General features: G+C 41.3%; 7 protein-coding genes across 26 annotated transcripts in view; 2 read left to right on the forward strand and 5 right to left on the reverse strand.

The window, feature by feature from the left end:
• The first annotated feature begins 30972 nt into the window (after window positions 1-30972).
• LOC125454845 (NADPH oxidase 3-like) lies at window positions 30973-99538 on the forward strand. Its single transcript, XM_059648849.1, has 14 exons — window positions 30973-31002; window positions 36577-36672; window positions 36775-36885; window positions 42152-42236; window positions 44809-44954; window positions 46595-46776; window positions 48832-48961; window positions 53111-53203; window positions 53896-54103; window positions 56148-56190; window positions 57734-57896; window positions 74806-74952; window positions 83346-83470; window positions 99412-99538. The coding sequence occupies exons 1-14, from the start codon at window positions 30973-30975 to the stop codon at window positions 99536-99538; spliced, it is 1686 nt and encodes a 561-aa protein (XP_059504832.1).
• Window positions 99539-133798: 34260 nt separating this feature from the next.
• On the forward strand, window positions 133799-195090 carry tfb1m (transcription factor B1, mitochondrial). Its single transcript, XM_048535832.1, has 8 exons — window positions 133799-133924; window positions 147821-147973; window positions 152118-152269; window positions 152878-152989; window positions 165582-165733; window positions 173840-173959; window positions 188974-189101; window positions 194715-195090. Exons 2-8 carry the CDS (start codon window positions 147841-147843, stop codon window positions 194920-194922), a joined length of 1005 nt encoding a protein of 334 aa, XP_048391789.1. The 5' UTR covers window positions 133799-133924; window positions 147821-147840; the 3' UTR covers window positions 194923-195090.
• On the reverse strand, window positions 178521-185817 carry LOC125454725 (claudin-20). 2 transcript variants are annotated; one of them, XM_048535833.1, is made up of 3 exons: window positions 185457-185817; window positions 179972-180060; window positions 178521-179833 (listed from the first exon to the last, which is right to left on the reverse strand). In XM_048535833.1, the coding sequence occupies exons 1-3, from the start codon at window positions 185511-185513 to the stop codon at window positions 179131-179133; spliced, it is 849 nt and encodes a 282-aa protein (XP_048391790.1). In that variant the 5' UTR covers window positions 185514-185817; the 3' UTR covers window positions 178521-179130. The 2 variants fall into 2 exon arrangements, with proteins under 2 accessions (XP_048391790.1, XP_048391791.1); XM_048535834.1 differs by lacking the exon at window positions 185457-185817 and adding an exon at window positions 185439-185454.
• A 2516-nt stretch (window positions 195091-197606) lies between the features above and the next one.
• On the reverse strand, window positions 197607-547930 carry tiam2a (TIAM Rac1 associated GEF 2a). 11 transcript variants are annotated; one of them, XM_059648488.1, is made up of 29 exons: window positions 547838-547930; window positions 506910-506966; window positions 482972-483027; window positions 445601-445702; window positions 402169-403380; window positions 387553-387988; window positions 386121-386293; window positions 380627-380851; window positions 365955-366140; window positions 361532-361678; window positions 344243-344410; window positions 333809-333913; window positions 333538-333612; window positions 324266-324344; window positions 316998-317090; window positions 315205-315450; window positions 298337-298437; window positions 260237-260416; window positions 244181-244249; window positions 232811-232936; window positions 222459-222567; window positions 210615-210794; window positions 208497-208615; window positions 207039-207147; window positions 204217-204275; window positions 203976-204081; window positions 201263-201350; window positions 199704-199861; window positions 197607-199205 (listed from the first exon to the last, which is right to left on the reverse strand). In XM_059648488.1, exons 3-29 carry the CDS (start codon window positions 482975-482977, stop codon window positions 198574-198576), a joined length of 5289 nt encoding a protein of 1762 aa, XP_059504471.1. In that variant the 5' UTR covers window positions 482978-483027; window positions 506910-506966; window positions 547838-547930; the 3' UTR covers window positions 197607-198573. The 11 variants fall into 11 exon arrangements, with proteins under 11 accessions (XP_059504471.1, XP_048392105.1, XP_048392115.1 ...); XM_048536148.1 differs by lacking the exon at window positions 333538-333612 and having other exon boundaries at window positions 197608-199205; XM_048536158.2 differs by lacking the exons at window positions 315205-315450; window positions 316998-317090; window positions 324266-324344; ... (11 more) ...; window positions 506910-506966; window positions 547838-547930 and adding an exon at window positions 298616-298996 and having other exon boundaries at window positions 197651-199205.
• Window positions 547931-557042: 9112 nt separating this feature from the next.
• Window positions 557043-787122, reverse strand: scaf8 (SR-related CTD-associated factor 8). 4 transcript variants are annotated; one of them, XR_007248087.2, is made up of 21 exons: window positions 786859-787122; window positions 756608-756691; window positions 735727-735771; window positions 711103-711264; window positions 703016-703175; window positions 689639-689775; window positions 687874-688047; window positions 682790-682869; window positions 675824-675941; window positions 673534-673662; window positions 672307-672425; window positions 671982-672175; window positions 669024-669124; window positions 667363-667476; window positions 663904-664060; window positions 661536-661660; window positions 660539-660689; window positions 658043-658114; window positions 656294-656539; window positions 652767-654009; window positions 557043-558002 (listed from the first exon to the last, which is right to left on the reverse strand). XR_007248087.2 is itself a non-coding variant. In XM_048535919.2 (20 exons), the coding sequence occupies exons 1-20, from the start codon at window positions 786886-786888 to the stop codon at window positions 652955-652957; spliced, it is 3453 nt and encodes a 1150-aa protein (XP_048391876.1). In that variant the 5' UTR covers window positions 786889-787122; the 3' UTR covers window positions 652243-652954. The 4 variants fall into 4 exon arrangements, 2 of the variants coding, with proteins under 2 accessions (XP_048391876.1, XP_048391877.1); XR_007248088.2 differs by lacking the exon at window positions 557043-558002 and adding an exon at window positions 623824-624034; XM_048535919.2 differs by lacking the exon at window positions 557043-558002 and having other exon boundaries at window positions 652243-654009.
• A 12739-nt stretch (window positions 787123-799861) lies between these two features.
• ipcef1 (interaction protein for cytohesin exchange factors 1) lies at window positions 799862-968894 on the reverse strand. 2 transcript variants are annotated; one of them, XM_048535947.1, is made up of 11 exons: window positions 968601-968894; window positions 879492-879539; window positions 879175-879208; window positions 878771-878940; window positions 871175-871248; window positions 864344-864415; window positions 856618-856685; window positions 856424-856512; window positions 853112-853466; window positions 804638-804822; window positions 799862-800693 (listed from the first exon to the last, which is right to left on the reverse strand). In XM_048535947.1, the coding sequence occupies exons 1-11, from the start codon at window positions 968628-968630 to the stop codon at window positions 800493-800495; spliced, it is 1326 nt and encodes a 441-aa protein (XP_048391904.1). In that variant the 5' UTR covers window positions 968631-968894; the 3' UTR covers window positions 799862-800492. The 2 variants fall into 2 exon arrangements, with proteins under 2 accessions (XP_048391904.1, XP_048391903.1); XM_048535946.2 differs by lacking the exon at window positions 968601-968894 and adding an exon at window positions 911404-911483.
• A 40839-nt stretch (window positions 968895-1009733) lies between these two features.
• Window positions 1009734-1153433, reverse strand: part of cnksr3 (cnksr family member 3) — a 201592-nt gene continuing 57892 nt past the window's right edge. The window contains exons 2-14 of one of the 5 annotated variants that reach the window (XM_048535942.2): window positions 1115800-1115963; window positions 1076841-1077040; window positions 1073500-1073587; window positions 1060677-1060718; window positions 1058602-1058721; window positions 1050882-1050941; window positions 1035622-1035690; window positions 1030224-1030370; window positions 1028791-1028915; window positions 1024799-1025004; window positions 1020265-1020354; window positions 1012549-1012781; window positions 1009734-1010907 (exon numbers count right to left, since the gene is read on the reverse strand). In XM_048535942.2, the coding sequence (XP_048391899.1) occupies window positions 1010905-1010907; window positions 1012549-1012781; window positions 1020265-1020354; window positions 1024799-1025004; window positions 1028791-1028915; window positions 1030224-1030370; window positions 1035622-1035690; window positions 1050882-1050941; window positions 1058602-1058721; window positions 1060677-1060718; window positions 1073500-1073587; window positions 1076841-1077040; window positions 1115800-1115963 (1547 nt within the window). In that variant the 3' untranslated portion in view covers window positions 1009734-1010904. Of the gene's footprint in view, window positions 1012782-1020264; window positions 1020355-1024798; window positions 1025005-1028790; window positions 1028916-1030223; window positions 1030371-1035621; window positions 1035691-1050881; window positions 1050942-1058601; window positions 1058722-1060676; window positions 1060719-1073499; window positions 1073588-1076840; window positions 1077041-1093701; window positions 1093797-1115799; window positions 1115964-1153433 lie in introns of those variants that run through there. The other 4 variants (XM_048535945.2, XM_048535943.2, XM_048535941.2 and 1 more) reach the window with 4 other exon arrangements.

A 1153433-nucleotide genomic window follows, 5' to 3' on the forward strand; every position in this document is an offset into this window, starting at 1 on the left:
CTTTGCCTCTTGTTGGCCTTTCTACATACTGTGTCAGGAAACCCTCCTGCACACAGTGGACAAAAACTGACCCATCTAAAGTACTCGAACTATCGCGATTCCAGTCAATATTTGGAAAGTTAAAGTCCCCCATAACAACTACCCTGCTACTTGCGCTCCGATCCAGAATCATCTTTGCAATCCTTTCCTCTACATCTCTGGAACTTTTCAGAGGCCTATAGAAAACTCCCAACAGGATGACTTCTACTTTTCTGTTTTTACCCTCAGCCCATAACACCTGAGTAGACGAGTCCTCATCAAATGTCCTTTCTGCCACCGTAATGCTGTCCTCTTTTACCACCTTCCCTTATCTTACTGAAACATCTAAACCCCGGAACCTGCAACAACCGTTCCTGTCCCTGCTCTATCCATGTCTCTAAAATGGCCACAACATCGAAGTCTCAGGTACCAACCCATGCTGCAAGTCACCCACCTTATTCCAGATGCTCCTGGCATTGAAGTAAACACACTTTAAACCACCTTCCTACCTGCCAGTACACTCCTGTGACCTTGAAGCCTTATTCACGACCTCACTACTCTCAACCTCCGACACTGGAGCTACAAGTCAGGTTCCCATCCCACTGCTGAATTAGTTTAAACCCTCCCAAAGAGCATTAGCAAATGCCGGCCCCCTCCCACCACCACCACCACCGCCCCCCCCACCCCCCCGAGGATATTGGTACTCCTCTGGTTCAGGTGTAGACCATCCCGTTTGTAGAGGACCCACCTACCCCAGAATGAGCCTCAATTATCCATATATCTGAATCCCTCCCTCCTGCTCCATCCCTGTAGCCACAGGCTCAACTGCGCTCTCTCCCTATTCCTCACCTCGCTAGCACAAACCAGAGATAACAACTCTGTTTGTTCTGCCTCTAAGCTTCCACCCTAGCTCTTTGAATTTCTGCCTTACATCCCCATCCTTTTTCCTACCAATGTCGTTGGTGCCTGTGCGGACCACAACTTGGGGCTGCTCCCCCTCCCCCTTAAGGATCCCAAAAACACTTTCTCTAAGGAATAATGAGAGATGATCTCATTGAAAGTTACAAAATACTTCAAGGGATGTGCAGGGTAAATGCAGATAAGATGTTTCCCCTCTGGGGAAACTGGGGAGCCTAGAACCATAAGGGGGAATGCCACTTAAGTTCAAGATGAGGAGAATTTGAGGACCTTTTTTTTACTCAGAGGATTGTAGACCTTTGGAATTCCTGACCACAAAAGGGCCATGGAATTTTAGTCTTTGAGTATGTTTAAGGTAGGGATTGATAAGCTTTCTGATTATTAGTGGCATACAGAGGTTTGGGAATGGGATTGGTAAAAGGTGCTGAAATGTTTCAGAAACTGAGCAGATCTGGCAGCATCTGTGAGAAGAAAGCAGAGTTAATGTTTCAGTTGCAATAACAGTTCTTCAGAACAGTTCTATAATCACACAGATCCCAGGCTCCGGTAGGACCAAGCATCTGACTGACTGTGAACAAATCCCTGGAATGGAATCAATCAAACCCCTTGACTAAGAGTGACAGTAACCGCTAACTGACCATATTCTCCTGATGCCCTTTGACTTTCAGTCAACATCTACCCCACATAAACTTCTGGCACATGTTGCAGGTCCAACATGGATGTAGCCTGGTGCCACACTTACTTGATAGAGGCGTACAAAATGATCAGACGTATAGGTAGAGTAGACAATCAGAGACTTTTTCATAGGGTGGGGGTAGCTGTTACGAGGGGGCATAGTTTTAGAGTGAGTGGAGATAGATATAGGAGAGATGTCAGAGATAGGTTCTTTACTCAGAGTGGTCGAGGCGCGGAATGCATTGCTGGAGAGGGTAGTGGAGTCGGCCTCATTAGGGGCATTTAAGCGGCAATTGGATAGGCATATGGATGATAGTATAAGGTAGGGGTGGAAATTAGATAGACCTTAGGATTAGGGTAAAAGTTTGGCACAACATCGTGGGCCAAGGTGCCTGTACTATGCTGTACTGTTCTATGTTCTATAACATATTCACCCCTTGACTATTCAGTGTTCCTTATTGGATAAGTCATCTGTTTTCCCTCTGTACGAAAAATTAATGCAAACCATAGAAGCTCGCAACCTGTAACTGACCACTAGCAATAAAAAGCAATGCCAGCCAGATGCTGGCAACCTCTAAATGGGCACTAAAAATCCGGTGCGGTAAAAATCATTGCAAAACACGGAGGTTGGCAGTTTCCAAGTACACGCAAATTCAGTGTGCACTAAGAAAGCAAGCTAAGAGCCCTAGTATGCATACTGTATGCCTCGTACGCAGAAGCATGAGATGCAAGTGTGACACTGGGCACAAAACTAACTGGCAGAAGTGTGGGCGACACAGTGGTTCAGTGGTTAACACTGTTGCCTCACAGTGCCAGGGGACCTGGGTTTGATTCCAGCCTCAGACAACTGTCTGTGTGGAGTTTGCACATTCTCCTAGTGTCTGTGTGGGTTTCCTCCAGTTTCCTCCCACCATCCAAAGATGGGCAGCGTAGGTGGATTGGCCATGTTAAATTGCCCGTAGTGTTCAGGGATGCCTATGTTAAGGTGAGTTAGACGTGGGAAATTAGAGGAATGGGTCTGGGTGGAATGCTGTTCAGAGGGGTAGCGTGGACTTGTTGGGCCTAATGGCCTGTTTCCACACTGTAGGGATTCTATGATCTATGAGAGGGAATGAAGTCGTAGGTAACCCTGAACTGCAAAGTCAAGTATTGAAAGACTTTAGTAGTGTGAGAGTTGGTCCAAAAGCAGCCATGATGATCAGGTTTTTTGATGGTTTGCCAATGCCAACTCAAGTAAATGAAGAATCAAAGAGGATAGGGACAATGGAGCCACAGGGGTGTTGTTCTGCATAACTGCTTTGTTGATGGCCAGGCCAAACAAATGGTGATATGCAGCTGCTCAGTACCCACTCTAACTTCATCTCGGAGTCTTGGGCCATCTATTTTCTCAGGAAAGGAGAGGAGAATTGGAGTTGGCATGGAGATAATGTAATCGCTGCTCAGCAGCAAGATTCTGGTCACTGTTTAAAGCTTAAGGAGAAAATCACGCCGTCAACCTTGATTTCTAACTTTCCTCGTCATACTTTTCACAACTTCCTTGCTAATGCCCGCGTCACATCAGAGGCAAAACTTCCACCAAATATATTTTAGAATTGACAAGGGTACCAAATTGACTGACAAGTAATATATAATGATCATTTTGTGAATAGTGATCATATTGATCCAGTGTACATGAGGTTTGAGAGGGAGAAGGATAAGTTATAAACCAGAGTTATAAATTTAATTACAGAAAACTTTGAAGAGTTGAGAATTTGTTGCAAACTTGTCTGAGCAATTAATGGATAAAACTAGGCAAAATGTAGGAAGGATTCAAAGTATTCTCCATAACTCAAAAACAGGAGGTACCTCTAAAAGTTTGAAAGGCCCAATGTCTAGCAACTATGATCAGCAAATTTAATAAGTTCCAACCAAATTATTAAATAAAATGTGAGGCAAATGCAGTTGCATTTGTCATTAATGTCTAAAGCTCTCTATGTTTGGGGATTTTCTACAAAGATGAAAATATGTAAATATCACCGCATCATTTGAGGAGGGTTAGAAAGAAAATTCAGGTATCTGTGGAATTCCCAACATAAAATAGAATGAGCCTGAAAGTGATTTCCTAGAAAATGAAGAAGTTGAGCATTAGGATAGAATGAGGCAGAAAGTGGAATAAAACAAAGATTGAGGCTGAGGTGGAGAAAACCACTCGAAAAAGGTGAGAAGGAGAACAAAGTGAAGAAATAGAAAAGAGTGAGGCAAAGTGTGGAGCTGAAATAAATGGAAGATGAGCAGGGTAAAGGACTCTGAGATACATAGTCAGCATCACCGAGTTGAACAGGTGTGGCGAGGAGCCCGTGACAGTCAACATCACTTAGAGGAACGGGGAAGGTGAGCATACCACTGCAAGGTAGACAGAGAGAGGTTTGGAGCCTTAAAACCACCATGCTGGAGTATTAGCGATCAGTGACATTCAGGCTATATAACCAGAGTGAGAAAAGACCCCGCCTCCCTGACCTGTCCATCTTTTCTCCCACCTATCCATCCCTCCCACTTCAACACCCACCCCCATCTCCTACCCAATAGGCTCATTTCCACCTCCTTGACTTGTCCATCTTCCCTCGACTGATGAACCACCATCCTAACTCCCCACCTACACTCATCTTTACTGGCTCCATCCCCACCTCCCTGACCTGTCTTTCTTTTCTCTGACCTATCCGTTCCTCCCACTTCAGCCCCCATCCCCACCCCTACCAACCAGCCTCACCCCCGTCTCCATGACCTGTCCGTCTTCCCTTGACTGACCAACCCCCATCCTAACTCCCCAGCTACACTCACCTTTATGGGCTCCATTGCCGCCTCCTTGATCTGTCCATCTCCTCGCCATCTATCTGTTTCTTTATCCATCTTCCATCTGCCTCCCCATCTCTATCTATTTATTTTAGAATCCCCTTCCCCTCTCCCGTTTCTGAAGAAGGGTCCAGGCTTGAAACATCAGCTTTCCTGTTTCTCTGATGCTGCTTGGCCTGCTGTGTTCATCCAGCTCTACTTCTTGTTATCTCACTATTTTGGAGGGGTTTGGGGCCATAAAATCAGTGAGAGTAGGAGCAAGAAATAAAGCCAGTTGAAGCAATACCTAACATCGGCAAGAACCCTGCCAGTAATTGATAAGGCTGGTCAAAGAGGCATCAGTGCAAAGCAGAATGCTTACTGGTGGCAGTCAGTAGGTTGTTTTTTGCTATTTTAAATCTGATTTAAGAAAAGCTAAGAATCTCAATTTCTTTTTCTTAAACAACAAAAAAGCTTAAATAATTTTCTAGGGATGATGGGACCTGCAGGTGCTGGAGAATCCGAGATAACAAAGTGTGGAATTGGATGAACACAGCAGGCCAAGCAGCATCTTAGGAGCACAATTTTTAAGATAAGTGTATTTTAACTAAAGATATGGCAGTGGAATTCAGATCTATATCTTGCATGGCCTGCAGTACGTAGGCCCCGTTGTAGTCTGGATGATCACATCTGCAGGAAGTGTCTTTGGTTTCACCAACTTGTGCATCAGATTTCAGAGCTTGAAAGTCAGCTAGAAGCACAGCATTGCAGCTGTAAGGCTGAGAGCTACATGGGTAATAAGTGTTTAGAAGTAGTCATTCCACAGCTTAAGGAAGTGCAGTCGGAGAAGGAATGGGTGACCACCAGACAGAAGAAGAAAAGGCGGGCAGATAGTCAAGAAATCTCTAGAGTGTACCTCACTCAAGAAAAGATTTTTTTTGTGTTGGAAAATGGTTCCTCTGAAGAATGTGAGCCAGGCTTCAGCTGTAAAAAGGGTGAGGAGAAAGAAAAGAACAATAGTGGAACCAACTCAATAGTGAGTGTACAGACGTGTATTTCTGTGGGCTCTGATGCAACTCCAGGATGGATATTGCCTCCTTGGGACCAGGGTCAAAGCTGTCACTAAATGGTAGCAGGACTTTCTGAAAGGTCATAGATCATGGTTCACATAGGAACTAACGATATCGGTAGAAAAACAGATGAAGTCCTACAACAGGAATGTAGGAACCAAGGTAGCAGGTTGAAAAGAAGGTTGTAATCTCTTGATAACTCCAAGTTCCATTTACTATTGAATATAAGGATATGTGCGTAAAGCAGGTGAATGTGAAGAATTGGTGCTGGAGAAAGGGCTTTAGATTCCCAGATCACTAGGTCAATCTCCAGGGAAGTTGCACCTGAACTGGGACTCGACCAATATCCTTGTGGGGGAAGTAGAGTTTGCTCAGACTGTTGATGGGGTTTAAACTATTTGGCTGGGGAATGAGATATGGAGTAGAAGTACAATAGAAGGTATAGAGAGAAAAAAACAAGTCTGTCTGGAAGGCAGGCCATATATCGTCAAGTTTAGGCACAATGGAGCACTGCAAGGCTAGATGGCATTCATTTGAAAAAAGAAAGGCTCGCAAGTAAAGCAGATGAATGAGAGTGTGGATTTATACATGGGAATATGATATCACTGTTATCATGGACATACGGTTGAAGGATACACAGGACTGGCAGCTCAATATTTTGGGAAACAGAATCTTCATACAAGATAGTCAAAAGGGTCATATAAAAGAGGAAGTGATGTCATACTATTGATCAAAGAGTTAATTATTGTGATAAGAAGGGCTTATATCTTAGTAGATTCCTCAAATGAGGGCATATGAATGAAACTTAAAAGAAAAAAGGAGCGACAAACACATTCCTAATAGTGTATTGTAGACTCTCAAAACAAGGAGAGATTAAAGGACACATATGTAGGTAAGTCTCAGAAACGTAATGGCATAATAAGGGAGTTCAACTTCACCGCTCAGAAGAGGTAGAATTCTTAAAATGTATCCAGGAGAGCTTTTAAAGCCAGCATGTCAAATGTCCAACAAGGCAAGGGGCACTGCTAAACTGAATTTTAGGGAATGAGGTTGAGCAAATGGGAGAAGTGTAGGTGGGGGAACAGTTCAGTGACAGTAACCATAACTCAGCATGATTTAAGGTAATCTCATAAAGGACAGAGATGAACTAAAACTAATGAATTAGAGGAAGGCCAATCTGAATATGAGAAGACAGGATTTGGCCAAAGTGGAGTGGAAGCAACTACTTGTAGGAAAATTCAACTTCAGAGGAGTGGGAGTCATTCAAAAAGGAAGAAGTGTGAATGCAACGCCAATATGTTCCCATTAAAGTGAACAGTGGAAGAAACATGGCCAAAGAACTGGAGAACGAGGTGAACATGGTGGCTTAGTGCTGTCTCACAGCACCAGGGATCCAGGTTCAATTTCACCCTTGGGTAACTGGCTGGGTGGAGTTTGTATATCCTTCTCATGTTTGTGTGGATTTCCTGCAGGTGCTCTGATTTTCTCCCACAGTCCAAAAATATGTCTGTGCAGATTAGGTGGATCAACCATAGGATATAGAACATAGAACATAGAACAGTACAGCACAGAACAGGCCCTTCAGCCCACAATGTTGTGCCGACCATTGATCCTCATGTATGCACCCTCAAATTTCTGTGACCATATACATGTCCAGCAGTCTCTTAAATGGCCCCAATGACCTTGCTTCCACAACTGCTGCTGGCAACGCATTCCATGCTCTCACAACTCTCTGCGTAAAGAACCTGCCTCTGACATCCCCTCTATACTTTCCACCAACCAGCTTAAAACTATGACCCCTCGTGCTAGCCATTTCTGCCCTGGGATATGCAGGGTACAAGGATAGGGGAAGTGGGTGGAATGCCCTTTGGAGGGTCAATTAGCCTGCTTCTATACTGTTGGGATTCCATGAACTCTGTGTATCAAAGGATGTACAGATTTGGATAAAGAAGAAAGGGAAGCTTACAGTTGATACTGAGACCTCACAACAATAAAAGGCCTAGACAGTATATAATGTGCAGGGGGTAGCTTTCAAAAAAAGGAGAGTGATCACAAATAAAAACTGGTGTGTAAAATTAAAAGAAAATCCAAAAGTGTGTTGTGAGTACGTTAGAGGCAGGAAAATAATGAAGGAAAGAGTTGGGTCCATCAGGGACTAAAATGGCATGTATGTGCGCAGGTGGGAGACACCGATGAGGCTTTAAATAAGTACTTTGCATGAAATACAGGGACAACTGGCCATTTGGATACAAAATTGGCTTGAAGATAGCAGATAGAGGGTGGTGGTGAAGGTTTGCTTTCCAGATTGCAGGACTGTGACCAGTGCTGTGCCACAAGCTTCAATGCTGGATCCACTGCTTTTTGTTATTTACATAAATGATTTGAATGTGAATATAGGAAGTATGGTTAGTAAGTACTAGGGTGAGAAGTACTGGGGACACAATGAATGCTGGAGAAACTCAGCAGATCTGGCAAAATGAGGCTGGTATGACTCTTTTTCAGTATGGAATCATACCGCTTGAAGAAAGAGGCAAATTAGAGAAGGAAAGGCATTGCTTTGGTGATACAATGTTAGGTGGGAAGCTAACCTGTTGACATATCCAAAGGGGCTGGGAAAGGATATGGAGTGAGTGAATGAGTGAGAGAGAAAACAGTGAAAAGAATAAAATGTGCAGTATTGTGAAGTTATCCACTTAGGTCAGAATAACAGAAAAACAAATTACCTGAAGATTGATGAGAAACTAAAAAATGAGATATTTGGGTCAACTTATAAATAAATTACAAAAATTAATATGACGTTATAGTTAGCAGTTAGGAGAGAAAGGGATTGTGAAGTCTCACTGTAATTGGTTTTATGAGACCACATCTGCAGTTTTGATCTTAAAGAAAGGATATATTTGTCTTACAGGGTGTGCAATGCAGATTCAATTAGACTTGAAATAAGGAGACTTCTGTGGGAAAGATTGCGTGGATTAAGCCTATATCCTGTATAATATTGTAGAATAGGAAGTGATCCCATTGAAACACACAAAATAGTTCAGGGGCTTGACAGTTCAGTTAATGGGAGGCTTTCCTTGGAAGAACTTAAAACTAAAGGGCCCAGTCTCAAAATAAGGGTCAGCCATTTAGGACTGAGATGTAAAAAAATTCACTCAAAAGCTTCTAGGTGATCAGAATTCTTTATTTGAAAGAACAGGGAAGCACAATTGCAGATTATATTTGCGACAGAGACTGATAGATTTTTGAGTATAAAAAGAATCAAGAAAGCCTAACCCTACCTAATTAAGTGGCTTCACAGCTTGACCAAATAGCCTATTCCTGTTCCTTTTACTTTTGGTTCCATAATTTTCCACCTTAAAATCTGGAATCAATCACCAGAGATAAACTGATGGCGTACTTAAATACATGTAAGTTGATCAAAAAGAATCAGCATGCAATCAGTAATTGGTTATAGTACAGAATGAAGACATTGGACAATATACCTCTGCCTGGATGCGAGTTTGCTTGCTGAGCTGGAAGGTTAGTTTTCAGACGTTTCGTCACTATTCTAGGTAACATCATCAGTGAGCCTCCGGCGAAGTGCTGGTGTTATGTCCCACTTTCTATTTATATGTTTAGGTTTCCTTGGGTTGGTGATGTCATCACCCAATCATTCCCCAACCCAAGGAAACCTAAACATATAAACAGAAAGCGGGACATAACACCAGCGCTACGTCGGAGGCTCACTGATGATGTTACCTAGAATGGTGATGAAACGTCTGAAAACTAACCTTCCAGCTCAGCGAGCAAACTCACATCCAGAACCTCAACCTAAGCTACAAATCTTCTCAAAACTCGCTAATACCTCTGCCTGTTCATTGGAACAACAACCTTATTAATTCCACTTCCCTGCCTTTTCTTCCCATGTTCTGTAAATATTTTATCTTCAATTAATCATCAAACTCCCTATGATTGAATCTGCTTTCACAAGACTCTCAAGGCAGTGCATTCCAACTTCTAACCACTGACTGTGTTGAGAAGATTTTCATTTTTTTTTGTTATTCATTTTAATCCCTTGGCATTTAATCTTCCATTATTGGAAAAGTTTGTAAAATCTACTTGTCCAGTCAGCTCATAAACTTTATCTTATCAAACAACAGTCAACACTATATATATATATCTTCCAGGAGTACCTCTTTGCACCTGCACTCTCTGCGGAGTTGTATCTTATTTTATGATGTTTCTGAACAAAATTTATCACTGCATCTCAGCAGTATATTTCTTCTGCCACATGACCACTCATTCCACCAGGCTGATTACATTCCTTTGAAGCCAACTAAAATCTTTCTTACGGCCAACAATCCTTCCAATTTTAATGTAATTTGTAAATTTTGAAATTGAGCCCTGCAAAATCTGTATCATTGATATTTTGAAAAGTGGTGGTCTTAATATCAACCTTGTGGTAACCTCAATATTTGCCATCCTCCGGTCCAAGAAACAACGGTTTACCACTACTTTGTTTCTTGTCATTTAAACAAATTTGTATCCATGCTGCTGCTGCTCCTCTTCTATGCGCTGCAATTTTACTGACAAGGCTGCTTAGTGTCACATAATCAAATGCCTTTGTAACTTGTATCAACCATTGGTTGGTTTCATAGGTCAGTGCAACATTGAGGTCCAAGGGGCCTGTGCTGCGCTGTAATGTTCTATGTTCTATTTTCTATGTTCATATTATCTTCATTAACCCAGTGTCAAGATATCAAAACCTCAATGTCTTTAACAAAACACATAGCAAGGAAAGAGGTATACAGAAAACTTTGCAAAGAACTTTGCAAAGTTCCAGGACAAAGCAACCTACTTGATTGGCACTACATCCACAGGCATCCACTCCCTCCACGACCAAAGCTCAGTAACAGCAGTGTGTACTATCTACAAGTTGCACTGTTGAAATTCATCAAAGATCCTCAGGTAGCACCTTCCAAACTCACGACCACTTCCATCTAGAAGGACAAGGGCATCATACATATGGGAACACCACCACCTCCAAGTTCCCCTCCAAGTCACTCATCATCCTGACTTGGAAATATATCGCCGTTCCTCCACTGTCACTGGGTCAAAATCCTGGGATTCCTTCCCGAAAAGCATTGTGGATCAACCCACAGCAGGAGGACTGCAGCAGTTCAAGAAGGCAGCTCACCACCATCTTCTCAAAGGCAACTAGGGATGGGCACGAAATGCTGGCCAGCCAGCGATGCTCACATCCCACAAATGAATAGAAAAAAAAATCACAGCACTAGCCATTGTGCAGCAACCTCTAGAAGATATGTCTGAAAAACTGTTGATGGTTCCACCAGAGACAGAACCTGGTCCGTGCAACTTCTAAGCAGCCAATGTCATGTGATTGCATTATTGTTCAGTACATAGTTTAATAAAGGTGCAGCACACTAACCCAAATAGTATCCATTTTATTGTGAGTTATTGATATCCAGGCTAGATATATACCTAAAAATAGTTTATTAGGTCTACTTTGCCCTGGTTCCAACTTAATTCTCAACCCAGTGTGCGATACACAGACTTGTTTTTCTGTTTCATCTTACTATCTATCCCTTTCATCATCTATGAAGCCCAGGCTTTGTTTCTCCTTCTCTACTGTTTCATCGGAATGTATTTCAACCATTGCCAAACTATGTCCTTCTTAAAGGCAGTCCATTCAATTATAGGTTTATTTTGCTGTCAGTTTTAGATTACAATTTATCAAGGATGGATCCAATCTCATTTCATTGCAAGTTATGCTTCTTTAATCATTTTTTAAAATTTGGCATTAGACCTTGCTCTTTTCTGTAGTTAACCTAAACTTTATGTTCACTGACTTATGAATGTTGTCCTGCTAACTGTCGATTCATTTGTTCTTCCTCATTCTGCCAAACCAGATCCAGTAATGCCTTCTTCCTTATTAGACTGGAAATATATTGATGTATAAAACTCTTCTGAACAAAGATTTATTAACTATTCCTTCTCTGTCCTTAAATTATCAATGTTCCATTAAATTCTACATTAGGATATGATATTCTCATATAATAACTACCCCATGATCTTTGTATCTTTCTGTAATTTCCTTGAAAATGTGTTTTCTTTCCAACAAATTGGCTGCCTGTAGAATATTCCCAATAGCATAATTATATCCCTAATGTGTCATCGCTCAATTTATTCTAACCTCCACTGCTTAAAGAAATTCTCTTCTGCAACAATATATTATGTTAAATCAAAATTATCTATTGTTCTTCTGTCATTTCTTCTCTCTTCCCTGAACATCTTATCTCTCATCTTAGGAACCAGTCTTAGCCAGGAGCCAAGTTTCTGTTATTGCCAAACATTATCTTCTGAAATGGTTATTTATGCCCAGATTTCACCAATGTTTTTTAAGCTTTGTGTATTTACATACATGCATTGGAATATCAATTGAGAACTAACTGAATTTCATCTTACTCTGAACTCACCTAATACTTTACAAATTCTTACTTTAGGGCTATCTCTCTCCTGTTCTGTGGAAACATTATTTTTCCTTTATGTTACCTCCTTGTTCAATCCTCTTGTTAAGATAGTTTAAATCTTTGCTAGCAATATCAGTAAATCACTTCATCCCACATCTCTCAAAAGGATATTGGTCCCAGCTCTAATCAAGTCCTGCCTGTGCAGGTCCCATCACCCCAAGAATTGTCCAAATAACCCAAAAATCTAAAGTCCTCCTGAGGTCTCTTATGGCACACTGGTAGTATCCCTACCTTTGAAACAGTATGCCTGGAAATAAGTCCCACTCACTTCAGACTGTGTAATCCATGAACAAGTTGATTAGAAAATATGTCTTAAACCCTCCCTCAACCACCATGAATGCAATCAAGTGTTCATCTACTTTATCTTTCAATTTCAATATTTAGTTTTGTGTGGCACAAGGAAGGAATCCAGAAATTACTAATTTTGAAGTCTTGCTTTGTTGAAGTGTAACTGCTGCCAATAGTGATCATAATTGCTAGTTGTTCACCCTCTCTCCCTAGTGATCTGCAATCACTTAGTAGCATCCTTCACTCAGTAAAGTAACATACCATACCAGATTCATGTCTTTTTCAAACTGTATTTATTCTTTCAAGGAACACACGCATCATAAACCACCATTAATAAACTAGTAATAAACTATTACTAAGGCATTAGTAGAAGGGCATTTAGAAAATCAAGCAAAGGGTAGGAAGTAAGGGTCGCCACTAGTGTCCCCACTGACTTCACCTGCAGGAAGTGCACCCAACTCAGCTCCTTGGAAATCGCGTTAGGGAACTGGAGCGGGAGCTGGATGTACTTTGGATCGTACAGAGGCTGAGGGGGCGATAGAGAGGAGTTATAAGGAGGTGGTCACACCCAAGGTACAGGAAAAAGGTAGCTGGGTGATTGTCAGGAAGGGGAAAGAGAATAGGCAGACAGTGCAGGGATCCCCTGTGGCCATTCCCCTTAACAACAAGTATACCATTTTGGATACTGTTGGGGGGTCGCATGGGGTACAGGTCTCTGCAATAGAGTCTGTCCCTGTTGTTCGGAAGGGAAGTGGGGAGAGGAGGAGAGCATTAGTCATTGGGGGCTCCATAGCTAGGGGGACAGATAGGAGATTCTGTGGGAACGAGACAGACTCGCAGTTGGTGTGTTGTCTCCCAGGTGCCAGGGTCAGTGATGTCTCAGATCATGTTTTCGGGATCCTTAAGGGGGAGGGGGAGCAGCCCCAAGTCGTGGTCCACATAGGCACCAACAACATTGGTAGGAAAAGGGCTGGGGATGTAAGGCAGAAATTCAAGGACCTAGGGTGGAAGCTTAGAGCTAGAACAAACAGAGTTGTTATCTCTGGTTTGTTGCCTGTGTCACGTGCTAGCGAGGCAAGGAATAGGGAGAGAGAGGAGTTGAACACATGGCTACAGGGATGGTGCAGGAGGGAGGGATTCAGATACCTGGATAATTGGGGCTCATTCTGGGGTAGGTGGGACCTCTACAAATGGGACGGTCTACGCCTGAAACAGAGGAATACCAATATCCTGGGGGCAGCGGAAATTTGCTAATGCTCTTCGGGAGGGTTTAAATTAATTCAACGGGGGGATGGGGACCTGAATTGTAGCTCCAGTGTGCAGGAGGTTGAGTAGTGAGGTCATGATGAAGTTTTCAAGATTGCAGGAGTGTACTAGCAGGCAGGAAGGTGGTTTAAGGTGTGTCTACTTCAACGCCAGGAGTATCCGGAATAAGGTGGGTGAACTTGCAGCATGGGTTGGTACCTGAGACTTCGATGTTGTGGCCATTTCAGAGACATGGACAGAGCAGGGACAGGAATGGTTGTTGCAGGTTCCGCGGTTTAGATGTTTCAGTAAGAGCAGGGAACGTGGTAAAAGAGGGGAGGTGTGGCATTGTTGTCAAGCACAGTATTACGGTGGCAGAAAGGACGTTTGATGAGGATTCGTCTACTCAGGTAGTATGGGCTGAGTTTAGAAACAGGAAAGGAGACGTCATTCTGTTGAGAGTTTTCTAATAGGCTTCTGAAAAGTTCCAGAGATGTAGAGGAAAGGATTGCAAAGATTATTCTGGATAGGAGCAAAAGTAACAGGGTAATTGTTATGGGGGACATTAACTTTCCAAATATTGACCGGAATCGCGATAGTTCGAGTACTTTAGATGGGTCAATTTTTGTCCACTGTGTGCAGGAGGGTTTCCTGAAACAGAATGTAGATAGGCCAACAAGAGGCAAGGCCACATTGGATTTGGTACTGGGTAATGAACCAGGTCAGCTGTTAGAATTGGAGGTAGGTGAGCACTTTGGTGATAGTGACCACAATACAGTTACGTTTGCATTAGTGATGGAAAGGGGTAGTTATATCCCACAGGTCAAGAGTTATAGCTGGGGGAAAGGCAATTACGAGGTGATTAGGCAAGATTTAGGATGCATAGGATGAGGAAGGAAACTGCAGGGGCTGGGCACAACTGAAATGTGGAGTTAGTTCAAGGAACGGATATTACGTGTCCTTGATAAGTATGTACCTGTCAGGCAGGGAGGAAGTGGTCAAGCAAGGGAACCATGGTTAACTAAAGAAGTTATATCTCTTGTTAAGAGGAAGAAGGAGGCTTATGTAAAGATGAGGCATGAGGGCTCAGTTAGGGTGCTTGAGAGTTACAAGTTAGCCAGGAAGGACTTAAAGAGAGAGTTAAGAAGAGCCAGGAGGGGACATGAGAAGTCTTTGGCAGGTAGGATCAAGGAAAACCCTAAAGCTTTCTATAGGTATGTCAGGAATAAAAGAATGACTAGAGTAACATTAGTGCCAGTCAAGGACAGTAGTGGGAAGTTGTGACTGGAGTCTGAAGAGATAGGAGAGGTGCTAAATTAATATTTGTCATCAGTATTCACACATGAAAAAGGCAATGTTGTCGAGCAGAATACTGAGATACAGGCTATTGGACTAGACGGAATTGAGGTTCATAAGGAGGAGGTGTCAGCAATTCTGGAAAGTGTGAAAATAGATAAGTCCCCTGGGCCGGATGGGATTTATCCTAGGATTCTCTGGGAGGCTAGGGAGGAGATTGCAGAGCCTTTGACTTTGATCTTTATGTCATCATTTTCTGCAGGAATAGTGCCAGAAGACTGGAGGATAGCAAATGTTATCTGCTTGTTCAAGACGGGGAACAGAGACAACCCTGGTAATTATAGATCAGTGAGCCTTACTTTGGTTATGGGTAAAGTGTTGGAGAGGATAATGAGAGATAGGATTTATAATAATCTATAAAGGAATAATTTGATTAGGGATAGTCATCACAGTTTTGTGAAGGGTAGGTTGTGCCTCACAAACCTTATTGAGTTCTTTCAGAAGGTGACCAAACAGGTGGATGAGGGTAAAATGGTTGATGTGGTGTATATGGATTTCAGTAAAGCGTTTGATAAGGTTCCCCATGGTAAGCTATTGCAGAAAATCCAGAGGCATGGGATTGAGGGTGATTTAGCGATTTGAATCAGAAATTGGCTAGCTGTAAGAAGACAGAGGGTGGTGATTGATGGGAAATGTCGTCCTGGAGTTCAGTTACTAGTGGTGTACCACAAGGATCTGTTTTAGAGCTACTGCTGTTTGTCATTTTATAAATGACCTGGTTGAAGGCATAGAATAATTTAGTAAATTTGCAGGTGACACTAAAGTCGGTGGAGTTGTGGATAGTGCGGAAGGATGTTGAGGTTACAGAGGGACATTGATAAGCTGCAGAGCTGGGCTGAGAGGTGGCAAATTGAGTTTAATGCAGAAAAGTGTGAGGCGATTCACTTTGGAAGGAGTAACAGAAAAACAGAGTACTGGGCTAGCGGTAAGATTCTTGGTTGTGTGGATGAGCAGAGAGGTCTCAGTGTCCATATGTATGGATCCCTGAAGGCTGCCACCCAGGTTGATAGGGTTGTTAAGAAGGCATATGGTGTGTTAGGTTATATTGGTAGAGGGATTGAATTTCAGAGCCATGAGGTCACGTTGCAACTGTACAAAACTCTGGCGCGACCGCACTTGGAGTATTGCATACAGTTCTAGTCGCCGCATTATAGGAAGGATGTGGAAGCACTGGAAAGCGTGCAGAAGAGATTTACCAGGATGTTGCCTGGTATGGAGGGAAGGTCTTACGAGGAAAGGCTGAGGGATTTGAGGCTGTTTTCATTAGAGATAAGAAGGTTAAGAGGTGACTTAATAGAGACATATAAGAAGATCCAGAGAATTAGATAGGGTGGACAGTGAGAGCCTTTTTCCTCGGATGGTGATGGCTAGCACGAGAAGATATAGCTTTAAATTGAGGGGTGATAGATATAGGACAGACGTCAGAGGTAGTTTCTTTACTTAGAGTACTAAGGGCATGGAATTCCCTGCCTGCAACAGTAGTAGACTTCCAACTTTAAAGGCATTTAAATGGTCATTGAATAGACATATGAATGATAATGGAATAGTGTAGGTTAGATGGGCTTCAGATTGGTTTCACAGCTCAGTGCAACATCGAGGGCGGAAGGGCCTGTATTGTGCTGTAATGTTCTATGTTCTATGTTCTTCGGATTCTTTGCAAAGAAATGGCAGATGAAGTACTATATAGGAAAATGTGAGATTGTCCACTTGACCAGGCTAAGTAGAAAAATGTAATATCATTTAATTTAACTGACTCTAGAATGGTGATTTTCTTATATCTGAATTACAAAAAGCAAACATGCAGGTACAGTCAATAACTTGGAAGGCAAATGGAACATCGGCTCTTATTCGAAGGAAGATGGAGCATAAAAGTTGGGAAATCTTGACGCAACTGTACAGAATTGTGGTAAAACTGCATCTCAAGCACTGTATACAATTTTGGTCTCCTTTCTGAAACAGAAATATAATTTTGTTGGAAGCACTTCAGAGAAGGTTCCCTTGGCTTATTCTCGGGCTGGAGAGACTGTGTTCTAAGGAAAGGTAGAGCAAGACTTTAATTGCAGTAAAAGAATTAGAGGTGATCTTCTTGAAACATATAGATTCTAAGGGACTTAAGAAGGATGTTTTCCCTTGTGGAGGAATATGGAACTATGGTTCAGAGTATCAAATGAAAAGGCTTCCCAGATTTGTGGTACCTCCTCCTCCAGTTAGCTGTTTGCTTGTGCAGCAGTATTCATGGCTGCATGTGACAGGACTACAGAGCTTGAATTTGATCTGTTGGTGTGGGGATCCTTATCTCTGTCCATTACATGCTGCTTTCACTGTCTAGCATCTTCAGGTTGACACCTCATTGTTAGATATTCCTGGTACTACTGTTGGCATGCCTCTTGCACTCTTCATTGAACCAGTGTTGATTTCCTAGCTTAGTGGTCATGGTACAGTGAGGGGCATACTGGGGTATGAGGTTACAGGTCATGGTTTATTTCTGCTATGGCTAGTGACATGGTGCCTGACAGATGCCCAGTTTTGAGTAGTTAGACTGTTCTAAATCTAACCCATTTAGATTTTCTGAAGAAGGGTCCTGACCCAAAACGTCAACTTTCCTGCTCCTCTGATGCTGCCTGGCCTGCTGTGTTTCCACACGGTGATATCTCTGACTCCAGCATCTGCAGTTCTTGTTATCTATGAAAGCATGAGATTCACCCTTTGTGGGTTTTAATTATTGTTCTCCTATTGCACCCAATTCTGGGTACCACACTTTAGAAAGCATGTCAAGCCATGATGGACTGAAGTCAAATAGAGAGACTAGAAATGTTGGAATTCTTCTCTTTAAAGCAGAGGAGATTATGGAAATATTTAATAAAAGTTTCAAGAATTGAGGGGATTACTCAGGGAGGAACTGTTTCTTCTGTAAGAGCAGAGATATAAAATAATTGGAAAAAGAACCAGACACAAATGAGGTAGTTTTGTACAAAGCAAGTCGCTATGATCTGGAGCGTATTGCATTAATGGATGATGGAAATGGATTTGATGGTACTAACAAAGAAAATACTTGAAAAATCAAAGATTATAGGGAAATGTTTGAAGGCCCATATGTTCCTTATCCTATCCCTTATGAAAGTACAGGGTGGTAGGACTAGTTGAAAGGTCTTCCAAAAGCCAGAACAGGCAAAATCATCTTCTTTGTAGATTTTGTAACTTAAATTGTGAACATCATTGACAAGTCTGACATTTATTCCTAGTTGCTCGTAACTGTTCAGAAACCTTCTTGAACCAGTACTGCCTATGTGAAGTTAGTCCCACAATGATTTCGGGCAAAAAGTTTATAGTGAGAATGAAGAAATCACTGTGAATGTTAATATGATCTGTTCAAGTATTACATACCCTGGTTTCTTGCATGTGGGATTTTTCTGTTGAAAACACTTTGATGGTATGCATATCGATTGCACACATTGCAGCCAAAGGTCCCATGGTGATGAAAGGAGTGAACATTTAAGATAGTCTATGGGTGTTAATTGAGTTTTTGAATCATCGCAGGTACACCAATATAGCCAAGTGGAGTGTTTCATCATATTTCTTGACATATTTTCTCTAAGGAACAGTTTTCAAACTTAGGAGAATAGTCACCAGTTAGTTATCATCGTGCCTTCTCCAGGTTCTCAAGATACACTATCTACATTATCTCAGTTGAAGAATATCAGGGAAATTACATTTAGGAATGGGCTGAGGATTCTTTCCTTCTTTCTTAAGAGAAGAACTGAACTGTCCCCATCCACCACCCCCTCTTCTGGCTAATTGATCCCATCTTCACTTTGAACAAATCCTGCTCTCAATTTCTTCAGATCAAAAATTTATCTATGTATACTGTCGTGGGCCACAGTCATACCTGTTTCCATTTGGGTTACATGGAAGATTCCTTTTTTATTGCTTTTGTCACTCGCCAAACCTCTCTCTCTCTGGTATATCAATGACATAATCAGTGGTTCTTCTCTCCCCGGTGCAGAATTGAAAAAAAAAATCAATGTTACTTCCAGTTTCCACCCTGCTGTCATGTTCACCTGGTCCATTTCTGACTTCTCTCTTCAAGTCCTTGACATCTCTGTTTCCATTTTCTGGGGATAGGTTGGCCTCCATTGTCCATTACAAGCCCATTCATTCCCAGTTGCCTTGACTGCACATCCCCACACCCTGCTTCCAGTAAGGACTCCATCCCACTGTCCCAGTTTCTCCTTCTCCATTGTATCTTTTCCGATGGCGCAACCTTTAGTAATGGGGACCTCAGAAATGTCCAACGTTTTTCCTCACCCCAGGATTCCCCACCACCGTGTTTGACAGAGGCCTCAGCCGTGTCCAACCCATTTCCTGTACTTCTGCCTTGACCACTTTTGTCCCCTTCTAGAACAATGGTACCCTCTCATTCTACCCTGAAAGACTGAGCCCTCGTTCTGGACTCCCAGTCATCAAGAACATCTTTCCTACGTATATCCCGTGGAGTCCTGTTTGCATTTTATAGGTTTGTTTGAAATTCCCACTTCATCCTTCTTAATTTCAGTGAATGCAGTCCCAACCTATTCAGTCTATCTTCATGCGTCAGTGCTCATGGCTCTTTTTCTTGTCCCTCTCTCTCCCATTACCCAGCTCTTTTGATTTGTAATAAAGGTTTACTGGACTCAAAACATTTAACTCTGCTTTTTGCCCCCTAGACTTGAAAAGTTTCTCCAGCACTTGCTGTTTATAGTTGACCATTTGAAATGTGTTATAAATGATTGTGCATTTAAGGAACCAGCTGTCAGAGGAAGCTGGTACAATTGCAACTTCTAAATGGCATCTGGATGAGTATATTAATAGGAAGTGTTTACAGGCAGACAGGCCAAATGCTGGCAAATGGAATTAGATATATTTAGGATATCTGGTCAGCACTGCCCAGTTGGACCGAAGGGTCTGTTTCCATGCTGCAAATATCTATGACTGTTGTACAGGTTTGGCTCACCAAGCTTTTAATTGTATTATCGTGGGTTTTAGGGGAGCATTGACACAACTACTGAAGTTTTCTGAGGTTGTGACAAATGGCAGAGAGGGATAATAAGTAATTGATGTAAATACACTGATGGATGAACGCAAGTTGCTACGGAGTGGTCCGCTATCTCGGTAAACAAGTGGAGATTAGTAAATTTGCAGGAAATGCCGATTCTGTTCAAGCATTCAAAAGGTAGCTGGAAGAATCTAGCTCAATCAGAAAGAATGGGGTGGCCGAATGTATGTGTTTTGTAGAACTTGTTTGGTCTCGTGTAAGGATTAAATAGAAATGTTCAGGTTTTTATTCGGGGCAGAAGTCCTTTTACTGTGAACAAGACATCTGACTTTATCCTGTCTCCCCCAGTCTTGGGATGGGTATTATATCAAACGTATAGCGCAAAATCAAGCCATTCGGCCAGCATTTCGAGGTGGCGTTCAAGTGAAACACGAATTTAAGCTGCTCAGTCAATTGATGGGACATACAGGAGTGAGCGTTTTTATAAGTTACATCATGGCAGAATAAGAAAAGGTCAACTTTCCGTCCTGTTCCACTTCGTAAAATTATAGCCCTTCCCGGTTGTTCACTCTCCACATTAGAACTCAACAGCCTTAATATGAGGATTGGAACTGGTCTTAAGGCTCTTACCTAAATGTACTGTAAGGGTGGATAGCAAATTCATCGGTTTGAACTGTTTTCATGTAATCTTCGTGCATTGCCGCCTTGCTACCTTGGAAGGCGGCAGATCCCGTGCGCAGCCCAGGACGGATATCTGGAATGGCCTGTCGAGCTTTCCCCAGGCTGCGTCCTTTCATGTTTTTATTTAACAGGTAAACCCTTGCTGCTGGCTCAACTTTATTTGTTTTATTAGCATTTTGCAAAATATCCTCCATCTCGACCAATGCAAAAAAGAGCAACTTTGCTGATGAACAACGCTATGTTAAATTCGTGGACTCTCCAGCCAGGAAGGAGGAAAAGATTCAAAATCGCACTTGACCCTCCCGAACTGGAATGTTAAGAGGAGCGTTTAGCACGTGCCTGCCAGTTACGCCAAGACTGACGTACAGTCGCTCCCTTCGATAACAACAACGGCTCCGATTCAAACAGCCGCAACCGTTGGTGATGTCACAGAAATTGACCTGATGACTGAAACCGTATTTTCATAGTAACCCACGCAGCCCTGCGACAACGTGTTTGTATATTGTACAGTAAAGGTCTGCCGTTCACAGGGGTCGAGTTAATGGGCACCTGGGCGCAGGACAAACATGAAGGGTCTAGGCCCGAAAAATCAGCTTTTGTGCTCCTGAGATGCTGCTTGGCATGCTGTGTTCATCCAGCTCCACACTTTGTTATCTTGGATTCTCCAGCATCTGCAGTTCCCATTATCACTGATAAAATGAGTCAACTGTCTGGTCTAACACGGTGTGAAGCTGGATAAAATACAGCAGGCCAAGTAGCATCAAAGGAGCAGGAATGTTTGACGTTTCTTGTGAAATGGGGGTGGAGAAAGAGATTGTGAAATAAATACGGAGACAAGGGGAGGCGGATAGAAGATGGATAAAGGAGAAGATAGGGTGAGAGGAGACAGACAGGTCAAAGAGGCGGGGTTAGAGCCAGTGAAGGTGAATGTAGGTGGGGAGTTAGGGAGGGGATAGGTCAGTCCAGGGAGGACGGACAGGTCAGGGGGGCGGGATGCGGTTAGTGGGTAGGGATTGGGGGTGGGGCTTGAGGTGGGAGGAATGGTTACGGAGGCAGGAACCAGCTGGGCTGGTTTTGGGATGTGGTTGGGGAAGGGGAGATTTTGAAGCTTGTGAAGTCCACATTGATACCCTTGGGCTGCAGGGTTCCCAAGCGAAATATGAGATGCTGTTCCTGCATCTTTCAGGTGGCGTCATTGTAGCAATGCAGGAGGCCCAGAATGGACATGTCGTCTGAGGAGTTGGGGGCGGAGGGGTGTTGAAATGGTTCGTGACTGGGAGGTGTAGTTGTTTGTTGCGAACTGAGTGTAGGTGTTCCGCAGAGCGGTCCCCAAGCCTCCATTTGGTTTCCCCGATGTAAAGGAAGGCACAATGGGAGCAGCGGATACAGTATATCACATGCCTCCTCCCCCATTTCTGAAGAAGGGTCCTGACCTGAAACATCAAACTTTCCTGCTCCTCTGATGCTGCTTGGCCTGCTCTGTTCATCCAGCTTCACACCGTGTTAACAAAGTGTGAAGCTGGATGAACACAGCAGGCCAAGCAGCATCTCAGGAGCACAAAAGCTGACGTTTCGGGCCTAGACCCCTCATCATCACACCGTGTTATCTCAGATTCTCCAGCATCGGCAGTTCCTACTACAACTGTCTGGTCTTTTGGTTTTTATTTTGTATGATCCAAACATTTGATTTGTACATACAGCTATATATAGAAGATAAAAGGGAATAAAACAATGTTTTACTATATATAAAACATCCCACTAGAATAATTGTTCAACATTTAGATAATTTGTTGCAGTTGTCTTATAAGGCTCTTCAACACCATGTAATATCCCAGTGCAAAAATGGCCACCATGTTGGTTTGTGCATGCCAAGTTGCTCATGCATGTGTGCATCCGCAAAGTGAATTGACAGGAGTTGGGGATACACAACTGTCAGACCCATCTCATTCATGTTCTCCCTCCTCAATCAAACTATATTATTCCTTATGTTAATTCACTTTAATGCTCAGATGTCTGCAGCAGAATTTGAAGGCTAAATGCTTAGCTCCTCGTAAACTTATGAGTGATCTGTGTCTCGTGTAATTGGTGAAAAAACTTTGCCTCACGTCCCACCCTAAATCGCAGGCAATTATTCTTCCTCAAAGATGTTTTTAAGTGATGATTTTAGAATTTGCCTTCCAACACATCTCAACCAAGAGTGGGAGATGCTGCCAGGTTAACATACACCTTACAAGTAGAATTATATGTTAATTGAATTGCTACTCATAGCTACTCATAGCTGCAATGCTCCATCTAGTAGTGGTATTGGCCATAATTAATATCCATGGACAAACAGTATGCAGCCTAGCAGTTTATAGTCTAGGTAATATAGTACATTGTCATGAATAACTTTCCTGTCTTAGGATTCTTTTAACATTCATTTAATTACTTTTTTTTTAAATTTTCTCAATATTTTCTTGTGACATTTTTCCAAACACCACAAAGAACAATCAAACCTAAAATGGACAAAGTGATGTTAATAATATTTTGTGAAGATATGTGAACTTGTGAGTTGGAAAGGCACAAATAGTGAGAAATTATCACTTTGTACTTGTTGGCTGGTATTTTTGTGGTTTCATCAGGTTGTTACAATGTACAGTAAATCCTCTGTATGCATGAAATCGTGAATTGCAAATTCGCTTACCCGCACCAAAAAAAGTAACTACAAGAATGTACATCCACTGGCAAAAATAACCTATCCATAATATTTATAATCATTTTAGCCTATTTTTAACAAGTTCTGCATTCACGAATTTCATCATTCAAGCGCATTCTTAGGAATTGATCCCTTGCATATACAAAGAAATGACTGGTGGAAAGTATGAAATTGTCCATTTTGGCAGAAGGGAATTAAAAAGGCAGATTAAAAATAGTTAGAGGTTACAGAGCTGTGAGATGTAAAGGGCTATGGATGCCCTAGTGCATGAAATGTAGAAGATTAATATGGAAGTACCATACAGCAAATAATCAGGAAAACTAATCCCCACCACTGCCTGCCTGCACTCACCTATCACCATCCCACTAACCTTCCCCAGCCCCTCCTCTCTATTTATTTCAGAGCTCCCTTCCCCCTCTCCCATTTCTGATGAAGGAAACAGCCCAAAACGTTAACTTTCCTGGTCCTCTGATGCTGCCTGGCCCACTATGCTCCTCTAGCTCCACACTGTGTTATCTCTGACTCCAGCATCAGCAGTTCTTATTATGTACAAAATAGTCCATTGTTATGTTTACTTGCAAGGGAAATTGAATGTAAAGGGAGGCAGGGTATGCTTCAGTTATCCAGGGCATTGGTGAGATTGCATGTGGAGTACTGTGCGCAGTACTGGTCACCATACTTAAGAATGTTAATGTGTTTGAAGCAGTTCAGAGAAGACTTGCTAGATATTTACCTCAAATGAACAAATTATTTTATGAGGAAAGGCTAGACAGGCTCAGCCACTACCCACTGTAGTTCAGAAGAATCTTGATGCTTTCACAAAATACTAAAAGAGAGTTTCTGACAAAGATATGGAGCACTGGTATGTCACAGCTTTGCCAAGATGGCAGGCACCTCAAATGAAATATGACTTGACCCATTAGCTTACATTTTCTATTGTCAATATCCAATGGGCAGGTGATTAGTGACCATAACTTGGCAGTGGTCCTGACATCTTCATTTTGTACCAGTACTCAATACTTCTTTGATTTAATCCAAAGCATGTGGTGTCAGAGGCTACTTTGACTATGTAGTTCATGACTCCAATCAGAAACTGGAGCACAGAACCAAAGGAATATTGAAATCAAAGCCATGTGCTGACCAGAGGCCTAAGCAATTGACCTTCTCAAATACAGGTTGCTCTGCCTTAAACTTCTGGGAAAAATTCCACACTAAAACTTGGATTATGTCTCCCTATTAATAGCTATTTGCTGTAATTTGTAGAATGTTATCCTCTAATGAGCCAAACTTTGGAACTACCAATAATAGAAGAACTTCAAAAATCTACAGATAAGAAAGTAGGTAATATTATAGAAGGAAGGAAAGAAAAGCTGACATCTATTTGGTAACTTCCTTGACCAAGAATATTCCAAAGCACATTACAGCTAATGAATTACTTTTCACATGTCTCTATTGCAACATAGGAGTATAGATAATGTTGAGGTGTGATTCCTATTACTGCCAGTATGAATGCAGAACAATCATGAAAGCACTCAAGCATTGTGGCAAATACAGCTTTAATATTTTGTAAACCAGGTTCCCCCACTGCCCACATTGTTTCCTTTTCCAAAGTAGCATTTGCCTTTTTTACAGTTCTCTGATACCTCCTACCCAATGATGCTGGAGAGTCCGAGATAACAAAGCGTGGAGCTGGATGAACACAGCAGGCCAAGTGCAGATGCTGCTTGGCTTGCTGTGTTCATCCAGCTCCACACTTTGTTTCCTCTAAATTCTCCCATACTTTCTTATGGATCCTTGGATACATCTTGTCATAAGGCTCATTTGCTTTAAGTTACATAGCTGTTCAGTGATTGTGTCAGTACTGATATGCAATGCAGCTCAACTTACCTTGAAGTACCCCTACACCACATTTTAACAGGCTGAACACTTCAAATATAATTAACTAGCTGTAAAGTCCTTTGGAATGGCTGATAGTTTTGAAATGTGATATATAAATATATAGAGGTAGTAAGAACTGCTGATGGTGAAGTCAGAGATAACCCAGTGTGGAGCTGGAGGAACACAGCAGGTCAGGCAGCATCAGAGGAGCAATAAAGCTGATGTTTCAGACCAGAAGGATCCCAACGGAAAACATCAGCTTTCCTGCTCCTCTGATGCTTTCTGGCCTGCTGAGTTCCTCCAGCCCTACACTGTGTTATACGTAAATATATATCTCTGTCTTCTTTTTTCCACAGAATCTTTCACATAACACATCAGTTATTGATCTCCTTTCTGACGAGGAATGCAGCAAAAATGTTTTTTAGTAGTTTTATACCTAAGACAGCATTACATGCAATTGTCCTCATTGTGTCCTGCTTTTGGTGACCTCACTCCACCCCAACACCTCATATTCTGCCTCAGGAGCCTACAGCCTGATGCCTAAAGTAGAATTCACCAGTTTCAAAATCTCCCCACCCCCGGCATCATCCCATGTCCAACCTCCCCTCTTATTCCCGTCTCCTTAACCTGACACTACCTGTCCATCTCCTTCCACACCTATCCGTCTTGCCCTTCCACTAACCAATCCACACTATCCCCACCTACATCCACCTTTCACCATCCCACCTACCTAACCCCAGTCCCACACCTTTTTCCTCTATTTATTTCCTAGCTTCCTTCCCTCTTCCTACTCCTGAAGAAAGATCTAGGCCCAAAATGTTGATTAATCAGGATCTTGCCTGGGCTGGAAAGGTTTAGTTATGAAGAGAGATTGGATAGAATGGGATTGTTTACCTTGAGGCAGAGCTGACTGAGGAATAGAGGTGATCAAGATGTAATAAATTATAAGGGGATAGATGGGATTTAGTGGAAGAAACCTTTCCCCATGGTGGAGGGATCAATGACCAAGGGGCAATGATTTTAACTAAGTGGGTTATAGGAGATTTCAGGAAAGGCTTTTTCACTTAGAGGGTTGTGGGTAACTGGAACTCACTGCCTGTATGGATAGGAGAGGCAGAAACTCTCAAAACATGTAAGAAGCATTTAGATGTGTATTTATGATACCAAGACATATAGGACATAGTACAAATGCTGAAAAATGGGGATAGAACACTTAGGTGGTTGCTTTTGATTGATGCAGATTCCATGGGCCAAAGGGCCTTATTCTGTGAAATACAGTTCTTGAGCAATCACCAATGGTAACTGGTAGTGAACATTGTGTAATCAGTAGCAAGCATCCCCATTCTGACCTTATAATGGAGAGAAATTCATTGATGAAGCAGTTGAAGATAGCTGGGTCTAGGACACTACCCTGAGGAGTACCTGCAGCGGTGTCCTGGAACTGGCATGACTGATCTTCAACAACAACAACTATCTTCCTTTGTGCTAGGTATGACTCCAAACAGCAGAGAGATTCCTCCTGATCCATGTTTGTCCACATTTGAACCAAGGCTGTAATGAGGTTTTGAGCTCAGTCGCTCTGGCAGAACACAAATTGAGCATAAATGAACATGTTGCTAAGCAAATACTGCTTCATTGCACTGTTGATAACACTTTCCATCACTTACTGATGATCAGCAGTAAACTGATGGATCAAGAATTGGCTGGGTTGGATTTGTCCTGCTCTATTGTCCAGGATATATCTAGGCAAATTTCCAATGTTGGTTTGCTGCCAGTGTTGAAGCTGCATTGGAACAGTTTGTCTTGGAGTGTGGCAAGCTCTGGAGCAAATTCCTTCAGTTCCATTGTCAGAATGGTGTTAGACCCCATAGACCTTGCAGTATCCAAGCATTTTTTGATATCTTGTTGAGTGGATCAAATTTCCTGTGATGTTAGAGACCTCTGGAGGAGGCCAAGATGGATCAATCATTGTGTACTTCTGGCCAATTAGTGCTGCAAATGCTTCAGCCTTACCTGTTGCACTCATTTTCTGTGCTTCCCTATCATTGAAGAAGAGGATGGTTGTAGAGGCTCCTCTTCCTGTGAGTTGGTTCATTGTCCAACATCATTCATGATTGGATGTGGCAGAGCTGCAGAGCCCATTGTTGTGGATTCACTTATCTCTGTCTATCACTTCATGCTTATGTTGTTTGGTACACAACTGGTCCTGTTTTGCGCTTCACCAGTTTGACCCTTACTTTTTGATATGTCTGGTTCTGCTCCTCGTATGCCATCCTGCATTTTTCATTGAACCAGGGTCGATCTCCTGTCTTGATGATAATGTTAGGATGGTAATAGATGAGAGCATGAGGTTGTAGATTGTGTTGGAATACATTTCTGCTGCTACTGCTGACCCACAGCCCCTCATGAATGCCTCATCTTGAGTTGCTAGACCTGATCAAAGTCTGATCGGTATGACAGGTCGGCACAACATCGAGGGCCAAAGCGCCTGTACTGTGCTGTAATGTTCTATGTTCTATTCCATTTAGCAGGATAATAGTGAAATGAAACTCAAGGTAAGGTAGTCTTGGCGTGAAGGTAGGACTTTGTCTCTACAAGGACTGTGTAGTGGTCCATAAGACGATAAGACCATAAGACATAGGAGTGGAAGTAAGGCCTTTTGGCCCATCAAGTCCATTTCACCATTTAATCATGGCTGATGGGCATTTCAACTCCACTTCCCTGCACTCTCCCCATAGCCCTTGATTCCTTGTGAGATCAAGAATTTATCGATCTCCACCTTGAAGACATTTAACGTCCCGGCCTCCACTGCGCTCCATTGCAATGAATTCCACAGGCCCACCACTCTCTGGCTGAAGAAATGTCTCCTCATTTCCATTTTAAATTTACCTCCTCTAATTCTAAGGCTGTGCCGACGGGTCCTAGTCTTCCTGCCTAACGGAAACAACTTCCCAGCGCCCACCCTTTCTAAGCCATGCATTATCATGTAAGTTTCTATCAGATCTCCCCTCAACCTTCTAAACTCTAATGAATACAATCCCAGGATCCTCAGCCGTTCACCCTATGTTAAACCTACCATTCCAGGGATCATCTGTGTGAATCTCCGCTGGACACGCTCCAACGCCCGTATGTCCTTCTAAATGGGGCCTAACTAGAGCTTTATAAAGTCTCAGAAGCATATTTATATTCCAACCCTCTTGAGATAAACAACAACATTACATTCGCTTTCTTAATCACGGACTCTACCTGCAAGTTAACCCTTAGAGAATCCTGGACCAACACTCCCAGATCTCTTTGTACTTCTGCTTTATGAATTTTCTCACCATTTAGAAAATAGTCCATGCCTGTATTCTTTTTTCCAAAGTGCAAAACCTCGCATTTCCTCATGTTGAATTTCATCAGCCATTTTCTGGACCACTCTCCTAAACTGTCTAAATCTTTCTGCAGCCTCTCCACCTCCTCAGTACTACTTACCTGTCCACCGATCTTCGTATCATCGGCAAACTTCGCCAGAATGCCCCCAGTCCCGTCATCCAGATCATTAACATATAAAGTGAACAGCTGTGGCTCCAACACTGAATGCTGCGGGACACCACTTGTCACCGCTTGCCATTCCATAAAACAGCCTTTTACCCCAACTCTCTGCCTTCAGTCAGACAGCCCAATCCTCAATCCAAGCCAGTAGCTCACCTCGAACACCATGGGCCCTCACCTTACTCAGCAGCCTCCCATGAGGCACCTTATCAAAGGCCTTTTGGAAGTCTAGACAGATAACATCCACTGGGTTTCCCTGGTCTAACCTACTTGTTACCTCTTCAAAGAATTCTAACAGGTTTGTCAGGCACAACCTCCCCTTACTAAATCCATGCTGACTTGTTCTTACCCGACCCTGCACTTCCAGGAATTTAGAAGTCCTTAACGATGGATTCTAGAGTTTTACCAACAACCGAGGTTAGGCTAATTGGCCTATAATTTTCCATCTTTTGTCTTGATCCTTTCTTAAACAAGGGGGTTACAACAGTGATTTTCCAATCATCTGGGACTTTCCCTGACTCCAGTGACTTTTGAAAGATCACAACCAAAGCCTCTACTATTTCCTCAGCCACCTCCCTCAGAACTCTAGGATGTAGCCCATCGGGGCCAGGAGATTTATCAATTTTTAGACCTTTTAGCTTTTCTAGCACTTTCTCTTTTGTAATGCCTACCATACTCAACTCTGCCCCCTGAATCTCCTTAATTGTTGGGATACTACTCATGTCTTCTACTGTGAAGACTGATGCAAAGTACTTATTAAGTTCTTCAGCTATTTCCTTCATTGCTCGGTCCTTTGAGTAAAAGAGTTGGGAAATCATGTTGAGATTGTAGCAGACATTGGTGAGGCCTTTTCTGGAATGCTGTGTCCAGTTCTAGTCACTCAGTTGTAGGAATGATATTATTAAGCTGGAGCAGGTTCAGATGAGATTTCCCAGGATGTTTCCAGGTATGGAAGATTTGAGTTGTAAAGAAAGGCTGGATAGACTGGAATTTTTTTCACCGGAGTGGAGGAGGGTGAGAGGCAACCTGGTAGAAGTTAATGAAATAATGAGCAGTATTGATAGAGTTAATGGTAATTGTCTTTTCCCTAGAATGGGGGATTTCAGGACAGGCAACACTTTTTTAAGGTGAGGAGATAAATTTAAGAAAGTCATGAATGGCAATTATTTTCTACACACCGGGTGGTTCACCTGTGGAATGAACTTCCTGAGGAAGTGGTGAATCTGGGTACAATTATAATGTTTAGAAAACATTGTAGGAAAATATTAATAGGAAAGGTTTGGAGGGATATGGGCCAGGAGTAGGCAGGTGGGACAAGCTTGTTTTGGGATAATGTTGAACATGGACTGATTGGACCAAAGAGTCTGTTTTCCAGGCTGTTTGACTCTATGAGTCTGTGATTCTATGACTGTCTTCACTGGCATATCATTGAAATGGATCCAAATAATTGCCACATGATACACACTCACTGTATCCTCCATTCTAACCGGTATTAACCCAATTTATTTTCTCAGCACACACCCCCGCCCAGCTACTCGATGCTATAATCCATTGTTTTCTCCATTAACTTGATTACAGTATCTTGTTGACAGGTTATCACAACTTTTTAATTAATTCTTTCATGGTATGAACTCATTATTGGCAAAACCAACATCTTTTGCTGATCTCTAATTGCCCTCATAAAGGTGATGGAACACTTCCATCTTGAATTGCTATACACACACAATGCTGCCAAGGAAGGGAGATCTGGATTTTTGACCTCGTTACTGTGAAGGAACGGCAAGAATTCCAAGTCAGATTGATTTAGACAAAAGCTTGAAGGAGCTAATGTTCCCTTGTGTCTGCTGACCTTGCAAGAATTCAGCAGCTGTGATCACTTCTGTAATTATTTGGAGTTTGCTCTCATATGTATACTGAACAGAACAAATCCTGGGTGTGACTGAAGGTACCATTGTTTTGCATTTATAGTATTGCTTTTGGTTCCATGCAACAATCCTGGATACTCTCCACTGTCTCTCTATCGTCAAACAGTGATTATTTCAAAATTTTTATCTCATAGTCTCTCTGCAAATTAGTCATCAGAGCCAGACATTTATACAGTTCAAAATTTAAAATGGCTGTTATCCAAAAAAACCTGTCAGATTAATATCCATATTAATCGTTGAGTTAGACTAGATCTTGGACATAGATCCAGCCATTGCCTTCCATCAAGGTAATTACTTTTAAACTGTCTGAGGTATTAACATGGATGGCTGTCATTCTCTGAAACTTTTGGTGAGATATGAAGAACTATTTTCATCTCCATTGAAATCATTGTCAGAAAGTATCTGTCTACCCTCAGAAATGTTTGTTGAATTTCAAACAATCAGTTGTGATTTCTAGAGATCTATATAATTGGTGCCAATACCATCTGAATCCACAAAGGAATTCATGTTAACTTTTGGGAGCTATTTTATAAGATTCCTTGTGTCCATTTTAGAGATAGATTGGTTTTCTCTACAATGTTAATACTATAATATTATAGTTTATTAAGTGATGTGAACTTAAGAGTTGGTGCAATTACATTTCTAGATAATTGTAATCCTCAAGATGTTGGTGTAGGGAACTCAGCAGCAGCCAACATCATCAAAGACCTCTCCCATCCCAGTTATTCTCTTCTAACCTCTTCCGTCAGGCAGAAGATACGAAAGCTTAAACAAAATATCCACAGGTTCAAGAACAGCTTCTTTCCCGCTGTTATTGGACTAATGAATGGATGTCTCAAGTATCAAATCTAATGTTGATTTTACTTTTTGTGCACCTTCTTTGCAGTTGTAACTTTGTATTCCTCGTTCTATTCAATCACCCTATGATCTATGATCTTCATGCAAAACAAAACGTTCCTCTTGTATTTAGGTACATGTGTCAATAATAAATCAAATCAAATCAAATCAAAGATTCATGACATAGAACAATAAGAGGAGTTAGTAGATTCTCTAATTTTGGCAATTCACATCACTAATCAGTCCAAGGTCTTGCGTGTATGTTGTCCTCCAACTGCTTAAGTAGTTGAGGAGCCATGAATGGTACTGAACAGTGCTACTACCATGGGTGAATATTGCCATATTTAACCATACGATGGAGGGAAGGTTAGAGCCTAAGAAATCAACCTGTGAAACTCTTGTAGAGATGTATTGTGGCTGAGATCTTTGGCCTCCAACAACTACAACAACCTTCCTTTGTGCTAGTACCATTGGAGCTCCCCCACCCCCTTAAATTTCAACCAACTTAAGACTTGCCAAGCATTACTAAATTCTGCATTGTGATCAAAAACATTCAATCTCACTTCGTCTTTTGAATTCTGCTCTTTTGTCCGTGTCTAAACTAAAGCTGTAATGAGGCCTGGAGTAGAATGCTCCAAACGAAACTGAGTACCGTCAGTGAGAGTATAACTGAGAAGTGTCACTTAATGACGCTGTCTGTGACATCTTCCATCACTGGTGATAATATAGTTTAGACAATGAGGCAGCAATTAGCCAAATTGGTTTTGTTTGCTGTAGTGGACAAATTCACTGGACAATTGATTACATTTTGTTGAGAAGATACGAGTGTTGTAGCTTAATGGAACAACTTTGCTGAAAGAGATTCGTTCTGGAGGGTTTCAGTTATACAATAGGCTGGATAGGCTGGGACTTCTCTCACTAGAGCATAGAAGTTCGCGGTATATAGGAGTTTGATCTTTATAGGAGTCCATAAAATCATGAGGGACACAGAAGAATCACAAGGGTCATTTCAGGGTGGGGGAGTGCAAAACTAGGGAGCATATTTTTAAGGTTAAAGGAGAAAATTTTTAAAAGGACACAATGGGTAATGTTTTTACATAGACAGGGATTCATGTGTGGAATGAACTGCCGGGGAGTGGTGGATTTAGGTACAGTTACAACATAAAAGACATTTGGATACATACATGAATAGGAAAGGTTTGTGAGAGATTTGGGCCAAACTCAGGCAAGTGGGTTTAGTTTAGTTTTCAAACATGATCTGCGTGACAAGTTGAACTGAAGGGTCTGTTTACATGCTGTATGGCTCTATTACTGTGAATCTATGGCACTGTTCTTAAGCACTACAGCTTGGATGTTATCCAGACCCATAGTCGTATTCGGTGTCTTAGGTTGTCCCCTGGTAATGCATTGAACAAATCAATGATGTGTGTGATGCTTACACTTTGAGCTGAAGAATGCTGCAAATGCTTCAACCTAGTCTTTTACGCTAACAAGCTGAAATCTCTTATCTTTGAGCATGGGAATGTTTTTGCAGTCTCCTTCTTCAGATAGTAGTCCACCACCATTCACAAGTGGATGTGGCAGCATTGCAGAGTTTTTACCTAATCTATTATTTGTCGTGGGGTTGATTAGTTCTGTGAATTAGATGCTGTTTTTGTCTCCTAGTATATACTTCGTCCTTAACTGTAATTTCTACGGGTCAACTTGCCATACTATCCTGTACCTCTCATTGAATGAAGGCTGATCCCCTAACTTGATGGTAGAGTGTGGGATATGCTAAGATTACAAATTATGGTTGATGGCAATTCTGCTGCTCCCATGTACGGAGACAGCTTTTTGTGTAAAATAATTCAGTAGTTAACTTACAGGTAATGCACAATCACTTTAATTAGTGCTGATGGATGAGTGAGAAGTATGGTATTCATACCAGTTAGTGTCAAATGGACATAAATGGTGATAATTGGCCTTATTAGCCCTCAATATTTCAGAAATCTGTCCTGAATATGTTTCAGAAGGCCATCATCCCAAGGAATTGAATCTCATGAGAACTTCATGATTGCCCTGTTCTGAGTTGCTGCTTCTGTTCAGATTCTATCCCATCAAGGAAGTTGGCTGTACTGTACAATATGATGCATGGCATACTTAGTGTGAAGATGGGGTTCTGGTTCAACAAGCACTATATGATAGTGACTTCTAATATTACTGTCAAGGACAGATGCATCTACAACAGGTCAATTAGAGATTGAGAAACAAAGTAAGTTATTCCCTCTTGTTGGTTTTCTCACCATTAGGCACAGGCCCTGTCGGGCAGAAAAGGTGGCAAGGTGGTTCAGTAGTTAGCACTGCTGCCCCACAATGCCTAGGACCCAGATTCAATTCCAACCTTGCTAGCTGTCTGTGTGCAGTTCACACATTCTCCACATGTTCTGCGTGGGTTTCCTCCAGGTGTTCCGCTTTCTACCCACAGTCCCAAAGATGTGCAGGTTAGATGGATTGGCTATGCTAAATTGCCCTGTCATGTCTATGGATGTGCAGATTAGGTAGGTTAGTTGTGGAAACATGTAGGGTTATGGGGATAAGGTGGGGTCTGGGTGGGAAGCTCTTTGAAAGGTTGGTGCAAACTCATTGGGCCAAGTGACTGTTATTAGACTTCTGAATGGATCTCCAAATTTTTAAATTTAATGTTGATCTTGCTCTCTGTGCACTTTCTCTGCAGCCATAACATTCTAATCTTCACTCTGTCCTGTTACCTGATACACTTTATATGGTAATGACCAGCCTGTACTGACACTAAGATTGGTGGAGTAGCAGATAGTGAAGGGGACTGTCAGAGATTAGAAGCAGAATATAGATAGACTGGAGAGTTGGGCAGATAAATGGCAGATAGAGTTCAATCTGGGCAAATGCGAGGTGATGCATTTTGGAAGATCTAATTCAAGGGCGAACTATAGAGTAAATGGAAAAATCCTAGGGAAAATTGATGAACAGAGAGATCTGGGTGTTCAGGTCCATTGTCCCCTGAAGGTGGCAACGCAGGTCAATAAGGTGGTCAAGAAGGCATATAGCATGCTTTCCTTCATCGGACGGGGTATTGAGTACAAGAGTTGGCAGGTCATGTTACAGTTGTATATGACTTTGGTTCGGCCACATTTAGAGTACTGCGTACAGTTCCGGTCACCACATTACCAAAAGGATGTGGACACTTCAGAGAGGGTGCAGAGGAGGTTCACCAGGATGTTGCCTGGTATGGAGGTGCTAGCTATGAAGAGAGGTTGAGTAGATTCGGATTATTTTCATTATAAAGACGGAGATTGAGGGGGGACCTGATTGAGGTCTACAAAATCATCAGGTGTATAAACAGGGTGGATAGCAAGAAGCTTTTTCCCAGCGTGGGGGACTCAATTACTAGGGGTCATGAGTTCAAAGTGAGAGGAGGAAAATTTAAGGGAGATATGCGTGGAAAGTTCTTTACACAGAGGGTGGTGGGTGCCTGGAACACGTTGCCAGGGGAGGTGGTAGACACAGACACATTAGCATCTTTTAAGATATATCTGGACAGGTACATGGATGGGCAGGGAGCAAATGGACACAGACCCTTAGAAAATAGATGACAGGTTAGACAGAGGAGCTCGATCGGCTCAGGCTTGGAGGGCCGAAGGGCCTGTTCTTGTGCTGTAATTTTCTTTGTTCTTTGTAACAGTTCTGAAGAAGGGTTATTGGACATATTAATTCTGTCATCTCTCCACAGATGATACCAGATCCCCCGAGTTTCTCCAGCAATTTCTATTTTTGTTTGTTATCAATCTAGCAAACATTCTGTGAACAATCTGCAATACATTTACATCCTTCCTTAAATAGGGAGACAACACCACACACATATTGGGAATATTGTCTCACCATTGCTGTGTATAACTGAAGCATTACATCCTTTCTTTAATATTCAAATCTTCTCATGAAATAGGGTTGCATTCTTCTAGCCTTCTTGAAAACTTATTGTATCTGCACACTTATTCCTGCCAAGCTCCTATAATGTATCATGGGATATTTTACATTAATGGTGCTATATTAATATAAATGGTTGTTGTGGGGCTCTAATCAACAAAGGTGAGAACATGCTCAGTGAGCAAATATAGCACAGTATTCACCAAAGTAATGTATTTACTGCAACTGTAGAAACACATCATACTGCAGAGAATATTTTTCCACTTCACAAGTGGAAAAATTCATTTCATTCATTTGAAATGACTGATCTGGCACTGTACCCAACAGAAATTCCATTGGGAATGAGTAACTTTTTCTCACCTCTGATGAGATTTTTTTTACAATTGACTTATTCACTGTGACCCAGTGCTTGAGTTTGTTTTCTTTTTAATAAATGTCTACAGTATGGGATGTTGGTATTTTTAATACTACAGCTTAAAAAATATTTGAATGTCAGACTGTCAAAGAGAACTGTGATTCTCAGAGCGCACCCTCAGTAATTCTACACCTCAACTACAGACGACAGTGGTGGGTAGGCAGAAAACAGAACACCAGTCGAAAAGGAGAGGAGAACGGATTAAACCCACAGCTCTGCATGGTCAATGGCAAACTGGTTTGTGAATGATGCTCCACAGCTTATCATATTAGTAAGTTTTATACTTAAATTGTTAATTCATCAATCTGCTTGCTATAGAGTTACATCAGTCTATATTTGAATTCATTTTTACAATTAATAATAAAACCAGCTTTAGCACTCAACTTTTAATTAGCTGCTTAAGTATGTTTTTGAAAGTTTACATAGAAACAGAACTAATCACATTTGTTGAGATATCTAGATTAATTATCGAAAATCAAAAGCTACAGGTTGCAAATCATGTTTTACATTATATTCACACCATAAGTTTTTAATTTGCATCTGTTTATTCAGTAAAATGTGAAACTAATTCCTAACTTGGGCACGTTTAATTTTTAAAAATAAAATTGATTTGAAATGTACTTTTAAACATTTGCTACCTCACAATAAAATATTTAAAATAAATTAGTTGAACTTGCAAAATGAAAAGCCAGTTCTAGTTTGTGAAAATGAAAGCTTCTTTTGTTACAGTTGTTGTGGTTGGGAGTCAACACTTTTCTCTTTGTCCACACTTTTTTCCTGTATGAACAAGAAGAAGCATATACTTATACCCGTGCAATGCTTGGAGTAAGTACTATGTTATTGTTATTTAACTATGTTTAATCCAGTTTAATCATTAATCTACCCTTAGTAGTGAGTGAGAGATATTTGTCTGATTTCTCCTTTCAGTCAGCATTGGCTTGGTCAAGAGCATCTGCGATGTGTCTCAACTTCAACTGTCTCCTGATTCTACTGCCGGTCAGTCGAAATCTGATTTCACTTTTGAGAGGATCGTGTGGTGTATGTATCATTTTATGAAAATACCCTAAGTTTATACCATTTCCCACAGTCAAGTATAATTTTACATAGGAAATGTCAAAAATTTATCTATAGTGATAAAAATGTTAAATCCTTACAGTATATCAGAGTGTAAGATGAAATTTGTAAGTTAAAACAAGCTGTTGAATTCTGATAAAAATAAAGAAGAAATAACTTGCCTGTATAAAAACCTTTCATTTTGTGAAACAATATAATTACTTTTAAAACTACAAAAGAAGTGGTGCAACATTTCATGTAGGTAAATGTAGCAAATATCATTCAATGTCCAAATTATCTCCATGTTCTTCAATTGATGGAAATTGCTGGCTAAGACTTCAGGAAAGCCCTGTTGCTTTTTAAAACAATGATTATTTACATCCAACGCACTCTATTCTTACCATCAGTAAAGTAATGGAAGGGGTCCAGTTCAGGCTTCAGCTAAACTTGAAGTGAATTTCATAGATTTGAAAGTAACTGCCTTTGACATTAGGCCGCAAGATGGTATTAAGTAGCCCCAAGCAGAACTGGGGGAGTTGGGGGGGTGCGGCGATGTCTCTCCATTGCTTGGAATCATACTAAACATAATAAAAGATAATTGAGACTGCTAAGAGGTCAATCTTCTCAGCCCGAGGACATTACTGCAGGATCGTAGGCCTAGCCATCTTGAGCTCCTTCATAAATGTGTGGGAATAACCAACAGAACCTGACTCTTGGCTCCTCGCTTGCAGGGAGTGAAGGGCCAGGTGCCCTTCAAGCTCAGAAGTTCCTGGTTGGGGTGGGAATTTTTTGCCTGTTGATCATATAAGATTGATCATTTTCCTCATGTCAATGTATATCACGTGCTGTCATACAGTTTTAGAGTCATGGAGAATGGGAGGATATTTAATTGGGGAAGAGGAAACTATGATGCGATTAGACATGAGTTAGGAAGCATGGACTGGGAGCAGTTGTTCCATGGTAAGGGAACTATAGACATGTGGAGACGGTTTAAGGAACAGTTGTTGGGAGTGATGAGTAAATATGTCCCTCTGAGACGGGCAAGAAGGGGTAAGATTAAGGAACCTTGGATGACGAGAGCGGTGGAGCTTCTAGTGAAAAGGAAGAAGGTAGCTTACATAAGGTGGAGGAAGCTAGGGACAAGTTCAGCTAGAGAGGATTACATGCAGGCAAGGAAGGAGCTCAAAAATGGTCTGAGGAGAGCCAGGAGGGGGCACGAGAAAGGCTTGGCAGAAGGAATCCGGGAAAACACAAAGGCATTTTACACTTACGTGAGGAATAAGAGAATGGTCAAAGAAAGAGTAGGGCCGATCAGGGAGAGCATAGGGAACTTGTGTGTGGAGCCTGAGGAGGTAGGGGAAGCCCTAAATGAGTTTTTTGCTTCTGTCTTTACGAAAGAAACCAACTTTGTAGTGAATGAAACCTTTGAAGAGCAGGTGTGCATGCTGGAATGGATAGAGATAGACGAAGCTGATGTGCTGAAAATTTTGTCAAACATTAAGATTGACAAGTCGCCAGGCCCGGATCAGATTTGTCCTCGGCTGCTTTGGGAAGCGAGAAATGCAATTGCTTCACCACTTGCGAAGATCTTTGCATCCTCGCTCTCCACTGGAGTCGTACCTGAGGACTGGAGAGAGGCAAATGTAATTCCTCTCTTCAAGAAAGGAAATAGGGAAATCCCCGGCAATTATAGACCGGTAAGTCTCACGTCTGTCGTCTGCAAGGTGTTAGAAAGGATTCTGAGGGATAAGATTTATGACCATCTGGAAGAGCATGGCTTGATCAAATACAGTCAACACGGCTTTGTGAGGGGTAGGTCATGCCTTACAAACCTTATCGAGTTTTTTGAGGATGTGACTAGAAAGGTTGATGAGGGTCGAGCTGTGGATGTGGTGTATATGGACTTCAGTAAGGCATTTGATAAGGTTCCCCATGGTAGGCTCATTCAGAAGGTCAGGGGGAATGGGATACAGGGGAACTTAGCTGCTTGGATACAAAATTGGCTGGCCAACAGAAGACAGCGAGTGGTAGTAGAAGGAAATTATTCTGCCTGGAAGTCAGTGGTGAGTGGAGTTCCACAGGGCTCTGTCCTTGGGCCTCTACTGTTTGTAATTTTTATTAATGACTTGGACGAGGGAATTGAAGGATGGGTCAGCAAGTTTGCAGACGACACAAAGGTCGGAGGTGTCGTTGACAGTGTAGAGGGCTGTTGTAGGCTGCAGCGGGACATTGACAGGATGCAGGGATGGGCTGAGAGGTGGCAGATGGAGTTCAACCTGGATAAATGCGAGGTGATGCATTTTGGAAGGTCGAATTTGAAAGCTGAGTACAGGATTAAGGATAGGATTCTTGGCAGCGTGGAGGAACAGAGGGATCTTGGTGTGCAGATACATAGATCCCTTAAAATGGCCACCCAAGTGGACAGGGTTGTTAAGAAAGCATATGGTGTTTTGGCTTTCATTAACAGGGGGATTGAGTTTAAGAGTCGTGAGATCTTGTTGCAGCTCTATAAAACTTTGGTTAGACCGCACTTGGAATACTGCGTCCAGTTCTGGGCGCCCTATTATAGGAAAGATGTGGATGCTTTGGAGAGGGTTCAGAGGAGGTTTACCAGGATGCTGCCTGGACTGGAGGGCTTATCTTATGAAGAGAGGTTGACTGAGCTCGGTCTCTTTTCATTGGAGAAAAGGAGGAGGAGAGGGGACCTAATTGAGGTATACAAGATAATGAGAGGCATAGATAGAGTTGATAGCCAGAGACTATTTCCCAAGGCAGAAATGGCTAGCACGAGGGGTCATAGTTTTAAGCTGGTTGGTGGAAAGTATAGAGGGGATGTCAGAGGCAGGTTCTTTACGCAGAGAGTTGTGAGAGCATGGAATGCGTTGCCAGCAGCAGTTGTGGAAGCAAGGTCATTGGGGTCATTTAAGAGACTGCTGGACATGTATATGGTCACAGAAATTTGAGGGTGCATACATGAGGATCAATGGTCGGCACAACATTGTGGGCTGAAGGGCCTGTTCTGTGCTGTACTGTTCTATGTTCTATGTTCTATGTTCTATGAGTTATACAGCATGCAAACAGGCCCTTCGATCCAACCAGCCATGCTGAACATAATCCAAAACTAAAGTAGTCCCACCTGCCTGCTCCTGGCCCATACGCCTCCAAACCTTTCCTATTGGCAAATGGAGTTTAATGCGGAAAAGTGTGAGGTGATTCACTTTGGAAGGAGTAACAGGAATACAGAGTACTGGGCTAATGGTAAGATTCTTGGTAGTGTGGATGAGCAGAGAGATCTCGATGTCCATGTGTGTAAATCCCTGAAAGTTGCCACCCAGGTTGATAGGGTTGTTAAGAAGGTGTATGGTGTTAGGTTAGATTTTATTGGTAGAGGGATTGAGTTTCTGAGCCATGAGATCATGTTGTAGCTGTAAAAACTCTGGTGCGGCTGCACTTAGAGAATTGCGTACAGTTCTGGTCACCGCATTATAGGAAGGTTGTGGAAGCATTGGAAAGGGTGCAGAGGAGATTTACCAGGATGTTGCCTGGTATGGAGGGAAGGTCTTACGAGGAAAGGCTGTGGGACCTGAGGCTATTTTCATTAGAGAGAAGAAGGTTAAGAGGTGACTTACTAAAGACATACAAGATGATCAGAGGATTAGATAGGGTGGACAGTGAGAGTCTTTTTCCTCAGATGGTGATGGCTAGCACGAGGGGACGTAGGTTTAAATTGAGTGGTGATAGAAATAAGGCAGATGTTAGAGGTAGGTTCTTTACTCAGAGAGTAGTAAGGGCGTGGAATGCCCTACCTGCAACAGTAGTAGACTTGCCAACTTCAAGGGTATATAAATGGTCATTGGATAAACATATGGATGATAATGGAATAGTGTAGGTTAGATAGGCTTCAGATTGTTGAGCCAACCTGTGAAACCACCGAGGGCCAAAAGGCCTGTACTGAACTATAATGTTCTATGTTCTATTAATGTACTCATCCAAATGTCTTTTAAATGTAGTAATTGTACCCACATCCACCATTTCTTCAGGAAGTTCATTCCATATGCGAACAAACGTCTGTGTAAATAATTTGCCCCTTTCGTCTTTCTTAAATCTCTCTCTTCTCACCTTACAAATGTGCCCTCTCCTCTTGAAATCCCCCATTCTAGGGAAAAGACAACTGCTATTAGCTCTAACTATACCTTCCATTATTTTATAAACTTCTATCAGGTCGCCTCTCAATCTCCTGCGCTCTAGTGAAAAAGTTCCACCTTATCCAGCCTTTCTTTATCACGCAGTCTTTCCATGCCTGGCAACACCCTGGGAAATCTCTTCTGAGGACTCTCCAGCTTAATAATATCCTTCCTATAACTGGGTAACCAGAATTCCAGAAAATGTCTCACCAATGTCCTGTACAACCTCAACATGACGTCCCAATTCCTATTCTCAAAGGACTGAGAAATGAAGGCAAGCGTGCCAAATGTCTTTTTAACCACCCTGTCTTTGTGTGACACTAATTTCAAAGAATTATGTACCTGCACCCCTAGGTCTGTTTGTTCTACAACACTACACAAGGCCCTACACGAATAGTATAAGCCCTATCAAATTGTTGTACGAAAATACAATACCTCATATTTATCCAAATTGAACTCCGTCTGCCATTTTTCAGCTCATTGACCTATTTGATCATGATCCCTTTGTAATCTTAGAAAACCTTCTTCACTGTCTACAATGCCACCAATTTTGGTGTCATCCACAAACTTAATAACCATGCCTTCTGTATTGTCATTTAAATCATTTATATAAATGACAAACAAAAGAGGACTCAGAACCAATCCCTGCAAAACACCGCTGGTGACAGGCCTCCAGTCCAAAAAGCAACCCTCCATCACCACTCTGTGCCACATGCCTATGTATCCAGTTGGCAAGCTCACCCTGAATCCCATATGTCCTGACTGTGTGAGAAAAGACAACACAAGCATAAGCGAAAATTAACTCCCACTTCCACAATCAACGCCAGATGTAAACTGCATATTGGATTATTCCATCCATTTTGTTGGGATTGTTGGAATTATATTATTAGGGAAATTTAACTTCAATAAAACCTTAAACTTCTTTCACTTGGTTAATGATTTCATTGCACCCATGACATGCCTGAAAACCATTTAGCTTTCTCCTTTGTTTAATTAATGTAGGACATATTTTTAACTAAATTTATGAGCAAATCTTTAAAGTGTACTAATATACTTCCTTAACATAGTGTTGTCGAAGCAATATCAGAAGACAGTTGGATAAAAACATCAGATTTCATCAGATTGTTGCATACATGATAATCTTGCATACAGGTGAGATATTTGTTGATTATTAGAATTATTCAGTGTTGTTATTTGCTTGTTTGCTGTTATTAAGATTTTACTGCATTGATTTCTTTGTTCTTTGAAACATTCTTCGACTCAGATTTGTCTCAATAACATGAGCTCCTTATCTATATTCATGTTTCCCATACTTTGACAATTTGCTTCTTCAAATCAAATTGCTCTAACTATTTACTTCTTAATGCACGAGTTACCATTTGTTTCTGAAAATCATAGAATTTTACAGTACAGAAGGCCATTTGAGCCATTGTGTCTATACTGGCTCCTGAAAGAGCTACCTAGCTAATCCCATTCTCCAGCCCTATTTCCGTAGCCTCTAAATTCACCGCTTTCAAACATATATCCAGCCTTCTTTTATACCCTCCTATGGAATCTGCCTTCGTCACTCTCCTAGACAATGCATTCCAGATCCTAACAATCCTAAAAAAGTTTCTCCTCATCTCACTCCTAGCTCTCTTGCTGACAGTCTTGAAATTGTGACCATTAGTTACTGACATGCCAACTAGTGGAAACAGAATTTCCTTCTTTACCCTGTCAAAATTGTTTATAATTTGTTCAACACTTTAGTAAGGTCAGCCATCTTCTGTGCTCCAGGGAGAATTAGACCAATTTCTCTAATCTTTCCTTGTAGCTAAAATCCCTCATTCCCGGTATAATTCAAGCAAATCTCATATGAACTCTGTCCAGGGCTTTAACATCCTTCCTCAAATAAGGTGTCAAGAATTAAATAAAACCAAACCAGGTAAAGAATGCAGTTTCCTTCACTCAAGGGCATTAGTGAATCAGATGGGTTTTGCCTGACAATTGATCCATGGTCATCATTAGACTGTTTTTAGTTGAATCCAAATTTTATCATCTACTATAGTGTGTTCCAAACCCACATTATTCTTAGGGTGTCTGGTGTAATAGCCGATTGTTGATACCACTCGGCCAATACCTCCCCACATTGCATTTCCATAGGGACAGCCAAAATGTCATGAAATTCAGGGTAGGACTTAATCTACCCAAATTCTTAGATAAGGTCACTCCAAAATCGATTTGCAAATGGTTATACCCCATATTTAGAAAGACATCAATAAAGTTTTGGAAAATCCAGACAACATGAAGTCCCAAACCAGGATATAATTCTGTTCACTTACCTTGAATGAAGAAGCTGTTTCTTGACATTATTGCTGTCCCAAACCTCAGCTTCTCCCATATTTTAACTATAATTATATATTTATTCATCATAAAAATATTTAGATACATTGGCATTAATTCAATTTCCCTCAACATGAAGTGAACAGGGAATAAGGTGAGGGGAGTAGGTGTAGCAGTCAAACAATAAGTAAATAAATAAATAACTTTAGGCATGATTTAAATTTCTGAACTGTGTTTTCTAGCTGAGGTGGAGGGCCCAGAGAAGTGTACACAAAATCTGTTAATGTCCCCATGATCAACTGACATCATCCTTCTATTCCCACGCTATACCTGGAACCTCAACATCTCTTCTATGCCTCATGTGTACAGGCTATACATATTTGTACATATACATTACTGGCCATTTGATGTGAATTCAAAAATCCAGTGTAATCAGCCCATCTGATGTCACTCACTCCCCGGTACCTCTCCAGAATCTCTGATGTATCTTTGGCCAGCCACCAAGTGTGTCTACAGAGCCTCAATATTACCAATCCACCAGCCAGCCATCAACTGCGTCTGAAGCTCCCAGTGTACCCAAACCTATGGTAAACACTCTTCTTTTCCTGACTCTCAGGCTGGGCTAGAAAGGCATTTATCTGTTGATTCCATTTGTTCTCGCCTCTCTTCAAATGCCATGTTTCATGAAGTCTGCAGTATAATTTGGCAATGCCACAAGTTCAGTTTGTTTATTTGCTTTCTCCAATTCCTACCCTGTTCTGTAAGTGTTGACTCTTGCGAAGGTTCTATATATTATGTACATAACTGATGCACAACCTAAGTGGCTGTTCTTTGACAAGGGCATTGGCAAAATTCTTTTCAGGGTATACAACACAGCCAAGTCATTGTTGGTATCATCTCATAGCTACACTACATTTTTCCTCTGCTGAGGCCACACAAACTTTGGAAAAAATGATGGTAATCATGAGGACAAGTAGCATCATTGCCATTGGTGCCAGGAGAGTCTTTATTGTCCAAAGATTGTCCAAAAAGAAAGGGTCCCGGGATCTGCCAGAAGGCCAATGTTATTTACCTCAAATTCTCCTAGTTGTTGAAGTGCCTCAACATTAATTCAAGTGTAGGTGCAAAAGGGCCTTATTTGCCCTCTAAATTGACTGAATTTGATTCTGGCTGTGTGAAACCCTGTAGCTCCCAGTGTTGGCAAGACAACATGGCAGTGGAAAGTTGACAGACACAGTATTCATCACTTTCTCATGCCATTTTACCAGCCCTCCCACTCCCAGCACAATCCCAACATGTTGGTAGAATCCAGCCCTCCATTTGCAAGCCACTGTAAATATTAATTTGATGAAATAAAGCTACCTAGATGTAGCAAATAAAATATTTGTTTCTTAATATTTAGTTATTCATGTAATTGCACATCTGTTCAATATTGAACGATACCACGCAAGTTATTCGCCTGTTGCCAAAGACTTGCTGATCAGGCTTTCCAGCATTGGGAAGAACTCCAGTGAAAGCTACCTCAACCCCATCAGAACGTATGATACGGTATGTTGGCTGTAAATCCAACCACAGTAGAAGAGGGAAATTACAAATTGCTGTGATTTTAAAGTAACTAAAGTTACGTACATATTAATTCATTTACTTTTATAGGTCTGAGCATTATGTACTGTTCACAAAACGCACTCTATCCAAGTGAAGATTTCAGTGCAATGCAATATTCACAATTGTTAAAATTACTCTTTCAAATGTTTTAAGTGATTAAGTAATGTTATGATTTCTATTTTGCATTATTAAGTTTAGCAGGTTGTACAAAGGCCTGGCTTTCTAAATAAACACTGGATTAGCGAGTTTTGAGAAGATTTGTAACTCAGGTTGAAGTTCTGGATGTAAGTTTGCTCACTGAGCTGGAAGGTTCTTTTCAGACATTTCGTCACCATTCTAGGTAACATCATCAGTGAGCCTCCAGTGAAGCGCTGGTGTTATGTCCCACTTACTATTTATATGTTTAGGTTTCCTTGGGTTGGTGATGTCATTTCCTGTGTTGGTGATGTCATTTCCTGTTCTTTTTCTCAGCGGGTGGTAGATGGGCTCCAAATCTATGTGTTTGTTGATGGAGTTCCAATTGGAATGCCATGCTTCTAGGAATTCTCGTGCATGTCTCTGTTTGGCTTGTACTAGGATGGATGTGTTGTCTCAATCAAAGTGGTGGCCTTACTCATCTGTTTGTAAGGATACTAGTGATAGTGGGTCATGTCTTTTGGTGGCTAGACATGACCCACTATCACTAGTATCCTTACAAACAGATGAGGAAGGCCACCACTTTGATTGGGACAACACATCCATCCTTGGACAAGCCAAACAGAGATGCACACGAGAATTCCTAGAAGCATGGCATTCGAACCGGAACTCCATCAACAACACATAGATTTGGAGCCCATCTGCCACCCTCTGAGAAAAAGAACAGGAAATAACATCACCAACCCTAGGAAACCTAAACATATAAATAGAAAGCGGGACATAACACCAGCGCTTCACTGGAGGCTCACTGATGATGTTACCCAGAATGGTGACGAAACGTCTGAAAACGAACCTTCCAGCTCAGTGAGCAAACTTACATTCAAACACTGGATTCATCATTGATTAAACTAGGAAATGAAGATAATGAGTTAATGAATAGAATTGTTATCTTTAGTCAGCAATATGTAAAGTCTTTTAAATTATTTAAATACTATGTTTGCAAATATCGGTTGCATAGTTTTAGCAAAATTAAACAAAAATACACTATAAAATTGAAGTTTTTAACAGCTGTTCACCTTTCTGAGTTTTACCATATTTCTTCCTTATGTCAAGAGTTTATGCAGAAACAAAGCTCCCACTTGTGTGAGTGGCAAGGACTCTTGGAATCATTTTCTTTGTGTGGAAATTGCATATGTTTAACCAAAGTTTAACATGTTCCATAATTGAAGTAGCATTAATGATGGAATGCGACCATTAATTAAAATATAGAGTAATACCTTAATTGCTTCTCATTTCTTTTTTGAGTTAAGTCGGAAGTAAAGTAAGGTTTAAAAGGTAGATCAATAGGAAGTTGATACATGAAATGTTCATCACAATTTAATTCCGAAATAGAAAAGAGGCTTGTTTATAACCTGTGATTATTTATGTGATACTACCCGTATTTCTAGAACCCAGTGAAAGAGCTATTAAGTAGTGCAGCTGGAGTGACTGGCATCATTATTACTGTGGCTTTCATTCTGATGGTGACTTCTTCCACGTGGGTTATTGTGAAGTCATTTTATGAGGTGTTTTGGTTCACTCATCATCTCTTCATTATATTCTTTATTGGTCTCATCATTCATGGGTTTGGGTAAGTGTATTTTTCATTTGTTATGATATTCATGCAGTATTGAAAATGACAAATGTAAGCATTTCTGGCAATGAAGTTTTACGTGGGCAACAGGTGGCATTAGCATTGTGAACATATGAGAAAAGTATGAGTCCATTTACATTCTAATTATACATTTTAGCAATTAAAATTAAGTGTTTATAGTTATAAAAGTTGCAAGGATATTTATTGTGTTCAGAATCACATTTTGATGAATGAATCTTTAACAACAAAATACATGCTGTAAATTTAAGCTCTAAATCCTTATTTATGATATATGAAGAACACGTAGGGAGAAATGAGATTACATGGTGAAAGCCTGATCACGGTTTATTTTAAATTATGAAGAAATTGATGCGGTGAAGAAAGTGTAAAATGTAAATGTTCTTTGCATGAATCAGAAGGGCTGAGTTAATTATCAACAAAATCTCATTCTGAATGTCAGTTTAGAATATGTAATCTGTTCCGCACCTATAGTAAATTCTAAGCACATTCCTTTATAAACCTAATTATAATTTCTTATTAATAGCACACATAGGTGAACGTCTCTTTTACAGTGGTTAATTTGGAGAAAGTTCATTATGAAATACTGTATTCCGTACCTGACAGTCAAACATTCCATAGACATTGGTATATAGATCAAACTTTAAAGCCTTAAAAATCCCTCCAAACTCAGAAATTGATTTACACTAAGAATTTCTCTGACCACCAATCAGTTATATGTTTTGTCTTTGCAGAGAGAAAAAGAACAAATTAGAATTTTGATATTTCTCACAGATAGGATCTGAAACGCACTTCCTCAGACAGTAGTGGAGATAGGTTGAATTGAGACAATTAAGAGGGACTTTGATAGCTGTCTGAAGAGGAGGAATATGCAAGGCCACAGTGAGAGAAGATAGGGGAGCAACACTAAGTGAAAAAATAATCAGGAGACAAATTTTTTTTTGTAACTATTTTGCGATCTGATCAAGTGTCTGTATTACTGAGATGAAGTATTCCTGCTTCTCATGGTTGATAAGCACAACAGTCCTCACTTCCTTTTAACTGGTGAACAACCTGGAATCCAGAAGACATAATCAGTTTATGTTAAACTGGAAAGACAAATAAAATCTGAGGCACACAGCCTCATTAAAATATTTAAATGAACAACCCACTTCCTGAAGGTGCTTGATGCCCATACTCCTTGTGCCACTAAATTCAACAGAGAAAGTTTAGGATCAGAGCAAAGGGGAAAGTAGAATTAATTATCTATTTGCAAGTGTTGACACAAGCAAAATGGGTCTTCTTTGTTTCTGTTGTAACCTATGAGAATGTTAAACAGACAGCACTTGAGCCTCTTGATGCATAAAAGCAGGCGAAGATTATAATATCATGAGTGACTTTTAATCAGATCAGTTGTTTTATTATTTGATAACATGTTGACTGAACAAATTCCAATTCATGTTTTATTTCCTAGAAAAACACTTTTGACATGCTTTGATTTGATAGATTTCCCATTCAATGTGATATTAAATTCTGGGACACCAAAGCAACGTTGTCCAGCTGTGATGTGTTCTGTGATTTAATATGAATGATTAAATCATAAACTAGTTGTTTTCAATAAGTTCACTTTTTTTTCTTTCAGGGAGTGGAGAGCAAAGTCAATATAATTGCATGTACTATGAACGTTTCTTTGGCTGCTCTATCATCAGCCAACAGAAATTTTAGTTCTGTATTATTTATGATATTAGGAACATTGTATTCAATGTGTTTTCCTGTAAACATTTTAACCCGATAAATAAATTATCTCAAATACCATTAAATTAATTTTCTACTTAATAAATTTGTAATCAAAATCAATAATGTCAGGTGTTTAGGATAAAGGTTATAAATTATATTCTGTGGTAGAAATACTATAACAGATTTATTTTACAAAACCAGTTTTGAAAATTATAAAATCAATGAGGACATTTAAAATACTGAATTTATTTTCTAATTTCTAAAATCCTCCATAAAATGTAAGCAGTAAGTAGTTGATTAAGTGATTCTGTGTTCTAGCCGTATTGTTCGAGGACAAACCAGTCAGAGTCTTCAGGAGCACAATGTTACTTACTGCAAAGATCATTACGATGAATGGGGAGACATCCCAGAATGCCCATTACCACAGTTTGCTGGAAATGAACCAGTAGTAAGTCAGAATCCTTAAGCTAAATGAATCACCTATATATTTTATGGTGCTATTTTATGGAGCTGTATGAGGGCTTGTTGGGTAATGGCACAACAAATTTGCATGACACAGATGAAGTAACATTATTAGCTGAAAAACGTAAGTTGCAGGACCATTTCAGAAGGCAGTAAAAATGAGCCACCTAGTATGAACTAGGGTTGAATATGACTGGTGTTCCCTTCCCTTGAAGGAAGCCAAAACTAAATTTTACAATAATTCAATAGATTCCATTATCATCTTTCCAGTGATTGACAGTAATTATAAGATGTGTTATTCAAATAATTTTAACAACATTTTTGTACTTGAACTCATAATTGTTTTTATACTTAATAGATTTTTCTGATCAGCCTATTCAGAAATGTTGCTACATACCTCTGCAGCCGCTGGGACTTGAACCAAAGTCTCTTGGTCCAGGTGTAGGGAAACTACCACTGCATTAAAGAGGGCCCATTAAGTTCATAATCATAGATTGCTGGTTCACCGTCAAAACAACTGCACGACCATAACTTACCTTAATGAGTCATGAAAATCAGGATGATTGCAATTTTAATCACTCCTTGTGCTAAGTTAGCTAACCTTGACCAAGTCAACAGTTGTGGCACAAAAAACAATGTCAGAATCTGGAAATCTCTTCTCTCAAAGGTCATGGGAATGTGAAGGGGCAAGGCACCAAGGTTTATCAATTCTGCTACAAGGTTTCTGGAATGAGAAGATCAGATTCAATTGTGATGTTTTCACAATTATGATTGCACAATGTTCAGAAAAATTAATAACTTCTCAGATGTTGAAGCAGTTTTTGTTAATATGTGGCAAGATCTGGACAATATTCATGCTTGGGCTAATACATAGCAAATAACATTCACACCAAGCAAGTACCTAACAATGATAATCTGAAAGAAGAGAGAATCTAAGCATCATCTGACATTCAATAGCATTACCATCATTGCATTCCCCATAATCAACATCCTGGGGGTTTCCATAAACAAGAAAATAAATTAGGCCAGCCAGAATAGTAGTATTAGACAAACCATTGGAGCTAAAGACAAATAATACCCCTGGTCCTGATCAATTACATTCCAGGATCCTAAAAGAGATTGCTACAGAGATAGTGGATGTATTGTTTATAATTTTCCAAAAATCCTTAGATTCTGGAGATGTACCAGAAGATATGAAAACTACCAATATGACACCCCTATTCAAAGAGGGAGGGAGGCAAAAACTGGGTATCTATAGGCCAACTAACCGAATATCTATTATTGATTTAATAAATGCTGCAACCAAAATAGGCTGAAAGATACAAGGTTGTATGCTGTCCTTAACCTTTAGAGTTACTCAAGCAGTTTAAGATAGTTTGGATGATGTGGTCTGTATGGACAGTTCATGATTCTATTGATGAAAATAAGCATGAAAGGGAAATATGAGTTTCTTTGAACGTTAACACTGCCAGATCACTACGAATTGCACTTGAGGTTAATGTAAGGTCAAGAAACATCAATAGATGAAGGGTTAACAATAGAACTACGAAGAATATAGTTAGACCTGCAAAAGACAAAGAACTATGAATGACTTTTTTTAAAAAAGATATCAAAGGGCATTTTCACAAGTCAAGATATATTGATTGTTGTGCAAAAAGGCTGGAAATTGTGAATGTTGGGGCATTCAATTTGAATGAACTTAATAAAACAAAATCAAAGTATCAACTAAACGTTAGTTAGGATTAAATAAATGGATGAAATCATTGCAGTGAAGAAGGGACTAGTAGGAATGTACACACAGCCCTGGAGACTTAGTGAAGAGAATAAGATGGAATAATTGGAGAGGAATGTAACTATTAATATACCTTTAGTGGAAAACCAGATATAGTAAATTTTTTTCCAGAAGCTTAAGCTAGTTCGTCATGCAGAGAGAGATAGCTTAGCAGCAACATTAGAATTATTTGTAGTAAAAACAGAAAGTGCTGGAGAATAATAATTGGGAACTTTAGCACAGCACACCTCCACACTATCCCTAGTCAAATAGAAGTGCTGAAGCAGCAGTAAAATAGTGGCAGCTTAAAGGATAATCAAAAAATTCAATCAGATCCAACACAACTGATTACAGGGCAAGCTTAGAGTAGAGAAATACATCATCTAAAGGCTTGGAAAATAGTCCAGTGTAGTGACAAAATGACATGACACATCCAGACTTCACTTCCAACACGAAGCAATTACTGAGACCAGAAATATTAACAAGAGTAAATGATAAAATCAAAGTGAAATGACAGGAAGCCAAACTTCATTTTGATAAGCAGCCAAATATTAAAATGGCATACCACTAGACACAGGCTTCCAGTCTGACAAGCATCCTTCCATTATTATTCAGCCTATGTAGCCAGTTTTCCAGCTCTCCCTGGATTCCACATGATCCAACCTTCCAGACAGCCTACCATGTGAAACCTTATCAAAGGCCTTACTGAAATCTGTGTCGACTGTATTTACTGCCCTCATCAACCTTCATGGTCACTTCATCCACAAACTCTAGCAAATTTGTGAGGCATATCTCTCACACACGAAGCCATGCTGACTACACCTAATCAGACCCTGTCTTTTTAAATGCATGTATATCTTATCCCTCAGAATCTTCTTGAGTAACTTATCTACCACAAATGTTAAGCTGATGGTCTGTACTTCCCAGGTTTTTCTTTGCAGCCCTTCTTGAATAAGGCACAACATTCACTACCCGCCAGTCTTCCAGAACCTCACCTTTGGTTAACAATTATGTAAATATATCACTCAGGGCCCCCACAGTTTCTTCTCTAGCCTCTTGCAGGGATTTTGGATATATCTGGCCAGGACCAGGACATTTATCCATTTTCATAAATTCTAACACACCTCCTCTACTGTGATATGTACTGTCCCAAAGATATTGCCACTAACTTCCCCAAGTATTCATGTCTTTCTCCATGGTAAACATAAAGGAAAAATATTCATTAAGGACTTCACCTACCTCCTGTGGTTTTGCACATGCATGTCCACTTTGGTCATAGAAGGGTCCTATTCTCCATCTAATTATTCTTTTCCTAAAGCTATCTGATGCCTCCTTTTTGCCCTCCTGATTTCCTTCTTCAGTAAACTCCTGCACCCCCTATATACCTCCAACAATTCTCTTGATCCCCAGCTGCCTGTACTCAAGGCATGCTTCCTTTTTTTCTGGTGTAAGTCTTAATATCACTTGTCATTCAGGGTTCCCTGCTCCTGCCAACCTTGTCGTTCACCCTCACAGGAACATGTAGACTCTAGCGATCACATTTTTAAAGGCTGGAGATCCCTTTACCTGTAAACAAACTACTCAAATCAACCGCTGCAAGCAAACTGCTCCAAACAACCATTGCAAGCTCCTGTCTAATTCCATCAAAATTCACCTTGCTCCGATGTTCATTAATGCATTGTGACTAATTGCTATGTCTAGTCAACAAACCCATGAATATTTTATTATATGACTACCAAGATGTTTGAAAATCTACTAAACTGATTGTAGTTTTTTTTTCTTCCAGCAATTCCTATATTTCTATGAAAACAGTGAAATCGCATATTCATTTAGTTTTTCACTATTCTTGACTATAATGAATGATACCATTGGTTATAACTTCATAGGTGGAGACTGTTTGTACATTTCACATACTTACACTTGTGTTCATTGAATAAATGCTCAAGAGCTGAAGCAAACATTTCCAAATACAAATTGCTCTCTTTTTCTGTTTGATGTTCAACTGTTTTCATTGTTTTCCTATTTGTCTTCTCTTTCTAACTTACTCATTCTATAATTCTCACTATATGTCTTTCTATTTCAAATTTGTATTCCGATTCTTTCCCATCACTCATTGAATTTCTTTCTCCATCCGTTTCAAATTCTCTCCCAAACTGCCTTTCCACCAATGTCTGGAGCAATATCTACATTTTGATTGTAAATTGTACAGCATGACTAATTTACTAATTCATTAAAATTACAGAAATTAATATAGCTCAGGCGTAACTTTAACGTATCAGCTAATAGTTAGGCAATCTCTCTAGTGCCAGGTAAAACACTTTGTATTAAGCTTCTTTGAACATTGGTTATACTCTTTCTTTTCAGACCTGGAAATGGGTTTTGGGTCCTGTTTTTCTTTACATTTGTGAAAGATTGATTCGGTATTGCAGATCTCTGCAAAAAGTTGTGATTACAAAGGTAAAAACTACTTTGACTGGATTATTTGTTTACATGCCTATATCTTATTTATTTTGTGCTCAGAAATTATTTCACCTAACAGATCAACATTTCCCCTCCTCAATGGTGGACAGCTACATGTATTCTTAACTTTTTCTGACCCAACAACCAGACAAGGAAGAGATAAACCTCATTGTAACTGAGCGCCAAGTAGGGCCATGAGTGATGTGTGGGGCCTGCTGGTTCTGAATTCTGCTGCCCAACCAAATGTCACAAAGATGTCATTGACATTGACACATTTAGTTAATTGGCTGTCCTTATACTCTGATGAATACACCAGAGCTGTATTATAGTCAGCACAATAAATATAAAAACAATAAACCAAATATTTGTACTTCAATATTACAAATGATAAGGGAGACTCCATCACATAGGTCACTGTCCTCACAAAACAGGAAAATTGAAGACGAAGTGAATCAGGAAATAGTGATAGCTATCTTAACCATGGGTTTTAAAGACTTTTTGAATTGCTTGACTTAATTTAAAAAGTGAGCATTTATCATCATACCTTTCCCAAGTTGAGATTCAGCAATATCTCCTGGGAATTGATGAAATTTTTGACTTTGCTCTAAATATAAGAACTATGTACAATATCTTACAAGATTATTCTTATTAAGAATATAACTCTTATTACCCATTCTTTTGATGGGCAGGTGATTGTACATCCCTCCAGAGTACTTGAACTTCAAATGAAAAAGCAAGGCTTTAAAATGAAACCCGGTCAATACATCTTCCTGCACTGTCCTTCAATATCTCGTTATGAATGGCATCCATTCACATTAACCTCTGCCTCTGAAGAAGACCACTTTAGCATTCATATGAGAGCCCTGGGAGACTGGACAAGTGCTCTGTTTGAGGCCTGTGGAGCTCACTTAAGAGGATTTCAGGAAGCATGGAAGATGCCAAGGTTTATACTTTGCATTAATGCTCATTATTTAATATAATGTAGGGACTTTTTGTTAATTTAACCCGTTATGGATAAATAGCAAGTTGAACGTTTAAATATGCAAATGGGTGATGTGCACCAAAAAAATCAGAAACTGACAGAACTGCTTGTTTCCCTTTCCTCTTTTAAAAATAATGCTAACAATTCTGTGGTGTCAGCTGCTTTTACATTTCATTCAATCGCCATGAAAAATCCTAAACTATAAATGCAACCAGACTTCTTAAACAATGGAAGCATCACCACTGCCCTTCATATAATGTAGCGACAAGTGTGTGTTCATGTGCAAATCAACAGTTGAGGATCAGCAGTGGAAATGATTTATCTCCTTCTTTATTCAGATATGCTGATCCAGTTGTAGCAGTAACTTCAATTGATTTTTCTCTCCATAGAGACAATATCAGTTCAGAGAGGATCAATCAAACCTCCATATATATGTGGTTTTATACCATTTTTCTATTATGTCATCAAAAAGGTTATTTTATATGAAATTGGAAAGTGGTATCAGGCAAAAACATTTTTGGTCTATCATGCATTACATAGGGATGAAGTTTGCATTGTTCCAGTTCCACACTGATCAAAAGTTTTTTTTTGCAATCTAAGTATCTGGAATTTTAAGTGCATTTTAAATTTTAGTACAACATTAGAAATCTGAGAGTAAGTTCAGAATAACCCAATGCAGCCCTTTTATGATACTAACATGGTAATTCAGCATAGCTGTTACAGGATAAGTATAAGTAAGATCAAAAGTGTATGTCAGAAGTGTATCATATGAGCAACATCTGCAAAATTTTAAGTCAGTTTATTCAACTAACCTTATTACCTTTGATTTGATATTTCAGAAAGACAGAAAATCTTAGCCCTAAGAAATTCAATTTAAGTGCAGTAGGAAGGGAAATTCCATTCTGATCATGAAATTTATCTGCTAGTACAGTTCTTCATAATATGACTTTGTGTATTCAATGCTCTATCTTCTGTTAGCCACATTTTCCTATACTGCTTGAAGTCACTATGACGACCTTGTCTTCTCTACCTCGTCCCTCATCTGAGGTGTGGTGACCTTCAGGATCAACTCCTAACTCTCTCTAATTGGAAAGAGCCTGTGGTCTTCTGGGACTATGGTGATTTTCACTTTCAGAGTTGTATCATGGGATACATTGCCAAAGCATGACATCTTTGGTTGTCTTTTTCTGAGGGAACATGGTGCAAAGAATTAAATGTGCATTTCTATTTGTTGTAGTTGCAAATTTCCAGTGGTTCACATTAATTTTAATCACTGCAAAGTTAGCCATCCCATAATTTAGGCGGCTTATCTTTGTGCCTAATGCTTCAATCCATGGGACAGTTGAGCAACAATTGATGGTATGTTAGAAAAAATACTGCAGTCCATTATTAAGGGAAAAATAGGCAAGACTTTAGAAATATTCAACATAATCACAAACAGAATCAACACAGCTTTATGAAAGAGAAAGTATACATTAAAAATTTACTAGAGATCTTTAAGGACATAAGCAGAGTTGATAAAGGAGAACTGGTAGATATTGTGTAATTGAATTTTGAGGAGGCATTCAATACGGTGCTACACAAAAGGATAGTTATGGGATTGGGGGTAATGTATTAGCCTAGATTGAAGACTACTTAATGCACAGAAGAAAGACAGTCAAGATTAGTAGGTATTTTTCAAACTGGAAAAATGTAACTAGTGCAGTGTCACAAGGTAAGTCGTCAGGCCTCAAATATGTATCACCTATTTTAATGACTTGAAGGCGGGTGCAGAGTGTAATATTTTCAAGTTACTGACAATACAAAAATGGGTGGGGGCTGTGCTTTTTATGATGAGGACATAAGAAATGATGGCTCAGTAGTTAGCACTGTTGCCTCACAGCGGCAGCAGCCTGGGCTCAGTTCCAGCCTCGGGTGACTGTGAGGAGTTTGCACATTCTCCCCGTGCCTGCCAGATAGGGGAAGAAAACACAGAAGATGCTAAAGAAACTCATCAGGTCAGGTACCTGTGTAGAAAGAGGAACAGAATTAACATTTTGAATCTGATATGACTTCTTCAGAACTGTTCTTTGATTCAGACGATTAAATCTTGTTTTTCTCTCTCGACAGTTGCCACCAGAATTGCTGAGTTTATTGAGTTTGTTTTAAATTTCCAGAGTCTGCAGTATTTTGCTTTTATTTAAGTGCAGCAGAAAGGGAGCTGGGTGTTCTTATGCATGAAATAGACAAACTTAGTATGCAGGTGCAACAATTAATTCAGGAGGCAAAAAGAATTTTGGCCTACATTGCTGGGCATTGAAGTTTAAAAGCAGAGAAATCCTGTTACAACCATATATGATGTTGTGGAGGCCACTCCTGGAATACTGTGTACACATTTGGTACCTCTATTTAAGGAAGTTTTTAAGGCATAAGGTTTTTAAGCAGATCAAATAAAGATTCACTAGGCTCATTCCCAGGATAAAGTGTTTCACTGATCTAAAGTAGCTAAACAGATTACACCTTTATTCTTTAGAGTTTCAAAAAATAAGAGGTGACCTTATTGAAACATAAACAATTCTGGGGGGTCAACAGAGTAGATGTTACAAAGATGCTTCAAAAGTGGGGGAATCTCAAATTAGGGGAAATAGTTACAGAATAAGAGGATACTCATTTAAAACTGAGATGCAAAGGCATTACTTCCCCGAAAATAGTGAATGCCTCGAATTTTTTACCCCAGAGAGTTTTGTCGGGTAACTCTCTGAAAGTATTTAAAGAGGAGGTGGATAGATTTTTGAACTATCAGAGAGGTGAGATTTATGAGGAACTGGTGCAAAACAGAAATTGAAGCCTGAGGCAATCACCAATGAACTTACTGATTAGCAGAGCAGGTTTGATGGCCAAATGGCCTCCTCCTATTTTTTGCGTTCATATTATACGATATGTGTTCCCTGTTTGTCCCGAAAAATAAACCAATAAAACACCAACGTGCAGACTCAGTGTTGCCTAGTGTAGAAATATGGCTTGTTATGAAGTCTCTGATTTAATTATAGATGCATGCTGAATTAGGTAATCATAGCTATGACAATATTTGGAGGTCTACAATTGATATCAGTTTTCCTGGAGCAGAACAAATTCCTCCAAATGATGATCTTTGATGTCCTGATGACCTTTGTTGGAAAATGTATGTGTCTTGATGTCAGGTATATAGATGTTTAGGTTGAACTGTGATGCTCTTCACGGAGAAATAGCTCACTAAGGCATCTGGAGTGAAGTTTTGAGCAAAGATAGAATCATGTCAAGGTGACCAGGAAGAAAGTCAAAATATGTCAAATGCTAAATGTCAAATTCCTTGTATTAAACATTATGACTAGGGGTACGTAATAATATTTCAAGATTGGTACGTATACTTCACGATATATCACATAATCTTAGACTAGCAAAGTAACTGAAAATTCCAAGTACTGTAACTGTGAAGTGACACTGTAACTAATAATGAATAATGGGTGCCTTATGTAGTTATGTATATGTTCACTTCAAGTCATAGCACATTTTCCTATGTGTTACAGAATTGCAGTTGATGGTCCTTTTGGAACTGCCTGTATAGATGTATTCTATTATGAAGTTAGTGTGTTGATTGCTACAGGAATTGGAGTGACCCCTTTTGTTTCTGTGTTGAAATCTATTTGGTATAAGTACAGCCAAACCGCAACAACAATGAAAGTAAAGCGGGTAAGTAAAATCAATGTATTGCTTTATTGTGAAAATGTACAAAGGATATTACACAAGTTCCCTTGATAAGATATTTAACAAGGGAGGCTTTGAGGAGCCAGGAGGTGAGTTAACATAAGAACATAGGAAATAGGAGCAGAAGTGGGTCATCTGGATCCTCAAGCCTGCTCCACCATTCAACAAGATCACGGCTAATCTTTTCGTGAACTCAGGTCCACTTACCCACTCACCATAACCCTTAATTCCTTCACTGTTCAAAAATCTATCTTTGCCTAAAAACATTCAACAAGGTGGCCTCAACTGCTTCACAAAGCAGGCAACTCCACAGATTCACAACTCTTTGGGAGAAAAATTTCATCCTCACTCAGTCCTAATTCTGCTCCCCATTATTTTGAAGCTACGTCCCCTTAGTTCGAGTTTCACCCGCATGTGGAAACAATCTCCCTGCCTCTATCTTATCTATTCCAGTCATAATTTTATATGTTTCTGTAAGATTCCACCACCCCCTTTCCTTCTTAATTCCAATCAGTATAGACCCAGTCTAGTCAGGCTCTCCTCATAAGCCAACCATCTCAACTCTAGCATCAACCTGGTGAACTTCCTCTACACACCCTCCAGTGCCAGTATATGTTTTCTCAAGTAAGGACACCAGAATTGCTGAAGGATTCCTAGCTTCTGACCTGCTCTTGTAGCCACTGTATTCATAAGCCAGTCCAATTCAATTTCTTGTCAATGGTAACCCTTAAGATATTGATAAGGTGTGCACCCGTATTCTGGCACCTCTCCTGTGAAGCCTCTTCAGCATCTTAATAAAAGCCAAAAGAACTGTGGACACTGTAAATTGGGAACATAAACAAAGTTGCTGGAAAAGCTCAGCAGGTCTGGCAGCATCTGTGAAGGAGAAAACAGAGTTAACGTTTCGGGTCTGGGGACCCTTCCCTTCATTTTATGTCCCTTCAGTTTATGTCCCTTCAGTATCTTGTAGATTTCAGAGAAGTCACCTTATATTCTTCAAAGCAATTTTATGTTTTGTAAAAGCTATTACAATCTGGATGTGAGTTTGCTTGCTGAGCTGGAAGATTAGTTTTCAGACGATTCGTCACTTTTTTTTATTTGAAAAAAATATACTTTATTCATAAGATGTACAAAAAATAAAACATATTTATACACCTACCCAGTCATGTAAGCCGCTCCAGGTTACCCAGGGGGTACGTACACCAACTAAAGGAAAAAACAAACAAAGAAGAAAAAAAAACAAAGCAAAGAAAATACCAATGGCAGTTATCACCCGGCACAGTCCCAGTTGGCCCCCTGATGAGTTGGGGAAGGCGCCAGCTGGGCCCAGTTACCAGATAGCGCCATTTATTTCTATTCTGGACGAGTGGTTTCATATGGTGGTCTTTCCCCACTGCGCCTTTGTGGCGGCTGCCCCAAGCTTTACCGCGTCCCTCAGCACATAGTCCTGGACCTTGGAGTGCGCCAGTCTGCAACACTCGGTCGGGATCAGTTCTTTCAGCTGGCAGACCAGCATGTTGCGGGCAGACCAAAGAGCGTCTTTCACTGCATTGATGGTCCTCCAGGTGCAGTTGATGTTGGTCGCAGTGTGCGTCCTGGGAAAAAGGCCGTAGAGCACGGAGTCCCGCGTCACGGAGCTGCTCGGGACGAACCTCGACAAATACCACTGCATCCCCCTCCAGACCTCCTGCGCATAGGCACACTCCAGAAGGAGGTGATCGACAGTGTCGTCCGCCCCGCAGCCACCTCGAGGGCAGCGTGCGGTGGCGCAGAGATTCCGGGCATGCATAAAGGATCTCACTGGCAGAGCCCCTCTCACCGCCAGCCAAGCAATGTCCTTGTGCTTGTTTGAAAGTTCTGGCGATGAGGCATTCTGGCAAACGACTTTGGCAGTCTGCGTGGGGAACCACACGACGGGATCCGCCCGCTCCTTTCCCCGAAGGGTCTCGAGGATACTACGTGCTGACCACTGCCTGACGGCCTTGTGGCCAAAGGTGTTTCCTTTCAAAAATTTCTCCACGAAGGACAGGTGGTACGGAACAGTCCAACTACTTGGAGCGTTCCGCGGCAACGAGGCCAGGCCCATCCTTTGCAACACCGGGGACAGGTAGAACCTCAGTAAGTAGTGACACTTGGTGTTTGCGTACTGAGGATCTACGCACAGCTTGATGCAGCCGCACACAAAAAGGTAGCCGTCAGGGCGAGGGTGGTTTTCGGTACGCCCTTTCCCCCATTTTCCAGGTCTTTGTACATGGTGTCCCTGCGGACCCGGTCCATCCTTGACCCCCAAATGAAGTGGAAGATGGTCCGGGTGACCGCAGCGGCACAGGTCCAGGGAATAGGCCAGGCCTGCGCCACATACAACAGTACTGAAAGCCCCTTGCACTTGACAACCAGGTTCTTACCTGCGATGGAGGGGGACTGGAGCGTCCACCTGCCCACCTTCTGCTTCAGTTTGGTGATATGCTCCTCCCAAGTCTTAGTGCACACACCAGCTCCACCGAACAAACGCCCAGCACCTTCAGGTAGTCTGTCCTGACAGTGAAGGGGATGAAGGAGCGGTCGTCCCAGTTCCCGAACATCATGACCTTGCTCTTACCCCTATTGACTTTGGCACCCGAGGCCAGTTCAAACTGGCCACAGATGTCCAACACCCTACTCACTGACCGACGATCGGTGCAGAAGACGGCGACATCGTCCATGTACAGGGAGGTCTTGAACTGAAGGCCTACGCTGCCTGGGATAGTCACGCCCTTCAGGCTCACGTCCTTCCTGATGGATGCGGCAAAGGGCTCCACACAGCACACAAACAAGGCAGGAGAGAGCAGGCAGCCCTGCCTGACTCCAGATCTGATGGGAAAACTGTCTGATTGCCACCAGTTGATTGAGACTGCGCTAACGATGTTGATGTAGAGCAGCCGGATCCAATTGCGGATGCCCTCCCCGAACCCCAATTTAGAGAGGACATCCTTCATGTAAGCATGAGAGACCCTGTTGAAGGCCTTCTCCTGGTCCAGGCTGGCGAGGCAGGTGTCCACCCACCTGTCCTGCACGTAGGTGATCGTATCCCTGGTGAGCGCAAGGCTCTCAGCGATCTTCCTGCCTGGCACAGCACAGGTTTGGTCAGGGTGAATCACCGACTCCAGGACTGACCTGATCTGGTTGGCTATGACCTTGGCCAGGATTTTGTAGTCCATGTTCAATAGTGAAATGGGACACCAATTCTTAATTTCTTCCCTCTCACCCTTCCTCTTGTAAATGAGGATGATGATGCCCTTCCTCATGGACTTGCACATTTTCCCTGCCCGAAGCGCACTATCGTACACCTCCAGCAGGTCCTGGCCAACCAGGTCCAACAGAGAGGAATACAGCTCGACCGGTAAGCCGTCGCTCCCACGAGTCTTATTCCTCTCCAAGGACTTGAGGGCTCTGGTCAGCTCGTCCAGGGATATCGGGCGGTCCAGCCACTCCCTTGTGCTGTCGTCTAAGACCTCCGTGATAGATGACAGGAACGACTCTGAGGCCATGCTGTCCATGCGCTTTGCGTTGTACAGTCCGGCATAGAAGGATCTGCTGATCCTCAAAATGTCGGGCCGAGACGACGTCACCTAGCCATCGTCCTCCTTCAGCCAGCTAAGCACAGAGCTCTCTTTGTGCACCTTCTGAAAGAAGAAACGCGAGCACGTCTTGTCCTGCTCTACGGAGCGGATCCTGGACCGAAAGATTATCCTGGAGGCTTCCGCGGCGAAGAGCGAGGCTTGCTGGCCCCTCACCTCGTGGAGGTTCTCCATGACATCGACCCCCATCAACTGCAGAAGGAGCAGGTTCTGCACCCTTTTCTGGAGTCGCAACAGCTTTCCCTGCCTCTCTCTCGCCTTCCGAACACCCTTGAGGACAAAGAACCTCTTGATGTTCTCCTTCACCGTCTCCCACCAGTCGCCCGGAGACTCAAAGAGGGGTTTCACGGTTCTCCAACCGGCGTACTCCCTATTAAGCTCCTCGACATTCTCTGGTGTCAACAGAGTCTTGTTGAGCGTCCACGTCCCCTTGACGGCCAGCTGGTCGTCCTGTAGGCGACAGTCGGCCAGCAGGAGGCAGTGGTCAGAGAGGAACACCAGCTCGATGCCCGTGGACCTGACCGAGAACGCCCGTCACACAAACAGGAAGTCTATCCTTGAGCAAATAGACCCGTCTGGTCGCGACCAGGTGTATCTCCGCTGCGCTCCATCTGCAGGGGTGCTGAAGACGTCGAGCAGCTTGGCGTCCTTCACGGTGCCCATCAGGAATCTGGACGTGACGTCCAGTTGACTCCCCCCACCCGCTGTCCCCACGCCGGATCTTCCATCTGCATCGATGATGCAGTTCAAATCTCCGCCTAGGATGACTGGCCTGGACGTAGCCAGCAGGGGTGGAAGCCGCTGCAGGACGGCCAACCGCTCACTCCGTACCGCTAGGGCGTACACATTGATCAGCCTCAGGGGAGCGTTCCTGTAGGTGACGTCACCCACTAGGAGGCGCCCCCCCCACCACCTCCTGAACTTGAGAGATGGTGAAGTTGCGCCACTGCAGCAGAATAGCCAGGCCCGAAGAACGACAGTCCTTACCGCCCGACCAGATTGAAGGCCCACAGGTCCAGGCGCTGAACCAACTCCCATACCTGCTGAGGTGCAGTATCCCGCACTCCTGCAGAAACAGGAGGTCCGCCTTGACGGTGGTCAGGTAGGCCAACGTGGACACACATCTTGCGGTGGACTTGACACTGCGCACATTAATGCTTGCAACTCGTACCCCCATTGTGGGCAGTGACCGCAGTACCCTCCCCACGTCAAAGGTCCAGCCCCTCCATCTGTCCCTTCATGCACATTGCCCGGGCTAACTGCTGGACGCTCTCCGGGCTCAGGAAACCGTACGTGCTGCCTTCCGGGTGGTATCCCCCCGTCGGGGTACAGAGGCAGGAGAGTCCGGCTCTGGGTCAGGCTGGGGACGCGCTGTTTCCTCCTTCCCGCCTGGATGTTCCAGGGCCCCAGCGGCGCGTGGCTGGGTGTTGGAGGGAGCCTCAGGACGCCTCCCGTCACCTGGAAGTGGGGTGCTGCTTTCCTTCTCCCTGGAGATCTTTAGCTTCTGCTTTGGGTGGGCCTCCTCCAAATCTCCCACAACACCCCCGTAGCTGCCTCTTCCCGCCTGATGGTTGCGGTGCCTGGGCCTGCCGGCGCGCCTTCCTCCTCGCTTTCCGGACCGTCGTCCACTCTCCTACGTCACCTGGCGCTGCCTCCATCGACCCCGGGTTGTCGGGGGGTGTGGGGGGGGGAGCGGAGCCTGGAGGGGCGTTTTGCTCACCTCGGGCCCATCCTGCGGGGCTGGGCCCTCCTGCACAACCTGTCACTCCTGCACATTTGTGGGGTCCTTGCAGGGCCCTGGTGCCTTTCTCTCCTCCGGGGTGGGGGGAAAGGCTGGCCCCGCATTGCCCCTGCCGGCAACCTGGGCGTAGGTGGTCCCCCGCCACGGGCATGCCCTATAGAGGTGGCCCGCTTCCCCGCAATGGTTGCAGCTTTTTTCTTGTGGGCAATCCTTTGCAAGGTGTCCCTCCTCCCTGCAGTTCTTGCAGATGGTGGCTTTGCAGTTGGCCGCCACGTGACCTGACCTACCACAGGCATGGCAGACTTTAGGTTTCCTCACGTAGGTCAGGTAGCCCTTCCTCCCGCCGATCGTGAAGCTGGACGGTGGGTGTACAACGTTCCCGTCGGCGCCCATCCTCAGCATCACCTTGACCTGCCTCTTTCCGGTCCAGATGCTAAAAGGGGTCCATGATGTCGGTTAGGTCCCCTTCCAAGCAAGGTCAGGTCATCAACTGCTGGCACATGCGGGGTTGTACATGTGTACAGTCACCATACAGCTCCTCTGCGCTGGCATCACGAACAGCGGGACAGCGGTCAATACAGAGAGGGGGCCCTCACCTCCTTTCTCCTTGAAAACCTCCAGGAAGCGCTCGCAAAGCTTGGCACTCCTGAAGGTTACATCGTAAAAACCTCCTCCGGGGAAATCCTGCAGGCAGTAAATGTCTGCAGCAGCAAACCCACAACAGTCCAACAGGACCCTCTTCACAAAGAAGGTGTGTTCCACAGGTGCACCTTCATCCACCTTCTTCACGGAAACACGGATGGTGTTCCGGACCCCCTGATCTGGGGCACGAGCACTTGCCGCAGCCATCGTTGCAGGTTGGCTGCTCCCCTGAACCAGCATTGGCCGAAGCCAGCATTAAGATCCACAGGTTGCAAGGGTGCACAGCCAACCCAATGTCTTCCTTCCACCTCCAACACAGTCATGGTCTCCTCCTCTCGGTCCTCAAAAGAGTGGGTCTTTATTTTGTTCCAGATGTAAGCTGGTTCACTGAGCTGGAAGGTTTGTTCCCAGACAATCAATCACCTTTCTTTTTTATTTGAAAAAATATACTTTATTCATAAGATGTACAAAAAATAAAACATTTATACACTTACCCAGTCATGCAAGCCGCTCCGGGTTACCCGGGGGTACATACACCAACTAAAGGAAAAAAAAGAAGAAAAAAAAACCAAAGAAAATACCCCAGCAGTCGTCACCCCGCAAAGTCGCCGTTGGCCCCCTGACCAGTTGGGGAAGGTGCCAGCTGGGCCCAGTTACCAGATAGGGCCCTTTTTTCTATTCTGGACGAGGGGTTTCATACCGTGGTCTTTCCCCACCACGCCTTGGCGGCAGCTGCACCAAGCTTTAGCGCGTCCCTCAGCACGTAGTCCTGGACCTTGGAGTGCGCCAGTCTGCAACACTCGGTCGGGGTCAGTTCTTTCAGCTGGCAGACCAGCAAGTTGCGGGCAGACCAAAGAGCGTCTTTCACCCCAGACAATCAATTTTTTTTTATTTGAAAAAATATACTTTATTCATAAGATGTACAAAAAAAAAACATATTTACACACCTACCCAGTCATGCAAGCCACTCCGGGTTACCCAGGGGTACATACACCAACTAAAAGAGGTAAAAAAAAAGCAAAGAAAACACCCCGGCAGTCGTCACCCCGCACAGTCCCCGTTGGCCCCCTGACCAGTTGGGGAAGGCGCCAGCTGGGCCCAGTTACCAGATAGGGTTCTTTTTTCTATTCTGGACGAGGAGTTTCATATGGTGGTCTTTCCCCACCGCGCCTTGGCGGCAGCTGCCCCAAGCTTTAGCACATCCCTCAGCACGTAGTCCTGGACCTTGGAGTGCACCAGTCTGCAACACTCGGTCGGGGTCAGTTCTTTCAGCTGGCAGACCAGCAAGTTGCAGGCAGACCAAAGAACATCTTTCACCCCCAGACAATCAATCATTTTTTTTTATTTGAAAAAAATATACTTTATTCATAGAATGTACAAAAAATAAAACATTTATACACCTACCCAGTCATGCAAGCCACTCCAGGTCACCCGGGGGTACGTACACCAACTAAAGGAAAAAAAACAAAACAGAGAAAAAAAAACAAAGCAAAGAAACCGCCCCGGCAGTCATCACCCCGCACAGTCCCAGTTGGCCCCCTGACCAGTTGGGGAAGGCGCCAGCTGGGCCCAGTTACCAGATAGGATTCTTTTCCCTTTTCTGGACAAGGGGGCTCATACGGTGGTCTTTCCCCACCGCGCCTTGGCAGCGGCTGCCCCGAGCTTTAGAGCGTCCCTCAGCACGTAGCCCTGGACCTTGGAGTGCGCCAGTCTGCAACACTCGGTCAGGGTCAGTTCTTTCAGCTGGCAGACCAGCAAGTTGCAGGCAGACCAAAGAACATCTTTCACCCCCAGACAATCAATCATCATTCTAGGTAACATCATCAGTGAGCCTCCGACAAAGCACTGGTCTTATGTGCCGCTTTCTATTTATCTGGTTAGGTTTCCTTGGGTTGGTGATGTCATTTCCTGCATTGGTGATGTCATTTCCTGTTCTTTTTCTGAGGGGATGGTAGATTGGCTCCAAATCAATGTGTTTGTTGATGGAATTCCGGTTGGAATGCCATGCTTCTAGGACTTTTCATGCGTGTCTCTGTTTGGCTTGTCCTCCATCAACTCCATCAACAAACACATTGATTTGGAGCCAATCTACCATCCCCTGAGAAAAAGAACAGGAAATGACATCACCAATGCAGGAAATGACATCACCAACCCAAGGAAACCTAATCAGATAAATAGAAAGCGGGACATAACGCCAGTGCTTTGTTGGAGGCTCACTGTTGATGTTGCCTATAATGGGACTGATTGTCTGGGAACAGACCTTCCAGCTCAGTGAACCAACTTACATCTGGAACAAAATAAAGACCCACTCTTTTGTAGACTGAGAGGAGGAGAGTGCTGTGTTGGAGGTGGAAGGAAGACGTCGGGTTGGATGTGCATCCTTGCAACCGGTGGATCTTAATGCTGGCTTTGGCCTAACGCTGGTTCAGGGGAGCAGCCAACATGCAACGATGGCTGTGGCAAGTGCTCGTGCCCCAGGTCAGGGGGTCCGGAACACCAGTCGTGTTACCGTGAAGAAGGTGGATGAAGGTGCACCTGTGGAACACACCTTCTTTGTGAAGAGGGTCCTGTTGCACTGTTGTGGGTTCGCTGCTGTGGACATTTACTGCCTGCAGGATTTCCCCGGAGGAGGTTTTTACGATGTAACCTTCAGGAGTGCCAAGCTTTGCGAGCGCTTCCTGGAGGTTTTCAAGGAGAAAGGAGGTGAGGGCCCCCTCTCTGTATTGACCGCTGTTCGTGATGCCAGCGCAGAGGAGCTGTATGGTGACTGTACACATGTACAACCCCGCATGTGCCAGCAGTTGATGTCCTGACCTTCCTTGGAAGGTACGTGAAGGTGGACGGGGACCTAACCGACATCAGGGACCCCTTTGGCATCTGGACCAGTAAGAGGCAGGTCAAGGTGACGCTGAGGATGGGCGCGGATGGGAATGATGTGCACCCACCATCCAGCTTCGCGATCGGCGGGAGCAAGGGCAACCTGACCTACACAGGGCAACCTAAAGTCTGCCACGCCTGTGGTAGGTCAGGTCACATGGCGGCCGACTGCAAAGCCACCATCTGCAGGGAGGAGGGACACCTTGCAAAGGATTGCCCAAAAGAGAAAAGCTGCAACCTTTGCGGGGAAGCGGGCCACCTTTATAGGGCATGCCCGTGGCGGGGGACCACCTACGCCCAGGTCACCGGCAGGGGCAATGTGGGGCCAGCACCCCCTCCTGGAGGAGAGAAAGGCACCAGGGCCCTGCAAGGATCCCACTAATGTGCAGGAGGGCCAGGTCGTGCAGAAGGGCCCAGCCCTGCAGGATGGGCCCGAGGCGAGCAAAGCGCCCCTCCAGGCTCCGCTCCGCCGCCGACAACCTGGAGTCGATGGAGGCAGCGACTGGCAACCCAGGGGAGTGAACGACGGTCTGGGAGGCGAGGAGGAAGGCGCGTCGGCGGGCCCAGGAACCGCAACCATCAGGCAGGAAGAGGCAGCTACAGGGGTGCTATAAGAGCTCCTCTGACGAAGGAGATTCGGAGCGGGCCCGCCCAAAGCAAAAGCTAAAGATCTCCGGGGAGAAGGAAAGCAGCACCCCGCTTCCAGGTGATGGGAGGCGTCGTGAGGCTTCTTCCGATACCCAGTCACGTGCCGCTGGGGCCCTAGAGGGCCCACCGGAACATCCAGGCGGGAAGGAGGAAACAGCGCGTCCCCAGCCTGACCCAGAGCCGGACTTTCCTGCCTCCATACCCCCGACGGGGGGATGCCACCCGGAAGGTAGCACGGATGGTTTCCTGAGCGTCCAGCAGTTAGCCTGGGCAATGGGCATGAAGGGACATAGGGAGGGGCTGGACCTTGGACTTGGGGTGGGTACTGCGGTCACTGCCCACAATGGGGGTACGAGTTGCGAGCATTAATGTGCGCAGTGTCAAGTCCACCGCAAGATGTGTGTCCACGTTGGCCTACCTGACCACTGACAAGGCAGACCTCCTGTTTCTGCAGGAGTGCGGGATACTGCACCTCGGCAGGTACGGGAAATGGTCCGGCGCCTGGGCCTGTGGGCCTTCAATCTGGTTAGGGGGTAACGACTGTCGTTCCTCGGGCCTGGCTATTCTGCTGCAGTGGCGCAACTTCACCATCTCTCAAGTTCAGGAGGTGGTGGGGGGGCGCCTCCTAGTAGCTGACGTCACCTACAGGAACGCTCCCCTGAGGCTGATCAATGTGTACGCCCCAGCGGTACGGAGTGAGCGGTTGGCCGTCCTGTATCGACTTCCCCCCTGCTTGCTACATCCAGGCCGGTCATCCTAGGTGGAGATTTGAACTGCATCATCGATGCAGATGGAAGATCCGGTGTGGGGACAGCGGGTGGGGGGAGTCAACTGGACTTCACGTCCAGATTCCTGATGGGCACAGTGAAGGACGCCAAGCTGCTCGACGTCTTCAGCACCCCTGCAGACGGAGCGCAGCGGAGGTACGCCTGGTCGCGGCCAGACGGGTCTATTCGCTCAAGGATAGACTTCCTGTTTGTGTGACCGGTGTTCTCGGTCAGGTCCACCGGCGTCGAGCTGGTGTTCTTCTCTGACCACTGCCTCCTGCTGGCCGACTGTCACTTAGAGGACGACCAGCCGTCCGGCAAGGGGACATGGACGCTCAACACGACTCTGTTGACCCCAGAGAACGTCGAGGAGCTTAAGAGGTAGTACGTCGGTTGGAGAACCGTGAAACCCCCTCTTTGAGTCTCCGGGCGACTGGTGGGAGACGGTGAAGGAGAACATCAAGAGGTTCTTTGTCCTCAAGGGTGTTCGGAAGGCGAGAGAGAGGCAGGGAAAGCTGTTTCGACTCCAGAAAAGGGTGCAGAACCTGCTACTTCTGCAGTTGATGGGGGTCGATGTCATGGAGGACCTCCCATGAGGTGAGGGCCCAGCAAGCCTCGCACTTCGCCGTGGAGGCCTCCAGGACAATCTTTCGGTCCAGGGTCTGCTCCATGGAGCAGGACGAGACCTGCTCGCGTTTCTTCTTTCAGAAGGTGCACCAAGAGAGCTCTGTGCTTAGCCGGCTGAAGGAGGATGACGGCTTGGTGACGTCGTCTCGGCCCGTCATTTTGATGATCAGCAGATCCTTCTATGCTGGACTGTACGACGCGAAGCCCACGGACAGCACGGCCTCAGTCGTTCCTGTCGTCTATCACAGAGGTCTTAGACGACGGCACGAGGGAGTGGCTGGACCGGCCGATATCCCTGGACGAGCTGACCAGAGCCCTCAAGTCCTTGGAGAGGAATAGGACTCGTGGGAGCGACGGCTTACCGGTCGAGCTGTATTCCGCTCTGTGGGACCTGGTCGGCCAGGACCTGCTGGAGGTGTACGATAGTGCGCTTCGGGCAGGGGAAATGTGCAACTCCATGAGGAAGGGCATCATCATCCTCATTTTACAAGAGGAAGGGTGAGAGGGAAGAAATTAAGAATTGGCGTCCCATTTCACTATTGAACGTGGACTACAAAATCCTGGCCAAGGTCATAGCCAACCGGGTCAGGTCTGTCCTGGAGTCGGTGATTCACCCTGACTAAACCTGTGCTGTGCCGGGCAGGAAGATCGCTGAGAGCCTCGCACTCATCAGAGATACGATTGCCTACGTGCAGGACAGGTGGGTGGACACCTGCCTCGTCAGCCTGGACCAGGAGAAGGCCTTCGACAGGGTCTCTCATGCTTACATGAGGGACATCCTCTCCAAATTGGGGTTCGGGGAGGGCATCCGCAATTGGATCCAGCTGCTCTACACCAACATCATTAGAGCAATCTCGATCAACAGGTGGGAATCGGACAGTTTTCCCATCAGATCTGGAGTCAGGCAGGGCTGCCCATTCTCTCCTGCCTTGTTTGTGTGCTGTGTGGAGCCCTTTGCCACATCCATCAGGAAGGACATGAGCCTGAAGGGCGTGGCTATCCCAGGCAGCGTAGGCCTTCAGGTCAAGACCTCCCTGTACATGGACGATGTCGCCATCTTCTGCACCGATCGTCGGTCGGTGAGTAGACTGTGTTGGACATCTGCGGCCAGTTTGAACTGGCCTCAGGTGCCAAAGTCAATAGGGGTAAGAGCGAGGTCATGTTCTTTGGGAACTGGGATGACCGCTCCTTCATCCCCTTCACTGTCAGGACAGACTACCTGAAGGTGCTGGGCATTTGGTTCGGTGGAGCTGGGGCATGCACTAAGACTTGGGAGGAGCGTATCACCAAATTGAAGCAGAAGCTCGGCAGGTGGACGCTCCGGTCCCCCTCCATCGCGGGTAAGAACGTGGTTGTCAGGTGTGAGGGGCTTTCGGTACTGTTGTATGTGGCGCAGGCCTGGCCTATTCCCTGGACTTGCGCCGCTGCGGTCACCCGGGCCATCTTCCACTTCATTTGGGGGTCAAGGATGGACCGGGTCCGCAGGGACACCATGTACAAAGACCTGGAAAATGGGGGAAAGGGCGTACCGAACGCCACCCTCGCCCTGATGGCTACCTTTGTGTGTGGCTGCATCAAGCTGTGCGTAGATCCTCAGTACGCAAACACCAAGTGTCACTACTTACTGAGGTTCTACCTGTCCCCGGTGTTGCGAAGGATGGGCCTGGCCTCGTTGCCGCGGAACGCTCCAAGTAGTTGGACCGTTCCGTACCACCTGTCCTTCATGGAGAAATTTTTGAAAGGAAACACCTTTGACCACAAGGCCGTCAGGCAGTGGTCAGCACGTAGTATCTTTGAGACCCTTCGTGAAAAGGAGAGGGTGGATCCTGTCGTGTGGTTCCCCACGCAGACTGCCAAAGTTGTTTGCCAGAATGCCTCATCGCCAGAACTTTCAAACAAGCACAAGGACATTGCTTGGCTGGCAGTGAGAGGGGCTCTGCCAGTGAGATCCTTTATGCATGCCCGGAATCTCTGCGCCACCGCATGCTGCCCTCGAGGTGGCTGCGGGGCGGACGAGACTGTCGATCACCTCCTTCTGGAGTGTGCCAATGCGCAGGAGGTCTGGAGGGGGATGAAGTGGTATTTGTCGAGGTTCGTCCCGAGCAGCTCCGTGACGCGGGACTCCGTGCTCTACGGGCTGTTTCCCGGGACGCACACCGAGACCAACATCAACTGCGCCTGGAGGACCATCAATGCGGTGAAAGACACTCTTTGGTCTGCCAGCTGAAAGAACTGACCCCGACCGAATGTTGCAGACTGGCGCACCCCAAGGTCCAGGACTACGTGCTGAGGGACACGGTAAAGCTTGGGGCAGCCGCCGCCAAGGCGCGGTGGGGAAAGACCACCGTATGAAACCCCTCATCCAGAATGGAAAAAAGGGCCCTATCTGGTAACTGGGCCCAGCTGGCACCTTCCCCAACTGGTCAGGGGGTCAAACGGGGACTGTGCGGGGTGACGCCTGCCGGGGTATTTTCTTTGCTTTGTTTTTTTTCTTCTTTTAGTTGGTGCACATACCCCCTGGGTAACCCAGAGCGGCAGGTGTATAAATATGTTTTATTTTTTGTACATCTTATGAATAAAGTACATTTTTTTCAAATAAAAAAAAGTGCTGAAACGTCTGAAAACTACCCTTCCAGCTCAGCGAGCAAACTTACATCCAGAACCTCAAACTGAGCTACAACTCTTCTCAAAACCCGCTAGCTATTAGAATCTATTCTATCTTCCTGGACTGATGCTGCTTGGCCTGCTGTGTTCATCCAGCCTCACATTTTATTATCTTGGAATCTCCAGCATCTGCAGTCCCCATTATCTCTCTCTTACTCTCATTCTATGTTCTTTTCATCAAACTTTTTGCAGTCCTTTGTTGATTTCTAAAATATTCTAAATTTTCAGGCTTACTACTATTTCTTGTAGCATTACTGTTCTTGAATACCTTGCTAAAGCAAGGATACATATTTTTTGCTGAGTTTTTTTTAATGGAGTGTACTTTTCTTTAACATTCTGATCTGTTATTTGAGTTTTTCATTGTTCATTTACAGCTATATTCTTTAGTCCATTTATTCAATCAACCTTAGCCTGAACCCGCACACCGTTTCCTCGCCCCCCCCCCCCCCCCCCACCCCGCCAAGCCTATTTAATTGGCTTTCAGTTTAAGAGTTTTGTTAGTGATTAGAGTTTGCCACTTTGAAAATTCATTTGGAATTGAACCCTATTAAGATGACTCTATCCCAGTGGTCCCATACTATGGGATTACTAATTAACCCTGCCTCATTGTTGAATACTGGCCCATATCTTTCAGTCTCTGGATCATCTGAACTCAGATATAAAATGGAAGATATTCCCACTCATCCACATACCCACTCGCCCAGCTACTACCTCACTCACCTACTCATTCAGTCAGTCATCCATTTAACCATCCACTTATCCATTCACTGAACCACACATATTTATGAAGAGACTGGACCTCTAAATTATCAGTTAGTGCCAAAAAAGAGAATGTCTCCTCTGCATGATCCTCTTTGCTGTTCTTCTCATAGAATCTGGTGCTGTTTAAATGTATCCAGGCAAGTGAACAGTTCTTTGTCCAGTTCGTGTTGACTCAGCAGGTCTGTCACTGTTTGGAAGTTTTGAGCCATTAAGTCTAAACTAGTTATATCCTAATGGCTGCAAAACATATTGCACCAACAGATGGTCACAAATGCATTCTACAAATTCATCTTCCAGATCAATTTTATCAATTTGATTAATCTGTAAGAAAATTAAAGGTCTCATCAATTTTTACATTGCTTTGTTTTTGTTACAAGCTCCTTTCAGTTAGTGTTTAAGGCTTTGTCTAATTGTTTAATTACTCTTGGGTCCTATAAACTATTGCCATCAATATTTCGTTTCCTTGCTATTCCTAGTCAGCACCCATAATAAACAATTCAGCAACCCTAGCTGAGCCACTTACTTGGCTTTTGTTTGTAAAATTGAAGGTATGTACTCTTTGTGGCCAATATTGGGTCATCCATTGTTTGGCAAAATGCAGCACACAGTTTCTATTACCAAGATATCTTAATTTTGTCGAATTTTTTTCTACAGTTTTAAAGTTAAGTCAAAGCCTGATAGTTCATTTGAATTACAGCTTGAGCAACGATTATCAGTGAGATGATTATTGCACCAAATTCTTGGCCCCTGAAGCAGTCTGCTTTCAGAATCACTCTATGTGGTAGAAAACTCTGTCTATTTTTAATCTGGTCCATTATTGTCCCATCAGTCCACTCTCAATGATCAATAAAGTGATGAAAGGTGTCACGAAGAATTTCTATCAAGTAGCACGCACTCATTATGCTTACTGACGATACACACTTTCGGTACTGCTCGGATCACTCAGCTCCACACCTCAATACCGACTTGGTCCAACCGTTGGTAAAATGTCAGAATTGTGACAGAGTGTGATGGTTTTTTTTACATCAAGGCTGTGTTTGACAGCATGGGGCAGTAAAGCTTCCTTGTCAATTTGAAATTAAATTAGAATCAGGAGGAAACGCTTTCTACATCTGCAATCATACTGAACATAAGAAATTTATCATGGTTGCTGAATGCTAATCATCTCAGCACCAGAACATTGCCTGCAGATGTTTTTCAAGATCGTGTGCTAGGCCCATGTATCTTGAGCTGCTTCATCAATGTCTTTCAATTATTATAATGTCAGATAGAAGGACATTTGAAGATAATTTTATGCTCAGTTCCACCTGCACCTCCTCGGTCATGAAATAGTTCATGCCTTCATGCACAATACCTTGGCAACAATCTGGCTCAGGCTGATGATAAGTAGCAGCCATACTATAGATATGCTGAGGATTGATCACGTAACTACCTGTGCTTGACATTCAGTGCAATTATCATCACTGACTCTTCTACCATCAATGTCCTAGTGGTCACTGTTGACAGAAAGTTAATTGTAAATAGTATGGTCAAAGGTTTGCAGCTAGTGACTCAGCTTATGACTCCCCTGAAGCTTTTCACTATTCACAAGGCATAAGCCAGGAATGTGATGGAATATCATCCACTTGCCTATTGAGTAAATCTCTACGATTGCTTGAATATCTCAACACCATTCTGGACAAAGTAGTTCAATTGTTTCACACCTAAACCACGACCTAAAACGTTCATGCCCTTCATCAGCAGTAAACCGTGACTATGGTATACATATATACACTATCTACATGTTGCACTACAAAAATTAATTTCTTCAAAAACAGCACCTCGATCATCAAGGACAAAGGGACAAGATGAACAGACATACAACCATCTCCAACATCTCCATGTTACACACCATTCTGATTTGGAGATATATCATTGTTTCTTTGTCATCACTGGGTCAAAATCTGAGAACTCTCTCATCAATAGCACTGTGAATGCACCCATACCGCACTGAGTGAAGAGGTTCCCTAATACTTTCTCACAGGCATTTAGGCATGGATAATAAATGTTGGCTTTCCCAGAGAGCTTATCCCATGATGAGATTCTAAAAGAAAATTAAGTTAATTAATTTCTTTAGAAACATAGTGCACAGAGAAATCTTGCAATATGTGTTTTTATGTGACCTTCACCAATTTTAAAATATGTTGCAGTGTTGGACCAGGTGCGGCTACATGAGGAACAAAATGGATAAGGTACATCAATCAATAGAGGAAAACTTACTGCATTCACACTAGCTTTAATTAGGAAGGTGTACATATTTTGGATGTGGACCTAGAGAAAATATAACAAAATATGGAAGACAAATTAAGTTTGAAAAGTCGCAATAGTAGTTTTTTTTCCTTGTGTGTATTAAAGAATTCCTGTTGGCTTATTGCTTTCCATTAATTGCTCAAAAAATGATGATGCCATTGCTTACTGCATTTTAGTTCCATTGCCATTTTAATTTCTTTTCATCTTGTACATTTTTTTGCATGTGATGAAATTTATGACATTTTTGTTTATATATAAAGGTTTACTTCTATTGGATATGCCGGGATACCCATTCTTTTGAATGGTTTGCTGATCTCTTGCAATCCCTGGAAGTACAGTTGATGGAGAAAGGAAGGAGTCATTTTTTGAGTTATCACATTTTCCTCACTGGCTGGGATGAATACCAGGTGAGTGAGAATTAATTGTTGTACACTGGGCATTCTTTCACTTGTGTTGCATGTTAAAGATTAAAACTTGCTTATGCGCTCTTAATGTATTCCTGAAAATGTCAAGCTAAACAAAAACACACTAAACAATAATCACTTCCACATGGAAAGCATGCAGCAAAATTATATCTATATTCTGGACCTGCAATTTATAAATGAAAAAATCATTTTTATAGATTTAATGTATTAATTAATCACACAAATAAGTAACAAAATGCGATGAAAATCTTTGTTTTGACATTTAAAGTGCTGTACACTTTATTGGAGATTGAAGATTTGTTGAGTGAGCTTATAGAAGATATCTGAATTGATCGCTGCGACAAGGACAGCTAATAAAGGGAGGGCTGGTGGAAGGACAGTTGATGGATGGAGGATGGTGGAGGGCAATTTGACAGACGGGGGGCTGATGGAGGGACAATTGATGGGAGGGAGGGCTGATGGAGAAACAGTTAATGGAAGGAGAGCTGATGGAGGGGGTCCTCATGAAGAGTCCTTGGTGCTTGAATTTGATGATTGACATTTCTTTAAAATGGGTCCATCCTAGATTGCTTGTAAAATTTCTGCCCTACCCTCTTGAGTACTCTGTAAATTTAAATGGATTTATCCACATCACGGTACACATTGGTACTGCAATTTACTGTGGGCTGGATATTACATGCCCCTCCAGGTATGTCATGTACAGCTGGGCATATGAAATAGGATGGGTTCCAAGCCTACTATTTTCTCACTTACTCCCAGGTTCATCCTACCATACAGATGATGGGTGTGTGTCAAAATCGCCACATCCACAGTGGCTTACAATATCCAGCCCTGCAGTTATTTTGCCCACCTACAGCACTTTATGGCTGTGGGGAAAGTTTGTTGTGTACTTGTTAGCTCTCTACTGACCTATTTTGGTGGCTGGGGGTTGGGGTGTCAGCCATCTGTCCCCCATACGCTTAAAGTAAAACAGGATAAGTAACCAAGCTCCTCAATAATATCCTTTAATAATACAGGATGTGCATCTACAGCTGTTGGATCAGCACTTGCTACCTCATTGCAAATGTCAGACTATGTAAATTTATCCTTATTTTGAAATACTCAAACCATCCTGAACTTGTCTGTGAAGATTCACCGAAAGCTATTCCACCCACTTGTAATTTCAATTCTCAGACAATTTCCTAGCTTCCTCCTGAATTATAGCTGTGCTATAATCACTTCTGGACAAAGTAGTAAAAGTTGCAACTTTGAATATCTTTAAAGCAGTAATTTCTTGTGGTTACAGCAGATATGAAAGTTTTTACTGATACTACACTGTGCATGTGGCCGGAATCACATTTTTCAAGCAATGTGCCTAAGCCAGGGAGTGTTCTGGTAGGTACAAGCACTGTGTATGTGTTAACAAGTATGCCAATACTATCCAAACTTAAGAGATAATGGGAACTGCAGATGCTGGATCCAACTTTATACAGCTTCACCCTGCCAAGAAAACATTCAACTGAAGATTGTGCAGAAGTAGACCAATACTAAATGCAGTGTAGACACTAATAGTTAGAATAATCATTGCCTAGAATATTGTGCATTACTAATTTTTGCTAGTTTAAAATTTAGCATTCATTGAAAAATGTGAGTTTAACTGCACTATGAAATACTTAAAGTGGCAGTGTTATTATAAAATTAATTCCAGTCATGTTTAAGTCATGCTCTACTTCAACTCTCCTGATTGCTCAGAGGAATAATATTGTGATGTTCTATACCAGCACTGCCAGAATAATGTAAATGTTGGTTTCTCCTAGAATTTCTTTGACATCTTGGGTGGGTTCTCCATTCCCAATCCTTCTTGCTGGTATTAATTGAAATATTGATACCATTTGGCATATGACTGATATCTGACTTGATTAAACAATGAAGATTGGACCTATTACTTAGTAACTAGATAAATTTATTTCCAAGATTTATGCTTGGCTCTTGTGAAATATCAGGCTCAACTTACACATTACTACTTTAGCTAAGGATAATCACAAAGGAACTCTCTGCAATTCTGCTGAAAATATCAAGAGCACATAGGACACACCTTTGCTCTCGTGGAGTACAGTTCCTTATATCCTGTTGAGTGAAGCTTGTCTTGTGATCTCGGTTAACCCTTTTGGGTATTAACTATTTTATAAAATATTCCCCCCAAAATGCACTCATCGAGCTTTTCTTCTGTTTATTAAAATTTTTATGTGATTATTTCAAATAGATAAAGTACTTTATTGGTAGCCCATCTCTTCCCCCAAGTCAATGACTGTAAAAATGGATGATGACATGGGGTTGAGTCGGAAGTCTGCTGTTTGAAGACACAATATTCAGCTAGCGTCCCTTGTTACACTGATACTTTGGCAGATGTTTGATTTCCTGATGCTCTTTGCTGGGACAAAATATGAAAGTACGTTTTGGTACCTGACTAGAACCTGAATGATCTTTGATTTCTCAATGGTGCTTTTTCTGAGGATGTTCTCTGGCATCGATGTCACTATTGAATGTTAGTCTTCCAAGCAAAGTCTTTAGTTTCTTCATATCATGTCAGAGAAGATAGCTGTGTTTCAAATTTAAATAATCTTCTCTTTTTGATGGTGTTATGAGATATGCTCACATGTGACCTTTCTATTGTTTCTTATAATTCTTTGGAATAATATTGTCACTTTATTAGATTCAATCGTAGACAGTAAAACTGCCTGTGCTATTTTGGTACTGTATCTTCTAAACAGTTGAACTGTCTGTATCAAGAGTCAATATCAACTCCTGGTGGTTGTGGAATCAAAAACATTCAATGGTTAAAATATGAAAATTAGTCTGTGGTTGATGGCTCCCGAGTATCCTCCAAATTGTGAAATAAGTAATATTCTCTGATCCCTCAGTCATGAAGAATCTTCAGGTACTAACGTAATTAATCATAAGTGGTGCATATTTTCTCTTTGGCTCAGTGAACATTGAAGACTAATCTTTACTTTATCTCAATCTATCCTATTCATATGCACAGCTGATTCAGACAAGCTCATGGAGGGATATGGACCAAGGCAAGCAGAAAGGATTAGTTTATTTTCGTGTCATGTTTGGCACAATATCGTGGGCTGAAGGGCCCATTCTTGTGCTTTGTTCTGTGTTCCATGTTCTAATTAGCAATATTAGAAACATGGTTATCTTGCACATGACATGTAAGCACATTAAGATTAACCTCTAAATAACTGGGCTTTGTTTTATGATAAAGTAAGTGTCTGAAAGGGTTAACTGATATCTGAAGATAAGTGCCACCCATCAAGAGATAAAGGGCTATTCATAGAAAGTGCAAAGAGTGTGTAGTAAAGTCTCCATGTGTTCCAGCAGAGAACTGAATGATCGTTCTTGGTGTTCACAGTATGTAGTGGTAGCACTGCATATTTATTCCTTGTTGGAGAGACAATCATGTATTTTAGATATACTGTATCTAGCTACAATATAATTTGTAATAAACCTTCACTGTTTAATCAAGTCAGAGCCAATTTATCTAAGGTGTTGTGTAGGAAATCCTTCTCCACATGGTATGAGAAGCTTTTTATTTAATTCATTCATGGGATGCAGGTGTTTCTGGCTAGGTCTGTATTTATGGCTCATTCCCTAGTTGCCCTTGATAAGGTGGTGGTGAGAGATACCTTCTTGAACTGCTGCAGTCCACCTGGTGTAGGTATTCCCACCATGCTGTTGGGAACAGAGTTCCAGGATTTTGACTCAGTGAAGTTTTAGGAATGGCAATATATTTCCGAGTCAAGATGGCGAGTGGCTTGGAGAATAACCTTAAAGGGGTAGTGGTGTTCCAATGTGCAAGTTGCCTTTGTCCTTTTAAATGGAAGTGGTTGTGTTTGGAAGTTGCTATCTAACAAGATTTGCTGAATTTCTTCAGTGAGTCTGTATAAAGTTTGGATTGTATTGGCACACTTGTTAGCTCATGCACAGTGCATGTACTTGCAAGAATGCTTCCTGGCATATGCATGTTGCTTGTAAATATGATCCCTGTGGTATGCGCAGTGAAGTGTCAATGCAAACTTTCACATCTGCTGTTACCACAAGATAGCAAAATAACCATTAGGCTATTCAGATGAGTTCCATACTTTTCAAATCAACATTAAAACATTGATTTAAAATGCTTTCAACAGATAATATCTCCAAGCCCAAATGAAAAATTGGCTTTAAATCCATGCAAATAAATTGCTGATCTTCTACAACTGGGGAGTTTAAATGCACTATAAAAGGTGTGTTCAGCACAGAGATTGTCTGTGAGCTCTCTGTCTCTGTGTGTTACTGAAGGGCCCCATACTTGTGTGGCCCACCTCTGAGATCCTTCCTCCTTCCATTTTGAGGGATGAACTAAAGAAAATCAGAACAAGTAGAGAAATGGTGCTGGGGAAATTAATGTGATTAAAGGCTGATACATCCTCAGAATCTGATAATCTGCATCCTAGAGTACTTACAAAGTGACTGTAGAAACAATGGGTGCATTGGCAGTCATTATTCAAGATGATATGGATTCTGAAACAGTTCCAATGGATTAGAGGTGGCTGATGTGACCCTCACTATTTAAAAAAAAGAGAGTGAGAAAACAGAGAATTATAGACCAGTTAGCTTGACATCAACAGTAGGGAAAATGCTAGAATCCACTATACAAGATGTAATAGCAGAGTACTTGAAAAATAATGGCAGTAATGGACAGAGTCAGCATGGATTACCAAAAGGAAATCATCTTGACAAATCTACTGGAATTTTTTGAGGATGTAACTAGTAGAGCTGATAAGAGGGAGCCAGTGGATATCCTTTATACCAGCAGTGCGGTAGACTTTCAATCAGGTTCCACATAAAATTAGCATGTAAAATTAAAGCGGTTAGCAGTGGGGCATGTGTACTGACATGGATAAAGAACTGGTTGGTAAACAGAAAGTCAGAATAAACAGGTATTTTATTCCAAGTGACAGCTGGTGACTAGTGGGATATCAAAGGGATCATTGCCTGGACCCTAACTATTCACAATATATATATTAATGATTTAGTTAAGGGAACTAGATGTAATATCTCCAGGTTTACAGACAACACAAAGCTGAGTTGGTGATTTGAATCAGTTGAATGAGTGGGCAAACACATAACAAATGAAGTATAATTTGGATAATTATGAGGTTATCCATTTAAGTAACAAAAACAGGAAGACTTATTTTTATCCGAGTGGCAATAGATTGGAAATGGGGAGAGGTGCAATGATATGTGTGTCCTCGTACATCAGTCACTGAAAGTAAGCATGCAAGTGCAGCAGATGGGAAAAAGGGCAAATTATATGTTGGCATTTATAGTGACAGGATTCAAGTACAGGATCAGGGATGTCTTGCTGCAGGCCTTGGTGAGACCAAGGAGTATTGTGTGCTGTTTTGCTCTCTTTATCTGAGGAAGGATGTTGTGGCCATAGAGGCAGGGTAACAAAGTTTTACCAAATGATTCCTGGATTGGCAGAACTGAAGCATGAAGCGAGATTAGATCAGTTAGGTCGATATCCGCTTGAGTTTAGAAGAATGAGGAGTTGGAAAGTCTAAGGACTGAGATCAAGAGAAATTTCTTCACCAAGACAGTGATGATTACATTCCCTACAGTGTGGAAACAGGCCCTTTGGCCCAACAAGTCCACACCGCCCCTTGAAGTATCCCACCCAGAACACCACCCCCCCGCCCCGAACACTACGGGCAATTTAGCATGGCTGATCCACCTAGCCTGCACATCTTTGGACTGCGGGAGGAAACCGGAGCACCTGGAGGAAACCCAAGCAGACATGGGGATAATGTACAACCTCCAAGGGTGGAACTGAACCCAGGTCCCTGACGCTGTAAGGCTGCAGTGCTAACCACTGAGCCACCGTGCTGCCCCAATGAGGATGAGGATTCTCTGTTGCAGGAAACAGTTGAAGCCAAAGCATGGAGAGAAAGTAAAAACTGCTGATGCTGGAGTCAGAGATAACATGGTGTGGAATTGGAAGAACACAGCAGGCCAGGCAACATCAGAGGAGGAAGAAAGTTGATGTTGCTGCTCGGGACCCTTCAGAAATTTCTGAAGAAGGTTCCCGACCCGAAACCTCAACTTACCTGCTCCTAAGAAGGGTCCCGACCTCAAATGTCAGCTTTCCTGCTCCTCTGATGCTGCTTGGCCTGCTGTGTACCTCCACCTCCACACTGTGTTATATCTAAGGCCAAAGCGTTGAATGTTTTCAAGTGGGTGTTAGGTATAGCCCTTAAGACTAAAGCATTCAAAGGCAATAGGGAGAAAGCAGGAATGGAGTACTGAGTTGGATGATCAACAATGATCATATCGAATGGTAGATCTAGCTCAAAGGGCTGAATGCCTCTTCCTGCTCTTATTTTCTATGAATTTCAATGCCAGTATCGGAAGGGACAGAAGTATTATGTAATGTTATGGGATAGACACTGATTAGATGGAGCTGTGTTTTTTTCATTCGAAGCCTAACTGTTAAGTAAATAAGAACAGAAATCGCTGGAAAAGCTCAGCAGGTTTGGCAGCATCTGTGGAGAGAAATCAGAGTTAATGTTTCGGTTTGAGTGACCCTTCCTCAGTGCTTTGAGACATTTAGAATTTTAATTATCTAGTTGAGATATTTTGTACATTGGAATATGCTTCCTGTTTTCTGACTTCATCTTAGAAGCACACTCCAATTAATATGGTTTTCTATCTTTGACAAAGATTCACGTGGTGCCGTACCATTTATCCAGTTGAACTTAATATAATTGTTACATAATGTTTTCACACCTCTTGAAGATATATTTCTCCATCCTATACGTGGTTTGCTGTCTATTTTGTTATATCACTAGTTTAGACTATCAATGGGTAAATTTTCCTCGTTGTCTGCCAATGTTTTGCACACATGGCTAATTCACAATGTTATAGAGTCAATTAAAATGAGCATGACAATTTTTCTCTCCACAAGAAGAATTATTTAGCTTTTGATGGAGCTTTCTCATGATAATGTTGCTGGGATTGGAAATTCAAAATTTACCAGGTTACCAGCCTGAATCTAAATTTGACAGTTCTGCGATTCTATAATTTTCTTTGCTGCCACTTCGCACCATAGTATGAGATGTCAGGAGAGCATGTCAGGCACATTTAAAAATGAGGTGGAACAGTAACACAGGACTTCATGTATATTAAACTGCAGAAATATGCAATAGATGGAACTAAGCAATCCCACAGTCAATGTATCAGATCAAAACTCTACAGTCCAAACAAATGCAATCATGGACTATCATAGAAGCTAACCAACTAATCCATGGAAGAGACTCCAACAATATCCCCATCTGCAATAATGATAGAATCCAGTGTATTAATGTGGAAATAGTTCCAGTTTTCAGAATGAGTGACTGGAATTCGTTGTGAGTTTCATTTATAATGTTGCCTTACTTAGAAATGGGATGATGGACACCTTAGGTGAATGCACGCGCGCTCGTGTGTGTGTGTGTACAGTTTTGCCCGATACAGTCCTTTGATTTTTTTCGATTGGCAGTTATAGGCTCAGCTTTGTATCAACTACTTGATTGATTACTAGGTAAATGGCTACAGCCCCGTGTGTGCAATAAAGGAGTGCCTTCTAGCCTACAAACAGAAAACACGTAAATCCCTCTTTCTCCCTCCTATGTGGAGAAATGAGAGAAAATTGCCAGTCCTCGTGAAGGGTCCAGGCTCGAAATGTCGATTCTCCAGCTATCTCTGACTCACTTACCATTTACCAAACAGCTACATTCTTTGCACATTCTCTTATTGAATGGAAAAGGGCAAAGAAAAATACCTTCAGTGAGACTGTAATAGTGAATTTTCAAGCAGAGAATAAAAGACTGACGATCAGCATACCCATTGCAGATTGTGCAAAAGCGAGTCGGTTCAGTATGGACGGATGGTGGTGGGGTCGAAGGCGAGTGTAGGTTCTCAGCAGCTTCTGCGTTGACGAGGCGGTCCTAGTGCCGACTCATGGCTCCTGCCATGTCATAATTAGAAATTCATGTTTCTTTCTGGCCATTGTTTAAAAATAGTTTGATTACAACAAATAGTTGTTTCAATGTTAATGAAAAATCTTGTGCGCATTTTTAAGCAGAATTGGGTAGTTCAATAAAGTTAGACAATTTTAAACAAAAGTTTAATCAGATGTTGACATATGTGACGACTCTGGGAATAATGGGGTTTGATTCCCAGCACAGTACCCCAACAGTTCATCATAACCACTTCTGAGGATAAGGGGTTAAGAAAAAGTTTTATATGCAATTTGTAATACTGAAGACTTGTAGCCAATTGATGACAGACTGACAGTTATTTTTCTGCAGGCTGCTCATATCGCCTTGCATTATGAAGAAAACAAAGATGTTATCACTGGGCTGAAACAAAAGACTTTTTACGGGAGGCCAAATTGGAACAACGAGTTCAAACGCATAGCTGATGATCACCCTGGGTAAGGCTTTTGATGCTTTAATGGTTGATTAATCAGCCATTAACTTATTTTTATAAAAGATTCAGACCACAATCCATAATCTACTTTACAATAAATAATGGGGCACCATAAAATTACTGTTATAAATTATAACTAGTTTGCATGGTCACCAAGAAAGCGACACTAAACATTTATCATTGTTAACTCTTTTCAGATACTAATCCTATTCAAACTATTTGAAGCAGTGGAGGCTGTATTTTCATAATGCAAAGGGTAAGGTAGTAGCGTACTGTATCTGAGCTACAATTTGTCACTTTGAAACCAAGACTGCAATTGATTTTTGAACGTGATCAGAGTAGACCATAAGAAATAGAAAAAATAGTAGACCCTGCTGCACCATTCAAAGAGATCATGACTGATCTAATAATCTTCAACCCTACTTTCCTGCCTTTTCCTCATAATCTGTGATTCCCTTACAGATTAAAAATCTTGGCCTTGAATATACTTAATGGCCCAACCTCAACAACCCTCTGTGGTAAAGAATTCTCCAGATTTACAACCCCTTGAGAGAAGGAATTCCTCCTCATTTCTGTCTTAAACGTGTGACCCCTTATTCTGAGATTATACCCTCTGGTCCTGGACCCTCCTACGAGAGGTGACTGCATCTACCTTGTAAAGTCCTCTAAAAATTTAGTCCAGTTCAATAAGGCCAGGTCCTGTTCTTCTATATTCCAATGAGTAAGGTCCAGTCTACTCAACCTTTCCTCATTAGATAGTCCCTTCATAATTGGTATCAGCCAAGTGAAACTTCTCCAGATTGCCTCAAACGCCAGTATAAATTTCCATAGCTGAGGACCCAAAAACTATTCACAGTATTCTAGCTATGATCTGACTAGTGCCTTGCATAGTTTAGCAAAACCTTCTTACTTATACACCCCATTTCCTTTGAAATTAAAAGCCACCTTTCCTATTATCTATTGAACTTGCCTGCTAGTTTTTTGTATTTCATAATTTGGGCCTCCTACATTCCACTGTTCGGTACCTTTCTACATGGTCTTCAACCATTTAAATAAAACCCACTTCCACTATTCTTCCTGCCAAAGTGCATCACCTCACATTTCCCCACCTTGTACTACATCTCTCAAGTTTTTGCCTATTCATTTAATCTGTCTATATCACTCTGCAGATTCTGGAGCTTAGATGATGCTTGCATTCCCACTTATAATTGTGTCAGCTGCAAACTTGGTTAAAGTACATTCAATTTTCTCATCCATTAATATATATTGTAAATGATTAGGACCTCAGCACTGATCCATGTAGCACGCCACTAGTTACAGGTTGCCATCTTGAATATGCCCTACTTATCCCAACTCTCTGTCTTCTATTAGTCAGCTAGTCCACCATCCATGCTAATATACTACCTCCAACGTCATGGGCTTCCATCTTATTAAGTAGTCTAACATGTGGCACTTGATCAAATGCCTTCTGAAAGTCCAAATATATTACATTCACTGCTTTCCCTTTACATATCTCACTTGTAAACTCCTCAAAGAATTCTAGGAAATTGTGAGGCATGATTTCGCCTTTACAATGCCATGCCGACTCTGTTTGACCATATTATGCATTCTAAATGATCTGTTATTATAGACTTTATAAGAGACTCCAACATTTTCCTGAAAACAGGTGATAAGCTAGCTGGCCCATAGTTACTTGAATTTTGTCTCCACCTCTTTTTAAGTAAAGGTCTTACATTGGCAATTTTCCAATCCTCTGGGACTTTACCAGCATCTCAGCATTCCTGGAAGGTTACTACCAATATATCCATATATTTCTGCAGCTACTTCCTTAATATTTATCAGACTTTAGTCCCTCGAGTTTTCCCAACATTTTCTCTAGTGGTAGTTATTGTAATTATTTCCTCTCCTTCTTTTCCCACTCGAATGTTTATTAATTTTGGAATGCTATTACTAGTGTCTTCTGCTGTGGAGACTGATTCAAAGTATTTATTCCATGCCTCTGCAATTTTCTGGTGTTCCCACTATAATTTCCCTAGCCTCATTCCTGAAGGGACCACTGTTCACTTTGGCTTCTTTCTTCATTTTTATGTGTATGAAGAAACTCTTGCATGTTTACCTACAAAGTTTATTTTCTCTCTCTTTACATACTTCACTTGAGCATAGTTTGATTTATTACAACAAAGCTAAAGAAGACAAAAATATAAAGCTAAAGGGACAAAATTTCCTGTATTTTGGAAAGTTTTGACTTAATACATTCCACAGTTTTGAGAATTTGCAGCCATGAAAATATTAAAAACCAATAATTGTCCTAATTTATTGCTGAATTTGAATATTTTGTATTCAAATATTGTTTACACATAATACTTAGAATTCACTGTGATATTACATTTATTACTGACATATAAGATTTTAAGGACAGAGTATGCAAGCAACAACTGATTTCTGAATTGCACAAAGTGCTCAGTTTAAAAAAGCCAGTGCACTGGGCTTGTTGTTGGGATGAAGGTCTTCAGGTCCTGAGAAATGTGCAGCACATTCTGAACACTGTTTCTGATGCTTGTATAATGCAAGACCACATCATATTTAGCAAGATTAACTCCATGAATTGACAAGTGACTTATGGTGTGCTTTTCTGAATTGTATGATTAAGATATGATATTGGGATTGATAGATGGACCTTTACCTGAGGCCTAAGCTGAATGACCATGGAGTAATACAAATGTCTTGTGCAAATTGTGACTAAGTAGGTTTATCCAAGCTGTGCATTGCTGGAAAAAATGTTCAAAGGTCCTGAAACCCAAATGTGTGTAACACATAGAATCAGACTCCTACAGCACTGAGACAGGCCCCTTCGACACAAACTGGTCCATGCCAACCAAAATGTCCATCCATGCTAACCCCATTTCCCTGCAATTGGTCCTTCTAGACCTTTCCTATCCATGTACTTGTTCAAATACCTTTTAAATGTTGTGAATGTACCCGCCTCAACCACTTCCACTGGCAGCTCATTCCATGTGCGTACTACCTCTGTGTAAAAAAAAAAGTTGCCCCTCGGGTTCCCATGTATTCTTTCCCCTGTTCCCTTAAACTGAGGCTGTCTGGTTCTCAATTCCCCAACCCTGGGAAAAAGACTGGGTGCATTCACCCTATCCATGTTGCTCAGATCTTATGCACTTCTATAATATCCCCCCTCAGCCTCCTGCACTCTTTAAAAAAACACACATAGCTTGAACACCTCCGCTCGGTTCGCAATAAACAACTGCACCTCCCAGTCGCGAACCATTTCAACTCCCCCTCCCATTCTTTAGATGAAATGTCCATCAGGGGCCTCCTGCAGTGCCACAATGATGCCACCCGAAGGTTGCAGGAACAGCAACTCATATTCCGCATGGGAACCCTGCAGCCCAATGGTATCAATGTGGACTTCACCAGCTTCAAAATCTCCCCTTTCCCCCACCGCATCCCAAAACCAGCCCAGTTTGTCTCCTCCCCCCACTGTGTCCCAAAACCAGCCCAGCCTGTCTCTGCCTCCCTAACCTGTTCTTCCTCTCACCCATCCCTTCCTCCCACCTCAAGCCGCACCTCTATTTCCTACCGACTAACCTCATCCCACCTCCTTGACCTGTCCGTCTTCCCTGGACTGACCTATCCCCTCCCTACCTCCCCACCTATACTCTCCTCTCCACCTATCTTCTTTTCTCTCCATCTTCAGTCCGCCTCCCCCTCTCTCCCTATTTATTCCAGAACCCTCGCCCCATCCCCCTCTCTGATGAAGGATCCAGGCCCGAAACGTCAGCTTTTGTGCTCCTGAGATGCTGCTTGGCCTGCTGTGTTCATCCAGCTTCACACTTTATTAGCTTGTTCAACCTCTCCCTTTAACTCTGTCCCTCAAGTCCTGGCAATGTTCTTTAAATCCTCTAAGTTCTTTTCCTAAATTTAATAACATCCTTCCTTCCGATAGCAAAGTGACCGAAACTGAACATAATGCTCCAAGTGTGGCCTCACCAATGGCCTGTACAATGGAACATAACTTCCCAACTTCTACACTCAATGCCCTGACCGATAAAGATCTGTGTGCCAAAAGCCGTCTTCAGTGCCCTATCTACCTGTGATTCCACTTTCAGAGAACCATGCACCTGAACTACAAGGTCCCTCTGCTCTACTACACTCCTTAAGTTCCTACCATTCACCATGAAACCCATTGATTTGACTTTTCAAAATACAACACCTCACACTTATTTATATTAAACTCTATTTGCCATTTCTCGGCCCACTTCCCCAACTGATCAAGACCCTGTTGTAATTACTGATAACCTGTCAATACCTCACACAAAAGGTATAACAATGTTGAAACATGTGTAGAGAAATTTCTGGAATGCAGTTCTGCATAAATGCCCTGGATTTTATGGTGCCAATTACGTTTTTCCTGTGCTTAAAAGTCAGAAGTAAGCTGTTTCTGCTGGAAATTCTAAGTCCATTTTAAGTCTGTTGGGCCATTAATTGACATAAGATGATTCTGAGGAAATTTTGTCTCTAAAATCTGATGACCAATTGAATATATATCCTTCTCTAGTCACAGCAGTGTCATTGAGCATGGTGGCCAGTGAAGGGACTGAGGACCTCTGGGGTCAGATTAGAGGATGAATGCAATAGGCTCTGACAAGTACGATGGAGAGCTGTAAATGTAGCATTTATTATTTAGCACTTTGTAATAAACAAGACTTTTGGGTTATTGTTAAACAATTATTTAAATATACTATACATGATTGTGAACCTACTGAGCTGTGTTGTATAGGAATGAATATCCTAGCAGAGAACTTACTCGCACAAGAGATTATAGCTAATCTCAGAGGCTCATCCACATATGTATTAAACCCTACCAACATAGACTTGATTTGGGAGGATGCGAGACCTATCAGGAAATAGGGGTACACTGAGTGGGTCTGGAATTAGCATATCATTTGCCAGAATTCAGCACATACTCTTTCCAGTCCTGATGAAATGTCTGGGCCAAAAGGTTGAATCTCCTGTGCCTCTGATGCTGCCTGATCTGCTGTGTTCATCCAGTGCCACATTGTATTGACCCTGACTCCAGCATTTGCAGTTCTTGCTATCTCCACCCACTGATGTTGTGCAAACAAATTGGCCAGTTAATTGGCTCAAGGGCAGGCAGGCCTCCCAGTTCTTCTGTCACCATGAGTGGAGGTGAATGAGTTACAGGCATGGCACCACTACCAGGGCATCCATTTGGTAATTGGATTGGGGGTGTTGGGGGATGGTCGAGAAGAGATCACAAAATGACACCCTCTCCTGGATATTCAGAGTCAAGGAGACTCTGTGCCCTATCCAAAATGTTACAGGGGAATCTGGATCAGGAAGACCTGCTTCTATTTCTGATAGATAATAAAATGTGAGGCTGGATGAACACAGCAGGCCCAGCAGCATCTCAGGAGCACGTAGATCCTATTTTCGCCTATAAGGGAGAGCGGTAAGATATGATTTGTGCAAATGGGAAAGTGCAGAGTTCAAACAGATCCAATTTTTGCAAGATGCTCTTCTTGCAGTGTGCGATTTAGGATTTTTAGGTAGAGATGTGAACATATGTAAAAGACGGATACTGCCAGTGGAACTGTCAAGTTATTTAATCCCCATGTTCTTTAAATTTCGGAAAGGTAAACCAGCCCGCATCACTCCTGCATTGAAAAACAATCTGGTGTGCCTGTAATTTTCAATAGTTGTTTGCTGACATAAAACTGAAGATACCATTAAAGTAGTAGTATTGTTTGACTGCTTTTATAATCCATAATTATCACAGTGGGGAGGTGGACTAGCAAGGACTATAATTTTACCATCAAGAGCTTATGAAAGGACTTTCTGTCTTTGATGTAGAGCTATAAACATGTTTTGTTTTACTTTTTAAAAAGGATTATGTATTTGAAGGAATTTGAATATATTGAATTGGTTTTTATCCATGAGGGTTTTCTATTTTATATATCTCGTGAAGTTTGATACTTTTATAACTTAATTTTAATTCATCACAGGAAGGTTCCAAAAGTCAGCCATTTTAAATACTGGGTGAATAGACATGGAGGATATAAAGGCCAATGGGATGATGGCTTGGCATAAGGTGTTATTAAGTTAACGTAAGGGCTATAAGAAACATTGGAGTTAGTAGCAGGGCTTAGCTTGCCATGAATGTACAAGGGGTCATGGTGGGGGTAGATAGAAGGGCACAGATTGAGATATGTGGGGCCATGGGAATAGGTAGGGACATAGGTTTGTATGGATAGGACATGGACAGTGTGTGAGGAATATGAGGACGTGTGACAGATGAGGGCTAAAGGGCCTGTCTGCTTTGGTTACAACTTAGATGGAGTCACAGAGCACTAAGGCAGACCTTTTAAACATGGTTTATCTGCAACCTAACTCAATATATCTATCTTGCCCCATATCTTTGGTTAAAGAAATGCTTTCAATATCAGTTTTAAAATTAACAATTGATCTAGATCAACTGCTTTTTGTTGAAGGTAATTCCAGACTTCATCCTTTACAACACACAAAGCTTTTCTACTTACCTTACTGAAAGATTTGGCTCTAATCTTTAGGGTCTGTCCCCTCATCCTCGCCTCCTGGTGAAAATACTTTATCCCGATGCACTTTATCTGTTCCTCCTAACATCTTGAAAATATGAGATCAAATAACCCTTCAACCTTTTGAATCATGATAGATATAACTCAACATTGTGCAATATTATTTTGAAATTTAAACCGTAAGGTCTGCAGATCATTCTGGTCAATCTACACTGAATTTCTTCCAATGCCAATACATTCTTCTTCAAGGTGTCCTGCCCGGAATTTCTCAGTTGTGGCATGAGTATGGTATTGCATAGCTAAAGAATGGCTTCTACCTCTTGGTATTCTAGTTCTCCAAATTAGGCTGACAGTCTATTAGCCTGTTGGATTACTTTCTCTACTGTGTTATTCTGGTTCTTATTTCTGTGGCACTCTTCTGTGTGTATTTTCTACTCCTTCCTATCACACATTAATTACCATTTGACTCCACATTTGCTCTGAATCTTCCACTAATTAGGTTAAAGCCATATCTATAAACGCCGTTCTATAATTCACAAGGAAGTTGGTTCCAGCATGAGTCAAACCAAGCCCAACCCAATGAAATGGTTCTCGTTCCCCATACTACTGTCAGTCCCATGAATCAGAACTCATTTCTTCCACACCAGTCTTTGAGCAATGCATTTACCAGACTGTTCTTATTTCCTGATGCCAATTTTCATGTGGCTCAGGTAGTAGTCTAGAGATTACAATGTTTGTGGTTCTGCTTTTTAATTTAGCCCTAAACTGCCCATAAACCTTCAGCAGAAACCCTTGCCTAGGCCCATCTTTGTTGGTATCCATGTGAGCCAAGACAACTGGATGCTTCCTCTCCCACTCCAAGTTCCTTTCCTGCCCAGGAGAAGTCCTGAAATTTGGCACCACGTAGGCACTACAATCTTTGGGATTCTCTGTTTTTGCTGCAGAGAACAGTATACATAGTTCTCCGAACTATGGTATTCCCTTACACAATTTCCCCCCCGAACTGCACTCTGGACCACGGTGCTATGGTCACTGTGTTCATCCGCTCTCTAATTTGTGTTCTTGTCCATACTAGGAACAGTTGGGTAACAGCAGTAGCTGAGGCTTCTCAAAAGCTAAATTCTGGATTTTATATACCTGCTTCAGTCATAGACACGTTTGTCCCTGACCACAGACCAAATTTGATATAATTACTCTAAGGAGTGTGACTGCATCCAGAAATGGTCAAGCAACTCTCCCTCACTTGCTGATGTGTTTCAGTGTTCATAACTCCGTTTCCAGGTAATTAGCTCTGTACCAAAGTTCAGGGAAGCAAACATTAGTGCCTGGAGACTAGGAAGCTCAGAAGAACAGATCCCTGAAGATAACAGGACAGGGTTTTAAGGATTGTTAAAAAGGCATATGGAATGCTTGCCTTTATCAATCAAGATGTAGATTTCAAGAGCAGGGAGGTTATGTTGGAGCTGAACAAAACTTTGGTTAGGGCCACATTTGGGGTTGCATGTGCAGTTCTGGGCACCGCACTATAGGAAAGATGTGATTGCACTGGAGGAGGTGCAGAGGAGATTCAACTGGACATTGCTTGAGCTGAAATGTTTTAGCTATGGAAGGAGACTGGGTGAGTTCAGGTTGTTTCCTTTGGAGCAGAGAAGATGAGGGGAGGACTTGATAGAGACCAAAAATCAAGGGAGCTATAGACAGGACAGATGCAAAGCAGCTGTTCCCCTTTGTTGAAGGGTCAAGAACAAGGGGACAGATTTTTCATGTGAGGGGCTCAGGTTTAGAAAGGATTTAAGGAAAGATTTTTTTCACCTAGAAGGTAGTGGTGGTCTGCAATACACTGCCTGGGAGGGTATTTGAGGCAGGTCACCTTGCAACCTTTAAAAAGTAATTGGATAATCACTTGAAGTTAATTACATTTAAGACCATGAGTTTAGTTTCTGTAATCTTGAGCTGTAATAAATCAAAACACAGGGAAGAACTATTCACCAATTCACCTGTTTTTCTGTGATGTGACACTTCAGCTCTTTCAAGTCAAACAAGTTGAAGGGACTCTCTGCTGTTAGTTTTTATCTCTCATGTTTGAGAAGCTGCTAACTCTGCTGTCTCACTTGCTTTTTACAGAGTTGTTGCCCTGGTCTCTCAAACTCTTTATGAAGTTGCTGTGCCTAATCTCTCACGCAGTTTCAGAAGCAAAGGCTCCATCATATCTCTTGCTCAGTCACAGCAATGCTCACTCACTGCATACTTCTCCCAATCCACTTTATATCGATGCTAACTACCTGCACACTCCTCAGTCTCATTCTACTAAGCCAATTTCCTAACCTGATCTATAATTTCCCTCCAGTTCCATTAATTTCAAATTCTAAGGGACTTACCAAATGGTTCTGGAAGTGTATGTCAAAAACATACATAGACATTGCTCGGAAGTAACACGGTGTAGAGCTGGATGAACACAGCAGGCCAAGCAGCATCAGAGGAGCAGGAAAGCTGACATTTTGGGGTTAAGACCCTTCTTCAGAAAAGTCAGCTTTCCTGCTCCTCCGATGCTGCTTGGTCTGCTGTGTTCATCCAGCTCTACACCATGTTATCTCAGATTCTCCAGCATTGGCAGTTCCTACTATCTTACAGATATTGCTCTGTTCAGTTTTTTATTTAGTTAGTGTATTGCAATGTATGTATCTGAATTTCAATTTCTTCACTATGCAATTCTTCCTGCAATTATCCACTTCTTTGGTCATCTCATTAGAAGTAATTATTTTGACTCGTTAGGCATGACCTACCCTTTGCAATTCCATGCTGACTAACTGATCAGCAGAAAATTTTCAAGATAGTCAGTACCATACTCTGAATTATTGATTCAAGATATTTCCTGACAAGGGTTTCCTCCGGGTGATCCAGTTTCCCCCCGTAATCTAAAGATGTGCAGGCTAGGTGGATTAGCCATGCTCAATTGCTTGTAGTATTCAGAGATGTATAGATTAGATGGGTTATAGGGGGTGGGTCTTGGTGGGATGCTTCAAGGGTCGGTGTGGTCTTGTTGGGCTGAAGGGCCTGTTTCCACACTGCAGGGACTCTATGATTCTGTGATGAGTGATCTTAGATAAACTTCTCTAATTCTATAGTTATGGGGTGGCGTGCATTATTTTGAAATCTAATGGAATGGTTCCTAAATCAAGTGACATTTCCAATATTATAGTTAAGGAATCTACAGTGCTTTAATTGCTTTGTTTTAAAGTCTGGAATTGAACCTATCTGGTTTGGGAATTTGCAACTCTTTAGTACCATTAACTTGTCCATAATATTAACTAGCTTATGCTTATTTTGTTGAAACCCTAATCTTGATTCAATAACGGCTTTCCTGGGATATCTGGAATGCTGACCTGTTCTCATCCTGTAAATACTGACACAATGTATAAAGAATAAAGAACAATATAGCACAAGAACAGACCCTTCAGCCCTCCAAGCCTGCACCGACACATTTTGCCCTTTCATTTACAAGATCCGTGTCCCTCTAATCCTTTCCCATTCATGTACTCATTCAGGTGTTCCTTGAATGCTGCTATTGTGTCTGCTTCCTTCACCTCCTCTGGCAGCATGTTCCAGGGACTCACCAGTCTTTGTTTGAAAAACTTGCCTCGCACATCTGTCTTAAACTACCACCATTCCTACTCGCAACCCCCGGACCTTAAACTTGTATCCCCTAGCAATTGCCTCCTTCAGTCTGGGAAAAGGCCTCATATTTTCCACTCTATTCATGCCATTCATAATCTTATAAACTTAAATCAGGTTGCCCTTCAACATCCTGCTTTCTAGTGAAAAGAAACTCATATTCCGCTTGGGAACCTTGCAGCCCAATGGTATCAATGTGGACTTCACCAGCTTCAAAATCTCCCCTTCCCCCACTGCATCCCAAAACCAGCCCAGTTCGTCCCCTACCCCCAATGCACCACACAACCAGCCCAGCTCTTCCCCTCCACCCAGTGTATCCCAAAACCAGTCCAACCTGTCTCTGCCTCCCTAACCTGTTCTTCCTCTCACCCATCCCTTCCTCCCACCCCAAGCCACACCTCCATCTCCTACCTACTAACCTCATCCCACCTCCTTGACCTGTCCGTCTTCCCTGGACTGACCTATCCCCTCCCTACCTCCCCACCTATACTCTCTCCACCTATCTTCTTTTCTCTCCCTCTTCGGTTCGCCTCCCCCTCTCTCCCTATTTATTCCAGAACCCTCACCCCATCCCCCTCTCTGATGAAGGGTCTAGGCCCGAAACGTCAGCTTTTGTGCTCCTGAGATGCTGCTGGGCCTGCTGTGTTCATCCAGCCTCACATTTTATTATCTTGGATTCTCCAGCATCTGCAGTTCCCATTATCACCAATCTATCTAACCTTTCTTCAAAAAAGGTTTTCTTCATAAAATCCACTATACCAAACAATATCCTGGTAAACCTTTTCTGTAGCCTCTCCAAAGCATCCATATTGTTCAGGTAGTGTGGTGACCAGAACTGTACACAATATTCCAAGTGTTGCATAACTAAAGTACTATAAAGCTGCAGCATAACTTGCCTATCCTTATAATCCATGTCCCTTCTAATGAACGCAAGCATGCCAAAACCTTTTTTCACTACCTTAGCTTCCTGTGTTGTGACCTGCTGTGATCTGTGGATCTGCATATTAATGCACGAAGGGTTCTACTGCTCACTGTATTATTTCCACCTGTACTTGAGGAAGCCTATGTTAGGTCTAGGAGGATGGGAACTGACAAAGCCCTTGAAGTAGGAAAGAACGTAAACATGGATTTACAGGGCTAAAAGGGGTCATTAAAAGTTATTAGCAAACAGGATTAAGGAGAATCCCAAGTCTTTTTATACATATATAAACAGCAAAGGGGGTAGCCAGGGACAGATTTGACCCACTCAAGGACAAAGGAGGGAATCTATGTGTGGAGCCTGAAGAGGTAAGTAATGTCCTAAATGAGTGCTTTGTGTCAGTATTCACGAAAGAGAAGGAATTGGTGGAGGATAAACTCAATGAAGGGAGTGTCAAATTTCTAAGCCAAGTTGCTACTAAAAAGGAAGAGGAGTTGTGCGTCTTAAAAAGTATTAAGGTAGATAAGTCCCCAGGTCCTGATGGAATCTATCCCAGAATATTGAGGGAGGAAAGACAATAAATTACTAGAGCATTGGCAAACATCTTTGTATCCTCCTTGGCAAAAGGTGAGGGCCCAGAGGACTGGAAAGTAGCCACTATTGTCCCATTGCTTAAGGGTAGCAGGGATAATCCAGGAAATTACATGTCTACAAGCCTCACATTAGTGGTAGGGAAATTATTGGAAAGATTCTAGATACAAGATCTATATGCATTTAGAAGCAAGTGGACTTATTAGTGACAGGCAGCATGGTTTTTGTGCAGGAGATGTCGTGCCTCATCAACTTGATCGAGTTTTTTGAGGTGGCGGTGAAGATGATGGAGGGAAAAGTGCTTGATGTTGTCCACATGGACTTCAGCAAAGTCTTTAACAAGGTCCCTCATGTAATTGTTCAGCATGCCTACTCATTCCTTATTCCCATTGACATTATCATTATCAATTTTCAAACAGCTTCTAATTGCCCTCTTCTTTTCCAAAATAATTTAAAATGTTCTTGTTGTTTTTGTTAAGTAGAAATCTTGTCTTTTATTGATATACTAGTTCTGAGTTGAATAGTTTATGTCTTTACTGCACACTGTCGAATTTGAAAATTCATAGAGGTACCACTTTGAGGTTACTATGAGGGAGCCCGAATAAAATTTAACCATAGTCTATGCAGCCTCACAGTGCCAGGGACCCGGGTTCGATTCCAGCCTCTGTCTGTGTGGAGTTTGCACATTCTTCCCATGTCTGCATGGGTTTCCTCCGGGTGCTCCGGTTTCCTCCCACAGTCCAAAGATGTGCAGGCTAGGTAGATCGGACATACTAAATTGCCCATAGTGTTCCGGGGTGTGTGGGTTATAGGGGGATGGGTCTGGGTGGGATGCTTCAAGGGGCGGTGTGGACTTGTTGGGCCGAAGGGCCTGTTTCCACACTGTAGGGAATCTAATCTAATTTAACCTTAAATTCTTTTCTATTTCTTTATTCTACCCATGAAGTTTTCACTATCTTTTTACCTCTCATTATGTCCTATCTTATCATTGAAGTGATTTTATTCTATCATTAAGCCAACTCCATCCCACCCCATCGCCCCCACCAACAATTTTCTCTGACCTTCCTGTGGAACCAACAAACCACACATTTGGTTTCCATCCCTGACTGTTTTGCAACCATATCCAAATAATGGCTATACTTCCAAACATCCAAAAATAGAAAACTGGAGCAACAGTAAACCATTTGGCCCTTTCAGCCTGCTTCACTGTTCAATATGTTTATGGCCCGTTGTTCCTGTTCTTGCTTTCTTCATATGATCCCTTTAGCCCAAAGGCTAAACTTATCTAATTCTTCTTGAAACCATTCAATGTGTTTTGCCTGAACTGCTTTTTATGGCAGAGAATTCCATAGACTTACCACTCTCTGAGTGAAGAAATTTCTTAACTCGGTACTAAGTGGCCTACCCGACATCCTTAAACTGTGACTCCTGGTTCTGGACTCCACAGTCTTCAGAATATACTTCCTTATATTTACTCTTTCAAGTCCTGTTCGAATTTTATATACTTCTATGAGATCTCTCCTCAGTCTTCTAAACTTCAATGAATGTTATTTTAAACAATCCAGTTTATATTCCTGCATCAGTCCTGCCACCCTAGGAACCAGTCTGGTAAATCTTCATTGGACTTTCTCTATAGCCAGAATATCCTTCCTCAGATATTTGAGGTACGGTCTCACCAAGGTCCTGTACATTTATAGCAAGATATTCCTGTTCCTGTACTTGAAATCTCTCACTATGAAGTCCAACATACTACTTGTCTCCTTCACCACTTGTTGTATGCAAGCTTACTCCCAGTGGCTTGTGTACAAGAACACCCAGGTCTTGTTGTACTCCCTTTCCCAATCTATTGCATTTCAGATTATAATCTCCCTTCCTGTTTTTGGTACCAAAGTGTACAACCTCACATTTATTCACATAATACCTCATCTGTCAACTCTACTAGTCATATCCTTGAAAGGTTCCAGTAGCTTTATCAAGCATTATCTCCCTTTGTAAATCCATGCTGACTGTATCTGACCCTGTCATTGTTTCCCCAAATGCACTGCTATTAAATCTTCGGTAATGGACTCCAGCATTCTCCCCCTTACTAATGTCAGGCTAGACTTGAATTTGATGTTGCAATTGAATTTGGAACAACAATTCGTTTAATTTGTCCCTTTTCCTTTGTGAATTTGTAGAAAAACTGACTGCTAGACCAAATATCTAACCTGTTACAGTATTTTACTGAACACTTACTATGTTTCTTTCTGATTTAACAGCTTTATGTCTTTCAGCTTTCCCTTTAAATGTAGTGAGCAAAACACGATCCCTGACTTCTACTCAATTCCCTTTCCTTTTGTTATTTTTCAAACTATCACCTATATTTCTTTTCTACCTGAGCACTGACACTTCTCACCATCTCCTATCCTCCCCGACATTTACTCATATCAGATAATTGTGACTGTCCAATTTTCTTTGGTCAGAGCTCAGTTGAGATAAGGCTTGTTTCTATGAAATGTTATTCCTGTTCCAGTGTCCCTGGACTTGAATTATACTCAGCCACATCACTCCTGAACAAATGCTCATGTCCCGTTTATCTCTATATAAATTTGTATAAGGCACAATTAATAACCCAGGGATGGTAATCCCTGACATCCTACTATTTTTAGCTCCTGCAGTTACCATATCATGTCTCCTCTTCCTCCTCCTTTTCCTCCTTTCTTTAGACTATCTCTCGCCATAATCTGCATTCAGTTGCCTTCTCACAGACTTTTTTCAAAGTACATGGTTAAGCTAGGATATGATCACGTTCCATGGTTTCTCATTCTCTACATTAATTAGGTGCACCTAATTATGCACTTTTATTTATGCCAACCTATTTGGAACCTGTTCCTCTCTATAAGATGTGACCAATACATGGAATAACCTGGCAGAGACTGATATCCTGTTAGAATTTGCTCCTTCATATGCCAATTTCTCCAACTCTCACATTACTCAATGATTCTGAATTGGCGAGTTAGGATATGGAGACTTCTAATGCAATTTTCATTGTCCACCAACTTCCATATTGTACTCCAAAACACAAACTGCGCTGCTGAATTATTTTATCTTTGCCTTAGGATAAATTAATACTGGAATTAATACTAGAATACTATAAATTAAAACAAGAAGTGATAAATATTAGACAATCACCAATAAATTCAATTTTCAGAAGAAACCTCATTACAAAGACAGGTGGTAAGAATAATGGATTCTGATGAATTGTCATTGCCCTGAAAGGTTAACTCTGTTTCTCTCCTTGTGGATGCTGCGTTTTGGGTATTTCTAGCATTTTCAGTGCTTGATTTAGATTTCTAGCATCTGCACTTTTTTGATTTATGCTACCACATGAAGGAGTTGAGGTGTGTTGATGTATTTAAGAGTTAGTACATGAGAGAGCAGGAAGCTACATTCCCTCTAATTTCTCTGTACTAGGGCCTCCGAGGTCCATGCATGGTAGTAGCTGCAGAAACTGGAAGTGAATGTGTGTCGCACCATAAACTCTCAGATTAGTATGCATAAATTCTGGGAATGGCCACACAGTTCAGAGGGAACATTGCTAAGGAATGCCCACAATGTTAGATTAAGGTTCATGTGGAACATAAACACCAGATTAGTTGGGTTAAGTGACCTATTTTCTCTGCTGTGCACTTGACAAAAAAAATGATTATTGCATCAAGCCATTCTTTTGCATAGAAAAAAAATCAACTTATTGCAAATTATACTTTTATACTTTTCCCCTTTTGGTTACCTTTGTTTGTGCTAAGATCATAAACTTTACTTGCAGTAAGTTACAACTGATATTTATCATAAGTGTTTACATAGGTCATCCAAAATACAAATTGAATGTTGGGCATTCAATCACATAGTTCATTCACATTATGTTTCCTGTTTAATGCAGAAAAGACCAGAAAATGTTCATTTTCGTAACCGTAGAAACATGATTGTGAATTAATTGATCCAACTTTGTATCAAACAAGTGACTGCATGCTGAATGCAGCTAGGTGCAGTTATATGCTTGACTGCTTTGTGCAATTTAATGCCAATCTGTCAATGTCTCACCGTCAATAGTATGAACATACAAATTACAATGCTAACAGTATGGAAAGCAGAAGAAGATGTCCTGACCCGAGTTGTCTCAAACTTTTTTTACAGGGCCAACATTGGCGTGTTCTTCTGTGGACCCAATGACCTCTCGCATGTTCTTCACACAATGTGCAATTTTTATTCATCTGCTAATCCCCAAGGTGTTCAGTTCCACTACAACAAAGAGGATCTCTAAGATCTATGCAACTTCCAGAAGTGATTATTTGCAAGGGGGTAAATTGTAATGCAAAGGGTTTATTCACTTTATTCCTGCAGTTATATTGTTTGGAACCACTAATAACAAAATTAACAATATGTAATAGTCAGGAATATATTATGCATGCTGCTTTACATTTATTTAAATCAGTTTATAAAAGACATTACAATGAATCAAGTATACTTGTGAGTGCACAATGATTAATTTCATATCCAAATACATTAATATTTTCTTTTACTGAAATTTAATGCTTTTTTCATTTAAAAAGAAACATTTTGATGAAGACAGAGATTTCTAAAGTTTATACTATCTTCTTATTCCAATAATGACAAAAGTCATTGTGTTCTGCCTCACCAAGGTAGTGGATTGAAACATGAGCCCCATTATTCCAGGAGTCATCACAAAAGTTAAAAATATTTTATAAAAGTGTGCAGAATCACCTGTCTTTTAGTTCCAGGTTAACAGAAAGTATGGTCCAACTTTCTGTCCTTAAAAAGAGTTGCTATTTATTACAAATAAGTGGATTCTAACTACAGATTAGCAACTTTGAACCATTCGATGTAACTTTAGTTAAAACTCTAACTCCCTTATAACTTTCCCCTATACAGATAGAAGATAACAAAACAATGTTATGGGGAGAGATAAAGGCAGTTCAACGATCCCTGTTCACAGAATTCCCTGAGATGATCCTTTCGGTTTGTCAGCACACTGCTCCTTGATTTTTCTTTACTAGGTACTTTCACTTGCTTACAGAGGCACAAGTCAGCTGGGTCACACTTATAAAGTCTTGATTCAATAGCTAAAATGCCACAACATACAACAACTGATGTGGGAAAAATAAATTGGTTTTCTTCAGGTCTGAGGGAATAGTTCCTTCCCTTTTGGAGATCTGATGGCTTTTTGCTAACATTCACACCCATAAAGAGCGTAATTCTATCTGGGAACCAATCATATAAATGTTGGCAGGCAGAGGTCCCATGTTATTGAGAACTAGTCACCATTTCACAGACCAATAAGCTACTCGTTGCTGGCCAAATCTCCATTTGTACACAGCCCCTTGCTGTAGCCAAGGGGAAATCATTAGCTAGTATGAGACACCTGGACAAATAAATGTGAGAATTCTAATTGTTTGATCTGTTTCCTGAAGTCCTCTGTGGTACTGTAAATTTCAAAAATTTAATAACTGTTCACAATTGAAAGAAACAGCAATTTTTCTGTCTGGAATAAATTGTTAAGGGACAAGGACAAGCTTTTGCAGGAACTGAGTCTGGGAAAAGGAGTCAAAGCTACATAAACAAATTATTCTAGTAACCCCCTGATAACTGGCTGCCTTATGCCACCAAGGACAAATGATTTCCCTACAGAATAACTTAAGGAGCTAGTGATAGTGTTAGGAGTTAGTGCTTTAAATAGACAGTTAATGCCAAATATTAACAAGGAGCAGGGAAGTTACTTCTGACAAGATGGCAAGTTGCAAACTTGCAATATTGTGGAAGAAAGAATCTAAAGGAACATCAATTTCACACCACAAGCTTGACAGAGAAAATTGTTGTAAGAATTCAACTCTGGAATCTTCAGCAACAAGCTTTCAAAGAACAACACTGCACAAGGATCGAACCCAGGATATCTAGACACAGACACAATTGTTTGGAATCATAGCCAAGTTCCACTATTAATTATTAATAGGCAATTTGTGTTGAGATTTAACTTGCTTACTTGAGGGTTTTTATTTGGTCATTACATGCAACAAAGTTTAAATAATTGTTTCAGTATTTTATTGTCTGTGAGATTACTTAGTAGGTAGTCAAACTAAAGGTATCTTGTGGTAATTTACCTGCAACAATTGGCATTCCTCCGTAGGCCTTTGACAGGAAGTGACTTTAATTGATCCAAAGTTGAATTTACCAGTCTTGTATTCTCAAAAATCCAAATTGACTCTTATATAAGAGTGCAGCTGCCTCACATGACAACCAGATTCAAGTGAGTGAATGAGGATGATGGCAATCAATCAACACCTTTTACAGATTTAATCGGAGCATTTAATTTTTTGAATTATTGAATTTAGCATTGAAACTTTGTTTTGAAGTCATGACAGACAATCAGTAAGAATGGGAGACCTTGGTTAAGGAATATTTTGAAGAAATTGAAGAAGTGTACACAGTATTGGGAAGCCTGTGATGTTATGAGTCAAGTCCTTGGGAAGGCGTGCACCCAAAGAGGATGTGCTGATGCAAATTTGTTGTCTTTTAGCAGAAACATGGTAAGCAAAGTGTGCATTAAAGCAGACCAATGCTGAGTTAAGTGAGCTGAAGTCAGCAAATACAGAACTGAATGGAAACTTGATGCCTAAAACGTTGCCAATCAGGGAACAGCAGTTTCCTAATTGGAAAACAGAATTAAAGGGAAAAATCAAATCTTGAGAGATGGGAAATCAGGAGAAGCCAGTTTACCTCTCTAATTATCAAACTCAATTTGAATCAGAGAACAGGAATGCCAAGAAGGTTTAGAGACAGGTTCAGGAGTCAGAAATTAATTTAGACATTTGCAAGTAAATGTAAAGATTCCCTGGGCAGCATTTAAAAAGAACTGCATCAAGCACAGCTTGACTAGCAAGTGCAGAATGCTGATCATTCCAGATGCCAACAAGAAATTGATAATAAAATGTGAGGCTGGATGAACACAGCAGGCCAAGCAGCATCTCAGGAGCACAAAAGCTGACGTTTCGGGCCTAGACCCTTCATCAGAGAGGGGGATGGGGAGAGGGAACTGGAATAAATAGGGAGAGAGGGGGAGGTGGACCGAAGATGGAGAGTAAAGAAGATAGGTGGAGAGAGTATAGGTGGGGAGGTAGGGAGGGGATAGGTCAGTCCAGGGAAGACGGACAGGTCAAGGAGGTGGGATGAGGTTAGTGGGTAGATGGGGGTGCGGCTTGGGGTGGGAGGAAGGGATGGGTGAGAGGAAGAACTGGTTAGGGAGGCAGAGACAGGTTGGACTGGTTTTGGAATGCAGTGGGTGGGGGGGAAGAGCTGGGCTGGTTGTGTGGTGCAGTGGGGGGAGGGGACGAACTGGGCTGGTTTAGGGATGCAGTTGGGGAAGGGGAGATTTTGAAACTGGTGAAGTCCACATTGATACCATTAGGCTGCAGGGTTCCCAGGCAGAATATGAGTTGCTGTTCCTGCAACCTTCGGGTGGCATCATTGTGGCACTGCAGGAGGCCCATGATGGACATGTCATCTAAAGAATGGGAGGGGGAGTGGAAATGGTTTGCGACTGGGAGGTGCAGTTGTTTGTTGCGAACTGAGCGGAGGTGTTCTGCAAAGCGGTCTCCAAGCCTCCACTTGGTTTCCCCAATGTAGAGGAAGCCACACCGGGTACAGTGGATGCAGTATACCACATTGGCAGATGTGCAGGTGAACCTCTGCTTAATGTGGAATGTCATCTTGGGGCCTGGGATAGGGGTGAGGGAGGAGGTGAGGGGGCAAGTGTAGCATTTCCTGCGGTTGCAGGGGAAGGTGCCGGGTGTGGTGGGGTTGGAGGGCAGTGTGGAGCGAACAAGGGAGTCACAGAGAGTGGTCTCTCCGGAAAGCAGACAGGGGTGGGGATGGAAAAATGTCTTGGGTGGTCTTGCCACCCGAAGGTTGCAGGAACAGCAACTCATATTCCACCTGGGAACCCTGCAGCCTAATGGTATCAATGTGGACTTCACCAGTTTCAAAATCTCCCCTTCCCCAACTGCATCCCTAAACCAGCCCAGTTCGTCCCCTCCCCCCACTGCACCACACAACCAGCCCAGCTCTTCCCCCCTACCCACTGCATCCCAAAACCAATCCAACCTGTCTCTGCCTCCCTAACCAGTTCTTCCTCTCACCCATCCCTTCCTCCCACCCCAAGCCGCACCCCCATCTACCTACTAACCTCATCCCACCTCCTTGACCTGTCCGTCTTCCCTGGACTGACCTATCTCCTCCCTACCTCCCCACCTATACTCTCTCCACCTATCTTCTTTACTCTCCATCTTCGGTCCACCTCCCCCTCTCTCCCTATTTATTCCAGTTCCCTCTCCCCATCCCCCTCTCTGATGAAGGGTCTAGGCCTGAAACGTCAGCTTTTGTGCTCCTGAGATGCTGCTTGGCCTGCTGTGTTCATCCAGCCTCACATTTTATTATCTTGGAATTCTCCAGCATCTGCAGTTCCCATTATCTCTGAAGAAATTGATACCTTGAAGTCACAGCTTTCCAGCCAGAAAAGGTTTCTTTGTGCTTTGGGATCTGTACAGAGATATGGGGACAAAAGACGAAATTCCAATTGGGAATTGGTTGAGAATAAATTCCAATGTTATTCAGTTCAGGGCAGGGAATATGATCATAATCCCTGACTTCAATGTTCTTCTGCTGTATCCATAGATGCCAGTCTTGTACATGCCCAAAGTAAACTAAGATTTAATGAAAATCCAGCAAAATAAATGAGGATAAAGGCAATCGACCAGTAATTGGGCCATAAACCAGGTAAACTGAAAAGTGTAACTTTAAAAATAAAGCAGAATTTGAAATTAAGTGAAGGATGTGGGTAAACGCTACAGTCAGCCATCAGAAGGGCTAAGACCTATTTCCCGGAGTGTCAGAGGGATGCAATGTGTTTTTCTGATATGTTTTACACTTAGAATGAAATGGAAATTTCAAAAGCTGGATCCTGAACCCTAAACCTAATCAATTCCAATAGGACTGTGATGAACCCTAGAGGAAGAGAATAAAGAGGAATTAGATTAGCTTAGATTCCCTGCAGTGTGGAAACAGGCCTTTTGGCCCAACAAGTCCACACTGCCCTTTGGAGCATACCACCCAAACCCATACATCCCTGAACACTACGGGCAATTTAGCATGGCCAATCCACCTAGCCTGCACATCTTTGGACTGTTGGAGGAAACCGGAGCACCCGGAGAAAACCCACACAGACACGGGGAGACTGTGCAAACTCCACACAGACAGTCGCCCGAGGTGGGAATTGAACCCGGGTCCTTGGCGCTGTGAGGCTGCAGTGCTAACCACTGAGCCACCGTGGCGCCCAATAATTGACCAGCAAGTTTATTTGAAATCACAAGCTTTCAAAGCGCTGCCCCATCGTCAGGTCATTATCATAACCTGTCTTAACCCATCACTGATTAGACATTTTGCATTTACCCTCAAATGCTCATGCACATAAAAGAACAATGGAACTGGTTAATATCAAGAAGTGAAAATCTGTGACTTTTCATATGACCGAGTCTTCTAGAGAAATGGTTACATCTTATTGGGAAAAAATAAAAGGGATTTTGGAAAGGCATAAAGGTTATACAGTAAGGTTCAGCACAATAGTCAGAGAATCAAGATGGATATTAAAAACCGTAAGGAATATACTTGGGTGGGATGACGCCAGGATTGGGGAAGCAAAATACACACAGCCGTGTGAGTTTGTGTCATATCATGTCTTGTTGTTATTGTTATTTTGTGCACTTGGACCTATTTTGTTTCTGTTACTAACATGTTTTGCTGTTCGCATCAGCAACAAAAGCAGCAGTTGAAAACTGAATCAGTTCTGTCAAGAAATGACAGTATTAAAACTACAGTGGGCACAGCATAGTGTTATTGACAACAATTGTTTATTGTCTTTTTTGGCATGCTTATTACTCTATTTTGTTTTGTGATTTACTTACTGATCATTATTCTGTAAATCACTAATTGATTATTGGTTTGCATATATCTGTACTGCGTAATGAAATGGTGCATTTTTGAATTGTCTGTGGTTTATCAACTCAACCTGGATATAAACCAGAGTAGTTAATTATACCAGTGTTTGTTCATCATATTAAAAATAATGAAAACAGGAAGGACTGTGATACTGTAAACCTCAGAACTTTAATAACTGTTCATGGATTTAAAGCAGCAATAAGTAGTCCTGATGAAAGGTTTCGTCCCAAAATGTTGACTTGCCTGGTCTTCCGATGTTGTCTGACCCATCATATTTTTCCAGCTTCACACCTATAGACTCTGGCTTCCAGCATCTACAGTCCTTATTATCTCCAAGCATAAATAATTATGTCTGGAATAAATTGTTAAGAGACAAGGACAAACTGATATATAGGAATGGAATGCATTTAGCCATGCCTCGGAAAAGAAGGAGTCGAAGCTACATAAACAAAACCGTTAAAACAACTCCTTGATAACTGGCTGCCTTATGTCACAAAAGCAAATGATTGGCCTGCAGAAAAATTTGAGGAGTTAATGACAGGACAAGCTGTGCTTTCAAACAGACCGTTAATGCCAAATCTAACCAGGAACAGAGAAGCTGCTTCTGATAAGGAGGTAAGCTGCAGACTTGCAATATTGTACGTGAAAGAATGAAAAGATAATCAATAACGTTACACCACAAACTTGAAAGACAGGAAATTATCGAAGAATCCAACTTCAGGAATCTTCAGAAGCAGGTCTGAAGAACAACACTGTACAAGGATTGAACCCTGGACATCCAGAGACAGTCACTGTTGTTTGGAATCATTACTAAATTCCACCTTCATCAGGTAATTGTCAAATTGGGTTAAGGCTTAACTTGCTTACTTGGTTGCTAGATGAAATAAAGTTTAAACATTTGTTTCAGTATTTGGTTGTCTGGGAGATTTATTAATAAGTAGCCAAATTAACGATAGCTTGTGGTAATTTACTACAACATCTGAATCAGATTAAGCATATTCTGTGATAACAATTGGCTCAAGATTAGAATTTCATCTTCTCAGAGAGATCTCACAGCTCAAACAGCTCACAACTCTCTCATTCTAGCAGTGCTACTAGAAATGGTGTCTATTAGGACTGCAACAGCACCCCCAATTGAAGGTACCCAGAAATAGCTCCCAGACTGTGGGGTGACCATGACTATGCTGGTAGATCCTTTGTGGGGAGGAAAGAATGACATTAGGGGATTTCAGTGGCTGACAGGTCAAAAGAGAGAAACATGTTAGGGAGTTTCTCCCAACAATGCTCAAAAAGGAAACACCTCCAACATCTTTTGTTGTTGTTTTCCTTTATACTGGAACAACTTGCCTAGGATGCAGCAGTTTCTGACTCATGTCTTCAGTAATATTGCCAGAATGTCATCAGAGTCCACAGAGTTTGCAGTGACCAGTATTTCCAGCTGTTTCTTGATATCGTGTGGAGTGTATCAAATTATCTGAAGAGCGACATTTGTGATGCAGGGGATGGGGGCCTCCAAGGAAGAGGTTGAGATGAATGGTACCCTGGGCACCTCTAGCTGAAAACTGGAACTCTGGTATGGGCTTCTCCAGCGGTAGCAGGAAGAGGCCCATAAGTAGTGATGGGCATGTTTCTGTTGGCATGGGACCAATTTCACAACCACCCACCTGTCATTCCACCTACAGACAAGTATAAGATTCTGGTTTCGATGTGTGTTGAAGACTCTGAATGTGAAATAGCACTAAACACAATGCACCAATGCCAATCAATCTTGTACTGTACTTGCAGTGGTGTGTTCTGTACTCTTCTGTACTGTGACCATCAGCTGGTAGCTGGCCAGATGATTCTGTTACATTTGCCAAATGTTTTGAAAACGAAGGAATTTCCTCAACTGCATTTTCTCTTTTGGCAAGGACATCAGATATAATTATCTGTGTCTATTTCCTCTGTATTTACAAGCAAGATGCAACAGTGAATAGTAGGCGTTGTTTCACAGTCAAGTAATTTACACTGTAATAGACTGAATCTGCCAGACTGAATCTTTGATGGCTTTCTTTTGTAGGACTAAAATGAATTGGTGATGACATTTGTGCAAGATTCAGCTATGATTCCAAATTCTCATATCTAATATTGGTGGCCTTTCCCTTATTTACATTCCAGTGGCTGATAAGAACAAATGAACATGAGTTGGCCATTTAGCCCCTCAACCTTGTTCCACTTTTCAATTAGATCAAGGCTGACCTAAATGTTAATGCCATTTATCCACATTGTAAAGACCAACTATTTTCACCTTTGTTACATTGTCCACATTCTACCCCACCATAGTTCTTCTGCAATTGAAACCTTCACCCATGCTGTCATGCAGAAGACTAGACAACATTCAGGCTTAGGTTGATAAGTGGCAAGTAACATTCATGCCCTACAAATGCCAGGTAATAAAAAATATCCAGCAAGAGAGCATCTAAACATCTCGTTTTGACATTCAAAAGTATTACCAGCTCCATGTTCCCCACCATCAATATTCTGGGCGAACCACTGACAAGAAACTTACACACAAGATCATGTAAAACGGGAAGAATTCAAAACTATCTAGCGACTCAATTCCAGGCATCCATGAGATGCTGTGAGCCTTCAGCAGCAGCAGAATTGTACTCAACTACAGTCTGAAACCTCATATCTTGGTATACCCCTACTCTAAAATAACCTGCAAGCCAGGGAACTATATCTGGTATGACCTAGAGAGGAGGAGGAGGCAGCAGCAATACCAGGCATATCCAAAAATAAAGTGTCAACCTGATGGAGCTACAACACTTGCAAAACAAACAGTGGAAGCAGCAGCAATAGACAGGGGTAAACAATCCCACAACCAAAGGATTAGTTTTAAACTCTGAAGTCCTGCCACATCCAATCTTGAAATGTTGTGTACATTTAAACAATTAACAGGTGGAGGAGGCTCCACAAATATCTCCATCTTCAGCAACTAGGGAGTCAAGCTATCAGTACATAAGACCAAACTGAAGCTTTGTTTTCATCTTGGGTAAGGTGTCAAATGTATGAGTCTTAGTCCAAAAATGGCAAAAGGACTAAATTCCAAAGAAGACGTGAGAGTAACTGACCTTGACTTCTAAGCAGTGTTTGACCCAATATGGCATCAAGGAGCCCCAGAAAAACTGGAGTCAATGGGATTCAGTGGGTAACATTATCACTGGTTGGAATTATACCAAGCACAAAGAAAGATGGTTGTGCTTCTAAGATAATAAAATGTGAGGCTGGATGAACACAGCAGGCCAAGCAGCATCTCAGGAGCACAAAAGCTGATGTTTCGGGCCTAGACCCTTCATCAGAGTAGGGGATGGGGAGAGGGAACTGGAATAAATAGGGAGAGAGGGGGAGGCGGACCGAAGATGGAGAGTAAAGAAGATAGGTGGAGAGAGTATAGGTGGGGAGGTAGGGAGGGGATAGGTCAGTCCAGGGAAGACAAGAGAGTTGCAATGGGAGAGATGCCCTGAGGCTAGTCCGGAGGGAGGAGGGTAACTTCTTCAGGTTAGGCATCCCTGGAAGAGGCTTCGCAGTGAGGTTAAAATAGTATCAGAGATAATGGGAACTGCAGATGCTGGAGAATTCCAAGATAATAAAATGTGAGGCTGGATGAACACAGCAGGCCAAGCAGCATCTCAGTTCCCATTATCTCTGATACTATTTTAACCTCACTGCGAAGCCTCTTCCAGGGATGCCTAACCTGAAGAAGTTACCCTCCTCCCTCCAGACCAACCTCAGGGCATCTCTCTCCCATTGCAACTCTCTTGTCTTCCCTGGACTGACCTATCCCCTCCCTACCTCCCCACCTATACTCTCTCCACCTATCTTCTTTACTCTCCATCTTCGGTCCGCCTCCCCCTCTCTCCCTATTTATTCCAGTTCCCTCTCCCCATCCCCTACTCTGATGAAGGGTCTAGGCCCGAAACATCAGCTTTTGTGCTCCTGAGATGCTGCTTGGCCTGCTGTGTTCATCCAGCCTCACATTTTATTATCTTGGGATTCTCCAGCATCTGCAGTTCCCATTATCTCTGATACTATTTTAACCTCACTGCGAAGCCTCTTCCAGGGATGCCTAACCTGAAGAAGTTACCCTCCTCCCTCCAGACCAACCTCAGGGCATCTCTCTCCCATTGCAACTCTCTTGTCTTCCCTGGACTGACCTATCCCCTCCCTACCTCCCCACCTATACTCTCTCCACCTATCTTCTTTACTCTCCATCTTCGGTCCGCCTCCCCCTCTCTCCCCATTTATTCCAGTTCCCTCTCCCCATCCTCCTCTCTGATGAAGGGTCTAGGCCCAAAACGTCAGCTTTTGTGCTCCTGAGATGCTGCTTGGCCTGCTGTGTTCATCCAGCCTCACATTTTATTATCTTGGAATTCTCCAGCATCTGCAGTTCCCATTATCTCTGATACTATTTTAACCTCACTGCGAAGCCTCTTCCAGGGATGCCTAACCTGAAGAAGTTACCCTCCTCCCTCCGGACCAACCTCAGGACATCTCTCTCCCATTGCAACTCTCTTGTCTTCCCTGGACTGACCTATCCCCTCCCTACCTCCCCACCTATACTCTCTCCACCTATCTTCTTTACTCTCCATCTTCGGTCTGCCTCCCCTCTCTCCCTATTTATTCCAGTTCCCTCTCACCATCCCCCTCTCTGATGAAGGGTCTAGGCCCAAAACGTCAGCTTTTGTGCTCCTGAGATGCTGCTTGGCCTGCTGTGTTCATCCAGCCTTACATTTTATTATCTTGGAATTCTCCAGCATCTGCAGTTCCCATTATCTCTGGTTGTGCTTGTAGGAGGTCAATCACGTCAGTCCCAAGGCATCTCTGCAGGAGCTCCTCCGGGTAGTGTCCTAGACCCGAACACTTTCTGCCCCTTTATCAATGACATTTCATCCATGATAAGGTCAAAAGTGGAGACATTCACGAATGACTGCATAATGTTCAGCACCTCAAATTCTAAAATGGCCCATGCCCACATGCATCAAAACCAGGACAACATTCAGTCTTAGATTGATAAGTGGAAATCATGCCACACAAGTGCCAGGTAATGACCATTTCCACAATAGCAAATTTAACCATCTCCCCCAATGTTCAATGCCACCATCACTATCAACCTTGTTACCATAGAATAGAAAGACAATTGGATTAGTAATATAAATACCATGGCAACTGGATTAGTAATAATAATACCATGGCAACAAAAGAAGGTCAGAAGTTAGGAATTCTATGGAGAGTAACAAGCCTCCTTTCTGTTCAAGTCTGTCCACCCTCTCACATGGCTTAACTGCAATGGAATACTCTGGAAGGTTGCAGCTCCAATAGCGCTCAAGAAACTTAACACCAGCCAAGACAATGCAGCTCATTTGATTGGAACTTCATCTACTACTTTCAGTTACTTTCTTCACCACTGACATGCAGTAGCAAGAGTGTGTAGCATTTCAAAGATGTACTACAGCAACTCACCAACTCCAACAGTACTTTCCAAATCCAAGACCGCCATCACGTGGAAGGACAAGGACAGCAGTGTTGGAGCACTAACTCCAATAAGTTCCCCTCCAAGCCACACACCTTCATACCTTGTAACTATAATTGAAGTTTGTATCTGCCATTGAGTGAAAATCCTGGAATTCCCTGTGTTATCAGCTCTGCGTGTACCTATTCATCATGGAATGCAATAGTTCCAGAAGGCAGCTCACCACCACCTTCACAAGAACAATTAGAGATGGACAATAATATTGGATTTGTTTGCAATGTCCCCATCCACAAATGAATTTTAAAACAAGGCTTCAGATAAATGCTGTGGGTGGAATCTTATGGAGATCTGAACAATGTGTGCTAGGGCGAGATTTGTGACAAATTCAGAGATGTCTGGCAAGGTCAGTCTTGAAATCTGGAGCATCTTGCACCAACTTTTATGCTTTTTGCAACTGGTTCTAGTGAGTTCTTGCTAGACAGCAATGATTTACCACTTAAGGGGGATTACTGCTTGCTGAACATCTTTTTGATGCCCAACTTGCCTCATGAACATTCAGCTTTCTATCTTTCTAAACTCGTTAAACAGGCTAGACATCAAAAATGCTTTCAATATGAAAATTAGGGTGGGTATCTGTTGGATTCAGCTCACCACTTTTGCCAAGTGACTGCTATATTGTATTTGATTAAAGTGCAGCTTAGGCACATACAATTTGTCCATGGGCATTGGCATCTAACATCTGCCAACCCACCATGACCATAATGCCACCTCTCTGATACACCTGCAGGCTACTTATGAAACACATTGCACTGCGGGGTGCACTGGCAACTCACATCGAGAGATTGCAGAAGGAACATTTTCCACGCATCAACTAGCATTCAGCTCAAGAATTGGACCTGGCTGTATCTCACTTGTTTTCTTAGTGCTTGCTCACTTAACATGTAACTGCATGCTAATTTTAACTTAACTCCAGTGATAACGTCCATGTCTTGCCTTGCTATGCTTTGCCTGTTATTCTATTGACAGAGCCAAACGCTAAAAGTACTCCCATAATAGCGAGTTTTGAGAAGATTTGTAGCTCAGGTTGAGGTTCTGGATGTGAGTTTGCTCGCTGAGCTGGAAGGTTAGTTTTCAGACGTTTCGTCACCATTCTAGGTAACATCATCAGTGAGCCTCCGACGAAGCGCTGGTGTTATGTCCCGCTTTCTATTTATCTGGTTAGGTTTCCTTGGGTTGGTGATGTCATTTCCTGTTCTTTTTCTCAGGGGATGGTAGATTGGCTCCAAGTCAATGTGTTTGTTGATGGAATTCCGGTTGGAATGCCATGCTTCTAGGAATTCTTGTGCATGTCTCTGCTTGGCTTGTCCTAGGATGGATGTGTTGTCCCAATCAAAGTGGTGTCCTTCCTTACCTGTATGTAAGGATACGAGTGATAGTGGGTCATGTTGTTTTGTGGCTAGTTGATGTTCATGTATCCTGGTGGCTAGCTTCCTGCCAGCTTGTCCAATGTAGTGTTTGTCACAGTTCTTGCAAGGTATTTTGTAGATGACGTTCGTTTTATTTGTTGTCTGTATAGGGTCTTTTAAGTTCATTAGCTGCTGTTTTAGTGTGTTGGTGGGTTTGTGGGCTACCCTGATGCCAAGGGGTCCGAGTAGTCTGGCAGTCATTTCCGAAATGTCTTTGATGTAGGGGAGCGTGGTTATGGTTTCTGAGCCCGTTTTGTCTGTTTGTTTGGGTTTGTTGCTGAGAAATCGGCGGACTGTGCTCATAGGGTACCCATTCTTTTTGAATACGCTGTATAGGTGATTTTCCTCTGCTCTGCGTAGTTCCTTTGTGCTGCAGTGTGTGGTGGCTCGTTGGAATAATGTTCTAATGCAGCTTCGTTTGTGGGTGTTGGGATGGTTGCTCCTGTAGTTCAGTATTTGGTCCGTATGTGTTGTTTTCCTGTAGACGCTGGTTTGAAGTTCCCCATTGGCTGTTTGCTCTATTGTGACATCTAGGAATGGCAGTTTGTTGTTGTTTTCCTCCTCTTTTGTGAATGTTATGCCAGTAAGGGTATTATTGATGGTCTTGAATGTTTCCTCTAATTTGTTTTGTTTAGTGATGACAAAGGTGTCATCCACATAGCGGACCCAAAGTTTGGGTTGGATGATTGGCAGAGCTGTTTGTTCGAGTCTTTGCATTCCTGCCTCTGCTAAGAACCCTGATATCGGAGATCCCATGGGTGTACCGTTGGTTTGTCTGTAGGTTTTGTATTTGAAAGTGAAGTGGGTGGTAAGGCATAGGTCCACTAGCTTGATGGTGTTGTCCTTGCTGATTTGGTTGGTGGTGTCTGGTGTATGTGTCTTCTGTTCTTCTAATAGTGTCTTCAGTGTTTCTTTGGCCAGGTTGATGTTGATGGATGTGAACAGGGCTGTTACGTCAAAGGAGACCATTATTTCATCCTCTTCTATCTTGGTATCTTTGATGGTGTTCAGGAATTCTTGGGTGGAGCAAATGGAGTGGTGGGAGTCTTCTACTAGGTGTTTTAGTCTTTGGTGTAGTTCCTTGGCTAATCTGTAGGTTGGTGTTCCAGGTAGCGACACTATGGGCCTGAGGGGGGTTTCTGGTTTGTGAATTTTTGGTAGTCCGTAGAAGCGTGGTGTGTTGGATCCATCTGGTTTCATTTTTTGGAAGTCTCTCTTGTTTAATTCTCCAGATTTTTGAAGTTTTTTGAGTAAGGCTGTGATTCGGTTCTCTAGTTGTGGGGTCGGGTCTATCGCCACCTGTTGGTAAGTGTTAGTATCTGCAAGCAGTGCGTTCGCTTTCTCAATGTAGTCTCAGAGATAATGGGAACTGCAGATGCTGGAGAATCCAAGACAACAAAATATGAGGCTGGATGAACACAGCAGGCCAAGCAGCATCTCAGGAGCACAAAAGCTGATGTTTCGGGCCTAGACCCTTCATCAGAGCTCTGATGAAGGGTCTAGGCCCGAAACGTCAGCTTTTGTGCTCCTGAGATGCTGCTTGGCCTGCTGTGTTCATCCAGCCTCACATTTTGTTGTCTCAATGTAGTCTGTTCGGTTTAAGATGACTGTCAAGCGTCCTTTGTCTGCAGGTCGGATAACGATGTTTTTATCTTTTTTTAGTCCTTTTAGGGCTTTCCTTTCTTGTGTATTGAGTGTGTTTTCTTCCTTTTTTCTGCTTAATGTTGGTGAGACTGTCTGTCTGATGGTTTGCTGGGTTTCTTCTGTGAGTTTGTTGTCTTTCAGTGTTGCTTCTAATGCTGCTAAGAAATCTTTCTTGTCCGCATCCTGGAAGTTGTAATTTAATCCTCTTACTAAGACGGTTTTTTCAGTGTCTGTTAATGGTCGGTCAGATAAGTTTTTCTATCCATGCTTCTGTGCTGTCTGTGTTGTTATTTTGTGTGAGTTTGTCTAGTTTTTTCTGCAGGTCTAGTTTTTTCGTTTTTTGTGTTTGCCCCTGCCTGATGTCTATGGCTCGTTGTACTGTGTCTGTCCATTCACGGTCTGTCGCGTTAGTGAGTAAAGTTTTTTGGCGCGAAATTTCCCGGTTGCATTTACGGAGTCTGTTGTGGGCGTCATTGATCATTTCTCTAAGCATTCTGCGGCCGTTTTGCTCAGCTATTCTTTTGGCTAGCGGGGTGTTAAGGGGAGGTTTGTATTTGAGACACTTAGGTAGTACTTGTTTCTTTAGGCATTCATGCAGGAAGTACAGTTGTTCGCGGGTGGCACTCTGTCGGATAGCATTGGTTTCCCATCTTCGGGCCAGTTTTAGCGTATTTTGCCCATAGGTGCTAGCGAGTTTTGAGAAGATTTGTAGCTCAGGTTGAGGTTCTGGATGTGAGTTTGCTCGCTGAGCTGGAAGGTTAGTTTTCATCTACAAAATACCTTGCAAGAACTGTGACAAACACTACATTGGACAAACTGGCAGGAAGCTAGCCACCAGGATACATGAACATCAACTAGCCACAAAACGACATGACCCACTATCACTCATATCCTTACATACAGATAAGGAAGGACACCACTTTGATTGGGACAACACATCCATCCTAGCACAAGCCAAGCAGAGACATGCACAAGAATTCCTAGAAGCATGGCATTCCAACCGGAATTCCATCAACAAACACATTGACTTGGAGCCAATCTACCATCCCCTGAGAAAAAGAACAGGAAATGACATTACCAACCCAAGGAAACCTAACCAGATAAATAGAAAGCGGGACATAACACCAGCGCTTCGTCGGAGGCTCACTGATGATGTTACCTAGAATGGTGACGAAACGTCTGAAAACTAACCTTCCAGCTCAGCGAGCAAACTCACATTCAGTACTCCCATAATGACGTGCTCTTTAGGACAAACACTCAGACATGGTGTTCGTCATTCTTGTCAGTAGGAATCCGTCTGTGGCACAGTGAAACATCTTGCCTCACGGCACACCAAGACATCAATCTAACACCTACAGGATGTGCCAGTTGCCCACACATCAAACACACTCCATGTACATTTAAATAAGTAGCCATTTTGGAAACTGGTCAGGGCGACTTCTCAGTCCAATCAAGGGGGTAGAATTTACTGTCATTCAAGGATCCGAGTACATTCAGTCACAGGCACAGTTTGCACACAGCCCTGGGCTTAACCACTCGGTCATGTGCTTGGCTGCTCACATTCAGGGAATCTGTTCCAGTGTAGTTCAAGGCATGTTCAGTGGTCAATCCTGTAGGGTCATCACAACAGTCAGGGGACATGTAAACCTAAAGTCGGGAGCTGTAAACACAGCAGTCAGAGGTCTGGTTATTCATGCCTGTAGGCTGCTCATCGAAGTCATTCAGAGGCCTAGGTGAATACATTTCTGGCTCTGTGCATCAGTTGTTCACGAAGATTCTATGGGGGCCTGTAGAAGAAGCAAAATTTTCACTAGCAGCACGGGTGGGGGTTACAATACTGACAGGGTGGAGGAGGTGGGGAAGCAGCTACTTACAGAGGAGGATGAGGACAGTAATTGGGAAATTCTTAGTGTATGTGGGATATGCAAATCAGCATTGGAGGACACAGCAGACTACAGGAGAGAGTGTTATTATCAGTGACTACTACCTCAGCCTCCACAGGCCGAGGATTCAAGATCAGAGTGAGCATCATAAGATGTAATTGTAAGGTTCAGGCGATAAGAATAGTCATAGGCCAAGTTCAAAGCGCTGTGTGTCCACATTGAAGAGGTTGGGTGAAAATGGGCTGTTGCAGCATGAGGTAAAAGATGACATGGGAAGCCTTACAGAGTGGATATCTGACAACCAGGTAGGGCCCTGTTGTGATGGTGTCCACCATGAGCAATATTCCCTGCCATCACTTTCTGCACTCTAGATGTGAAATTCTATGAGAAAATTGCAGGAGAAATGCCCAGAGTGGACGGAGCCAGTGTCCATTTGATGGACAAAAATGCAGGACCCACATTTGTTGGTTTCCGGGACATTGTAGCAACAAAAATATGAAGCAGACATTTGAAAACCCCTGCTATACTTCATTTGCAAATACCAATTGGCTATGCATGCAAAGTGAAGGTGCCTCAAGGTCAGATTGAGGTCAAAGACAATTTGCAACACTCATTTGGTGCTCGCAAATTGAACATGAGAGACATTACAAAAGGTCAATGTTGGCCGGAGGGTAAGTATTATTTATGTAACTTCCAAGGGTACTCTGAGAGCTAAACATCATCTCTTGATCATATGATATGTAAGTATGGCAGTGGCCTTAACTGAATGCAGTGTGGATCTAGGATAGGAAACGTTTGGACATGCTACAGGCACACTGTTCTCAATGACATGAGGCCACCAAGTCAATGCAGCACACACTGAAACTAAATGTGAGTAAACGATGGAGACCTGTCACTCATTTTCGTGAGAAAGTGTTCTCAACCTTCATCTGCAAGGTTTGTCACCAATGACTGTTCTGAGAACAAAGAACTTCTTTTGATCCTTCTGTTCCTATTTCTACTAGAGGTCTGGGACCTGCCACTGATGAATTGTTAGTCACTGTGGTACCTACTTAAGAAAGCGAAGGTGATACAGAAGCAGTAGAGCTAATGTCAAACCGAGGAACAATGAAGGGCACGGAGCACCCAGTTTAGAATAAGGTCATTATTGCAGGGTCAATCAGGATGCATGGGGTGCACAAGAAGCCCAGAGTTTTCTGACCCCAATTCCATTTAGTGCGGTTGAATGAGTACAATATTACAGAAATTTGTAAGGTGCTGGACCAGAGTCTGAGAGTTGCAGGAATGAAAGGCCGTCCTCTCCCAGCGGCTGTGTAAGTCATTGCTGTGCCGAACTTCTATGCAACTGGCTTCTTCCAGAGAGCAACAGATGACCGGTACGGGATCTCTCAACTGTGCAACCACAAATGCATCAGAGGAGTGGTTGATGCCATATGTGCAAAATCCCCCCAGACGTGGTTAGTGCTGCAGCCCGAGCAGTAGGATTTGGGAAGAGAACTAGATTCTTCCAGGTGCAGGATGCCATTGCCTGCATACACATGACACTGAGAGGGCTGTACCACAAAGCTGCAGAATTCATCAATGGCAAAGCGTTCCATTTAGTTAATGTTCGTGTCTGGATTTGTCTAATTGCTTGCTGGTATGTTACGTTCCTCCACCAGAAAATGACAAGCTGTGTGTCCATCGTGGGCATTGATGATAGGGTCCTGCTGGTGTAGAGTACTTAGATGAGCTGAGCAAGAGGCAGGTAAAGGATGTGGCATGGTGGTTAAGCTGCAACTTGGGTGACAGCATCGAGTTAAATCTGTAAGGCACTGTCTCACACTGGCTGTGTGTTATGGGTATCATGGCTTTGTAGATGGTGTGCTATGACATTGCCACAGAAGGTACTCTCACTGTGGACTGAGACTGACACCCCTTGACATCAAGGCTACATTTGACCAAGCGTAGCATCAAGGAACCCCAGCCAAATTGTCACCATTGGAAATCAGGGGGCAAACTCTTCACTGAAGTCATACCTAGCAGTCAGGAAGATGGTTGTGGATGCTGGAGGTCAGTCAGTTCAGCTCCAAAAGGTCTCTGCAGGGGTTGCCTGGAATAATGTCTTAAGACTGCCATCTTCAGCTCTTCATCAATGGCCTTCCCTCCATATTAAGGTTAGAAGTGGGGATGTTCGCCGATGATTGCAAAATATTCAACACCATTTGCAACTCCTCTAAAGCTGAAGCAGTCCTTGTCCAAATGCAACACAACCTGGATAATAGCCAGGCTTGGGCTGCAAAGTGGCAAGCAACATTCATCCCACATAAATGCCTGGCAATGATGATCTACAATAGCAGAATACCTAACGACCATCCTTAATATTCAAATAGCATTACCAACACTGAATTCCCCACTATCACCATCCTGGGGTTACCAATGACTGGAAATTTAACTCAACTGGACTCACCATATAAATGCTGTGGCCATAAGTGCAGATCGGAGGGTAGGAATACTTCTGCGAGCAGCTCATTTTCTAAGTCCCCAAAGCCTATCACCACCACCCCAAACTGCAGCCCCCACCCCACAATCTACAAAGCATAAAAGTCAGGAGGGTTACAGAATACGCCACACTTACTTGGATGAATGCAGCTCCAACAACTTTCAAGAAGCTTGAAACCATCCAGATCAAAGCAGCCCACTTGATTGGCACCACATCCAAAAGCATCCCCTCCCTACATCACCGACATTCAGCAGCAGCAATGTGCGCTGTGCACTGGGAAATTGGCCAAAGGTCCTTGGATAGTACTTTCTATACATGCTATCACTTCCATCTAGATGACAAGGGAAGAAGTTCATGGGAATACTATCACCTGCAAGCTATCCCTCTCACCATATTGACTTGAAATTGTATCATCATTCTTTCACCGTGATTGAATCAAATTCCTGCAATTCCCTCCTTAATAGTATTGTGGGTGTACCTATAGCACATGGTCTACTGTGATTCAAGGAGGCAGCTCACTACCACTTTCTCAAGGGCGACAAGGGGCAGACAGTAAAATACTGGCCAGCCAATGATGATCATGGCCCACGAGTAAATAAAAAAAAGGGCAACATCTGATTGCCACCACTTGTCTGGGTCCATTTGCAGCCTTTTCGAGGTAGCACATGCTCAAAGGGTGCCAGTTTTTCAGTGAATGTCCACTAAGTACGAGTTGTTCTGGAAATGGCATGTGATAAGGTGGAGCCAGAATCAGATGTAATGGACACCATGGGCACAGAGTGGATAGTTAATGACACATATTTGGTAGGAAATGCCGAGAAAACTCTAGGCCTCATGGCAGAAAGCACTCCAAAAAATTTGATGCACATGATTCAGCCACCATGGTAGGTCAATAGCTAGTCTGCAACGGGTAACTCACTTTCTGACTTCCCAACTTTGTCCAGCATCTGAAAGGCACAAGTCAGAAATGTGAAGAAATACTGTCCACATGGAGTGAAACTCAAACCAGATCTTCCTAAACTTTGTCTCATAGTGACCAGTTCAAATTTCAAAAATCTTACAACCCCTCTGTGAGCATGGCGGTGGGGTGAAGTGAGTACATTATCTGAGAGAGATGGAGCGACTGGAAATCTATTGCTGCATCCAAACTCATGACCCAACATAATCCTACTTGGAGTTCCAAACCTAACTTCAGGAATGCTAGAATTGGGCTTCAAATGCCGTCTTTAAAGAGCTTCGGTAGGCTAAGTTGGCAACAAATCTCATCCCAAATGTTTAAATCCCATTTGACCAAGATGTAAATCCAACACCCATGTGCTTTCAGTTATTAACATTTCAGTCATTAGCTTTTTCCTTCTTGGTACGTTTAGAACATAAGAAATTAGGGCGCAAGTAAGTAATTCAGTCTCTTTAGCCTGCTCTATGACTTGATAGGATCATAGCTGACCTCATCTCTGCCGCAATTCCACTTTCTTGTCTGCTCTCCCAAACCCTTTAACCCATTGTTAAATTTACTCAGTGTAGAGAATTGCACAGATTCAAAACCCTTTGAAGAGACATAATTTCTCCTCATCTGCTTCAAATTTGCGACCCTTTACCCTAAAACTATGACCTCTTGTTCTGGATTGCCTCATGGAGAAATATTCTGTGTGTTTGCTTTGTCAATCCCCTTTATCATCCTGTATACCTCAATTAGATTTCCTCTCATTCTTCTAAATTCCAGAGTACAGGCCTAAACTGACCAATCTCTCTTCATAAGACAAACCCCTCATCTCTGGAATCAATCCTCTCAACTGCCTCCAATGTAAATACATCACTCCTCAATTGTATCAAAATTGAACACAATACTCCAGGTGTGGTCTCACTAACGCCTTGTACAGTTGCAGCAACACTTCCTTACTTCTATGCTCTATTCCTTTGGCAATAAATGCCAAAATTCGATTAGCATTCCTTATTACTTGCTGTTTCTGCATGCTACTTTTCTGGACTTCATGCATGATGACATGGATCCCTCTACACATCAGCATTCTGAAATATTTTACATTTGGATAATAAATTGCTTTTCTATCCTTCAAGACATCTTCCAATCAAAATGAATTGCCTCACACTTGACCCCACTCAACTTCATCCGCCAAGTTTGGCTCATTCACCATATCTATTCATAACAATTTGTAAATTTCTTGGTACTTCATTGCAACTTACTTTCCCACCATTTAGTGTCATCTGTAAATTTGGCTATTATACCTTCTATCCCTGCATCCAAGTAATTAATATAGATTGTAAATAGTTGCTACCTCAGGATTGAACATTGTGGCATTAGTTATATCATACTAACCTGAAAAAGACCCATTTACTGCATTTTGTTGGTTACCTAATCCTCTATCAAAGCTAATAAACTATCCCTAACCCCATACGTATTAACTATTGTGCAGCATCTTACCAAATGCCTCCTGTAAGTCCAGATATGCTACATCTTCAGGGTCCTCAATATCCATTTTGCTTGTTGCATCTTCAAAGAACTCTGGTAAATTATTCGAATATGATATACTCTTCATGTAACCATGCTGATTCTGACATATTGGATTTTGCCTTTCCAAACATGTTTTTATTACTTTTTTAATAATGGGTTCAAGCAATGACAAGATGTTAAGCTAAATGGTCTATAGTTCTCTACTTCCCGAGACCCTCCCTTTAGCATTTACTATTAACATTTCAGTTTTATATTGTATTAGCAAATATTAACTTTTTATAATCTATTGGATAATTTCCAGCATCTAGGGGATTTGTAATATTATAACCAGCAGATCCACTATCTCTGCTGCCACTTCCTTTAAGATACTAAAATGTAGGCCAATGGGCCTTGTGGTCTTGTCTAGTTTTAATTTAGTATCTGATTCACTGAGTTTTTCCAGTTTTTTTCCACTGTTGCTAAATTATCAATTTCTGGTTGTATAGTATTCTCCAAATGCATGAAATCATCCTTGGTAAACCAATGTAAATCCACATTGCTTTAACCATTAAAAGCATCATTTTTCCCTTAATTCCCAAAGAGAAAAGGTGAAAATTCCCTGAATTTAATTAGTGTTCTTTCAGTCATGCCACATTTAAAAGGAGGCTTCCTTTTCGATTTGATCTCTATCACGACTGTCAATAATTCAAAGTATTCAAGGGACACACAATAAATTTTAAACATACCATTATCCTTTATGACAGAACATTACAGGGGCTTGATCCATGAATGGTTAATCAATTGGTAGGAGTAGTACCTTATGTCAGGATCGACAAGTCCAAATCCTAATCCTTGATTTGAGCAAGTTATCCAAGGTGGCAGTTCAATGCAGCACTGAAAAATGCTGTACTGATGGAACAATCTTTTGAATGACATACTGAACCACGTACCATTTTGCCTGTTCAGTTGAAAATAAAAGTCATGAGGAATTCTTTTCTCATAAAGTGTAGGGAGCCTTCCTTTTGTAATGGCCAACATTCAGCTCTCAGTCAATGCCATCAAAGCACATCAGCTAGTCGTCCGCCCATTGATGTTCACGGACATTGCTGTGCGCAGATCGGCATCTACAAATGAATGGTGACTAAATGTTTCACTTAATAAGTTGTTGTGAAGCATTTTGTGATACTCTGAAAATGTGAGATACATTTTAACAAATATTTATTAAAGTTTTGCAACTTTTGTCTGAATTTAACATTTTAGCACAAGTGTGGTCCAAACCCCAGATGCCAGAGCACTCAATGTAGTTGGATGCTATGGTGCACAATAATTGCACGTCATCAAACCCCAGTACTTGTACATATGGTCTTGATGTAAATACTTGAAGCTTTAAGAAAGTAACATCAAAGAAATGGACGTGGGACCTGGCTGCTCCTCTGCCCCTTAAAAAATAGGGCAGACTATGTATTGACATGGATGTCTTTTGTTCAAATGTGTGTTTTCTGGCCCATCATAGTTTAACTACTTCCTGCGTGGACACAATACTGTTAATTAGTAGATATCAATAGTTACTTTGCCCCCGGAGCCCACAGTTTGTTAAAAAGCGAGATATTGATTAGGTTATACCAATCTATTCCAGCCCATGTAAATGAAGCAGCAATTGCTAGATACTTGTCAACCTGTATTGCAACACAAGACAGCTGCTTAATTAATAAGAAAAATGGAGAAAATAATATGAGACAGCAGATTCACAGATGAAACCATCTTTATTCATTATTGAAAAATGGAAGACTACAAATAGCACTGAGCCTACCCAGTGAATAACTGAATCAAGGAGACCAACAAGGTCCTAAATTTATTACAGATTACACCCACAGTGCTGATAGGGATTTTGACTCTGCAAAAGTGAAGGAATGCTAAATTGTTCTAAGTCAGACTGATTCACTTGCAGTATTTCCATGCATCTGCTATCCTTTTCCTTCCAGCTGATAGATATCGTAGATTTGGAAGATGTTGTCAAAGGAGCCTGGAGAAGTTGTGCAGTGCACTTTGTAGATGGTACACACTGTCGCCACTGTGAAGGGAATGTGAAGTGTTTGATCTGGTTGATGGGTGCTGGCAGACTGCTTTGCCCTTGATGGCGTAAAGCTTTTTGAGTGTTGTTGGTGCAGTACTCATTCAGGCAAGTGCAGAACATTTTATCACACTTCTGACTTGTGACTTGTAGATAGTTTTGGAGTCAGGAGATGATTTTCTTACTGCAGGACTCTCTGACCTTTTCTTGCACTGAACTGTAATTATATGGCTGGTCCAGTTCAGTCTTTGCCTTCCTATCTCTGTTGCACACTCCAGGCCCACAGTCTCCCAAAAGCTTTCTACCTTCTTTTGTGAATTAGTTCCACTGAGAGATCCCAATTATCCCATTGGTTGCAGCCATTCCTTCAGTTTCCATCCGTAACTCACTGCAATTCTAGATTCCCATCTTCCTTTCCTCCTTTCATGTCTTTCTTTAACCTCACAACTTGACCAAGCTTTTGATCATCACATGCAATTTTTCTTTATGCTTTTATGAAATACCATGGGACATTTTTATATGATCCATTACTGTATGACTGCAACTTGCTATAGGAAGTACACAATCTGGCAAGTGCTTCTAGGTAATAATCTTTTATACAGAAGGAATATTTCCTGACATTAGTCAAACATTTTGATATTATGTACCCTTATCTCTGTGTTAATCTGAGATACTGCACAGGATTTTTTTCCAATTTACTTAATGAAGTAAAATAAAGTCACCATTGTCCCAGAGGACCATAAGAGTGCTCTCTCATTAGAAAAAGGTGACTGGTAGTTGTTTAACCTGATTGTCACCATGCCTCACATAAAAGATGGGATTTAGAAAGAGGGACCTTCATGATGACTTCAGCTGGTGTGGGAGTTGAACCCGCACTGTTTGTGCCACTCTGCATTGCGAACCAGCCAACTGAGCTAACTGACTCTACCTACTTTTAAAAGTACTATTTTTTCCTAAAATATATATTTGTCATAAAATTTGAAAAGAAAATTACAAAACATTTCAACTTGAATGTTACAGGATTTGCAACAGCGTTCAATTTTCCACATACAGCATGTTCCACTCAATGCACCTGTAATAATATTGTTTAAAGAAGGCCCATTTTGTCAAAGATTTTTATCTTCCTCTCATCAGGGTCATTCACAAGACTACCAATTCAAGGGGAAACCAACATTCATAACATGTAACAGAAGAATGCTGATTAGTTTTTCAAGTGGGATTTTCATTGATAGAGGTATCATCATGCAGAATGCATCAATTAATGATGACTGGAAGTTAATTGTCGGGCCTAGTGAACATTTTAAACCAGGCAAATTGACACTACTATTACTCTTAAAAATTAATCAGTGAATGACTATCACCTATTTTGTTAAACTGAAATAAGTGCAGTGTGGGCATATGCTATTCCTGTCTGGAAAAGACAGAATCCTGTGCTAATACATGTAACTTCCAATACGCACAGATGTACTATATTGTGAGCATGACTAACAATCTTAAACTGGTTATGTGCAATAATTATTTGCACACTCAGGATTATCCAGCAAATGTAATTCAATCATAAAATCAAATTTAACGTTGGGCACTGTGTCGCAAGTCTTGCAAGGCCAGATTAGTTGGGTTTAGTCAGTAACTTGCTTGTTGAGAGCAGCAAAAAGGGATATGCTATTAGAGAGGATCCAACAGTGTTTGGAATGCATAGTCTACACACCTGATGTCACACCAACTGAAATTCATATGCCTCAAGACTAATTGCGTGATAGGCAGAACATCTTTTTGGCTTGATGACAGCATTCTGTATTATGACTCCCTGAAACTATTTTAAGAAGGTAGCCTAGACCCTAAGTTTTTCTTATTTTAAAGGCAAATGTAAAGTGTCTACTCTCGATGCAACTTGGCTGACCAAACTACTCAACATTTAGCTAAACACAATTTATTTAAACATATAGTTAAAATACAACCAAGAAAGATGAATTTATAATAACTTAAATATTGAAAACCTAACAGAAAAACAGATACAGTAAGTATTACTAACAAACTGTTTCATCCCATAGCAACATCCCATAAACACACCCCTTGGAAAAAGGAAATATTAAGGCACGTTCTCAAATGAAGTTCCCCAATCATGGAGGAAAATACATCAAGAGAAAATTCTGAAATAGTAGCAGTCATAAGACATTCACAGAAGCTTCCAACTCTTGAAACCCCAATGGCTTTTACTTAAAGCTAACCTTAAAAACCATCAAGAAATAAACTTGAAAGCCTGGTCTGTGAGAAGTGGCCATACCCAGGTTGCCTCTGTTGTTCGAATTTAAAAAAATTTCAAGGACTCACAAGCGTGATATAGTGCTGCAGTGCAAATGACTCTGGCTTCCTTATGTGGTATATTGATGAATAGACTTACAGTGTCAAAAGAACACATGGATACTCAATCACAATTGAGAAATATGATCTGCATGATCTTTACAAATGTGGAGGAATCCTTCACAATTCAATGGAAAACCTGCTGAAAACTGATTTGTAACTCATTCAACACTTTGTCTAGTTCGCGCTGTGTGCAACTAATATTGATAAAGTGTAAGGGGACATTACTTTTGCATGTCATGGAAGCTAGTATAAATGCAGATGCAGTAAACCCTGAGGAGAAACCATTTGTTTACATATAATCACATATACCACCTGGCAGCTCATTACTCTTAAACAAATCTGAAACCACATTTTCAGCTAGTTTTTGAGAAGCTGCCTAGCTTTGTGTCTGCATGAACAGCAAGGCGACACAAAAGTAATGTGACAGTTTAAGTTCTGAATGGGGCAGAGCAGAGCATGAAGGCATGGCCCAAAAAATACAGCATTAAAGAAGATGCAAAGTGAAAGAGGCTAAGAGAGCAAACGCAAGCAAGTTCTCCAATCCATATCCCTATGCACAAAGTAGTCTGGTAGGTGCATTACAATGAAAGGTGCCAGTGCACTCCAAGCATCGAAATGAAGAACTGTTTTCCAAGAGAGTTGGAAATGAACCATGAAGATATGATGAGGCAGATTCATATCTGATGCCTTTCTGTAGGCATATCTGTAGATGGGCGAGTTCAGACAGTCATTGCCAACTGAGTATAAGTTTGAGGTGTTGGAGTCATCTCTCTAAGATAAAGGGCTGGAGGAGTATGCGGTGAGCGGTAGTTGCCTGGTACCTGCTCTACTTTCATGTTGGAATTGTTGTCATTTAATTTCCATCCTCGTGTCACAGAACAGAAATTGCATATCAATGAGGTGAATTTAGGTATTAGTGACATTTAAAGGGATGCAAGTTGACCTTCACCACTGACTGCCTCATCTCAATATTCAAACATTGCTTGCAGAACTGAAGCTTTTTCTCTTGATGTCAAGAATCTCAATTCCCCAATTGTGCCATATGTTCACAACGGCCTCACCATTGCCCACATCATTCGAAGGTTGGAAAAAGTCTGCCTTTTATCTGTTCCCTAAGAAAAGACACGGGGAAATGCAGCAGTGATGCACTTAGCCTCCTAACCATTGAGAATGCATCTGATAAAGATTTTATTCATAAAAACTACTTTAGGTAAAAAGAAAAAGTATGGTTGAATCATTTTTGCCCATAGGCTGTACACTTGACACAGAAAATATATTTTTCTGTAATAAGACTATTATCAGCAGACATTTGTTAGTGCAGAGCTTAAGACTTACTAAAAGAAATCACACTTTGTTGAAGCTTTTCATTTTGCACTTGACAGGAAAATTTGCATGCACAAGGAAAGAGTGCAGATTGATTGATAAGTGGACCCTGATTGGTGAAAGCATCTGATTTGTAGATGATTATATTAATAAAATGCATGTCATTCTTAACAGCAGGTCCCATTTTGCACTCAAATGTCCTGCCATTCAACATGCCTGGCAATTAAGAGCAACACTCGATCTGAGTCAGAAGGTAGTTTGGGGTTTTATATCAGTGGAAAATGGGCCACAGTCAGTCCAGCACAAGTAGACAAGGGATTCATGCAACAACAGTAAGTTGCACAGAGGATAGTCGAGAGCCCAGTCACTCTTCAGTCAGGGGAAGCTGTCCAATTTGTTTGGGGGGGGGCACCTAACGGTTTGCTCATTGAAAATCAAGGGAGTTGTCAAAGGCCACAGCTTTGGGATGAAAGTTGGGAAATCAATTTTGGGATTGAATGCAGCATGCTGAGATGCAATGGGAACAATAATAACGAATGAGAGCAACTCAACATAAAAGTATGTGTGACGTTAGTGCATTTGAAGTCATAGGTCATCACGGAGGAGAGGAGAGCAAGCCTGGCTTCGACAGGAGGACAACACACCATGATTGTTGGCAACGACTAAGCTATGGGGCTGCGGCTCAGGAGGTAAATATTGGGAGATGAAGACTTTAACAAAAGAGTTGGATGAGAACACGTCAAAGCTCAGTACTGAAGGGCTTGATAGGGAATACAAGGACACGGAGCTCCAGGGAGGGGTTGCTTACTCAGCCTGCGACATATTCTTCTGAGCGGGACCTGTGTTGCCTTCCATCCTCATCCAAATCATAAATACTCAAAAGAAATGGAAATGGTTGGGACCATACTAGAGGTTTGCAGAGTAAGTAGTTTTTCTATAGAGCACATAGGTGAATGATGTGACAATTACATTAATCAAGCACTTACATGGACCAGGTTAAAGAATTCTGCAATCATATTTCACTGCATTGAAATGCATGCTGTGCCTAACTATACAGGATGCAAATCTTGGTCACAAGCAATCGTTACCACAGCATTAGTCATTACAGATTAATTATAGATATCTCTAAAGCAGAAGTAATCTTAGGCAAAAGTGTCACTTGTCGTCTATAATATGCAAAGACAATCCAAGATCTTACAAGCTACACAATAGTACAGCTGATTTCCTCTCATCTTAAACTGTAAGTATTTGCCAACATGTTGTGAGAGAGATAATGGGAACTGCAGATGCTGGAGAATCTAAGCTAACAAAGTGTGAAGCTGGATGAACACAGCAGGCCAAGCAGCATCTCAGGAGCACAAAAGCTGACATTTCAGGCCTAGACCCTTCATCAGAGAGGGGGATGGGGAGAGGGTTCTGGAATAAATAGGGAGAGAGGGGGAGGCGGACCGAAGATGGAGAGAAAAGAAGATAGGTGGAGAGGAGAGTATAGGCGGGGAGGTAGGGAAGGGATAGGTCAGTCCAGGGAAGACGGACAGGTCAAGGAGGTGGGATGAGGTTAGTAGGTAGGAAATGGAGGTGAGGCTTGAGGTGGGAGGAAGGGATGGGTGAGAGGAAGAACAGGTTAGGGAGGCGGAGACAGGCTGGGCTGGTTTTGGGACACAGTGGGGGGAGGGGACGAGCTGGGCTGGTTTTGGGATGCGGTGGGGGAAGGGGAGATTTTGAAGCTTGTGAAGTCCACATTGATACCATTGGGCTGCAAGGTTCCCAAGCAGAATATGAGATGCTGTTCCTGCAACCTTCGGGTGGCATCATTGTGGCACTGCAGGAGGCCCCCGATGGACATGTCATCTAAAGAATGGGAGGGGGTGTTAAATTGGTTCATGACTGAGAGGTGCAGTTGTTTATTGCAAACCGAGCGGAGATGTTCTGCAAAGCGGCCCCCAAACCTCCGCTTGGTTTCCCCAATGTAGAAGACGCCACACCGGGTACAATGGATACAGTATACCACATTGGCAGATGTGCAGGTGAACATCTGCTTAATATGCAATGTCACCTTGGTGCCTGGGATGGGGGTGAGGGAGGTGGTGTGGGGGCAAGTGTAGCACTTCCTGCGGTTGCAGGAGAAGGTGCTGGGTGTGGTGGGGTTGGAAGGGAGTGTGGAGCGAACAAGGGAGTCACGGAGAGAGTGGTCTCTCTGGAAGGCAGACAAGGGTGGGAAGGAAAAATGTCTTGGGTGGTGGGGTCGGATTGGAGATGGCGGAAGTGTCGGAGGATGATGCGTTGTCTCCAGAGGTTGGTGGGGTGGTGTATGAGAACGAGGGGGATCCTCTTGGGCCGGGGGTGGGTTGTGAGGGATATGTTGCGGGAAATGCGGGAGACGCGGTCAAGGACGTTCTCAACCACTGCGGGGAGAAAGTTGCGGTCCTTGAAGAACTTGGACATCTGGGATGTGCGGGAGTGGAATGTCTCATCCTGGGAGCAGATGCGGCAGAGGCGGAGGAATTGGGAATAGGGGATAGAATTTTTGCAGGAGGGTGGGTGGGAGGAGGTGTATTCTAGGTAGCTGTGGGAGTCGGTGGGCTTGAAATGGACATCAGTAACTAGCTGGTTACCTGGGATGGAGACTGAGAGGTCCAGGAAGGTGAGGGATGTGTTGGAGATGGCCCAAGTGAACATGAGGCTGGGGTGGAAGGTGTTGGTGAAGTGGATGAACTGTTTGAACTCCTCTGGGGAGCAAGAGGCAGCGCCGATACAGTCATCAATGTAACGGAGGAAGAGGTGGGGTTTGGGGCCTGTGTTGGTGCGGAAGAGGGACTGTTCCACGTAAACTACAAAGAGGCAGGCATAGCTTGGGCCCATGCAGGTACCCATGGCCACCCCCTTAGTCTGTAGGAAGTGGGAGGAATCGAAAGAGAAGTTGCTGAGGGTGAGGACGAGTTCGGCTAGGCGGATGAGGCTGTCGGTGGAGGGGGGCTGGTCGGGCCTGCGGGACAGGAAGAAGATAGAAACAGGAAGGAGATAGAAATGGGCTGTGCGGGATTGGGGAACAATAAGGTTGGAGGCTGTAGGTGGGAGGTCCCGTGAGGTGATGAGGTCATGGATGGTATTGGAGATGATGGTTTGGTGTTCGGGGGTGGGGTCATGATCAAGGGGGTGGTAGGAGGTGGTGTCGGAGAGTCGGCGTCTGGCCTCGGCGATGTAGAGGTCAGTGCGCCATACTACCACTGCGCCTCCCTTGTCTGCGGGTTTGATGGTGAGGTTGGGGTTAGAGTGGAGGGCTGCCCATTCTGCGGGGGAGAGGTTGGAGGGGGTGAGAGGTTGAGGCGGTTAATGTCTCGATGGCAGTTGGAGATGAAGAGGTCGAGGGAGGGTAGGAGGCCTGGGGGTGGTGACCTGGAGGAGGACTTGTGTTGGGGGCGGCTGAAGGGGTCAGTGGACGGAGGGTTAGGCTCCCGGTTAAAGTAGTAAGTGTGGAGGCGAAGGCGGCGGAAAAACTGCTCGATGTCCAAACGTGACTGGTATTCGTTGATGTGTGGTTGTAGGGGGACAAAGGTGAGTCCCTTGCTTAGGATTGACCATTCGTCCTCAGTCAGTAGGAGGTCTGGGGGGGATGGTGAAGATTCGGCAGGGCTCAGTGTGGCTGTCTTCTCTGGGTTTGCTGGCTGTGGAGGTTGTGGGCGGACCGATGAGGTCGTTGGCTGTGGGCTGGGTTCCATCAGCGTCGGCGGTGGGCAGGGTTCTGTCGGCGTCGGCTGAACATGTTGTTATTTGCAATGTTACCTTACTTGGGTGCTATGGCTTGGGAGGGACAAGGTTTAAGCAATCCTATTGCATTCAAAATTTTCTACTATATTGATGCAACATGGTTTGTGCTGCAGACACGGGAATAAGGTTTCTTATGTCAATATCTATATGAAGGTTGCAGTACTCTGAAATGCAGAGAAGTGGAAGAGGAACAGATATGCCAACAAGCTCAAGTAACCACAAATGTTTGCCAAACAGATTCCATGTGAAAAGGTTGCAGTTGGATATCCTCCAAGGACTTTGAGGTAAGGAAGGCCCAGAGTCCATTGTCTTCAATGCCATTTCTTCCACATGAGCAAGGTGCCGCTGCAGGCCAAAGCTGTACCAGGACCCATCACCAAACTATGTCAATTGCTGGAGTGGGACCTGTGACCTGAAGAGGTTGGGTGGCTGTCTGATTCTGGTAACTTCCAAAGAAGTTCATGCTTTCCAATATTTGATGGTCCCCCATTGAACAATAAGATGATGACTAGGTCATTAGGGAAAAGAGTAGCACTTCATTAGGCAGAGATCTAATGGTGCTAACACTGAGAACACTGTATGGTGTGATTCTTTTACAGCGGAATTACAATGACAATCCATCAGGCACGTGTTAACACAAAACAGCAATACACTGGCCGTGAGCTCATGTTTGCAATGAACATCACATGGACGACCTACGTGTCCTCATAAGGTTGTGACCAGGGATAATGGGAACTGCAGATGCTGGAGAATGTGCTCCTAAGATGCTGCTTGGCCCACTGTGTTCATCCAGCTCCACACTTTGTCCTCATAAAGGTGTTTTCCACTTCTGTAACATACATTCTGAAGGGCAGCTCTGCACTAGTAGCACTTGAGCGGGTACACAGATCTTGCTTTAAGTGTGGAGCTAGAAATTCTATTATTGTGGAATACTTAACTTGTTGAAGAAGGTGAGTTTGCATTAAAGTAATACCATAGAGGTATGCTACATAAATAATGAGGCAAGCTGTGGGTAATTGCATGAGGCACTTCAAAGAGAAATCCTCCATTATACTCACCAAAATTGGCAACTGCCAATTAACTGACCAATACTTTGGCTTGTGTTTTATCAAAATTGGGTAAAGCCAAAGAATTGTTCATTCAATTGGCTAGACTCAGTTGGCGAAGGCAACCGTTACTAGACTTAAGTATTCACAGTGCATCCACTTCAACACCTTCCACCCCAACCTTAAGTTCACCTGGACCATCTCTGATACCTCTCTCTCCTTCCTGGACCTCTCTGTTTCCATCTCCGGCAACCACCTGGAAACTAATATCCATTTCAAGCCCACCAACTCCCATAGCTACCTAGAATACACCTCCTCCCACCCACCTACCTGCAAAAATGCCATCCCCTATTCTCAATTCACTCACCTCCGCCGCATCTGCTCCCAGGATGAGGCATTCCGCTCCTGTACATCTCAGATGTCCTCGTTTTTCAAAGGACCACAACATCCCCCCCCTCCTCAGTTGTTGAGAATGCCCTCGACTGTGTCTCCCGCATTTCCTGCAACTCATCCCTCACAACTCCTCCCCCCAATTACAACTAAAACAGAATACCCCTCGTCCTCATGTACCACCCCACCAACCTCCGGATCCAACGCATTATCCTCTGACATTTCTGCCATCTGACCCCAACAAAGACATTTTTCCCTCCCCACCCTTATCTGCTTTCCAGAGGGACCACTCTTTCCAGGACTCCCTTGTCCGCTCCACACTCCCCTCCAGCCCCAACACACCCAGCACTGTTCCCTGCAATCGCACGAAGTGCTACACCTGCCCCTAAACTTCCCCCATCACCCACATCCCAGGCTCCAAGAAGACTTTCCACATCAGCAGATGTTCACCTGCACAATGTGCTCTTCACCAGCTTCAAAATCTCCCCTCCCCCCCACTGCATCCCAAAACCAGCCCAGCTTGTCCCCGCCTCCCTAACATGTTCTTCCTCTCACCTATCCCCTCTCCCCACCTCAAGCCGCACCTCCCATTTCCTACCTACTAACCTCCTCCTGCCTCCTTGATCTGTCCGTCCTCCAGATAGGTGGACTGACCTATCCCCTCCCTACCTCCCCACCTACATTCTCCTCTCCACCTACCTTCTTTTCTCTCTATCTTTGGTCTGCCACCCCCTCCCAATTTATTTCAGAACCCTCTCCCATCCCCCTCTCTGATGAAGGGTCTAGGCCCGAAACGTCAGCTTTTTGTGCTCCTGAGATGCTGCTTGGCCTGCTGTGTTCATCCAGCTCCAAACTTTGTTATCATAGGTGGGTGGAGCGGATAGGTAGGAGGAAGGACAGGTTAGTGAGGCGGGGACAAGCTGGGCTGGTTTTGCGATGTGGGAGGTGGAGGGGAGATTTTGAAGCTTGTGAAGTCCACACTGATACCATTGGGCTGCACGGTTCCCAAGCGGAATATGAGTTGCTGTTCCTGCAACCTGCGGGTGGCATCTTTGTGGCACTGCAGGAGGCCCATGATGGACATGTCGTCTAAGGAATGGGAGGGGGAGTTAAAACGCTTCGCGACTGGTTGGTGCAGTTGTTTATTGCGAACCGAGTGGAGGTATTCTGCAAAGCAATCCCCAAGCCTTCGCTTGGTTTCCCCAATGTCGAGGGAGCCACACTGGGTACAGTGGATACAGTATACCACATTGGCAGATGTGCAGGTGAACATCTGCTTAATATGGAAAGTCACCTTGGGGCCTGGGATAGGGGTGAGGGAGGAGGTATGGGGGCAAGTGTAGGACTTTCTGCGGTTGCAGGGGAAGGTGCCGGGTGTGCCCACCTCAAGCCCCACCCCCACCTACTAACCTCATCCCGCCCCCTTGACCTGTCCGTCCTCCCTGAACTGACCCATCTCCTCCATAACTTCCCACAGACACTCACCTTTACTGGGTCCATCTCCGCCTCTTTGACTGGTCTGTATCTCTCCACCTATCTTCTACTCTATCCATCTTCTATCCGCCTCCCCCCACTCTATTTATTTCAGAACCCGCTTCCCTTGCCCCATTTTCGAAGAAGGGTCCAGACCCGAAACGTCAGCCTTCCTGCTCCTCTGAAGCTGCTGAGCCTGTTGCGTTCATCTAGTTCTACACCTTGTTACCTCAGGCCTACTACTATCTCTTGTTTTGTTCGATACCATCAACATTCCTAGGTATCTGCAAACCAGCGATAACAGCACGTCCACAGCCCTTCAGCAGGACCCACCCCTCATCGCTTGGGACTACACTGAATGGTTCGTTTCTGAATCATGACGTGATTGGCCTGGATCGGCGCAGCTCCTCAGTTCTGATTGGTATGCTCAGTTTCCCAGCTCTGACTGGTCTGCTCTGTGTCTCATTGATAATGGGAACTGCAGATGCTGGAGAATCCAGGATAATAAAATGTGAGGCTGGATGAACACAGCAGGCCCAGCAGCATCTCAGGAGCACAAAAGCTGACGTTTCGGGCCTAGACCCTTCATCACTTTGCTCAGTGTCTCAGTTCTGATTAGTCTCTTCTCCCAGTCGTGATTGGTCTGTTTTATCTTCCAGATACGATTGGTTTATTCTGGTGCCGCCTCAATTGATTGGTCTGCTTACATTCTCAGCTGTGATTGGTGGGGAGCTGTGTCAGTTAGTCAGTGGATCTGCGGCCATGTTGACGGTAAGATCGATACCGATCCTGGGACTAAATTGGGTGATTAATTGGGAAGCCGTTAACCCCAAGCTCATTTGACTTTGCAGAAGCAGCGTGGCCCTGTCGGTCAATTATTCACTGAGTTAAATTTGGAGCTGTTCGAGCTGCTTCTTGTGCCTGAGACAGTTGGTTACTGAATCTCTGGCCTGTCTCCGATCAGTCCACGAGATGCTGATCTCAGTGGGAGCCAAGCTCTAAAAGTTGGATGTAACCGTACTGTATTTAGCCAATGGGAACAGGTGATTAGACAGTCTACATTCGGGATTTCATTATTCTTAGCGTTACTCTTGAAGATGGACTGAACATTTAATACCCGGAGGTTTATTGTAATCAGTAATTTCATTATTGCCCGTTTCAGAACGTCGCAGGATCGCAGTTCAGCATGGTTCCCTGCTCGTAAAGTTGCTTCTTTCCTGTCCTCGCTCTGTTCATTTCAGAAATCTTTTCATTCTCCTCTTTACCCCCCCCCCACACACACACACACACACACACACACACACATTGCATTAACGTCTGAACGTACAACGTCAGGTTTCCCAGAGATATTTTTAATCGACGTCTTAGGACACACCTCCGGGGAAAGGGGTCTTGGACCTTCAAGCTCAGAGGTAAGAACACTACAACAAAAAAGAGAAATTGTTGGAAAAGCTTAGCAGGCCTGGCAGCATCTATGCAGAGAAATCAGAGCTAATGTTTCTGATCTGGTGACCAGAACTAGAGATAACAAAGTGTGGAGCTGGATGAACACAGCAGGCCGTGCAGCATCTTAGGAGCACAAAAGCTGATGTTTCAGGCCGGGACCAATGTTATCTCGGATTCTCCAGCATCTACAGTTCCCATTATCTCTGACCCCTTCCTCAGAATTGCCCTATTGTGCAATATGGATTTTTTAAAGATCTCAGGCAACACACCCTTCAGCTTTACCTCACCATTGCTTCACTTGGTCCATCTACTCCCTCTGTATGGTCAAGATTTTCTCATCTTATTTTTCAATCTTGAGAGCTGAAATTTCCAATAATTAAACATTGGGAATGTAATCTTCCTTGGCTCCACAGCTATTTTGCTTTCAATTTCCATCTTGCTGTCACCTTCATCTGGTCCACTTCTGCCTACTCACTTCCCTTCAATGATAGTGACAAGAAAGAACTGTAGGAAAAGAGAAAGCCAGCCATGGATGTCTAAGGATGTAAAGGAAAGTATCACATTTGGTTTAAAAAAAAATCTAAAAAAAGCAAAGAGTAGTGGGAAACTAGTAGACTGGGAAATCTTTAAAGGCCAACAGAAAGCCACAAAAGAGTTATAAAGAAAAGTAAGATAGATTATGATAGCAAACTAGCTCAGAATACAAAGAAACAGGGAGCAAAAGTTTCTATAAATATGTAAATTGTAAAAGAGTGGCAAAGGTAAACATTGGTCCTTTAGAGGATGAGAAGGCCAATTTAATAACTGGGAATGAGGAAATAGTTGAGACATTAAGCAGTTATTTTGTGTCTGCCTTCACAGTGGAAGACACAAATAACATGCCAAAAACTAATGGCAAGAAGATTATGGCAGGTGAGGACCTAGAAACTGTCATTATCACTAACAAGGCAGTGCTGGGCAAGCTAATAGGGCTAAAGGTAGACAAGTCTCCTGGCCCTGATGAAATGCATCCCAGGGTACTAAAAGAGGTGATAGGGGAAATATCAATTGCACTAATAATTATTTACCAAAATTAACTGGACACTGGGGTGGTTCCTGCAGTTTGGAAAACAGCCAATGTGACGCCACTGTTTAAAAAAGTAAATATTCAAAAAGCAGGCAACTATAGGCCAGTTGTTTGCTTAATTTTGGTAGTGGGGAAAATGCTTGAATTTATCATTAAGGAGGAAATAGCAAGACATCTGGATGTAAATTATCCCATTGGGAACACCCAGCATGGGTTCATGAAGGGTAGGTCATGTTTAACTAAGTTGGTGGAATTCTTTGAGGACATTACTTGCATGGTGAGCAATGGGGAACCTGTGGATGTGGTGTATCTGGATTTCCAGAAGGCATTTGACAAGCTGCTACACAAGATTAAGTTGCACGGGATTACAGGTAATGTATTGGCATGGATACAGGATTGGTTTATCAGTAGAATGCAAAGAGTAGGGGTAAACGGGTATTTTTCTGGTTGGCGGTCAGTGGCTAGTAGTGTGCCTCAGGGATCAGTGTTGGGACTGCAATTGTTTACAATTTACATAGATGATTTGGAGTTGGGGACTAAGTGTCGTGTGTTAAAGTTCACAGGTGACACTGAGGTTAGTGATAGTGCAAAGTGTGCAGAAGACACTGAAAGTCAGCAGAGGGATATACAGCCTAAGTGAGTGGACAAAGGTCTGGCAGAAGTACAATGTTGATAAGTGTGAGGTAATCCATTTTGGGAATAACAGCAAACTGGATTATGTTTTAAATAGTAAAAAATTGCAGCACGCTGCTGTGTAGAGGGACTTGGGTGTCCTTGTGCATGAATCTCGAAAAGTAGGATTGCAGGTGCAGCAGGTGATTAAAAAGGCAAATGGAATTTTGTCTGCCATTCCTTGAGGGATGGACTTAAAAGCAGGGAGGCTATGCTGCAGCTGTATAGGGTCCTGTTGAGGCCACACCTGGAGTACTGTGTGCAGTTTTGGCCTCCTTATTTGAGAAGAGAAAAACTAGCACTGGAGGGGGTGCAGAGGAGATTCACTGAGTTGATTCCAGAGTTGAGAGGGTTGGATTATGAGGACAGATTGAATAGACTGGGATTATACTCATTGGAATTCAGAAGAATGAGGGGAGATCTTATAGATATATAAGATTATGAAGGGAGTAGAGAAAGTGGAGGCAGGGAGGTTGTTTCCACTAGCAGGTGAAGCTAGGACTAGATGGCATTGCCTCAAAATAAAGGGAAGCAGATGTAAAACTGAGGTCAGGAGGAACTTCTTCACCCAAAGGGTTGTGAATCTGTGGAATTCCTGCCCAGTGAAGTGGTTGAAGCTACCTCACTGAATGTTTTGAAGGCAAGGCTAGATAAATTTTTGAACAGTAAAGGAATTAAGGGTTATGGTGAGTGGCGGGTAAGTGGAGCTGAGTCTGAAAAAGATCAGCCATGATCATATTAAATGGCAGGACAGGCTTGAGGGGCCAAATGGCCTACTCCTGCCCCTTGTTCTTGTGTTCTTATCTCCATTTCCAATTTCCCGGGCTATGCTTGTCACTGATATCTATTATAAACCCACCAACTTCCACAGTTACCTGGACTATAAATCCCAGTTTTTGAGTTCATTGCATCAGTTTTGATGATGCCACCATTGGTAGGGGTGGGGTGGCTTTAGAAATGTCCACCTTTCTTCCTGAATCAAGGATTTCCCGCCACTGTGGTTGGCAGGATCCTCAGATGTGCCTGACATAACTCCTGAACTTCTGCTCTCATCCCTTCCCTCCAATGATGATAGAGTCCCCTGGTCCTCACTTTCCACCCCACTAGAGATTGCATCCAAAGGATCATTTCCAACACCTCCAACAGGATGCTGCCACCAGATACATATTCTCGTTCCCTTGCTTGTCAGCATTGCACAGGAACTGTTCCCTCTGGAACACTTGGGGCCACTCCCTAACTTCCAACAACCCCATGGAATGTTCCCATGTATTTGCAGAAGGTGCAACACTTGTCTGTTTTTCTGCTGTGTCTGCACCTTCTGAGGCCCCTGATGCGTTTTCTAGGTGAAGCAGCAATTTATTTTCACTTCATTTAGTGTCATCTGCTGTATTCACTGCTCGCAGTGCAGTCTCCTTAACAATGGGAAGGTGGAATGCAGACTTGTAACCACTTTGTGGAATACCTATGCTGTGTCCATAAAAGTGACCCTGGGCTTCCAGTTGCCTGCCACTTCAGCACACCACTGTGTTCCTGTGCGACGTTTCTGTCCCGGGCCTGCTGTATTGATCCAGCAAACCTCAACACAGGCCGGAGGAACAACGCAGGTCGGAGGAACAACACCATCTTTTGTCCTGGTACTTCACAGTCTTCAGGAGTCAACATTTGAGTTTAACAATTTCAGAATGTGAACACTCTCCCTCCAACAACCTGCCCACTGATGTCAGGCTCACTGGTTTCAGTAGTGGACGCGTTGTTGGAGGGGACCCTAAGGGACAGGATTTATACTTATTTCGAAAAGCAAGGATTGATTGATTGAAAGTCTTGGCTTTGTGCGTGGGAGATCGTGTCTCACCAACTTGATTGAGTGTTACCTCTTTTTTGAAGATGTAACAAAGAGGATTGATGAAGGCGGAGAGGTGGATGTGATATATATGGACTTTGGTAAGGCTTCAGCAAGATTCTGCATGGTAGACTGGTTAGCAAGGTTAGATCACTTGGAACACAGGGACACCTAGCCATTTAGATACAGAACTGGCTTGAATGTAGGACTCAGAGGGTGATGGGTTCCTTTTCAGACTGGAAGCCTGTGACCAGCAGTGTGCCACGAATTGGTGCTGGCTCCACTGCTTTTCGTCATTTATTTAAATGATTTGGATGTGAACGTAGGAGATATAGTTATTAGGTTTGCAGATAGCCCCAAAATTGATGGCGCAGTGGATAGTGAAGAAGGTTACTTCCAAGTACAATGGGAGCTTGACAGATAGGCTAATGGGCCAAGGAGTGATAAATGGAGTTTAAGCAGATAAGTGTGAGGTGCTGCATTTTGGAAAGGTAAATCCAGACAGGATTTATACATTTAATGGTAAAGGCCTGGGGAGTTTTGCTAAACAAAGAGACCTTGGAGTGCATGTTCATAGTTCCCCGTAAGTAGAGTCGCAGGTGAATGGGATAGTGAGGAAAGCGTTTGGTACACCTGCCTTTATTGGTCAGTGCATTAAATGTAGAAGTTGGGAGGCCATGTTGCAGCTATACAAGACATTGGTTAGGCCACTTTTGGAATAATGCATTCAATTATGGTCCATCTGCTTTAGGGAGATGTTGTTAAACTTAGATAACAAAGTGTGGAGCTGGATGAACATAGCAGGCCAAGCAACATCTTAGGAGCACAAAAGCTGACGTTTCGGGCCTAGACCCTTCATCAGAGAGGGGGGTGGGGAGAGGGTTCTGAAATAAATAGGGAGGGAGGGGGAGGCAGACCGAAGATGGATAGAGGAGAAGAGAGGTGGGGAGGGGAGAGGTCGAGGTGGGATGAGGTCAGTCGGTGGGAAATGGAGGTGCGGCTTGAGGTGGGAGGAGGGGATAAGTGAGAGGAAGAACAGGTTAGGGAGGCAGGGATGAGTTGGACTGGTTTTAGGATGCAGTGGGGGGAGGGGAGATTTTTGAAACTTCTGAAGTCCACATTGGTACCATTGGGCTGCAGGGTTCCCAAGCGGAATATGAGTTGCTGTTCCTGCAACCTTCCGGTGACATCATTGTGGCACTGCAGGAGGCCCATGATGGACATGTAGTCTGAGGGATGGGGGGGGGGAGTTCAAATGGTTCGCGACTGGGAGGTGCAGTTGTTTATTGCAAAGCGGTCCCCAAACCTCCGCTTGGTTTCCCCAATGTAGAGGAAGCCACACCGGGTACAGTGGATGCAGTATACCACATTGGCAGATGTGAGGTGAACATCTGCTTGATCTGGAAAGTCATCTTGGGGCTTGGGATGGGGGTGAGGGAGGAGGTGTGGGGGCAAGTGTATCACTTCCTGCGGTTGCAGGGGAAGGTGCCGGGTGTGGTGGGGCTGGAGGGGAGTGTGGAGCAGATAAGGGAGTCCCGGAGAGAGTGGTGTCTCCGGAAGGCAGACAAGGGTGGGGACGGAAAACATGTCTTGTGTGGTGGGGTCGAATTGTAGATGGTGGAAGTGTCGGAGGATGATGCGTTGTATTTGGAGGTTGGTAGGGTTGAATGTGAGGATTCTCTTTGGGCGGTTATTGCGGGGGGGGCGGGGTGTGAGGGATGTGTTGCAGGAGTCTCGGTCGAGGGCGTTCTCGACCACTGTGGGGGGGGGTGTTGCAGTCCTTGAAGAACACGGACATCTGGGATGTGCGGGAGTGAAATGCCTCATCCTGGGAGCAGATGCGATGGGGGGGCGAAGGAATTGGGAATAGGGGATGGAATGTTTGCAGGAGGGTAGGTGGGAGGAGGTGTATTCTAGGCAGCTGTGGGAGTCGGTGGGCTTGAAATGGACATCAGTTTCTAGCTGGTTGCCTGAGAAGGAGACTGAGAGGTCCAGGAAGGTGACAGATGTGTTGGAGATGGCCCAAGTGAACTTGAGGTTGGGGTGGGAGGTGTTGATGAAGTTAATGAACTGTTCGAGTTCCTCTTGGGAGCAAGAGGCGGCGCCGATACAGGGTTCAGAAAAGATTTACGAAGATGTTTCTGGATGTGAGTTTGCTCGCTGAGCTGGAAGGTTAGACAATTTGTCACTTTTTCTTAATTTGAAAAAGTATACTTTATTCATAAGATGTACAAAAAATAAAACATATTTATACACCCACCCAGTCATGCAAGCCGCTCCGGGTTACCCAGGGGTACGTACACCAAGTAAACGAGAAAGAAACAAAGCAGAAAAAAATACAAAGCAAAGAGGCAGTTGTCTCCCCGCACAGTCCCCGTTGCCCCCCGACCAGTCGGGGAAGGCGCCAGCTGGGCCCAGTTACCAGATAGGGCCTTTTTTTCCATTCTGGAGGAGGGGTTTCATACGGTGGTCTTTCCCCACCACGTCTTGGCAGCAGCTGCCCCAACCTTTAGTGCCTCCCTCAGCACGTAGTCCTGGACCTTGGAGTGCGCCAGTCTGCAACACTCGGTCGGGGTCAGTTCTTTCAGCTGGCAGACCAGCAAGTTGCGGGCAGGCCAAAGAGCGTCCTTCACCGCATTGATGGTCCTCCAGGCACGGTTGATGTTGGTCTCGGTGTGCATCCCAGGAAACAGCCCGTAGAGCACGGAGTCCCGTGTCACGGAGCTGCTCGGGACGAACCTCGACAAATACTACTGCGTCCCCCTCCAGACCTCCTGCACATAGGCACACTCCAGAAGGAGGTGATCGACAGTCTCGTTTTCCACCCCCCGCAATCGCCTCGAGGGCAGCGTGCGGTGGCGCAGAGATTCTGGGCATGCATAAAGGATCTCACTGGCAGAGCCCCTCTCACCGCCAGCCAAGCAATGTCCTTGTGCTTGTTTGAACGTTCTGGCGATGAGGCATTCTGCCAAACGACTTTGGCAGTCTGCGTGGGGAACCACATGACGGGATCCACCCTCCCCTTTTCCCAGAGGGTCTCGAGGATACTATGTGCTGACCACTGCCTGACAGCCTTGTGGTCAAGGTGTTTCCCTTCAAAAATTTCTCCACGAAGGACAGGTGGTACGGGATGGTCCAACTACTCGGAGCGTTCTGCGGCAAGGAGGCCAGGCCCATTCTTCGCAACACCGGGGACAGGTAGAACCTCAGTAAGTAGTGACACTTGGTGTTTGCGTACTGAGGATCTACTCACAGCTTGATGCAGCCGCACACAAAGGTAGCCATCAGGGCGAGGGTGGCTATAGGTACACCCTTTCCCCCATTTTCCAGGTCTTTGTTCATGGTGTCCCTGCGGACCCGGTCCATCCTCGACCCCCAAATGAAGTGGAAGATGGCCCGGGTGACCACAGCGGCGCGGGCCCAGGGAATAGACCAGGCATGCGCCACATACAACAGTACTGAAAGCCCCTCGCACCTGACAACCAGGTTCTTACCTGCGATGAAGAGGGACCGGAGCGTCCACCTGCCGAGCTTCTGCTTCAATTTGGTGATACGCTCCTCCCAAGTCTAAGTGCACACCCCAGCTCTACCGAACCAAACACCCAGCACCTACGGGCAGTCTGTCCTGACGGTGAAGAGGATGAAGGAGCAGTCACCCCAGTTGCCAAAGAACATGGCTTCGCTCTTACCCCTATTGACTTTGGCATCCAAGGCCAGTTCAAACTGGCCGCAGATGTCCAACAGCCTACTCACTGACCGACGATCGGTGCAGAAGACGGCGACATCGTCCATGTACAGGGAGGTCTTGACCTGAAGGCCTACGCTGCCTGGGATAGTCACGCCCTTCAGGCTCACGTCCTTCCTGATGGATGCGGCGAAGGGCTCCCCACAGCACACTAACAAGACAGGAGAGAGTGGGCAGCCCTGCCTGACTCCAGATCTAACAGGAAAACTGTCCGATTCCCACCCATTGATCGAGACTGCGCTAACGATGTTGGTGTAGAGCAGCCGGATCCAATTGTGGATGCCCTCCCTGAACCCCAATTTGGAGAGGACGTCCCTCATGTAAGCATGAGAGACCCTGTTGAAGGCCTTCTCCTGGTCCAGGCTGACGAGGCAGGTGTCCACCCACCTGTCCTGCACGTAGGCGATTGTAACCCTGATGAGCGCGAGGCTCTCAGCGATCTTGCTGCATGGCACAGCAGAGGTTTGGTCGGGGTGCATCACCAACTCCAGGACAGAACTGACCCGGTTGGCTATGACCTTGGCCAGGATTTTGTAGTCCACGTTTAATAGTGAAATGGGACAACAATTCTTAATTTCTTTCCTCTTCCCCCTTCCTCTTGTAAATGAGGGTGATGATGCCCTTCATCGTGGACTTGCACATTTCCCCTGCCCAAAGCCCACTATCGTACACCTCCAGCAGATCCTGGCCGACCAGGTCCCACAGAGCAGAATACAGCTCGATCAGTCAGCCGTCACTCCCAGGAGTCTTATTCCTCTCCAAGGACTTGAGGGCTCTGGTCAGCTCGTCCAGGGATATCGGCCGGTCCAGCCACTCCCTCGTGTCGTCGTCCAAGACCTCCGTGATAGACGACAGGAACAACTCTGAGGCCGTGCTGTTCGTGCGCTTCGCGTCGTACAGTCCAGCATAGAAGGATCTGCTGATCCTCAAAATATCGGGCCGAGATGATGTCACCGATCCGTCGTCCTCCTTCAGCCATCTAAGCACAGAGCTCTCTATGTGCACCTTCTGAAAGAACAAACACGAGCACGTCTCGTCCTGCTCCACGGAGCAGACCCTGGACCGGAAGATTATCCTGGAGGCCTCCGCGGCGAAGAGCAAGGCTTGCTGGCCCCTCACCTCGTGGAGGTCCTCCGTGACATCGACCCCCCCCCCATCAACTGCAGAAGGAGCAGGTTCTGCACCCTTTTCTGGAGTCATGACAGCTTTCCCCGCCTCTCTCTCGCCTTCCGAACACCCTTGACGACAAAGAACCTCTTGATGTTCTCCTTCACCGTCTCCCACCAGTTGCCTGGAGACTCAAAGAGGGGTTTCACGGTTCTCCAACCAGCGTAATCCCTCTTAAGCTCCTCGATGTTGTCTGGAGTCAACAGAGTCATGTTGAGCTTCCACAACCCCTTGCCGGCCTGCTGGTTGTCCTGTAAGTGACAGTCGGCCAGCAGGAGGCAGTGGTCAGAGAAGAACACCGGCGGACCTGACCAAGAACGCCCGTGACACAAACAGGAAGTCTATCCTTGAGCAAATAGACCCGTCTGGCCGCGACCATATGTGTCTCCGCTGCGCTCAGTCTGCAGGGGTGCTGAAGACGTCGAGCAGCTTGGCGTCCTTCACCGTGCCCATCAGGAATCTGGACGTGACGTCCAGTTGACCCCCCCCCACGCCGGATCTTCCATCTGCATCGATGATGCAGTTGAAGTCTGCGCCTAGGATGACTGGCCTGCACGTAGCCAGCAGGGGTGGAAGCCACTGCAGGACAGCCAACCGCTCATTCCGTACCGCTTGGGCGTACACGTTGATCAGCCTCAGGGGAGCGTTCCTGTATATGACATCAGCCACTAGGAGGCGCCCCCCACCACCTCCTGAACTTGAGAGATGGTGAAGTTGCACCCCCCCGCAGTAGAATAGCCAGGCCCGAGGAGCGACAGTCGTTACCCCCCGACCAGATCGAATGCCCACAGGTCCAGGCGCCGGACCATTTCCCGTACCTGCTGAGGTGCAGTATCCTGAACTCCTGCTGAAACAGGAGGTCTGCCTTGACGGTGGTCAGGTCGGCCAACGTGGACACACATCTTGCGGTGGACTTGACGCTGCGCACATTAATGCTCGCAACTCATACCCCTATTGTGGGCAGTAACCACAGTACCCTCTCCAAGCCCAAGGTCCAGCCCCTCCATCAGTCCCTTCATGCCCGTTGCCCGGGCTAACTGCTGGACGCTCTCTGGGCTCAGGAAACCATCCGTGCTGCCTTCTGGGTGGCATCCCCCCCCCCCCCCCCCCCCCCGGCCGTCGGGGGTACGGAGGCAGGAGAGCCCAGCTCTGCGTCAGGCTGGGTACATGCTGTTTCCTCCTTCCCGCCTGGAAGTTCCGGGGGGCCCTCCAGGGCCCCAGCGGTGAGTGGCTGGGTGTCAGAGGGAGCCTTAGGACGCCTCCCGTCACCTGGAAGAAGAGTGCTGCTTTTCTTCTCCCTTGAGATCTTTAGCTTCTGCTTTGGGCGCGCCTCCTCCGAATCTCCCTCGTCAGAGGAGCTCTTTATAGCCCCCCTGTAGCTGCATCTTCCCGCCTGATGATGGTTGCGGTGCCTGGGCCAACTGGCGCGCCTTCCTCCTTGCTTTCCGGACCGTCGTCCACTCCCCTGGGTCACCCGTCGTCTCCTCTATCGACTCCGGTTTGTCGGGGTGGGAGCGGAGCCTGGAGGGGCGCTTTGCTGGCCTCGGGTCCGTCCTGCAGGACTGGGCCCTCCTGCACGACCTGGCCCTCCTGCACGTTAGCGGGGTCCTTGCAGGGCCCTGGTGCCTTCCTCTCCTCCGGGGGGGCTTGCCCCACATCGCCCCTGCTGGCGCCCTGGGCGTAGGTCGTCCCCCGCCGCAGGCATGCCCTATAGAGGTGGCCCGCTTCCCCGCAGATGTTGCAGCTTTTTTTCTTGTGGGCAATCCTTTGCAAGGTGTTCCTCCTCCTTGCTGATGTTGGGTTTGCAGTCGCCTGCCACGTGACCTGACCTACCACAGGCATGGCAGACTTTAGGTTGCCCTGCGTAGGTCAGGTAGCCCTTGCTCCCGCCGATCGCGAAGCTGGATGGTGGGTGTACGATGTTCCTGTCCGCGCCCATCCTCAGCATCACCTTGACCTGCCTCTTACTGGTCCAGATGCCAAAGGGGTCCATGATGTCAGTTAGGTCCCCTTCCACCTTCACGTACCTTCCGAGGAAGGGCAGGACATCAGCTGCTGGCACATGCGGGTTGTACATGTGTACAGTCACCATATGGCTCCTCTGCACCAGCATCACGAACAGCGGTCAATACAGAGAGGGGGCCCTCACCTCCTTTCTCCTTAAACCTCCAGGAAGTGCTCGCGAAGCTTGGCACTCCTGAAGGTTACATCGTAGAAACCTCCTCCGGAGAAATCCTGCAGGCAGTAAATGTTGGCAACAGTGAACCCACAACAGTCCAACAGGGCCCTCTTCACAAAGAAGCTGCAGTCCACAGGTGCACCTTCATCCACCTTCTTCACGGAAACGCGGATGGTGCACTCGCTGCAGACATTGTTGCAGGTTGGCTGCTCCCCTGACCCAGCATTCGGCCAAAGCCAGCATTAAGATCCACCGGTTGCAAGGGTGCATAGCCAATCCGACATCTTCCTTCCACGTCCAACACAGTCATGCTGTTTTCGGTCCACAAAAGAGTGGGTCTTTATTTTGTTCCGGATGTGAGCTGGAAGGTTCGTTCCCAGATAATCCGTCACCATTCTAGGTAACATCAACAGTGAGCCTCCGATGAAGCGCTGGTGTTATGTCCCGCTTTCTATTTATCTGTTTAGGTTTTCTTGGATTGGTGATGCCATTTCCTGTTCTTTTTCTCAGAGGATGGTAGATTGAGTTGGAGCCTATGTGTTTGTTGATGGAGTTCCGGTTGGAATGCCATTCTTTGAGGAATTCTTGTGCATGTCTCTGGCTTTTCCTAGGATGGATGTGTTGTCCCAATCAAAGTGGTGTCCTTCCTCATCTGTATGTAAGGATACTAGTGATAGTGGGTCATGTCATTTTGTGGCTAGTTGATGTTCATGTATCCTGGTGGCTAGCTTTCTGCCTGTTTGTCCAATGTAGTGTTTGTCACAGTTCTTGCAAGGTATTTTGTAAATGACGTTTGCTTTGCTTGTTGTCTGTATAGGGTCTTTTAAGTTCATTAGCTGCTGTTTTAGTGTGTTGGTGGGTTTGTTCTTGGCATCAGGATTGATTCCAGAGGTGTGGGGATTGTATTATCTAGAGAGATTGAGCACTTAAACTCCAGACAGTATAGGTCTTAAAAGAATCAGAGGAAATCTAATTGAAGTATGCTAAGGTGCCAAAGGAGATTGACAAAATTGATGTAGAAAGGATGGGGCAATCTAGACTAAGAGGCCATAATTTTAGGATTCGTATAGCAGATTTAAAACAGATGAGATGTTGCATTCTTCAAAGGGTCATGAATCTGTGGTATTCACAACCCCAGAGTGTGGTGGATGCTGGAACATTTAGTAAATATTTAATGGGTAGAAAGGTATTTTTTGATTAGTAACGGGTTGAAGAACTATGGCCAGGGGGCAAAAGTGGAATTGAGGGCGAGACAACATCAGCCATGATCATATCAAACAGCTGAATTGCCTACTCCCGCCTCTACTTCTTGTTTCTTCTCTGCCTATTCTCTGCAGACCTTTTTTGTCCATTTTAGAGTTCAGTGCATAGTGTTTGTAAGTAGTTTGCAACCTATTTTGTTCAATGTGTAATATGGTGATGCTACGTGAGAAGTGGAGAAAAGATACATTGTGTAATACAAAAAAAGCATCAATGAGCTGTTGCTGTATGCCCAACATTTTTCTTGTGCCTTATGATCACATTTTCTGCTGTCAGAATCTGTTAGGAAGTGTGAAACCTCTGCATGTCTATACGTGAAATGTACAGTAGCATTGACAAATTACGTTAATTTTTTAAGAAGGTAGATTTTTGTGCAAGTATCCTGTGGGATGACGTGCAGCTGCATTCTGCTCAGGATGAAATAGATCATCAATGCTACAATGTGAACAGTACCTAATAACTTGTTGGAAGACTTGTGGAATGACATAATTATATGTTACAGTTGTCCAAAGATTGGACTGTTTTCTCCCATCTGACATTGGTACACTGTGTAAAATTGATCTGAGGTGAGGTTGTTGACTTGCTCGCCGAGCTGGCTTGTTTTTGTTCAGACATGTCATCACTGTACTAGGTGACACATCAATGTTATTCTACTCTGCTTGGAATTTATACTGTCTGGTCCGTTATGGTGAGTCCTATCATTTCCAGTTCTGATCTGTATGGGATTATATTATAGGGTTCAATTCTACATGGAGAACCATGCCTCTGAAACAGACAATGAAGGCCATCAGTTTAACTGGGACAAATTAATCATTGTAGCCCAAGCCAAACGTAGACACACACAGGCATTTCTAGAGGCGTGGTTCTCCACTCATACTTCAATCAACAAACATATAGAATTGGACCCCATTTATAATCCCGTATAGATCAAAATCGGAAATGAAACGACTCGCCATAATGGACCATACAGTATAAATTCCAAGTTGAGTATAACATTGCTTCCTTGGAGGCTCCACTGATGATGTGACCTAGAATGGTGATGAAACATCTGAACAAAAGCAAGCCAGCTCGGCAAGTATGTCATTAATCTCAACCACAACCTGAGCTACAGATTTTTACCAATACTTTAAATTGATCTGAGGTGTCCAGCCCAGACTAACTAATACCAATAATCTCTGATCTCTCAATAGTTTTTAAACACTAATAGGCAAATGCCAGTGCAGTTCACAATTAACCTAAAAGACATTATTGATTTGAAAAGTATTTAGTAACTTATTATTCTATCGCTCCAGGAGTGTAAAGAGTTTGTACCATGGCAACAACAGGGAAAATGGTTTCTTCTCGACTGCCGCCTCTTCCCACCATTGGAGAAATTATCAAGTTATATAAGCTAAGAGCTAAAAAGCAGCTATCTCAGAACTTCTTGTTGGATTTAAGATTAACAGGTAATTGCAAATTTTAAATATCAGATTAAAGACTTTACTGTTTGCTTTTCCATTTGAGGCAGCAACATTTTAACAATCAATCTTCTTACTCTTACATGTCCAAGATGGGAATGTTGTTCAACTAAATTACCAAGTTCAAATCAATAAACTCAATTATTTAAACATGTTACTGCTGTAAAATGTGTGTACATCATTTAACTAGAAAAGTTAATGATAAATCTGTATTTTAACATTTCAAAATAAAATTGAGAAAACATCTCAGAATAAAATTCCAGTTTATATACAAGATTACATTTCATGTTAAATTTCAACGTAACCTTATCCTGAAAGAATTTCTCTGTGATCTACAGACAATGCTACTATATGAATGGAACAAAAATTGAAGTGCTACACTTGGTCTTGAGACAATGGTTTACTTATTGGGAAACGGTTCGCTTAAGATAAACGTATAGATGAAATTATAGCAGTTCTTGGCTATTGTCAGTTTACATTTAAAAATCAAAAATTCTATTTAAGTTAGTTCGTCATGATGTGGTCTCCAAGTTTACTTCCTGCTGTGTAATGTTATTTGAATTGAAGTTGGATTGTTGAAAACTATTAGGAACTACATTTATAAAATCATGTGCTCTTTCTTCATAGCTCTGCAATCTCTCCTTAACTTTGAAGTAGGTACTTGCTAAATATTTTATCAGATTGGATTTATATCTTGTGATAGAAACATGAATGTAGTCTATATTGACTCTTCTGATCCCACACTAATTTTGTGTGGCCTTTTTCTCGGTTGGGAAGGCCTTTGGTTGGGATTCCTCATACATCACTTCTGAGTTGGAATTGTCAGTGTGAGCTCATTAGGAACTTTCACCTCACTATTTTTGTGCTGTTCTGGTCTTTGGAAGCACAAAAAATTGCCTTAAGAATTTGGTGGAGAGCTGTTGAGAAGTTGGGAATGTTTCTGACAGGGAAGCATTAAATGTTTTGAGAACTTCAGGTGTCACTGTTAGATAATGTATTATAATGTAAATCTATTTTAAATGCACTGTTTCATCATTGTGCTCTGACCTCGACACTGATCAGCATTCTTTAAATGTTGTGATAATTGGAGTAAATTGCTCTTGTGCATTCAAAACCAAATAAAACAGTACTTGGGACATGTGATGTGATGTGATCTAAGTGCCCATAGCCCTTTAAATTGCTAAAATAAATCTTGAACACTAAAGTGCTAGCTGGTCGTGGACTGCTTTGATTGACGGGATATCTGATAGAAGTTAGAGAAGAAAGGGTCATATTTTATCAGTTTCAATATACTTCATTTGTTACTTCATTTATACTAGCACTGCTGCCTCACAATGTCTGAAACCTGGTTTTGATACCAGTCTAGGGTGACTGTCTGTGCGGAGTTTGCACATTTTCCCTGTGTCTGTGTGAGTTTCTGTGGTGCTCTGCTTTCCTTTCACAGTCCAAAGATGTCCAAATTAGGTGGATTTACCTTTCTAAATTGCCCTGTAGTGTCCAGGGATGTGGAGGCTAGAAGGCTTAGCCGTAGTAAATTTGCGTTTATGGGGATAGAGTGGGATGCTGTTCGGAGGGTCACTGCAGACTCAGTGGGACTAATAACCTCTTTCTACACTGTAGGGATTCTGTGATTCTAAGTAAACAAGCATTTGGTATTACAGATTGACTATGCAAGGGGATTTGAACCTTGTTTGAATTGTGGCATGTAGGGAAGCTTCCAGGGACAATTACTCCAAAGATGGGTTGATTAGCAAGAGTCAGCATGGATTTATAAATGGGAAATTGTGTTGTAACTAAATTGCTGGAGTCTTTTGAAGCAGTAACAGAAAGATTCGATGAGAGTAACACTGTTTTGGACATGGACGTTCAGAAGGCATTTGATTCAGTGCCACCCAAGAGACTTGTGAGGAAAGTTAGACGTTATGAAGAGGTAAAAAGGTCAGTAGCAACACGGAATGCAAAATTGAGTGATATGAAACAGAATAATGGTCAATGGATATTTTTCAGCCTGGATGGAAGTTTGTAGTGTTCCCCTGGAGTCTGTTTTGATACCGTTGCTTTTCTTGGTATGTATTAATAATCTAGATCTTGGTGTGCAGGAGACGGTTTCAAAGTTAGCAGATGACACAAAACTTGTAAGAATTGTAAACTATGGAGAGAACATTATAGAACTCGAAGGACGTGGACAAGTTGGTAGAGTGGGGGATAGATGGAGATTGTGTTGAATGCAGAGAAGAGTGAAGTCCTGTTTTGGTAGGACAAATATTGAAAGACAATACAAAATAGGGGGTACAGAATCGTGAGTGGACCTGGATTTATATGTGCACAGATCATTGAAAGTGGCAGGACTTGTGGCAAAAGCACTAAATGAAAAGCAGAGTCCTTGGCCAAATTAATAGAGGCATAGAGTACAAGATTGAGGAGGTGATATTGAACTTCTTTAAGGTTCTTCTTGTTAGACCTCAATTGGAGTATTAAGTACAGTTATGAGCATCACGTGGAGAGGGTACAAAAGCAATTTACAGGAATGGTCCTAGGGATGAAGAACATCAGTTATGAGGATATATTGAAGAAGTTGGGACTGTTCTCCTTTGAGAAAAGAAGGCATCTGATACAGATTTTCAAAATCATGAGCGCGCTGGATAGAACAGGCAGCGAGAAACTGTTTCCTTTTATGAGCAGAATAGGAACAATAGGTATATGTTTAAAGTGGTTTGCTAAAGAAGTAAGGGTGAAGTGTGAAAAAACTTTTCCATTTAACAAATATTTAGAGTATGGAATATGCTACCTGGAATTGTGGTGGAGGCAGGTTCAATCGAGGCATGCAAGAGGGGATTGAGTAATTATTTGGATTGAAATAACATGCAGAAATTATTGGGAAAAGACTAGAGGTTGTTATTAGGTAATGATTTAGGCACAGTGAGTTGAATGACCTCCTATGCTGTAATACCTCTGAATAGCTTTTAAAAATTAGTTCTTTTTCAATAGTGTGTTTGAATAACAGATGTATTAGGCTGTTCAACATTAATTTTTCATCTGTTATGTGTCTGCCTGTTTCATCAACCAATGTTATTATTTTCTGCACTGTTTACTGTGCGTCCAAGTTTTATGTCATTTGAAATCCTTGAAATTATGCACAATATACCAACAACCAAGTCTCTCAAAACAGTTGTCTAAAACCCTCTCGGAGAAAATATTTTTCTTTAACGTGCTGGTAATCCTGCTAACTTTTTGATCTTCAGCATGTTCCAATATTTCCTTTGTTACTCTGTTCCTCTTAGTATATTTATACAACATATTTGTCTTTTTTCCTTGTTTATTTTCCAGTACAATTTCATAACTTCTATGTACACTGATAATTTTCTTTTCAATTTCACCTCTGAATTCTCTACACTCATGTAGTATCCAGCTCTCTGTACCTGACTTAAGTTTCCCTTGTTTGCCTTATCTTACTATGTAATGCTCTTTGAGATCAAGGTGTGAGGACAGTCTAGATTTACAAGCACACCCCCACCCTCAACTTTTCTTCAAGGAAATATATTCCTCCTGAATTCTCTGTCTATTTCTGAGACTGAGAAACAGACTTCCTGTTGGTTTTGACACTAATTTTACCTTCAAGTAGCTATGTAGTTATTTTGCCAAAACATATTACTGCATCTTATTAATATTAACTTTCTCCAATTCAGACTTTTATTGTTGGTCCATATTTAATATTTTCCCACATTGTGTGAAATCTATCTGAATTATGGTCATTACCACCAGGAAGCACTGCCATTGATTTCTTCTTGTCTAGTTTCAAAACCCCTAAAATTCAGAATTGGCTATGCTCTTGTTGGATTTGCTTAACATCACCCGCAAAATGTTCTCCTTAAGCATTTTAAGAATTCTGTGCTCTCTCCTTTCACATTGATCTTATCTAAGCTAATACTAGGTTAGTTGAAGTGTGCTACTATTATTGCCCTCCTGTTTCTGACCTTTAACAATTTCTATATATATTTGACTCTGAGGTCTACACTGTGTTCTACTCCCAGGAGTCTGTTTGTCTCTGTTTTCCTGTTTGACCCATAAATTGTAATCTGATGATCCAATCTAGCAAGTAATTATCATTTCAACATTAAATCATCTATTTCAGACAAAATAGTTCGGCATGCTGGGAATCTGAACAACTCCCATGTTTGTGAAGTGGGCCCAGGCCCAGGTGGCATTACTCGATCAATTCTTAATGCTGGCATTGCAGAATTACTTGTGGTTGAAAAAGATACTAGATTTATTCCTGGTTTACAGGTAACGACTCTGCTTAGTAATCAAATAAACTAATGTAAATAAGCAGTATTGTAAGGTGGCTTGATTTAAACTTTGTAAGCTCAAAAGACAGCCAAAACAATATTTGTGATGTGAAAATGAGTAAAATTGTCAGTATAAATATGATAGTTCTTTTAATGTTCATTTAGATTTGACTTCAATTAGTTTACCTGATATTTACTCAGTTTTTATTGTTGCACAAAACGCAAGTTATTTGAACTATAGGAGCAGGTTTTTAAAGTAAACAGAAGTGTTTTTTCACTTAAATCTGTATTTGAAAATCATTATCTTAAGGCAAGTATTGAATCTCTTCACCAAAATAGACCTGCCATGTAAGATCTAAACACTATCAATGTTGTTCTGATACTCATGCAGAACCTTTCCATCTCCAGCTGCTATGCACTTTATTCTATTCAAATGTGGAATACTTTGAAGGAGAATTGCTTCCATCTCTACATTCCAGCTTAATCTTTTAGTGAATAAACTGTGAAGTCACTGTATTGCATTCTGTGTTAATCGCACTTTCACTTGGAAGGTTTAGATAAAAGACTGGAGTTTTGTAACGTAATAGTCATTTTGTATCTGTATAGTTGCTGGCTGAAGCAGCAGCCCCTAGGAAACTGCGCATCGTTCATGGAGATATTCTGACCTACAAACTGGGAAGGGCTTTTCCAAAGCAATTTCAAAATGAATGGGAAGGTGGTAAGTTTTGTTTGGTAAGAGATTTTGAAGATATTAGTTGATCTGAGAATTTTTCCTCCCTAGAATTTGTTTTGAATTCATTACATAATGAAAGAATGCTAAATATAAATTCTGGATTGTTAGTTGGTTCCACTTCATATAGCTACAATAAAGCATTATTTGTAAGTCATTGAATCAATTTTCAAAGTTTAGTCATTGACTTGATTATTTTAAATGTAGTATTCAGATCATATGAAGTTTGATTATATATGTATAATATTACTGTTAAAAAGAATTTATGATTCGGTCAATGAGTCTTAGAAAGCAAAAGGAAAAAGACGTCTTAAGGAATACATCAATACTTTTTCAACTATAATCTAAAGTGTGATCTGTCTATTGATATATATTAGGAGAACACTTGTGTACCAGGCATTACAGAAGTACTTTCAGTTTCCTAATGCTTCAAACCAGTGAATGATTTGCCTATAAAATGCGAAGTTTTTGACTAGGTCAGATTTTCTAACACGTAAAAGAACATGTTATACTGTTTGTAAACCTGAAGCTAACTTTAAACAGTTTATATAACTCACAACAGAATCAACAGATGGATAAAATGAATGAGCCACATTGCTTCTGAAACTGAAAGTATTGCAGAAGGAAAACACTTAACAAATACCCTGACTATTACGGAACCTGAGTCCCACTGACTTTGATCCTTCAAGTTCTCAAACTAAAGTCTGACTTCACTGTTAGGCTGCTTAATAGGGCACCTTCACATGAAGGAGACAGCAACAATTTACAGCTATTCACATTTATTTGTCAGCTCAGATTTTTTTGAAAGTAGGTGGGAGATAAATTATAAACATGTTCTTTGTGATTATATAGCAGGTTCATTATTAAGTTAATAACAGTGGTTTCTTGCGTGCAGTTAATTTTATAACTTTGTCTGTGGTAAGATCACTTTTGGTTAACATCTTGTCACATAATGTTGCTGTTGACATTGCCTTACTCATTCTTAGCATTTTTTTGTAATCTTACTGGACAATACAGTGCTCCTGAAGTGCAGTTTCTGTTATAAAATATGAAAAGAGCAGTGCTCCTGATACCAGTGCCTGGGGGACACCAATATTTACTTGCCTCCAGCCAGAGAAATTGTTGTCCACAACTGATCTCTATTTTGCAATCAGTTTAGTGTCACTGCTCTTTAATCCCATGGTCTTCAATTCACTACACCTTGATCTGCAGCACTTCAAATGACTTTTAAGAGTCCAGTATTTCAGATCTGGCAGCTGAGGGATAAATATTGTCCAAGGCATCAAGAAGACCTGTTCTTAAATTAATAATCTTTTGCTCACACCTGAAAGAGCTAATGGGACCTCTGCTTAGTATGTCATCCAATAGTCCAGCACAACTTCAGTAAAAGACTAAAATATCAACCCCAATTATGTACTCAGATCTGAGAAACTTGAACCCACCAACTTGTAATGCTGAGGTGAGAGTGGTACCACTGAGTGAAGACTGACACTGCAGTGTCTGGAGAGTGACCCAGTAGAGTTTACCCTCTTGCTTGACTATCCTCCTTTTAAAATTATTTGCTGTACACCAAATAACTTACTACCCCTGGATGAGGGGCTGGGATCAGTAATTCAGCTATGAATCCGTGTTTCCTTGAAATTTAATCCTATGATGGCAATTTGAGTATATGACAAGATTTATTACCATCTTGAATTTAAGGTGAGCGGTTGAGGCAACTTTGAAAATATGATGTCAGGCTGGTAAGACTATGAAAGGGGGTTTGTAGTAAGCTACCTAATGAAATATTGTTAAATTTTCTGAATTTATAGTAGTGCAGAAGAAAAGAGAGGTATAGATCTCTTGTATGAAAAGACAATGCCTTCGATTTTTTTGCATTTTACATGATACAATGTTGAAAACTAACAAAAACTAATAACTAAATTAAGTGAAAAAAACAACTTCTAAAAAGCAACTATTGGGGGGGGAAAAAAGACACAAATTTTGAAGGAAGCTCACTAAATTAAATCATAATTTGTTTTTGGGAGGATATGATACATACCAGACCCTATGGTGCCCAGAGGTTGCAAAGTGCAATATTTTACATTATATAACCTAATGATCATTGTGTTTCATAATTGTGGTTTGCTAATGTTTTATAATAAAAGAACTTTGCAGATATTTTTGTGCAGTAGAGAATATAGGGTATAAAAAATTAACGTATTACGTAAAAATCTTTCTACTAAATGGCTTCTGCAATTTTCTTAATTTCTAATTTAATCTATAACATAATATTGCCGCTTAGGAAATATTTGGGTGTTAAGATTGTCTGAGAATAAAATGAACATTATTTATGTCAAATTAAGCCAGTAGTGATGTACATGCATTTAGTAAATGAAATAACTCCACAAAGACTGGTATCCCATCACCAAGTCATCCTTTACTTACACATGGAGACTCCTTGACACTGATCCAGCTCCTTCTGAGCCAGCTCTGTGTCAGGATGTCTGATGCTCCTCTTTTTGTCTGTTAGTTAAGACTCCATAACGGGACCAGATTAACAGACCTAAGGAATGCACACTCTGAGGTCCACCTGGTTGACCTCAGTACAATCACTACATCTCTCTCTGTCTTTCTTTTTGTAGCCCCTCTTGGGGTGTTTTACCTTGGGATGAGGTTCCTCCAACTCAGCCTCTGATATGATTGGCATGTAATGCCCAGTAGCTTGCCTCTGGTGCGAAGAATTTCAGAAGAAATTCATTCTTTTCTTCAGGTATGGAGCTGTCCTTGTATTGTGGAATACCACATAGAAAATACTCAAATTCTCTGCTGGTAAACAATAGCCTGTTATCTGTGACCAACATTTCTGAGAGTCCGTATAATCCAAAACGTGCATGCAATTTTTCTATCATTGCCCCTGTGATTGACAAACGAACTGTGTGCACGTCCAGCCACTTTGATTGGGGATTCACAATGACGAAGAACACTGAGCCCATGAAAGGACCTGCATAGTTGATGTGCAACTAAGTCCACGGTCTACCTGGCCAGTTACACGACTGTGGGGGAGCTCCTGGCAGTAGTGGTTCTTGTTCACAACCTGGGCACTGCTCCACCAATGCAGCTATGTTTGTATCCAGCCCCGGCCACCAGACGTAAATTAAAGTCATAGAGTTGTACAGCACAGAAAGAGACACTTTGGCCCAACTCGTCCATGCTGACCAGGTATTCTAAATCAGTCTAATCCCATTTGCCGGAATTTGGCCCATATCCTCCTAAACCCTTCCTGTTCACGTATCCATCCAGATGCCATTTAAATGTTGTATTTGTACCAGCCTCTATCACTTCCTCTGGCAACTCATGCCTCACACACACCACCCTCTGACCCGAGGTCCCTTTTAAATCTTTCTCCTCTCACTTTAAACCTGTGCCATTTAGTTTTGGGGGAAAAAGACCTTGACTATTCAACCTGTCCGTTCCCCCTCACTATTTTATGAATTTCGACAAGGTTACCCCTCAGTCTCCGCTTCAGGGAAAACAGCACCAGCCCATTCAGCCTCTCCCTATAGTTCAAATGCTCCAAGCCTGGTAACATCCATATAAATTTTTTTTCTGAACCCTTTCAAGTTTAACAACATCTTTCCTATGGCAGGGAGACGAGAATTGAATGCAATATTCTAAAAGTGACCTAAACAATGACCCATACAGCCAAAACATGACATCTTATCGCCTATACTCAATGTCATGACCAATAAAGGCAAGCATACCAAATACCTCCTTCATTCCCTGTCTACCTGTGACTCTACTTTCAAGAAACTATGAACCTACGCTCCAAGGTCTCTTTGTTCGGCAACACGCCCCAGGACCCTATTATTAAGCATATAAGTTCTGCCCTGATTTGCCTTACCAAAATGCAGCACCTCACATTTACCTAAATTAATCTCTATCTTTCACGCCACCAACAATTTTGGTGGCATCTACAGATTTACTAACGATTCCTCCTATAAACACATCCAAATCATTTATATAAATGACAGAGTGCAATGGATCCGGCATTGATCCTTGTGGCATACCACTGGTCACAGGCCTCCAGTCAGAAAATTAACCCAGCACCACCAGCCTCTGTCTCCTATCTTCAAGCCAGTTTTGTATCCAGATGGCTAGCTCTCCCTGGGCTCCATGTGATCTAACCTTGCTAACCAGCATACCATGTGGAACCTTGTCTGCCTTTGTCAATCTTCGTCCTTTTTTCAAAAAACTCAATCAAGTTAATGGGATACGATTTCCCACACGCACAGCCATGTTGATTATCCCTAATCTGTCCTTGTCTTTCCACATATGAAAACCCTGTCCCTCAGAATCCCCTCCAACAACTTACTTGTCAGTCTGTTGTTCCCTGGCTTTTCATTACAGCCTTTCTGAAATAGTGGTACCACATTAACCACCCTCCAGACTTCAGGAACCTCACCCGTGGCTATCGATGATACAAGTATCTCACATGAGGCCTGGCAATCACTTCCCTGTCTTCCAACAAAGTTCTGAGATGCACCTGATCAGGTCCTGGGGATCTCTCCACCTTTATACATTTTAAGATGTCCAGCATCTCTTCCTGTGTAATATAGACACTTCCCAGGATCAGTACTTCTCCAAGTTTTCTAGACTCCATTATTCTCCTCCACAATTGATACAAAATACTAGTTTAGGATTGCAACCATCTCCTCTGGTTCCACGCATGGATTGCCTTTTGATCTTTAAAGGCCCTATTCTGTCCCTAGTTACTCTTCTGACCTTAAATGTATTTGTAGATCTCTTTGGATTCTCCTTAACCCTTTGTGCCAAAGCTGCCTCATGTCCCCTTTTAGCTGTCATGATTTCCCTCTTGAGAATACTCATACTGCTCCTATATTGCACTAAGGATTCACTTGCTTACAGCAGGGTCTATACCTGACATATGCCTCCTTTTTACTTGACCAGAGCCTCAATTTCTCTTGTTATCCAGCACTCCCTACAACCATGTCCTGCACACTAACAGAAACATACTGCCTCTGGACTGTTGTTACCTCGTTTTTGAAGACCTCCAACTTTCCAACCATCCCTTTACCTGCGAATAGCCTCTCCTAGTCAACCTTTGAAAGTTTTTACCTGATAGCATCAAAATCGGCCTTATTTCAAGTCAGAATTTTTAACATTTTGATGATGCCCATCCTTTATCGTAACTATTTTAAAACCAATAGAATTATGGTCACCAGCTCCAAAGTGCTCCCCCACTGACACCTAGTCACTTGCCCTGCCTTATCTCCCAAGAGAAAGTCTGGTTTTGCTCCAAAATCTTGCCAGCATCATCATTTTGGAAATCCCTAGGTGGCCCTGGTAGAATTCAGCCAGTATCTGGTGGCGACTTTTTGCTTGGGACAATCACTCTTGCTCCCCATGATAATATGTCATCTTCTACTGTGACCTGGCCTCTCTGGGTCCAAAAGTATTTCAGTTCTGGTTGTGACACCCTTTGGTTTCCCCCATCATGACCAGCTCTTTTCATTTAGCCAAGACTGGATCTTCCTGTGTCAAAGTCTGATATTGTTAGCTGTAACTGAAAGTGCATCTGGAAACTTTAAAAACGTTTTAACTCTTCCAGTGGCGGTACCACTTGTGGTATATCTGCCAGTGGAAGGCAGTTCAACACATCCGCATTTGCTACTTGGTCTTCTGAATGGTGTGCTTACTTGTAATTATACACACTTAGTATTAGCCCACCGTGTAAAGCAATGGGTGGCACTGCCTTGACCTCTTTAAGTACACCTAGCAGGGGTTTGTGGTCTGTTTATAATTACAAATTTACGTCTGTGAAGGTATTGGTGGAATTTCCTGTTTCCAAATATGACCACTAAACCTACCTTCTCTATCTGGGCATATTTACCAGAAGTTTTGGATGCATATGCTATTTGGCATTTGTCTCCATTGGGCCATCTGATCTAGATAAATGATGACCTGGGGTAGGCCTTTTTAAAATGTTCCCCATCTGCTGAAAAATTGCACAGGCTGGTGATACCCCAGTTAGCAGTCTCATATATTGGTACAGATTCTTTTGGGTATTAATTGTAGCATATTTCTGGGAATCCTCATCTAACAGCAATCACTAGTATGCATGCTCATGTCCACCTTTGTGAAGGACAGCCTTCCTGGCAGCTTTTGAATCAAAAACAAGAAGGCAGATTACTGCCTGAATTGGCTGTAAATTGGGAGAGGGAATTGTGCAGCGAGTTTTGGGTGTACTTGTGCACCAGTCGCTGAAGGTAAGCATGCAGGTGCAGCAGGCAGTAAAGAAGACAGCTGGCCTTTGTGAGAGGTTTTGAGTACAGGAGCAGGGATGTGTTGTTGCAGTTATGCGGGCCTTGGTGAGTACACACTTGGAATATTGTGTGCAGTTTTGGACTCCTGTTCTGAGAAAGGATGCTTTTGCTGTTGAGGGAGTGCAGTGGAGGTTTACCAGGCTGATTCCAGGGATGGTGGGACTGACGTATGAAGAGAAATTGACTAGGTTAAGATTGTTTTCACTGGGGTTCAGATTAGTGGGGGGGAATCTCATAGAAACTTACAAAATTCTAACAGGACTATACAGGGTAGATGCAGGGAGGATATTCCTGATGATGGGTCTGTCCAGAACGAGGCCTCACAGTTGAGGATTTGGGTTAGACCATTTACGGCCGAGATGAGGAGACATTTCTTCACCCAAAGAGTGGTGAGCCTGTGGAATTCATTACCATAGGAAGTAGTTGATGCCAAAACATTGAATTCAAGAAGTGGCTAGATATAGCACGTGGGGCGAATGGGATCAAAGGTTATGGGGAGAAAGCAGGTTTGGCCATTGAGTTGGACAATCATTCATGATCGTGATGAATGGGTGAGCGGGCTTGAAAGGCCAAATGGGTATTTATCTATCTGCAAAAAGTGGTTTACAATTTGTTCAAAATGCCCACAAAAGCAAACCGATTCATCGGGCTTCATAATGTGTATGACCCATGCTGCCCATTCCACAGACTGGACTGGTTTGATGATTCCTTTGACTTCCAGCATTCTGATTTTTGCCTTTAGCTTTACCTGTCAGGCAAATGGTACTGGGCGGTCCTTGCTGAATTGTGAATTGCTTCCTGGTCAACATGCAAGGTGACCTTGACTCTTTCGATAGTCCCTAGAACGTCCTGATAATCTGTCAGGTATTTAATTTGGACTTCATTCAGGCAGCCATTTTCTAATCAAAAACTGTTGAGACAATCTCTGTGAATCTTTTCAACCAATTTCGTCCCATTAGTCTTGGGCCTGAGCCTTTTACTGCAGTCACTGGTAACCGAGACTGGAACTGCAGTTTGTATACCCTTAATCTGTAAAGGTTCTGAGTCTATCTGAGGCCTTGAGGTCTTGTACAAACTTAAGGGTTGGAGTCCAGAGCAAATTTTGTTAAAGACTGGTTCTGCAATCACTGAAATGACTGCGCTGGTATTGACTTGCATTAGAAACGAGTAACCATTTAACATTTGGTTCTGATTTGGATGTTGCTAAGCAATTTAACTGTTACAGACGAGATGTAGGTGGACTTTCCAGGTTGTGCACCCTCCTGGATACCAGCCTATCAGTTCTCTTGCTCAATTCAGGTCTAGTGGGACATGTTGTTGTCTCGAGTTGGTGTACTGGCAGCAACTACAATGGCTTGCTGCCCTGATCCGAAAGCAAGTGTTAACAGTTTGACTGAGGCTTGGCTTTGTTTCAGTGTGCTCACCTAAAGTCCTTCTGTTTTATGTCCTGAGTAGGTTATGTAGTTGCTTTCACTCCAGTAGAGTTCCCCAAGCTCAATCTGACTGGCGAGAATGTCCACTTCCATAGGAACACCCTGCAATTCATGTTGCACTAGCTGCATTTTCTAATGGTAAAGCCAGTTGTAGTGCCTGATGGGAATCCAGTTGGGCTTCAGCTAGTGGATGCTTCTGCATTGTTACATCATTAATCCAACATACCAAATGGTCTCTCAGCATCTCTTTAAAGTCACACTCAGCCAATCATCTTAACCTAGTCAGAAATTCCAATTCCAATTCCCTTGGTTCTCTAATTGTGGAGTAAAACCACAAGCATCACAGAATTAGAGAAGGCTTGAGGTTGTAATATTCCTTAACTAAATCAGTTAACTCTTGAAAGGTTTTCGTATCTGGTGCCGCAGGGAAAATTAGGCGTCTAATAACCGAATAACCAGCTGCAGATCTACAAGCTGTCAGTAGAATTACTCCTTTTTACCTGCCCCAATGTCATTTGTCTGGAAAAAATAATGCATTCTTTCCACATTTTGGACCCTGTCTATTGCAGGTTTGAATGAGTCAAGCTTCCTAAATAGCAGCATGATGCCAGAAGTGCTTACCCCAACTCAAAGATGACTGTTGTGGCAAATTTCTTCAGGATTCTACTTTTCTGTCGTTGCTACTAAGTAACTCCAACAGAGGCTGGTGCCCCGTCTCCAAGTCATACTTTATTTACATGTAGAAAGACCTTGACACTGATCCATCTCCCTCACAGCCAGCTGTCAGAGTGAATAAATGTCTGACACTCCTGTTTTTATTTGTCAACTAGAGCTCCCTGATTAGACCAGATTACCAGCTCCAGTCAGGGAACTCATATTTTATGAAGTCCATCTGGCTGATTGGGTTCCGTCACCACAGAAAATGCATTTAGACCTGAGTGTTCCAACATTTGGTCACAAACAGTGCTTGAAGTACAAAAAAATAGAAGTGACAGATTCTGGAAGGGGGTGCTCCTTCAGTCACAGGCCAGTTCTAATTTTGCTGCTGATTAGCTTACTACTGAGCTTGGGAACTGCAGTATGGCAGAGAAATAGGCTGTGTTTAGAGGAGCAGTGAGCATTGTGAAGCTTCATTCAGCCTGAACCCTAAATGCTGGAGTGGTGACAGATGAATCTGAGAAAAGGAGAGAAGCTGAAGATGGAAGGGTCATTGGCAGTGTGTGCTGCCTGGAGGATAGTGTGGGATATGGAAGGCAGCGGCTTTCAACTGGAGAATGGGGCTGTGATGGAGAGGCTGCTGAGGGATTTATGGGGAAGAGGAGCTGCAAATGAGTGGCAGCCTGCATGGAGATAGGGAGGAAGACAAAGGCAGGGAGAGTACAGTAAACAAGATGTTGAGCCCTGGGCCCTTGCCTTAGGGATGCTTCGATGCATTTTGCAGCTTTTGCCTTGACTAGTAGTACCACCCAACAAGTGCTTGGGTTTGTGCTAATATTTGTTTACACAGTTAGGGTGAGTTCTTCATGTTGTCTGCTTAAGGGCACAAGCTCTCCCTCCCATGGAGGTGTGGCTTCCCTGATTCTTTCAGAGTCAGGTTGGCAGAACGTGTTAAGAAGGCCTGATCATGATTCCCAAACTACCTTAATCCAGGGTATGTAAGTGTAAGAAAGTAAAGGACAAATGTGGGATGATTGTTTTGGGCATATAGAGAACAAGGAAGGAGTCCTGGAAAATTAGGTAGTTGTGATCAATGCCTTCCTGTCTCTGACCAAGTAATTTTTGGGCAGAAAAGCCCGAGTCTTAATCCATCTCCACTTAAGACCCTTATGTCTTCAATTAATGACCATTACAGCACTATTCTCACTGAAGCTCCAATTATTTTAGCTCCAGGCTGTGGTAGCCTGAGAGTTGCTGAATGGGATACCTTTGATCTTGAGTAATCTGTGTATGACTGAAGGCATAGACATGGAACAGGATGATGGCAACTGACAGTTACCTCACTGCTGTTACTTGCAACCCCAACCATGTGAGACCACACTCTCACCGCAACACCTACCTCTGTCTATGGTGATTGCTACAGCCTGAGATACTGAAGACTGCTACAGCTTCCTCCATGGTACTATTGAGTGCTGGACCTGATCGCCTCAGGTTGGCTGTAGATCAGGAAGAATGCCTCTCTTTGTCCACTTAATTGCTTAATGGGCATAATATTTGATAGACATTCCTTCTAAGAGTCAGTATTGGTGTCTCTACACTATAGCAGAAAGTGCATGAAATGCTTGCCTTAGTACAAGGATTCTACCATATGAGTGTGAGAAAGCTGGGCACACACAGACTGTTTGTTCTTGTCCTCCTCCTATCTCCTCAAAAGCCTACCCATGTATTGTGTCAGGAGAGGTGGGAAACCTAGGTTGAAAGTCAGCTGCCTCTGACTGACCACACTTTCACGTGAATTCCACCAAGTTCATGCTGTGCCCCATCAGAGGTAAAGATACGGTTGGGGTTGGTTAACCCTAACTCGATCTCTTGGCCCAGTCCTTCCTCCAGTCAGGACTTGGAGCTGCTTGACACCTTTTTATAAAGGTCATTTTTGTGATTTACTCATTTTTTTTAAAAAAGATGATCAATTAGTTTTTCTTTGCTGTGCAGCTTCTTTGTTTTTATGAACCTCATTTTTTTTCTTATGACATTTATTTAATGCTGTACCAGACTAGAGCTCGGGCTGCTGGGAATCAAATACTCACAAGCAGTGAGTGCTTTATGGAAGACTAGCAGAAGGGATTATTTTCACTCCAGTAGAAATGGGAAGTGTTAGCTCAGCATGTCTGGCAGTATCTGTGCAGAGAGAAACAGAAGTCACCTGGTAAGAACTAGTGAAGATTGTAGACCTGAAGTGTTGACTCTCTTTGTCTCTCTGTAGATGCTATCTGGCCTACTGAATACTTCCAGCAGTTACAGTTCATACTTCCAATATCTAAGTACTTTTATATGTTCCAAATACACCTAAAATAGTCAACTTGCCTGGTTTGTTTTGAACCAAGTGTATAGCTCTATTGAATATATTTTGGCTCTTTTGACGATAATCTTCTCGTCAACCTCAACACTCACACTCTTATTATAATTCGGGAGAGAGGAGGATCGGGTTTGTATTGATGTTTTCTTTCAATTTACTTTCTAAGAAGTACATTTAAGCATATTGCAGAGAAATGCCTGTAGCGCTATTCTGATCAATTTTTCCTTACCTAGAGAACTCCCAGAGATCAGGAAATATACCTTATAGGAAAAGGATACTCTTTGGATTAGCTAGTGAATGTTCAAATATTTTGGTGAAATTACTAACATTTGAGTAGGTAACACAGCACATTTGTGGATATGTTCAGGGCAAGGGGATGTGCAGTCAACAGAGTTATGTAGTTTGCCTTGATTGAATAACATTTTCAGTTAATAGGTCGCTCACTAAATTCGTTTCTTTTGAGATATGACTGTCTTCAAGTTTAAGATCTATCATTGCAGCCACTGGATCTATAAACAAGTAACTCGCATTATGAAAGTGAGGGTTTTTTGTTTTATTTATTCACTCATGGAACTTGGGCGTCACTGGTTGGCCAGCATTTATTGCCATGCTTAGTTACCCTTGAGAAGGTGATGGTGAACTGCCTTCTTGAATCGCTTCAGTCCACATGCTGTAAGTTGACCCACAATACTCTTAGGAAGGGAATTCCAGGATTTTGACCAAGCAACAGTGAAGGAATGGTGTTATATTTTCAAGTCAGGATTGTTAGTGGCTTGGAGAGGAACTTGGAGGTGGTAGTGTTCTAATGTATCTGCTTCCCTTGTCCTTCTAAATGGAAGTGGTCATGGATTTGGAAGGCGTTGTCTAAGGATCTTTGGTGAATTTCTGCAGTGCATCTTGTAGACGTTACACTGCTGCATCTGAGGATCTGTGGTGGACGCTTGTGAAAGTGATTCCAGTCTACTGGGCTGCTTTGCCCTGAATGGTGTCAAACTTCTTGGAGTTGCACCTGTCCCAGCAATTGGGGAGTATTCCATCATACTCTTGACCTGTGCCTTGTAGATGGTGGGCAGTCTTAGGGGAATCAAGCTGAGTTACTTGCTGCAGTACTCCTAGCCTCTGACCTGCTGTTGTAGTCACAGTATTCAGTGGTGAGTTCATTTGAATTTTTGGTCAATGGAACCCTTGAGGATGTTGATAGTGGAAGATTGAGTGATGGTAACACCATTGAATATTAAGGAATGGTGGTTAGATCATATCTTGTTCACAATTGGATGTGGCAGGACTGCAGAACTTAGGCCTAATTTGTTGATTGTGGGATTGTTTAGTTTTGCCTGTCAGTTCATGCTTATACTGTTTGGCACTCGGGTAGTCCTGTTTGGTTAACACCTCATTTTCAGGTATGCCTGCTACTGCTCCTAGCTCACCCTCCTGCACTCTTCATTGAACCAGGGTTGGCCCCCTGGCTTGCTGATAATGGTTGAGTGACAGATACGTCAGGTTACGAAGTTGCAGATTGTGCTTTGGCTTAATTTGCTGCTAATGATGGCCGTTAGCACCTCTTGGATGCTCAGTCTGTTCAAAGTCTGTCCCATTCAGCACAGTGATAGTGCCACACAACACGATGGGAGGGGGTATTGTCAATGTGAAGGCAGAACTTCATCTACAAAAATATTGAATGGTGGTCACTATTACCAACACTGTAATGGACAATTGCATCTATAGCCAGCAAATTAGTAAGATTGAGGTCAAGTATTTTTTTTTCCTATTCGATCTACTTACTACATGTTTTTTAAATTTTTGAACAGACCCACCAAATGTGCACATCATTGGCAACCTTCCTTTCAGTGTTTCAACACCTCTCATTATCAAATGGTTGGAGAATGTTGCAAATCGCAATGGACCATTCGTCTTTGGGAGAACACAGATGACACTAACATTTCAAAAGGAGGTTGCAGAGGTAGGTTTTGGATTTATTTCTCTGTGTGGTTCTTGAAATGAGACAATTAGCTACTTGTAGATTGAGATATCAATCTGAGTATCTCAGATTCCTGAGACTCCTGATTATTTATGGAATGCTCTTCAACAACTCATTTGCTTTAACATTCCTCTTATTTACATGTACGTGGTAGTTTATTAGTTACAGTGATGTAGTGTAGAGTAGCTAAGGCTCTCTTTTCACATAATCATTCTAGACTGGTCTGTTACTGATGTTAGATTCATGTGATCAGTTAATCGTCAAGATTTTTTGTGCATCTCCTCACATCCGATCTACCCCCGAAGTTTTTGTCTACTTGGTCTACATTATTCTAGTGCTTTCCAATTGGTTAGTTGTGCAGTCTTTGTTATCATTAACGTCATCACCGCACCAAAGCTCAAATCTTAAATCGCGAGACAATCTGGAGCTCTGACTGGATGTCCCAGTCTGGTTGACTGGAATTGGGTGCTAGGATGATGGTATTGTCCTGTATCTGGAACAGTTGTAGCACACTATACATTGTCTAATATAGCTGTACCACATCCCATAGTCAACATGTTTGGTCTCATTTCTTGGCTGAATTAAGATCAGTGCCTTCCCATTCACCTGAATATGCCTTCGGGCATTCTCACAATGTAAGATCGCAGGTGGTCTGTTTCTCTAATGACTGTGGCTTCTGAATTTCTGTCCCTTACCCACACTCTCCACTCTGGCTTTAAGGTTGACAGAAATTTTGTCCTACGTCTAGAGTTGTATCATCTCTGCTGCTTTTGACTGTGGCTTTACTCTTCTAACTTCTTTTGGCCTCAAGAGGCTATGTCTGGTCTGAGATTGTGTTCTGCAACTGGTATATCTGTTTTTAGCCTCCTGTCCATTAACAATTATACTGGGTATGTTTTCCGTGGTGTTGTTCTGTAACGAAATAGAATTAATTCCCAGTCTGGAATCTTACATGGATTTTCATTAACTCAATGATCTTGACTGTACTTTCTGCTTTTCTGAGTAGGGATGAAGTGGAGAAATTGTCACCTGGTTGATGTCTACTTCTAACGTAAACAACCTGAAATCCTTTTTGTTGAATTGATGTCATTTTCCGATATTTATTTTTCTGGGAAACCATGTATTGCAGAGATCTTTTTCAGTGATCTAATCACTGCGTGCTGTGGCTGAATGAAGTTTTGTCACTTCAGTTCATCTTGAATAATGGCTGACTCAAATACATCTTTCCTTTAAAATTAAACAAATCCATTTCTAATCTGTACCAAGGTCTTTGTGGTTATCTTAATTAAATCATTTGGTTCTGTAGATACTTGGCTATCTATGGCACATTTGTCATGAGGCAGTGTAATCCTTTATGCCCAGCTGTCACACTGATTGTTGTGTTCTTGCTCTGCCTTCGTGATACCTAATTTCCAAAAGCAGGCCAGTAGGACTAGTTCGGTTTTGGAAACCTGTTTGCCATGGATGAGTTGGTCTGAAGGGCCTGTCTTTGTGCTGTATGACTTTCTAAATATCCCTCCTGGAGTTTCTATAGGATTTCTCTTCACACTGAACTTTGGTATTCAATGTTTGTACACCACTACATCTCCTGTAATTGTTAAATGTAATTTCTGTTTTTGGTGTCTTTTCTGCATTTGGTCTTCTGGACTATATTTCAACCACCCTGTAGACAGAGCTGTCTGACATTTGTGCACTTCTTGTCAAATTTTTGAGCTACATAATTTTGTCTGAGTTTTACTCAGGTGTTTGTTATTGCTGTAAATTCTTCTGCAAGAAAGCCTTCTTATTTTGCTCAATGCCTTTCTACTGTAGAGAGTGTACCTATATTTGTGCCTTACCGAGAACATAGACTAAACCATGTTTGTGCCTTCCCAGCCTAAACCCGAATCTTTGTTTGCATGGAGGAATTTATTTTTGAGACTTCTTTCAATCTCACTTGTATTACCAGTAGCCTGTGGTCTTTCTCAAGTTGAAAGATGAATGCCATAAGGTAGCCTATGAACCTGTCATACCACATGTACCTGCTAATGCTTCCTCTTCTGTCATTGCATAACTCTTCAGTCTCTAAAGTACCTTAGTACACTAAAGTACTTCAGTACTCTTCACTAAAGTACCCAAAAATATAGTGGGTTTCACATTCAGTCAGTATGCACTTGAATAAGGGCTGCTCCAACAACTGTGACTGTTGCGAACAAGCCTAGATTGTAATATGCTTAAACGTCGATAGAAAATAACTTCTGTCTGATTCTTTCAAAAGCTACGGTTGACTCCAGATTCCAGTAATACTTGGGCCAATTTTTCTTAATCAGCTTTCTTATGTGTTGAATGAGACTGGCTAAGTTGGATGAATTTTCCCACTTTTTCACCATGCCTAACAATGCTGTACATTATTTATACATTTTGCTGAAAAGTCACCCATCATGAGGCCTTGTTGAATAATGCACCCTAGAAATGTAATTGTCCTTCTCTAGAATTTGCATTTCCCATTCTGTGTTGCCTTTAACATGTCCCTGACCTGCTAGTTGTGTTCCCTTTTCACTCTAGTATGCACTAAGTTCTATATTGTAATGCTTCCCCCTTCAACTTCCAGAATTCTAGACACTGACCTTTGGAAAACCTCTGGTACAGAAGAGATCGTAAATGATAGTTGATTGAAGCAGTTCTCCTGAAAGTGTAAATAATGTGGTGATTTTGACTTCTGATCTCATGCTGTCTGCCAGAGCCCACTGTTGGCATCCTGTTGTGTGAAAACTTGCTTTTGTCATTTCTTTTAAACTGTCATCGACAGACGAAATATGTTGGATTTCTTTCTTAATTTTTGCTTAATTGAGTGAGATCCATACACAGTCTACCATTTGCCTTTGGAACACTTACCAGCTTTGAGTACCCATGTGCGTTTTTTGACACTGGAAATGTAAGCCTATTTTCAACTCTGCTGACTAACTGAGATTATACTCTTCCCATCAAAGAATTTAGAATTTTCCTGGGAGGATGTAGGCAGATGGACTTTGCATCATCTTGTATTGCAATGTAACAATCCTGTTTCTATTTACCACAGCCTTTAAATAGTTTTGGAATCCACCCTCGAAGAAATCTGGACAAGCCATGCATTTCTGCTCAACAGTGAGATATTCTGGTTCCTTAATATCTACTGTTTTACTGACATTTTAGCCTCTCTAAGTTTCATGGTGATTTAACCATACACCTGAAGATCTGTGTCTCTCGAACCTTGAGGTTAGCTGATCTCTCTCTCGCAGACATCAATCAAGGCTAACTGTCTGGCAATGTTGTAGCATCTACTCCTGGGTTGAGTTTCAATTTTGTTCCAAAGCTTATACCTTCAAGTGGATAACCAGCATCTGTTTTAGTTCTTTCACTTCATTCATGAAGGTTATTGTTTCATTCTATATCATGTTTCTTCATCAAAGTCATTATTAGTGATAGATGGGGTCCAAGAACGGATCCCTGCGTTACTGAGGAAGGGTCACTGGACCCTAAACGTTAACTTTTTTTTTCTCTCCTCCACAGATGCTGCCAGGCCTGCTGAGCTTTTCCAGCAACTTTGTTTTTGTCCCTGCATTAATTCTAGGGCCCTCCTAGTTTGGATCACTGTACTGTAGCTCCTTATGTACTTCAAAACAAAAATAAGACTTTCAGAACTATCAGCACTAAAGCACCATAAAACTTATTAAAATAATATAAAACAACATGAAGAGTAATAAAGTTCGTCAGCTGGTTGTTCTTGCTTTGTGTCTCTGTGGAATCGTGACTTCAGTACCAAGGCGCTGCCGTGGATGTTGCAGCCACGTGCTCCTCGACGCATGGCTCGCAACCATGCTCACTGCTTGCTCTTTTAATCATAGAAATGCCTGGCTCGCTGCTCGCTTTCTTTAAACAGTGAGGCTGATTTTCTAGTATCAGGCATAGAGCTTGAATTGGGTCAGGACTCTCTCAACGCCCATTTTTGGTTTTAATTATGTAAAAGATGTCATTTTAATAATTTCCAGTATCTCCATCTGCTGTGTTGACTCAAACTAGAAGGAAATGAAGCACATCTGTAGTGGATTTGTAAAAGAAAGCTTGGTCAGTGGTCTTCAGATTGACAGGGGGAAGACAAAATAAGTTTGTGCTACAGTTTAAAATTGCTGTCTGCTATGTTCCTCTTGATGGGATATAAATCACTACTAATCATGAAATGATTGATGACTGTGGTATCACTGATGTTGTTAATGGCATCGCTGATGATGTCAATGGCGTGCCCACAGCTAACAGAATGAGAATTGATAATTTGATTTCCTAAGCTCTGGCTGTTAGGAACTCAGGTCATGGCTTTTGCCCCTTTCTGGGAACTGGAAAATTCTGACTATCATTTAATGTTGCAATTGATTACTTGATAACTTACTTGAAAATCAAGGAGCTTTGAATCTCACTAGAGGACTGCTTATCGGGAGAGTGTTGTAGAAAGCTTTCGTTTTATGAGAGATTGGTATCAGTCCTAGAGAAGATTTGAACTATTTCACTGCCCTAAGCTCTGTTTGAACAGGAAGGAGTTTGTGTCATAAACACAAGGAGTTTATGAATCGACAAAATTGATGTACAGTGGAGCGAGAAGGCATTTAAACTTAGAAGCGGGGCTTGGGGAAAGGATGAGGAATGGAGGATGAAAGCAGTTAGAAAGTACAGAGTACAAAAAGATGAAGCAAAGATACAAATCATTAAAATGTGAAAAATATAACATGGAAGAAAGATTCCAAACCATAAGCCGACCAGACACTGTTGAGACAATGGTGGGCCTTCTCCTTGACTGAAGACCCTGGGGACAGATCTTGCTACCTGAGGGCTGCTGGCCAATCACAGACCACTGTTCTTATGCTGAACAGTACTACAGGTAAGATTGTGGCTGCTGCAGGAAAAACATCTACTAGGCAACATCTCCTCTTCAAACCGGGCAGTTTACAACCTTTAGGGCTCAATGTTGAGTTCAGCACCTTTAAATTATGAACCCATTCTTTCTTTCCTTTTTAGCTTTGCACGTTACATTATTTGTTACCCTCTCTTCCCTTCCCCCAGCCCAGTGGGACTGTCTGCTCTTTCCAGTCTGGTAGTTATGCACACCATTATTTCACCATTCTCACATTTCGATAATTTAATCTGAACTCTCAACATCCTTTCTTCCCCCAGCGTGCCAATCTTCCTCCCTCCCACTATTGCATAAATGGTGCCTCCTCCACATTTCATTTCAGCTCTGCTGAAGAGTCATCTTGGCTCAAAACATTAGCTTGCTTTCTCTCCATGGATGCTGCCTGACCCACTGTGACCTCCAGCATTTTATGTTTTCCCTTCAGATTCCACCATCTGCAGGAATTTGCTCCTCAGTCAGTAATGTAGATTGGGCTCAGCTCTCAGGGTCATTGGGAGAGGGATGGAGCTCAGCAAGTGCAGGGTTTGGCGTTCAGCAGGATCCTTCCTTTCCAATATCCATCTCCCCACTCATGCACTGAGTAACCCCTCCCCCTGCTCACACCCCCCCTCTGCCCACTTCCCTTCCACTGACTTAGCCTCTTGCCCTTTCCCTGCATCTTCCCTTCCCTTCCCTGTTCCCTTACCTCTTCCTCCTTACCTGTTCCCCTACCTCTCCCTTACCCTTCCACCCTCTCCCACCTCAGCCTTCCCCCTTTCCCCCAAGCCTCCTTCCCCAAAACCTTTGGCCATCCAGGGTAGAATGGAGCAGGGTGGAGGACTTATCAAAGGACCTCCTTTATGGGCCTGCCCCTGAGCCTGCTAAGGTGACCATTAACCTTGTTTCAGGCAGCACGCGATGGAGAGCGTCATTATACCTGATTGCCTTCCTTTCTTCCATTTATGTCCATGTGTTGGCCACTAGTATTTGAGGTTTTCCATGACAGATAGCTGCTGCAGGGCTTCATATTTAAATTTAGTTTTGTGAATTTCCTTTTGAAGATTCTGTTTTTGCTACAGGGCCCTTTTAAGTGGCTGTCAAGTATTTGCTTAATGGGGCTGTCAGATGTCAATTAGCCAATTTTTTGCTCAAAGATATTACTGCTGTCATGACAACTGGATGGTCTTCAAATCAAATTAATTTTACCTGATTTGTTTGGATCTAGTCAATACTTTGTTGTTGTAAGGCAGCACTATCAAAATGTGTTGGGAGACTACATTTCTCTCTTTTTGGGCCAATAAACTGAAGTGGACTGAAATACTAGGAGAGTTTTGCAATTTGAAAATAAAATGCTGCATATTTTTGCATTGTGCAGTGCGTTGTTGTTGCTCTTTTTAAGCCCTGAGGGGGAGAATTCTTTTCCAATATCCATCTACCCACCCATGCACTGGAGGTAAAGGTAAGTGTGCCTGATGACAGCCCTCTGGTTGGAATCCAGAATGTTAAAAAGCTGTTAGTGCCAGAGTAATATAGAGAAACTTCCTGCAAATTGGAATCAACCATACTTCTCCTCATTCCCATCTCTTGTCTCTCTCTGTCTCTGGTGACTGTCTGCCTGTCTCTCGCTCCCTCGCTTGAAAATCAAGCAATCTTAAAACAAGCATTCTAGTACAAGAAAAGATTTGGGTTGACCCAATCAGCTAACAAGACAAAGAATGTCCATCACGCTATGGACAACAGCGTGTCATCAGTGTTAAAAAATTAAAAGTACTGCGTGAGAAAACTTAACTAAGCCTTAATCTTGATTTGTGATCTTCAGAATTTTATTTACTGTGTTATTTTTCCACCCAATGTAACTGTGTCAAACTTATTTGTCTTTTTTTTTAATCGAGTGTGTGTATGTAGAAATTCTTTCTTTTCTCTGATGAAGGTTAAAGTTAAATGTTACAACAAATAGATATTTTCTGTTAATGATGAAAGTTAGTATGAATGGCTTCTGTCCTTACTGGCAACCGTCAGGTAAATCAGTTGTTCTGATGGCCTAACTGGGATTTTCTACATTTTGGAGTGCCTTACAGAGCAGTGTGGCATGATTATTCCTGCACTGTTTGCCAGCTCAGTCTGTTGTCAAAGTCAGCTCATCATTTTCTTTTCTATTATGCTAAACAGTTTAGCATCAAATGGTATCCCCTTACCTTAAAACTCTAATAGATTGGCTGGATTTTCACTGCTGATGGTCAGACACACTCAGTGACTGGCAAAAAAAAACTAAAGGCGAGGGAGTGCTGGAGACGAACAAAATGGCTGGAGAGATCCAAGGGACAGCGACGAATGGACTAAGGGCTGGCACGGTGGCTCAGCGGTTAGCACTGCAGCCTCACAGCACCAGGGACCCGGGTTCGATTCCAGCTTCAGGCGACTGTCTGTGTGGTGTTTGTACATTCCACATGTCTGCGTGGGTTTCCTCCGGGTGCTCCGGTTTCCTCCCACAGTCCAAAGATGTGCAGGCTAGGTGGATCGGCCATGCTAAATTGACCGTAGCGTTCAGGGGTCTGTGGGCTGTAGGTGCGATGGGTCTGGGTGGGATGCTTCAATGGGCGGTGTGGACTTGTTGGGCTGAAGGGCCTGTTTCCACACTGTAGGAAATCTAATCCAATCTAACTATGAGATTTCCAACACTGATTTGTAAGCAGCAATGTTGAAACTGTTGCTGTTTTCAATGATTGACTGTGAAGCTGGAACACATTATGCTGTTGTGCAGCTTTAGTGGAAGACTGCATCATCAGGATTTCTATGCAAATCTGTAAATATTGACATCCTGAGGTTGGAGTCACTTTCAGAGGGCAAATGCTGACAGAAGGACAGCAGCTACAAGCCACTTTGTAAAGTCTAACCCATTTGTTTTTGTGGTTGAAAATGAGGTATAAAAATTAAACATGTATCAAGGAACCGTACTATTTTCAGTCGGTGACTTGTTACTTATCTCTGAAAGGATGAAATAACTGCAGCCAGTGTCTGGTACTAATAAATTTAAAGGTGCCTTCACTTGTCGTGACTGAATACAATATAATTCAGTGACTGTTTTATTTGTTCTTGAGCTCACTTTATGCTCATGTAAGTAAACTGTACAACATTACTTTTTAAATGTATGCATTATAGATTTTGAAATTACATACTTTCTTTTCCAGCGTCTCACAGCAAGTACAGGCAGTAGGCAAAGAAGTAGACTGTCTATAATGGCTCAATACTTGTGTAATGTAAAGAGCTGTTTTACTATACCAGGCAGAGCCTTTGTTCCAAAACCTAAGGTAAGGTGCATCTAACTAATGTTTAAAGAGTCCATAATGTGAGTTTGATTTTGTTTTTGAATTGATTTGTTTTGATTTATTGTCATATGTACCAAGTACAGTGAAAAGTTTAGTTTTGCATGCAGTATAGGCAGATCATAACATACAAAAATGTGCAGATCATAACACAAAGTTGTACAGATCATAGGGTGATTGAACAGAGAGAGGCATACAAAGATGTGGATGCACAGAATGTGTACAAAAGTAAGATCAATATTAGAAATTTTAGAGGCCCGTTCATTATTCTAATAACAGCTGGTCAGAAACTGTTCTTGACCCCGTTGGTAATTGCATTTAAGCTTTTGTATCTTCTGTCTGTTGGAAGAGGTTATAACCAGGGTGGGAGTGGTCTTTGATAATATTGGCTGTCTTTTCATGGCAAAGAGAACTGTAGATGCAGTCAGTGGATGAGAGGTTGGCTTGTGTGATGGTCTGTGCTGTGTTCACAACTTTCTGTAGTTTCTTATGGTCTTGTGCAGAGCAGTTGCCATACTAAGCTGTGATGCATCCAGATCAAATTCTCTATATGATACATCTGTAAAAGTTGATGAGGGTCCTTATGAATATGTTGAATTTCCTTAGCTCCCTGAGGAAGAAGAGATGTTGTGTCGTCTTGACTGTTGCATCCATGTGGGTGGTCCAGGACAAATTATTGGTTTTCGTTACTCCTAGGGAACTTAATACTGTCAACCCTCTCCAACTCAAGTCCGTTGATATAGATAGGGGCATGTCCTCCTTGCTTCCTGAAATCGATGATCAGCTGTTTAGTTTTGCTGACATTGAGGGAGAGTTTGTTATCTTTGCACCACATCACCAACCATTCTGTCTCCTTCCTGTATTCTGTCCCGTCATTGTTTGATATCTGGCTTAAAAGTTTGCTGTCATCGGCGAAATTGTAAATAGTTTGAATGAAGTGTCAAGTATACACCCTTGCAGGGTGCCATTGTTGTTGAGGATTGTTATTGAGGAGATGCTGTTGTTATGGATCAGGAATTTGAGGATCCAGTTACAGAGGGCAGAGCAGAGACCTTGGTCTCTGAGTTTGGAGATTAGTTTGGTTGTGATTGTAGTGTTGAAGGCAGAACTGTAGTCGATAAGTAGAAGCCTGACATAGGTAACCTCATTATCCAGAAGTTCCAGGGAATGATTGTAGGGCTAGAGAAATGACGTCTGCCGTAGACCTGTTGTTCCAACAGGCAAATTGCAGAGGATCGCGGCAGGCTGGGAGGCTAGATTTGGTGTGAGCCATGACTAACCTATGGAAGCACTTCATAATTATGGAGGTCAGAGCCACTGGGTAGTAGTCATTGAGGCACATTGCATTGTATTTTCTTTGGTACCAGGATGGTGGTGGTCGTCTTGATTGTTGTAAGGAGAGGTTAAAGATGACAGTGAATTGTCCCGCCTACAGGTTCTGAGCGTACAGCTGTGGTTCCAGTCTGGGTCCATCACTTCCCTTGGGTTCACTCTCAAGAAGGCCGATCTGATGGCAGTAGCGGTGACTGATGGATCAGGTGTATCTGGGACTGTTGGTGCAGGTGACACAATTCCACTGGCATTTTCCCTGATCTGCGTGTAAAAAGCATTGAGTGCATCAGGGAGGGATGCGTCTTTTTCTGCTGTTCTGTTCTGCTTTATTTTCCATCCCATTATGTCGTGTAGGTCTCACCATAGGCAGCAGATGTCCATGTGGTTAGTTTGGGTTTCTAACTTAGTCTGGTACTTCCTCTTAGCATCTCAAATGGCCTTGTGGAGGTTGTTAGAAGTGCACTCCTTGATTTATATTTCAGGTTTATTCCATCTACTTGCTGCAGATCTTATGGTACCTTGCAGCGCAGAAAAGTGCCATTCATCCCTTCTTTGAAAAAGATGTCAGTTTATTCCCACGGCATTCCAGCTTTTTCTCGTTAACCCTACAAACTAGTGCTTTTCCAACCACATGTTCTATTGACTTTTCAGTGCTCAGTGGAACCTGGTTCTTCTACTCTTTCTATAATGCATTTTGGATCACAGAACACTGTGTAAAGTAATTTTTCTTTATTTATATGCTAAGTTCCTTTACAAATAATTTAAAATTTATTACCTCTGGATGCCAACTTACATGTGCATCAAAACGCCTGATAATTTTGAGTAATTATAGACAAATAAGGGAAGATCTAAATCTGTGGTCTTTAAGGAAAGCGACTATAATGCTAGCAATATCTCTGTACATACCAGAAGGCCATAATCCGTGTGAAGCTCCTCTGTACCCTCTCCTGAGCCTTGACATTATTTCTAAAGTAAGGTGCCAAGAATTGCACGTGATACTGTAAATGAGAACTAATCAGTGACTTGTAAAGGTTTAACATCACTTCCTTGTTTTTTCATTGTTTTGTACCCAAAGCCAAGTATCCCATATACTTAATTAACTTTCTTTGCCCCCTTTAAGTTGTATGGTTATGCAGTGATTCTCCTTTTAACTACATGTTGTCTCCTGTTTAGTTGAGGAACGTTTTGCTTGTCCGATATACTTGGCTGCTGCTGCGTGGGGTTTATGATGCTTAGTTGCAATGTTATTGTCTGAGCAATATTTGTTGAATCTCTTGATCTCAACTATTTTTATACATTCATATGTAAATTCTTGTTTCATAGAATCCCTACAGTGTGGAAACAAGCCCTTCGGCCCAACAAATCCACACCGACCTTCAGCATCCTACCCAGACCCATCCCCCTATAACCTAATCTACACATGCCTGAAAACTACAGGCAGTTTAGAATGGTCAATCCACCTAGCCTGCACATTTTTGGACTATGGGAGGAAACCGGAACACCTGGAGGAAACCCACACAGACACAGGGAGAATGTGCAATCTCCACACAGATATTGCCCGAGGTTGGAATCAAACCTGGGTCTCTGATGCTGTGAGGCAGCAGTCCCCACCACTGAACCACCATGCCGCCCCTGAAGTGATGAAAATATTTTAGCATTTTTAAGCATTTGGTAGATAGCTAATTTATTCTTCATTGCTTGAAAGCTCTTGCCCACAAAAGCTGGTGATTTTAAAGGAACATTTTTTTGGCAATTTGACTGAATGAAGCTCAGTTTAAACCAATTACATTGTTTACTGATACTCTAAGATGTGGTTTAAGTACATTCTCTGAAATGAATACTGAGCATGACATTTTTACTTGAAATTACTTTGTAGCATCCCAGCTGTGTAGAATGTAGCTAAAGTCTGTTTGAACCATATGAAATATAGTATGCCATAATTGTAAAAAAATTCTTAAGTAAAGCTAGTGCACAGATACAGTTTCTGTATGACTGGAGCTACAGATGGTGGTGGTTGATTTTATGTGGGGAATGGGAAAACGAACTGGAGTTCTTAAAGGTTATTCAGATACTGTTTTTCATAATTTTTCTTTGATGTTTGCACTCTGAAATGAGGCCACATGGTTTTGAATGAAAATTGCAGCTGCGTGCCATAAATGGTAACAGCAAGGCTGAAGGCAAATATATGAAAGCAAAGACAGATCCCGATACATTCTGTAACCATGGTTATGGTTACAGTGAAAAGCAGGGATTGAAAAGCAAGGACAGCTGGAGCTCACTTTTTAACTGAACAGTGAAGGTCTCAAGCAGAATATGTTCGCATTAGAGCGAATCCAGGCTGTGAAGATGAATTTGTGCTTAGTTCTTGTTCTGTTTGTTTTTCAACTCTTCTGTATCCATCTCCATATCACCTCTGGTTGTGTTTTGCTGAGAATTATGAAGTATTAAAATACTATTGTGCCAGTTAATCTTGAAAATGTTCCTGCCCATCGGTTGCCTGTCACCTAATTAGTAAAAGCATATAAGCCTTTTTTTTTCTCACTGTTAGCTTGAAGAGTTATTATATTAAAATGGCCTGCTGTAATTATTTAATCTGAACATTTAATTCTGAGGAAGGGTCACCAGACCTGAAATGTTAACTCTGATTTGTCTTCACAGATGCTGACAGACCTGCTGAGCTTTACAGCATCTGCAGTCCTTGTGGTTTTTACAAAAATAAACATCAGTGATTTTTTTTTAAAAGAGAGAAGCTTCCATGCTTACTAATATGTATTCCATTTTTACATAGCATTACACAAGGTTACACAGCATGGCATCAGGCCGTTTGGTCCAATCAATGCTTGACAGTGTATACTACATTTAAACCCCCTCCTGCCCATCCTCATCTAACTCATGTCAACATAATCTTTAATTCTCCTCTTTCTTACATGTTTTCCTAACTTCCCTTTAAATGTATCTATGTAGTTTGTCTCAGATAATTAATGTGCCAAACTGTTCTTACATTCTGAGTTACTTCCAGTTTCTCTATTTGATGTATTATTGACTCCTATCTTGATAGCCTTTAAACACAGTGTATACCCCATAAAAATTAAACATTTCAAAGACTTCTAATAGGTCACTTCTCAAACTACGAGAAGAGGGCTCAAAATAAACCTTATTTATTCTTGCTTAATTGCTATAACATCAACCTTTTAAATCCTTTTGTAACCTCCAGTATGTTGACAGTCTGCTTGACATCTTGCCAAAACTGTGCACAGCACTCCAAGTATAATCTTACCATCATTCAATGTAACGGGGCGACCAACTTTAGATTTACAGAGAAATATTGCATATGCTGTAATTTATTCTAGTGACAAGCATAAGATTTTGAATTCACTTGAACAAAATGAAATTGGTGTTGCAGTATTTTCTTTAATTACGCAGCATTATTTTTGTTTAATAATGGTTTTTATAAATCAGTACTTCACATTATTATTAGAGATAAATGTCATCTTATCTGTACTGATCCAAATGTAGCCTATAACCGACCAAACAAGTTTATTCAATGGCTGTATTTTGTTCCATTGCCTAAAATGATTTTGCTTACAAAATTAAAAAAAAACTGCCATTAGAAGTTGCACTCTCATGTTTGAAACCTACTGGAAAAGTTTTTTTTTAATTTAGACAATTGAACATTTTTTACAATAGTTGACAATAATCTTCAGTATCTGCACATTCTTGTTGTGAAGAATAAATTGAAACTAAGAATATTTTTGTCAGATTTCCAAGCAGCAGTCTTAATAACATGACACTGTAAGACATAGCTACAAGTGCATTGTAATTCTTTACACATCATGTCGAAGAGAGTAGTCTGTCTCATCTCCCAAAGATTGGTGTTTGGGGTAGTGCCTTCTGTTTGAGTATTCAACATTTTCTCTTTGTGGATTTCTGCACGATGTGCAGAAAATTGCACCTGCAATAAATAGGAACCCTGCAGAAATACATCCAGAGTATATTGCTCCTCCTATTTTATATCTGTTTTCTTCTGAGACAGATGGTTTGAAGAAGTGGCTTATGAGCTCAGCTGTGAACCAAGACACTGAAACTAAACACATTATACCTGCAGTAATGAAACAGACCCCTCCTGTTACAGCAGCACAACGTTTTGAGCCTTGATGTCTTCCGCATCTTATACACGTCATACCAGGCAGGGAAATCCCAATTCCCACCAATGATATAATACATGACAGAAGCATCAAAATCTGGCAGGCATGCATGTACACTGGCTGGTCTAAGATGGAGAAGTTAAACCTGCAGCTGAAGAGCCCTGTACTATACCATGTGCAGTCCATCCACAGACCTTGCATCTGTTTTGTTGTGGAGATTACATTTGATTTTTCAAAGGTATTAACCTTCCAGTTTGGAAGTGCTGTGGTTGCAACTGCTCCTAGGAAAGCAAATAAGGACAAAAAAAGTGCAAAAATCTGCAGTCTTGTGGAAGCCATTGTTATCTTCTGACACCTTGTGTTTGGAATCTCCAGTTCAGTCCTGTTTTATTGGAATAGAATTAATCAAGCTCTTTTCAGCTCTGCTTAAGGGTATAATACTTGTTGTAAAACATGGTTTAAAATTTCAATAAAATGAAAATGATAATCATGGTTAATGAAAATTTAAGAAAAAAATTACCTGTAGAAATTGTATCCAGAACTGCATGAATGATTGAGAGCTAAATTTAGTACTACTGCATTGATAAGGCTTGCTGTCAGCACAGCTACCTACAGAACAGAGAATTTACAAATTAGTGTGAATAGATCAAAGTGGCATTGGTTTGTCCTTAGCATCAGTGCTGCTTGCTTTCGAAAATAGAAATTTATGCAATACTGCGAATTGTTCAGTTAATAAACTGAATATTTTATTCAATACTGACATGCTGCCTTTGACTGACTGTTTGTAATATGATTTTCTGTATTGTTGATAAGAGCTATATTGCTTTAAACTTTTCTATGTTTTCTTTTATTAATGAAATATAAAAGTAGCCATAAGTTGTCTCTTCCCCTCAGTATCCACCTAACCCAGATACAAAGTAATGAACTGATTTCATGTCTCATCACTTATGTGCTGTTCGTAGAGGAGGTTGGTTAGCTGGTTTGTGATGCAGAGTATCACGAACAACATGTATTCAATTCCCACACTGCCTGAGGTTACCAAAAAGGTCCGCCTTCTCAACCTTGCCCCTTGCCTGAAGTGTGGTGATCCTCAGGTTAAACATCCTCGAGTTAAACTCGCCACCAGTTGTCTGCCACTGATGAGAGAGCTGTCCTCTGGAACTGTGGCAAGTTTACTGTTTGTAGCTGTGTGGTGGTGTCTGAGCTACTTTAATTATACCAACCCTGGCAACTTTGTAGGATCATAATTCATCTGTGGTTTGAATTATTGTTTCTAAACCTAGATATCACGTTTTAGGAAAGGGGTAAGATTTTCAAGCGGGTAAAGGTTCGATCTACTAGAATAATACCATTGTGGATAGCCTGGAGAAAATTAACTGTTTTCCTTAGTATGGTGAATGCAAAGTAGAGATTTGATAACAATTAAATAAATTGTTTCCAGTAACTTTAAGTTTGTTAACCAGAAGATTTGAGATGATCCATACAAGATCCATCAAGGTGACATGAAGAATAACTTGTTAGGATTTGAAATGCACTCTCTGCCTGATAGAGTGATGGAGAAAAGATTTATTTATAAATTTCAAAAGCAGAAGGGATAACTATTTGAAGTTCAAAATAAAATGGAGGGTTGTGGAGGAATTATTAAAAGAAAGAGGTTTGAGTCTAATTGGATTATTATTTGAAACAACTAGTGCAGATCAAGTGGACTGAATAGTGTTATGAACCTATAATTTTAATTTAATAGAACTTTTTTTTAAAATCCATTAATTTAGGATTTGTTTTTAATCAGTTATCCGGTGCATAAAAATTCCCATGTCACTTGGTATTTATATTTGAAATGTGTTTCTAAAATTTTAATTCAGTATTGGATTTGGAAATGATGTGAACATACTATCAGGTGCAATTTTTTTAAGAACTGATGAGAATGGAATATACTCTTGATTAATGAAATATGACATTCAAGTCCATTCAGCATGAAGACAGCAGCTTGTTTTTCAGTAAGAATGTGTAAATAAGGGAGAACAATATGGCCATATGGCTAAAAGGAGTTGAACTCGAAGATTCCTAGCCTGTGAATAAGGACATTAGTCTTCCTAAACTACTGAGTTTCTTAACAAGTGACTGAGAAAGTCTGCACTGGTTATTCCTGGTCTAAAATGTTAGCTGATATTGTTAACATCTCTTTTCAAACACTGCCCCTCCCTCCTCCAGATTGCCATGCACAGCTATCCCCTCAAAAAAAAATTATCCTCATAAACTGCCAACCTTCTTTTCCTCTCAAACACTTGAATATGTTGTTTCATCTAAAAATTTGTGTCCTTGAAGTTCCCACTCCTTCACAGGACTGCAACAGCTATGATATTAGACAAAACCACCAAAATATTACAGCCTAAACAGGGACCAGTAATATCTTTTAAAGTAGATAAAGTATAAGATCCCAAGGACAGACAACGAGAATAAAACCACTAAATTACACAATTTTGAGCAAGCAAACAAAAATACCTATAGGTATTTCTGCTATAACATGTGTTTAGTTAACATGAATTGGTTATAACACGATTTATAAAGAATGGATGATATTTGGATAACACGAAACTTCGTGCTCTATAGGTGTAGCAATTTTCTGTGGCAATTTCCCTGTAACACGATTTTCTATGGCTATTTTCTACAGTGCGAGGTCAAGAACGCAACTGTCGTGTTACAGGAAAAATACATCTATCAAAGTTAGAACAGTAAAACATTATCACCTCATTCCATCGCCATCTCAAGCTGAACTCTTCCAGGGACAACTTTACGAAACCTTCTTTGTTGACTTCAGCACATCTTGTGACTCCTTGCTTCCCTTTCTCCTTCCTAGCAAGCTGCACCCCTTATCTTGCCCCTCAACTCCTTTAACTATTGGCAGAATGCTATTACATACTTTCCAATGCATTCTCTCAGTGGCCTGCATCTTCATAGACTGCAGCAGTTCCCTTCAGGAGCTGCAAATCCTTTCCAGATTGTATCAGAGTTCTAAATGTTCATCAATCTGGCTTTTAATTCTGCATTCAACCAGTATTCTGATTCATCAACAGTTCCTTCCCATGCACGAGGCATTTTTCACATTGTTCCATAGGCATTTGCTAAAATACTGTACACGAGTCCAATGATGTTGGGGGTAGTATATTAACATGGATAGGAGATTCACAGACTAAGAACAAGAGTTGAGATAAGGGGATATTTTCAGGATGGCAGCCTGTAACTAGTGGAGTACAACAGATATCAGTGCTGGACCACAATTTGTATACAATATCTGTTAATATATACTGGATCACAGTAGTAAGTGTACTATGTCCAAGTTTGCAGCTGACACAAAAAATAAGTAGAAAGGCACTTTGTGAGAATGACACGTGGAGTTGTTGAGGGAATAAAGGCAGGTTAAATGAATTGGAAAAATAACTTTGCATTTGGAATATAAAATGGGAAATGAGGTTGTGCATTTTGGAAGGAAGAGTAAAAGAACTGAATATTATTTAAATGGGGACAGACCACTGAAAATTGCAACTCAAAGGGATTTGAGTGTGCTAGACCATGAATGGCAAAAAGCTAGCATCCAAGTTCAACAGGTAATGGGGAAGGCCAATGGAATATTGGCCTTTATTTTGAAAAATATGAAATATTTAAAAATTGGTAAGGGTTGTACCTAGAATGCTCTGAAAAGCTTCATTCCCTTTATCTCAGGAAAGACATACTGATGTTGCAAGCAGCCAAGAGAAGATTAACTAGTTCAATCCAATTATGGAGGGATTTTCCTATGAAGATCAAAGGCTATGGGGAGTTAGCAGGAATAGGGTACTGAGTTGAATGATCAGCCATGATCATATTGAATGGTGGAACAGACTTAAAGGGCTGAAAGGCCAATTCCAGCTCCTATTTTCTATGTTTCCAGAAATAACTGTAATGAGAATGAAGCAGGAAAGTGGAGTTAGGAATGGAAGATTAGCCATGATTTCATTGAACTGGGGAGTGGAATCAATGGGCCAAATAGCCTATTTCTGCCCCTCCATTTTATGTTCTCAACCCCCATTAAAGTTATCGTGCCCAGTGATTGATGCTCAACTGTTGTCACCAGTTCACTTGGTAGATTCATCATTGTTGTGGCGAAAAGACCACTGTCAAGTCTTTGGGATTCAAGTAAGCCAGAGTTTTTATTTCAAGCATTTAAATAAGGGACCACAAGTTCCGGTCTGAGACCATGCTCCATTTTACAAAGCTCTGCTACTTGTTCAGGCAGTCCTGTGCTCCACTACACCATTTTGCAATGTTAAAACTCATTTGTGTTCTGGCATCTTGTTTCTGGGACATTTTACTTTGCATTTTTCAAACACATCACAAGCAAATATTACCATAACATCTAATATTAACTTCCCTTGTTGTCTCCTTACAGTGACAGCTTTTCAATCTCTGTTCAGGCCAGTAATGACACAGGAACATTTCTCAAGAACTCCCACACCCTATTGCCTCTAGGATCTGACTGGATTTCAACTAACTTCAGCTCTCATATATTCTTGGTGTCACCAAAGTCCTGATGATGTGAGCTAAACTTGAAACTTTTCTCACTTAAATGATATCCCATCCTTACTTCCTTCCTTATGTGTTAACTGTGGAGGATTCTATAGTATATCCCTGTTTTCCATTATCACCATTTGTATACGTCATGAATATCATCAGCATTTGGTCAATGAGTGTTGTTTTCTGGTCCCACTGGTTAAACAGCATTCTTGCCACTTTGGCTTAATCGCTGTCATATTACTCTCATAATTTTGCAGCGCCTAAACAAGATCCACTCCGAGCCTTCACCTTGTGATTGTCTGATGGCTGTTCTGAATAGTTGTGTTATTCGTGACTGAAGTCTTTTCCATTACACCCGGACTACATTTCCAGGGTCTTGTTTGTGTTTAATGTGTCATTCCACCATGGGCTGATCACAACCGGTAAGAGCCCTGCCCATGAGGCAAAAGTCTCAATGTATACAGAAGGTGTGGTCATTGCCACATCCCAGTCTTTCATAGGTGCGTATCATCCTTTCGGGATGTGTAGATTAGCTGGGTTATTGGGGGATGGGTCTGGCTGGGATGTTCTGAGGGTCGGTGTGGACTTGTTGAGCCAAAGGGCCTGTTTTTCCATACTGTAGGGATTCTGTGATTCTATGACTTTTCAAGAGAACTGGCTGAGGCAGAATCACTACTGATGGGGTTTTAGAGTATTAGAGGAGCAAATGGTGTAGTGCTATGTTTTGGTACATATTTCTTCTGTGGCCATCTAGAGAGTGTATTTCAAACTTTAGGAGTGAATTGTAACACATCTCCCTAGGATCTTTCAACTGAACCACTGTCGGAGATTCAAACATTTACAACTTCCATTTTCATGTTCCCATTGCACAGCCATCAGGAACCTGCTCATGTTTGTCACGTTCATCATTCTGTCAAGCCATAGACTGTGTGACCACTAGTTCCTACCTCTCCTGAAGTTGATCAAGAAGATCTAATGATTGTACAGCTTGATGTTTTTGTCAAGATGCAGTTCCAAATCTTATCTCCAGTATATGGTTGAACATTATCTATTAAATTCTGAGCCACATTACTTGGACTGGGAGTCAGTGATTTTACCTAGGACAACAGGTTAAATCCTTTTTATACCTTCTCTTTGCACATATATGGTTGTAAGAGCATATTCTGCACCCTGGATTGTGAATCACAGTTCTTCTGTGCACCCTTGCTGTTACCCAATTCTAATTATCCCAACCTCAGCAGATGATACATTGGTGAGCACTTAATGGGTCTTTGCAGCAAGTTGGTAAATTTGCTACATCGTACAAATCACTACACCAAAGCTGATTAACACATGTTTTTTGCTGTTCACAATATTGTGTCTGTAATCATGGCTCCCAAAGAAGTGGGAGTGAATTAGTCCACCCCAAGATATCATTTAGGATACGAATTACTAACCGTTAAATGAGCCCCCACCTTCTCACAGCAAATCTTCTGTCTTCCCAGTGCTGCATTATTGCTGTGCGTTCTCATGACTGGCAAACATCTGAGAGTTTCCGTTGTGGTTTTCTTAGCTATGGATGGGGTTGTAGATGTGTGTTCCTTTTGATGTGGACTACTGGGGATTCCCAAACTGTGGCTGTCTGCTCTTGGATGGTAGTTAAAGTGGCAATCTTCCAGGCTGTCATCACCCTAGATCTGTCCGAAATAAAATCGTTAAGAGAATGACTCGTTTCTGCCTGGCTGACGGAGACAGTTTGAGAGTTATTAGGTTTTCTGTTTCGGTTGTCTGACATACCTAGACACATTCATCTGGTCTTCAGTCACCTCACATATTTTGCCATCAGGGCTCTTGTGGCACAGTTGTAGTGACCCTACCTCTGAGCTAGGAGGCCTGGGTTTAAGACCCACCTACACCAGAAATATGTAATAGCATCAGACCGAGCAGATTGATTAGAAAGTGTCATCCCACAGTGAGCCCAAGCCAGTCATGGGACTTCTTTACCATAAGCTATTCTCCTGACTTCAGTACATTCAGTGATTCCTTACTTCCCTTGCTCCTTTCTTGGTCCCGTATCTCTTGTTGGTCACTTATTTGAACCTCAGTGCGTTTAACTGTTAACACAGTGCTACTGCTTGCTTCTAACTCTCTCAGTGGTACTGCATCTTCATTATTTGCAGTTGTAACGATATGTGAAATATTAATTTATCCACTTGCGACGTACAGAATACATGTCCAGTAACATAGCATCCTCTGATGGTAGGACAGTTACAGTTGGGAAGAGAGCACAGGAGACTGCAATTTGCACAGCCCTTTCAGCCATTAGTTCAAATGGTGTTAGTTTGGAAGTGATAGGAATCCAGAATCCCAAGTGAAAACTCCAGGATCACTGGTTCAAATCCCACCATGATGCATGGTGAGATTTGAATCCAGTTTTAAAATAATTCTGCAATAGAGAGCCATCATTGTTGATTGTCATAAAAACCTATCTGGTTCACTAATGTCCTTCAGGGTGGAAATCTGCTGTGCTTACCTAGTCTGGCCTGTATTTGACTCCAGGTTGCCCATAGTGTTTCGGGATGTGCAGATTAGGTTGTTTACAGGGGTATGAGTCTGCGTGGTTGCTCTGACGGTCATTGTTGACTTGTTGGGCCAAAGGGCCTGTTTCCACGCTGTAGGGATTCTATAATTCTGTACTTTCCATGTCAAGAGAGTCCCTTGATCTGAGTATTCTTGGAGGAGCGTTCCCCCGTTTGGTATTACTTCTGTCAGGAATTTTGCTACGTTGAAGGCCGAGCAGTCCTGTGTTGGAATGCATCTGCCCTTCAAGTAAAGTGATCCATTATAACTGGGCAATATGTTTGTTCCTTGGCTGTTGGGTAGGGTACCCATAAAGTCTATGTGGAAGTTCTTCCACAGGCTGTTTGCTCTCTGCTGGTTAACTAATTTTGATTTTAATGGCCTTTCCTATTTTATAACTTTGCATTGATGGAGCACCTCTGACAATATTTGATCAAGTCCCTGCCAGCCTGCCAGGCTACTGCTAGTAGATCTCCAGAAATTTGACCATGACATTTCTTCCTTGGTGTACACTCATGTATTTTCAGCAAATTTGTCTGACACAGTGCATACTGCCACTCCATCCTCCTCTCACCAAATACCTCCCCTCGCCCCCGCTGCTTTTTACAGGCCCTTTCTCTTCCCACTCTTCCTGTTCTTCTTGAAGTGCACTTCTTAACATTGTTCTCCACTGGGCTAATAACAATTACAGCCCTGGATGGTGAAGTCAGGATCATAGTTTCTACCTACTGATGTTCCTGCTGAATTGAGTCATTGGTTTTTCAGTGGGCCTTAACTTCAGTAATTTTTCCTGGGAGGCTTGCAATCTGTAGCAGTGATAGAACAATCTGTTTGTGTTTGTGAAGTTATGTATTTCCTCCTTCCCATGCTGTTAAATAATCGTGCTATTCTGAAGGCATATTGACTAGCTATGTAAAATTAACCTACTTCCCATCACATCACTTTATTACTTTGGTGAGTACCACCAATTCAACTACCTGGCAAAAATATCCCCCATCTGTGTGTCTCTTTGTTTCGCTATTTCTCAATTTAATTTTACTACAGCCCAGCCAGTCTTTGGTTCCACATCTACATATCTTCTAGCTCCATCTATAAACAGTTCCTCTGGGATGTTCCTAACTCCGCTGCCATCCTCCTCTTTAACCAGTATTTCATAATGATGGGCTTCACCCTGTAGCAAAGTCATTTCTGTGGGAGTTGACCCAACACCTTGCAATATTTGCATGAACCCGTCTTTGGGAATCAAAACCATTTTCCATTTGATTCTTCTGCTGTTGTTACTAATCTTATTTTGCCTCTGTTTAACAGTTTCACCAAAGTATGACAGGTACGTAGGGTGACATCACTGGTTCACTGATCAAAAATGCCCAGGCAGAACAATCCAATGCTACTGTGACTGGGAGAGACCATAGTTACCGCAGACCTCTGGATGGTGTAGTAGACCACTTTATTCACTATACCACTGCTCAAGGACAGCATTGCAATAATTTCTGAATGGAATAGTCTGTCCAAATCCAGCACTCCTGACCAGTGGTTCCTTTATCTTTGTATACCTTTTCCTGATTCTCCGTGATTCTATCTGTTCTCAAGTGGCAAACCCTGTCTTTGCCAAATATTCTGTAGGCTGTACCAGTGATGTGAAATTGGGGTAAGATTCTGGTAATAATGAAAGAGTCTGAAAACATTTCTGATTTCCCTCACACTCATGAGTCAGGGCCTCCTGGCAGTCACAGCATGTTAGTCCTCTGATGTAGACCAAAGCATTGCCAACCAGTGTTCCTGCAGATGCTGGGCCACTAATTGTCCAGCCTGTTGTCTTGTAATTAACAGTGACTGTTACTTGCAGCACTAGCAAAAGATAAGCTAGTTATACATACTGCCCACCCTTGATCTTAGATGTTATCAGAAGATGCTGCAACAGAGTGCTTTCATTGAAGGACAGGTTCAGCATTGTCAGGACCCCATTCACTGCCTAGTGGAATATAGATTGATTGTTGTAGGACTCTGGGGATGTGGATCCATGTGTATTGCTTTTCTCCTGTGAAAATTTATTTATTTGTGATTCTGAGACAAAAGGAAAGGCCCAGAAACAATTAGGGATATCTACTGTTGTGAGTACCATATGATCTGGGCTTAGCCTGTTCAAGATCATTGCAGGGTTTCCATCATTGGCATATAAACAGCAGGGTTACTTTACTCGAACAATATGATCAGTTGTCAGTCTGAGTGATCAGCTACATGGTAAGGAGTTGAGGACATATTGACTAATATTGAGTCAGGTAGAAAGGTTGAACATGCCCAATGTTTGTTGCATCAAACCCATTTTACCATCCAATAGATACATTTTAAAACATGACATTTTAAATGTAGATTTTCTCGTGTACTTAATGTAATCTAATTTTTGATGTCTAGGTTGATGTAGGAGTTGTGCACTTTGTGCCTTTGGTGCAACCACAAATTAACCAACCCTTTAAACTGGTGGAAAAAGTGGTGAGACATATCTTCAGCTTTAAGAGAAAGTACTGCCGAAGAGGAGTTGAGTAAGTTTCAGTTTTGTATCTATCGATTGATCTATTTTTGCAATAACTAAAGTAAATTCATCACGGTGATAATATTATTGTATCAGTTGTAATACATTAAACCAATGTCTCATGAGGTAGTGGAATATGGAATTCAGAATTTTCTTCCTTTCTCTTCCTCTACCACCACTGTACCTAATCATTAAGGTATTGGGACTCTAAATGTGTTGTAGCTTGTTGGACAAATTGTTACTGTACTGAGAGATTGGGAGCATCTTATCGAAACTCATTGTCAGTGCTGCTGTGCTGAATATATTCCAAAGTCGTCTCTTCAACGTTTGTGGGAAATGAAATATTTGGCTGACCATATGTGGATTGATACGAATTTGGCAACATTCAAGGGAAGATTGTATTTTTTGTATGCAGTACTGAAGAGAGAGACGGTGGCTTACAAATATGGTGCAAAGTGCATTATGACATTGCAATCATCTGCAATCTGTGCATCATGTGGCAGGGTAGCTCAGTGGTTAGCACTGCTACCTCACAGCGCCAGGGGACCAGGGTTAGATTCTACCCTCGGGCAACTGTGTGTGTGGAGTTTGCACATTCTCCCCATGTCTGTGTGGGTTTGCTCTGGTTTCCTCCCACAGTCCAAAGATGTGCAGGCAGGTGACTGATGCTAAAGTGTTGCCGTCTAGACTATATTTAATTTTGGCACCATAGCCAATATCACTTTCAATGACTTGACAATCTACGTGTTGTCAACAAATTAATTACCATCCGTACCACATTCTCTTCTATATCATTTATATATGTCATGAATAATAAGGGACACTGCACTGATCCTTGTGGTATGCCAGTGGATACTGGGCTCCAGTCAATCAAACAGCCTTCTATCACCACCCTCTGTCTGCTACCACCAAGCCAATTTTGTTTTCCGCTTGCCAAATTACCCTGGATCCCATGTGCTTTTTCCAACCTTATCAGCCTGTCGTGGGATCTTTTTAAAGGCTTTGAACAAATGTTGTGTGATCCTCCCCCGTTGAAGTGGATTTGGATTTATCTGGCAGGAAGGAACATGACAGAAGCTCCAACGAAAGGTCTAAAGCCACAGTATATCTGGCAGGATCTCCCTGGCCACAGGAAATAGGCAATTCATGATCTTGCAGCAATGTACTTGATTTTCCTCCTAAATCCATAGGCACAGTGCATGGGGCCTTGATAGAAGTAAATATCTGTTAGCTTTGATGATCACAGATGGAATACTGTTGGTGCCCCAAGCATCTGATTGCTATTGCTACTCCTCTCTCAATGCTACAGATTCACAGATAACTGGTTAATTGTAATGGAAACAAAGAAGATAGGAGCAGGATTAGGCCATTGTGACTAGAAAAGTTGATGACGGTTGAGCTGTGGATGTGGTGTATATGGACTTCAGTAAGGCATTTGATAAGGTTCCCCATGGTAGGCTCATTCAGAAGGTCAGGAGGAATGGGATACAGGGGAACTTAGCTGCTTGGATACAGAATTGGCTGGCCAACAGAAGACAGCGAGTGGTAGTAGAAGGAAAATATTCTGCCTGGAAGTCAGTGGTGAGTGGGGTTCCACAGGGCTCTGTCCTTGGGCCTCTACTGTTTGTAATTTTTATTAATGACTTGGACGAGGGAATTGAAGGATGGGTCAGCAAGTTTGCGGACGACACAAAGGTCGGAGGTGTCGTTGACAGTGTAGAGGGTTGTTGTAGGCTGCAGCGGGACATTGACAGGATGCAGAGATGGGCTGAGAGGTGGCAGATGGAGTTCAACCTGGATAAATGCGAGGTGATGCATTTTGGAAGGTCGAATTTGAAAGCTGAGTACAGGATTAAGGATAGGATTCTTGGCAGTGTGGAGGAACAGAGGGATCTTGGTGTGCAGATACATAGATCCCTTAAAATGGCCACCCAAGTGGACAGGGTTGGTAAGAAAGCATATGGTGTTTTGGCTTTCATTAACAGGGGGATTGAGTTTAAGAGTCGTGAGATCTTGTTGCAGCTCTATAAAACTTTGGTTAGACCGCACTTGGAATACTGCGTCCAGTTCTGGGCGCCCTATTATAGGAAAGATGTGGATGCTTTGGAGAGGGTTCAGAGGAGGTTTACCAGGATGCTGCCTGGACTGGAGAGCTTATCTTATGAAGAGAGGTTGACTGATTTCGGTCTCTTTTCATTGGAGAAAAGGAGGAGGAGAGGGGACCTAATTGAGGTATACAAGATAATGAGAGGCATAGATAGAGTTGATAGCCAGAGACTATTTCCCAGGGCAGAAATGGCTAGCACGAGGGGTCATAGTTTTAAGCTGGTTGGTGGAAAGTATCGAGGGGATGTCAGAGGCAGGTTCTTTACGCAGAGAGTTGTGAGAGCATGGAATGCGTTGCCAGCAGCAGTTGTGGAAGCAAGGTCATTGGGGTCATTTAAGAGACTGCTGGACATGTATATGGTCACAGAAATTTGAGGGTGCATACATGAGGATCAGTGGTCGGCACAACATTGTGGGCTGAAGGGCCTGTTCTGTGCTGTACTGTTCTATGTTCTATGTATTTGTGTCACTTACAAATTTTGAGATCTTATGTTTAGCTTGGTCATCTAAATCGTTGACATTTTGTGAATAGTTGGAGTCACAGTACCCACTCCCTGCTTGTTTCCTGGCTGCTGACCAATTTTCTATCCATCACAATACACCAGTCCTAATCCCATGCACTTTCACTTTCACTTTACACATTAATCTCGTACACGGGACTTTGTCAGAAGCCTTCTGAAAGTCCAAGACTTTTTGGTCTGTAAACTCCTCTTTTCTCTCCACCTCCCTTTTCAACTGGAGGATAGCTACTTTTGGACCAGCTTATGGAGGAGTCCACTAAGGAACTGACAATTCTGGATTTAGTGATGTGCAATGAGGCAGTCTTGATAAGGGAGCTTAAAGTGAAGAAGCCCTTAGGAGGTAGTGACCGTGATATTATAGCATTTACTGTTGTGATTTCAGAGGGAGAAGCTGGAATCAGACGCAACAGTATTACAGTTGAATAAAGGCAACTACAGAGGCTTGAGAGAGGTGGTGACCAGAATTGACTGGGACAGCCTAGCAGGAAAGACAATGGAATAGCAATGGCAGGAGCTTCTGGGAGTAATGCAGGAGACACAAAAAAAAAATTCCAAAATTTGAAGACAGTCGGGAGGGGTTAGAGGGGGGAGGCAGAGATAAGTATTGGTGGCCATCACCAAGGAGAATGTGCTAGAAAAGCTGAAAGGTCGGAAGGTGGATAGATCACTTGGACCACCAGATAGACTACACCCCAGACTTTTGAAAGGTAGAGCTGAAGAGATAGTGGCGGTGTAGCAGTGACTAGTCAGGGAGGGGTCCTAGAGGACTGGAAAATCATTAATGTAACCTGTCTGTTTAAGACAGGAGTAAGGCAAAATATGGGAAATTGCAAGCCGATCAGTCTGACCTCAGTCATTTTGGAATCTATTTGTGAAGTGAGATTTCAGAATACTTGGAAGTGTTTGATAAAATAGGGCAAAGTCAGTATGGTTTTATCAAGGGGTGGTCATGCCTGACAAATGAATTCGTTTTGAGGAGGGGTAATGAATGGATTCAACAAAGGAGAGCCAATGGATGTTATCTACTTGGAATTCTAGAATGCCTTCAATAAGGTGCCGCATAGGAAGCTGCTGAGTAAGAAAAGAGCCCATGATGTTAGAGACAAGGTGCTAGCATGGATAGAAGATTGGTTGTCTGGCAGAAAGCAGTGAGTGGGGATAATAGGGATCCCTCTCAGGATTACAACTGATGACTGGTGTTCCGCAAGTGTCAGTGTTAGGACCACAGAGTTTCACTTTATATGTTAACAATTGAGATGAAGGAACTGAGGGCATTCAGGCTAAGTTTACGAATGATGCAAATATAGGTGGAGGGGCAGGTGGTATTGAGGTGCTGGGGAGGCTGGAGAAGGATTTAGACAGGTTAGGATAAAGGGCAAAAAAAGCAGCAGATTGAATACAATTCTGAAGCGCAAAGGGACTTGGGAGTCCTAGTCCAGGATTCTGTTAAGATTAACTTGCAGGTTGAGTTGGTAGTTAGGAAGGTAAATGGAGTGTTGGCGTTTATTTCATAATGACTAGAATATAAAAGTAGGGATGTACTTCTGAGGCTCTAAGGCTTTGTCAGACCACATTTAGAACATTTTGGGCCCCATACCTCAGGAATGATGTACTGGCCCTGGAGCGGTTCCCTAGAAGGCTCACAAGAATAACCCAGGAATGAAAGTCTTAACATGTAAGGAATGTTTGAGGACTCTGGGTCTATGCTCACTGCAGTTTAGAAGGAAGGGGGGAATCTAGTTGAAACTTACAGAAGACTGGATGGCCTGGACAGAGTTGGACGTTGGGAAGATGTTTCTATTAGCAGGAGAGACTAGGATCTGAGGGCACATTCCTAGAGTAAAGGGGATATCCTTTAGAACTGAAATGAGGAGAAATATCTTCAGCCAGAAACTTGTGAATCTATGCACATTATTGCCTCAGAAGGCTGAACAGGCCAGGTTGTTGAGTCTATTTAAGAGAGATGGCACTTGATTGTCAAGGGGATCAAAGATTACAGAGAGAAAGGAGAATGGGGTTGAGGAAATTAACAGCTGTGGTTGAATGGCAGAACAGACTTGATGGGCCAAATTTCTGTTCCTGTGTCTTGTGGTCTAATCAATAGGAACTGTTCCAGAGTCTAAAGTATTTTGAAAGATGATCATCAACACATCCACTACTTCTGGGGCTACTTCCTTAAGTAACTGAGATTTACAAGGTTTTGGGGATTTATCAGCCTTCAATCCCATCAATTTCTCTAACACAGATTTACTTCAGTTCCTTCCTCTGACTAAACTCTGTTTCCTCTCATTTTATGGTACATTATTCAAGTCCACCCTAGTGAAGTATGAATTTAGTTTGTCAACCATTTCTTCATTAATTCCCCCATTTTTGACTGTAAAGGACCGATTATTAGTTTTCCAATTTTTTTCTATCTACAAATTGAATATCATCATCTCTATAGGTATGTTCCTCACATACCTATTCTCTTTAATCAGACCCTTCACCCTCCTTTGCTGACTTTCTAGAACTATTCCCAACCCTCAGGCCTTTTTCTTTTTTTCACGAATGTGTATGCTGCTTTTTTAAAACATCTAATTATCTGTAACTTCCCTTGCAAGACATGGTTTGACCACTGTTATCTTTCCACTCTTGTGACCATTAGGAATTAACAATCTGTGTTTGCTGTTTTTGAAGGTTTGGCATTGCCTATCCATCATCATTCCTTTCAATAACATTTCCCAAGCCATCACAGCTATACCATCATAGCTTCCCTTATGAAGGTTCAGACCCTAGCCTCAGAATCAACTGCCTGACTCTCCATTTTGATGAAGAATTCTGTCATATTATGGTCACACGTCACTAAGGGGTCTCTCTCAATTACATTACCAAACATTCCCTTTTAATTTTTGCTTTGATGTAAAGAAATTAGGAACATAGTCCAGCATAGTTCTAAGAGATACATTTAATTTAAATGTAAGTTAAATTAATTACATTTAATTTTTTTTTGTTATTAGAATTTTATTTCCTGAAGCTCAGAGATTACAGCTAACAGAACAAATGCTTTGTCTCGCTGATGTCGACCCAACACTCCGACCAGGTGAACTTTCTATACCTCAGTTCAGGGCTCTTTGTGATGCATATTACCAACTGTGCAGTGAAAACCAAAATCTTTTCAATTACAACTTCAGAGAAGAATTACAACAGAAGAAGCTCTTCCATTAACGGAAATAATCACGAGGAGTGTGCTATAAGTGAAGGTTAAAACATCTAAAACCTGGATCTTTGTATTAGTTACTAAAACTACATCAAATTGACATTCAATAAAAATACCCTCAATCTGCTTTGACATATAATTATTACCATCTTTCAAATAAAATGCTTCCATTGGAACTGTTTATATCTTATTTGGGCTATGCACTTGTAATGGAAGGGACTGAAAGCTTATTTTTATGGTCTGCACAAATTGTTTGTTTTATCCAACGTATGGGTTTTCCAGCACAGTAGGCAAAAGAGTGAAAAAACTCTGGGACTGAATAACTGTCAGTGATTTCAAACTGTATTCACTTTGTACTGATGTTAATCCAATAATCAGTTTATAAATATGGGTTTATGGCCATAGCTTCCCAGACAGCTATCATTGCCTGAGAAGAAGCTGTTAAAATTTTTAGAGGTGAAAGTGTGGACCAGTGTCAGGAAATATTAGAACATAGAACAGTACAGCACAGAACAGGCCCTTCAGCCCACAATGTTGTGCCGACCATTGATCCTCATGTATATGGTCACAGAAATTTGAGGGTGCATACATGTCCAGCAGTCTCTTAAATGACCCCAATGACCTTGCTTCCACAACTGCTGCTGGCAACACATTCCATGCTCTCACAACTCTCTGCGTAAAGAACCTGCCTCTGACATCCCCTCGATACTTTCCACCAACCAGCTTAAAACTATGACCCCTCGTGCTAGCCATTTCTGCCCTGGGAAATAGTCTCTGGCTATCAACTCTATCTATGCCTCTCATTATCTTGTATACCTCAATTAGGTCCCCTCTCCTCCTCCTTTTCTCCAATGAAAAGAGACCGAGCTCAGTCAACCTCTCTTCATAAGATAAGCCCTCCAGTCCAGGCAGCATCCTGGTAAACCTCCTCTGAACCCTCTCCAAAGCATCCACATCTTTCCTATAATAGGGCGCCCAGAACTGGACGCAGTATTCCAAGTGCGGTCTAACCAAAGTTTTATAGAGCTGCAACAAGATCTCACGACTCTTAAACTCAATCCCCCTGTTAATGAAAGCCAAAACACCATATGCTTTCTTAACAACCCTGTCCACTTGGGTGGCCATTTTAAGGGATATTCAAGCTAACTGGTTGAGGTGAGCTGAGCCGAGTGGCAGATGACAAAGACACAATGGTATTCGATACGTTTCTATGCCATGATGATGTGTGCTTGGGTTGTGAGTTTACAACAGATTGTGCAGTAGTATTGTAGAGATTGATCTGTAATTATGCCCATGTGTACCAAATTACATTCATTTCTTTCCCTTCCTCCCCTGGATATTAATCTAACTTTGAAGATCTCCAACTACAATATGGTGACTTACCTTTAAGTACTTTTCCACGAGTTTGGATTAAACAGATAGTATGTTGATGCATCAATTGAACAACAATGCCTACACCAGTGTAAAAAGAGTATGTTTAATTTCAGCAGCTTATCTCACAAGCTGAATTCTGCAACTGATTGATTGCATCATAATGGCATTAACAGACAGCATAATTGATCTCTACAGGACCCTAAGTGATCATTCATAGACTTTTTTTTGCTAATGAAGCTGTTCAGAGGTGGTCTTACACCTCGGCCTCCTGGTCCAAAGGTAAGCACACTACTGCAGCATCACAAGTGCCTGTTATTCATTGAAAATTGCAAAAGATAAAAACTGCAAAATTTTTACCATGTAAATTATTCAGTTGTCTTATGTCTCTGAAAAGATTCATTGACTGGACCAATATGTATTTTCCAGAGGATAAGTGGTGTTTCCTTTTGATTGTTTAGTTGCTTGACATTCCAGTTTTGATGCAGTATATTTGAAAAATTGTTGACTATTCTGTATATGTATGTTTAGGAAGTTTATTAGAAATGCTAGAACAATGGTGAGGAGGTTTTGGGGTAAGTTGGTATGGTCAGTGGTGTTAAAGGCTAGATGTAGACAAATTGGAAATAATGAGAGGGGGTTATTTTACCTACGTCATCTTGGTTAACCAGATTGTTCACAGACTGTCAAATGTGGTTCCAAGATGAGCTTTCAACTGAATATCATCAAACCTGCCTATTTCCATTCTAAAACACCACCTCTGTCTTTTCTCCCATCTCAGCTCTGCTGCTAAGGAAATGATCAGCAAGGGCTTTACTTGTAGACCCAACCATTCCAATATACCACTGGCTGGTTTCCTACATTCATTTCTGTAAACTTAAACTCTGCTGCTCCTATCCTAAGTCATATGAAATACCTGTTTTTCCACAATTGCTGTTCTCATTAGTCTGCAACACCTATGGTCAATGCTTTAAGAACTCTGGCCTCTCATACATGTGCTCATAGTTCTAGAATCTCCTTACCTGTCTTTCCTTCAAAGAATAACCTAAAAGCTACTTTTTCTATCAATTGTTTTATCATTATCCTGATATCTGTAATGTGCCTCACTGTCAGGTTTTCTTTAACGCACATAACACACCCAAAGACACTATCAATGCAAGTTGCTGAATAGTGTAAGCCTAAGATGGATATTTTACATTATCTTGCAATTCTGCTAAATGGGGCAAGACAGCAACTGACTGTTATGGAATCCCACCAGTTTATCCAGGCAAAACTAGAAAGAGGACATGGGCAAACACAAACATATATTTTTCTATTTCAGGGGAACTATGTTAAAACTCTAAAATAATATAGAAGTTTGTAGTGTGAAGTAGGATTTGTTCCAAAAATACCCTTTTTCAGTAGCTAATCAAATTTACAAATGTTTATAAGAAATTTAATTGGACAAGGTACTTTGGCAACAATTTGACAATTTCTTCACTTTAAGATCATCACTAGCATAGCAGACATCTTGAGTAAAATGTGAATATTTATTTCACATCCAACACTTCTCAGCATGTGATATCAAGTAGTCATTCAAAAGGATATAACCAATTAAAACCAGCATTACAATGCAGACAGTTTTCATAAAATTACAATATACACAACCTCCAAAGTTTATGTACAAAGCAAAAAAAGACACCTTAAGAATGTGAGCACAATGAGGCACATATATACTGCTGCCTCTTAAAGCTGTAGTGCTGAAGAGAGTGTTAAATAAGTTGAGCTCTGTGTGTCAGGCCGCCAAAGGTTTACCATGGCAAACAGTGCCGTACTTTGCTTTCTAAAAACTTAAAACCAGACACAATGGAATAAATTCCATTATCTTGATGCTACAAATATAAACCAATATTTTCCATCTATAAATAAAATTAAGATTTACAGCTTATTAAAATAAGCAATTTAACTTCTCATTATTTTAGTTGTTCAATACCTGCCTCATTTGTAATTCCAATACAAAATTAGTGTATTGTAGAAACTAAACAATTATTTTATACAACTGACAAACTATTGGCTAATATGCTCATTGTTTTTGTTAACAAAAACAAGAATTAAAATCTATGTTTCTGAGGCTTTGATCTAAGTGTAGTCAGCAGTAAACATTGCTTTTCTTTATAAAGTTTGATCTTTACTTTCAAAGTCAAAAACTGACTAGAACAGTACAACATGAAGATTTAAAATAAAGACAACAAACTAACTTCAATACCTGATCATTATATAAACAGCAGCACTCAATTGAGATGCTGACTTTAGGGTTCACCATTACTTTCAATGTTTTCATAGAAGCAGTCTTCATTAACTACAGAAGTTAGGCTCTGGACACTAAACTCTCTCTCCAAAACAGAATTCAAGTCAATGTTTGGCCCATCAGATTGACTATCCAGAGATCGGTTGTGCTCATGCATGGCCAACAAATTACCTTTTTTCTTCTTCGTACTGGTATTTTTTCTTTTGATTGGACAGAAGTGGCCTCGCACAAGCCTGGGGTGACCATCTGTTTGTTCCAGCTCTTCTGTATCCAGGTGGTTATTATTTGATGCCTGCTCTACATCCACTTTATCAACATCAATTTGCATTTTCTCAAATTGTTCTTTGATTTCGTTTGTCAAATTGTCATCTTTTGATTTGCAGCAATCCTCTTCATCACTCAAAATGTCTGATTCTTTTACTTCATCTTCCTGTCGTTCTTCTATACCACTGTGATCTTGTTTTGGATATGGAAGGTTACTGTGCTCTAGTCCACTCTCTGAGGTATGGCAGCCACTGCTTTGTGTCCCACTGCTTAGGCTACATTCGTCAGAATCAATAGCATTACCTCTCCCAGAGTCCTGATTCCAATAAGATGGAGAATGTTTGAACAATTTTGATGCTCGTGTTGATGCTGAAGCAAAGAACAATCACAATATTGAACAGTTATAACTGTTAGAAAAAAATGGAAACCATATGTATGTTACAGACTAGATGGTGTCTAAATTTTGTTTTTGGTCTGCACATGACTTGGAGTTTATGTGAAATTCTTCCAGGATTTCAAGTGTAATCCTGTTTTACTAAACAGTATAAATTAGTAATGTGCAAACTACTTTGAAGGGAGTTGGCAAATCTGCAGGTACACCAATTTGACCTTGGTGCATTAAGAAGGATCAAGAAAAGCTGTAAAGGTGATCATTAACAAGCGTAACTTAAGTGAATGTATCATCCTTCAAACAGATATCATTCTCTCAGCACATATAAAGCTTTGGCAGTCTATTCAACAACATTTTTAATATTAATCCAAGAAAAATAATTAAATTAAGTTTGACAATATAAATGAGTTACTTAATTCCCAGAGAATTTAGTTTTAGCAATAGTGAAATCAAGACACTGCTGTATGTTATCTTACCAATTTTAGCAGAGGATGGCACTCTGTTTCTCAGAGGAATTATATGATCTTTATTCAGTTTCTCAAACAGTACTTCTGATTTGGACATATTGCGGCGAACATTCTCTCTCAGAATTGAACGTATCACTTTAATTATGTTTGTTTTACTCTCAGGATCACTGGAAATAAAATAATTTCTGTTGCATCAGTTCATCCATATCAGAATCATACAGCACATTGAAATGTACTGCTGAAAATACAGTACTGCCCACACTAGTCCCATTTATTTTGCAGTGCAGTCATAGCCTTGAATGTTACAATATTTCAAGTGCTCATCCAAGTACTTTTTAAAAGGTTGAGGTTTCCTGTCTCAATTATCCTCCCATGTGGTGCATTCCAGGGAGTCACCACACTGCATGAATACATTTTCTTTCCTAAATTTCCTGTAAACCGCTTGCTTTTCACTTGAAAATTATGTTCCCTTGTTACAGACCCTTTGACCAAGGGTAACAACTGCTTTCTCCCAACTTTTTCCAAGCTGTCCTTCTGTTTATAGACTTCTACCAGGTTCTGCGTCAAACCTGTTTGCTCCAAAGAAAACCAGGGTTTATTCAGCCTTTCTTTGTAGATGAAATGCTTGACCCCAGGCAACATCTTGGTGAATCTCCTTTGCATGCCTCCATTGCAATCACGTCCTTCCTATCATGTAATAACCAGACTGGCACACAATATTCTAGTTGTGGCCTAACCAAAATTCTGTACAGCTGCAACATGACCTCTCTACTCTTATAATTTATGCCATGACTGATCAAGGCAAGCATCCTTGTAAATATTTATTAGTAGTAATAGGATGCTACTTATTGGATAGGGTAAACTGCGGAGCCAGGGAAGTGTCTACAGCTCCAACATAAGGGGAAGGAGTTAGGGAGGGCAGAACCAGTAAGTGGGGAGCGTACAGGAGGAGAGGTTGAGTATGGACCAGTGGAATAAGAGCCATTTCCGGCCAAGGGAAAACAGAGTGTATTTCCAGAACCTGAGATAGCTGCACCTGGGTGGTTCAAATTACAGTCTAGGAAGTGTAGAGTTAGTTGAATAGTTACACAGAGTTAGACCATGGAATTAATGATCTAACTTTTCCTCAGTAATTATTTACTCAATTCCATCAGAACCTTCCAAATTCTGATTTAAACACAGACTTTGGGAGCTGCAGGCATAAAGGAATTGCCAAGTGTAATTTTCAATTTCCAGGGCAATTCTTTCAGAATCTGCTATAACGAGGATTCTTCAGGAACCCGTGCACGGTTCACATTACACTGGAATAACAACTGCCTGGCTATCGGAAAATCTGGACTAATACGTTTCCATAGAGTAGCAAATGATTAAGCCCCAAAATGTTTACGATGGACAAGTGGTGGCCAAGAGACATTGTAATAACTGACTCATACAACTCTTCGAAGATAAATAACTGTACTGAACAGTTAAAGCTAAGTAGAATGTAGTGAAACACAAAGCCATGTTTAAAACTCTTCTAGATGGTGATCTTGCACAATTAAAAATTCAAAAGGCATTATTTACGTTACCTGCTACACAACTGAAAAATTGTTTCAGGCCGTCCTTCTAACTCAGATTTAGTGTGGATTAATTCCCAGATGCAGTTGGTATCTGTGCCTGAACAAAAAGAAAAACAGGTATGGAAGGCAACTGCAGAAAGAAAAAGTCTCTTGGAATGTCTTTATGCTGCTTCCAAATTCTGAAGTTTCTGGAAGAAGAGCTATAAACAGTGACCCATAAAAAGCTGCAGGGGCCTCTAAGATAATCAGGTCTTACAGGAAAATCTAATCAGGTTCATTGAATGGTTCCTGAAGGGTACTGCTGGTAAAATCAATCTCTGTGCTGTTTTACAAAAAGAAAATAGTTACAGCTCTGTGCAGGACTTTTCAACAGAATAAAATGCTTGCTTGTATTATCATACATTTGGGTGCGAGAGAGTTTAAAAATGAACTTAAATACAATTTTACTTTCCATAATTATGTGGTGTACATTTTCAGTGTAGTTGCAAAACAGACTGTAAATTGTCAGAAAACAATCTTACATTGTGCCTTTCTATTGATTTATGCTAATTCTGAATACCAGTTACTCTGTCTTAATCCTCTCATTTATCATAGCTAGCACGTTAGTACCATTACCTTCATGTGAATGAAATTGACCATTATGCAGGCAAACAGTAAACAAAACCCAAACTGTACTATCTTCACATATACTCCATCACTCCCCTCCATGTTTGTTACTACCGATGACATTTCTTCTGTTCCACTATCACAGATATAATCAGAGGAACGAAACAGTCTTGGCACATAACCTAATCTCACTAGAAACTAACAAACCATTGTTAAAGGAAAAGGAAGAACCTTAGATCCTAAAAAAAAGTAAGTTATGTAAAAACAATCCAAATCTATGACGTGCTTCACAAAACCATATTGTTACAAATAGGGTGCTGGGATTATATTTTTTAAAAAAAACACAAGATATACAAGTAAACAGGTCATTTGGCCCAACTAGTTCATGCTGGTGTTGTACCTGAACCTGCTTCCATTTTTTTGTCCTCCTAAATCTAATACTAGAACCATATATTTCCTTCTCCCCAAAATATTTGTCCAGCTTCCCCTTAAAAGCATCTGTCATATTCGTTTTGAATGAGTTCCACATTTCACCTTTTTTTTGTAAAGAAGGTTCTTCTGAAATCTATTGGATTTTTTTAATATTGAAAGCCTGATGTTATGTGCTTTCATAAGAGGAAACATTCTTTCTGTATGTACTCTGTCAAGACTCTATCGTGGTTTTAAAGAACTCTTATTGGTACCCCACAGTCTCTTTATAAGTAGTAAACTGGCCTATCAAGTCGTTCCTGATGCATATACCCATAGTGCCCATACAGGTTTAGCATAACTCCCCATTTTTCCCCCATATAAAGGAAGTCTAGTGTTTATTCTGTCAGTTTACTATTATTGTCCTATCATTTGTTAAATTCTCTTTAGTGTTTACAACCTCCTTATTTAATGCTGTCAGAAAATTTTGAATTTGTTCTTTTAATCCCATAGTCCATTGTTAAATGTAAATTATAAACTGCTATTTTACATTAACATTTGACTTCACACATTGCGCCACTCTGAATCTTCTCTGCATTCTCTCCAGATTAATTATGTCCTTTGTGTAATGTGGTGACTATGGAGCGGCATGGTGGCTCAGTGCTTAGCACTGTAGCCTCACAGTGCCAGTGACCCAGGTTCGATTCCAACTTCGGGCTACTGTCTGTGTGGAGTTTGCACATTCTCCTTGTGTCTGCGTGGGTTTACTCCGGATGCTCCGGTTTCCTCCCACTGTCCAAAGATGTGCAGGCTAGGTGGATCGGCCATGCTAAATTGCCCGTAGTGTTCAGGGGTGTTTGGGTTATAGAGGGATGGGTCTGGGTGGGATGCTTCAAGGGGCGGTGTGGACCTGTTGGGCCGAAGGGCCTGTTTCCACACTGTAGGGAATCTAATGTAAAACTGCACATTGTACTCCAGTTGTGCCCTCATCGGTTTCATTTCTACAGTTTCATTTTCTGTCCCTACTTATGTATTCCAAACATCTGCCAATGAATAAGAGCATCACATATGCCTTCTTTAAAACCCTATCTACCTGTACTGCTATCTTTTGGGACCTGGGCACTTAGAATAGATCACAGAATCCCTACAGTGTGGAAACAGGCCCTTTGGCCCAACAAGTCCACAGCAACCCTTTGAGCATCCCACCTAGACCCATCCCCCTGTAACTCACCTAAGCTACATGTCCCTAAACACAATGGGCAATTTAGCATGGCCAATCCACCTGGCTTGCACATTTTTGGACTCTGGGAGGAGACTGGAGCACCCGGCAGAAACTCATGCAGACATGGGGAGAATGTGCAAACTCCACACAGACAGTCACCCGAGGGTGGAATCGAATCTAGGTCCCTGGCACTGTGAGGCAGCAGTGCTAACCACTGAGCCACCACGCTGTCCCATGATCTCTAACTTCATTTTCCCCTCTTTGTAAGTTCTACTTATGTATTTTAACTGTTTAATCCTAAACACTTTACCTCACACTGAAGAGTTGAGCTTCCTCTTCCCTTACTTTCATGTTCTGCCTTCTGTCTCAAAATCAGCCTTTTGACACTTGTCCCATCACTGCCCTTTCATTCATCTTGCTATTAGTCTTTTATGGAGCAATTTATTGAAGGTTTGCAATTTAACTTCAACCACTAAATTGAATTACCTGCAGCATTTCCCAATCTGACCTGAAGAGCTGACAGTGGAATCAACCATCTGAATTTAAACTGATCGATATCACCATGGATGTAGGCTGAACGTGGAATTGTTCCCTAGGAAAGAAGGTAAGTTATGCAAGTCAAAACTTCAAACTCAATTAGAGAATACTTTGACAGTCAAGGGCAAGGTCAGTTGCAAAAAAAGAGGTGCTGTGTATGCATCGATAATGAGTTAAATGTGTCACTTACAGTTTTCTTTTTAAATTTGTAGAGCTCCTTATAAACCAGTATGACAGCTCGCTTAAAAACTAGGGAATGAAAAAGGTACATTTGTTAATCTCAGCCTCCTGACTGCTGACTAAATAAAAGAAAGGTTAATAGGAGTTGAGGGGGAGTGACAACTCTACAATTAGGCTGAATGTCATTTTGCTACAAAAGACAGTGGAGAAAAAAATCTTGAAGTTAATTGTAAATACAGAATGAAGCCATGTTTCTCTCTACTGAAAAGGAAAACAAAAATAAAATTCTGAAAACTTTAAAGAGCAGATCTTTTTGAAGTGCTTCCATTGGGCATTTTTTTCCATGATGCTTTAGTAAAATGTAAATATACGATCTGCATTTCAAATAGGAAGATGATAGGAAAGATGGTCGTAAACTGTGTTAGCTTCTTGCTCAAACATGAAGTCCACAATTTAAAAACCAAGTACCACATAACAGCAATGTGGCTGATTCTTAAACGTCATCTGGGAAATTGGGGATGGGGAATAAATGCCCATGTCCCCTCAATGAACAATAAAAACAATTCTTAACTTGCTGCCTGCTAAATCAGTGGATAAATCTATTATGAAACTCAGGCATCCACATGAGGTCAATTTATAAGTCTGATCCCTGGTCTGGAGTAAATTTGGTGATCATAAGTGTAAAAGAAGTGATCAAGGTAAGATGCTGCTACAGTAGCCTGATTGTTCCAGGCAAAGGTGCAAAACTGACTTAAGTTTGTAGTTTATTCATTATCTAGTGATTCATTCTGGAAGTATGCATGTTTGTTGAGGACTTGATCAGGCTTGGCTGTGATCTGTTTCTGCAGCCAATTTGTAACCTGTCCAGATTTATACAAGGAAGATAGTTGCTTGTTGTGCCAAACAGTTGTTGATATATGAAATTTTTTTCTACTCCCTCACCTCTCATCCTAAAGTAATTAAGAAATTTTCTGTTGCATTGCACTGCCGATTTCCAAATAGAACAATAGAAATGATGCAGCACACTTTCAGTCCATGTTGACCATGCCAACTCAAAGACACCCAGATGACCTTTCTAAGCCCATCTTCCTGAATATGGTACAGAGGTCTGCAGTTCAGAGCACTTAAGGTGCAGATCCAGGTTTTTTTTAAAGAGTTTCTCTGTCTCCACCACCAACTCAGATAGCAACATCCAGACACTCACCACCCTTGGAGCAAAAGGGTTTTTCCTCATCCTAGATAACAAGGTGTAGGGCTGGATGAACACAGCAGGCCAAGCAGCATCTTAGTGGCAAGAAAGTTGACATTTTGGGCCTAAAGGGTCTAGGCCCAAAATGTCAGCTTTCCTGCTCTTAACATGCTGCTTGGCCTGCTGTGTTCATCCAGCTCTACACCTTGTTATCTCGGATTCTCCAGCATCTGCAGTTCCTATTATCTCTTTCCTCACATTCTGTTGACTCCTGCTTAGCTTGAATCTATAACCCTCAGTTCTGGAACTGTCTGCCAAGGGAATTAGGTCTCTCCTGTCTGCATCATCTCGATCCCCTCAGAATTTAGTATACCTCAATCATGTCACCCCTCAGCCGCCTTTGTGCTGAGGAAAACTATTCCAACCTATCAAATCTTGTGTCATAGCTACAATTCCCAAGCCATGGAAAATTATAGTAAATCTTCTGTGCACACACTATACTTTACGTCCTTCATGTAATGCAGTGACCAGAACTGCACACAATACTCCAGTTGTGGTCTCACCAGTGCCTCAGGCAGTTTCATTATTATATTCTTACTTTTATATTCTATACTTCTGCCAATGAATGAGAGCATCCCATATGCCTTCTTCACAATCTTATCTACCTTACTGCTCCCATATGGACCTGTGCACTTGCACGGCAAGATCTCTTACTTCATCTACCACACCCCCCCCCCCCCCCCCCCCCCACCCGATGTATTCCCATTTATGTATTTTCCTGTTTGATCTCCCTAAATGCATTACCTCACACTTTGAATCTAACTCTACCTGCCACTTTGCCGCCCACTCCATTAACCCATCTATCTCATTTCTCATTTTGGAGCATACAACTTACCTCTACACTATCCATTTCACGATCAACTTTTGTGTCGTTTGAAATTTCCCATTGTGCCTCCCAGGTCCAAGTTCAAATCGTTGAAATATTTAAAAACACAATCGTTGAAATATTTGAAAACACAGCAGGGGTCCCAGCACAGAGCCCTGCAGAACACTACTTCAAACAGCTTTCCATTCACAAGTGCAGCCAATTATTATTCTTTGCTTCCTGTTACTAAGCCAACTTTGAAATTGATTTGACAGATTACCCTGTAACCGAAGGGGTTTTTTTTGACCAGTCTGCCAAGTGAGGCCTTATCAAATGTCTTACTAAAATCCACAAAGACAACATTCACTGCACGACCCTCATTGATCCTCCTTGTCACTTCCTCAAAGAATTCAGTCAAATTTGTAAGGCATGACTTTCCCTTAACAAAGCCATGCTAACTATCCTGACTAGTCCATGCCTTTCTAAGTGACAACTATCCAATCTCAGGATTGATTCCAACAATTTGCCCATCACTAAAGACAGACTAACTGGCCTATAATTATTTAGAATTTCTTTTGTCTTTTTAAACAACAGAACGACATTTGCATCCTCAGGTCAGAGGACTGAGAAACATACACACAGACTTAGTCTTCTGCTACAATGTGAATTTGTATTTTTCTCAACCATAAATGAAAGTTTGGTTATATTACTCACTCAGTCTAGTAAAGCTTAATTAAATCAAGGAAAGCCTTCCATCACCCCCATATTCAGCACTTACCAAAGACGGTCAATTCAGGATCTTTTCTCAATCGACTCAGGGATGGAAATGGATTTAACCAAGTAACTGAAGAGTATAATAATAGCTCGCCCATTGAAAGTTCTGTGACCTAAAACAGCAAACATGATATTTAAGCTCCAGAACAAAAGCAAATCCCTCTGGAGGTAAGTAATAAAAGACTGCTAAAAGTAAGGGCGGCATAGTGGCTCAGTGGTTAGCACTGCTACCTCTCAAAATTAGAGACCCAAGTTCAATTCTATCCTTGGACAAATGTGTGGAGTTTGCACATACTCTCCATATCTGCATAGGTTTCCTCCAGGTGCTCTGTTGCCTCTCTCAGTCCAAAGATGTGAAGACTAGATGGATTAGCCATGGGAAATGCAGGGTTACAGGGATGGGATGGATCTGGGTGGGATGCTGTTTGGAGGGGCAGTGTGGACTTGATGAGCCAAATGGCCTGCTTCCACGCTGTAGGGTTTCTACAACTCTAAAATGCAAAAATTAGAACAGGATAAGATTAAATTTGCATGGATCTACTTTTTCTTAATATAATGGAGAGATGAAACAGAATACACCAGAGTGCATCTACATGGACATGGAACGGTTTTTGTTAAATTATTGATCATCTGCCTGTCCTTCCATACTCGATGTCAGTGCAGATAGAAATATAACCTAATTCAAGTTAACATGCTCTGCCCTGTAAGAATATGTAGCTGAATCTCTTGAGCTCTTGCTACTAAACAAATAAAAATCAAACTACATAAGTGGACCATCTTGAGTGATAAGTAATAAATATATTCCAATGAAATTGACACGATCAAAATTACAATATCAGCTGGTATTCATTTTCAATGAGTCGCTTGTGAAATTATTCTAGAATAGAACATACACACAGGATACAAGAACACTTCCAAAGCCCTGGCACTCTCAACTGAAGTTTGGATGCCTTAGACTCTAAAAATAATGATTTCTTTAACTACTTTAACTACTCTGGACAGACAATAGTAATGTCCAAGAATGTTAATGATGTAATTTCCAAACGCTCTGTTGCACATTACTGCCCAAAACAAGCCATCCAGGTTTGATTTTCAGAATACAAACAATCCAACCAGACCTGGAAGTCTGATGTCCATTTCATGTTGAAGATATTTGGTTCAGTTACACCTGAAATAGAGGTGTGCCAATTTGTTTCAGTTTCTTAGGGATAGGTTTAAAAAAAAAAACAAAATTCAGTTGAGATTCTCACTTCTGATTGCTAACTAACAACCCCAAATGGAATTGTATGATTGGGGTCCATACTGGATTTGACTGTGATGCCTTTACATTATGCAGAGGCTAACGGTCACAGTTTAGTTGCAAGGTGTGTCCATTATGCAGAGGCAGCAAAGGGTAGCCTGTCTTAAGCATAACGGCAGCAAGAAGAGGCAGAAATAAAATAGCCGATGCTAACAATATTACCTCTTTTTTAGTTCCAGGCTGTTCTGCAACTAACTGATCAAATACCATGCCATAGTCATCATAGATTTTTTGCATCTCGTTAATATGACTGGCCACCTTCTCCATTGCCTTTAGAGCTTCTAGGATAGAAAATAAAACATTCAGCAAAAAGTCACAATTGCTGGCTTTTATTCTTAAAACTTGCAACTAAAATAAACAATGTTTGGCAGCATAGTTTTTACAGATGGCTGCCTGATTTGGTGATTTAGCTTGGTTTTTACTGATCAAAGTGAAAGATGTTAAGTATCAGAAAAAAGGTATTTTGCTTCACTTCAGCCACCAGAAGTGAGCAACCACTGCTGGTTAGTACAACTTTCACTATCTGTGCTATCTTTAATATACTGTTATCGCCTCATTAAAAGACCTTCCAATGAACCAGGTGATATCTTCTACTGATACAGAAGATACTTTTTGTGTGAAACCAAAGATTAACAGTGAAAAGAATCTCACCTCATTCATTGCAGTCATCTGAGTTAAATCACTATGTATAGACACTTTACCAAATTGGAGGAAAGAAACTCCAAGGGAAAATCTTGCTAATCGATCTTGTAAATTTTTAATGATAAGGCATAAAGTCACTGGATTATGCTTTATGCTTTTCATTTCAAGCTGAAAATGGGCATCACAAAAAGAAATCTCAAAATATTTTTCAAACCACAGTAAGAATTCTTCATTATCTGGAGGTTGAGCTTCAGGTGTACATAGGATTGTTGTACTTCGTTACTTTTCACAGACTTCAGTTGTTATCTGTGGAATTCTTCACCACAAGACTCTGTTAAGGCTGGTTCATTAAAGTATTAGCTTTTTAATGAGCAAAGGAATCAAGGGTAATGGAACAAAGGAAAAAAAGTGCTGTTCAGGATTTTCAGATCAGCTATGATTGAATGGTGGAGCTCACTTGATCGGCCGAATGGCCTACTTCAGCCCCTCCATTTTATGGTCTTATCATGGTGTACTCCTTTCTCCCTCAACTCGCATTCTTCCTTAGATTCCAACTCCCAATTGCTCACAGCATTTATTAGAGTAAAACAGAAGAGTGACAGGTTAGGAGAGGTACTGGTGAAAACTCTCTGCTACTTGGCCAAAGCATGTTTGTGCAGCAATCCATAGTATTGCACTCCCTCATGGGAGCTAGTTGTGGAATGGCAGTGTCACTGAACTAGTAATCCAGAACTCCAGACTAATATCTTCGGGATATATGTTCAAATCCCACCATAGGCTGATGGTAACGTGAATTAAATAAAAAAGAACCTTATATAAAAAGCCTGTTCAAAGGTGACCACTTTTGATTGTTATAAGAAGCCATCTGATTCACATGCCCTTTCAGGACAGAACTCTGTCATCATTACTTCACCTGGTGCCTCTAGACCCAGAGAAGTGTGGTTCATTCCTCTGGTGTGTACATCCCATGAATGAGCAAACAACATAGAAAGATAAAAGATGATAGCATCTCAAAATCTTCACGAAATATCTATTCATGTATCAAAAATAACGTAGAATGTTGGTGAAAGTAATTCCATAAGGTAATGACTGAAAAACAGAGCAGCAGGGTGCATGTGCAGCCTTCCTTTGACAGAGATGGGGGTGTCGAACTGAGATGGGAGGATTTACATACAGCGAACTCAAACCAAGAGAAAATGTTCCTCTCTTGTGGAAATCATTCTTGGAATGACAGTAATGGATTTTGTTTTGCCAACCATTTTCAAAGGACATCTTAGGGATATGCGCCAAATGCAGGCGAATGGGAGTTGTTCACTTTGGGAAACATGGTTGTCATAGACAATTTGAACGAATGGTCTGTTTCCCCTGCTGTATGACTATGAATGTTTGTATGAAAGTTTCTAAATGTAAATCTGATCAAAGCTCTTCCTGTAAATTGTACAGAATAATTTTAGATTAAGCACTTTCCACTCCTTTTCAGTTCTTCTATTCATTAACCAAATGCAGGGACCACGTCGGCAAACCGAACACTCCTCACCCCCTCCCACATCTGGAAATAAGGCTTTTGGGTAAAATGAAATTCAATGGGATTATAATGCTAATCATGTCTTGATCTTTGGCTTGTCATTTAGCACTGACCTGTTAGATGATAATGCTCCTCACTCTCTGCATCGGTTAGAGACACTAGCTCTTTCAGTAGCAGTGGATATTTTAGAACACGTTGAACAGGCTTGATCAGATAAGACTCCAGGGTAAAAGAATGCTGTTTTGTTGGATTCCGGGCATCCAAGAATTCTTTGAAGGCTTTGTAAGTTTTAGCTGGAATTAAAAAGACTTAATCAGGCATAGGTTTAAGGTGAGAGGATAAAGATTTAAAAGGGAACTGAAGGGCAATCTTTTCTACACTGAGGGCAGTTTGTGAGTGGAATAAGCTACCAGAAAAAGCAGTAGATGCAGGCAGTTACATATTTAAAAGACATTTGGAGAGGTACACATATACAAAATGTTTAGAGAGATATAGGCCAAACACAGGCAAGTTTTAGTTGGGAAATTCGGTCATCACGGACAAGTTGGACCGAAGGGTCTATTTCTGTGCTGTATGACTCTATAATTCTAACATAAAATCCCTACAGTGTAGAGACAGGCCCCACACCGATCCACACAGCACCCACCCAAACCCATACCCTTTAACCTACAAATTCCTGAACACTACAGGCAACTTAGCCTGACCAATCCACCTAGCCCACACATCTTTGGACCAGGAGGAATCCCATGCAGATGCAGGGAGAACGTGCAAACTCCACACAGTCGCCTGAGGGTGGAAGCGAACCAGAGTCTCTGGTACTGTGAGGCAGCAGTGCTAACCACTGAGCCACCAGGCGGCACAGTGATTAGCACTGCTGCCTCACAGCGCCAGGGACCCACCATTGGGCAACCGTCTGTGTGGAGTTTACACATTCTCCCTATGTCTGTGTAGGTTTCCTCCGGGTGCTGTGGTTTCCTTCCACAGTCTAAAGCTGTGCAGGCTAGGTGGACTGGTCATGTTAAATTGTCTGCATTGTTCAGGCATGTGTATAGTAGGCGGGTTATAGGGGGATGGGTCTGGGTGGGATGCTCTGAGGGTCGGTGTGGACTTGTTGGGCGGAAGGGCCTGTTTCCACACTATAGGGATTCTATGATCTAGGATCATTAAACACACTAAAATGAGCCAGATTAAAAGGAAACACAGTCTTAAAAAAAATGATACACGGCTAAGTCTTTCAGGGGTATCTCTGCTGAAGCGATTTCAAGTACATGGACCGTAACTCTATGGAAAGGAACAGTGATTGTGTTGACTGTGTTTTTAAAGACACAACTTTGTTTTTAAGCACTTGCTGTATGAGTTACTGAAATTAGAAAGCTGTTTTCAAACACACTTCTTGTTAATTTTTATCTTTTTTCTGAACTGTGATTTTTTTATTGATATTTTCCATACTTGCTGGTGGGCCTCCTGTGTGTCAGTATGTAAGTTATTGCTTTTGAGAGTAAAAGTTTGAGTATTCAGTTATCAATGTAATGGCAGGGACTATAACAACAAAAACTGTTTATTCATAGGAGTACAAAAACAGAAATTACAGGAGAAACTCAGGAGGCTTGGCAGCATCTGCGGTGAGAAAGCAGAATTAATGTTTCTAGTCCAGTGACGCCTCTTCAGACTGATAGTAGCCTGGAGAAGGCTGTATTTACGCTGATGAGGTGTTGGGGGGGGTGTTGGGGGGTGCTGCTGGGGAAGAGGAGGAGTAGGTGGGTAGGTAGGGATGGAGCCCAAATTTAGATCTACATTTTTTTATATGTCACATGTACTTTGTATAGGAATACAAAAGTACAATGAAAAGTGCACAAAGTTGCCATTCGCTGGTACCCACTTGATTACAAAAACCAGAATTAAAAGATTTGACAAAGCCAAAACACTGCCCTGCTCTCACCGCTGCTATCGCTCCAACCCACGTTCAACCTGCTGTTGCTGCAGAACAAAGCCTGCGCGTTCAGCTTCTACTATGTGGCTGCCAGTCATGACCTGGCTGCTTAGGAGGTAGCTAAAAGGGATGGGGTGGGGGTTGGGTGGTGGGGGATCGAATTACTGTAGAGAGAGAAGAAAAAACAGAAAAAGGAACTGGTGAGCAGAACGGAGCTCTAAATGGAGCAACTTACCCTGCCACCATCTTGAAATCAGGCGAACAAACGGATGTGTGAAAGCAAGAGGAGAAGAAAAACTGATAACAGGGACCGTAAATAGGTGAAAATGGGGTTAACTGTGTTGACAGCAGTCCATGCCATGACAAGGCCTTGGGGTATAAGGGTGGATAAAGATCAGAGGTGGTCATGTCCAGTCTCTCAAATTGTTGAACTCAATATTGAGTGCTCAAAGTTTAGGGTCCAGAAGCACAAAATGAGATGCTGTTCATGCAGTTTGCATTGAATGTCACTAGAGCACCGAAGCAGGCCCAAGTCAGAAATGCTGGCCAGGGAACAAGTTGGTGTGTTAAAGTGGCAGGTGACTGGAAGCGTGATGTCATTCCTGCAAACAGAACACGTGAACTGCAAAGTGGTCACCCAGCCTGCATTTTGATATCCAATATATAGGAGACCACATGTGAGCAACAAATGTAGTAGACTAGATTGAATGAAGTGCTGGTAAATCAATGCTTCACCTGGAAGGTGTGTCTGGAGCCATGGGTAGTGCTGCACCTTCTGCTGTTGGTGCCATGGGGAGGTACTGCGAGTGGAGAAGGTGTGATCCAGAATAACCTGGAGAGACCCGTTCCCTGCAGAATGTTGACGAGAGGGGAGGGGAATACATGTCTGCTTGTACCATCCTGCTGGAAGTGGCAGAGGTAGTGGCTTATGATCCTGGTAGGGTGGGAAGTGAGGATCGGGGAACCCTATCCCTGTTGTGGGAGGGGAAAAGGGGTCAGGGCCAAACTGTGGGAAACTGATCAAATATGGCTGAGGGCCCTGTTAACTACAGTGGTGGAATCCTCAGTTGAGGAAAATGCTGGATATTTTTGTGGCCCTACCCTGTGGAAAGGGCTATCATCAGAACACATGCAACAGAGACTGAGAAACTGGCAGAATGGAATGGAGTCCTTATAGGAAGCGCAGTGAAAGGATATATAGACCAAGTAACTCGGAGTCGCTGTGCTCGTAGTGGATATTGGTGGTCAGCTTATCCCCAGAAATTGAAACAGAGATGTTGAAGAAGTGAAGAACTGGTAGACAAAGTGGTTAAGAAGCTGTTTGGCACACTTGCCTTCATTGCTCAGACCTTTGAATATAGGAATTGGGAGATTATGTTGGGGTTGTAGAGGATGTTAGTGAGGCCTCTTCTGGAGTACTGTGTGCAGTTCTGGTCATTCTAAAGGATATTACTAAATTGAGCGGAGCTCAGAAAAGGTTTAGCAGTATGTTGCCAGGAATGGAGGGGTTCAGTTATAAAAATAGGCCAGGATGCTTTTCACTGGAGTTTAGGAGGTTGAGGTTTGACCTTACAGAAGGTTTATTAAATCATGAGGGGCATAGAGAAGGTGAATCATGAGGGTTTTCCCTAGGGTGGAGAGAAATCAAAACTAGAGGGCATATTTTTGCGGTGAGAGGAGGAAAAAAGTTTTAAAAAGGACGAAAGAGAGAACTTTCTTTCAAAAAAGAAACAAAAGCGAGTAGTTCCTGTTTGGAATGAACTGCCAGAGGAAGTGGTGGATGCAGGTAGCTACAACATTTAAAATACATTTGGGTAAGTACATGAATAAGAAAGATTTGGAGGGATACGGGCCAAATATAGACAAGTGGGACCAGTTTAGTTTTGGAACATGTACCTGGACTAGCTGGACCAAAGGGTCTGTTTCTATGCTGTATGACTCTGTGAAGATGTCAGAGATGGACGGTGTGGAAACTGGAAGTGAATTTGATCAATTTTTCCAATTCCAGACGAGAGGGAAGTGCCACTGACGTATTGGAGATAAAGGGCTGTGGGGAGGAACCAGAGTAGGATTGGAACAAGGAACATTCCCACATACCCCACAAAGAGACAAGAGTAACTGGAGCCCCTGAGGGTACCCATGGCTACACTGTTGATCTGAAGAAAGAGTTAAAGGAGGAGTTGTTCAAAGGGAAGATAAGCTCAGCCTGGCAGAGGGGGTGAAGGTGAATGGGGACAGTTCAGGCCTTCCTGCCAGGAAAAAATGGATAGCCTTAAGACCATCCTGATGGTGAATGGTCATGTAGAAGGATTGCACCATGGTGATTCCATGGTGAAGAGGTGGTGGCTGGAGCCCGCAAACTGGAAGTTTTGAAGTTGACATAAAGCACCAGAAGAATTGTGGAAGTAGGTGGGAAGGGACTGGACAAGGGGAGAAAAGAAATTGAGTCAAGATAGGAAGAAATAAGTTCCATAGGCAGGAACAAAGGGTCTGCTTGGACAATGCTGTATGTGGATTTTGGGAAGAAGGTAGAATCGTGCTGTACAGCATTGTGGGATTATGAGCTTGGACACTGAGGGGGAGTAGGGGTGGTGGGGAGGAGATCCCCAGGTAAAATGAGATTAGTGACTGTTGTGGACACAACAGTTTATGTTTGATGATGGGGTCATGGTCCAGTGGGAAATAGCATGCCTTTAGTATAGTTAAAAGTTCCTAAAACCTTCATAGGAGAGTTGCGAATGATCAGGTTCAATCTCAGACTATGGCTAAGAAAGGATTAAGTTAGGGAATGGAGTTCATAGCGTGGACTGAAAAATAATAGGTTATGTTCTCTCAATATTTAATGGAGAGAAATTTCTGCTCATCTACTACAGGATATTGGAAAAGTAGTCCAAGGAAGGTAGAACTGTATTGTCAGTGCACATGGGAACTGACATGTCTTTCTGGATAATGTTACCGAGGGTTGCATGTAAATAAGAAATAGAAGGGGGCTAAAGATAGAAACTGGGAGATCAGCATCCTGGAGGTAATTGCAAAGAAGGAAGAATAAAAATATGGCAAGCAAAATCCAAATTTATTAGATACAATGGAGGAGGTTGCCATACAGCTGTACGGAAAATACATTGGAGGAGGAGGATGTAGTCAACCATAACAAAGACTGCAGATAGCTTGAGAACAATGAGGGAGGAAAGTTTATTTTTGGCAATCGCACAGATGCCATTTTTAACTTTGATACGAACCATTTTGATGAGCGGCAGAATGGAAACATGATGGAAGGGATTCAAACATGGATAGCCAGTAAATTGGCATGGGCACTAGAAGACAGGCAGTATGGGAGGACAAATGCTGCCATCTCTAGACAAATGAGGAACATTTAAGAGCAGTCATAATGGATCTGAAGATGAAGTCATAATGGAACTGCTGAAAAATCACAGCAAGAAATTATTTACAAAGAGGATTGATAACTTGGACACCCTATATTTAAGATTAAAATGTCATTGTCGTGGAATTTGAGGAAGGTCAGAAACAGATAAGGCAGTTGCAATAAATAATTAACCCATGCACACTGCTTCCATCACAGGCAGCATGCAAATTTTGTGCCAGTGTTTGAATGTACACTCGAATAGGGGTCACAAATATTTGAGAGGCTAAGACTATTTGAATCTAGTCTGAACAATTTAAAACTGGCATCCATGCCTTAATGAAGAGGTGCACTCAGTAGGTGCTACAAGAAATTGTGAAGAATGCCCAAGTGGGAAGAACTTTTAAGAATTACAAAACAGGGCTGACAGTGCTCCCCCGAGACAAGTAGTTTCAAGTCTTGCTGCATTAAGTGCATAAGGCAACAAATAGGTCCATTCACAGAGGACCAGGACGCTCAGCAGATAGATGCTTAAGAAATAAGAGACCACCATTGGCATCATTACAACTATGAAGCTCCATGGGCTGCAATAAGTAGTAAGTGACAATAAGCTTCTAAAATATCACTGGCTTCACGTATTACTCCATTCATCATTACCCCTTCATTATCCCCCAACAATCTTGATCAATCATGAATCATACCCAACATTAACCTTACACTTGTTTTTCTCAGCTTGGACATTCTGCCAATTATTCAACCATACTTTAGATCCACTAATGTGTCTCCTAGCATAAGGTGGGGCACATTGCAGGGAACAGAACCTTTTGCTAATGGAGGAAGTGGTGCTCAACCATCAATGGAACAACCATCACGACAGCCTCTCTGGCAGCGAGGCTGAAAGCATCAAAGATGACAGCATACTCATAACTTATCCTCCTCCTTGCATTCCACTGCCTTCTCATCCCCTGGCTTAGACAATGACACTTAGTGTAAGCATCTACCTCTTGCATTTCTTCATCACAATCGTAACCTGTACCTTTTCCCTCTCAGATACCAAAGGACTATATCCTGCCCAAATAATGGTGGAACAACAAGTGGAAAGGAAGAAGAGATTGAAGAAACACTGCCCCTCTCTGCTTAGATACTACCATAGTACAGTGTAGAGGTAGGTTTAGTAATGGGATCTGCATCAGGTGAGACAAAGGTACATTTAACCTGCAGCTAGGGCCAGAAAACAGGGTACTGCAGAAGTCAGCATCTTTAGAAAATGGATATAACAAATTGGTTCAGTTTGTCACCATGAACATTCATGTGTTGCTACCATATTAGTGTGCAAAGTAGCTTGCAGGGTTGCATGACACAGTAAAACAATCAGTGCTGCAGCACAGTAATGTGATTTTTGAGGGTCCTTCTCAGGGTGTAACATAGGACAAAAAGTTGGTGTCATTCTCAGGATGACAGCATTTAGTCTTCAAACCAGGAATGGTAAGATATGGCCTTCATGTCTGTCTGCATTTGATGTTTAATGAAGATTTAATGAGCAGATTCTCAAAACAGAATTTCATGCACTGAACCCTACATAGCATTTTCAGACCTATGATTACTGTAGGGTACATATGCATACTGATATACTGACAGATAGTTCCAACTGTGCAGCTGGGATTTGGCACAAGCCCCAATTTTGGCTGGAGGTGAACTTTCGTCTCATTGAGAATCAGATGTACCTATCTGGTACATTAAGTATCTTCCAACAAGTCGAGGGTAGCCTGTAGGTCATCACCTTTATGAACCAGGTATCACAGTCAGTTTCATGACAGTTTAATGCAGCCTCCAATATTAACACTTTCAGAATAACCTTACACAAAAAGCAGCTTTAAGAAGCAAACACAGACAGGTGAACTTGCAGAGAGGCCTCAGGTGTCATCTTTCCATAAACATGCTCATGTCGGTTCTCCTGTGGGCAGCCTTTGCAGGTCTGTGCTGAAATTTGACATACGGCAGTCTGTCAAGCAGTAATCAGTACCATACATCACTTGTGGTGTGGGCATCTCCTTGCTCTCGAGTGCAGGTGGTGATGTAATTTGTCAGTTGCCATCAGGAGTGGGTGTGCTTCCAGGTGGTCTTTAACCTGTCACGATGGCAGAACATGTTGCTGGTAATTAGAGTTCAAGCATCCTCTCCCCTCCTTGCCAAGTACAAATCACACGCAACTGTGGCACTGAATGCTTCAAGATGGGTTATCTTTTGGAACACCAGGTTGTGTAGTTCTATATTTGAATACTTCCTTGGTATTATCCTCAGAGTTTTGGGTGTAGAGTGATCAAAATAACTCAGTATCAGGCAAAATCTGAGGATCGTCAGTCCTTCAATTAGCCCCATTGCTTGTCCTGGCATCTAGTGGCAAAATCACTCCAAAAGGCAAAGGGGATACCATGAAGTTCATGCCTTACTGAAACAGAGTGATCATTATCACCCGCCTCCTAGTTCCCTTGCAATGGTGGTAAGTTTATCTGTGGGGGCAAAACACTTGGAATTTCCAGACTGTTACCTTGCTGTTGCGGATATGATTTCTGGGCCAGTGAACTCTAGATCTCCATCTGGAGACAGGTGTGCCTAGTAGTGTCACCCTGACAAGTAGGCTTGGGGAGAAGTTCTGAACCAAACATGATCCAGAAGAATTCAAAACCTCAGTGGCAGATCAGGTGGAAGGGAAATCCTTAATTCTCAATTGTTGTGATGATGGGTGCAGGCTACAACAGAAAGTCAACTCACCAGCCATCTCTATCTCCATCTCTAAGGCCATTGATTCAAATCACTCCCAGTCAAGGTCCCATTTGGTAGCTGCAGGAACAATAGTCTTCCCTTCATAAAGGCTGAGCCTGTTTCTTCTTTCTCCTTTATTTTAAGAGGTTTGGTAGCCAGAGTCAAAAAAGCATGGAAACAGGAACTTCGGCTCAACTCATCCATACCAACCAGTCCTCCAAAACCAAACTAGTCCCATTTGCCTGCGTTTGGCCCACATTCCCTTAAACCTTTCCTACAGTACCTGTCCCAATGTCTGCTAAATGTTGTAATTGTACCTGCGTCTACCACTTTCTCTGGCAGTTCATTCCACATGCACACCTCCTTCTGTGCGGGGGAAAGTGTTGCCTGTCACGTCCCTATTAAATCTTTCCCCTCTCACCTTAAACCTATGCCATCCAGTTTTAGATTTCTCTACCCTGGGGAAAAGACCTGGGATATTCACTTTATCTATACACCTCAATTTTATAAACCCCTTCAGCCTCCTACACTCCAGTGGGAGAAAAGTCCCAGCCTATCTTTACAAGTCAAACCTTGCAATCTCTGTCGAGGCAGTGATGGGGACAAAACTAGTGGATGTAGAAGTCCTTCACCTGAAATATGCTAACTGATGATTGCGAAGTGCCTAGTTAACACAAATTGCTTCTTAGCAGTGGATTCTCTGCCTGAGCAGGTTTCTTAGGATTTCGTCTGTTCACCCTCCATGGGAAAACACTTGTCAAGACAGCTTTATCCAGTTCTGACTGGACAAACATACCCAACAGGATCATACTTCTGTGGTCAAAAACATTAGCACATAAAAATCCAGAAAGCAAACTTTAACCTTTGTGAGCTGAAATGCATGCATTTTATAGATACTGATGACAATGTTCACCTGTTTATGTTATAATGAGGTTATAAATGCAGATGAAATAGTGAACAGTTATCGCAATACCAGTAAATTTGCTGCATGACATACCAAGTATGGTTACACATTTGCTGGACAGAGAGGGCGCTAAAACATTTGCAGATACCATACGTCTGAATTTACATACAACTGCAACAGAGCAAGCGTTCAGAGCGAGAGCGGCAGAGCGTGCGTGCAAGAGCAAGCACAAGACACAGCGTGAGCAGATGCTGCATCATATGGAAGGGTATAACCTTAATATAGTCTTCTATCTGGGCAAATCATGCACATTTTCCACCACCTTTTCTCAAAAAGTGAATGTGATGTATTGTCCTCTAAATCACTGAATGTGGTTGCCAACTTGGAAGCAGCCTTTGGCAAATCAATTTACATCCTGCTCTAGGACTCCAGTTCTTCCTGTAACAGGCTGCAGATTTCAGGAAGAACCTCCTTAATATACAAGCACAGATCCTTGCTGAAGTTGCAGTTGTAAAATTACTCCCTTAAATTTCGATAGATTTTGTTTACTGCTTAAGTTTTTTTCTGGTTCGTCTTCCTTTGACATCCAGTATTTCATCCTCCTCTGTCTTGTCTCTGCTTATTCTGTCATGTCTAAGGCAGAGAAACTGCAGTATCCATGACTTGGAGAAAGTCAGAAACTTGCAGTGTACTGCATCACTTCTTTCAGACTTCTTCAAATTTTAAGGACAAACCTTAAGTATCTAAGAGAACAACAGTCAATCAAAACCTAGAACCAAACCATCACTGATGGCACCAAATCTTTGGGCACTATCCAATCTAATTTGGTAACTAATGATTCTACCAATCTCAATTTGGCAACCAAATGCATTCATGAGAATGATCTACATAGTTCAGTTCTTTTGCAATTCCACACAGCTTTCTGCTAGGAAGTGCCTTGATACTGGCTCCAAAATACTAAACTGCTCCATAGGGACAGTAGAAGTATCAATATGTCATTCCCTGTAGTCATGCTTCGGGATTGTAATGAGGTTAGCCAGCTGGACCTCACAATGAGAGTTCCTTGACTGGGGCTATTAATCTGGTCCAATCAAGGAGCCCTGGCTGACATAACAAGTGGAGTGTCAGAGATGATTACACTCTGGTACCTGACTCTAAATGAGGCTGTACTAAAGTCAAGAATTGCTCATGTGTAAGTACAGGGTGATTTGGTGATAGAAACCAGCTTCTATGGAGTTCTTTTAATACAACACAGACTGGGATTTAAACGATGTTGTCGCAGGATTTTATGCGAGGTGGTGTGATGGTGGTTGAATTCATGGTACTTCAGCGCAATACATGTGACCACGGATAAAATAGGTTCTAGTGGCTAGTAAGTGTGTAGGATCTTCCAATGTAAATTTTGTCATGCCATCTCCTTTAAACACTTATAGGATGGCACAAAGTCATCCCAAATTCTCACATGTAGTTTCTAAAATAACAGTGAAACTATCAAAATAAATCTCAAGTCAGAAAGAGAAATGTCTCCATTTCAATTCACAAGATATTGGAACAACATACTAGTATAGGCAGATGGGGCTATAACCATAAATCTTCAAAATTTGAGGGAATTGAAAATTATACTCTGCATTTAATTCTAGAAAGATGTAAATCAGAAACAAACAGAAGCACTGTATCAATGAAAAAAAATAACGTGCCTTCTCCAGATAGGTGTTCAATGTCAGTAATTAACTGATAAATACACATTATGTGGCGCATAATTGGCAATTATTGATTAATAGAGTTACGGTTTTTCTCCTCAGTTTCTACATTTAATTTTCTCTGAGAAAAATGGAACAGCAAGTCAGTTTTCTGTGTATTCTTAAAGCAACAGTGAGTTTTCATTCAATAACTGAGGTAGAAACCCATTCTGAAGCTATACCTGTCAATTAGTACTTCTGACCAAAGTAGAGCACTTCAGAGATTCTGCACTGTTCACTTAATAGACCAGATTTTCCAATATGGGATGAGGCCTCTGATTCAATATCTGTAACTCTCCTGGACCGAGGGACTTCTGATGTAAACATATTAATGGCACTTACATGGGAAGTTTAAACTTCCAGTTGCTGGTTTCACCCTTCCGGATTGCCCTGCTCTTTTACATGGATTTACTTTGCTCTTTGTGGCTGCTCTAAAGCCTGTTGAGTAGTGTACCTCTTGGTAATTTGGCTGCAATATTAAAGCTGTAGTAACTGAAGCAACACTTAGCATCCACACAGCAAGTATTGAACAACCCCCACCCCATCCCCTCAATACTTTCATTACTTGCACCCTTCCTGAAACAAAGACAGTGCTGATATCCACCTGCACCCTACCCACCTACCAATCAAGTCACGAACAGTTCTCACTCACACCTCTCACATCCTCAAACCAAGACTGTTTTTGCACTCACCCGTTCTTCCACTCCTTGAACCACAGACGATACTGAAACCCTTTTCATATCCTCTTCAGTCCTAGACAATAATCAGGGCTCACTGTCCTGTGTCTGCCCTCCTGGTGCATGTTCTCAAATCCCTGACTTCTATCCAGAGCCAGACTCTGACTCAGAGCCAAATTTGTCAGGAGGTATGAGGGGAGATCACTGTCAGGGGACAAGGGGAAAGATTTGATCACAGACAGAGGAGAGCAAGGGATCCTAACCACTCAATGTGGCTGAGTGGGGCTAATCATTGTTGCGGTAATAAGAGAATGAATATCACCTTTGGGGTCACTATCGGGAAGTGAGGAGTGAGGTGATCATTGTCGGAAGGAGTGAGGAGAGATAAAAGATACATAGGAGCAGAGTAACCACTTTCAGGACAGCAATGAAGAAACGTTGAACTAGGTCCCAATGCAAAAAGGTGTGGAGTGGTATTCCAACAAGTGAGAGTATAACAACACTTGCTTGCCATGCCAAAGAAAAAACACAAATTCAATACTTAATCGAGATTTCATAATATTTATTCTTTATGTTAACTTACCTCTCTCTAAAACTTTCTGGGCCTTTCTGTGATTTGCACAAAAGCCACTGTAGAGTTTGAAGTGGTCAGCATAATAAAGGAATGAACCACCCAGGGAGAACAAGAGCTTCTGAAACAAACACATCAAATGATTGCAATGCTAAGTGAACACAGTCTTAATACTTGCTGAACTAAAATCCTGAAGCTACATGAATTGTGCAAATTCTGTTCAAAGCATCGCATACAAATATGTCAGAGGTTGAGGTGCAAAAGTTTAAATTGCAGTACTCCTAATGTGCGATGAAGAATAAGCAGCTCTGATTAATAGGCTGAACACCTATTTTCAGTGTATATTTAGTCAGCATCAGTTCAGACACAAATCCACCGTTCAAAAGAGCAATAAAACTGGAAGAGACAACAAGAATGGTTGGTGGGAAATGGAAATAACTGCATCATCAAGCTCTCCTGCAGGTGCTGGCTGTTGTGACATAAATCCATTAACCTCCTAGTTCTCTGGGACTTTGTTAACCAGGTCCAGTTTGATGTGCAACTGGACAGGAAACGTTGACAGATTGCTTTATGTGGACATCATTCCTGATTACTATCCAGTGACCCCCACTTTACACTGTACCTTCACTGAATATTCAGGGGAGATCAAGGAAAAAACTTCGTTATTACATTTGTGCATTGACAAATGCTTAGTGGCTTGATCATAATTCAAAAATCTTACATATATAGTAATTATCATGTTACAGAAATCAGAGAGACTGTGTTAACTTCACATCGCATTTAATTGCTACATAACTTTGGAAACCATTCATTTCCTGTGACTATACACTGATGAACCAATGGTCTATGGTAATGTGGCAAAGCAAAGTTTTTATCTTGATCTCATATGATATAAACTCAGTGGGAAGAACCTTTTAACAATGGCCACTGTATAAAAATCTGATGTGTAAATGCAGGGTGCTGCTGCTCTACATCTGTGATCAATTCTACACATTTCAGTCTGACTGCCCTGGAGCGGATTTTCATTTTCTAGTTGGCTACATAATTTTGTATTATTTTGTCCAACCTGAACCCAGTAAAAACAGTAAAATATCTAAAAAATTCCAACATGTCTTGTGGAAATGAAGCATACACCATGGGAAACATAAGGTATGATAACTATTATTCTGCTGGGGGTGGGGGCAAGCACATGTCAAATAAACAGCATTGCACACATTATGCATTTAATATCCAGCTTGTAAACTTCTCAAAGTATCAGTTCTTTTTAACAGACCAAGAAGGGAATTGATATTTCCACTAAATTAAATAGGGTTCTAGAGGTCGACAAAGTAGCCAGGAAGGAACTGAAGAAGGGGCTGAGGAGAGCTAGAAGGGAGTATGAAAAATCCTTGGTGCATAGGATCAAGGAAAACTCCAAGGCATTCTATACTTATGTGAGAAACGAGAGGATGGCCAGCGAGGGGGTAGGGCCAATCAGGGATAGAAGAGGGAACTTGTGCTCAGAGTCAGAGGAGGTCCTTAATGAATATTTTACTTCAGTATTCACCAGTGAGAGGTACCTTGATGTTTGTGAGGACAGCATGACACAGGCAGATATGTTTGCATAGGTTGATGTTAGGAAGGAGGATGTGCCAGAAATTTTGAAAAACATTACGATAGATAAGTCTCCTGGACCAGACAGGATGAGAACATAAGAACTCGGAGCAGGAGTAGGCAATCCAGCCCCTTGAGCTTGCCCTGCCATTTAATAAGAACATGGCTTATCTTTTTGAGACTCAGCTCCACTTACCTGCCTGCACACCATATCACTTAATTCCTTTACAGTTCAACAATTTATCTAGTCTTGCCTTAAAAACATTCAGCGAGGTAGCTTCAACTGCTTCACTGGGCAGGGAATTCCACAGATTCACAATGCTTTGGGTGAAGAAGTTCCTCCTGACCTCAGTCCTACATCTGCTTCCCTTTATTTTGAGGCTATGCCCTCTAGTCCTAGTTTCACCTGCTAGCCAAAACAACTTCCCTGTCTCCACCTTGTCTATTCCCTTCATAATCTTGTATGTTTTTACAAGATCTCCCCTCATTCTTAGTATAATCCCAGCCTACTCAGTCTCTCTGCATTATCCAACCCTCTCAACTCTGGAATCAACCGAGTGAATCTCCTCTGCATCTCCTCCAGTGCTAGGATATCCCTTCTCAAGTAAGGAGACCAACACTGTGCACAGCACTCTATGTGTGGCCTTGGCAGGACCCCATACAGCTGCAGCATAGCCTGTGTTTTTAAACTCCATCCCTCGAGCAATAGCAGACAAAATTCCATTTGCCTTTTTAATTACCTGCTGCACCTGCAATCCTACTTTTAGCAATTTATAGAACATAACAGCATAGTACAGGCTCTTCGGCCCTCGATGTTGTGCTGACCTGTCATACCGATCTCAAGCCCATCTAACCTACACTATTCCATGTACATCCATATGCTTTTCCAATGACGACTTAAAATGTACCTAAAGTTGGCGAATCTACTACCGTTCCAGGCACAAGGACACCCAAGTCCCTCTGCACAGCAGCATGCTGCAGTTTTTTTTAACCATTTAAAACATAGTCCATTTTGCTGTTATCTCTACCAAAATGGATGACCTCAAACATTGTACTCCATCTGCCAGACCTTTGCCCACTCACTTAGACTATCTACATCCCACTGCAGACTTTCAGTGTCTTCTGCAAACTTTGCTCTACCACTCATCTTAGTGACATCTGCAAATTTTGACACACCACGCTTAGTCCCCAACTCTAAATCATCGAGATAAATTATATACAATTGCAGTCCCAATACTGATCCCTAGCTACTGACCACCAACTAGAAAAACACCCATTTACCCCTACTCTTTGCCTTCTACTAGTCAACCAATCCTCTATCCATGCCAATATATTACCTGTAATACTGTGCAACATGCTCTTCTGTAGCAGCCTTTGGTGTGGCACCTTGTCAAATACACCACATCCACAGGTTCCCCATTGTCCACCATGCAAGTAATGTCCTCAAAGAACTACACCAAATTAGTTAAACATGACCTACCCTTCATGAACCCATGCTGGGTGTTCCCAGTTGGAGAATTTATATCCAGATGTCTTGCTATTTCTTCCTTAATGATAGATTCAAGCATTTTCTGCACTGCTGAAGTTGAGCTGACTGGCCTATAGTTACCTGCTTTTTAACTACTTCCTTTTTTAAACAGTGGCATCACACTGGCTGTTTTCCAATCTGTGGGAACCACCCCAATGTCCAGTGAATTTTGGTAAATAATTATTAGTGCATTTGCTATTTCCCCTATCGCCTCTTTTAGTATCCTGGGATGCATTTCATCAGGGTCAGGAGACTTGTCTACCTGTAGCACCATTAGCTTGCCCACCTTTAGCCCCATTAGCTTGCCCAGCACTGCCTCCTTCATGGTAATGATAGTTTCTACGTCCTCACCTGCTATAATCTTCTTGCCATCAGTTTCGGCGTGTTATTTGTGTCTTCCACTGTGAAGACCGACAAAATAATTGCTTAATGCCTCAGCTATTTCCTCATTCCCAGTTATTAAATTAGCCTTCTCATTCTCTAAAGGACCAATATTTACCTTCGCCACTCTTTTACAACTTACATATTTATAGAAACTTTTGCTGCCTGTTTTTATATTCTGAGCTAGTTTACTCTCAATCTATCTTATTTCTCTTTATAACTTTTTTTGTGGCTTTCTGTTGGCCTTTAAAGATTTCCCAGTCCACTAGTTTCCCACTAACCTTTGCTTTTTGAATGTGTTTTTTTTTTCCAAATCTGATACTTTCCTTTATTTCCTTAGACATCCATGGCTGGCTCTCTCTTTTCCTACAGTTCTTCCTTATCACTGGAATATACTTCTACTGAGCACTGTGGAAAAATTGTTTTGAAAGTCCTCCACTGTTCCTCAATTGACCCACCCCATAAAGTTTTTGCTCCCGTTCTACCTTAGCTAAATCCTCTCTCATTCCTTCATAGTCTCCTTTGTTTAAGCACAAAACATTGGTGTTGGATTTAACCTTCGCACGCTCCATCTGTATTTTAAATTCAACCATACTGTGATCGATCTTTCTGAGAGGAAAACTAACTGAGATCATTATTCATTCCTGGCTCATTATACAGGACTAGATCGCGGATAGCTTGCTCCCTCTAGGTTCCATTACATATTGTTCAAGGAAATTATCATGGATACATTCTATGAATCTCTACTCAAGACTGCCATGACCGACCTGGTTTGACCAATCGATATGTAAATTAAAATCCCTCACGATAATGGCTGTACCATTTTTGAATGCATTAGCTATTTCTACGTTTATCGCCTGCCCCACCACGATGTCTCTATTTGGTACCTTATAGACCACACTTATCAATGACGACTTCTCCCTGCTATTCCTAATCTCCACCCAAATGGATTCAACCTTTTGTTCAGTAGAACCTGTATCATCTCTCACTCCCACCCTGATATCATCCTTAAAAATCAGAGCGACACCACCTCCTTTACCTTCTTGTCCATCCTTCCAAACAGTTTGATACCCCTGGATATTTAACTCCCTGTCATGACTATCCTGCAACCATGTCTCTGCAATGGCTACTAAATCATACCTATTTGCCATGATTTGCACCGTCAACTCATCCATCTCATTTCGAACGCTCCGAGCATTCAGATAAAGTGCCCTTATGCAGTTTTTGCACCTTCTTTTCGGGTTCTGTCACCTCCATTACTAACAGCTTCAGTTCTCCTTCCCTTTAACATTTTTCCCCAATTTTCAATGGATTTGAAGCTTCACCATCACCTGCCAACCTGCTGCTTTGCCTTACATTAGTTGTTATACTCCTTGCACGCTCACTCCTCCCATTCCCCCCTACTTACTAGTTTAAAGTCCTATTAACCAGCCTATTTACCCTTTTCACCAGAACACTGGACCTGGCCCTGTTCAGATGGAGTCCATCTCAGCAATATAGATCCCTCCTGTCCCAGAACTGATGCCAATGCCCCATGAAAAGGAAATCTCTTTTCCACACCACTCTTTTAGCCACGTGTTTCTTCCATGATCCTTGCTTTCCCTATGCCAATCTGCACGTGGCTCGGGCAGCAATCCAGAGATTATGACTCTTGAAGACCTGTTTTTTTTAAAAGTTTTATTTTTTTAAAAATTCATTATCCCAAAACAGGTGTTTTTACCTAGTCCTGCCAATGTTGCTAGTGCCTAGATGGACCACAACAACTGGATCCTCCCCCACCCTCTCCAGTATCGTCTCAAGCTGGTCAGAGATGTTTTGCACCTCGAACACAGGCAACACACCATGCAGAATTCTCTATCCTGCTTGCAAAGGATACTGTCTACCCCCTTGATGATGGAATCCCCTACAATTACAATCTGTCTTTTAGCTCCCCCCCCCCACCTTGAATGGCCTCCTGGACCATGGTTCCATGGTCAGTTGACTCATCCTTCCTGCAGCCCTGTTCCTCATCCATGCAGGGAGCGAGTGCCTCATACCTGTGGGATAATGTCAAGGGCTGTGGCTCCTGTTATCCTGTCTGCAGGGTCTCTCTACCTGCCTCATTCACAGTCACACACTGCTGTCCGTGGCTACTGATCAAATTAACATTAGTTAATCTACTAGGTGTGACTGCCTCCTGGAACACAGTACCCACGTATCTCTTCCTCCCCCACTCCCGGATGTGCCGCACTGTTTGGAGTTCGGGTTCGAGCTCATCAATTTTGAGCCGAAGCTCCTCAAAAGCAGCCAACATTTGCTGCAGATGTGGTCACTGCTGTTCTCAATGGGATTAGGTAGCTCCCACATCATACAGCTACATCACCTGACTGCCATCTCTACTTAGTTAATTATTTAAAATTAATTTTTTTTAAAAAAAGTTTTGCAGTGTTTTCTCCACCAGTAAGTTTACTCCTTTTTATACTCAAACGATCTTCCCAAATTTATTGGAGAAAGATAACCGTTACCCAGCCGACCACTTGAACCAACTTTGGCACTCCTCTTTTGCAGAGCAACTGAAGGCCACAGCCACACGAGGTAAAACTTTTGTAACTAAAGCTTACCTTCCTTGGGATATACCCAAGGTTTCAATGGGAAGAGTGTGAAGAGATTGCTGCCCCTTTGGCGATGATCTTTGCAGCCTTACTGTCCATTCGAGTAGTACCAGATGATTGGAGAGTAGCAAATGTCATTTCCTTGTTCAAGAAAGGGAATAGGGATAATCCTGGGAGTTACAGACTGGTCAGTCTTACTTCTGTTGTGGGCAAAATACTGGAGAGGATTCTAAGTGATAGTATTTATGATTATTTGGAAAAGCAGTTTGATTAGAAATAGTCAGCATGGCTTTGAGAGGGGTAGGTCATGCCTCACAAGCCTTACTGAATTCTTTTGAGGATGTGACAAGACACATCGATGAAGGCAGAGCAGTGGGATGTGGTGTACATGGAGTTTAGCAAGTCATGTGAAAAGATTCCCCATAGTTTGCTCATTCAGAAAGTAAGAAGACATGGGATACAGGGAAATTCAGCAATCTGGATACAAAACTGTGTCCAATAGAAGGCAGAGCATGGTAGTAGATGGAAAGTATTCAGCCTGGAGCTCGGTGATCAGTGGTGTGCAGAGATCTGTTCTGGGATCTCTGCTGTTTGTGAACTTTATAAATGACTTGGATGAGGAAGCGGAAGGGTGGGTTAGTAAGTTTGCTGTTGACACGAAGTTTGGAGGAGTTATGGACAGCATGGAAATCTGTTGTAGGTTGCAACGGGACATATGACAGGATGCAGAGCCGGGCAAAGTGGCAGATGGAATTCAACCCAGCGAAGTGTGAAGTGATCCATTCTGGAGGATCAAATCTGAATAAGACCATAACACCATAAGACATAGGAGTGGAAGTAAGGCCATTCGGCCCATCAAGTCCACTCCACCATTTAACTCATGGCTGATGGGCATTTCAACTCCACTTCCCTCCACTCTCCCTGTAGCCCTTGATTTCTTCTGAGATCAAGAATTTGCTGAACTCTGCCTTGAAGGCATCTAATATCCCGGCCTCCAATGCACTCCATGGCAATGAATTCCACAAGCCCACCACTCTCTGGCTGAAGAAATGTCATCTCATTTCCGTTTTAAACTTACCCCCTCTAATTTTAAGGCTGTGCCCACGGGTCCTAGTCTCTCCGAATAACGGAAACAACTTCCCAGCATCCACCCCTTTTAAGCCATACATTATCTTGTAAGTTTCTATTAGATCTCCCCTCAACTTTCTAAACTCTTAATGAGTACAATCCCAGGATCCTTAGCCGTTCATCATACAAAAAAACCTACCATTCCAATGCAGAATACAGGATTAATGGCAGGATTCTTGATAGTGTGGAGGAACAGAGAGATCTTGGGGTCCATGTCCACAGATCGCTCATAGTTGCTACCCAAGTTGATAGGGTTGTAAAGGCGGCGTATGGTGTGTTGGCTTTCATTGGCCAGGGGAATTGAGTTTGAGTTCAAGAGCCATGAGGTTATGCTGCAGCTCTGTAAAACCCTGGTTGGTTCACACTTGGAATATTGTGTTCAGTTCTAGTCGCCTCATTATAGGAAGGATGTGGAAGCTTTACAGAGGGTGCAGATGAGATTTACAAGGATGCTGCCTGGACTGGAGGGCCAGACTTACGAGGAAAGGTTGAAGGAGCTAGGGTTTTGTTCATTAGAGTGAAGAAGGATGAGAGGTGACTTGATGGAGATGACAGGCATAGATAGAGTGGATAGCCAGAGACTTTTTCCCAGGGCAGAAATGACTATTACCAGGGGGCATAATTTTAAGGTGACTGGAGGAGGGTATAGAGGAGATATCAGAGGTAGGTTCTTTGCAGAGTGGTAAGCATGTGGAATGCGCTGCCGGCCGTGATAGTGGAATCAGATACTTTAAAAACTTTAAGTGACTCTTGGAAGGGTAAATGGATGAAAGTATAATGTAGGGTATGCAGGATAGTTTGATCTTAGTAGGATAATAGGTCAGCACAACATTGTAGGCTGAAGGGCCTGTACTGTGCTGTACTGTTCTATGTTCAATAGACTTATTTCCATAGTAAATGCAACTTGTCATTGTCATGCTGCACACAAACAGACCTTTCAGTCCAACCAGTCCATACCAAACATAATCCCCAACTAAACTAGTCCCACCTGTCTGCTCCTGAGCCATATCCCTCCAAACCTATCCAAATATCTTTTAAATGTTGTAATTCTACCCACATCCTCCACTTCCTCAGGGGAGTTCATTCCACACGCAAAGCACCCTCTGTGTAAAAAAAATTGCAGCTGATGTCTTTTTCAGATCTCTCTCCTCTCACCTTAAAAATGTAATCCCTAATTTTGAAATCCCCCATCCTAGAGAAAAGACAACTACCATTAACTCTATCTGTACCTCTCATTATTTTGTAAACCTCTATCAGGTCACCTCTCAATCTCCTACACTTCAGCGAAAAAGTCCCAGCCTATCCAGCCTTTCTTTATAACTCAAACCTTCCATTCCAGGCAACATCCTGGTAAATCCCTTCTGCACCGTCTCCAGCTTACTAAATTCCTTCCGATAACTGGGTGACCAGAACTGACCTCATCTATGTCCTGTAAGACTTAAGCATGACTTCCCAACTCCTACACTGACAGGAATAAGCAATGAAGGCAAGCTTGCCAAATGCCTTTTTAACCACCCGTTAAGTTTGTTGCAGTGCTGGGAACTCAGCAGTTCACAAGAGATAACTGATGACATGGAAGAATAAAGTGTATTGTGGCTTTTAAAAACAAATTTCTGGAAAAGCTCAGCTGGTTTGGCGGCATCTATAGAGAAATCAGGTTAATATTTTGTGTGGCCCTCAGAACTGTGGTTAAATTTGCAGATGACAAAAAATGGATGGAAAGGCAAGTTTTGAGGGGGATATAAACAGTTGTCTAAATGGTGTATAATGTGGGAAATCATGAAGTTGTTCAATTTGGAAGGGAGAACAAATGAACTGATTATTATTTCAATGGAAAATAACTACAGAAAGCTGCAACACAAAAGGGCTTGGGTCTAACTTGCACAAAATACAGAAAGCTAACACACAGATGCAGCTAGTAATCAGGAAGGCTAATGGAATGTTGGAGTACAAGAGTAGAGAAATCTTAATATAACTGTACAGGGTACTGGTGAGGCCACCTCTGGAGCATTGTGAGCAGTTTTGGTTCCTCCATTCAAGCAAAGCAACTATTTAATTGGAGGCAGGCAGCTCAGAGAAAGTTCACTAGAATTATTCCCCAGTGTGGAGCATTTGTCTTACCAGCAAAAGTTAAAAAGGCTGAGACTGGTCAATGGAGTTTAAAAGAATGGGAAGCAATTTCATGGAAACAAATGGGATTCTCAAGAGGCTTGACAGGGTAAATGCCTGCTCCTCTGATGTTGCTTGGCCTGCTGTGTTCATCTAGCTCTGCATCTTGTTATATTGCCCCTCATGGGTGTGTCTCAGAATAGAAGGCAAAGACTCAAATTGGAACTCATTACCGCAGAGAGCTGATAGGGCAGATTACTTGTGTATATTTAAGGCTGAGCTTGATAGATTCTTGAGCAATAGGGAAATCAAGCGATATGGGGGCAGGGCTGAAAAGTGAATGTGAGGGTTGTGGGATCAGCCATGATCTTATTGAAAGGCAGAGCAGGCTTGTGGTGCTGAATATGTATTTCTGCACTTGTATACGAATTCAAATTGTTCTATGGAATGACTGAGAAAGGTTCTGTTGCATTCTGATTTGACAGCTCCAATCAGATCCCCTAAACGAACAGACCTTTTCTAGATCTAACATTATACCTGGGACTGTGTAAAACCCTGAAATTAATTGCACTGAAATCTACCTTTTTATTTACTGAAGTATAATGACTCCCTTCGAGCCAGTTCATAGGTATAGATAATATGTGGCCAGTTGGAAAAGGTCTGGTCCTATGGTTGGCTGATTGGAACATTAGAGTACAACTGAATTATTTTAGACCAAACTTTGCACACAATTCATATCACAATTCATGCACGTTTGATGCCAATACTCCTGTAAACAGTGAAAGATCCTTGAAACAATTTCCACGCAGATCAGATATTTTAATTCCTATCAGATCAGATATTTTAGCTTTTAGACCTTAGGAATACCCCATATAAGATTTATTTAGATCCAATACAATATACACCAAACAATTATCCTAGTTTTGTAATGAATCTTATTGGGAGTCATTGTAATTCTATTACATTGTTATAGATGTATGTAGCAGCCCACTTACTGAATTATCCCCGATTCTGCACTCAAATTGCTCACTTACTTTAAATTGCGATGGAGTTTCCAGCTTGCTAAAATCAGGTGATAAAGCAATACCATCATCAAGTGTCTGCAGAAACATCTTCTGAAACTGGAGCATTTCTGGCAAACTTCCAAACAATGACTCCATCTGCAAAAGTGTGGAAACAGAGGATATCTGGTATTCTGAGATAGCAGGAACTGTAGATGCTGGAGAATCTGAGATAACAAGGTGGTGGGCAGGATGAACACAGAGACCCTTCTTCAGAAAAATGGGTTTGGGCCTGAAACATCAGCCTTCCTGCTTCTCTGATGTTGCTTGGCATGCGGGGTTCATCCAGCTCTACATCTTGTTATATCTGGTATTCTATTCAGTACAGAAATTCATTACAATCTGTCTACCTACCTTAGGTATAGGAAGCATAAATCCAACTACTGAATATATGAATGCTTCACCAATGGTTCACACAGGGCTTGAATTTAACTTCAAATCAGCAGAAGATACTTATGACTACAATAGCCTTCAGAAACCAATTCAAAAAAAACAATTGAAATGAAAAAAATTAAATATACAACAAAGCTAACGGACTGAACACAAAATGATGGGATTGAGAAACTGGACCATTCAAGTCCAGCGTACAATACAATTTAAACAGTACCATTAAAATTTTCACCAAATTCTAACCTAGACTTTTAATTAAAACAAAATTTTTAAAAACTGTGTTATTAGCACATAAAGAGGGTAAAAATAATAACATCACAGTTGTGCATTTGTTTAAAAACATAGTACAGTGTCAACGTGCAATACCTCACCCATATTTCACAGGTCAGGATAGTTTTTCCCCCACTTTAAACAAAACTGTTGAAATCCTCAGCTTTAGTTAGTCAAGTAGTTACAATATGTTGCTATTGCCAAATGTTTCGATGCAGGGATTTTACTTGCCCCTCATTAGTGGTAAGGCCCATGCTGTAAAGGGATACTTTTATGAAGTCATCCCACTTGTTGCGTCTAGCACTTGACCTCTTCCACATTGATGTTGATTATGGTCCAACTTGGAGTGCAGCAAGAGCTGGTGACATTAAATCAGTCTGATTTGCAATCAGAGTTTGTGTTTTAGTTATTAAAAAAAGAAAAATAGGAACTGAAATGAAGTAATTGTTTTGGAACCAGTATTTGAAAGGGTATAAGTTTTCAAAAGCAAGTAACCTTACACTCGTAGCTAGATTTATAAACAAATAATTGAACAGACAGTAAATGCAGTTTCAATTGTAGACAATTTGCAGTTACATGGTATACAAATGCAACTTTTACAGGTAACAAGTTGATGATCCATGGACAAGTGACCAGTTAAGAATGGTAACTTCTTTGGCGATCAACAACTGGAGATAGGTTCTCCGATAACTGAACAGTTTGGAGCTGAGAACAACTTAGACAGAGTATTTCCCAGTTCCAGAGCAGGCCATGTTTTCTGCTGTTAAAACTTGCGACAAACTTGAAAAAACTGTTATCTTTCCTGCAATTGTTGTTGTAAGCTATGACTTTCTTTTATAAAAATCACTAATTCGTTATTGAAGAGAACCAGTAACCTCTCACCAACCACTTGAAGCATCCAGCGAAAGACCACTGAAGCAATATAGTAACTGATAGAAAAAGTCATAAGGATCATATCAACAAAGATATCTCAGAACAAAGACTACTGAACCATCCTTCCCGTCTTTCCCCCTCTGTCCACAACCTATTTCTCCCTGTCTGCTTGTCTTGTGTATAGAAGGAGGACTTTATAAAGAGATTAGAGTATTAATTAATAGTATTATAAGCAAACAGTTTATAATGATTGACCTGGAACTAGAGTCTAATTACTTGCAAAAAATAGTGGTTCTTATTCAGTAAAGAAACCTGGTCCATGCTTTCTATCAACATGGGTCAGAAAGTAAGATAAATTTAGGAACTTTGTGTACTTTTAAAATCTTCAACTTTTGTGATGACTCCAGAATTTTGGGGTTTGATTTCAAGCACACTATCCCAGCAAGTTACATATTTAGTGTGCATAGCAATTGTAAAATATATTAATACAACTGCTAATGTGTTTAACTGAAGTGAATTTTCATTGAAGATTTTACTTAGCGTATCAAATTCATCCGATTGGCTAGCAATGCATTGTTCTGGCTATTTCCATTTTGCTATGGAATCAACTCTAATTATAAAATAGAAAGGCTTGAATGACATTTGCATTTATGTTTTACAGAAATGCCACTTTAGGCAAGGCTATATTTAGCTTGTATTGCTTTGGCTTCATGCTGTCCGCTTTATAACTGTAACCAGGTGTGAACTCAAACAAAACGATCTGAAGTGTTCCCAATAAAACTTTTCCTAAACTTTCTGAACATATTTAATTCTGAAGATTGGCTTCAGTAGTCTTTCGCTGGATGTTTCTAGTGGTTGGAGAGGGGGTACTGGCTCTCTTCAATAATGAGTTAGTGAATTTTTATAGAAGGAAGTCACATCTTACAACAATAATTGCAGGAAAGATTAACAGTTTTTTCAACCACATCTGTGGGGTTCCTGGGGTAGAGTCACAGCTGTCAGGTAGCAACACAAACTTAGCCAACAAGTTCTGTGCTGTTCTTTACAGGTACTCAAGTAATTTATATTAGAAATAAACATATTTATATTGCACTTTTAACATAATGTCTCTAAGGTGTTTCACAATCTATAAGTAGTAGCAGTAGGATATGGGGCACAAGATACACCAGACGATAGAACCAGTGTGTGAGAAAAGGAAGTTACAGTGATAAGTATGCAGGTTGACTGGGAAAAATCAGGTTGGGTAGTGGATTGCAAGAAAAGGAATTTGTGGAAAGTAGCGGCTTGTGGTGGAGTCCACTAGGGAACAGACAATTCTGGATTGAATGTGCAATGAGGCAGGCTTGATAAGAGAGCTTAAAGTGAAGGAACTCTTAAGGAGGCAGTGACCATAATATGATAGAATTTACTCTGTGATTTGAGAGGAAAAAGCTGGCATCAAATGCAACAGTATTACAGTTGAATAAAGGTAACTACAGGCGCATGAGTGAGGTGCTGACCAGAATTGACTGGGACAGGAACCTAGCAGGAAAGGCAGTGGAACAATAATGGCAGGAGTTCCTGGGAGTAACTTGGCAGACATAGCAAAAATTCATCCCTAGGAGAAAGAAACATAGTAAAGGGAGGATGAGGCAACCATAGCTGACAAGGGAAGTCAGGGATAGCAAAAGAGAAAGCATATAAAATGGAAATGTCAGTGGGAAGTCAGGGATAGCAAAAGAGAAAGCATATAAAATGGAAATGTCAGTGGGAAGCCAGGGGATTGGGTAGTCTACAAAGATCAAGAGAGGACAACTAAAAAAAGAAATAAGGAGGGAAAAAATTAAATACGAGGGTAAGCTAGCCAGTAATATAAAAGAAGATTGCAAAAAGCTTCTTTAGATATCTAAAGGGAAAAAGACAGGCAAAAGTGGACATTGCACCTCCATAAAACGACACTGGAGAAGTCATAATGGGGAACAAAAAAATGGCTAAGGAAACAACAAGTACTTTGCAGCAGTCTTCACGGTGGAAGACATGAGTGACATCCCAAAAATTCAACAGTCGGGGGCAGAGGTGAGTATCAGTGGCTGTCAATAAGGAGGAGGTGCTAGAAAAACAAAGGTCGGAAAGTGGATAAAACACCTGGATCAGATGGACTATACTTCAGACTTCTGAAGGAGATGGCTGAAGAGATAGTGGAGGCATTAGTGGTGATCATTTGGGGATGTCTGGAGTAAGGGAGGGTCCCAGAAGACTGGAAAATTGCTAATGTAACCCCTGTTTAAAAAGGGCAGAAGGTAAAAGACAGGAAAATACAAGTTGATTAGTCTGTTTGCAGTCATTGATAAGATTTGAGTCCATTGTGAAGGATGAGATTTCTGAATACTTGGAGGTGCATGATAAAACAGGGCAAAATCAGCATGGTTTCATCAAGGGGAGGTCATTCCTGACAAATTGGTTAGAATTCTTTGCAGAGGTAACAAGCAGGATAGACAAAGGAGAGCTAATAGATGTTATCTACTTAGACTTCTAGGAGGCCTCAACAGGGTGCCACACAAGAGGCTGCTTAGGGTGTTAGAGGCAAGGTACTAGCATGGATAGAAGATTGGCTTCCCTGGCAGAAAGAAGACAGTGGGGATAATAGGGTATTTCACAGGATGGCAGCCAGTGACTAGTGGAGTTCTGCAAGGGTCTGTGTAGGGACAACTTTTCACTTTATATGTTAAAAATCTAGATGAAGGAACTGAGGGATAAGTTTGTAGTTGATACAAAGATAGGTGGAGGGACAGGAGGTATTGAGGTGCTGGGAAGGCTGCAGAAGGATTTTAAAAGTTAGGACAGTGGGAAAAAATGTGGTAGATAAATACAATGTGAGAAAGTTTAAGGTTGTGCACGTTGGTAAAAAGAATGAAGGCATAAACTATTTTCTAAATGGGGAGACAATTCAGAAATGTGAAGTGCAAAGGGACTTGGGAGTCCTAGCCCAGGATTCTCTTGAGGCTAACTTGTAGGTTGAGTCGGTAGTTAAGAAGGCAAATGCAATGTTGAAATTCATTTCAAGAGGATTAGAATTTAAAAACAAGAATGTACTTCTGAAGCTCCAAGACTCTGTCAGATGACACTTAGAGGACTGGGAGCAATTTTGGGGCCCATGCCTCAGGATGGATGTACTGGACCTGGAACAGGTCCAGAGGAGGTTCACGAGAATGATCCCAGGAATGAAAGGTTTAACATGAGAAGAAAGTTTGAGGACCCTGGGTCTATAATTGATGGAGTTTAGAAGGATACTGGAGGTTGAACTGAAATTTACAGTCATTGAAAGGCCTGTATAGAGTGGATGCTGAGAAGATGTTTCCACTAGCAGGACAGACTAGGACCTGAGGGCATAGCCTTAGAGGAAAGGGAAGACCCTTCAGGGCAGAGATGAGGAGAAAATTCTTTAGCCAGGGAGTGGTGAATCTATGGAATTCACTGCCGCAGAAGGCTGTGCAGGCCAGGCCATTGAGTCTATTTAAGACAGAGATAGATGGGTTCTTGATTGGCAAGGGGATCAAAAGGTTATGGGGTGAAAGTGAGAAAACGTGGTTGAGAAACTTATCAACCACGATTGAATGGCGAAGCAGACTTGATGGGACGAATGGCTTAATTTCTGCTCCTAAGTCCAACAGTGTTACAGTCTTATAAAGTAAGAATTGAAAACAAATTACAGATGGCAATATTATGGCAAATGGCAAAGTTCAATGGTAAAGATTTCAAGGTGCATCTTAAAAGGAGAGGGAGGGTCGATTAGGGAAAGAATGCCAGAGCTTGGGGAATTTGACAGGACAACCAACAGTGCTGGAGTAATTAAAACCATAGATTTCTTAGAGGCTAGAATTTGACGAGTGTAGCTGTATATGGTCAGGAATGAGAGATCACGTCCGGAATAAGACTCAGTCCAATCTGTAAGTTCTTTTAAACAGGATAAATTGAAGCCCAGTATCAGAAGCCCAGCACAAGAGTGTGACATCATAGGAAAGCCTTAACTTAATCGATTGGTGCTAACTACTGACTTGACTATTACAGGTTACTCTCAGATTGAATGTAAATTGGAAAAATATTTACAGGTTACAAGCTAAAAGACCAGTAGGTAATTTTAAAAAGTCACTAAGTAATAAGACAGATACCAGGCCAGGTATTGCACTGTATTTGCATGCTATGGGAGATGCTGGACCCCATTGCAGTTCATAGTTACCACATCCACATCAAGTGTTGGTTGCTTTAGGAACTCTGGCACAGAGTTGATGAACTGAAGTCGAGCATCGAACACCACAACACATCAGGGAGGGGCCAAGTTACTTGGACACCACGTGTCAGGAGGCAGTCACATCTCTTAGACTATCTGCCTCAAGTTCGGTCAGTGGTCAGGGACAGGACAATGTGTGACTCTGAGTGTGGTAGATAGAAGGATCCAAAAAGTAGTGCTGAAGGAGCTTCAGCTTGAACAGGTTTGAGATTCTTGCTCCCTGTGTGGATGAGAGAGTGATGGACTCCAAGTAGGATGAACAAACTTATCATAGCACTGAGGTACAGGGAGCCATTCAAGACAGGAGAGAAAACAGAAAAGTAGCTGTCATCAGGGACAGTATAGAGACAGTAACAGACACTGGATCAAAGAGTCCTGAAGGCTATATTGCCTGACTGGTGCCCGGGTTCAGGATATCTCATCTGAGTTACAGAGGAATTGGAATGGGAGGGGAAATGATTCAATTGTCATGGTCACAAAAGTAGCAACACTAAAAGCAGAGAGAGGAAAGAAGCTCTGCTGAGAGAATATGAGCAGCTAAAGTCTTAAATGAAATACATACTAAAAAGGTAATAACCTCTGGATTACTACCCTAGCCACAAGGATACTGGCACAGGTCAACAAGACTAAAGAGGTAAATGCATGGCTCCAAGATTGAATAGGAGAAGTGGGTTTGAGCTCATGGACATTGACACCAGTAATGGGCAAGGAGGGAGCTGTTCCAATAGGACAGGCTCCATCTGAATCATGTTGGGACCAGAATCCTGGTTAATCACATATGACTGTAGTTAGGGGCTTAAACTAAATAATTGGGTAGGGCGGGGGTTCTGTTGCATGGAAAATTATGGAAAAAGCTAAGGCTGGTACTCAGCAGGGCTTATGAAAGTTTCCAGAACAAATAATAGGACTGTATGGAAAGGATCAGGAATCTAACTTAAGACACACCAGATGAAGGGCGGCAGTCAACAAAGAACTAAGTGCTATACATAAATATAGTCAGTATGCAAAACAAGGCCAGTTAGTCTGATCTTGGTCGTAGGTAAGATTCTCCATTATTAAGGATGAGATTGTGGAGTACTTTGAAATACACGGTAAAGTACGGCCGAGTCAGCACAGCTTTGTCAAAGGGAGGTCAAGCCTGACTAATCTGTTAGAACTCTGAGGTGGTAACAAACAAGTTAGATAAAAAACCACCAGTGGATACAATCTATTTGGATTTCCAGAAGATGCTGGATAATGTGCTACATAGGAGGATGCTAATAAGAGCCCATGGTGTAAGGGGCAAGGTACTAACATAGATACAGGATTGCTTGACTGGCAGAGAAAAGAGAATGGCGATAAAGGGATCTTCTTCAGGATGGCAGCCAGTTCCACAGGGTTAATGTCAGGACCACAACTGTTCGTATTATACATTAACAATCTGGATGAAGGAACAGAGGGCATTTTTGCTAAGTTTGTAGATGGCATGAAGATAGGTAGAGATGCAGGTAGTGTTGAGGAAACAGGGAGGTTGCAAAAGAATTTGGAAAGTGGGCAAACAAGTGGCAGGTGGAAAACAATGTGGGAAAGCAAGAGATTTCCACAGAAATAGAGGCAGACACTATTTTCTAAATGGGGAAGGGTTTCAGGAATCTGAAATGCAAAGGGACTTGGGAGTCTTTGTTCAGGATTCTTAAGTTTAACACACACATTTGGTTGGCAGTTAGGGAGGCAAATGCAATGTTAGCAGTCATTTCAAGAGGTCTCGAACACAGGAGAAGAGACTACTGCTTAGGCTATATAAAGCTCTACTCGGACTGCATTTGAAATATTTAAGTAGTTTTTGGTCCCACAGCCAAGGATGGGTGTGCTGGCATTGCAAGCAGTCCAGAAATGGTTTGCAAGAACGATCTCGGGGGTGAGGGGCTAGTCTTGAGGAGTGGTTGAGGACTCCGGGTTTGTACTTAGTGAAGTTGAGAAGGATAAGTGGGGATCTGTTCAAAACCTACAGAATACTGCATGGCCTAGAAGTGAAGGACCCAGGGGCACACCTCAGAGTGAAGTGACAATCCATTAGAACTGAAATGAGCAGGAATTTCTTTGGAGGGTGGCGAATCAGAGTCACACAGCATGGAAACAGACCATGCCAAACATAACCCCACACTAAACTAGTCCCACCTGCCTGTTCCTGGCTCATTTCCCTGTAAACCTTTCCTAGTCATGTATCAATCACAAATGTGTTTTTAAACATTGTAACTGCACCCACATCCACCACTTTCTCAGGAAGTTCATTCCACATGCAAACCTCTGTATTAAAAAAAAATCTACCTCATGTCTTTTCAAATTTCTCTCATCTGAAAACGTACTCCCTAGTATTGAAATCTCCCATTCTAAGGGGAAGACAACTACCAATCAACTCTATCCATGCCTCTCATTATTTTACAAACTTCTATCTCAACCTCCTATGCTCCAGTGAGGAAAGTGCCAGCCTATCCACCCATCCTTTATAATTCAAACCTTCCGTACCCGACAACATCCTGCTAAATCTCTTCTGAGCCCTCTCCAGCTTGATAAATCCTCCTGATAGCTGGGCAACCATAACTGGACAAAGTATTCCAGAACAGATCTCACCAAAGTCCTGTATAGCATCAACATGACTTCCCAACTCCTATGCTCAACAGATTGGGCAATGAAGACAAGTGTGCTAAACGCCTTTTTAACTGCCTTTTAACCACTATATGATGCAAACTTCAAAGAATTATGCACCCTTAGGTGCAACACTAGTCTACAACACTACCCAAGGCCCTGCCATTAATTGTATAAGCCCACGTTTGTTGATTGTACCAAATGCAAAACCTCACATTTATCCAGATTGATCTCCATCTGCTATTTTTCTGCCCATTGATCAAATGGGTCAATGTCCTCTTTTAACCTTAGTGGACAGTGAAGGTGGTTTACTATGACACTAATTTTGGTGTCGTCCACAAACTTATTAACCATGCCTTCTATATTCTCATCTAAATGATTTATATAAAATGACAAAAAGATGACCCAGAACCGATCTCTGTGGAACACTGCTGGTCACAGGCCTCCCACCTAAGAAGTGGCCATTCGCCATTACTCTGTATCCTGCTGTTAAGCCAGCTATGTATCCAACTGGCAAGCTCACTCCAAATCCCATGAGACCTAACTTTACTAATTAGTTCACCATGCAGAACCTTGCGAAAGGTTTTTCTAAAATCCAATTAAAATGTCTACTGCACTGCCATCAATCTTTTTGATAACTTCCTCAAAGAACTCAATCAAGTTTGACAGACACCATTTTCCTTGCACAATACCATGCTGAATATCCCTAAAGAATTCTTTCCTCTCTGTGTCCATAAATCTTTTATAATCACCTCCAACATCTTACCCACAACCAAAGTCAGACTCACAGGTCTACAGTTCCCAGGTTTCTTCTTGCAACCTTTCTTAAACAAAGGTACAACATTAGCCACCATCCAGTCATCAGGCACTTCACCCATAGTTATAGATGATGCAAATATTTTTGCAAGGAGTCTTGTAATTTCCTCCCTTACTTCCCACAACATTTTGGGATACATTAGCTCAGGTCCTAGAGATTTATATTCTCTAATATTCTTTATATTCTCTAAGACCTCCCGAACTTCCTCTTGTGTAATGTGAGCTGTTTTCAAAACACCAGCGTTTACTTCTCTGCATTCTTCATATTCTGTTTCTTTCTCTACAGTAAGAACTGACGTGAAATATTCATTTAGTGTCTCTTCCATCTCCTGGGGTTCAACACAAAGATGACCTCCTCGTTCTTTCAGGGGACCTACCCTCTCTCTAGTTACTCTCTTGTTCTTAAGCGTATTCGTAGTATCTCTTTGGATTATCCTTAACCTTATTAGCCAATGATATGCTGTATACCCTCTTTGCTTTCCTGATTGCTTTTCTTAAGAATGCCCCGACACACTTGATGTTAAGAGATGCAATTGAAACAAACTGTCTATATCTAAAATAAAATTTATTTATTCTTGACTAGAACCTAAATATCATTATTCACCCAATGTTGCTTAATCTTACCAGCCTTACCCTTCGCTCTAACAGGAACATAATGCCTCTGAACTCACATCACAATCCATGGAATTGATTGCCAGAGAAGGCTGTGGAGACCAAATCACTGACTGTATTCAAGACAGAGACAGATAGTTTCTTGATTGTTAAGGGGATCAAGGGTTACTGGAAAGCAGAAAAATGGGATTGAGAAATATATCAGCCATGATTGAATGGTGGACTATACTCAATGGGCCAAATGACCTATTTCTACTTTTGTATCTTATGGTTTTAGAGGGTTTCAGGGCTGGAGGAGAAGAGCTGGACAAGGGAAAGTTCATGGCAGGGCAGGGGGCCTTTAAAGTAAGGATCAAAAATGTTAAATTGAGGTGTTGCATGTGCAGGAACTTACGTAGATCAGTGAGCACAAGTGTAATGAATGCATAGGACATAGCGCAAGCAGAAATTTGGATGCCCCCAAGTTTGTACAGAGTAGATATAGATGCCATCCAGGTGTCCTGCGCAGTTGTGAAGTTCATAAAGGCATGGATGAGGTTTTCAGCAGCGGATAGTCTGAGGCAATGGTCAGGTTAGAAATTTGCAGTCTCAGCAACAGCATAGATGTGTGTTCACAAGCTCAATTCAGGGTCAACTGGCAGGGAGAGTTATGGAGTCCATAGATTGCTCCTTACAACTGATTTTGTTCGCAAAGACAATGGATTTGGAAACTCAAAGCTCAGCTTAGAAAATGAACTCTAGCCATCCAGTAATGGATGTCGGATTACCAGTTTGATCATTTTTTACAATGTTAAACCTTTTTTTACAAGGAAGGGCAGCATACAGATGAGAAATATGAGGTGAGCAAGAATGATCCTTGGGGAATACCTGAAATAACCACGTGTAGAGAGGAAGAAAAGTCATTGCAGGTGATTTCTAGCTACAATTAGTTGGTTCCGAAAGGAACCAGGTGAGTATATGCATACCAATTTTTATGACAATGAAAACATGACATAGGAAGATGTTATGATCATCTGCATCAAAGGTTGCAGGCAGATCAGGAAGGATGGGGAGGTATAATTCTAGATGGTTCTGACAAAGATGAATGTCTTTTGACAGTTTGATATGACTTATTTTGGTACTATTTAGAACCCAAATTTCAAAGATTCAAACATGCAGTACCAGAAAAGATGAGCATGGATTTGGAAGGCAGTGCGTTCTAGACTTGAAAGGAAATGGTGGTTGGAGATGGGACAGTGGGAAAGATGGAGTCAAAGGTTGGTTCTTTGAATGGTCCTTCACAGTCAGAAACAGGAATTTATAATGGGAAACAGAAGAAATGCCTGAACAGCTAAATATATACTTTGGTTCTTTGTAATAATGGCAGATATGAAACAGAATAATAGCACGTGGGGAGGGAGAAATATTCACACAAACTAACAATTGTAGTGAAATGATAGGCAAAGGCCTTAAACACAAGAGTCCTGAAAATAAACATTCAAGCATCATACCTCATCCTGTGTTAAGAAAGTTTCATTTTGTAGGGGATCCAGGTACACTTCAAACAGACAATTCAGATCCTACAAAGAGATACAACTTTAAATCATACAAAAATACTGAAAACTTCATTCATCTTAAAAAAAAGCAACTACTTTTGTATTACATTCAAGAATTCTACCATTATTGAGCACTTCACTTCATCAATCCTCTTAAACATCTGAACAATTTCATCCATCATTTGTTATTAAACATGAAAATTCACAGTTCCTTTCTAATACATCTGCAGTTGAGTATTTCCTCAAATGATCATTCTAGAAGATATAGAAATGGTTTAAGAGAATTCCATAAAACATACCCACGATAAGCAATTAATTGCAACTCAAAACACAATGTAAACTGGCATGTGCAATTTGGGCATTGAAACCTTAAAATTTTCAAAGGCACTATTATCTGAAATAAAATGTTTGACACTACCGAGAAGTGGTTTTGATTGAGACTTGAGTTCAGTACAGGGGACAAAAGTCCATGTCCTCTAAACGTGATGATCGTACTATCAGATGTGATTATACGGTATTAATCCTGTTAGTTCCTCCATGGGCATGGGTCTCCACACACAAGTATCCCTAATTGACGATCTTTCTCAAAGACAACATTGGATCATCAATGTAGGATATGGTACAAGGATGATATTGATAGAGCTGTGGCACTCATTTAAAGTCTGAAGCAAGGCATATTATGAGGATACGCTAGAGGAGGTTTTACTTTGCGTTTGCCTGTGCTAGCTACGGATGCCCTGAAATAGTTCCTTTCTTCAAAGCAGTCTTAACCAAGTTGAACACTAAAAAAAAGGAAAATAAGTGACTAAAGGAAATGACCAAAACAACCGCTCAAATTTCTTAAGCAAAATAAGAGTATGAGAGTAAGCTTGCAGGAAACAAAATCTGACAGTAGCAGTTCCTATATGAGATGAAAAATTAGTGAAGACAAATTATGGTCCTTCACAGTCAGAAACAGGGAATTTATAATGGGAAACAAAAGAAATGCCTGAACAGCTAAATATATACTTTGTTTGTTTGTTCACAAAGGGGGACTTAAATAACATAGCAGATGTTAAGAAACACAGTTTAGGGAGAAAAGAACTGAAGGAAATCAGTATCAGTAGGGACTTGTATCAGAGATAATGGGAACTGCAGATGCTGGAGATTCCAAGATAATAAAATGTGAGGCTGGATGAACACAGCAGGCCAAGCAGCATCTCAGGAGCACAAAAGCTGACGTTTCGGGCCTAGACCCTTCATCAGAGGCCCGAAACATCAGCTTTTGTGCTCCTGAGATGCTGCTTGGCCTGCTGTGTTCATCCAGCCTCACATTTTATTATCAGTAGGGACTTGTGTTGGGGGAAATTGATGGGATTGAAAGCAGATAAATCCCTGGGGCCTAATTATCTACATCTTAAGGTACTTAGGAAGTGGTCCTAGAAATAGTAAATGGCTATCTACCAAGATGCTTTAGAATCTGGAACAGTTCCTACAGATTGGAGGGTAGCTAATGAAACCTCTCTATTTAAAAAGAAAGGGAGAGAGAGAAAAAAAGGTAATTATAGACCACTTGGCCTGATATTGGCAGTGGGGAAGAATGCCAGAATCTGTCAGGAAAGATTTAATAGCTGTGCACTGGAAAACAGTAGAAGAGTCAGCATGGATTTACATAAGAGAAATTATGCTCAAGATATCTACTGGAATTCAAGAATGTAACTCGCAGTGTTGTTGAGGAACCAGTGAATGTGTTTTATTTGGATTTTCAGAAGGTTTTCAACAGTCTCATGCAAGAGATTAGCATGATAAATTAAAGCATGTGGGATTAGGGTAGTGCATTGAAATGGATAGAAAGCTAGTTCATAGTCAAGAAACAAAGAGTCAGAGTAAACGGATCATTTTCCACATAGCAGGCAGTGACTCATGGGGTACCACTGGGATCAATCCTAGGACCCCAGCTATTCTCAAAGCATATTGTCTCAGATGAGGGAACAAAATATAATATCTCCAAATTTGTAGATAATACAATGCAGAGGTGCGTCTATGTGAAAATGCATGGTAAATGCAGTATAATGTGAATACCTCACATTTTACACACTTTGGGAGCAAAAAAATAGGAAGATGGATTATCATTTCAATGGCTACAAATAGAAAGGTGGTGAATGTGCAGAGACCTGGGTGTCCTTGTACCACCAGTCACCGGAAGTAAGCAGGTGCAGCGGGCCATCAATGCAGCAAATAGTTCATTGGCCTTTATAGCGTGACTATTCAACTACAAGGGCAGACATGTTCTGCTGTAAAGATAAAGGGCCTTAGTGAGACCACACCTGGAATGCTGAGAGAAGTTTTGGTATCCTTAAAGAAGAATAGAAAGAGTAGATGCAGGACGGCTGTTCCGATAACTCCAAGATCAGGGGTCACAGCCTAAGAATATGGGGTAAACCATTTAAAACTGAGATGAGGAGAACTTTTTTTACCCAAAGGGTGGTGAGTCCATGGAACATACTATCACTGAAAGCAGTCAAGGCCAAAACACCGTATAATTTCAAGGAGGATTGGATACAGCACTTGAAGCTAAAGAATAAAAAGCTGGGAGGGAAAAACAAAGAAGCTGTGGAGTTGGATGATCAGCTGTGATCATAATGAATGACGGAGCAGGCTCAGAGGGTTAATGGCCTACTCCTGTTCCTATTTTCCATGTTTCTGGGTCAGCTAGAAAATTTAAACATGTCATTGTTAATTAGGAAATAAATTTTATTAAAATTCTTCAGCATCTAGAAATCTTGCAAACAGAAAGATATGACATCTCTTTGGGATTTTATATTTTTCGACTAACATCAAGATACTCTTGCGGATTTCTCTACAGAACTAAGGAAAATTATAAACTGGTATAGTAGGTTCAACCCAGCTCAGATTGCTGGGATAAAAGGCTCCTTTGACTGCTGACTGTCAGGGTCTTATATGGATTTAGCCACTAACTCAAAAGATGTTCTAGCTTGGCACTCTCTCGAGGCATAGTACACTCCCTTGGAAAATGCTGAAAATGCCACACTGATACAGCAATATTGTTCTTCTGAAGTTGGAACCGATTTTACTTTATTGAGCAGAGGAAGCTATACTCCACATCTGAGTGACTTACATAAATACAGCTTGATGTTAACACGTGATGCGTGAAGTTTTATTACAATTAACATGCAGCACTTTACGAGCACAATAAGTGACCATCTTTAAGAACAGTCACAATTGCAATTATTAAAATGTTCATTTGTTTTAAGCACTCCTGCACTAAATTATATCAAAAGAATGGCATGAGCTTTCTCTGTTACTACATTTACACTTTTTTAAAAAATTCATTGATGGGTTGAGGGTGTTACTGGCTAGGCAGCATATATTGTCCATCCCTATTTGCCCAGGCAGCATTTCAGAGTCAGCCACATTGGTGTGGGTCTGGGAGTCACATGTCGGCCATACCAGATAAGGATGGCAATTTCCTTCCCTAAAAGGAAATTTGTGAACCAGATGGGTTTTTCTGACAATCGACAATGGATCCATGGTCATCAGTAGATTCTTAATTACAGATATTTTGTTGAATTCAAATTCCACCATCTGCCATGGCTGGATTCAAACCTGGGTTCCCAGAATGTTATCTGGGTCTCTGGGTTTACAGTCCAGCAATAATACCACTAGGCCATTGACTCCCATTGTCCATTGGAACAATTAGAAACTTCCACATTCACTCAGCTGTGTGTCATAAATGGTCAGTTCCTTGCCGCAAACAAAAAACAGAAGTTGCCAGAAAAGCTCAGTGGGTCTGGCAGCATCTGTGAAGAGAAATCAGAGTTAACATTTCAGGTCTGGTGACTCTTCTTCATAGGAACTCCAGCAACTCCTGTTCTGGTTTCTGATTTACAGTATCTGCAGTTTTTTTGGTTTTTAATTTAGTTCCTAGCCATAGTCTGATAACTGAAGGAAGTGAATATTATACAGACGGAAACAATGAATATTTCAGGATGGAGTACACATTTCTAAAGCAGCTGGTATAGAGATAATCCTTGCACAAGGTGAAACAAAAAGGGTAGATCTACAGCATTTTTTTTGTTTGATGGATAAGAAGTTAGCAGAGCAATGAACGTGCGTAAGTTAAATACATTGGGCTCTTTTCCTTAGAGTCCTCGTTTAAAATCTCAGGCAATGATCTGAAGCTCAGAAACCTGGAGGGCAGAAGGTAGTCATGGTAATGAATCACAGGGGAAGGAAAATCTTGATGTGAAGGACTGAGTGAAAAAACAAATTAGGTACAGATTACTGAATTTTAAGAGAAATGAATATAGATGACTCTGTATATTGAAATATATGGAGTGAAAAATAAAGATTGCTAATTTAAGAATCAGACAGAAAACAAGCAAATGGTAAGAAAAACTGAAAGAATGCCCCAAAAAAATGCAACCAGAGGTGTTCAAAATATAAAACAAAGACGAAAAATATAAAGATTAAAATATTTAAAACAAAGAAAATTACAGTGGAACGAACCATAGAGTTGTAATACAGAGAAGACTATACAGCTGAGCACAGTAACAGAGAATAGCGGATAGCAATGCATTGTTACTAGTTGCAGATCTCATTGTGGGCTGTGGAACTCAAACCAAAAGAATAAACCCAAGCAATTTATAATTATTGTTTAAACTCTGCAATCAGAATTCAGCCTTCTAACTATACCCACATGTTTTGAACAATCCACTGTCTGAGGACTTATGGTATAAGCAGGAGAGATGATAGGCTGCCTGGTTAGTTGATGAGTGATGATTAACTAGTGGAATATAATCACAAGCTGATCAACAGGAAATAGATCTGAAAGCTCTATTCATGAACAAAAACGAAGAAGAATCAGCCTCTTTCATTAAGTTTCAAGTTGAAAGATCACTAACAGAAGAAACTGACAGTTTTCAGGAAAAGTTGATGGAAAAGACTGTCAAAACTTTTTCATGGATAATCTTCTTGTCTGGTTCTACAGAAACTGTCAGAGTTCAGTTTTTTTCAATCTTACTCTCCACGCTTTAGACATCATCAGTGGTAGTTACTCAAGAGAAATAAATTGGATCTTGGATTCTCCTTCTTCATTTCATTGGAGTTTCCACGAGTGATATCAAAACTATGCCATCTGGTTATGATTCAGACAAATGGACTTTTTAAGTGTGGCTGGAAGTTAACAAATGTGCTTTCTTTACTGACTGTCAAATTCCTTTCCAGATGAAAGGACAGATTCCCAGATTAACCCATGTTTGTGCTGTATTTTGGAGCATAGGCATTCAAACAGCAAAATTAGCTGTCCAGTCATATTAGTCATCATGACAACTTCACTGAATATACTTCACTTCTGTTCCGAGGCTTTGCAGTGATGTTTGATTGAGTGGCTGGAGAAGGCTTGTAGATCAGTGTAATTGAACTGAAGTGTGACTCAGTTGGTATGCTTAATTCCCACTCATGGTACTATGTTAAATGAATAGTGTTCTCCTTAAACATCATCTCATACATGATGCCCACAGATTTGACGTATAAAATCCTTCTCTTCTTTACTTTAAATCTCATATCATCCAATGTTGATATTTATAGAATTTAATCATTGGTTCAGGAGCTCAAAACAAGTATAGAAGACATGGATATCTATTTATTTCCAACTTTCATGTCACAGAAATTTTGTGTCATGTAAGCCAAACGATAGTGAATTTTATATCAGGCAGAGGTTCACAAGACTGACAAGTCTCTCTTGGGACTAGGTCATTATTATCCCAATTAATTGCATTATTTTCTCTGCCACTTGTTATTTGATGACCAGCAATTATTTTGTATTGCCTCCTCATGCAGCCTATTTGTGTACTTGTGTTCATTATGATTATCCCAACACCTTTAATGCTGTACTTACTTAAGTAAAATTATCCTGAGACCAGGAATGTGTTGATTGATCAAATATGCCGAATAATCAAGAGGTCCACATAATCAATGTAAAAAAATACACACTAGGTAATAGAAACATTATACACGGGCTACACACATCACTGTTACACTTTATTAAAAGCATTAATCACAAATAATAATGCAACTTTGCTTTAAATTAAACTTAGCAGCCCAGAGCCTTCTCACTTGCATCGCAAGCTGACTACTCAAATCATAGTGGATTGTGATTATTTGAGGAGAAATTGACTTGAAATTGAATCAACTGTTGTTATTTCATGTGGTCATCTGATTGAACAAGTATATTTACATTGAGGTAAATAGATTTTAAAAATATAATAATTGAACAGAATAATACAGTAAACTTCATGGTACTTGTGGTATATAATTTTTGCCAGTTTATGAAGAGTGATGGCTCATAAGATGCCAGTTGAAAGAGTTTGCTGTATTGTTTATGCCTAAAGTAAATGAACGCAGGAAAATCATTTTACAATACAGGTACAGTGTCTCAAATCTTGATATCTGAAAACTGGACTTTTGTCAAGCGGCCATGCAATGATTTTTAATTAATATTAAATGAGTAAAATACTTACTCACCTTTGACTAGGTGCTGCATTGGAGTGGTAGTGTACTGATAAATATTTAGTTTCCCATGTCTTTGTTTTCCTGTGATCCAAGCAACCCATGACGACACCCAACACAGTTCTGAAATCCAACATGGATGCAGCCTGATGGTGCTGGTTTTGAGACATTGTACCTGTACATTTTTTCCTGTATGCAACTGATAGATTCTATTTAAATGGGGGGGACAATCTAGTCGCACATTATGGGTTGAAAATATGAAGCTGGATTTTACAGTCTTCTGTGGGCAGTGGGATTGGCAAGCCTTGGGATGGGGTGGGGGTGTACAAGATTGGGCATGCCTACCTTTCCTGGTGCTGACTCACCTAAGACCATAAGACATAAGAGTGGAAGTAAGGCCATTCAGCCCATCGAGTCCACTCTGCCATTTAATCATGGCTGATGGGCATTTCAACTTCACTTACCCACACTCTCCCCAAAGCCCTTAATTCCTTGCATGATCAAGAATTTATCAATCTCTGCCTTGAAGACATTTAACGTCCCGGCCTCCACTGCTCTCCGTTGCAATGAATTCTACAGGCCCACCACTCTCTGGCTGAAGAAATGTCTCATTTCCATTCTAAATTGACCCCCTCTAATTCTAAGGCTGTGCCCATGGGTCCTAATCTTCCCACCTAACAAAAACAAATTCCCAGCGTCCATCCTTTCTAAGCCATGCATTATCATGTAAGTTTCTATTAGATCTCCCCTCAACCTTCTAAACTCTAATGAATACAATCCCAGGATCCTTAGCCATTCATCGTATGTTAGGCCTACCATTCCAGGGATCATCCGCGAGAATCTCCGCTGGACACACTCCAGTGCCACTATGTCCTTCCTGAGATGTGGGGCCCAAAATTGGACAGTGTTCTAAATGGGGCCTAACTAGAGCTTTATAAAGTCTCAGAAGCACATCACCGCTTTTATATTCCAACCCTCTTGAGATAAATGACAACATTACATTCACTTTCTTAATCACGGACTCAACCTGCGAGTTAACCTTCAGAGAATCCTGGACTAACACTCCCAGATCCCTTTGTACTTTGGCTTTATGAATCTTCTCAGTTTAGAAAATAGTCCATGCCTGTATTCTTTTTGCCAAAGTGCAAGACCTCACATTTGCTCACGTTGAATTTCATCAGCCATTTCCTGGACCACTCTCCTGAAATGTATAAATTTTTCTACAGCCTCCCCACCTCCTCAGTACTACCTGCCTGTCCACTTCGTATCATCGGCAAACTTCACCAGAATGCCCCCAGTTCCTTCATCCAGATCATTAATATATAAAGTGAACAGCTGTGGCCCCAGCACTGAACCCTGTGGTACAACACTTGTCACTGGTTGCTATTCCAAGAAACACCCTTTTGACCCAACTCTCTGCCTTCTGTCAGACAGCCAATCCTCAATCCAAGCCAGTAGATTTTATAGAACATTACAGCACAGTACAGGCCCTTCGGCCCTCGATGTTGTGCCGATCTGTCATACCGATCTCAAGCTCATCTAACCTTAACTATTCCATGTACGTCCATATGCTTATCCAATGACGACTTAAATGTACCTAAAGTTGGTGAATCTACTACCGTTGCAGGCAAAACGTTCCATTCCCTTACTACTCTCTGAATAAAGAAACTACCTCTGACATCTGTCCAATATCTTTCACCCCTCAATTTAAAGCTATGCCCCCTCGTGCTCGCCGTCACCATCCTAGGAAAAAGGCTCTCCCTATCCACCCTATCTAACCCTCTGATTATTTTATATATTTCAATTAAGTCACCTCTCAACCTTCTTCTCTCTAATGAAAACAGCCTCACGTCCCTCAGCCTTTCCTCGTAAGACCTTCCCTCCATACCAGGCAACATCATAGTAAATCTCCTCTGCACCCTTTCCAAAGCTTCCACATCCTTCTTATAATGCGGTGACCAGAACTGTACACAATACTCCAAGTGCGGCTGCACCAGAGTTTTGTACAGCTTCACCGTAACCTCTTGGTTCCGGAACTCGATCCCTCTATTAATAAAAGCTAAAACACTGTATGCTGCCTTAACAGCCCTGTCAACCTGGGTGGCAACTTTCAAGGATCTGTGTACATGGACACCGAGATCTCTCTGCTCATCTACACTGCTAAGAATCTTACCATTAGCCCTGTACTTTGCCTTCCAGTTACTCCTACCAAAGTGCATCACCTCACACTTGTCTGCATTAAACTCCATTTGCCACCTCTCAGCCCAGCTCTGCAGCTTATCTATGTCTCTCTGCAACCTACAGCATCCTTCGTCACTATCCACTACTCCACCAACCTTAGTGTCGTCTGCAAATTTACTAACCCATCCTTCTACGCCCTCATCCAGGTCATTTATAAAAATGACAAACAGCAGTGGACCCAACACCGACCCTTGCGGTACACCACTAGTAACTGGTCTCCAGGATGAACATTTCCCATCAACTACCACCCTCTGTCTTCTTTCAGCAAGCTAATTTCCGATCCAAACTGCTATATCTCCCACAATTCCATTCCTCCGCATTTTGTACAATAGCCTACTGTGGGGAACCTTATCGAACGCCTTGCTGAAATCCATATACACCACATCAACTGGTTTACTCTCATCTACCTGTTTGGTCACCTTCTCAAAGAACTCAATAAGGTTTGTGAGGCACGACCTTCCCTTCACAAAACCGTGCTGACTATCACCTTGAACACCATTGGCCCTCACCTTACTCAGCAGCCTTCCATGAGGCACCTCAAAGGCCTTTTGGAAGTCTAGATAGATAATATCCACTAGGTTTCCCATCACTAGCCTTCCAGCATCAATTTGGAACGGCCCAATGTCTACTTTTGCCTCTCATTTGTTTCTTATGTACTGGAAGAAACTTTTACTGTCATTTCTAAAATTACTGGCTAGCATGCCTTCATATTTGATCCTCTCCTTCCGTATTTCTCTCTCTCTTATCCTCTGTTTGTTTTTGTAGCCTTCCCAATCTTCTGATTTCCCAGTGCTCTTGGCCACTTTCTCGGCTGTCTCTTTTTCTTTGATACATTTCCTGACTTTCTTTGTCAGTCATGGGTGTCTAATCCCCCCCCCCACCGATAATCTCTCTCTTCTTTCGATGAACCTCTGTACTGTGTCCTCAATTACACCCAAAAACTTCTGCCATTGTTGCTCTACTGTCTTCTCTGCTAAGCTCTGCTTCCAGTTGATTTTTGTCAGTTCCTCTCTCATGTCTCTGTAATTACCTTTATTTAACTGTAACACCATTACATCCGATTTTGCCTTCTCTCTTTCAAACTGCAGACTGAACTCTACCATATTATGATCGCTGCCTCCTAAGTGTTCCCTTACTTTAAGATCTTTTATAAAGTCAGGCTCATTACATAGCACTAAGTCCAGAATAGCTTCTCCCTTGTGGGCTCCATCACAAGCTGTTCCAAAACATTCCATGAGTTCCCTTTCTTTGGATCCACCGGCAACATTTTTCACTCAGTCCACCTGCATATTGAAGTCCCCCATGATCACTGTGACCTTGCCTTTCTGACATGCCCTATTTCCCGGTGCATCTTGCGCCCCTGGTCCTGACCACTGTTAGGAGGTCTGTACATAACTCCCATTATGGTTTTTTGGCCTTTGTGGTTCCTCAACTGCCCCCACACAGACCCCACATCATCTGACCCTATGTCAGTCATTCAGTGCCATAGATTTAATTTAGTTCTTAACGAACAAGGCAACCCCGCCCCCTGTGCCCACCTCCCTGTCTCTTCGATAAGTTGTAAATCCTTGGATGTTTAGCTGCCAGTCCTGAAGCCCCCGCAACCATGTCTCTGTGATGCCTGCCACGTCATAATCATTCAAGATGATTTGTGCTGTTAATTCATCTATTTTATCACAAATACTATGAGCATTTAGGTAAAGTGCCTTAACGCTAACTTTCTTATCATTATTAGAGATATCGAAAATCATAAGATGTCCTAAGTTATCCTTCCTTTTTGCTGCATTCCTAGTCTGCCTCAAGCTTAAACCCACCTGCACACATGCTATCCTGCTGCTTATCTTTCCACTTAACTCCATACTCCCTGTCGCTTTTGCTTTCCCTTCCCCCCGACTCAGAAGTTTAAAGCCCTACTGACCACCCTATTTATCCTTTTCACTAGAACACTGGTTCCAGATCGATTCAGATGGAGACCATCCCAACAGTACAGATCCCCCACCCCGGTTCCAAAACTGATGCCAATGCCCCATGAAATGGAATCCCTCTTTCCCACACCAATCCCTTAGCCACGTGTTTATTTCCCTAACTTTCTTATCCCTTTGCTAATTGGCACATGGCTTGGGCAGTAATCTGGGAGATTATGACCCTTGAGGACCTGTACTTCAATTTCCTTCCTAGCGCTTGATATTCCCTGAACAGGCTCTCTACCCTAGTTTTGCCTATGTTGTCAGTTCCAACGTGGACCACAACGACCGGATCCTCCCCCTCCCGCTCCAATATCCTTTCATGCCGGTTGGAGATGTCCTGCACCCTGGCACCGGGCAGACAACACACTATGCGGACTCCCGAACCGGCTTGCACAGGATACTATCTGTCCCCCTAATTATAGAATCCCCTATAACAACTACTTGTCTTTTTGCTCCCTCCTCTTGAATGGCGTTCTGCACAGGGAGCAAGAATCTCATACCTGTTGGACAAGGTCAAGGCCTGATGTTCCTGCACTCCTGAACTCAATCTCCCTACCTGCCTCACTTACAGTCACACCCAGTTGTCCCTGAACACTTACTGAATTTGAATTACTTAATCTACCGGGTGTGTCTGCCTCCTGAAACAAAGTGTCCAGGTAATGCTCCCTTCTCTACATGTGAGGGAAAAAAGGCAAAAGAAGCTTCAAAGAAAGAATTTGAATAAAAGAAGAGACTTAGATCCACCCAATCAGCTATTAAAATGAAGAACCCTGGTTCTACAAACAACTGTGTCATCATTGCTCGAACAAAACAATTTAACCCACCTGAGAGATCAGGACTTTATCTTCAGAAATTTGTTTAATCCACCTATGAGTGTCAAAAAGGTTGTCGTCCTTGGCATGCATTTGGGATTTGAAAGGGGATAATTAAAGCTATAAAGATCGTGGATTAGTAATTCTTTTTTCAGACTGCCATTTTATAAATAATAAATGTGTTTACAGTAAAGAGATATATGACCAGGAGTAGTGTGCGCAGTTTTGATTGCTGTTCCTGAAAAAAGGATGTACCTGTCATTGGAGGAGTACGGTAAAAGTTCACTAGGCTCACACAAAGGATGCCAGGACTGTCCTGTGTGTAGAGATTAATTCAACTGGGCCTATATTCATGATTGTTTGGAAGGGTGAGAAAGGACCTGACTGAAATACAAAATTTAACAGGACCGAATGGGGAGATGCAGGGAGGATGTATTACCTGGTTGGGAAGTCTGGAACCAGAGCCACTGTTTCAAGATACAGAATTTCACAGGCTTGCTACTCTGTGACAGAAGGCTGTGTAAGCCAAGTTACTGGATATAGAGACAGATGAATTTCTAGATTTTAAAGGTATCAAAAGGTATGGAGAGGAAAGCAGGGTTTTGACATTAAGATTCACGATCGTACATGAACGTCTTGAATTGCAGAGCAGGCTCAAAGGGCTAAAAAGCCTATTCCTGTTCATAGTCTCTATGTTTCTGTCTACTGCTTCTGTCCTGAAATCAGTCAAACAGGCAGGTATTGAGGTATTTAAATGAAAATATAAACCAGCTCTTAAAATTATGGGAATAGAAATAGAATGTATTCCGTCTACAAAGGAAGATGCAGGGAATAGGCTGTAGCCCAGTAACAGAGCCTAAATGAAAATGTCTGAAGAGCTTTAGACATTGAACCTCATTATATAAAAAAAGGTGGTGTGGTATCAGAGTCTGCCATTGCAGAGTTGTCATAAAATCAGGCCACTCAGTCATAGAATCAGAGCACGAAAACTGACCCTTCAGTCCAACTGGTCTGTGCCGATCATGTTCCGCAACTAAACTAGCCTGCATTTAGCTCATATCCCTGCAAACATTTCTTTTTCATGAACTTATCCAAATGTCTTTTAAATATTGAACCTGTACCTGAACCCACCACTTCCTCTGACAGTTCATTCCACACAGGTTGCCTCATATCCTTTATAAATCTTGCTCCTCTCACCTTAAAAATATGACCCCTAATTTTGACTTACCCCACCCATAGGTAAAGCTCTTGTCATTCACCTTATCTAAGCTGCTCATGTTTTATAAACCACTAAGGTCACCGCCTCAATCTCCTTTGCTCCAAAGTAAAAAGTCCCAGCCAATGCATTCGGTTTTTATACTTCAAACTCTCTATTCCCAGAATCATCTTGGTAAATCTCTTCTGAACCCTTTCTAGTTTAATAATATCCTTTCTATAACAGGGCAACCAGAATTGTGCACAGTACTCCAGAAGAGACCTCACCAATGTCCTGTACAACCTCAACATGACATCCCAACTCCAATACTCAAAGATCTGAGCAATGAAGGCACCTTCTTAACCATTCTGTCCACATGTGACATAAACTTCAAATAATTATATACCTGAACCTCTAGGTCTCTATTCTACAACATTACCTAGGGCCCTACCATGAATTGTATAAGTCCTGCCCTTTGTTTGTATTACCTCATATATATCCAAATTAAACTTCGTCTGCTACTCCTCAGCCCATTGACCCAATTGTTGAAGATTTCTTAGTGGTCTTAGATAACCATCTTCACTGTCCACTATACCAATAATTCTGGTTACACCTGCAAACTTACTAACCATGCCTCCTTTATTTTCATCCAAACCATCAAAATAAATGACAAAAAGCAGTCAACCCAGTCCCCATTCTGACAGAATACTGCTCCATGGGCCTCCAGTCTGAAAAACAACCCTCCACCACCATCCTCTGTCTCCTACCATAAAGCCAATTTTGTATCCAATTGGCAATCTCACCCTGAAGCCCATGTGATCTAACTTTACTAAACTTTACACTTTGAGCATCATGGAGTTCCTCTAGTAATTGGGCACCCATGTTGATAAATTATGTCTGGCCAAACAATCAGGAAGTTAGAAGTGGGAGGTGGGGGCTCTTGGTGAATAGCAGAGAATGGCAGGATTGGTTGCTGAGGCTGGAAAGGGAAGCACAACGGGATAGGGTCAGCAAAAATCACAGACTGACAGTCAACACTGAGGAAAGAATGGGCAGTAACAATTGATCGCTTCGAGGGGTTGGTGAAAGCACTTTTTCTTTGCTCCTCCCACCACTTCCCCAAGTTGATGCTGCATACAGGAAAAATTAGTCCTGTGGCTTGCTTGTGACAAAGAATGAGCAAATTACCTGGAAATGGCACTGGGAGCAACAGAGCAAGAGAGGACTACAAGGTCAGAATCCCAGGCTAATGTTTAGGGGACATGGATTTGAATTTCTGCCATAGCAGATTGTGAAATTTGAACTAAATGCTAGTCTAATTGTGAACATGTAACCATTGATGATTGACATTAAAAACTCATCTGGAGCATTAACGTCCTTCGGGAAGATAAATCTGGCCTATATGCTATTCCACACCCATAGCAATGTGGATGACTCTTAACTGCCATCTGGTAAACTAAGGATGGGTGATAAATACTGTCCCAGCTGGCAATCCACACAACCCTGAACTAACATTTAAAAAAAGACACTGGCTGCCTCAATATAAACCTACCTGAAAAGGTCCATTTCCATTTGCAAATGGTCTGATGTCACCCAAGTGTGGATAAAGGACTCTTTTCCATCATGATAGTGGCAAGACCTAAAGAGGGCAGGGACTTTGGGTGGGACACAAAACATGGGGGCCTAGTCTCAAGTCTGCTGACTGGCCAGCAATCCTCCTCCTGCTCTTCCAACACAAAGGCAAAGTTCTACAGATTAATGCTCAATTTCTTTGGTTGTGTTGTAAATACACCTTCTCTGGCCATCAGATCTTTGAGTGGGACTTGATCCTAAGCTTTTGGCTCAGAGGCAGTAACACTTCCCACACTATCACCTCTAAATCTTTGTACATATAAAATATATACCTATTAAATTGTAATAAAGTTGGTACTCTGTGCAAAGAAATTGAAATTCCAGAACAAACAGAATTATCAAATTTATTCAAATTCAATAATTCAAAGTTATTTTAGAATGTGATCACGTGGCCTAGAAATCAGAGGACAACCAAGCCCACGATTTTCTCTCTCTAGCCCCTGATGGTTGTACTCCCGGATTGATGCATTTCTATGTTTCCCATTTTTCTAACTGGGAGTTCGTAGGCCAAATAGCTTGAATGAAACGTGCACGTTTGGCATGCTCAGTTGCCACAAAATGTACACCATGAAGTGTAATCTTTAAGACGTCTATGGATTACTATTCTGAGGGTGGTGTTTAGTGATGTTGTTGGCATAGGGAAAAATGAAGCTTCATTACAGGTTCAATTAAAATATACATAAACAGAAGAAAGTCTTGCTTCTGACACCAAGAGCCTGAAATATAAATGGCTCCACGTTCCCCAGCTCTAACAACTCACTTTGCTGAGTGCAAAACGCACAACTGAAAAAAGAAGCTGAGTGATCTTTGTCCAAGGCCTTGTTCAATCCTCAATTGTGCTTTTGGAATGATGTAGTAGACATCATGAGTTTAACAGGAAATCGGGCAATTAATCAGGTTCTCTGTGGTGCTCTAATACTTTCTGTCCATGTCATCTAAAACTGCAATTCATTTTGTAAATATTGACACACAAGGCACTGACTTTCAAGTCTCCTGAGCCATCAATCACATGCTATTAGATCATATCACCATTCCCCTTAAAATGCTGGGCGAAGCAGTAGAAGAAACAATTAATAGGATATTTTGTCTTTAACATCAGAGCTTTCAAAAGTCAGGTCATACAAAGAATACGTGTAATTAATGCTTAGAAAGTTACTTAAAAGCGATTACTTTAAATTCTGGCATCATAGAGCAGTGTTGCATTTGCTGTGACGCAAGTAACTTTTTTGTACTCGAGACTTCCTGATGCTTCAGTGACTAAGTAGCATAGACCAGAAGATTCGGGCATAGGTTTGTGCCTCCTCAGGGGGAGAATACAAGTGGCCTGAATTATTGTGTTGAAAGAACAGTCATGATTTCCATTCCTCGTTATTATTTAGGGACCCTACTACAAAATGCACACTAAAAGTTAGGTCATGGCAGAATCCAGTTCAATGGTTTACAGACAGAAAGTACAACAATTTGGGTAGAGAGATGTTGGATCTGTGGCTGTGGAATGATATCTGAGCTTCAGTCAATGGCATAAGGAAAAGGAGGGAGACATTTCAAGAAAGTCAAGAAGTCTATTTAATGACAAAAAGCACGGGCAATTCATTTTCAAAGCTTAATTTCATTTATAATACATCAATGCCATCAATTTAACCTTTACACGTACCTTCACGTAAGATTTCTCTGTGTCTATAAGTTCGTGGATAACTTTCCGAAGTCTCTCTGCATCAGAGAGATGCCGTGCTAATGGTCTTAGACTTTGATCAATGCTCTCCTTCTGCTCATCCATATTAGATGATTGCAGCTCGTGTAAACTTCGACAGAATGTTGAAACCAGCTCTGTACTCTGGAGAAGGGGAGAAAAAGGACAGTAATCAAAATGAATTAATAACTAAGTTATACCACTTCATATTCTAGTTTTACATTAGCTCATTTGAAAATGATATGGAATTGGATTACCAAAGATAAATTTACTATTTGATGACTAATGTAAAACACAAGTTTAAGGTATATAATTGTGGACTCAATGTAGGGGGAGATTGATGTCTGGGACTTGGCTAACTGGGATGATCCAGGTCAGTGTCAGTTCAAGAGAAAAGAGCCAACAGTACTTGTTCCTGAAACTGAAGGTGTGCAGACTGGATGGATGTCTCAGTCAACTATAATCCATTTTAGTTAATGCAAAAATAGTATATGCACATATATGGCAGTACAATCACCAAACAGTGAAATTGAGAACATGAAAGAGAAGAGAAAGGAAACAAAATTGTTCTTTGCTTTGGGTCAGCTCAGTTTAATTTCACTAAAAACTCACTGCTCAAGGAAAAGGTCTTCAGTGGAATAAAATTAACAGAATTAAACAAATAAGAAAAGCTATGACTGCAATTATTTTACAGTTTTAAAACAATAATATGCACAAAATATAAGGATAATCTTAAACAATCCTAGGTCAAAACTTAGGTGAGGTGCAGTCACTAGTCCCTGTTGTATTATGTTCTTTGATTCTTTTTAAAACAAAAGATAAAATTAATTTAATTTGCTTTAATACTTGAAATTCATTGATTTAACTGCACCAAAATTCAAATAAATACCTGAGTGAAAATTGGTCCCCAGCCTCTAAGTATCCACGTCAGTTTATCACTGTCCTGATCTCTACTTCATAGACAAAGAATAAAATGCACTAGGCTGTGTAGACAAAGTAACAGATGCACACCACACCCAAGTATACAGTACCCTTGGGATTCAAGCCTTCTGTGCATCACAAAGGTGTGTGTTCCACTGAATGTAATGTAACAAATGCAATTTGAAAAATTTGTGAATCAAAGCCAACTGAAGTAAATATTAGGAGTTGAGTTGTAAACAGGGGTTACAAGAAATACATTTTAACTTCAGTACAAGCACCTGATAGAAAAATTGCTACTCTATCCAGTAGTGGGTCTGTTTCACCCAAAAGAATACAGTGAGAACTGCCAGCTTTAATGCTGTAATGACACAATTAGATTTGTGACTTGAGTCCTTATATGGATTAGGGAAAGGACCAGGAACAAGCAACATTAAAGAGGTCTTTCAGTGTCGTTATAGTAATTAGGATCTAAAATTCACCCAATTTTCCCCAAATTTTATTGTTTAAAGGTACATAGTTACATTTCTAAATCTAGAACATGATTGCTCCATTTCAATAATTGTCACTTCTCTCGTGACATACACTGTACACTCTAATTTCTTCAGAATTTTAGTATTGCGTACTTCCATCACAAGTATTATGAAATCACAAGTTGGAGCTTATGCTTGCAGTCAGGCTACATGTCATCCATTTCTGGCTTTTCTTTGGATTGGATTACAAAATGCCTGCAGATTGATGCAAAGTCTTAACATGCACAGTTAATTAAATTTATTTTCTGCTAACTTGGAGTTTGGAATACACCAGTAGTTATGTATAAACTGCCATATCTATATACCATTTAATGTTCATAGTTCACAAGTCAATGTTACAGTTTTTGTCAGCTCTAGTTATTAAAATGTAAAGAACAGCAGAGATGGTGACGTAGTAGTATTATCACGTGATTTAGTGATTTAGAAGTGGAGGCGAGTTCTCTTGGGTCATGACAGCTGGTGGAATTTAAGTGCAAGTCATCAATCTGGAATTTAGAGACATTGAATTCTACAGAATGGAAAAAGGCCCTTTGGGCCATCAAGTCTATGCCTGTCAAAAAAAATCCCATTAGAATTCTGTTTTTCATCACTTTATCCATTGTTTCGAATGCCTTGGCATTCACAAGTATACAACTAAATACTTCTTGAATGTTCTGAGGTTGTGTCTCTACTACCCTTACAAGTAGTGAGTTCCAGACTCCACCGCACCCACATCCTCGAGTTGAAAAGAAATTCCTCACATCCCCTTTAAAATGGATGGGAAAACTGTGTAATCTCTCTCTAACGAGCAGAAAGACCTCACAAACAGTACGGAACACCAAGTGCCGAAATAGGACACAGTTACAGAAGTGTAGAAATGGAGCAGTGGAAGAGTTGAAGATGTTTACGTAATTCACCAATAACTTCACTTTTGGAGTCTGCATGCAAGGAACAATTTCAACTTCAGTAGAAAAGCAAATCCATTTCAGGAGGTAGTAACTCACCTCCTGAATACCCAAAGCATGCCCGTTAACTACAGGGTAAAATCAGGAATGTGACAGAATATGCTCAGTTGCCTTGATGAATGCAGCTCCAACAATTTAAGATTGCCATCTTCCAAAACAAAGCTGTCCATTTCACCATTAACCGCAACAACTCAGATATCCACGGCCTCTGGAACCTTCCTCTCGTCCCCTTCCCTGACCCCAATTCCTGTTAGGTATTCACCATCCCTTCTAACCTTCCACTCTGATGCTGAATGTTCTGTATTCAGCAAAGGCCTCAACTTTATTCTGCTACATTCCCACCTAAATGAGTTCCGGGCACAAACATGACGTTGAACTCTTCTTCTGCCGTCTTTGCCTCCATGCCCTTTTCTTTGGGCAGGGGTCCACTCCCTGTCCCACAGATCCCTTCACCCAGTTCCAACACTTTGCCTCCACCTGGAGCCCTCCCTTTTACCTGCAATTGATCTGTTCATTGAAAACTGTCGACATGATTTTGGTCATCTCAATTTCTCTGAACCCCTCACCAAATCCAAGGTATCTCCCTCCAAACTCACTGCACTCTGTGCACTTCGATCTAACCCTGACTTTGTTATTAAGCCTGTCAATAGGGGTGGTGCTGTTGTAGTCTGGCATACTGATCTCTACATTACAGAGGCTCAGTGGCAGCTCTCAGATATCTTTCCCTGGACCATGACTCCACCATAACACATCAGGCCATTGTATCAACTACATTAACAGATCTCATTTCATCTGGGGGCCTCCCCTCACCACCGCTGCTTCCAAGCTGATAGCATCCCCAGCCCCGCAGAGCTCGCTTCTATCGCCTTCCAAAATCCACAAACAGGACTGTCTGGACAAACCCATTGTTTCAACTGCTCCTGCCCCACAGAACTCTTCTCTTCCTACCTTGACTCAGTCTTCTCTCCCTTGGTCCAATCCCTGCCCACGTACATCTGTAATTCCTCTGACACTTTACGCCTGTTTCAAAACTTCCAGTTTGCAGGTTCGAACTGCCTCCTCTTACCATGGACATGCAATCTCTTTAGACAGCCATTCCCCACCAGAGGCTCTTAGGGATCTCTGCTTCTTCCTGTAGCAAAGGCCTGAACCATTCCCACCAACCACCATCCTCCTCTGCTTGACCAAGCTCGTCCTCACCCTCAACAATTTCGCTTTTAACTCCTCTCATTTTCTTAAGGTCAGAGGGGTGGCTATTGGTACCCAACATGGGCCCCAGTTATGCTTGTCTCTTCATAAGGTACGTGGACTATTCCTTGTTTCAGTCCTATTCCGGCCGCCACTCATACCTCTTTCTCCGATATATCAATGATGTCATTGGTGCTGCTTCCCTCGTCCAGAAGTGGAAAAGATCATCAATTTCGCTTCCAATTTCCACCCGGCCCTCACTTTCATCTGGTCTATCTGACTCCTCCCTTCCCTTCCTCAACAGCTCTGTTTCTATTTCTAGGGATAGATTGGCCATGAATATCCACTATAAACCCACTGACTCCCACAGCTACCTGGACTATGTATCCTCACAAACCGCGTCCTGTGAAGACTCCATCAAATTCTCTCAGTTCCTCTGCCTCTGTCATGTAGTTCAGATGAGGCCAACTCCAACAGGGAGCCTTTGAAATGTCCACCTTCTTCCTCAACAAAGGATTTCCCAGCACTGTGGTTGACAGGGCCCTCAAACGGGCCCAACCGATCTCCCATACTTCTGCCCTCACCCTCTCCGTTGCCGCCAAAACCACGATAGGTTTTCCCTTGTCCTTACCTACCATCCCACCAGGATACACATCCGGAAGATCATCAGTCACCATTTCTGCCACCTCCAATGAGATGCCATCAGACATACACTCCCCTCCACTCCCTGGTCTGCCATCCACAGGGACCGTTCCCTCCGGGACATCCTGGCCCACTTCTCCTTCACCCCCAACACCTCCGCAACAGCACCTTCCCCTGCAACTGACAACGGTGCAACACCTGCCCTTTTACCTCCTCCCTCCCTACTATCCAAGGGCCCAAATATACCTTCCAGGTAAAGTAATACTTCACCTGCATTTCTCAGAATCTAGTCTACTGCATTCGCTGCTCACGACATGGTCTCCTCTACATTGGGGTAACGAAGCGTAGACTGCGTGAATGTAGAACACCCACTTTCTGCTCACAAGAAAAGACCCTGAGCTTCCAGTTGCCTGCCACTTCAACACACCACCCTGTTCCCTGGCCAACATCTGTGTCTCTGGCTTGCTGCAGTGTTCAAGCGAAGCTCAATGCAAATTGAAAGAACAACATCTCATTTTCTGCTTGGGAATGCTGCAGCCCTCCAGACTCAATATCAAGTTGAATAATTTTAGGACCTAACTCTCCCATGTCCTAGCCTCCACCCCAACCCCCATGCTACACACCTGGCCTTGTTATCACATAGCTTGCCATTCCACGCTACCTATTGTTAGTCACCAACAATCCCCATTAACAACTATTCACTCTTCTAGCCATATCATCGTCAACCCCTTTGTCTATCCAACCGCTCTTCTCCGTCTTTGGGCTCTATCCTGCTGTTTACTCCTTACTCCAACCCCTCCCTATTTTCTGCATATAAACCAACGTTTTCCCAGTTACCATCAATTCTGAGGAAGGGTCACCAGACCAAAAATGTTAACTGATATTTTTCTTCACAGATGCTGCCAGATCTGCTGAGCTTTTCTAGTAACTTCTGTTTTTGTTCCTGATTTACAGCATCCACAGGTCTTTCAGTTTTTATTTTGTCCATTTAACCAACACCCCTATCCACCACCTTAAACATTCACTCTCCATGCAGTATAGAGAATCAGAAGTACATATCATCTAAAATATGCGCTACAACAACTTGCCAAATCACCTTCCAAATCTCAACCACCCAGAGGGACACTTGTATAGGAAACATCACATGCAAGTACACTTCCAAATCACCACCATTCTTAAGTGAAAATGTATCACTATTCCTTTACTGCCCCTAGTTCACAGCTCTGGATCTCTCTTCCAAAAGCACTGGGAACATATTGATATCACATGGACTACAGTAGATCAAGGCAGCAGCTCATCATTATTATGTAGGTAATGATTCAAAAAGGATTTCATTTCACATTGTCACCATCCTTTTATTTTCTATGTTCTTGTTCTGTAGATACTCTCGTGGTGTTAATCAGAACTAACAGCCCAAAACAATGTAAGGACAACAGAGGATTGGTGGCAGAAAATTCGTTCCAACAGTGCACTCCTAGTAAGATAAAGTTGACACTGTCTATTGAGAGATAGCTAATGGTGTATAAACTGAGGGTCACCACACCTCCAGCGAGCAGCAGGGTTCAGAAGGTTAGGCACTCATGGTGACCTCAGCCCGTACAGGAATTGAACTCGTGCTGTTGGTGTCACTCTGCTTTGCAAAGCAGCCATCCAGCCAAGTGAGTTAACCCACTCCTGTGCTAACAGGGGTAGCGAATACCAAGGTGTCAGGAGTGGTCGTCTGGTAAAGTACCTCATAGCTGCAGTGATATGGATCTGACACCCTCACATAAGGAGAAGAAATCCACAAGACCCAGAAGAAAATAAATTGCAAAAAAGTAAGTTCACCACTTTAAAGTGCATTACTCCTTCAAGATAGGTGAAACCTGATTATCCGAGATAGCAGTAATTGCAGAAAGCAACTTCAGCATTTTGAAGGTAAAACTTTGTTCAGATACTGATAAGTAGCACCAGAGTAGGGGTGTGGACTAGGGAAAGAGAAAACAGGAAATAGGCATTGCAAAGGAAATGAGGGAGCAACTGAATGCTCCAGGAGCTAAGGTTAGCCATTCCCAAGAGAAAAATAAATAACTACGAAAAAATAGCACAGAGAGCAGAAAGGAAAAACAAAGCTGTGTGAAAGTGAGTTCTCACCTCTCTCAATGAACTTTGGTGCCATAGACTTTAGGCATTCATGGGGTACAGCTGCAAGGAACAGTGAATAGATCAGAAAATAAAGTTAGGCTGGGGCTAGAACACCAGGAATACCTCAGAATTTATTTAGGCTGAATGTGAGAACAGTTATGGAAATCTTGTGAAATAGTCCAGAATTAGTGGCAGTTAGGGAATGTTAAATATTTTAAAGAATGAGGATTTCATAATTAAGCAATTACTTCGGCAGGAAGATCTATAACAATTGCAGCCAGAGAAATTAGTTTAAAATTACTGTGGGAGAAATTGATTGAGGTTTTCAATTGAGACAGATGGAAAAATGGCCATTTTACCCAGGGAGATGGAGCGAAACAACATCTGCATAAAGCAGGGATACCCAAGTGAGTAGCCATCATTTTGAGCAGTAAAATGGATGGGAAAACTGTGTAATCTCTCTCTAATGAGCAGAAAGACCTCACAAACAGTATGGAACACCAAGTGCTGAAATAGGACACAGTTACAGAACTGTAGAAATGGAGGAGTGGAAGAGTTGAAAATGTTTACGTAATTCACCAATAACAATCTTCACTTTTGAGTCTGCATGCAAGTAACAATTTCAACTTCAGTAGAAAAGCAAATCCATTTCAATTAACAGCTAGTCCAGAAACAAACTTTTGTTGATCAATTGGTTAAGAAAAAGACACAGAAAAAGATTTCACTAACTTCCTAGACTCATGGCAGAACCCCAAAAAGGAAGAATCTGTGGAGATTACCTATCATAACAGACACAAACTGCTGAGAAGAAAGTAGCGAAGACAAATCAACTAAATTTGACAAGTACAGGAATGGGTGACCAGTCAGCAGGAGGAAAGCAGGCAATTAGTCAGGAAAAGTCCTGACTGTATTTCACTCAAGAATATGTGAACATGTTGGAAAACAGTGAGAGCAACAGCTCCTCAAGTGCCAGACATCAGCAACTACAACAAGGGGATAGGAGAACAAAGGGTCAGCAATAATAGTAGGAGATGCAATAGTGAAGGGAACAGACAAGGTTTTCTGCTAATACAACTGTGAATCCAGGATGGTATATTGCATTACTGGGCCAGGGTCAAGGATGGCCCTGAATGGCTGCAGAGCATTCTGACGTGGGAGGGTAAACAGAGATAGTGATTCACATGGAACCAATGATATAGGCAGAAAGAGGAATGAGGTTCTACAAAAATTTTTGGAGCTAGGTGACAGATTGAAAAGCAGAACCTCAAAGGTCATAATCTTGGATTATTCCAAGACCTACATACCAGCGAGTACAGGAAAGGACGCAGATGAATATGCGAGTCTGAACAGTTGTTGCAGGAGGGAGGACTTTAGATATCTGGATCATTGGATCCATTTCTGAGGGAGGTGGGACCTGTCCAAGTCCGATAAAGGTGCGTGTGAAATGGAATGGTACCAGCATCCTCGTTTTAGGAGATGTGGGTGGTATTGGCAATGGGTAGGGATATGAAGTTGGGAAATACTTGGGAAGACGCACAGACAGGTCCAGAAGAAAGACTGTGTTCAGCAGGCAGAGTGTATATTGCCAAGAAAAGACATATAAAAGCAAGATATGGCTAGAATATCATTTATTTAAACACAAGGAGTTTTGCAAGTAAAGCAGATGAGTTAAGGGTGTTGACTAATAATGGAAACATGATATCACTGCCATCAAGACGACATGGATGAGGGAAGGGCAAGACCTTTCTAGGGTATAGAATCTTCAGGCCAGATGGGGAACTGGAGTGGTGGTTGTTAAGGTGGAAATGGTGTTGCAATATTGCTCAAGGAGTCAATTGCTACAGTAAGGAGCAATCAAATCTTAAAAAGTTCCTCAAAGGCAGCCATGTGGCTCAGTCTTAAAAACAAAGGAGCAATCATATTGTTCAGTGTACTATATATGCCTAGGCAGTCATGCAGAAACACAAATTATGTCAGCAAATCTCATAGAAGTGTAAAAATTATACAGTACAATTAGGGGATTTCAACTTTCCCATTATTAACTAGGATAGACACAGATAGGAGGGATGGAATTCCTAACGTGTGCTTCTGGATATACTTTAAGTTAGCATGTAGAAAATCCTAAAAGATAGGTGGTGGTGCTGGATCTAGTTTTAGGGAAAGAAACCAGGCAAGTGGTAGAATACTCAATGTGGGAGTATTTCTATAATAGTGATCATGGCTCATTATGATTTAAGGCAGTTATAGAAAAGGACATAGGGTGGGGGATGGAGAGGCTGATTTTAATAAGACAGGATTTGTCCAAAGTGGACTGGGAGCAGCTACTTGTAGTTGATACAGGAGTGAAAATCAAAGAGGGAACAGTGAGGGAGACAGGGCTAACATGGCCCTGTACCAATAAGTCCCAAGAACCCTGAACATCAAGAATTGGGTAAGGTGTAAAGAGAGAAGCTTATGGCAGATTGTGAGGGTTCAAATCAGCAGAGTATGGAAAAATGCAAGGATTCATTAAAAAAATTGAGAGCAGAAACAGACCATGAAGCAACACGGGCAGATAAAATAAAGAACAATCCAAAGATGTCTTATAAGTAAGGGGCAAGAGGATAACTGGGGACAGGGAAGGGCCAGTTTGGGATAAAAAGTGGCTGTGTGTTGGGAGGTACTAAAAGATTGGTCAAGATTTGAATAGGTACATTGCATCTGCATTCACAATAGGGGGAGAAGGTATTGCATTTTTAGCATGCTTAGAAAGTGGATAAATATCAAGGTCCAGATGAGATATTTCCCACAGCAATTCGGTATACAATTAAAGAAACAGGAGAAACTCTAACCTTCATTTTCATATTCTCTACGGCCACAGGATAGGCGCTAGGAGGACTGGAAGGCAGGAAGTCTGGTAGCATGGATCGTAAAGTGCGGTGTTATGGTGGAGTTAAAGGTAACATTTGTTGGGCCACTGCTGGAATTCTTTGTTAAGTTCTGGGTGTTGCTCTATAGAAGAGATATGATTGCAATGGAGGGTGCAGAGGAGATTCACCAGAACAGTGGCTGGGCTGGAACATTTCAGCTATCAAGGGAGACTAGATATGTTGGAGTTCTTTACTTTACAGCAGAAAATATGATAGGATTAGGGGCAACCTGATTGAATTATAGGGTCCTACAGCACAGAAACAGATCCTTCGGTCCAACTTGTCCATGACAACCAACTTTCCCAAATTAAAACACATCCCACTTAGCTGTGTTTGGCCCATATCCCTCCGAGCATTTTGTATGTACCTATCCATGTACAAAATGGTGATCAGCAATAATAGAGTAGATAACAAACTCTTCCCCTTAGTAGGGAGAGTGGTCAGTTACAAGTAACTATAGATTTAAGGTAAGGTGGCGGGGATTTGAGAGAAAGGTTTTTCACATAGCTGGTTTGGTCGGGGGAGGCGGGGGGGGGGGAGAGCGATGAGAAGAGGACATCTGGAATTCACTGCTTGTAAGGGTGGAGGAGATGGGACCCCTCAAGATTTTAGCAGTATTTAAACAACCACTTGAACTGACATCTCACGCAAGGTAACAGATCAAGTGCTAGAAAAGGAGATTAAAGATGATAGGTGCTTGATGACTGGTACAGACAAAGTAGGTCAAAGGACTGAGGTTTTTGCAAAGATTTCTACCTCAGGTTGTGAGATTGTTGACTTGCTCACCAAGCTGGCTTGTTTTCTTTCAGACTTTTTGTCACCATGCTCGATAACATCTGTGAGGTCTCTGATGAAGCGATGTTGTTCTACTCAGCTTGGAATTTATTCTGTATGGTCTGTTATGGTGAAGTGCGTTATTTCCAGTTTGTTCTTATGGGTTTGTATATGGGGTCCAATTCTGTGTGTTTGTTGGTTGTGGCAGTCGTTGCATGGTATTTTGTAAACTATGTTGATTCTGCATGTTCGAGGTATGGGGTCTTTGTGACACAGTCACGAGGATTAAAAACTCCATACTGATGACATGCAGAACCAACGCAGTTTACAAAATACCATGCAACGACTGCCACAAACATTACATTGCAATGAAGGAAGGAAACTAGCCATCAGAATTCATAAGCATCAGCTAGCAGCAAAATGACATGATATACTTTCCCAAATAATCAATACATTGTACAATGAAAGCCATCAGTTTAACTGGGACAACGTAACCATAGTAGCCCAAGCCAAACATAGACACGTATGGAAATTCCTAGAGGCAGGGATCTCAACCCGTATTGCAATCAACACAAAGAATTGGACCCCATACACAAACCCATAAAGAACAAAACCAGAAATGACACTACTCACCATAACAGATGTATAAATTCCATGCAGAGTAGAATGACATTGCTTCATCAGAGGTTTCACTGAAGATGTTATCTAGCATAGTGACAAAACATCTGAATGAAAATAAGCCAGCTCATCGCACAAGTCAACAACCTGGGTTGAAGGATCTCTATGACTGCCTCTTAGTAACACATAGTAATAGAAGGGACAAACACAAGAGACCAGGAGTGGTCATCTACAAAAGTTACACAACCACCACCTACTTGAGAAAATCTACAGGGAGGAGACAAATGTTGGCTTGTCAATGACACTCACGAATAAGCAAAGCAAAAAGCTCAAGCTGACTCTTTGAAAACTATCCAAGTAGTGCCAGTACTGTGCTCTTTCCCCATATTCCTACAAGCTTTCCAAGTGCATACCAAATGATTTTATTGAAAATTGCTACTGAATCTCCTTCCACCTTTCTTTCATACAATGCATGTTAGATCATAAAAAGATACTTTGTAAAATGATTTTACACATTTCCACTTTTCTGCGATAAATTATCAACCTCAATTTTTTGAAAAAAAATCTTAATCTGAACTGTGTACCAAAACTATTTCCATAAACCACAGATGCTATACGCATAGATAGGCTACATTATTCAGGAAAAACAATGCTCAGAAAATCAAATCTTTGGATGCTAAACAACAGAAATCAGGTCAAATTACACAGGTGTTGTTTTATACAGGAAGCTTGCTCTCCTGTAAATTGCTTGTTGCTATTGTAAAGCATTAAAAACTTGCAAGTACGTGATAGTGAAATGATAAATCGAATGGGGAAACTTTAATGTTCCAGGACAGATGGAGAGCAGCAGCGTTAAAGGCTTAAAATTGGGCAAATCAACCCGAATCCATTCTGAATGGGTCAACTTCCAGTTTAAATAGGAAAGGTTAGAAAGGCAATTGAGAAAACTCACTAAGAGACAGGTTAGTCAGTCATTTGGTGTCAGTAAGGCTACGTAACCCAGATTTTAGCAGCCTTTGAGTTTGGGAGCTGTGGACCAGATTTGCCAAGACTCTGAAAACCTGACAGTTAAAGCGAGGTGGGAACTGCACATTTCTGGTCACTGGGTGTCAATCCTGTTCATTCCCCATAAAATTCAGGGCCAATATATTTTAGAGCTGAATGTGATTTTAACACGATACATTCACTAACTGAAGAAAAATATATTCTGGCCGTGAATCCTAGCCCCTGACACCAGCAGTGACCCAGTCCTTAACCACACTCAAATGGAGAGCACCCTGCTTACTGGGGCCTGGTGTGTTGGCGTCCTCCTCCCTGCCCGAAAGGCAGCAGGGCAGATATGAGGCCAGAGATGGGTTGAGTATGAAAGCCTAAAGAGTTGCTGAACTAGACAAGTGAACATGTGTAGAAGTTACAGAGAGATTTAAATACAGAATATTTAAATTCAAGAGTCAACTGATCAAGATTCAAAATAAATCAGCAAACTGAAGTATGACGACTGTGCATGACTTGCTGTCATTTAAGGAAATTGGCAGCATTTCAGATGAGCTCATTTATGAATAATTGGAAGGTATTGAAATTGTTGAGATAGCTGATAACAAAAGACATAGATGGGAGCTTCATCAGCAGTTAAGGTGAGGTGGGATAGTGAAGGATTTTGGAATAAGCAGATTTTGTCAGAAGCAGGATATAGGTTGGAAGCTCATGTAAAGTTATCATATGATATTGAGGATGCAGTCTTATATAGCCAGAGACGGTGATTGAGGAATGAGATGGGATGAGTAGTGAGGGCATTGTGTTTCTGTTAAGGACCAAAAGGCAATTAGTTTAATCTTCCTGATGGTCCTCCACTTGTTCAGCGGCAGGAGTCGGGAGAGAGTGCGAGCGGACTGCTGGGAAGGTGAGCGTTTCATTTTAAAAGAGTTACCTCGTGGAATCAGCGCCTCTATTTTTGCAGCAGCAGCAGGAGCGGTGCCGGGAAGGTACGTTCTAAGTTTTGGCAGTGGAGCTGAGTGGGAGCGGTCGAATTGCGCTCTCGGAAAGTGAGTGAACTGATATATTTGGGCAGTGGCTAAACCTGAGACACTACAAATGGAGTGTCTCCCATCCACCCTCCTCCTCTGACCAAAAATGACTCTGGTCTGTGTTGATAAGACAAGGTATTTTTTTTAAAAAAAAAGATTGTGTGCTGGTAAATAGAATGATTGGCAAAAGTTTTTTCATTTCATTTATGTATTATTTGATATTATAGTAGGACGAAGTTAAGCTTGAGTAAAAATGGCAGGAGATCCCAGACCTGTGTTATGTTCCTCTTGCTCAAATGTGGCAGCTCGGGGACGTGGCTGATGTCCCTGACTCCGACACGTGCAAGAAGTATGTCCAGCTGCAGCTCTCATTAGACCACATGACAGCTCTGGAGCTGCAGATGGACTCACTTTGGAGCAGCTGCGATGCTAAGGAAGTCATTGGATAGCACGTTTAGCAAATTGGTCACACCGCAGATTACGATTGATTACGGAGAAAGGGAATGGGTGACCAAAAGGCAGAGAACAAGCAGGAACGCAGTGCAGGTGTTCCCTGTGGTCATCTCCCTCCAAAAACAGGGTTTTGGATACTGTTGGGGGAATTTGGCTCACCATGGGAAGGCAGTAGTAGCCAGGTTCGTGGCACGGTGCCTGGCTCTGCTGTATAGAAGGGCGGAAAAAAGAGTGGAAGGGCTATAGTCGTAGGTAATTGGATTGTAAGGGGAGTAGTTAGGCGGTACAATGGTCGAAAATGAGACTCCCGAATAGGATGTTGCCTCCCAGGTGCATGGGTCAGGATGTCTCAGATCAACTGCAGGACATTCTGAAGGGGGAGGGTGAACAGCCAGCTGTCATCGTCTATATAGGCACCAATGATACAGATAGAAAATGGGATGAGGTCCTACAAGCAGAATTTAGGGAGTTAGGCGCCAAGTTAAAAAGTAGGGCGTCGGAGGTCATAATCTCAGGATTACTACCTGCTCCACGTGCTAGTCAGAGTAGAAATGAAAGAATAGGAAGGACAAATGAGTGGCTTGATGGATGGTGCAGGAGGGAGGGGTTCAGATTTTTGAGACATTGGGACCAGTTCTGGCGGCGGTGGGACCAAATCAAATCAGATGGTCTACATATGGGCAGGACAGGAACCAATGTCCTCAGTGGTGCTTTTGCTAATGCTGTTGAGGAGGGTTTAAACTAATGTGGCAGGGGGATGGGAACCAAATGAGGATGATAGCGGACAGTAAGGAGGTAGTAACTAAAGCCTGTAGGGAGCTAGATGATGAAGTCAGTGTGACTAAAGGGAAGAGTAGGCAGACAGCAGATGATGAACGCAAAAGGAACAGGTAGTCTGAGACGCATTTGTTTCAATGCGAGAAGTGTAGTAGATAACACAGATGAACTTAGGGCTTGAATTGGTACCTGGGAGTATGATGTTATTGCTATTACTGAGACTTGGTGGAGGGAAGGGCAAGATTGGCAACTAAATATCCCAGTATACAGATGCTTCAGGCAGGATGGAGAGGGAGGTAAAAGGGTTGGAGGAGTTGCATTACTGGTCAAAGAGGATATCACAGCTGTGCTGAAGGAGGACATTGTGGAGGACTTGAGCAGTGAAGCAATATGGGCAGAGCACAGGAATAGGAGGGGTGCAGTAATAATGTTGGAGCTGTACTACAGGCCTCCTAACAGCGAGTGTGAGATAGTTGAACCTCTTTGTACACTATGATTGTTGACAGATTTAGGAGCAACAGGGTGGGGTGATGGGAGATTTTAGTATTCCCAACATTGACTGGGATTCACTGTGTGTTAGGGGTTTAGACGGAGCAGAATTTGTAAGGAGCATCCAGGAGGGTTTGATAGAGCAGTATGTAAATAGTCCAACTCAGGAAGGAGCCATACTGGACCTGGTGTTGGGGAATGAGCCCGGCCAGGTGGTTGAAGTTTCAGTAGGGAATTACTTTGGGAATAGTGATCACAATTCTGTAAGTATTACAATCCTCACGGACAAAGATGAGAGTGGTCCTAAAGGAAGAGTGCTAATTGGGGAAAGGCCAACTATAGCAAAATTCGGCAGGAGCTGGGTTATGTGGATTGGGAGCAGGTGTTTGAGGGTAAATCCACATTTGATATGTAGGAAGCTTTTAAAGAGAGGGTGACTACTGTGCAGGACAGGCACGTCCCTGTGAAAATGAGGGATAGGAAGAGCAAGATTAGGGAACCATGGAAGACAGGTGAAATTGAGAGACTTGCAAAGAGGAAAACAGGAAGCACACATAAGGTCTAGGCAACTGAAAACAGATGAAGCTTTGAAAGAATATCAGGAAAGTAGAATCAATCTGAAACAAGGAATTAAGAGGGCTAAAAGGGGTCATGAAATAGCTTTAGCAAACAGGGTGAAGGGAAAATCCCAAAGCCTTTTATTCGTAACATAAGGAGCAAGAGGACAACTAGAGAAAGGGTTGGCCCACTCAAGGACAAAGGAGGGAAGTTATGCGAGGATTCAGAAAAAAATGACTGAGATTCTTAATGAGTACTTTGCATCGGTATTCACTGAGGAGAGGGACATGTTGAGGTTAGGGATAGATATTTGATCACTCTAGGTCAAGTCAGCATTGTGGGGGGGGCGGGGGGAAAAAAGAGTGGGGAGTGTTGGGTATTCTGAAAGGCATTAGGCTGGACAAATACCAGGTCCGGATGGGATCTATCCCAGGTTACTGAGGGACGAGAGAGGGGAAATAGCTGGGGCCTTAACAGAACTTTGCGGCATCCTTGAGCACAGGTGATGTACTGGAGGACTGGGGAATTGCTAATGTTGTCCCCTTGTTTAAGGAGGGTAGCAAGGATAATCCAGGTAACTATAGACTGGTGAGCCTGACATCAGTAGTGGGGAAGCTGGAGAAGATACTGAGGGATAGGATCATTTGGAAGAAAGTGGGCTTATTAGTGATAGGCAGCATGGTTTTGTGCAGGGAAGGTCATGTCTTACTAACTTGATAGAATTCTCTAAGGAAGTGACAAAGTCGATAGATAAGGGAAGGGCTGTGGATGTCATATACATGGACTTCAATAAGGCGTTTGATAAGGTTCCCCATGGTAGGCTGTTGGAGAAAGTGAAGTCGCAAGGGGTCCAGGTTGTACTAGCGAGACGGATAGAGAACTGGCTGGGCAACAGGAGATAATGAGTCATAGTGGAAGAAAGTTTCTCAAAATGGAGACCAGTGGTATTCCACAGGAATCAGTGTTGGGACCGCTGTTGTTTGTGATATCCATAAAATGATCTGGAGGAAGGTATAAGATGGTCTAATTAGCAAGTTTGCAGATGCCACTAAGATTGGTGGAATAGCAGATAATGAAGGGGACTGTTGGAGAATGCAGCAGAATATAGACAGATTGGAGAGTTGGGTGGAGAAATGGCAGATGGAGCTGAATCAAGGCAAATGCGAGATGATGCATTTTGGAAGATCCAATTCAAGAGCAAACTATACCATAAATGGAAAAGCCCTGGGGAAAATTGATGCACAGAGAGATCTGGGTGTTCAGGTCCATTCTACCCTGAAGGTGGCAATGCAGGTCAATAGAGTGGTCGAAAAGGCATATGGCATACTTTCATTCATTGGACGGGGTATTGAGTACAAGTACTTGGCAGGTCATGTTACAGTTGTATAGGACTTTGGTTCGACCACATTTGGAATACTGCGTACAGTTCTGGTCACCACATTACCAATAAGATGTAGATGCTTTGGAGATGGTGCAGAGGAGGCTCTCCAGGATGTTGCCTGGTATGGGGGGTGCTATATAAAGACAGTTTGACTAGATTAGGTGGATGCCTGGAATATGCTGCCAACAGAGGTGGTAGAGGCGGGCACGGACATGTCATTTAAGATGTATCGAGACAGATACATGAATGGGCAGGAAGCAGAGGGTTACAGATCCTTGGAAAATAGGCGACAGTCTTAGATAGAGGATCTGGATCGGCACAGGCTTGGAGGGTTGAAGGGCCTGATCCTGTGCTGTAATTTTCTTTGTTCTTTGTCTAATTGGAGGAAATTACAATGCATCCAGTTCTTGAAATGTCCTGTCAGACGTGGCTAATGGCTCAAGATAGAGGTGGTAGATGTCAAACTGGGAGCAAATGCCTACGTGCAAAGTGAGTGCATTATGTTTGAGAGACAGGCAGGCAGCACGTAGATGGGAAATAGGAGCAGCAGGGCCACGGCAGAACTTTGGAGGACACAAGAGGCAAGATGGAAGAGTAGCAAGAGAAGCCATTGCAGATACTCTCACGCCTATGAGTCAACAGTTAAGAATGGCATCAGATCCACTCAGCGGGACACCAGAGTAGCAGTTTTAGAGAGGGGTGTAATCAAAAACATCACAGATTTCATACAAGTCAAAGGAGGAAGGAAGCACACCTTGATAGAGGGAGCCATTTGCAATATCAGCTAATGTCAGGGAAGAAAGTTGGGTACTTAACAACTTAGTGGGAATAGGTCCAGGATAGCATGAAAGTGTGGAAATGGGGAAAGTAGCATGGAATTGAAACAGCCCAAAGCTTGGTTAAAGTTTTGAATTAGAGACGCTGTGTAGGCAGTTCCAATATTTGTAGCTAATCTACAGTAACCTATTTTATATCAAAGCACATTACCAAAAATCAAAGAATGTCAAAATACCTACGACTTTAAAAAAAGGTGAGGGTGGTGCCCCCACTGATTCTGAAATGAGCATTGTCCATTTTAACACCTGTCTTTCCGTGAATGGCAAATAGGAAAGACTGACCTATAAAGGGACTCCATAACACCACATTAATCTCTACAGTACAATTGCTATCCATGCTGATTTTCAGAGAGAGAGAGGAGAAATTAACACATCGCTCCTTCCACTTTAATTTTAGGTTTCAGATAAACACACCGCAACTCATCTCATGTGAAAACAATAAGAATCAATGTCATCAGATCAGCAAACTTTATAAGCAATTGTAGTACAGTGTTAAAAAATAAAAATACACAATTGTTTTCTAATAAATCTTGAAGGCACAGATAGCAGAGCCATCAGCAAATAATGTGTCTGTTATTGACCATCTCAGTTTTCAGCCTTTAAACTGCAAGGAAGAATCAATGCAGCCCAGTCCCTTCTCACTTACATCTGATTCATGTTAGTTTCATAATTGATTTATGCCGGTTTCAGGATTTTCAGGTCACCAGCTCCACCTGACTCCTCTTTACCCTGAACGCACAATCTCTTTAAACATCCATGCCCCATCAGAATGGTCTCAGGGCTCTCCGCTTCTTCCTGGGAAATATTCCTGAACGGTCCTATTAAACACCATCCTACTCCACCTGACCAAGTTCGTCCTCACTTTGAGCAACTTCTCCTTTCACTCGACCCACTTTATTCAGGTCATAGGGACGGTCACAGGTACCCGCATGCACCCCAGTTATGCCCGTCTCTTTGCGGAAAATGACGGACATTCCCTTGTTCCAGTCCTACTGTGGCCCTCACCCACAACTTCCACTAGTACATCAATGACATCATCGGTGCTGTTTCCCTCATGTCCAGAACTGGAGAAGTTTATCAATGTCACTTCCAATTTCCACCTTGCTTCACCTGATCCATTTCCGATTCCTCCCTTTCCTTCCTCAACATTTCCAGGGATAGTTGGACATGAATATCCGTTACAAACCCATCGACTCGCACAGCTACTTCAACTATACATCCTCACACCACGCTTCCCTTTCTCCATCTTCATCGCATCTTTTCCAAGATGCCACCTTCTTTCTCAACAGGGGATTCCCCACAGAGGTTGACAGGGTCCTCATGTCTAACCCATTCTTGCGCTTTGGCTCTCAGCCCCCCTTCCCTCTCACATCATCGAAGGGGTTCCCCTCATCCTCACTTACCACCCCACCACCATCCACATCCAAAGAAGCATTAGCCACCATTGCTGCCACCTCCAGTAGGATGCCACCACCAAGAATATATTCCCCTCCACTCCCTCATTACCCTTCTGCAGGGACCATTCCCTCTAGGGCATCTCGGTCCACTCCTCCTCAATTCCCAACACCACCCCATGCCCCACAACACCTTTGCATGCAATTGTGCAACATGTAACACTTGGTTTACTTCCTTCTTCGTCACTATCCATGACCCCAGATACACCTTTGAGGCGAAGCAGCAATTTACTTGCACTTCACTCAATCTCGCTACTGTGTTTGCTACTTACAATGTGGTTGCTTTTACACGGAGAAGACAAAACGCAGACTTGGTGACCATTTTGTGGAACACTCAAGTTCTGTTTGTAAAAATGATGCCTAGCTTCCTGCTGTATGCCAGTTCAACATACCACTGTGCTCCCTGGTTTTATTGAAGCTTAAACTAGAATTAAGTAAAATCACTTATAAATTGTGCTTGGTGTGTGTGCATGTTGTGATCTAAAGATTTTAGAAATTCAGTTACACTTTTTGCCATGGCTTGCATTGCTCACTGCTTTTAGGAGGTGCTGGTATTTGCTAAGGGGCTGGTCAGAGGGAAGAATTCATCCAGTGAGTGAAGCGCGCCTAAATTGATAAACCTAGTGATGGGAAACTTGCTCAGTACTGATTTGCTGTCAGTCTCTAGAGGATTGCTGATCTAACATTCACATATTAGATCCATCTTCCAGCTCCACTCACTAGGAGCTTGTAATTTTCTTCTATATTCAGTACTAAACTCCAAATGGTTGACTGGTCACAGCTGCATAAGCTGGCAGAACCTACCTGAGCTATATGATTTTTGATGATTATGAGCCACCAATTCTCAAACACAAATAGGGGTTCAAAAGACATACCTGTGTAATCCCTTCCTAAATTTGCTTAGACAAGTGAGGAATGTTCCTACAAGAATGGCAAGTTTTGACTCATCAGCCAAGATGGAGTCTACTGATATAGATTTCTAATCTGAATCTGTGTAATTTATTCCTTCCTCCCATCAGACATGCAACTAATTGAAAAGCATTGTTGAGTTTAGCAGTCAGAACTAGTCCCCAAAAGGTTTAAATGCACGGCAGAAAATTGTCTGTATTTAAACACTCAATGACAGTATGACTAGAATTTAGTAATATAAACAAAGCTGAATACTGATAGTGTGTTACAGTGTATTCCCATAGTCATCTTTTTGATGTACCATTTAACTTATGATCTGAAGATATTTTTCATGAGATTTACAGAAAGGTTATTTACTTTCCTCCGCTTTTAATTAAATATTCATCACAGCATCCACTCCCACACATCTCTCCACTGTCTTGATAAAAGTTTTTTAAAAAATTTTGTGGGGAAACCAGCCTAGATAATAAATCAACCACACCAAATTTAAATTATTCTTTAAACTCATGGCTCATTTGAAAGGAAGTGAGCTGTATGCAACATCCTAGACCTTCCCTCGAAGATCAATTTACATTTCAACTAGAACAGTGGCCTGACAGCAAAGAAAATAATTTGTAATGGTGTACAATTGAAATCCTCTGTAGAGTGCACTCTTTGAAGACAAAGAATAATGAAGGCTTAAAATGAAACTAGTAATATAGTAAAGGATGGAATACCCGTATAAAATTAGCAACCTTTCAATCTACAGAGGAAGTTAAATACCTACTGCCAAGTCAACATAACCAATAAAGACTCAGTTGAAAATTAGATCAAGGTAATAACAAAACCGAAAATCAAAGCAATAGGGCCTGAACAGTGAATACCTATTCTAAAAGGAATGAAAAGACAGATGAAAGCTCATGTTGTACACAAATGCAAGAAGTTCCTTTTTAGTGATACTCTAACTTATTTTAAAACCTTCTGCTGGTAATATCAAATTACACAGACTCCTTCAACGTCAGAAAGTAGCCATGTACATTACTGAAAACTTTGCTGCGAGTACACTGTTCCTTTTACCACATCTGGAAAATTAAAAACATCAAAAGAATGAAGCACCTGATTCTAGCTAAACTATGGAGGCATGACAGCTTTCCTTACCAAGTTACACCACAGTTGAACAATCTCATTCTGCATCTCAGACAATAAATTTGTATGATTTACAAAGGTGATTTACATTCCTGAGTTGCTATACTTTCTTTTCATTATTATTGCCAGAATCTGCAGGTAAATGAAATGGAACACACAAATCTCTACAGCATTTAAGGTCAATACAGGTAGAAAAAAAGTCAAATTGCTTGTGATTTCTGGAGGACGAACTACAGTCAATACAGTTATAAGTATTCTCCCAGCACAAATGGTGAGGTCTAGAGAGCCGTAGATATTAGGGTTCAAACCTTACCAGATGATGCTTTGGTACTGGTGCTATGGCAATTCAGTGTTATTCATTTTGTGTCTTTCATAACTCAAAATATCCCAAAGCAGCTCATACATAAATAAGTACTTTCAAAATGAAACTGCTGCTGTAACTATAGGCAAACAGAGCAGTAAATTAGTGCACAGAATGCTCCCATGGGAAACAAGCAATTTACAAGAAATTTCTTCAACAAGTCTAATGGAAATTTTGCCTTCAAGATGGCAATCAAGATCTGAATTTCTACCATTTTAAAGAATCAGTTTAAAAGTTTAGCTGAGCAGCCATTGATAATACCCAGGCAGACTGCGATAAATATGATGAGGCAAGTTTGATTCTGTGAAGGACTTGGGGCTGAAACTTCTCAATGGCTAAGCCATTATTTTAGGGAGTTTCATAGAGGTTCTCTCTCCATGAGCCCTACAGACTTTTCTCATGCAATTTTACGCTGCTCACCTTATTGTGAGCAATTGGCCTCCAAGTGGAATGTTGCAATACCACTGACTGTTGCATGCAGCATCATTCCTCATTGGATCTCACCAACCTATTCCGCAAAACTACTAACACTTCTTATGTTTTGCTTCCTACTCACGCAGGGCACCCCATCACTATTCCCGAAGAAGGATAGATCCAGTCGCTGACTGACCATAATCCCGTTTGACCAAACTAAGTCATTGTCCCCTTAGTTTCAGGCACATGCAGCCTGTTTGCCACAGCAGTTAGCACATACTTTAGGTGTGACATTTATGTAGCATGGTACCCTATAGTAAAATGCCATCCCTGTAAGGAAGTATGACAAACTACCTCAACTTCTGTTTGTACTAAAAGACAAGACAAGGCAGAGATGCTGTGATCGTCCAAGTAAACACAAAGTGTGCTAAAAAAGCAAGCTAAAAGTCATAGATGCAGCTCGTCCTGATGCATGAGATAGGTGCCTGTTTGTGTGTGGCCTTCAGGAGCATTACAGTGGAAGGTATAAGTGAACTCCAAAATGGAGTACTGAACTGCTGAAATGTATTATAAGTGTGTCGGGATGTGCCACGATGTAGTAAGGCTGCTGCTTTTCCAACACTGATCTCCATTAAAAAGTACTGGTGGTCCTTGTCCACAAATTGTGCCCTGAGATGTTAATGAATGCTAGCCAAAATAGGTGCCCAGAAAAGATGCCACAAGCTGCACCTGTCAAGTTACTGCTCTGATTCTTGAGTTGGGAATTGATACCATCTAACTTTGCTCCTGTATCTGGGAAAACAGAAACTACAAACATGAGCTGAGACTAGCTAATGAGTGTTAATGTGTGCAAATAGGCCTGTTGCCTCTTACTAGAAAGATTTCAACCACTAGATGAGAATCTTAAGTGGAAAGCTTTACCGTTGATATCAAAAATTTCATTTCTTCAATCCTGCCATTTTTTCCAAACCATTGTCATTTCCCACATCTTTCAGAGAGTCTATAAAGTCAGTTCAGTTTTCCAGTTAGGACTATAAAACACTGATGAATAGTAAAAAAGAAAATTGATCAGCTTTGAATGATGCAAATGCTGACTATTCACATTACTTAGGACCTGTTTGTTTTTGATTATCCTCACGTGGGGTCACTGAAGTACTGACCAATGGAACCAGACAAAACAGGGTTTATTGTCATTGTGCCCGCTGAACAGTGAACATAAAGTGAAATTGGGGAGGAATAAATAAATGAGCATACCAACAGCCTACAGGAACCTCCAGCAAATGCCAATCAACCTCCACATGAAGATGTTGCAGAAGAAAAGTCCCCTAAGAACGTGGAGGTGATAGGAGAGGTTAAGAGTTTATCGTAGCTGATGCCTTCCACAGACTGAAGATGCCATATCCACTGGAGCAGGAATTTCAAATCAAGGGATAGATGGTCACGCCAATTAGAATTGAGGGGCAAAGAATTTTATTCTCCCAGAAGGCAGTGGATGTCTGGAGTTTTCAATCCCAGAGAATTGTGGAAACTAGTTGACTAGAAGAATTTAAAACAGGTGGATGATAGAATTTTGTAATATTGGGAATTGAGGACGATGATGAGTTGGCATGAAAGAGGAGTGAAGACCGCAGACAGATCGTGTTGAATTACACACTGGGTCTGAAATCTCTATTCTGTCTCCTATTTCTTACGTTTTAATCATGGTGGCCATCAAAATGACAGCTGTGTTAAATGTTTATGCAAAGGGGTGCCTTCAAATACCCACTGGGGACTTGTGTGGAATTTCTCAATCTTCAATAAGTCAAAAACTGTTAACAAAGCAATTTGTGCAAGATCACATTACTACAACTCATTCTTACCCTTTCAAGGTCAATGTTGCAGCACGGGCAGTAGGCTTTGTCAATATGCTGGTTTCTATCAGGTGCAGGGATCTATAGACTGTACATTTCAAAGACAACCCATTTCAAAAATAATTGACTTTATCAACAGAAAAGGGGTCTCAATATACAAGCCATCTACGATCACTGTTATTGCATCTTTCAAATCTGTGCCAGGTACCCTGAAAGTTCACATGATGCCCCAAATCTTTAATAATTCCAAAAGGTTCCTGGGCTGGGCATTTCACGGGCTGAGTACCTTTCAAGGCTGGAGATGAGGGCTACCCTCTGAAACAATGGCCAACAACTCTATTATTCCATTTCTGGTTGCAGCAGCAGCGCGAACGGGAGCTTGGAGCAGGAGCCTGTCGGGAAGCCGGTGAGTCACTGTTTTTGAATCTATAAAAAGCTTACCTCGTGAATAGGCGGAGGTCCGCTGAGCAGGAGCCGACACGGGACTGGTGAGTGAGGTAATATATTTGTGTGGTTGCGTTACCCGAAACGCTACCCGGGTAGTGTCTCTCACCCATCCTCCTCCTCTAACCAAAAAAAAAGTTCTGTGTGCCTGATTGGTAAGGTAACAAGTTTATTTTTTATTCATTATTATTTAAGTCTTGGGAATTTAGAATAACGGGAACGGAGGTCGGGGCAGTTGAATGTTCCTCCTGCAGAATGTGGGAGGTAAGGGTCACCTGCGGGAAGTGCACCCAACTCCAAGTCCTTGAAAACCACGTTAGGGAACTGGAGCTGGAGCTGGATGAACTTCGGATCATTCAGGAGGCAGAGGGGGTTATTGAGAGGAGTTACAGGTAGTCACTCAAGTACAGGAAAAAGGCAGATGGGTTACGGTCAGGGGACGGAAAGGGAACCGGCAGGCAGTGCATGGATCCCCTGTGGCCATTCCCCTCGACAATAAGTATACCGTTTTGGATACTGTTGGGGGGGGGGGGGAACTTACCAGGGGAAAGCAGTGAGGCACAGGTCTCTGGCACAGAGTCTGTCCCTGCTGTTCAGAAGGGAAGGGGAAAGAGGAGCACAGCATCAGTCGTCATTTGAGACTCCATAGTTAGGGAGACAGATTGGAGGTTCTGTGGGGACAAGAGAGACTCACGGTTGGTGTGTTGCCTCCCAGGTGCCAGGGTGCGTGATGTCTCTGATCGTGTTTTTGGGATCCTTAAGGGGGAGGGGGAGCAGCCCCAAGTCGTGGTCCACATTGGCACCAATGACATAGGTAGAAAGAGAGATGGGGGTTTAAGGCAGAAATTCAGGGAGCTAAGATGGAAGCTGAGAGCTAGGACGAACAGAGTTGTTGTCTCTGGTTTGTTGCCCGTGCCACGTGCTAGTGAGGGGAGGAATAGGGAGAGAGAGGAGTTGAACACGTGGCTACAGGGATGGTGCAGGAGGGAGGGTTTTGGATGCTTGGATAATTGGGGCTCTTTCTGGGGTAGGTGGGACCTCTACAAGCAAGATGGTTGTCACCTGAACCAGAGGGGTACCGATATCCTGGTGGGGAAATTTGCTAAGGCTATTCGGGTGGGTTTAAACTAATTCAGCAGGGGGCTGGGCACCAAAATTGTAGTTTGACGATAGAAAAGGTTGAGAGTAGGGTGGTCCGAAATAAAGTTTCAGGGAAGCAAGATGGCACCAGCAAGCAAGAAGTTGGCTTGAAGTGTGTCTACTTCAATGCCAGGAGTGTCCAGAATAAGGTGGGTGAACTTGCAGCATGGGTTAGTACCTGGGACTTCGATGTTGTGGCCATTTCGGAGACATGGATAGAGCAGGGACAGGAATGGTTGTTGCAGGTTCCGGGATTTAGATGTTTCAGTAAGAACAGAAAAGATGGTAAAAGGGGCGGAGGTGTGGCATTGTTGGTCAAGGACAGTATTACAGTTGCAGTAAGGATGTTTGGGGACTCGTCAACTGAGGTAGTATGGGCTGAGGATAGAAACAGGAAAGGAGAGGTCACCCTGTTGGGAGTTTTCTATAGGCCTCCGAATAGTCCCAGATATCTAGAGGAAAGGATAGCAAAGATGCTTCTCGGTAGGAGTGAGAGAGACAGGGTAGTTGTCATGGGAGACTTCAAGTTTCCAAATATTGACTGGAAACACTATAGTTCGAATACTATAGATGGGTCAGTTTTTGTCCAGTGTGTGCAGTCGGGCTTCCAGACACAGTATGTAGACAGGCCAACAAGGGGCGAAGCCACATTAGATTTGGTACTGGGTAATGAGCCTGGCCAGGTGTTAGATTTGGAAGTAGGTGAGCACTTTGGTGATAGTGACCACAATTCTGTTAAGTTTACTTTAGTGATGGAAAGGGATAGGTGTATACCACTGGGCAAGAGTTATAGCTGGGGGAAAGGCAATTACGATGAGATTAGGCAAGATTTAGGGAGCATAGGATGGGGAAGGAAACTGCAGGGGATGGGCACATTAGAAATGTGGAGCTTATTCAAGGAAAAGCTCCTGTGTGTCCTAGATAAGTATGTACTTGTCAGGCAGGGAGGATGCTGTAGAGTGCGGGAGCCGTGGTTTACGAAGGAGGTGGAATCTCTGGTCAAGAGGAAGGTGGCGGCTTATGTTAGGATGAGATGTGAAAGCTCAGTTAGGGCAGTTGAGGGCTATGAGGTAGCCAGGAAAGACCTAAAGAGAGAGCTCAGAAGAGCCAGGAAGAGACATGAGAAGTTGTTGGCGGATAGGATCAGGGTAAACCCTAAGACTTTATATAGGTATTTAAGGAATAAAAGAATGATGAAAGTAAGATTAGGGCCAATCAAGGATAGTAGTGGTAAGTTGTGTGTGGAATCAGATGAGATAGGGGAAGCGCTAAATGAATATTTTTCAACAGTATTCACTCTAGAAAATGACAATGTTGTTGAGGAGAATACTGAGATACAAGCTACTAGACTAGGTGGGATTGAGGTTCACAAGGAAGAGGTATTAGAAATCCTTCAGAGGGTGAAGATGGATAAGTCCCCTGGGCTGGACAGGATTTATCCTCGGATCCTCTGGGAAGCCAGGGAGGAGATTGCCGAGCCTTTGGCATTGATCTTTAACTCGTCTTTGTCTACAGGAATAGTGCCAGATGAGTGGAGGATAGCAAATGTGGTTCCCCTGTTCAAGAAGGGGAGTAGAGACAACCCTGGTAATTATAGACCAGTGAGCCTTACCTCAGTTGTTGGTAAAGTGTTGGGAAAGGTTATAAGGGATAGGGTTTATAATCATCTAGAAAAGAATAAATTGATTAGAGATAGTCAGCACGGTTTTGTGAAGGGAAGGTCGTGCCTCACAAACCTTATTGAGTTCTTTGAGAAGGTGACCAAACAGGTAGATGAGAGTAAAGCAGTTGATGTGGTGTATATGGATTTCAGCAAGGCGTTCGATAAGGTTCCCCACAGTAGGCTATTGTACAAAATGCGGAGGAATGGAATTGTGGGAGATATAGCAGTTTGGATCGGAAATTAGCTTGCTGAAAGAAGACAGAGGGTGGTAGTTGATGGGAAATGTTCATCCTGGAGACCAGTTACTAGTGGTGTACCGCAAGGGTCGGTGTTGGGTCCACTGCTGTTTGTCATTTTTACAAATGACCTGGATGAGGGCGTAGAAGGATGGGTTAGTAAATTTGCAGACGACACTAAGGTCAGTGGAGTTGTGGACAGTGACGAAGGATGCTGTAGGTTGCAGAGAGACATAGATAAGCTGCAGAGCTGGGCTGAGAGGTGGCAAATGGAATTTAATGCAGACAAGTGTGAGGTGATGCACTTTGGTAGGAGTAACTGGAAGGCAAAGTACAGGGCTAATGGTAAGATTCTTAGTCGTGTAGATAAGCAGAGAGATCTCGGTGTCCATGTACACAGATCCTTGAAAGTTGCCACCCAGGTTGACAGGGCTGTTAAGGCAGCATACAGTGTTTTAGCTTTTATTAATAGAGGGATTGAGTTCCGGAACCAAGAGGTTATGCTGCAGCTGTACAAAACTCTGGTGTGACCGCACTTGGAGTATTGCGTACAGTTCTGGTCACCGCATTATAAGAAGGATGTGGAAGCTTTGGAAAGGGTGCAGAGGAGATTTACTAGGATATTGCCTGGTATCGAGGGAAGGTCTTACGAGGAAAGGCTGAGGGACTTGAGACTGTTTTCATTAGAGAGAAGAAGGTTGAGAGGTGACTTAATTGAAACATATAAAATAATCAGAGGGTTAGATAGGGTGGATACGGAGAGCCTTTTTCCTAGAATGGTGACAGCGAACACGAGGGGGCATAGCTTTAAATTGAGGGGTGAAAGGTATAGGACAGATGTCAGAGGTAGTTTCTTTACTCAGAGTAGTAAGGGAATGGAACGCTTTGCCTGCAACGTTAGTAGATTCGCCAACTTTAAGTACATTTAAGCCATCATTGGACAAGCATATGGACGTACATGGAACAGTTAAGGTTAGATGGGCTTGAGATTGGTACGACAGGTTGGCACAACATCGAGGGCCGAAAGGCCTGTACTGTGCTGTAATGTTCTATGTTCTATGAAGTAACTCATCAGCTGAGGCTGAAAACAAATGCATTGCAACCCATTCTTTGACCAGGGCCATAGCTGAGCAGATAAGCCTCTTGAAGATGGGATTCAGTGGCCTAGATCAGACTGGGGGAGGGCTGTGGCTGGCAGTGCACTCCAGACAGACTGCATGGCATATTCCTTTCATTCTGTGCTCTGCACAACTGGAGCAGACAAGGAAGGGAACGTGATGGACTCCAAAGAGCTGGGAAAGCAGCAACCATCTTCTGGGAAGGAAGAATAGGACATTGAACAGGTGGTATCAGTTTCACCACAATAAATGCAGTGCAACAAGTCAGACAATTGACACTTGCAACCAATAGTTTGGAGTTACATGAAGTCACCATTCATTGACTGTAAAATGCTGTTGGTTGAAATGCAAGCAGCCCTTTAAAAACAATTGCAGCATTTTGTTCAGAGATAATGGGAACTGCATATGCTGGAGAATCCAAGATAACAAAATGTGTAGCTGGATGAACACAGCAGGCCAAGCAACATCTCAGGACCACAAAAGCTGACGTTTCAGGCCTAGACCCTTCATCAGAGAGGGGGATGGGGTGAGGGTTCTGAAATAAATAGTGAGAGAGGGTGAGGCGGACCGAAGATGGATAGAGGAGAAGATAGGTAGAGAGGAGAGTATAAGTGGGGAGGGGATAGGTCAGTCTGGGGAGGACGGACAGGTCAAGGAGGTGGGATGATTCCTTCGACGATGTGACCATTATGGGCCTCCTGCAGTGCCACAATGATGCCACCCAAAAGGTTGCAGGAACAGCAACTCATATTCCACTTGGGAACCCTGCAGCCCAATGGTATCAATGTGGACTTCACAAGCTTCTAAAATCTCCCCCTCCCCCCACTACATCACAAAACCAGCCCAGCTCATCCCCACCTCCCTAACCTGTTCTTCCTCTCACCCATCCCTTCCTCCCACCTCAAGCCGCACCTCCATTTCCCCACCTACCAACCTCATCCCGCCTCCTTGACTTGTCCGTCCTCCCCAGACTGACCTATCCCCTCCCCACCTCTACTCTCCTCTCCACCTATCTTCTCCTCTATCCATCTTCGGTCCGCCTCCCCCCTCTCCCTATTTATTTCAGAACCCTCTCCCCATCCCCCTCTCTGAAGAATGGTCTAGGCCCGAAACGTCAGCTTTTATGCTCCTGAGATGCTGCTTGGCCTGCTGTGTTCATCCAGCTACACACTTTGTTACGCATCATTTTGTTTGTGGTGTCCTCTCTTTTCTTACTGCTTAATTATAGTCAATGTTAACAACTATTTGAAAGCTTTTCAACATGCGATGCTCTCATATTCAACTGGAAAAGAATAGCAATCCTTCAGAAAGGATTCTAACATGGGAAACTGCCCATAAAACTACCAAAAATTAACACTTAGCTGATTGCTGGGAAACTTTAGATTAGATTAGATTCCCTACAGTGTGGAAACAGGCCCTTCAGCCCAACAAGTCCACACTGCCCCTTGAAACATCCCACCCAGACCCAGACGCATCCCCCTATAACTCACACACCCCTGAAAACTACGGGCAATTTAGCATGGCCAATCCACCTAGCCTGCACATCTTTGGACTGTGGGAGGAAACCGGCGTACCCGGAAGAAACCCACGCAGAGAGGGGAGAATGTGCAAACTCCACACAGATAGTTGCCCGAGGCTGGAATCGTACCTGGGTCCCTCGTGCTGTGAGGCTACAATGCTAACCACGGAGCCACCATGCCACCTTTAGCCATAGGTCTGAGTGAAATCATTCTTGTAACTCAGTACTACCCTTATCTTACTTGCCTAAATGTGAAGTCAGCCAAAGGTAATGGTACGAAAATGTAGATTGTGAAAAAATGTTTTCATTACAGGTAAAAATGCAACAAAATATTCAAACGAATATTTTAAATGGTCCCCATGAGCATCTAACATGCGAATGAGATTGAACATTATCTATTTTGATAGCTATACACATTACAAATTGAAATGCCTCCTCTTCATTTGTGACCTGCTTGAGGTTAGCCGATTTGAGATGGAGTACCACAACAGCTATTACAATTGGTCTGACTGAAAACAGGGAAAAAAATAGAGCTAGCATTCTCCTTCTCCAAACTAATTAATCCTACCTGAAAAAATGTGTTGAGTGTGGAACGTATTCATTTCTATGCTTGAAATATTTGTGTGCTGACAGCTCACTAACTGTGGGCATATCACAGCTGAGGACTTGTACATTTTTGATCAAGTTGATTTATTTATTTATTGAAATAAATACATCAATAAATAAAAACAATAAATCATCTTAACCAAAAATGGACAAGTCCTCAGCTGTGATGCGTCCACAATTAGCAAGCTGTAAACACAAATATTTCAAGCATAGAAATGAATAACACACAACAGAAGTAGCAGTATTCATGCAAATATAATTACAGCAGATCAATTCCTTTAGCTATTTAGCAGAATGTTAATAGTGAGAAGAAAAATTTCCACTGTAAATAAACTATCATTGAGATGTTTAACAGAAATAACCAAACTGTTCCAACCAAATTGCACTTTAAGTATCTATTAACCTTTAAATGACAACTAGTTTTCAACTCACCAAATTTAGCACATGAATTATATATGTGTACGACTCACAGGAGATATACAAACACCAACTCCATAACCAGTCAAAAGAGCTTGTTTTCTCTGACTGCTAAAAAAAATGAACATATAATTGACATGATTATCATGTTTTCCTTTTCTTGGAAGTTCCTCATTCTTTGAGGTTACTGCATTTGTTGTTCCTACAAATTATCTACCTCTTTGTTTATAAATATTCTGTAAAAGTTAAAACTGCTACAAGCTCTGTTGCGCAGTATCATACACGAAGGTATTTCAGAAGGCATGTGAAATAATCTAAGATAGGAGGCAACTGTGTATGCAGTAATAATTGTGTTAAAGTAATATACTTCAATTTGTACAAACGAGAGCTGGACATATTTGGAAGCTTATATGAAAACTGCACAGTTGCTAAGTTGTACATTTGTCATGGATGACGATTGGGTACTTCCAACATTATGGTATTTTTATTATTTAGAAGTAGTATTACATTTCGAGGCGTTTTAAGTATTTTTCTTCCATTTGATTACTATATTTCAGAACTTTACTTCAAACAGTGCTGTGACATAGTCTTACCTGTGCTGTTGTTCAAAGATCCACTTCTAGGGGGATTAAAAAAAATACCATCTAGCTGAATCCACAGAGTCATCTGACACCCACAGTGTTTTAAAACTTAAGAAATGGACAATTCAGAGGAAAAAAAGCAAAGCAAGTGTCACAAAATCAACTTTAAAAGAGCCATAAACAGAAATAGAGATGCTTCACAATACTTCCTCCTTGCACTCAATGCCTTCAAACATCATTGTCCACTAATAGGAAATGGTTTGATGACAGATAACATCAAATGTATAAAGTTCCCCTTTTTGTCACCATGCATAATGTTCACAAAAAGGTTCACACTACACAGTGCTGTTATAGATGCAACTGCAGTATGACACAAATATTATTTTTTATTTCAAAATTACTTATAGATTACTTATGTGGATGAAGCCTGTCTGTGGGTTCACTTAAGCTACTAGTAACAAGTAGCCTTTTTTGGAAAAGATCATTTGTCTTTTTTTTGCGCCAAAGTACAATTCTCCTGTCACATTGTAATTTTATTCACAGCTCAAAGACTACACCAGTGGAGCTGACAAAGCTTGAATGCAGCATTGACAGTAATGGGTGCTTTCACACGATAATGATACAAAAAATTACATAGCACACAGTGGTAACATGAATGCTGAGAAACTGGCACACAGCTGCAATTCATTAAGCCACATTTTGCTTAAGATCCCGAGGTTACAAATCAGCACTGAAAATGGATACTGTCCTCTAGCACCTTAACAATATCCGAAATTTCACTTATGAAGATGTGCTAAGATAATTTTATCTGAAATGAACTATGATCCTACTATATCTTCAATGACTAAGAATTATATACTTATGGAATATGGCCCACATCATTTTTTAAAAAAAACCTGTTCATGAAAACACAACACAATTTCTTACTCGACAACTGGTTATAGAGCTGCTTAAAGATTCTGCACCAGATAAGCAGCTTGCAGTTCTAATTTAAATGCTTGTCTTGACTTTTTTTTATTGCCATTTACTCCTGCATTTTGTTTTAGGATATGGACAGGCTGCTGAATGAAAATTTTACTGAGGTAGGGTTGTATCTCTTAAACAAGGAAGTCTGAAGATTATGTAGTGTCACAATTTGAGCTGAAGGGATACCATCCTGATCAACCTGTTGTGTTATGAGACCACTGGTGCAGGTGGTGCTTGAACCTGGGCCTCCTGCCTCAGAGGTAGACAGTAAACTACTGCCATGCCACAAGCACCCTAAGCTGAGGGAATGAAGGGAGAATACTTAAATAAGTTCTAAGCCATATTACTAGGGTGACACCAGCTGCAGTTCTTCACATTTGATACAGGATATTGAGTTCAGGTTGCACTGCCTCCTTGTTAAATCCAAATTACAGCAAGCAGGAAATGCAAATACTTTCACAGCCTTAGTACAAAGTTCAACCACAGATCATCATGAAATTCTGTTTATTAATTTGAAATGAAACTTGGAGTTTTGCTTATAATGCTCATTTAAAATTTCAGTTTCATTGTGACATTGTCTTAAATTCAAATTAAAGTTGAAGAAATGAGGAACTCTTACAAACATGACAATTTATTTTTAAGACAAATACAGGAGGATTGTTCAAATGAAAGTGATTACTTTATTGACATGCAGATTACAATTTATCATCAATTATCTGAGACATATTGTTCATACTTCATCCACCTATTGTGCAATGTATTGCATGCTGTCAGCTTGCCAAGATCTAGGCTTCCATGTTCATGGAATAGAAATGCTATTTCATCAAGGATGACCCCTTTTGGGTAATATGGTAAATTAAGATCCTATATCTGCCTATTCTAATAGTTCTTCTGCACGTGAAAGATTCCATGACACTATTTCAAAACCCAGGAGCCCTCTGTGTCAGTGAACATTATTCTATGACGCACACAATCAAAAAGAGTCACAAATCACTTATGGGCTATTTTACGGACTTTTGCTGTACCTAAAATGGGTGCAGTTTTATCCAAATAATTACATACAGCAATTCTCTTCATGCAGAATTCATCTGGATTTCTCTAGGGCTTTGACGTGATGCATACAATGCAGTTTCTTCATTTGGAGGCATAATGATTAACATTACAACATAGAACATAACAGCGCAGTACAGGCCCTTCAGCCCTCGATGGTTTCACAGGTCGGCACAACAATCTGAAGCCCATCTAACCTACACTGTTCCATTATCATCCATATGTTTATCCAACGACCATTTAAATGCCCTTAAAAAGTTGGCAAGTCTACCTGTTGCAGGCAGGGCATTCCACGCCCTTACTACACTGAGTAAAGAACCTACCTCTGACATCTGCCCTTTATCTATCACAGCTCAATTTAAAGCTATGTCCCCTCATGCTAGTCATCGCCATCTGAGGAACAAGGCTCTCACTGTCCGCCCTATGTAATCCTCTGATCATCTTGTATGTCTCTAAGTCACCTGTTAACCTTCTTCTAACAAAAACAGCCTCAAGTCCCTCAACCTTTCCTCATAAGACTTTCCTTCTATACCAGGCAACATCCTGGTAAATCTCCTCTGCACCCTCCAATGGTTCCACATCCTTCCTCTAATGCGGTGACCAGGACTGTACGCAATACTCCAAATGCAGTCGCATCAGAGTTTTGTACAGCTGCAACATGACCTCGTGGCTCCGAAACCTAGTCCCTCTACCAATAAAAACTAACACAGCATTCGCCTTCTTAACAACCCTGTCAACCTGGGTGGCAACTTTCAGGGATCCACGCACATGAACACAGAGATCTCTCTGCTCATCCACATTACCAGGAGTCTTACCATTAGCCCAGTACACTCTATTCCTGTTACTCCTTCCAAACTGAATCACCTCACACTTTTCCACATTAAGCTCTATTTGCCACCTTTCAGCCCAGCTCGGCAGCTTATCTATGTCCCTCTGTAACCTGCAACATCCTTCTGCACTATCCACAACTCCACCGACTTTAGTGTCATCTGAAAATTTACTAACCCATCCTTCTACACCCTCATCCAGGTCATTTATAAAAATGACAAACAGCAGTGGCCCCAAAACATATCCTTGCAGTACACCACTAGCAACTGAACTCCAGGATGAACTTTTCCCATCAACCACCACCCTCTGGCTAGCTGTAAGACAATTTCTGATCCAAACCGCTAAATCACCCTCAATCCCATGCCTCCATATTTTCTGCAATAGCCTACCATGGGGAAAGTTATCAAAAGCTTTACTCAAATCCATATACACATCAACCACTTTAACCTCATCTACCTATTTGGTCACCTTTTCAAAGAACTCAATAAGGTTTGAGAGGCACGACCTACTCTTCACAAAACCGTGTTGACTATCCCTAATCAAATTATTCCTTTCGAGATGATTATGAATCCCATCTCTTATAATTCTCTCCAACACTTTACCCATTACCAAACTAAGGCTTACTGGTCTATAATTACCAGGGTTGTCTCTACTCCCCTACTTGAACAAGGGGACAACATTTGCTATCCTCCAGTCTTCTGGCACTATTCCTGTAGACAATGACAATATAAAAGATAAAGCCAAAGGCTCTGCAATCTCCTCCCTAGCTTCCCAGGGAATCCTAGGATAAATCCCATCCAGCCCAGGGGACTTATCTATTTTCACACTTTCCAGAATTGTTAACACCTCCTCCTTATTAACTTCAATGCTGTCTAGGCTAATAGCCTGTATCTCCGTATTTGCCTCGACAACACTGTCTTTTGCCTGTGTGAATACTGATGAAAAATATTCATTTAGCACCTCTCCTATCTCTTCAGACTCCATTCAAAACTTCCCACTACTGTCCTTGAATGGATAATCTTACTGTAGTCATTCTTTTATCCCTGGCATACCTATTAGAAAGCTTTAGGGGTTTCCTTGATCCTACCTGCCAAAGACTTCTCATGTCCCCTCCTGGCTCTTCTTAGCTCTCTCTTTAGGTCCTTCCTGGCCAACTTGTAACTCTCAAACACCCTAACTGAGCCTTCACGCCTCATCTTTACTTCTTCCTCCTAACAAGAGATTCAACTTCTTCAGTAAACCACAGTTCCCTCGCTCGACCACTTCCTCCCTGCCTGACAGGTACATACTTATCAAGGACATGCAGTAGCTGTTCATTGAACAAGCTCCACATTTCAATTGTGCCCAGCTGCTGCAGTTTCCTTCCCCATCCTGTGCATCCTAAATCTTGCCTAATCACCTCATAATTGCCTTTCCCCCCAGCTATCGCTCTTGCCCTGTGGTATACACCTATCCCTTTCCATCACTAAAGTAAATGTAACTGAATTGTGGTCACTATCACCAAAAGTGCTCACCTACCTCCAAATCTAACACCTGGCCTGGTTCATTACCCAGTACCAAATCCAACGTGACCTCGCCTCTTGTTGGCCTATCTACAAACTATGTTAGGAAACCCTCCTGTGCACATTGGACAAAAACTGACCCATCTAAAGTACTCCAACTATAGAGTTTTCAGTCAATATTTGGAAAGTTAAAGCCCCCATAACAACTACTCTGTTACTTTCACTCCTATCCAGAATCATCTTTGCAATCCTTTCCTCTACATCTCTGGAACTTTTCGGAGGCCTATAGAAATCTCCCAACAGGGTGACCTCTCCTTTCCTATTTCTAACCTCAGCCCATACTACCTCAGTAGACCAGTCCTCATCAAGCGTCCTTTCTGCCACCGTAATACTGTCCTTGACCAATAGTGCCATACTTCCCCCCCTTTTACCACCTTCCCTGATCTTATTGAAACATCTAAACCCCGAAACCTGCAACAATCATTCCTGTCCCTGCTCTTAAAGATCATTTGAACAAATAGATCACTTCTCCAATGAAAAAATTATGGAACATATTTGTTAGCCCAACTCCATTCAGGAAGCCACCTCTCAATTACAAGAGCTTTGTGGTGGGCATCAGTTCTAGAATAAGAGTCTAATGAATTGGAAACTGCAGGGGCTGGGCACAATCGGTTTACAAGAGATGCGCAATGACTCACCCTTAGGTTCAATGTAGAAGTTTCAAATTGATCTGACAGCACTGTAACTGAATTTGCATCTCAGCTCACTGATTCTGAACGGTATTTAGTCAGCCAGTTTCAATCACAGACACCAGTAAATAAAAACAAACTTCTGGAAATACGCAGCAAGCATTTTGAATATTGAGAGAAGTGTGTGATTAATTTGGTGCATCACATGGTTACAGTACTTTAAACAAAGCTTTGACAGCCGAAAGGATAACAGCTGGATAGGGAAATCATAGGTTGAGTGACTTGCTGTGTACTTTCTGCAACAATTGAGTTTTTTTTTAAACCTTTAGCTATGTAATTTTATTGTGACAAGTTTGGTTTGCAAAACGCTTCTGCCCCTCCTGAACAGTTCACCTAATACGTAACAGGAGATTTTATTACATGAAATTTTTAATGAACAAGTCCTTTATTTCTGCATTTTGCCACACCTATTTCTGTAAATGTCAACAGAACTTTGAGTGAATGCATTTATTGACTGCATCAAGACACATCAGTGGGCCTTAGAGTATTAGTATAATGAACCTTGGGGGGGGGGGGGGTGGTTAAAAGAAGCAGAAAACACAGGCTAGTTCCCTTTCATATGGTTTCATCTTTTACAAAGACTCAGAAGATTAATTTCCAATTTTAGAAATGTGCATGTGGATTGCATTTTTTTAAATAACAATCGTCATAGATTTTGAAGGACTATCTTAAATATCTTTGAACAGTTTATTCTGCAGGCACGTTGAATTTCCAGTCCTAGTTTTGATTACCAATTGTTTAAAAAAAAAGAGTAAAACACACAACTTATTTCAATAAGGATTTAACAGCTTGATTTAAAAGAGATTGACACACTAAATTTCATGTTACTTAGCATGACATTCTGACCACAACAACTTAACCAATTTCACAAAATGTATATCAACACTGAGCCAAATAAGTACAATGCTTGTACAACTAAAAGTTAAATATGAACAATGCAAAAAATATTAACAATGGGTTACTTCCAAACAGATTGGGATGAAATGCTACTCAGACTGTACTTGCACAGCTAGTTCTAATCTACAATGGTCTGTTGAAAACAGTGTTCTTGGGGCTATAATCCAATTACATTCACCATGAATAAGGAGAAAGACACAGAGGGAATGTTATCAACTTTTACGTAACTCAGCCACTTGGACCACCTAGTTTCTGAAATATACCTAGTTAGCAAAGTGCAAGTCAGTCTAAACATTCTGTATCACTAGGTAGAGGAAACTAAACGGCCATGATCCCTGCTTGATTGTGAGTGAGCAAGGGCTCCTAAAACCAAGATTGGATGCAATACCCTTCCTGGTGGAACAGCCTAATACCTAATGTTTTAAATATTGGTCACTTGGCTGAGATGCTGAAGAGCATACAACAGCCTTCTAACTGTACTTCAATTAAGAATGAAAGACTTCTAATCAGGCAAAATCGAAAAGAGAAACGAGTCATTAAAAATACAACATACATCAAAAAAGATGAGAGCTGCTTGCATTTCAATCCTTTCAATGCAGAACTAAGAATGAGTACAATTTTTGAGAACAGGGAAGGAACAGCAAATCTAATCGTTTTGAAACATGTTTGCAAAAGCAAGACATTTAACATTAAGTTTTGAAAACCACTGTTCAGGCAAATGGAAACAGTAAAGATGGACAGGTATTAACAACTGAATTAAGTTATGTTGATTATTTTTAATGAATGTCAGCATGGAAATAAAACATCATGTTTTTCATTGTTGTTTTCTTGGAGCCTCATTAAAAACAACCTAAAATTTGCAACATCTACACCAATCTTGCTGTCTCAGTGTATACCATATATTCTGCCATTCTAATTATTTATTTCAGATCTGTACCAAAGCCTATCAAAGCAACATACCAATCTATGAAAAACTTAAAATGCTTATTCTACATAATGTAGCGCTTTGTTCAGCGATGTAGCTCACTCTATGGGCAACAAAGCACGAACAGAATGCTAGCACTTACCTTTAAGAATGCTTCGGTATTTTCATCCTGATGCAATGACGCTACAAAGTCTGTTGTGATACATCTTGTTAGAGCTGGTACATCTGGTACACTAGTGAAATCTGAAATTTACAGAAATTTAAACACTATATAAAATACTGTATAAAGAAAACAACTGCATGGGACAGAGCTTTTTTAAAATCAAAGCTTACAAGAAAATAAAAGGGCAAAGCACCATTCATTTACTCAGAAGCAAGGCAACAAACACCTCAACTGTTCAATAAATTGCCGTAAACCTACCTGGCTGTAAACGACACCAACAAGAATGTAGTGAAAATACTGAGTAATAACTAAATTCAGAAATATAGTAAACTACAGAAACCTGCAATCAGGGAAGAACCCAAACATATGAACTATCCCTTGGTTTCTTTTTCAAGGAGATTGCCAGAACCTGCTAATATTACCCTGCTTCAAGGGTGCTGGATCAATTTTCTTTTCATACAATGTGCTCAATAGCAGCCCATCATTCTGTAATACTTTCTTTTGTACCCAATTCAAAATTTATTTCTATGAAGCATTTGATACTTATTGATACCATAAAATACTTCTGATCTTCAACAACTAACTCCTAAATCTGACTGAAACTTCCTTGAGAGACATCTTACACTGCAAATGTCTCGCATCCAGTGCCAGCAGATGTCAGGGGCCTGTGTTGGTTAAACAGCAGGAACATTGGAGATGCGTCATGTAGGCTTCACTCCCATTTGTTGCAAATTAGATATTTTAATCCATTCTGCTATACAGTTACTCTAGTCAGAACTTTTAAAATACTCATGTTGCTGAAGGAAAACATCCTGTTACATTGATAAGCTATTAAAAAGAGAAGAATTTTCAGTAGTTATGTACATGATTTCTTTGAAAAACAGGACTTATTAATAGTATGGGAAACAGTACAACTAAAACTGCATTGCTGCTGCCGCCCAAGTCAGTTTGCTGTTTGCGATGATTCAGTTATTATATTGTATGAACAGTCACAGATAGTCCCCAAAATGAGTGACAAAATATAGAAAAGACTGTATTTTCACATTTCAACACCAATACTGTTTCCATACTGAGGTACACTGCCGCACATAAATATTATCCTGATCAGAAAATTAATTTTTAGACATAACATAATAAAACATTTCATTTTGATAAAAGCCCCTTTACTCCAGTACCAAAATAGAAAGGCTCCAGTCAACATTGGACATACACTTAATATCAATGTTGCACTGTCTTATTTGTTTACTGATGTGTAAATGCATTTGAGGGCAAATACTTTAAATGTAATGCAGTGCTTAATTCAGTTGTATAAAGGATAGTTAAGTCCCTAAAGAACTTGTAACAATTTGAGGCAAATTTAGATGGGTCGAAAGTTGGAATGTACATAAACATTATATGATTTAAAAAGTTGCAGTTGATTCAGTTTACCAGCAAAGTGCTATGTGTCATGCTCTGAATATATAAAAGGGCAAACCAAGTCTGAGGCTACACACTTGTAATGCTGTAGTGATTTTATCCAAAGCCTACTGGCAACAATTTCATATGAACTAATTTGCCTTTGGGCAAACTGCTACTTGGGTCAACAACAAAATACATTTTTTAACATAAAGCATCCTAAATGCTTCACAAAAACATTAAACAAAGAGACTGAGAACATGCAAGTAGATATTAGGATGGCTTGACAAGACCTTTGTTGAAGTTTTTTACAGCATCTTATAGTAACAAAACCACACCGAAAGCAAAAAGAAAACTCGCAAATTGACAAACATGAGAACAGCATGATAAAACTGGAGAACTGTACTGGTTAGATCACTCAGAAAAAGCTACAGGACAAATCAGTCTAATTTTGTTGCTGGCGGAATCTTTAAGCAAGGATGGACTGGAGTTTGCTGAGATACTTGGGATGCCAAAGTCTGAATCACAATAATCTGGGCCACTTCTATGTTCATGACAAAAAGTTGGTCACAATTCCCAGAGACTGCCAATTACAGATCCAATTAAATATGCCAAGTATACTAGGAAACCAACAGCCCAATGAATGAGCTCACAGCAATGTGCAACCAGCAGCACCATCAGAGGAGGTATCAATGTAGATAGAGGTACCCCCTGAAGACCTGCCACAGGATTGTTAAAACTATACGTGTGGCCCTCTGACACCCGTGGCTATGTGGGGTGGGGGCATATTAAAAGAGACAGCCTCTAGGGAATTACTGATTTCAGCCTTAGCAAGGGGAACTGTTTGCTGTCATGAAGGTTCTAACATCAACAGTTCTAACCCAAAGTTGGCACTTAATTAGGCCCAGTCAGTGAGCCACCTCTGCCGGTTAGACTCTGCCTCAGGAAAGAGCATTCAGAAGAGGGATTGCACTGGAGAGCTGCCCCAAAGTGAGATAATCTAATTTGCACCTGGTTCAAACTTCAAATTGTTTCACAGGCCTGAAAAAATTGAGCTCAATAATCAGAGCAAAATTCATACCTAGACCAAATTAAGGGTTTTGGAAGATAAACAAAACTGAAATAAAAAGGTTCACTGAGGCACAGTTGCATGATGGACATCACAGAGTGATTATTGTCGGACAAACTACAGTGCACGTAAGGATGCAACAAGAATGAGGGGAGATCTGACAAAAACATATAAGATGAAGGACACCACTTTGATTGGGACAACACATCCATCCTAGGACAAGCCAAACAGAGACACACACGAGAATTCCTAGAAGCATGGCATTCCAACCGGAACTCCATCAAACACACTAATTTGGAGCCCATCTACCACCCTCTGAGAATAAGAACGGGAAACGACATCACCAACCCAAGGAAACCTAAACACATAAATAGAAAGCGGGACATAACACCAGTGCTTCACTGGAGGCTCACTGATGATGTTACCTAGAATGGTGACAAAACATCTGGGAACAAACCTTCAAGCTCAGTGAACCAGCTTACATCTGGAACAAAATAAAGACCCACTCTCTCGTGGACCGAGAGGAGGAGAGTGCTGTCTTGGAGGTGAAAGGAGGACGTCGGATTGGCTGTGCACCCTTGCAACCAGTGGATCTTAATGCTGGCTTCGGCCTAACGCTGGTTCAGGGGAGCAGCCAACCTGCAACAATGGCTGCGGCAAGTGCCCGTGCTCCAGGTCAGGGGGTCCGGAACACCATCCGTGTTTCCGTAAAGAAGGTGGATGAAGGCGCACCTGTGGACCGCACCTTCTTCGTGAAGAGGGTCCTGTTGGACTGTTGTGGGTTCGCTGCTGCGGACATTTACTGCCTGCAGGATTTCCCTGGAGGAGGTTTTTACGATATAACCTTCAGGAGTGCCAAGCTTTGCGAGCGCATCCTGGAGGTTTTCAAGGAGAAAGGAGGTGAGGGCCCCCTCTCTGTATTGACCGCTGTCCCACTGTTTGTGATGCCAGCGCAGAGGAGCCGTATGGTGACTGTACACATGTACAGCCTGCACGTGCCAGCAGTTGATGTCCTGACCTTCCTTGGAAGGTACGTGAAGGTGGAAGGGGACCTAACTGACATCATGGACCCCTTTGGCATCTGGACCAGTAAGAGGCAGGTCAAGGTGACGCTGAGGATGGGCGCAGACGGGAATGTCGTACACCCACCGTCCAGCTTCGCAATCGGCGGGAGCGAGGGCTACCTGACCTATGCAGGGCAACCTAAAGTCTGCCATGCCTGTGGTAGGTCAGGTCACGTGGCGGCCGACTGCAAAGCCACCATCTGCAGGAACTGCAGGGAGGAGGGACACCTTGCAAAGGATTGCCCACAAGAGAAATGCTGCGACCTTTGCAGGGAAGCGGGCCACCTCTATAGGGCATGCCCGCAGTGGGGGACTACCTACGCCGAGGTCGTCGGCAGGGGCAATGCGGGGCCAGCCCCCCCAGAGGAGAGGAAGGCACCAGGGCCCAGCAAGGACCCCACTAATGTGCAGGAGGGCCAGGTCGTGCAGGAGGGCCCAGCCCTGCAGGATGGGCCCGAGCCAGCACAGCGCCCCTGCAGGCTCCACTCCCCCCCAACAACCCGGAGTCGATGGAGGCGGCGACAGGCGACCCAGGGGAGTGGACGACGGTCCGGAAAGCGAGGAGGAAGGGGCATCGACGGGCCCAGGAACCGCAACCATCAGGCGAGAAGAGGCAGCTACAGGGGGGCTATAAGAGCTCCTCTTAAGAGGGGGATTCGGAGAGGGCCCACCCGAAGCAGAAGTTAAAGATCTCGAGGGAAAAGGAAGGCAGCACCCAGCTTCCAGGTGACGGGAGGCGTCCTAAGGCTCCCTCCGACACCCAGTCATGTGCCACTGGGGCACTGGAGGGCCCCCCAGAACTTCCAGGCAGGAATGAGGAAACAGCGCGTCCCCAGCCTGATCCAGAGCCGGACCCTCCGGCCTCCGCACCCACGGGGGGGGGGGGGGGGGGGGGGTGCCACCCGGAAGGTTTCCTGAGCCCGGAGAGCGTCCAGCAGTTAGCCTGGGCAATGGGCATGAAGGGACAGATGGAGGGGCTGGACCTTGGACTTGGGGAGGGTACTGCGGTCACTGCCCACAATGGGGGTACGAGTTGCGAGCATTAATGTGCGCAGTGTCAAGTCCACCGCAAGATGTGTATCCATGTTGGCCTACCTGTCCACCATCAAGGCGGACCTCCTGTTTCTGCAGGAGTGCGGGATACTGCACCTCGGCAGGTACAGGAAATGGTCCGGCGCTTGGACCTGTGGGCCTTCGATCTGGTCGCGGGCTAACGACTGTCGCTCCTCGGGCCTGGCTATTCTGCTGCAGGGCGCGACTTCACTATCTCTCACGTTAAGGAGGTGGTGGTGGGGGGGGGGGGGGGGGGGGGGGGGGGGCGTGCCTCTTAGTGGCTGACATCACCTACAGGAACGCTCCCGAGGCTGATCAACGTGTACGCCCCAGCAGTACGGAATGAGCGGTTGGCCGTCCTGCAGCGGCTTCCACCCCTGCTGGCTACGTCCAGGCCGGTCATCCGAGGCGGAGACTTCAACTGCATCATTGATGCAGATGGAAGATCCGGCGTGGGGACAGTCAACTGGACGTCACGTCCAGATTCCTGATGGGCACGGTGAAGGACGCCAAGCTGCTCGAAGTCTTCAGCACCCCTGCAGACGGAGCGCAGCGGAGGTACACCTGGTCGCGGCCAGACGGGCCTATCTGCTCAAGGATAGACTTCCTGTTTGTGTCACTGGCATTCTTGGTCAGGTCCACCGGCGTCGAGCCGGTGTTCTTCTCTGACCACTGCCTCCTGCTGGCCAACTGTCACTTACAGGACGACCTGCCGGCCGGCAAGGGGACGTGGAAGCTCAACACAACTCTGTTGACCCCAGAGAAGGTCGAGGAGCTTAAGAGGGAGTACGTTGGTTGGAGAACGGTGAAACCCCTCTTTGAGTCTCTGGGCAACTGGTGGGAGACGGTGAAGGAGAACATCAAGAGGTTCTTTGTCCTCAAGGGTGTTCGGAAGGCGAGAGAGAGAGACGGGGAAAGGGTGCAAAACCTGCTCCTTCTGCAGTTGATGGGGGTCGATGTCGCGGAGGACCTCCGCGAGGTGAGGGGCCAGCAAGCCTCGCTCTTCGCCGTGTAGGCCTCCAGGATAATCTTCCGGTCCAGGGTCCGCTCCGTGGAGCAAGACGAGACGTGCTCGCGTTTCTTCTTTCAGAAGGTGCACAAAGAGAGCTCTGTGCTTAGCCGGCTGAAGGAGGACGACAGCTAGGTGACGTCGTCTCAGCCCGTCATTTTGAGGATCAGCAGATCCTTCTATGCCGGACTGTACGACGCGAAGCCCACGGACAGCACGGCCTCAGAGTCGTTCCTGTCGTCTATCACGGAGGTCTTAGACGACGGCACGAGGGAGTGGCTGGACCAGCCGATATCCCTGGACGAGCTGACCAGAGCCCTCAAGTCCTTGGAGAGGAATAGGACTCCAGGAAGCGACGGCTTACCGGTCGAGCTGTATTCCGCTCTGTGGGACCTGGTTGGCTAGGACCTGCTGGAGGTGTATGATAGTGCGCTTCGGGCAGGGGAAATGTGCAAGTCCATGAGGAACGGCATCATCACCCTCATTTACAAGAGGAAGGGGGAGAGGGAAGAAATTAAGAATTGGCATCCCATTTCACTATTGAACATGGACTACAAAATCCTGGCCAAGGTCATAGCCAACTGGGTCAGGTCTGTCCTGGAGTCGGTGATTCACCCTGACCAAACCTGTGCTGTGCCGGGCAGGAAGATCGCTGAGAGCCTCGCGCTCATCAGGGATACGATCGCTTACGTACAGGACAGGCGGGTGGACACCTGCCTCGTCAGCCTGGACCAGGAGAAGGCCTTCGACAGGATCTCTCATGCTTACATGAGGGACGTCCTCTCCAAATTGGGGTTCGGGGAGGGCATCCGCAATTGGATCCGGCTGCTCTCCGCCAACATCATTAGCGCAGTCTTGATCAACAGGTGGGAATCACAGTTTTCCTGTTAGATCTGGAGTCAGGCAGGGCTGCCCGCTCTCTACTGCCTTGTTCGTGTGCTGTTTGGAGCCCTTCGCCGCATCCATCAGGAAGGACGTGAGCCTGAAGGGCGTGACTATCCCAGGCAGCGGAGGCCTTCAGGTCAAGACCTCCCTGTACATGGACGACGTCACCATCTTCTGCACCGATCGTCGGTCGGTGAGTAGGCTGTTGGACATCTGCGGCCAGTTTCAAGTGGCCTCGGGTGCCAACGTCAATAGGGGTAAGAGCAAGGCCATGTTCTTCGGGAACTGGGACGACAGTTCCTTCATCCCCTTCACCATCAGGACAGACTACTTGAAGGTGCTGGGTGTTTGGTTCGGTGGAGCTGGGGCGTGCACTAAGACTTGGGAGGAGCGTATCACCAAACTGAAGCAGAAGCTGGGCAGGTGGATGCTCTGGTCCCTCCCAATCATGCGTAAGAACCTGGTTGTCAGGTGCGAGGAGCTTTTGGTACTGTTGTATGTGGCGCAGGCCTGGCCTATTCCCTGGACCTGCGCTGCTGCGGTCACCCGGGCCATCTTCCACTTCATTTGGGGGTCGAGGATGGACCGGGTCCGCAGGGACACCACATACAAAGACCTGGGAAATGGGGGAAAGGACGTACCGAACGCCACCCTCGCCCTGATGGCTACCTTTGTGTGTGGCTGCATCAAGCTGTGTGTAGATCCTCAGTACGCAAACACCAAGTGTCACTACTTACTGAGGTTCTACCTGTCCCCAGTGTTGTAAAGGAAGGGCCTGGCCTTGTTGCCGCGGAACGCTCCGAGTAGTTGGACCGTCCTGTACCACCTGTCCTTCGTGGAGAAATTTTTGGAAGGAAACACCTTTGACCACAAGGCTGTCAGGCAGTGGTCAGCACGTAGTATCCTCGAGACCCCTCGGGAAAAGGAGAGGGTGGATCCCATCGTGTGGTTACCCACGCAGACTGCCAAAGTCTTTTGGCAGAATCCCTCATCGCCAGAACTTTCAAACAAGCACAAGGACATTTCTTGGCTGGCGGTGAGAGGGGCTCTGCCAGTGAGATCCTTTATGCATGCCCAGGATCTCTGCACCACTGCACGCTGCCCTCGAGGCGGCTGCAGGGGCAGGGGGGGGGGACGAGACTGTCGATCACCTCCTTCGGCAGTGTGCCTATGCGCAGGAGGTCTGGTGGGGGATGCAGTGGTATTTGTTGAGGTTCGCCCGAGCAGCTCCGTGGCACGGGACTCTGTGCTCTATGGGCTGTTTCCCGGGACGCACACTGAGACCAACATCAACTGCGCCTGGAGGACCATCAGTGCGGTGAAAGACACTCTTTGGTCTGCCCACAACGTGCTGGTCTGCCAGCTGAAAGAACTGACTCCGACCGAGTGTTGCAGACTGGTGCACTCCAAGGTCCAGGACTACGTGCTGAGGGACGCGCTAAAGCTTGGGGCAGCTGCCGCCAAAGTGCGGTGGGGAAAGACCCCTTGTCCAGAGAATGGAAAAAAAGGCCCTATCTGGTAACTGGGCCCAGCTGGCGCCTTCCCCAACTGGTCAGGGGGCCAACGGGGACTGTGAGGGGAGACGACTGCCGGGGTATTTTCTTTGCTTTGTTTTTTTTTTCTTTTGTTTTGTTTTTGCCTTTAATTGGTATACGTACCCCGGGTAACCGGGAGCAGCTTGCATGACTGGGTGGGTGTGTACATGTTTTTTTTGTACATTCTATGAATAAAGTATATTTTTTCAAATAAAAATAAAAAAAGTGACAAAACATCTGAAAACGAACCTTCCAGCTCAGCGAGCAAACTTATGTCAAGAACCTCAACCTGAGCTACAAATCTTCTCAAAACTCACTGAAACTAATTGGAACTTGTTTAGTAAAGCAAGTGAGACGCTTTCTAATAGTGTGCATTTGTTTTACTGCTGTTTGGTCATTGTAAATTAGGCAAGTTGCCCCAAAAATGCTGCTTCCATTTTCATTTTAAAATGTAGAGACAGCCATTGCTTCATTCACTATTTCCTTCTCTCTTGTACTTCCCACCTTCTTTCCCCAACTTCCTTCCTCCTTATCGTTTGCTGCTTCTTTCATCTAAACCTCACTCCTTCCAGTTTGCCACCGCAGTGGCAAAAGGAAACAATGAAATGATTGGAAGTCGAGGAATGAATGAGAAGGGAGTGAGCAAAGTCTCCTCGTAGCCTTCTCCCCACTAAGAAAAATGACTTCACCATACCCTGCACCTTTTCAGGGATAAGACATCATTCTCAAACCTCTTCTGCACTCTCACCAATGTGTTCATATCCTATGTAAGGTGTGGCATCAGAACTATTCATGATACTCCAACTTGCACCTTACCATTACTAATATAATTTCTGCTCAACCTCCCTCCTTCTGTAATCTGTGCCTGTACCAGTTAAGCCTAGAATACTGTATGTTTCATTACAGCTCTCTCTGCCTGTCCTACCACATCTTCAGGATACAGATGAAGGCCTTTTGTTGTTCGTACGCAATCTACACACTTGATTTCAGGTATCTTTGGTGTCAATATTTTCTTGTTAAGCTTCAGGCTTTTCCTAGTATGCGCTGCCAAGCAGTTGCACTACATAGGTCATTAATTCATAGATCAGTAATTCATAGATCAGTATACCATCAATTTTGGGATTTGGATTTTTCACTGAAGACCAATGGATTTTGCTTAGTTCTCAAACAGGTAATTCTTCTGATCTAAGAAGGTCTGAAAGTAATGTGGAAGAGTGGCCCAAACATGTCATTTCTAAGAAAGCAGGTATCTTCAGTTAAGTGTGGGGCTGGATGAACACAGCAGGCCAAGTAACATCTTAGGAGCACAAAAGCTGACATTTTGGACCTAGGCCCTTCGTGAGAAAAGCTTTTCTGATGAAGGGTCTAGGCCCGAAACGTCAGCTTTTGTGCTCCTAAGATGTTACTTGGTCTGCTGTGTTCATCCAGCCCCGTACTTTGTTATCTTAGATTCTCCAACATCTGCAGTTCCCATTATCTCTAACTTCAATTAAAGTGCCTGGCTGAACACCTGTGGTATCAATGGTTGCAAGGTGCATGAAGTTGTGTTTGTGACAGGGAGAGAAACAGGTCAGCGCACAAGTATACTTTTGCCTTCAGAGCAGCAAATTTAAGGTTTGCGTTCAGGGAAACTGCATACCCTGGCAAAAATGGTTTTAGTTTGTGAAGTGACCAGGTTTTAAGTGTTTAGAGAAGTATTCAAGTTTTTAGGACTGAAAATGTTTAAGCCATCAGAATTGTGAAAGGTTCCCACTAAAGATGGTGTGGAATTGCTTTGTTCCGTCTATCACTTGCTACTTATGCTGTTTGGCATCAAAGTATTCCTTTGTGTAGCTTCAACGGGTTGACATTTCATTTACAGGTATGCCTGGTGCAGCTCTTTGCATGCCCTTCTGCACTCTTAATTGAATCAAAGTTGATCCCTGGCTTGTTGTTAATGAGAGAGATGGGGATATTCCAAACTGAAGTTGCAGATTATATTGGAGTATGATTCTGCTGTTGATGGTCCATAGCATTCTGTGGGTGCCTAGCCTTGAGCTGTTGGGCATGTTAGGGTTAATCTATCCCATTCAGCTTGAAAGCCACTTGACTATATGGTGGTCACCCATCGATAGTATCATGGGCAGACGCATCTGTGGCAGAAGCATTGATGAGGATGAGGTCAAGTACATTTTTCTCTGATTCCCACACCACGTGCTGAAGATCCAATCCAGCGCTTTGTTCTTTGAAACTGGACTAGCTTGCTGCTGCCAAGCCACTTGTATTGGTTGACATGCAAGTTCCCCACCCACAGTACATCCTGTGATTTTGCCTCTCCACACCCCGCCAATATTTCCTCCAAGCCTTGTTCAAAATGGAGGAGTTTTGGTTTAATGGCCTCTGGTATGTGGTATGTGGTAATCAGCAAGCATTGGGGAGGTAGTAGCATCGTGGTGTTATCACTGAACTAATATTCTAGAGATCCAGGAGAGGTTCTGAGCATCTGAGTTCAGGTCCCACCACAGCAGATGGTACTATTTGAATTCAACAAAGCATGATACCTGATGCCATGAGAATTTATGGTGTCCACAATCAATATTAAGGTTTCCCAGGGCAATTTCCTCCTGACTATACACCACTGTGCCACCAGTCTCACTGGGTCTGTCCTGCTGGTGGTACAGGATGCACCTAAAGATGATGGTGGTGGTGAATGGGACATTGTAAGATATGATTCTGAAAGTATGACAATGTCAGGGTGTTGTTCGACTAATCTAAAAGGGATTAGGGTGACAAGTTCCCAGGTCCAGGTGGGATCTATCCCAGGTTACTGAGGGAAGTGAGAGAGGAAATAGCGGGGCCTTAACAGATATCTTTGCAGCATCCTTGCGCACGGGTGAGATACCGGAGGACTGGAGAACTTCTAATGTTGTCCCCTTGTTTAAGGAGGGTAGCAAGGATAATCCAGACAATTATAGACCAGTGAGCCTGACGTCAGTGGTGGGAAAGCTGCTGGAGAGGACATGGAGGGATACGATCTATTCACATTTGGAAGAAAATAGGCTTATTAGTGATACGCAGAATGGTTTTGTGCAGGGAAGGCCACAGCTTACCAACTTGATAGAGTTCTTTGAGAAAATGACAAAGTTGATGGATGATATATATATGGAGAAAGAGAAGTCGCACGGGATCCAGGGTGTACTAGCGAGACGGATAAAGAACTGGCTGGGCAACAGGAGACAGAGTTGTAGTGGAACAGCGTTTCTCAAATGGAGAACTGTGACCGGTGGTGTTCCAGGGGGATCTGTGTTGGAACCACAGTTGTTTGTGACATACATAAATGATCTGGAGGAAGGTATAAGATGGTCTGATTAGCAAGTTTGCAGATGCCACTAAGATTGGTGGAATAGCAAATAGTGAAGGGGACTGTTGGAGAATGCAGCAGAATATAGATAGATTGGAGAGTTGGGCGGAGAAATGGCAGATGGAGTTAAATCCATCAAACGTGAGGTGATGCGTTTTGGAAGATCCAATTCAACAGCGAACTATAAGGTAAATGGAAAAGCCCTGGGGAAAATTGATAGAGAGATCTGGGTGTTCAGGTCCATTCTACCCTGAAAGTGGCAACGCGGGTCGATAGAGTGGCCAAGAAGGCATACGGCATGCTTTCATTCATCAGATGGGGTATTGAGTACAAGAGTTGGCAGGTCATGTTGCAGTCATATAGGACTTTGGCTCGACTGCATTTGGAATACTGCATACAGTTCTGGTCACCACATTACCAAAAGGATGTGTAGCTTTGGAGAGGGTTCAGGGGAGGTTCACCAGGAGGTTGCCTGGTATGGAGGGTGCTAGCTATGAAGAGAGGTTGAGTAGATTAGGATTATTTACATTAGAAAGACCGACGTTGAAGGGGGACCTGATTGATGTCTACAAAGTCATGACAGATATAGATAGGGCAGATAGCAAGAAGCTTTTTCACCCCCCAGAGTGGGGGACTGAATTAGTGGGGTCACAATTTCAAGTGAGGGGAAATGTTTAAGGGAGATACGTGTGGAAACTTCTTTACGCAGAGGGTCGGGGGATGCCTGGAACACGTTGCCAGTGGGGGTGGCAGATGCAGGCACGATAGTGTCATTTAAGATGTATCTAGACAGATGCACGAATGGGCAGGGAGCAGAGGGATATAGATCCTTGGAAAATAGGCGACAGGTTTGGATAGAGGATCTGGATCAGCGCAGGCTTCGAGGGCCAAAAGGCCTGTTCCTCTGCTGTAATTTTCTTTGCTCTGTTTCCAAATTTTGGCACTAGACCCAGGATGTCAATAAGGAATTCAAGTCCAAGGGAGTTCACCAGCGTTGTGTTTGTTATTGTCATTTAAGTGGCCCATTTGATTTCATTCTTTCATGTAGGCTTTCCAGTGATTATTACATCTAAGTGGCTTGCTAAGCCATTTTAGAGGTAGTTAAAGAATCAAAAACATTCCTGTATGTCTGAAATCACATGAAAGCCAAGTCAAGTAAGGATGGCAGTTTCCTTCCACAAAGGGCACTTATGAATTAGATGGTATGGTCTGACAAATGACACTTGTTTCATGATCAATAAAATTAATTCCATATTTTTATTGAATTCAAATTCCACCATCTGCTGTTGTGGGATTCAAACCCAGAACATTAGCCAGTGCTTTGGATTACTCTTCCAGCAGTAGTAATATGCCATCCCTTCCCCAAGATACCATCCCCTTCCCAATGCAAAGAAGAGAAAAAAAGAACAGGTTGTGCAATGCTTGGATCATTTCTACTACATGCTTAAAAATCTTTGAATCTGTATTAAAAGGAAATATAGAGAGTGTCACCATCATTGTGGAATTGCAAATATCTAAAACCAAGTTTGAGGGAGAGATTTTTCTGTTTGAATACTTTGATGATTAAAATGATTACAATTTCAACTCTATTGCTGAAAGTGTAGATAAGCTCTTCTTTAAAAATTATTATAATGCTTCCAACTTAGTTTCTTCCCAGCGCTATACCGTTCCTGATGACGTTTTGTTTATATAAGCTTCAAGAACTTAATTTTGCTTCTTTCTCACAGACCATATCTTCAACACTTTATTCTGGTTCTAATAATATCTCATTCTAATTTCATTACTTTAAATTTCTTTTCTTAGCAACATTGCTTAGCACTTATTGCTCTGTTGGAACACTTCTTAGCACTCTGGAACCTGATACATGCTTCTGCCTCCAACAACTTCTGAGCTGAGATTGAAACAACCTGGAAGCTCCTCTCCCCGAACCCTCCAGATAGTTTGTAAGGAAACCTGCTAATCTCCTTGACCACATGTCTGGAGCAGGAGAGTAGTGGGACCTGTGAGGCAGCAGCTCAGTTGAGTTTGAAACTAAGTGAGAAACACTCGGCAAAGGCCAATATCCTATCAGCATTTATTTATACATGCACAGCATATGACACTGACCCAGCTCCTACAGTGAGAACCCCTGACACTCCTGTTTATATCTTTCCGCCAGGACTCCCTGATTAGACCACGTTAACAGTGGCAATCAGGGAATTCATTCTACAAGGTCCACCTGGATGACCTCCTTCCAATCACAAGTGGCAGCATAGGAAAACTACAAGTTCACACAGATGAAATTGCTGTAAATTAGGGAAGCATATTTTTAAACAAGTATCTACACTTGTATTTAACTGAGAATGTTTGGGCTAAGATAATCACATAATAAAAGTAATCCAAGGAAAATAAAAAGTTAAATCCAAAGTAAGTCTCCAAAGATTTTAAGCAGGGATTTTGCATTTAGCAGGAGTACAATGTGCTAACATAAGCATATTACTCTACTGACAAATTTTTCAGCTTGATACCGGCCTCTCTCAAATGACTACATTCTCTCCCCAAGCCCTCTTGGCAATTCCAAAGAAACTATAGATAACTGTCTCACATTTAATTAAGGGTATTGTAGTTCTTCCCCAAAAAAATGTCAACTTCAAATACTGACAAACCCACACATTCAACCCAATAACTATTATTCTACCAAATAACACCACACACACACACACACACACACAAATCTCAGCCTTATCATAATATTACTTTTTAGTTTCACTGCATCACTGATAAACATTGAATCCAAATATATTCCACTGTAAATAACAGCCTGATTCGATCCCTGGTTAGTTTCTGTTGTTGATCTCATCCATGACTTTGTCAACTCTAGGCCTGATTCCTCTAATTATTTCTGACCACCTTCCCACCTTGTATCCTCCATAAACCTTATCTCATTTTGAACTTTGTAGTGGGTTTCTAAACTCTTCACCAATTCCCATTCACTTGTCAACCCTTGTGCTTGCTGTCCTACATTCACTGCCAACTTAATATTAACATTTTCATTCCTGTTACAAATTTCCCCACAGCTACATCCTTCCTCCTTCTTGGTAACTTCTCTACAATTTAAGCAATCTTTGTGCACTTCAGATTCAGACCTCTTGCTCATCACTAAACTAATAATACCATTTCAGCTCACTAAGCCTCAACATTCCCATTAACTTCCCTATTAAACATTCAGTGGGCAATAGGGAAAATAAGTGGAATGTTGACCTTTACTTCAGACAGAATGGAGTATAAAAACAGGAATGACTGATTAAAACAATACAAGTTACTAATCAGTCCAAAGCTGGAATACTGTCATAATCTTGGTCCCCTTATGTGAGGGGAAGCAAACTGGTACTAGAGCCAGTACTGAGATTCACTGGGTTGATTACAGATTTGGAGGCATTTTCTTGAGGGGAGGTTGTGTAGCTTAGGTTTGTACTCACTGGAGTTTAGAAAAATGAGAGGAGAACCTGTTGAAGCATATATAATTATCAGGAGGCTTGAGTGGGCAGACACGGAAAGATAGCTCCTCCTTTTGGGGAATCAAGGGCTGGAGGACATAATCTCAGAATAAAGGTGGCCAGTTTAAGACGGGGGTGATGAGGACATTATTTTTGCAGAAAGTAGTCAATTTGTGCATCTCTTTACAAAACAGGGCTGTTGAGGCTGAGTTGTTAAGTACATTAAATACAAAACAAACAGGATTTAAACATTAAGGGAATCAAGGGTAATGAGAATAAACTGGAGTTGAGGTTTATCAGATTAGCCATGATCTCATTGAATGGTACAGCAGAGTCACAGGCCTGAATAGCCTACTTCTGCTCCTACATCTTTATTGTTTATGCCTCCATCTTCTTCAAGTCACTGCATATCATATACATCCTTTGGCAAGCATTTGTCAAATGTGTTTTGGTATCAAATTTTGCTGATGATGCACCTGTGAAATGTTATAAATTGCATAAATATATTAAAAGGGTCTGTGTGATTTCTTTTTGATTATTCACAGGATGAGGCTGTCACTTAGTAGGCCAGCATTTATTGTCCAGGGGGTAGTTAAGAATCAACTACATTGCTGCAGGTCTGGAGTCACATGAAGATCTGATCTAAGAATGGCAGTTGTGCTTTGGAGAAGGAAACGAGTGAACAGGTCGGTTTTTCCAATAATCAACAATGGATTCATGGTTATCATTAGGTTCTTAATTCCAGATATTTTGATGAATTCAAATCTCACCATGATTCGAACCCAGGTCCTCAAAACATTACCTGGGTCTCTGGATTAACAGTACAATGATAGTATCCTCTGGTTCTGAGGAATTCTGCACTCATTTACACTTTTCAACACTGCTGTGTACAATTAATTAAAATACAGAATTTGATGAATCTTCTAAAAGTCCAAGGTCATAAGCTTTTTTTTAATAAAAGGAGCAAGCAATGTTAATGCAGAACTTTGTTAATGGTGATGGTGGAGGAAATTGGACGATCGCTTGAAGGGAAATAAAATTTTAGATCTACAATCAGGGAACAAAACTGACTAGATTGCCCTATGGGGAGCCACTATGAACTAAATGGGATGAATGGCATTCCCCTCCCCAAGACTGAAAATTAAGCTACATGCTCTACATGTCCTTCATATTAGAGTGCGTATATGCAAATCATTTCTATTTCCAATTTCTCACACAAAGTCTTCTTTCTTATCAGCGCAAAGAGACACCAAGTTGCATCAACCAATTGGTCACGTCAAAAGTGACAATGCATAAGGCAAAGTGAGTTGCATATTTGAGACAAAAGGAAAGAAACTATTTAACTCAAGTAGCAAATTGTGAAATAAACAAGCAACATTTTAATCCAACTGTATTGCTATGCAGTACTTGAAAATAAATATTTTCAATCATTTTGACAGTATTTATTTATGCACCTAGTCATTTGCAGCTAATGAAGTTTGTTCATTGCTCACTGATGCCACATTCCAAGATCCAAATTGCTTTGGGATGAAAAATGACCACAAGTTCCTGCACTACTCCAGAAAAGCACGTCAAAAATTTCTTCTACAAGTATCTCTTTGTAATAGAGACTCAGAGGAACAAGTGGCAGAAACAATTTAGCAAAGTGTTTTACAAACAACAATTAAGGTGACATATCAAATAAACAAAGGTTACAAAGCTGTTGTATAGAATTCAAGGTGAGCTCCAAATCTTCTGCTACTTTAAATAAGGCCTCAATTTTTTTTTAAAAAGAGGAGAAAATACACCACAGCAGCATCTTAGGAGCACAAAAAAAAGTATTTTCTTCTGAAGGGTCTAGGCCCGAAACGTCTGCTTTTGTGCTCCTAAGATGCTGCTTGGCCTGCTGTGTTCATCCAGCTCTACACTTTGTTATCTTGGATTCTCCAGCATCTGCAGTTCTCATTTTCTCTGAGAAAATACACCATTACTTCTTTAAAACATGGCACAGCTTTGTAATTACAAAGAAACCCAGAACTCACCAGAAGAGACAGGAAGGAGGTTGTCAATAAACTCATCCAGCAATTTTGATTGGTTGGGAGGAGTTGGGACCATCACATGGTTTGGTGAATTGCTGCAGTCTGTTGACATTCGGTTGCAGTCTAATGAGAACCTCCTGATAGTCAGTATTAAGTGGTTCTCTGCAAATAACGATTCAATGTGTGTATCGTGTAGATTAGCAACCATTTCACCATTTATTATCAGGATCTCATCTCCCACTCTTGCACCTAATGGAAAGAAAACAGGGACAGTAACAATATTAAAGGAAGTCTCCCAAGCCACAATTTACCCTCTACTTCTGGGTGTAAGGTAACCTACCATATTTTAGTTTTATTTCTGATTTCTCTCCTCAGTTTAAAAAGAACTTTAATATGGACGAATGAAATCATTAATATTACCAGGATTGTTATCCCATATCGATGTATCATAAATCATTTTATACTATATAGCTTGTTAAAATAGCAAGCATAAAAATTTTCCACATGCATGTGGAACCCCAATTTATTAAAAGGTGTTTTTCTTAATTTCTCTGTTTATGTTAAGTTTCCTAATGGTCCATTTAAATGCCACAGGAATGTCAGATGTCCAACACACCACTATACGGAACTAGGTACCTTCACAGGAGAAGCTGATTAACACTATTTATAAATAAAGTAGCTTGTTCAATCAACCCATTCAGAAAGACCAAGACATTTATGTCCAGAGGAGGTGGGACATGCACCCAGGCATTCTGTTAGAGGTAGGGATATTATCACTGCGTCCCAAGACCCTAGTAGTATTTTGCTGATTGTTTTATCATGTTTTCATTGAAGACACTAAGTACAACAGAAGCCATGTTTCATAAAAGCAAAGCAAGCTAGAAAGATGCAAAGTTGTAGAGAGAGTATTTCAGAGCTGGAAGCTAAGTCAGCTGAAGACATGGCTACCAATATTACAATAAAGACAAATGGAAATATCCAACAGGGTAGAATTGGAACAGCGCTGACTCTCGGTAGAATGTAGGGCTGGGAGAGATTACAAAGATAAAGAGGATTGAGACCATGTAGAAATTTGAAAATAATGGAGAATTTTAAAGTCAACACATTGGTTCTCAGTCAAGCAATGTAAATCAGTGAGCATGGAAGTGGTGCAAGTTAAACCAGGGGGCATAATTTTGACTTACCTTAGGTTTGTGGAGGACAAAATGTGGAGGCCAGGCAGATATAATTGAGTCTGGAAGTAGCAAAGGCATAAATAAGATTTTCAGCAGAAGGGATGCTGAGACAGGGGTGAAGTTGGGTGATGCTATAGAGGTGATGGTACCAAGGTTACAGACAGATTCGCTTAATCTCACACTATTATTAGGGACACGGAATGAAGCAGGAACATGGAGCAGGGAACAAAAACAGCGATTTCAGTTTTTCCAAAATATAATTCAAAGAAAATTTCTGCTAATTCAGAATTGTTGAATAAGCGGTGCAATAATTAGCAATGCATTCAAAAAAAATAACCCAAATAGTTTGGAGTATGCAGCATTTTGCGTACAGCTCTTTGACATTCAACCAATAAGCAATTTGTGTGTCAACCTAGACAATGGGTTTCGGCATACTACTCCAGTATGAGAAGATTACAGTCAAGGCCAATATTGTCCACACTCTGAAATCAAACTGTTATTTCTGGAAAGATTGCAAGATAACCATTAAAAATTCAGACACTGGATGGCAACTGGATTGTTCTGTTAATGCTAAAATCTACTACTTCAGGAAGCATAAAACCTTTTCAAATGTAATTGTACCTTCTCTATAGGCGAGCCCATCAGGAAGCACATCACTCACAAACAAAGAATTATTGTGCTGCTTTCCATCAACTTGTCCAGCAACTGCAAAACCTTTAAGAATGAAGCAAAGAAAATAAACTCTTTGCGCCAAGGAAACTTTAACTCAGTTGGTGCTTTAGTTCAACAAATGGTAAATATCTGGAGTTAAGTGCACAACCTCACTCAAAATAACCAAACTACAAAAGAAAATAGCAGTGAAGTACAAAAACTTATTCTGAATCACAGATATTTGTAAGCTGTTTCAACTCACTTACATTCAACACGAAAACAAAATGTTTTTTTAAAAAAAAGTGAAACATTATCATTAACATTCAGGATACAAGCCAGAAACTCCTTGCAAAAACAGCAGACAGAAGTTTTTTTATTCATTTACAGGATATGAGAGTCACTGGCTGTGCCAGCATTTATTCTCCATCCCTTGTTGCGCTGGTGGTGATGATGGTGATTTGCCTTCTTGAACTGCTGCACTCCATTTTGTACAGGTAGATCCTGAATGTCATTAGGGTGGGTGTTCCAGGGTTTTAGTGTTGTTTGTAGGAGAAGATAGTCCTCAGATTCAGTAATGTAGGACTTGGGGCTTGGTAGCAGCTCAGACCAATAGGTCGATGCAGGCACATTTCCAGCAGGCCTGAAGGGTCTAATCTTACAGTTTCCTGCCTAGCTGGCAGAGAAAGGGGGGCAGGGGTTGATGGTGAATTACAAAAGTGGGAATGAACTGCAAGATTGTGGCTCAAAGTTTGTGAGATGGAGTTTATTTAGAATATGTTATTCACAATAGGTTTTTACCCTGGAAGGGCATGACGCACCCTGAGTTAACTCCTGATAACAACTTGTTGAGGTATTCATCATTGCAGACTACGAATTACTGATAGCGTAGGTGATATGGGTCTTCTTTTTCCTCCCTCCACCACGTTGCCCACTCCCACCTCCAACCCCAGCTCAAGCATGCCTCCAGCAGCCAGGTACTTGACACTGAGTAGCAACTCTTACTTAGGAATTTCAGGATTTTTGACCTAGTGACAAGGGAGGAGGATAATGCATCGTGGTGTCAGTGGTGGGGGGGGGATTGCTGCTACAATACATATTCTGATAATGCGAATTGGCTATAATGTGACTGACAAATAGAGGAATGCTCTCTCTAAAACATGAGCTTCAATTGGCTAGAATGAGATTCCACTGGTGTGCAGAGGAGTATGCGTCGACATCACAATTATTTTGCGGGCTTTGTCCTGACCATGCGGTGAAAATGTCTCCGTGCTGGCATCATGTGATCATCACACAGTGGGGTACAGTACTTTTTTTTTGCAAATTCTGCTGCGTTACCCACAAAAATGTGAAGACAAAGTGACAAGAATGCGAGCAAGAAACATCCTGGTGATAAAATTGTGGGTGATCAACATAAAAGAAAGATTATAACACAAGAGAAGCTAGATATTATAAAACGTTTAGAGTGTAATGAGAGAACACGTGATATAGTTTAACAGGAATAGAAGAGTTTACCTTACTCGCCATTACAGACAATGCAAAAAAGATTAAAGCAATCTGTATTGTTGGAACAAGTCTGAGTAATAGAAAATTTGAGGTGCTTCGGACAAAGGGTCTTGAGGAAATGAACGGCTAAGTATATGGATAGAAGATCAAACGAAAAAGCGATCTGGGACCACCACTCTCACCATAAAAGAGAAAACCCTATCGGTTTATGAAGATTTAACTAAAATAAAACTGAAAATCCTGCAGATGCGCCTGCCTTTAGTGCTAGCAGTGGCTGGTTTGCTGGTTTCAAGAAATTGCTATGCTTTTCGTAACGTAAAATGACATGACAGATCTGCCAGTTCCGATAAGAAACATGCGATGGCACTACCTTCCAAAGTAAAAAAAATTAATTGACAAAGAAGGCTACAACTTAGATCAAATTTTCAATTTGCATGAGACAAGTTTATACTTGAAATGAATGCCATCAAGAAACTACTTTTGTAAGAATGAATTACACACTCCAGGCTCTAAGGTGGCAAAAGGATCGTATGACTGTGCTGCTGGGTGCCAATGCTAGTGGAGATTTAAAGCTCAAGCCTGTGGTGGTGTACTGCTCTGTCAGCCTGCAAGCCTTCAAAGGTTACCTTAAATCTACCGTAGGTGTATACTTTAGCACAAGCGAAGGAGGTTGGATAATGGGGCAATTTTTTTCTGACCTTATTGATGATATTTTGGAAGATGTTTTTAAGAGATCATCGCAGGGGGAAAATAAAGCTTGGATTTCAGGGTTCTTGTCATCCTGGATAATGCAACTAGCCATCCTCCCACCAGTACTGAGCTTTTTGAAAAGATCAAAGCACTATTTCTACTTCTAAACACAACCTCTCTCTTTCAACTCATGGACCAGGGTATAATTGCAGTTTTTTAAGCTTATTATTTAAAGTGCACATTTAACAGGTTGGTTGCAGCCACAGCGGGGGATAAGGATAGTGTTCTTTAATTTTAGAAGAGCTTTAACATCAGGAATGCAATTGAGATTATCGTGGAGGCCTAGGGTGATGTCAGTAAGGACTACTTGAATGCAGTTTGGCAGAAGCTACTCCCAGAATATTTCTCCCCCCAAGATTTTAAACCCTTTGATCAGAGGAGCTTCCAAGAATCAAAGAACATTGTGTTGATCTGGCAAAGCAAGCTGGAAATGAAGATGTGGTGAGTGTGGATATTGAAGAGCTGCTTTAGCTCCACTGTGAAGACCTGTCTACAGCTGATCTACAACAACTTGTCACTGAGGGAAAGTGGTGGCTGGAGATGTAGTAGTAGTAGTCAGGATGCAGCACCACAAGAGCTTTCCTCTTCCAGTTGTCTTCTATCCTGAGGGAAATTGAGAAGCAGTTGCTGCTGTTAGAGGACAATGATTACAACGCAGAATGCAGCTGGGTAGTAGTTTGTGGAGTAAGGTCTTATTTGACACCCTATGAACAGCTTCTTAATGAAGGAAGAAAGGGCAAAGCCGCAATAACTGGATGTCTTTAAGCAACTCCCCAAGAAACAGTCAGAAGACAATGAATCACGGCCATCCACTTCTGGATTAACCTCTAGCCCTAAAACCACAACTGCACTTGAAGGTGGTGACGACGACGACAACCATCAGCCTCAGCATTAACAACACAGTAACCTCAAACCTTCACCACTCCCCCATCAAGTCATCCTGACATTTCTTCCAAGATAAGGTGTTAAAAATTTACTTTTTTTCATTATTAGACATGAATTAAATATTTATTCAAATTGTGCCAAGCTGTGTGTTAGGCTGGAGTGATTTTTGAGTGATTTTGAGTGATATTTTTGATGGCCTTCCCCTAACCCTGCTTTTCACATAGACCCCATTATTTCTGGGTTGCGATTTTCAATAATGTGATGTTGCACAGGAACATAACCATTGCATTATAAGCAGAACTGACTACAGTTCCATGTCAGTATGATGTGTGGCTTGGAGGAGAATCTGTAGTTGTTGTTCACATATCTGCTCCCCTGGTCCTTCTAAGTGGCAGAGGTTGCAGGTTTTTGTTGGGAGTGGGGGAGGGGGGTGCTACCAAAAGGAACCTGGTGAGTTTGTTAATCTTATAGCTTTAGATTTAATTCCACTGCAGTATTTTTTTCACCCAAAATTGCTAAATTCACATTGCAACTTACATTCACTGCCGGTTTATAACCAAAGCCTCTACAGTAACAGAATTAAACACAGATTTATGATCCGTCATCAGAACTTGGAAAAATTAAAAGGTGATCAGAATTAAACAAGTGAAAATCACTTATAAACTTAAAAGGAGTAATAAGAAAGAAGAAGCGACTTGCAATTACTTTGTGTTTTTCTCAATTGCAAGATGCGTTGTGTTGTAATTCATGTTTATTAATAATTATTCATAACCGTATGTATCACTGTTCATGATTGTATGTAATACTCACTACAGTCTTTCTGTACTAGTCACCAAGTGCATTACCATATCAGAATACATTCCACTCAAAGGTCCATTCATACAATAACATGCTTTGTACACAGCTTCATTTAACGAGACCATATCATTTCACTTGAATGAAATATCAGAGGATAAAATACTTAACACATCTCATACCAAAAGCAGTGTTTTCCATATAAAAATTTAGCTTTAAGTAGGTGCAATCTCTAAACTCCTTTCCAGCCAGTGTGGCTCCAAGACTCAAAGATAACAATTGGATTTGCTCCTTTTTTTCAAAAAAACAAAATGCTGCTTTCTTTTTGCAGTCTTTCTTGCGTTGTGACTGCTATTAGATTAAACAAAGTATAATTTGTAGGTAATAAAATGTGAGGCTGGATGAACACAGCAGGCCAAGCAGCATCTCAGGAGCACAAAAGCTGACGTTTCGGGCCTAGACCCTTCATCAGAGGGTCTCTGATGAAGGGTCTAGGCCCGAAACGTCAGCTTTTGTGCTCCTGAGATGCTGCTTGGCCTGCTGTGTTCATCCAGCCTCACATTTTATTATCTTGGAATCTCCAGCATCTGCAGTTCCCATTATCTCTATAATTTGTAGGTGACTGGATTTATTTTACCTTGAGTTTTTATTCAATGTCATAAATGTATGCAAACTTTAACCTATTAAAACTAGCACCGCTATGATCAACTGCACAACTTTTAATGAATGAGCGATAATAAACAAACTTTTATTTAAAACACAGATAATCTTCCATTTAAAACTACACAGACTGACATTTTTACTAACATTTTAATTTTGGAGATATTAGGACTAACACCTTTTGAATTATGCAAGGCCAAACCAGACAGACACACTAATCTCATTAGAATAACTGTTAACATGGAGCGTTTAAACCATCTCAGATTTCCTGCAGGACAGAATTCTGTACAATTGTCACTACTTAGTATTCAAGTAGTACTCAAGTGTTAGTTTGTACATACATCAGTATTCTATGCTTTAGAAAAAAGGCTACTTTTGAGCTAGAATTTTGAGATTCTGTTTTCACTTTACATTGTGCTGCTGTGAATATACAATAAAGAGGCTTTTTTCGCCACCGACTGATATCGATAGTCTGTTTCTTCGAACACGATTTTACAATTGTCACAAACTATTTTGTTTGATCAAGTGGTTTGCTACGACAGACAATCTGCATACAGGCAACTCGTGAACATTATTAGAATGACCAGATAATATGGATATTTTTTTAAAGTGGTATTGATTAAGGGAGAGAGATATTAGGAACTGCAGATGCTGGAGAATCCGAGATGACAAGGTGTAGAGCTGGATGAACACAGCAGGCCAAGCAGCATCAGAAAAGGAGTCGCAGGGAGAAACTTTTCTGAAGGGTCTCAACATTCTGAATGTAGATATTGTCACGGTTGGGACCAAATTGGGAAGGCTTGAATGTAGGCTGTCGTCCATTGGGGATGATCTGGTTCTGTAGGCAGCTACTAAGAAAGGTGATGTGGCTGTAGTACCTGGTTTGCTTCAGAACATGACTGAGCAATTTCAAGGCCGAAGAGATCACGAGAGATTTGCAGTCGGAGATAGATCCCCTGAGGTATGTTCGGAGGGAGGATGGTAACTTCTTCAGGTTAGGCATCCTTACAAGAAGCTTCGCAGTGGGGTTAGATTGTATCAGAGATAGTAGGAACTGCAGATTCTGGAGAATCCAAGATAACAAGGTGTAGAGCTGGATGAACACAATAGGCCAAGCAGCATCTTAGGAGCAGGAAAGCTGACGTTTCAGGCCTAGACACTTCATCAAAAATTTTCCGATCAAGGGTCCAGGCCCGAAACGTCAGCTTTCCTGCTCCTAAGGTGCTGTTTGGTCTGCTGTGTTCATCCAGCTCTACACTTTGTTACCTTGATTGAGGGGTACCATTTGGGCTGGACACAGGAGATAACACCCTTATAAAGAGTTACATTTTGCACCAGAGGGCTGTTGTGCTCGTTAAGATAAGGCCTCCAAATTAGCTGGACCCAATATACCAACTACTAATAAACAAATCTGCAAGTGATGCCACCCAACACAGAAAACCAGGACACAAATAGCAAATGGGACTGAACACCGACACTTCACCAGAGGTGCACTGACGTTATCGAATATGATGATGCAACATCTGCAAACAAACTTTCCAGCTCAGCCAGCAAGTTAACAACCACGAGGCCTGGGGTGTGGGGTTAAAGTTTTAAGGCTTAAGCTCTCTTTATTGAGTCAAGGCAGCTGCAGGGTCCCCCAAGTGAAAAATGAGTTGCTGTTCTTCCAGCTTGCACTGAACTTTGCTGGAGCACCACAGCAAGCCTTAGAGGTGTCAGCCATGCTACAGCATGGTGTATTGAAGTGACAGGCATCTGGAGGCTCGATCTTTTTTTGCAGACAGAACATAGTCTACACCCAGCCTGTACTTCATTTCCCCAATATAGAGGAGTCCACTTTGTGAGCAGTGAATGCAGCAGACTAGATTATGTGAACAGCAACTTTAATCTGCATGAGATAAGTGCAACATGAACATTTCCCTTTTACTTAAGTTGTTAAAATACCACACAAACATTTCTTGCATGTGCTAAATTGTGTGAATGAATCTGTGCATGAAGTCCAATCTACTGCAGGAATTCACAAAGATTCCTTGTACAGTACCTTCCAAATCCACAACTATTACCATCTGGAAGGACAAGGGCAACAGATTCATGGGAACACCAATCCCGGCAACTTCCACTCTAAGACACTCACTGTTCTGACTTGGAAAGATGTCACAATTCCTTCACTGTTACTGGGTCAAAAGTCTGGAATTCCCTCCCTCAGGGCATTGTAAGTTTACCTAACCAAATGGACTGCAGGGAGTTCAAGAAAGCAGCTCACCATCACCTTCTGAAGGGCAACCAGGGATGGGCAATAAATGCTGGCCAACCACCGAAGCTCATGTCCCAATGAGTGAAATAGCATTTGTTGTTGAGTATCGTGTTTCTAAAAATGAACAAATCATTTTATAAATGAGACCTCAAAAATCTGTAGATTTCTTGACTATACACTTAGGGGGTTAAAACATAGACCATTCTTGTTATTTAATTCACTGGTCACAAACTTTGAAAATGGGACATAGCTTGCAGTTGTGATAGAATATTGAAGTAACATGAAACAAGTCCCAAATTCAAGACAACAGTACAAGAGAGCTGTTGAATGTTGCTTAAAATAAATTGTAAGAAAAGTTGACGAAGTACCAGTCATAATCTTAACCACTTACCATAGGCAGTTTCAGGTCCACTCCTCTCAAGGTGTAAGTGGTAAATATTCATCATGGTGATTTCTATTTCATCAAATAACTGCACCAAACAGACAGAGGATATCAATCATGAAATTTAGGCAATAGATTGATACAGGCTAAAATCTCTCGCAAGATGTTGGGGATGCTCAATCTACAAACACAGGGAGAATGATGGCCGAATGGTATTATTGCTGGATGGAACATTCTGGGAATCTGGATTCAAATGCATCATGGCAGATTGTGGAGCTTGAATATGATGAAAAACTAAAACAGTCTAAACTAAGAGTTTAATAATGACCACGAAACCACTAGCAATTGCCTGAAAAACCAACCTGGTAAATGTCCTTAAAAAGATAACTTTAATCCATGTTTTATTTTTAACCTGTTTTTTCATTTTGCATTTGCTTTAGGAGTGTTTTTCCTCCCCAGTAATGACAAATGCAAAGTGCACAGTTTCACCATCACCAAAATATCACAATTCTGCACATGTCTGTAGCACACTAACCTCATCTGTCACATCTGTGTTCTCTCATACATGTACTGCAAGCATAATTTAGGAGAACGTGCTGCCTTAGTTGCTGAACTAGTATCCAGAGAACTGGGTAACGCTCTAGTAACTGGGTTTAAAGCTCACCACAGCAGGCTGTGGGATTTGAAATTAATTTTCAAAATCTGGAATTAAAATTCTAATAATGATAAAATGACTATTAATTGTGTATTAAATCTCCTTTAGGGAAGGAAACTGTTGTCCATCAACCTAGGCTTGGGAAATTACAATGGCAAACATAGCCCCTATAACCCGACGAAGTTCCCCTTACTAACATCTGGGGAGCTACTGTGAAAATTTGAAGAGCTGTGTCTCAGATTAATCAAGCAAATGCCTGGCAAAGTCATACTCACTGAATCAAAACCTCACCGAGTCCCAGAAACCACCATCACCATCCTGTCCAACTGGCAAGACAAACTCAGCAGGGGCGGCAGCACAGTGGCAAACAGATAAGAGGAAGTTGCCCTGGGAGGTCCTTAGCATTCACTCCAGTTACCGTGAAATCTTATGTGAAAGAAAACCTCTTGTTGATTACAGTAGATTATCCTCCCTCAGCTGATAAATTAGCGCTGTTCCACGTTGAACAACAATTGGAGGAAGCACAGAGGGTAGCAAGGGCACAGAATGCACTGTGGGTAGGGACATCAATGTTCACCACCAAGTAAGAGCTCTACTCATCAAGACGGTCATGTGATAAAAGAGATAACAGCTGAGTTTTTAGTCTGTGCTAGATGGTAAGGAAACCAAGAGGGATCTCATCCTCACTAGGCTACAGACTGCAAAGGCAACTGTCCATGATCGTATCAGTAAGGCTGACCACTACAGGCCCCCTGTGGATAAGAGGTTCCATGTTCACACTGATGGGTGACGCTAGGAAGTTGTTTCCGTCAGGCAGGGAGACTAGGACCCATGGGCACAGCCTTAAAATTAGAGGGGGTAAATTTAAAACGGAAATGAGATGACATTTCTTCAGCCAAAGAGTGGTGGGCTTGTGGAATTCATTGCCGCAGAGTGCAGTGGAGGCTGGGACGTTGGATGCCTTCAAGGCAGAGATCGACAAGTTCTTGATCTCAGAAGGAATCAAGGGCTACGGGAGAGTGCAGGGAAGTGGCGTTGAAATGCCCGTCAGCCATGATTTAAATGGCAGAGTGGACTTGATGGGCTGAATGGCCTTACTTCCACTCCTGTCTTATGGTCTTATGATAATACATTAGACTATGTTGTGCGGCACTACCACTGTGCCAAATGGGACAGACTTCAAATAGATGCAGCAACTCAAGACTGGGCATCCATGGGGCACTGAGAGTCATCACCAGCAGCAGAATCACACTGCAGCATAACCTGCAAACCTTCTGGCCTGGAATATCTCCCATTCTACAATTACCACGAAGCCAGGGGATCAAACTCCTGAATAAAAACCAAAAGAACTGCAGATGCTGTAAATCAGGAACAAAAAAAAGTTAACAAAGTGTAGAGCTGGATGAACACAGCCAAGCAGCATCAGGGGAGCAGGGAGGCTGACGTTTTGGGTCTGGACCGTTCCTCAGAAATCTTTGAGGAAGGCTCCAGACCTGAAACGCCAGCCTTCTGCTCCTCTGATGCTGCTTGGCCTGTGCTCACCCAGCTCTACACCCTGTTACGTCAGATTCTCCATCATCAGCAGTTCCTACTAGCTCTAAAACAAAGTTGCTGGAAAAGCTCAGCAGATCTGCCAACATCTGTGAGGGAAAAAACTGAGTCAATGTCTCAGGTATGGTGACCTTTTCTCAGATCTGGATCACTGGACCCGAAACATTAACTGCTTTTTCCTTCACAGATGCTGCCAAACGTGATTGAATGATAAGTGCTGGAGGAAATGCCAAGAGCCACTCCAGACAATGCTAAAATAAAAGGTGCCAGCCTGGTGAAGAAAACAGGACTACTTGCCAACAGCATATGCAGCAACTGATAGACAACAAAACTAACTTACCAGATTTAAGCTCAGCAGCCCTGCTACATCCAGTCATGAATGGCGAATGATAACTGAACAACTTACGGGGGGAGGTGCTTCCACAAATATCCCTAGTGATGGGGGAGCCAACACAGCAATGCAAAAGATGAGGCTTTTGCATTTGCAAAAATCTTCACCCAGAAGCGCCAAGTGGATGATCCAACTTTTAATTTGCCAGAGGTCTCCACAGATGCCAGTCTTTGATTCACTCTACACGAAGGCTATGGACCTTGACAATATTCTTGTAATTTTACCTGGAGATGTCCTTCAAAATTTGCTGCACTTGTAACAAGTTGTTCCAGTACAGTTACAACACTGGCATGTACACTACCATTTGGAAAACGGCCTAGGTATATCTTGTACACAAATAGCAGAACAAATCCAACCTGGCCGATTACCACCTCAACAGTCTGCTCTCAATCAGTAAACTGATGGAAGGTTTCATCAACAGTGCTATCAAAGAGCACCTGCTCAGTGATGTCCAGTTTCATTCTGCCAGGGCCACTCAGCTTCTGACTTTATTATAGCCTTGGTTCAAACATCAACAAAAGAGCAAAAGTGAAGTGGTAATGACTGACCATGGCAACAAGACCCATACTTCAACTTGTGTGGCATCAAGGAGCTCGAGCAAAACTGGAGTCAATGGCCATGAGGGTAATATTCACTGATAGTTTGATAGGAAGACGTCTGTAGGTGTTGGGATGTCAGTCATCTCAGCTCCAGGACATCTCTCCAGGAGTTCTTCAGGGTAGTGCCCTAGGTTCAACCATTTTCAGCTAAAAACCGAAAGAACTGCACATGCTGTATATCAGAAACAAAAACAAATGTTGCTGGAAAAGTTCAGCAGGTCTGGCAGCATTTATGAAGAAAAAGAAATTAGAGTTAACATTTTGGGTCCAGTGACCCAGTTCCGAGGAAGGGTCACTTGACCCAAAATGTTAATTGATTTTTTTTCTTCACAGATGCTGCCAGAGAACATTTCCAGCAATTTCTGTTTTTGTACCAATTTTAAATACTTCATCAACGATCTTCCCTTCATCATGGGGTCAGGGTGAGATCTTTTTCCCAATGCTTGCACAATGTTCAGCATTATTCATGACTCCTTAGATACTGAAGCACCTCATGCCTAAACGCAACAAGACCTGGGCAATATCCACTATTGGCTGACAAATAGCAAGTAACAGTCACATCTCACAAATGCCAGGCAATGACCATCTTCAAGATGCAATCTAACCATTGCTACTTAGCATTCAATGTTGTTACTGTCACTGAATTCCCCCACTATCAGCAACTCAACTGGACTTGCCACATAAATACTTCAGTTACAAACAGCAGACCAGAGGCTAGGAATACTAGGAATACTGAAGTCATTCATTCATTGGTAGTCCGCCATAGATGAGGATGATTCTATTCCACTCTCAGGGCGAGTCCTGTATAAACTGATGTAGCTACCGCAGGCTCAATTACACTTGGGACAGAAAGGTGGTTGTGGTAAGGGGTCATTGGCTGTTGGTGTGGCTGCGTGCTCCTTTCACTGTCTTAGTCTACCTTCTGCTTCTGCCTGAAAGCAAGTCTCGAGGTGCTCAACACCTTCCCAGATGCTCCATCTCCACTTTGGATGGTCTTAGGCCAGTGATTCCCAGGTGTCTGTAGGAATGCTGCACATCACCAGTGAGGCCTCGAAGAACTCACTGAAACACTTCCTCTGTCCATCTAGGGCTCATCGGCTGTTTCAAAGCTGGGAGTAGAGTATCTGTTTGGGGATCTTGGATTGACAAGAGCCCTGGTTGAGGAGGTCTCTGAAGTGCTCCCCCCAGCATTGTTTGATGGCTTCTTAACCTTTGAAAAAAAAAGTCATTCCAGCCTTGCCTAGCAGTGGGTTGGGGCCTTGGGTGTTTGGTCTCTATGTGGTTTTGATGGTACAGAAGAAACCATGCATATTATGGTATTCCGCCATTCATTGGGCCTCCAGTGCTTTCTCCACCCACCACCTGTTCCTTACATCATGGGTTTGCAGCTGGACATTGGCCTTTAGTCACCTGCAGGCCTGCCTTTTCAATGAGTGCAGTTGTTGTTTTACACTCAAATGTCATGCACTTCTGCCTTACACAGTTCTTAGATTCCTTGATCATCAAACCAGTCTTAGCATTTCCAGGATGAGTGGCCAACCGAGTTTTTGCAGACATTGACAATGGCAGTCTTAAGGACACACCAGAAGCTGTTGGGATCCCGTGGCGTGGTGTCGCTGAGGGCCACCAGGTTTGTGGAGAGGAGTTGGTTGCATAAGGCTATTTTTACTGGGTCTTTAAGTGCTTCAGTGTTGAGCTTTTTGTGGCACAGCTTTGCTGTCTCTGCTGCGGCAGGGCTAAGTTTATATTGATTCTGGCTCGGATCAGGCAATGAATTGAGATAGGTGGCATGGTGGCTCAGTGGTTAGCACTGCTGCCTCAGCACCAGGGAACCTGGTTTGATTCAGACCTCAGGAGACTGTCTGCGTGGAGTTTGCATGTTCGCCGTGTGTCTGTGGGGTTTCCTCCAGGCACTCCAGTTTACTTACATGGTTCAAAGATGTGCAACTTAGGTGGATTGGCCCTACTGTCCAGGAACATGTAGGTCAGGTGGAGTGACCATGGGAAATGCAGGGTTATAGGGACAGGGTGGGTCTGGGTGGGATGGTCTTCAGTGGGTCAGCGTGGGCTCAGTGCGCTGAATGGCCTGCTTCCACATTGTAGGGCTTTTATGGTCTGCCCAGCAGATGTCAGCTCCTGCATGGGGTGACACAGCAGCTCAGAGGTGAGTACTACTGCCTCACAGTGCTAAGTACCTGGGTTCGACTCTATCCTCAGGCGACTGTCTGTTTGGAGCTTGCACATTATCCCTGTGTCTGCATGTTTTTCCTCCAGGTGCTCCGGTTCCCTCCCACAGTCCAAGGATGTGCAGGCTAGGTGGATTGGCCATGCTAAATTATCCGGCAGTGTTCAGGGATGTATAGATTAAGTGCGTTATAGGGAATGGGTCTGCGTGGGATGCTCAGCACGATATGGGCATGTTTCAAAGGGCCTGTTTCCACACTGTAGGGATTCTATGATCTATGATAGCATAGCACATGTGATTTCAATGCCTTTCTGATTCCTCACTCTGATGATGACATAGTCAAGGAGGTGCCAGTGTTTGGAGCTGTGAGGCTGTCACGTTGTCATGTTTTTTCCCTTTGGTAGAAGTGTGTCGGTGATGAGGTGGTTATGTTAAATGCATGCAACCTTCATTCCAACTGAAAGTACTGGAAGTGAGACAAGACAGCACTTACATAATTTATATTATATGCTTTATAAACTTTAAGGTAGAATATCACCCAAGATTTTGCAGAAATAATAGGAATGGATGTTAAGCCTGGAAAATTTTGTCAAGCGATGTGAAGGTCAAATTTCTGGATTTTTGTCATAGTTTTGTTGAGAAAGGGAGCTCAAAAAAAGGAAGGTCAAAATGTCAGAGGCTCTGACACAAAGAGAGAACTGAAGGGGAGTGGAAGGTTAACCAGAGAAAGAGGGCACATGGAACCACAGAAACTTGTAGATTCAATTTAGAAATGACCCATGAAACAATTTTGAATCAAACATCTTAAATTTGATGCCTTTAGCAAAGGCGAGCACATGGATGGGTGATAGGCATGCAAGATTATGACAGGTCATGATCTAGGCAGCAAACATTTGGATAATTTGGAAATTTATGGAGTGTTAAGGGAAAGATGTCAACAATGTTCAGATGTGCCGAAGGTAACTGTATGGATTTCGGTGACAATATGGTAAGACAAGAGTAGCGATAATAGGCCACAGGGCTTAAAGTTCAACACTTTAACAAATGTGCCAGAAATTACATACAATTTAGTATCCATGAACTGCATGGTGAGAGCTTTCAATGATCCTGTGACAATGGATGACGTCAAGGGGCAGTTTGTTGAAGAGCAGGAATTGAAGGATGGATCAATCCTTCTGGAAGGTAACCAGGCAAGAGGGGAACATGGGGCTGCTCCAGATACACTGGCTACGGTTGAACAGAAAAATAACTGACCTTTTAATGGAAACACTATAGTGGGGAAAGCAGGCAGCCTGGTTGCCTTGTAAGCGAGAGTCATGCATTGAAGTCAAGGAAATGAAGAGGCGTAACATATCACAATCATGCAGAATAGAATTGATGACATTATTATAGTTATTAAGGTTAATAATTGACAACTCCCTTAATAATCTAGTGAGCATAAATTATAATACTGTGTAGCATTAAACTACCTGGTGCATAAAGTTCTAGTTATGTTTAGCGTATCAAAAGTTAACAATTTGCTGATGAGCAATTCAAATGTTACTACTTTCCTCATCACATCTAAAAAAAATGGTTTCTTCTGGGCTTATTCAGAAGATTTTGGGTTCAAGCCATACCCCAGGATTTGGTCACATAATTTACATTTCAAGATAATATTGGTCATGACCTTTTAGGGTGACAACTTGCTCAAGAACATTGACTAATGCTGTTTACAACAGGTCAGCTAGTCATATTTCTTCAGACTATAGGGGCTTCTATTTGATTGGCATTTTTCTTCTTTCATAGGATGTGGATATCACCAGCAAGGCCAGTATTTGTTGCCTATCTCTAATTAAGTTTAAGGTTAAGGTTAAGAATCTAACACTGGGTTTGGAGGCAAGATCAGGTCAGAACAGCAAATTTTCTTCACTGAAAGGCATTAGTGAAACATGGATTTTCATGACAAACAGTAATAGTGTCATGATCACCGTTTTTGAGACTACTTTACAATTCCAGAAGTATCAATTGAACTTGATTGCTGCCATCATGAAATTTGAGCCACATCCCCAGAGTATTAATGGTCCTCAATTTCTAATCTAGTGAAATAACCACTATGTCATTGTCTCCTCTACCACATTAGCTCAAGTAAAAGATTAATTGGTTAGGAAATGCTTTGATAAATACCAATGTGGTAAGACATGCTAATACAGTTTTTTTTAAAACCTTTTTGAATTAAACCTCATGGATACTTCTGCAAAATGCTTGTCTATATGTATTGATTGATTCCGATTAAAATGACTATTAATTCCGCCTACAATAGTCTCCAAGTTTGAGGCTGATGTTTACGTATAGAGAGTTTTAAGGAATGCTGATAGGATGTTGTTGACTTGCTCGCCGAGCTGACTTGTTTTCGATCAGACATTTTGTCACCATACTAGCTAACATCAGTGAGGCCTCCAGTGAAACGACATTGTTCTACTCCACCTGGTACTGTCTGGTCCGTTACAGCAAAACCAGGTGGCATAAACACCACCAGCATACCACCTCCAGCACCCCCCACCCCCGGCTCCTATGCACTCCCTAAAGTATACAAATTAGACATCCTTTTGGACCCACCATCTCCCTACTGGGCATACCTTCACACAAACTGGCCAAGGACCTACAACAGCTAGGAAACACCTAGTCAACGGATCACCCCATTCCATCCCCTCAGCCAAAGAATTTCTCATTATCCTCAAGAATATAAAAATCAGTGATGATGAGATTGTGGTATCCTTTGGCGTCACCGCATTATTGATGTCAATTGACATCCCACTAGCCAAAGAAACACTGGCCACATTACTAGAGGAATGCAAACTGGCAGCTCCATCAGCAGTGACAACAGACTCAAAACTACTAAACTTGTGCCTCACCACAGTGTCTTTAATGGTCAAGTATATAAACAGGTCAATGGCACACCCATTGGGTCACCTATCTCAGGACTCATTGCAGAGGCAGTCATGCAAAGACGGCAACACACTACCCTCCCCCACATTCAACCTAAACTGTGGATCTGGTATGTGGACAAGACATTTGTCGTTATTAAATGCAGCAAATTAGAAGCGGTTCACCATCTTATCAATAATGTATTTGCCAGGATCAAATTCACGAGAAGAAGAAAACAGCCGTTCGCTTCCATTTCTCACTTCAAAGTTAAACATATGACCAATGGGGAGCTCCAAACCTCAGCATACAGGAAAGCACACTGACCAAATCCTCAACAATCGCTCCAACATCCACAAACAAAGCCATTTTAGGACACTCTAAATGGGCTACCACTCACTGCAACATGCCAGAACTATGCAGGAAAGAGGAACAACACCTGAACAAAATCTTTGTTACGAACAGATATCCCTGCAACTTCATCTGCAATTGCCTATTTAGTAGGCACCGAGAGAACACAGTGCACTCTAACACGCTGGCCACACTGTTTTACATCAAGAACATGCCAGAACTGACAATGAAACTCTTACGACTGCTAGGAATCATGATAGCCCACAAGCCCACAGCCACTCTATGACAAACACTCAAGGATTAAAGGCCCCATACCCACGACATGCAGAACCAAAGTAGTTTACAAAATACCATGCAACGACTGCCATAAACATTACATCGGACAGACAGAAAGGAAACTAGCCATCAGAATACACAAACATCAGCTAGCAGCAAAATGACACAACAAACTCTCCTTAATATTGGTAACTCCGGCAATGAAGGCCATCAGTTTAACTGGGCAACTTAACCATAGCAGCACAAGCCCAACATAGATACACATGAATTCCTCGAGGCATGTATTATGGGTGGAGAAACAAACAACAAATACGGAGAATTAGACGCCATATACAAACCCATACAGAACAAAATCATAATGACACTACTCACCATAACAGACCAGACAGTATAAGTTCCAAGCGGAGTAGAACAACACTGTTCCAGAGGCCCCACAGATGATGTTACCTAGCACGGTGATGAAATGTCTGAATGAAAACAAGCCAGCTCGGTGAGCAAGTCAACAAACTCACCTACAAGCTGAGCCACAAATCTTTCCAAAACCTTATTACTGATATCTATTAAACAATATTGGAGCATGAATAATCACTTCAAAATCAGGAAGACTACCTTCATTTATATAAAATATTGAGCCAAATGTTACCTGCTCCTGTATATAGTCCAAACTATTAGGAACATCATATTCCACATTACTGTCCCCCACTCTTCTAAGGCGAACACAGTGATGAACTGGATCCAGCTGTCTTATCTGCATTGAACAGAAATATTAGATAATTATTCCAAGTACCATAGATTTGTAATGTTGGCACTTAAAATGATCTGACAAAACTTTTCTTTCACCATATAATTCCACACTAATATGGCAGGAGATCAATTTGCACTTGCTGCTAGAATGAGCAAATCAGAATACTTTAGTATTATCTAACACTGGAAATCAATCAACCACCTTTAACACATCCCAGCACACCTGGTTATTATTGCATAATTGCTTTTGGGAGCTTCCTGTACATAAATTAACTGCCATGTTTTCTACATTACAAAGGCAACAACATTCCAAAGTAATATTTTCTTGGCTATCAAGCACTTTGGGGTGCTTAGGTCATGAAGATCACAACATAACTCCAAGCCTTTTTTTTAAAATCTCCAAAGGAGAAAGAGAATCTGTTCTTAGCAATTACCAATCATGAAGTTTTCCAACACAGTGGGAAGTGATAATGAATACAGTAATGCAGTCAAAACACTTTGGTATCCTTTCTAAAAAAAACGTACACAGTCATCGATATTTAAGAAGAATACAACAGTTGTGTGGTAGTACAGGATTCAAGTATTGTTGGTGAAAAGAAAGGGACATGCTGTTGAAGGATTTCATCTTGCACTCTTCAAGACAGATGCAAGAACACAGGACCAACAACTTACACCACAAGAGTAAAAAGGGGATGACAGATTGACAAGTTAACTCTTTCTGGTCAATGTGGTGCTATACCACGAAATGACTGCCCCCAGCTTTTGTCTTTATTTCAAAAAAAAGCACAATGTTTGGACAAGTTCCTTTTGTTTGTGGTAAACACATCTGTACACATGAATATATGTAACTTCTAGCAAGTATAAGTGAGTTACTTTGTAAACCTGATGGGATAACCTTAATTTGGTTGTTGCTGTAATTCTTTACATTCTAGGGATTGTTCAAGTATGTAAACTTTGCATCCAAACAATGGTAAATTGTACAGAACAGCATATCCTTTTGGCTGTTTGTAGTATGTACAGTATTAACTATCTTGAGCATGCTCTTAAAAACTCAAGATACATCATCTCATTTTGGATGTGATTCCATCATTGTTTAGCATGTGTGGCTATTCATCTTGCACTGATCAGAAAAGTTTCAACAGCATATCTTTTCTCCAGCAATATTCAGGATTACAATGGTAAGTTGACTACAAACTCATTTTTGTCAATGAAAGAACTCAAATTCCATTTATAACATCACTGTAATTTACCGCTAACAACCATGCACAATGAAAAGCAATTTAACTGGGTTCCCACTGCACCTTACGAAGGCAGAGCTGAAGAGACTGACCACCTGTTCCTGCTTGGCAACAGTGGCAAAGCAATTGAAGAAACAATTTTCTCCTTCCAAACTTAATGCAAATCATAACCATGGATGGGTAGAGAGATCACTGGTAGTGGAGATGATGTTTACTTTTATCTTTTTAAAATGAAGCAAACATTCATATTACAAATAATCAGCAATAAATTTAAAATTGATGCAATTTGATTTTTTTCTCAGCTAATTTGCTCAGTGAAAAAAAACTCAATTGTAACACTGACCATTTAACAAAAGGGAATTAACCCCGCATTCTCTTTTATGCGAACAGTAAAGTATTGGGATCTCACAAACACATTCACATTCTTCAAACACTTACCAGCAGAATTGAAATGAGAGAATGAAATAATCAACTCTGAAGTAGTAGACAGTGGAGATCACAGAAGAAAGGAATCATGAAGTACACGAAAGGATGAAAGAAAAGCAAGTCAACTAATACATGGCTGTAGAAATCTTGTATTTCCCTGGAAAGTACAATAGCAACATACTAGGCTGATTTCCATATGTTAAAACATGTGCATGCAAATTGTTATGGCATTTTTTGGGGGAATATGGATACTAATCATTTATAGAAGATTCATTCTTCAAAAGAAATGCATATTAGACAACTTGAAACTGGACAAAACACAAAATTACTGAGTAACATTCCTATTAGAGTCATTGTCATATGATAATAATTAAAGGTAGCCTTATGAGCTTGATTGGTAATTGATTAGGAAGTAACAGACAGAACAAAGTGATTAGCAGGTGTCCTTTACACAGGATAAACAGAATAAGACAAAGGGCCCTGTTAGAGAGCTGGTGACAAAAAGACAAGGAGGCAGCTTAGACTGCATAATCATTGAGAAATGGGAGACGTTGGATGGATAAGAACAATACTTGATGCATGTACCACAGGAGCTAAGTAAACAGATCACTAGATGTCTGTTGAACATGCAATTGGAAGTCAACAAGTTCTAAGTTGAGCAAGGGTATGTGTACATTACTTTAGCTGAAGGCTAGCTCTCCCTTGAATAATGATGGCAACCTGTACTTTAGTACACTGGTGATTTGTCAGCCAAGTTACACCACAATGACACTCGAATCAGTCATCAACAGGATCTTGTATCACGTCACCAAGACCAGCATGTTTTAAATATCTATCACCACACCAAACTAACGTTTTGAAATTAAAGGATCTAAAGGAGAAGTCAAGATATGATGTACTAAAGGAAGCCAAAGTCATGCAGTTAGGTTAGAGTCTTAGAAGTCATGAAGATTGCCAATCAGCCAAAGACCCACAGGTTAAGAAATTAAGACTACATAGGGAGGGCATGTGTCTGAAAGAAAGATCTAAAGATGTTTTCAGGAAAGGAGGAGACAATAGAGGGGGTTGTGAAACAAACAGAAAATACTGAAGAAACTCATAAGGTCTGGCAATATCTGTGAAGAGAGGAGCAAAGTTATTTGAGTTCAAACTTGATTTTTCTGTCGCCACAGATGCTGTCAGGCCTACTAGCTTTTGCCAACAATTACTGCGTTTGTTCCAGATTTCCAACATCTGCAATACTTTGCTTTTATAAAGGATGTTATGGACTCTGATTGAGGGCTACAGAATTCCATAATAAGGTTCATAGTGGAGCACCAGAAAAAGACCAAAACACAAAGACAAATGGAACCCAGAGGGGAAACACCCTGAGGAAAGCAAAAAAAGTGGCAGACAAGGCCAAAAGAAAGAGACTAGAAAAGGACAGTTATCATGAATCCTACGCATTTACAACTGTGCGTGTGAGCAAATGCCAAAATAAAACAGTCGAAAACAAAATGTTAGACATTGGTACCAGTGTGCCTTGCTACTGATGAGGAAATGGAAATTGGCAAAGCTCAGAAGAAATGGTGACCAAGTACAGGGAAGAATCAGACTGCATGAAAGCGTGGCCGTGAGAAGAAAAAGATTTACATAACTGTAACAATGAGGTAAGCAATGCCTAAAATTGAAAACAATGTCAAGGGGTGTATGATTGCAGATAGATTCAGATCAGCCAACACATTTTACAGGATGAATGATAAGGAAGTCTCAAAGTTACTAGGAATAAAACAAGTATCACATCCCCTTGCATTCAGAGCTCAGCCATGGCGCCCAATGAATTAGACATATGAGAGTATCTCTTGAATGGCATTAGCTGGCGTAATGAGAGTCAGCTAATCCATTGGTTAATATCCTAATGAGCCTCAAGGCAACAACCAGTAGCACAACCAAATTAACTCCATAAAGTTAATAGCAAGAAAGGTGAAGAGATTGCTAGAAGACATTGCGACTGTTGGTGAGGCAGTAAGACCTTCAAAAAAGTGTGTTTAACAGTTTATGAGAAAGCTATGCAAGCAGCTGCACAGATTGAAGGAAGAGGTTTGGAATCAGCAGATCATGTTTTACGTGGAAATACGGCAGGAACAGGATGAGTACCTGATATCGGAATAACGGTGATGGGCCACATTTGAAAAACCAGGTTTTTCTACCCAAAGGAGCAGTTTAACTTCAGAAGTGGGAAAGCTTTTAGAAATAATTGTTCAGGATACAATTAGTAGCTACATGGAAAAAAGGGGGTTGATAACAGAGTCAACATGGATTTCTAAACTAGAAATTCTAACTAACTTGGAGATTTTTTGAAGAGGTAATAGAGACTCAGAATGACAGTAAAGCTTTTGGATAGATATAGATTTCCAGAAGGCATTTAATACAATACCGCATAATAGACTTGTGAGGAATATTGTGTGTCTTGGTATAAAAGCGACCATAGCAACATGGATTCAAAATTGGCTGAGTGCTGGTAATAGAGTGCAATGGTGAATGGATTCTTTTCTCAGCTTGTAGAAAAGGTTTATAACAATCATCCCATGGGATAAATTCAGAACCCAGCAGAAGTGGATGAAAACGATAATGATGTCAGAGAAAATAAACTACAAGGGCAAACTGTTGTCAGTTTTAAAGTATATAAAAAGGGAGGGAGAGGTCAAATGAACATAGGCCACTTAGAAAATGAATTTTAGGAGACAGTTTTTGGGAAATGGCAGAGGAGTTAAACAGATTTTTGTATAAGTCTCTTTATGGAAGATACTTTGATCATTCCATTATTACTGAAGAATACAGGGGAGGGATCAAGTACCATCACCAAAGAAATCGTGTCGACGAAATAACAGGGCAAAACACAGGTATGTCCCTTGGCCCTGGTGGCATGTATCCGAGGAACATAAACGAGGTAGCTACAAAGATAGTGGATATTTTGTTTGCAACCGCCCAAAATCCTTGGATTCTGGAGAAGTATCAGAGGATTGCAAAGCTACCAATGTGACACCCCTATTCAAAAAAGAAGAGGGGCAAAAATTCAATTAGCCTAACATCTCTTGTTGGCAATTGATTAGTATCAATTACTGAAGTAACAGCAGAGTATTTGGAAAATCATATTCTATTCTAAGCAAGCAGAGTCAGCACGGCTTCATGGAAGGGCAGTTGTGTCTTGCTTAAATATTAGTGATTTTTGAGGAAGTCTCAACCAGATTGGATAGAGGGAAACCAATAGGTTTGTCATATTTGGACTTCCAACAGCATTCAACAAGATATTCCACAAAGGGTTAAGCCATAAGAGTCCACAGTGGTTGAGGTAATTTATTGGCAGGGAGAGAGAATTGGTTCATTGGCAAGAAACAGTGAGTGGGGATAAAGGGTTCTTCTGTAGGTTGGTGATCTGTGACCACTGGGTACCACAGGGATCAGTGTTGGGAAAACAACTGTTTACTGTATGTATTAATGACTTAGAGAAAGTAAGTGATTGTCCTGTAGCTAAATTTGCAGATGACTAAAATAGGCAGAAAAGCAGACAATGAGAGGGATACAAACAGGTTACAGAGATATTGATAGGTTCAGTGAGATGGCAAGAAGTTGGCAAATGAAGTATAATATGGGAAAATGCAAAGTCATTCATTTTGGAAAGTAAAACAAAAGGACAGAATATTATCTAAATGGAGAAACACCACAGAAAGCTGCAACAGAAGGACTTGAGGATACTTCTGCATGAAGCACAGAAGTTAGCACATAGTGCAAGAGGTAATTAGGAAGGCAATGGAATGTTTGCCTTATTTCAAGGGGACTGGTGTATAAACAGCATGGAATTCTTACTGCATTTGTTCAAGTTGCTGCTAAGACCACATCTGGAGTACTGTAAGCAGGTTATGCCCCCTTGTTTAAGGGGAAGTATCATTTCATTGGAGGCAGTTCAGAGAAGTTCACAAGGATGATCCCTGGTTTGGAGTCTTAAGAGCAAAAGCTTACGACATCAAGACTTTACTAAGTGGAGTTTAAAAGAATGAGAGATGATCTCATTGAAACACAGGATTTTTAAGGAGCTTTACAGGATAACTGCTGACAGGATGCTGCCCCTCATGTAGGGTCTAGGACCAGAAGACAGTCTCAAAATCAAGGGTAACCAATTTAAGATGAGATGGAGAGGAATTTCTTCCCTCAGAGTTGTGTGTCTTTGGAATCACAAAGCTATGGGACAGAGTAATTGCAAATATTTAAGGATGAAATAGATAGACTTTTGATCAGTTTAGGGGTGGAAGAGAGGGTTAAGGGGAAGAGCAGGAAAGTGAGCAAGAAGAATGTTGGATCAGTTATGATCCTATTAAATGGAAGAGCTGGCTCAAGTGGTCTATTGTTTCTGTTTATTCTGGTCTTACGGCATTTCTTGAGGTGGGGGGGGGGCAGGAGACAACAAAAATCAGTATTTGGGGATAATAAAATGTGAGGCTGGATGAACACAGCAGGCCAAGCAGCATCTCAGGAGCACAAGGGGGCATAACCTGCTTACAGTACTCCAGATGTGGTCTTAGCAGCAACTTGAACAAATGCAGTAAGAATTCCATGCTGTTTATACACCAGTCCCCTTGAAATAAGGTGCTCCTGAGATGCTGCTTGGCCTGCTGTGTTCATCCAGCCTCACATTTTATTATCTTGGAATCTCCAGCATCTGCAGTTCCCATTATCTCAGTATTTGGGGATCTTGCTTTTCCTGGTTTAATGATCCTGATCCTGGTGTAGATGGAACAATTTCAAATTGTGCAGATTATGCAAAGCTTACAAATTTAAATTGTGAGGAGAACAGTGTGGCACTCCAGAAGGACATTGAGATGGTGGCAAAATGGGCGGACATGTGACAGAGAAATAGGAAGTGATAGACTTTGATGGGAAGAACATTTAACTACAATATAAATTGAGAGTTTCAATTCTAAAAAGGGGTTCAAGAGCAGGGGCACCTGGGCGTATATATGCACAGATCACTGAAGGTGATAGGACAGATGGAGAGAGCAGTTAATAAAGCATACGGTATCATCAACTTCATTAATAGCTGCACGGAATACAAGAGTAAGAGATATGATGTTGAACTCATAAGAAACTTGCTAGGTCTCAGTTGGGATATAATGTTCAACTGTGGCTGCCACATGATAGGCAAGAAAAGATGGCATTGGATAGAGAGCAGAAGAGATTTACGAGAACAGCAGCAGAAAGGTTCAGTAGAGAGTATATTGAAGATGGTGCAATTGTTCTCCTTGGAGAGAGGAAGGATAACAGAAAATTTGACAGTGATTTTCAAAATCATGAGTGAGTTAGTTAGAATTGATTGAAGTTATTGCAGCTCATGATAGGAAGAATAAGAGGGCATAGATTGAAAGTGATGTGCATACAAAGCAAGTGTGATGCAAAAAATTGCCCTTTCAGACAGCGAGACACTGGGGGACACAGCCAAGAGTTCATATCAGCGCATCAATAATTATGCTGACGTCAAAACACAAATTATATCCAGTATAAACAGAAAATCACTGAAAAACAATGAGTTTAAAAAGAGAGTTTAAAGAAATTATTACAATTCAGTCAGGTTCCAAATTAACCACATGCTCCCACATCCTTGACAATAATCATAAATTGTGTTGCTTTGTAGACTTTGAGGTTTTCCCCAAAGTTAAGAGCCTTTATTTTCAATAAAAAAATCTTGAAAGGACACTAATAAAAAATATATTTGGAAGTCTGAGGGTCTTTTAGATTTGCCAGGAAACTAATTATGTACACCAATGTAAGAAACAGAGGTATATATTTCTAAAACTATATGGGAGCTGACTCAGACACATACAGCTCTGATATGCAATTTCTTTGCTCTTTGGGACATTGTGTAAATAGCTTCAACTTTGAGTTAGAGTTGGGAACTTTGAGCAGATCTGCACTACTTACCTTAATAGTTATCCAGGAAATAAGTAAACAGCATTTATTCCAATGCAAGAGGCCTGACGGGCAAGGGAGATGAACTCAGCGTATGGCTAGATACATGGGACGGAGGATAACATAGGTATTACAGATGTGGCTCCCCACAGGAATGGACAGGACTGGCAGCTATATGCTCCAGGGTATAGATGCCATAAGAATGGGATTCGGGGAAGAAGCATTTTTGATTAGGGATTACATCATGGTTACTTAAAAATAAGGGAGGATATTCCAGTGACCACATCCGGTGAAGTTATTTGGGTGGACCAGTGGGGAAAAAAAAAGGGGGATGATACTATAGATTCCCCAAAAGTCAGCAGGAAATTGAGGAGATCTTTGTTATCTGATTGAATAATAGGGTGGTAATGGTAATGGATTTTAACTTTCTTAATGTACACTGGGACTGCCATAGTGTTAAGGGATCAGATGGAAAGGAATCTGTTCAGTGTGTACCTGAAAATTTTCATATTCATTATGTGGACGTATCTACCAGAGAAGGAGCAAAACATGACTTTAGCTTGGGAAATGAGGCAGGGCATGTGACTGAAGTTTCAGTGGGGGAGCACTTTGGGGCTAGTGACTGTAATTCTGTTAGATTTAAAATAGCGATGAAAGAGGATAGACTGGATTTAAAAGTTAAAATTTAAATTGACAGTACTAGGCAAGAACTTTCAAAAGTTGATTGACAACAGATAGTCACATGTAAAAGGGACAGCTGGAAAGTGGGAAGCCTTCAAAATTGACATGAGTGTCCAGAAACAGTATTATCCTGTTAGGGTGAAGGGCAATGCTGGGAGGTGTAGGGAGCGCTGGGTGCCGAGAGAAAGAGGGGTCCTGGTCAAGAAAAAGAAGGAAGCACGTCAGGCATAGACAGCAGGGATCGGGTGAACCCCTTGAAGGGAATAAAGGGCAGGAAATCAGGAGGGCAAAAATAGAACATGAGATAGGGTTAAGAAAAACCCATAGGGTTTCTATAAATACGTTAAGGACAAAAGAGTAACCAGGGAGAGAATAGAGCCCCTTAAAATAAAATCAGCAAGCCCGCCTATGTGTGGAACTGCAGGAGATGGGTGACATACCAACAAATATTTTGCATCAGTACTTACTGTAGAGAAGGATATGGCAGCTAGACAACTTGGGGAAATAAACAGTGATACAATGAACAGTGTCCATATTACAGAGGAGGTAGTGTTAGACATCTTAAAACACATAGGCAGATAAATCCTTGGAACTGGATCATGTGAACCTTAGAACTTCGAAGGAACCTAGGGAAGTAACTGCTGGGCTCCTTGCTGAGATATTTGTATCAACGATAGCCATGGGTGACTGGAACACTAAAGGTTGGCTAACATAGTGCCATTATTTAAGAAGAGGTGTGAGCCTGACATCAGCAGTGGGCAAGATGTTGGAGATGATTCTGAAGGACAGGATTTACATGCATTTGGAAAGCAAAAGACTGATTAGGGATAATCAACATGGCTTTGTCACACTCAGCACAGGTGGTTACCTCAGAGGAGCCAATGGGCTGAGGAGTAGCAGATGGAGATTAATCTGGATAAACATGAGGTGGTACATTTTGGCAAGGAAAATCTGGACAGGACTTACAGGTAGTAAGCAGTGCAGATGCTGGAGAATCTGAGACAACAAGGTGTAGAGCTGAATGAACCCAGCAGGCCAAGCAGCATCAGAGGAGCAGGATAGCTGACGTTTCGGGTCTGGGCCCTTCCCGAAACAAGCTCTACACTTTGTTATCATAGGGCAGAACTTATGCCCTTAACAGTAGGGTCCTGAGGAGTGTTGCCAAACAAAGACCTTGGAGTGCAGAGCATAATTCCTTGAAAGTGGAGTCATAGGTAGACAGGGGAGTGAATGCAGCATTTGGTACACCTTCATTGGTCAATGCACTGAGTATAGGAGTTGGGAGGTCATGTTACATTGTACAAGACATTGGTTAGGCCACTTTTGGAATACTGCATTCAGTTCTGGTCTCCCTGCTACAGGAAAGCTGTTGTGAAACTTGAAAGGGTTCAGAAAAGATTCACAAAGATGGTACCAGGGTTGGAGAGTTTGAGCTATGGGGAATCTAAATAAGCTGGGGTATTTTCCCTGGAGCGTCAGATGCTGAGGGGTGACCTTACATTATAAAATCATGAGAGGCATGGATAGAGTGGATAATCAAGGACATTTTCCCCAGGGTAGGGGTCCCCAAAAGTAGCAGGCATAGGTTTAAGGTGAGCGGGAAAAGATTTGAAAAGAATGATATAAGTGGCAACATTTCCCCACCCGCCCTCCCCAAATAGAAGAAGGCGGTGTGTGAGTATGGAGCAAGCTGCCAGAGGAAATGGTGGAGGTTAGCACAATTACAACATTTAAAAGGCATCTGGATGAGCATTTGAAAGGAAGAATTTAGAGGAATACAGGCCAAACACTGACAAATGGTACTTGATTAATTGAGGATATCTAGTCGGCGTGGCCAAGTTGGGCCGAAACGTCTAATTCCACGCTGTACAGCTCTATGACTTTATAACTAACTAGGCACCAGTGATCCAACCAGACCTGACTACACTATCCCATCTCCACTTGACCTAGCATGATATACTTACCTATCCAGCCATGGTTTTAAAAACCAGATTTTATAATCCTAGCTTTTTCTTAAAATTATTTTTTCTCAATTTTATAAAAAATACCTTGCATGCCATGAGCAGTAGGTCTCCCACCGTATGGTCTGATTTAATAGCCATGCTCACTACTTGGTTGTCAGGGAAGCAGACACGAACACTAGACTCTGGACAGCTGTCCCAGATTCCACCCTCTGGTGCTGGAAAGTGGATGTTCAAAGATCCTTCTTGTTCATGCTGAAATAAAGTTCATATCGATTAACCAGAAATTCCATTTTCATCCAATTTTCAATAACTGACAACGCTATTACCTTCAGTCAAGATTCAGAAAAACATGCTGAACATTTAATATTGTTGAACTAAATTGAAAAATGTGATTTATTGCAAATTACTCATGTTGTGCAAATAAAGTGCTCAGATAAATGTACTTCACTTGCAAAATTACTGTAGCTACAATTTTTCAACTTATATAAGTGCAAACCAAGTTTAGAATGTCAGTGTAGACCATTGCACATTATCTCAGTGAATTACACTGGCATTGCCCCAATGAACTGTGTGGGGTGGGGGAAGGGAGGCGGTGGTGGTGGTGGGAGAGAAGAGAAGAGTTGTAACTTAAGCATAGCAACTTCCCTCGGGCAAAATATAGCCCTTAATAAAAATTCAAATTAAATTCTAGGTTAAAGCTGCAAAAATCGAGCACTGAAATGATTTACTCGCTCAAGCTTTTCATCTAACCCAGGATTTGAAATTTCATTTATAAAATGCTGATGGCTTATTCTCAAGTTAATAAAGACTTGATTACTGTCTTATGATCAGCTCCACATATCTATTACCATCCATAAATTATCCAAACCTTTCAAAATCTGTTGTGGTACTAACTGTACCATTACACAGGTCTTCAAGAATTAAATATTAAACATGTCATTTTTAAGTTTGCATTCAACTGTTTTCCCAGTTTCCCTAAGAAAAAGACAATTTGAATAATACCAAAAATAGAAAATTCTGATCATTTGATAGCTAAAGTGTTTGTGTTGAATTCTCACAATAGACACCTACCAGAAAAGGAGCAATTCTTGACTTTCTTTTGAGAAGTAAAACAGGGCAAGTAACTGAGGCATCAGCACTCTGGGACAAGTGATCATAATTCTATTAGTTTTAAAATAATCATGGAAAGGGACAGAACTGATCAAAAAGTTGGAGCTCTAAATTGAAGTAAGGCCAATTTTGACAGTATTAGACAGGAATTTTTGAAAGTCGGTTGGTAGAGGCTATTGTTTCAGTGATAATGGGGACTGCAGATGCTGGAGAATCCAAGATAATAAAACGTGAGGCTGGATGAACACAGCAGGCCAAGCAGCATCTCAGGAGCACAAAAGCTGACGTTTTGGGCCTAGACCCTTCATCAGAGAGGGGGATGGGGTGAGGGTTCTGGAATAAATAGGGAGAGGGGGAGGTGGACCGAAGATGGAGAGAAAAGAAGGTAGGTGGAGAGGAGAGTATAGGTGGGGAAGTAGGGAGGGGATAGGTCAGTCCAGGGAGGACAGACACACCTTAGGTTCTCCTAAGATGCTGCTTGGCCTGCTGTGTTCATCCAGCTCTACACCTTGTTGTCCTGGAATAACAACTATCTGGCCAGTGAAAAATCTGCTGCAATATTCATTTTAGAAGCTGCAGAAAAGACTCATTAATAGAATATCCATCTTCATTTAGAAAAAAACTAAGATGACGCATAGTACAACATCCAGCATAGATTCAACAACACACATGCAAATTAAAACAACAAGTCCGAAGTTTAGCTTTTGGCAAATCAGATTTTTTTTCTTAAAAAATATCAATTGGAATTTAGAGATAATGGGAACTGCAGATGCTGGAGATTCCAAGATAATAAAATGTGAGGCTGGATGAACACAGCAGGCCAAGCAGCATCTCAGGAGCACAAAATGCTGCTTGGCCTGCTGTGTTCATCCAGCCTCACATTTTATTATAATTGGAATTTACACATGGGAACCCCATGGAATCCTACTCGTAGCACACTCTGGAGAATTGTCTGGGAAATTTAATTTTCTACTGGGCAATTCCTGTATGCCTCAAAACTCTCTGAAAGTCTTTGTAAAAACTGGAGACTTCAGATGGTTCAGATAAAATTAAGTAAAATAGTTATTCAGAAATGTTAAACTACTAAGTACGTAGTCTAACTACTGAGTAACTATTAAGCAAACTCCCTTGTTGCCTCACTTACAATCCCAAGATGACGACACCACACCTCCAGGACACCTGCTACAAGATTTTTTAAAAATCGTATTTGTTATAATTAAAACATTTGTATGTACCTGTATACACTGAATTCATGAAAATACACTGAATACGAATGGAATTGGATATGTCCTATTATTCCTAACTCTATCAACACCTTACGTGCTGCTAAATTGCTCACTGACCTCGTAGTCAAACAACATTTTGAATTTAAATATCTCATCCTTGCCTTGTTTCCTTCAAAGACCTTGTTCCTCCCTCTTCTACAATCTCCTCCAATCGATGAATCCTCTGATACATGTGCACTCCCCTAATTATAGTCTTAGCACAGTGAGAGTTTAATCTCTCCACCATTAGTGGCCACACAGTCAGTTCCCTTAGATCCATCAGAGTTCCCTTCTTACACCTCTTCACCTCACTCTTTATGGAGCTCCTCAAAATTCACTACTTTGACCAGGTCATTGATCAATTGACCTTATTTCCTTATGTGGTTCAGTGTCAAATTGTTTTTGAATGCTATAGTGATATACTTTAGGGATGCCTATTATGTTGGAGGCCACAAAGATTATTGCTGTTACCTAGTAACTTTGAATAATATAGCATACACTAAATTCCTCCCAGGAGACCAAAGAAAATCATACTGCATGATTTTTATTTTATTAACAAAACTCAACTTCAGCCAAACAAAACATGAATGATCTGCTTTCACACTGTAGGGATTCTATGATTCTAACTTCTTTTGACAGATAAGAGAGCGAGGCGAGCCTGTCTGGGTGTTTTGGCTTTAGGTATAGGGGGTGCATTGATAAATTTTATAGAGATTTTAACTACCTAAAACCAGACTCAAAAACCATTTTTCTTGTTGCCAATTGAAAACCAGAAGCGTTACTGTTGTGGCTGCAGCAAGCTCCTACATTGGGATATGAAGGGGGAACACATGGAGCAAAGGTGTTTAAGAGGCTGAAAGGGTTATGATCTTACCACTCAAAGATTGATTTGAACATCATACAGAAACATTTCACTCCAAATTCGAAGGTTATGGTTAAGACATAGCATCTGCAATATCATTGGCCATCTGAAACTGGAATTTAACCTCTTAATCACTGGTGAATGCTTCAAAAGGAAACGTCTTTTGATTTTCATATAACAATAGCCATAACCTGAAAGACCTGATCAGTGAATTAGTCCTCTGATACACAAGATTCAAAATTTATATTGAATACTTCATACATTGTGTCAATTTTACATGATGTATTTATTACACTAGTGTGGAACTCTTGCAACTGGTTACAAACCACAGACGAACAGTAAGGCACCCAGGAAGTGTCTTAGTTCTGGTAGTCATATTTCACACGTGAATGGTTTCTCAGTGTCAGCTTTGGGAAACTCATTATCATGGAGATAGGTCTGCCACAACGTAAAACTACAAGCATTTGTTCAAGAACTGCTGATCAGTTGGAACAGTCTACTCAGTTTGCTAATGTCAAAGTGGAATATAACATGTCACTATTAAAAGGGTTTAAGTAATTTCATTTAAGTTTCTTCTTACTAAAGCCAACAATGAAACCCATGAAGGATGATTCTGAATAGAAGTTGTAATCCAGCTCACAAGATCATTAAGATTAATAAGGAGCAGGTATTAGATGTGTTGACAGCCATTAAATGTGCATAAAACTCCAAGGCCCGATGAGATGTATTCCAGGCTGCAACTGAAGGCACGCACCCTGGATATATTTACTACTTCACTGGCCACTGGTGAAGTGCCAGATTATTGCCAGATAGCCAATGCGGTTCCTTTGTTCAAGGAGGGCAGCAGGTATAAGGCAAGTAATTACAGACCAGTTCATCAGTGGTAGGGAAATTATTGGCAAAATCCTAAGGAGCAGGACTAATCAGGGATGGTCAGCACAGATTTGTTGGAGGAAGGTCCTTTCGGACTACTTAATCAAGTTTTTTGAAAGGGTGAGCATATATTTTGATGAGGGTGGAGCAGTTAATACTGATCTTCAGGAGTCTAATTTACAGCGTAAATAACGATGTTAATTTTGACAATAATGAACTTGACATTACCTACAAGCTTGTACTCCTCCTAGGTTCCAAGTTCGAATATTTAGGAAAAAAAAACACCATCTGTGTTAAATTTTGTAGAGTAATGCACTAACTGTGCACTGTGATTGGACTCAACTAGCATAAGAAATTTCAGTGAATAGACTCAAGTATAATAAATTAGCACAATATGTAACATACATAGTTGCCTAAATGCTGACAGTGTAAATGTGACATACATCGTTGTCTAAATGCTGACACAGTTTAAAAGTTGACACCAATGACTTTTGACTAAAAATTGACCATTTCAGTGATCAAGACGCATTGTGATTGGTAATTATTTAGTAATTACCACAGTACAGTAATTCAAAAATACAATAGAATCTTTAGATTTTCCCTGAATGAATTTTAGTGGTAATCTCTCAGGTAATGATCAAGGCTAAATGTGTATCAAATAATCAATTACATTGCCAAAAGTAACAATAACAAGTAGATAACCCAATTAAACTGAAGTAGTAACAGCAGTTGTTAACAATGAACAAAATGGTCATATTGTCACCTACAGAATCATCTAGCTTGGAGGGTGTGTTCCACCCTTTAACATGTACTGAACTTTCATAAAACATTTAAGCATCTTTCAAACTGTTCTAGCACTTCTCTCTGCTTTCTAAGGGAGTAGCATTCAGATTGGAAATTCAGTTGCATATATAAAGGGATGACAATCTCTCCTCTGCCTGTGAATAAGTCTCCCTGACTTTAAGCATCATAAACCATGGTCATGTGCCAAAACTCATCTTTCCCCCACCCCACATCACATTGAAAAACACCCCACTGGAAGTGGTTAGCAAAATCTGTTTGCTTGGATTTTGTCTTTTGATTAAGAACTTAATACATTGAGAAAGCATCAACAACTTTCAGCCAACTCACAAAAGCACGCATGGAACATCAAGGTAACTCATGTTCAAAATGTAGGTTTGAGGCCTGTGTTCTCAGCCTTTTTTTTTCGTGAAACGTGGCCAACTTTTTAAAAGAAGAAATGAAATCTATTAAGTTTCCTTTCTGTTCTTTAAAAGGTGACTTCTGGACACCTCACAAAGTCAAAAGCTACAAATGTCACAGCTCTCTCCAAGCTGGTCTGCAGGATGGAGGACTGTTTCTGTATGATACAGTATCCAGACCACAATAACCTACAAGATGCCCAGGTCTCCTCTTCAAGGCTGCCTGCATGTTACAAAAATCCCAAAACATAAATTTTCAAACCTATAAAAACAACTAGCTGACAGAGGAACGTGGTACCATTATATGTGGGCTCTTTTGCTGCAACATGATGAACTACTATGGCTAATAACTGCCCGGAAACAGACACAGGGTTTCCAATTCAACAATCCACAACAGCTGATAACCATTTCACATGCAGTACTTGTGACTGAATTCACTCATAGGTTTATCTTTTCAGACTGTAGCAAAAGTGCTCCATATAAAGCTAGCATATTCAGTGGATTTGCTTGGCTGCAGGTCCATCATCTTCCACAGATGCAAGGATGTTGATGATGAGGCAGATCTGGTATATGATAAAATACAGTACACACTTAGATTTTGGGACAAGGATCTAGTATTCCCCAATCTAAACAAATTCAGGGTCTTTACTGTAAAATTTACGCTTTTTGAAAAATTCTTCCGCAACAAATTTTCATTATTAATTCTGTTCTTCGTCTTCATTTTGTTGAAAACAGAACCAGTGTGCACAAGAAGAATTTCCTGTTGGTAACTTCATTGCTGTATTGGTTAGAAGTGAAATATCACTTCTTTGGAGGCATTTGAATAGATTATCAAGTTTGCATCATACAAAAATGACAGCTGGCGGAGTCTAAGCTCAGGAATTTCTCAATATACACTTCCTTCTGTTGTTAAATATCTCCATCAAATGCAGTTAGTTCTTCAGCCAAATTTTTCATCACCTGTCTTGAGGTTTCCTTCAATTAGATGTCAATTTCTGTCTGATTATGCTTTTCTAAAAGCATCTTGAGATGTTATACCATATTAAAGATTTACATAAATGCAGGTTGTTCTTGGCAGTAAGGGAGTAAAATCAAAAAAGTTTTAAACTTTCAATTTTAAAAAGGACCAAATGTTTCATGGTCCTTTTATTTCTACTTTGAGTATACAATCAACATATTCTGATGGTCATTGATGGGGAAGAAAAAAACACTAGCACTTAGATTGCATTAATAAACCTGTGTGAACTCACCTAAATTCCACGTGAACTGTGTTTCATTTGGCCCTATTTGACAGCCACGAAGAATAACCTGTATTGGCTGATTTTAACATTGTACATGGTTGCATATCTATCTGGACACAATGCCTGAATAGATAGCTTTCACTGGGGCACGATTGGATGAATTGGGACTGTTTACTCCATACTTATTACCACACATTGTCAATTAATTCTTGTAACAAGGTAACAGTTTCACTGAAAAAGAGTGTCTGTACTATACGTACATCCCTTAAGAGTCCTTCCTAAATGCGAAGTCATTATTGCCACCACCCTCTTATGCTCGACCTGCTCACATTTGTCATAAACCCATCATGTTTGGCCAAAGTATTTCAAAATTACCATTTAGTAAACGTTATAATCTGATAAGATATTTTGCAGCAAGATGGCAACAAAGTAAGATGCTCCTGCCAGCCCTCCTCTGCCTATCTTTTTTTTCTTTTTCCCCCTCCCCTTAGCCCTGGAGGTGAATCTTGGACAGTGAGTCCCAGAGCAACACATGGGGGAGTGAGCACCGTAGCAGTATGTGGGAAGACAGTCCTAGAACTTAGCTTGGAGCAGCTGACTGCTGTTGCAGTGGACTGGAGGCTTGGAGCAGAGCAGGGATAGCTGTTGGACTGGGGTCTGGAGCAGACGGTCAGACCATGTGCAGAATCCCTGCGCTGATGTAATGCTGAGCTGCTACAATGTAATGCTTATTAACAATGTCTAATTTCTAACTTATTTTTTCAGCTCTAAAGTAATGCAACTACTTTTTAATTCCTCTTTTGTACCCAAGATTTGTACCTAGGCAGTTATATCCAAGATGGGGCCCTAAGAAACAGACATTGTAAAAGCTTTTCACTGTACTTCAACAAAGTACACACGACAATAAAGGGATATTCTATTCTACATATTCTATATTTCACTTTCTGATTCAGCACTATTATTAATTTGAAAAGAAGTGATTCTGAATATCACTAAGGCCATATAAAAAGTGCCAGTCATGTTGGAAACTGTAAATTGAACACTGCTTTAAAACTTTCATCTTGTTTTTGAAAAACAAAATCACTATTTGATTATTTTAAAAATCACATTGGAACAAAAAAGGCCCAAATTTTCAAACTTATAATATTCAAAAATTCTGAAACGCAAAAACTAACTGAAAAATGCAAAAACAAAAATTGCTTCCACTTCATTTTAGACCCTTTTCAATATAATTACAGACAGAAGTCTGTAAGGGACAAATCACATAAGCAGTCTTTTATTTCTCCATGGTGTATTATGAAAATTTAAAATATACATAGTATTTATAGTTCAAGTTCCTTTAATACATTGAGTAAGGGGACAAGTGCGAATGTTACACATGCAGTTGCAAGGCCTGTGACATCATAGGATGCTTCCAACACCAAATTTTTTACAGATCAAACAGTACAAAGAGAACAACTCCAAATCACAACACCCTACTGCCCTGCTGGTCACCCCACACCTTATTCACTGCTGTACTCACCAAGCCTCTTGTCAACTTATATCATTGCAAGCTAACCCTCTCATCTACCAATTGCGACCACTCTCTCCATACTGCTCCTAGTCCCTCGCTGCTCTGTTCAACTCCCAATCATTACCTGACTCCTAACTCTGCATCTCCTTGTTTCTCACCCTGCCCCAAACTCTCTCTGCCTCACTGTCATTGTGCATTATCACGAGACAGGCAATGAGAGGAGTCAGAGCCAGGAACTGACTGGAAGGCAAGTAGGTTGGAAGTGGGACAGTAAGATGGTTGTGAGCAGAATGGCAAGTAGCTAGGAGGTCTGAAGTCAGGTGTAGACCTGTGAGCAGGACGCAGCAACGGGTGACAAGGCTTCAACGGACACCAGATACTAAAAAATGACATTAACTGTGGAAAGAACTGCATTATGTGGCAGTAGAGTACACTGCTGAGTTATCATCCGGTATCAGGAGTCAGTGTCTTATTAACACACAGTAAGGATTTAGTAAGGCTGCACTTCATAGAAAAATATTAAGATACATTTCTGGTTGAATAAGAATGACAATTACCGAAGGGTTGCCAAAGTTTTGTTTTAAATTTTTTCCGCAGGATATGGGCATCGCTGAGAAATGTGTTGTTCTATCCTAGTATCCTTCAAAAGCCTCCTTCTTGAACCACTGCAGTGTATACATTGGGGGTACAGCCACAATGCAGTTACAAAGGGGAGTACAGAATCTTGACTCTTTAACATTGAATAATCAGTGACATAGTTCCAAGTCATTCAGTTTGCAGATCTTGCAAGTGGTGACATTTTTCATTATTCAAGATGACAGAGATTACTAAAGGAGTTGAGTTAATGCAGTGCATCTTGTAGATGGTGGACACTGTTGGTGGTGGAGAATGAGCCAAATTTACATATGGAGAAATTGGTAGATTGACAGGGCAAAAATTTAGCAAACGGAGAATAATGTGGGGAAAATGTGACGCTGTTCATTTTGGAAAGGAGAGCAAAAGAACACAATATTATTTAACACAAATGGACGTGGAGGCATTTCACAGAATCCCTACAGTGTGGAAGCAAGTCATTCAGCCCATCGAGTCCACATCGACCATCCAAAGAGCATCCCACTCAGATCCACCCTAGACACAATAAACAATTTTGCATTGCCAATCCACCTAACCTGCATATCTCTGGACTATGAGAGGAAATTGGAGCACCCAAAGGAAATCCATGCAGACACAGTCTTCCAAGGCTGGAACCAAACATCCCTTGTGTTGTGAGGCTGCAGTGCTAACCACTGAGCCACTGTGCTGCTCATGTACTTGTACATGAAATACAAAGCTAGCACACTGGTGCAGCAGGTAATCAGGAATGCTGGCCCTTATTTCAAAGGGGTTCAAGGACAAAGAGTAGGCAAGTATAACTGTGACTCAGGGTGCTGCTGAGACCACATCCAGAAGTACTGTAAGCAGTTTTGGTCTTTTTTAAAAAGGAAAGCTATCATTTCATTGAATGAAGTTCAGAGATGGTTCATGAGGATGATTACTGGTATGGAGAGATTGTCTTTGAACAAAAGCTAATTAGGTTAGGACTCTACTCACTGAAGTGAAGAAGAATAAGAGGTGATCTCGTTTAAACATATTGGCTTCTGGAGGGGCTTAACAGGGTAAATGCTGAGAGGACGGTTTCCCCTCATGAGTGTGTCTAGGACCAGAGCGCCTAGTCTCAGAATTAAGCGGTGCCAATTCAAGATTGAGGATTTCATCTTTGATGGTTGAATGTTCTTGGAGCCCCGTGCCACAGAAAGCTATGGGGCAGTGTCCTCGTGCATACTCAAGGCTGAGATAGACTGATTCTCAATCAGTAGAAGAAATGAAGGATTATAGGGAAAACACAGGAAGTGGATGAGGAATGTGGGATCAGCCATGACCCTAACAAACGGCACTGCAGGTTTGAGGGGCTGGAACGCCTACTTCTGTTCCTATTTCTTGAGGTCTTAAGTTTTGCTCTAAAGTCATGCATAGCAACAGTTTCCAAGCAGTCACAAAATCTTACAGAATATTGTGCAATTATCAGTGGACATACTGGTGTCTGGCCTTATGATGGAGGCAAGGTCATCAACAAAGCAGCTAAAGGTGATTCGACCTAGGTCATTACCCTGAAGAAATTCTGCAATGTCTATGGACTGAGATGTCTGACCTCCAGTAACCACAACCATCTTTCTTTTTGCTTGGTATGACTCCAACTAGCCAACTTTCCCTGCATTCCCATTGACTTCAGTTTCTCCATGACATCTTTATCACAATCAGTCAAACGTGACCTGATGCTGAGGGCAATTACTTTCATCACATCAAGGATAATTCCTTTGTCCACAAAATTACACTGCTGTTAAAGTGCAGGAGACAGCATTTGGTCATTTGTGATGGAAGCAGCTGTTCAAATAAACATTTTACTTGTGCCATTCTTCTATTGTCTACCTGCAACTCTGTATGTTGATCCTTTTCAAATAACTTTCACATTCCCTACTGAATGTCTCCATTCAATCCACTTCCAGCAATATATTCCAGACTGAACTATACAATTCCACGACAAAAACTTATCCTCATAACAGCTTCTGCTTCTTTCCTTTATTAATTGACGTCTGTGCCTGCTCGATCCCAATCTTTTCATGAGTGCATGCATTTTCTTCCAGTCTACTCTGTTCCAAGCTCTACAAGCTTTGAATACTCCAATCAATTCTCCTCATAGCTTTCTTTCCTCCGAGAGAGAGAGAGAGAGAGAGAGAGAGAGAGAGAGAGAGAGAGAGAGAGAGAGAGAGAGAGAGAGCCTGGAGAAGTTGGAACTACCTTCATTACCGAAGTTTCTCAGTCCTGAACCAATTTTGTAAACCCCTTCCACACATTCTTCAATTCGATTCTCATTCTTCCCAAAGTGCCAAGAATTGGACTACATTCCAAGTGAGGCTGAACTGTTTATACAATTTCAACATATCCATACTCTTCAATTCTATGCTCCTGTTGTAAAAGTTTAGGATACTTACATTTGCCTGCTTTCTCAATCTGTCTTGCAACATTTAGTGCATATACATGCCCAAGGTCCCTCTGCTGCCGCACGCCCTTTGCAGTTGTGCATTTCATTAAATGTTCTTTTTATAGTCTTCCTTCCAAAATGTACACATTCCCACACTGAACTTCATCTGCCACCTGTCCACCAATTTGTCTACATCCATCCTTTTCACAGTTTAAAAATATTCCAAGTTCCAGATTATCTGCAAACTTTGAAACTGTGACCTGCACACAAATGCCTAGTCATTAATATCAGGAAAAGCAAGTGTCCCAAATACAGGCCTTGGGGAATTCTAGCCGAAACTTTCCCCAGTCTGATAAATATCTGTTAATAATTGCTGTCACTCAGACAATTTTGTTTCCACCATACCAACTGAATTGCCCAATGGATCCCCTTTGTAATCTCTTCAAAAAAGTGCTACCAGTTAAACCTTGTTTTCCTATTTAAAAAAAAAATGAATGCTGACTCTCCTTAATTAGCCTGTATTGGTCCACGTAATTGTTCATTTTGACCAAAATTGTTTCTAGCTGTTTCCCCAAAATTAAACGGGTATGTCAAGTCTTGTCTTATCCTTGTGCTTAGCTTTAAAGAATATTTGCAGTTCTCCAGTTTTATGGAACTTGTATCCAAGACTGAAAAATTAATCATTAGCACCTCAATTTCCACTTTCTCATCCCCAGCATCAGTGGATGAATCTCATGCAGTCTCCTGTCTACTTTAAAGCATAGGCAGCCTTATCCAATACCAATACCTGCTCAAATTCAAACCTATCTAGTGACATTTCCTCCTCTTTCAACATGACCATCTTCTTTGATCAATAATGGGTTCATTTCATACTTCAGCCACACCCAGTTTTAATTTTACTACTTATTAGACCTAAAGAAGAATTTGGCATTTTCTTATAAGTTAGCTGCCTGTCATTTGTCATACTTGCCACTGGTTTCCCTTATTTGCTTTTTCATCACCCCTTTGAACCTTCAATATTCAATCTGACTTATAGTTGTTTTTTTTTCTACTTGGCATCTGCTATAAGCATATCATTTCCTTCTCATCATAATTTCTACCACATTTAGACAAAGGCTGTAGTCAGGTCAGACGTTGAGTGGCCCTAACCAAGGTCAAGCCAAGCATCAATGAGCAAATTATTGCAAAGAAAATGTCACTTGCTACCACAGCTGACAATTCCTTCCATCACCTTGCTGACAACTGAGAGTAGGCTGATGGGGTGGTAACTGGGTTGGCTGAATTTGTCCAGCTTTTGTAGACTGGGCATAACTGGTACTTTTTTTTAAACCTTATTGGGTAGATGTTAATGTCATATTTTGGCTATAATTGTGGCTAATTCTGGAGCATAATCTTCAGCACTGCTGCCAGAATGTTGTTAAGGTCCACAGCCTTTGTAGTATCTAGTGCTTCTGACCATTTCTTAATATCGTGTGAATTAAATTGGCTGAAGATTGACAATTGTGATGTTGGATATTACAGGAGGGGGCAGAAATCTATTGTTTACTTGGGACTTATTAAATTTGGTTCCAAATAATTCAATATGACCTTATATACTGGGTTTCCCATCTCTTTTCCACAGCAGCAGCCTCTTTTATTCCACCAATCCTCCTGGTTTTTGCTGGATGAGTCAAAAGACTGATAGTGGCCCACCACTACAGACCTCTATATCACAGAAGCCAAATGTCAACTCTCCGACACCACATCCTACCTCCCCTTTGACCATGACCCCAGTATGACCCATCAGGCCACCATCTCCAACATTGTCGATGCCCACCACCTTCGGTGACTTGACCAGACAGCCGTAGATGGAGAATTTTCCCAGATCTGCTGCCATGCAGATGTAGAACTGGCAGTGTCTCCCAACTCAAACTCCAGAGACACTGCATCCCTGGCTAACAACACCCCAATGGGACACCTGAGCACAGCCAATTCTAATACTAATTGTAGAGACTGTTCTTGACTTGCTCTACTAGAACCTCTGGACTGACAATTGCAGGACGTGTGTGTGGGCTGTCTGCCCTCTGCCAGAATACACCCTGCCTCTCCTCTCTACTTCATCTCCCCCACTCCCATCCTCACTCCCACAACCACCAACCCCCAACCACACCGTGTCCAACCCTTGTCCATCATGTGCTACTGCCCTTCCCCCGGCCTTCAGTCTCCTCGAGATCCCGAAAACCCCACCCAGTAGACTTGCCTTACACTCAACATTCTCCCAACTTCAAACTCTGAGGCCAAATGGTCTGTCCTCTGTAAAGGGCTCGTGCTCATGCCCCTCCATCCCCATCTCAATAGGTTCTGCGCCTGGCAACAATGTAGAACTCTGCCACCTCGGCCTTCATGTTCTTCAATAAAGCCTCCCAACCACCTTCCAGAGACCCTGTTCCCCGCCTCCAATCTTCCTCCTCCTCTTGGACACCACGTGCTAGCCTCTTACCCACCCTGGACCTCTATTGTCACGTTGGCAGTTAGCAACCTCTCCCCCTCTGAACGTGCAGTGCTCCACTCTCTCCAGACCAATCACCGTTTCACTACCATACCTGCTGACAAAGGTGGAACGGAGGTAGTCTGGAGGACAGACCTCTATATCGCAGACGCTAAATGTCAACTCCGACACCACATCCTACCTCCCCTTTGACCACGACCCCACTATGGCCCATCAAGCCACGATCTCCAACACTGCCCGTGACCTCATTGCTTCTGGTGAGCTCCCCTCCAGCTTTATAGTCTCCCAGCCCCGCACTGCCCGGTTCTACCTGCTCCCCAAGATCCACAAACCCAACTACCCCGGACAACCCATCGTTTCCCCAAGTTCCTGCCCAATTGAACTCATCTCTTCCTATTTCAACTCCATTCTAGCCCCCCCACCTCCATCCAGGCACTCACCATCTAATCCAAGACACAAACCATACCCTCCACCTATTTGGTGACTTTGAATTCCCTGGCCTCCAGCGCTTAATCTTTATTACGGATGTTCAATTGCTGTACACGTCCATACTCAACAGGTCCTCAGTTTTTTCCTTTCTAACAGACTCATCCAGTCTCCCCTGACACTGGTGCCCTCCTCTGCCTTGCTGACCTACTCCTCACTGTCAATAACTTTTCTTTCAATTCTTCCCACTTGTCTAAATCCAGGGGTTTGCTACGGGCACTCACAAGGGCCCCAGCCATGCTTGACTGTTTGTCAGTTATGTCAGCAGTCCCTTAATATGTACACCAATATTATTCCTCAACTCTTCTGCCATTACATCAATGACTGCATGAGTGCTGCATCCTGCAGTCAGGCTAAACTGGAACAGTTTATCGATTCTGCTAACAACTTCTACCCCGCCCTCAAACTCACTTGGTCTATTTCAGACACCTCCCTCCCCTTTCTTGACCTCTCTGTTTCCATTTCTGGTGACAGCTTATGGACTAACATTACTATATATCCACAGGCTCCTATTACTACCCTAACTACACCTCTTCTCACACTGTATCCTACAACAATTTCATCCCATTTTCCCAATTCCTCAGTCTCCATTACATCTGCTCTGGTGAGATGATCCAGTCCCAGATGGCTGCCTTTATCAAACAATGCTCTTTCCCACCTGTCATTCAGGCAGCTCTCCACCATGCCTCCTCCACATCTCTTAACCATCAATCCCACCTCAAAACATAAGAAAGATTGGGTGCCTGTTGTTCTCACTTTCCACTCCACCAAATGTATCACCCTCAAGCACTTCTGCCATTCCAATTAGACACCACCACACCCCACTGCCTTCCACAAGGACCATTCCCTTCACTACTTCATAGTTCATGACACATTCCCCACCAACCACGCCAAGCCACCTGGTACCTCCGCTGCAAGTGTAAAAAGAAGCAACACTTGCTCATATGCCACCTCCTTCAGCTCCATTCCAGGCCCTAAACAGTCCTTCCAAGTGAGACCGAGCTTCACCTGCATCTCCTCCAACCTAGTCAATTGCACCCGCTACTCCCAATGTGGTCTTCTCTACGTTGGACAGACCAAACATAGACGAGGTGACCATTTTTCTGAGCATCTCTGCCTGGGCCTGTAATGGCCAAGCTAACCTCCTGATCACCACCCATTTTAACTCCCCACCCTACTCCCCCTCCAGTGTCGCAGTGACTCACAATGCAAAGAAGAACAATACCTTATCTTCTGTCTGGGCACCCTACTGTCCAGAGGGCTCAACATTGAGTTCTCCAATTTCAAATAACCTTCCCACCCATCCCCTGGCTCTCCTTCTAGCCCCACCCCGTCCCTTCCATTCCATCTTCCGACTCTCCCTTCCAGCCACCAAATGGAATCATCCCTCTCATCGACCAATCAGATTATACCTAGTACGAATGTTCACCTATCACCACCATTCCAGTGGTACAGTGGCTCAGTGGTTAGCAATGTTGCCTCACAGTGCCAGGGACACGGGTTCGATTCCAGCCTCAGGCAACTGTCTGTGTGGAATTTGCCCATTCTCTGTGTCTGTATGGGTTTCCTCCAACAATCCAAAGATGTGTAGGCTAGGTGGACTGGCCTTGCTAAAATTATCCATAGTGTTCAAGGATGTGAGAGTTATAGGGTCAGTGTGAGATGCTTTAAGACTCGGTGCAGACTTGTTGGGCTGAAGGGTCTGTTTCCACTCTGTAGGGATTCTATGAATTCCACCTCCAACCCTCTTCCCCGCATTCCCCCCAACCCCAACAGTTTATCTGCAGCCCCCCCGTACTCCCTGCATTCAGTCCTGAGGAAAGATAACACCTGAAATGTTGACTGCTCCTTTTCTCCAGACGCTGCCTGGCCGGCAGTGTTCTTTCAGCCTCCTGTTTGTCTACCTTGGATTCCACATTTGCAGTTTTTCTTGTCGCTAAACAAATTTAGAATGCCTTCACCGGACTTCTCATGTGATTCTCTCAGATTTGTCACCATAGCACATGTTGTTCAGACTATAAATATTCCACTTAAAGTATTGCTTGAAATTCAATACTCAGCCCGATAAATAAGTTGTAAAAATTACAGGTAAAAATAGTAAGAAAGCATCCAGATTTACTGGCTATCTACTAACTTCTGCAAGATTAATTTGAACCATAATATATTCCAGTAATTATAACACACATTTCAAACATTAATACCTCTGTCAGCAAATGATTCATGGCATTGGGGGAAATTCAATACACCTCAACTACATCAACAAGATAAATCTGCAGCCCTCTGGGCTCAATGCCGAGTTCAATAATTTTACGGCCTAAACTCTCCCACGTCCCAGCCCCCTACTCCACACACCAGGCTAACAAAGTTTGGAGCTGGATATCACACAGCAGGCCAAGCAGCATCTCAGGAGCACAAAAGCACGAGGCCCGAAACATCAGCTTTAGTGCTCCTGAGATGTTGCTTGACCTGCTGTGTGATATCCAGCTCCAAACTTTGTTATCTTGGATTCTCCAGCATTGGCAGTTCCCATTATCTCTCTCCACACACCAGGCATTGTTACCACAGTCTGCCATTACACACTAGTTGTTATTAATCACTAATAGTCCCCATTAGCAACTATTCACTGTCCTAGCCTGGATTGTTATTAACTCTTTGTTTGTCCAACTGCTCTTCTTTCTCTTTAGGCTCTATTCTGTTGTTTACTCCCTACCCCACCCGCCCCACTTTTTTTCTGCATATAAACTGAAGTTGTCCCAAACACCATCAGTTCTGAAGAAAGGTCACCAGACCTGAAAAGTTAACTTTTTTTTTTCCATCACAGATGCTGCCAGACCTACTGAGCTTTATCAGTAACTTTGTTTTTGTTCCTGATTTACAGCATCCACAGGTCTTTCGGTTTTTAAATTTGGTATTTTGTTCTTTTGGCATGAAAAGTACATCTATAGTTGTTGATCGGCAGTTTTGCCAATTACAAAATACAGGTTTCAATAAGCTCTTCAAATCAAACCTACATCACAAAGAGCCAAACTAACACACACAATCCTATTCCCACAAAAAATGTCAGTAGTAAATGATGAGTTGCATTATAGAAGTTCAGCTGCACCTAATCCATTTAAACAAATACTTTCCCTCACCTATATTAAATAATTCAATAGTATTTCTGTATTCTAAGGTGTCATCTTCCATATAGAGGATTGTTTTTCTTCACCATAAAAATATAAAGACATAATTCAGGTACGCTGAGGATGCTTGGTTAAGAAAATAAGCAAAATTTTTCAAATATTACTTTACAGGCTGAAAAATTAAAGACATGCCTGTATAATTGAGGGTCTCTTTTCTTTTCCTTTCCTTCCAAGATCGTCTAATCCCTTCAGTGAAGAGAACAAACTCTTTTTACTTCTTAACCGCTGAGACAGGGACAATGTTCTTTTTCGAAGTGTTGCTTCATCTCTGGAACAATTCTTCAAAAGAAAAATTAAATCATGTTAAGAGAATTCAGTCTTCTTCAGATTTTCAATGTTCATACTAATTTTAATGAATTCATTCATTAATGATTTGAGAATGCAAAATGATTAGGTGAAACTTGTTTTTAAAACAGTAATTTTTTTAAAATCAGGAATAAAGTGCAACTGGAATCGTATTCTAAAATAAATTCTCAATTTGCTTTGAGGAGACTTCATTTTCAAAACAGACAACAGGGAAGTCAAAAGAAAAGTGTTAAAATTCTGAATCCTAATCCCAATTTGGTCAGATAACAATTACTACAACCTTTCCCTAGCATTCATCAGCTAACAAGAAAGCAAGCCTATCAAACCAGGCTGACACTGATGGGGTAACAAGGTATAGAACTGGATGAACACAGCAGGCAAGCTGACGTTTCGGACTTAGAACCTTCTTCCGATTATGGGATTTTCAAAAATGCAACTGATGGTGATTTGAGAGAAGTAGAGAGTAAATCCAAAAGCACGATGAGCAGATATACTGTATCAGCTGGAATATACTCCATGGGACGTTCACATAAATATTGGTATACACACGTTAGATAAATTTATTTTTCAGTGTGCCAACTGGATTCAATTAAAGTTATTGGACTTCTCCCTACCATTTCCCAAGAATTTTTTTTTTTCAGAAAAAGCTACAACTATGAATTTTGTGCACACTACCCTAAAGTAGGGTTGAGTCTAAACTGAGGTTAAACTAATTTAGATTGAAACAGCAGTCTTACTGACCACTGACAGACGAATACAGGTAAATAAAATTGATTTAATGAATTGTTGGAGCACTTAACTTACTAACATGAACAAAAGGAATTTATGATATGGATTCAAATCATGGAACATTCCCCACTGCCACATTTTTCTCAATAAGTCACCTTTAAGAGTAACGTGTAAAACATTGCGATTGAAAATCCAGATAACTATACTATAAACAGATCAACAGTGTGGATATTTCACTTGCATTATTACTGTGCAGCATTATCTTTCTCATAAATGGGAACCTAATACATGGAGTGGAAAAAGTAAATGCTGCATTAACTAATTCATTTAAGATATGCACCCAACTGAAAAACTTGGAAGGGTATTAGGATGAAAAGAACTAAAAATACAATGATCATTCAACTGTTAAGACTATAAAGTTGTCATCTAACCATTCAACATCATAGAGCTGAAATGGTGGATAGATATTTTGGAATTGTCCTTTAAAGGAAATCTGCCATGCTTACAAATGATTCCAAACCCACAGCAGTACAGTCAACTCATTATTGCCTCTAGGTAATTAAGGACGGACAATAAATGATGCAATGTTCACACCCTATGAATGAATTTAAACATTTATGTACTTTGGTCAGCATTTATTTCATTTTCCAGTTGCTCTTGAGAAGGTGGTGACGAGCTGCCTTTTTGAACCACTGATGCCCAGGCACCTCCTTCAGGAAATTAAATACATTTCTAATGCATACAATGGTATGAAATGCCAATAGAATAATTAAGTTGGCTGATTTAATAATTCTTTTAATGAAGATTATCAACAAGAAGAAAATCACATTGTGTAATGTCCATATCAAAGTGTAAAGAGTACCCAAGCTACAGCCATTAGAACAACAATTCTTTATCCAGTGGTACACTGTTCTTACTAAAATGTAAATATTTTTAATAGTCTTCTTGAACTGTTTTCTCTGTCACAAAACAGTAATGTTTTCATATTTTCTACTGAAAGGCACAACAAATATTTCCATTAATCTAACATTAGTCGTCCATGGGCTGACCAGACAAGGGACGCAGTGGAAAAGTTTTTCATTTCATGACTCACTGTTAGACACTATGCAAACATTTTATTATCTTGGAATTCTCCAGCATCTGCAGTTCCCATTATCTCTGATACTATTTTAACCTCACTGCGAAGCCTCTTCCAGGGATGCCTAACCTGAAGAAGTTACCCTCCTCCCTCCGGACCAACCTCAGGGAATCTCTCTCCCATTGCAACTCTCTTCGGCCTTGAAACTGCTCGACCATGTCCTGAAGCAAACCAGGTACCACAGCCACATCACCTTCCTCAGCACCTGCCTACGGAACCAGATCATCCCCAAGGGACTACAGTCTACATTTCAGCCTTCCCAATTTGGCCCCAACCGTGACCACCTCTACACCCAGAACATTCAGGCCCTTCAGAAGCGTTTCTCCCTGCGAGTCCTGAAACAGACACTTACAGCCATGCGCCGGCACCTCCACACACTGCAATCCAGCCTGCCCCAGCTCAGAGCCTCCCTCTCCCAGACCTGCAAAGGACCCCTGCTGTTTTTGATCCTCCGCAGGATCCACAGACTGAACACCCAGTTCCACTCAGCTTTACTGGACACCAAAAATCGTAAGTACAACCAACTCACGGGCCCCTGCCACCCACAAGAGGATTCCTGCGCCTCCCAAATCCCGACTCTGTCCCTGCCCCTCCCCCACCATGCAGCCGCCGCCATTGACCATCAGGACACGGCCAGAGACCCCACCGATGACGTCACATCCGCCTCTGCCGGCCACAGAACTTCCGGAACCACTGCTGCAGTCACCACCTCCACGTCCAGGTACAACACCCCACACACCACCCTCACCGCAGCTGCTGCCGCCCACCCCGATCCTCCAACCGCCGACGGAACCCCGCCCACGGTCGACGCCGACGGAACCCCGCCCACGGCCGGCGGAACCCCGCCCACGGCCGACGCCGGCGGAACCCCGCCCACGGCCGACGCCCTAATCGCTCCGCCCACAACCTCCACAGCCAGCAACCCCAGAGGAGACAGCCACACCGAGCCCTGCCGCATCTTCACCATCCCCCCAGACCTCCCACTGACTGAGGACGAACGGTCAGTCCTTAGCAAGGGGCTCACCTTTGTCCCCCTACAACCACACATGAACGAATACCAGTCAGGGTTGGACATAGAGCAGTTTTTCTGCCGTCTTCGCCTGCATGCCTACTTCTTCAACCGGGAACCCAACCCTCCTTCCACTGACCCCTTCACCCGCTTCCAACACAAGTCCTCCTCCTGGACACCACCCCCAGGCCTCCTACCCTTCCTCGACCTCTTCATCTCCAACTGCCGTCGAGACATTAACCGCCTCAACCTCTCCACCCCTCTCACCCACTCCAACCTCTCCCCCGCAGAATGGGCAGCCCTCCGCTCCAACCCCAACCTCACCATCAAACCCGCAGACAAGGGTGGCGCAGTGGTAGTATGGCGCACTGACCTCTACATCGCCGAGGCCAGACGCCAACTCTCCGACACCACCTCCTACCGCCTCCTCGATCATGACCCCACACCCGAGCACCAAACTGCTCCCCATTTATTCCAGTTCCCTCTCCCCATCCCCCTCTCTGATGAGGGGTCTAGGCCCAAAACGTCAGCTTTTGTACTCCTGAGATGCTGCTTGGCCTGCTGTGTTCATCCAGCCTCACATTTTATTATCAATGAATAAATCCACTTTGTTTGCTCAAAGGAGAACATAAAACCTAAAAGGGCATGACATGACATCAGATTTTGTTTATTCTTTGGCATCTTTCACTCATTTCTGTGTAACTGGTTTCCCCCACATATTTAGTTCACATATAAGAAAATCAAAAGGTGTGTTAAGCATAGCTATTTACTTTTTGCAGCAAAGCTAAACCTTTATTGCACTTGATTAAAACCAGCAAACAATGAACTGATCTACAATTTAATAGGACTGTGCATTTTGATAACCCTACTGACAATATTAAAAACACTCAGTTTCAAGGTGTGATTTTACCAAATAAATAATTCAAATTTGGAACTTTTAGGAGCCGTGTTGCATTAGTTTCTCTTGAAGTGTGACAGGTAACCCTCATCTCTCCTATTATTTCTTCAAACAATAAATTAAGTTTAGTCAAACCTAACTGTTTGAAAAAAATCCATGCCTGCTCTCCTTTCATACGTTTTCTTCACATCTGGTCAAGAATTCTAATATCCTTCCTACCAATAGTGTTAAGCTAATTGGTCTAGAGTTTTCTGCATTTATTTTATTTCCATTTATTATCTTCCAATACTTCTGTAAAATGCATATTTACATTCAGTGTTATATGCCAAGTATATAACGTACAATATGTGCAATATATTACCGGTATTTACGTGTACACACAATGATTCAGTTTTGGGCTGAGTGTCAAAAGGGGTGCTTGTGGCTGAACAGAGAAAAAAATTAAATATCATTTAATTTCTTAATTCATCCTTACCAGGGCATGAAATGATGAGACAGAAAAGATCCCCAGTCTGCTAAGTGCCAATTTAGAGGGCCGACTGACAGCTGCAAGGAGACTCTTGGGATTAGGTAGCTCACTTCCCTGTAGGCTGGCCAGGTAACAACGCATTCGAAACAGGTCCACATTAAATTTCTCCAGATTATGCTCCCACTGCTGAATCTGGTAATGAAAGCATGAGTAGAGAATTATTTATCACAGTCCCCTCAAGCAGTTTTATTCATCTTAAATATTAGTTTCTATTCATTGCAAGTTCTTGATGGAAAATGGGCCCTTTAGACTTGTATTTTATGTCAAATTCAACTATTTTTGAAAATTCTCAGTATTTCCCAAGCACCATTCTTTTGCTTAAATGGTTGAATGACACACTCCATAATCAGAACATGTCACATATTGTCAGTAATAATTCAGCATTGCTTAGGCCTAAAAACCTTTGGATTAATGTCCCGTTTGTATGATGGTATTTCTGATATTGTAGTACACTTCGATACTGCACTAGCTGGTGCTGAAATTGTGTGCCTGAATTCAAACAAGGGCTTGACCCCCCACAAGTATGTATTTCAGAGGCTCCTGTGATACCAACTGAGGAAAGTTGACACAAGTCAAATTATAAAGGCAAAAAATATTGTACAGAAGAATACATGAATGAACGTAGAGTGCTCTCCAGGCTCTCTGGTGAACTCTATGGTGCCAGAATGGAATTTTTGCTCCTCAGTTGGCTATCTGGAATCAGAACCTGAATGACACTTGCCAATAACCCAAAAGGTCCCTCATGTCAACCTCAACCCAAGCCTCCATTTCGGCCCTTTGCAATCTTTAAGTCAACTTGTGCCAAGTCACACACCATTGTTTGTCATTGTACCTTCTAAACAAACTCATTGGGAAGATTAAGGGCCATGTTCAGGTGAACTAAAGTTCTAAATTTCAATTATAGCCCTTACCATTTCAGAAATATGCCCATTCAAGGCTTTTTTTAAAATCTCAAACTATGTAATCCTTTGCAAACAGACTTGCATTTATAATTACATATCAAAGCCAGTTAATCCTCTTATTACCTCCTGGCACTGTCAATCAAACTGAAAATTCAGGATCACCGACCGAGTTAACAATTGTGGAAAGCAACCATAGAACATAGAACATAGAACAGTACAGCACAGAACAGGCCCTTCAGCCCACAATGTTGTGCCGACCATTGATCCTCATGTATGCACCCTCAAATTTCTGTGACCATATACATGTCCAGCAGTCTCTTAAATGACCCCAATGACCTTGCTTCCACAACTGCTGCTGGCAACGCATTCCATGCTCTCACAACTCTCTGCGTAAAGAACCTGCCTCTGACATCCCCTCTATACTTTCCACCAACCAGCTTAAAACTATGACCCCTCGTGCTAGCCATTTCCGCCCTGGGAAATAGTCTCTGGCTATCAACTCTATCTATGCCTCTCATTATCTTGTATACCTCAATTAGGTCCCCTCTCCTCCTCCTTTTCTCCAATGAAAAGAGGCCGAGCTCAGTCAACCTCTCTTCATAAGATAAGCCCTCCAGTCCAGGCAGCATCCTGGTAAACCTCCTCTGAACCCTCTCCAAAGCATCCACATCTTTCCTATAACAGGGCGCCCAGAACTGGACGCAAGGATGAATAATTATGTAATGACAGCCTGGAGGTAATGTTAATACACAGCCATTGCAACTGCCTAACCAGATTTCATTTTACCTTTTATTGACACAGGGAAATCTTCTTGACTTGCTGAACAGCTCAGGGTTTAAAAATAAACTCACAACTCAAGTTTCTTATTAAATCTTGGCAAAAACAGATTTTTGTTGGTTTTTGAGGGGTTAATGATTTAATGATTTAATGATTTAAATAACTTAGAAGTTTATAGTTTTGCAGCCCTTGTCCACACTTCAAGACCAGTTACAACTACTCTGAACATTCTGAACATGCAGTTTAAGGCCGCTGATACAGTGAAAATGGGCTATTTTTGAGCTCAGCATCAAGTCCAAATGGCTCAGTTAAGTGACAGCCTTGGATACCTGGATCCAGGCTGTTACTTTGGAAGATGTGCAGAAACTGTACAACTCAAAAGAAAATCCAGAATAGAATGGAAGTTTGTTTTGAGATACGAATACTTCAAAAATACTTGAGAGTTCTATGCATAGCCAGTAAAATGCCAACTTCAAACAATAGCAGTTCATTATTAATCTGTTCTCCTTCAGTGTAGCAGAAAACATTCTTCCACTTTTCTTTGCAATCTCTTTGATGCGCTCATAAATCAGACATAACTGGCTGGTACAGGAACAATGGTCAACAGGCATACACTCAATTGTTACAAGGACAACCAAAAGGGAGGAAACATCTGAAGAAACACTTTCTCATGGTGATACTGGAACATTGTATGCCATACCGCAACAGATATTTTAAGCAAGAAATTCTGTAAAATAAAAGAAATGGATCCGAACAAAGAGCTTGATCAGATGCTGAACCAATGAACTACTGGCTTCCCTTCTGTAATTTTTTTATGGTAATGTTCCAGTTGGAATATTCTTGATCAAGTTATAAAGTTCCTGCAGTAAAAATGTAAACTTTAGTGCACGACTGATTTCAATTCATTGCTGAGGAGAGCTACTACTTTTCTTATTAATAGCCCATCTTTGGTGTACCATCAACCATTCTTCCAATTTCCTGGTGGCTTTGTTTTTAGAGAAATAGCCAACATTTTTCAACTTGTGAGTGATGATAACCATTCTCCATTCTCTACTTAAGTTTACTGGAAATGCAAGGAATCACGTGCACGTAGTGAGGATATCAATGTGCAGACACAAACTTTGCTCCACATATCATTTATGGGCTTTCTACAAACAAACTGACCTATAACCAATTCAAAATGAGATTGCTGTAATGCAAAACATTTTAGTTCAGAAATGGCAGCAGGCCAGTAAAATTTTAGATTTAAAAAGCTGTAATTGTGTCACATATTAAACAATAATTTGTATGATTGGAACATAATTATGCAATAGACAATGGTCTAGATCATTCTTAATTAATATATAAAATAATCAAATTACGACAGAAAACAAAAAGGTATTGTGTCTGATTCCAAGACATTTTTCAGAAGATACGTTAACAAAACATGGCTTGTGGAACAGGAAACTGTGGGCACTATTACTAAGTTTGCAGGTGACAAAGATAAGTGGAGTCACAGAGAGCTTTGAATAAAATAGGGAGGCTGCAGAAGAACTTTGACAGGCTAGGAGAGTGTATTCCACCTGCCACATCTTTTTCCTATGTGGGAAAGTATGAGATGATTCACTTTGGTAGGAAAAAGAAGTGGCATGCACTATTTTCTAAATGGGGAAAAGCTTCGGAAATTTGTAGCCCAAAAAGAACCTGGGAGTTCTAGTTCAGATTCTTCAGGTTAACATTAGATTCAGCTAGCTGTTAGGAAGGCAAATGCAAAGTTAACCTTCATTTCAGGAGGGCTGGAATACAAGAACAGAGATGTGCTGCTGAGGCTATAAAAGGCTCTGGTCATACTGCATTTGGAATATTAAGTGCAGTTTGGGCCCCATATCTAAGGGAGGATCTGCTGGTGTTGAAGGGGGTCCAGAGGAAATCTGCAAGAATGATCCAAGAGGTGAAAAGCTTGTCATGTGAGGAGCATATGAGGGCTCTGGGTCTGCACACGATGGTGTTTGGAAAGATGTGGGGTGATCTCATTGAAATACAGAATACTTAAATGCCTGGATACAGGGAGTGAGGAGATGATATATCCAATTGCAGGAGAGAATGGGACAGGAGTGCACAGCCTCAGAGAGACGGGACCCACCCTTAGAACAGAGATGAGGAAGAGTTTCTTCAGCCAGAGGGTGGTAAATATTTGGAATGCAAAGCCACAGAAGGCTGTGGACGTCAAGTCATTGAGTGTGTTTAAAACAGAGATAGATAGGTTTTAGAGAGAAGGCAGGAGAATATGGTTGAGAAACATAACGATCATGGTCGATGGCCTAATTCTGTTTCATCTTATGGAAAGTCTAATTTGATAAAGAATTGTATTAAATGATTGAAAGTAGCAAGTCATGGCAAGAATTATTTTTCCGATTGGAGGATGGTGGACAGTGATGTTCCCCAAGAGTCAGTGTGGGCACTTGTGCCTTTTTTGTCTTATGCAAATAATTTTGATCTTGGAACACAGGGTAAATATCAACAGCTGAAATGAGCAAAGTTGGAATGACAAATTTGGTAAGGATGATACAAACTGTCTGATGATACAAAAATGGCATTAATAGGGTAGCAGAACGAGCAGGCAATTGCCAGATGAAATTTAATGCAGAGACATGTGAGACAACACATTTCGCAGAAAACACAGGGACAGCCAACCACATGGTCCTAGTGAGTGTCTGCAGACATTTGAAGCCAAAGGTTCCTGTGCAATGATCTTTGCAGATTGCAGGAAATATTGAGAGTGGTTTAACAAAAAATAACGATCCTGAACTTCATAAACAGAGGTACCAAAATTCCCAACAAAAATGTCAGGTAAGTTACACAGAGCTTTCGTTAATCTCCAGTTAAGCCACAACTGAAAAGTTGCGTTAGATCTAGTCATCATGTTTTCAGAAGGACAGGAGGTTCCTTGCAAGGGTGAAGAGATTTATCAGAATGTTTCCAGGTAAGCGGAGTCACAGTTACAAGGTTAAGATGGAAATACTGAAGTTGTTCACCCTAGAACAAAGGAAGGTGGAAAGAGGACAGGAAAAAAGGGGAAATTTAAGAAAGTTGTATCAATTTTTTAAAAATTCATACAAGGGATATGGGCAGTGGGTGGTCAGCATTTATTGCCCACCCCTAGTTGCCCTTGAGAAGATGGTGGCCAGCTGCCTTCTTGAACCACTGCAGTTCATTTGGGTAGATCCTCCAGGTCCTGCGGGAGGGAGTTTCAGGATTTCAACTCATGGCAGTGAAGGAACAGTGACATATTTCCAATTTAAAGTGGTGAGTGGCTTGGAGAGGAACTGAAATGGTGGTGTCCCTTGTATCTGATGCCTTTGTCCTTCCAGATGGAAGGGGTTGAGGGTTTGGATGGTGTTGTTTGAGGGTGTCTGGTGAAGTTCTAGAGTGTATCTTGTAGATGGTAAACATTGCTGCGACATGTCAGTAGTGGAGAGAGTGGATGTTTGTGAATGTGGTGCCAATCAAATAAGCTGCTTTGTCCTGGATGGTGTCAAGCTTCTTGGGTGTTGGAGCTGCATTCATCCAAGCAAGTGGGAAGTATTCCATCACACTCCTGACTTTGTCTTGTAGATGGACATGATTTGGTGCATCAGGTGCTGCGTAACTCACTGCAGTATTCTTAGCCTCTCACCTGCTTTTGTATCCATTCTATTTATATGTTGAGCCCAGTAGAGTTTCTGGTCAATGGTAACCCCAGGGTGTTGACAGTGGAGAATCAATCATGGTATCACCGTTGAATTTCAGGAGGCAGTGGTCTTATTGGAGATGGTCACTGCCTGGCATTTGTGTGGTGCAAATGTTACTTACCATTTGTCATCCCAAGCCTGAATATTGTCCCAATCTTGTTGCATTTGGACATGGACTGTTTTAGCATCTGCAGGGTTGCAAATGCTGAACATTGCATAGTCATAAATGAACGTCCCCACTTCTGACTTTATGATATCAGGAAGGTCTGCCTAAGATGGACAACGTAAAACTGTTCCTATTAGCTGATGACATAGAACAGGGAAACTAAGATTTACGGCTTCTGGTAAGAGATAAAGGGAAATCAGAGAATGAACATTTTTCAAGCAGCAAGTGGTAATGACCTGGAATTTGATGCCATGAGGATGCTGGAATTAGGCATAAAATCAATTATTTCTAAAGGAAATTGGACAGACACTTGAAGGAAACGAACCTGCAAAGCTATGGGGATCAAGTGGGAGTGGGATCCCAGCTGATGAGATTGCTATCTATGGCTCATTGTGTTGGCAAGCTGCATTGTCTCCTCCGGTTTTGCAAATAACCCTAAGACCATGATCTTTTGTGAAAAGGCTGTACAAAAAACAATTTTCAGACAGTTCTTAAATTTAAAAGGCAATGTCAGAAATTTACAAATATACAATTGTTGTATACTTGAGAAGAATTAATTAGATATTGCACAATAAGTCTCATAGAAAAATTGGAACAAAATAACTACAGACCTCTTCATAGGAGTTAAGAAAAATTAGACAGACAATCTTCAGTGTAGGTAGTCCCTCTGTTCAAAATTGTTTCCAATGATTTTGGAATTATAAAAAGCCATATGTTTGTGTCAATTCCCAACTATCTGAAGTGAAAAATCCTGTAAAGTCAGAATCATACAGCAAAGAAACAATTGCTTTGGTCCAACTCATTCATGCTGACCAGGTTTCCTAAAGTGAACTAGTCCCACCTGCCTGCATTTGGCTCATATTCCTCCAAATCTTTCCTTTCCATGTACCTGGTCCAAATGTTTTAAATGCTCTCACTGTACCCAACTCTACCATTTCTTCTGGCAGCTCATTCCATTGAAAAGTTTTAATTTCTAGCACCCTCAAATGGCCATAGAACGCAGCATGGCATTTACATCTTTGTAACAAGTAGTACTATTTTGCATTACAATAGTTGAAGCCTTTACCTTTTATATAGAGACACAGTGGAAGGGTGAGTCACCCAGGAAAATCTCATCAATAATCTTCTTAAATCAGACCTTTAGATGGTGTTGTACTTACGTTATCTGAGCTTTCAATGTTCAAATCATTTCCCTCCGTGAGAGATTGAATCGATCTCAAACCGTACAAATTTCATTCTATCATCAAAGGCTCCCTATACAGTCAAAATAGTGCAGAAATTATTTAACAGATCATGCTCCCTTCTTAGGGGTTTGTTTCTGCAGTCCTGTCACATCTAGGTCATGAATAATGGTGGATAACTGTCAAACTCATTAGAGAAAACTGCTTCACAAATATCCCCAATGATAATGCAGGCCAGCACGGTGCAAGTAACAAGGCTGAAACATTCAACTTCAGGCTGAAGTCAGTTCCAAAAGCAGATGACCCATTTTAGCCCTCTTTAAAGGACCCCAGCATCACCAATGTCAGTCTTTAAGCAATTTAATTCACGTAATGTATTAAAAGCAACTGAATTCGCTGAATACTGCAAACACCATGGGTTCTCCAGTATTATTGCTAGAATGTTGTTGAAGACTTCTGAAGCTCCAGAACTTGCCATACTCCTAGACTAGTTTTGAGTAGTTATAACATTGGCCTCTAACCAACATGGAAAATTCCTGGGTATGACCCAACCAGCAAAAGCAGAAGTCCAACTGTCATCCAATCAGTCCACTCTGATTATCAGTGAAGGAAGAAAGATTGTTAACCATGCTATCAAGCAGCATTTGTTCAGAGGTAGCCTGTTCACTAAAATTCAGTTTACATCCTGTCAGGACTACAGTGTTTCTGGGCTCATTGCAGCCTTGATCTGAGCATCAATTTCACTGCAGGAGTTCCTCAGGGTAGCATCTTAGGCCCACCCATCTTCAGCTGCTTCATCAAAAACACTGTTTCACCTTAACATGTAAGTGGGATGTTCACTGACGATTACACAATGGTCACTCTTCTGCAGTTCTTTAGATACTAAAGCAGGCCATGTCCAAATACAGAAATAGCTGGACAATCAGATTTGGATGGCTAAGTGGTTAATAAGATTCTTGTGGCAATTACCTCCTCCAACAGGGCAGATTCCAACCATTTCCCCTTGACATTCAATGTGTTACTGGCACTGATTACTGAATTTACCCAGCATTACCATCACGAAGGCGACCATTGAGCAATAATTGAACTGGACCAGTCATATAAATATTATATCTGCCAGAGCAGGTTAATGGCTAGGTACTCCTCAGTGAGCAACTCAATAGGTTTCCCCAGAGCCTGCTCATCATCTGCAAAGCAGGAGTCAGGTGCTTTGACAGAATACTCTGTATTTGCCTGGATGTGTGCAGCTCCAACACCACACTATCCTGGATGGTGTCAAGTTTAAGCAGCACACCTGACTGGAACCCCATCCATCAAAAACTCTTCATTCCCAACACCAGTGGGAGCAGCGTCTATTATCTACAATATACATTGCAATAGCACATTGAACAGTAAGGTTCCAAATCTATGACCGAAGGCCAAGAGTAACGAATACATGTGAACACCACACTGTGACTTGCAATTTTCCCAAGACACACAATCTGACTGGGAACTGTATCTCATCTGTCACTGAACCAAATGCCTATAACTCCCTTCCCAATAACACTGAATGTACCTCAACCCTAGGCATCACAGCAGTTCAAGGCAGCAGCTCATCAATATCTTCTCCATGACAATTACAGGCATGCAGTAAGTGTCTAGCCAGTGACTTCCAAATTCCATGAACAAATTTAAAAGTAAAAAAAGTCAGCTATTCTGCCTCATATCTTCCATCTTGACATTTTAGAAATGATACAACAAAACTGGAGAGAGTGTACAAATAATTGTGCTATACTATCCCACAAACTATTGTAAATACTCAAGGTGATCAATTTGCAGAACTGACTCCAGACAAAGTAGGTAAAGAGAAAATGTTTTCTTATGTGGGGCATTCTAGAATGAGACATCATAATTTTAGAATAAGGAGTATCAGACTTAAAACATAAAGGAGAAATTATTTCTCTTAGTTATGAATCTATGGAATTCACTACCCCAAAGTGCAGTAGATGGAGTCATCGAGTAAATTTAAGGAGGAAACAGGCAGATTTTTAATTAGTACACGTTGAAGGGTTAGATGGAACAGCTGGAAATGGAGTTGAGGCCAAAATGAGATCAGCTATGATTGCTCTGAAGCAGGTTTGAGGGGGTGAGTTGCCTACACCTGCTCCCAGTTCTTATTCAGCACAAGAGTAGTTCGCACCAAGTTTTGTCATCCACAGGAAAATAATTCTGTTTATTGTAAATAGTTATTTTAACAAATGATAGAGGAAAAAAAGAATCACAAATTACCACTTCTCTTAAGTGCACATACATTCATTCACAAGCAAGATAGACAAAAAGCAAAATGATTTGATAAATATTATGGTTGGAAAACTGAAGCGGGGCAGATTATTTTTGATCAAATGTCCAGACCACAGGGTGAAGAAACAATGATCACTGCCCTTTGGTTTCAGTAATGATGGCGTGATGGTGTCTGCAGAGCTCATTTGAAAGCGGATCAGGTGGATCGGGGTCTTTGCTTGTAACAGAACGCTCTCAAGTGCCTGAGCGCTTGTGTCTTTCTAAGAGACAGCAAGTGAGAAAGAGAAATGTTTTTCGTTTCTTGGCTCTGCATGTATCTGATTGCACTGGTCTCAAGTCTGTAGCAATCTGTAACTGAAACAATCCAACAGCTGTCGTCAGGCAGATTTCTTTCACCCAAAACACCAGGTACTGCTGCCTCAATAACGTAACAACTTCACTGCTCCAAAAGCAACATTGTCTTGTACAGCTAAAAATATTCACCACAATCCCATTTTATTTCTCAAGGTGAAAAACTCTCCTTGTATTTCAGCTACACTGCAGTGTCCAATTTCAATTCCAGTTTGTTGTCCAATAAAGAAAACACATCATCCCTTACAGATTTAAAACATTTTCTCATTTCCTGAAATACCTTCATCTATCCAGATACTACAGTTAAACACAATTTCACAAAACGCTAAAGGAATAAATGCCATTGATGGGTTTTACCCCATTTCATGAATTTCATTTGTCAAAAGCCATTTCAAGAGTAGGCAAAATGAAGCAGTTCTAAATTTTAAGATAAAAACTTTACCTATTGTGGTTTAAACTTTATTCAAAGTTTTTTTTAATGTTAGCCTGTCCAATTTATACCACTTGTTTTAAAAACAAGATTTTGGAATTCTCCAAAAATTAATGCCCACCTGAAGTCCCTCTGTTATAGCTTGGCTGCTGCAAAAAAGAGTATTAAAATAACGTCAAGGGTTGAGTTTATACAGTGCCTACTAGAACATAGAACAATACAGCACAGTACTGGCCCTTCGGCCCACAAAGTAGAGTCGACTTATGTTCCTACACTCAGGTCAAACTACTCTGCATACCCTAAATTTTGCTATCATCTCTGTCCCTATGTATCTGACGCCACTACCACCGCTGTCAGCACATTCCACACACCCACCACTCTGTGTAAAGAATCTACCTCTGACATCTCCCTTACACCTTCCTCTAAACACCTTAAAATTATGCCCCCTTGTAATAGTCATTTCCACCCTGGCTAAAACAGTGAATAGCCAAAGACTATCTATGCCTATCATCTTGTACACCATTATCAAGTTACCTCTCATCCTTCTTCGCTCCAATGAAAAAATATAGCTCCATCAACCTTTCATCATAAGACCTGCACCAGCACCCCCACCCCCTGCCCCCAGTCCAGGCAGCATCCTGGTAAATCTCCTCTGCACCCGCTCTAAAGCTTCCACATCCTTCCTATGATCAGGCAACCAGAACTGAACACAATATTCTAAGTACCTAACTCTACAGTTTCTTCTAAATTAAAAAAAGTTTATGGGGATGAGACAGATTTCCAAATAAAATTACAGTCTTTGATAACATTTAGAGCCAGAAAGCCTCATTATTTTTACGTTACTAGTCAGATTTCAGGCTCCTATTTTAAACTAATTTGGACATCATGCAGAAATATACCAACAATTAATACTACAGTTCCATCCCCATTTCTTCCCCACCCCCCACAATTTTAATGTATCCTAAAATTGAAGAATTATTCACAGGAGAAGAAAAATCAGAAAATATTATTTGGGAGGGCTGTGAAATGCTGTTAAACCTGTAGGCTATCTGGTACCAATTTCAAGTGTTAAAATAGAACCAGCTGTTCTCAGGGGAGTTCCAGCCTACAGTCTCTATTAGCAAGTTTTGCTTCAATTTCCCAGTATTACACATTTATAATTAACGTGTAAAGGAGAACCTGGGATTTCCCCACCCCTGCCAGGAAACAAGAATGTCATCATGTTACACTATGTTCTAGCAGAACACAAAGACAGCATTCAGTGTAATGCAGGATATTATGTCTATATCCAAGGCAAACAAGCTATATGGAAAAAATGGCTATTCAATGGGTAGAAATAATGGACCACTCATTCCAATGTAAAAACAGTGATTTATTTTAACATATTTATTAATCAGTACCAGACATATTAAAGTGTCAAAAAGGTCTTTATAACTACTGGAAACATGCAAGCCGCAATCATTTTTCTTTTAATTAATGCAGATGCACCACATATTCTCTGCCAGTGTGGCAGAGTTGTATACTTACCAGTAAAACAACTGCAACCAAATCAGTGTCACTTCAGAATTTTGCAAGAATGCTACGAGAATAGTCTCGTAATGACTTAGTTTCATGCACATTGTGATAGGAACAGAAAAAGGTAGAGGAGTAGATATTCAATCCCTCAAACCTGCTCCACCATAGTTTATTTGTATCTTGACTATTTATCTGCCTTGGTTCCTGAGCAAATCAATTTAAAACCAAATATGAAATAATTAGGGTTATTCAACTTACTTAAGCATGTCACAACATCTCAAGATCTATTAGTTAAAACCACTCAGCCCTTTGAGCCTGCTCTGCCAATGCAATATGATCACAGCCCATCAGCCAACTCAGTGCCATGTTCCTGCTTTCCTCCATACCCTTTGATCCCTTTAACCCCAAGAGCTATTTCTTACTCTTTTGAAAACATTCAATGTATTGGCCTTAGCTGCATTCTGTAGCAGAGAATTCCACAAGTTCCTCAATCTCTGGGTAAAGAACTTTTTCCTCATCTCAGTCTTAAGTAACCTATGTTTTCTTAGACCATAACCCCTAGTTCCAGGATCCCCAGTCATGAGGATCATCATTCTTGTGATTATCCTATCTTATCCTTTTAGAATTTTATAGGTTTTTAGGAGATCCATTTCTGCACGCCCCCATCCCCCACTTTCTTCTAACTCCAGTGAATGTAGTCTTAACCAATCCAGCCTTTCTTCCTAGGTCAGTCCTGCTATCTGAGTCGTCAGACTGGTAAGCCTTTAATGTTATACATAACAGGACACTGGTGATACAGCATTATATTTGTGCAAAAAATACATGGTCTGCATTCCGCCACCCCCGCCCCCCCCCCCCCCCCCCACTCTGATTCAACTATTTTACAAATAGTTTGCACCGCACAGAAAAAGTCGTCACAAATATTTAGCGAACAAACATTAATGATTAAGTCATGGTTCTGGTTCTAACTATATTTAACTTGCCTAATACGCAGACTATGACAAGACAGAATCCAATTTTACAGCAAATAAATGTACTCAAAAAGGAACGGATGTGGATCTCCAATTCATTCCTCAAAAGTCTATGGTTACGGTCAGTGCTAAAAGGGTTCTATGTGAACGTTGCTCCACTATAAAGCATCAAATATTTGCAGTCTCAATTTATACACAACAATTCCAAATTTATACACAGCAAACAGTTGCAGAACTGGGTAAGTAATTGAATCCAAAGTTATTTGGTCAGCTTTCTATCATAACTTTTCTGATAAGAAGCTATAAAACTAGCTACAAGTTATATTAAAATATACACCCAATTGGCTCAAATTGAATAATTGATGTTAATGGGGAAATCCTTTAGATTGTGGTACTCAGATGGTATCGCCAAATCAATTTCTGTGGAAATTAATACCTTCAAGAAAAACAGGTTTACTTGGTAACCAATGGGGCTGTCAATCACCTACTCCAACATTTAAAAATTGAGCTTGAGAATTGTTTGAATGCAGAAGTACTAGGAAACAGCAATCTTCCCTGCTCACTTTAAGCTATCACATTGAACACATCATTCGGCTTGCTGCAGTGCAAGGTAACAGGGCAGTCATCAGGAACTAAGCATGCATTACTGAAGCTCAGACTGGAGGCCGAGGGGAAAGCTACTCATGGTTTTGCCTCCACAAACACACGTAGCATTCTACTTTTGATTTGTTCCTTTCCAAATACCCCTATGAATTATGAAATCAACTAAAGCAATATACTCCTCATAAAAGCAACAATAAATAGTTAAACATTGAAAGAATTTGCTTTGGAGCCAAATGCTTTTTCTCCTCATTCATTACCAAGTAACCTAGAGATGGGATCATGTGTGAACCAAGCTGTTTCTTAACATTATTTGGCTGGACCTATCTAATCTTTGTCCGCTGTAGAGAAGCACACAATAAAAGTCATACACAACTCGGATATATCAGATGCTAAGTTATAGAGGTCTTCTGGCGCCATAGTTAGCAACCCTATCTCTAAGAGAAACTCCAGTTTCAAGTCCTACTCCAGCACTTGATGGAGAAGGTTGAGTATCAATTTGCATTTCTCTCCAACAGATGCTAATGGCTGGCACTAAGAGCCAGAGAGATTCATGATCAGCCACATGATGAAAACAAAATAAAGTCTCTGACATCACACTTCACAACTTTTATTTATTCTTCATCCACGGGATGAGAGTGTCTTTGCTAGGCAGCATTTATTGCCCATCCAGAGGGCAATTCAGAGTCAACCACATTGCTGTGGGTCCAGAGTCACACATGGGTCAGACCAGGTAATGTCGGCAGATTCCTTCCCTAAAGGACATGAGTGAACCAGATTGGTTTTTCCAACAATCAACAATGGATTCACGGGCATCATTAGATTCTTAATTCTAGATATTTATTGGATTCAAATTCCACCATCTGCCATGGCAGGATTTGAATGTTATCTGGGCCTCTGGATTAATGGTCCAGTGATAATACCATTAGACCTTCACCTCCACTTTTATTACAATATGCACATAAAAGTGTACGTGATGCAGCAACTGATTCCTTGGGGATCCATTGGCTGGGAAACCAGTGTGGATCAGAAGAGTGCCAAAAGCATGGGATCAAACCCCATTCCAGCTATGGGCCTAATAAAAACTGCAAGAACTGTGGATGTTGTAAATCAGAAACAAACACAGAAATTGCTGGAAAAACTCAGGAGGTCTGGCAGATCTGTGGTGAGAAATCAAGAGTTAACATTTCAGGTCCTGTTCTGGGAAGGACACCAGACCCTTAACGTAAACTCCGATTTCTCATCATAAATGCTGCCAGGCCAGCTGAGCTTTTCCAGCAATGCGTGTTTCTGGCAATGGACCTGCCCGTAATAGAGGTTGTTACACCGTAGGTCAAACCTATCTTCAAACTCAAGAAGATGACACCAAGTTATTATAGTTAACTCTGCAACATTGGATTGTCAATAAATTGCCCAAAGATTATGCACCTGTGTGATAGATTAACATTAACAGAATTGGGTGCTGCACAAAATCTGAAACAAATATTCAGTTGAAGATTTCGAACATTAAACATCTTTGAAAGCTGCTCAGAGCATTTACTACAAACAAGTACACAAGCACACAATTACAACATTGATGCTGGTACACATCCATTAACTGTTGAAACAAAGAGTCAGGTGATTATAACAATTTGCATCTTATGCTCCTATGCCAGCATGCACTCCCCAAAATAAATAAATTAATATTCAATTTGAGGTCATTAAAGAACATGTCAACAATTCGATCTAAGAATACCTGATTTTCAATAGCTTTTCTGTTTTTGGGATCATTTACAATAGATAGCTGTAACTCTGCCATTTTCTTCATTTTTCCATCCATATCTATCTTCTGCATGAAGTTTTTGGTTTCATTTTTTAGTAGCTTGACTGTGTCTTCTTTCCCATGTTGCTTTGCAAACACTGACGCACAGGCAGAATGTATTGCTGTAACCCAGTTTTCGAGATCAGTCTGGCTTGTAGCCTAAAAATCATACAGAATAATTAAAATTTAATAAGTTAAACCTTCTTTAATACATTCACAGGATGAAGGCATCATTGGCTAGGCCGCTATTTATTACCCATCCCTAATTGCTCAGGGAACAATTAAGAGACCACCACATTGCTTTGGGTCTGGAATCACATGAAGGCCAGGCCAGTAAGGATAGCAGTTTCCTTCCCTAAATGGGCATTAGTGAGTCACATGGGTTTTACAACAAATCGGCATTGGACTGTTAATTCCAGGTTTTTATAGACAGCATGGTGGGATTCAAATCCGCATTTCAGAACATTACTTGTGTCTCTAGATTAACAGTCCTATGATAATACCAATAAGCCATTGCCTCTACTTGCAAAATTCCTGAAATATTCAAATTAATCTGAGCTAAAGACAAACATAACAAGCACAAAGAAACAATCACAATCACATTCTCAAAACAATTTCATAAGTTTTGGAGACTTTGACCAGGAGACCTTAGGAAGATATCCAAAAAAATTAGAATTTGCCATTTAAAATTAGAAATGGCAAGATTCCTTGCTGCCTCAGTTGATCAGGTGAAGAACAACCGTGCTACATTTTGGAACATCCAAAATGAGGTTTCTGGTCAACACAAAATTAACATGACTTGGACAAACCGGCAAGGAGGAATAAGAATTGTCCCAACTAATGAGGTAGTGGCTGTACTCTTTGTTGGAAATGGCTTTATGATTAGCATTTGTGGGGCATAAATATTACTTACCACTCAGCCCAAGTCCGAACTCTTGCATTGTCTGCTGTATGCAAGCATGAGCTGCTTCATTATTTGAAGAGTTACAAGTGGAAGAGAGCACTATGCAAGTTGAAACCGCACTTATTCAGGCAAGCAATTAACATTCCACTAATATAATAAAGTGTGAAGCTGGATGAACACAGCAGGCCAAGCAGCATCTCAGGAGCACAACAGCTGGCGTTTCGGGCCGAGACCCTTCATCGGAGAGGGGGATGGGGTGAGGGTTCTGGAATAAATAGGGAGAGGGGGGAGGCGGACCGAAGATGGAGAGAGAAGAAGATAGGTGGAGAGGAGAGTATAGGTGGGGAGGTAGGGAGGGAATAGGTCAGTCCAGGGAAGACGGACAGGTCAAGGAGGTGGGATGAGGTTAGTAGGTAGGAAATGGAGGTGCGGCTTGGGGTGGGAGGAAGGGATGGGTGAGAGGAAGAACAGGTTAGGGAGGCAGAGACAGGCTGGGCTGCTTTGGGATGCAGTGGGGGAAGGTGAGATTTTGAAGCTGGTGAAGTCCACATTGATGCCATTGGACTGCAGGGTTCCCAAGCGGAATATGAGTTGCTGTTCCTGCAACCTTCGGGTGGCATCATTGTGGCACTGCAGGAGGCCCATGATGGACATGTCATCTAAAGAATGGGAGGGGGAGTGGAAATGTTTCGCAACTGGGAGGTGCAGTTGTTTATTGCGAACCGAGCAGAGGTGTTCTGCAAAGCATTCCCCAAGCCTCCGCTTGGTTTCCCCAATGTAGAGGAAGCCACACCGGGTATAATGGATACAATATACCACATTGGCAGATGTGCAGGTGAACCTCTGCTTATTATGGAAAGTCACCTTGGGGCCTGGGATAGGGGTGAGGGAGGTGGTGTGGGGGCAAGTGTAGCACTTCCTGTGGTTGCAGGGGAAGGTGCCGGGTGTGGAGGGGTTGGAGGGCAGTGTGGAGCAAACAAGGGAGTCACGGAGAGAGTGGTCTCTCCGGAAAGCAGACAAGGGTGGGGATGGAAAAATGTCTAGGGTGGTGGGGTCGGATTGTAGATGGCAGAAGTGTCGGAGGATGATGCGTTACATCCAGAGGTTGGTGGGGTGGTGTGTGAGAACGAGGGGGATCCTCTTTGGGCCGTTGTGGCGGGGGTGGGGTTTGAGGGATGTGTTGCGGGAAATGTGGGAAGCACGGTCAAGGGCGTTCTCGACCACTGTGGGGGGGAAGTTGCGATCCTTGAAGAACTTGGACATCTGGGACATGCGGGAGTGGAATGCCTCGTCCTGGGAGCAGATGCGGCGGAGGCGGAGGAATTGGGAATAGGGGATAGAATTTTTGCAGGAGGGTGGGTGGGAGGAGGTGTATTCTGGGTAGCTGTGGGAGTCGGTGGGCTTGAAATGGATATCAGTTACAAGCTGGTTGCCTGAGATGGAGACTGAGGGGTCCAGGAAGGTGAGGGATGTGTTGGAGATGGCCCAGGTGAACTTGAGGTTGGGGTGGAAGGTGTTGGTGAAGTGGATGAACTGTTCGAGCTCCTCTGGGGAGCAAGAGGCGGCACCAATACAGTCATCAATGTAATGGAGGAAGAGGTGGGGTTTGGGGCCTGTGTTGGTGCGGAAGAGGGACTGTTCCACATGACCTACAAAGAGGCAGACATAGCTGGGGCCCATGGCCACCCCCTTTGTCTGTAGGAAGTGGGAGGAATCGAAAGAGAAGCTGTTGAGTGTGAGGATGAGTTCGGCTAGGCAGACGAGGGTGTCGGTGGAGGGGGACTGGTCGGGACTGCGGGACAGGAAGAAGCGGAGGGCCTTGAGGCTATCTGCATGCGGAATACAGGTGTATAGGGACTGGATGTCCTTGGTGAAAATGAGGTGTTGGGGGCCAGGAAATTGGAAGTTCTGGAGGAGGTGGAGGGCGTGGGTGGTGTCACGGACGTATTTCTTAGCCTTGCCTTATGGATAGTTTACAAACCCCTGGAGAGAGTCAGGTGAATTATTCACCAGCACATTCCTAGCATCAGTTCTGCTCTGCAGCCTCAAAGCAGTTTTTAAATCAAGGACAATTCCCAGGATGCTGATAAAAGGTGATTCACCAATTACAACACTACTGACTGTCAAGGGACACATTTGGTTTCTCTCTTGTTGGAGGTGGTCATTGCCTAGGTCTCGTGTGGCACAAATGTATCTTGCAACTTATCAGCACTACACTAAATGTTGTCTAGGTCTTGCTACATATGAACACAGGTAGCTTCAAAGCACAATTTTAAGCATGATTCAGACAGACAGTCAACAAACTGCTTCATTGCTGACTTATGAAGGGGGGAGGGGGGGGCGGGAAGGTCAGTGATGAAGCCATTGATGGTCCAGCCTATAAAACTCCCCATGGAACTCAGGCACTGATATCAAGATATTATTGACGTCCAACAATTGCAAGTATTGTCCTATCAGTAGGTACAACTCCAACTAGTGGAGAGTTTTCCTGAATTACAATTGACTCCAGTTATGCTAAGGTTTCTTTATACCATACTCTGTTAGATTCTGCCTTGATGTCAAGAGCAGTGAATTCCCACGCCCCCACCCCTCACTGAGTGCAGCTCTTTGCTCTGCATTTGGACCAAGGTTGCAACAAAGTCAGGAAGTGCATGGCTCTGATAGACATCAAACAGATAGTCAGCGAGCAGATCATTGCTGAGCAAGTGCTGCATGACAGTACTGTCAACATCTACCATTATGATGATTATCGAGAACTGTTGTAATTGGTCAAACTAAGGTTTTTGAGTAGATTTGTAACTTGGGTTGTGGATATTGTGGTTGTTTGGTTCGCCGAGCTGTTTTGTTTTTCAGCAGACATTTCATTACCCCGCTGGGTAAGCCCATCGGCTCAACCTCCGAGGAAGCGCTGCTGTGTTTCGCTACCTGGTATTTAAACTCTGGTGCCCGTTGAGTTGGATTACCTCCTATCCAGTTTTCCTTTGCAGTAGAGTATAGCTCATACAGCCATGCTCCACTGCAAAGGAAAACTGGAAATAAGGTAATCCAACTCAACGGGCACCAGAGTTTAAATACACGCTTCATCGGAGGCTTCACTGATGGTCTTACCCGAGCAGGGTAACAAATGGCCTGCAGAACAACGAAACAGCTCAGTGAGCCAAACAATCACAATAATTGGTCAACTTGTGACTATAAAGATTTAATTAAAGGATAAAAGCAAAAAGCCAAATAGATGGAAAAATAGAAATATGAACAAAACATAACCTTAAAAAATATTCAATCCCTGATATTTATGCTGGAGCTTACAGGAGGTGGTCCTCCATTTGAGTAGATGTCCCGCCACAGCAAGCTGGCAGCCAAATCACAAAGCCAGCAGTACTACGAGGATTGATGGCCATTGCTGGGACTGCAATAATTCCTAATGAGGGCTTCCAGCAAAAGACCCTAGTAAAAGCAATGTTCAAGGTTTCACCAGGTTCAGGCTGTCATGCTACCAAAAGGTTATTAGAATGGACAGGATTGAAGAGGAAGGGCACATGAAGGGTGGAGGTATATGGGAAGAGAAACAGCACACCTTGAAAGTGATGGGGAATGAGGGGAGAAGGGACCTATAAATGGACATGGAGGAAGTGATGCCCACCCACTAGTTCACTAGCTTTCACCTATCAGGCTAGACATTGTCATACTTGACTACTGTTGGTAAAAAATAACAGTGGTGGAAGAAGGATGCCCTCAAGTCGGCAATATATAACCATTTAAGTGCTTGAATTCATCCACAGGCCACTGCATTGGTATTGGGTTGGTGCCAGGGCACCATCGGTATAGCACCAAATTATACAGGCTCCATCTCCCCAATCTGGCATCCTTCTCCCAGTGGGCTGTAAAATTCTAGCTTATAATTTGATGTTCACTGGCATTTGATGTGGCACACTAAATACCAAATGAAGAAATATCTTAAGTTACAAGCTCCACAAGGAAACAAAATGACTTACAGCTATGAGTTTAAGAGCTGGAATTCATGAACATGTTCTCTTAAAATGTTTAAGTTTAAGGCCAACTTACTCTTTGATATGGTTTACAGATCAATATGCCTGCATCACCCTTTTATATTTTTAACTTTCATTACAAGCACAATTATGTCGTACTATTGCAAACACATTGTGTATTTTACAGTAGTCTCAATCTGCAACTGTACATGTCTAAATTCTGAAAACATATCACAATATTTGGAAGGATTAAGATACTATATCCAGAGAGAAGAGGGTTTAACATCCCTAAATTTTACTTGCTGATGCCCTAAATCATGTTATTAGATTCCTTAATTTCTTATTAATTAATCCATGAAGCCATTCATCCATGAAAGACATTATGATATATTTACATTAAAGATTTCACAAGTTGTTTTTACACATTTTTAAGCATTAATCTAATCCATAATTGTTAGCTCTAGTTCTTCTTCCCTTTCTAGGTACCCTTGTTGCATTTTGATTGAGCCACAATTAAATAATTAAATAACAGAAAAACCTGGAATAAGACAACATCGCCGAAAGCATTACTGAGACAGAACACATTTTCTTTCTTGGGATGCTCCGGTGCAGGTTGCACTATGCTATCTTCAGCAAATAAAGCATATCTGGGGACACTGTTCTGTTCCATGAGGTTTTTACCACTGGTTTCGTAAAACAGCAGGGTGCAACCTTTAAGAAAAGAACAGAAAAATTATTATTGTCTGTTTGGTGAAACACCATTTATACAAATCTGTTTCATGAACCAACAACAGAAAATTGCATCGAGGTAAATAAGCCTACTGTTAGTTCCTTGCCCTCACTCATAGGTGATAATGCAATACTTTTTAAAAAGCTCATGTTTCAATTAGTTCACTAACTCATTTTAGCTGTCTCCAAAATAAACAAATCGATGCTTGCATTTGAATACCCATTTCTTTAGTGTCATTACAAAACATTGAATGAAATGGAAAATAATTATTTAGGGTCAGCAAGTATATAATCTATTCCTTCACTTGGTGCAGTAGATATTTTATCGAGTAGAAATTCAATGTTGCATAATTAACTGGCAGGTTTATTGGGGAGCCAAAAACAGTTTCTTGAAATCTAGTCGATTGCTTTTCCAAGTCACAAAAACTTATGGATATTAGCCCATATAGGCTTCTAGAATACATTCAATAAAGCTTTCCCAATAAAGATTATCAGCAAAAAATGAGTAGACATCAAACAAATGCATTGCAACAGTAAAATGAGGCACCTCATCATCAACTTCTCAAGGGCATCTAGTTATTGGCAATAAATGCTGGTCTAGCAAGCAACATCCAGATTTCAATGAATATAAAAATCAAAAAACATATGGAAATAGAAATAGCATTGAGTTGGAAATTTGTTGGAAGATAGAAAATATAGTTTGTGAATAAGAGGTAGGTACTTTGATTGGCAAGATATAGCAAGTGACATTTCATAGTATCATTGAATGCCTACAGTGTGGAAACAAACCATTTGGCCCATCAAAACCACACTGACCCTCTGAAGAGCATGCCACTCAGACCCACTCCCCTACTTTATCTCTGTAATCCAGCAACTCCCATGGCTAATTCACCTAGCCTATGCATCCCTGGATATAAAGGTATGGGGGGAAAAAACTTAAAGCTTAATAAAATGTTAATCGCGCTATCTAGAGAGCCAATAAGCAAAAGGGACAGAAGTTATGCTACAGCTTGCAGCCATGGTTTCACTGCACTGGGATTACTGACAGTGGGTCTAAGTACTGCATCTTAGAAAGAAAACTGCTCTTGATGGGAGGGGAGTATAGATTTACCCAATGGCATGTGGATTCAAAATATATCCATCAGATGTTCATTCTATTAAGGCCAATTGTCAGGCTTAATCCAAAATTTTAGTCAGAAACAGTTACGAGCACTACATATCAATTCTTTTTTAGTAATTACCTTTAAGAGAAACCCAATATTGTTTCCACTTTCTGCAGGGTGCAAGGTCCAGTTTTCTCTCCTTCTGATGTGTAATAAGAGGTTTAAAAGACAACCAGCCAGCCTTTCGCACAAACCCCTGTTCTTTTTCATACAATAAATCCAGCTGTTCTAAGGAGCTGAAAGAATCACTGCTGGTTTCTTCACTTCCCATAGACTGGTCTGTATTTTCCAAAGACATATGGCCCATTTCCAACTCTCGCATGAAGTTCTCATAAATGCTCTGTCTCAAGACGTCATTACCAACTGCATTGGTAGAGTTACTTCTGGGTGGCAATGTATAGCTGAAGCCAGGTGACCACAGTAAACTTGATATTTGAGAAGGAGAGCTAGTATCCACAGTCACACCATCAATTCCACTATCACAATATTCATTTATATCCTTGGATTTAGAGTCCTGCAAAATTGACATGATTTTTAAATGATGGCAGAAACAGATTGAACAAAAAGTTTATGAATGCACCATTAACATGAGATATTGTCACATATCATCTAGCCAATGTCAACACAAATCTAATCAATGTAAAGATAATATTTCAAATGACAGCTATGCATCTGAGTATGTACAGTTTCTCTCTCTCTCTCATACCTGGAGAAAGCAAGGGAAAATAGAATACAAGAAAACTTAAGAAAAGTGAACTGAAACCACAACTGAGCAGGTTTTAAAAGTTAAAGTAAATGCAAATATACAAATAAGTGAGATATTTTCAATAATGAAATACTGCCATTGTTAACTTAGCAGGTTTGTCATCCACTTCAAAGCGATATACTCTTTGAATCAGAACACATACAAAAGTCATTCCAGTAAAAATTGCACTGCATCCTCTCCAAAGCCATAGCATCATTTAAATGAGGTCACCAGAATCAGATAGAATACTCCAATAGATTTTAGCGATTTTGGAGGGGTTTAGCACAGCTTCATTGCTTTTCCACTCCGGAGCTTCCGGAATAAAAATAACTCTCCCATATGCTTTAAAATTTTCCAGGTCCACATGGGGTTTTTAAGAAAGGTGGGTGGGCAACGTAATTGGCTAGAAGGCAAATTTATGCTTCCCAATTGGTGAGGGGTCAAACATGTGATTAAGTTCTCAAATGTTTCAGATGAGTTGAGTTTTCTGATATTCATGGTCGTGAATGTTTTGCATTCATTAGTGGGTCATGAATATTCAAAACACTCAAGCCCACCAAGGCTATGTTCATTAACATGGAAATGCTATCCAAAAACAATAAACACCTTCTCAGAATTCCAACTACATGCATAAAATATGTACCAGGCAGGGTACCATTTCTACCAATTCCAGTGAGCACAGATGTCATCTTGGCTACTTTAGAAACAAGGTACTGATTTGCACAGAGATAATGAGAACTGCAGATGCTGGAGAATCCAAGATAACAAAGTGTGAAGCTGGATGAACACAGCAGGCCACACAGCATCTCAGGAGCACAGAAGCTGATGTTTCGGGCCTAGACCCTTCATCCAGCTTCACACTGATTTGCACAAATGCTTTTACTGATAGGATTGAATGCTCTCTCTTGCCTCTCTTTCTGAGATCTCCAGGGGTGGGAGTGGGTGATGAGCAGAGGCTAAATGATGCATCTGTGTTGCAAAGAGAAGTGCTGTCTAGGTGCCTTTTAAACATACAACCTAGAGTTTGAAACCTTGAAGTTCTTGGATTTCTTGTCCACCATTAAAATTTGGATTTTTACCTATTTGAATACATAACAAGTAGAGAAAAATGTGAAACCTATGGGCAACTTTTCGGTCTAGGCCCGAAACGTCGGCTTTTGTGCTCCTGAGATGCTGCTTGGCCTGCTGTGTTCATCCAGCTCCACAATTTGTTATCTGTGTTTCACTTCCTCTTGCTTTTTCGTTGCTCTCCACACACAGCAGAAATAAAGATTCCAAATGTCAATTAACTTGTTTGACATATCTCATGCACTCTGCCCATCCCTCCTTCCCGCATTTTCCACGACACTAATCGCTGCATTCAAAGCATCATCCTCTGCCATTTCCTGTACCTCCAGCAGAATGACACCACTAACACAGATTCCTTTCCTCTCCTCTCAGCTTTCTACAGGGACCATTATCTCTGACACCCTGGTCCAAAGCTCCAACACTCCTCCATTACACCTCCCCATGCAATTGCAAAAGGTCCAAAAAATAAACTTAATCATTCACCACCTGTTTTCTCATTGCTCACGATCCCAACACTCCTTACAGGTGACGGGGCCTTTTACTCTAGTCTATTGTATTCACTGCATAGAATTGGTCTCCTTTCCATTGGTGAGATCAAACGCAGAATAAGTGATGGCCTTGCAGGATGCCTCTGCTCAGGTCTGTGGTAATGGCCCTGACTTCCCGGTTGCTTGTTATTTTAATAAACCATCTTGAAGGTTTGATATTTGTCCTCTCTCACATCAGCAAATCAAAAATTTTCAATTGAACATGCAGGCTAGCAACAACAGCCCAATATGACAGGCATACAGACCATCTCCCATTTGTTATCACTCATTTTGTGGCACAGCATATTGACAAGTTAATGGAATAACATTATTTGAATTATGTGCTGATGTTAGGAGCATTTATTTTAGCAAAAAATGAATTGTAAGTAACACTGTTATAACGACTCAAACGAAATTTTCTGTCCAGACTTAAAACAGACATAATTATCAGACATTTAGAATTGATCAACTTTGAATTTTTAAAACTCACAGGTGGGAAGTGGGTGTCGCTGACTGACCATTCCTAGTTATTGCCCATCCCTAGTTATTGTCCGTCCCTAGTTATCCTCGAGAAGGCGGTGGTGAGCTGCCTTTTTGAACCCACAATACCTCATGGCAGGGAATTCCAGGATCTTGAGCAGCAACAGCAAAGAAACAGTAATACATTTGCAAGTCGGGACAGCGAGTGTCTTGAAGAGAAACCTGCAGGTGGTGATGCTGCCATATATCTGCTATCCTTACCATTCTTGATGGAAGTGATTGTGGGATTGGAAGGTACTGTTTAAGGAGTAGTGGTGAATTTCTGCAGTGCATCTCGTAGATGTTGCTACTGAGCATCTTGGTGGAAGCAAAGGATGCTTTTGGATGCAGTGCCAATCAACCTGGCTGCCTTATCCTGGGTAGTGTCAACTGCACTGTTGTAAGCTGCACTCATCCAGGCATGTGGGCAGTATTCCATCATTCTCCTGGCTAGTGCCTTGTAGAAGTTGGAGGGGCTTTGGGGAGTGAGGGGTTGAGTTACTCACTGGAGTATTCTTAGCCTCAAGACCAGACTAGGAATCAAGATTATTTGGATCTCAACCATGTACCTAAAATAGTACAGAAGTAAAATAGTCTGGATTTAGAATAAAAAATAAAAAGCAGACTATGTCAAACATTATGCAGGTCAGCCAGTATCTGAAAAGGGAGTAATATTGTGGAGTTTTAGGCCAAGGAGGTTAGGTTACCTTCTGTTTTGTTGGAAATGCTGTGACAAAAGGTGGTTGGCATGTATCAGTCTAAACCCAAAAGCTAGCCAGATCCTACTGTCTGCAGATAGACTGCCCCCATTATCTGAAAATTTTTGTAGGGTACAGAACATTATGCAAAGAAAGTTCCCGATTCTAACTATGATCGAGGGAAAGTCACTGATGAAGCAGCTGATGATGGTTAAAGCATAACAGGTTGCCCACAATATTACCAGCAGTGATGCCTTGAGGCTGTCATGATGGCTGAAACCACTACCATCTTTTTCACTGTCCTGACCAGACTAATTAAAAAGGAGACTGACTAGAATTTTCCAGTCAGTCAGTCTCCAGGTTTCTTCAGGCAGCAGGGTCAGCTAGATGCCTGCAGGTGGCCTTCAAGTGGTAGGTGAAAGGTCCAGTGCTTCAAGAGACCATTCCAGTTTTTCCAGGTACAGTACTTTACAGAGGGTTTCCCCACCATCAGATACTTAAACTTGCCCTCATTTTAAAGCTAGAAAGCTTCAATTTCAAAATCTCATTTAACTATCCTTAACTAGATGTTAAGCTGCACTCTGATCATGGGTACTTTTGTGGAAATCAAGTAGTTTCTGACCATATTTCAGTCTGATGGCAAATTCAGAACTACTTTACCTATTTCTGTTAACATGTTATAAAAGGATGTGAATACATAACAAAACAAAGGAAATATTCTCCAGTGTTGCCTTTGTTTTGTTTATACTTTGTATTTACATTCTTAGTTTTGATATTCCCCACATTTCTGAACTTCACTGTAAAGCTGAAATGTGGGTCAGAAATGTGTACTGTGCAATATACATCACTAATTCAGACTTGAATAGAGAAGACTATGGTTTAAAAGTTTGAGGGGATACAAAATTGGTTATGGTTGAGAAGGATGAAAAGAACCAGAGGCAGGTACTAATTAGTTCATCCGATGCACAGAAGAGAGGCAAATTAAGTTCATTCCTCAGAAGTAAGATAAAAAAAAGATTAGTCACAGCAAGTGGAGCAAAACTGATAAATTAGAGGATCAGAGGAACATGAAGTCCACAGTTCCCTGACGGAGGTTCAGAGAGATAAAAAGGTGATTAAGATGATATATGATATACTTTCCTATATTCTCTGCCTCAGTTACGCTAATATTAGAGTTGGTAGGCTGTGCTGGAATTAAAGCCACAGCTGGAATACTGTGTGAAATTCTGATTGCCACGCAATTAGAAAGAAGCAACTGCATTAGAGAGGAGATAATGGGAACTGCAGATGCTGGAGAATGCGAGATAACAAAGTGTGAAGCTGAATGGACAGAGCAGGCCAAGCAGCATCACAGGAGCGGGAAAGCTGATGTTTCAGGCCTAGACCCTTCATCAAAAAAAGGGTCTAGGCCTGGAATGTCAGCTTTTGTGCTCCTAAAATGCTGCTTGGCCTGATGTGTTCATCCAGCTCCACAATTTGTTATCTCGCATTAAAGAAGAGTTCTTTGAGCATGCTGACTGAATTAATTGATTCATTTTATTATCACGTGTGCCGAAAGACAGGGAAAAGCTTTGTTCACGAGTGGTATAGGCAGGTCACTGCAAACAAAGGATGTACAGATCAAAAAAGGCACTTATAGGCATACAGATTACATTACAGGTTACATTATTTGAGGCTAGAGCCAAATCAACTGTCTGATAATAGTTGGAAAGCCCTGCTTGTGCATGTGTTCAGGCTTCTGTATCTGAACTGGAGGATTTTAGCTGCGAGGAAAGATTGTTTACAAGCAAACAACTTTCACTTATCCAAAAGAAAACAGGGAGACCTAACTGAAATTTTAAAAATTACAAGTGGCCCAAATAGAATAATGGGGAAGCATTACTCCACTTAGTTTAAGGATCTGTGACCAAGCAGCAAATACTTAAGGTCAGGGTGTTGAGCAATGAGGATTTGAAACTTGCTGAATGGGGCATTAGCGGCACTTTAAAAAGTTTTAAAAGGCATTTAAAAAGAAGTTGTGTGCGCATTTGAAGCGCTGTAACCTATAAGACTATGACATCTATTTTGGACCGAGAGCTGGAAAGTGGGATTAAGCTGGATGGTTCCTTGGCAGAATTGTCTCCTTACATACTGTTCATTGTTATTAGTAGCTTTTTTTTCAGAAATTATAATTAATCATTATACTATGTTTTGATTCTAACATTCAATAAACATCAAGCACATTTATTGACTATGGTTTTCACCAGAGGCAGGCCAATTTGGAATCCAAGGTAAAAATAATTAAAGGCCTTTTCCATGACTTGTGCATGAATTAGGGGAGGTAAATGCCAAATATTCTTAAAGTAAAAATGTCAGCAAAAGATAAAATTAGACTCATTAAAGAAGTACCCCCAACATTTTAACAGGTGACAGACTGTTCTAAGGTCAATCCTAAGATCAAGTCAATGGAAGAGTTTAATCAGCACTGATTACAATGCACATATTCAATAGCTCAATAATGCAGCTAACAGTCTTTCACGGATCTGTGAATTTATATCAGTCAGAAAATTGTTTTCTGCTTTCCCGTAATTCAGTTTGGCAAATGCCCAACCATACAGGCTTGATACGGTCATCCCCAGCTCAGCAAGCTCTATTATTATCCACTGAACAGGAGAGATCTGATCTTCCAATTGAAAGATATATCTGAAAACTAAATCAGTACACCCAAGCTAACAGAGGAATGTCAACTCCTTTCTTCCCTTGTTCACCTAAACGAGTGCAGTGAAATAACATGCCACAGCACTAGTATTTTCTGCAAGTTGGTTTCGGATAATTCAGATTCTGACTTCTGGAATTCCCAACCCCAGCCATACAAAGAAGCAGCACACAACCGGAAATTATTAACCAAGGTAATATCATATCCACATCGGGAAACACTCTTTCAGAAAGGCGAGCAATTAACCATTTCCCAGTTTAAAATTGGTTTTTGAAATTTGTTTCTTGATTTTGGTTAACATTTCTACTTAATATCCATCCATTTTTTGATCATTTCCCTTTTTGGGTAATCATTTACCATTTTCTGTTGTTCCTCGCAGACAGTTAATACTTTCCTATAGTTTACTCATTTTTGTAGCTTTTACCTTGTGATTTTCCTCAAATTTTGCTATTGGTTTTCCCTTTAAATGTAATCATTATTCAATTTATTGGACAAAGATGAATAAAAAGTAGGAAAAAATTGGCCATTTTTGTTTGGTTATTGTCCAAATATTGACAGAACTGCTAATCAGCCCCAGCAGGAAATTTCATATTAAAGTAAATCAAAATGAGTTAATTGTAAATTTAATTTTCATAAAAAATGCTCACGTCATAGAAGTATATTGAATTTTTATGGCACGAATCAGAAGCTTTGAATTAAGGAGAAAGGTTTAGGACCCTTGTCTTAGTGGACTTGATAGCATAATCACTTAACCAAATGATTCAGTACTTGCCTCATCGAGTGTGTAAGACAACAGCCAGCCAGGACAATAAAATTAAAATTCTGACCAAAGTCATTGACCTGAAATGTTGGATAACAAGGTGTAGAGCTGAATGAACACAGCAGGCCAAGCAGCATCAGAGGATCTTTTCTGAAGGGTCTAGGCCCGAAACATCAGCCTTCCTGCTCCTCTGATGCTGCTTGGCCTGCTGTGTTCATCCAGCTCTACACCCTGTTATCTCAGATTCTCCAGCATCTACAGTGCCTACTAGACCTGAAATGTTGACCGTTTCTCTCTCCTGGCTAGTAAGCCTGTTGAGCTTTTACTGCATTTTCTCTTCCTATTTCAAATTCCCAGCATCTGCAAAACTCTTGTGGAATAAATCAATACCCTCAATGAACAACAGCATGCAATTTGAATTGGAAAGCAGGGGCACCCAGAAGAAAGCCAAACAGTTTAGAGTACCAGTCAATAAAAGAAATCATGACAGGAATTGCTAAGGCGAGCTAATCATTAGATTGCCAAGTTTTAAAAGTTATATAAATTGACTGGAGCATTAACACAATTTAATTAGATATAAATTTCACAAACCAACACGCTCACTGTTAACAGTACTCAAGACAAAACTCCACTGATAGGACAGAACTGAGCAACTGGGCTGAATTGATCATTTTCTTTGTTAATAGATCTTTTGTCTTTTCAAATAGTTATAGTCATGCTGTATAGTTCAATATTTCTCCTTTCAGTTCACGTTTCCACCATGGACACATTCTTGATCCAGTTTACGTGATAAGGCTGATGATTAAACTCAAAAGCTGTTCCAACAGCAATCCTTCAATTCCGACGTACTTGGCTAAGTTTAAACAACCGATTTGCTATTTTAGCACTGCTGTCAAAAAAAAGTGATCAAGGCTTACCTTTCTAGGAGCTGCATGATTAGAAGTACATTAATTTATCTTAAAATAACAAAGTAATGAATTATAATACAGATTCCCAGAATGTTTAGTGCTGTAGATCAACTTCAACATTTCAGTTTAGTAGTCACCTACAGACAAAGGCCGAGATTACATGGGAGAATGCAGTGAAACATCACTAATCGGCACATCATGCCAAGCAGGTACAAGGACATTTATTTTAATAAAAGTACACTGCCAATCTTTAAGGGATGACAGGAACTGCAGATGCTGGAGAATCCGAGATAACAAAGTATAGAGCTGGATGAACACAGCAGGCCAAGCAGCATCTTACAAGCAGGAAGGCTGACGTTTTGGGCCTAGACCCTTCATCTGAAATCCTGATTCTGATAAAGGGTCTAGGCCCGAAACATCAGACTTCCTGCTCCTATGATGCTGCTTGGCCTGCTGTGTTCATCCAGCTCTACACCTTGCTAATCTTTAAGACTGCTACCATAGGTCACCTGACATTTGAAACAGCATGATGGTTCAATTTCGGGAAGCTTCTAAAAAGGACTTAATGGATAAGCCCAAAAACATCATTGTGGATTATCTCACCTTCCCATTGTCAGAGTTCATGAATTAGGAGGAGTAAACCATTCAGCCTTTCAAATCTGCTTCACTAAAAGATAATAAGATCTCAGATATTCTGTTACTTGGTAGTCCTGAAGAGAAAAAAGAACTAACAAAATTAATTGACACTTTCCTGTGCAAAAGGACATCTATTAGTCTCAACTGTATGTTGCTGAATTTCTACTATGGTAGGTAGGCTAAACTGTTTTGTTAACATGAATGGACTATCATTTGCTTTCCATTGTCCATTGACGGCCAGTTGCCACATGTCCAAAACACTGACAATTCGAAGTACTACATATCCTGTTAGTATTTTAAAATGTAATTTTACAAAAAAAAAGTTTAGGAGGAGAAACTCCTTTCTCATACAATATCTGTTTTGTATGTATGGTGTATGCTTTTGTAGTACAATAAACCTTCCCTGAAGACAGCAGGTTAGAATAAATAATGCTCCTGTTGAAGAAAGTCTACTGGAGACTTTTTAAAAGTCTGACTACAAACAAGCAGGGATTCAGGAACATATTTGCCTTGCCAAAATAAACAATCCTGACTATGGACAAAAAAGGACCAACTGAGGGTTTCAAGATAATAAAATGAGAGGCTGGATGAACACAGCAGGCCAAGCAGCATCTCAGGAGCACAAAAGCTGACGTTTCGGGTCTAGGCCCGAAACGTCAGCTTTTGTGCTCCCGAGATGCTGCTTGGCCTGCTGTGTTCATCCAGCCTCACATTTTATTATCTTGGATTCTCCAGCATCTGCAGTTCCCATTATCTCTCAACTGAGGGTTTCAGTCTGATCCCTCCACTGTCTGAGGCTGGCAGGCAAACGGAGAGGCAAACAGAATGTGAGGGAGCACTAGCCTACAGATGTTAAATAGAAATTGCAGCTTGGGTTTCAGGCTCTCTGCAGGACGGCAATTGAGTCTAACACAAACAGTTCATCAATTTGCCTTAGCAGATCCAACTAGTTCTGAATTGAAAATAAATTGACATGTTGACCAAAGGGCTCAGAGGGATGAAGGAACTGGGAGAGGGGAATGTAGCAAGGGCAAGCGTAGGCCAGTAGCAACCTATTAAAACAAAGTAGGACTCTACAGAAGTTTTACAGAAACACGCAAAAGAGTAGCCATTTCGTGTACCTGAGAAGGATCGCCACCACAACCTTCTCAGGAGCAACTAGGGATTGGCATTAAGACTGGCCTATCAATTACACTCACATCCCAAAAGGAAGCAAATTAAAAGTTAATTCTCCCATTTGATGACAATTGTGAGCTGAAACCTGGATGTTCACAAAGTTATAAACATCCATATCTGGCAGGTGGCCTGGATATTTAGAAGTCAACAGCCTCTAAATCATGGTGGAAGAAGAAATTACTCAAAATTTGTCAACCAAAAATAGGCATAAGGAATATCAATTCATCCCTCAGCATATCAAAAAGGTTAGAAAGAAAACAATTACAGCACAAGATCTTTCCACAATTCATATATTCCCATAAGAACTCTTTCAGGAACTGCTTATAATGCCATGCCATGGAACATTTATCTACCAATATACTCTTTGTGAAGTTTCTAATGTCAATATTTGAGCTGGAAGTTAAATCTGTTTTTACTGCTTCAGCTTGCTTAAAATTAAAATTCTTCAGATAAAAATCTCAAATATTTCAAGTCTAAAAATACAAGGAGGACATAAAAACACTACTTAGAATTTGTAGGTTTGACCACGAAACCAACTGTTACAGCAATGGTTTTTTTTTCAAAAACAAATTCTGGGCACAATCTTGGAACTTTTTTTTAAAAACAGGGGTAGGTATGATCTTGAGAAGCAAGGTTACAGGGAACCTGGGAATGTGAAGTAAATTGGATCAACTACGATCTCACTGAATAGCAGAGCAGACCCGAAGGCCTAGAAATGTATTTCTGCTCCTAATTTGTATGGTCAGATGCATCATCACAAGTGATTGGGATCAGTTTAAAAAATGAGCAGGAAAAACAGTTACAATTCCCAGGTGTATACAGTTCTGTTCCCCTACTGTTATTATGTTTTCACTACTGAGCTCTAAATGAACATATATAGTCTTAGCTTCTAAGCAATTTCATTTTTGGAGTATTGACTTTAGATTTATCTACAGGTGACTGCAGCAGCTGAACAAATATCAAAAATAGTTAAGAAAATTTAAAATTTTTGTTGAGAAGTTCTACAAGCTTCTGGAGTCCATTTTACTGCTGTACAGTGAGCTTACGTACTCAAAACACAAAGTATATCAGGGATTTTAAACCACTTTCAAAATGTTGAAGGGTGAAATTTAGCAATACATTTTAAAAACAACAATTTTGGATACAAACTCTATATCAATATAACCGATAATCAGAGAACGAAGGAGAAGAATACATTTTATAGTTTGTCGACTTCCTAAACTGCTGCATCGGGATAAAATCCATAATTAAAGCAGCTGATTTAGCTTAAGACAAAATCAAATAAATCAGGACTGGAATAAAATGTTATCAGATATACGATGTGCAAATGATACAGAGTTGGTACATTTGATAGTGTTTAGATCAGTATGTGTTTACCTATTTAACTTGCAAGGCTGGTGTAATGTTCAGTTAACATGTAAAGATGTTGATGACCCTAGGGATATATTTTTGACTCATCCCACCATTAATTCCCAAAAATAATTCCAGTTCGTACAAGAACAGTCATCAACTGCAACAAATATTCAACTATCCAAACCAATAAGTTTAATAATCAACTCAAAGATACCAAGAACTGCAGATGCTGGAGTCGGAGTCAACACGGTGTGAAATTGAACGGTCCCAACCCAAAACGTCAGTTTTCCTACTTAACTGATGCCGCCTGATTTGCTGTGTTCCTGCACTCCACACTGTGTTGACGTAATAATCAACTCAGTTAACATTTGAGATAATAAACCTGATCCTGATTGAACTTCACAAAAACAGTTATGTTTTGAAATAAACCTTCAACTCAAAGTAAACCAGAGAATCATAGATAAATGTTTTGGCTTGGAGAAATGTCCACAAGCTTCAGTCGTCACAGGAAGAGAGACTCAACAGAAGTCCATCGATGCTTTTTACCAGTAAATCAGTATTTCAGACGCAGACAATGGTGCTGCTGCTGTTGAGAAAAATGGAGTCAGGTGTTCTTGAGTAAATGGTTAAACAAGATGCTAGTGAGATTTTGGTTTCTGTTAAAAAGAAAGGGAATAGGAATTGAGAAACCCTCTGATGAAGGGTCTAGGCCCGAAACGTCAGCTTTTGTGCTCCTGAGATGCTGCTTGGCCTGCTGTGTTCATCCAGCCTCACATTTTACTATCTTGGAATAGGAATTGATGAGTCTTTTAAAGGTTTAAGTAATTGAAAGCCAGAGGTCAATTTTGCTCTTTGTAGGTGCATCCAGAAAACTCAGATGGAGTCGAACAACTGTTAAAAGGAACTGGAACAGAGAACATTACAGGCCCTTCGGCCCTCGATATTGTGCCGACCTGTCATACCGATCTCAAGCCCACCTGACCTACACTATTCCATGTACGTCCATATGCTTATCCAATGACGACTTAAATGTACCTAAAGGTGGCGAATCTACTACCGTTGCAGGCAAAGCGTTCCATTCCCTTACTACTTTCTGAGTAAAGAAACTACCTCCGACATCTGTCCTATATCTTTCACCCCTCAATTTAAAGCTATGCCCCCTCATGCTCTCCGTCACCATCCTAGGAAAAAGGCTCTCCCTATCCACCCTATCTAACCCTCTGATTATCTTATATGTTTCAATTAAGTCACCTCTCAACCTTCTTCTCTCTAATGAAAACAGCCTCAAGTCCCTCAGCCTTTCCTCGTAAGGCCTTCCCTCCATACCAGGCAACGTCCTAGTAAATCTCCTCTGCACCCTTTCCAAAGCTTCCACATCCTTCTTAAAATGCGGTGATCAGAACTGTACGCAATACTCCAAGTGCGGCCGCACAGGAGTTTTGTACAGCTGCAGCATAACCTCTTGGTTCCGGAACTCGATTCCTCTATTAATAAAAGCTAAAACACTGTCTGCTGCCTTAACAGCCCTGTCAACCTGGGTGGCAACTTTCAAGGATCTGTGTACATGGACACCGAGATCTCTCTGCTCATCTACACTGCTAAGAATCTTACCATTAGCCCTGTACTTTGCCTTCTGGTTACTCCTACCAAAGTGCATCACCTCACTCCTGTCTGCATTAAACTCCATTTGCCACCTCTCAGCCCAGCTCTGCAGCTTATCTATGTCTCTCTGCAACCCACAGCATCCTTCGTCACTATCCACAACTCCAACGACCTTAGTGTTGTCTGCAAATTTACTAACTCATCCTTCTACGCCCTCATCCGGGTAAAATGACAAACAGCAGTGGACCCAACACTGACCCTTGCGGTACACCACTAGTAACTGGTCTCCAGGATGAACATTTCCCATCAACTACCACCCTCTGTCTTCTTTCAGCAAGCCAATTTCCGATCCAAACTGCTATATCTCCCATAATTCCATTCCTCCGCATTTTGTACAATAGCCCACTGTGGGGAACCTTATCAAACGCTTTGCTGAAATCCATATACACCACATCAACTGCTTTACTCTCATCTACCTGTTTGGTCACCGCCTCAAAGAACTCAATAAGGTTTGTGAGGCACGACCTTCCCTTCACAAAACCGTGCTGACTATACCTAATCAATTTATTCTTTTGACATTTATTCTTTTGAGGAAGTTTTGACATTGAATGATGTGGAGAAGGGAATTTTGCTGGTGAGCCAGGAGTGTCTATGGAACTAGTCATTTAATATCATGAATCTGCCGGCAACACAGCAAAAGGTTTTCAGAAGGTACCTTCCAGTTATATTATAATGTATACACTGATATATCACTTAATGTATGACCCAAGTTAATTTTAGATCGTTTGTTACAGTAAATTCCTTAAAAATGAAATCATGTCCACTAGTTTATTTGCATTATTTGATTTGGTACTTTATCTTTTAAAATGTCTTTGACTCCCGGGGGGTTGGGGGGGTGGGGGGGGGGGGTTGCGATAACAAGTTGTTGTGTAGAATCTGCACTATTTTCCTGGAATAGATATTTTTACTTTAGTCAATTACAATTTTAACACAGAGGAATGGCGGCATCCAGGGAATACTTCTTCAGGGAGGGGAGACACACTCAGCAGCATCTTTCCTGCTTGACACAGAAAAATATCAAATAATGACCATGACAAGGTACAGAATATAGATCAATAGAAATAAAGGAGGTATAGCATACAAGAGCTGGGACATTAAGATGGAATCATACAGGACATTGATTAGGCAACAGCTGGTGAAGTGCTGTTCTGGTCACTAAACTATTGTAAGGATGCAAATCCACTGGAGAGGGTATACAGAAATTCATGAGGATGTTGCCCAAGCTGGAGCATTCAGTTCTAAAAAGAGACAGACTGGCGTTGTTTGCCTTGGGGCAGAGAAGGAAGGTGAGCACTTGAAATGCCATCGCATGAGGCTACGGGCCAAGTGCTGGACAATGGGTTTAGAGGAGTAGTCAGGTGTTGGATGACTAGCACAGACACAATCGGCTTCTTCCCATGATATAGTACTCTATTTTAGCTATGACATTTACTCAAAAGACTTCAGAGATAGTAAAAAGCATGATTGTTTCCCAGAAATTACGGGGACCACTAGGCAAACTGACTTGACATTTGAAACATCAAATTGTTTCGAATGATGTATTCAAGTACAATAGAGAATAAAATTTAAATTAAATTAAGATAAGGCATGGATCAGAAAGCAAATCAGAAAAAGTACTGAGGGAAAGCGATGAGGTGATCAGAATGCATAACGGTCTGTATTTTATTAAATTATGACAATAAAACCAACATTGATATTTGAATGGCATTGTTACTATGTAGCTGATTACAGCACTGCAGTATCGGAGCATAAAATCAGTATTCCAGCAAAGAATCTTTTCTAAAGGCTTATGCAATTCATGATTAATTTTAAAACTCACATTTAACAATCCACTAAAGGTTCTAACATTAGAGCATTCTTCTTCTGAGAGTATTTAATGTGTATGTTCTAATTTAAAATGGCAATGTCATAACTGTCAAACTCCACCAAACCAAAAAAGGTTCGTACCTGTAGTTTCCTCCTCTTTCTTGTGAGACTGCCAGTCCAAGCACTTAAACGCCGCATTCGACCTTTCAGGGCAACTTTTGAAGAGCCATCATCACAGAAGTGTTTGGGCTTTCGACATGGAAGTGTATAAGAGGTATATTGTGTGCTTCCTCTATCCTCTTCGTCAGATAGAGCACTCATGCAGTTAGAAAATTTTCTATCAAACAAGTTGTGAGGATTAAAAGCCATGTTTCTGCAGCTTACTGAAAATTCATTCCCTGAAGGTATGCAAAGTCCTACACTGGCATCATTGTATAGCATTTGCAGAGAAGAGAGAGATGATCTTTGGAAGAGATATTCATTATTTGGTAAAATGCTTTCAAGATTACTTGTCTCAGTAACTTTCTCAATTATGCGCATTTTATCAAAATCACTGATGTAAGCATGGTGTCCCCAGGGCAACTCCGGCCAGGAATATTCAGAGCTGATCGAGCTACCTTTGCTCGATTTTAATCGCTCCTCACCAAGCAGAGCACTCTGGTCCATTCGGTTTCCTTTACTACCATCAAATTGCACATCATTTCGTTTACTCAATTCCATTGCAGGAGAATATCTCAAAAGCTGAACTGGCCCTTGGGATTCATCACAGGGTGCTTTGCTACCACCATCACCACTGCTACTGTGAAACTCAACCCTTGCATCCCCATCAAATTTCCCCAAAGTTTTGATGAGAACCTTTGGACTGCTTTCTCCTTCTGATTTCTTGAATTGAGTTATATTTTCGGTTATCCTATGTCCTTTTAAAACATACTCATTGCACTCTGGAGCTTTAAAATGATTGTCTATTTTGTTAAGATGAAAGCAACGAAAACTGTTTGCAGATAAATTATCATTTGCGTGATCATATTTCCCCAGGTGACCTTGAAGGCATCTGACGTATGCTTTACTATTACTCATCGTAGGCTCACTGTGACGTACAGAACTATTGAAAGTGTATCGTTGGTTGCTTTTGTGCTGAAAAAGGCAGTTTTTGCCCAGAGATCTTGCTTTGTAACCTATGCTGCTGCCACTATATCCCCAGCCAAAAGAAGAGCGTGACTTTTCATCATTGGCATGAACATTTCGAATTTTGAGAGCACATGACTTCTGCCTGCCAATAGGCATCGACTTCCCCTCAATATTGCCTTTATTTCCTTGCAGATTGTACTGGCTGTCTGAGTTACCCATCTTGCACTGAGAAGAGAAAACAGGGAACAGTTACCACAAAAAAAACTTAATTGTTTTTATTACTTTGCAGAAATAGTAATAAAATGTATCCAGCTTTGAAGTCAATTCCAGCATGCATTTCTATGCAGAATTAAGAAAACAATTCTTCAATATCTTAGAATAAGCACCTAGCAAAGCAGTTTTCAAAGGGATTAGAGTCTTGGAAGTTCCATGTATACATGATGCTGCTTGGCCTGCTGTGCTCCTCCAGCTAAAATCTGAAAAGTTGTGACACAGCCACACCAGATTTGATTTAAGACAGTAAGCGATATTCTTTAAAAAAACTAACATTCCACAGTTCAAATATTTATAACAGTCAAGCCTTGTTTCTTCACATTCTAGACAATTACTCTACAAGATGTAATTTAAAGCTGGAACACCAGGGTGTTTATCATCCGTATATCTTAATTACAGTAAATAAGAAATACATCAATTAGGTATCTTGGGTCTGGAGAATTTTGCTACCATGCAATTGCCAATTGTTGTTATCTACACAGGGTGTGAATCAGTCCACAAATGCTTTGTACACAAGTCAGAATTCAATGCAGGACAAAAGATGCCATTTGTAAGTGGGGGAAATGTTTGTATATCAAATCGTTAAGGCTACACCCAAATTTGAAAATGAATTCATAAGTATGAATGCTTGTAAGTCAGATGCTTGTAAATTGGCGACCCCGCAGAAAAAGTTTCCATTGTAAATTATTACTTCTATAATGGAAGTGGATGTTGAAACCCTAATTTTTAAACATACAAAATACATAGTCAAACAAAACTAAGACTACATCTTTCGCAATTTAAAAAATTATACTTGCTGTCTTAACACCTTGACTAGAATCATGCAGCCATTGAATAATTTTAACACAAAGGCGCCAATCAGGCTACTGCCAATATGCCAGCTCTTTACAAAACCAAATCTGATAATCTTACACAGCTTCAAAAATTTGCATCTGTGGGGAATGGCTATCCATGTGGTAGCAAAACTATGAAAGCAGGAAATGGCTGTGAATTGAGAGAGGGAAGTGCTCAACAAGACTTGGGTGTTTTTCTGCACCAGTTGATTAAATAAAGTGTGCAAGTACAGTAGGCAATAAAGAAGGCAAACTTTACGTTGGCCTTTACAATGAGAAGATTAATGTACAAGTGTGAGGATGTCTTACTGCAATCATACAGGCCATTGGTGAGGCCATACTTGGAATACTGTGTGCAGTTTTTGTCTCTATCTGAAGGATCAGGTCCTTACTATTAAGGGAGTGCTCAGAATGTTTACTAAATTGATTCCTGGGATGGCAGGACAAACTCACCATTGACAACATCCTGGATTGAACATATCTGGTCCATTAGAATTTTAAGTTTCATTGAGATCCCACCACATTCTTTTATACTCCAGGGAGTATAATTCTAATGGACTTAAAATCTCCTCATGTCAGCTTTGCCATCCCAGGACGAAAATTCTTACTAACTTTGTCAATTCACATTTGTCCAAGCGACTGTTAATTTAGCCCTAGATTCTCATCATGCTTAAAAAGTTTTTTCACAATGGTTTAAACTGGTTAGTTTGTTTTGTGTTTTGGAAAAAAGGTGCAACATTTGTGATGCTCCAGTTCTCCAGCACCAGCCCAGTATCTGAATAGGATTGCAAAATCATTGCCTCCGCATTGGCAATTTTCTCTCTCCTTCCTTCAAATGCATCTCAGCTCGTCCTAGTAACTTAGGTACAAGCAAGCTTTATTTATCGTTAACCCATGTAGCATCTCAAGTACTCACTGTCAAAAGCATGAGGAAATAGTACCTTTGTTACAACCCCAAGTCACTACTGAACAAGTCATTGCCAGAATACATGTTTGCTTGTTTGTTTTGCCGGTTAGGTGACATGTTACTGACAATCACACAAGGCTGCAGGTTTTCTTTAACAGAGTAGGAGTTTATTACACAAAAAAAGTTTAAAACACAAACCTAGATGTCTAAATATTGAAGATGGTCAGAAAGATCTCAAAACAATTTCAACATGCTCCCTAATACAACTTCTTGTAGATGATCAAGTCCAGAGAAATTACACCTCTAACTCAATTCAAGTTTCTACTTCACTAAGTCCTTATTGCTTCTTTCCCATGGATTGTGGAGACAATTCAGTTTCTCCTTTCCATGTCTACCAAAGTGAACTTTACACCAATCTGAAAGCCCAAGTTGCCTCAGCTCTAATAACTTGCAGATTTCTAACTAAACCCTCCTAGCTTGGAAAACTAAAACTAAACCATTCTGTTGAATTAACAGGTTCCCTCAACTACTTTGAATTCCTTCTAGGAGAGGAACTAAACTTGTTTCTGAACTTAACACTGATGTTTTCTGACTTAAATTCTTTCAATCTTATGTTATTTTGTCTTGACAATGAAGTGGATTCAAAATATTTATCCGGCCCATTATAAAACCAGTATACAACTTAAAAAGAAACCTATAAATAGTACAATCCTTGTTCTCTCTAAATGTGTTCTTATCGACCCGATTCACTTGACTCAGCTCACTCCCTACAACCCAATCCAGCAATGTTATCTCTTTTGTTGGACCAGGAACATAACAAATCACAAATTTCTTGTGAGCTCATTTCAGAATCTATTATCCGTCATTTTCTTTCACATTATTAGTATCCTACCCTCCACGAATATAAAGTCCAAGATGACAAAAACATTGCAGTTTATGGACCTCTCTAATTTTCTCAGAAGCTAGTTTCTCTATTTCGTTCCCTGCATTTGGTGATCTTTTGAACATATGCAGATGTGCAGACATTGTTCCTCACCCCTAAGGAAATGGATTCTGAACTTTAATCACTCCAGAACACCCTCCTTCCAGTTCTACAATTAGCTTCTTAAACAACCCTTTTTTTCCAGAACACCTTTAATCTAGAAATAAACAGGGGTCCAGTCCTGAATGCTTTGAACCAGTTCTTCTTTAGCTCTGCAACATCATATTATGTGGTTATCCACACTGACAGCTCACCAAACTTACTTGCCAGACCATGCGTATACACACACACACACACACACACATTCTAATTTATACTTCATTGCATATCCTCACTCTTATTTAATATTTCACTATCTCTTATTCCAGTGCTATTTATATCTCTTTCAATCTTTTATGCCTTAATTCACTTTTATAATAACTACAACCTGATGTTCATCCTCCTGCCAAGTTGGACAAGGAGAAATTTCCTCATTTCACTTGAGCCTGTGGAATTTTCTGCCCCAGAAAGCAGCTAAGGCTAAAAGCACTGAATGCTGTCAATGAGGATTTCAATGTAGTTCTTAGAGGTAAAGAAACGGGAAGAAATTGGAAACAGAGTACTGAGTTGTATCATTAGCTATGATCATACTGAATAGCGCAGTGGGCTTGAAGGACTGAGCAGCCTCCTCCTGCACCTATATTTCCCTCAACTCCACAAGGAAATGTACCCACAAGGTCATAGTTCTGACAAGTGCAACCCACCAGGCCTGTACTGCTCCAGTCTCTCCCAGAACCAGTCCCAGGAATCTAATGCCATTCCTCCTCCACCATCTCTCCAGCCATGCACTCAGCTGCTCTAACCTCCTATTTTTATATTCATTCACAGTTGGCGCTGGAAGTAATGGGGAGAGGAACTAAAGGTCCTCCATTCCCATCTCCCTTATCTCTGCCTGCAGGGCTCGTTGTATTTATAATGTTGAGGGCCAATATGGATCATGATCTCTGGTCATGCAACCTCTTCCCTGGTCGAGAATGTATTATCTACATTATTCTTAGCTTCAAGGATGCACACAATGACTGCTGCTGCTCAAAAGCAAAACCATGAATTCCTCCAGCTGATAATTCCTGGACAAGTGGTTGATTCTTAATGCCTGTTTCTTTGATTATCTTAAATACACAGAAATTCTTTTGTAACATATTTAATCAAAATCATATTTATGATTATGTAATTTCCCTTTTCACTGTTAATTATTCATTTGAGAGAGATTTTCATTAATCAAGCTACATAACCACAATGAAGGAGTAGAAAAGAAGATTTAATTCAGATTATACAGCCAAAGAGGCATCTTGAGGTTCTCATATGGAGCAGATTTACCTTTGAGGGAACAATGGCGATCTGCCAGGCCTGTATTTATTAGATTGTTAACCAACTTAAAAGAATGACTCACCAATCAGCCCTTTATGCTGATTTGGAATTATACAGAATTTAAATTAAATGTTTCACTTAACTCCCGTTATCTGCACATTTCAGATTTCATTCTTGAATCAAAGATTAGGAACACTCGTGTTGAAGCTTCTATATTTATTTTAACCCTAGATCTGATTAAACTGTTCGTAGTTGTATTTTTTGTCGTCTGTCAATTTTATGCCAATGCTTGTAGTAATATATTATGATGTTTAGTGGTTTTTTAATGTACAGCATGGAAACAGACCCTTGGGTCCAAATCGTCCATGCTGACTAGATATCCTAAATCAATCTAATTGGCATGGGAAGGCATTATCCTAGCAGTATTATCGTTGGACTGTTAATCCAGGAGACCCAGAGAATGTTCTGGGGACTAAGGTTCAAATCCTGCCAGGAGAGATGGTGGAATTTGAATTCAATAAAATATCTGGAGTTAAGAATCGAATGATAAACATGAATTCATTGTCAAATGTCAGGAAAATCCATCTGGTTCACTAATGTCCTTTAGGGAAGGAAATTGCGATCTTTACCTCGTCTGGCCTACATGTGACTCCACACCCACAGCAGTGGGGTTAACTCTGAACTGCCCTCTGGGCAAAAATTGGGCAATAAATGCTACCTAGCTAGCATTGCTCCTGTCTTGTTAGTGAATTTAAAAAGTCACATTTGCCAGAATTTCACCCATATCCCTCAAAACCCTTCCTATTCATATACCCACCCAGATGCATTTTAAATGTTATAATTATACTAGCGTCCACCATTTCCTCTGGCAGCTCATTACATACATGTACCACCCTCTGCATGAAAAACTTGCCCCTTAGGTCCCTTTTAAATCTTTCCCCCCTCACCTTTAACAAATGCCTTCTAGTTCTGTTTCCCCCTACTCTGGGAAAGGCCCTGACTATTCAGCTTACCCATACCCCTTAAAATTCTATAAAGGTCACCTCTCAGCCTCCAGTGCTTGAGAGAAAAAGGCACCACCTTATTCAGCTTCACCTTATGGCTCAAACCCTCCAATTCCTGGAAATATCCTTGTACATCTTTTGAACCCTTTCAAGTTTCACACCATCTTTCCTACAAACAAGGATACCAGAATTGAAGGCAGTATTCCAAAAGCGTCCAACCAATGTCCTGTACGACTGCAACATGACATCCAAACTCCTATACTCAATGCACTGACTAATAAAGACTTTTAGGCCATGTTAAATTTATTGATGCCACTTAATTTTTCCTTGTAGTCCCACTCACGTATCTTATGCTGGAATGTAATCATGAAAGGTTTTTCCTCATGTACAGCTCCCAGACTGAGTCGACCCGATCTTTCATCACTGACCACCAGCTTGCAGCCTTGCTTTCCATACCTCCTCTTTCCCCCTCACCATTAACCAATGCGCATCACGTCATAGAATCAGGCTCCATCCTTTCCTTGAGCTAGTAAGAACTGCCAAAGTTGGAGTAAGAGATAACACAGTGTGGAACTGGAGGAACACAACAGGCCAGGTAGAATCAGAGGAGCAGGAAAACTGACGTTTCGGGTTGGGAAAGTTCCTAGCCTCTGAAGTCACAGACTGAATGAGTGTTATTCTCCTAGCTTTGCCATCTCTCCCTCTGGGCCATTCCATTCATGGCCTTGCCCTGTTACTGCTCACCCCCATTCATAACCTCACCCTCTCTCTGGTCTCACCACTTGAAGTCTCTTTCTTCTCCCCATGCAGCCTCAGATTTGATCCCTCCTGACCCTTTGAGGCAAGGAAAGAAAAGATGAATGAGAAAACGACAGGGGGAAAAATTAAACAAAGAAAAAAAGGGGAAGAACATGTGTGCATACTTGCATGCTGAACAATGAAAGACAGATGTAAAAGAAAGGCTGCCTTTACAGTCCAGAAAGACCATTATTAACAGACTATGGAAAACAGTAGAAGAGATTGCCATTATGTTACCATTCAATCATTTATAGGCATGACCTTCCAGTCAGCATTTTCCAATGTTAATATTCACAATGGAAACTGTCCATACAAAAACTTGTCACATTGCAAATTCACTGCTTTGTCCAGAGGATAATGCATCGCCAACAGAACAGACACAAAGGCAGTGACCACACGGCCAGTGATTCAAAACAGAGAAAGAAATCTACATGGCTGTCTGATCCAGCAGCAACCTGCACAGCTGCTGCTTCTGCTGTCTGGTTCCAAGTATCTCTGGACATTGGAGTTCATTCTAAGAAAAACGAAAACAGCCAAACTCACAGCTGACTTTGGAAAAACCTGTGTGAGGGAGCTGACAGCAGGTGAGCAGCTAAGCGGCTTTTTAAAAGATAACCTTACTGTTCTTCTTTTGGAATTCTACAATACGGAGTAGAGTGGGGCATTTTTCTGAACATATGTTGTCATTGAGATCTGCCTCTTGATTAAAATTTAAAAATATAAAAACATTATGCTCGCTTCAAGCACTAAGACAGCTATTTTCTGGACTTGTAAGATTGTCAAGATACAATGATGACCTTAAGTAGAGTGACGGATTCTTCCTGGGAGATCAGGGAGAGTTTCCATGTTGTTACTGATGATTGTGGAAGTGTTTGGTTGCAATCCAGTAAGATTCACATGGATCAGTTGGAACAGCAGTGAGAGACAATGAGTAATTTACAGGAGCTAGAGGGTAGGACGCTGAGCTGGAAGGTTCGTTTTCAGACGTTTCGTCACCATTTTCGGTAACATCAGTGAGCCTCCGGTGAAGCGCTGGTGTTATGTCCCGCTTTCTATTTATATGTTTAGGTTTCCTTGGGTTGGTGATGTTATTTCCTGTTCCCTTTCCTCAGGAGGATGATAGATCAATGTGTATGTTGATGGAGTTCCGGTTGGAATGCCATGCTTCTAGGAATTCTCGTGCGTGTCTCTGTTTGGCTTGTCCTAGGATGGATGTGTTGTCCCAATCAAAGTGGTGTCTTTCCTCATCTGTACGTAAGGATACTAGTGATAGTGGGTCATGTCTTTTTGTGGCTAGTTGATGTTCAGGTATCCTGGTGGCTAGCTTTCTGCCTGTTTGTCCAATGTAGTGTGTGTCACAGTTCTTGCAAGGTATTTTGTAAATGACGTTTTGCTTGTTGTCTGTATGGGGTCTTTTAAAGTTCATTAGCTGCTGTTTTAGTCTGTTGGTAGGTTTGTGGGCTACCCTGATGCCAAGAGGTCTGAGTAGTCTGGCAGTCATTTCTGAAATGTCTTTGATGGAGGGGAGAATGGTTATAGTTTCTGGGCATGTTTTGTCTGTTTGTTTGGGTTTGTTGCTGAGAAAATCAGCGGACTGTGTTCATTGGGTACCCGTTCTTTTTGAATACGCTGTATAGGTGATTTTCTTCTGCTCTTCATAGTTCTTCACAAATCTCGCTAGGTTTAAGGAGAATCCAAAAGGGATTCTACAAATACATTAAAAGAACAAATGAGTGACTAGAGAGAGCATACAGCCCCTTGAAAATCGGCAAGGCCACCCATGTATGGTACTGCAGGAGATGGGGGAGATACTAAATAAGAATTTTGAATGATTGTTTACTGTGTGGAAGGGTATGGAAGAGAGAGATTGTGGGGGAATAAATGGCGACCTCTTGAAAAATGTCCATATTGGATGAGGTGGTGCTGGGCATTTTAAAAATGCATAAAAGGTAGAGAAATCCCTGGGGACTGATCAGGTGTACCCTAGAACCCTATGGGAAGCGATTGCTGGGACACTTGCCGAGATATTTGTATCATCAATAGCCACAGGGGAGGTGCCAGAAGACCGGGAGGTTGGTTAACATGGTGCAACTATTTAAGAAAGGTAGTAAGGAAAAACCAGGGAACTATAGACTAGTGAGCCTGACATCAATGGTGGGCAAGTTGCTGGAGGGAATCCTGAGGGACAGGATTTACATGCATATAGAGAAAGGCAAGGACTGATTAGGGATAGTCAACATAGCTTTGTGCATGGGAAATAGTGTCGCATGAGCTTAGAATATTTTGGAAAAGGGCAGAGCTGTAGACATGATTTACACAGGCTTTAATAACGTGTTCCTCAAGTGTCTGCATGGTAGACTGGTTAGCAAGGTTAGATCATGTGGAATACAGGGAGAACTAGTCATTTGGATACAGAACTGGCTTAAAAGGTAGAAGATAAAGAATGGTGGTGGAGGCCTACTTTTTAGATTGGAGGCCTGAGACCAGCAGTGTACTACAAGGATCAGTGCTGGGTCCACTGCTTTTTGTCATTTATATAAATGATTTGGAAGTGAACACAGGAGGCATGGTGAGTAAGATAATAAAACGTGAGGCTGGATGAACACAGCAGGCCAAGCAGCATCTCAGGAGCACAAAAGCTGACGTTTCGGGCCTAGACCCTTCATCAGAGAGGGGGATGGGGAGAGGGTTCTGGAATAAATAGGGAGAGAGGGGGAGGCGGGCCAAAGATGGAGAGAAAAGAAGATAGGTGGAGAGAGTATAGGTGGGGAGGTAGGGAGGGGATAGGTCAGTCCAAGGAAGACGGACAGGTCAAGGAGGTGGGATGAGGTTAGTAGGTAGATGGGGGTGCGGCTTGGGGTGGGAGGAAGGGATGGGTGAGAGGAAGAACAGGTTAGGGAGGCAGAGACAGGTTGGACTGGTTTTGGGATGCAGTGGGTGGAGGGGAAGAGCTGGGCTGGTTGTGTGGTGCAGTGGGGGGAGGGGAGATTTTGAAACTGGTGAAATCCACATTGATACCATTAGGCTGCAGGGTTCCCAGGTGGAATATGAGTTGCTGTTCCTGCAACCTTCGGGTGGCATCATTGTGGCACTGCAGGAGGCCCATGATGGACATGTCATTTAAAGAATGGGAGGGGGAGTGGAAATGGTTTGCGACTGGGAGGTGCAGTTGTTTGTTGCAGACTGAGCGGAGGTGTTCTGCAAAGCGGTCCCCAAGCCTCCGCTTGGTTTCCCCAATGTAGAGGATTCCCCAATGTGTGTACCCAGTGTGGCTTCCTCTACATTGGGGAAACCAAGCGGAGGCTTGGGGACCGCTTTGCAGAACACCTCCGCTCAGTCCGCAACAAACAACTGCACCTCCCAGTCGCAAACCATTTCCACTCCCCCTCCCATTCTTTAGATGACATGTCCATCATGGGCCTCCTGCACTGCCACAATGATGCCACCCGAAGGTTGCAGGAACAGCAACTCATATTCCGCCTGGGAACCCTGCAGCCTAATGGTATCAACGTGGACTTCACCAGTTTCAAAATCTCCCCTTGCCCCACCGCATCCCTAAACCAGCCCAGTTCGTCCCCTCCCCCCACTGCACCACACAACCAACCCAGCTCTTCCCCTCCACCCACTGCATCCCAAAACCAGTCCAACCTGTCTCTGCCTCCCTAACCTGTTCTTCCTCTCACCCATCCCTTCCTCCCACCCCAAGCCACACCCCCATCTACTGACTAACCTCATCCCACCTCCTTGACCTGTCCGTCTTCCCTGGACTGACCTATCCCTTCCCTACCTCCCCACCTATACTCTCTCCACCCATCTTTTCTCTCCATCTTCGGTCCGCCTCCCCCTCTCTCCCTATTTATTCCAGAACCCTCACCCCATCCCCCTCTCTGAAGAAGGGTCTAGGCCCAAAACGTCAGCTTTTGTGCTCCTGAGATGCTGCTTGGCCTGCTGTGTTCATCCAGCCTCACATGTTATTATCTAGGCATGGTGAGTAAGTTTGAATGACACCAAAATTGGAGATGTACTGGACAGCGAAGAAGGATACCTTCAAATCCAACAGGGTCTTGATCAGATAGGCCAATGGGCCGAGGAATGGAAGGGAGTTTAATTTAGATAAGACGTGAGATGTTGCATTTTGGAAAGGCAAATCAGGGCAGGATCTATACACTTAAAAAGGTCAGGTCCTGGGAAGTGTTGCTTAGTGAAGAAACCTTGGAGTGTGGGTTCAGAGTTCTACCACAGGTAGACGGAGAATGAACATGGCATTTGGTATGCTTGCCTTTATTGAGTGTAAGAGTGGGAGGTCACGTTATGCCTGTACAGGACATTGATCAGGCCACTGTTGGAATAGTGTGCGCAATTCTGGTCTCCCTACAACAGGGAGGACGTTGTGAAAGTTGAAAGGGTTGAGGAAAGATTTACAAAGATGTTGCCAGGGTTGGAGGGTTTGAGCTATAGGGAGAGGCTGATTAGGCCGGGGCTACTTTCCCTAGTGCACAGAGGCCAAAAGATGATACTACAGAGGTTTACAAAATCATGACACGTATAGACAGAGTAAATAGCCAAAAAGTATTTGCCCCAGGGTGGGGGAAATCCAAAATTTTAGGGCATAGGTTTAAGGTGAGAGGGGAAGATTTAAAAGGGACCTAAGGGCAATGTTTTCACACAAAGTGGTGAATATATGGAATAAGCTGCAAGAGGAAGTGGAGGAAGCTGGTACAATTACAACATTTAAAAGGTACCTAGAATAGGAAGGGTTTAGAGGGATGTGTCAAATGCTGGCAATTGGGACTAGATTTGTTTAGGGTATATGGTTGGCCTGGACGAGTTGGACGAAAGGGTCCATTTCCATGCTGTACATCTGTATGACTAAGTATAGCTATAAGTATAAGTATAAGTATAGACAAAGTAGAATTACATTGGCTTTTCATGAAAATAAAAAAATACGGATTTTTGTTTTTTAAAAAAATCTGATTTCTGATGACAGGAGTTCCAGATTGGCAGGTAGTGCACTTCTAGGGACTAGAACATGCTTCCATGAATGCTGCAGAAGTGTGGCTCTTCTGAGTGCATACTAACAAGTATCATACTGAGATGCCAGCCTGATATACAAACTTGGCTCCCCATCTGTTAAGAAATAATACAGAAGGCTGCACAGTCTAGGAGCACATGGCTTCTTGTTTCTTGGCTTGGAGAAGGCATAAGAGATGGGGCAGTGCAGCATTGTGTGAATGGTGAACAATGTGTTGATAGGCAGATTGGGGCAAGATGGGGGCTAGGGAGGAAGGTGAGAGAATGGAATCCAGGTCAGCCAAGTATAATCTGGAAGATGGATAAAATTTGACATGCACAACGATATTAAAATATTTAATAGTGGCTATGGTTGGTCTCTCATTTGTTCTGTTAAAATTGGTTGCAGGCTAGTATGGTCTCACAAATTCTAAGAAATAGGAACGAGTAAGCCATTCAGCCATTTGAGCCTGCTCCACTATTTACTAAAGGACATGGCTGATCAGGCACTCCTCACATTCAATTTCTTGTGGGTTCCCCATAACCCTGGATTTCTCTACTGATCTATCTCAACCTTAAAATATACTCGAGCTCTGTCCCCACAGCTCTGTGTTAACAATTTCTAAAGAATCTCATCCCTCGGAAGAAATTTCTCCTTATCCTAGTCTTAAATGGATACCTGTTAATTCTCAAATTGTACCCTCTCATCCTAGACTCTATAAAGGGGAAATATACCCTCAACACAACCTATCAACCTCCTTAACAACACGATATGTTTCAATAAGATCACATTGCATTTTTCTGAGGTTGTGAGCAGCGTTCCAACCTGCTTAGGCTTTTCTCACAAGACAATCCCTCTATATTGGGGATCATCTGAGGGAACCTTGAGCCTTCTTGGAATATTAAGGTTCAACAAAACCCAAAGGCAGTAAAGGTGGGGGATATTTAAAATCGCCCTGCCTAAAATAAAACACAACGTAATTATTCCAAAACACTAAGATAAACATCACCACTTAAGATTAAAAATGTTGAAATTTCAAGCATAACCCTTCATCTGAATTAACTGACAAAAATACATCAGTGCTTAACTAACTCTTCCACACCACTAATTCTATTTCATACCTGAAGACTTCGTTGTCTTGGCATCGTTTGTTGACATTTTTATGTGGTGATTTTAAAAGTTCTGCCATATTATGGCACAAAATACCATTAAGGTCTGTATCCTTGATTCACAGTATTCCTGATCTTGGCTAAATTATTCTGGGGAGTCATCAAGTTTAGACTAAACCTCTACCCAAGGAAACAAAATAAAAACAAAGCAGGTTTCAATGTCACCAATTGGACAGGGAGATGGCAAAAACCTAGGTGGCTATTTGCCTACCCTCTTGGCAGGGGTACAGCGCTTGAGAAAGAAAAAACAAGATGACAAGGCTTTGCTTACTTAAATGTTACATGAAAATGTAATTAACAAATACAAGTTTAGGAATATTCAGACCTTGATCATCTTTTTCCTCCCATATTGGAATTTCACAGTCTTATCTATGCACTCTCAATAACACAAATTCCTACTTTGTTCCAAAATATACTGAAGCACTGTTCTGTGATAATGGGAACTGCAGATGCTAGAGAATCCAAGATAACAAAGTGTGGAGCTGATGAACACAGCAGGCCAAGCAGCATCTCAGGGGCACAAAAGCTGCCGTTTCGGGCCTAGACCCTTCATCAGAGGGGGGAATAGAGAGAGGGAACTGGAATAAATAGGGAGAGAGGGGGAGGTGGACCGAAGATGGAGACAAAACAAGATAGGTAGAGAGGAGAGTAGAGGTGGGGAGGTAGGGAGGGGACAGGCCACTCCAGTCCAGTCCAGTCCAGGGAAGACGGACAGGTCATGGAGGCAGGATGAGGTGGTAGGTAGGAAATGAGGTGTGGCTTGAGGTGGGAGGAAGGGATGGGTGAGAGGAAGAACAGGTTAGGGAAGCAGAGACAGGCTGGGCTGGTTTTGGGATGCAGTGGGGGAGGGGGGGGGGGAAGAGGAAGAACTGGGCTGGTTTAGGGATGCAGTAGGGGAAGGGGAGATTTTGAAGCTTGTGAAGTCCACATTGATACCATTGGGCTGCAGGGTTCCCAAGTGGAATATGAGTTGCTGTTCTTGCAACCTTCAGGTGGCATCATTGTGGCACTGCACGAGGCCCATGATGGACATGTTGTCTGAGGAATGGGAGGGGGAGTTGAAATGGTTCGCGACTGGGAGGTGCAGTTGTTTATTGCGAACCGAGCGGAGGTGTTCTGCAAAGCGGTCCCCAAGCCTCCACTTGGTTTCCCCAATGTAGAGGAAGCCACACCACGTACAATGGATACAATCATGACCCCACCCCCGAGCACATCATCTCCAATACCATCCATGACCTCATCACCTCAGGGGACCTCCCACCTACAGCCTCCAACCTCATTGTTCCCCAACCCCGCATGGCCCATTTCTATCTCCTTTTCAAAATCCACAAACGTGCCTGCCCTGGTCGACCCATTGTCTCAGTCTGTTCCTGCCCCACCGAACCTATCCCCACCTATCTGGACTCCATTTTCTCCCCGTTGGTCCAGGAACTCCCCAGTTACGCCCGTGACACCACCCACGCCCTCCACCTTCTCCAGGACTTCCAATTCCCTGGCCCCCAACACCTCATTTTCACCATGGATGTCCAGTCCCTATACACCTGTATTCCGCATGCAGATGGCCTCAAGGCCCTCCGCTTCTTCCTGTCCCGCAGGCCCAACCAGTCCCCCTCCACCCTCATCTGTCTAGCCGAACTCATCCTCAACAACTTCTCTTTCGATTCCTCCCACTTCCTACAGGCTAAGGGGGTGGCCATGGGCACCCGCATGGGCCCCAGCTATGCCTGCCTCGTTGTAGGTCATGTGGAACAGTCCCTCTTCCGCACCTACACTGGCCCTAAACCCCACCTCTTCCTCCGTTACATTGATGACTGTATCGGCGCCACCTCTTGCTCCCCAGAGGAGCTTGAACAGTTCATCCACTTCACCAACACCTTCCACCCCAACCTCAAGTTCACCTGGGCCATCTCCAACACATCCCTCACCTTCCTGGATCTCTCAGTCTCCATCTCAGGTGACCAGCTAGGAACTGGTGTCCATTTCAAGCCCAACAACTCCCACAGCTACCTAGAATACACCTCCTCCCACCCACCCTCCTGCAAAAATTCCATCCCCATTCCCAATTCCTCCGCCTCCGCCGCACCTGCTCCCAGGACGAGGCATTCCACTCCCGCACATCCCAGATGTCCAAGTTCTTCAAGGACCGCAACATTTCCCCCCCGCAGTGGTCGAGAACGCCCTTGACCACATTTCCCGCAACACATCCCTCACAACCCGCCCCTGCCACAACCGCCCCTAGAGGATCCCCCTCGTCCTCACATACCACCCCACCAACCTCCGGATACAACGTATCATCCTCCGACACTTCCGCCATCTACAATCCGACCCCACCACCCAAGCCATTTTTCCATCCCCACCCTTGTTTGCCTTCAGGAGAGACCACTCTCTCCGCGACTTGCTTTCCGGTCCACACTGCCCTCCAACCCCACCACGCCCGGCACCTTCCCCTGCAACCACAGCAAGTGCTACACTTGCCCCCACACCTCCTCTCCCTCACCCCCATCCCAGGCCCCAGGATGACCTTCCATATCAAACAGATGTTCATCTGCACATCTGCCAATGTGATATATTGTATCCATTGCACCTGGTGTGGCTTCCTCTACATTGGGGAAAACAAGCAGAGGCTTGGGAACCGTTTTGCAGAACACCTCCGCTCGGTTCGCAACAAACAACTGCGCCTTCCAGTCGCAAACCATTTCAACTCCCCCTCCCATTCCTCAGACGACATGTCCATCATGGGCCTCCTGCAGTGCTACAATGATGCCAACTGAAGGTTGCAAGAACAGCAACTCATATTCTGCTTGCGAACCCTGCAGCCCAATGGTATCAACGTGGACTTCACAAGCTTCAAAATCTCCCCTTCCCCTACTGCATCCCAAAACCAGCCCAGTTCGTCCCCTCCCCCCACTGCATCCCAAAACCAGCCCAGCCTGTCTCTGCTTCCCTAATCTGTTCTTCCTCTCACCCATCCCTTCCTCCCACCTCAAGCCACACCTTCATTTCCTAGTTACCACCTCATCCCGCCTCCTTGACCTGTCCGTCTTCCCTGGACTGGCCTGTCCCCTCCCTACCTCCCCACCTATACTCTCCTCTCTCCCTATCTTGTTTTCTCTCCATCTTCGGTCCACCTCCCCCTCTCTCCCTATTTATTCCAGTTCCCTCTCCCCATCCCCCTCTCTGAAGAAGGGTGTAGGCCCGAAACGTCAGCTTTTGTGCTCCTGAGATGCTGCTTGGCCTGCTGTGTTCATCCAGCTCCACACTTTGTTATCTTGAAGCACTGTTCTCCCTCTTTAGGCACTGCCACAGGTATTCTTCTCTTTGCAAGGAGAGGGTGCAAGGGTGTGTATTCTACACACCCATAATGCTCCTATTATCTGTCATCAGGGAATTTAGTACTGAGCAGATGAGGCAATCTTATTATTCTGCATTCATTCTCCAACAAAATTGATTGTTCATGACGTGACTCAAGTGATTTCATTTTCTTCACTTGAATCGAAATCTCCCTCTTTTCCCTGCCTGAGACTTTTATTGGACTACCGTTTCACAATGTTGTCAATAGATTTCCAATGTTATACAAGTGGTTTTTCTTTACGTACAACTGGATACCAAGGAATCAAAGTCAAGTCTGTTCTCAATGAGACTGGCACATAAAACTACCACCAGATGAAGTTAAGAATTGAAATATTGGTCAGCATTCTAATTCTGAAGGAAGATTTCAAGACCATTCAAAATTCTCTACCTGTCATCCCTCTTTCCAACTAAACACCATTAACTTGGCACAAACCAGAGTCTAAAATCTGCTCCCTTTCCAGTGCAGATGGGTTGGTGATAATAGACAAAATGCACTGACCCTGCTTTCAGAGGCATTTTATCAGTAATTCTTTTATTTTTTTCAGTATTCATGTAAGACCAATCCCACACAGAAAGATTACAGACAGGTTGGAAGAGATCCACTTGTATTTCTGCTTTAATGTAACTGCAATCTTGTCTTTGTTTTGCTGTATAATGGTGGAATTCACATTCTGGGGCATGGCTTGTTTACAGGTCAAATATCAACAGAATAGATGAACCAAGTCCTTAATAACACGATTGTTTAAAATTGCTTTTAATATTCAGCAATGAACTGCTACCCAGACATTCCATTTTTAAAATATCCTTACCAGTAAGGCAACTGTTGATCCTCTAGTAGTTACTTATCTCAAAACCGAACATGTCCTTGAATTTAAAAATCAAGAGCAGCTCAGTGGAACACCATTGAAGACATGTGGCAGCATTAGGACAGAGAAATACTCATGTGTGTCTAATTTTAATTTTGTTTGTAGGACCATACTGGAATACACAGCCAACTGTCTGCAGTAGATCACCATAATGTGAGATACATATGAATGATTGCCAGTGTTTACACAATTCTCTTTACAAAAGCATCCCAAGCATACGTCCAGTGTGACTAAGTGGAACATTACACCAAGTAAATGTTTTGCAATGTACATCATTTTTTGCCTGTTCGAATAAAGCTTTCCTGAGACAAACAAAAGAGGTTCTGAAAATTCTACAATTAATTCATAGCACTCCTTCAGGCCTCAGGGCTTAAGGTTCCAAATTTTACAACTGTCTCTGTCTCAAGCACTGTCTAACCTAACTTGCAGGCTTGACAAGCCCTTAACTCGAAACAAAAAAAGATTTGTTAACATTTTACCTTAAAAGGCCGTAGTGCTCTGGGCAGCTGGTAGATTTTAAAGATCAATGATGTCAGTAAAGTGAGACACACAGAATGTAAAAGCTGCATCACCTATGGGGAGTATACAATGTTTGATGCAGAATTAAATTTGAATTTCAACTTAATCTGATTGATGAAAATCTCTCACTCGTTAGTATAGGAGTAATGAGGACTGTATAAAATTATATAACCTTTGAACACAGAAATAAAATGGTGCTTTTATAAAATTACATGAGCCACAAGGTAGTTTATACAATAGATTTTTTTATGGTTTTGTTTAGTCTTGATTTAAAATTGTCCAATTACCCATGCATTGCACTCCATTTGATGTATTAAATGTGCTGTTAAAATGCATGCATACAAATCTGATAAGATTATAATACTTCCGGTGCCTGGCGTGGAGTGGGTGCCAGTAAGGTATGGGTTGGAAGACTGCTGTTCTGGACTTACCAGTTCTGCGATGCCTGACATTTTATTTCTCTATTTTCTGTAGCAGTTGTAACCCTGGTACCTTTTATCTAACATGGTGCTCTAAATGGCAAAGTATAAAATTTTACTGGGCTCATTTCAGTGTATGTGACAATAAAGCTAAAGTTAATTCTCATTCTAATTCAATAATCCCTAATTTGCTGAGGAAAAGATGTGCTTCAGAATTTGAACAGGAGAAAAAAGGGATTTATTTTCATACTTACTGTATCTAGCAGTAATTTGTCTTCAGTGCAAAAAATATCCCTATAGTACGGAAGGTGTATCACTTTAGGCATATACAGCATATGAATTAGGAACAGAGAAGGCCATTTGGTCTCCAGGCTGCTCTGGCGCTTAACAAGATCATTGCTGATCTAATTGTTTTCTCATCTCCACTTCCCTGCCTGTCCCCAGTAGATAGGTTAACAACATTTAATAGCATGCTACGAACGTTATAAATAAATTGCATTATACACTGCATAATCACATCATAAACAGGCATTTTCTACATTCTATGAACCAGTTGTCTCAATTCACTTTTGAGGCAGGTTCCTTAAATTTCGTAGATAGTTTGCTCCATCAAATTCCTGAATTAATGCCTATTTTATGGCTAGTATATTCTCAGGAAGATAATAATAATACAAGTAGGACTACTATTAACGTAGGAAAACAAGCACTTGACACCACTAGTTAACATGACATACTTTGGAAAGACATAATGTAGTCTAAGTTAGTGGCTGTCACTCCTTCATGAGGGAAGGTTGAGTTTTATTTTTCTTTCCCAAGTGGCAATGCAGTTTTCAGCTCGGTCTACATGATGCGACTTATTGCTATGATCAATCTTATCGGCTAGTTGCAGGTTGGAGGTTCTTGCCCTGCTGTGACCTTCTGGGGTCAAAAGTCTGAATATCATTCTTAAAAGGTCACCTGGACACTTCTCCTCTTACAAGGTTGACACATTATTGAGCTGACACTCTCAAAAAGGGGGCACCAGCACAGAAAGATTCATGTCAGTGGGTCCACTGTCCAGAGTTAACTCAGGGTCACAGTCTGGTGAGTACATCACTAATATCAGTTCACAATCAGAGGACTGCTGGAGACCAGACAGCTGGGAAGCTTCAAGCAGATTTTGGGCCTCTACTGAGCCATAAACAACATGCTACAGATGCAGAGACAGGCAAGAGAACATCAAGCAATTGGACGAGAGAAAAAGTTGGGACCATCCAATGTCTACTCACTGCCATGGATCCAGCATGCAATTACTTGCTGCTTCCTTGGAAAAAAATGGCAGCTTCAGTTAAGGCCCAACAGAACACACAATGGCTGCCAGTTATGCATCATGCCAGCTACAAGTGCTCAAATACAGAGAGAAGGGGATAAGGCACTTTGGCCTCCCTCCAGGTGTTTGTTCACAACAAAAACAGTTTGGGTGGTGTCAATGGGTTACCCAAACAGGAGGAAGAGTGCCAGCCAGCATGCCAGAGATTTCATTTCAGGACACTCAAGAAGTGCCCAGCCTCTCCATCTCCCCACTCCCAATCCCATCCGTTGGTCAAACCAGGGAGGGTGCAGGACACCAACTGCAAGCTGGAGCCCTCTGGAATGTGTAAATAAAATCTTCACTCGCCACATTTGCTGTCACATTATACCAATAGGTGCTGGCGTGGTTGGCTGAAATCTAAAGAAATAGAACACCCTCTCCCACCAGAATGTTATGCTGGTCTCCCATTATCACCTTTCATAAGTTCTAGAAAGATATCTAATACTAACTTGCAATTATATCACCTATCCTCCATTGTTTCTGGTCTCTGCGTAGCTAGCCAGCTCATAAGTGCACAACTCATAATAATAACTACTTGGGTATCAAACACAAAGCTGAAATAGTTGCCTGGTGCAGTCTTGTATTAGCTGCACATTAATGGAATGGAACTCATTGCTGTTAATATAGAGCTGGTAGTTGTCACAGTGATCCAATGATAGCATGGGTGCAATCTCTCTCACATGGCACCTCTGGGAAAGCCACTTCTGCAGCAAAGCCTGCTGTCCTGTCTGTTTGGCTCCCTGCATGCAAGGGGAACCTCACAAATTCCTGGGCTTTTTGGAAGGGAGCATTTTCACCTCCCAAAGACAGCCAAAAACTGTAAACCTCAACTCTGCCAACACAAAGAAAATTCACCCCACTTTAAATACAGTTACATAACAATTGTGCAATTCAGTTTCACTAAGAATGAACACATTTTTATGGTCAGTCAGACATCGGGTTCTCATCACTTTCACCCATGCTGTCATCATTCACGTCAGCACTATTACTCTTGAACGTACCCAGTTTGCACAGATCCCAACCATTTGTACATTGGGCTCAGTTAAATAGGGAAGTCTGTCTCTCTTCCTTCCCATTTAAGGTCACCTGCCACATTTTCCATGACTGTCCCACTAGTTTACAATCCTCATCTGTGATCTTCAACTCCCAGCCTACCTCATCCTACCCCCTACGATCATTTCAGGCACCATTTCCATTGCTGCACAATACCAAAGACCCAAAGGCATTAACTTACTACAGCACGACCACACCTTGAATATCTACCTCTCTGTGGTATGTCCTTCCAGTTATCCCCCAAATGAACTGAGGGCAGCATACAGTAGAATAGCCATACTCCCAGCCCCAGATGGACAGTATTTCACTCTCGTCCCACTGACCCTCTCCCCTTTGCCACTTTCACTCTACTTGGAGACCTGAGTACAATGCATTCTAACCTCCAAATCATAGCCATATCACTACAGAGAGTAGTAAAAATTCTCCAAATTCCTGGAAGTGACCTCACCAGATGCATGTATCTTACATGCAACATGGTACCTGAATGTATCAATTTGTTGATAAGCTAGGATGTAACTGGTACAGAGCATTTCATTCTTATGACTTGTGCTTTTATTGAGATGCAAATGCATTACATTAAAAGCCTCCCAACTTGCCATTGGGAAGATCAATCCACTTTAAGGTCAAAGTAATTATTACATTTTATCTTACTTTTGAGACACCTGATTTTGAACTCTCACCCGAATAAGATACTCAACCCATCATTCTTTGCAACTCCCGAGACTTCCCATTCCATTACGTGCATTTCCCCACCCCCTTCCCACAAGTGACAGGTAGCATAGATCATGTTTCCTCTTAGTATTTACCCTAGATTTAATGAACTATTGCTGTTTAGATTAGACATCACAATGCCATGTTTTAAGATTTTAGTCTTCCGAATCTCTAACTTAAATTGTACAATGTAAAGCATACGCTTAATATTCTGAAGCACAATCTCATTGCATCATGGCATTAAGCAAGGTGGTTAGTGATACACCATACCAAAGAATGATAACTGATACCACATATTGCTTGAGGAACAGTGGTTAATGACCACCAGGACAGGACTCCTAACAGTCTCATGAGTAGGCAGCCACTCTCATTATGAAACCCAAACCATGCCGTCTGACGTATGGATTAGAAAATATTAAAAAAGACTCAAATATATTCAAAAGAGATGGAGGTATAACACTAGCAAAAGTATATGCAAGTTCATCATCCAAATATGGACTTAAAGTCACTTTTTTATAATTATTCTGCAAATATTAATTGCTGGGTGCCATAAGTCTAGAAAGGGTCTAGTGCTTAATATTTGTAAAAATAAACAAGCTGAAATTTTTAAATACTTGTTTGAAGGCCCTTTCGGAAGCATCAGGCCAGAGTCATTTTTTAAAGACTTGATGAGAAAAAGAAACTTAATAGTTGTTTAGAGCTGAGGAAGGGCATTTGAACCATCTAACAAGAATGTCGAGTTCCTCTCAGTGGAATCTCCAACTGTATCTTATTGGCTCACAGATATTTCAATCCCATAACTTTGTCTCCGAGTCTACAAGATATTTATTATGGTCTCAAGACTTTCTAACAATCAGGACAAACCTTACCTTTTCCATCCCCACCCTGGTCTGCCCTCTGGAGAGACCACTCTCTCCGTGACTCCCTTGTCCGCTCCACACTCCCCTCCAACCCCACCACACCCGGCACCTTCCCCTGCAACCACAGCAAGTGCTACACTTGCCCCCACACCACCTCCCTCACCCCTATCCCAGGCCCCAAGATGACCTTCCATATCAAGCAGATGTTCACCTGCACATCTGCCAATGTGGTATGTTGTATCTATTGTACCCGGTGTGGCTTCCTCTACATTGGGGAAAACAAGCGCAGGCTTGGGGACCACTTGGCAGAACACCTCCGCTCGGTTCGCAACAAACAACTGCACCTCCCAGTCGCGAACCATTTCAACTCCCCCTCCCATTCCTCAGACGACATGTCCATCATGGGCCTCTGCAGTGCCACAATGATGCCACCTGAAGGTTGCAAGAACAGCAACTCATATTCCACTTGGGAACACTGCAGCCCAATGGTATCAACGTGGACTTCACAAGCTTCAAAATCTCCCCTCTCCCTACTGCATCACAAAACCAGCCCAGCTCATCCCCTCCCCCCACTGCATCCCAAAACCAGCCCAGCCTGTCTCTGCTTCCCTAACCTGTTCTTCCTCTCACCCATCCCTTCCTCCCACCTCAAGCCGTACCTCCATTTCCTACCTACCACCTCATCGCACCTCCTTGACCTGTCCATCTTCCCTGCACTGACCTATCCCCTCCTTACCTCCTCACCTATACTGTCTTCTCCACCTATCTTGTTTTCTCTCCATCTTGGGGGGGGATGTGTGGCATTGTTGGTCAAGGACAGTATTACAGTTGCAGAAAGGATGTTTGGGGACTCGTCAACTGAGGTAGTATGGGCTGAGGTTAGAAACAGGAAAGGAGAGGTCACCCTGTTGGGAGTTTTCTAAAGGCCTCCAAATAGTTCCAGAGATGTAGAGGAAAGGATAACAAAGATAATTCTCGATAGGAGAGAGAGAGAGACAGGGTAGTTGTCATGGGAGACTTCAACTTTCCAAATATTGACTGGGAACACTACAGTTCGACTACTATAGATGGGTCAGTTTTTGTCCAGTGTGTGCAGGAGGGCTTCCTGACAGTATGTAGATAGGCCAACAAGGGGCAAAGCCACATTAGATTTGGTACTGGGTAATGAGCCTGGACAGGTGTTAGATTTGGAAGTAGGTGAGTACTTTGGTGATAGCAATCACAATTCTGTTATGTTTACCTTAGTGATGGAACGGGATAGGTGTATACCACTGGACAAGAGTTATGGCTGGGGGAAATGGCAATTACAGTGAGATTAGGCAAGAATTAGGGAGCATAGGATAGGGAAGGAAACTGCAGGGGATGGGCACATTAGAAATGTGGAGCTTATTCAAGGAAAAGCTCCTGTGTGTCCTAGATAAGTACGTACCTGTCAGGCAGGGAGGAAGCTGTAGAGCATGGGAGCTGTGGTTTATGAAGGAGGTGGAATCTCTGGTCAAGAGGAAGAAGGCAGCTTGTGTTAGGATGAGATGTGAAGGCTCAGTTAGGACAAGGTAGCCAGGAAAGACCTAAGGAGAGAGCTCAGAAGAACCAGGAGGAGACATGAGAAGTTGTTGACGGATAGGATCAGGGTAAACCCTTAGGCTTTCTATAGGTATTTAAGGAATAAGAGAATGATGAAAGTAAGATTAGAGCCAATCAAGGATAGTAGTGGTAAGTTGTGTGTGGAGTCAGGAGGAGATAGGGGAAGTGTTAAATGATTATTTTTCAATAGTATTCACTCTATAAAACAATGTTGTCGAGGAGAATACTGAGATACAGGCTACTAGACTAGGTGGGATTGAGGTTCACAAGGAAGAGGTATTAGAAATCCTTCAGAGGGTGAAGATAGATAAGTCCCCTGGGCCAGATGGGATTTATCCTAGGATCCTCTGGAAAGCCAGGGAGGAGATTGCCGAGCCTTTGGCATTGATCTTTAACTCGTCATTGTCTACAGGAATAGTGCCAGAAGACTGGAGGATAGCAAATGTGATTCCCCTGTTCAAGAAGAGGAGTAGAGACAACCCTGGTAATTATAGACCAGTGAGCCTTACCTCAGTTGTTGGTAAAGTGTTGGAAAAGGTTATAAGGGATAGCATTTATAATCATCTAGAAAAGAATAAATTGATTAGGGATAGTCAGCATGGTTTTGTGAAGGGAAGGTCGTGCCTCACAAACCTTATTGAGTTCTTTGAGGCGGTGACCAAACAGGTAGATGAGAGTAAACCAGTTGATGTGGTGTATATGGATTTCAGCAAGGCGTTCGATAAGGTTCCCCACAGTAGGCTATTGTACAAAATGCGGAGGAATGGAATTGTGGGAGATATAACAGTTTAGATCAGAAATTGGCTTGCTGAAAGAAGACAGAGGGTGGTAGTTGATGGGAAATGTAAATATCAAAGGCAAAAAAAACTAAAGGAAACTAATGAGTCTAAAATGATAATAAATGCCCCTGATCCAACAGGTTGCATCTTAAAGATATTAAAGAAAGTAACGAGAGATTGTGAATGCACTGATTGTCATTTTCCAGGAATCCTACGGGTCTCAAGAAATCCCAAAGGATTGGAAAATTGCCAATGTAACACTCTTATTCAAAAAAATGGTAATAAAAAACCTACATAACCATAGACCAGCTAGCCTAACAACTATTATTAGAAAAATGTTAAGAGTAGGATATAGCAGCAGAGCATTTAGAAATACAGGATATAATCAAGCAGAGTAAGCACAACTTGAAGGTGGTGAAATTTTGCCTAAGAACTTGATTAGAATTATTTGAGGTAACAAGCAGGACAGATAAAAAAGGATAATTAGTAGATGTAATATATTTGGCTTTCCCAAAGGTATTCAGTAAAGTATCACATGCAAGGCTACTTTTTAGAAAAAAAGAACTGACAAATAGAAGATGGAGTTGCTATTGAGGAGTGGCGGTGGGGGGTGGCGGGGGTGTGTGTGTGTGTGTGTGTGTGTGTGTGTGTGTGTGTGTGTGTGTGTGTGTGTGTGTGTGTGTGTGTGTGTGTGTGTGTGTGTGTGTGTGTGTGTGTGGTGCATTTTCAGCATGACAGCCTGAAACTAATGTCACAGGATCAGTGGTCAGACCACAATCATTTATGATATAAATGACATGATGACATGAAGTAAGAGGGCGAATGTACAATTGTCAAGTTTGCAGATAACCCATAGGTGGGAATCCATTTGGTTAAGATGACAAAAACATTCCACAGAGAGGGAAACAGGCAGGCTAAGAAGAATGATTAAAACACACTAAATTCTTCAGTGTTCGAAGGGGTAGTTGCAAAGAAGTTGTTCCCTTATTGTGAGTGTGTTTAGGGCCAGAAGATTTAATGACAGAGTAAAAAGAGTCACCCATTTAAGGCAGATAAGGAGGAGTTTCTTTCAAGGGTAAAGAATCTGAATTTCTTTGCCAAAGGGAGATGTTAAGGTTGGTTTGTTGAATGCATTAAAGGCCCAAAAAAGACAATTTACTCAGTAAAGTGGAGTTGAGCATTGGTACACCAGACTCAATGGGCAGAATGGCCTACTTCTGCTCCTATGGTCTTACTCACCTAGAGTACAGCGTGTCTGGTATTTGCTGCCTAGTTTGGTGGTTGAAATGGAAATATTTTACTCATTTAAAAAAGGTACCCGGATCTGCACATGAAACGCTGTAGCTTCCAAGGTTACAAACTAGGTGCTTGAGAAGTGGAATTTAAATGGGTAGCTTGTTTTTTTTCACCTGGCACAGACTCAATGGGCTGAATGGCTTCTTTCTGTGCTGCAACTTTTCTACGAGTCTATGAAAACAGTTAATGGGTTCAGAACACAAACGAAACAAGTTTTCTTTTTAGAACTTACACTGTATTTAGAGTAATAAAAAGTAAAATATATTCTAAAATTAAGTGTATGTAAAATGGAACGTAATACTTTTAGGTCTCACACCCACCCTACTTTACAGGCTAGTTGGATTCCACACATTTAAACCAAAAGATGGCACATGCCTCTCAACAGACAGGAATATTTTGACTACCACTGAGTTAAAATGTTAACTATTAGCAGCGAAAACATCAAGTTAACTAGCAGTCAAACTCATGATAGAAATTACTGAAAACTACTGCAAAATAGCAGCTTAGTAATTCAACGTTAAATGAGGCAAATATTAGACTTTTGCTAAACTCAAAAGGCAGGCAATCCAAGTCTCCAGCATGGAAGAAAGGTTCAACACTTGCAATTCAAGCAACAAATTCTGAAATATATTCAAGTTAATAGGCAGTCAGCACAGTAGAATTTTTTCTCAAAGTCCTTTAAAATCAAAAAAGATTTTGACAACGACCTTAAAACACCTCCAAAACGGTTGTATCTCTTCAAGAAAAGGTATGAGATTGTGACACACGACGCACTGCTACCAAATTGCGTACAACAGAAGCTTTTGAAGGCAATGAGTATATGGGGTCATAAAAGCTCTGGAAAAAAAACAAATGGCACTCTCCCACATCACCAACGCAGAACTGTCACACTTCACATCCGACTCTTCACTTAGTCAAGCCATAGATATCGAAAAACAGAAAATGGATCTTTTCACTGTCAGTTTCTGAAAATCAATTTTTCTAATTTCATACTTAAAGCACATGATGACAGCATCTTTGTCCTGATTCATGTTACCTTCACACAAAAAAATTCTCCCACAGAATTCAAGTTCACAAGGTGCAATCATCATGAACATGCAAAAGTTTGGATCAATGAAGATTGGACCAAAGACTGGTTAGGTAGTATATGGTCCAAAAGTCACTCTCAGAAATGTCAGTCCTCAGGTTGTCAAAAATGTCACGCCTTTACGATAACTTAAATGATAATTACAGAGATATTGGCAATATTCAGCAGGCACAGACAAGTTATAAGAGATGGATTTAATTGCAACCATTTAAAATAGATGCAAACAAGCTTCAAAATCTCCTCACCTCCCCCCCCCGATCTCATCGCAAGACCCGCCCATCTACTTGACTTGTCTGCCTTTTCTCCCCCCATCCGTTCCTCCCGCCTCACTGACCAACCCCCCAACACCACTTCCTACCTACAAACCTCATCTCTGCCTCTTTGACCAGTCAGTCTTCCCTCAACTGTCCAACCCCTATCCCAACTCCCTACTTACACTCACCTTTACTGGCTCCATTCCCACCTCCTTGATCTGTTCATCTTCTCTCCACCTATCTGCTCCTTTATCCACCTTCCATCATCGTCTCCCCCCAACCTTCTCTGTTTATTTCAGAGTCACCTTCTCTGTTTATTTCAGAGTCACCTTCCCTTCCCCCATTTCTGCAGAAGGGTCCAGACCCAAAACATCAGCTTTCCTACTGCTTGGAGGCTGCCTGGCCTGTTGTGTTCATCCAGCTCTACACCTAGTTATCTCAGACTCCAGCATCAGCACTTCCTACTATCCCCATGAGCAGCTCTACCTGGGAGCATATATTTTCCCACTTTTGGGAAATTTAGGCAATTGATCCAATCCCAGTTTTGAGAAGTTGTTTTAAGCAGTGCTGCCTCTTAAACATCATAGAAGGTGGGAAAGTCAACAATGACTTGGCATGGCTACTCTGAAGTGGATAATAAAGATAAAAATGTCACCTGCAGTGCTGTCACTTACAGTGATAGAGAAAGTAGTTAAGGTGATGACAGGAACTTTGTTAGCTATCTGAAAACAACAGTTCAGGCACAGTATTTCAAGAATTCTATACTTAAATAAATGAAGAAATTCAAGACTTAGCAGCTGATTGAACATTTCTTTCAAAAAGAAAATTAAAATACTAAAACTACATAAAATAAGTTTCAATCTTCTATGTATACTAAATAGCCCGAGTTCCAATTAAACGTTTGGGGAGAAAATTGATTGTATATGGAAAACAGAACAAGATTTCAAACCACATTATACAAATGGTATACTGAGATGGGAACATTATTAATTTTAAACCCCACTTAAGTATATATAGGAATGGCGATCAAACTATCTCCCATCAAAACCTGAACCCAAATATTGTCATTTTTCAAATAATGGCAGACCAATTTAAATACTAGATGCTACTATTGACCCAGAACAGCAAGGCCATAGTTTTATCTGTTAAAATACAAGAGTGTCCAAAGTTTTTGTTTAAATATTTTAGCTAAAAAAATTTATCATATTTTATTTAAACAATGAGTAAAAGCTGTTTATTAACTAACCCTTTATCTTGTTTAAAATCATGATATTATGCCACTGATGTTTTTTAAATTGGAAAAAGCAGAAAGTAAAGGGAACAATATTCAAATATATACAAAATCTTACTTCAAAGGACCATAGAATATGCATAACACTGCATTGAGTATTTATTGCATTGCTGGGTCAATAGTTTGGAGCAATGAAAGCCAGTTGCAGAAGCGTGCAAGGAAATGCTATCCTCCAAGCCGTGCCATATCTTATGATTGGTGAAAACTTTGTGTATGTGGATTTGAGCAGATTTATAAAAATTGAGAGACTTAATACTGAATTCAAGAAACCACCAGTTATGTGAATGTATTTCTGAGGGAGTGAGTGATCAGGAATATAAATCATTTAGACTTATGGCTATTATTTAGACAGTAACTAACTAATAATCAGTTACTGGCAATTGTGTACTGCCTAAATAGCGAGTGATATTCAGACAACCTTGACTTTTCCTACATTAGGTACTGGTTTGAGATCACTGAATCACACAGTACAAAAGAAGCCTTTCAGCCCATCAAGTCTGCATAAGCAATAAAAATTACTCTAAATCTACACTAGTCCCATATTCCAATACTTGACCTGTAGCCTTGAATTTTATGGCTTTTCAAGTGCTTATTCAAGTAATATTAAAAAGGTGGTGAAGTTTCCTCTCTTGACTTCCTTCCCAGACAGTGCACTCCAGATTTCTACCATCCTCTAGGTGAAATACTTTGGTGTCTTTCGTCTTAAAGATATGCCCCTTTGTAATTGGTTCTTCAACTAAGGGGAACAACAGCTTTCTATCCACCCTATGCCCCTCATGATCTTCTGCACCTCTATTAAACCTCCGTTCAGCCTTCTCTGCTCTAAAGAAAACACCCATAGCCTATCCAGTGCTCTTCACAAATAAACTGCTCAGCAGTCTGGTGAATGTCCTCCACATCCCCTTCCTGTGCAAATCACATGCTTCCTATTGTGCAATGACCCAGAACAGCACACAACACCCTAGCTGTGGCCTATAGCTCAAAGATCATGAGGAGGGACGATACTATGTCAACTGCGAAAGGCAAGCAACTACGTGAATAACCAGTCTTGCCACCTTTAGAGGTCTGTGGACAAGCAGCCCCAGATCCCTCAGCTCCTTAGTTCCTGCAATTCACTGAGAACCTTGTCTTCTTCCTTCTTACAAAGTGCATCATCTCACAATTATCAGGGTTAAATTTTATCGACCATTGATCTGCCCATATCCACCTGTAACTGAAGGCCTTCTTTATCACCTATCCACTAGGCCAATTTTTGCATCATTCAAAACTTAATCATCCCCTTCCCCACCCCAGTGTTTTCTTGAAAAAAATCACTTACAGATATATCATGAACAATAAGGGACCCTGCACTAATTCTTGTGGTACACCATTGCACAAGGGCATCCAGTCACGCAAACAGCTTACCATCTCCTATGACTAAATCAATTTTGGATCCAACTTGTCAACTTATCTTTTATCTCATGTGCTTTTACTTCTTACTTACCCAACTCCCACTACTACAAGTTACCTGAGCATTGTAATCAATGGAAACAAACAAGCAAACAAACAACCTAGCACTTATCCAAAACATTCACCCTATCTACCAATGCTCACTGTACACTGCTGTTACCATCTGCAAGATGCACTGCAGAAATTCATTGAAGCTCCTTAAACAGCATTTTCCAAACTCAAAATCACTGCCACCTAAAAAAGACAAGGGCAGCAGATACATGGGAACATGTCCGCTCGCAAGTTCCTCTCCAAACCGCTCATTGTGACTTGGAAATAGCACTTTTTTCCATTCTCGCTGAGTCAACATTCTGTAACTCTACCTCAGGTCTGAGGAGTCATCTAGACTCGAGATGTTAGCTTGCTGTCTCTCCATGGACACTGCCTGACCCACTATGATCTCCAGCATTTGTCATTCTGTAACTTCCTCCTTAACAGCATTATTGGTGTACCTACACAAAATAGACTGTAGTGGTTTAAGAAGTCAGCTTGTCACCTACTTGAACAGCAACCAAGGATGGGCAAAAAAGTGCTTTTTACCGCCTAAATGTTGGAAATCACACAGAGAACCTATCCACAGGTAGCACTCAGTTTGCATTGTGCACCAACTCAGCAGTCTCCCCTTAAGCAGCTAACCAAAGGCTGAGGCTATATTACTTATAGTATAAGAAAGGCACAAAAGAACTTAAATACCATTTTACCTTCAGATCAGATATTTGATAGATAAACTTCTAAAATTTCAAATTACCCTGTTCTGAAACTTACATGAACAGAGCAAATAAATGCTTTTAATACTGTACACATTTGATAAAGTTTGGCATTGTTGTTCCACCACAAATAATAATTGTCTTTTTGAGCAATATTCAGACAAAGCCCTTTACCCACCTGTGAATCTGACTTTTGAAATGTTGGGATTAAACTTCCAAACTCTGACAAGTGATTTAAAAGTGTCTTGCTAGTGGATCTGTGTGAATAATACTGTACACAGTTCAACCGTTAAATGCTGGAAATGCTTTTTACACTGAGCATATTTTCATTAGTTACACCCAAACATCTTCAACTTTTCCACTGGTTGAAACAGCAGGGAACAAAATGCAAACCAAAGTGACTTTCCACCAACTGCTTCAAATGATTACTCCACACAGCCTGCCACAATGTTTCACAGTCCTAAGGGAATACACGTATGACTAGGCTGTTGTAAGACTCTGCATACCAGAATTACCACAAGTGCTCAATCAGGAAAGCTTTCAGAGCTCTGAACGAACAAAGATTCAGTGATTTTTGAGTAGTTCTATATTTTACGTTCAAAAGTAACTTGTATCTGAACAAGTTCAGCTCAACTCAAATTCACATTCGCAACTTTCAAATGAAGCTTTTAAAAACAGAAACAAAACTGCTGTCTCATTGTCACAAACTAGAGCAATTCTTGACAAATAAATAGCTTATTAAACTATATATAACAAACCGCAACCCCAATCATCTCAACAAATCATTTCTGCCTTTATGTTTGAAAGATTGTTTCAAACAGGGCCATTCAGATAAAGATATCACTTTTTTTTTAAAAAAAAGCTACTCAATTTTTAGAGATAATGGGAACTGCAGATGCTGGAGAATCCAAGATAACAAAGTGTGAAGCTGGATGAACACAGCAGGCCCAGCAGCATCTCAGGAGCACAAAAGCTGATGTTTTGGGCCTAGACCCTTCATCAGAGAGGGGGATGGGGAGAGGGTTCTGGAATAAATAGGGAGAGGGGGGGAAGGCGGACCGAAGATGAAGAGAAAATAAGATAGGTGGAGAGGAGCGTATTGGTAGGGAGGGGATAGGTCAGACCAGGGAAGATGGACAGGTCAAGGAGGTGGGATGAGGTTAGTAGGTAGGAAATGGAGGTGTGGCTTGAGGTGGGAGGAAGGGATGGGTGAGAGGAAGAACAGGTTAGGGAAGCAGAGACAGGTGGGGCTGGTTTTGGGATGCAGTGGGGGGAGGGGAGATTTTGAAGCTGGTGAAGTCCACATGATACCATTGGGCTGCAGGATTCACAAGCAGAATATGAGCTGCTGTTCCTGCAACCGTTGGGTGGCATCATTGTAGCACTGCAGGAGGCCCATGATGGACATGTCGTCTAAAGAATGGGAGGGGGAGTTAAAATGGTTCGCAACTGGGGAGGTGCAGTTGTTTATTGCAAACCGAGCAGAGGTGTTCTGCAAAGTGGTCCCTAAGCCTCCGCTTGGTTTCCCCAATGTAGAGGTAGCCACACCGGGTCCACCTATCTTCTTTTCTCTCCATCTTCGGTCCACCTCCCCCTCTCTCCCTATTTATTCCAGAACCCTCTCCGATGAAGGGTCTAGGCCCAAAACGTCAGCTTTTGTGCTCCTGAGAATTCTGCTTGGCCTGCTGTGTTCATCCAGCTTCACACTTTGTTGTTATCTTCTATATTCAATTTTTAGGCCAATTTTAAAATTAGACACATTCATTATACATCTCTACAACAAATGCTCCCCAAGTTCAGCCTCCAGTAATAAGTGTGCTCAGCCTAGAGCTTCAAAATCTACTCCCTGACCTTCCACATTTTGTGGATTCAAAGACTCTGTACTTTGTCTCACTACATTGAATCTTCCAATGCAGCAATGCATTCGGATCCAAGGTCTTAAGATACAAAAAGGCTCGGCCCTGCATTTACTGGTGAAACAAAGGCACTTGCTATTGGACTGAGATTTAGTTCAAAGCAATGATCTTTATGATAAAGAACCTCACCTAACTATAACTGATCACAGCATAATGGATATTTACAGCCTATTGTGATATCATCAGGCTCTCCAAACAGCCAATCACATTAAAGAGTTCTCAGTCCAACTTACACAGGAAACAAATAACTTTTCCAAACATGGACCAAATTGAAGACTGATAAATACGTATTAACAACTACAACATTCTGCAATTAGTTCTAGAAAAATAAACTTAGCTTAAAAATGACTAATCATTTAAGAATGGTCCATAATACATTACTCACAGCACAGCACCAGGGACCTGGGTTCGATTCCAGCCTCGGCTGACCGTCTGTGTGGAGTTGCACATTCTCCCCACGTTTGCGTGGGTTTCCTCTGGGTGCTCTGGTTTCCTTCCACAGTCCAAAGATATGCAGGCTAGATGGATTGGCCATGCTAAATTGCGTATCGTGTTCAGGGATGTGTTGATTAGGTGGGTTAATGGGGGGGATGGATCTTGGGGAGATACTTTCAGGGTTGGTGTGGACTTGTTGGGCCAAAGGGCCTGTTTCCACACTGTACAAATTCTATGATGAGTTCTGTTATACAAAATTCTATACATCACTTTTAGAACCTTGTTACACTGATAAAACCCCACAAAAGGCTGTTCAAACAATGGGAGAACAGGGAAGTTGCAATTCTCGTTGTTTTGAAAGACTGGCACAGGGCAGAGCGTTCATTTGTGTAGCAGCTCGCTAATGCAATCTGCAGCCGAGCCTGAGTGAAAAGTTGCAACTTCAGAATTTCTCCAGTTTTCGGTATAACATCCTGGGATTTGGATTGGCCTCTGCCTCCAAGGGCCAATAATGACAAAAACAGGCAGTTTAACATCAAACCATGTTCAATTGACACCTGTCCATTCCACAAAGTCGGGCTTGATTGTATTCAGATTCTCAACAACTTGACACAATGAACCACATGAAAACAACATGCGGTTCTGAAATCTGCATTACAGGAGGGATGTGATGACACTGGAGGGGGTTCACAGAAAATTTAACAGGTCGTTTAAAATTATGATGGACCTCGGCAAGGTAGAAAGGAAGAAACTTCTCCCATTCTCCAGTGACCAGGTGGCATAGATTTAAATTAAGAGGCAAAAAGATTAGAGATGCGAGAAAAACTCTCTTTTTTAAATCCACAGGGTAGTGGGAATTGAACTAACTCCACAGAGGCCAGTATCCGGTCATTAAGACATCCTTTATTTACACACGAAAAAGCCTTGAATTTAGTAATGAGACTCGAGTCCACTATCAGAGTGCTATAATCTCTGACACCTCTTTCTGTCAGAGCTCCCCAATTGGACCAGACTGACATCCCCAATCAGGGAACTCATTCTATAGCATCCAGCTGGCTGATCTCATTACAAAACTATACGAATCTTGAACTTGATGCTGCAAGGGTGGTAGAGGTATAAACCTTCATAACATTTAAGCAGCTTTAGATATGCACTTGTGATGCCATGGCAAACAAAGCAATGGGCCAAATCCTGCAAAAAAAAATTTACAAAAAAAAACATCGTTAGCTGGCTCTTTTTGACCCACATATTCGTAATGGGCCAAAGGGCCTTTTTATGTGCTATAAATTTGTCTGACTATGACGCTAAACATACCGGAGGCTTTTCCTTAAAGTGCAATACCACAGGTATGGTGCATCAATGAAGAAAGTAGAGGGATTTGATAACACAGAGGATTGGTTACAATGTTAATATAAAAGTGAATTTCCTACAGTTCGGCAGAGAGGATGCAGTATCAGGGTCCGCAGCACTTAGGGAAGAAGCAAGCAGAATCTAACTATGGTGCTAGATTTGAAACATTGCCAAAGTGAGACTGCTAGAGATGCAGCATGACTGGCAGGATCCAAATTCTGTATTATATTCCTAACTATTGCATAGTTTCTTTCAGTAATGTGCATACAATATTTAAATATGGCTTCTTACAACTATTGAAATCATATAAAGTAGTTTCAAGTAGGGAAGGTTTGTTGGTGTCTGCCTTAATGATGTAATTTTAAGAACAGATGAACACACCAGAGAGTTTGTTGTTATGGAACTTCAAATTAGTTATATAATCAATGATTCCAAGATAGCTGGGAAGCTTGGGGGAAGAAAAGTAAAAAAAAAGTTAGGTAGGTTGGGCTGGAATGGTAAGCTATAAAATATTGGAGGGGTAAAAGAGGAAATGAAGCACAAGGCTATGCAGAGAGTAAGAAGATTGATCTCAAATAGTAGTTCAATTTGACAGATAAAAGTAAGGAGTCGTGACCACAGAAGCCAACCATGAGTTGACAGGGTTTTGACAAATGAGAGTAAAATGAACATTTATCAAGTTCTCAGAGTCTTAATAAGTAACATTTCCTCCTCCAAATCTGTCTATTTACCCCCCACCCATCACCTCATCTATTCTGTAAAATTTCCGTCATATTTCACCGGAATCTGACTCCGTCTCCCATTTTCCAGTGTTTCAAATTTCTATTACTGCTACATTCCAGAAATCTAGTCATAGTTCCTCTGGACAATTTACTTATATGGTACATTCTAGAATCCTTCAAACTAGTGAAGCAGATAATCTTCACTATTTGCATCAATAATTGAGTTGTGCATATGTGCCTTGCTGAACATAGAACTGACAAAACAAATGCATTACAAAGTACACCCATTGTTTACACACATTCTAAATCAACGAATTTCTCCCAGAAAGATAGAAAATCAGCGATAATGGGAACTGCAGATGCTGGAGAATCCAAGATAATAAAATGTGAGGCTGGATGAACACAGCAGGCCAAGCAGCATCTCAGGAGCACAAAAGCTGACGTTTCGGGCCTAGACCCTTCATCAGAGTGGGGGATGGGTCGAGGGTTCTGGAATAAATAGGGAGAGAGGGGGAGGTGGACCGAAGATAGAGAGAAAAGAAGATAGGTGGAGAGGAGAGTATATGTGGGGAGGTAGGGAGGGGATAGGTCAGTCCAGGGAAGACAGACAGGTCAAGGAGGTGGAATGAGGTTAGTAGGTAGGAGATGGAGGTGCGGCTTGGGGTGGGAGGAAGGGATGGGTGAGAGGAAGAACAGGTTAGGGAGGCAGAGACAGGCTGGACTGGTTTTGGGATGCAGTGGGTGGAGGGGAAGAGCTGGGCTAGTTGTGTGGTGCAGTGGGGGGAGGGGACGAACTGGGCTGGTTTTGGGACGCGGTGGGGGAAGGCGAGATTTTGAAGCTGGTGAAGTCCACATTGATACCATTGGGCTGCAGAGTTGCCAAGCGGAATATGAGTTGCTATTCCTGCAAACTTCGGGTGGCATCATTGTGGCACTGCGGGGGGCCCATGATGGACATGTCATCTAAAGATCCGACCCCACCACCCAAGACATTTTTCCATCCCCACCCTTGTCTGCTTTCCGGAGAGACCACTCTCTCCGTGACTCCCTTGTTCGCTCCACACTGCCCTCCAACCCCACCACACCCGGCACCTTCCCCTGCAACCGCAGGAAATGCTACACTCGCCCCCACACCTCCTCCCTCACCCCTATCCCAGGCCCCAAGATGTCTTTCCATATTAAGCAGAGGTTCACCTGCACATCTGCCAATGTGGTATACCGTATCCATTGTACCCGGTGTGGCTTCCTCTACATTGGGGAAACCAAGCGGAGGCTTGGGGACCACTTTGCCGAACACCTCTGCTCGGTTTGCAATAAACAACTGTACCTCCCCAGTTGCGAACCATTTTAACTCCCCCTCCCATTCTTTAGACGACACGTCCATCATGGGCCTCCTGCAGTGCCACAATGATGCCACCCAACGGTTGCAGGAACAGCAACTCATATTCCGCTTGGGAACCCTGCAGCCCAAAGGTATCATGTGGACTTCACCAGCTTCAAAATCTCCCCTTCCCCCACCATATCCCAAAACCAGCCCAGTTTGTCCCCTCCCCCCACTGCACCACACAACCAGCCCAGCTCTTCCCCTCCACCCACTGCATCCCAAAACCAGTCCAGCCTTTCTCTGCCTCCCTAACCTGTTCTTCCTCTCACCTATCCCTTCTTCCCACCCCAATCTGCACCTCCATCGCCTACCTACTAACCTCATCCCACCTCCTTGACCTGTCAGTCTTCTCTGCACTGATCTATCCCCTCCCTACCTCCCCACCTATACTCTCCTCTCCACTCATCTTCTTTTCTCTCCATCTTCGGTCCGCCTCCCCCTCTCTCCCTATTTATTCCAGAACCCTCACCCCATCCCCCTCTCTGATGAAGGGTCTAGGCCCAAAACATCAGCTTTTGTGCTCCTGAGATGCTGCTGGGCCTGCTGTGTTCATCCAGCCTCACATTTTATTAAGATAGAAAGTCACCTTGGTGAGCACCTTTATTTTATGTTATGCAAGTTAAAAGATGCCCACTCCTAGAATGAATATTATGAAAATGTGGTAGGGTACGACAGTGGTCATTTGGAACTTAAGAGGAGAAGAAATTTCTTCACCCAGGAAGGGATAAACTTGTGGAATTATCTGCCATAGAAAGCAGTTGAGGCTAATGCAATGAATGCTTTCACGGAGTTACATATGGTTCTTAGAACTAAAGGGATTAAAGGATGTGAGAAGAAAGCAGGAACAAAAAGGTACTGTGTTGGATGGTGATCTAAAATCCTATTCTAAGGCAGAGCAGTTTGGAAGAGCCACATTGCTTCTTCCTGCTCCTATTTTCTATGGTTTTATGAATCTCACCAATTAGACTGAATATAAATGATCAATCATTCACATAACTAATTCTTTAAGTTGTATTTAAATCTTCGAATTAATTCAATCAAGTTTTTGTTTTTCAGGCTCAGGTGGTGATGAATAAAAACTTCTAGCTACATTAACTTCTACATAGTATCAGTACCAATTATTCCACATAATGATCAAAAGATTAGTTGTCAAATTCAGATTACCACTGGTCTGCTTTAGTAACATAGGCAACTCCCTCTTTCCTGTAATAACAAAGTGTAGAGCTGGATGAACACAGCAGGCCCAGGCAGAATCTTAGGAGCAGAGAAGCTGACGTTTCGGGCCTCGACCCTTCATCAGGGCCCAAATTTCTGATGAAGGGTCTAGGCCCGAAACGTCAGCTTTCCTGCTCCTCTGACGCTGCTCGGCCTGCTGTGTTCATCCAGCTCTACACCCTGTTACCTTGGATTGTCCAGCATCTGCAGTTCCTATTATCTCTCCCTCTTTCCTGTAGTTTATTTCTTCATTAGAACTTCTCAAAATCATAAAGCTATAAAGGGCAAGGAAGAGAGTCATGCCAGTGTGGCAGCAGGTGGCACACAACAGCAGCTACTCTCAGTCTATTTCCCTCCCTCATCTGAAGGCCTCACAGCACCTCCCTCCAATTGTACAGCTGAGACCCAGACCAAACCATTAATCCACGATCAGCTGACTCTTACCATAAATCATGATCAGACCCAAATTTGATAATTACTATTTACATTATTAACATTACCAATATAATCTTGTTATAAAATTAAGGCAGCTAATTCAAGTGCAACACCAATCAATAATTTAATTTGCTTTGTTGCTGCATCATTAAATTTGGGCCCAAAGAAAAAAGCTGGAAAGACAAATTCTTTCTTGTATCCAATCATCCCTCAGGAATCCATATAATGGCATATTAATAAGGACACAGGTGCCATCTTAACAGTGCACAGCAGGCAGCTTTTAACCACTCATTAATGGATTTAGTGGTCTACTTAAAATATTAAGTGTGGGAAAATGACATATGTACATAAATAAATTTAAGTAGATTCATGGAGTCAGTCTATCCCTGAAGTTGAAAATCTATTTTTCAATGAGGGAGTTATAAAAATCAATCTGCATGTGCACAAATAGCATCTACTAAATTATCCAAGATAACAAAGTGTGAAGCTGGATGAACACAGCAGGCCAAGCAGCATCTCATCTGATGTTTCAGGCCTAGACCCTTCATCAGAGAGGGGAATGGGGTGAGGGTCCTGGAATAAAAAAAAAGAGAAGGGGAGGCGGACCAAAGATGGAGAGAAAAGAAGATAGGTGGAGAGGAGGGGATAGGTGGGGAGTTAAGGAGGTGTAAGGAGGTGATAGGTCAGTCCAGGGAAGACAGACAGGTCAAGGAGGTGGGATGAGGTTAGTAGGTAGGAAATGGAGGTGCGGCTTGGGGTGGGAGGAAGGGATGGGTGAGAGGAAGAACAGGTTAGGGAGGCAGAGACAGGCTGGGCTGGTTTTGGGATGCAGTGGGGGGAGGGGACGAGCTGGGCTGGTTTTGGGATGCTTTGGGGGAAGGGGAGATTTTGAAGCTGGTGAAGTCCACATTGATACCATTGGGCTGCAGGGTTCTCAAGCGGAATATGAATTGCTGTTCCTGCAATCTTCAGGTGGCATCATTGTGGCACTGTAGGAGGCCCATGATGGGCATGTCATCTAAAGAATGGGAGGGAGAGTTGAAATGGTTCGCGACTGGGAGGTGCAGTTGTTTGCACCTCCGTTCGGTTTGCAATAAACAACTGCACCTCCCAGTCGCAAACCATTTCAACTCTCCCTCCCATTCTTTAGATGACATGTCCATCATGGGCCTCCTACAGTGCCACAATGATGCCAACCGAAGGTTGCAGGAACAGCAATTCATATTCCACTTGGGAACCCTGCAGCCCAATGGTATCAATGTGGACTTCACCAGCTTCAAAATCTCCCCTTCCCCCACCGCATCCCAAAACCAGCCCAGCTCGTCCCCTCCCCCCACTGCATCCCAAAACCAGCCCAGCCTGTCTCTGCCTCCCTAACCTGTTCTTCCTCTCACCCATCCCTTCCTCCCACCCCAGGCCACACCTCCATTTCCTACTAACCTCATCCCACCTCCTTGACCTGTCCATCTTCCTTGGACTGACCGATCCCCTCCCTACCTCCCCACCTATACTCTCCTCTCCACCTATCTTCTTTTCTCTCCGTCTTCGGTCTGCCTCCGCCCCCCCTCCCTATTTATTCAAGGATCCTCATCCCATCCCCCTCTCTGAAGAAGGGTCTAGGCCTGAAACGTCAGCTTTTGTGCTCCCGAGATGCTGCTTGGCCTGCTGTGTTCATCCAGCTTCACACTTTATTATCTTGGATCCTCCAGCATCTGCAGTTCCCATTATTACTAAATTATCCATATTTGTAAATACTTGCCAGATCTGTAAACAAAATAATGTTTTATTATTTGCAAAAAAGGACACTTATGGGTTGTTCAGAGGGGAAGCCCAATATAAAACAAAGAAACCAGTTTTGGAACTGGGAGCAAAGATCTTGAATGGGGTGGCGGTAGAAGGTAGAGAAAGCACTGCATTCCATACAACTCTATCTGCCTATACCATGTCACAAATGGTGATAAACATATGAACCATTCATTTTCAAATTCCATCTGATTTTAATACAGGGAGTTTCACACACTAAAATAGTTTTGAAAAGGGATAAAACATCAACTTAAAATGATCACACCAGACACCCAATCCCACAACTGACCAAGCTTCATGAAACCAACATGGAATAAAAGCAACTAAGTACAAACCGAAATTAACGTTATCATAAGATGCAGAAACTAGTCACTGCAGTCAGTTGTGAAAAGGCCTTTGTCTCCTATTCTACACATTTAGGAGAATTTTCATCTACTTGAAATAGAACCTCCTCTATGATTAGCAAACCTAAAAAAACCCTTTTGAGATAGAATGCACCAAACATGTTCATGTTTCAAGGAGCTGCTTTGAAAGAGGACAGATAGATTTTTGATTGCACATCTGGAACCTGCTAGGGACAGGGCTCTCTCTGCCTCTTAAGAGAAAAAGTGGCTCATGACAGTGTTGATTGGAACCATCAGGACACTGCATTTAAAAGAGTGATATCTGCAACATTTTTAAGCCGATGATTCAAGACACCATCCAAAGGACTACAGCTGAGATAAAACAGATACCTTAAGGCCTTTAATTTTGTTGTGCCTTCCTTCTGTACTGAAAAATCATTCCCTTTTAACTTTGTGACTGTGTTTGTGTATGCTTGATAAAGTTATCGTTTCTTTTCTTCAGGCTAGCAAATAATGAAATTGCACTGCATTTTCACAAGTAAAATTCTGGTTTTTATTGCATCAGTCAAGAACCAATTAGATAACTGTACTAATTAGACTGAAGTATAACTTCATGCCAAAAGAATATTAGAATGTTTATTTCAACCAGCCTGGGAGGTTGAAAACAGTGACACTGATTCATCCCTTCTCACCCTATTGTAATAATCATAACAAGGAATTAGAAACAAAAACATAAATTGCTGGAAAACCCCACCTTCTGAAGAAGGGTCACTGGTCCCAAAATGTCAACTGTTTTCTCTCCATAGATGCTGCAGACCTGTGGAGCTTTTCCAGCCATTTCTGTTTATGTTTCTGATTTGAACATCTGCAGTTCCTTCAGTATTTTTTGTTTAGTGCGAATAACCAAAAAAACCAAATAACCTATATGCAAACATCAGAAAACTACTTAGAATTATTCTCTTGAGTAAAAATGTACCAGCTTTCAGCTGACAAGATTTTCACCTCTGAAGTTACCTGGAGGAATTTAATATATTCTAATACCAAATTGTGAAATTATAATTTGTCAGCCTCAATACTCAGATTTGGAAAGCAAGGAAGGTTGGGGATGGGGCAGTCTTCTGATCATTTGAGAGAGATTCTCAGACTAACAAACGACATTTATTCCTGTCAGTTACATGTTGGCTCAATCGAAAACAAAAACAATTTTATCTCCAGCTGTTTTGAAGAGTGCAACTGCAAAAATTCAAATCAATTGAAAAACACTAACAAGAACAGTATATCTGGAGGAAATCATTTGAAAATCTACTGTTAACACAGTGGTAACCATTGCTAAAGCAAACTTCATTAATTTATATCCTCCACTGGGATATTACAAATTCAGTGCCAAACAAAAAACTGAATTTAGTTTCAGCTCAAGAATAGCTAATGATTCATTCGTAAGGGTCAATTCAGCTGATGGGCATCAGATACTAAGATAACCAGTTACTAACATCGAGGTGCTTATCTAAACACAGATTAGCATGCTGCTACCTGTCAAGACACTCATGTACCCAAAAATCAACACAGAAGTAGACAGACATCAGGGAACTAATAACTGTTCAAGGGTGGATCGCATCAACTGACACTGAAATTTACAGGACCTAAAAACAGCACATTTTCCTTCAGACTAAGCTCTTTATTCCAAATCATAATTCCCGGAAATTACGTATGTCCTTTCGGGTCAAAGGGTCATGAAAGATTATGTTGAGTAGGTCTTCATCCTTAAAGTCCTACATGCTCAGTGTTTGGGCTCTTTGGACAGCTATGGCTGGTAGAGCTCATTAGCCTTAAATGTGCAGCCTACAGACAAGAGATAGCACTGATTTCCAAAACCCACAACTATAAATTAACTAACAAGGTATAGATCAATTGACAGTGCAGAAGATCACAATTTAGGCTAGATAGTGTTATGAAAAGGAAGAGCTTGCTCTGCAGTTCACCTTGGGAGGAAAACTCCAAAATTAAACCTATGTCCTACCAGCTGCTCCACCTTTGGAGATATACCCCCTTACACTGTTGTAGCCTTAGACATGGGAGTGCTCCACAGTCTCTCAGCAGATCCCATCCCACATAAATATACACAACGTGCAGGTAACTTGTTGAACAACCTATCAGAACACAACATATCAAGCCCTATGGCAAGGAAGAATTAGCAACAGGGACCAGCAAAGGAAGCTACTGACAGGCTTCAGTCTCAAGCCTGCAGATACAAGATTTCAGCAACAACCATTTGCCAGGGATTGCTGCAGATGTGCAGTCTGTATCCTTCTGAGTCAACAAAGCAGGTCTGGTTCCAAAGTACAGCATTGCTGTCTCTAACCCAGGGTTGAGAAGCAAAAAGAACACAAACACATCCAGATCTCCTCACATCTGCCAGGCTACAGTTCATATATAAATAAATACAAAAATATAAAAATCAAAACCACTAGATATTGCTTGAGGCTCAGATCATGGAACGTCAAAACAATGCTGGACAACAATACAAGACCCGAGTGAATAGCCTTCAAAGCCAGGGTACTTGGCCAATAAATCAACATAACCAATCTGAGTGAAATGAAATGAAGTTTATGGAAGAGTCTCAGCTCTTCCATGAACAGTTAAGAGTCAACTGGATGGGCAGGTCTGGTGCAAAATAGGTGTGAAAAGTAGAAAATAGATTAGCTTCGCTCTCAGCAGACACATGATTAGGACATGATTCTGGGGTTGAGGGGGATGGGAAAGAGTTACTAATCAAGGTGGAAGGCACAGCACATACTCTGAAGTTGGTACACTCAACATTGAGTTCTGGAGACTATAAAACGTCTCTTTAGAAAATGTGGTGCTCTAGTTTACATTGAATTTTGTTGAAAGTATAATAGTCACCTTTTCACCTCCGTCTTCCTCACTGTCCAAGGCCTCAAATGCACCTCCCAGATGCAAACAGATAGAGATAGCAGGAAAAGTAAAACTCAGTTCTGACAGTATCTGCAGAGAGAAAACAGAAACATTTTAAGGTTCAGTGGCCCTTCTTCAGGACTGATGGCAGCCAGGACAAGAATGGTAATTAAGCAGAAGAAGGAGAAGAGTAAACAATACATGGAGTTTTAGCCCAAAAAGGGAAAACAATAGTTGTCACCCAATAGACTGGGCAAGGGTCAGCCTGGGAGAATGACCAGCTGCTAGTGAGAACTATTAATGGTTGGCAGTGGGTTGTGTGCAGTGGGAGGCCATACGATGACAAGGCCTGGTATGTGGTAGTTTGGGTAAAGACATGAGAGATGATGCTCAAGCTGCAAAAGTGTTGAATTCAATATTGAGTCCAGAAGGCTATAAGAGTTCCCAAGCAGGAAATGACTGGATCACAGACAGCAGCAGCAGCATCAGCAAAACTGAGCCCTGTAGGGAATGGCAGATGAAGATGGCAGTGCAGCCAAGTAGATGGTGGTGGAGAAGGCATCTGGCGGCAGCAGCAGCAGCAAGATCAAGGTGAATGTGGCTCCACCCGAGCCTAAGGACTCCCAGCAAGCAAGCAGGCTTAATCCCCTGGCCCAGACTTGTGTGCAGATCCAAGGTTCCAGGTCCACAGCTAGGTCTGAGTGCCAGATGGTGGGGCAGCAAAGGCGAGTCTGGTCCCAGTGCAGGACCCTGCAACACGATGCATGGGTGAGGTTGGCCCAGGGTGAACTCACGGCAGCAGTAAGATGGTACCAGAGAGATTGGTGACTTTCTGCCAGAGGTGGCAGAGTGAAGCGCGACTGCAGCAGTGTAGTCTGCAATCGTGCTTCACCACACTGCTGCTGGAAGGAAGTCACCAATCTCTGGCACCATCTCACCAAGAGTGCCGTGAGTTCACACTGGGCCAACCTTGATGAAGCAGAGCTAGAAGTGGGAGCTGTACCAAAGACCACCTAACTTTGAGGTAAAACTATAAAATGAAACTTTGTGGTGTTTTAAGTTGTCACCAGAGAGTGAATACTAAGCAACGCTTCTCACTGTATTGTCTTAAATAGTGACAATAAAATCAAAGTCAAAACAAGGTGTTATTCTTCCAGATAATTCAGAAAGGTGGTGATGGCCTAGTGGTTTTCTCACTGGACTGTTATTCAAGGGACCCAGGTTCGAATCCCACCATAGCAGATGGTGGAATTTGAATCAAATAAATTAGGAGTCTAATGACTGTGAATCCATTGTCAATAGTTGGAAAAGCCTATCACTAATATCCTTTAGGGAAGGAAGCTGCTATCCTTACTCTGTTTAACCAACAATGTGGTTGGCTCTCAACTGCCCTCTGGGCAATTACGGAAAAGCAATAAATGCCTACCCAGTCAGCGATGCATTCATCCCATGAGTGAGTTTTTAAAAACCTAAATCAACTGTATTTGCTGTGTGAAATGTAAAGACCACCACGGTGGTGAGAACAAACACAGACTGGTTGACATCAATGCAGAGCAATTCCACTGTCCATAACAACAGCCCTGATCTTCCAGTTGCTCACTACTTCAATAAACTATCTTTTCCTATGCTATTTTTCTGTCTTGGGCCTGCTGCATTGTTCCAACTTTTTCCATACTTAGCATTTTGATCTATTTTACATCTCAATCTCTTTGCCACCATTAACACTCCCTTTGTCTTTTGTTCTGAGCATCTTCGCCCATTCCAGTTTTGACAGAGGGGGAGCAGCAGCAAGATAAATATTTTCCACCTCCTTTCAGTTCTGACAAAGTTATATTAAACTTGAAACTTTATGAAGAGAGAAACAGAGCCAATGTCAGCAAACTTGTTGAGTTGGTCCAATGCTTGGGATAGTCATGGAATCTCTCATTTCTAGAGAGAAAAGTTTAATCTAATGCCTGCATGCAGCCTTTTAAAGAAGTAACATAACCTGAAACACTGGGAATAACAAGCTGTGGAGCTGGATGAACACAGCTGACCAGGCAGCATCAGGGGAGCAGGAAAGCTGACGTTTTGGGTCTGGACCCTTCTTCAGTAATCTCCACAGCTCCATATCTTGCTACCTCAGACTCCAGCATCAGCAGTTCCTGCTATCTCAGAGTTGAAACACGAGCTATTTTTGTTAGAATAGAGAAAAATATGGGGATTAGACAGAGGTCATGAAGTTAAGAATAGATGTAACAGAGTACTTAGAATGCTATTTAAGATTTGTAATGTCTAGAAAACAAAAACCCATCAATAAAAGATTAAACATGATATATTTATCAGATTGCATGAAAAGCACATGCATATGTGGAGATAATCAAGAACTGCAGATGCTGGGGTCAGAGATCTCATATTCCACCTTAGGAGCCTACAGCCCAATGGCCTAAACGTGGAATTCACCAGTTTTAAAATCTCCCCATCCCCAGCCTCATTGTTTGTCCAACCCTCCCTCTCATCTCCGCCTCTTGGACCTGACACAACCTGTCCTTCTCTCCCACCTATCCACCCCACCCATCCCACTGACCAATCCCCACCACTCCCTACCTGCACTCACCTATCACCATCCCACCTATGTTCCCCAGCCCCACCCCTCATCCATTTATTTTCCCAGCTCCTTTTCCCACCCCTCCCCATTTCTGAAGAAAGGTCCCAACCAGAAACATCAATATTGCTGGCTTCTCTGACTGCTCTGTTGTGTTCCTCCAGCTACACTGTATGGTGTCTGCATACATGGAGGGTTTGAGGCACCTTGTAGTGCAATAATAGCATTAGTGTTTGTAGAACAATGTCATAACCCCTACCTAAGGGAGGCTGGAGACGGGAGAAATGATAGCAATTTGTCTGTTTGGTTACAGCTTTTATCATAGTTGCTTAATAATTGCAAAATATTTTATTATTTAGAAAAAAAACCCTCTCCTATTGACTGGGTACAAACACTGAATTATGTGCCAATTTAGTTCTCACACCATGAGGAATGAGCCAATTTCAGCTGAAACAGTGAAGCAAGTAAAAGCAAAGTCACCACAGTCTTTACAGACCATAGGGCGGCTCTCTCATCAGACAGACACTCCTGGTGGTGGTTAACCAGAGGGTCACCGATCCTCAGGTGAGGTGTGAGTTTCAGGCGAGTTCTTCATGATGATCAGACTTTTTCATAAAAACCAAGGTGAAAAAAAACTATAGTAAGGCACTGCAAGACCTTTCCCTCTAGAAAAAGAAATCAAAACATTATACCCTGTATGTTGAAATGTTACTTTTTGTTTTGAAAGTTATTTATTTCAATTGCCAAAGTAAGAATGTAACACTCAAAACCATAATAAATACAGTAGCTTTCTACTGATTGATCGCTTCCAATTTTGTTCACCACACATCCCACTCCCAACACTTCTGGTCATTGCAGACCCTTTCCCTTGCTGACTGTCTAACTTGCAGCTTCTCCCATGCAGTAACCCACCTTCTTATTGTCACTCAACCATGGTGGCCTTTGCAGTTCTAACTCACCCACACACATTTCCTTTTCTGACCCTACATACATGTTCAAAGTCTCATCGGATCTACTGTCAAAGCTCTGAGGTCATGAATGTAAGAGTCTTGAACGTGCAGAGATGTGCGGCTAGGGCTGTTCTAATCAATATTTTGTTTAAATGTTCCTGCTCAACTTTCCTAAATCACCCTAAAACAAGCGTTCTAGAGAGGAGGCAGGAGAAGCAACTTGGACTCAAATCACTTTTATAAAAAAAACTGTGGCATATTTAAATTTTGAATATTGAAGAGGGAAGATGATTTGTATCGGATTAGCAGTTTAAGAAAATAAGTAGTTTCAGAGGTGTAAGGGCCCCGATGAAGGTGGAAAGATGCACACAGTCAGTAAAAGCAAAATCATTCCTGTTTCACATCCAGTGCAAGACCAATATAACAGATCGACATATTGATTTGATTTATTGTCACATGTACCTAGGTAGTGACAAGTTTTGTTTTGCATGTAGGACAAGCAAGTTCGTACCACACAAAGATCACATGCCTGAAATTTGAGGGGTCCATCCAGAAATCTAAGGCAGTGGAGAAGAAGCTGTTCTTGAAACTTCTGGTACTTATCTTTAAGCTTCTCTATGTTCTGCCTGATGGAAAAAGTTGGAAGAGATTATAACCAGGGTGAATGAGTCTTTGACGATGATGGCTGCCTTTCCAAGGCAGCGAGAACTGTTGGAGTCCACAGATAAAAGGTTAGCTTGCATGATGGACTGATTGTGTTCACAACTCTGTTTATGATCCTGGGCAGAGCAGTTGCCGTACCAAGCCATGATGCATCTAGATAAAATGCTTTCTATAGTGCATCTACAGAAGTTGGTAAGTCCTTACGGACATACCGAAATTCATAAGAACAGAAGAATTGGACCAGTAGGCCTGTCAATCCTGCTCCACCATTCAATAAGATCATGGCTGATCTTCTCATGGACTCCCGTCCACTTACCCGTCTGCTCACCATAACCCTTAATTCCCTTACAGTATAAAGATCTATTTTTGCCACAAAACAATGGAGATAGCCTCAACTACTTCACTGGGCAGAGAGCTCCACAGATTCACAATCCTTTTGAGTAAAGAAATTCTACCTCAACTGAGTCCTAAATCTGCTCCCCCTCATTTTCAGGCTATGGCCCCTAGTTCTAGTTCCACATGCCAGTCAAAATTTATTCCCTTCACAATTTTATATGTTGCTATAAAGATACCCCATCATTTTTCGAAGTTCCAACGAACATAGTCCTAGTCTACTCAAATCTCTCTTCATAAGGCACACACAAATCCAGAATCAACATAGTAAACTTGCTCCGGACCCCCTCCAGTGCCAGTACATCTTTTCTCAAGTCAGAAGACCAAACTGTACTCCAGGTGAAGCCTCACAGCCTAAACAGCTGCACCATAACCTCCCAGATTTTAAACTCAATCCTTCTACAAATGAAAAACAATATTTCATTTGCCTTAATTACCTGCTGCATCAGCAAACCAATTTTTTTAGAATTCATGCACAAGGACATGCAGGTCCCTCTGCACAGCAGCATGCTGCAATTTTCACCATTTAAATAATAGTCCATTTTGTGGTTATTCCTACCAAAATGGACGACCTAACCTTTACCCACATTGTCCTCCACCTGCAACACTTGCCCACTCACTTAACCTATCTATATCCCTCTGGAGGCTTTGTCTCCTCTGCACACTTGGCCCTACCACTCATTTTCGTGTCATCTGCAAACCATGACAACATTTGGTCCCCAACTCTAAATCATCTAAGTAGATTATAATCAATTGCAGTTGCAGCACTGATCCGTGAGTCATACCACCAGCCACTGATTGTTAGCCAGAAAAACACCCGTTTATCCCCAATACTTTACTTTGTTAGTTAACCGACCTTCTATCCATGCCAAAACATGACCCATAGTGCTGTGCAACTTTATCTTACGGAGCAACGTTTTCAAAGGCCTTCTGCAAATCCAGATGCATTACGTCCACCATGCTCATATGTCCTCAAAGAATTCCAGTAAATTAGTTAAACATGCCCTGCCTTTCCAGAACCCATGCTGCATCTGACTGATGGGACAATTTCTATCCCGATGTCTCACTATTTCTTCCTTGTTATAGAACAAAGAACAAAGAAAATTACAGCACAAGAACAGGCCCTTCGGCCCTCCAAGCCTGCGCCGATCGAGATCCTCTGTCAAAGCCTGCCATCTATTTTCTAGGGGTCTGTATCCCTTTGCTCCCTGTACATCCATGTACCTGTCCAGATATATTTTAAAAGACACTATTGTGTCTGTGTCCACCATCTCCACTGGCAACGCATTCCAGGCACCTACCACCCTCAGCGTAAAGAATTTACCATGCATATCTCCCATAAACTTGCCTCCTTTCACTTTGAAGTCATGACCCCTAGTAGTTAAGTCCCTCACTCTGGGGAAAAGCTTCTTGTAATCCACCTTATCTCTGACCCTCATGATTTTGTAGACCTCAATCAGGTCACCCCTCAATCTCCATCTTTATAATGAAAATAATCCTAATCTACTCAACCTCTCTTCATAGCTAGCACCCACCATACCAGGCAACATCTTGGTGAACCTCCTCTGCACCGTCTCCAAAGCATCCACATCTGTTTGGTAATGTGGCGACCAGAACTCTACGCAGTACTCTACATGTAGTCGAACCAAAGTCTTATACAACTGTAACACGACCTGCCAACTCTCAATACCGCATCTGATGAAGGAAAGCATGCCGCATGCCTTCTTGACCACTCTATTGACCCGCGTGGCCACCTTCAGGGAACAATGGACCTGAACACCCAGATCTCTCTGAACATCAATTTTCCTCACGGCTTTTCCGTCTACTGTATAGTTTGCTCTTGAATTGGATCTTCCAAAACGCATCACCTCACATTTGCCCAGATTGAACTCCAATTGCTATTTATCTGCCCAACTTTCCAATCTATCTGCTGTAATCTCTAACAGTCCCCTTTACTATCTGCTACCCCATCAATGTGCAAACGTCATCTGCAAATTTGCTAATCAGACCACCTACACCTTCCTCCAGGTCATTTACGTATACCACAAATAACAGTGGTCCCAGCACAGATCCCTGTGGAACACCACTGGTCACAGGTCTCCAATTTGAGAAACCCCCATCCACTACTACTGTCTCCTGTTGCCTAGCCAGTTTTTTTAATCCATCTAGCTAGCACACCCTGGATCCCATGCAACTTCATTTTCTCCATCAGCCTGCCATGGGGAACCTTATCAAATGCCTTACTGAAGTCCATGTATATGACATCCACAGCCTTTCCCTCAATCAACTTTGTCACTTCCTCAAAGAATTCTATCAAGTTGGTAAGACTTGACCTTCCCTGCACAAAACCATGTTGTCTATCACTGTTAAGCCCATTTTCTTTCAAATGTGAATAGATCATATCCCTCAGTATCTTCTCCAGCAGCTTTCCTACCACTGACGTCAAACTCACCAGTCGATAATTACCTGGATTATCCCTGCTACCCTTTTTAAACAAGGGGACAACATTAGCAATTCTCCAGTCCTCCGGGGCCTCACCCATGTTTAAGGATACTGCAAAGATATCTGTTAAGGCCCTGGCTATTTCCTTTCTTGCTTCCCTCAATAACCTGGGATAGATCCCATCCGGACCTGGGTACTTGTCCACCTTAATGCCTTTTAGAATACCCAACACTTCCTCCTTCCTTATGTCAACTTGACCTAGAGTAAGCAAACATCTATCCCTAACCTCAACATCCATCGTGTCCCTCTCCTTGGTGAATACCAATGCAAAGTGCTCGTTAAGAATATTACCCATTTTCGCTGACTCAACGCATAACTTTTCATAACTTTTCCTTCCAAGCCTTTCTCTAGTTACCCTCTTGCTCTTAATATATGAATAAGAAACTTTGGGATTTTCCTCAACCAATTTTGCTAAAGATATCTCATGTTCCCTCTTAATTCCTCATTTCAGATTTGCCCTGAATTCCCGATATTCTTCCAAAGCTTCATCTGTCTTCAGTCGCCTAGACCTTATGTATGCTTCCTTTTTCCTCTTGGCTAGTCTCTCAATTTCGTCTGTCATCCATGGTTCCCTAATCTTGCCAATCCTATCCCTTATTTCCATAGGAACATGTCTCCCCTGCACGCTAATCAACCTCTCTTTAAAAGCCTCCCACATATCAAATGTAGATTTACCTTCAAAACAGTTTCTCCCAATCTACATTCCCCAGATCCTGCCAAATTTTGGTACAGTTGGCCTTCCCCCAGATTAGAACGCTTCCTTTTGGACCAGTCATCTTTGTCCAGGAGTATTGTAAAACTTATGGAGTTGTAGTCACTATTTGCAAAGTAATCCCTACTAAAACTTCAACCACCTGGCCAGGCTCATTCCCCAACACCAGGTCCAGTCTGGCCCCTTCCCGAGTTGGACTACATACATACCGCTCTAGAAAAACCTCCTGGATGCTCCTTACAAATTCTGTTCCATCTTGACCCCTAACACTAAGCAAATCCCAGTCAATGTTGAGAAAATTTACACACCTCTAGACACATGTTCCCCTCCCCTCTCATGTTCGCCTTCCACAGGGACTGTTGCTTCAGGGACACCCCGGTCCACCCTTCCCTCACCTCTAACACCGCCTCCTCACAGTCCTATGGCACCTTGCCCTGCAAAGGTTCAGCATCTGCCCATTTACCTCCTACATCAAACGTACCTTTACGTGAAGCAACACTTCACCTGCACTTCCCAGAATCTGATACCTCTCTCTCCTTCCATCTCCAGCAACCACCTAGAAACCGATGTCCATTTCAAGCCCACCCACTCCCACAGCTACCTAGAATACACCTCCTCCCACCTACCTTCCTGCAAAAATGCTATCCCCTATTCCCAATTCCTTCGCCTCCGCTGCATCTGCTCCCAGGATGAGGCATTCCACTCCCATACATCTCAGATGTCCTTGTTTCTCAAGGACCGCAACATCTGCACCCCCCACCCACCCCCCCGAACCCCCTCCAGCCAAGTGGGGGAGAACACCCTCGACCATGTCTCCTGTGTTTCCTGCCACTCATCCCTCACACCCCCTCCCCGCAATAATAACCAAAGCAGAATCCCCCCCACCCCCGACATCAGGTACCACACCACCAAACTCCGGATCCAATGCATCATCCTCCGACACTTCTGCCATCTGCAATCCGACCCCACCAAAGACATTTTTCCCTCTCCACCCTTATCTGCTTTCCAGAGGGACCACTCTCTCTGGGATTCCCGTGTCCGCTCCACACTCCCCTCCTGCCCCACCACACCCGGCACTTTTCCCTGCAACCATAGGACGTGCAACACCTGCCTCTACACCTCCCTCCTCAACGCCAAGGACTTGCCACAAACAGATGTTCACCTGCACATCTGCTAATGTGATATACAGTATCCACTGCTCCCACTGTGGCCTCCTCTACATCAGGGAAGCCAAGTGGAGGCTTGGGGACCGCTTTGCAGAACACCTACACTCGGTTTGCACTAAACAGCTGCACCTCCCAATCGCGAACCATTTCTATTCCTCCTCCCATTCCTCAGACATTATGTCCATCCTAGGTGTCCTGCAGCGCTGCAACGATGCCACCTGAAGGTTGCAGGTGCAGCACCTCCTATTCTGCTTGGGAACCCTGCAGTCCAATGGTATCAATGTGGACTTGACAAGCTTCAAAAACCTACCCTCCCCCATCGCTTCCCAAAACCAGCCCAGCTTGTCCTTGATTTCCTAACCTGTCCTTCCTCCCACGTATCCCCTCCTCCCACCTCAAGCCCCACGCCCATCTCCTACCTACTAGCCTCATCCCACACCCCCCGGACCTGTCAATCCTCCCTGGACTGACTTATCCCCCTCTGTACCTCCCCACCAACACTCACCTTTACTGGTTCCACCCCCACCACTTTGGCCTGCCTGTCTCCTCTCCACCTATCTTATCCTTTATCAGTCTTTTATCTGCCTCCCCCTCACTCCCTATTTATTTCAGATACCCCTTCCCCTCCCCCATTTCTAAGGAAGGTCTAGGCCCGAAACATCAGCTTTTGTGCTCCTAAGATGCTGCTTGGCCTGCTGTGTTCATCCAGCTACACACTTTGTTATCACCGAGTTACCTGTTGCCTGCCACTTTAACACACCACGCTGTTCCCTGCCAACATGTGTCTCTGGCTTGCTGCAGTGTTCCAGCAAAGCTCAACGCAAGGTGGAAGAACAAACTTCATGTTGCACTTGAACCCTGCAGCCCTCCAGACTCAACATTGAGTTCAATAATTTTAGGACAAAGCCCTAACTTCTCTTGGTGTGTGGAGTAGAAGTCTAAGAGAAGTTAGGGCTTTGTCCTAAAATTATTGAACTCAATGTTGAGTCTGGAGGGCTGCAGGGTTCAAGTGCAACATGAAGTTTGTTCTTCCACCTTGCGTTGAGCTTTGCTGGAACACTGCAGCAAGCCAGAGACACATGTTGGCAGGGAACAGCGTGGTGTGTTAAAGTGGCAGGCAACAGGTAACTCGGTGATAACAAAGTGTGTAGCTGGATGAACACAGCAGGCCAAGCAGCATCTCAGGAGCACAAAAGCTGACGTTTTGGGCCTAGACCCTTCATCAGAGAGGGGGATGGGGAGAGGGTGCTGAAATAAATAGGGAGAGAGGGGGAGGCGGACTGAAGATGGATAGAGGAGAAGATAGGTGGGGAGGGAAAAGGTTGGTCCAGGGAGGACACAGGTCAAGGAGGCGAGATGAGGATAGTAGGGTGGGAAATGGAGGTGCGGCTTGAGGTGGGAAGAGGGGATAGGTGAGAAGAGAACAGGTTAGGGAGGTGGGGACGAGCTGGGCAGGTTTTGGGATGCAATGGGGGAAGGGGAGATTTTGAACCTTGTGAAGTCCACATTGATACCATTGGGCTGCAGGGTTCCCAAGCGGAATAGGAGTTGCTGTTCCTGCAACCTTCGGGTGGCATCATTGTGGCACTGCAGGAGGCCCAGGATGGACATGTCGTCTAAGAAATGGCGGGGGGGGAATGGTTCGCAACTGGGAGGTTTAGTTGTTTATTGCGAACCGAGTGGCAATATTCTGCAAAGTGGTCCTCAGACACCTCCTCCTACCGCCCCTTTGATCATGACCCCACACCCGAGCACCAAACCATCATCTCCAATACCATCCATGACCTCATCACCTCAGGTGGCCTCCCACCCACAGCCTCCAACCTTAGTGTTCCCCAACCCCGCACTGCCCGTTTCTATCTTCTTTCCAAAATCCACAAAACCCGCCTGCCCTGGCTGACCTATTGTCTCTGCCTGCTCCTGCCCACCGAACTCATCTCCACCTATCTGGACTCCACTTTTTCCCCCTTGGTCCAGGAACTCCACACCTACATTCGTGACACCACCCACGCCCTCCACCTCCTCCAGAACTTGCAATTCCCTGGTCCCCAACACCTCATTTTCACATGGACGTCCAGTCCCTACACACCTGCATTCCTCATGCAGATGGCCTCAAGGCCCTCTGGTTCGTCCTGTCCCGCAGGCCCGACCAATCCCCCTCCACCGACATCCTCATCCGCCTAGCCGAACTCGTCCTCACCCTCAACAACTTTTCTTTTGATTCCTCCCACTTGCTGCAGACAAAGGGGGTGGCCATGTGTACCCGCATGGGCCCAAACTATGCCTGCCTCTTTGTACGTTACGTGGAACAGCCCCTCTTCTGCACCTACACTGGCCCCAAACCCCACTTCTTCCTCCATTACATTGATGAAGATGACTGTATCGGCTTCGCATTTGCTCCCAAGAGCAGCTCGAACATCCACTTCACCAACACCTCCCACCCCAACCTAAAGTTCACCTGTGCCATCTCCAACACATCCCTCACCTTCCTGGACACCTCTGTCTTCATCTCAGGCAACTAGCTAGAAACTGATGTCCATTTCAAGCCCATCGACTCCCACAGCTACCTAGAATACACTTCCTCCCACCCACCCTCCAGCAAAAATTCCATCCCCTATTCCCAATTCCCAATTCCTTCACTTCTGCCGCATCTGTTCCCAGGATGAGGCATTCCACTCCCGCACATCCCAGATGTCCACGTTCTTCAATGACCGTAACATCCCCCCCACACTGGTCGAGAACGCCCTGGACCGCGTCTCCGCATTTTCCACAACACATCCCTCACACCCCGCCCCCACAATAATCGCCCTAAGAGAATCCCCCTCATCCTCACATACCACCCCAACAACCTCTGGATACAACGCATCAGCCTCCGACACTTCCGCCATCTACAATCCGACCCCACCACCCAAGACATTTTTCCATCCTCACCCTTGTCTGCCTTCCGGAGAGACCACTCTCTCCGTGACTCCCTTGTCCGCTCCACGATCCCCTCCAACCCCACCACACCCGGCACCTTCCCCTGCACCCCAGGCAGTGCTACACTTGCCCCCACACCACCTCTCTCACCCCCATCCCAGGCCCCAGGACGACTTTCCATATTAAGCAGATGTTCACCTGCATATCTGCCAGTGTGGTATACTGCATCCACTGTACCCCGTTGTGGCTTCCCCTACATTGGGGAAACCAAGCGGAGGCTTGGGGACCGCTTTGCAGAATGCCTACACTCAGTTTACAATAAACTGCACCTCCCAGTCACGAACCATTTCAACTCCCCCTCCCATTCCTTAGACGACATGTCCATCCTGGGCCCCCTGCAGTTGCACAATGATGCTACCCGAAGGTTGCAGGAACAGCAGCTCATAATTCGCTTGGGAACCGTACAACCCACTGGTATCATTATGGACTTCACAAGCTTCAAAATCTCCCCTCCCCACACTGCATCCCAAAACCAGCCCAGCTCGTCCCTGCCTCCCTAATCTGTTCTTCCTCTCACCTATCCCCTCCTCCCACCTCAAGCCGCATCTCCATTTCCCACCTACGAACCTCATCCCACCTCCTTGACCTGTCCGTCCTCACCTATCCTCTCCCCACCTATCTTCTCCTCTATCCATCTTCGGTCCGCCTCCCCCTCTCTCCCTATTTATTTCAGAACCCTCACCCCATCCCCCTCTCTGATGAAGGGTCTAGGCCCGAAACATCAGCTTTTGTGCTCCTGAGATTCTGCTTGGCCTGCTGTGCTCATCCAGCTTCAAACTTTGTTATCTTGGATTCTCCAGCATCTGCAGTTCCCATTATCTCTCTCACCCATTATCAACTCCTTTGTCTGTCCAACTCCTCTTCTCTTTCTTGGGCTCTATCTTTTATCCTATCGTTTAGTCCTTACTCCTTACCCCACCCCCTCCCTATTTTCTGCATATTAACCAATATTCTCCCAGCCAGAGATAGTAGGAACTGAAGATGCTGGAGAATCTGAGATAAGAAGGTGTCGTGCTGGATGAACACAGCAGGCCAAACAGCTTCAGAAGTAGAAGGGTCTAAACCCAAAATGTCAGCCTTCTTGCTCCTCTGATGCTGCTTGGCCTGCTGCGTTCATCCAGTGCTACACCTTGTTGTCTCATTTTCCCAGCCACCATCTGTTCTGAGGACATCTGGTCAGCGGGCCCAAAACGTTATCTTTGAGTTGTTCTTCAGTGGAGCTACCAGACCTGCTGTGCTTTTCAAGCAACTTCGTTTCTGTTCTCTTTTCACATGCTTCTTTGTTGTTTCCTGCAAACACCACCATCATGGTGTTATTTGGTGGCGTATGGGCTATGCCTATCAGTGACTTCTTCCACCACCAAGTTCTAATTTCCACCCACAATGGAGAAGAAGGATGAATCACAGAAGTTTCCTTATGTCCATAAGCCTCCTGAGGAAGAAAAGGCATTATAGTACCTTCTTGATCACCACATCAAAACTGGTGGTTCAGGACAGGTTGTTGGTGATAGTTACTCCTTAGAACTTGAAGCTCTCTACCATCTCCACCTTAGCTCCATTGACGTAGATCAGTGCATACCTTCCTCCTTACTTCCTGAATTTGATATCAGCAAAGCTAAAGAGCTGATCATCAAGGGAGAGATTGTTATCTTTACACCACACTATATTGCAATTCATTTATAGCACAGGGGTCTCATGACTCCCATAACAAAATCCCCAGCCAGGCAGGAAATGAGCACGTATTTCAGTCAAGGTGAAAATTATTCACAATTTTAATTTGGTCAGTGGGCTGAGAATACAGCAGCAACAGTTTTCAAAACTGAATACTGCATTTAGCATCATGTTTGCACTGTAATCCTTCCGGATGCAATTTTGACCAGGCTATTATAATTGTAATACTAGTAATGTTTCTTGTATAAATACTTTCTTTTAATTTAAAGCAGCAAGTATTGTGTTCTAAGTACGTATAGTGGGAACAATCAGCCCTTGTCATAAATGGATATTTAAATGGTTCTCCTGATCAACTGCCAAACAACTGACGGAAGATCTGCAAAACCTCAATGTTTTTGTTTGGGAAAAAAAATGGCATAAATTGTGTTACACAATTTCTGCAGTGCTTCCAGGAATCTTGTACTAGAGTAATGGCAGGCAATTGAGATGGTCTTATGCATCTTCACAAACTTTACATTGCCATACACAACGTATTAAGAGAAACAATTTTGAAATCATCCCATCAGCGCCTTACATTAGAGTTTATGTGCAAAGGAAATCAGTTCCCTTTATCCACCCTATTCACAGGTCCCAGAAGACACCAGCATGCAGGTCTGTTTTGAAACAGGATTGTAAGGTTCTTTTACTTGAAAATCCTCACTCCTGCTCTCAAAATACAGAATCTGCTCAAAGAAGGGGCTCAAGGAAATATATTTGACACTTCAATTGTTTTGCATTGACCTTAGCATCACGTGCATGGGGTACTGTAATAAACAAATAGAACCAAACCTTTGCTTCCCAAGGTGGTCAGCAAGTGATTTTAATCATCCAGCTATAATGGGTTCACGACACAACCTCTACAATGTATGGATTCCCAATGAATCACTATACGTTGTCAGAAAGCAGGAGACTTAGCAAGAATAAGGATCAAAGGAGTAAGTGAGGGAATAGAAGACGTTACCAATCGAAGTATCAAAAATAAGTGGGTTCATTAGATAGCAGGAGAGTCACAAGACAGAAAGACAGCATCAAGAGAGTGGTATAGGGAATGGTGAGGCCGGTGGTGTCGCAGTCCTACAACAGCCCAGTGGAAAACTATTTTCAACTCAATGTCAGAGCAAACTAACATTAAAATGTGATTATGTTACACTGAAGTCTTAAAAGTCAAACAATAACGTAATAGGAGAAAATAAATTGAAATGAACTACCAAGTAATATAAACACAGGTAAGATCTTCCTTAAATACGTGAAATGGAACAGAGACCAAAAGTGAACACCAATTCCTTAAACAGTGAGGCTAGTGTGTCAGTGCCGTGTTTTCAAGAGGTGGGTGTTCTGTGCTGCTTCTCTTACAAAGGAGGTAGCCACAGAGTTGTCCAAATGTCTCTTTCGGACAGGCAGTCCATAAATAGCACTTGCGCTCTCTGTCTGTGTTATCAAAAGGACAAAAGAATGAATGAGTGGGTGGAAATAAGGGGTCTCAAACCCAGGATTAAAAAAACACTTACTTTCAGCTACTGAAAGGTTTTCTGCTGGTTGCTGAAGCTAAAGCCACAAATTCTCTGCTGCCAGAGTCCTAGTCAGCAAGGCTCTCAAAAGTCAAAAGCAGTGGATGGTTTCTTCTGGACCTGAGAAAGACAGCATGTGAGAATCCTAACTGTTTTGCATTTTTGCTAAAGGATGCGCTTATGGGATGCTGCCTACATTTGAACAGTTGATGATTAATTGATAATGTGTTATCTTGTTAAGTCTTTCAACAGGGTTAAGGTCATGCCAATTTTTGTTTGTATTTTAACTGCTGTCAGAATAAGGTGCATATTGATTAAGTGGTGCACTAATTGAATCAAAACTGGATCACAGCACCTTACATTTGCCTTCAAATAAATAAAAATTTACGGTCTAGCCTATCTCCTTATAATACTGGGGGTGGGGTTCTGTCCCATAACACGAGCAAAACAACACCCGGAAATAAAATAAATGAGAGAGGATTACATTGCATTATTTGCTTCAGTCTCCACTGAAGCCAACTTTAATAGCATTCAAAAACATTACCCGATCAAGAGGAACAGGATATAAACAATAATTAATCACTAGAGAAAAAAATACTAGGGAAACTAATGGGGATAAAAGGTCAAGTTCTCTCTGTCCAAAGGGTTGCATCCTAAGACAGCAGAGGAATAGCCAGAGAGATAAGACAGAATCCTTAAATTCTGGAAAAGTCACAGAGGATTGGAAAACTGCCAATGTAAAAACTTTAATCAAAAAGGGAAGGAGATAAGGAAACAGGTACTAGTGGGCCAGTTAGTTTAACATCATTGGAAAATATTCAATTCCATTACAAAGGATGTAATTGTTGAGCATTTAAAAATACTAAACAATGTAACTGTCTACCGGTGAGAGGTGGATGCGGGGTTGTAGAGTCAGAGGTCAACAGTATACAAAAAGGACCCCAAGTCTATCAAGTCTGCACTAGTCAGGGATTCTTCCTATTGATATCCCTTATAATTTTATACATCTGAAATCACGCACCACCTCAGTTTCCTCTGCTCTAGGAAAACTCCTCCAGTCTTTCCAAACTATTCGTAACTAAAATTCTCCAGCCAGGAAACAACTTGGTAAATCTCCTCTGTACCTTCTCCAGTCCTGTCACACTCCTCTGGGAATGTGGATTCCAGAACTACACATTATTGTAGCTGCAGCCTAAGCAATGTCTTCTACAGTTCCAGCAAAACCTCCCTGCTCTCAAGCTCTATACCTCAATTAGTAAAGGCAAGTATCCCATATGCTTCTTACACAAAGGAATGGTTGACATGCACACCAATGTCCTTCTGATCATCAATTCTTCCTAGGGTCCTTCAGTCTTCATGTATTGCCCTGCCTTGCTTGTCTTGCCTAAGTGCATCACCCCACATTTATCTGTATTGAACGTCACTTATCGCCAACCGGCCTGTCCAAAGCCTCCTGCAACCTAAGGCTATCCTCCTCACTATTTGCCTAAATTTTGATATCATCTACAAACTTAATGATCAACACTCCTACATTCAAATCTAAAATTATTTATATATACCAGAAATAGCAAAGGCCTCAACAATGAGCCTTGCAAAATGCCAGTGTAATGCCAATTCTGGATCTAATTAGCCAAATTTCCTTAGATCTTATGTGATCTTAACTAGGATATCAGTCTCCCAAGTGGAACTTTAACAAAACCCTGCCTGAAGCCCAAATAAACTACATCACAAGCATTGCTCTCATCTACATATCCATGGTCACTTCTTCAAAAAAAAATTCATATCAAGTTGTCAGACATGACCTCCCCTGAACAAAACCATGTCAACTGTTCTTGATTCAACACTGCATCTCCAAATCCAGATTAATTCTGTCCCTCAGAATTGCTTCCAATAATTTCCCCAACATAGATTTGGCTGACTGGTCTCTAGTTTTCTGGTTTACCTCTTGTTCTCTTCTTTAATAAGAATACCACATTGGCTGTCCTGTAGGATCTACCACCTCCCCTGTGGAGGAAGGGGAACTGAAAATTATTGCTAACCTCCCATGTCTCACTCAACAGTCTGGGATACATTATCTGATTCTGTATATTTATCTACTTTCAAGGCTACCAGACCACTCAGAATCTCCTCCCTGTATGCGCCAATTTCTTTAATTATATCAGTCTGTCTCCCTGGTTTCTATTGCTGAGTTCTCTCTCCCCCTAGTGAGCACCAATAGAAATGTTCATTTAGAACTCTATCCACATCCTCCAACACCATAAACAAATTACCACTGTAGTTCTTAATGTAGCATACTCTTCCCCTAGTTATCCTTTTACATTCAGAATATCCAAGGCTGAAACAGACAGACTTCTAAAGTCAGTAAGGTAATCAATCATAGATTCCCTCCAGTGTGGAAGCAGGTCATTCAGCCCATTGAGTCTACACCATTGGACTCCAAATAGCATCCCACCCAGACCTAGTTCTCCTCCACCCTATTCCTGTAACTCTGCATTTCCCATGTCTAATTCATGTAGCCTGCACAACCCTGGACGCTGGGTAATTTAGTATAACCAATCCACCCAATTAGCACGTCTTTGGACAGCAGGAGGAAACTGGACAACTCTGAGGAAATCCACATAGACATGGTAAGTATGAGCATATTTCACACAGACAGTCACCCATGGGTGGAATCAAACCTTGGTCCCTGGCACACAATAACCACTGAGTCACCACGCCATACACTTATGAAGGGTAAAAAGAAATGGCAGGAAAGTGAAGTTGAGGAATATTAGATCGGTCATTGAATGGTGTAGTAGGGCCAAATGGCACACTTCTGCTCCCAGGTGTTAGGATCTATAAGACCATTTCTTATGTGTTCTACGAAATCTTGCAGTAATTAAATTTGAATAAATTGTGCAGTCACAGGCAAATTCGCAAGTCACATTTTCTACAATTTAACAACCATTACACTTCATAAATGGTTGTGAACAATTTTTAAACAGAGCTCACAGTTTTATTTTTATTATAATTGCAAATATCTGTAGCACTAGATAATGAGTGTGTGTAACCTGTTCCACAATCCTCTGCTTCACCTTTAAGGCTTACTACTTCTGCTGAAATTGACATCAAAATAGGGACGAGACCCCATGTTAAATTTAATCAGCTCTTCACATGGCTAAGCAAAATGGCAGTCAAGTAGGGCTCCTAAGCCAGAGCTCATCCATTCTGATAGAAAAGAAAAACTATCTTGTATTTTCCTTACTTACCTTGAGTTAAGGTGGCATTGGCAGCAGACCTCAAGCAACCCAGTGCAGGCCAAGTGAGGCCAGTACAGAGGACAGTAGGCCCAGCATGGACCTCAAGCCTTCATTAAACCGGAGCCATGGAGGCAGCGGCAGAATGACAGCAGTGCAAGCCCAGATGGTAACCAGCGGCAAGGAATAACAGTCAGCAGTGAGGGGGCAGTTGGGGCTGAAATCTTGCATGCGAGCAGTGGCAAAGCCTGGCAAGCCCAGGCAGGTCTTAGCCCAGGGAGGATGATAGCCCTGGGTGGGAGTGGGTTGCAATGAGCCCTCTTGTTCCAAGCTGAGCTTTCCCATCTGCAGGTCCATGGCTTAAGAAAGGATTATAATGTTTGACATTTTCACTTTATTTTTCTAATTTTATGCCAAGATGACAATAGTGCTGAACACTGACATTCCCTTATTTCTGTTGCCAGGATTTTGTACCTAGGTATTTTGTACACTTTTCATTGTACTCTTGTACCCTGTACATGAGTACATGACAATAAAGCCTAAATCTAAATACAGCACTAGAAGCACTTTGAGAACATCCTGGAATTTCTACAGAATGACGTTGAGATTGTGGGGACACCGGCCTTTTGACAATTTAAAGCTAGTGTTTCCTTTCATTGTCATAACTCTTAATTCAAAACTTGGTGCAAATCAGAATTTTTGGCAAAACTTTGAGTCAGACAGCAAAACCTGACTCAATAATTGTTCTGGCTGCCAAACATACTGGAAACACATTAACTGTCAAAAGAAAAAACATAACCCATTCAAACTAAAAGGAATGGCAGGACAACCACCACAACCAAAACATCAAACAACAGAATACAGGATGAAAGCACTAAATCATGGGAAGAGAAGTAACAATGTAAAACAGAACTGTGGGAAAATGCCTATTTTGCTTCAGTCACCAACCTACCTCAACTATGCATTCTGTATGCAGGACAATGACCAAATGAAACGTGACCCATTTCTGTCATTGTAGATTTCTTTGAGATATAATTACCATAATATAATACGACACTTTAATACAGTCACTAGCCAGATTTTTGAGGCACCTGGAGACTGCATTTGTTTTTCCTGCAAGTCACTCACCAACCCTCCATCCTGCTAACGTCCCAACCAAACATCTCACCAACCCCCAATGCTTCCTTTCTTGATCCTCCCATCCACTGCCCCCACAGAGTCAGAGTCATACAGCAAGGAAACTGGCCCCTTGGCCAAACTTGTTCATACTGACCAGGTTTCCTAAACTGACCTGGCCCCATATCCCTCTGAACCTTTCCTATCCATGTACTTCACTTCCAGATTTGCTTCCTGTCTCTCAGTCGCTCACTTTTTTGAGCAGAAAAGAATACTGGAAAGTAAGAGGAGAGGTGAACAAAAAGCGTTTGGGTGGGTTGGTGGGGGGGGGGGGGGGGGGGGGGGGGGGTGGAGGTGTTGTCAGTTATGTTTAAAGGCAGCCAAAAAGGCTTTTCCATGCAAAATGTGCAAGGCAGGAACAAAGCCCACCCTTAATATAGGTTTTCATATGGGGAAAATTAGTTTTGCTTTGTATGATTATTTAGAATACCACTTAAGAACATATCTTTAAAAGTAGAGAACTTATGCTTTATGAATCTCAAACCATGACTAGATTCTACTTGGTTTATTGTGTACATTACTATATTTTATCTTTTATACTAATTGCGTCTTACATTCCAAGAGATCTTCTTGAAGCAATAAATTAATTCAGACCAGGAATGCAGAAATTTCTTCGATAAAACAAAAGGCACATTTGTTTTAAAATCTACTGTATCTCTAGCTCACCAATCCTTCAAACATTCATCATTTATAAAAGCTGTAATTGACAGCAGCTTAAGCCAAGGGAGAAAAAAAAACTTAAAATGTCAGTAGTTAACTGCACAATCCCAGCTATTTCAAAAAAAAGTACTTCATTAGTTGACAGGTCCTTAATGGAGCAAAGTAGCAGCTCACAATGCATTTACTAAAGATGTGATTCAATATGAACCATGACAAATTAAATTTTGCTCCAACTCATTGCACAGAAAAACCCACATTCTGCCACATGGAAAACATCAGACAGTGCATCAATTTCAGTGTTCTAAAAGAATATTCATCACTGATGAACGTCAAATCCACAACAAACCTCCAAAGACAAGTCTTACGTCCTAATGGCAGTGCTCTACCTCTGAACCAGGAGGCCCAAGTTGAAGTTCCACCTGCTCCAGAGATATGTAATAACAAAGTGCAGGCGTTCCTAATCTACCGATTTAACAGAAGCTGTACATTTAGCACATAGCACACTGTGATAACAAGGTATGGAGCCGGATGAACACAGCAGGCCAGGTAGCATTAGAGGAGCAGAAAAGCTGAAGTTTCGGGTCTGGACCCTTCTTCAGAACTGTCAGCTTTCCTGCTCCTCTAATGCTGCCTGGCCTGCTGTGTTCATCCGGCTCTACACCTTGTTATCTCAGATTCTCCAGCATCGGCAGTTCCCACTATCCACACATAGCATACTGTGATTTCTCCTCAGACAATTCAAATCTTTCAACAAAATACAAAACAATCCTCTTGTCCCACGCTAAGTGCCTTGATACTATTGAACAAACAGCCTGAAGATGTCCATAGTAGATTGTGTATGAACAACCTATATGGTAGAAAATAACCAGCATATTTCATTATCCTAACAGATAAAGTTGTATTATTGGCTGTTAATCCTTCTAATTGCAGAATTGCTGATGTTAGGATAAATAAAAGTTCCACAAAAAAAGTGAGTTTATACCTCTGCTACCAACTAACATACAACCAAAAGAAAAAAGTTAATCTCAAATCTATTATAAAGCATGGGATAAGTGAACACCTGATTGCCTGATCAGATAGTTGTCATAGTCAGCCTGGATTTGACAGCAGAAAAATGTTTGAAAAACTTGTTGGTAGTGTTTTCCCCTTCAAGATGTTAACAACAAAATTGATAAAGAGCAGCCAATATGCATAGTTTACTTAGATTTTCAGAGATTTTTTGATAAAGTTCCCACTGGAGGTTAGATAGAAAAATTAAAGCACTTGGAATAGGTGGTAATGGACTGCCATGGATTAATAATGGACTAAACACAGTCAGGTCAAATGAGTCACTCTTGCACTTAAAAGCTGTGACTAGTCAGGTACTACAAGTATTAGTACTTGAGCCCCAGCTGTTCCCATTATATATCAATGATTTCAAGGTGAGGACCAAATGTAATATTTCCAAATTTATGAATGATCAAAAGCTAACTGGGAATATATTTTGAGAGGAAGATGTAAAGTACCTTCAGGAAATCTTAAACAGACTTGGTGAATGAGCACAAACATGGCAGATGGAATACAATGTTGAAAAATGTGAGCTATCCACTTTGGTAGGAGAAACAGATGCACAAAGTATTTCTTAAATGACAAGAGACTGGAAAATGTAAAGGACCTAGGTTGCCTTGTCAACAAGTCAATTAAGGCTAACATGCCAGTGCATCAATCTATACGGAGGTGATACTGGGGAAGCGATGGCCTAGTGGTATTATTGCTAGACTGTTAATGCAGAGACCCAGGTTCAAATTCTGCAATGGCAGATGGTGGAATTTGAATTCAATAAATATCTGGAATTAAGAATCTAACGATAATCATGAATCTGTTGTTGATTGATGGAAAACCCATCTGGTTCACTAACGTCCTTTAGGGAAGGAATCTGCCATCCTTACCTGGTCTGGCCCACATGTAACTCTGGACCCACAGCAATGTGGTTTACTCTTCCCTCTGGGCAATTAGGGATGGGCAATAAATGCTGTCTGGTCAGTGATGCCCTCATCCCATTCATGAATTTAAAAAATTGAATATTAGCCTTTATTGCAAAAGGACATGAATACAGGAGAAGTGCAGTCTTGTTTCAATTAAATAAGAACTTGGTTAGACTGCACTTGGAGTATTATGCACAATTTTGGTCTGCATAACTGAAGAAAGATACTATTGCCTTGGAGGGAGTGCAACAGAGGTTCCCCAAATTGGTGTTCAGGATGTTGGGACTCTCCTTGAAAGAAACATTGGCTAAATTGAACTTGCATTCTCTAGAGTTTTAAGTCATTGAAACTTATAAAGTACTAAAACAAGAAGCAGCAGACAGGGTAGATGCAGGCAACATGTTTAAAAATGTTTTCCCTGCTTTGGGAATCTTGAACCATGAAAGGGGGATAAAGACATCATCTTTTCTTAAAAAAAATAAAAGATTTGTGAACCTTTTGAATTTCCTTTCATAGATGGCTGTGCATTCTCAGCCTTTCCCTTTGGAGGTTGAACGTGATGAATTTGATTACCTGCAAGAGAACAGGGTTATGAAGATGAGGTAACTAAAACAAAGTGTAGTGTTCAATCAGCCTTCAGAAACTGAATGGCAGAGCAAGCTTGGCAGGTGAATGGCCTACTTGCATCTCTATGCTCCTGTCTGGAAAAAACTTTATCCAGTGCATCTTCAAAACATTGAGTGAATGAGCTGATCCTGATCACTAATGATTCCTCCTTTACCACCTACTTTAAAAATGCTTCAATTTCTTTTATTCATATGTGGTCTAACCCAAATGCACATCTTGGCACACAAAGGAATTACTACTTACTCCAAGAGTGCAAACAAGTGATAGGAAATGGAGCATGTACTTAATTTGCTGTTCCCAGTGGAAATGCCTTTCACGCCCCCACCCCCCACCTCCAGGAGTATCCAATAAAAAATTGGCCAAGTTTATTTAAATATAGAGTAAATACAGTTTGGAGCTGGAGGAACACAGCAGGTCAGGCAGCAGAGGAACAGGAAAGTCGACGTTTTGGGTTGACAAAGTCCTGATGAAGGGTCCCAACCTGGAACGTCGATTTTCCTGTTCCTCTGATGCTGCTTGGTCTGCAGTATTCCTCCAGCTGCACGCTGTATGGACAGACTTCTAGCATCTGTAGTTCACGCTAGCTCTTTAAATAGAGCTTGCCAGTCAAATCTAAAAATGCTGCAAGATCAAACAACACTAACGGAAATAAAAGGGGAGGTCAGGATTTCAAATGAAGTTGTTCCATTTCAGCTATGTGTGCTTTGTCAGATTAAGTTCATATGTCTGCCCTTCTGTACATACAGGCATTTAGTATTTTCTATTTTCATTGACTTTATATATAGAATTTGGAATTTAGTTTAGTACCAAATGATTATATCGAGTGCCTTCCAAATTTATGTTAAATTATGGGTAGTTTAGGTTGTGGCTTTGCAGACACCCTGATGAAATAATCCAAATTTATTTCTGTCAAAGCCAAGGCTTTCATTTTCCTCAATCTGGGCTACAATTGACCTCAACTCCCATAAAAAAGTTTTTTTTCTTTGCAATAGCTAAATCAGCTCAATATCATAACTTTACCAAAGGGCAAGTATTGGACAACCTTGTTTTTCCTTTCAAAAAAGCACCATTTATTCTGTACATTTGTTGGCAGTTAACTTTGATTTCGGAAATATCTGTACTATATGTTGCAATATAAACATAGGCATGTATCCGGTTTCTCCAACCCTTTTGCCATCTTACCCAAAATAAAATACAGAAAGCTGTCTGGCGCTCTAATAGAAAAGAAAAACAATGAAAATGCCAGAAATATCAAATAAAAACAGAAAATACTACAAATACTCAGCAGATCTTATAGGATCTGTTGAGTGATCAGAGTTAACATTTCAAGTTTTTAACATTGCTACTTTCCCAAAAATAGACCTCAAAGTCCTGCTCTTCTCTTAGACAAGATTCCTTTTTGCCATTTTTTTTTAAAAATCAAGTCATCCAGTTCTCAAGAATGGTCATTGATTGAGTCATGCAGTCAATCCATACATGGAAATAAACCCTTCAGATAGCCAAACTAAACTAGTCCTACTTGCCTGTATTTGGCCCATCCTCCAAACCTTTCCTATTCACGTACTTATCCAAATGCCTTTTAAATGTTGTTAACTGTACCTGCATCCACCACTTCCTCTGGTAGTTCATTTCACACATAAACCAATCTTATAAGAAAAAAGTTGCCTCCCTTTTTAAAACTTTCTCCTCTCACTAAAACTATCACCCCTTGTTTTGAATCCCCCTACACCAAGGAGAAGACCCTTGCTTTTCTGTGCCCTTATGATCTTTAAACCTCTATAAAAGGTCACTCCTCAACCTACTACACTGCAGTCAAAGAAGTCCCAGCTTATTTTTATAATTCAAACCATCCATTCCCAGAAACATACTAGTAAATCTTTTCTGAACCCTCTCCAAGTTAATAATATCCTTCTTAGAAGGAGGCCTGAATTGCACACAGTACTCCAGAAGAGGGATCAACATCCTGTATGACTTCAACACGGCATTCCCAACTCCTAAATGTGAACTTGGCCGATTGAGGCTTTCAAAATTATAAGGGGTATAGACAAGGTGGATAACAAGAAACTTTTCCCCCCCAGAGTGGGTGACTCAATTTCTAGGGGTCACGAGTTCAATGTGAGAGGAGGAAAGTTTATGGGAGATATGCATGGTAAGTTCTTTACGCAGAGGGTGGTGGGTGCCTGAAAAATCTTGCCAGCGGAGGTGGCAGACGCAGGCACAATAGCGTCTTTTAAGATATATCTGGACAGGTACATGGATGGGCAGGGAGCAAAGGGATACAGACCCTTAGAAAATAGATGGCAGGTTTAGATAGATGATCTCAATCGGTGCAGGCTTGGAAGGCCGAAGGGCTTGTTCCTGTGTTGTAAATTTCTTTGTTCTTTGTTACACATCTTCAGCTGCTTCAACAAATGACCTTCTCTCCATCACAAGGTCAGAAGGAGGGATATTCATTGTGCAATTAATGTTCAGCACCATTCCTCACAGACTGAAGCAGTCCACATTCAAATGTAGCAAAATCTGGAGAATATCCAGGCGCGGGCTGACAAGCAACATTTGCTGCACACAAATGCCAGGAAAAGACCATCTCCAGTGACAGATAGACACAGACAGACAATTGCAACTTGACATTCAAAAGGTTTTACCATCACTGAATCCCCGAAACTCAACTGGGCGCACCACAAAGAGAATTTCCAGTAGCTACAAGAGGAGAGGCGCTAGGAATACTTAAGTGAGTACTTCACCTCCTGATTGCCCAAAGCCCCTCTACCATCTGCAACACAGAAGTGAGGACTGTGATCGAATACTCACCATTTGCTTGGATAAGTGCAGTTCCAACAACACTCAAGACGCTTGACACCATCTAGAACAAAGCAGCCTGGTTGGTTGGCACCACATCCGAAACATCCACTCCCTCCATCACTGACACTTCATAGTACCAGCATGTAATACAGCAAACTTTTTTCTAACTGACACCAATCAGATTATGTGTGTGCCAGCTGATAAAACATCATCCTAAAATCGATGTAAGAACACAGTAAACAACAAATGTGTATACACACATTATATCACATTTTATTTACAGCATAAATCGGGAAACTGTCTGTGTGGAGTTTGCACATTCTCCCTGTGTCTGCGTGGGTTTCCTCCGGGTGCTCCGGTTTCCTCCCACAATCCAAAGATGTGCAGGCTAGATGGACTGGCCATGCTAAATTGCCCGTAGTGCTCAGGGGTGTGAGAGTTATAGGGGGATGGGTCTGGGTGGGATGCTTCAAGGGGCCGTGTGGACTTGTTGGGCCGAAGGGCCTGTTTCCACACTGTAGGGAATCTAATCTAATCTAATCTAATCAATACTCAAACTTCATGGTAGATCGCAATATTTAAAAAGGTATATAATTTTTACCAAGGTCCTTGGGTAATAAGGTTCCAATTAAAATAAAAATAAAAAGTTTGCTGCATCTACAAGACGCACTGCAGAAACTCAACCTTCAGATTCACCATCAAATCACTTTCATATGGAAGGACAAGTGCAGCAGATACAGAAGGGATACCAACACCTTCAGGTTTTCCTCTTAGCTACTCACCATCCTGACTTTCAATATTGCTGGGTGAAAGGGCTAGAATTCCTTCCTTAAGGGCATTGTGACTGTACCCACAGCAGACGGCTGCAGTGGTTCAGGGACACAGCTAACCATCGCCATCTTCTCGGAAGGCGGTTAGGGATGGGCGGTGGATGCTGGCCAGCCTGACACTGGATGGATGGACGGACGGACGGACGGACGGATGGATGGACGGACGGACGGACGAATGAAACAAATAAATAAATAAAACTGATTCCAGATTTCTATCATTGAATGTAACCTGATGAGAATAAAATTCAGTCATTCTAATTGAGTGAGACACCACCCCTACCCCACCCCAACTCCAAACTACTGGAGAGTCACTTCTGATATTTCACCCAGCCCAACTTGCCTTCTCTTCACTATCAGCTGCCCATAGAACTAAAACACTAAAGATATGGCAACAACTTTGGTCCCAATATCAAGCCAAAAGAAGTTTCTCACTTTCCTAAATAAAAAGGTACATTCTGCATTTCAATATTATACATAATGGCACAAAATTCTGCCTAGATTACTTTCAACAGATGGCAACAAAGACTTTAATGGGCTTAAATTCAAGATTGAAATTAGATGTCAATCAATAAATTTTGAAGTTGAGTATTTAAACATGCACTATCATTCATGACTGTGGCAATAAGAATCCAGGAAAATACTAACTTGCTCGAAACTAGATTGGGAAAGGAAGGGCTCAACTTTTAAAAAAAAATGAATTCAGAGAGGACATTAGCTAACAGTTACTATAAACAGGTGAGAAAAGCGGAAGAGTGTCCTTGCCCTCATTTTGGTTAATCACAACATTTTTTAAAAAGTCAATGTGTTAACTAACCTAATAAATGCTTTACTGCTGTGACCACAAAGATAACACAAACAGATTAGCTTGCAAGTTTTTTTTGAAATAGTGTTTGATGGTCTTGGTGATTTTCTGTACGTTAGCACATGCTACCAACATTAGGTTCTCATTGAGTTAGGCACCTGGAAGCACATTACCAACTATGTACACTAACATGACAACTCAGAACAACATACACAGTCTAAGTTTATAGAGTACTATTAAATTTTACCATATGGTTGACTGGATGACTAGTGACCAACTTGTAAGCTGACGACAAACTGGGATGTGGCAAGAAAGATGGGTTCCTTCTACACTACAGCATTACACATTATCTTATCAGGCTGTCTTCGTGGTATAGCCCTTTCTGAGATCTGTGCAATAATACAAGAATATTAATGATACTTAACACCTAATCTATATAAAAAACTTTGATGTGCGTTAAAGAAATTGTCTCTCTCTCACACATGTGTAAGATACAAAGGTAGGGAAGATTAAATTAAGGGCCCAAAAAATAAAGGAAAGTCAAATCACATATGGGACCATAGACTGGTGCACTGGCATCAATGGTCAGAATTTTCTTGTGAATCACAGAAAATAACATAAAAAAGCAAAGCAGAAACAACACATTGGTATTTCATTGCTGAAAAATGCAGACATCTATAATTAAGACTGTACTTGGGAATGTCGTAAATTTGAGCTGTGGATAATGAGCTAATAAAATGATTTAAATCTCAAATTGTGTCAACCATGAGTGACCAAAGAACAAAAACTATCTACAGCTTTTATCCATAAAGAGCTTTATTAACACTTTGTTGTAAAATCCCTTGTGTTTCCTGCTGAGGCAACTGGGTTCTTTGTTCTTCCATCTAGCCAGGAGACTGGGATAAAATCTTGAATGTAGATCTTTATACTTAAAATGTTGCATATTGACACCTGCTGTTTAAGAGTAGCAGATTGTTCGGGGGAGTAAAGTTTTTTTTCCCCCCATGCTGTTTTGTGTTCTCTTGAAAAACAGCGAGACAGTGACAGAATTTAATTATTTTCATTTACTTCCACATTCAAAACCAAGTATACTGAAAGTTAGAGGAAATGCAAATATATTCATTAAATTTGAATCAATTCAGGGATTAGATAGTTTTAGTCTCTATAAACATAGTTTGGAGAGAATTAGAAGCAAATCAATTGCTTATAGGCAAGGATAGTTGTAGAAGACTGAATGGCACTGAAATGACTCCTGTTTATCAAGTCACTTAATCCATACCTTTGATCATTAAATAAGCCTTGCAAAAATGTCTTTACAGAATTATCTATTACACTGTATTTTCTATCCATCACACCCACTACAGGCAACAGAATCAGACATCATATTCTAGAGTATCTTTTATTAGGTCATGGACATACAACACAAAATAGACCTTTCAATCCAACTCATCCATTCTGACCAGATATCCTAAATCGAACTAGTCCCATTTGCCAGCATTTGACCCAAGTCCCTCTAAGTCTTTCCTATTCATACACCCATCTAGATGCCTTTTGAAAGTTATAATTGTGCCAACCTCAATCACTTCCTCTGACAGCTCATTCCATACATGCACCACCCTCTGAATGAACAAGTTGCCACTTAGGTCCCTTTTATATCTTTCTCCTCTCACCTTAAACCTATGCCCTCTAGTTTTGGACTCCCCCACCCCAGGGAAAAGACCTTGTCTATTTATCCTATCTATGCCACTCATGATTAATGCTAACTTTTTAATTGCATCAATCACCTGAGGCTGCAGAACTGTCAACAACCTTTTGCTCCTACCCTTAAGTCCAGTAAAATTGGGAATTATATCCACACTTCTCCCCTCTTCTCCCCCCCCCACCCCCCCAAGATGGTGCTAGATTCAAAGTCACATCTGAGAAAGGTAAAAATCAGCAATGTAGAACATAGTAAACTTCTGTGGTGAGATTTACGTGACGTCAGCAGTGACCTACTTCTTCATGAATCACCTCAAAATCTGAACAATTTTAAAGCAACTGTGTGGATATTCTTGAATCTGTCATTTCAAAATCTATTCATAAAAGATAGTAGCCACTCTCACACCTGAAGGCATATCTACATATATGTATAATTCTACCAAGACTATTTTCCTACAATCCACAAAATCCTATAATGTGGAAGCAGGCTATTTGGCCCATCAAATTCACACCAATCCATGTGCCCTGACGAAGGGGTTTGGCCTGAAACATTGACTTTCTTGCTCCTCGGATACTGTCTGCCCTGCTGTGCTTTTCCAGCTCCACATTTATTGACTCCACCCCCTTCCTAGCCCTGCATTTCCCACCTTACACACTAAGGGAAATTTAACATAGCCAATCCACCTAGCCTGCACATCTTTAGACTGTGGCAGGAAACCAGAGCATCTGGAGGAAAGCATGCAGACACTAGGAGAACATGTAAACTCCATACATAGAGGTTGGAATCAAATCTGGGTCCCTGGTGCTGAGAGACAGGGGCGCTAGCCACTCAGCCATCATGCCACCCTCTCAAAGCGGTCCACGTCAATACCAACACACAGTCTGTACATCCATATTTGGGTCAGATACGTTTGTGTAGTTAAGTAGCTAGGTTTCACTTTAGTGATAATGGGAACTGCAGATGCTAGAGAATCCAAGATAACAAAGTGTGAAGCTGGATGAACACAGCAGGCCAAGCAGCATCTCAGGAGCACAAAAGCTGATGTTTCGGGCCTAGACCCTTCATCAGAGCCTAGGCCCGAAACGTCAGCTTTTGTGATCCTGAGATGTTGCTTGGCCTGCTGTGTTCATCCAGCTCCACACTGTTATCTAGGTTTCACTTTAATTGTGTAAAAAGTACTGCAAAATGTTGGAGATCTAAAATGTAGACAAAGTTTTGGAGAAACTCAGCAGGTTTCACAACATCTGTAGAGAGAAAAACAAAGCTACCATTTCAATATGACTCTTTGAAACTGAGTGAAGTTGGAAGTGCTATTACGCTATTGATAAATGGGAGGAGCAAGTGAATTAGATGGTGAGGGTGTCCACAGCAAAAACTAAAGGGTGTGATAACAGCAGCAGAGGAGAGATTAGAGGTGCAAAATAGGTGCTAATGCCAGATATAAATAATTAAAAATAGATTGGCTTTGCTCAAAGTAAACTCCTACAAATGAGACACTTCGAAGGTAATCAAAACAGAGGACAGGTATTCGTGTTATGTTGAACACAGGCACTTTATTGCATTCAGGACTCTGCACTAAGTGGAAAAGGAGGTGCTGTTCCTCCATCTTACCTTGATCTCTGATGGAGTACTGCAGCAGGCCTAGGGCATTTCTGCCAAGATAGCACATCAAAATGCCAAATAACTGAAAGGTCAGGATCATTCTTTCAGAATGACTAAGGTGATCTCCAAGCCAGTCATCCAGTCTGCACTTGTTCTAGTTTCAGTTACATGGTGGAAACCGCATTCTAGGTGGTGAACACAGCAAACTAGATTGAAAGAAGTACAGTAAAATGCTACTTTGAGATTGTATGGAGTTCTTGGACCATGAGAAGTGAGGAGTTAAAACAGCAAGTATTACACCCTCTCGTGGCATGGAAAGGTGCCATGAGGAGGGGGAAAAGTGTTAGGAGTGGATTAAGATATTGGAGAGAACAGTCCTTGCAAAATTGCTGATAATAGAGTGCTAGGGCAGATGTATTTGATGGTGGCATCCTGCTGGATATGGTAGATATGGCATCAAAATGATTGTGTAAAGGTTGATGGGACAGGCAGGGGGGACACAGGGAACTTTTGTCAGTCTGGGAAGGAAGAGGCACATGATTTAGGACAAACATCAGTCATGATCGAATGATGGAGCAGACTTGATGGGCAAAGTGGTCTAATTCTGCTCCTTTTTATAAAATGATCTTATGGACCTAGCTGAAGGCCCAATCACTGTGGTAAAGAATTATTGGATGAGGAGATAGAAGGGGCATCTATGTGGATGGTGGCATCATCAGATCAGATGCAACAAAAATGCAGAAACAGCATATTTAAAGCAAACTTCTAGTACAAACAAAATTAGCTTTTCTGAACTAGAATTTTTTTTGGCCTGTATGAGTATTTAAGATTACTGGAGGTAACAGGCAAAAATCGGCAGAATGTAAAAGCCACATTTTTTTTTTCCATGGATTGAGACAGGTAAGGGATTGTGGAAGGAATTGCTGCCCTTCAAAAGCAAGCTACTAGAACTTAAAAAGTGCTGTTTACATTGCTGTTTGTTCAACCACTACAGGAAATTTGGTTGCAGTACCCAGGCACGATCACGTGTACGAAGTACAATTTGGCCAGCAAGTAGCTCTTGGTCTGTGGAGCAATGGGCAGCTGTTGATCATCTTGCAGGATGTGGTGCCCTTTTCTCTGCAGTTTTTTTTAAAAAAAAGCTAAAGCCTGAAGAAAGCCAATTTATCCCCCTCACCAGTTACTATAAGCTGTGTCAGAAACTTTGTGTGAACTAGTCACTCTGCACCTCCTGCAAGCAACTGAAAGCATGCAGAGGACAGATCGAGGAGCAGCAGATCCAAGCCAGCCAAAGGTCCTTCTCAATGAACACTGTGGAAAAAAACCATTCAATTGTGTTCCCAGGTTTTTTCCATCCACCCAAATACCATTTTTTTTGCCTATCTGCATGTCCAAGAGGAATTTTATAAGGTGGTTAGAATTTTTACTAGTAGAGTTATATAGCAATAGTTCATAATGTTTACTTATAGCTAAAATCTATTTATTTGTAACATGTAGGGACAATTATTCAGTACAGAAACATGGCCCATGCTTGCTGCCAACTCTACAAATGTGTAAATTGGAAGAATTTTTCACAATTCTGTAACACCTTCAACTTTTGCGACAACCCTAAGAATAGCAGGGCTTCATTTCCAGCAGGTCACGCCTGTACAGTGACATGACAAGAAAAAAAGATGTTTTGAATTAATCACGCAGATCATGAGAGATATTACATTGTCTTGACAACGAAGCATGTACTCAATCAAACAAAACCCTTCAATGCAACAGTTTCTTCCCTCATGGCCTCTGTGGCGTTAAGCACATTCTGACAGCAACATGGAAACTCCCCATGTTGAAATGTCACTTCTAACACTAAGTCAGCACAATGATTATTCTTATTTTCTATGCTGGAGAGAAACTAGTTCTCTGGGCTACAATCTTTTAATTTTGATGTACTGCGGCATCAAATTCTTTTAGAATTTTAATTGCTCCTGACAGCTGATCATTGCTCAGATGATACAAATATTGGAACAAGATTTTTTCAAAAATCTTCAAGAGTGACTCTTTGTACATCACAACATTGCATTACGTTAATTTCATAATGTTAATCGATAACTCTGTACCCAAGGCACAAGCCTGGAATTATTTGTAATGGCAAGGTCTTGCCCCCAACTAATCGATAAAAGTAAGGAGAAAAATAAGTCAGAATAGCAGGCCACGCACTGGGTCAGCCACTGCTCACCTCTCATACAAAGTTACAGATCAGCATTGACAGGCCTAAGAACAAGCACCATTCTCATCTTGGTATTTGGGGGGTGAAGGCGGGAAAGAAAGAAAGCAAGAAGAAATTATTGCAGGTGACATACCAGTACTTTACTGTTCCTGTCAAATCAGAAATAATTCTTTCACCTGCAGTTAATTTCTATCTGTATCTTCAACGATTTATATGAAATGGCAAGAAAAATCCATCCTGGTTCTTTCTGATGTTGTCATAATCCTCTTGCACTGACATTATTAATCCACTTCAACAGCTTTCTTTTAATGTGGAGTGGTCTCTCTCCGCAACACTATCAACCATGTCAGTATTGATAGGATTTGCACTTAGTAAACTTGCATAAACCCCACCCATAGGCAATTCCTCCAGTGTGTGCTATGAAATCAAAATTTTGCTGGTCAATTCCTCTATACCCCAAAACACTGGAGATTTTGGAAGGTTCACCAAAATTAAGAGAACAGTTGTTCAGTCCAACTCCTAAGCAGCTATTTAACAGACACCATAACTTATCTCACCAACACTCTAACGCACCCCCACCAGCTCTCCATGAACCCATCACTCTATCCTGCTCTGCATCTGAGAACTTGATATCCTGCTGGAGCTAACACCACAAACCCCCCTGACAGACCTGATGACACCTTCTTCCCTGCCAAAGCCAAGCATACAGACTCCCAAACCAGAGCCAAACAACCAGGTCCTCCACTTCTGTTTTCAGACCAAAAAACGGCACCGCCTCACTGGCAGATCCTGGTCAACTCCCCGTTGGACTACACCAGATCTAACAGCAACTTATGCTGAACTCCAGACCCAGCAACTCTTCTCCCTTGCCCTCCCCTGCAGGACTTATCCTACCCGTGCACCCAACCCCTCTCACCAGACTCTAACCCCCAAACTCTATGGCATCCTACCCTCATAGCACCCTGCTCCTAATCATTGGCATAAAACACCTGACACCTTACCCTTCCCTAGCTGCCACCTTATTTACCTAGTACTCTACCAACCTGGTCAACAATCACCCCTACCCATCTAGCACCCTCCTCTCCCAGCAGCTGAACACCTTATGTACTAATGGTTGACAGCAGCAGTCGACCAGGTAGTCAGAACATTTACATTTCAAAATGTGACAGCTAACTGCTGTGAAAAAGGGCAACTTCTCCTCCTCTGACAATTCTATGCTATGAAAGTGTCAGAAATAAAGGGCTACGGCGAGAGTGCAGGGAAGTGGAGTTGAAATGCCCATCAGCCATGATTTAAATGGCAGAGTGGACTTGATGGGCCGAATGGCCTTACTTCCACTCCTATGTCTTATGGTCTAAATGGAAACAACTCCATCTTTCTGAATGAAATCTCCTACCAAGAACATAAGCTCCTTTATCCTAAAACTGAAAAAGGCTGGAGTTGCAGTCTGCATCAAATTGCATTGCTTCAGAAAATATGGCAACATTCCTCCATTTTAGCTACTTTTAGAAATTGCTGTAACGAGGCATGTGCATGTCAACTGTCTCACAACAATTGTTTGTGTTATATTTCAAAAAACTGTTCAAACATTATTAATTTTAACCACTTAGGTTTTAAATAGAGAACAAAATGACTTGGTAATATTAAAACAACTTCTTTGCAGATTTGTTTTTCAGGCTTGTGCCTTATCCAGCATCACATTACTCGATGAAGAGATGAAAGAATATAGCCCAAAAGGTGCTGACACTTCAGAATCTTGACATGGTGCAAGTTTCTTTATTGAGGTGGACGGCCTTCTCCAGGGAAGGCTCATTAGATCCAATGTAATCAGCAATTGGCGAGGTCATTGGCAAACCTTCACATGGAACTAAGGCTTCACGGGCAGGAGTCCGGGGAGAGCTGCTGGCCAATCAGAAGCCAGCAGCACCACAAGGGAGGCTGCAGCTATTACCAGAGCAATCAGGATCTTCGAAGGGTGGGCAGCCAAGAGGCTCTGGGGTTTGTGGTGGTGGTGGTGGTGTTGGTGAAGGGGGCTGGTTGAAGGACAGTTAGCTCTCAGCAGACAATCCATGTCTTCTGTCCACACCCTCAAACTGACAATTTCTTTTGATCAACAAAACCTCCCTCCTTGAGGGGGCAAACTGCCTACGCACTTTCACCTGTCAGGCACACCGAGTGGCAACAGGCCCACCTGCAGCTGAGTGTATCTAGTGGCACTGGATCAAGATCCTTACACAGCAACAGGGCAGGGGAAGTCTGTGAACTTTGGAATTTCTTGTCCCAAAAATCAATTTCAACAGAATTGAGAAAGCAGAGATAATGGGAACAGCAGATGCTGGAAAATCCAAGATAACAAAAAGTGTGAAGCTGGATGAACACAGCAGGCCAAGCAGCATCTCAGGAGCACAAAAGCTGATGTTTCGGGCCGAGAAATGAAGGGTCTAGGCCCAAAACGTCAGCTTTTGTGTTCCTGGAGATGCTGCTTGGCCTGCTGTGTTCATCCAGCTTCACAGAATTGAGAAAGCAATGGGGTTTGGGTAAGCCACCACCCCAACAAATTCAGTCCTTTCCCACCTCCAAACTGACCACTTGCAGAAGCAAAAAGGTTCCACCCACATGTTCTTTCTATAGATGTAGACTGATTTATATACTATGTGTAGCTTTTCTTGTGCTTCGTTAAATATTTAGATTCTTCTCTATATAAGGGGAACACACAAAAATTCAATGTACGATATGATATCAAATTAAAAATGCTTTCAAATGGCTTCAATTTGCTTCATAAAAAATAAGTTTCTTAAAAAGCAACAATTTACCTATTTCACACCTCAGCCAATTACAGTCCATTTGAGCTTCTAATCTGGTCTACTGTTCGATCAGGAAAATCACACAAAAATGTAAAGTGGATGAAGTGCAAATCTAATGCGCATTCTCAAATGTTTGGAGTTAAAGGAAGGGCAACAAATGCAGCCTTGCCAGCAACATTTATGAAAGAATTGAAGTTAACCAATGATATGAGCTGGATGTGGGCTTTCCTTCCAGCGTGCATGCATTTAGTTAAAGTAGTCAAGCACACATGACTAAGCAATAAAGGCAGGAAAAGGTGTATAAACAATATTTATTAGATTACATAGTTTGGATTTCATTTCTGATTTTGTAAGTATGCATACTACCCGGTCAAAACTCTCTCATGGTTTTTCCATAAGTGGTATTAACCCAAGTCAGCTCTCACATAGTTTTGTTTCTTGATTTGTTTCATTTCCCCACTGGAGGTGTTGATTCTCAGAGGTCTGGGGCAACAGTGCAGGCAATCCAGGATTTCACTCTAGGACTTTTAATATAGGACGATCTATATTAACATACTGATACACTGAACAGAATCTTTGTTCACTAGAATTATAACACATCTATGATCTATTAAAAGTCTTGTATCAATGTGTACAGCCTGTCAACCTCTTACATTATAAATTCCTATAACCATGTTTAAAGGGAGAAGGGGGAGGGTGAAGTTCGGCAGGCAGGGTGATAAGAAAAGCTGTGCTTGTTCTCTTTAGAAACAATTAAGGTAGATTTAATAGAGATGAAAAGTTTAAAAAAAACTGTGGTGAGGACTTGTAGCACATGCAGTAATTTTCTTTTTAAGATTTAAAGAAATTGGCAAAAGAATCCATGAACAACAGATTTGTAAACCAGCAAACAAAAACTTGATCTACAAGTCTGGTGGATGAGTGAAATATCTCAGAAAAAATACTATAATTAAAAGGAGCATCTCACTGATTAGTTGTCAATGCATTTCAAAAGTAAGAGATGTAAGTTAGCTTCTATTCCTGCCAGATATATACCTAACTTTTGGATGTTTACGAAGTAGGATGATGACTGTAACAGAAAATAAAGAGAGGGTGTGGATTTGGATTTTGGGTTTTTGGAGAATTTTAAAAAAAAGGAGTCTTCTTACAGATTTAGAATAAAGTGCTTGGCAGCACCTACAAGTTGTGATGTCTTTTGGTCTCTCTTTCTCACTTATTTTCCCCCCTTGTGGTTCTCAACACCGGATTGTAGATCACAGTAAAGCAGCACCTATGTTATCAAGCCAAAAACAAAAATATGTTGGACGCTGGCAGTCTGAAAAGGAAAATAAAAATCAAAAATGCTCGAAGGATTCACCAAGTCAGACATCACCTGTGAAGACAAAAACATGTGACATTGCACTTTGCTTTTGCAAAGAAGGTGACCAACTGCATCATTCACATTAAGCTGACAGAGAGTGAAAGAGAGGGTACATTTGGGTTCATTATTGAATGTATTACATTGCTAGTTGTGAAATAATGATCATAATCAAGTATATTTATTTGTAATAAAATCTTCATTATGATAGTTTAATCCTCAAGCGTATTTGACCACACCCCTACACAATTTCTAATGCCAGGCATGGTCATCAGGCTGAAAAAAACATACTTTCATTGCTTCCACAATTGACACCTAGCCCAGCACTGTAATATTTGGGGCAATCACCTAGATTGGAAAATACACATTTTACACAGACAGTGTGAACATCCAGCAAATCTTGTGAAGATATTATATTTACCTGCATGTGCGATTCTTCTATCCTAAATCAAGAATACATCCATGGACGCTGCCTATCTGAAAAATAAGCCACATATTAAAGCACCTGTCTGCATTAAGTTTATCCATCCACTCAAACAGAAGTGGGAGCCAACTTTTGTAAACAGTCGATGGCCTCCTTCTCAAAAAAGGTACAATGACCAATTTACACAAACTCAAGCTCAAATGCTGCTCTATTTGATACCATAGATAAACCGCAACCAAAACAAATAACATTTATACAAAGCTGATAGTAATAAATTAAGAGTTGCAAGAACTTGCACGTAATGTGCATGTTAACTAATACAAGCTTAACTGTTCTCTTGATCAATAAACTTGGAAGAATTAACAGTGTCATAAAACTCAGGGGAATCATGATACATGAAACATTCACATGCAAGGCAACACTGGGAACTAATTTAAAATATACATTGGCCACAGTCTTCACACAGAAGCACATCAGAAAATTACAAATCATATCATACACTTTTCTCAAAGTTAATGGATGGAAAAACCATAAAACAGCACACCAGCAATTCTTCACGACATACTGGCAATGGCAAAGAAACTGCTTCTCGTTTCAAGATGCAGACAACTGACAAGATCGAGCATCAATATAAAAGTTGTTTGTTATTTCTTTAGGAATGCGTGTGTGTCTCTCACACTTTATACAAAGTATGGCAGGCATGCAAAAGAGGTGATTCGATAAAACTACAATTGGAACAAATTCCAGGGGCATTTCAGACAACAATCCAATTTCATCGCAGGAATTGTTCTAAAAGCCAAGGAACATGAAATGGTGTGATGATCTTCACCATACTTATACAATTATCAAGTTGGATTACATATTGTAAATCAGTATATCATGAAATTTCTTTTGTGAACTGAACAATTGTAATAAATGCATTCTATTTTAATAATGTTACTGAACATTCTTAAACTATCACAAGCTGGAACAGTTCAATATTGAAACTAGGTTTTTAAGTTGGAAGGGCACGAGTCTACCAATGCCAAATTACCCATCTGTGTAGTATTTTAGTTACAAGCAAATTAAGCTTGTTCAGGATATGCAAACTGTAATAAATTTAAAACAGCAACAGCAAAATAGCATTGAAACATCTGTAAAGCAATTTAAACAGCATTCAAAAAGAACACCTACTTCTGTATCAAAAGTTGCTCACACTAACATCTCATCTCCCCTTGGTGTTTTAATGCATTCAGTGGTTAGACACTTCATAAAACAGTTCCAACTCCAGCCCTGCTGCCAAAAAGTAAAAGTGAAATGTGCTCCATTGTTCTCATTGTATTAATAAACTTCATTTAATTGACTTCCCTGGCCAAGTTCATTGTTCAAAGAAAACATTCTTGACATGTTAGGAATCTTTTAAACAGTACATGGGTCTGCCAACCTTATGGAAATCGTACAAAAATGCACACAACAAAAACTTTACAAAGCAACACAAACAAAATAAGGTAATTACCTGAAAAATCCAACATAGGCACCATAAAGCTAACAGTACAACTTTTAATTTGCTTTCAACAAGTTACTGCCAACACACTGGAAAAAAAGTAGGGTGGAACTCTGTCCTCCTCCCTAGAATGCTTGTGTGTTGCCAAATCCTTGTGTAGTCAATTGATAGGACGGACAGCCAGCCAGCTACACACTTGCTGCCAGTCAGGTGTCTGAACAGCACCACAGCACACTGACTAATAACTCATGCACTCCAGCGGTTGGTGGTTGGTGGGGGATGGGGAACTCTATCTAGACCAGCTCAAAACAGGAACAACGCTGGTGTATTTATTGTATGATTGAAAAGTATTGCAGCTATACACTTCCCACAAGCAATCCAACCAATGTCTGACCCACCTATTGATAAAGCAATGTACTCAAATATTCATAATCAGTGCACACAGCTGCTTGGCATTTGCCATAAAACAGCAGCATTCAGCAACTACTGTTAAGACAAGAGATGCAAATGCTCTGTAGTGGTGCAAATTACAAAAGCGGTCTTCACAAGAGAAGAAAAATTGAGAATTAAAATTAAAAATGGGGTTTTTTGTGGCTGCAGATTTCATGCATTTGCCTTGCACTTAAGTGAACAATTAGTCAATGGCTAATTAAAATGTCATTAGCAGAGACTAGCAGGTGTTTGCCAGTGAAATGAGTCAACAGCTTTGCCTTAATGAACAAAAATAGAAAAGACAAATTTCTGCTTGGCTTAAAGCAAACAAAAAAATGATATGCATTCACAAACTTTTGCGCTAATTTAAAACACCCTTCAGCGTATCAGTGGGGAATAAGTACCATACTACCCTAATCAGTTTAAAGCAAGGGAATCATTCATGTCATTTACACTCTGATGGGAATTTACATAAATTAAGGGCATTTTTCCAAAATGAAAATGAAGTACAATAAAGCAGAACACAAGCTATATAAAAGCTTTTAAAATTTGCTTAATGGCCAAAGATAACATATAACAAACTGGAATAAGCAAGTTTATATGTATATCCCAATCATATTACTACATCAGTGCATTTGGAATCAACCTAATTAAAGCCATCCTTTGTGTGTAGCATATGAATTGTGTTAGGTGCAAAGAGAGAAAGCCTTTTCAGTAAAAAAATGATTAGCAAATACACTCAGTGAGCCTTCAAGAACATACAAGTTAATCACTGATAAACAAAGGAACTACACAATAGGATGAAAACAATTTATTTCAGTGTTGACCTTGTATAATGTTTGTAGCTCATTGGAACCATAACTAGAACACAAGGCAGACTAAGGGTAAACTTAAATAAGGGATATTTTATCGTGCATCCTCAACTCCAGTCAGGTTTAAACTGCCTCCCCTAGCTCCAGCCTCCACCTCATCTGACCCACTCTCTTTAAAAAAAAGGGGTAGTACACACCCGACCACAGAGGACACATTGAATACACACAAACAAATAGAAACTAATTAATACGTATAATTCTGTATATTCTATGCACTGATTCCAGTACCCATCCACACGGAACTGAAATAGATGTTACCAAATTCCGAATCTGTATTTATCTAATTTAAAAAGCTCCACAATTAAAGTGCTCATTTTAATAGTCCAAATATCCATTGGAAAGAAGTACAACAATTGTTCTCAGTTATAGAGATAGTATGAACTGCTGATGCCGGAGAATCTGAGATCTGGTGCGGCTGCACTTGCAGTATTGCATACAGTTCTGGTCACCGCATTATAAAGAGGATGTGGAAGCTTTGGAAAGGGTGCAGAGGAGATTTACCAGGATGTTGCCTGGCATGGAGGGAAAGTCTTACGAGGAAAGGCTGAGGGACTTGAGGCTGTTTTCGTTAGAGAGAAGAAGGTTGACAGCTGACTTAATTGAGACATATAAGATAATCAGAGGGTTAGATAGGGTGGATAGGGAGAGCCTTTTTCCTAGGATGGTGATGGCGAGCATGAGGGGGCATAACTGTAAATTGAGGGGTGAAAGATATAGGACAGCTGTCAGAGGTAGTTTCTTTACTCAGAACAGTAAGGGTTTGGAATGCTTTGCCTGCAACGGTAGTAGATTTGCCAACTTTAAGTCGTCATTGGACGAACATATGGACATACATGGAATAGTGTAGGTTAATTGGGCTTCAGATTGGTATGGCAGGTCAGCACAACATCGAGGGCCGAAGGGCTTGTAGTGTGCTGTAATGTTCTATGTTCTATAACAAGGTGTAGAGCTGGATGAACACAGCAGGCCAAGCAGCAGAGGAGCAGGAAAGCTAACATTTCAGGCCTAGACCCTGTTCTCAGTAACTTTTTAAAATGGTGTCTGAAAAACTCATTTCTATTTTCTGCTCACATGAATGGTATATTAGTTTTTGAAAGGCGATCTGCATCTCCCACACCAGGCCCCTGAAGTCATTGCAAACTCTTCAACGGAAGGAAATTACCTCATGAAGGAATTCCAGGGCAAGTTTAAATGAATACATTTCCTGAAACAATTGCATTTGCCTGACCGTTATACAAAGAACAACTCAATTCAAATTTGAGGGCTAGTTGAAACCTGGGCAAGCAAAACAAAAAGTTCAAGGACGATTAAGATAATCATAAACGAACGTCTGAGTGTTGTCATCTTACGCCGCAAGTGAAGCTTGATACTGTAGTCTTAATCATTGTGCCCTGTAATATTCAATTGCTGTAACATCAAAAAGGTGACTTTAAAAATATTGAGACTTGGACATGACAAATGTTTTCCAGTGGTTTTGCCAGTTATCTGGAACTTATTGCTTTAATCCATTTGGTTAAAAGCCACCATCTGATATGGACAACATCTGACTCGTATTCTGCTAGAGGCCAGTTTGTAGTATGAATTCACACACATAACAAGGCACTAATCATACTCATGCCTGAGGGGGCGAGGGGGCAAGAAAGAAAATGAACTTGCATATTCCATACAGTAGCCTTTTATGTTTGGCGAGTATCCTTATTTTTGAAATGCTAGCTCTACTGCCCCACAACTTCTGCAACCCACAACCCTACTCATGCAGAATCTGAAACACGGGTTAGATAATATTTTCTCAGTCATCTTCCAGGCTTCAGATTTGAGTCCAGGACACAAATGCTTTTGCTGTAACTACAGATTCACAAGCAAGGTCATGTTCCATAAAATACTGAACTTTTCTTTCAATCAAGGTAAAAATTGGACAGTGGTCATTCAGCATTTCTCTGACTTTATCACCACTCAAGAACTTGGGCAGAAATTGTGATGAACAGCGAGTAGAAATAATGTGAACTGCAGATGCTGGAGAATCTGAGATAACAAAGTGTGGAGCTAGATGAACACAGCAGGCCAAGCAGGAGCTTTTCTGATGAAGGGTCTAGGTCCGAAACGTCAGCTTTTGTGCTCCCAAAATGCTGCTTGGCCTGCTGTGTTCATCCAGCTCCACACTTCATTATCATGAACACTGAGTAGTTTTTTTTGTCTTTATCTTAAATAGTTCCACCTACTTTCGTAATAAATGGCATGTTAACATAGAATTATTAGGTAGCTCTATCATCCACTGATTTCTTACACAAATAGATGATTTATTACTTTATAATTGTAGTTCTTCATTTCTTTATATCAAAAGCTATCACAATCCATTTAAAATGCATTGATTTACTCAAAAATGAGCCTACAACAATTCTGATGAACATGCGTGAAAGTTTTTCATGTTTTGATTCATTTTCCAATTTCAGCCATTGATTTTTGTTTTTTCTGTGTATGCAATGTTTCATTCGAGTTGAAATAGAATATGCGGCAGCAGTTGGACAGGGATGGGGGTAGAACAATGCCAAATAAGCATTTTCAACATTCTTAATACTTTAAACATTTAAAATTTTAAACATACTTTCAAACAGAAAAGCTCAATGGCCAGCCGAAAACACTGGTATTAACTTTCGAGGGCTGTCATGTGTGCACATGTGGATCCTTTTCATTCATTGCTTCCTAAAATGGCCTGTAGGTGTGAACTGCAGTGACTAAAATGAGTGCCTTATGCTCCCCACTCTGTGACAATTAAAATTTGGCCATTTGACCAATAGATTGGAACAGATGTCTGCCTGTTCACAAAATGACAACCTGGATAACCGTATTGTTTGAAAAACCTCACCTACAAAAGAAATCAGAGCAGGGAACAATTACAGACACTTGATTACTTGACAAGTAGAATTCAAATCCTAGAAGAAACTTATGTCCCTACTGTTTACCAACACTACCTGCCTCTCAATGAAAATCTTGTTCCAGCAAAGTCCAATTAACAGTCTTCCTCCCCATAAGTGCGTTCATCCCAGGTTTGGTTGTAAGAGGTCTAATTACTATGCATGTAGCTAATCTTAGCATATTTACCTAAACAAAGCAAAGCACTCTGATAGGGTAGGGGTGCCCAGGAATGGTGAGTTTCTGCATTCACTGGATGCTCACAAGAGGCTACAGAAAGCTGGCCAAGCTAAGGAGCCCAAGTTTGTTTTAATCTTCGTAGCCCAAAGCTTTTGAGGATAATTGTGTGGTTTTAACTGCTGCCTAGGCTGGGATTAGCTGAGCGAGTACAGACTGTAGATTGAAACCACAACTTTCAGTCTAAAATGATTCAGTCACGCAAGACCTTGGGGCTATCAAGAGAGTTTGAATGATTCAATGTGAATAAGTAGTGCACTCAAATATAGCGCAGAAGTTCCACATTCATACAGTACCTTGGCTCAGTAACATTTTGAAAAATGTTTAAAAGCAAATATTTTCATTTATGAAAGTTCAGTTACATAATTTCAGTCCCCTCAGATCAATTGTTAGTGCCTCTTCAATATTCTTTTCATTTACCTCAAACTTTTCCTCTCAAGTGCAAACACAAAGGGAACAGAATCTCTGCCGGAGTTTATTACAAGCAGATGCAGGAAGGTCACAGTGAATTGCTGATCCCTGTATTGCAACACGAGGCTAAATGTATAAATCTTAGAGAGAAAAATGCAATAATTCAATTGTTAAGCTATTTAGGATTAAGAAATTCCATATTACAGGAGTAATTTTTAAATTTAAAGCTTCAAAACTGCAAATGCTAAATTAAAATCAAAACTAGAGTCTTGCTAGACTATAACAGTGCTTAAGATCATTCATATATACAATTTTCCAGCTATAAATATTTTGCTGGATGTTCTGAATGCTCTGAGAACACACCAGTTTGGTAGTTTAAGATTGTCCTAGCATCATAACATTCAAGTAACACAGTTATTGGGAAGCACAGGGAACCACAGATAATATCTGACTTTCTCATCTACAAAGGACCTTGACTTTTTAAATGGAACATTTTCAACTATCTAAATTCACCTGTAGAAACAGAAAAAGAAAAGGAAAGGAAGGGGGAAAATGAAGGGTGCAAGGACCTCACATCCACCAGACAAAAAGAAAGTGTTTTACCCACAAATTATATTTCTTAAAATGCAGTCAATTGTTGTATTGGAGGAAACCAACTGGCAAGAAAAAGTTGCAATAATAACCAGATCATTTGATTGGTTGAAAAGGCAAATCAAGTTTGGCTGGGGGAACCCGGGATAACCATATGTCGAAACACACAGCCCCCACTTAAAGTGTCTTCTTACAGTGGGTTTTGTTTGAGCAGCTTTTAAATTAGGCAACTCACCTGAATGGTGCTTGCCAGCCATGACCCCATGATCTTCATTTTCATTTTAACACAATTTCTGCACATGCACCAAGGTGCCTGCCTTACTTGTACATGGTCAGTTTGCTTTTTAGAAAAAAAAACTTCCTATCTCTTCTCTGTCGAGCTCTCTCTTTCCTCCTTGATCTCTCCTGCTCACCACTCCCATCACCTGACACTGCTGTTCCCACTCGCTCATTAATTCCTCTCCCGATTTCCTAATTTCAGTTCCAAATGGATTACCCACAATCCTGATACTGTGACTCTTGGTTCTAGACATCCTGAACAGGAAATTAACATTGTCCCTGCATCTAGTCTTTCCAACCCTGTTTAAACGTTATACATTTCAATCAGACACCCTCTTATTCTTCTAAACTCTAGTTAATATAGGTCTGGTTGAATTGATTTCTTATCAAAGAGCAATTCTGTCATCCCTGATGTCAGCCTAGGTGAACCTTTGCTACACTGCCTCTATGGCTAGCATGTCCTCTGAAGCAGGGAGACCAAAACTGGAAAGAATATTCCAGCTGTGGTTTCACCAAGGCCCTGCATAACTGCAGTAAGACATCTTGACTTTCAAACTCCCATCCTCTTGCAATGAAGGTCAGTATACCATCTGCCTTCCTCATTGTTCATTGCATCTGACTGTCCATTTTCATTGTTAATGTATCCTTGCATACTGGCCGCACTTACATTTCCCAACACAGCAAATTTTGTTTTAACCAGCACTCTCAAACCAGCAAAAATTATATACCTCAAATATCAGAAGTTTACTGTATGATCATGATCTCTGCGATGCCCAAGCAGTCAGCTGAGGATGAGAAAGTAAGAAGGTTCTATGCTGGTAAGTTTTATTCAAGGCAAAGTTATGTCATTATTTAAGTGGCATATGCTGTAGAAAACATTTAACGGTGATATATATACTCCTGCATTATGTTTCTGTTACTTACTGTGTTTTTACATTTATTACGCACACCTTTGATCAACCAGAATATTTGTTGAACCGGCACACTCCGGGTCCCACGGGTGCCATAATAAAAATTTTGCTGTACATCACAATTAAATAATGCTGTTTTTCACCCAGCCAGCTTTGCGTCAACTCTCAATCCCACCCAGCTTTGCAACATCAGAAAACTTGGAAATGTTGCATTCCCTTATGCAGGTCATTTTTCTTATAAAATAATCTATAAACGTGGAAGCAGGCCATTTGGCCAAAGAGTCTAAATAGACTTTGCCCCCACCCCCACACCGAAGAGCATTCCATCCAGAGCCACCATATCCCTATAACCATGTATTTCCCATGGCCAATCCACCTAACCTGCACATCTTTGGAAACCTGAGCACCCAAAGAAAACCCGAACGCCCGAAGAAAACCCACGCAGACAGTCGCCCGAGGGTGGAATCAAACTTGAGGTCCTCGTGCTGTGAGGCAGCAGCGCTAACCACTGAGCTACTTTATACATACTGAGAATAGTTGGGGCCCAAGCACATATCCCTTATTGGAGGTGTATCATCAGAGTATTAATCTGGAGACCTAGATAATGTCTGGTAATATGGGTTGAAGTACTGCCAGGGCAGATAATGGAATTTGAATTTGATAAAAATCTGGACTTAAAAATCTAATGATGATCATGAAACCCTGTCTGGTTCACCAATGTCCTTTATGGAAGGAAATCACCATACTTACTTGGACTGCCTACACGTGACTCAACACCCATAGAAATGTGGTTGACTCATTACTGCCCTCTGGGCAATTAAGGCTGGGCAATGAATGATCAGCTAGCTAGTGATGCCCACCATCCTGTGATGGAGTTTAAAAAAACCCTGCAGTTGGAAAGAGATCCATTTGTTACCACCCTGTTTCCCATCTATCAACCATCACTCAATCCATGCTAACATACTACCCACATCCCATGTGCTCTAATTTGGCCCGCTAACCTCATTAAAGGCCTCCAGAGAAGCCAAATATATCGGATCCACTGGTTCTCCTTAATCTACTACTTAAATTGAATCGTAGAGTGATACAGCACAGAAACAGGCCCTTCAGTCCAACCAAACCATGCCGAACATAATTCCAAACTAAACTAGTCTCACCGGCCTGCACTTGGCCCATATCGCTCCAAACCATTCATGTACTTGCGTGATGTAACTGCGCCCACATCCACCCTTTCCTCAGGAAGTTCATTCCACGCACTAACCACCCTCAGTGTGTCAAACAAAAAAATTTGCCCCCACCATGTCTTGTTTAAAAGCTGTCTCCATTCATCTTAAAAATAAGCCCATGGTCTTAAAATTCCTCATCATAGGGACAAGACATCTACCATTAACATCATCTTTACCCCTCATGATTTTATAAATCCCATCAGGTCACCTCTCCTACACTCCAGTGAGAAAAGTCCCAGCCTATTCAGCCTCTTTATAAACCAAAACTTCCATAATCCATCCTCAAAGGTCTTTACTAAATTCATCATGTGTCTTTCATAAACCCATGCTTGTTTGGTCCAATCCGTTTAATGCTTTCCAAGTGTTCTGTTATCACATCTTTTATCAGAGATTTTAACATGTCCCCACTACCGATATTAAACTCACTGGTCTGTAATTCCATTTTTTTTCCACTCTTCCTTTATAAATATCGTAGAAATCATGGAATTCCTACAGTTGGAAACAGGAGCTTTGGCCTAACAAGTCCACACCAACCCTCACAGCATCCCACCCAGACCAATTTCCGATAACCCACCTAATCTACATATCCCTGGACACTACAGGCAATTTAGCATGGCCAATCCACCTAGCCTGCACATCTTTAGACCGTGGGAGGAAACCAGAGCACCCAGAGGAAACCCACGCAGACACAGGGAGAAAGTACAAACTCCCCATAGACAGTCACCCAACCACAGCATTGAACCCTGGTAACTGGTGCTATGAGGCAGCAGTGCTAACCACTGGGCCACCATGCCACCCTGGTTACTGCCACATGGTTACATATGTCAACCTCCACTCTGTAGGAACCGCTCTAGAGTCTATGGATTTTGAAGATGACCACCAATACATCCAATATTATCAGGTCAGTTTCCTTTGTTACTCTGGAATGTCGGTTATGAGACCCTGGCGATTTGTCAGCCTTTAATCCCATTATTTTGTCGAGCATTACTTTCCGACTAATACTGTTTAATACTTACTAATACATGTTATTCCTCATAATAATGTCACCAGCTCCTGCCAATGAGACATCGACATTTGTCTGTTTCAACCTTTTTCTTTGTGTATTTACAGAAGTTTTAATGTTCACTACAATTTTACTTGTACACTCTTTCCCCTCAATTCAACACTGTCTACTTTTTGTGGAATTTTAAAAATGCTACACATCTTCAGGCTTGCAAAATTTCCTTAGCAATTTTACACAAGTCTCTACTTTGGATCTATCACTAATCTATACGGTAAGCCATGGCTGAGCCACCTTTCCTCTTTCATTTTGTGCCAGAAAGTAATGAATAATTGCTCAAATTCATCCACACATTCTTTAAATAGTAACCATTGCCTATCCACCACCAAGCTATTTAGTAAGGTTTCCCAATCCATCCTTGCCAATTCGTGCCTTATAAGCTCAGTTCCCTTTATTTAGATTCAGGGCTTACAGTTTTTAGATTTGTATATATCACTTTGCATCAAAATGAAGAATTCTATCATATTATGACTGCTGCACCCCATGGCAGCCAACACAAGATTATTAATTAATCTTTTCTTGTAGCACAGTACCCATCTCAGTACCCACCTGGTCTCTGGTTGGTTCTGGTATTGATCTAAGAAACCAATATGTACGTACTCCATAAAATCCTCTTCCAATATATTAACGCCAGCTTGCTTAGTAATTTACATATAAATTGGGCAGTCACCCATTTACAATTATATCCTTACTGCATCTGTCTGATATCTTGTGTAATACCATCTCTTACATCTTCACTACAGTTTGGGAGGCTATAGCAACCCTCAAAGAACACCCAAGGGGCAGAAAACGTTATTTTTGTTTTTCCTTATTAATGGTTCCCCTTTCCCGAATCCATCATTCCTTACACCTGTCACTACCCTCTCCCAAACCCCTTGCTTGCTACATCCCTCATGTATGCAGTATGTTCAGATTTTCAGAAAGCATTAATAAGTACCTCAATTCTACCAATCTTAATGTGTAATGCTAAAACATGAATATTGGTTGGTTCACTTGACGAAAGAAACTCAAGAAATCACTGCTTTCAGAATACTATTTGAAAGATGTTACTTCTAGAGACAATCTTTCAGTTTATCCAGACAGAATTTGCTGCAACAGGACAGCAACAGAATGACCAATATTCATGTTTACCACTGAGCTTGGAATAGAATCAAATTCCCACATTCAGAAGTTAAATTCTTCCAATATAGAATTTTGTGTCAGCATCTCTTTAAAGATTTAGATGTTTTGGGTGCCACCTTTCTTTAGCACAGATAAAAAAGAACTGCAACATTTTGCAGCCATCCACAATGGTTAATACCATACATTCCAGCTCATCCAGCTTGCTGTTAAATTGCTCTTGTATGTGAGCATTCGGATTGACAGAATTGGTTGGTACCTTATGGAGGCTTTATGAAAATCCAAACATAGTTCATACACTGATATATACACATTTCCACCCGATTAAACCTCAAATAATGCCAACAAAATGATCAAACATGTTTCGTTTAGTAAATTTGTGTTGATTGCACTTAAAAATATTCTGATCCAAGTTTCTCACTATTCCATCCCTAACAGAGCTAGGGATTTCTATTGACAGCAAGTTTACTTGTTTGTAGTTTTTAAAATTCACTTTTTTTCTTAATTGCGATCTATGCAGAGAATGAGAGGCAGGTAACCTCATAACCTTTAAAGAGTCAGAAGTCAAATGACACCAGGTTATATCCAGCAAGTTTATTTGAAATCAGAAGCTTTCAGCGCACTGCTTCTACATCAGGTGATGTGCACTTTACTGAAAAAGGAGCAGCATTTCAAAAGCTTCTGATTTCAAACTAACCTGCTGGGCTATGACCTGGTGTCGTGTGACTTCTGACTTTGTCCACCCAGTCCAACACCAACACCTCCACATCAAAACCTTTAAAAAAGTACTTGAGTAAGCACTTGAAATGTCATAACATTCAAGTAATGGGCCTAGTTATGGAAAGTGAGATGAGCATTGATTCAGTATAGCAGTGCAGTACAGGCTTGATGAACTAAAAGGACTTCTACTGTACCTATATGATTCTACTTTCAATTCTACAGAATTCTTTTAAATCAAAAGAGATATCCACCATCTTTGCAGCTGTCTCTGTCTCTTTGAAAGAGCTAGAATATAGGCCACCAAGTCCAGGGAATTTGCCAAATTTAGCTCCATTACTTTCTCCACTTTTCTTTTTGAAAAACTAGATCAACAAAGTTTTTCCATGTTCCTTTACATCCTTGGTTTGCCATTAGTTCTTGAATCATTTTTAATGGCTTCTCCAATGAAATCAGATAAAGCATATTTAAACCACTTTTTAAATGTATCATCTTTAATTGCCCCAAAACCTTTCCCGATAGGATTTTTATTACAAGAAGAAAAGCTGTTGTGTGTTAACTATTTTATTTGCTTATCTCATATCTTTTAATCCAGATTCATAATCCACATAAACCAACTGCCCCCTGTAATTGCAGTTTGCGGCAATCAGCTTTAAGACCTTGGCAAAATTACTCTTAAACTCGAAGTAGTATTTTTCAGTCTTGCCCAAAAGGCTGCTTTACAACAAAGTTATGAATTTACCATATCTCATTGTGCAATGGTAAAACTAAAATAGACTGTTGACTTCTCAGCTTACTGATCTAGAAGACTACCTTGAATACCCTCCATAAATTCACACATTTAGTTTTCCCAGTGCGTTGGAAGATTAAAGTTCCCGCATGGCTGTATTGTCCTTAGTATATGCATCTTTAATTTCCTGATTTATGCTTTACCTGACAGGGTAACCGCTATTAGGGACCCTACAAACTAAGTTTAGAAGCATCTTTTCACATTACTTTGTCTTGGCTCCACCCAATCTACATCTTGGTTCTCCAAGTTAGCATCTTCTCTCCACTGTTTCTATCCAGTCCTTTATTATCAGAGCTAATCCTTTTGCTATCTTTTTCAATCCCTTCTAAAAGTCAATTTTCCAGGAATATTTTGCTCCCAGAATCAGTAACTCTGCAAAGACCTCTCTGGAATGGCTATTAAATTTCTAAATTGTGTTCCTAATCTGACTATTTCTTGGTAAAATGGTATGAATTTAAACCTTAATAGAGGAAGTAGTCCTACGAAAAAAGATGATTAGAAAGCAACTTCCCTATGTAAAGAAGACAATGTTAGGTCAGTTCTGTAACTATGACTTGTGATTCCTCATGAGCTTTCTCCATAAATCAGAATCTTGTATTCGATGGTTGACAATACTTGTAACATTCAGAAGCTAACATTTTCAAAATTAATTTTACCAAATCATAGAATTAAATCTGCAGCATCATTAACAAGTGGTCACGAGTTTCCCGTTTGATTAAGCTCAAAACTAGAGGGCATGATTTTAAGGTGAAGCACAAACATGCTAAAAACAGGGCAAGATTAATGCACTTCTGAACAAATCCTGTACTTGGTTACAGCTACTAAGCAATAAAGGTAATAGGTATACCACTTCAACTATGTTTATGATCAGTGCAATCTTCATTTTTCCCCCCTCAAAAAGCCCAACGTTGAAGCTTTTCAATTTAAAAGTTCCAGAAAAGTGCCTATGGTCACTAATTAGAATCTGAAGACTCAAAGCCTATGGTATCTACCATATTATTCTGATAATCTTGACTTTTGAGCAGTTACAACATAGCTACAAACTGGATGGCTCTTTAAAACCACTAAAGCAGTAATGCTGAGGCATCATACAATCCAGCAAATCAATGTAACCACAGGAGATTGTCAAAAGAACTTAGAAATATCTCTGGATAATAAAATGTGAGGCTGGATGAACACAGCAGGCCAAGCAGCATCTCAGGAGCACAAAAGCTGACGTTTCGGGCCTAGACCCTTCATCAGAGAGAAATATCTCTGACATTCTTTCTTTCAAAGGAATATTTTTCATCAATAACAAATATCACATGCTGGCTAAACAGTGTTTAATGGTGTAGTGTATTTATCAGATATTGTGTTTCTGATTTCAGGCAAAACACTTTGGAGAGTACCTAAGGGTAAGGTTGAGAGTAGCAAGCCAATGAGACTACAATTACATAGTGCGAGTTAGTAACTAGCTCCCATTTTCAAGGAAGGCAAGACACCCACTTGTGTGATATTGGAGAACTGGAAAATTATGTGTTATGGAGGAAAACAAAGTGCCAGCTGACTTCATATATACCAAGTGACATTCCAAATCTTGGAAATTATGAATTCAGAGAAACAGTGGTTCAGAGATTCATCGCATTGTAGAATTGCAGATGTTACTTTGCCAGATGATATAACTGAATTATTAGACTATAAATACAACTACAACAAGCCCATATATCCCTGAAGGTGTCAGCGCAAGTAGATAGGATGGTGAAGGCAGCATATGGAATGTTTGCCTTCATTAGCTAGAGCGTAGAATATAAAAGCAAGGGAGTCTTGCTACAACTTTATGAAATATAGATGAGGCCACAATGGAATACTGTGTGCAGTTCTGGTTATCACCCTATTGGAAGATCATGATTGCACTGCGGAGGAAATTCACTAGGACATCCTCTGGAATGAAAGGTCTCGGGTTATGAGGAGAGATTGGACAGGCTGGGTGTGTCTTCCTTGGAGTGGAGGCAGCTGAGGGGGAAATCTCATCGAGACAAAATTGAGAGGCATAGACATTAGATCGTGATAATCTATTCCCCATGGCAGACGTGTCCAAGACCAGACAAGCATAAGCTTAAAGGTGGGGAGCGATTGGTTTTGAGGAGATCAGAGGAAAAGAAAATTCACCCAAAAAGTGGTAGACAATGGAATGCACTGCCCACGGATGGAGGAGGCAGGTACTCTCACAACATTTTTGAATTATCTGGACATATACTAAAAACACTAGGCATAGTAGGCCATGGATTGAGTGCAGAGAAGTGTGATTAGTGTAGCTTAGCATTTGTCGATTGAGTCGCACCATGCACACAACACAAAAACAGACCCTTCGATCCAACCTCATTCACCAACATTTTGCAAACTACTCTAGTCCCATTTGCCTAAGTTTGGTCCATTTTCTTTTTAACTATTCCTATTTACATACCGGCCCAAAATCTTTTAAAATGCCATAACTGCACCTGCATCTACCACTTCTTCTGACAGTTTGTTCCATACAAACAAACCATTCTCCTGCTGTGTTCATCCAGCTCCACACTTTGTTATCTAACATTCTCCAAAAAAGTTGCCCCTCAGGTCACTTTAATCTCTCTCTTCTCACCTTAAAATCATGTCCTCTAGTTTTGAGCTTCCCTACTCCAGGGAAAGGGTATTTGCTATTCACTTTATCGATGCCTCTCATATTTTATAAGTCTCTACAAAGGTCACCACTCAATCTCCTATGCTCCAGAGGAAATAAATTCCCAGTCTATTTTTAGAACTCAAACCCTCTAGTTCCAGCAATATCCTTTTAAATCTTTTCTGCAACCTGTCCAATTTAATAATATCCATCCTAAAGCACGGCAACCAGAACTGCAAATAGTACTCAAAGTGACCAACCAACATCTTGTAGAACTGTAACATGGTCTACTACAAAGTCAGCTTGGAACTCATTCATCTGTCTTTCTTCAGAGTGAACGTATACTATTCAAGTTGGTGGGTGGTAGAATTGAGCCTAAACAGGTCTCCATCCAACTTAAATGGGCACCTTCAGTTTTCACAGCAGTTACAGAAGAGTGTTAGTAAATGCAGTTTGTACAGGCTTCTAGCTGGCAACACAGAAGAAAAAAGACTGTTAGTTAAAATTAAAAATCAAGGAATTAAAGGCATGTTACTATCCTGATGAGGAGATATTTAGGTGACAGCAGACAAAGCACAAGAAAATTGGGTACTCTGTTAGGAAGAGCCTATCGTTGCCACTACAAGGATTTGTGCCAGGGCTAGGCTATCTACAATATTTATTAAATGATTGAGATAACAAAATAAGGAGCTGCAGAAGTTAAACTGATGAGAAAAAAACAAACTGGACTCATTCTTTGGAGTATAAAGGATTAAGGGAATCCTTGATTAAACATTCCAAAAAACCTCAAAAAAAAATTGGAGGGACAGTTAATAACTTTTTATGTTAATAATAGCTTCCAGGGCAAAAGGTCATAAGACTTAAATCCAAAGTCACTTCATTCAAGAAAGAAGTTGTGAAACATGCCCTCATGACTGGATCAAACCACAAGGGAGAGTTCATTCAATGTACTAGAGATTGTTTCTTGGAGCAATGTGTTATGGAATCAATGAGCAAGGTTTTTCGAATTTGGAATTGTGTAATGAGATGGGATTAATTAATTACCTCATAATCAAAGGATCACCTAAGGAAGAATGATCAGGACATGTGAAAATTTCAAACTCAATTGGAGGGCAAGAAAATGGAGTCTCTCACTAATATTCTGAAGTTAAAAAAAGGTCATTACAAAGGCACGAGGACAGATTTGGCCCAAATGGACCAGGCAGGAAGACTACAAGTTAGTACAGTGGCAGATATTTAGGGATGTTAAATTGCTCCCAACTAAATATAGATCAAAGACAAAGACAAGAAAGATAGATTATAAGAGGAGGAAAAATGTAGACTTGGCTAACTAAGTTAAATATAACAAAAGCAAAAACTAGGGCATACCACATTTACAAAGGCCAGTGGCAGGCTGGAATATTAAAAAAAAACTTTTAAAGATCAACAAATGGCTACTAAAACAGTAATAAAAGAACACAAATTAGGTAAAGAAAACAAGTACAAAATATAAAAATAGATAGCACAAGTTTCTAGAAGTATATAAAAGGGAAGACAGTAGCTAAAGTGAATATTTGATGTAGAGTCTAGCAACTTAATCATGGGGAACACAAATGGCAGAGATACTAAATTAATATTTTCCCCTCAGTTTGCACAGTTGAGGACAACATTAGCATCTTCTTTATAGTAACTGGCAATGAAGAGGTTAGAAAAGGAACTTAGGACAATCACCAGAACAAGTGTATTAGAGCTGAGCTAACTATTGAGACTGAAGGTAGACAAGACCACAGGACCTGATGCCTACATCTTGAGGTCTTAAAGGAAGTGGCAGCGGAAATAATGGATCCACTAGTTATGATATTCCAAAATTCCTGGATGGTGGAAAGGTTCCAGTGGACTGGAAATATTCTAATACTCCAAAAGTGAGGGAGGGAAGGAGGCAGACTCTCAAACTATAGATGTTATTTTAACATCTGCCATTGGCAAATTGCTAGAATCTGTTATAAAGGAAGTATTAAACACGATATTTACAAAGAAAAAATGCAAACTATCACAATCAGCATGGGTTTAATGAAGGGTGAATCATGTTTGACTAATTTGGTGCAGCACTTTGATGTAACTAGTAAAATGGATGATGGAGATCCTGTAGATGTAGTGTTTCTGGACCTCAAGGCAGCATTTAAGAAAGAGTCACACAAAAGGTTAATACAAAAAATATGATCACATGGATGAAGCAGCTGTCCCAACTCCATGACCTTCCTTCCATCATAAACATCAGAAGTAGGGATGTTCACTGATGACAATATTCAGCACCATTTGTGGCTTCGGATACTGAAGCAGTCCATGTTCAAGTACAACAAGATCTAGACGATATCCAGGTTTGTGCTGATAATTGGAACTAACATTTGCACCATACAAATGCCAGGCAATGACAATCTAACCATCATCTTTTGACATTCAATGATGTCACAATAAAGACATTGTTTCACTCAGGCATTCAAACTGAGGTATACAAGATGCTAAAGGGAATTGACGAAGTAGACATGGAAGGGTGTTTCCTCATGTCAGGCAATCCAGAACATGAGGTTATAGTTTTAGGATAAAGGGTAGAAGATTTAAAACAGAAATGAAGTGGAATTACTTCGTTCAAAGAGTGGTGAATTTGTAGAATTTCAGAGTGCAGTGGATGCAAGGATTCTGAATAAGGTTAGGGAGGAGGTAGACAAATTCTTAATTAGTAAAGAGTTGAAGGGTTATGGAAAGTTGGCAGGAAAGTAGAGTGAGGCCAAAATGAGATCAGCTTTGATCAAATCGAATGACAGAGCAGTCTCTAGGATTTGAGCTGCCTACTCCTGCTTCTACTATTTATAAAGTGAGTGACATAAGTAGTAAGTGTGTGAATTTCTCTCCCATAGAAAGCATTTATGAAGCCACTTCCTTTTAAATTAGATTCATTTTTGCTAGCCTGTAGTATAACTGAAATTTGAGCCAAGGCAGATGGATAGAATTAGGTCATAGTTCAACCACGATTTCAGCCAATGGTGACATGAACAGCCACCTACTGTTCTTTTGTTTCTAATATTCGATAACTAACATTAACTCAACAGCTCCAACAAGTGTCCCTAATGAAATCAGTTACATCAAAAAGCTGGGGATTTTGCATCCCATGAAGGAGTAAAACAGTTGTTGCTACCCAGACCAGTATTTAATTCCAATTTCCCAGAAGCCAGTTAAGCATTGATCACGTTAGTGATTCTGGAGTAATACGTAACCCAGATATCAAGACTCCTTTCCATCAAAAAACGACATTAATAAACAAAATGGGATAACAAGGTGCAGAGCTGGAGGAATACAGCAGGCCAAGCAGCGTCAGAGGAGCAGGAAAGCTGTTGTTTCAAGTCGAGACCCTTCTTCAGAAGGTAAACCGGATGTTTTTGTTTAAGAAAGCTAACAAAATAAAAATGGATGTACAATCACCATTAGGCTAGCTTTTTAATTGTAGATATTTATAACCACAGTGAGATTTGAACCCTTATCCCCTCAGAACATTATCTTGGCATTCTCTATTACTCATCCAGTGATGTTGCCACGGCACTACTGCCTCTCGTTCTTACTGGTCTACATTGTCTTTACCAACAGAAATCTTCGGGGAGCTACAATACTCAATCTAGAATAATAGAAAGTTTATTGTCCAGAAGGATGATAGTAGTTAGCTTGCAAAGTACTTCAATTTTTAGTAAAATTAGCTCACTAGATAGCATTGTTTTTCCAGTTTGCCTCAGCAGGAAAGAAAGAAAAAGTGCCCCAGGCTAGTTTGCTAAAAGAAATTTTCCATGCTTTTAGCTGCATTTCCTTCAATAATACATATCCTCAAAATCATAAAATGATTATTCTACTATTGGTTTGACTGTTCTTAATTATAGAAGAGTTTAAATTGCACTCAAGAAATAAAAATGCAGTACAATTCCTGCTAGATTAATTTTTGAGGAAGATTATAGATTGTTTAATTAGTTCCCACCCACCCTTAATTCTCATTTGTTAGAAAGAACCACAAGAACAGATGGTGCATCATTTCCTCTCTCCACCACCAGCCCCCAACCCCATCCTGTTCTAGAGGCTTCCAAGTCATGCAACGAACACTGGGTTTCATCTTAGATTCTTTGATCTAAAACTAGGATGAAAAAATTTTAATAGCAACAGCCTATATGATGTCTTTAAAGTGATAAAGCAAAGCAAATTGCTTCACAGGAGCAATTCTGAAACCATACAAAACACTAAGCCACGTACGATGATATTAGTCACGAACTTGATCAAAAGTGAAAGGTTTTAAGGCATGTCTTAAAAGGAAGACAGTGAGGTAGTGAGGTTTAGAGGGGAAATTCCAGAGTTTACGGCAAAGCAACCGAGAGTTGGTAATCAGCCCTAATAAAACCCTTTGGTAATCAATGGTGTTGTGATTTAAATTCAAGTGCTCCCTGCTGGATGTTGTCAAAATTGTCAAAGATCATAGGACTGTAGAAATTGCTGTTGTCCTGTAGACCATGACATTAGCCTCAGGTTTGAGGTTTGGAGGAAATTACAGAAATAGGAAGACGCAAGGCCAGGAAAGGATTTGAAGATAAGGATGAAGATTTTCAAAAACAAGATGTTGCTTGACTGGGAACCAATGTAAATCAACAAGCACAGGGTAATGTTGACATATTGAGATACAAAGAACAAATGTAGGCCATTCAGCCCTTCTAGCCTGCTCCACCATTAAATGTGATCATGACTTAAATTATTTTAGCAACACCAAATCCTGCATGGCCTTCTTTAATTCATTGGTAATCCCTTAGACTATAGGAGGATATAAATGGGCTGGTTAGATCCTCTAATCAGCAACAAATGGAACTCAATCTGGACAAAATGTGAGGTAATGCACATGGACAAGATAAACGAGGAAACAGAATACATGAACAGCAGGATCCCAAAACGAACCAATGATTAGGAGGTCCTTGATGTGCATGTCTACAGGCCCCTTAAGATATCACAACGGGTGGATAAAATTTCTCAGTTCATCCATGGGATGTGGGCATCCCTGATTGGATCAGCATTTATTGCCCATCCCTAACTGCCTTAGGAGTCGACCATGTTGCTGTGTGGTCTGGAGCCACATGTAGGCCAGACCAGGTAAGGATGGTAGTTTCTTCTGTAAATGACATTTATAAAATAGGTGAGGTTTTCCTGATAACAGACAACGGTTTCATGGTCATATTAGACTTTTTTTCCAGATTATTATTGAATTCAAATTTTACCATCTGCTACAGCAGGATTTCAATCCAGGTCCGTGGAATATTATAGGGGAAGGGTCACTCAACATGAACCATTCACTGATTTCTCTCCACAAATGCTGGCAGACCCACTGAGCTTTTCCAACATCATCTTCCTTCCCACCCCCACCCCCCACAGAATATTACCTGGGTCATTGGATTCAATAATTTAGCGACAATATTACTAGGGCATTGCCTACTTTGATTTTTGACAAGACAGACAGTTAGCTGAGGCAAAGACTTTAAAGAGCAGGGAGGTTGTGCTAGAACTGTATAAAAACCATCACTTAGGCCACAGCTAGCGTGCAGTTCTGAAATCTTCATTACAAGAAAGATGTGATAGCACTGGAGAGGGTGCCTATCTTTGTATTATCAGCAAATTTGGCTCCCATATCTTCAATCCAAATCATCCATATAAATTACAAAGATTTGAGGTCCCAACTCTAACCCCATGACACACCACTTGTGACATCCAGGAAAAGCTCAACATGTCTGGCAGCATCTGGGGGCTGGGACATGGGAGAATTCAGGCCCTGAAGTTATTGAACCCAATAAAGAGAGTCCAGGGGGCCACAAGGTCCCAAGCAGAAAATGAGCCACGTCACATTCCTCAGTGGCTGCCTCTGGCTCAGACTCACCCTATACCGATTCCAACTCTAGTTTCACCCCCTGTGCTTTGACTCCACCCAAGATCACAGGTATCTCTATGTTCAACAGACAGCTGCTCTCACTGCATCCTGAGATCCACAGTCATTGCTATGCCTCATCATATGCGCACTCTCCATTCAGTCAGTCAATATGTAACCCCCATTCCATGTGTTTTTATTTTCTGTAATAAACTTGACAACATAATGATGCTAAAACAGCACCTAATGATGGTATATTAATACTATTAAAAAGTTAAAGACACAGGTAAAGGGCATTTATTCAAATACCTTGACGTATCAAGAGAGTTCAGAAACACTGAACAGCATAGTGGTTCAGTGGTTAGCACTGTTGCCTCACTGTTCCAGGGACCCGGGTTCGATTCCACCCTCAGGCAACTGTGTGGAGTTTGCACATTCTCCCCATGTCTGCACAGGCTTCCTCCCACAGACCAAAGATGTGCAGGCCAGGTGAATTGACCATGCTAAATTGTCCACAGTGCTCAGGTATGTGTAGCTGAGGGGGGTTACAGGGGAATGGATTTGAGTAGGATGCTTTAGTGGTCAGCGTGAATTTGTTGGGCTGAAGGGCCTGTTTCCATACTGTAGGGATTCTATGATTCACTGGGTGTTGGTAGGGTGGAAGCAGACATTCTGCAAAGAAATCTGGTATTAAATAAAAAGATGGCACCTGTTTTCCCACTTTAGCAAGGAGGTTCAGAATGAATTAACAAGCTAGTGAAAGAATGGGACTCTCTATGTTGTTAGGGCAAAACCAGACAAGTGCATTGGAATAGTCAAGACTGGAGATAATGAAGATTAATGAATATTTAAGTAGTGATGCGCTGAAGCGGAGGCAAATGTGGCAATATGCTGCCGGTGGACACAGACATTCTTCAGAATGACAAATATGAGGAGTTGGAGACGTATCTCCAGGTCAATGACACAAAGTTCATCCAGCCTGCTTTAGTCTCAAAGTTTCCAGGGACAGAGATCAGGTTTGGTCACTAAGTAAAGGCATTTTCAGCTAGGCAGTCATTCTGAAGTCCTGGCCAATACTTTGCCCTTAATGAGCAACTCAATAATCTGGTCAGTATCACATGGTTGTTTGTGGGATTGTGAATGCATATCACTTCCTACACCACCATAGTGACTCCAAAAAGTACTTAATCTATAAAGCACTTTGAGATACTCAGTGACTATGGAAAACACTACGTTAATGCAATTTTCATGTGACCTTTGCAATGAAGAATAATTACTTAAAGATCAAAATTCATTTCTGAAAACAAAAGTAAAACTACTCCTAAGCAAAACGCACATCTATCAAAGCCATGTTTGAATTTTGTCCAGGAGCAGTTTTTAAACATCTGCCAATAGTCCCTATTATGAATGAGCTGTCCAAATAGGTTAAAGTACTGTGAAAATTGTTAGTCTTTCTGGAGTACTCTACCCAACTGCTACTCTTTACATATGATACTTGTTAAGTACTTAGAAGCCAATAGCCATCAGAGCAGAATCTAATAGGATACTGGCCATAGATATGCTAGTGGTGCTGGTGGTGGTTGGTGAGGAGAATAGAGAAGTAAATAGTCTAAGAACAGTAAACCAGCTAATTTTCTCTTTTATCTCAATATTATAAGCCTGTTGATCACCTTCTGCCTATCCATCTTAGATCCATGATCAAATCTGGAACCTTTCCAAAAGGAACAACATATTAACCACTTAAACACTGCCCTGGTAGATATACCTGTTCAAATCACCACACCTTAATAATAAAAGGGAGAATTAATATCTATTTAAAGCAATAAGCTGCAGAAAATGATAGAAACCTTATTTAAAATGATGATATATTTTCACATTTTGAAGCCAACAAGAAAATTGACAATTGGATGTTGTGCCCAGAGACCGTATAATCTTTTTTAAAAATCAAGACAATTGTACTAACTTCATGTCATGTTGAAGGTTTGAGAATTTGGCCACACAACTTCCAGAATAACACTTTCCGAAAACAGCATTAGTTACACACACAGAAGCTGGGAGGGAGGAGAACAAATACTTAAATCATCAAGAAAACCAATTATACATACAGATAAACAGTTACAAATGATCAAGCTTACAAACTCTTATTTAAGCACTGGTATTGCATAACTCGCACAAAGACTGAGAACAATAAAACATTAGTCTTAGAGTCAAAGTTCTATAGCATATGTTAGTTGTCTTTAACTTAAACGTTCATTGTCTCAATGGCATAACACAAACATTCTATCAAAGAGTTTCTAAACAAAGAACATAAAGACAAGATTTTCTAGTATTGCTCATGAGATGATTACCTTAAATCGAAGTGGAGTCAGACGTTCTATTCACACCCACATGACTGACTGATAGCTCTAAAAAGGTAAACAGACAAATCAAATTCTCTCAAGTACTTCATTGTAACAGAAGTTAAAACAGTGACGCTCAGTAACTTTGCTAGCTCACTGCACAAATTCACCAAATGATGTAGTACCGTGCTACAAAATAAAGTACAGATCTGGATAAATCTTCATTTAGATCTGGAATGCTAGATCTCTTTACTTGAAGTTTCCCTCTGATTTTTACAAATATTATAGACTCCCAAGACAAGTATTTGTTGTACAAAAATTAGTTATACAATTAAACATCATTTTGAAAGAGGAGATTAAAGTAAAAGTTTTTTTAAATTCACAAAATGATACTGGTGCTTTGGTCTTAAAATCAACTGTCCCTTCAGAATCCACCAATTTTGTTTTACCAATAGGGAAAAACGATTGCAAACTCAAGCTCCTGGGTGAGCAGAAGCAATAGTTAAATTGTCCTTTGATGCCAAGCACTTGATGTTACCATTGAGTAGCAGACCCTGCTTAAACTCCCATCAGCCCTTTTCAGGAGGATCCATCTGGTCAATGTACACATGGGCTCATGAATCAGTATAGCTCTGCAGGAGATGCAGGTGACCAACTGTTTAAAACCACAGGGGTGATGTAAATCAGGCTGAAGACCAGCTCAAGCCGACAAAAATCAATAGGTTTTGAGAGGTGACAGTAAAATGAAGTGATGTATTATGCAAGAATGAAAAACAGCATGAGGTAGAACGGTCAGTCCCTAGTAAGGGGCTCACCTTTGTCCCCCTACAACCACACATCAACGAATACCAGTCACGGTTGGACATAGATGGCAGAAAAACTGCTCTTCGCCTCCGTGCCTACTTCTTCAACCGGGAACCTAACCCTCCTTCCACTGACCCCTTCACCCGCTTCCAACACAAGTCCTCCTCCTGGACACCACCCCCAGGCCTCCTACCCTCCCTCGACCTCTTCATCTCCAACTGCCGTCGAGACATTAACCGCCTCAACCTCTCCACCCCTCTCACCCACTCCAACCTCTCCCCCGCAGAACGGGCAGCCCTCCGCTCCAACCCCAACCTCACCAAACCCGCAGACAAGGGTGGCGCAGTGGTAGTATGGCGCACTGACCTCTACATCGCCGAGGCCAGATGCCAACCCTCCGACACCACCTCCTACCGCCCCCTCGATCATAACCCCACACCCGAGCACCAAACCATCATCTCCAACACCATTCACGACCTCATCACCTCAGGGGACCTCCCACCCACAGCCTCCAACCTCATTGTTCCCCAACCCCACACGGCCCGTTTCTATCTCCTTCCCAAAATCCACAAACCTGCCTACCCTGGTCGACACATCGTCTCAGCCTGCTCCTGCCCCACCGAACTCATCTCCACCTATCTGGACTCCATTTTCTCCCCTTTGGTCCAGGAACTCCCCACCTACGTCCGTGATGCCACCCACGCCCTCCACCTCCTCCAGGACTTCCAATTCCCTGGCCCCCAACACCTCATATTCACCATGGACGTCCAGTCCCTATACACCTGCATTCTGCATGCAGATGGCCTCAAGGTCCTCTGCTTCTTCCTGTCCCGCAGGCCCGACCAGTCCCCCTCCACCGACACTCTCATCCGCCTAGCTGAACTCGTCCTCACCCTCAACAACTTCTCTTTTGACTCCTCCCACTTCCTACAGACTAAGGGGGTGGCCATGGGCAACCCGCATGGGCCCCAGCTATGCCTGCCTCTTTGTAGGTTACGTGGAACAGTCCCTCTTCCGCACCTCAACAGGCCCCAAACCCCACCTCTTCCTCCAGTACATTGATGACTGTACTGGCGCCGCCTCTTGCTCCCCAGAGGAGCTCGAACAGTTCATCCACTTCACCAACGCCTTCCACCCCAACCTTCAGTTCACCTGGGCCACCTCCAGCACATCCCTCACCTTCCTGGACCTCTCAGTCTCCATCTCAGGCAACCAGCTTGTAACTGATGTCCATTTCAAGCCCACCGACTCCCACAGCTACCTAGAATACACCTCCTCCCACCCACCCTCCTGCAAAAATTCCATCCCCTATTCCCAATTCCTCCGCCTCCGCCGCATCTGCTCCCACGATAAGACATTCCACTCCCGCACATCCCAGATGTCCAAGTTCTTTACGGACCGCAACTTTACCCCCACAGTGATCGAGAACGCCCTTGACCGTGTCTTCCGTATTTCCCGCAACACATCCCTCACACCCCGCCCCCGCCACAACCGCCCTAAGAGGATCCCCCTCATTCTCACACACCACCCTACCAACCTCCGGATACAACGCATCATCCTCCGAGACTTCCGCCATTTACAATCTGACCCCACCACCCAAGACATTTTTCCATCCCCACCCCGTCTGCTTTCCAGAGAGACCACTCTCTCCGTGACTCCCTTGTTCGCTCCACACTGCCCTCCAACCCCACCACACCCAGCACCTTCCCCTGCAACCGCAGAAAATGCTACACTTGCCCCCACACCTCCTCCCTCACCCCTATCCCAGGCCCCAAGATGACATTCCACATTAAGCAGAGGTTCACCTGCACATCTGCCAATGTGGTATACTGCATCCACTGTACCCGGTGCGGCTTCCTCTACATTGGGGAAACCAAGCGGAGGCTTGGAGACCGCTTTGCAGAACACCTCCGCTCAGTTCGCAACAAACAACTGCACCTCCCAGTCGCAAACCATTTCCACTCCCCCTCCCATTCTCTAGATGACATGTCCATCATGGGCCTCCTGCACTGCCACAATGATGCCACCTGAAGGTTGCAGGAACAGCAACTCATATTCCGCCTGGGAACCCTGCAGCCTAATGGTATCAATGTGGACTTCACCAGTTTCAAAATCTCCCCTTCGCCAACTGCATCCCTAAACCAGCCCAGTTCGTTCCCTCCCCCCACCACACCACACAACCAGCCCAGCTCTTCCCCCCCACCCACTGCATCCCAAAACCAGTCCAACCTGTCTCTGCCTCCCTAACCTGTTCTTCCTCTCACCCATCCCTTCCTCCCACCCCAAGCCGCACCCCCATCTACCTACTAACCTCATCCCACCTCCTTGACCTGTCCGTCTTCCCTGGACTGACCTATCCCCTCCCTACCTATACTCTCTCTGCCTATCTTCTTTACTCTCCATCTTCGGTCCGCCTCCCCCGCTCTCCCTATTTATTCCAGTTCCCTCTCCCCATCCCCCTCTCTGATGAAGGGTCTAGGCCCGAAACGTCAGCTTTTGTGCTCCTGAGATGCTGCTTGGCCTGCTGTGTTCATCAAGCCTCACATTTTATTATCTTGAGGTAGAAAGTAATCATTTACTTCTAGCAAGTTGTGTTTAATACAGAACCAATTCCACAATGTTTAAATAAGTATGAAGTTTAATGTGATATTTAAAGGGGGACAGTGCTACACATAAAAATGCTGGCAGAAGAAAGATATTTCTGTCTGATGCTGATACAGTTAAGGCAGAAACAGAAGCCCCAGTGCTCAATATTTTGTTTTTTTCAACAGGTGATTGCAAACCTAGTTAAGATCCTCAGCTGGCTGCTGATTCAATTTTCTATTTTAACTAAAACTAATAACAAAATGAACTGGATAATACAATCAAGCCCTTACAAAATTGAAACAATTTGTTTCAAGTGATAATTTGGTATATTCCCAGGGATAATCATTCCAATATTAAAATGCTGCAATTTGAAGCACAACCTGCGATGACAATTCAACTTTGTCCATATCTGTATTGTTCCAAGCTGTCATGAGACACAATTATGGTCGTATAAAAGGTTTAGACAAAATTCTCACTTAAGGTTCGAAGCCTTACAACTTACCCTGATTTCTTAGTGTAACCATGCTAAAAACATTGCTACTGTTCTGCTTGTGACATGCAACTGCAATCAATTGATTCATTTCAGTCACATTGGGTAAAATTGTCGGCCCATGTCAGAAACACTGACTTTCAAAACAGTGCTCTCTTGTGCAGTAGATTGGCAGAATCTTACTCCAGACTTATCTTGCAACAACAGCATTTCTAGCAATTCTACATTGCTATAGTAGCAAAAAAAGGGCATTTATTCTGCAATGCTGAGAAATCCCACATGGAAATTCAGACGACTAAAGAAAGGTACTTGCATTCTATAACAGTCTGTCACCTTTGCCTAGAATTATATTCCAAAAAATAAGCCGTGCTTTCTACTGTACTTGGGATTGGATAAACATTTGATTCAGAAATTAACTCCAGCTTTAAATGTATTGTGCAAAAAATGACAACTATCTATAAAAGGTTAGCATCATCTTTTACTTCCATAAAACCCACCCAGGTGCAATGAAAAAGGGTTTAACTTTTTTATTGCAGGTGTGATATTTATTTTCCTTCAAAGAGGAATTTCCCACCACGACTAATTAATTCCATCCATTAGATGGCAGGTACAGTCATTACTACATACAATTCAAAAAGTTCCAGCAGAAGGAACTTTTGTTTAGGTAGCATTATAGTGTTAAAAATGATATTTTTTTTTACATGTAGTTCTGTCTCAATTGATTCATTTACATATTAGAACATTCATTTCATTCGTCTTCTCCTACTTGGATAGTTTGTAGCAAAACAGGCAGTCTCCCTAAAGTAGACTTGATGGTCGCAGGGTCTTTACAAGCATAGCAGTGTTCTGAAATAGAGGCTAAAGTATTCTTGCCGAAAGTGAACCTAAATTCCCAATTTGAAAATCCTAAACCTTGTTTCCAATCACTCCCATGCTTCCTCTATCCTGGTCTGTAATCTTCTCAAGCTCAATGCCAAGAACTTGCATTTGTGTAGCACTTCTAACCTATTAAAAGAAACCCAAGGCACTTCATAAGACAGTTATCTGCACTTTAATGACACCACTCCACGTAAGGCAGTATTAAGACTTGGAAGCAAAAACTTGGTCAAAAATAAAACAGCTTTTAAGGAAAATCTTAAGCAATATAGATCCACAGATAGATTTTCAGACAGAATTCCATGGTTAAAGCCTAGTTAACTAAAGGCATGGCCACCAATGATAGAAAATCAGCAGGAAGCCAAAAAAGTACTGATATCTTAGAGGAGTTTTCCAAAGCAGGAAGAACATATAGGACTTGGATATCATGAATGCAATTTTAAAAATTGAGACATGGTCAAACCAGAAAGCAATAGACATTGCAGAGTGCAGGAGTGACAGCCCAGTAGGATGTGTTGCGAGTTAGAATATGGGCAGCACAGTTTTTGGTGACACCAGGTAAAATAGGGTGGAAGATGGGAGGCCATCCCGAAAAGCACTGGAATAATGAAGGCTTGGATAGTGATTTCAACAGGGGTGGGCAAGGGAGATGACAAAATGTGAGGCTGGATGAACACAGCAGGCCAAGCAGCATCTCAGGAGCACAAAAGCCGACGTTTCGGGCCTAGACCCTTCATCAGCTCTCTGATGAAGGGTCTAGGCCCGAAACGTCGGCTTTTGTGCTCCTGAGATGCTGCTTGGCCTGCTGTGTTCATCCAGCCTCACATTTTGTCATCTTGGAGTCTCCAGCATCTGCAGTTCCCATTATCTCTGGGCAAGGGAGAGGTTGAATTAGGTTAACTGGCAACATTATAGAGCTTTCACATCTTTCTTTAAATAAGGGAGGAAGCTGATGTGCTGAAAATTTTGTCAAACATCAAGATTGACAAGTCGCCAGGCCCGGAACAGATTTGTCCTCGGCTGCTTTGGGAAGCGAGAAATGCAATTGCTTCGCCACTTGTGAAGATCTTTGCATCCTCGCTCTCCACTGGAGTCGTACCTGAGGACTGGAGAGAGGCAAATGTAATTCCTCTCTTCAAGAAAGGAAATAGGGAAATCCCCGGCAATTACAGACCAGTAAGTCTCACGTCTGTCGTCTGCAAGGTGTTAGAAAGGATTCTGAGGGATAGGATTTATGACCATCTGGAGGAGCATGGCTTGATCAAATACAGTCAACACGGCTTTGTGAGGGGTAGGTCATGCCTCACAAACCTTAGAGTTCTTTGAGGATGTGACTAGAAAAGTTGATGAGGGTCGAGCTGTGGATGTGGTGTATATGGACTTCAGTAAGGCATTTGATAAGGTTCCCCATGGTAGGCTCATTCAGAAGGTCAGGAGGAATGGGATACAGGGGAACTTAGCTGCTTGGATACAGAATTGGCTGGCCAACAGAAGACAGCGAGTGGTAGTAGAAGGAAAATATTCTGCCTGGAAGTCAGTGGTGAGTGGGGTTCCACAGGGCTCTGTCCTTGGGCCTCTACTGTTTGTAATTTTTATTAATGACTTGGATGAGGGGATTGAAGGATGGGGCAGCAAGTTTGCAGACGACACAAAGGTCGGAAGTGTCGTTGACAGTATAGAGGGCTGTTGTAGGCTGCAGCGGGACATTGACAGGATGCAGAGATGGGCTGAGAGGTGGCAGATGGAGTTCAACCTGGATAAATGCGAGGTGATGCATTTTGGAAGGTCGAATTTGAAAGCTGAGTACAGGATTAAGGATAGGATTCTTGGCAGTGTGGAGGAACAGAGGGACCTTGGTGTGCAGATACATAGATCCCTTAAAATGGCCACCCAAGTGGACAGGGTTGTTAAGAAAGCATATGGTGTTTTGGCTTTCATTAACAGGGAGATTGAGTTTAAGAGTCGTGAGATCTTGTTGCAGCTCTATAAAGTTTTGGTTAGACCGCACTTGGAATACTGCGTCCAGTTCTGGGCGCCCTATTATAGGAAAGATGTGGATGCTTTGGAGAGGGTTCAGAGGAGGTTTACCAGGATGCTGCCTGGACTGGAGGGCTTATCTTATGAAGAGAGGTTGACTGAGCTTGGTCTCTTTTCATTGGAGAAAAGGAGGAGGAGAGGGGACCTAATTGAGGTACACAAGATAATGAGAGGCATAGATAGAGTTGATAGCCAGAGACTATTTCCCAGGGCAGAAATGGCTAGCACGAGGGGTCATAGTTTTAAGCTGGTTGGTGGAAAGTATAGAGGGGATGTCAGAGGCAGGTTCTTTACGCAGAGAGTTGTGAGAGCATGGAATGCGTTGCCAGCAGCAGTTGTGGAAGCAAGGTCATTGGGGTCATTTAAGAGACTGCTGGACATGTATATGGTCACAGAAATTTGAGGGTGCATACATGAGGATCAATGGTCGGCACAACATTGTGGGCTGAAGGGCCTGTTCTGTGCTGTACTGTTCTATGTTCTATGTTCTATTACAGGCATGTGATCAGAAGTTCATCTTTGGGCTAAATATAACATTGCTTTCTTCAAAACTGTCACTTTGATGTTTCCACGAAGCAATTCTGGATATACACCATTGTGAAATGAACAGTACAGAGGTGCCCAGTTTACGCAGCGACTCTGTTCCTGAGAACATTCATAAGACTTGTACACAAACAAGCACAATGCTGTATAGTACAAAATATCTACTTGCAAGTTTGAGTGAACATTTGCATTCTTATCCTCAAAATTAAATATTAATATGGGATCTCGCTTGGAAGTGCAAGTGTTCACAAATTGGACATTGGTAAATTGCGGGCTTCTGCAATAATTCCAAAAATAGTGCAGGGCGAGAGCGCTCTTCAATTAATCTGACTCAAACTGGTCCGAGTTTGAAGCAGCTGCAATAGAACTATAGCTTTTAATTCCCAAAAACTTATTTAATGTTACAAAATTTGCAAGAAAACTCAATTTATTCCCATCCAGGATGTTCCACTAGGACTGCAATATTTTGAATATTTGCAAAAACATTCCTTGTCAAGTATACAGCTCAAGTGCAACACTAATTGGAAGTTACAGAAAGTGCAACAGATAAAAAATTTCCTTTGCGCATAGTGTTCAGTACATTTCAATACTCGTGATTTACAAATTTACCATGTGCCAGCCTGCAACATTCAGTCAAGGACAACTCCTTGCACTGGAAGACTAACAGGTTTTTTTGCAGACCAGAGAGCAGAGAGCACCTTTCACCAAATTGATCTTCCAGCTGCACAAGATCATTAGAAATAGGAAAAGGAGCATGCTGTTTGGTTCCTTGAGCCTGCTCTGCCATTCAACAGGATGTTGGCTGATCCGATATTACTCACGTACACTTTCCTGCGAATTTCCCCCATAGTCCTTAACTCCCCAACTGCCTTAAATATACCGAAAGACTGTGCGCCCCCACAGCTCTGTGGCAAGGTGTTGCAAAGACATTCAAAGCTCAGAAGAAATTCCTCATCAATTTAGCACCCATTTACTCTGTGACTATGTTTTCTGGTCCTAGATTCTCTCAGCATTTACCCCATCAAACCCCTTAAGAATCCTATGTGTTTCAACAAGATCACCTCTCATTCTTCAAAAAACAACTCTGGTGAAGAGTCCCAACTTGTGTAACCTTTGCTTGTGAGAGAATCCCTCCATACTAGGGATCTTCCTAGTCAAACTTGACTAAACTGCCTCCAATAAAATATCTTTCCATCAATAATGGGGACCAAAACTGCTCCAGATGCAGTCTCACCAGCATCTTGTAAGTTGCAGTTAAGACTTCCCAATTCTAGTACTCCAACTCCCTTGAACTAATGAACCAGCATCATATTAGTCTTCCACTGGTGTGCTAGCTGTCTGTATTGAAGCCTACTTTGCTGCACATACCTAGGAATCAGCCCATTAGAACAATCACTAGCATAAACTCAATGAGCTAACAGCATAAGCAACCTTGACTACACGGTCCTGTAAAACCAAGCATTTTAAAAGTAAGATACTTTATCACTTTCAGAACTAAATAATGCACAAGTTAGAAGCAGAACCTCTGATGGGAAATTAATTATTTTCTGTTGGCAAAGTTAAAATGGCAGAAGAAAAGAGGTTGCAATTTAAACTGCTTCACATAGTTTCACAATGATTAAGTATAGATATTAAAATAGAAAATAAAAGTTATTTACACTAAGATTCATGAACTGAACTGGGAGGCTCTTTCGCACTTTATAAAATGTTGATTTAAATGACTAGCCCAAATCAAAAAGCAAATAATTGCCAGTATCACTGTTTTCAACAACAGATTTTTTTATTTTATTCATTTGAGTTGTATGCATTGCCGGTTGATCAGCATTCACAGTGCATCTCTCATTGCCCTCGAACTGAATGGCTTACTGATATGACAACGTATAGTTCCTCAAAAGGAAGTCTGAACTTTAGTTCAAAAGTAATTAATTCTTCAAAGAAATCCTTATTTTATGTAGTTCAAATAATACATCAGTTGCACTGTCATACGAGCATACTCAAATGCCGTCTTCCACGTTGTCAAAATATAGTTTAAAAAAAAGAGATCATGCTGCCAAGAATACCCAAATCTGTTGCCATACTTAAATTAGCAAGAAATCCCAGCAATGTAAGATTGTGTCATGTAGAAGCTTAGACTTCCTCTCTTTGGAGTCTGATCTAGCCTGGACCCAAAACTACAATTTGGCATTAAACTGCTCTGCAACAGTGCTAAAAAGTGGCAGAACATGTATTTTATATTATATCCAAGAGTGGATGATAAGCAAAGTGTCATTGCCAAGTACATGCTGATTTTCCAAAGTATAAACTGAAATTAATGTTTAGTCATGTTGTAGAAAATAAATCCGACAAAGTGTACATATGCACATTTGAAATTAAGAGACATCAGAGTCTTCTTTGGAGTCTTCACATGCTGTGTTGTACAGTGGATTGCCATTTGAAATTAACTCAAGCAGGTGTCAGTTACTGCTTATATATGCCCTTTCTTGTCTGACTCAATTATATTTTAAACAAAGCCATCCATTAATAATCAGACTGTATGTAGATCAAATGAAGTTGCTTCTTTGTTGTGGCCACATTTCAATTATAGAAAGCATAATTACATTTTGCACCTTTTGTTTCCTACAATATTATACACAGCTGTGTTAAAAGGCATAGAATGCAACAGATATAGTCTGGATCACTTTGTTAAAGTTTAGCATTCAGCAAACGAAAATTTATATTGTGACTATAAGATTAGTGGCAAGGCTCCTGCAGAGAGATGTATAACCTAATTCTTCTTGGAGAGGCATCACTGCCAACAGCATACAGTTCGTGATAAAAGATAAGGGAGTGGCTGTCTGTCATGTTACAGGAACTGGGCTTATGAGTACGATAACCCAACAATTCTCAACTTACACTATGCATGATGGCACAAAAGCAAAATCTACTAGACAGGCAGTGTGTTCTAGTGGCATACAACACATGATTATAGAGTACTTTCTTTGGAAGGTCCCACTTGCCAAATCTGTCTCATTCCAAAAATGCATGGCTAAAATCAGTAAAGCTTGATGAAACTCAACTACTCAGAAATCATTAATAAACTTACTAGTTACTGGTGAAGCCTTCATTGTGAGATCAAAGATTCATTCCTTTAGAAATATAAATCAAAGTAGAGACTATATATGGGGCCATCTTCAATACTGAAGAAAATCTACGTCAACCAGTGATACAGGAAATGCATGACTTAACTATATAGTTCACAGAATCTCTGAATTGTTATAGAGTAAGGGATCATCAGTCAACTATGTCTGCAACAGCTTTATGAGCATTCTAACTTATTGCTATTATCTTGCCTTTTCCTCCATGAGCCTACTCATTGTTTAAATAGAAAATATTTTGTAGCCCTTTGAGTGCATCAATGGAAGCTGCTTGTACCCATTTCCAGGTAGAAACCACACACATTCAAAGCATCTTTGCTCACATTGCAGTTGCTTATTTTACGAATCACTAAATCTGTGTCTTGTCAATCGCAATCCTTCTATAAATGGGAGTAGTATCATCTGTACTTCATGATTTTGATCAATCTACCAATCTCTCCATGGAGAGCAGCCCTACTTCTCCAATCTGTCTTCATAGCTGAAGATGAAATTGTGCTGAGTTTGAAACACACAGAAACATAGTAGATAGGAGCAGGCCGCTGTCATTCAGCCCTTCAAGCCTGTTCCATCATTCATCACAATCATGGCTAATTGCCCAACTCAATAACCTCATCCTGCTTTCTCCCCATAACTTTTGATCCCATTCGCCCAAAGTGCTATATTTAGCGACCTCTTGAATACATTGAATGTTTTGGCATCAACTACATCCTGTGGTAAGGAATTCCACTGGCTCACCACTCTTTGGGTGAAGAAATGTCTCATCTCAGTCCTAAATAGTCTACCCCAAATCCTCAGACACAGTGACCTCTGGTTCTGGACACACCCACCATTGGGAACATCCTCCCTACATCTATCCTGTTTAGTCCTGTTAGAATTTTGTAAGTGTCTATGAGATTCTCCCCTCATTTGTCTGAACTCTAGTGAAAATAATCCCAACTTAGTCATATGTCTGACCCGCCATCCCCGGAATCAACCTAGTAAACCTTTGCCACACTCCGCAAAAGCAAGAGCATCCTTCTTCAGAAAAGGATACCAAAATTACATACAATATTCCAGGTGTGATCTTACCAAGGCCCTGTACAACTTCAACACCACATCCCTGCTCCTGTGCTCAAAACCTCTTGCAAAGGCCAACACACCACTTGCCTTTTTTACCACCTCCTACACCTGCATACTTATCTTCAGCAACTGGTCTACAAGGACACCCAGGTCCCAATGCACACTCCACTATCCCAATTTACAGCCATTCAGGTAATAATCTCCCTTCGTGTTTTTGCTTTTAACATTAATAACCTCATTTTTCTTAACTACACCACATCTGCCAATTCACCCAACCTGCCGAGATCATGCTGAAGGATCTCTCCATCCTCATCACAGTTCACCCTCCCATCCAACCTGGTATCATCTGCAAACATTAAATTTTAATACCTTGTCCAAATCAGTAATATATATTGTGAATGGCTGGGGTCCCAGCACTGATCCCTGTGGCACACCACTGGTTACTGCTGACCAGTTTGAAAAGGACCTACTAATTCCTACTATCTCCTCTCTGCCAACCATTTTCCTGTCCATCTCAATACATGTCCTCCAATCCCATGCACTTTAATCTTGCACATTAATCTCTTATGCAGGACTTTAAGTGTTTGTCAAAGTCCAAATATACTACATCGAGTGGCTCCCCCTTGTCAACTCTACTAGTTACATCTTCATAGAATTCCACCAGATTTGTCAAGCATGATTTCCCCTTCATAAATCTGTACCAACTCTTTCTGATTCTGCTACTGCTTTCTAAATGTTCTGCTATAAAATCCTTGACAATGGATTCAAGAATTATCCAGACTACCAATGTTAGGCTCACCGGTCTATAATTCCCTGTTTTCTCTCTACCTTCTTTTTTTGAGTATTATTTGTAAATTATTTGCAGTCAATTTTTGCCTAGTCCTGATTACTACACATTTGGCCAAGATTGACTACAAATAATTTAATGGTTTAACCTTTAAATTTCCTTATCACGTTTATGTGAATCTGGCATGAAAGACAGTGCAGAGGAAAATACCTAGGTCTTGCTTTGTGACAATTTGGCAAAATATTAACTTGTATCCAAACAAATCCTCTACCCTTGGCTCCACACCATGCCTAGCCAACATGATACTAGCAGTGGAGATAGTAGGAACTGTCGGTGCTGCAGTCTGAGATAACAAGGTGTGGAACTGGAGGAACACAGCAGGCCGGGCAGCATCAGAGGAGCAGGAAAGCTAACAATTCGGATTTGGATCCTTCTTCAGAATTGGGGGAGGGAAAGGGGCTCAAATAAAGAGAGAGACGGGCGGTAATAGAAAGTGGATAGTGAAGCAGCTAGGGTGGGAGGGAAAACGGACAGGTCAAGGAGGCGGGGATGAAGCTAGTAAATGTGAGTGTAGGTAGGAAGTGAGGGTAGGGATTGGTCAGTGAGGTGGGAGGAGCAGATAGGTGGGAGAGAAGATGGACAAGTCAAGGAGACAGGGATGAGCACGGTGGGGGGGAACGGTGCTGGTCTCGGCATGAGGAGATTTTGAAGCTTGTAAAGTCCACATTGAGACCATTGGGTAGTAAGGTTCTAAGGCAGAATATACGGTGCTGTTCCCCAGTTTCCAGGTGGCATTGTGACACTGGAGGTGGCCCAGGATGGACATGTCATCCAGGGCGTGTAAGCGGGAGGGGGAGTTGAAGTGGTTCGCGACTGCGAGGTGTTGACGTTTGTCGCGAACCAAGCGTAAGTGCTTCACAAAGTGGTCTCTAAGCCTACATTCCTACCTACACTCACCTTTTACCTGCCACATCCGCGCCTCCTTGATCTGTCCATCTTCTCTCCCACCTACCCGCCCCTCCCACCTCACTTCCTACCTACACTCTCAATTACTAGCTTCATCCCCACCTCCTTGACCTGTCCATTTTCCGTCCCACCTATCTGCTCCACTATCCACTTTCTATCACTGCCCTTCTCTCTCTTTATTTGAGCCCTTTCCCCTCCCCCATTTCAGAAGAAAGGCCCAGACCCGAAACATCAACTTTCCTGCTCCTCTGATGCTGCCGGGCCTGGGTTCCTCCAGCTGCACGCCTTATTATCTGACACTAGCAGTAGCTATTTATATTTAATATTATCCTGGGTTAGGTTCAAGACTCCCCAGAGGGGCTCATTACCTCTTATGACCATTGTTAAGTTTACTTTGTAGGATTCCTCTTTAACATAAAAGTCACAGGTATATGATGGTCTATTCCCAATGTTTTCTCCCGAGTAAAACACAAGTCAAAACATCCAGCAATTAACGTCCAACTGTGAGGCTGGAGATTTGACACTATCATAACTACAAAAAATATTCAAGTTCTTTTCACTGGATCAAAATCCTGAAACTCATCAGCACTTTGGAAGTACCATCATTCACCGCAAGGAGTGAAGCTGTTCAAGTAGGGTAGGTCGCCAAACTGCTGAGGTCAAAATATTTTGGCCTCTCCAGTGACCCCTCCATCCTGTGAATTTTTTTTAAAAAGAAGAAATAAATAAATTTTGGACCAAGGATACCTTAAGGAAGAAGAGTGATGTCACTGAATTTGACATCCATTTTCTATTCTATCATAGGAATATCTGCCCTAATCAATGCGCTGAATGCCAGCACTGCAAGATCCAGTACAGAGGACAAATCCATGTAGGGATTTTGCTTAAAAATAATTGAACCATATTAGCAAAAATTGTTTTCCTTTTCTTACATTACATCAAACATGTGCAAGGCTATATTTTCTGTGCAAGACCTGCAAAGTCTTATTGAATGACTTCACAAACGGGAGAATGACAGATTAATTTAGTGATAGAAAACGCTACCTATATTCCCTGCATCTGCTAAAATTCCTAATTGATCCAAAACCCCAGGACATCTTATTTCCCTAGCCACAGACTCGAGAATTGCATTTAGTTGCATTCGGAGTAAACTAATGTTTGACAGAAATTGAAAATTATCCATGTTTTACTGGTTTATGAAATAAATCCTCAATGTCTCAATATTGACTTTTGAGAATATCAATCATAAAATAGATGAGAACAATTGAGAAAGAAGTCGAAGATGGTTTTTGGACTTCAGGAAATTTAATTTTTAAGAATTATGCTTTCCAGCTGGATTTAATTTATGACTACAGTTGATTCTGCTATAATGCATGTTTCATCAATGCAAATTAGCTGTAACACGATTGACAAACAGGAAAACACTTTCTAAAATGTGAACTTGTGTTGGCTATAACATGATTCCATCAGTGTGCGGATCAGTACACAACATCAACATCACAATCATTTTGCGGACTGTGTCGTGAAGTGCTTTCTGAGAGAGGTACAGTACAACCTCCTCCCCCATTAAGTCACTGACATTTTTTCCCCATGGTAAGGTGTTTAAATTTACTTTTATTTCATTATTAAATCTGAATTTAACATATATTCAAAATGTTTCATCCTGTGTGTTAGGCTTTTGAATGATTTTTATAATGGTCTGCTCCATAGACCCCGTTACAGGAACACAACTATTGCGTTATAGCAGAAACCACTGTAAAAAGCAGCAGAGGTCTTAAAAAAGTAAAGTCTGAAGTGTTTACTTACAGCAAATCATTAACCCAGTACTTAATGATTTCAAGTTTCTTTAAATTCGTAAGACCCAAGAAATTATGAGACAAGTGCGTGGCAGAGGAGTTAAACAGATTTTGCACACATTTTTATGTTAGATGGCTTCGAACGTTGCATTAATACTAAGAATATGGGGGAGGAATTAAGACTACCATCACTAAAGTAATAGTATTAGACAAACTAATGGGGCAAAAAGGTAGATAGGCACGCCCAGACCTTATAGCTTGCATCCTAGGATCCTAAAAGTAGTAGCTACAGAGGCAGTGGATGCATCAAATTAGATTTAGAATTAGGTTTGTTGTCATGAGTACTGGAGTTACCAAAGACCAGGAATACAGTGAAAAATGTATAACACCACCAACACAGTGCTGTTTTAGATAAACAGTACCTGGTAAAATATTAAGTACAAAAATAGAGAAAATAAAAATTACACATCATCACAGAAGATCATAGTATATCTGGTAGTAATTTTTCATAAATCTTTGGATTCTGGAGAAGTATCAGACAATTGAAAAACTGCTAACGTAACAAATATAAAGCGAAAGAACCGTGGATGCTGTAAATCAGGAACAAAAATAGATGGGAAAGCGGATTCAGAGAGGCATACAAACAGTTTACAGAGAGGTATTCATAGGTTAAATGGGCAAAAAGTTGGCAAATGCATTTTCCCATATTATACTTTCAAGTTGTCAGAGATAATGGGAACTGCAGATGCTGGAGAATCCAAAATAACAAAATGTGAAGCTGGATGAACACAGCAGGCCAAGCAGCATCTCAGGAGCACAAAAGCTGACGTTTCGGACCTAGACCCTTCAGAGAGCTCTCTGATGAAGGGTCTAGGTCTGAAACATCAGCTTTTGTGCTCCTGAGATGCTGCTTGGCCTGCTGTGTTCATCCAGCTCCACACTTTGTTATCTTATACTCTCAAGTCATTCATTTTGGAAAGGAGAACAAAAGAACACAATATTATTTAAAATGGAGAAATACTGCAGAAAGTTGGAACATGTAAAAAGGACTTGGGGGTCCTTGTACATGAAACAAACAAAGCCATCACACAGCCAAAGCAGGTAACTCAGGAGGACTAAACGAATATGGGCCCTTATTTCAAGGGGATTGGAGTATAAGCGAGTATGAAGTCTTCCCCCAACTGTACAAGATACTGCAGAGTCCACATGTGAGAGTACTGTGAGCAAGTTTTGCTCTCCTTCAGATATCATGTCATTGGAGGCAGTTCAAAGAAGGTTCACCAGAGTGATTACCCAGTACGGAGGGATTCTCTCATGAGGAAAGGCTACATAGATTTAGACTCTGCTTACCAGAATTTAGTAGAATTAGAGGTGATCTCATTGAAACATAGGATTCTTAAGAGGCTTGACATGGTAAGTGCTGACAGTCTCGGATCACAGGGCATGGTCTCAGAACAAAAGGAGTGCCAATTTAAGACCAAGATGAAGAGGAATTTCTACTGAGGGGTGAGCTTCTTTGGAGCTCCTGGCCACAGAGAGCTGTGGGGGCAGAGACCTTGATTTTACTGAAGGCTTTATTTAACTTGAGGCGAAAATAGATAAATTCTTCGTCAAGAGGGGAACATCAAGGGTTACAGAGAAAGGGCAAGGAAGTGAATACAAGGAAGGCTGGATCAGCCACAATCCTACTGAATGGTGGAGCAGGCCTGAGGGTCAAGCAGCCTATTTCTGTTCCTAATTTTTTTTATGGTGTTATGACAGCAGTGATCCTTCACTCCTATAAGCTTTAGAAATTTGGAGGGCCTACAAGATGCACCTCAAAAGCATTTATGAAATAACAACAGAATTGCCTTTGCAAGATCCACCAAATTCTCAAAGTCTTCTCCCAAAAGGAACACAGCCATCAAGATGCTAGCCACAAAATCAGCTCCAATGAGCAGCATATGTCATTCACATGCCTGACAGGAGATCCCGGAAGCAACTGATCTACTCAGAACTCAGCTGTCATAAAGACTCCAAAGATGATGCCATAAACACTTTAATGTGGTCCTGGAGAGATCAAATGTACCTATTGACTCATGGGAGACCCTATCTTGTTACTGCCCAAAATGGAGAAGGGATTGTATGCAGATTTTACTGGGAATATGTAGATACAAATTGAGGCATTGGAGGGAGCACACAAACCTCCAAACAACGCATCTATCCATCAAAAAATCTGTACCCCACATAAGGCAGAGAATACAGATCACACACAGGACTTAACAGCCATTCCAGACCCCATTTAAATTGTTGTGGAAGTCATCCCGGATCCCCAGGAATTTCTTGCCTACCACTTTAGATTTTAAAACATACATTTCATTATGCTAAGTTCCTGGGCTTCCACGTAGTTTGGTTGTTCATGCAGAGACTGTACATCACACAAGCATAAAAATAACAACTGGATTCACTTTCTGCCAAAAAGAACATTGGTCAGCATCTTCCCAGCCTGAATATGGTGGCCCATATTTTTCAAGGCTGGAGGCCTGTAAAAGAGCATCATGATGTTGAAAGCAAAATGTCCATTTTCCAACCAGATGCTGATCAACAACAGATGAATCACACCAATGGACAGTGAGAAGCCTATTAGCATACATTATCATTTCATTATTTCTTAGTCTCACCACATTGATAAGCAGTTTCCCATCTGGCAGATTGAAACTAGAGACCAAAAATTCCTGTTATGAAAGTCAGAGCAGTTACTCAGTAACTTCATTAACTGTGATCTCCTCTGGACCTCCATCCTGGACACCTGGTATGAACATCACAGGGCACACTATGGGCAGCAATTATACTGACCCTACATACATTAGTATTCAACACATAGCAGGTCACCACACTCTCATGGCAAAAAAAAAGCGATCCACCTACAACAGAGTTCTGCTCTCCAATTCTGCTCTTAATATTTCCAGCATTTTCTGGACTTTCAAAAGAAAATTAAATCACCCTTATTTTTCTATTCTTAAAATACAAAGTCAATCTACTTGGCAAAATGGTTAGTTTGTTCTGTAAGTGGCTTAAAATGGTGTTGAAATCTAATAGCCGCAATTCTCCATGTATTCGCTAGAATGCTTCAGATTAAACTCCTAAACCAGCTATAGTAGCCAAAACATAGCAGGACAGCAAGTGAATGATATTCCACTGCTGCATTTTGACATAACTGTAATATGTACTGTAATTGACTAAACTGCCTTTGGGCTGCCCGATGTAAAGATGATTGCATCCAAACAACAAACTGCACTATCCTAAAAGCAAAATGCTACACATGCTGGAAATATTAAAGCAACACAAATTGTTAGAAACACTCTTTGCACATCTGACAGTTATCAGTGGAGATAATGTTTCAGATTGCAGTCTTCAATCAGAAGTAAACTGTTATCCATGGGTTTGGTGAGAAACCCTAGCTAATTTGTCAGGAAAATTCATTTTAGACTAGAATAGAATGTAAATAAGATACTGGTGAAGATCCTGAAGTAAAAACATTGGAGATGGTATAAAATTTTTTTAAAAAATCAGGAATTCCTCCCAATTTCTGATTTTAGCAAATTTACTCAAGACTATTCAATCCAGAATCATTTCTATGCATACATACCAGAAAAAAAGCGCTATATTTCAAGTCACCTCCGCTCCATATTATCAATTCATTCCCTCTGCATAGAATTTCTGTTCTATGTTTCCTTGTTCTTAAAATAATTCCCAAATACTCAATGTAGTTAACAAAATTACAGAGTAAAGATTTAGTTTACAAGTCTAAACAATGAATTCCTAACGTGTTTGAAAAATGAATGTTTGACAAATAACTTCATCTGAGTTTTTACTGGAAATCTCAATCACAGACATTCTGAAATAGAAATAATTCAGCTACTCTTGACTCTGTCCTCTGGAGAGATGTCAATAACGAACACGTTTAATAAATAGTTGGCCTATTAATCGTAAAATGATTAGACATTGAATGGAATAGAGAGAGAAGAAATTGAGTGGTGAAAGTTGTCAGTCAACTTGCAACTAAGCAACAGAAATGGTAGGGATCAATCAGATGATGTTCTAGATGTTAACTTGGGTTACTCATAATGGAAATTTGATTGTGAATGTGCTGTCAATTCAGAAAAAAAAAACCAACTCAAACAAAAATTAGAACATATCTTTCTGCAGAATTATATTCCTTAAAATGTCGTCACCTTTAAGGTTTTGAACAATACTAATAACCAATACCATTTACTGTAAGAAGGTAAACTTTCAAATTACACTCTAGATGCATGCTATTTTATAAATTCACCTCAGGATTAGGGAGAGTTTTTAAAGCATGTATTTCAACTTTTTCAATTACTACAAACTATGGATAGGAATAAATACAAGGGGCAAAGTGTTTTTGTGATATGTGCAACTTTGAAAGAAAGGATTTTTACAGAAGTACCGAATACAAATAAAGGAAGAGCAAGCCACATGGGCCTTTGAGCTTCCTCCACCATTCAATAAGATCACGGCTAATGTGATTGTGACATCAACTGTACATGCCTGCACATTCCCGACAATCTTTCATCCCCCTGGTAAATCAAGAATATACCAACACTGCCCTAAAAAAAGTTAAGATTCCACAGACACTGCCAAAAGACACAATCTTCAGAATATACACATCCTCACCTCAGTATTAAATGTGAGGCCCTTATTTTTAAACTACAGGGCACTACAATACAGAAGAATGAGGTGGCTTTGGAGAGTGCAGAAAAGGTTTACCAGGATGCTGCCTGGATTAGAAGGTAGGTGCCATGAGGAGAGGCTAGAAAAACTTAGGTTGTTTCCAATGTAGTAACATCCCTCTCAGGATGGCGACTGGTATTATACATAGTACTCCAGATGCAGTTTCACCAATGCCCTATGTAACCCAATGCATAACCTCCTGACTCATTTAATTCAGAGAAACAACAAAACACAACATTCTACCAGCTTTCGTGGTTAAAGGAATGGTACAAAGAGACTGCAAAACTACAAATGTTATACCATTAATCAAAAAGGAACAATGGATAAACCAAGCTATATAGTCCAGTTAGCCAATGTCATAGAATCATAGAATCCCTAGTATGGAAACAGAACAAAAATCAGCCCAACAAATCCATACTGCCCCTCCAAACAGCATCCCACCCAGGCCAACCTCCCTAGCCTTTCCCTGTAGCCCTGCATTTCCCATGGCTAATACACCTATTTTGCATATCCCTGGACAATACGGGCTATTTAGCATGGCCAATCCATCTAGCCTGCACATCTTTGGACTGTGGGAGAAAACTGGAGCATCTGGTGGAAACATACATGGGCACGGGAGAATGTGCAAACTCCACACAGGCAGTCACCCGAGGGTTGAATTGAGCCCAGATCCCTGGCATTGTGAGGCACCAGTGCTAACTTCTGAGCTACTGTGCTATCAATATTTTGGAGGTATTACTCAAAACAAAATTATTTGGAAAATTCTGGGTGAATGAATAAATAAAAAACATAAATAATCCATTAAATATGTACTGAATTACCAAATGATTGAACTCAAATGAACTAGTGGAAAGGATTAAGTTAATACACCTGATGTGTAAATTAATTTTCAGAGGGTGTTTAAATGAGTACTACATAATACATAATAATATTTGGAAGGAATCTTGTGTAACAGTGGCACTGTCCCTAACTCTGTGCCAGGAAGTCCAGGTTCAAGTCCTAACTGGAACCTTGGTTGGCATGGATGATTTGGACCTAAAGGTCTGTTTCCATGCGCTATGATTCTATAATAATAATTTCAAGGTATTTAAAGTGTATATTCTTTCAAAGTCATAACTACTTCTGATGGATGCAAAATATCAAGAGGAGAAGTGGTAGCATGGATTAAAAAAAATTGGCAAAGGACAGAATACTGAGAACATTGGCAGATAGAGTTTTCAAACTGGAGGGAAGTCAATAGGGCATCCATTATGGGTCAACCACAGCCAGTGAAAAATGGGCAGTAATAATTAATACTAAGTGATGCAATTTGAAACAATGAAATTAATGATACAACTTTAACGGGGGTGTAGCAGAAAGACCTAGTGGTTTATCTACACAAATCTTAGATTGAAGATGGCAGAACAAGTTGGAAAAAGTCTCTTCAGTTGCAAGTAAAAACATACGGAACCCCGACTCCTCACCCTCACCACCACCACCACCTCTATATAAACAAACATAAGATGCGTACGGCAGCTATGCTGAATGTTTATGAATTAATGTTGGAGGTTCTGATTGGAATATTTTATCCAGTTTTGGACTTCACACTTGGACAGAATACCAAGGCCTTAGACAGGCTACAGATGAAATTCACTTCAGTGTTAAGGGCTGTACAGCTTCAGTTCAGAAGAGTAGACAAGCTGGGATTGTTCATAACACTGGAGAAGGATAAAGGAGGGTTTAATAGAGGTGTTCAAAATCATGTAATAATCAAATCACAAAAAAAAAAGAGATGCTACTTTCAATAACAGGGTTAGTAACCAGCAGCTTCAGGCTTAAGCTAACTGGCAAAACAACTAGAGTGAAGCTTTAGAGATTTTTGTGTTGAGTCAAGTTATGGCCTGGAATACATTATCTGAAAAGGTGGTGGAAACCGATGCAACACTGACTTTTCAAAACGGACATGAATAAATCTTTGAAAGGAAAGGGGTAGGAGAATGCAGCTAATTGGAAGGTTATTCAAAAAATCATCACAGGCCAGATAAACCGAACGTCTCGAATGCTGGACCCACACAAGTAATGTCCTCCCAATCTGGTCCAGACATCTAACCATATAATTCTACTTTAGAATGCAAAACCTTTTACTGCATTCCAAGTGGTTGGTGGCATTTTCTAGAAAAGATTTTAGCTAATTTTTGTTTTTAGGAAAAAAGTTACGGTATTCTGTGATAACATGGTGTAGAGCTGGATGAATACAACAGGCCAAGCAGCATAAGAGCTGGAAAGCTGATGTTTCTGGTCAAGACCCTTCTTCAGAAAGGAGGGAGGGGAAGGGGATTCTGAAAGAAATAGGGAGAGAGAGGGGGAAGTGGATCGAAGATGGATAAAGGAGAAGATAGGTGGAGGAGAGACAGGCTGGTCAAAGAGGCGGGGTTGGAGCTAGTAAAGGTGAGTGTAGGTGGTGAGTTAGGAAGGGGACGGTCAGGTCAAGAAGGCGGGATGAGGTTAGTGGGTAGGAGATGGGGATGGGGCTTGAGGTGGGAGGAATGGTTAGGGAGGCAGGGACGAACTGGGCTGCTTTTCAGACGCAGTCAGGGGAGGGGAGATTTTGAAGCTTGTGAAGTCCACACTGATACCCTTGGGCTGCAGGATTCCCAAGCAAAATATGAGCTGTTCCTGCAGCTTTCGGGTGGCATCATTGTGGCCCCCTCCCAAGAAGTGGGAGGGGGGAGTTGAAATGGTTCGCGACTGGGAGGTGCAGTTGTTTGTTGTGAACTGAGCATAGGTGTTCCGCAAAGCGGTCCCCAAGCCTCCGCTTGGTTTCCCCAATGAGGAGGAGGCCACAACAGGAACAGTGGATACAGTATACCACATTAGATGTGCAGGCGAACATCTGTTTGATGTGGAAGGTCTTCTTAGGGCCTGGAATGGGGGTGAGGGGGAAGGTGTAGTGGCAGGTGTAGCACCTACACTGGTTGCAGAGGGAAGTGCCGGGGGTGATGGGGCTGGAGGGAGTGTGGAGCAGACAAGGGAGTCATGGAGTGAGTGGTCCCTCCAGAAAGCAGATAAGGGTGGAGACGGAAAAATGTCTTCGGTAGTGGGATCAGATTGCAGATGAGGGAAGTGTCGGAGGATGATGCGTTGGATCTGGGGGTTAGTGGCATGGTATGTGAGGATGAGGGAGATTGTGTTTTGGTTGTTATTGCAGGTAGGGTGTGAGGGAGGAGTTGCAGGAAATGCGAGAAACACGGTCGAGGGCATTTTGGCCCACTGAGGAGGAGATTTTATGGTCCTTGAAAAACGAGGACATCTGGGCATGTTCGGGAGTGGAATGCCTCATCTCGGGAGCAGCTGCAGCATAGGCGAAGGAATTGGAAATAGGGGATGGCCTTTTTGCAAGGTGGGTGGGAGGAGGTGTATTCTAGGTAGCTGTAGGAGTCAGTAAACCTGAAATGGATAATCGGTTTCCAGGTGGATGCCAAAGACTGAGATAGACAGGTTCAGGGAGGAGAGAAAGATATTGGATATTGTCCAGGTGAACTTAAAGTTGGGGTGGAAGGTGTTGGTGAAGTGGATAGGCTGTTTGAGGTCCTCGTGGGAGCATGAGGTGGCGCCAATACAGTCATCAATCTAACAGAGGAAGAGGTGGGGGATAGGGCCAGTGTAGCTTTGGAAAAGGGATTGTTCCATGTATCCTACAAAGAGGCAGGCATAGCTAGGGCCCACGGGTACCCATGCCACCCCCTTTGTCTGTAGGAAGTGGAAGGAATTGAAAGAGAAGTGGTTGAGAGTGAGGACAAGTTCTGCTAAGCGGATGAGGGTGTCAGTAGAGAGGGGACTGGTCGGGCCTGTGGGATGGGAAGAAGCGGAGGACCTTTAGGCCATCTGCATGGGGGATGCAGGTGTACAGGAACTGGATGTCCATGGTAAAAAATTAGGTGTTGGGGACCGGGGAATTAGAAGTTCTGGAGGAGGTGGACAGTGTGGGTGGTGTCACAGATGTGGTTAGGGATTTCCTGGCCCAAGGGGGAGAAAACAGAGTCGAGATAGGTGGAGAGAAGTTCAGTGGGGAGCAACAGGCAGAGACAATGGGTCAACCAGGGCAGTCAGGTTTATGGATTTTGGGAAGGAGATAGAAACGGCAGTTTCTACTATCTCTGTTACAGTATTCTGTTCTGGTTTAATATTTATTTCTTTGTAATACTGCCAAATAGCATTTGATTTTTCAATGAGATGAATCAAATTGGGTTAGAGACTGTAACCTAAGTTTTAGGTTACATGCGCTTTCTACCAAATTTTCACTGAAACACTAAGGGCTCTATGAAAATGTATAATATAAACCTGATGCTAAGTTCAAAACAGCAAATGTAATTTAAAAGGTGGCTTAGTTATTTGAAGCATTCCATCCAAAAGTCTACTATTCATAGCATTATTGACATTTATTAGGTAGTCTTTATTCCAAATGATTTATCAATATCCAAAATGAGAGTTGCTGTAGACTCCTTTTAAATCACTATCAAGTACTTCCTCCCCATTTTTCCCATTACTTTGCTCAATTTGTTGCACAGTACTGCACTGAAGTAGGTTTCTACAGGCACCTGTAATGTTCAGTCTTATTGAAGTAACACTCTACAGGCTGTTTGACTAAGATCTGTCATTAGTCATTGTAGTGGAGCCTAATTTTTGGTAGCTCAATAACAGCACATGAACATTTAGCAGAGTTAAATCAGATGTAGGGACCCTGATTTAATTTTTAATTCTACTCAACATAGATAGGCTGAATGCAAATATATGTTTAGAAAGCTGTTCACAGCGGTTTTTCCCCCTACACCCGGACTAAGACACTCAGGTACCAGTCCCACCTGCTCCAGAGTGTGTAATAACACCTCTGAACAGGTTGACAGATAAACAGGTCACAGAAAGCTTTTCATACCAAGAGTTTCAGGAATGGAAATTTCTCAGTTCTTATGACTCAGTACCACACACCTCAATGTGTAACATTAACTTCTCAGCCACTGCAGAAAGGTAACATATGTTAAGATTCTGAAATAATTCCAGAAATTCAGCTTGTCTACCAAATCACGTAGACATGCTTGGACCTACCACTTAAACCACGGCCTCATTAACAGGCTCAGTAACGTTTATTGAAAATACCCAACTTTAGTGAGGAATGTTTACTCAAAGTAGATAAGATCCAATTTTGGTCTCTAACCCCTCCCAAAAAGATGCTTTTGTGCTTGTGCACTGAGAAAAATTAAAAACAATATCCTAATGGATTTCAAACAAGAGTCATAAGGAGGAGATCCAAATAGCTGCCTTTTGTGCCTAATGTCTTCAACAAAATAAAGCAATAACCCATCTGACAGTGACATTCAAGGGCATTTCATCTTCCGGTTCATTATAGCTCCACCTTCAACACCACAATGCTCTCCAGACTGATCTCAAAACTCGAGACCTAGGTCTCGGATTCATCCTCTGCAACTGGATCCGCAGCTTCCTGACCCACAGATCGCAAAAAGATAGACAACTGCACATCTTTACGATAATCCTCAAAACTACCAAAGGATGAGTTCTCAGCCCACTACTGTACTCCCTGTACACCCACAACTGTGCAGCCAAATTCTGAAAGAACACCACCTACAAGTTTGCTGACAACATCACCGAGGTACAATGGATATGAAACAATGATCAGTCGGAACACAGGAAAGAACACCGGTGTCGTGGTGCAATGATAGCAGCCTCTCTCTCAATGTCAGCAAAACAAAAACAAAACGTTGATTGAATGTCGTCTTCATCCAACTCAGAACTTGACTAATACCCACCTCAAAGTCTTGCTTGTTACACTCAATACTGCATCACCATCAAGAAGTGAAAACGAAATTTCACCTACTTCACATCATCTTCCTCCTTTTAAGACTGCTGCTGGTCTCCCAGCACTTCAGTATCCAAAATATCCTATCTTGCCTGTTCCAGCTGTGCAGAGCACAGCATTCCAAGATTATGCAGCACGCTCTCTCTGGAGTGTACCGCAAGGCAAATTCGGATCACTAGCTGCTCAAGATGAGATTCCATCATCTGGTCCATGATACCCTGGTGGAAGAATGGGTTTCCCTGCATTTGCATCTGGCAGGTCCTATTTTAAAAAAAAGTCAACCATGGCGAGAAAGACTAGCCCTCAGCTCCCACAAGACATGACTACAGTCTTCTTGAAATGAGGCAGGAACTTGAGTGATCAAGGAAATAAGCATCATGGCAGCTTCAAGGATACTGGCATAGACTTCCAAGATGCAGTTGCTATGATTAGCACTTTCAGCCGAATGTCCGTTGCACACAACTGGCATGAAAACATGGATCACAGCAATGTCCTTTGGTTCCAGAAGTCATTGCTGTGTACAGATCTTGGATGCCCATGCAGAAACGTGACAAAAAAAAAGGGAACACTGGCTACGATAACAAAGGTTAGACAGTGACTGACAGTAAAGCATTCCACTTGATTAATCAATACATCCTTCAACACAACATTTGCATAGACTCTTGCACCCAGCACATCGAGGAAAAGCAGCAATGGTAACAAAGCCCACCACCCAGGTGGCAGTGTTGACTTTGTCAAGGGGAAGAGATGAAACAGTCTAATCTAGGAAAAATCATATCTGTAACATCCTTGAGGCATTTGTGGTCTGAGGACCAGTAGGTTCCACACAGATCCACAGTAGGTCCTTAGAACAAGCTAGTTTCACAAATATGACAACAATATTACCCATAACATCATGCATTCGGCATGCATGAACAGGCATGACTAGTGTTACAAACTAGCTATGACATGACAGGCTGTAGGAAGCCTGGAAGTGATGTCATTGCATTCCAACAAGGCATCAAGGGGTCAAGGCAAAGGATTAGTTCCAACCGTACTGGGACAGGCCAGGACTTGGGGGGAGGACGTTATACTTACAACGGGCATAAGGGTTGGGAGGCAAGGTCACCCGCTCCAGGTGCATATTGAGAAATGTGATTAGCAGACAGCTAGCCTCCTGTATCCTGGGAGAGATCAGGGAAGATGGAGAAATCCCAGAGGTATTGGGAGAAAGGAGGTGGCTTGTGGAGGAAAGTTAAATAAATTCATGTTATTCTGTTGTGCAAACTACCTCGTTTTACATTCAGACAATGACATCTCTGGACAGACAGCTGCTTCACTACATTTGAGAATGGCACCTATTTTCTTTCAGTCCTATGCTTCATCTAGAATCACGTTCATGGGAAACTGAGCCTTTTTAAAAAAAAACAACAATCCCTGCTGTTACCTTGAAGGCCACTGAGAAAGGATATCTACCCATTCCTTCCGAGTGCACGTCCTGTTCCAGTAGAGAATAATAGTGCTGTTACATTGAGCAGAGACATTGTTAGTCTATACCAACATTAAGTCAACTGAAAACATGTGAGCTTTTTCTGATGAAGGGTCTAGGCCCAAAATGTCAGTTTTTGTGCTCCTAAGATGCTGCTTGGCCTGCTGTGTTCATCCAGCTCCACACTTTGTTATCTCGGATTCTCCAGCATCTGCAGTTCCCATTATCTCCGAAAAAATGAGAGAAAGGACAGTAATTTCTAGCCCCCTTAACATTATCAACATTCTGATGACAGCTCATGCTGCAGCTTCTTCCTCTGGAGTCTGCTGTTTCACCTTGGCCTAATGATGCCATTCTACGTCCTGAATTCTTCTGCACTATGTATGACTGCAAACATGTCAATAGCTCCTATTTTTGCTAGAGCCATTGAGGATAGGTACAGAGGCCCTGTGTGGGAAATATCAAAATCAGAACAATTTCTGATCAACCACAATTAAACTTTATTATAGGCTGAATTACACATGAAGACCTCGCAGAAGCAAGACCATGTCATGCCTCATCATGGATTTCTGACTTTATGCAGATGTGTGAAAACAAGCCATATCACGCAAAAACATTTTGATGTTATATTGTAATCAGAGTACTCACTCTTGTCCCAAGAAAAGAAAATGATTAATACAGACCATTTCTCATACGCAGTACTTAGAGTTAACTGAGATCAGAACAGCTTTATGCAACTGGGAGATCTTTGGAATGGATATGAGAATTAGCAATCACAGGTGACGCTTAAGTTCACTTAATAATTAGTTCATGAAACTAAAAAATCTGTACCGATATGGAATCAAAATTGGCTGAGTGATAGGAAATAGAAAGTAGTGGTCAATGGATATTTTTCAGGCTGGAGGAAGATTTGTACTGAAGTTCCCCAGAGGTTTGTTGAAAGGATCCTCGCTTTCCCGGGTATATTTTAATGATCCAGATCTTGGTATGCAGGGGGCACTTGGACAATTGTAAACTGGAAGGAGGACAGTGCAGAACTCCAAAAAGGACATATCATACAAGTTATAATCCCCCTAAAGCTAAATTTTTCAAGCACTTATTGTGTAGCACGAGGTTTTATTTAAACTATCACGCAACTAACTAACTTTCCAAATTTCTAGCATATTAAAACAAAAGGGAAGAAACACAAGAATGATTACGGAAGTCATAATGCCTGCTGAACAATCGTTAAGGATTCACACGTTATGTATTTATTAAATAGGACAGCGTGTTGTATCTAAGCTGCTGCTTAGAAAATTTATTAAAAAACTTTTTTTGAAGATTGTTCCAATTGACCAATTGTAAGCAAAGTCTCCAAAATTAATTCCAGGCAAGTTGAAGTGGGTGGATAGGTGACAGATGGGTTTCAATACAGGCAAGTGTGAAGTGGTGCATTTTAGGAGGAAGACATTGAAAGAAAACAAAGTAGGGCCTCACTTCAAAAAGGGGTACAGGAGCAGTGGGACTTGGGGAGTATGTGTGTTCACACAGGTAGAGACAGCAGTTAATAAAGCTTATTAAAAACCATGGTTTTAATAATCGAGGTTTCATTACACTACCGTTTTGAGAAAGCGGTGTACACACAACTAGCATAATGGGAGAGTGTAAATACAGGGATGAAAATTCAGCAGTGATGAGTTCCTAAAAAGAAATAATGCGTTAAATAAAAAGAAGAAATCATAATTAAAAGAATTAAAATGCTGAAAACAAAGGATGGATTAACTATCCCATCCACCCAGTTTATTGTCTGGAAATGCTTGGATTTGTATTGGTAACCCGGGTGAAATATTAATCTCCCAGTTGCATTAAGCTGTTCTGATCTCAGTTAACTCTAAGTACTGCATATGAGAAATGGTCTGTATTAATCACATTTTTATTTCTTGGGACAAGAGTGAGTACTCTGATTACAATATAACATCAAAATGTTTTTGCGTGATATGGCTTGTTTTCACACATGTGCATAAAGTCAGAAATCCATGATGAGGCACGACATGGTCTTGCTTCTGGGCGGTCTTCATGTGTAATTCAGCCTACAATAAAGTTTAATTTTAGTTGATCAGAAATATTTATTGACTGAAGATAATGTCACTAATTTTAGAAGTGATCAAGGATGGTCATTATCCTTCATTATTAATGCAAACACTCTAGAATGTATCACAGTTAAAAAGGGAGTACATGTAGCCTCCATCTTCCGACAATATATAACAGACAGCTGATCAATTGAAGAGAATATTGACATTCTGCACTTTTTGCAACCCAAAAAGTGAACCAATTGACATTTCTGTGAATTGACTGTGTGCTGGTTAGCTACATCTTGCTGATCTCTTCACTCAATCTCCCCAAGCAGGATTACACAAACCCTCTGACAAGAATCAATTCTGAGCAATATTGGGATCTAAATTTTGCTCAAGACATCTAAAACTGGGAATCTGAATTTAAGAGAAATTAACAAAATACTATGTATTTTGCGCAACTCAAACTTTTAGAATTCTAAATAGTTCAAATCAATTTGAAAATTTATTTACAGGTGGAGCTTTTAATACTAAGGATGTACACTGCAACATTGCACGTTCACTCTCCTAGATCAAGGACAGAGCTTTGTATTTATCGTCCATGAGAATCTTTATAGGTTAGAGTCATAAAATTAAATTAGAATATACACAAAAATTGACAACATCTAATTATCATGATTCAGATCTGAATCATATTGTTGAAGACTGCAACTACCAGTAACACAGAATTTAAAATCCATACAGATTTAGTGTAGATTGATCTTTATTATACTGCCTTGCACAACAACATTAACTGAGGTTTTTTTGTTAAGCATGTCAGGGATCAATCAGGAATGTAATGATGTTTTAAAATTTCAATCAACAGCATTACTGCATGAAGCACTGCTGCTTTACTGCAAGGCCCAGGGTTAAGAGTCTTCAGGGACCATTGCAGGATGAGTACAATATTGCTCAGACTTAAAAAGGAAGAGTTTGCTTGCGCTGCTAGTTAAATTGTTAGTGGGATTACTACACAAATTCATTAGAATTAAAGTAGAACTTTGGTTTTTCTGGGGTTTTTTTTGAGAGTTTGTTCTCGTATTTCTTTTTAAAAAGTGATTCATTTCTTGTCCATCAGTTATCCACATTACATAGCCTTTCTGCCAACACATCTCACACTGAGTCAACATAAAATGCCATTTATCTTTGATTAAGCCACCTCTTCTCTTGTGGAGTGGATGAATTCCGAGATTTCCCACAGATTTTTCTAATTCCTCAGTGTGACCAGACTTAATGACGCTGAAATCTAATCAACGGAAACTAAGTGTTATACAGTGAAAACAATCCACTAGAGAAGTTACTTTCCAAAACTACCACATGTACAATTTGAAGAAGTGTAATCACTTTTTAAGCCCAAAATCACTCACCAGGCTGTTCCCATCTCCTGGACAGCTGTCTGGAATCTGAATTTGTTTCTGAAATATCAAGTGGCCTGTGCTGGAAAGTTTACTTAAATACCACGTATGGACCTGATCTAGCTCAGTTGTAATATTAAAGCATCTGTAAACACTTGGTCAAGATTCACATATCTAAAAAAAGGAGGCTTCACTATATTGCCAAGGGGCCATGGGGGCCTTGGCTTTGGAACCAAACCACACAACAGTTAGAACAGAGAACAGCAGAATACCATGCAAGGAAATGGCGTGTAAAAAAGATAGTTTGGTGATATGTGTTATTCAGTTAACTTGTACATTAGCAATCTATAACCATAGATGACAAAATGACTGTGGATTAAAATCATCCACTGTCTTCCTTTCCCAGTTACTGGAAAATACACTACTATAAATGATAATTGTTTTCCATATTCTCAATGGCACTGTAAAAATATTTCAGTTTAATATTTTTTTTTCTAAAGCATCACAGCTTCTTTCTGACACTGCAATATGCATCTCAACAGCTGAGGATGTTGCAATTCAAAAATGATCATAAATAATTTATAGCGTATTTAGTACTTGAGATAAATACATGGTATCTTGCCAGCAACTCAAGACAATTTGGCATATTTAACAAAAAGGACTGCATTTTGTGTTAAATCAGTACTACCATCACCTTTTAGGTCTGAATTCTATGAGAAATAATCAAACTTTTATTGAACCTATTTTTTTGAAGCTTTTATATATTTCCTCATTTGACTACCTAAGATATTCCATCTTCAAAGAAGAAATTTTAATAATAGTTAATGACATAAGCAAGGAATCAAGAAAGTAAATATCCTCCCAATACAAGGATCTGCCAACCAAGATAGTTGGTAAGTCATAGATGAAAGAAAAACATCAATAATTTGAAGAAGTGACGGGTTTCCTTTCCATGACTTGATGCTTATGTAAGAGAACAGCTATGCTTTTCCGTATGACTAGGAGCCACTTTTTGTTTTATTGTCATAGAATCACAGAATCCCTACAGTGTGGAAATAGGTAATTCAGCCCAACAAGTCCACACCGACCCTTGGAGCATCCCACCCAGACCCATCCCCTTATAACTTGCCTAAGCTACACATCCCTGAACACTGCCGGCAATTTAGCATGGACAATCTACCTAACCTGCACATCTTTGGACTGTGGGAGAAAACCCAGACAGACACTGGGAAAACATGCAAACTCCACAGACAGTTGCCCGAGGGTGGAATCAAACCGGGGTCCCCAGTGCTGAGAGGCAGCAGTGCTAACCACTGACCACCATGCCGTCTGATATCCATGGCAGTTTGTAAACTTACATAGTTGGAACCAATAAATAACTATTTTATTCAATTCTGTAGCACAAAAGGATGCCATCCTGCCCATTGTGACTATGCTAACTCTTTGAAAGAACTATTTAATCAGTCCTACTCCCTCCTCTGATTTCCCTTGGCTCTAAATTTCTCCCCTTAATATTTATCAAACTTCCCTTTGAACATTATAAACAACTCTCCTTCCAGCAGTCTTACACATAGTGCTAAAACTGAGGGCCATCAACTTGTTCTTTCCAATAATATCATTGATTGAAGCAAAACAAAAGGAAATGCTAGCAACAATGATATAAATCTCTGATTGAGATCTCTCACTTAAACACTTTAAAAGTATCCAATTATCAGGTGTAAATCTTCACTCAATGAAGAGATCGTTACTTCAGATTCACAACAGCATGGGGTCATGCCCACTCAAGATCTGATAAAAATCCAGCATAGTCTTGAAGCAATACCGAAAGCATGGACCAGAGCTTCAGCTGATGGGGAACTATGGTAGCAGAGAGAAAAGTGACAGCCCAGACAGAGATTAGTCCTTAAAGCGAAAATTGCCACAGTCGCAAAGACAGGGCTCATATTAGATGACTAATGGCAAAGTGAATCAGAGGGTCACTGCTCCTCAGGCGAGATGAGATATTGAGAGGGTGGGCGTTTCTGGTGACTTCAGCCAATATGAGAATTAAGCACACAATGGAGAAGTAGCAGTGACATAACTGACAATAAAAAAAGACAAATGTCATAAGTAAGTGACAAACAACTATTGTCCTTTTGCTTTCGGTTTGAATAATGGGATCAACCAAAATTTTACCCTGTGGTCTAATAAATTTATTTTGGCAGGTTTTAAAATTTAGTCAATTTTGAATCTGTTTTCGACTTAAGTCTTCAGTTTTATTTCAGATCTGTTAACATCGTAATCAAATAAAGCAAGAACTTGGCAGGCCACCCAGTCCCATCATTCACTCAATAGATACTCCAGAACATTTGTTTTGTACATGGTTATCCTGGAGAAGCAATGTCAGCTGAAGGAGTATAAAACTATTGGTTTGGTGCTTGACTGGCAGCTAGCATTACCGATGAATCCACAAGGCTGCAAACTATGTAGACAGCATATCTCAGGAGATAATCATCCTGCAGCTTAAAATTTTCTTGGCAGAATGGAAGATGACCATTTGACAGTCATTACATTCCAAAGTACTCTAAAGATTCCAGATTTACCCTGACAATGCCAGGAGGAGAGATCACTGGAGTCGACTTACTCCTTAGATTCTGAAGAATTCCCTTCATACCTCCTGAGAGAAGCATCTATCAACAATCACTCAATGTTAGAACTCAGTGAAATAGGAAGATGTGAAGCTTTAGGAGTGACTACAGTTGGTTTATTTAAATGACTGTAACAAGCTAGAAAATAACTAGATATTTTTTCTTTATTTTTCATGGAGGGTGAGCGTTGCTGACCAGGCCAGCATTTGTTGCCTAACCCCAGCTGTCCTTGAACTATAACCTGCTGTGAACACAGCGTCACACCTTAACTAGACAATGGAAGGACAACATATTGCCTTCTCTAAAACAGGGTTTTAGTAAACCACATGTTTGTTTTTAAAAACAAAAGAGTTCCCACAGCTATTATTGACTGAGACACTTTTATCGAAGATGTAGTAATATTACAGACTTCAAATTCCACCAGCCACCGTGAAATTTGAATGAAATGTTTCTGGAGCATTAGTTTGGACACCAGCGATATAACCTCTTGTGCTACCATTTCCATTTGATGAGCAGTTGCCTAAGTAATGTTCAATCTTTGTTGCTTTTTAAGTTTGTTGTGTAAACAAAATGAAATTTTGTCATTCAATTCCTTTAAGTTGGTTGTTAGACATTCAAATATCTTTTTGAACAATTCTCAGTCTCGACTCAGACAGACAGTATTACAGGAAAAAGTGATGAAGTCCTGGAGGCAGATTTTGGGTGCTACTTTTTAAATCCTTCCACAACCTACTAAAAAGAAAAGTAACCTCCAGATTGCTATGAACTAATAAGTACAGAAACAAGAATATTGAATTTGAATGCATGACTAAAACGAAAGACAGTGTAATAGAGGAATGGAGATTCCTGGGGCACTCAAAAGTAGCTCTTAGGGACGTGAAAATAAAAAAAATTGCTGGAGAAACTCTTTCTCTCTCCATAGATGCTGCCAGAGCTGCTGAGTTAAATATTTGAGTCCACAGACTCTTCTACAGAACGCCGTACTGGACCCGTAATGTTAACTTTGTTTCTCTCTCCACAGGTGGTGCCAAACCTGCCACATTCTCCAGCTGGCGCTTTGTTTTTGTTTTAGATTTTCATTTTTTATCCACTCGTGTGACGTGAGCATTGCGGGCTGGCCAGTATTTGTTGCGTATCCTGGGCACGCCCTTGAGAAGCTGGTGATTAGCTGCCTTCGTGAACCATTGAAGTCTATTTGCTGGAGACTGGCCCTCAATGTTGTTAGGGAGGAAATTCCAAGATTCTGACCAGTGGCAGTGAAGGAACGGCAATATATTTCCAAGTCAGGGTTGGGAGTAGTTTGAAGAACTTGTAGGTGGTGGGGTTTCCATGTATTTGCTGCCCTTACCCTTCTAGAAGGAACTAGTCTTGGGTTTGGATGATGCTGTCTGGGGGTCTTTGGTAAATTTTTGCAATGCCTCTTGTAGATGTTACACACCACTGCTACTGAATGGTGGTGGAGGCAGGAGAGGGTGTGTGGAGATTTGGTCACAAGAGAAAGTGAAAAAAAAAACCCTCAAGATCCCATGAAATATAAGGGACTTGAGTGGAAGTGGATTGGAGTGCATTCTGTTGAAATGTTCAGCTTTAATGTTCAAATGTTCAGATGTTTACTTGCTTTGTTTAAATACTTGTTCAGTGAAGGTTTTCATTTAAATGTCTAAAATTTCATTGTGTAATTATTTCAACTAATACTGGGGGTTTGGAATTTCTTCTTTAAATTACTGATGTTCACGATTTTAACACAACGAATGCAATAAATTTTTGAGGTGCTACATTTCGGAAGAAATACTAAACTGTGTCTACTTGCTCAGGTTACCGAGAAAGAGTTCATAGCATTATTTGGCAAATAGAGAAAGAGAAAGATCACCCTGCATGCTCAACATACATTTACCCAACAAATCAAGTTAACTGAATGCAGATACTTGGCCAGTTATATCTGTTGCTTGTGGGCCCTGTGTACCAACAGACTGTCACATTTCCTTAAAACAAAAATCACTCAATTGAACGTTTGGAAGTGCATCTTGGTACAAAGATCATTAAATGAATTATCTAAATGCAAGTTCTTACTTAGTGTGGCACATTAGTCGAACATTCCCCTTTCAAAATTGCACCAAGTCAGTCACATAATGCAAGAGTGAAGTCATAACAAGGGCAAACTGGGTAAGGATGACAGGGTCTCTTCCCTGAATTGTTCATCAGCTGGATTGTTATAATAATTGATGGTCTTTTCCCCCTCCCTGGTGCCCACACAAATTATTACATTCACTGTATTAATTTCTACAACTTGCCTGAACTCAATCTCTAAGACAGTAGCCAAGATCCAAAGCTATTTTACAATTATTCTGCCACTGGAAAAAGGAAGATGAACTATCTTGTCATAATGTTTGAAACAGTACAATGTGTGTCTATAAAGAGTTACATTCCATCAGTTCAACATTGTTGTATTTTGGATCATATTAGAGCAAGACAATAGGCCCAATTACAGGGAAGAAATCGCCATCCCAAAACTTTAAACACAGTCAAACTTAAAATTGATTTCAATTAAATGCTTTAACTCATTTAAATCAGTGGTTAAGACATATCAATGTGTGACCATTTTATCAATTTTCAATTGTCTCCATAGTTGTAGCAAACAGAAAACAATGAGCCCAATGCATAATCAATGACACTGAGCTTTCTCTACTGATACCCCACAAAAATCAATTCTTGTGGTTTGTGATTATACTTTGGGCTCTGAGTCTTTTTTTTAAAAAGAGAAAAGTGTTTTTCATCATGCATTTCCTAGTTGTGGAATAACCAATAATTATCTCCTGTTCAAAAACTGAATTTTGTTTTGCTATTTTACTGAAGCTAAAGACGTGTGTGTGTAGGACAGAGGAATTGTGGTTGCACATTCCTGCTCAACTGCTTTATGTCGACTTAATGTAGTACGAGCATGGGAGGAGAAACGAGCAAGAAGCTTTACATAAGCTATTGCCAGATTTTCCCTCAACAGCAAGTAGGTTAAATGTGCTTAATATTTAAGGGTGCAATCCACGAAGCACACACGATATTGCTTTTATCAGATAGCTGTTTTGGAAGGTCATCCAAAATCAGGAATATAAAAAAAGACAAAAAAATTCTGCTGATTCATTTCAGATTAATAATTATTTTAATTCTACGCAAATAGTCAGAACTATTGTAGCTTACATGGTTCCAATAGTAACCACTCCATTACCAAAGGATGTACATAAACAGTAATTGCATGATGGATACATTGCCATGTCCTTTGCATTGTTTAAAGTCACATTAGTGGACTTGAGGTCTAGCCAACGTCAACTTATTTACATAACTGTATGAGCCCAACAGCCAACTTGAAGGAGTTCAATGGAAGAAAAATACTTCCCCAGAGAGGAGTGTTGAAGGAGTAAAAAGTGAACTGGTAGTAATAAGTGAGATCTTCAATCCCATGAAATACAGGGAGAACTAGTCATTTGTATTAAAAATTAGCTAGAAGACAGGAGACTGAGGCTGGCGGTGGAGGTTTGCTTTTTGGACTGAAGGCCTATGACCAGCTGTGTGTAGCGAGGAATGGTGCTGGGTCCACAGATTTTAGTCATTTATGTAAGTGATCTGGATGTGAATACAGGTGGTGGTGTAGTGGACAGCAAAGAAGGCTACCTCAGTGTACAACAGGACCTTGGCCAGATGGGCCAATGAGCTGAGAAGTGGCATATGCAGTTTAATTTAGATAAATGCAAGGTGCTACATTTTGGTTGGGCAAATCATGGCAGGACCTATACACTGAATGGCAAGTTCCTGCGGAAAGTTGTTGAATAAACGAACCTTGGAAGTGGAGGTTCATAGTTCCTTGAAAGTGGAGTTGCAGGTGATCCGGGTAGTGAAGACACTACTTAGAATGCTTGCCTTTATTGAGTGTCGGAGTTGGAAGGTCATGTTGCAACTGTATAGGGCACTGGTTAGGCCATTTTTGGAATACTGCATGCAATTCTGGTCTCCCAGCTACAGGGTGTTGTTAAACTTGAAAGGATTCTGAAAAGATTTAAGGATGTTGCCAGGGTTGGAGTGTTTGAGCTATAGGGAGAGGCCAAATAGGTTGCAGCTATTTTCCCTGGACCAGGAGAGGCTGAGGGGTGAGCTTATAGAGATCATACGAAACATGGATAGGGAGAATAGTCAATGTCTTTTCTCATTCGGCAAGCAAGCCCAAAACTAGAGGTTATAGGTTTAAGGAGAGAGGCGAAAAGACTTATAAAGGGACCTAAGGGACAACTTCTTCATGCAGAGGGTGGTGCATATATGGAATGAGATGCCAGAGGAACTGGTAGAGGCTGGTACAATTACAACATTCAAAAAGCATCTGGATGGTTATACGAATAGGAAGGGTTTAGAGGGATATGGGCCAAATGCTGACAAATCGGACTTATTAATTTAGGATATCTGGTCGGCATGGACAAGCTGGTCCAAAGGGTCTGCTTCTGTGTTGTACATCTGTACAACTCACTCTGCAAAGGTGCTAGAACATGCATTCGCATTGAGATGTTTCTACGTGAGGTGGGACTGCTTGGAAATACAAGCAGCCAGATGTTTCTTGACTTGAAGGTAAAACAAAAAAGTGTGCACAGGCCAATCACCCAAGATAAATCTCGCATCTCCAATGAGACACTGAAGGAGTTGCAGATCGCCACCAGGTCTGCCTCTGCTGAGAGATGTGGACACACAGTAGCAAAGAACAGAAAGCAAGTAAACCTACTACAATCTTATTCAAAGTCCCTAACTGCTTTTCACAGAAAGGCAATAGCAATACTATACCTTGCACAAAGAATATGTAATTTCCCCTCTACCTAAATCAAGATCCAAATTAAATTAGATTAGATCAATCACAGTTTAAAATTCAGATCTCCTTACAATAAGTTACAAGACATTTCAAACAGAGGGCTTCGTGTGATTTTATGCATGCTAACCTTTTGTATTTCATGCAGGTGTAACAACTAATTAAGAAAGCAAGTGAAATTTTGGCCTTTCTTGCTAGGGGATTGGAGTTAAACTGTACAGGACATTGGCGAGGACACACCTTAAGTACTGTGTACAGAGTTTTGGTCCCCATACATAAGTACTGTCATTGGAAGCAGATCAAAAAATCCACTGGGTTAACTTTGGTATGAAGAGGATGACTTACCAAGAAAATGTTTAACCTTTATTTATTAGAGATCGGAAAAATGAGGAGTGACCTTAATGAAACATGCAAGATTCTGAGAGGCTTTGACAGATGTTGAGAAGATGTTTCCACAGTAGGATAACCTTAATCTCTAGCTATGTGCCTAGTCTCATCAAAAACTGAGCCATGAAGGGATTTCTTCCTCCAAAAAGTACAGAATGTCTGAAACAGAACATTTCGGACATCAGTGGAGGTTCTATTACAAAGTATTTTAAAAAAAGGTACACAGACTTTTGAAATGTCAGTGAGTTGAAGATTATGAATGACCTGGCATGAAACCAGAGTTGACAGCTGGGGCAGATCTGCCAAGATTCAATTACATGCAAGCCTGAGGAACCAAAATGTCCTGCTCCTATTTCTCAAATTCTTTTCTTCCTTCTTGAATCTCATGCAGGATAGAGCTCCACAGGAACTGACAAGCATCCAGCATCTTCAACTCAACAGTACTTTATGACAAAGATGAACAACCTTGGCCTTTAATAACAAAGTGTGGAGCTGGATGAACACAGCAGGCGAGCACTAAGATGCTGCTTTGCCTGCTGTGTTCATCCAGCTCCACACTTTGTATCTTGGATTCTCCAGCATCTGCAGTTCCCATTATCTCTGATCACAACCTTAACCTTAAATTCTGTTTTCCCACTAACACATATCTCGATCACCTTCCAGCAGGGCAATCATCTGTTGGCAACTGGAAATCCTTGCCAGGTCATCATTTTCACTAGGCTATTGTGTTCTGGTTAGAACATATGATGTACCACATATAACTCTGGGCATTACATCTCCAAAAGATTAGCCTTGAAAGGAATGCTGCAGAAATTCATTGCAATATTACTGCAGTACCAGATAATGAAAAGATTATTTTAAAGTGCTTTCCCAGGGTGTGGGTTTCACAGCTAGGCCAGTGCACATTCTAACTACCCTTGAATGGATGGCACATTGCCTTCTTGAACCACAGAAATAGGTACACCCATAGTGCTGTTAGGAGGGTAGCTCCAGGATTTTGATCCAGTGGCAGTGAAGGAGTGGAGTTACAGTTCAAAGTCAATGTTGTGTGGATTGGAGGAAGAGTTATATGTGGTGTTGTTCACATACATCTGCTGACCTCCTCCTTCAAATGGGTGGAGGACTTGGATTTAGGAGGTGCTGTCCAAGCTGCTTCAGTGAGTCACGCACTGCATCTTGTAGATGGCATACGCAGCTACCTCAAAAATGGAAGAGCTTTCTGTCTGCAACTTTCTACTGTGAACGATCAGTTAGCTAACTTAGGTTCTAGTTTTCCAAAACAAAGTCTTGTACCACTTGGATCACTGCCACAAAATTCGAAGAAAAAAAGTACTGAAATGGTTCATGTATTTGAACAGCTTTAAGTCCCGTTTTAACGTAAACACTTCGCAGACCGAAATTTCAGCAAAACAGTAATTATGTTGCGAATTGCTACAATCGGGAAGGATATATCTGAAAGAGAATGTTACTTGGCACATTTGCTTTATTTTAAACTAAAGATTTACTCGGGGAACATTTAAAATTCAGAATACCACTGAAAAAAGATACTCTAGCTGTTTACTGGTTAAATCTTTCCAACGCTATTCAATGCTACAATACAGAACTAATTGGAATAATGTGTGCTGCTATACTGCCACGTTATTCCCGGAGTCGGAACTTCCTCTGGGCACGTACCATGCAGTTAACTGCCTTTGCCTCCGGTTTGTCCAACTTTCTCCAGCCCAGCACCACCAAAAATATTCACAACAGATCCTTTTCAGGAAAGTTTCCTTTACGTATTCTTTTTCGATCCACATATTCACAATACGGACAGGAAAAGTGGTTTAGGAGTGGAGAAAGACAGCGTGACAGGTTGGCTATAAGAATAGGTTTGGTCATTCCAAACATCATAACAAAAGGTAGCATAAGTAATCTTACAAAAATAAGCTATTTTCCAATTGAAACAGATTTCCATCTCTGAAGCGCCCTCAATTAAGAATGATTTTTTTTAAAAAACAGGCATTTTTAGATCATCCTATCAATTTGCAAAGGCATAATCATAGATCTGAAAATTCTGAAGTTTGATGCCTCCCATCCCCCACAGTGTGACAAAGCCATCGTTCCGTCCCCAGGTGAGACCATAACTTTCCGCTACTTTCGCTTCTTAATATCCTCGCAGAAACTCCAGGAGTTGGTGCAGTTCTTGTTGTCATTAAACGCCATACTTGCTAATTGAGTGGTCGCCTCAACACTGCGGGGGATACACAGTGACTCACAACCACCTCAAGCTCTCCCCACATACAACACAAAGCGACTCCAGCTGGGGTTCAGGTCTATTCACGCCCTCTCCTAATTAGATTATCTCAACTGAAGCCAGTAATTCCCATACTGTCTGAAACACAATACATTCTCAAAAAAGTTTGAGAAAACGCACCCAAAGGAACAGGGAAATCGATATCAGACTGCACCGGCATCCCAGGGTAGCACAAAGGCAGCTTTTGATAGTCGAGCAAGTTCGGTGTCAAACTTACCACAATTGCTGAAAGAAACTTGCCACTGGCCGATTTTCCGGAATGAAAAACTCCAAAACCCGCCCTTCTTCTCCCAACCCCCTTCATACAATTATGAAGTGCATGCCTTGTCCAACAACAAGAACGAACGCCCCAAAGTAAAAGTCAGACAATCACAACACTGACTGCTCGCTCACCAAAACTACTCGACACAGAGAACTCTTCACGCGAGCGCACGCCTACACGTTCATTGGTGCGGACCCACTGTCAATCATTTTGATCCGCTGCTCCCATTCGTTTATGGTTCCCTACTCACGCCCTCTTTGCTGTGAACGTCACAGACTGGGAGCTGCTACAGAGTTCTCGCTGGAAGTCAGTTTTCCAAAATTGACCAACTTCATCGATACAAAGGTTCAGATTAATTGTCCTTCATCATATTTTGCGAAAACTGTCTGAATCAAACGAACTAGATGCTATTTCCCACCATTTTCTCACTTTTTTTTCCTGTATGCCTTTGTCTACTATGCCTTTATCCCAACTCTATTTGCACATGCTTTTGTCTTTTTTTTGTTTATGCATTGTTTCACTGATCGTTGATTATCTTGTTTTTATCAATTTGCAGGTCATTAAGTAAATGGACCTTTTCATTCTCTCCCACCGTCCTCCCCCGTTTCTTTTTTCCGGATTAAGTGCTTGAAGCGACTCCTTCACAGATTTCAACATTCATATTTACATTTACTCAAACATTTCAAATTTGGACTCCATATCCTCTTCCTCACAAAGTTCTGCCTTACTTTAACCATCATCACATCACCATGTCTGCTACAAAAAGTTTGAACCATAGCTGGTCATTTTCTGTCTTGGCTATCGCGGCGCTCTCCAAGACTACACTCTTATCACCCACTATAAAACTTAGCTCATGCAAACTCTCTCACAGATAGTCAGAACTGCCAATGGGGGAGTCACAGATAACACAGTGTGGAGCTGGAGGAGCACAGCAGACCAGGCAGCATCAGAGGAGCAGGGAACCTTCTCGAAAAGTCAGCTTCCCTGCTCCGCTGATGCTGCCTGGCCTGCTGTGTTCCACCAGCTCCACACTGTCTTATCTCGTGCAAACTCAGTCACCTGCATCAAGTCCTCGACTAAATTGCTCCTGGTCCCTTAACACTGCAAGTTTCAAATTCTTCAGTGTTGTTCTCTATAACTCCCACACTCCAAATTTTCCAGTCCTTCAACTGTAACCTCGTCCTGTTCACCAAATTATAAACTGTGTCTCCAGGTACTTGAATTTTGTGCTCTGGAATTCCTGCCTTCTTTCTCTGATATTTCAGATTTCTAGCATCGACAATTTTTTGCTTTTGTTTTATTTCTTTTCCCATTTCATTAAGAACCACTCCTTTGATTGTTGTCATGGTTGTTAATCTCAAGTATTAGGATGATTGTCATTGTGGATAGCTGAAAGGAAGTAAAATATCAAGTGGTCCCACCATTTGATGTGGTTTGGCTGGTAGATTAGGCACAGTAGGAACACAGGAACAGGAGTTGGCCATTCAGCCCATGAAGCCTGCTCACTGCTGAAAACACTGTAATATCTCTTACCCACATTATAAGCCTTTCTACCACTGGTATTTGGAAATCTATCCATCTCTAAACAAACCCAAAGACTGAACTTCCACAGCTTCCTAGGGTAAAGAACTCTAAAGGTTCATAGCCCTCTGAATACAAAAAAAACTTACATCTGTCCTAAATGGTATCAGTCTAGTTTTTACACTTTACTTCCTTGTTTTAGACTCATTGCACCTATTCTGTCTATCCTTTTTAGTATATTGTAGGTTTCAATGAGATCACCCTAGAAAACACAACCCTAATTTTCCAAATCTTTCTTCATAAGACAGTCCTGCCATTCCAGAACATGTCTGGTAAACTTTCGTTGCACCTCATTATGACAATAATATCCAAAAGAGTTACACACATTTCACAGCATGGAAAGAGGCCCTTCAGTCCATCATGACCAGGCCAATCATCAAACATCTATCTATTCTAATCCCATTTTCCAGCACATGCTGCATAGTCTTGTATGCTGTGGCATTTCAAGTGTTCATCTGAATAGTTCTTAAATGTCTTGGCAGTTCTCAAGTTTACCACGCTTTCAAGCAGTGAGTTCCAAATACTCACATTGCACTGGGTGAAAAAAATTTTCCCCAAACCCCCTCTAAACTTTCTGCTCCTTTCTTTTTAAAACTGTGGCCCAGATTATTGACTCTTCTATCAAGAGAAAAGCTTGTCCCTATCTACCCTGTTTATGACCTCTCAGAATCCTGTAGGTTTCAATCAGTTTAGCCCTCGTCCTTCTGAGCACCATGAAGAACAGATCCAGAGTCCTCAACAGCTCCTCGTATGACAATTCCTTCATTCCCAGGATCATTCCTTGTACACCTCCTGTGGGGCCCTCCAACAACTGCATATGGGCCCAAAACTGCTCACAATATTCCACATGCAGACTGACTAGAGTCTTATACAGCCTTAGCAATACATTTGTACTCTTGTATTCTAGCCATCTTGATTGATTGATTACTTGATTTTAATGTCATGTATACCAAAATCCAGTGAAAAGCTTTGTTTATAAATGGTGCAAGCTGATCATAACAAGCAAAGGGTGTACAAATCAAAAAACTTAAAGGCAAACAGGTCACATTGCATGTTACATTATTTGAGGCTATAGTCCATTCAACAGTCCAATAATGGCCGGAAAGACGTTGTTCCTTAATCTGCTTGTGCATGTGTTCAGGCATTTGCACTCCTAATCACCAACTGAACCTGCATGTTAACCTTAAGATTATCATGAACTAGGTCTTCTAAATCCCTTTGCATTTCAGATGTCTGAAATCTTTCCTCATTTAGAAAATAGTCGACACCCCTACTTGCCAAAATGTAATAGTTCACACTTTGCCATATTGTATTCCATCTTCCACTTCTTTGTCCACTCTCCTATTCAAGTCCTTCCACAGCCTACCTGCTTCCCCAATGCTACATATGTCTCCACCTATCTTTGTGTCATCTACAAACTTAGCAACAATGCTCTCAATCCCTTCATCCAGGTCATTAATATATAACATGAATAGTTGTGCACCCAACACTGATCCCTGTAGACGTCCACTAGCTACCAGCTGGATCCTGAAAAAAAAACTCTCTGCCGGTCAGCCAGTCCACTATCCATGCCAGTACCTTGCCTCTAACAGCATGGACTCTTATTTAGCAACCTCCTGTGTGCACCTTGTCAAAGGCTGCCTGGAAATCCAAACAAATCACATCTACTGGTTCTACATTGTCTAAATTGCTTATCACCGAGTACTTGGTAATCTCACCCACAATAATGGACTCAAAAATCTTACTAACGACTGAGGTCAGGCTAACTGGCCTGTAGTTTCCTGTCTTCTCCCTCTTTCCCTTCTTAAACAAGGGTGTTGCATTAGCCATTTTATGGTCCTGTAGGACCCTCTCTGACTCCAGTGATTCTTGAAACATCACCATTAATGCCTCTACATTCTCCTCAGCTATCTCCTTCAGAATTCTGGGTTGTAGTCTATCTTTCTGCTTATTTATTCATCTTCAGACTATCAACTTCCCCAGCACCTTCTGCTTAGTGACAGCTGCTTCAGTCACTTCTTTCACCTAGAACTATTGAAGGTTTGGTGTGTTGCTGCTCTCTTGCACTATGAAAATTGATGCGAAGTACTTATTCAATTCCTCCATCATTTCTTTATTCCCCATTACTACTTCTCCACCCTCATATTCCAGCAGTCCAATGTCTTCTCTTACTTCTCTCTTACCTTTTGAATATCTAAAAGAATTCCAGCCACTTGTTTGCTTTCATATTTCATCTTCTCGCCCCTTACTGCTTTTGTAGTTATCCTCTGCTTCCCAATCTTCTGGTTTCCCACTAATCTTCGTCACATTGTATGTCTTTTTTCTTTTGATTTTATACTGTCTCTGACTTCTCTTGGTTAGCCATGGTTACTCTATTCTCCCCTTAATTTGTTTCTTCTTCCTTGTGATGAATTTCTGCTGTGTCTTCCAAATTACACACAGAAATTCCAGTCAATTCCGCTCCCCCATTTCTCCGCTAGGCTTTTCTTCCAGACAACTCTGGCTAGCTCCTCCCTCACACCGTTATAGTTACCCTTCCTCAATTTTAATACCATTACATCTGATTCAAACTTCTCCCTCTCCCTCTCAAACTACAGAGTGAATTCTATCTTGTTATGGTCATAAACCCCTAGGGTTTCCTTCACCTTCCGCTCCCTAATCAAGTCTGCCTTATTACACATCACTAAATACAGAATTGCTTGTTTCCTAGAGGGCACTACCACAAGCTGTTCAAAAAATGTCCCTCATAGACATTCCACACATTCCTTCTCTCGAGTTCTGCTGCCAACCTGATTTTCCCAGTCCGTGTGCACATTGAAATCCCCCATGATTATTGTAGCAGTGCCTTTCTACCTCCTGATTTAATTTCCTGACTACTTTTAGGAGGACTACACACAACTCCCATTAGGGTCTTCTTTCTTTTGTGGTTTCCCAACTCTACCCACACAGATTCTATGCTTTCCGACTCTATATCACTTCTTGCTTTCAATTTAGTATCATTTCTTACTGACAAGGCAACCCTTGCACTCTGTCCATCAGCCTGTCCTTTCAAGAGGACGTGTATTCTTGGATCAAAAACAAAGTTGCCGGAAAAGCTCAGCAGGTCTGGCAGCATCTATGAGGAAGAAAACAGAGTTAACATTTCAGGTCCAGTGACTCTTCCTCAGAACATCCTTGGATATTTAGTTCCCAATCCTGATGCCCTTGCAGCCACATCTCTTTGAAATCCACAACATCTTACCTGTCAATTTCAATCTGGCTGCAAGCTCATTTACTTTGTTTTGTACAACATCTTCTGTCCTGCTCTGACTGCCCTTCTTCTCATAGTTGTCTTCTTATTAGCTGTGCCTGAAGTTAGATTCCTGACTGTTTCCATACTGTCAGACCCATTACATGTTCTGGAAACTTTAACCTCTACTGAGTCCTCCCCCCGTATTTCCATAATTTTCCATGCATATGACATCTACCCCTGCCTGATATTCCTCCTGAAACATACCATCAACATGGCTATATTGGATTCATTTTCCTCATTCAATTAATATATATTGTAAACAATTGTGGCTCCAGCTAAAAATTCCTTTGTTAATAACAAGTGGAAGGATATATATGTTTAGTGATTTTCCTGTAAGTAGACAACAAACAAAAACTGAAGTAACAAGATTCTTCTTACGAGTTATTCATTGCAGACATAAATATTCTCACAATTTTTATGAAAAGAGGATTTTCATCCAGAAACATGACATTAGTCCTCATTTTATGAACTGGTGACTTGGACTTATTTTCAACATTGTTTGTTGTTTCCGGCTTCCACTGGTTGCTATGCATAAATAAATCAAAATACTGCCTAAATATTGCTGGTAATCTGAAACAAACACAGGAAAAGCTAAGAAACTCAGCAGATCAGGCAGCATCTGTGCAGAAACCAACAAAATTAATGCTCTGTTTGGGAGAAGGGTAAAATCGAATTCAAAGCCTTAACTGCTGCTCGATCTCCTGAGTTTCCCCAACTTTTTGTGTATTTGTTATTGGTTACTATACTACCAGGTTACAAAATAAGTTACCAACATTTTCAGTTAAGTTGCTGAAATTACACATTTATTTCATTATTGTGCCATATCCTCTTTGGTAGATGTCCCCGTAATTTCCCTTCAACTTTTAAACACGTTCTCTGTGTTTTCCTTAGTAGTTTGACCACATATGACAGTTTCACTTCCTTCAGTGTTCATTTCAAGTTAGAAATCAAATAGTAAATGTAGAATAGCAAACAAATGACCGGAAGTTCACTATAAAGCTTGTGGCCTGGGAATTTTAGCTCATTTTTAATTTTTAATTAATTACTAAAAGATGTTACAAAGAAGCAACATTCATTTGAAATAACTGAGGTTTTCATCCATTTCCCTCAAGCCGAACAGAAATGTCATAAATAGATGATGAACTAACTTCCAGATATGTAATGAAAACGCTGAATTGTTAACTCTCACAGATCTGGATTTTATGATGGGTCCATTAACATCCATTGTAATATTTTGTTAAAAGAATGTAAACTAGGTTTGCGAGGAGTAGTAGTTAAAACTGTTAAGGAAGAAATCATTTAAAGCAAGAACAAGATTGTAAGATTGTCACTTGGGATTCCCATCCAATTGAGGGATAAATTATAGTGGGGGGACGGTGGAGAGACAATGGTCTAATGGTATTATCGCTAGATTGTTAATCCAGAGTTCGAACCCCACTACATCAAATGGTGGAATTTGAATTCTAAGAATATCTGGAAATAAAAGTCTAATGATGCTTGGTGACATGGTGCAAAGATGACAATCTCTCCCTCAACATCAGCAAAACCAAACAGCTGAACATCAACTTCAAGAAGCAAGGAGGGGGCACAGCCCTATCTACATCAATGGAGCTGAGGTGGAGATATTCAGGAATGACAATCACCCGCAACCTGTCCTGGACGACCCATGTTGATGCAATGGTCAAGAAGGCACAACAACATCTCTTCTTCCTCAGGAGGCTTAGGAAATTCAGCATGTCCCTAACGACTCTCACCAACATTTACGCATCCTCCACAGAAAGCGTTCTATCTTAGCATGGCAACTGCTCGGCTGAGAACCTTAAGATACTATAGAGAGTTGTGAACACAGCCCAGTCTATCATGCAAGCCAACCTTCTGAAGAAGGGTGTAGGGCTAAAACATCACCTTTCCTGCTCCTCTGATGCTGCTTGGCCTGCTGTGTTCATCCAGCTCTACACCATGTTATCTCCTCCATCCATTGACTCCATCTCAACTTCTCACTGCCTTAGAAAGGTCTCTGACCCTGCTTATAATCTCATCCAACCTCTTCCATCAGGCAGAAGATACAAAAGTTTAAACACGTGTACTAACAAGTTGAAGGACAATTTCTTCCCCATTGTTATTAGACTTCTGAATGGACCTATCGAATTTCAAATCTAATGCTGATCTTGCCTGTTGTGCACCATCTTTGCAACCGTAACTTTGTATCTTCATTCTGTTCTATCACTCTATGATCATTGTACAATTGTATGATCATTGATCTGTCTATACTGTGCGCAAAACAAAACTTTTAACTGTACCTGGGTACATTTGACAATAATAAATTAAATCATGAATCCATTGCTGGAAAGTCCGGGACGATTGGAAAATTGCTGTTGTAACTCCCTTGTTTAAGAAAGGATCAAGGCAAAAGATGGAAAATTATAGGCCGATTAGCCAAACCTCGGTAGTTGGTAAAATTCTTGAATCCATTGTCATGGATGAGATTTCTAAATTCCTGGAAGTACAGGGTCAGATTAGAACAAGTCATCATGGATTTAGTAAGGGGAGGTCGCGCCTGACAAACCTGTTAGAATTCTTTGAAGAGGTAACAAGTATGTTAGACCAGGGAAACCCAGTAGATGTTATCTATCTAGACTTCCAAAACGCCTTTGATATGGTGCCTCACGAGAGGCTGCTGAGCAAGGTAAGGGCCCATGGTGTTCAAGGTGAGCTACTGGCTTGGATTGAGGATTGGCTGACTGACAGAAGGCAGAGAGTTGAGATAAAAGGCTCTTTTTCAGAATGGCAACTGGTGACGAGTGGTGTCCCGCAGGGTTCAGTGTTGGGGCCGCAGCTTGTATATTAATGATCTGGATGAAGGGACCGGGGGCATTCTGGTGAAGTTTGCCGATGATACGAAGATAGGTGGACAGGCAGGTAGTACGGAGGAGGTGGGGAAGCTGCAGAAAGGTTTAGACAGGTTAGGAGAGTGGTCCAGGAAATGACTGATGAAATTCAATGCAAGTAAATGTGAGGTTTTGCACTTTGGAAAAAAGAATACAGGCATGGACTATTTTCTAAAAGGTGAGAAAATCCGTAAAGCAGAAGTACAAAGGGATCTGGGAGTGTTGGTCCAGGGTTCTCTAAAGGTTAACTTGCAGGTAGAGTCCGTGATTAAGAAAGCAATGTAATGTTGTCATTTATCTCAAGACGGTTGGAATACAAAAGCAGCGATGTGCTTCTGAGGCTTTATAAAGCTCTAGTTAGGCCCCATTTAGAATACTGTGTTCAATTTTGGGTCCCACACCTCAGGAAGGACATACTAGCCCTGGAGCATGTCCAGCGTAGATTCACATGGATGATCCCTGGAATGGTAGGTTTAACGTATGATGAACGGCTAAGGATCCTGGGATTGTACTCATTAGAGTTTAGAAGGTTGAGGGGAGATCTAATAGAAACTTACAAGATAATGTATGGCTTAGAAGGGGTGGACGCTGGGAAGTTGTTTTCGTTAGGCGGGGAGACTAGGACCCTTGGGCACAGCCTTAAAATTAGAGGGGGTAAATTTAAAACGGAAATGAGACGACATTTCTTCAGCCAGAGAGTGGTGGGCTTGTGGAATTCATTGCCACGGAGTGCAGTGAAGACCGGGACATTGGATGCCTTCAAGGCAGAGATCGACAAATTCTTGATCTCAGAAGGAATCAAGGGCTACGGGGAGAGTGCAGGGAAGTGGAGTTGAAATGCCCATCAGCCATGATTTAAATGGCGAAGTGGACTTGATGGGCCGAATGGCCTTACTTCTACACCTATGTCTTATGGTCTTATGGAAAAACCCATATGTTTCACTCATGTCCTTTAGGGAAGGAAACTGTCATTCTTATCCGTTTTGGCGTATATGTGATTCCAGGCCCACAGCAATACAGTTGACTCTTAACTGCCCTCTGGTCAATAAACGCTGGCCTAGCCAGCGACACTGTCATCTTGTGAATGAATAAAAAAAAATCAAATGGTTATTGCACAGCAGAACACCCAGCAGTGAGTACTGGCAGTAAGGTTAGCCATTTTCTGATAATCCTCATAGTGCAACGTGTCCATACCATTAAAATTATAACATCTCATCCCCATGCACTACCTCACAATCCATCAAGATTGGTTAAAATAAACACTCTGACTCAGCATGAGTAACTCTTTGGACAATTGCAGACTTTAAGAATAATAAATTTAATTACTTTGTTACAAACAAAGATATGTTTCAAAAACTTTTCAAAATATTATCAAAATCTGATTCTGTATTATGTGTCTTCAATGCAATTTAATTGGCACCACTTTAGTGACAGGGAAATAAATTACTGTTTTTTTACATTTGTAAACAAAAGTATTGAAAAACAGTTGTTTCATTTATAAGTCCTCAAGTAAAAGATACATTATATTCACGTTTTACTTTATAACAAAATTTATAATAACAAATGCATTACTACAAAATATTTTTACACAGTATAATACACAAAGCAAACTTAATGAGACTTTTACAGCACTTTTGTGCTGGCATTATCTATGGGACCTATCTCAGTGGAAAATGCCATATTTGTCACAACAGCATTTAGATTCTTCCTTTGAATCCATCGAGCTGACCATCAGGTGACTCGGTGAAGTTTTGATTGGTAAGAAAGTAACCAATGTTTAAATGATTACAGAGTTCACGTCCAATCCAATTTTGTGTTCAATGGAGCTGGACAGCATTGTGTACTACTGAAGAAGAGTCAACTTGGAATCAAAATATTAAATTTATTTCTCCAAAGATGCTGTCAGTCCTGCTGAGTTTTTCCAGCACTTTCTGTTTTTATTTCAGATTCCCATAATCTGCAATATTAGATTTTATTGTAATCATGTCACTGTCTATTTTATTTGCATCAAAGCTAATTGCACTTTCAAATCTTGTTAACTGTTTTTGCTTCGGGATGTTTCCAGATATCCAGCATAGTAGTTGTATAATGGTTTAAGTCCATTACCTTTAGCTGTTGCAGCTAATGTAGTACTTTCTGTCTGACAGGTGAAGTAACAGATGACATGCCTTAAATTCCATGATGACTGGTGCTGAAGATGCTTTTCTTCCAATGTGTGTTCTGGTGATATTGCTTCCGAGTGACTTTGGACTCTCTGCTTGCTCCCTGTTTAGACTCTTTGGAATCCTATTCCCCATCAGAAGCGAGGATGGATTCTCACCAGAAGGGACTTTGATGTCTTGAGATCCTGACAAATTACCTGTGAAGATAAGAAATAGAAAATATGAAGTAGCTTACTTTGAAAATATATGTATGTTCATGTGTATCTCGTGGACCTTTGGTGTGCTTATTATGCTGATGGCTATTAACGCCGGGAACAGAACATCTTTACAAATTTAACTCTGCATTAGTAATCATTATTCCCAAGTCAAATATGGCAAAAACCTTACGTAATAAAACAGTTCAGGATATTTTATAGGGGTGGTACCAGGCAGACATTTGATATTAAGCCATATAAGGAAATATTGGGGTAGGTTATGAAAGAGCTTGGGTAAAATGGTAGATTTTAAAGTGGTACTTGAAGAAGAGAAAATTGGAGAGGTTTAGGGTAGGAATGGCATGGGGCTTGGGACTTTGACATCTGGATGTATTGCCATTAATGATGGGATGAAGGAGATCAAGAATGCGCAAGAGATGAAACCCAGAAGAATACAGAGCTCTTGAAAGTCATAGAGCTGGAGGATGTTACAGAACAAGGTGAGGCCATGGAGAGGTTTGGACCCGAGGCTGAAAATTTACAATTTGTGTCTTTCTAGATGGGGAGGCACTGTAGACAGTGAACACAGCATTGATCGGTGAACAGAATTTGGTTCAAATTCACATACAGGTACCAGAGTTTTTGACTTGCACATGTTTTAGTTCAGTTGAAACATCGCACCCTCACTTTCCAAAGATTCTGATGTGAGTAAATAGAAAAGATTTTCCTCCCATAAGATAATTGGATGAGAATACTGGTCTTCGATGTGAAAGAACTGTGGCCAAGAAATCCTTTTCTGTTGCTTCTATTTTTCAGGCAAGAAATAGGGGTTTATAACACTAAAATATAAGGTAAATAGTTCAACCTTGAAGTATGTTCAAGATGTACATGTGTATTATTTGTTTGTCTATTTGAACACTCTTTAGTTGTCCTGATGCCACCCTGAAAGTTATTTTGATTTTATTTAACCTATTTTCCTAATGAACCTGTTCAGAAATGTTATTACACACTTCTAGAACAGGTGGGACTTGAGCCCTTGTCTCTTGGTTCAGGGGAATGGACGCTAACACTGCACTATAAGAATCCCTCTACCTGAAAGTTACATTAAGCCTTTCGAAATATTTCATTCAGGTTTGTACAATTATTCTAGGGCTGCTTTGTGATATTGATTTTGGGCAGTGCCTATACATCTACTTGTAAATTTGTTCTGCTAATAGTTTGAATATTGCCCTCAGGGCATCATCTTTTCCAGGGCCGCAGAGTGGAGTTGATGAGGCACGAATGTGAAGCGGTACAAGTGCTGAGCAGATGGTAGTCTGGTGTTGATTGGGCAAGGATTTTTCAGTATCCTCTCTGAACCTCCAGAACCCAGTTAATGTTCATCTTTGTTTCCAAGTTAGGAAACTTGCTGTTAATCTAACTGCACAAATTAATTGCTAATTGATTAATTATATAAATAAGGTTAGACAGATATGGCAGTGAGGGTGGTTTGCTGTGACTGCAAGATATCGGAATCCATTGCAGTCCCAGACAACCATATTTCTGGCATGCCTGCTGCTTAAGCAACTTCAATCAGAGCTTATGGAGTCTGACTTGCAGACAATACAGGGCAGCAGGAGCTGAATTACCTGGACGCTTTGTTCCAGGAGGCAGTTACATCCCCTGGGTTAGGCAGATTGTTAGAGGCAGTAATTGCCCGGTTGTAACTACTTGATTAAGATCAAGTCTCTGCTTTTGATTTTGGCCAACTTGGCAATGGCGCTTGCTACCTACAACCTGTTTCTCCAGTATTTTCTGACTCTTTCTATTCCCAATCTCCACCCATTCTGATAATGATTCTATTTCATGATCTTCTGAAGCTAGACACTTTCTTGTGAAGGTCCTTATGCCATCCTTTACAATCAGGACTGGTTTTCAAAGTTGCCATTCCTTGCATTTCCAAAATATTGTGTGTTGTACAACATTTCTTTCCAACCTTGTTTGCCGTGTAATCATGGCCCAGAAACGCGATTAAATCCGAACCATTTATTCATATTTGTGCAAATTTTCATCTATCTGATTGCAGATGCTTTGCACATTCAAATAAAAAGCATTTGATTTTATTTCTTTACTACTATTCCCAGCACAGACCTCACTTGTTGATACACAATTACAATTAAATTCTCTCTTCCTGAACCACTTTGTCGGTTTTTAACCATATCCCTGCACTGTTCTGTTGGATAGACTTTTCTGTATAAATTTCTAAATATTCCTTCATCTGACTGATCCACTCCCGAACCCCATGTTTAATTTAATGCAACATCCAAAGGCCCAGTTGTGGAATTTGCCAGGACACTCGCCCCAGCTTGGTTTAAATGTTGCCCATGGCAAAAGAACTGCTGTCTCTTTCCTAAGTACTGGCACCAGTGCCCATGAATCAAAACTGCATTTTCAATGGCCTAGTCTCAGAGATATGCAGTTAACTTTTCATGAGCTTGATCCTCTGTCAAAAGGAACATGGCTGGTAACAATGTAGAGATGATTACCTTTGATATTCGATGTTTTAATTTGGACACTCACTTGTCAAATTCTCTCAGCAGAAATATATTCCTATTACTACCTATTTTGTGAGATCCTAAGTGAACCATGACAACTGGATCCTCCCCCTCTCACACCAGGTCTGTGAGGAGGTCTCATTAACCCTGGCATTAGATGACAACACAACTTCCCAGACATGACCACATACAACAATATCAATCCCCCGAATTACCCACCATTTTCACTACAAATTCCTTTTCACTCCCTCCCAACTTCAGTGACATCTTGCCACATGTTGCTAAGTCAATTTGCTGTCCACCTTGTGTTTCTTCACCTCATCCACCCAGGTAATAAGGAACATGGAGTTGAAGCTGAAGATCAGCCGTGATTAGACTGAATGATGGTGTCCATGCCTGCTCCTATTTCTTACATTCTTGTGTGTTTACTCAGGTCAGTTGCTGGCTTTTCACTTGAAATTGCTACTGGCTTTGTGGGTATTGTTTTTGCTACTGTGGCTGCAGTAACTGAACTCTAGATTAAATCATTTTCCAATAGCAGCTTTGAAGACAGAAGGAACATGTTATATTAAGCAGGAGACCTTCCACTTCCTACCCCACCACCAGATCTGTTTGAAATTTTGCAAAGCGAAGAGGGGGAAAGGTGTTGGACAGATGGCCCTCCTGCCTTTGAGCATATAGGGGCAATTAATTATACAATTAATAGCAACTTAAGGACCCCATTTGGTCATCACTAGTATTTTACTCATGGTGGAGTAGGGCCATGTCATTCAGGAGGCCAGGAAGCTTCAGCTGCATGTGCTAGTGTTGGACAGGTGGGGCTCTCTTGGGCTGACAATGCCCCAAGGGCTTTTGCCCTTTTAACTCTACCCCCAGCCCTTTCAACGTGACATTATCCCCCTCTAAACTCACTGCCCTCAGCCTTGAGGTTGACCCAAGAGACACTCACTATTTCTGCAACACTGCCTGAAGTGATCAGACCTCAGCAGTGGCCATCAATTCCAGTGGCACTGTGGGAACTGTAAAGCTGCTAGCCATTTAAGTGGCATTCGTCTCAGGTGGGACTTTCTGTTCTGAGAGGGGGACAGAAGCCTCACCTTAAACCAATTAATGCTGCTTTCAGAGTTAAATTGTTGACAGGCTACCATTGGTGTCATGGGTGGCCTTTGTCCACCCTACCAACTTTGAAGGAGTGCAGGGAGAACCAAGGCAGCCCCCTACAAAATTCAGTCCAGTGGGTTGAGTTTTTAGAAGAACATTTTGGACAAGCATTTTGTTTCCATTGACTACTATTATTGCTCTTGTAGTGCTTTGCTGTATCTACCTTTGAGATAGAAATGGCAGAGAATTAACAGCAGCAAAATTCTGCCATTGAAATCAAGGTCATTAAAATCTAAGAGAACAAAGGTGGAATGTGCACATGAACAGACAAATCAGAAGCAATAGTAGTCCATTTAGCTTGCTCCGACATTTGACAAGAACATGATTGATCTGAACATGCCTTGAACTCCACCTTCCGTTTTATCCTCTTTTCCCATGACTCACCTGTCAAGCAAGAATCTATCCAAATCAAGCTCTACCAATTGTATGTTACACAAAATCTTTACTCACATCTTGTACAAAATTTTAATCATTGAACACTCTTGCTCAAAAGGACAAGTTAGAAATTTGGAGACTATAAATTGAATTACATGACCATGGGTTTTTAAAATTTGTTCATGGGATGTAGGCATTGTTTACTAGGCTAGCATTTATTGCTAATCCCTAATTGCCCAGAAAGCAGTTAAGACTCAACCAGATTGCTGTGGGTTGAAGTCAGATGTAGGCCAGACCAAATGCAGGCAGTTTCCTTCCCTGAAGGACATTGGTGAACCAGAAATGTTTTTCCTGAAAATCGACAATGGTTTCATTGTTATCATTGGACACATTGGGGTTGCTGACGCTATTTTCAAACAAACATGACCTTAAAATCTCAGGGCCCTTGAATAGCAGCATTTCCAGCCATTGTGTGTTCTTAAAATCTATCCAATGCTAAGAATGCACACCTCCCCTTTAAGATAGTAAAAATTTGGGGCCAACCAGAATTGCTGGAATTGACCTGAAATTAGATTGCCCCATTCCCTTTCAAAAACAAGCTCGCGTTTATAACCCTACAACAAAGAAACTAATCCTTTAATAATATCTTTGATCTCTCAATTAAACAACAAATTTAATCATCGCTCTGAGATAATGATAGGTTGTGGAAAGCAGCCAAGTATTCATAAAGAACCCTTATGATAATATCAACAAATAGCGAATCTTAACAGCAAGACCAGAGTTTTTACATCTCACTGACAGAGGCAGGATTTCTTTTAATTTTTGAAGAAATAGTGATCTCAATAATCTCAAAGCCTGCCAGTTCTACAGTCCTTATCTGACCTTGAATTACATTTATTCGAATCATTTGTATCTCTCAAAATTTGGGTTTAGGCCTTTGCTACATCACTGAGTTAAAATGGCCTTGTTGAGCTTCAGTTTTTATCATGTATGAGTCATGATACAACCCTTTCTCCTAATGGGGAAAATGGAATCCATTGGAAATGGGCATGGGATTTCTACATTTGCTTCTTGTCTAACATGTTTCAGGGTCTGTGATATCTCCGTGTCTATGAAAATCTTGGCCTAGCTATGTAGTAAGATGCAGGCAGCAGAGCTTTGGATGATCTCAGATTTATGAAGGGCAGAATGTGGACTATCAACCAGGAGTACATTGGAAGTTGAGTCCCGATGTAATAAAGGGATGGATAAGAGTTTCAGCAACAAATGAGCTGATGCAGGTATGAAGTTGAGTGATACTATGGAGGTGGAAACAAGCGGTCTTACAGATGCTAGTATATGAGGTAGAATCTCATCTTCTGATCAAATATGATACTAAGGATATGAACAAACTGGCTTAATCTCAGACTGTTGACAAGGAAAGGGATGGAGCTAATACTTTGAGAATGGAGTTTGGTGTGAGGACTGAAAACAATGACTTCAGCATTCCCAATATTTTATTGGAGGAAATTTCTCACTCATCCACAACCAGATGTTGGCTGGGCAGTTTGATAATTGCACCAATAATGGAAAAGTTGATTGATATTAGTGAAGAAGAGCTTGTGTTACTAGCATATATGTAACAACTAGTATTGTGCCTAAGGATGATGTTGCCAAATGGCAGAACATAGGTGAGAAATAGAAAAACGGCAAGGATTGAGCTCTGGAGGACAGCAGAGATAAAGATACAGGAAAAGCAAGAGGCACTACTGTAGTCATTCTCTGGTTATGATTAGATGGATAAGAATGGAACACAAGTGAGAGTAGTTCCACCCAACTGGCATTGGAGGAGGATGGTGTGATAAACTGTGTCAAAAGCAGTGGACAAGTTGAGAAGGACAAGGAGGAAAATGTTTACATTTGTCACAGTTACATAGGATGTCATTTATGACTTTGATAAGAGTCAATAAACATATTTCCTCAGGGCGTGCTTTCCAAAGAAATGTGTATCCAGGGTACAAATTTCATGTCCCAAGATATCTGTATTACCATCCCATTCTTCAATGAACAGACTGGCTAACATCCTGAACAGGATGTTGAAGCACACGTTATACATATATTGAATAGAATCCCCATCATTAGGATCAAACAGTGATATATCGTTTGGCTGTTTAAAAAGCACAATAATTGAACTACTATAACCACAGCAAATAAACAAGCCATGATCATTGACAATTGAAGGCTTGGTCAAGAAATTTTACCGAAGAAGATCCAAGTGGGTGAAATACGCATTCAAACTGATCAATGATTTGGTATAAGCATGGAGAAAGGTCCAAAACAATATCAAATCTCCAGAAATGATAGTAAACCTATAGAGTCATGGTCATAGGGTCATTGGGCTAAATTTTATTTGGCTATGTCTTGAGAGTAGCATTGAATTTTGTTGGAAGAATTTCTGTTGCGAGGTCCAGTGCATTTTCTCACTGTATCTTGCCAAATGCATATCATTAATTACCTACCCACCCCTATGATATCCCTCATTTTCACTTCCAGCCCATGTTACTATGTGCCATTCCTGGAATAACTTGCCACTCAGCAGATATCTCAGAATTCACCAGCATCCGTTGTGGATGCACTATCTGTAAAAGCCTGTTGTGCACCCAGATAAGCTCAGTCAGTCTGGAGATGCTCTGCATGGTTGACATTGTGCCTGAATTTAGTAGCTAAAGGAAATTTAGGTGCTCCATTTTGCAAGTAAGGGAGTGGAATTCCTGCTGCATGGGCTGCAGACACAGGACTTCCTTTTCCTACAGAACAAGAAGTGGAGGCTATAACATCAGACCATGCCAACCTGGTCTGAGATTGCCATCTAAGTTAAAGCTGTCTTAGTCATCAATGCCTTTCCACTCTGCCATCATAATGGGCACTATCTGCTCTCCATTACCTCATACTCATCCAGTCATAAAGTCATGGAGGTCTACAGCACAGAAAAAAAAGCCCTTTGGCCCATTGGGTCTGCGCTAGTCAAAAACGAGCACCTATTTTTAGAATCATAGAGTTATGCATGGAAACAGACCGTTCTGTCCAACCTGTCAATCCAACCATATATCCTAAATTGATTTTGCCAGCATTTGGCCCATATCTTGCTAAACCTTTCCTATTCATGTACCCATCTGGATGCTTTTTAAATGTTGTAATTGTACTTTCCTCCACCACCTCCTCTGGCAGCTGCTTCCATATATGCATCACCCTTTGCATGAAAAGGTTGCCCCTCAGGTCTCTTTTAAATCTTTTCCCTCTCATCTTAAACTTAAGCACTTGCATCTCTATGCCTCTTTGTTCAGCAATAATCCCCAGGGCCCTATCATTAATTGTATATGTCCTGCCCTGCTTTGCCTTAAAAAAGTGCAATACCTCACATTTATCTAATTTAAACTCCATCTGCCACTCTTTGGCCCACTAGCCCATCTGATCAAGATCCCAATATAGTCCAAGATAACCTTCCTCACTGTCCACCACACCACCAATTTTAGTGTTATTTGCAAACTTACTAACCACACCTTCTATAGTCACACCCAAATCATTTATATAAATGATGAAAAGCAGTGGTCACAGCACTGATCCTCTAATTCATTGTCCCAACACTTGACCCACAGCCTGTTTGCCTTGGCTACATTAGCTGTCCTCCAGGTGTCTGACCAGGGAGGATTTGAAAATTAATGACAGAGCCCCTGCAATCTTCTTCCTTGCCTCCCATCTTCCTTTGGATACATCTCACCTGGACCTGCTGAATCATCCATTTTCAAGCATTCTAAAAGACCCTCCTTCTTAATGCTAATTTATTCAAGTATATCACAGTCCACTCTGTTTTTCCTCTAATATTTCCCACCACTATACAGATGTCCAAGGTGTATGTATGGCAGCCACTTATGGCAACAGAAATCAATGTGTCTGCACATCAAGCAGCACATGTAGATCCTTGAAGTGGCTGCGCAGCTTAGAGGGAACATTGGTTGCCCTCCCTGGTTTCTATGCCTTCATCATTCTTGAGATGTAAGCCACTCAGTTAAAACCTCACCTATGTCTTCCAGCTGCACTTGTGGATTGCCACTTCAGTCCCTAATACATTCTACTCTTCCCTTGGTTATCCTCGTGCCTGGAATAGACTGATAAAATGCTTTGGATTTAACTTTATTTGACCCACTAATGTTTTTCATGACCGCTTTTCTTTCTCCTAATTTCTTTTTAAAGTTCACATTCTTTTTCATGTTCTGTACTCCTCTAGGACGTCTGCTGTTCTGAGGCCATAGTATCTGTCATAAGTTTCTCTTTTTTTTCCCTTATCCAAGCCTGTACATCCCTTAACACACAGGGTTTTCTGAACATGTTGGTCCCATCCTTCACCTTGACTGGTACATGTTGCCTCTCCTCTCTCACTATTTCTTTTTAGTATGATTCCCACACCTTTAATGTGGACTTTCCTACAAGTAGCTGTTCTCAGTCCACTTTGGCCAGATCGTGTCCTATCCTACTAAATTCAGACTTCTCCCAATTAAACTTTTACTTCTGCTCGTCATTGCGACTTTAAATCTTACTGAACTATGGTCACTATCACTGAAATGCTCCCCAACTGACACTTCTAAAACCACCAATACTTCCTCTTTCTTAATGCTAATTTATTCAAGTATATCACAGTCCACTCTATTTTTCCTCCAATGTTTCCTGCCACTATACAGATGTTCAAGGTCTATGTGTGGCAGCCACTTGCCTGGTTTTGATCCCTAAAATTAGCTCACCCTTCTCCTGTAGAACTTTATATGTGCTGCCTCTAAAATATATTCCTGGATGCACTTTAAGAATTTAAGTCGTCTGAGCTTTTCATAATTTGTCTATCTCAGTTAATAATCAGGAATTTAAAATCCCTACTATTATTACCCTAAAACATTTATAGATTTGCCTCCTGACTGTTTGGGGACAATATAGTACACCCATCAAAGCGATTGCCCTATTTTTGATTTTAAGCTCTACCTAGTTGGTCTTGTTTAAGGATCCTTCTAAGATGTCATTCCTTCCTCACTGCAGTAATTCACACCTTGATTAATATTGTGACACCACTTTACTTGCCCCTCCCCGACCCGTCTTGCCTGAAGATTCTACATGACAGAATATTGAGAGTCCAGTCTTGCTCCTCCTTCAACAGTACCTCCAAGGGAGTAGTAATAATGGTATTACCATATGTTAATTAACACTCTCAACTCATCTGCCTTTCTCACAAGACTCCTTGCATTAAAGTAAATGCTATCCTATTTTGCCATGCTCCCTCATGTCTTAACTTGACTATATATGGCCTGCCTTCAGACTGATACTTGTATGTGTGTCATCCCCTACTGTGCCTCCATTCTACTTCTGATACCCCTACTAAATTAGTTTAAACCCCACCTACAGCACATACAAACCATTTCCACCCTCTGCTGCATGGATATTGGTCCTGTTCCAGTTCAGATACAACCTGTAAGATTTCTACAGGGCCTACCTTCCACAAAAAGAGGCTCAGTGATCCAGGTATCTAGTGCCAATCTCCGACACTGATTCTTTAGCTATATGCTGACCTTCTTACCCACCTATTCCTACATACACTAGCACATGGCACTTGGAGTAATCCAAACACTACAACTCTTGAGATCCTACTTTTCAACTTCCTTTTCTATGGCCCTCCAAGCCTTTTTTTAAAATTCATTAACGGGATGATGGTATCACTGGCTAGGCAGCATTTATTGTCCATCCCTAACTGCCCAGATGGCAGTTAAGAGTCAACCACATTGCTGTGGGTCTGGAGTCACATGTAGGTAAGGTATGGCAGTTTCCTTCCCTAAAGGACACTAGTGAACCAGGTGGGTTTTTCCAACAATCAGCAATGCATTCATGGTCATCATTAGATTGTTAATTCCAGATATTTTATTGAATTTAAATTCCACCATCTGCCATGGTGGGATTTGAACCCTGGTTCCCAGAACATTTTCTGGGTCTCCGGATTGACAGTCTGGCAAAAATATCACTAGGCCATCAGATTCCCTCACCAACACATTTTGCCCTTCCATTGTAAAACTGTCTCCACTGACAGGATCCGTATCCCTCTACTCCCTTCCTATTCATGTATTCATCCAGGTGTTTCTTGAATGCTGCTATTGTAGCTGCTTCCACCACCTCCTTTGTCAATGCGTTCCAGGCACTCACCACCCTTTGTGTAAAAAACCTGCCCCGCACATTTCTTTTAAACTTCCCCCCTTGCACCTTGAACCTGTGCCCCCTCGTAATTGGCCCCTAAACCCTGGGAAAAAGCTTCATACTTTCCACTCTATCCATGCCATTCACAGTCTTATAAACTTCTATCAGGTCGCCCCTCAACCTTCTGCATTCCAGTGAAAACAAAACCAGTCTATCCAACTTTTCTTCATAGCTAAAATCCCCCATACCAGGCAACATCCTGGTAAACCTTGTTAGTATCCTCTCCAAAATATCCATATCCTTCTGGTAGTGTGGTGACCAGAACTATAGGCAAAATCCCAAGTGTCCCAATGCAGGCAAGCATGCCAAAAGCCTTTACTACTACCTTGTCTATGTGTGCTACCACCTTCAGCGATCTGTGAACCTGAACACTGCACATCAATACTCCTAAGGGTTCTGTCATTCACCATATAATTTCTGCATGTACTTGTCCTTCCAAAATGCATCACCTCATATTTGTCCAGATTAAACTCCATCTGCCATTTTTATGCCCATGCCTCCGACTGATTTATATCCTGCTGTATCCTCTGACAATCATCCTCACTATCCACAATTCTACCAATCTTTGTATCATCTACAAACTTACTAATTAGACCGGCTACATTTTCTTCCAAATCATTCATGTAGATCACAAACAACAGGGGTTCCAGGACTGACTCCTATGGAACACCATTAGTCACAGCCCTCCATTCTGAAAAACATCCTTCCAACGCTATCCTCCATCTCCCATGACCAAGCCAGTCTGTATCCATCTTGTCAGCTCGCCCCTGATACCATGTGACTTCATCTCTTTTATCAGTGTGTCATGAGGGACCTTGTCAATGGCTTTACTGAAGTCCATGTAGACAACATCAACCGCTTTCCTCTCATCAATCATCTTCATCACCTCCTCAAAAAACTGGATCATCAGTGAGGCGCAACCTCTCCTGCACAAAACCCTACTCTCCTTCTTAAACAGTGGGACAACATTGAAAGGGAAGAAATTAGTGGAGGATGATCTCAGGGAAGGGAGTGTCAAGTTTCTAAACCAAGCTGTCATTAAAAAGGAAAAGGTGTTGTATGTCTTAAAAAAGTATTAAGGTAGGTAAGTTGTTACAGAGATAATAGGAACTGCCGATGCTGGACAATCTGAGATAACACGGTGTGAAGCTGGATGAACACAGCAGGCCAAGTAGCATCAGAGGAGCAGGAAACCTTGATGTTTCAGGTCATAACCCTTCTTCAGACCCTTCTTTCCTGCTCCTCTGATGTTGCTTGGCCTGCTGTGTTCATCCAACTTCACACCGTGTTATCTAAGGTAGGTAAGTCCCTGGATCCTGATGGGACCTATCCAACACTTTGTCAATGCTGCTCGGATGTTCATAAAGTTAACCTGAGTTTATCTGTGCACCAATTTTCCTTCCTGCCCTGGGGAAGTACTTAGCATTCCGAAAATTAAAAACATACCATAAGGGATTTAGGCAACATTCTTACCTAGATAATAAATTAATGAGAAACATATGATTCTTTCTCATCTCTTTCCTGGTGACTAAATAGAATAGCTCGACATCCAGCTGCTTTAATTATTGTTTTGTTTATATCCAAAAGCAGTGGGAGATGAGCAGCTTAGTGAGTAGTAGCTTAATGTGTTGGCTTTATTGCATGTGTAAGAAGTGCCCTTTGTAATGCAGCCTTTATAGTCTGTTGATAAGGTTTATAATGATGCAGATGTTCGATTCAATGCATTCTATTTGGAGATCAATGTGGATCAATGTGGTTTTGTTTAATCACGAAAATAAGCATAACTCATCAGAGGTTACTCTGGGTCCTCAACTTATTAAAAGCAATAAACTTTTCTAATGGTGAACAGGTTAACTTTGTAATGCGTTATGATTTAAAGATTATTTTTGAACATTCAATTTACTCAAACATGTATGGGAAAAATCTTATCTGATCCATTCTGAGTTTAATCAGAACAAGGTTTATTTGAGATTTGTATATTTTGGCCAATAGGTTCAACCATATAAATACTGTGGCTGTAAGAGCAGGTCAGATACAAGGAATTCTAAAGTGAGCAAGTCACCTCATTAAATTGCAAAGCTTGCCCACCATTTACAAGGCACTAGTTGGGAATGTGATGGACCTCTCTTTTTTACTGAATGAATGTGGCTCCCACAATACTCAAGAAGCTCAATACCTTTCAGGACAAAACAATCCGCATGATTGGTACCGTATTCACCATTAAACATTCACTTCCTCCACCACTAACATGCAGAGGTAACAGCGTGCACTTCATTCACTGCAGCAAGTCACCAAGTTTTTCTAAAAAACACCTTTCAAATCCATGACCTGCAGCTATGTCTTGTTTGTGTCTACTTTGTTTTCAGCATGGCAGACCCATATTCTCATTTTTATACTTGTCATTTACAACTATTTTCATTCCTTTGTCTTTTGCTCTGGGCACCCTCATCATCTTTTTCCTTCATTCTTCCTCTCCCTCTGTATATTGCATCAGAAAAACATCTCAGCACTTTCACTTCTGAAGAAAAGTCACATTGAATTCCAAGTTGCTTTGTTTCTCTCTCTACGGATATTGCCAGACCTGCTGGGTTTCTCCAGTATTTCCTATTTATCTGAAATAACATACCATCTTGGATTCATATATGTGGTCACAGAAATTCTTGTATTTTCAAATTGCTATAGAATCTTTATCAGTATTTCTTTTCTAATCTTCCTCCTGTCTTTTTGTACAACCGAGCTTCCAATATTGCAGTGATGTTGACTCTCACTAGCATTCAGAAATTAATACTAATTTGAGAGTAAGATACACATAGGGGACTATTTCTCCGCATTATTTGTCTGGTCTTCCCTGATTGCCTGGTGGTCACTCATTCTCTATACCTGAACACACTGCACCTCCAGAAAACTGGTATCCCTATAAATATTAGTCTTGTAGATCCACCATAGTGACAACAGCTCTGAAATCCAGAGTTCCAACTCCTCCAGGTAATGGCACTTCCTTTACAGGTGGTTAGCAAGTATAAGGAACATCCTGGAGTTCCCATGTTGGACAACATGCTTTCAATTCCAGTGAGGTACTCAACCATAACTCTCTGTATCATATCAAGTAATTTAACAGAAATAATTAAGGACTTACTAGAGGCTTATATATTAAAAATCATTTTATCTGGTTTATTAATTGTAAAAAGTCCTGGCATAAGTTAGATTCCCAGCTCTGACCTTCACATAACCTCCTTTCTCTTTCTATCATTTGCCATGGGACCTGATTGTCCCACCTGACCCGTTATCCCTCCCTGACTCCCATGCCACATTTATCGCATCCATCCCTCCTGCCCAAAACACTGTATTACTGTGTCCTACCCTGTTCCCAACCTCTATATATGATCATGGAGTTGTCGAGTCATACAGCACGGAAACAAAGGTATCAGTCCAACCAGTCCACGTCAACCTTAATCTCAAACTAAACTACTCCCATCTGCCTGCATTTGGCTCACATCCTTCCAAATATTTCTTATTCATGTACTTATCTAAATGTCTTTTAAGCGTTGTAACTGTACCCACATCCACCAATTCCTTTGCAAGGTCATTCCACATATGAATCACTCTCTGTGAAAAAAAAATGGCCCTCATATCTTTTTAAAATCTTTTTCATCACACTTTAAAAATATGCCCCCTGGTCTTGAAATTTCCCACCCTAGGGAAAAGATACCCTATGATTTTACGATTCCTGTCCCGTCTTAAAGAACAAACGTAAAGCTGTAATACCAACCGACTGCTGTTTCTCCTCGATTTTGGTTCTTGATTTACAATTTCTCTTGAATTCTGCAATGTTTTGAACTTTGCCCACTGTTGCACTTCAGTCTATGACATCATTCCTTCAGCTACTTTGATTTGCTCTTGCAGTTCTCTCTCAATCTCTCTGTCACTACCACTCTTAATAGCCCACGATGGTCTCATGTCTCCTGCTTTATCACAATGCTAACTCTCCCTACTTTTCTTTTTATCTCTGCTGTGTTAATTTACTTTCTGTGTATTTTTCCTGCACCCAAAATGGCCACTGTATTTTCTCATATAATATTACTGAACTTCAATTATAACTCATTGGCTGTCAAATACTTTGTAGTGTCCTGGATGCTCTGATAAATGAGAATAAAGTAAACAATTGCAAAACTGTGAAGATTTTAAGCGTATTGTAAAAACAAGAGGCTCTAATGCCAGTAAGAGGTTCAACATGTTTAACATTTTTCAAATCCATCTGTAGAACACTAGTCTGCTAAGAATCCATATCCTAGGTGCATCCTATTGCAAATGCTGTGCCAATTTACGATAATTTTCTTTTAAGCACACAATAGGTTCCCTCTGACCAGTAACTTACAAATGCAATAATATGTTTCTATCTATTAATACAGATATCCTCCATCTAATTGTCCAGAGGGCAATTTAGAGGCAATCACATTACTGTGGGTGTGAAGTCACATGTAGGCCAGACAGGGTAAAGATGGCATATTTCCCCCCACTAAGGACATTAGTGAACTAAGTGGATTTCTACAACAATAGGTGCATGTTCACCATCAGGTTAGCCTTTTGTTTCAGATTTTTGTTGGATTCAAACATCATCATTGGTAATTCAAAGTGCTGTCCCCAGAACATCTGGGCGACAAATCTAATGAATTATCTGCAGTGATTGGAACGAGGTCAGCCAGGTGGACCTCGTAGAATATCAGTTCCTTGGTTGGGTCCGTTAACCTAGTTCAATTAGGGAGTCTTGACTGACAGATACAAACGATCGTGTCGGGGTTCTAGATAACAAAGTGTAGAGCTGAATGAACACGGCAGGCCAAGCAGCATCTTAGGAGCAGAAAAGCTGACGTTTCGGGCCTAGACCCTTCATCAGAAAAGGGTCTAGGCCTGAAACGTCAGCTTTTCTGCTCCTGAGATGCTGCTTGGCCTGCTGTGTGCATCCTGATCTACACTTTGTTATCTCAGATTTTTCAGCTGCAGTTCCTATTATCTCTGTGTCAGGGGTTCTGCTCTCTCTAGGAGCAGGGTCTGAGCTAGCTGGGTCAGAATAATGTAGTATGTACATGTAACTAAAGAGTGACTCAGGGAATGGGATACGAACCTTCATGGAGTTATTTCAGTGATGACAAGGGAAAAACATACCCCTCTAGAGACTCGCTCTCACCAGTTGTCTTTGAGTTGGGATAAATATTTCTGACATCATACAACTATAGGGGAAGATTGACTTGTTCGATCCTGCTGTTGAAGACTGGACCCAGTGCGTGGAATGAATGCATTATTGTTTTCTGGGCAAGTGACACTGGGGTAGATAAAAAACAATGAACAATTCTTCTAACAACTTGTGAACCCATAGTTTTTTCAGTTATTAGGACCCTAACTTTCGCTGAGACATCAGATACTAAAATATTTCAAAGTTGACGGATTTAGAAAACAAACATTATGACCCCCTCCGCTAATTCTGAGACATTATTGGTTTTTCTTGGCAATTTGAGAATGAGGGGAATCTGTATCGGGATTTTTGAGAAGGTTAAGATGACTGACAGAAGCATGTGATTTTGGTTTAACTCTAAGTGAGATGCTGAGAGACCATTTGGTATATGTGATCATGCAAAAGCGCCTACCAGCTGATGCCCATATGGACTTCAAACAGGAACGACATTTGGCTCTGGCATTAGAAAATGCAACAAGTTGAACTGATGAATTACAGGGAATTCCAATTGAAGTAGACACCCTCATCAGGCTGACTGAGCTTGGGGAACACTATTTGAATAAAGATAATTGCATAGCCTCACTGAGGACACATCCTGAACATAGGGACACTAGGTCACCTCACAGCAAAATCCCAAACAAAGCCAAGCCTTGGCCAAATGGTTAAAATTTTCTCGAGAATCTGGGCCACCTTAACTGAGTAAGAAAACTCATAGACAAATGCACACCCTATAAAGTCCACCTACAGCTGGTTTGGAACAGTTAAATTGCTTAGTAACATCCAAATCAGAACCAATCAATGCTTAAATGTGTCACCCAGGTCTAATGAAGGCCAATACTAGCACAGCTGTGTCAGCTATTGCAAAAACCGGTTAAAGAACCAGTCTTCAACAAAATTCACTATGGACTCCAACCCTTAATTTAGCATACGACCGCAGCCAGACTGAGAAACTATAGCTGGGAAACCCTACAGATTAAGGGTACAAGTTTGGGTCTGGTCTCATGCCAAGCTTGATGGGGCAAAATTGGCCAAGCAAGATTAAATTAGGTTGGCTCAACACCTTTTGATTAAAAAAATGGCTGCCTTAGTGAAGTCTAATTAAATACCAGGAAGTTCTTCAGGAAGATCTAGGGACTATCTAATGGCCCAAGGCCACAGTGACTTTGACCAAAAAGCAATTTCAGAACTCTGCAAGGCCCACCCAGAATATTTGTCTTACATTCAAAAGTAGAGGCAGAGATCAGGAGCTGCAGAGCAAATGAGGTGTCAAACCAGTACGGTTTCCAGAATGGGCATGCACCGGTTGTACAAATTGTAAAGTCCAATGGTTCAGTTTGCCTTTGTGGGGATTTCAAACAAACAGTAAACCGCTTTTCATAGTTGGATAAATACCCAATTCCTTGCATAGAGGACTTGTATGCAAAAGTGGTGGGGGTTCTGTCCTTCACACTGCTGAATATAAGCTATGTCTGCAATTGTGGTAGATGAGGATTCCCAGAAGTATTCTACAGTGAATACCCATAAGGGTATTGTACCAATGTACGAGACTGCCTTTTGGGAAATCATCAGTCTGTCACTTTCCAGCGAATGATCGAGAACATTTTTCAAGGTCTACCCAGGGACTGGCTTGGTAATACATTGAATATGCCGGTCCTTTCATGGGCTGTATGTTCTTAATCATTTTGGATGCCCATTCAACTATTAACATCATTTGCAATAAATGGATTCCCAGAGGTGTCACAGACATTTATCAGCAGGCATTTTGAGTATTTACTAAAGTTGAATGGCATTCGGCAAGTAAGGACAGCTCCATTCTATCCATTGTCCAATGGTCTGGCAGAAAGAGCAGTCCAAACTCTGAAGGCAGGTTTAAAGAAACAGCCTACAGCTTCACTAGATACCAAACTGATATTTGGTCCCAGATCCGGTTTGATTATAGGGCCAACCCTCATGCAACTGCAGGGACAGCTCCAGCAGTTTATAATGGGAAGCAGACTCCATACCAGGTTAAATCTGACCTTCCTGGATCTGGAGGGGGAGGGTGAAAGGGCATTAGAATCGCCAATGCCAAACACAAGACTCCTCTAAGTGAGAAATGCAATTCATTTCAAGGGACGACATTTAGTATTGAAACCATGGGAACGGCCTGCATGGGTAAGAGGCATGGTCGATGCAAGGTCAGGTCCCGTGTTGTGCAAATTTCAGGTAGGAGAGGCAGCTCTAAATAAGCATGTGGACCACACGAAAGCTGTAACCTTGCAATTGGGGCAGGAGCAAAACATATCCGGCCCCTCAGAGCATCCAGCAAGGCTGTCAGAACCCGTGGATTCTCCACCTCCACCTAGCTTTGACGAAACCTCTGAGGACAAAATGGAATGGCAGATATTGTAGCCTTGACGTCACTACCACCTGATGGACAAGATGAATTTCTTCTGAGATGCTCCAGGCGCAAGAGGCAGGTTACAGTTTGGTACGTGCAGCCAGTATCTGAGGCAGAATTTGAGGAACCGGACCTAGTTTGAATGCCCCAGGAGAAGCTACATCAAAACATATGGGCCTAAGTCCCAGGACTTAGAGAGGGAGGGATGTAGTAATTGTAATGAGGTCAGCTGGGTGGACCTCATAGGATGTGAGTTCCATGACTGAGGCTGTTAGCCTGGTCCAATTAGGGACCCCTGGGCTGACAGACATAAACAGGATTGTAAGGGGTTCTGCTCATTCTCGGAGCTGACTCTGAGCTAGCTGAGTCAGTGTAATGTATATTGTACGTGTAAATAAATGGTGATATGGTGATGGGATGTCAGCCTTCATAGAGTTATTTCATTACCACTGCATAAACTCTTCCCCACAATTAGTGGAGAAAGCAATTTTAAAAATATGTAACTTTCCAAATTACTTCCATGACTGTATGTCATGTCTTTCAGTTGCCTTAAATTATGAAACGATCACTTAAAATGCTGAAGTTTCACCTAATGTATTTTTTTGCTGCTTCCATGTGGCTGGTAGATTGACAGATTGACACATGACCACAGGACAGATGTAAAATGTGGCATCTCCGAATATATATTCACATTAAAAATTGCTAGTTTATGAATAATATAACATCACCCCTTCACAATTTGATTTAGCATGCTTAATACGTTGTTACAGTACATGTATTGAGAAGATGGTCAAAATTTTATTTCAGTTTCAATGATTTCAGCTTTCACAAGTATCTGAATTTTTAAAAATACTGCACGGTGCACAGTGAGCTTCTGGTTCCTGGCTGATGACATCCCTGTCTTCCTGTCCCTGTCGCGCAGAACCTCAGATTCAACCCAGTGCACAGTCATACTCTCCAAATGGTGGCTCAGGTCAGTCCTATGCCAATACTGAGGGAGACAGCTTAAGCCCAGGTGGATGTACTGCACAATGTCTCAGTGCACGCCCTGCAGCAGCCAGATTTTAGACCAATTCTCCAACTTGAAGAAACACTTCCAGATCAGATTGAGACTGTGCAGCAGCCAGAGCCACTCCCTGTAAATATCTTCCCTACTGTTGTAAAAGTTTTGGCAGTTTTCTCAGTGGTGTGTTGATTCAAATGCCATGCAAGCTTTTTTTTAATGGAGCGCATACTGCATCTAGTGCAGTTCCAGTGAACAGGGAGGAAGGCATTGAGCAGCACTGTCTAGAGCAGGAACATAAATTGACTTTTTTTACAAACTTCTGGCAAACTTGGTTTCATTTAACATGCTTTCATTCAGCACACGATTCTTGGAAACACATTAGACACATTTAATGGAGAATAGCTGTAATTATTTTGTGTGATTACAGCATAGCAGGCAAAAAAGAGAGTGTGTATTTTTCTTTCCAATTAATGATAAATTCATGAAATTAAAAAAAAAATTGGTTTTAAACTTGTAGTCCTATAGAATGTAATTTATTGGTAGGTTATTGGCAATGAAGGAACAGAAGAACAATACTATTTTACTTTTCAAAGAAAAGTATCACCCCTTAAATGTGACTGCACTAATTGGACTACTGCTGCCACCTGTTGGTGATGAGCAGTACAGCATGGAACATATTGTGAAAACGAACAACTTGTGGATGCTGGAAATCTGAAACAATAACATAAAGTACTGGAGAAATGCAGCAGACCTAGCAGGATCCATACAGAGAAAAGTGGAGTTAATGCTTTGATACCTGTGATATGGACCTTATCATGTTCATTGATCAATTTTTTTGGATCTTGGTAAACTTAAAAAGAATTTCAGTCTCAATTATTGTCATGTCAGAAGAACTGTTCAGGATGTAAAATGAGATGATGCTTCAGATTTGTGATTTATATAGAGAAAATGGAGTTATTAGTCTCATAACTGCCTACAAGTGTATAAATAAATATTTAAAATGTGAATATTCACAAATCTCTCCCCAGTAAACAACAGATCAATAGAGATTTAGATTTACAGAGGACAGATTCAGAACCATTACATACTAGAGTATGTGGTAGGGTGAATAAGGTCAATAAAAGAAAACAAAATGGTGTTACAGGAGGTCAGTGAATGTACTTTAATGTTTACATTCTTTAACATCTTTCAATATAATTCATAGTGTAGCAAGTCAAGTCATGCTGGACTGTTGGAGATGTCATCTTTTGGATGAGGTATTAATACAGAGTCATGCTGTAAAGATATGTGCCCTCAAGCTTTTCATTTTGCATTCATCAGAACTGGTACAAGAATGTCAAATTTAGAAGGAAACAACAATTTATATTCATGAGAAGCAGAGTGTCAAAAGTTGGCAATTAGGCTTTACATGATCAAAGCATTGCCATGGGGAATGTATCAAGGAACAATTTCCTATGTCCTTGTTTCTTTGTTAAATCAATCTTGTCTGTAAGAAGAGTGTGGAGCTGGATGAACACAGCAGGCCAAGCAGCATCTGAGGAGCACGAAAGCTGACGTTTCGGGCCTAGACCCTCTGATGAAGGGTCTAGGTCCGAAACATCAGTTTTTGTGCTCCTCAGATGCTGCTTGGCCTGCTGTGTTCATCCAGCTCCACACTTTCTTCTCTCAGATTCTCCAGCATCTGCAGTTCCCATTATCTCTTGTGTGTAAGAACACTATTTTGCAAGAAAACACCTAAATAGTCCTGGTAATATTTTTCCTTCACCTAATATCAATAGAAGCAGATTATTTGGTTATTACCAAATTACTGTTTGTAGGATCTAACTAGAGCTGCACTTTGCATCCAATGTTGCAGGCCTCGAGGTGTTCAGCTGAAACTTGCAGTCTGATGTACATTTCTTTGTTTTTGTAACCCTTTTTAAAAAAAATTAACTTGCTGCTTGACAATAGGAGGTCAAGAGAACAGAGACAGGACAGGAGTTGGGAAGAAGGTTACATCAGGACGATGACAAAAGGTCAGTGAGGAACAGGACACAGAAAGGGCAAAAAAACTAGAAAGAGGTTGGAGATGAGAAAGAGAGCAGAGAGAACAGAAGGGCACAATCAGTTGGAGATGTGGTACACAATATCAGGGGAGGGATAGGACAAAATATTAGTACAGGAGATCGTGGGGGTAAGTAAGCACAGAGGTTAGGGGATTGTGTGGTTATGGGCTCAATGGGGCAGATCACAATGGAACAAATGGTTGCTAGGGATAACAGGTGATGAGAAGGTGAGAGATAGGTATCACAGAGGAAAATAAGATATTACAATGGGTTAGGAGGTGTGACAATAAGTGTAGAAGACCAGAATGTGGGATAGAAGATTGGAGGAAAGAACAAGCAACAGGAGGGAGATGAGGAAATCAGAGGGAGGTACAGAGGATCGGGGGACAGGAAATTAGAGAGTAGAAAGAACTAAAGATGAGGTGTGATTCAAAGATCAAATGGGGTTATAGGTGTTTGGGATGGGGTGGTGTTAAAGAGGAGATCAGGCAAGAAATCAGATGGAGGTTAGATGAGGGTGGGTGACAGGACATCACAGCAGAACAATAAAAAGAATGTGATCTTACTAAAGATGTAAAGAGGGTCAGAGAAGAGGAACAGCAAATATAATCCAGATGGGAAGACGGATCGGAGTTTCTCTCCTTTGTTAGGCTGGATGACACTGTTTCCCGACTTCCTTTCCCGTACAATGTTTTCCTTTTCCTCCTCTCCACCTGGTCTCTTGGCCATGGGAGCCCCGGCTGGACAAAATCTGGAAGCATGATACTGTCAGGATTCACTTCACTGTTGAAAAGCTGACACTTCTGTCCTCTCCATCTCCACACTCTCTACGTAGATAAACCTATTAACATTTGCTGATGCACATACAATACAATTGCAACCGTAACTGCAGATCTCATCCAAATGGTTGAATTTTAACATTTGACTGTCTCACAGACTAAGATGGGATGGGAATGAAGGGCTGAAAACAGGCCAAGAAGCCAGAAATTTGGGCAATTGGATTTTCAGTAGCTTCGTAACTGGTTTATGGAATTAGAATCCCATTTTCCAGTTTCCAGACCAGTTAGAGAGGGTGAGTGTAGTGTTTACTGCACATGACAATTGAAGCTTTATTGTTTAAAGAGACCAGAGTGGAGTTAAAAAGGAAAGCCAAAAGAGAGGCAGTTATTGGGTAGATGGAATGTCACTGAGAAAGAGAAAGTTCACTGAGAGGAAGCAATGCTAAACTCAAGGACAACTTGGTGACAGGATACTGGCTTCTGTGGAGTTATTTCAGTGGCGGCAAGAGTGGGATTAATGGTGCAACTATGCAAAAATGCCTCTAGGTGAAGCCCAACAGTCCTACTAGACCTAAACTGAGTAAGAAAACTCATAGGCCAGTATCCAGCAGGGTATCCAAGAGACTTATACCGTATCTGCCTACATCTGGTTTGGAACAGTTAAATTGCTTAAGAACATCAAACGCAGAACCAATCAAGATAAGTGCCTGGTTAAATGGTCATCTGGTTCCATTGGGGATCAATACCGCCATGGCCATTTCAGTGATCACGGGGATTGATTTACATGCAAACCTGGCAGGCTGGCTGACCTTCACAAAGTTGGACTTGAGCCATGCGTACTTACAATTGAGTTTGGACCAGGATTCCCAGAAGTATGCCACTACTAATACCCATTAGGGCTTGTACCAATATATTTGGGTATCATCTGTCTGTTCAATTTTGCAGTGGATGATGGAGAACATTTTGCAAGATGTACTTCAGGTCACCATTTACATAGATGACGTACTAATAACAGTGAAAACTAATAAGGAACACTTCAAAATCTTGGATGTAGTCCTAAGGGATTTTTCCAAGGCAGGCATCTAGACCATCCAAGTGACCTGTTTGGGCTACAGAGTTAACAAGACCAGGTTACACCTGTTGGAAGATAAATTGAGGGCAATCAAAAGTGCCTTGGCTCCCACAACTGTTCAGGAGCTCAGAACATTTCTTGGGTTAGTAAATTATTATGGAAACTTCATACATAAGTACAAAGGGATCTGGGAGTGCTGTTCCAGGATTCTCTAAAGGTTAACTTGCAGATAGAGTCTGTGATTAAGAAAGCGAACGTAATGTTGTCATTTATCTCAAGAGGGTTGGAATATAAAAGCAGCGATGTGCTTCTGAGACTTTACAAAGCCCTAGTTAGGCCCCATTTAGAATACTGTGTCCAATTTTGGGGTGCACACCTCAGGGAGGATATACTGGCACTAGAGCATGTCCAGCGGAGATTCACACGGATGATCCCTGGAAATGGTAACATATGATGAACAGCTGAGGATCCTGGGATGGTATTCATTAGAGTTTAGAAGGTCGAGGGGAGATCTAATAGCAACTTACAAGATAATGCATGGCTTAGAAAGGGTGGACACTGGGAAGTTGTTTCCGTTAGGCGGGGAGACTAGGACCGGTGGGCACAGACTTAGAATTAGAGGGAGTCAGTTTTGAACAGAAATGAGGAGACATTTCTTCAGCCAGAGAGTGGTGGGCCTGGTGGAATTCATTGCCATGGAGCACAGTCGAGGCCGGGATGTTAAATGTCTTCAAGGCAGAGATTGATAAATTCTTGATCTTACAAGGAATTAAGGGCTACGGGGAGAGTGCGAGTAACTGCAGTTGAAATGCCCATCTGCCATGATTAAATGGTAGAATGGATTCGATGGGCCGAATGGCCTTACTTCCACTCCTATGTCTTAAGGTCCTATAACCTGGCATCCATTCTGGCATCTTTGCATCAACTCCTAAAACAGGGTCAGCCTTGGAATTGGTCACATAGACAAGCCCTAGCTTTCAATGAAGTAAAGAAACAGCAAATATCCTCTAAGGTGATATTAGCACACCACGATCCCAAGAAAAATCAGGCACTGACATGCGATGCCTCCCCATCCCACCTTGGATATTTTCTCAAAGGTGGCCAAATAGAGAGGAATGCCGAACAGCGTATGCATCCAGGACTTTAGCTGATGCAGAATGCAAATACACCCAAATAGAAAAGGAAGGATTGGTGGTCAGTTTTGGAGTCAGGAAGTTCCACCATTATCTTTATGGATGGAGATTTGTGATAAGCACAGACACAAACTCCTATTTGGTCTGATTAAAGAGGTCAAGGCAGTGCCACCCGTAGTTTCAGGCTACATTCAGTAGTGGACTCTAATACTAAGTGCTTATAATTACAAGTTAGAACACCGTTGGGGAGACCAAGACCCATCAAGTCCACACCAACATCTGAACCGAGTTCCTACCAGATCCAACCCGTATTTCCCTAGGCTATTCCACCTAGCCTGTTCAACCTTGGACACAATGGGTAGTTTAGCATGGTCAGAACACCTAAACTGCACATCTTTGGACAGCAGGTGGAAACTGGAGCACCTGGAGGAAACCCACACAGACACAGGGAGAATGTGCAAACTCCACACAGACAGTTGCCCAGGGCTAGCATCAAGCCTGGGTCCCTGGTGCTGTAAGGCACTACTGCTAACCACTGAGCTACAGTGACATATTCAAATATTGGCTTCCCATCCTGATAACCCATTCCATTCTTCACACTCATAATGCTTATTTGCCTCGGTACAGGACATTAGGCAGAGACAGAGAACCAGAGATACACTTCCAGTCATTGTGACACTTATTTCTGCAAGGAAGGAATCACTGAGGATAACCAGAATTTCAACATTAATGGCCATTAGAGATGGAAAGATGGATGTCTCCCAGCTGATCAGTGAGATTTAGATACCGTACAGCCACATGCAGAGAACACTCTGTTGTGTTGCCTTAAGGCAATGAAAAATGTTGATCTGAACAATGATGAGTAAGAAATCTTTCACCTCATCAGCTCTAATTCATACCTTTATCTCCCACAAGTCATTCTAGCAATCCAAGGAAACTAGTACCAGAAGAGGGAAAAAAGTTCTGATCTGGATAGGAGCATTCTAAGGAAGCATCATCACATGGCTAATATGTGCCCCTCAGAAACGCAAATACACAAGCCTCAGTTAGGCTTTCAGTACAGATAGGTGGGTTGCTACGTGGCGAGGTAGATATCAAATGTAAGCAGAAACAGGTATTTGAAACAAGGACTGCAGTGAAGTGTCTCTGTCAGACCATGCACATTCCAACCTCTGTTCAGATCTTAAGCCTTGGTGTCCATTGAAGAACAGGACTATTCTGAAGCAGCTGTAGAAAATGCAAAAGGTTCTTCCAACATTTCAGAAGCATTGAGCATGACTGGAGATTGGAAGAGCTGTCTAAATTAAGATTGTATGATGTTGGAGGTATTTTTTACATACATTCCTGATGTGGGTGTCATCACTGGTAAGGCCAATATTTGATGCCTATCTCAAATTCTCTTTAACTTAATGCCTTACTGGGGCCATTTCAGAGTGCAGTTAAGAATCAACCACACTGTGAGAGTCTGAAGTCGCATGTAGGCCAGATGTGGTAAGGATGACAGATTTCCTTCCCTGAAGGGCATTAGTGATCCAGATATATTTTTATGACAATCGAAAATAATCACAAGGTCACTTTTAAGGAAAAGTATAAACTCCAGTATTTATTGACCACAGGGTCCACCATCTTTATGGTGGGATTTATACCCATGTTCTCAGAACATTTACCTGGGGAATTATGGATTATTAGTCCAGTGACATTCCCACTATTGCCTCCCCTTTGCACTGATGTCCACTGAATTGAAAGAGTGGACACCTGTATGGAGAATCAAAAGAATCAAACAATCAAACATCTGTAATGATCAATTGCCTGTCAATTTGATCTGTCAGCTTAAGTGGGATCAAGGAAAGTCTAACCTAGGCCATTCAATGCCTCAGTGAAATGAAGCAAGATGATCTTCAACTCTTGGCTAGCAGAGATATTCAAATGAATGATATGAGGAAAGATGGGGAAGGAAACATGGAAGTGGAGACTGCTCAAAACATTTCAATCCTCCATTCTTGTCCCACTCCACTTAGAGCCCTTTATGATACCCTATAACCCAATATCCAAATTTACCCCTAGCCAGGTGCAGGTGGGGCAGATCTTGCCAGGCGTAGGGCCCAAATTACTTCTAAAACCCAGAGACCCATTGGCGTAAGGGTGCAAACAGCCTATCTTTAATCTGTTGAAGTTAGGGCCATGTAGTGATTATAGTAGAATATGGAGGAGGAGGAAGATTACGTTACAGAAGGATAATTATTTGGCTGTTTATCACAGTGTTAAGTTGTCACTTTTATATTCAAAGTTTAGGAAGCGTAAACTTTATTCCAAAGTTCCAAGCTAGATGCCTGGTGTTCTTAATCTTGAGGAAAATAGATGAGTCCAGAAAAGAGTAGAAAACAGACTAAAGGTGTCAGCATGTGCAGCTTTGTGCTGAGGTTGGGATGGAGCAATGGGAACAGAGGGTTCAGCATTTGTGCATCAGATGGGTGTTTTACCTTATTTTAGCTAAGAGTGCCTGTATAGGTTGTTATGGGTCTCTGACAGCTAAATGGGAATATATAAAGGCCCTTGTTCACATGTTCTTCCTGCTTTCGCAAAGATGTAGACTATTTCTCAACTTCTTCCTCTTGCAGGTCTAGTCCTCTCAGTAAGATGGTGGCATACTTCTACCACTCCGTTCACGATTTAATGGTTCATATCAAAAGGTTCACAAAGGTCTGTCCAGGTGACTGAGCTACATTTTCAGTATTCATATGGTTTATTCAATGACCAATCATTCTCACGTGGCTTTGGTTATACCTTTCCTGGACATCAGCTATAATACTCCTGGCACTGAATAAGGCATCTTGGCAGCCCACGGGTTTCTGTGCAGACAATGAGAAGTGACGTGTTGTGTACAGTTTTGGTTTCCTTTCTTTGGAAAGGATGTATTGGCATTGGAGAAGGTTCACTATACTGATTCTGAAGTTGAGAGGGTTGGCTTATGAGGAAAGATTACGTTGACTAGGACGATACTTATTGAAACTTAGAAGATTGAGGGGGAATCTTATAGAAATATATATAATTATGAAGGATAACTCAGAGGCACTGAGGTTGTTTCCACTGGCAGGTGAAATTTGAACTAGGGGCCATAGCCTCAAAATAAGAGGAACCAATTTAAGACTGAGTTGAGGAGGAACTTCTTCACCTAAACGGTTGTGAATCTATCAAATTCCCAGCCCACTGAAGCAGTTGAGGTTACCTCAATGTTTATAAGGCAAAGATGGATTTTTGAACAGTAAAGGAATTAAGGGTTACGGTGAGCAGGCGGATAAATGGAGCTGAGTCCACAAACATGACCGTATTGAATGGTGGAGCATGCTCAAGGGGCCAGATGGCATACTCCTGGTCCCACTTATGATCTTATGTTGTTGAACAGGTTCATGGTGCAGAAAGAATTACAGTTGAAGTTGCATTTGATCCACCAATTCTGATGATGTAACAATCTTTGGGTGAAGAACTGTCTACAATAGTATGAAGTCCCAGTGGAGACAAATGTGTCATATCTGGCACCTGATTGCTCTAATTATACCTAACATAGAACATAGAACAATACAACGCAGAACAGGCCCTTCGGCCCATGATGTTGCACCGACCTGTGAACTAATCTAAGCCCAACCCCCTACACTATCCCATCATCATCCAAATGCTTATCCAAGGACTGTTTAAATGTCCCTAATGTGGCTGTGTAACTACATTGGCATTCCATGCTCTTACCACTCTCTAACTAGTAAATGTTAATTGTCCCTACTGCTTTCATGCAAAAACTATACATTACTACATAAAACATGTGTCTCTTGTTGTTAAGACTTTACTGGTTTATCTCTACCATTGATAATTAGGACGTTAGATTCAGAACAGTAAGAAAGATTGGCAGTAGCAACCTACCCCAGACACAAGGCTCCATTGGTTGGTACTCTAGTCTCAATTTAGTAGACCTTATTGAATACACAAGATCCTGTGGTGCTTGAATGCTGAGAGATGTTTCCACTTACTTAAGAGATGAGAACAAGGGAACGCAACTTAAAAATAAGGAATCACCCATTTAAGATTGAGACAAGAAGAATAATTTTTCTCTCAGATACTTGTAAGTTCTCTTTCTCAATTTTTGGTCACGGTAAATAGAATTTTGACTTCCAAAAGACTCAAAAACATTAGGTATAGGCAGAAAAGTGGAGCTGAGATCACAATCGAATCAGTCGTGATCTACTTCGATGGTGGAGCAGGCTCAAGGGGCTGGATGGTCTACTCCTTCTAATTCTTATGTCTGTATATTCATATTGATATAAATGATAATTTTTCAGTCATACACCAGTTGAACATTAAAGAATTGAAATCTCTTTTGGATTTATGAGTAGTCCAAGTTGAGAGTTGTGAGAGCATGGAATGCGTTGCCAGCAGCAGTTGTGGAAGCAAGGTCATTGGGGTCATTTAAGAGACTGCTGGACATGCATATGGTCACAGAAATTTGAGGGTGCATACATGAGGATCAATGGTCGGCACAACATTGTGGGCTGAAGGGCCTGTTCTGTGCTGTACTGTTCTATGTTCTATGTGAAGGCATTTTCATCACATCATGGGTGCAGTCTGTCTCTTCCTGAACTTGTAGTATTTACACCAGCACAGTAGATCTCAGATTAGCCTCATCAATCATGGTGACCTTGGTGAGCATAATATCTATCATAAAAACCAAAAGAACTGCAATTGCAGTTATGAGTAGCAGATTTCTAGAAGGAACGTGAGATAAGTAGTTATGATTCTGATGACCTTGATTACCCCATATTGCAAGCCCACCCAGTCCACTTGGATGGATTCCATCTTGTAGGAAGCTGCAAATATCAGTAACAATGCCATGTGAGAATAGCAAGTTAATCTGCAACTCATATACCCTGTGTATGCAGACTCCTGTGAGTTGGAGATCTGTATTCATTCCTGCTATGGTTGGAGATGTTCCTCTTCTGAGTCAGAAGTTGAGCTGCAAGAAATTGAGGCTACTCCCATTCTGTAGATTTAGGTCACACCTGAATTCTTTTTCTTTCCTTCGTGGGCTGCATGTTTCATTATCAGGGCATGTAATTATTGGCCTTCCTAAACTGCCCTTGAGAAAGTGCTGATGAACTATGTTCTTAAACTGCTGGAGCCATCTGGTGTTGGTACACTGACTGTACTATAAAACAGAGAATTCCAGGATTGTGACCCTGCATCAGTATGTGAATGATAATGTAGTTTCAAGTTAGAAAGGTGTAAGGTTTGGAGGGAATCTTGCAGTTTGTGGTGTTTAATGCATATTTGTTCTTCAAAGCAATGGAAGTCACAGATTTCGAAGGTCCTGTTGAAGAGCCTTGGTGAGTTGCTGAAGTGCATATTGTAGATGGCATATAATGACACCATTGTGTGTCAATAGTGGAGTGAATGAATATTTAAAGTGGTGGATGAGCAGCCAGGTAGAGCAATCAGCTTTGTCTTGGATGGTATCAAGTTTCTTAAGAGTTATTGGAGCTGCCCTCATTCAAGCGAATGGAGAATACTGTGTCATACTCCTGACATGTTCCTTATTGATGGTGGATAAACTTCAGGGAGACAGGAGGTGAGTTACTCACCAAGGAATTCCTGGACTCTGAAATGCTCATTTAGCTGAGTTTCTAGCCAAGTCAATTGTAAGGCCTAGGATGTCGGAGGTAGGAAATTCCGGAGAGATTGTTAGATTCTATCTTGTTGGAGATGGTAATTGCCTGGAACTTGTGTAGCATGAATGATACTTGTTTCTTACCAGCTCAAACCTTACTATGTCACAGTTCTTACTAAGATACAGACTGCTTCAGTATCAGAGGAGCTGTGTATGCTTTTAACCATTATGCAATCATGAGCAAACATACCCACTATTGAAAGGAGCACAACTGTATTTGAAGATAATTGAGCTGAGGCCATGACATTGAAGAGCTCTTGCAGTGCTGTACTGTGACTGAGCTGATTGGTCTCAACAATTTCAACCATCATACTTTGCAGTAAGCATGATTCGGCCAGTAGAGGTAGTTATACTGTTTTCCTATTACTTCAATTTTGCAAAGGTTCCTTCATGCCAGTCAAGTATTGCTTTGACATTAAGGTCAGTCACTCTCACCGCAATTGTGCAATTCAGCTCCTTTGCCTTAACACAGGCTTTATGGAAGTCTAGACCTAAATTGGCCTGCTAGAACCCAAATGGAGCACTGGATGGCTGGTAACTGATGAGTAAGGATGGCTTGATAACATTGTTAATAATGCCTTCTATTCAGTTCTGATAATTGGACAATAGTTTGATGAGGTCGTAATTGGCTGGATTTGATTTGGCTTGTTTTTTGTGGCTATGACATACCTGTGCAAATTTTCCCACATTGTTGGGAAGATGCATCTGTTGCAGTGTATCATAGAATCCCTACAGTGTGGAAACAGGCCATTTGGCCCAACAGTTCCACACTGCCCGTCCGAACAGCATGCCACACAGACCCATTCCCCTATATTTCCCCATGTCTAACACACCTAGCCTAAACATCCCTGGGCACTATGGGCAATTTGGCTTGGCCAATCTACCTAACCTGCACATCTATGGACTGTGGGAGGAAACCTGAGCACCTGGAGCAAACCCACACGAACGCAGGGAGAATGTGCAAACTCCACACAGACAGTCGCCACAGGCTGGGATTGAACCCAGGGCCCTAGCACTGTACGCCAGCAGTGCTAACCCCTATGCCACTATGACAGTGTACTGAGCAACTTGACTAATGTCTAGTTCAAGTGCACAAGATTTCAGCAATGTATTATCATGGTCCTTAGCCTTTTGTAAAGACGATAATTATTTTTTGGGATTGTGAAAATGTCGTAATGTACAGTAACACATGGTAAAAGCATGTAAGCCAATTACAGAGCCTGTTTAAGCAATTGCAGTTAGCAGGCTTATGAATAAATTTGATAAAATGCATTTCCAAAAGCAAGGGTAACTTACTTAGGATGCATTGTAGTCCAAAGGCAGTATTGCCAGAAGTGGCAAAATCAATTGAATTCTCAATTTCTACAACTAAATGGGAAATCATGAGATATTCAGATATATGTTGGTTTATTGAAAATTTGTTCCCAATGTCAGTACAATAGCTGTACCTTGGATAAATGTGTTATGGAAACAGGAGTAAGTGGTCAACAGAGGATGAAATGAAACTGAAGGCAATCCTAATTAATTAACTGGCATTGGTTTCCCCTTACTTTACCAAGCGTTTTAAAATAGGGATTGATGTTATTGATTTGGGAATGGGTCTAGTCTTGTTGCAAGATGCAAGTCAGTAACATAGAAGTAAGTAGGGTATTTTTCTAAGAAATTAAACAAATATCACAGCAAAGACTCTATAGTAGGAAAGGGGATTTGGGGATTATTATTGGCTCTTCCATATGTTTAAATCCATATCCAATGGTGTTGCAATGAAACACTAATCTACACTGACCATAATCCACCAACATTCAGAGAGTCATAGAGATGTACAGCCAGAAACAGATCTTTCAGGCCAACTCATCTAAGCTGACCAGATATTTTAAATAAATCTAGTCCTATTTGCCAGCATTTGGTCCATATTCCTCTAAAACCCTACTATTCATTTACCCATCCAGATGCCTTTTAAATGTTATAATTGGACAAGCCTCCACCACTTCCTCTGGCAGCCCATTCTGTATGTGCACCACTCACTGCATGAAAAAGTTACCCCTTATATCTCTTAAATCTTACCCCTCTCACCTGAAACCTATGCCTTCTAGTTTTGGACTCCCCCACCCCGGAGAAAAAATCTTGTCTGTTTATCCTACTCATGCCCCTCATGATTTTAAAAACCTCTGTTGGGTCATCCCTCAGCCTCTGACTCTCTAGGGAAAATAGCCCCAGCCTATGCAGCCTCTCCTTTTAGCTCAAACACTACAACCCTGGCAACATGCTTGTAAAACGTTTCTGAACCCTTTCAAATTTCACAACTCCATTCCTATAGCAGGACACCAGAAATGCAGGCTGAGTTCCAAAAGTGGCCTAACTAATGTGCTGTACAACTGTAACACGACCTCCTAACTCCTATACTCAATGCATTGACCAATAAAGGCCAGCATACCAAATTCCTTCCTCAAGTCCTATCTAACTGCTACTCCACTTTCAAGGAACAATGAACCTGCACTCTAAAGCCTCTTTGTTCAGCAACACTCCGCACCTTACCACTAATTGCCTTGATTTGCCTTTCCAAAATGCAGCACCTCACAGTTATCTAAATTAAACTCCATCTGCCACTCCTTGGTCCATTAGCCAATCTGATCAAGAACATATTGTACTCTGCCGTTAACTTCGCTGTCCACTACACTTCCAATTTTGGTGTCATCCACAAATTTACTAACCATACCTCTTACGTTCACATCCAGATCATTTATATATATGATGGAAAGCTCTTCCTTGTGGCACACCAGTGGTCACAGGCCTCTGGTCTGAAAAACCACCGTCTGTCTTCTACCTTCAAAGAAGTTCTGTATCCAAATGGCTAGTTCTCCCTATATTCCATGTGATATAACCTGGTTAACCAGTCTACTGTGAGGAACTTTGTCAAACACCTTACTGAAGTCCATATAGATCACATTCACTGCTCTACCCTCATCAATCCTCTTTGTTAGTTCTTTAAAAAAAATCTTGATCTCACAAGGAATCAAGGGCTACAGGGAGAGTGCAGGGAAGTGGAGTTGAAATGCCCATCAGCCATGATTTAAATGGCAGAGTGGACTCGATGGGCCAAATGACCTTACTTCCACTCCTATGTCTTATGGTCTTATAAACTGGGGTTGTTTTTCTTACAGCAGAAGAGGTTGAGTGGGGACATGATTGAGATGTATAAAATTATAAGGAGCATAAATAGGGTAGATGGAAAGAAACTTCTCGCTTGATGGAGGGAGCAATGACCAGGGGCCATAGATTTAATGTTTAAAGGATATGTGTGGAAACATGTTTCCATCTAGAGGGTGGTGGGAATCTGAAACTCACTGCCTGTAAGGGTAGTAGAGGCAGAAATTCCGGTAGCATTTAAGAAGCATTTAGGTATGTACTTGTATTGCTTTAGGGATACATTCTATGAGTCAATGGCTGAAAAATGGGATTACTATAGTTAAGTGGGTTGTTTTTAACAATCACACATGCAATAGGCCAAAGGATCTTTTTCTGTGCCGTAGCTCTCTATGATCCTATGAATATGACTTATATTCATTATCCTCATTCATCCCTTATACAAATCTTAAACAATTTTTATTATCTTTCTCTTAAATTCTTAACTTATTCCATCATTTTATATTCAGGTCAACGTATACAATTTCACATTTTAAATTTAAACAATCTTTATATTGAATGGTTGCTTCAATAAACTTCATCTGAACAATCTTACATTTTTGGTTTTAAAGTTCTCACTGATGGGTGTACCTTAGAACTCTGTGGAAAGCTAGGGAAGTGATTGCTGGGCCCCTTGCTGAAATATTTGTATCATTGATAGCCACAGGTGAGGTATTCAATCTCTCCATAACTGCAGACAACCTTCTAGTAAATCTCTGCACCATTTCCAATGTTATCCAGAACTGGATTCCAGAATTGCACACAAGACTTTAGCATGGCCTAATATTTTAGAGTTCCAGTGTAACTTGCCTGTACATTTTTTAATTTTAATTTTTAAATTAATTTTCCCCCCACTCTAATTTGCCAGCCCAACTGACTATTTTCTGTTCTGTAATTTGCAGTCCTGTGGTGTAATTATCAATAGCTACAGTAGCTGGGTTTGCTTGTACCTTCCCAATCTTTGGTTGTTTGAGACCATTGTAAGTTATTCACCTGAAAACAAGCGTCTGTACTGAGATGTGTGTGCATTTTCTAATCTGATTCTTTTTTTAAAAATCAGGTACACAAGTGACCCTGTGTGGCACTGCAGTTACACTGGTGTCTTCCTGCAGCAACTGATTCTTAAGTATCAAGTTTAGCCCAGATTCTGCCCTTTTTTTTTTCTCCTTCTAGTTTCAAAGATGTAGACTTTATGAAATTGGGTACGAATGTATCACAGAACTTTTCATGTGCAAGTTGCACTTATGGTATTTTGCAATAGTAGCTGTGAGTATGCACTCTTTTCTGTAAGAATTGCATGGACTTCAAACAGACTGTCTTGAAAATAAAGCAACTTTTAAAAAAAAAATTACGGGGGGCACAGTGGCTTCGTGGTGTTCACTGCTGCCTCATGGCGCAGGGACCAGGGTTCGATTCCACCCTTGGGCGACTGTCTGTGTGGAGTTTGCACATTCTCCCCATGTCTGTGAGGGTTTCCCCTGGGTGCTCCGGTTTCCTCCCACAGTCCAAAGATGTGCAGGCTAGGTGGATTGGCCATACTAAGTTGCCTATAGTGTGCAGGGATGTGTAAATTAGGTGGGTTATAGGGGGATGTGTCTGGGCAGGAAGCTCTGAGGTTCGGTATGGACTTGTTGGGCTAAAGGGCCTGTTTCCACACTGTAGGGATTCTATGATACAATTTATGCCTATGCTAATAAAGGCAAATAAACAAAATGCTTACTGATCACTTTTTTCACTTGTCCTGATACCTTAAGGGTCCAGTAGACATGCACACCAAGATCCCTCTGATCCTCAATGCTTACCAAGGTCCTACCATTCACTACGTATTCTTTTGCCTTGTTTGTCCTGCCCAGGGGCATCATCTCACATTTATCTGGACTGAATTCAGTGCTCAGCCCACCTCACCAGCCCATCTACATTCTCTTGTTGTCTGAGGCTAACCTCCTCACTGTTTACCACCCCACCAATCTTTGTATCCTCTGTGAACTTACTGACCAAACCTCCTACATTCAAGTATGAATCATTTACATAAAACACAGAAACCAAGGACCCCAATACTGACTCCTGTAGGACCCACTGGATACAGACTTCCAGTTGGAGAACACCCCTCAATTATCACCCTTTTCCTTGATCCCATGTGCTCTTAGCTTTGCTATCATTTTTCCCATGCAGGACCTTATCAAAAGCTTTGCTGAAGTCCAAGTATGCTAAATCATAAGCATTGTCCTCATCAACACACCTGGTCACCCCTTCAAAAAATTCATTCGTTTGTCATACATAATCTGCCCTTAACAAAACTATGCTGTTTTGAATAATCTGTGCCTCTCCAAATGCAGATTAATTCTGTCCTTTGGAACAGCTTTCATTAGCTTCCCCACCACTAAGGTTAGACTGACTGGACTCTAATTTTCTGGTTTACCTCTGGCTCCCTCTGTGAATAACAGTACCACACTGGCTGTCCTCTAGTAGGCCTATCAGACAGGAACTGAAAGTGTTAGCAAGTGCCCCTGCTATATACTCTCTTGCCTGACTCAACAACATGGAACAAGTATCAGCTGGCCCTGGAGACTTATCTACTTTCAAACCTAGCAGACCACTCATAATCTCCTCTCTGTCGATCCTAATTTCTTTAATTATATTACAGACATTCTCCTGATTTCTATACCCAATTGTCTCTCTCACTCGTGAACACCAACCTAAAATATCCATACATCTCCCTCATTATCCTTTTACCCTTCGCATATTCTTCACATACCCCTATTAGCTCTCCTAATCTCCCTCTTAAATTCTCTCTTGCACATATATTCCAATAGGGCCTCTGTTGTTTTGACATCTTGACATTCGCCATAAGCCTCCTTTTTTCTCTTAATCCAATGCTGTATATCACTTGATATTCAGGATTCACAGGATTTGATGGTCCACCCTTTTTCTTTATTGGAACATGTTGGCCCTGTACCCTCGATATTTCTTTCTTGAATTTTCCCCCTTTCCTATTGGTCTCAGAGATATTTACCTAAAAATATTCGCTGCCAGTCCACTCTGGATAAATCATATCTGATCTTATTAAAACTGGCCATCCTCCAGTTGAGAACTTTGATTTCAGGGCCACCCTTATCCTTTCCCCTAACAATCTTGAATCTACAGAGATTATTGTTTACAAAATGCTCTCCATTGATACTTCAACCCCTTGCTCAGCTTTGTTACCGAAAATTAAGTTTAGTACTGACCCCTCTCTTGTAGGATTTTCTATGGTTTAAAAAGCAGCCCTGGATGCATTTCAAGACTTTCACTCCCTACAAACCTTGCGTACAATGGCTACCCAAGTTAATGACAGGGAAGTTGAAATCTGCTACTATCATCACCCTGTTACACTTACACTTTCATGAAATTTGCCTAGATATTACATAGAACATAACAGCACAGTACAGGCCCTTCGGCCCTCGATGTTGTGCCGACCTGTCATACCGATCTCAAGCCCATCTAACCTACAATACTCCACGTACGTCCATATGCTTATCCAATGACGACTTAAATGTACCTAAAGTTGGCGAATCTACTACCGTTGCAGGCAAAGCGTTCCATTCCCTTACTACTCTGAGTAAAGAAACTACCTCTGACATCTGTCCTATATCTTTCATCCCTCAATTTAAAGCTATGCCCCCTTGTGCTCGCCGTCACCATCCTAGGAAAAAGGCTCTCCAGATATCTGCTCTTCTTTTTTTTGGACAGTTAGGGGTCCTGAAGTCTTGCCTGAAGACCAATATTCTGGAATATTGATCTGCTAATTCTGCTACTCTCTCAACCACATCTCCGTGACTACAATGACATCATACCCCATAATTTAATTTGTGCCCTTAACACATCTGCATTGTTTGTCAGACTCCTTGCATTAAAATAAATACCATCCAACCTTGCCAAATTCCCTGTGCCTTCACTGGCCTATGTCTATGCCATCCGGACTCGCTTGCTGTCATCTCTAATTTTGGCTTTTTATCTCCCCCTGCTGAACCTTCTCTCTGGATCTCACTACCTTGCTAAGTTTGCTAAAAGCTTCCGCAACAGCACTAGCAAACCTCCCCGCAAGGATGCTGGTCCAATTCTAGTTCAGGTGAATCCATCCATCTTATGCAAGTCCTGCCACCTCTAAAACCAGTCCAACTGTCCCAGAAATCTAAAGTTGTCCCTCCTGCATCATCTCTGTGCTTATTGTCTAAGTGTCATGGGCCTAGTGATGAAATGTATTTTTGAAATGGTGTTTCATCTTATCTTTATGACACAATGATGTACAGGGTATGAAACCATGCAAAAGCATGTTCCTGAGTGAGCATACATATGCAGTTGTCTCGCAGTTCTAATGTCAGCAGATACTGTCTTTTTAGAGACACTGAACGGATAAGTGCTCAACCAGCGAATGAAAGATTGAGAAATGAAATATTTGCAACCTCATTAAAGAGTTGAAAGGGATCAGTAGGGAACTGAAGAAAGGTAACTCATTATGCCTGTAACCAGACTGATGCCAGAACTGTGCTTCCTACCCATAATATTGGTGTCTTGTCTTGTCTTGCCTCTTCGTGTGTCTGTTTATATGATTAGGGAATGCTTGAAAGGGGTTAAGTTTAATTTGTAGACTCTAAGTTAGCAGTTCATGTTTCTTTCTTGCTTGATTTCAATAAATACCGATTTTCTTGTTAATGATAAAAATGAATCCACTATGTATATTTGCAAATCGTGAATTTGACAGTTCAGTAAAATTGAGCAATTTGGTGCTTTAATTAAATTTTCGTAATTGTCAGAACTCCAGGAATAGTAGGGTTTAGATCTGATCCATTAGTTCTAGGATCTCTTCTGATTTTTAGCATGTTTATGGTCCTGTGTTTACCTTCACCAGGTTGGCATCTCACTTCTGCATATGCCTGATGCTGCATCTGGCCAACTCTCCTACGCTTTTCGTTGAACTAGATTTGGTCCCTTTCCTTGATGGTAATGGTAAATTTACAGAAATGCTGGGTTAATCAGTTTATGGATTTGTTGGTGAATACCATCTCTATGTTAACAGTGCCTCATGAGTGCCTTGTATTAAATTTAAAACCATAAGAAAAAGGAACAGGCGTAGGCCATTCAGCCCTCAAGGCCGCTTCACTATTCTATAGGATCAAGGCTGATCCAACATTCCTTGCTTCCACTTCCCTGCCTTTTCCCTTAATCTTTTCTTTCCCCGATCAAGAATCCAGCCATCTCGGCCTTGAATATGCAGACTGTCCATTTCCCCAAAACTCTCTGGGGAAAGGAATTCCACAGAGTCACAACCCTCTGAGAGAAGAAATTCCTCCTTATCTTGGTCTTAAATTAGTGTCCCTTTATTCTGAGACTATGTCCTCTGATCCTAAACTTCCCTATGAGGTGAACAACCTCTCAGCATTTACCTTGTCAAGCCCTTTAAGAATTCTACAGTGAGTTTATCTCTCATTCTGCTAAAATTTACAGATCTATTCTTGGACTAATTTATTTAGCAAAGTGATAGTGACACACAACCGAACAGAATGTATACAAACTGTGAACATTGTTTCCTCAATGATTGTGTGGTGGTCATTCCCACCAATACTGCTTTGTGCAGATGCGTCTGTGATAGGTAGGTTGGTGAGGACAAGGTCAAGTAAGATTTTCCTTCTTGTTGGTTCTTTCACCACTGTTACAGAACTGGCTTTGCAGATATGTTCTTCAGGGCTCAGACACCATGGTCAATTGTGGTTCTACTCACTCTTCGTAACAGTCACAGGAATGATTGCTTAAAATATATTTTATACTCTTGCTTTATAGTCAGTGCTTCTTTGAAAAGGAGTTCAAAGTGAAAGAGTACTGATTCATCAGCTGAGAGAAGGCAGTATGTGACAACTCTCGCCATGTTTGATCTGATACTGTGAGATTCCATGGGTTAGAGTCAATGTTGAAGACTTCTAGGACAACTCTGTCCTTACTCCTAGAACACCAGGTTGGCACTTCTGGTGGATTTCTCCTATTGGTGGGATAAAATGTATGCAGGGATTGTGAGGCAAGGGCCTGGGAGATTCATGGTAAGATATGATTTGGTGAGTCCGAAGATGTAGGTGGATTTGGCCATGCTAAATTGCCAATAGAGTCATAAAGTGCGCAGGTTAGGTCGATTAGCCGTGGGGAATGCAGGGTTCCACAGATAGTGTAGGGGGTGGGATGCTTTTAGGAGGGTCAGTGCAGACTTGATGGGCTGAATGGCCTTCTTCCACACTGTAGGGGTTCTAAGAGCATGATTATGACAGATTGTCACTTGACTCAGAGGACAGCCTTCCCAATTATGGAAGAAATTGTCAGATATTAGTCTGGAGGATTTTGCAAGTCCAAACAGGCAGTGTATGTCACTGTTGTCTGCAGTTTTTAGACAAGGTGGGTCTATCCTGTTTTATTTATATTCAATTTTTTATAGCAGTTTGATTCCTCTGCCTCTGGACGAAGTTGTTGGTTGGTTTACTGAGCTGACTGGTTTCATGGAAACATTTAGGCCCACTCCTAGGTGACATCTTCAGTGCTGGCTAGCCTCCAGTGAAACGCTGTTGTTCTGTTCCATCCTGAATTTATATGTTCAGGTTTGTCATGGTGGGTAGTTCTGTTTCCAGTTTTGCTCCAGATTGGTATGTAGATAGGATCTATTTCAACAGGGTTATGGCGCCAGTGGTTGAAAACCAGGCCTTCAGGAATTCACGTGCTTGTCTTTGTTTTGCTTGTCCCAGTACTGTTACGTTGCCCCAGTTAAAATCATGTCCTTCTTTATTGGACTTCCCTGCCTTTTCCCTTAATCTTTTCTTTCCCCGATCAAGGCACATGAATATGACCAACTCTCCGCAATATAAACTTTGGGCTCTTACATTCTATAACTCAGTTCATAAAGGACATTGTCAGTTTTTTTTCCATATCAGACGAGAATAAATGTACATAGTTTGAAGATGCCAGTAGCAGGAGCAATTAGTGGTAGAAACCTGAATGCAAGGAGCCTCGTGAATAAGGCAGATGAATGTAGTGGTAGACTCCTTAAAGTACAATATCATAGTTATTAATCAAACATGACTAAAATGAAGGGCAGGAATAACTGATCAACTGGCTGCAGGGCTTTCATACAGGATAGAGAAGGAATAAAAAGAGCATAGTTTCATTATACTTATGATCAAAGTCTGAGTAGTGAATGTGGATGCATTCAGCCACCTTCCACTTGAAGATACACCACTAGTGGTATCCCCAGTGGAAGAGTCTGTAGTGGTATCACTTTTATGGACATGCTCCCAGTCATAGCTGACAATATCAGACTTTAGATGCAGAAAGATCCAGTTCTTTCAAAAGTGAAAAAAAAACATGTTGACGGGGGAAACCAAAGGAAACCAAACCATCACAACTAGAAATGAAATGTTATTGGACCTGGAGGGTTCACAGCAGAGGATGGCATATGTTATGGGAAGCAATGGTGATTGACCTAGCAAAGATCACTGCCAAAATTCCACCAGGGTCATCCATGGGTCTCTAAAATGATGTTGGCAAGAAGTTACGTCGGGAGGCCAGGCCTGGATGCAGACATAGCCAGGTTGGTGGGGCAATGTCCAAAGTGCCAACAAGGACAAAAATTTCTGCCAGCAGCTCCTCCACATTTGTGGGAATGGCCAGGTAAATTTTAGACTTGATTGCATGTTGACTGCACAGATCCTTTCTACGGTTCAATGTTCTTAGGCATTGTAGACACCCAAACAAAGCAGTTGGACGTGCATAAAGTCCATGCGTCAAACACTAGGGCAACAGAAAAATTGTGCGCAGCTTTTCAATACACAGATAGTGTCGGTCACAGATAACGGGCTCTCATTTACCAGCAAGGAATTTGGGTATTTCCTAAAGTCAAATGGGATTTGATAAGGACAGCTCCATACCACCCATCATCCAATGGCCTGGCAGAAAAAGCAGTCCAAACTTTGAAGGCTGGCTTGAAGAGACAGACTAGCCTTGCTAGATACCAAGCTGTCAAAGTTCTTATTTTATTGTAGGACAACCCCACATGTAATCACAGTGATAGCACCAGTGGAGTTGCTAATGAGTAGAAGGCTCTGCACCAGGTTAAGTCTGATCTTGCTGAACCTAGGAGTTAGGGTGAAACTGCAACAGGAATGCCAATGCCGATCATAAGACTCCATCATGCCAGAGAGACAGTCGTGATGCAGGGATGATGTTTAAAACATAGAATCATTGTTTTTTGTTGAGGTTCATCCTAAGCATCTCCGAGACATAAGACTCTGCTCTAAAACATAGAATCCCTATAGTGTGGAAAGAGGCCCTTCAGCCCAACAAGTCCACACTGACGCTCAGCACAGCCCACCCAGATCCACCCCCCTTTAATCCACCTAATCGATCCATCCCTGAACACTATGGGCAATTTAGCATGGCCAAGACACCGACCCTGCACATCTTTGGACTGTGGGAAGAAACCAGAGCACCAGAGCATACAGACAGAGGGAGAATGTGCAAACTCTACATAGTCACCTGAAGGTGGAATTGATTCTGGGTTCCTAGCTCCTTGACACAGGAGTGCTAACCACTGAGCCACCATGCCACCTTGATCCAAGGGACACACACCAAGACAAGCATCAATTGTTTGGTTTAAGAATCATGGAAATGGCACCTCATGGGTAAGAGTGTGGTTGATGGAAGGTTAAGACCAATGATGTATAAAGTTTGCAGAGGTACGCGGGTCCTGAATGAGTGTGTGGACCATATAACAGGTACGAATTCACAAATGGTGCAGGAGCAAAATGTGCCTTGCCCCTTAGAACAACTGGAAAGGTTGCTGAAAAACTTGTGTTCGCTCTGTCCATCAAGTGTTGATGAGTCCTCAGAATCAGGGATGGATATGATAGACGCAACCACATCGATACCTTTGCCACCAGAAGAATGAAATTCTACTGAGGTGTTCCTGGTGCAAAAGGCAAACTCCCGTGCATTACACATTGCCCATATCGACTGCTGAGTCAGAGGAACCTGACCTGGTGCTAAAACGTCCCAGGAGGCTGTCCAAGAAAAACGTTCGGCCTATGTCCTTGGACTCGGAGGGGGGGGAAAGGATGTATTGACTATAACAAGGTCAGCCATCTGGACCTCACAGAATATGAGTTCCCTGATTGGGCCAGATTAACAGCCCTTATCAGGGGTTCCTGCCTAACAGATAAAAAGGGGAGGGTCAGAGATAGTGACACTCCTGAGCCCTGACTCTGAAGAGACAGTACTAAAATCAAGGACCCTTTATGTGTAGATAAAGGTTGACTAGGTGATGGGATACCTGCCCTGTGGAGTTATTTCAAAAAAGGGCTTTAGATTTACTCCTCATAAAATGGTTTGCTTATGCCTTTGAGAAAGGTTTAAACTAACCTCTACAAGTATGGGAATTAGGATGTTACATTATCGTGCCCAAAGCATTGGGACTATCTGATGATAAAGGAGTAAGAAATAGGAACATATTAAATGGAGTCAAGAGTAAAAAGGAATGCAATAAGGTCCAAGTTAGATTTACTGTTCTTGTCTGTCCTTTAAGACGAGCAATCTGAGAGGACATTTAATCGATGATTTCAAAATCATGAGCAAGCTGATAGATAGTGAGAAGCTGTTCCTGACTATAAAAGAAAATGTGAGAGAGCATAGATTTATACTGATGTACATTAGAAGCAAGGGCAATGTGGAAAAATACTTTTTCACACATTAAGCAGTTAGGATATAGCTTCGTGTAGTCAGGAACAAAATATCATATGTGTAATGACAGACAGCCCATAGTAAATATTTGACAGAATTTGGAGACAGTGTGGGAATTTGGTGCAAAAAGGAAGAGGTGATTTTTCCTTGTTTATTTGGCTCATAGTTAGTAAGGTCATTTTAGCAGCATGAATTTAAGCCCAAGAAAGGGCGCCCAGTACAAAACACAGTGATATCACAGGAAAAGCATAAGTTCATTAGTTGGTCATAGCTACTAATTTGATTATCTATTGTGCATTACTTTCAGATTGAAAGTAAATGGGGAAAATATTTACAGGTAACAAACTAAAATACCAGTAGTAAATCTTTTAAAAATCAAATTAAGCACTAAGTAAATAAAATAGAGATGCCAAGCCAGGTAGGTTGTATTGCTTGATGTGGAAGCTGGTAGGCCCCAACGTGGTTTGTAAAGGCCATATCTGCAGCAGGCATTTGCTGCTTCAGGAACTCAAACGTGATGAGCTAGAGTCTGAGCTTCAGGCACTGCAACTCATCTGGGAGGGGCTGAGCTACTTGGACATTATGTTTTAGGAGGCAGTTACGTCTCTTTGATTAACAATCTCAAATTCAGTCAGAGGTTGGGGACAGGAGGGTGTGACTATGAGTGAAGCAGGTAGAGTGATCTAGCAGGTAGTGCTGAAGGACCCTTAGCCCTTGAGTTTGTCTAACAGGTGTGAGATTCTTGCTCAAGAACAAAAACAAAGTTGCTGGAAAAGCTCAGCAGGTCTGGCAGCATCTGTGGAGGAGAAAACAAGGTTAATGTTTCATTTCTGAGGAAGGGTTTTGGACCCAAAATGTTAACTCTGTTTTCTCCTCCACAGATGCCACCAGATCTGCTGAGCTTTTCCAGCAACTTTGTTTTGGTTCCTGATTTACAGCATCCGCAGTTCTTTTGGTTTTTATTTTGTGAGAGTCTTGCTCCCTGTGTGGATGAGAGTGGTGGGCCCTAAGCAGGATGAGCAAACTTACCATAGCACCATGCTACTAAGAGCCATTCAAGAGTGGGGTAGAGAAATGTAGTTGTAATTGGGGATAGTACAGTCAGAGGAATAGACACTTTTTTGTGGCCAGGATCGAGAGTCCAGAAGGCTGTGTTGCATGCCTGGTGTTCAGATTCAGATTATCTCATCTGGGCTGCAGAGGAACTTGAAGTGGGAGGAGAAAGACCATGTTGTCATGGTCCACATAGGTACCAACAATATAGGTAGAAAAAGGAAGGTACTGCTGAGGGAACATGAGCATCTAGGGGCTAAATGGAAATGCAGAATGAGAAAGGTAATAATCTCTGGATTACTACCCAAATCACAAACAAATTAGCAGAGGATCAACAGGAGCAATGGGTTTGAATTCATGGGGCATGGCACTAGTACTGGGGAAGGGGTAAGCTCTTTGGATGGGATGGGTTCTACCTGAATCATGCTGGGACTAGATTCCTGGCAAATTGCATAACAAGGCCTGTGGATAGAGCTTTAAATTAAATAACGGTGGTGACGTGGGAGTGTGGTCTGGGTTCAGTTGCAGTGGAAAATGATGGAACAAGTTAAGGTGGGGGAGGGGAGAGGGCTGAGCAGAGGTTATTACAGTTTCCAGAACAAGTAATTGGACAGAGAATGGAAAGGCTCAGAAATCTAACTTCAGGCACAGCAGAAAGTGGGACAACTATAAGAAGTGGATAATCAATGTAGAACTGGAAGTGTTATACTTAAATGCATGCAGTATACGAAACAAAGGTAAATGAGCTTGTAGCACAGATTTAATTTTGCAGGTATGATGTTGTGGGTATCACAAGGTTATCAGGGCTGGGACCTAAATATCCAAGGATATGCATTTCGTTGAAAGGATAAACAGATGGGCAGAAGGGGCAGTGTTGATTTGTAAGTTAGAAATGAAATTAAATCAATAGCAAGAAGTGATATCAAGTCGGAAGGCACAGAATCGGAATTCTATTGAACTCTGGCAGTAGTCAGGATGTAGGAAAGAAAGTAAATCAGCTGATAGAAAAGGCATGTAAGAAAGGCACTGTTACAATAATCATGGGGTCTTCAATATGCAGAATGGCTGGGAAAATGAGGTTGGTAGCACATGTTTTTTGGAACAGCATGTGATAGAGCACAGTAGGGAACAGGCAATACTAGATTTGGTGTTGTGTAATGAGCCAACCTTGATTAGGGAGCTTAAGGTGGTGGAACCCGTAGGGGGCAGTGACCATGATATAATAGAATTCACCCTACAGTTTGAGAGGGAGAAGCTGGAATCAGATCTAATGGTGTTACAATTGAGTAAAGACAACTACAAAGACATGAGGAAGAAACTGTGGAGAGTTGTTTAGAAAGGAGTTGAATAGGGTAGACAGTGGAGCAGAAATTGCAGGAGTTTCTCAGCGTAATTTGGGAAGCACAGGAGAAATTCATCCCAAGGAAAAGAAACATGTGAAGGGGAGGACGAGATAACCATGGCGGACAAGGGAAGTCAGGGACAGCATAAAAGCAAAAGAAGAAACATTTGTAGTAGTGAAGATTGGTGGGAAGTCAGAGATTGGAAAACCTTTAAAAATGAGCAGAGGACAGCCAAAAAAAAGTAAGGGGAGAAGATAAAATATGAGTGTAAGCTAGCTAATAATATAAAAGATTGCATTAGGTTTTTTTAGATATATAGAAGCAAAAGGGGACATTGGTCTGCTGGAAAATGAGTCTGGAGAAGTAGTAATTAGGAACAGATAAATAGTGGAGAAATTGAATAGGTACTTTGAAACAGTTTTCACAGTGGAAGACACCAGCAGCATTCTACTACCTCAGGAGAGTCAGGGGGCAAGATGAATGTAATGGCCATCACTAAGAAGAACGTGTCAGGGAAGCTGAAAGATCTAAATGTGGACACTTCACCCAGATCAGATAACCCAGAGTTTGGAAGCATTAATGCTGATCCTTCAGGAATCACTGGAGTCAGGAAAGGTCCCATAGGACAGGGAAATGGCTAATGTAACACCACTATTTAAGAAAGGAGGAAGGCAGAAAGCAGGAAACTTTAGGCCGATTGTCCTAACCTTGATTATTGGTAAGACTTTAGAGTTCTTAATCAGGGATGAGTTTGCTGAGTGCTTGGAGGTGCATGGTAAAATAGAGATGAGTCAGCATGGCTTTGTCAAGGTGGGGGCAGGCCTGAGGTAATGAGTAAAGTTGACAAAGGCAAGTCAGTGGATGTGATCTATTTGAATTTCTAGAAGGTCTTTAACAAGGTGTCACACAGCAGGCTGCTAAACAACATAAAAGCCCATAGTGTTAGGGTTTAAGTACTGGCATAGATAGAGTAGGGATAAAGAGGTCTTTTTCAAGATGGCAGCCAGTGACTAGTGGAAATCCACAGGTATCAGTATTGGGACCACAACTATTCACATTTGATCTGCATAAAGGAACTGAGGGCATTGGTGCCAAGTTTGCAGATGACACAAAGAGGGTGAGGCAGTATTGAGGAAGCAGGAGTATGCAGAAGGACTTGGACAGGCTAAATGACTTAACAAAGGAGTGGCACATGGAATTTAAAGTGGAAAAGTGTGCGGTAATGCACATTGGAAGGAAGAATAGAGGCGTAAATTGTTTTCTAAACGGGGACAGGTTTTGGAAATCTGAAGCACAAAGGGAATTGGGAGTCCTAATTCAGGATTCTCGTAAGGTTAACATGCAGGTTAAGTTGGCAGTTAGGAAGGCAAATGCCATGGTAGCTTTCAAGAGGGCAAGAATACAAGAGCAGACATGTACTGCTGGAGCTGTATAAGACTCTGATCAGACCGCATTCAGAATATTGTGAACAGTTTTGGGCTCTGTATCAAAGGAAAGATGTGCTGGCATTGGAGAGGCTTCCGAGGAGGTTAACAAGAATGATGCTTGGAATGAAGGGCTTTTTATATGAGGAGTGGTTGAGGACTCTGGGTCTGTACTCGATGGAGTTTAGAAGGATGGGGAAAGGGACGGCATATCTCATTGGAATACAGAATACTGAGGGGTTTGGATAGAATGGACATGAAGAAGATGTTTCCACTAGTAGGAGAGACTAGGACCCAACAGCACCGCATCAGAGTGAAGGGACAACCCTTTAGATCTCAGATGAGGAGGAATTTCTTCAGCCAGAACTCAGCCACAGAAGACTGTGAAGTCCAGTTCACTAAGATAGAGACAGATAGGTAAGGGGATAAGGCAGGAAAATGGGGTTGAGAAACACATCAGCCATGATTGAATGGCAGAGCAGATTTGATGGGCTGAATGACTGAATTCTACTCCTATATCTTATGGGTTTCACCACTGGAAGTAATATCCCTCTGTATCCGGTACACTTCAAGGAATTTTTTCGACTTGTGGTGCATAGCAAACCCAGATCAGACCTCAACCAATGGTATCTCATTACATTCTAGCTTCAATCTATTTCATTATACACAAATTATTTTCTTGTACTTTGACTTTGAAATGCTGGAGGATTGGATGGACACAATAATAAAAGAGAACAGCCACACATCACAGATATAGTAGAACTGCCTATGCTGGAGAATCTGAGATACTCAGGTATAGAGCTGAATGAACACAGCAGGCCAAGCAGCATCAGAGGAGCAAGAAAGCTGACGTTTCGGGTCTGGATCCTTCTCCATAAATTTCTGAAGAAGAGTCCAGACCCAAAATGTCAGCTTTCCTTTTCCTCTGATGCTGCTTGGCCTGCTGTGTTCATCCAGCTCTACATCTTGTTATCTCAGCCACACTTCATAGCTGCTTTAGAACTTCCTCATTTAAATCAGTGAAGATAAGCTGAGAGAATGCTTTGGAGCGGGGTATGACTGGAGTCAGCATGGGCGAAGCAACTGCCTTTGAAGATAATGTTGTAACTGGCCTAGCCAGCCTCCTCACACAAACAATCCATGTGATGAATTGCTGCAGCTATAATGAGCTTCATGCTTGTCTATATATTGTCAAGATAATATATAGCAAAGACAGTCAGATTTATGCGTCCCATATCTGGAAGTTTATAAAGAATTGTGTACACTAATATACTATCTCACATTTACATATATAGATTGGGTGCCAAGCTTGCTTAGATTAGAGTTATACTATTTATATAGTTGAGTGGCTGACCAACTAGCTGGCTGCTTGCCAACAGATCAACTGTCAACTAACGAAATGTACAAAGAGTGGGATACACTAGTACTAGAGTGTTATATGTTGTGATGTCCCCAGCTGCCTTAAAAGTATGGTGCCTTTCTAAGGTTCACAACAACATGACACTAGACTTGACAGTATTTGATGTGGCTCAGAAGAATGGCTGTGACATAGCTTTCCTGTGTCCCTCTTCATGCAGTCTGATTTCTTCAGGGAGAGCTCAATAGTATAATTGTGAATTTTAAACCAGTGTTTCTTGCTTTAAAAACATGTAGGAAGATTTAGTTGTTGGTACAACGTTGAACACTGAAATAATATTTTATTCAGCTAATATCTGTTGCCACGCTGGCTATTTGTAAGCTGAGAAAAAGAAGAGCTCTCATGTAGAAAGACATTTATTTCAAATCAGCATTCAGTTCTGCACTGAAAATGGAGAACTCACTATTCAGCACTTCCAAGTAAATAATATTCTGAATGTACAATAAGAAGAATATTTAATATTAGATAACTTATAGAGAATTGCACTGGAATTTTATTTTAAGCCTGGTTTAACAGTTAAGTTAACACACAGTCAAAAGAATGTTAAAATAACTCTTGAAATGCATATGCTGGCAGTTTTTGCTAGTTGCCCTGATAAGGTGGTTGTGGACCTTTTTATAGCTTGGCACAAGAAAGTAATTTGCTGCATCACTTCAAGGGGTATAAGTCAATCACAATGGAATAGGGCTATTGTCATAAGTAAACCAGACTAGGTAAGGATAACAGGTTATATTCCCTAAAGATATTATTGACACAGTTTGGTCTTTATGGTAATCAATAACTTTATGGCTACTTATACTGATAGCAGCATTTAACGTTTGCATTTTAAAATTAAATTCAAAATTTCAAAGTGTTGTGGTGGTATATGATTTCAGATTCTCTCTGTTAACTCAGGTCTCTGGATTATTACTCCATTAACACAACCACTCTTATTTCTATTAATCTAGAAAGCTTGCAAAAGCTGATCTAAATCTGACACTGCTCCCAAGAAACTAATCACTCAAAAGCAGTGTTGGGTACAGGCCTACAACAAGAAATAACACAAACTTGGAATAACTTGGAATAACTCCATCTGCAGGTACAACCAACATGCGTTTGCTTCTATAGGAGGAAGAAAACTACAGTACATAAAAACTACATTGCATGTCAATTGTTAAAGTGAAAATTATTCAATGATATGAAAGCATGTATGAAATACATTTACTCTGTTTGATAAAGTCAAAGATTAGCTTATTATTGGCAGATGTACTATTATTTTCATACTGACGGTCATTATACGAGTTTACCCAACATTACATCAATCATGAATAACAGTTCAGCTGCGTGAAAACATGTTGCATAGACTAAAGTCTATTTTATGAACGATAAAATATTAGCACAAACAGAAGGATGATTTCAGGACAGAATGAAAAATATAAGATTAAATAAACGTTCTATGGATTAGCATGATATTAATACTGTATGTTTCAGAAATCTCATGTACTCTATACAATCAAGTGACAACCAGATCCTGATTAGTATCAAAATTGCCAATGCATCAAACACGAATTACGAAGGAATGCAAAAGACCAAAGGAAATCATTGATGGATATCGTGGCAAATGTGCTCAACCTAAGTAAATGTTAAGGTTTATGAGGATAATGTCAGGATCCAAAGGATACAGTTAGAATTAAAGTTGAAATTGAGGTGGTGGCTTAGTGGTATATAGTTGAGAGGGAGTTACCCTGGGAGTCCTTAACGTTGACTTTGGACACCATTAAGTCTCATGGCATCAGTAATATATGGGCATGAAAGCCACCTGATGATTATCATGTGCCTTTTTCCCTCAGATAATAATCAGTACTTCTTCATGTTGGAGGAAGTGCTGAGTGTGGCAAAGGCACAGAATATATTCTGGGTGGGGATTTCAACTTCCACCATCAAGCGTAACTCAGCAGCAGCACTATTGATCAAGGTGGTTGGTTACTAAAGGACACAGCTGCTAGACTGGGACTGTGGCAGGTGGAGAGGGAACCTACAATTCAGAAACATATACTTCAACTCTGTGAAGTACCTGTAGGAGTACTATTCAATTTCCTTGTGAAATCGTTGTGTGAGTTCCCTTGATAACAGGCAATGGCCTGTTTGGCTGGAGCACATCATCTGACACCTATATAAAGCAGACCCCATATAAAAAATAACGTGTGAAAAAGCAGACCTCATGGTGCGAAAGCTGTTTGATTGTGTCTAAGAGCACTTCTGGATATATAAGAAAAAATCAGGCAGACCCAAGCTACACAGTGTTTTATAGGTGGCAGTTAATAGTTAAAAATAAAGTCACAGTGATTTGGGGGTGGGGAATATCTGTTCAGTAGTGTGTAAGACCAGAAAAAATCAGCAAATCCCAGGGGAGGGGATGATCCAGTGGTATTATTACTAGACTATTGATTCAAAAACTCTGCTAATGTTATGGGGACCCAGGTTCAAATGTTGCTGAGGCAGGTGATAAGAATTTTTATAGGGGCTTTTGCGGTGCAGTGGTAGTGTCCCTATCTCTGAGCCACAAAGTCTTGGTACAAGTCCCTTCTGCTCCTGACCAGTTTGATTGGGAATTATACATAAAATATAGCAGGGCCCCAGAGGCTGGTGTGTTACAGTGGTATAGTGTTTCTCTTTGACGATAGTAAAAGGTAGGGGTGGAGGTTAGAGAGACCTTAGGTTGAGGGTAAAAGTTCGGCTCAACGTCATAGGCTGAAGGGTCTGTACTGTGCTGTACTGTTCTATAGTTGTTGGCATGTTCGCCGAGCTGGGAGGTTTGATAGCAAGCGCTGTTGTCTTGTGCTTCACAGAAGGCTCCACAGCACTGAGAATGTCACCTAGGAAGGGGACAAGATGTCTGCTATCAAACCTCCCAGTCTGGCAAACACACCAACATCTACAACCAGCACCCAAACTACAAATCTTCACTCAAACCCTGAGTAGTGCCTCTCTGTCTGAGCCATAAGTCCTCGGTTCAAGTTTCACATGCTCCAGTGGTGTGTAATAACATTTCTAAATGAGTTGGTTAAAAAAAAACAAAGCAGACCTCAATCTGCCAACCTCTCCTCATTTTTGAAGGTTTGCATTGCCCTTAATGGGCCATGCATATAAATATCTAATTGGATACATATTGGATTAACCCGTGGAGATTAATAGGTAAGATCAAAATAAAATGGAGTCACAGTGATTTGGTCATAGGAAGAAAAAACATTAAGTTGTGTGTAAGAACACTTCTGGATATAAAAAAAATTTTAAAAATAGACCCCAAGGGCCCTTGTGACACAATGGCAGTATGGGGTTGTGGAGGCCTGGATTCAAGTCCTATCTGCTCCAGAGGTGTGTAATAAAATCACTAAACACACTTTCCCTCACTACGCCTCCCTCACTTTTGACGGTTTGCATTGTTTTCAAAAACATTGCACATGAAGTGTTCAATTGGAAACATCAATGATTTACTGGTGGTGGGTTAACAGATGAAAAATAATGGTAATGGGAATAAAAAATGTTCATTTGTGTATGTTAATACTTCCGATATAGAAAGAAGATGCAGTACTGTCTGTCCCAGGCTGTGAGTAGCCTTTTTTTTGCCACAATAAGTATGAATTATCTTCCTTTCAGTTGGGCCTCGAGTTATTACAATCTCACCCTCAATAATGTGCTTACAGCAGATGCAGCTGTCCATCATAGAATCACTAAGACTGATCACTACACCATCTCTGTAGAGATAAAGTCCTGCTTTCACATTGAGAATACCCTCAGTCATGTTATAGAGTCACAGAATCATACAGCACAGAAACAGACATTTTGGAACCAGTCCAAGCCGATCTTTATCCTAAACGAAAGTAGTCCTACCTGCCTGCGCTTGGCCAATATCCTTCCAAACATTTCTTATGCATGTACTTACGTCTTTTAAACGTTTTAACTGTACCCGCAGTCACCACTTTCTTTGGTGGTTCATTCCACACGTTAACCACTCTGTGTAAAAAAAATTGTCCCAATGATATTTTAAAATCTTTCTCCTCCCACCTTAAAAATATGTCCCATGTCTTGAAATTCCCTCATCACAGGGAAAAGATACCTGCCATTCACATTATGATTGTAAAGACCTTCATAAGGTCACATCTCAACTTCCTACTCTGCAGTGAAAGAAGTCCCAGCCTATCCAGCCTCTCCTTATAACTCACACCCTCCATCCATGGGGTCATTTAAGAGACTGCTGGACACGCATATGGTCACAGAAATTTGAGGGTGCCTACATGGATCAATGGTCGGCACAACATTGTGGGCTGAAGGGCCTGTTCTGTGCTATACTGTTCTATGTTCTATGTTCTATTCCCAGCAATATCCCGGAAAATCTCTTCTGAACCCTCTCCAGCTTAATAATATCTGTCCTACAACAGGGCAACCAGAACTGGGCACTGTATTGTAGAAGAGGCCTCACCAACAAGCTGTACAACCTATACATAATGTCCCAGCTCCTAAACTCAAAGGTCTGAGCAGTGAAAACAAGCATGCTAAACACTTTATTAACCATATGTGATGTAAACTTCAGAACCCCTGGGTGTCTCTGGTCTATAACACTGCCCAAAGCCCAACTTTTATTTGTCTAAGTCATGTTTTTGTTTGTTTTACCAAAATGCAATAACTCACATTTTTCCAAATTAAGCTCCTTGTGCCACCCTTCAGCCATTAATGCAAATGATCAAGATCTCTTTGCAATCTTAGTGTTGTATGACACTATCGCTGCTCTAAATGACAGACTTTGAACAGGTTTAACACATCCAAACTGGGCAGCTATGCTAGGCCAACAGCAGCAGCAGGATCATATTCCAGCATAATCTGCAAACTTACAGCCTAACGTATCCCCCACCCTATCCTTCCTAACAAGCCATGGGATCAACACTAGTTCAATGAAGTGTGTGGAAGGTACTGAGAAATGACGTCTCAACTCAGTGAAGCTACCAAACGGGACTGTTCATGTGTCATAGAGCAGAATGAAGCAATCCAAAGCCAATGCATCAGAACTAAGCTCAGCAGTCCTGCTACATCCAGTCGTAAATGGTAGTAGGCTATTACGCAGTTCACTGGAGAAGGAGCCACCACAAATATATCCATCCTCAACGACAGAAAGCACCTCAATACAAAAAACTGAAGTATTTGCAACAATCTTCAGGCAGCAGTGCCATGTGGTGATCCATCTTGGCCTCCTCCAATGCTCCTGCATCACGGATGCCAATCTTCAGACAATTTAATTCACTCTACCTAACAAGAAATAGTTGAAAGGCTATGGACCTTGACAACATTTCAGCGACAGTACTGAAGGCATGTTTCGGAACCAGCTGTGCCACTAGCTAAGTTGTTCCAGTACAGCTACAACATTGGCATCCACTCACCAATATGGAAAACTGACTAGTTATGTCTATAAAGAAAAAACATGACAAATCTAAATTTGTCAATTACCATCCCAATGGTCTATTCTCAATCAATAGTAATATGATGGAAGATGACATCAACAATGATATCAAGCAACAACTGTTTAGCAGGAACAAGCTCATTGATGCCCAGTTTGGGTTTCACCAGAGCAACTCAGTTCTTGACCTCTTTATTGTCTGGGTTGAAACATGAACAAATGAGCTGAATTTCAGAGGTGCGGTGAGGTGAGAGCGACAGCCCTTGATATCAAGGCTAAATTTGACTGAGTGTTGCCTTGGCAAAACTGGAATCAATGAGAATCAGGAGGAAATCTCTCTGCTGGTTGGAGTCACACTTAACACATAGGAAAATGGTTGCGGTTGTCAGTCATCTTAGCTCCAGTGCATTTCTGCAGGAGTTCCACATTGCAGTGTCCTAGGCCCTCCATCTTCAGCCTTCCCTCAAGTCACAGTGTGAATGTTCGCTGATATCTGCACAGCGCCCACACCTCACATACTGAAGCAACCAAATGCAGCAATACGTGGACAGTGTCCAAGTTTGAACTGAAACGTTTCAAGCAACATTCACGCCACACATATGCCAGGCACTGCCTTCTCTCATAAGAGACAATCTAACAACCACCCCCTGACATTCCAATAGAATTACAGCTAGGCAGAGGCTAAGAATATTGCATTGAGTAACTCACCTCCTGAATCCTCAAAACCTCTGTTCCTACAAGGCACAAGTCAGGAGGGTAATGGAATACTCCCCACTTGTATGGATGACTGCAACTCCGACAACACTTAAAAAGATTAACACCGCCCATGACAAAGCAGCCTGCTTGAATGGCATTGTATACACAAACATCTACTCCCTACACCACCAATATTCATTAGCAGCATTGTGCAATGATTTACAGTACACAAAGTAGAAATTTGCCAAGTACCTGACGCAGGACCTGCATAACCACTTGCATTTTGAAGGACAAGAGCAGCAGGCAATGCAACGGCCTAGTGGTATGATCACTGGACTGTTAATCTAGAGACCCAAGTGATGTTCTGTGGACCTGAGTTCAAATCCCACCAAACAGATAGTGGAATTTGAATTCAATAAAATCTGGAATTAAGAGTCTAAATGATAACCACAAAGCTATTGTCAATTTTTGGAAAATCCCATCGGATAACAAATGTCCTTAGGGAAAGAAACAGCCATCTTCACATGGTCTGGCCTACATATGACTCCAGGCATAGCAATGTAGTTGACACTACCCTCTGGGCCATTTGGGATGGGCAATAAATGCTGGTATAGCCAGTAACGCCCTCATCCTGCGAATGAATAACAAAAAAGGTGCACTGAAACACTGCCATCTGCAAATTCCCCTCCAAGCCACTCACCATCCTGAGTTGGAAGGGTATCATTGTTCCTTCACTTTAATTAGATTGAAATCTGGAACTCCCTCCCTCACAACATTTTTGGTTCTACTTAAAACACATGTACTGCAGTCTCTCAAGGAGGCAACAATATGGACAATATCCAAGTCTGAGATGAAACATTTCAAGCAACATTCATGCCACACAAATGCCAGGCAATGCCATCTCCAAAAAGGAACAATCTAGGCAATCCAAACACCACTCCTTGACAGTCAATAGAACTACAGCAAGCCAGAGGCTAAGAATATTGCACTGATTAACTCACCACAGCCTGCCTTCCTACAAGGCACAAGAGTGGGGGTGGTGTTGTAACAAAATACTCCCCACTTGCCTAGATGACTGCAGCTCCAAAAACACTCAAAAAGATTGACACTATCCATGACAAAGCAGACTGCTTGATTAGCATCACCACCACCTTCTCAAGAGCAACTTGAAATGAGCTATAAATGCTGGTCTAGCTAGCAATGCCCAAGTTCCTTGTCCCAGAGTGAACAAAAGCAAGTTTTCATGTGACATTTAACCAAATGATTTTTGAAAATTCAAATTTAATCAACTTTGTTTCATTAACCTAGTAAATTGATATACGAACATATCAATTAGGAGCAGAGCCTCTTGAGCCTTGATATACGAACATATCAATTAGGAGCAGAGCCTCTTGAGCCCGCTGCATCTTTCAATAAGATCATGGTTATTCGCTGTTTCAAATTCTACATTTTCACCTACCCTTGATAACCTTGGATTCCTTTTCTTTAAGAATCTGCCCTCAAAGATGATCAGTGAAAACAGAGTTTAAGTTTCAAGTTCAGTGACCTTTCCAGAAGTGCTGTCAAACCTGCTGAGTTTCTCAAACAATTTGTCTTTGTTTCAGATCTCCAGCATCAGTAGTTCTTTTGTTTTAATTTAGTTATTGATTTTGTAAAGTCCACAACAAATATTTACATTTCTGTAGCACTTTTAATATAATGCAATGTTCTAAGGACATTACAGGAGCATTATTAAACAAAGTAGGACACTGAGCCAAGTATGAAGATATTAGGTCACATAATCAAAATCATGGTTAAAAAGGTAGGTTTTAATGAGTACTTCAAAGAAAAGTAAGGTGCAGAGACATAGGAAAGTTATTCCAAAGTTTGACATCTAGACAACTGATGGCATGCCCACCAAATGATGGGACAATGAGCATTGTGATACACATAAGGCAAGAAATGGAAAAAATTCAAATTTGTGGATGGCTATGCGATTCAAATACATTGCAAAGAAAGTGGAGGTTGAAGGGGAAGCTAAGTCATGGACAGATTTATTTTTAATCATTCATGAGATGTGACATCAACGGCTAAGCTAGAACTTATTCAGTAAGGTGGCAAACTGCCTCATTAAACTGCTGCAGTCAATGTGCTATACAGATTTTACTCTGTATCTGCTAGGGTTCTGTTCCTGAGAATCCCCATGAATGATGAAATTTGGAAATGTGGCATTCATTTAAAAGTAGGTTAAAATAGATTAGAAATCATGGATATGCGAGTTTTGCCTACAGATGCTGAAATTTACTGATACTTATTTTTTGGTGCTGATTGGCAAATTCATGATTTGTGATTTCGCGGATACTGAGAATTTATTGTAATTAGAGGAGTTCAAGGATTTTGATCCAGTGATGTTGAAGTCAGGATAGTATGTGGTTGAAGGGGAACTTGCAGGTAGTGGTGCTCCCATGTATATGCTGGATTTATCATTCTAGGTGGTGAAGGTCAAGGGTTTGGAAGATGTTGTATTAAGCAGCCACAGTGAGTTGTTGCAGTGCATCTTGTAGTTGGTATACACCATTGCCACTATCCATTTGTGCTGGAAGTCATGAATATTGAAGGCGTTAGATGGAGTGACAAACAATGGGCTGCTTTTTCTGGAAACGTCTTGACACTCATGCAGGCAAGTGGGGAGTATGTCATCACACTCTTGACTTGTGCCTTTGTAGATCATGGACAGGCTTTGCAGTCAGAAGTAAGTTACTCACCCTAGATTTCCCACCTTCTATCTGGCTCTTATAGTGACAATGTTTACGTAGGTGGTGCCAATCAGTTTCTGATCAATGGTTATTCCAAGGTATTGATATTAGGAGATTTAGTGATGGTAATGCATATGGTATCCAGAGGTGATGGTTGATTCTCATGTTGGAGATGGTCATTGCCCAACCTTGTATGCCCTACAAAGATGTTGTCGTACAGCACTTAGAAAAGCTTAATGTAATCAGGCTGAGTCAATATTGTTTTGTGAAACTGAAATAAGTTTAATCAATTTATTGGGCTTCTTCGAGGAAGTAACATGTGCTGCAGATAAATGGAAAGCAGTGGATGTTTTATATGTGGATTTCTAGAAGGCATTTGATAAGGTGTCACATCCAAGGTTATTGCAGAAATTAAGAACTTAGGGATAATATATTGGCATGTCTAGAAGATTGGCTAGTTTTCAGGAACCATAAAATAGTCATAGATTATTTTCTGGTTGGGAAGATGTGACTAGTGGCGTGAACAGGAATCAATGCTGGGGCCTCAACCTTTTACAATTTTTAAAAATGACTTGGATGAAGGGGCTGAAAGGAAGGCTGCTACATTTGCTGATGGCTGAAAGATAGGTAGGAAATTATGTTGTACAAAGGACACAAAGAAATCAAGAAAGGATATAGATACATTAAATGGGCAAAGTTCAGGCAGATAAAGAATAATTTGGGCAAATATGAAATAATGCAAAAGAAACCTATTATCTGAATAGTGATGGATTGCAGAACTCAGATTCACAGATCTGGGTATTAACATACATGCATTGCAAGGCCAGTACTTAGGTACAGCAACTAGTTAGGAAAGTTACAAGAATTATCATTTATCATGAGGGAAATAGAACATAAAAGTACGACAGTTATGGGTCAGTTATACAAGGAATGGATGAAGCCACATCTGGAGTTCTGATGACAGTATTGGTATTATTTAAAGAAAGATAGAAATGTATTGGAAGCAGCTCAGAGTTTACTAGGCTATTACCTGTAATGGGGAGCTGGCCTTCTGAGGAAAGGTTGGATAGGCAGATGTTGCAAGTATGGGAGTAACAGTCAACTTACTTGAAACATATTAGATAGTGAGTGATCTTGACAGGGTAGATGTGGAGAGAATGGTGCCTCCTATGGCAGAATCTAGAACTAGGGAATTAATTTTCAGAAGTGAGGTGTCACCCATTTAAAATAGAAATGAAGTGAAATTTGAACTCTTTCCTGCAAAAGGCAATAAAAGCAGAGTCTTTGAATAGTTTTAAGGCAGAGGTAGAAAATTATTGATAAGTAAGGGGGTGAGTGGTTATTGGGGTATGCAACAAAGAACAGCATCAGATCAGCCATGATTCTATTGATTAGCAGAACTGGCTCGAGGGGCTGAGTGGCCTACTTGTGGTTCATAGTTCTGTCTGTTTGTATGCACATTACACTTATTAGGCCAAGCCTGAATATTATCGAGGTTTTGCTGCATTTGGATGTGCTTGCTTCAATACCTGAGGTGTCACAAGTGGAGCTGAACATTACGTAATCAATGAATATTGCAACTTTTGACCTTATGATGGAGCAAAAATGATTAATGAAGCACCTTAGATGGTTGGGCCTTGGACACGACCTACAGAAACCCTTGCAGAGATGTTCTGGAGCTGAGGTGTTCGGCCTCCAACAGTCAAATCATCTTTCCTTGTGCTATGTATGACTCCAAGCAGTGGAGAGTTTTCACCCTGATTTGCATTGACTCTAATTTTGCTTGGGCTTTTGATGGCAACTTTGTCAAATGCTGCCTTAACATGAAGAGTAACCACTGCCATTTCTACTTCAGTTTGCTTCTTTTTGTGCAGAATTTTCCAAGGCTATAATAGAGTTAGGAGCGAAGGGTCCTGGCAAAATCCAAGCAGAGCATCAGTAAGCAAATGAAAATTGAGTAAATCCAGTTCAACAGCACTGCTGATGTTGCTATCACTTTGCTGACAATTGAGAGCCATCTGATGGGATGGTATACAGCCGAGTTGGATTGGTCTGTTTTTCGTGGGCGGGACATAGCTGTGCTAATTTTCATATTGCTTAGTAGATGCCAGTGTTTTAGCTATACCAGAACAGCTTGGATAGACACGTCAATTTCTGGAGCAAAAGTCTTCAGTACTATTATCAAAATGATGTAAATGCCCAGAGCCTTTGCATTATCCAGTGCTTTCAGCCATGTTCTGGCATCGCATGTCATTGATTAAATTGCTGAAGACTGGTATCTGCAGACACTCACAAATTGTTCAAAGTTATCTTCTGCACTGACATGCTGGACTCTCTTATCATTAAGGATACGGGTATTTCTGGAGCCATCTCTTCCAGCGAGCTGTTAAATTTCCACCACCATATCTGAATGGTGCAGGACTTCAGAGCTCTGTTCTGTCAACCACACATTGCTTCTGTTGTTTGGCATGCAAGTAATCAAGTGTTATAACTTAATCAGGTTGACACCTCATTTTTAGGTACGCCCTGGTGTTGCACCTGGCATGCCTTCCTACATGGTTTATTGAATCAAAGTTCATCTCCTGGCTTGATTGTAATTTAATAGAGGCCACGTCAAGACCTAAAGTTACAGATTGTATTTGACTACAGACCCACTGAAATGTATCTGACTCTTAGCTGCCTCTGCACAATTAGGAGTGGACAAAAAATGCTGGCCAAGACAGTGATGCCCACATCACACAATCGAATGGAAAAAAAAACTGAAATGTTGCTGGAATATCAGCTTGTGTTACAGAGGTAGTGGAGGTTCCTATGAATTTATAAAACAGTACAGCATTTCTTCTGTTTGAAAAATCTTTCTTTAAAAATGATGCGGTCATTTTAATTGCCAAATGCACACGTATTATGTTGTGAAGGTCCATGTATTTTCTATGATGTGGCTTGGACAGTATCAAAAAGTCAGTTAATTGGTGTTCTCCTTACAACATCTTTAGATTTGAAAAAATTTCCATGTGACATCTGCATTACATAGCAATGAACAATAGAGATGCAAGGCGCAAACAAGAAAACTAATCATGTGGAGTTAGATCAGCCTGCATTTTTCTGCTTGGCAGTTGAGAATACAATGAGCGCTTGTCTAAAGAGCAATCATTAAACATTCTCTCCTCATGGAAGTTTTCTATCTTAAAATTTTCAAATAAGTCCTGTAGTTGAAGTAGGTTCAATGGTTAGCATCGCTCCCTCAGAGTGCCCAGGAGAGGGGTTCAAATGCAACTCTGGGGCTTATGTGGAGTTTGCACATTCTCCGTGTCTAAAAGGGTTTCCACTCGGCCCTCTCATCTACTCCTGCAGTTCAGAGATGTTCAAGTTAGGTAGATTGGCCATGCTAAATTGTCCATAGTGTCCAGGGAAGTGCAAGCTAAGTGGATTTGCCATGGTAAATACAGGATCATGGGGTTAGGGTAGGGAAGCTGGTTCTGGGTGGGATGTTTTTCAGAGGGTTAGTGTAAACCTGATGGGCTGAATGGCCTCTTTCTGCTCTACAGAATGTCTATAATTCTATTACGAATACACCAGACACTGTTCCTGAGAGTTATACAATTTTTGAAAGCACAGAACAGAAGACAGGAAGAACAAGGATGGTGAATTGGTCAAGACCTATTACTGATGTTTCAATGTTGCCAGGGTCCACCATCTTATTTAAAAGGGTTAGAAAGGGAGTCTCTGTGGCAACAGGGCTAAAATGATCTGATTGAAAAAATATTTAAACTCAGATGCATTGTTTGATGGAAACTGTTTCTGGGGAGTTTGGACAGATTATGGTTGATAGTGAACCGGGTGCAAGTGCTGAAACAATTGAAAAAAAACCTACAGAGAACAGGCCAAGTTGGCAAGAAACAGGGTTCCATACCTGTGCAGGAAGTGAGTGTTTGTAACCAAATGAGTCATATCTTTGTGTTAATTTATTAAGAATAAAATTTACCTTTGACTTCAAAGTATCTGTCAGCAATGACTGAATTTGCTGATTTTAATAGGATCATTGCTGTAAAATGTTTTAAAAGGGAAAGTTGCAATCTTTTTTACCCCACGGGTTACAAATATTATCAGTCTTTTGGGGATCATAACAATGCTGTGGTCTTATTTTAAGTGTTGAAAGGATACAGATTAAATTATTTTTGATAATTATTTTCTCTACGCGTATGAATACATGTATGAATTTTGTTCAGACAAATTGTTTGTTTTAGATTATTTTAAACCTGGGAATATCCCCACATAAAGTGTAGAATTTTGGATTCACAATTCATTCCTGAGATTATAAAAATCAATATTTCTTAGCTGCCTGAATGTATTTGATTAAATATCTTCATTTCAAGTCTGATCTGGATTTATTTGGACTAAAGCTTGCTTGCAAAATTGTGAAATCAATTTTGATAAATCAAACGTTTCAAAGCACTGTTTTAATAGTGTACAGCTAAAAAAAATTGCTAATGATTGCCTGACGTGCTCAGCATAATGTTAGAGTTAGAATAAGCTCTGAGCATAAGAAATACAAGAAACAGAAAGCCACTTGGCCCCTTAAACTGTTCCGCCATTCAGTAAGTTCATGGCTCAGATTACAGTGGACTTAAGTCTGATTTCCTCTTTACCCCTGCCATAACTTTTGACTCCCTTGTTAGTCAAGAATCTGTATAAAACATTAAGCCTGTAAGTATATACACTTCCAGGAAGGGACCATAACCATTGCTGGTGAAATTAAAGATGAACTCGACAGAATATTACATAGTTATAATGCATCTACTCTAACAGGGCCAGCTAAGTGGTGTTTAAGGCTTGTGGCAGTTTCCAAAATAAATTCTTCAGTCAGACCCTGCGTAGATCTGACCCATTTGAATAGAACAATCCAGTGGAAAGCCATCTCTTGTCCTCAGTGGAAGACAGTTAACTTGCCACAGGTGTCTTCTTCAGCATTCTTAATGCTAATAGTGAATTCAGAATATATACTTTGACTAAGAGCCAAGGCTATTCACAATGTTAATTATGCCTCTCAGGTAATTTTGCTTGAACTGTCTTTCCTTTGGTAGTTTAACAGCTCTGCAGATATTCCAGTAGATCATGTCAAACATTCTTATGTCATTTGTTGTATGAATGATGTACTTGTCATGGCAGCTCAAAACAGGAACATGGCCACAGGGACCATGAAGTTCATAAAGCATTATCAGAAAAAGATTGCAGCTTAAAGATTTGTTGATTTGCAAAAATTATTAGATTCTTGGGGCACATCAAACAGCAACAAAATAATTGTTGACACTTAATAAATAAGCAAAAGCCATTATTAATTTTCCACAAGTCAAGTATGTTAACAATGCCCAGAGATTCCTCAAAATGGTCAGTCAGGTTGAAAAGCACATTCTGAGAATTAGGTAGCAGTGGTTTTGACAACACACAAAGGAGAGGCTGATCCGTTCAGATCCTATTGCTTATTATAATCCCAGAGTGCCCACTGCGATGGCTGCTGATGTACCTTCCATAGGCCTTGAGGCTGTACTTGTCAGGTCCAGAAATAATTTTTTAAAAAGCCAGTCTTCTTCACTCCCAGGGTAATAACTGACAAAACAATGGTTTACAGCAATACAAAAAGAAAGGTTGGCAGTAAAATGGGCATGTGAGAGATTCTCCAGTTATTTGATGGAATTGCAATTTGCAGTTGACCATAGCTCCTTGGTCAATTTGTTGGATTTTATAGAGATTCTCAAAGGTCCTCTTTGTAAATAATATTTCATACTCAAACTAATGGGCTATCATTATACAACTATGAAAGAAACAGGCAAAACTCAGATCACAGCAGATACCTCATGGAGCTGGCACTGAACAAGCAGAAATTGAGACTTATTTCAGAACAGCAAGTGTTTTTATTGGCCACATCAAAATCATTTCTAGCTTCTGTGAAAAATCTGCAAATAAAAAAACAAAAATTCATGTGGAGTCTGTCCAGCTTACAAAATTCTGCCAAGAAAGTTGGTCAAGATTTAGTCCAAATAATCAACTCTTAAGTGAGCATCGCAAACATAGGAAATATTTCTGCTGGAAAATCTTCCAGTCTTTAACAATAGATTGGTAATACCAAAGGCAAAAAGGGAGTAAATTCTTCACAAAATCCAAGATGGTCACTTGGAAATAGTGAAGTGTAGAGCTCATGCACAACAATCTGTCCAATGGCCAGGAATTTCCAAAGAAAGTGAAGACTTCATATTGTCCTGCCATGTTTGTGCAGCAAATATTCAAACACCAACTGTATTACCAGGCCTGGCAAAGGTTCGACTAGACTTTTCCAGCTTTACAGGAAAACTGTATTTGGTTTCAGTGGTTATTCAATATGGTTAGAAGCTCTCAGGCCAAACTATGAAAGAACTGAAACTTCAAAAGAAACATTACAGGATATCCTTCCACCTGTGGTTTTCTAGACAAAATTGTCTCAGATATTATTCAATAATTTATGTATGAATGTTTCAAGAAACTTGCAGAAGACTATGAAATCAACTGCATTAGCAGTTCTTCATATCATTAATAGGCCAGAGGGGAGGCCCAGAGATGAGTGAAAAATACTACTGATGAAGAATAGTGACAAAAACAGTGGGGGAAAAAAATCAGGAGGGTCTGGCAGCATTTGTGGAGAGAAATCAAAGTTAACGAGTCGAGTGACCCTTTCTCAGAACAGGTCACCATCATTAATACTGAAGAATTGTAATTGCTATTCTATTTTTTAATCATTTATGGGACATGGGTATTTTTAACTTGGACTCCATTTACTGCCCATCTCTCACTGCTCTGGAGATAGTGGGAATGAGCTGCCCACCATATTGTTAGAAAGTGAGTTCCAGGATTTTGATTTAGTTCCAAGTCAGAAAGATATGAGACTTGGGGTGGTACTCGCAATTAGTGCTGTTCCATGTATTTATTGCCCTTATAGCTGGTAGAGGTCACAGGTTTGGATGGCACTGTCGAAGGAGTCTTGGTGAGTTACTACAGGAGAATTAACAAGAAACACATAAGAACTGATACAATGTCAGTCGTAAGTGAAGACTTTATCAACATTGGCACCAGGTCAAAAAATATGAGGCAGAAATTGAAGATTTGAAGTAGTGTCTAGATAAACCGAATGCTTAACCCTATCTTGTTCAAACTCAGTTTGAAACTTTCAGGAGGAACTGAAAACCTCTAATATTAGATATCGCAAAAACAAATGAGTTTGAATATTACAAGCTCGGTGATGATGACTGGAAGCCTACATTGTGTTTGCCTCAAAATGGTATTCCCACTATAATCCAATTGAAGATTAACACTTTTGACGTAACAATGACAAGAGCTACAAAACATTGCAAAGGTTTGACCTGTGAAGTTTGAACTTTGTGGAAGACAGTGGAATTGTAAAGAATTCAAATGAAGAGTTTAAACAAGTGATTTAATAATTTAGTACGAAAGTGAGATTTTTCTTGGTGGGGGTAGAAAAAATAGAATAATGAGACTGTGATGTAAATGACAATGTAACTGGGATATCAACTAGATTCCACAAAAAACAACAGTCTGCATCAGACAGAGATGTACCATCTCACAGCAGACTCTGTTACACTCTGTAAAAGGAGTTCTACAGAAACTTAGCAGAGTCAGACTATCGTCACTCTTAGGTAGAGGCACGGCACATAGAACTGAAGAGACATTCAAGTAAGTTCCAAAAGGTGAAACCAAACCACTAATAAAATCTAAACTCCACAGTCTCACAAACTGTGATAAATATTAAATTCTACTGTCACATATATTAACTGTTTAATCTAAACTCAACTTTCACATATACTCTCTGTACACAGCTTAAACCTCACTATCATACATACTGGCTGGATAAAATGAAAGCTCAACTGTCAATTATAGTGACTGTTAAAGTATTCTATGAAATAAATAGAAATAGACTATCTAAAATACTGACTTTAAAGTTAAAAACCACTCTCACAAACAATATAAAACTGTGCCACACGTACTGACACAATAAAAAACAAATCACAGTTACACACTGGAGAAAACGACATAGCACTATCTTACATATTAACAGTTAAACTAATTTCTATTGTTACACATACCGAATCTAAAATTAACCACCACTCCCACAAACACTGACTGTATAATATTGAACAGGGCCACATTTGCTGAGTATAGAAAACTAAATTCACTGTCATGATTTTAGAAAACTAAAGTCTTGTGTTAGAAAAACCGACAATAGAGAACCACACTGCATTATCACAGAAATGGCCTGTATAAGATTATACTCCAGTCACATGAAATGACTATGCGCCAAAACCTCAAGGTTGCACACACTCCTGTGCATAAAACTGAAGTCCATGAGCAAAAACGATAACATAGCAGTAATTCAATGATCATACAATCCTGATTGTAGAAAATCAAACCCCACTGTCAAAGATTACGCAGCAGTAATTATTGCCCTTTTGGGAGCAATTAGGGATGAGCACAAATGTTGGCCCAGTCAGCAATACCCATAACCTAAAACTAAACACCACTGTTACATATACTAACCAAAAAAAAACCAGTCTCACATACCGACTGCGAAAACCTAAATTGTGCCACTGTTGCACCAGAGACTAATTAGAAATAATTTACTAAGTGAGCTCTCACGACCTGACTGTAAAACAAAACACCACTGTCACACATGTTCACTGGAGAAAACCAAACTCCATAAATCCTTAGGTCCACTGAACTTCAGTCTCAACTGATTATATAATATTAAACTATGACTGTTATTAATACCTCAGTTTTCCATTCTAGGTTCTCTGTTCAGTTTCCTAGTTACACTAGCCGTAATTTTTCTTTCCTGTTGTAATGGTGGGCCAAGTTTGATCTGAGCGACAAGTATGAATTGTTTTTAAGTTGTTAGATCAGGATTAGAAAAGTGTCTACAAACAATAATTGGAATGAAGCAGTCTTTTATTAACATACTCCAAGATTGAAATACACTTTACAGAGATGTAACACTCCTATATAGATATTGTGAACATAATTAATCAGTAACAATGTAAATTCTAATAAATAATAACTCAAATACATATTATATTGTAATATTGCAGTGCTGTTATTAGGATTTCATTAAATTGTAATAATGGAACTTTGACAAGGCATTATTTTGTCGACTATATAGTGAAAAGTATTGAGCAATATAATTATCAGTTCTATCATACAAAGTTGGCTTGTGTCTTGGAAGGAGCATTTGAAACTGCACAATGATAGTGCCCAAGTACTGCTGGTCACACCACCTATAACTGTGGGTTACAGAAATAATGCAGTGGTCATTCATAACATACTTCAGTATAACATCAAAGCCCATTAATAAGTGGGGCTTTTCCTAAACTGTACTGTTATAAATACATTAAATAAACCCAGCGATATCTTTGTGAATTTTATTTAAATATACAAACACTGAATTTTAATTTTCTGATTCTGATTTTCTGGTTTTGATCCTCTGGTCACCTTCAAATTTCATATATCCAAAACTGGATCGTGAGAATCAAAGTTGTGCAAAATAATAATTAAAAGTAAGGATAGCCTTCCAGTTTCTGTCTGTCCTGCAATGTTGAAACTATCATTTACTGTTTGTGTGGCACTAACTCTTAGCATTTATAATTTCAACTGCTTTGGGCCATTGTCTTGCACCTTTACATGGCAGCACACGAGATTCATTTTCAACTCCATTCCCAAACCATTACCATGTCATCCACTCTAAACTGCAATTCCACACCACTTCTACCATTGAACACTGGCATTTTAAGTTCATCAATAGCTCTGAAAATTAGTCAGCACAGCAAATCATTTTGATACACTGAACTGGGATGAAGGGAGATTGAAGAGTGCCTATCACAATTAAGAAAATTAAGGTGTAGCAAAATAAGTACCCTTTTAACAATTAATTGTGATGCTCAAGCTATGCTCTTTTGCATTTTTCATTGATCAGTCTGCCAGGTAATGGAAGAGTGAGAAACATGCCAGGGCATCAGATTACAGGTTGTGTTGGAGTACAGTTCTATTGCTGTTCATCACGCATAGATTGTCCTATTTCTGAGCTGCATGATCTTCTCTCAGTCTATTCTATTTAACGTATTGCTAGCTAAAATGTCATCAGTATGAAGGCATGATTTTCTCTTCATAAATTTGTGTGATAATCATTCTCGCCAATGCTATCATGGTTGGACATATTTGCAACAGGTAGAATGATGATGAGTTCGACTAGGTTATTTCTACCTTTTAGCTTTCTTATAAAATACATGAGTATATTTTGTTCCTTGCTAACCTCTGGTTTTCCTGAAAACGGTATTCATTTCGAATAGTACTGAATAATGAACCGTGGGAGGGCTGTAAATTATAATCAGCAGATACTCATCCCACGTATTGTAGATAACCACAAGACTTCACCCAGAGTCAACATTGAGAACTCAGAAGGCTATTCCTTTCGCCTGTATACCATGACGCTCCCACCTAAAATGGATCTATTCTGTTGGTAGGACAGGATGTCCTCTGGTGATGGAGGTGTGTGGGACGTTAGCTGATGACATGATTCCGAGTAATTCAGATTGTTGCATGACTGTTATGTGGAACAGCCTCCCAAAGTTAGCACCAATGCCCCTGCAGAGCTTACATACATACAAATTAGAAGCAGGGGAAGCTGTCTGACCCCTTGAGCCTGCTCTGTCACTCAACAACAGCGTGGCTAATGGTCTTGAACACCACATTCCCATTCAGCCTTGATAATCTTTGATTCCCTTGCTTAATAAGGAGTTCTCCACAGATGCTGCCAGACCTGCAGAAATTTTCCAGCAACTTCTATGTTTGTTCCTTATTTACAGCATCCGCAGTTCTTCAGGTTTCTATACATATCAATTTCCTATATCTACTCAAGCTTGATCCTTTAATTCTTACTTGGTTGAAAGCCTTCTTTACTTCCCTCGTTAAGCAGCTCACTAGAACACTAATCCCTGCACGGTTTGGATGGATCCCACCTCCTCCAGCACTAGTACCAGTGGCCCACAATCAGAATCCACTTTTCTCAAAGCAGTCTTTGAGGTATGCATTCATTTCATAATATTCGTACTACACCAATTTGCACTTGGTTTCAATAATAATCTTGAGATTATTACTTTTAAAGTTTTGCTTTGTAATTGCATATCTAGCTACTCATACTTCCTCTGCAGAATCTCTCTCTTAGTTCCACCTACAAGGCGTTCTCATTTAATGTGTGTTACAGCAACACAAACTGGCTATAACGTGATTGACAAATAGGGGAACGCTATTTGTAAAATGTGAACTTGAGGTCTAAAACATGGTTCCATTGAGTATGGATTGTATGTCATAAACCTCAAATATAATATCACACAGAGAACAATCATCTTATTAGGAAATTATGTGAAGTCTTAGTTTGAAGAGTTTATGCTGAACGTATTAAATGAATCATGGGGCAGCACGGTGGCTCAGTGGTTAGCACTGCTGCCTCACAGCGGCAGGGACCTGGGCTTAATTCTAACCTCGGGCAAGATGGGGAGGCAATGGCTGAATGCTAATATTGCTAGGTTGTCAATCGAGAGACGCAGGTAACGTCCTGTGGATCTGGGTTTGAATCCAGCCAAGGCAAATGGTGGAATTTTAATTCAGTTAAAATCTGTAATTAAGTACCTAATGAATCATGACCATGAATCCACTGCAATTGTTGGAAAAACCCATCTGGTTTCCTGATGTCCTTTAGGGAAGGATCTGCCATCCTTACCTGGTCCGGCCTACATGTGACTCCAGACCCATAGCAATGTGGTTGACTCTGAAATGCCCTCTGGACAATTAAGGGATGGGCAACAAATGCTGGCCTAGACAGTGACTGCCTCGTACTGTGGATGAATAAACAGAAAAAATGTGGAGTTTTCACATTCTCCCCGTGTCTGCATGGGTTTCCGCCCAATGTTCCAGTTTCCTCCCATAGTCCAAAGATATGCAGGCTAGGTGGATTGGCCATGCTTACATTGCCCTTAGTGTTCAGGAATGTGTAGATTATGTGGGTTATAGGGGTACAGGTCAGGGTGAGATGCTCTGAGGGTCGGTGTGGACTTGTTAGGCCAAAGGGCTTGTTTCCACACTGTAGGGGATTCTATGATCAGCATTGTTTCAAAATGCAGCTTATTTAAAGAGAAGAATGGATTCCATTTCTAAATTGATGGGATAAATAAATAATGAAGTGTACTTTAAAATAATGAGTGCTGTTAAAACATGCACCTTTGTGAATCATATTTTTGCCTACGTTGTCATGTTTAGCACATAAGAATTTTTGAACTCGGTCATGTATTTCATTTATACCAATAGTTGTCTGTGTTACAACCTGTTCTTTTCCTCCACTGTTTTGGATACAATGTTATTAAGGTTTACAACGAACTTTGATCCTACAATTAATTTCAATACTAATGGGCTACACAGGAAAGAAAGGTCAGATTGCTCTGCTTCACTTAACTGAAAAATCTATCTAGAAGTCTGTGCTGATGGAATGGAAGGTCAGATCAGCATGTAAATGGAGGGGGGAGTTTTACTAAAAATTGTTGACATGTCAATTTCAGGGAGTATCATGAAGGTTTGCTGGCTGTGAGTTCTGTCTTACACAACTGTGCACTGCTTGCCTCTTTTGGATCATGGCCACTCCAACGACTTTCCACTAATTTCAGGCAGGTGTCAAAACATTACATCTGAAATTGCCAATGTGTCAATTTCAGGGGAGTTTCATGGAGGATTGCTGGCTGTGATTTTGCACTGCTCACCTCTTCTGGATGACGCTCTAACTATCATGCAGTACTGACAGTTGCTGGGATTTCCAGTAGTAGAACTCTTATTTAAAGCCCAGGTGTCACTTCATCGCAAATACCAGGTCAGATTCTTTGCAGCATCACCTGTCTGATAAACTTCTAAATGAATTAAGCTGCACAGGTGAAGAGTAATTTTGGAAATCATAGTTGCTATGTATCACAGCCCAGAGCAGATATCCTGAAACTTAGGATGGGCAGTCAGCAGTCTTCTAGCCAACTGAGATCACGATCTGAGTGGCAACCTCTGATGAGGCAGGGTTTAATGGTGTGGCTACTCTGTCCTGGGCAGAGAGGTATTCATGCTCTCCACCACTCCTGTCCTGTGTGCAAAAAGGGTGCCAATTTTCCCTTATCTACCACATCTGAATTGTGCAGGGAAATTCCAGCCTGACAGTGCTTGTTTAAGTGCACAACAGCCTTTAAAAAGTGCGGAGCTAGAGGAACACAGCAGGCCAGACAGCATCAGAGGAAGATGAAAGCTGACGTTTCAGGTCTTCTGAACGGTCAGCTTTCCTGTTCCCCTGATGCTGCCTGGCCTGCTGTGTTCCTTTAGCTCCACAGCCTTTTAAAGATGATGTGTGCGCCAGAGTGCCAGTTTATTCCAGGATATCCCATCAGTGGTGAGTTTTGGGTATGTTGAGTGGTAGAATCTAGCTATCATTGTGCAGGGTTCTGATGGTGATGTGTTAGTGTTTGCCAGTATTATTCCTCAGAGTCTAGCTGTAATTTCAGGATTTGGTGCACACACAGATCAATACGAAAATCTTGAAGTTTTAGTCTTTCACTGTTCCACCTGAGAATACTTGTAAATTTCTTCCCACAGCACCCACCAAAACTCACTCTCCACTCAGCCAGCAATTAATCAAGTAATTGCTTTTGATGAGACCTTCCATTTTCCAATGTAATATCAGTAATAAGAAACTTTGTTAAAAATCAAGTATTATTCCACGAGATATAACTCTATTTTTAAGAACAATCTAAATAATAACAAAAGCCCAATCCACTAATCTGGCCTTGCACAAATAGAGGAATTTTGGAAAACATTTTATTTAAACTACATTTTCTAAGTAATTAATTTAAAAGGTATTTATTAGTAATATTTCAGATTCATACACCACTCGACATCCCAATCTTTATTCCCATTCTAGATTATTTTTTAACAGGTAGATTAATTTACTGATAATAAAATGTGAGGCTGGATGAACACAGCAGGCCAAGCAGCATCTCAGGAGCACAAAAGCTGACGTTTCGGGCCTAGACCCTTCATCAGAGAGGGGGATGGGGAGAGGGAACTGGAATAAATAGGGAGAGAGGGGGAGGCGGACCGAAGATGGACAGTAAAGAAGATAGGTGGAGAGAGTATAGGTGGGGATAAGTCAGTCCAGGGAAGACGGACAGGTCAAGGAGGTGGGGTGAGGTTAGTAGGTAGATGGGGGTGCGGCTTGGGGTGGGAGGAAGGGATGGGTGAGAGTAAGAATCGGTTAGGGAGGCAGAGACAGGTTGGACTGGTTTTGGGATGCAGTGGGTGGGGGGGAAGAGCTGGGCTGGTTGTGTGGTGCAGTGGGGGGAGGGGATGAACTGGGGTGGTTTAGGGATGCAGTTGGGGAAGGCGAGATTTTGAAACAGGTGAAGTCCACATTGATACCATTAGGCTGCAGGGTTCCCAGGCGGAATATGAGTTGCTGTTCCTGCAACCTTCGGGTGGCATCATTGTGGCACTGCAGGAGGCCCACGATGGACATGTCATCTAAAGAATGGGAGGGGGAGTGGAAATGGTTTGCGACTGGGAGGTGCAGTTGTTTGTTGCGAACTGAGCGGAGGTGTTCTGCAAAGCGGTCTCCAAGTCTCCGCTTGGTTTCCCCAATGTAAAGGAAGCCACACTGGGTACAGTGGATGCAGTATACCACATTGGCAGATGTGCAGGTGAACCTCTGCTTAATGTGGAATGTCATCTTGGGGCCTGGGATAGGGGTGAGGGAGGAGGTGTGGGGGCAAGTGTAGCATTTCCTGCGGTTGCAGGGGAAGGTGCCAGGTGTGGTGGGGTTGGAGGGCAGTGTGGAGCGAACAAGGGAGTCACGGAGAGAGTGGTCTCTCCGGAAAGCAGACAGGGGTGGGGATGGAAAAATGTTTTGGGTGGTGGGGTCAGATTGTAAATGGCGGAAGTCTCGGAGGATGATGCATTGTATCCGGAGGTTGGTAGGGTGGTGTGTGAGAACAAGGGGTTGCAGGAGCAGCAACTCATATTCCGCCTGGGAACCCTACAGCCTAATGGTATCAATGTGGACTTCACCAGTTTCAAAATCTCCTCTTCCCCAACTGCATCCCTAAACCAGCCAGTTTGTCCCCTCCCCCCAGTGCACCACACAACCAGCCCAGCTCTTCCCCCCAACCCACTGCATCCCCAAAACAGTCCAACCTGTCTCTGCCTCCCTAACCGGTTCTTCCTCTCACCCATCCCTTCCTCCCACCCCAAGCCGCACCCCCATCTACCCACTAACCTCATCCCACCTCCTTGACCTGTCCGTCTTCCCTGGACTGACCTATCCCCTCCCTACCTCCCCATCTATCTTCTTTACTCTCCATCTTCGGTCCGCCTCCCCCTCTCTCCCTATTTATTCCAGTTCCCTCTCCCCATCCCCCTCTCTGATGAAGGGTCTAGGCCCGAAACGTCAGCTTTTGTGCTCCTGAGATGCTGCCTGGCCTGCTGTGTTCATCCAGCCTCACATTTTATTATCTTGGAATTCTCCAGCATCTGCAGTTCCCATTATCTCTGATACTAGATTAATTTACTCTCTGGTTGGACAAGTGAGAACTTACTTCATGTAATAGCTTGTAAAGTACTTGTAAAACTTCTTGTAAAGTACTTGCAATTTGATACTGGGAACTGCCATCAAACAATGCTGCAATCAGTTGCACATTGAGAGATGTTAACTGCTTGCCAAAGATGATAAAATCTCTCACTTTTCTTTGAGATTAGCAAAGTGCTCCTGCTTCACTGCCGACTATAAATTAAGGATCAAAGTCTTATCTCGTTATTACAATGAACTGAAATGGCTGCGTTAAAATGCAAGGGACAGAGAGAGAGAGAGATCTGCAGTTCCTATTATCTCTGCATTACAATGTAGAAGTCTGATTACTCCACTGTTAGTGAGTTCCAGCCATTGGTTTGAATATTTGAACACATGGAGCTGTGAAAAGAAGAAACCAGAGGCTACTTTCTTTCCCCAATCCCAAATATGGGTACCAAAACTGTTTGGAACAAATGGCACCATTTAGTCTTTCCAACTGTTCTGGGAATTAACATTAACTGGAGCATCTCATTAACGATAGAAGCAGATATTGAAAGAGATAAAACACAAAGTGAGCTTCAGTGGCATTTTATCTTACTGGTATTAAAATTATAATAGTGAAATAGCCACTTGATGCAGAGCTTGATATACACATACGGCAAGCAGATACGGCCAATTCATGAAGTATGCATGGAATAAGTTCAAGTTGATGGTTCAAGGCTTGTGTTTTCACCATCTTGTTTTGTGACTTTGAATCATGGATGGCTTACAATTATCAAATGACAGTGAATAAACACCATCTTCATTACTTGTGGTACAATATGCATACAAAATTACAAACGTAGCAGTCCTCTCAAATGCAGAACTTCCAGTTGGTTGGCTTCATTGGCTTCGGCATTGTAGAAGGTGAAAGACGGATGCATGCTCAAGGACTTTCTGTATGTTAAGATAGCTGAAGTCAGACAACCAACGGGAGAGCAAAAGCTGCTCTGAGGATGCTTGCAAGCATGAAAGACCTAAACAATGTTATCACAACTAGAAGTCATGAGCTCGTGACAGAGGAAAATATCCACAGGTCCTGTCAGCCACATGTAATACTAAGATGAACAACTGCAGCAGCTTGGCAAAACGTGCAAATACCAAAAACTCACAATTACACTTCTCAACTCCATTTACAGCACCAATGGCAGAACCCACCTCTCAAGGAATGAATTATTTGCTACATTCCCAATATTTTGCAATTGGAAGGACGCTGACAAAAAAAACAAACTGTAGTCTACTCTATATCAGTCACCCCTAAGAACACTGGAAAAATTTATCAGTAAAGCCTCTGCTGAAACCTCTGTCCACTAACAGTAATATTCTTCTTGAAGCCAGCTCCACAAGTATTCAAGCAATACTCCTGCAAAATCAGCTAGGAGGGACTCCATTTCGTCTCTGAAGATCGAACAGTAACTCCCTACCAGATACTGTTTTTGTATTTCTCCAATCTCCTAGGAAAAGACAAGGAAAACACTTCAAAGGCTCTGAAACATAACAGCATTCACATGAACGACTGGGAAAATCTGGCTACTAATTGCCCATTTCTTACTTCTTGAGAAGATGGTGGTGAGCTGCCTTCTTAAACCAATAGAGTCTGTGAGTATATATATTCCCAGTGTTGTTAGAAAGGGAGTTCTGGAATATTGATCCAGTGACTGTGGAAAAAAAATGGAAAAATAATCCCAAGTGATGATGTTTCCATGCCTTTGCCACCCTTGTTCTTCTGGGTGGTTGATGTCACAGGTTTGGAAATTGCTGTCAAAAAAGTCTTGGTGGATTGCTGCAGTGCATCCTGTACTCACAGATGCTACCACATCAGAGGTGGGGAAGTGAATATTAACAGTGTTGATGAGGTGCCAGTCAAGTGGGCTGCTTTGTCTAGGATGGCGTCAAGCTTTTTCAAGGGTTCTGGAACTGCACTTATTCAGGCAAATGAACAATATTTCAATTCAATCCTGACTAATATCTTGTAGTTGAAGGGAAGGTTTTAGAAGGTCAGGAGGTGAGTTATATGTTGCGGAGCTCCTGGCCTCTGACTTGCTTCTGTGGCCTGTGTACTTATATGACTGGTCCAGTTCAAATTCTGGTTAATGGTGACCTCAGGAAGTTGATGTTGGGGGATTCAGCAACAAATGCCACTAAATGTCATAAAAACATGGCTAGATTTGCTCTTGTTAGAGATGGTCATTGACTGGAACCTGCGTGTCACAAATGCTACCTGCCACTTAGCAGCTCAAGTCTAAAAACTTTCCAGGTTTTGTTACACTCGAACATGTTCTGCCTTGGTATCCTAGGGGCCTCAAATGATCCTGAACATTCTGCCATCATCAACGAACGTCACTTCTGACCCGACGATGGAAGGAAGATTATGAGTGAAGCAGCTGGAGATGGCTGGGGGTAGCCTAGTAGGCTGAGTATCTTGAGACATATAAAATAATCAGACGGTTAGGTAGGGTAGATAGGGAGAGCCTTTTTCCTAGGATGGTGACGGCAATCACGAGGGGGTATAGCTTTAAATTGAGGGGTGAAAGATATAGGACTGATATCAGAGATAGTTTCTTTACTCAGAGAGTAGTAAGGGAATGGAATGCTTTGCCTGCAACGGTAGTAGATTCGCCAACTTTAAGTACATTTAAATTGTCATTGGGCAAGCATATGGATGTACATGGAATTGTGTAGGTCAGATGGGCTTCAGATTGATATGACAGGTCGGCACAACGTCGAGGGCCGAAGGGCCTGTACTGTGCTGTAATGTTCTATGTTCTATCTCCTACAGTGGTGTTATGCAAGAAAGTCAACTGGCCTCCCAAAAATTGTACCACCTTACATGTTAGGTATGACTCCAACCAGTAAAGAATGTGTGGAGAATTTAACACACACTTCAAAATGATTCCCATTCACATCAGTTTTTCTAAGCTCCTTTAAGCCACACTTGGTCAAATGCTATCTTGATACTGAGGTCATCTGCCCTCCAAATTTTATATATTTTATTCATTTTTGGAAAAAGGCTGTAACAGAAATTAAGTGGCCTTGAAGAAGCCAAACTTTATGGCAGCAAACAGGTTATTTGTGAGTAAGTACTGCTTGTAGTGCTGTCAATAACACCACCTACTACTTAGCTGATAATTCAGAGCAGACTGGTGGACGGTAATTAGCTGCGTTGATTTTGTCTTATATTTTGTGGACTAGACATAGCTGGACAATGTTCCACTTCGCTAGGTAGATGCTAATGTTGTAGCTATACCGGAACAACTTGACTAGTGATGTGTCTAGACCTGGAGCACAAGCCTTCAGTCCTGTTACCAGAACATTATCAGGGCCCACGGACTTTTCAGTATTTAGTGCGTTCAGCTATTTCTTGATACAAGAACAAAGAAAATTATAGCACAGGAACAGGCCCTTTGGCCCCACCAAGCCTGTACCGACAAGCTACCCGTCACAACTAAAACCCCTTACTTCTTGAATAGGATGGGAACATAGGGATACGATCCCTGGAAGGGTGAGTCGAATTTGCTGAAAACTGGTCTCTGTGGTGTTGAGTACCTCAAGAGATGGCCAAAATTAAGTGTTCATTTAGCATTTCTGGCTGAAGCTTACTATAATGTTTCAAGCTTTGGCATTTGCTCCAATACATTCAGCATCCCTGTTATTGAGAATGGGTATAAGGGTGGAACCTCCTACTCTAGTTAGTTGCTTAATTATTCACGACAATTCACAAACGGATTTGGCAAGATTACAGAGCTTAGCTGTGTCCCTCACTTGTTACTACCACGTACAGGCAAGTTGTTTAATATTATAGCCTCACCAGCTTGACACTCATTTTTAGGTATACCTGATATTGCTCTTGGACCCCTGAAGTCTTCATTGAAATGGGGATAATTCTCTCAGTGGTAAAGGCAAAGTAGGGGATGTGTCAGGCCATAAGGTAACAGATTGCAGTTGAATACAATAATTTTGATCTGTTGGGAGCTAGGTATTGATGGATGCAAGTTTTAAGTTCCTTTATCTGTTTGAAATCTCTCACTTACATGCCATAAAACAAAATGTTGGATATCCTCAATGCAAAAATCGAATTTTATCTCCATAGAGTCTGAGCAATGGTGACACTTACAAAACCTGCCATGGACAGATGCATTTGCAACTTGGTTAAGTAGATGCTTCCCTCTTGTTGGTTTTTCCAACATCTCCTGCTGACTGTGCAGATGCTGTGTTCTATAGGACTCGGTGAGCTTGTGATGCTATTTAAAGACTTTTGTAATGGACATTTAAGTCACCCACCCACAGTGTATTTTGTACTTTTGCTTCTTCCATATGGTATTCAACATTGAAGAGTACTGAAATGGTGTGATTAATTGTAACTAGAAATTTTCCTTGGCCATGTTTGATCCAATGCCATATGACGTTATGACATCCAGAGTCAATACAGAGCATTGCCAGGACAACTCCATTCTGTATATGACTGTTTATGACATGTTATGGGAGTATCCTGCCCATGGGATAGGATATCCCCAATATTGGTATTGTCATCTACAGCTTTTCCCTTATGGTGTGATTCAGCGAGTATGACTACAGCAGGCAGTTCCTTTGACTAGTCTGTGAAACAGCTGTCCCAAACAATGTCATTATTGCTGAGATTGAATATCATACTTTGTATCTTTGGAAAACAAAACAAAATTATCAATACCAGATTTAAAGCTCTCAACTTAACATCCACCTACTGAATTTTGTGTCATGCAATTCAACATTTTTAACCATATTGTGCAATAAAGAGGTGCTCCCAAGCATTCGTCCAAATTGCCTGGCTCTAAATGAAACGTGAGCTGATGCAATCGCTTCTTATAATTTAGCTCTTGGGTTCCCAGTAACATTTTGGCAGGTTTGTGCTGTACTCCTCCCAAGGCAACTTAAGACCTGAGATTTTTCAGGACAGACAACAGGGGAGGACTCTCTTTCAAGGCAAAATATTGGTGTTCTGTTATTAACCACTGCATCAAACCACAAATTCTGGATGTGCAGAGCCTGTGGAATGGTACAGAAAGCCTAAAGCTCTTGTTTATCACTCACGAACTGTCACAGGTTGTAAAGGAGACACTTTATCTGCCTCGCATCACTCTGCAAAAGTGGGAATTATTAAATTTCAATTTCCTCTCTTCAAATTACTGCTAAAAACCTCAAAAAACTATATTCATTCAAGCATGTATTAATAGTTTTGCAATGGCAATGGGATTTAACAATATTTGATGTATAACAGATGTCTTGTTCATGGAGTGATGTTAAATGAATAATTCGATTGTTTAAAATTATTTTTACATAGATAAAGCTTTAAAGTTTTAGAGAATTTTACCTTCTACCTTAACACAAATATATATTTCTAATCTTTAGTGTGGATTACGTAATGCAACTTCTAAAAACTGATTTTATTTTTGTGCTTTTTGGGAATGTAGAAATTGTCTAAGGTGATAGATTGCTTGAGTAGGTAGCCCAATGGCATCACTTCTGCTCCAGGCTGGAAATGTCCAGCATGGAATACTGGAAGCAGCTGCGGTACTATAGCATGGTGACAGAAAGAAATCAGTGAGACTTTCCTCTTTACTAATTGCAAGTGACCTTACTTGGCTGCCAACCGCAACGTCAAGTCATTATTTCTTGTGCTATGAGGTTTTGTTCAACTGTAGCATGATTTTCTCTCCTTTGCAGTTTAGCTTTTGTGTTGTAAAGGCTAACAATCCACTAGAATTTTTTGATTTTTATTTTGTGCCTGGTTACTAAATTGAGTTCATTGCACTGCTGAATTATTTGACCATCATAATCTCGTAAACAAATATGAACAGGAGGACCGCTGACTGCAGCTGATTTACATCTACATTTATTGAAAACATAATCTATTACCTCCAGTCACTCCACAAAGTCCATGGTGAAATTTCTGACTCCCAAATCTGAGCCCATCTGCTCAGGCATTCCATACCTTCTTTAGTACCATAACCCTCAATAAACCATTTAAACTTCCTTAATTCTGTTAGCTTGACCATCCTTAATTTTAACTGTTAACGCCTTTTTTTAATCAATGGTGTAAGCCTCTTCCTTAGCTGCTCTCTCCTCTTTTAAGGCACTTTAACAGCTACCACTTGGAGCAAACTCTTGGCTATCCATCTTTTTCCATGCTTTGAAGTCACAGTCGTATAAATGCTAAGATATAATTATTGTATTGTAAATAATAAAGATAAATGACGACCCAGGCATGGCAGACACTGAGCAATAGATATGAACTGTTCACCTAATTAGATAAACAGCAGTGCAAATGGAATATTGAAGTGTCACTTTCATTTATACCTTCATGATGCCTGTTCTGTGATGTAAAACACGGAACTAATGAAAGTTATTCCTATTATATGTATCAAGGATGTGGAAACCTTTTTGGAAGGTGCTAAGAAGTGCAGATAGCAAGCAGAACATATATATTTGAAGGAATAAAACATTCAAAATAAAGCTCAACCTTATTTGTCATATTTTATGTGACTTATAAAATCTCAAAGTGTAGTAAGAAAATAGTTTACTGGTGGAATCTAAATGGAGCTAAAACAGAGTGTATGGGCGAAACACAGCAGGTGTGGCAACAACTGTACAGAGAAAACAGTTAATGTTTCAAGTCCAGTGACTCTGTCAGACCTGCTGTGTTTCTCTATCAGTTTTGTTTCATATATCCACCATCCACAGTTGTGTGTTTGTTTCAGAACCTACATGGATGTTCTTCCTATTGGACTTTACAATTGGTGTGACAAAGTGTTAACAGAAACTGATCTGCAAATCATCATCTCAATTCTAATACTCGCGAACTAATCCCTAATGTAATTTATTTAATAAAAACTGAATCTAGTTTTATTTAATCTTATGCAGTATACATCTAATATCACCTCCGGGAGATGATAAACTGCAGATTGCACATTTACACCACATCATGGCAGAAAATAAGTACTACAAGTGTTTCACACATACTGTTAGTGAATTAAAAACAGGTTTCAGTTAACATTAGACCGATGATGTGGTGCAACCTTCTCTTATTTACGATGTGAAATTAATGCATTTTACTGCATAAGTAGCTTACAAGGAATAAAGAGCATTCTCTACATAGTACAACCTAGTGAAGTAAGCATCAAGATGAAAGGTCAGGAGAGAAGTCAAACAGAAGTACATTGTTTAAGTGCGTGAACAAACTAGCAGGTGGAATCCAAAGAGGGAAAATTACAACTTGTAGTTTAAGTGACTAACCATAATCCCTATCCCTCCTTACTTTTCTTCACCTGACTTCAGTCTTTTAGAATTTATCACACCATCCTCTAACGCATCTGTTTTGTTTTGTTGACAAAATAATCAACAATGATTTCATCTGCCATTGTGGGATTTGAAACCAGGTACTCCCTAAACATTATAGATAAAGTGTGAAGCTGGCTGAACACAGCAGACGAAGCAGCATCTCAGGAGCACAAAAGCTGACGTTTTGGGCCTAGACCCTTCATCAGAGAACCTAACTCCCTAAACATTACATAGATCTCTGGATTAATAATCCCGTGATAATACCACAAGGCCATTACCTTCCCAGCCCCTGAATGCTCCACAAATTGTGCTTTCAAACTGTTTATGTGACATCCAGTCCTGCAGAATTAGAAATCTCCTCTAACAAACACATGGAAGACTGAACATTCATTATCTGCAATATCTACCACATATTCCATCCCACACTAATGATTCTAAACCGTTCTGTGCCCAGTCACAGGCCAAATTAGATTGTTCACAACTTCTGCATCCTTAACAATTCAGTTTCCAAATTCATATTCTATATTCTTCCATAGAAGATCAACTCTCTCTGCTTTTTCCCCTAGTTTATCTACTATTGAAATTCTCATTCATGTCTTTACCTTCAGAAATTATACTGCTTTCTTGGATAGCTTCCCATTTTCCACCCATCCTATTAAGCTCATCCAAAACAATGTTACCAGCATCCTAACTTGCACTAAGTTCAGTTTACCCATCACCTAAGCTTGCTAATATATACTATTTCCAGGGGCCCGACATCTGTATTTTAAAGTTCTCATGCTCATTTCTGGGATCTCCACCAGGCTTGTGGTCCTTTCAGAACTCTGAGATCTCAGTTTTAGACTCAAATGGAGTACTACATTCAGTCTTGGATGACAAATTTCATGAAAAATACCTGTAGGAGATATAGCATAAATTGACCAAACTTATACCACAGCTGAAAAGGATAAACTCTGGTGACAAGCCATGTAAAGTCCATTGAGTTTAGAAGTTGACAGGTGTGTAATTGAGACTTTTTAAAATTATACATGATAAGCCATACTCTCTTATCTGATGAGAAAAGAACATGGGATGTGGTGGATGAATATAAACTTAAAATTAGACCTCAGCTAAATAATGAATTCAGGAAACACCTGTTCACAATGAGAGGAGCAGAAATCAAAAGTCTTTCTCCTGCAAAAGGCTGTGCATACTAAATAAGTCTAAATTGTCTGGGAATAGATAGCTGGATAAGAGTATCAAAGGTTGGAATTCTCATATAGGAAGATCATGATCTAATTGTGTGTTGAAATCAGCTCAAAGACATGTATGGATTCTCCAATCCAAATGTTGATGGAGATATGATGTTGTGGAGAAGGCAACAATTAAGGCCATGGATGTTCATTATAACATATGCTTGAACGTGCATGACATTGTAAGTTCCTCTCCAAGCCACATATCATCTGGATCTGTATGTGGAAATATTAAATGATTTAATAAAAATTAACAGGTCATGTGAGTCCAGCATGATCTTTGACTGTAATGAACTTCGATTCTTATAGTGGCCATTTTACCTTGAAGCTTTCTTGTGATTTGCATACAGCAAATGCTCATTTGTTTTTTAAAAATCAGCAGATAAAGGGATAATGATGTGACCAATAATTCTGGATCATACTCCCCTATGTTTCAGCTGGTTTCCTAGGGTCGAATGGAAACGCATTTGCGTATGGGGGATTGTGAAGGAGTTGACAGACTAAGTGCACCTTTCAAGCTAAGACAAGTAAATCTTTTTTGTACAGGCCCCATTTCATTCTGCATCATCAGGAATAAACAAATTTTGAGGGGTGTAGTAAGTGAACTGGAGATTCTGCAGGCAATTCCTCTGAGATTCTAGGTCAGAGACCAGGCGCAAGTGCTCCAGAAAACTGTATGGTTTGAATTAACACCTTTCCTTTCAGGCCCTATTTCATTTTATACTACCTTACCTGTTTATCTTACTAATCTGCCCCACATCTGTTAGAACACTTGTACCTTGAATCAAGTTTTCTTATCACAACTAATTATTTCCATCCCATAACATAACTGCATTAATATAATTCCACTGTTTTCCATTTAATAGCTTTTACATGCTTACTTATTGCAATCAAAGCTTCATTTGTCACCACTCTGAAATCGATATACAGCCCCTTCCTATTTAGTCACATTCTTCATGGAGAACAACTGTGCAGAAATCCCAATTTGAATATCAATTTCTTCAGGCAACCTCTTTTTATCCCTTCCGTGCTCAGAAGCATTTTCAAAATTTGTGTCATCTTTACGATTATCAAAGATGCAGCTGTCTCTTAAAAAGAGGTTCAGAAATAGATCACTCTTACTAAATCCTCTCCAGTTTTAACTGAAGAAGTCCTCATTATCCGGTGCAAGTATGAAAAGCTGCTTATTTTGTCTGTATTTGCATTGGTTTGTTGCTCCTGCACTTCAACAAATATGTAATGAGAAAAATAATCCTTGACTCTTCTGAAATAATCCAGTCACTGTTAGCATAATTTTGATTTAGTATGCTGCTTATTAACTGTTTAAGTACAGGAAAAATTAGGCTGTAGCCAGTGTTAACCATTTCATATTTAAAATGATTAACACTGGTAATCCCTACAATTCCATTACTGAAGTGGATGTATCCTAACTTAGTATTTTTAAAAGGAGCAGAGGGTCAACTTAAACACTGAATGCACCAAATCTCAAAGATTCTACACCTCTCTGTTTGTTAAACGCTCATGGAAAAAAAACAAGTTGCACATCAATGCAAATCTTCTGGCTTCATCTAGCTAGGACTTGATCAACAGTGATATTCCTATAAATTCAGTTCATCCTCTCAAGTCCAAACAGTAACAGAAAGGTTGCCTGAAAAGCAACTGCCAGCAGAAAAGTAACAGCAATGAGATACATCTCAACAGCACCTCCATCAACCTATGGTGGAAACCCTAAAGCTTCATTAGAAAATTGGAACAGCACTTGTGTAATAACTGTCATTAAGAGCATGTGAAGAATGGCTTTGGTTTGAAACCATAAAAACATTAAACATTTTCAACCCCATCCCAGAAACATTTGGAACTCTCAACTCATGAAATTTTCAAATAAGCCTGCAGACAGAGACAGAGGGCGATTCAGAGCCAAACCAGTGTTTGGTAGTAGGATTGAGCCATGTGAAAAACTGCTAGAAAAGGTGTCATATTGATTTTGGGCTTATAGCTGTCAAATTACTATATGGATATGAACAATCATTTTGACAAGATAGTTTTCTACAGATGCAGAAAAGAAATCGTGATTTTTCATTTTGCGATAATTTGTTTACTGGAATAAAATGTGGATATTAAAAAAGTAGATGCTGATGCAAAGTCCAAGTTAGAAACTACTGTGCTGATTTACACAGACTTATATTAATAGTTTGTGAATTAATTAAGACTTAAGTTGGGAACTAAAAATGCATGTAACTCTGACATGAAGACTTTTCTGGTTCGACGTATTAATTTCTACCAATCAGACTTGAGTACACTCAAATTGTGAAGGCATTTGGTCTCTTTAGCTTGCACTGTCATTCAATTAGGTTATGGCTGATCTGACTGTGGCCTTAGCTTTACTTCCCTGTCTAACCCTTTACCGTTTGACTCCGAATCATACATTTCCACTGGTCATTAAGAACTGAAGATGTAATAAACAATTTTATCGACCTTTTTGCCGCTGGGAATGAGTTCAAATCAAACTTAGATCGCCAAACACAAGCATGATTTGTCTTCATACTATTAATGGAAATGAGAATTTCATAAGAATCAAAACTGAGTGTGAAATGGTAAAGCGTCACACTCGTGCAATAAGGGAACATTTAATTTATGGGCATTTGAAGCTAATATCGCATGCTTAAACCTGATATATACCATTCACAGCTGTAACTCAATCGAAAAGTACTACAACTGAACAGCATTATTGCAGGCAGGTGTTTGATTTTACTAAGCATACTTAATGTATTTAAACTGGAAATTATCAGTTTGCATACTACTAGCATCTACAGGGAATACAGATCATAGGCATACCCATCACTGCGCTAGGGAATAGGAGAATCTTAATTATCAGTAGTTCTTGCAAATAACGTAGACTTCATGCAGTCTGTCTCTATTGATAGTGTAAGTATAGTACACTTAAAGTGCCTCCAGCAGACCTATATTAACTTGAACAAAGTAAAACAGGTTCCAAAATTAGAGTTAATTATCTTTTTAGCTACCCTATTTACTATTCTCAGAGAGGAAGGCATAACTATTTCTGACAGCAACATTCTTAACAGAATATAACTGGAATTTAATGGATTAAAGGGTATGTTGTCATCAGGACAGAAGAACACTAAATTTAAAAGGGACAACAATTCAAATTGCATGGAGAAAGGAGGCTGACTGGGGCTGAAATGAATGCATCAGGATCTACTATCCTCACGTTTTTGTTTAATTCAAAAAAAGGTGCTTTATCTGGAAAGGTTCCTTCTTCCTGCAGAGGACAAGCACCTGCATATGTAGCTTCCAGCAAACGTAAGTGAACCACACTGTGAATCTGATTGATAATCTTAAATTGAAGTCAACATCACCAACAACTATTCAGAACAGTCTGGTTGAGTGAAGTGGGTTATTAGTATCCTGAAAGTAAAAACCTCAGCCTTTGTAATTGGTGTGAGGTTCTTCCTGATTATTTGGATAAGATTTGGATCTGTAGGGGCTACACAGGAGCTAATGGACTATGGAACTGTGGTACTGTATGACACTTAAGGTGGGAAGAATGAAAAAGAATACAATGATATTAGGGGACAGTGTAGTCACAGGGATTAGCATCACTGGGCAGCACGATGCCTCAGTGGTTAGCACTGCTGCCTCACAGGCTTGATCCCAGCCTTAGGCAACTGTCTCTGTCGAGTCTGCACGTTCTCCCAGTGTCTGCGTGGGTTTCCTCCGGGCATTCCAGTTTCCTCCCACAGTAAAGATGTGCAGGCTAGGTGGATTGGCCAAGCTAAATTGCTCATTGTGCCCAGGGCTGTTTAGGTCAGGTGAGTTAGACATGGGAAAATGCAGGAATAGGGGAATGGTCTGGGTGGGATGCTCTTCAGAGGGGCCTAATGGCCTGTTTCCACACTGTAGGGATTCTATGATCATTCAATGAAACAAAGAATGTAAATCTGGACAGCTGTGATGCTTACGCTGCCAGGTTTCAGGACATTGGCTAAAGGCTGGAGAGGAACTCGCTCGGGAATGGGAGGATCCAATTATTGTGTTGCATGCAGACAGGCAAAGAATGAGGTTCAGTATAGTAAGTCTGAGGATCCAGGCACCAAATTAAGAAGCAGAACCTTAAAGTCAATCCCTGCATTATTACCTCAGCCCATACAAACCTGTGTAGGATAAAACAGATCAGAAAGATGAAAGTGCAGCTCACTGGCTAGAGTGGAAGAGGTAGGTTCCAGTTCATGGGGCATTGGCACCAGTACTGAAGAAAATGGGATCTGGATCACCGGGTCAGTCTACACCTGAACCACACTGGAGCTGGTATTCCTGAAAGTGGCATAACTAGAGAAGTAGAGAGGATTTTAAATTGACTAGAAATTTGGTAAGATTGGTAGATCGAACCATGTCGGGAAGAGACAGAGCACAAATCAAAAACTAAATCAACAAATAAGACTTGAGGTACAAAGAGGATAAAAAACAAAAAATTAAAAGATTCTGTTTCTGAAAGCATGTAACATTCAAAATAAAACAGATGAACTGAGCAGAATGAGTGATAAACAATAATGATCTGGTAGCTATCACAAAGACATGGCCGCAGGATGACATGCATTGATACCTGTATGTTGAAGAGTATAGGGCATGTAGGAAAGTAAAAGCTAACTTAAGGTGGAGGTCTGGCTCTGTTGGTTAACGATGATATTAGCATAATAGAGAGGAACACATGACATTCAGGGAATCAAGATGTGAAAGCATTTTGGATGGAGGCAAGAGATGATAAAGGCAAACATCACTTGCAGGAGTGATGTACAGACCCCTGATAGTAACTACAGGGTAGGGTGGAACAGAACGGAAGAAATTATGGGGAGCTGTTAGAAAGACAATGGCAATAACCATGGGTGATATTAATCCATATGTGGACTTAAAATGACAGATAGGCAAAGTAAGCAAGTTGCAAGGGGAATTAATAAAAACAGTTTACAGAAAGATAGTGATAGATTAAGTAAACGAGCAAAAAATTAGCAAATAGCATATAATGAGAAAAAATTTGAAGTTGTTCATTTGAAGAGAGAATAAAACAGCAGTATTATTTAAGTGGAGAAAAACTGCAGAAAGCTGCAATACAAAGGTTATTGAGGGTACTTGTGCACAAAATACAGAAAGCTAATACACAGGTGCAGCAGGTAATCAGGAAGGCTTATGGAATGTTGGCCCTTATTTCAAGGGCATTGGAGTGTAGAGTAGAGAAGTCTTACTATAACTGTACAAGGTGCTGGTGAGACTATATCTGGAATACTATGAGCCATTTTGGTCCTCTTATTTAAGAAAACTATGATTTCATTGGAGGCAGTTCAGAGGAGGTCCACTAGGATGTTCCACAGTATACAGGCATTGTCTTATGAGCGAAGGTTAACTCTACTCACTGGGGTTTAGAAGAACGAGTGGTATTTTATTGAAGGTCTTTAGGGGCTTGACAGGGAAAATGCTGAGAGTATGTTTCCCCTCATGGGAGAATCTAGGACCACAGGGCATACTCAGAATAAAGGGGCATTAATTTAAAACTGGGAGGAGGAGGAATGTTTTCTTCTAGAGTGTCAAATGTCTTTGGAACGCCTTGGCACAGTTAACTGCAGGGGCAAAGTCATTGTGCACATTTAAGGCTGAGGTAGATTCTTGATCAATTGAGCAAATCAAGGGTTATGGTGAAAACACAAAAAGGTAGTTGTGAGAAGTGTCAAATTAGCCACATTCCTATTGAATGGCTATTTCTTAGGGTTTTATGGGCAAGGAGTTCTTAAAATATTTTTGGGATAGTTTCTGTGATCAGCATGCTCTGAACTGAAACAGATCCAGCTTCAATAGACTCAATACTATGTAACCAAGCAACAAAACAGGATTAATGGTCTCACAGTAAAGGCACTCCTAGTTAGCAGTAACTAAATGTTCCATTCAGCTCTGGGTGGGTCTGAGACTATTATTTTCACACTTAAATAAGAATCAATATGACAGCTTAAGTGTAAAACTGGCTAATTAAAGTAAATCGGTCAACAGAGAAGTAGTGACAAACATTTAAAGGAATGTTTTAGAAAATAAAAAATACATACATTCCAAAGAATGAGAAAATTATAAGCAACAGGCCCAGCATCCGTGGCTAAGTAAAAAGTTTAAAATTGCCACAAACCAAAAGAAAAAAAGCATATAATTAGACAAAGACGGTTAGGAGGCCAGAAAATTAGATAGGATAAGTTTTAAAAAAATATATGAGGAGGAAAATTAGAACATGAGAGAAAGCTGACCAGAAATATAAAAAATGACAGCAAGATTTTCTATAAACATTTTAAAAGAGAGTTAAACAAAGTGAGCGTTGCTTCTATAGGAATTGAACCTGGAAAACTGTAAATTTAACATAGAGATGGCAGATTAATTGAACAGGTATTTTGTATCAGTTTTCACTAAGAGGTTAGATGTAACTTCCCAGGGTAGGCTTAAAATAAGGAGATGGGAAGAACTCAGGAAAACCACACTCACTACAGAACTGCTGCCGTGTAAGGTTTTGGAAGAAAGGTTTGACAAGTAGCCACATCCTAATCAATTTCAGAACATGGTTTTAGAACAAGTGGCAAATGAGACAGTTGATGTATTAATTTTAACTTGCCAAAGCTCCTTGATTCTGAACAGGTCCGATTAGAATCGTAAGATAGCAAATGTATCTCCTACATTCAAAAAGGGGGGGGCGAGACAACAGGAAATTACAAGGCATTAAGCTTAACATCTATTTGAGATGGTATCTGTAACTATTATTACGGATGTTATCGCATGGCACCCATATACGTTCAAATTAATCAAAGAGTTAACACGATTTTGTGAACAGGAAATTGGACTTCTTTGTGGATGCAGAGGCATCTAGGTGCCTTAGTAAGTGAATTGCAAAAGGCTGGTATGCACGTAAACTAAGTAGTAAGAAAGCCAATGAGAATGTTATCACTTATTGAAAGCGGAATTGAATAGAAACGCAGGGAGGTTAAGCTTCAATGATATAAGGCACTAATGAGACCACATAGAACAATACAGCACAGAACAGGTCCTTTGGCCCTCGATGTTGCGCCGACCTGTGAACTAATCTAAGCCCATCCCCTTACACTACCCCATCATCATCCATATGCTTATACAAGGACTGTTTAAATGCCCCTAATGTGGCTAAGTTGACTACATTGGCAGGCAGGGCGTCCCACATCCTTACCTCTGAGTGAATAACCTGCCTCTGACGTGTCTTAAATCTATCACCCTTCAATTTGTAGCTATGCCCCCTCGTACAAGCTGACGTCATCGTCCTCGGAAAAACTCTCACTGTACACCCTATCTAATCCTCTGATCATCTTGTATGTCGCTATTAAATCCCCTCTTAGCTGCCTTCTCTCCAATGAGAACACATCTGGAGTCCTATGTATAGTACTGGTCACTTTGTTTAAGAAAATGTAAATTGTTTGGTAGTAATTCAGAGAAGGTTTATCAGATTAATATGTGGAATGATTGAGTTGTTTTATGAGGAAAGATTGAACAGGTTAGGCTTGTATCTGATGCAATCTAGAAGAGTAACAGTGACCTTGATTGTAAGATCCTGATGCTTCCCCCTATGACAGGATTTAGAACTAGAGGTTATTTACAAATAAAGGGAAATATTTAAAACACGAGGCAATTTTTTTTCCTCTACGAGAATCATTAAGTCTTTAAAACTCTCTTCCTGAAAACGAGGTGGATGGAGAATCTTTAAATACTTGAAAGGTAAAGCAGAATAGATTCATGGTAAGCATGGAGCTGTAAGGTTACTACGGCAGACTGTAATCTGGATTTGAGATTACAAACCAATTAGCCATTTCTTATTAAATGGCAGAGCAGACTCAAGGGATTGATGGCTTACTCTTGTTCTTAGTTCATAGGTCCTCCTGAAAGATAGTGTGAAAGCAGCAGGGGCGAAGAACTACCACTGCCATGGCAGCACTATAACTCCAAGAATAAGGGCAGGACCTTTAGAGGAAACGCAAAGGAAAAACGTGCTCACACAGAGGTAGTGGGAATCTAAAACGTTGCCTGTAAAGGAGGTACAGGCAGAAACCCTCACAACATTTACTAAGTATTCAGATGTGCACTTGTAATGTCAAGTCATACAAGACTGAAGAATGGGATTAGAATAATTAAGATGGTTGTTTTTGACCAGCGCAGGGAGATGAGATAAACTTAAAGGCGTTTCTGTGCTGCAGACCTCTGTCACTAACAACATGAATGTAGAGCTGCAAAGAAGTTCAATGACAGCACAAATGGTCAATGTTAATGAAAGCATTTTCAAATGCCATATTCTACAAACGTATGAGCTTTATTCACCACATGCCTGTCCCTCATCTACAAACAATAACACAAAAGAATGACCTATCAATACAAAAATCAAAGCCATACCTCATCTTCACAGACTTAGCACTGCTACAAGCCTTTATTCTCATCTTACACAATACATACTACCCATACTTACAGGACCAATTAGGCCCATAACTGGAAGATGCAGAGGTTACATGAGTCCTGCTGCAGAGAACTCAGAAGGAGCAGCAAAGGCTGATGCACATCTTTACTGATCCAGTAGTAGGTTTGCTAGAAAAGGTGTTGCCACTGTCAGAAAACAAGGGGGAAATCTGTCTCCGTTTACACAGACGTTACAGCATATCTTTTTCGGTATAGAAATAGTGGCAAAACACTTGTCTACTCTACCCTGTGCAACATTCAATTGCCATTCTCTCATCTGCCACAGTAGTGCAAGTAGTAGCCATCCAATGCATATGCTGATGTGGAAGCTTTATCTGAGGTCACAATATGTCAACTTGTTTGGAGAGTTTTAGTTTCAGCGTCTTGAGAAGTCATGTATCTAGTTTCCCCTTACTAGGTTAGTTAAGGCACCATTTTAAGGGAATGGGAGTGACTAACTGGGACTTGGGTCTGCTGTTCCATCTAGGCCAACAGCAGTTATGTTCCCACCACTGCTAATGCTATTTCTGCTGGCTGTCAACCACAATGAGGTTGTGCAACCTGCTCTATGGATACTGTTAAAGCCTTCTATAACCTTAATTATGGAAAGTCAGTGTGTTCTACCAGACATGCTGCTTTACTGGAGTAGCAATGTGAAGATTTACTAAAATAAATCAAGGAACCATAAATGAAGATCGAAATGAACATATAAATTGCTGAAGCAGGATTACTGGACACAAAACATTAACTGTTTTCTTTCTACAAATTTTGCCGACCTGCTGAGTTTCTCCAGCAATTTATGTTTTGCTGAAGATGCACTAAGCCTGGCAAGGACACCAAAAATACAAGTACTAAGGATTATCAGATAGAGATATAAGGATAATTAGTTGACTTTTGCAGGAATATCGATTGGCATATTGGCCAAAATTGATTTCGAATTGTTGTTTTGCAGTAGCTTCTGTATCAGCATTGTGGTCAACAGGATGGCAAGACGTGTTGCAGAATAGGAGGGGTTTGTGCTTGTACTCAAAGTAACTGCAGTTGTATGTGGCTGTCACCAACAGTTTTGCCAGAAAAACAATGTACTGGCTAACTCTTCCTCTCCATATCCTCAAATTACTTGCTGTATTGCTGATAGCAAGGGCTATGGCCTCATGATAACTCCTTATTCAGACAGTTCAAGCAGTGGAACTGTTGCTTCAACATGCCAATGTTTTGCTCAAAGGCTCACGCTACACGCATGCTGATTATGTGGTTAGATTGCAGAATGGAGTCATGGGCCAGGTCTAAAGCAGACAGTCCTAGTCACCAGCAAGTACTCTTTGATTTGCTGTGGTGTTTGAAATATTGAGGTAAAAGCAGGTTGGTACAGAATTAAGCATTATGATGTGTGCATTGACAACAGACTTGACACCTGAGTGAAGTCACACACTAAAGGTACATACAGTGCCTGGCAATTTTTGCAGGCAATTTACATCCCAACATAGAGATGCAGTGCCAAGGCCAAGTGCCTACAGCTGATGACATGGAGTCCAATGGAAGCGCACCACTGGAGGAAAGCCATAGGCACACTTTACTTGTTTCTCTTTGTTGAGAGTGCAGAATGAACTTCAGTTGCTTGGTATAGAGTGCACCTGTCATCTCTCAGATGTAGCAATGTGCAGCAAACAAGGAGATGACACATATGTTGCATGTTCTAATCTAAAAGGCCAAACAAGAAATGGAGGACTATGGTCATGTGAACATGTGGTATTAGCAAAGTTATTTCCTGGTTGAGTGGGTATATGTGGCAAAATTCTTTGAGGACTTCATTTTGTAAAGCAAAAATGACAGAAACACTTCCCACCTCACCTGACTGCTTCATGCTGGAAGTCCTTAGTCCTTCCTCTTATAACAGCTTTCCCTCATCATTACTGCCTCTGTTCCATGTCCTTCTCATGCTTTAATTCAAAAAGAATTTTAGCAAGAGCACCTCTGACTAAGAACAAGTGGCCCGGCCAGAAAGTTTGCATGCACATTCACTGACTTTTCTATCTTTAGTGGTATCCAATAAATCTTCACCAACTCCTCTATCCACCAGGAATTTCCGCAAACTTGAGCAGAATCAGAATTAATCTGCAAGCTGACAACGATCCCTATAAATACAACTGGAGGAAGGGGGATTCATTTTGCTGCTATATGCAATTTCAGCTGTCTGTGTTAGCTTAGCAAATGACACTGACATCAAATTTGTTAGACGTGAAAGATATAACAACCCACTTGCTGTGTCAACTTCCAGTGTGCTCTCCTCACGTAATCAACCTTCAACAAGTTTCTTTGTGGTATGTGCTGCAACAGAAATGTGCAGGTGGCACGACATCATTTTGTTATCAAAAAGGCACCGATGCGCCAAAACCAAGGAGTCCAATTCTGTAGCACATATCAATTTATACAAAAATTTGGATAATGTTTTGTCTATAGACAAGAGGGTTAAAATAAAGAGATTTTATCAAAATGTCTAAAGTCTGAATTGTGAGTAATGTTATAAAATAATGGATATCTTGGTCATGGCTGAGTAAGAAGTAGCTGCAGCACAGCTGCAATTCTGCACATGATTATTTTTGGTGAATGTTACTGCTTACTGGTACATGTTGTTTAACACACTGTAGTCTTTTTTAAACAATATCCTATGAATTTAATAGCTGAAGTATGCTTTTTGGGTTCACAAGCTCACTCTGTGATCCAATAAGATCATGGCTGAATTCTGCATTAACTCTACTTTTCCAAATTGTGGTAATATACCTGTATTCCCTTCATTTTTATCCGAAACAGTTATTCAAATTCCAACAAAAGTTGTATAGCTGGGTAACCTTGAGGCTCTACAACGTAACCATAAAATACTGAAAAGGACAGTGTGTGATGGTAACATAGATATAGTTCTAAAATAAATTATAAATGCTCAAAATGAAAGTAAAATCAAATACATTTTTCTTCAGATATTGATAAGCCTGCTTTTCTGCTTTAATTTCAGTTTCTTAGCAATTACAATTACTGATTTTTAAAACTCATGCCACAATTATTTCTGAACTTTTATCTACAATAGGTTCTAACATCCATGATGCATATATAGACTTAAAAATCATTATGCTGTAAATAATTAACAGTTTCCATTAGTAATTTTCAGGCACTAACTAAATCGTGAAATTGGACATTTTCTGTTAAGAGCAGTAAGTTATGGGTGTGTGCTGGTGTCTCAAGTTTGGGTGCTGTGATCCAAGGCTGTGGCACCACTGGTCGCCTCTCAATTTCTGGTAGAATACAACTTACTTTCTCCCTGGCACACAGATATTTGAAGTTATGACTTTCCATTCAAGGTATTTCAAAACACCACCCAAAGCTCATCGTTCTTCAATATTTCTTCAAAATAACTTTCTCCTAATGTGTGACAACCCAAACCTGCAAGTTTCTTTTTGCAAAATACAGTAAATGTTATTAATAATTCTCAAATTACATTTGAAAATGTCTCAACTACAGCACTGAATCCCACAGGTTTGCAAATCTATTAGAATTTTGCTTAGAGCACATGAATTCCTGAAGTATTTTTGGGAAATACAGATTTAGGTAAATCAGCTACAAGTTCAGATCCACCAAAAAAACCACCTTAAACTCACACATTAGTACTTACTTACTGAAAATCACTGTAATAACAGTCAACAGTGACCAGCTGTACAATTAAAACCTCAAGCACTCTTATTTATTGAAAATACAACTGTGGAAAACACAAATAGATCTAATTGACAGAACAGTGACCTGTACATATAGATCCAAGGTTCAAAGCAGTAAGTTAAATCAGAAGGCTCGGGCTCCCAAAATTCTGTAGGCATAAATAACTCAATAATACAGGAGGAAGATTAAATTTTACACTGAAACTGGTATAAAATCTGGCTCTATTAGTAGTGTTATGAATACAGACTGATGGTTGACCATTTCATTTTCATGAATCCCTGTGCAATCTTGCCTTTCAATCAACTAGCTGGAAAAGTCACAAGCATTTCTTTTAACAAGAGCAAACAAACTTTTAGGAACTGCGATAGCTAATGCTCCCTAGCATGTTTCAACGTTTTGATGGCTGAAGCACATGAAATTTAGTCAAGCCTACTTCACATTATACTCAATGTGCCCCTGTTCTCTCACACTATTACTCCATCCAGAACACAATCTGGTTTTTTGTCATTCAACTGAAATAAACATTGGTCCTAGCCAACAATTCACTTCCTTTTTGTTCTTAAGGACAAAATAATTTTGGAGATTTTCACTTAAACAGATGATGGCTGCACAGGTCAGATCAGCACTTTCCTCCCACTAGAAGGGTGAATGAAGATCAAGTTTAAAGGCCTGTTTTGTCCTAGCTAATTTTGCATCAGTTGGACCAGCAGATGGAGTGCTTTACAGATGCAAAAATTTCATCTCCATGGAAGGAAAATTTTGAATACCCAATGTGGCCATCTTGCTGGATAATTAGAGTGGTATAGGGAAAATTGCACCAACCCATACTTTTACTTCATAGAAAAATAGGGATGTTGACTTAAAAGGCAATTCCAAAAAAAATCTCAACTGGAACAATACCTAGTTGCTCTGGACTGCTTTCCTCCGTCGCTACTTAATTATTTTCTTTAAGTATTTTCTTTTGTTTTTTCTGATGCCAAATCAAACCACCATTTTTGATGGCACCTTTCCTTTGCAAAAAAAAACAGATGAACTGAAGATCACAACATTATCAAACAAACGTTTTATTAGCATCTAAAAACAGAATGCACCCAACATTCAAATGACTGTTTTTCAGCCGTTACTCACTGCAGTACGAGGGACAAATCACAAACGTTTATTCTGGGATTAACAGAGACCAGACTATAAGAGAATTTAAAATTTTTTTTTACAAAACAGAAACGTATTACAATTTTTTTTTCTACACCTCAGTACTGCACTGCTCACTGCGAATGGGCTAGGCGATTGCTGTCAACAGGATAAAACATGAAACAGTAACTCCTTTTCGTCAAAGCATTAAATTTAAATATTGTAGCAGCTTCAGGGAATGGAAAAATTCAGATTATGCCTTTCTTTCAAGTATTACTATCACCACTTTTATTCCATCCCAGCTGTAACAGCTACGAGTTTACCTATCTTCCATAGGAAGATCAATTTAAAATTTTTTTTTGGCAAGCTATTACATCTTCCTCAAATTAAAAGAAATGTGGGAGTTCTGGCCTCTAAGCATGAAAAAAAAATGTCGTTACCTACCGTGTTCAACTAAAGAACAACAGTCTGTACAGGTCAGTTGTACACATTAACTTCAGTTATTAGAGTGAAAGGATGTACATCGGATTAAATTGTCTCGCAGACAACAGTGACTTTTCTCAAGTTCCAGTCAACCATTTTGTCCACTGCAGATGACCACCTATACAAAATATTGCCATACCGTGTGACAATTATGTCCCCTCAGTATCTGTGTTTTCAGTTACAGGTTGATTTTCTAAGTCATCCTTCTCCACATTTCCATCTGATGGAGATGCAAGGTTCACAGAAACTTCAGAATCATTGTTTGCAAGCTCCTTGTTTGGTGTCTGGCTGTTTGTTTCTGAGAAATCACCATTTACCCGAGGCCTATCATCCGGTTTTTGGTGATCAGTGGTCCCTTGAAAATAGTCAAACCTATGCCGAGGAGGAACCCAGTGATCTTGCTCTCGGTCTCTTCCAAAGCGGTTTCCATTTACATCTCGGCGAAAGCCAAAATCTCGGTCGTCACGATCTCTCTGGCGTTCCCAAGGCCTGCTGCGATCATCAAGATCCCTGTGGACTTCCTGGTCAAAACCCCGGTTCCATACTGGACCGCTTCTTCCATCAAACCTGAAATTTCTTCCACCATATCTTTCATGATCATCGTGAAAACCTTTAGGGCTGCCAAAGGGCACAGCACGACGCTCACGTTCATCAAAATCCCTTGAGCCCCATCTCTGGTCAGGACCAAATCCAAATTGATCCCGTCTTCCATGACTGTCGCTGTTATCCACTGGTGGGAAGCGATAATCTCGATCACCTTCTTGTTGCATGTTTTCTCGCTGAAAAGAATGATCATTTCCAGTAGATCTTCTTTCATCTGCTGCACCTTGGCTTGCATTAGTACTGCTGTCAGAACTGGGGACTGCAGCTCTTGTAAATGCTCCTTCAAGCCTACTGAAAGAACTCACTGGTGGAAAGGGAGCTCTGGACCCTGAGTGAAGAGGTCCGTCAATCGACAATGAAGGGGGCATGTTTGGCTGAGGGGGTATATTCGGCTGAGGGGGCATGTTCGGCTGAGGTGGCATCAGCAATGGAAACCGCTGTCCAGGTGATGGTGGCATCAATCCAGGACGCACATCCAGTGGGAGCACTCCAGGTATCCGTGGTCCAACCATATTTGGAGGTGGCAAATTGGGTAGTCCTGGTGCAGGTGTTGACGGTTGCAATCCCAGAACTGGCCCAGTTGAAACTGTACTTTGAGCTCCTGCAACAGTAAGGACTCACAATAAACATGATGCTTTTGGCCCGGTGTACACAGTAATTTTTTGTGACTACAGCATCCAGATATGCTTTGCTTTGTATATTGCAGTATTAAACTGGCTGCCCATATTTTTTACAGTCCACATCTACATAAGAAAATACATATTAAGAGCAGGAGTAGACCATTGGGCTCCAGCTCATATTCCACCATTTCATAATAGGTGGCAGACCTGATTGTGACCTCAACCACACTTCTCTGTCTATTCCTTATATACACCTTGAAACCCTTGTCCCACAAGAAAAATCATGAAGGGCATGGATACAGTGAACAGTCAAGGTCGTGTCCCCAAGGTAGGGAACGACTAGACAGCACAGATGGAAGTTGAAAGGGGAAAGATTTAACAGGGACCGAAGGGGCAGCTTGTGCACACAGAGAGTGTGTGTGTGTGTGTGTGTGTGTGTGTGTGTGTGTGTGTGTGTGTGTGTGTGAGTGAGTGAGTGAGTGAGTGAGTGAGTGAGTGAGTGAGTGAGTGAGTGAGTGAGTGAGTGAGAGTGTGTGTACGTGTGTGTGTGTGTACGTGTGTGTGTGTGTACGTGTGTGTGTGTGTACGTGTGTGTGTGTGTGTGTGTGTGTGTGTGTGTGTGTGTGTGTGTGTGTGTGTGTGTGTGTGTGTGTACGTGCGCGTGTGCAATGACTGCCAGAAGTGATGTTGGCTTGTACAATGACAACATTTAAAAGGCAGTTGGATAAATATATGAATAGGAAGGGATATTGGCCAAATGCTGGAAAATGGGACTAGATTAATTTAGGATATCTGGTCAGCATGGACAAGTTGGACCAAAAGGGCTGTTTCCATGCTGTACATCTCTCAGATTCTAATTTATCCAACTCAGATTCAAGTAGCCCATGAGCCAGCCTCCACTGCTCTTTGGATAAAACAAATTCCACAGACTAACAACTCAGGGAAAAAAAACCTCATTTTCATCTTAAACAGAAAATCCCTTCACACTAAACAGAGTCCCTTAGTCCTAGTTACTCTCTTAAGGAGGAACGTTCTCTTAGGATTCAAAATGTCAATTCGCCTTAGAATTTTTTATATTTCAAAAAAGACTGTCTCTCATTCTTCTAAACTTTAACGGATAGAGGCCTAACTTTACTCATAAGAAAATTTCACCTCAGAAATGAGTTGAGTGAACTTTTTCAAACAGATTTGAATGTCACTCTTAAGTAAGGAGTACGGTACTATACTACAGATGCGGTTTCACCAACAACCTGCACAATTTTAGCAAAATGTCCCCAAAAATAACAAAATATTTATTTGAGAAATCCTTCATGATTACTATATTATCAACTTATGCAGCTACACTGATGATGCAATAGAATATTGCCTGCTTTTGAAAAAGTTGTTTCCATTTTTAGGAAATATAAATTCTCCATGGGAGCGGCAGATGGGGACCACTTGAGATTGGTTAACTTGCTGACAGAAATGCCAGAATCACTTCATTCCGTCAAATAACACATTGTTAAACAACCAAATGTCACTATCAAGTCACATCGTTTTCCATCTATCTTTTAATCACAATAAAATCCATTTATTGAAGTTGGCATCAATCATGACTATGGTTGAGATAAGGTCGTTGAATTGGGAATCAAATATTACTGAGGAGTCATTAAATATAAATCTACTGAATATCTACTAGCTGATCATGCACCCTATGTATCGAAACATGCACGTAATTCTCTGAATAGCCTAAGAGGAAATGGAGCAACTACAATAGACTACCGTATTTTCCTATAGATGAGTAGCTTTGGATGTACTACATTGATAATGCAGTTCAACTCTATGTCTCATTGGCACGGTTGCTAATCACCCACAAGACAACACTGTCCTGAAATGCCAAAATATAAAAATCGTAACATTTATGTCTCATTATTTTAAGCAAGTGTATACTCTCTATACTATTATAATACTGCAATTACAAACATCTTGTTTAAAGAATAAACCAAATGCATATAAATATGGTGGAAAAAGACAGCCAACAATACACCTAATGAAAGCAAACTGCTCATTTCAAAATTAAAATGAATAAAAGTTGCATTTTCATTTCTTTCTAAATGTCAGACTTAATTTTATGCATATCTATACACCATCACAGCATGTACTTTATACTAAACAGAGTTGCTGTGGATAAGGAAAAAGATTGCAGCAAATATTAACTGTATTAACTGAGATAAATTTGTTTAAATTACTAAGATAGTAAACAAACATTTCAAGAGAACTACATACCTGGTCCAGAAGTTGATGTTGTTTCAGATGTTGACGTTTGGCTGCCTGTGCGTGGTGCCCCTAAGTCATTTGATCCACCTGGACCAGAAGAGAGAGGCTGTGTGCCAATTGGATTAAACATACTCCCTGGTGGAATACTAGGAGTTGGGAGATTGCTGTGCCCAGAGCCTATGTGTGAAAGTAGGTTCCCAAACGGGGAATCCTTTGTACTGTCTTGGGTGTTGGAAAGAGGCGGGCAAACTAGAGCTGCAAAATAATTTTTTTTGCACTATTATTAATTTTAGACAACAAGCTTGAGAATAATCCTCAAACAAAGTCGAGAACAATCTACTTCATATCCACAGTTCAGAGAGTATGCATTCAGGGATGAGAGTGGACGAAGACAAAATGGTCTGAAAATTTGTGAAAAGGAATTATGTAATTATAACACCTTTTATGATCTGTAGTGAATGCAAATGCTTCTAAGCCACTTCTAAAAGGTGGAATTGTTAGACTTCAGGAGGTCAGGGACATTGGTCTTCCTTAGGTTTACCTCTATAACTGGAAAACTCATGGACCAAGGTTGACGCATAAAATCATCAAAATGACCTCAATATTCAATGCAGTTAGTTCATGTAATAAAGGATGCAAGTTTATAACAATATAAGAGCATGGCCTTGTTATACAAATACAAAAAGTGAAGGAAAAGACTACAGCAGTGCTTCACGGGCTATTATCCAACGTGACCCTTCCACCACCATTGTTTCAAGGGAAATTCTTGATGGGCAACAAATGCCAGCTTTGCCACTGTCCGCATCCCATGTAAGAACAAGTATAGTGAAGATATTCAAGAATTAACAAGCTCAGACGCCTGCAAAAACTAAACAATACAGCAGCATAGTAGCATTCAGTATATAATTAATGTCTGCATGTTATACATCAACATATAATACATGTTTAAGTATCAAAATTCTTTTAAGTATTTGTAAAAATATTACTTGATTTAATCACATAGGGTTCAACCAAGTTCTCCAATTCCTTGGTGATGGAAGGCTCAATGAAATCTTTCTCCTCACCGACACACTGTAAACAGCTACTTTCCTCTTTTCACATATGGCCCACTTACGAAAAACTCCTCCCATTCATTCCCCTCTTCCCAATCCATTCAGCACCCAATCTGGCCAACCCCACCCACTCTGCCTGCTAAACTCTACAGAGATTTGGGAGTCTTGCTGCTCCCTACAGTGGCTAAACTGTGCCGGTTGCTCCTCCCATCTCGAGTTCCACTGTTTTCCAAAGCCTGCCGAGAATAAGTTTCTGCTGGTTCTTCCTAATGCTGCCTGCTAAAACCCATGACCCAATCAAGCAGCCAGCAGCAGTTCACACTCCTCCCAGTGAGAGGAGTGGTTACCCTTTCGTGTCTGCTCCTGACCGCAGTACTGGCAAAGATTTCCAGATTTTCAAAAGGTCTCTATTCCCAGCTTCAGCCGTAGCGTAATTGACTGGAATGGCTGAAGGGAGGCGCAGGTAAGACAGAAAAAGAAATTAAATGGCTTGACAACTTCATTAAAAAAGTCATAATTCCACCTAATGAGGAGGATTTCTCATCCCTGATGCATTCACTTGTTACTAATAAACAGTAATCCGTCAGAATTCAAAAACAGTCTTTTAAGTTTATCTTTAATTAACCTTCTGAAAATTAGTGCAATAACAGGCATCAAAAATTGATACATATATAAAGCAACCTTATAAAAGATAAACAATACTCACAGGTTTGTACTGGCGGAATAGAAGGACCAACAACTGGAGGTGGAACAACTGGTGGTGGTGGTGGTAGGTAACCTGTACGTGGGATTAAAAACAGTCCTTCAGTATTGCAAGCTATAATTTATATTGCTTTGCCTAAATCTGAATAAGATTTGTTAGATTAGTTTAATTAAAGTTGTGTACATAATAATATAGGTAAAATTAATATTGTATCCTACATAATTCAATTTGTGCTTATGCAGCAAATAACTGAACCATTTTGTATTTTGTTAAATAGCATTCATCTTTCAAAAAAATTAAGCCAAGACAGGCAGGTACAAATTACTTAACATTTATTCTGCTTGCAATTTACTGTGCCCTACATAATTTTGGGGTCAATTCAGCAACTAGTCACTTATTCCCATCATACTTTTCTTTTACCTTGGTATCTATTAAAGATATACTAAAATATTTCTGTACTCAAAACTAATATTTTAGCACTTGTCTTTTAACCTCCCCCATTTGGAAGTTATTTGCACAGTAACACTCTCTGTACGGGAGGTTTGCTTCCAGCTCCAATAGCATTGATATTTTCTGTTTTAGAGGGCACAACATGTTGGGCGTCAGGTAATGAGAACCGGCAGTTAAACTAACATCCAGCCCAAATTGACAACATGCTTATAATTCTATTTTTTAGTGAACACGAATGAATATGACGACTATCTAGCATAAGATCAGGCTCTTGGTCGATTTAAACTGATACACTTCCTCTTTAACTCATGCTACAATTTAAATCTTATAATAAACATAAATAATCAGCAGCCACATATGTTGTCACAATGGCCTTAACAAATATTAAAACAAAATTGTGAACAATTTATAATTCCCAAACCTTAAACTCTACCTCTACCATCAGCAATCTAAACACCTAAAAACTTTATTGCACAACAAATTGGGAACGGAGCACAATAGATAACTATGAAGAACAGGAAACACTGCAAATACACAGGTCAGTCAGTATCTGTGATATAAGGAAGTTTGGTGTGAGGAAATAAACTTCTCACACAATGAATAGTGAATGCACTTCTTGGAAATGTGGTGGAGGTGGGTTCAACTGAAACATTTAACAGGGAAATAGATGGGTGGTTGAATAGAAATAATGTGCAAGGGTACAGTTAATAGGTAGAAGAATGGCTCTAAGTCACGATGCTCATTAGATAGCTAGGGCAGACCTAATGGCCACCTGTTGTACAGTAAAACAATTGTGATTCCATACTAATTATGACTTATGAAGCATAATCCTTTGACTCCTACACAAAAAGGTAAACACCATATGCTTAAACACCACCAATACTGAAGCTTAAATGTTGTTTTATTTTCGTTTCCTCAGAGCTGACAGATCCACTGTGCTCCTACTACTTTTGATCACATACTACCTTTCTACTTTTACAGCTCATCACACACACGCACAGAGACTCCAGACATTGTCTCTATTCTTCCCTATGTCCATGTCTTTGCTTGGGGCTCACTTGTGTCTTTTCATTAATCATTTTTACACTCTTGTTGTCATATCCAACACTTTCACTTTACTAATAATCTTTTGTGCCAACAAATAATTTTCCATTAGGTAAAGTTCAGGTCATCATACTTTATTTCTGCCTCCTGTAACTGACAGATGTTCTTCTTCACACACCTTCCTATTTAGTTTTTCATTTTGACAGAAGGCTATGCAGCCAAAATGTCTCTTCCTGTCTTCTCTTTTTATCTAGGTGCTGAGTGATCAGTCATGCATTTCAGCTTGTTTTAGTTTTCCTTCAAATTTCCAGCATCTGTAGGGTATTTACTTTCAGCTACTTGACAACCAATATTACTTAGTGTGATGCATACGATCATAAATCTTTTGCATGGTGACCAATTAGTTTAAATGGATCAATGTATTTGTGTAATTCATTACAATACAGAAAACTACATAAGGTACATTCACAATCAAATGTCATATTGCCAGTTTGTTGAGAGGGAATTACATCATAACCTATTATTAAAGATGCCAACTTCGAGTCAAAATTAGCAGAATTCTCTCAAAGATCACACATTAAATGCTATGGGAAAACCTTTGTCTTGCATGCATTATCAGGCTTTTATCAAATTTAACAGCAGCAAGCATTATACGGAAGTAATCAGTGAAAAAAGGAATTTACTGAAGTGGCCCCAAAGATTTTTACAAATAAATTGCAGGGTTATTAGGACATTATTAAAATTTGATAATCAAGTGGCATGGGCAACTGGACTTTCAATGTAAAGTAGCAGCAACATAAGGAGGTGGAGGACTCCTAAAAATCAGCAAATGTTGAACTGTCAATCTCAAAACTAAAGCACTACACTGTTTAGCCATATTAACATTGTGAATAGCCAATGCACAATGATGGAGAAAACAAATCCAAGCAGGCTATAACTGAATTTGTACAAATTTAGTATTTAGAACACTGCACACAGAACAGCCAAAAACTGATTGTTCCATACCAGGTGGTGGTTGCGAAGGATTAAAGCTGTGCCGTAAAAATGGAGGTGGTGGAATGGCTGGGTTGAAGCCTGGAGGAGGTATGGACATCGATACAGGAAAGGCTGGTGGTTGCACCATGCTAATCGCTGAAACAGTTGGAGTCACTGGGATCTGAAAACAAATGATGATTAATTGCATAAAGAGTGGAAGTTCTGAAATTCTGTCCCTAATACATGCACGACTCAAAATTATCAGAAATTCACACATTTAAGAATCGCTGGAACTTATTTTTTGCTAATTGCCTTCAAGAGCTTTCACCACTGGTAGTTTCAATGTACGATCATCATAATGTATGATGTATTTTATTGTGGCAAAAATAAGCTTTACTACAAAGGATATACCAATGTTGTTCGGTCACTATAGAATAAGTTGCTGTATTTTCTGCTTTACAACCGTTGCTAAGTACATCAGATTGCCAAGGCTGTGAAAAATATATAAAAACAATTTTTTTTCTTATAATAAATTACACTATTGCCTTGGGGAAGATGCTCACTTATTTTGAAACATTGAAATCCATCGTAGAAATCCATTCTAGGATGACAAACATGACACAGATGCTGTTGATACTTAACCTGTAATAAGTTTACTCACTCCATGAGGTTTGCAGTACCAATTTCAGCAATTTGCTTCTTTAACGTGTAAGAGGAAACCTGATGTGGCAGATTTCCATGAGGTAAAGTAGGTAATAACCAACGTCAACTCCAACTTTTATGTGAAAAAAATTAATAATTACACTTACAATCAAGGCAATCCCTTTACATACACCTTCATTAACAATAACAAGTAGAACTTAGATTGCAAATTTAGTGAAGTAACAAGGCTTTTCTTGTTCTGGGATAAACTGACATTCTATATTTGCTTGAGTTGCCAAAACAGCTTATACAACTAAAACAGCTGATTTTACAAAAAACAATAAAACAAAAAGTACATTTACTAACTATTAAACAACGCTGTTACCTGAACAGGTAGCATAGTGACAGCTTGTGTGAATGTCTCTCCTTGTGACGTTGGTTGAGTGCTTTCAGTAGTTACAGGTTGGATCACATTCTCTTTTACAGGCTCAGTGTTCCTCGACTCCCACTCTGAAATTTAATGTTAGAATGTTACTATTAAAAATTGGTTCTGGAACATCTTACTACAATTTATCGGGTAAATTTTTATACACAATTTACATTCCTCTTAACTTTTCTGTTGTTTGACTTTTTGTTGCTACTTATTGTTTACAGTCTTAAAAACAGAAAATATTGACATGAGCAAGCACCATATGGAATTTGATGAATAAAGCCTACAGATTTTCACAAATAAATTCTAGGGTTATTGAAGCAATATTCAAGTTTGTTAGTCAACAGACAATTAATTGTTAGGAATGTGCTATCAACACACTTTGAAAATCAGCAAGCAGGGTCACCGTGGATTTATGAAAGGAAAGTTGTGTTTAACAAATCTAGAAGGTTTTCAGAACATAACTGAATTGATAATGGGGTGCCAATGAATACAGTGCACTTGGACTTTCAGAAAGTATTTGATGAAAGACAAATGAGATCGTTGTGCAAAATGAGGAGTCACGAAATTGGTAGTAACTCAAAGATAACGATTGAGGATTGGTTAATGCTTACATGTGTATTCGGAAACTTTGAGTTGACAAGCTATCACTTGTGAACTGCACAGATCTGGACTTGGGCCATAACAGTTTAGAATCTGTGTTAATGAATTAGTCAGCAGCACTGAATATAACATCCAAGTCTGTTGATGATACAGAATTAAGTGGGAAATGAAGCAGTACGAAAGGTACAAATAAACTCCGGAGGGATACAGACAGGTTTGATGAGCTAGCAAAAACATGTCAGTTGGAATAGAATGGGATATGTATGCAGGAATCCACTTTAGTGGAAATACTAAAAAACAATTTTATTTCAATGGTGTTAAGACTGGAAAACGTTGGCATTCAAAGAGACAATCGCAAATGAATCTCAGAAAATAATACAGGGACAACAAGCATTTATGTTTCTATTAGGTGAGTTAACTTTTGCTATATGAAAACAATTAGAATAAAAATGCCTTAACAACATTATACAAGGGCACTCGTGAATCCCAACCTGGGGCAGCAAGTAGTTTTGGTCTCCGTACCTAGAGGAGAACATACATCCCTACAGAGCATGCAACACAGGTACGTTCGACAAGTTCTTGGAGCAAGGGGAATGACATGAGAGACAGTAGACCAGACTTAGCAAGATTCTAAATCAAACATAAAAAAAAATTCTTAAGGGCTCAATGGGGTAGATGCTGAGAAAGATGCATTCCCTTAGTTGAATCGTCTAGTAGACAGAATGTAGTTGGTTATTTAAAGCTGAGATGAAAAGAAATGTCTTTTCTTCAAGGTTGAGAATCCTCAATTCTTTATCTCAGAACACTGGGTACTCGGTTTTTGAATACATTCAAGACAGAACAGCTTTTGAGAGTTAAGGGTTTAAGAGATACACAGATAGTACAAGGAAGTGGAATAGAGCCATTATCTTATTGAATGGCAGAGCAAGTGTGAAAGGGCCAAAAAGCCTACTCTTATGTGTCTCTATTGTGCACAACAGCAAAAGTCTCATGGTCTCCTTAACTGGATCAACATGTCTAACCAACAAACTTGTTAACTCTATTTGACTGTGTTAGCAATCCATTTCTGACAATTCAGCCACTGAAGACCTGGGATGTTTTCGTAACATGTTGAGCTGTGCACACGAACAATTTTCAGTGCCATTTTATTTTTGGAACAGATTTAACAGAGGAGAATTCTCCCTACCTCTGCTAAAGTTCATATGTTGTCATATGTCAAGTTATAAGTATATTAGGTAAAAATCTAGGTCTAACCTTTGGATATATAGTTTGAATGAGGTCTTAAATATAAAGGTGGATCTGTGCGTGTACATATCATACAAACAGGATGATGTACTGGTCAAGGAAACAAATTGATTTTCACTTTGTAAACTGCAGGCAGCAGAAGTGATCCAGCCAAAAGCAGACACTCAGATTTTGCAAGAGGTCAGGGCCAAAACTCAGAAGTTGGGAGGCTCGTGTTTACTGGGTGGCACAGAACTGTTACCTATACTGGAGCTACAGCTGGTCTTGGAGGCAATATATAAACTCAATACATATGAGCAAACAGGTTTGACAAATTAGAAAAGGGCACAATCAACAGTGATTATATTTCAGACTCAAGATAAAATATAAAACCCAAGGAAAAGACAATGCCCGAGATTTTTTTTAAAAATTGGAAAAATATCACATGTAACAGAGACATCTGATAATCCACTAGGAGTCAATGATGAAACCATACCACTGTTAACAGTTTCCTGGTCGATCATGCCTCCCTCTGAAAAGCCTTCCAAATCATCTAATTTCAATTTTTCCCACGGAATATATGTAACTCCAAGATCCACGTCCCAAAATTGCTTATATTCAGGTTTTACACCTTTATTTAAAGCCCAAGCAATCTAATGGAATGAGAAGATAGAGCAAATTAGACAAGGATATCCAGGTATTCAAGACTTTTAAGGCAAAGCGTTCATCAGTACATTTTGGTACTATAATCCTAAGAATACTAAGTTTGTGCATTCTATACTACTTCATTAACTATTCCTGTAATATGTAAAATATTGGGGTATAATCACAGTAAAGAATGATATAGCTCTAAATTAATTACCCTTGATATATAATTCCATTCTCAGAATTTATCAGGCAACACGATTCAAGGGTTGTCCTCGTTGTGGTGCCTGGATTATCAGAAATCCATAACAGAAAAGATAATAAACTTTTGAAGTGGTTGCTCAATCTGCAGGTAACAATTAGTAGTTAAGAGTCTCGGTGTCACCCACTACTTTGAAATCAAAATGAACTATGATTGAACACGATGAAATCGATCAAACTAATCACCAAGAGTTTCTCTTTTAAAATGCACTGGTCTTGCAGGAGATTCTTTCAATTCAGATACTTTTTCCCTAAAATATGCACCCTTTAAAAGCTATTAAATTTGAAAAAGGATTGATTAAGCAATTGACTACTGTGAAACAAAGCAAGTAATAAATGTTTGTTTAATTTTATAATGAGCTTTTCGGGCATTTAAAACTGAGTTGATTTCACAGAATAGCTGCTGTGCAATAGGGCATTTGACAATCATCTAAACAAGCACCTCACATTGTTTCACTTTCCTGCTTTCTCGCTGTAATCCTGCCCTGTTCAACTAGTCATAATTGCCTTTGGAATGCCTCTATCAGTAGAGGAGTCAAGGGTAATGGGGAAAGGGCAGGATCATATGATCTTATGATTGAGCCCATCTCCATCACATTCTCAAGCAATGCAGTCCAGAACGTAACCATATGCTGCATGGGAGATAGTAAGAACTGTAGATGCTAGAGACAGAGATAACACAGACTGTGGAGCTGGACAAACACAGTAGGCCAGGCAGCATCGGAGAAGCAGGAAATTTGATGTTTCGAGTCTGGACCCTTCTTCAGAAAATGTCAGAAACATCAACTTTCCTGCTCCTTTGATGCTGCCTGGCCTGCTGTGTTCCACCTGCTCCACAGTGTGTTATCTTTGCTGTATAAGTCTGTTTTCCCCTCATACTACTTCAACTTTTTTCATTAACCACTATAAAGATATGCTGTCTTGCACTTAAGCCTTTCAGGAATGGTAATACTCATTCTCTATATGCTCTAACAAAATCTTACACAATTCTGAATATTCCAATCAAATCATAGCCTTTTCCTCCACAGAGAAGAATTCCAATTTCTCCCAATCTATCTTAACTGAAATTTCTCATCCCTATAACTATTCTCATAAATATATTCTGTACTCTTACCAATGTCTGCACATGACACTCTAGCTGACACTGAATTCATGTCTAATATAAAGTTCAACATTACCATCTTGCTCTTGCACTCTAGATCTCCATCAATAAAGATCAAGATATTAGAGAGACTAGGAACTGCAGATGCTGGAGAATCCAAGATAACAAGGTGGAGAGCTGAATGAACACAGCAGGCTAAGCAACATCTTAGTAACAGAAAAGCTCATGTTTTGGGCTGAGACTCTTCATCAGAAACAGGGGAGGGGGAGAGGGTTCTGAAATAAATAGGGAGAGAGGGGGAGGCTTTAACTTGTCCTCTATCCATCTTTGATCCGCCTCCTCCTCTCTCCCTATTTATTTCAGAACCATCTCTCCCTCCCCCATTTCTGAAGAAGGGTCTAGGCCCGAAACGTCAGCTTTTCTGCTCCTAAGATGCTCCTTGGCCTGCTGTATTCATCCAGCTCTACACTTTGTTATCCAAGATCAGATATTTTGTGCTTTATTAGCAGCAGTCTCAACTCGTCCTGCCAGCTTCAATAATAATAATTATACCCAGATCCCTTTGCTTCTCGCCCCCTGTAGAGTTGTGTTGTTTATTTTGTATATTGTCTCTTCATAGTTTTTGTACCAAAATATATCACTTCACACTTCAATTGCCACTTATCTGCCCACTTCACGAATTAGTCTACATTAGAATTTAACAGCCATTTGGCCCTTCAAGCCCATCCTGCCATTCAGCAAAATCATGGCTGCTCTAGCCCAGGACTCAACTCCTCTCTCGTGCACACTAATCATCCCTCAACTCCCTGAAATTTCAAATCTCTACCTCCCCTTTAAAATACTTTCAGTGATCTTGCCTCCAAAGTTCTCTGGAGTCGAGAATTCCAAACATTCACCGCCTCTGGCAGAACAAATTCCTTTGCATCACAATTTTAAATGCATCCCCTTGTTCTGTAACCATGCACACAAGTTTAAGGTTCCAACCCCGCTCCCCACCCCACCCACCACCATTAATGTAACAATCTTCTCAACATCTACTCGGTCAAACATTCTCAAAATCTTCTATGTTTTAATAAGATCACCCACTGCAGAAATTCACCAAGCTTCTTATTCCAGTGCTTTCCTAACTTGCAACAAATACTACCAAAAGCAGAACAGTAACGTCATACATAGATCGCCACCTGCAAGTTTCCTTCCATGTGATACACTGGCCTGACTTGGAACTGTACAGCCATTCATTCTTCACTTCTGGGTCAAAATCCAGAAATTCTCTCCCTACAACACTGTTGGTGTATCTACACCAGATTAACTGCAGTTGTCAAAGGCAGGGGTAAACACTACCGTTTTAAGGGTTAAAAAGTGCTGATCATGGCAATGGTGCTTACATCTCATGAAAGAATCAGAAATGTCCCACTTCCAGGGCAAAGCAGCATTTAGTGCCAAGAAAAATGTTAATGGAAAATATGCTATTCTTTGGAACCTGCTGGTAGGAAATGAAATAAAGATATCAAGTCACTGTTGAAGAAAGGTTTCTTCTGGTCAGTATAATATTGCAACAGATTTACTGTCTAAATACACTCCATCCTTCAACAACAACATAAAATCTTCCCCTAATACTGACCCAAAATTGAAGTGGAAAATGACTTTTTTCTGAAATAATACCAGATGGATCAAATCTACCACTGGAGATAAGCAGACAAATGTTCCTGAGCATCACTAGTACCCGCATTAGGAGTCGATGAAGCTCTGTTCTGCACTTTCCTTGTGAATAGAGACGATCCAGGCCAAAAATGCACAGAGTCCATACTGCTTTCATTTTTAATAATCCTTTTATACAAGCACATTGCGCTCATTCAGAAAAAGCAAACCAAAGACATCCCTTTGTGTCACTTTTCAATTTCTGAAACTGACTTGTTTAATAGTCTTTTGTTCAGAATTTAAACTCACCTTAATAATTTTAGACCCCATTTTAAAGGATCCAGTGCTTAGTTTCTGAAGAGCACGAAAAGCATCTTGTCGATGAACCATACAAACGTATGCACATCCTCGAGGAGGTATCATCTAGAAGAGATAAAACAGTAATTGAAACAAACTTTCAAGACCTTGCTAGACTACTGTATCAAAATTCTCAGCAACATATTTTAGAAAATGCATCTAGGTTTCAAGATGGGTACAGATTTACTGGAAGGATATCAAGTTGACACAGAGCATACAGATGAACTGGAGTTGATGCCCTTAGAACAAACAAATTAAAGGGAGGTTTTAATGTAGGGGTTTTGACACTTAAATAATGACCAACTGTTTTCAGTGGCAGATCAGTCAAAACACACTCAGATTTTAGGTAATTGGCAAAAGAACCAGAGGGAAGATATGGATTTTAAAAAAATTACAACATGGAACGCACCACCTGAAAGGGTGATGAAAGTATATACAACGTGCAATTCCTGAAATGGAATAATTTACACAGAAATGCAGCAGCATGAGATTACCTGGATAGGATCTTTGAAGATCCAGCTACTACAGACCTCTGTGCTATCTTATTTTGTGTTCATTTAGAACAAAAGAGGCTACACTTCTGAATAGTGCCCAAGGGATGGATTTTCTTACTTTACCTTGATTGATACTTATTTTTTCAGTATTTCTTTTAAAAAAGTTTTGGCTTCAAGATGCGTGCATTTCAGAATATCTGTCCATTTCCTTTAATTGAAGGTTTACCTCAAGTACAAACATTACTTTATATAATACACTAAGAATCTAGAGATTAAGGAGCTATATTTTTTAAAAAATTCATATATACATTCCAAAAAAACAAAGAACAACTTAAAAATATAACATGTTGATTCTGTCATCTTTTATTCTATTTGTTCTTCATTTATCAAGTTTCTTAGTTCTCACTGACTCATTGCTCTACCAGCCATTATTGATTCCAGGTCCAGAACACTATCAATTTGTTTTCAAATCAGCCTGAACTTAGTTTGAAACTGTTCAGCCAAGCAAGAAAGAAATCAATGAAGTTTAACTTGATTAAATGTAGCAAACTTTTTACATTTTTGAAATCTATGGAAAAGGTTGCCAATTTGCCAATGGGGATATCCAGAAATATTAATCATACTAAAGAGGTTTGAACCAGATAGCAAGAATCACCATATTAAAACTCAATTAAGACATTAAGCATCCTTACATGTGTACTTATTATTTTAAAAAAATCTCATTCAAATTCACCCCGTACAAAGCAGCAGGTTCAAACATATGTTGGGAAAAGTACATAGAGGTACGTTTTCTGGTAAAGCATCAGGAGTGAGTGAAAATATCCAAATCTGGTTTAAAAAATTGCCAGCAATATCAACGTTGCACCACCAGTAATTCAGCACTCCTTTTTTACTGTGATGTTATAACTGTTGTCCTTATGCTGTTTTTTCAAAACTGTTATGAATTTGTCAGTTATAATTCATCAACTAACGAAAAAATAATTAACAAACTCATGTATAAACGTTAATTTCCCATTGGGTAGTTTATTTATCTTCAGAGTGCGAAACATCCAATTTTAAAAATCAAGAACTTAAAAAGTCAAATGTTACAAACACTACCACAAATTAGTCAATACTCACATTTATTGATTCAATCTGGCCGAACTCCTCAAAGAGATTTGTTATATCTTGTTGTGTTGCCTTTTTGTCTACCTGACCAACCCATAGTGTAGTACTGCATACTGAAGTGCAGGTATGAAATAAATGAAAAAAAAAGAATTTAATAGAAATCACAATCTACATGTAAAGCTACTGTTAATGCTACAGCTTTCACTTCATACTATAATTGGAATAAATTTAAACTTTGAGGATAAATTTCTACACAAAAAGCTGGAACGATCAAAAGATGTGTGCCAGTATGTGAGATTAGAAGACAAACGTATTTTTTACGAGCCTTGAGTACGCGTGCTATAGCATACAGTCATTGTTTTAGCATAGAAAATCTAGCAGCCGAAGTGATAACAAGATCATGTGTGTTGGTGATGATGTTGAGGGATAAACATGGCACTGGCAAAAGGATAAAGAATTTTTAACTCAAAAGCATCATGGTATCTTTTACATTCACTTGTGAGCAGGTGGGCCTTCAGATTAATGCCGCATCTTAAAGCGACATCTCCAATAATGCTGCACTCTCTTCGTACAAGATGGGAAGTCTCTCCACAGGGACTTGAACCTTTGAACCTGACTCAAAGCAAACAGTGCCAATAATGAACACAACTGGCACGTAAAAGATACCCCCAGCATTTACCTAGAAAATTTACGAGTAACAACATAAATCTTCTTTCTTTATTGGGGTACCCTAAGACTGTGTAAATTATTTTGAATTTGGCCTTATCACTGTTTTCTAAAAGCTGTTCTTTATTTACCTGGTCTCTCACTTTCAGGGAATAATGCTGCTTAGCCTTGTGGTGCAGGGTCTTCTCAATGAGTGGATGCTCCCATTCTTTGTTCTTAACCCAAACTTGTTGCACTCAATCCCAACTGTAAAGTGCATCCAACATTCAGTATACTCATTCCACTGCTGTTTGTTTTTGGGTTATGTTGGCAATTTGTCAACTCATTAATTGTGAATCATCAGCAAATATTGTAGTCACTTGAACTCCAAATCATTACATATTTGTATTCAGTAACACATTTGATTGGTGCCACAAGGAAATATCAGGGCAGGTGATCAAAATCTTTGTTAAGAGATAAGATTTTAAGAAGCATCAGCAAGAGGCCGTGGGACAATGTCACTGGATTATCAATCCATAGTTCCAGGCTAATGTGCTGGGGACATGGGCTCAAATGTTTCCATGACCGATCGTAAAATGTGAATTCAATAGACAAGATAGGAAGATAAAGTTATTCTAACGGTGACAAAGTAAACACTCTCAACTGTTGTATTTAAAAAAGAAGATGGCTCATGAATATCCTTCAGGAAAATAAATCTGCTGTCCTTAATTGTGCTGACCTACATGTAACTCCAAACCCAAAGCAAAATGGTTGACTCTTAGCTGCCCTTTGAAATGGCCTAACTAGCCTTGTGGTTGTAGCAAAACCAAGGACTGCAGCAGTTCAAGAATGCAGTTTATTGCCAACTTCTCTAGAGCAGATAAGAATGGGAAATCAATGCCATTTTAAAACAGTGATGCCTACCTCCCCCTCCCATCAATGAATGTTTTAAAATGTTATGTGCTTGGCATGGCTCAGTTGGTAGCACTCTCAGAGTCATAAGGTTATGGATTATAGTCACCCTACAGGGCTTGAACAGAGAAACAAGGTTACACTCCACTGCAGCAATGAGTACTGTCAGAGGTATTGCTTTTCAGATGAGATATTAAGCAAAGGTCCCCAACTTCTTTTTAGGTGACTGTAAAAGATCCCATTGCACTATTCTGAAAAACAGCAGAGGAGTATCAGAGTATCTCCAATACGTGGTCAACTTTTTCTGCTTTTCCTTGATAAATAGATTCTATTTAAGGACACTGTCATCTAGCTGTCAACAGAGTAGCAAGTATTGGTAAAAACAAAACCTGAATTGGAACAATTCCTTTTAGGCCTTAAACCAGCTTTATTTAAGTAGTACTAAATTGGAACTGGCATTGCAAAATAATCACCATTAAAAGTATAAAGAATAGACATAAGGAAGAATAAAACCTCTGTCAAACAACATACATCGTTCCTTGTTATAAGTCACTGATTTTTCTTCAGTTTACCCACAAAAACGTATTAAGTGCTGTCTTGTTAAAATTGCAGGAATAGTTAGTATCTTGGCAAAGACTATTTTAAACACATGCCATATTGCAGAAAATCACACTACAAACATTCAGTTAATGCAGGAAACTACGATTAGTATATATTTACTTCACATCAATTAAGTCATCAAGCAAGTAAAGCAGTTATAATGATCAAAACACAGACGAGTTCCATCTTGCTGTTTGCCATGCAATTTGTGAGTATTGAGATAACGTGCCCAATGTCAATATCCATTATTCATTTGTCATATGCTAATTAGAAATGCAAGTAGATATATTTGGATACCGGGCAATCCACATGTCAAATATATAAAATATTGGTCAACATTGATCTACAAGTGCCACATACGGTTTGCTGGTTTAACAATATGTTGTTTCAGAGCATTTTAATTACTAATCTGCTTACTCAGAGTACAATTTCAATAAACTGCAATACAGAAATAATTGTGTTTACAGCTTTGCATTCCTGCTCATTGTAGGTCTGTCATAAAGAATTTTAGAGCAAGAAGCAGGACCTTTACATTGGGCAACTGGACCGCTAGTTGATACAAATAACTGTGTGCTTAAAATGTAAACTATTGCCATTCATTCTATCATAGGGCAGGGGCAGACTGGGATGCTATCAACTATGAACATAATTAAGAAATGTATTATATTTCAAAATCTTTCAGTTCTGTCCATGAGCAGCCTGTTGTATTATAACCATTTTCTGTCCTAAAGATGTCGAATAGAAACAAAAGAAAAACTTTGCTTTACAATCATATTCAAAAAGAAAGAAATGAATCCATTTAAAATTACATACCACTAAGTGTTTTTGAACGGATAGGCGGCAGACCCTTTTTTTGGCGTTCCTTTTCACGCTCCCTCGCTCTTCTTTCACTGGAATAAGATCGAGACGACTTCCTTTTTCTTTCTTTTGATCTTGAGCGAGAGCGTTTCCGATGTTTGCGCTTGCGAGACCCCGAGCGGGATCTGGACCTTTTCTTTCGAGGTGATCTAATCAAAATTATACAAAATGTAATGCTTTCAAATATTACATTTAATCCCTTATAATTTGAGGATTATCTGTCGACTAAATCTAACATTTTAAATGAACTGCTCCAAATGAGAGTAAATATATATCGCACCTTGAACGAGATCTTGAGCGTGTCAGAGATCTTGAACGTGCTAAAGGCTTTTTTTCTTCATGCTGAAAGATTTCTTCTTCAATAAGGTCCTGACCATCAGGTGCATCAATATCCATATCCTTAATAACCCAAGGTATCATTAAAAATAAAAATAACAATTAATTCAAAAGGTCCACAGTATAATTCACCTGATTCTAGATCAAGCGATGCCGACCGATGGCTCTACAAATTAACACTGAATGGTTCCAAATACAGTGAATGCCAGGTACAAATACATTTTCCAATTCCAAGTACATGTATTTTCTGGCAAGCAGTGTTATGAATGAATACATTTATCAGTTCCCACAATTTCCAAATAGTTAGCAACACTTAGTGCAAACAATGAATTATGCCATTTAATATTGCCTAACGATAATATTTAATGATCCGCACAACCATTCTCTACTTCATTTCTTTCCTCCTCTTTTACTTGGTAAACAGTAGAAAAAAAAGACTTAATATTGACAATTAATTAGTTAGGCATAAATTCACATGGCTTTTTCAGGCAACAATTTTCAAGTTATTTGAGATCCTGGGACTTATTTCCATTGTATCAGGAAAGGTGTTATAATCGGAGGCATGGTATAGAATGGTTACAGTAAAGACTGTGAAAAGCCCTTGATTCAAGCCAATCTCTTTATGCAATATTCTGTTTGGGGATGGGGTGGTGGATTGCAGTGTTTAGAATTCATAAAAAGGTGAAGCAGAGGAATTCAATACAAGGGGAGGGAAAGAACTGTAGATTGGTTTTGATTATTCTAGTTAAGAACTAACATTGATGGTAGCTCGAGCAGCCTCACTCTGCAAAGTATATTTTAACAAAGATGCAATAAATGTTGAGCTCACGCATATGCATGGATTTATAAAAATATATGGACTAATTGGAGTTGTTATATTTAATTTTCACTTCTCCTCTTGTTTATTCTATGTCTAGATAAATGACATTCTATGTGCCCTATTCACCTGATTTGACAGGAGCTCGTTAACTCATGGAGCAACCACTCCAAGTTTAATTACTTTGGCAGAGCTGATTTAGTTTTAGTTATAATGGAACAAAATACAAAAATACTGCCAGTTTTAATCTCTCAGATTTCAGCAAGAAGTTCAAATACGTTTTCATTAATACGCTCGTGAAAGCTGCTTTCTACAATATATTCAGTATGATATTATACAAAATTGTCTCTCTACCTGTTGTTGTTGCTCAAGTTGATCTTCCACTCTGATCTCTTGCTCTTGTTGCTGTTGAGTGCTGCTCTGGGAAGGGGTCACTGACTGTTCAGATCCAAAAGTTACCTCCTGATTGTCCAAAGTTGCATTCTGCAAAGTAAGTTAATTCATAAATTTAAATCTGAACACTAAGGGTTATTCCTCTTCGGCTACTAGCCCTGAAAAACCCTTTCAGATACCAAAATACAGCATACACAAATTTTCCTTACTCGGGCAGAACAAGAAGTGTCCAAGCAGAATAATTTGCAGTACATACGAAATTAGCTTTGTGACGCTAACATGAGTAGGGCTCAGTGTTATGCATTCCAAACAATTAAATTTTGACAATTCATCGTATAATTCTCAAATACAATAAAAAAGCCCTTCCTACTTATCCAAGTTATGGTTCATTAGTTACAAAATAACAAATTTGATGATAATGAAATGCACATCACTGCAAACACAAATCATTAACACTAAAACTCACATAAACTGACTACATACATGCTGACTTACAGGTATGTTATGTATGGGGTTCAGAGAAATAAATCTAGCCTAATATAGCAGAAAGGAAAACAAAATACTGAGTCATGAATCACGCACCCATCTTCATACAGGCAGAGTTTTACAGCATGGAAAGAGTCCCTTTGACCCATCAAGTCTGTGCTGGTCATCAAATACTAACTACTCTAGTCCAAGTTTTCAGACAGCTTGGGGCCTAAAGCCTTGCAATGCTGTTAGCAGCTCCAAAATATCGTGATTCATGCCTCAAGCAGTTCATATTCCATATACCCACCATCGTCTATGTGAAAAATTTCTCCCCTGGATCCCCCTTAATCTGCCTACCGCTGCTTAGTAACCGCTGTACTAAGGGGAAAAGGTTCTTCCTGTCAATGCCCCTCAAACCCCAGCCTATCTAGTCTCTCTTCATAGGTGGAACTCTCCAACCTCAGCAACAGCCTGGTGAACCTCCGCCACACCCTCACTAGTGCAATCACATCCTTCCTGCAGTGTAGTGACCAGACTGCAGATAGGTTACAGCTGGAATACTAATATCTTATTTAGTTCCATCATAACCTCTCTCTTCTTGTATTCAATGTGTAAATTAATAAAGGCAGGTATCCCATATGCCTTCTTAACTATTTTATCTACCTGACCTGCTGCCTTCAAGGATCAGTGGATATGCACATCATCTGATACTTTGCACTTTCTAAGGCTCTACCATTCATTATACACTCCAAGGCCTTGTTATTCCTCCCAAAGTACCTCATATTTCTGGATTAAATATCATTTGCCACTGTTCTGCTCATCTGACCAGCCCATTATATATCATCCTGTAATCTAAGACTTTCCTCCTTGCTATTTACCAAACCACCAATTTTACTGGTCACCTCAATGATCCAATCTCCTGCATTCATGTCTAAATCTTTCAACTGCACTACAGACAGCAAATGACCCAGCACTTGGCAACAGGCTTCCAGTTACAAAAGTAGCCTTTGCCCATCATCCTCTCCTGCCACTATGCCAATTCTGGATCCAGAAGATGAAATTGCCCCCGATCCCATGAATCCTTATCTTCTTACCTAATTTTTCATGCGGGACCTTGTCATCTTAGCGAAGTCTATGTAAGGTCAGAAGTCAAACAACACATTATAGTCCAACAGGTAATTTGAAATCACAAGCTTTTGGAGCACTGCTTCTTTGTCGGGTGAAGCAAGATGCCCCCTCCTCCCAACAACACACACACACACACACACCCCCATCAGGGCATCTAATATTTTGGGCTCTAAGCATCTAATTCATATTCGGTACATTCATTCTGTGAAGTTCTAATAATGAATGCTACTGCTTACAACCTTTGTAATTAAATTGTTGACGTTTTCCTCAAAGTTAAGTTCCAGAAGTACTGGAAATATGGGAAAAACGTCCAAAAACTATACATGGACTGGCAATAAAAATGAAAAAAAATCTATGTTTCATAAATTAGAGACAGTAAAACATGACTGACAATTTGCAGAGTGTTGGATTTGACGGTTGAGATACAACATATCAAGAGCCGTCTTGTAAAAAAATTTTGGATAAATATGCTTTGTTTTTAAATCAAGATTCAAATAAAATGCAGGCAATATGAAGTACAAAATAACTTGTTTCAAAATGTATTAACAGAAGCAATAGTTGCACTGCCATCACTTTCAGTGCTTCTCAGTCTTGGATGTGAACTTAAGTTTATTCAAGTTATATTCATAATTATCATTCATGCTTCTTCTTGTACCTGTTGTGTCTGCTGTTGTTCCATTATCTGTTGCCGAAGTTGCTCAAAGTTTTGCTGTTGGAATTGCTCAGCCAGCTGCTGAAAAAGTGATGTGTTCATGGTCTCAGTTACTAGAGGTCTGTAAATCAAACAGAAAATCATTTACGACACGAGTATGAACAATATTCCTTCCACAAGAGACTGCAATAAAGCACTATATTCATAGTTTTCAAAGGATAAGTTAGCTAACTGGTCAATAGTTTTCACCTCTGATGAAGGGCCTAGGCCCAAAACGAGCTTTTGTGCTCCTGAGATGCTACTTGGCCTGCTGTGTTCATCCAGCTTCACACTTTGTTATCTTATAATAGTTTTCTGCTTTCTTGTACGGGGAGACACATTTTACAGTTTTTCAATCTGTTGGAACCCTACCATAATTCAGCAGATTCTGGAATATTTTGATCAATGCCTCCATAGTCTCTGCAGTCACTTCCTTCAAAACCAATGTTTGCAGGCCATTAGGTTCTGGTGACTTGTCTATCTTTAGTCCGATTAGTTTGTCAAATACTTTGTCCCTGGTGATAGAGGCTACTAAAAGATCTTTCTTCCCATTAGCAGCTTGCTTATCAGTTATCTTTGGGGTGGTTATAGTGTCCTTCATCATGAAGACTAATGAAATATATTAGCTTAAATTATCTGTCATTTCCTTGCTCCTTGTAATCAATTCCCTAGTTGCACCTTCCAAAGCTCTCATAGTTACATTAGCTACTCTCCTTTCTCTATACTTGCAGAAGCTCTTGCTGCTTGTTTTTACAGTTATTTCTAAATTATTTTCAAAATCAATTTCCTCCATCTTTATTAGCTTTCTTCTAATCCATTTTGGTACTCGAAAAAGTTCCAATTCTCTGGGCCACTATTAGCTTTTCTTCTTTTTTTGTCTTAGTTTTGAATGAGCACACTAACAAGCTACAACAGCAGGCCCCTTGACCCTTCTCGGCCATTCAATTAGATCGTAGCACACCAGATTTTAACCTCAATTCTACATTGCTCATGTTTCCAATAATCTTCCATTCCCTGGGTAAATAAGAATCTATCTACAACATCATAAAAATAAAGATTCTGCATCTACTATCCTTTGAGGAAAGTAATTCCAAAGATTCTTGCCCCTAAAAGAAAAAAAAACTTCCCGTATCTGTACTGAATGGGCTATCCCTTATGTTTAAGCAATGATCCCAAGTTCTAGATTCTCCCTTAACAGAAAACGTACTATTAACATCCATCGAGTCAAGTCCACTCAAGATCTTATAGTGTTTCAATTAAGTCACCTCTGAATTTCTAAACTCTACAGGATACAAGACTAGTCTTTCCATATCAGGCAATCCACTCATTTCAGATACAAGTCTACTAAACCTTCACCGATATGCTTCCAATGCATCAACATCCATTCACATCTATGTAACCAGCACTGCACACATTCCTAATCCAGCATTCAATTTCCCTCACAATAAAACATATCATCCTACCTGCTTACTTGTTGTACGCACAGATGAACGTTCTCCTTTTTATACATGAGGATCTCTCTGCAGATAAGAGTTCTGTAACCTCCAGCAACATCAGTGGCACAGCACTAGTGATATCCTGCCAGCCTGAAAAAGGCCCATTTATTTCTACTCTGCTTCCTGTTAACAAGCCAATCTTCTATCCATGCCACAATGCTTTTCCTTACAGCATGAGCTTTTATTGTCAGCAGTAACCATTTGATATAACATCTTATCAAATGCCTTCTGGAAATCTAAGAACAATAAATTTATCGGTTCTCCTTTATCTATAGCACAAGTTACTTCTTCAAAGAACTCAAATAAACACAATTACCCTTTGATAAAACCACGCTGGCTCACAATAAATTTACCGGTTCTCCTTTATCTATAACACAAGTTACTTCTTCAAATAACAAAAACACAATTTCCCTTTGATAAAACCACGCTGGCTTTGCCTGATTACCTTAAACTTATCCAAGCGGCCCATTATAATGTTTTTAATAATACCCTCTAACATTCTCATGCTAGATGTTAAGCTAACTGGTTAGTTGCTCCCTTTTTACTGCGTTCCCCACCCTTTCTGACTAAATTTGAATTCAATAAAAAATTATGGAATTAAAAATCTAATGAGAATGATGATATTGTAGGGGGAAAAAAAAACTTACCTGTTTCACTAATGACCTTTAGGGATTGCAAAAGATAAAGCTGAAACATTTCCCCAGTAATTTCCTGATCTAGATCCCATCAGGCCCCGATTTCTTGATATCACAGACTGAACAAATTGACTGAAATCTGGCATATGTGAAGATGGTGACCACTGAAGGAGGCAGAGATGGATCATTCATTCAGCTCTTTGGACTATAGGTTGCTGCATATGCATCAGCCTTATCTTCTGCACTTGAGACATTAGCGAATCAGATAGGCTTTTTCCCCCCACAATGGCTTCTTGTTCATTAGATCCCCACGACATAAGCTGAGTTTCTTGATTAATAGTCTAGCGAAAATACCACTTGGCCATCGCTTACCCCTGTGGGGAAAAAAGCCAATTTAACCTAGTTAAAAAAAAACTGGAGTTTCCTTGATAATGTTAGTAACTAAGCCTTTCGATTCAACTAAGTGCTGCACTGTCGATGCAGCAACAAAGACAGACTCCTACTCAATACTTCACTTGGAAAACTGTATAGATTAAGTTGGCATTGTCAGATTTCTTGCTGAAATAGATTTGCTAAAAATATATTGGAACGTGCCTTCAGCACTCCGGCCTACTACAGAAGAGGTCGTGCTGTAAGTCTGAAAATGCATAAAGGAAGGTAAATCCCCAGGATTTGATCAGGTGCATCCTAGGACAATTTTGAGAAGATAAGGAAAACTTGCGGAGCTTCACAGAGATATTTCTATAATCACAGGTGAGGTACCAGAAGACCGGAGAGTGGTTAATGTGGCACCTTTACGTTAAAAAAGCTATAAAGAGAAGCCAGAGAACTACTAACTCGTGAGTCTGATGCCAGTGGTTAGTAAACTGTTGGAGGAAATTGAGAGAGACAGGATTTACATGCATTTGGAGAAGCAAGGAATGATTTGGAATAGTCAACTAGCTTTGTGGGGAAAATGTGTCTCAAAAATTTGACTGAGTTTCTGAGAAAGTGACCAATAAGACAAATGAGGGTAGAGCAGTAAAAATTGTCTACATGGACTTTAGTAAGGCCTTTGACAAGATTCTGTATGGTAGACTGAATAGCAAAGTTAGATCACATAGAAGTGGATACAAAATTAGCACAAGAGCAGGGAAACAAGAGGGTGGTGGTAGAGGGAAGGTTTTTGGACTTGGGGCCTGTGACCAGCTGTGTTCTGCAGGGATCAGTGCTGGGTCCACGTTGTACAAACAATTTGGATGAGGCTATAGGAAACATGGTTAGTAAGTCTGCAGATGACACCAAAATTGGTGATACAGCGAAGAAGGTAATTGAAGAGCACAACAATATCTTGATCAGCTAGGCCATTGGGCTGAGAAATGATAGATGGAATTTAATTTAGACAAATGTGATATGTTGCAGTTTGATAAGACAAACCAGGGCAGGACTTACACAGTTAACAGTAGGGCCCTGGGGAGTGCTGCTGAACAGACAGACCCAGGAGTGCAGGTACATAATTTCTTGAAAGTGGCACCACAGGTAGATAGGGTGGTGAGGAGGACATTTAGAATGCTTGCCCTTATTGGTCAGAGTATAGCAGTTGGGACATCATTTGCGGCTGTGCAGGTCATTTGATGATGTCTCTTTTGCTACGTGTAGTTCTGGTCGCCCTTCTATAAAGGGTGCAGAAAAATTTACAGGGATGTTACTGGGCTGGGAGGGTTTGAGTTATTGAGAGAGGCTGGATAGGCTGTCATGTTTTTCCCAGGAGCGTAGGTGGTTAGGGGGCGACCTTATGAAGGTTTATAAAATCATGAGCAGATTGATAAGGTGAATGGCAAAGGTCTTTGCCCTCGGGTAGGAGAGTTCAAAACTAGAGGGCATTGGTTTAAATTGAGAAAGGAGACATTTAAAATGGACCATAGGGGCAACTTCTTCACACAGAAAGTAGTGTGTATAATGAAATGGACCACCAAAGGAAATGGTAGGAGCAGGTACAGCTACAATATTTAAAAGACATTTGGACATGTACATGAATAGAAAAGGTTTAGACCAGATATGGGCCAAATGCAAGCAAAAGTGACCTGTTTAGTTTGAGAAAACTGTTCGGTATGGACGGGTTGGACTAATGGGTCTGTTTCCATGCTGTATATGACTTTGTGTCTCTGAAGAGGTATCAGTCTTTGTTGCACCAGACAGTCAGTTCCAATCCCAAGTGATTCCATTCAGGCTAAAAATTATGCCCAGCAACTTTCCAGAGATGAATGAAGCAAGCAGCCAGTGTTCTTAATTGCATAGATTATATTGATAATATACTGAATGACATTGACGCCGGGGGAAGCTACATGGAACAACTGGAAGTTTTGATTTGGAAATTACAAACAGTTAATTTGGAGGTAAACCTACCCAGAAGTAAATGTGAAAATAAAATATATAAAAGGGAGAGGACAAGTGTTGCCAAAATGCATTGGTAAAGCTTCCTGACTCTAAATCTCAACAGGAAATCACAAGATTTTTGGGATGTGTGGGTTTATCTCGGGTTTCTATCAAATTTCAGCGCCGCAGTTGCTCCACTGACCGTTCCACTCCAAAAGAATGCCAAAATAGTATGCTCAGGGATGTGCCAGGCATCTTTTAGGAAGCCGAATGTCACTTTGGTCAGTGAACCAGTGAAATTTTGTGCAGCCAACACCAAGTCCTTCTAGGTAGTGATTCAAGGTGGGTGGGGGGGGCAGGTTTTCTAACTTCACTCCACGTATGTCAGCATCCCTGGTTGGGTCAGGATTTATTGTGCATCCCTAATGTTCAGGGGGCAGTTAAGAATCAATTGTATTTTTGTAGGTCTGTAGTCACAGCTAAACCAGAAAGATGGCAGATATCCTTCTACAAAGGAGATTAGTGAACCAGATGGGCTTTTAAGCAGACAAGATTTACGGTAATAATTTCATGAAACTATCCTTCCTATTTCTATACGTGCAGATATGATATCAACCTCTCAAAATTTGCTTATATTTATTATTCCTGACAGCTCCTGCTCAATTACCAATAGCAAATATATTTCAAGTTCTCAGAATTTTTTTTAAGTTTCAAGGACACAAGCTGAGCACAAGATCTTTACACAGAAGTATCAATTCAAAACTTTTCTTGTACTATTAACAATTACATGCTAGGATTTGATAGTTTTACCATATATCAGACAAAACTGAATAAAGCAGCCCCGCATTTAATGTTGTGTGGAACATCTTCTGTTGTCTGGTTGCAAACCATTTTCGAAAGGAGACTTCCCCCAAATCTAATGAGTTATGGAAAATTAAAACCAATACATCAAAACTGTATCCTATTCTTATCTCAAATAACAATTTCTAACAAACTAATTTTCTAAGCAATTTCCAATCCATCAACACGCATTCCTGTGAAAACAGAATTAATGAATGTGGACAACAAGTGGCAGAAATATAAGTTATCCACATCAAGTCAGAATATTTTCAGTTCTTCAAAGTTTACCAACATACTAAGGGTACAAGATATAGTCATAAACCATATCTGCCTTCTCTTGCTTACAGCCAGCAAAACGTCCCTGAAAATGATGATGGAACTACTAAGGAAGGAGCCTACCAAGAATGATATTCAGCAAAACTCATGGTATTTAGTTGGTGGGAAAAGAAAGCTAACAAACACATGGCTCCACTGACTGTTGTTCAAAACACTATACTTTTCCAATGATTGTACTTTGTAAGTCAGGAACGAAGCATTGAAATTAAATCTTATCATCAGCATGTTTCTATTTATCACAAAAAGGACTAGTCAACACCACTGAAGCTTGCAGAAGAGGAGAGTGAATGTCAACTTGGACAAAGCAGAAGGACAGAAAAGCAGCCATGGTAAAAGATAGGTTTTTCAGACTGAAAGACAACATACAATGCTGGTCATATATTTAACTACACAACTACAACATAATACAGATGGGTTAGCAGAACAGGCACACAAGAGCAAATGGAATATAACATAAAGCAGTGAAGGGTAATGAATTTTGAAAGAACAATCAGAATTGCAATATTGACTAAATGGTACAATTGTAAAGAGGGTAAAAGGGACATGGTTGTTGATAATCATAAACCTTTGAAGGCGATGGGCCATAGCGAAAGCTTATGGGGTCTTGGGCTTCAGAAATGTGGGCATTGAGTGCAAAAGCTAGGAAGATGTGCGAAACATCCCCCCCATTAGGAGGACCGCAACTCATTCTAGTGAAGCCACTTAAAGAAGAATAAAGAGCCTTTGAGAGTACACAGAGGAAATTTGTCAGTGTGGTCCCAGGCATGACAACAATAATGATAAAGTGAAGCGGCTGAGAGGGTTCACCTTGGAGGAAAGGAAATCGAGTTTTGATAGGGGCGTGCAGAATTATTACAGGCTTATGTAAACTAGGCAAAAAAAAAATTCCCATTCACTAATGATTAATGACTAAGGGACACTAATTTAAGGTTCTGGACAAGATATTACGAGCAGATGTAAGGACAATATTTTTCTAAACTCAGGAAGGGGCAGCGATCTGCAATTCGCTGCTAAAGAGGAACTGGTGAATGATTTTTTTAAAAATTGGATGTGAACCAGAGAAAAATAAACTTTTAGGCCTCGCTGTGGGTGAGATATGGATTACTTGACAGACCCCACATAGACCCAGTGGTCACTGGCCTCTTTTTGTGCCATAATGATTCTATGATGTCAACAACTGAAACATAATCGTTCAAAGGATTTTAGAAGCAAGATATGCATTTTGGTATAACATAGGGAAGAAGAATACAAGTAAGGCAATTTCTTACAGCTGGGATGCAGATGTTTCTTTCTTAGTTTCCTCTGAATGATCCTGTTCTTCTTCATACTCAAATCTGTCAAGGAGTTTCTGCGACAAAATGTACAAATTACATTCAGCATTTCACAACCTGGCTTTACCTAAGCGCGGATCCTGTTTTATTTGTGATGGCTACTTCCTTCCAAATCAGACACTTCTTCAAAAACGGAAATTCACTGATTATGGCATCACCTGCCTACTGTTTGTTGACAATGGTAGTCTGATTCTAACCAAGACCAGACATTGAGCAAATGTAGGCCATTCAGCCCATTAAGTGCACTTCGCCATACACTGAGATCATAGCTTATTCTGACAATTCTCAATTCTAGTTTCCTGCTTTGTCCCCAAATCATACACTTCAGACCATGTGATAAAGATGATGAATCAATATTGCCTGTTGGGAAAATGTTCTGTTCAGAAAGAACCTACACCCATCCCAATTCACTGGCTGAAACTATAAAGACGAAATAAACTTTTAGATGTCTTAGCTAAACATTAAAGGTTGCAATTTACTGATTTCTAGATAAATTGAACGTTCCAAGCACTTGTAGTTGTGGCTGTGCTGTGGAACCACAAGATGGATTCCATTCAGCTGTACTATTAGGAGGAGCATTTACTCTCAAGGGTCGCAAATGAAGGGGACACAGCTAAGGAAATGAATTGCTGTAAGATCAGCCAACTGATAGACTCCCGTTTGGACATGAACTTTCTGGATTCAAGTCACAACACTAATATCAACATTTTGGACTTTTGTTTTAGGCATTCAAAATTTCAACATCCTCCCTTCCTTTTTCTCTCCCACTCTACCTTGTCTCTGTGCGTGGGTGCATGAGTGTGTGCATGTGCGTGTGAGAGAATGAAGCAAAGAAGCTGTTGTTATGAATGTTTTGTTAACAAACCTCACCCTGTTTCATTTTAAAGGATTTTGCCGTGGGTTCATTTCTAAGAGTAAAACACAAAAGAGGCTCAGCGAGGCACTTGGCGCTGACTCATTAGAAGAACAAATCCTAACTGTCCCATCATGCTCTCTTGTTGAACTTCCCACCCAGAGTGCCAGCTGAGGGTCAATCCTTTTTTAACATCTCACTCTTCCCACTGCTGGCACCATGGACTCTGCTTTTACAACTCTTCTCAGTATCTCTACCAGAACGTCTATTTCATTGTGAACAAGGTCCTTGCCATCCATTAACTTGTTACGAATAAATGAGTTGCATCATAGCCATACAGAAACCTGGTTAAGTGGCAATAACACCTTTTCTTTTAATAACGCCTCTCCAACTGGCAAGATGTTCTTCTACTTCCACATTAAAGACTGTGGTGGTGGCATTTAGAAACAAAAATTATGAACAAGAGTAGGCCATTCAGTGAATACAGACCTAGCTAATCCAGTGTCTCTTGTATGGGAAGTCCATCATCCCAGGATTCAATCTGGTAAACCTTTGTTGCATTCCCTCCATAGCCTGAACATGCTTCCTTGGATAGGGTGGGCAAAACTGCATACAGTACTCCAGGTGTGGTCTCATCAATGCCCTGTACAGTTAAAGCAAGACATCTCTGCTCCTGTACTTGAATCCTCTTGTTATGAAGGTCTATGTACCTTTTGCGTTCTACAGCACATGCTGCACCAGCATGCTTACTTTTGCAACTGGTGTACAAGATGCTCAAGTCTTGATGCACCTAGCTCTTTCCCAATTTATCGCCATTCAGATAATAATCTGCCTTTCTGTTTTTGCTACCAAAGTGGACATTCTCACATTTGTCTTCAGCTGCCATGCATTTTCCCACTCATTCAACTCGGTCATTTAACACAGAAGATTTACTACAGTTTCCGCATTTCACCTGTCTACCTAGCTTTGTGTCGTCTCTAAAATTGTAGGTATTACACTTACTTCCCTCATCTATAATGTGACTGGCTGGAGTTCAGACACTAATCTCTGCAGTACCCCACTAGCTGCCACTTCGAAAATGAATTTGTCTCAAGTCTGCCAATTAGTTCTCTACCCCTGTCAGCACTCTTCTCCCAATCCTATTAATTTTTACATTCTAATCTCTTACATGACAAACCTCCTGAAAACCCTAATAAACTGCATTCACTAGGTCCTCCTTATCAATGCTATTAGTTTCAGCGTTGAAAAGTTCCAGTACATTTGTCAAGCATGATTTCCCTTTCATAAATCCATGCTGACTCCACCCAATCCTGTGATTTTTGTCCAAGTGCTCTGCTAATCAATCTTTTATACTGGATTCTAACATTTTCTCTCCTATTCATAATAGGCTAATCGTTCTACAATCCCCTGTTTCTCTCTACTGTCTTTTTTACTTAGTGTGGTTACATTAGCTACCCTCCAAACCATAGGAACTGTTCTAGAATCAATAGAATCTTGAAAGATGACCACCACCATTTCTACGGTCACTTCCTTAAGTACTCTGGGATGTTGATTTTTATGCCCTGGGATTTAACAGGCCCTAGGCACTAATTAGCAAATCTCATCTTGGCCTGACCACCAGTCATTTAATACCTTACCATCCTTTCAGCATCTTAAACTTGTTCCACTCATCTTAGTTCATTCTCTAGCACCCTTCCATATATGATGTAAATTCTCTCACCAAGGCACCTTTGCATCTTTCCCTTTAGTTTCTACACAACATACTTGCCATAATTAATGATTTTAACGACAATCTAAACTTATCATGTTCTTCTTTGATTTAACAGCCCTCTTATTCCAAATTTTTTCAAAATTTCCAAAATCACTCACTAACCTATATTTATGACCACCCCTATAGCAAGACAGCATTACTTTGAAGTGGATTGGGACAGCAAACTACAAAAGGGCAGTGGGAGATAAAAACTGGTGGCAGAGTGTCCCTTCTACTTGTTTCCACCTGTCAAGATTAAAGTATGGCTGGCATCACAGGAAAACAGGTAGGTGAACAATGTGTATTCCTTCCATGTCTCTTTTGATTGGCCAAGTGGTTTAAATCAGGACATAATTTTATAGTTGAAGAGTACAGTTAGAAAGTTCTCTTTTAAAGTTCTAAACATCCAAATTAACTTCTCAATTCATTTATAACTTCATTCAAAATGTCAGGTCTCTAGACCTTTCAGTAGCTATTGATTCACTGAACTGTATCCTCATGTCAATATTCAATGCCCTTAACACTGATAAAATCATTTCTCTCTCTCTCATCCTGGTCAGTTTACCTGTTACGGACTTATCTCTACAAACTGCAAGTTCACAGAATACAGGATACAGTGCACAACTGGTTTAGCCAGTCATCACCAGCTCTAGCTGGATTACGCAAAGCACAATTATCTACAGCTTGCCTAGTAAATTTATTCAATATTTCCAAAAAATCATGGAGTATAAAGATAACCCAGCTTCTTTTCACTGCTGCAGAGGTGTTGCTTAAGCATCTTTCCTTTCTTGAAAATGTCTTCTTAAAACTGTTTTCTATCCTTACCTCTAACACAAAGCGAGAGACATTCAAAAATATCTTTGTCACCAAGATCGAGATGACCTGCTCAGTTGCCTCAACCATGCCCCCCTGTTCCACCAGGGCAAACCTCCTCCAAAGATTCTCCCCCACCCTAAACTTTCATCTTTCTCTAGCTTTTCCTTGTTATATCCTCTGTGAGTTCAGAGTGTCAATGAGACACACATCCTGGTCTCTTAAACTTATTCCCAGTAAACTGTTGACAACTGTGGTCAGTCTGTTAGCTGATATTATGAATGGTTCTCTCGATTCAGGAGTTATTGATCTCTGTTAAATCAGTTATCACCAATCACCCCTCAAAACACGCTCTTCACTGTGGAGCAAATTTATGAAAAAGGCAAGGGGTTGTGCTAAAAGCTGTACATGGCCTTTGCACAACATGCAATCAAGAACATTCACTCCAAGTGTGGTCCAACCATATTTCTAATTTGATATGATATCTCTACTTCCGATGTTTTCCTTCCAGAAATTAACCCTTTCTTGCCTTTGGCATGTTGGTAATGTTTTTCACTCCAAGATTTCCATTTTCTGATAAGCACAGCCTTAAAACCTTGGTGCTCTGAGATGGCCTTATCAACCTGCATCAATAGCTTTAAGGATTTGCATAGCCATGTTGCATATCTGTCTACTCTTTTATCAGGATATAGGCTGGTAGAATCAATTAGACTTGGAACTGAACGATCACATAGATCAGCAAGCAGTGTATATAACAGCACAAGGGCAAATTTAAATTGGTGAATCAACATATCTAATCTCCAGCCAGAGGAAACAGGCTTTCCCTATTTAATCTAAAGTCTTCCTACAGAATTTCAAAAACTACATTTAAAATGCTCTGATCCACTGGAAAAAGTATTTTTTGAACTCTGCTCTGTTAATAGCATTGCTTTTAAGTTCTGTTCATAAACACAGATAATGATGAGGGGAGGCAGGGTGAAATAATGTTTATATTATCAAAAAGGGTTGAAATTTCCCTAGATTGTAAAACCTTTCCAGAACAGCTCAACCTTTGCTGCTGACTTTACTGCAAAACTGGCTTAGTGCTTTCAGAACAGAGGTAGGCATGTTAACCTTCCACTTTAGAATCACCCAATTTCCAGCCCACTTTAGTCTGTGACTTCTAGGCCAATTAATTATGGGTATGGCTGCCAAAAAAATGGAAATCTTGGAGGAAAATCATTATGCAGATGCCAAAGGTAAGGAAGATTGACTGTCCAGAAATGAACTAATTGAAAGCTGTGCATGTGAACAATGGTATGCTCAAACCAAAAGAAAACTGCCGTAAACCTGCAAAAACATTTCTGTCACATATTGTTATTGATTAATGGGAAATTGTGAAAATAGAGGGCCTACATTTAAGAAATTCAATGCATTGTGAAATACAAGTAGACAGTTAATATATGATGAAAAGAAGTATTAAAGCTTAGTTAAATACTACAATGCTTTATATTTTATTCATTTACTGAGCAATGAATATAGAATTCTTTTGGTACTGAATCCAATGATCAGAATCATGCCATCTTATGCATTATCTCTGTAACACAATTGTTTCCTTCACAGTACCTTATTAAAATTGAGTCGTTGCTCCAGTGGATTAAGTGTATTAGCTGTTGCAGCTGCTGTCAGCTGGGCTGTAAGAGCCTGCAGTTGAACTACAAGCCCAGCATCAAGAGCCTGCAGCAGAGAAGGCTGAGGTTTTTGCTGCTGCATTTGAAGACTTTGCACCAACTGCTGGAGCTAGAGATAAATGCAAATGACAATGCAATCACTTACATTTAAAGAATCATCGCCACATTAAAAAAAATTCTCTCCCCTGTAACATTTGTACATTTAAAGAGAATAGTCACCACAGACAAAATACCTACAACTTTCCACAGTGTCTGTATCTTAGTTGTTCACTGCGCGGAGGCATTAAATAGTCCTCCCAATAAAATAACTCAAATATTAGAATGAAAGGCAGTCTAAATTATGTTTGTACACTAACAGCTTCTTAAGAAATGTTTAATGAGTAACACTATCAAACACCTGGGTGCAAACACGTGTCTATGCCTCATGCAAGAAAAAAGCAAATGGTGTGGAAGATGGCTAGAAGACAACAGAAATTTAATAATCAAATCCTATGGTGATAGTCTATACCGTGAAAAAAGTTTTGAAAAATATAAACCTGAAACTTTCATCATGATTACTTGTAATGATTAGACTTTTTGTATTTCCCTAAAACACTGATATAACAAAGCATAAAGATGATTTTCAAATACATAATAATTACACCAAATTTGGTTTCCTCAAGCATAAATGAGCTTTCAGAAAACAAAAATGGGCCAAATGTGGAAACGGTCACAAAATTACATGCTTGCACTGCACTGAGGGGGTGCATCTAAAGAAAAAAACAAAAAGATGGTACATTTAGAAAGGCATGCATGCAAAGTGTTCATGTCTCCAGATGATGCCAGATCCACATTTCAGTTTTAGCTTCAGATTTCCAGCATTTGCTCTATTTTGCGTTTTATTTACAAAATCGTGAATCAGGTTTTGCAAGCGAGGACATTAAATTTTAAATCATTTGTACTGTTAGAGTTTTAGCCACCTTGATGTTATCTGCATAAAACTCCTCTTTCCAGGCAAGAAACAAAAAAAAATGAGCACAAACTATTCTTTCTGAATTAAATGGCAATTAAAACTGAAAACTCAGCATGATCTGTTGCTTGGATCTTTCCATCTGGGGGCATACTTCCAAATGTGTAAAGGAGTTTCACTACGGAGGACAAGACATAAATTGGTGTGGTAACAATAAGACTTCCATGACTCAGACTTCCCCTAAACATGGGGTGACACGGTGGCTCAGTGGTTAGCACTGGTGAGTCAGGTACCGGAGTTCGATTCCACCCTCAGGCGACTGTCTGTGTCGAGTTTGCATATTCTTCCTGTGTCTGCGTAGGTTTCCTCCTACAGTTCAAGGATTTGCAGGCTAGGAGGAATGGCCATGCTAAATTGCCCGTAATGTTCAGGGATGTGTCGATTAGCTGGGTTATTGGGCGATGGGTCTGGGTGGGATGCTCCGAGGATCAGTATGGATTTGTTGGGCCAAACGGCTTGTTTCCACACTGTAGGGAGTTTATGGATTCTATGATAAGCAGATGTACCAACATTAACATACGTTAGGAAAAAGTGCTTAAGTGAGAAACAGGGTACTTGATCAAACATGTTATGTGGAATTTAAACCCAGGTCCTCTGGTGAAGGTGAGAATATTATCACTGTCACAAGATCTGCAACTGTTATCAGCAATTATCAAACAGGCACATAAAAAAATGACAAAGAATAGCAGACCTGTTGCCCCTGGGGACTCTGCAGAAGCTGTGCAACAGCAGCAATAGTGTCTGTGTTTGACAGCTGAGAGATGGAGGCCCACGGATCAGGTAAATTTTGCATGACATTGGCTGGAGTGGCTGGAGTGGCTGGAGTTCCTGGAAAATAAAATATGTGCAACTAAACAAATTGTAACTGTCAAAAATATTTACAGTTCTGACTTTAAAAAGGCCAACTTTTGCATGAAATGCATTATTCGATTTCTTACACAGAATGAACCTTGAATCAGTATATTAGAGGATAGCAAATGTGGTTCCCCTGTTCAAGAAGGGGAGTAGAGACAACCCTGGTAATTATCGACCAGTGAGCCTTACCTCAGTTGTTGGTAAAGTGAAGGAAAAGGTTATAAGGGATAGGATTTATAATCATCTAGAAAAGAATAAACTGATTAGGGATAGTCAGCACGGTTTTATGAAGGGAAGATCGTGCCTCAAAAACCTTATTGAGTTCTTTGTGAAGGTGACCAAACAGGTAGATGAGTGTAAACCGGTTGATGTGGTGTATATGGATTTCAGCAAGGCATTCGATAAGGTTCCCCACAGTGGGCTATTGTACAAAATGCGCAGGAATGGAGTTGTGGGAGATATAGCAGTTTGGGTCGGAAATTGGCTTGCTGAAAGAAGACAGAGGGTGGTAGTTGATGGGAAATGTTCATCCTGGAGAGCAGTTACTAGTGGTGTACCGCAAGGGTCAGTGTTGGGTCCACTGCTGTTTGTCATTTTACCCGGATGAGGGCGTAGAAGGATGGGTTAGTAAATTTGCAGACAACACTAAGGTCGGTGGAGTTGTGGGTAGTGATGAAGGATGCTGTAGGTTGCAGAGACACATAGATAAGTTGCAGAGCTGGGCTGAGGGGTGGCAAATGGAGTTTAATGCAGACAAGTGTGAGGTGATGCACTTTGGTAGGAGTAACCAGAAGGTAAAGTACAGGGCTAATGGTAAGATTCTTAGTAGTGTAGATGAGCAGAGAGATCTGTGTGCATGTACAAAAGATCCTTGAAAGTTGCCACCCAGGTTGACAGGGCTGTTAAGAAGGCATACAGTGTTTTAGCTTTTATTAATAGAGGGATCGAGTTCCAGAACCAAGAGGTTACGGTGAAGCTGTACAAAACTCTGGTGCGGCCGCACTTGGGAGTATCGTGTACAGTTCTGGTCACCGCATTATAAGGAGGATACGGAAGCTTTGGAAAGGGTGCAGAGGAGATTTACTAGGACATTGCCTGGTATGGAGGGAAGGCCTTACGAGGAAAGGCTGAGGGACTTGAGGCTGTTTTCATTAGAGAGAAGAAGGTTGAGAGGTGACTTAATTGAAACTTATAAAATAATCAGAGGGTTAGATAGGGTGAATAGGGAGAGCCTTTTTCCTAGGATGGTGACGGTGAGCACGAGGGGGCATAGCTTTAAATTGAGGGGTGAAAGATATAGGACAGATGTCAAAGGTAGTTTCTTTACTCAGAGTAGTAAGGGAATGGAACGCTTTTGCCTGCAATGGTAGTAGATTCGCCAACTTTAGGTACATTAAGTCGTCTTTGGACAAGCATATGGACGTACATGGATAGTGTAGGTTAGATGGGCTTGAGATCGGTATGACAGGTCGGCACAACATCGAGGGCTGAAGGGCCTGTACTGTGCTGTAATGTTCTATGTTCTATTTTATCAATATGGTTTCTCCTAAAACATATCAAAGTCAAAAACTGCATTCAGTTAAGGCCTGAATTTTGAAGTGATGAATGGCATTTCCTTATTAAGCCAGCTGAATACAGATTTGTGGAAACAACAAAATCAGAAGTTTAAAAAATGCAGGAAATGATTTTGTAAAAAGCTGGAAACACTTGAACCAACAACTTCAAAACACACGATCAGAAATCCAATTAATGGGTCTAATGAGACATTGGGTCACTGAAAAAAATCACGCAACTTACCTTAAATTCAAGTTAATACATACTTTTGCTGTTTATTTGATGACTGCTAATGAAATATATGTATGCTCAAGGTCAGTTTCTCTTTTCCAGCAGTGCAACATTATTACTCTTTAATCAGTACTTTACGAAATTAAACTAAACAAGATTTTACAGGAACTGTGTATGTAGACTTCTCATTTTTTAAATAAACCTAATCAAATATGCACTTTAAATGGCACTCCTGACCTATGCATTGATTAGTTACTGTCACTGACCACTAATCCCTACCAAACTTGGATATGTCCTAAAACATAAATGCATGTACCTATGTAACAAGAAATAGGTTACTTTTTTAGCATCTGTCAATCTGTACTGAACAAGTACTTAATAAATGCTCACTGGCAGTCAACACCCAAGGTGCCACAAATAACAATGAGCAGACAGATAATCATGATTACTAGTTGACGAAGAAATACATGCTGGAGGGAAGAATTGGGTAAATCTCCTTTCTCTTCAAATAATGCCATGGGATACTTTCAGCCCACCCGAGGGGGCAAACAGGACTTTGCTTCTAACAGCGTGCCTGAAAGACTCCGCAGCACATTTAGTACTAAACTGTATCATCAGCCTAGGTTAAGCATGTAAATTTCTGGAGTGGAGTATCAAACAATGAACTAATGGCTGAGATGAAAATGTTGCGTTGAGACATTGTTATGTTGTACTCACAGCATAGAAGTAGGCTGTTGATACGTAGGAGTATGCCATTTTGTACTTCAATTATATTCTATCATTGAGATCATAGTTGATGTACATCTTAACTCCATCTGTCAACCTTGATTCTTTAATCTTTAACACTTAGGTTCAAAAATTTCAAATGAACTAGCCTCAACTGCTGATTGAGGAATGAGTGTTCCAGATTCCCTCTACACTTTGGTTGGAATCTTGTGCTGCTCTTGAGAGTGGGAAGCAAGGTTGGTGTGGGACGTTAATTGTTCTGGGGCCAAATATCAGCTTCCCAATGACGTGACTGAAGTTTAGAAATAAGTCCTCCCAAACTGTAAAGACTGATCAAGTTTTCCCAACAGCAAGTGTTGGTAAATCCTTTGCCTGCATTTGCATTTCCTGTTTCTTATTAAAAGACCAGTTTGGCAGAATTAAGCTCCCCACACATTTTGTTCTCCATAATTCCAATTCCCTACTGTACACACCAAGCAAATTACTATACTCACTACACTTTGAAGTTATTTGTCATTGCCTTGATCTATTTGGAGAGAGTTGGGATGCGCCATGTCTTGATGGAGATATATGATGGCAATAATCAAAGTTATACAAGGCATGCAGGATATCTGAAGAAAAGCAGCTGGAGAGTAACAGGCAAGTCAAGGTAGCCAGCCATGGGTGAAAAGTCTGTCCACCTGGTCAAGGGTAACAGGTTGAACGTATAAAGATGGAAGGGCCAGAATATTCAGCTGTAGGTATCCATTTTCAGAGTTTTGGTTTACAGAAAATGAATGTGTATCCAGTAGTAGTCCTTTAAACATGGCACCAGAACCTTAAGTTTAATAGCAGAGGTGAAAACTTGCCTGTTCCCACTATGATTCACCTCCAAACAGAAGTGATGATCCCTTTCACGGGCTCCAATACAGACGATTCTGCTCTAATTGCAACGTGCCAACATTCTTGAATGCCCTTTTCTAATTTTAAGGCTGAGCATATCTTTTCCAACTTTTTCCAGAGCCCCTCAGCAGAGTAAATAATTTCTATTAAAACAATCAAACCCCTTAACCATCTTAAGCAACTAAAACTTAAGCATGCCATACCAATAACAGGCCAGATATTTTGATCACCATTGATCAATGGCTGTCATCTTCTAAATTACCCACATACCTGCCTGTGATCTTTACAGGCAAGAATCCATGTTTGGTCTATCATGAATTAGCTAGTAAGATAACCAAGGAAAAGTCCACTCAGTGCAGCAGTAACATTACAGGCCAAAAACACATTCCCTTTTTTAAAAAATACAAAACTTGTTGTCATATTTCACGAGTTAAAGGTCCCCAAAGAATGGAATGATTTGTGTGTAAGATAAGTGAAGGGTCAGATTATTGGATGTCAGTCTGGCAGGTCCTGCTAGATTTGAAGAGGAAGGGGTGGTTCAGCTTCTTGCCCAGGAATTACATTAGGTTTTAATCCTCCAATGTTTCTTGGATAACTATTAACCTTCGGTGAATATGAACCGTCCAAAGTCTCCAACTGTGAGGGGCTTTTTTGGAGGGTTGCATATCAAACATAGAATCCCTAAATTGTAGAAGCAGGCCATACAGGCCATCAAGTCCACACCGACCTTCCAAAGGGCAATCCCAACCAGACCCCCGCCCCCAACCTATAACCCTGCCCTCCCCATGGTTAATACACCTAACCTACCTATCCCAAGATACTATGGATAACTAAGCACAGCCAATCCATCTAACCTGCACAGCTCTGGACTATAGAAGGAATTCCACGCAGACACGGGAAGAATGTACAAACTCCACATACACAGCTCCCTTGTGCTCTGAGACAGCAGCGCTAACCGTGTCCGTGCTGGGGAAATTGCCCACTGGAACTTTGGATTTCAGAGATTGCTGAACGGATCAACTGCATAAGGAAATCTACATGGTGTTGATGTACAACACCAGCCTGCGCCCCACTAATGATGATTTGACCATCAGTCAAGTTGTTGCTTTATATATGTCAAGTCAAGACTGAAGAAACTATTTAGTGTATCTTTTCAAGAAGTGATGGAACCCCTAATATGTATCAAGCTTCACGTACTCACTATAAAATTTGTGTGCAGTCATACTATAACGTACAACAGGAAAATTGCAATTTTGCCAAAAACAAATCAATGTTCATTTTCACTGCCAACAATCACTTGGCAAACACTTACTTGCTTAATCTATTTCTACTGCCTTTCATTAAGACAAATTTTCATAAACACTTGACCAAACAGAAGAAATATAAAAAACACTAACTTTGTATAAAATAACACAACAATTGGGGCAGAATACAGATTAAATTTAAAAGAGGAAAGCACTTAGGTATTATATTACAGTTGCGTGTAAGACGTGGAAGTGCTGAAAGTTGAAGAATCAAAGACTGCCAGACTGGAAAAAGGAAACATTTAATGGCATAAGACAGAAATTCAAACACACTGGCTCAGGGACAGGAAATCAAAAATGAGTTGAGTAGATTCCAGTGTAGAAAAAAATGGAAGTGAATCAAAGTTAGAACGGCTATAATATAGACAACATTTAGAAGTAAATTAAAATCAGATCATTTTGGAAATAATAAAATTAGGCTTAACAATAAAAAAAAGTGTTGCAGCAATTGGAACCAGAGATGAGAAATGTTTAAATGGACTTTGAAAAAGGATGGTACAGCTGATAGTGTAAAGAGGCCTTAAACTACTCAGGGATGGAAACGGAAAGTGAAATGCAGTTGATGAAGGTATTTTAGAAACAGGAATTACATATTTATATCTGTTCGTAGAGAGAAGAATGGACATAAAGAGTAGCGGTGTACAAATGAATGATGGTGAACTATTGTTAGGTGATGTACAGAAAGGAAAAATCTTTCAAAATATTTGTAAAACTCAGGATAGCTAAATCAGCGGGTTCTGATAATACATTACAAGATTATTGAAGGAAGTCAGTTCTAAACCACAATTTTCTAATTCTTAGATGAGCATACTGTAGCAGTGGGTAGAATGGAAGCCAAGATAACCATGAAATCAATGTTAATGTTTGCGAATTACAGGAGAGGAAAATGGTCAGGCAACAAGAAACTAGGTATGCTAAATAAAGTCAGGTGGTAGGTACTTTAAAAGGCATAGACAGAAAAAAAGTCAATCAATTGAAAACACTGTCAACATCTCCAAATTTTCTTTTTGAAAGGGTGGCGCAATGTGGTTGCAGACAGTAGGGATAGGTTGAAAGGTATAAAATGGCCACAAGACGTCAAAATTGGGTAAACAGGCTGATGCAACATTGGAGGTTCAGATTCCTGCAAAATGGAAAGAAACAGAAATTACTCTAGGTTGCATCTCAGTCACCAGAAGTAAGAGAATGTTGAAGATGTCAAAGCAACATGTTTAGTTGCCAGGATATAGAACACAGAACATAACAGCGCAGTATAGGCCCTTCGGTTTGGAAAAGGCTTAGGTGACATCATGACACTTGTTAGAGTAAGAATCCTCAAATGCTCATCACCCTCGTACCACCACAGCTGATGTCCCCTTTCTACGTTGTTTGATTCCAGAACGGTAAACGCACTACTTCAATTCACTTACATTCTGCATTCACAACTCTCAGCATTCCACATCTTACAACTGGAATATACTACCTTGGTGTTTATAGAAGGTAACACCAACACACACACACACACACACACACAAAAATATCGAGAGCAGGTACCAAGCCAGAGGTTGCCTCCACCATACTGTCTGTAGTCATGGATGACCTGTTTGAAATTATAAGCAAAAGACTGCTCATGACAGCAGTGTCACAGTGAAAGCAATTGGCATCACTGGGATGTTTTCATATAGAATCTCATTTATCCTAACTTTATACAAGTTGCATACTGTCTTCCTGCCTCTTCCTTCACAGAAGTAAATCACATCATTGTTTCATTTGAATTCCTCACAACATTAAGATCTCTGTGACATTTCAAGAGGAGAAAAGCCATCCTGAAGATGCAACATCACTTAATAGAAGTACAGCACACATCAGATCAGTTTAAGATAAATTACAAGAATGATTTTAATTGTGGTGGATGAATAAGCAGAAATGGAAAAGCATTGTATCAGGGTTAAGAACACATTCCAGACTTGTTACAGGAATTAAGTTCCGCATTTTGAGCAACCAGTCTGTTAAAGGAGGGTGACGAGCATAAGTGGTAGACATCAATGGTAATCTGTGAATGAGCTTGTGCAATAAGGCTGAGAATCTGGAAGAGCCTGACTTTAATGTGTTTCAGGGCTTTTTGCTCATCATAAAGATGTTTGCTGCAGGAAATGGAAAATTTCAATCTTGCAATCATGAGGACACTCATCAGAGAGTGAGGTTAAGGTACAGTACTGTGAACAGACACTGTCACAACTAAACTGTGTCTAAAGTAAATAATTTTGATTAATGGGTAAACATGTAAACAATAAGTGTCTCACTCTGCAGCAAAGACATCCCTCTCACCTTGACGATCAAAACAATTTAAAAATGCAGCAAATTCCACCAATTTAATTATTACACTATGATGATCAGCCGACATTCAAACAAAAGTGTTAAATCTTCAAAATTTTTTTTTTTAAAAAGACTGCACATTTTTTCAAAAATAACTTTAGTTTTAGGTCAATACAATTCTTGCATTGTGCCTCTGTCATGAGTTCTATGGACTGGCTTTATTGCTCTCCTACCCACAGGTTTAAAGGTGCTGATGGTATACACGAAACCAAGCAGGTACTGCCTCACCATTGCAACTTTACCAGTGATGGGATTGTGTGAGTGACTGCACACGTATGCATTAGGGTGGCGGGGCGAGGAAGGTGTCAGGCAGGGAAAGTGTGTTAGGCAAGCCAACTGAAGTCCAAAAGCAAATTAATGCCCAATTAATCACCCCAGTGCATGAGGGTCCTACCAAGTTCCCACCTAGTAGCTTTCTCTCTGTGGAGTCATTACAGCAAGGACAGGAGCAAAGCCCACATATTTCTGCTGCTAAGGCCCAGAGGTCCCATCATAAGTCACTAAGTGGTAACTGGCTATTTAGTGTCTGTGAGGTAGCAGGTGTATAGCTGGGGTATGGCTCTCACCCAATTTTTTAAACACCACAGCACCCTGTCAAATCCTACCACATCACATTAATTCAACACTGGTATCGCAGTTAACTTGTGGTTCTTAAAAGTATAAAACAACATGGCTTTTAATCCCTCCACCCCCCATTACAGGTGTTTCATACAGAAGTGGGCAGTAAGTAGCAGCCATACGGTCAGAAGTAATAGCCAAAAGCAAAGCCAAAAACACAAATTTTGAAATCACTATTAAAAAACGTTGAAGCAGCAAGTGAGAGCAGTGAATTTCAGAGTAAACCCTGGTGGCGCACGTTAATTGAAGAGATATGAACATACAACTGACAGGAAGGATAGCCGTGTGGGATTAAGGACCACAAAATATATCCCCTGGCCCAAAGGTTGCATAAATAAATATCAGAAAAAAAGATATCCATGTCTGCCACACTGATAACAGTAGCTACATTCCACCAAGAGTCTCTGAAAACTTTTGTTTTCAAATAATTCTGTTGGACTATAACGTGGTGTCATGTGATTTCTGACTTTGTACACCCCAATCCAACAGTGGCATCTCCACACAATAACTTTGTTTCAGGCTGTGGAATTAATTTCATAAACTCATTGGATACAGGCACGTCAGGTGAACAAATATACTCAGACTTTCAATTTAACTTAGGTTGAAATCTAGCTTCGTTGACTGCCTCACTATTGCAGAGCTGCCAGGCTGGAGATTGTGCTTCCTTTGAGTGTGGACATGATGAAACCAAAGCACCCAAAAGTATTTTAAATCCCTACTTTTACTAAATAACGTCTGCAGAGGCAGAAGTCAATTTCTGAATACTAACTTCACCACATGTATCAAAAACAAATAGTCCTATAAACAAATTTATATCATTTCACTCATTTTTGTTCATAGTAGAGAAAAGCATAATACTTAGCAGCAACAGTATGCACTGAACATATATTAAAATCCATAAAGAATCATCTCATATCATTGCCATGTCCCATTCTGCTTCTAGAAATGGCAACTTTATATGGATCAAGACAAACATTAGTAATTACATCGTCACCAGCCATATTATTGTAGAAATATCTTCTGTTCCAAGTATATTGGATATATCACTTTTTTTCCCCAACTATTTGACAAAAATTTCTCTTCTGATTTCATTCTAGGCCTCCAAAATGCATTCACACATGACTGCTATCATCAGAGCCAATGCTTTCTACATGTGACAGTCATTCCATTTTTAAAGGAATCATTTAGAGAGAAATTCAATGGTTGAACAAAGCTGACTAGGCACTGGAATTACCATTTTAGCATTAAATGCCAGCAAAATCATAATGGACAAGATCTGATCCAAACGAGCTCCAGCTGGGAGCATACGTACAAACATGTGTAAAAGGAACAGGAGTTAGCCCCTCATATTCACCCACAAGCTTCACAGATCCACCATTCCACAAGATCTTGGTTAATCTGACTGCCGCCTCAATTTCACATTCATGCCTATATTCAATAACCTTTGACGCCCTTGTCATTCCAAAATATAACCATCCTGGCCTTCAAAGTATTGAATAAAGCTACTTCCGCCATCCTTTAGGGAACTGTGTTCTAGACGCACACCACTCACCGAGTAAAGAATTCTGTTAGAATCATACAATCCCTACAGTGTGGAAACAGGCCTTTCACCCAAAGTCTACACCAACCCTTTGAAGTGCATCCATTCAGGATTCAACCACTACATTATGTTTGTAACCCTGCATTTCCCATGGCTAATCCTCTGAACCTACACACCTGGAAACTGTGGACAATTTAGCACGACCAATCCACCTAACCTGCACATCTTTGGAGTGTGGGAGGAAACCAATGTTTACATCGGAGAATGTACAAACTCCACACAGCCAGTCACCAGAGACAGGAATTGAACATGGCCTCTGGTGAAGCAGCAGTGTTAACCACTGAGCCATGATGCTCCCAACTGTTCCTTTCTGTCTTTAGTGAAAGACTTCAATTTCTCAATTGTCTCCTTGGGTTCTACATCCTCCAACAAGGCAAAATATCCTTTTTTGCACCCATCCTGTCAAGTTCTCTCAGGATCCTGAATTACTCGTTGAGATCACTGCTTATCCTTCTATTTTCTGATGGATACAGGACCAGACTGCTCAATCTTTCATAAGATATAGCCCACTTCCCAAGTATCAGCTGAGTGAGCCTTCTTTGAACTGGCTAATACATTTACATTCATTACTAAACAAGGAAACCAAATTGTGGCCTCACCAGTGCTCTATACAACTACAACAAAACTGCCTTCACTATACTCAATGCCACTTGCAATAGGCAATATTCCATCTGACATCTTAATCGCTTGCCAACTTTTAGTGGTTCATGTACTTGGACACCCTGATCCCTCTACATCTTGGAGCCCTGCAATTTAAATAATGTTGCTTTTTATTCTTCATTTCAAAGTGATCAAATGCACATTTTCCTTCATTATACTCTCTTTCCAATTTTTGTCCACTTAACCTATCTCCATCCCTTTGCAGATTTCTTAGAACTTCTTCACAACTTATCGTCCAGCCTATAAATGCATCTTCAGAAATTTTGTGATCGTACATACAAACAGTTCTTTCTGTAAGTTGTAAATAGTTGAGGCCCAAGTACCGATCTCTGTGGTACTTAACATGTCAATCTGAAAATAATCTATTTATATTATTTCTGTTTTCCAGTCAGCCAACAAAATCTCTACCACACGATTATGTTATTTCTTACACCATGAGCTCTAATTTTCTTTCATGTATTTCCTTATCAAATGCTTTCCAGAAATCTAAACGCAGCACATTCAGATTCTTTCTACCAACATTACCTGTCACTTCCTCAAAAAACTTCAGTAACTTAAGCCACACTAGAATTCACTTTCACAAAGCCATGTTGGTTTGCCTGACTGAACTGAGATTTTCTAAAGCCTTGCTAAATCCTCCATAACAAAATATTCCAGCTTTTTCTCTCCAGCAGATGTTGAGCTAACCGATCAGTAGTTTCTTGCTCTCTGTTTCCTCCCTTTCTTAAATGAAAGTGAAGTCCTCAGTAGTGTAGTGGTTAGTACCCTGCCTGTCATGTGGGAGACTGGGGTTCAACTCCCTGCCAGGGAGATAATAATTACGGGGCAGCACGGCTGCCTCACAGCACTAGGGACCCAGGTGGAATTCCACCCTCAGGCGACTGTGCAAACTCTGCATATTCTCACTGTGTCTGAGTGGGTTTCCTCCAGGTGGTCTGGTTTTCTCCCACAGTCCAAAGATGTTCAGACTAGGTGAAGTGGCCATGCTAAATTGCCCATAGTGTTCAGGGATGTGTAGATTAGGGTGGGTTATAGGGAAATGGGTCTGGATGGGATGCTCTGAGGATCGGTGTGGACTTGTTGGGCCGAAGGCTCTGTTTCGACACTGTAGGGATTCTATGATGTATGATTTGAAAAGTAGTCACATTCTCAATTTTCCAGTCTGATGTGACTTTTCCAGGATATAAGGAATTTTGGAAAATTCAAACTATCGTTACTTCTATTTCAACAACTACTTCTTTTTAGACACTAGGATTAACTCTATCAGGGCCTGCCACATTTTAGTTGTATTAATTTTGCCGGTACCTTTTCTTAGGACATTTATCTCTGCTTTTCACAATTATTTCTGGAATGTTATTTGTGTCATTTACAGTTAAGACAAACAGAAAACATCAGTTCAAATCATGTGCCATTTTCTATTTTCCATGGAATCTGTGGAATCAGTCATCTCTAGAAGACCAACAATTACTTTATTTCAATACCTGGACAGGATTGTGCATTTCTTTTTACCAGCCAACTTTCTCTTCTACTCAATTTTTCCCTTTATATCAATTTTTTTTAAGTTCTTCTTTGTTATTCATTATACTCTACCCACTTTTCTGATATGCCACTCACCTTTTGAAATTTAATGCTTTACTTTCAATATGATGGTATCTATTACTTTCAATATGATGATATCTATATTTAGCTCCAGATGCCACATCTTTACCTTGGCATCTCTCTTACTGGAAGGTACTTTTTCTGAGTTTCCTGAAATATCCTCTTCAATTTTTTTCAATCATGTCTCCTAGTCCATCGCGTTACCTAATTTCCAAGTTCACATTAGTCAGGCAGACATACACCCATTATTGCCCGACTTATGTCAAAAACAATAGTTTTAGGTCCATTCTTAACTCTCTCAAATATATGGCAATATTCAATTTATGGCCATTCCAATCATGGGGCCTTCACTACGAAGTCATTAACTATTCCTGTTTCATTGCACATTCCTAGATCAATTTTATCTCCTTCTCAAATGTCTCCAAAAATATACAGCGCCAAGAAACTACCCTGAAAACACTCCAGGAATTCAAAACCCAGACTATCTTTGCCAATTTGAATAGTTGAATCTACATGCAGAGTAAAATCTCCCACGATAATTGCTACACCTTTTTCATAAGGCCCATTATTCATTCCTGTATACCCCATCATACAGTGTGATTACTGTTAGAGGACCTTTTTTGTCCTCCCACACGCAACTTCTTATCTTCGTCTCAAACCTCTAACACAACCAATTCCATATCTTGATCTTCCAAATTAAGGTTACTGCATTCCATTGTTCCAATGTCATCTTTATTAATAGAACTACATCTCCATCTTTCCTATCTTTCTATCCTTCCTTAAAGTCTTGTGCCCTTGAATATTTAGATCCCAGTTTTAAACATTCCAGAGATCTGGCTGCTAGATGTCTACTTGTGCTGTCAACTCACTTGTTTTGTTATGAATGCCATGTGCATTCAGACACTTTTAGCTCTCTTTAGCCCCTTAACACCTACTGAAATAGGCAGAAGACAGAAAATCACAGGCCAGTCAGCCTGACCTTCGTCATTGCTAAGATTTTAGAGTCGATTAAGAAGGATGCGATTGCAGAGTGTTTGGAAATGCACAGTAAAATACAGCTTAGTCAGTAAGGCTTTGCTAATGGGAGGTCATTTACAACAAACTGATGGGGGTTTTCCAGTCATATTTTTCACAAGAACATTCAAAGTGCTCAAAACCACTGAAAAAACAAAACCAATGGAAACAGATGTGTTCTTAACAATTATACCAAGAAAAAGAACTTACAAAATTCCACAGCGTACCAACACATTCCAGAGCCCTCATAACCAAATATCAATGAGAATGGTCATATGATTAGCCTGAAGCAATGAGATTACAGGAAATGGCAATGGAATGGTCATTGTTGGCCAATCGAACAGGTGGATAAATGTACGAATTATGGGACAAATGAGACATAATTCACAGATGCTCTTTTATGTCATTAAGTGTATGATAAGCAACATGCTCAGTTGAAATACTGATACCAGTTGTTTCACTGCAAACCATGTTTTCCTAATATCTGTGTGACTGTGTGCGCGAGTGAGGGTGATTGTGCGCGCGAGCAATGGGTGACTGTGTGCACGAGTGTGAGTGTATGTGCATGCGCGCGCGAGTGAGAGTGTGTGTTTTTCAATCCCAAAATTATTTCCATATTACTTCTGAATGATATACATATAATTTTAAGCTACAGTTACTAGACTACTACCTGGTGTGTTGCTGCTCACAGTTGCTGCTGTAGTACTGGCAACAGCAGAGGTGACAGAGGGTGGTGGAATCCCTGCTGCCAGGTCCAGAAGTGGCTGTATAATCTCACTTTTAAACACTCCATTCTTCTGCCACAAGTTCAGTACCCGCACTACTTTACTCTGTAAAAAACACAGATCGGCCTAATGTTAGAGCTACTAATAATCACCAGATGTTTAGCCACTGCACACACTGAATATAAAGAATGAGCTGAAATCCCAAGAAATCTGTTCATCTCTGCCCATTATAAATTTCAGCGCTTACCTGTAATTGAAATGTTCTTCCCAAAGTATACTTTCGTTCTCCCATGTAAAAAAGTTAATGTTTTTCAGTAGCATACAAACCATTTTTGGCAGATACCATATCAATTCAAAAGCCTCTGCACATTGCTCAGAAAAATAGCAGGGTACCCAGATTGTTATAGATCAAGTTATATCACAGAAAGCTAATCCTGTAATTAATTGAATGAGGTTTTTTTTATTTGACATGAAAATAAACAGGGCCGATGAAGGCAATGCTGTTGATTTAGAACATAGAACAGTACAGCACAGTACAGGCCCTTTGGCCCAAGATGCTGTGCCGAACCTTTACCCGAAACCTAAGGTCTATTTAACCTCCACTGCTACCTTATACTATCATCCATATGCCTATCTAATAGCTGCTAAATACCCCTAATGAGGCTGACTCCACTATCCTTTCTGGCAATGCAATCCACGCTCCTACCACTCCGAGTAAAGAACCTGCCTCTGACGTCTCGCCAATATCTACCTCCTTTCACTTTAAAACCATGTCCCCTCGTAAAAGCTACCTCCACCTTAGAGGAAGTCTCTGGCTATCTAGTCCATCTATACCTCTGATCATTTTGTACACCTCTATCAAGTCAATATTGTGACCGAGTCAAAATTTAGTCTCTCTCAACTTCCAAAAGGCACTTTATCAGGTGCTACTTAACAGACTTGGAAGCTAAGTTGAAGCACATGCAGTAAAAGGAACAGCGGTGACAGTGGCTGAATGGCAGGAAACAATAGTTGTGGACAATTGTTTTTTTGGAGGAAGAGACTGTGGGTTGCTCTAGGTTTTTTTTTAAAAACACTCAAGTTCCCTGGACTGTTTTTGTTCATTCATGAGAGACAAGTATGACCTGTGAGGCCAATATTAATTGCACATCATTAACTTCATTTGAAAAGGTGATGGTGAGCTATCTGCTTGAACTGCAGCAGTCTATATGATGTAATGCCGTTATGGTGGGACTTTCAGAATTTTAATCCAATAACGAAGGCACTACAACATAGTTCTAAGTCAGGGTGGTGTGAGACTTGGGAGAGGAACTTCCTGACAGCACTGTTCCCATGTATCTGCAGACCTTAAGCATTGGAGGTGAGGGATTCGAAGATGCTGTTGATGGGTACTTGGCGATATATTGCAGTGCATTTTGTAGATAGTACACACTGCTATCACTATGCAACAGTCGTGAAACAAGGTGTTTAAAGTGGTGGATGAAGTGTCCATTACGTAGTCTGCTTTTTCTAAAACTGTGTTGAGCTTATTGAGTGTTGTTGGACCTGTGGTCATCAAGAACTAAAAAGGATTTGGTAAGTTGTAGGCACGGCTTTTCATGATACAGATGAATGGCTCACACGTGGTGTCAACATCAGACATCAGAACTTGCAGATGACAAAGGTACTTGGAGGTATTGTAAACTATGAGGATGATAGCGACAGTTATGAAGACAGAGAGAGACTGGTGAATGAGGCACACAAGACATAAAATGTAACACCATGAGTTATGAAATAATGCATTGGGTTGGAGGAAAGAGATTATGTAATATAAACTTATAAAATGGGGAACAGAGACTGGACAGGCCATGCATAAATTGCTGAAGGTGGCAAGATAGTTTGAACATATGAAATCTTGGGCTTTATAACAGGCTGATGAAGAACATCTGGAGAATACTGGATCACCCTCAACTGGGATCCAATTCTGGGCATTGCACGTTAGAACAAATACGAAAGGCTTTAGAATTTATGAGAATGGTGCCAAGGATGAAGATTTCAATTAGGGAGAGAGATTAGGGAAGCTGGAATTGATTTTCTTAAGAAAAGATTTGGAGGAAATTTGATAAGAGGTCCTTTTGAGGGTTGAGGTAGAGCAGAGCTGCTGCGTTTGGCTAACAATTCAACAATCAGAGGGCACCTGTTTAAGCCGAATGACAAAAAAATGGCAACATAAAGAATTTTTGTTTTCTAAACACAGTCGTGGTTAGGATTTAAAATGCGTATTTCTCTAACATATGCTGGAGAAAGATTGAACTGTGACTTTCAAAGCAGAAAGAAACCAGAAGAAAAACAATTACCATACCAAAGGGAAACGGCAGGGAACGGAACTAGTTGAGTAAATCATGCAGAGAGCCATAGACATAATGGTTTAATGCTGATCTTCCCAATCTGTAACAATGCTATAACTCTCAATGTATATAATACATGGTCAGGACCATTTTCTAAATTCTAGCCATTCTAAGCAAGTACCTCAATCTCAAACAGCACCCTTAAATGGACTGCTGCAGAAGCAGGCCTTTACTTCACTCCAGTACATGAGGCAGTGAGATACAGGAGGGACAGGGTGTAGTAGTGCTATGGTGCTGCTTTGAACCCTCCTGTTCCTTCTGGGAGCACATAGAAGGAACAGTTTGCCATTTCCCACTATCTTCAGTGACCTCCAGACATCCTTTCAGGGACATCTTTACAATGGGGGAAAAAACAACTAATTGAAGCTAGCATGGCATGTAAACCGGTAAGTTTTCTACACGTATCAATTCATCTTGCAATCACTTAAATGCAGATTTCAGTCAGTTAGCAGGAATGCACAATAAAGAACTACATATTTTGACAAATTGGCTTTCTTAAACTACCACAAATATTTTTCCATACATTGCATCTATCGTACATTAGAAATGAGGAGGCATACTAATTTTTAACCAACTACCACCAGATAATTCCAGCTGCCATCCACGCTACGTTCCAGGCTGCTGGAATGACCCATCAAGTGAATGGAGTTGGACATTCATTTCCTGAATTCTAAGACAAACCTGTAACTTCCCCAAACCAGCATTCCACACAAAGAAGGTACATATATTGAGTAGGAACAAATATATAAAAGTCAGAAACATTGCTTTCAAAAATCCATTTTCAGTGTCTTCAGAAACCTCCTCAATGTTAGTACTCTTCTTGCGTAAATCTTTATGACTTGTAGTTGGAATCTTAAAGGTGCACATACCAGCTTCATCCCGACATACTTAGATTTTATTGAATTATGGTCTGTTTACTTCATACGCTTTTGTTCGTGGGGTTCTTTGGCATAGTGGTAGTGTCCTACCTCTGCGCCAGGAGGCCCGAGTTCTCTAGTCCCATCTGCTCCAGATGCAATAGCATTTCCGAACAGATTTACGAAAAAATCTACATATTTGCTTGTGTTCCTCACTTGAGTTATGGCTCAGGTCTTTTTATAATCTGATATCATAATTAAAAATCAAACTGGTGTGTAGGCAGAATTAAAACGAACATTAGATATTTCTGCAAACAGCAAGTTACTTGGAAATCTTGACTTTAAGGGAACATTTTCACAAAGTCACTATTGGCTAGAGATGCAAAATGTAGCTGTTAAGGCTACAGACTGCAAACGTAGTAATCTACTAGAAACACACTGCAATCTTCCACTCAAATTGTCATCAGCTCTTATTTAGTGATTAAAATACTAACTTGCCATTGACATACAATACAGAAACAGAGATATACTATTCAATAACAAAGGAGAGAACTGAAAAGCTTAAAGGAAGGATGCAATAACAATTTCAAAACTGTGAAAAGCCTCAAAAAAGTGAAATATTTGTTTATATTTGTTTAAAGAGCAGATATGGAGAAATTGTTCCCAATCAACAAAGGACCCAGACTCAAAAGCATATAGATTTATAGTCATATGCAAATGTGATGAGAGAAAAAATGTTTTCACACCATGAGTGAATGGTTTGTGTCTGGATGAACATGCCTGGAAGTGCAGAGGAAGCAGTTAGTTGAAGCATTTGAGAGAACATTGGATGATTATCTGGATAAGTTCAAATGAGCAATAATATGGGAAAAATCAGGCAAATCACTCCAAGTCATAATGCTCAACTGAAAAATCAGAGTAGACCCAAAGGGCTGAATAGCCTCCTTTGTGCTGTAACAATTCTGTGAATCAGGAACAACAGGTCTGTTACTTCCCAAACCTCTTCTCATTTTGATCCCATTTTCGTACAACTACTATGACCCCAGATCAGTGTGTGTGGCGGCAATGTACATGAGGCGGGGAGAACTCCCAGAATCACTGTGCAAGTAGGGCATCTGACCCATCGAGTCCACCCTCCAAAGAGAATCCCACCCAGATTCACTCCCATCCCCCCTACTCTATTGCTGTAACCTCGCAATTCCCATTGCCATTCCACCTAGCATGGTGGCTCAGTGGTTAGCACTGCAGCCTCACAGCACCAGGGACCCAGGTTCAATTCCAGCCTCAGGCAACTGTCGGTGTGGAGTTTGCACATTCTCCCCGTGTCTGCGTGGGTTTCCTCCGGGTGCTCCGGTTTCCTCCCACGGTCCAAAGATGTGCAGGCTAGGTGGATTGGCCATGCTAAATTGCCTGTAGTGTTCAGAGGTGTGGGGGTTATAGGGGGATAGGTCTGGGTGGGATGCTTCAAGGGGTGGTGTGGACTTGTTGGGCCAAAGGGCCTGTTTCCACACTGTAGGTTCTCTAATCTCTAATCTCTCTAATCTAACCTTCACATCTTTGGACCGTGGGAGGAAACCAGGTCATCCGCAGGAAACCCATACAGACAGGAGGAGAATGTGCAAACTCCACACACAGTCACCTGAGAGTAGAATCAAACCTGGGTCCCTGGTGCTGTGAGGCAGTAGTGCTAACCACTGAGCCACCTCTGCCAGAGGCAACTACTTTGGGGTTTGAGTTAGGAGGCAACAAATCTCTCACAGTGGGGTTGAAGGGAGGACCCTGAGCATGGTGGTAGCTGGGACAAAGTTCACACTTCTAGGATCAAATATCTACTATTTGGACCATGATCACCATTTAATGAGCTTTAAAGGGCTTCAAGCCGCTGGCAATTAGCCAGAGTTCCACAGGAACGATTGCTGCCTTATATCTTGCAACCTTAAGTTTTCAGTTGACAACTCCATTGGGTGTTTCAAACAACTTGAGAAGCCCTGGCAAAGATCCCGAGTACTACAACAAAAACAATATAATGAGTTAGAAAAATCATACTTGTGAAGAGGATTATCGGAATGTGGAACTTTACCAGAGGTGGTTAAGAGGTCATTTAAAACAGAACCTGAACTACAGTAGATAGACAGCACCTGGACAGAAAAAGGGAGAGTTAATATTTCGTGGTAAAGACTTTTCATCATATCTCCATACAGCCGATGACAGATCTTCAACTTGGTTAACTATTTCGTTTTGCTTGGCCTGCACAGTGTTCCCAGCATTTCCTAATTTTATTTGAATTTCCAACATCTACATTATTTGCTTCAATTTTGATTAGAATGGTGACAGAAGCTTGAAAACAAGTCTTGTTTCTTAGTCATTAAACTGTGTAAACGCTTTCTTCTCTCCAGCACCTCTGTTCCAGATTAAAGCAAAAGTGATTTTGGGAAACTAATTGTATTTAAAATTTATCCAATGGTTAGATGGATCAAATGCAGTAGTAAATCAAAGATTAAGAGTCCAGGCTTGATTAAGAAAAAGAGTGAAAATTGTTAGATTTATCTTGCATATAAAAACACTGCTTTCTTTAAATGCCAAGCATAGTTCTTACATGTTTATATATTAAGGAATCATTTTGGTGGTGTGTTCATTCAGTTATAAAAATGTCCAAGATGTACCGTGATGCTTGTGCTCCCTACACTATCAACCTGTCATTCATAGTACTGTAGAATGCCAGCCATTAAAACTTTGGCAAACTAAGACCCTGTAAGTAACTGCAGCTTCTGCTGGTTTGTTGATCCTTTCCCCACTCCTATTTATATAAGTCTGACAGAAGGCCCAAGTTTCCAATTCCATTTTCTGCATTTAGATCCCATGTGTGGTCACTGACTCACATTTCCTTCAAAAACTTTTAATACCTCTTCCCCTGCTACTTGAATTGCTACCTTCAGTTTTTTCCACCAATCTACCATTCAAGGCTTCAAATTGGACAGGACATCAAATGTGCTTTTTGGGGTAATTAGTTGTATTATCACCAAGCTCACAAATATCAAAATCTTTCCAACCTCTGATTGATTGTTCTGTATCCTCAGCTTGATGTATGCCAGCCCCCAATGGTGACCTCTGAATGTCTGTTGCACTATATACTCTAACATCCTGTTAATTTGCAGTTCTCCAACTCAACTCTGTAGCAAATATGCTTAATGGATATTTGACTGGAGTTCTGCTAACATTCAAAGTTGATGTAGTTTTGTGGATGTTTGTGTGAGAATGTGAAGCATAAACTTGACACTGTTTGTGGAATGAACTATACAAAGTGATCTCTATTATTCGTGCAGCTTCCATTTCCATGGGGGCCTAGAATTTCTGAAACAAAGTACTGCCTGCACTAATTTGCGCATTCATGTTACCTAAAAATCTTGTTTAAATAGTCTTAAAACTGTTCATAAAACTCTTGTCCTATATTGTTTTTCCTGGTAACATGCGCAACTGATTTTCAAATTTCACTGTCATAAGAACTTTCATACACTGGAGCCCATTTTATATACGACAGTTGCACCTCTATCAAGGATAACTGCCGCTCCACCAGTGGATGCTGTCAGATCGTTCAGTATTTCCACCAGTTAAACTTGCCTGAATCAGTCCAGCATCTTAACATTTATGCAAGATAGCATATAGGGCTGCAACAGCTTATGAACTCAGTACTCAGGCTGAAACAGTAGGACTAAGTGTAAACATCAAGAAAACATAAAAAAATGGAGACTACCAACAGCCAACAGATTCTCATGCCAATCAAAAAGTTGACATCATAGAGGATACTACTTATCTGGACATTTTCATTAATGTCCAGTAAGCAACTGACATGGAGCACAATGTGAAAATAGGGAAGGATCATTAATTTTCAATTGTCAAAAGTGATTTGGAACATTAAAACGCTTTCCATGAAAACCAACTTGGATTTTACAAAGTAAATTGGTTCTTTACTTTCCTACCTGTTTGTCAAAACTTGGAATCTTAAGACTGCCAAAAAAGAAAACTGGATTCCTAGGATACATGAATTTCTGGGATTTTATGCTCAATACCAAAATTAAGAAAATACTTGGAATAGCCTTCCATTTCATCCAACGGTTTTTTTAAAAAAGGCTCAACTGGCTTTGCACCAAACTCCTGTTATTACTGCCAGCTTGTTAACGCTTCAGGTCCGGTGATCCTTCCTCAAAACTGATGATAGTTAGGAAATGTTGTTTTATATCCAGAAGATACGGTGGGGCGACGGGGTAAGGAGTAAATGATAGGTGGGGATAGAGACCAAACAGAACGAACTGTTGGACACATGAGTAGATAATAACCTGGCTAAGATGGTGAACAGCTTTTAATGGAGGCTGTTAATGGCATACAATAAGTAATGTGTAACAGTAGACAACGTGATAACAAGGTCTGGTGTGTGGGGCAGGGAGATAGGACATGGCAGAGTTCAGGCCCTAAAATTATTGAACCCAATATTGAAACTGGAAGATTGTAGGGTTCCCAAGTGGAAAACAAGGAGTTGTTCTTCCAGCTTGCACCGAGCTTTGTTGGAACACTGCAGCAGGCCTGAGATAGAGATGTCAGCCAGGGAGCAGAGTGGTTATAAATTATCCTGGCTGTACTTGATAAATTAATTAGGGGGTATGGTTCAATAAAAAAGTAGCATCAGCCAAGCTGAATTATTAAATTCAAACAAAAACTGAGAAATTCATATCATTAGTTTATTTTTAGTGCATTAAATCACAATACATTATACAGACTATGAAGACCACATACCTTGTCATCAGCAGGACATTTGTACAAGTTTTGGAAAGTTGTATTGATGTTCTTGCAAAATCTGGGTGCAAACACATCCTTTTCTGGACCAAACTGATGACGAGACTGACGCACAATTGAGTCGATAACATACAGCCCTGGGACTTTGTATTCTGGTTTACACTGTGGATATACATTTAAATACAAATGAACCACTTCAATAACTGAATGTCCAATTTACTCTGGAATATTATAGCTATATACAAAACCAATCTGCATCCTGGGAAAATGTCAGGAATGGCACGTTGTGGGTTTCTCCACATAGCATGCTGTGAATTTTGTTTGTGCCATTCAAGCTAGCAGCTAGCTGAGTTTGAGTACTTTCCGACACAGAGCAAAAAATCAAAAGCAATGGCAGCACAGATTTCCATAAGCAGCTTAAAATGTAAAAAAAAACTATTCTCTTGGCCAGAAAATTATTTAAAAGGAGAGCAAAACTTATCGAAAACTAAGAATATTGTTTTAAAAAAAAGAAAGTAGCAATTTAAGACCAAATGTACAGAAAAAAAACAGCAGATTAAATTGAAGAGGTTTCATTTCCAAGAAAAAAAAATCTGTTTGGCTTTCAGCGTGAAAAGTCAAAAACATCACACACAATGCTGCTACTGAGCACATTGTTTTGTTCTCATGTATGGAATATTTCCAAATATTAAGATTATACAATAGCGACTAGGTGTCATTCCCTTGTAATATTTTATTTTTAGCATCTGCAATGTTTCTACAGTAACTATTAAGTGTTACGCTCCCATCTCAAATTTTTACAGTATAGTGATCAGAAGTTTATTGAAATATAGTTATTTCAAGAACAGTGATTGGCGGCAGAATCCGATAGTCAAATAACAAGTTGCAGCATAACAGAAAAACTAGATAAGGAAAACAGTGTATACATTGGAGAACCATGTGTATTTGGAGGAATTCATTGAGCAAAAATAATTTTAACTTTGGATAACTAAATGGTGGAAGAAAAACAATTTTGGCAAACTTCATCAACTTTAAAAAGTCTATACAAGAACATGCTTACATCTGAATAATAATAAAGTAATAGAACATTATTACTTTAAAATAATTCGTTCAATGAATAATTGCAGATATTTCATGGCACTGCCCTGCATTTATCACAATGTGTTTCTGAATACATGAAATGCATGCAATTAATTTTGATGCTCAGCATTTGCGAATTTATTTTCACTTGCGTGCTCTTTCAGCCGTTTCCTCCCTTTTTACGAGCTAGCCATTGTCTCTCTGTCCCTACAATTCATGTTAGTATTCACTCCTTGCACTGACATTTTTTACAATAATTATTCACCATTCAGCAATCATCTGCACTCTAAAAATTCTGTGATTCAGTGAAATGTAAACGGGATGAATAAAACTTTTAAAACAAAAAATCAAGTTAAAAAAGGACTTGGAACAACAGGGATGCCAAACTGCAACATAACATTTATGTTGTCGATTTAACATTAAAAATACTAAGCTGCATTACAGAAGCATTACATTATAAAGTATGACATACCGAGCTACAAAAGATGATATTCATCAGTTAAAGTCGCAAATTTTAAGCAGTGCCTCAAAGAAAAGTAGTAAGCCACAATGGTTTATTTCAGAGTTTACGGCTGAGGCAACTGAAAGTACAGGCACTAGTAATACAGTGACTAAAATTAGGGCTGCTCAAGAAGACAGAAATAGATTAGAAACAAAATTAAGACATTGTTGACTGGGGCTAATGTAGGTCAGGACAGGTGATGGTGAACAGGACTTGCTGCAAGTTAAGAAATGGGCAGTTTTGGATGTTCTCAAGCTTGTGGGATACCAACAAGGAGTACTTTGGAATATCCAAGCTACAGGTTCAAAGACATGAATGAGGGATCCCGTAGAAGATGAATTGAGGCTACAAGTAAAAACAAAATGGAATCAAAAAGTCAATAAGGTTCTAGACTGCTTAAATGCCACAGCAGAATATACATGCTGGCTGCAATGCAACTAGAGGACAGGAAAATAAAGTTGCAAGCTTGAACTGAGTATGCCATGCCTTCAAGACAGTAAATCCCCAGGCAGCAAACAGCAATATAATAATATCATTGATCATGTTAGGTAAAATTTATATTTTTTAGGTTAGATATAAAAGGACTTGCAATTATATAAAAGCTTTCACTAGCTGTAAAGTAATTAGGAATGATATACTTTTGAAGTACGGCCATTGTTACAATGCAGGACATGTAGCAGACAATTTATGAATTACAAGATCCCAAAACAGGAATGAGATAACGACTGAATAATCTGTTTATACAATAAAATCAGAAAAGTAGCATACTGGAGAAAAGAGGTTTTGTTTTGTGAAAACACTTGAGGGATTAATATTGACCAGGGGTACTCAGGAGAACTTTTCTCTTGCTCGAAATATTTTGAGATTCTTTCATAAATTCAAGCAAGTTATTTATTTGGCTATACTTACCAAACCAGTCAGAGAAACAAGCAATGATGTTGGTCAGAAATGAACTTTCCAAATCAATCCCTTTCTGAGAGGTTTTTGCTGATCATTATTTTAACGATAGCTACAACTAAGTTGTATGTTTGTGCCTGAATAATGTGACATTTATTTCTGCCTGCAACAGAAAAACTAAAGGATTAAAGGGCTGAGACTTATATTTCGAGCCATAAGTCAAACACTGAAACAGATAAAAATGCTATTCTTTTCTAATTCAGATTTCTTCAACGATACACATAATGTACAGTAGTTCTGCTCAATTTATTACAAAATATACAGCTGCAAGGAGACAGAGTGCACATAAATGTTGGAAAGGATCTCCCCAAAGTAAATTTCTTCACTGCTTTCTAAATGACATATACTCGCTTTATCAAACCCAGCTGAGTAAATATGTACCAGTATTACACAAATAAATATAGATCACTGGTGCAGAGGAACTTAGTTGCGACCGAGAAAAGCTGTAGAAATGTGTTTTTCTTTACATTTATTCCCCTTCTGCAACAATGTTGCCAACGGTACTCAGTGTAGAATGTTGCAAATTCATCAATATCATTCCAAATTTCAATGTTTACAAATCTTTCACAAGTTACCAGCAGCTAAGTCCAGAATCAAAATTACTATCCTCCATATAAACTGGACAAAAAGATGCAATTCTGTAACAATGTAGAGTCCATAATGGCATATTCGTAATCTTATGTCTGCAATGTACACTTTCTCAAAATTTTTAAATGGATTTTAGGACTTTGGAACAAAGTTTAATTTACATGCTCTGGTCCAAATGATTCCCTGGTCTCTCATCAAATTAATGCTGCATAAGGACTCCACTCTTCCCATGTGATGCACCATGGGAGAACTCTAAATTTTGTGAGGCAGTACTATAATCTATTAGCCAGGATTACTTCACATAAACCGAGATAGAGACCGATCTTAAACCAGTGAACACTGAGGTTTGAGACTTCAACAAAGGCATTTTTACAGCTATTTCTAACATAACTTCATTCTATAGAAAAAGATGATCTTTGTCTTGTAACTGTTCATGATTACAAACTAATTCCATACAATTTATGACAGTCCACGTTGGTGCCCTATAGACTTTTATTTTGGGAGGGGGTGATTGGATGAGTTTTGTTTTGCTGTTGCTTGTTGTCAATTAAATTCAATGGCCAAGCAATTCAACAATTTTACAAAACAGCATTCACACTTTAAAATCTGCAGAGGACCGCTGTGAAGCAAATATTAGGGAACATGGGTAAAAAGCTTGTCCAGAATAGTAGGTTTCAATGAGCATCTAGAATGAATGGTGTTTAAAAACAGACAAATTTACAGAGCAAACTCTGCAGTTTAGGGCATAGGCCATTGTCCATGTGGCCACCTTAGGCGGACCAATAAAAATAAGTAATGCTCTAGAGATCTGAATTGGATAACAGCATCTATTTTGTACAGTTATGGGGTTTGAGGAGATTTAAGAGATAGGAAGAGGAAAGGCTACAGAAGAGCTTGAATGTAAGGATGAATAACTTTAGATTGAGACACTGCTTCAATATAGATAAGTGAGCGCCCATGATGATATCTGAATGGGACTTGGTATAAGTCAGAACACAGGACAGCAAAGTTTTGGATTATTTCAGATCTTCGGAAGATGGAAAGCAGGTGGCCAATTAGGAATGCATTATAATAATTAAGCTGAGAAACAATAAAGGCATACATGAAAAGGCAGTCTTAGTGATGACATGAATGCGTGTTAGAACCTCATTTTAGGATGAACAATGTCAAGACTGAAAACAGACTGGCTTTAGCTTTAGACAGGAGCCAGGGATAGAATCAACAGTTAGGATGGTAAGGCAGAATTTGAACAATACACTTGTGAGAACAAATGCTGTTTTTCGGTGACATCACTGATGAGCAGCCCAAAATTTGAGTGGGACGGAGTGGCAAGGAATAATCCTTGTGGAGCACCAAAGATAACAATTACAATAAGAAAATAAGCCAAAGAAAGCACCACTCTTGTAATAATTAAATAGATAAGAATGGAATCAGGTAAGTACAGCAGCATTCAGCTAGATAACAGTGGAAATACACTGGAGGAAAGCAGTGTGAGCAACAGTTGTGAAGTCTGCCGATAGGTAAAGAAAGGATAGTTTACCTGTTACAGTCACACAGATTATGATTTTTGACTTTAATGAGAACTATTTTGGTATTGCTGTTGAAGCAGAAAGGTGATTGGAGGCTTTCAAACATGTAGTTCAGGGAGATGGACACGGATTCGGGATGTGACAACACATCCAAGGATTTAGATTTAAGGGTTAATTTGAGGGCAGCAAAGATGGTTGAATATTTAAATAGTGGGGTAGGAGGGTGGGGGCATAACACCTAAAGAAACAGAATTCGACGAATAACATTACAAGCCTGTGGACAACGCAAATTCAGAGAGGACTTGAGCAGAAATAGGAGAGAAAGTAGAGTAAAATCAGAGTTGAAGTATCATGCAGGGTGAAACTTCAGAAGGTGTTTAACCTGAAAGCTAATGGAAGATAATAGTGGTAGACAGAGCAGATTGAACAGTTTCACTCTTCCCCATAAAATCAGTCCCTTCCACTAATCAATGGAGGTGTGAATGTATCCAATACTGAGTTGGGAACACAGCTACACATTATAAAGGAAAAGAACATCATACAACATGTTGCTATGTACACAAAGCGGCATTAAAATTATTTACTTAAACAAGCAGCCAACTGGCTTGTGTTGATGCAGTTAGGTTGAAGCAAACCAATTGGCCATGCTGCCTTTGGAACAGAGACTAGAGCAGCTCAGTACTTGCTCAGTCATTTAAGTAGATTATAGCTAATTTACAGAATTTTTCTAATCGACCTGTTCAAAAGCACTATTATACACTGCTGGAGAGGACGATATCACAAACAATTTACCACAGGGACTAATGACATTAATGAAATGATGAATGAGGTTCTGCTGAAGTTTGGAATAGTGCTCAAATTAAAAAAACAGAACTTCAAAAAGGCATAAGTCTCTGACTATCAAACTCAAAGACTAACTAGTAGAAAGTAAAAAACATTAGAGAATTGAACAGATGGTAAAAATGGTGGTACAAAACACATGTTTTGACTCAAGGGGTTCAGGCATTAGTACTATAGAAAGAGGGGGCTGCATTTAAATTGGACTAGTTTGAAAGCCAAACTACTAGGTGTATAGATAGGGCAACAAATTAAAAATGAACGATAGTCTGATTGACGATTCAGGTTAGGGGAAATTCATAAATAAGTCAAGACTAAAGGCCACATTGGTAATTTTGTGATAAAGACAAGCAGAATGAGATGGGAAGGGACAGAGAACACATCAGTGAAATTAGGGAAAATAGCAAAATGGTAAAAGGTCTTTTAGCCCAATTAGCAATTCATCTGCCACAAGACACAGAGTTGGATGTACAGACAGAACATACGATTTTGGAAAAACAGAAACTGGAAATGTATGTGGGTCGGGAAAGGGAAAACAGACAATGAGACAGCGCCAGCGTACAGGGCGGAGTAAAGTGGGATGGGAAGCTGGGGGTAGGGGATGTTCGCTCCAGAAGGAGCTGTGGGGGTGGGAGAGAGGAGGAAGAGCAGAGGGGACCGACACAATACTCTAGCAGTGGCCTACAAACTTTTTATCTAGTTCCAGCATCACCTCCCTCCTCTTAAACTCTGCCTCAGCGAATAAAGACAATCCCTTCCATATGCTTTCCACTTTGTCAATGTATCCCACTGCTTTAAGGGACCAGTGGACATGTACATCAACGTTCTTCTGATCCTTGATGCTTCCCAGGATCATTCATTAATTATTCCCTTACCTTGGTTGTCCCGCTCAAGTGCATCAACTCACACTTATCCAGATTGTGTTCCATCTCCTAATGATCAGCCATTCAAAACAGCTGGTTTACATCCTCCAGTAAGCTAAGGTCATCCTCATTAATTACCTCCAATTTGTGTATTATCTGGGAAGCTCCCTTCTCGCTACATTCAAGTCTAAACCATTTACATATATCACAACAACAAAAGGCCCCAGCACTGATCAGTGCGGAGCCCTACTGGACACAGGCTTCCAGTCACAAAAACATCTCTTAACCATCACCCTCTGCTTAGAAACAAAACAAGGCAGGAGCAGGAGTACGCCATTCAACCCCTCAAGCCTGGTCTGCCATTTCAATAAATCATGGTTAAGCTGAAATCTGCTCTCCCCTCAGATCTCTTGATCCTATTAGCCCGACGATTTACATCTAACTCCTTTCTGAATACACTCAATATTTTGGCCTCAACCACCATTTTTTGAAAGGAAATCCCACAAGCTTACCACTCTTTATGGGTGAAGAAATATCTCATTCGAGTCCTAAAAGATTTACCCCATATGCCCACTCAATCTCCACTCATACATCTGTCCTGTCATCCATGGAATCAATTTGGTACACCTTTGCTGGGCTCCCTTTAAGGATCCGTCCTTAGATACCAAAGCTACATTCAATTTTCCAGATGCAGCCTCACCAATGTCCTGTATAACTGAAGCAAGATGTCCTTATTTCTTTACTCGAATCCATTTTTCATGAAGGCCAACATGAAGTTTGCCTTCTTTCCTATCTGGTACACTTGCATGCTTACTTTCAGCAAATGGTGCAACAGCATATCCAGGCCTCATTAATCATTCCGCCCTCTCAAACTACAACTATTTAAATAACCAGATGCTTTCCTATTTTTGCTACCAAAGTGGATAACCTCCTATTTATTCATATTATACTGCATGTGCCCAATCACTCAGCCAACTCTGGATCTATTAGCCAAATTTCCTTGGATCCCACGGACTCTTGACTTTGTTATCATCTCTCATGCAGGACCTAACAGAAGCCCTGCTGAAGTCCAAGTCGAATACATCAATCGCACGGTCCTTATATACACACCTGGTTGCCTCTGAAAAATTCAGTCAAGTTGTTCAGACATAACCTCTCATTAATCAAAAACATTCAGCATGGTTTTGTTAATGTCTACCTCTCCAAGTACAGATTTATCCTTTGCTCCCTTCTTGAAATAACAGTGCTACATTGGCTCTCCAGTGCCCAGAGAAATTGAAAATTGTTGCTAGCAACCCTTCTATTTTCTCCCTTGCCTCACTCAACGATATAGGATATGTTTCATCCGGCCTTGGAAAATGATCTACTTTTAAGCCTGCCAGACAACTCAGAACTTCCTGTGCCCACACCAATTTCTTTAAGCATGTCACATTCCTTCTGCCTGATTTCTATGCCCACATTAGCATGCTCAATAGTGAACATCAACACCAAGTATTCATTTAGAAACCAACCTGTATCCTCTGGATCCACACGCAAATTAATGTCCTAATGAGTCATACTTTTTGCCCAGAGAAAGTAGGAACTGCAGATGCTGGAGAATCTGAGATAACAAGGTGTAGAGCTGGATGAACACAGCAGACCAAGCAGCATCAGAGGAACAGGAAAGCTGACGTTTCGGGCCTTTCTGAAGGGTCTAGACCCAAAACATTAGCTTTCCTACTCCTCTGAGCCTGCTTGGCCTGCTGTACTCTTTGCCCAGTTACCTCATTATCCTTAATGTACTTAGAACATAAGTTAGGATTTTCCTTTTCTTTTATCTGCCATTATTTTTTCATGCTCTCCTTTAGCTTTCCTATTTTAAGTTTCTTCTTGAACATTCTGCATTTCTCTAGGGCTCCTGCTGTTTTAAGCTTTTCATAGCTGTCACAAGCCTCCTATTTTTTCTTTATCCCATCCTGTATGCACCTTGATATCCAGGTTTAGCTGGAGTTTTTGATCTCATCTTGCATTTTTCTTGGAATATTTGGCCTTGTGCACTCCATATTTCTTTCTTGAAAGTGTCCTCCTGCTCAGACACAGATGCAGCTGCTCCCAGTCCACTATGACCAAATCATATCTGATCTTATTAATATCGGCTTTCCCCCAATTTAGAATGGAGATTTCAGGCTCATTCTTGTCCTTTTCCATAATAACCTTGAATCTCATCATCACCAGCAATCAATAGCAATCAATAACACACATGATTGTTCACCTAGGAAATACTGTGTCAATGATCAGGGGTAATTTGGATCCTTAGCTGTTGAACCTGAGAGTACAGTCACAACTCCAACCAGACATTTGGAAGGTATTTCCAGGAGATGGAATTAGTCCTTGGCCTCAAGGTTGGTGGCATTCTGTTCTCCAGTTTCTTTTCTGAACTTCCTCTTGCTGATAGGTGTTCTGAAAGAATTGTGTCCCTTCATATAGAAGCTCCTCTAAATCTGTTTCTTCTGAATGAGTGCATCTAACAGTTACAACTGTTGTACACAAAATGGTCCCCTACTGATACTTAAAACTAAAATTAAATCCAGAACTTGGAGGGCCCTCTACATAATGGTTTTAATAAGTCCACTTGCCTCTCAACCTTTCACACCACGTCTACCCCAATTAATGCTGAGGAAGTTGAAACTCACTATTATCACTACCCTATTACTTATACATTTCTCTAAAATTTGCCCAGGTATCTGGTCTTCCATTTCTCTCGGATTATTAGGGGGCCTGCTGTACATTCCTAGCAAATCAAATGCACCTATTTGGACTTTATGTTTCACCCACATCGCTTTATCTGTGGAGCCTAAGGTATCATTCTTCCTTACTAATCTAACTGATGCCCTGATCAATACTGCAACACCCCCTCCTCTTTTACCTCCTTCCCTATCTTGCCTGAAGACTCCATTTCCTGGAATATCCAGCTGCTAATTTTGTCCTTTCTCAACTCTACTTTAGTGAACTCAATGTCATTGCATCCTCATATTTTTAATTTGAGCCCTCAACTCATCTGCCTTGTTTGTCAGATTCCTTGCAATAAAATAAATACCATCCAATTTTACCAAACCCTCTTGTACCTTAAAATTGCCTAAAATTTCTATGCCTTCTTGACTCATTTGCTTCTAATCGTGGTCCTTCATTGCCCCTTGCTAAACATTCTCTCTGGATCCCAGCTCCTGCCAAGCTAGTTTAAACCCTCCCCAACAGCACTAACAAACCCCGCTAAATTGCTGTGTTTAGGCACGTGTAGATTAGGTGGGTTATCGGGGGATGGGTCTCAGTGGGATGCTGAGGGTCAGAGTGGACTTGTTGGGCCAAAGGGCCTGTTTCCACACTGTAGGAATTCAATAATTCTGGTTCTGGTGCACTTTGTTTACTTTCACAAATGCTGACTCCAAAAATAGTATGAATGCCACTGAAAGCTAAGGCTCATGATTTTGAACCATCACTCCATTCACAGTTTCATCTGGACTAATCACCTATTTCTATATTCACTAGACCATGGCACCAGAAGTGATCTGGCAATTACTAATTTTGGGTCGCATTTCTACTTTGTAGCTCCCTATGTTCCGCTTGCAAGACCCAATCCCAAGGAAGACCAAGAAATAGATAGAAGAAAGAAATAAATCAAGTTGGGAAAAAAGGAAAGCAGTAGATCAAATGCCACCTCGAACTCAGGTCCACCATTCAATACTATAGGAATGCATGAACAGGTAGGCTATTTGCCATTCAAACCTGCTCACCCATTCAATAAGATCCTAGCTGATCCTCAAATCCACACTCCTGCCTGCTCCAACAACTTCTCACCCCTTTGCCTCCTATGAATCGATCCAACTGCTTAAAGATGGTCAAGAAATCTGCTTCCACATGTTTTCAGGAAAAGTTCCAAAGACTTTCTATCAGATAAACAATTTCACTTTAAATATGTGACTCCTTATTTAAAAATAGCGACACCCAGGTCTTGAATCTTCTATAAAAAGCAACATCCTGTCTGCATCCAGTTTGTCACGACTCACCAAGATCTTGCACATTTCACTCAAGGCTCCTCTTCCCATTCTCTCCAAGTCTAGTCTATCCAACCTTTTCTCGTAAGACAACCCACCCAATCCATGGTAGTCTGGTAAACCAGCTCTGAACTGCTTCCAATACATTTACATTCTGCCTTAAATAAGGTCACCAATACAATGCATAGCATTCCAGCTGTGATAAAGAAAGCAAAATTCTACACTTTTGTATTAAATTTCCCTTGCCTCCTTAGGTCTCCTTCACAATTTACTTCCTACTTATCTTGATATCATCAGCAAATTTGGCAATCAAACTGTCTCTTCATCCAGGGCATGAATTGTAACCAGTTGCAATTCCAGCACTGACTCCTGCAGCACATCATAGGCTACATTTTACATCTTGCCAATTTGATTAAGGTCCATTTATGCTTATTCTGTTTCCCATTAGGCAGTCAATTTTTTATCCATCCATTGAATTATTCCATACACCATAAGCTTCTATTTTCCATAATAGCCACTGATGCAGCACTTTATCAAACGTACTCTATGTCTTCATTTGTAAAGTCGAAGGTCCACAAGCCTCATTAACTATGTCAACTTGCAGTGACTTCCAATAATTTATGCACATATACCCGCCTTCCTCATTGCTCCCACACTCCCTTTAGAATTGTATCCTTTGACTTATATTGCCTTGCCTCCAGAATTTTTTGCATCAAATTTTATCAGCCGCATATTAGTGTATCTCCTGCAAACTTTAAAACAAATATCTTGCTCATTCCCCAATCTAACGTAGCAACCCTCTTTCCCCGAATGTATTTCTGCTACAATCTAATTGTTTCCTTGATTCTTCCTCAAAACTTATCTTGGATTTTGTTTACTAGTCTGTGTTCATTTCTTGTTCTTCTTCATAATTCTGAAATCAATGGGATTATTTGCATTCGTGAAAGCCCTTTCTTTGAGTTTTATACTATGCATGCCACCATCCAATGGGTATGCTTAAAAGAACTCAACGAAGTTACCACATTATTACCAGCCACTCAAATCTCTCCTGTTTGGTACCTCGACCCATCACTTCTTATTGTCCTTTGTAAAACTGATCAGCATCGGTCATCTGACTTCACCATGGCCGAGTTTCATTCTTTTTTCTTACTTGCTGACTTATTACATTTCCTATCACACTGGTATGATGTGTTGCTGATTTAGGGATAGGTTTAGTATAGTGATGGTCAAACGGATTCACAATATTTTTTATTTACCATGCATTTTGTTGCTTCACAGATTGCCTGTGATTATATAACAATCAAGTAAACAAGACTAAACGTTCCAATGTTTTAATTAGGATCTTATATTGATTAAAACAAAAGAAAAACATTCTGATATCATATCGTGTAAAGGCTTGTATCATCAATTTTAGGTTTTTGTTCTAAAGCAACACAGATACAAAGTACGCTGAAACATGCTCAATAGTTACATTACAGATAAGAATGCACAAAATACACTGGACAGAACTGTTCGTTCCAACAAGAACTTAAATACACAAACACAAGCAAGTGTAGTATGCTGGCCCACATTTACACTTAGTTGCTCCCACATGCATGTTTAAGTTTATAACTTAATGTATAAGTCAGGGGGTGCAATTCGAGACAGAGATGAGCAGGACTTTCTTCTCTCAGAGGCTTGAAAGTTTTTGGAGCTCCAGAGTGCTCTAGGGGAAGAGTCTTTGTGTGTATTTAAAGGATGCAATAGGTAAATTCTTGATCAGTAAGACAATCGAGGGTTCTGCGAAAAATGCAGGGTGTGAGGTATTTTGGAATTACTAAATGACACAGCAGGCGCAAGGGGCCAATTAGACCCACTTCTGTTCCTCCTTTTTATGGTCTTGAACACAAACATGTACTGCTACACCTACAGAGAAAATGACTTAATGGGCAGATTGTTTTAAGTACAAGCCAATAATGGTGCGGCTATGTCCTTGCTATATGCCATAGGCAGAGGGTCTTATTGAGAGATTTTGACTTTTTGTCAAACTAGCACGTGAGAAAGGCAAGAAATTTAAAAATTATGTCTAGAACAAGTGTCTGCAACAATATGCCTCAGAAATAAAATGGGACAGATAATTAAGGAGGCATGACAATGTAAAACTAAAATAAACGCACAGGAAAATGCAAGAATCCAGAAGCACAGATTACGCAATGGGAAGAGATACCAACAGCAAAGGATGACAAAGATGACAGTAAGAGTTTCAATAAGGGATAAAATAAATATTTAGTGAAAAGATCAGGTCAGAGGCTGAGAGCTCTGTGGCGAGTAACACCTCCCGAGTTCCCAAGTCTCTTCCACCAGTTAACAAGTATAAATCAGAAGCATAATGGAATATTCTCCACTTCTCAGGATGAATGCAGTTCCAGAAATATTCAAGAAGCCCCACATCATCTGGAACAAAACAGCCCACTTGAATGGCTCCCCACCCACCACCTCAACAATTACTCCCCTCACCGCCACACACAGAAGTAGTGTGCACCATCTACAAGATGCACTCTAACAGCTAAATGTTCTTTGACTACACCTTCGAAACTCCTAACCTCCTGCACCTAAATAGGCAAAGACAATGGATACATGTGAACGTCACCACCTGCAGGTTTCCCTCAAAGCCATACACAATGTGAACTTCAACTACAGTTGTCAATCCTGCACCAGCGCAGAATCAAAATACTTGAACCCCTAACACAACTGTGGGTGAACCTGCACTACATGATTGGAGCAACTCAAGAAAAATAAAACTGTTGATATAGTTTAACTGAAGGGCAACACTGCAAAAACTGGTTTTAACGGCGGGCACATTAACGGTGAGAAACAATGGAGACTGAAAAGGACCAGGAACTGGTTGAAACAATAAAAGGCTAATGGAATGCTAATCCTCACAAACCACACCGAAACGACTATCAGCAATTCTGACGACTATCAGCAATTCTGGACAACACATGTAGGAAGGATACAGTGATTATGGTAAGAGTACTGTGCAAATTAAATCGGAATAACACCTGAACATGAAGGTTTAATTAAAAGGAGAGACTACACAAACCAGGTATAGACTCTTTGGAATTTTAAAACTTTTGTTAGCAGGTGATATCAACAGATATGAGGCAAGGCAAAAGTCCACCCTACTTTGCAGCCAAAACATGCTATCCTTATATTAGTAGTTAGTCTCAATTTTCTTAAGCATATGTATATGCATGTTTTACTTACTAGTATACTAAAACTAAGCGCAAATGATCAAGCAGGTAATACAGGCTACTGTTTACATTTTTTCACATGGATGTGGAGCTCTGTCAATATCTGCTGCCTTGAGAAAGTAATGGTAGGCTGCTGACTTGAAATTTTGCAATCCATGTGGTATAGGTACATCAACAGTGCTTTTAACAAAGGGAGTTCCAGGATTTAGATTAACAACAACAATATTGTTCCAAATCACGATGGTGTTTGGCTCTCACGGGGTTTTGCAGATGGTGGCACTCCAACACATTTGCTGCCCTTGTCCACCTCAGTGGTACAAGTCAGCAGCTGCTGTTGAAGGAATGTTGGTGAGCTACTACAGAATCCTACAGAGGGCACAAACTGCTACGGCTGAGCACTGGTAGTATAGTAAGTGAATGCTGAATATAGTAGATGGGTTGGCGATTAAGTAGCTGTTTTGTCTTGTACGGTCAAGTTTCTCACATGGTGTTGAAGCTGTACTCATCCAGATAGTTCTGTACCTATGGAGTGCTTTAGCATTGTCTTTCTCATGTCTTGCAGATGGCAAACAGGCATCAGGGATCAGGGATTCAGGAGATGAGCTATACACCCAAATTCCATGCCGACCTGCTCTTGTAGTCACACTTTTTATACGGCTGGTCCAGTTCAGTTTCTTGTCAAAATTAATAACTAGGAGATTGACAGTAGAGGATTCAATGATGGTAATGGTAATGAATGTAAACAGGTGGTGGTTGAATTCTCTGTTGTAAGAAATGGTCAATATTTGCTACTTAAGTGGCAAGTACCTATCCATAAGTACCTATCCCTGGCTTTGTCGGGTTTTTGCAGTACATGGCTATGGCTGCTTCAGCATGAGTCTTTGTGAAGGGTGCTAAACATTGTGCATCATCAGCAAAGATCCACATTTCTGATCTTTCGAGGATGGGAATGTCAGTGATGACAGCAGCTGAAGTTGGTTAAGTCTAGGTCATTACATATATACAATACTGCAGTGATACCCTGGGATTGAGATAACTGACCTTCAACAACGTATGTGCAACATATGACACAAGTGAAGAGTCAATTCCTCCATACTCATTCATACCATCCTCCCAATTCCTAATGGTGAAAATTTCACTAGGGCTTCTTGATGCTATTATTTGGTCAAATGCAACCTAAAGCAGTCACCCTCATGTCACCTATGGAGTTCAGTTCTTTTATACAAGTTTAGACCAAGTTGTATTAAGGTTAGGAGCTGAATGCTCCTAAGGGAACCCAAAATGAATGTCAGGGAGCAGGTTATTTCTGAGTAGATGTTGCTTGGAAACACTACTGATAATCCCTTCCATTAATTTGTTGACAATCGAGAGTAGACTGATGAGCCGATAACTGCCTTGGCTGGATTTTTAGTAGACATGACATATCTGGGCAACTTTCTACACTGTTGGGCAGATATCAGTGTTGTAACTGAATCAGAACAGCGTGACCAGGAAAGAAGTCACTATTGTCAGAACACTGTCAGGGACATTAGCCTTAACAGCCCTCAGTATCTCCTGATGTTTCATGACATCACACAGGACTGAACTGGCTGAAGACTGGTAGCTGAGACACTGGGGACTTCAGAATGAGTTGAAGATGTTGCAAAGATCCCTCAGCATTTAAGATGTGCCTACTGCTGCAACTGGAAGACACTGACATTGATTCTTTTAAAAAAAAAACCCTGTAACCTGTGCCAGCACTTCACTCATACTTGGCATAGAATTTACCAGTTTTTTCAAGGTCTCAGAAGTCAACTTATACATAGTAACATCTAGAGTATCAATGGCTGGGAAATTTCCATGCTTTGTCATACTAAGGCAGCTGTGAAGATCTGGGTAGAATCTTAAATGTATGCCAAGCAGACACGTTTTATATCACTCTTAAAAATATGTATTAAAACTACACTAAAAAGATTAATCTTACCGAGGTAAACAGCTTGAACATATAGCCACTACAAAGTCTAATATAACTGGAATAAGTTTTATTCCAATACAATACAATAATTAGTTTTAGGTAAAAAAATTCAAATAACGTTCAGGACTTAGTAATGACCAGATTTTCATAACAACATAATTTCTGTATATTTTTATAAAAGATCACAGCTCCTGTGGTGTATTCCTACCTCTTATAAAAGGTGACACACGTGTGCAATGTGTAAAATTAATATTGTATCCTTTCCAATCAAATACATCAAGTAGACTACATTTTGGAAGTGGAGCATATCTCAATGGGAAAGAAAAACATTTGATTGCTACTCTTCACTATCTATATCTTGAAACTTACACTCTATAACAAATTATCATCAATAGCAATGACAAAACTAACAGTAATTATGTTGATTCAATGCAAATCCAGACGAAAAAGGGCAAATCTCACCATAACAGGTACAGAATTTGTTAGTTTAATCAATAAAATCCAGAATAAAAATCTACCGTCAGTATTGGTGGCTCAGACATTGCAAGATGTCGTAGAAACTTATCTGCTTTACACACGTCCTTTATGGAAGGAACTCAACTGATCCGGTCTGCATGCAGTCACGTACCTACAGTCCATGAATGTTTCCATTTATAGAATCATAGAATTCCTACAGTGTGGAAACAGGCCATTTGGCCCATTAAGTCCACACAAACCTGAAGAACATCCCACCCAGACCCGTGTAACCTGCATTTCCCATAGCTAATCCACCTAACTTGCACCTCCCTGGACACTATGGGCTATTTATCACAGCCACCTAACATGCACACCTTTGGAATGGAGCACCCACACAGACACAGGGAGAATGTGAAAACTCCACACAGTCACCCAAGACCGGAACTGAACCTGGGTAGCTGGCATTGCAAAGCAGCAGTGTTAACCACTGAGCCACCATGTCACCCTCTGACAGAGCAGAACACAAGTGCAAAGTACAAGGCTGCACAGTCCGCAACTACCTTCAGAAAATGACTTTTCCTCTACTTTCTCCAGAGTTTCGAAATATCAGAGTTAAGTCTTTAGCTAATTCAATCCACCACAATTACCACAAAATAGCTGAACACACTGAACAAAAAAAAGGTCATGAGCCCTGACAACTTCCCTTTGTAGTACCAAAGACTTGCACTTCAGAACAAGTTGCAACTGCAACTAAGCTGTTCCAATATGGACACTACATAACAATGTGGAAAATTGCCTGGGATGTGCTAACCAGAAAAAGACAAATCAGCTCTAATTTGTTACAGTCCAAACAGCTGACCCTCAATTTTCAGCAAAAGTAATGAAACATGTGGTCAACAGTTTTAGAAAGCAGCATTTGCTATCTTTGGAGGGTTCCACTGGATCATAAAGCTTCAGTCCTCATTACAGCCCCAACAAAAATATAAATAAAAGTATCAAATTCCAGGGTTTAGGCGAGAGTGATTGCCCTTGATACAATGATTGCATTTGACTGAATATGGTATGAAGGAACCCTAATAAAACCGAGTCACAAATCAAATTACACCAGATTATTGTCCAAATTTTCGGAGTCTCACTCCATCATTCGAAAGCTTGCGTCTTCAAATAAACTTGTTGGGCTATAACCTGTGTCGTGTGATTTTTGACCTTGTCTACCCCAGTCCAACACTGGCAGCTCAACATAATAGTTAAGTAAACAGGAATCAAGGAAAACTCTTCACTGGTGAAAGCGATACATACTTAAGACAAAAGATGATGGTCGTCAATGTTGGAGGCCAATCACCTGAGCGACAGGTAATCACAGCAGGGGCTTTTCACAGCAATGTTCAAGGCCGAACCATCTTTAACCGTTCCATTAATGATCCTCCTCCAACACAATATCAGAAATGAGATGTGTTCTTATGTGTTTGCTAACAATTCCACATTGTTCAGAAATATTTGTAACCAAAGCAATTGTGTCTGGCATGTAGAAGTAACACACATAACCCAATAATACCTGAAAATGACCATTTCCAAAATCTCTGCACAACATTTAAAGCCATTACCATCATGGAATTTCCAAGCATCATTTACCAGAACATTTCAGACCAGCCAATACAAATACAGCAGCTGCAATAGTAGGTCAAAGGCTGGTACTCTGAACTAACTGACTGATCTCCAGACTTCCCAGAGCCTTTCAACCATCTGCAAGGCACCAGGGAGAAGTACGATGGAAACCATCCACTTGCCTGGGTAAGTGCAATTCCAAAAACATATAGGGGGTTTAACACCATTTCGGACAGAAACAGCCAATGGACCCACATCCACCATGACACAAACTGTGGCAGTACATAGCAGTGATTCAACACCCCAATGATTGCTAATCAATACACGCATCCCATGACTGTACAAAAGAGAACACTATGTAGTATCTTTCAAGTAGTAAATCATTCTAATGAACTTTATTATCTTTCAAGTAGTAAATCATTCTAATGAACTTTATTAAACACAATTTGATGTTGAGCTAGTTAAGGAGACTTTAGTGCAGATGACGGTAAGCCTGGTTAAAGCTGTCAGTTTTAAGAAACACCTTAAAAGGAGGCAAGAAAAACAGAGATTTTAAAAATTAATTCTAACTTCCAGGTGCATTTTCCATGGCAATGCCTTCCCCAAAGCTGATCTGCCAACCAGTCAGCACTCTTTTCTCATACAGTACAAGGCGTTGTTCCCTTTGAATTCTGGCATTCTTGCAACTTGCTGATGACTGCCAGGTCAAAAAGCTTAAACAGCATGTCTTTTTTTTAAAGAAACAGAATTTGTGAAATGATTAATTGAATGAATCAGCTACATTCGATCTCTTGCATTCTGCACAATGGGGTAAAAATCAGAGAACTTGGAAAATTTTGTACATCAGGTGTAGAGGTGCCAGCTGTGCAAAATCATCCCAATATTCCCCAACTGCATACATAAACAAAAACAAAGGTGTCACTAAGCAGCTGAGAGCATTCTGAAAGGACAGGGTATGAGGCAAAGGTTATGGTACACACTGGTACTAACTGATACCAATGTATAGGCAGAATGAGAAAAGAGGTCTTTCTTGAAGAGTTCAGGGAGCTAGTCAGCAGCTTAAGATGCAGGATCTCGAAGGCTGTAATCTCAGATTACTCTTGATGCCACAGCTGGCAAGCACAGAAATAGGAGAAAAGATCGGATGAATGCATGGCTCAAGAGTTGATGTAGAAGGGTGAGTTTAGATTCCTGGGTCATTGCAAAAGGTGGGAACTCCGCAAGTGTCTTCAAGTCTACACTTGAACTAGAATGGGACTAACATCCTGGCCAGAGGGCTCTGGACTCAAAATGTTAACTCTGCTTTCTCTCCACAGATACTGCCAGATCTGAAACAAAGTTTCTGGAAAAGTTCAGCAGGTCTGGCAGCACTTGTTGAGGAGAAAACAAAGTTAACGTTTCGGGTCTGGTTACCGTTCCTCAGAACAAGTTGCTGCCAGACCTGCTGAGCTTTTCCAGCAACTTTGTTTTTGTTCCTGATTTACAGCATCTGCAGTTCTTTTGATTTTTACTGCCAGATCTGAGTTTCTCTAGAAATTTCTGTTTTAGTTTCAGATCTCCAACAACTTTGTTTAGTACAAATATGCAAGTCTTGCTTGAACTAATACAAGGCATTAGTCAGACCTCACCTGGAACACCATCAACTAACTTTATCCCTTTTCTAAGCAAGGTATATGGGCATTGAAGACATTCCACAGAAGGTACACTAGGTTGATCTGGAGTACGATGGGAGTTTCTCATGAATAGAGGCTACGCAGTTTGGGTTTGTACTCACTGGAATTTAGAACAATGGCAAGGTATCTTATTAAAACCCACCAGATTCACAAAGGGTGACAAGGAGAGAAGGGCACTTGACAGAGAAAATGTGCAGGTTGTTTCCCTTTGTGAGAGATAGCACAGGACCAAATCAGAGTAAGGGGCTGCCCATTAAGAAAGTGATGCAAAGGACATTTTGCCCCCTTTTGGAGACTACTCAATCTGTGGAATTCTTTATTTCAGTGGACTGTTGAGGCTGAGTTGTTAAGTATATTCAAGGCTGAGATTAACAGACTTTGAATCAGTAAGGGAATCAAGTATTCTGGGGATAAGTGGATTTAAGGATTATCAAATCAGACATAACCTCACTGAATGGCAGAGCACTCGATGAGCTGAATGACCTACTCCTGCTCCCATATCTTATGATCTTATCAAGAAATTCTTAATATGTGATGGACACAAGGTGGAACAGTGGAGGCAACAACCCTTGGAATGATTTAATAACCAATTACATGTTGAAATGAGGGGGAAATGGCATCATTCAGGATGAATTAGCTCTCATGGAACAAATGGCTTCACTTCACTTACCAACACTGAGGATTAAATTTGGCTTTGGTGGACATAAGCAAATGCAGGAGGGTTAGGGAGAGCTGTGCAGAGATGCTTCTCTTCCAGTTAATCCATCATTCTGTAGACTCTTTAAAGATCAGTGCAGAAATGGAATAATTAGGGACCCTACATGGTGCACATCACACTTTCATGGACTTTCCAAAGAATCCCTACAATGTGGGAGCAGGCCATTTTGCCCATCAAATCTACACCAACCCTCCAAAGAGCATCCCAATCCAGACCCACTCCCCTACTCTATCCCTGTAACTCTGTCTTTCCCATGGCTAATCCACCTAACTTGCACATCCACAGACACTATGGGCAATTTAGCGTGGTCAAACCCCTTGAACAGCACATCTTTGGACTTCAAAGATTTTTTGGAGAGCACAGAACACAGAACATTACAGTACAGTACAGACCCTTCGGCCCTCAATGTTACGCTGACCTGTGAAACCAATCTGAAGCCTGTCTAACCTACACTATTCCATTATCATCCATAAGTTTATCCAATGACTATTTAAACGCCCTTAAAATTGGCAAGTTTACTACTGTTGCAGGCAGGGCATTTCACAACTTTACTACTCTGAGTAAAGAACCTACCTCTGACACCTGTCCTATATCCCCTCAATTTAAAGCTACGTCCCCTCGTGGTGGCCATCGCCATCTGAGGAAAAAGGCTCTCACTGTTCATCCTATCTACTCCTCTGATCATCTTGTATGTCTCCATTAAGTCACCTCTTAACCTTCTTCTCTCTAACGAAAACAGCCTCAAGTCCCTCAGCCTTTCTTCATAAGACCTTCCCTCCATACCAGGCAACATCCTAGTAAATCTCCTCTGCACCCTTTCCAATGCTTCCACATCCTTCCTATAATGCGGTGACCAGGACTGTAAGCAATACTCCAAGTGTGGCCACACCTGAGTTTTGTACAGCTGCAACATGACCTTGTGGCTCTAAAACTCAATCCCTCTACCAATAAAACCTAACACACCATACGCCCTCTTAACAACCCTATCAACCTGGGTGGCAACTTTCAGGGATCAATACACATGGACACCGAGATCTCTCTGCTCATCCACACTACCAAGAATCTTACCGTTAGCCCCGTACTCTGTAGTCCTGTTACTCCTTCCAAAGTGAATCAACTCACACTTTTCCACATTAAACTCCATTAACCACCTCTCAGCCCAGCCCTGCAGCTTATCTGTGCCTCTCTGTAACCTGCAACATCTTCCACACTATCCATAACTCCACCGACTTTAGTGTCATCTGCAAATTTACTAACCCATCCTTCTACACCCTCATCCAGGTCATTTATAAAAATGACAAACAGCAGCGGCCCCAAAACAGATCCTTGCAGTACACCACTAGTAACTGAATTCCAGGATGAACATTTCCCATCAACCTCCACCCTTCTATTCCCTTCCTATTCATTTAGTCATCCAGGTCCTTCTTGAATGCTTCTATTGTGTCTGCTTCCACCACCTCCTCTGGCAGCGTGTTCCACGCATTCGCCATCCTCTGTGTGAAAAACTTGCCTCACACATCTCTTTTCAACAGATTTCTAGTTCAGGTCGCGGATGAGGTCATAGACTTGCTTGCCGAGCTTGTGTGTTTGACAGCAGACATTTCGTCACTGCACCTCTGGTGAAGCATTGGTGTTCTATCACACCTGTTATTTATCCGCCTCCGTTTGATTGGCATTAGTTCTAGTTCCATTTTTCAGTGGTTTGTATATCGGGTCCAGTTCAGCTTGTTTGTTGACAGAGTTCCTATTGGAATACCAGGCCACCAATAAATCTCTCATGTCTCTGTTTGGCTTGTGCTATATCGACCGGAACAACACATCCATAATAGCACAAGCCAAACTGAGACATACCAAGGGATTCCTGGAGGCCTGGCATTCCAACCAGGGCTCCGTCAACAAACACAATGAACTGGACCCCATATACAAACCACCGAGAAAGAACCCTAAGTAATGCCAACCAAAACCAAGGCATATAAATAACTGGCAGGACAGAACATTTAACGTTTCACCAGAGGTACACTGACACTGACAATGTCACCCAGCAGGCTGACAACACATCTGCAATCAAGCTCACCGACTCGGCAAACAATTCTACAACCTCATCTTTGGACTGTGGGTGAAAACTGGAACACCCAAAGGAAACACACGCAGACATGGGGAGAGCATGCAAACTCCACACACAGTCACGTGGAGGATGGAACCAAACCTGAGTCCCTGGCACTGAGAGGCAATAGAGCTAACTACTGAGCCACCGTGCAAACCCTATTTGCAGAAGTCTTGACATAGGACTCTAATACTGCACAGCTTTCAAACAGAAACCAACAGCATCTAAATGTACTGTCAACTAATATGGTACCGTCTACTTTGGGTTCAATTTTTTTTTAAATTGAGAAACCAGTACAGTAAAAGTTTCATTGCAAAGTGGCTCATACTAAAAGCTGGTCAAGAGAATTCAATAGTAATACGATGAGTGAGGAAAAAGAAATGGCAGACAGCATTCTGTTGTAGAAGCAGGCTCCATGATGCTCATCATAAGACTGTAAATAGGCAGTTACATCCACTATGTCAAACCACTGCAAACGTTACCAGATATAGATTCCTGTACTATTTACTATATCCTTAGACTGGGAAGCAGTATGGAGAGTTGATGAAGGAACACATCTCTTTCTAATGACTTCAGACAGATTCTTAATTTTGTGTGACTGGTTAAAAAATAATACATTTCACGTATCTATGTATATTGTAAAACTTTATCCAGATATATCAACAGAACTATTCAGTATACAACAATGGATGATTTGTCAAACAGGTTGCAGAAGAGACTCCACATGAAACACCGTGTCCAATGTGTAGTCGCCCACAAGGCAGGTAACGTAGCAGTCTTGCAAAAGGTCCAAGGGAGAACTGCTTAAATGATTTCTAGATTACATAAATTCCACTACTTAAAAGTTTTCCCTATAAAGAATTATAACATAATAATTAAAACATCGGATAGTGAGTCCATTGGTAGTTTATTCCAGTTTAGAAGGCAAGGGAAGATCAGGTTAAATGTTTGCAACCTTATCTAAAAATAGGAAGAAACAGATTGTTCATCTTTTAGCAGATAATAGTGGAGCCTTGCAGCATAGTGCTGAATGGTGTGGTGTATGTTGGATTCAAGAAGAAGCTGGCCTGGTTATTCACTGCAGCAGAGATTGCATTATTTACCAACAAAGTGTCTATAAATCATACTTGGCCCATGTGATCATAAACTGTTCTGAGAGCCCCAACAGCATAATTTCCAAAACATTTTTCCCTACTAGCCTGACTTTCTTTTCTCCACACAGGAGGTTACAAGACTACAGAATGTTTGTTTAGGGGCCTGGCAATGAAAGAGGGAGTTTAGTCAAGATATGGCAATCATGAATGTAAGACAAGCTGGATGTAGAGTTGATCTTTTCCTGCCTGACAATTTTATACATTCACAAATATCAAAGTCATCAAACAGCAGTGATGTTTAAGCCTACAGTATGATTACTCAGTCTTCTTATCCAAGATGCAGCAGGAGTTCTTATCCACCTGCTGTGCACAAAATAGATGTCTGGCATCTGAGATTCAATCACCTGTAAAGTTTAAGGGCATCAACATTTCGATCACACATAAGAAATTATTATGAAGAATAACACATATCTACAGAGAAGCACCATTCTGGGGAGGAAGCTGAAGGGCAAACGAACCATTTGATGAGAATTCAAAGTCAGAAATGAAAGCGATTTTCTTTCATTCATATGAGATGTGGGTGTTACTGACTTGACTAGCCCTTATTGTACTAGATGCCCTGGAGAAGTTGGTGATGAACCGCCTTCTTAAGCCGATGCAGATTTGGAAGGACTAAAGCTGAACTAAAATAATAGAATAAATTCAAATATCAAGTAATCACAGATAACCTTTTCATAACTTTGTAGCATCTATCAAAGCAGCATGTTTTAATCAAAGCTTTTAACTAATGACTAAATACGTATTGCTAAGCAAATAGCCACCATACATGGGCTGCTAGAATTATAAATTTTATAAATGGAAAATGACTATAATGTTTCGGCAAATTACCTGATTTAAACATGAACGTCTCAAGTGGTGTAATATATCGACTGCATACACACACATCCTCACAGCATACAATGATCAAACAGCTTTTCTGAAGTAAGACTCTATGCTCCAAAACAAATGGAATTTGTTCCAACCACAAAACTTTATGCAAACTAATCCGGCACCATCATGCTGACACAGTTAGTATGCAAGAGAGGGAGATTATAATAAACTGCACGTTGTTCAGATTAAACATGCTCAGCAATCTGAAGCAATAAACATGAGAAATGTGAAAATGACTCCAACTTAATGAGGGGCTTGTAATATTAATAGATAGCATTAAAACCAAAAATATTAGAAGACCAAACAATGCCAGAAAAGGACACAAAGACGTTAAAAGGTTCAACTCTCAGTTACCTCAAAAATTGAATGTTATAGAATCATGGGTTCGCCGACTGTGAAAGGAGACACTAATGCATAAATATACGAACATCGAATTAAATATTCAGTTTTATACAATAATAAACTCTTACCCTTTGAATAAACTTTTCCACGCTCTGAACCACATGTTTATAGAACTGTAAAGTAAAAGAAAATAAAAATTACACTTTTAAAGATAGCTAAACAAGTTAACCAAATAATTAATAAGGCATACAAGATCTGGTATTTATGAAGGCAGAATTCAAATGATCAGTCTGGAAATACTCGAAAGTCTGGCACTCTCTATGGTGAAAGAAAGTGTCAGTACTTCAGATTAATAAGTTTCACCACACCTGAAAATTATTAGATATTGAACAGATTTTGGACATATTCTGGAGGGAAAAGAGCCAAAGGGAATATCTGTAATGGCATGAGAGAGGTTAAATGACAAAAAGAGATGACGGGTTATTTTAGAATGCCAAACTGCTAGGAGAAGGAGTTGTCCACTGAAGACATCTCACAGCAGGAAATGGCAAAACACGGTCCATTTAATATGGGAGCTGGATGGACAAGAGGAGGAACAAAGGGAACCCAAATCTGGTAATAGAAATAATGGGAACTGCAGATGCTGGAGAATCCAAGATAACAAAGTGTGAAGCTGGATGAACACAGCAGGCCAAGCAGCATCTCAGGAGCACAAAAGCTGACCTTTAGGGCCAAGACCCTTGAATCTCTGATGAAGGGTCTAGACCCGAAACATCAGCTTTTGTGCTCCTGAGATGCTGCTTGGCCTGCTGTGTTCATCCAGCTTCACACTTTGTTATCTATGGTTATAGAGGGTTGGAAAGGGACAAGGGTGACAGCATCCAGGATTGGAGTGACCACAATTGACGGCTCTGTTAACCATGGCTGAAAATCCACAGCAGAAGAAATGGAAGGACATATCAAAGCTATTGCTACAAGAAGAAGTGGTAGTACTGGCAGAATAGAGACAAGCTATTGGGTGAGTGATAATGGGAACTGCAGATGCTGGGGAATCCAAGATAATGAAATGTGAAGCTGGATGAACACAGCAGGCCCAGCAGCATCGCAGGAGCACAAAAGCTGATGCTTCGGGCCTAGACCCTTCATCAGAGGTCTAGACCCAAAACGTCAGTTTTTGTGCTCCTGAGATGTTGCTGGGCCTGCTGTGTTCATCCAGCCTCACATTTCATTACCAAGCTATTGGGTGAATGGAATAGAACTCTTACAGGAACCAAGATGAAAGGAAACATAACAATGGTCATTGTATGAGTTGATAACATTAGTTATTAGAGAACATTAGTTGATAGCCTTTCTAAGGAAACTAAGACGGAAGAGAATTGGAGATAAACAATATACAGGTGAAGGAAGGGTGGAAATCAGGAGAAAATAAATTTCCTGTCTGGAGCAATAGCAGGTGGTCAGTATATTTTAAGATGAGTTAAGGAATGATATGTGAATAGGGCTGAAACAAAGAATTCTGGAAACAGATTCAATGCTAATTATGAGAAGGGAATTTACTAGGTACTTAAACAAGGAAAAAGATTCCAGGAATAAACGGGAAAGACCCAGGTAGAGGGATTAATGTGGCTGTTATAATAAGATCTGGGCAGACCTGACTGGCTAAATGGTCCCTTTCTGTGCAGTGCTATTCTAAAAGATGAAACAAACAAACCAAGAGGGAGTCAAATTTTAAGAAATATAAAGCTGCAGCCTCTGGAGCAGTTGCTGAGGTGTTCCCATGGGAACCAGCGGGCTGAGCTGGAGAATTTGAAACTAAAGAAGCTGAAGAATTGCGCCTACAACACCACAGTATTTCACCAATTCTGCATCTGCTTGAGCATTAGCTATGTCAGTAAAATGATTTTTACTTTGCTAAATTTGTTAAACTGAATAGCTACAAAGTATTATTTTCCACATTGCATCTTAGCAGTAATTATAAGTCAGTCTTGCCCTCAAATTAAACGAATTACCATTTCTCCCCTTAAATACTGATAACAACGTATAATCCAAAATACATTCACTTCTCATTCTTAATGCCAGAAATAATGAACATTATCGTTTTTTTGTGGTTTTGGAGGAATTTCAACAACTTGTACTTGTAAAATGCCTTTTATTTGGAAAACATCCCCAAGATACTTACTTCACAAGACTAGAATCAGACAAAATCTGACAGTGATGGCAAATATTGGGAAAATGATCAAAAGCTTGTTCAAAAAAGGTAGCTTTTAAGGAGCATGTTGAAGGAAGAAAATAAAAATGTTTTCAACTAGAGCTTGGTGGGAATCTGGAATGCATTGCCTGGGAGGGTAGTGGAAGTAGGAAAACGCATACCCTCTAAAAAGCACTTCAAAACAATGTGGTAGTAGTATAGATTTAGAGTTTTTTTTGTAAATGCAGACTCATTGGGCTAAAGGGCTCTTCTGTACTGTATGATTCTACAATAGATGGGTTGGCAAAGGATAATCCAGTTCTTGGGACCTAATTTAAATTATGATATTGTTACTTTGCAGTACACAAGACACAAATTCCCTTAATTTGCAAAATTTGAATTTAGCCCCGTGATTAGAATCATATTCTTGCATATCATAAAATGTTGAGATAATGGAGCTTTTGCCAAAGCAAAACTGGACAATGTCGTCATGATAACTTCCTTCACTGAATTCAGCAGAATCTATAAATCGGCTAGGCAAGATGTTCCCTTCATTAACGCAAGAGAGGGGCAAACTAGACAGCAGTACAGGTAAATCTTAAAAAATAAATTAAGAGGGTTAGAAGTCAAGTTTCTTTTCCAACTGGGTGGCATTTCCAAATACAAAGCCATGTTGCGTGCTGTCACATGACCAGATATTGGGCACTAACAGCAAATACGTGATCATAAGTGCATGAAATCGGTCTACAGATACAACAACGGACGTCCAATTTGGGATAATATTGAACATAAACCCAAAATTTATGAGACAATGTTGCTGTAATAATAGAATTAACCTTTTAACAGTGATACAATTAACAGTCTAAACAACTGTAGCTTTACAAAAGCTCTATATAATATTTTCTTAGGACAGAAGCATAAACATAAACAAACAGACTAAACATTATATTGCCAAAATCTTTCTTGCCAGACCTCATTACTTGTCAATCTTCATCACAACCACTGACTGAAACATATCTACTCAAATTACTCCATAGCAGGAATCTTTAATTTTAAAACCTGAGCATTCTGTATCAGTTACTACTAAAGTAGTGTCACCCAACTGCAACAGCACCAAGTCAGTAGAAGACTATCAGTCTGCCAGTTGGCATGGAGATTAAACATCAAGACTCCAAGCAGGTATGTCATGCACAGAGATTAATAGAAGCTGAGGGATTTCACAACCTCTCATAATCACTTCAAATTTCCAACATGGAGTAATAATAAAGGTCTTCTGTAGCAAATAGCACTGAAGAATAACTAAGATCAAAAAGCAACTGAAACAAATATTAACAATAATTATCAACTAGGTTTGGCACAGAAGCTTTGAAAAATTTTGAGTAAGCTTGGAAACCAGTTATGGTACAAAAATTTGAAGTCATACATTAAATCTTGTAGCTATTAGAATTAAGTATGTTAAAATAAATCCAAAAAGCAATGAAAGTGGGAAGTTTCCTCATGAATTTGCAACCTAAGAGCATTTTAAAGAGAAGCACTTCCATGCTAATGTTCCAATGCCTTCTTCACAATTTTATATTTTCTTTCAACATATGCGGGCTTTGCTTAAAGTATTTATTGCTCATCACTAATTGTCCATCATGTGAGTTCTTAACTGTGCTTTTCAGAGGAAGTTTAAGAGTCAACCAAATTACTTTGGAGCTGCATTGGAGCCAGATAAAGTAAGAATGGTAAGGTAAGGTAAAGGACACAAGTGAATCAAACAGGTTTTTACAACAATCAATTATAGTTTCATTGTCATCAATACTGAGGCTAGCTCGTAATTCCAGATTTATTAATTACCTAAATTCTACCAGCTGCAGTGAGATTTAGTCATGCCCCAAACACATCAGCATAGATTATTAGAGATAATAGGAAGTGCAGATGCTGGAGAATCCAAGATAATAAAATGTGAGGCTGGATGAACACAGCAGGCCAAGCAGCATCTCAGGAGCACAAAAGCTGACGTTTCAGGCCTAGACCCTTCATCAGAGACCCTCTGATGAAGGGTCTAGGCCCGAAACGTCAGCTTTTGTGCTCTTGAGATGCTGCTTGGCCTGCTGTGTTCATCCAGCCTCACATTTTGTTATCTTAGCATAGATTATTAGTCCAGTAACACTACCACAACATCACTGTCAACTAAGTTACTTCAATCTTGTGTCCAAAGCTGCAATTTTTTTGAGCCCATTTTCAGTTATATTCTCTTGCAGACTTGATGGCATTGAGTAGATCTTTCATGCTTCACTTTCATATTTTGAAAGCATGCCTTCTGCAAGGATATGCAAAACTGAATTCATAATTTCCTGTATAAATTAGAAATGAATTGGGTCAATCTACAAAAATCCAATGATTTGCAGCTACTCATCATTCTTAACCAAAAAACTGGTGCTCGAATTTGTCAAAGATGGCAGCAAAGTAGGGAAGCTGAGCCTAGGGCTTATCTGCTCCTGTCAGCTTTCTCTTCTTCTCTTTAGTTTTGTTTTATTCTTTTCTCTTTGTTTTGGTTTCTTTAAAGCCTGGAGAGTGACGGGTAATGGAAGAGACCTCCAGCAGCAGTGGCAGCAACAGTAAGACAAGCTGGACATGTCTTGTCCCTGGCTCCACCTTCAGGGTATTCTATCATTCCTTAAATTGGCTTTCCCCAAGCCTAAGAGCCATTCAGTGAACTGTGATGATCTTTCTCTATATTTTAAAATTACATATTTTTTCTGTCATTATTATGGGTGATGTGGTGTGGCAACTCATAAAACCTTTCACTGTATTTTTCATGTAAAAGTACACGTGACAATAAATTTCTATTGTATTCTCTTCAAATTTTGCCTCCTTTATACCTTTGTTTTCTTAGAGCAATTTCCAACTTGAGTATAATTAAATGGCTGTTTTCAATATACTCGAAGTACCACACTGAGCCAAAAATAGACCAGCAATTCAATGTGGTTCCAAGATAGACTATTCATTAATATAGTTTATAAAAATTCTGAGGCATTCGTTTGCAGAAATCAACTACAACATTTGAAAAATTAACAAAATTCTACTATTGTAAGCAGTAAGTGTCTCAAGAGTAAATGCAGATCATAAGACAAGATAAAATGGCATAGAGCTGGATGAACACAGCAGGCCAAGCAGCAGGAAAGGTAACACCCCCACCTACACTTGCCTTTACTGGCTCTATCTCTGACTCTTCGACCTGTCCTCCTCTCCACCTATCTGCTCCTATATCCATCTTCCATCCGCCACCCCCCATCTCTATTTATTTCAGAATCCCCTTCCCCTCCCCCATTTCTGAAGAAGGGTCCAGACCCCAAATGTCAGCTTTCCTGCTCCTCTGATGCTGCAGGGCCTGCTGTGTAAATCCAGCTCTACACCTTGTTATCTCAGATCCTGCAAGATCGGCAGTTCTCACTACCTCATTAGGCAAGATATTCCTTTGAATCTTTAGTTCTCCCAAGGCATTCTTCACAAGTAGTTATAAATATAGTTAGTATACATTTAAATAAAATAACTTTATTTAAATATAAAGTTAGTACGCATTTCCAAAATATAGCAAATCATGCAAAACTAACTGTCTTTTGTTCTGGGAAGTTAGACAAAACAAAGCCTGGAGCAGCCAGGTCTTTGGATGTAAATGCCCACATATCAGACAGCTCATTAAAGCTGAAGGCCATCAAAATGAAAAATACTACCCTGGTGAAAAAATTATTTGAGCAGTATATGACAGATTACATGGCAATCATCTCTATTCTAATCTGACAGGATGTGACCAGTGGTCTCCTGCAAAGAATCTGTGCTGGGGCCTCAATGACTTAGCATACAAAGGGTCCCCATTTATGAACATCTGACATTAGTTTGTACTTACAAACGGCTACATTATATTGTCCTGCATGGTGTTCCTACTTGCACACAAATTGATTTGCAAACAAACTCAAGAACAGAACCAATCGCAATCCCAACCCAGGACTTCCTGCATTAAACTTCAACTAATCAGATGACAAGAAGTGCTGGGAAAATGGGGAAACAAGGGAGAAAGAGACTGTAGGGCCAACATATGGCACGTGTGAGGTGGTGATGGTGGCGAGGAGAGGAAGAAAGAATGAATAAGAGAGAGAAGGATGAGAAGATAATTTAAAAAATGGTGTGGCTTGTGTCCTAAATCTGATCTGCTAAAGGCAAATGCAAGCTTTAGGATCATGCACTTTTAAAAGCTGATGTTATATTGACTCAGTAAACTGACCCCCTTTTTTAACTTTTTAAAATGATTCTTCACTTTGTTTGTTTGTTGAGTCATTGTGCAATATGTTGTAAGCAAACACAGAAGTCATATCAGTCTTCCTGGGAGTCAACCCAAGGAAAGCAACAGGCTCGGATGGTGTCCCCAGCCAAGCACTCAGATCCTGCGTGGACCAAATAGCGGAGGTGCTCACTAATATCTTCAACCTCTCCCTCCTACAAGCCAAAATCCCCACTTGCTTCAAGAAGACCACCATTATCCACGTACCCAAGAAAATACATGCAGAATACCTTAATGCCTAGTGCCCAGTAACTCTGACTTCAATAATCATGAAATACTTAGGGGCACTGATCATGGTCCACATTAACTCCAGTCTCCAACCCTGCCTCGACCTGTTACAATTTGCCTACCAACATAACGGGTCCACAGAGGACGCTATACCCCTAGTGCTGAACTCACCTCTGGAACATCTGGACAATAATGACAACTACGTCAGACTCCTGCTTTGTTGACTACAGCTCTGTCTTTAACACTATTATCCACTCCAGACTGATATCAAAACTGCATGACCTTGGTCCTGGCTCTGCCCTCTGCAATTGGATCCACGGCTTTGTGACACATAGGTCACAATAAGTGAGGGTAGGTAACTGCAGCTCTTCCACAATAACACTCAACACTGGAGCACCCCCCCTCCCCAGGATGCATTCTCAGACCCCCTACTGTTCTCCGTGTACACCTACAACTGTATTGTCAAATTCCAAATGAACACCACATACAAGTTTGTTGACGACACCACTGTAACGGGACAGATGTGACCTCAATGAGTCAAAATACAGAAGGGAGATAGAGGGTTGGTGACATGGTACAGCGAAAACAATCTGTCTTTCAGAAAAACTGAAGAACTGATCAGCAGCTTCAGAAAGCAAGGAAAAGAACAGATGCACACCCTCCCATCCACCAATCTACATCACCGGCACGGAAGCGGAGAGGTTAAGTTTCTCAACTTTCATCAAGTTTCACAGGGTGATGGTAACCGATGAGCTGGACTGGATTTCCCATGTAAATACAACAGTCAGGGTGGCACAACAATGGCTCTTCATCCTCAGCTAGCTCAGAAAATTTGGCATGTCCATAAGGTCCCCCACCAACTTCTACAGATGCACCAACGAAAGCACACTGTACGGGTGCATAATGGCCTGGTCTAGCAACTGCTCTGCCCAGGACCATAAGAAACGACCGAAGGCGGTGTGCACAGCCCAAATCATCACGCAAGCCAACGTTCCAGCCACGGAATCTATTCACAGGCTCACTGCCACGGAAAGGCAGCCAACATCATCAAAGACCCATCACACCCTGGTAATGATCTCCTATATCCTCTTCTGTCAGGCAGAAGATACACAAGCAGGTTCAGGAACACCTTCTTTCCAGCAGTTGGCAGATTGTTGAATGGACTCTAGCCTTAAATAACATAAACTGTATGATTAAGTCTTTTTGATCTGTACAGCCTGTGCTTGTTGTGATCTGCCTGCACTGCTTATTAACTAAGCTTTTCACAGTATTTCAGTACATGGTGACAATAGATCAATCAAATCAAATCAAAACTTAGTCTTGGTGTTAACTCAACTTGCAAAGGTGACTTTATTAACTCTCAAAAAAAATGAACACTTGATATGCTGAGGAATCTTTATGCACATCCTCATGGACTTAATTTTTTTTCCCTTTATGCATTCACAAGATTTGGATATCACCGGCTAAGCCAGCATTTATTGTCTATCCTTAGTTGCAATTGAACAGGTGGTTGTAAGCCACTTTCTGAAAAAGACTACAGTCCTACATGTAATAAAATAAAACTGCTAGCTTTCTGGACATACAATGAAAACAAATTAACTGCATATTCAGCAGCACAAGGTTTATTGTGTGCAGAGGTATATCAGTTGTTTTTTAAATAAACTTTTAATGTTAGCTTATTCCCCTTTTCTTGTGCAAACTTAAAGACAGTGACACCAAGGAAATTTGTGTTCCGTATGTGGCGTGGCTTTAAGTTTAATCGATGGGTGATGACAATTAAGGATATTGGTGAATTCTTCCAATTCAGCTTCTTTGAAAGTCCAAAACCCCTGTGTGTCATCTAAATATCTGAATCAGTTTTAAAAGACTGTGGCTGTAAGAGGAGGTCAGCGGCTGAGAATTCTGTATTAAATACATTATCAGCAAACACTGCTGTTGGCTGTGTTACACTTGCAAGGTCCAGGGATACACTTGCAGATACATGCAAGATCCTCTGCAAGTCAGACAAAGTGCTAGAACAATACCACCCTTCTTTTACCGTTGCTGGGTAAAAATCCTACACCAACCCTATACCATGTGAAATATAGCAGTACAAAACAACAGCTCTATCAACTTTGCAAAGGCAATAAGGATGAGCAGTAACTGTTGGTTCAGTTAACACATCCCCTCCAACAAACATACAGACACACGCCCCAAGAGAATAAGAATTTGTATTAAAACAAAGGAATCCAGGTCATTTTTTAAAAAAAATGTACACTCTTCTTCCACTCTGCCATGTACACAGTTGTAGAGGCTAAGAGAAATTTCTTATTTATGACTGTACTTTTGATTGAAACATAGAATTTGTTATTGCACTCGAAGTAATTCTTTGTTAAACCCAAGTGTAGTGACTATACTGTAGCTTCATCTGACCTGTCAGTCTGGGGAAGTTTATTTTGGACAGCCAACAAACATCTGTTTCTAAATTTCTGTAGAGATGGCCAGATGCCTAGCTGAGAGAGCAAATGTGGATGCGGTGATGGTGTACAGAAGTCATGCACATCCCTCTCAACCAAGAGCCCAGTTGATATTATCTTGTCCCTCATTTCAGTACCCCCTGTAGTTATTCTTCAGCATCCAATGTTTTGATATCACTACAAAGGTTTCTGTGTAATTGTTCTACATTAACGGCGTCATTGCCCATTTTGTCACAGTAGCCATCTTAAAGAACATAAAACTTTACAATACAAAGTTATTGAGGTTCATTATGTCTTCAAATAATTTTGAATGTGTGCTTTAAAGGAAGGAAATCAGCCATTATATGCGGTTATACATATGACCCTAGATCCATAGCAATGTGCTAGACATTTAACTGCCCTCCAGAAAGGCATAGCAAGACACTCAGTTCGATGGCAATTACAGACAGACAACAAATTCCAGCCTTCCCAACAACACCCACATTTGGAAAGACAATTTCTTTGAAAGATAAGGATGCAGAAATTACTACGTCAAAGAAAAATATTCCAATAGTTCAGACGGCACTAATGTGACTTGGGAACTGGATTAGAGATTTCAAATAAAAAAACGTTGGTAATATTGAAAGACAACTTAATAAACCAAACACAAAGTCTATAATTACTTAAGCTTATTTGTTTGGATCCAAATTTTAGAATGGACAAATGACAAAGGCAAGAAAATTTTTTTTGGTGACCTATGAGGAACGACAAAACAGTTTCATTGCATGGCAAAGGTGGTAGCTTATAAACATGAACCACTGTCCTTTTATTGTTGTAGGGTAACAGATCATCACTATCTTCTCATGTGCAATATATACTGGCCTGGTCAATAATTGTCCACAGCCCAGTAATAAAGCTATCAAAAAGCCAGTTAGCACTGATTAGAGTACCACCTAGTGGTACTATTAGATAATAGAAGTTAACATTAATCTGAAACGTAATGCATTAGGTGAGTATCACATATTTGATTATTTACTTACACAATAATAACTTAATTATTTTCAGTAATTAACTTCTGCAGTTGGCTATTTTAAACCCATCATGCCAAACTTTGCATACATTGGAATAGTGCTTGCATTTGCTGTCAATATGCGAATGAAACTGGTAATTTTAGATTCCACACACCTCAGAAATCAACACATCGTGACCAGTGATTTTACACTTCATATAAGGCAACAGCCCCCAACTTCTCCCATACGCCTCCTAACTAGCAATCCCATGATGAAAGGCAATTGAGCCATTGAGAACTTCCACTCTCAAATATTAGGCAAACTCATGAGAAGTTTTTACCTGTTGCATGATATACAACTGAATTTTTAAAGGTTTATTAACTTTCTAACCATGGCTAAACACCTTCGCCAGCCACATTAACTTTACTGCAGAAAGCCAAAATTCCCCAATTTCTTTCCTGAGCATTGACAAGTGAATACATTTTACCACTGCTCAAAATTCAACATGATTTTATTTAGTATGTGTGTCTGTGCACAACCTATTGCTAGTTTTCTGCCATTACTATAATTCTTAAAGGCATTACATCTCACTTCTTCACTAAACATGTATTTTAATTTCTTTAAGACAACGTTTTATTACTGTATCTGTTTGTCATCAGGTGGATTAAGAGATTTATTCTGAAGCCCTTTACAGGAGCTTCTTCTAATCAAGTTAATTTCTATAAAAGATCCTGTATGTAACAATAAGGACGTCAATAAAGTATTTGACAAGAGCCCTCATGGTAGACTGGTTAGCAAGGTTAGATCAGACAGAATAGAAAGAGAACTAGCTATGTGGATACAGAACTGGGTTGAAGGTGGATGGTGATAGGTGGTTGCTTTTCACACTGGAGGCCTGTGCCACAAGGACAAGTGCTGGGTTCACTTACATTATTTACATAAATGATTCGGATGTGAATATACAGAGGCATGGTTAGTAAGTTTGCAGATGACACTAAAATTGGAGGTGTAATGGACAGCTAGGAGGTAACCTGAGTACAATGGGATCTTGATCAGATGGGCCAATGGGCTGAGGAGTGGCACACTGAGTTTAACTTAGACAAATGTGAGGTGCTGTGTTTTAGAAAGGCAAATCAGGGCAGAACTTATGCACTTAATGGTAAGGTCCTGAGGAGTGCTGCTAAACAGAGAGACCTAAGAGTGCAGGCTCATAATTCCTTGTAAGTGGGGTTGAAGATAGATAGGACAGTGAAGGCAGCTTTTGGTATGCTTGCCTTTAATGGTCAGTACATTGAGTATAGGAGTTGGGAGGTCACGTTGCAGTTGTACAAGACATTGGTTCGGCCACTTCGGTGTACTGCATGCAATTGTAGTCTGCCTGCTATAGGAAAGATGGCGTGAAACGTGAAAGGGTTCAGGAAAGATTTATGAGGATGTTGTGGGCTTAGAGGGTTTGAGCTATATAGCGAGGGTGAATAAGCCGGGGCTAATTTCCCTTGAGAGTTGGAGGCTGAGTGACCTTACAGAGATTTATAAAATCGTATGAGACATGGATAGGGTAAATAGCAAGGTCTTTACCCCGGGATAGGGGAGTCGAAAAGTAGTGGGCATGGGCTTAAGGTGAGGGGACAAGGATATACAAGGGATCCAAGTGGCAACTGCGTCAAGCAGAGGGTGGTGCATACATGGAATGAGCTGCCAGAGAAAGTGGTGGAGGCTGGTACGATTACAACATTTCAAAGGCATCTAGATGGGTATATGAATAGGAAGGGTTTAGAGGGATGTGTGTCAAATAGGATTAGATTTATATAGGATATCTGATCCGCATACATGAGTTGGACCGAAGGGTCTGTTTCCATGCTGAATATCCCATTAACTCTAGCAACCAGATGTGCAGAAATTAATGCAAAGGCGCTTGCAGCATAAAAGCACTCGAAGTGTGAAAAATTTAAATGAGTACTTTGTAGCAATTGAAAATCAAACTCCTATTGCCCTTCCATTGCAGAATTCACACATTTAAGTGCTGTTTATCACCTTGCAGCTTTTTTATCATAGGACTTTTGGTAAATAAAGGCATTTGCCAGCAGCAGAGGGATCCATCAGTTTTAGTTTTCAGTAGACAATTTAGCAAGTTGCAAATAAACAAACAGCGGCAATTTGAATTCACTCCAGGCTATCCTTTTTTTAAAAAAAAGTAATACTTTTGAATATCTTCTTCATGATTCGTGTTAATATTTTAGAGGTAATCTTTAGTATTGGGGAAAATTATTGCTACAAAAGCAAGGTAATGAAAATGCTGGGCTCCAGTGATTGTCAAAACAAGTTACCCACAATTATTTAGTCAGATAGAGATGGAAATATAAAATACAGGTGGTTGTACTTAACTGGAGAAAGCATAAATATGAGAAAATGAACTTAAAAGGTCAGTTTGAGGTTGGCTCAGAGAAACTATGTCAGCAGAGAGATGGGTAGTGCTTAGGCAGGCTCTCTGGTTTCAATTTCTGGATGTTTGCTGGGAGACATTTAAGCCACAGTTTGGACTCCATATATTTTGCAGCTCACCAAGAGGATGTTTGCTAAAACAAACTACTAGCTACATCTTCAATGCAAGCAGAATAAAAAAAAATCACCACTGAGTGCATGGAAGAGGGAGGTTTATTCTCAGATTTAGTCTTAAGAGGAACAGAGGTGGGAGACTGCCTGGAAATGATAATGGGACAAACCACAGTGGGCCACACATCATCATATTGCAAAAGAAAGCAAAGTAGCTTGGAAATATTGGCAAAGGAATCAGAGCATGAGTTCGAAGTCTCTGCAGTTACAAAAAAAAAGTAAATAATACTTTTATCAGAGAATAGCTGGAGCTCAAGAAGATTCTACTGAGGATGTGACCTACCCATGGTGGTTCCTACAGAAGTAGGAAGGTTGATTTGTCTCGTAACAGAAATCTCAGAGGAAATTGAAGCAAACTTGGTGCATAATACATACGATTACGAGCCATACCATCAGTTTAATAGCGCTTGGTTAAGGCATTTACACACAAATAAGTTTGTCTTGTTAAAGAAAGCATGAAACCTTGTGGCATCATTCTATTGGCTAAACTAGCATTCAGCCATCTTTTCATACATTAACAGTCCTTAGCTGGGTCACAACACATCAAAAAAAAATCTCAAGTTGGCAGTAAAGGAGGAGAGACCATTGTCTTTCATCAATGTTTTCATTAAAACAATCCCAAACAAATCCCACTCTCATGTCTTCTCACAGTCTTCATTTAGTTCTGCTTGGGAAGCATCTGGGACCTTAGTGTACATGTACATCAGTCCCTTAAGGTAGTGGGACAGGCAGATAAAATGATTTAAGGTTGCATATGTGAAACTTGCCTTTACTAGCCAAAGCATAGAGTTTAATAGCAGGGAAGTAATATTAGAACTGTATAAAACATTGATTGGGCCACAGGTAGAATAGTGCAGTGTTCTGGAATCCACATGACAGAAGGGATGTGATGGCACTGGAGAAGGTATAGAGATTTACCAGGATGTTGCCTTGGCTGAAGAGTTATAGTCATGGAGAGAGATTGGATTGACTGCGATAGTAACTGCCAATGCTGGAGAATCTGAGATAACACAGTGTGAAGCTGGATGAACACAGTAGGCCAAGCCGCATCAGAGGAGCCGGAAAGTTTGACATTTCAGGTCGAGACCACTCTTCAGAAAAAAATAAAGAAGGGTATCGACCTGAAACGTCAAACTTTCCTGCTCCTCTGATGCTGCTTGGCCTACTGTGTTCATCCAGCTTCACACCTTGTTAAATTGGGTAGACTGGGGTTGCTTGCCTTGGAGCAGGAGATCAAGAAAGAACACGATTGAAATATATAAAATTCTGAGGAGTATAAGCAAGAGTAGATGAAAAGAAAACTTTCCACTTTGTGGAGGGATCAGTGACTAGGAGACACAAATGTCAGGTAAGGGGCAGGTTTAGAGGGGATGTGAGGAAAAGACTTTTCACCCAGAGACTGATGGGAATCTGGAACACTTCGCCTGTACGGGTGGTAGATGTAGAAACCGTGAACATTCAACAAGTATTTTAGATCACCTTTTGCGATGTCAGGGCATACAAAGTTAATGGGTCAAGTGCCGGAAATGGGATTAGCATAGTTAGGTAGTTGATTTTGACAGGAGCAGACACGATGGATTGAAGGGTTTTTTCTATGGTGCAGATCTGCATAACTCTAACTCTGAGATATGGTAAATTACCTGATTATATCCCAAGAGCAAAAGTGATCACAGAGAACTCAAACAAACATGTAACACTTTTGAATATCTTCTTCATGACTCATGTTAATATTTTAGTGGTAATGTTTAGTAATGGGAAAATTATTGCTACAAAGGCAAGGAAATGAAAATACTGGGCTCCAGTGATTGCCAAATGCTTACAAATATCATCTAAACTCCATGACTATTTCCTTGCTCTATTAGCACTTGCCAAAATTCTTGTATTTTAAAGCTTTACTGATGTCAACAATACTTTCAGATTACAACCAATAGTTATATAAAGTTTAGTGTTTTTGAGATATTAATGGGATAATTTCCCATTAACTGTTATTACACAGGGTTTTGTGGAAACTGTCTTAAACTTCCTGCCCGAATAGGATTGGATGGGAAACGTTTGTAAAGGTGAGATTTCTGTAAATCTGTAAAGGGGTGAAACTTTTGTAAAGGTATGAAACTTCTGTTTTTATTGAAGTGGCCAGGTCAGTGACCCTTGTTCAAGCCAGACAATTCGGCGGCTTGTAGCCGCATTCTGTCACTTCGGCGACTTGAAATCACATCCTGTCGTTATCAGTCACTTCACAAATGATCAATGCTGTATCCTGTTCTCTTTATGTTCCAAGTAATTGTTTTATGTAAAAGCAAAATCATAATAAAAAGCAGGGAATGTCCGCTGTTTGGGGAGAATCGCTTATGAAACTCAGCGCTCTATGCCGGGTTGAGTACAGCGATCCTCCACAGCTTGTACTTGCTTAATAATAAAGGATTGTGTTTTTGTCGCCAGGTCAGTGTCTAGCTATTGCATCAAGCCCGTGAGGGTCTCCGAAAAACAAACCTAACATTTTAGCAAAGAGCTGTAGTTCAGGTTGTGGCTGGAGTTGTCGGTTGGTTTGCCTCGGTGACTGGTTTTTGTGTAAACATTTTGTTCCCCTGTGGCAAGCAAGATACAGGACAGACGAGCAAAAAAGTCGCCACCAGGATACATGAACACAAACTTGCAGCAAAACGACACATTCAACTTGTCCTTCTTTGTTAGGATGAAGAGAAAGGAGGGAAATCAGTTTAGTTGGGGGAACTTAACAGTACTAGGACAAGCAAAACAAAGTACAAGAATTTCTGGAAGCATGGTCTTCAACAAATGATGCCATAAACAAACATGTTGGAATAGACGCCATCTACATAATACTACATAGTGTATAACAACTGCATTTATATAAGCAATAACCATTCTCGATAACAGAGCTGCTACTTTCCAGTACATTTTATTTCTGCAAATGGTTTTACATACACATTTTTACAGGTTTCAGAATATTGAAGAGAATTACTTAAACAGGAGAAAAGTAGTCAAATGTTGAACATATAGGAACCAGCTCAGATGCAGTTTTGATGAAGTTATTGTAGAAAGGTGAACCAGAATCTCCAATAATTTTTGTTTTAAAATTATCCTGCTTCCAGCATTGTTTTTTTTAAGTTCCAATTAAAATGAAATGCTTAATTTGAAAAAAGCTTTTCCGGATGTGCTAAAGCTTCATGCTAAAGTCTCTCCGGCGTTCCATGACATGTCCGCCATAAACCTGGTTTTGTCAGTAGTTCTCTGCAGTTTCTGGTCAACCTTTATATACCCTTTCGTAAAGTTGTTGATATGAAGCCTGGCACAACTTTATGATCAGTATATACAGAATTAAAGAACACAGGCCTCCAGAGATATGTGTTTCACCAAGAATACCCAGGCAAGAAAATTACCTGCAGTGCCATGGAATAATTAGATTAGTTCTTTGAAATCATTCTTTGTTGCTAATGCTGCAAATTCAACATCTTATCGTCAACTAGCTTCATCTTAAGTTGAGATGAAGTTAACGCTCAGGTTCTAAAACTCTCCAAATTTATTGGGGAAAATGAGGAGATCTGCATTATTATATCAATTAACAGAGAACATTTCTGTTTGCTAAAACCGTCTTATTAATTCTTTAGTCTGCAGTCATCTTAATTGTACTACTCAATTACAAGGTTACGTGATCATTTATGAACTTTTTTTTCCTTCAGTACGAACAGTTCAAGCTCTTGATCTCAAAGGTTGGCCTTAGACCTCCAGCAGGTACTAACTAATCATGCAACCTCAAAATTACTTTACTGCAGAAGTCCCTTGATAAAAACAAGTCTCCAAACAACTCAATGGTTCTATCGAAAGACAGAGGCTTCATTATGAACCAAATGAGTTAGTCACTCCACTAATTTCAAACGAGACGAAAGCTGTACATAGTTCTCCAGATGTAGTTTCACCAGGGCCTTGCACAGTTGCTGAGAAACATGAGATGATGGGAACTGCAGATGCTAGAGAATCCAAGATAACAAAGTGTGGAGCTGGATGAACACAGCAGGCCAAGCAGCATCTTAGGAGCACAAAAGCTGGCGTTTCAGGCATAGCCCCTTCATCAGAGAGGGGGATGGGGAGAGGGTTCTGAAACAAATAGCGGGGGGGAGAGAGGCGGACCAAAGATGGATAGAGAAGATAGGTGGAGAGGAGAGCATAGGTGGGCAGGTAGGGAGGGGATAGGTCAGTCCGGGGAGGACAGACAGGTCAAGGGGGCGGGATGAGGTTAGTAGGTAGGAAATGGAGGTGCGGTTTGAGGTGGGAGGAGATCGGTGAGAGGGAGAACAGGTTAGGGAGGCGGGGATGAGCTGGGCTGGTTTTGAGATGCGGTGGGGGAGGACAGATTTTGAAGCTTGTGAAGTCCACATTGATACCATTGGGCTGCAGGGTTCCCAAGCGGAATATGAGTGTTGCTGGCAATGTAGTATATTGCATCCACTGTACCCGCTGTGGCTTCCTCTACATTGGGGAAACCAAGCGGAGGCTTGGGGACTGCTTTGCAGAACACCACCACTCAGTTCGCAATAAACAACTGTACCATTTTAACTACCCCTCCCATTCCTTAGACGACATGTCCATCGTGCGTCTCCTGCAGTGCCACAATGGTGCCACCCGAAGGTTACAGTCACAGCAACTCCTATTCAGCTTGGGAACCCTGCAGTCCAATGGTAACTACGTGGACTTCACAAGCTTCAAAATCTCCCCTCCCCCAACTGCATCCCAAAACCAGCCCAGCTCGTCCCCTCCCCCGGCTGCATCCCAAAACCAGCCCAGCTCGTCCCCTCCCCCCACTGCATCCCAAAACCAGCCCAGCTCATCCCTGCCTCCCTAACTTGTTCTTCCTTTCACCTGTCCCCTCCTCCCACCTCAAGCCACACCTCCATTTCCTATCTACTAACCTCATCCTGCCCCCTTGAACTGTCCATCCTCCCCGGACTGACCTATCCCCTCCCTACCTGCCCACCTATACTCTCCTCTCCATCTATCTTCTCCTCTATCCATCTTCGGTCTGCTTCCCCCCCTCTCCCTAGTTATTTCAGAACCCTCTCCGAAGGAGGATCTAGGCCCGAAATGTCAGCTTTTGAGCTCCTAAGATGCTGTTTGGTCTGCTGTATTCATCCAGCTCCACACTTTGTTATCTTATGCAGAGAAACATCCCTACTTTTATGATCTAATATCCTTCCAATAAATGCCAACATTCCTCTGGCCTTTGTAACTGCATACTAACTTTGTGTGATTCAGGTACCAGGACACAGAAATCGCTCTATCATCAAGTTAAAGTCATATCAGAGTCATAAAGGTCTGCAGCACAAAGGCTCATTATGTCCACTCCAGTCAAAACCACAATAAAGCAATTCTGATCCCACTTTCCACCAGTTAGGCCATAGCCTTGCATGCCTTGGCGTCGCAGGCACTCACCAGAATATTTATCAAATCTTGAGGATTTTTGCCTCTACAAGTCTGGGTGAAAAAATTCTCTTCACATCTATTGTTTTTCTAACCATCCTACCAGAGTGAAAAAGTTCATATTTTACCACATCATGTTTAATCTTCCAATCTTTTGCCTACTTAGTTAACCAATCTATTTTTCTTGTAAGCGCTTTACCTCATTACGGGAAATTACCTGTTTCTTAAATCAAAATCACCAATGTGCTGTTAATGGCTGGCTGAGCCAGCGACACCCAGATGATATGAACGAGTGTTAAAATAAAAACCTGAGCACTGTCTATCCATGAGACTCCACTAGCTACAGATTGCCAACTCAAAAACAATATCGTCAGCTAGTCAATCATTTATGCACCCACACCCCCAACCCAAAATGTTCCCTTATTTTGAATAGTGACCTTTGATATAGCACCTTATCAAAGGCTCCATGAAAACTTAATTAGAATACATCTAGAGGTGACATGGTGGTTCAGTGGTTAGCACTGATGTCTTACAGCGCCAGGACCCAGGCTTGATTCATCCGGGCAACTGTCTGTCTGGAGTTTGCACATTCTGTCCCTGACTGTGTGGGTTTCTGCCAGGTATTCCAGTTTCCTCACACAGTCCAAAGATGTGCAGACTAGGTGGACTGGCCATGCTAAATTGTCCAATGTGTTCAGGAATGTCTAGATTAGGCAGATTACAGGGAAAGGATAGGGTGATGGATCTGGGTGGGATGCTCTGAAGGTCAGTGAGGACTTGATGGGCCAAAGGGGCTGTTTCTACACAGCAGTGATTCCATGATTCTAGAGATTCGTATTCATTCACCGTTCTGGTTACGTACAAAGAACTCAAATTAAACAACCTCAGTTTCCCAAAATCATCGCTGACTCTTCATGATTTAATGCGGATTTTCTAACTGTGCTGTTACAACTTCACTAATAATTTTTTAAGCAGTTTCCTTGTCATAGATGCTAAACCAACTGGCCTATAATTTCCTGCTTTTTATATCTATTCTCCATTGAATAAAGGTCTTAGATTTATTATATTACACCTACTGGAATCCTTCCACAATATAATAACTTTTTCAAGTTTGTAGCCCCTAATGCTTCTACCTCTGAAGTCACTTGTCTTAAGGCCCTGGGAATATGGCCAGACTTACCAGTCTTTATGTTAAATAGCTTTCTCTGTACCTTTTCCCAGGTAATAGTGATTTTTTTTTGCCCTCAAGTTCCTCAATCCCTTTCACTTTTCGATTTTCAAGCATTTGTAAGTTCTTTTTTTAAAATCTTCTAATGTAAAGACATATAAGATAACAGTTGCCAATTCCTTCTATTTCATTGCCAGTTCCCAAAATAAGACCAACAAACTCTTAAAATTATTTTTTTATTTGAATACTTACAGGAAGACACATTTGTAGCCAACATTCTCTTATGCACTAATTTCTCTTTCTTCTAGTCTTTCCTTAAGTGGGCGGAGGGGGAAACTTGTTAAAATCTATTCACTCTTCACATATTTGGGCTTTTCTTCCGCCTCCCCCAATTGATATTATCCTTAGCGTCCTTATTCAGTCACAGGTGACGTGACCTTCTGAGACAAATTTCTTTCACACTGGGATAAATTATTGCTGTGAGTTAGCACATATTTTATTCAAAGCTTTCTACTGCACCTCTAAAGATATAACCTTATTTTTCCCTTCATTTTATATAGCTGCTTTCATGTCCAAATTATTACTTTTCATAGCCATCACTGCTACTCTGATTTTTCAATAATGAGAAAGTTGCGTTCTTGGGCTATTTTGCAACAGTATCTCATTCAAAACTTAAACTCATACTATTCCTCATCAACGAGGCAAAATTCAGACTCCAAAGTAAAAAAGCACTAAACTTGACAACTTCAAAGTATTTAGTTATAAGAATGGGAACAGCTTTGTAAAAGTAAAAATTGTGGGTTGTCACTACATCACCTACAGGTGTCAGCAGTTTAAAGTGCATTACGAAAATTTGAAATTTGACCACATAACTGTGCGTAAGACAACATCCAATTTGTTTTTTACATTTATTAGTCCCTACCATTCAGTTCAAAGCCTGTGAGCCACATGTAAAGTTAAATCATGATTCCTATTTATTTGCACATTTCACAACCAGGAATACTCATGGATGAATCCTCTAAGTCATGGGTCAAGAATGGCCCCTTCCAAACAGAACCATAGTTTTTCCCCAAACCACAAGGTCACCAGAATAATAAATAGGGCAAAACAGCAAGCAAAAGTTAAAGCCTGGAGGTATCTTGTGGTGCAGTAGTAGCATCTTACCTCTGAGCCAAGAGGCTTGGGTTCAAGACCCACCTGCTCCAGAGGTGTGTAATAACATTTCTCAACAGGTTATTTAGAAAATATCAAAGTAAAACTATTTCACAGACTTTACAACCCCGATTCATTGAACTCAGAATTCATAGATATCACCAAAATAATGCTGAACATCACCGTTCTGAAGAAACAAGTCTTGATAGGACAAATTTACGACAGTTGGAAGTAAAGTATGGTGGGAATGTAATCAATAGTGGTGACTTTGCAAAGTCAGAAAATCAGCAAAATTAAAAACATAACTGCACATTTATGACAGTTAATGCACGACTACAGTTAACTACTAACTAAGCAGAAGGTGTGAACATATTATGCTGCAATATATAATTCAGAAACATTTCATTCAAAGATTGCTGTAAAACAGGTGCAGCAGACAAATCCATTTTAAAATTTACCTTAATAGACTTGATAGCCGCTTTTGTCACCTGGTTCATTTTAGCCCTGGAAATGGGTGGTTTATACTCATTCAATGAGTACAACTAAAACAGAAAAAGAGAAGGTTTGAGAATCAGGAAACAAAAAAAAATCCTTCATCATAAAATTTAAGTGGCTCATTATCCTTGGTGTTTGTGCACATGTGTTTATGTCAGTACAGCATGGCTGCCTGGCTGTCAATTAAATTACAACCAGTGAATCAATCATAACTTCTCTTCCTACTCCTGCACCATTACCTTCGTTATCCTTGGCCAACTCCTATTTTGCAAATATACACCAATCCTCAGAGAGATAATCCAAATGCCTAGCATTATATTTCATACGTACGTTGACAACACATAATTCTACCTCATCAATACCTAGTTTAATACCTTCACTGTTTTCAAATTATCAGACTTTTTCCTTGATAATCTAATTAGCGATGAAGAGGAATTTCCTCCAAATAAATACCAAGACAACCAAAGTCATCATTTTCAATTCCAAAGATAACAGATTTCATCTCTCTTCCTGGCAAATCTGCAATTAAGTCAATCCACTTGCAGTCTTGGCATCACATCTGAACCCAAGATTAGATTCCAAACCCATACTCAAGCCTTCACTTAGGCTGCCTATTTCCACTTATGAAGCATCACTGTTCATCCTGCTAAAATCTCAATCATTCTTCCGTTATCCTTAGACTGGACCAGACCACTGCACTCTTTGCTAACATTTTCCATTTTAAAGTTTTGGAGTAGATCTGTAGCTCGGGTTGTGGGTGTTGAGGTTTGTTGGCTCGCCGAGCTGGTTTGTTGTTCCGCAGACGTTTCGTTACCATGCTTGGTAATGACCTCAGTGCAGCCTCTGATGAAGCCTCGGTGTGTTTTCCCGCCTGGTTTTTAAACTCTGGGGTCCATTACAATGGATTGCCTCACTTCCTGGTTTCCTCCGTAGTGGAATGTATATGGGACTGAGTTCAATGTGTTTATTACTAGCATGCTTCATGGAGTGCCATGCTTCCAGGAATTCCCATGCTTGTCTCCGCGTAGCCTGTCCCAGGATCTTGGTGTTGTCCCAGGCGAAGTTGTGGTTCTCCTTGTCCATGTGGATTGAGATGAAGCATACTATTAATAAACATATTGAACTCGGCCCCATGTATATTCCACCACGGAGGAAACCCGGAAGTGAGGTAATCCATCGCAACGGACACCAGAATTTAAAAACCAGGTGGGAAAATACACCGACGCTTCATCAATGGCGGCACTGAGGACGTTACCAAGCACGGTAACGAAACGTCTGCAAAACAACAAACCAGCTCGGCGAGCAAACCAACATCAACATCTTCTATTTGCTTTCCATAAAACTGAAATTTTCCAAAACTCCACTGCCCATGCCTTAACTTGCAGCAAGTTCTAGTACCCTATTATACATTTATATTGGCTCCTGTTCATGCAAAACATTGATTTTAAAGCTAAAACAGAAATTGCTGGAAAATTGCTTGTAATCTTGTCTGGCCCTACTGCATTCCAAGGTATGTATGCCCCTGTAATTCTGGCCTCTTGAGTACTCTCAATTTTTGTGGCTTCACCACTGGTGGCCATGGTTTCAGTTTTTGATCATTTGATTCAACATCTCGTCTCATATTTAGTTTAATAATGCTCTTTAGAAGCACCTTGGGAAGCTGCATTACATTAAAAGAGACTTCACAGAATTGCTGGATAAGAAATAATAAGAATAAATCAATTAAGTAATTTGCAATGAATGAGGATTATTATTTTGTATGTCAGTGCCCCATAATAGATTCCAGGTTGTTAGGGTCAGCAGGTTGGAGGAGTGGGGAGGTGGGTGTAAGGGATCAAGGGAAGTGTAGTTTTGGATGGTATGTGGTAGTTTGGGCACCAGTTTAACAGTTACACTAGGTTTAAGATAACTACTAGGCAACTACTAATTTTGAGAAGTGGAACCATACAAATTCTCTGCTTTTAATGAATTTGAGAGATTCAGATGCAGGGAAATTATCCACTGGAATCTTAATTTCCCAGGCAATTGACATGGAGTCCATACTTGGAATTCCAAAGTATAATAACTCCAGTCTGTGCTGTTCCAATGATTACCTGAGTAACTGAGTACATGGGCCAAAATCTCTTCCAAATGATTAATTGTCATGAAAATGAAGACTAACAATCAACTTTTATAACTAAAATGAACACCTTAGGAGTCTTTCATAGCTTGTTTATTTTTCTAAAACTATTCACAGCATTACAGAGGTGTTAGAATGTTGTGTCTCCAACTTGTAGGTACAGCACGCTTCATTGAATGGTGAGATAGCTTCATGCACAGATTATTGTGCATATACTGATCCAGATATTGTGGGACATTGCTTGATGTCACTGATTTTGCGTCATTGGCTGGTGATGTTGATTATGTTGTTTTGTTCAGTGGTGTTGCTGCTGTCAACAATCTCTTCCAGCTCAGGTGTAGGTCGCATCTGGGCTCTGTTCCTTCTCATTTGCTTACCAGTTTCAGTCTCAATGGTGCACCATTTTTAGTGGGTTCCCGATTTTCTTGACTAGCTCCTGCAAATGTATACAATGTCCTTTCGATAGCTTAGGCAAGCATTTAGCACGTCCGTTGATGTGCTGACCTGTATCTGAGAGACATGGTCTTACTTTCTGCTGGTCACTTGGAGCAAGCAACTTGTTAGCAGAGATAGTAGGAACTGCAGAGGCTAGAGAATCTGAGATAACATGGTGTAGAGCCGGATGAACACAACAGGCCAAGCAGCATTAGAGGAGTAGGGAAGCTGACGTTTTGGGTCTAGACCCTTCTTCATTAAAAGGGTCAAGACCCAAAACATCAGCTTTCCTGTTCCTCTGATGCTGCTTGGCCTGCTGTGCTCATCCAGCTCTACATAGTGTTACCTTGTTAGCAGAATTGTCTTATACATTCTACTGTTTATGCATCACAGGTGATTTCATATCAACCTTGACAGATTTGGATCAAATTGATGAGAAGGTGACGGTTGTGGTTCTCTTGTATAGTATCAGCAGGATGATACTCTATGGTAAGGTAAGGTAAGGTTTCAGTGCCCCCTCTCCTCTGGTCATGCAAACAAACTCTATTTCATTATGTATCAAGAGACAGTAAAACAAAAGAATATAAAAAGGTTCTTGAGTACATTTGTGGAACCAACCAAACACAGCAAAAGAATATAAACAATGAATCTGTTCATTAACCCATAGTTAGATTACAGTGCGCATTTCTGAATACCACCATTATAGGAAATCTATAAAAATAGAGAAGATCTAAATAGTCAGAACTTGAGTACGGTTGAAAAAAAATGACAATTTGTTCAAGTTTTTCATTTTGCATCATTCGGACATTTCACAAGAATACCATCTCAAGGGAAAACCAAAATTTGTACTGCTTGACAGTCCTGATTGGCTGAGGTGTTGCCACAGAGCAAGCATTATACCTTGCTTACTGTTGATACACAGGTTTTGTTTAAATTTCAAAACAGTCTGCTTCACAGGTTGGTTAACGCATTGCCTTGGTAAAGACTATTTTGTGTAGTTGAAACAGGTGCAGTGTGTGTGTACATTATGTGTCTGCAAAGAACAAAACCCCATGCTTGAACATCTGTAGCTTATAGGACACAGAGGTGCACTACACTAAATAGCCCAACACAGCGTCATTCCACTTACACTTAGAATTGTAAAGCAGATGTTGTCAAATTGCAGAATCACAAAATTTTAGACATCACTGCAAATGTTGAAAGCATGGGCAGATTGGGTACAGTCTAAACTTGGCTCGTTGCTAATACCCAAAAGGACACACTGTTTATTTCAATTTGCCGATCTTTGTCATGTAGAGACTACACATTTGGCATCACAGCACCGATGGAATTCATTCATCCATTTCTCATTCGTATGATCTGCAGAATATTTTTTAGGCTTCACAGCACCATCCTGTTAGTGGCAAAGGCCACTCATGTCATGACTGCACCGTGGCACTGGGGAACAGCGAGCTTCAATTATTGCTCAAACTTTTATGATACCTTACCTGAAAAAAACTGGGCATTTCAGGACCAAGAGTGGCTGCCTTAGGCCCTAACATGAGTTTATGCAATATGCAGTGAGAAGTTATTTGACCATGACGGTCACTATCCCATAGGATGACTTTGACGCATCAGACTTGCATGGTAAACAAATGGTTTCAGCCCTATCTACGAGCTTGCACGTAAAGCCAACCTTACGAATCACGGAACTGCAGAAATCCAAATAAGTATTACAACTAGTGAAGGTAGGCTTATGGTAGATAGTGCTGGGAAACCCTTGGTCAATTTCTCAACTAGGACACCAAGGGGCTCATTCACTTGTTTTATTTCAAATGTGATTTTAAGAGTAAATTCAGTCAATTAACGCATGAAATTCTTACATGCAGTTAAATACAGAAAATGTATCATCTGCATATTGAAAATATGCAAAGAGTGGGAAGCTAGGTGTCATTCCAAAGATGTGATCCCAATAAAGATACTTGTGAAAGCTGAGTCTGGTGGGGATCCCATGGCAACACCATCTAATTGGGCATAGAGTGCATTTGCCAAACATTCAGCAACAAACTCTCATGCAATATAAATGTCCGTTTTCCCCATGAATTGATATTTTTGTGAAATGTACCAAAGAATGCAAGACAATAAAAGCGCTTCAAAGAAATGTGTCTCTTTCCAGAAACACTGAAAAGATATGGCTCAAGTTCATCAATATGTCATGCGATTTGTTGCTATACTTACTTAAATCTTATTTCCAATTGGACCCTCACTGAACAATTAAATGAGTGAATCGGTTAAGATAAATTCCGTTTTACAAACTTTAGTCACGCTCAGCAGCCAAAACGAAGAGAAAAGCTGCAACACTCAGTCATTGAAAGCAGCTATATTTCACCATCCAATTTACATTATTAAAATGTTTAATTTATTTTCTTTGATATTTTAACTACTGTTTAAACAAATACACATCATTATGACTGGCTTCATTCGCCAATCAACTTCACTTTCCTCAATCAGAGCAAAGTACAATATTTATAAAAGCAGCTGATGGATGAACATGGCCACATCAGAAATTTACTGCCCTAAGACTCCAATTTTTATTCCCAAGATGGGTGCACAGAATTGGGAAATTTTTCAAATAAACAAACTCTAACATATTAAATATCTCCATGCAGCCAGATTTTCCTTCCTATGGGGCAGGTACAAGCTGGAGATCCCCCAAAAACAGTTCACAGACAACTACAGTAGCTCAGTGCCATGGCAAGTAGGTAAAATGAGCTGCCTTTGTATGAAAGCATGTTCATCCACTTCCCATGACCCCTCATGTCTACCACATAAAGCTGCGTCCTTCAAACTACCCCGATGGTGCTTCGTGTCTTCCATGCCAACCTCTTCCCTTCTACCCACCAATATGGCCCTTTAAAGCCCCTATATTAACTGTTCCAACTCACGTCAACATGTGACACATGGCCAACACACCACTCTTTGCTCTTATACCTTTCAAACCAACTCACCCAGTATCCACAATAGGCAAAACAAGAAGTTGACTTTATTTCATTTAGCATTCCAATTGTAATCTACTATTAGATTTCAATACATCAAAACACTAACTGATAAAAAAAGCATTCACTTAATCCCTTAGAAAACAAATATTTACATTCATAACTTCGTATTAAAAGCAGCTAATCCCTTAAGGTCTCGGAGACGTCAGTGATCTGTGAAGTTACAATCACTCACCTATGATAATGGTAAGACTGTGGAAATAGTCAAGCAATAGTCAATAAATAATAGCACTCAGGCTTATGCCAGCAAACAACCAAGGTTTAAAGTTTTCTTTTTCAATGCCCAGGCATGACCTGCCGGAGCTTCAAATAATTCCACAGATCCACAGACTTTGCCCACCTTTCACTCTCCTGTGTCTTAAGCGCTGATGTGAATAAGTCATACACTGTAAGAAGCAGACCTTACTCCAGTGAAAATGGAATGTGTGTAAATTCAACACAGCATTCAAATGCTCTGTTGTTTTTTGTGAACACATGCATGCCCACACAATGAAAATGGGGTGTGTCAGAGATCAGAGCAGGGCATTCAGATCTAGGCCAATGTACTCAACTACCACAAGCCGTAGCTGAAATAATAACTTTAAGATGTGTTTGAAGATAAGCTAGATAGGTACACATGGAAGGAAAGAACAGAAAGGTACACTGATGATGTTACATCACGATGAGCTGAGGGAGAATCCTATGACGTGTAAACACCCACGTGGACCTACAGAACTAAACACCTTATTCCTGTGCAGTAAATATATTGAAATACAATGTAATAATAAAGCAGACCTGCTGGAAACTTTATTTAATCTCTTTTTTACTTGAATTGCTCAATGCCTTAAATGTCTACATCACTATTTTGCTGACACAAATAGTTAACTACCATTTGATGAGCAACAAGTAAATTTATGTGGGCACAACAAGCTGGTGACTATATTTGGAGAATACAAATTAAATAAGACATTGCAGTTTTGAAAAAATTCACAACTACTACACAATTTACAGGTAACTATTCAATGGCCATCATGGGTTATTATTTCATTAAACTTTAAAACAATCATAATTTTGTCTTTTAACTGGAGTACTTGCATTTCAACTTAATAAAAACCATCTTATTTCATTTACTGACTGAACGCTTTAAAATAAAGTAGAACAAAAATCAATTCCAATTAGTTTGAAATTATATATCAATGATTTCATGAATCCTACTTGAAACTTCAAAGCATATAGTTCAGCAACTTGTTGCGTACTTGGAATATTGTAAATTAAGGGATATTACTATGCTGCTCTGCACCACAAAGTATACGACCCCAAAATTCCAATACCAATTCACTCTGCAGCATTATTGGATTTTCAAAAATTTGTATATGGGGTACTGGTATCACTCATTCAGATCTTAGGGCTTCATGGATGGCATTTATTCCCCATATATGGGAAAATGGTGGAGTGAGCTCCGTTTTTGAATTGCTTCAGCTCTTAGGGTTGCTACTATGAAAGGCGTTTGACTCAAGGACAGTGATGGAGCAGCAATATAATAACAAGTCAGGATGTTGAGAGATGAGATGGGGAACTTATAGGTGGTGATTTTCCCCACGTTCTTCTGAAGAGGTCACAGATTTTAAAGGTGCTCTAAAAGGGTGCTTGTTGAATTATGCCAGTTCATCTTGTAAATGGTGAACAAGGTCACGACAGACCGTTGGCAGTGAAGGAATGTTCAAGGTGGTAGATGGGGTGCCAATCACACAGGCTGCTTTTGTCCTGAATGGTGTCAAGCTTGAGTATTTTTGTAGTTGAACACAGCCAAACAAGTAGAGAATGTCAGAGGTTAGGAATTTCGTGCTAAGTAGCTTACCACAAAGATCCTCGGTGATTGTCCATCATATACAAGACACAAGTTAGAAGATGTAATTGTATGGGATGTAAAGGATTAACATGTTGACTGGTGCTTCAGTACCACCCAAAGTTCTAACTTTGGAGCGGCACAGTGCTCAGCAGTTACCACTGCTGCCTCACAGCGCCAGGGATCCGGGTTTGATTCCACCCTCGGGCGACTGTCTGTGTGGAGTCTGCACATTCTCCCAGTGTCTGAGTGGGTTTCGTCCAGATGCTCTGGTTTCCTCCCACAGTCCAAAGATGTGCAGATTAGGTGGATTGTCCATGTTAAATTGCCCAGAGTGTTCAAGGATGTGTAGATTAGGTGGGTTATAGGGGGATGGGTCTGGGTAGGATGCTCCGAGGGTCGGTGTAGGGATTCTATGATACTATGTGCCTTGTATATAATGCACAAGCATTGGAGATTCAGGCGGCGTGCTACTTACAACACAATTCCAAGCCTTTGACTTACGCATGTTGCCACAGTATTTATATGGCTGATCCAGTTCAGTTTCTGGTCAATGGTAACCACCAGGATATTGGGACTGATGCTTTCAACAATGGTAATGATACTTAACATAAATAGACAATGGTCGAACACTCTCTTGCTTGAAATGGTCATTGCCTGGCAGCTGCACGGTGCAAATGTTACTTGCTACTTGTTAACTGTCCTAATTTTGGTCCAAGCCCTTTGATATTGATGATTTGGATTCTCTATGGTTGGGCAGCACTGTTTTTGACAATGTAATTTCCAATGCCTAGATCAATACTGGGTGGCCCATACAGTTTAATTCTTTTGTCACATAGTTCACAACTGAACGACCTCCGGGCCAGATCAGAAACAGTTAAGAATCATCTATGTGTCTTTGGGTGTGGAGTCACACGTCAGTCAGACATGGAAAGGATGACAGATATCTAAAAGAACTGGCTAAGGAATGTGTGAACAAGTTTTAAATCTCACAAGGGACGCAAAATCCTTTTTTTGATCACCTGCTTGCTCAACATGCATTTATGGGGCTTAATGAGAATACTCATGGTTCAGCATTCCCTGCACCGCTTCTATCTGAAGAATAATGTCATGACCGTTGGAGCAAATTAAGCAAACAATGAACCTAACTCCAATAAAAACCAAATGAACTGTGGACGCTGTAAAGCAAAACAAAGTTGCTGGGAAAGCTCAGCAGGTCTGGCAGCATCTGTGAAGGAAAAAACAGCGTTAACATTTTGGGTCCAGTGACCCTTCTTCAAATCTAACTCCAACATGAGTTCTCACCTCAGCAATGTTAAGTTTCACCATGGCAAAGATAAAGAAGGAAAAATAAACATCAGAAATCTGGGCAAGTAGAAGAGAATCTGTGCTTAATTTTTCCTACATGTTATTTGTCTTCTATTTCTTTTGATTGTTAAACATCTTCCAGTCTTCAAATGCAAGACAAGCAAATGCATTTTGCTGTAGAATAACTCAGCAAGTACTTCATATTAGTTTTCACAGTGGAAGACACCAGCAGCATACCAGAACTTCAAGACAGTCAAGGCACAGAGGTGAGTGTAGTGGCCATCAACAAGGAGAAGGTGCCAGGGAAGCAAAAAGGTCTGAATATGGATAAATTACCTGGAACGGATGGAGTACACCCCACTGTTCTGAAGGAGATTATGGAGGCTTTGGTGGAGATCTTTCAGGAATCACTGGAGTCAGGAAGAGTAAAAGAAAACTGTAAAATGAGTAACAAAACTCCCCTATTAAAGAAGGAAAGCAGAAGACAGGAAATTTATAGACCAGTTAGCCTGCCCTCCACCATTACTAAGATTGTAGAATCCATTATTAAGCCTGAGATTGTGGAGTGCTTGGTAGGGCACAGTATAACGGCTGAGTCATCTCAGCTCCATCAAGGGGAAATCATGCCTGACAAATCTGTTACAATCCTTTGAGGAGGTAACGAGCAAGTCAAACAAACGAAAGCCAGTGGATGTGATCTATTTGGATTTTGAGAAGGCCTTTAACAAGTTGCCACAAAGGAGACTGCTAAATAAACTGTCCTAACAGCTTATTAGGAGTTAGCTCCTGTTAGGAGCAAGGTGCAGGCATGGATAGAGGTTTAGCTGACTGGCAGAAGGCAGAGAAAAGGGATAAAGTGTTACTTTTCAGGATGGCAGTAAGTGACAAATGGAGTTCCAAACAGGTCAGTGTTGGGACCACAACTATTCACGTTATACATTAATGGTCTGGACAAAGAAAGAGGGGATTGTTACAAAGTTTACAAATGACACAAAGATATGCAGAAGTACAGGTAGTGTTGAGGGAGCCAGGAGGCTCCAGAAGGACTTCAACAGGCTACAAGAGTGGGCAAAGATGAGGCTGACGGAATACAATGTGGGAAAGTGTGAGGTTATGTACTTTGATAAGAAGAGGAGGAAGAACCGGGGCTGGACTTCAGAAATCTGAAGCACAAAGGGACTTGGGAATCCTCACGCAACACTCGCTTAAGCTTAACATGTAGGTTCAGCAATCAGGAAGGCAAATGCAGTGTTAGCATTCCTTTCAAGAGAACTAAAAGCAAAGATGCACTGCTGAAGCTGTAAAAGGCTCTGGTCAGACTGTATTTGGAACAGTGCAAACAGTTTTGGGCCCTGTATTTAAGGATGGACACAATGGCCTTGGGAGGGGTCCAGAGAAAATTTACAAGAATGATTCCAGGGATGAAGAGTATGTCATGTGAGGAGAGTTTGAGGGCTTAGAATCTGATTACAGAAAGTAAGCATGGCTTTGTGCACGGGAAATTATGTCTCACCAACTTGATTTGAGTCTTTTTTTTGAAAAGACTACCAAGAAACTTGATGAAGCCAGAGCAGTAGACCTTGTCTATATGGACTTCAGCAGACTGTTCCACAAGGTTCCACATGGTAGACCGATTAGTAAGGTTAGGTAACATGGGACCCTGGGGGATTAGCCGAATGGATACAAAGTTGGCTTGAAGGTAGGAGACAGAGGGTGGTGGTGGAGGGTTGTTTCTTGGACTGGAGGCCGATGACCAGTACGTGCCCCAAGGATCAGTGATGAATTCACTGCCGTTTGACATTTATACAAGTTATTTGGAAGCAAATGTAGGAGGTATGGTTAATAAAACGGCAGATGATGCCAAAATTAGTGGAGTAATGGATAGTGAAGATTATCTCAGATTACAACAGGGCCATGATCAGTGGGGCAAATGGGCTGAGTGACAAATGGAATTTAATTTAGATACAGTGAGGTGTTGTATTTCAGTGAGACAAACCAGAACAGGATTTATATAATGACAGGGCCCTGGGGAGTGTTGCTAAACAGAGACTTAGGGGTAGTAAGAACTGCTGATGCTGGAGTGTGAGATAACAAGGTGTGGAGGTAGATGAACACAGCAAGCCTGGCAGCATCAGAGGAGCAGGAAAGCTTACGTATTAGGTCTGGAGACCTACAGGTGCCTTGAAAGTGGAGTCACAGGTAAACAAGGGTGGTGATTAAGGTTGGTACCCCTGCCTTCATTGGTCAGAACGCTGATAATAGGAGTTGGGATGTCATGTGCAGTTGTACAGGCCAGTGGTGAGGCCACTTTTGGAATACAGCATACAATCTGGTCATTCTTCTATAGGAGAGATGTGGTTATGCTTGAGAAGGTGCAAACAACATTTACAAGGATGTTGTTGGGATTGGAGGGTTTCAGCTATAGGAAGAGACTGACTATGGTGGGGCATTTCTGTCCTTGGAGCTTTACAGACTGAGTGGTGACCTTAAAGGTTTATAAAATCATAACAGACATGGATAGAGTGAATAGCCAACGTCCTTTTCCGAGGGTCTTGAGGGCACAGATTTAAGGTAAGACGGATAAGATTTAAAAGGGACCTGAGGGGCAATCTTTTCATGCAGAGGATGGTGCGTGTGTGGAACAAGCTGCCAGAGGAAGTGATGGAGGCTAGTACAATTACAACATTTAAAAACCATCTGGGTGGATATGGGCCAAATACAGGCAATGGGGGCAAAGTCAGATTTGGGTGTCTGGTTGGTGCAAATGAGTTGGACCGAAGGGTCTGTTTCTGTGCTGTATGACTGTATGGATCAGGAGTGATCTGAGTGAAACAAAATAATGAGACACCTGGATATAGTGCAAGAGGGAAATACATTTCTACTAGTAGGAAAGATTAGGATCCAAGGGCAGAGGGTGGTTAAAATCAGGAACAGGGTATGGTATCATATGGAAGTATGATTAATACGTGGCAAAGTTGTGACAAAATATTGAGAGGTGTAGCAATTTTATAGGACCAATAAAGAGATCGCATTTTCCTAACAACGGTCAAAGGTTTGGAGGGAGAACAGAATAAAGAACCAACAAAAAGATCTAAAGCTACATTAAGGAGATAAAAAATACAGCATTCCTCAAATTATAAAATTGCAAATCTGAGAAATTATGTTAAATTTGTAGAGAACACTGGTTACAGCACCACTGGAGCAGTGTACAGTTTGGTTCTCTAAATTATAGACAAGATATGTGGGCTCTGCAAAGGGTACAAAAAAATCATGTCAGAACTATGGTTAAATCTACAGTGAGAAGACACACATAGCAACTAATTCAGAGAGCCCAGAACATTTAAAAAAAGGGCAAAATGGTTTGAGGACCGAGGTGTTTAACATTACAAAGGGATTTGATAAAGTAGGCATAACACAAGGTATGTTTCACTTGTGGGAGAACAAAGCAAGGGGTTCATAAATGTCAGGAAAAAATGCAAAATGGAATTCAGGATTAGTTATTTTCCACAGAGTTCTTGGAGTATGTAAGTTACGACCACCCATAGTTTAAGCAGATATCATAAATGCATTTAAAGGGAAGTTAGATAAACAAATGAGACAACAGTAAAACAAAAGGAACAGAAGATCCCACTAACAAAGTTGGAAAAGGAGGATGGAAGAAGGCTCACATGGAGCATAAATATCTGCACCTATAAGATGGGCCAAATGATCTATTGTTGTGCTGTACATTCTAAGTATGGCTACGTGAATAAACTTGAACTACTTATTTAACTATGCATAAACAGACAAAAGCATTTAATTCTCAGCGGCTGCTGCAATTTCAATACCACTTATGGGCAGGGCAAATCATCAGAATTCTTGAATATTGTCACTACTCAGTGATCCAGATCAAAATCTGCACATGTGGATGCTGCACAAAGTTAAAATAGTGATGACTTCCTTAACTAATTAAGTTACCAAACATCCACACTGTAGACAAAGGATAATACAAGTGCTCCTGACTGCAAGAAGAAATGGAATGCATAACAATGACAGAAAAATGAAACATTCAAGAATGAGACGAGTTACAAAATATGTACATCGCATTCACAAATGTTGTAGCATCTAGTTTATATTTGGTTGCAGAAATAATGCAGCTTCAAACTAACTCAGTTTTAAGTAATACATTCTATCACACAATGGCAAAGCACTTTGGTTGAATATACACTGGCAGGCTCAGCATAAGTATTTGGACCAGAATATATAAAATTCAATATTGCAGATTTGAAATTAAACAATAAAACAAGCCCAGACTGAAAGCGGAGAGTCAATATAACTTGGCTATAGAAATGATCAGTTGTTTTGGATGAATCTGTTTATTTTAAAAGAAAATACATCTGATAGAAAACTGAACTAAAATGAATTGGTATGATTGCACATCAGTATATCTTATTTCAAAATCATATAAGACAACAGATAGAATATAAAAAGAGAAAAATTGCATTGGACAAATTTTGCTGAAATTGGGTTCTCATAATGTATGGTATTTAAGACATTTTCTTTCAGCTAAAGAATCTGCCCTGTAACCTGAGAATGTGAACTGGTGACAAGACATGTGATCTTACTGAACAACAGGACCAATGCAGCTCTGTAAACAATAATATTTAAGGGTTGAGAACGAATCAAGAACAAGGAAGGAAAATGAATTAAAGCTAAACCAAGATTAGAAAGACAGAGAGAGGGGGAAAACAAGTGTGGATTTAAGGAGGGAAAGAGAAGCTTGTCAAGTATAACAACAAGCCCAAGGGTTGGAAAGATTTAGAAACCATGAAAGGATAACAAAAAGTCCACAAAAGAGGGAAAATGTAGTAAGCTTGCAATAAGAATATAACCAAGTATATTAACTGGAGGAAACGTTATTCCCTTTGATCTGGAGACGGGATAGATTACCATGGGAATGAAGCAATGACACAGAGACTGAACAAGTATGCACGCCAGTCATCATGATGGAAGACACAAATAATATATCAAGAAAGTACATCAAAAATATTAAATGTAGAGGAACTTAAAAAAAACAAAATCAGCACAGAAAAAGTATCAGGAGAAACTAAGGCAATGACAATCTGTTGGCATTCAGAGTTTGACAGTCTTTTCCAGGGTACTAAAAGAGACAGCTAGAGATAGGAGATAAATACTTTCCAATAAACTATTCAGTTATTACACATCTCGAGCTGACGGGGCTTGAACACTTGGTAGGGATACTACCACTGAACCACGCAAGCCCTCCAAAGCTTGGATACAGATTAGTATTATCCAAAAATTTCTCATAAGTCATGGTGTTCCCATGTGACTGAAATTTAAGAAATCCAATTCCACTATTCACAGAATAGGCAGAAAACAGGGAACTACAGGTCACATAGGGCAGCATGGTAGCACAGTGATTAGCACTGTTGCCTCAGAGCGCCAGGGACCTGGGTTCGATTCCAGCCTCAGGTGACTGTCTGTGTGGAGTTTGCACATTCTCCCTATGCCTGCATGGGTTTGCTCCCATTTCCTTCCACAGCCCAAAGATGTGCAGGCTAGGTGGATTGGCCATGCTAAATTGCTCATCATGTTCAGGGATGTGTAGATTAGGTGGGTTTATAGGGGGATGGAACTGGGTGGGATGCTCCGAGGGTCGGTGTGGACTTGTTGGGCAGAAGGGCCTGTTTCCACACTGTAGGGTTTCTATTAAAAAAATCTGCTATCAGTTATGGAAAAATGCTCTAATCGATTGAACCTTACAAAAACAGCTTGGAAATTGTAGTATGATCAGATGGCATCAACATGCTTTTATTAAAGTGAAATTGTGGATGGCAAATTTATTGGAGATTTCTAAGGATGCAGAAAGGGAAACCAGTGCATGCCTACACTTGCCAAAATAATTCGATAAAGTACTATGTTAAAGGATAATATGCAAGATGAGGATTCAAGGAGGATAATACTTCAGCTTTGATGGAGGATCATTAAAGAGGCAGGAAAAACGATAGAGATAAACAAGATGTTTTCAAGTTGGCAGACTAACTTGTGAGCACTACAAAAATCATTGCTAAAACTACAATGACTTACAAAATAACGCATACTAATAAGTCTGATGAACAGACCAAGAATAATGCATCCAAATTTGTTGGTGATATAAAGCTAACTAGGGAGATAAGTTGTTAGGAAAACTCAAAAGGTTGAAAAGAGGTCAAAAAAGGTCAATTCAAGAAGCAACATGACGACACATGGAGAAATGTGAAGTAAACTCAAATCCAAATTTAAAACGCATAAAACTTTTACATGTTGCAATTCAGAGAGCCTTGGGCACATTTGTACAAGGAACAGAACATTAACATGCAGGCATATCAATCAATTGAAAGGGGAAATATCACAGCAATCTTTATTGCAAGAGGACTGGAATAAAAGAATGAACAACTCTTACTACATCGCAAGGGCCTTCGATGGGACCACACAGAGTGTTTAATGAGGACTTAATATGTGTCTTGGAGGTGATGGGTAAAAGTTCACCCGATTGGTTTCAGGAAAGAAAGGGTTATCCCATGATGAGAGGTTGAACAAGTGTCATTTGTACTCTTTGGAGAAAAAAGGTAATCTAATTAAAACGTCCTGGCTTCTGAATGACTGATAATGGGAACTGCAGGTGCTGGAGAATCCGAGATAATAAAATGTGAGGCTGGATGAACACAGCAGGCCAAGCAGCATCTCAGGAGCACAAAAGCTGACGTTTCGGGCCTAGACCCTTCATCAGAGAGGGGGATGGGGTGAGGGATCTGGAATAAATAAGGAGGGGGGGAGGCGGACCGAAGATGGAGAGAAAAGAAGATAGGTGGAGAGGAGAGCATAGGTGGGGAGGTGGGGAGGGGATAGGTCAGTCCAGGGAAGACGGACAGGTCAAGGAGGTGGGATGAGGTTAGTAGGCAGGAGATGGAGGTGCGGCTTGGGGTGGGAAAAAGGGATGGGTGAGAGGAAGAACAGGTTAGGGAGGCAGAGACAGGCTGGACTGGTTTTGGGATGCAGTGGGTGGAGGGGAAGAGCTGGGCTGGTTGTGTGGTGCAGTGCGGGGAGGGGACGAACTGGGCTGGTTTTGGGATGAGGTGGGGGAAGGGGAGATTTTGAAGTTGGTGAAGTCCACATTGATACCATATGGCTGCAGGGTTCCCAAGCGGAATATGAGTTGCTGTTCCTGCAACCTTTGGGTGGCATCACTGTGTCACTGCAGGAGGCCCATGATGGACATGTCATCTAAAGAATGGGAGGGGGAGTGGAGATGGTTTGCGACTGGGAGGTGCAGTTGTTTATTGCGAACTGAGCGGAGGTGTTCTGCAAAGCCGTTCCCAAGCCTCCGCTTGGTTTCCCCAAAGTAGAGCAAGCCACACCGGGTACAATGGATACAGTATACCATATTGGCAGATGTGCAGGTGAACATATGCTTAATATGGAAAGTCATCTTGGGGCCTGGGATAGGGGTGAGGGAGGTGGCGTGGGGGCAAGTGTAGCATTTCCTGCGGTTGCAGGGGAAGGTGCTGGGTGTGGTGGGGTTGGAGGGCAGTGTGGAGCGAACAAGGGAGTCACGGAGAGAGTGGTCTCTCCGGAAAGCAGACAAGGGTGGGGATAGAAAAATGTCTTGGGTGGTGGGGTCGGATTGTAGATGGCAGAAGTGTCGGAGGATGATGCGTTGTATCCGGAGGTTGGTGGGGTGGTGTGTGAGAACGAGGGGGATCCTCTTTGGGCGGTTGTGGCGGGGGTGGGGTGTGAGCGATGTGTTGCGGGAAATGCGGGAGACGCGGTCAAGGGCGTTCTAGATCACTGTGGGGGGGGCAAGTTGTGGTCCTTGAAGAACTTGGACATCCGGGGATGTGCGGCAGTGGAATGCCTCATCCTGGGAGCAGATGCGGCGGAGGCGGAGAATTGGGAATAGGAGATGGAATTTTTGCAGGAGGGTGGGTGGGAGGTGGTGTATTCTAGGTAGCTGTGGGAGTCGGTGGGCTTGAAATGGACATCAGTTACAAGCTGGTTGTCTGAGATGGAGACAGAGTTCCAAGAAGGTGAAGGATGTGCTGGAGATGGCCCAGGTGAACTGAAGGTTGGGGTGGAAGGTGTTGGTGAAGTGGATGAACTGTTCGAGCCCCTCTGGGGAGCAAGAGGCGGCGCCGATACAGTCATCAACGTAACAGAGGAAGAGATGGCGTTTGGGGCCTGTATAGGTGCGGAAGAGGGACTGTTCCATGTAACCTACAAAGAGGCAGGCATAGCTGGGGCCCATGCGGGTGCCCATGGCCACTCCCTTAGTCTGTAGGAAGTGGGAGGAATCGAAAGAGAAGTTGTTGAGGGTGAGGACGAGTTCGGCTAGGCGGATGAGGTGTCGGTGGAGGGGACTGGTCGGGCCTATGGGACAGGAAGAAGCGGAGGGCCTTGAGGCCATCTGCATGCGGAATACAGGTGAATAGGGACTGGACGTCCATGGTGAAAATGAGGTGTTGGGGGCCAGGGAATTGGAAGTCCTGGAGGAGGTGGAGGGCGTGTGTGGTGTCACGGACGTAGGTAGGGAGTTCCTGGACCAAAGGGGAGAAAATGGAGTCCAGATAGGTGGAGATGAGTTCGGTGGGGCAAGAACAGGCTGAGACAATGGGTCGACCAAGGCAGGCAGGTTTGTGGATTTTGGGAAGGAGATAGAAACGGGCCGTGCAGGGTTGGGGAACAATGAGGTTGGAGGCTGCGGGTGGGAGGTCCCCTGAGGTGATGAGGTCATGAATGGTGTTGGAGATGATGGTTTGGTGCTCGGGGGTGGGGTCATGATCGAGGGGGCGGTAGGAGGTGGTGTCGGAGAGTTGGCGTTTGGCCTCGGCGATTGTACCCGGTGTGGCTTCCTCTACATTGGGGAAATCAAGCGGAGGCTTGGGGACTGCTTTGCAGAACACCTCCGCGTCACAAACCATTTCCACTCCCCCTCCCATTCTGGTCATACTGAATGGTAGAACAGGCTTTGAAAGCCACTGGTCTATTTCTGCTTTTTTTCCTCACATCTTCAGTTTTACAAATCACAACTATATCACCCATTAGCCTCCTGTTTCAATTAAAATAACTCCAGATTATTCATTCTTTCACAGCTAAAATTCTTCATTCCTCACAACACCATTGTAATTCTGCTCTCTAACCTCTTCAGTACGACTTCATTTGTCTTGCAACAAAGTAACCAATACCATCGCTGTCCAACTGATGCTCTACATAGTTCGTGTTATCACCTCACTGCTCTTAAATGTGAGGTCTCAGTCAATGAAGGGAAGTATTTTACATACTTTCTCTCTGTCCTGCTATCATCGATGTCTTTCTGCAGTCTACTGTTTTATTGTCAACCACAAAGTGTGTTTTAGTAATTGTTTGCAAACTTCTTCCTCCCCAACCTATATAGCATGCCATCCACAACGCCATAGATTTGATTCTGACTGCAATTCCCAAAGGAACTATCTCCGTCCGCAGTACTATATACTGTTTGAAGAGTAAGACATAAACATGGGACCCATGCCTTGTTTGCTTGGTGCTCCTCGTTCTTCTGTCAGTCGCTTTCTCTCAGTACCTACACATTTTTAAATGAGAAGACGACAATCACCACCAAAAGTATTCCACCCTCAAAGCTCATTCAGTAATCTACCATATTCTTCCTCACTATCACCCACAAACTAAATTTTAGTATCACCTGAAAACTTCTTAGTCATGTCCCCATGCAGTTAAATCTAATTCATTAGTAAATGTCACATTATTTTCTGTTCAGTTTGGGATCTTGTCAATAGTTCTGATATAATCCACATTGACTATTCAAAATGCTACCTTCATCAAACCTTCTTGCTTTTTGCAAAAAATTCAATCAAGTTCATCAACAGTAATTCTATAAATCCATAATTAATATGAGTAAATTGCATCTCAACATATTTTCCTGTAAGTTGCCCAAGGCTGGGCTGAATGGCATGTAATTACTCAGGTTATCCTTTCTATCTCTTTTTAAACAATGATACAAAAATCGGCAGATTTTCTGTACCACACCTGTCGGCAAAGAGGATTGAATAATAGACACAACTTCTGTTATTTCTTTCCTTGTCAGGTGGAATATATCATTTCTGAATCTGACAAGTTATTCATTTAAAGCAACTAAACACCCGAATATTTCCTATCACTGTGCTTATCACATAATATTTCACTCTCAACTATAATATCTGCCCCATGCCATTATCAAAACAAGAACAAAATATTCATTTAGAACACAGTTCACCTCCCATTAAATTTCCACGCCCTCATTTTGTTTTCTTTATTTCCTTTCTAATTTTCAACTGACATTTTTACTTAGGCAAGCTTTAAAAACAAACGTAAGCCCTCTTTTTTGCCATACATCAGTCTGCATAAAATTTAAGAATCTCTGCCCTCTCTACCCTTTGCGCTGAATTTATTCCCGTTAAGAGGTATTTGAAATCCTGAACTACTACAGCCTTTTTGTTTCTGTACTTCTCAGCAATTTGCCCAGTTTGTCCTATCATCTCCCCCTTACAATAGTAGTGCATTGTAAACGTGTTATCATCCCATTTCTAATCAACCAATAAAATGCTAATTTGATGCCTTTTCGGGCATACTACCCCTCTTCACAGGTGATTGTTTCATTAACTAATTGTGACTTTCCCTCCTTTTTATCCCCGCCCTCAGCCCACCAGAAAGCGCAGTAATTGAGAATGTTTAACTGCCATCCCAGTTCTTCAACCACATTCCAGTAATAGCCAGGATGTAATATTTCCGAACGTACACCTGTGCTGTCAGCTCATTTGCACTGAAGAAACAAACGTAGGCCATTTGTTCCATCAAGCCAACTTCATTATTCAACGTGATCATCCCTGGTCCTCTATCTCAACATTACTTTGGACCAAAAAGGATAGATTAGGGCAATTTCTACATGGTATGAGGTCCAATATAATGGATGTCCAAAGAGACTTAGGGATTCAGGTGCACAGATCTTTAAAATGTCACAAACAGGTGCAGAAAATAATCAAGAAAGCTAATGGAATTTGGGCCGTCAAACAGACTGCAGTATAGATTGCCAAACATTTTGCTGCAATTATAGAAAATGCCCATTAAACTTCATTTGGATAACTGTGAGCTGATCTGTGCACTACACCTTTGGAAGGACTTATGGCCTCGGAGGGAGTACAGTGTAAGCTTACAAGAACGATGCACACTTTTTATAGAATTTAGAATGTTTAAGGGGTGATGTGATTGAAGTCTTCAAGATATTAATGGGAAAAAAAACATGTTAGATAAACTAATTCACTGCTTGGAAATTGTAGAACTGGGGGTACAGTCTGTGAATTCGGGCCCGACTGTTCAGAAGATGTTAGGAAGCACTTCTACTCACAAAGGGTGGTAAATGTTTGGAAAGCTTCAGGGGCTGAATTACCTACTCTTCTTTCTATAGACCATACTCTTGTTCTCTCCCCATACTCCTTGTTGCCTTTAGTATCTAAAAATAAATTTCTTTCTTAAACTTATTCAGTGACATGGTCTCCACAATCTTTTGTGATAAAGAATTCTATAGGTTGACCAGCCTGAGTGATGAAATTTCTCATGTTAGTCCAAAAATGACTTATCCCATATCCTGAGATTTTTACCCCTTACTCTGGATTCCTCCTTCATTTGCTGTGCCCTCCAAATGCAAGGGAAACATCATCCCTCAATCCAGTCTGTTCAATCATACCACAATGTTGTTAGTGGCTGAGGAAATAGCAGAGGCTTTGGTTGTGATCTTTCAAAAGTCACTGGAGTCAGGTCAAGTTCCTGATGATTGGAAAATCGCTGTTGTAACCCCCTTGTTTAAGAAAGCATCAAGGCAAAAGATGGAAAATTATAGACTGATTAGCCTAACCTCGGTTGTTGGTGAAATTCTTGAACCACTGTCATGGATGGGATTTCTAAATTCCTGGAAGTGCTGGGTCAGATTAGAACAAGTCAGCATGGATTTAGTAAGGGGAGGTTGTGCCTGACAAACCTGTTAGAATTCTTTGAAGAGGTAACAAATATGTTAGACCAGGGAAACTCAGTAGATGTTATATATCTAGACTTCCAAAAGGCCTTTGATATGGTGCCTCATGGGAGGCTACCGAGCAAGGTGAGGGCCGATGGTGTTCGAGGTGAGCTACTGGCTTGGACTGAGGATTGGCTGTCTGACAGAAGGCAGAGAGTTGGGATAAAAGGCTCTTTTTTGGAATGGCAACCGGTGACGAGTAGTGTCCCGCCGGGTTCAGTGTTGGGGCCACAGCTGTTCACCTTGTATATTAATGATCTGGATGAAGGGACTGGGGGCATTCTGGCGAAGTTTACCGAAGATACGGAGATAGGTGGACAGGCAGGTAGTACTGAGGAGGTAGGGAAGCTGCAGAAAGATTTAGACAGTTTAGGAGAATGGTCCAGGAAATGGCTGATGAAATTCAACGTGAGCAAATATGAGGCTTTGCACTTTGGAAAAAAGAATACAGGCATGGACTATTTTCTAAATGGTGAGGAAATTCGCAAAGCCAAAGTATAAAGGGATCTGGGAGTGTTGGTCCAGGATTCTCTAAAAGTTAACTTGCAGGTAGAGTCCGTGATTAAGAAAGCGAATGTAATGTTGTCGTTTATCTCAAGAGGGTTGGAATATAAAAGCAGCGATATGCTTCTGAGACTTTATAAAGCTCTAGTTAGGCCCCATTTAGAATACTGTGTCCAATTTTGAGCCCTACACCTCAGGAAGGACATACTAGCCCTGGAGCGTGTCCAGCGGAGATTCACATGGATGATCCCTGGAATGGTAGGTTTAACGTACGATGAACGGCTAAGGGTCCTGGGGTTGTACTCATTAGAGTTTAGAAGGTTGAAGGGAGATCTAATAGAAACTTACAAGATAATGTATGGCTTAGAAGGGGTGGACGCTGGGAAGTTGTTTCCGTTAGGCAGGGAGACTAGGACCCGTGGGCACAGCCTTAAAATTAGAGGGTGTAAATTTAAAACGGAAATGAGACAACATTTCTTCAGCCAGAGAGTGGTGGGTTTGTGGAATTCATTGCCATGGAGTGCAGTGGAGGCCGGGACATTAGATGCCTTCAAGGCAGAGAGCGACAAATTCTTGATCTCATAAGGAATCAAGGGCCATGGGGAGAGTGCAGGGAAGTGGAGTTGAAATGCCCATCAACCACGATTTAAATGGCGAAGTAGATGTGACGGGCTGAATGGCCTTACTTCCACTCCTATGTCTTATGGTCTTATGTTACAGTCTTAATGAGATCCTTTCTCATTCTTCTAAACTCCAATGAATACAGCCCTAGTTCAACCAATCTCTCTTCGTATAACAAACCTGCCAATATCATTGCAGGAATCAGTCTAGTCAACTTTCGCTGCACTCTCTCTAACGACAAATATATGCTTTCTAAGGCAATGGGACAGAAACGGCACACAATATACCAGCTATGGTCTCAAGGCCCTTGTAAAGCTGCAGAAAGACATGTTTGCTCCTACACACAAACCCTCTTGTAATTGATACATACCAGACCAAACCCCCTCAAAATACTTCAAGGAGATAGCCTAGACCGTAACTTTTTATTTTAATTAAATGCAACAGTAAGGCACTGTGTTCCATATGCCAATAAATTGGTCAAGTAATAGGCTTTAAGGAAAACACACTTTAGTCCTACTGCATAGTTAAAAATACAAAAACAAAAATTGGCATTACTTTAACTCTACTGAAATACTTAACAAAATTGTTTAACTACTAATCATCAATTATTTTAATATAGCAGCACCCCATAAACATACTGTTGGCAAAGCAAATTCAGCAGAACAGATTTTCCTCACATGTTATCTCCTTTCCAGTCCAGAAGAAAGGAACGCCAAAAGGAAAACTGTGGTGGACAGAGAACACAAGCATTTTCCTGCAGCAGAGAGCGCGAGCTATATCTATCAGTTTGAACAGCCAACTGCAAACCCCAACTGAAGGCACAACTAAAACCCTGGGTCTATGTGAGCCTGACTCCATCCTCATATCTAATTTAAAAACAACACGCTCAGGGAAGTCAAAGCTATTTATGCACTGCTTCGAAAGCCTCTGTAAAAGAAACAGCACAGAACAAACCTCTCTAAAAGGCACAGTAATATTACATGATGAAGGCCAACACACCATGGCCTTCCTAACCATGTGCTGCACTTGCATGGTTGCTCTCAATGACTGGTATATAAAAACATCCAAATCTTTTCATATACCAACGTTTTTCAATCAATCACCATTTAAACAATGCATCGTCTTTCTGTTTTTCCTACTAAAGTGCATAATTTCACATTTATCCACGAAATGCTATGTTTGGCTACTCACTCAATTTGTCAAAAATCGCCTTGAAGTCTCTCTAGTCCTCACCATTCACAACTCCATCTAAATTTGTAATACAAAGAACTGCAGATGTTGGAAATCCGGAACAAAAACAGAAAGTACTGGAGAAACTCAGGTCTGGTGGCACGTGTGGAGAGAAAGCAGAACAAATATTTCAATCTAGTGACCCCTCTAGTCCTGAGCTCTCACTTTTTCAGTGAACTTGATTCCCACCATCCTCTGGGCAAAAAACATTTTCCTCTCAATCGCTCTAAATCTCCTGTCTCAACCTAAATCTACATCTAGTCATTGATCCCTCCACAAAAAAAAAGGGGGGGAAAGAGTGTCTTCCTGACTACCCTATCTCTGCCTACCACCCCCCATAACTTATATATTGCAATCATGTCCCCCCTCAGTCTCCTCTGCTCCAAGGAATGCAACTCCAGCCTGTCCAATATTTCTTCGTAACGGAAGCTTGCCAGTCTAGGCAACATCCAGGAAAATCGCCTGAATCCTTGGCAGCACGATTACTTCAACCTTGTAGCATGGATTCCAGAACTACACAACATACTCTAATAGAGGCATAACCAACATTTTATACAGTTTCAGCACAACACTCCTGCTCGTAAACTCTATGCCCGTGCTAATAAAACAGGCATATGCCTTCTAAACCTCTTTATCTACCTGCATTGCTACATCAAGGAACCAGTGGACATGTACTTAGAGGTCTCTCTGGTCCTCAGTACTTTGAAGGGTCCTACCATTCATCATATATCACCTCAAACTTATCTGGATTCAAGTTCATAAATTTTCCCTTTCACTTTTCCATCACTTATTTCAAAAGAAAATTTCCTTTTATTACTCCTTCCCAATGGACCTTGCCCGCCTTGTATTTCTCAAATGCCCAACTTGTATAGACAGAACTAAAGTTGTTAGTGAATTGCTGTGCCATTTCCTCGCTCTCCGTTATAATTCTCCCTTTTCACATTGTAAAGAGCTGACACTTGTCTTGACTCATCTTTTTCTCAACATACAAACAGTTATTATAATCTGCATTTATGTTCCTTGCAAATTTACTCTCATACCCTTAGCGACCTTTGCTAAATTTAAACTGCTCCCAATCTACAGACTTGCTCCTTTTTCTAGCAACTTTATATCACCCCTTTGATCCAACAATTCCTAAATGTCCTTTGTTAGCCACATCTGGGCCACTATCTGTGCCATGTTATTTTGCGTAACTGTCAAATCAATTACTTGTTCCTTAAATATTAGCCACTATCAAGTCAGTGGCTCAGTGTTTAGCACTGCTGCTTCACAGTCTTGGATGACTGTCTGTGTGGACTCTCCCCATGTCAATGTGGTTTTCACCCAAGTGTTCCAGTTCCCTCCCAAGGTTCAAAGATATGCAAGTTATGTAGACTGGCCATGCCTAACTATCCTGTAGTGTCCAAGGATGTGCATGTTAGGTAGATTAGCCATAGCTGAGATAGGGTGGGGATGGTGGGTCTGGGTAGGATGCTATTCAGAAGGTCAGTGCAGACTTGATGAGCCAAATGGCCTTCTTATGCACCATAGGGACTCTATGGTCTATAATTTGGTCGCAGCTTGCAACCTCTTACAATAGTTTTCTTTATTTAGTTGGGACTCTTGTTTCAGATTGGGATACTTCACTTAAAATGGTTAACTTTTCATTGAAATTGTATGATCATTCTTCCTAAAGGGCCTCTTGCAACAAGATTAATTAACCTCTTTCTCGTGGCACAAAGACAAATCTAGTATAGTTTGGCCCCTGGTCCCAATATGCTCAACACACATTGGAAAAAAAAGTTTGTATACATTCCAGGAATTCATCCAAAGTATTATTTGCCAATGTGGTTTGCCCAAACTATACATGGTTTAGACTTGCTTACCAAGCTGGTGTGTTTGGTTGCAGACATTTCGTAACCCTGCCAGGGAACATTGTCAGCACACCTCCAGTGAAGCGTTGGTGTTTTGTCCTACTTGTTAGTCGAAAACCCTCGGTTTGCTGGGGTGGTTGGCATTACTTCTGTTTCTGTTTTTCAGTGGTTTGTATAATGGGTCCAGTTCAATGTGTTTGCTAATGGAGTTCCAGGCCTCCAGGAATTCCCTGACATGTCTCTGTTTGGCTTGTACTATTATGGATGTGTTGTTCCAGTTGAATTTGTGTCTTTGTTTGTCCGTGTGTATTAAGACAAGTGAGAATTAGTCAGGTCTCTTGGTGTTTGTGTATCCTTATTGTCAGTTTTCTTCCAGTTTGACCTATGTAACGTTTTTCATAGATCTTGCACAGTATTTTGTACATTGTTAGTTTTATTGGTTGTGGGTATGAGATTCTTTAAGTTCATCAGGAGCCTGTCACAGGGTAGTTGTTGGTTTATGGGCTAATCTGATACCTAGGGTTTCAGTAGTCTTGTGGTCATCTCCGATGTACAGTACAGTGACTAGTATGTCTGGCCTCCATGACAGACCACAAGAGACAGCACAGCCAGACACACTGGTGACCCTACGTACATCAGACATACCAGAGATGACCACCAGACCACCCCAGCAAACAGGGCAGAATACCAAAGCTTCACTGGAAGCGCAATGACAATGTTACCTAGCAGGGTGACAAATCATCCACAACCAAATACACCAGCTCGGTGAGCAAGTCTACAACCTCATTCACAACCCAAGCTACAAATCTTCTCAAAAGTAACGTATATTCAAGTCACCCATGATTACTGCAGCAGTCTTGTTGCATGTATCTTTAATTTTCAGTTTAATGCAATCCCCTTACCTCACCGCCATTGTTCAGAGGCCTAAAGCAAATTCCCATGAACGTTTTCTGCCCCTAGTTGTGACTTACATCGAGGCTTTTTGATCCAATATCCTTTCTCACGATTACAGTGATTTCATCTGTCTCCAGCACCACCACCACAACTCTTTTTACTTTTTGTCTATCCTTCCCAAAGACTGATAATGCATGGATGTTCAGTTTCCAGCCTTGGTCACTAATTATTACAATCATACCATACTGTTCACATCTACTTGCAATGTTAATTCGTCTACCTTATTGTGAATGTTCCATGTGTAAAGATATAGTATGTTTAGACATTTTTTTAAAACACTAGACACTCTTTGCATTGTCAGTGTTACAGTTAGGTCAATTGTAGATGTTCATGAACATTTTGGTTCATTATTTGCAAAAATCTTAATGAGTGCTTAAAAAAAGGTTTACCTAATTGTCCAAATAACCTGTTAAAAAACTGTAACATTTAATGATTCAATATTCTCAGTTAAACTGAAAGTCACAGAGTAGGAAATTCCAGTTTATCCCAAAATTGTGACAGCACGAGGCCACTCGACTTGTCGTATCTGTGCCAGTTCTCCAAATAAGCATTATATGTAGTGCCATTTCTCTGTCTCCATCTGATGCATATTTCTGTTTTCCTCTACATGCTACTGTGCCAACTTTAAACTCCTTATGCATAACTTACAATAATGCAAAAGTTGCAAAGTGGTACAAATCACTCTCTTGGGATTAGTTTATCAGTTTCAGTTAATGCGGTAAGTGAAATTAAGCAATGAAAAGAAGACGAGCTTAAGTAACAGATAATTTCCCTTCCTGAAGAAATAAACTCAAGTTTCATATCATCCTTTCAGACTACGTGTCAGCCTGGCTCAGTTGATGACACTCTCACCTCTGTATTAGAAGGCTGTGGCTTCTATTAGTTGTAACGTCAAAGGAACAGATGTCACATTCTGTTCCAAAAATTTGCATCCCAAAATAAATTTCAAAAACTATCCATAAGATTATATTACACTATACATTTGTGGTTAAATTTGCCAATATGCAAGTTATTTCTTCAGTACTCAAAGCTCAACTGTATCTGTAAAGGACTTCTATTTAAGACAGAGGCAGAAGTCCATGTCCATTTTTAAGATTAAACCAAACTATTGAGAAATCCTTACATGCAACATTTCAAGACTGTCTGATGCAGTTATGTATTTGATGTCCTGAAAAGGACAGATGCCATAACTAAACCAAGAGGTTGAGGCAGATTGGCAAAACAAAGGTTTTAGGACCTCTATATATGCAGAGGTACTGCCTCCTTGGATGGCAGAAGAAGAAATCCCTGTCCGAGACTGAGGTTTAGCAGTGTTAGAAGTTAAATATTTCACCTTAGTCAAACATCAGCAGTATCATGGGTGTATGGCAGATCAGCCTGGTTGAGGTGTTAAATAGTCAAAGCTGTCAGAGGTTCTAGTGCCATTTTTTAAAAATATGTATGTTATGTTTTGGAGCCACCTTGGCCTAAAGTGAATTGTTATTAGATTTCTTAGGTAAATGACAGGTGTACTTTTCAGAGTAGATAGAAAATAGTTGAAGGTTTAGAATATCATTTCGAACAACACTTAGCCATTAAACACAAATGCATTACTACCCTTTGCCTAAACAAATGGAAACACACTATAGCCTATTAAACAGCAGAAGTTGCTTGCTGTTCTTCAAAATTAGCACGTGCAGCACTCAGTTCTGGATGTGTCAGCCCATATCCTCAGACCTCCAGACAACATCTACCAACATAAGTTGCTCCAACTTATGAACTTCTGCTTTCAGTGTAGGGAATCTCCATAGGTCAACTTATTCTGTGTCAGTTATTCTGACAATCCTGACATTAGGTTCAGTATAACATAACATGCAAAACAGCAAGTGCCAAAAGCAGAACATCATGCAGTGCAGACTACAAGGTACTCCAAAGATTTCTATAGCATGAGGAGGGATATTTGAACAACTGGCGTATTTCACAGGCTGAACCCAAATTCCTAAGATACAGGAATGATGAGAAAAGCAAAATTGCCTTAGTGCTAATCTTCTGATTGAGTTAAATTTGGCATCCATCAAGGTTCCAGTATGAAAATTATTCAACAATTGAAACAGATGCACTCCCCATCTACAATTCCTGAAAATATCACAAAATAAATCAGTTGGTACTATTGTTGCTCACAAAAGAATATGCAGCAGTTGCAGGAACACAGCCTTGTCAGAGATTCTAGTTTTTGAATAAAACATTAAACTGAAGCTCCACAAGCCTGCTCAGTGGATGTAAGGATTCCACTGTACTATTTCAAAGACCAGAGACGTTATCCTCGATACCCTGATGAATACTAGCCCCTCGAACAACATCAAAAAGTTTTACTTCCACAGATACAATGTCCAACATTTTGCTGATTAATGTCAGCAGTTGTAAACTCACAGGCAAGTATCAACAATTTCATGATGTCAATGTATGTATCTGGGGCCTCAAAGTTCCAAACTTTTTCGCACGGTTAGCCAAAGACACAGAATAAATGACTCTGGTTTGAAAGTGATGGATTTAAGATGCTATCAAACTTTTATATGTCCCTTCGAAAGTCTTTGCAGCTCATCAATGCATGACAGCTAAAATCCATAGTTTCAGTTTCTGGAAAGACATCAGTAAGCACTAGGCCCAAAGTCTTGCATGATAATCTGCAATCCTGAAAAATATTCCTACATACTGCTGAGAACAAAAGAATTCAGTTTGTTCCTTCCCTATTATTTGCAAATCCCAGTTTAAGAGCCACTAACAGTAAGATTTTCAAACTCTGTTCACTGAAATCTACTTTTCTATGGATAGAAACCACAAATGAAGGTATATAAATGGAGTAATGTGTACAAAAAACTGAATCCTATTCATCACCCTCCAGAAGACAACTGTAAGTCACTGGCTCTTGGCAGAGATCAGCAAAATCTGCATGCGCTTCCCATCCTCTGCCAGAATAACTTTGAACAAATACTTGCACCTAACTACATTAATGCCTATTCCTCTACCATGAGGTAGACAGCCACACAAGATTCACTTCCTCCCTTTAAAGTGGCGTATTAAAGTTGTCTGTTCATGTAGCACAATCCACTAGTTTTTCCTTTTTCCAACCTGCAAGATTGCAATTCAGTGTCCTTCCAGATCATGAAGGTGCCTGTATCGGCAAGTTAGACTTAGTGGAGGAACCCTGTTGATCTTAATTGACATGGCTTGGGCAGGAGGAAGCAATTTCCTTGATTTAGGGAGGAAAAAGGTTTAATAAGATTAGATTTCCTGTTATGAAATTATGAAATATCAATACTGTACAGTTATCTATTCCTGAAAAATACATGCCCATGCTTAAGCATTGACTGAAAGTGCACATAAAATATTTCCAAACGCTATCACAAATACCTTAATTTATTTAATTTTACTGATCCTTTGGCAATTGCTGTACAGCAGATTACTACAGGATTTACGCTTTATAGCAAATTTCTACATTAACCGATCCGAGAACGTAATTAACTTTACCTACTTTCAATTCGTGAAACTCAAAGAAAGTCTAGTATTTCGGTCTTCGGAAAAATGGGATCAATTTGTTTTAAGAACTCCCTCAAGAAACCGAATAAACACATGGCAAACAAACGAAAAGAGCACTCTGAAGGCAAGTCAAAAAGAACCTGGCCTCACGCCTCTCTGGAGCATGAGTGTCGAGTTAACCGTGGAGTGCAGAAAACAAGTTCCGCCGGCAAGCCCCCATCTCCCTTGAGCGAACAGGCGACAAGTTAAAAAGTGGGGCTCTAGGGCCATACGCAAGGGAAATGCGCAGAGCAGGCCCCGTGAAAAAGGCACCATTCCTCGGTGTCTCCAGGAAAGATCACTCAGAGTGCAGACCCAGTGTTCAGCAATAACCCCCAGGCCAGGCCAGGCCCGGCAGAGGTTAATTTGTTGAACAGGCCTCGAATTCCGTTATTGGGGTGACGGTGGCGGGGGGAATGAGAAAGGCTCTAATCTTCTCCCTTCCTACCCTTCATCCAAACACTGAGATACCGAGGATCCCCGGTCCCCGCCAGGCCGACCGCAGTGACCAGGCCCCGGTTCCCCAGTTAACCGTCTGATTTTATTTTTACCGCAATGAGACGAGCGAGAGGCCGGTTCCTCTCCGAGATCCCACTACTAGCGCCCGTTAATCTCCCGCTTCCCCACGACTAACCGCCTGCGCCGCTGAAAAACATCCCCACCCCCTCCTCCCAAACAGCCTTCGCTCATACAGACCTCATTATTAAAGGCTTTGACGGCCTCCATGGCTCAGCAACTTCTCTCCTTTCTGTCAGACGTCGAGGATGAGAAGAACCGACTGCACTCTCAGGAGTCGAATTAGTGAAACTGAAGCTCGTCGATGAGTCAAGAGTGACGGCAACGGCCGCACTTCACCCCCATCTTACCGCGGAGCAAGAGGAAGGCAATATGGCGACAGGCGCACAGAGTGGCTCCGGAGCGGACAATCGCAGCGGCTCTGCAGAGGGAAGGGAGAGAGGGAGCTCACACAGCCAGAGACACCTAGAGGTCAGAAGCTGCAACAACACACAGCCTACTCGGAGCCGAGGTATGACCCCGCTGTAGAATAGATAGCCTTACCGCACAGAACACACCACCTTGAATTGTAACACACACAGCCTCATTGCACAGAACGCAATTCCTTGAACTGTACCATACACAGCCTCATCACACAGGACACAGCTCCTTGAACTGTACCATACCCAAAGTTGCCTAACAACACACTTCCTTGAACAGTACCATACATAATCTTACCACACACAACTCACCTACCTATCTGCACCACACAAAACCTCTTCACACCTTCTTGAAGTTGTACCATACACAAGCTCACCCAACAACACATTTCTTTGAATTGTACCAAACATAACTTGAACACAGACCACATATCCATGGACTTCACACAGAAAATGTTGGAGAAACTCAGCAGGTCTGGCACCAACTGTGGAGATGGAGACGCAGTTCATGTTTCAAGAACTTTTTCAGAACTTAAAGGTGTTGGAAAGTATTTGAATTTTTTTCAAATACTGTTATCACAGGCTTCGGAGAGGTGAAGGAAACAGGCAGTGTATTGTGGATGGTGATGAAAGAGAAAAACAGGTGTAAAATGGCTGTAAATCTAGGTATGAAAGGGAGAGAATGAAGCCTCTATACTGAAACCATAAAGACATAGAGCTTTTACAGCATGGAAAGAGGCCCTTAAACCTATCATGTCTGTGCTAGCGATCAAACACCCATCTATTCTCGTCCTATTTTCCAGCACTTGACTGGATCTTTGTATGCTGTGGTGTTTCAAGTACACATGTAAGCGGGAGAGGTGATGAACAAGTGGTATTATCAGACTCAGATAATGTTCTAGAAACCTGGGTTCAAATGCCACCATGGCAAATGATGGAATTTGAATTTAATAAAAATCTGGGATTAAGCGTCTATTGATGACAATGAATCTATTGTTGATCTGATTCACTAATATCCTTTAGGGAAACCGCCATCCTCACCTGGTCTGGACTACATGTGACTCTGAACCCAGAGCAATGTGGTTGAGTCTTCACTTTCCTCTAGGATGGGCAATAAATGCAGGCCTAGACAATGATGCCATTAATGAATGAATTTTAGAAAAAAGTAAACAAGATACAAACAAGACAAAAACCAAATGAACTGCAGATGTTCTATATCAGAAACCAAAACGGAAATCCTGGAAAACGTCAGTATCTGGCGTTCGGTGATCCTTCCTCAAAACAGAACAAAACAAAACAAGGCTGAGCAGCAGGGGTTGGAGACAATATAAGAAAAATGGAGAACTGACATCATGTAGTCAGGCTCTGATGTTGTGGAATTTAATATTGAGTCCTAGAGGCTGTAGAGCCCGGGCAGAAAATGGGGTATTGTCCCTCAAGTTTGCATTTGAACATCACAGCAGGTGCAGGGCGGAAATGTTGACATGAAAACAAACTGGCTTATTGAAATGGCAAGCAACTTGATGGTTGAGGTAATTCCTATGAAAAGAGCAAAAGCAGTCATCCAGTCTGCATTTGGTCTCATCAACGTAAAACAAGACTAGATTGTAAGCAATGAAAACTATAGATATATTGAAAGAAGTACAAGTACAGCTTCATCTGGAACATGTGTCTGGAGTCTTTGGACAGTGAGGAAGGAAGAGGTAATGTTATGCCTTCTGCAATTGCATGGGAAGACGCCATGAGGAGTGAGGAAGTGTTAGGAGTGATGGAGGAGTAGACCAGGTTTTCATGGATGGAATAGTCCCTATGGATGGTAGGGGATCCTGCTGGTCATGGCAGCAATGACAGAGGATGATGCTTTGAATGTGGTGATTAGTTGGGTTCCAAGCAAGGGCAGGGGGAACCCTGTTCTGTTCTGGATGGAGGGAAGGCGGTGAGGGTTGAGGTAGGGATGATGGACACGTTTGAGGGCTCTGTCAACCATAATGGGAGGAATCCTTGGGTGAGGAAAAAGGAGGTCATGTCTAAGGAAGCTTTGTGGAAGGTGCTATCATTAGAAAGATGCAACAGAAATAGGGGAACTGGGAAAATGGAAACCTTGCAGAAATTACGATTTGAGGAGGTTTAGTCGAGGTAAGTGTGGGAGTGAGTGGACTTGTAATAGATATTGATGGACAGCCTGTCCTCAGAAATGGAAACAGTGAAGTGAAGGAAGAGAAGTGAAAAGTCAGAGATAGCACAGAGACAGCTCAGTGGTTAGCACTGCTGCCTCAGCGCCAGTTAGCGGGTTCGATTCCATCTTTGGGCATCTATCTGTACGGAGCTTACACATTCTCCCTGTGTCTGTATGGTTTCCTCCAGGTGCTCCGGTTTCCTCCCACAGTCTAAAGATGTACAGGGTAAGTGGAATGCTTCTTCAGAAAACCAGAAACGTGAGCTTTCCTGCTTCTCTGATGCTGCCTGGTCTACTCAACTGTGATCATATCACGCTACGCTACGTGCAACCTTATCACTCTGTTCTGTATCTGTAAAATCTTCCTTATTGTCCTGTTTTGACACCATCACCTTGGTAACTTGCTATTATCTCTCTATCTTTATTAGTTTGTACAGTTTTGGAATACTTGTTACTTTGATTAGACCCTCATCATGCAAGTCTAATGCCTATCAAGCTATCCAGCCATTTGGTTCGTTTCTAGCACCATACTATTTTTGACTTTTTTTGTTACTATTAATCGGCTCATAGATCTTCCCTTCACCTGCTATTCGGCTGTTGATACTTTACTCACACCATTTGACGCTTTTGATCACCTTCAAAGTGCTGTTATTCAACCTGTTCACACTCCACTCACACGATTTGCATTATCTTTTGACACTTTAATTACCTGGAATTATCTTGCCATTATCTCTCTGCATATAAATTGTGTGCCTCTGCACTCCCACCACTTGACCTGATGAAGGATCAGCACTCCAAAAACTTGTGATTTCAAATAAACCTGTTGGACTATAACCTGGTGTTGTGATTTCTGACTTCATCTGTCAGGAAACCACACATCTATAAGTTAGGAACTGTACTAATGAAGGCCCAGATTACTTTTGGACAGAAATCTGGAGGAACTGGATATCAGCAGCTTTTGTTAATGCAGAGGGTCAGTAGCAGTTGGAATGAGTTTATGGGTCATATAAGCAAAGTGAATTATATTTGTATTTAGTCTATTAAGACTTCCACCATATGTTGAGTGTAATTTTACGATCAATAAGGCAGGACCCCTGTCGTGTTACAGAACCGGTGAGTGGAGGCAGCCTCCTAGCAGCAATCCTGGACCTCCATCCCACAGTTAACAGACAGCTACAGGAGGAAGAAGCTGAGCCCTGTGGGGAAAGCTCCCAGCACCTTGGGAACAACCTGGTAGCTGTAACTTAATTCACCTCATTTTTTTTTTAAATGTAAAGACCAGGCAGCACCTCAAAATGGAAGAAGGTTTACCACGATGTAAATTTCTAGAAGGCCTCCCATGCGCCTTACACCCTCAGCAACCACTCACTATCTTTAAATGGCCTGACACAAAAAAAATGACTGCCCTTTTTCAAATGGTGCAGTTTGGACACAGAAATTCTCCTGATATCGGGGTTCCAATCCGACAGCAAAATTTAGACCCATCTTTGAAAGGGAATCGATCAAGTTCTTGGTGGAGACTGTGTACAAAAGGTGAATGGAATGTTAATCAATATACCTCATTTTTGCTTTTGCCTCCAGAAATTCATTTCATCACTTTCAGAATCTGAAGATAATCTTCCTTCTTTCCAGAGTTGGCCTTTTTTGTTGAGTCAGTTTCTAAATATCTGCCTAAAAATTAACATGGCTTGTGAATATTTGATTGTGGTTTCATATGTAGATTCTCTGGGTCACATACTTTTCTCACTTTGGCAGTTTGTTGTTGGGCAAGGCAACTGTCTTTGGGACTAACTCACTGAGGGGTTGAACTGAGCCTTGGTCTTGTGTGAAATTGTGCTCTGACATTGCACTTTGTGCCTAGGCTGTCTTGTACCCTATCTCGCCTGTTCAAAGTTCAGTCTATGCACTGATTCTAATAAATCAGGCAGTATATACCTTCGAGTGTTCAGAAAAACACACCTCTCAACATTGCATCTTCACATTACTTAGCGGCACTACAGAAATCTTTGACGGAAGCTATTGACCCTTTAGCTTCTTGGACCCTTTGCCAGACTAAATGCATGTAGTAACAAAATTTTTTGGATTGAAATATGTATGAAAGGCTACTTTAGGACTGGTTAAAACTCTGTTGAAGTTTCATGAACACCATGCGTTTAGAAAGATCTCTTTGGCAACAGGATGCACATCATGTAAGAAACTACTGATCTGAAGCTGTCTCTGCTTCAAACAGCGCCCTGAGGCAATTCAGAGTGGTTCTGCCAGACATCCCCATGGAGTGTTCTCTTGTGGCTCTTCACCACAACAAAGGGCCTCAGAAAGGGCATGGACAGCAGAGCTGGTACTGACATAATGTCACTTCTGAGTATACCTCTCACTACCTCACTTCAGGTATGCCTTAAACTATTTACTTCACCTTCTGTAAGCGATTGAGCCATTAACTTTGGGAAATCACTTTAGGATCCTCTGCCCTCTGCTCAACATCGCCTCAGAGTGGTTCAATTTTTTTTCTAAGAAACAACACTATCTCTCTCGAAGAAATACATTCATTGTTGTCACTTTGTTTGGTTATGTTTCTTCCATTTTTTTTGGATATTAATACAAGCTATCAAATCTTGTAGAATTGAAAGCCGATCTCAGTGACAGTTGACATGAAACTATTGTTGATTAGCTTAAAACCCCACCTGGTTCATGAAAATCCTTTAGAAGGAAATCTGTTGCCCTTACCTGGTCTGGCCTACATATGACTACAGACCCACAGCAAGACACTTAGTTCATGGGTGACTGGGGATGGGCAACAATAGCTGGCGTAATGAACATATATCACATCATTAAAAGGGCACATGCAGGAAGAGACAACAGTTCAATTTTCTTTTACCAAGTTTAGTTCAAATGTACTATGTGAAGACTGTAACTTTATGTTATTGACTGTATTACAAACGTGACCAAGACAGCAAGATTTCATCCTCTCAAAGTTAATACCAGAACAGATGATAAATTATGGAACTTTGAATTTAACTGATACTGACCTAGAAACTAGCAGGAAATGGAAAGAGATACAGATTTTTGGTCATACAAAAGTAAAATTCTCTAGATGCTGGAAATTTTGAAGTAAAACCAGGAATTGTTGCAAAGACTCAGCATTTCTGACTGTTTACAAATCCTAGGGGCATAATCAATGACAGTTTCCACACAGACATGTCTGATGTATCAGACATTGTGGGTTCAGGTTTGAATCAGCTCTGCTCTGCTGTCGTTGTGACCCTCAGTCATGACAGACATCTGATATTCTAGTCTCCAGAGCAGCAAATGCTGAGACGTTCCCTGCTATTGGGATTGGAACACCTGGGCCTTAACTATGTCAAATAGTACCTTCCTGATCCCTGGCCTAACCTTCCTAGTTTGGTCCTTACACTCTGCAGTATCATCCTCCATCTATAATTTTCAGTGAAGTTGAGAATAAGCTGCCAACACACATTCTTTCTCAGTTACCAAGAGCTATGCTGCAACACAACAGCTCCTCCTTCTCATAACCTCTCTTGGATGTGGGTTGACTGACAGCTGTTGGTCAGGCAGCAATGCTACTGCAATCAAAGCGTCACCATGGAGATGGAAACATCCTCTATAAATACATTATTTAGACCTCAGTTGGAGTATTGTGTCCCCCAATTCTAGGCACCAACTTTTAAGACAAATGACACAAATTTAAAGTGACTGAAGAAGCTTGGTTTTTCTCAGTAATTAAGAGAGTATTCAAAAGTGTGATTAGTTTTAATGAAGTAGATTTGGAAAAAAATGTTTCCATTGGCTTCAAGGTCAGTAAATTCATGAATAAGACCTGAGAGAATTGATTTTAAAAATTCCATGATGAAATGAGGATATTTTGTTTATGTGGCAAGAGGTTATAATGCCTGAAAGGGTGGAGGAAGTAAGATTCTCAAATGGTAATTGGATAAGTAAAAGGAGAATCAAATAGTTGAGGAGAAAATCTGTGTGGATTTAAGGTGAGAGGGCAGGGAAGCGAGCTTAATTGGATAGCTGCTCATGGAGATAATACAGACCAAGTGACCTCCTTTGTGTCATCAGACTCCATGGGTAGAATTTTCAAGTCCCAGAAGAATGACAGGTTGGTGAACCTAATTCAGCCACTGGCAAACAATCAGATTCTTGATTTTAACTTTAACATCAGCAGTGAAGTTCTGCAGGTTGATATTTCATCAGCAGATGTTGAGAGGCTTGTGCATGCATTATAATCTCATTAAAAATGCAATTCATTGGAATTAACTTTGCCTTTCCATATAAAGTTCAATCAGACAAAGAAGTTCAGGACTTAAGAAATCCAAAGTAAACATTAAGTGTACACCTCAGAAATTCAGTTTTTTTTATCCACCACAAGATGAGTTTTTTAATGGAATTAATAAGCAAGATAGACGTTGGAAGTAGTGGAAGTAATATATTTGGATTCTCAGAAGGTGTTTGATAAGGTATTACATATTAAGTTAATTAATAAGATAACAGCTCAAGGTGTTGAAAGTAGTCTATTAGCATGGACAGAGGATTGACTAACTGGTAGAAGACTGAAAGTTGGGATAAGGAAGGCATTTTTAGGATGACACCTGTTACTAGTGAAGTGCCACAGGGATCACTGTGGGGCCACAATTATTTACAGTGAACATTAATAACTTGGATGAGGTAGGTGAATGTTCTATAGATAAGTTTGTAGACAACATGAAATGGAAGGCAAGTGGTGGGGATAACAAACAAAAAGAGTCTACAGAGGGATATAGATAGGCTAAGAGAGAGGGCAAAAACTTAGCAGATGGAATATAATATGGGAAATGTGCATTTGATAGTTAGCATAGAGGAGCTGTATATTATTTATTGGAGAAAGACTGCAGAAAGCTACAGAACAGAGGAATTTTGGAGTCCTTGTCCATGAATCACAGAAAGCTAGCATTCAAGTTCAGTAGATAATAGGGGAAGGCAAATGAAATGTTGGCCTTTAGTTTGGAGGCAAAGGAGTATAAAAATAGGCAGGTATTGCTAAAACTACACAAGACACTAATCATACCAAAACTGGGCAACTGTGAACAGATTTGGACTCCTCATCTAAGGAAAGATGTGCTACATTGGGGGCATGCCAGAGAAAGTTCACTTGGCTGATACCAGGGACACAGAGACTATCTTATGAGGAGAGAGTGAATAGATTGGGCCAATAGTAATTGGAATTTAGAAGAATGAGAGGGAAACTTGTTAAACCATACAAGATTCATAAATGACGTGACAGGGTAGGTGCGGAAAGGTTGTTTACTCAGTGGAAGAGTCTAGCACCAGAATTAAGGTTCACACATTTAGACAGTGGTCAGGACGAACTTGTCCTCTGAGACGGTAGAGAATCTGTGGAATTCTTCGCTGTAAGGGGTTTTGAAGTTGGGCTATTAAGTATATCCAAGAGTGAGATTGATAGATTTTTAATCAATAAGGGAATTAATGACTCTGGGGAAAAGCAGAAAAGTGGAGTTGAAGATTATCAGATCAGCAATGATCTTTTGAACAATCTATGTCTGCTCCTACATCTTATGATCTTATTGTTCTAAATATTTGCTGCTTTGTCTTTTTAGCAAAATGGTTTTAAATGATACTCACAGTTACTTGCGCTGTCACTGTCCCAAGTACAGTGAACCTGAAGGGCATGGAACCACAGATGTGGTAAATAGGGAGTGTCTGTGCCTGAGCTGCCGGGAACTGTGAGTGAGGTGAAGTCAAAGAAGGATAAACCAGGCAAGGGTGTGTTCCAGCCAATTTATTCGGGGATGAGGTTGTTGTATTCAGAAAGTCCAGTGGCCAGTGTGCTCCATTCAGTTTGGGAACTGCAATTCAGTTAGTCTAAGGGCTGTCTCCAGTTAGTCTGGGGATTGGGAATCCAGGATTGGGTTCCAATCAGCCTTGGGTCTGGGATTCAGTCAGTCTGGTGACTCGGTTCCAAATGATCTTGAGTCTCAGAATTTTCTGGGAAGTTGTCTCCTACATCTGCTAGCTGCTCGCATATTAACATTCCAGGAGGGGCTGCATTCTGGTTGCTTTGAAGCTGGCCGTGGTCTTTTACTTCTATACTAGTAGTTCATTTCAGAAAGCCACTGGGAACCTCTGTGGGATCTCATAGACATCCACTTATTAATATATGTGGCAAGTGAGTGATCTCTCTTTGGTAAAGCTCACCTATTTCTCCATGTTCTTTGGGTACTGGGAGTCAGGTGTAATTGAATGTACCCACATCAACGTGAGAGCGCCAACTCACCGACCAGGAGTGGTCAGGAATAGCTTAGGTGTCCACTGTATGAATGTGTTGTCTTGTGTGCCCATTCCAACAGATAATGCAGCTTTTTGCATGTCACAATGCCTGCTTTCTGGAACATTCAACACCAGTGCCTATCAGCCTCCCTGAATACATGCAGGGATGATTGTTCAGTAATAAGGGCTACTCTGCCAAACCCTGACTCATGATAACTGTCAGGAATCCACAGACTGACACTGAGGAGAGGTACAATGCTGCACAGCATTCCTTCTCAAGGGCCATTGTGGAATAGACCTTACGGCTCCTGAAGATGAAAATTATACTCCTGGACTGGTCAGGCAGTGCAATGCCGTCCACCCAAGACAGAATGCCCCATATCATCATAATCTAGTATACCCTTCATAGCCTAACTTGGCAAAAAAGGGGATGCCCATGCTGAAGACACACAACAACAGATCTATTGTCTAATGAGACAATGAAAATCTCATAACTGCTACTTTCCAGGCACTGAGCAACAAGGACACGCTTCTGGCTGTTGTGCATCTTCTGTGGATTAGCTTATTTTGCAATGAGAGAAAGAGTAGCTTTGAGTGTGATGAATGATGTGTATAGTAATGGTTCTGAAATGGTTAATGTTGAAGATTGGATTATATTCCACCAAATCTTATGATATTTTGTTGACCTGAGTGGAGAATGAGCGGAGCTCAGCACTAAATTCTGATGGAGTCAAACATGTCACTGCTGGCACTGAATAGTCTTTGTAATTAGTCCTAACAAGGCTACGTAACTTGCACTTTTTGCTGTCATGGAATACACTGCATAATGTTGTTAAGACATATGCCTTTTCTTATTAAGCCTCATGAGTGGTTTCATCCTCTACCGCTGTTACTGAACAGGCCCTCAGACCCAGTTCCAAAAGGAAATTGGTGGCAGAACTCACAGCAACCACAAGCTGTCAGTGGGTCATTCCACACAGTGCAACAGAATTGTGTGCATGAACACTTGATGAGGTTATATAGCAATTAAGTCGTAAGTATTGCCCAGCAGGTGAGTAGTATCAGGGAAGGGTTTGAACATTGATTGATAAAGATGGGTGCAAGCCCTTTGCATGCGCATCCTGTATGTGATTCTGGGTTGGCAGGCGTGTAAAAGTGAGGTTGCAGGGCTAAAATAGTGGCACTTACCATTGTGGAGTGCAGAAGATTGTTCATCTCCTCCCCCACTGGGCTAAGTCCTTTCAAAGTGTCTACAGAGTGGAAAGGAGGCGGATTGGTTGTAGTGACAACCATAGACTCCAGGGGTGCTTCTGGCTTGCAGTGATTGAGGTCTGGCTGGCCTTTAAATATAGCACCAGAAACTTTGACCTAGGAAGGACTCAGTAGAGGCAAGACCCTCTACCAAATAGTCACATGCGATTCATCATTTAACTCTCACTCTGACTCACTTGCAAAAAAATAAGCTAGAAGGTTCTTAACCTAATCATACGCCAGGGTGAATATGATGTACTCAATGTTACTCACCATCATATATAACGCCGTAAGGGACGGTCTCTGTCTTTATTTCTATGTTCAGTTGCAACTCCTCCCAGACATCAGATTCATAACTGCATAAAATTGATTGCGCAGGCAACGTGGTATACTTGGTGGATTTGGGAGAGTAGCTGCTGTTTATTCCTCCAGGGGGAGTGTTATTCAATGACTGGAGGTGATGATAGAGATCAGACTCTAACAACAAATGGAAATGAGACATAACTGACAGAGGGATACAGGGAGGGAGGGAAAGTCTAGCATCATGAATATAGTTGCCCTGTTCTTGGGCCATTTTGAACAGAGATTGCAGAAGAGTATCATACTAAAGAGCAGGATTGGTTCTGTCAGTAATGGAATCCTGTGAGTATGATGGCATAAAGGTAGAAGGAAGAGTCATGGTAAGAGGGGGAGTGGAATGGGTAAAGTGCAGACTCAATGTCACAGTAGGGTAGTGGAAGGCCTCATGGATGGTCAAGAAAGCGAGTGAACTAAGTGAATTGGATAACAGGCTTAAAGTTGCTTTTAGCAATAAGAAGAGATTTAGCAGAATGGTTCCGGAGATGAAGCATTTTAGACACAAGCTGAGTTGGAGAAGCTTAAAATTCTATTCATTGGTGCACAGGAGGTTGAATTAGAAGTTTAATAAAAACATAAAAGATTATGTCAGGGATAGGTGAGGCAGAAAATAATTGTTTCCGTTAGCTGATTGTAAAATGATTAGGGGATGCAGATTTAAACTTTTGGGAAAGAGATGAAGGAATGAGAACCTTTTTAATGTTATTGGCTTAAAACTCTGTCTATGAGAATGGCAAAAATTTTGAAAGGAAATTGAATGGGCGCTTGAGGGAAATAAATAAGTTGATCTGTGGGTTTTGAGTGTGGGAATGGATTGCATTGGATTGCTGTCTTGAGAGTTTTAATGCATTGAATGAATGGTTTGTGCCATAATGACTAATCATAATATGAGGCTCAGAGTGCAAAATACTTTAGTGATTAATTTGTAGTCTTTGCATGCAATTTGGAATTCTATTATCAGACCTCCAAACTAAAAGACTTGTTGGTCAGCATTGTGGTTCAGCGGTTAGCACTGCTGCCTCATAGCACCAGTGACCCAGGTTCGATTCCTCCCTTGGGAGACTGTCTGTTTGGAGTTTGCGCATTCGCCCATATCTGTGTGGGTTTCCTCCCACAGCCCAAAGATGTGTGGATTTGTCATGCTAAATTGCTCATTAGATCCAGAGTTGTGTAGATTAAGTGATTAGTCATGGGAAGTGCAGGGTTATAGGGACATGGTAGGGGATTTGTGTTTGGGTCTGGGATTGGTGTGGACTTGATGGGCCAATGACCTGCTTCCACACTGTAGGGCTTGAATGATTGAATGAGGAGGGTGAACAATGATTCAGAATGTTTCCATACTTATGCAACATTTGACCAATTTGTGAAATATTTATAATTCATAGGAATTTCAACTCATGTCTGTAACTGACTGTAAGGTATGATATGGAGGTGCCAGTGGTGTACAAAGTCAGAAGTCACACAACACCAGGTTATAGTCTAACAGGTTTATTTGAAATCACAAACTTTTGGAGCACTGCTCCTTTGTCAGGCAGTCAAGGCAGAAACTTGTATTTAGATGTAACTTGTGCTATCAAGGCATGCAAGGCTGTGGACAAAGTGCTGGAGAATGAGACTAGAATAGTTAGGTGCTTCTTTTTGACTGTTGCAGACTTGATGGGCTGAAGGATTTTTTTTGTATTGTATACCTCTATGACTCTGATTCTATGATTCACAGGCTTAAAGTTGATATTGGAACAATCAAAGGTGTGGGAATATGGGGGAGAGGTAACATTTGGCATTTATTGTTTTTAGGTCCAGGTTAACAAGGGGAGGTTCAAAGGCAATAAAAGAGATAGGAATTGTTTTGTTAGGTGGCTCAAGAGTAATGAAGGTGGGTGGGGGAAGTGACGGGTGGAGATGAGTGTGGGTGACTCGGGGAGGGTGGAAGGTAGATAAGAGGCTCTGAAATGTAACACACCATATTTGAATGGGAGATGGTAAGAACTGCCAATGCTGAAGTCAGAGATAACGCAGTGTGGAGCAGGAGGAACACAGCAGGCCAGGCAGCATCAGAAGAGCAGGAAAGTTGATGTTTCGGGTCAGGACCTGAATGTCTTTTTCCATTTGCAGCTTCTCTGAATAATTCAAAGTGGGAGGGGTGATCTGGTGCATGTGGAATTCATATTGTACACAATTAGCCACATAAAGGGACTTCTACTATTGAGTTAACCAGATAAAAATGACAGGCAAATATATTCTGCGATAACAAGGTGTAGAGATGGATGAACACAGCCGGCCAAACAGCATCAGAGGAGCAGGAAGGCTGATGTTTTGGGCTTAGACCCTTCACTTTCTAGGCCCGAAAAGTCAGCCTTCCTGCTCCTCTGATGTGTTTGGCCGGCTGTGTTCATCCAGCTCTACACCTTATTATCTCAGATTCTCCAGCATCTGCATTTCCTACTACCTCTGAGGCAAATATATTCCCATCACTTTTATAACAGCACAACTGCACAGTTCTCATAGCCTAGTACAGTCTTGCTCTGTTGGGAAAGGTACACACATTCAGGAAAAGGGGATGAGTATGCACAGCTTGTGTGTCCAACGTTGCTGGGAAAAGAGGTGAGTAGACATTTTCTCTAGCTCTAGTGGACTCTTTGTTGGTTTATATGGAGACAGAATAGACAGAACATGGAAACTAGCCAGAAAAATTACTTTTTTTTTCAGTTTATTCTGTTTTATGACATAGCTCTGACTAGTACAATTAAAATATAACGTAAATGTAGGCTTTGTTCACATCTGTACAAAGTACAAAGTTTGCTTTATTCAAGAACTAACAAGTCGAACACATGAATTGGTCTTTAGTTGAGAAAACATCAGTACCTTCACAACTCCTTCAATGAAATTTCACACATACCAACTATTATGTTGTGTGAAAACAAATTTCAATAGCTGTGATCACTTGAAGGCCAATACTGAATGCAGAATAAATAGAGTATCACAAAAATAGAATGTATGAATGCTTGCACGATTGTATTTTTACCTGGAGAATGTCCTCAACCACACACCTGTGAATCTTTTATACTTACAAATAAAACAGTAACTGACAACTATCAGTGCCATAGCGCATAAGTTAAATAATCATTTGTAAGTCCTATACTGTAGACAAAAAGGTCTTTACATGTCTACTTCTAAACACAACAAACACTATTAATCAGTTGATGGCCTTCACTGTGCTCAAAGTATCAGCAGATTGGAAATCCAATGTCTCTTAGTGCTTTGTTAAGCTGTAAAGCTTGACTAAGACTATTAAGTACCATGTTTGGTGAAGTCATTCTCAACTCTTAAATGTCTGTTTCTATATGGGATGATGGCTGATCCTCTGCAGCATTATTTTTATTTTCTGAATAGGTTTTAGCTTGGTATGCTTTACAGATATCCTGCATCAACAAAGAGTAATCTTCCTTCCACTGTCTGAAGTTCTCTGAGGTTATGTCCGAACTTTCGAAGAGTTGGTTTATGATGGCCAAGTCTGCTTCTTTGGACTAGTTAATGGAGAGGAAAGAAAGAAAAATCAGCCATAACTGCCATGATCCAGACAGGCATTTTTAATCACTGTAAAAATAATTTACCACTATTATTACCAGATCCTGTAATTGTGTTCCCCGTCAAGGTAAGCATGTTTGATGCAGATTTTCTTACATTTGAATAAAATTTAATTCCTGAAGAGGGCAGAGCTGTCCTTTACAAAACAAATGATAGGTAGTATGAGTGAAAGGCCAAACCTGCTGACTACATCTCAGATTTTACCTGGCCTTTGCAGTTCTCATTAAATCCATAAAAGAATTCAATATGGAAGGATGTCAGTCCTTGCTTATGGGTTAGTAACAGAAGAAAGGTAACCCCTATAGACAAAACATTCCTTTGTAAATAGACAACTCATTTAGAAAACCCATCCACTAGTTCAGCACATATTATAGAGTTTAATATCAAAGGCATAGAGAAAAGATGTTGGAGAAATTGATGAGTTTGAAGACTAACAAATCCTCAGGACCTGATAATCTATATTGCAGAGTCCTTGAGTCAGTTGTCCTAGCAATAGTCGATGCATTGATGTTCATCTTTCTAGATTCTTTAGACTCTGGAACAGTTCTTACAGATTGGAGAATAATCATTTTAAAAGGCAGGTAGAGAGAAAACAGGGGTTTATAGACTAGTGAGTCCAGTCATGGTAGTGGAAGATGCTAGAACCTGTTGTCAAGGATTTTATGGCAAAGCACGTGGAAAGCCTTGGTAGAATTACTAGGTAGATCCCAGCTCCTCATATAAGTGTGAATGATTTAGATGAGGAAAATAACTGTAATATCTCAAAATTTACAGATAACACAAAGCTGAGTGGAAAGATAAGCTGTGAGGAGGATGCTGAGATACGGCAGTATGATTTGGACAGGTTGAGTGAGTGGGAAAATGCATGGGAGATGTGGTATAAATTTGAGGTTATCTACTTTGGTAGCAAACATAGGCAGGCAGATTATTATGTGAATGGTTGTAAATTGAGAGAGGAGAATATTTAACAAGGTTGTGTTGTCCTCGTGCACCAATTGCTGAAAGTATGCTGCATGTTGCCTTTCATAGCAAGGGGATTTGAGCACAGGGTCAAGGATGTCTTGCTGCAACTATACAGGATATTGGTGAGACCACACCTTAAAAATTGTGTAGTTTGGTCTCCTCATCTGTTCTTGCTATAGAGGGAGTGCAGTGAAGTTTTACCAAATTATTTCTGGGATACAGGACTGATGCTTGAGGGGAGGTTGAATTGGTTAGGATTGTATTCATTGGAGTTTAGAAAAATAAAGGGGACCTCATAGAAATCCATAAAATTCTAACATGTCTAGATGGCTTAGATGCAGAAAAAATGTTCCCAATGGTGTGGGAGTCTAGAACCAGTGTAGGTTGGGGTTGGGGGCATAGTTTAAAGACAAGGGTGTAAATCTCTTGGAACTGAGATGAGGAGAAAGAGAGTGGTGAGCCTGTGGAATTCACAGAAGGTTGGCTGAGGTCAAAACGTTGTGTTTTCAAGGAGAATGTTAATCAAGCTCTGTGGCTGAGGAATTACGGGATATGGGGAAGGGGTGGAATTAGGTCATTGAGTTCCATGATCAGTCATGAGCAAGCTCGAAGAGTTGAACGGCTTAGTCTTGGGCTCCTTTCTTTACGATTCAGTGTTTCTATCAGTAAAATTGACATCATGATCTAAATCCTCCGTTTCTTTTGGCTAAGTCAGAGTTCCGTTGAGTTTTCTGGAAGACTTTTTGCTGTGAAGCTTAATGAAATTTCTCACCCTGACTTATCAAACCCTCCTCATGAATTACTTAGCCAGAACCAATGATGTATCTCATGTCATCAGTTGCTACCAGATCAAAACACCTGCATCCCTTACACCCACAGCACTTTTAAAAGCCTGTTGTACACTTAGTTGAGCCTTGGCATTCCAGAGCTTGCCTGCTCTTAGACAGAATCTAAAAATATTGGTGAAGGGGAAGATAGCACCATGATTCTCCAACAGTGACCTAGCGGTCCTGATGGACAGGGTGGTACAGAGAACCCCTCTTTCTGGATGACTGACAGAGGAGGCAGCACCATTAGACCCTGCCAGCCTCTTCTGAGGTCACCACCCAGGTGGGAGTACCATTTATAGAGTGCTGAGGAATGGCCAACAATGCAAAAGGAAGGTTAATGACTTTCCCTGTTCTTTGTTCTTTCTTTGCTATCTCACACTCGCTCTATCTCTGTTACTGCACCATCTCCCACCAAGACTAATGACCTGCCACTCATTATTATATGTAACACAGTCCCTCACCCTACCTCATTATCCTACACTCCCCTCCCCCACAGCATACATAACACAATGTGGAAGCATAGATATAGGCTTTGGAGAGGATAAGTGGTGTTACAGTGAAAGATTGTCCATAATTTCAATGAGTGGTGAAATGGGCTCAGAAGATTGAGGGGCTTACTCCTGCTCCTATTTCTTATGTTGTTATGCTTCAAGGAGGAGGAAGTGAACCACATAACCCAATACTGTAATGATCTTGACAAGGCAAATTCGGGAAGATGTAACCAGATGAGGAGGACTCATTCAGGGTGAAGATATTGTTACTGGTTTCCAGGTTCACTTTAAAAACAACTGGATGACACCCACTTTGTGCATGGAAAACCAGCAAGCGTAGCCTTGTCAATATATGATGATAGAAGGGACACATCTGTTAGCTAAAAGTAATTGCACATTTAATCCATTTAATTTCACATGCTGAAAGGAAAACAAAATATCAAGATAAGAGCTCAGAAAGAGACAATAAACTTGGAAACATTGTCAGAAGTTGTTCTGGGGATGTTCATGTTTGTGCATTTTTCATGAGGGCGAGAGTAGTCTAAAAATGGCAGGTCAGTCTTTCCCTGCTCTTGTTAGGAAACAAATGTTGACCAGTTGAACACACTAATAGACGTTATCTAACACTAAATGTAGAATTGCTTCTGGTTATGATTTCCTATTTTCGAAAGTCAAGCGTTTATTTTAGTATGTACAAATGGAATATAATGTCCTGTTAAAAAATAAGTCTCATGCATGGTTTGAGAGGGGGTCCCTAGCAATTCACTGCTCGTAACTAAGACATGTCATAAAAATTCAGTGAGTAGCCACAATAGAGTTCATGATGAAATTCTTTAATAGAGGGCCAACATGTTTGGAACTACACCTTAAAAAATGAGAAAGCTATAAATACAAACAATTATTAGTTAGATGAAGCATTGATATATTTGAAATAAATAAAATCATTTCAGAATTCAGATTAAAAATTAATTGTTGTTGCTTGATTGCTTTCCTATTATGTTTATCATGATCTGTTAAAATGCAAAAATCTACCACACTTCAAAATGTAAATTTTGAATTTTGCATGGAGGATCGTGAATAGGTTATGAAACTTACATTTCATGATCACACTTGGATGTTCAATTTTTAAAATATCTCGCCATTTCTTCTAGTTATGTAGTTTTTTTTTTATCATTATTCTTTTATGGGATATGCGTATTACTGACAAGACCAGCAATTGTTACCCATCCCTTACTGTCCTTGAACTGAGTTCAGAACACAATTAAGTTCAACCACATTGCTGTAGGTGTCAAGACACAGGCAGGCCAGACCAGGTAGGAACTGCCAATTTTGTTCCCTAAATGACATTACTGAAATGGATGATTTTTTACAACAACCAATGATCATTTCATGGTCACCATGACTGAGACCAATTTTATATTAATTAATAAATAATGACAAGCTGAGTAATTACATTTTTAATTCCACAGTACTACTGGGATTTGAACCCATACTGTCAAACGTTAGCCTGGGTTTATGTCATATTAACACTACACCACCACGTACCCCACAAGCAATTATGTTTTATCAAAAGATAAACAAAAGCTGAAATATTTATACCTTCAAAGTACTGTTCAAAGTTCTGAATTTGTGCAATCTTTCATTAACAACAGGATTATTGCTACGTTTTATAAATGATCTCCTGTAATCCTTTCTTGATGAAGGCCGACGTTTTCCAATAGGTGAAAGACTGGCTTGCTCTAAGGATTTGTACAACTGTTCCATTTCATCAGAATTTTGTTGTTCTGAAAGACAAACAGCAAAGAAAATATTAAATGGTCTACTCATCTTCATGAACCATTGCATTAAATAAATAGTGGGTATATTAAAATAGTTCCTGAATTACATTACTGATCACCATAATAAAGCAAATTAATTGCATCTTCTTCAATGTTGCACTGGATGGTATGATATACCAGGAAGAATATTCATCCATGTTCTACATCCCTGCTTTGCAGTCTGTCCCACAGTAGGAGTGAAAGGTATCTCTTTTATCTCAGAAAACTGCTAAAGTTCATGTGTGAAATCAGAGAATCACAATAGCACAAAAACTGGCTATCCAAACCATTATGTCTGTACCAGCCATTTGATCCGGTTCCTAATTCAACCTACTCGCTAGCTCTTTTTCTGATAACCCTTCAAATATTTAATTTCAAGTACTTATCCAGTTCCCTTTTGAAAGTTCGGATTGAACCACCATTAATCTGGACAGTACATATCAGGACTGCATTCCCACCTCTACTTCCAATGAATGTGAAATCACCATAAAAACATTTCACTGATTTTCCTTTAAAGAGCCATTGACTATATTATGCAGGAAATGGAATTATGGCGAGACAAGTTGATGTTTTTCCTAAAGTTTACAGTTAATAGATACAGTTGGAGCAACATACAAGCAGTTCTGAAATGTATCTAGTCAGTAATATATATGCATGAAAATTACGAAACGAGTGAAATAAAATGCACAGAAACTTCCAGGAAGATCAGCCAAGTGGTTGATTTTATTTAAGTTTTATATGTTTGATGTGTATTTTTAAAAAAAATTTGCCTGCTTTAACATTTTCTTCTGTAGGTAATGAAAAGTAGCTTATTTTATATATCAGGTGTTACTTAAGGTTCCTTTCTTTTAGGCTTAACGTTATTAAGGACATACATGAGGTAAAAGTGAGATGGCTAGTAGATTTAGAAAAGTTATTACACAGCAGGATCAGGTAGATAGACGAGTGACTGTGGGGAAACGTAAAAAGATAGTTCAAAAGTCTCGAGTGGCTATTCCTCTAACAAATAGATATTCAGTATTTTGGAACTGTTGAAGGAGTTCGTCCCTCCAGGGAAAATGGAACGGGGCTGTCAGTTATTGGACAGTTGGAATGACTCTTATGTTAGGCAGCATTTGACAAGATCTAATAGAATTATTATTCTTGGAAACTCTGCTGTCAGGGACATAGATGGGAGATTCAGTGGCAGTGAGTGTAAATTTAGATGGCTTGGTGCTAGAATTAAGGACATTTCTAAATGTTTCAAGCATTTTTTTTATGTGAGATTGGGAAGCCAGAAATTATTGTAGATATTGGTAGAAATGATATTTGTGGAGAAAAGATTAAAGCAGTACAAAGTCAATTCAAGAGATTAGGTTGAAGATTAAAGAGTAGAATTCTAAAAGTAGTCAGAGATAGCAAGAACTGCAGATACTGGAGTCAGAGACAACACAGTATGGAGCTGGAGGAACACAGCAGGCCAGGCAGCATCAGAGGAGCAGGAAAGTTAATGTTTTGGGTTGGACCCTTCTTCCGAAATGGGGAGAGAGAAGGTAGCTGGGAAATAAATAAAAGTAGTAATCTCTGGTTTACTCCCAATGCCAAACTCAAACAAGGGCATGAACAAAAGGATAAAGGAGATAAATCAATGGCTAAAGAGCTGGTTATTGTTCAGGGATTCAGGTTTTTGGACAATTAGAATGTTTTTTGGAATAGAAAGCACATGTTCAAAAATGATGAGTCTAAACCGAACTAGAGAGGGACCAATATCTTAGCAGGGAGATTTGTTCATTCCATTAAAGGAGACGTTATACTGACAGAGAGGATTAGTGGAGGAATTCTAAGTAGCAGCATAAAATGAAGGATTGATGGGGAAGGTTCTGAAAGTGAAGAGAGCATGTCAGTTATAAAAGAAAGACAAAAGAGAGTCACGGTAAGTAATAACTCTGAAGAACTAAATTGTATTTCTTTCAATGCAAGGAGTTTTACAGATAAAGCTGACGAACTTAGGGCATGTTCAAGAACATGGGATTTGGACATTGTGGCTGAGAGGTGGACAAGAAGGCAGCTCAAGGTTCTGGGTTTTAGATGCAATAGGAAGGATAGAAAAGGAGGTAAGAAAGAGGGATGGGGGAGGAGCTGGGTGGTATATTTGATTAACAAATGGATTACTGCTGTAACTAGAGAAGATATTTCTGAAAAATCACATAGTGAAAATATATAGATAGAAATTAGAAATAAAAGAAAAGGAAACATCACCTTGATGGGATTGTACTATAGATCACCCAATAGTAAGAGGGAAAATGAGAAACAAATACATTGGCAGATCTCAGATATGTGTCAGCAGAATAGGGTGTAAGAATGGGGATTTTAATTTTCCAAACATTGACTGGGGCTACCATAGTGTTAAAGGTTTCAATGGTGAAAAATTTTGTCAAATGTGTGCAAGAAAATTTTCTTGATCAATATGTGGATGCTCCGACTAGAGAAGGAGCAAAACTAGACTTCCTTTTGGGCAATAACACCGGGCCAGTGATAGTGGGGAACACATAGCAATCATAATTCTGTCAGTTTCAAAATGATAACAGAAAAGGAGAGGCCTTCCATAAAAGTTAAACTTTTCCATTGGAGCAAGGCAAATTTTAATGGTATGAGATAAGAACTTTCAAAAGTTGATTGGAGTAGTCAGTTTGCAGGTAAAAGTGTGTCTGACAAGCGTGAGGCTTTCAAGAGTATGGTGGCGAAGGCGGAGAGACATTGTGTTCTTGTTAGAGTGAAAGGTAAGGCTGGTAAGATTAAGAAACAATTGATGAGTAAAGATATTGAGGTTCTAGTCAAGAATAAAAGAGAATCTTCTTTTAGATATAGATAACTTGATTCAATTGAATCTCTTAATCAGTATAAAGAAAAACGAGTTTTGAGAAGATTTGCAGCTCAGGTTGAGGTTCTGGATGTGAGTTTGCTCGCTGAGCTGGAAGGTTAGTTTTCAGATGTTTCGTCACCTTTTCTTTATTTGAAAAAATATACTTTATTCATAAGATGTACAAATAAAACATTGATACACCTACCCAGTCATGCAAGCCGCTCCGGGTTACCCCGGGGGTACGTAGACCAACTAAAGGAAAAAAACAAACAAAGAACAAAAAAAAAGCAAAGAAAATACCCCGGCAGTCGTCACCCTGTGCAGTCCCAGTTGACCCCCTGACCAGTTGGGGAAGGCGCCAGCTGGGACCAGTTACCAGATAGGACCCTTTTTGCTATTCTGGACGAGAGGTTTCATACCGTGGTCTTTCCCCACCGTGCCTTGGCAGCAGCTGCCCCAAGCTTTAGCGCATCCCTCAGCACGTAGTCCTGGACCTTGGAGTGCACCAGTTGGACTCGGTTGGAGTCAGTTCTTTCAGCTGGCAGACCAGCAAGTTGCGGGCAGACCAAAGAGCGTCTTTCACCGCATTGATGGTCCTCCCGGCGCAGTTGATGTTGGTCTCGGTGTGCGTCCCGGGAAACAGCCTGTAGAGCACGAAGTCCCGCGTCACGGAGCTGCTCAGGACGAACCTCGACAAATACCACTGCATCCCCCTCCAGACCTCCTGTGCATAGGCACACTCCAGAAGGAGGTGATCGACAGTCTCGTCTGCCCCGCAGCCACCTCGAGGGCAGTGTGCGGTGGCGCAGAGATTCCGGACATGCATAAAGGATCTCACTGGCAGAGCCCCTCTCACCGCCAGCCAAGCAATGTCCTTGTGCTTGTTTGAAAGTTCTGGCAATGAGGCATTCTGCCAAATGACTTTGGCAGTCTGCGTGGGGAACCACACGACTGGATCCACCCTCTACTTTTCACGAATGGTCTCGAGGATACTACGTGCTGACCACTGCCTGACAGCCTTGTGGTCAAAAATTCCTCCACGAAGGGCAGGTGGTACGGGACGGTCCAACTACTCGGAGTGTTCCGCAGCAACGAGGCCAGGCCCATCCTTCACAACACCGGGGACAGGTAGAACCTCAGTAAGTAGTGACACTTGGTGTTTGCGTACTGAGGATCTACGCACAGCCTGATGCAGCCACACACAAATGTAGCCGTCAGGGCGAGTGTGGCGTTCGGTACGCCCTTTCCCCCATTTTCCAAGTCTTTCTACATGGTGTCCCTGCGGACCCGGTCCATCCTTGACCCCCAAATGAAGTGGAAGATGGCTCGGGTGACCGCAGCGGCGCAGGTCCAGGGAATAGGCCAGGCCTGCGCCACATTCAACAGTACCGAAAGCCCCTCGCACCTGACAACCAGGTTCTTACCCGCGATGGAGAGGGACCGGAGCGTCCACCTGCCCAGCTTCTGCTTCAATTTGGTGATACGCTCCTCCCAAGTCTTAGTGCACGCCCCAGCTCCACTGAACCAAACACCCAGCACCTTCAGGTAGTCTGTCCTGACGGTGAAGGGGATGAAGGAGCGGTCGTCCCAGTTCCTGAAGAACATGACCTATTGACTTTGGCACCCGAGGCCAGTTCAAACTGGCCGCAGATGTCCAATAGCCAACTCACCGACCGACGATTGGTGCAGAAGACGGCGACGTTGTCCATGTACAGGGAGGTCTTGACCTGAAGGCCTCCGCTGCCTGGGATAGTCACGCCCTTCAGGCTCACATCCTTCCTGATGGACACGGCGAAGGGCTCCACACAGCACACGAACAAGGTAGGAGAGAGCAGGCAGCCCTGCCTGACTCCAGATCTGATGGGAAAACTGTCCGATTCCCACCTGTTGATCGAGACTGCGCTAACGATGTTGGTGTAGAGCAGTCGGATCCAATTGTGGATGCCCTCCCCGAACCCCAATTTGGAAAGGACGTCCCTCATGTAAGCATGAGAGACCCTGTCGAAGGCCTTCTGCTGGTCCAGGCTGTCGAGGCAGGTGTCCACCCGCCTCTCCTGCACGTAGGCGATCGTATCCCTGATGAGCGCGAGGCTCTCAGCGATCTTCCTGCCTGGCACAACACAAGTTTGGTCAAGGTGAATCACCAACTCCAGGACAGACCTGACCTGGTTGGCTATGACCTTGGCCAGGATTTTGTAGTCCACGTTCAATAGTGAAATGGGACGCCAATTCTTAATTTCTTCCCTCTCCCCCTTCCTGTTGTAAATGAGGGTGATGATGCCCTTCCTCATGGACTTGCACATTTCCCCTGCCCGAAGCGCACTATCGTACACCTCCAGCAGGTCCTGACCGACCAGGTCCCACAGAGCGGAATACAGTTTGACCGGTAAGCCATCGCTCCCGGGAGTTCTATTCCTCTCCAAGGACTTGAGGGGTCTGGTCAGCTCATCCAGGGATATCAGTCAGTCCAGCCACTCCTTCGTGCCATCGTCTAAGACCTCCGTGATAGACAACAGGAACGATTCTGAGGCCGTGCTGTCCGTGGGCTTCGTGTCGTACAGTCCGGCATAGTAGGATCTGCTGATCCTCAAAATGTCGGGCCAAGACAACGTCACCGAGCCGTCATCCTCCTTCAGCCGGCTAAGCACAGAGCTCTCTTTGTGCACCTTCTGAAAGAAGAAACGCGAGCACGTCTCATCCTGTTCCACGGAGCGGACCCTGGACCGGAAGTTTATCCTGGAGGCCTCCGCGGCGAAGAGCGAGGCTTGCTGGCCCCTCACCTCGCGGAGGTCCTCCGTGACATTGACCCCCATCAACTGCAGCAGTAGCAGACTCAAAGAGGCATTTCATGGTTCTCCAACTGGCGTACCCCCTCTTAAGCTCCTCGATGTTCTCTGGGGTCAACAGAGTCATGTTGAGCTTCCACGTCCCCTTGCCGGCCGGCTGGTCGTCCTGTAAGTGACAGTCAGCCAGCAGGAGGCAGTGGTCAGCGAAGAACACCGGCTCGACGCCAGTGGACCTGACTGAGAACGTCCGTGACACAAAGAGGAAGTCTATCCTTGAGCGAATAGACCCGTCTGGCCACGACCAGGTGTACCTCCGCTGCGGTCTGTCTGCAGGGGTGCTGAAGACGTCGAGCAGCTTGGCGTCCTTCACTGTGCCCATCAGGAACCTGGACGTGACGTCCAGTTGACTACCCCCACCCGCTTTCCCCATGCCGGATCTTCTATCTGCATCGATGATGCAGTTGAAGTCTCCACCTAGGATGACCGGCCTGGACGTATCCAGCAGGTGTGGAAGCCGCTGCAGGACGGCCAACCGCTCACTCCGTACCACTGGGGCATACACGTTGATCAGCCTCAGGGGACCGTTCCTGTAGGTGACGTCAGCCACTAGGAGGCACCCCCCCACCTCCTGAACTTGAGAGATGGTGAAGTTGCGCCCCCGCAGCAGAATAGCCAGGCCCGAGGAGCAACAGTCGTTACCCCCCGACCAGATCGAAGGCCCACAGGTCCAGGTGCCGGACCATTTGCAGTACCTGCTGAGGTGCGGTATCCCGCACTCCTGCAGAAACAGGATGTCCGCCTTAATGGTGGTCAGGTAGGCCAACGTAGACACACATCTTGCGGTGGACTTGACACTGCGCACATTAATGCTCGCAACTTGTACCCCCATTCTGGGCAGTGACCGCAGTACCCTCCCCAAGTCCAAGGTCCAGCCCCTCCATCTGTCCCTTCATGCCCATTGCCCGGGCTAATTGCTGGACGCTCTCTGGGCTCAGGAAACCGTCTGTGCTTCCTTCCGGGTGGCATCACCCCGTCGGGGGTATGGAGGCAGAAGAGTCCGGCTCTGGGCCAGGCTGGGGACGTGCTGTTTCCTCCTTCCCGCCTGGAAGTTCTGGGGGGCCCTCCAGGGCCCCAGCAGCACGTGACTGGGTGTCGGAGGGAGCCTCAGGATGCCACCCGTCACCTGGAATTGGGGTGCTGCTTTCCTTCTCCCTGGAGATCTTTAGCTTCTGCTTTGGGCAGGCCCCCTCCGAATTTCCCTCAGAGGAGCTCTTATAGCCCCCCCGTAGCTGCCTCTTCCCGCCTGATGGTTGCGGTTCCTGGGCCCCCGACGCGCCTCCCTCCTCACTTACCGGACCGTAGTCCACTCCTCTGGGTCGCCTGTCGCCGCCTCCATCGACTCTGGGTTGTTGGGGGGGAGTGGAGCCTGGAGGGGCGCTTTGCTGGCCTTGGTCCCATCCCGCAGGGCTGGGCCCTCCTGCACGACCTGGTCCTCCTGCACATTAGTGGGGTCCTTGCAAGGCCCTGGTGCCTTCCTCTCCTCAGGGGGAGCTGGCCCCGCATTGCCCCTGCCAGCGACCTGGGCGTAGGTGGTCCCCCGCCGCGGGCATGCCCTATAGAGGTGGCCCGCTTCCTCGCAAAGGTTGCAGCTTTTTTCTTGTGGGCAATCCTTTTCAAGGTGTCCCTCCTCCCTGCAGTTCCTGCAGATGGTGGCTTTGCAGTCGGCCGCCACGTGACCTGACCTACCACAGGCATGGCAGACTTTAGATTGCCCTGCGTAGGTCAGGTAGCCCTTGCTCCTGCCGATCGCGAAGCTGAACGGTGGGTGTACAATGTTCCCATCCGCACCCATCCTCAGCGTCACTTTGACCTGCGTCTAACTGGTCCAGATGCCAAAGGGGCCCATGATGTTGGTTAGGTCCCCTTCCACCTTCACGTACCTTCCAAGGAAGGTCAGGACATCAACTGCTGACACATGCGGGTTGTACATGTGTACAGTCACCATACGGCTCCTCTGCGCTGGCATCAGGAACAGCAGGACAGCGGTCAATACAGAGAGGGGACCCTCACCTCCTTTCTCCTTGAAAACCTCCAGGAAGACCTATCACAGGCATGGCAGACTTTAGGTTGCTCTGCGTAGGTCAGGTAGCCCTTGCTCCTGCCGATCGCGAAGCTGAACGGTGGGTGTACAATGTTCCCGTCCGCACCCATCCTCAGCGTCACTTTGACCTGATTTGGAGCCAATGTGTTTGTTGATGTAGTTCCGGTTGGAATGCCATGACATGACCCACTATCGCTAGTATCCTTACATACAGATGAGGAAGGACACCACTTTGATTGGGACAACACATCCATCCTAGGACAAGCCAAACAGAGACATGCACGAGAATTCCTAGAAGCATGGCATTCCAACTGGAACTCCGTCAACAAACACGTTGATTTGGAGCCAATCTACCATCCTGTGAGAAAAAGAACAGGAAATGACATCACCAATGCAGGAAATGACATCACCAACCCAAGGAAACCTAAACAGATAAATAGAAAGCGGGACATAACACTAGCGCTTTGTCGGAGGCTCACTGATGATGTTACCTAGAATGGTGACTGATTATCTGGGAACAAACCTTCCAGCTCAGTGAACCAGCTTACATCCGGAACAAAATAAAGACCCACTCTTTTGTGGACCGAGAGGAGGAGAGCGTGACTGTGTTGGAGGTGGAAGGAAGACATCGGGTTGGCTGTGCATCCTTGCAACCGGTGGATCTTAATGCTGGCTTCGGCCTAACACTGGTTCAGGGGAGCAGCCAACCTGCAATGATGGCTGCAGCGAGTACTCGTGCCCCGGGTCGGGGGTCCGGAACACCATCCGCGTTTCCATGAAGAAGGTGGATGAAGGTGCACCTGTGGACTGCACCTTCTTCGTGAAGAAGGTCCTGTTGGACTGTTGTGGGTTCACTGCTGCGGAGGTTTTCATGATGTAACCTTCAGGAGTGCCAAGCTTTGAGAGCGCTTCCTGGAGGTTTTCAAGGAGAAAGGAGGTGAGGGCACCCTCTCTGTATTGACCACTGTCCTGCTGATTGTGATGCTGGTACACAGGAGCCATATGGTGACTGTACACATGTACAACCCGCATGTGCCAGCAGTTGATGTCTTGACCTTTCTCGGAAGGAACGTCAAGGTGGAAGGGGACCTAACCAACATCATGGACCCCTTCGGGATCTGGACCAGTAAGAGGCAGGTCAGGGTGACACTGAGGATGGGCGTGGACTGGAACATCATACACCCACCGTCAAGCTTCGCAATCGGCGGGAGCAAGGGCTACCTGACCTACGCAGGGCAACCTAAAGTCTGCCATGCCTGTGGTAGGTCAGGACACATGGTGGCCGACTGCAAAGCCACCATCTGCAGGGAAGAGGGACACCTTGCAAAGGATTGCCCACAAGAAAAAAACTGCAACCTTTGAGGGGAAGCGGGCCATCTCTATAGGGCATGCCCGCGGCAGGGGACCACCTACGCCCAGGTTGCCAGCAGGGGCAATGCGGGGCAAGCCCCCCCCCCCCCCGGAGGAGAGGAAGGCACCAGGCCCCTGCAAGGACCCCCCTAATGTGCAGGAGGGCCAGGTTGTGCAGGAGGGCCCAGCCCCGCAGGACCGACCTAAGGCCAGCAAAGCATCCCTGCAGGCTCCGCGCCTCCCCCCAACAACCCGGAGCCGATGGAGGAGGCGACAGGTGACCCAGGGGAGAGGACGATGGTCCAGAAAGCAAGGAGAAAGGCGCGCTGGCAGGCCCCGGCACCGCAACCATCAGGCGGGAAGAGGCAGCTACAGGGGGGCTATAAGAGCTCCACTGACAAGGGGGATTCGGAGGAGGCCCGCCCAAAGCAGAAGCTAAAGATCTCAAGGGAGAAGGAAAGCAGCACCCTGATTCCAGGTGACGGGAGGGGCCCTGAAACTCCCTCCGACACCAAGCCACGGGCCGCTGGGTCCCTGGAGGCCCCCCCAGAACCTTCAGGCGGGAAGCAGGAAACAGCGCGTCCCCAGCCTGACCCAGAGCCAGACTCTCCTGCCTCTGTACCCCCGATGGGGGGATGCCACCCAGAAGGCAGCACGGACAGTTTCCTGAGCCCGGAGAGAGTCCAGTGGTTAGCCCGAGCAATGGGCATGAAGGGACAGATGGAAGGGCTGGACCTTGGACTTGGGGAGGGTACTGTGGTCACTGCCCACAATAGGGGTATGTGTTGCGAGCATTAATGTGCACAGCGTCAAGTCCACCACAAGATGTGTGTCCACGTTGGCCTACCTGACCACCGTCAGGCGGAGATCCTGTTTCTGCAGGATTGTGGCATACCGCACTTCAGCAGGTACGGGAAATGGTCCGGCGCCTGGACCTGTCGGCCTTCGATCTGGTCGAGGGGTAACGACTGTCGCTCCTCGGGCCTGGCTATTCTGCTGCGGGGGCGCAACTTCACCATCTCTCAAGTTCAGGAGGTGGGGGGGCGCCTCCGAGTGGCCAATGTCACCTACAGGAACGGTCCCCTGAGGCTGATCAACGGTACGGAGTGAGCGGTTGGCCGTCCTGCAGCGGCTTCCACCCTTGCTGGCTACGTCCAGGCCGGTCATCCTAGGTGGAGACTTCAACTGCATCATTGATGCAGATGGAAGATCCGGCGTGGGGACAGCGGGTAGGGGGGGTCAACTGGACGTCACATCCAGATTCCTGATGGGCATGGTGAAGGACGCCAAAGTGCTCGACGTCTTCAGCACCCCTGCAGACGGAGCGCAGCGGAGATACACCTGGTTGCTGCCAGACGGGTCTATCCGCTCAAGGATAGACTTCCTGTTTGTGTCACGGGCGTTCTCGGTCAGGTCCACCAGCGTCGAGCCGGTGTTCTTCTCTGACCACTGCCTCCTGCTGGCCAACTGTCACTTGCAGGACGACCAGCAGGCCAGCAAGGGGACGTGGAAGCTCAACATGACACTGTTGACATCAGAGAACGTCGAGGAGCTTAAGAGGGAGTACGCTGATTGGAGAACCGTGAAACCCCTCTTTGAGTCTCTGGACAACTGGTGGGAGATGGTGAAGGAGAACATCAAGAGGTTCTTTGTCCTCAAGGGTGTTTGGAAGGCGAGAGAGAGGCGGGGAAAGCTGTTGCGATTCCAGAAAAGGGTGCAGAACCTGCTCCTTCTGCGGTCGATGGAGGTTGATGTCACGGAGGACCTCCGCGAGGTGAGGGGCCAGCAAGCCTCGCTCTTCGCCGTGGAGGCCCCCAGATAATCTTCCGGTCCAGGGTCCGCTCCGTGGAGCAGGATGAGACGTGCTCGCGTTTCTTCTTTCAGAAGGTGCACAAAGAGAGCTCTGTGCTTAGCCGGCTGAAGGAGGACGACGGCTCGGTGACGTCGTCTCGGCCTGACATTTTGAGGATCAGCAGATCCTTCTATGCCGGACTGTATGACGCATAGCCCACGGACAGCACGGCCTCAGAATCGTTCCTGTCGTCTATCACGGAGGTCTTAGACGACGGCACGAGGGAGTGGCTGGACTGACCAATATCCCTGGATGAGCTGACCAGACCCCTCAAGTGCTTGGAGAGGAATAAGACTCTCGGGAGCAATGGATTACCGGGTGAGCTGTATTCCGCTCTGTGGGACCTGGTCGGCCAGGACCTGCTGGAGGTGTACGATAGTGCGCTTCGGGCAGGGGAAATCTGCAAGCCCATGAGGAAGGGCATCATCACCCTCATCTACAAGAGGAAGCGGGAGAGGGAAGAAATTAAGAATTGGCGTCCCATTTCACTATTGAACGTGGACTACAAAATCCTGGTCAAGGTCATAGCCAACCAGGTCAGGTCTGTCCTGGAGTCGGTGATTCACCCTGACCAAACCTGTGTTGTGCCGGGCAGGAAGATCGCTGAGAGCCTCGCGCTCATCAGGGATACGATCGCCTACGTGCAAGACAAGAGGGTGGACACCTGCCTCGTCAGCATGGACCACGAGAAGGCCTCCAACAGGGTCTCTCATGCTTACATGAGGGACGTCCTCTCCAAATTAGGGTTTGGGGAGGGCATCCGCAATTGGATCCGGCTGCTCTACACAAACATCGTTAGCGCAGTCTCGATCAACAACGGGTGGGAATCGGACAGTCTTCCCATCAGATCTGGAGTCAGGCAGGGCTGCCCGCTCTCTCCTGCCTTGTTCGTGTGCCGTGTGGAGCCCTTCACTGCATCCATCAGGAAAGACGTGAGCCTGAAGGGCGTGACTATCCCAGGCAGTGGAGGCCTTCAGTTCAAGACCTCCCTGTACCTGAACAACATCGCCATCTTCTTCACCGATCGTCAGTCGGTGAGTAGGCTGTTGGACTTCTGCGGCCAGTTTGAACTGGCCTCGGGTGCCAAAGTCAACAGGGGTAAGAGCGAGGTCATGTTCTTCGGGAACTGGGACGACCGCTCCTTCATCCCTTTCGCCGTCAGGACAGACTACCTGAAGGTGCTGGGTGTTTGGTTCAGTGGAGCTGGGGCATGCACTAAGACTTGGGAGGAGCGTATCACCAAACTGAAGCAGAAGCTCTGCAGGTGAACGCTCCAGTCCCTCTCCATCGCGGGTAAGAACCTGGTTGTCAGGTTTGAGGGGCTTTCTGTACTGTTGTATGTGGCGCAGGCCTGGCCTATCCCCTGGACATGCGCCGCTGCTGTCACCCAGTCTATCTTCCACTTCATTTGGGGGTCGATGATGGACCAGGTCTGCAGGGACACCATGTACAAAGACCTGGAAAATGGGGGAAGGGGCATACCGAACGCCACCCTCGCCTTGACGGCTACCTTTGTGTGTAGCTGCATCAAGCTGTGCGTAGATCCTCAGTACGCAAACACCAAGTGTCACTACTTACTGAGGTTCTACCTGTCCCCGGTGTTGCGAAGGAGGGGCCTGGCCTCGTTGCCGCGGAACGCTCCGAGTAGTTGGACCATCCTGTACCACCTAATTCAGCACGTAGTATCCTCGAGACCCTACAGGAAAAGGAGAGGGTGGATCCCGTCGTTCCCCACGCAGACTGCCAAAGTCGTTTGGCAGAATGCCTCATTGCCAGAACTTTCAAACAAGCACAAGGACATTGTTTGGCTGGCAGTGAGAGGGGCTGTGCCAGTGAGATCCTTTATGCATGCCCAGAATCTCTGCGCCACAGCACACTGCCCTCGAGGTGGCTGCGGGGCGGACGAGACTGTCGATCACCTCCTTCTGGAGTGTGCCTATGCGCAGGAGGTCTGGAGGGGGATGCAGTGGTATTTGTTGAGGTTCGTCCTGAGCAGCTCCGTGACGTGGGACTCCGTGCTCTACAGGCTGTTTCCCGGGACACACACCGAGACCGACATCAACTGCGCCTGGAGGACCAGCGATGCGGTGAAAGACGCTCTTTGGTCTGCCCGCAACTTGCTGGTCTGCCAGCTGAAAGAACTGACCCCAACCGAGTGCTGCAGACTGGCGCACCCCGAGGTCCAGGACGACGTGCTGACGGACCGACTAAAGCTTGGGGCAGCCGCCGCCAAGGCGCGGTGGTGAAAGACCACCGTATGAAACCCCTCGTCCAGAATAGAAAAAACGGCCCTATCTAGTAACTGGTCCCAGCTGGCGCCTTCCCCAACTGATCAGGCGGCCAACGGGGACTGTGTGGGATGACAACTGCCAGGGTATTTTCTTTGCCTTGATTTTTTTTCTTCTTTGTTTTCTTTTCCTTTAGTTGGTGTACGTACCCCCTGGGTAACCCGGAGCGGCTTGCATGACTGGGTAGGTGTATAAATATGTTTTATTTTTTGTACATCTTATGAATAAAGTATATTTTTTCAAATAAAAAAAAGTGACGAAACGTCTGAAAACTAACCTTCCAGCTCAGCGAGCAAACTCACATCCAGAATATAAAGAGTGTAGTTATATTCTTAAGAAAGAAAACAGGAAGACAAAGGGGCGAAATCAGATAGCATTGGCAGATAATGTTAAGGAAATCCAGACATTCTACAAATGCATTAAGAGCAAGAAGGTATCTAGAGAGAGGATAGGGTCAGTTAAAGATCAAGGAGGTCATTTTGTATTGAATCTCAGGGGATGGGAGAGATACTAAATGAATATTTTGCATCAGTCTTTACTGAGGAGAAAGAAATGGAGTCTAGAGAATACAGAAAAATAAAGTTTGATGTTTTAAAAACAGCTCACATTACAGAAGAGAAAGTTCAGGAGGTTTTCGAGATTGTAAAAGTGGATAAATCTCTGGAACTTGACCTGATGTATCCCAGAATATTGTGCAAAGTAAAGGAGGAAATGTGAGGCCCCTTGCTGAAATATTTGCATCATCTATAACTACAGGTGAGGCGCCTGATGTCTGGAGGGTGGCTATTGTTGTACCTTTGTTTGAGAAAGATTATAAGGAGAAATTAGGGAACTATTGATCTGACTTTGAAAAACCTCACACACTTGACTGGGATTTTTGAGGAAGTTACCAAAAAGATTGATGATGGTAGTGCAGTAGACACTGCTCATTTTGGTTTTTTACCGAGCCTTCGACAAAGTTCCGCATGGTAGACTAATTAGGAAAGTTAGGTAATGTGGGATTCAGGGTGATCTTGCCAATTAAATACACAACTGATGTAACAGCAGGAGACAGAGAGTGGTGGAATAGGGCTTAAACAATTAATGATGGGGTCTTGCGAGGTAGGAGTGCAAGTACATAATTCTTTGATGTTTGCATTACATATAGACAGGTTTGACATGCTTGCCTTCATTTGCTGAGTCCTTTGAGTTTGGGAGTTGGGAAGTCATGCTGAGATTGTGCAGGACATTGGTGAAGCCTTTTCTGGGATGTTGCTGGGCACGGAAGATTTGAGTTATAAAGAAGGGCTACATAGGCTTGAACTTTTTTCACTGGAGTATGGGAGGTTGAGAGTCAACTTGATAGAAGTTTATAAAATAATGAGAGGTATAAATAGAGTTGATGATAGTTATCTTTTCCGTAAAATGGAGGGTTTCAAGACTATGGGACACATTTTTAAGGTGAGAGAGAAATCTGAAAAAGACATGAAGGGCAAATTTTTTATGCAGAGGGTAGTTTGCATGTGGAATGAACTTCCTGGGGACATGGTGGATGTGGGTACAATTACAATGTTTAAAAGACATTTGGATATGTACATCAGTAGGAAAGGTTTGGAGGGATATGGGTCAGGAGCAAGCATGTGGGATTAGTTTAGTTTGGATTATGTTCGGCATGAACTGGTTGGACCGAAGGGTCTGTTTCTGTGCTTTATGGCACTAAAGAAAGGACTGATTTATCAGTGTGGTTGAAAGTGCATCCTTGCCAAAATCCATGATTCATAAAACTCATCTTCTTGTTTAAAAAATTAAAAAAGTGTAATAATCATAAAGTTTCAATTTGAAGTGACAGTATATAGTAATGTATGTAAATGATGAGCCTATATAACATCTTTGGGAGACCTCAGTTAAAAGATTGCCCTGCTGATTTGAATTGAATTAGCTTTATTGTTACGGGCACTCAAATGAGTACAGTGAAAAGTTTACTAGTCGCCACCTACGGTGTCATCTTCTGTGAAAGGTACCTAGGTATAGATGAGGAAATAAATTCTGAAATGTAACGAAATAAAAGTCCAACATACAGATCATAGGAATAAAAGAGGAAACACAGAAATAAAAATTTCAGAACAACAATCCTTCCAACCCAGTTCTATGCTGGAGCCAAGGCATCGGGAGTGCAGGCTAAGCTGGGAGCCGAGTCTCAGCTGGAGCCTGGAGCAAAAGCAGACTGTGCCCAGGCCGGCCAGGGGAACAAGTGCTGGAGATGAGTCCAGGGCAGAGACCAGTAAATGGAGGCGAGGGGCCTGGTGTTCTGAAGGCTGGTGGGCTCAATGAGAAAAGACTATAACTTGAGTACTTTGAGGACACTTTTTATTCTCATTCCAGCCTTTTAAACTGTAATTCCATGCTAGGCATTTTGTTTACTGTTTCAATTCTGTAACAACACTTGAAGTATTTGTACCTAGGTACCCTCTACCTGAGACGGCGCCAAGAGGCGGCATTGCAAACTTCTCACTACACTCCTTTGAGGGTGAATGACAGTAAAGGCCATTCTGTTCTCTTCTACCTAGGTACAGCTTCTTCAGTTACAGTGTAACAATGTCACCAACACATGGCCTCACCTTAGGTACAGAGTACTGAGGTACAATCTTCAGTTAAGGATGGAAAAATGAAGAATAAAATAGTTACTTTACAGTTATATACAGTATAACCATTGATCAGAAAAACAAGAAGTTAAAAAGACAAACATCACAGATTCTAGACTTTTTGCACATATGTATGTCTAATTTTTAACAATTCAGAGGGGACTTTAAAGCCACTAAAGAGCACATTACCAGCACCAAAGACATCCTGGGATCAGATCCAAAAGATTAACTCAATGCTCCAAAAGTAAGATGCAATTTCTACCCCACCTTTCAGACACCTACCTCACCAACATTACCTAGGATCTGAGATAACTTTGACTTAAATAACCAGCTGTCTCCATAAAGTACAATTGCATGAAGCCTCAACCAATTCCATTCCTGTCCCTGCAAAATGACTGGTGTCACTTTCAGGATGGGAATTTCAAGCTACTTCTGACAATGTTTGCCATGATAGAGAGGTTCTCTATTCTGGCAAGTATTTAGACCCAGAGAACTGAGGGGCTCTGGATGACAAAGTGTGAAGCTGGATGAACACAGCAGGCCAAGCAGCATCTCAGGAGCACAAAAGCTGACGTTTCGGGCCTAGACCCTTCATCAGAAAGGGGGATGGGAAGAGGGTTCTGGAATAAATAGGGAGAGAGGGGGAGGCGGACCGAAGATGGAGAGAAAAGAAGATAGGTGGAGAGGAGAGTATAGGTGGGGAGGTAGGGAGGGGATAGGTCAGTCCAGGGAAGACAGACAGGTCAAGGAGGCGGGATGAGGGTAGTAGGTACAAAATGGAGGTGCGGCTTGAGGTGGGAGGAAGGGATGGGTGAGAGGAAGAACAGGTTTGGGAGGCGGGGACAGGCCAGGCTGGTTTTGGGATGCAGTGGGGGGAGGGGACGAGCTGGGCTGGTTTTGGGATGCAATGGGGGAAGAGGAGATTTTGAAGCTTGTGAAGTCCACATTGATACCATTGGGTTGCAGGGTTCCCAAGCGGAATATGAGTTGCTGTTCCTGCAACCTTCGGGTCGCATCATTGTGGCAGTACAGGAGGCCCATGATGGACATGTCATCTGAGGAATGGGAGGGGGAGTTAAAATGGTTCGTGACTGGGAGGTACAGTTGTTTAATGTGAACTGAGCGGAGGTGTTCTGCAAAGCGGTCCCCAAGCCTCCGTTTGGTTTCCCCAATGTAGAGGGAGCCACACCGGGTGCAATGGATGCGGTATACCACATTGGTAGATGTGCAGGTGAACATCTACTTAATATGGAAAGTCATCTTGGGGCCTGGGATGGGGGTGAGGGAGGAGGCGTGGGGGCAAGTGTAGCACTTCCTGCGGTTGCAGGGGAAGGTGCCGGGTGTGGTGGGGTTGGGGGGACCGTGGAGCGGACAAGGTAGTCACAGAGAGAGTGGTCTCTCCGGAAGACAGACAAGGGTGGGGATAGAAAAATGTCTTGGGTGGTGGGGTCAGATTGTAGATGGCGGAAGTGTTGGAGGATGATGCGTTGTATCCGGAGGTTGGTGGGGTGTTATGTAAGAACGAGGGGGATCCTCTTGGGGCGGTTGTGGCGGGGGTGGGGTGGGAGGGATGTGTTGCGGGAAATGTGGGAGAAGTGGTCAAGGGTGTTCTCGACCACTGCAGTGGGTAAGTTGCGGTCCTTGAAGAACGTGGACATCTGGGATGTGCGGGAGTGGAATGCATCATCCTGGGAGCAGATGCGGCAGAGGAATTGGGAATAGGGGATGGAATTTTTGCAGGAGGGTGGGTGGGAGGTGGTGTATTCTAGGTAGCTGTGGGAGTCAGTGGGCTTCAAGCACTTGCAGTTGAGACAGAGCCATGGCATAAATACTCATTACCTCGATGAAAGGCAGGAGAGGGGATGGGAGCTGGGGCAGGGTTAAGCCATCAAATACTCAATGTGTCCCAAAACCTAACCCCATGAGACACATTATTACTATGTTTAAATCAGATTTCCACAGTGCTTGACTCAAAATTCAGTTTCGTAGTGCAGATTTCTTGGAAGCAGAAAACTGACAGCAAAGAGAAGGTGGGATCTTTGGCATCCATGAGTAGGTATCATTTCAGCACTGCTTGTTAGCCTGGAGAAGCAGGACCACTTTCATTCAGACCCCTCGAAGAATGCTTCAGCCTCTCATGGGCTGATTGCAGCACTTCTCTCTTCCATCACCCATGTTGCTGATATTCTATTTTCCACTCCACCCCAGTACTGCATTCAGCCTACCTTGATTGTCCCAATTGTTCAGACTACATCCAAGCATCCCATACTGTGACCTCCTGCCATGGGTTCTTCCGCTAAACTGGCCTCCATCTGATCACTTCCCAACACTGACTGATTTTCTATACCCTTCATGCGTCCATGGAAGGATGAGGGCTGAGTCAACTGTCAAGATTCAATTAAATCGGTAGTTAAACAAAAAAATAACTAAAGGGGCATGACAATAAAATGCATCAAAATTGACTGGTTGGCCAAATGATGGTTTTTTGCGTTGTAATGTCTATGTATTTTTTATATATCTACAGCACAGGCTTGAAGGAGTTTAGTCTCCATTTGAGTGTTGTTTTCTTGTGATCTGTAATCATGTGTCAAACATATCATTCATTCCCTTTTCAATCTAATGTCTCTGGTGTGTGCCACATGGAGGATTTCAGGCTGTTTCTAGTGTTTACTGATTTGTTCCTGGTCCAAATTTAATACTCATATTTCTGATCTGAAAGAACTAACTTTCATGATCAGTCTGCATGTTCCTCTGTCCACAGAAGTAGCACATGAAAAAAGGAGACAAGTAACTGTAGAATGTAGGAAGAAGGTCTCAGTAGAGGGCACTATAAGACAGCAAACTGGAACTAGCAAGTTTTATTGCTGCACAATTCAAATGGCAGCTAATCATACCACAGCTTCCATGTCAAAATGATTTTTGTTTCAGGTGATGTATGTGATTCAAACAGCGTTCTAAGGTGTATGATTTATTAATATCATTTATTTTTAAATTTGGATTTTGAACAAATCACATGTAGATTTTGATCTTAATGTATATAGAGAAGGTCAGAAATCACACAATGCCAGGTTATTGGCCAACAGGTCTGTTGGACAATAAACTGGGTGTGATTTCTCACCTTGTCCACCCCAGTCCAACACCAGCACCTCCACATCATGTATATAGAGATGTACAGCACAGAAACAGACCCTTTGGTCTAACTCATCCAATCCAACCAGATATCGTAAATAATCTAGTCCCATTTGGCAGCATTTGGCCCATATACCTCAAAATCATATTCATATATATTTGTATAAATCTATTAATATAGCCGTTAGATGCCTCTTAAATGTTGTAATTGTACAAGCCTCCACCACTTCCTCTGGCAGCTTTTTCCATACACACACCACCCTCTGTATGAAAAATAGGTCCCTCTTAAATACAAAGAACAAAACAGAAGTACAGCACAGGAACATGCCCCTCGGTCCTCCAAGCCTGCGCCATCATCGTGCCCTAACTAAATTAAAAAGCATGCTTTCTGTCCTTCTTTGGACATATCCCTCTATTCCCTCCAAATTCATGTAACCATCCAGACGCCTATTAAATGTTGCCAACATGTCTGCTTCCACTGCCTCTTTTGGCAGCGCGTTCCAGGTACCTAGCACTCTCTGCGTGAAAAGCTTCCTTTCCACATCTCCCTTAAACTTTCTCCCTCAAACTTTCTCCCTCTGACCTTGAACCTGTGCCCCCTTGTAATTGAAACTTCAAACCTGGGAATTAGCTTCTGACTATCCATTCTATCTGTGCCTCTCATAATTCTGTACACCTTCATCAGGTCTCCTCTCAGCAGTTAAATTGAAGATACAATAAAGAAGCAAACTCTGATATTTGCGTACTGTCATGTGATGTTGTTGGTATAGATTGGATTGTGTTTTTGCTGTGTGATTCAAAATCTTTCAAACTGTTTTAAATGTAAATAGCTTTGATTGTTCCAGTTTATCTTTTTTTGCATATTAAATGTAATAACTCAGGAAGCCTGACTGGTAAGGAACATCATTTATCAAAATACAGCACTACTCATGACATATGTAGGCTAGTCCCAGCCCAGGACAGACAGTTCTGCAAACCCATCTCTGGGTTTGCTTTATTTTTTTCAAATCCAAAGTGCTATCACACACAACTGCATGGTTTTTCATTTAGCCTGCCACTAAATAATCATGACTTTTTTTTTGTTTTTAACCATTACCCACCACCAGTAAATCATTCTTGTAGCCAGTTGAATATTTACATGCAAAGCCTATTCCAGGCCATGCAAACATCAGACGATGAGGGGGAGGTAGGGAGAGAAGGGGCTAAAGCAAAATGGGGACGATTTGCTTTTTTTTAAATTACCTATTCAAAAATGCTCTGGTGCTGCTGGTGATGCTGGTGCACACTTCTAGAACAGGGGTTCTTGAATGCAAACCTCATTGAAGAGACACTAACACTGCACCATAAGAAGCTCAGACGTAGGAACAAGACTACTATGCTTCCTCGGTGTCAGCTTTATTTATTTATTTATTTTATCCAGAAGTGTTATCACACACAGCCAAATGACTTTCCCACCAACAAATTACCGTGACTTTTTTTTTGGTTTATACTATTGACAACCACCAGTAATTACCCATGCAACCAATTAGAAATTTACACACACAAGGAGGCTTTACAAATTTTCCCATCCTCAATGAAGGAAGAGCCCAGCACATAAGTGCAAAAGATAAGGCTGAAGCATTCACAACAATCTTCACCAGGAGTGCTGAATGGTCAATCCATTTCGGCCTCTTACAGCAGTCCCTAGTATCACACATACTCATCTTCAGCCAATTCGGTTCATTCCACACGACATCAAGAAACAGATGGACACTGGATATTGCAAAACCTGTGTGCCCTGACAACCTCCAGCAATAGTGCTGAAGTCTTGTGCTCTAGATCTTGCCGCTTTCTCTAGCCAATGTGTTCCAGTGTAACTACAACATGCATCTACCTAACATTGTCCAGGTATGTCCTGTATATCAAAATCACAACACTTCCAAACCAGCCACTTACCGCCCTATCAGTCTACTCTTGAACATCAGTAAAGAGATTGAAGGTGGACGGTATCATTAACAGTGTTATCAAGCAGCACTTGTTCAGCAATAACCTGCTCAGTGACACCCAGTATGGGTTCTGCCAATGCCACTCAGCACCTGATCTCATTACAGCCTTGTTTTGAGCATGCTCAAAAGAGTTGAATTCCAGAGGTGAGGCAAGAGTGACAGCCCTTAATATTAAAGTTACATTTAAACAAGGAGCCCTAGCAAAACTGTATCAATGGGAATTGGAGCAAACTCTTGGTTGGTGTCGTATGACACCACCAATTGCATGTTCCTCTCCAAGTCACTCACTATACTGACTTGGAAATATATCCATGTAGCTTCAATGCTGCTAGGTCAAAATCCTGCAATCCTCTCCCTAATGGCATGATGGGTCCACCTATAACACACGGACTGCAGAAGTTCAAGAAGGCAACTCCTTCCACTTCCTCAAGAGGTAACAAATGCTGGCCAGCCAGCAGCAACTACATCCCATGAATGAATTTAAAAAAAATGCAAAGCCTATTTTGGGCAATTTGAACCGTTGGGTTCTTTTTTAAACTGTGGAAGTGCCGTCACACGCAACTGAATGACTATACCACCACAAAAACACAGTTAAATTTTTCTGTGATTTTATTTTCCTTTTTTAACTACTAACAGTAATCACCCATGTAGTAAATCAGATATTTACCAGCAGAGTCCATAATGCGCAATGGGTACATAGGAAGATAGTTGTGGTTGTTGGTGGAGAGTCATCTCCTACAGAGCATCTCTGCAGGAGTTCATCAGGACATTATCCTAGGTCCAACCATCTTCAGTGATTCATCAATAATCTTCCCTCCATTTTAAGGTAGAAATGGGGATGTTCGCCAATAATTGTACAAATGTTTGGTATCATTCATACTCCTCAGGTACTGAAGTAGTCTAAGTTCATGTGCAGCAAGATCTGGACAATAACAAGACAAGGACTGACATGCGGAAAGTAACATTTGCAGCACACAAATGCCAAATAAGAGACAATCTACCCATTGCCTCTTGACATTTGATGGCCTTACCATCACTGAATTTCCCAGTATAAACATTTTTGGGGTTATCATTGACTAGAAACTCAACAGGACTCACCAACTGCGTCCAGTTCTGGGCGCCCTATTATAGGAAAGATGTGGATGCTTTGGAGAGGGTTCAGAGGAGGTTTACCAGGATGCTGCCTGGACTGGAGGGCTTATCTTATGAAGAGAGGTTGACTGAGCTCGGTCTCTTTTCATTGGAGAAAAGGAGGAGGAGAGGGGACCTAATTGAGGTATACAAGATAATGAGAGGCATAGATAGAGTCGATAGCCAGAGACTATTTCCCAGGGCAGAAATGGCTAGCACGAGGGGTCATAGTTTTAAGCTGGTTGGTGGAAAGTATAGAGGGGATGTCAGAGGCAGGTTCTTTACGCAGAGAGTTGTGAGAGCATGGAATGCGTTGCCAGCAGCAGTTGTGGAAGCAAGGTCATTGGGGTCATTTAAGAGACTGCTGGACATGCATATGGTCACAGAAATTTGAGGGTGCATCCATGAGGATCAATGGTCGGCACAACATTGTGGGCTGAAGGGCCTGTTCTGTGCTGTACTGTTCTATGTTCTATATAAACATACTTGCTACAAGAGCAGGTTAGAGGCTAGGAATACTACAGTGAGTAACTCATCTCATAACTCCCCAAAGCTTGTCTATCATCTACAAGACACAAGTCAGGGATGTGATGGAATACTCCCAACTTGCATGGATGCACGTAGCTCTAATAACACCAAAAATGTTTGACACCATCTAGGACAAAGCAGCCTGCTTGATTGACACCACAAATAAACATCAACTTCCTCTAGCAATGATGCCCAGTAGCAGCACTGTGAATTATTTGCAAAATGCGCTGTAGAAATTCACCAAAGATCCTGAGATAGCACATTCCAAACTCACAACCACTTTAATCTAAAAGGATAAGAGCAGTGGATACACGTGAACACCACCAATTGCAAGTTCCTCTCCAAGTCACTCACCATACTGACTTGGAAATATATCCATGTAGCTTCAATGTTGCTAGGTCAAAATCCTGCAATTCTCTCCCTAATGGCATGATGGGTCCACATATAACACATGGACTGCAAAAGTTCAAGAAGGCAACTCCTTCCACTTCCTCAAGAGGTAACAAATGCTGGCCAGCCAGCAGCAACTACATCCCATGAATTAATAAGAAAAAATACATGCAAAACCTATTTTGGGCAATTTGAACCGTTGGTTTGTTTTTAAACTCTGGAGTGCCGTCACTCACAACTGAATGGCTATACCACCACAAAAACACCGTTAAATTTTTCTGTGATTTTATATTCCTTATATAACTACTAACATTAATCACCCATGTAGTAAATCAGATCTTTACCAGCAGAGTCCATAATGGGCAATGCAAACCATCAAAAGTGAGGAGGTGGTAGCGAGAAGGAAGGATCAAAATCAAAATTGAATTGGAGCATGTTTGCTTTCTTTTCATTATCCAGATGTACTATGACACATGACTGAGCACCTTCCCACCACCAAAGTCACCACGCCATGTTTTTTGCTTTATTTTAACTAGTAATCACCAGTAGTAAAAAAACACCCACGTATCTAATTCAGTATTTACAAGCAAAGCCCATTATGGGTATTGCAAACCATCAAAGGTAAGGCGGGGCTAAGGAGACCCGGACTGCACAAAATCAAAATAAGCAGGTTTGCTTTATTTTTTTTCTACCCAGAAGTGTTATCATACAAATGGAGCACCTTCCCATCACTAAAATCAAATGATAAAAGACAATGAAATATTAGAACAATGTCAAAAAAATTTCTGAGGGCAAAAATTTATTTTGCTAAGAAAATGTATGTTACCCAAACAATATCCAATGACTGTATATGTTGGACACACAAAATGGCATTGTACAACAAAAGAAAGTGAAGACTGGCAGCAATCACGTGACTCACTGACCTCTTAATAAAAGTTTCACTTGCCATTTTAAAATTAATATTCCGCGGCACTTCCCTGCATTGTACCCAAATTCTCTGAATTCCCAAGGACATGCACATGAAGTACACTCAGGAAGGTTAATAAGCTGGCAGTTCAAACCAAGAGCAAGGGGCCAGTGAGTTACACTATATTAGAATGTGGTAATTATTCCGAATCCAGTTGGAGACAAGCCTACTGATTCTTAGCCCAATAAACTTAACGTATACTTAACCTGACGATAACTGGCAAGTAAACTTCACTGTATCACTGTATTAGCTACGGTTTGTGCAAGAGAGTTGAAAGTGAACCTTAGTGAAATTCCTCTTGGTTTGCCATGTCATGCATCAAGTCCAGGTGCCATTATTGAACAATGGCTTCCAAGCAGAATACAAGCAATTTTTGTGGAGTAAAGAATTAATTACATCTCTACTCTAAGAATAGCATCCAAGAATGTGAAAAATGAACTATGTCACAGTGATGTCAGAATGCATTGTACTGGAACAGAAGTCGCTGAAAAAGCTCAGTAGGTCTGGCAGCAACTATGAAGGGAAATCTGAGTTAATATTTTGGATCCAGTGACTCTTCCTCAGAACTGATGGTAACTAGGAAAATGTTGGTTGATGTGCGAAAGACGGAATGTGTGAAGGGTTTAAAGAGTAATGATAATTGGGGATAGAACCTGGAGAGAAGAGCAGCTGGACAGACAACGGAGTAGATAACAATCTGGCTGGGAGGGTGAATAGCTGTTAATGGAGACAGTTACTGGATAACAACCGGTTGATTTGTAATGGCAGACTATATGGTAACAATGCCTGGTTTGTTCATTGGGGAGGCCCTAAAAGTTTTGAACTTGATATTGGGTCTGGAGGGCTGAAGGGGTTCCCAGGCGGAAAATGAACTTTTCCAGCAACTTCTGTTTTGTTTCTGATTTACAGCAGCCGCAGTTCTTTTGGTTTTTACATTAAACTGGAATTTGAGTCTGCAAGGTTCCAGAACGATGTCCTCATTTACAATGCCTTTTAATAAGGTATTTACAATAAAGATTCATGATGTTCACTCACAAGCGTGTACACCTGATGTTACTCCTCACTCCTGTTTGTGGATTCTATTTGTTTTTTAGTTTTTAGAAAAGTAGTTTAAAAGCTGCACGACACTAACTGTTGGACTGGACTCCTGATCAGTAAGTGCTTCCGCACTTCAAGATTTCCTTGTACACCTCTAACTGCATTCAAAAAGGGCAAAACTTGCCAAATATAGTACCATACAGTCAGACATTAGGAGAAAATTGGATTGTTGGCATTATTGAACAGAACAGAAACATAGATGATGTCGAAGACGGACAGTGCAATGTGGTCATGGGGAAGATGCCATTCAAACTATGGCCACTAGCATGGGATAGTGATTGAACAGAGTAGATGGATTGAATATTTTGAGGATACAGTCATAAAATTGAAGTTGCCCCTATAAGATAGGAATGAAGAGAATTCTTTTGTCACGGATGATTATGAGTCTTTGAAACTCTTAAAAGTCAGCAGAAGGAGAGTCTGAATATTTTTAAGGCAGTGGTGGATGGATTTTTGAATAAAAGAGGGTAAAAGTAATAGGGGCAGACTGGATTGTGGTCCATTTGAGGGGGTTCCTCTTACTCCTGAATTTTTATGTTCACATGAGATGATATTGAATGATGAGATGGGTAACGGTGCCATTAAAATGAAAAAACAGTGTTGTACTGAATAAACTAAACAAACACAAAAATGTCTTCAGTCCATGTTGTATCAACATATTTTAAAACAGTCTAGTAAGAAGATAATTTTACTGCATATATTAATAATTCATTAGAAAAAGGAGTAGTGGCAGGAAACTGGCAGATTTCAAATGCAATTCTTATATTCATGGAGGAAGATAGAACATATCCAGATTATTATAGACTAATCTACTTTACATCAATGGTGGAAAAGTAAAAAAATCTTTACTAAAGGAGTAGAAGAGCATCTAAAAATAAGAAACATAATAATGAATAATCAGCACAGATTTCAAAAGGGAATTTTGTGCATGACCAACATCAATAGATATTTTTAGGAACTAACAGTTATGAAGGATATTTCAGTAGATGTAATATATCCCAAACTGCTCACAACAGTCCAGGTGTGATGTAACCAAGGTATGATAAAGGTTTAACATTAACTACTTACTTTTCAATTCTATCCATCTTAAGTAAAGTCCAGTGCTTGTTTTGTTGCTATCCCTCTGTAATTTATCCAAATATTAAAAAGGCCTTCCAAAGGGGACCCTATTATAGACTAAAGTATTAGATTAATACTGGCTGAACTGATCGCTCACTTCAAAACTGAAAGCAGAGATTATGAAGAAAGGGTAGTTATTGTGAGTAGACAAAGATGGGAAGCGGTGATCCACAAAATCTGTTCTGGGACCATTAGATGTTCACAATTTAATTAATCGTTTGGAATTTGGAATTAAAAGCCATTTCTAAATTTGTGCAAGATTTCAAGTTGAGAAGGGATGTTTGTTGGAAAGAAATAGTTAATACAGGAGGCAATGGTGAGAGAGGTTCAGTGCATGGAAAATTTTGGAAAACGTTAAAGGGGAGGGAGGGCTCAGCTGAGGTTATTGAAGTTTCCAGAACAAATAATAGGACAGAGAGTATGGGCAGGGTCAGGTATCTAACTTCAGGCATAGCAGATAAGGGGACAGGTATGAGAAAGGGGACAATCAATGCAGGACTGAAGGTGTTGTACTTATATGCACGCAGTATACAAAACAAGTAAATGGGCTTGTAGCACAGAGTTAAATTGGCAGGTACGATATTGTGGTTATCGCAGAGACATGGCTGCAAGGGGATCAGTACTGGGAACTAAATATTCAAGGATACACGCCCATTGAATCAGTAGGCAGATGGGCAGAGGGAATGGTTTGCCTTGTGAGTCAGAAATGAAATTAAATCGATAGCAAGAAATAATATAGAGTCAGCAGACGTAGTTGAGGAACTGTGAAGGATAAAAGACGATGATGGGAACTGTGTACAAACTCCGTAGCAAAAGTCAGGCTGTATGAAAGGAAATAAATTGGGAGATAGAAAAGCAATGTAAGAAAGGCAGCATTCCAATAACAATGGGGAACTCCAATATCCTGGTGGACCTGGTAAAATCAGGTTGGTAACAGGCCTCAAGAAAAGGAATTCATGGAATATCTATGAGTAGCTTATGGTAGAGCATTGTCAGGAACAGGCAATTCTGGATTTAGTGATATGTAATGAGGCAGGGAGTTTAAGGTGAAGGAAATTGTAGAGGTCAGTGACTATACTATGAAAGAATTCACCTTGCAACTTGAAAGGGAGTAGCTGGATCCAGATGTAATGGTATTACAATTGAGTAAACATAACAATAAAGACCATAGAACATCAAACTGTACAGCACAGGAACTTTGGCCCACAATGTTGTGCCGAACATGATGCCAAATTTAACTAATCCCCGTTGCCTTCTCTTGGTCCATATCCCTTCATTCCTTGCATATTTATGTACTTATCTAAAAGTCTTTTAAATGTCTCTATCATATCTGCCTCCACAACCACTCCTGGCAGCATGTTCCGGACTCCTACCACTCTCTATGCAAAAAACTTGCCCTTCACATCTCCTTTGAACTTTTCCCCTCTCACCTTAAATGCATGCCCCCTAGTTTTAGACACTGCAACTCTTGAAAAAAACATTCTGACTGTCAACCTTATCAATTCATCTCATAAATTTATAGACTTCTATCAAATCTCCTGTCAGCCTCCACCGCTCCGGTGAAAACAACGTGAATTTTTCTAGCCTCTCCTTATAGCTCGTCTCCTCTAATCCAGGCAGCATCCTGGTAAACCTCTTCCTCACTCTTTCCAAAGCCTCCACATAGTTTCTATAATGTGGTGACCAGAATTGAACGCAATACCCCAAGTGTGGCCTAACCAAAGTCTTATAAAGCTGCAACATGAGATCCTAACTTGTGTTTTCTATTCCCCAAACAATAAAAGTAAGCATGTCATAAGGCTTTCTTTATTGCCCTATTCACTTGTTTGGCCATCTTCAGGGAGCTACGAACTTGAACCCTGAGATCCTTCTGTACATCCATGCTGTTCAGAGTCCTGCATTAACTGTATACTTCCCCTTAACATTCGATCTTCCAAAGTGCAGCATCTCACACTCACCTGGATTAAACACCATCTGTCATTTCTCCATGTAAAAAGTGAGAGAGAAGCTGGCCAGAGTTATTGGAAGGGAAACCTAGTAGGGAAGATGGTAGAGCAGCAAAAGCAGGAGTTTCTTGAGGTAATTCTGTAGGCACAGCAAAAATTCATCCCAAAGAAGAAGAAACGTACTGTGGCAAGAATGGCTGACATTGGAAATCAGGGACAGCATAATAGCAAAAGTAAAAGCGTGTAAAGTGGTGAAGATTAGTGGGAAGCCTTTAAAAATCTGCAAAGGATAACTAAAAAAACGAATTAGGGTGGGGAGAGATGAAATTTGATAGTAAACCAGTTAGTAATAGAAAAGAAGATTGCAAGAGTTTTTAGATTATAAAAGGTAAGAGAAAGGCAGCAGTGGACATTGGATCACTGCAAAATGGGGCTGGAGAGTTAGAAATGGAGAACAAAGAAATAAGTAACTTTGCATCAGTTTTCACAGATTGAGATACCAGGAGCATACCAGAACATCAAGGGAGTCAGGGGTCAGAGGGGAGTATAGTGGCCATCATCAAGGAGAAGGTGCTGGGAGAGCTGAAAAGTCTGAAGGTGGATAAATCACCCAGGGGAGGCAGACTACGCACCAGACTTCTGAGCGAAATAGTTGAGGAGATTGTAGGGGCATTGGTGATGATATTTTAGGGACCAATGGTGTCAGGGAGGGTGCAGGAGGAATGGAAAATGGGTGATGTAACACCCCTGTTTCAGAGGGGAGAGAAGCAGAGGACAAGAAACTACAGGCCAGTTAGCCTGACCTCAGTCATTGATATGATTTTAGCGTCCATTATTAGAATCATTAGACTTGGGCCTCTATCATTGAATCCCTATAGGGTGTAAGCAGGCCATTCAGCCCATTGAGTCCACACCAACCCTTTGAAGAGCGTCCCACCCAGACCCAACCCTCTACCTAACCTTGTAACTTATCTAGGCAGCAGATTCCTGAACACTGTGGACCATATAGCGTGGTCAGTCTACCTAACCTGCCTATCTTTGGACTGTGAGAGGAAATTGGAGCACTGAAAGGAAACTACGCAGACATCGGGAGAGTGTGCAAACTCCACACAGAGTTAACTCTAACCCTATCGCAGTTGCCTGAGGCTGGAATCAAACCCAGGTCCCTGACGCTGTGAGGCAGCGGTGCTAACCACTGAGCCACCATGCTGCTCAAAAGTGGAGGAGATTGTGGAGTACTTGAAAATGCATGGTAAATTAAGGGTGGAGTCAACTGGCTTCATCATGACTCCCACAGTTACCTCAACAATACATCCTCACACCCTGCTTCCTATACAGACTCTATTTCACTCTCCTAGTTTCTCCTTCTCTGTCGCATCTGTTCTGATGATGTCAACATCTTTAGGGGGGCCTTTGAAATGTCCACCTTCTTCCTCAACTGAGGATTCATCACCACCATTGTTGACAGGGCCCCAAGTTGTGTCCGACCCGTTTCCAGCACTTCGGCCCTCACTCCCTCTCTTTCCTTCCAGAGCAGTGATACGGTTCCCCTTATTCTCTCTTACCACTGCACTGCATCCATACCCAGAAAGATCATTAGCTACCATATACATGACGTCCAATAGGGAACCACTAACAGATACATATTCTGCTGTGCTCCCTTGTCAGATTTTCAGAGGGACTGTTATCTCTGGGAAACCATGGCCCACTCCACTTCCACTCCCAACACTTTCCCATATCTCCTCTGGACTGCCAGAAGGTGTAACACCTGCCCATTTACTTCCTCTCTCCTCAGTTTCCAAGGTCCCAGACACATCTTTCAAGTGAAGCAGAAATTTACCTGCACTTCACTCAATCAGGTCTACTGTATTCATTGTTCGCAATGTGGTTTGCCCTCCAATGGAGAGACAGAATGCAAAACACCTACGTTCTGTCTGCAAAAATAACCCTGAGCTTCCTGTTGCCTGCCACTTCAACATACCTCTTGTTCCCTGGCCTAAATCTCTGTTTCAGGCTTGCTGCAGTGCAACAGTGAAACTCTTCTCTGTAGGGACCCTGCAGCCTTCCGAACACAATGTCAAGTTCAATCATTTTAAGGCTTGAACGCCTTTTCAAGGTACTTATCCCAACCCCTAGAAACCAGGACGTGTCATCTCATGGGCTGCCGCCACAAACAATAAATATCCTCATTAGCACCTATTCATTCTCTCAGGCTGACCTTTATCCATTCTTTTGTCTGCCAAGCTGTTTCTCTCTCTCTCTGAGCTCCATTTCCACCTAGAATTTACTCCTTCCATCTCCTCTTTCCCCCCTTACCCCATCCCACCTTCAGCATATATACTGACATTTTCCTAGCTAAAATCAGTTCTGAAGAAGGGTCACTGTACCCAGAATATTAATTTTGCTTTTTCTCCACAAATGCTGTCAGACCTGCTGAGTTTTTCCAGCGACTTCTTTTCCATGTTTCTGAAATCCCAGCACCTGTAGTTCTTTGGGGGTTTTTTGCATGAGGTTCTAGTCACACTACAATGGGAATATTGTGAGCAGTTCTGGATCCCATATCTATGTAACGATGTGCTGGTGGAGGAGGGTTCCAGAGGAGGTTTACAAGAATGGTCCCAGTAGGAAGGGCTTGTCAGATGAAAAGCTGTTGAGGACTCTGGATGTGTACTCTGGAGTTTAGAAGGATGAGGAGGTGTCACATTGAAACTTACAGAATGCTGAGAAACCCTAATAGAGTGAATATGGAGAAGATATTTCCACAAGCAGGAGAGACTAGGACCTGAGGGAACAGCCTCATAGTAAAGGGGATTACCCTTTAGAACTGAGATGAGGAGGAATTTCTTCAGCCAGACAGTGATTAAGCTGTGAAAGTCATTTCCGCAGAAGGCTGCAGAGGCCATCCGTTGAATATATTTAAGACATGGATTGATAAGGGTTGGTAAGGGCATCAAAGGTTACATGGAGAAGGCAGGAGAATGAGGTTGAAAAGTGTATCATGATAAATATGATTAAATGATGGTACAGACTCGCTGGGCCAAATAGCCTAATTCTGCTCAATACCTCATAGTCCTATATTGTGGAGCTTATTTACAAAAGGAGTGGTTGAAGCAAAGAGTGCCGATGCATTTACACGAAAATAAATACACACCTGAAAGAGAAGTGAATCGGTACTCTCAAACATCTTATGGCCCATTGATTTATGAAGTTATTAAATAGAACAGAATACAGTAACCCATGAGTAATGCATGCTGATCGATCACTTGGGGCAAAGAGAGTTGACAAAAAAATGCTTATTTGTCAATATTTTGAAGTCCAGTATGGTGTTTGCTGCATTGTGAACTGCAGTCACATTAGTGAGGTGTAGTTGTAGCTTTAAAAACTGTTGTAAACATTTCCCCAAAGAGACATAATGTCCTTTAATATAATCAATATAATGGGAAATGGCATTCGAACGAGAATTTTAGTGGTTAAATCAATATAGAAGCAACATTCATTACTCATCATTAAATCAATATAGAAGCAACATTCATTATAAAAGCACATTATAACTTAAATAATAGCAAAATATTCTCTCCTGGAAGGTGGCTTCCTGGTAAATTTGTTTTGCAATGCATCTCTATGCTATTTTATTACATCAAACTGCATTATAATGAGGCAAGTGACCATTTAAAATCATTCATCTCCAAATATCTCCAATTTTCCAATTTAATGAAGCGGCATCATTCTTTTGCCCCAGCAGTTGGATGATATTTACGTGGCTATTAAATCAAAGAAATGAAATCAATATCTCTTCTGAATGTTGATTAGGATAATCATTAGAAAAGCATGGCATGATGTTTTCTGGTTGCACTAAATGTTAACTCTTACAGAGGAAGCAATTCTACAGTTCCTCATCACAGACTCACCAAATGGTTGTTTTAGATTTGACTGTTATTATGCAAAATGGTTTTGAAGTAAGGGCATTAAATACAGTGGATTCATCACAATCCTGTATTTGCACCTTTCCACAAATACACTTTCTGGTACACTGAGCTCTGTTCTATTGTAGAGTTCCTGTTGGCATTCTGGCTAAGATCAGCTCATTCAACACAAGCCTGTGGATTGAATCAGCAACTTAGCTGGCTCAGCAACATAGTGGAGAAACATACTATATGGTTTCTGCCCATGGTTTTAAAGAAATTAAATGAGAACATTGCAGATGCCATGATTATAATATTCCAATGTTCTCTCAGTCTGGGGACTATCACATTTGATTGGGAAATTATGTGTGCAAGTAATAGTCGTAGAGTCATACAGCATGGAAACAGACCCTTTGGTTCAATTAGTACATGCCAACCATGTTTCCAAACTAAGCTAGTCCCTCCTACCTACATTTAGCCCATATCCCTCCAAACCTTTTCTACTTATGTACTTATCCAAATGTCTTTCAAATGACGTAACTGTATCTGCATCCATCACTTCCTCTGGCAGTTCATTCCACACACTAATCAAACTCTGTGTAAAAGAGTTGTCCACTCCTTTTTAAATCTCTCTCCTCTCACCTTAGGAATATGCCCACTAGTTTTGAACTCCCCAACCTAAGGGAAAACACCTTTGCTGTTCACCTTATCTATGCACCCCATGAATTTATAAACCCCTAAAGCCTCGCCCATCAAACTACCATGCTCTAAAGAAAAATGTCCCGACCTGTCCAAGCCCATTTTTATAACTCACACCCTTAATTCCCGGCAACATCCTGGTAAATCTTTTCTAAACCCTCTCCAGTTTAACAATCACCTTCTTATGACAGGGCTACCAGAACTGCAGAGAAGTCTTCAGAGTACTTCAGAGAAGTCCTGTACAATCTCAACATGATGTCCCAAATCTGATAATCATAGGTCTGAGCAATGAAGGCAAATGTGCTAATCGCTTTCTTAACCACTCTGTCTACCTGTGACGCATATTTCTAAGAATTATGTACCTGAACCAAAGGTCTCTCTGTTCTACAACACTATCCAAGGCCTTCTGATTAATTGTATAAATCCTGCTCTTTGTTTGTTTTACTGAAATGCAATACATTGCATTTATCCAAATTAAACAACCATCTGCCACTCTTCAGGCCATTGACCTAATTAGGCAAAACCTTTTTGTAACCTTAGATAACTTTCTTCACTCTCCACCCTTCCACCATAGAATGTAAAACAAAGAACTGTACAGCACAGGAATGGGGTCTTCGGTCCACTATGTTGCACCAAACATAACGCAAAATTAAAATGATTCTTTTCATCTGGCCTTGGTCCGTATCCCTCCATTCTTTGCATATTCATGTGCTTATCTAAAAGTTCCTAAGGGCCCCTATCATATCTGCCTCCATCACCACCCCTGGCAGCGCATTCCAGACTCGTATCACTCTGTGTTAGAAACTTGCCCCTCACATCTCCCTTGAGCGTCTCTCTCTCATATTAAATGCATACCCCCTAGTTTTAGACATTTCAACTCTGGGAAAATGATCTGACCATCAAACCTATCTATGCGTCTCATAATTCTATAGACTTCTATCTCCCCCGAGCCTCTGCTGTTCTAGAGAAAACCAGCGAGTGTTGTCACCCTCTGCTTACAGCTCATATTCTTTAATCTAAGCAGCATCCTGGTAAACCTCTTCTGTACCCTCTCCAAAACCTCCATATCCTACTTGTCATGTAGCGACCAGAATTGAATGCAATACTCGAAGTGTGGCCTAACCAAAGTCTTATAAAACTGCAACATGGCATCCTGCCTCTTGTATTGCATTCCCTGACCAAATGAGGCAAGCATGCCATATGCCTCTTTTACCACCCTACCTACCTCCACTTTTAGGGAGCTATGGACTTGAACCCCAAAATCTGTTGGTATATCAATGTTGTTCAGCATCCTGCCATTAACTCTATAGTTTTCCTTAACATTTGATCTCCCAAAGTACACACATCATACTTAGCAGGATTAAACTCCATGTTTGCCATTTCCCTGCCTGTATCTGCAACTGATGTATACCCCACTGTATCCTTTGACAACTTTCTACACTATCCACAACTCCACCAATCTTTGTATTGTCTGCAAACTTACTAACCCACCCAACTATATTTTCATCCAAGTCATGGTGTCATCTGCCAACCTACTAACCATGCCTCCTATATTCTCATCCAAATCATTGATATAAATGACAAACAAAACTGGACCCAGTACCGATCTCCGTAAAACACCCACTGGTCACAGGCCTGCAGTCTGAAAAACAGCCCTCGACCATCATCCTGTGTCTCCTACTGTTAAGCCAATTTTGTATCCAATTGGCAAGCTCTCCCTGAATCTCGTAATCTAACTTTATTAATTAATCTACCATGCAGAACCTTATCAAAGTCTTTACTAAAGTCCCAGTAAACAAGGCCTACTGCTCTGCCATCATCAATCTTTTTGGTTACTTCTTCAAAAAACTCAATCAAGTTTGTGAGACACACTTACCCTCGCACAAAATCATGTTGACCATCCCTAATCATTCCTTGAGGAAAGGTCATTGAACTGAAAACATTAACTCTGAATTTTTTTTCACAGATGTTGCCAGACTTGCTGAACATTTCCAGTAACTTCTATTTTTGTTCCTAATCATTCTTTGCCTCTCCAAATGCAAGTAAATCCCGTGATTCAGAATTACCTCCAACAACTTACCCACCACCAATGTCAGACTCACAGGTTTATAGTTCCCAGACTTCTCCTTACAGCATTTCCTAAATAAAGGCCCAATATTAGCCACCCTCCAGTCCTCTAGCACCTCATCAGTGATTATAGATGATACAAATACTTCTGCAAGGGGTTCCCACAATTTCCTCCCTAAAAACTGATAGTAATAGACCAGTTGGGCTAACATCTATCATGGGGGATTTATTAGAATCTATAACGAAGATTGGAATGACCACAAATCTTAAAAATTTTCAGTTGATCAGACATGCTTGCATGGATTTGTGACATATTGGTCATACGTGATGTCTTTGAAGAAGTAATTAAAATAACGAACAGGAGAATTTTAAGCATGTAGTAATAAGGACTTCCAAAGGCTCCAATGTAGGTGAATGTACCAGAAAATGGATATGATAAGTTATTTCCTGGAAACAGTGGATGCCCAAACAGATTTGAACATAGAACATAGAGCATAGAACATTACAGCACAGTACAGGCCCTCCGGCCCTCGATGTTGTGCCGACCTGTCATACCGATCTTAAGCCCATCTAACCTACACTATTCCATGTACGTCCATATGCTTGTCCAATGACGACTTAAACGTACCTAAATTTGGTGAATCTACTACCATTGCAGGCAAAGCGTTCCATTCCCTTACTACTCTCCGAGTAAAGAAACTACCTCTGACATCTGTCCTATATCTTTCACCCCTCAATTTAAAGCTGTGCCCCCTCGTGCTCGCCGTCACCATCCTAGGAAAAAGGCTCTCCCTATCCAACCCTCTGATTATTTTATATGTTTCAATTAAGTCACCTCTCAACCTTCTTCTCTCTAATGAAAACAGCCTCAAGTCCCTCAGCCTTTCCTTGTAAGACCTTCCCTCCATACCAGGCAACATCCTAGTAAATCTCCTCTGCACCCTTTCCAAAGCTTCCACATCCTTCTTATAATGCGGTGACCAGAACTGTACACGATACTCCAAGTGCGGCCGCACCAGAGTTTTGTACAGCTTCACCATAACCTCTTGGTTCCGGAACTCGATCCCTCTATTAATAAAAGCTAAAACAGTGTATGCCTTCTTATCAGCCCTGTCAACCTGGGTGGCAACTTTCAATGATCTGTGTACCTGGACACCGAGATCTCTCTGCTCATCTACACTGCTAAGAATCTTACCATTAGCCCTGTACTTTGCCTTCCGGTTACTCCTACCAAAGTGCATCACCTCACACTTGTCTGCATTAAACTCCATTTGCCACCTCTCAGCCCAGCTCTGCAGCTTATCTATGTCTCTCTGCAACCTATAGCATCCTTCGTCACTATCCACAACTCCACCGACCTTAGTGTCATCTGCAAATTTACTAACCCATCCTTCTACGCCCTCATCCAGGTCATTCATAAAAATGACAAACAGCAGCGGACCCAACACCGACCATTGCGGTACAACACTAGTAACTGGTCTCCAGGATGAACATTTCCCATCAACTACCACCCTCTGTCTTCTTTCAGCCAGCCAATTTCCGATCAGGTTTTCTAAATTAAACTAGTCCCATTTACCTGCATTTGGTCTACATCCCTCTAAACATTTCCTATCCAAACACCTGTTCAAATGTCTTTAAAATGTTGTAATTGTACCCACTTTTACCACTTCCTCTGGCAGCTTGTTCCATTTACACACCACCCTCTGTGTGAAAAAGTTGCCCCTCGAGTCCCTTTTAAATCTTTCCGCTCACCTTAAATCTATGCCCTCTAGTTTTGGACTCCCCTACGCTGGGGAAACTTGAAAACTGCTCTTTAGTTAGTGCTTGGGGAGCTCAAGACCTACCTAAACTAATACAGTAGGCAGAAAGGCTCTTAAAGAAGCAACTCATCTGCAAGGATAACAGCTAGACACATGGATGTCGGCAAAGCTTCAGTGTTTATTCAACTGTTGTCCCTTAACAAAAATATAAAAATGAAGAGAATTGATCCTTAGTTCACTTTGCACTGGCCATAGGCTAACAGGCAGAAATGAGTCTTTCCACTTTATCTGATCAGTACGATTCTGTATTCAAATATGCTTTGAAGTTAATTTGATCTTGAGTTGCAAGGACATAAATCAACTCGCTATAACAATGTTGACAATACATCTCAAAGCTGAGACAACCACTAAATGTAAATTCTGTTCAAAGTCATCAATCATCCGAACTTGGAAATATATCACCATTTGTGCACTATAACAATCTCACTTCAAAAGTACCTCATTGATTTTAAAGTGCTTTGAAAGTCTGGTGAGAAAGTCGAAACATGGTTACAATTAGATCATCCACAATGCTATTGAAGGATTGAGCAGGCTTGATAGGCTAAATGGGCTATTTCAATTTTTTTATGATCTTATACTCATGAAAATCACTGTATCAAAGCAAATCTTTCCTTTTCTTCCTTTATTGCCACTGGATAAAAATTCTGACACTTCCTACATAACAATACTGCTGAAATATTTCACTACACGGCAACAGTGATTCAAAAGAACAGCTTATCACCATCTCTTAAGGTCAGTTGGGGATTGGCAATAAGTATCAGCCTTAACAGCAATGCCTGCAAAAAGAAATTGTTTTTTAGAAACCCCAGAAATATTAATAATTTTGTTCAGGTGTACCACACCCTAGGAAGGATATATTGGCTTTGAATGGAATGGGAGTACTGAATGGCCTGGACAGAGTGGATGTTGCGAAGATGTTTCAATTTGTATGAGAGACTAGGACCCAAGGGCTCAGCCTTAGAGTAAAGGGATAGCCTTTTAGAACGGACATAAGGAGAAACTTCTTTAGCCAGAGAGTGGTGAATCTATGAAATTCACTGACACAGAAGGCTGTGGAGGCCCGGTCATTGCATATATTTAAGACAGAGATAGTTAGTTCTTGATTGTCAAGGGGATCAAGGGTTACGGGGAGAAAGCGGGAGAATGGGGTTGAGAAACTTATCAGCCATGATTGAATGGCATGGCAGGCTCGATGGACTGAATGGCCTAACGTCTGCTCCTATGTCTTATGGTCTTACGATCTTATGGAATGCAGTCTAAATTAATCAACATTGCACCTGGACTCTAAGGATTAAGTAAAAGGGATGGATTACATGGGATTCAAAACATTAAGAGGTGATTTGATCAAAATTTTTAAAATATTATGGAGAATTGATAGCCTAGGTAGAATAAAACAATTCTCATAATTTCAAAAAGAATGATGAATGTTTTGAATGTATTCAACGTATAAATTCTCCTTTACAATCACAAAATGGCATTCTCATATTAGGTGTCAGCCTCAATTTTTTTCCTTCCAAATGGATGCTTTATTTATCGGTACCTTCATAACTGGGAGCAAGAAGGGATTAAGCAGGCCACACAGGATATGTTGCAAAGATGCACAACAGTTTTAGACACACCTATACAGAGTAGATCTCATATGGTGAAGGATAAAGATGGCAACCACCTACATCCATAAATGGGGTTCATTTTTGCACTCAATATTAAATCTTACTTTTGGGGAAAGGTTTGCAGCTTCAAAGGCTAACTTCAATGGAACCATTTATGGTAATCCGCACATTGGTGTAACAACCATTTCTGGAACAATCATAAAGGTAGGCTTTATTCAAGCTTACAAAGATTGGCAGAAGAAACATATTGCAAATGTCTTTAAATACTCTTTTGAATCCTTAAGAATAATATGCTTTCAATTTGTTTACTGGAGCCAGTTAATTTGAAAACGTTGCTCAAATTTCTTTATAATTGTGGTAACAATGATTTCTGAGCTCAAAATACAACAAAACCATGGTGTAATCATCTGAAAGGAATATAGTCATTGTGGTTGCGCAGACTGGAGACACAGAATGGAACCATTTGCAAGTCCCAAAATCCCTGACTAGCTTCCAAAATGTCACTGCTTGGCATCTGAAACGTCCAACAAAGTCATTGGCCCTGAGTTGGAAACAATCAGAAGTTTTGGTTCAATTCTTTTCTTTATTTGTTACATAATAATCCTAATTCTAATAGGCTGTTACTATATTGCTATAGAGTAAACACAGGGAAGCTCTATTCTTCCTCACTGAGGAACTCTGTTAAATGTTTTCCATAAATCCCAATGAATTCCTTCATACATTGGTATTCAGAAGAACAGTCTTCTTAAGATTGCAAATGAAAGATTAACAGAAGTTCATCTGACATTGTCTTCAGCCTTCAGTTTTCTTTTGCTAATTCTTAATCAGCTAATGTTCCCCTCAATACTTAACTTTTCATTGTGATAAATGATAAATGTATTTTAAGCTCCCATCGGTGCTTTTTTAATTTTCTTAACCTTCTGCTGAGCTAGGTTAATTCTACATTCTTTTTCTTTTTGGTTTACAACTTTTAACAATTGGCAATGTGGATTTCCTTCATGGAACAGATCTGGAAGTGTGTTGTGTTGATGTATTGTTCTTTAAAACACTGGAGGAGGAGAATCTACAAATTTCTCAATTCTACGTAATGATGGAACCCAGTCTGTTAGTGCAGAAGACAAGGATGAAGCATTTGCAACAATCATCAGTCAGAAGTACCTAATGGATTGTCCATTCCAGTCCATCCTGAAATACCTAGCAATACAGTCTTTTGCTAATTTGAATCACTTTACATGATAACAAGAAATGGGAGAAGGCATTGTATGCTGCAAAGGACATCGGTGTTGACAGCATTATTAGTACTAAAGATTTGTGATACAGGCCTACCTGTGCCTATTGCCAAGATGTTTTCACACCATGGTTTTGTTGTATTTTGAGCTCAGAAAACATTGTTACCATAATTATAAAGAAATTTGAGCAACGTTTTCAAATTAACTGGCTTCAATAAACAAATTGAAAACATGTAGTTCTTAAGGAATTAAAAGAGTATTTAAAGACATTTGCAATATGCTTCTTCTGCCAATCTTTGTAGGTTTGAATAAAGTCTACCTTTATGATTGTTCCAGAAATGATTGTTACATCAATGTGAGGATCACCATAAATGTTTCTATTGAAGTTAGCCTTTGAAGCCGCAAACCATTCCCCTAAAATAGGATTTAGTATTGAGTGCAAAAATGAACCCCATTTATGGATGTAGGTGGTTGCCATCTTTATCCTTCACCATATGAGATCTACTCTGTATAGGTGTGTCAAAAACTGTTGTGCATCTTTGCAACATATCCTGTATGGCCTGCTTAATCCCTTGCTCCCAGTTATGAAGGTACCGACAAATAAAGCATCCATTTGGAAGGAAAAAAAGTGAGACTGATACCTAATACGAGAATGCCATTTTTTGACTACAAAGGAGAACTAAAAACATAAAACATACGTACTAGTGATAATGGGAACTGCAGATGCTGGAGAATCAAAGATAACAAAGTGTGGAGCTGGATGAACACAGCAGGCCAAGCAGCATCTCAGGAGCACAAAAGCTGACGTTTTGGGCCTAGACCCTTCATCAGAGAGGGGTGTCTCTCTGATGAAGGGTCTAGGCCCAAAACATCAGCTTTTGTGCTCCTGAGATGCTGCTTGGCCTGCTGTGTTCATCCAGCTCCACACTTCGTTATCAAACATACGTACTAAGTTAGTCTGGAGTAGTGTTTTTTTAGAGCAGTGAGGCTGTGCTATTTTCTGGGTGTGTAGATTGTTAAGGTGCAAAAAATGGCCTTTAGTAGAGTCATGTGCTCTTCCTGTCAGATGTGGGAAAGTAGGGAGATTTTCCGTGTTACTGATGATTATGTTTGCACAGAAGTGCAAATCCTATTGGATCGTATAGATCAGTTGGACCTGCAGTTAGAGGCAATAAGGAATTTACAGGAGCTCGGGGGTCTGATGGATGGCAGTTGCAGGAAAGGAGATAAACTGAAGATACGGTCAGGTAGATGGTTTACCTCCAGGCAAGATAGAAGAGGGAGGGAGGTCATGCAGGAGTCTCCTGCGGCCACCCCCATCGCAAACAGCTATGCTGTTTTGGACGTTGAAGATGTTGGCATCTTGGCAGAATGTAGCACTGACAGCCAGGTTTCTGGTGTCAACATCTCGATCCAATGTAACAAGAATGCATGTCAGGTTCCAAGCGATTGATTGTGATAAGGAACCCTCTGGTCAGAGACACATGTGACATTTCTGCAGGCAACAATGAGAGATCAGAATGGTGTGTTGCCTCACTGATGCCAGGATCAAGGATATCTTGGAGAGGGTGCAGAATATTCTCAAAGGTGAGAGGGACCAGTAGGAGGTTGTTGTACACATAGAAACTAAAGACATAGGATGAGAAAAGGATGAGATTCTGAGGAAAGAATATAGGAATTTAGGCAGTAATTTAAAAACGAGGTCTCGAGGCTAGTAATATCAGGATTATTCCTGCTGCCATGAGCTAATGAGGATAGGAATAAATAGATAGAGCAGATGAATGTTTGGCTGAGGGGCTGGTTCAGGGAGAAGTATTCACATTTTTGGATCATTGGAATCTCTTCTGGGCTAGAAGTGACCTGTACTAGAAGGATGGAATGTATCTCAGGGCATGGTTGTCAACATGGGATTGGGATATCATAGAAATTACAGAGATGTGGCCCAGGGATGGATAAGACTGGCAGCTTAATGTTCCAGATTATAGATGCTATAGGGAGGAACAGAAAGGACAGTGAGTGCGGCAAGAGGGGGTGTGACATTTTTAATTATGGATTACATTATGGCTGTACTTACGGAGGATATTCATGGGAATATGCCCAGGTAAGTTATTTGGGTGGAACTGAAAAACAAGAAAGGGATGATCACCTTTTTGAGATTGGACTATAGTTGCTTCAATAGTCAGTGGGAAATTGAGAAATGAATTTCTAAGGAGACCTCAGTGATCTGTAAAAATATTAGGATGGTTATGGTAGGGGATTTTGACTTTCCTAACATAGACTGGGACTGCCATAGCCTTAAGGGCTAAGATGGAGAGTAATTTGTTAAGTGTGTACAAGAAAATTGTTTGATTCAATCAATAGATGTGCCTACCAGAGAAGGTGCAAAACCTGACCTACTGTTAAGAAATAAGGCTGGGCACGTGACTAAGGTGCGATTGGGGAAAACTTTGGGGCCAATGACCATAATTCTATTAGTTTTAAAACAGTGATGGAAAAGGACAGACCAGATCTAAAAGTTAAAGTCCTAAATTGGAGGAATGTCAATTTTGATGGTATTAGACAGGAACTTTCAAAAGTTGATTGAGGCGGATGTTTACAAGTAAAGGTCTATAAAATAGGTGGAAAATGGGAAACCATCAAAATGAGACAATGAGAGCCCAGAAACAGTATGTTTCTGTTACTGTAAAAGGCAAGGTTGGAAGGTGTTGGAAATGCTACAAGACTAGAGAAGTTTTGGTCAAGGAAAGGAAGGAATCATGTGAGGTATAGACAGCAGAGATCAAATGAATCCCTAGAAGAGTATAAAGGTAGTAGGATTATACTTGGGACGGGAATCAGGAAGGCATAAAGGGTTTATGAGATAGCTTTGGCAAATAGGTTTGAGGAGAATTCAAAGGGATTTGACAAATACATTAAGGACAAAAGGGTAACTAGGGAGAGAATAGGGCCCTTTAAAGATCAGCAAGGCTGCTTATGTGTGGAATCATAGGAGATAAGGGAGATACTAAACAAATATTTTGCAATAATGTTTACTGTAGAGAAGGAGAAGCTAGGGAATGTGGGGTAATAAATAGCGAGGTGTTGGAAAATGTCCATATTACAGAGGAGGTGGTGCCGGATGTCTTAAAATGTATAAAGGTTTCTAAATTCCCAGGATCCAATCAGTTGTGCCCTAGAACCCTGTGGGAATGTAGGGAAGTGAAATATTTATATCATCGATAGCCACAGGCGAGGTGCCAGAAGACTGGAGGTTGGCTAATTGGGTGCCACTATTTAATAACGGTGGCAAGGAAAAGCCAGGGAACTATAGGCAGGTGAGCCTGACATTGGTGGAGCATAGGTTGTTGGAGGGAATCCTGAGGGACAGGATTTAAATGTATTTGGAAAGACAAGGATTGATTAGGGATAATCAAAATGGCTTTGTGCATGAGAAATTGTGTCTCATGAATTTTATTCAGTATTTTGATGAAGTAACAAAGAGGATTGATGAAGGCAGAGCAGTGGATGTGATCTATATGGACTTCAGTGAGGCATTTGACAAGGTTCCTCATAGTAGGCTAGTTAGTAAGGTTAGATCACATGGAATATAGGGAAAACCAGCTGTTTGGATACAGAACTGGCTTGAAGATAGAAGGAAGAGAGTAGTGGTAGAGGATTGCATTTCAGACTGGGGGCTTGTGACCTGCAATGTGCCACATGGGTCCACCGCTTTACGTCATTTTATATAAATGATTTGGATGTGAACATAGGAGATATGGTTAGTAAGTTTGCAGATAACACCAAAATTGGAGGTGTTGTGGACAGTGAAGAAGGTTACATCAAAGTACAATGAGATCTTGATCTGATGGGCCAATGGGCTGAGGAGTGGCAGATAGAGTTTAATTTAGATAAATGTGAGGTGCTGCATTTTGGAAAGGCAAATTAAGGCAGGATCTATACACTTTATGGTAAGGTCCTGGGGATTGTTGCTGAACAAAGAGGCCTTGGTGTGCAGGCTCAAAATTCCTTACAAGTGGATTCGCACTTTAGATAGGATAGTGAAGAAGGCATTTGGTATGCTTGCCTTTATTGGCCAGTGCATTGTGTATAGGAGTTGGGAGGTCATGTTGCAGCTGAATGGACATTTGTTAGGCTACTTTTGGAATACTGCATGCAATTCTGGTCTCCCTGCGATGGGAAGGATGTTGTGACCCTTGAAAGGGTTCAGAAAAGATTTACAAGGATGTTGCCGATATTGGAGTGTATGAGCTATGGGGAGGCTGAATAAGCTGGGCCATCTTCATTGGAGCATTGGAGACTGAGGGGTCACTTTACACAGGTTTATAAAATCATGAGGGGCATGGAAAGGGTAAATAGCCAAAGCCTTTTCCTGGGGCGGGGAAGTCCAAAACTAGCGGGCATAAGTTTAAGGTGAGAGGAAAAAGATTTAAAAGGGCCCTGAGGGGCAACTTTTTCATGCAGAGGGTGACGCATGTTTGGAATGAATTGCCATAGAAAGTGGTGGAGGTTGGTACAATTACAAAATTAAAAGATATCTGGATGGGTATATAAGTAGGAAGGGTCTAGAGGGATATCGGCCAAATACTGGCAATGGGACTAGTTTGATTTAAGATATTTCATTGACACGGATGAGTTGAACTGTCTGTTTCTGTGTTGTACACCTCAGTGACTCTATGATGTTTGTAGCCTGTATATTCCAGTGATTCCGTGAATGAATTAAACAATATGTTCTATCAATTGTTCTTTCCGTCTACTAAAAATAGAGTGCAGATTGTACCCAACAACTCAATATTACAAAATTATGCAAAACCTCCACTATTAGATGTGATTCTACAATTTGGCAGCAACTGCTGAACAACCCTCAGTAGGCTCATTGCTCATTTATGCTTGCACAAAGTGATATAAATTCATAAGCAAATACCCATGTTAAGGTTTTGGAGCAGATTTGTAGCTTGGGTTGTGAGTGTTGAGGTTGCCGAGCTGGATTCTTGTTTCGCGGATGTTTTGTTACCATGTTGGGTAAGATCCTCAGTGCAGCCTCCGATGAAACATCAGTGTGTTTTCCCATCTGGTTTTTAAACTCTGGAGTCCATTGAGATGGATTGCCTCACTTCTGGTTTTCCTTCGTACTGGAATGTATATGGGGTTGAGTTCAATATGTTTATTAATAGCATGCTTCGTGGAGTGCCACACTTCTCAGAATTCTCGTGCCTGTCTCTGCCTAGCTTGTCCCAGTTGAAATGGTGGTTGTCCTTGTCCATGTGGATTGAGATGAGTGAGTACTGATTGTGTCTTTTTGTAGCCAGTTGGTGTTCATGTACTCTTGTTGTTAGTTTCCTTCCTGTTTGTCTGATGTAGTGTTTCTCACAGTGTCCGCAGGGGATCTTATAGATGATGTTGGTCCTATCCATGGTGGGAGTGGGTCTTTAGCTCGGATGAGCAGTTGTCATAGGGTTGATGTGAGCTTGTGTGACACTCTGATGCCCAGCGGTCGTAGGAGTTGTGGGTGAGTTCCAACGTGTTCCTGATGTAGGGTAGTTTGATGAGTGTGTCGGGGCGCGTAGTATCTTTCTGATGTTATTCGTGTAGGCATCTTCTGACCTAGATTTTTGGATATCCATTATCCTTGAAAACCTGGAAGAGGTATTCTTCTTCTTGGCATAGTTCCATGTTGCTGCATTGTGTTGTTGCCCTTTTAGATAGTGTTCGCGCACAGCCTCATTCGTGTGTGTTGGGATGGTTACTGTTGAAGTACAGTACCTGGTCTGTGTGTGTGGTTTGTCGGTGTATTTTCATTTGCAATTCCCCATTTGTCTTGAGCTCTACCACGACATCCAGGAATAGGAGCTGCTTGTTCTTCTCCTCCTTTCTGGCAAAAAATTTTATTCCGGTGAGGGTGGTGTTTATAAGCTTGTGTGTCTCTTCTAGTTTGGTCCGTTTAATGATGACAAAGATGTTGTCCACATAGCGTATCCACAGTTTTGGTTTGATTTGTGGGAGGGCCGTCCTTTCTAGTCTCTGCATCACCGCTTCTGCTATGAGTCCGGAGATAGGTAATCCCATGGGTGTCCCATTGATTTGCTTGTATGTTTGGCTGTTGAAAGTGAAGTGGGTGGTGAGGCATTGGTCCAATAGTATGAGCATGTTGTCCTTAGTGATGGTTTCACTGGGGCCTTGCTCTTGTTCCAGTGATGATGTCATTGTTTCCCTTGCTAGTGGTATGTTTATTGATGTAAATAGGGCAACAACATCAAACAATATCATTGTCTATTTGTCATCTATCCATATGTCTTTGATGGAGTTGAGGAATTCTTGGGCTGAGTGGATAGAGTGGGGTGGCTTGTTGACTAGGTGCCTGAGTCTCCTTTGTAGTTCCTTGACTAATCTGTGCATTGGAGTGCCTGGCAGGGAGACTATGGGTCTGAGGGGTACTTCCAGCTTGTGCACTTCAGGGAGGCTGTAGAATTAGGGTGTGTTGGTTCCTTCGGGTTTCCTTATTGAGAAGTTTGCTTTGTTGATCTGTCCTGTTTGCTTAATTCTTTTTAGCGTATGCAGGATTTTGTTGCCTAGTTGAGGTGTTGGGTCAGTTTGTATTGGCCACTATGTGTTCTCGTTGGTGAACAGTGCTGTGTCTTGGAGATTTTATTCGGTACCACTGTCATGCGCCCTTTGTCTGCGGGTAGTATTGTGATGTTCTTGTCCTTCTTTAATCCTTCCAGGGCCTGTCTTTCCCATGTGTTGAGGGTATTGAGTTCACTCCTTCTAGTTAGTGTTGGGATTACTGTCTGTCGTATCATTTGTTGTGTTTCTTCGTTGATATTGTTGGTCTTTAGTGTGGCTTCCAGTGTGTCTCAGAATTCCACTTTGTTGGTGTCACCGTAATTGTAGTTCAGTCCTCGGGCGAGAACAGCTTTTTCCATGTCTGTCAGTTTCCGGTCGGAGAGGTTTCTTATCCATGTGTCTGTTCTGCTGTTGTCATTTATGTACGTAAATGTGGTTAACTAGTCTTGCAGGATCTGTCTTTCTTGGGCCCTTGTGGACTGTCGGCTGATGTTAATGGCTCGTTCCATGTCAGTTGTCCAGTCTTGATTAGTAGCTTCCAGGAATAACGTATTTTGGCACGTAATTTCTCTGTTGTAATTGTGCAGCCAGTTGTGTTCATCGCTTATCAATACCCTTACCATCTTGCAGCCGTTTTGTATTGCTGTTTTCCAGGCTTGTGGGTTGTTGATGGGTGGTTTATACTTCACACTGCTTGGTAATACCTGGTTCCTGAGGCATCCATGTAGAAAGTAGAGTTGTTCATGGGTTGCACTCTCTTGATTGGCGTAGTTTTCCCATTTTCTCGCCAATTTGAGCATGTTACGCCCATAGGTCTCTAAGGTTTGGAGTAGATTTGTAGCTCGGGTTGTGGATGTTGAAGTTGGTTGGCTTGATGAGCTAGTTTCTTGTTTCGCAGACCCACCACAAGGCTCCTAAGACTGCTGGGCATCAGAGTGGCACACAAGCCCACGTCAACCCTACGAAAACTGCTCATCTGAACTAAAGACCCATTCTCACCATGGACAAGACCAATGTCATCTAAAAGATCCCCTGCAGTGACTGTGAGAAACACTACTTCAGACAAAGAGGAAAGAAACTAACAACAAGGGTACATGAAAACCAACAGGCAACAAAAGACACAAACAATACTCACTCACCTCAATCCACATGGACAAGGAGAACTACCATTTCAACTGGGACAACACTAACATCCTGAGACAAGTTAGGCAGAGACAGGCACGAGAATTCCTAGAAGCCTAGCACTCCACGAAGCATGTTATTAATAAACATATTGAACTTGACCCCATTTCCATTCCACTATGAAGGAAAACCAGAAGTGAGGCAATCCATCTCAATGGGCCCCAGAGTTTAAAAACCAGGTGGAAAACATACCAACACTTCATCAGCGGCTGCACTGAGAATGTTAACCAACACGGTACCGAAACAACTGTGAAACAAGAAACTAGCTCAGCGAGCCAAACAACCTCAAATACCCATTTTCTGTACACAATGTACTGTGTTCAAAGCTTGTACCACTTTTCAAGTACCATGGGGCTTGTGGAGTCTATTGCTTTTTCTAGAAGTTTTGAGGAACGTTCGTAACAAACGCAAGGCATTACTTTATTAAAAAATGTGGAGCTGGATGAGCACAGCAGGCCAAGTAGCATTGTAGGAGCAAAAAAGCTGACATTTTGGGCCTAGACCCTTCTCCACACTTTGTTATCTCAGATTCTCCAACATCTGCAGTTCCCATTATCTCTGATGCAAAGCATTACTTTGTTCCTTCCTTCATTGATGCTGCAGGATACACTGCTGAGTTTCTCCAGCACTTTATGCTTTATTGTAACTCCCACATGTTGTGCTCCCAGTTGCATTTGTAACATTTAAAATGATTTTGGTAGTTTGAATTGAGCACATCATTGAAAGATTCATAAGTGTCCTGTGTGAACTTGAATTATATACACCAGGGAAACCAGAAAATTTCAAGACAATTCCTTCTCTTTATTTGTTTAACTGAACTTATTCATAGTGTTACAATCACCATTCCCTGACAGCATCAGAGGCTGATGAATTAAAAATCTATCAATGGAAGCAGTGATGCCTCAATCATTGTGACCCTTTCAACACTAATTTTCTAGATTCACTCAGTCCACCTATCTTGGTGCAATAGATGTCAAGAGATTCTTACATGAGTCTCAACAGAAAGAAAGAAAAACCTTTTGAAAATACACTGTATTAAATGCACATGCTTACCTTTTTCAGATGTGGTTAGAACTGTTAATTGTTCTGCTGTCCTGGCATTTTCTCCAGTAAAAGTAAACTGTGGGGCTTCTGCTGTCAAGTTCTCATGTGATCCAGAGGGAATTCCTTTTTGGTCACATTGTGCAGGTTCACATATTTCCTGTTGTGAAGATCCCACACAGGATTTCAAAGCAGATGTCAAGTACTGGAGCCTACCATCACAACTGGAGGAATTAACAGTGGCAAGTTCCCAATCGGGATATAGTGACGGTGAAGCTGCGGATGCATTTGATCTCCTGGAACTTTCTGGTGAAGGGTAAGAACTTGAAATTTCAGTAGACACAATTGATGATGGAAGAGAAGGTACCTGCAGGTTTAAAAAAACCAAAGTTTAATTTACTCTCTATCACATTTAATGTAAGATTTTGAAAATATGTAGCCAGTTTCCATTTATGAAATATATAAAAAAGAGCCTGCATTCCTATCATAGTTAACTGCATACTTTTCAAAGATAACCTTCATTCATCACACACACTAAACTCACAAACATTACTGAGCCAAATATAGCAGTTAACAAAAGGTTGGTTATGAATGACTAATTAATCTGGCTGAGGAAGGAATATTGACCAAGAAAAATAAATTCCTGCTCTTCTTTGAATCATGCAATGGCATCTTTAGCGTCCATCTGAGCTACAGAATTAATGTCTCTTTGAAAAGACCACACCTCCTATATACAATTACAATTAGTACAATGTGTACCAAATTCGAGAGTAGAATTGAATTAAAACATTGGTTCAGTGAAAACTCAATAAATCTTGCAATTTCTTCTAAAGTTTGCCTTGTACTGCAGTTGGTGATTCATGTTAAGTAGATTTCTAACTTGTTCAGATCATTGCAATAGATGCAATGTTTAAAACTTTTACTCTGCGCACATTGCTTTCTCATGTTCCTGTGGAATAGGATAATTCAGTGTTGTTTGCTGACCTCTGTCCAATGCAAATTACAATGCCAACAGTATACCTCATACAAACTAAATATCTTTGATCATGCACAGGAATACATGTGTTGGCAGAGTGATGCAATCTACATCACAAACCAGCCAGTCTAACACTAACAGTGTCAAAGTATGGAGTACACCTCCTTCTAGGTATTTAGAAATGTGAACATAAATATTGAATTTGCACATCTCTGGTGAGAAAACACAACTAATACTTTTTATGCATGTGGAACTAGCAATAGCACAGGTATCATGGTCACATAACCTCTGCCTATGTTCAGTTGTCTATGAGTTCATGAATTAATACAAACCAGCATGTTGTATTGTCTTCGGAAGCATAGCACTTAAATCATCACAACCAAAGATCAATGTCACAGGATATTTCACATAGTCTTTTCCAGCAGCTGAGCATTAAAGCATGCCAAGTTAAACTCAATTTTCTTAGAAAATATTATGACAAGGCATTAGTGGATTTCTTTTCCTAAATTTGTATCTGACATAGTTCCTTGGAAGTGGAGTCCCAGATAGATAGGATAGTGAATAAGGCATTTGGTATGCCTGCCTTTACTTGTCACTGCGTTGAGTACAGGAGTTGGGAGGTCATATTGCATCTTTACAGGATATTGGTTAGGCCACTTTTAGAATACTGTGTTCAGTTCTGGTCTCCCTGCTATAGAATAGATGTTGTGAAACTTGAAAGAGTTCAAAAAAGATTTACAAGGATGTTGCCATGGTTGGAGAGTTTGAGCTATAGGGAGAGGCCAAATAGACTGGGCCTATTTTCCCTGGAGCATTGGAGGCTGAGGGAAGTTTATAAAATCACAGGGGAGTGAATAGGGTGAAGAACCAAGGTCTTTCCCTGGGGTGGATGAGACCAAAACAAGAGGGCATTGGTTTAAAGTGAGAGTTGAAAGATTTAAAACGGACTTACGGGGCAACTTTCTCATGCAGAAGGTAGTGTGTGTATGGAATGAGCTGCCAGAGGAAGTGGTTGAGGCTGGTACAGTTTCAACATTTAGAAGTCATCTAGATGGATATATGAATAGGAAGGGTTTTGTGGGATATGGGCCAAAATGCTGGCAGATAGGACTAGATTAATTTAGGATATCTGGTTGGCACGGATGAGTTGGACCAAAAGTTTGTTTCCATGCTGTACAGTTCAATGACTCTATGACTTGAAGTAAATGATCCTCATTTGTTGTGCTGAGACAAATCTATCAAATTCATTTACTTCCAACATTGTCTAATTTAGCTATCAGGTTTGATTCCAATAAGTTCCTTTTGTTAGAACATATGATCAGACACTTCAAAACAATTTTAAGGCAAAACTTCCCGTATAGATCAGTATTCCAATACATGGAAAATATTCTCCATAGTCCTTGTTACTAACCTTGGATATTGAAAGGTACATAGGTCTCAAACAAATTGAAATGTTGGGAAGTGTCATTTAGCATTTAGAACCACGGAGAGCTCAGGATATCATTTGGTCAGTTTCAATCTGTACAATTTCTTTGATACAGCGATTCAAAACTAGCCTCACTGTCACACCTTCTTTCTTCATTTGTCCCTCTAGTAAATTAAAATGGGTACCTTAATATTTCAGCATTTTGATGAACAAATCTATTATTTATTATTTCATCTTGTTTATAAATCAAAAGCATGTGGTTTTTATATTCAAGACTCATAATTAAGAATTTGAGCAGTGCTATGAAATTGCCATGTGAAAATATTAACTTAGTTTGTTCTTATAGCTGACATTACAAATTGATAATTTTGTTCACCTCCTTTTTTTATGCTGGTAGCTATTGATTCTGCTGACTCCTACTTCACTGGTGGTAGGTTGATATTGGTAGGGCTTGGTGAATGGCTAGGTTAACACCTGGAATAAATTGGGTAGGAGGCAGTAGGATTTCTGTTCTTCCCAATTTTCCCATTTAGGCAAAACTGACAGTACAGATAAATGATGAATTGGCTCCTACCATATCCCAAATGTATAACTTCCTGTTACTTCCTCCCACAACAGTACATTCATATTCTATTCATGCATTTATCTCAAACAGAAATAGAAAATAAGAGTAGTTAACATTTGTTTTCAGGAAGATTGATAGTGTCTCACCTAAAATTGGACAAATGCTAAGAAATGATCCTTAAAGGAGTAGACAATGGCAGAGCTTTAAAGCAATAAAAGCAGCAGGAATTCTACAACTTCCACTAAACTGAAATCCAACTGATTGCCACATATATATTAGCTAATGTATTGTCTGATACATACACTAAATCTGTACAATGATTCTTCACATGTTTATGTTGTCCTACACAACATTTACCTGCTGTTCTTCTAGTTGTGATGCATTTGATAAGGATGAGTCATCTGGTGGAACATCCATTTCTTCTTGCTCACTCTCACTCCAACATTCTGCAGCAAGTAGGAGTTCAACAGAAGATTTTGTTTGTAAAAAATCTCTGAACGACAAGCTGGACATAACAAAGAATTTTCTACTCATATCAACAAAGCACATACCTCCATTTTTTGAATCCGAAGCTGGAAGAACATACTCAATAGCAGCTAAACCCATTTTATTGATCCACCTAAAAGATAAATGAGAATTATAGTTTGATATTACACAGCTTGAATTCTGTAAATTTTTATTAATGACAATAAATCTACCAATTTATCATCCAACATTATTCACTATGAAATGTACATATCACTCCCCCTATCCATGTCTTTAACAAAGCTTTTAGAAATTGTGGGCAGTATTGTTTTCAGATTCCAGATACAGAAATATCCTTGTCTATATATGGTCAGGTAGTATATTTGGAGTTGCTTCACTGGGTCACAGTATCAGAATAACCCATTCGCACAAGTGAGGTGGCACCTTCATTCTGGTATGAATTATTCTGTCCAGTCTATTTGACACCGGAAGTTCCTTGCTTCTACTCAGGAATGGAAGCAATTTAGCTTGACGTCTTAATTTCTGGCCATAAGCCTGTGATTCCTGACAGAAAATGATTGAATGCAGTCATCAGGTAAAGGGTGGTGTTCTGATGAAAGGGAGTAATTTTAATTATTAGCACAGTTTCTCTCTCCATAGATGCTGTCTGACCTAATTAAAATTTCTAGCATTTTCATTATCAACATCAAGATTGGTTTTGGCAGTTATGTTCCCAGTGCTGGCAATCTCATGCTAACGAGGCTGGCATAAAAACAATGGACCAATTATTCTGATAGTGTTCCAGCAGTGTAGACTGGAAATACACTTTAGGATCGCATCAATTCCCTGATAAAGTTGACTCCAAAGAATTTGTCTGGGAGTTGAAAATTCCAATAGGCAATTTCCCTGCATCTTGAACATTCACAAAAAAAAACTCTTAATGTCAGAAACATTTCTGATTTCTGAATTCATTTAAGCTTAATAGTTACAAAGGAAAACTTAAAATGATTTAAAACATTCTCTAACTTCTAGCTAACTATTAGATTGAACCCCAACTCACCACTGACCCTGCCCCAATAGACATTCCACCCCAATCTATGAGAACCCCTGAGACATGTCACCTCCCACCCTCTGACCCAATCCAACCCCCACAAAACAACCCTCACTTCCCAAATATCCAAGATCACCACCTCTTCTGACCTGACCCCACATAGACCAACAACCCCTGACCCAACCCCAAATGACTCAGAACCCATCCACCTACTGCTCCCTGCCCTCAATCCAGCAGTTTGGCATATCCTCTGAACTGACAACACCACTCAATCACCAAACTGACGCAACTGCCCTACTAATCTGAGCCCCACCCCATAACCTGACACCTTGACTCATAAGCACTCATTTGCCTTCCTGACACTTTACCCAGCTGGTATCTTACTACCTCACCCTACCTGGCACTCTAAAGTCTTACCTTTCTGGCAACTTTCACTTCTTGCTCACCTAACACCTGCTCTCAATTACCTGCTCACCTAACACCTCAGTTACTTGGTATTCTACTCACCCCCACCTAGCCTTTCACTCACTGAATATCCTACACTCCTTGCAAAACTGGCACCTAACTCACCTCACCCACATGTCTTCTTCCCTTTCACCCATTGCATCCTATACCCATGTTTATCTTACATACTTAACATTTCACAGTAGCTTTTACAGTGTCCAGTAGACATGTAAATGCAGAATACTGTCTGATTGCTCTAAAAGGGGTCATGGATTCTGTGATGACATGCTGCACTGCTGGATTCCTGGACAAATTTATAACAGAAAGACTCTGTCCAGAAATCTCCAACATAGAAGTCACTAAAAGGTAAGCAGTTTCTTTTTCAATCAGATCATAAAGTTTGGGCCAATAACTCCTTAATGTAAGTTACAGAAGACTGTTAGCAGTCATACAGCTATATTTCCTAAAGATGAGGGATCAGCTTTAGGTGATGAAGAACATAAGTTCATTATCATACTTAAGTCTCTTTAAAATCTGGCACTCTCAAGTGCACTGAAGTATTTATTCTCTAATGGTTTAATTCAGATCAGTCTTTTTCAAATCCCATTATCTTCCCCATTTCCAATTTAAGTAGGGCTCACAACAAAATCTCATGTCATGTTCCATCATTAGTGGTAATCAGCTGGAGGAGAAGAAATATTAAAACTAGTGAAGAAAACTGCAATGCACGTGCCACCAGTGTTGGGTTACTTGGATGATGTAGCGTTCTTGTGTGTAAGGCTGAGAATCACACTATTAGTTACAATGGAACATTAGCAGAGCCAGATGATAAACAGAAAATTCTGTAAATACCCTACAGGTCAGGTTTCAGAGATAGTAGCAACTGCAGATGCTGGAGAATCTGAGATAACAAGGTGTAAAGCTGGATGAACACAGCAGGCCAAGCAGCTTCATAGGAGCAGGAAAGCTGACGTTTTGGGTCTAGACCCTTCTTCAGAATTGGGGAAGGGAAGGAGGTTCTGAAATTAATAGGGTGGGAGGGGGAGGCAGATAGAAGATGAATAGAGGAGAAGATAGGTGGAACGGAGACAGACCAGCCAAAGAAGCAGGTTTGGAGCCAGTAAAGGTGAAAGTAGGTTAGGTGGTAGGGTGGGGATAGGTCAGTCCAAGGAGGATGGACAGGTCAAGGAATATCTTTTGAGAAAAGAACTGCATTAACATTTCACAAATCTTTATCAGAACTGGCCAAGTTAAAGATATAACATTTTCTAAGCAAACATAGTCAGAGAAGAGATGGTATTTGGAAGTTCTAGGGAGCAATGGAGGATAGAACAGAAAGGAAGGCCTATAATAGTGTGGAGGGCAGAATTGATTTACTGACAAAAGAAATGTCATTACAAACCAAACTGGGTGGAATTTCGTCCAATAAAGGAACCAAGCATTACAAAATGCAGAATCATTCCCAACACTTATTAGAAATATGCTAAATTGAAAGATAAAGAGAAGTTAATCACCTCCTTAAGTCAGATTCTGAGCATTATGAAGGAAAGAGGTAAAAATGCCAGAGATGCATCTCCGGCATTTGCGTGGGAAGGGAATATGGGGAGAATGGAGCAAGATATCATGCAGGAGACAGTGTCTTTGGATAATTGGAAGGGAAGGGGATGACCAAATGCCTGGTTCTAGCATTGCAAAAAAATTGGCAAAATTGGCTAGGCTGAACAGTTAAAAGTGAAGGATAGATTGTTGGAAGCTGAGGACAAATTAGACACCATTGTGCTTCAAGGAGGAAGGGCACATAAAGGTAGACATGGCTAGGACCAATGTAGGTTCATTGAATGATGTGTTGAAAAGCCCAACAAGATTTTGCCAATGCAATAACCAAATTTCAGTAATTATTCTCCGCCTTATTTCTTATTTCTTCTTATTTGGAACAAATCATTTATTTCTTTGGACTTTGATTAGCACATTGTGTAGTTTGCATACATCAGCCGGAAAACAGGACTGCACTTTTAAAAATGGAAACCTATTTCAACAAGCTCCTTAAATGTGACCTATAAGATCTCTAAATTTGGCTTGAGTGGGAATTATTTGTAATCCTGCCTGATGCAGAGGATTTGACGACTAAAACAAATATGGCCACCAACAAAACTTTGTTTATGGTGATATAGTTCTCTCTCAACTCACTCCGTGTCAGTTCTGTTTTATTCGATAACAAAGGACCACCAATGCTGTCTTCTCACCCCACCACTAAAGACATTTTTCCAACCCCACCCTTGTCTGCCTTCCAGAGAGACCACTCTCTCCGCGACTCCCTTATCTGCTCCACACTCCCCTCCAACCCCACCACACCTGGCACTTTCCCTTCCAACCGTAGGAAGTGCTACAGCTGACCCACACCACCTCCCTCACCCCCATCCCAGGCCCCAAGATGACTTTCCACATCAAGCAGATGTTCACCTGCATATCAGTCAATGTAGTATGCTGCATTTGCAGTACACGGTGTGGCTTCCTCTACATTGGGGAAACCAGGTGGAGGCTTGGGGACTGCTTTGCAGAACACCTATGCTTGGTTCACAGTAAACAACTGCACCTCCCAGTCGTGAACTATTTCAACTCCCCCTCCCATTCCTTATATGAGATGTCCATCCTGGGCCTCCTGCAGTGCCATACTGATGCCACCTGAAGGTTGCAGGAACAGCAACTCATAGTCCTTTTGGGAACCCTGCAGCCCAATGGTATCAATGTGGATTTCCCCAGCTTCAAACTCTCCCCTCCCACCACTGCATCCCAAAACCAGCCCAGCTCATCCATGCCTGCCTTGTTCTTCCTCTCACCTATCCTCTCCTCCCACCTCAAGCCGCCCTCCACTTCCTACCTACTAACCTCATCCCGCCCCCTTGACCTGTCCGTCCTCCCCGGACTGATCTATCCCCTCCCTACCGCCCCACCCATACTATCCTCTCCACCTATCTTCTCCTCTATCCAACTTCGATCTGCCTCCCCCTCTCTCCATATTTATTTCAGAACCCTCTCGCCATCCCCCTTTTCTGATGAAGCGTCTAGGCCCGAAATGTCAACTTCTGTGCTCCTAAGGTGCTGCTTGGCCTGCTGTGTTCATCCTGCCCCACACTTTGTTATCTTGGATTCTCCAGTATCTGCAGTTCCCATTATCTCTGATCACACCTCTAGTTCCTAGCCTGAATTCTAGCCTTGCCATTGTAACAGAGACCGTAGAACTAAAGTTCAGTCCCCTAACATTGTTTCTCTCCTCACAAATATTGGCAGGCCTACTCATACCCCGAGCCTTGTCTATCATCATTCTTTATCTCCTTATTTCCACATTTTTCTTTGTTTCACATGCTTATATACTCTTACCTTAAAAAATATATTGGTCCTCACTTGCTCCATGTCAAAAGTTTACTTGTCCCTATAAATGTCTCCAGAATAACCTTGCTGTTGCCCTCTCTCCTCAATCTTTTTATGATAATTTTAAATTGTATCTCCTTATAACTGACTCCACTAATGGAGATATTCTTTTGCTTTTTGTTTTGTAAGTGAGAATGGGCTCAGTTACTTAACTTACTCAACACTACACACTCATGTCTCCACAATGACTTCTCTATTCATCACACAATGTGATTTACACATTTGTTGCCAATTTTGTTTTATTTTCACATACTGTAAATCTTCCAGATTAGGGAAAAGCAGATTAAAAAAGTCAACACACGGCTAAATGACTGGTGTGACAAGGAGTGGTTTCACTTCATGAGGTACGAGCTCTAATACCGAGACAGGAAGGAACTGTACCTTTGAGACCTATCAGGAAGTAAAAGTAAGACTTTAGATAAGTAAAGCTATAAAATAATCATGTGATTGGAAAGAACTGCATTTATTGATGACAAAGTGACTCCGAAAATTATTGTAAACGTCAAAATGAATGAAGGAATAAGGATAACACGGATGCAGAGAGATTAAATAAAATCACACAGCATTTAACATAATTACTAAAATCATTGGTGGCAGAGGTCATGATCTGGAAGGTATTGTTGAAGAAGGTTTGGCAAGTAGCATTGGTACATCAAGTACATGGTATTTTTGGTGCCACTTTGCCTCTGTTGTGGAGCAAGTGATTGATTAACATGATGAAGAAGTGCTGATTAAGTTGATTGTATTGTCCTGGATGATTTTGAGCTTGATGAGTGTTGTTGGAGCTGCATTCATCTAGGCAAGCGGAGATAATTCCGTCACACTCCTGACTTACACCTTCTTGCTGGTGGACAAGTTTTGAAGAGTCAGGAAATGAGCCTTAGAATTCCCTGCGTCGGACTTGCTGTTGTAGCCTCAGTGTTTATATGGACTTAATTCCATTTTTGGTCGATGGCAACTGCTAGGATATCGATTGAGGGGATTCAGCTATAGTAATGCTGTTGAACGTCAAGTGGAGATGCTTACATACTCCCTTATTGGAGATGATTAATTTTATGTGGTGCAAATGTTACCATTTCCAAATGTTGACAAATGAGTCACACTAAATGAACCGTAGTAGGCACATAACAAATAAAAACTATTTTAACCACCGGTGTAACAATGACAGCATTATCCAAAGAAAAATGAATGAATTGGAAGCAATAATTTGAAGAAGGAATCCTGTAATAGGAGAGATAATTGAAACATGACAGCACAGGGTAAAGAATAAAAACTGAAAGAATTGCAGATGCTGTAAATCAGAAACAAAAACAGAAGTTGCTGGGAAATTGCAGTAGGTCTGGCAACATCTGTGAAGAAAAAAATCAGAGCTAACGTTTTGAGTCCAGTCACCCTTCCTCAGCACTGATGGTGGCTGCAAAAACATCGGTTTATATGCAGAAAATAGGGAGGAGGTGGAGGAGGGCTAAATGATAGGATGAAGGATAGAACCCGAAGAGAGAGAAGAGCAAGGATTTGATAATGATCTGACTAGGAAGGTGAATAGCTGTTAATGGGGATTGTTAGTGACTAACAATAAGTACTATGTGATGGCAGGCTGTTTGATAACAGGACCTGGTGTGTGGAATAGGGGGCTAAGACATAGGAGAGTTTACGTCCTAAAATTATTGAACTCAATATTGAGTCTGGAAGGCTACAAAGTCCCCAAGTGGAAAATGAGGTTTGTTCTTCATGTGTTGAGCTTCACTGAAACACTGCAGCAAGCCAGGGACAGAGATATTGACCAGGGAATAAGGTGGTGTGATAAAGTGGCAGGCAACACGTTGCTCACGGTCTTTTTTGCGAGCAGAATGTAGATGCTCTGTGAAGCGGTCACCCAGTCTTTATTTCATTTCCCCAATGTTGATGAGACCAGATTGTGAGCAGCGAATGCAGTCGAGTAGATTCTAACAAATGCAGGTTAAGTGTCGCTTCATCTGGAAGGTATATTTGGGCCCTTGGATAATGGGGAGGGAGGAGGTAAATGTGCCGGTGATATGCCTTTGCCAGTTGAAGGGGAATGTGCCATATGGCAGTGGGATGTGATAATGGGAACTGCAGATGCTGGAAAATCCAAGATAACAAAGTGTGGAGCTGGATGAACACAGCAGGCCAAGCAGCATCTCAGGAGCATAAAAGCTGACGTTTCGGGCCTAGGCCCTTCATCAGATGTTATCTTGGCAGTGGGGTGTGTTGGGGGTGAAGTAAGAGTGGACCAGAGTGTCCCGGAGGGAACAATCCCTTCGGAAGGTGGCCAAGGGAGGGGAGGGGAATATGTGTCTGGTAGTGGCGTCTCACTGGAGGTGGCGGAAACGACACCTGATGATCTTCTGGATGTGGATGCTGCTGGGATCCACTTTACACACGGTTAGGATTGTCAAATATAACAAATGTGGGAAATAAAGGGGAATCTGACCTAGTGAAACATAACAATGACAATAGAGAGAATGATGTAACTAATAATATCATCAATACATTTTTAGTCATATTGAAATCAACTTTAGTTTCTATTTCCTACTCTAACTCATTCTTTCCTTCTACCTACTCACCAGACTACTTTATGTTTCGTACTGCACTCTCCTAGCTTTCAAACACTGAAGTTAATATTACAGAATTACTCAAAAAAAATTACTGCAGATGCAGATACTGCAAATTACAGAATTACCACTTTTTCCCCAATTTTTGTCAGGTTTGTTGATATCCTTAAGTATGGGTCTTGGTCCTTCAATTTGCTTTCTCATTTAAACACAACAGATGCAAAACTGAAAAAAACGTTTCAGCCATCTGCATATAATTGTTCAACATAATTGCAACTAAACCACAAAACAACCCCACCAACAAGTACTTACTTGCTCATTTCATCAGCATTCTCTGCAGCAAAATAGAACTTCTTGAACTGTGGATGGCTTGCCTTTATCGCACTTGATTAAGAAAACAGGAAACAAATAATAAATACAAATTTCCATTGTAAAGGTCAAATTGCTGGGCTTTTTAGACTATTCGCACACAATTACCAGCATACTGAGAAATGCTTGCATTGATTTTAAATAGTGGAAACAGTCCTGCAAAATATCAGTCATTCAGTTGGAACAGATATTTTGATAATTTCTAATTATTATAGTTCAAACATCAGCATGAGTATTTACAATTTCTTTACAACTCCTTACATTATAAAATATTTGCCTAAAAAGTTGATCTGAAGAGGGATTTTAACTTTGCCTATATATTATTAACATGATTATGTAACTGTATTGCCGATGTGCATTTTATTTATTTCCTTCTTCATGCTCATTTACGGCAAGGTAAACAACCATTTGGTGAGTTAAATCAATGCTGAGCATTCCATTGAACAATCCAGTCAGTCCCATCCTCTTAGTCTATCTCTGTCATCCTCAAGTTAGTTCTTTCAAAGGCTCATTCAATTTTCTTTTAAAATCATTTGTCATCTCTGCTTTCAGCAACCTCACAGGCAGTAAATTCCAGGTCATTACTATTCAGGATATAAAGAAGCTCTATCTTTCATTCTTCCCCACGCCTCCTGCTCAAAACATTTCAAGAAACTCATCGTCCTCCCTAAACTGCAGTGAACAGAACTGGATAGAATATTCTGGTTGTGGCCTAAACAGAGCTTTATAAAGTTTTATCTTAACTTACCTGTGTTTATACTTAATGCCTCTATTTATGAATCCCAAGATTCCATATGTTTTGCTGATTATTCCCTCAATGAGTCTTGCCACCTTCAAAGGTGTAAGCACATGAATCCCTAATGCACCTCTACCCTTGCACACACTTTAGAACTGTGCCATTCATGGAACCTTCTGCTTTTAGCCATTAGAAGGGCCGACACGGAGAATATAACTGGGCAGGATTCAAAAAATTAGTTACCTGACAACGGGCTAAAGCTTTGATATTGAATTCTCAAATCCTTTCAGGTGGAGCCCGGTTGGATTCCCACAGATTGATGCTGGGCAGTACTACCCATACATTCACTAGGACCGTCACTGTTCTGAAAATGTGCTTCCATTCCTTGAGTGCTGAGGAGGAGCACTCCAGTACTGGACAGAGTCTCTAGGGTAGTGATGGTTTGCTGCACCCTGCACAATCTAGCTCAATGATAGGGTGTTGGGGAAGGCGACACTGGTGATGAGGGTGCTGAGGAGGCTAGGGTGGTACTGGAATGAGGCAAACGAGAGAAGCTGATAGCAGCTATATGTGAGGACAAATAACTGCATATAGATATGTGAACAATAAGAGCTACAAGCTTTGAAGGTGCTGAGGCATTCCTATGCTCAAGGGAATGCTTGATTTATAACTTTAAAGAATTAAACTACACTGTTTGTCATAAATTGTAAGCTAATTGATTCCATTTGTACAAATAGCCTCCTGTTCCATTTCCTGGCCAGTCCATCAATTTTCAAGCGGTGTTCACATATTCCAGAGAGTAGAGGAGAGAAATAATTCCAATTGTCTCCCAAATGTCAAGCATTTTGAAGTTCTGGCATTCTAGATGTTTAATCCTCCAGATGGCAGCAGAGAACAACAGCCTCAGTGCTCTCTGCACTACTCCTTATGACACTCACTGGAGCTTGTGTCTTCCTGCCACATTGGGAACTACAGTTGATTTTGCTTAAGGATGCTGCTGCTTTGTGGGCCAACTATCCTTGGTGAGCATCTTCTCATGGTCTGAGGCCTAGATATATCTGATTTACTGAGGTTGCACGGGTGTACATGCAACCTTCTCCATCTGACTTTATGGAGGTATTTGAGTCTCTGGTTGAGGGAGGTAGTGTTCCAGAACTTCTCAGGAGTGACATGGGATGATATTCTCTGTGGTATCACATCTACTGATGCACTCCCTTTTCCCTGCAGAATTATTTGCATCCTCTCTCCAACATTCTTTTACCTTGGCACCAGGGTACTCATGATGACAGATACTAAAATGCATGTCTGCCAATGCCTATCCTGATTATGGAATATCCCATAAAGATGTTATTCAACTGGAAAGCATGCTGAAAAGATTTACAATGTTGTTACTGAGACTGAAGGATTTGTGTTATAGGGGAAGGCTGGATACGCTGAAATTTCTTCCCCTGAGCATAGGAAGCTGATGGGTGACCTGATAGAGGTTAATAAAATCATGAGGGGCATACAGAAGATGATGAGTCAAGATTTTTTCCCCAGCTTGGGGAGTCCAAAAGTAGACAGCATAGGTTTAAGGTGAGAAGGGAAGGATTTAAAAGACAAGGCGTGGTGCATACATAGAATGAATTGCCAGAGGAACTGGTGGAGGCGGGTGCAACTACAACAGTTAAAAAATATTTGGACAGGTATATAAGTAGGAAAGGTTTATAGCGATATGGGCCAAAAGTTAGCAAATGGGACTAGTTCAGTTTAGGAAACCTGGTCAGCATGGACAACTTAGACTGAAGGGTCTGTTTCTGTGCTATATGACTTAATGATACTATGGCAGCATCTCTACATTTGCTATTCTTTCTAGTGTGGTCCCAATCCCATTGGTGTCACAGTCTGGACTGTACTCATTCGAAGCGTCATCACTCCCAGCAGTCTCCAAATCCAGGTACTTAGCTGGCAGCAGAATGAAGCTGCCTGAAGACTTTTGTACTTTCTGTCTCATCGTAACCTTCCTGAACTCCTATTTTCTGAAATGGCCACCTCTCGGAATGTACAAACTGGAAACACTTAGCTTCCCTGAGGAGGCAGGTTGTACTCATTGTATTTAAACGCCTTCATGAATTTTGAGAAACATAATTGGTTCTTGGCTTTAGGAGACTTGCTATTTAATTTTTTTCTGCTTTTGCTTTGCCGTTTAGATCTAGATCAGTCTAAACTAACCTGCTGGAATTGTCTAAGAATACCCGAGGTGAAACCTTATATCTGGTTCCCTTTTCCGACTGGGGAACCACTTCCCGCTCTACATAGTACAGATACATAACTGCGATCAAGAGCTGGGAAGGCCTATTGAAATGCTGTCTGAGTATTGCCTTTCCACAGTGCTGTGACTTGTCCCTCCATTTTGCAAACATGTCAAAGTTTGTAATCTCAGACAATGTGAATGATTTTCAAAGGTCTGAAATTTTCAGTGTGGCTATATGATATGTACTTCTTTCTCAGTTCATGCTTTACACCAATAGCACCATAGAAAATAGGAACATTCGGCTCCTGAGACTACTCCACCATTCAAAGGAATTATGGCTGAGCTGACATTCCTCACATCCATTTTCCTTCATTGTCCCTATAACACTTGATTCCCCTAGTGATTAAGAATCTATCTCCACCTTAAACATACGAAATGACTCTCCTCCACAGCTCCCTATGGCAACGAGTTTCAAAGACTTACAACCTTCTGACAGAATAAATTCTTCTTCATCCCCATCTTAAATTGGTGCCCCTTTATTCTGAGACTATGCCTTCTGGTCCTAGACTTCCCATGAGAGGAAATATTCTCTCAGCATTTACGCTGTCAAGCCCTTTAAGAGTCCTATATGTTTCAATGATATAACCTCCCATTCTTCCAAACTCTAGTAAGCAAGTCCCAACTTGTTTAAAATCAGAAAGAACTGCAGATGCCGTAAATCAGAAACAAAAACAGAAGTTGTTGGAAAATCTCAACAGGTCTGGCAGCATCTATGAGGAGAAATCAGAGTTAACATTTTGGTTTCGGTGATTCTTTCTTAGAACTGCATAATAACAAAGTAAGGGTTGGATCTAAGCGCATGGAGTGCAGTCAGTTCAGAGGGAGATAAGTTGGACTGGGTGAGGGCAGGCAGAGAGCAACCAATGTTACATCAATAGTTCTCAATGAACACAACGAGTGCAGGTAAAAGACCAGAAAGAGGAGTCCAGGAAGAATGAGAGTGCTGGAGCTGGGTGAAGGGGTCTGTGGGACGGGAAGAAGACTCTTGTCCAAAGGAATGGGCACACAGATGAAGATGGCGGAAAAAGAGTTTGACGTGATGTCATACCTGAAATTCATTAAGATTGGGATGCAGATGGATAAAGAGGGTTAGATAGGGTGGATAGGGAGAGCCTTTTTCCTAGGATGGTGACGGCGAGCATGAGGGGGCATAGCTTTAAATTGAAGGGTGAAAGATATAGGACAGATGTCAGAGGTAGTTTCTCTACTCAGAGAGTAGGAAGGGAATGGAATGCTTTGCCTGCAACGGTAGTAGATTCGCCAACTTTAGGTACATTTAAGTTGTCATTGGACAAGCATATGGACGTACATGGAATAGTGTAGGTTAGATGGGCTTGAGATCAGTATGACAGGTCGGCACAACAGCGAGGGCCGAAGGTCCTGTACTGTGCTGTAATGCTCTATGTTCTATGAGTACAGCACGTTCAGGATCAGCGAGCAGAAGGTTAGGTGGGATGGTGAATACATGACAGAAGTTGTGGTTGGGAGATGGGATGGAGTCAGAGGGAAAGAAATACGAGAAAAGTTTCAGAGGGCCATGGGTATCTCTGAATTGTTGCATCCTGTATGCCTTGATGCCTGAGAGGAAAGGAAAAATTTTCTCATTGTTGTGGCAAATGAGCCGGAGAATGAAGTGGAACTGCGGAATTGTGCAGTCCTGAGCCACCGTGATGCAATTTTGTTGGAGACAGAGGCCAAAAGTGTGCATGTGATGCTGCATGGTGTTAGTTCTGAGGAAGGACCACTGCACCTGATTTCTCTTCACAGATGCTGCCAGACTTGCTGAGCATTTCCAGAAACTTCTGTTTTTGATCCCAACCCATTTGATCTTTGTTCATAAGACAATATCTCCACACCAGGGATCATCCTAGTGAACTTTCTCTGAACAACCTCCAACGAAATGATGGCTTTCTTTAACTAAGGGGACCAGAATTGCTCACAGTATTCCATGGTCTCAGCAGCACCTTGAACAGTTGCAGTAAGACTATCTTACACTTATACTCCAACCTCCTTAAAATAAGGGCCAACATTCCATTACAGATAGTAAGAACTGCCGATGCGGGAGTCAGAGATAACACAGTGTGGAGCTGGAGGAGCACAGTTGGCCAGTGAGCAGCAGAGGAGCAGGAAAGTTGATATTTCAGGTCAGGACCCTTCTTCAGAACATTCCATTAGCTTTCTTTTCTTATAATATTATTTCCTAAACATATTTAACTGGACAGATTTTATAAGAGGATTGTTTCTGTGGGGTCCATTGAAGGAATCAACTTGACGAATGTTCGCAAGCATACTGCTTTTGGTCTCCAAGCATGATTAATTAAATTTGCTGCAATATTTACTTACATAATTAGAGTGACTGCACTTCAAAAAGTCTTCAAAAATAGAACAAGCTCTTTGAAAATCTAACAGGCAGCTATATAAAACACAAGTTCTTGCTGCCTCACAGCGCGAGGGACCCGGGTTTGATTCCACCCTAGGGCGACTGTCTCTGTGGAGTTTGCACATTCTCCCTTTGTCTGCATGGGTTCCTCCGGGTGTTCCGGTTTACTCCCACAGTCCAAAGATGTGCAGATTAGGTGGATTGGCCATGCTAAATTGCCCGTAGTGTTCAGGGATGTGTAGATTAGGGGGACAGATCTGGGTGGGATGCTTTTTTTGTCGGTCTGGACTTGTTGGGCCAAAGGGCCTGTTTCCACACGCTAGGGATTCTATGAAATTCAATGAAATTCTTTTCCTTGATTGATCTGTTAACTATTTTCAGTGATTAATTCATTCAGTATATTTTCTCCAAGTCTTTTATTCTCATTCATATTAACCTTCAGCACGTACAATCATTCATCCTTATTACCTTCCTTGACTATTTATATGCTGTGCCTTAGTGGCAAATTGTAAATATTGGGTCAGGTCACATAAACCTCCCCATAACTATCACTCTGGATCCTAGGATTATCATTACCAATTAGCGTGTTGTGGATTAGCCAGAACATTCTCCTTATGTTAATACAACATTTTTCACCTTGATTTACTCATGCTCAACTTTCTGTTTTCTCCCGAAGATAATTCCAAGGTCACATCCGTTCCATCACCAAAGCATTTTACTTCTGGTAAAATGTTTTCTGCTGATGACCTTTCTCACCTAGTCTATTATCAGCCTGTGTCATTAATTCATATTGTACCTTACGTTTGTCTATTAGATCATCAACAGAGCCAAGACTAGAGTCTATATATTCATCTTCTCTAGACTTAATTTATTCAAAACACTAATCCATCTCTCATATGTTACCTTTGATAAATCTCAAATTTCAGAAATGTCCAAAACTCTGCTTCAAAATCGCATTCCTGCTTTCACCAAATTATGATTATACAATGCTTTGAGCACTGCAAATTCAAAATATACCCCTTCATTGCATTTGATAACATTTGTAGTCTTCTTCAACCCTAAAACAATTTCTCTTTTTCCAACAGTCATCAAACTCTTTTTCCATAAGTAGGTGATCCTTCAGAGACCAGAGGCATTCTGAGATAAACCTTTTAATTCAGAACCTGACTGTGTCGTCATCTCTTTCTTACCTCAAAGATCTTCTCAAAAACTTCAATTATGAAATGTCTCCAGTTAAAATTTCCTCACCTCTCTCCCTGCTATGGGTTTCCTAATCTCTTCAATAAATATTCAAAAACATGTTGAACAGACCTGTAGAGTTTTTGAGTGAATATTGATTGTTCGTTTCATTGGTCCCTTACTTACTGTTTCTTTTTGCACTCTGTTCCTTGATCGATCTTGAACTTTGGTAAACTAAGGAAACCTTCAGCTTTCTCTGCCTATGGAAGAAGCAGAATTGGTTAAAGTTCTGATCAATTATCAAGTTTATTGTCATCTCTTTTTCAATTTCTACTTCAAATTTTTACTCCAAACTGAGCCAAACAAGATTGTTCATTCTGGCACAAATAATTGGAAATATTTGAAGACAAGGTTTACTAATCTTTTCTAATCACTATAACTCCTGCTGTATAAAGTGCAGCAATTTTGTATACATCCTTTAAATTGTAAACCATGGTCTGGACAGTAGAATGTTCAGAGATTATCTGTTTATTACGTAATTTGACCAATTCATAATATAATTATTCATGAGCAATGCAACAGATTGTATCGTTTCACCATTCCTCCTTGCACAAGAGCACCCAGCCCCGCTCGCCCACTACAATGTCCAAGTGAGCAATGCAAACCCAGTGCCACCCTCTGGTTTGGAAATGAATCCATAACACTCCTTTGCCTTAGGTCTGTTTAGCTCTAAACTTCGCTTTGCAACTAGCTACTTGTGAAGTGATTGATTTACAGAATATCTATCTCGTTCATTTTATTTATTTTGACAGCCAGGAAGAAATTTGTGCGAGGAACTGAAATTGCACTATGAGTGCTCATATTGCTTGAAAATAGTGTCAATGGTGCACATGCATATTTGTAGGGTAATCTGCACTGGACACTATATTAATGAGGATCTTACATCTGCTGGATATATGTAGAGAAAACAGATCTGATTTGACATCAGTGATGCTATTTTGGTGCTCAACTTTCCAATTAATATCTTTCTCTGAACCTTGCTCAGCTATATGCCTATTCTGCAGCACGAAGCAATACTAGGCATTTCTCTTAAATAACAGCATTGCAGATGAGTAAGTAGAGGTCACATAGAACAGAACAAATTGCTAGAGAACGGAGGAGGAAGAGCATGATAGGAATAACAATTCACATCAGAAGGACACATTGACCCCTAACCTTCAAGGGACAAATCTATCCGCTAGAAGCCATGAGAAGTCTGCACTTCATTAAGAATATCTTGTTTGAAATCTGCCAAATGCTGTAGTCATAACTGTAATATTAGTGTGAAGCTACAATACCCTGCACATTTATTACACATTGAGGCTACCCAATTTTGCCTTATTCATTTCTCATAGTCCTCTCATCCCCTGAAGATTTATTCCTTCAGTGAACCAATAGGAAATTAATGCTCTTCTTGACTATGTACTGGTGTTTTATCTTCTACATTCAAAATATTCTATAATTCAAATTGAACAGATGACATAACAAAGACTATTTGCTAATGTAGACTCTTTAAAAAGTGCTTTAATATTTGAATATCTTCAATTAAGTTTCCTAATATTCCCATATTAATATGATTACAACGTAAAGTATGACGTGGAAGTGCCTGTGTTGGATCGGGTGTGGAGAAAGTCAGAAGTGACATGACACTAGGCTATCATCCAACAGGTTTAGTTTAAAAGTCACAAGCTTTCAGAACACTATTCCTTCATGAGGTGAAGTAGAGGGAGGCACGCAAGCACAGAATAAACAAGTGGAGAGATAATGGTTAGATAATTCCAGATAATTAAGACTGTCAACAGGTAAGTATAAATAGTGTGAGAACAGGGTCAACAGGCTGAATAACAACTCTTTGCAGCTGATCAAGAGTGTCAATGGTCTAAGTAAAGTGTCAACAGCTGAATAACAAGTGAAGGGATGACCTGTGAACTGATTAATTAAGATGGAGAGATAATCACACATCATCAAAAATAAGGTGGTGCTAGAGACAAACCAAATAGCTGGAATACCATGTGTAGGTATCAGAATCATATGATGAAGGCCTAAACAAAGAAATGTAATCAAAAATGGTGCAAACTAATTAGGGTAGAGAGATAATCTCAATTGGTTTGTACAGTTTTTGATTATGTGTTACTTTGGTCAGATCCTTGTCATGTCACTCTGATACCTACTCATGTTATTCCAGCCATTTGGTTTGTCTCTAGAGCCATCTTACTGTTGATTATGTGTAATGTGTATTTTTGATTATGGGACCATCCAATCCTGTGAGCCCTAGATATTGAGGTCTATACAGCATTGGATTCAGAGGAAAAGGGATGCTTATGGAAAATAATGAGAAGGCAAAAAACAGAAGCCCTAGAGGAGTACGAAATGTGGAAAAGGAATGTGAAAAGCAAGTTAGCAGAGCTTAAAAGGGGACATGAAAAGACACTGGCAGGTTAAAATAAATGAAAACCTCAACTGTTTTACAGATCCATTAAAGGTAAAAGTTTAATGAAAGAAAGAATAGTGTCTATTGAGGCCCACAGCAGCAATTTGTGCATGGAGCTAAAGGATTTAGGTGCGTTGGTGTTGACTAGTGAGATGGTGGGATGATATGGATACAAAAATAAGGGAGAATACCTGCCTGTGATACAATTAAAGATATTACCATAGACAGAGAGGAAGTTCCGAGTGGCCTGGAAGGCTTAAAAATAGATAAATATTCAGGGCCAGATGAAATTAATCCCAGGTTGAGTGAGGCAGGGACGAAACAGTAGAAGCACTTGCAAAAATTTTCAATTCCTCTCTGGCCACAGAGGTGCCAGATGACTGGAGGACAGCCAATATGGTACCGTTAATCAGTAAGGGATAAATTAGGAAACTAGTGGCCTGTTTCTAATCTTGGTGGAGAACTACTGGAAGCAATTGAGGGACAGAATTAATCTACATTTGGAGAGGCACGGATTAAACAAGAATAATCAGCATAGTTAAATGCTGATTTAAAGTAAGGTGATGTCTAACCAACTTGACTGAATTTTTCGAAGAGGTGACCATGTATGTAGATTAGGACAATATTTTTGATGTCTACTTGAACTTCAGCAAGGCCTTTGATAAGGTCCCACTTGGGGTACTGGTAGCAAAAATAAGAATCTATGGGCTCTGAGGGAATTTAGTAAATTGGATTCATAATTAGCTGAGTGACAGGAAGCAGAGGGTGATTGTTGAGAGGTGTTTTTCCAACTGGAAGCCTATGCCCAATGCGGTCCTCCAGAGGGTCAGCATTAAGGCTGTTGTCTGTAGTTTATATAAATGAATTAGATTTGAATGTAGGAGGGTTGATTAGTAAATTCGTAAATGATACAAAAATTGATGGAGTGTTAAATATTGAGGACAGCCTTAGATTACAGGAGGATATAAACGAGCTAGTCAGATGCACTGATCTGTGATAAATGAATAGATGTGAGGTGATGCACTTGGGTAGGACAAACAAGGCAAGGAAACACATGACAAATGGTAAGAGCTGGGAAGCACTGAGAATCAGAGGATCCTTGTTGTGCATGTCCACTGGTCCCTCATCTTTTCAGGACAGGTGGATAACGTGGTTAAGAAGGCTTGTGATATACCGGCCTTTATTAGCTGAGGCATAGACTTTAAGAGCAGGGAAGTTATGTGGGAAATATACAAAACATTAGTCAGGCCACAGCTAGAGTATTGTGTGCAGTTCTGGAAATCACACCATAGGAGAGATATGATAACACTAAAGAGGGCGCAGAGGAGATTTACCAGGGTGTTTCCAGGGTTGGAAAGTTTCATCTGTGAAGAGTGATAGAATAGACTGGGGTTGTTTCTCTTGGACAAGAGAAAACTGAAGGGGTCGTGATTGAAATGTGTAAAATTGAGGAGCCTGGATAGGGTGGACAGGAAAAAAAACTTTCCCCTTGATGGAAGGATCAATGACCTGGAGGCATAGATTTCATGTAAGGGGCAAAGGGTTTAGATGAGATGAGGGGAAAATGTTTTGACCCAGACCGTGGTGGGAACCTAGAAACCACTTTCTGTAAGAGTGGTAGAGGTAGAAAGCCTTATAACATTGAAGTGGCATTTAGGTATACATTTGAGATGCCAAGGCATACAAGACTATAGCCAAGTATTGGAAAATGGGATTAGGGTAGTTTGGTGGTTATTTTTGACTGACACAGATGCAATGAACAAAAGGGCCTAATTTTCTGGGCTGCATTTCTCTTTTACACTGTAACGTATTGATGTGTTGCACAAGGGAACCCACTCTGGTATTTCGTATTGTAAAGAAATGGTTTTGGGACAGATGAAATTTTATTTTATCAAACGTTTTGAAATATTTTTAACTGTGCTGTGTGAACACAGAAAATTGTTTACTTGTCACTTGTCACTTGTCGGTTGTCGGTCACTTGTCTCTATTGAATGGTGAAGCAGGTTCAAAACAATCATAATTGATTATCCAACTCAGTACCTTGTTCCCACTTTTTTCCCCACACCTTTTGATCCCTTTAGCCCTAAGCATTATATCTAATTGGTCTCAATTGCTTTCTGTGGCACAGCATTCTACAGGCTCACAACTCTATGGGCAAAAACTATCTTTTCACCTCAATTCAAAATGGCCTTCTCCATATTCTTAGACTGGACTTCCTGATCCATTGGAACTGTTCTAAAGTCTATAGAATCTTGATAGATGACCGCCAAAGCCTTTGTTATTTCTAAGGCAACTTCCTTTAGTGCTCCAGGATGCAGATTATTGGGCTCTGGGGATTTATTGGCTTTTAATCCCATCAATTTCCTCAATACCATTTACTGCTAATACTGATTTTCTTCAGGCCCTCCCTTTCACTAGACCCTGTGTTCCCTAACATACTATAGGGCATCATTTGTGTCCTCCTTTGTGAAGACAGAATCAAAATATGTTTTTAATTGGTCTGCTATCTCTTTATACCCCATTATAACTTTCCTTGTTTTTGTCTCTGAGGGAATACGCTTATTTCCTTAATCATTTTCTATTTGCATACTTGTAGCGGCTTTTATAATCAGTTTGTATGTTGTTCCCTGCAAGTTTAATCTTGTAGTCTATTTTCTCCCTCTTAAAAATCCATAGTCCTTCTTTGCTGAAATCTCGATTATTACCAATCCCAAGTCTTCTTCTTCTTTTGGCCAATTTCTAAGCCCCTTTCTTGGATCTAATAATATCTATAATTTCCCTTGTTAGCCAGGATCAGGCCATCTTTCTCATTTTATTTTTGTGCCAGACAGGAATGAACAGCTATTGTAGCATGTGTCCTCTTTAAATGTTTGACATTGTCTACCCACCGCCATCCCTTTAAGTAATATTCCCCAATTTAGCAAAGCTAGCTCGTGCATTCTACCATCATAATTTCCTCTATTCAGATTCACAACCCTAATAACAGAATCAATTGTGCCACTCTTCATCTTCATGAAGAATTCTACCATAATATGGTAACACATATTTATAATTACGCAGTTCTGTTTGTTCTATTTTAGCATCTTTTCTTTTGTATAATTAATTCTTGTTTTAGAGTTGAAACCAAATCAGCAGCATTGCCTCTGTTTCAGTTTAAAAACCGTTGGTTAAATAAAAAAATACGATCCTATCAAGCCAGACTTTAGTCAGGGATTTGACTTGTTCAACTAGGGACAGTTGGTATCATAAGAATGATATAAAGTTGCAACTAATATTTAATTATTTATCAAAACATAATGAAGTCTAACTGCTGACTCTGTGTCTATTGTGGCTAATGCCTAAGTTGTACCTTTGCGAGAAGAAAATCAACTTATGAAGCTACTCCTACCAATTTTCAGAAGATAGTCTATTTCAGAACTTTTCAATTATGAATTTAGCCACACTGCCCTAAATTTTGTGAGTGGGGCATTGGGGGTGTTATGTCTGCTGACATATTGTAAAGGAAATACTCACATTGCAAATGTAGACTCACTGCAAATTAATTTCGGTTCTTGTTGATGCTGCAGCTAAATGTATTATGAACACATTGTCAAAGTGTTTTCTAATGAAGGAACTGTCATTTGGCTTCACTTTGCAAGGCTGATCTCTTGCAGTCAATTTGAACCATAGATTTGTAGGCAGTGTAAAATGTGTTCTGCAAACTTAAGTTGAATTTGAACCAATACTGTAGTTGCAAAATATCAATATATCACAAACAATATTCCACATTTCAGTTTTCACCAAATTTCTGATTTGACATGCTTTGCCAGAGTTTAGTTAGTTTATGCCAATAATAATTGTTCTGTTAATTATTCTTTGTTAGAACAAAGAACAGCACAGCCCATGAACAAGTCGTGTTAATGTATGTGAAATATGTTAATATTTCTCTCCCCATCACCCATTAGGCTAGCTGCGAGCAAATCGCTTTATATCTGGAAATTGACATGATGTACTAAATCAACAATTAGGGAAGCATAAATGGATAAATGCTGAATACTGGATGTTGTTTTAGCTGTGCACTCCTGACAAACTAAGGTTCCAGCAATATATTTTATTGTTTATCTCAGAAGTATGTGCCAACCACCCAACATGAAAGACAAGGGCGTGAACATTCAACGCAATTTCATTACTTTGCCATGATGCAGCAGATTCCTGATCTTGAGCAACAGCCCTTACCATAGCCCGTGAATTGCAAAACATACCAAAGTAACAAAAGCCCGCACCATTCTATTTCTTATAGTCTAAGGCCCTTTTCATGTTTCTCTTTCACAAAGACCTCTCTGCAGCCTTTTTGTTTCCTTGAGGTAGTGCACTGCCAGTGAAGTCCATTGTTTGCCACCTCTTTCCAGTTTTAGTATCCTTTTGCCGCTTGCAAATATCTTTAAACAGGGGCCTAATTCTAGCTCACTTGTATGGAAGTAGCAATCAGGGATAATGTGAACTGCAGATTCTGGAGAATCCAAGATAACAAAGTGTGAAGCTGATGAACACAGCAGGCCAAGCAGCATCTCAGGAGCGCAAAAGCTGATGTTTCAGGCCTGGACCCTTCATCAGAGAGGGTGTTGAAGGTTCTAGGCCCAAAATGTCAGCTTTTGTGCTCCTGACATGCTGGTTGACCTGCTGTGTTCATCCAGCTTCACACTTTGTTATCTTGTATGGAAGTAGCTGTAGGTTTTCTGTGTAAGATGTCTTTAACCTGCTGGGCATTTTCTGCATATCAAGTTTAATAATGTAACATTTGGCAAATGTTTGTCAACAAAATATTAGGTCACATGATCAATTATGTTTATGATTACATCATACACAGTACTTACTCAGCTAATCTGAATGTGCTTCATGAATACTTCTGTGATTACACATTTGAGAAATGTGCACAATCTTATTTGCTCCCTCCGTACCCAACTCAAGGCCCTACACTGTATTTTACTGCCCCAAACTATCAGGCTGAAGCTGAGATGATGATCAGTCAATCCACTCCCAGGCACCTCAATCAACACTAGAATTTTGCAAAATGGTCCCAACAACTTTTCCTACTCCCAACATGAAATTTATGCTTTTCTTTCACTGTATGCATGACGAGTTGGGAATCTGCCTCAGGCTTCTCCATATCTTGGTAGTGGTGTCCAAAAATATGATCTATTTACTCCTTTGAAATGTAGTTAGAATGATAGATAAACTATTCTAAAATTGCTATAATATTAGACTGAGGTTCTCACATTAAACTTAACTCCAGTCACAGAAATATTAGGTCAAATTAAATTAGATTTACTCACTAATTGATTTGTATACCAATAAAGGCAGGTCCCTTTCAGAACAAACCAATACTTTTTCCATTTGCTGCCAATTAATCCCTTGCTGGTTCTCTTCTTATACAGCCATCCCTGGAAGTCTGCCTGGCCAAGGTCTTTGCAGGAAATCCTTCGTCTGCTCATTGTTGAATTTCCTATGAAGAACAAGTTAAATTGAATACTCCAACCTCTGTCTGTTTGGACTTTGCATATTTGAATTCTGCACACAATGTATTGATATGTTATTTTTAAACACAAAATAACTAAATCATTTACATCTCCAAATTATTATAAATTCAACAGCAGCCAGACCCAGGTGCATTCAACAACTCAGTGATACTTCCAATGATTTCTCAAATTATGCTGGTTGAACAATGAAATTAAATTACCTCGAGTCTTCTTTCTAGTTGGACGCAAAGCAACCTGTGAAGATAAGACAAATAAACTGCAGCATTTGGCTTCATAGATTACGGACGTTAAGAGCATTTGATATGCATGCAGTCAGCTCAGTCAGGAAATCTTTCACTAACACCTGACTGTGACTGACGCACAGCACAAAAGAAATCAATTACCAGGATTTCAGTGAACATCCTGTTGGCTGTAACCTAGTCTTCACACTGATACCATGTAACAAACAACTAACTGACACCAAACTGATTTGGCTGAAGAAGTTAAAATATATTCCAGATTGCAAATTGTGACTTACAGTTGAGTTTCCATTTGCTGCTGCAGTGGCTACAGAAGATGGGATGGGCTGTAATGAAAAAACAAGTTTTAAAACAACTTAGAGACCCATTCTATTTGAACTAAATTGACACTTGCAAACAGGATGTGACACAAATTAAGTGTGAATCTGTGGGGTTTTTTTGTGCGGTTGTTACACCTCAAAAATTATATTTTCTCATACTATCAACTTTGTTTTAACGATTTTTAAGGGCATGAAATTCCTTTATCCTATTTTCTAGTAATCCTCCCCACTCCGTTCAAAAAATTACAATTTCTAGTCTTTTGAAGGAATTCTGATTATTTACCTTTTTAATCCATTTAATTTTGAGGATCCATTCACACAATCAGCTGGACCAATTTCCAGTCAGCAGCGTGCGTTTGTAAGTCTACTCAAACAGGATTGTTTTGCTTGTAACTGAAAGTGTTGAATAATGAGTAACCCCTATCAAAGTGAATAACTTGGATCTTTCAGTATGCAAAGTATAAACTTGCATGTAGATTGTGACACTGTAGTTTCCCCCAATGTTTCATCAAGTTAAGGTTGAGTACTGTGAACAGAGGGACCCAAGTTCAATAGCTGCTCCTTGTCAAATTCATTTGGCTCAACTGGAATGGTGCAAGACATAATGGCTCCAAATTAGAGAAATGAATGAAAACAGAAATTGCTGTTTAAAAGAACTCAGAAGGTCTGGCAGCCTCTGTGGAGAGAAAGCAGAGTTAATGTTTCAGGTCCAGGAACTCTTCTTCAGAACTGATTATAGCTAGGAAGATGTTAGTGTATATATGATAAAGACATGGTGGAGAGGAGGGAGTAGTAAATGACGGGTGGAGGGGGAGCTGAGAAAGAGAAAAACAACTGGATAGACAAAGGAATGGGTAAAGTCAGCCTTGGAGAATAAATAACTGCTAATGGAGACCATTAGTGGCCGCCAATAGTTGTTTGTGGTAGCAGTGTATATGATGACAAGTCCTAGTGTATGGGGATTGGGGCAAAGACATGGGAGAAGGTGCTCAAGCCCTAAAGTTGTTGAACTCAATATTTGTTCCATAAGGCTGTCAGGTCCCCAGGTGGAAAATGAGGAGATGTTTTTCCAGCTTGCGCTCAAAATAACTCCACAGAGACAGGTATCCCATCGCCAAGTCACCCCTTTATTACACATGCATAGTGCTTGACACTAGTCTGGCTTCCTCAGACCCCATGCTCAATCCCTAGAATCTCTCCTGTTTATATCTATCAGCCAGGATTCCCTGACTGGAGTTATTAACCTGGCACAATCAGGGAACACATATTCTATGAGGTCCACCTGGCTGACATCATTACAATCACTCCAGCACTGAGCTTTGCTGGAATGTGCAGCAAGCCTAAGACAGAGATGTTGGCAACCAGAAACTCAGGGTGATTTTTGTGGTCAGAACATTGTTGCTCTGCAAAGTGGTCACCCAGTCTGCGCTTCATCTCCCCAGTGTACAGCAGCAAGTACAGTGGATTGAGTGAAGTGCAGGTAAAGTGCTGCTTCACCTGGACGGTGTGTCTGGTGCCTTGGATAGTGAGGATGGAGGAAGTAAATGGACAGGTGTTACATCTTTTGTGATTTCATGTGAGGGTGCCATGGGATTGTCGGCAGTTTTAGGAGTGGAGGAGAAGGAACCATGGTGTCCTTGAGGAAACAGTCCCTGCAGAAGGCAGACAGGGGAAAGGAAGGGAATATGTGTCTGGTGGTGACATCCCGCCGAAGGTAGCAGAAATTGTAGCTAATGATCTTTTGGATGTGATGGTAGTTGAGGATGAGGAGGACACTATCACTCTTATGGAAGGGAGTAGGTGGGGGGTGAGGGCTGAAATATGGGCAATGGGTCAGACACAGCTGAGGGCCCTGTCAGTCATGGCGGTGTTTGGAGAAACAAACAGTGTTCCTATTCCTGACTGCTGTGGAGCATAGCCTGTTGAAAGCATCCATGTAGACAGCAAAGATATAAACATCAGGTCGGTTGTAATGACTTCAACAATTATAAAGCATACCTACTTTCACCACTTAGTTAGGAACATATGAACAGAAGAATATTATTCAGCTTAACATCCTTTCAGAAAGGAAATCTGCTGTCACTACCAAGTTTCTATGTCCCTACACATGACTTCAGACTCTCAAAATGTGGTTGACTTTGAACTACTCTCTGAAATGGCCTAGCATGCCGACTATTAAACTGTAAAGAAAATTCCAAGTATAACCCTCGGCAAATTATTTGCCATAAACCAAAGCAACAGACACTACAAGTTGCTCTGAGCGCAATCATTCCTGCAAACACCTGCTTGTTACCATATGGGAAAATGTACCAGAATTGAAATAGCTGTCTCATAGACAACACAAGTACAGTCTAATATAATTATAGTCTTCAAATCATAACTTTCAGCTAATGGTCTCAATAATTTCATTGGCCAAGGTGGTGCAGCAGTGTTTTGTATGTTGGGGGCATGTGACTAAGCTGTCCTTTATGTGACCAGGTCAAAAAAAATCACGGAAATCCCCTGCAAATTGTTACCTACAGCCTTCCATTAGGTGACAAAACAGTACACCTCCACATTGAATGCCGTTCGGCAGAAGTGCTGATGGTTGAAAGAGCACAAAATGGACCATGGTGAGTCAATGTCAGTCATCAAAGAACGGTTCCATATCATCGTTACTGAATGGGCTGGCTGAAACCTGAAAGACATGTCTACCAATATAAGCTTGCAGTAAGAACTAACATGAGATAGACACATGACCTCATCTTCAGTGATTTATCTATCACAGATACTATTTTCCGTGACAGTATTGATAGCAGTGACCACTACATGGTCCTTGTTGATTAATGTCAAGTCTTTGCACTGGTGAGCAATCAGAACATTGTACTACTTATGAGAGTGCTAAATGGGATAGATTCAGAACAGATCTAATTGCTAAAAAATAGGCATCTGTGATGCACTGAAGGCCATTAGCAGTAGGAAAAAAACAGAGGTCATAATACGAACAGGCGAATCAGGAGTGGAATTCAATAAGATCACAACTGATCTGTTTGGTCTAGAAGTTCTGAAGTGTACAGTGATAAAGTACTCATGATTAAGTCCGAAAAAAATTAGCATGTAGGTACAGCAAATAATTAAAAATGGAATTCTATCCATTAATATGAGTGGAACTGAACATAGAAGTAAGACTGTTACGTCTCAGCTAAACAGGGAAATTGTGAAACCACATCTCAAATACTGTGTCAGAGATAATGGGAACTGCAGATGCTGGAGAATCCGAGATAACAAAGTGAGGAGCTGGATGAACACAGCAGGCCAAGCAGCATCTTAGGAGCACAAAAGCTTTTCTGATGAAGGGTCTAGGCCTGAAATGTCAGCTTTTGTGCTCCTAAGATGCTGCTTGGCCTGCTGTGTTCATACAGCTCCACGCTTTGTTATTTCAAATACTGTGTGCAGGATGTAATTACATTTGAGAATATTCAGAGGAGGTTCACTAGATTGGCTTTGTAGTGAGCAGGTTTTCTTATAAGGAAAGGTTAGACAGACTGGATTTGTTTTCATTGAAGTTTAAAAGGGTGAAAGTTGACATGATTAAAGTATATAAGATACTGAGCCAGCTTGACAAAGTGTGCATAAAAGGATACTTTCTCTGTCGGTCAGTTCAGGATCAGGGGCAATGCTTTAAAATTAGGCACTCTTTTTGGACCAAGATGAGAATTTTTTTTCTGTCAGAAGGTTGTGCAACTTTGGAACTCCACCACAGAAAGCAGAAGTAGTTACATTATCATTTGGCAGGGGAATCTAATGATACCAGGAGTAGATAGGAATTTGGAAATTTGAAACATAAACAGATCAGCCATGATATTATTGAACGGTGAAGCAGACTTGAGGGGCTGAATGATCTGCATTCACTCGAATTAGTATGTTTCTATGATCAACACAGACAGCACTGAGGGAGACACAACGTCAACTATGAAAGGTCCACAGGTGAGAAGAAAGATCCACTCAAACCGTCAAAAGTCATCGCTGTGATAACAGTACTTGTGGATTGCTTAAAAAGCCTGTGTTTATGAATCACATAAAATTGCCTTTATAGGACACCTGACACAAGAAATGACTTTTTCTGGAGAAGTCATGGAGAATTGATGTTAATATTAGAGTGCTAACATCAAACTCAAAGGACATCATACTGACTTTAAATTAGATACAGGAGCAAGAGTCACCATTCTGTCTGATGAACATCAATTCACCTAGCAAGCTGCAACAGCTAGGAAGAACCAGCCTCAAAGCGGAAGATCAGCAGGTAGCATTATATTCAGACAACATTAAGACACAAGGCAAGAAAGTCTCAGAAACACTGTGTTATCTCCAACCATTCATGGTGATTTCCAAACAGGATCCCTGATTGCCGAAGTCATTTGATTGTTCAATCCTGGCAAGGTCTCCCATCTACTCGTAAAAATGGTAAGAAGTGAGATTAAGGTGAGGCTGCAAATGGGATTAGTTTGCCAGGCACAGACCACATAATGCTTTGCTATGTTGCCAGTTCCCAAATGTGTTAACTTAGCACATTTAAACAAGTCAGTACAACAAGATAAAAATCGAAATGGTAACTCTGATTTCTTTTCTTCTCAGATGCTGCGAGACCTGCCAAGCCTCTAGCAACTTCTGTTTTTTTTCCCAGTACAGCAAGAAATACATTCAATGGTATTTGTGAACAACAGTCTGTCTAAACTCATAAAACTACACTATCTTCACCAAGCTGAAATCGAACATTAGGTTACGGCAATTTCTGCTAGATGAGAAATTCAACTTCTAAACCTTTTCATAATACCTCTTTCAACTGTCTGTCTTTTGGAATTATGTCCACACAGGAGATTTTCCAAAAGTCCAACATATTAAAAGGTAGGGAAGGCATCATGTGCCGCATAGATAATGGTGTCATCCATGGATCCACTGAAGACCAAAATGGCAAAAAGAGACTTGAAAAAGGTTGTCACATAATGACAAAATTCAATTTTCAAAGCCATCTATTAAAACATTGGGCCACATGTGCGGACAACAGGGATCACTGGGATTCCACAGAAGATGAAAGTTTATGTGGAATTTCCAGCGACCAGGAATAGTCCAAGATTATAGTGGTTCATGGGTAAAGTAAATCTGTGGGAAAATTCTTACCCAACTTAGACCATGCAAATGAAATTTTAACAAAACCATTGAAACAAGATCAGAGCTCGTATTAGCCTGAGCATCAACAAAAACCATTTCATCAAATCAACAATGTTTATATTGTTGGAGGCCCTGGCAAATAATGATCCTGCATGTCTACTACAGCAGCAGAAATAATATCCACAGGAGCACCCTTATTTCAGATTCAGGGTGATGGAGTAAGACCTGCCTGGAACACTTCAGGGGCTCTCCTTAAAACTGAACAATGGAATGGTGTAATTGAGAAAGAAGCATTTGCAACAACTTATGTGTTGGAGAAATTTTCTGAGTATCTTTTAATTAAGATTGAAATTGACTACAAACTATGGTAAATTTATTGAATAAAGAAAGAACACAAAGGTGCCGTCCAGACTTCAGAGTTTAATTGCAACCGATGCAGTATAAATCTATTAGAAGTCTGATATTCATACTCTATCAAGGATGCTCGCTAACTGCCCAGGAAAAAAATGGAAATTTTGTCCAATAAATTGAAACATTCACAGTCTTAATGGTGATAATGGGAACTGCAGATGCTGGAGAATCCAAGATAACAAAGTGTGAAGCTGGCTGAACACAGCAGGCCAAGCAGCATTTCAGGAGCACAAAAGCTGACGTTTCGGGCCTAGACCCTTCTTCAGAGAGGGGGATGGGGAGAGGGTTCTGGAATAAATAAGGATAGAGGGGGAGATGGACCGAAGATGGAGAGAAAAGAAGATAAGTGAAGAGGAGAGTATAGATGGGGAGGTAGGGAAGGGATAGGTCAGTCCAGGGAAGACGGACAGGTCAAGGAGGCAGGATGAGGTAGTAGGTAGGAAATGGAGGTGCGGCTTGAGGTGGGAGGAAGGGATGGGTGAGAGGAAGAATAGGTTAGGGAGGCGGAGACAGGCTGGGCTGGTTTTGGGATGCAGTGGGTGGAGGGGACGAGCTGGGCTGGTTTTGTGATGCAGTGGGGGAAGGGGAGATTTTGAAGCTTGTGATGTCCACATTGAACCCTGCAGCCCAATGGTATCAATGTGGACTTCACAAGCTTCAAAATCTCCCCTCCCCCCACTGCATCCTAAAACCAGCCCAGCCTGTCTCCGCTTCCCTGACCTGTTCTTCCTCTCACCCATCCCTTCCTCCCACCTCAAACCGCACCTCCATTTCCTACCTACTACCTCATCCCGCCTCCTTGACCTGTCTTCCTTCCCTGGACTGACCTATCCCCTCCCTACCTCCCCACCTATACTCTCCTCTCCACCTATCTTCTTTTCTCTCCATCTTCGGTCCGCCTCCCCCTCTCTCCCTATTTATTCCAGTTCCCTCTCCCCATCCCCTTCTCTGATGAAGGGTCTAGGCCTGAAACGTCAGCTTTTGTGCTCCTGAGATGCTGCTTGGCCTGCTGTGTTCATACAGCTTCATACTTTGTTATCTCACAGTCTTAATGGTCTTATCTTCTAGTCACCAACTACAAAGGAGAGTAAGGGTGATAAAACAGCATCCTCATCAGCTAAGCCCATAAAAACAAACTCAAGCGGAAACTAAACTTCAGTACCTGATAGAGAGCCACTTGGTTGAACCTTGTCAAAGCAGTTTGAGTTCACCAAGTGTTGGTACCTAACATGGATGGATTGACTAGACTTTGTAAAAGATAAAGAAAGTGAATGTGGCAACGAAGACAGATTCAGACCTAATTTCACACACTGAGATTCCATTAATAGTGTCAGTAGTTCCTCTTTCGTTTCTAAAATTGATCTTTTGAAGGGGTATTGGCAAGTGCCATTAACATCAACGGCTAAAGAAATTTCTAGAGATAATAGCAACTGCCAATGCTGGAGTCTGAGATAACAAGGTGTGGACCTGGAGGAACACAGCAGGCCAGGCAGCATAACAGGAGCAGGCAAGCTGAAGTTTTTGGGTCTGGACCCTTCTTCAGAAATTTCTACTTTTGTTATATCAAACAGATTATACCAGTACAATACCAATTGAGTTAAAGAACACCCTAGTTACATTTCAGAGACTTGTGAAGAAAGTCGTGGCTGAGGTTTATAGATGTATAGTGTATTTAGATGATGTTGTAGATTATAGTAGCACGTGGGTAGAAAGTATATGTCAAGTCAAAGATTTTTCTAAGTATTTATGGCTGGCTGGTTTAGTGCTAAATTTAGCCAAAAGTCAATTTGCTAATTTGCTAAGAGTGACTTACTTGGGACATGAGATTGGAACAGGACAGATGTTGTCAAAGACAATAAAAGTGAAGGCTTTATTGAAACTCCCTGTTTCTAGACTAAAACTAGAAATAATGAGGTACTTTAGGAATATGCATATGTTATCTGAAATGTATACTTACTTTCAGTATGATACCTTCAACAAACATATTAACAAAACAAACAAGAGTAGTATAGTCAGCAGAATGCTAAGCAGCATTGAGAAACTGAAGGCATCCTTAATAAATGAATCAATGCTGGTCACTCTTGATTTTTCTAGACTTTTCAAAATGGCAATTGATGCCAGTCATTTTTGAGTGAGTGCTGTCTTGTTACAGGGTGATAAGTCAGAAATAGAGAAGTCAGAGGGGTATTTCTCAAGGAAATTAAATCGGTGTCAGAAGAATACTTTACACTGGCAAAGTGTTATTTTCACTTCAGTACTTTAAGTCTATGTCCAACACAGAAACAGGGAAATACGAATTTGCACTCATCCCACCCCACGAGCCTTCTTTGAAAAGTTTGAAAACAGATTGCGAGACTAATCTGATGGAGCCTTTTGTTGAAACAATTTAATGTAAACATTATTCAAATTAATGGAAATGATAATACCATTGTGGAAACATTATCCCAAATTTAAAATGTTTTAAATTGAAATTTAACAAATTCTAAGGGTCTGTCAATTTGTATAGCAGGGAGGAAGAATGAATGGATCTAAGTCTCGTTTTGTGATGTACAATATGTTTATAATGAACCACATTTTTAAAATGGCATTTGATGCTTTTAAGGGTGGAGGTTTGTAAGAACTGTGTCATTTTATTTTTGTGTCTTTAAAAACTACGGACTGCAATGAGAAAGAAATCTTTTTAAAACAGGGACTAACCAAGATGGCTGTAAGTACTGCTGAGGCTGTATGAGGCTCTGGTCAGGCCACATTTGAAATATTGAGAGCAGTTTTGGACGCATTTCTAAGGAACAATGTGCTGTTATTGGAGAGGGTTCAGAGGAGGTTTACAAGAATGATTCCGGGAATGAAGCACTAGTCACATGACCAACAGTTGAGGACTCTAGGTCTGTCCTCAATGCAATTTAGAAGGATAAAGGGATCTCTTTGAAACTTATAGAATACTGAGAGGCCTGGATAGAGTGGACTTGGAGAAGATGCTTCCACCACTAGGAGAGACCAGGATCCAGGATCCAGGATCACAGCAACAGAGAGAAGGGACAACCCTTTAGAACTGAGATGAGGAGGAATCTCTTCAGCCAGAGTGTGGTGAATCTGTAGACCTCATTGCCACAGAAGGCTGCAGAGACCAAGTTATTTAGTGTAGACAGATAAGTTCTTGTTTAGTGGGGGATCAAGGGTTATGGGGAGAAGGCAAGAGAATGGGGTGAAAAACATATCAACCAAGATCAAATTGTGGAGAAGATACAGTAGGCCGACTGGCCTAAATCTGCTCCTATGCTTTATGGTTTTATAATTTCACAGCAAGGAAAATCATACCTATCGTGAACTCTGATTTTAGTGGCAATGGAATCCCATAGTGTACAAACAATCAGGAGCCGAGAAGCTCTTTACAAGTAAAGCTGATTGTTTCTCAGCTAAATGAGTAGGTTAGACCTGGAAATAAATTACAGAGACACAGACACAGAGAGAGACAAAGACACAGAAGTTGTATGTTCTCTGCAGTAAAAACAAAATCAGTCTAAATTTAAGAAATCCTGCTACCTTTCCAGCAGCTATGAGGTATAGTTTTTGTATTGATAAATTAAAAGCATTTTATAAATGGACCATCCAGTCTGTGCCTCTTACAAGCCATTGGAAACACTCAGAAAAAGGCAATTAAACACCATGTGCCAGGCCAGTCAAAGAAGGATCATCTCAATGTCAAAGCCAGGAAGCAAAGTACACTGAACTGACTTTCCAGTTTTTTTCTACCTCTGATGATAATCGATTTCTGTGTAGTGCGTGAGAATTTCTAGGGTGATTACAGTTTTAGAAGTATGACATTTCAGTAGTTGATATCTGGTTACCTGTAGTTATACTCTAATTATTTGTAATAAATAATAATCTTATTTGATACAGAAAATTAGTTGTACTTTTGAATCAACTTTGGTCTGAAAGTTGAATAAATTGGGATACTATGCAACTTAAAAAAAACTAATATTTGCAAAGACTCGAGGAGCAGTGGGGCTTGATTTACAAGACAGTACTCCAGTTGGCCATATCACACTTAACAAGTATTTATTGTACTTATATATAAAGTACTGTTGTGTGACAGCAATGGGTTTAATTCTCATAAACTATTTAGGCATAACTCTGGCTTTCAGGAGCGAGGTATTTCAAATCAGTTTCAATCAGGACCTCATGTAAACTAACAGCTTCTCCTTCTAAGTAGTGCATGACATAATCGGGGCTTGGCTGGCATTAATCTAAATTCAAATGAACACTTTCAGAACCATTAACTTATACAATGTTTCTCTCCAAGCTTTGTTTCCCTTTATTAAAAGTTATATATAACTACTTTTACATTTATCATTACTCCATGTTGCCCCAAGTCCTACAAAGGCAGGCAGTCTGGAGGTTGGACAATTCTTTCAGAACATATTCCTTTTTAATTTGGCAGTTTGTTGGAAGATTAAAAATTCATTGGCTAGAGTTGAAATTGATTCTGATTTTCTGTAAATCATTTCTCTACTAGAGCTTTTTTTAAGCTCTTGAACGTTCTTCATGGAGGATGTTGTTCTAGCAAATTTGGGAGTTAAACCATTACTTTACCTGCATAATTCTTAATTTCCTGGATTTCCTTTGCCATTGAAATCTTTCCTGCTATTCCATGCAATTGCTGAAAACATAATTTGGAGGTGCAAGTGGTGGAAGTTGGAGATGTATAATCTTAAGACAGTCATGCTGCTGCAACAAGTAGTTCCCTAACTACTTCCTCCATGCCTACTTCTTCAACCGGGAACCTAACCCATCCTCCACTGACCCCTTCTCCTGCTTCCAACACAAGTCCTCCTCCTGGACACCACCCCCAGGCCTCCTACCTTCCCTCGACCTCTTCAGCTCAAACTGCCGTCGAGACATTGACCCCCTCAACCTCTCCACCTCTCTCACCCACTCCAACCTCTCCCCTGCAGAATGGGCAGCCCTTCGCTCCCTCCGCTCCAACCCCAACCTCACCATCAAACCCACAGACAAGGGAGGCACAGTGGTAGTATGGTGCGCTGACCTCTACATCGCCGAGGCCAAACACCAACTCTCCGACACCACCTCCTACCGCCCCCTCGATCATGACCCCACATCCGAGCACCAAACCATCATCTACAACACCATTCATGACCTCATCACCTCAGGGGACCTCCCACCAACAGCCTCCAACCTCATTGTTCCCCAACCCCGCACAGCCCGTTTCTATCTCCTTCCCAAAATCCACAAACCTGCCTGCCCTGGTCGACCCATTGTCTCAGCCTTTTCCTGCCCCACTGAACTAATCTCCGCCTATCTGGATTCCATTTTCTCCCCTTTGGTCCAGGAACTCCCTACCTACGTCCGTGACACCACCCACGCCCTCCACCTCCTCCAGGACTTCCAATTCCCTGGCCCCAACACCTCATTTTCACCATGGACGTCCAGTCCCTATACACCTGTATTCCGCATGCAGATGGCCTCAAGGCCCTCTGCTTCTTAATGTCCCATAGGCCCGACCAGTCCCCCTCCACCGATACCCTCATCCGCCTAGCCGAACTCGTCCTCACCCTCAACAACTTCTCTTTCGATTCCTCCCACTTCCTACAGGCTAAGGGGGTGGCCATGGGCACCCACATGGGCCCCAGCTATGCCTGCCTCTTTGTAGGTTACGTGGAACAGTCCCTCTTCCGCACCTACACAGGCCCCAAACCCCACCTCTTCCTCCGTTACATTGATGACTGTATCGGCGCCGCCTCTTGCTCCCCAGAGGAGCTCGAACAGTTCATCCACTTCACCAACACCTTCCACCCCAACCTTCAGTTCACCTGGGCCATCTCCAGCACATCCCTCACCTTCCTGGACCTCTCAGTCTCCATCTCAGGCAACCAGCTTGTAACTGATGTCCATTTCAAGCCCACCGACTCCCACAGCTACCTAGAATACACCTCCTCCCACCCACCCTCCTGCAAAAATTCCATCCCCTATTCTCAATTCCTCCGCCTCCGCCGCATCTGCTCCCAGGATGAGGCATTCCACTCCCACACATCCCAGATGTCCAAGTTCTTTAAGGACCGCAACTTTCCCCCCACAGTGGTCGAGAACGCCCTTGACCGCGTCTCCCGCATTTCCCGCAACACATCCCTCACCCCCCACCCCCACCACAACCGCCCCAAGAGGATCCCCCTCATGCTCACACACCACCCCACCAACCTCCGGATACAACGCATCATCCTCCGACACTTCCGCCATCTACAATCCGACCCCACCACCCAAGGCATTTTTCCATCTCCACCCTTGTCTGCTTTCCGGAGAGACCACTCTCTCCGTGACTCCCTTGTTTGCTCCACATTCTCCCCCAACCCCACCACACCCGGCACCATCCCCTGCAACCACAGGAAGTGCCACACTTGCCCCCACACCTCCTCCCTCACCCCTATCCCAGGCCCCAAGATGTCTTTCCATATTAAGCAGAGGTTCACCTGCACATCTACCAATGTGGTATACTGCATCCATTGTACCCGGTGTGGCTTCCTCTACATTGGGGAAACCAAGCGGAGGCTTGGGGACTGCTTTGCAGAACACCTCTGCTCGGTTCGCAATAAACAACTGCACCTCCCAGTCGCAAACCATTTCCACTCCCCCTCCCATTCTTTAGATGACATGTCCATCATGGGCCTCCTGCAGTGCCACAATGATGCCACCCGAAGGTTGCAGGAACAGCAACTCATATTCCGCTTGGGAACCCTGCAGCCCAATGGTATCAATGTGGACTTCACCAGCTTCAAAATCTCCCCTTCCCCCACTGCATCACAAAACCAGCCCAGCTCTTCCCCTCCACCCACTGCATCCCAAAACCAGTCCAACCTGTCTCTGCCTCCCTAACCTGTTCTTCCTCTCACCCATCCCTTCCTCCCACCCCAAGCCGCACCTCCATCTCCTACCTACTAATCTCATCCCACCTCCTTGACCTGTCCATCTTCCCTTGACTGACCTATCCCCTCCCTACCCCCCCCACTTATAATCTCCTCTCCACCTATCTTCTTTTCTCTCCATCTTCGGTCCGCCTCCCCCTCTCTCCCTATTTATTCAGAACCCTCACCCCATCCCCCTCTCTGATGAAGGGCCTAGGCCTGAAACATCAGCTTTTGTGCTCCTGAGATGCTGCTGGGCCTGCTGTGTTCCTCCAGCCTCACATTTTATTATCTTAGTTCCCTAACTATCCTGGTTATGTGGACCATGCAATTTTTTTTACAATTTGGCAGGTATTTTCATTTTAGCATGACCCATGACGTTAGGCTATCAATTTCTTCATTTTAACTGTTTCCTCTATCTGTACACTTTATTTTGGTTTTCATGACATTGCATTCAGCTTATCTCCATATTGTTCATGCAAATCTTTACTCTCAATCTACTGGTTCATCTGATTCAAAGTACATAAGCTCTCTTCTTCAACTTGATAATTAGGTTGTGTGTCTTCATTTCTCCTCTTTGGATGTCTTTCTGGTGAACTACACATTTCTACATCCTTAGTCGTGTTACGGGAGTATTGTTGCTCAATCAGCACTAACGTTATCACTGGTATTGACAATTCTACTTTGGGAGACAATGGATTGAACTTCTCTTCACTGTTGTCAGGAATGGAAAGCAGTTTCTCCAGCCAGGGTTCTGTTGAAGAGTGAATGGACTCGGACCACTAAATCTGCTTTCTTCCTACAGTTGCTGCCAAATCCACTGAGTATTCCCTGAAATTTCTGTTTTCATTTCAGATTTCCACCATCCACAGTTCTTGTTTTATTTTTAGCATTTCCAACAGTTTTGTAAAGCCTGTGACATTTTTATTTACTTAATGAAACAAATATCTTATGCCAACAAATGTTAGCTGACTACATGTTTTCTTTGTGGTCAAAGATAACCCCAGGATATTGATAGTGGGGGATTCAATTATAGTAACACCATTGAGCATCAAGAGGTAGTGGTTAGATTGTCTCTTATTGGTGATGGTCATAGCCTGGCATTTGTGTGGCACAAATGTTTCTGCCAAATGTCAGCTCAAGTCTGCATATTGTCCAGATCTTGTTGCATTTCAACATGCACTGCTTCAGCATCTGAAGAGTCATGATTGGTGCTAAACATTGTACAATCATCAGCGAACATCCCCACTTCTGACCTTATGATGGAGGAGAGATCATTAATGAAGCAGCTGAAGATGATTGGGACGAGGACACTACCCCGAGGAATTCCTGCAGAGATGTCCTGGAGCTGAAGTGACTGCTCTCCAACAACCATAAGCACCTTACTATGTGCCAGGTATGACTCCAACCATCAGAGAGTTTTCCCCTGATACCCACTGATTCCAGTTTTGCTGAGGTTCCTTGATGCCACACTTGTTCAAATGTAGCCTTGATGTCAACGGCTGTCACTCTCACCTCACCTCTGGAATTCAGCTCTTTTGTCTATGTTTAAACCAAGGCTGTGATGAGGTCAGAAATGTGAGTGGCCCTGGCTGAACCCAAACTGGGCATCACTGACCAGGTTTTTGCTGAGCAGGTGCTGCTTTGCAGCACCAAAAATGACACCTTCCATCACTTTACTGATGATTGTGAGTAGACTAATAGGGTGGTAATTGGCAGTAGTTGGATTCGTCCTGCTTTTTATATACAGGGCATACCTGGGCAATTTTTCACATTGTCTGGTAAATACCAGAATTGTAACCGTACTGGAAGAGCTTGGCTAAGGGAGCAGCAGTTCTGGAGCACAAGCCTTCAGTACTACTGCTGGAATGTTGTCAGGGCCCATAGCCTTTGCAGTATCCAGCGTCTTGAACTGTTTCTTGATATCGTGTGGAGTGAATCAAATTGGCTGAAGACCAGTATCTGTAGTGCTGGGAGCCACTGGAGAAGGCTGAGATGAATCATCCACTCAGCATTTCTGGCTGAAGATTGCTGCAAAAGCTTCAACCTTATCTTTTTCCGTGATGGACTGGGTGCTTTCATCATTGAGGACGCAGCTATTTGTGGAGCTTCCTCCTCAGTGACTTGTTTACTTGTGGTAGGACTGTAAAGCTTAGATCTGATCTGGTGGTGATGGGATTGCTTAGCTCTGTCTATCACTGGCTGCCTATGCTGTTTGGTATGTAAGTAGTCCCGTTTGGTGGCTTCACCAGATTGACTCCTTATTTTTAGGTATGTCTGGTGCTGTTCCTGGCATGCTCTCCTACATGTTCTATTGAAGTAAGGTTGATCCCTGGCTTGATGGTAATGGTTAAGCAGGGGATATGCTGGGCCATGAGGTTACAGATTGTGCTGGAGTACAATCCTGCTGCTCTTGATGGCCCACTGCACCTCATGCCTTGTGTTGCTAGATCTGTTCAAAGTCTGTCTCATTAGTACAGCGACAGTATCACAAAAAACAATGGAAGTTATTGTCCTTATGAAGGTGGGACTTCATTTCCACAAGTACTGTCTGGCGGTCACTCTTACCAGTGCTGTCATGGACAGATACTTCTGCAACTGGCAAGTTGGTAAAGATGAGTTCATATGTTTTTCCCTCTTGTTGGTTCCATCACCACCTGCCACAGACCTAGTCCAGCAGCTATGTCCTTTAGGACCTAACCAGCTTAATAAGTAGTACTGCTGCTGAACCATTCTTGGTGGTAGACATGAAATTCCCCCACTCAGAGTACATTTTGTGCTCTTGCCATCCTCAGTGCTTCCTTCTAATGTTGTTCAACATGGAGGAGTACTGATTCATTAGTTGATGGAGGATGGTACACGGTAATCAGCAGGTGTTTTCCTTGGCCGTGTTTAACATAAAGCCATGAGACTTCATGCAGTCCTGAGCCAATGTTGATAACTCCCAGGGCAACTCTCTCCTGACTGTAAACCACTGTGCTGCCCCCTCTGCAGGGTTTCTCCTGTTGGTGGGATAGGACATATCCAGGGATGGTAATGGTGGTGTCTGGGATGTCGTTTGTAAGGTATGATTCTGTGAGTATGACATATGTCAGGCTGTTGCTTGACTAGTCTGTGAGACAGCTCTCCCAATTTTGGCACTCGCCCTCAGATGTTAGTGAGGATCACTTTGCAGGGTTAAAAACTCTGCTTCTGCCATTGTCTTTTCTGATGTCGAGGTTGATGCCGGGTGATGGACTACCACATGGTAGACTATTGGAGCACAGCTGCAACAGTACCTACCTGTTTTTAACCTCAATCCCTCCAGCAAAGCTGACAATATTCCATTTGCCTTCTTAATTACCTGCTGCACCTGCAAACCAACTTTTTGTGATTCATGCACAAAGAATGCAGGTCCCTCTGCACAGTGGCATGCTGCAATTTTTCACCATTTAAATAGTAGTCATTTTGTTGTTATTCTTACCAAAATGGATGACCTCACAATTTACCAACATTGTATGTCATCTGCCAGACCCTTGCCCACTCACTTAACCTACATATATTCCTCTGCAGACTTTGCTGTACCATTCACTTTTGTGTCATTTGTGAACTTGAACACACCACATGTGACCCCCATCTCCAAATCATCTATGTAAATTGTAAACAATTGATCCCTGAGGCACACCACCAGCCATGATCGCCAGCAGAAAAACATCCATTTATCCTCACTCTTTGCTTTCTGTTAGTTAACCAATTCTCTATCCATGCTAATATATTATCTGCAACACTGTACACCTAAACCTTATGCAGCAGCTTACTGTGCAGCACATTATCAAATGCCTTCTGGAAATCCAAATATACCACATCCACCAGTACCCTGTTGTCTACCATGCTTGTGATGTCCTCAAAGCATTCCGGTAAGTTAGTTGAACATAATCTGCCTTTCATGAACACATACTGCGTCTGCCCAATGGGACAACTTCTATGCAGATGTTTCTCTATTTCTTCCTTAATGATCGATTCAAGCATTTTCTCAACTGTGGAAGTTAAGCCAATTGGCCTATATTTACTTGCCTCACGTCCACCTCCTTTTTTAAACAGTGGAGTCATATTTGCTATGTTCCTATGTGATGGAACAGGTCCAGAGTCTAGAAAATGTTGGTAAATTACCACAAATGTATTTGTTATTTCCCCCACCATTACTTTTGGTACCCTGAGATGCATTCTATCAGGGCCAGGAGATTTGGCTACCTTCAGCTCCAATAGCTTGACCAACACTTTAGTGATAATGATTGTTTCTAGGTCCTCACCTGCCATTGTCTCCTTGTAATCAATTATTAGCATATTTATTTGTGTATTCCACTGCGAAGACCAACACAAAATACCTGTTCAACACCTCAGCCTTTTCCATATTTCCCATTATTAAACCCCCTTCTCACTCTCTAAAGAACCAAAGCTTACCTTAGCTATTGTTTTTCACTTTATATATTTGTAAAAATGTTTACAGTCTATTTTTATCTCCTGATCTTACTCTCATATTTTATCTTCCCTTTTTTTATAGCTTTTTTGTGGCTTTCTGTGGGCCTTTAAAGATTTCTCTTTGTCACTTTGCATGCATTAGTTTTCAATTTGATATCCTCCTTTATTTCCTCAGTTATCCAAAGCTGATTATCTTTTTTCCTACTGTCCTTCCTTTTCACTGGTATATGCTTTTGTCGAGTACTGTGAAAAACTGCTTTGAAAGTCCTGTACTGTTCCTCAATTGTCCTGCCATATAGCCTTTGCTCCCAGACTACCTTAGCCAACTCCTCCCTCATCCCATTGTAGGCTCCCTTGTTTAAGCACAAGACACTCCATCTGTAAGGATCCCTAATTATGAGTTAATCAAATATTCCTGTCTTCTTACACAGGATCAGGTCTAGAATAACTTGCTCCTTCATAGGTTCCAGTATATGCTGTTTGAGGAAGCTATCATGGAGACATTCTATGAGCTCCTTCTCAAGGTTGCCTTCACCAGTTGGGTTTGACCAATTAATACATAGATTAAAATCCCCCATGATAATTGCCACATAATTTTTACATGCATCAGTCATTTCTTTGTTTATTACCTGCCCTACCATGATGTTGTTATTTGGTGGCCTATCGACTATGTCTATCAGTGACGTTTTCCACTTACTTTTTCTAATTTCCAACTACTTTTCTCCACAGAACCTATATTACCTCTCATGATTGATATCATCTGTAAATATCAGAGTTACACCACATCTCTTTGATACCCCTGGATATTTAACTCCTACTCATGGCTACTCTGCAAACTTGTCTCTATAATGGCCACTAAATCACACCCATTCACCGTGATTTGTGCCATCAACTCATTTAGCTTGTTACGAATGCTACATGCATTCAGGTAGAGTGGCCCTTCTGCTACTTTTCATATTTTTTTTCATTTAGAATCTTAACATCTCCACCAGAAGAACCTTTGTTTTTAAACATTCTCTCTTTTTCTGTCAGTACCTGGTTTCCACTCATCTTAATGCTACACTGCTCAGCTACTTCCTGCTTGTTATTTATTGTCTTGATTCTTTCTCCTTAAGGTCTCACTCCCACTCTAACTAACTCAGAGCCTCCCCTTAGGGTCTCATTCCTTGCCAAACTAGTTTAAAGCCCACCCAATAGTGCTAGCAAAACCACGCGCAACAATATTACATGAGTAACAAGATCAAGAGTATCCATAACGAACCACCTCAATGATGGTATGGATGTTAGGTCAAAAACAAAGCTGAAGCAATATTTTTCAGCATGAAGTACCAAGTTGCTAATTCCTCACAGCTTTCTCAAAAAAAAACTGACACAACAAATCCTTTAGGTACTGGCAACATCCTCCAGAGTGAGTCATGCCTATAGCCTGACAATTGCAATATAACGCAACTCTGAGATCTACCTAAAAAAAGTGGAAATTTTAACAGCTATGCCCAGTGCACAAAAAGCATGATAAATCCAATCCAATTTCATGCCATATTAGTCCAATCATCAACAAGGTGCCATGGACAACACAAACAAGTGGCATTTATTAGCTGCTCAACAATTCTCAGAAGCTGCATGACACCAGGTTATAGTCCAACAGGTTTATTTGAAATGACAAGCTTTTGGAGTACTGCTCCTTCATCAGGTGATTGAGCCTGATGAATGAGCAGCACTTCAAAAGCTTGTGAATTCAAATAAATCTGTAGGACTTTACGTGGTGTTGGGTGACTTCTAACTTTGTACACCCCAGTCCAACACTGGCACCTTCACATCATGGCAACAATTTCTCAGTTTGGGCTTCATCAAGGCCATTTAGCTTCAGACTGCACCTCCTCTTCATTTTCTATACTAAATAGAACATAGGGCCAATCTATGCAACCTGTGGTCATAATTGAACACCTTAAGCCCAGGCATCATTCAAGTGAACTTGTGTTATACACTATCCAAGGCTGATATCTTGAGATAAATTGCCTAGAGCCACATGTTAGTGAGATCTGACCTGTGTCTTACTACAACCATAGTTTTCATTCCATTGCCTTTCAGCCCCCTTGAGATATTCTAATAACCTTCAAAATTATTTTTCACATCATCCATTAGGTTTTAGAGATTTCTGCTCTGAACTATGAAATCTATGTGTTTTTCTACAATTTCTAGCTTCTCACCACTTAGAAAATACTTTGATTTCAATTTTTGGGTCTAATGGACATGGTCTCACACAAAACTGCCACAATTGTAACCAATTGTTTATCTATGCAAAAAATATTACGCACTACACCGTGACCTCTTATTTGTTTATTAACTTTTAATATGGCACATTATCAAATACCTTCCGCAAACCTAAGAACACCACATATATACTTTTCCTTTATGGCATTTGGTAAGTATATACGTAACTGATAAACCTGACCTCTGCTCAAAGGTTCTGCTGCAACTAGGACAGAACATGACTCATGATTGAGATTTGGAGGAGTAGATGGCTCAGGATTTTCTTTCCCTGCATTTTCTGTCTGTACTAAATATTCACCCTCTTTTCTCACAATCTCAAGAAAGTTTTTTGTTATCAAAGTCAACATCAAAGCATCTATGTGAAGACTCATACAGTATCTTTGTGGTTCTTCCTTTCACTGCCACAAAGATATTCCTGTGATATCTTATTTCAATTTCAAAGTCACCCTCTCACAAGGTATTGGATAACATGGAGTGGGGAAAAAGATCCAAAGGAAACTGCTGCCGGCAAATTATCCCTGTTTACCTGCATTCGTGATTGGAAATGGGTCAAACGGCTCACCATAATCGGGATATGCCTGAGCTTGATGTCACCGAACTATTGAAACATTATATATGAGCATAGAGGTTAGGAGCAAACCTAGGCCATTTGGCCAATCAAGCCTAATTCAACATTCTAAAAGATCATGGCCAATTGGATTGTGGCCTCGATCCACATTGCATGCCACCCTTGATAACTTCGGCTCCAAAGCAAGAGCTAAGGTCGAAGCACTTGACAGGAAATACAGTTAGAAGTGCCAGGTGAATTCATAGAATCCCTACAGTGTTGAAGCAGGCCATTCAGCCCATTGAGTCACACTGACTCTCCAAAGACCATTCCACCCAAACTCATTCTATCCCTGCATTTCCCATGGATAATCCACTTTAACTTGCACGTTTTTGGACCGTAGGAGGAAACCACACTCACATACATATGTACACGCATACACAAGGAGAATGTGCAAATTTCACTCAGAGATTCACCCAAGGCTGGAATCAAACATGGGTTCCTGGTGTTGTGAGGCAGCAGTGCTACCCACTGCGCCAATGTACTGCTTGGTGATCCATTTTGGATGCTTCCTGAGATCCCCAAGGATCCCTTCAACTCATTTCACATGATTTAAAGAAATAGATGAAGTTACTGAATGCTGCAAAGGCTATGTGTCCTGGCATTCTGGACATAGTACTGAAGACTTGTGCTCCAGAGTTAGTAATGCTCCTAACCAAACTGTTCCTGTACACCGGATATCTATCCAAAAATTTGGGAAATTGCCCCAGATATATCCTGTACACAAAAAAGAAAGACAAATCTAACACGGCCAATTACCAGCCAGTCAATCTACTCTTGATCATCCTGATGCTGATCTTCCTGACGATGCTATCATGTTGCACTTACTGAACAATAAACTGCTCATTGATGATCAGTTTAAATTAAAACATGAACATTCAACTACCGACCTCATTACAGCCTTGGTTCAAACTGAGCTGGACTCAAGACAAAAAATGAAAGTGATTAATTGTAACATTAAAGATATTTGACTGACTGGTAACAAAGGGCTCTGGCAAAACTGGAGCCAATGGAAATCAGGGACAAATCTCTCTGCTGGATGGACTCATACTGAGCACAAAGGAACATATTCTGGTCATTACAGATCTACTACCTCAGTCCGAGGACATCACTACAGGAATTCCTCAGGGTAGTGTCCTTGACCTAACTATCTTCAACTGCATTGCCAATGACCTTCCCTCCAACTCCTTCCACAATCGTACCATCTGGAAGATACACTACAGCAACTCAACAAGGCTCCATAGCCTGAGCCTTCTAAACCAGTGATCTCTATCACCTAGTGCAAAGGCAGCTGATAAAAGAGATCACTACCATTGAAATTTCCCTTCAAGTTACAAGTTATTTAGACATGCTGTACTAATATTCCTTCATTGTGGATGAGACAGAATGCTAGAACACCTTTCTGAACAGGACTCTGGGTGTACTGACACCACATAGGCTGCAGCAGTTCAAGAAAGTGGCCGACTATCACCTTCTCAAAGTAATTAGGGATAAGCAACTGGCCTAATTAACAACGCTCATATTCCATAAATGAATAAAACAGATATTCCTGGCTAACCTAATACCTTTTGGTCCATTTGTTAGTCAGAAATCTATTTATCACTGCCTTAAAAATATTCAATGACCCTACCTCCATCACGCTTTGCATATGAGAATTCTGCAGACTCATGCTCTGAGATGAAACATTCTTCCTCATCTCTGCCTTAAATGGGACACATCTATGTGCCCTAGCTCTAGTCTCTTCTACGGGGAGAAACATTCTTACAGCATTCACTCTGTTAAGTCTCTTCAGGATCTTACATGTTTCAATACAATCACTTCTAATTGTTCTAATTTCGAAAAGATAAAGCCTAAACCTGTCCAACGTTTCCTCATACAACAGCCTCCTCTTAGTTAAGTGAACAATCTCTCGTCTGCCTCTAATGCAGTTATGTCCTTTGTGAAACTAAGAAACTAAAGCTCTCAATGTGGTTTCACCAATGTCCAATGCTACTTAGCAAAACATTCACTAATTAAGCAGAGAAATCAGAGTTAATCCTTTGGGTTGAGTGACCTTTTCACAGATTTCTGTTTTTGTTTCTGATTTAAAGTATCCACAGTTCTTTCAATTTTTGGCCCCACTAATTAAATTCTACTCCCCTTACAATAGACAACATTCTATTTCCCTTCTTAATTACTTGTTGTACTTGCATGTTATATCCTTTCATATTACAGGATACTCAGATCCTATTGTATCCCAGAGTTCTGCAATCTCTCTGCAGTTGAACAACATGCTGCTTTTCCATTCTTCCTGTCAAAATGACACATTCACATTTTCCCACATTACATTTCATCTGCCAAATTTTTGCCTACTCACTTAACTATTTATATTCTTTTGCAAAATCTCTCTATCCACCTTACTTTTGTACCTATCTCTGTGTCAGCAGAAAACTTAGCAGCTATACATTCAGTCACTTCATCTAAGCCATTTATATAGATTCTAAATTGTCATCTTGTCGACCTGAAAATGAACCATTTATTCTGCTGTTTCCTGTTGGCTAACCAATTGTTTATCCGTGCACAAAATGTTATGCACCACACCATGATCTCTTATTTTAGCAACTTTTGATGTGGCACATTATCAAATGCCTTTTGCAAATCTAACATCACATAAACAGCTTTATCTACGTTGCTTGATACTTCCTCCAACAGTTCTAATAAGTTAATCAAACATGATTTCCCTTTCACAAAACCATATTAACCATATCTGATTGCTTTGAAATTTTTAACAGCCCCACTGCAACCACTGAGACCATCACACTATAAGATGCAGGAGCAGAATTAGGCCATCAGTCTATTAAGTATACTGTGCCATTGGGTCATAGCTGATATGTTTCTCAACCACATTCTTCTGCCTTCTCCCCATAACCTTTGACCCCGTTACTAATCAAGAATCTATCTACCTCTGTCAGACACTCAATGACTTTGCCTCCACAACATTCTACAGTCTCTCGGTGCTTTATAAATTTCAAAGCAATCCTCCCTCATCTTTCTAAACTCAATCAAGTACAAACCCAGAGTTCTCAACTGCTCCTCATATGACAAGTTCTTCATTCTGAGAATCATTCTTATGAACCTCCTTTGGACCCCCTCCAATGCCAGCACATCCTTCCCTGGATGTGAGGCCCAAAACTGCTCACAATATTCCAAATGCAGTCTGACCAGAGCTTAAACAGCCTCAGTAGTACATCTCTTCTCTTGTATTCTAGTCCTCTTGAAATGAATATTAACATTGTATTTGCCTTCAAAACCAACAACAGGACCTACATGTTATCCTTAAGAGAATCCCAAACAAGGACTCCCAAGTCCCTTTGTGCTTCAGATTTCCAAAACTTTTCCCCGCTTAGAAAATAGTCTATACCTCTATTCTTCCTGCTAAAGTGCAAAACCTCATACTTCCCCTTTTTTTTCATTTGCCATTTCTTTGCTCACTCTCCTAGCCTGTCCAATTCCTTCTTCAGCCTTCCCAGTTCCTCAACACTACCTGCCCCTCCACATATCTATGTGTCACCTGCAAACTTAGTAACAGTGCGCTCTATTCCTTCATTGTTAACATAAAGTGTGAAAAGTTTTGGTCCCAACGCTGTCCCCTGCGTAACTCCATTAGTTGCTAGCTGCCATACCGAAAAAGACCTTTTATCCTCACTGTGTGCCTTCTGCCAGATGGCCAATTCTCCATCCATGCCAATACCCTGTCAAAAACAACATGGGATCTTATCTTATTTAGAACCTCCTGGGAGGCATCCTGCAAAAGGACAACTGGAAGTACAAATAGATGACATCCAATAGCTCTCCTTTGTCTAACTTGCTTGTTATCTCTTCAAAGAACTCTAACAGGTTTGTCAAGCACGACCTCCCCTTGATGAGTTCGTGTTGATTCAGCCCGATTTCGCCATGTACTTCCAAGTACTCCTCAATCTCATCCTTAATAGTGGACTCTAAATCTTACCATCAATCAAGGTCAGATAGTTCTTACTATCTCTTAACCAGCCTATAGTTTCCTGTCTTCTGCCTTCCTCCCTGCTTAAACACTGGTGTCACAACAGCCATTTTCTAGTTCTCTGAGGCCCTCCCTAATTCTAGTGATTCCAGAAAGATCAGCCCCAGTGCCTCCACAATTTCCTCAGCGATGTCCTCCAGAGCTCTGGGGTGTGATTCATCATGTCCACATGATTTATCCATCTTTAGACTTTTCAGCTGCTCCAGAACCTTCTCCTTAGTAATAGGCACTATACTCACCTCTCCCCCGACTTGCTTGAAGTTCTGGTATGCTGCTGATATCTTCCACTGTTGAAACTGATCCGAAGTACCTATTCAGTTCCCCTGCCCTTTCTTTGCTCCCCATCACTACTTCTCCAGTCTCATTTTCCAACAGTCCAATGTCCACTTTTGCCTCTATTTATCTTTTAGATATCTGAAAACACATTTATAAGTTTGGGATTGAACTCAAGGTGCTACGTATCGAGTTGAGGGATAATCATAAATCGTAAGCGGAGAACCTGGGCCTGGAATGTCCAGTAGTTTGGCACCATGCATACACTTTACGGGTGAAATCTGTTATACATTTTCAGACAGCAGAAGGGAAAGATTTGTCACATGTCTGCGATTCTCAAACTGCTTCAATACCATTAATGGTCAAATCAGATCAATTTGCCTTATGCGTGGAACTGAATGAAGGTAATAGATCTGTATATCAGAATCTATAGTGCTAGTGGTATCAACAGTGAGAATGGGTAGGAATTGCAAGGATACAGTAAAGGGCCATCACATTCTCCAGCATTGCCGAGATAGTGAAGTTGTGAGGTGAATTGGAAGTAGTCTTGGGGTGTAGAACAATTTGGAAGTATGCACTGTCCTGCCTCACTGGGATGGTGTAAGGTGCACTATTTGAAGAGTCTTCACAACCACGTGTAATTTCCATACCATGTCACTAAACATTCTGACTTCAAACTCAGTTGTTCCTCTCTCACTGTTGCCATGTCAAAATCTGGAACTTCCTTTCTAACAGCACGTTAGCATGCTTGCACCACTTGGGTTCCAGTAGTTTAAGATAGCTCACATCCAGTTTCTCAAGGGCAGTAGGGGTTAGGGGAAAATGCTGGTTTTATCTGCACTATCCATACCTTATGAACAAAGGATAAAAGGATGTTGAATATTGTATTTAACTTGGATTTATCCTGGTCTCCTACAGATTATTCAGTAGACTCCGACTGATCTTGATATCAGTTTGCCCTGAACTATTAGTGAACTTGTTGAAACATTTAGACAGCAAGACCCAACAGGTTCAATTGCTGTGTTTCTTTCTCTCTACACTGCAATCTCATTGTTGGAAAAAACAGGTCAATTGATGACACTCCTGTTGCAAGTTTAATGATGGGTTGAAAATATAGTAAAAGCTACAGAGCAGGACACATGCCTTGGGTCTTCTGACCACTGTCAGAAATCTCCAAATGCAAAATTTAGTGTCTGTGAAAAGAAGTCCTACACACCTTGTCATGCCTCACTACTATGAAATTTGCTGATTGCAAGTAATTTGTGCGCAGCACTCAACTTTGCCAAGTGCCATTAAAAATAGGAGCAAGTTTGAATCTGCCTTGTTGGTACAGGTCGAGGGCAACAGAATGTGCAAAAGGTCTCTGCCCAAATTCCCTGCACTTTTCTGTCTGGAATGAATTTTCCTGGAAGCAAACCACAGGAAAATTAATTTTAGTATTGCAGAGGGCACTCATTCAGAGGCAATGACTCCATCTTGAAAGTGGAGATCCAGGTAGACAGGATAGTGAAGAAGGCATTTGGTATGCTTGTCTTTATTGGTCATTGAATTGAGTATATGAGTTGGAAGGTCATATTGCAACTGTACAGGACATTGGTTAGGCCAATTTTGGAATATGGTAAGACTCTCCACTTGTAAATTAACGGTGACTTCTTGACAGGATACTGTCTTCTGTTGAGTGATTTCATTAACTTTCATAAAATTTCATACTGGAACTATGTCTCCGTCAAACCTTATTCAGAATCATTAGCTTCCAAGGCAACACAATTACAAAGGCTGAGCCAGTGAACCTTTACGAAACAGGAACTTTAGCACCTCTCCTGAATGTGGAGTTGTCAAACCTCCAAGACAGGTTTAGAGTTGTGAAGAATTATCAAATAATTTGCTCAATAAAGTACGCAATCCAGGAGGAAAGTCACAGGACAACAAGAAAATTGAAGTTTATTTTCCACTTGCATTTAGCCCTTTCCATTCATTAACTGTAAAAGCACTGACAAAGGATAAATGTTGTTTTACTATTCAGGGCTGTTGAGATTGGGAAATCATGCAATTAAACTGCTGGAACTTGTCCAAAGAGTTAGCAACCCTCTCCGAATGCATACTTTTGTGTTTTTAGTTAGTTCATGGTTAATTTTATGTTGATTGTCAGTTCAGATTCTTGAGCTTAACAGTTCTAAGTTGGCTACCAGCATCTAAATGGTTAAACCTGGTTTTCCCATGCAGCAGGCAATTAAAAACTATGAATCTGTCGCCAGGAGACGGAAAACTGATACAACAGCACAGACAATGGGCTGGCTCCCAGACATCAGACTCCCAGAATGAAAATTCAAAGATAAAAGCAGCGAGTGATTCATGCATTGTGGCCTATAAGAACTCCTTTTGCACATTACTTGAAAAAAATCTAACCAAACACAAACATCTATTTTGGTACAATTATGCTAAAATACGGTGCATGCAATATCTAAAAATGGACACACTCAGCATATGTCATTTAAATTTGGTTTCAACAATACAGTAATAAAACATGCACAAGCTTCATAGATGGGTATAGACTGAGGCTGTGTAACAGATATTGGTTCTTTTCAGAACTGTAGCTTATACACCTGCAAAAGGAAAAAAAAATCCCTTCAGGCAAAGGTTTAACCACAACTGATATGAAAAATTACCTACCACAACCCCAATCAAAACAAAGGCTTAAATATCACCAAAATAAAGTTAGGTTTTTACTCAGCTCTGCCAAAACCACTTCTTGATTTCTAAGAGCTATGCAGAGTGACAGATATGTAGCTCCCAGGAGGCCATTCTGCTATTCTGCTTGTGCTAGCTCTTTCTAAAATTAATCTCCCTGATTAAGGGTTGTTGGAAGTGGGACTGAGTCACAGTGAATTAGTGAGGAGTCAGAGGTCATGCAGGGTTTTTGACAAGATAGAATCAGCACCAGATGGCAGGTTGGAGAACAGTGAACAGTGGCTGAAGGATGCTGAACATTCAGAGCATGGGAAGGAATGGGTTACCAAAAACTGAGAAGATCAGAGCAGGAAGAATGATTGGCAGCTGCCCAGAGTTGAGGAAGTTCAGGAGAGTGTTGTTCATGTGTAGAAGAGGTGGGGGTCTCAAGGGTTTAATTCTTAGGCAGGTGGGGAAGAGGTCTTGAGTTTTAAACCTTGATGCATATATACATACTCAGAAATGAGAAAGACATAGTCACCAGAATTTCCACAGACGTTGGTTCAGCAGCAAAGTATTATGTGGAATTGGCGCAGTGAGGTGCACCCAGTAATTGGATGAGTATAAATTAGCAATTCACTGTCATTTACGAAAGTTGTTCCCAATGGATGGTAAATGGGGAATGAAGAAACAGAGAATTCAGACTCTCATTGAATAACCAAGATGGAAGAAAGAATCAGCTACTTTTAGTTCTGAAGAAGGGTTATTGGATCTGAAACATTCACTCTGCATTTTCTCCACTGATACTGCCAGGCCTGTTGAATTTTTCCAGCAATTTCTGTATTATTTCTGCTTTCCAAAATCAACAATTCTTTGTTTTATGTTATTATGGAAGGAAGAAGGATCATTTTTACATTGGCCACAATTTGGGATTTTTCACCACAAGTGGTTAATCAGTTGCAGAGAAGACCATTAAAATGGAATTGACATAAATGTTTAAAGAGTCCAGGGGAATGTAAGTTCAGGAAAGAGTCTCAATACAGGTACAGGTACCAGTAGGGTTGAAGTCAAGAGGATAATAGCCTCTCCTGCAAAGAAATTTGTATCACTCAATTAAAAATTCTCTTTTATCCAGACAGAGCCGAGGGAATGGCTTAGAAATATTGTTGCTGAGCTGAGTTTGGGGCAATTGCCATTGAGAAGTGTCACAAAGAAAGAGCTTATTGGCCTTTGTGTAGTCACTGGGTTTGGTTCCAGACGTTATAAGTGGTTAGCACTGCTGCCTCACAAGGCTAGGGACCCAGACTCGATTCCACCCTCGGGCCACCGTCTGTGTGGAGTTTGCACACTCTCCCCATGTCTGTATGGGTTTCCTCCAGGTTCTCCGGTTTCTTCCCATAATACAACGATGTGCAGGTTAGTTGGATTGGCCATGCTAAATTGCCCATAATGTTCAGGGATGCGTCAATTAAGTGGGTTATAGGGGGATGGGTCTGTGTGGGATCCTCTGAGGATCGGTGTGGACTTATTGCAGTGAAGGGCCTGTTTCCACACTCTTGGGATTCTATGATTCTGTGTGTAACCTAAGTATAAATTGACTATGAGAAATAACATTCTACCTTTTGATTTGGACTTTTAATCTTCCGAACTTTGTTTTCCCTGTATATGTTCTCCCACTTGGTGTATCTGTGGCAAGCTATGCGTCTTTTATCTGTCTTAATACCGAATCAATACATTATTTGTTTTTTTTTAAGGCTGAAAGTGGATTAGAAATACTTTTTCTTTCCCCTGACTTTTGCCAGTGTGATTACAATGAAGAGTTATTCTCTGCTTATGACAAAATTTAGTGTAGACTTCTATTCTCCTGAATGGCAGGCTGACAAGGAAATTGCTGATTTTCATGATCTAACTAGAATTTTATGCATTTTAGCACAACTTGGGAAATAGTAGGATCCAATTATCGTGTACTTTTCCCACTTCAGTCATGACACTGGTTGGTTCAGAAGCAATTGCTGCTGTGAATTCATTCATGTCATTGCTAAACTGATGTTCGTACAATTTTGTTTTATTAGAGTCACTGGTAAAATCAATACCTGCAATGTTTGCTGTCTTTTGTGAATTTCTCCCTCTTCTGTGCTCCCCCACATGTCTTGCTTACAGATGACTCCTTGGTTTGGACAACCACTCACATAATAACGACTGACATGAACATTTAATCACGAAGAGCCCCATCTCTTTGATACAAACTAAACACATTTGACAGATGTCACATGGCCAAATTTCTGGGAATATCTCTAAACAGAGTTTGCAATTCTCTTTAAAAGATGTAATAGCAACTAACTCAACTAATTTCAGTGTCAATGTAACCCTTGCTTCAACAACATTGCATTTTGGTATTTATTTTCCACTTCCCCACATTTGTGGCAATAATTGCAAATTAATTTCATCATTAACACCCTCGTGAAAAACAATTGTTTCAATTATGAGGTTTAGTCAATTTTTATGTTTTGGGACCATGTCATTAAATTTAAGGCACAATGAAGGTAGTTGCGTGACCAGTTCTGAAATCTGTCTATCGGTCAGAGTGGGTGGTTCGATCATTAAATCAAAGAAGGGGTCACATTGTTTTAACGGGAACAGGCACAGGGAATTTAAACTTGGAGGCAATGGCAGCAGCCTCTGCTTTTCTGTGGGTACGTTCGTGCCTGGGTATTCTTGAAGAAGGAGCACAAGGTGTTCACCAATACTCTTGAGCCTTTAGAGAGAGCTGGGCACCACAACAGGTAGACTGTTTTATTTCCCCATTCAACTCCATTATAATTTAGCCTCCAGCCCCACTACCTCAACTTTGGTGGTCTGAATTGACGTCAATGGACTTTGTGTGTAAATTATTCAATTGGAAAACGAGGGTGATTTACTGATGGTGGTTAATATCCTTAAAAAAAGGATGATTTAGTGATGGGGGAAAAATACATTCAGTTGTGAGTAACAGCATTTCTGGAATGAAAAGAATGGCAGCAGCATTTGCGTTAACATTGGAGACCGTAAATTGCCAAAACCTCAGAAAAATAGTGACAATGTCAGGTTTTAATTGATTGTGCTTTTAACTGTCCATTTATTTCCAAGTTCAAAGAAAATTGAGCTCTCAAAGATAGCTAGTGAGCATTTCTATCGAGGTAAATGACCCATGGGATTAACATTGTGATGGGGAGGGTTCAGAGGCAGCCAATGTAAAAATTGGATCACAGGTTTTCCGAGAATACCACTGAATAGCTGACAGTGTTTTGTGTCTATCTGGATGTGGAAGAGAAGGAGAAATTAGAGACTAAAAAGTTTCAATAGTTTGCACACAGGAGTGCAGAAAACTCGGATTTGTTTTCTTTATTCATTCATGCGATGGTCACTGGCTAGACCATCTTTTGTTGCCCATCGCTAGCTACCATAAGGGTGGTGGTGAGCTGTCTTTTTGAATCACTGCAGTGCATAGAATCCCTATAGTGTAGAAACAGGCCCTTTGGCCCAACAAGTCCACACTGACCCTCAAACATACCATCCAGATCCATCTCCCTATAAGCCACCAAATCTACAAATCTCTGAACACCATGGGGCAATTTAGCATGGCCAATCCACCTAGCCTGCACACCTTTGGACTGTGGGAGGAAACTGGAGCACCTCAAGGAAACCCACACAGACACAGGGAGAACGTGAAAACTCCACACAGACAGTCACCTGAGGGTGGAATCGAGCCCAAGTCCCTGGTGCTGTGAGGCAGCAGTGCTAGCCACTGTGCCACCCCATATGATGTAGGTAGACCCATAATGCAGTTAGGGAGGGTTACCCTCTTTCAGCTTGAGACAGAATCTCTGGGAAACTGAAACTTTACTGTGAAAAGCAGTTCTAAGTTTGCAAGTTAAGAGGCTGAGAAAAGTATGGGAATAAACCCTTGGGAGCTAAGATTTTGGTAAAAAATAATTGCCTATTCAAAGAACAGTGTTGAAGTGTATTTTCACTAGGACTAAGAACGAGAAGGTCGGTTTGCTGTTCTGAGGGTGAAAATACAAGTTGCTGACAAAGATAGTGTTTAGTTAAAAATGTTTTTAAGTTACTTGTTGCAGTAAATCTTAAATATGACATCTTGACCTGTTGATCTTTCAGCTATTTAACTGGATGCTGAAATTTCTTTTTAAAATTTGTCTCTACAGAAATCAGAGCACAAAATATTCACATTCTTACATGTGGAAGACCTTTGAATACAGCAAGATGTTCAAACTGACTTCTTAAAATTATTAAACATCTAAAGGGAAATGGAGCCGTCATTGAAGAAAACTTGTTTTTGTTGCTGTAGACATCAGAAATAACTGGGTGCAAATAAGAGGAGGAAGATTGAGAAATATGCTCTGTTGGGTGACTGAAACCCAAGATGTGCTGCATGACCTTTTTCTAGATCACCTCAAGGCCAACAGCCAGAGTGAAAAGACATCTGCTGTAACAGTCCTTGCATCTATCACTATGGCCACTACTACTTGGTAATACTTGCTTAAACTCCTTGCTTTGTTGGTGTTAGCAAATACTGGTACAAAGAATTGTGGATATGAAGCTCCCTATACAGTAGGTTTTAACCAATACATTGGGATCTAGCAACATCACAACACCACATAATTCCAAAGTATTCATGACAAAACCTTCTGAATTTCAATATGAGAAATGAAATAGATATTCACAGGACATAATATTAAACAATTTAAAAGACAATTTATATTACATAAAGTCGTGAATTAAAGTATTTACATTTTTCAAACAGTTATCTCAATACAGTCATTAATTGTCAATTCACCCAGATGTAATTTTAACTTTTTTAAATGCAGAACATTATGATCCATTGCTTAGAAGTCTGTACAAAAATAATTTCATGTAAAGTTTCTGAGAAAACAGCCCTTATCAGACATGCAGCATTTCTCTTTTTAACCTAGGAACAATGAAATCCATTGACACAAACCTGTCCTTAAAAATTTACAATCAAGTGTACAAACACATGCAAATTTTAAAAAAAGACAAAAAATAAAAACAGATATTACATACCAAGGCTCCCAAGCTACTGGCACTCTCTGTAGCTGCATTAGTTAATGATATCATGTCAAAAAACACAGGAAGTTCTACCCAAACTGGTCAGAGCTACAAATAAATCAAGCGGAAGGGAGCATGCAATATCATCATCTTACAGACTGTGGCTGAAAGACTTTCCAAAAGCTGCTGCTCATATTCTTGACTGTATAATGGATCCCTTTAAATCACTCAAAATGATCTGACCTGCAATGATGTCATTTCAGATAAACAGATTACATGCGGAAGATGTGCATGTTTGTTCAGTCGTCTTAGAACCTACACAAGTTGCAAAGTTGCTCAGAAAAAGAAACCTTGTCTCCAACATAAAGTAAATAAGTGTGATTAAGTGCAGAAAGAAATTCTAACAACCACCCAGTTCTGGCTATCGTGGAGTTCCGGGCTGGTGAAATTAAAGCAGAGTTTGATAGACACATAGTGCAGACTTTGACAACCTAACTGACCAGAGCAACCACATGGCAAAACACCATATCTTAAAAACCCAATGCCGTTACTCAAACATTGATAATAATTTTAAAAAAGGATTAGCACATTTTGACAACATTTTAACCATTTTGTTGCTTGACTGATACTGTCTCACAATTATGTTGTCAATAAAATTTTAAAACATTACAAACAAATTACTGAATTATCAAAATGGGATTGATTGATCAAAATCAGGAGTTACACAAGTCACTAATGTGAGTTATATGCAGCTTCAGAAGGACAGGTTGCAGATCCCTGACATAATGAATCTCGTCAGCTCTCAATATTATCCTGGAAGTAAAGGCCTTGATCTTCTAAGAAGAGAACTGTTATTGCAGCAGTGGTGACTGGTTTTGTACATCGCGACTACATGGAAGGCCTGAAAGTGCTGGGCTCCTTTGGGAATTGCATTAGAAGTTGAATTTCTGGATGCGCAATTACCCAGTACCCCAAAGCCTCCAAAAAAGGCCCAAACTCAAAGTTAGAGTCAAACACATTGAAAGGTTCTGACTGACTTAAACTTAATAGTCCTCCTGGAAAAATCCAACAACACCTTTGTCAAATCTGACCTGATCTCCTGACTCCTCTTGACTCGAAACACATCCCCACTGGAGACAAACTGGTCCCCAATCCACTCTGACTACAGTAAGCATCTACATACTTGCCATCCAATTGCCTCACCTATCTGGCATCCCTTTCCTTCATACTCACATAACTGGCACTACACCCACTCATGCACTTGTCATCCTATCTCACACCTGCTTTGGCAGCCTATTCCCTAAAGCACCTGTCACCTGGCACACTACCTCCTTACTTTCGAGTGGTTGAAAAAGAGGGCAAGTTGAACAAGTTATTTTACTTCTTACACAAGACTAAGAGCATTCATCTCTCATAGCTGAATGAAATGCTAGCAATAATTGTTCAGGGTTTCCAGGAATTAGATTAATTTCCTGCATGCTGCAGCAAGTAACTCAGGAGAAAAAGTACTTAGACAGATGAATTTGGTACCATTTGCTACCAAAATGCTTTGTCTGTCACCAGTGCATGGAGCAAAAGGCAGGAAGGTGAACAAGGAGTGATAACGCAGAAAATCTCGGAAATTATACTTCAAATTTATAATACAAATTTCTCAACAAGATCTGGATGTAATCTGTTCAAAATTTCAAGTCAAAGAGTTTATTTTCTATTTATGTAAATATCTATAAAGGTCAATGTTTCACAGCTGTCTACTACAGCTACTATAGATGAAGTTGCATATAAAAAGCAACCTCCCCATTTCCCTTAGTAATTACTTCCACATACTGCGAACACATTACAATAATAGAGCTAAAGATGAGTTGATCTCTCCCCAAGATAACATGGTATAGAGCTGGATGAACACATGGGGCCAAGCATCATCAGAGGAGCAGGAAAGCTGACATTTTGAGTCTGGACCCTTCTTCTGAAATGAAGGAAGAGAAAGGGATTCTGAAATAAATAGAGAGAGAGGGGGAGGCTGATGGAGGATGGATAAAGGAGCAGATGGTTGGGGGTGGGGTCATGATCCAGGGGCCAGTAGGAGGAGTTGTCAAAGAGCTAGCATCTGGCCTCAGTGATGTGGAGGTAGCACCAAGCCCTGTTGGGTCTTCACCACCTCCGACCACCAAACCATCATCTCCCAAACCACCTACAACCTCATCGTGTTAGGTGACCTCCCACCCACAGCCTCCAACCTCATCGTTCCCCAACCCCACACCGCCCACTTCTATCTCATTCCCAAAATCCACAAACCTGACTGCCCTGGTCGACCCATTGTCTGTGCCTGCTCCTGCCCCACCAAAAGTATCTCCACCTATCTCGACTCCATTTTCTCCCCCTTGGTCCTGGAACTCTCTACATATATCCATGACACCACCCACATCCTCTACCTCCTCCAAAAATTCCGATTCCCTGGTCCCCACACCTCATCTTTACCATGGATGTCCAGTTGTACACTTGCATTCCCCATACAGATGTCTTAAAGGCCCTCTGCTTCTTCCTGACCTGCAGGCCCGACCAGTCCCCCTCCACTGACACACTTATCGGCTTGGCTGAACTTGTCCTCACCCTCAACAATTTCTCCTTCAATTCCTTCCACGTTTATAGACAAAGGGGGAAGCCATGGGTACCCGCATGGGCCCAAGCTATGTCTGCCTCTTTGTAGGATATGTGGAACGATCCCTCTTCCAAAGCTACACTAGCCCTATCCCCCACCTCTTCCTCCGTTACATCGATGACTGTATCAGTGCCGCCTCGTGCTCCCACAAGGAGCACAAACAGTTCATCCACTTCACTAATACCTTCCACCCCACCCTTAAGTTCACCTGGACCATTTCTGATACCTCTGTCTCTTTCCTGGACCTCTCTGCTTCCATTTCTGGCTATCACCTAGAAACCGATATCCATTTTAAGCCTATCAACTCCCACAGCTACCTAGATAACACCTCCTCTCACCCACCTTCCTGCAAAAATGCCATCCCCTATTCCCAATTCCTTCACCTCTGCCACATCTGGTCCCGTGGTGAGACATTCCACACCGCGACTTCCCGTCCATAGTGATCGAAAACGCCCTTCACCATGTCTCTTGCATTTCCTGCAACTCATCCTTCACAACCCCTCCCTGCAACAACTACCAAAACAGAATCTCCCTCAGCAATGCCACCTGAAGGTTGCAGGAACAGCACCTCATATTTCGCTTGGGAACCCTGCAACCCAATGGTATCAATGTGGATTTCATAAGCTTCAAAATCTCCCCTCCCCTGACCACATCCCCAACACCAGCCCACCTCAACCCCGCTTCCCTAACCTGTCTGTCCTTTTTCACACCTATCCAGTCCTCCAACCTCAAGCACCACCCCCATCTCCTACCTACCAGCATCATCCCACCTCCTTGACTTGTCTGTCCTCCCTGGACTGACCTATGCCGACCCTACCTCTCCACCTACACTCATCTTTACTGGCTCCATCCCTGCCTCTTTGGCCTGTCTGTGTCCTCTCTGCCTATCTGCTCCTTTATTCATCTTCCATCTGCCTCCCCCTCTTTCTGTATTTATTTCAGAATCCCCTTCTCCTCTCCATTTTTTGAAGAAGGGTTCAGACCCAAACGTCAGCTTTCCTGCTCCTCTGATGCTGCTTGGCCTGCTGTGTTCATCCAGCTCTACACCTTGTTATCTCAGATTCTCTAGCATTAGCAGTTCTTACTATCTCTGAATTGATCTCTACCCGTGTCTTATTTAAAAAATTGTCAGTCTTCTGCCAACTTTAAGGGCGTTTAAATGGTCATTGGGTAAACATATGGATGATAATGGAATAGTGTAGGTTAGATGGGCTTCAGATTGGTTTCACAGGTCAGCGCAACATCGAGGGCCGAAGGGCCTGTACTGCACTGTAATGTTCTATGTTCTATGTTCTTCTTCAATTCTGGTGAAATAAAAATTTCAGCAAAACAGGAATGTCTTTAAATTGTTGAGAACAAGAACAGTGATTAATATCAGGGCACAAATATCACATCATGATACAATTTGTATCAGATTAGTCAGGTTTGATAAATGCTTGCATGTTATTAATTTAGCCATTCCAGATTTGGAACTGCCTGTCTCTTTCACAAATAATATCGCCATATGTAATTTTCACATCTTTTTGTCGATTACCTGATGAATAGTTGCCCTCAATATTATTGTCTCAGCCACAAACAGCAACAATTTGTAAAAGAGAAACAAATTGTGAGTTAGTGATGGGAAGGATGAATGATAAACCATCCAAATTTTCGTGTTTTGTGCAGGGACAGAAACATAGAAAATTGGAGCAGAAATAGGCCACTTGTCTCTTTGAGCATGCTCTGGTAGTCAGTATGATCATAACTGATGATCCAGCTGAGAACCTTGATCTTGCATTCTCCCTAAATCCTTTGATTCCCTATCACCCTGCGAACTATATCCAACTCCTTCTCAAAAATATTCTGTGTTGTGGTCTCAACTACTTTCTGTAATAGAGAAGTCCATAGGTTCCACTCTCTGGGTGAAGAAAGTCCTCTTCATCTCTCTCCTCAACAGCCCATTCCATATTCTTAGGCTGTGATCCCCATTCTGGGCTCTATGGTTATTGGGGACATCCCTCCTCCATTTACCCTATATTGCCCTATGCAAATTTTACAAGTTTCTATGTGACACTATCCATTCTTCTAAACCCCAGTGGATACAACTTACCAAAACCACTCTCTCTTCGTACTTTAGACTGCCATCCCAGAAATCAGTCTGGTAACCATTGTCGCACTTGCTCCAAAGGCAGAATATCTTTGCCCAGATAAAGAAACTAAAACTGCACACATCACTCCAGGTGCAGTCTCAGCAAGGCCCTGCACTATTGCAGCAAAACATCCCTGCCCCGTTCTCAAATCCTCTTGCTATGAAGACTGACATATCACTTGCCTTCTTCACCACCTGCTGCATCTACAGGCTTACCTTCTGTGACTGGCGTAGAAAGACACCCTGCCTTATTGCATATTCCCTCTCTAAAATTGTAGCCATTCAGATAAAAATCCATGTTTCTGTTTTTGCTACCAAAGTGGAAAATCTCACATTTATCCACATTATACTTCATCTGCCATGCAGTTGTCCACTCACTCAACTGGTTCAAATGACACTGAACCATCTCTGCATTTTTTCACAGCTCACGCTCCCACCCAGCTTTGTTTCATCTGCAAACTTGGAGATATTACGTTTAATTCCTGCAACTAAATCTTTAACATATATAGTGAATATATGCCGTAGCCCACTAGCCACTGGCTGCCACTTGAAAAAAGACCTTTCCACTCCTATGAGATAATGAGAGGCATAGATAGAGTTGATAGCCAGAGACTATTTCCCAGGGCAGAAATGGCTAGCACGAGGGGTCATAGTTTTAAGCTGGTTGGTGGAAAGTATAGAGGGGATGTCAGAGGCGGGTTCTTTACACAGAGAGTTGTGAGAGCATGGAACGCGTTTCCAGCAGCAGTTGTGGAAGCAAGGTCATTGGGGTCATTTAAGAGACTGCTGGACATGCATATGGTCACAGAAATTTGAGGGTGCACACATGAGGATCAATGGTCGGCACAACATTGTGGGCTGAAGGGCCTGTTCTGTGCTGTACTGTTCTATGTTCTATGTTCTATGTTCTATGTTCTATAACAAGGTGTAGAGTTGAATGAACGCAGCAGGCCAAGCAGCATCAGAGGAACAGGAAGGCCGATATTATGGGCCTAGACCCTTCTTTGGAATTGGAGGAGGGGGAAGGGGTTTCTGAAATAAATAGGGAGGGGGGGAGGCAGATAGAAGATGGATAGTGGAGAAGATAGGTGGAGAGGAGACAGACAGGTCAAAGAGGCGGGAATGGAGCTGGTAAAGGTGAGCGTAGGTGGGGAGTTAGGTAGGAGATAGGTCAGTCCAGGGAGGACAGGCAGGTCAAGGGGGTGGGTTAAGGTTAGTAGGTCGGAGATGGGGGTGGGCCTTGAGGTGGGAGCAGGGGATAGGTGGGAGGAAGGACAGGTTAGGGAGACAGGGATGAGGTGGGCTGGTTTGGGGATGCAGTAGGAAGAGGGGAGATTTTGAAGCTTGGGAAGTCCACATTGATACCATTGGGCTGCAGGGTTCCCAAGCGGAATATGAGTTGCTGTTCCTGCAACCTTTGGGTGGCATTGTTGTGGCACTGCAGAAGGCCCAGGATGGACACATCGTCTGAGGAAAGGGAGGGGGAGTACATTCTGTGGTAGGGAGGCAGTTATGTAATCGTCATGTCACTGGACTAGTAATCCAGGGTCCTAAGCTAATTTTCAGGGGAATATAGGTTCAAATCCCACCTTGGCAGATGGTGGCGTTCAAATTCAATAAAAGGGTATGAAATTTTTAATTCAAACCTGGCCTAAAAATATTCATGTGACCAGCATCAATTTTAATGTCGTTCACTCGTGTCCTTTAGGGAAGGAAATATGTCCTCCTTACCTGATCTGGCCTACATGACTTTGAACTGCCCTCTTTAAATTAGGAATATGCAATAAATGCCAGCCTATCCAGAAATGTTAATTAATGAACGCAGAACATATAAATGAATTTAAAAAATGCTCAATGTCCAAGCCTGGGTGGACAGAGGTAACCTCTGGAAGTAGGCAGCCAGAAATTTTATCAATTCAACTTTAAGATACAGTAGATGATGTAAAACCTTATTTAATTTTATTCTACAATAAAAGCACAATATTTTGGCAAAGTATTTTTGCCATGATAGTGTCCATCAGGTAGTCTTATATTTCACATTTATGCTTCAATTTTAATTCATTTTCTACTCTGCTGTTCTCTCAAGACTGGAATTGATCGAATTTTATATATTACAAACCCACTTGAGCAGCATGGTAGCTCAGTGGTTTGCACTGCTGCCTCAAAGCAGGGACCCAGGTTTAATTCCACCCTGGGACTACCATCTGTGTGGAGTTTACACATTCTCCCTGTGTCTGCGTGGGTTTCCTCTGGGTTTGCCAGTTTCCTTCCACAGTCCAAAGTTGGCTAGGTGGATTGGCTATGCTAAATTGTCCATTGTGTCCAGGGTTGTTTAGGTTAAGTGTGTTAGATGTGGGAAATTATGGGAATGAGTTGGGCTGGGATGCTCTTAGAAGGGTGGTGTGGATGTGTTGGGCCGAATAGCCTGTTTCCATGCTGTGAGGATTCTATGGATTGTATGAAGGGACAGCAGGAAAATAGTGTTAAAGAGGAAGATTAGTCATGATCTTATTGAATGACAGAGTGGGCATGTGTTCATTGACCTGCTCCTATTTTGTATGTTCTTATTTTCTTACTGCACAAATGTCATAATGATTATACCAGATATCAGGATTTTCATTTCATCCAAGCTTGCTCTGTAGGATCACCTGGAAAGTCCATATCATTTGGGTAATGGATCCAGATAACATAAAAATATTGACTGAATTTAATGGCTAATTAAGCTATTACTGTTTTGCCAGTAAGGTATTGTGAAGAGATTTAGTGAATATGTTTTCATACTAATATCAGTAAAGGAAGAATTGGCTTATTCCCAGGCCAAGTCATCATATATCTCAATTATTTCTCTCTTAACACTTTCCTAAGCTTCTCTTAAAATAATAGAAATAACTATTTAAATGAAAATTCATGTCTTTAACTACACCTACAACTATTCTGTACCTTTTGAAATTTGTTTACTGTTACTTTTGCAACTGGAGTATTTGAAATGTAGATGAAGCCCTGATTTAAAATCTCATTTAAAAGGAAGTGTGTCAGACAATGTACCAGCCCTCCCTCATTATTATGCTACCTTCAGTTTCGCTGATGTGTATTAGTCCGTGGTGGAAGTGCTGCATTAGGTGAAGTTCTTCTAGAATAAAAAATGGTGTCCTCAGTTGTTAGCTGCTAAACACCATGAGTGGATTAAACTAACTGCAGGAAATTTCTGATTTCAGTTAATTCATTTCCCACTTGCCTGTAGAAATAAAGGGGCCACATCAATTTAGAAGCTCATTCTCTTCTGATGCTAGAGTGAATTCTTTCAATTGCCTCCAAAATTCATACTTTATCCAATTATTACAGAAAACTATTGTAACACAGTGCCCAGCAGCTGTCCTTATGTAAGTATCATATTGTATTTCATACCTGTGTTTCAATTAATTTTTGGCATCTTTTTTCCTTTACTTTTTACCATATTTTGAATCACCCTTCTCAGTGAGTCCTGCTCCCTGGGATTTTGAGTATCTTGTTTGACGTGTTATCTTACTGGGGCTCAGTAACTCATTTATGAATGTCAAAGTTAGAATCAACTATTTTCAAGCAAATGGAACAGACAGAGGAAACTGTCACATCAACATCAACTAGTTTTGAACCATTAAAGAAACAACAAGTGAATCTGTAACCCATGCACAGTCATTCACGTCCTCGACGGGAACACAATAAAGGGTTGTGAAACTAATTTGTAACCTCTTCCTCTTTAAACTTTGAATTCACCAGTCCACTTCTTTTCATTTCCTTTCCAGTTGAAAGTCATCTCTGTCTGCACGTCAAATTATATTTATTTGTTTAATTCAACTATATTGAGCAATGTTCGTTACTCATTGCGCTCATAGCTCAAAACATATCGCCAAGAAGCATTAGAAAGTGAGATCTGTCAAGAAGTAATGAGCTGCCTAATCTTATCTATTGCTGGATCAACCAAATGTTTATACGTAATTGAAAATATTTTGTTAGACACTTTCTCAAGCCTGTAACTAAGGAAACTAGTGTCACTATATGGACAATGTAATAGGTTTGAAGATGCAGGTGGCTTTTTCAATTCTCATCCATTGCACATTATTCAAATTGACAGCTATCTGACTAAAATGGAATAGAACTAATTCATATTTGTCACAGTTCCATTCTCCACCAGTCTTGAACATTCTGCTCATTCAGTGACAGCTTTCATGTGCCCATAAATTATTTCAATTGGCCACTTAAGACTTCCAGTCAAGAGGGAAATATTTGCTGTGTGATTGATACGTTCTGGAGTCTGTAGGTTGGAAGAATTGCGGAGTGTCACACTGGGATACATTTGGACTATGCCAGAAAAAAATTGCAGTTAAACCCATATTTTCCACAGCTTTCAGCTGATGAAGGAGGAGCAATTTCTTTAAAAGAATCATAGTTTTATTGACGCCTCTGTCATGGCATACTTCATGTGTTGGCTTTTAAGAAATTCTAATATTTCCTGTACCCAACTGACACAAATAGCAGTCAAACTGGTTATGCAGTAGGGGAAGAGGGAATATAGGTGTTGGTTTCCTTAATTATCTTTTCCAGTGACCGATTGTGGTTGTCTTGGAGATCAAAATGTCAGAGATCATGTTCACGCATGTTGAGGTGGTTTATCCTTTGTGGTATGTAAAGAGTTAAAAACCACATCCACTTAAAGTTGTTATCATGCAGCATTCAGATCTGATCTCCATACACACACAGAAAAAATGGAAAATACACAAAAAAATTACCTATATGTTATTAGATTGCAAGGTTCTACCTGCCAGGAAATATTGAATAGATTGGGGCTCTTTTTCCCAAAAGAACCTGACGGAACTCTTTGATAGATTGGTGTATACGCATTATTTCCACTTATGGGAAAACACCAAATTCCGAGGGCCATAAATGTGACCTGGTTAGTGAAAAGCCCTACAGCAAATTCCACGGAGTGATTAGATTGTGGAGCTCAGAATCATAAAATGCATTTGAAGCACGAACACTGGTGTAAATCAATTGGACTGAATAGTCTAGTTTCCAGGCTGCGCATTTTATGATTTTATGATTTGTTAGAGATTGGAATCTGAGGAGAGAGACCTCAAAGCACATGAATTCCACCCAAGACAGATTTCAAATGATAAAATGCAAAGATGTTTTATTAATACATAAAGAACTGAAGGATAATTGAGCAAAATGTAAATCGCAGTACAGACCCAAAGGATAACCCGTTTGTGGACAAAACGGACGTGGAATGTGATTCTTAATAAATATTTTGCATCTGTCTTCAATAAAAGAGGGGTTAACATAAATATTTTTACACTGGACGAGTGTGAAATATATGAGATAGGATGAGGGAAGAAAAATAAAGGAGGTTCAGAATCTTAGCAAGTAGATTAAATGTCTCCTGGGTTAATAGAAACAAGGAGAAATTAGCAGAGATTCTAAATAGTATTTTATTATGCTAGTAATCAGGTGGATTGGAATTTTTGATGTTTCACCAATGTTTAAAGAGGGAGAAAAGGATAGTCTGACTAACTACTGACTAGTTAGTCTAATCTCAGTCATAAATGAATCCTTAGAAGATGTTCTGCAGTACTGTATTATTTGTAATTTAGCACGACATAGATATATCGAGGCTGTCAGATGGATTTGTTGAAGGAAGTTTATGTCAGATTAATTTGCCTGAATTTTTTTTGAGATGACAGCAAGGACACTTGATGATAGTAGCATGGTTTGTAAGATGTCGATGGATTTTGGAAAGGCTTTTGATAAGTTTCTACCTGTCAAATTGATGAGGAAACTAAAAGTCCATTATTATTCCATGCATTGGAGGGGGCACAGATTTATAGTAATAGGAAGAAGAACTCGATAAGAGTCGAAAGAGATGGTTCACCTAGGGTATGGTGAAGATTTGAAAATTACTCCTTGGAAAGGTGATAGAGGCAGAAATCTTCATTGCTTTTAAAAAGATCAGAAGTCACATGACTGTAGGTTATAGTCCAACAGGCTTATTTGAATTCATAAGCTTTTGGAGTACTTCATTAAGTGAAGTGAAGCAAGCACACAGGCACAGAATTTACAGGTGGAGAGATAAAAAGGTAGTACAAACAATGTGAGTGATGCATCGATAGGCTGAATAACAAGTCTTTGCAGGTGGTCAAAAGTGTCAGACAGCCCAAGTGTCAATAGCAAGTGAAGGGATGACCTATGATCTGATTAATTGAGGCAGAGAGATAACTACAAAAAATTAAAAGTAAGTTTGTGCTGGAGACAAACTAAATGGTTGGACTAGACTGATAGGTATAACAGTCACATGCCTAGGGTCAAACCAAAGTAATAAGTCATCCAAAAATGTACAAACTAATTAAGGTGTTGGTGTCAAAACAGGACAGTAAGGAAGATTTTACAGGTACAGGACAGTATGGTCAGGTTACGTGTAATGCAACATAAACCCAAGATCATGGTTGAGGCCAACTTCATGGGTACGGAACTTGGCCATCAGTTTCTGCTCGATGATTCTGTGTTGTTGTATATCTCGAAGGTCGCCTTGGAGGACACTTACCTGAAGACTGGAAGCTGAATGTCTTTGACCGCTGAAATGTTCCCCAACTGGGAAGGAACATCCCGCCTGGTGATTGTTGTGAGGTGTCCACTCGTCTGCTGTTGTAGAATCTGCATGGTCATATGCCTTGGGGGATCCTTGCGTGCAGTGTATAAGGCAGACAGCATTGGCCGAGTCACATGAGTACCTGCTGATACATGGTGATGGTGTTCCCTTGTGTGATGGTTGTATCCATGTCAATGATTTGGAATGTCTTGCAGAGGTTGTCATGGCAAGGTTGTGTAGTGTGTCATCGCTGTTGTCCTGAAGGCTGGATAGTTTGCTGCAAATCATGTTCTGTTTAAGGTTTAGTTGTTGTTTGAAGACAAGAAGTGGAGGCATAGGGATGATCTTGGCGAGATGTTCATCGTCATCAATGACATGTTGAAGGCTGCGACGAACATGGTGTAGTTTCTCCACTCCGAAGAAGTGCTGGACAATGAAGGGTGCTCTCTTGGTCATGTCCCATGTCTGTCCTCTGATGTTATTCTGGTTTATCGTGGTGGCCGATCACTGATGAGTTGAGCATTGTATGCCATTCTTAAGACGACACCCCATGAAGATGACTTGAACATGGGTGAAGGACAAGTTATTAATTTGAATGGAGAAAATTTATCCAAAAGATGATTTATTACCTGCTTATAGTCAGATTTTGATAAATTCAGAAAGAACAAGGATTATTTCATTGAAATGCACATAACAGAATGGGGGTCAGTAAACTCAGTTGGCTGGACTGCTGGTTCGCAATGCACTGCTGACGCCATACTGATTGACATTATCATAAATGAGTCTCCTTTTAACTTCCCTTTGCCTGAGGTGGGATGACCCTCAAGTCAAACTATTAAATCATCTCTCTTGCTTTTTCTCTCTCTCATGAGAAAGCAGCACTCTGTTGACTTTGAGATAGCAAGAACCGCAGATGTTGGAGTCAGAGGCATAATCGCATGGAGCTGGAGGAATGCAGCAGGCCAGGCAGCATCGGAGGAGCAGGAAAGTTAACATTTCAGGTCAGGACCCTTCTTCACTTTACCTTTATGAAACAGAATTCAGTAGCTTGTATGCAAGATTGCAGAAATCACGAATATTTGCTGGTATATTAGATTGCTCCAACTTAATGAGTCTAGACACTCTCTAGATTTGGGAGGGGTTGGGGGGTACATAAATTTGCAGAAAAAATACATTTCTAGAACAACTGTTGGGAGCACTAAAAAATTTACTTGGAAAGCATTCCTGTCCAATAACATTCATTATGCAAATTGTACAATCAGCCATGCGACAGAAAATGGAGAATAAATCTTCTATGTATAAATTGTAGTTGACAAGAAGAGTTTTAATTGAGACAAATTAGGATGATGATGCTAATTTGACAATTTTGGGATCCAGGGAAATTTTGGACTCACCATAGAATTGCCCAGTATATAGTCAAACGATGTTTCAAGCATGATTCGATGTAACATTACTCAATAAACTGTCCCAAATGATATAGCAGAGTATTCAAAACTAAATGCACAATTGAAGATTCAAAGGAAGAAAACAAAGATACGGATCAGAGTGAGCAGTGCATTGATCACAAAAAGTTTCAAGCCTCGTGATGAATAAGTTTTGATGGCAGAACCTTTCAATTGTGCTGTGCTACACAGTGCATGAATATCTAGTTTGTGCGAAATAGACTGACTGAAATGTTGCTGAGACACTCTGAACAGTAAGGATCAGAATAAATTTAAGGAATTTGAGCGTTCTAATAGTTTCAGATGTGGGAATGATGATAACAAATAAAGACTTTCAAGATTCATCATTTTATTTGAATGGTTGAAAAATCCAGAAACATACCATCATCATTAACATAGCCATCAATGAAAAAAATGCAAATGTGAATGTAAATGGATAGGATGATGACAAAGCTATTGTATCTGGAAAATCAATGAAATTGAAATGTATGCAACTGCAACACAAATGTTTTAAAATTTGTACTAACTGTTACTGACATTACTGGGCGGAAATTTAGGAGAAGATAATTAACTGTGTTAAAACTATAAAGGCAATTTGTCCACCTGTCCTCCAAAAGTTTAAACATTTTAATAAAGGATTGGAGTGCAATAAACGTGTACGTGTTAGATATGAGACTTGTAAGAAAGACTGAAATAAACCATTCATACATGTTCAGAGATAGTAAGAACTACAGATGGTGGATTCAGAGATAACACAGAGTGGAGCTGGAGGAACACAGCAGACCAGGCAGCATCAGAGGAGCAGGAAAGCAGACTTTTTGGGTTGGGACCCTTCTTCAGAAAAGGGTGTAGGGTGGAGGGAGTTCTGAAATAAATAGAGAGGAGGGGTGGGGCACGGGAAGGTAGGTAGGATGGCGATAGGTGAGTGTACGTAGCCATTGGTGGGGATTGGTCAGTGATGTGGGAGGAGCGGATAGGTTGTGTCAGGTCAAGGAGGTGGGGATGACAGGGAGGGTTGGCCATGGGATGAGGCCAGGGGTAGGGAGATTTTGAAGCTAGTTGAGTTCACATTGAGACCATTGAGTTGTAGGCTCCCAAGGCGGAATATGAGGTGCTGCTCCTCCAGTTTCAGGGTGGTGTTGTTGTGACACTGGAGGAGGCCCAGGGAGTGGGAAGGGGAGTAGAAGAGGCTCGCGACTAGAAGGTATTGACATTTGTCACAGAGTGTAGGTGCTCTACAAAGCAATCTCCAAGCCTCCGTTTAGTCTCACCGATGTAGAGGAGGCCACATCGGGAGCAGCAGAAGCAATAGACCACATTAGTATTACAGCTGATAATGGGAACTGCAGATGCTGGAGAATCCAAGATAACGAAATGTGAGGCTGGATGAACTCAGCAGGCCAAGCAGCATCTCAGGAGCACAAAAGCTGACGTTTCGGGCCTAGATCCTTCATCAGAGAGGGGGATGGGGTGAGGGTTCTGGAATAAATAGGGAGAGAGGGGGAGGTGGACCGAAGATGGAGAGAAAAGAAGATAGGTGGAGAGGAGAGTATAGGTGGGGAGGTAGGGAGGGGATAGGTCAGTCCAGGGAAGACGGACAGGTCAAGGAGGTGGGATGAGGCTAGTAGGTAGGAAATGGAGGTGCGGCTTGAGGTGGGAAAAAGGGATGGGTGAGAGGAAGAGCAGGTTAGGGAGACAGAGACAGGTTGGACTGGTTTTGGGATGCAGTGGGTGGAGGGGAAGAGCTGGGCTGGTTGTGTGGTGCAGTGGGGGGAGGGGACAAACTGGGCTGGTTTTGGGATGCGGTGGGGGAAGGGGAGATTTTGAAGCTGGTGAAGTCCACATTGATACCATATGGCTGCAGGGTTCCCAAGCGGAATATGAGTTGCTGTTCCTGCAACCTTCGGGTGGCATCATTGTGGCACTGCAGGAGGCCCATGATGGACATGTCATCTAAAGAATGGGAGGGGGAGTGGAAATGGTTTGCGACTGGGAGGTGCAGTTGTTTATTGCGAACCGAGCAGAGGTGTTCTGCAAAGCAGTCCCCAAGCCTTCGCTTGGTTTCCCCAATGTAGAGGAAGCCACACCGGGTACAGTGGATGCAGTATACCACATTGGCAGAGGTGCAGGTGAACCTCTGCTTAATATGGAAAGTCATCTTGGAGCCTGGGATAGGGGTGAGGGAGGAGGTGTGGGGGCAAGTGTAGCATTTCCTGCGGTTGCAGGGGAAGGTGCCGGGTGTGGTGGGGTTGGAGGGCAGTGTGGAGCGAACAAGGGAGTCACGGAGAGAGTGGTCTCTCCGGAAAGCAGACAGGGGTGGGGATGGAAAAATGTCTTGGGTGGTGGAGTCGGATTGTAGTTGGCGGAAGTGTCGGAGGATGATGCGTTGTATCCGGAGGTTGGTGGGGTGGTGTGTGAGAACGCGTCTCCCGAGTCTCCCGCATTTCCCGCAACACATCCCTCACACCCCGCCCCCGCCACAACCGCCCAAAGAGGATCCCCCTCGTTCTCACATGCCACCCCACCAACCTCCGGATACAACGCATCATCCTCCGACACTTCCGCCATCTACAATCCGCCCCCGCCACAACCGCCCAAAGAGGATCCCCCTCGTTCTCTGTTTGCAGTTGTTCTGCTTAGAGTAGTTGAACTGGTATCCGTGATGCTGTCGTTGCAATGCACTGAGAAAGTGGATAGTCACTTAGTGTGGAAGCAGATCATTCAGCCCATTGACTTTACACCGAGCCTCCAAAGAGCAGCCCACTTAGACCCACCCCCAACCCTATCCCTGTAACTCTACATTTCCCTTGGCTAATCCACCTAGCCTGCACATCTCTGCACACTATGGGGCAATTTAGCATGGCCAATCAACTTAACCTGCAAATCTTTGGACTTCTTTGTATCAGGAGGGAGTAACAACTTCATCGAGGAAGAGGACCACTGACGTTGCGGTGGGGGTCCTTCAGTCTTTGGTTTTGCCCATGGACCTTTTGCCTCTCTGGATGGTTAACCGACCACATAAAATTGACCAATAAGCGACAAAAAGGGTACAGGAAGTTGATTTCTTACATGAAGTGTGCAAGATCCACTTCTTATCCATTATGTATAGCTGTGAGCAGGAGTGTTCCCAAGTACACATTCGCCAAAGTAAAAGGAACCAGAACAAATAAGAACAGTAAACAGGGGAAATATCTAGGATCACAATAAAATAAGATTTAATTTGAGCATCAAGAATGACTTAAGTAAAAAAGGCCAAAGTAGTAACTAAATGTGGCAAGATTTAAGGGCTAACATGGAGGTAGAAAGTAATGAGAATATTTTAAAATGATGATCAAGACAGGCTATGAAAAATATATCCCACTAAAATCTTGCCAAGAAAAATGCACCATAGATAAATTAATAATCGTGTAGACTATGTATATAGGCAACAAGTTAAGCATAACAAAAAGAATATGAAAGGGCTAGGAAATATGTTGAAAAACAATCAGGAATACAAAGCTGAATTATGAAATTAAGTTATTATGGAATATGAAGCAAAATATTAAAGATATTTTAGAGACACAAATAAATGAAAATTAGGACACAGACAGAGTCTGTAAGCACTGCAGGTGATAAATCTGCAGGAATTGATGCCAAATTAGCAGAAATTTTAAACAATTATTTGTCTTGTTATTTCCTGCTGTGATATCACAATGAGCAAGCCTAACACACGGTTAGCTGCAGATATCCTTTACCTGTCCAACAGAGGGCATCAGAAAGGACCATTGAACAAAATGCTAAGATCTTGCAACATTTTACACTTCCAACCGACTTAATAAAACAAAATAGATATTTAAATGAAAAATGACATTCGCACATAGGTTCTTAGGATATGGATAGATTTTCCAAGGAGTGACAATCACACACAGACTGCCTCTTCCTCCTTATGTCCATCACACAGTGAAAACTTTGCATTTCTGACAGAGGATTCCAATCAGTACTCCTTCAGGAATGACAAGCTGCATTTCCAATCTGACAGGCACCTTGTGTAGTTGAACAGTTGCGGGAAGACAAACCATGTCTCCTTTAACACTGCGATCAATTGCAGTATTCCATGCTTTAAAGCTGCAGCATCATAGACAGCCACTTTAACAGTTGCTGTGACACATAAGAACATAAGACAAATGAGAGGTTAGTGTGCTGGGACAGTAGGGTGATGGAAGGCTCGGCTGCTGGTTGGTAGGTGGGTTGTGTGCCAGATACAAAGGATACCTGTGCACATGATGGATGGCATGGTGGCTCAGTGGTTAGCACTGCTGCCTAACAGTGCCACGGACCCGAGATTGATTCCAGCCTCGAGCAACTGTCTGTGTAGAATTTGCACATTCTCCGCGCGTCTGCATGAGTTTCCTCTAGGTGCTCTGGTTTTTCTCCCATAGTCCAAAGATATGCAGGTTAGGTGGACTGGGCTTGCTAAATTGCCCATAGTGTCCAGGGATGTGTAAGTTTGGTGGATTAGCCATGGGAGATGCAGGGTTGTAGACATGGGGTGGGTCTGGTTTGGATGTTCTTCGAAAGGTTGGTGTGGACTTGTTGGGCTGAATGGCCTGTTTCCACAATGTAGGGATTCTATGATTCTCTGAAGGTGGCAAGAGGACCAGGTAAGTAATGGAATGTTGAGGGTAGGTTGAGGTGGGTGGGAGGTAGAGATATTGGTGTGGTGTCAGATCTCAGGAATCAGGCAGTGATAGATTGGGTGCAATGATTCAGAGTGAATAAAGTCCAGTGGCAGGTAAGTGAGGATCAGAACTAGAAGCAAGGATCAGGTCCAAAGCTAGGGAAGGGGATGTTGTATTCAAAGAAGGGAAAGATGGAGGGGTGGGGTCAAATCCTGGGCGAGAAAGGGCAGAGTTAGACCTAGTTGTGGGACCTGTCAAGTTTGGAGCCAGGAGGAGGTTTGTCAGGTACCATGGGTGTGGGATGCAGTTGTTAGGTCTGGCAATTAGGTTGAGTCCAGAAGTGGGGCTGGGACAGAAATGGTCAAGTTCCATGAATATAGAGGGGTTGTCAAGTCTTGGTGGTTTGAGGGTAGGGAGTTAGTTTCTGGAGAAGAGAGGGCTGCTGGGCCAGGTTCTAGGGGCACCGGATGGGGAATTGTTCAGACAGTTGTCAATTTTCCAGGCAATTGTTTTGGACTCTGCTACATTGGGGATTGCACAATTGCCATCTGTACTTCTGAAATGATTATCTGGTTATTGGAAAATCTGGGCCAATATGAATGCACAAACATCAACGATACCAACTGCATTTAGCTAGCGGTGTCGCATTGATTGATGAGTCTTAATCAAGACCCTGACTCACTTTGCCCTAATGGTGGATTCTGCAATGCCAGCAAACTTTGCTTACTTTTGGCTTTCACTTTGGCTGTGGAAGGAATTTCAACTGAAGGAAGTTTCTTGTGTTCTTCCTCTGTCAGATTTTCTTTCAAGCAGACAATTTACATGACACTGATGAGCATCTTGCCAATCCTCACTATAGTTGTAAATGCTCCTAGTTTGTTTACAACAACTCCAAGCACATACCACTCCTAATCACCTCTGTGGTTTCTCATTATGACATTCTAACCAGCAATGTCATGCCTTATTATGAATCATTTTCATGTTTTGTTTTCCTCTTACTTTGCTGTTGACATCAAGCTTAAGCAAGCTAAATCACGCCCAAGGAGTAGTTTCAAACATTAACATGTAAGATAAGCATTCTAGCAGCATCTGTGAAGGAAAAATCAAAGTTAACATTTCGGGTCTGGTCTGAGGATGGATCAATGGACTTGAAACATTAACTCTGGATTTTTCTTTACAGATGCTGCCAGGCTTGTTGAACTTTTCCAGCAACTTCTGTTTTTGTTCCTGATTTACAACATCCTCAGTTCTTTTGGCTTTTATTTAGTATTTAGCTCACTGTTACTTCTCTTCTAGGAATGCCCATCTTGAAGAAGTTCTGCTTCTCTCTCAGAGGGGATTTCCATTCCAATCTTTCTTCTTGTCCACCGACCTTAATTTCACTGTCACTCCTGGTGTTTGACCAAGTATTTGCTAAAACTCATTTCCACAGTCATATCAAGAATTCTGAAGAAGGGTCACCAGACCCGAAACACTAAGTCTGATTTTTTCATCACAGATTCTGCCAGAGCTACTGAGCCTTTCCAGCAACTTGTTTTTGTTCCTGATTTACAGCACCCACAGGTCTTTTGGTTTTTTTAATTAAGGTGAGCATCCTGTTGTGGATTCTTTTTTATTCATTCATGGGCTAAGGGCATCACTGGCTAGGCAGTATTTATTGCCCATCCCAAATTGCCGAGATGGCAATTAAGACTCAACCACATTGCTGTGGGTCTCGAGTCACATATAGGCTAGACGAGGTAAGGATGGCATTTTCCTTCCCTACAGGACATTAGTGAACCAGATGGGTTTTTTTCCTGAAAATCAACAATGTCAGGAAAAATCACCATTAGACTCTTAATTCCAGATATCTATTGAATTCAAAATCCATCAGCTGCCATGGTGGGATTCAAACCCGGGTTCCCAGACATTATCTGGGTCTCTGGATTAATTAATAATAACACTAGGCCATTGCCTCCCTGAGATATGATTATGTAGTAAGAGAACAGAAAATCGTCTTCAATACATGGAAATGACCGCCTAGCTTGTCACCCAGGAAATATTTATTCAAAGGCTCCTTCACAATGTGTGTATTTCTTTCTGTAGGAACATTTGATATGAAGTGATATGGTGTGTTTGAATTCATTTTCACTCAGTAATATTTCAAACTCTTCAGATGTTAATTGTGGATCACCAAGCAGTTCAGAAGATATTATAGAGAGTAATGAACCTAGACAAAGAAAGCACTAAAAATATCAGTCTTGATGGAACCAGCAGCCATGGAAACTCAACAGCTAAGCTTTAGCATGACAGACCTCTCAATGATGGCTGAAGATGAGAACCAATACAAGCTCAAACTGCTATTGGTGTGGAAAACAGGTATGCAGCAGTACGTTACTTGTATAAAGAAGCTATATGCAGGAAAGGTGGCAAAATAGAACACATTTAATGGACATGTTTGAGGAAGAAACATGAAAAACATACAGCAAAAAAAAGACCAAACAGTAGGAAGAAAATCTACATGATACAAAAAGGGCATGAAAAGGTCTAGGCCCAGTCACCAAAACAGGTGACAACAGATGATACTGCATCATTTCCTGACTGCATGACAAACTAATAAGAACACAGGTGGACGCTGAGGTTTCCTGATACCTGAAAATGTGTATCAGAAGCAGCTGAGTCACATTGCAATGCAACCCTGAAAATTGCACAAAGAATGTTCACAGGCAAAGTGATGTCTTTACAGTGTTGTATCAATGTGACTGTTCAGTTTTATGGTCAGTCTGAATATTTGTTTATATATGTTTTCAAAGGAAATTTTCCAGCTTTATTGGAAAAGACATGGTTGGAGTATAAAGGGGTAAGATAAAGGAACCTTGGATGACGAGAGCGGTGGAGCTTCTTGTGAAAAGGAAGAAGGTAGCTTACATAAGGTGGAGGAAGCTAGGGTCAAGTTCAGCTAGAGAGGATTACACGCAGGCAAGGAAGGAGTTCAAGAATGGTCTGAGGAGAGCCAGGAGAGGGCACGAGAAAGGCTTGGCAGAACGAATTAGGGAAAACACAAAGGCATTTTACACTTATGTGAGGAATAAGAGAATGGTCAAAGAAAGAGTAGGGCCGATCAGGGATAGCATAGGGAACTTGTGTGTGGAGTCTGAGGAGGTAGGGGAAGCCCTAAATGAGTTTTTTGCTTCTGTCTTTACGAAAGAAACGAACTTTGTAGTGAATGAAACCTTTGAAGAGCAGGTGTGCATGCTGGAATGGATAGAGATAGAGGAAGCTGATGTGCTGAAAATTTTGTCAAACATTAAGATTGACAAGTCACCAGGCCCAGACCAGATTTGTCCTCGGCTGCTTTGGGAAATGAGAAATGAAATTGCTTCGTCACTTGCGAAGATCTTTGCATCCTTGCTTTCCACTGGAGTCGTACCTGAGGACTGGAGAGAGGCAAATGTAATTCCTCTCTTCAGGAAAGGAAATAGGGAAATACCCGGCAATTACAGACCAGTAAGTCTCACATCTGTCGTCTGCAAGGTGTTAGAAAGGATTCTGAGGGATAGGATTTATGACCATCTGGAAGAGCATGGCTTGATCAAATGCAGTCAACATGGCCTTGTGAGGGGCAGGTCATGCCTCACAAACCTTATCGAGTTCTGTGAGGATGTGACTCGAAAAGTTGATGAGGGTCGAGCTGTGGATGTGGTGTATGTGGATTTCAGTAAGGCATTTGATAAGGTTCCCCATGGTAGGCTCATTCAGAAGGTCAGGAGGAATAGGATACAGGGGAACTGAGCTGTCTGGATACAGGATTGGCTGGCCAACAGAAGACAGCGAGTGGTAGTAGAAGGAAAATATTCTGCCTGGAAGTCAGTGGTGAGTGGTGTTCCACAGGGCTCTGTCCTTGGGCCTCTACTGTTTGTAATTTTTATTAATGACTTGGATAAGGGGATTGAAGTATGGGTCAGCAAGTTTGCAGATGACACAAAGGTTGGAGGTGTCGTTGACAGTATAGAGGGCTGTTGTAGGCTGCAGCAGGACATTGACAGGATGCAGAGATGGGCTGAGAGGTGGCAGATGGAGTTCAACCTGGATAAATGCGAGGTGATGCATTTTGGAAGGTTGAATTTGAAAGCTGAGTACAGGATTAAAGATATTATTCTTGGCAGTGTGGAGGAACAGAGGGATCTTGGTGTGCAGATACATAAATCCCTTAAAATGGCCACCCAAGTGGACAGGGTTGTTAAGAAAGCATATGGTGTTTTGGCTTTCATTAACAGGGGGATTGAGTTTAAGAGTCGTGAGATCTTGTTGCAGCTCTATAAAACTTTGGTTAGACTGCACTTGGAATACTGCGTCCAGTTCTGGTCGCCCTATTATAGGAAAGATGTGGATGCTTTGGAGAGGGTTCAGAGGAGGTTTACCAGGATGCTGCCTGGACTGGAGGGCTTATCTTATGAAGAGAGGTTGACTGAGCTCGGACTTTTTTCATTGGAGAAAAGGGGGAGGAGCGGGAACCTAATTGAGGTATACAAGATAATGAGAGGCATAGATAGAGTTGATATCCAGAGACTATTTCCCAGGGCAGAAAAGGCTAACACGAGGGGTCATAGTTTTAAGCTGGTTGGAGGAAAGTATAGAGGGGATGTCAGAGGCGGGTTCTTTACACAGAGAGTTGTGAGAGCATGGAATGCGTTGCCAGCAGCAGTTGTGGAAGCAAGGTCATTGGGGTCATTTAAGAGACTGCTGGACATGCATATGGTCACAGAAATTTGAGGGTGCATACATGAGGATCAATGGTCAGCACAACATCGTGGGCTGAAGGGTCTGTTCTGTGCTGTACTGTTCTATGTTCTATGTTCTATATTAATCTTGATGGGTCGGTGGCTCAGTGATGAGCACTGCTGCCTCCCAGCACCAGGGACCAAGGTCCGATTCCAGTCTTGGGTGACTGTGTGGAGCTTACACATTCTCTTTGTATCTGAACATGTTTCCTCTGCGTATTTCAGTTTCCACCCACAGTCCAAAGCTGAGCAATTTAGTTTGATCGGCCAGGCTAAATTGCCCATAATGTGGGGTGTGCAGGCTAGGTGGATTAGTCATAGGAAATGCAAGTTTACCAGGGATAGGGAAGGGGTGGTGTGTCTGGATGGGGTGATATTTGAAGGGTCAATGTGGATTTGATATGTTCTGCTTCCACACTGCACTGATTCTAAGATTCTAACTGAGCTGAAGTAAGTCGCTTGTCAGATTCTGACACTGATCTATCATAACTTCTAAAGAAATGTTGTTTTAGATGGGGATCTGGGAAACATTGTCAAGATCTCTGTCAAATTAAAATCAAGGATGAGAATCAAATAAAATGTTGCAAGGCTGGATGGTCAATTATGTAATCACACTAAAGGTCAAGGCAAAGTTAGAGAGGCTGGTCAAGATGGAAACTGTCAAACCATTAAATGTGAGTCATTGGGCTACATCTATAATACCAGTGTGTAATAAAAATGGATCGGGATGATTTTAAGGCCACTCTTAATCTGGTACTGTGTGCTGAGCAGTATTACTTGCCTTTAATTGATTACCTATTTGTTATAATTGGAGGTCACCTTTTCAATAAAATTGACCTATGTCAATACTATCTCCAGATATATGTAGATCCTGAGTCACAGAAATGCTTAATGATTATAACACATGTAATAAGGACTATTCAATTATAAGAGATTTACATTTGGACTCACATCTGCCCCTGTATAATTCCATGGATCATATTTTAAGTGGATTGGAATAAGCCTGGTATTACCTACATGATATTTTAGTTGTGATGAGAAATGGAAAAGAGCATCTCCAAACTTTAGACATGATTTTGCAGAAACTTGAAGATGAGGAAAGAAAAATACAATTTTTTAAAAATCTTTCATCAAATATTTAGGCCATGCCAGTGATGGTAAGAGGTGACGCAGGTCAGTTCAAAAGTACAAGCCATAAGTAGAAGCAAAAAATGTAAACTAACTATGGTAATTTTTGGACAGTTAATACACTGTGGCAGATTTGTCACAAATCCTGCAACCATTCAAATTGTTTCACAATTCAATATGCTAAAACAAAATTGGAAATGGGAAGATCAATGTAAAAGAACTTTTATAAAAGCCAAAGAAGCCGTGACACCATTTGACCCAAGGTTACAATTGCAACCAGCATGCATGAGTGGGAGCAGTCATTTCTCACATATTACCCAATGATGAAGAGAAGCCAACAGCGTTTGCATTAAGATGTTGAACCAAGCAACAATGAACTGTGCACAGATAGATTCTACCAGTATCGACATGGCTGAGAGTTTACCCTACCTGTAGACCACAGACCATTGACCACAATATTTGGGCCTTATCCACAGATACCTTCTCTAGCTGCTCGCCATATTCAGGGATAAATATTGTTGTTATCAGCTTATACTTAGACAATTGAGTATTGGCATTCCAACTTGCATGGGAATGCTGTGGGCCCTACAGATTACCTTTGCAAAGGAGTCAACTATAAACAGTCCTTTTGTAGATACTTTCTACTACAAACAAGTAGATAATACTTGATAAAAACTGAAAAAAACATCAGATGCTGTAAATCAAGCGCAAAAACAAAGTTGTCGGAAAAGCTCAGCAGGTCTAGCAGCATCTGTGAAGAATAAAAACAGAGTTAACATTTTGGGTCTGGTGACCCTTCCACAGAACACTTGATAATTGCAAGCCAAGTTAAGAAGTACAGTAGAAGCGATCCACTATCATCAAAAGTGATGAACATGGTACTTCATGGAAAGATCACAGGAACAACCCTACAATTGAAACCGTACATCACACGAAAGCCAGAACTATCCATACAAGCAGTTTGGTCCCCCAGAATGGGGTCATCATTCCAGCAAAGGTAAGGAAACTGGTGTTAAATCAACTACATGAAGGTTACTGTAGCATTGTCAGAATGAAGCCAGAAGCTATTTTTGGTGGCCTGGACTGGACTCTGAAATTTAGAAACTAGAAATAAATGTAGCTTGTGCAGGAGTTCCCAACCTACCTCCATTAACACTATTACATCCATAGAGATGGTCAGAAAGGTCATGGCAAAGAATCCACATTGACTATGCCAGTTTTGAAGAGTGAATACTTTCCTTTGTGGTTTACACATATGATAAATGACCTGAAGACGCAATTATGAAGACATTATCTTCAGAAAAAAGCCTTTGGAAGATTGAGATTATCAAGTTAGGTTATCCAGAACAACTTGTTCATTATAAAAGTCCATAATTTATATCACACGAGTTTACTGACCATCTAAAGCAGAACAGAATTTAATATATCCAATCAGCTCCTTATTAATCAGTCACAAATGTTTGTCAAAAAGTTTGCTCAGACAATGAAACATTCCATAAAAGAAACTCAAGAACAAGGATCACTATTCTAAAGACTGAGCCAATTCATATTAGCATACCTGAACACATTCCACTCAATGGCTCAAAGTTGTCAAGCATTACTTATGGTAAAGCAGCAGTTGTGCTTAGCACTTGATTTGCAGAACCTGCCCAGGATGAAAGACATTGTTGACAAGAAACAATACATCAGTTTTTCTTCCAGTGAGAGAACAAGGCCAAATGCTGCATTTTTCAAAAAAGGTCAGAGGTGTTTGTGATGAATTGGTGAGAAATTAGTACCAACCATCAGTCTCTAGCTCAGATTATACTGGCTTCCTATACCACATAGAATCATCAAATCCCTACAGTGTGGAAACAGGCCCTTTGGGCCACCAAGTCAACACCGACCCTCAGACATCCCACCCAGACCCATCCCCCTATAACCCACCTAATCTATATAACCGTGAATGCCATGGACAATTTAGCATGGCCAATCTACTTGGCCTGCACATGTCTGGGCTCTTGAAGAAAACTGGAGCACCAGGAGGAAACCCATGCATACAGGCAGAATGTGCAAACACAGACAACTGCCCAAGGAGAAAGCGAACCTGTGTCCCTGGCGCTGTGAGACAGCAGTGCTAACTACAAAGCAGTAGTGAAAAAGACATGCAGATCAACTCTTGGCAACCAGATCAAATGTGTCACAAACATTAATTGAAGATCCACAACATAACTGTGCCAATTAAAGACCCAGATACACCCGAGGAAACACAGTAACTAGAGCTTCTGAGGGAGACAAAAACTTAGCGGAGAATACCACACCATTGTTCAAACTCCTAACATTCAGTTCTCTCAGGAAAGTTCTGACAGAAGGTATTCTGAGTATATCTAAAACAATATAGGTTAAAGCCAACAACAAAAATAAACAGAGACAATGGGAACTGCAGATGCTGGAGAATCCGAGATAACAAAGTGAGGAGCTGGATGAACACAGCAGGCCAAGCAGCATCTTAGGAGCACAAAAGCTGACATTTCGGGCCAAGACACTTCATCAGAAAAAGGGGAGGGGGAGAGTGTTCTGAAATAAATAGGAAGAGAGGGGGAGCCGAATCAAAGATGGATAGAGGAAAAGATAGGTGGAGAGGAGACAGGCAAGTTAAAGGGGTGGGGATGGAGCCAGTAGAGATGAGTGTAGGTGGGGAGGTAGGGAGGGGATAGGTCAGTCCGGGGAGGATGGACAGGTCAAAGGGGCGGGATGAGGTTAGTAGGTAGGGAATGGAGGTGCAGCTTGAGGTAGGAGGAGGGGATAGGTGAGAGGAAGAACAGGTTAGGGAGGCAGGGGTGAGCTGGGCTGGTTTTGGGATGCAGTGGGGGGAGGGGAGATTTTGAAGCTTGTGAAATCCATATTAATACCATTGGGCTGTAGGGTGCTCTGGTTTTCTCCCACAGTATAAAAATGTGTGGGTTAAGTGGTTTGGCCATGTTAAGTCGCCCCTAGTGACCAAAGATGTGCCAGCCAAATGGATTAGCCATGGGAAATGCAGGGTTAGAGGGATAGGATAAGGAAGGGAGTTGGGTCTGACTGGGATGCTCTTTGGAGGGTCAGTGTGGATATGATGGGTAGAATGGCCTGCTTCCATACTGTGGTGATTCTATAATTCAATTATTACCAGTGGCAAGTAATAGAATGCATCATTGTAACCCATTCCCAATACCAACTTTGCCTAAAATTAAAATACTGTCATGGAAATAATCAGTTGGTTTCTCAGCAGATTAATGCGAGGGAAGGTAACTTCGCAATTTCTTATACTCACCTTCAACAAAAGTAAGTTGTAAATCTCTGACTTATGCTTTGATGATGAGCATTGAAATATATCCTCAGCATTGCAGGATAGATGTTGAGAGTAGCATGCCATTCCCAACAGTGGAACTGAAAGTGTGTGTACCAGTTCTCTAATGTGTTTTCCTCTTTCCCAGCATAATCACAATTAAAATTTAAAGTGCTGGCCACATGCGCACGAGACAAGTCTGTTTTCATGTCTTATTTCTGAAAATCTGGTGAAACATGCCATCGGCTGAAAATGCAGCAGTTATAGGTGGGCCATAAAAGAGCCTCCTGATCAATCAGGGAGCAAAACTATTCCTGCCAATTATATTGCCATTAACAAAGGATTTGAGAACAATAGGTTGGCATGGGTGTCTTTTAGAATTTAATTACACTGACTTCACATTTTGTTGGTTTTGCTTTATTCATGTGTACTGCATTCATTTGTTAAGTCTAGTTAAATGTTTTAGGACCGTAGGGTTCTGGTTGGACATAGTAATTTTCTGATTTTAGATTGTTGGAATCACCCCCACATCCATTGTTATAGACACTGTACTTATTCAGGGAATGTGAAATGAAGAAGGCAGTAAACAAGTATTTCAGGCTAAAAGAATATTTGTGTTTATTTAAATACAAAAAAAGGCAAATATAGTACAAGAAATACAGGTAAATGCAATAAACAGGGAAATGGACACCACCAATTCTACAGGGAACATTAATACCATTAAGTGCACTATTGGCTAGATTAAACATTGTTAGAACTTAAAAACTTAATCACAGAAACTTTAGAGATAGTAGGAACTACTGAAGCTTTAATCAGGTTTGCTAACCTTGGGTCCAAATGCACTGTCACTCCTGCCTTCCTCTCCCTGCTAGCTAGGTTGGAAATGTTTGGGTCTCAAGAGTTTCAGTTCAGCACTGAGGAAAACATGATTTTGAAGTATAGTTAGCTGTTTCCACTAGATATACCCAGAGCCTGGCTGAAGACTTAGGACTGCGGACGCTTTTCAGTTTGGGTTGAGTTCGCTGATGCATTAAGGTGCGTAGGAGACCCATTGGGTAAGTACTTGATTTTTGTTACTTCCTACTGGATGTGGCCTTCATGGCCTCAGCTGCACTTATCCGCCCACTCACCATAACCCTGTATCCGCACCATTACTCTCATCTTCCATGTTCTGGTTTTCCTGTGTGAATGAGTACAGCACTCAATCTTCCTGCTCAATAACATCAAAACTTCTGCCTTCATATCTATCATATTGCATCTGAGCATTTCCAGCCTCCTGAACTAGTTCAAGATCACAAGAACATTGGTGGTAACTTAAAACTTCATCACAACTTGGAGCTGTTCCCTGCATGCTGACTGGATACAACAAAGTTTCCCACGGCATGACATTCTGACTGGGAATACCAGCATTTAAATGGTTGATGCCTACCGTGGCAACTGCCTTACAATCTGCAACTATTTCCTCTTGCCATTTCCATGGGTGTTGTCTCAATTCAAGCCGGTTTCCATGAGACTCTATTTCTTTTGCTTAGAAGCTTGTGTTTTATAATTCTGCAGGCCTCCTATAAAAGTGTCTCTAAAGTTGATATTTAAGTTCCTGCCTTAGCCAATTGTAACAAGGAATTATCTTTAAATTGGAAAATCTGCATCAGTTGCTTTTGGTACAGCTTCCTGTGACAGAAAATAATTCTCTGTACAGTTTCATCCTCAGTAATATGTTATTATGTGCACAGAAAGTCATAAGTTTCAGCATATTCTGTTGGACTGTGTTCTTTCAGACACCATTTTTCAAGAATCATTTCAAAAGTATTTCGGTCCATCATGGTCAGAAAAGATGTTCTACGTGTGATAAATGGAACTGCAGATGCTGAAGAATCCAAGATAACAAAGTGTGGAGCTGGATGAACACAGCAGGCCAAGCAGCATCTCAGGAGCACAAAAGCTGACGTTTCGGTGTTCTATGTCTTCACTTCCCATTTTATTCACTTTCAGTCAATGTGAAACTTTTATTTTTATAATTAAAGTTATAACACTTTTTAAGGTTGAATCCTCCCATTATCCTGAAGTGTGCTTTCTGTACCATTTGTTTTCAATTATGTTCTGTGCTAATGCACTATGTATCTGAACGTGGTGTGCACACCAAGCAAAATCAACTTTGGAGCTTCAAAAATGTGGCACAGTGTTTTTCAGTTTTCAACCTCTTGGATTCTTAATATTTGAAAAATTCAACCTGTCCTCATCACCATATTCCTGTTGAGCACTGCATTGAGTAAGATGAATATTATTGCCATGTGGTTTGTACTCATATCTAAGATTTTTGAGCTCAAAACAGGCTAGTTAAGAAGGAGATAAGGTCAAGACCTGTCTTCAGGCTTGAGCTTCTTTAGAACGCTGTTAATTGTGTATTAATACTGAAGACATTTATACAGGCGAGTTTATGATTCTCTGAAAAAAAAATAGGATTTAGTCCAGTGAGTTCAGAGAACAGTCCCTTAGCAATATAACAGGAATATTAGTGCCAGTTTTCTTTCATGCAATCTTACAGTAGAGAAAAATCCCTTGGGCCCATCAAGTCTGTAAGGCCAAAGCTACAATATATCTGCTGTAGTTCCACTAAGTTACCCACCACCATCCTAAGGTAGTGCATTTCAGACCTCCACTACCTTCTGGGTGAAAAATATTTTCCTCCAAGCCCTCTAAATCTCCTGCCTTTCATCTCCAAATTATGCTCCCTTGTTCTTGTCCCTTCAATTGAAGGGAATATCAGCTTTCTATCCATCCTGCTCATGCCTCTCATATTCTTATATACCTCTAACCCTGTTCACTATCAACCTTCTCTACTCCAAAGAAAAAAAAACCATGTGCTTATCCAGAATGTCTTCACACCTAAAGCACTCCATCCCAGGCAAAATCCTGGTGAAACTCCTCTGCATCCCTCCAGTGCGGTCTCATCCTTCCTACAGAGTGATGACCAGTACTGCAGTTAAGAGTCAACCACATTGCGGTGAGTCTGGAGCCATGGAGCCAGACCAAGCAAGGATGACAGTTTCCTTCACGAAAGGACGTTAGTAAACTAGATGTATTTTTCCAAAAATTGAAGATGGATTCATGGTCATCATTAGACTCTTAACTCCACCATCTGCCAGGGCACGATTTGAACATAGGTCCCCAGAATATTACCTGGGTCCCTGGATTTACAGTTCAGTGATAATACCACTAAGCTATCACCTCCACAAATCCTTGAAAGTGGCAGGGGATACCAAGACATCAATGTCCCACTAAGTGAGTAAGTACTGCACTTCATTCCACAGCAAGCCTCACAGTGACGTGATGGTCACTTGCTACGATGTCATCTCTCTTTATTCTCTTGCAGGTACTGTTAGTACGATCACCACTTTTGCAGTAAAAGAGCTGGCTCCTCCAGAAGGCACAATTCCTGAGATAAGTGTACTAAGGTAACAGAAAAAATATTGGCAGGCTTCCTCCTGAAGCCCTCACCAACCCTGGTGCTGACACTTCAGTGGAAACATGGGTATAGAAGGTGTGAGAGTACATTCTGGTGAGCACCTCACAGTGATAGTTCAACAGCTGGTTGAGGAAGAAATGCTCCAGGCTGCTGGCACCCAAAGGACTGCTGGAGACCATATACCTGACCAACTCTAGGCAGGAGAGGACCCTCTGCAATCAGGCAATTCATCCGCATATACATGGAGGAACAAAAGTAGCAGACGCACTAGCCTTATTGTTCAGAAGTTTCAGCAGTGTTGTGAATCATGCAACCATGTGCCTGCCTCCATGGATTGTATGGCAGCTGTTATGAAGAGCCAGGTTCAGCACTGTCAGGGCCTACTGGAGAGGGCCACACACCTGCACTCCATTGCCCCAGCCACAGGTCCTCAGGACCAAAGACAGAGCACCCTTGGAGCTATCCTTACAAGGAGTCAGGATAGTGCCAGGAGGCACCCAGATGGAGGAGGAACCACTCGAGGTCTCCCCACAGGATACTCTATAAATGGTTAGACCCTCCACCTTCACCCTGCCTGATGCCTTTCAATGTTGAAACCTCATGCTGAAGAGGATCCGATTTCCTCTTGCAAGAAGGCCACCGACATGTCAGGCTTGTCCAAACACAAATGCCTCAGGGTTCACTCAACCAACCTACAGATTGCAGAGCTGAGCAAGCTCTCTGCACTCCAGCTGCACTAAGATGTAATTGAAGGGAGAGAAAGAAGAAACTTATGGAGGGCAGCTTGGTGGTACAGGTGACAAAGCACTGTGCATTATTTAGTACATTAGGCCTGAATGTAACTTTACCAGCAATGATGCCTAAACCCATGGCCACACAGGTTGCACCATGGATTAATATCTGTCTTGAGATCCTGCTACAACCTATGGAAGCATGATGAAGAAGACATATGCGTGGAAGTAGGCCTTGCTGACACCATTGCCATGTGCCCTGCAACATCCCTATTCTTTCACTGGCCTTTGTGTCAGAATGTATTAATGTGAATGAGTACGTCAGCAATGTCTGGGGCAGGGAACTGCAACAAGGGGGCAATCAGTTAGGCAGGCCAAGGATTAGGGTCCCTGCAACTCTGTGTCCTGTACACTGCCTGGGGCTTTGTGTAATGTTTCCCTTTATGGTCCACACAGCAGTGGGTCCTACAGCCCCCTACCCTCTCTGGTTGAGTGATTTACTCCACTCAGCTCGAGTGACACTGAAGGAATGGCAATATAATTCCAAGTCAAGATGGTGAGTGGGCTTGGTGGGGAAATTGTAGATGCTTGTGTTTCTATGTCTCAGCTTGACATTCTAGATGGTAGTGATTTTGGATTTGGAAGATGCAATTGAAGGAGTGTTGGTTAAAAAAAAATTATGAAAGAAGATAGTGTCGAGTAACTGCAGTTGGCTAATGTTATTTCTATACCTATAAAGGGCAATGGAATAAATAGAGATTTATAGAGCAGAAGTTCAGTGGTAGAGAAGAACATGAAATTGTCATTCGAAGATGTGAAGGAAGAACATTGCATTTATGAAAAATAATAAAAAGTCAGCAAGTTTTCTTAAGGGAAGATCATGATTGACAAACTTCATTGAATTCTTTTTAGTAATAGAAAGGGTAGCCAAGGCTAATTCAGTTCCTATAACATACTTTGATTTACAAAGAGCCTTTACAAAGTACCATGCAGCAGAATTAGGAGCAGGAACAGGTCATGTGGTTCTTTTCAGACTACATTCCAGATGTGGCTTTTGCCTCCAGCAGTGTTATCCTTACCTGATGTAACAGTGGTTTCGACAGAGCCATTTTCAATATTGCGACAAGCTTCAAGAGACTCCTAAGTAAGATTGCATATCAGACCTTAATACCCCAAAGTCACATGCTATGAGCAGTCATGGTATCATAACTTTGTCTCTGAAAGATACATCGATCATGAGACAGAACACAACATTTTCAGTTCTAGATCAACTGCTCCTTTTATCCCAAAATCTCTTAGTTTATAATCTTTTGAAAAATCAATCTCCATCTTGAAAGGATTCAGTATCTGGGCTCTTTAGGTTAGAGAATTCTGAACATATTTCTCTGAGAAGAAATATCTTCTTAACTCAGTCTTAAGTGACTGACACTTAATACTGAGATAACACTTGCTTGTTCTAGATCATCCAGGTGGATTTATGGATGCTATCAGAATATGCAACAGCAGAATAGATAACAAACCAGCTATAAAACTTAGTTACAACCACTAAGTTTTTCTGATTGTCAGATAATATATAGCTGTGCCCTATAAGGACTAGTGCTGAAAGAATTGTTGTTCTGTATTTACAAAACTGATTTCGATTCAGGAATTGGCAGTAAAATTACAAAATTTGTAGATAACATCAAATTATTGACCATAGTTAACTCAGGAGGACAAAAGGTATCAATTAACTTTTAGAATGGCAAGTAATCATCAAATCAGCTTCAATAACATATAGAACTAAATATGAGTTGATGTAATATATTCTGTTACAAGAATAACAAGAGTATATTTGCAAATTAGTATCTAAATATGTTAAAAGCACTGAGGGAACAGAGGTACAGACATGAACTAATGAGGCTAGAAAAAGCAAACAAAACACTGGCATTCCATTCTAAAGGGATGACATTCAATGGTCAAGTTATGATATATGTATAAAACCCTGGTTAGGCTTTATTAGGAAGTCAGTGAACCATTCTGGTCTCCATATTTTGAGTGTTTTCTCCAGCTGGGGGAATGATCAGGTTTGAGTTTTTTTCTGAAAAAGGGTGACTGAAAGATGATGTGACAGATTATGATGCAAGTAGAATAATGGACAGTAGCAACATGGATGTATAATTGGCCGAGTGGCAGAAAGTAATAATGATTAATGGATTTTTTTTCAGACTGGAATAGGTTTATAATGGGATTTTCCAGGGGTCTTTATTCTTTCTGATACATATTAATGACCTAAAACTTGGAGTTCAGGACACAATTTCTAAATTTTCACATGGTATTAAAATCAAAAACATTCTGAACTGAGAGAAGGATGGTGTAGAATTGCAAAGAAAAACTTGATGGAATGAGTAGATGAAATTTAATGCACAGGAGTGTGAAATGCTTCGTTTTGGGAGGGAGAGTTAAAAATAAAATAAAATATACAATTCTGAAGAGGGTGAAGGAGCAGAGGGGCTGGGTGCATCTGCGTATAAGTAATTCAAAGCAGCAAGATAGATTGGTAGAACAGCTAATAAAGCATATAGTTTACTGCTAATTAGCAGGGACACTGTGCATGAGCAAAGGTATTATATTCAATCTGTATAAAGCACTGGTTCAGCTTTAACTACAGTGATATGTCCAGCACGGGCTCTGCATTTTAGAAAGGATGCGAAGTATGACAGAGAGTGTTTCCAAGGATGAGAAATGAGTTTATTTTATATTAGGGAAGAGAAGGTCAAAGGGAGATTTGATAGATGTGTTCAAAATTATGAGGGCTTTGCATATTTTGGATGGGAGAAAAGCTGTCCCCACTGTTAGAAGGCTCAAAAATGACAGGGCACAAATGTGAAGTAATTGGCCAAAAAAGCAACAGAGACATGAGGAGAAACATTTTTATGCAGTGATGGTTAAGATTTGGATGGCATTGTCCAAAAGTATGGTGAATGCAGGTTCAACCAAGGCATTCAGTAGGAAATTGGATTATTATTTAAAAAGGAAGAATTTGCAGGGTTACAGAAAGGAGGTGGGGGGATTGGCGCTGGGTGCATTACTCATTCAAAGAGCCAGGGCAGACAAAACAGGCTAAATGGCTTCCTTCTCTTCTGTAACCTTTCTGTGAAAAGGTTTGTTCAAATGCAGAAAAAAATGATGATTTGACTTGAGGCTAGAAATATGGGGCTATCAACAAAAAAGAGTCAATAATAAATCTTGTAGTGAATCCAGGAGAATCACCTTTATCCAGAAAGAATTAATAATCAACAACCATGAACAATACACATCTGAGAGAACAAAAAAAGTTTCTGGAAAAGTGCAGCATCTGCCAATTCTGATTTGTTCCTGATGTACAGCATCATCAGATCTTTTGGTTTTTACACGTCTGAGAAAGTTTGAACTTTTGTTGTTTCTAATCAAGAGTGTAAGGCCCTAAGGGATTGGAGAGTGACTCAGAAACCAAGTTTTGACCTGTGACTGCAGCTGAGCTGGCAAACAAATGCTGAAGTATGGCTGTAAAGCTGTTGCATGCTTTAGGAGTTAATATTTATAACCTCGGTAAAGTTCCTGAGTTATTACACTAGATTATTACACTAGGAGGGGGCACGAGAAAGGCTTGGCAGAAGGAATCCGGGAAAACACAAAGGCATTTTACACTTACGTGAGGAATAAGAGAATGGTCAAAGAAAGAGTAGGGCCGATCAGGGATAGCATAGGGAACTTGTGTGTGGAGCCTGAGGAGGTAGGGGAAGCCCTAAATGAGTTTTTTGCTTCTGTCTTTACGAAAGAAACGACCTGTGTAGTGAATGAAACCTTTGAAGAGCAGGTGTGCATGCTGGAATGGATAGAGATAGAGGAAGCTGATGTACTGAAAATTTTGTCAAACATTAAGTTTGACAAGTCGCCAGGCCCAGATCAGATTTGTCCTCGGCTGCTTTGGGAAGCGAGAAATGCAATTGCTTCGCCACTTGCGAAGATCTTTGCATCCTCGCTCTCCACTGGAGTCGTACCTGAGGACTGGAGAGAGGCAAATGTAATTCCTCTCTTCAAGAAAGGAAATAGGGAAATCCCCGGCAATTATAGACCGGTAAGTCTCACGTCTGTCGTCTGCAAGGTGTTAGAAAGGATTCTGAGGGATAAGATTTATGACCATCTGGAAGAGCATGGCTTGATCAAATACAGTCAACACGGCTTTGTGAGGGGTAGGTCATGCCTTACAAACCTTATCGAGTTTTTTGAGGATGTGACTAGTAAGGTTGATGAGGGTCAAGCTGTGGATGTGGTGTATATGGACTTCAGTAAGGCATTTGATAAGGTTCCCCATGGAAGGCTCATTCAGAAGGTCAGGAGGAATGGGATACAGGGGAACTTAGCTGCTTGGATACAGAATTGGCTGGCCAACAGAAGACAGCGAGTGGTAGTAGAAGGAAAATATTCTGCCTGGAAGTCAGTGGTGAGTGGGGTTCCACAGGGCTCTGTCCTTGGGCCTCTACTGTTTGTAATTTTTATTAATGACTTGGACGAGGGAATTGAAGGATGGGTCAGCAAGTTTGCAGACGACACAAAGGTCGGAGGTGTCGTTGACAGTGTAGAGGGCTGTTGTAGGCTGCAGCGGGACATTGACAGGATGCAGAGATGGGCTGAGAGGTGGCAGATGGAGTTCAACCTGGATAAATGCGAGGTGATGCATTTTGGAAGGTCGAATTTGAAAGCTGAGTACAGGATTAAGGATAGGATTCTTGGCAGCGTGGAGGAACAGAGGGATCTTGGTGTGCAGATACATAGATCCCTTAAAATGGCCACCCAAGTGGACAGGGTTGTTAAGAAAGCATATGGTGTTTTGGCTTTCATTAACAGGGGGATTGAGTTTAAGAGTCGTGAGATCTTGTTGCAGCTCTATAAAACTTTGGTTAGACTGCACTTGGAATACTGCGTCCAGTTCTGGGCGCCCTATTATAGGAAAGATGTGGATGCTTTGGAGAGGGTTCAGAGGAGGTTTACCAGGATGCTGCCTGGACTGGAGGGCTTATCTTATGAAGAGAGGTTGACTGAGCTCGGTCTCTTTTCATTGGAGAAAAGGAGGAGGAGAGGGGACCTAATTGAGGTATACAAGATAATGAGAGGCATAGATAGAGTCGATAGCCAGAGACTATTTCCCAGGGCAGAAATGGCTAGCACGAGGGGTCATAGTTTTAAGCTGGTTGGTGGAAAGTATAGAGGGGATGTCAGAGGCAGGTTCTTTACGCAGAGAGTTGTGAGAGCATGGAATGCGTTGCCAGCAGCAGTTGTGGAAGCAAGGTCATTGGGGTCATTTAAGAGACTGCTGGACATGCATATGGTCACAGAAATTTGAGGGTGCATCCATGAGGATCAATGGTCGGCACAACATTGTGGGCTGAAGGGCCTGTTCTGTGCTGTACTGTTCTATGTTCTATGTTCTATTATCTCATTGTTACCTTTATTAGTTGAAGTCTCAAATAGCCAAATGTATTGTTGGGATTTGAATTTAAATTATATAAGATTTTGAAAACATTTTAAATAATGCAAGGTTGCAGAGTCCTCAAGAAGATAAGATGTTGACTCAGAAATTTGTGCTGAATTTGATTATAACAGTAATAGAAATGGCTAGACCAGAGTGGGAACGGGAAGAGGAGGTGAAGCTACAATGTCAGAATCCTATTTGTAGACGATTCTGCTAACTCAGCACAATCAATATTAGTTCTCTCCAGTACTTCGGAAAAAATGATTGTTTCCAGTCAATTTGAGAATGTGATAAAAAAGAGACTCTGTCCTCTTTCAAACTGATACAAGAAAACACTTGATACACAATTACTGCCCCTATCACGACAGTTTCTCAATGACAGAAAACTGTTTAGCGGAAAAATTCTTTCACTACTTTGCTGACACATCACACTTTCCTGGGAGAGATAGCAAGTAAAGAGGAATAAGCTAGTGTCCCTTTTAAATTTGATTGTGCTGATCAGATTATTTTGATTGTAACGGAAAGATTAAATAAGAACTTATTAGTTAAAGGTTTGGTCTTGATTTTATAAAGTAGGTTGAAGATAAATACTGATTAGATTAGATGCACTACGGTGTGGAAACAGATCCTTCGGCCCAACAAATCCACACCGCCCCTTGAAGCATCCCACCCAGACCCATACCCCTAAACGCTACCTGCAATTCACTCCACCTATCCTGCACATCTTTGGATTGTGGGAGGAAACCAGAGCACCCAGAGGAAACCCATGCAGACACAGGGAAAACGTACAAACTCCACACAGACAGATGCCTGAGGCAGGAATCGAACCTGGGTTCCTAGTGCTGTGAGGCTACTGTGCTAACCACTGAGCCACCATGCCACCCAAGTACTGTGAGGTACTCTTTGCATTTGCACAGCCAGACTAGTGCACAAGCTGCTCAATAGATTTAGGCCAGGAAATAAAATCCTTCTTGTCAGCAGTCTCTATAACTGGAGCCGGAAGGTTGCAGGAACAGCACCTCATATTTCATTTGGGAACTCTGTAGCCCAATGATATCAATGTGCACTTCACAAGCTTCAAAATCTCCCCTCCACTATTGCATCCCAACACCATCTCAGCTTGTCCCCTGTCCTTCCTCCCATCTATCCTCTCCTCTCAACTCAAGCCCCACCCCCATCTCCTACCTACTAGCCTCATCCCACCCCTTGAGCTGTCTGAACTCCCTGGACTGATCTACCCCCTCCCTAACTCCCCATTTACACTCATCTTTACTGGCTCCATCCTTGCCTCTTTGGCTTGCCTATCTCCTCTCCACCTATATTCTCCTCTATCCATCTTCTATCCGCATCCCCCTTTCTCCCTATTTACTTCAGAATCCCCTTCCCCTCCCCCATTTCTGAAGAAGGGTCTCAACCCAAAATATCAGCTTTCCTGCTCTTCTGATGCTGCTGGACCTGTTGTGTTCATCCAGCTCTGCACCTTGTTATCTCAGATTTTCCAGCATCTGCAGTTCCTACTATCTCTGAAACATCTGTTAGGTTTGAGTCAGCTTTTAATTATGCAACTATTTTGATGTCTGTTTGCTTGTAACACCCAAAGAGTAAGCAGCTCCAAACTTAGCCAAATGCCTCTGTGTCTATCTCTCAACAGTCTGATAGCCAAAAAAATCTTGGCTTTTGTCTACAAAAGCTGACCAAACCCCATCTTTATAGCTATTAGACTTTCATCTGAAATTTGACTATGTCCGAGCTTCTATGCAAAAGCTACTGGAAAATCATCAATGTTCTTACTGGAACCGCTAATTAATTTGAACTAATTATGATATCCTGAATTTTAGGTAATTTCTAACTTTTAGTTTTTCCCTCTTGGAAGAATGGGTCAAGAAGCATTTTCTCCAAGTTTTGTATGTGTTATAAAATCTACTTTTTGATGCTACAGAATGTGTTCTGGGTCACTTTATATTGTTGTTCACAAACATGGCTTAGGGAAACATGCCACTTTCCGTTTAAAAGGAAAAAGAGAATACTAAATTACATTTAAAACCAACCCCAGTCATGAACACGAGGTTGACAGTAAAATTAATTCAATTGATTCTGTCTTAAAATCTACTAGACATAGTAAAAGAAACAAAAGGAAAGCTCATATATCTTTTTCTACAAATAAATTAACTTCTGAGATGAAGCAAATTAAGGGAAATTAGTTGCAATCTTTTGTTGAGAACACATTCCCATCAGACCCACATTTTAACACAAACCAATGTCTGTTGCTTGTGAAGGAAAATAGAGGCAACAATACCTAACATTGTGGTTATCTTGTTTGTGTCCTATAAAATGCACTTTTTATTAAAAAAACTTATTTCAAATTGCCTTTTTAAACAAAAAACGCATGCCTTCTAATTCTTACTAGCATGTCCTTCAGTTAAGACAAAAATACATGTACTTTCACATTCTGCAATAGTGCTGTTGCAAACATGCTTGCATTGTCTTTAGTAAGCCTCTTCTAAAGTGCTCCATTGTCTGTTAAACAACCTTCCACTACTAGGATCAATCTGAAATTAGCTTTAGATGGAATTTCCAGCTCAGTCGAACGAGCTCTGAAGAAATTGATCCCAGCTTTGATCATGGTGTGACACGTCTGTCTATCAATAGTGTCAGTTGTTGCCCTTCTGTATGGCATTTTGAAACATCCAAAACGGTATTTCTCACCATTTTAAAGTTGTTCAATACAGGCCAAATATATTCACAAATGTCTATTGACCCACAAATGTGGGTCTGATGGGAATGTGTTCTCAACAAAAGATTGCAACTAATTTCTCTTAATTTGCCTCATCTCAGAAGTTAATTTATTTGAAGAAAAAGACATATGAGCTTTTCTTTTGTTTCTTTTACTATGTCTCGTAGATTCATAGATTCACACAGGGCAGAAAAGACCTTTGGCTCATTGACTCTGCACTGACATAACTCCACTAAATGTACACTAATTCCAATCTCCTGCATTTGTCCTATATCTTTGAATGTTATGATATTTGAAGTACTCATCCAAGTATCTTTTAAGGGTTGTAAGTTATCCAGCCTCCATTACCTTTCCAGTTAGTGCATTCCAGATTCCCACTGCTTGCTCAGTGAAAAAATTGTTTCTTCCTTCCCCAAATCTCTTCTTAATCTCCTGCGCCTTATGCTAAAACAATGCCCACTCATGATTGACCCCTCAACCAAGGATAACAGCTGCTCCCTGTATACCCTGTCCACACCCTTCAATCATGTTGTCTCCTCACTACTCCTCTCAGTCTTCTCTGCTCTAAAAGAAACAATCTAAGCTTATCTAGTCTTTCCTTTTATAGATCAATTCCTCTTTCCCAGGCAACATCTTGGCGAGCCTCCTCTGTACCCCCTCCAGTCCTATCACATCCTTCCTCTAGTGAAGTGACCAAAACTGCACACAGTACTCAAGTTGTTGCCTGACAAATGTTCTGTTCAACTTCAACATTATCCCCTTACTCTTGTACGCATGCCACCATTGATGAAAGCAAGTCTCCTATATGTTGCCTTTACTATCCTATTCATGTGTTCTGCTGACTTCAGGGATTGGTGAATAATTACCATAAGTTCCCTTGTTCTTCTAAGCTATAAAGTGTCCTGCCATACATTAAATACTGCCTCATCTTGTTTCTTCCAAAGTGCACCAGGGTTAAATAGCATTTGCCCATCTGATCAACTCATTTATATCGCCCTCTAACTTACAACCATCTTCTTTGCTATTGACCACCCTGCCAATCTTCATGCCATCTGCAAATTTTGCACAACATTCCCCCCAACATTCTCATCTATATATATATATATATATATAATAAACATTAAGGATCCCAATACTGATCCTTGTGGTACACCACTGGACACTGGCCTCCAGTCACTCAAACAGCCTTCTACCGCTACCCTTTGTGTCCCACTGCTGAGCCAGTTTCTGAAACTTGCTAAGTTTCCTTCAGTTCCATGTGCTGTAACCTTTTCAGTCAATTTCCCATCTGGAACCTTGTCAAAAGCTTTGCTAAAATCTATATAAACAACGTCAACTGAACTTCCCTCAACCACACACTTGATCAGATTTTCAAAAAAATTGTAACAAATTTGTTAGGCAAGACTTCCTTCTGACAAAGCCCTGCAGACTACCCCTAATTAACCCATGTCTTTCCAAGTGGGTATAATTTGCTTGTTTAGAATTTTCTTCAATAGTTTTCCTACCACATACGTGAGACTCACTGGTTCAATTTCCTGGTTCATCTCTATCGCCCTTCTTTAAAAAGTGGAACTACATTAGCTCTCCTCCGGTCTTTGGCAATTTCCCTGTGGCCAGAGAAGAATTAAAACTTTGTTAGAGCCCCTACAATTTCTGCCTCACCTCCAACAGCAGCATGGGATGTAATTTAACTGGGCGAGGGAATTTGTCTGTTTTTAAGCCCAAATGGGCCTCCAATACCTCCCCATTTCCTATGTCAAATTGTACGTGTCCCTCGGTCCCTTTTCCTGAATTCCTTACCTACGTTCTCCTTTTCCAGCGTGAAGAACAAAGAGAGGTATTCATTTAATACCCTTCCAATAACCTGCCGTTTCACACAAAGATTTCCCCCATAGCTCCTCATGGGCCCTACTCTTTCCCTGGTTAACTTCTTCCCTTTTAACACATTTATAATATATCTTGGGATTACCCCTAATCCTGTTTTGCAGGTCCTTTTCCATGACATCTTTTTGCTATAATAATAGCTTTTTAAAGTTCTGTCCGATACTTTCTGTCAGGCCACAGCTAAATTGTTCCCACTGGACTTCTCTTGTTTATCCAATTCTGAATTTTCCTAGGCCTCCAATGTTCTCTGAACTTATTGCTCCTAAACTTATTGCCTCTAAAGAGTAGGAGTAATCTTGGACCTGAACTCTCCCTAATCCTTTTTGAATACCGTCTGTTGCTCCACTGTAGACTTGCCTTCAAAAAGGTGTTCCCAGTCTACTTTGGCCAGATCCTGCTTTATTTTAATAAAATCTGTCTTTCCCCGAGTCCAAAGTCATCTTTTACAGGCCATCATTTTCCTAGTCCAGAAAAAATTTGAGCTGTACTGTATTGCGGTCACTATTACTAAAACGTTCCCCCACTGCCTCATCGAGCACTTGTCCCGCTTCTGTTGATAACGATCTGTCTGATGTGATCTGTTGATGCTGTGCAGACGCTAACAAACTTACACTTTTGCATTTTAAAATTATTGAATAAAATTGAACAGGAAAAAAGCTTTGAGGTAGCACAGGCTTCACAATCTATTTGGTATCATAATGTTGACACTATGGTTTGAAGTTGTAAGCCTCCCTTAAAACAAATGACCAGTGGTCACGAGGACAAAATGAGTCCATCTGACAATACAATCAAACATAAAGCTATGTTTGCTATATTTACAATATTGTAGACTAGACTGTGAAATAGAAGTTAGGAATTACAAAAGAAAAGCCTCAACTGGGGGCTCAGTTAGCTTGTCAGTTGGATAGCTTGTTTGTGGTGCAGAGATAGTAGGAACTGCTGATGCTGGAGAATCTGAGATAACAAGGCATAGAGCTGGATGAACACAGCAGGACAAGCAGCATCAGGGAAGCAGGAAGATTGATGTTTCAGGTCTGGATCCTTCTTCAGAAAAAGGGTCCAGAACTGAAACATCAGCTTTCCTGTTCCTCTGAAGCTGCTTGGCCTGCTGTGTTCATCTAGCTCTACACCTTGTTATCTTGTTTGTCATGCAGACTGATGCCAGCAGTGAGAGTTCAATTCCTGTTCCAGCTCAGGTTACTATGAAGAACTCTCCTTCTCAACCTTTCCCCTTGAGAGTTGTGGTGATGCTGCAGTTGAACCACTAGTCATCTCTCCCAGTGGAGAGAACAGCTTTATTGTCTGATAGGACCATGGAATTTTACTTGCGGTGTGTTTGTGACATGTACTTGTCCTCAGATTTGTTAGAAAACTCACACTCCCCACATGGTCATCTCTTAGCAGGTCTCTCTCTCTCCTCAAAGCAAATCTGGATGTACCAATTAATTGCTTTTCTTGATGTTTTGTGGTTTTGTCACTGAACATTCATTGGTTTCTCTCTTAGCTGGTGGTCTCTACTTTGACCAGAGGAATGTTTTAGTTATAGACATATCAAAATTTGGCAGCTCTTCATTTTCTGAATCTAGACCGAGTGCTTAGTGACTTCTCCACTTATGGGTATGGTACTCAATGTTCCCATGTGCCTGTTCTGTACAGGCTAGTAATAAACCAGGTCTTCATGCATGTCTGCTCTAATGTAGGGACGTTTCACGTTATGTGACTGATTCAGCACCAGCCTCACTCCCACTTCTACAGCCCCAGCTACTACTACTGGCATCATTCTTAGCACACACAAGCTTCTTTAATGTGTTTGCTTTTTCTTGTTGATTTATAGGAACATTGCTTCCATACATCTCGTGTGAGAGCCTATAGTCCCTTTCTTCTGCGGATTTCTTGTGTCTGGTAGCTTTAACTTTAGCTTTCCCACACAACTCTGGAAAGACAGCTGCTGTGCTCCTGTCCTTCAAGGGCTTGAGCTTCCCTCTGCCTGCCTGAGCTACTGCCTGAACCAGCCTCATTCCGATTGTAAAAGATTTCTAGAACTTGTGGATGCTTCTTTTCATACCTCTCTTGTGATCTTTCCTCAAAAAACTTTTTTTTAAAATACAGAATAGAAACATTTCCTCCAACGTTTTGATTAATGCAGCAAATCTTTGCAAGATAGAATAAAGAACTATGAATGCACAAATGGGATCTAATTCTGGACACAGTTATGACATAAAATATTCAAAATGCATGATTGAAGATGCTTGCCATATTTCAGTACTTTAGAAACCATCTCAAGGAGTGACAAGGATTCTGGTGAAAGGTCACCAACCTAAACTAATGAGTTTTTGTTTCCATGTAGACTACTAAACCAGAGAAGTTCCAGCATTTTCCACTTTTATTTCAGAGTTCCAGCATCAGCAGTATTTTGCCTTTGTGAAGGAGTTACAAAGTTTCAGTTTATAATCCATCGAAAAGCAACAGAAAAAGTTTCTTTTAGTTTACAGTTCAAGATCTGATGTCACATCAGAGGACTGCTGGATGCATCATTTAATCGGCACATACACCACACAGAAAAGCTACTAAATTTCAAAGTGCACTATCTACTGGGAGCAGTGATAATGGTCAATTTGAGTATGTACTATCATGCAACGGATAGTCTTTGTTATATTCTCCTCACAGCGTGTTAAACACGGTGAACACATTAATCTGTTCCGCTTGACTTGCCTCTTCATTTCTGATGCTATATCAAGTCTTGTGCCAAGCTTGGGCCATTATTTATGTAGACTGACAGTAAATTTGATTCCCAGCCTGTTATTACTGACTGATGATTAAGAAAGTAATCCTTTCAAACCTCGGGATCTCTCCTATCAACTGTTGTTGCTTCTTCCATTTCTCCAGTTGGTGCTGGAGCAGAAAATGTTGCAACATAGTATCACCAGCAACAGAATATCAAAAACACAACGTTGAATATTTGATTCATAATTTACATGCTTTAGAAATGTTTTTGTTTTTAAGAATCTAGAGTTGAAACAATGAAGAGAAATAAGAAATTACTGAAGGCAGTAAAATACCTTTTGAACTGATTAGAAGTGAACGAACCATAAAGATTTTGTAAAATGAGGAAACCATTAGAGGGAATTAGAAAATAGAACAGAATTTATAGCCTAATCTTTGAACCATAGTTAATTATGCTTACCTTGCTTAAACTTTTAATGTACAAGTTTGGTTTGGTCTAATTCTCTCAGTTAAGTGCTGGTTGTTCATATTTTTTCTTTATATTTCGAATCCCTAAAAGGGCCATACTTGAATGATGTCCTTTTATTGTTGATGTAATGCATCCACGAGAAATTTGGCACACAAGAATTATTAAAACATCAAACATTTTTCAAATTTCTTTGTCACTAACAACGAAACAAGGCAAAATTGGATGTAATGGTGTTACAGTTAAATAAAGGTAATTACAGGGGCATGAGAGAGGAATTGACGAAAATTGACTGGAAGCAGAGCCTAGCGGGGAAGACAGTAGACCAACAATGGCAGGAATTTCTGGGTGTAATTGAGGACACAGTACAGAAGTTCATCCCAAAGAAAAGAAAGATTATCCGGGGTGGGATTAGACAGCCATGGCTGACAAAGGAAGTCAGGAAATATATCAAAGAAAAAGAGACAGCCTATAAAGTGGCCAAGAGCACTGGGAAATCAGAAGATCGGGAAGGCTACAAAAACAGACAGAGGATAACAAAGAGAGCAATAAGGAAGGAGAGGTTCAAATATGAAGGTACGCTAGCTAGTAATATTAGAAATGATAGTAAAATCTTCTTTCAATACATAAGAAACAAACGAAAAGCAAAAGTAGATATTGGGCCGCTCCAAATTGATGCTGGAAGGCTAATGATGGGAGATAAGGAAATAGCTGAAGAACTTAATAATTACTTTGCGTTAGTCTTCACAGTGGAAGACATGAGTAGTATGCCAACAATTATGGAGAGCAGGGGGCAGAGTTGAGTATGGTAGGCATTACAAAAGAGAAAGTGCTAGAAAACCTAAAAGGTCTAAAAATTGATAAATCTCCTGGCCCCGATGGGCTACATCCTAGAGTTCTGAGGGAGGTGGCTGAGGAAATAGCAGAGGCTTTGGTCGTGATCTTTCAAAAGTCACTGGAGTCATGGAAAGTCCCAAATGATTGGAAAATCACTGTTGTAACCCCCTTGTTTAAGAAAGAATCAAGGCAAAAGATGGAAAATTATAGGCCGATTAGCCTAACCTCGGTAGTTGGTAAAATTCTAGAATCCATTGTCAAGGATGAAATTTCTAAATTCTTGGAAGTGCAGGGTCTGATTAGAACAAGTCAGCATGGATTTAGTAAGGGGAGGTTGTGCCTGACAAACCTGTTAGAATTCTTTGAAGAGGTAACAAGTATGTTAGACCAGGGAAACTCAGTAGATGTTATCTATCTAGACTTCCAAAAGGCCTTTGATATGGTGCCTCATGGGAGGCTGCTGAGCAAGGTGAGGGCTGATGGTGTTCGAGGTGAGCTACTGGCTTGGATTGAGGATTGGCTGTCTGACAGAAGGCAGAGAGTTGGGATAAAAGGCTCTTTTTTGGAATGGCAACCGGTGACGAGTGGTGTCCCGCAGGGTTCAGTGTTGGGGCCGCAGCTGTTCACCTTATATATTAATGATCTGGATGAAGGGACTGGGGGCATTCTGGCGAAGTTTGCCGATGATACAAAGATAGGTGGACAGGCAGGTAGTACGGAGGAGGTGGGGAAGCTGCAGAAAGATTTAGACAGTTTAGGAGAGTGGTCCAGGAAATGGCTGATGAAATTCAATATGAGTAAATGTGAGGTTTTGCACTTTGAAAAAAAGAATACAGGCATGGACTATTTTTTAAATGGTGAGAAAATTCGTAAAGCAGAAGTACAAAGGGATCTGGGAGTGTTGGTCCAGGATTCTCTAAGGGTTAACTTGCAGGTAGAGTCCGTGATTAAGAAAGCAAATGTAATGTTGTCGTTTATCTCAAGAGGGTTGGAATATAAAAGCAGCGATGTGCTTCTGAGACTTTATAAAGCTCTAGTTAGGCCCCATTTAGAATACTGTGTCCAATTTTGGGCCCCACACCTCAGGAAGGACATACTAGCCCTGGACCGCGTCCAGCAGAGATTCACATGGATGATCCCTGGAATTGTAGGTTTAACATATGATGAACGGCTAAGGATCCTGGGATTGTACTCATTAGGGTTTAGAAGGTTGAGGGGAGATCTAATAGAAACTTACAAGATAATCTACGGTTTAGAAGGGGTGGATGCTACGAAGTTGTTTCCATTAGGTGGGGAGACTAGGACCCGTGGGCACAGCCTCAAAATTAGAGGGGGTAAATTTTAAACTGAAATGAGACGACATTTCTTCAGCCAGAGAGTGGTGGGCTTGTGGAATTCATTGCCATGGAGTGCAGTGGAGGCTGGGACTTTGGGTGCCTTCAAGGCAGAGATCTAAAAATTCTTGATCTCAGAAGGAATCAAGGGCTACTAGGAGAGTGCAGGGAAGTGGAGTTGAAATGCCCATCAGCCATGATTTAAATGGCGGAGTGTACTTGATGGGGCGAATGGCCTTACTTCCACTCCTATGTCTTATGGTCTTGTGGTCTAATGTCAATAAACAGTATTAGAAAACACTGACATCAAAATTAATGCCTAATTGGCTTTAAATAACTTTAAAAGCATGGTCCACTACTTTAAATAACTTCATATTATTTTACAGCAGTAAATTAAACATCAACAATTCAAAAAGCATATTTCTGTTGTAGCTTTTCACCAGCTTAGAACATCCTGAAGATTTTTTTCAACCACTTTTTGTTGAAGTGTAGTCAGTGTTGTAATGTAGGAAAATCAAAAGGAATATGTTGGAGGAAATGAGACTGTAAAAAGAATTGGAACTAAGTATCTTATTGACAGGTTTTGAGGCAAGATGATTCCTTTGACTTCCCTGGAGCAATATACTCCAATCCAATTCTTTCAGTTCAAGCTCGTAAATAACCAGCCAACTGCTCAGCATGGATCTATTTGGAGTAGCATACAATTATAGCTATCTGACTGCACTATAATTCAGGAAGCTTATCTAGGTGAATGAATAAGCCATTCGGATAAGAGAATCTTAATGTTGGCCTTTTACCATATGCTGCTAATAAAATGGTTGAACTGTCACAACTGGCTAAATTTCCTTAGGATTATGAAGAAAAGAAAATGTCTTGGATTCCTGATTCTAGTCACTATGCAATGGCTTCTGCTGGAAGTTGCTGAGTTGGCAAGAAAAGGTGCTATCAAGCTTAACTAAGATGCTTTCTACCCTGCAAAAATGGTCATTTCTGGCTTAATGTGTTCATATATGGTTGTCCTCATGGCTGCTGATCAAATCACTATTGATCATATGATATTGGACTGCTCTTTTAATCTTATGACATTTAACCATGTGGCATTAGGGATGCTGAATGAGGACGTCAGTGTACAGTTCCATGCCACCTTCGTTTGTCTATAAAGCCAGTGTTTTTCAGGATGGTGGGACTGTGCAACCCCTCCTCAATTCACTGCTGACCTTTGACCTCAATCCAATTACTCGACATTTGATCGTGTGAACTTGATGTGGAGAAAGATTTGGGTGAGTTTTGGGAGCATGAGAGGTTAAACTCTTTGAAGTAACAGCACTGTTAAATTTCTGTGCCTGTGGTATAATTAGTCCCATTGAGCTCTTGCCTTGTAGACCAACAATTACTTTTATCTTCGAATATTTTTCCAATTTGCTTTAGAAATGATTTTAATTCTTACCCCTCTGTTTAATACCACATCTGATGGCTCAATGATCTATTGTTAGGAAGATACTTCCTCAAATATATCTTGAGGAGTCATGTTTGAAGGACTGTGGGCAGTGCTCACTTAAAAAGACTAAAGAGATGCATGAACCGTTTGTTTAAAGTGGATCACCAAAGGACTTTGAGACTCAGTTAAAGACAGTTATGCGGAGCCACATGGCTTAAGCTAACTGTTTGGATTTATTAATTGGAAATCACATGCTTGGGCTTATGGCTTTGTTTTGGATATTGTTGGAGTTCAGTTGGGGTGGCCTGTCTACATGTGCTAGAGTGCAGAATGAAAGCCACTTTGAACACTTTGAAGTTTATCCTTTCTCCCTTCAAGAATTACAATTATTGACCAGTGTTTTTTCTTCAAATTAATCTCTGCAGTGGGCGTTCTTCATTGTCTTAATTGTTATGTGTTCAATTTGTTTTAGAGTAAAAGGTCATACTTCTCTACTTCAAACTTTTAATCAGTTTTACATCTCTGCCAAGTAAGTCCTGTTTTCACAATAAATCGATAACTTTGTTCATTATTAAAGAAACCAGGTTGATTTTTTAAAAACATCTAAACCTAATTTAGATAAATTGTATAACTGATGATAATTTACACATGTACATTTGTTGTGATCTAAATATTATTAGGGCTTCAGAGTGACAGTGCACTCTCCCACCTCAATTTTACACTATCAAATTCATTTAAGATTCTGGATATCTGTCAGGGATCCCTCCAACCTTTGCTGCTGTAAGGAAAAGAATTCTGCAAGAATAGTTCCACTGTCCTCCACTTTCACTATAATTCTGCAAATTCTCATCTTCGGCTGCTTTTCCAATTCCCTTTTGAAAGCCACAACTGAGCCACAAACCACCGCCCCCCCCAGGCAGTGCAGTCCAATTTCCAATTATCCTCTGCTTAAAAATATTTTCTATAAGTGGCATGAGTGAAACTTTTGCTAATCGCTTTAAGTCAGCATCCTCTGTGTTCTCGATCCTTCTGTCAAAGGAAATAATTTGTTTCTCTCCAATTTTCTCATGATTTTGAATACCTCCTATATTAAATGTCCTCCTAACAATGTCTTTTAAGACAACAATGCCATACTCTTCAAGTTATCCTTGTAACTGAAGTCCCTCATCCCTTGAATCATTCTGGTAAATATTTTCTGCACCTTTTCTAAAGCTTTCCCCACTTTCTCTGAAGTGCAGTGACTAGAAATGGGCACAAGACTCCATTGTGAGACAACACTATTTTCTGATCATTTTCATCTTAACTTTCTCGCTTCTGCCCTCTATTACCCTATTTATGTTGCTCAGAAAACCATGCGTCTTCTAAACACTTTCTCAACTGTCTCTATTATCTTCAGTGATTTGCACTGATGTGCCATTCCATTCTGGAAACTCTTTGAGAATCAGACTGTTTAGTTTCAATTGTCTCTGTACATTTTTCTTACCAAAATGCATGACTTTATAATCTTTTTGCATTTAAATTTTCTGACCACTCATTAACCAACCTATGTCCTCTTGAACTTTATCACAGTCCTGTGCATTATTCACAATACATCCAAGCTTTGAGTCATCTGGTATTTTGACATAATGCTGTGGATGTTCAAATCAAAATTATTAATACACTATGGTTCTAGTATCAATTGCTGGGGAATATCATTGGAAATGTCCTTCAGCTATGTGGAAAATTGTCCAGATTAGTCTTGTACACAAAAAGCAGGACAAATCCAAACAGATAATTACTTTCCTATCAGGCTACTTGTGATCATCAGCAAAGTGCTGATCAAGGGGTGGTTGACAATGCTATCAAGCTCAGTCACAACCTGCTCCAGAACTCTGCTTGCATTTTGCCAGGGTCACCCAGCTACTGAACTTATTACAGCCTCTTTCTAAATGCAGAAGGAAAAGCTTCACATTCATACTGCCACTGTCCATCATCATTATTATTAATAATATTATTACCCCACAATTCCTTCACCCTTCTACGTTCCACTCAAGTTTGGTCTTCCATATCTTGTCAGCTAGTGACTTATAGAATACTTTAAGAAAATAGCACTACTAATGTCTCCTAAATGCAATTAAAGAGCTATTGACCTTGACAAATGCAGGATGTTCTCTCTTCAAAACTAAAATTTCCCCTTGCTATCACTATACCTTCTTAATAATAAAATGTGAGGCTGGATGAACACAGCAGGCCAAGCAGCATCTCAGGAGCACAAAAGCTGACGTTTCGGGCCTAGACCCTTCATCAGAGAGCACCTGAGATGCTGCTTGGCCTGCTGTGTTCATCCAGCCTCACATTTTATTATCTTGGAATTCTCCAGCATCTGCAGTTCCCATTATCTCTGATACTATACCTTCTTGCTTTCTTTCCAAGTCTTTATTGAACAACTTGCATATTACAAAGAAGATTGCTCAATGAAACCATGTTAAAGCTGCTGTTAAATTACAGCTAATGCTTGAGCAATATGCTCGGATGGCTGAGAGTCCTAGGAAGAGAAAGAGAGAAGTGTTCATCTCACAATACGACAGGAAAGTTGAATAATGTGTTTGGTTTCATTGCTTCATGATGATGTACATAGTACACTGGATGTTTCTCAACCATTTTGTGTATCAGAGATCTGTTTCTGTGGCCATATCTTCCTCTTAGTCTGTAACACACAAGAATATTTGTGTGTGTGTGTGTGTGTGTGTGTGTGTGTGTGTGTGTGTGTGTGGGTGGGGGGGGGGGGGTGGGGGGGGGTTGGGGGGGAGGGCTCCTCCTCCTGAGTCAGATCACACAATAGTTTTGTTCCTTTCCGCAAAATAGAATGTTTCATTTGTATCATGTATTTTACAGCTGAGCTACACCCTTTGAAAAATGGATTGGACTCAATGTGGCTTCACAAACACAAGGACAAAAGCCAATAAGAACTTGATGCAGGATATAGCAGTAAAGTCTCAGATTGACAGTAGAGCAATACAAACACTGAGAATAGCAGCCAAATTTGGATTGCAAGGGAGAAAATGATTCATCCTTGCCAACAAAACTCAAGCCGCTCATGCTAATGGATCCAATATCCAAAATGACATGAACAACTTCTGCCTGAGTTGGAAGTCCAAACCCTTATCGAGAGACTTAATATAATCCAGATTAACACTTTAGATCAGGGGAGGGCTGCACTGTTGGAGTTGTCACCTTTTTCGTATGAGATTTTTAACTTCCATTCAGCTGAAATGACAAAGTCCTGTGGTACTACTTTAGATAAGCAGAGAAGTGCACAACATGACAGACAGATCCCTTGGTCATTGATGGTATCCCTCATTGTGGGACCTGCTGACTGCCAGTCTTCAAAAGTGTTTCATTCACTGTTAAGCATTATGGAGCATGCTGAGATCATGAAGGATGCTAAATTAATAAAAACCCTTTCTTCTTCTTCTCATTCTTCTTTGCTATCGTTATCTTCTATGAAGTCCACTCATCAATCAACTTAGTACTTGGTGGTATACATTAAACTTCAGTCCATAAAATTCTCATCCTAGCATTTAAACTTCTCCCAATTTATATTTTTCCCCAACAAACTCTTCATTCCTACAACATCTCCCATTAGCTGTACACCAAGCACCACTACTGGCTATGACTTCAACAATCTAGGCTCAAGCTCTGGAATTCCCATGCTGAATCTCTTGGAATCACCACTTGTCTGTCCTCTTTTTAAGACATAACTTAAAATCTAGCTCTTTGACCAAGCATTTGGACTTCTGTCCTATTATCCCCTTGTTTCACTCCGTCAATTTTCTGTCTAATTACACTTCTGTGGAGCTCCTTGTAATGTTTCATTATGTCAAATGTTTGAGTTCGCAGATAAACAAAATTTAATGCTTGTCATTTACCATAATCAGTACAGAAGAAACATGTAGGTGTGAATTCCAGAAAGCTATTTTGTGCCTACGTAATAAGTATCACTAAAAACGTTGATCCACAACTCTGAGGGGTATAATTATTACAATTACTAGACTACTAAGAAACAATTTGGGGGATCATTCAAAAGAAGGTGACAACAGTTTAATGGTATTGCTAGAAACTTTTACTTAACCATACATCAGCGCTACATTTGATGATTTCCCCTAAGATACTAGTTCCTCAAAAAACCTGAGTTAGTCACCATTTGTTAGCTACTTAATAAAAGTATGCTTCTGTTTTTGGTCTCATGTTGATTCCAATAATTTTCCTAATATTGAAATCAGCATACAGTTCTGCAGTGGCCTGATTTGGCTCTACCACATATTTTGGACACAGTAATTACTTTTACTGCTTTGAATACATGTAAGCTCCTCTACATTTTTTTCTGTTGTTTAAGAAAAGGATCTTTTTGCTGTCTTATTGTAAGGTATATAGAGAAATTGAGGATTCATCCTGGGCCTTGTTGCAAATAAAATTTGGCCTAAACACCCATGCATATTTGCATTGTAATGTTTTGAAATGGAGTTTAAATTTGAATGACTATTTCAGCCTGTGTTTATTAAGGACATGAATTCACTTTAACAGAATACTGGTATCATTTCGCATTCTGTCCACTAACCTTATGTAGCTCACTGTGGGCAATACATCAGGAGATCCAAAAGGAACACATTAATATCCATGCGCCAGTGTGCTCAGACGTCACATTGCAGAAACAGATTTTGATACAGATGTGAAACAATCTGAACAATGCTACTTGCTTTCAGTTTCAACCAGACATTGGCATGAACGTTCCATACAGTTATGATCAGCTACTATCTTATTTAATGGTGATATTTGTCATCTAAGTACATGAGCAGAAATTAATTCTGGTTGTGACTTTTTTAAATAACAATTGTTGAAGGGAAAAATGCTTGAAATTTAAAACTGGATTAATTTAAAATTTTTATGCAAAGCATAATCAGAAAATAGAATATAATTGCAAATGGTTAATGAAGATAACTTAGTTCAATGCAAGTGGAAATTAAATATCTTGAAACATATAAATTGTGAAGCAGGAACAGTGAAGTAGAACAGCTCTGGCATGAAATTAACAATGGGCTCATTCTGTGCTTACATTTCTATAACCATAATGCTTATTCAGCAAATCTAAATTTGTCATTTGATACAGAAGCAAAACAAGGAAAAGTGTTTATTTTTCTTTAGTATGTTGTTCTGGCCTTCTGTAAAAAAAACAACTCTCAAAACACAATCTGTGAATGTTGTAGGCTATCAATTATAAAGCATTTGATTCTGATTTTTGTTCTGGCTCAATTAGTGCATTTTGTGCCTATTACATTACTGGAAATAAAATATGATCTGTAAATCAAAACATTGTACTTCAACATTTCAAAGAAAAAACAATCTTTAACCTAGCTTGAGACTAAACAGGCAATATTAAATTTACAGATAATAAAATGTGAGGCTGGATGAACACAGCAGGCCAAGCAGCATCTCAGGAGCACAAAAGCTGACGTTTCGGGCCTAGACCCTTCATCAGAGAGGGGGATGGGGGGAGGGAACTGGAATAAATAGGGAGAGAGGGGGAGGCGGACCGAAGATGGAGAGCAAAGAAGATAGGTGGAGAGGGTGTAGGTGGGGAGGTAGGGAGGGGATAGGTCAGTCCAGGGAAGACGGACAGGTCAAGGAGGTGGGATGAGGTTAGTAGGTAGCTGGGGGTGCGGCTGGGGGTGGGAGGAAGGGATGGGTGAGAGGAAGAACCGGTTAGGGAGGCAGAGACAGGTTGGACTGGTTTTGGGATGCAGTGGGTGGGGGGGAAGAGCTGGGCTGGTTGTGTGGTGCAGTGGGGGGAGGGGATGAACTGGGCTGGTTTAGGGATGCAGTGGGGGAAGGGGAGATTTTGAAACTGGTGAAGTCCACATTGATACCATATGGCTGCAGGGTTCCCAGGCGGAATATGAGTTGCTGTTCCTGCAACCTTCGGGTGGCATCATTGTGGCAGTGCAGGAGGCCCATGATGGACATGTCATCAAGAGAATGGGAGGGGGAGTGGAAATGGTTTGCGACTGGGAGGTGCAGTTGTTTGTTGCGAGCTGAGCGGAGGTGTTCTGCAAAGCGGTCCCCAAGCCTCCGCTTGGTTTCCCCAATGTAGAGAAAGCCGCACCGGGTACAGTGGATGCAGTATACCACATTGGCAGATGTGCAGGTGAACCTCTGCTTAATGTGGAATGTCATCTTGGGGCCTGGGATGGGGGTGAGGGAGGAGGTGTGGGGACAAGTGTAGCATTTCCTGCGGTTGCAGGGGAAGGTGCCGGGTGTGGTGGGGTTGGAGGGCAGTGTGGAGCGAACAAGGGAGTCACGGAGAGAGTGGTCTCTCCGGAAAGCAGACAGGGGTGGGGATGGAAAAATGTCTTGGGTGGTGGGGTCGGATTGTAAATGGCGGAAGTGTCGGAGGATAATGCGTTGTATCCGGAGGTTGGTAGGGTGGTGTGTGAGAACGAGGGGGATCCTCTTGGGGCGGTTGTGGCGGGGGCGGGGTGTGAGGGATGTGTCGCGGGAAATGCGGGAGACGCGGTCAAGGGCGTTCTCAATCACCGTGGGGGGGAAGTTGCGGTCCTTAAAGAACTTGGACATCTGGGATGTGCGGGAGTGGAATGTCTTATCGTGGGAGCAGATGCGGCGGAGGCGGAGGAATTGGGAATAGGGGATGGAGTTTTTGCAGGAGGGTGGGTGGGAGGAGGTGTATTCTAGGTAGCTGTGGGAGTCGGTGGGCTTGAAATGGACATCAGTTACAAGCTGGTTGCCTGAGATGGAGTCTGAGAGGTCCAGGAAAGTGAGGGATGTGCTGGAGATGGCCCAGGTGAACTGAAGGTTGGGGTGGAAGGTGTTGGTGAAGTGGATGAACTGTTCGAGCTCCTCTGGGGAGCAAGAGGCGGCGCCGATACAGTCATCAATGTACCGGAGGAAGAGGTGGGGTTTGGGGCCTGTGTAGGTGCGGAAGATGGACTGTTCCACGTAACCTACAAAGAGGCAGGCATAGCTGGGGCCCATGCGGGTGCCCATGGCCACCCCCTTAGTCTGTAGGAAGTGGGAGGAGTCAAAAGAGAAGTTGTTGAGTGTGAGGACGAGTTCCGCTAGGCGGATGAGAGTGTCGGCATCTGCTCCCACGATAAGACATTCCACTCCCGCACATCCCAGATGTCCAAGTTCTTTAAGGACCGCAACTTCCCCCCCACGGTGATTGAGAACGCCCTTGACCGCGTCTCCCGCATTTCCCGCGACACATCCCTCACACCCCGCCCCCGCCACAACCGCCCCAAGAGGATCCCCCTCGTTCTCACACACCACCCTACCAACCTCCGGATACAACGCATTATCCTCCGACACTTCCGCCATTTACAATCCGACCCCACCACCCAAGACATTTTTCCATCCCCACCCCTGTCTGCTTTCCGGAGAGACCACTCTCTCCGTGACTCCCTTGTTCGCTCCACACTGCCCTCCAACCCCACCACACCCGGCACCTTCCCCTGCAACCGCAGGAAATGCTACACTTGTCCCCACACCTCCTCCCTCACCCCCATCCCAGGCCCCAAGATGACATTCCACATTAAGCAGAGGTTCACCTGCACATCTGCCAATGTGGTATACTGCATCCACTGTACCCGGTGCGGCTTTCTCTACATTGGGGAAACCAAGCGGAGGCTTGGGGACCGCTTTGCAGAACACCTCCGCTCAGCTCGCAACAAACAACTGCACCTCCCAGTCGCAAACCATTTCCACTCCCCCTCCCATTCTCTTGATGACATGTCCATCATGGGCCTCCTGCACTGCCACAATGATGCCACCCGAAGGTTGCAGGAACAGCAACTCATATTCCGCCTGGGAACCCTGCAGCCATATGGTATCAATGTGGACTTCACCAGTTTCAAAATCTCCCCTTCCCCCACTGCATCCCTAAACCAGCCCAGTTCATCCCCTCCCCCCACTGCACCACACAACCAGCCCAGCTCTTCCCCCCCACCCACTGCATCCCAAAACCAGTCCAACCTGTCTCTGCCTCCCTAACCGGTTCTTCCTCTCACCCATCCCTTCCTCCCACCCCCAGCCGCACCCCCAGCTACCTACTAACCTCATCCCACCTCCTTGACCTGTCCGTCTTCCCTGGACTGACCTATCCCCTCCCTACCTCCCCACCTACACCCTCTCCACCTATCTTCTTTGCTCTCCATCTTCGGTCCGCCTCCCCCTCTCTCCCTATTTATTCCAGTTCCCTCCCCCCATCCCCCTCTCTGATGAAGGGTCTAGGCCCGAAACGTCAGCTTTTGTGCTCCTGAGATGCTGCTTGGCCTGCTGTGTTCATCCAGCCTCACATTTTATTATCTTGGAATCTCCAGCATCTGCAGTTCCCATTATCTCTAATATTAAATTTACAGTTACTTTCTTTGAAGTAATAGGCTCGTACTGGACAGAGAGAGAACCAAAGACAGAATGAGACACAGGCAACAAGAATTTAAACAATTAACTTTAGCACGCTCTAACATTTTGTTAGTGATGTACAATATTTTTAAATGGGCCAGGCATTGGCTTGGACTCTAAAACATACAAGTGTTCAGATCTACATTTGGCTTGGATATGACAATTCATAATCTGTTATTTGTAGTTGACTATTTTGAGCATTCGCTTTTTCTGAACAAATGAGTTAAACATGTGATAACCCTATCACATGCACCAGAAGTGAAATCAACTATAGTACCATGCACGAGAAGATATATTAGCGTATATCTTTGTGTTTGAGTATATATTTTACGAACAATTTATCATAATTAGGAATGAAAATGTTTGCCTTCAAAAGGAACTAAAACACTTCCTCGTAATTAAAAGGGAACTGAATACAGTATAACTGCCATATAATAACTGGATTTTGCATGTGTTTTGGTTTTGCTCAGTTTACCTTTATTGCCACATTTTAATCCTTATTTATGTAATTGGCTTCAGTAGCACTTTGGAAATTTTTTTTTTAAAAAAACTGTCATGAAATAATATCCAACATTACTGGAAATTGGTGAAGGTATTGATGCCATTCCTTCCACCATTGTTTGTGCTGCTGGAAAAAATATACTGGAGAATCATACTTATGATTCTGTATGGAAGGGAATGAGTGACTCCACACATGAAACCTCACCAGACTGAGTTCCTAACTAACAGCTTTAATACAACATGCAGTGACAGCACTACCTAGATCTCCCTAACAAGTGCACATAATATCCTCTCTGAGCTTGAGTGAGAACTCACCCTTTTCATTTCTGACTAAAAGCACAAAGCAAATCAAACTATTAAATTGGCTCTTTGACTATAAATGTAATCTAGAAGCAGAACATTTCACAAAGTTAACCTTTGCAGTAAATCACTGGTTATAAAATGTAGCACTTACCTCAGTCTGAAGGCTTTTCATGCCTGACATTATATATTTTCACTAAAACATGTAATTACAAGGCTTGATCCACTGTAGTTCATGCTGAAAATCGAACACTTTTTAACATAGTAGTCCAAATGTGGTACTGCAAAGTCACATCATGGTCCTCGCAGAAATACATAAAAACTCCGATACACAAACACTGGACGGTTTAGTCCCAGCTTGCATTTCCAACAGCTGTTACTTCATCGTGAAGTAGTCACCACAACACTTCTCTTTACTAATGCTATGGGAATAGAGCATTGTACCATGTGGCTAATGGCAATGTGAGTGGTTATCTTCGATGGGCTGTTACAAATCAGGAAGTTAAAAAGGCTATTAAGACCATGGTAAAGCAAGATAATTTGTAGCACAAGAAGTGACATGTCCTCAAGCATCCACTTCCCTATCAGTGCTTAGTGGATTCTCCTGCACCTATGCTGCACTTTGTAAAATGTTTTTTTTTGTGATTTATTGAACTTAATGTAATCTTTACAGGAAGTGACTTGGCAGATTAAAAAAAAATACTGTCGCTGAGAATAATGCATTTCTTTATGTGCAGTATTGTGCACAAAAAATACTGAAAACATTATCACAAGAAGAAATTAAGCTGGGTCAATTTGGGAGGTGTATGTTAATTTGTACTCTGCTTGATGAATGCTCATCACAGACCCCAGTGGAGTCAGACATTCAAATATGTTCTCTGTTCTTATAGATAGGAAAATTCTACTGTAGATTTTCAAATGGTAAGTTTGCTGCTACTCATATTTTCTCTGAGATAGTAAGAACTGCTGATGCTGGATTCTGAGATAACACAGTGTGGAGCTGGAGGAACACAGCAGGCCAGGCAGCATCACAGCAGCAGGAAAGCTGATGTTTCGGGTTGCGGCTTTCCTACTCCTGTGATGCTGCCTGGCCTGCTGTGTTCCTCTAGATCCACACTTTGCTCATATTTCCTGTTACTTTTCATAACTTGGCCCAGTCGGAAATATGTATTCACAACAAGCAGTATTGTGTATGTTGATCCATTTATTTTAATCTGCTGATGATTGGTTAGTGTTCAGTCCCATTAGCAATTTGCAAGACCAAGACAACATTCTTGCTTGGATTGATAAATAGCAAATAACATCAAATGTCAGGCACTTACTACCTCCACTGAGACAGTCTAATTACCTCTGCATGATATTCAACATTGGCTGGAAAACTAGCAGCGGAGGTAAGACGAACCCAGAAGACTGCAGCTAAGGTAAGGCAGTTTTTTAAAATTACTTACCGGTAGCGGGCAGCGGTGTTTTTCTCTTTCACAGAAGGAGCGGAGGAAGTGACGAGGACCAGAGGGGCAGCCGGGAAGGAAAGCAGTGACCATATATATCAGCAAGGCGGCTAAACCCGAGACTCTACAACTGTAGTGTCTCCCACCCGCCCTCCTCCTCTAGCCTAGTTAATAAGGTAAGGTTCATTCTAAAGTTTCTCTATTGAATATAAGTTTGTTATTAATTTGTTATTATTACTTGAAGTAAGCTTTCTACTTTAGTACTGAGTGGGTGTTCAGATAAGTGGGGTATGGATGCTAGGGCAGTTGCTTGCTCCTCCTGCAGAATCTGGCAGGTGGGAGACATGGCACACGTCTCTGCTGGCTACATCTGCGGGAAGTGCACCCAACTCCAGCTCGTTGAAAACCGTGTTAGGGAACTGGAGCTGGAGCTGGATGAACTACGGATCATTCAGGAGGCAGAGGGGGGTAATTGAGAGGAGTTACCAGGAGTTGGTCACTCCTAAGGCTCAGGACGAGGACAGATGGGTTACAGTTAGGGGGAGGAAAGTGGACAGGCAGACAGTGCAGAGATGCCCTGTGGGCATTCCCCTCAGCAATAAGTATACCGTTTTGGATACTGCTGGGGGGGGGGGGCGGTGGGGAGAGAGATGGCCTACCAGAGGAAAGCCATAGTAGTCAGTTCTCTGGCACTGAGCCTGACACTGTGGCAAAGAAGGGAAGGGGACAGAATAGAAAAGTACTCGTGGTAGGGGACTCGATAGTTAGGGGGATGGACAGGAGATTTTGTGGTCAGGATCGGGATTCCCGGAAGGTATGTTGCCTCCCCGGTGCCAGGGTCCGGGACGTCTCCGATTGGGTGTATAAGGTTCTAAAAGGGGAGGGCAAACAGCCAGAAATCGTGTTACATATTGGCACTAATGATGTAGCCAGAAAAAGGACTGAGGATATAAAAAGTGATTTCAGGGAGTTAGGATGGAAGCTGCAGAGCAGGACGAACAGAGTAGTGTTCTCTAGTTTACTACCGGTGCCACGAGATAGCGAGGCGAGGAACAGGGAGCGGATGCAACTTAACAAGTGGCTGCGCAGCTGGTGTAGGAGGGAGGGCTTCAGATATGTAGATAATTGGGATGCCTTCTGGGGAAGGTGGGACCTGTACAAGAAGGACGGGTTGCATCTGAACTGGAAGGGGACCAATGTCCTGGGTGGAAGGTTTGCACGAGTAGTTCGAGAGGGTTTAAACTAGTATGGCAGGGGGGTGGGAACCTGAGCTGTATACCAGAGGTGAGAGTTGTTGCAGGTGAGGCAATAGCAAGAGGTAGACCAGCTAGTGGGAAGGATTTTCCTGGGAAGGAACCAAAGGATCAGTTAAAGTATGACTGCTTTAACGCAAGGAGTATCAGGAATAAAAGTGATGAACTTAGAGCATGGATCAGTACCTGGTGCTATGATGTTGTGGCCATAACAGAGGCATGGGTTTCTCATGGGCAGGAATGATTGCTGGATGTTCCAGGGTTTAGAGCATTTAAAAAGAATGGGGAGGGGGGAAAAAGAGGAGGGGGTGTATCACTACTAATCAGAGAGGGTATCACAGCTACAAAATCTTCCATTGTCGAGGATGATCTGCCTACTGAGTCAGTATGGGTGGAAATTAGGAACAGCAAGGGAGTAGTCACCTCGTTAGGGGTTTACTACAAGCCCCCCAATAGCAGCAGGGAGATTGAAGAAAGCATAGGTCGACAGATTTTGGAAAAGTGTGGACGTAGTAGGGTTGTTGTAATGGTGACTTTAACTTTCCTAATATTGATTGGAACCTCCTTCGAGCAGAAGATTTGAATGGAGCTGTTTTTGTAAGGTGTGTTCAGGAGGGTTTCCTAACGCAGTACGTTGACAGGCCGACGAGGGGAGAGGCCATTCTAGACTTGGTGCTCGGAAACGAGCTGGGGCAGGTTCAGATCTTGTGGTGGGAGAGCATTTTGGTGATAGTGACCATAACTGCCTCACATTCTACATAGCTATGGAGAAGGAGAGGATTAGGCAAAATGGGAGGATATTTAATTGGGGAAGAGGAAACTATGATGCGATTAGACATGAGTTAGGAAGCATGGACTGGGAGCAATTGTTCCATGGTAAAGGCACTATAGACATGTGGAGACTGTTTAAGGAACAGTTGTTGCAAGTGATGAATAAATATGTCCCTTTGAGACAGGCATGAAGGGGTAAGATAAAGGAACCTTGGATGACGAGAGCGGTGGAGCTTCTCATCAAAAGGAAGAAGGTAGCTTACATAAGGTGGACGAAGCTAGGGTCAAGCTCAGCTCTAGACGATTACAGGCAGGCGAGGAAGGAGCTCAAAAATGATCTGAGGAGAGCCAGGAGGGGGCATGAAAAAGGCTTGGCAGAACGGATTAGGGAGAACACAAAGGCATTTTACACTTATGTGAGGAATAAGAGAATGGTCAAAGAAAGAGTAGGCCGATCAAGGATAGCACAGGGAACTTGTGTGTGGAGTCTGAGGAGGTAGGGGAAGCCCAAAATGAGTTTTTTGCTTCTGTCTTTACGAAAGAAACGAACTTTGTAGTGAATGAAACCTTTGAAGAGCAGGTGTGCATGCTGGAATGGATAAAGATAGAGGAAGCTGATGTGCTGAAAATTTTGTCAAACATTAAGATTGACAAGTCACCAGGCCCGGACCAGATTTGTCCTCGGCTGCTTTGGGAAATGAGAAATGCAATTGATTCGCCACTTGCGAAGATCTTTGCATCCTCGCTCTCCACTGGAGTCGTGCCTGAGGACTGGAGAGAGGCAAATGTAATTCCTCTCTTCAGGAAAGGAAATAGGGAAATCCCCAGCAATTACAGACCAGTAAGTCTCACGTCTTCGTCTGCAAGGTGTTAGAAAGGATTCTGAGGGATAGGATTTATGACCATCTGGAAGAGCATGGCTTGATTAAATGCAGTCAACACAGCTTTGTGAGGGGCAGGTCATGCCTCACAAACCTTATCGAGTTCTGTGAGGATGTGACTAGAAAAGTTGATGAGGGTCGAGCTGTGGATGTGGTGTATGTGGACTTCAGTAAGACATTTGATAAGGTACCCCATGGTAGGCTCATTCAGAAGGTCAGGAGGAATGGGATACAGGGGAACTTAGCTGTCTGGATACAGAATTGGCTGGCCAACAGAAGACAGTGAGTGGTAGTAGAAGGAAAATATTCTGCCTGGAAGTCAGTGGTGAGTGGTGTTCCACAGGGCTCTGTCCTTGGGCCTCTACTGTTTGTAATTTTTATTAATGACTTGGATAAGGGGATTGAAGGATGGGTCAGCAAGTTTGCAGATGACACGAAGGTTGGAGGCGTTGTTGACAGTGTAGAGGGCTGTTGTAGGCTGCAGCGGGACATTGACAGGATGCAGAGATGGGCTGAGAGGTGGCAGATGGAGTTCAACCTGGATAAATGCGAGGTGATGCATTTTGGAAGGTTGAGTTTGAAAGCTGAGTACAGGATTAAGGATAGGATTCTTGGCAGTGTGGCGGAACAGAGGGATCTTGGTGTGCAGATACATAGATCTCTTAAAATGGCCACCCAAGTGGACAGGGTTGTTAAGAAAGCATATGGTGTTTTGGCTTTCATTAACAGGGAGATTGAGTTTAAGAGTCGTGAGATCTTGTTGCAGCTCTATAAAACTTTGGTTAGACTGCACTTGGAATACTGCGTCCAGTTCTGGTCGCCCTATTATAGGAAAGATGTGGATGCTTTGGAGAGGGTTCAGAGGAGGTTTACCAGGATGCTGCCTGGACTGGAGGGCTTATCTTATGAAGAGAGGTTGACTGAGCTCGGACTCTTTTCGTTGGAGAAAAGGGGGAGGAGCGGGGACCTAATTGAGGTATACAAGATAATGAGAGGCATAGATAGAGTTGATAGCCAGAGACTATTTCCCAGGGCAGAAATGGCTAACACGAGGGGTCATAGTTTTAATCTGGTTGGAGGAAAGTCGTGAGGGGATGTCAGAGGCGGGTTCTTTACACAGAGAGTTGTGAGAGCATGGAATGCGTTGCCAGCAGCAGTTGTGGAAGCAAGGTCATTGGGGTCATTTAAGAGACTGCTGGACATGCATATGGTCACAGAAATTTGAGGGTGCATACATGAGGATCAATGGTCAGCACAACATCGTGGGTTGAAGGGTCTGTTCTGTGCTGTACTGTTCTATGTTCTATGTTCTATGAATCAAAATGTTGGAAGCTGTGCAACGGCTAACTCATCACCTGGCTCCCCAAACTTGAGGTTGGGGTGGAAGGTGTTGGTGAAGTGAATGAACTGTCTGAGCTCCTCTGGGGAGCAAGACGTGGCGCCAATACAGTCATCAATGTAACGGAGAAGAGGTGGGGTTTGGGGCCTGTGTAGGTGTGGAAGAGGGACTGTTCCACGTAACCTACAAAGAGGCAGTCATAGCTTGGGCCCATGCCCAACCGCCTCAACCTCTCCACCCCTCTCACCCACTCGAACCTCTCCCCCGCAGAACGGGCAGCCCTCTGCTCCCTCCACTCCAACCCCAACCTGACCATCAAACCTGCAGACAAGGGAGGCACAGTGGTAGTATGGCGCATTGACCTCTACATCGCCAAGGCCAAACGCCAACTCTCCGACACCTCCTCCTACCACCCCCTTGATCATGACCCCACACCTGAGCACCAAACCATCATCTCCAATACCTCCCATGACCACATCACCTCAGGGGACCTCCCACCCAGACCCTCCAAACTTATTGTTCCCCAACCCCCCACGGCCCGTTTCTATCTCTTTCCCAAAATCCACAAACCTGCCTGCCCTGGTCAACCCATTGTCTCAGCCTGTTCCTGCCCCACCGAACTCATCCCCACATATCTGGATTTCATTTCCTCCCCTTTGGCCCAGGAACTCCCTACCTACGTCCGTGACACTCCGCCTAGCCGAACTCGTGCTCACCCTCAACAACTTCTCTTTCGATCCCTCCCACTTCCTACAAACAAAGGGGGTGGCCATGGGCCCAAGCTATGCCTGCCTCTTTGTAGGTTACGTGGAACAGTCCCTCGTCCGCAACTACACAGGCCCCAAACCCCACCTCCTCCTCCATTACATTGATGACTGTATCGGCGCCGCCTCATGCTCCCAAGAGGAGCTCGAACAGTTCACCCACTTCACCAACACTTTCCACCCCAACCTCAAATTCACCTGGGCCATCTCCAACACATCCCTCACCTTCCTGGACCTCTCAGTCTCCATCTCAGGTAACCAGCTAGTTACTGATGTCCATTTCAAGCCCACTGACTCCCACAGCTACCTAGAATACAACTCCTCCCACCCACCATCCTACAACAATTCTATCCCCTATTCCCAATTCCTCAGCCGCATCTGCTCCCAGGATGAGGCATTCCACTCCCGCACATCTCAGATGTCCACGTACTTCAAGGACCACAACTTTCCCCCCACAGTGGTCGAGAACACCCTTGACCGCGTCTCCCGCATTTCCCGCAACACATCCCTCACACCTTGCCCCCACCACAACCACCCCAAGAGGATCCCCCTCATTCTCACATACCACCCCACCAACCTCCGGATACAGCGCATCATCCTCCAACACTTCTGCCATCTATAATCCGACACCACCACCCAAGACATTTTTCCATCCCCACCCTTGTCTGCCTTCCAGAGAGACCACTCTCTCCGCGACTCGCTTGTCCGCTCCACACTGCCCTCCAACCCCATCACACCCGGCACCTTCCCCTGCAACTGCAGGAGGTGCTACACTTGCCCCCACACCTCCTCCCTCACCCCCATCCCAGGCCCCAAGTTGACTTTCGACATTAAGCAGATGTTCACCTGCACATCTGCCAATGTGGTATACTGTATCCACTGTACCCGGTGTGGCTCCCTCTACATTGGGGAAACCAAGCCGAGGTTTGGGGACCGCTTTGCAGAACACCTCCGCTCGGTTCGCAATAAACAACTGCACCTCCCAGTCGCGAATCATTTCAACTCCCCTTCCCGTTGCTCAGATGACATGTCCATCATGGGCCTCTTGTAGTGCCACAATGATGCGACCCGAAGGTTGCAGGAACAGCAACTCATATTCCGCTTGGGAACCGTGCGGCCCAATGGTATCAATGTGGACTTCACAAGCTTCAAAGTCTCCCCTTCCCCCACTGCATCCCAAAACCAGCCCAGCCTGTCCCCGCCTCCCTAAACTGTTCTTCCTCTCACCTATCCCTTTCTCCCACCTCAAGCCGCACCTCCATTTCCTACCTACTAACCTCATCCCGCCTCCTTGACCTGTTCGTCTTCCCTGGACTAACCTATCCCCTCCCTACTCCCCACCTATACTCTCCTCTCCACCTACCTTCTTTTCTCTCCATCTTCAGTCTGGCTCCCCCTCTCTCCCTATTTATTCCAGAACCCTCTCCCCATCCCCCTCTCTGATGAAGGGCCTAGGCCCGAAACGTCAGCTTTTGTGCTCCTGAGATGCTGCTTGGCCTGCTGTGTTCATCCAGCTTCACGCTTTATTATCTTGGATTCTCCAGCATCTGCAGTTTCCATTATTTCTGGTACAATCAGACTGGGAGTTGTATTGCTGTTTCTTTACAGTCACTAGATCAAAATCCTGCAACTCCTAACCTGACAGTACCATTGACATACCTATACCATGTGGACTCATTGGCTCAACAAAGCAGCTCATCAACACTATTTTCTAAAGGGCAATTTGGAATGGGCTATCAATTCTACCTTTGTCAGACCATTGATGAATAACAAAACAAAACAGTTATGAATGGAAAGAGCAAGATAGGGTGTAGATTTTCCATGAGCTATTAACTTAACCAGCAAAATTTACTCAAATTGGCCAATTAATATAACAGGAACAGCCCATCCACTTCTAACCAACAGACTTGATTTGTGCTGGGCATGATTGGGTGAGAATGGAGAAAGCTGGAACAAGACAACTGACATGAAGAAGCTATGTGATGCAATGTCCAAGATTACATCCATGCACCCTACTTGACATTAAGCACTGAGAGTCGTTGCGAGATTGTGGGAGTGGGAGGGTATGCAAATTGTGTTGGTACAAGAAGGCAGAGCAGAAGGAATGTTAAATGGAACAACCGTTTTGTGGCCTAGTGCTTCTAACTTGCATAAATGAGAAATTCGGAAACTGTTTAATTTGTTTATCTTCATAGATGACACTTTTACAGGGGAAGAAGAGGTTGATCTGAGTGAGCAATGAGTGCTGTGTACATTGTATTAAATAATCCATATAAATGAACCAATGGTAAAAGAAATAATACAGACATGTATTGTGCAGGAAGAGTGGTACATGTGCGTTACAGCACTGTTGAAATAACTACAGCCATGGATAAATTTGTAGGTAAATGAATGCTATTCAACAATTGTCAATGTGCAGTGACAATTATCAAAGCAAATAGAATTCTAGAATGGAACAGCGTATGAGTAACAGAACAATGAACATAAACTGTACTCCTCCAGTTGTTTGTTTGATTATTGTTCTGGCTACTGAAAAAAAGATGAGACAAACCCAAGAAGTGGCAGACGTATGAGCATGAGACTGATGCTTAACGACAAAGTAGAACTTATTTGGAGCAATAGAGGCCACAAGCATTTTTCAGTATTACTCAGCCATGCTAATTATAACAGGCTTTGATCGAGGAAATTTGACAATTTAGATTGGGTGGGAGTGAGAATAACTGGGTCTGAGAAATGCTTGAATCAAGCTCTTTTAATTCTATTATTCAAAATAATCGTGTGAGGGTCAGATCTGAGATCAGCATAAAGAGCCAAAACTGAACAAACATTGGGATAGATAATAAAATGTGAGGCTGGATGAACACAGCAGGCCCAGCAGCATCTCAGGAGCATAAAAGCTGACGTTTCGGGCCCAGACCCTTCATCAGAAGGGTCTAGGCCCGAAACGTCAGCTTTTATGCCCCTGAGATGCTGCTGGGCCTGCTGTGTTCATCCAGCCTCACATTTTATTATCTTGGATTCTCCAGCATCTGCAGTTCCCATTATCACTGAAACATTGGGATAGATGCAGGCTCAGTTTTCAAAGACTGCACAATGGATTTCAAGTATTCCTTGACATCATCCTGTTGCCATTATTGGATTGCAGAGAGGTTAATGAGAAAAATTAAGCATAAGATTAAGCTATTAACTCCTCAAGTTTGCTCTACCATTCAACAAAGTAAGATAATGGCAGATCTGATTGGGACTTCAAATCCACTTTTCCTGTCTATCTAAAATTGTCAACTGTCCTTGAAGATCAAAAATCTAGCCTAATGTAGCCTTGAATATATTTAATGATTTCACCTTCATTGCTCTCTAGAAAAGAAAATTCCAAATCACCAAAATCCCTTAAAATGAAGAGGTTTCATTTCACCTCCATCTTAAACAGGAGATATTTATTTTGAAACTGTGGCCCCTAGATCCAGATTCCCTCAAGATAGGAAACATGCTCCCAACATTTATCATGTCAGAGATAATAGGAACTGCAGATGCTGGAGAATCTAAGATAACAAGGTATAGAGCTGGATGAACACAGCAGGCCAAGCAGCATCAGAGGAGCAGGAAAGCTGCCCCATTTCTGAAGAAGGGTCTAGGCCCGAAACGTCAGCTTTCCTGCTCCTCTGATGCTGCTTGGCCTGCTGTGTTCATCCAGCTCTACACCTTGTTATCTCACTTATCCTGTCAAACTCCTTTTGGGTTATTATGTTTCAATAAGAACAACTCTTTATTGTTTTAAACTCCAATGAGTATAAAACCCACCTGCTCAACCCTTCCTTTAAGAAAACCCCTTTATTCCAGGAATTAATATTAGTGAGCCTTCACTGGAAGACCCCAATGCAAACGTATCCTTCCTTGAATAAGGAACTCTTCGTACTCTTAAAATGTGATCTCACCAATGCCGTGCACAATCATAGCAAGACTTCGCTTCTCTGTGCTTCTTATCATTGAGATCAGACATATTTTTGTTGAATTCAGCTGTCAATTCATTTTTAAATGAATAGTAAGTTCATTCAGATGCAGAGCCATTAATTTTATTGTTCTCCTCCTTTTCCCTGAGTCTTATCTGCAAATCCACTAAGTCTGTATACTCTGTGGCTACCTGCTAAGTTCTGAATATCATTTATCCTACCAGTACCATGCTCTCTTGTCTTGTCCTCATTATTTTATCACATCCCTCTAACTTGTTTCGTCAAACCCATTATTTGGTACAAAGCCATCCCTACCACGCTATTTATACAATGGTTCAGAACGCTGGTTCCAGCATGGTTCAATATAAGTCTGCACCAATGGTTCAGCTCTCATTTTCCCCAGCACTGGTGAAACCTATTCCTTACACCAATCTTTTAACTCCCTAATCTTGTTCACCACATGTTATTCAGGTATTAATGCAGAATGTATTGGGTTCTGCTTTTTTAAGTGTATCCCCTATCTATTCTTACTCCCTAAGCAGAACATCTTTTCTAGTTTTAGCCGTGTTGTTGGCACCTACATGGACCAGAACTAGTGGATATTTTCACTCTCTCCTACCACAAAATACTTGCCTGATTCGAGCAGATACCGTCAACCTTAACATTGGTTAGCAACACAACCTTCTGAACTATCACTCTTGGCTGCAGAGATCTGTGCTTATCTCCCTCACTATACAAAACCCACCATTCCAGTATCACTCCATTTTTATTACCTCTCCCAAGCCGATGGTTTCCTGTACCCACAATGCAGTTTACTTCTCCATTCTGAAGCTGCATGAATATTGAATTTCTTGATCAAAATACATTTTTTGGTGAGATTTTAGTAAGATGCCATGCCAGAGTTTTAAAATGGTGAGCAGCGAGTGAGTGGACCCCATGTGGAACTGCTTGATCTGTGGATTCGTGTTCTGAGAGAATTCAAAATGTGATGTCTCAAAGAAATAATGTGTTTGTGGCTCAAGGAGCCTTGGCTCAGACATTGAGCTGGAGGTTAAGCAATAGGTGCTGCAAAGTATCAGGGAGGAGGAATGATACCTGGACACACCATTCCAGGAGGTAGTCATACTCCTTAAATAGGATCTTCTAATTTATTATCTATTCAGTGATAAGAACATATGACTGACCGAGGCAAGTACAGGGATTGGGAGGGTAGGAAGTAAAGGAGTCTGAGCTTTAAAAGTTAAGCAAGCACAATTCTCCTTATTTCCCTGTGATTTCACATTTTGAATTTTCTCAGAACATGAGCCCCCAAACCGAGCCTTCACACAACTAACTCTCTACCCACCGCGTTTGAACTCTGGCGTGATGCCTTACTGAAACCTGAGCACCAACCTGCTAATATCAGATGCACAAAGACTCCCCAGTGTTAAACAAAGTCACACAAGCTTCTACTGGGGTCCGTTTGTCAAGTCTTGTGATGATGGAGAACTGGCCATGGCAATAAGGCTGTGAATGTGGTGGTCACCAGCTGAGAACCTGCATATTGATACCTGGCGTATGAAGGTTGTTGGACACCTGTGTTTAGGTAGAGGTATGTACCGGCAGTAGCATCTGTTACTGAGCTCAAATGGGGAGGCTATAGAGAAGGTGACCTAAGATCAGACTGTCATATTTTCTCTTGGTTGGGGAACTATTGGCCGCGACATCACCATCTATGGTGCGCAAAGAAAGAAATTCTAAATTTTGAAACTTTGTAATGTGAAAACATTCATGAATAACCTTCAAAACTAAACATCCAAAAAGACAAATTGTAATTTGTATCACATGAATCATCAAGGCATTGCAGATGATATTGTTGTTATCAGTGAGAACCACTTTGCTCAGGAGGAGAAGCTGAAAGAAAAGGAGAGACATAAACCTTTGACTCAAAAAGAATTGATGCCAAACTTTGTTCAGAGTTTCTTCAGCCATCTGGAATAGGATTTTGGATGCACTGTCACCAACTCCCAATTGGGCAAGTGGAAGAGAAGGGTTTTTCTTTTTAAAATGCCAGCATCATTAACAATTAAGGATTGACTCAGATGAAAATGTCGATAAAAAGTTTTATTCTGACCTTCTCAGCCATTTCAAAAGAAGATCATCTTTCTACGCACTTAAATGCTAGGGTTGGGTGGTTGAGACTTCGATGCCTAGAACAGAACAATGCAAATATTGTCCTCTTGGTGACAAAGTGTATTCAGCATGGCCTCAAAATCTCAAACACCCTTTATTGCTGGAAAGTCAAATACAAAATCACATGGAGGCATTTGAGATCAAAACAATTTCATCAACTTACTAACGTCATTTTTCAATTCGAAGATCTATGTGATGTCTGTACTTCAGTCCACTCAGGCTGATGCCTTCTCAATGGATCTTTGATTTGTTCAATCTGTCATGTACACCTGTTGTGCACAAAGACTTTGCAAGATCCAAAGGTTCAAAAGGGAAAAAAGATCAATTTTCTGTCATAAAGCAGCCCCAACAAATACGGATCATGAAAAAACTGGAAATTCTTCACAGCTTAACTTAAATCCAGAATTATGTGATCAAATAAAGTCAGCTATACAAGACTCCTATGTCTAGACATTTGGATTGAATCACTGTTGTAAACAGAACTGGTTTGATGAAAACAATGCTGAAATATGTGACCTCTTTAGGGGAAGAAAATAGCAGCCTATATTGCCTGGCAAAACAACCCAACTTTGCAAGACCATGGCATTTCCAATGCCCAAGGCCAATGCTCAAAGTCAAATCCAGAAGACAAATAGCAAGGTTGGAAGACAAAGCCTAAGATTTCTAACAATATGTTGGATATCTTGACGTGTGAAGCATCTTTGAAGCCACCAGGGCCATGTAAAGACCTTGCAGAATGGTGTTTCTCTTTCTAAGGTTGAGAATCCCAAGACTGGAAAGAGTAGTTTTTGGAAAGGGAGGAGAACAATAAAATTAATCGCTCCGTATCTGAACCCCTCACAAAATCATACCAATGGATCGGGTGTGTTTTCTGGATGGAAGCTTTCTTTCTCAGCTCTCAAATAGCCAGGAGTCCATTGAAGTATTTTCTTTGTCCTCAGAGGCACTTTGAAATTCTACAAGAAGTTTTGTCAGTATTAACAGTTAATGCTGGGGAGAGCTTACTACCCATTATTCAAAATGGCAGCAACTTGTCCAAAGTGCATCAGACTTTCATTTATAATATCCTAATGACAATGCAGAGTTACTGCAGAGAAGTAAAGAAAGGAGGCAAATCCAGCGTTTTATTCTCACTACCTTGTATAGCATCATACCAGACATGCTTCAATATTTGTCGATTGAGAATTAGTCTGATGATCCAGAATAGAAAGCTCATAACCCCATCTCTTCCACTGAGAAAAAACTTATCTCGTTTGCACCTTTTCTTCCTTTTCAGTATATGTGTCAAAGCTTTTACTGTCTTGTTTTTATCTTTTCTTGTTAGTTCCACTTATCTCCAAATGCCTCCTTTCATTTAAAAAAACTCATCCTTTATGCTTTCCAAATGTTTTCTAAACCTCTGGCCTCCCATTAATGTTTGCAGCATTGTGCGCATTCAATATGAAACTTTTCTTAACTTCCTTAGCCTTAGATTGTGCATCCTTTTTGAAAATCTGTCTTTCTAAAGCAAACACTTCGAAATATCTCCTTGGTGCCTGCCACTGTTTTTAAACATATTTTCATGATACATGATAGCCAGCTCTTTCTTCATACTTATGTAATTTTGTCTTTATTTAAATCCAAGGCAGCAGTTTCAAAGGCAAAACATTAACTGCCCTGCCCATCTTCATTATCTTTTGTGTAAATTATGAATTCAAGTTTTCAAATGCATTCAATGATAGCTATTCAGTATAACTACAAATTAATTAAATCATTAATTTAACAAAGACTAACATGTTTTCAGTACTATATTTATATTGGAGCATTTAGAGTAGAAGGGAACATTAAAACTCACATACCAATGATTATCTGCTTGCCCAATTATCCCTCTAGACTTCAGCTGTCAGGTCTCAGTGGCTCCCCTCCTGCCCCACAGAAGCAAAGAGGAGCACCTAGAAGGCAAACTATTGCAGGTGGAAATAGCACAGGAAGTGAGCTGGAGTGTGGTGCCTTGCTCCTGAAGATTCAATAAAAGTAATTTTTCTAAAAATTTCCTCATGCGATGTAGGTGTTGCTGGCTAGCCAGCATTTATTTCCGATCCCTGGTTGCCCTTGAGAAGGTGGTTGTGATCAGGGTGGAAAGGGAAGTATCATTTCTCACTCAGTTACGAACCTCAGTATTTTTTTGCACATCACTCTTCAGCACATCCTTTAATATGAACTTATTCCTCTCCCTTAAGGCATATTGGACAATCTGATTAGACCAGTTCCTGTATTTCATTGGATGCAGTTCAGAGAAGGTTAACCAAGATGATCCCTAGAATGGAGGGATTATCTTATGTGCAAAGGTTAAACATTGGAGTTGACAAGAATGGGAGAATCTTCATCGAGTCACATAAGATTTGCAAGGGGCTTGACAGGGTAAATGCTGGGAGGATGTTTCTCCCAATGGGAGAACCTAGAATCAGAGAACACAGAATTAAGGAGTGCCAATTTTAGACTGGGATGAGGAGGGTTTCTCCTCTGAGAGTTGAATGTATTTGGAATGCCTTGCCACTGAGAGCTGTGGAGGCAGAGTCCTTCTGTATGTTTAATGCTGAGACAGCCCCTGATTCCCCATCTGATCAAGAATTTATGGAGGAAGGATAGGAAAGTAGACACAAGGAATGCAGGATCAGCCATGAATGGCAGAGCAGGCTCAAGAGGCCAAATGGCCTATTCTGTTCCCTCCTTCAGGAGTAGCAAGTATACGGCATCAGGGAGATAGTGAATGATGGGGAAGGATGGTTCCCAATCAAAGCCAACCCAACAATAGTAGAGCTGCGGCAATGGGTCCCCAGGTACCTGATGCTACATATGGCCTAGTCACATTGGGTGCAACAGTCATGCATGTCAATTTGATTTCAGCACTGAAACATTACGATCTACACAATAATTGAAAACCTCCGACCTCGTCATTTCTACTACTTGTCTCTGATCCCAAAGTGTCCCTGAATACGGACCGCCAGAGGAGGATGACCCACCATATCCAAGCTGATGGAAACTTTGCATGAGGGTTTTGACAGTTCTCCCTCAGTCTTGGCCTCCTCTATGGTATTTAGCCTTGAAAGTATAAGTGTCTCGGTACAAATCTTGGATACGAAAGAGGAATGAAAAGTAGTTGCAGAGTTTACAAGGTTTAAAAAATAAGTTAGAAATAAGCCATTGTTAGAGGATTGACATTAGAGTCAGGTAAAAAATTTCAAATAAACGTTGCAATGTAGCAGCTGAGTGTCGGGCATGCGCATGCGGTCTGACCCCTCATGCCAGATCCTTGTCCAGTAACTGCCCCTGCTCCTCTCTAAGTCTCCAGTCCACTCTGTACTGGCATTCAGCTGATCCAATGGAAGTTCCAGGGCAACCCCCCCTACATTGGTGTCCATCTGGGACTCGTTGTCCACGGTGAGAGACCACTGTGATAGGTATAAATGGAGTGTCCTTCTACATTTTCTGGTGCTTTCAATTGTGGTTTTTGGAGATCAGCAAGTACAAGTACACTTGCTGTATTTGTAAAAAGAAATCAAAAATGGACCAAGTGAAATAACAACAGGGGGTATACTTGAGAAAGGTTTACCGAGTAGATGGTGTTCCAAAATGTGAAGGAAGTGAGATACTTATGGAAAGACTCAAATGTTCTCTGCACTTTAAATGATATGTTTTAATGTGTTGTTCCAAATCAATAATGTTGAGGTGTATGTGTGTTTTTGAGGAAAACAGGAGTGGAAAAAGCCAGAATATTTTCCTTCTGAGAGATACCAACTATTTCTGACCTGTAAGATTGGAACAAATTTAAGCCAAGGAATAATTCAATCAAAAATATGTGGAAATTCCACCAGTTTGACACAAACCTTTCTATGACAATTTGGATAATTAACTGGAAATCTAGTCAGTGTATCTAAATATTATTGTATTTAGAGTCACTGCTAATGTAAAAACATAAAGGTTTAGAGCCCTGCGTAAGACATATTGATCACTGATCTGGCTTCGAAGTTTCTCTTTCCTGAAGCTAATGCTATTAACCTTCAACTCCTTCCTATTTAATCTCTCAAGGTAAATAGAGGAGGTTGAATAGCATTAATCCACACAGAAGACAATTTCAAAAAATCTTGCGCTCAGTCTTACAAACAATCAAAAATATTGCTATTAGAAATCTACTATCATGCATTCACATCGTAATGCTGATGTTTTTTTGAAGTTGCTGTTTTCACTTCCAAAATTATATTGGGGCAAATTTGTTTTAATTTCTTTTTTAAAATTCAATTTCAGAGTTTAATTTTCCACCTGTTGTCTTATAGCTTTCTGGTATCAGTCAAAAACAGAAAAAAAGCATCTTTAGACAAGGCAGGCAACATTAAAGCTGAAAACCATTCAAGTAGTTTCTGTTTTAGCTTCAAATTTCCACTGCCTGTGTCCTTTGCTGTTTGTTTGTTATAAATATTAGGTTACGCAATGCACTTCAGTTGTTCCCTATGCAATTACACAATTATGGGAACTCAGAAATGCATTTGATTGAAGCCCAATACAGGTATACTTAATGTGATTTACTGGCCTGATGTATCTTCAGTAAAATCTATTTTGTTTTCAAACTATATCTATAATTTACTGTGGGCAGAATCTTAACCTATCAGCAACAAAAGATTAGAAGGCTGATGGCAAGACGATTTGGCTGGTTTCCTTACTTCCGCCAGAGATTCAGGGTGGAATCTTATACGGGTCTGAATAATGTAGCCTGTGGTGAGATGTGTGGCAGAATCAGACGAAAACTCCAGTGAGACCCATCTCAACTTTGGAAGAGATAGTAAGAACCGTTGATGCTGGAGTCAGGGATAGTACAGTGTGGAGCCGGATGAACATAGCAGGCCAGGCAGCATCAGAGGAGCAGGAAAGTTGACGTTGAGAGTCGTGGCCCTTCTTCAGAAAAACTTTGGAAGCATTTTGTTCTATCTTTTATGTTTTCGGCAAGTAGCAGGTAAGATTTTTGCTAGGCATGTGGGAGTTGCTGTGGTTATTGGTTGATGAACACCTTGTTCATGGCACAGCAAGTGACATTATTATTTGGCTTAAGATAACAAAGTGTGGAGCTGGATGAACACAGCAGGCCAAGCAGCAATTCAAGAGCACAAAAGCTGACGTCGGCTTTTGTGCTCCTGAGATGCTCCTTGACCTGCTGTGTTCATCCAGCTTCACACTTTGTTATCTTGGATTCTCCAGCATCTGCAGTTCCCATTATCTCTGATTACTATCCAGCTTCGTATTTTACCAAGCAAGCTAGAAGTCTGGGAAACTTATATCTGCACTAGTTTCCATATCCTGGTGGATTCAACTCACTGTTTGCTCTGGACAAACTCCCACAATTTTATGTTCAAGCCACATCCCCAGCATTATTCACTGGTATCAACAGTATGCTCCCTTCTTCCACAGACATTGACATCTGGCATCTGCCAGGCCTCATGACCACCCTGTTATCTCTCCAATGGACAGGCACCCAGGCAACTTCCACTAAAAGTCTGCATCAGAGGCACTTTGTGGAAAGGAACCGGCAACCAGAAACCAGCTTGCACACTGGGTTAGGTTGCATCTGGGAGATGCTTGTTTGCTCACTTAACACCTCCTGGTATGCTGGGTAGTTTTCATGTCTTGAATTGCCTTGCCAATAAGAGCAGTCGCATAACCAGGTAGCTTTCCCTTTGAGTCAGCAGTCCTCAGGCAAGAGGATATACATCTTGCTGTACAGCTGGATGCAAAATCAGTCTCTCAGCCACACCATATAGCAGCAGATTGTGGCAAACAAGCTGCATGTGCAGAAAGCAGGCAGCCAGGTCTCAAAGCCTTAGGATAGAAGTCCTCACTAAAATCTATGGAGGCATCCATCAGTCAGGAAGTCTTGGGCACAGTAAGTGAAGGGCAACCTCTGATACCACTCCAAAGGATTGGCCGCAACCAGGTGTCCGGTCGGGATGTTAGTGGTTCTATGTACTGGCAGAGGAGAACTCACTGTCACCTTCCATTGTGCTGGAAATAGAAAGTGGAGAAAAACAGCTCTGAGCAGCCTTGAACTGGACTGGGTAAGTCACTCAATCAATGAAGGAGGAAGCTGTAGCAATCACCCAACATAAAGCTTTTAAATGGGAAAGAACATTCGTCACAGACCCACAGGTAAGTAGACTGCCTACTCCCTGGCCACCTAACAGAAATGATCCTCTCTTTGCATTGCACCTTCTTGGCACAACTGCTGCTGGGTATTGGTTTCACAGCTATGTCTTGTGCTCAGACGGAGCCAAACATGAGGGATATTTAATTACGGAGGGCCAGTAGTATCACCATGTGTTTGCATTGTTACCCTTCTTCCTAAGGAATTCTCTGTCACACAAATTGGTTGAGGCCAAAATACTAAAGTTTTCAAGAAGGAATTCCAAGAACTAAAGTGATCAAAGAACATGGGGACAAAGCAGGAAAAGGGATGGAGCAGAATGCTCATCCATGATCCTGTTGAATGGCAGAGCAGGTTCAAAGGGCCATATGGCCTACTCCTGCTGTTTTTTATGTTTCTGTGGTTCCAGATGGTGTAGCAGACTGTCAGCATGGACTTTCATCCATGGATCGGATGGCATAACAATGCATTTAGCTCCCACACAGAGACACTCTCAAACATGCATATGTTTGAGGCACTAACACTTGTACATAAGCAGAAAGTCACATTTGGCCATTTGTCATCTGTTCCACCGAGGTTCTACAAATAAGTTTTCTTCTTCCACTCTTTCCCAACACATCTTTTTGTACTCCCTGGTTCCACAGCAGGGATGGAGCATGGCTATTTGTCAATGGACTTTGGCCCTGGAGATTGGGACTAGAGATCATGGCTTGTCAGGCCCCACCCTCCTCAGTCTGTATTTGCAGGTATCAGAGGGGTCAGACTTGGGGAAGTGAAAGGACTGTCATCTTTGCTATGTGGCCAGTTGAAACTGCCAGAGCACCTGTATATGGTTTCTCTGCCCATTAGCACCACCCTGTCTCCATGTGAGGAGGGTTACCAGGATTCGTTGAATCATAGAGTCAAGGTTCTCCATTTCCCTATTGCTAGGCCGATGATAGATTGTATGCCTTTCCAGCTGATCCTGAGGGTACAGACTATTTAAGCAGGATTATTTTTGCCTCAAAAAAAGTCAACCAAAAGATTGACAAATTACTTGATCCCAAAATACCTTTTTAATGATAATCTAAAATAAGGCTCATTTGGATACATAGGAGCCACTCAATGACTCTGCTTCATCCTACTTCACAGTGGAAACACTAAATAGTTTGCCTTTACTATAGCAATCCTAGATCAGGGACATCAAAGGCACAAGTTTGGTCATGATCCCCTACTTATTCCTAGCATTTGAACAGAGGTATACCTGAGTGAATTGTCCAATTTCTAACATTAGCTATTGCCACAATTTATTGATGCAGCATGATTTGAAATATCTTTCAGTTACTCAGGTTGACTGGAGATTTCTGAGCTGAAATTAAACCCAACTTCTGGAATTGCAAAATCAATCTCTATCTCAGTAACAAAAACACCATTGCTGGAAAAACTCAGCAGGTCTGGCAGTATGTGTGAAGGAAAATACAGAGTTAGTGTTTTGGGTTCAGTAACCCTTCCTCAGAACCATCTTAGTAATTCCCACCTCCTGTAAATGAAAACTGGATTTGAATAGCATTTGTATTTATCTCTGCCATCATTTGCATGTGGGACATTTCACAGATCTGATTGACAAAACATCATCCTGAGAAAATTTGTTTATTTGAGATGGGCAGGGTGGAATTATGTCATCATTTTGATCGACATTTTTTCAGTTTTTTATTTACCCAGTTTGAACTCACTTGTGAAGGAAGCATAAATTAGTTAATAGTCAAAGATGAATTTTAAAAAAAGGGGACTGTTACTTCCTGAAGGAGGTTTTGCATGACTAATGATCTTTGGTAGCAGGAGGGAGAGAAGCCTTTTACAATCTTGATTTGAATCCAACATTTTTGAAACAGATTTTTCTATCTCTCCTGGAAGTGATTCTTCCTTTATTTATGGAATGGTCACAACTCTAGCACCTTACACAGATGTCATTCCGCACTGCAAAACTTGGATATAGTGAGTGTTCAAAGAATATAAAACCATAGGAGGGATTTGATTTTCACCTCATATCAACTTTTTAAAATCCCTTTGAACATTTCCAGCATTAGTTGGTACACAACAAACAAAGCAGCTAATTTTTCTCCCCCTGCTGCCCCACAAAACTGTTGAGACCTATTCAGAAGCCCCTTATTGCACTGGGTTGTGAAATGATATCATCTACTATTTCAGCAGTGGGCAGGAAATTTAAACAATCTCCTGACCTATATGGCAACATCAGGTCAAACATTATTTATATGGACACAAACTGATTTTTACCAACAATGGTTTACATTCCAATGAAACTTACATTGGACCAGAAGGAGGCCATTCATCCTCTCGAGCTGGTTCTGACACACAATTAGATCATGATTAATCTGTGTCCTAACTCCATATATCTGCCCTGGCCCATATTCTTTAATGCCTTTTGTTTAACAAAAATTGATCTATCTGATTTTAAAATAGCACTTGATCCACTGTCCACTACCATTTGTGGAAGTTAGTTCCAAATACCTACCAGCCTTTTTGGGTAGAAGTTGTGTATATGGACGTCAGCGAGGCGTTTGACAATGTTCTGTATGGTAGTTTAGTTACCAAGGTTAGATCACATGGAATACTGGGAGACCTAGCCATCTGGATATAAAATGACTCAAAATAGGAGACAGGGGTTGGTGGGGGAGGGTTGTATTTTGGATTGGGGGCCTGTGACCAGTGGTGTGTCACAAGGATCAGGGCTGGGTCCACTGCTTTTTGTCATTGATATAAATGATTTGAGCATGAATATTGGAGGTATTGTTAGTAAGTTTGCAGATGACACCAAAATTGGAGGTGTAGTGGAAAACAAAGAGGGTTAGCTCAGAGTACAATAGGACCTTGAGCAGATAGCTGAGGAGCGGCACACGGAGTTTAATTTGGATAAATGTGAGATGCTGCATTTTAGAAAGGCAAACCAGGGCAGGGTTTATGCACTTAATGGTAAGGTCTTGAGGAGTGTTACCGAATAAAGAAACCTTGGGATACAAGTTCATAGTTCCTTGAAAGTAAAGTTGCAACTAGATAAAGTAGTGAAGAAGACATTTGGTATGCTTGCCTTTATTGGTCGGTGCATTGAGTATAAGAGTTAGGAGGTCATGTTGTGGCTGAACAGGACATGGATTGGGCCACTTTTGAAAAATGGCATGCAATTCTGGTCTCCCTGCTACAGAAAAGATGTTATGAAACTTGAAGGAGTTCAGAAAAGATTTACAAGGATATTGCCAGGGTTGGAGGGTTAAAGCTTTAGGAAGAGGCTGAATAGGCAGGGGCTATTTTCCCAAATGCTGGCCAACAGGACCAGATTAGTTTAGAATATCTGGTTGGCATGGATGAGTTGGATGGAAAGGTCTGTACATCTCTATGACAGCAAGTGCTTCCTAACATCGCTCCCAAACAGTCTGCCCCTAATTCTCTATGTCCCCTAGTTCTAGAATCTTTAACGAGTGGAATTAATTTATTTTTATCTACCCTGTCTTTTCCTATTAATATCATGAAGTCTTCAAACAGATCACACCTTAACCTTTTATATTCTGCACAAAACAGGCTTGATTTGTACAATCTCTCCTCATAATTTAACCAATCATGCCCAGGTGTCGTTTTTGTCAACATTGTACTCCGTCCTAGGCCAATAGTTCCTATAAGGTGTGGTGCCCATATCCGTTCACAGTACTGCAAGTGGGGTCTAACAACCACCCACCACCCCCCACACCAGAGTTATGCATAACAGCAGTATAATTTCCACATCATTATATCTAGTGCACTAGGGTATAAAGGCCAGCATTCCAGCAGCTTTCTTGATTATTTTCTGCCCTTGTTTGCAGCATTTTAAAGATCTAGTTACCTGAATCCCTCAATCACTTTGGACATCCGCTGTATGTAATTTCACACTATCTAAAAAGTATTTTGGCTTATTCTTTCTCAATCCAAAATGAATAATCTCACATTTGCTAACAATGAACCTCCACGATGTGACTCACATAAAGGCATTTATTAACTGTTGAGCTCCCAAACTGAACTATCAAAATGAGACGGAGTTAAGCATGCAGGTAGAGCAGGCGGTAAAGAAGGCAAATGGTTTGTTGGCCCTCATTGCGAGAGGTTTCGAGTACAGGACCAGGGATGTGTTGTTGCAGTTATACAGGGCATTGGTGAGGCCACACCCAGATTATTGTGTGCAGTTTTGGTCTCCTCTTCCAAGAAAGGATGCTCTTGCTCTCGGGGGAGTGCAGCGAAGGTAGGCGGTAAAGAAGGCAAATGGTTTGTTGGCCCTCATTGCGAGAGGTTTCGAGTACAGGACCAGGGATGTGTTGTTGCAGTTATACAGGGCATTGGTGAGGCCACACCCAGATTATTGTGTGCAGTTTTGGTCTCCTCTTCCAAGAAAGGATGCTCTTGCTCTCGGGGGAGTGCAGCGAAGGTTTACCAGGCTGATTCCGGGGATGGCGAGACTGATGTATGAGGAGAGATTGACTAGGTAAGCATTGTTTTTGCTGGGGTTCAGATGAATAAGGGGTATCGCAGAGAGACTATGACAGGGTAGATGCAGGGACAATGTTCCCAATGTTGGCTGTATCTAGAACCAGGTGTCACAGTCTGAGGATCCTGGGTAGACCATTTAGGACCGAGCTGAGGCATTTAATCCAGAGACCCAGATGACATTCCAGAGATCTGGAAGATGGTGGAACTTGAATTCAACAAAATATCTGGAATTAAGAATCTAATGATGATCATGAACCCATTGTTGATTGTCAGGAAAAACCCATCTGGTTCACCAATGTCCTTTAAGGAAAGACACTGCCATCCTTTCTTGGTCTGGCCTACATGTGACTCCAGACCTGCACCAAAGGGGTTGACTCATAACTGCCCTTGGGGCAATTAGAGATGGGCAATAAATGCTGCCTGGTCATCCCGTGAAAGAATACATTTATATAAAGGACATTTATTTACCCAAAGAGTGGTGAACCTGTGGAATTCATTACCACAGGAAGTAGTTGACACCAATACAGTGAATGTATTCAAAAGGTGGCTGGATATGGCACTTGGGGTGAATGGGCTCAAAGATTAAGGGAGGAAAGCAGGATTAGGCTATTGAGTTGAACGGTCAGCCATTATCGCGATGAATGGTGGAGCAGTTTTGAGGGCCGAATGGCTGCCACCTGCGCCTATCTTCTATGTACGTTTCGATGTATGATAAGAAATGCAACAGAAGCTAACACTATTGAAATGCCATAGCAAATTTATTTGCCTATATTGGAATGGCAAAATCAATTGCAGGTTAAACTTCGAAAAAAAAACAGCTGTAAGAGAAAATAGATTAAATTATGTTTGATGTACACAGACAAGGGAATACTCCTGTAAAGCAAGTTCAGTAGGTTAGTGCAGATTATGTACAAGAGGCTAAAACACAATCAGACTCTGATGGTCAAGCCAAGAGAAAAATGATTTAAAAAGTCGTGCACTTAAATTTGGGTCAAATAGGATTTTTTTTTGAAGAATGTTTCTGAACAAAGCAAATACCAGGAAATACTAGGAAGGTGTGGCAGAACTGGAGACAGAAGCAGACTTAATGCTTCAAGATGAAGATGACACTTCTTCAGAAATGTCATCTACTAGACAACTTATTTGACACAACGTTGGTTTGCAATATCGAAACGGGGCTTCAAATTAGAACACAATGTAACTTTTGAGAGAGGCTGATGGACCTAGGTGCAAAGAACAGTTTGCTTTTAGGATTGTGAGTCACTTTTTGTTTTATGGCTTACCTTGAAAAACAGTTCACATTAATCAGCAAGGTGCAAAGTTCAATACCTGGCCTACAATGAATTCTCAACCATAGCAATGAAGGAGGTGTTACAATCACCTACAAATATTGCAGATGTATAAGATTAGAGTATAAAATCTGACAGTTTAATAAGCCAAGCGTTCAAAGAAGCTCTGAGATTTGCAAAGAAACAGTGAGATGAGTTTTTCACCTCCAGCTGGGTATCTTTTTTTGATGTGTCAATGCCTGTGCCTCTGTGGGTATCCTACGGGTGCTCCACTTACCTCCCACAGTCCAACGATGTGCAGGTTAAATGGATTGACCATGCTAAATCGCCCTACAGTATCCATGGATGTACAGGCTAGATGGGTTAGCCTTGGGAAATAGAGATAGGATGGGGGTCTGGCTGTGATGTGTTGATGCAGCTAACCATTGTTGCTGTCCAAGTCTATACTTAAAGCATGTCACCTGTCATACTGTACTCAGGACTAGCTTCAAGGCAGGATAGCTGCTGGGACTACTGACTTATACATAATCACACATTCTCTCATGCTTCCTTGGATAAATTTTCAACCATTATAGCTGCGTATTGTTTTAACACACATTTTAACGTCAGGGAGTATCTTGACTTGATTCATAAAGACCTGATGAGGCAATGCGTACCTTATCCCTTGTAGCATTAGAGACGAAGATGTGGATAATATGGCACGGAAAGATCTAGCAGGTGTTAACTAATGGCTCATGATAGACATACTCACTGTCACAGGCACCACAGTGTCTGGACTAATATTAATTTTTCAGTTATAAGATTAGCAACCATTTTAAAAAATGAATACATCCTTGTTACATTTCATGTCTTCCATCCCCACAGTCCAAGGACGTGGATGAAATCAGAGCACCTAGAGGAAACCCAAGCAGACACTGGAACATTGCAAAATCACCACTCAGTTATCCAAGGCAGTAATTGACCTCAGATCCCTGGTGCTGTGAGGCAGCAGTGCTGACCACTGAGCCACCGTGCCACTGAATGTTAATGTTTAGTCATTGGGCATCTTTAAAGCTGAGCATTAAATTTGTGGACATTGGGAAAATTACAGGGATCAGGTGGCAAAGTGAAAATGAATACTGGAATACGTTTGAGGAGCTGGAGAACCGACTGCTGCTCCTATTTCTTATGTTCATATCCACCGATTCGCATGTGGATGTCATACATATCAGAAATCGGCTGTTTTTTTTCACCCTCCTCTCCTACCACAACTGGTTTGAGATAAATTATGTCTGTACACCCAACTCAATTAGTGAACATGTGTGTGCCTAAATCTGAAGCAAACTCTGGGCATTACCTAAAAATGTACAGATATTTTGCATTTTTTTGGTTCAGCACAATATCGGAATAATTATAACAATTAATACAAAGGATCTGACATCAGAAGGTAACCTCGGATAATTCAGATTGACAGTACAACCTCTCTCCCACCCTATACAGCCATGCACAATGAATTGAACAGCCAAAACCTACAATCACATAAACGTTCCAATCTGAGCCTAATTTAAGGGATAGTCAATACTGACTTGATTATTGCTATTATTGCATTCAAGCCATTAAGAAATTCAATTATGCATTATGAATATGTAGTGCTTATGCTACTTTTAAAGCAATGCTTTGGATTGAATTCTGCTGAGGCACACTTGTGTGAAAACAAATTGAGACTCCAATAAACTGCATCACTGTCAACTAGATCAAATATTTGGGCAAGATTCTGGAAATGTTACTAATTTTTATCTGTTTCCTGGTGCAAGAGACAATCCATGAGAACAGTTTGCAGGACATCGTGAATTAGAACGAAGAAATAAAACTAGCAAAATATCAAAACTTTGAAAAGTAAAGTATGGATGTGGTAAAAGAGCAAATAAATCCAAAATGACGGATGACCTTAACTATGTAACAGTGAAACATGGAGCTTAGGTGGAATAACAGTCCCACACTTACAAACACTAATCTACTAAGTCAGTTTCATTACATGTGGAAGGTCACACTATTTTACACAATTAAGACATTGTGCTCAGTTCATGAACTGCAACATTCATTGTAATATTAACTTCTGTTTTTTAAAAATAAGATTAATGGGACAAAGGGTGAAACTATTTGAGCTCTGAGATAAAGTCTATCTTGTGTTTTGGTCAAGTGCCTAAAAAAAACACTTCAATAATATATAATTGCACAGCCATTCACTGCTGAACTTAAAATAGTTTTATTTCACAGGACATTAGTGCTTCAGATTGGAGTCTGCTTCTTGATGGAAGCTACATATAACTTTTCTTTTAAAAAATGTCATTTGTATTCAAATCTTTGTAATATGTCTGTTCAGTTAAAAAGTGAACAAATGAGAGTTCGATATAGTAAAAGTGCATTATTGATTGCTCACGATTCTTCACTGAAGTCACCCTAAATAAAATATTTACATCTTAACTTTTCCATGAGTTGTAAAATCAGTATTGAAGAGATACCTTACCTTAATCATCTTTAAAGCCCTGAAACACTTTGCTGGCCTTTGGTGGATTATCACAAAAAAATATTGAGACATAGTAAATCAGAAGAGGTTAGATAAATCAAATAGGGAAGCAAATTTAAAAATTGCCAATATTGGCTAAAGTGATGAATTTCCGCTGGACTCCCTTCCATCACTGGAGCTTCAGTGGATGTTCAGTAGAAGTTCTATTTACACATGCAATGGGGGCCTATAAACTTAGAGGAAGTGGGTGACGTCCCAATAAATCCACAAGACTGTGTTGTAGGAGGGGTTTCACTTGATTTTGATGATAAAATCTTCCTCCCACTTTGGATCCATTGTAGATATAGTAAGTACCCAACACCCAGGGTTATTTCAAGCCAAGTTTGAGGTGATACATTCTTGTAATCTTTCAGGGGGAATGGTTCATATTCACTGTCCACTTCCCTCATCCAGTCCAGCCAAGACTCAGAATTCACAATATTTAAAAGTGAACTTCTAACATCCCACTTCATAACTGCTCAAAAATGTCAGAATTTCACATTACAACTAAAACTCAAGTACTTTTACATGTGTGTTTTTTAATACATTTTTGGGATGTCATTAACTTTGCCAACATATGTTGCCCATCCCTAGAGATGGTGGTAAGCTGAACTGAACAATAGATGTTGCTTTCAAAGAGTACTATACATTTCCCCACAAAGATTTTACATGTAGATATAAATACTTATATTTACAGTCAGCATTTATAGGATTTATGGTTAATACTTCAAAAGGCAATTCTGTATAAGATATGGGTTATTGAGGCTGATACAACATGTCTGGTTATCCTTGAAAAGAGAGCTGCTATGTTGAACTGCTACAGTCCATTTGCTGTAGGTGGACTCACAAAATCATTGGGGAGGAGGTTCCAGTTTATTGACCCAGCAACATTGAAATAACGTTGATATATTTCCAAGTCAGGATGTTGATTGGCTTGGAGAGGAATTTGGAGGTGATGGTGTTTCCATGTATCTTCTGTCCTTGCCCTTCCAGATGAAATCGCTAGTCTGTTTGGATAGTGCTATCTATGAAATGGTATCTGAATAATATGGGTGCAACTCCAAAAATTCATTCCAGATTTTATTAGACATTCTATTTGCAATAGCACACAGTAGAATAGATACAAAAATAGGTTCTGAGCAAGTGGCCAACTTCCAAATTAAATGTGCTTGGGACAGACTACAGCCCTGCTGCTACAAATTACTATGTTCCAAGGGATGTTACAAAACGCTGAGCGAGGTTCTCTATTTTCAGTTGAAATATTTGGTTGAATGAGATTCATAGTGCCTGGTCCACTGTGGCTCTGAATAACTTTTCTGACTCAATTTCTCGTCTTCACTTTGTTAATGATGCCAGCGGCCTCTTCAATTGATTGACTGATTTATTATTGTCATGTATTGAGATACAGTGAAAAGTGTTGTTTTACATGCTGCACAGGCAGGTTGTACCATGCAAAGTGCATTAGGGTAGAAGAATAGAGAAGGTGCAGAGAGAGAGAGAGAGAGAGATGGTGGTGGGACCGGGTGGGGGGTGAGGGGGGGTTACGGGAGGGAGAGAGAGAGAATTAACATTTAGATTAGATTCCCTACAGTGTGGAAACAGGCCCTTCAGCCCAACAAGTCCACACTACCCCTTGAAGCATCCCACCCAGACCCACCCCACTATAACCCCTGAACATTACTGGCAATTTAACATGGTCAATCCACCAAGCCTGCACATTTTTGGACTGTGGGAGGAAACCCAAACTCCTGGAGGAAACCCACGCAGACACAGGGAGAATGTGCAAACTCCACACAGACAGTTGCCCAAGCCTGGAATTGAACCTGGGTCCCTGTTGCTGTGAGGCTGCAGTGCTAACCACTGTGCCACCGCGCTGCTCCATGTCAAGAGGTCCTTTCTCAAGGAATTGCATAGCAAGAGAGGCAGAAGTGCTTAACAGCCCAAGTTTGTCACATATATGCAGGGACCTGCACACTGATGCTATAGTCATAGGGGCTCAGCATCAATATCAAGACAAGAGTGGAACAGGGGCCTCAACCTACTCTAGGTGCCCAAACCGGTCAGGGTGGTGCCAATAGGTGCCCATATGGAGGAAGAGGTCATTCACAGAACACAATACAATTCTCCCCTCAATTCTTCAGAGTGCACCTCCATATGCCTGTTGGCTTTGGTCATAAAACTTCTAGAAATTCAAGCTGAGAAGCCTGCATTTGGCAATGACACTCACAGCAAGCCTTGGGCCTTTAAGCCTAAACACCCCCAGGAACAGCCACCCAAGTCTTTCAGAGCAGACTCCATCCACCCAGCTGTTCATAGAATCAATACAGTTTGAAAGCAGGCCATTCAGCCCATCAAGTCTGCACTGATCCTCTGAAAGACAACCGATCCAGACATATCTCCATGCCCCATCGCTGTAACCCTACATTTCTCATGGCCAATCCACCTAACCTACACAGCTTTGGACTGTGAAAGGAAAACCCCACAGACACAGGGAGATGGTGCAAACTCCACACAGAGATTCACCGGAGGCCGAAAGCAAACCCGGTCTTTGGACGGTGGGAGGAAACTGGAGGCAGTGTGTGAGGCAGCAGTGCTAACCACTGAGCTCCCGTGTCACCCATTGTAAATCACTCCATCTATTGTTGAATGGAACAGGGATATGAAACACCTCAAAGGGCACAGTAAGACTCGAACTCACAACTGATGATTTACAAGACCAGTGCTTTAACCATTGAACTATGGAGTCAGGGAGCTGTGGAAATCAGGGCTGCACTTAGCCATAATGGGAAATGTATCTCACTTGTACTCTTAAAATTTTTTCTATTGTATATTTTTTGCTGTTGTACCTGGTCAAGTCAGACCGATATGAGAAGAGCAACGTCTCCAGGCATCCCAAAGATGGAAGAAGTTACAATTTCCAAGAATTTTTCATCTTTCATAAGCTACTGTCTCCTTCACTGCAAAAAGCCACTGGCATTGGACATCTTTGAACAATGAAGTTCAACCACAGTATCTTCATATGAGATCTGTGAGCAGATGATTTGAGGAATGTCAAAGATAATTTTTTTCTTTCAGGAACTCCTCAGCCCTTGCATCTATCAAAATGAACCTCCATGTTATGCCCTCACAGAGTGTAGCACACAGGCTTCCTGTGTCTTGTCTAGAGAAGGTCCTCTAAAGTATGTGACAGTATCCAGTTGTACTTCACAACAATTTGATGTTAAATTAGAAGGAGAACAGTGCTAGCAAGTCACTGTCACTACCATCCCCTTCTTTCACCTGAAGAAAATGCTCCATTCCACATTGCAAACTACATCTTTTTACGCTTACGTTTCAGTGCGAGGATATGGCTTCTGCAGTGTCATCCTTTTTAAGAAGCGTGCTTGGGAAATGGGAACTTCAGGTTCTGCTTTGAACTGCCTTTACCTGATTTCAATTATTTTGTTGACATGATGAGGAGGAAGTTAGTGTTTACAATGGTTTCAGAGATAGTAGGAACTGCAGATGCTGGAGAATCTGCAATGACAAGGCATGGAGCTGGATGAACGCAGCAGGCCAAGCAGCATCAGAGGAGCATATTTCTGAAGGGTCCAGGCTCAAAACGTCAGCCTTCCTGCTCCTCTGATGCTGCTTGGCCTGCTGTGTTCATCCAGCTCTACACCTTGTTATTCCTAGTGTTTACAACGATGTTCCTGATCACTTGACACCAAGATTTGGAATGTGCATTCTTGGCAAATGTGTTGCTAATGGGTTCAAACTGAAACCAGACGGGTAGCACTGCGTAATTATTGGAGGTAAGATTACAGTAACTCTCCCAAGCAAGGCCTCCAAGTCAAACAGTTTTACTCGGTACCAAAGGAAATGAGATGCTTTGCATTGTGCATTTTGCATGTGGTACCAGCAATTTTATGCAATTGACTTTTAATCCACCATGGCAAGGCTCCAGCCTTGTGTTCCAGAGAAAGTGTTATATACTGGAGATGCAAGAATTTTCCCCAAAACATCATGTTTCATTTTGTGTTACTACCCCCGCTTCTATGGAGACCCTTTATGTAACTGTTAATGTCCTCGTTTTAAATATTTTCAAATCAATCTGGTCAGAGGTGTTATTACACACATTTGGAGCAGGTGAGGCTTGATCCTGGGCCTGCTGGTCCAAAGGTAAAGATACTACCACTTTACCCAAAATATCAACATTCAGACTAGGACACAGATCTGAGAGCTCTGGTCAGATAAGCATCTATCTGACTGCAGCTAACCCCTTTGACAGAGTAACCATATCCCCTGACTAACCATAATGGCCCTTGATCCAACTAAGTAATGTTCTCCTTTGATTTTCAGATGTAACCCTTTGTTTGAAGCATGTGCATACATTTGCGGTGTAAAACTGCTGGCATTTGGTGGTGAGACAGTGGCACAGCCATACACCAATATCTCCCAACCCATGAATGTTCAATTCTCCCCATCTTGATGAGCTGCCTGCCTCCCTCCTTTTAAAAAGCAATTTAAGGCACAAAGCCTGGCAACGTGTAAGTCAATGCTGAAGTCCGTGAGCGTGCACTAGGAAATCACTAAAATGTCAACAGGGGGTGACACCCTCTAAGTGAGGCTCAAATTGAGTGAAGGTGAGTAATATTACCTAAAAACTACATGCATCCTTTGTAGATACACAAGATGCAACTCTGTCACTGTACACAAGGATATCCAGCAGAAACATTCAAGTTATATCATCTCCAAAGTAAAGTACTTAAAGGCTGACTTGGTGTTTCAACTCATCGAACAGTCAGCACGATAATATGGCGATATGCTGGCAACATGTGTGGACAAAAAGTTGAGGAGATGGTGGCAATGGAACATAGAGGGATGTTATGGTCAGGTATTTTGGATGATGGTCAACACAAACATTCAATGAGCTAAAGCCAGCAATTAGCCATTCTGACCAGGAAACCCTAACTTCCAACAAGTAGGTAAAGGGAATGCGAGTTGGAAATGGTTGATAAACTAGGTGAATTGGGCTATTAATGAGATACAAATACATGGAAATAAGACAGTCACCCCTTTAACATCTAAAGCTCAAGGGGAAATATCAAGCAGAATTCAAGCTTTGTCGGAGGCTCACTGATGATGTTACCTAGAATGGTGACGAAACGTCTGAAAACGAACCTTCCAGCTCAGTGAGCAAACTCACATCCAGAACCTCAACCTGAGCTACAAATCTTCTCAAAACTCGCTATCAAGCAGAATTTCAAACAGAGATGAGGAACTTTTTATGTATTTTCCCCAACTTTCTGCCATTGCCATGTCACATACAGGAATGGAAATTCCATCCATAAAACTTGCCACAGCAACTTCAATGTAATTATTTCAGTTTACTTAACATTATAGACATTGTCACTCAGAGAAGCATATATTTGACGTTGAGGGACTACAATGCAAGCTCACTCTAGTTAAGATGACTGAGATGTGGTCTTACTGAAGCACAAAGTGTGACAAGGGTTGCTGGGCTGGGTAGATGATGAGAGGCTGATGAGAGGCTGCTGCCCCTGACTGAAGAGCTGAGACAAGATGCTCTCAGACTTTCATGAGCTCTCACCGCTGAGCAGCAGAGATGACTGTGGAGAAGACGCAACAGATTGGATGTTCTGTTGGGATAGCCCAGAGCACACTGCAGCAATGTTACCAAGTAGCACAGGACTAATTATCAGCAAGTGCCAAGAGTATTTTCCAACTTGGTACAGCCAGAGGCTGGCAAATGTAACTCAGGGCACATTATTCCTTTTTCTATCATATTAGTTGGAGACAAGCATGAGCTGGTAACAACAAGCAGTCCACACTGGTGATATCAGTTCATTCAGCCCAGGTCCAAACGCGTGCTGACCAAGCCTAGACTTCTGGAGTATTGATTGATTGAGACAATTAGTGCCATCTCTAAACACAACAGGCAGGCTGCCATGGTTCCCAATCTGGAAACTTGGGCCCTTTCTCACCAGTTGGAGGCAGGTGATCAGGAAGATGCAGAGTTGAGGCCCTTACAGAGTCAGCAATCAACCATCGACCAGTAATGGGCCTTAGTGCTGACCACCTTGGACCTTTGCACTCACATTGTAGAAATGGCAAGAAGGGGGTCAGTTTCTCTCCAGGGAAAACTCACTCAACTATTTCATTCACCACTTCCTGGGGGGAAAAAAAAAATCACACACACATCCCTTGATGGAAGAGGAGAAAATACCAGGATGTCAACAAGCTGAGCCAGGAACCTAATTGAAGGTTTCCAATTATATTGACTTTCTGACTACAGCATAGACTCCTTACCACAGGATAGCAACACTTTTTTTTGAAACTGATTTTTATTGAAAGCGGACATTGCAGGCTGGCTAGTATTTAATGCCCATTTCTAGTCACCCTTGAGAAGGTAGTGATTGTGGCTGTGGCAGAACTTAGACCTGATCCATTGTTTATGGGGATCACTTAAGTCTATCTAGTCTATCTATAAAAAGGAAAGGGGGGGTCCAAAGTGAGGGAATGCATGAAAGGGGTCTGGGAGTGAGTGAACGAATGAATATTATGTAATCAGTTGAGTAGCAGGACATACATGCTGGGGTTTGGAAGAGAGGCTGTTTCTAATGTGTGCATTGGGGTGGGTTGGGGGGGGGGTTGTTCACAGAATCTTTTGTCACTGAGAAACATATATAGGTTCAAAAATGGTATTTTTACAAAGTTTTTTCAAAACATGGATCTTCATCCTTATGTTAATCTATAAACATGCCAACATATTTTTAATTAAATATGGAGTATTCCTTTGCTGTTTTGGTTGTGCTGGTGCCTAAAGTCACATTCATTTTCAATCATTAACCACTTTCCAATGATATCATAATTTAAGGAAGAACTGGTCTAGACGCAGGAACCAAATGTCTGAGGACAAGGAGTCTGTCATTTAAAAACTAGGAAATCTGTACCTCAATAGCTATGAATGCTCAATTGTTGAAACTATTTTAAACCGTAGATGAAAAAATTATCCAACATCAAGGAAGTCAAGGCATGATGGCCAGGACCAGGTTGTAATCTAATGCTGGGGAGGCAGTGGGGTCTAGTGAAGACAAAGTGTTACAGAAAATGGCACAGGTGAGGAGAGATGGGTGACAAGTGTGTAGGTATGAAAAGAGAACATTTTACTTGCCTTACATCATGGGTTTTAATGGAGACTGTGGAATGTCAAGTAACGTCAATATAAATAATCTTTTTGGGAAATACTAGTCTTCTGAAGGTTACATTGCAGGCTTTTATAATAATTTTAAAAAAAAATCAATCCTACATCTTCAATAAATCGCTGGTAGAAAGGAATTTGAGTGCACCATGCAAAACCAGAAATCCAAGCCTAGGAATACAATACTAAGTGAACTTGAGAGTTTGAATTGTAGAGTAATTAGTGCAGAAAAATAAATAACAATCTGCAGTTTCACTGGAATAACAGGATTTACAAGGAAGTTATCCAAATACTGCAGTTGTTGTTTTCAAACAACTGGACTAAAGATAATGTATCACACTATTATCTAAGGAATTTCAAAACAAACCTCAACATTTTGTTAACAAAATGTGAGGCTGGATGAACACAGCAGGCCAAGCAGCATCTCAGGAGCACAAAAGCTGACGTTTCGGGCCGAAACGTCAGCTTTTGTGCTCCTGAGATGCTGCTTGGCCTGCTGTGTTCATCCAGCCTCACATTTTGTTATCTTGGAGTCTCCAGCATCTGCAGTTCCCATTATCTCTCTCTCCTCAACATTTTGTGTTGTCATTCAAGGTTTTCTAATGAAGGTCCATTAGGAAAATTACAGAAGAAATGTGCTGTATGGCAGCTAAAGCTAAGTAAATATTCTAACCCCCCCCAAAAAAATCCACAATTCACACAATAAGAGAATGAAGGAGTAACAATTACTTGTTAAGGCTGATGCTGGTCAATCTTGAAAAAGTCATTATTCTACATGTAAACATTTGGAGAGAGCTTAAGTACTTCATCTTCAAGTCGTTGTGTTACAAAAGCCAGTTAAAACTAAACTCAGCTCCTACATGCCTGGACTTGTTACTGCAGATTAAAATATTTTAAGATACTGTACAAACGAGAAATAGATTGAAACTTATATATAGCACTCACGAGGGAACATTTGGGCGTTGCTACCAACGGTATTGGAAAATCATTCATTTTTAACCTCTAGGGTATTGGCTCAAATGTGGTCCAGACGAATGAAATCACTGCACTATGCCAGCTGTAAGAATTTAACCTAATTGCTGGCAGGAATTCTTAGATTTTTAGGTTATAAAACAGCAGAATAATAATCACCCACAACTCCCACATTAAAAAAAGTTGAGATGGAAACTTCTACAAACTGACAGCAGAGGACACTCTGAGGTTACTGTTAGGCTACATTGCTTTATGGTCATGATGTGGAGGTGCCGGTATTGAAAGGGTGGGGGGAAAAAAATCAGATGCTTTCTCTGTGGCGTTGCCTCCACACCGAGACCGCTAAAAACGATCCCAGACATCACCGTCACTGAGACTAAGCCTCAGCTCGTAAGAGCGCCACCAAGCGGTAACATTTGGTACAACACACACAACCTCCGTGGAAAACATCAGACATTATTTCAGATATCACAAGACACCAGGTTCCAGTCCAAAGGGTTCATTTGAAAACACAAGCTTTTGGAGCCTCAGTCTTCCTTCAGGTGTTAGCGAGAGAAGTAGTATCAGACACAGAATTTAAGCAAAATATGTACTAAACAAACCTAAGATACTTGTAAATTGTTAAATCAGCTAAAAAGGTTTTAATAGATTAATATGTATATGCAAATCACCAAATCCCTTTCAAGCTATGGTCCTGAGAGAACAAAAAGGTTTTATTTGTGTAAAGAGGTGACATCTTCTGACCTAAAAAGTATGTTAGTAGTGAGGCCTTGTTCAGAATCTGTTTGTGTTGTAGTTTGGACTCAGACTGGTTTTATTTCTAAAGTAGGATTTTATAAAACATCATACTTACCGACTGTCTATCAATTGTGCATTTTGAACAAAATAAAAATGTATCTGCAAATATAAATTCACCCCATAGATTCACGTATGCGCACGTCTGGAGTGACAGAGTGGGAGTGCGAGAGAGAGAGAGAGAGAGAATGGGAGAGGGAGAGAGAGGGGAAGAAAGGGAGGGAAGAGAGAGAGCGCCAGTGTGAGCACATTTCCCCTGTTCCCCCAAAAAACAGTCTGTGCGCGCGCCTGGGAGTGAGACTCCTCTTCCCTCCTCCACACACACATGAATCTATGGAGTGAATTTATATTTGCAGATATATTTTATTTTGTTCAATAAGTACACAATTAATAGACAGTTAGTCAGTCAGTATGGTGTTTCCTACTTCAGAAATAAAACCAGTCTGAGTCAATACTAAATCACAGATTCTAAACAAGGCCTCACAACTAACATACATTGTCTGACCTAAAATGTCACCTCTTATTTTCACCGATAAAACCTTTTGTTCTCTCAGGACTGTGACTTGAAAGGAATTCAGAGAGTTTTACATCTACATCTTAAAATCAAACAAAACCTTCTAACTGATTAAATATTTAACAGCATCTTCGCATCCTCATCAGTGGTGTGAACTTTTGATCTGAGTATCAGACAGAATTTCTCTCTCACTAACACCTGAAGGAGGACTGAGGCTCTGAAAGCTTGTGTTTTCAAATAAACCCTTTGGACTAGAACCTGGTGTCGTGTAATTTCTGACTTTGCTTTAGGGCAGAACAGAATGCACTAACTGCAATATCACTGACAAGTTAAATATTGAAATTGGGAGTTTAAAAGCACCAGAAATCAAACTAGCATTTTAATGTTTAAGGACCAAATTGTTAACATGCAGAGCAAAAGGATAAAATCAAAATTTATTTAGAGATTGACACTATATCCTAATTTGCTAGCCTATTTTAGCTGATCAGGCTTATTATTGATTCCATTTTGGCTTGAGCCTGCTTTAATACCAGATGATCATTTAGAAACTTCTTTCAAAAAGGTAAATGTGTTGTAACTAGTTGCTGAATAAGTTCTTAAATAATAAGACCATAAGATATAGGAGCAGAAATTAAGCCATTCAGCCCACAGAGTCTGCCATTCAATCACGGCTGATAGTTTCTCATCCCCCATTCTCTCGTTTTCTCCCCATAACCCTGATCCCCTTGACAGTCAAAAACCTATCTATCGCAGTCTTAAATGTACTCAATGACCTAGCCTCCACAGCCTTCTGTGGCAGTGAACTTCATAGATTCACGACTCTGTAGCTAAAGAAATTTCTCCTCATCTCCGTTCTAAAACGTCTTCCCTTTACTCGGATCCTAGTCTCTCCAACCAATCGGAACATCTTCCCAATATTCACTCTGTCCAGGCCATTCAGTATTCTGCAAGTTTCAATTAGATCTGCTTCTAAACTCCATTGAGTCCTGGCATGTTAATATATTAAGAGGGATAGACAACAATGAATTGAAAGTCAAAATTTAAGACTTTACTCTAATTGATAATTGTGAGCTATAAACCAGAACAGCATTTACTTTCAGCAAGAGAAAATGTACATGGGGCCACTGAAACAGTTATTGAAACATCACTGATGCCTATGGAACAGTTTACTGTCCCCGCTTTAATTTCTCTGCATGACGCCACGTCCCCAAACTTACACATTCAAACTTATCTCCCTGTGAACTGCATATAGTCCTGGTACTGCTTCACACACACACGGACAAATTAACTGACCAAGAATGTTTTAGTTAACATAGAAAATAGGAGTAGGCCATTCAGCCCCTCTGCCATTGAACAACCTCGTGGCTGATCATCCAAATCAGAACCATATCTAACTCCTTTTGAAAAAGTTCAAAATTTTGGCCTCAACCATTTTAACTGGCAGAGAATTCCACAGGCTCACACCTCTCTGAAAGATGAAATTACTCTTCATTTCCATCTTAAAAATAGGCTAACATGTAACCTTAAACTGTGACCCCTGGTTCTGGACTCACCAGTCATCAGGAACATCCTTCCTGCAATTACTTAGTGTAATCCTGTTGGAATTAAGTTTCTATGAGATATCCTCTTATTCTTCTGAAGTGCAGTGAATATAGTCCCAACCGATCAAATCTCTCCTCAGTCCATTTTTGTTATTCATTCGTGGGATGAGGGCATCACTGGCTGGGCAGAATTCGTTCTCTATCCCTAATTTCCCAGCGGGTAGTTAAGAGTCAACCACCTTGCTGTGGGTCTGGAGTCACACGTAGGCCAGGCCAGGTAAGGATGCCAATTTCCTTCCCTAAAGGATATGAGTGAACCAGATAGCTTTGTCCGACAATTGACAATGGATTCACGGTCATTAGATTGTTAACATAGAACAGTACAGCACAGTACAGGTCCTTCAGCCCACGATGTTGTACCGAACATTCACCTGAAACCTAAGGTCTATTTAACCTCCACCCCTACCTTATACTATCATCCATATGCCTATCTAATAGCCGCTTAAATGCCCCTATTGAGGCTGACTCCATTACCCTCTCTGGCAATGAATTCCACACCCCTACCAGAGTATCCTACTTCTGACATCTCCCCAATACCTACCTCCTTTCACTTTAAAATTACGTCCCCCCTCAGAAAAAGTCTCTCGCTGTCTACTCTATCTATACCTCTGATCATTTTGTGTACATCTTTCAAGTCACCTCTCATCCTTCGTCGTTCTAAGAGAAAAACCCTAGTGCTCTCAGCCTTTCCTTGTAAGGCCTTCCCTCCATTCCAGGCAACATCCTGGTAAATCTCCTCTGCACCTTTTCCAACACTTCCACATCTTTCCTGTAATGAGGTGACCAGAACTGGACACAATACTCGAGATGGGGCCGAACCAGGCTTTTGTATAGCGGAAGCATAACTTCACGACTCGAACTCAATCCCTGTATTAAATGAAAGCTAACACACCATACACCTTATTAACAACTCTATCAACCTGGGTGGCTGCTTTCAGGGAACTGTGAACATGAACCCCGAGATTCCTCTGCTCTTCCACACTGCCAAAAATCTTTCCATTAACTCTGTATTCTGCTTCCAAGTTTGTCCTTCCAAAATGAACCACTTCACACTTTTCAGTGTTAAACTCTATCTGCCACTTCTCAGCCTACCTCTGCATTCTATCAATGTCTCTGTAACCTAGAACAGCCCTCCGCACTGTCCACAATTTGACCCACCTTCGTATTGTCTGCAAACTTGCTAACCCACTCTTACACTCCTTCATCCAAATCATTTACAAAAGTCACATGTAGAAGAGGACCCAGAACAAATTCTTACGGTACACCACTTGTGACTGAGCACCATGTTGAATATTTTCCATCCACTACCACCCTTTGTCTTCTAAGCGTCAGCCAATTCTGAATCCAATCTGCCACATTTTCCCCCTATCCCATGCCTCCTTACCTTCTGCAATAAGCCTATGGGAAACCTTATCAAATACCTTACTTAAATCCATGTATACCACATCCACTGCTCCACCTTCATCCACATGTTTGGTCACCACTTGAAAGAATTCAATAAGGATTGTGAGGCATGATCTACCCCTCACAAATCCATGCTGAATATCATGAATGAAACTATTAATTCCAGATATTTTATTGAATTCAAATTCCACAATCTGCTATCGTGGGATTCGAAGCTAGTAGCTATTTGATTCCTCCAGTGAAGGCAAATGTTAACATGGTCACATTGCAATGTACAGGAGGACCCATGTACGAAAAAAATGTATAAAACAGCAGATTGATCTCTCCAGATCCAATTCCATCAAATGACAACTCTGCTTAAGTAACATAGTAAATTGTAATCTCTATGTTCTTGCTCTGGAATTATTGCTGGCAATTTATTTCTAATCTCACCTGATTGATGATTTGGAAACTGCACTTTGGGGGGCTGCCTTCGTATAATTTTTAAAAAATATCATGGCATGGTAAAAAGTATGGTTTTATGTTACTTAAGTTTTGTTTTAAAGTCACAGCAGTCCTTCACAACTGACAATTTACAATTTGCAAGCTATACCATTAAATTACAGGAGGAAGGTCAGAAATGAATACCTGGAAGTCAGAATAAGGTATTGGTAACTTTGAACAACCGTCAGACTTGCATTATCATTAATTTTGGTTTTACAGGTATATTGATCTCCAACCATAGATGTTTAGGGCATAAACAGTAAGATGATGATAAAAAGATCAATTGTATCATTTACTTTAATTAGAATTGAGATATTTCAAAATTAATAATTAGTAATGCTAAGTCTACTTGTGATTTTGAATCAACATTCTTTTTGCAATAAACTAGCACAAACCATTCCCAGTTTAAAAACAATACAGCAAGTTCATCAAGTCAGAAAGACGAACATTTCAGCTACAGCTCCAAAATGTTAACCCATCTTTAGATGTAAATTAGGTGATTCACCCCATCTGTCTGCCTTCTCCTGTAAAAGGAGAACTGCTTGTAGAAGTCAACCCTGTGACGTTTGGTTTGAAAAAAAACCCAGCTTTTTTGTACATCTTATGTAGAAGTCCATCATTGTTTTATCAAGGCTCAAAAAGTCCAAAAATTTCAGAACAAAGGCATAATCCTGAAGAAGTTAATGATTTGATTTCATTGTAAATGCAAAAAAAGTAGAGCATTTCTAGGTGTTGATTTTATTTATTCAAATTAGTGACCATATTATGAAGGAAAAAAATCAAAAAATGAAAGTTATGGTTTATTTTTATAAATCATGATTTTAGTCCTATTTGGGTTTTAAGTGGGCCCAAATTAGGCATATAAATCATCCACTACCCTTGTTCTTAAAAAAAATTGACTTTTATACAGCAAACATGTAAAAAAATTGTCAGTATTCGCAGTTTCTCCCTTTAAATCAACCCCATCTCTATTATTGTATACATTGTAAATACAACAAACCACTTAGTTCTGAAGTGTTTATTATTCGAAAATATTAGACTAAATTTCCAGGTACATGCTAAGAAGCAACAATTGCCGGTAATACAGTCTGCAACATCAAGGGTAGCTCACATCCTTTTCACTGTCAGTACTGGAAGTTTTGCAACAACAGTTCCCATTCAGAAAATGGTTTTTTGGCAGGCAATGACTTGCAGACAGTTATAACCACGCAACAGAACACCCAGATCTTTAATAAATACATTTTATTTTGCACCAGAAATCAAACCAGTGTAAGTGAATCTTGAGCTCCAATTCTATAGAGGTTAGAGCATCTTCACCAAAATAGCACAAAATGAAGTGACAACTTTTGAAAAAAACTGCACCTTTAATCAGTAATCCTGCAAGTTTTAACACCATGTTTTAAACAATGACAAAGTCATATTACAGTTATTTACATTCTGAAGTCTAGAATTTCAAATATCATTTGGAAAGGTTATCTATGTTTTAACTCCTTTGATGTTTTGTTTCTTTCAAAATGAACATGTATAGACACTGACTCCCTGAAACAGGTAGAATAAACATTTCCATTGCCCTCAAATCTAGAAATGGAATTTATTGGGGAGATGCTTAAAAAATAGACACAGTCAGAAACTTTGCATATAAATATTTGTATGCCTTTCTTGTGCAAATTTTGCCAATTTAAGCAAAGGGGTATGTCACTGAGCCCTATCAACACACTTATTACAAATTAGTTTATACACTGATAGCCATGGTGGACCATTGAATATTGTACATTAATACAAGTTAAAAACAAAACTGTAAAGCATATTTATATATATATATATTTAAATACTCTATTAACATCCAAATAGTTGTAAATCTACACAATCCAGTAATCCAGGTGCATAGTTATCTATTTGGCAAGTAAACTGACATGCAGTTTTGTGTCCCAATCAATTACACTTGTAGACTAAATCCTGGAACTCCCAATCCTTTTAGTTACCACTTTAGAGATCCACACCATCCTTCTTGACCGGAATCATACAGATGCCTCATTTCATTACATGTATATTTCCATTCATATCACAGGAAAAGTGTGTTGAAAAATTGCCCAGTTGCTCTGAACTTTAACTCTACACATTTAGTGCATATTCTTAAACTTTGGTTTTGATTATTTTTGTTTTATGAAATTTCTCAACATATTTGTATAGTTCAATTACTTCGCTGCTGAAGTAGTTGCACATTAAGCAATAGAAAAGGAATCAATGGTGTTTAAGTATATTTCAGTCAGTATTTGATTGTGGTCTTTATGAGCTGGGCATGAGCAGACAGAGATCACAACTCAGGATTATCAATGACCTTCGGAGGAACTGAAATTTGAACATCGAATTTTCTCGATCACAATTCTTCAGGTATCTTTCACTAAAGAAAACAAAAACAAGCTGTCCATCAAATAACTTCCATGTCCTTGATTCACACACCCAGAAGCATCTGTCTTCTATAAACCAGTTTTAAAAAAATGACATTTGACTTGGACTTAAAGCCAAATACAAGCCAATCTAGAGTTGTTCAATAATGGCCCAAAAATACGCAAAATAGATACAATTACATATAGGGAAAATAAGCATTAACCCCAATTCTAAAATGGCAGCATTCGACAATAAAAAGTATACTGATATTGTCTTCAGAACCGTCTCAACAAGAATGTGTTAAATCTATCAAAAAAGAAAAATCTAACAGCAAAAAGTACACTAGTCTAACTATAGTATAAATATCAACAGATTGCAAGATTGAAAATAACAAACCTAAGGAGAAACTTACAGTATAAAAAAGGTATTGAAACTTAGAACTTGCATTGTGGTAGAATGAAAATTGCTCTGTCACCGAGTCCTTTGAAAAGTTGTTTCCAATGGGTTCTACAGGGTTCAGTGCTAGGTCTTTGGCTTTTTTTTGGTATACATCAATGATTTTGGACTTGTTCAGAGGGACATGCATGAAAAGGTTCAAGAGACAAAGATCCTCAAAACATTTAAAAATTACTTGGCATATATGCTTGAAGTACTGCAACCTATGAAGCAATGGACCAGGCACTGGAAAGCAAGTTAGGCTGGATGGTTCCACAGCAGCTTGAATAGCCTTGAAATGCTGAATGGTCTCCTGAAGAGCTGAAAATTTCTGATTTCTCTCAAATGATAATAGATACCAAATATTTTGTTTTTTTAAAACATGGAGCATGAAAAAATTTCAGGAATCTGATACCTTAATCTAGCTTGGTACATGATACCAGTTTAGTACACCCTTTAAACAGTTTCTCTGCCCCTTCAGAAACATATTGCGTAAAAGATTTAGCTTACAATGCAAATACAATTTAGATCAGTGGTCTGATAATTTCAAAAACCAGTTCACTCATTACATCATTCACACTTTGGATTACAACAAGGCTAGTCTGTAAGTCAATCAAGACAAAAATCAGGATATTCAGAACAAATAAGTTGCTTGATAAATCCTACATTACAAAGTTTTGTATGTACTTTTCCACATAGCAAAGTAATTGCATTTGCAAATGCATACTGTTGCCCTGCATCCAGTTTCTGTAACATTCTTCAATTCTACTTATTACTCAAGGAAAAAAATGTGCAGATGCTACATATGTCAGTCTAGAGCTAATTTCTGAAAGTCAATGCAAAATCCTCTCACATTGCTCAGTTCATAAGACTTAAAACCTTTGCCTAGGATCTCCAGAGGAAAATAAAATTGATGCAACTTTGCTGTACATTTATTAGGTGGTGGTGATTATAAAATCAAATGGATAAAATTGGATTGCAATTGTAATCTATTTAGTCACTGCATAAGGCACAATTAACAGGACTCTCTTAAGACCTGCATCTTTACTCTGACTTTAAAAATTGACCAAGTGACACCAGTTTATTTTTCTCAGTGATTGCATCACAAAATGTGACAACATGTAGCTTTGGATACTGCTCTCAGACACAAGTATGAAATGAATAGCAAAAAAAATAAAATTCAGTGAGTTAATAGCTTAAATCTTGTAATCCAACTGACCGTTGAACGTTCCAATGAGCTTTTATGTGGTGAATTTGAACTTTTTTGGGGTCCATCTTGCTGATTAGGGATTATCATACTGTTGCGAGTTTCAGGGCTGACAGAGTACCTCCCACTCACAGTCCTTCCAGAATGTCTGCCAGCGGCTGGTTGAGAAATTTGTGCTGCAGCACAATCTTCATTGATTGGTGGAATTCTATCATTGCTGAAGTATCTATAGAGAAAATCATCCCCTGAAAGAGAGCATTTTATCTCTTAGAGCTGAAGTGAAGGAAACTTGGAAAGTAAACAAGTTAAATAACACAAAAATCTTAACAGATTCATACATTTTTCCTTAGGTCATGTGTATTCCTTTGACAACTCATGTCACATCCTTTAAAATCAACAATTGGGAAAGTTGCAAGTACCTCTGCATATGCTGCAACCCAAACAGAGTTCCTAACTTTGAGCTCAAAATACCAGTCATATTTTAAAAATAACCCAGAAAACTCAGTCTGTTTTGAGGAACAAGGCAGCAGAAAAGGCCATTTGGCTCTTTCAGTCTGCTTTTCCATTCAATAAGGCCATGGTAATTCTGATTGTGGTCTCAATTCCATTTCCATTTCCCTGTTTTTCCCCCATAAATCTAGACGCCCTAGCCAAAAGATTATCAAACACAGCCTGGAATAAATTCAAAGAGCCTGTCTCTACTGCTCTCTGGGTAAGAGAGAGTTCCAGAGGCTTGCAAACCTCAAAAATATTTTTCATTTCACCTCAATTTTAAACTGGCACTCATGCTTTGCAACATACTTTCCCACCAATTTTAGCATCAATGAAGAGTAAGAAATTCATAAATGATGTGGCTTGGTTAGGAGAACAGGCCAAAATTTGGCAGCTGAAGTTTAACATGTGTAAGGGCGTCGTTATCCATTTTGATCAGATGAACAGAAAAGCAAATGTAACATTTAAATGGAGAGAAACTTGAGAACTTTAGTACAAAGGGATTTGGGTGTCCTCATACATGAATCATAGAAAATGAGTACGCAGGCAATAATAAATCCAAATGGAATTATGGCATTTATTGCTAAAGGAAGAAAGTAATAAAATTAGGGACTTCTTGCTGCAACAGTACATGGCATTGGTGAGACTGCACCTGCAGTGTAGTGCACGATTTTGGTCCCCTTATTGGAGAAGTATGTGTTGTACTGGAAGCACCATTGAAATAGCATTACATTCTTGTACTTGACAGATAAACATTTAATTTGGGTGAGGTACAGTTAAGGCATAATTATAATGCACTTCATGGCTGGAACATTCTGAAACTGATTTTTTTTTGAAACCATGAACAAGTTGTATGAACTGTAAGTCAATTGTTGTGATCTATGGATCCAAAGCTGCTAGTGTCTCAAAAGTAGACATTCCAATCAAGAGGCATCACAAAGGGAAATAAGCAGTTTTAAAAGTCTAAGTGTAGCCAAATTATGAACTGGCTAAAACTCAGGTCCTCATTTACTGAGTGAGCTAGGTCCTTTGCATTGGGACTGAACACAAGTAACCAATGTGGTGCGAATTACAATAAGAGTTCAGAATTTAAGTACCTCAGCTCAGTGGAAGGAGGAGGGAAGTGTTGATTTTTGCCCAAACAGAGCAGCTGATTGAGTGCTTTTAGTCTACAAAGTAAAATAAGACCTTCAGTTTGTATTCAGGTCTCCAGGCTTTTTTCATTTCTCCCTCTTTTGGAAAAAAAAACTGGTTAAATGAAAGATTGAGAGAGTGTGGTAAGAAAAGGAAATAATACAATAAAATATAATCAGCCAGGGTAGTGGCATGACTAATAAATAATTTAAAGATAACAGAGACAGCAAGTCACATGATGTATTGCAACAGCATTTGTTGGACACAGAAGTGATCTTCTGTTACAAGTGATACTTGTAGCAAGTATTTGCAGTTGAAGCAATTTATGATCTAGAGTCCAAACTGCAGACTTTGGATCACATTAGGAAGGGGTAAGTTACATGGGCACTTTACTCCAGGAGGCATTCGTCTCACTTTGAAAAGGCATTTCAAACTTGATCCAAGATCAAAAATAAGGGAGTGTGATTGTACATGAGGTAGGTAAAGGGATTCATGGGAAGGCTCTACAGCAGCCTTAGACAATGCAATTGTTCAAGGGTCGCAAGGTTCTCATAACTCATGAGAATAAGAGTGGAGACTGCATGGAGGGTGAGCAACATGACCACAAAACTTTGGCACAAGTAGCCGTACATGTTGGGGTACAGAACAGTGGTGGTAGGGTAGTAATTAGGGGAATAGATCCAGCTCTAAGTCGGAGCCCTGAAGGCTGTGTTGCCTGCCTGGTGGTAGAGTTAAGGACATCTCCTCAGAGTTAGAGGGATTCAGTTGCAGATGTCCACATTGGTATAAATGACACCAATAAGACTGGAAAGTAAGTTATGCTGAAAGATTTTGAAGAGTTATAGCTGAACAAAAATGCAGAACCTCCCAGGGGGATAATGTCAGGATTACAAATAAGCTACGGGCAAGTTTGCACGGGGTGAGTAAAGCAAAGGATCGCTTAAAGTTTGGGGCCGTGGGTGGGGACAGAAAGAATGAAGAGTGTGCATGGGGTGAGAGTGCAAAAGGATGAGGTGGTATTACAGGGTAACTGTTTTGACAATGGTGTGCAGGAATAAGACAGACAATTCAAGCATCAAGAAAAAATGCACCTGAGATGAGACACAAAGAGGGAACTGAAATAAAAAAAACCGGCAAAATTAATGGCTCTTTACTTGAACACGCATACTATTTGAAACAAAAACTAATTGCTGGCATACAGAGATGTTAATTGGTATGATCTTGTCATTAAGAGATTGAAGCTGGAAACTAAATATTCTGCAATGTATGAGCGTTTGAAAGGACAGGCAGGAAAAGAAGTGTGGTGGGTGACAGCATGAGGTGGATTTAGCATGTAAGCAAATGATCTTAGATGGGATGATATATAGGTAGAAATAAGTAACGGGGGGGGGGGTGGGGAAGAGGGGGAGAGAACAACAACACTGGTAGAAAGAGTCTATAGATTGCCTAATCGTAACTATTCCATAGGACTGAAAATAAACCAGGAGATAATGAGGACATATTAAAAAAGGCAGTACATTAATCATAGATTACGTTAATCTTCACGTAGATTGAGAAAATCAAATATCAGGAGCAGTCATGAGGAAAATTTCAATCTATGTTGTGGATTCAATGAGAGAAGAGGCTGAAGCTAATTTAGATTTGGTCCAAGGCAAGTTTAATAAAGGATCTCTGAACAAAAAGATCCTCAAACAAACAGTGACCAGAAATGGTAGAACTTAGTACATAGTTTGAGAGAGAAAAACTTTGGATTACAACTGTACTAAACTTTTAAAAGGGCAACTGAGTGGGAACGAGGGCAGAGCTGGTTGGAGTGAACTGAGAAAAGAACTTGGCAGAAAAGATTGTTACAGAGTTAGTAGGAATTGCCGATGTTGAAGAATCTGCGATAACACGGTATGAAGCTGGCTGAACACAGCAGGCCAAGCAGCAGAGGAGCAGGAAAGCTTGACGTTTTGGGTTGGGACACCACTACCAAAGACATTTTTCTCTCCTTACCCTTATGTGCTTTCCGGAGGGACTACTCTCTCCGTGACTCCCTTGTCTGCTCCACACTCCCCTCCAGCCAAAGCACTTTTCCCTGCAACCGAAGCAAGTGCTACACCTGCCCCATACCTCCCACTTCACCCCCATCCCAGGCCCTAGGAAGACTTTTCACATCAAACAGATGCTCACCTGCACGGCTGCTAACATGATATACTGTATCTGCTGTTCACGTTGTGGCTTCCTCTATATCGGGGAAACCAAACGGAGGCTTGCGGACCACTTTGCGGAACACCTGTGGTCTGTTCGCAACAAACAACTACACCTCCCAGTCGCGAACCATTTCAATTTCACCCCCACCACTCCTTGGATGACATGTCCATCCTGGGCCTCCTGCATTGCCACAATGACGCCACCCGAAAGATGCAGGAACAGCATCTCATATTTCGCTTGGGTACCCTGCATCCCAAAGGTATCAATGTGGACCTCACAACCTGTCTGTCTCTTCACCTATCTTCTCCCTGCCTCCCCAGTCTACCTATTTATTTCAGAATCCCCTTCCCTGCCCCGACTTCTGAAGAAGGGTCCTGACCCAAAACGGCAAACTTTCCTGCTTCTCTGATGCTGCTTGGCCTGCTGTGTTCATCCAGCTTCACACTGTATTATAGCAGAAAGGACGTTTGATGAATAATGCAGAAATTTTAAAACATTCTGTCTCACAGCAAGGATATGTCACAGCGAAGAGGATAAACTGACTAAGACTAATCTGGGATTTTACGGACAGTATCAAAATAGAAATTTTAAAAAATGTTGAAAAGATGAGTGGTAGATCAGAGCTTTGGGGAAGTTTGAAAAGTCAATAGAAGACAACCAAAATACAATTAAAAAGGCAGAAAATAAAACTTTAAAGGCCAATTAGCAACTTACATAAATGGATAATAAAGACCTTCTTTAGATATACTAAAAGGATGAGTGAGACAACAATGAACATGGGCCTCTAAGAGGACAAAGTTGGGAAACAATAATGGGGAACCAGGAAGTGGCAGGAGAATTAAACACTGCATCAGGCTTCACAGTAGAGGACACTAAGAGCTGACATAGTTCATGGACCTGATAGGTTGTATTCTAGGCTATTGAAACAAAGTAGCTGCACAGATAGTGGATGCACTGGCAGTTATCTTCCAAGAATCCTTAGATTCTGAAGTCGTCCAAGGGGACTGAAAAACTGACAATGCAGCACCATTATTCAAAAGGAAGGGAAACAAAATAATTAGGCAAGGATTAGCAATTTAACACAATATCGGTCTTTGGGAAAATGTTAAGAGTCTGTTAAAGAGGATATAGTGGAATATTTGGAGACCTAATATAATCAAGTAGAGTCAGCATGGCTTCATAAAGGGGGAATCATACCTGAAAAAGGGATAAGTAGATGCAACATATTGGACTTTGCACAAAATATTTGATGAGGTACTCTGCATAGGCTGCAAAACAAGATAGGATCCCATGGTGTTGGGGAGTCATTGGCAACAAGGACAGAGTAGGGATAAAGTGGGGTATTTTCAAGACAGTAGACTTAACTAAGGGCTACCACAGGAAGCAGCGCTGCGGCCACAATTATTCACAATATATAATTTAATGTGATGGAAGTGAATATGCAATTACCATGTGGATGACAAAACCGGTGGGAAGGCAACTAGTGAGGATAACATGAGGCAAAACCCTTTCTATTATAACAGGAAAATCAGAGGCTGGATATAATTTAAATGGAGAATGACCTAGCGCATAAGTCACAAAGGTAGCATCTAAGTTCAGTCGGTAACAAGGAAAGCAAATGGGCTGCTTGCCTTTATTTCAACAGCAATGGAGTACAAAAGGAGGGAGGTCTGGCTTAAACTATACAAGGCTCTAGTTGAACCAATGTTGAAATAGCGAATAGTTTTGGTCCCGTTAGCCAGAGAAAGTTATACTGGTCTTGGAAGCAGTCCAGAAGAGGTTCATTAGGTTGATTCCTGGCACGGATGGATTTTCTGAAGAGGAGTGGTTGAATAGTTTGGGTTTATGCTCAATTGAGTTTAGGAGAGGAGAGGAGATCTTATTGAAGCATACAAAGATTTTAAGAGTCTTGACGGGGTAGATGCAAGTAGGCTGTTTCCTGTTGTAGGAAACTCTGAATCTGAATTACATAATTGCATATTCAAAGGTTGTCATCTCTATTTAGAACTGATGAGGAGATTTTTTTTTCCCCCCTTGTGGGCCGTGAATCTGTGGAATTCTTTATCACAGAAAGCTGTCAGGGTTGGGCAATCAGATACATTCAAGGTTAAGATTGACAGATTTTTAAAATCAGTAAGGGAAGAAAAGGCCGTAATGATAGAGCAGGAACATGAAACTGAAAATTTTCAGATCAACCATGATCTCATTGAATGCCAGAGCAGACTCAATGAGCTGAATGGCCTACTTCTGCCCGATGCCTTCTGGTCTAAATCATCTGCTGAAAACATCCACATGATATTTCACGATTTAAATGCATCATTCTGAATCCAAGATATTGATTAGTTACAATTGCTAGAGTGACCATTTAAAAACTATTTTGATTAGTTTAAAATAACAAAGTGTGGAGCTGGATGAGCACAGCAGGCCAAGCAGCATCTTAGGAGCACAAAGGCTGACGTTTCGGGCCTGGACCCTTCACCAGAGGGCCTGATGAAGGGTCCAGGCCCGAAACGTCAGCTTTTGTGCTCCCAAGATTTTGCTTGGCCTGCTGTGCTCATCCAGCTCCACACTTTGTTATCTTGGATTCGCCAGCATCTGTAGTTCCCATTATCTTTGATTAGTTTAAAACTTGGAATTCTAGAAGTTACACAGCAGATCAAGCAGCAGCTATCGAGCAAGTAGCAGAGTTAATACTTCAAGTTAATGGCCCGCTGAGTATTTCCAGCATGTGTGTTTATATTTCAGAATTTCCAGGATCAACTGTACTTTGATTTAGGTTCAGTTGCAGTTTCCTGGTTAAGAATCTCCACTGTTTGTTAACAATTCGTCAATTTCATTGGCTCGGAAAATACATGTTTGAATGCGCTGTTCCAGATAGTCTAGAGAACTTTTGGATGTCTAGTTGCCAGTTCAAAAGCCCATATTCAACAGGCTATGTGTAATTGTAATTATAATGAACAGCCCTTCACCACTGAACCCAAATATGTTCCTAACATAGATTGGACTATTAAGCTGACATGTGCACAAGATACAAAGATGGTCTAAACACTCAATATCACACAAAAAGGAACAGAAAACTTAATATTAAACAAGCCAGTTTATATCGACAACAAAAACAAACTGTTGGACAAACTCAGCAAGTCTGGCAGCATCAGTGGAGAGAAAGTAGTTAACATTTTAAATCAGAGAGTGGTACAGCCTTAAAGTACAGAAACAGACCCATCAGTCCAACTCGTCCATGCCAAAGTTTCCAAAACTAAACTAATCCCATTTGCCTGCATTTGGTCCATATCCCGCTAAACCTTTCCTACTGATGTAGATTCACAGAATTCCCTACAGTGTGGTAGCAGGGCATTCAGCCCAATGAGTCCATGCCAAATCTCCAAAGAGCATCCCATGAGACCTACCCCATCGCTGCATTTCTCATGGCTAACCCACCCAACCTACACATCCCTGGACACAATGGGGAATTTAGCATGGCTAATCCACCTAACCTTCACATCTTTAGACCATGAGCGGACCATGGAGAACGTGCAAACCACGCACAGGCAGTTACACGAGGGTGGAACTGAACTTGTGCTCCTAGCACTGTGAGGCAGCAGCGCTAACCAGTGCTGCCCCAAGGTGTCCAAATGACTTTAAAATGTAGTAACTGTACCTGCATCTACCACTTTCTCTGGTAGTGACCATTCTTCAGAACAGCCATTTTACTATGTGATTTGCCACACAATTTTCAAAAAAGACAATTTTATCACATGGACATTTGTAAACACCTTATATATTCTGAATAGATTAAGCAAACAGACCAGGCAATAAGTAAAAACAGCATACTGATGGAGAGACAAAGAGTTAGCATGGAGTTTGATGTCACTCTTCTTTACAGCGTAACCATAATTTTTAACAAACCTTTCCTTCCTTCCATTCTAGGCCTTGAACAAGCTTCAACTTCAGCCATCCAGCTCCCACTCACCGGCATTGACAGAGGTCGTGGTCTTCCTGTTAATAAGAGCATTTTAATCCTCTGATGACACCACTTCCTGATAAGCCAAACAAACGTTCTCTTAAATTCTTAGACCAATCTAATATTTTACACTTGCAAAAAACGTTCAAGCATTAATGTAGTCGCCTTTGAGAAAAGTGGCTGGAATGAAGCCATATGAAGTGACTTAGTGACTTATGAAGCTGGCTTTCACATTGATTTTAAATGTGGATTTTAAATAACGTAACCCAACTACAAAATCAAAGGCTAAACAGCTTGATACAAATCTTCAAAATTCATTGCCATTGGCTCCCACATATGGCATACTGCGTGTACGCGGTTTCTACTTTCTATTTTGGCAAGTATATAGCTATAATGCAGCCCAAGTGTCAGTTGGTCCAGCAATTGGAATACACGAATAAATAAAGACTTAAAATAATGTAGCAGTTTTCACCACAGATGTTCCAATTGCTCTGCAGCTAATAAAATACATTTTGTATGCAGTGAATTTTATTATGTGGCAGCCAATTTGGTATAGCAAGGTCCTCCACAGGCATGAGACAGAGGCCAGAATATCTACCTCAGTGATTTTTGTTGAGGGAACGTTATTGACCAAACCATAAATATTGTCTAAAGACACTGATTGAACTCTGGAGCTATTTTGCATAGCAGCAAAGGATTATTTGTATCCATCTTTGGGGGACAAAAGGTCCTCAGTTTAAATGTCTCTCAAAAAAAGGTCAGATTTGCATTTATGTAGTACTTTTCAGGCTGTTTCAGAGCACTCCTGAAGCGTAACCGCTACTGTAAAATAGAAGAAACAGCAGCCAAATGACAAAGAGTAAGCTCCCAAAATAATATGATAATGACCGGATGATATTATTTTTGTGGTGCTGAATGGGGATATTTCCTTTGATATCAAAATTAACTCTCCAGACCCTCATCTAATGTTGGTCACCAATTTTCAAAGTGCAAAGTGATCAGGTGTGCACAATACCTAGCTCATTGCAAACAACACACTATTTGAAATAATCTGTCAGCCTTTTGGATATATAAACCATATATTTGGCATCATGTTGGTAATGACACTCCTGTCGAACACCACATTTGCGTGATATGCAGAAACTCATTTTGCTTTGATGGCAGCATATAGCCTCAAACTGCATTATCTTTTTGTGATTAGCCAAGGGATATGGCCATAAGCAACCAGCCTGCACTTGCAAAGCTCAAAAGAATGTCTAGCATTTCATACAATTCTGCAAATGGATGTTTTCTGGATAATCTATTGTGTGCAAAGAATTATTCTGACAATTTAGGATCAATCTGGCTGAGTGTGGTGCGCTGCATATACTGAATAATACATCTGTCAATACACAAGACCCTTTTCTTTGCATTGCTCCTGTTTCAACTGAACAAAATAGATTTCTCACTACAGTGCCTTATCCAAAGCCAACCTGCCTAGTTTAAAATTTAATAAGGCTAGGCAGTTAACTATCAATTAGCATTAACAGATGCATTCATGGTTATGTCTTTACCAATTAAATGACACTTGACAACTAATCAGCACTTTCCTCCCACGAGTTACAAATATTGGTATGCCCCTTGAATTTGTTTTCTTACAAAATGTCCTGATGAATACAAGATGAAAAACTCCAACAAAATGTATTCAACTTATTTATTTTGAACCTTTGAGAAGTGGACTGCCACTGATTTAAAAATTGACCAACTGTCGTGCGTGCTCTCCCCTCCAAAACATTAATACAAGTTTTTAAGATGTGAAGGTGCTGGTGTTGGATTGGAGTGGAGAAAGTCAGAAATCACATGTTACCAGGTTATAGCCCAAAAGGTTTATTTTAAAACACAAGCTTTCAAAGCACTGCTCCTTCATTAGGTGGACAGAAGCACACAGGCACAGCATGTATAGGTGGAGAGATAATGACAAGATAAGCTTGGGATTTTAAATAAACCTGTTGAACTATAACTTAGTGTTATGTAACTTCTAACAAATTTTTAAATATACTAATAGATAATCACTTCTAATTTATCAGGGTTTAAATAATACTGATAACAGATAGGAACTGAGAGAGGGAAAGAAAAGACCAAACTTTGGGGCTTGCATTCAAATCACCTTGGTTGCTGCATAATACAAATTGTAATGGAGCTGCAAACTAACCACACCAATCTAACAATGCCAGTGGAGAAGCTGCCTTGGAACAGCTTGGTCAAGAGAACGGCTAGTTCTGGAGCACAAGGACCATTCATTGCTGTTATTATTGGAATTTTTGTTAGGGTTCACAATCTTTGAAGTGTCTCATCACTTCAGCCATTTTGTAATCATGAGTGCATCAAATTAGCTGAAGACTGATAGCTGAGATATTGAGGACTTCAGGTGGGATGGATCAGAACTGTTACTTCTGACTGAAGACTGACAAAGACAGAGACTTATCTTTCACATAGATATGCTTGGCTCCCCTATCAATGAGGATGGGGATATAGTTGTAGACCCTTGTCCTATTTTGAGGATGGGCAATTAAGTGTTCATACTGGAAGTGGTGGGACTAGAGTTTTGATTTGAATAATTAGTTGTGGGTTGCTATATCTATTCCTGCTGCTTTTATTGTCTGAATTGCAAATATTCTTGATGCCATTGTTTCACTTAGTTCACAAATCAATTTTAGGTATGTCTGATATTACTATTGCCCATGCCTTCTTGCACTCTTGATTGAGCCACTATAATGGCAGATTGAGGGATATGCTGAGCCAAGAGGTTGAAGATTGCGAGTCGAACAAAATTCTGCCATTGTCGATGGCTACAGAGTCTCCAGTTCTGAGTTATTAGATACGTTCAGAATCTACGTTATTCACAGTGGTTGTGCCACACAACATGTTGGAGAGCATGCTCAGTGTGAAGGCAGAACTTCATCCCTACAAGGACTAAGAAGAGGAATCTCCTGCCTACACTTGTCACAGAGAGATGTTTTTATGACAGGAAAATTGGAAAGGTCAAGATAAGAAAACATTTCCTCCTTAAATTTACACAATTCCTCAATCTAATCCTTCATTTATTCCTGTTGCTTTCTTGTACATCCTTTTAGTAGCGGCTATACCTTTGTGCAAAGCAAAAATGAGAGCAGTTGTGTAATTCTCAGCTGGATCTTCTGTGGGGAAATCGCCACATGGCAAAAAAGTCAACAGTATTAAATAATAAATGTGAGGCTTGATGAACACAGCAGGCCTAGCAGCATCTCAGGAGCACAAAAGCTGACGTTTCAGGCCTAGACCTTCCTAAGATGCTGCTAGGCCTGCTGTGTTCATCCAGCCTCACATTTTATTATCAACAGTATTAAATGACAATTTTTTAAAAAATTCTTCCAAATTTCCTTAGGACAGCACTCACAGCAAACTGGTGGTGGCAAGCACTGAAATTTGGTTCAGTGTGTTTCAAAAACTATCTGTGCCAAGTTTGCAACATGCAACGTGCCTACAGGAAGGCCAGAAAAGGCATTGCTGCTAAGATTTCCCCAAGCACCAATGTTGAAACAAACAGTCCATTTTGTGGATGCCCATTCAGATCTGACTGTCTGCATATTAAAGGACACTGCAAGTGAAAATTGTAGGTTGCCATACTGAAAAACGTGATTGCCACAGTGATTTAGAAAGTGGCAGGATTCCTTGAGTATTTTGAACTTCCAATAAATTCCACTTTTTTTCATTCACTACCACCACATTATTGCAGTAGCTTCAATTTATCACCAGACCTACGGATTTTTTTTTTGCAAGCTCATTTTCTTTCCAACAAAAGTTTCATTTTGGAATTCTTTTTGTTTGCATATAATGAACTTTCTACCTCTTGAAACTGTCTTTAATTTTCTAGATGTCAAATTTCCAAGGACATTTGACATTTTCTGTTCTGTTCAGGTTTTGGAGTCTTCCATCTCCTTTTACTCTGTGTCATCTACAAATTCAGTCATTGCACTTGTGGTTCCTTGCACCCGATCGCCTCTACTTCTAAAGATATTAAACAAAAGGAGTCCCAAAACAGGCCCCTGTAAAACCCTACCAGTAATATTCTTTCACCCCTTTAACACCACCCACTGTAGTCCTACATGTCCATTTTAAAATATTTTCAAACATTTTCCACAGTAGTCTTTGCAGAAGAACGGCCTTAAGGGAGATTCAAAAACACAAGCACTGCATACCTTTGTTGCCACGCCCCTAAAGAAAACCAGCTTTTAAAATTTGCTGATGATTTAAAGACATTATCTGAACCCTATGTTGAGGAACATTGAATACAGCTTATGCAGATGACCTCAATCCTCAGGAACACTGTTGGAAACATGTCTAGCCTGGCCAGTGAGTCAGCAAGGTTGGAATTTGAGGTTTGCAAGGAGGGCTGGAGAGTTAAGCAAAACAAAAACAAACAACCAACCATGTAATTTCAGAAGACAACAAATAACAAACCATATAGCTGTGTCTTGTCCCGCATTCTGGTAGGTTTAGGCACTTCAAATGCATATGGGGGCAACTGATCATATTCTGCAATGGTAAACCGCCGCCTCTGGTATTCTTGATCAAGGAAAGAATTGGGTGACTCAGAACCCTTTGGTACAGGCCTGACTGGTCCATGCTTGCTGACCTCTTCATAATCCAGGTCACCCTGGTCATTCCTGAGTGTAAGAATAAAAAATGTAAAGAATAAAAACTTATTTACAATCTTTTTGAATTCATGGTTGCATACACAATTGTTAAAACAAAAATAGTACATTTAGTTCAGTTACTGAACTAACTTTTAATTAGCTGTAACTAATTGTAAGTGAAAAGGAAGAATGTACATTTTTAATTATATTGCCCAGAAATCATAAGTACTTTATTCAAAAGAAATTATACTTTTTAGGTACTCACGTGGGTAAAAAAAATCACTCCCTGCATTTTAATTCACAATTTTCATATACTGATTGCAGCTAATCTAACACTCAGTCATCCAGATCACGACTCTGTATTCCTAACTGAACAAGATCATCAAACTCTTGGCTGGTGAGGATTAGTATAGAGACATCAAGACACCAACCAAAAAATACTAATCTATATTTAGAAAAAAAATGACCAGTGACCTTTAATAGCATCTAACAGAAAATCTTTATCATAACAGTATTGTTTGCCTTTGGTTACTATTTTTCAGAAGTTACACCGGAGGAATCCCCAGACTTGATCAATTGTTGGTATAATACAATAAAGTTTGAAAACCACAAACCAGTGATAGAAAAATCGCTACAGTCAGACGATAGGAATGTCAGTAATGTAACAGATGTACCGGCGGATTCAAAACATATGAGTTGAATTACTTATCATACTGAGGGGGACAAGATGAGATCAACATGCTACATTAAACTATTAAGATTAAAATTAAAGGCTACCTCTAAGCAGCAACTATGACTTGTATAATAAAGATGCAAAACTGGTACATATTTTGCTAGAGAAAAAGGCACTCCAAGTTAATATTCGAAGCATAAAAAAAGGCATCAATTACAATTCAAAAAGCCAAGAGTTTTCAAACTTCCCATTCTGTGCTGGTTAGAACAGATTTCTAAAATATTGTTTAATGGAAATATTGCTATGCAGAAAAGGAGATAATCTTTGGATACAGTTTCAATGGACTCATTAGAGTTTAAAAGGTTGAGGGGAGATCTAACAGAAACTTACAAGATAATGTATGGTTTAGAAGGGGTAGATGCTAGGAAGTTGTTTCTGTTAGGCAGGGAGACTAGGACCCGTGGGCACAGCCTTAAAATTAGAGGGGGTAAATTTAAAACTGAAATGAGATGACATTTCTTCAGCCAGAGAGTGGTGGGCTTGTGGAATTCAATGCCACAGAGTGCAGTGGAGGCCGGGACGTTGGAAGCCTTCAAGGAAGAGATCGACAAATTCGTGATCTCAGAAGGAATCAAGGGCTACAGGGAGAGTGCAGGGAAGTGGCCTTGAAATGCCCATCAGCCATGGTTTAAATGGCAGAGTGGACTTGATGGGCCGAATGGCCTTACTTCCACCCCTATGTCTTATGGTCTTATGGATAATATACCTACAGCAAAAAACTTGATGTTCCTATCAAAATAAAAAGGTCATCTCCACCTGGCATTTAATTACACAGATGCTGAAAGATCCCAATAACTTATTTTCGGTTCTAATTAACTGAACTGGAATCATTGCCTCATTGTCGATTTAAACATTTAGGAAAGCAAACCATTATCCACAAAACCAGGCAGAAATCAGTTTTCAGTCAGATATAACTGGTGGGCCATGCAGGTAAACGCAGAGTATCACCTTACTTGCCGGCCTGAGGGTTCATTATAAGACCAGTAACTCAATACATCTCTGCTATTAATGCTAGCCGAAAGAGGGAATTAGCGAACTGTATTCTCTTCTGGAGACAGGAGGAGGAGTCTGGCATGTTTCTACTAGAATTTCTTAAAGGTAAATTCTTTCAAACAGATAATTTACTTATCAGAATCAAAAAGTGTTATGAATTTCAAATTCACACACTGTTAGTAATTCTCTGGCAGGGAAAAGGGGTTTAATTAGTATAGCCACCTTCACGACAAGGCAGAAATCCAGTCCCCAAAAGTCAGCACGTACTCTTTGGCTACCATGTATAAAACACAACCTTGTTTATATACATTTTCCATCCAATCCTTACAGCTGAGATAGGATATCGCAGCTTCTGCATAACTTTGTTGCTTTTTCAAACTTTTTCCTCTACTAATGAAGCCTAGGATCCCATGTGCAATTTTTCACAAATATATTCTCAACTTGTCCTGTCACCTTCAAAAGATATGTGTATGTGCATCTCTAGGTCTTTTTCTTCCTTAAGAGTGTACCATTCATTTTAGATCACCACTTATTTCTTACAAAAAAAATGTACTGTTCTACAATCTATTACATCTGATTTAAACTTCATGTGTCTGGTAATTTCACCAATTTACCTCCTCATTGCTTTTAACAAACTTAAAATGTATTAATCAGCAAACTCTGCTACTACTCTCTAATACTCAAGTTGAGGTTTGTAGGGAATAGAATGAACAACGGTCCCAATATGGACCCCTGGAAACAATACTGTATACTTCCCTTGCACCTGAAAAACAAATCATTCAACACTAGTCTCCATTTTCTGCTCAATAGCTAATTTCATAACTATGACGACTTATCTTGCTCTCACAGGTTTTAATTGCGTTAGCAGGTTTATCATGTACTACTGCAAATCAAATGCTTTTTGGAAGTTTATATGCCAAACAGTACATCAATCCTCAACAGCCCTCTTTGTTATTCCAAAAAGGACTCAATCAAGTTAGTCTAACACAATTTCGGCCAGCAGCCATCATTCAGAAGCAGCATAAGCATTTCTCTCCATTAGAGACAGATGATTAATTTTGCATGTGTTTTGTCTACTTTGTTCTCAGCCAAGACACTCCCTCCACACCATCTATTCCCTTTGACAAAGGCAAACAAGGATAAAGAGTACAAAAACTGCCATTTTCTAACCTCTTTCAGTTCTGAGGTAGAGTCATACTAGACTGGAAATGTTGTCTCTATCTTTCTCTCTCCACAGAAACTGTCAGACTAGTTGCATTTCTGCAGCACTCTGTGTCTGCTTCAGATTTCCAGCACTGGCAGCGTTTTACTTTTGAGAATTAGTGATAATCTCAGTGAAGGTGCCCCAAGAAAACAGTGTTCGTAACATGGTTTAATTTCGTATTCAGTTTGAAGGAGAAAGGTGTGGGTCAAAGACTAGCATTTTAAACATAAATAGACACAGTATGATAGTATGAAGGTAGAGTGAGTTAGAATTTCAAATGATGAAATACGTACATTAACTGAATATTGTTTACGCACTAAATCTAATGTTTATCCACTGAAAGAGACAGCAGTTATTAGACAGGAGCGCAGGGTCAAAAAAAATGAATGCCACAAAATTTCCAATTGCCTGAAGTTGCTTTATTTACATTAAAAGATGCATTAGATAAAGAAGAGGGAGAGATCTTTCCTGGTCATAGCATAGTGTTCTCATTCATTATTGCATGGTTTCATTGGCCTAGGGTTGCACATAAATGTTAGCCAAGAACACCCCATTCTTGTTTACACACTACACTAAAATGAAAGGATCGAGTTCAAATCTGGTTATGTTTCTATTTCTTTCTCTCTGATTGAGTCAGTAGCTTTCTTTTCAGTCATCATAAATTAAAGGCTATGTACCCAAATGTTAAGCTGGTAGCATTTGACTGCAGAAACATTGTAAACAGAATGTGGGCATATTTTCCCACGCTATTCCAAATTAACCACTCAGCATCAAATTTGCAATATTTATTCTTCCTGTGTAGATCCATATAAGCTCTCACTTGAGAGAGTGAGAGCTGTAATGATACAAGAAGATTTTGTTCTGAGATTTCATGGGCTTTTCATACCGTGGTGTATATGGAACAGCTGGTGGCGGTGGGATATACAAATCCTTAATAGCAGGTTTTTCTTTCTTTTGAGACATCTCCATTGTGCTGGCTGTTGATGGAGTTGCAGTTTGTGATGGGCTGGTCTGGAAAGAAGAAGTAGTAGTAGTCAAAAACTTAAAGGCAATGCTTACTTTATGCAGAGTGAGGGAGTAGGAAGATGCAAGGGAATGTGGTTAAAATGAGATCAATACCATGCAAGATAACAAAAAGTGTAGAGCTGGATGAACACAGCAGGCCAAGCAGCATCTTATTGTGTTCATCCAGCTCTACACTTTGTTATCTCGGATTCTCTGGCATCTGCAGTTCCCATTATCTCTCAATACCACGTAGCTTGTTCCATGTCAATTCTTGATTGGACGACAGCCAAGAGGAGAAAAAGTTGTGAAATACTTCCACATCTGTTGGACAGCTTTAAACGTTTAGTTTTTCCCTTCAGAACAATGCAAGATTTATAAAACTTGCTGTTCTTTATTATAGCTTGAAATGCAATTAATTTCAACACATTTTCCCACACTACCATTTGATGAAAATTAAAACTATGTACTTCCCTAAAAAGTCAGTTCTTGAAATGCTATACCTTGTTTTAAAGAGAGCTTGGAAAGAGCTTTAGAAAGAGACCATCATGTTGGTAACTTGTTATGATCTCGCAACCTTAATTAGTGTATACAGTTTTGCATTACTATTAACTTTGGCCAGACCCTCAACATGCGACTTTTACACCTATTGCGTTATTCCGCCATTTGGTTTGTCTCTAGAACCATTTTAGTTATGTAATTATCTCTCTGCCTCAATTAATCAGATAATAGTCATCCCTTCACATGCTACTCAGCTGGTAGGACTTTACTCACATTGTAGACACTTTTAATTGCCTGCAGACTTGTTAGTTGGCCTGTTGACACTCTATTTTATGGTCTTTTGATACCTTGGCCTATAAATTCTGTGCCTGTGTGTTTTTCTTCACTTCACCTGAAGGGGCAGCACTACGAAAACTTGAGATTTCAAATAAACCTGTTGGACTATAACCTGGTGTCGTGTGACTTCTGACTTCAATCTAACACAGCACCTCCACAGCATAGAAAGAACTTTATATTGCTTTTTAAAAGTAGAAATAAACCCGAAGTTCAAGAACAAATATGTATTTTTTTGTAACTTCAGGATGTTGCAACAAACTCTATAGCCAATGCCTACATTTGAAGTACAATCACAATCGTAAATGTAGCATACATATCAATTTTTACACAGTAGAACACCACAAACAGCAGTGCAACAGACAACTAGACCAGCGCTTAAACTGATCTTACAAGACAGTGCATCATTAATAACAAGCACTGACATATGCAAATACTACTATTGAGAACGGATCTGTAAATTCTCAGTTGTGATTTTATTACCTGCATTGCTGGTGGTTTCCAGCGCATGTTCTTCAGAGGTGCAGGAGTTAAATTGCATGTGTTTGCTGGCCGTTTTTTTAACAGAAGTGCAACGCCTACAGCATCTTCACGGAGCTTTCCAACAAGATTTTTCAACTGCCAGCCAACCTTTTAAGACAGAATAGAACATGGTCTGATTTATAAAACAATTCTGAGTTGCTTTCAATTGCTTTGAGAGATGCCATTTTCCATAAGAAACCCCAGACATTTAGGTGTACAATGAGAAAAACATGAAGGTATCAAAACCTTTGTGACATTGACATGTTTTTTCAGGAGTGACGTGCATGGAATGTTCAACACTTATGCGCCTTATTTTGTTCCAATATATCTGTAAGATTTGTTCATATGTCAAGACTAAAAAGGAACCACAAAAAATCTGATTCCTAAAATGAAGCGTCCATTAAAGAATGCTTTAAGATCAGTAATATGTTCAAATCCTATCACAAAAAAAATCCTTTATAGATCTTCTGGGATAGACCTATGTCAGCCATAAGTGGAAAAGGTTAAAGTTCAAAATCATGTTCGCAAATTTCTTACTTCCTATGGTACCCACTGCATCAGAGAATATTATGAATAATAGCAAAGTTGTTCTGTTGATGCCATATTCTTGAACCTATGCAAATTAAGATTTCTAACAAGTAGAGAGACATCACTTAATTTTATTTCAGCTGTTCACCCAATATTTCACTATGGGTTTGGAGACAATTGGATTTAGATTGCAATATGTAGATAGGCTAATGAAGGAATAATTGTGGTAAATGCATTACATAGAATATTCGTGGGCCACCAGTACAGTTATGAGCGACCGACCAATGGTTTTTCCCAGGAAGCTATTTTCTCATTCCACATACATTTGCTGGCTTGCCACAGCAAATTACAAAATCTCTCAGAACATACAGCCCAACTTACATAACTGCAGATTGGAAACTGAGTTGAAAAAAAAATCACAAAGTTATGGTCACAATCACCTTCAGTCACTGGTATGCCACCCCAGCCGTACGACGTGGTTGCCAATAACTGCAGCAGACACATTGTTCATCCAATATCAGCTAGAATAAGTGAAGCAGGAACATTTGGTACACTGAGGTAACAAGGTGAAGAGCTGGTCGAACACAGCAGGCCAAGCAGCATCATAGGAGCAGGAAAGCTGACGTTTTGGGCCTAGACCCTCCTTCAGAAATGGGGGAGGGGAAGAAGGTTCTGAAACAAATAGGGAGAGAGGGGGAGGTGGATAGAAGATGGATAGAGGAGAAGATAGATGGAGAGGACACAGACGGACTGGTCAAAGGGGTGGGCATGGAGCCAGTAAAGGTGAGTGTAGGTTGGGAGGTAGGGAGGAGGTAGACAGGACAAGAGGGCGCGGGATTAGACTAGTAGGTAGGAAGTGGGGGTAGGGTTTGAGGTGGGAGGAGGGGTAGGTGGGAGGAAGGACAGGTTAGGGAGGCAGGGATGAGCTGGGCTGGTTTTGGGATGCGGTAGGTGGTGGGTGGCAGGATTTGGGAGTTTGTGGCCTCTTCTACATTGGGGAACCAAGCAGAGGCTTGGGGACCACTTTGCGGAACACCCATGCTCGGTTTGCATTAAACAACTGCACCTCCCAGTCGCGAACCATCTCAATTCCCCCTCCCATTCCACAGATGACATGTCCATCCTGGGCCTCCTGCAATGCCACAATGATGCTACCTGAAGGTTGCAGGAACAGCAACTCATATGCCGCTTGGGAACCCTGCAGCCCAATGGTTTCAATGTGGATTTCGCAAGCTTCAAAATCTCCCCTCCTCCTACTGCATATCACTGAGCACTGTTCAATTGCCAGTAAACAAACACAACTTTTGATCTATTGAGGAAGGGAAAGTCATTGATGAAGCATGATAATTCCAAAATAGTCTGTCCCACAGAAGTTGATCCGTATATCTTTCAACTTTTTTTGACTCAACTCATTTTTCATTTGTGTCTGTGTGATGGGTAATTATTTTTTCTCACGCGTCTGACTTGGGCCTAGGAGACTACACCGAGGAACTGAGGGCACTCCTGGTGCAGTGGTAGTGTTCTTGCCTGATCCAGAAGGCCATTGTTCAAGTTTCACTTTCTCCAGAGTGTAGTAACATCTCTGGACAGATCAATTAGAAAATTTCTACCTTGACAAACTCCTGCAATTATGTCCTCAGGCAATCATCTGGGATGATCGATCTCCAACAAACACATCCATGTTCCTTATGCTCAGTATGACTTCAACATGCAGAGGGGTCTCTGATCCCTAAATTCCCATTGAATTCATTTTTGATACGAATCCTTTAACACACTCAGTTTAGTGCTGGCCTTGTAAAAGAGGCAGTCACTGTTACTTTACCTTGGACACAGAGGCACAGGTTAAAAAAATGTTGCTCTTAAAGGCCAGATGCCTATAGCTCTCCAACAGCTATTCTCTCCCTTCCTACTTGGTCTGTCAGCTCCTCCCCCTGTTTTTTTGCTTCTGTTCATTTGGTTTCACGCTGTGGTTCAAGGGGTTTCATTGCACTGTTCCCTCTTGCCGGGAAGCAAGTGATTATTGTGATGGAAAGGTCTGCACAAAGTCTTTCAACATGTGTCACATCACACCTTCTAGATTTTATTTATTTGAAGTAGCTGTGAAAGACATTGAATGGATATCAATCAGGGACTAGATGATGCTTTAAGCATATCTTTGCACATTAGAACCCCAATGTACTTATTGGTGTAGAAATTTTAATAACAATGTGTTTTTCTTTCTAAAAAGAAGAAAAGGACTGATGGCCATAAGATGACTGTGGGTTTAAATTCAGTGTCTGTATAGAGAAAGACAACCTGGAATGCTACATCTGACAAGTTCTCAAGGAAGCTTCAGAAGTGAAGTCACAAGGGAGAAACGGACTACAAACTGAACTGTAATCTCCTGGGATTTATTTTAGGCTGAGCATGGGGGACAAAAGGACAGGTGTCTTGGAAAAACATGGTATATGTCTTCCATCTTGAATAATACATTAGAACTGGGAATAAAAATTTGTTCATCACTAATTTATGCATGCTAGTTTAACACAGTGCACCAGTGGGCTGGATTACTTGTACAAAACAGCCTTGGTTCACGCATTGGTGTGCTATGAATGACACAGTCGAAGAACCAGCCACTAGTCAGTCTTGTATTGCAGGTAAATGTCTGAGTGTTAGAAGCTAGCTATCAACAGGCTAATCAAAAAGTTGCAGGAAGAAAGATCAACTCTCTGACTATGTGCTGCCAGTCACAGGTAAAAAGGGAAACAATACATAAAGGATTTCAAAGCCAATCATCCCAAAATAGACTATTCAACCAATGGGCCATTGGCTATTCACGAACAGCCCACAGATCTGTGTATCTTTCAACTTTTTTTTGACTCATCTCATTTTTAATTTGTGTGATGGTAATTATTTTTTCTCATACTTCATTACTAATAAATTTACTGAATTATTAGCTCAACAAAGCTTGGTTAAAATTGCCTATCAAAGCATAATTCTTTTGGTTTAGGACAAAGGTTCACCCAGGGAGGGAATAGTTTGTAAATTAACCCTGTTGTGACTAACTGAAGACACAGATGAATAAAGGATGACAGCCAATTCATCCCTCCTCATCCGAGGTGTGTCAATTTTGGGGTATCCTGCCTGGAACCTTGCTCAAGAACTGGTTAACAGTTACGGAGACATTACAGTTGAATGGTTCTCCCACCACTTCAGAACAGCAGTACAGATTGAGGTCAGAAGCAAGCTGTGCACATTGCTGGTGGATGCTCCCTCTATGTATACTAAAATGGTCATCAAATAGCATAGAAACCAGCAATATGTCCCTGCATGCACATTGCGCACCACTGGAAATGAAATGGTGCCCAATATGCTGAAATACTGGAGCTATATTTTGCAGACTACAAGTTCATGTCACAACATCATAATCATAGACAACTGCGCCCAAGCCAGGGCACACAATCACTGAATAACTGTTATCTCAGTTGGAAATGCACAAGTCCAAGGGATAATACAAATACCTGGAGTGGAGGAGAATTATAGTCAAGAAAACATTGCCAAGTATTATCGTTAAAGCAAGTTGTATGCACGAATTCCAAATACCAATTTCCTATTTCTCTGTTGTCTAAGTGAGCATGACAAAGTAATGCTGCTTAATACTTCTATGGGGCACTATGTAAATAACTTAAAAATCAATAGCTCCAAACAGCAAAGAGACACCATTGACGGTCAATTAGTCAAGAAATTCAAGACTCTCACTTACACTTCGCCCTCTGCCAGACAGCAGACCCCACCTTTTCCATGGTGGAGGCAGAGACGAGCTGCAAATTTGCACTGCTGCCTAACAGTTATTTCAGTTCAGATCAGAGCAGGAATTCAACTTTGGATCACCTGGTGTAAACGGTCCATTATTTAAGGCAGTGGCTCCAACTATGTCAGTGACATGGTGTGATTCAAAGAGAGAAACAATCCCACAGCACACACTTTCTTTAAAACAGCTGAATTGACTGCTCACAGATGTCACATTTACTTGGATTTGCAAAGGTTAGGGTGTTACTTAAGGTTTGCAACATCGTGCATGAAACAAGCTTAAAGGGGGATCAAATGCACTAATGTTTCAAGTTTGTTTTACATTGATTTTCATTACTTTTGTACAAAATTTCATGGCACACCAGCATACTAGTTGCAAAACTACTGATTTAAAAAGGTACTGTATTTCCACACTACAGGGGCAAGTGAGCTTGTTCTCTTTAGCAAAATAATCTGTTAAGCAGATATTTAAGGATGCCAGCAAAATCTAAAATGGTAGAATTCAAGTTTGTATCTATAATGCAATGTTTAGTTTGTTCATTTGGTACAAAATTTAACGAAGCAATTTCCTATACTTCGGTCAAAACAAGAGACAGAGTGACCAAATGTTCTTTTGCTGCACCAACAGGTGGCCAGACAGACAGCAGCAGCACGGCCTCTATAAAAATTAAAGATCATCCTCTCCATAAGAGAACAATACATTTCACATAAAGCTGATCTTTACTATTCCACAAGCTTGTAAAACAAAGGAAATTTGTAACATTACACAGGGTTCATGAATAGGACACGAGGTCATTTGCTGTACAAGATTTGGATTTAGCTCTTTTTGAGAAGATGATATGACTTGTGCTTTTAGCCTTAGTCACTATTTTAATTCTATTTAGATGGTAAAATTATCATTGAATACATTAGAATGAATTATTCAGACAGCATGGTATCCTTAAGAACAAATGATAAAGTATAACATTAAGCACAGAGCCATCCTGTGGTTATCCATTTCAATGGGTCTCAATAAATATTTAATTGTCTATTTAGTACTTACCACAGTTTGCTGATTCACCTGAATCACCTCATCACCAGCATGAATCTTGTGAGATTGATCAGCAGGAGACTGCAAAAACAAAAATCTGCATAGTTACAGAGCATTCAGGCCATTGTATCTATGTCAGCTCACTCAATGACCAACCACAACTCATTCATTCTTCCTCTTCAGAAAATAGTCCAATTTCCTTTTGAATTTTCCAATTAAACATGTTTCCACTCTCAGGCAGTGCATTTCAGACACTAAATACGTGTTGTGTGAAAAGATTTTCTTCATGTCCTTCTGCTCCATTTACCAATTATGTTATATACACACACCATAATATTCTCAATCTTTGTACGAGTAGGAAAAGTTTCTCTCCTCTGCTCTGTTCAGTTCGCTTGATTTTTAATACCTCTATCAAGTCTCTTAGCAATGTTCTTTCCTCCAAGGGGAAAAAAAACTTTTTCAATCTATCTTCATAACAAAATCCTCATTTCTCATGATCCTCTTCTGCATCCCTCTGATGACATCACATCCTAAAATGCAGCACCCAGAACCAGATGTCATACTGCTGAGGTTAAATGGGTGTCCTGCACGTGTTCAGCCTAACTTCCCTGGTCTTGTAAGCTACACACCAAATAATAAAGCTTAGGATACTGCATGCTTCAACTGTTCCATTAACCTGTCCTGCCACCTTCAATGATTAATGCACACACAGTCCCAGGTTCAACTGCTCCAGCACCTCTTCAGAACTGTGCCACTTTAAGTATTTTATTGTTTTTGTTTAATAATCTTCCTCCCAAAATGAATCTACTTCACATTGAACTTCATCCACCACTTAACACACCACGTCACCAATCTGTATCATCTAGAAATGCTTCACTATCTTCTTCATTGCTTCTAAGTTGCATATCATCCACAAACTTGTGCTCTGTAAAGGTCAATTTAGGTCACTGATCTCGCTATCCTGTGAGCTCTGATATGGTTCACAAGTCTGTTGTGTGGCACAATATGAAACACATTTTGGAATTCCATATACACCCAATTAACTACACTGCCCTCATCAACCCTGTTACTTCTTCAAACCAGTCCAGTAAGTTAGTTGAACATGACTTTCCCTTCAGAAATCCATGCTGGCTTTCTTCAATTAGCTGGCATTTATTCAAGCAACTATTAACTTTGTCGCAAATTGTTGTTTCGACAAGTATCCCTACCACAGTGATTAAAATGACTGACATGTAGTTCAGGGTGTACCTTCACACTGTTACAAAGAAGGGAAAGGAAATAAACATCCATAAACAAATGGCAGCTTAGTACAGTCACAAAAATCACATGCATTTCGACATACCAGAATTCTGAATTCTCCCTATCCTTAGCTTGACTGATTTTCAATTCAGTTCACAATTATTAACATGTGGACATCCCAGCTCTGAAGACAAACAGGTGCTAACCAGATGATAGCAATTCTGAGTTTATTCTATTTATGCCACCATGTAATACTATTGGCTAGCAGGCATTTTAGTTTGATTGGTAATAACACGATTTTTTCTCTCCAACAATAATTTCTAAGTCATGTTATTCTGGACTTGTAAAACGAAACAGCCTTTGCAAATAAAAAACCAAAAGAACTGTGGACGCTGTAAATTAGGAACAAAAACAAAGTTGCTGGAGAAGCTCAGCAGTTCTGGCAGTATTTGTGAAAGAGAAAACAGAGTTAATGTTTCAAGTCCGGTGACCCTTCCTCAGCCTTTGCAAATGTTCAATTTCTGAACTGAACAATGTTGTTAAAATTTCAAACATCAAATCAGATGTGGCAACTCAAAAACATACTGAATGAACTCCATTTCCCCTAGACAGCCTCATCAATATTTTCAAGTCAGCAGATTGTACAAAACCTGTCCAACTGTAACATACAGGGAAAAGTTGGCAGGCTCAGACACAGACAGGCTCAGCTGCATTTCATTTCTGCCAAGTGCTACTACTTTTGCAATAGGATTAGCGTGGTGTCACTGACACCTAGCATTAGGATCCAGCCATCCTCCCACCTCCCTTCAAAAAAGCCTGAACTATCTGCATGGAAACAAAAAGAGCAAAGCAAAACAGAGGTAATAAAATGTGAGGCTGGACGAACACAGCAGGCCAAGCAGCATCTCAGGAGCACAAAAGCTGACGTTTCGGGCCTAGACCCTTCATCAGAGAGGCCGAAACGTCAGCTTTTGTGCTCCTGAGATGCTGCTTGGCCTGCTGTGTTCGTCCAGCCTCACATTTTATTATCTTGGAATCTCCAGCATCTGCAGTTCCCATTATCTCTGATACTAGCAAAACAGAGGTGTGGGTTGTGGCATCCAGATGAATGGCAAAGAGTAAATCTGAACATATGGACTGAGTACCCCCAGGTTCATTCTCCAGCCTGTTCTATTTGAATGATCTCAGCTGGGCGATGATGGTGGTGCTGCGTTTAGACCACATGCTCCAGCGCTGAAAAGACAAGGTTTGTGCTCATCTGCACCATTTTAAAGAAACTTGTATTGCAAAAATAGATATTATCTTGTAGAGTCAAAACAAATGAGAATAGCCAAAAATTAAGTGGCATGTAATTTTTAGTTTGTAATCTATTTGCCTTAAGCGTTCAAGTTCATTCTCTTTCACCTGAAAATTCTAGAAGTTTGAAAAATACTAAAAAGTAAAATTTAAATACTTTTATTAGACATTTATAAAATACAGTATATTTGCCTAATTAGGAAACCTGAAGATGGCCAAGGATATTAAATCAATTGTTTAACATACAGCCCAGCGTGTATAATCTTTTCAACATATGGTAGTTATCATTGCAAATGTGAAGCTTTAAAAGAAGTTTTTGCTTCAATGATACCGGGTTACAGTCTTTTCTCCCAGCCAACAGTGAGATCATTTACGACAAAACTTGCACATGGTTTCAAATTCTGCAGCTGAGAGCAAAATAACATTCCTGGCTCAGCAAGAACATCTGGACAGGGATTCTAAGTACAGAAGGTACAAACAGCAGAGACAACAGACAAAGACAGAACAGTGCCACACAAAATCTCTTCCATCCATAGGAATAAGCTTAATGAGCAATTAGAAAGAATATTGCTGAGCTTCATTTATCGTAAAGGCTTGCAAATTAAGTAAAACAATATGATTTGTCAAATAGTTGCTTTAATTGTGAATTAAAAAAAGATGCCCATGATGGACAAATGTTTATCCCCAGCAACAGTAGAAAGAAATGAAAGAATTGTTGTAATGAAGGGTTAGGGGCATTTGGGCCAGAAGCAAGCAAGTGGGACTAGTTTAGCTTAGCATTATGTTTGGTATGGAGTGGTTAGATCAAAGGGTCTGTTTTCATGCTGCATAACTCTACAACTTTATTAAAGAATGTTGGACTAAAGTTTGTAAAACTCACTGCACCACCATGTGTGAAACTTAAAAATTTTGCATTCCTATGCCACATCACTTCACTTCTCCCCTCACAGAAACTGCTCCCCAAACTCTGCTTGTCATCTACAAGACATGTCAGGAGTCAAATGGCCTGTTTCCATACTGTAGGGATTCTATGATGAGTCTGATAGAATGCTCCCCACTTGTCCAAATGAGTGCAGCTCCAAAAGCAGTCAAGAAGCTTGACACCAGAGGACAAAAGCAGTCCCCTTCATTGGCACAACATCCACAAACGTTCAAGGTAGCAGCTCACTGCCACTTTCGAGAGTAATTGGGATATGCATTAAATGCTGGCCTTAACCAGCTAAGCCCACATTCTCAATGAATAATAAAGAGGGGTGGTTTGCACATGCGAGAAACAATTCTTAAATTGAAATTTAATTTTTATGTAAAATTTGGCATATAGCTTTAAACTCTGAACTAAATTGCAGTCAAGTTACCTAGTTAACAGAAAATGCTCATCAGTAGTAGTTAACTGTGTTACAAACTATTAGGTGCTAATTACTTTGAAGGGGAAGCCAAGTGAGCAGCTGGAACTTCAATGAGGCTCAAACATTCATTGAAGTAAAACAGCATCTGTTACAGGCAATGCTAATGGAGACAGTCTGATGCGAACAAGGCAGTCAGGCATTTGGTACAGAGGGCAAAGGAGATTCTGCTCTTTTTCTTAAATCTTCAGAATATGCATGAGAAGCTTCAGTAGTAAATATTCAAACATTTTCATCCAATGGCAACGACATGCATGTTGCTACTCTGCCCCTTTCCTCCCTCACCACAAAAATGATGTGCCACATGTTCTGACAGGAAATTTTACTCCAGGCTCCTTCACGAACAAAGCTGTACCTCCATTCTGACAGGTCTCTCTGGAACAGCACAAATCACGGAAAGGTAGACCATAGCCATTTTCATGGTGGTCAGCTGAGCATTCCAGAATTGAAACGTGCAGCATGACAGAGAGCCAGTAAGTGATGGACTGCTCAGAGTGATTGGCTTGGGGGTTAGGTAGCATCGGGTCTGGTGGCAGGGAAAGGGTATAAGGTCAGAGTGTGAGATGGGTGTAGTCTGGGGGTGTCTCGAGTAGGTTGCCAGGTCAATTAAACACACACTTAGGATTAAAATGGTTATTTAGTAGTCAAACCTTTCCTGAACCTGAGCAATTTTTTAAAAAACTTAACTTCAGCAGAATCCTCCCAATTCTAAAGCTTAAATGGTTACTTTGTGAGTTCCAGACATAGAAGAATTGCCCAATGGAATATTCAAGTTCTAGGGAGTTGCTTCACAGTCTGTTATCTAGGGATTCTGCAGGGTCCCATGAGCAACATCCATCAATACTTCAGAAATGATCATCTGACCATCAGAAAGTCCAGGCCAATCAGCTACATAAAAACATGTAAGCAGGATCTGGAAAATTGCTCAGGATTTGGGTCACAAAGATGTAGCTTCAAATCCAGTGGCATGACTGGCAGTGCAATAAAAGGGACCACTCAGGGAAGAGAGAAATGACGAAATCACAAATCTGTGGCATGAAGCAGAAACCACCCACCATAAAATAAACAATAAGTAAACCAATAAACAAGTGGGAAGAATTTAATGAGAAGCATCTATATCTCCAAAGTGCAACAGTTCTACTTGCCAAAAAAACACACCATGGACAAATAAAGGCATTCGAGGCAATACAAAACACAAATATAAAAGCTGTACAGATCATGGTAAACAGAGATCAAAAAGAGCAACAACAGATAGTAAGAGCTACAAAAAGGAAAATGTAACAACACTTGTAAGGGATATCATAATGTCCACAGGCTCTTTAACATTTACAAGATGGAAGAAAGGCTTATCACAGGAAGGGTCACCGGACCCAAAACGTTAACTCTGTTTTCTCCTTCAGATGCTGCCAGACCTGCTGAGCTTTTCCAGCAGGTTTGTTTTTGTCAGAAACAATGCAGACCCCTTGAAATTAGAAGTGGTGGTGTTGTCAGTGATTAAAAGGAAGTGAATGACATGATGAGTAATTAGGAACAGAAGGTTGCTGGAAAAGCTCAGCAAGTCAGACAGCATCTGTGAAAAAAAATCAGAGTTAACATTTCAAGTTCGGCAACCCTTGCTCAGAACTGGTTTTCATGATGAGTAATTACTTTGCTTCAGTAATTACATTAGATTAGCGTGCCTGACATATTAAAGAAGCCATTATTAAATCAATGGTACGGACATGATAACATTTAAGTAGGAAGATAACAGGAATGAAACTGCCTCAAGGTGTGACGACCCACCAGGAGCCAATGGTTCACCTTGCAGGATTTAAAAAGCTGTTCTTTGAGTACATTGCTGTAACAGCATCAGCAATCTTTCACAGAACTAACTAGATTCAAGATGTATTCCTTTAGATTGGAAAATTGTGCACACTACTCCTATCATTTAAAGCTAGGCAATAGAGGAAATTATAGGTTTGGCATTTGTTGTTAGAAAATTGCAAGGGTCAGTAGTTAAGGATGGGGTAACAGAACACCTTTTTAAACCTTAGATTCATTTGATTTGATTTTATCACATGTATAGAGATAGTGAAAAGCTTTTTTTTTGCATGCTATCCAGGCAAATCATACCATAAGTACATCTAGGTAACACAATAGAATGCAGAACACAGTATTACAGATATACAGAAGGTGCAGAGAAAGATCAACTTTAACATGTGAGAGGTCTGTCCAAAACTCTGATAACAGAAGAAACTGGGAAAATTAACTGACATTCATGCAGTAGTTTGAAGTGAGCTGTTTTGGTAGAAAGAATGAGATAGGCATTAGAAAAAAGGTGCAGGAACAGAAAGATCAGTGAGTATAAGTGTGTAAATCATTGAATGTCACGAGCCATTTTGAGAAAGGGGAGGAAAAGGTATCCCAGATCCTGGTCTTTACTGGTCGAAACACAGAGTGCAGGAATAAACAATTTATGACAAACCACCATAAAAAAAAGAGTGGTACAGTCTCAATTGGGAGTACTGTGTCCAATTCTAGTTATGGATCTTCAGGAGGATATAAAATATTTTGCAACCAAGAATAAAGGCCAGTAGTTACAATGACATTGGAGAAGCTGCAGTTGAGAGTGCTAGAGAACGAGACAATGTTGACTTTGCTAAGAGTGAGAACCCGAGAATATACATTTAAGATGATTGCCAAAGGAACCAAACGTGAAATAGGGGAAAGTCTTTATGCTAACCATTAGCATCTGGAATGTATGAATAGTACAGTTGAGCCAGATTCAATCTGGCTTTCAAAAGGGAACATGATGAGCACCTGAAGTTAGAAACAAAAAAACTGCTCAACTATTGGAAGAGGACAGGAGATTGAGACTGGTGGAATTGCTCTTTCTGGGAGCCTAATTTGACTTCTGGCTGTTATGTTCTCCGTCTATTCTGTAACAATCTAGCCAGGGAAAACAATTATCCAAGATAAACCAAATTTGTGTTGCATCCCTTGGAATGAAGTTAAAATAACCTCCTCCTTTTTCTACATTTCTAAATTCATCACCCAGAATACACATTTGGATATCTTTTTGTTATTTTCTTGGCATGTTGGCACCACCACAGGCAAGGACAGCATATGTTGCCTATTCCCAATTGTCCTTCAAATACATAACTTCTGGAAATGGCCGAGCAAGCCAAGAGTGAAGAGTTAAGAATCAACCAGAGAGTTTGGAGTCAGATGTATTACAGACCAGGTGATCTAAGCCAGATGATTTTTTTTTGTTTAAACAAATTACCATTTACCATAGGTTCATGGTCATCATGACTGAGACCAGCTTTCAAATTCTACATTTATTGATTAATCAAATAAAATTCCACCAGGTGAGATGGGATTTGAACACCTGTCCCCAGTGAATAACCTCCACCTCTGGATTATCTAGTTCCGAGATTGTGTCACTATGCAGCCTATCATAATTCTGAGATAATGAGAACTGCAGATGCTGGAGAATCCGAGATAAAAGTGTGGAGCTGGATGAACACAGCAGGCCAAGCAGCATCTTAGGAGCAAAAAAGCTGACGTTTCGGGCTAGACCCTTCATCAGAAAAGTTTCTGTATTTTGTTATAATCTGGCTAGAGAACAGGAACCTTTCTAATTTAGGTGAGAGATTGTAATTAATTACTAAGAGAATAAAGCCATAAAATTAGAGTTTTGAAGAAACAATGAACTTTAACATACAAAGAACAACAATACAAATTATAAACAAATAACCAAAACAGCAAACACAGAAGATAGATCTCTCAGATTTCTCACCAGTCCTCCCAGACATTAGTGACACCATAGGTCATCAGATTTCATTAAACTTCAAAAGGGATTCCAACTTCTCCTCTAAGAGGTAGCTTCTGAGCCACCCCTCTCCACTCACCACTCACCACTCCAGCCCCCACACACAAAAATGACTGTTCATGTTCTGGCTCTTGACCTTCTTTTGCTGGAACTACCATCCCTGGAATTTCAGAAACTGCACTCCAGCACCGACTCACAAGCAACTCCAGTGCTTTTTCAGGAAGATTGCTTCATTCAAGTTGTACTGTCCATGCATTTTTCAAGTTCTAACATTTCTCAGCTACACAAAGCAAATCCTATTTTAGGGCTTTTATCACTGATACTCTCATTTAAGTTGAAGTATTAATGGTTTCTTCTGAGCTCTCACAGCTCCCAAGACTTTTCTGCACATCCTGGTTCCCTGGGTTTCTGCAGAATCCCAGTAACTTGGAGCCTGCTACAGAAACACATTTTTAGGATAATGCAATTTCTCCCTCCATGTGCCTGGGTGACCAGAAGTCCAAAAAGGTAGCAATCTTAACCTCTGACAGCCTCTGTCAAAATGCCAAAACTGTTCTGAGGAAGGGTCGCCCAACCCGAAACGTTAACTCGGGTATTTCCTTCATAGATGCCGCTAGACTGGCTGAGCGTTTCCAGCAACTTTGTTTTTTATTCCTGATCTACAGCATCCGCAGTTCTTTCTGTTTTTATTTGACAAAACTGCTGTTCAATATCTCTTGAATTGTTCCAAATAACATACTAAAAAGCTTAGGGAGCTGGAGTTTGTACATTCTCCCTCTTCCTCCAGGTGCTCTGGTTTCCTCCCACAGTCAAAAGATGTGCAGGCCAGGTGGATTTGCCATGATTAATTGCCCCTAGTGTTGTGGGGGTGTGTGGGTTATAGGGGGATGGGTCTGGGCGGGATGCTTCAAGGGGCAGTGTGGACTTGTTGGGCCGAAGGGCCTGTTTCTACACTGTAGGGAATATAATCTAATCTTAAAATTAACCATATCCTTGTAACTTGGCAATATTGAATATAAATTATATTTAGATACAGTCAAATATAGCAACCTCCTTCTATGTCCTCCAAATACTACCATTTTCCCAGTCTGCTAGTATAAATAGTACAAATTGAATATCAAAACAGGGCTTCATTACATGGTTTCCTGCTCTGAAGCTACTGTCTGTTGTGAACGCCAAAGTGCTTGTGTTGTCACAACTCAAGTTTTAAAACACCTCAGACATTCAAGTTGCTTCAAATGATCAGAAGATTCTAAAAGAGGCATAAGACATTAAGATTTTTCAAAACAAAAATTGGTGAAAAATAAAACAGATGGCTGGAGACTTAAGTTAATTAAAGCAAGCCAGCCACACATTTGTGTAAAGATAAATCATGTTCAAACAACTTATTTGAATTGATTGATGGCCAAACTGAGAAAGTCTGAAGAAGGGATTTGAACTGTGAGTTTGACCTAACCCAAACCCTACCACACAGAAGGCAGATTAACAACAGTGAGGCTCATGGGTTAGTAGGCTAAATGTCAGCTTGGATTTAAAAAGGCTGAAGGAAGGTAAAATCCCAAATGTGGTCAATGATTGATTTTGGACTGGATGATGTCAGACGGCAATATTTCCCAAGGTTGTATACTATTGTGCAGCACACCTAATTTTGGTTCCATCTTTGAAGAAAAGGCAAACTTGCATTGGGAGCAAACCACAGAAGGCCCACCCAACACATTCTGGGAAAAAAGGGAGGGGTTATCTTACAAGGAAAGGTTGTGTCTGTAATTACTTGAAGTTTAGAAGAATGTGGGACAATCTTCTTGAAACAGTAAAGCGAAGGATTTGACAGGGTGGACGCTAAAAGAGCGGTTTCCTGTTGATAAGATTAAAGTTAGGGAACTGTTGGAAAATTCAGAGATCTCCCATTTAAGATGGAGATGAAGAAAAGAGTTGTCAATCTGGAGAACTCACTTTCCCAGAGAGTGGTAGTGAGTAATGACTCTACCATAGCATGCTTTTTAGTGGATAGTTCGTTGACTAAGAAGGGACTCAAAAGGTTATAAGAGCGGAGGCCGCAAATTGGATGCGCCATAAATCTTACCAAATGGCTCAAGGGACAAAATAATTTACTTCTGTTCCCAATTTGTATATCAGTACATATATTTAAGATTCGGTACTAGGTTAATGCTAGAGTAATTGTATATTGGAATAGTGGCACAAGCATTCATTCAAGACAGGATAAAAGACGAATATAGTTGTATATCAGGCATAGTATAATGAGGGGAATATACACCACCCTGTGGCCAGGATCAAGAGTCCCAACGTGAAATTCCATAAACCTGGAGGTATGACAGTGAGGAGGATACAAATCACCTGCAACAGGGCATAGGGCAGGGGATGTATTTTTACAGGCATGTAAGCAGATGCAAGACATTTAATGGCACAGTTCTAAAGGGTATATAGGGACAGAGGGACCTGAGGGCCTCATGTGCACAAAGATTGTAGAGCTTTTGCTAGAGTGGTGGGCAAGGAACATGGGATCTATAAGCGGAGGCAGACAGTACGAAAACAGGGAACTGCCAAGGGAGGGCAGCAATAGTAAAAGATGATAAAATGATTTACAAAGAAAACTGGATGGGCAGTTGAGCAGAAGTGAACCTACAGATGATGGATGGAATGGAGGCCAGGGAATAAGACTGGAATAGATTGTACAGACTCAGTCAAATGACCACCTCTGTGCCACATGGCCCATTCCAGCAAGGAAATACAGCCCTAATCTATACTGTAGTTCAAGGGACTCAGGTGAATGAATTATGAGGGAAACAGGCTCAGCTACTCACAACAAAATCTGGTTGGACCATGCAAAGTTCTGTTGACTCCAGCTATCTTCTATCAAAACTGTTCACTCTTTCAGCATCATCCTGGAATTTTTAAAAAAGCTAATCTCCAGTTCGTTTTCTGTATTGCAAACTTCTCTTCCTATTACCTGCAAGCATCACCCCCCACAAGCACAAGATGCTAACAGAGTCCTCATCAAGATCAATAAGCTTCACAGTCAGGATGGAGAGATCCCAGTCCAAAGTACAACTGTGCCAAGTGAGAATACAGGCTGGGGAATTTGGAGGCAACATGGAAATTCAGTTTGGGGGGCTGCGGGGAACAGGCACTTTTTCCTTCTAACTTGTCGATTTTTTTTGTACAAACAGGATAAATTTAAGCCCATGATCATAATCAAGACTCCTGCATAAAAAAGAGTGACATTACAGATAAACTAAGTTCATTGGTTGGTGATAGCTACTAAAACTGATCACCTACAATAGGTTACTTCCAGATTGAAGGTGAGTAGGGGAAATATTTATAAGTTGCAAACTGAAAAGTATGAAAGTTCTCAATTTGATTTGCAAAAATAAGTAAAATAGAGTTGCCAGCCAAGGTGATGCGTTGGACTAAGTGATATGGGAGCTGGTGGGCCCCATTGTGGTTCATAGTGATCACATCTGTACCAAGTAGTTTCTTGAGGAACTCTGGAGTCTAAGCTTTGAACACTGACACAAATCAGGGAGGGGTAGAGTTACCTGTACCAGGAGACAGTCACACCTATAAGATTAACTACCTCAAATTATGTCAGTGGTCAGATACAGGAGGGTAGAATTACAAACAAGGCAGGTAGAGGGATCGAAGATTTGGTGCTGAAGGAGCCTAAATGTTTGAGATTCTTGCTCCCTGCGTAGATGAGACTGGTGGCTGTAGGGAGGATTAGTAAATTGGCTAGAGCATCACGGTATAAGGAGCCATTCAACAGGAAGGGGGGAGGAAAAAAAAAAGAGAAATGTAGTCGTAATCAAGGGTAGTACAGATTGGGGAACAGACAAATCTGCATTGGGAGAATTGAGGAACCACAAAAAGGACAAAAAGACTCTGATAAGAGTTGTGTACAAGCCTCCTAGCAGCAATCAGGGTGTGGGGAAGTAAGTCAGTCAGGACATGGAAAATTTACACAAGAAAGGGTCTATTACAAACATAGGGGACTTCTATATGCAGATGGAATTGAGAAATCAGCTTGGTAGCAGATCAAGAAAAGGAATTTGTGCAATGTCTACAAGAATTTTTTTGAAGCAGCTTATGGTATAAAGACACTAGCAAACAGGTAACTCTGGATTTGGTGGATTAGGGAATTTGACGTGAAGGAACATCTAAGGGACAGTGACTGTAAATATGATAGAATTCACCCTGCAGTTTGAGGGAGAGAAGCCCGAATCAAACATAACAGTCTTATAACCGAGTGAAGGTAACCAAAAAGACATGAGGGAGTAGCTGGCCAGAATTATTTGGGACAGGAGACTGGCAGGGAGGATGGTGGGGCAGCAATGGCTGGATTTGCAGAAGTAATTTGGGAGGCATAGAACATACATTAGTGATCTGGAGGAAGGAACTGAGGGCATCATTGTTAAGTTTGCAGATGACACAAAGATAGTGAAGGGACAGATAGTGTTGAGGAAGGGGAGGCTACAGAAGGACTTGGACTCATTGGAGAGTGGGCAAAACAGTTGCAAATGGAATGCAATGTTGGAGACAGTGAGGTTATACACTTGGGCGGGAAGAATTGAGGCACAGTCTATTTTTTAAACGGGGATAGGCTTCAGAAATCTGACGCACAAAGGGATTTGGGATTCCAAGTTCAGGATTCTCTTAAGGTTAACATGCAGGTTCAGTTAGCCGCGGAGAAGGCAATTGCAATGCTAGCATTCATTTCGAGCGTTAAAATACGATAAGCAATGTACTGCAGAGGCTGTAGCAGGTTCTCAAAAGACCACATTTGGAATACTGAGAGCAGTTTGAGCCCCATATTGAAGGGGGATAGATCTAAATGCTGTATACCCTAACTGCAATATTGCACCCTCTCCTAGTTTATTTCACCATGTCCTCTGATGCCTTGTTCAATCTCTTGTCCAATTAGGTGCACTTCTTGCTGCCTTAATCTATTTTTTAAAAAATATGCTGTAGAACTAGGTTATACCAGGTTAAACCAGGTAAAACTTTGGTTATATCTCAGCCAATGTTACAAATTGTGTTCTGATGAGGGATTCGATTGCATTCAAAACAGTAACTCTTCTCTCTCCACAAAGTGCCAGACCTGCCGTGTTTCTCCAGAATTCGGTTTCAAATTTCCAGCACTTTCATTTATTTGCTTTTATTATGAATGGCATATTCACGACAAGCATTAGACCCCACTTCCCATCTACCAGCATACTTCTCTCCTCCAAAAATAAACCCAAGCTTAGCCTCTCTGTCCTTCAAAAACTGTCCCATTTCTAATCTCCATTTTCTCTCCAAAGTCCCAGAAGACATTATTACCTCCCTGATGTAGGCTCACCTTTCAAGAAACTCTATGTTGGAATCTTCCCAGTCAGATTTTTATCCCATCTAAAGTAATAATCCGTGTGCCAAAGTTATAAATTACATCTTTACAAATATGCCAATGACATAGCTCCATGTTGCTGGCCATGTCTTCAGCTGCAAAAGGTCCCAAACACAAATTTCCTCTGCCTCCCTACACTCTTTCCTCCTTTTAACCATTCCTTAAACCCCTAGTTTTTTTTTAAAACCAGGTCTTAGTCATCTGTCCTAATACCTCATATGGCTCAATGCCACACTTTGCTTGATAATCCTCATTTGAAGACTTTCATCACAGAAATAAAGGTTACTGGAGTCAGCTGTACAGTATGGAAAGAGACCCTTTGGTCCAACTCATCCATGTAAAACAGATATCCTAAATTAATCTAGTCCCATTTGCGAGCACTTAGCCCATATCCCTCTAAACCCTTCCTATTCATGTTCCCCTCCAGTGCCTTTTAAGTGTTGTAAGTACACCAGCCTCCATCACTTCTTCAGGCAGTGTATTCTATACACGCACCATTCTCTGCACAATAAAGTTGTCCCTTAGATCCATTTAAATCTCCCCCACCCCCCAACTTAAACCTGTGCTCTCTAGTTCTGGACGACCCAACTCTGGGGAGAAGACCTTGCTATTCACCCTATCTAAAGCCCTCATGATTTTATAAACCTATATAAGGTTACCTCTAAGACACCGACCTTCAGTTAAAACATCGCCAGCCTATTCGGACTCTCCCTGAAACTCTGGCAACATCCCTGTAAATCTTTTCTGAACTCTTTCAAGTTTTACAACATCTGCCCAGGAGCAGGGAGACCAGGACTGAACGCAGTCTTCCAAAATAAGATAACAGTGTGGAGCTGGAGTAACACAGCAGGCCAGGCAGCAGAGGAGCAGGGAAGCTGACATTTCAGGTCAGGACCCTTCTTCAAGTGCCCTAACCAATGTCCTGCAGTTATATGCATTCATTGCTGTAACTGCAGTTGACATACCAACATTGCTGTGACAATGCTGGCAAACAAGGAACAGTCAATAAATTGTCTTCTTGTACAGCACATGTATAGATTCAGATATCAGCTTAATTGATCAATTTACCTTCATAGATACCCATGATGCACACTCAGATTTCCAAAGTTACTTCATTACTCTCTCCTATTGCAAAAGGCATTAAGGTCTGAAAGGGTTAATGCTGAGGAATGCATTAAGCACCACCCAATATATGATTATATAGACCCGAGTAGGAGAACAGCGCTGGATCTCAAAGATCAACCTGCCATGTTCAATCTCTCTCATGGTCATTGTTACTGATACTATCACACCAATAACATATCTAATTCTTAATCACACAAACTACATGTTGTTTAAGTCAAGAACGTCTGCTCACTAGACTGCCAAGTGACTTTCCTCTACCACACTAGACCTGTCGCAAACTAGTCCCAAAAAAGAGGAGGATGTTGGCAGCAAATCTATCTGACAAATCTTTCAAGGTAATGGTGGTCAGGACCCATCACACTCCATCTACTACCCAAACACTTACAGAACTCCACGGACTGTGGATGTGCACAAGAGGTTTTGAATAATCAATGTACAACAACCTTTGTTTTAACCAGTACCTTATGAACCTGCATGCTCGATAAAGCAACAAAAATCACGTACCTCAAATACTGGAAGCTTACTACATTTTTGTAATCTCCACAAAGTCCAAGCAGTCAGCAGAGGATGCGAGTGAGGAAGCTCTCTGCTAATGAGTTTTATTTAAGACAAATGTCCACTATTATTTAAGGGATCAACACTGTAAATAATGTATAACAGTGATGTGAATACCCTGTGTTTTGTGCTTCTATTACTTAGTGTGTGTTTTTAACTCAATAACATGGAACTCTTGATCAACTAGCACCTTCCTGGTCTCATAGGTGCCAATTGATTAAAAGTTTGCTGTACTACTTTTTTTTGAAAAAGAGCATAAATTTGCTAATTAAAAGCCAGTTAGCCTGATCTCTCGTAGGAGAGCTTTAGAGTTTTCAATTAATGCAAATTATGAGAGAAAAAATGGCTAAAATAACATCACTAGGCACATTAATGCACTCAAAAACCCAGAACCATAATTTCAACTCCAAGTGGTAAGTCTTTCAAATTTCTTACTCACATTTTCTGTGGTACCAGTAACAACATGTAATCCATCATAAGTTGATTTAATATACATGCCCTAGGAAAAAGGATAAACATTTATCTGTTAGAAAGAATAAAACAGGGCAGTGTCAATTTACATTTACCCCATTTACAAGGCACACTGACGTGATTCTGAAATGCTGTCTTCACATTTGGAATTTAATACTATGTTCCAAGAAACATTGAGGATTTAAATTTCAACTACAAAATTCTCAATTAGATATTTCTCTCTACTGGGGAACAGACAAAACATAACTGCTGATAAATTGATAGAGTCAGAGTGATACAGCATGGAACCTGGTCCATGTTGCCCACTCAGCTAGTTCCAATTGCTTGCATTTGGTCCACATCCCTCTAAACTCTTCTCATACATGAGCATCCAAATGCTTCTTAAAATGTTGCTGTTGTACCTGCCTCAACCACTTTCTCCTGCTGCCTATTCCATATATGCACTACTCTCTGCGTGAAGAAGTTGCCCCTCAGGTCCTCCTTAAATCTATTCCTGCTCACCTTAAACCAATACCCTCTAGTTTTCAATTCCCCATCCATTGGAAAAAGACTAAATGGCATTCACCTATCTGTGCCCCTCATGATTTTATATATCTCAAGAAGGTCACCCCTTTCTCTCCTGTGTTCCAAGGAATAAAATCCTATTACGGCAAACCTCTCCCTATAACTCAGACCTACTGGTCCTGGCAATATCCTCATACATCTCCGCACACTTTCCAGCTTAACTATGTCTTTCCTATAACAGGGTGACCAAAACTGTACAAAACTTAAGGGCGGTCTCACCAATGATTTATACAATGGTAACATAACATCCCAACTCCTATACGCATTGCCTTGACCAATGAAGGTCAGCATGCTAAATGTCTTCTTCACTACCCTGTCCACCTGTGATGCCCCTTTCAATGAAGTACGTACTTGTACTCCTAGGTCTGTCTGTACCACAACATTCCTCAGAACCTTGCCATTTGGTAAGGTGGACTGAAATAAACAAATCACTTTTATAAATACTGGTAAAGTCCTACTATCTGCAGTAATATGGATATTAAGATGCACCAAATTATACCTAGATTTAAAATATTACAATCTTGGAGCTACAACAGTGCCATGACTTGTACTCTCGTCAAGGCACGCATACAGTAAGTTGCCCCAGCACAGCTCAGTTATGCAGCAAACAGAAGGGAATAAAGGTTCATTGAACTTTGTCAGATGCCAAATCTCTATTACCTAGGCAAAATTCAGTTATAAATGCTCACTGATGCTCCATTTGCATTCCAATTATACTATTTACATCTATTTTGGGTCTTTTTTTTAGAAAAGTGTCCAGAACTAAATTGCATTTAACATGAACATGTGGACAAAACTTGAAATACCTAGCTTCCTAAAGTTGAGCCTGGCATAGAATTTTCTGATTCTAGATTGAAATTTTGAGTACAAGAACTGTCCTGAATCCTCTTCCCATTTCTGAAATAAAACAGTCATATACAATCATCTCCTGGTCTGCACATTTGGATCTTTTTTGAGCCTAAGTAGTCAGCATAAGTGTAATCTAGTCTGTGTTACGTCTCCTCTGTGTAGAGGAGACCAACTGTGAGCAGCAAATACAGGAGACTAGATTGAGTGAAGTGCAGGTAAATTGTTGCTTCACCTGGAAGGTGTGCCTGGGACATTATTTGGTGAGGAGGTAAATGGGCAAGTGTTTCACCTTCTGCAATTGCATAGGAAGGTACCATGAGAGTGTAGGGAGGTGTGAGAAGGGAGGAGAAGTGGTCCAGAGAGTGTCTAACAGTAATAGTCCCTAGAGAATGTGATCTTCTGTACATTTGGGAGGAAAAATGCAGACTGGTTACTGCTTTGAGGAACACGTATGTTCTGCCTGTGGCAAAGAAAAGGGTCCCAACCCAAAATATCAACTTTTCTGCTCCTCTGATGCTGCCTGGCTTGCTTTGTTCCTCCAGCTCTACACCGTTTACTCAAACTTCTATGTGCATTGCAGCAACTGGCAACATGTTCCCTTACCATCATTTCTGATACAAGCCTGCTGCAGTGCTCCAGCAAAGCTCAAAGCTTAGGTACTTTAGAGCTTTCAGGACTCCAACATCAAGTTTGACAGTTTCAGAGCATGATCACTCCACTCCTTTGTCTATTACATATCCCCAAAAACCCAGATCCTCTCAAAATATGCTGCTTTCATTGTTGTCATTAACACTTAGTGTTAACTTGTCTTCTTCCCAGGCCAATTATCAACAATCCCTTTGTCTGCCTATCATTTTCTCTCTCTGGGCTTCCTCTCCACTCATCTGCTCAGTCCTTTAAGCCCTTCACCTTACATCATCAGCATAAAGATCACCTTTTCTTCGCGGATTCAGTTAAGGTGGTTCACATTGCTCAAAACATCAACATTGCTTTCTCTCTGTTGACGCTACCAGATCTGCTGAATCCCTACAGCAATTTCTGTTTTTGTTTGCTTTTGACCAATATCTCTGCCAAATGTAGTGTAGAAATTCTTTTGCTCTAACAGTTTGTCTATTTACACTACAAAACAAAGATCATTAACGAGTTTTGAGAAGATTTGTAGCTCAGGTTGAGGTTCTGGATGTGAGTTTGCTCGCTGAGCTGGAAGGTTCATTTTCAGTCGTTTCGTCACCATTCTAGGTAACATCATCAGTGAGCCTCCGATGAAGCGCTGGTGTTATGTCCCGCTTTCTATTTATCTGGTTAGGTTTCCTTGGGTTGGTGATGTCATTAACACAGAGTATCTTAGTTGCATTTTCATATATAACGTCAAAGCGTGGTTTAAATTTTAAAATCAGCCTAAAATTGATTTAAAGAGCAAAATTCCAAAACAAACACTAACTGAGCCTGAACTCTAAGCTCAACTGACACTTCATGCTAAGGTAAGCATGATTTATTTCCTTTCCCTGATCAAAAGGTAAACATCCATATGTTTCACAAGTTCTAAAAATACATAAATAGAAAATTGTCAAAATACCAGCATCATATGAGAGAAATAAATAGAACTAAAATTTTCAGACCAAATGTAAATAGTTTTCAAATCAGTTTTCTATTCTGGCTTTGGTCTCCTCAAATGTAGGGGAGTTCTCATTGTGAATAGTGTATCAACTTGAATGTATATTAAAATCACTGTTCCACTTTGAAGAATTGCTCCTCTCTGTAAAGATGCTGTCAGATTTGAACATTTCCAGCATTTTGTTTTAATTCCAAATTTCTAGTATCCACAATTATTTTGATTTTGTTTCAGTATGTTCCATCTTATGAAATGTAGTGATAACGAGCAGACTGTTTCAGAGAAAATAAACTATTCAACTCCTGAAGAAATTTCTTTAGAAGATGCTCTTTAAATGAGCAATCTTTATCATTCGTAGCAGGCTGTAGGTCATATGGTGAAGGTCTTTGAATAGGGCTTTCAATGTTTTGGGCCCAAGTTGTAGGACTTGGGAGGGCAACTGAATTATGACTCCTGGACAACTATTAGTGGGAGACCCAAATGCTACTGAATACCAATGAGAGGCAAGTATGTTGCCTCTTGTTGAAGACCACTGCCTAACACCTGTGTTACCCCAATGTTGTGTGTAAACATAGATTGATTAAATAACTTCACAAGTGCAAGTCGTGCGACCCAAGACAGACAGCCCCACCTCTGACATTATAAACAATTTTCATCAAAAAAATTGGACATGTTATGACACACCTCTGTAAGCAGATGAGACCCAAACCTTCTGGCCCACAGGCAGGGACATTTCCACTGCATCACAAGACCCACACCTCTGAAATTACATTGCAGAAAAGTTGTGGGATGAACAGCCAAAAAGGTATATTCTCCAACATGCACACCTTCCTTTTGTGTTACTTGGTAACATTGCAGATGACCGGACAGCACATATCCTGGACAATTTTGCAAATTATTGAGCAAAACCCAACATCTGTTTTGAAACAGTTTAGCAAAGAGCATAACTACTTATGCAGCACAGATCTTCGTGGCTATAAGTCAAGGTCTGCAGCCTTGGTGCCCAGGTACTAAGCAGCACCTTGATATCATGAGCAACCAATCAACTTGGCTGAAAACCGATAAAAAAACCAAAAGAACCAAAAGAACCAAGCCTGCCATAAAATCAGGGACAATATCAGAAGCTGCTGGAAAAACTCAGGTCTATCAGCATCTGTGAACAAAAACAAACACAGAGTTAACATTTTGGGTCCAGTGACGCTTCCTCAGAGCTTTTTCAACCATTTCTGTTTTTGTGGCTGAAAAGTGATATTTGTTATGTATGCAAGGACTAGAGATAGTGGCAAGTAAGGATCAACCATTCAGCATTTCTGGCTGAAGATTCATGCAAACACTTGAAGATGAACTTCAAAAGCATCATGTTCACAGATGACTGTGGAATCTCTGACCCCCTAAAGTTAAATAATTGTCCACCAACATTCACAAGCGGATCTGACAGGGTTCAGGGCTGGGGTCCTGATCTGATCTGATCTGATCCTCAATTGTTTAACCATTTGTAGCATACTGCTTATTTTCTTGTGTTGACCTTTTGTCACTAGGAATTTCATTTTTAGGTGCATCTGGATGATGTTCAGAGTGTGGCTCTACAATCCTTTAGATCAGGCTTCTCACTGTTTTAATTGCCATGAGATATGTGACAGGCCACGAGGTAATATATTTTGATGGCATGTATTGCTCAGCATCAAGGCCCACAGGTTTTCACAGTTGCCCAAACTATTCCAGTTAACATGACAATACTGGAAAATAGCAAATCAATGTATATCATGAAGGCTGTCAGTGTTGTGGCATTGGGGTGTGGGTGTATATGCAAAGTTAGTTGATTACACAGCTAACATCTGAAAGGAATTTTCTACTTATCATGTAAATCTAATGTTTGCTCTTTCCCAAGTATTTTCAGCATCTGCCTTGCCAACCCAATTAAATATCATGGCATTTTGTCTTGGTTCAGTGAATAATTGCCAAGGACCTGCCTTTGGGTCAAGAACTCAAAGGCATAAATACAAGAATTAGACTGCATGAGCAATGTTTTGTGGACATTAATGCAATGTCATTGTTGTCGCATCTGTGACAATTAAATTGGACAGCTTAAAGTCATTTCCACTTAGTGGTTCTCTCATTACTCTTTGGCTTAGCTTCTTGAGTCCAGGAAAACATTGATGCTATACTGGGTTGGCAGTCATAGTACTGGTAATATGCCTGTATTAATATACATTAGAGGCCTCACAACCAATGCGCTTTCTCTCTTCTTGCTATCCTCAAGAATCCACTGTTTGAACAGTGTTTTCCTGGACCAATATTGATTCATCTACTTGATGGAGCAAATTGGACAGGCAGCAGCATTTTTTTTCCAGATTTCATGGCTTCTGGAGTCAATGCAGAGAATACTATTCCCCTTCTTTCAACTCTAAATCCCTGTTCAAACTGACCCACTCTGTTTACCAATTCTAACCAATGTCCAGATGGCACAATTCCTTCTTTTAAGTATGCAAAATTCATTTAAATGTACTTGCAAATGGACACTCGCCACAAAACTTTAGAATATTCCATGCGTACATATCTGTAAGAGCGTTCAATGAACACAAAGATCTTTCAGTTCAAGTGCATGCCTTTCAAAAACCAGGTATAGTTTGCATAATCAGATTTTAAATCTCCCAAGGAAATAAAGAATCCAAGACAATGCGTCTATAAATTTCCACAAGATTCCAGGATATCAATCTAACACTATAATCTCCATTCTTTGGCCATGACTAAATGCATTCTACACAAATGGTATTTTCTATCTATAGTTTCACCTCCGCATGAATCATTAACCTCTGAAGACCTGATAAACTTGTCATTTGCACATATTTTATTAGTCTGCAATCCTCTTTCCATGTTTATCAGAGCGGAGGGAGACAAAGTGGAATAAGAACAAAGTTGCTAGAAAAGCTCATGAGATCTGGCAACATCTGTGAAGAAAGAAAATCAAAGTTAACATTTCGGGACCTGTGACCCTTCAATCAGAACTCACAGGACCCAAAACATTAACTGATTTTTTTTTCTCTTCACAGATGCTGCCAGACCTGCTGAGCTTCCCCCAGGTTTTTGTTCCTGATTTACAGCATCCACAGTTCTTTCGGTTTGTAAAGAAAGTGGAACATTAACCCTCTCCTTAACTTACAGTTCATAAAGGCAATAGAAGATTTAATTTTATGTTCCTTCCTTAAGGCAACTTTTATTCCACGCTACTACCTGTTTCAATTGTCAGGTCCCAGAAAGTTAAACTGTTGTTGAGTAGTGAATTTGAACATACAATTCACTTTGCCAATTGCTAACATTGACCAAAACGTGAATATTTTCTCTTAAATTCCCATACTCAGCTCGCCTTAATGAGTATTCCAAAAACAAAACTTGTGGTTACATTACCAAAATTCCTTCCTCGTAGAAGTCACTAACCCAATTCCGAACAAAAAGAATGGTACAGTGCAGATTCCTGAAATTCTTTCAGCCTATGATGCTGTAATCCCAGATGGCTATGACCTGGATATTTCCCAAATACTTTCATACTGAATGTATGCTGACTCCTAACACAGCTGTTAAACATCTTTCACACTCAAGTCAGCAGGGAAAGGCAGAATCACTACTTAGTACTAACCTCCAGTTCAAGAAGAGCTTCTGACAGTTCCGAAAATCAGATTTCTCCAGTCAACATACAAACATTGCAAAAATGAAAATTGTACAGTTTACAGTCGAATCATCTCTCATCCAACAATGCCCAAGGTTCATGGAGTTCAACTTTTACTATGCTGGCAATCAAATAACAGTGACACTAGGACTTCTGATTAATGGCTGCAATCAATTATTTAATCTGTACCACACCTAGGAGTCACGAGGAAAACAACACTGGTGGATAGCTTTAAGAATCACAGGTCTCAACCACCATCCAACTCCCAAATATTGTATATATACTATGTTGTTTACTTTCTCATAGTACGTTCAGCCAACTTCAAGGACATCTGCCGCAAATAACTGATCTACCATGTATCCACTACTGTCATACGCACCAAGTCACAAGTTAAATTATAATTAAGATTTCAAAGCCATTGGGAATTTTTTCTTTTAAAGTAAATGCTCGCAGCTCTCCTAAAATATTACTGATCACCAAAGCATGTTGTTGCACTCTGAAGCCAAGGCGCACAATGGGATAATGTGTGGAATCCACTGCCGAAGCCTGGCAAAAGCAGATGTTGAATTGCAATTGGATAGTGTGTTGGGGGTAATGGGCAATTCTTAAATTAACCCACAAATGAGGCATATGAAGAAGTAGGACGTCATATCTTAAAACAGAAATTAGAGACAGTCTTGAGGATGCTCAGGCAACTATAGTCAAACTGAGTCAAATAGAAATGCAGGCCACTTTGAAATTCTTCCTATACTTCAAGACAGAACATTTAAAAGTGTTCTCATCCCACGTAACCAAGTAGGAGCAGCAAAAACAGAACTATTTTTCCTGCAATGTAAGTGAATAGATACGCAGCAAAATAGTATTGAAGATGATTTTTGTGTGACATAAAAACCAAACAGCTAAACAAAAACAACCAATTAGGAAGGAAAAACAAAGTCATCGCCATTACATGGATAAGAAACAGGAAACTGCATATAAAATATTAAATCCATTTCTTACCAGTCCTTCATTTGGTTTGACGTCTCTCAACTGAACCTCCTCTAGACAAGCACTCTGGCTTAACAAAGGGTCAGATGCAGATCTGATAGTCTGATCACAAATACCATTCAGAACTTTACACTAGGGGGAGGAAGTTGCAAATTGAACAATTATGCATTGACAGTGAACATGCCAAGAATAGATATCAATTATGTATTTTAAATTGAGGAATTCTCCAAGGACACACTGAATTGAGGCACATTGTAACAATGTCTTCATATATTATATGTGTACTATATATTTAACCAAAATCTAAATTACGTGCAGCATCTTATGAATTTCCTAATTTTCACTTGACTTGTGCTTTTTGTTTGTCAATGTAGTAAAAAAGTTTAAGAAAACAATCTTTGAATGACATGCAAGACCAAAACAAGTCAAATCTCAAATATTGCAAATTTGCGAAATTAATAGAATTATCTACATTACTGCAGCCAATTCCAGAAGCAGTTCAGTGTTAATGAGTTTACCATGCTTTATTACAATAGAAAAGATCTCCAAAATATTAACATAAATCGGTTTTAATTGTTTAGTAAGGATGGAAGCAAGCAGATAAATTTGACTTTGGAGAAATGTTGATTTAACACTTAAAAAGTACCTTAGACTTTAGGCATAAAATCCCTACAGTGTGGAAACAGGCCTTTCGGCCCAATAAGTCCAGACCGAATCTCAGAGCATCCCATGTAGACCCATCCCCTATAACCCACCTAATCTACACTTCCCTGAACACTATGGACAATTTTTAACATGGCCAATCCACCTACCCTGCACATTTTTGGACTGTGGGAGGAAACCACAGCACCCAAAGGAAACCCACGCAGACACGGGGAGAAACATGCAAACGCCACACAGACAGTCGCCCGAGGCTGGAATCAAACCCAGGTCCCTGGCGCTGTGAGGCAGCAATGCTAACCACTGTGCTACCCTGCTGCCCAAAAAAGCACTTTTGTACAAAAAGCATCCAGAGGTTACACTAAATCAGGCATAGCTTTGAAAAATAGTGAATATATTTCCAATTTATTAATACTGTGCATTCAATTTGTAACTATTATTTTTAATAATAGTTTTATTAACTATTCCAGTTAATAAAAGAATGTTCACAAATAATAAATAATTTCTCAATAGCTAAATTTTGTTGGGTGGCTATAACGAGTGTAAAGTAAATTAGCACTTTAAAGCTTACACTTACATCTACTCTTCAGTGAAATGCTAGTTAGGAATGTAAAAATTACACAAGAACATGAGGTTGTACTTAAAATTTAGTTTTAGTAACAAACCAAATTCAAGAACTACAAAGCAATTCTCTAAAGCTTCATTCTGGCCCAGATATCATTTACGGAGATTCTTTCCATCGATACATTATTGTTCAAGTGAGGCATTCAAGACAGCATTGGATGGTACTTTTTTGCTTAAAAATATTGTGCAAGGGCACAGTGAGAAAGCAGAGATTAGCTGCAGGTAATTTAACACGCCAGAACAGGCATAATGAGCCAAATATCTGCCTTCTGTACCATAATGATTCTGTGATACTGTGGATTCATGGTCTTTTCAGTAGAGTAATATGCTAAATTGGGAAGTTCCTGATACTGACTCCCAAGTCTATGCTATATGCACTCATATTAGCTGAAGCAGAGGTGTAAATGAATCTCTAGCAAAAAAAGGGAGAAATACAGAGTTTATTTTACTTGAAGAACTTCAGCATTGGACTTATGCCACTCAAAATGTAATGCCCTCTCCTTAAAAATGAAGGGTCTGTCCATATTGAGGAAAAAAAGTACACTGGTCATGGAAACTTCTTTTTTCAATGTTCGGCAAAATTGGTCTAAGGTTATGCAAGGGCAAGTGTGGTGGGGAGAAAATCTCCAGTCATGATAGTTATCATGAACTCTGATAATAGGGAAAGTATGCATGTTGACACGCAACTGCTTCCCTTTTCTTGTCAATTGTTTCAGCATGCAGGTGTGTGTGTTGAGGATTTACTCTCCAATGGATTAACACCTGCAACATTATAAAAAGTATAAAAACAAATGGACACTTACAACATTAATAACACCATCTTCCATTTCAAGAACAGTGGAGTTCTGTCAATTAAAAAATACAAATTAAAAATCAATGAGGGAACAATGAATTATAAAATTTTAAGCTGTAAATAGGAATCCACTAATGACCGATTTAATAGAAATAGTTAAGCTATTGAGTTTGTAATTGTAAGATTACCTCAGTCTTAATATGATGCATAAATAGGGTTTTTTTCCTCAATTCCTACTATTCTCTTCATTCTTGTTCTTAATGTTACATTTCCTATCATTTTCCTTCAATTAATCCAGATTGTTTTCCTGGTATCTTTGACATTTAATCACTCCCATCCTCAATCCCAACTCAAACCTGCCCTTGTGTTCTTCCCATCTGTCCTTATAAGCAATGTCATTTAACCATTACATTTCTACCTTCAATTCTGAAGTCACATTCAACTCAAAATGTTAACCATTTCTCTCCACACAAATGGTGCAAAATTTGAATATTTCCAGAACTTTGTTTTTATTTCAGATTTAAAACATGCACATGCATATTTTTGCTTGTGGTTTTGACAGATTTCTGGTTTAACCTGCTCTGCGCTCTCATCATTGTGATTCTTAAAATTATTTGGTTTACATGCCTCGTGAGGTTCATTGCTAAATTCTTAGAACAATCTGTTGCGCCTGGTTAATGCTCCAAACACTGACTTATAAACATCTCTTGGAATTATGCCAGCATTTTAGACGTTGTTGCAGAATGATATTAGCACCTCATCCCAAAATTCTAACATCAATGTTGTAACCACAATGCTGTTTTCATGACTGGTGATCCTTCCTGTCTTAACGATGGTTGATATACCCCCTCTTTCTTCAGAGAATAGTTCTCCTGCAAAGTCTACACATCAACCTAGGACATCACCCCTCTCCAGAATTATTCTACTGTCTTTTGTTTAGATGCAGTTGCTTTTAGTTTAGAAGCTTTTGAGTTGGTAATCTCCCTCACTGTATTACATATCATTTGATTGTCTTTTTCACTTAGCACTTAATGTTCTTTGTTGTTCGTTTTCTCCATTTCTTCCTTGATACTAAAGGAATGTAATGTATCAGTTTGCCAGTGTTACATTTTGTGATATCTCTACTCTCACGTTGCCAGCAATTTATTGACATTTCCAGGACTCATCAGTTATCTTCTTGTTTTATTGGATTACGTTTGTTCACTAAGGCTATGCTGTATAGATTACACTAAAGCACTTAACAGATTGAGGCAAGAACAGAAGTTTGCCATGCTGAAATAACCTGGGTATGGAAGGGAAAGATTCACAATTGTTTCAGAATTTAACTTGAGACCGATTGTGTTCAGCCTCTATATCTAAGACATCTAGCAGAGCATCAGGATTTTCAATGGACAAAATAAGTTAAGTTTGAGATGTCCAGAACACAGTAATTACGGAAGATACAAAGGCTCCTAAACACAATGTTTAGTTCATTTATTCATTCATAGAACAGGAGTGTTGCTACATAGATCAAAAAGGGAAATGGTGCTCTAGAGTCTTGACCAAGCAACGGTGCCCAAGTCAAGGTAATGAGTGTCTTTAAAGGGGAACTTTTCAGGTGGCAGTGTTTCCATCCCTCTGAGGCCTTTGTTGTTAAGGGCGCTAAAGATCACTGGTTTGGAAGGCTCTGTTGAAGGAGCTTGGTGAATTGCTGTCGTTCATTTTGTTGAAGTATCTTGGACACACTCCTCCAATGTGTGTTGGTGGTAGACAGAGTAAACGTGGAAAGAGTGCTAATAAAAGTTGGCCACTTTGTTCTTGTGTTGAACTTTCCAAGTGTTGTTGGAACTGTGCAAACTCAGGCAGGAAGAGGATAGTCCATCATGCTCATGACTTGCATCTTGTAATTTGTGGACAGAGTTAGGAGGCAAGTTAAAGCCTCTAGTTATAGTATTTATCCAGTTCCATTTCTTGTCAATGGTAATCTACCCAGGATGTTGATAGATGGAGATATAACACAACAATGCCATTGAATGTCAAGGGGAGTTGATTAGATCATCTCTGGTTGCAGATGGTCTTTGCCTGGCAACACAGCTACTTGGTACATAAATCAGACTGAGCCTGATATTGTCCATGCTTTGCTGCAATATGGACATGCTTGTAATAAACAGATATGGGTCATCACTAAATTTCAGAGAACGTGTGGGATAATAGCTAAAACAAAAATGGACTGCCTGTATATGATGCATGATTTAAAATAACAGAATCAGCAGATCAATAATCTGCAGATCCAGATCATGGTTAGAAATGGTGACTAAATGGCCAATGACATTTGAAACATTTCCAAACACTACACTGGTCTGACTCTCTTCCCATTTTCTTCAACCATCCATGAAGTGTGGAGTGTTATTTTCAAAGTAGTGGTATAGTGACAGTAATCTACAGATAGCACTGCAGTCAATAAATTCAACACTTCAAACAGGTAATATTATTACCATTGCTCATAATTGTGGGTAAACACAGAATTGGTAAAATCAACTACTTGATTGCTGTGCTAAAAGAGGGTTTTAAAAAAAATTGAAAGGTTGTGCCCTGAAGTAGTATGAACTACAACCGTCTACAAATTTCAAGTGCCGTCTTCTCTTATACTGGCAAAAGTTGTGCTCAGTTATTTTGGAAGCTGCAAAATGCCTCAGCTTTTAGTAGTACGGATCAAAAGATGTTTCACAACGACATTACTCCAGACACATGGAAAAAAAGTACTTAGTTCAAAAGCCAAATCTTGAGTAATGGAAATTTCATGCAACAGGTGCTTAAAAAGTTATAGCAATTTTGTCCAGCACCACACATTTTATGAGCTGTTCAGCCTTTTATGCTTCATCACTGGACAGTGGGCCATTCCTAAACTAACAAATATGAAACCAGCAACTTAAATAATTGATAATGGGAACTGCAGATGCTGGAGAATCCAAGATAACAAAAAGTTTGTAGCTGGATGAACACAGCAGGCCAAGCAGCATTTCAGGAGCACAAACGCTGACGTTTCGGGCCTAGACCCTTCATCAGAGAGGGGGATAGCGAGAGGGTTAGAACATAGAACAGTACAGCACAGAACAGGCCCTTCAGCCCACAATGTTGTGCCGACCATTGATCCTCATGTATGCACCCTCAAATTTCTGTGACCATATACATGTCCAGCAGTCTCTTAAATGACCCCAATGACCTTGCTTCCACAACTGCTGCTGGCAACGCATTCCATGCTCTCACAACTCTCTGCGTAAAGAACCTGCCTCTGACATCCCCTCTATACTTTCCACCAACCAGCTTAAAACTATGACCCCTCGTGCTAGCCATTTCTGCCCTGGGAAATAGTCTCTGGCTTTCAACTCTATCTATGCCTCTCATTATCTTGTATACCTCAATTAGGTCCCCTCTCCTCCTCCTTTTCTCCAATGAAAAGAGACCGAGCTCAGTCAACCTCTCAAAGCTGTAGCTCGAGGTTAATTTCAAAGACTATGTTTTGACAACTTAATATGATGCTTTTCGTTATATTAATTTTTAAAATTATATTGGGCCAAATTTTTACAGTGGAACTAAAATAGGTGAACCTGGATTTTAGATGTTATTTTCTCTCTATTTGATTGCTTTATAATTCTGATGGAATTACTGTGTGCCCTGTGTCTGCTTCATATGCTCTTCAGGCTCCAAATGCCTCAAGTATTATATTTTATTAATAGGAATAGGACAATCTAACTGTTGTTCAGTATGATATTTATATAGATTGAAGGAATTACTCATGGATGATGATTAAGTACTATTGATGGAACGCCCCCCTCATTTGTAATGACTGTAAGGCTCTATCTCCTTATCACTATGAATTCTCACATTATTTTACTGTTCTCTGTTCATTTAAACCCCAGTGGATCACTGAATCAATTGAACAGGTAATGGCAGGAAGGCAAACTGCTCAGACACACACAAACTGGTGTTTCTGTATCATGGGAGGCCTTACAGCTCCTTAAGCTTATTCTACCTTTAACTTAGATAACGGACAAACTGAATCCGAACTCCATTGACCTGCCCTGATTCCATATTGCTTCATTTTGCCAAATGAAAATCTACCAGTCTCTCAGTTCTGAAACTTTCAATTGAAATTTAACCTTTTTGGATGTCAGAGTTCCAGATTTCCGTCACACTGTGTACAACGCTGCTTCCTGACGGTGCCCAAGATCGGCCTAGCCCTGATGTTACGTTTATGCTGTGTTGTTCAGAATTCCCAAACCAAATGAAACAGCCGGAACATTGGAACAGGAAGAGGCCATTTAGTCTCTCAAGCCTGTTCTGCCACTTTGTGAGATCATAGCCAATATGTGACCCAACTCTGTATAGCCACCTTTGCTCTATGTTCTTTGATACCCTCAGCTAACAAAAATAAATCAATCATTTTTTTAAAAAAATTGACAATTGTGAAGTAAGGTCTAAATGCAGCCACCCTTCGTATAAAACAATTATTCCTGAAAGGCCTGACTCAAATTTTTTGAAGACGCTCGCCGCCGTAGACTTTCAAATGAGCAGAAACATCTTTTTACGACTTTTCCCCTTATTATTTTAAAATCTTCAATCAATTTATGCCTTAATATTTTTGAATTATAGCAGGTACAGCCCTTGTTTGTGTAATCTCTCTTCATTATTTCACCCTTGTCGGTTTTTAGAAGTATTATTCTGATAAACCTACATTTACAAGGTTAGAATATCCTTTCTAAGACATGGTGTCCAAAACTCCTCTTGAGATGTGGTCTGTCTGGAGCTTCATATCACTGAAGCATGATTTCTATCATGTTGCATTCTAGTAAGGCCATTAGCCTATTCAATTATTTCATTTTCCCCTGTCTACCCAATAGAGTGCTTTAATCACCATACATACCAGGAAGCAATGGGAGATCTGTTGATTCCCCTCAGCAAAATGTCTTGCATCTTAAATAAATAGTGAGAGGGGGAGAGGCGGGCCGAAGATGGATAGGAGGAGAAGATAGGTGGAGAGATAGGTCAGTCCGGGGAGGACAGACAGGTCAAGGAGGTGGGATGAGGCTGGTAGGTGGGAAATGGAGGTGTGGCTTGAGGTGGGCGAAGGGGATAGGTGAGAGGAAGAACAGGTTAGGGAGGCGGGGACAGCTGGGCTGGTTTGGTGACACAGTAGGGGGGAGGGGACGAGCGGGGCTAGTTTTGGGATGCAGTGGGGGAGGGGGAGATTTTGAAGCTAGAACCTGTTGGCTGAGTTAATATTGCAATTTTTAATTCTTACATGGAATTTCCTTTGTTGCTGCTGCTTTTGATATCACCTTTTATTTTGTTTATTCTACAGATTGAAACACATTCCTCATCCATGATCACTGAATTACTACATTTTAAATTGTCACTACAACAGAAGTTGTACTGATTTTAATACAAGCCTTTTACGAAGTACAATCTAAGTTGGAAATTGTATGGCTGCTGTTCACACCCCAATGTGTTGGTTAAAGGAGAGAATACATGAATCACTTTTTAGTTTCACAACAGTTGGATTACAAATTTAAAACAAATATTCCAGAAAAAGATGAATGATTTGGTGGTATCTAATTCCTTGATCAAAGCTATTCCCACAATTAAACAGTTGGACAGATTTGGTTTCAGGCAGCTGATAATTTTATAATGTGTTATCTTGTGTTGGGTGGAGGAAAATGGTCAAAGACCAAGAATCATGAGGGTACGAGGTGTAGCCAAATTAGAACCTTCTATTTAAAAATAGGCACAGAAATATTTCATGCCTGAAGATCTACATCCAGAACCAGAATTCATGACCCTGTGAAATTCTTCTTAATTAGTGGCTGCAAAAAATTTGAAAGACACCAACTTGGTAACTCCAGACTTGTGCAAAGCTCTGAAGTGAACTGGTTCTGGTCATTAACTGTTCATTGCTGGGAATGACAATGGATTCATAGTATTAAAGTAAACACTATATCCACTTGCCATCCACTCGGGATGCAAGTTTCGATGCTACAAATTGGATACATTTTTACTTCACTGAAGGATTTCCAATAAACAAAAATCACACATTTAACCTCTAGCGATCTAAACAGTGCAATTAATGGCACACTATTATAGTCAGTGTTTTGAGAGAAAGATACGCTGCAGGGCAACTATCAACTCTACCTTAGCCATCAATATCCCACCAGCCTCAGCTTCACCATATCCAAATCATTGTAGGAAATGCACATCAACATACAACAAATAAAAATAGCCACACAATTTCACCTTCCAACTTGGAGATTCATACAATAGCACAAAAGTTCACTAAGGAGTTAAAACTACTTGGAGGGTACATCACTTAAAACTCAGTGGTCATTTTATGGACCCTGTTCATTTAGAATATTGAACTTCAAAACAGCTTCTGCCATGGTATTGTCACAGTGCCAAAGTTTAGCAACCTCTGTAGTTCTGTTAGTTACAGCTAAAGCAGCTAATAAATCTAGTAACACTAAATTATCCCCTGCTTCAAGCAACTTCAAAGAGACTTTGATGTCTACTATAAAAGGAGATTGATCTCATCAGTTTTTCCCAATGGAAGTTTGGCCCATTATCCCCAGCCCAACTACATTGAAAGAAGTCCTCATGGAAACCAGTTCATGAATACTGAAGACTTTATACTTGTGTGGGGCACAATTATACCCAACTAAAAAGATTCCATTTACCAAACTCCAGTTCCTTCTGAAGCAACTAATATGTAACAGGATTTGTACAATAAAATTGCCATACTGCAACGGTCTCAGCTGCTTTATCAACAATCCTCCTCAAACACAAGGTCAGAAGTGGGGATGTCTATTCATACTTGAAGAGTGCTCTTCAGAAAAAATTAGGGGATGCTGAACTCTGTACAGGGATGCAGGGAGTGAACTGCACCTCCAACTATCAGGAGTTACAGTAATTTTTAACCTCACAATGGTGCTCACTCCTTTGTCCTTTGATTGTTGGTATGTCAATACAGCCTTTTGCCACAAATTGTCTTACAAATTACAAGGGATTACAAAATAATTTCGATGCATTTACAGATGAATTATTATTCACTTGTGATTTGAACATGGACATGAAAAATGGTACCTGCAAAACTATTTAAGCTGAACTGGCTTACTTTCTCGTGTATACAGAATGTGTTCTAAGACCACATTGTATGATTCATGCAATTAATGCCTGATCCCATTAAAAAGTTGATTAAATGTGAAATCTTGCACTGATTCTTTTTTGAGGTGCTTTGGATTTGGTAAAAATTATATTTGGTTATAAAGTGATTCAAAAATATCAGGTCAGTAAAATTAGTTAATACGCTTTTCTTTTGATGCTGCAGCTTTTGAAAGACCATGATTACAAGAACACAGCAGGAGCAGCAATACAGTCTGTCAAGCCTATTCCACCTTTCCACACAATCACGGATGATCTTGGGCTTCGACTCTACTTTCCTGCTTCCCCACCCCAATACTCTTGATTCCCCAACAGACCAAGGGTCCTTCTATCCCAGCTTTAAATGCATTCAACTTGAGATACTTCAAAACTGTCTGGGGCAGGAAATTCCAAAGATTTGCAATCCTTTGTGTGAACAAAATTTCTCATCTGGCTTCTAAGTGAGCAGCTCCTTAACCAGAAACTGTGCCCTGCTTTTTATAATCTCCAAACCGCAGAAACAACTTCTTATCGGCCATGCTATCAAGCCCCATCCTGCAATCTTCAAGACCATGTTTCGTTCTTCTAAGCTTCAGAGAACAGAGACCTAATTTGCTCAGCCTATCATAGAACACCACCATCTTCCCTGGGCCGTTTTTGTGAACTTATGTTGTCTCTAATGCAAGTAGATTTTTCCTCAAATGTGGAGGCCAAATCTACACACAGTACTTCAGATGTGGTCTCACCAAAACCCTGTACAATTCTAACAAGGCATCTTTATGCCCATGCTTTAATCCACTTGCATTAAAGGCCAACATGCCACTTGTCAACTTAAATCACTTGCTGTACGTGCATGCTGACTTTGTGAACCTTGCTTGAGCGCAGGCAAGTCCCCTTGAACAAGTTTCACACTTATTAAAAAGTATCTTCCTAATCTTTTTAAGAAAATATAATCCACCTGTTATCTTGGTGCCCATCTATTCAAACTATCTAGACCCTGCTTGCAGACTCCATGTTCTCCCAACAACATATTTTTCCACTTAGTAATCTAAGTTTGCTGATGATACAGAGAGTTCTGAGGAAGGGTCACCGGACCCAAAACGGTAACTTCTTTCTCCTCCACAGATGCTGCCAGACCTGCTGAACTTTTCCAGCAACTTTGTTTTTGTTCCTGGATTGTACATTCCACAGGGAGATTTTTCGTGCATCTTACCTGCACATTAAGATTTTTACATCTCTCCTCATGTAATGTAGGCCCAGGGCTGGATGCAAAACATCAATTGAGACCAAACCAGCATTTTGTATGAGCTCTTATTTTTAAATCAATCATGGTATACGGGCACTCTATAGCTCATTCAGCATTTATTGCTCATCTCTAACTGCTCCTGGGAATTGTCCCAATTAATAAATCTAAGGTTCTGTATGCTTTAGAAATCCTGCTCTTTGCCTGTCCTGCCACCTACTATGATTTATGCACATACACACCAAGGTCCTTCTGCTCCTGCATCCACTTTAAAATTATATTTTGATCTGCCAATGTTCTTCATACTGAATCCCTTCACACCCATCTGTATCGGATTTCATCTGCCCTGACATATCCCCAACATTGTAGCTGGTCTATGCCCTTTCAAAAGTTCTATATATTAACACAAACTATAAATCTAATTTTCAATAATAATAGAAAGCACATATCAAACATTTCTTTCTAGAACTAAAATGCTTTCAAAGTTCTACACTACCCTACTCACAGTTCACACTATTTCAAAGTCCACATGCCAATTTTGAAACTGTGCACTATGCAGGGTCGTTATCTACCAGTAACAAAAACCCCAAACAACCTCCCAAGGAAGACCATTACCAATCTTCCCTTAGTCTCAAAACATCCAGTAACTGTTTCGTGCTACTCAGGCAATTTTATGTATATATTGCTACTGTCCTTTTTAACCCACAAGCTACCACTTAACTTACAGGTTTGTTGTTTGCAACTTCATTAAATGCTTTTTGAAAGTCCATGTTCACCACATCAACAATATTACCCTAAGCTAACCTATTAACTTGCTGTTATAGTCTCAAAAGTTCTAAGTCAGTTAAACACAATTTTTGCTTAACTTCATGCTGGCTTCGCTCAATTAATCCACATTTGCTCCAAAATTGTGCTTCCAGATGCTTTCTCGCCATTTGCTTTGTACTTGAAGGTTGTTCTTGCTCAGGAAGGAGTGCAAGTAGGAAGTAGTGAAGGTTTACCAAATTGATTCCTGGGATGACAAAACTGACTTGAGGAGAGATTGAATTGATTAGGCTTGCGTTTAGAAGAACAAGGTGGGATGGTTTCAGAAACAATATTCTAAAACAGGTCGAGACATGTTAGATGCACGAAGGCCTGATGTTGGAGGGTCCAGAACCAGAGGTTATAGTTTAGGGATAGGATTGAGATTATGAAAAATTTCTTCACCCAGACAGTGGTGAGTCTGTGGAATTCACTATCACAAAGTGGTTGAGAACAAAACAACACTTTTTAAAAGGAGGAGGTGATAGATATAGGAGGGAATGGCTGAAGGGATCAAGGAATATCAAGTGGTAGAGATGCCAGAATTAGGTTATTGAGCTCATGATCATTCATACTGAATGGTGGAGTAGGCTCCATGGTCAAGTGCTCTTATGATTCCACGTTACCTCCACACCTTTCTTGAACAAGAATGCAGTATCTGCCATTCCCCAGTCCTCTAGTATTACGTAGTCTGAAGGAGGCTGGAAAATTCAAACTAGTACCTCCACAATTTCCACACTTGTTCCCTTCAGCATCCATGGATACATCTCAAATGGTCCTGGTGTTTTCAATCAGTTTTAAGTGCAGACAGTCTGTTCAATGCTTCACCCTCATTAATTTTAAACTCTTCAAGAGTCTGAACGATCTCTTCACCTTGACATGGGCACTAGCTTATTCTTTGAGTAAAGGAAGACACGAATTATTAATTTTAAACCTCAGCAATGCAGTGTTACGAAGTTGGGCAGAGTGTACATGAATTGGGAGGCAGAAAGTTAGAATTTGTTGCTAAGAATGATGGAGGGGTAAAGCGGTGTGTCGTCCCTTTAAAAGATGGTGTCTTTTTTCAGCGCTGTTAAAAATGCATGTCTGACCAGCAGTTTAAAGTGCAGGTCCACACAGGGTGCCTGAAAGGAAATATTTTGTATTGAGCAGCCAAGCATTTTTAACAAGACAAGGTTTAAATTGGCTAAATTTGAAAAGACAAGTCTGTAGATGACACTAAAAACTTATCAAATTTAAATGATAGTGTTGACAACCTGAAACCAATTATAAGAATTTGATCTGTCAAACGGGATATAAGACAGGTTTTTTGAAAATTGCCAAGATCCAATACCTTTTTTGTACTCAGAGAGCACCATCTAATTAAAATGGTAACCACAGCATTTCTAGCTAAAAGTCCACACATAACCAATCACAGAGGAAAAACATCCTTGACAGCAGAGCCAGCAGCAGAAAGATATTTGTGACTTGAGACGGACTGAAGGCTGGAGAAAGCAGAGTGTTCTAGAAGACAGATAACACGGTGTAGAGCTGGATGAACACAGCAGGCCAAGCAGCAGCGGAACAGGAAATCTGACGTTTCAGGTCGAGACCCTTCTTCATAAAGTCTGAAGGGTCTTGATCCAAAACATCAGTTTTCCTGCTCGGCCTGTGTTCATCCAGCTCTATACCGTGTTATCTCAGATTCTCCAGCATCGGCAGTTCCTATTATCTCTGTTCTAGAAGACAGTCTGGGAAAGATTAAGATTTAATTTGTTATTGTCTTATTAATTAGGCTTATATAAATGGGACTTGTGTTTATTTAAACAGCATTCCAGTAGAATTTAGTTCACTGAGTAGTTAGTAGTCTAAGGGGGAAATGTTTGGTTTGTTAATAATTCTGTTAATTTGTTCATTGTTAGGGTTAAATAAATAAATTGTAACTTCTAACTGGTAAAGTGGAGATCAGGGGTTTTCTTTCTTCTAACCACTCTTAACAGCTTCTTTAGGTGTTTCGGGGCGGGGGGAGCCCCTACTCCAGTCATAATAGATTGGGGCTTGCATTTTGATTTCACAGCCTGGGGAGTCCAGCCATTCCCCCTCTGTAACAATGTCACCACAAGCAAATCCCTAATCAGCTCTGTCCCTCATCCTCTTGCCTGTTTACTATTTACGTGCTTACTACACAAAAAAATTCTATTGAACACATCTTTCTGTTGCACATTTTTGTTGTGGTATCAGGTAATTCCTTGGGATTGATGAGGAGTTGCCTCCATTCCGGTTCCAAGGGTTTTTCTATGACTCCAGTCCAATTCACAATCTACAGACTCTGCCATTTTGGGGCAAGTGATGTTTTAAGTAGTATTTGGAGGATTGCATTCTCCCTCTGTTGAAAGCACTGAAGTAAGGTTGAGGTGTCAAGCTGTGGACACAGACGTTTTCTGAACTGAGCTTTTATATTTTCCAACAGTCACAAGCCAATGATTCCTGTGAATCGGAGAGTACGCTTGACTTCTAGAGATATTCTCAAGGCATCCGCAATGTTTCCACATCTTGCTGTGATCTCTTGCCATGACAGCCTGAGTGCTGACTGGTACAGTTTCTTCAGGAGTCTGGCATCCATATGAATGGTATGCCCCAAAGTGGTGGATACTGCTGTTGGGCTTCCTTCCTTGTCCCTGAATTTGCAGGGGTGGTGTTCACTGGTTCGTTTAGATGTTTGCTGCATGTCGTCTAAGTCTCTGAAGCATATAGGAGAGGAGATCCTCTCCTGTCCACGACAAGGAAAATTATTGCAAGGACACCCCACCTACCAGTAGCTAAAGCACTCTGAGTTGCAGAGCTGTGGTTAAATAATCAATTATTCTGTTGAGCTTTCCAATCGAGTTACAGTATTCTAATTCTACTTTCTTTTGTTTGTCTTTTTACCTATAGTGTAAGAATAAAGTGTGTTTTTCTTCAAGCCTGGTAGTTTGACTAATCAAATTGCATCTCTAACATAATGCCTTGCACTTGCCTTTAAAAATAAGAAAAAGCAGGGCTTAGGCTACCTTCTTAATATATTTTGAGGTGGTTGGGTCTGATCCATAATAATCCAGCCTCCAGCCAATTGGGAGCAAGAATATTTGAGAACCAGGTTGTCAAATACAAGATTACAATCATGGTTTACCAGGTTGCAGTGACTCCCATACTTCTGGCAGCTCCAGGGCTTATACATTCATGCTTACATGCAATACGAATGATATTTGTGACTTTGGTGTGTCAACAGCACAATATGACAAGGAAAACATTTGTTCTCTGAACTGAGAAAGAAACAATTGCTTGGAAGGCTGTGGTAATGATTCAGAAAAGGAAACAAAGTTCTCTTCATTTTCAACTAAGATCATCTTAATCACTCGAAACAATTAGAAAGTGGTCTTGTAATATTTCTTAAAAGCTTTGTATTTGCTAATAGCAGGTACCTGCCCATATATGATACAATGCAATTGTACAACAATATACATAACAACAGCACATAAATGATGCTTCAGCAGCCATATGCTATCTGGACAAAAGTGAATCACAAAAATTTCTTCTTAGTGAAGAATATGTCAAGGTTCTGGGGCAAGTGAAAAAGCCATGAAAGGAATACACAAACCTGTTGAACAATTGTTGTTAAATTCAAGCACAGCTGTATAATCTTGTTTTTCATTATGGAGTAATCACTAATCCCTGTAAATGGCGACCTGTAAAACAAAAAAAGTTTTAGAATATTGTGCATACTATTTAAATATGTAACTTGGTGTAAACCTTCTCATAACACAGCTATGCATGTACTAAAATAGATTAGAACATACATCTAAAATAGATCAACCAAACATCCTGGCTAGACAACTGAATTATTTGACCTAAATGAAAGGGCCTTGTGTATTACGCTATAACAACATGCCTGATCAATGAGTCAGAGTTCAATAATAATTTGAGTACATACAACTAGTTTTTAAATATAGGGATACTGTGAACTTTACAGGGTAGGGTCGATAGAAATCTAGGGAAATCCTCTCTTAAGTAAACACTATTTCACCACTCAATGTATATGAATCAGAACTGGGTGACTAGTGCACTGAAAAGTTGTTTTCCATTTCTGAGTCAGACTGGTTGTCAGCAGCCACAGGTTGACAACACTGAACTGCTGCCCAGCTGATGCGTAATACCTGAGAAGTACGTAGTGATGTAAAAGTGGATACCTATCTTAGGCAGATGGAAGCAATCTACATCTAGCAATGTTACAAGCCACAGAGGAGAGTTTAACAATTGTAATGCATGTCAGTAGTTGAAGCATGCAATTTTACTTGCTTTGGTTGATCAAATAGACAGAACTAAACACAGAGTGCCCAACCATTCATGAGAAATTGTGAGCAAAATCAAGTTACAGAATAACTACCAAAGTCCATGGGTTATTCTGAATCTCTCCAGTACTGATTTCCAATCAAGTGCAAAAAAAGGTGCACGTATGAAATTTCATTCTTGTACTTTGTGAAGTGCAATTCCCCTAGCATATTATTCTAAAACTGTTCTTTCAGTAAATTTGTTCCTTTACCTCAACATCACGTTTCCCCTTCTCCAACATTTTTACTGCCCAAAGCAAATACAAATTTTAAATGCAAGATACCTTGTAAAGATTTAAAAAGTTGAATCAAAAAATTTAAATGGTTGCACGCTCAACCCAAAACACAAGTTTCTTCCTACACCCGAGCACTACACCCAATACACTATGCTGTGGTATGTTAATGCTGCCCATAATAATGAAACATCCTCTTCTCCATCGCATAACCCATGATCCATGATCCATTGCTTGCGAGAGAGCAGGTAGCACATCAAGGTTAGACACCCAAGACTACTTGCGTGTCCCAAAAACTGCTAACACCAACTGCACACAGGGAACCTCAGGTGAAAAAGCCTCAAGTGGGCAGTGACCATAAAATGATAGAATTCAGTCTGCAATTTGAGGGGGAGAAGCTGGAATGAGATGTAACGATATTACAATTGAGTAAGGTAACTACAAAGAAATAATGGAGCTGGCCACAATTGATTTGAAAGTGAGCCCAGCAGGGGAGAGAGTGCAGCAGAAATGGGATGAGTTTCTGGAGGTAATTCAGGAGGCACAGCAGAAATTCATCTCAAGAAAGAAGAAATGTCTAATGGGAGGATGAGGCAACCATAGCTGAGTAGCGAAGTCAGGGATAGCATAAGAGCAAAAGCAAAAGCATATCATGTGGTGATAATTAGTGGTAAGCCAGAGGATTGGGAAGCCTCTTTGGGTAAAAAAAAACAGCAGAGGGTAACTAGAAAAGCAATAAAGCAGAGATGAAGAAATGAGTGTAACCTAACTAGTAATATAAAAAGATTGCAAGAGTTTGTTGGATAGCTAAAAGAAAGATGCAAGAGTAGACATTGGGCTGTCGAGAAGTAGTAATAGAGATCAAAAATAGCAGAGGTATTGAATAGATACTTTGCATTGGTTTTCACAAAAGACACCAACAACATACTTCAAGAGATTCAAAAGGATAGAGGTGAGTACCGTGGCCATCACTAAGGAGAAAGTGCTGGGGAAGCTGAAAGGTCTCAAATGTGAATAAAATCACCCAGGTCAGATGGAATACTCCCCAGAATTCTGTAAGAGATAGCTCAAGAGATTGTGAAGGCATTGATAGTGATTTTTCAGGAATCATTGGAATCAAGGAGTGCTCCAGAGGACTGAAAAAAAATGCTTAACATCATACCCCAGTTTAAGAAGGAAGCCAGAAGACAGGAAACTATATGCCAGTTAGCTTGACTTCTCAGATTTTAATATCCATTGTTCAGGATGAGACTGTGGAGTGCTGGAAAGCGCATGATAAAACATGTCTGAGTCAACATGGTTTCATCAGTGGAGGTCATGACTGACAAATCTATTAGAATTCTTTGTAACAACGGGGCGAGCCAGTGGACGTGATTTACTTGCATTTTCAGAAAGCCTTTAACAATTTGCTGCACAGAAGGCTGTTAAATAAGTTAAGAGCTCATGGTGTTAGGAGCAAGGTTGTGTCACCGTAATCTTCCCAAACCACAGGGCTTCTCATTAGAAAGAAACAACTGGCAGTGATTTAACCCAAGGGCCACCATGGGAATTGAACCCAGGCTGTTGGCATCATACTGCTTCACAAACTGACCATCCACCCAACTGAGCTAAATCATGGATAGACAATTGGCTGACTAGCAAAAGGCAGACGGGGGGGATAAAAGAGGTCTATTTCAGAATGGCACTCAGTAACTAGCCATGTTCTGCATGGGTCAGTGTTTGGAGCACAACTATTCATGTATATATATATATATATATATATTGGGAGGAGGAGGTGAGAAACAATCGGCCATGACAGAATGGCATGAAAGACTTGATGATCCAAATAGTCTAATTATGCTCCTGGATCTAATGATCAAAATTTCCCCAAAGTAGCTAATCAGACCACTAAAAAGGAACAATAATGAAAATGTGGAACCAGCATCAATTTGTATGGTCACATATCACTGATTATTAACGCATGTAATATTTTGCATGTAATATTTTGCATGTAATATTTTGCATGTAATATTTTGCATGTAATATTTTGCATGTAATATTTTACATGTAATATCTATGATCAGGAATAAATTTTCTCTTCATCTTTAGAGCTATTCCCGCAGGAAAATTATTGGATTTTTTTTCCACTTCCAACAATTTTCTGTCCAATAAAAATGCGCTCATGCTACAGGCACAGCTATTATTGACTCACTTTTTAAGGTTCATCCACTGAAGCCTTTGACATTCCAAACTGAGAAGTCATTGCAACTGTAAGCTTTTGACTGCATCTTACAGATTTTATACGTTTCAAGAACGAAGTGCAGGATAAAAATTACCTTTATCTGAATAAATATCATAGTGAAAAATGTACAAAAACTTTATGTTGAAACACTGCTTACCTATCCAACCATGCCAACAAGGCCTTAGCAGCTGCAATAAGGTCCACAACTGAGGTAAGGAAATCATTGGGAGGTTTGCGAGAAGTTCCATCATAAGCAGTGCTTTTTCTTCTACTACTGATAAAATTCTGCAGGCCACTGGTAGAAGCCCGTAATTTCAGGGCCAGCTTCTTCATGCTTTCTGTTTCCAATCCATAATTCTGCAATTAAAAACAAATCATGACAGTTGAAGTATTAAAAAAAAGTTTGAACAACTTTCCTTGTTTATGTGGAGGTAGTGCATGAGGACTGGAGGATTTGTAACATTTCACCATTTGATTAAAACATGGCAAGGTTAATCAAGGAAACTGTAGCCTAACATCAATAGTGGAAACTGTTTTTTAAAAAAAGTAGTATCAACATGCCAAAGTGTTCAATATTTAGAAAAGCATGGGTTAACAAATGAAAATCAGCATGGATCTGTTTGAGAAACGGAGTTTGATCAACTTAAAGTTCTTCAAACAAGTAATGGAGAGGGTTGAAAGTTGCCATGCAGTTGTTGCTATGCAAGTTGGCTTTCAGAGGTGTTAACGTGTGGTGCATTATCAAACAAGCAGGTAGTTCCAGGGGCTTTAAGGGACAATGAGAATATGGGCACAAAATTGTCTAAGTGACAGAAAATTGATTGCAATGAACATGACAGAAAAGAACAAAGTGATGCTCCTCAAAGATATACAAATGTTGTTAGATAAAACTGTTGATTTTGTGATGTTTACATTCACAATCTGGAAACAGATATAAACGGACACAATTTCAAGATGCAAAACTCAAATACAGTTAGCAAACAGCATAATAAAACATTGGAAATAAAAGTCAAGGTCACAGCTGAACTCCCCCTCAGCACTACCTTATCACTATCCCTCTATCTCAATCTTCTTTGACAAAAAAAACTGATGCACTCAATATATTCATTGCTTGAACATCCAGCGCTGTCTAGGACAAAAGGAGGATTCAGAGGTTCACGACACATGAGTGAAGAAATTTCATCTCATTTTAGTTTTAAAATGACCCACATTTCTTTCATGGCTAGCAAATTCTGATCACTCTCTTCACATGTCTGGAGTTTTGGAGCCATGCTCGAGTTTGAGTTTTGAAAATTTCTAGCGGGCTCTACCTCTGTTTCTTGAGCCCCAAGATTAAATGATGCATCTGTAGTGGTGTCCTATGTTCCTCAGCTGGAAGAGGGTGGAAGGATATTTTCTCAGGATCTGCTTAATCCGGTCATTAAGAATATCGTATGTTTCAATCCTTTGCATCCTAAGTTTCAGGGAACAAAAGTCTACTATTGTTAGTCCCTCTTGATGAAGCAACGCCAGCATCTCACAAACTAGACTCAATCTTCATTGCAGCTCTTCCACTGCAAGAAAGCCTGTCCTCAGCTAATTCTGCCAATATTGTATAGTGCTTCAGATGTGGTCTTGTCTAAGGTTTGCATAATTGCAGCAAGACTTCTATATGGCAGTAGTCTTCATAACAAATGTTAAGATACCAACTGTCCTCCTAATTTCTTGCTATACCAGTATGTTAAATTTTCTATGAAATATACAAGAGGCATCTAAGTTCTTCTGAAAACAAATGTTTTTCCGTCTCTTGTTCAGACTTTTAAAAATTATTTCAACTTAAAGTGAATAAATTCACACTTCACATTACATTCTTTCCAGCGTTTGAGAGGAAAACATGTCAGATGACATTTAGCAAAGTTTCAATGATACATTTTTTTGAAGAATGAGGCCAGTTCTACAGAAGGTACCTTTTTTTAAACAAAGTGCTGTAACAGCATGACCCATGATACACAGAAACAAATGGTATATGATCATGATCCATATTTGATTTATTACTGTCATGTGTACTGAGGTACAGCAAAAAAGCATTGACTTAAATGCTTTACAGACAGATCGTACTATAAAAGCGCAGAGTAACAGAACAGAATGTAGGAGGCATGTTACAGTTGCCAAGGTACAGAGGGGGATCAACATTTAGAAAGGTCCATTCAAAAGGCTGATAACGACCAGAAAGAAGCTGTTCTTGAATCTCTTTGTACATGTATAGGAACGTTTATAGCTTCTGCCCAATGGAAGAAGGTGGGAGGGATCTTAGATTACTTTGGTTGTTATCCCAATGCAGTGGGAAGCAGAGATAAAGTCAATGGATGAGAGGCTGGTTTGTGCAATGGACTGGCCTATGTCCATAACCGTCTGTAGTTTCTTTCAGTCTTGGGAAGAGCAGTTGCCATATCATGCTGTGATGCATGATGCATCTAGGTAGGATGTTTTCAATAATGCATTTACAAAAATTGCTAAGGATCCTTGTTGACATGCCAAGTTTTCTTAGCCTCCTGAGGACGTAAAGGCAGCGCTGTGTTTTTTTGACCATACTGCTGACATGGGTGGAGGAACAGAGGGATCTTGGTGTGCAGATACATAGATCCCTTAAAATGGCCACCCAAGTGGACAGGGTTGTTAAGAAAGCATATGGTGTTTTGGCTTTCATTAACAGGGGGATTGAGTTTAAGAGTCGTGAGATCTTGTTGCAGCTCTATAAAACTTTGGTTAGACCGCACTTGGAATACTGCGTCCAATTCTGGGCGCCCTATTATAGGAAAGATGTGGATGCTTTGGAGAGGGTTCAGAGGAGGTTTACCAGGATGCTGCCTGGACTGGAGGGCTTATCTTATGAAGAGAGGTTGACTGAGCTCGGTCTCTTTTCATTGGAGAAAAGGAGGAGGAGAGGGGACCTAATTGAGGTATACAAGATAATGAGAGGCATAGATAGAGTTGATAGCCAGAGACTATTTCCCAGGGCAGAAATGGCTAGCACGAGGGGTCATAGTTTTAAGCTGGTTGGTGGAAAGTATAGAGGGGATGTCAGAGGCAGGTTCTTTACGCAGAGAGTTGTGAGAGCATGGAATGCGTTGCCAGCAGCAGTTGTGGAAGCAAGGTCATTGGGGTCATTTAAGAGACTGCTGGACATGTATATGGTCACAGAAATTTGAGGGTGCATACATGAGGATCAATGGTCGGCACAACATTGTGGGCTGAAGGGCCTGTTCTGTGCTGTACTGTTCTATGTTCTATGTTCTATGGGTGGACCAGGACAGATTATTGGCGACCATCACTCCCAGGAACCTGATGCTCTTGATCATCTCCACTTCAGCACCATTGAGTGCCATCCACTCTGCTACTAGAAGTCAGTAACTAGCTCTTTTATTGAGCTAACATTGATGATGAGGCTGAAATTGTATCCGAGATAATGGGAACTGCAGATGCTGGAGAATCCAAGATAACAAAGTATGGAGCTGGATGAACACAGCAGGCCAAGCAGCATCTCAGGAGCACAAAAACTGATGTTTCAGGCCTAGGCCCTTCATCAGAGAGGGGATGGGGAAAGGGAACTGGAATAAATTGGGGGGGGGGGGTGGACCGAAGATGAGAGAAAACAAGACAGGTATAGAGGAGAGAATAGGTGAGGAGGTAGGGAGGGGATAGGTCAGTCCAGGGAAGATGGACAGGTCAAGGAGGTGGGATGAGGTGGTAGGTGGGAAATGGAGGTGTGGCTTGAGGTGGGAGGAAGGGATGGGTGAGCGGAAGAACAGGTTAAGGAAGCAGTGGATGCCCCCACACCACCTCCCTCACCCCCATCCCAGTCCCCAAGATGCCTTCCGGAGAGACCACTCTCTCTGCGACTCCCCTCCAACCCCACCACACCTGGCACCTTCCCCTGCAACCGCAGGCAGTGCTACACTTGCCCCCACACCTCCTCCCTCACCCCCATCCCAGGCCCCAAGGTGACCTTCCACATCAAGCAGATGTTCACCTGCACATCTGCCAATGTGGTATGGTATATTGTATCCATTGCACCCGGTGTGGCTTACTCTACATTGGGGAAACCAAGCAGAGGCTTGGGGACCGCTTTGCAGAACACCTCCGCTCGGTTCGCAACAAACAACTGCACCTCCCAGTCGCGAACCATTTCAACTCCCCCTCCCATTCCTCAGATGACATGTCCATCATGGGCTTCCTGCAGTGCCACAATGATGCCACCTGAAGGTTGCAGGAACAGCAACTCATATTCCGCTTGGGAACCCTGCAGCTCGATGGCATCAATGTGGGCTTCACAAGCTTCAAAATCTCCCCTTCCCGCACTGCATCCCAAAACCAGCCCAGTTCTTCCCCTCCTTCCCCCCACTGCATCACAAAACCAGCCCAGCCTGTCTCTGCTTCCCTAACCTGTTCTTCCGCTCACCCATCCCTTCCTCCCACTTCAAGCCGCACCTCCATTTCCCACCTACCACCTCATCCTGCCTCCTTGACCTGTCCATCTTCCCTGGACTGACCTATCCCCTCCCTACCACCTCACCTATACTCTCCTCTCTATTTGTCTTGTTTTCTCTCCATCTTCGGCCCACCTCCCACACTCTCCCCACTTATTCCAGTTCCCTCTCCCCATCCCCCTCTCTGATGAAGGGTCTAGGCCTGAAACGTCAGCTTTTGTGCTCCTGAGATGCTGCTTGGCCTGCTGTGTTCATCCAGCTCCACACCTTGTTATCTTGATGATGAGGCTGTTGTCTTTTGTCGTGCCATTAAGCACTCAAATCTCCTTCCTGTATTCTGTCTCATCATTTAAAGTTCTGATCTACACCGGCGGTGTTGTCAGCAAACTAGTAAATGGATTGTGGGGGGAATGTGGCCACACAAGTGTGTATAAGGTACAAAATAAGGGGCTGAGTGTGCAGCCTTGCAGGAGAAGTGCTGAGGATTATCGAGGAGGTGGCGCTATTAGCTATACCTACTGATTGTGGTCCGTTGGTTAGGAAGGCAAGAACCCTGTTAGAGAGGGGGAGAAAAAAAAAAGAGAGACCTAGGTCCCAGGGTTTGGAGATAAGTTTGTTTGGAATGCAGGTATTGAAGGCAGAGCTGCAGTCACTAAGCAGGAGCCAGTAATGGGTATCCTTCTTGTCCAAATATTCCAGGGATGAGTGTAGGGGCAGTGAGCTAGCATTTGCCATGGACTCATTGTGCCAGGAGGCAAATTACAAGGGATCAAGGCAATCTGGGAGGCTGCAGTTGATGTGAGGCAGTGACTAACCTCCCAAAGCACTTCAGTTATGGATGTCAGGGTCACTGGACAGTAGTCATTGAGGCATGCTGCATGATTGTTCTTTGTCACTGGGGCAATGGTGGCCTTCTTGAAGCTGGTGCTGACTTCAGATCTTAGCAAGGGCAAGTTGAAGGTATCTGCAAAAACTCCCACCTGCTGTTTCACACAGGATCTGATAGCATGGCTGGGGACTCCATTTGTGCCAGTCACTTTCTGTGGGTTCACCTTTAAGAGGGCTGATCTGATGTCTGCCGCTGTGACTGAGCCTACAGTTGCATCTAGTGCTGATGGGACAGCTAACATCGTTTCTCTGACCTTTTGTTCAAAGACAGCATAGAATGCATGGAGGTTATGGGATGGGATGTGCTGTTGCAATTCTGTTCGACTTTGCTTTGTAGCAGATTATGTCATGTAAGCCTTGCCACAAATGACATGTGTCCATGTGGTTAGTCTGGGTCTCAAATTTGTTTTGGTATTGCCTCTTGGTGTCCTTGATGGCCTTGCAAAAGTTACACTCAGATTTCCTGCATAGGTCAGGGTTGCCTGACTTGAACAACTCTGACCTGGACTTCAGTAGGTTGTGGACCTCCCTAGTCATTGTGGTTTCCGGTTAGGGAATGTTCAAAATTAACTTCAACATACAGACATCGATGCACTTAGTACGTCTGCAACAGTGGCAGACTCATTTAGGTTAGCTGCCGAGCTCCCAAATATGAACCAGTCCAGACTCTAAGCAGTCCCTTAGAAGCCAGTGTCCTCAGACCAACACTGCACTACCTTCTGTACTGGGTCCTCATGCTTCAGTTTCTGCTCCTAAGCTGGGAGGAGCAGCACTGCAGTGTGGTCCGATTTTCAAAAAAATGTGGAGGAGGAATGGAGATGGGTATCTTTTATGGATTTTAAAAGAAAAAGTGTGTTATTAATACAGTTTACAGGAAAGGAAATTATGTATCATGCTCAAATACTTGGGAGGACAAAGAAAGAGAAAGCTTTTGTTGGCACAGGAAGGTTGGAGGCACCAAAGTGAGAGGTGGGGAATGTTTGTGGTAACACTAATGACAATCTCAGTAATCCAAGTCAAGTGGTTTTTTTTTTAAAAATCTTCCCACTGCCCTTCATGTTCTCTCTTTCTAAAGGTGTGACTTCTTGCTATGTTGTACATCTCTTCACTTTCTTATGTCAGTTTATGCTGTAAATAACACTGCCCAAGCGCACACTGGATGCTGCTTCAGAGCATGGAGTGTGATTTTCATTTTCCACAAATGACACTGAGCTGTAATCAACCCTGAGCCAGTTTTTCCCTCTACAAGGTGGCGAGGTCAACGGAGAAATCTTGACTCCTCCGTAGCAAAGAACAAACACATCAGATACTTTTTGGATTGTCATGGTTCACTTACTCTTAGTAAATCTGCTGATTTCAGTGCATGAATGCTGAATACGTGCCAAGTAGCGATCAGATGCTTGCCATGGGAGGAAGAGCCAAAACACACACATTCAAAATTATACCAAATGCAGTGTTTGACTTTACAATAATAACCCTGTGTCTCAGGCATTTTCCCCTTTAGAAGTGCCTGCACAGGAAACAGCAACACGCAGGACTCGCAGGCTTCAAAAGTACAGTTGCATTCTGGATACTCAATAACTTTAAAAGCATTCATAGAACAAGGGGCAGGTGGATGGTTTTCAATTCAAAGCTTTTAGATTTTAATTTGAGGCAGTATTGGCAACTGGGGAGACCCACACCTACCTTCCACACTCATACTCTTTCGTTCAACTGCCAATTGCTCTCAAGTCTCCTCACCACATCCTCCCACCTCAGGTTTTATTGAGGTCAATTTCCTGGATTTGCAATGGGGTCAGAGCAGACAGAAAAAAGTTGAGCATGCAGAGTGTTGTAGAATACAGGCAGGAGACCAAATCTCTTACAAGCAATTCAGATTAGCTATCCTGGGTTGCCGATAACAATAGCCCATTCCAGAGGTTTTCTCCAAGGAAAGGAGTTTACCTGAATGTAACATTTGTTTGTTCTAGACTCCCAGTAAAACAAAAGTCGGATTTAGGTAACCAAATATTTGTCATCTCTGGGGAAGTAACGCCAAAACAGAGAACTGCTATTTGTTCTTTTCAAATACTTAAACTGTATATCAACAATTACTGGTGAGTAGAGGCCATTCTGCTGTCCTCTACACTCGGACATGGTAAATAAAGTTATTCAATAACATCTGCCTACAGTTGAAGACCATGTTTCTGTCTTATTGGAACACACAAAAAGATGACAAGAATAAGATTGATTTTGTTTTACAGCCTTATTTGAATGTGGTTTGCTGGACCTAGTGCTGTGGACTTTGATTAATTTATAAGATTCTGAGCTTCTAGGCAGATAGGACCAAGCATGAGATTGCACCGAGATTCAGATTCCAGCAAAAGGAAATAATTGCCAAGTGAGACTGTTACAAATTACACTCTCGAATTAAACAAATTCTCAGCAATGTGGTTTGATGTGAACAAAATGTCATCAGAGGCATGGTCACTGCAGGAGCAAAGAATAATAAAATCCAAAACAAGCTTCTCAGCAAAGGCAATAAACACCTGAGAAAGATGAATGAAGGTGCACCCATGCAAATGGTAGAAAGACAGGTAGTGGTACATTGCAAGCCAATTCTTTTATTGAGCCTGCAGTCAACGTCCATTGGATTTCAGTTAAATCGAGACCACAACAGCCAAATTCATTGTCACTAAATTAGAAATGCACGTTACTGTCCCATGGTGGAGAACTATTTAAATGCCACATTTCCATTAAAAGTGCAATGCCTGTGGGAGAGTAGGTCATATCTAGGGGTAGTAGAAGCAGGAGTAGTGGAAAAAAATGAAGGTCCAGCTCATAGCCATGCACCTGGTGGTGGTCATGGTGGGTATGGAACTAGTTCGAGTGTCTGATATGTACGTTAGAGAACCTACGAAAGATAGGAAGAGAGAATTTGATGGTATCTGAATATAAAAGATAATCTTCAAAATCAGCTACCCACGTAAAACGGCAGACTCATCACGGAGGGAGTGCAGTGCAGGCTTATTAGGCAGATATTAGGGATGGCAGGGCTGCTGTTTGAAGAGTGTGGGTTCAACTGGGCCTTATTCTAGTCGAGAACATGGTAAATATGGAAGCTTCAGCATGCAGAGTCAGCCCATGATTAGTGGGGAGTGCAGTGGAGAGGGGTTTGCCTCACTGTCTCACTTTTTTTGGGGGGGGCAGGTGTTTGGTGGCAGTTGATGTCAGCAGCCTCTGCAAGATGAGTACTTGTTGTGAGAGATGGCTGGATGGATGGCAGGCAGGAGTGAGGAAGTCGGGGCAGGGGTTGCCCTCACTGATCACTTGGTGTCTCCATTCCTATTACAACATAATAAATACAAAATATGATGCTTATAAGTAATCATGTCAGCTGAAAGAAGTTGGTGCGCTGTGAAATTATTTATTTCACTGAAGTGTGCCTTGATACTGAAAACGTTGGGAAGCACCGGGGCATTCATCAGGGCTTCAAAGGATCACAGAAGTTCTGACTGAGATGTTGTCATCGTCATAGTCGTCATTGTAGAGATATACAGCACAGAAACAGACCCTTCCCTCTAACTCGTCCATGCCGACCAGATATCCATATTAAATTTAGTCTAATTGCCAGCATTTGGCCCATGTTCTTATAAACCTTTCCGATTCACATGCCCATCCAGATGTCTTTTAAATGTTGTAATTGTAGCAGCCTCCATTTCCTCTGGCAGCTCACTTCATACACACACCACCCTCTGTGTGAAAAAAAATTGTCCCTCAGGTCCCTTTTAAATTTTTCCCCTCTCACCCTAAACCTCTGTTTCCTAGTCTTGGACTTGCACAGCCTGTCAAAAAGATTTTGTTTATTAACCCCATCCACACCCCTCATGATTTTATAAGGTCTTTCCTCAACCTCCGACAGTGGAGGAAAATAGCCCCAGCCTATTCAGCCTCTCCCTTCAACTCAAACTCACTAACTCTGGCAACATCCTCAATTCAAGTTTCACAACATTTTTCCCACAGCAGGGAGACCAAAGTTGTGCACAGTATTCCAATAGTGGCCTTACCAATGTTCCATACAACCAACATGACCTCCCAACTCCTATACTCGATGCACTAACCAATAAAGGCAAGCATATCAAACACCGTCTTCACTATCCTATCTAGCGGTGACTCCACTTTCAAGGAAATATGAACTTGCACTCCAAAAGTTCTCTTTGTTCAGCTGGGTCAGTGATCAGCAGTGTGATGAGTAGGAGTGTGTGACTACTGTTGTTGTAAAGAGCTGTATTCTATTTAAAATTAAAGAGTGACACTACCAGTGTAACATTAATAATTTGATTGAAGGACAAAAAGGAGAGCATGAGAAACATCTTTTCATCTAAATTCCTCCTGGAACCAAAAAAACAAATGTTTGCTGCTTTACTAGAATCCACCAGTGGAGTAATGTGATTAGGATCTTTGATTAAGTCAAATAAACCACTACCAATTCCACTCAGCTGTGACAAAATTAAAGGGGCGAAAGTCAGTGTCATTGAGGTAGACAATGAACATAAGCTACTGAAAATGGAACAAAATGCCCAGACAGAAAGAAATAAAATGTTAACTGGCATTTTAAAGGAAGGAAGAATACATTTTTATTATTTCAGGTTAAAGTGGTGATTTTTTGTTAAACATATTAATGTTCAGGAAAATCATTTTTAGCACGTAAAATTATTCTGGCTGCAGTCAAATGTTTTGGCTGTGCCAACACCAAAAACAAATTAGCACTCCAACACATTAAAAACTTTCAAGTCTGGTTCAGATTGGTTTAGTCATATTGCATTCTTGTAGTGTATTGTGTTTTAAGTGGGGAGGCTGAGAGGTGTTGGGTAGTTTGAGTAAAATTCCTGAAGAAGGGTTTCGGCACAAAACATTGCCTTTCCTACTCCCCAGATGTTGTCTGACCTGTTGTGCTTTTCCAGCTCTGCATTTATTGACTCTAGCTTCCAGCATCTGCAGTCCTTACTATGTCCCAAGTTCAATAATGGTTGCTTGCTGGGAATAGACACGTCAGTCTTACGCAGTGCAATATGCAATAATAAGACTTTCAACTCAGGCTGGTAGGTTGCATGTTCAAACTTTACTCCCGAGGCTTGTGAATACTAACCTAACCTTTTGTTACGGTCGTAATGCAGGATTCTTTTATTGGTAAAAAGATAAAATCAAGGATCAGTCTATCATAACAAAGTGTGAAGCTGGATGCAAACAGCAGGCCAAGCAGTATCTCAGGAGCACAAAAGCTGACGTTTCGGGCCTAGACCCATCAGAGAGCTGTTGTGTACTGTTGAAAATACAACAGTGACCTTAGACCAAAAGTATTTAATTGTCTGCTTAAAAAAAATTGCTCCACGATTTCCTGAAGTCATGAAAGTTGTTTTAAAAAAGTCCATGTGCTTCAGTTAACCTCAACAGATGATAAACTGAATGGTCAAGATATAGAAATTACAAATCCCCATGACATGCTAATAAAAAGAATGAATAATTAAGTAAACAGACACAACGAGGCAATTTGTGCTGACATGACTTTTTTTCCAAACTGGTCTCAGCTTGAAATCCACCTTGAGGTGAACTCACTTCATGTCAGCACCACTACAAAAGAACACATTAAGTCATTCACACTGTTCCTGGAGTTCAGCTTCTGAATGCATTGCAAGACCCACACTCAAGCAACCAGTTTGTTTTGTGAACAAGTATGTCAGTAACTTCAATCTCCACAAATTACTTCAGGATGCAATCAGCTACTGTTTAAATTATAATGACTATAACCAACTGTTATCAGATGTCCGAGATAACAAGGTGTAGAGCTGGATTAAATCATCAGGCCAAGCAGCAGAGGAGCAGGAAAGCTTACATTTCGGGCCTAGACCCTTCTTCAGAAATGGGGGAGGGGGGAAGGGGATTCCCAAATAGAGAAACAGGGGGAGAGAAGATGAATAAAAAAGATCAGTGGTGAGAAGACAGACAGGTCAAAGAGGCAGGGGAGGAGCCAGTAAGAGTGAGTGTAGGTAGGGAGGATGGATAGGTCAAGGGGACAGAATGATGCCAGTAGGTAGGAGATGTGGGTGGAGCTTGAGGTGGGAGGAGGGGATAGGTGGGAGGAAAGACAGATTGGATTTGTTTTAGAAGGTGTTTGGGGGAGGAGAGATTTTGAAGCTTGTGAAGTCCACATTGATATCATTGGGCTGCAGGGTTCCCAAGCGAAATAGGAGGTGCTGTTCCAGCCACCTTTGGGTGTCACTGTTGAGGCACTGCAGGAGGCTGAGGATGGACATGTCATCTGAGGAATGGGAGGGGGGAGTTGAAATGCTTCGTGGCTGGGAGTTGTAGTTCCATCCTCGGCCTCCTGCAGTGCCACAACGATGACACCCAAAAGGTGGCAGGAACAGCACCTCATATTTCACTTGGGAACCCGGCAGCCCAATGTTATCAATGTAGACAATGATTTAGGGAGATTCAGCCAATTCAGTAATCAAATACAAGGAGCTAAGGCAAGCACTCCTGGTACAAAAAAGCAAAAAACTGTCAGCATTCACATCCAAAGTTCTAAAAACAGCTGAGATGATGCATGCAAAAATAGAAATGACAACTTCTGGCAGTTGCTTATAGATGTGCGCAAGTCAAAACATAACTCTAGGATGCTCACAGCAGAAAAAAAATTACGGGCATAATTTAATCACAAGCTGGGGTAAGAAATGGTTCAAGCAGATGCCCTGCTGTTGACACCAAAATAATAAAGAGAATAAATGATGTCGGTACAATGATTAATCACCGAGTGAATATAATACCACTCAAAGTCGAGAGTGGAAGACAAGACCAAAAAAGTTGATGAGGTAAAGGACCCCTCCCTCAGCAGGTGGGCAGAGATGGCCTGATGTGATACAGAAAATAAGCTAGTAATATGGCTGTGCTTATCAGTCGGAAACTCCATCTCCCTAGAAGACGGTGGTCTGCTTGCCAGATCCAGCATTACCCGAAACTATGTAGGATAAACAACTTTAGAAGACACATGCAGGCCACAAGGGAATGGAAAAGTGCAAGGTCAGAGACAGCTCAGACACATACTAAATACGCACAGACACAGACAAAACAATGTAGTCTACCTTGTATGTAGACACCAGAGAACAAAGCAGTACAGCACATGAACTGGCCCTTCAGCCAACCACGACTGCTCTGACGAAGAGTCATCTAGACTCAAAACATTAGCTTGCTCTTTGGGGCGGCACGGTGGCTCAGTCATTAGCACTACTCACAGCACCAGGGACCCAGGTTCGATTCCAGCCTCGGGTGACTGTCTGTGTAGAGTTTACACATTCTTCCCGTGTCTGCGTGGGTTTCCTCCAGGTGCTCCAGTTTCCTCCCGCAGTCCAAAGATGGGCAGGTGAGGTGGATCAGCCATGCTAAATTGCCCATAGTGTTCAGGGGTGTGTTGGTTATAGGAGGAAATGGGTCTGGGTGGGATGCTCCAAAGGGAGGTGTGGACTTGTAGGGCTGAAGGGGCTGTTTCCACACTGTAGGGAATCTAACCTAATCTCTCTCTCTCCTTGGATGCAGCCTGACCCACTGTGATCTCCAACTTATTTTGCTTTCTGCACTGACACATAGTACCTTTCTAAATTAAAAAAACATTTTACCTCTTATGCATCATAGTTTCCCTCTAGTCCTTGTCTACTCCTATATTTGTCAAGACGCATCTTCAAATGTTACATTTGTATCCGCTTTCACCCCCTCCTCTGGTTATGTATTCCAAGCACTGTGTAAGAAAAAAATCCTTCCTCTCATCTCTTAAATTTAACCCCTTTTACGGTAGTCCTATGTCTCCTAGTATCTGACATTTCTCCCCTGAGGACAAAAGACTGTGACTGTCCATGTTTCTCAATTTTGTAAACTTTTATCAGACCTTCCCTCATCCTTCGAAATTCAAGTCAAAACAAAATGAGTTTGTCTAATCTCTTCTCATAACTAATATCATCCAAACTAGCAAGAAACTTAGTTAATCTCCTGTACCCTCTCCAAAGCCTCCACATCAAAATTCAAAAGGCAGCTGAACTAAAGTTCTATACAGCTGCAATTTGACTAGCCAACTTTTATATTGTCTGTCCAAACAATGCAGGCAAGCATACTATACACTCTTGACCACTTTATTCGCTTGTTTTGCCAATTTCAAGCAACTGTGGGCCTGTATGCCTGTTTGTTGATGCTACCAAAGATTCTGCCTTTATAGTACATTTTCCTCCTCCACTGGATCTCCAAAAAAATGCATCACCTCACATTTCTTAGAATCATAAAATCCCAGGTGATTCAGTAATTAATTACACAACCTTACCCATTCATCACCAAACTTAGGACTCTCACTCTTTCTTTGTTCGCAGCAGACTACAAATTATTAAATGTACTTTTTCCCTCTCTCAGCACAATATTCACTTGATAAGAAATACAGAGATAAAAGGGATGAAAGCTGAAATACTACACAAACTATCGTACATCGGCACCAACTTCTTCACTAACAATCAAGAATGAGAAATAGTTTACAACTGTAAAATACCAAAGTGCCCTTTATCCATAAGTTGCAACATTTGAGAACTACTAATATCTCAACATGACTTTGGCTTGCCGAGTAAGGAATTTGTGACAGAATATGCGACGATGGACTTTTCACTCACTGAATAGTATGGACTCAACATCACATTATTTAAAAGGGACAAATCCATTGTACAGGGAATCCCTCTCAAAATAAACGAGAACTCAACCTTGGTCTTACCATCCCCCTTAACTAAACATCAAGGCCGCCACAAAACCACCCGCAGAGCAGTTGAAGAGAGAAGTACAGGACTGCTCTACCAACCAAAATACTTCCGAGTAACCAGGAGGACATGAAACAACTGACTAAAAAGTTGGAACGTCAACACTTAAAGCAGCCATGTCAAATGCCTGTTTTAATTGTACTGGTCTTGGAACCCAGCAATAATTGCTGGTGAAACAGATTTTCCGAGGTCACATATCACAGTTGGAAACGATTATCCTTTGCTTAACAGAGTTCATATCTAAATTATACCCCTGGTAGCTGGTGAAACAATGTCAAATGGCACAACATCAACCACATCAGCAGTAAGTGACAAGACAAGCACCACAAACAAGGCTTCCAACGACACAAGGAGCAACATGCACACCATCACCTATGTAGTTTTTATCCTTATTGCTGACAGTGATGAATGCCAAAGCTACAAGATGGAGGCACAACATGCTACCACATAAATAAAGTTTTTGAGAAGGCAACATAAGCCATAATACACTGAGTTCTGTTTAATGGGCTGCTATTCTTTAATTTGATTCAGAATAAAAACAGATGATTGGAACAGTTAAAAGCAACCAAATGAGCCAAATAGTTTAAGAAAAGAAAGAAGGTTGTTACATCATTTCTAAAAAGTGAGAAATGTATTCTTAAGTAAATTGGTATCGGAGTGCACCAGATTCACCGCTGCACTGGAGCCATGTGTTCAGCAATAATTTCAGTCCACCAGCCAGGTGCAAGAAACGCATTATGAAACTTGTATTTTGAATCTAAAGCATGATTACTTCTAACTATGGGAACCAGAAGATAAAACAAGGTGTAACTTGCAAAGACAGAAGAGACATGGAATACTACACCACAGAAGAAATCCTTTCAGCCTTCAAGTCTACGCTTGCCTAATCTTAATGTTTAAAAATGGCAATTTAAAGAAAGGATTAAAGATTTTGAGGAATGATGTCAATCTGAAATTACATTGTTAGTTATTATTATAAACAAATAGCATTATTTAAAAAACACAAAGCTGAACACATATTTTAAAGAAATACCAGTTTGACCAATAAATGTTTTAGAAAACCACTACCAACAACCGCAGTTTAATTCAATGTTCCCATAAAGGAAATTATTCTTAGGCATTTTCTAAATATAGTGTCTTTACGCAAGGTTGCCAAAAAGAGAAATGAAAAGTTACCACACACACACACAACCACTTAAATATGCATTATTCATCCAGCACTATTTTGTTACATAGAAATAAATGCACTCTTCTTTTTATAAACAGAATTTTGCCAATTCTTCCTGCTACAAAGGTATTCGATTTCCTACAGACAGCTGAGCAGGAGGGTGACTCGTTTGTGAGTAGTGTGTTTTAGGCGAAGAAATCCAGAATTCTCTTCCCTCAAATTGCTGTGCCTACCAAGACAATTGGGGCTTTCAAAAACAAAATTGGTAGGCGTGCTTTGTCAAGGGTTTGAGGTAAGGTAGATTAATTAAAACTCGACAGTCAGTCGCAATTCATCATAATAGGCTGAGCAGGTGGAACGGCCCTCTCCCTGTTCCTATATTTAACAGTGATAGAACAGGAAACCTTATTACATGCTCAGTACCCAAACAATGTGACACTTTTATAAGTGGAAAGTGAAAAATAGGAAGAAAAGCCAGGCAGGATAAAACAGAAAATGCTAGACATAATCAGGTTAGAGACCTGTCGTCTGAATTCTTTTGGTTAGGCTAATATTATTGCCTTACCAAGGACAGCTGGGGCTTGGAACCATAGAATCCCTATAGTGTGGAAGGAGGCTATTCAGCCCATTGACTCCACCCTGACCCCCCCCCCTAAAGAGGACCTCACCCAGACCTAACCCCTATCTATCCACGTAACCCCGCATCGTCTATGGCTAATCCAGTCTGCACATCCCTGGACACTATGGGCACTTTAACATGACCCACCTACGTAACCTGCACATCTTTGGATCAAGAGGGGAAACTGAAACACCCAGAGAATACCCAATGAAACACACAGAGAGAATATGCAATCTCCAGGGGTCCATGTTCAATTCCACCCTCAGGTGACTGTGGGGAGTTTGCACATTCTCCCCAGGTCTGCGTCGGTTTCCTCCTGCAGTCCAAAAAAAAATGTGCAGTTTAAGTTAATTTGGCCATGTTAAATTGTTCAGTGTACAGGGATATGCAGGTTATGTAGATAAGCAATGAGAAATGCAAGGTTAAAGGGATTTTTGTGTGGGGGTGGGGGAATGCTGGGTGTGGTGGGATGCTCAGTGTCGGCGTGGATCTGATGGGCCAAATAGCCTGTTTACACACCATAGGGATGCTATGAATCCACACGGTCACCCGAGGGTGGAATGAACCTCAGCTCCCTTGTACCATGAGGCAGCAGTGCTAACCACTGAGCCACCGTGCTGCCCCAGGTTAAGCAACAAAGAAATCTTCATGAATGACAGCAATCCATCTACTGGAAATACAGTCACAGCACCATGAGAAAGAGAAATCCAGGATTTTGATTCAGTATAGGAAAGGCAATATAGTTCAAGTCAGGATGATAAGAGACTTGGGAGGAACGCCCAGGTGACGGTGTTCCTACACACCTGCTGCCCTTGTGTTTCTAACAGTAGCCTTCTGGTGTAGAAAGTATTGTGTTAAATATTGTTAGAGTGATTTTGCTTCAATACCTTAATATGTTAAATGGACCAAAAACAATAATCAACAACCACATTCAGTAGCAATGCTAGTATGTAGTTACATAGTTAGTCACCTACAAATGCAAGTGCTGTCTAAACTGTTAATAAAAAACTTACTTGAGCTTTTCAAGTAAATCCTGGCTACTCAGTATTACTTACAGAATCGAAAATATGACAGGAGCATATGGTCCGATGGCAGTTTACTCCTCCAGCACTGAAATTCAAGGTAACCACTACTTTTCTATCCACAGATGCTCCCCAATTCAGAGCGTTTCTACCCTGTTCTGTTTTTATTTCAGATTTTCATCACATGATGTTTTGTTTTCACACCTTAACAAGGTTATTTGCTTTGCTTTTCCATTTTTTAAAATCATGCTACCTCACTTTAAATTTGGCTTGGTACCAACCTAAACATTTCAGAACATTCCAGTACTAGCATAATTTTGCCAATTTGGATCAGCACAACTTGACAAATTAGAAGCACGACATATATACAAGCTGCCATTCAATTGTTTCAGCAGGTAGCAAGTGAAGCTGGAGAATGTGAATGTACAGTAAATTTGCATTATAAAATATTTCAAAACTTCAGAACAACTGGCTGCTTAAAATATTTCTACCTTGAGCTACTTGCTCTCAAATACTCACATTTAAGATAGAGCAGTCAGAGAGGGAAGGAAAGAATAGTCAGTCAATAGAAGATACACTGTGCAGAATATAGCAAATACCTTGTACGTCTTTTATACAAAGCAGATGTTGGTGACAGTTGTGGTGGAAGAGAAATTCTTTTTCATAAAACTGAAGTCAGGCAAAACTACACTAAGCCCAGACTAAACTACCAATTGAATCAAAAAGCTCAAAGCACAACAGTCTTGGCTGCCATTTACAGGTTGGCTGGTACTTGGATGCTGGAAATCTGAAATATAAACAAAAATGTTGGGGAAAGCCAGCCAACAGTCTTTTCAAGACTCAAGTAATTTGTTATGATAGACATTGTCACAGGGATTATGAGCAAAACCACCATATTAACACTACTGCTTCAAGGTCTTAAATGTTCTCCCTACCAAGTCCATATGACATCACAATATGGAATACCATATGGCACTATATGGTATTCCATAACATTACCATTTCAGGACCCGTACACTCGTATAAAACAAAGATGCCAACTTTCACAACAAATTGAAGGCCAATCTAACGATCAGATTGATCTAATAAATCCCATGGTAGTTCTGCTGCTTCTCAATTCCAGAAAGATGAACTAGGGAGTGAGATGGAACTGCTGGTGAGGAATCCTGTACCTATCCTTCCAGGCTTTTAAGAAAAGCATACTCATGTTTACAATGCATCAGCGTTGAAGAGGCAACTGCCAAAGGTGCCAAAATGCTTCTGGCAAGATAAGTGACTTTTCCCCAAGGTGGTTTTTCCCAGATAGCTAGCATATAGATAAATATTAACACTAGCAGTGCAGGTTGCATACTGCCTATTTTAGGGATCACTGCTCAGCTGTACTGCTTGCTTTCACAAATCTCTCTCAAGAATGGAGGGAAAGTAAAAGATACTGGAGTTGCTCAAAATTCTGTCCTATAAGCTTTGCTAAGATGTACTTCATAAAAGCACAATCATATTTGACATTTGCAAAAAAAAAATGCTCCACTCTCAAAAGAGGATTATAAAATCTACTCGTGATTCACATACCAAAAATATAATAACTCATGTAAAACATGTACTTTACAGCTAGATCCAATTTTGTTTTGAAGATGGTAAAAATGCAGTTCAGGTTGATTGGCAAATGGCTTTAGAGGTAAAACTGCAATCTCAGACTGGAATCATGTTAGTTTATACATAAAATGTGGAAAACTTAGTCCTACATACTGCATAGTGACTCTGGTGGCAAAGAAGGGAACACTTGCTTTAAGGATGCAGAAGTGCCTTGCTGCCACGTACTAGGCAGATCCACATATGCACTATTTTATAAGTGACTGTCATTGCAGATCAGGATTGACAGATACCTCCATTAAATTTTGTTAAAAAAAAGTGGATGAATGGTGATTCATTGTGCTAGCATTTCTTTATATTTTAACCTCAGGCTCTTGTACAGCTTTTTCTGGGAGATTAGTGACTAATAAAAATTTTAAGCAATTCCCACCAAAGTTGCCAATTTAAAAAAGACACTATAACATGCCTAAAAGGTAATAACAGACTAAAATGGGCCAATTTCTACAGGTTGTAAAACTTGCATTCAATTCTAACGTGTCAGAACACAAGTCCTTCATTGCTGCAGGTTCAAGTCTAGGAATAGCGAGCATTTTCTGAACAGTAATGGAGTCAACAGCTGAACAGTAATTCAGTTCAGATTTGCTATAGGGTCTGGGATTGAAAAACAAAGAACCAATTGCAAATTCCTCAAGGGCAACAGGTTAAATACTGAATTCCTAGGTAGTCACAAGATTTTATAAAGAAGTACAATCAGATATAACTGAAAGAAACTTCGACATTGGCAACTTTGCATATCTCAATTGACATCAATAAAGTCAAAAACACACCCCAGATACCAATGCATGTATATTCTTGTTACCTCACCACCCATAGCCCAAAGAAGATGCACCACTGATTAGATCAAACCATAGTCTTACATACTTACAGTTCAGTGTACAAGTATAGCAGTGCTGAGGCTTTGAGTAACAGTGCATGAGCTGAGGTTTAATGGTGGATGTGTGGCATAACTAAGATTGACAGATACCTGTTTATTGCAATTGCCCCTAACTATACCTCACATCAGAAACATGTTCATTGTCCATGTAGTCAAAATCATTCTACTTACTCCAAAGATGTTTACAGCTACATTGTTTCCTTATTGCACAGTTGAGGTTTGGTGAAAGATAGCACTTTACCCAGTTCTCAAGGAATTTACAGGGTCTGTCTGACAGTCAGAGTTCACACCACAGCATTCATCTTTTTGCGTTGTTGCCCTTATCAATCCTGATTTTCAAGTTCCCACACAACCCCTCATTTGACCGTAAACATCCTCTATTTTCTCTCTCAGCCCTTGGCTTGCGGCATTGCCATGCCCACAAAAACAATCCAAGGCCTCCAACTGAGTATGGCCCAAGCCCCAGATTGATGTTTCAAAAGCACCTTGACTGACTTATCGATAATCCCCAGACTAGTCGGGCTTGACCTACAGGACCGTGGGCCAATGTTCAAAAGATAAAGACAATGATCCTTGCACAGCAGTAGATCCAAGTGACTGACTGCAGCCAAACCTCTGGACACTAATCAGACAAGCTCCAGGACTGATTATGATAACACCTGCCTGACTCTAGTGTCCCTTCACCTTGATAAAGGTGTGCCGTCCTTTGATTTTCAGAAATGGCCATTTAGTTAAAACACATGCAACGTGTTTAAATGCAAGCTGCTGGCACACGCAGGTGTGATATTGACATAGCAATGCCATACTGCAACATGTCCACCACCTTGGATTGTTCAACACCATCAAGAGTGACAGCCAAGGCCTGCCTTACCATCTTGCTCAAACCCCAAGCAAAGCAGAAATGCCGAGAGCCTCAAAGTGAATCAGCACTAAGAAAGCAAAATTATCCATAACACAAAGCATTGATTCTAGTGTCAGGTGTGTTACCCTCTGCACAAAGCACCTTGACAGTAGCATGCAGGGCACAAGTGTTCCTGAGTTCCAAAGAGAAGTCCTGAAAGGCTGAAATGATGTGCAAAAGCACCCATCGTGATGATGTCAAAAGGCTGGTGGTTTGGCTATGTCTACTTATGTGGAGCATTTTGGGAAATGGTAGCGATTGTACAACCAGATAATGACCCAGAGCAGCAAGCAGTGATCTATGGCATCAGGTAACTGCTCTAACTTTCGTGTTTGGATTTGGTGCCATCTCTGATTTCTCTGGGAAGGCAGGGAGAATGGAAAGCTACACAGCAATAAGGCAAAGTTAGTTAATAAAACTATACGAATGCATGGGAATAGTTACCAATTATGAAGCTTCAGAACAAACCACAAATATTTTGTTCCTTCACTCAATTTTTTATCCCCAACCTTTTTTGCCATGCCTGCCGTCCTCAAGACATGACAATATGCTAAAGTGCTTGCTGACTTGGCTTTCGAGTTTTACAACAATAGGGAATGAGAAAGGCTGGAGCAGAGGAAGAAACCCATAAACAGCAGGTGGGCTGTTATTAGTTGTTTCCAAGTAATTGGAGTTCAGGAGAAGTATTGAACCCTTGGAAATCAGGGAGAAAAGAGCTCCAGAAGCAGAAGAGTGTGGGGGCTGTCAGAGATGCAGACATCCTAAGAGGCTGTTGAGAATGGGTTCTTTAAACTCTTATAATTACGAAATAGTGAGATGAGTTTACAGCTCAATTACAGGGTCATCAACTGTAAAAAATAAATCATGAATTACAGTAATTTGCCAGGGAAAACCAAATTAAAGTTGTGCCACTGAAAAGAAGCTTTGGCTTGGCGACTAGTGGATCTTCAGAGGTTTAAGTCCCTGTCAAGGTCTTGCTGGATCTCTGGATGTGAGTTTGCTTGCTGAGCTGGAGGGTTAGTTTTCAGACGTTTCGTCACCATTCTAGGTAACATCATCAGTGAGCCTCCGGTGAAGCGCTGGTGTAATGTCCCGCTTTCTATTTATCTAGCGCATCCATCCTAGGACAAGCCAAACCGAGACACGCATGAGAATTCCTAGAAGCATGGCATTCCAACCGGAACTCCATCAACAAACACTGAGTTGGAGCCAATCTACCATCCTCTGGAGAAAAAGAAAAGGAAATGACATCACCAATGCAGGAAATGACATCACCAACACAAGGAAACCTAAACAGATAAATAGAAAGCGGGACATAACACCAGCGCGTCGTTGGAGGCTCACTGATGATGTTACCTAGAATGGTGATGAAACGTCTGAAAACTAACCTTCCAGCTCAGTAAGCAAATTCACATCCAGAAACTCAACCTGAGCTACAAATCTTCTCAAAACTCGTTATTGCTGGATCATACAGACGAATCTTTCTCCTGTATGTAATAGAATTACTACTTCAAGTTTGTTTTTTGTATAAATTTTATGTTCTTTTGTTGAATGTACATAGAGAGCCTTGATGAATGTGTTCAGCAACTGTTTGGGATGGTGTGTACATGCATTGGCGAGGTCCAGTGAAGACAGTAGCCAGGGCCTTTGTGGAGGACAGATGGCACTGAAGAGTGGCAACTTTCAATCCAGCAATGGCAGCATGGTGAAGGGGACTCGTGCCTGTGCACCAGGCCCATGGCAGAGCACTTAACAAGAAGGGCTGTAACACTGAACTTTTTCTTTGTTTTCCTTAAATTCTGTGTTTTGGTTTATTTTGTGTTTTAAGATGGTGCCAGAGAGTGGCGATACTATAAAACATTTTCCACTGCATTTTGTAACAAAATATACATGACAATATATTAATCAAATCAACATCTTGAGTGAATCTTCTCTGCACCCTGTCCAGTGTAATTGCATCCTTCCTACAGTGTGACGACCAGAATTGCAGACAATATTCCAGCTGTGGTCGAACTGAAGGCCTGTACAGCTCAATTCAACCTTCTTACTCTTATAATGTATGTCTTGACTGAAAGGCATGTGCCCCTTATGCCTTAACTATTCTATTACTTACAAAGGAGAGGCAATGCCCTAGTGGTATTATCGCTGGACTGTTAATCCAGAGACACAGATAATGCTCTGGGGACCTGGGTTCAAATCCCATCACTGCAGATAGTGGAATTTGAATTCAAATAATATCTGGAATTAACAATCTAATGAAGACTGTGAATTCATTGTCAATTGTCAGAAAAACCCATCTGGTTAACTAATGTCCTTTAGGGAAGGATTTGCCATCCTTACCTGGTATGGCCTACATGTGACTCTAGATCCATAGCAATGGGGCTGACTCTTAATTGCCCAAAGGGTAGTTAGGGATGGGGAACAAATTCTGCCTAGCCAGTGATGCTCTCATCCCAATCATTCCAACCACAGTGCTCCACTTAGTATGGCAGGCACCATGTATCATAACACCAGTTACACAAACATTTTCCCACAACAGATGTACATCTTATATCAGCATCTCTGTTAAATATAAAGCTCTGCTTAAAGTGAATCAGCCTTGGACCCATATAAAACTACAGTGGCAGCACCATGACAGAATTTCAATAATCTACTCAATCCAAAGCCAAAAAGTTGAAGCTGGTAAACTGGTTTAGAAGTCTATGGTCTAATCAGATTGCAAGGTGGAAAAATGTTGTTTAAAAACTTATTCCTGGGTACCTATTTTATTTAGTTGTTTTACTCTGGCAGTGTTAAAATACAAAATTGATTAATAATTGCAAAGGAAAAATTCATTCCACATAAACTAGTCAGTGAACACATACCTGAACAAGTTACAGAACAAACGTTTCCAGACAATTTCTGTTCATGAAACGTCAACTCGCATCAGAAATAGTAACATTTACTATGCTTGTAACTATGTCCCAGAACTTATTTTATAAATTTCAAATTGAAAAGATCTGAGAAACTTAACTTACTGAGACCAGCAACAAGACAAACCAGTAGTCAATAATTCAATGCCCAAAAAGGGCCTGTAAATTCCACAGAATTAGATTTTGATCACTAAGTCTGTGTTATTCGGAGTATGAATAGTCAACCTAATGCTTTTCTGTTATCATAGCAAGCAAGGAACAGGCTCGGCCCATAGCCCAATGTGCAAAGCCCACCAACAATAGCATGAACCAATACAAATCACCAAATGACTTATCCGATTTCTACTCCATTGAATCATGCAGTTTTAGAATTACTATGCTATCTAGGGAACAGAAGGCAGTCAAGATTAACATTTTTAAGCAAAGTTTAAATGACTTCAAAATGCTTCAATTAGACTTGTCGACAAAACAGCACGGGGCTTCAATGTGATAGCCAGCAAAACATTGAAGCCTATGATGAGATATGAATGATTACTTAAGAGTGTTATCAGTGGGCAAGCAATACATCTTGTAGCCTACTGTGGATCTCATTCCTTTCAAAACACAAAAAAAAGGAGGCTGCACTCAAGTTGGTGTGATTTCAGATCGAAAATTTATGACTTTTGACTCCGGCTCAGAGGAAGGAAATTTTCTCATCTTTGAATATGTTTAGAATGCTTGAATAGGACTTAAGAGGTTGCATCAATTTTAAAAGTGGTTTAGTTGTAATTCCATTAGATCTTAAGTACTGTTCCATATTCCTAAACTAAGAAGCTGTACCAAGAGGAAGCAAGACAAGACAGATGCTCTGTGGACAAAAGCCCTATGACAAGGACTGACAAGGCAGACCAAGCAGCAACTTAATACGCTACTTCAGAAACTACTTAAAAACTACAGAAGGAAAATAACATAGAATTTAGATTTCCATCAAGCAGTGCACTCTGACCAATATAAAAAGGACAGGAAACCGAAAACAGGGTTAGAGCAAATATTGTGAAGTGACAATTCTATGACTATGCTTCAGTTTGGCCAACAAGACCATTTAACAAAGTTTCTTATAGAAGTCAGATAAAAGGAACCTCTGAGAAATCTGTGCCATCATCAAAACGATCATGAACCTCGCCAAGTAGATACTGCAGGAGGAGTGTACTAGTTGGATGATGTCCTTGCCCATGAAACTTGGCTAGAAATATAACGGACTGAAAACTTGAGTACTAAACTGATTGAGTGTAAACCTGTGGACCAGAGGCTTAGTTACAGATCTTTGGAATTGTGCATGATGTCACACATCTGTAGCCAAATGATGTATATATTTATGGTTACACATAAAGCAGTTTTGCAGCATCACGTGAAAATTGGGTCTTTATTTGAAGTATGATTTATCAGTTAATTTGAGTTTAATTCTTAACTTACATGTGGAATCTGTTAGGTCATTTATTAAATTTGATTAACCGCTTTCCCGTGGGAAACAATCTCTACCAATCATATTTCTTCAACCATGATTACTATTTTTCATGCTAAAGTCAAATCATTCAACACAGAATAAACGGCTAAAAATTGGAATTGATTTAGGAATCATGTGGAAAAAGAAGTACTGCTTTCGGTAAAATCATAATGCAAGCCATTTTGAGTAGTAGAATCACCCCTGCATCAGGTAATAGTTACTTCTTCCTCCTGCATAACTAGAACCATAAGTCTGTCATACATACTAGCTGTCCTCTTTCTGTGGAGCGAGTATTCTCTCCACACTGTACTCCAGTGGATCTAGAGCCAATTGCTTCAAATATGCTTATGCTTTCTACATTCAACAGATTTACCATCCAAATAACTGCAACATAAATCAAAAGTAATGTTCATATGCTTAGTGGAACACCATATACTCGTCCTGAAATCTTAAACAAATCACATTAGTTCAAATGGTTTAGGCAGTCAAAATTCATTTTGTAATTTTTGTAAATTTACACCAAATTAGCTGTATGGGTATTCATGCTGTTAATTACTTTAATTAAATGATCTTTGATAATGGCCTGATTTTGGTATGCAATTTCATTATTAAATGAATATCCTTCAAACATCGTCACATATCTGGTCAATACAAATTCTGTATTTCAGCTGGTAAGTATAGCCTGAACTAAATCTCGGTAACAGAATAACCTTCACACATTCTGCATTAATTTGCTATTGATCAGCAGTTCCTAATGCTGTATTTTATTGGAGAATATTACATTTCCAGCAGTATTTCATCAGCTTGCAGATGACAATCTTGGCCACAAGCCTATACAAATAATCAGCAAGGAATACTGGGGAGTTCATTGATGGTGAGTGTTCAGGTTTTCACTCCACGGGCTGTTTTACCTAATATGGCATTATCTCCTCTTAAACAAGGTACTGGGTATGGATTGAAGAATCTAAACCACATTTATTACTACCAAATATTACGTTCCTCAGGTAGATACGTATCTGAGCTAACATTATGCCACTAGTTTATAGGGAATAGTGTTTCCAATAGAGTATGTCATCTTCAAACGATACCTCTGTATAAATCGCGGGACCTGCGACTAAAATGATATCATGATCAGAATACCTTTGAGACATACTCAAGAGATACCCATTTCTTCAAAACTCTCCCAAATATTCTTTCTGGGATAAGAGAGATAGGTTTACAATTTCTATTGAAATATACAATGTGTGATCATAGGACATGGTACATACACTATACTGAAATGTTAAAATGCAGATAGAATCGAGTGGCAAAGTACTCCTCTACGTTTAAAAAGAAACTGCTTGACAAAGTGTTGTTCACAGCCTTGGGACACTCCGAACAAGTGTCATATTTGAAGAACGGATATTGTACATAAAGAGAAAGGAATTCGGGCATTACAGGTGTTCACAAAGTGCATGGAATCAGTTCATTTTGTTCAACCGAGAAGTCAGGAAACACGACCCGGTGCCTCCATGCCTTTTTTTTTGGGGATCAGTGGGGATGGGGCAAAGATGATTGGAATCCATGTGCCATTCATTGTCAAATTCCCTGGAACATCACTTGAAAAACTGCATAAACCTAGAGTGTGTGATGGCACACTTTCTTCTCAAATTGCAAAATGAATACCATGGCTAGAGAACATTGAAAATAAATGCACTAGATTTAGTTGGTACAAAAAAGCCAAACCTGAATTCAAATATCCAGGCTCCATAAAACCACAGGCATTTTCCAATAGATTAAATATTTATCCATTTCTTCTGCCAACAAGGGTCAAATCAAACAGAATTGATAGGAATATTGCATAGAATTCAGTAAATGACAAAATAAAAAGGATAGGGAAGTCCAAGATTTATGCTGCTGCTCCAGGCTGGAGCAATCTCAAAAGAAATTCTCCACACAGGTCACATTGCACTCAATTTTATCCCAATGGTCCCAACTGGTGTAGTAAAGATAAGCAAATTCAAGCATCTGGTTGAGAGAACAAATTGTATTACTGGCATGGTATATTCTAATTGGATGCCCGATTGGTTTTATTTGTTGTTAGCTGTTCCAACAGTTTACATAGGCATATGAAAAGTGCACTTGCATGGATGTCTAAAGATACATTGGACTAAATTCTGATCCTTAAAATTTCCAAATGTTTAAAAGCATTTTGCAGCCAATGACTAAAGTGTGATGAGGTGGCGATACTTCAATACCTTCTAACTTGCAATTATAGAATTCTTTTCATATTAAGATATGAAAAACATCAGAATGAACAGTATTGTTAAAGCATAGTCTCCACTGTGCAATGAATAACAGCAAGTTCTAATGAACAGAATAATGATAAAGTAAGTAACCAGGTAATTGGCTTTAGTGGCATTGGTTGAGGAATAAATTTGACCAGGACATGAAGAACAACTTTCTGCCATTCTTTGGATAGTATTTTACGTTGGACATCTAGTAGAGGAAAACAAGGAATCAGTTTAACACCTCATCTGAGAAAATTTGCATCACCAAAATTTGCAGCACTTCCTCAGCACTGCATTGGAATGTCAGCTGGATTATTCATTTAAGTCTTCGCAGTCGAGCTTGAACCAGTGACTCTCGGACTTAGTCAAAATATTATCACAAAATCGTGGCTGAGTATACTACTTCCCCAATTGTTCACATAAATAACCTGAAAGTTATAAAGTAGATGTGGGTGAGTGCATGGTTATGGAGATGGTGGTGTAACAAACAGAAAATACTGGAAAAACTCAAAGGTCTAGAATATCTGCACAGAAAGAAACAGAATTAACACACAGTCCAATATCTCTTCTTAACATGAACTATACTTCTCTCTCCACAGGTGCTGTGAAGGCCTACCAAGTTTCTCTAGCATTTTCATGTATTAGTTTCAGATTTTCAATGCAAGAACATAGAAAAAAGGAGGAGTAGGAGTAGACCTGTCCAGCCTGCTCTGTCATTCAATAACTCATGGCTGAATTTTTCGTGGACTCGGCTCCAACTTCCACCTGCTCATCATTACCATTAATTCCTTTACTGTACAAAAAAATACTATCTTTGCCTTAAAAACATAGGTTTTATTTGGTGATGGATTATATCCTCCTGCACACTGCTAAGTTGTTAGACATTTGCTTGCCATTTTTTCCTAAATGAGCTCATTTCTTTCTTGCCTCTCCAGGGAGAGGCTGGGCAGCTGGTAGATATACCACAAATCTGGCAAGTCGTGTTTTGATTTCCCAATAGTCTGATTGAGGTGGCTAATCCTTCCTCATCCGAGGGTGGAAAAGCATACATATTGCCCGAGCTCTGCAGCAATGGTTTATCCAGTGAATTGCTGAACCAAGACCACAAAGGCCCCGTACCAATCCTTAGTTTGTGTCACGTTAGCATATCTCATCCAAAAGCTGCGTCAGAGGACCACTGCCAGGTTACAACCTAAAGTTCCTGCCACAAACTCAAGAATCATAGTCATAGAACATCTTCATCACACCCCCCCAAACACATGCCTTTGTTTTGCCAGTTTGCTTAAAAAGTGCTACATTACATTTTTGCAGCTCCAGAAAATGTCAACCACCTGAAAAAGGTCTCTCTCATTTCAAGGGCATACAAGCATAAGAATTAATGAGAAGTAGGCGATTAGCTAATAAGCATATTCTGCAATTTAACAAAATAATGGCCAATCGGTTTCTGTTTCTAATTCCACATTCTCATTGACCCCGATAATCCTCAATTCTCTTACTTAATGAGAGTCTAACTATCTTGCCTTAAAAACATACAATGACTCCACCTCCATGTTGAGACAGAAATACAAAGTCTTTTCAACCTTTAAGAGAAAGAAGAAAGTTCCAAATCTCCAAGGATTATTATCACATCCAAGATCAGGAAGGAGGTTAAAAATTATGAAGTTGCCCTGCTGAACTCTCACTATTCAATACGTTTATCCCAAAGCCACCTGGGTCATCATCTTTCGTCAGATCTGGAAAAAAAAAGAAGTGTTTCTTAACCTGAAGTGTGAACTGTCTCTCATCTTTCAGACCCAGCATTTTTGTTAGATCAGATTGCCAGCATGCAGAATATTTGTCCTTTGTTTCAATCACTAACTTAGCCAGTTTTCAAAGCAACACCATAATAATGGGAAAAAAGTGATGTTGGTTCCTTGTTCACATTGTTTCATAGGCCAATCAAGGGCACGAAGGCATTTGAGGAAATTTTCAGATTTTGTTATTAGTGCGAATTTTAAAACAAAAACAAGAGTCTTGGAGAATCCTACTATGCCATTGGGTTTCCTTTTTAAATACAACTCTGTGCATATTATACAGAAGTGTTAAAATGAGATGAGTGAACAAGTGAGCAAGCGAAAGAAAGGGAGGGAGGATCAAGTGCCACCCCTTTTTTCCCTCATTTGATAATAGCTGGCTATTTATAACATTTGATTGCCTATTCAGAGATTAACTGTTAAGTGTCATGACTGTAAAAGACACAGATTAGTCTCCTTGTAAGGGCATTTATTGTATTTAGCATCTGCACAAAAGCAAAAAAAAAATCCTCTGACCATACTGCATCAATTCAAGACTTCAAACAAGTTAGTGGTAGGACAGGCAAAAATGTCTTAAAGTCATCCAATAAAAATGAATGGCAAATGGATCTTGTGGATCGATGACTTGTATGATTTCAGACGGGACTCAGAAGTCTCTGGATTCAGTGCTGACACATTTTTTAAAAAAAGCTAGTGATGGACAACTTGTCTATTCTTCTGGAAACAGTGGCTTCTGGGTTATTTTTTCTAGAAATGCCTGCAGCATGCAGATGACTAAACAATAGGCAGGGCTTTAATTTGCAGACTGGATGGAAAATTGGGCAGAATATGCTCACTCAGGAATTCTGCTTTGCTGTGTCTCCTCCTCCTCCTCCTTGGCCTACTGAAAAGCAGTATCTTAAATACATGTGAGGAGTTAGTTGGCTCATAATATGATTCCACTCTTGCTAATTGACTAATTAACCAATCATAGTACCTGCAAATTGATTCTCAGTCTTCAATTTAAATATGTAGAAATCATTTTCTATCCTTGTGGATTACAAAGATCACTGTCTACAAGTTATGTAAATGAATCAGGAGAAGGTCCATTCACAGTCATTTAAGGTGACCGATGGGGTTTTAGGAATAGGCCAACTCATTTCACTGCCTTTAGAATTTTTAAGGCGTTTGATGCAAATGGTAGCTATTTTAGCAGTTGTTGTCTTGTATTATTACAACTTTGCCCCAGTCTTCTAAAATGTCAGTAAATTTCAGCCCATTAAATACATAAAGCAATGCATTATATCAAGTGATTTTATAATAGGTACACCATTCTACTAAAGATTTTGTATATTTGTGGGAAAGATTGTGGAGATTTGAGAATGTGTGAAAGAAAGCTATTAGCGCACAATAGTAAAAAGGTTGGGCTTTGCTGATTACGTAATGGAACAGACCACTCAACTGCTTGTGAGAAAATATTAGCAAGTCAACTACAACCTACTACATAGCATGAGTAGAAAGTTAAACATTTCCTTTTGACTATTCACATTTATAACGTTACCTGCACTGTGGCAAAAATCCCCACAATGCTTCACAGACAATGACCAAACTATATTCGACTGACCACAAAGAAATACTAGGATGCAAACTTATACATTTTAGATCTTGTGTTTATTGATCAGTGTTTTAAAGGAGATATGAGTGTGTGTTCCAGCCTGAGATTAAGAGGGAAATTTAAGAACAGCTGAATGAGAGCAGGGAAAATTGGGAATACACAAACATAGAAGACAGGAGCAGGTGGTGGCCTTTTGGGCCATCGAACCTGCTCTGCCATTCACCACAATCATGACTGATCGTCCAACTCAATAGCCTGATCCCGCTTTCTCCCCACACCCTTTGTCCCATTCACCCCAAGACCTTAGTTTAGTGACTCGAATAGAGAATGAGAAAGAAAATAGTGGGAGCTCAGGGTCTGGTTATAATGACCAAGTTCATGCTGAATTAAATGGAACTGGAAGACAACTTGTCCAGCTTCAGTTAGAGAGAAAGTTCTCCAAGAAAATTCACATTATGCAAGACTAGATCTCAAGTTAAAAATCCAAAAAGGCCAGGAAAGAAAAGGAAAAGATCAGAAGTCATACCTTGGGAACTAAGAAGCCTTTAGGACTTGTTCTGGAACAATTCAACATCTATTTAAAGCGTGACAGAACAAGTATATGATAGGTTTTTCATGTTATGTTACAAAGCTTTATTCCGAAGTTTAAGTGATGAATTATGTACAAAAATAATGTTTAGTTAACACAGGAAACATCTACTTGCAGCTCTTTGAACAAATTGGAAATGCTGGTTATCAATTTTTATATAACAGGTCTCATAACAGCAAGAACACAGGAGAGCACAGTCCCAAAACAAATAAAGGAGGTTATCTGGCTCAAGTTTTCAGCTACAAAGAAATTAAAAGCAATAATTGATTGCAACCAGGAGATACAGAGGAGTGGTGTGACTTTGATAAGAGCATCTTAAAACTGCAGCACGAAAACCTAACTGAAAAAAATAGGAAGTGTTGCAGGAAAAACAGGCACAGTTGCGAGGCAACAGCATTCACGTAAGCACATTATATTGCAACATTTTACCTATAATGATGGATTATATGTTTACTGAAGAGCATCAGTCTACCACAGGATTTGGACCTCAGATTAAATGTGCATAGTTCTTGTCAGGTTCGAGGTGCTAACTGTATTTATAGCCAAAGTTCTCACAATAACCTCAAGTTTTTAAATCCATTTTCTTAATTTTCAGCCACCAAATCAGATAAACGGCTAGATATTTTGCATTCAGCATAATAGTTACAGTATAAATGTTGGCTGTGATACAAGCAGAACTCTAGGCTCTTCTAGGAAAATTTTACAATCTTTTTTCCAAATCCCTCAATAGCGAAACCAACCTCATCCCCAAAAATCTTCGAAATCTTCTGCAGTCCCAGAAACCCTGCATGTGCACTCCTCCAATTCCAGTCTCTCAATAACTGCCAGTTCCAATTCCTCCACTGTTGATGGCTACCATTCAACTGCTAAGGCATCGAGGTCTGGACTTCCTCAAAGCACCTGTGTCTGCACCTCACCACCACTTTCTCTCCCATTCATGTGATATGGACATTGCAGGCTACACCAACATTAAATATACGAGTGGTGGTAACCTACCTTCCTTGGGGGTGTAGGTAGACCCATTGTGCTGTTATGAAGATATTTCTAGACCTTCATCTAGTGATAGTGACTGAACAGCAATCAAATTCCAAATTAGGACAGAGAGAGACTTGGAGCAGTACTTGCAGTTGTAGTGTCCTCAAGTGTCTGCTGCCCATGTCCTTATACTCTAATTGCTTCTGTGAAGTGTTTTGGAATATTTTAAGATGTTTAATATGCTTTATAAATAGAAGACATTGCTGCTTTCATTCTTGAAGAGTTCTATTTGATGTTGAAACAGACATCAGGCAGCTGGGACCTTAGTTTAGTGACTTTCAAAATAGTAGCTCTGAAAATATGTGCACTTTTATGGTAGCATATCTTAAACTAATGACAATCATTAAACACCTTAACAGGATGTGATGTCTACCCAATGGAGAATAGTCCATCCAAAAGCAGCAAGGTACAGATTAGGTCAGCAATACTTAGCTTCCTAGCAAGAATTATCTGTTCACAGCCTTATCTTCAAATGAAGAACCCATAATATTGTTTCATCAAGCCTAGAGTATGATGCATACATACAGGTCAAACAGATGGAGAATGTGACAGCTTTCCCTCAGTAAGGCAATGAAGTTATCGGAAATTCAGGATACGATTGCCAACAGGCAAGGAATAGCGAGAAAGAGAGTCTGAATATGCTGGGGCTATTTGTCCTGGAGTTTCAGAGTCTGAGAGGTGACCTTACAGAGGGTTTTAAAATCATGAGGGGAATGGCTAGGGTAAATAGGAAAATCTTTCCCCCAGGGTAGGGAGTCTAAAACTGGAGGGCATAACTTTAAGATGAGGGAAAATATTTAAAAAGGAACCCAAGACGCAACTTTTTCATTCAGAGGGTGCATGTATGGAATGAGCTGCCCGAGGAAGGAGGGGAGGTTGGTACAAATACAACATTTTTAAAAGGCATCGGATAGGTATATGAATAGGAAGGGGATATGGGCGAAATGCTGGCCAGTGGGACTAGGTTTATTTAGAATACCTGGTCAGCATGGACCAGTTGGACCGTAGGGTATGTTTCTGTGCTGTATATCTCTATGACTCTACAAATGTCTAAACAGACCAACTTTAGCAGGATAGCTGTAGATGCCCTGGTTCTTGAACAAAATTAGCTCCAGTAATCCTCAAGCAATAAAGATTGAATACATCACTAAGTCCTATGAACTTCTCAAACATTATGTCAGCACTTATGCAAAGAACAAGCTTTTTACAATCTTTCAAAGTCACTCATTTGACCAATGGAGCTGAAAACCATTAATAACTAGAACCTTCTATACCAGCATAATTAGACTGCAAGAATATATTTATTTTGTTAAATTATAGCATGAGACACTATTAGAGCTCATTTTTCTCTAAGGAAAATCAGTTGGGTAATAAATAAATTACAAGTTAGACATTTTTAATGAAAAATGAATACCATATAAAATATATTCATAGAAAACAAAGAATTGCATCATTGAAGAGATATATATAGATGCAGAGTACAAGAGTCAAGTACTAATGGCAAATTTGTACAAGATGTGCAATTATGCTGATATTGGAAAAACCTTAAAGCTAAAACATAAAAATTCACCAGGAAAATGCCAAGGAGAGGTAACTAGAGTTCAAACAAAGAATTAAAAGGGTACAGGGATTACTTCACTGAAACTCAAGCTAATTAAAATGTCTTAGAATGTTGTGAAACTTCTCCATGGGGAAAGATTATGCCCTTTGGAGATTCAGTGATGGCTGAATTGACAATTTATCATTTTCACTCAAAGTAGAGACATTAAGCACACTTTCGCCCTAAAACACAATTACTGGAACATGGTATGTTGTTCTGGATGTGAGTTTGCTCGCTGAGCTGCAAGGTTCGTTTTCAGACGTTTCGTTACCATTCTAGGTAATATCATCCGTGAGCCTCCGACGAAGCTTAAGATAAATAGAAAGCGGGACATAACACCAGCGCTTTGTCGGAGGCTCACAGATGATATTACCTAGAATGGTAATGAAACGTCTGAAAACGAACCTTCCAGCTCAGCAAGCAAACTCACATCCAGAACCTCAACCTGAGCTACAAATCTTCTCAAAACTCGATAGTATGTTGTGTCACAAAGAACTCATGAGGCAGAGGCTATTGCATTGTTTATCCAAGTTTTCACTTTTAAACAAAGGAAGGCAGGTTTAAGGAGACCCCAGGAGGTAGTAGCGCTACTCTTGGTCAATTTGTGCCAACACACACATAATAAAATTAACAACCTTCAATACTACCTCTTTCTATGGCTCTATGTAATGGGAAGAATTGGACAATCTTCTCTTTCCCATATACACAAGGGCTGAATTTTCCCTGGCAAGGCGAGATGGACATGCTTGCATCCAAGGAGTCAGTTCCTCTATTGAGAAAATAGGTAATGCTGCGACAGATTCAGAGATTGCCACTGCACTCTCTTCATTCTGACAGGAGAGTAATTAAGACAATTAAAACATTTATTTGAACTCTATATTGACTTTCCAACCCAATGCACTGTTCCATGCTATTTTTGCATCTCATCAGGTTGACAGAGACAAGTGCACTTTGGGAAGTTGTTGCTCAGTGAGAACTGACCGGCTCGCAAAAGGTACGATGACTGAAATAAGCAAGCTTGAGGAAAGTCAAAATGAAAGGCTGCTGTTGACTGCAGTTATTGCATAGTTTTCTGACAACAACAACTTTTTTCACAAATAACAGGTGTCCTAGAGTTGTGTGCTCAACTTCAACACCTTGCCTACAAAGACATGCATTCAAAATGGGAACTGCATATTTCACTATTCTTCGAACACGTAGGAAGAAATGCAGCTTGCTCCAATCCAGTAGCCACAGCAACAGGAACTGCACCTTTGGCAGTATTGGACTTATGTACATTGAGTTGGTATTCAAAGGAAGCAAAGGGCTAGGATTTCTGAAGAGTCATAATCTCTTGCAGACTCCTACACTTTCTTTTTTAAAAAAAAAAGAGAAAAACACAACAAGCAGCTCTGCATTCCTAGCAGGAGATTCCCATCAGGGATCCTTCATAAATGCAGAGCCAAACAACATTGTGACAGGTCCCTCGTAGAGTAGAAAAGTCATGGGAAGGCAAGTTATTATGTTCAGCAGCTGTCAGCTGCTGTATTCTGAAAGTAAAATTCCAGCATCAGCAACAGCCACTTTGATGGCGTAGGAAGGTGTCAGGTCCAGCAGCAGAAAAAGGTGAGGTTGCAGCCAACATGTGCCATGGGTAATAACTGACTCAAAACACTGATATCTTGTGCATCAGGGTCTCCAACGATACTGACTTTGACATGAATGAAGGCATTTGTACCTAGAAGGCTGGTGACATTACATAATTTTGAAACAAAAAGGAAATGGTGTGCAGATACATAGATCCCTTAAAATGGCCACCCAAGTGGACAGGGTTGTTAAGAAAGCATATGGTGTTTTGGCTTTCATTAACAGGGGGATTGAGTTTAAGAGTCGTGAGATCTTGTTGCAGCTCTATAAAACTTTGGTTAGACCGCACTTGGAATACTGCGTCCAATTCTGGGCGCCCTATTATAGGAAAGATGTGGATGCTTTGGAGAGGGTTCAGAGGAGGTTTACCAGGATGCTGCCTGGACTGGAGGGCTTATCTTATGAAGAGAGGTTGACTGAGCTCGGTCTCTTTTCATTGGAGAAAAGGAGGAGGAGAGGGGACCTAATTGAGGTATACAAGATAATGAGAGGCATAGATAGAGTTGATAGCCAGAGACTATTTCCCAGGGCAGAAATGGCTAGCACGAGGGGTCATAGTTTTAAGCTGGTTGGTGGAAAGTATCGAGGGGATGTCAGAGGCAGGTTCTTTACGCAGAGAGTTGTGAGAGCATGGAATGCGTTGCCAGCAGCAGTTGTGGAAGCAAGGTCATTGGGGTCATTTAAGAGACTGCTGGACATGTATATGGTCACAGAAATTTGAGGGTGCATACATGAGGATCAATGGTCGGCACAACATTGTGGGCTGAAGGGCCTGTTCTGTGCTGTACTGTTCTATGTTTTATGTTCTATGTTCTATTTTTCTAATCAACCGCATGTGGGACTTCAACCCAAGCCTCCTGGTCCAAGTGTAGGGACTCTACTACTGATCCACACAAAGACCCCAAACAATTTCCATCAGTCCAAAGGTTTACTGATTACACATCAGATGAATCATTTGTCTTTGTTAATTGAAAGGACTTCAACTTGTTTATGGGGCCACAAGATCATCACGTATGGGTCCGCATCAGGCATTGAGAGTGCCACTGTGACTGTTTTATCTGACATTAGGATCCACCCATGTTCTCTCTAACAAATAGCCTCCAGGGGTAGTGCCCTGGAAGGCAGAGGATAGCCAGTCAAGACCCAGCTGCTGACTCAGTGATAAACTCAAAAGATACAGTAGAGGTACAACGGGAACCACATCACCATCAATGCAGCAAACTAATGCATTGGTCAAGATGAGGTCCCGCTGTCTTGATAGATTCAGAGACGTCCTTCAATATGAAATTGGAAGGGATTCTAGAAATGTCATGGCCTGCTGTGCTTATCACAAGACACTACAGAGGGGAGAGAGACATGGAAAGCATCCTACAACCTCCAAAAAGAGGAGAAACTCGATGTGCCATTGGTACCAGAGCTCTGAATGCCAGAAAAGTTCATAATAGACTCACCCAAGCCTATTTGGCCTGAAGTGTATTTGTGGCAGCACAAGCTTACCACCAAGATGTTTATATAAGTACCACACCCCATATTCATCTTTTCACATTCACCCAGGAACCAACTGAAGTTACAAGCTTTTCTCAAAGCAAACTGTTATATTTACTAGAATAAAACTGAGCCAGGCAAACAGGGTATGCAGAGAGGAGGCATGAAAATGCCAAGTTCAAATGTATTCTTTCATTTCATTTATGCCTTTTATTTGAATAACAACATGACAACATACATCTGTAAAGACCACTTGGGAAAAGATACAGCTTTCAACCAACAGCTGTGGATGATAATGTTGTAATTTTTAAAAATGAGTTACTAGAGTCATTGTGAATTACATTTGTAACATTGTCTTATTCAAGCAGTAGGGGAGAATGCCAGACAAAATGACAGTTGTTTATTTAGAAAATAAACAATCAGCCTGCAAATGAGAAAACAAAAACCGTAAATTTCTATCTCCCTCCCGTGTAGAGAAGCAACAAAAGAAAATATTCCAGTATGCTCTGATTCACCATTTCTTTCTAAACTGCTCTCCATGAGTTCCCTTGTTGAAAGGGAAAAGGGAAATGACCAATGACCTTTTGTGACAAGAAAACAAGCAATTCCTCAACTCGAGAGTTGGTGTACCTGAAACTTCATGTTGTAAAAAAAAGTTGAAAAGAAAAAGAAAGAAAACAACACAACACATTGACATGAGGGGTCCAAACTGGTACTAGAACTGTGCTTTGACACTTCTTCCCCACTACCCCCATCCATAACATTTCTACCTTATCTTGTCTCTTTCTGCATCTATTTGTACGTGTACGGAAAACTGAAAAAGGAAGAGAATTCAAAGCAAAGTTAGCAATTCATATTTCCTTCTTGTTCTGGATTAAAAAGTTTATACAACATGGTACTCCATAAAACAGAGAAAAACAAAATTCCTATTAACTATTTATTTTAACAAAAAAGGGTGTGAAGATTCTTTGAAGGAGACTATTGTATTATAAATAGGTATTCAAAATAAAATCAAAATTTGCACATTTTGGAACTCTCCAGAGATCACGGGCTTGATTTCTTGCTCAGTACCTTAGCAAGTCACAAGACAAATAAATAAATCCCTTCATACAAATCTTTCTTGTAATATTTCTATTGATTATAAATAATACAACCATTATGGTTCAATGTTAAATGCTGGCTGCTCATTCCGGTGCTCTGAAAGAAAGATGCCCACAACGATGACCCTAAAGCCTGCATTAGTGATGCACTGACTGAGGTCATTGGAACAGGAAGCAACGTGTATTGTTGTCTGAGAGGAAGAGGTCAATAATCCATTGTGTCCAAGAAAAGGGAGCTTGAATCAAGTTGCAAATGGGGACATTCGTACCACATTTAAGATAAATACTCAAGGCATGATGCTGAGAATTTAAAACTGTACTTTACGTACTTTCCCATCCACTATAAAAATCTAAAACGTTTAGGAATTTTCTTACCATCTCACCTACATTATGATTATGAAAGATGTGTTCAACTAGTCTCCCACTGCCTAGCAGCTTTGAAGCTGAAAATTTTCTTCCACAAAATCTATGTGTTAGCATTACAATCCAAAAAACACAAAATACTTCAAGTGTTCAAATCCCAGCTTGAGTATGCGTCACAACAGGTTTACATACATAGAATTTTACAGCACAGAACCACCCCACTCAACAACAATGATAGTCTTTATGTTTCATGCAACATTCAGCAAAATCTATTTCTTTTAACCCACTGATTCACTTCATGTTTACAACTAAGTGCATGAAGGCTATTCACTGCCACCATTCCTTGTGGTAAGAAACCCCACATTCTTGCCACTCCTGAATTCCATTTTAAATTCATTACTGACTATTTTGTTTCCAGAGTCTCTCGTTTTTGGACAACTCTGCAATGAAAACACCTATAGGTTAATACTCTCTAAAACACTTGAATTTTGAAGACCTCTATCAGATTTCCCCCACAGCCCTTTCTCCATTCCCCGCACCCCCAAGGAAAAAAGTTCAGTCCAATGAATCTTTCTGAATAGTTGGTACCCTGGGGATCCACAAGCCTTTGGATAAGCTATTCTAGAAGTTACACCAATAAAAATCATCAGACATGGTACTCAAGTTGAGAAAAATAAGTTTGCATCGTGAAAACCTTTCATATCAAATTTTAAAAATCATATAGATAGAACAACAAATGACACATTAAAAAGATATGGTTAAGCTTAACAGCAAAACAGATTACATTTTTAAAAATAAGAAACTCAATTAATTGGCTATAGTGGGACAAACAATTTTAACTAAATCAAAACCCTACCAAAGCACAAAGCAGATCCACAGCTTCTAGTATCAGTTCTTGGTGACCAATGCGAATTACTCCCAAGTCTTCAAGGTCCTGGTGAGTAATCTGCAGGAGCTGCTCACCATTTATCTTCTCTCGCTCAAAGTTGCGAACATAACACTGTAAGCAATCATCCAGCCCTACACAAAGACAAGATATATGAAAGTTTTAATAAGATTTATTCATCTTCAAAAGTACATGATTCATGCTGAAAAGATGATTCAAAAATCAGTTTTCAAAAAAGATCATTAATGACATGTACATAAACAAGCAACTTGCATTTGTATAGCAACTTTAACAGTCAAACATCAAAATATTTCACTGTAGCATGAACAAACCATGTTTTACAATAAGCCATATAAAGTGTGATAGGCAGCTGTAGCTGTAAAAGTGGGTCAAGTTGGACTTCTTTGAATTAGAAAAAAAGGCCAGAAGGTAAGTAAAGCAATGCAGCATTTCCATTTCCATCACATGCCAGCAGAATATTGCAAAGTGTGTAAATGAACACTCAGGATCAAGTGATTGTGATGTCTACACCAATCATCCAACAAGCATTCAATGTCAGACAATCATAACGAGCTAAACAACCATTTGGGAAAATTACTAGAGAGCCACTGAGCATGTTAATATTCAGCACCTTAAAAAGAGAGAAAATTAACAAGGAAAGAATCATGTTAACAGGTGCTTGACCCTGAAAACAAATTATAATTAGCCTCAACTGGCTCTTCATTACAAAGAGACCTTGAAAGGGAAATAAATGTTCCTGGTTCAAAAGTAAAGGCTGCTACAACATTTTCTCTAAGGCCACAGCTTTAAAAAGAAATAGAATACAGTGATGCATGTTTATAATTGGAGTCAAGTATCTAGAAACACAAGACCACTTGTGGTTAGCCATCTCCTGATGGTCATCATTAACAGGTCCAAAATGGTGGGCAGTCGAGGGGTCATTCACCCCGATTGTCTATTTTCCTCCATGAATAAAGGAAACAAAGATAGGAGAGGTCATTATAGACCAGCTAGTAGCATGTCAGTGGTAGGGAAAATATTGGCAAAAAATTCTGAAGGACAGGATTAATCAATACTTGGAAAGGGAATGATCAGGAATAGTCAGCTGGATATGTTGTCTAACTAATTTAATTGAGTTTTTCGAAAAGGTGACTTAATAAATAGATGAGATTGCTGCAGTTGATGTGGTTTACATGGACTTCAGTAAGGCCTTTGACAAGGTCCCATGTAGAAGCCTGGTCCAGAAGGTAAGTGCACATGGGATCCAAGCCAAGTTGGCAAACTGGGTCCAAAGTGATGGTGGAGGGTTGTGGTGTTTTTTTTTAAAATTGGAGGCCTGTGACCAGTGTACCACAGGGTTCAGTGCTGGGAGCCGAATGTTTGTTATGTATTGTATTTTTTTTTAAACTATTCAGACGTAGGGCATAGTTGTCGCTGGCTGGCTAACATTTATTGCCTGTGACCAGTTGCCCAAAGGTGGTGATGAGCTGTCCACATGGTGTAGGTTGACCCACGATGCCCATCAAGAGGGAATTCCAGGATTTTGAATGTAGAATGTGCAATTAGTAAGTTTGAAGATGGCATGAAAATCTGTAGGTATCATTGATACCTAAAAGAATGGTCTCAGGCTACAAAAGCAGAAATTGCTGGAAAAGCTCAGCAGATCTGACAGCATCTGGGGAGAGAAATCAGAATTAATGTTTCAGGTCAATTGACTCTTCCTCAGAAGCAAATGAAACTTGGAGGTGGAATCCATTCCACGGTGCCTCAGTGGTTAGCACTGCAGCCTCACAGCGCCAGGGACCCGGGTTTGATTCCAGCCTCAGGTGACTGTCTGTGTGGAGTTTGCACGTTCTCCCAGTGTCTGTGTGGGTTTCCTCTGGGTGCTCCGGTTTCTTCCCACAGTCCAAAGATGTGCAGGCTAGGGTGGATCGGCCATGCTAAATTGCCTGTAGCATTCAGGGGTGTGTGGGCTTTAGGGGGAATGGGTCTGGGTGGGATGCTTCAAGGGGCGGTGTGGACTTGTTGGGCCAAAGGGCCTGTTTCCACACTGTAAGGAATCTAATCTAATCATTGAGGATGAGGTCTGAGCTGGAAGGAGTCACCAAGGAATGTGATGCTATTTGGTAAAACTCATTTCCATAGCCGCACGTCAAAATACCAGGAGCAACAGTGAAATTAAGTGATAGACAAGAAAAAGACTAGAATGGAAATCCTGTCAAAGAATAGAGTAGAACTTCAAAAGGCGGGTATGCCTAGAGTTCTGAGGAAGGATCTCTGGACCCAAAACATCAATTCCTGATTTGTCTCCACTGATGCTGCCAGACCTGTCAAGCTTTCTCGGCAATTTCTGTTTTTGTTTGATTTACAGCAGTTCTTTCGGTCTCTGGCTAGTCGGGTATCGATCAACAGGCAAAAAAAAAAATCAGGCAAAGCAATGGCAGTTGGAATTGGGTCTAGGCCCAAAATGTCAGCTTTTGTGCTCCTAAGATGCTGCTTGGCTTGCTGTGTTCATCCAGCTTCAAACTTTGTTATCGTAGTTGAAATTTAATCGGATAAGAGAGGGGTGATGCATTTTGGGAGGACAAAGAAGAGAAGGATATAAACAATGAATGGTCCCTAGGGAGTACTGAGAACAAACGGACCTTTGTGTACAAGTGCATAGATTCCTGAAGGAATCAGCACAGGTAACCAGGGTGAAGGTTTCATACGACTTCATTAGTCAGAACATAGAATACACATTACAAATGACAAACTTTATGCAACATTTGTTAGGCTACAGACGTAATACGGAGAACACAGTTCTGGTTGCAATACTATCAGAAGAATGAGATTGCACGAGGGAAGGTGCAGAGGAGATTTACCAGGATGTTGCCTGGAGATGAGAGGTCTTTGAAGACAGATTGGATAGGCTGGGTTTCTTTTCCTTGGAGCAGGCAAGGCTTTGAGGGTGGTGGTGGGCAAAGAAGTGGGGACGAATTTGATTGAGGCACACAAAATTACAAGCAACAATAGAAGTGGATCATGAGAATCTCTTCCCCATGGCCGACATGTCCAAGACAAGAAGCAAAAGCTTTTTATAAAAAAGTGAGCAGAAAATGGCTTAGAGGAGATGTGAGCATTTCCCCACCCCGAGAGGGTGGTAGATATATACAACATACTGCTTAGGTGGGTGGTGGATGCAGGTACTTTTGCAAAATTTACGCAGTATCTGGATGTGTACTGAAAATGCGAGGGCATAGTAGGGTATGGACTAAGTACTAGTAAATTAGATTAGTGCAATTTGACATTTGTTGGTCAGCACAGACATGGTGGACCAAACATTTCTGTGTCTCTATGACTGTGTTCACATATCACTTTACTCCATATCCTTTAATATGCATCTTAATTTTAAATTAATCATTAATTTAGTGACATTACTGGAAGACCGCTGTAATATCCTCAAAATATTCTGTGCAATTGTATTTCTTAAATTATATCCCAGAAAGGCTTAGTTCTAATCTTTAGGCGGTGTTCTTCAATTCTAGACTGCTTAACCAGCCGAAAGACTTGATCCCAAATTCTCTTTTCTGCTCCCCTAATATTCTGCAAGATTGAGTCAATTTACCCCTTTATCTGGTGTTCCACCTAACTTTGACTTCTCAATTTAACTCTGACAATCTAGGCATCACTCTGCTCAATAAATGTTGAACTCCATTCAAGGCCAACACGTCCTTAAGTGAGGTGTGATGCAGTGCTCACAATGGTTGACCAATGTGTTAACCAGGGTTTTGCATCAAAGAAGCATAACTTCTACAACACCCTAGTATTCTAGTTCTCTTAATACAAAAAGTGAATATTCCATTTGGGTGTGATGATTCCAATATTCAGTGCAAATGTCTTTGTACAGCTATATTTAATTTTGTCACCATGGTAATTTTTCGCACTTTTGAATATCTGTGCTGTGTGTGTGTTTATAACTTTAATTTTAAGTTTTATTCTGAGTTGCCCTTGACTTTCTTTTTGACATGTGTTTGCACTCAAGGGCAGTGGTTCTTCACCAACACTAAATTCTCTTCTGAACACCTCCCATTTTTTAACATTGATCTCTGTAACACTCTTGTCCACTTCACTATGGGTGGGCCTTTTTAAATCCCACTGAAGTCCGCCTTACTCAAATCAAGAATCCTAGTCATTGCTTCACACTTCCTGCTTTCAAATTTCAAATCAAATTTGTACGTAATAAGATTAACAACTAATGGCTAGGGGAAAAAAATCAGATCAGGTAGAATCTGTTTCACTGCAGAGTTCAGATCAATTGCCTTACATCAGAAATGAAGAGAAATACAGATTCAAGTCTTTTTAAGGCAGTGATGGATGGGAGGGTGTAAAAAGAACAAAGTGGAAAATGTGATAAAGTGGAAGCCAGGGGAGATTAAAATAACAGAAGGTCTCACAACGCAACAGTCAAAACGTAGTACTGGTTAGTGAAGAAACAAAGGTTGTGCCCAAATCAGGTGTGAATTGCTTCAAGAGAATAATTTATTTCAAACTATCCGAATGCAACCTGCAGAAACAAATGGAAGGCAGAAAGATCAACTTTGCAAACAAAGAAAAAAGGGGGAGAAACAAAAAAGATGCACAGAACGAGATGGAGGTAGGTCAATTACCTTGCTTAATCACGTTATTATACTTATTGGGTAAATGTTTCTGCCCCGTTCAGCTATTGACTAAATTTGGCTCGAGGACATTTTGCTGCAAAAAATCTTCCAGACACATCCTCTCCACCTATCACCTTCTTCATTCATCTTCAATCTGTCTGCCCCTCTCTCCCTAATTGTTTCAGAACCCCCTTCCCCTCCCCCATTTCTGAAGCAGGGTCTAGCCCTGAAACATCAGGTTTCCTGCTCCTCGGCCTGCTGTCTTCATCCCAGCTCTACACTTTGTTATCTCAGATTCTCCAGCACCCGCAGTCATCTCTCTTAAGATGCATATTCAGACACATCGCAATCCATACTAAAACAAAAATCAAAATTTGCCATAAAAACCACATTGTTACATGTCGGGTGATGTATACAAAAGGGTAATGTCAATAAGAGTTTGATATCCACTTTTATTTCTTAAAATTGCATGGTCTCTAGCACCTACCTACTCCTTAGATTCTATCCCCAGTGAAGTGATTTCATCCACTATCCGCTCATCATTTAAAAAAAATCTTAAGTTGTAGTGTATTAATCTCCTTGTCCTGTCCATTTTGTTCTCATCTGTCAGAGAACTGACTGGTACAGCATGGAAACAGACCCTTTGGTCCAACTCATCCATGTTGACCAGATATCCTAAATCAATCAATCTAGTCCCATTTGCTAGCATCTGGCCCATATCCCTCTTAACTCTTCTTGTTCATACACCCACCCAGATGCACGTTTAAATGTTGTAAATCGCACCAGCCTCCATTTCCTTCGGCAGCACATTCCATAGAAGCATCATCCTCTGCGTGAAAATGTTGTCCTTAGGTCTCAAATCTTTGCTCGTTCCCCTTGAAACAATCTATTTTTGGACTCCCCCACCCTGGGGAAAAGACCTTGGCTACTCACCCTTTCCATGCCTCTCATGATTTTATAAACCCCTATAAAAGGTCACTCAACCTCTGAAGCTTCAGGGAAAAAAAACAGCCCCAGTCCCTTCAGCCTCTCTCCATAGGTCAAACTCTCCAAACCTGGCAACAACCTCAAACCTTTTTGAAACCCTTTCAAATTTCACAACATCCATCCCATAGCAGGGAGGCCAGAATTGCATGCAATATTCCAAAAGAGGCCTAACTAATATCTTATACAGCCGCAAAATCACCATGAATGGCTACCACCTTATTCCCCTCATCTTGAATTGGAGCCCAAAGTTCATTCATCTTGTTACTGATACAGAAAGTTTTAGGGCACATACCAGTACTTTTGCTTTAATTCTTACTCGCTGTTCATCTTTCTTTCTCTCCTAGCTTAATTACTCCAAACTTGTTAGGTTCAACAGATGAAGAGAAATTAAGGCACAATTTTAAAATACTCAAATCATTTTGTTACTTTTTAAAAAACTATTATCTGTATAACCTTTCTGCACAAGAGCTCTTCATTTCTGCCACTGACCCAACAACGCTAACAATTTGCAAGTTCAAAAGTCCTACTGACTGCCCTATTTATCCCATTAAGGCAATGGTCCCATCCCATTACAGACATCCTGTAAAAGGGAACCACTCATCTTACACTACTCCTTTGGTTACATCTTCACCCCCTAATCTGCTGATCCTGATGTCAATTTGCACTTGACCCATACGTTGCTATGTGCAGGAGTAGGGAATTTGGCCCCTCGTGCCTGCTCTGTCTTTTAAAGATCATGATGGTTAGTCTGACAATAACCACCTAATAACCTTTCCAGCCCCTTGCTTACACCAAATCACCTGTTTAAAAAAAAATTCAGAATTCCTGCTTCCAATACATTTGGTGGAAAAGCAACCATGTCTTAAATACATGATCCTTTACTTTTAAAACAGTAAACCCTCAGTCTACATTTTCCATATCCACTGTCAAGAACTGTTAGGATCTTGCACTTTCAATAAAAAAAAGTCACCTCTTACCCCTATCCACCAGAAGATAAGCCCAACTTGTCCAACCTTTCCTCACAAGAAAACTCACATTTTTAAAAAGTATTAGTCTAATAAACCCCTCTGAACTATTTTCAATACATTTACACATTCCCAATACATGGAAAGCCAATGCCATTACAGTATTATTGATGTGGTCTCATTACGTCTATGTAAGAACAGAAGCACAATCCCATGCTTGTTCATCATGCAGGAATTTAATACAACATTCCATTCGCCTCCCTAACTATGTGCTGTACCAGCATATGAATCTTTTGCAAATCATGAACATCTAGATCCTACTGCTTCTCAGAACTTTGTATCATTCATCATTCATCATTTAAATAACGTGCATTATCTTTTATTTTTCATGCCAAAAATGGACAATTTCAGTTTGCCACTTAATCCTCTATTAAGATAGAACCATAAAGACAAAAGGAGCAGAAGTGGGCCATCAATCCATTGAGTCTGCTCCACTAGACAATGAGATCATAGTTGATTTGATAATCCTCAGCACTACTTTCCTGCTTTTTCTTCATAACCTCAAAGCTCTTATCGATTAACAATCTGTCTCAGCCTCGAATATACTAATGATCCAGTTTCAACCTTTTACGGTAAAACATTCCACAGATTTACAACCCTCAAAAGAAATTCCTCCCATTTTTGTTTTGAACACATGACCCCCCCCTCTGTTCAAGATTATGCTTTCTGGTCCTAAACACTCCCAACAAGTGGAACAACTTCTCCGTATCCACTTTGTCAAGTCCTTGAAAGAATTCTGAGGGATAGGATTTATGACTATTTGGAAAAGTATAGCGTGATTAAAGGGAGTCAGCATGGCTTTGAGAGGGGCAGGTCATGCCTTACAAATCTTATTGAGTTCTTTGAGGAAGTCATGAGACAGGTTGACAAGGGTCGAGCAGTGGATGTGGTGTACATGGACTTCAGCAAGGCATTTGATAAGGTTCCCCATGGCAGGCTCATTCATAATGTCAGGAGGTATGGGATACAGGGTGATTTGGCTGTCTGGATTCAGAATTGGTTGGCTGACAGGAGGCAGAGTGTGGTTGTAGATGGTAAGTATTCTGCCTGGAGGTTAGTGCTGAGTGGTGTCCCGCAGGGCTCTGTTCTTGGGCCTCTGCTCTTTGTAGTTTTTATAAATGACTTGGATGAGGAGGTTGAGGGGTGGGTTAGTATGTTTGCTGATGACACAAAGGTTGGAGGTGCCGTTGACAGTATCGAGGGCTATTGCAGGCTTCAGCAAGACATTGACAGAATGCAGAGCTGGGCTGAGAAATGGCAGATGGCGTTCAACCTGGATAAATGCGAAGTGATGCATTTTGGAAGGTCGAACTTAAATGCTGAATATAGGATTAAAGGCAGGATTCTCGGCAGTGTGGAGGAACACCAAGATCCCGCTGTTCAAGTGCATAGCTCCCTCAAAGTTGCCACCCAGGTGGATAAGGTTGTTAAGAAAGCATATAGTGTTTTGGCTTTCATTAACAGGGGGATCGAGTTTAAGAGCCGCGAGGTTATGCTGCAGCTCTACAAAACCGTGGTGGGACCACACTTGGAATAGTGTGTCCAGTTCTGGTCATCCTATTATAGGAAAGATGTGGAGGCTTTGGAGAGGGTGCAAAGGACGTTTACCAGGATGCTGCCTGGACTGGAGGGCTTGTCTTACGAGGAGAGGTTGACTGAGCTCGGACTTTTCTCTCTGGAGAGGAGGAGGAAGAGGGGTGACCTGATCGAGGTGTACAAGGTAATGAGAGGCATGTCTAGAGTCGATAGCCAGAGACTTTTCCCCAGGGCAGGATTGACTGCCACGAGGGGTCATAGCTTTAAAGTGTTAGGAGGAAGGTATACAGGAGACGTCAGAGGGAGGATCTTCACCCAGAGTTGTGAGCGCATGGAATAGTTTACCAGTGGTAGTCATGCAAGTGGAGTCATTAGTGACATTTAAGCGACTGCTGGACATGCACATGGGCAGCAGTGAATTGAGGAGAATGTAGGTTAGGTTATTTTATTTTTGGATTAGGAATATTCCACGGCACAACATCATGGGCCGAAGGGCCTGTACTGTGCTGTACTTTTTCTATGTTCTATGCTCTATGTTCTTTAGAATCTTGCACGTTTTAACAAGGTCATCGCTCATTCTTCCATATTCCAACTACAGTCCCAACCTACTCAACATTTCTTCTGACAAGTCTCTCCATAGCTGGTATCAGCCAACTGACCCTTCTCTGGATTACCCCTAATGTAAGTACACCTATCCTTAGGCAAGGGGTACAAAACTGGTCCTAGTATTCCAGCTGTCTGACTAGTGTTTTGTGTAGTTTTAGCAAAAGCTCCTTACTTTATTTTTCATTCCCTTTTATTTCAAAGGTCAATATTTCGTTTACCTTCATTATCCCCTGAACTTGGACACTGGTTCTTTGTGATTCATTGACAAGAACACCAAAATCCCTCTGTCCCCATTTCTGAAGAAGGGTCCCAACCCAAAACGTCAACTTGCCCATTCCTCTGATGCTCCTCCAGCTCTGTACTGTTATCCCTCTGTTCTGTAGCTTTCTACAGCCCTTCTGCATTTAAATAGTATTCAGCTACTCTCTTCCCATTAAATTGCACAAATCTTATTTCCCCACATTATATTGTATTTGCCAAATTTTTGTCCACTCACTTAACATGTCTATATTTCTCTGCGAACTCAGTCATCCTTATCACTTGCCTTTCCACTTTTGTTTTTGTCATCCACAAATTTGTCATTATTATATTCACCTTCCTCACCAAGTCATAAGTTTTGTCAGTGATTGTGGTCCAAGCATATCGCTTAGTACGGGTTCCCCTACTGAAAATGTCCCTCCTTATCCTCACTTTCCATTAGTTAGCCAAACATCCAACATCATGAACTCCTACCTTAAGTTGCCTGTTTGGTACCTTGCCAAATGACTTCTGAAAATCAAAATACATTTCACCTGCTGCTTCCACTTTAGCTATCCTGCTTGTTACCTCCTCAAAAGAATTCTAGTGAATTTGGCTGACATGATTCCCCTTTATGAAGCCATGCTGATGTGGTTTGACCACACCATGCATTCTAAATACTCCGCTACTATATCCTCTATAACAAGATGAAGATTTTCCTAATAACCCACATTAAGCTAACACGCTTAATTTTATGCAAGAAGAAAACAAAAGAGGTGATATGCTTTGACCATGCCCTTAATATATTTCTTTAGTATCTTTATGCCTTCTTCAGTATGATCTGCACGTTTTGCGACCATACCTTCAGTCCCTTCATCCAAATAAATTATGAACTATAAAACATTGAGGCCTTATGCCTATCACAGAACTAAACCCTGCGGTGCACATATTACATCTTGCCAATGTGAGCTTTTGTTTTCTGCAATAACATTTGCCTCATCACCTTATCAAGTGCACGATGAAAATCTTAACAGAACATCCACCGGTTTCCTCTTAACCACTGCATTTTATTTCTTCATCGAAATCCTGTAACTCCAAAAACCAGAGATAATGGGAACTGCAGATGGTGGAGAATCCAAGACAACAAAATGTGAGGCTGGATGAACACAGCAGGCCAAGCAGCATCTCAGGAGCACAAAAGCTGACGTTTCGGGCCTAGACCCTTCATCAGAGAGGGGGATGGGGTGAGGGTTCTGGAATAAATAGGGAGAGAGGGGGAGGCGGACCGAAGATGGAGAGAAAAGAAGATAGGTGGAGAGAGTATAGGTGGGGAGGTAGGGAGGGGATAGGTCAGTCCAGGGAAGACGGACAGGTCAAGGAGGTGGGATGAGGTTAGTAGGTAGATGGGGGTGCGGCTTGGGGTGGGAGGAAGGGATGGGTGAGAGGGAGAACAGGTTAGGGAGGCGGAGACAGGTTGGACTGGTTTTGGGATGCAGTGGGTGGAGTGGAGGAGCTGGGCTGGTTGTGTGGTGCAGTGGGGGGAGGGGAGATTTTGAAACTGGTGAAGTCCACATTGATACCATTAGGCTGCAGGGTTCCCAGGCAGAATATGAGTTGCTGTTCCTGCAACCTTCGGGTGGCATCATTGTGGCACAGCAGGAGGCCCATGATGGACATGTCATCTAAAGAATGGGAGGGGGAGTGGAAATGGTTTGCGACTGGGAGGTGCAGTAGTTTGTTGCGAACTGAGCGGAGGTGTCCTGCAAAGCGGTCCCCAAGCCTCCGCTTGGTTTCCCCAATGTAGAGGATGCCACACCGGGTACAGTGGATGCAGTATACCACATTAAGCAGAGGTTCACCTGCACATCTGCCAATGTGGAATGTCATCTTGGGGCCTGGGATAGGGGTGAGGGGAGGAGGTGTGGGGGCAAGTGTAGCATTTCCTGCGGTTGCAGGGGAAGGGGCCGGGTGTGGTGGGGTTGGAGGGCAGTGTGGAGCGAACAAGGGAGTCACGGAGAGAGTGGTCTCTCCGGAAATTAGACAGGGGTGGGGATGGAAAAATGTCTCGGGTGGTGGGGTCGGATTGTAGATGGCGGAAGTGTCGGAGGATGATGCGTTGTATCCGGAGGTTGGTGGGGTGGTGTGTGAGAACGAGGGGGATCCTCTTTGGGCGGTTGTGGCGGGGGCGTGTTGCAGGAAATATGGGAGATGCGGTCGAGGGCGTTCTCGATCACTGTGGGGGGAAAGTTGCGGTCCTTGAAGAATTTGGACATCTGGGATGTGCGGGATGTCCAAAAACCACGCTGACTCCACCCAATTAGCTTGAACCTTAAGTGCCTTGCTATACATTATTCCCATAAAATCTTTAATATCAAAGCCATGAAGTTGTGTTACTCAACATTAGGTACAAGAACGACTAATATTTGCCTTCAAGTTCTTGAACACAGCAAGACATTCACATTACTAAACTGTGGATGGCCAAATGGATGGTAGAAAAAGGGTGAGAGGTGGTTGCAGTGGTAACATTAATCCAACACCACAGGCTAATGCTCTGGAATTTGAAGCAAGTCTCAGTTTATGTTCTCCAATAATATCATTAAATGACAGAAATCCATTTGGTTCATATTGTCCCTTGGGGAAGTAAACCTGCTGTCCTTGTCTCATCTAGCCTGGATACAACTCCAAGCCTTCAGCAGTATGGATTTAATTCGATTCTAGTTTTACCATTAACTCTTCTTTGTCAGTGATGCCCATATCTCAAAAGAAAACAAATAGATTTGCGCTTGTTGGGATTGTTGATTGTTAAAATCAGGTGGTAATTGGACAAAGTACTATGTGCAAGAAACATGCTTGCCTACTGAACAATTCTTATATATGACTAATACAGACAACCGTATACAGCAGATAGTACAGGAGCATTAACAGCATGTTTTCAGAGGCAGTCAGGCAAATTGCAAAAACAATGAAGACAAAGAAAAATGTTTTCACGCAAGGAGCATCTGGGATTCAGAACGTACAGCCCAAGCGTGGTATAAGTAAGTTGACTCAATTGAATTATTAAAAGGAGGAATTACATCACCATCTGAAATGGTGCACACGCAAAGCTGTAGGGAGTGGCACTAGGTAAACTGTTCCATTGGAGAGCCACTGCATTCATGTCAGGCTGAATGGTGTATGCTATAACCATGATGATTCTGTGAAGGGTAAACTGCATTCGTATAATCAAAATCACATTTTTAGTTCTGACTTGTGTGACAGTGAATAAAAGTGGGGATATTGTTTTGCAGGTAAAACATCTCACAGTAAACAACTGTATTTGAGCTAAATTGCAACCAGCAAATTTCTACATTTGGGAGATTTGTTAATCTCAAACATTTTAAGGTCCCAATCTAGAGCTAGCAAGAACCCAACAGTACCATCACCAAACAATTTGACGGAAAAACCAGTGGTTGATCCCCAACACATAACAGAGGCATGACAGACTGAAAATAGTGGCACACTTTGAAGATCAACTTTGAACATATAATACTGGACATGCGAATGACAAGAAAGAAACAAAACACTTTTTCATCTCATTATCAAAACTTGCCATAATTAAATCTAGGCATTTACCACAAGTGACAGACATTCTAGCCCTCATTCAATAACAAACTTTCAACTTGGGCTTTCCTGGGTTCCGATGAGTCAAAAGGTGTAGTTGTACAAAAGTTTGGGAAACCAAAGGGATTCAAATAATCTACGAACTCCAATAAAAACCTATGTCTAAGATGACTATCCAGACCCTGCAACACGGTTTGTTTACAATGCACCCTGTACGTATTTAAGAATGTTACTAAGTTATTGTGGTGGGCCAATGGGCGGAGGAGCAGCAGATGCAATGTAACTTAGATAAATGTGAGGCGCTGCATACATTTAATGGCAAGGTCCTGGTGAGTGTTGCTGAACAAAGAGACCATAGAATACAAGTTCATAGTTCCTTGAAAGTAGAATGGTAGGTAGATATGGTAGGGAAGGCAGCGTTTGATATAAGAAAGTAAGGATTGCAGATGCTGGAAGCCAGAGTCAATAGATGTGAAGGTGGAAAAGCACAGCAGGTCAGACAGCATCCAAGGAGCAGGAAAATGAAAGCTTTGGGCTGAAACCCTGCGTCAGGACTGAGGAAGGGACAGAGGAGCTGAGAATTTTGGTCTTAGAGGGCCTAGATGGGATGGAAATTGTTAAATGTGTTCAAGAAAGTTTCCTCAAGAGGGTCCTATTCTCTCTCTAAGTATATTAAAGAAAACAGAATAACTAAATAACCTCTTTGGAGTCACCCTAATCTACTCACAAAGCCAGCTGGTACCTCATCTTCACCCTAATTTCCTTGAGTAAGCTTTTATATCCCCCATATATTCTAGGGATTCTCTTGATCTCAGCTGCCTGTACCCGAGCCATATCTCTTCTCTTTTTCTGGTCAAAGCCTCAATATCTCATCATCCAGGGTTCCCTACTCCTGCCAACCTTGCCCTTCATCCACATAGGAACATACAGACCTTGCATCCTAGCTATCACACTTTCAATTGCCAGACATGCCCTTTGACCGCATACAAACTATTCCAATCAACCCCTACAAGTTCTTGTCTAATTCCATCAAATTTGCCTTGCCAGAATTTAGAACTTGAAGCTATGGACCAGTTTTGTCCCTCTGCATAACTATTTTAAAATTAATAAAACTATGGTCATTGGTCCCAAAGTCTTCCTCCACTGTCACCTCAGTCACCTTTCCTGCCCTTATTCCCCAGATTAGGTCGAGTTTTGCCCTTTCCCATGTAGGACCTTCTGTATAGTGAGAGAGGAAACTTTCTTGAACACACTTTACAAATTCCATCCCATCTAAGCCCTAAACATTATGGCAGTACCAGTCGGTTAGGAAAATTAAAATCCCCTAAGACAACCCGATTGCTTCTGCAAGTCTCCACCAGTCTCCCTGCACATTTGTTCCTCTAACTCCCACTGACTATTGGGGGGCGGGGGAGGAAAGAGGGGGGGCTATAGTACAACCCCAAAAACATCACCATCCCCTTATTTCTTAGCTCCACCCACAAAGCCTTATTGGATGATCCTTCAGTTATTTCATCACCGACTATTGCTGTGATACTCGCCTTAAAATCTAAACTCCCTCCACTCCCAGCTTTATTCCATGCTCAGCCTGCCCTCTCCTCCTTGCCTTCCTGACCTGTCCATATTCCTAAATAAAAACCAAAGAGAACCACAGGTGTTGTAAATCAGGAACAAAAACAGTAGTTGCTGGAAAAACTCAGCAGATCTGGTAGGATCTGTGAAGCAAAAAAAAAAATCGGAGTTACTGTTTCAGGTCCGGTGACTGGGGTTTTTGGAAGTGTCACCAGACCCGAACACATTTTTCCCTTCACCGATGCTGTAGACCTGCTAAGCTTTTCCAGCAACTTCTGTACATGTTCTTGTCCATCTTCCTACTCACTCCACCTTTCCCACTAACCAATCACAATAACCTCCTGTCTGCATCCACCCTATCAAGGTTGCACCTACGTTTCTATTTACTTCTGGGCTCCCCTCCCTCTTCCCAGCCCTGATAAATGTGTTTGATATGCTTGTCTTTATTGGCCAGTGCATTGAGTATAGGAGTTGGAAGGTCACGTTGCAGTTATATAGGATGTTGGTTAGGCTGTTTTAGAAATACTGCATGCAATTCTGGTCTCCCTTCTATAGGTTGTGAAACTTGAAAGGGATCAGAAAAGATTTTAAGAGATAGTAGGAACTGCAGATGCTGGAGAATCAGAATAACAAAGGTGTAGAGCTAGATGAACACAGCAGGCCAAGCAGCAGAGGATCAGGAAAGCAGGAAGAAGGGTCTAGGCCCGAAGCGTCAGCTTTCATGGTCCTCTGATGCTGCTTGGCCTGCTGTGTTCATCCGTCTCTACACCTTGTTATCTCAGAAAAGATTTACAAGTGTGTTTCCAGGAATGGAGGGTTTGAGCTATAGGTAGAGACCAAATCGGCTGCGGCTATTTTCCCTGGAGCGGAGGCTGAGGGATGACCTTATAGGAGGTTCATAAAAATCACGAGGGGCATGGATAGAGTAAATAGATAAGATAAAAGGTCTTTACCTTGGAGTGAGGGAGCCCAAAAATGAGCAGGATAGGTTTAAAGGGAGAGGGGAAAAGGTTTAAAAAGGGACCTAAGGGGCAATCTTTTCACGCAGAGGTGAGTAAATGGAATGAGATGCTAGAGGAAGTCGTGAAAGCTGGTACAATTACGACATTTAAAAAGGCATCTGGCTGGGTATACAAATAGGAAGGGTTTAAAGTGATATCGGCTAAATGCTGGTAAATGGGATTAGATTTTTTCTAGGGTATCTGGTCAGCTTGGATGAGTTGGATTGAAGGGTCTGTTTCCATGCTGTACATCTATGACTTCTAGTCCAAAAATAGATTGATTTGCAGACTGTTTAAAATTTCCTCAGTCAATAATCCAAGACATAGCTCTGACCACCTAAAGGATCAGTAAAAAGAAAAAGTTTTGGCACAAAGAAAAGCCATTCAGCCCACTGAGCTGCTGCAGACACAAACTAGCCATCCATACTAATCCTAGTTTCCAACTGATAGCCTTGCAATTTACAACATTTCGGGTACAGATCCATATTTCTTCTGGAGGAATAGTCACGGATTTCTGTCTCAAACATGAAACCGGCAACTCAGTTCTAGCTCCATCACCCCGAATGGACACGTTTTTCGTCATATCGCCTCTAATTCTTCTACCAATCATTTTAAATCTGTGCTCCCGTTATCAGACCTCTCCAGTAGGGAAGAGCATGTCTTCGCTACACACTCTCTCCAAACCCCACCATTATTTTAAACACTTCAGCTAAGTTCCCATAGCCTCGTTGGTTCTAAAGAAAACAACCTTAGCCTATGCAATCTTTCCTCATATCTGCAATTTTTAAGCAATTCTGGAATATTTTCTCTTCAGCAATTATGTCCTTCCTGTAACATGGTGACAGGAACTGCAGCCTCACCAAATGTCTTTATACCTTCACCACAAATATACCTATTTTGTATTCAATACCTTGAAACAACAAAAGGGAAGCACACCCAATACGTTTTCTTCTTTGACACCCTATCTACCTGTTCTGCCATCTTCAGAGACCCACGGACATACATTCCCAGGTCCCTCATTTCCTCTATCCTTGTCAATAACTCCTGTTTATTGTGCTTTCAATGGCTTTGTTTGGCCTTATCAAAAAAGTGTAACCCTTGCATGACATTATAAATTGGGAAGCAGTGGAGTCATTAGCTCAAAGTCCAACTGAACATCTGTTCGACCAAACAAAAGGAGGGCACTGAGTTGTTGAAAGCCTCACTATTCACTGTAGTACCTCACTGGGATAGCATACTGGAAATCTAGTCCTTCTATTCCAGGAGTCAACTCAAAAATTAAGGGTTTTAAAAAGTAAGTGAAATTCCTCAATTTAACTTTCTCAGATCCAGTTTGGCAGAAAGCATGGACCAAGTTGTTGTACTTAAACAATTAATATTTATTGTTGCAAATAACTACAGTCTAGCCACAATAATTTTGAACTGTCACCATATAATACACACACAAACCCCACACAGTAAAAAAAAGGGGAAAAATAGATTTTGTGGATGGAGGGAAATACTGGGAAAGCAGTTCAGTGGTCCCTGTCATAGGGTCTGGAGATAGTCCTTGTGCTGGTCAGAATACTACTACTTAGTCTTTCTTCTCCAGGTGCTATGACTGGTTTGCAGGAGTACAGAGTAGTACCTTCAATTATAAAAATATTTGATGCATTAATTAAGAGTCATAGTTGACAGCAACTGAAGAATGAATTGTATTTCTTCCAAGATTAAAAGTGGCCTTTACTAGACAGAACACAGACAAATTCTGAGGTGGAGAAGGCAAGATGGCTTCTGGGTCTTGTTCACAGCCAGCCCCAAATCATTGTTGTTGGCAGGCAGAAGGCCTTTGTCACAGAAAACTGGTCACGAGTCCACTGACCAATCACCTACTTGTTGCCAGCTGACTCTCTATTTGTATCTGCCCTTGGTTCCAGCTCATCTGTACCTTTTCCTATTCCTACTCAAACCAGAATCTGAGCAAACAGCATTTACAATAAGCATCAGGCGACTTGCTTTCAAAACATGAAGTGATCCTTCACGAATCCTTGATTTTTAAAAATCCTTCTTCCGTCACTTCAATCAACAAGTTTAAAAAAGCTACAACCTTTAGATGATAAAGGCAGTTTTAGCTCCATTGGAAATGTAAACATACTGAAATTAACTTCACATACATTGAAAACTTCCTCAACTCTTGAGCCTAGTATGCAGAGTTCTTTCATTGGATTCATAGCTGGTCAGCCATAACCATAAAATACATGCCCAAGTATATAATTAGATATTAACATGAAAGCCTGTAAGAATACAAGTTGCTACAGCAAGTGTATATTAAATACTAATTTCAAATTCTAATCAGAAAAAACAGCCTCACACAATGGCTACTGATGAAGGGTCTAGGCCCGAAACGTCAGCTTTTGTGCTGCTGGGCCTGCTGTGTTCATCCAGCCTCACATTTCGTTATCTTGGATTCTCCAGCATCTGCAGTTCCCATTATCACTCACACAATGGCTACTGCTTTTGTACTATTACTGTCTTGCAACAACAATCTGCAACCTGCTATTTGCAATCTTCCTTGCTTGCAACAGTCTGTGAGATCCTCATGGAATTTGATCATATAAAAGTCAAGAATATAAATGTTAAAAACCTACAGAAATATGATGGTACCAGAAAAGGTGTAAGCAAAACACGAACAACATGTTCTAACTGATAGGGAGCAATGGGGAGTGGCGGGAGTGGAGAGCACACGAGACATGCATTAATGTAGTATCTCTCACAACCATAGGATATCAAATTGTTTTCCAATCAGTCAACAATTTTGAAGTCATCACTATTATAATGCAAGAAATGTATTTAATTGTCTGCAAACTCCCACGAACATGAGCTTGACAATAATCAAATAAAAAGATAAATATCAAGCTTATGGTACTGATCAAGGATTAAAAGTTAGCCAGCATGCCAGGGGTTACTCCACTGATTTTCTCTGGAATATGCCCTGCACTGAGTTCTCCCAGTGCTGTACTGTGGGGGATTAACATTGACTTTTATGCTTGAATCCTAGAGTGGAACGTGAAAACTTCACCTCCTTCAACATGTCAACAACTGGTACTTGTTTTCAGAACAAGCTAAAATTGTGAAATGTGAATGTATAGGCTCAATCCAATTTAGATCAACTTGTGAATCTTTCTTGGCATCAACTACAAAAATTCTAAATTCAGTTGTGAAAATCTAACTAGTTTTTGCAGTATTCACATACTAAAACTTACATAACTCAATGTTAGATAACAAAGTGTGGAGCTGGGTGAACACAGCAGGCCAAGCAGCATCAGAGGAGCACAAAAGCTGACGGTTTGGGCCTAGAACGTTCATTCAATTGACATTAATCACCTCTGCAAATTCTAACCAACTCTTCACCATGCAACATTTCCAGAAGCAACTGATGTGAAATTTCAATACTAGAGGCCAACATAAAAACGGAAGCCAACATTACAGGAATATTTATTCTACAGATGTGAGAATCTGTGGCAGGATCAACATTTACTGTCTGTTCCTCTGGGGGTGGGAGAAGAAGAAAGTGATGTCCCCACCCTTCAGGAATGCTGCAGGGCACGTGACGAAGATTCTCAGCTCATGTTGCAATCCTGGAGGGACTGAAGCACTCAGCACTGGTATTGTTGATAATAAAATGTGAGGCTGGATGAACACAGCATGCCAAGCAGCATCTCAGGAGCACAAAAGCTGACGTTTCGGGCCTAGACCCTTCATCAGAGAGCTACAAGAGAGTTGCAACGGGAGAGAGATTCCCTGAGGTTGGTCCGGAGGGAGGAGGGTAACTTCTTCAGGTATTGTTGAAGCAGCTCAAGACAGTTGATGTTAGGATTCTTCCCTGAGCGACTGATATGAGGATAGAGCTCTATCCTCATGTTACTCCTCATCTTACTAAATACTCATGTTACTAAATGATTTAGAATAGTTCACAGCATTGGTTCTTTTGAATCATTTACAGCTTGATCCTGTGTTAAATGTTTCAGTGGTAATAAAGGGTTCTTGCATCTTTGTCAAATCTGACCTTAGCTTAATATTTACGTGCTCAGTTGCAGCACAATCATAGAAGCAGACAGAGTCTGGATAATTCAAACTGCTGTCCAACCTCTTGCTACTCGAGTCCATGAACAAAATGGTCAAAAACCTGGAATAAGTTACATAGACAATCCATTTGAATTCTGATTAGGTGTCTCTACAGGTTATGCAGTTCTGGTTGGGAAATTTAGATATACACCACTTCATAGACTCACTTCTGCTCAAGCGTAAGAAAAGGGATACTTCACAGGAAAGGCAGGGAAGAAGCAGAAGTATCTTAGTGGTATTTTCACTTGCCCAGCTCATCCTGAGACCCAGGTAGTGCTCTGGGGACCAGTGTTCAACTTTAGCCATTAATCCCAATTTTTTTTTTGAAAAGCCTGCAGAATTCTATTGATGACCATGGATTCATTCATGTTTGTCCGAAAATCCCATCCAGAAACTACCATCCTTACCTGGTCTGGCCTACATGTTATTCCAGACTCAAGCAATGAGGCTGACTCTTAACTGCGCTCAGGGCAATTAGGGATGGTCAATAGATGCTGGCATTGGCCAGCAATGTCCTCATCCAGTGAATGATCTTTTCAAACAAAAAAATAAAATTGAAACACAAGAACCGTATTTTTTTTTCCCAAATCAGCCTTGCCTATTCACAAAATTTCATTCGCATAGGATAAGAAACAGCCAATTGCAAAATGAGTGATTAAAAATTGCTCTCCAACAAATCATTTCAAGGTGACATTTTTAAAGTTGAGACCATTTAAAAATTAATGCATTTATATCCAAAGTGGAAACACTTCATCACAACACAATAGGTTGTAGGTGTCCAAGTTACACAGGAGAATTTTTACCATACTTAGTTACCAAAACTTGCAGACAAAATTCAGTGAAGCACGAAATGACTGTACTGTAAAATAACAATTCACAGATGTTCTTTTTTTTGAAAATGCACAGTAAACAAGAACCCACCAAGGTGCTAGGCATTCAAGTATTGCGTGGTCATGAAGACTTATTCCTTGCACTTTTGAGATGGGGTAAAATTAGAAGTGTTTTTTCTTAACAGAAAAATAGCAGACATTTCACCATTTTCAAGTTGAGACTAGCTTCATGTTTGACAAGTGGTCCCACAGATATACTCAACTTGAGTTTCTTGTTTGTGTCTACGCACGTGATACGGAGCATACAATTAAAGTGCAAAACTGGTCCAACCTGTTGCTTTAATAAGGCATGTCTTTTGCAGCTGCTATGCAAATCTATTGAAGATACACCCAAATATACTCCCTCAAAAACAAATAAACAATGGAATTACTTCCTCTAAATCGCACTGCTTTATGGATCTCAACAATCAACAATAGGGTCAATCTCATGACCCAAATAATGATGGAGTTTAATTTAGATACACGAAATGCTGTATTTTGGAAAAGCAAAATCAGGGCAAGGCTGACATACTTAATGGTAAGGTCCTAAGGAGTGTTGCTGAACAAAGAGACCTTGGAGTGCGCATTCATTTTTCTTTGAAAGTGGCATTGCAGGTAGGCAGGATGGTGAAAGCAGCAATTGGTATGCTTGCCTTTATTGGTCAGTGCATTGAGTATAGGAGTGAATTGGGAGGTCATGCTACAGGTGTTCAGGGCATTAATTAGGCCTCTTTTGAAATACTGCATGCAATTCTCATCTCCCTGGTGGGAAGGATTTTGTGAAACTTGAAAGGGTTCAGAAAGGGTTTACAAGGATGTTGCCAAAGTTGGAAGGTTTGAGCTGTAGGGAGAGACCGAATGAGCTGGGGCTATTTTCCCTTGAACAAAGGCTGGAGGGGTGCCCTTAGAGGTTTATAAAATCATAAGGAGCATGGGAGAGGGTAAATAGGCAAGGCCTTTCCCTCAGTGCAAACCTACCCCTACACCTACACCCTCAACCCCATCCCAGGCCCCAAGGAGACTTTCCACATCAAGCAGATGTTTACCTCCACATCTGCTAATGTGGTATACTGCATCCACTGTTCCCGTTGTGGCCTCCTCTACAATCGGGGAAACCAAGCAGAGGCTTGGGGACCGCTCTGCAGAACACCTATACTCAGTTCGCACTAAACAACTGCACCTCCCAGTCCCAAAACATTTCAATTCTCCCTCCCATTCCTTAGACGAGATGTCCATCCTGGGCCTCCTGCTGTACCACAACGATGCCACCCAAAAGGTTGCAGGAACAGCATCTATTTGGCTTGGAAGCCCTGCAGCCCAAGACTATCAATGTGGATTTCACAAGCTTCAAATCTCCCCTGTACCCACCACATCCCCGCCTTCCTAACCATTCCTCTGACCTCAAGGTCCACCCCCACCTCCTACCCACTACCCTCATCGCAAGTCCTTGACCTGTCTGTCCTCCCTGGACTGACCTATCCCCTCCCATCTCCCCACCTCCATTCACCTTTTTGGCTCCATCCCCGCCTCTTTGGCCTCTCCACCTATCTTCTCCTCCATCCATCTTCTATCCGCCTCCCCCTCTCCCTACTTATTTCACTACCTCCTTCCCCTCCCCCATTTCTGATGAAGGGTCTAGGCCTGAAACGTCAGCTTTCCTGCTCCTATGATGCTGCTTGGCCTGCAGTGTTCATCCAGCTCTACACCTTGTTACCTATAAAACTAGAGGGCAATCAGTTTAAGGCAAGAGGGGTAAAATTTGAAAAGTGACTCAAGGGCAATTTTGTTTTAAAAACGCAGAGGGTGGTGAGCGTATGGAATGAGCTGCCAGAGGAAGTGGAGGAGGCTGATACAATTACAACATTTCAAAGGCATCTAGATGGGTACATGAATTCGAAGTGTTGAAGGACATGGGCCAAATGCTGGCAAATAGGACTAGATTAATTTAGGATATTTGGTTGGCACGGACAAGTTGGACCAAAAGGGTTTGTTTCTGTGCTGCATATCTGTATTGACTGTATCGAACTTACAGTCATTTAATTCAAGAAAGTGAATGCACATTGAAGCTCAAATTCTAGGAATTACATGAATTTGAAAAAGTGCACAAACAGTAGCAGCCTACATTTATTTTTCAACAGTACCAATCTAATTGTTTGCCAAAGCTAGGCTGTCATACATCAAAAAAATTAAAGCTGTCCCACAGTCAACTGAAACTGATGCAAAGAGCTACAAATTGAGCCAATATATATTTAAACAACATCTCAGTTTCCTATTCCCTTCTCAATATCAGTATTGTGGAAGAGGTAAAACAAAATCAAATTTGCTGGCAATTGACTTTCGTGTCAGAAAGTGAAATTTTTATTTCTCTTCCTCTATAGAAGGCAGTAAAAGAGGAAAAATTACACATGCTTCCATGTGCTTTAATTAAGGCAGCATAACAGAAGAGTGGAGGAATCAACTATTCCATTTGGGCAACAAAAAGTTTAATCATTTTACAATGTTAAGTTCCAAAGTGAAGCCAGAACAACTTAACACAATTTAGGCAGCCCCTCAGCGTAGGATGTCAGTCTTCTCCTCAGCAGTTGTGGCACCTTAGGTGACTGAACGGTTCAATGCTCAATCCACACACCTGGGGACTTAGATTGTTAGAAGAGGTGGGGTGAGAGGAATGCCTGGATTTTCACATGCTTTCTGCAGCTTGCACTTGGCCTCCAACTGGGCTTATAAAATGTATTTGAAATAGCTGGCATTTTCAGTGGGAGTTGCTTTATACCAGTAATGAAGTTACCTACTCTCACTTTAGATACAACTGCTTCCTATCTTAACAGTCATCTATTTCTTGATATGTTGGTTTGTGATAGAGGGGGGTTTGGCATACTTTTGCACTGGATCGTAGGTGAGCAAAGCTGAGCAGCTTTCTGGCAGTCGTGTGGAGTCATAGAGATGTACAGCATGGAAATAGACCCTTCAGTCCACTCAGACATGCCAACTAGATATCCTAAATTAATCTAGCCCTATCTGCCAGCATTTGGCCCATGTCCCGCAACACTTCCTATTCATGTATCCATCCAAATGCCTTTTGAATGCTTTTAAATTGTACCAGGCTCCTCCACTTTCTCTGATTGCTCATTCCATACACGCACTACCCTGTGTGGAAAAAATGTTGCCCCTTGGATCACTAAGTCTTTCTCACTCTCACCTTCAAGGTATGCCCTCTTGTTTTAGACTCCCCTATCCCAAGAAGGCAGACCTTGGCCATTCACCTTATCCATGCCACTCATGATTTTACAAGCCTCTAACAAAGGTCACCCCTCAGCCTCTGACACTCCAGGGAAAATAGCACCAACCTATTTAGCCTCTCCCTGTAGCTCAAACCCTCCAAGCCTGGCAACATCCTTGCAAATCTTTTCTGAACCTTTTCAAGTTTCACAACATCCTTCCAATAGCAGGGAGACCAGAACTGCATGCAGTATTTCAATGTGGCCTCACCAATGTCCTGTACAACTAGAACATGACCTCCCAATTCCTATATTCAATGCACTGACCAATAAAGACAACCACAAAATGCCTTCTTCACAGTCCTGTCGAGCTGCAACTCCACTTTCAAGGAACTATGAACCTACACTCTCAGGTCTCTGGTCAGCTCAATCCAGAAGACCTGGCCATTAAACGTACAAGTCCTGCCCTGATTTGTCTTTGCAAAAAGAAAAAGCAACACCTCACATTTATCAAAATTAAACTCCATCTGCCACACTTTGGTCCACTGGCCCATCTGACCAAGGTGCCATTTTACTCTGAGGTAACCTTCGCTGTCCAGCTGCATTTTAGAGAAAGACACCCAGGATTGCCGATCATGGTGATAATTCTGAACGTTGCAGCTTCAGCAGCCAAGTATTCCATCACACTCCTGATTTTTGGCTTGTTGGTTGTTAAAGCTTTGGGAGGTCGAGCAAATAACTGCACAGAGGCCAGTATCCTGTCACCAAGTCACCCTTTATGTATTTGTGCACAGTAGAGTAGTTGTGGCCAGCCAGCATGGAGTCAGTCCCCTGAACAGAGGAGATTCTACATCTCATTTATAATTGGTCAGCCACGGCTTCCTGACTGACTGGTCATTGTTGTTAACCTGAGCCAAGGATCTTGTAGTCAAAGATCCACCCAGTTTCAATCACTAGTGATAAAACATTAACTACTGGATACTCAGCTTCTGACTTGCTCTGAAGTATCAACATCTAGGTTCTGTGACTGTGTTTCAAATTGAAATTTCCCAGGTTTTCAATGGTGGGTGATTCAGTGATGATTTTGAATGTCAATGTGGAAGATTATTTTTTTAAAAAAATCAAAAAGATATGGTTTTGATATACTTCCTGTAGCAAGTGAGACTTGAGCCTGGGCTTTCTGGCTAAGAGTTGGGAACTCTAGTACTGTTTTACAAGAACCCTCCATCATTGGATGACAGTTGGATTTGTTACACTTGCTGGGGATATTTAGAAGCTGCCAACTGTGTGGCACAAAATTTTGATGTTGCTTAACAGCCCAATTTAGTGGCTGTCAGGGCTTGCTACTCAAGTATCTGTAAAATCACACATGAAGCACGTAAGTTGTAATCCTAAATCCAAAGTAGTCCATTTAATTTTAAATGTGGTGAATGTTACAAAAACAAAAGGGAGGAGCAAGAACTAAAAGTACTTTTTGGAAAAATAAGAAGCATTTACATACTACCTACAAAGTGCTATAAAACGTTCCGAGGTTATGAGACAAAGTGTAGTTACTATTGCAATAGAGAAACAAGGTAGCCAATTTGCACATGGCAAAGTTCTTTATAACCACAAAAGAGATGAGCAATGAGATAATCAGTTTTGGAGAATAAATATTTTACATTCAGTTAGTGATGCCTCATTTTAATGTCTCATCCAAAAGGTGCACCCTTAAGTGCAGTACTCTAGCAAATATTACTATGCAGTCCAATCTTCAGTTGTGCCCTGAAGTTGCTGGAAGAATGAAATTACCACCTCCTGGCAGAGAAGTGTGTTATCACTTAACCAATGCCAATAACTGTGAATAAAAGCTCTTTAGGAAGTCTGAGGCACATTACAGGTCTCCATTTCATGGCATTTATCCTACGAGGCAATTTGCAAGTAGCATTGAAAACAAGACTCTCGCAATTACCACCTGCACATCTGCCAATGTGGTATACTGCATCCACTGTACCCGGTGTGGCTTCCTCTACATTGGGGAAACCAAGCGGAGGATTGGAGATCGCTTTGCAGAACACCTCCGCTCAGTTCGCAACAAACTACTGCACCTCCCAGTCGCAAACCATTTCCACTACCCCTCCCATTCTTTAGATGACATGTCCATCATGGGCCTCCTGCAGTGCCACAATGATGCCACCCAAAGGTTGCAGGAACAGCAACTCATATTCCGCTTGGGAACCGTGCAGCCTAATGGTATCAATGTGGACTTCACCAGTTTCAAAATCTCCCCTTCCCCAACTGCATCCCTAAACCAGCCCAGTTCGTCCCCTCCCCCCACTGCACCACACAACCAGCCCAGCTCTTCCCCCCCCCCCCCCCCCCCACCCACTGCATCCCAAAACCAGTCCAACCTGTCTCTGCCTCCCTAACCGGTTCTTACTCTCACCCATCCCTCCCACCCCAAGCCGCACCCCCATCTACCTACTAACCTCACCCCACCTCCTTGACCTGTCCGTCTTCCCTGGACTGACCTATCCCCTCCCTACCTCCCCACCTATCTTCTTTACTCTCCATCTTCGGTCCGCCTCTCCCTCTCTCCCTATTTATTCCAGTTCCCTCTCCCCATCCCCCTCTCTGATGAAGGGTCTAGGCCCGAAACGTCAGCTTTTGTGCTCCTGAGATGCTGCTTGGTCTGCTGTGTTCATCCAGCCTCACATTTTATTATCTCGCAATTACCGACTGGTTGATAAATGGAAAATCCACTTTACTCCTTTTAGAAGCTCCACCAGACACGCAGAATCCTATGCTAAATATACACATCAGGGCTCTCATCTAATAAAATGTTTCATTAGTAAGCAAGACACAATTTATCAAAACTTTTTCCTACCATGTCTAGTTACTGGTATTTCACAAAATGGGTCTCACCTTGTAAAACAAGTCTCCTTCAGAAGTATTCTGTTATGGCAAAGAATGATGCACACTGGCAAGCAATGCTTTGAAGATACAAACGGCGGAGGGGTGGTATAATTTGATTTTGGGAATCATTTAAAATTAAATTTAAGGTTTACTGTGTTTTAAAAAGTGTTAAAATATTTCAGGGTCACGAGTTTGTATTGTGCTGAGGAAAATCATCTTTCTACTTCGACAATTAACATCAACCGAGGCCAAAGTGCGAAATGGGAGAACTGGCATGAGGCGTTCAAGAGTTCTGGATGAGGCTGGAGGTGACCAAATGTTTTAAGAAGTAACACCTCAAATGCTGTCAAGTTTAAACACGTCACTGATTTTTTTGCAGTAAAACGAATGGTATTGAAAAGGAGTGTCAAATTTCAATAGCACTGCAGCCCTCAAAGCCTGTATTAACATTCTTTGGAGGGCCTAAGCAATAGGTCGCAAGAATTCCCAATCAACTGCTAAAGCTCCAAGGAATTGTCACCTGTCTTGGTTGAGATTTAATAAGCATTGTTCAACAAACAGTAAAGCCCCTCACTAAATCACTTTATTCCCCCATATCCACCCTTAGTCACAGATAAAGCCTATACTAGCATGGAATCCATCCTGTTGCCCTGGGTGATATTAAATTACTCAATACAAAGCGGGCAAACTGATAACCAACCTTGTCTGCATGTTTTTGGAGATATGAATCTATCATTGAGTCATTTGAAAACAGGTCAAAACTTTGGCCAGATATTATGGGCAACAGGCTTATTGCACTTGTTTTCTGGTTAATAATGCTTTAAAATAACAATGTTCTGAAAGTTAACCATGAGTCAGTAAACAACAGGCAACTTCTCATGTCAGAAGATTTAGAAGTGTTACATGAACCAGAGTTGAAAAAGTCTAGATTGGATCATTCAAGTGCAGAACTGTGATACTACAAGAAGCGTAATGTTTTGGATGGGATGCTAAACAGATCTTTTGTACTTTGCTTTGTGTTAAATGTAAGCAACAGTCTGACTTCCTAAAATGCTGGGAAGTGTTAGTTTCCAACAAAAAGAAAAATAAAACTAACCACAAAAGCAGAGTGGAGGCACTTAGAAAAATTCCCTGACACAACACTGCCTCTGAACACGGTGATCAAAAGCAGCAGTAGAGCTATTGAGAAAAAATTAAGTGCCCTTGTAGGATCCCAATAATATCAATGTGTTTTGACGGGGGGGGGGGGGGGGGGGGGGGGGGTGGTGGCAGGGATGAAAAATTATAGCTGGAATGTTCAGGAGAGAAATTAGGAAACACTTCTGTACGCACAGAAAGAACACTAGAATCCCCTTTGTAGATAGCAACTGACACTAGATCAGTGATAACAAAAAGTGTGGAGCTGGATGAACAGAGCAGGCGGCCAAGCAGCATCTTAAAACTTTTGTGCTCCTAAGATGCTGCTTGGCCTGTTCTGTTCATCCAGCTCCACACTGTTATCTCAGATTCTCCAGCATCTACCGTTCCCATTATTTCTGGTGCTAGATCAATTGCTGCTTTGAAGTCCAAGATGGATACTTCTTTGTTAACCAGGAGTACAATAGGAACACATTAAAAAAAAGGCTGGGACATAGCACAGCAAGTCACATTTCAAGTGAATCATTGATAGAGCTTGAGTGTCTGAATAACCTGATCCTTTGATTGCAGGACCAAAGTACAAAACGACCCAGCTTACTGATGTCTCATCCACAATCTTGAACAAACGTGCCTTCAACCATCAGCAAACCCTAGCAGAATTGCTCCCCATCTAGAAAATGCACTGCAGCAATTTCTGAAGGTTTCAATAATACCTTCAAAGCACACATCTACAAATTACAAAGACCAGAACACTGGCCCAAAGAATCAGCATCACCCTGAAGAGGTTCTCCAAGTTACGCACAAGCTAGAGACTTGATATATTTTCATTCTTTTGTCCACATCTACAAAATCCCTCCATTTTGATCACCTTCAAAGAAAAATTAGGGATGCGCACAAATTCTAGTAGTGCCAGTGAACATATATCCCATGAATGAATTTTAAAAAACTGACCTCTTAACAATATTGCAAAGAGGAGCAGGGCTTTCCTAGATAATATCTATTCCTCAAATATCACAAATTGTCTGGTCATTAGCAATGACCAAATGTCCTTAGCAGTATGTTCCAAGATGTTTCAGAAGAGTATGCAATTATCAAACATAAAAACTTGTCATCACACTATACAAACAAATTTTTGGACAGGAGACCAAACATTTGGCCAAATAGGTAGGACAAAGGGATTTAGGAAATACATTCCCAAGCTTCAGATACAGGCAGCTAAAAGGCATAGCTGCCAATAATGGAATAAAGATTCAAAACAAAAGGGGGATTCATAAAAAGACAGGGTGCAATATGCGCAGAGTTTAGAGGGGGCTGTACTACTGACAGATGTCACACAAAGACCATTATTTATTTTCAACTGATGCCTTGGGAGCAGTTTTCTAACTTCAAAATTAAAGTTCTTGAAAATGCAGCAAGTGGCATGTTCAATTAAATTAAATTAGCTGGGATATTTCAGACATACATTGAACTGTAATCAGCTTTCATACTGATGTACAGTTGAATCTACACTGCATAGTGATACATTCTTTCAGCTATAGGGACAAGGCTGCAGAAATCAGAAAACAAGCGTGAGAAGTTTATTTAAAAGGGAAACAAATTGAGGTGTTGCTTAACCATGAGCTAATATAGATCTCTAAGCGTGGGTATGAAATGAAATTGGGGTTTGGCTAGAGTTTGAAAAGTATCCATCTGGCATTCCAGGAGTTCAGGTTTATGGAGGTTCAAAGTGAAACAATGATCATGACAGCCCTGGAAGTTACACTAGAGGCAATAGTATTGGAGGATTTCAGTTGATGAGCTGAGGCAGGAGAAGTGTTGGGTGCTGTTAGTGTGGTGGGTGGGTGAGATGAGATCTTGGTGATGATTGGGAGTGGATGGAGTTAGTGGCTAGGAAATACATTGTGGTCATTATTGGTGTACTTGTTTAAAAACAAATACTTAATTGGAAAAAGGGACCATTGTATGCAAGTCTTTTTTTCAGAAAGTACAAAGCTAAAAGTGATACAAGTCACAAGATTACAGGAAGCAAAGCAAAAATGTGACAACACTATTACATTAGAAATACTATAAAACTGAAATAGAAAAATCAGAAAATGCTGGAGGCAAGCTTCAACTGTAGCAGTCGATGCAAAAAGAGTCAATTATGACAACAGAAAACAGACATTAAAAAAAAATCAACATTTCCTCACTTCACAGAAATTGCCAAAACAATTTAATATTTCCAGCATTTTCTGTTTGTACTTCAGACTTTCACTCAGATGGCTTTCTCAAAAATCACATTTATAAAGTGAATGCAACCATCAAAAGACATGTTAGCCTTCACTCGTCATCCTATTAGCCCTCAGAGAAAAGTTGTTCTCCGAAAAGCACTGCTCACTATTACACAGGACAACTAAGTCTTTGCATTGCAAGCATTCTGACTGACACTTCTTGTTAAAGGGAAAAACGCTCATTAGATTCTATCTAGAAAGATATAGTAGAAACTCTAAGTCCATTGAAATACACTTTCAACGTTAAGTAAAATTCCCAACCATTCTCGCTCAAAGCTTGCATGACAAAGTATTCTGGAATTTGAACACAGGGTCTCAATGACTGTACCATGAGTTATCAGAATCCTAGGAGGTCAAACAGTTTACTATTAGAAAAGTGTGTTCTGGTCATGCATTGACATAAAAAGCAATCTTCTTGCAATCCCACACAAATATTGAAATTCAGGTTTCAAGCAGCTTACAGGATTTAAAAACTAGGAAGGGAACTTATTTTTAGGCTACTTTAATTGCATAAATCCAGAATGAGCTCATTCAGCAAAAAGAAATTTCCACATAATTAAACTGAGTTGATTAAATGCACATTCCACAATAACCATGGGTCAATTCTTAACTATACCACAGGTACTGGCAAGATGGAATAAAACACTAACACGTTTCAGTGTAATTTTGTTTGTAAAGATGACAGTCAAATAAATTGTTTGTTTGAAAAAAATTAATTTTGTCAGCTTCAAAGTTTTGCCATCAAAACAACCAGTGTTGATAGTTTTAAAGCCATACACATGAAAACAGTTCATCCTTTACCACTTGCCCCCTCAGTTTTCTCCCTGCACTTGGATTTGTTACACACTTCGACAACGTAAGGTTTCAGACAATCTGGACTCTGGTGATTAATAATACTAACAGGCATATTGAATTACATCTACAACTAACTCAACAGAATCTGTTAGTCTAAAAAACTTGGCCTTGTACAAGTTAATTTCCTTCGCTAATGTCTTAATAGTCTGTAAGAGTGCCACTTTAAACAGAAGACACAGATATGATAGATGATCACTTTCTATGGCCATAGAAAGTCACAAAACATTATTAATTTCTCCCCCCCTCCCCCCCCAATTTATTTGTGGGATGTGGCTGTCACTGGCTGGCCAGCATTTCTTGCCAATCCCTACTTGCCCTCAAAGAAGGTGGTGAGTTGCCTTCTTGAACCGCTGCAGTCCACCCGCTGTAGGTTGACCCACAATGCTGTTTTAGGAAGAAATTCCAGGATTTTGATCCAATGACACAGTGAAGGAATGGCGATATTTCTCCAAAATCAGGATGGTGAGTGGCTTGGAGGGAAACTTGGAGGTGGTGGTGTTCCCATATGTCTGCTGCCCTTGTCCTTCTAGATTAAGGAGTGGTCATGGGTTTGGAAGGTGCTGTTGGAGGATCTTTGGTGAATTTCTGCAGTGCATCTTGTAGATAGTACATACTGCTGAGCGTGGGTGGTGCAGGGAATGAACGCTTAAAGATGTAGTGCCAATCAAGCAGGCTGCTCGGTCCTGGATGGTGTCAAGCAGCGTTGTTGGGGCTGCATTCATCTAGGCAAGTGGGAAGTATTCCATCACACTCCTGTCTTGAGCCTTGATGGTGGACAGGTTGAGTAATCAGGAGAAACCTGATTACTCACAACAGCATTCTTAGCTTCTGGCCTGCTCTTGTAGCCAGTGTTTGTGTGGCGAGTCCAGTTGAGTTTCTGATCAATGGATGTTGATTGGTGTTGCCATCACTGAATTCCCCTTTGAATGTCCAGGGACGCTGGTTTGATTGTCTTCTATTGGTCATGGTCATAGCCTGGCATTTGTGTGGCACAAATGTCGCTTGCCACTTGTCATCCTAAGTCTGGATATTGCACAGATCTTGTTGCAATTGAACATGAACTGCTTTAGTATCTGAGGAGTCACAAACATTGCTGAATGTTGTGCAATCAGCGAACAACCACACTTCTGATCTTACAATGGAGGGAAGATCATTGATGAAGCTGCTGAAGATGGCTGGGCCCAGGACACTACCCCGAGGAACTCCTGCCGAGATGTCTGGAGCTGCGATGATTGACCTCTAACAACCACAACCATCTTCCTACATGTCAGGTATGGCTCCAAATCACCGGAGCATTTGCCCCCGATAACCACTGATTCCAAATTTTGCTAGAGTTCCAGGATGCTACACCCAGCCAAATGCAGCCTTGATATCAAGGGCTGTCACTCATCTCACCTCTGGAATACAGCTCTTTTGTCCATGTTTGAACTAAGGCTGTAATGAGCTCAGGAGTTGAGTCGGCCTGGGCGTCACTGAGCAGGTGCTGCTTGATAGCACTGCTGATGACACCTTTCATCACTTTACTGATGATTGAGTGTAGATTAATGGAGTAGTAACTGTCAGCATTGTATTTGTCTTGCTTTTCTTGTAAAGGCATACTTGGGCAATTTCCCACATTGTCAGGTAGATACCAGTGTTGTAACAGTGCTGGAACAGCTTGAACAGGGGAGTGGCAAGGTCTGGAGCACAAGCCTTCAGTACTATTGCTGGAATATTGTCAGAGCGTGTAGCGTTTGCAGTATCCAGCATCTCCAACCGTTTCTTGCTATCACATTCAGTGAGTCGAATTGGCTGAAGACTGGTATCTGTAATGCTTGGGACCATTGGAGGAGACAGAGATGGATCACCCACTCGGCACTTCTGGTTGAAGATCGCTGCGAATGCTTCCCTCACCACATGCCACAGGCCCAGTCTAGTAGCTATGTCCTTTACAACCCGACCAGCTTGATCAGTAGTACTGCTGCCAAGCCACTCTTGGTCGTGGCCATTGAAATCCCCTGCCCAAAGTACATTTTATGCCCTTACCATCCTCAGTGCTTCCTTTTAGTGTTGTTCAACATTGAGGAGTATTGATTCATCAGCTGAGGGAGGACGGTATGTGGTAGTCAGCAGGTGGTTTCCTTGCCCATGTTAACCTGAAGCAATGAGACATCATGGCATCTGGAGTTCATGTTGAGGACTCCCAGAGCAACCCCCTCCCACCTATATACCACTGTGCCAGCACCTCTGCTGGATATGCAGGGATGGTGATGTTGGTGTCTGGGACAAGGTCTGTATGGTACGATTCTGTGAGAATGACTACATCAGACTATTGCTTAACTAGTCTGAGATACAGTTCTCCCATTTGGGCACTAGGCCTCAGTTGTTAGCAAGGACTTTGCAGGGTCAACAGGGCTGTTTCTGCCATTGTCTTTTCCAGTGCCTTCATTGATACCAGGTGATCTGTCTGGTTTTGTTTCTTTCAGACTTTGTAGCAACTGGTACAACCATTGCAGATGGTAATTCAGAGTCAACCACATTACAGTGGGTCTGGAGTCATGCATAGGCCAGATCAGGCGAGGGTGGCAGATTTCCTTCCATTCGTGAACCAGATGGCTTCGTAGTCATCATAGATTCTTAATTCCAGGCTTTTTAAAAAATTTTGAATTCAAATTCATCCATCTGCCGTGGTGGGATTCAAACCCGGCTCTCCGTAACATTAGCTGGTCTCTGGATTAATAGTCTAGCGATAATACCACTAGGTCATTGCCTACCCCTGAAGTACTTTTGGAGTGTAGTCACAAATCTAATTCAGGAAATGCAACAACTAGTTTGTGCGTAGCAAACTCCTTCGTATTAGCAATATAACAGTGACCCAGATTATTTGTTTTTAAAGGGATAAACATTGGGCACAATAGGGTTTAAACTGTTTTCCAAACTAAGACAGTGGAATATTTGACACCCACCTGAGAAGAGAGTTGAGACATGATTTTAGTCTGTCCTGAAAGATGGCACCTTGAAGTGTGAAATAGTCCCTCAGGACTTGAAACTTGAACTCACAACTTTAGGGTTGTTTTAATGTATTTCAAAACATAATCAAATTGTGTCTTTCCAACAGTGTGAAAGCAAAACAAATTACAGAATTAAAGACCTATTTAAAAAACAAACTCTTAGAATTCCAGTAACCAAAAAGGAGTGGAAACAAAATGATCTTTCATAATCAAGGGCAGTGGACCACCCATCATTTGATTACATATGCTAGCTGATGCCCAGGCATGATAAATGGAGCAAAAGAAAAACATAGCTGACACAGCTACATCTTTGTCACATATTTAAACATTTATAGCATGGTTATTTCTAAAATATTTAACATTTTTCTTCTCTTTCCAAGTGATATAGTTTAAATATGGGCTCAACTTCAAAACCAATATTCACCGTTCAGTGATTCAATAATACTGTCAAACCACTATAACTAACTTTAATGTTGAAATACCATAAGTTATTCCTTTTCATCTTTGGACACAAATTCATCCAAAGTAATAAAGGCACCCAGAAACTGATTATACCAATGTTTTATTAATTGCTGAATCAAGAGAATCTGAAATATTTACTTGAGGTAGAGGTCAATAGCGTAGTGGTCCTGTAGGCCAGGAGGCCAGGTTCAAGTCCCATGTACTCTAGGTGGTGTGTAATAACACCTGAACAGGTTAGAAAATTAGATTCATAAAATAACCACAAGTAGAGCCATTCAATTGAAAGTTTAGCTCTTAAATACCCAGATAAAACTCAAATAGCCATAAATGGCTGCCAGGAAGAATTCAAGTGAAGTTTAAAAAAAAATAGCTGGTTTATTATACATCCAGAAGCTCTCAGCTGGTAAATCAAATTCCAAAAGAACTTGTGCTACTGTTCAAAAATGTGTTGTTCTCTCTCCTATGGTAGCTAAAATTGGAAAATCCTTGTAAAACTAAGTAAAACGCTCGAAAGAAACAAAATCTTCCACAATAGAGTCACCTTGGCATAAATGGTGCCTCAATTTAATTCTTGCTGCTGCCAAGCAGGTGAAATTCGGTCAGAATTTGGGCCTCAAACTTAGCAATTATGGGCTTGAGGTGAAAACTAAGATGCCCATTTCTGATCACTATTCAGTGATGCTGAAAAATGCAGGAGTGAGGGGACAGGAGATGTCTGCTGAGATAGCCACTGCAATGCAAAAGCTTGTTAGTGCAGCAGCAACACGAAATATGTTTCAGAGATATTAGGAACTGCAGATGCTGGAGAATCTAAGATAACAAGGTGTAGAGCTGAAGGAATAGCAGGCCAAACAGCATCAGAGGAGCAGGAAAGCTGACATTTTGGACCTAGACCAAGGGTCTAGGTACACAGCAGAAAGGACTCAATGCCAAATTTCCCTTTCTTCTCGATGTTCAACAATCACGTGGGGTTGTAGAATTTCATTAGTCACATTATGTACACCAGATTTTCTAAAACCCTGACAGTTTCAGAAAAATAAACCTAATGCCACATAGTACCTCAACATACCTAAGAAAACTTGGGGAGGAGAGAGAGAGAGAGAGTGGGGGAGGAGAGAGAGAGAGAGAGTGGGGGAGAGAGAGAGAGAGAGAGAGAGTGGGGGAGGAGAGAGAGAGAGAGAGAGAGTGGGGGAGGAGAGAGAGAGAGAGAGTGGGGGAGGAGAGAGAGAGAGAGTGGGGGGAGAGAGAGAGAGAGAGAGTGGGGGAGGGGAGAGAGAGAGAGTGGGGGAGGAGAGAGAGAGAGAGTGGGGGAGGAGAGAGAGAGAGAGTGGGGGAGGAGAGAGAGAGAGAGTGGGGGAGGAGAGAGAGAGAGAGTGGGGGAGGAGAGAGAGAGAGAGTGGGGAGGAGAGAGAGAGAGAGTGGGGAGGAGAGAGAGAGAGAGAGTGGGGGAGGAGAGAGAGAGAGAGTGGGGGAGGAGAGAGAGAGAGAGTGGGGGAGGAGAGAGAGAGAGAGAGTGGGGGAGGAGAGAGAGAGAGAGTGGGGGAGGAGAGAGAGAGAGAGTGGGGGAGGAGAGAGAGAGAGAGTGGGGGAGGAGAGAGAGAGAGAGAGTGGGGGAGGAGAGAGAGAGAGAGTGGGGGAGGAGAGAGAGAGAGAGTGGGGGAGGAGAGAGAGAGAGAGAGTGGGGGAGGAGAGAGAGAGAGAGTGGGGGAGGAGAGAGAGAGAGTGGGGGAGGAGAGAGAGAGAGTGGGGGAGGAGAGAGAGAGAGTGGGGAGGAGAGAGAGAGAGTGGGGGAGGAGAGAGAGAGAGTGGGGGAGGAGAGAGAGAGAGAGTGGGGAGGAGAGAGAGAGAGTGGGGGAGGAGAGAGAGAGAGTGGGGGAGGAGAGAGAGAGAGTGGGGGAGGAGAGAGAGTGGGGGAAGAGAGAGAGTGGGGGAAGAGAGAGAGTGGGGGAAGAGAGAGAGTGGGGGAGAGAGAGAGAGAGTGGGGGAGAGAGAGAGAGAGTGGGGGAGAGAGAGAGAGAGTGGGGGAAGAGAGAGAGAGAGTGGGGGAAGAGAGAGAGAGAGTGGGGGAAGAGAGAGAGAGAGTGGGGAAGAGAGAGAGAGAGTGGGGGGAGAGAGAGAGAGAGAGAGTGGGGGAGAGAGAGAGTGGGGGAAGAGAGAGAGAGTGGGGGAGAGAGAGAGAGAGTGGGGAAGAGAGAGAGAGAGTGGGGAGAGAGAGAGAGTGGGGGAAGAGAGAGAGAGAGTGGGGAAGAGAGAGAGAGAGTGGGGGGAGAGAGAGAGAGAGAGAGTGGGGAGAGAGTGGGGGGAGAGAGAGAGAGAGTGGGGGATAGAGAGAGAGAGTGGGGAGAGAGAGAGAGAGAGAGTGGGGAGAGAGTGGGGGGAGAGAGAGAGAGAGTGGGGGAGAGAGAGAGAGAGTGGGGGAGAGAGAGAGAGTGGGGGAGAGAGAGAGAGAGAGAGAGAGAGAGTGGGGAGAGAGTGGGGGGAGAGAGAGAGAGAGAGTGGGGGAGAGAGAGAGAGAGTGGGGGAGAGAGAGAGAGAGAGAGGGGAAGAGAGAGGGGGAGAGAGAGGGGGAGAGAGAGGGGGAGAGAGAGGGGGAGAGAGAGGGGGAGAGAGAGGGGGAGAGAGAGGGGAGAGAGAGGGGAGAGAGAGGGGAGAGAGTGGGGGAGAGAGTGGGGAGAGAGTGGGGAGTGGGGAGAGAGTGGGGGAGAGAGTGGGGAGAGAGTGGGGAGAGAGTGGGGGGAGAGAGAGGGGGAGAGAGTGGGGGAGAGAGTGGGGGAGAGAGTGGGGGGAGAGAGTGGGGGAGAGAGTGGGGGAGAGAGTGGGGGAGAGAGTGGGGGAGAGAGTGGGGGAGAGAGTGGGGAGAGAGTGGGGGAGAGAGTGGGAGAGAGTGGGGGAGAGAGTGGGGGAGAGAGTGGGGGAGAGAGTGGGGAGAGAGTGGGGGAGAGTGGGGAGAGAGTGGGGGAGAGAGTGGGGAGAGAGTGGGGGAGAGAGTGGGGGAGAGAGTGGGGGAGAGAGTGGGGGAGAGAGTGGGGAGAGAGTGGGGGAGAGAGTGGGGGAGAGAGTGGGGAGAGAGTGGGGAGAGAGTGGGGGAGAGAGTGGGGAGAGAGTGGGGGAGAGAGTGGGGGAGAGAGTGGGGGAGAGAGTGGGGGAGAGAGTGGGGGAGAGAGTGGGGAGAGAGTGGGGGAGAGAGTGGGGGAGAGAGTGGGGAGAGAGTGGGGGAGAGAGGGGGAGAGAGTGGGGAGAGAGTGGGGGAGAGAGTGGGGAGAGAGTGGGGGAGAGAGTGGGGGAGAGAGTGGGGGAGAGAGTGGGGGGAGAGAGTGGGGAGAGAGTGGGGGAGAGAGTGGGGGAGAGAGTGGGGGAGAGAGTGGGGGAGAGAGTGGGGGAGAGAGTGGGGGAGAGAGTGGGGGAGAGAGTGGGGGAGAGTGGGGGAGAGAGTGGGGGAGAGAGTGGGGAGAGAGTGGGGGAGAGAGTGGGGGAGAGAGTGGGGGAGAGTGGGGAGAGAGTGGGGGAGAGTGGGGAGAGAGTGGGGGAGAGAGTGGGGAGAGAGTGGGGGAGAGAGTGGGGAGAGAGTGGGGAGAGAGTGGGGAGAGAGTGGGGGAGAGA

This window comes from Stegostoma tigrinum, chromosome 9 (genome assembly GCF_030684315.1).
Source record: "Stegostoma tigrinum isolate sSteTig4 chromosome 9, sSteTig4.hap1, whole genome shotgun sequence".
NCBI lineage: Eukaryota > Metazoa > Chordata > Chondrichthyes > Orectolobiformes > Stegostomatidae > Stegostoma > Stegostoma tigrinum.

Bases quoted from the DNA above. Each gene is read 5' to 3' on its own strand.
- LOC125454845 (XM_059648849.1), top strand. From the start codon at position 30,973: ATGGATGGCTGTCATTCTCTGAAACTTTTG. The intron at 48,962-53,110 runs GTAAGTCAGAAT...CTTTCTTTTCAG, and splicing joins TTGCTGGAAATGAACCAGTA to ACCTGGAAATGGGTTTTGGG. The intron at 54,104-56,147 runs GTGGAGCTCACT...CCTGCCAGATAG, and splicing joins AAGTGCTCTGTTTGAGGCCT to GGGAAGAAAACACAGAAGAT.
- tfb1m (XM_048535832.1), top strand. From the start codon at position 147,841: ATGGCAACAACAGGGAAAATGGTTTCTTCTCGACTGCCGCCTCTTCCC. The intron at 152,990-165,581 runs GTAAGTTTTGTT...ATTTTTGAACAG, and splicing joins TCAAAATGAATGGGAAGGTG to ACCCACCAAATGTGCACATC. The intron at 165,734-173,839 runs GTAGGTTTTGGA...TTTCTTTTCCAG, and splicing joins TTCAAAAGGAGGTTGCAGAG to CGTCTCACAGCAAGTACAGG.
- LOC125454725 (XM_048535833.1), bottom strand. From the start codon at position 185,513: ATGAGAACGCACAGCAATAATGCAGCACTGGGAAGACAGAAGATTTGC. The intron at 180,061-185,456 runs GTGGGGGCTCAT...TCTGTTCTGTAG, and splicing joins AGAAGATTTGCTGTGAGAAG to GTAGCTGTGCTGACAGCAAG. The intron at 179,834-179,971 runs GTAATTTTTTTC...CCAATAAAACAG, and splicing joins TCTGGATACAATTTCTACAG to GACTGAACTGGAGATTCCAA.
- tiam2a (XM_059648488.1), bottom strand. The intron at 366,141-380,626 runs GTATTCTTAGAT...TTTCATTACCAG, and splicing joins GAAAAGCTATTGAAAATCAG to ATTCAGCAGTGGGAGCATAA. The intron at 298,438-315,204 runs GTGAGTTCTGGG...TGTAAATTTCAG, and splicing joins CCTCCTTCCTGTCTCTTCTG to ATTTCACTAGTGTACCAGAT.
- scaf8 (XM_048535919.2), bottom strand. From the start codon at position 786,888: ATGGAGGCCGTCAAAGCCTTTAATAATGAG. The intron at 675,942-682,789 runs GTAAGAAATTGC...TTTGATTTACAG, and splicing joins GAAACATCTGCATCCCAGCT to ACCTCTAGTAACTGAGACCA. The intron at 672,426-673,533 runs GTAGAGAGACAA...TGGGTTATTAAG, and splicing joins AACTTGAGCAACAACAACAG to GATATGGATATTGATGCACC.
- ipcef1 (XM_048535946.2), bottom strand. From the start codon at position 911,457: ATGATATCATTAACTAATGCAGCTACAGAGAGTGCCAGTAGCTTGGGA. The intron at 804,823-853,111 runs GTAAGCATGTGC...TTTGTCTTTCAG, and splicing joins TCTAACCACATCTGAAAAAG to AACAACAAAATTCTGATGAA. The intron at 800,694-804,637 runs GTATAAATATTT...TCCATTAACTAG, and splicing joins CTTTGAACAGTACTTTGAAG to TCCAAAGAAGCAGACTTGGC.